Raw genomic sequence first — 1,153,433 nt, forward strand, 5'->3', positions numbered from 1 at the left:
AATTGTCCTTCACGCAAAAGGGTCATTGAGGCTCGTGCCAGGCAGATGAAAGATAATATCCGTTACGAACAAACTAATTTTAATCCGTCGGGTAGCCGTTCGAATCTTTCAATATCAAATGTATCTACCCACGGTAAATCCTTTGCCGATATCGTAGCAGGAAATTCGAACTCCTCCCCTGTTCGATCCACTAGGGTGCGGCTTATTTTTCAAAAGTTCTCAAAACCAAAAATTCGTGTGCTCTACTGAATTTAAATCACATTAAAAGAGAAACCTCAAAATCTGAGCCAAAAATGTTAACCTTTAGGGGTGGCGCAAGCGTCTTGAAGGTGAATTTTCAAGTTATAAAATATAACCTTCAGTGAAGTAAACATAACTTTGTTAGTTTTCAAGCGATTTCAAAACTTTTAGCATCAATACCTTCAATATTAAATTTACAAAAACTTTGTAGAAAATCAAATTTGTGTAAAATCAAAACAAGTTTAAATTAAAAGTAATTTATTCAAAATTTTTCCTCATTTTACTAAAAATTTCAACTTTGTTTGACCATAACTTCATGATTACTCAACCGATTCCAAATCGTTTTACATGTTTTTGAAGCTACTTCAATTGTTTTCAAACCTTTCATACAACATATTCCACTAATAAAATGTCTTGACCAAGTTATTTAGTAAAAACTGCACAAACACATAATTTTTTAACGAAAAATGCCAGTTTTTTTTCAATTTTTGCCAGTTAAGTGTTATCACTAAAGCTGAAACTAGACTAAGACTAGTTTTGGTTTTTTACATTTGTTAAACTTTTCAACTCGTAGTAAAAGCAAGATGCTTTATAAATTTAAGTTTTATAGAAAAAATGCAATTTCTGGCGAAAAAACTTCAATAATCAAAAGAAATTTCATTTTTGTATTAAAAAATCATGTTTTTGGTGAAAAACTTAGTCAAAACCATTTTTTAGAAAAATGTGTTGTATTAACAGTTTGAAAACAACTAAATTAGCTTCAAACACATGTAAAAAGATTCGGAATCGATTGATTATTCAAGAAGCTATGGTCCAACTAAGTTGAAATTTTGAATAAAATGAGAAAAAAAATGTACAAAAGTATTTTAAACTAAGACTAGTTTTGATTTTAGACAAATTTGATGTTCTACAAAGTTTTTATAAATTGAATTCTGAAGATAATGATGCCAAAAGTTTTGAAATTGGTTTGAAAATAATAAAGTCATGTTTACTTCACTGAAGGTCATTTTTATAACTTGAAAATTCACCTTCAAGACGCCTGCGCCACCTCTAAATATTAATATTTTTGACTCAGATTTTGAGGTTTCTCTTTTAATGTGATTTGAATTCAGTAGAGCATACGAATTTTTGTTTTTGAGAACTTTTGAAAAATAAGCCGTACCCTAATGGGTACCCATTCTACTTGTTTCAAATCAAATGGAAAAACCCTACCGCCACAGGTAACTCCGCTTATTCGTCTACCGGAAATTCTAATGGGAAATCACATGACATGTCTGCCTCTGATTTTAATTTACTAACTGAACAATTGAATCTAATGATTGATGCAATGCAGTGGCGCAACCAATGGGGGGGTGGGTGGTTTTGGGGGTCACCCCCCAACCCCCCCCCCCAGAATCGATTTTTTTCATAAGAATTATCAAATATATTTTTGAAATTCAACACCAAAATCCACAAACATTGGAGCAGTAAGTTGTGTTATCAATTATATTATAAGTCGTGGCTTTCTAATTTGAAGACCTTCGAGGAGGACTAAATTTTCTCGCTTTTTCTGATAAATAAGCTACAGGTTTTTGAAGAGAAGTTTGTCCAACAAACATAACGAGGCCGCTTTAAAAGATGCATTTTTATAAAAATTCGATTTTTCGAAAAAATCGATTAGTAGGCTCAGCATTTTGCCTAATTTCATGACCTCCAAAGAGCACGTGAATTTCCGTAGAAGCAATCCAGGTTTTTACGAGCGCTAATGGCTACATGCTCGCTTTCTGGTAGGGATCAGTCGATATGACGTTTGGCTTGGGTCCGTTTAATGTAAAACGTAATGTAAATGTAAATGTGAGCGTGTTTGCGGCAGCCATTAGCGCTTTTAAACAGCTGGATTCATTAGTTTTTTATGATTACAAATAAAAATCCTAGGAAAGATTTAGGGATACATATCGTGAATGTTGCTAAGCTGGAAAATCACAAATTTTCGTCTACAATCTGGAAATGCTTCAATCTGCAATGCTGTTTTGCCTTCGGCAAACTGCTAATGATAGTCGCAATGCTGTTTACTGCGACTTGCGCTGAAAGATCATTCTATTCGTTGAAAAACATTGAACGTTTCCAAGCCAATGTGCCTCCAAATGTAGCTTGGATAAACTTTAGAACCAACTACGAAAAATTAAGATCTAAATGATTTTATAATAATCTAATCCCGTTTTGCCACCCATATTTAAAAAGTAGAATCTAAGATAATGTTTGTTTGTTCTTTGGAACCCGAAGGTTTTTCCGTGACTAACAAACGTATTTCGGAAAACTTCACCAGATACAACAGATTTGAGTAGCGTTGTAACTCTATATGAAAATACTCAGGGTGGAAGAGAAAGGCCTAATTTTGCATTAGTGTTTAGGTTTTTTGTTTAATGTTAATTTAGCAATATTGTACAATTTTTATCTTCGATTTTTTTACACTCGTTTTGTTTTCCCAAAAACACATTATCTTCAAGTTAACAAAACCCCCCCCTAGAGCCAAATCCTGGTTGCGCTACTGATGCAATGCACAGTGGTCCAGGAATCAGTTTTACGCGGAAAGATGCATTTTGAGCTTTAGAATGAAACATTAGACAAAAACGGTCTTCTACAAAGTTGTTTGTATTAGTAAGGTCGTTTGTTTGGTGTTATTGAAAATTAGGGTGGACCACTTTTTCATAGAAAATATGTAACTAACTTTCTTATTTGTAGAAATTATATTATACATGCTTCATCAAAGTTGTAAACCATTCAATTTCAAGCAACTTTGCCAAAAAAAGTTTTTTTGTGTCTCTTAAATTGACTGATTTAGAGCTATTTTCCTAAAGGTGACATAGGGTGGTTCGAACAAAACTGGTTTTCTGGCTCTAGAGTTTTCAATTCAAATTTCTCATCAAAGTAGTCTATGAAACACTTTTAGAGCTCTAAAAAATGCGTAATTTGGTGAGTGAAGAAACTCGCTATCTCCTTCCGCTTGGGAGTTATAATGTTCTCTTAAAAACATGCCTACTTTGATTGTGAATATCTCTGATTGGGGCAAACATAAAAAATATCTTTTGACGGCATTAAAAAGGCAAAATAAAATTGTATATTATATCAAAAAATTACAGATGTGTTATTTTTGTAACTCTAATAAAATGCCCTGAAAAACAAAGGATTTTAAGCAGAAAAACTTTGATAACTTTTGAACTAAAATAGATATCATCAATATTTTTGCATAAAAAATTGCGTTTTGTTAAGTTCTAAAAGTCGTTCATAGACCGCTTTGACGAGAAATCTGAAATAAGAAAGATAGGGCTCTAAAACTATTTTGAAGATTTTCATTGTATGTATTTCTTCATTATTTTGCATTTTGAGCATGAAAATAAAATTTTAGACAAAAATGATCTTCTACAAAATTGATTCTAAAAATGTTAGCTTTCATACTGTGTCATTTAAACTAGGGTGGCCCACAATATCACACAAATCATATATTCAACTTTTTATTTGCAAAAATACTGGTATATACTCTTAGGCAAAGCGGTAGAACTTGAAATTTTGACCAACTTTGCCAAAAAAAGTTTTTCTGTAGCTCGAAATTTGTCCAATCTAGAGCATTTTTCCCTTATCATCGCAGGGTGGTCCAACAAAAATAAGTTTTTCAACTCTAGTTTTTTAAATATTAGTTTCTCGTCAAAGTCGTCTAAGAACGACTTTTAAAACTTAATAAAACGCAAATTTTCATGCAAAAAGATTGATGATATCTATTTTAATTCAAAAGTTATTAAAGTTTTTGTGATAAAAACTATTTGTATTTAAAGACATTTTATAAGAGTTACAAAAATAACACATTTGTAATTTTTTGATATAATAGGGTGATGTGCTAGTATCCATCGTATTGAGCATTGATCAGTGAGAACTGCAATTTTCCCAGTATTGTAGTGAATGATGCTGACACAATCCGATGCCAAACAATTCTTTCTCAAAACGGCTTTAGCATTGTACAATAACATTTTGATAAATCTTGATCTCTTTTTGGAAATAATGCAAAGAAAATGCATCTTACCGTATTCTCAGTCCGTCGTATCGTTTTCAACTCCGTCGCAATCAGTTTCCAGATTCGTCTCACAACTTACGGCTCACTGTGTGTATTGAATGGTTAAAACACAACATATCAACGCTATAATAAAATGTTTTACTAGAATATATAGATCTACTGGCATCTCCCTCCATTCCTTCAGCATGATGGAATATATTAATTTCCTTTAAAATTCATTGTTCGTTATCAAAATTCATCCCAAACATATGAACACAATTCCTTTTGACCGTACAATTATGGCATTTGCTCACAGTACATCGAAAACAACACAATCAAAGAAACCGTATTTTTACATCGAGCGTCACGCACACATTGATGCGCACAAGCTTTTTTTCTCAGTACGACGGATTAAACTTTGTTTACATTCTGAATTATACGCGGCGGTTGAGGAAATTTCGTAAAATTTGGTGATTTATTGAAGTTTTACGGCGTGTGATTGGAATGAAATCCTTCAGTGAAGAAGTACGAAGGTTTTCCATAGTGAAAATAAGTGCCCGGCGAAGTAAGTCACCTACGGGGGCGGGAAGAAACTTGCGTTGGAAAGTGGTGTGGCTCAGTCGATCGCTAAGCATTTCTCTCAAATCGTGTTCGTCCATGCGATTTCGGTGAAAAAGTGCAAAGTGGACAATTGAACTGAAGTTATTTACCGAAATACAGTAGTTTTATTGCATTTTTGGTGTACAAGTGTACAAACCATAACAGCTTTTACAAAATTACACTTGGATAATGAATCTATGTTGCAGGTAAGTTTGAATATCCGACGTAGTGGAACATTTAAAGGTTGATACGACGAATAGTAGCGCTTACGACGAAGAAGAACAAAACCCTATACAATTTTATTTTGTCTTTTGAATGCTGTCAAAAGATATTTTTTATATTTGCCCCAATCAGAGATATTCTCAATCAAAGTAGGCATGTTTTTGAGAGAAAAACAACAATAACTCTCAAACGAAAGGAGATAGCGAGTTTCTTCACTCACCAAATTACGCATTTTTTGGAGCTCTAAAAGTGTTTCATAGACTACTTTGATGAGAAATTTGAATTGAAAACTCTAGAGCCAGAAAACCAGTTTTGTTCGGACCACCCTATGTCACCTTTAGGAAAATAGCTCTAAATCAGTCAATTTAAGAGATACAAAAAAACTTTTTTAGCAAAGTTGCTTGAAATTGGATGGTTTACAACTTTGCTGAAGCATGTATAATTTCTATAAATAAGAAAGTTAGTTACACAATTTCTATGAAAATGTGGTCCACCCTAATTTTCAATAACACCGAACAAAGGACCTTACTAATACAAACAACTTTGTAGAAGACCGTTTTTGTCTAATGTTTCATTCTAAAGCTCAAAATGCATCTTTCCGCGTAAAACTGATTCCTGGACCATAGTGCAATGTTCAAAGCCACCACTATGACTGAAGCAGTCCAAGTAGGTGTAAAATTTACAAATCACATTTAGGGCATTCAAGCCAAATGTGACAAATATGTAAAATGTCTCTATCCCCTTATTAATAGAAAATCAAAGCTTTGTCTTAAGAACAAGCTTTTGATATTCAAACAAATTTTAAGGCCAGCCATGTTGTATGCTGTACCAATATAGACTAGCTGTTGTCAGGGTTGCCACATTTAATTCTGTATTTTTTCTTTCAATTATCTGTATTTCTGTATCCTACGACAAAATATCTGTATTTTAAATCTGTATGCCTAAAAATCGGGATGGAAGTTGATATTATGTAAGTAACTCATGAAAATACCAATCATTTGTAACTACATTGCGGTATTGTCACATAAAACAATAAATTTTAAGATTTTCAAAGCTACAAATTTCCATTTTTCTCAAAAATCTGTATAAATCTGCATAATTTTGGCCAATTTCTGTATACAGAATCTGTATATCTGTATTTTTCCAAAAAAATCTGTAATCTGTATATACAGATTCTTGGTCACAAAATATACGAGAATATCTGTAAAATACAGATAAATCTGTATATGTGGCAACCCTGGCTGTTGTAATACCAGGAAGAAAGCTCTGCAGAGAATTCAAAATAAAATTTTGAAAATGATCCTGAAGCTTCCCTGGTATAGTACCAATGAGTTACATAGAATATCCAATGTTGAAACATTGGAACAAATGTCAAATAAGATAATTAATAATTTCAAGCAAAAATCGTTACAATCTTCTATTGCCACGATTAATGCGTTATATGTTTAGGTTAAGTTAGGTTAAGTATATTAAAAACGTTTTTTTTTCTCTTATAAGCAGGTGAAATCAACTCACCTGTAAAAATTCTGAACTGCTACGGCAAATGAAATGTAATGTGTTATTAACAAAATTAACAACACAGAACACCTAGATATAAGAAATGGATGTAATGTTTGGAATGATACTAATAAAAATATTTAAAAAAAAAAATTGCTTTTTTTATGAAGTTTCCGAACAAAGTAATTTTTTTGTAAGTGTTTTCTTATACTGTACGTAAAGGTAAACTGTCGAGGGCAAAAAGTCAAAATGGACAAAATGTTACATGGGACAATTATGCGTATAACGTCAGTGGTATATTCAACGAATTAGGTGTCCAGTACAGGGGATCTGCCTTATATAGCTTCCATTTGTCCTACTCGTAAAATTATCTGCTTCGAAGAATAACTGAACAAATCTGGGAATCAATCTCTAATACCATTGGAACGCTTTGTAAAAGATTATTCATCTCGCATTTCTGCATCCTTATCGCCAGCTAGTGTCAATGAGTCTTCAATTCGTCATAGAACTCATCAATCAGTCTCATGAACACAGTTTCTACTTATCAATCTAAATCCTAGTTGAGGGTTAAATGACCCACACAATTCGTAGGTCACTTTTCACAATTATCTCGTCATGTACGATTTTGTGGACTGTGTCAAATTCGTCCTACAATGTTCTCTCTGCGTGAAGTTATTGTAAGTTTCTATCATTCACCGATCGTTATGAGGTTCTTTGCCTTTCGCAAGTCTTCCCAAGTTGTTCCCGCGTGCCCCACTGAATCCGTTCGACTTTTATGTTCTTCGCGGGGTCATCTCCCAATCTCAAACCCAATAAATTTGATTACCCAAATAAGTCATAACAAATGTATTTTTTCGTCTCATTTCATTCGCTGATACGATCCGACAGTGCTTAGAACGGGAAGGGTTGATTCACGCGCCTAATCTCGAAGAAAAGGAACCGCGTACACCTCTCACATGCGTAATCCGGGACGCATTTCACAATTAGCCGCTCACAAACTAGGGAAAGTTGATAAGATTTGAATGGTGTTCTATGCTTTGAGATGATTTTTTTTTGTTTCTAGATTTAGAATGTCAGAATGTTCGAATCATATGAACCCCATCCCGAAGCTGGATGATGATCGTGGCAGTTAGTTTCCAGTCGACTCTCCATCCGGATTAACGTGCCTACTTTCTTCTGCCTCTGATGTTGGCAATTGAACAGAATCAATCTTCTCAAGTGGTTTAGCCGAGTTATGTAACAACTGAACGATGTGGAGTGTTCAACGAGTTGCAGTTCATTTATTCCTGACGGTGGCTGGTAGCTGTATTGTGGTGGGAAAATTCTGTAGTGAAAGTGAAAAGTAGTGAAAATTATAATATATCTTTTCGGGTTATTAGTAAAATTTCAAGTTCGATTTCAGAGTGCCCAAATTAGTGCAGAACGTTACCAAAGGAGTGGAATATGGAGTGTGTAACTATTACTGCATGTTCGGGGAGCATACCTTACCGGTTACGGTGACCGTTGAAAAGTTGTCATGTGCTGTGAGTTCCAGATTTTTTTTGTGTTTTACCTGAAATTTGGATATCCTAAATCAGTGCCTTTTTAGTTGGAGTACGAAACTCGCAAGAAGCAGGTTTGCTGTGAAGGTTATCACCGTTACGGAAACGAATGTCTTCCTTCGTGTAAGCATAAGTGCATCTTCGGTGAATGTACTGCACCGGAAACGTGCAGCTGCTATGGTGGTTACAGAAAAGTGAACGAATTCCTGTAAGTGCTTGATGTGTACATGCAGTACTAAATCATTCAGTGAGATTTATGTTTTATATTCCATGTCATTTAGTTGTGAGCCAGTATGTGATTCTCCATGTGATAATGGGCGCTGCGTTGCCCCAAACTCGTGTATCTGTGATGAAGGGTACGAGAAAAATTCGGAGGGAAAATGCGTGATGAGATGCAGCAAGCAATGCAAATTTGGATGGTGTGAAGAAAATGAATGTCGATGCCATGAGGGATATTCGTTGGATCCAGTAGATGATGGGCGATGTGTGGCTCAGTGTGAACCAGACTGCCAGAATGGAAACTGTGTGCAGCCGAACATTTGTCAGTGTTTGCCAGGTAAAGTTATACTGTTTCGAATTGGATATTTTTAATACTTTCAACATGTGGCTGCCGTCTATTCTTGAAGACAGATGTAGAAGTTTTGCATCAATTTTAGCTTAGCTTAGCTTAGCTTAGACTGACTACACATATCAATGGTTGCTATTCCGTGATTGACCGAAGTCAGTGAAAATGCACAAAGAATCAACTAGAAGTTCGGCTGGGATTGGCCATAATCTTCTTCAGTGTGCATAATTCAGTGCCTCTATTTATACAGGGTCAATAACGGCGCCGGCCACGTCCTTGCAGTCAGGTGGGATTGGAGGAAGGAATGTTAGTGTGTAACCTTTGCTATATGGAGACCGTGTTTACCTCTGCATCTCCACAAAGGTTACTGGGAGGGATGTTTGTTAATAGGGAGGATCGTTGGGTCACAGGATTCACTTTGATAAGCGATTAGACCATGATAAATTATTTGACGCGAGCTAAGGATCGAACACTACCAACCTGCTTCGCGAACCGCGCCACTAATAAATCATGCCACGCGAGCGACGCGCGACACGATTGATCCTGCTCACATCACCCGCCCCCGCAGGAGCAAGCGACGCGAGCAAAGGATCAAACACAACTAACCTGCTTCACGATCCGCGACACTAATAAATCATGCCACGCGAGCGACGCGCGACACGATTGATCCTGCTCACATCACCCGCCCCCGCGAAAGCAAGCGACGCGAGCAAAGGATCAAACACAACTAACCTGCTTCGCGAACCGCGCCACTAATAGATCATGCCACGCGAGCGACGCGCGACACGATTGATCCTGCTCACATCACCCGCCCCCGCAGGAGCAAGCGACGCGAGCAAAGGATCAAACACAACTAACCTGCTTCGCGATCCGCGACACTAATAAATCATGCCACGCGAGCGACGCGCGACACGATTGATCCTGCTCACATCACCCGCCCCCGCGAAAGCAAGCGACGCGAGCAAAGGATCAAACACAACTAACCTGCTTCGCGAACCGCGCCACTAATAAATCATGCCACGCGAGCGACGCGCGACACGATTGATCCTGCTCACATCACCCGCCCCCGCAGGAGCAAGTGACGCGAGCAAAGGATCAAACACAACTAACCTGCTTCGCGAACCGCGCCACTAATAGATCATGCCACGCGAGCGACGCGCGACACGATTGATCCTGCTCACATCACCCGCCCCCGCAGGAGCAAGCGACGCGAGCAAAGGATCAAACACAACTAACCTGCTTCGCGAACCGCGCCACTAATAAATCATGCCACGCGAGCGACGCGCGACACGATTGATCCTGCTCACATCACCCGCCCCCGCAGGAGCAAGTGACGCGAGCAAAGGATCAAACACAACTCTGTAGAAGTTTTGCATCAATTTTGATAAGAAAGTATTGGCAGCAAGAATATTATCTCAAAAAGTGGTGGATAAAATCGGGTTGCTATTTATATTTTGTTTGCAAACTTGTGGAATTCGAGCCACGAAATCTGTGAAAAACATATCTTTAGATTTACTAGCGTAATAAGTAATCTTTCGAAATTTATGGGAATCATATATAATCATAATCATATGATCTGTCAAGTTCTGAGATTAAGATTATTATAAACCTTTCATTTCAATATATTCTACCAAAGTTTGAGAACAACCATTGTTTAAGATGCCAGCAAACAAATTTGTTCACATAACTGAGACTGCAACTCAATAAAGTGAACACTTGTTCGGTAATAAAAAATTGTATGAAATGCACAAATTCCCTCTATTTGTACAAATCTGGAGGACATATAAGTAGGGGGAGATCCCCCAGTACCGGATAGCACTCAATACCGGACAACGTTGAAAAATGGAGAAATAATAGTGATACCAAGATGGTGTATTGAAATAAAAGGAAGCTGTTATGAAGAGTAATGTTTGCGTAGGATAACACATCCTTGTAGTATGCACGCTTTTTTGGAAAAAGCGGAAACGATCGGAGTTAATAATTATTCTGATTATGAAAACATATTTAGATTGAACACTAAGCTGAGAAGCGGGCTCTATCCCAGAGAGGACGTAATACCAAAAAGAAGAAGAAGATATATTGTACCCCAATTCCAGATAGCTTGATTGTTTACAAGATATTTGAGTAATTCTTGCACCAGTGCACATTGGCGCGCCTTCAAACGAAGGTCGGACAAAATTTCATACGCGTCCCAAATAGATGAAAAACAATAACCTGTTAAGGGGCCATTCATTAATTACGTAAGGGGTCATGGGAGGAGGGGGGGTTTAGGATTTCATACGCGTTATACAATTTATTGTTAATTTTATTGATGTATTATCATGGGGGAGGGTGGGTTAAAAATCCAGAAAATTGTCTTACGTAATTAATGGTCCGCCCCTAACTTTCTTCGATATCGAATATCATCCCGTTGTCAATAATCGTCAATTTGAAAACGCATCTATCTAGTGAAATTTGCCCAGATTATTATTTTTCATCCAATCAAATTAAAAGGCTAGTACGTATTACATAGAATTTGATTGTAATTCAGAAATTTGTTTATAATTCTAGATTAGAGATACAAAATCAACTTCTTTTTAGTAATTTTAGCTAAATTTTAAACAAGTTTGAAATAAGATACATATTTGAACGATGAAATAGGTACATTACAATGAAATAGGAAAATTAAATTTTCACCTCTAGGGCAAAGAGTGTCAAGAAAAATTGTTGACGTTTCAAATTATGGATCATTTTTCGCTTAATAGTGAATAACTCATTTTCACGAAACACTGCATAAAACGGAAATAGTTTCAAAAGTTAATAAAAGATTGGAAGAAAGAGTTTAAAAAACATATTTTGATACAAGGAAAAACTTAATATAGTAACCCAGCCAACAAATATGTTCACATAACTGAAATTGCAAGAGAAGAAAGTGGACACTTATTCGGTAAAAACAGATTGTAGAAAATGCACGAATTCCCTCTATTCGCACAAATCTGGAGGCCATATACGTACATTTTAGAGAATCTATCATGGTCAATACAACTTCAGACAATTTGATTTGGCGTTCACTATAATTTCATGTATGATTGTGTATTGCAGTTTAAATGACTTAATTTTTACAAACAAATAAAATAAAAAGAAATAAAATATCACCACGAGACAAGTCACGAACCTCTGATCTTTAGTTTTTGTTGCAGGATTTGGTCTTTTAGCAAATATAAATGAAACACTGTAGAGCATCATGTTTGAATGTAACCGAACTTAATTGTCATTTTGCAAATGAGCCAGTGCAACACTGAAGGTTTCATGTTTTATCGAATTAACGTTTGCAGTTGAAATGAAGTGCAGCAATTTATTAAAGACATCGTACGAAACTACTTATGCAACGTGATGACATTGTGTTTCTGTTGAACAGCGATGTTCTTTTAATAGGTAAGACAATTTGTTCATGAATTCCACTATGTATGTTTGTGTTGCGTTCGGCGATGTGCCCTGTATGATTTTATATCTACATCAGATGAAATCATATGTAAATCACATTGATGATTATAATAGAGTCATACCAAGTGAAGTTAAAATCATAATGGAATGACAGTTTAAAGTTATATATTTGGTCAGACTAAATTGGAATTCTATAAGACGCAAATTCAAGTCAGATGAAACTTATGATTTTATTAACGATTTCAATCAATTTAGTTTGCATCATATCCAATTCCAACGAAAATTGTACATTTATACAATTTGAAATGAACATCCTTATATGATCTCTGGTTTGCTGGGAAATATTAAGAGGTTGTCATCAAATCGAATGCTTAAGACCACGTTTTCACATGAACCCCTCTGATCCCAAATCGGTTATGATTTCGTTGAGATACTGCTGTTTGAAGTTTTCTAGGTGAACTAATGTTGATGAGTTTAAAGCAGTCCAATTTCGCTGTCCTTCGCACACTCACAATGCTGCAAAAAATCTAAAACAAATCAAATTTGGGAAAACGTCACTCAGTGGTACAGAAGCCTATATAAAATATTAAAAAATGATTTTGAGGACCTAAAATTTTGAGGTAATTTTGTCGATTATGGAGGCGTTATTTTTTATCATATATGGAGTGGTTTTTGGATGAACGTCTTTCAAGCTAAGGGGAGTTTTTTTTTCGTTCCAAAGTTCAATCACCGCATGACTTTTCTTTTTCTTGCAGAAACACGCCTCATTTAATTGTAAAAATTTTCGATTGGAGCAAACATAAACAATTTCTTTTGATAGAATTGAGAAGATAAAATGAAATTGATTATCGTATGAAAAAAAAATCAGATGTGTTATTTTTGTAACTCTAATAAAACGCGTTAAAAGACAACGAAATTTATAACAGAAAAACTTATAACTTTTGTACTAAAATAGATATCAACAACCATTTTGCATGATACTTTGCATTTTCCAAAATTTTAAATTCGTTCATACACTACTTCGACAAGAAATTAGTATTAAGAAAAAAAAACTAGAGTCGAAAAAACATATTTTTTCTTGGACCACCCTATATTGATTGAGGAAAAATGCTCTAAATCGGTCAAATCATGAAAAAAACCTTTAAGGAAAAGTTGATTCAAAATTGACGTTCTACAACTTTGTACAAACATATATACTATTATTTTCGCAAATAATGAAGTTTTTTATAATATTACATAAAAATATTGTGGGCCACACTAGTTTTGAATAACACTGAATACAAGACCACATTGTTAGAAATAGTATTGTAGACGACCGTTTGTATCTAAAATTCAATATTCATGTCTTAACGCAAAATATACATATAAAAAAAATACATGCGCCAAAAAACTTCAAAATAGTTTTATTCCCATTTTTTTATTCCATATTTCTCATCAAAGTCTATGAACGAATTTTGGAACATTACAAAACGCAAATTTTCATGTAAACATGTTTTTGATATTTTTTTTAATTCAAAAGTTATTGAAGTTGGATTGATGAAAGTTCTGTTTTAAAGGAATTTAATTGAAATTACAAAAATAGCTCATCTGTATTTTTTTCATATAATATATAATTTCATTTTGTCTTTCGAATGCCGTTAAAAGATATTTTTGTGTTTGTCCCAATCAGAGATATTTACAATCAAAGTAGGCGTGTTTTTGCAAAAAAATATCAACAATGGACCTATTCACGGGTTCATTTTTTGACGTTTTAGCGGTCCCGTGTTATTTATGTGACCATGGCAACCAGTCAATTCGGCACCGCTCAAACGTCAAATTAGTGAACTCGTGCAAAGGTCCATATCTCCCGAACTGGAAGTGATGGCAGGTTTGTTCACTCACCGAATTACGCATTTTTCTAAACTCTAAAAGTGTGTCATTGACTACGGTTTTGTCTCAAATTCCGAACAGACTCATAATCCGAACAGACTCATATTCCGAAAACACGATTTTTGTGTGGCGATTTGATTGAAATGTGTCGAGAGACTTAAAAGTAGATGGAGAACCTTGTACCTTTAAAATCCGCCCCTAAATGCTCATCTTTGACAGATACGCGTATTTCAATAACCACTTGCAGTCTTCTTCAGTGTCAGTTACTCGTATCCACTTGGTTGAGTGAAACTTCGTTGTAGCATGCACCGGAATTTGTCTCAAATTCCGAACAAATTCATATTCCGAACACTCCGTTTTTGTATGGTGATTTGATTGAAATGTTTCGCTGAAATATTTCATCAAATTACCAGAAAATGGCAGTCAATTGCAATTCAATTTTGATGATTCTTTACTTCTAGGTCATTAAAACCAGCTCAAAATTTATTTGTGAAATTATTCATTTGAATATAATTATTTCGTGCAGTTAGGAATTTGAAACAAAATGTTCGGAATATGAGACAGAATGAACACAGTGTTCGGCATTTGAATCAAAATGTTGTTATATACTTGTACGTAAAACAATATTAAACAAGTATAAATAAATATTTTTATCAGCAGACCCAACAGCTAACAGTTAGATTTTGCAAAGCAATTGAATTTTTTCAAATATCAGTAAATTTATACCCATCAGACGAATTTGAAGTCACTGTTGGCCTAAGTGTTCGGAATATAAGGCAAAATGGTACTATAATATCTAAAAACTAGAAAGTCGAACATTCGACTTTAAACAGTGTCATTTTAATTAAATCTTCGAAATTTCTTCACAGGATAACGAGTCCTTGTATAATTCAAGTCATTCATCTATATAAATAAAAATGGAATGGTGTTTGTATGTCACGAAATAACTTGAGAACGGATCAACGGATTTTCACAGTTCTTTTACTGTTGCATACAACAAGGGATGCGACGTGTTCGTGTGTAGGAAAATTTTAAGAAAGTCTTCGGAATAGTCCTTAAAACGGGAGATAACTAATGTGTCATTTTTTATGGGATATTGCATGACATTTTTCAACAGCCTACTTGACGGCAAAACGAAGTTTGCCAGGACCACTAGTATTATATAATTTTGAAAATATTAGTTTTAGTCTTTGAAAACGCCACTGTTCGGAATTTTAGACAAATCGGTTTACCATTTCTATGGAAGTGTGGAGCACCCTAATTTTCGATAACGTCAAACAAGGGCTTAACTAATACCTGGGAGGGAGAAATCGATACAAAATTTCTGTACGTCAAGGTGAGCCGAGATTTTGGCTGTCACGAACTGTCACTGTGAGCCCGGATCTAAAGAGTGGATAAACATGGAAAAAGCGCGTATTTGATCAAAACATATTTTTGCATTTCAACCAAGTTGACAACAAATGGTTTGAAAAACAATTCCTGCACGTCCTAAAAGCAATGACACGATAGTACCTTTTATTTCGATTCAATGTAAGTATTGAAACACGCATCTTTCCACTATTTTCAAATAAAAATGAAATGAATCCCATGTCTGTTCAGGAAGATCGGAAGTGCACAACAAAAGAAAACTAGCAATTTTCCTCCAGCCTGCCTTGATTGTCGATGGTGAACTGGAGTTATCTTGCAGTTTGGAAAAGTTTTGTTTCATATTTCGTGTGTAGTATCTGTGCCTCCCTCCCAGACTAATGCAATCAACTTTGTAGAAGACCGTTTTCGTCTAATATTACATTCTAAAGCACAAAATGCATCTTTCTGCGTAAAACAGGGTTCTGGACCACTGTGCACTGAAGGTTTCATGGTTTTATCAAAGTAACGTTTGCAGTTCAAACGTAGTGCAGCAATTTATTGAAGACATTGTACGAAAATACTCGTGCATAGTGATGTCATTGTAATTCTGTAGAACAGTGATGTGAGTGAGTTCATGAATTTATGTAGCGTCTAGTCATTCCCTGTTTAATTTTATATCTTCATCAATTGAACTCATATGTAATCTCACATTGATAAGTAGGATAATAGAGTCATACTAAGTGAAGTAGAAATCGTGACAGTTTGATGTTACATATTTGGTCACATTAATTAAAATTCTATAAGATGCAAGTTCAAGTAAAATTAAATTGGTGACATTATTAAACATATCATTCGTATTTAAAATTCTTTCAGAACTACAAATATACTCAATTTCATTAATACATACTATAACAATTTTCACGCTACCGCTTAAAAAGGTGAAATGGTTCAAAATAATAGTAGTTTTAATAATTTTAATATTCGTTGTATTTTGACTTGTTGATTTACTGTACAGCTTCTCCGGGCCCAGTTTGATCAGTTCAGCTTCATTTCAAAACATCCGCTAAGCTGACAAGACATTTTTTCCGTTGTCTTTAGCCTCATTATCTGCATTCTCTGCATCATTCATGTGTTCATTGAAGTGCCACCTCCATCTTACGTTCATCTGTTAGAATGCTTTTTGTTTAATTTCTTTTTTAAATAGAACGGTTTGTATTATACAAAATTACCTCTACTTCTACGTTCTTGCTAGTTAGGTGTACAAGTAAGGTTACTTATATCAATAGACACTTTTGTATTTAAAGTTTGTGCTTTTTAAAAAGTGATCTAACGTGAAGAATCCCCTGACTGTCATTTTGTCATTTTAGGTGAAGATGAATCGAAGCCAAACCTCAAATTTTCAAGAGCACAAATCTGGAGAACCAAACAACTTTTAAAACGAAAACTTAATCGATTGGTCACTAGCTGGTGGCGACCAATCGATTAACTTTTCAGCTCAATCGGGTGTTCGGTGCTCCATATTTGTGCTCTTGAAAATTTGAAGTTTGGCTTCGATTCATCTTCACCTTAACGTTTTAGCAAACATTCAAAAATCTTCCAAATTTCTTTGTGCACATAGATTTATTTGATCTTCTGAACTTTCTAATTGATGTTTGAAAACAATACAATCCACCATTTGCTTTCCCTGTGCAATGCTATGTATAGCCGGCCACAATGCTTTGCTTTCTTGTTCGTTACTTATACTTTACATTACATACATTACATTACTCCATTGCAAAAAATCTTCGATTCTTTCATAATGAACTCTAATTCTTTCGTTCATAATTTTTTGGTCCATTGCCTCACTTCAAAGAAACTTCTACACTATTTTATCCTATGCATGTTACTGTCTGGGACACCACAGGTTTCACAGTGGCTGCTGGTCAAGTTTCCGATACTGCTAACAATTTGATAGACAACTGCCTTGTCAGATAACAGAAAGATATTTACTCCTAGATTCCTTCATAATGAACTCCAGTCGCTAGGAAATCGATTTTTGACATCTACTGATATTTTCTTATTATCTAAAAAAACTCCAATATAAAAATCCCACCGACTTCGGGTTGAAGTTTGTATTGATGTTATGTGCACTTTATATCAATTCTTTTCCATTGCGTATTAGTAGCTTTAATTTGTTATAACTTAAAAGGCTTGTTTAATTAAAGCAAAGTGTTAATTTTACGGTATGTACCTTTGTACCGCAGTTTTGAAAAAAATCATTGTATTGAGGTTTAACCATTGAAATCACTAATTTGAAATATATTATTTAGGCATTCTAATACCGTTAAGCATGTTCCCAGACAACCAGAAATTGCATGAAAGTTCACTTTACAACTCGTTTATTCATACTAATTACATCAAACCCGCAAAACACCGTGGATAAACTCGTCAGTTTGATGAGTTTCCTCGCATAAAACACTTCTTTTCTGAGTTCATTTATACATTTTGTTTTGTCTCGTACACTCGTACAAAGTAAGTCGCATCAATCCGTAGCAGCTGTCAAATCAACATTTGTTATCATAAGTTAAGTCGCATAAGATCACAGGTTGATTCGGTAGAATATTTATACACTCGCATTGTATGTTATTATTCATCACTTAATATATGCACGCATATCGCCTCCACTTTTGTACGTAGAAAGCCTTTTCGCGACATCTTATAAGTGAAATTTTGCACATATAAAGCCTCCAGGTGATTTCGTTATACGTACATTTTGGTTGTCTGGGTTCAAATATTTTCAATGATGCATTACACTTAAATGTCGCCAAAGTCTATCACAATTGATTGATATTTCAAAGGCTCAAGTGCTGTAAGGCATTACGGAGCCATTTTTGTGTCATTATTGTTATTCATAAAATAATACCCCCTTGGTTGTTCCGGCTAACTTTGTACTGCCCCAAAGCTTAAACTTCAATTGCTGTCTAATGCACTGTTGGCCAAACTATAGAACTAGATCACTATCAATACTTTTTGCGATTATTTGTAGCATGAATTACCACATTTAGATTTTTCCCAAATCTACACTTTGGGTTTACCGGTCTTTTCGATTACACAAACACGTAAGAGCTCTGGATAAATACAATTGTGAAAGAATTGTACAAAACAAATAAACCCATTCTCACGCTAATTCGTGAAGAGAAAACCCCATGCGTTATTAATTGGTTTCATTGAATTTAAAATCATAGTACTTGCACTTCATGTCACATGTTTTCCTTAAAAATCAAAACTCTGTTGAGAAGGTTCTAAACCTTAACCCCGAACTTCATTGATTCGAGTGTCATCACCCTGAACGCACTATTACGCTTAATGCTATTGTCCGGAATATATAAATACCTTGAATGACATTTTCCCGTGATAATGGAATTCGAATGCCATTCTAGGAACTGGAACTCGCGGGGATGGTCTTCCGGTATTCGGGGTGATGGAATTCAAAGCTTAGGAGTATAATTTAAAAAGATATGTAAAATATGATGAAAACAGAGTTGTTCATGGATTCTATGTAAATTCCAGTTTTGCTTACCGGAAAATCGTATGTTGTTCTGTGTCCCTGCTGGTCTACCTACCATAATATGGTTTGAATCCTACACTAACGATTTCTCTGTAAACTTTTATTTATTTATTTTTTCGATCGAAAACTGTGCTTGTCAAGTAAAGACACACCAGCTGCTATGACCCTTAACTAACAGAAAAAAAAACATAATTTGGGAGCTAAACAAAGTTGTCCAAACTGGCAAAGACAAACATTTAAAATTAAACTCTGCAAATGATACGATTTTGAATGCCATTGAACAAAATAATAACGATGTTCTAAACTTTGCATTATTTTCTTCCATTATGTATCGCTGCTATCAAGGTCGATTATTTTATTTTATTCCATACACTGCTTACCATAACCGAAAACTCAACTCGTAAAGTATTCTTCGGCGTATACTTTACTTCGATATACAACAGGCAGCAATCAGTTGCATGCAAAGAATCTTGAGCACATGAGTTCACAAAACTAGCCAGATTATTGTGCTACTAGCACAAATTTGGTTACATGATGACATTAGCTCCGTAATGCCTTAAAGCATTTGAGCCTATGAAAAATCAGTTGAAAAAAATCAGAGAAAAACAAAAACACGTTTTCAATTTACTTGGCAATAGAAGATTGTAACGATTTTTGCCTGAAAAAATTAATTATTTTATTTGAGATTTGTTTCAATGGTTCAACATTGGGTATTCTATGTAACTCATTGGTACTATTCAAAATTTTATTTTGAATTCTCTGTAGAGTTTTCTTCCTGGTATTACAACAGCTAGTCCATATTGGTACAGCATAAAACATGGCTGGCCTGAAAATTTGTTTGAATATCAAAAGCTTGTTCTTAAGACAAAGTTTTGATTTTCTATTAATAATGGGATAGAGACATTTTACATATTTATTACATTTGGCTTGAATGCCCTCAATGTGATTTTTGAAAGTTAAATTCTTATCAAGCATGAGCCCTAGATACTTAACTTCATCTGACCAATTTATTGGAACCCCTCTCATCGTGACAAGATGTCGGCTAGAAGGTTTCAAATTAAGAGCTTTTGGTTTATGTGGGAATATTATTAGTTGAGTTTTGGAAGCATTAGGAGAAATCTTTCAATTTTGCAAGTATGAAGAAAGAATATCCAATACTTTTTTGCAATCGACTACGAATGACACGCAGGCTTCGTCCTTTGGCGGAGACGCCAAATGTACACAGTACCAAAAAATAATGTGATTTACGTCTTTTGAGATGCACATAAAAGAAGCGAGCCGAATGACGTAAATTTGTGTCGAATTTCAAATACGTTAGTGTCTGATTCGGGAAATGTCGATCACAGTTCCATTGTTTTCGTGTCCTTTAACATGTAAAATTACATTTTTTATTCAATACATCTTCAAGGACACGTTTTCGTGTCGTTCCATCACTTACATCATGTGTCATTCAGTCATAACCAGAATTACGTCCAGAGTAATTTTCATTATTTTTAAGAGTGTACATCGGATTTTTTCTTGCAAGAGATCAGTATTTGGTCTATATTTTCATTATCGAAAGGTTTTAAAATATTCTATCGATGAAATTTTTTCCATACATTTTGTATGGGCTGAAATGTGTCGAAAACGTGATTTTCATGGGATTTAGTATGAAAAATGGCTAAAAAGTGGAAAAAATCAAAATTTCACCGATGGAATATTTTAAAACTTTCCGATTATGAAAATATAACCCAAATACTAAAATCTAGCGAGAAAAAATCGGATGTACATTCGATTTTTATAATCGTCTGGTTCAGACATAGCGTGTGAGGTAACTCAGTTAAGTCAGATGTGAAAATATTGTCCCAAATATTGGTCCCATAATGCTGCCTTGGGGAACACCAGCTCTTACAGGAAGTCTTTCAGATCTGGAGTTCTGATAATTTACCTGAAGTGTACGATTTGACAGAAAACTTTGAATTATTCTAACAATGTACAGTGTTGAACACAACATTTTCAACTTTTTCGATTTTCCATACAAAATTACCAACTTTGGTAAGCTATATCTCAGTTATCTATAGACCGATTTGAATGAAATTTTGGCAGAACATTAGACACAACTTGCATTTCAACATATATTTTTGAGTAATTTTTCCAATCACAAGTTCAAAAGCAGTAACGGTTCGACTTAAGTCAATTTTTTGACGATCTTTTATAAATGACATGACTAAACATATTGAAGGAATAGCTTCATGGTATCTTCAGCAAAGTTGTAGATTTTAACGAGGTGAGTGTGAGTGTGAGTGTTCATACGGTAGAATGAAGTGCACGTAAAAGTGGTTGGTGCTCACAATTTGCGAATATCCATGGTAAAACACCAGTTAAAAACCGAAAAGCTACTGTTGCCAAACAAGTGATCATCTATCAAACGATTTCTATCCGCCAATTAAGTGATAAGCTTCAGATTAGAGTTGTTTTTTGATACTCTTTTCTAGAACAAGTTCTATAATATATCTGCAGTAGCCAAAGCCATAATTTTCGAGCAGTTATTGTTCTATTCCATCCCGTTTGATCCATTCGGATTGTACTCGTCAATATGAGTGATAACGAGAGAACGCTGCGTAGTAACAATACTACCAAAGGATTCAGTCTCAGTAACGATATGAGCGTCGGCGATCTGGCTAATCTGATGAAATCGCAGTTCATTTCGTATCAACGTTCAACGAAAGAGGAAATCAAGATAATGGGAGAGAAATTGTCCTCGGAAATTGAAGGCCTCAAACGAGAGATCACTACGGACATGGACAAATTGCGAGAGGAGAACAAAAAGATCTACGCTGAGTTGACTTCGACCATCAGTACGCTAGAAATGGACACCACTCATGCCATGGAAACATCGATGAGAGCAAACGATTTGATTGCTAGTGGAATACCGTTTGTGCAAGGAGAGGATCTGATGTCTTATTTCAAGATTTGGTGTTGCTCTCTTGGATACAGCGAAGGTCATATACCAATGGTCGATGTTCGTCGTTTAATTGGAAGATCTGGTAGTAGTGGTAACGCACCAAATATTCTGATCCAGTTCGCTATTACGGTTCAGAGAAACGATTTTTACTCACGTTATTTACGTTCCCGACGTCTAGTTCTCTCTGATATCGGGTTCTCCGTAAACAAACGAGTTTATGTGAATGAAAATCTCGGACCTGCTGCTAGAAACTTACGATCGAAAGCTATACGACTAAAGAAGGAAGGCCGACTACATGCTCTATTCACCAGAAATGGAGCTGTGTACATCAAACGGAATGAGGAGGATCGTGGAGTTGCTGTTAAGTCCTCTGATGAATTGGACCATCTCTTACAATCTTCGTAACCCTATTCCTTTGACAATCTTATGAATACTTCCCATGTTTCCAATCCAAAAGGTTTTCCTTTGAATCCTACCTGAAAGTCTCTTACATATTACCTTCTCCTCTGAAGTTTTTGTTTACTTCCTTCCGATCCGTTCCTTTAAAATTATCCTTTGGCTCCCCCCCTAAAAGCTAAAATCTTTTGTTGCTGTATATTCATCACTTTGCTGCTGCTGTTTTTGCTGGGATGTCGCCTATCGGATGCTGTTGATGCTGGGATGCGGAATGCTGTTGTTTTAATGTCCGCGCTGCTTTATCATTCAAATAAACTCTAATAAAATTTTACGCATCTTGTGACACTTTTGATAATAATGAATTGTAGTAAATGATTTGTTTTAATGACTTGAACATTTTTTGTATTGTAAATGTAGTATGGGTGCTCAAACTAATTTCCGTTTCAATCTCGTCTGCCTTATTTATTGATAATGGATAACGATACCTCGGTCAACACCTCTTCGAATTGGAGTATTCCGGGTGTGGTTATGAAATCTGCGTTGTTACCAGGAAAATTATCAATATGTTGTTTAAACAGCCAAAGTATATGTGCTCGTCGTATGACTAAATTTATTGAGTTGAAACAAATGATCATTATGACTGCTGTAGACATTGTTTGTGTGTGTGAAACATGGTTGAATAGCCGGACTGATAATAACGTTCTTACGATTGATGGCTATGATTTGATAAGAAACGACAGAATAGGTAGACTTGGCGGAGGTGTTCTAATGTACGTTAAGCATGGTCTTAATCACAAAATTCTTGATTTGTCAGAAAATATTTCTTCCACAGAATACATTCTTTGTGAGATGAAATTACATAACAAAAAAATGCTTTTCGGAGTCTTCTATAACCCCCCAAATGTCGAATGCTCTGAAATGTTGAACGATTTGCTTTGCCGGTATGGAACTGAATACAGTGGAGTGTATTTTCTAGGAGATTTCAATACTAATCTCCTTGATGTACACTCTAGTAGGACTGCTAGATTACAAGAAGTGTTGATCGGCCATAGTACTGAATGTTTGGGAGTCGAACCGACTTTTTTCCATATCAACGGCTGTTCGCAGTTAGATTTATTCCTAACAAATGTTCCTGATAATGTTTTACGATTCAACCAAATAGACTTTCCTGTGCTCTCTAATCATGACATGATATTTGCTTCTTTAGACATAGAGGTATATACCGGGGTTCCGAGTTCTTTCCAGTATCGTGACTATAACCGTGTCGATATAAATGCTTTGCGAGAGTCACTGCAGTTGGTTGATTGGGACACTTTTTACAGTATCGACGATTCTGATATACTTACTGAATATTTCAATGCTGTGATCTGCGAGATGCATGAAATTTTTGTGCCTGTACGCACTGTTTTAAGAAATCTAAAATCGAATCCATCGTTTAATAATAGCATAGCAAAAGCGATAGTTGATCGCGATTTATCTTTTAAACAATGGAAGGTCTCATCAAACGCAATTGATCATGCTCTGTTTAGAAGATTACGAAACAAAGTTAATTATCTAATAAGAAAAGCAAAAACTGAATATTATAGTTCTCAAATTAATACGAACTTACCCCCAAAACTTCTCTGGAAGAGATTGAAAAATTCTGGAATCAATACAACTACTAAATCCTGTAACAATTTTGATGCAAATGATATAAATAACTTTTTTTGTGAAACCTTCGGCGATAATGATCGTTCTTTCAGGCCTATCCATAGAAACTCAGAGCTACCTGCTTTTAATTTCCGTAATATCGATGAAGTCCAAGTTATCAATGCTCTATTTGATATCAAATCTGAAGCTGTGGGTCTTGATAATTTATCGCTAAAATTTTTAAAAATGTGCTTACCAAGTATTTTACCACAGATAGTTTATATGTTCAATACAATCATATGTAGCAGCCGTTTTCCCAAGTGCTGGAAGCAAGCAAAGGTTATTCCTATCAAAAAGAAACCCTTGTTAAATTCAATTCAAAACCTGCGACCCATAAGTATTTTGTGCGTCTTGTCTAAAGCTTTCGAAGCTTTGCTTAAAAAGCAAGTTTGTGAGCATGTTGAAGAATATAATCTTTTGACTCGTTTTCAGTCAGGTTATCGGTCTAAACACAGTACGAAAACTGCCATGATGAAGGTTTTAGATGACATTGGAATAGTGTTGGATAATGGAAAAACAGTAGTTTTAGTTTTATTAGATTTCTCGAAAGCGTTTGATACGATCTGCCATACTAAACTGTGTACTAAGCTGCAAACTAATTTTGGTTTTTCTTTTGAAGCTACGCAATTGGTTTATTCCTATCTTACAGAACGCTTTCAGTGTGTATACAATAATGGACTTTTTTCTACGTTTATCCCAACTACATCTGGAGTTCCTCAGGGATCTATACTTGGGCCTATTTTCTTTGCATTATACATTAATGATTTACCAAACGTGTTGAAATTTTGTAAAATTCATATATACGCTGATGATGTCCAACTCTATTTTGATTGTTCGGAATTTGACGCTAACACCACTTCGAGGTACATTAATGAAGATTTGGCAAGGATATTGGATTGGTCTGTTAGAAACAAACTTTCAATAAACGTTGAAAAGACGCATGCAATGTTTTTAACTACTCGTGCCAACAGTGAAAACGCTCCTATGTTATGTTTAAATGGAAGTTCTTTAAGGTACGTTGAGAAAGCTTTGAGCCTTGGTTTTACGATTAAGAATGATTTTAGTTGGGATGACTTCATTCTTCAACAATGTGGAAAAATTTATGGTAAATTGAGGACACTACAGCTTACCGGATATTTTTTCAATGCTGAAATAAAGTTAAAATTATTCAAAACCTTTATTTTTCCCTTTTTTGTCGCCTGTGATTTTCTTTTGCCGCAAGCATCAGTGAACGCTACAAATAAACTGCGTGTAGCTCTTAATGCCTGCGTGAGATATGTTTATAATCTTAGCCGGTTTGATCATGTTTCACATTTGCAGTGTAAATTAATAGGTTGTTCTTTTGAAAATTTTGTGAAACTTAGATCTTGTCTAATTATTCATGATATTTTTACACAAAAAGAACCTGATTACTTACATAGTAAATTAGTTTTGAATAGAAGTGGAAGAAGTAATAAATTCATACTACCACGGCACCGTACGTCAAAGTATGGTAATTCCTTTTTCGTTAGGGGTGTTGCATATTGGAACTTGTTGCCAAACGAATTAACTATGCAATTATCAGGGATGGGATTTAGACGGAAATGTTTTGAGCACTTTAGATAAATAGTAGTTTATTTAAACACGTATATTAGAATTTTTCAGAAATGCGTGCTTTACCGAATGTGTCACTTTTGTTCTACAATGCATCAATGTAACATAGAAAAGACAAATCGTCTTAAGTTACTTATTAAAATAAATAAATGAAATGAAAAATGAAATGAACAAGTTTGCTGAAGACAGTTTTTGTGTAGGGCTATCGGATTTTGAGATAAATAGTTTTGAATTTTTCGTCGAAAATTACACTTTAGATAAACCGTTATAATTTATAAACCCATGATTGGAAAAATCACTCAAAAATGTATGTTAAAATTCAAGTTATATCTGATGTTCTGTGAAAATTTCATTCAAATCGGGCGACAAACAACTGAGATCTAGCCCTTCCAAAGTTGGTCATTTTGTATGGAAAATCGAAAAAAGTTGCCAATGTTTTGTCCAATACTGTATGTTTGAAAATTAAAGTTTTTTTTTTTTAATTTTACGATCAAACCTTCATGCCAAACACTGTCGAATGCTTTTTCTATGTCTAGAAGAGCAAGACCAGTAGAATAGCCTTCAGATTTGTTGGAACGGATCAAATTTGTTACACGTAAAAGTGATGAGTGGTCGAATGTCCATGGCGGAATCCAAACTGTTTATTGGCAAAAATTGAATTTGCGTTGATGCGGACCATCATTCTGTTCAAAATAACCTTTTCAAAAGTTTACTGATGGAGGAAAGCAAACTGATTGGACGACAGCTAGAAGCTTCTGCAGGATTTTTGTCTGGTTTTAAAATTGGAACAACCTTAGCATTTTTCCATTTGTCAGGAAAATATGCTAATTGAAAACATTTGTTGAATATCTATATAAATAAAAATGAAATGGTGTTTGTATGTCACGAAATGGCTTACGAACGTGTCAACGGATTTGGATGATTCCTTATCCGTTTTGTTCGTCAAGGGTTCCGACGTGTTTGTGTGTATAAAAATCCCAGGATATTCACCGGGGAAGTTGGAAAAACGAGATTGTACGGAACTGTCATTTGGTATGAGACGATTCATAACGTTTTTCAACAGCCTACTTGATGGCAAGACGAAGTTTGCCGGGATCACTAGTACCGTTTTGATTCATATTACGGACACTTAAGGACTCAGGGAAATATAACCCAGCATAGAGCATACAAAATAAATCATTCTGTATGATTCCTTAACGCTATCGAGCGTCGGAAGCCCTTTACTTTCGAACGGTGGGTGAAGAATACGCTTCCGCAACTTCAATAATTTTAAATAAATCAAAATGTGTGGCCTTTTCATGATTCTTATTCCGGACGCTTCCTCACTTTTGCCTCATATTCCGGACACTTTGAATCGAATTCCGGACAGCTCATGATAACCATTAATGGAACAGTCAAATCATCAATCGAAATCGTTAAACCACCAAAGAGACATCTAAGGTTGTTGGGCATTTTAAATTTTCAAATATATTTATGGAAAAAGTTTACTAAAACGAGCCTTGAAATTGAGAACTTTTGATCAGCAAAAATTGAAACATTTCGCGTGAAATGTTTCCCATACAAAGTAGAGTGTCCGGAATTTGAAGCTGTCCGTAATATGAATCAAAACGGTATCAACTAAAAATGATAAGCTACTTTCTGGAAGTTTCTTGATGAGGATGTAGAAAATTCCATCATCGATGATGAGGATGTAGAAGATTCCATCCATTTTTTAATAATAGTTCTCACTTCTTCCAAATCAGTCTCCCAGGCATTTTCGAAAACGTTCTCTTGATTGAGAATATTTTCGATGTCCTGAGTAACTTGATTTTCAATTGGACTAGTAAGTCCTAAATTAAAATTGTGCGCGCTTTCAAACTGCATAGTATGTTTTTGAGCTTTTTCGCATTTAGTGAGTAATAATTTGTATTCCTCTTTCAATGCCGGTATTGGCTTCTGAGGGTTTTTTTTTTTTCAAAATTTTAGATAATTTCCAAAAGGGCTTAGAGCCAGGGTCCAATTCAGAAACCTTATTTTCAAAATTTTTGTTTCTTAATTGTGAAAAACGTTTCTTGATTTCTTTCTGCAAATTCTGCCATATAATTTTCATAGCAGGATCGCGAGTGCGTTGAAATTGCCTTCTCCTCACGTTTTTAAGGCGGATCAAGAGTTTAAGATCATCGTCTATAATCACGGATTCAAATTTTATTTCACATTTTGGAATTGCAAAGCTCCTGGCTTCAACAATGGAATTTGTTAAAGTTTCAAGAGCATTATCAATATCAAGTTTTGTTTGTAAAGAAATGTTAACATCAAGATTAGAGTCAATATATGTTTCATATATATTCCAGTCGGCTCGAAAATAATTAAAAGATGAGCTGATTGGATTGAGAATCGCTTCATGAGATATTTGTAATGTAACAGGGACATGATCAGAATCAAAATCAGCATGAGTAACTAATTGGCTACAAAGATGACTAGAATCGGTTAAGACCAAATCAATCGTAGATGGGTTTAAAAGCTTGTCTAATTATTCACAATTCTCTTTGTTCCAGGCTACACCCTGTCTCCGGTGTTCCCCTTTTTGTGCGAGCCTGTATGCACCGGCAACTGCCATAACTGCATCGCTCCGGAAACATGTCTTTGCGAGGAAGGCTACCAGCTGAACGATCAGAAGGAATGCGCTCCTCTATGCGACAGCGTGGACTGCACCAACGGATTCTGCGCTCATCCGGAAGTATGCCAGTGCAACGACGGCTACCAGTTCGTGGAAGGCGAATGCATTCCGTTGTGTGGCGACGATTGCGTCAACGGCGAGTGCGTTGCTCCGGGGGTTTGCGTCTGCGATGATCTGTATCGGATGGGCACGAATGGGACGTGTGAACCGTATTGTCCGGAAGGCTGTTTGAACGGCGACTGCGTGGGTCCGGGGGTTTGCCGATGCAAGGATGGATTTGAAGTAGGTTCGGCGAATGGGATTTGTGAGCCACGGTGCAGCAGACCGTGTGAGAACGGTATTTGTGCGGGACCCGATCAATGTGTTTGCAGCGAGGGATTCCAGTTGGACCGAAAGGATGGAAGCAAGTGTGTCCCGAAGTGTGAGAAACCATGCGTTCACGGAAGATGTGTGGCGCCGGATGTTTGCGAGTGCAATAAAGGTAAGTAGACGGGAATTGTTCAGGTTATCGGTCATAACTGGAGGTTGTGGTTTTAGGATACGTGAAATTGGAAAACAGCCGCAACGTGTGTGAAGCGAAGTGCACGAACGGGTGCTCAAATGGAATCTGTGTCGGTCCGGAACGCTGTGAATGCCTTCCCGGTTATTTTGCAACCACGAGCGGTGAGTTGAGGGTCTTCAATCCATTTTAAATGAGTTACTTTAATCCAATTTTTTTTTATTTTTAGCACTGAGTTCAAAGAAATCGATCTGCACGCCCTACTGCAAGAACAAGTGTGTCAATGCATACTGTATTAAGCCGAACGTTTGCCAGTGTATTTCCGGGTATCAATTTGCGGACAATAGCAGTAGCGTGTGCGAACCAATTTGCGACGCAGGATTGGTGGACTGTACAAACGGACAGTGCATCCAGCCCAATATCTGCGAGTGTAATGAAGGCTTTGTGCTAGCGATACGCGATGGAAGGATGGCCTGTGAGCCGAAACCTTGCGATCGTGTCTGTGTGAATGGGTTTTGCGTTGGGAACGATCAGTGCAGTTGCCAGGAAGGGTACCGGAAGTCACCGATGTACGACTTCATCTGTGAGCCAGTTTGTGGTGATGGATGCGTTGAAGGGGTGTGCATCGCTCCTGGATTGTGCGTTTGTAAAGAAGGGTTCAGCGTAGGAGAAGATGGGACTTGTCAACCATTGTGTACGGAAGTGGATTGCAGTAATGGGGTATGTTTGGGCAACGACCAGTGCCTGTGTAACGACGGGTTCCAGTTGAAGAGGAACGTCAAGGGTATATTGGAATGTGCTCCTTTGTGTGGATCAAGTTGTTTAAACGGCCGCTGTATAGCTCCTGGACATTGTGAATGTGACGAAGGGTATCAGTTGCATGAAGTTTTGGATATATGTGAACCGTTATGCAACCCACCTTGCACTAATGGCGAATGTGTGGAGCCAGATCTCTGCACTTGCTATGAGGGATTTGTTCCGGAAAATGAGGAGTTGTTCGACTTAAGTCACGTGTGTGTTCCTTTCTGTGATCCGAACGTTGTAGACTGCAGTGATGGATATTGTGTAGGAAACAACCTGTGTCAATGCAACGACGGATTCTATTCAATTGTTGAGAGTGGTGTTAGAACTTGTCTACCTGTTCCCGAGCCTACCATTGTGGAATGTGATGTTCCGACTACTTCTACGACAACAGTCCAACCCGAATGCATATGCGAGACGCCGAATCCATGCCCTTTGGTCACTTGCCCCCCTATTCCGGAAACAACACCGACTCCAAGCTGTGACTATACTTGTCCCGAACCAGCTCCATGCCCTGAAGTGCAGTGTCCAACAGTTCCTCCGACTACTACCGAAACCTTCAAGCCGTGTGAATGTGCTACCCAAGCTCCTTGCCCAGTAATTGAATGTCCTCCACCGATCATTATGGAATGTCCTACTCCGGAGCCAGAGCTTAAATCGGAAGAAGTCGCACAGTATATCTGTGACGATAGCTACGTCGACTGCAGTCATGGAACGTGCCTGGGAAACAACATCTGTGAGTGCAATCCGGGATATCGCAGAGGTGTCGGAGAACAGGAAGTGATTGTTTGTGAACCGGTATGTGAGAAAGCTTGCGTGAATGGAGTCTGTGTAGCGCCGGAAGTTTGCGAGTGTTTCGTTGGGTATGCGGATCATGGCGATGGATTGTGTCGGCCCATCTGCGAAGAGCCTTGCGTGAATGGAGAATGTATTGCGCCGAATGTATGCCGTTGTGCCGTTGGATATGAAGAGGAATGGGATGGGATGTGCCGTAAGAAGTGTGAGCCTGAGTGTCGCAATGGGATTTGCTTGAATGGAGAGTGCGTTTGTGACGAAGGATACGTGCTAGATCGTGAAAATGTTTGTAGCGAGGTAGAAGTAGAGAATGTGGAAAGCGATGAGGTTGAGGTTGACGGTCGCCATGTAGGAGTTTTGCAGAGTACGTTTGATGCTGAATGCGAGGATGGGTATGAGATGAAGGAAGGCTTTGAGGAATGCGTGCCGGTATGTGATGATTGTGATAACGGAAGTTGTGTAGCACCTGGTGAATGTGAGTGCCTCGAAGGATTCGTTCGAATGTATACTGAAGGAGAGGGATCTTGTAAACCAACAATGGCAACTGAATCATCAGTTGAAGGAACTAGTAGATCAGAAACTGCAGAAATGAAAGCTGCAGAACAGGTTGAAGTTCGCAGAGAAGAAAAATTCAGCTTCATATCAATTTTCAATCGCACTCATCTGTTGATAGCGGCTGTTTCTGCGGCAGTTGCCTTAGTCTTAATGCTGGTGTCATATTGGGTTTGCTCTTACATTAGCAGACCTACTCCCATTCCCACCGAAACAATGATTGATTGAGAACAAAAGCTGAATAATTCATCTACTAACCCACCTAGGTAAGTTTGAGCTGATTGGTTATGTTGCTTATGGTTGGCTTTTAAATTTTACTATTGGATATCAAAGTTCTATAGACCAGTTCACTAATTTGACGTTTGAGCGGTGCCGTATTCACTCGTTGCCATGAGCTGTATTGTTATATTCACCAAAATGGCTTTGGTGAGTGAATTTGACGGATAGCGCCAACACTTTTTGTTGCATAGGATTTATCGAATGTAGCGCGGTTGTTGCACGATGACCAGATTGATTTCCCGAGCATGTGCACGGAAAGAAGACTGATGATCATCGTCGTTTACTAAGTTTACGTTGAGTGAAAAAAAAAATTCAAAAAATATTATTAATAACGATAAAATGCTTTTAGTAGTGCGCAGCAATGGTAAATCGGTTTGATTATTCTGCGCAGTTCATACTATAGTTCATGATAATTCTTTTTAATCCACTTCGATACCGTCAATCCCCCCAAACTGGATGGCGTACAAATCACTTAGCATTGCTTATCATTCACGTATGTACATGACGTATGTATATATGCTATATGTTACAAATATGTTAATAAATTAGTTGAGTAGGACTTCTTGAAAATCCACTGATATTATTTTAGAAACCCTTCTTAAAAATTCTTATAGGTATGTAGGACTTCCTATTGGATTTTCCCAGAAACCCATCTTCCGTAAAATTTCCCTGAAATTCTGCCGAAAGTGATTTTATGATTGCTTTCCTGTGGAATAGAATCTATTTTAAAATCTGGGTTTCTTCTGGGTTTGGGGATTCTTATAAAATTGCTCGGGATTTCTTCTGGAAATCTATCCAAAAATCTTATTTTAATCCTTCTGATATTTTCCCCAAAATCCTTCTGTAGTTTTTCCGTGAATCTCTTTGAAACAGTAGTTTTTCCGTGAATCTCTTTGAAAGCACTCTTAAAAAATTCTTCTTAACCTTCGGGCTGTCACGCTGTTGTACTTTGTACAACAGTTGTGATTTATATGCTATCATTTTACAACAAAGATATCTATCGACACCACACCAAAATGTATTCCTCAAGAATCTTCTTAAGAACAATTCTCGACAGTTTTTATTTAAAGTATGGCCCGTTGTAATGCGGTAAAATCAACAAATGTACATGGAAGTCGCATAATAATGAACGCACGTTATACGGTTCGAGTAAACAACAATTTGAAATCGGTAAATGCAGATAATTTAGAAACTTGGGGTCTTCAGTTAAGTTGTTCTGGAGGTGAAGCGCTATCTGATAATACCTCATTTAATTCGAAATTTGACCACTAGGTGACACTATTGGGCATGGAAGTTTTACTTTTGTCTTGCAGACATTCCAGGATCTTGACCATTCTGAAGCATGGCTTTTTCGGAAAAGTTGTTCTGTAAGCTAAGGAGTATCACTGTTTGAGCTAGTTGATTCTAAATTTTGCCACTAGGCAGCGTTACTGAACAACTCTGCCGAAGACGCCATCTTTCTCTGTGATCAGGCTCCTGAGATATTTGTAAAACAAATGTGTTATGCTCACTAGCGCCGCTTGGTGGCAAAATTTTGAATCAACTAGCTCGAACAATGCTAGTTCTTGAGTTACCGAACAACTTTGCCGAAGATGACATATTTGTAAGTGGTCAGGATCCTGAGATCTGCAAAACAAACGCAAAATCCCGAATTTCTTGGCTAAAATATTGATGACCCTTGAGCTACTGAACAGCTATGCCGAAGAGATCATTCTTCGAAGTGGTCCGACGCTCGGGACATTTGCAAAACCGAGGGTGTTGTACAAAGTACAAAGCGCGACTACTTGCGTTACAAAAATTCGCACGACAACCGAAAGGTTAAATCATGATTTATTGTTTCAAGAAATTTGCCTGAGAAAATTTTGAATATCCGGTATTTTTCCGGATATTCCTTCGTAATTCTTGAGAATTTTTTCTAACATTCTTTGAAAAAAAAAAAACCTATTCTTCTGGAAATTCAAAAGGAAGTGTTCTTGATTTTTTTCCTGATTTATTAGTTAATTTCCTCGGACATTTTCTAAAATCTTTGGCGGAATTATCTAAAAATCCCTCTTGAGTTCAAATGAAAATCTCAAGAAAACAACCGGACAGCTCTATGGAACTTTTAAAAAATAGCTATGAGATTCTTCAATCACTGATTTAATTTTCTGACAATCTTCTGTAAGTTACTTTTAAATTATTCCGTAAATATTTTTGGAGTTCTTCTGGACATCGGAATTATTCTGGATAATATCAATGAAATCTTCTGGATGTCTGAGAATTTTCAGGGATTCTTGCAAAATAACTTCTGGGATTCTTTTGGATATCACTGTTAAAAACATTCAAAATCCATTTGGATTTCTCATGGGATAATTTCAGATATTTACGAAAAACCTTAAAATCCTTTAGAAATCTCCCTGATAATATTTTAGTGATTTCTCTGTGATTCTTCTGAAAATCGACCTGGGATTCTCCCGAAAAATCTTTTTCACTCCCAAAGCTATTTACAGAAGAAATTTCAGAAGGATATTTTTAAGAATCCTAGATATTTTTTCCGAAGAATCTCAATGATAAAATATCAAAACGATTTATGGTTAAATTTTACGAAAACTTCTAGTAGAATTCATGAATGCTTGTATGATACCCGAAATAATTCCAGTCGTATTTCCGAATGAATCTCAGCAGGATTTCTTGAAAAATTCTAGCAACATTTCTGGGAGAATCTTCGAAAGATATTTTGAAGCCCTCTAGCAGGATAACTGAATGAAATCTGGGGGTATTTCAGAAGAATTTCCGAAATAATCCTAGGAAGATACTCAAAAGAATAATCACAGTTTTCTTTTAAAAAAAAATCAGAATGCTCCTGGATCCTAGGGGTAATTCTAGTAAGAAGGTCTTGAAGGATCCTCAGGAAGATTTTCGAAAGAATCCCAGAAGGTTTTCTGAAAGAATCCTAGAAAGATATCTGAAACAATTCCTATAAGATTTTTGGTAGAGCCCCAGAAGTATTTAAAGGATATTGATGTAAAAATGACAGTGGCATTCATAGAATAATTTCAGAAAGATTTTCGGAAGTAGTCTCGAAAGTATTCTGAAAGAATTTTATTTTCTGCGGTATTCCCGAAGAATTTCTAGTAGAGTTCTTGTACATTTTTTGGCAAACCCTTTAAAAATATCCAGAAGAATTGCATCAGGATTTTTGGTAGAATCTTCCATAGTATTTTGGAAAGAATCTTCAAGGATTCGAAGAATTTAATTTCCAGGATTTCAAAAGTAATCCTTAAGGAAATAAACGCAAAATCACATACAGATTTCTGCAAAAATTTCAATAGGATGTCCAGAAAAATCACAAAGGGATATTCCAAGAAATCTCAGAAGCAGTACCGGAACGGTAACGATTTTTTATGAATACCAAAGCGATATCTGGAAAGGTTCTGTGATTTCCAGAAATAATCTCCTGATTTCCAGAACAATTCTAGACAGGTTTTAAAGGATTTTTGAATGATTTAAGGAACAATTCCAGGGGAAACTGCTAACAAATTCTAGAGTAATTATTCACATACTTATTTAATTTCATGTGTTGTTATTCGACATTAAAAATAAAATTCGTTAAGCAGATTGTTTATGTACTAATTCAGCCATTCCATGAAAAACCGATCTAGTGGGTCTCCGATTTCCGTGCAAATTTGCTATTTTGTTCCTTATCCGAAATAAGGATACACGATTTTTCTCTAACACTATACATTATATCCAATGCTGGGAGTAATAAATTTTATTTTTAGAATTTAGAATGAACTCCTCATCTTCACTCGGACATCTTCACTAATAGAAAGAAAAACGAATCCGCAAATTTTGCTCTAACACTCTCAGCTTCAGAATTTGCTTCTTGTCTTTGGAACATGATGATGACTGTCGTTTGACACGAGGTCCGACCGCAATTTAGTTCGCTATGGGTTGATCACTAACAATTTAGAAATTTGGAACATGGAAATCGACAGCAAGCCCATCGATTTCAAATCAACCAACTTGAACATTATGATAATGACACAAGATAACCATAAGTTAAACACACTGAATCCGTGTTTGGTGATGCTCTATGCACCCATAGGTGTGACGCATACGAACTTGAAAGTGCAAGCTTCAGGAAGTTACATATGTGGAAAACTATGGAATTTATTTTGTCGTTTGATGAATCAGTCCATTAAGCAAAACTAAACAATTGAATGTGTAACACACACGACGTTCATGAATCGATCCATAATTTTAAACACACGGATCAAACGTGTGGATTTTTATCAGTGTTCTTTCGCTCTCCTTCAACTCATCAACTCAGCACAATCCACCTCGGGATAGATTGGTGAGCTGTCTGGTTGTTGCAAATGAACACTTATCGTGTAGCGCGACATCATCACCATAACCAAGATTACAACTCACCAGAAAACGATAGGTATAATTAACAACAGCCCTATGGTCTCGTAAATAACACGGCACCGCTTAAACGTCAGATAGTGAACTCGTGCATCGATCCATTGCACAAAAAATAGTTTGTTATTTTAATGGTTATGTAACCACGTGCAACGTAATTAGTCAAACTGATATATAGAGAGGAAGTTTTAAGCTTACGATGACTTTTCTTTCACAGTATTCATCAGTGCCACATCTACAAAAAAAAAAAAACTTCGTTATATTTATTCAATGGTTTCGTAGTCGCTTAGAGAAATAAATAAAACACAGTACACGTTCGTTACCTAAAACTGACCCTAACTAGTTTCTATGTCTGTACAATTATTTGGATGACATTCCTAGCCCCATACATTCCATACTCACTCAAACACTTTCACACCTGTCCCGAACGAGCTTCCCAATCAAACATTAAATTTGTCCTCTTCGTCCTTTCCACCCCCGTCCAGCGGCGTCTGCGGCATGAAGTAGACGCAATTTTCTTTCGTCTCTGTGGGGAAAAGAACGACCAGATTATAATCATTGTAATCGGTGGTACGCGTAGGGACCCGGCGCGATGACCGGCGTACGTTACCGAGCTTGCCGACGTGGTAGTCTTTGCGCTTGTTGCGTAGGACGATCATGGTGATGAGGGCAGCCGTGATCAGAACGGCCACCACCACCAGCGGAACCAGATACTTGACGTACGCTACGCTGTAGATCATACTGTGGCTGAAAATACAAAACCTTGGGTTTATGAAAAATACTTATCACAGTCATTCAGGTTGCATACCTATGGCTATCCACCTTGTAGATGATCTCTGGTATCAGCTGGCACCGTGTGTCGTCTTCTTCATTCTGCTGATACCCAGCAAAGCATTCGCAAACTCCTGGAGCTACGCAATGACCGTGAAGACAACCGTCTTCTCCGCAGTCTGGTTCACACATGTTGACATCTGCAGATTTCTTGAACCCCGGGAAGCAGTCACATCTACCCGGGTCGCTGCAATATCCATTGATACAATCCTGCGTGCAAATTGCCTTACATCCATGATCCACCGTAAACTCATAGCCATCGTTGCATGTACATTCCCCAGGAGCAATGCACCTGCCATTCGAGCATCCTTCGACACACCATGGTTCACAAGTCATCTTCGTTTTGTCAACGTTATAGAATCCTTCTACACATTTGCAAATTCCATCTACACACATTCCATTAGTACACTTGGCTTTACAGGACTTCTGGCGCTCTTTCACGATCGCCTCTAATTTTGATAACTCGCTTTCGCATCGATGCAACACTCCTTCTTCCAATACGTATCCCACATTACACCTGCATTCATTTGGTCCTACACACTGTCCATTTATACAGTTCGGTTCACAAATCGGCTCACATTGGCTCGGATCGTAAAGGTTATCATAACCCTCGAAACATCTACAGCGATTGTCACCTGCACAAACTCCATTGAGACAAGGCTTCTCGCAGTAAGGCTGGCAGTTGAACTCATCATTTGCCGCATGTCGGAAGCCAACATTGCAGAAGCATTTCCCTTCTTCACAGTTACCGTTTCGGCAATTTGTCTCACAGCGGCTTTGCTTCAGTTGAATCTTGAACCGTTTCACTTCCTCCACCCGTAGACAAATATGCGAACTTCCATTATAGAACTCGTAGCCATGATCACATTCGCAACGATTGGGCAGTACACAGGTTCCATTTCTACAAGGCGGCTCACATAACGCTACGCATCTATGGTTCTCCCCTTCTGGATTTACATAACCCATTGAGCACTGACAGAAACCTAGCTCGCATATTCCATTGCTGCACCATTTCGCACACATCTTCTCCTTCAGCTGCCGTTCTTTCTCCGCACGAATCTCATCGATCGATTGACACTTCGTTCGGCTTCCATCCACGAAGTCATATCCGTCGTCGCATTGACACACATTAGGTTCCACGCAGCGACCATTCACGCAACCGCTCTCGTATTCGTAGTCGTCTTCGCAAATTGGCTCACAGTACGAGGCGTTCCCTAACGATAGCCGATAGTTTTCGTAACAAAGACACTCTCCTCCAACGCACTCTCCGTTGATGCACCCATCTGGACAGGTTTTCTCGCACAGTCCAATCGTGTTCATCGCGTAACCTCGATTGCATTTACACTGCGCATTCTTATCGCAGAAGCCGTGCAAGCATTTGGACCGACACAATTCTATCGGATCGACACAGACTTCCTCATCCTTCACGTACCCTGGATTGCACTCACAAGTGTTCGGCGCTACGCATACCCCGTTTTCGCAATCATCCTCGCAGACTGGTAAACACTCGAACAGCGAATTGATGTCCGTGTAGTTATACCCCGGCAAACACGTGCACGAATTGGGCCCAGTGCATTTAGCGTTCTTGCACTCTTCTTCGCATATCGGGACGCAATCTCCGTCGATCAGGTCATACCCTCGATCGCAAACGCACTCCTCTGGACGAACGCAATGACCCAACGAGCACTTCTCACATAGAGGAATGCATTCATCTGCAATCTTACCGTAACCCTTGTGGCAGATGCACTTCCCTGGGGCGATACAGTTCCCGTTCTGACACCCATTTGAACACACGGGTTGACACAAATTGTAGTCCGTGGAGTTTTCACTCGAATATCCTTCAAAGCATTCGCACTGATTCGGAGCTGAACACTCCCCATTGACACACTCCTTGTCACAAATGGAAACACATGTCTCGTTGATCTCCTCGTAACCCTGCTCGCAAGGCTCGGGAGTTGTCGTGCTAACTTTCTCCGTAACGCACGTTCCTAGCTCATCCTTCACGTATCCTTCAAGGCACGCACATTGATTCGGTCCTGTGCATACCCCGTTGGTACATCCATCATCACAAATTGGTTCGCAAGATTGTTCACCCTCCACCATACGTAGCTCGTAACCCTCCCGGCAGAGGCAGACATTTGGTTCCAAGCAGTATCCTGCACCACCGCAATTGTTACACTCCGCAAGGCAGCTTCCGTTCTCGGCATGGTAGTATCCGGTGTTGCACTGACAGTAGCCCGGTTTGATGCAGAATCCGTTGTCGCAGCCATCGCAGTGTGGGATGCACCTGATCAGAAATTCAATTGATTATAATCGTGCAAAACTGTATTCTAATATCGATCCTACCTGAAGTTGGACAATCGCTCAAACCCCGGATTACAAGTGCAAAGGTTCGGTTCGGTGCATTTGGAGTTTTCGCATGGTGTCGTGCACACCGGGTTGCACTTGTTCTTGTTGCGGACGTATCCCTTGCAGCACTTGTTCCGAGCGATCATCACATTTTTGCCGTTTCGTCTCACGTATTCTATCTTGCTGGAAATGATAAGAGAGCGAACAAGTACAAACATTTGAATTTAACCGTAATAAAATTCTTGGATAGATTTCGAAGTCCAATATCATGCAAAGTTTTCGCCAAGGATCCGCTAACTCTGATAAAAAAATGTTATCATCAATTTCCTCAGAGTTATGCCTTAGAAGTTGCAGTCTCAAAATAAGGCTATTCAGGAGTTGGAATTGTCAGATTGCACGACAATTCCAACTCCTGAATAGCCTGCAAGTTCCTGCAAATATTTGAATCCGTCTAGGAATTCTACTATTGACTTCTTAAGGAAATTGAACTATTGAACTCATACATGATATATAAACTGAAATGATATAAATATTTTTTTTTCTAGAATTTCTCTTTGAAAACCACTGCTAGAAAAAAATTCTCATAAAAATTTTGATTATATGCAATCTGTAACTCATTGAAATACTTAAAAAATATTAAAGATGATTTTTAATGTGATTTACACCTATTCTGCTTCTGGGATTTATGCCAATTACAATGATTTGTGGAATAAATTTATCCATACAAAAGCATGTAATTGAGGTACTGTTGTAGAAGGTGACACAAGAAATGACTCCAGAAATTTCTTGAAAGATTACCTGAAGAAATAATCGAAGGAGTTTTCTGATATATAAGAGTGTTCGTAAAAAAATGTTAGAGAATAAAAACAAGTCTTAATGGATGTTTCAATCAAATATCTTGTAGAATAACTACAGGAGTACATGTAGGCATTCTACAAGATATTTGGGCAGGGATTGTACCAGGAATACATCCAGATATAGTTCAAAGATTTATTCATGGATTTTTCAGGGAATTCATCCAAAAACAAGAACAGCAGTGCCGTACAATGACATGTTAAATTTAAATTATTTTTCTCCATTACAGTACAAGGTAACCCCGTTTTTTTGACCGCTTTTAATTTGAACAATTTTAAATTGGACCCCCATTAATTAGCACATCATTTTTCCAATGATTGCCTTTCTTTCCTCTAAAGATTTTGCCAGTTAAGGTGAAGATGAATAGAAGCCAAACCTCAAATTTTCAAGAGCTCAAATCTGGAGAACCGAAAACCCATGTGAGCTGAAAATTTAATCGATTGATCACCACCAGCTAGTGACCAATCGGTTAAGTTTTCAGCTCAAACCGATGTTCTGTTCTCCAGATTTGTGCTCTTGAAAATTTGAGGTTTGGCATCGATTCATCTTCACCTTAATCCCAGGAAACGTTTTTCAAAGCAATTTTACCTTTTTTCGGGTATACTTATTAATATTTTTCTGAGGAGGCACGTAGGCGATTTTTTCGGGAATCCGTTCAGGGATTTTTTTAGGAAGTAGTACAAATGTTCGTACTTCCCAACATTCACGACGATCTCCGGGAAAATTCCCTCGCGATTGTGCCAGTAATTAGTTCAGAGATTTATGTAAAGATTCTTTGAGGATTGAATTGAAAATTATTCGTGGAATTTATTTCAAGGATTTTTAATAATTCTTGCAGTAAATGATCCAGAGATTATTCCAAAATTTCTTTCCATGGAGAGCTCCAGAGACTCCCACCAAAAAAAAAAAAAAACGTCGCCGGCAATACTTCCAGTCAGGATTGTTTTTTTTGTAGATTTTATTTTCTGGAATTCCTACAGACATTCCTGCCAAGTGATCAGAAATTCTAATGCACTATGGGCCAGGAACGCAATCTGGCGGAACTAAATAAGTAACTCAGTAACGAAGTATTTCCGGCAGAGACAGAGACAAAAAGGCAGAGTTTTTAGAACTATAAGAACCATCAACTGACATAAACATAAATCTAGCATTGTACTGTGACGCCCTAGAGACATGACAAATTTGGCAAAGTTTTTTATTTTGATGAAATAAACAACTCTCTCGAAGACGTCAAAATTCTACAGCCTACTGTTTTTGAGTTATTGGCCAAATAGGACCATATTAGTGAAAACGATTTTTTTCACCGAGTTTGACATTTTTCTTAAGAATTATGTCGTATATATTTTTTTGCTGATAAAAATATAACAAACACAAGGCGGCTGTGTTTTGAAGTTTGTGTCACGTTTACCTCGTTCCGCATTTTTTTTCGTTTTGGCTTGTGAACATTAGATTCTGTGAATACCACGTGCAAATGTTCTGTGGGAATATGTTTTTCAAAGTGATAAAAGTTTTTTTTTTCAGATATTAGTGGAGTTTTGTTTTACTTTTATTCGATTTGTTTGCATTTTTCTCGAGAGTGCTCTGTGATAGCTCCAGCAATTAAATTCGTTTCGCGCGACTCGTTTTTTATGTCCTGTGTGTGTGTGTTAAACGTGTTGAAGAAATGAATAGGAATGATTATAAACTACAGTTTAGTTTAGGATAGAACGTTTAAATTTGTTCGTCAAGAACTTTGCGTTATTACTTTTGAGTCGGGTTTAGAGAAAATTCCTCGAAAATGTATGTTAATATTCACGTTGAATTTGAAGTTCTTAATTTTTTTATTTGAATCAACTCATACACCGAAAAGTTGTAAAATATGGTAGCGAAAGCATTTCGTCCCTTTTTCTATTGGTGACCTTTTTGGGAATCCTTGGGAAGAACGTTAGAAATAACAGCTTGAGGAACACGAAAAACTAGCATTGGAGGAGTTAGAAATAAACCCATATATATACATAAATCATTCAAGATGATTTTGAGAGAAGCGATAGGGGATGCAGATATACGAAGAAAAATAAAAGGGGTTGGGAAGTTTTGGGAGAAAGCGTTGGGGAGTTTGGGAAGCGTTCCAAAGCAATATTCCTGGTGAAATCTTGGGAGTATTCTTAGAATGATTTTTCATCAAAAGACTAATAACTTTTATAAATTTACAATTTGCCGTATTGAAAAAGAAAATTGAAAATACTGCTCATGGTGCACAAGATACATCGAGAGTGGGACTGTCCATTAACCACGTGGTCCCCAAAAACTAAAGTATAAGGCTTTCACGAAAAGTTAAACATTTCCCAAAAGTTTTGCTCTATTTCCACATTTATTTGGTTTTCCCCTCATTCTTTTTGTTAGACATTTTTCAAACTATTGATTACTTGTATTAAACATACCCTCGAAAATTTCAGTGTGATCACCGTAAAAGAGGCAACATTGATTAGCGGAGTAACATTGAATAAAAAGTTCGGATCAACATTTTTTGTTTTCAATCCATGAATATAACGTATCTTACTTTTGCTCAAAAGCTTGCAAAAATTATTATTTTGCATTAATTGAATTTTGTTCATGTCAAAATTATTCAACAACGTATTGCAAGAAAAATGCTTTATTGTATTAACAATAAATTAGTCGGAAATAATTCCATTCAGGAAAATTAACGATTTATTTTGCTGACCATAACAGCATAACTGTCCCATATTGAGGCATTAAGAAAATAGCGTTAAATAGCTTGTCTTCTCATACAAATGACCATAGTTTTCTTTTACATTAATGCATGCCATATTCAACCACTCGGATAACTCATTTTATTTCTTTTAACCCCTCTAGCGGCAGCTTCATTTTTCACCGCTAAAAAAATATTTAAATTCGCGATAACATTTTTGTTTCTCGATATTTTTACATAATTTTTTCAGAAGATCTCAAAAAACTCTTCTAGTTTAAGAATCCGTGTCGATATTATTGATTGGTGAACTCGTTTTGAAGGTATTCCGATGTTCCTTGGGGGACTGACATTTTCCATATAACATGTCTTTTGCGGCCATTTTGTTTTTGGTCAATTTATCAAAAAATAAAATGTGTACTATACAATGGAGCCAATTTGAAAAAATCATACAAATTGGTTCTGTATTCTTGAAAAAAAAAAAACTGAAAATTACGATATGAGATTTTTAGAGTTTTCAAGATCTTTACTTGTCCAGCGTGGTACCAGAAACATTAATGCTCATTACTCAAAGACAGCTGCACCAAATTGCTTCATTTTTTCACAACATACTCGCATTAATGTATCTGTGATGAGTGAATATCCGAATACGATAAAAAATCTATAGCCTGAGATATTTACGTGAGTTATGGCTACGTGTCGTTCCCCCAAAGAATCTGTATACAAAATCTTATATTCTTTTTTTTTGCGGAAAAATCTGAAAAGTATTCAAAATCAATGAAACAGTCAGTCAAGTCATCGTGCAAAAGTTTGGGTTCACCTGAGCGGCACGCACATAATTTTTGTCAATATCAGTATCTGATTGGAGAATTATCTGCTAGGTGGCGCTAGTAATAAAATTTCGACTTTCTTCTGTGTTTTAAGATCCTAATAAGCTAGAGCTTTAAGGTTTTCGACAAAGTTGTTCAGCAGGTTAAGGATTATTCAATACTGACAATTCTAATTGAAAATTCATCTCGCAAGATTTTCTTCAACATTCTATACCTCGAGATCCTGAAAGCTTTAAGGTCTTCGGCAAAATTGTTCAGAAGATCGAGGGCTATCTGGCTGTGAGACATCTGGTTGTGAATTCATTCGCCGGCGATGAAAAATTTGCATTAAATTTCATCTACTAGGTGGCGCTAGTAACAATTTTTTTTTTCAATTTGATACCTTCGGCATAGTTTTACAACAGGATAAGGTATATCTTACGGTAAAAAAATCTGATTCAGAATTCATCCGCTACGAGGTTGTTGTCTAGACTGCCAGAAGTAAATATGTCTAGACTGCAAAGATATACCTGATACTGATCAAATTCATTCAAAATGCGTCCAAAACATTGCAATGGTTAGATTTTTGCTATCCTATGAAACTGATAAATTCCTAATATATTTGCAGAATAAACTACCGCCCACGTTAATCAGGGATGGGAAATGTACTGTAGCAAACATTTACCACCTTGACATTCACATTTTTCTACATGACCATCAAAATCCAAAGCAAACCATGACCGTTAAAAACAAATGTCACGGCTCTTCAAAACTGTAATCTTCTTCTTACCAACGTTTTTTTCAAACCCGAATGCGAAAGACTCGACCACAGTGGTGACACGATTTTTCCGGTTTTCGGGGTGTAGCATTTTTGCTCGATAAAAGGAGCATGAAATTGAACTTGTTTATATGTATCGCACTGGAATGATTGTGCTCTTGCTATTCGCTGCTTGGTTGAAAACACAAGCGAAATATTAGCGATTGAATTATTTAACATTTTATTCAATCATTCACCTCGAGATGGCTGCCCGAAAACGATCATAGTGGAGAGACAAAAACATTCAAGCAGTGTGTGAACCGTTGGCAGCGCAACGCCTGATGGTATTGATGCTGCTGCTTTGTGTTTTGGTTGACTCGCAGAATCGATGAATTGTGGTAAATAGTGATCACAGTTCCCAAGCCTGGTTTACAGTGGAACAAAATAATTTAAATCGTTTTATTTTCTATGGAGCAAGGCATTTTACTTGAAATTTTCTTGAAAATATGTTGCTACGATCAACTTTCCATAACTGGATATTGAAGGGATCATCAAGTTATGAATCGAGTAACAGAACACAAAACCAGTGCAACTGCGATCCAAGGGATCATCAAGGTAGCCATAGAGACTCAGAAAGCCGTAGCGGCAAAAGGGCAGTGAGACTAAATTGAGGGTCGTGGGTTCAAATCCCACTGGTCGAGGATCTTCTCAAATTGGAAATTTTCTGGACTTCGCAGGGTATGAGAAGGTAGGCATGAAATCTAAACTTCTGGTACCGTAAGTCGGAGGCAAATTGATCACTGGGGCGAATTTGATCAGGTCGGTACCAAAAGACATTTCCTCCCAAGGATGCTTAAGGTTTCGTTGGCGCCACAGACATTCCCTGTTTTCTAGTTTATAGATATCTTATGATGATTTTGAACTATTTCGTTTTTATTAGGGTCAGTTTTGCATAGAAATATTCCCATTTTTTGAAGGTGTAAGCAATATAGATGGAAATGTCGGTGCTAAACAATCTACTGGTGCTATACCTACATGGTATGTTTGAATGTTTAAAATATTGTGTACAAGGCTTGATAATGAACTACTGAACTCATTTTTGACATCATACAGCATAGCAAGTATAGTTTTTTGCTCATAAATCAATTTATTCTCAAATAATGTGCTTATTTCAAAATAAATTGCCTGCATTTAGGCGTTTCAGGCAGATTTTCATTTTTTATTTTGCAATAAAATGATCAAATATTCAAGTTGTAAGAATTTTGACTTCATTTTCAGATTCAGGAGACCCAAATTTAGTAGATAGAGACATTTTTAATTCTTAACCCTGCTTAATCAATTTCGCCCCAGAGTGTCATTTGTATTTTTTGATATCAAAACTATTTTTATGATATGTTAAATATTATTTTATAAAAAGTCGATTACATAAACTGATAAAGATCAATAGAGTACTGATTTCATCGAAATTTCTTTGACAATATTAGGATTCCGTAGGATAACCCAACAAAAAGTTATAAAATAGTGATCAATTTGCCCCTAGGTAACGGTACATAAATATCTTGAGATGGAAAAGTTCACAAAACTGGAGTCACCCAGCATTTGATTTTCCACCGGCCTTGATCTGCTTGATAACATTTGATCTTCGGATAAACTCCCAATCATATTATCTGATAGCCCTTGATTGGCTATCTAATTTTATTGAAGACTTCGCCCTACTATCTTATCAGGATCTCGAAATATTGGAGAGTGAAATTCGTTACTAGCGCCATCTAGCGGATAAATTCCCAATCAGGTTTGTCCCTACCATATGGTCGGCGATAAGTCAGATTGGACCACGTACAAAAGTTGGAAAAACGGATTATTCTGTCATTAGATGCAAAACTACTTTAGTTCTATTTCAATTTGAACAGATTTGATATATGCTGTTAACTGCTAATATAATGTAACATATAATTTTACTTGGAATGATCAATAAACATCGATAAAAGTATGCAGTAAGAGTGAACCAAGTGCTTCTTACCACACGGGTAAAAATGCGGCACTCTAAAACAGGAGAAAGAGTCATGATTTCGGGAGGAAAGTGTGTTTTCATGTTATGAAAATACACCATGACCAAAAGTCATGAAATCATGAAGCATTTTACCGTAACGCCAGCTGTACGTTACGTTTTCAATTTTTAGCGAAGAAAAATGGCAATTAAACTCCTCAAATCATGAAGCATGTATGCTGGAACCATGAATAAAATTCATGGAAACATAAGCAATATTCATGGATTTAGCCATCTGTCATTTATGATTCCTATTGTTGATACGAAAAGTGGCAATTTCGGTCATGAAATCATGAAGCAGAATCTGATATCATGAACACAGGTCATGAAAACATAAGCACTGTTCATGTTTTCAGATGTCTGTCATTTATGATTCCAATTTTGGTGCTGAAAAGTGGCAAGTTGAGTCATGAAATCATGAAGCAGGATCCCTGAATCATGAACTCAGTTCATGAAAACGAAACATTATACGTCAATTAAGATCCCAGTTTATATTTGCCATTGGTAAACAAATAAAATAAAGATTAAAATTGTTACTGCTTTTGTGCCGATAGTTTCGTAATAAACCGTGATAGTTTCGTAATAAACGCGAACATTCGGTGGCTAGGTTTGTACGCAAAATGTTGTTTCGAGCATCAATTGAATTGGTAAATGGTCCCTGGGCTGGTGGATTGCATGAGTCATGGAACACTCCTTAAAACTCTGCGGATGTGGAAAGTGGAACTGGAACATCCGGCTGCCGAAGGCTTTTTGTGACCTCCTCTGTTATAGGACGTCGGGAATGCATCGCTTCTGAACAGTTAAAATCGCCGACGAGATTGTCAAGTAAAATCTTCGCTCAAAGTCAAACATTGCCCAGTTCTGCAAAGTCAGGATTAAGTAAGTACATTGATTGTGTCGTGAAAAATGTGGGAACTCACGAGAATTTCACCAAGAATGTCATCGATATGATGACAAGGTTCCGAAGAATTGAAACTTTTTCAAAAACAAATTTTTTTTATTATAATTGCACAAGAAAAGATCACCGATCGCCATGAGACACGTTAACTAAGGTTAAGAAAGTGACAGTTAGGTTTGTGTAACGCTCTGAGCATACGAATTCTTGCATAATAGTCACGATTTCATGACTTTTAGTCATGATATGATGAAACATAAAATTTTATGAAATCATGACTTTTTGTTCATGAATCGGGCAACGGATTTATTTCCGTGCATAGTGATGAAAACGATGAGCGCTCTGAAGATTGCGATAAAATTTAAGACAAATGATTTACAAAGTGATTTATAAAAAAATAAGCTTCGAACGATTCTGATTTTCATCTGACTGAACACAAATTTGAATATTTCTAGTCTTCAATGCAAAACTTTAGTTTTCAAGCTATCGTAGTTTCACTGTTCTTAGAATTGAATATATTAATTTTCTAAGAATTAACGATACTGATCTTGAAGAATGATGGTAATCTGTTGATGTTAAATATATGAAATTAGTTTGACCTTGCAAGCATCAAATGATAGTTATTTTCCAATAAATTGTCCAGTCGTACAGATCGAATCAAATCACTGTGCAACGTTCTTTAGTGCAGTCGGATTGGACCAAGTACCCATCAAAAAATCGTTCTATTAGAGGTTTGAATTATGTTATTCCATGATTATTACTTCATATTATAATGTTTGAGTATTACACAAAGATGTGTGTAGGGGGATTAGGGGCATAATGAACATACGAGGCGAAATGGACACCCCCTCATTATCTAAGAATATGCATACTTCATCAAAAGTTCATACACTGCATGAAATCTGTATTCCATTTGAAATGTTTGACGGTTTAAAAGTTTATTTTTTGCTTCATTTGTCCTTCAAAATTTGACTAAATGTTTTTTTTTCAGTTTCAAATTGGTATATAAGCAAGGCCGTGGAAGAATCTAATTTTTGAGCAAAATAACGAATCCAGAAAGGTTCTTTTTTGCTTGAATGACCGAGGGAGAGCCCTTTACACATCGGAACGATTGACAGTCATTAAATATATTGATATCACTAAATTTCATGCAGGTGTTCATTTCGCCCGATACCTTTTTACTTGCCTTATTTTCGACCCAATTTTTTATCTCGCTTTTCTGACATATGATATGATTCTGCACTTCGTATTAACATTAAACTTGAAAACTAGCCGGAGGTAAATTAAAAACATTGCCATTTTATGGTCTTAAAACGAATATTTGCTTAACGTGTCCATTATGCCTCTAGTTCCCCTAAATATATAACAAAAAATTTAATGAGGTTAAAAATATACAAAGTGTCAAACTCTAATACAATTTTTCTCAAATTATGAAAAATGCCACTTGGTCCACTCCGACTTAACGCTGATCATATCGTCCTTGATCTGCTGAACATATTTATCGACGACACCAACTTTGTATCTTCTAAGGATCTCGAGATATGTAAAATTTGTTACAAGCACTAACTTGCGGATAAATTCCCATTTGGTACTGCTTTATAGCCTTTGATCCGCAAAACAACTTTTTTGAAAACAACAAACTTCTTGCATTTCAAAAATTGGATAAATTGAAAATTGAAGAAAATATGTGCCATCTAGTGGATAAATTCCGAACGTGTTTTGTTACTGTGCTTTGCTTACTTCTAGGCTTATGGCGCGGTTGAAGGTGTTTTTAATTTCTAAATATCTCAAAAAGTGAATGACTTTTAAGACTATGGCCTAAATAGTCGGCTGATGGAGTCACGTCATGACCATGCTGAGGGTCGTGGGTTCGAATCCCGCTGGTCGAGGATCATTTCGTAAAGGAAATTTTCTCGATTCTCAGGGCATAGAGTATCTTCGTACCTGCCACACGATATACACATGCAAAAATGGTCAATCGGCAAAGAAAGCTCTCAGTTAATAACTGTGGAAGTGCTCATAAGAACACTAAGCTGAGAAGCAGGCTTTGTCCCAGTTGGGACGTCAAGATGGAGTCACGTATTTGATTAGTAACGATATTTCGAATATGACTGCCAATTATTTACATGATTTTTTTTTTCAGAAAACAACATACAAAACATAGTCACGTACGCTACCGTTATACACATAAGGTACCGTGGGGTAAGTGGATACAGAAAAATCAATAGTTCACTTCATTGTTATGTACAGCTAACGTGAATAATATAACTCAAACTTTTTTTCTGTGGAAAACAAATGAGGGACTATTATACTTCAAATCGTCATTTATTTCGATGTTTCTGATTGTTATGCATTGAGTATGAGAGACTTAAAAATTTGCGCCAACCTTTAAAAAAAATCTGTTCTCGAAACAAATGTAGTGTGATTATGTTTAATAAAAATGATATTACCCTCGCTCTTGTTATTAGTGCTACTAATGTTACATTTTAATACCTTAAAATTAAAAAGTATCTTTATTAAATCAAAATATTATAAAAAGTATGTATAAATTAATTCATACTAATTTGAACAAAAAAAAAACATTGTAACTAGAAAAAATTGGAGAAAATTCATCCATTTATACGCATAAGTTATACAGAAGTATTGTAGGATTATTCTTAAAGATATTTTGGAAAAACACTCTTGGTTTAAAAATATTAGTTACATTTACTTTTGAATAACAAACTGAAATCCTTCTTTCTTATTTATGAATATATGTATATCATCTGTCTAGAACAATTTATATGGTCAAATTAGGTACGATACTATGCTTTCGATTGGAAAATAAGCATATTATGCTCTTTTACAACTCAGCTTAGATAAACCACAAAAAGTTTCGTGTGAATTTTGAAATTATTATTCTTTTTATATATTTTGTTTATACAAGAAAGGTTAAAAAAAACTTTTAGGTGGATTAATTCAAATTTTCTATGGTCAATTTGACAAATTCAAGCTGGGAATGGAACAAAATAAAGGAAAACAACATTTGCGGATATTATAGCTTATTTAAATTCTCGTTAGCAGTCTGCCAATAAATGATAATTATTCTTGATCCACTTACCCCACCCCATTAAAAAGTAGGTGTAAGTGTACCATGTCCAATATATTTGTAGTTATTTATAAAAATGACATATTTTTCATTGTGATTCATTCAATTAGAACTGAAATGCTCACCATGTGTCGAAAAAAATAATAGAATTCGATTTTAGACAGAGATACAATGAATTTTTGATTGATGGAAAACAATTTTCAAATTAATTGCTTTTTGCAGCTAACAAGTTTGCTTGTGTTAGTGTACGTGTAGTACCAGTTTTGCAATAGTTTCAGTGTGGGCGTAAGAATATAACCTAAAACGTAGCAATGGTACGAAAACATTCAACATATTCAAGTATTTATGCTCTATATTGACAAATGATCCACTTACCCCACTGCTACACTTCCCCCACTGTACCTTAATTGTCCCATGCACTGTGTTTTATTTTCTCGATTTCATACGCTTTTTGAATAGCGCCCAAACCGTTGATTTTAGCGATATAGTTTGTTCGGAAAAGTTTCTTGGTATATTAAAGCGCAACTTATGACGAAAAAAGTTTTGTGATCAATCCAACTAGCAGTGAGATAGAAAAACTATTTTTTCAAAACATTTAGATAGACATATGGTGTCTTCGGCAAAGTTGTAGAATTGGCAATTTGAAACAACTTTGTCGAAGACACGATTTTCCTATCTCTTATACTTTTTGAGATATATGCCGTTGTATGTGAATGGCCCCTAAAAATCAAATTTTTTATCATAACTTTTTTCCAAGATTTTTAACATTTTTTGTGTTTTCTACAAAGTTGTTTGTCATAAAAAAAAACCCGTGTTTTTGCTGAACATATCATCACCCTATCTTTTGAAATAACAAAGTTATTCATGAATTACTCTTTTTTCAAGGGGTAGTTTAGGCCTCTATAACTGGCTTCGGCGCAAAATGGCGTAAATCTTGTAAAAGAGTTACGAATTTTTAAACATAAAGTACACAAATTTGTATGAAAAAACTCGTTTAAAATCATTTTTGTTCATAACTTTTTACATCAATTTTTAACATTTTTAATGCCTTCTACAAAGTTGTTAAACATCTTAATACGCATGTTTTTGCTGAACATCGCACTTCTTAAGGAAAAAGAATTATCAGTCGAGTTCGTTTTAATAAGGCTTATTTGTTTGATAGTAAAAACCCATGCAAAGACGCTTATAGACAAAAGTTTTTATCAACTGCCGAAAGGGGAGAAATGGTACTTTTATGATTTGTAAGAGTTGTCTGCGCCATTTTGCGCCGAAGCCAGTTATAGAGGCCTAAACTACCCCTTGAAAAAAGAGTAATTCATGAATAAATTTGTTATTTAAAAAGATAGGGTGATGATATGTTCAGCAAAAACACGGGTTTTTTCATGACAAACAACTTTGTAAAAAACACAAAAAATGTTAAAAATCTTGGAAAAAAGTTATGATAAAAAATATGATTTTTAGGGGCCATTCACATACAACGGCATATATCTCAAAAAGTATAAAAGATAAAAAAAGGAAAATCGTGTCTTCGACAAAGTTGTTTCAAATTCTACAACTTTGCCGAAGACACCATATGTCTATCTAAATGTTTTGAAAAAATAGTTTTTCTATCTTACTACTAGGTGGATTGATCACAAAACTTTTTTCGTCATAAGTTGCGCTCTAATAAACCAAGAAACTTCTCCGAACAAACTATATCGCTAAAATCAACGGTTTGGGCGCTATTCAAAAAGCGCATGAAATCGAGAAAATAAAACACAGTGCCATGTTACTTTTTGTTCATTTTGTCTTTTTGTAATCAAACAGTTTATTTTTACGTATAGTTTTAGAAAACACTTACCAAAAATTAACTTTGTTCGGAAACTCAATGAAAAGCAATCCAAGTCAATTTGTCCCATTCTTCAATTTTCACGCATAACTGTCCCACTACTGTATTTCTACGCATAACTGTCACACTATACAATTCGCTGCGCTAATCTCGAACAAAATATTCAATTGTCAGTTTTGAATTAGCTGGTGTTTGAAAAAAATCGTTTTGAACATCTTCTTACGTTGGCTTTACATCCCATGTTGAACACAACCTGTTTTATGTGTTTGTATGATCGGAATGCATTCATCATTCATGCGAGTCTGACGTCAAATTTGATTGAAATTTTCAATATCAACTTATTATTTCCCATCCGTTTTTCAATGAATTTCAGTTGAATTTTCTGGGTCAATCGACCGTTTTTGGATGACTTGGCCACATGCTGGGTTGTTTCGAATACCGGTTCACTGGTGGAAGTGTCCATTATATTGGTGGCGAATCTGAAACCTAGCGTGCAACATATCAATTTTCATGAATTTGCAAATCAAGTCTACAGGTGCTTCAAATGTATTTGAATGACTTGACCACATGTCGGATTGTTCTGAATTCCCGGTTCCCTGGGGGAAATGGCCTCTAAACTGTCGGTTCTGAAACCTAGCTAGCAACATCAACCTTCATAAATTCACAAATCAAGGCTAAAGAAGGGTAATTCAAAGGTTCCTGGATGACTTGATAAAATGTCAGGTTGTTTTGGATACCCTGTTCCCAGAGGAAGTGGCCATTAAATTGGCGGTCTTGAGATCTTTATTGCGACATATCAAACATGATGAAGTCAAGAAGAAGTCAAAGTCAAGTCAATAGAAGAATAGGATGACCTGGCCAAATACTGGGTTATTCCGCATCCGGTACAAGTGGCAAATATGTTGGTGGTTTTAAAACTTAATTTGCGATGTATCAAATATCTTGATTTTGCAAACAAAGTTCAAAGAAAGGTCAAATCGTGTGGAGATTTGTGTCGTGAATTTTGAGTTAAATATTTACTTCGCAGAATAACCCTTGAATTCGCAGATAAGTTTCTGTCAAGCCTGCAGCTGGAAAAGTCGATTTAGGAATTTATTAGATCTTATAAACTCTCTAACTTACTCATCCACTCTTTCTTTCACTAACTCATTCATTTTTGCATTATCACACATATAGAAAACTTTGCTTTCCATTCCAATCTATAAAATCATATTTTTTTTAACTTCCCCACTTGTAGCTCCGTTTGGCACATGTCACTTGAGCCTTCATTAGGTGCCTCAACATAGCCTTGAGGATATACGTCCCCTACATTCGGTACAATCTATACGTAAGAACGGTCATCTACAGCAGTATGCTTAGCACATAATTGGTCAATACTATCAGTGGGACTGTTATGCGTAGAAATTCACAAAAAAACCCGCATTTCTAGGCATAACAGTCCCATTTAGAATTTCGTAGCTAAATTTACTTTATTTCCATAATACAAACTCTTGACTCCAATAAACACGCTATTGTTTATACTATTGTACAGATTTTAATTTAATTTACCACACACCTGGTCAATACGAGGCATAAATGTGTTAAAATCTTTAAACGCGTTTTTCTCGATTGCATATTTTGGAATATGGGACTATTATGCGTATAACGGCAGAACGGTGGGTGCCTGTTCTTGTTTTAAAGAATTTTTAAAGAATTTCCAGAAGGAGTTTTTGAAAAACAACAAAATAAATGATCAAAGTCACCCCAAATTACGGTACATGATAAGATTCATGGAAATCCATATTGGATTCATAACCAAGCATTGAATCGGTTAATCATAATTGGAGTACCAGTAGAAGATGAATGTAAATGTAGCTATGCTCAAAAAACTTGGAATTTTTCAAATATCATACAAAAATGCGGCATGAGAATTTTTAAAACTTTAACTGACATGATTTTAAAATTTTCAGTTCTGTGTGGCCAAGTATTTAATTGAGGCTTTCATTAAACGGATCCTTGAAACAAGTAATCTCATCCCGATCAACCAGTGTTACTATTACTTTATAAATCTTTGTTCAGCGATGGCGATCGCCATCGATTCAAAACGAATCGATATCGATCGTTATCGAAAATAATTCACTGGTTGAGTTACACACAAATTTGCAATACTTCGAGAAACAATTTCATACATAACAAATTGTTATCACAACTTTTCACGCTTTTGCTAGCAAAATTACTCATCAATGTTGCGATTAAAACGTTTTATACTTTTGCCAAATTAAAAACGCAAATAACTTCAGTGTAGTCAAACCTTCACATAGCTATGATAACTGTGATTCATAAAACCTTCATGCTAACCGAATTGTTACTGCTGGCACGTCACAATTTCATGAGTCATTACGTTTAAGAATGATATATTTTTCACTGGTTTTGATTTTTGATTATGCCCTCATGAATGTTGTTGAAGCTCATATTTATATGCATCGTCATCTTTCTTCAAATCGTTCATAGTGATTTTTATCTAAATTAATTTACTCAACCAGCCAGATATTTACACGGTAGTATTGGAGCACGGCTCGGCAGCTTCCACAGCATCCCTCACGAGCACCACGCACAATCCCACGGCGATAATCTTTAAATAGAGCATTGTCACTGTGTTTCTGTTTTTCGCAACAATCACAACAATCACTCGCGATGCACTTGTTTGAATTTTCTTCGCTATCACCAACAATCGCTATTTTCAGTACTCGTCCGCTCAGCAACAGCAATCACTCAAACGGAACAGAAGGAGTGAGTTCTGCTTTCTCGCGGTGGTCTTCGTCTAGTTGATCACACGGGTGTTGAACCGCGTCTGTCACGGGCGTTGATTGCCTCCTGACTGATTGACTGACGGGGAAGGATTGACTGCGGCAAGTCCGATCATCCCTCGATCATCGGCAGCAGCGGATCCGGCCTGGACTGCGTCTTCCGTTGGAGCTGATTAATATTCCAGTGACAGCCGAGAGAACGCACAATCACTTCTGTATATACGTACTAGCATGTCCGTTCTGAGCACAAGTAGAGAGACAGTCAGCAGTGGCCACCCAGTCGTATACATCGCATAGCCAAGTGGAAGAAGCGATTATGTTGCCCAACGGGGAACGCTTTTGTTTATGAGCAAACTGCAGTAGTGTCGAAAGTTATCAATATGCACCACTTCAACTGCCGTCGGGTGGAGGACCGCGTGGCCGCGTCTGTCACAGCGATGGGTGTAATAATCTAGAAATTAAAGAAAAATATAAGAATTAGTCACTAGTGTACTTAGGGTTTTGTGAAGTAAATAAGAGCACTAATATGCAAAATGTATTCGACCTCCCATTGTATGAACGTTTGTAGAATCATGCGGAGCAAAGGTTCGTACATAACGTTTCGCAGAAGATATCTTTTGAATTTAATACTTTTAGCCGGTTTATGAGGCAAATTGTATCACAACATCTTCTACTTCTTCTTGGCATTACGTCCTCATTGGGATAAAGCGTGCTTCTCAGCATAGTATACAATGAGCACTTCCACAGTTATTAACTGAGAGCTTTCTTTGCCAAAGTTGCCATTTTCGCAGTCGAATATCGTGTGGCAGGCACGATGATACTCTGAGCCCAGGGAAATCTAGGAAATTTTCATTATGAAAAGAGAAGAAGTTCCGGCGGCGGCTACGAACTTTTTCCCAAAAGCCGAGGTAGCAACAAAATTGTTTTCTACTGAGAACACTCAAAATTCCACATATAACCAAATGTATCCTACAATCAATCATATACCGTGTGAGCGTCAATTTTAAAAGACAAGGAAAACATATTTAGTTAATCTCATCTGTAAACATTTAAAAGTTATGATGAGACATGCATCAGAAGGAGACACAAATAGATTTTTTCAACTATTCCAACAATTTTAATCAGTTTTTAACTAATTTTTAGGGTGGTGAAAAGTAAAGCGCGTTTTTGTACGATTCTAATCTTCGCCCCTGGCGAACTACCTCTAATGTTGAATGTGAAGATAAAGTTTTGAAAGGTATTGGAAAATATCAAATATCATTTGAAAAAGCTTATGCTAGCTTCCTCAATCATCCCATGCACGCCACTGAACACAACCGAAAGCAAAGACAAAAATTTGAATGGGCCATCGTCTGCAATGGAGCAAGCGCGATCACTGGTTGGCAAACGCAGAACGGAACAGTCCATAAGCTCATACTTTGGAGCACAATAACAATGCTTCTAATGGAGCATATTTCCTCAAGCAATGCAATGAATGCGTGCGATCGTCGTCACCCATTGAACACCCCATTAATGAGTAAACGATTATTGCCCAAGCGCCATTAAATAGATGGAGAAAAGCGTTTCGTTTTAATATTTCAGGAATTAATTTTCGGTTTAAAGTAGATGACGCCGCCGCGCCGGGCCAAAAATGGAAAGGAAGGCGACGGGTAACAGACCAACTCAACAACCATGATGGGTGTGACACAATTGATTAGAATTTTTAACTATTCTGGACACGTTGGATTGGTTCGTGGGTTTTTCGTTTCGCCGAAGCAAAGTTAAGAAGTTTTATCTTGCGAGTTGATGAATTGGTATGATCGAAGGGTTTCCTATATTGGTTGGAAGGTGTTAAAAATCACACTCTATTGTATTTGCTTGAAAAGGTCTAGGCTTCCGGTTTTAAGGAATTCTAACTATTTAGGACACTAAGGGGTTGAGAATTTCTTAGACAAAAATGAGTCGTGCTACTTATCTGTTACATATATGAGTCATTGGGGTGGTTAAAAAAATTACTCTTCACCACTCATCTCAATAAAACTCAATATCCTAGTGTCATCCTAAAATTTGATACTATTTTGAGGAAAACTGAGACTGCACAAAACTGAAACTTCAAAGTTTGTATAGAAATTTCTTTGAAAAAACCTAGAATTTAGTACTATACCATTTATTTTCACTGGAGTTTTTGTATCCTTAGACAGTTGCGCGAATTCGGCCTCAGCTGTAAGTCTGTTTTCAGTGTCGTTTCCTAGACTCGAGTCTTGTACACGACACTGAAGACAGCCTTACAGTTGAGGTCGAAATACGTGTATCTATCAAAGGATACAAACCCTAGTGGAATTAAATGGTATAGTTCAGTGGTGCTCATATTTAGTAAGGGCTTCCAATGCTCGAAAAGAAATAGTGAATAACTCGAATTCTGCCCATACGCGCATAACAGTCCCATATTATATGGGATTTCCTATATAAATGGGACTGTTATGCGAGTATGGGCAGTACTTTTTTTTATTCTTAGCAATGGGAGGATAATCTGCTCAACAGACTCCGGACCGAGGTCCGGTAGTGTGGGGTTGGGGACTACATACAAGCAGTAAACAGGACTACACCCCCGACCCACTAAACCATTTCCATTGCCGCCAAACCCTTCGTCTCTCCGGGACCACCAAGAAGGCATTGCTTCGGAGAGGGGCTATTGCACATCGCATCCTCCAGGTTAGCTGCGTAGTCATGCAGCAACGAACATCGATGACTCGCTTAGGGGGGTCCACCAAGGTAGCATGCTGGCACTTTGCCAGCTTCCCAGGTGGTCCTCACCTCCCATTGTCCGCTGAAGGCGGGCAGGGTCGACCACTACGCCCGCGCCCAGCTGCACCGCAGGTATCAAGAACCCAGTAGGCCGGCGCCACGACAGCAGCGCTACCAGGATGTTCTCCCCGCGGCCACCTCATCGCTGTAAGGGTCGATTTCGACCGTAGGGCACCGGTATGACCTACGTAGCCGACTGCGAACCCTTGGACCACCTGTTGTTTAGCGTCTGCACTAGTCACTCCTCTAATCCACTTGCCACCTCCTTTGTAGTTCCGAGACGATGTGGGTCATAGCCGATGAAACGGCATTCCAGCAAAACTCGTCTTCACACATCCTCTGGATCAAATTGTCCGGAGTCGTGTCCCGACCGCATGTGGCAAACATGCGGTCACGCATTGTGCGGAAACGCGGGCACACGAACAAAACGTGTTCCGCCGTTTCCTCTAAACCTGCACAAACTGGACATTCGGGAGAACCCGCATGACCGAAACGGTGTAGATACTGTCTAAAGCAACCATGGCCCGAAAGGACCTGTGTCAGGTGGAATGTTAGTTCCCCATGGCGCCTATTGACCCAGATATCTAACCTCGGAATCAACCTGTGAGTCCACACTCCCTTGGTGGAACTGTCCCACGCACGCTGCCATTTGACCATGGAGGCCAGTCTGGCTGTCCTGCGTATGCCTCTTGTGCCGCGCCTTTCGAAGTACTCTATGTCTTCCATGATAAGGATACCAATAGGCACCATATCGGTGATGACGCAGAGTGCATCGTGTGACACGGTACGGTACGCGCTCGCAACCCTCAGGCACATTAGCCTATAAGTACTCTCTAGCTTGCTACGGTAGCTAGCGGTACTCAAAGCCGTGCCACCATACCTCAGTATGGACGAGGCGACACTGGCCAGAAGGTTACGCTTACTGGCGTACACATCAGAGCTATTGGACATCATCCGGGACAGTGCCACAATAGCTGTGGAGGCTCACGCCCATCGCTGCTGTAAGCAAAAAGCCTTGAAAATTGCAAAACACCCGTTGCTAAGGGCAACCCAAAATTACTGTAGAAAAAGTTTCTATTTCCCGCTGCATTTCCCGCATTTGGAGCCTTCAATGACACTACTGATTTAGAGAAATTCATGTACCCAATATAGGCTACTTGATGAGATTCACGATTTTAAACTACTGTAGTGAGAGAGCCACGTGATTTTCGCGAAATTCAAGCCTACTACTATTACCATTCCCAGCACTGCTTGCAGGCATAATCAACGTGGCTACCGAAGGTAAGCTTATCGTCGATCATCACCCCCAAGTGTTTGACGGAACGCTTCGAAGTGATCGTGCAGTGGCCTACACTGATCACCGCTTGCTGCACCGACTATCAGTTGTTGACAACAACAGCCTCAGTTTTGTGGTGAGCCAATTCCAGTTTCCTGGAGCTCATCCACTCCTCCACAATTGCGATCGAGTGGGCTGCAGTCAATTCCACTTTTTCGATCGATTCACCGTAGACCTCGTCGTACATGACATTCCATAACACCAGACCCAGGATGGAACCTTGCGGGATTCCTGAGGTTATGTGAAAGCACTTCCGACCCACCTCTGTGTCATAGACTAATACCCGATTCTGGAAGTAACTTCCGAGAATCTTGTACAGGTACTCGGGTATCCCCAGACGCAGAAGCGCATCAGCAATAGCCGCCCAACTGGCACTATTAAATGCGTTCCTTACATCCAGAGTCACTACTGCGCAGTAGCGAATCCCCCTCTTCTTACGCTGGAGTGCTATCTCAGCGGTTTTCTTAACCGTCAGAATAGCGTCTACGGTGGACTTCCCTTTCCGGAAGCCGAACTGGTTGCTTGAGAGACCATTTACACTCTCAGTGTGCCTCAACAGTCTGTTGAGGATGATATTCTCGAGCACCTTCCCCGCCGTGTCAATCAAGCATATTGGTCTATACGCCGACGGGTCACCAGGTGGTTTCCCCGCCTTTGGCAATAGTACCAGGCTCTGCCTCTTCCACGCATCTGGAAATACTCCCTCGTCCAGGCATATCTGCATAACAGATCTGAACATACCGGGAGCCTCCAAGATTGCGACTTTGAGGGCCAGGTTTGGAACTCCGTCCGGACCTGGTGCCTTCCCCATGCTTAGGGATTTTGCAATCCCTACTAGTTCCTCATCGGTTACCCTATCCTCATCGCCAGCCCCAATCCCCGGCTGTCCTACGAAAGGAGGCCATAGGCTAGGGTTGTGGAGCGGAAAGAGCCCCTCGATGATCCCCTCCAGCATCTCTGTAGATTGCTCTGTAGGAGCCATTGCACCTCTTGTCATCGCCATAACGATCCTGTAGGCATCACCCAACGAGTATGGGCAGTATTGGACATTATCAATTGCGTGGTTCTTGTTTAAATGTTTTGGGATCATCTGTTGAAATTGTTGTTCAAAAAATGTTGTAAATGTAACTTAGAAGTAACTGACTCAAAGCTAATAAATATAAACATTTTAAGAATCATGTAAAAAAAATCTGGATTCGATTTTGATTCTTAATCTAGTTCTTTCAAAATTAATTATTTCTCAATGTTTATAATTATAGACAAAATATAATTGTAAACATTGAAAAATTAAAAACAAAATCAAAACATCTAAATTGACATTAAAAATTTTCTGCAAATCATAAGGAATATTTCCTTCGAAACAAAAACAATAAAATTTTTCAACCCTTTCCCACTGTTTTGGGCAACATTTCAACTGTCAAAATGGCGTTTTCAAAATAAATAAGTGGTTGGGTAATAGTTGTTTCAAATAAGCAAAATTATTAAAACCATTTTAGAAAAAATGGAATAAAAATAAATTATTTGTTGATTATTTGTCGAAAATTTGACCATTACTTATATCGATGTCTTGTAAGATGAATGAGCATGTTAATTAATAAGATAATCGTAATAATTTTACTATCGATGGATGATATGCTACCATGGGAAAAAGACGGTTAATGCAGAAGAAATTAAAATTGATAAGTGGGGTTTTGTAAATCTAAACCACTTTTTGTTTTGAAAAACATAAAAAAAACATTTGCATTTTCCAAATTTTAGGATCTTTGAATCATCAAATCAAGCGTTTAATTGAATTAGGCCGAATGTAACATGATCGATTTTTTTCATCGATCTTCTCTTCTGCGAATAAAAGTGACAAGATGGAAACATGCCAACAAACTTGAATCTTGTCTCCTCAATTTACAGAAGAGAAAATCTATGAAAAGAAATCGGCCATGTTACATTCGCCCTAATTCAAGTACACGCTTGCAATGCATATGCATTTTGACAAAACGATTCAAATTTCTCTATGCGGCCCGCTCCGCCCGCCTGGCCCGATTCATTCCCAAAATCATGAGTCAGATTCCAGATTTTGAGAATGGATTTATTCCCATGTAGAATTATGTTTAAAAACTCAAACAAATTTTGAATATACTTCGTTATTTTAACTGATTTTGTTCCAACCGTGTTATAGATTCTTCGTGCCCCCCTTTGTCTACGCCAATGCAGCCTGGTTGGTTTTTAAAAAATGTGTATTTGAGTAAGAGTACTTTGGCGCCAATAAGGACTGTTCATTTAAGAAAGTGGACACGTGTTTTTTACAGTAAACTGTTTATTTTCGAACAAATTCATGAGTTTACCTAAAATACATGGAAATCTACGTAATTTCGATCAAATTCACATAAATTTGAACATTTATTGAGCATTGCTGGAGAATTCTCTTACTTTTCTTTTGATACCTCCCATAAAATTCTGCACAACTTTTTTCGGAACTTTTCGAACTGCTTTTTGAACTGCTGACCACATTTTCTTGAAAAAATCGATGGAGCTTGCTTCTCTTCCATCCTTCTTAAGATGTAGTTTGATTATTGCCCAATATGTTTCAATGGGGCGTAGTTCTGAGCAATTTGATGGATTCGATCATTTTTCTACAAATTCGACTTTTTCCTTCTTGAGCATCTCCAAAGTAGCTGAAGCATAGTGAGCCGATGCTAAGTCTGGCAAAAACAATGGAGGCATGGTATGCTTTCAGTAGATGGGCAGAAGCCATTTTTTAATGCATTCAGTTCTGTAATTTTCACCGTTGATTGAACCCGTCGTGAAATATGTAGTATTTTCATATTGCAGGAGCGAATTGCTTGCCATAACAAATAATTTTTCCCAAATTTTTCTGTTGGGATGTATCGTACGTCGTCAGAAATATCCGTTTTGGCCAAAGCGTTGAAAAAATTCAATTTGGACACTTCGCGATTTTAGCCAAATCTCGGAACGACAGTTTTACTGTACACCATTTGTGCAGAAAAAAAATGCGAGTCGCCATGTCAATTCGACCCATCGCTTGGAATTTATAATTTTTTTATGTCAACTTTTGTCTGCTGTCAAAATAAACACTTGGGTACACACTGAAACAAAATTTTATTTGTTTTTATGGAATTTTCACACCAAAATGTTAATATTTAGGTGTCCACTTTCTTAAATGAACAGTCCTTTGTGTAACTTCTGGTACCAAAACGAACTCATTTATGATTTTTATAATTTTTCTGGCGCCAATAGTGTAACTTCTAGCACCAAAACGGACTCATTAAAAATTTTTATAATTTTTTTGGCGCCAATAGTGTAACTTCTGGTATCAAAACGGACTCATTACAAATTTTCATAATTTTTTTCTGGCGCCAATAGTGTAACTTCTGGCACCGAAACGGACTAATTAAAAAGTTTTATAATTCTTTTGGCGCCAATAATGCATTTTCTGTGCACGATTTTTTGATTTGGAGTTTGGGGGGGCACGTGCCCCCCTTTGTCTACGCCAATGCAGCCATACATTGAAAAAAAACATAAAAAAACATTTGCATTTTCCAAATTTTAGGATCTTTGAATCATCAAATCAAGCGTTTAATTGAATTAGGCCGAATGTAACATGATCGATTTTTTTCATCGATCTTCTCTTCTGCGAATAAAAGTGACAAGATGGAAACATGCCAACAAACTTGAATCTTGTCTCCTCAATTTACAGAAGAGAAAATCTATGAACAGAAATCGGCCATGTTACATTCGCCCTAATTCAAGTATACGCTTGCAATGCATATGCATTTTGACAAAACGATTCAAATTTCCCTATGCGGCCCGTTTAGGGATACCATCTGATCAGTTGAGAAAATCAGGACATTTCATGTATTTTCAGAAAAATCTGCAAAACTCTCCGGATTTGTTGGACAATTTTAGCCTAAAAAAGCTGAAAATCAGGACACGTCCTGCTAAATCAGGACGGATGGTAACCCTAGGCCCGTTTCGCCCGCCTGGCCCGCTTCTTTCCCAAAATCATGACTCAGATTCCAGATTTTGAGAATGGATTTATTCCCATGTAGAATTATGTTTTAAACTCAAACTAATTTGAATAACTGATTTTGTTCCAACCGTGTTATAGATTCTTCGACCTACTTTTTGTTTCTAGCAAAAATAAAGCAAAACATGCTTAAAAAAAATGATAAAAAAATCGATTTAAGGTGAAAATGAATCGAAGCCAAACCTCAAATGGGGTCGGACCTGGTGTAGTGGTTAGACCACACGCCTCTCACGCCAAGGACCTGGGATCGAATCCCATCCCCGAGATAGTCACTGAAAAAAAAGTTGTAGTGACGACTTCCTTCGGAAGGGAAGTAAAGCCGTTGGTCCCGAGATGAACTAGCCTAGGGCTAAAAATCTCGTTAATAAAGTTTAAAAAAAAAAAACATCAAATTTTCAAGAGCACAAATCTGGAGGACCAAACATCCGTTTCAGCAGAAAACTTGATTGATTGGTCACTAGCTGGTGGTGACCTGTCGATTAAGTTTTCAACACAAATGGGTTTTGGGTACTCCAGATTTGTTCTCTTGAAAATTTGAAGTTTGGCTTCAATTCATCTTCACCTTAATCGAAATTTAATCGTGCAATTTAAACCAAGTTTAAGTCTTATTTTGCATGTTTGGTGGATTAGATCACTAAAAATTTCTAAACATCACAGTTTGTTATGTAAATATAAATCAATCTTATCCTTTTCATGTTCTTTCTGGTATTACTTCCCAACTAGGCCAAAGCCTACTTTTTAAATTACTGCCGATAACTGCAGCCTTCCTTAGCCGAGTGGTTAGAGTCCGTGGCTACAAAGCAACGTCATGCTGAAGGTGTCTGGGTTCAATTCCCGGTCGGTCCAGGATCTTTTCGTAAAGAAAATTTCCTTGACTTCCCTGGGCATAGAGTATCATCGTGCCTGCCACACGATATACGAATGCGAAAATGGCAACTTTGGCAAAGAAAGCTCTCAGTTAATAACTGTGGAAGTGATCATAAGAACATTAAGCTGAGAAGCCGGCTCTGTCCCAGTAGGAAGAAGAAGAAGAACTGCATATTTGTAACATTGAACAAAAATAAGCATTGAGTAAATAGAATACCACTTGTGTATTCTATGGCAGTATGGGAAGAAACCAAAATATCTAAGAATTACCAAGAACACAAAAGTGCTATTTGGTGCTGAAATTTTGAACAGATAATATCGCTTATTGGTTGAATAGCCAGAAAATAATTCTGATACAAATTTATTTCTAGATTCTAATTTATTTCTAAATTTTTATAATTTCAATGTGATTGTTATGCGGTTACAATTACCAATGTGACAGATCAACTTGTTATTTATTTTCCAGAACAAGCTTACAAATTTCAGTAAGTTGATAGAATGTGTTTATCATTGTCACGTTGTTACTCTAAATTGTCATAAATGTCGAAAGTGTCAAATTTGCAGTTATGTATGAGATTTAGACGTTTACTGGCTTGTTGTTTACTGATTTCATGGAGGGATTGATTTTTGTGCAGAGCCCCACACGGAAGAAACGGAAAACTCATATTTGAGTATATTTTAACTTATTTTTGAGTTATTTTTCTGTTCCTATTTCATTCGCTCCTTCTATTGTTGTCAAAGAGCGAAGAGCAAAACAACCCAAAAACCGAATCCTTGTGCATTACCTCAAATTTGAGTAAGTGGCATAGTACTGGAAGTTGAATTCTTTGATCTGCCGGTTGAGTGAAAAGAACTTAGCCAGTAGGTATTTTTTTTGCATGACTGCAAATGAAAACAACTTCTACCCTATCAACTCAAGATTAGGTTAAAGCACGAACCCCCCGACTTGAGTGGAATGAACTCACTTTTGAGTGCTTCATTTTCTCCGTGCATGGGCAGATTAGATTTTCCACAGTTGTTAAAGCTAAGTAGCCCTCATTTGGTTTTACAGCTCCGTCCAAAGCTAAGGAATTCCGGACTCGATTTGGTGTTTTCTAGCAGAGACAACCAACTTAAGACTTCGTTAGGTCTACCAAGGATCCGGTAAAAACACTAAACAAGGTGGATGTTTACAAAATTAGTTGTTCTCACTGCAGCAAGGTCTACGTTGGTCAAACAAAGCGATGATGGTTTTCTTCAAGTCGAGTCTAGTACACGACACTGAAGACGGCCTTACAGTTGGGGTCGAAATACGCGTATCTGTCAAAGGATACAAACTCTAGTGGAATGAAATGGTATAGTTCTAAATTCGTTTTTTTCATCTAATTATAGGTATTCTACTAAACAGCTCGAAGATTTATTATCAACAAATTATAGTTTTATGTCTAATTTAGCCCTAAAGTTCATATTGGCTATTGGCCTGTAAGTTCCATTATTTTTAGAATATTTAGGGTATAATAAACTAATTTTATCTTACAATAAATCTTTTTCAACCTTCCGATGATTTTAATTTTATGTTTTCCTTTTAATGAACTGAACGTCAAACGTCTGCCAAACACTATTCAATGTCAAACTCCAGAATGAGCATACTCGCACGAGGGGCTTGCGTGCAACAGCGCATGCTACATAAGAATATATTTCAATTCGTTTTACAAGTACGTTGACCTATTTTTGCTCATTCTCCATCCAATTTTCTAAAACGATTCAACTCCAGCCCCCGTGACTAGTCGAGTCTAGTACACGACACCGAAGACGGCCTTACAGTTGAGGTCGAAATACGCGTATCTGTCAAAGGATACAAACTCTAGTGGAATTAAATGGTATAGTACTAAATTCGGTTTTTTCATCTACTTAACGAAATATGTTTACACCGGAAGCTGTTTTGGAAGCACATACAGTCATATGAAAAAGTCACAAAATTAACTGTGTTTATACAGCGCTATAAGGCATTACGGAGTCGATTTCGTTTTTTTACCTACTAACAAATTCCATTTATCGACATAAATATCTTAATAGTTTGAAGATCAGACATTCTGGTGTTTCATCTAATTACGTATGATTGTATACATCAGAGGCGCGGCCACGTTCGAAACCATGGGTAGGACAAAGGTTCGCAAATATTTTGTGCACAGTGAATCAAAGAACAATTTTAACCCTGGACTAGAAATTAAAAGTTACTATATTTAGAGGCTCTCCAGGAATTTTATCAGAAATTTATTCAAGTGTTTGCCCAAATGTTCAGATATTGCATCGGAAATTTCTAAAGAAGTTCATTTAGTGATTACTTCCAAAGGAATTCCTTCAAGACTTTTTAAGAATATCTCAAATTCAACCTGAATTTTTCCAAGAAAAACCACAGAAATGGAATTTCTTCAAAGATTGTTTATGAAACCATCTGAATTCCGTCAAAAATTCTTTGAGAAATTTTTCCCTGGGACATTTTTTAAGGCTCCCGGCCAAAACACCCTATAAATTCAATCAATAATTTAAAATGATTTTAACGAGGGATTTCTCTAAAGACACCTTCAGCAATTGATCCAAAGTTTCCTTCTAAGATTTTTACAGAGATTCCTCAAGTTGTTCGTTGAGATTTTCTCAAATATGTCTCAAGTAAAAAGAAAATCCGAAATTCTTCCATGAATGTCTCCAGGGAAATGCCAAGATTTTTTTTCTTGAAAATAAATCCGTAAGGTATTTCCAAAGTAAATTCTAGAGTACCCGTTGATAAAACTAGGGTAAATTTTTAAGTCACTCTTTTGAGGATGTTTTTAAAAGAATCCTTGATAATTTGCAAAGATAACTAAAATAATCAATCGAATTTCTGGATTGTATTCCGCATAATTTCTGAAGAAATTTCTCGAAAAACATTGGAAAAAATCTCTGTAAAAATTTGTGTCGGAATGATCGGAGGATTTACTGGAAAAAATCTGTAGTATAAACTAGTGGTGATAAATTTTTGAAGATTACATGGGAATTTTTTGAGATACTTTTTAAGTAATGTTATGTAAAACTGCAGGAGTCATACTTGGATGAAATGCTGAAAAAATCCCTTGACACAATAGATTTGTCCGAAGAATTCCTCAAAGAATTTTGAATTTCTGGGAGGATGGATGTTTGTTGGAATTCACATAAACATTTGAAGAAATTCTTGTAGGGATTCTTGTAAAAAAAACTCTTAAACTATTTTATCTGAACTCTCTGAAATAAACCTTTGTAAATTTCTTCGGAAGAAATTTTGTTGAAGTTTTTTTTTAAATCTCCATGTATAACAACTGGAGAATTTGTTTTAAGGAGTTGTGAAAAATATCTGGAGGAAATTCTAAGATAGTTTGAAAAACAAATTTTTAATGAGGAAATGACTGAAAGTAGTAGCTTTAGATTTTTCAAAGATTTTTGGAGCGAATTTTGTAGAAATACTTCTAAGCATCCTTTAAAATATCGCTGGAAGAGTTAATGGGAGAATTGGTACAGAAATCTTTGCAAGAATTTCTTAAAAAAACCCTGTAGGAGAAAGTATTTCAAATAAAATCACTATGATAATTCCTGAAGCTTTTCCTCGTGGAATCGGAGGCAAATTTCTTGAAGACCCAAGTAACAATTTTAGTTTTACGAATTACTTCCAGGGTGCTATAAATAAACGCCCATAAAACCATGGTCAAGGCACTGTTGTCTTCATCGCATCCCCCAAAACCTCTTGTAGATTAGAACATGACTAGTTGGCCCACTCTGAAAGAGGCTATGAAGTGTATAATTATGTCACACGAATAAAGCAAAATAGCATTTATGGTAGCTAATTTGAGGCCACCTGTTCTAGATGAATGTCGCTTCATCTTGAAAATGATTTTATCATAACGTCGATCTTGCCGGATTTATTCCAACGTAAACAAAACAAAATAAGATTGAAAACACGGCTGTGATAGTTTATTTCGTAGTGCTTTTATTTTAAGTGATTTATTTGAACATAGTGCCCAAATCTTTAGTGCCGCGTGAGATTTACTGTGAAATGTGATGAGATAGAAGTAAATTTGCCCGTGCCCCCCTGAAAGTGGCATATTTGTAGTTATTTAGCATTTGCTAAAATAAACCCCCAGGTAAAGAATTGAACATTTCTTAGTTTGATTGGGCAGTAATTGTGCTTTAAATTATATTCAGTCAGTTTAATCATCAAATCATAGCTTCTAATGAGCGAATTCATGGAGATAATATGGTTTGAAAAAATGAAATTGTGGTAACCGCAGTGAAATTAATATGGCGGAACCATAATTGATTGATTGCCATCGACAAATGCTGTTTTGTCATCATGAATACACAAATAAGGGAAAACTGTTATGCTTTGGAATTTGTGGATGTAAAATTGTCTCAACAAATGCTGATTGGAGATGATTCAGCTTTTTTTCGCTTTTTATGGAGGCCAAGCAGCATTCAACAAAATTTGCAGTTTGGGTATGCTATTATGAAGAATAAAACCCAGAAAACAATGAAAACGGACATTACTTTGTCGTTTTTCCGACAGGAATAAGTATTCACAATGCATCGCGATGCATCCGCAATGCATTCGCAATGCAGATGCAGATGCAGAAGAGCCCAAATATTGATTTAAGAGGTGTAAATTAGGTAACCCAAGAAACATTTGCCTATTTTATAATCATTTATTAAGCAATTTTTCACAGCTACATACTGAATAGTTGCTTTATTATATTACTTTGCAGCTGCTACGCACACATTGTTCAAGCAAATCTGGCGAAATTATTAAGCTTCTTATCATGTAGTGACTGTAATCATATATTGTAATGATGTTTATTCAGGTTTCACTAAGCTTAATAAGGATTGATGATTTAACAACGCTAGTTTAACAAACTACATTATTGCTGTATAATTCAGAATCATGATGAACAACATTTTAATTATTTCCAAGTGAAGCCTTTGTTCAGGCGTTGTTCACACAAATTTGGAGAAGTTATAAAGCGTGTCGTTGTATATTGACTTTATTCTACAACTTCAAAATCGCTTCATAAGCATTTATCTCAGCTTTTATTCAACTGCCACAAAATTAACTAAAAACAAATAAATGACTAAAAATCGCTTAACACTGTACTTCAAATGCAGTGTAATACTTTTACCATGAATTAATAACCACGTTTAATAATTACCTGGATACTGGATTCAAACTCGAGACCTTCCCATCGTCAGCGGTATATCTTGCCATCTGCGCCATCCTTGAATTCATATATCAGCCTTCCAGTGCTCAATATAAACCTCTTGTAGCTGATTATTGATCATGCTTGAGCTTCTATTCAACAATAACTAATCAACACGTGCTATGCTGATCAACAACTGAATAAACGCATTACTTCTGCTGCTGTTCAGTACTGATGCGAGCTGAACTCAGTCGGCTATTTATAGCGCACAGTGAGAAAATTTATTTCAATGCTGGTCAAAAATAAAGTTTATTCACAAAGTAAAAGCAGTCTGAAATGATTAATCGAATTTCATAATAAGTTTTAACTTGTTAAAACTTTAATTGAATTGTTCATCTAACTATACTAAAATTCATTTATTAAATGTATAATATTTCTACTAGGTTAATATTTTAATTATTTGTCGTACTTTTTCCATCTACTAAACATTCTACAAATATAAAATATATTTCAATCAATTTTTTTTTTCTGTTCGGAACATATACCACTGCGACCAATATTTGATCTATTGTAGTATATCCCGTGTCCTTTGTATAGTGCATGTCGTGTTACTTTGTCACTATCGAGAAGTGATAAAGTATTCGTTTTTTTACAGTTGTCATTCCTAACTTGATCACAGGAAAGGATTCTAATTGAAAGGTTCCGCTTTTTAAACCCTTCGAATTTCAATCAATAATCCTATGTCAGAAGACTGATTCAAAATATTTTCTAAACAGCAAACATTCTAAACATTTTAAATATTGTATTGAGAAAGCATCAGTTATTATTGTATCCAACATGTTTTTATATATTAGTAAGTTGGTGGCGAATTCGCCAAGGGCGAAAAGCCATTCAAATGAAGATAAATAATAATAATATTAGTAAGTTGAACATTGCAATACATTAGGAATACAACGCAATTTTTAGATATTTTGTCAACTTTTCGTATATTTGGCTATGGTGTGACCTATTTTGTAAGGCTTCTTTGTTGCTGAACAATGTGTTTAGTAATCGTTATTTTGGACTTCTTTGGATGACCTGCTCGGATGATATATCTATGTTGTATTAGGATTTTATAAAATACCTATTCAGCTTTAAATCATGTTCATGTTAAACATGGAAACAGCTGAAGTGCGAAGCAACCAAAACGTTAGTTCGTCTCCTGTACATCTGCTTACACAATTATATTTGTTTGGTGGAATATTGGCTCTTTAATAGAAGGAAAAATGACTTGTTCAACTCATTAGTAATACAATCTTGACAAGTCGGCAGAGATTCTTTGGAGAAGTTTAATAAGTGTTGATTCTACTATTATTCATTCCAATGAAAAATGTTGAACATTGACTTAAATTTGGATCTTAAAACCATCTAATCAGCTCTGTGTAGGGCATTTTTTCAGCTGTCACCATTATTCAACAATAATTAACTATGTATGTTTATTTGTGACACTTGACTGTAAGTTGGGTAACCACTTTCATGTAACTATTGTTAAATTAGAATTTATACTTCGATTATCATTAAAAATGTTATGATTAGTAACTTTTTCCGATATCAATAACGTCGCAGGTGATGATCACTACATTTGGAAAATTTAAATTTTGATATTTTTAATCCAATGTGATTCGAACTTTATCCTCGTTGATCCATTATGTCGCTATTACGTCCATTACGTTAATCCATCTATCGCATACACGTCTTGGATTTGATTTGAAAAACATTTGTAACATTTGAAAATAACATAAAAAGACATAATATGTTTTGCTTGAATAAGAGCATACTCATATACTGTTATTCACATTGTTTATAAGTTTTACTAATCATGCTGGTCAACATTTTAAGTATTAGACACTGAAACTTTTGTACGATTTGTTGTTAATCAAATGTTCAATATGCTACTAAAATGATAGCTACAACCTATAGAAGCTTTTAATCAGTCAATTGTTAAACTTCTTATGTGTTGTAGAATAAAAGCTACTATATTTGCATTTTCGGAGGTTTATTCATCTCTTATTCAAAACACAAACTGCAAGTGGAATAACAGCTTTTTTATAAGCGGAAATTAATATTATTCAATTAATGATTCAACTAAAAATTTGTTCAGCAATGGTTGCTGCTATGCAGCTTGTATTAAACACGTAAGTATCTTAAAAGCTACCAATTGTTCCTTGGGAAGTTATCAAGATTCAAGTGCAAGTCAGTCAGTTTTAAAGCAGCTTTTATGACAACAACGTGTATTATATCAATCTTTTGTCATAGCCGTCACAAATAAGTGTCATTCAGTCGCCACTAGCAGTTTAAATGAGGTATTATATGCTGCAATAAAGCTGGTTTTGAAGTCAGAAAGTTTTAACTTTATGGTTTATCTCAAAAAGGTTTTGAAAACAACTAGGAGCTTACTTACAAAATATCATCTTCTAGCAACGTTAAATGTCACCTCTAGCTATCATAGCATTCACGTAACTGTCATAAAACATTAATAAATCCACAAGAATGCCAAATTGCTGTGGAAATGTTACTTGGGGAGGCTCTTGAACCCATTATATTCTCTTAAGGTTCATTTGGAGCTTGTACAATTATGCATCAGGACCCAATACAAGCAAAATAAGGAATAAAAATGCTTTTTGACTAAAAAAATTAAAAATATAAACTTTTTAGAAACTTGCACTGAAATAGAGACAAAGTCTCTGTAAATAAACCTACTACAAATCCTGTCGTTTGTATCTTTCAATGAATCAAGTTTTGTTATCATTCATATCGAAAAATATTTATATCTTTTATATGTATATCCTTTTTATGCCAATTTTATTAAACAAATTTGACAAAAATAGGCCAAAAAGCTTGCCTTTACAACCAGTGAGGTTGTTCTAATTTCCTCATATATTTTTAGATAACAAATGGTTGAACAGCAAACATTCTGTGAATTTGTGTAGTTATTTTTTCTTTGCACTGAAGTTTTTTTTTTTGAATTGTGGGTAGGACAATCCTTTGACTGTCCTACCCAGGTGTTTTTGTGCGTAGTACATGTCCTACATGTCCTACTCACTTCCCGCGCCACTGGTATACATGCTAAAATGGCACTCACTTCGGATATTGGTATGAGAAACGGTAATTGACTTCTATTGCAATTTGCAATACAAAGTTTGTATAAAATAAAAACAAGTTTCTGTAAGTAGGGATATACAATGTAAATTTACAAAGCAATCTCCAGCGTATATGCCAATCCACCCAACCCGAGACTATGTGTGTGTTAGACCATTCTGTCAATCAACTAGCCCACATAAGAAGTTTTGGGTCTGCCGAAAAGGACACAACCCGAATTCAAAGAAAAAAAATAAGTGTTCGGCTGCTTAATTTTAAATAAAGCAACAGAAACTTCAAAACCACTTATCATTTAAAATTGAAAGAAAACCCTCCATGACACAGTAACACGATTGAAACCCTTCATCAGAATTCCAATTGCCTCATCGCTATTATCCATTCGCGTGACCTTTCCATTCAACAACATCATGTTCTTCTAATCAAAACCCTCTATTCTCACCCAAAAATAAGCGGTTTGATTCGTTCCGCTTTCCATCCATGCTGCTTGTTTTCACTCATAACGATTAAGTTTAATCTTAATGTCTACTTACACTTTTCGTCGTCTTGCTCGGTCGTAACATAAACCGAATAAATTCTCACCCCGCTTTACGATTTCGATTTCGAAAAAGAAGGTTCACTCGCACAGATGTCGTAACTTTTGGCTTCTTAGACGGTCTATCGCTGACTCGCTATGGAGTTCATATGCAGCTCTGACTAATTGCTGCGCGCGCTGCTCTCTCTCTACTACTAACTAGCTGGATGGTGAAAGATGAGAGTTGGTGTTTCGGCTTGCCCCCGTAAGTTCTTTTCTTCTTTCCCATCTTAAATTGGCGTGTTGTTTGTTTTATTGCTGTCGATAATATGATGAAGGCTTGCACACAGCATGGAAACTAGGGTAAGTGTACCAGTTATGGCTATAGTGGTTCCCTATTTCGCCATACGTGATAACTTGAACGTCTCCACATTTTGAAAAGTTTTGTGTGCTTTAGTAGTAAGATATAGGATATATCTTGATGTTAAAACATTAAAAAAAATTGGAAATGTGAAAGTTATCGAAATAATGCATATAGCCAAATAGGGAACCACTATGGCCATAACTGGTACACTTTCCCTATGTGTTTGTGTAAAATGCGTCTGATAATTAACATTCTATGGGGTGCCTCTGGTTTTGAAGCCAGAATGTAAAAGTTTTTTGATAAGAGCTATATAATGATGTTTTTGTTTTATTGTGGTGTAAGTTTGACTTCGTTTTTGCTTGGTGCTGCGGTTATGAATGTCGCTGTGGCCCTATGTTTATCGGCATTTGTTCTAGCTTATGTACTCGTATTCTAGATGTATCGTTCTGAGATATCCCAGATGGTCGTTCGGATTCGCTTTGACAAAAACAACAAGTTGCAATTCTGTTCTCTTTATTTGCTTTGAAGTTCATTTAGCACACATTTGTTTGACAATTTTTCACATCAGAATGGGGTCATTCAGATTCGTTTTATGCATGCTTGACTTCCTTTTAGGCTACGATCCTTGATGAAGCCGGCGTTGCACAGGCACATGTTTGGTCCGGAACAAACTCCGTTGGGACATCCGTTGGGGCAGTGTGGAAGACATCTGTGAAAGGATGCAAAAAAAAAATTAAAGTCATTTCCTTATCATTGCATAATGTTGAACAATTTCGTACTTGAACACATTGCTCTCGTCCAGAATGTATCCGCGATGGCACGAGCAAGTGTTGGGTCCGGTGCAGACGCCATTCATGCAGGGCTGCTCACACGTGGCGTCACATTTATTTCCGGAGAGGCCCATTTTGTAGCCCGGTTTGCAGGTGCATTTTTCTGGTGCGGTACAGATTCCGTTGAAGCAACCACTGCAAAATAGATTGTTATAATGAAATTATGGACGGGAACAGCTTTCCTGGGAAGCTTACAAGCATGATAATAGTAAAGATTAAAGGTGTGCAAAAATAATTGAAGATTTCAGATGATCGATAAAATCAGATAAAATCGTAAAAAGATAAACAGTTCAGTTGACACACGGATTCGACTATAAATGTCGTATATCTGGTCATGTTCGATTATGAAAGTCATGGCACGGACACAACATATGTTTTTATTGCAATTGAAATCAAACAAATCGTATATATCAACACAACTAGGGTTGTCATGTCTATTACGGCTTAACCAGCCGACGGTGTTTTGAAAAAAAAAGTGAAGGTCGTAGACACAAAAGTCAATTTGGACAAACTGAGATGTAAGATTGTGAAAAATAATAGAATCGTTTTGGTGGGCTTCGATCCCACGACTTCCAATATGCTAGACTGGGCGCGTTAACCAACTACGCCACAGAACGGGTAACGCTTCTGCAGCGCAATCGGCCAACCTGAAACCAAAGTCCGTCACGACCCCATTTTCTCCTTCACAACCCTACATCTCCTTCGGCTCTCTGAGATGCCCAATTCGACTCTCCTAAGCGTGCCCACGAACAACAGTGAGAGATTTTATTTTTAGCGTCGCACTGTTGCCTTGTTTGTGCCACACTACTCAATGAGATGGTTAGTATGGGTATTAGTATTGTTAGTATCCAAAAGCATAAATATCGCTATTCCTGGCCATGCCCATCTTTACCGCAACTTGTGATAGGGGAAGGAAATGTTGATGTAGCACTTACTTAACGAGAGGCCTCCGACTCAGTGACACCCTCCACTTTGGTATGTATATTAGAGTGATGCAAATTTTTAAATTTTGGCTCCCCTATGCTTGAACGATTTCTCTTATGGTAAATAGCATTCTCCCAAAGATTGAAATGATTTGGAAGAAGTTTGACTGTGCACAAGCCATTTGAAGTTTACTTGGAGATTGATATGGAAAACGCCAACATTTTGTGTATAGCCCTCTATCTCTTAATCATAAAATTTTATGGAAAAGTGAACAAACTCTTCTTATATGAAATCCTTTTAGCTACAACTTTGCCGAAGATCACATTTTGATGGGACGCCTGGATAAATTGTTATTCATCATCATAAAGTGAATTTGCATTTTAGATGCATCACCAACTGTTTAGCAGGCAACAGTGGAGCTCCTGTCGGGAAGAATAGATCAAAGTAATCCAGGCTACTATGTTGTACAGTAAAAAGGCAGTATTGCTCTGAAAGTAATGGAATGATCATCTCAGCATGATTTAGACTTTGTTATCAATAATAACAAAGTATCCTTACGTCCCATCAAAATGTGGTCTTCGGTAAAGTTGTAGCTGGGAAAATTTCACATGAGAAAAGTTTGTTCACTTTTCCATAGATTATTATGACTAGCAGTTAGAGAATTGAACACAAAAAGTTTGCCTTTTCCATAATAATTTCCATATAAACTTCAAATGGCATGTGCACAACCAAATCTCTTCCAAATCACTTAAAATTTTGGGAGAATGATTTTCATCATAATTGACACCGTTTAAGCATAGGGGAGCAAACCCTTCAAAATTTGCATCAGTCTAATGTATATGCATTTTTGAGCAGTAAATACGATTTCTTTGGTGTTAAATATGCATACATGATTCAGTTCCAACTTAGATATAGCAGTCAAATTGTTGGCTGGGTCAGAACCTCTTGACACAAATAATGTTAGCCCTTATCAGGGTTGTTAACGTTAATCAACGATTAACGCCGTTTCGCTAATTCGTTAACGTTAACCAGTAACGATTAACGAAGCTTGCGTTGATTCGTTCGAAAATCAATTTAACGATAACGTTAACGTACAGCGTTGATTTAACGTCAAAGACTTCGTTATTTTTGACGTTAACGATGATTTTGATGTCAAAAAAAAATAATAACTTTTGTCAGGTGATGTATTTAAAAATTAGTAACTCTGAAACATGACATGTCCTTGAAAGAGAAATATGCGTGATCTTATTGCAGTTTTTATGGAATGTTCTACTGACTTCCTCTTAGTGGGCTCCACAGTCTTGCAAGTAAGAAAATCTGTTCCACGGCCATTGCCAGTTTCGATTTTTTTTTTCAGAGGTGAATGAACCGCGTGGTTTAAAACCTCTATAATTAACTCAAAAAAAAAGTTTCGATTTAAATGAAAACTTTTGTCTGTCATGTTAAGTAATGACAACTTGTATTTGAAAATGGGAGATCGGGGTCATCCTGAGGGTGGTCACTCAGAAATATTTTATTTTTTTGCTGGGTAGAAAAAAGGATGCCGTGTACTTCATGGAAGCAAAGGAAGCCGCTCTCTGGCAACGATTTTGGCCCATTGCTGAGGGGGCTGGAACGATGAGAGGATACAATATATTGCTTGAAAAATCTTTGCAATAAATGAAAGTTCTTCCAAGCAAAGTTTCTGACGTTTAAAGAGCCTGACTTTTGGGAGCCAAATCATTGCTCTGCACAGTGAACTTAGATTTTTTAACCAATTTTCCTTGGATACGGGATATCAACATAGAAACGTGTTGTTTATTGATGCTTCGAAACATTCCCTAGAAACCTGTACAGCTTCTCGAGAATTTTTAGCATTTCGATCACTTCCTCTTTACTTCGAATGTTACGCGCCATGGTCTGGTACTAGTTGGGCACTTTACGAATCTTTTCTCAAAACCGCAGACCACCAAATAAGTTGCGCGCCGATCGATTATGCACCGAGTTGTGGGTCGGTCAAAACGATTTCAATCGCTTGCAACTTGAACACAAGAAGGTACGAACAATTTTATTCCATATGTTTTGTATCGTTAAAACAATTATGAACGCTCTCCAGTTTAGGACTCGAGCCCTAAAAGTGCTTCACTTCCTTTTCGAGATATTTTGACATTTCTTTATTTACTTTTTGGCTGGCGCACAACTCGGCGCATGGGCCACCGGCGCGCAACTTGTTGGACAGCCTGCGGATTTAAGTAAAGATTCGCAATATGGAACATAAGATCAACGCTTTGGTTAGCGCTGATCGTTGACGTTGATTCAACGCAAACTCGTTAACGTTGACGCTAACAACCATGAAAACCAGAGCAAAATCAACGTTAGCGGCGTTTATCGTTGATTAACGTTAACAACCCTGGCCCTTATGCTACTGAACAACTTTTTCCGAAACGCCATCTTTCTAACTGGTCAGGCTTCTGAGCTATCCTCAAAACCAAAGATCCTAAATTTGGAATGTTTTGGCTCAAATAATGTGCTTCTGAACAACTTTGCCGAAGACGCCATCTTTCTAAGTGGTCAGGCTACTGAGCTATTTACAAAACAAAATTTCTATGCTCACTAGCGCCACCTGGTGAAAAAAACTCGAAACGTTTGGCTCAAATAATGTTAGCTATTGGGCTATTGAACAACTTTGCCGAAGACACCATCATTTTAAGTGGTCAAGATTCTGAGATATCCGCAATATTATGGTCACTAGCGCTGCCTGGTGGCATAATTTCGAATATCTTGGCTTAAGTATTGTTAGCTCTTGTCCTACTGAACAACTTTGCCGAAAAAGCCATCTTTCGAAGACGTCAGGATTCTGAGATATGTGCATATATAATCAATAGTTTTGTGCCCATCAGCGCCGCCTGGTGGCGTAATTCCGTATCTGAGTGTCCACCACATATCACCCCTGAACTACTGAACAACCCAGACAACCAGAAATCGCATGAAAGTTTACGTTATACCTCGTTTATTCATACTAATTACATCAAACTCGCTATACACCGTGGATAAACTCGTCAGATTGATGAGTTTCCTCGCATAAAACACTTCTTTTCTGAGTTCATTTGTACATTTTGTTTCGTCCCGTACACATGTACAAAGTAAGTCGAATCAATCCGTAGCAGCTGTCAAATCATCATTTGTTATCATAAGTTAAGTCGCATAATATTGCAGGTTAGTTCGGTAGAATATTTATACACTCGCATTGTATGTTATTATTCATCACATAATGTATGCACGCATATCGCCTCCACTTATGTACGTAGAAGGCCGTTTCGCAACATCTTATAAGTGAAATTTTGCCCATATAGAGCCTCCAGGTGATTTCGTTATACGTACATTTTGGTTGTCTGGGAACTCTTCCGAAGACACCAAGCCTCCAAAACATCAGCATCAAGAAATATGGATGATTCTCAACTCCCATTTTATCAGTGTTGCGTGCATAAAAAATGTTTATGTTTCCTTTTTCCAAACGCAATGTGTAAAAAAATTGCATACTTTAATATTGCTCAAAATTCATCTTAAATAACGTGCAACTTGATCAGTGTTGCCAGCTTCGACATAGTTTTGCACCTTTTATGAAAAAAACAGGATTACAGTTGAAAAGTATTTCTATCTTGCCAAGTATTCTATATTTTCTATTCCGCTCAAATTTGATGATTTTTAACTTCTTTTAATACTTTTAATCCGTCATCGCAATCATCGTCATCATCGAAACTTCAAAAGTAGTTTTTCGGCTAAAAAACTGAAATTTATTCTATGAAAACATGTTCACTATATTTTAGTTGAAGAATAGTATAAAGTGAACACATTTTCCTTGAGGAAAAACCTTGTTCATTTCGAAAGAAATTGATGAGGATCCTCCCACCTTAACCAGTGTTGTCAACCATATCAACATTTGTGCTTCAGCCGACTGTATGGCATGCAACACTTTCTTTAACTTTGATAAACATTCGGTATCGCTATCTTTAAAATTTTATGATATCGGCATTTAGCATCCCCATATAATTGGGGGTGACCCATTTCGCATAAAGCGGATTCATAGAAGAACAGGTAGCATTTTGAAGAAGGCATATAATTCTCATTATGCCAAATGTAAATATACGAAATGTTCCATTTCCCATAAAATTGACGCTTTTGAAAACAATTGAGCAGTGTTGCCATCTATTATCAGAATATTAAAACTTAAACGGCCATTTTGAAAAGTTCTCAATCCATGCTTCAACTTTGTCGAAAATCTCGGATCAGAATTTTCACATCTAGGCATTGCAGTTTTCAAAAACCATATTATCTCCAATTTTTTTTTACGACCAATTCTTTTTACGACTCTTCGATAACGGTCGTAAAAAAAGGTTGGGGTGTATGGGTAGTTACTGGTAGTATATCTCTACATATTTTATATAAAGCGTTCTCATTTTATGTAACCTTGTTCCACTGCTCGGAAACTCATGGAAATCTATGAAACATTCCCTGTTTTGAATGTGCCAACGTCAGAATTTTGTTTACGGTCACTTAAAATGCGACGCGAGACGGAACACACGGAAAGAACGGTTCTTACAAGTACTTGTACTCAATTTTTCTTTTTACATGTATACTTATTCCTAAAGATCATTCTTTAGCAAGTGTTCCGTACAAAGCGAGCCGTAAGCGAGTAAGATTCAAATTCACCCGAATGCAGCCCCCAACACGACTCACCCTGCCGACGCCTCTGTACTAAAGAGTTCCATCAATTGGCGTGAGTATTAGTACTGAGTACTAGTGAGAGACCACCGTAAACTTCATTCCGGAACTCACGACACTCACTTGGAGCTCACCGAAGTAGCAGTGTCACGATGAATGCCATCGCCTCGAGAATGTTCCACGCGTTACCGGAACACGTGTCGCGAACATTCTAGAACGCGTCCGACCTGCTATTTATACGCGACCACTTCGCCCGTTGTCTTCAGTCTTGTTTTAAGGTGAAACATCTCAAAATCCAAAGATGGCCGGCAAAATGGCCGGCAAAATGGCCGGCAAAATGGCCGACTTGTACCCCGACTCACGTTTTCAAGGGCACAAAATTGGAGAAATAGTTGGCAAACGTTACTGATCTTCTTATTTTAGGCTTTCTGCTAGTGCACAAAGCCAAAATAAAAAGCATATTGTTGTTGGATGCTTTTATCGCGAGATTTGTCCGTTTGAAGTTTCAGTGCAATCTTAAAAGTTGGTTCCAAACTGTTTCACATTAACCCGCCGCGAACATACGTCGAAGTGAAGTGATCCAAGTGAAAAGTAAAGTAGTGAACAGTAGTTTAAATAATAAAGTAGTGCTAATAAAGTAGTAAAGTGTACTAGCAGTGGTGTTGATTTCCTTCATTCCGTAAAATACAGTCCATCCCGACCCGACTGGAGTTGGCCATGATTAACGCGCCAACAGCAAGTGCTCTTGATAACTCTCTTGGGATTTTTATTATTTATCTTAATTAACGCGGCTTCTCGCCCTTGGTAAGTTTGTCAATTATAGAACTCTCTTAAGATTGATATACTCATTCCAGGATGTCTCCAATGATAGGTTTTTTACATATTCTCTTAAAATGCTTAATGAAATGCAACCTAAGAATAATGAACAACTTTTTATGCAAACCTCAGAGAGCTCTTACAGAAATTTCTCTAATTTTCCTTCAGGAATTTTCATAAAATTTACACCAAACCCATTTCTTTATGATCATTCTGGGTAATTCCACAACAAGCTGCTGAGGTTACCGAAGGATGCCTATAGGAATTATTGCAGGAAGTTTTCAAATATTCGATCAGTAGTTCCACTAGTAACGTCTGCAAGCATTGCCTTAGGCACGGATCGTTCAAGAAATTGCTTCAAAGTGATTGCCTTGTACAGTGTTTATATGCTATCTTTGAAATTTCTTCAGAAATAACTTTTAGACTGGAATGGAATTTATTTAGGAATTTCTTTTGTATTTTATCAAAATTCCTTCACTAATTATTCTAGCATATTACTCTAGGTATTACATAAAAATATCCTATGCTGATTTCTCCAGGAAATTTTTAGGGATTCATACAAGAATTTTTTAAGAATTTAAACTTGGAATTATTGATAATAATAAATCTTCTAGCTGTTTAGTTGAATACCTATAAATAAATAAAAAATAAATTTAGTACTATACCATTTAATTCCACTAGAGTTTGTATCCTTCGACAGATGCGCATATTTCGACCTCAATCTCAGACGGCCTTACCGCAGTACCGAGGGATCGAATGCAGTACTGTAAAATGGGGAGAAGTAGATCACTTTTGAGCGATTCTTTTCAATAAGATCTGGTGTGATACATATATTATCATACACATATTTTTAAAACTAGTACTGGTTGAATATTGATCAACTTATGTAGAGGAAATTTTTACAAAATTCTATAACAATAACAAAAATGATTTTAGAAATCAAAAAGTTAAGTTTTTGATTCCGGGGTGAAGTTGATTATTTACTGTGATAGGTTGCCAAAAATAGAAAGACATCCTTTTCACTAAATATGGGGTCACTGACTCCGAATCAAGTCTCTAAGACTAGTTAATATCCCAGTCAACAATTTGACTGGTATATCGAAATTGGAAATGAGTTATTCATGCATATACAACACCGAAGAAATCGTATTTACTGCTCAAAAAAGGCATATACATACTAAAGTGAAGGCAATATAAAGGCATCAATCCGATTACAGCAATTTCTTGCGACATTATATACGATTGTATTAAAAAACATCTGATTTGTCCGATTTTGCTATTCAGAATACACGACAAGATGAAATCATATATTTTTGCAATTTCTCATCGTAATAGACTGTTTTTCATCAAGCCAGTCTGTAATAAAACGGCCTACTTTCCTGCACTGAATTATGTAGTGCGGGAGTAGTCATTACGCAACTAAAACAAGTGCTGTAATGATTGATTACGCAACGCTTTCTCATTACGCAACTGATTTGAGTTGAGTAATGAATCATAACACAACAATTTTTCAGGAATTTAAAATAATGGTGAATGCATTCCGATATAATTTCTGATACCCTCAAGTGGTCTTCTACGAAATTGCAAAAAATGTTGTACGTAACTCGATGCAGAACTAGATGTTTACAGCACTCTTCGTAATTATCCTAATTAAGAATCGTGCTGTAAAAATCATCATTCTGCAACTTGTTCCGTAAACTACTTCCGTATACATCACTCTTAACGTTATATACGATTAGTCGTGGCCGTCGCATGATTTTCATAATCAAACATGACCAGATATACGACATTTATAGACGGATCCGTGTGTCAACTAAACTATTCATCTTTTTACGAATTTATCTGATTTTATCCGAAATCGTACGATTTTGGTGAATCCCTTATAGGATTTGATGTGATTCTGAGAAACATAGTTGTATAATGATCTCATCAGTGATGGAAAGTGGCGAACATTTCTGCTGAACTGGAACAAAAACAAAACCAAACGCTCCCGAGCGTCAGAGCGCTGGTTCACTCGCATCCATCGTGCTCCCGAGTAACCGAAGCTAAAAGTGATTCGCGAACGTGTTCGGAGCTGTCCAGAGTCAAATTGTGTTTTTGCTCGGTTACTCGCGAGTAAACGTTCCCGAGCTTGGTGCTTCTTCTTTTGACATGTTCTCCCGAGCACGCGGGTGCGGACTTACTCACACCTAGGCAGTTCGTGAGTCTGTGATGTTTGTTATGCGTTGGTATACACTCGTGAGCTGCTTCGTGATGCGATCTTTTCCAGCACTGGATCTCATATATAGGAGAATTTGATTTTTTATCATCTTTGACAGTTCATATACATATTAATAAAGGATTCCGATAAAGTTTATCTAGATATTTAATTTTGATTGTACATCGATATACAATGTCTGGTTTGCTGGGAAATCGGTAAATTTTGGAATTTAAGTTTAAGAATTAAAGAATGAACCGCATTAAACGTCTAACGGTTAGATAATTACGACAAGTGCTGTAAAGATCGAGATTTGCAACGGATTACGTATACCATTTTTTGCAATTTCGTAAAAGACCACTTGAGGGTATAAGACAGAGACGCATTTTGAAAGTTCATGTTCTGTGAGCGTTCTCAGATGATCCTTTGTTTGCTCTCGTGTTCATGTTCAGTTTCTTGAACACACACACGATGACTAGATTGATCATAGAGTTGTGATCTCCAAAAATTTCTGAACGCGCGATTAAGTTTTTCGACCTTATGGACCGATGCACGAGTTCACTATCTGACGTTTGAGCGGTGCCGTGTTATTTACGTGACCATGGCAACGAGTGAATTTGGCACCGCTCAAACGTCAAATATGTGAACTCGTGCATTGGTCCATAGCTTCACCATGGACCTATGCACGGGTTCATTATTTGACGTTTTAGCGGTGCCGTGTTATTTAGGTGACCATGGAAACTAGTGAATTCAGCACCGCTCAAATGTCAAATTAGTGAACTCGTGCATCGGTCCATACTCAGATTTTGGTACAGTACGGATTCGATGTTTAGGTTACGACCAATGTATGGTATTGGCAGATCAGGAGCAACTTACAACTGGAATTGATGCTCCGGAATCTCACATGTGAAGCAAACATAGTTTCAGAACACTCAGTTACATATTTGCACGTGAACTGCTTGTGCCCTTTGACGAAACGCTGTTAAAAATGGGATGGCAGACATAGGGTCAGCACCGGTGTGAATGGATCATCAATTTCTATCACAGAACAAATGAACATTTGGGAAGTGTTCAATATTTGTATTGCTATAAATGTAAAATTCTTAACGAGCGGTAAATAAACACAATTTTCAAATATGTATAGCATACTTTATTCATAATATTATTGAAATTGTCCGGATGAGAATGTAACACGATATTTAAAATATTTTGTGCCTAAACTGCGAATGACATCCCAATAATCTCAGGCTAAGAAATAACGCCTCGAACACCTTCAACCAGTAATGTTGTCTTGCTTCAAGCGTTATCCAATTTTCAAAAATGTGATCCTGAAACAGAAATGATAGTCTAATATATTTTTTAGTTTATTGCATACAATTATTTTTTACCTGCTAGCAAAAATCCAATGACGACTCGAAATGGTTCTCTGTGTTTGCAGTGCACCACATAATTCGCGACTACGAAACAAAAAGAGATTTACAAAGCACTCGCACTTATGGAAAACCTCGTAAGGAACTCTCACCGTGCGCGTGAAAAAAAGCAAAAAAATATATCTCTCCTTGTTTTTCTCACAGAAAACCGAAGAAAACATCAGCAGCTTCGTAGTCCCGAATTGGCAAATAAATAATGACGGCAACGGTTGCCACGAGATGAACAGCGCACTGTGATCAAACATCGCACATTGTTTGAACTTGAACACGGCTCTCGTGAGCACAAGCTTTGAACAGAACATGAACAGAACGCGTTCAAATGCATCTCTGGTATAAGACCGCGTTTCCCAAATTCGGTTTTCGCGGCGAACCAGCTTGTTGCGAGCTCGCTTAAAGATGAACGGAAAAGCGATCCGACGAATGGCTGGTGCGCCGCGAAAACCGAGTTTGGGAAGCTATGGTATAGGAAATTATATTGAAATACATTTACCATTTTTTAACAATTTCTGAAACATTGTTGTGTCATGATTCATTACGCAACCAATTTTTTGCAATTTCTTATCGTAATAGGCTGTTTTCATCACGCCAATCTGTCACTCGTTGCAGAACTCGATTTTTACAGTACTCGTCCTAATTATCCTACTCGGCAAGCCTCGTAGGACAAATTTACGACTCGTGCTGTAAAAATCATCATTCTGCAACTTGTTCCGTAAACTACTATTTTAATTTTCGACACTGAGTAGACACAAAAGCGAATTCAAATCCAACTTCTTCTGAAAAGTAAATATAAATTCAAACATGTTCACAAAACCATACTCACTCCGAACAGATCGGCTCGCATCCGGTTTCCGTTTTCTCGTACTGCGGCTTACACTGGCAAATTCCCGGTGCAACACAGTTTGCATTTCCTCCGCAATCGGGTTCACATTTCGGAACGCACTCACCCTCTTTATTCGGCGCATATCCTTCGTTACACTCGCACTTTCCCGGGGCAACACATCGTCCTGCGCCACATCCAGCGGAGCAACTTGGCACACAGAATTTGTGCGTCACGTCCAGCTCATACCCATCCTTGCACACACAAACATCTAGCTCCAAATTGCACTCGCCATTGTCGCAACCGATGGGGCAAGTCGGGACACATTTGCCCTGGTGGTTGTTCACAAAGTCCGGATAGCAAGCGCAAGTGTTAGGGCCGACGCACAGCCCATTGTAGCACGGTTCTTCACAGACAGGGTCACACTTGCGGAAGTTGTGGACATTCCGTTCGTAGCCCTTGCAGCATACCTGGACGCGGCTCAACGATGGATCAGACTGTGAAATGAGATTATCATTAGAATGTTAAAATCGTGTTTAGCTTATGAAGAAAATCATCATCGCAAATTGGTGAAATTCGAACGCAAAGGTGAAAAAAAGGGAAAATTTTCAAAACTTCGTCCGTTTTATATACTTTTGAAGTTTTGAAAATTAATTCACTCGCTTACAGATTTTAAAAACCAGTTTATTTGCTCAAAAACGAAGCCACGCTCAAGAAAATCTACATTGTATTACACTTGCTATATAAAATATAGTGACATATTTTCATGTGGATAATTTTAACTTTGAACTGTAAACTGATAAAACTGGTGATGATTAAATGATAAATTCTTCAACCTTAAACTCACCCCATTTCCTGCTGGAAGTATCCCGTTTTTTGGTTTCACCAGAGTAATGGTTGGCACCTCTTCGAAACAGACTCCCTTGGGAATCACACTTTTGGTTTTGTTCATGAATCGATCCAGGGCACTTTGGGACTCGTTGGCACGATGAAGATTCGCCATTTCCATCGTTCCGACGGGATGATCCTCCAAAACAACTGAATGATTGAAAGCCACCATGTGACCACCTTTGACACCGCCACCGCCACCTTTTTGCCATGTTTTTACACCTTCTTGACCCAGACCGGACTTCAAGCAGCAAAGTGCCACCATTAACGGAACTAAGATTCTAAACATTGCCACCGGATTCTAACTTCTAGCGTTCTAAGAGCGTTCGACCGTCCTGCACAAGTGCTCACTTTGGATTACAAGCAACAATTATCGCACTGGAAGAGGAAAGTTTTGAACTTGAGAAAGCCGCGGGAAGCAGTGACTTAACATTGCGAAACGGCAGCAACCGTCATCTCGAAGCGAGAATAGAAGTGGATAACAAGCGGGATGCTGCACAGTGGAACAATTCTGAAAATTCTGTATAATTACGAGGAATATGGTTGTTTTGGGATATTCACTGTTTTACAAATTCTGGGGTGTTAAGGGATGAAAAAAAATTCGACTCGAATTTCAAGCAACTTCTGGTATGACAATAATTGAACGAAGGACAGCCCTACCATTCTCTCGTCATGTATATCAGAAGCCAAATACAATTATAAGGATGCTATGATAGATTTCTGAGATAATCATGAAAATGTGTGATTTTTGACAAAAATGCATAATGGGGTGTTGAGGAATTTAAGTTTCGTAAACAAAAACATATTTTGCCAACAACAAAACATAATCTTTTCGGTCAATAAATTTGATGCTTTAGTTCAATTTCATAAGTTATGTTCAACCTTAATCAGATAATACATCAATATTATTGAATTTGGAACTCCTGCAAACGCAAACCGTTCTTTTTTAACTGCTAAATCTTTCATAGTTATTAATCCTATTTGGAATACCTATCAATACACCATAAAATTGTCTTGAAATGATTTTTATCCTTAAATGCAACAGAGTCATGACCTGTATATTTGCAGTTTACGAATCCTATAAGCTATGCAGAGCAACCTCATGTATAATCTATAAGGATAATATCAAGGAGCTTTTAGTTCGAATAATGAAAATGGCCTATTTCCTTGTAAATAAAACACTACACTAAACAAAGTATTTGTCTGCAACACCCAGTGAAGAAAAGTGTTCCAGTATGGAGCGAAATCTAACGCTCACTCTGTAACACAATGCGTTTAGCGCCCGACGCGGCCGCGAAGTTTTTCAAAAACAGTTAAGAAATGACAAAGTCTATATAGTTATATAGAGTTTCGCGAAGAGGCTTCTTTGAAATATTCGAGTCTACGAAGGTAATTACCACAGTTGACCCTATGCGTGAAGCTCCGATTATTTTACATGGAAAAGCATAGGAAAAAAAATTCAAATGCTTCTAAAAAAAATCAAAACACTTTTTAATTAAATTCTATAGTTGAACAATAGTCTAACCACGTACACTTACGGGGTTAGACTATTGTTCAACTATAGAATCAGCAGCATATTGAGAAAAAAATATGAAACTCAAAATTATATGCCTATAATGTAACCCATCAAAAGTATATCAACATATACTGAAAAGATTTTAAATAACTAATGTAGGGTAGGTGTACCAGTTATGGCCATAGTGGTTCCCTATTTCGCCATACGTGATATCTTGAATGCCTTCACATTTTGAAAAATCTTTTGTGTTTTAACAGTAAAATGAAGGATAAATCTTGATGTTGAAGCATTCAAAAAGATTAAAAATGTAAAAGTTTTCCAAATTTTGCATATGGCCAAATAGGGAACCACTATGGCCATAACTGGTACACTTTCCCTAGTTAATTTTATATGAGCATTTGAAATTTCGCTTTCTATGCCTCGCCGGGTAAAATTTTCGACGCTTCACGCATCGAGCAAACTTTTCCCAGATGGCAGCACCGTACCTTCCTACACTCGAATTGTACTGCTTGAAAATAGCCCCTGTTTTTTGCTGGTCTGCTCGATAGGTAGATGGTTTGACAGTACGATAGGTAGTTTTGGTTTCACTCTTCGCGCAACTCTTCATTTATAGACTCTGAGAAATCACAAAATATTATTATTGTTTACCACTTCATAGGATTACCACTAAAAGGATCAATGGCTTCAAAACCATTTCCAAATAAAAGAGTCATGCAAACTTTCCAAACATTCTACCAGTGTGATCGAACAAGTTTTGGAAATAGTATCAAGAAAAATCCCATGTTTACTTTAATACGTTGTTATCAAGATTTTTCTACCAGTTTTACCGATTTTCGAGATTAGACATTTGGGTGATATTTAGTAACAAACAAAATAGACCCCTTAACTTAAAAATGTAGTTTTACTTCACGGAACAAGCCAAAAGTATATTGGAATATATTACGTCTTAAATCGAATGAGTTTGGTATCTTGGAAAAAGTAGAAAAGATAATCCCCTAACACCCCACTTATTTTCAAAAAGAGACTTTTTCCATATAAAATATCAAAAGTCGAAATCTTGATGAAATTTTCATAAGTTTTGGTCTGCGTTGTGATCTCAGTTAATTATACTTATCTTCTAAGTTACTCAAATATTTTTCTTAATATTGTTTCATAGTTCTGTAGTTACATGTATTTAGCCTATAAAATTCGAACAAAAATGTTTTGAATCGTTTTCAATATCTTAACTCCGCAATAATTTATTTTAATTGACATCTCCTATCACATAATGCAGCTCACAATCATCCGAACAAACCAAGCATTCCAGATGACTGATATATCGACTTTCGACGTTTTTGTCACTTGTCAAACTTGATGGAGAAGTTCAATCCCTTTAAACCCGACGAGTCCTTAACACCCCATTTTACGGTATACGGTAAAAATTGAACAAGAACCCAAAGTTTTAAAATTTTCCGAGCCCTGATACGTTAGGAATTCATATACTAATTACTTTTGAATCATACCTCGTCAAAGTTTACTACGAGGCAAGCTGTTGTTTTATTTTTCATTCCTGTTTTAGAATTATTTCAAACACTACTTTATGTCAAATTCAGCAAACTTGTTTGTCATCTCAGGGATACCAATCATTTTTATCGAATTCAACGCGGAATGTTTTTTTGTTGAACAAACATGATAGATGTCATTTAATTTGACACGTTTGTCAATTAAACACAATCGTTTTAGTTGAATAAACAATCTTTTTTGTGAATTCAACAAACTTGTTTGTAGAACTAGTAATGGTTAGGTTTTGTTTTAGTTTCTTTTATATTCCTTTGTTATTTTCTTACGCATAATTAGAGTAGTTTTTTTTTTCAAATCAGCCTATTTATACAGTAAAACCCCATATCTATATAAAACATCAATATTATTTATTGAATAGCTTGTAGATGACTGTCATGTCTAAATGATGGGCGCCATTTTAAAGCTACGGAGTAGGAAATACGCAAATTACTGATACTTTTCAAATCGTTTTATTATATGTACCGTTCTGATGCAAATTCCGGACTCTCAACTTTGTATGGGAAAGATTTCAATTGAAATGTTTCAAAATTTGCTGTTCAAAATTTCCCAATTTGGAGACTCGTTTTAATATGATTTTTTCATAGCAATCCATGAAAACTTACAATGCTCTAGTTTTCACGTTTTTCCAAAGGCTGGTAGTGTTTATTTTACAATTTAACTTGTCCAACTTTGCTTTTCACGAGCTGTCCGGAATTTGAATCAAAGCGTCCGGAATAAGAAGTAAAAGTGAGGTGGTGTCCGGAATAAGAATCATGAAGAGGGCACACATTTCTATTTTTATTTAATTTATTAAATTTGTGGAATTTAAATCTTCACCTTCCATTCGAGAGGTAAGTGTCCTGATACCATGATAACGTTAAGGAACAGTAAACATTGATTTAATTTATACACTTTTAGATGGTTCACACTTCAAAGCGGCCCTGAGTGTCCGTAATATGAATCAAAACGGTATTGAATTTCAATAGAATTTACTTATCAATAAGCTTACTTACAATTTTCACTAATTTCAATAAATATTCAATACCACATTTAATTAAATGAATTTGTGAAACCCGAATGAAAACCAGATTGTTTTAGTTGATGATTAGTTATTACTGATTACACTGTGCATTTTTTATACACGCTCCAAAATATAACACGAATTGGAACAAAGTGGTTTCATTTGAATGACAACTTTGTCATCTAGACAAATCATGATTGTTAAAGTGTCAAAATAAGATTGTTATTTATTTCAACATACAAGCAAAGTTGCACGCAACAAACGGTTTTGTTGATTAAACCTTGAAAATTCCTCTGCGTGCATTGGATGAAGAATTATTTTAAGATGACACGGGAGACCGTGTTATTTTCCCTATCTTTTGTCTCACTCTAACAATTATCATCAAAACTTTGTGGAAGCAAATCTCGAGTTTAAGTGAACCGAGGAAGCTGAAAATTTATTGGGTTGTGCAATACATATATAGAATCATAGTGATACATTTTTCACATCGATATATGGAGTGGTTCTTGGGATTTGCTTCTTCAAATGGATAGGGTGATTATGTTGCCGTTCCGTGCGGCCTTAAGAACACTCATCAAATTAAATTGTATCGTTGGGATTCCTAGAGAATTGCGCATTGCACGGTGACGTCATCAGAAAATCGCTCTCTTTCCGTCCTTCGGGAAATCTGGAATCAACGGTGCCAGTACCTGTCAAAGTTGACAGGTACTGGCACCATTGTTTTCAAGTTTTGTTGAAGAGCGAAAGAGAGATAGTTTTGCCGTGAAATGCCTAATTGTTCCACGAGCGGTGTTTGGTATTAAAAACTCCAATGACTAACAAATTAGCGAGTTTCTCAAGTCAGCTTCAAGCAGGTTAACTTGTTGTCCAGTGAATTACTGATTTTGATGCTACATTTTGATGTAGTCGCCACTGTGCATTCACTGCCTTTGCTGATTGCGGTTTAGCAGTAGTAAAACTCTGTACCAGCGTGATATACAATTTGATAAATGGTTCGTGAGACGGATGAATAGCTGCTGTGTGCTGGTGGTGACGAGTAAATTCTTTATCCAGTGCGCATCGTACCTTCGTGCTGTGCGTACACGAATTCTCTCTGCTCTTGGAAGTTTTCTTAAAAACTACCTAAAGCAATAAAACAGTACTTTTCAGTGCTACACAAACAGTACTTTTCAGTGCTAAAATTAAAAACGGTACTTTTCAGTGCTACTTAAACAGTACTTTTCAGTACTATTTTTACTACTATTGATCCCTTTACGATCCTTGTTTGGACCCGTGCCTTCGATTTTTCGTTGGACCCGTTGGCGAAAGCTAGCGGTGGTAATCCTTCTTGGACACCGTCTAGGGAAAAAACCTCTCGAAGGTCACGTCTTTCTCGTTTATTAACTAAACATGGTATCAACAACTAACAAAAGGAAGGGTGAATCTCTGAATTCACTACTTCCTTCCAAAAAAGTGGGTTTTAAAACTGTCACTACACGTGGCAAGAATGGAAGAAAGGACGCTTCCCCGGAATGCGAACTTTCTTCCAAGGGTGAAATGAATAATTGTATTGAAATGAGCAATCAGTTCGATGCTCTAGACAAATTTTCCGAACACCAAATCGAAGCAGCCTCTAGCCCAGGCTCTTTGATTCAAGTGAGGAAGCAAAGAGTGCCGCCTATCGTGGTCAGTTGTTCCGAATTTGGGGGATTTAGGCAGGAGATCTTGAACTCCATTAGGGGAATCAAGGTTTCCTTCCAAATCGCAAAGAAAGGAGACTGTCGCGTTTTGCCGGAAACTCTTAAAGATCGCGAACTTCTTCTCAGATATCTTGAAGAGAAGAAGCACAAATTTTTTACTTATGACGACAAAACTGAACGTTTGTTCAAAGTCGTCTTGAAAGGTCTCTCAAGTGACTATAAGTCACCTGAAGAGATCAAAAATGGAATAAATGATTTACTTGGATTTTCCCCAGTCCAAGTAATCATTATGAAAAAGAGAACCCAATCTGGCATTGTTCGGAAAGGGCTTTCTCAAGAATATTATTTAGTTCACTTTAACAAAAAAGAACTAAATAATATTAAAGCTTTAGAAAAAGCTAAACTTATGTTCGATGTCCGTGTGACGTGGGAACATTTCCAGAAACCTGGAGGAAATTACCAGAACCCCACTCAGTGCCGTCGGTGCCAAAAGTGGGGTCATGGTACAAAAAATTGTCGCATGGATGCTAAATGCATGATTTGCGGAGGTTCTTCTCACGCTAAGGACGACTGTCCTGTGAAAGAAGATACCAGAAAATTTCAATGCGCCAATTGCAAGGGCCCTCACAAAGCTAACTTTTGGGAATGCATTTCACGCAAAAGAGTCGTTGAGGCTCGTGCCAAGCAGATGAAGGATAATATCCGTTACGATAACGGTCGTTTCCGGAATTTGCCTGGTAGAGTATCGAACAATGCTCATTTTTCAGTTAACGATCGCTTGATTAGGAATCATACCCACCAGGAAGATCATAATCATGCTCATTCACAAACAAATTTTAATCCGTCGGGTAGCCGTTCGAATCTTTCAATTTCGAATGTATCTACCCACGGTAAATCCTTTGCCGATATCGTAGCAGGTAATTTGAACTCTTCCCCTGTTCGTTCCATGAGTACCCATTCTACTTGTTTCAAATCAAATGGAAAAAACCCTACCGCCACAGGTAACTCCTACCCCGCTTCTTCGTCTACCGAAAATTCCAATGGGAAATCATCAGATGATATGTCTGCCTCTGATTTTAATTTTCTAACTGAACAATTGAATCTAATGATTGATGCAATGTTCAAAGCCACCACTATGACTGAAGCAGTCCAAGTAGGTGTAAAATTTACAAATAAAATTGTTATTGGATTACGTTTTTCTAATGGATCCAAATAATAATTTAAATATTTTAAATTGGAATGCTCGTTCTCTGAATGGTAAAGAGGACGAGCTGTTTAATTTTCTTACAGCTAATAACGTGCATATAGCAGTTATTACCGAAACTTATTTAAAACCTGGATCCAAATTTAAAAAAGATCCTAATTTTTTTGTTTATCGTAATGATCGACTTGATGGGGCATGTGGGGGAGTTGCAATCATCATTCATAGGCGTATAAAACATCAACTGTTTTCGTCATTTGAAACTAAAGTTTTTGAAACTTTAGGTGTTTCTGTTGAAACACAGTTTGGTAAATATACTTTCATAGCTGCCTATTTGCCTTTTCAATGCTCTGGACAGCAAGTTAATTGGCTTCAAACTGACTTGCGAAAATTAACTCGCAATAAGTCAAAATTTTTTGTCATTGGTGACTTTAATGCCAAACATCGGTCATGGAATAATTCTCAAAGTAATTCCAACGGCAGAATTTTATTTGATGAGTGCTCTTCAGGATATTTCTCAATTCAATACCCTGATAGCCCTACATGTTTTTCCTCTTCTAGAAATCCATCTACGATTGACTTGGTCTTAACCGACTCTAGTCATCTTTGTAGCCAATTGGTTACTCATGCTGATTTTGATTCTGATCATGTCCCTGTTACATTTCAAATATCGCATGAAGCGATTCTCAATCCTATCAGCTCCACTTTCAATTATTTACGAGCCGACTGGAATATATATGAAACGTATGTTGACTCTAATCTTGATGTTAACATTTCTTTAGAAACTAAAATTGATATTGACAATGCTCTTGAAACTTTAACAAATTCCATTGTTGAAGCCAGAAACATTGCAATTCCAAAATGTGAAGTAAAATTTGAATCCGTGATTATAGACGATGATCTTAAACTCTTGATCCGTCTTAAAAACGTGAGGAGAAGGCAATTTCAACGCACTCGTGATCCTGCTATGAAAATTATATGGCAGGATTTGCAGAAAGAAATCAAGAAACGTTTTGCAGATTTAAGAAACAAAAATTTTGAAAATAAAATTTCTCAATTGGACCCTGGCTCTAAGCCCTTTTGGAAATTATCGAAAATCTTGAAAAAACCTCAGAAGCCAATACCGGCATTGAAAGAGGAAAACAAATTATTACTAACTAATTGCGAAAAAGCTCAAAAACTTGCTATGCAGTTTGAAAGTGCGCACAATTTTAATTTAGGACTTACTAGTCCAATTGAAAATGAAGTTACTCAGGAGTTCGAAAATATTCTCAATCAAGAGAACGTTTTCGAAAATGCCTGGGAGACTGATTTGGAAGAAGTGAGAACTATTATTAAAAAATTCAAAAATATGAAAGCTCCTGGCGATGATGGAATTTTCTACATCCTCATCAAGAAACTTCCAGAAAGTAGCTTATCATTTTTAGTTGATATATTTAACAAATGTTTTCAATTAGCATATTTTCCTGACAAATGGAAAAATGCTAAGGTTGTTCCAATTTTAAAACCAGACAAAAATCCTGCAGAAGCTTCTAGCTATCGTCCAATCAGTTTGCTTTCCTCCATCAGTAAACTTTTTGAAAAGGTTATTTTGAACAGAATGATGGCCCACATCAACGAGAATTCAATTTTTGCCAATGAACAGTTCGGATTCCGCCATGGACATTCGACCACTCATCAACTTTTACGTGTAACAAATTTGATCCGTTCCAACAAATCTGAAGGCTACTCTACTGGTCTTGCTCTTCTAGACATAGAAAAAGCATTCGACAGTGTTTGGCATGAAGGTTTGATTGTAAAATTGAAAAATTTTAATTTTCCAACATACATTGTTAGAATAATTCAAAGTTATCTGTCAAATCGTACACTTCAGGTTAATTATCAGAACTCCAGATCTGAAAGACTTCCTGTAAGAGCTGGTGTTCCCCAAGGCAGCATTTTGGGACCAATATTATACAATATTTTCACATCTGACTTACCTGAGTTACCTCAGGGATGTCAAAAATCTTTGTTTGCGGATGACACAGGCCTCTCCGCCAAAGGACGAAGCCTGCGTGTCATCTGTAGTCGATTGCAAAAAAGTTTGGATATTTTTTCTTCATACTTGCAAAAATGGAAGATTTCTCCTAATGCTTCCAAAACTCAACTAATAATATTCCCACATAAACCAAAAGCTCTTTATTTGAAACCTTCAAGTAGACATGTTGTCACGATGAGAGGGGTTCCAATAAATTGGTCAGATGAAGTTAAGTATCTAGGACTCATGCTAGATAAGAATTTAACTTTCAAAAATCACATTGAGGGCATTCAAGCCAAATGTAACAAATATGTAAAATGTCTCTATCCCCTTATTAATAGAAAATCAAAACTTTGTCTTAAGAACAAGCTTTTGATATTCAAACAAATTTTCAGGCCAGCCATGTTGTATGCTGTACCAATATGGACTAGCTGTTGTAATACCAGGAAGAAAGCTCTGCAGAGAATTCAAAATAAAATTTTGAAAATGATTCTGAGGCTTCCTCCCTGGTATAGTACCAATGAGTTACATAGGATATCCAATGTTGAAACATTGGAACAAATGTCAAATAAAATAATAAATAATTTCAGGCAAAAATCGTTACAATCTTCTATTGCCACGATTAATGCGTTATATGTTTAGGTTAAGTTAGGTTAAGTATATTAAAAACTTTTTTTTTTTCTCTTATAAGCAGGTGAAATCAACTCACCTGTAAAAAATCTGAACTGCTACGGCAAATGAAATGTAATATGTTGTTAACAAAATGTTAATAAAATCTTAGATTTGTTTTACCAAATTAGGATGATAGTGTTGTCTAATAACACAGAACACCTAGATATAAGAAATAATGAATGTAATGTTTGGAATGATACTACTAGTAAATTCTTTATTCTGGACCTGGGGGTATGTTATCCGGTTCTTGGAAATTTATTTTAATGTGGTGATTACATTATTAATAAATTGAGACACTGAGATGTAGGGATTGAATTTGAAGCAACGGGTATGATGATTGGATGACAGCTGATTGATTGCACAATAGTTGGATGTGCTTCCTAGTATTGACAAACACCTTTATATAATTTGATTAACACTGGTTGTAAGGGTGTACAATAGCTTGAATGTTCAATTCGATTTATCCCAAAACAATAGTTGTATACATGAACCAATAGCGTCTTGAATTCACTGAATTCCAACTTATATTTGATTTGATGGATATTTGGGCACAGGTGGCCCTTAACTCATGGTGTGTTGAGGCTTTATGCTTTTGCAGGAATTGAAAAGGGGGGGGGGGGTGTCTGGGTCTATATGCGCCACTTAAGGAAGATGTGCCGAAATGAACACTAAAGAACATGTATGTAGTGTTTCAATACACGAATCAAGTTACACTAGATAGTTGAAAAATTTAACTTTCTTCAAACACTTCTTTTGCGTGAATTATGATAGATGCGGGACACGACGCACCACAACATTGAGGCAAGACGTACCATAAACAAAGGGGCCCGCAATAATGAGGTAAGATGCACCATCGTGTTTTCAACGTAATTTTATTTATCGTAAAATCACGAGTTTTGGATGGTTTCTGTATACAAGATGATATAATTGTGCATTAATACGTTAGTACACATGACCTAACTTTTATGATTTTAGTTCATTTTGGAATGGTGCGTTCTGCCCCTCTCCGCATAACACCTTCTAGCGCAATATTGAACAACAGGCACGAAAGTCCATCACCTTGTCGTAGTCCCCGGAGATACGATTATACTTAAAACTAGTTTTACATTTTTGTCTAGTGGTGAAAACATATTGATAGGAGATTAAAAAAATATACATCGTAATGTCAAAGTATTCAATGGTCATTTTAGTATTGACGAAAAAAGAAAGGTATATGCTTTTTAAAACTATATGAAACAGGAATTTGGGGTTTATGTCGACACTTGTAGTGACGTTTTTCGAAAATTCAAGTGTGTGATAGAATAGGGCCGTTAGTCGCATAATCGATTTCTCTTCATCGATCCTCTCTTCTATGAATAAGGGTGGAAAGATGCGAGTTTGTTGGAATTTTTTCACCTCAGGATTGCATTGCTTCCTAGCGTACTGAAGTGAAAAAATGCTAACAAACCCTCATCTTGTCACTTTTATTCGCAGAAGAGAGGATCGATGAAGAGAAATCGATCATGCGACTAACGCCCTTATTCTAGCATTTATGGCTAAATAATAACAATTTGGCTAAGTTAATTTTTTGACAAACAACGATGTTTCTGAAAATATGAAACAACTTTGCTGAGGACATCGGGAAGCCATTCTTTTCATATTTTAAATTATGTTAATTATTGAAATTCGATAAAAAAGAATAACTTTTATTCAAACCGTTATTGTTTTAGAATCTAAAATATGTGTTGAAATTCAAGTTATTGCTGAAGAATTGTGAAACTATCATTTAAATTAAAATCCTAAAATAACTTACATCTGACCCTCTTAATTTGACCATTTGGTATGGAAAGCTGCAAATGTATTGCCCAATACTGTATATAAAAAAAGGAAAAGCGATTTTTTAAGCAATATTTTTTCATCAATGCAATATTTACCACAACAAACATTTTGTAATAAGTGGTCAAAACAATAATTCTGCAAAATTAAATTTAGGCCACATGCGTTTCCTCAACATGGGTCTTCCTTAGCCGAGTGGTTAAAGTCCGCGGCTACAAAGCAAAGCCATGCTGAAGGTGTCTGAGTTTGATTCCCTGTCGGTCCAGGATATTTTCGTAAAGGAAATTTCCTTGACTTCCCTGGGCATAGAGTATCATCGTTCGTGCCACACGATATACGAAAGCGAAAATGGCAACTTTGGCAAAAGAATGCTCTCAGTTAATAACTGTGGAAGTGCTCATAAAGAACACTAAGCTGAGAAAGCAGGCTTTGTCCAAGTGAGGACGTAATGCTAAGAAGAAAAAGAATCATTTCCTCAACAAAAAATCTTCAAATCACAGGGTGAACAACCAGTAAAATCTTATCAGCTAAATAAACTTTCGATGAAAAACTACTCAACCATCTGTAAAAGAATATGGGTACTCGCACATTGTAGGACTAGGATTACTTGAACGAAAATTGAATCAGGAAACAGGCCCACCATTACCATGCATGCTGGTGAGTGGAGTGACAAAATACTGATTTAAATTATGCTCGTAATCTACCAGAGCTTTTGGAATCACAAAAGCTCAGCGAAAATAATACTGCCATCGAACTGTCCGTTAGAATTTTTGCTAATTCAAAAATGACTAACCTTGCCGGAAAAAATATTGTTCATATAAATTTATCAATTTATTGACACTTCGACCGTGTTTAAGAAACAAAACAAAAACTAACTTTTATTTGTGAGCAATTCTCGCTGAAACCAGGCCGCCAGCGGCACCCATCGTTAGAATTCCAACTTTATGTCACTGATCGCTAGTTTTCGATAAAACTTAAGGATGGTCCTTTCTGTTTTCTCAAATTGGTGGACCCCTCGTACGCCAGCTAGCTGAACAGTTTGCGAAAAAGCCCATTTTTTGATAAATCTTGGGTATTTCTTCACGGGATATGTCTCATATTTCGCTTGGAACACATAGCAAACTTAGTGGCATCGTATAGTGAAAGGATATAGCTTTCATTTAAACTTGAAAACATTTTGGCGGCCATTTTGAATTTGACCGCCATCTTGAATTTTGTTACAAAAATCGATTTTTCACCATTAGCGCACCGCTAGTTTTGAATTCTGAGATCACCATCAGAAAGCTGAGGAAAAATTGCGTAAGATAGGCTACAAAAACTAGGTGAGCAAAGATATTTACCCTATGATATGAACAATTTTCTAAATCATGTTCTACTATTTTGACGTATATGGCGAGTGCAATCAATGCAAACATCATTTTTTGTACAACAAAGAAACAAGTTTTCAATCGTTGGTGTATTATTTGAGACAGATGAAGAATAGGAGTATTAATTTGAGTAAAAACATCTGGTGGCCATCTTGCATTTTGACGCCATCTTGCCCAAGTAACACCGAAAACATAAATTCAAATTGAAAAATACACAGTTTGTCCTACAATGATTGCTAGAAAGTTTTTGAAACATGTCATGTCTCACGTAAGTCGCTATTTTGTTTTGTTAAACCTTTCAATACTGAACTTGAATGAAGATGTTCTACTAAGGCATATAATTTGTTTTGCAATACAAATCTACCATTTTGCTGAAAATGTTCTAATTATGTTTACTATGTTTCAACCATATTATGTTTTATATTTGTCTTCTTATGTTTATCAAAACTTGTGTTTGGTTATATGTCTTATTTCGGTTGTTTTAGACATGTACGACAAATAAACAGTCTCAATATGTCATATTCATGTTACATGTATGTCATAATATATACTATTTTCAAACATGTTCTGAATAAACAAATAATGTTTATTTTCAGTCAAATATAAGTTTTTCTAGTTGTCTATAAAACAAACGCAACAAATGTGACATTTAATACTTTTGATAGCATGGATGATACACTGCAGGCTAAGAAATTCGCCATATGGTGCTCACTGAATACTTTTAAGCAAATGTTTCGAGTAAATTATTATTTTTAAGGTATGCTCTAAATGTCGATTTATCAATTTATATGAATTAATAGAGTGTGGTGGCTGTTTTCCACTGTTTAGTACAAAAAAGGTTCAATGGAATTACCTAACTCTTGTTCATGCAGGACTTACGTGTTTTTGTGAAAAATTGTAGGAAAAATATTTAAATACTTAGAAAACACTTCATAGTCATTTGGTATAGGAGTTTTCCGTCAACAAAATTGTAACAAAGTTTGCCGGAATAATTTTTGGTAATAACCTGATTGGACTATTTTATTTCGGGTACAAATTAACAACGGATCGTGAGATTTGAGAAGCAACTTCCATGCTACAACTTCCATTTATGCTGTCATAGTCAAGTGATTTATCAAACTCAAATCACTCTTTAAATTTATGATCACACTAGTTGTCCCTGAAAACTTTTCACTTCCTTGAATGAAACAATGGCAAATGATTGGTAATGAAATGTTTGTCTTTTCCCAAAACACTCGTCACGCAGTGTCCCGGATAAAAACGTATCATTCAGTGAATGGAATAAACCATTAATGTACAATATAACGTATTGGATACAATACAGCGTATTGTAATTGAATGTCGAAGCAATATTATTCTTGTTTGGATATACAATTCAAAAACAGTATAATATATTGTAACAGAACATTGTATTGTTTTCAATTGGTTTTATACCTTACAATTTTTGTCAAATTCCTATTTTCGCGTAAAACAACTGTTGCTTTTTTTTATGTAGCTTTGCTGAAAGAAATAAACAAAACAAGTTCAGAAAGCAAGAAATGTTAGGTGAAAAATATTCAAAAAGTAAAAATAAGTAGTTTTTTAGAAGTCACTTGACATTAGCTGTAACGACGAATGCAACCATGATACAGTTCTTTGAATTGTTTTTGTATTGTACAACAATACACGAATTGCTAATCAAGACAATACATGAACATTATATCGTATTGTATTTTCAAAATGTTTGTATGAGAAAATATCTATATTTGTATTGTTACGATACTTAACCACCCATACATTATATTGCAAAAATCTCATATACCATACAGTGAACTGTTCAAAACAATATATTGTACTGTAATTGTATTGTCATTTTACATATACTGTATTGTTTTTCCAATATATTGAATGGTACTGTTTCAATACGTTATATTGTTTTTGTATTGTATTTTTTATTCGGGGTGTCTAAGGGGACCATCTTCAATTTTTGAATATAATTTTGAATATTTACCATAACGATGAGATTTTTGTTCTGAAGTTTTGAAAAAAGTAAAAATAGTTCAGTACAAGTTCAGTGTATTAGTAAAAAACAAAATAATGAACTAATTTGCAAAATGTGATGATTCCTTTTTGGAAATATTTACTTGGCTTGATGTCGAAAAATGTATATTGAATGATTTATGAGGGCGAACTGATTTTTTCGAAGCAAAAGTGCATATTTCACCATAATTTTTGATTCGCATATTAATTTAGTGTTAAATAACAGTTATCAATCAAAGTTATCAATCAATAACAGTTCTGCAATCAAAAATGAAGGCTTGTCAATGTTTGCACTTTTACATTTTTCATTGTCGACCATCTCAGAATTTTGTTGCGTTAATGGTTTGTTGGACAAAGTATAATACATAATTATGTTTACCTAAACCCATATGATACATTATTTCGACAACAAAAATATGTTGCACAAGCTCCACCTTCTGCGATTTTCCAGTATGAATTCCAGTTTTTTCGCTATGAAACAGAACATTCTCATTAGTCATATTGAAGTCATTGTGATTTATATGAGACATGTTGTGTTACTTGGGTGGTTTTAAGTAGTAGAATGAGCTTTCACCTTGTTAGCACTCAACATGTTGAATTTCAATGCTACAGTTACAATTATTCTTCTTCTTGTTCTTCTTTTTCCTCACGTTACGTCCCTACTGGAACATAGCCAGCCCTTCAGCTTAACTAGTTTTAAAAACAAATTATAAAAAAGGATTTTTAACGCTTATTTGCTACCTGAATGATTCTTTTGCATATCTTCGAGTTGTAAAATAGCATTATTTCTTTCATTTCTTCTTCTTCTTTCTGGCGTTACGTCCCTACTGGGACAGAGCCTGCTTCTCAGTTTAGTGTTCTTATCAGCACTTCCACAGTTATTAACTGAGAGCTTACTATGCCAATGACCATTTTTGCATGCGTATATCGTGTGGCATGTACGAAGATACTCTATGCCCTGGGAAGTCGAGAAAATTTCCAACCCGAAAAGATCCTCGACCGGTGGGATTCGAACCCACGACCCTCAGCTTGGTCATGCTGAATAGCTGCGCGTTTACCGCTACGGCTATCTGGGCCCCAGATTTTTCATTTATTTGGTCTTAAACCATTGATACAAATGAACAATCAGTTGAACAGCTGAGATAAGATAAGAAAGATAGAATCTGATTGTTTTTTTTTAACGGAGGCCTTATAATTCAACATGATGAGCACTGAGATGGTAAAAAATCATGCAACTGCTAAAAACCAAGATGGCGTCGAAAGCCAAGATGGCCGCCAGTTTTTCGAACCTCGAAATTATACACCTGCTTTTGGGCATTACGTCCACATTAGAACAATACCTGCTTCTCATCATTCAATTTCGCTATTTTTCACATGCATGTTGGGCGGTACTACTTTATGACTTAGAAAAACAAGAATGTTTTTTGCTTCAAAATTTAAGACTTTCATTATAAATTAATGCACTTTTGTCAATGTTTTACGTTTGAACTACAGATATTACCACAAGGCTTACTAATGTCTCGACACGCAATTTATAAACTTCATACAATGAACAACAATGCATAGGATAAAAATATGTTTATTTAAAACAATCCATGTTTTTTGACGGTTGGTTGGTTGGTTTGACTTTATTAACGAGATTTTTAGCCCTGGGTTAGTTCATCTCGGGACCAACGGCTTTACTTCCCTTCCGAAGGAAGTCGTCACTATAACTATTTACGTCATAAGTGACTATGTCGGGGATGGGATTCGATCCTAGGTCCTCGGCGTGAGAGGCGAGTGTTCTAACCACTACACCAGGTCCGTCCCCCTTTTTTGACGGTTTTCATTTTATTGAATTTATTTAATCATTATTACTGAATTTAAAGATATGTCGAAAAAATATTCTGTTGTCAGAAATCGCATTAAAAAAGAAAATTCCTGTTTAATAACCTGGATTTATAACTAATAAAGCTGAGTATCAGGCTCGGTTCCAGTAGGGACGTAACGTCAGTAAAATGAAGAATAATAAGAATAATAACCTTTTTTATTGGTAGCCTCTAAATTCGACGTGCTGAGTGCTATCAAGGTGAAAAATTAATTCTACTACCTAAAATCAAGATGGCGTCAAAATCCAAAATGGCCGCCAGATTTTTTCACTAAAAATAATATTCTTATACTTTACTTGACTTGAATAAAACACCAAAGGTTGAAAACTTGTTTCTTTGTTGTACAAAAAATGATGTTTGTATTGATTGCACTCGCCATATACGTCAAAATCGTATAACATGATTTAGAAAATCGTTCATTTGATAGGGTAAATACCATTGCTCACCTAGTTTCTGTAGCCTATCTTACGCAATTTTTCCTCAGCTTTCTGATGGTGATCTCAGAATTCAAAACTAGCGGTGCGCTAATGGTGAAAAATCGATTTTTGTAACAAAATTCAAAATGGCCGCCAAAATTTTTTCAAGTTTGAATGAAGCTATATCCTTTCTCTATACGATGCCACTAAGTTTGCTATGTGTTCCAAGCGAAATATGAGACATATCCCGTGAAGAAATACCCAAGATTTATTAAAAAATGGGCTTTTTCGCAAACTGTTCAGCTAGCTGGCGTACGAGGGGTCCACCAATTTGAGAAAACAGAAAGGACCATCCTTAAGTTTTATCGAAAACTAGCGATCAGTGACATAAAATTGGAATTCTAACGATGGGTGCCGATGGCGGCCTGGTTTCAGGGAGAATTACTCTGTATAAAATTTTATTTTAGCTGAAAAGGAATATATGAGTAGTTACGAAGCACTAGAACTAGAATAATATCCAGAAAAAAAGTATAACATTTAAATTGGTTCCTTGGACGGACAATTTTCTCCTAGGGGGAATTCTTCCTCGATTGGAAACCAGGACAGTAGTATTTTTTATATCTACTTTTCTCAATTACTTTTTCAAATCGACCTAAACAGCTTAGGAAGAATCACAATCTGCCTTTTAACGCTGCTTTAAAAATAATCCCTTTTTTAACATTTTCGCATTGCACATTTTTTTTTTGTACACATAACATAAATTTTGCTTGCAATTAGCTTGCGTAAAAAACTAGGGATTTTCTATTATTTCCTGTAAAATTTTAATGAATTTCAATGACAACGTAAAAACGGGGTAGGTTCAAAGTGGTATGTGTAGAACTTTGTCTACGGAATACGATTATTCGATAATGTAAGCTCGTTTACTATTAGAAGATAAGGTTTTTTTGAATATTTTTTCTTTAATTTACTTCAAGTATTCTCCCGAGTTTTCCCAACGTTTGAAGTTTACCATGAATTTCTTTGAAACTCATACGCAAAATAAAACATCCAGTAAAAATTCAACAGTCATCAATTCATTATTGCTTTCCTTTGATCTCATCGATCACTTTAACCGGTATCATCTTGTCGTCGGGCAGAATCGACTTGGAAAAATGATCACCCCCGTCAACCGGTATTGCAGCCGTCGAGCCATTCAGATCCGTCATCGGAGGGTACTGAATTTCGTCGTAGATGTGCTCCAGACTGTATTTCCGTGCCGGCTGATGCCCGGGAGGTGGTTTATTGAGGGTAAAATTGTAGTTGTAAGGGGATGACTTGTTCACGGATGAGTTGTTGACCGGGACGTCATAATGTTCTGGAATTTCAAATTATGATTAGAATTGTTATAGTGAAGTCGAAAGTGATACTCACCTAATTGTGTGTTTCCATTGCGCTGGTTCTTACCCATTACTTTGGTGTAGGTAACTTTCGGTATGTCCGGCAAGGGTTCCAAAACTCTTGGACTGTCGGGACCACGGTCGGAACTGATGGACATCTGTCGTTGTTGCAGAATTTCCTGATGTTTGATCATCGCCCTGCGATTGGTTTTCTTCATATAAGCCACTACCGATAGAAGCATTGCTAGTGCTAAAAGCAGACAAGATATTGTGACCACAGCTTGTGTGTGGTTCACATCTTCTTCGGATTCTGTAATTTCTGATTGTTCATCGTTGTTTTCAACAAATTCTACCAGATCTGTTTTGGTTTCAGTTTCAATAAAGATCAATTCTGGCTCTTTTTTGGAATTGGGATTATCGGTAGTTGAGGCGGCAATGAAGGTTATTTCCACTTTTGTGGTAGATCCCTCAGTTTCATATACGGTGTCGTTCTTTGAATCTTCGGTCGTGGTGGTTATATTCTCAATCGGGATCAACGTGATGTTGATGTTCGATGGAATATATTCTTGGTAAGACTGAGCGTACGAAGAATTTATGGAGTCTATTCCTGTGGTGACCTGTAGAGTGGTACTCGATGATCCATCAACCTTTACCCATTGCTCCAACGATATTCGTTCTGTGCTTTCACCTGAGAAATCCTTTTCCATGACTCGTGTGATGTTCTCAAACATCACAATATCATCATCGGCCAAACATTTGCCACTCTCCCTATCACATCTACTTGTGTTGCATTTGCATTGGTTCTTGCACAGTGTTCCATAATACCCATTTGGGCATGGAGTCTCACAGCTAAAAATAAGGAAAACTGTTAAAAATTCACTCAAACAATCTTCATTTCAATCAACTCAACTGATTTCCGATCCAGCCATCAGTACACCGACAGTGGCCAGTTTTGCCATCACACAGCGAATAGTTCTGACAGTGGCACCGATATTTGCAATTCTCGCCCCAGGTTCCGTTGCGACATCCTGTAATAAAAATCGAAAATCGCCTCTTTCAGAACATGCAAATGTCATTTTTACGACGTTTCGCCCCCAGAATGGACCTTACGTTGGGTGCAGTGTTTTCCGGTAAAGCCAGCCTCGCAGCTGCACCGGTTGGGCGATTCGCAGTGGCCACGGCCGCAACCGCCGCGGCAAATGGGACGACATAGAAGTTTGACCGCACCGCCGTCTGGTGAAGGGATGATTGGACTTTGCAAGTCTTCTTCCGATGTAATTTGCTCGTAGCCTTCGCAGCAGTACTCCACCTTACGCGTTTTGGTGACATTCTGAGAAGTAAATGTTCAAGCAAGGAAAGAGTTAGACATATTTAGGAAATTTTGATAATTTTACACTGTTATCAATATAAACACATTACATCCGCAATGAAACCCTGGATAATTAGCCTTTTATTAACTACGGAATGATTTATGAGTAGAGAGCGGTTTGGTTTTTCTTACGTACCGTACAGTTTATTTTAGCTTCCTTTCAATTATACAATTAAACAGGGGGCTCAAATAACTATAGTGGTAAACTGCCCATAAACGCATGTCAGTCCCATGTTTGCTGGATTTCCTATTCACATGGGACAATTGTGTGTTCATGAGCAGTAAAGGCGTAGCTATTCGGAAAGATCAAGTTGAGAGTTATATTGAGAAAAGGGCCTTCCTTAGCCGAGTGGTTAGAGTCCGCGGCTACAGAGCAAAGCCATGCTGAAGGTGTCTGGGTTCGATTCCCGGTCGGTCCAGGACCTTTTCATAAAAAGGAAATTTCCTTGACTTCCCTGGGCATGGAGTATCATCGTCCCTGCCACACGATAAACGAATGCGAAAATGGCATTTTAGCAAAGAATGCTCTCAGTTAACAACTGTGGAAGCCAAGTGCTTATTATTAATTACCGATTCCGCAAATGTGCAACCGATTGTAAAAACACAACATTAACGGACATTTACGACTTCTTTATCGCTCATACAATAAATCACACTCGTCGTGTAGAAGCCAATTACCGGGGAGTCGTCTTCCATTCATGCCACGGGTGAAATCATCCTATACATTATCTAGGTACCACTCAGTCTGATGTCTTGAAACAATTGTTGAATGATTGTTTTTTTTCACTTGAATAAGATGATTATAATTTGCCTAAACGTCACATATTATCAGTGCGCACTGCTGATAAGACCCTTCGTCATACATTAAGGCCAAGACAGAATTTTGATAATATTTTTGCAAAAGTAATATTATGTATTACGTGTCTGATAAATCATTCAAGTCAAGCGCAAGAGGGGCCTGGTCCGTAAACTTCCGGTCGAATGCAGAAATTAAAAGAAAAAAAAAAAAACAATTTGATTGTCCGCCGCTATGCGCTTTGCTCAGACGGACGAATCCACATGAAAAAAAAATAAAGAGATTATGATACTGAAGGAGGAAGTGCACGCGCGCAAGTTAGTGTGATTTTGTATGCGCAATAACCCTTCCCACGATGGGCGACTAACTGAACTGCCATGCCGCAAAGTGGTCTAGTTTTGTAAAAAAAGACGTAATTGTCTAAAATATCAGATGCAGACAACTCTCCTTTATTCGATATTTCGTATCTCGATATCGAGTTGGAGAACCATAGTAAATGTTGGTGGCTACCTTGATGATCACTTGGATTGCATAAGCACTGAGTTTGTGTTCTATAACTCGATACAATTTTGTTGAAACTTTGTTCTTCTCTTTATTGGCATTACACCACCACTGGGTCAGAGCCTGCTGAGAATTAGTATTCTTATGAGCACTTCCACAGTTATTAACTGAGAACTTTCTTTGCCAAAGTTTCCATTTTCGCATTTGTATATCGTGTACGATGAAACTCTATGCCCAGGGAAGTCAAGGATATTTCCATTACGAAAAGATCCTGGAATCGAACCCAGACACCTTCAGCATGGCTTGGTAGCCGCGAACTCTAACCACTCGGCTATTTAAGAAAGGCCCCAGAAACTTAGTTCTACAAAAAAAAAAAAAAGAAAATAGGTGACTTTGCTCAAAATAGGATCGCAACCCTAAAACATATTCCACAACACATTTCATGAACGAAACTTTTAAAACATTAGGTATGCGCAATGTTTGTCGGGATTTTTTAAAATCTGGACCACTGTGTGCTGCAGCAATAATGCGATACGTTAACGACAGATATGTGTGACACAGCCAAGAACAAAAGGCGGATGAGTGGATCGTTTGTTTGTGGACGTTACTGCGAAGAACGCCGAATTTAAAGTGGATAATTTTTCTACTGTCTCAACGGGAAGCGTTCTCGGCGGGATTCTAACTCGCCTGCCTGACATCATCATTATGTTTTCGATCGTAAACTTCGTCATAAACATAGGCGATTACGACGATAGGCGACTGGAAGCGGAATTCTGTTTAGAAAGCCGCAAGGGGTCTAATATTGATGCGTTTTTTGAGGAAGTTGATAGGCACTAGGCAGTCATACAGGACATGCTTGGAGACCATTTAAGTTTGAACATAAGTATTGAATGCTTCGAAGGTAGTTGAGGCAGCCTAAAGATTTCCTTTCGACATCAATTGAATGTGCTGAATAAAACATTGAAAATGCGTCATTACACTTAAACCTTAACCTTACGAGTTTGGACGGTTACTTATGAAAGTTACTGCACGGTCATGCCGAAAATTTGACAGCAAACTATGTAATTATTAGATACATAGTAGGTATAGAAAGTTTGCTGTACGCTGTGCATGAGTACCTTTAGCAATTCCTATTGAAATTATACTAAGAGCTCCTCCAGGATTTCACCAAGGACCAAGGAATTTCTGCAGGAATATCTCCAAGGACTACAAGTTATTACTTCACGAATCCCTCAAGAGTTTCCCCCATGATTTTTTCTAGAGATACCTTCAGTGCATTACTCCAAGAATATTCTAAGAATCCTCTTGAGATTTGCCCAGATTTTTTTTTCTAGAGAATTGTTTTGAACATCCAAACTTCTCCAAGAATGCTTAAAACTTCCTCCAGAGATTTCCCCATGAATTCCTCTAATAGTCACCTATGAAACAAACTCAATAATTCAGTCAGGAATTCCTTCATGATTTTTTTCCAGACATTCCTTTCCTGAAGATTTTTTTTGAAGAAAAATATGGAGAAATCTCTGGAAGATTTCATGGAGGAATCCGTTACAAAATCCTTAGAGGAGCTTTCGGGAGAATCTACGGTTACTATTCGAAAGAAACACTGGAAAAAACGTAGTCTTTGGAAGAATACCCGAGGAAGTTCTGAAAGAAATTCTGGAACTGTTTTTGGAGGAACCCATAAAGAGAGTTTTGTGGAGAAATCGTGAAAAAATGCTTAAGAAATCTCAGGAGGAATCCTTGCAGAGGTTTTCTCAGATGAATCTCTAGAGGAGTCTCTGAAAAACAAAATCTGCCGTAATCTCTGAAGGGGTTAAGGAATCCTCGGAGGCATCTGTGGAGGCACCTTCGGAAGAATTCCTGGAGAATGAAGAAAAGGAATATTTTTCGAGAGTTCTGTGGAGTAATTCCTAAAGAAATTTCTGAAAAAAAAGTATTTAAGAAATCTCATGAGGAATCCTTGCAGAGATTTTCTAGAAGGAATCCTATAGAAATGTGTGGAAAAAATCTGTAGAAATCTCTGAATTGTTGAAGGCATATGTGGAGGCATCTTCAGAAAAATTCCTGGATAATTTCTTCACTGTAGAAGCTATGCTGGAGGCATCCCTAGATAAATCCCTAGTATAGTTGTTGGAGAAATTGACAAATGTCTGGTGAAACACTTGTAAAAATCTCTGTAAACAGCCCTGTCGAAAATATTCTGGAGCAATCTCCAAAGGAGCATCTGGAAGAATTCCTGTTGAAATTGTTGAAGGAAAGCTTGGAAGAGTCTTTAGAGAAATTTCTGGAGTAATGGAATGGAGTTCTATCGTAATCGCTTCAAAAAATATGGTTGTGATCGCAAGATCTCCCTAAAAAGGTATTACTGGGATAATTATTTGTGGAATTCCTTAGATATCCCTACTTTTGAAATTTAGAGTAATTTGAGGGAAAACAACTTCTGAAGGAATCTCTGATTGAATCGCCTGAAAATCTCCGGAGATATTATTCGAGAAATCCCTGAGGAAATCCACAATAAATCCCTGGATAATTTTTTGAAGGAATCTGTTGAGTAATTTAAGAAGGAATCTCCGGAGATATTTCTGAAGAACCTCGTGACTTTTTTAATACAATAGGTTAAAAGAAGTTTTTAAAGTGTTTGGTGGAATGGAATACTTGAGGAAAACCCTGATGTTATTCTGACAGAATTTCAGAAAGAGTTTCCGCAATAATCGGAACTGAAATCCCAGTCAAAATTTTGATATTGTATTTTAAGTCATATATTTACAGTTAAACCAAAACAAGAGAATTTTGATTACTTATTCGTAAAACACGAAAAATGGAACATGCCAGAAACGGAGCATTCCAAAACGGAATCCCACTGTAATTCATTTAAGTGTTCTTCAAGTATTCTACCAGAATTTCTCCCCAGTTTTCTTCAACAAATTTTTACTAGAATAACTCCAGAAATTCATTTGAAGTATTCTTCCACCCGGCTTTCTTTTGGAAATTGTTTTAATAATCCTTGAAAATCATTGCATCCCAACTGAGACATAGCCCGCTTCTTAGATTAATTTTGTGTAATTGATTATCAAACATTTATTTTAAAACTTATCCGGATGTACGAACACCTCACATGTAAAATTCTCTGAAAAACCTATGATAAAATTCTTGATAATATTCAGTAAAAATGTCCATGAGCAATTATAAACTCACTGAATGCAAATGCCGGAATTATAAATTACAACAATTCGTAGATAAATCCTTGGAGAAGTCTTTGGAAAAAAATCATCATCCCAAAACTTTTGGCAATCTCCAGAAACTATAATACAATATTTAAGGAATGTATAGAACAATTGGTTAAGGAATTACTGGAAGTAGTTATTCAATAAGGAATTCCTTTTGGCTTCCCAAAAATAATAGTAGGTTCATTCGTGGAAATATAGATATGTTGCGAAATTCATGTAGTGATTTTGGAATCAGGAGAAATACTTTTGAGAATTCGTGAAGAAGTGCTCTGAGGAAGTTGAATTAATGATTTTTGTAAACCGTTAACATTCAAGAGTCCATCATAGTAATGCACACACGGAAAGAAACTGATTCCCAAATCATGATTTACAAGTTATGAAAATCATAATTTGGTTAGGTCATGATATCAGGACCACAAATCATAATTCCTGGAGTCCTGAAGTATATATATATATATATATATATATATATATATATATATATATATATATATATATATATATATATATATATATATATATATATATATATATATATATATATATATATATATATATATATATATATATATATATATATATATATATATATATATATATATATATATATATATATATATATATATATATATATATATATTTTTTTTTTTTGCAATATTGTCGATCGTTAACGGATGCGCGACTAATGATTTTAGGCATGTGATTCATGATTCCGAGCAATTCACAACAAAAACATAACGCGTGTGTTGCGCTAGGGCAATCTGACTCATGATATCATGAGTCCGAATCATGGTGTATTTTAAGCTGAACACTCTGAAATCATGATATCATGTGTCATAAGGGGTCATGCACAAATTACGTCACGGTCCAAGGGGGGGGGAGGTGGTCAAGCCAAGCGTGACAAGCCTTACAAAATTTTCGAAGGACTCATACAAAAAAAGTGACAGGGGGGGGGGGTCAAAAAAGTCGAAATTAAGCGTTACTAAATTTGTGTACCATCCCTTATCTTGTTTTTCGATTCTGATTTCTACCCGTACAAACCTTCAAAGTTTTATCTGCCCAAAACTGATTTTTTTTGTTGAAAATGTCTTCTTCTTCTTGGCACTACGTCCTCACTAGGACAAAGCCTGATTCGCAGCTTAAATTTCAATGAGCACTTCCACAGTTATTAACTGAGAGCTTTCTTTGCCAATGTTGCCATTCGCATATATCGTGTAACAGGTACGATAATACTCTATGCCCAGGAAAGTCAAGGAAATTTCTATTACGAAAAGATCCTGGACCGACCGGGAATCAAACCCAGATACCTCCAGCATGGCTTGCTTTGTAGTCGCAGACTCTAACCACTCGGCTAAGGAAGGTCCCTAATCGCTAAAAATGTGTTCACTGTGTTTCGGTTGAGGGAGTGGATCAATGCACGAGTTCATTAATTTGACTTTTGACTTTGCCAAATTCACTGGTTTCCATGGTGACATAAATAACACGGCACCGCTAAAACGTCAAATAGTGAACTCGTGCATTGGTCCATAGAATACACTGAACACATTTTCATGTAATCGTTGTTGGTTTCTAACGAAAAAAAAGTGCTTTTGAAAATTATTAAATTATTTTCGGATCCTTGCCTCTATTACATTTTCAATAGAATTCATCCGAAATTCGGAACCTTTAACGTTCCCAAAAAAAAAGGAACTAATTCAAGATATTTTGAATTGAATTTTGGAAGTGAGTAATCCGTTCCTGAAACAATCCTTACTACGAAAAATCTTTCTAGATATTTTTGGTTAAATGCTTGGTAGTGGTATTCGACCCTAAGAGGGCTGCCCAAATAACCAACTAGCATTGTAATTCGCCCTGCGTGCCAATATCTCAGATGCACCTGACATGCCCTGTATTAGCCGTATAAAAGCCCTACAAGGTCAAAAATGCGAATTAGCGGGCTAGTGGTTGTTGAAAAGCTAGTCCGCTAAGATCACGCAGATCCCAGCGAGGCCAACCCGTCCACATTCGATTGCACATCATAGATATGTACAATAGATGTATCCTTCAACTAGACAGCTACTGACTGATACCTCAATCAGCAGTCGCAACTCTTTTTTATTAAACCAGGTATACACAGCTAAAAATATGTTGTAAATTTCAGTTTATTTTCATGCACAATTCAAGCACATTTGGAGCATCAAAATAAACTGAAATGTCAACGACAAATCGAATGCACTTTAAATTTGCACGATCATGTAACATTCATGCATCTCTAGTTGAATATTAAACGCAATGCTGTAACAATAAATGAATTTGATTTACTTTTGCTCTTCTGTTAACGCTACATTGAAATTTGATTTTTTTTATCTGTGTACATATACAATTCAACATCCTACACAAATATCACCTCTCTCAACGAATCTTCCACACTTTTACCTACGACGACGCATGCTTCTCATTCTCAATCGACGATTCTTCTACTTGATGTGCGACACTAGCTTTATTCCAACAATGGTTACTTGGGTGTGATGCGTTCCCAGGGGGAATTGTTCAAGTACATAAATTTTGTTCAAGTACATAAATTTTCAGGGGTCCCCAGGATTGTTTAAGAACTTCCAAGAGGTCTGCAGCTTCAAAAACGTTTGGAACCACCAACTGATCCATTAAAACTTATTTGCAAAACATTGAACAGTGCAAATTGATATTGCAACGCATTTGTCGTTCTTATTTGGTAAAATGTATCAGGCTTATAATTATAAACAAGTTTCAATTATCGTTTTTTCAATTAAAAAGAGTAGCGCCAGAGTGAAGACTTCACCCTAATTGATTTTGTTTAATTGCATCATTTCCTATACATATTCTCCCACAGAGGCCCATAGAGCAATAATGGCTTTATTGCCATGGAAGAACAATAAATAATCAATTTGGATACCTGCATTTATTTTAAGATGAGAACAAATCTTGTAATTACAATATGTTGCTATTTATATCCTCAATTAACGAACTCAATTTGCCTCTCAATGAAAATAAAAAAGCAATGCCAGTAATGCATTGAAACGCCAGTGCTGTTCTATATGTCGGTTTGAAATTATTCTATGTACATATATGAAATGATATAAACGTATCGGAGTAGCACTAGTTAATGAACCAATGAGCACCTTATTTCAGTGTTCATAGTATGATAATAGTGCCAAATCGTTGCTTTACATTTTATTAAATCATTTGCTATATCAAGCTGTTTTGTTTCAGACAACACTATCATCCTTATTTTGCTTCAAAATCAGTGCTTCGATTATTCGTTTGACCCGTTAGCGAGAGCTAGCTTTTAGAAGGTTTAGGGACAAAATGTCGAAAGACAAAACGTCGAAAGCCAAAACGTCGAATGCCAAAACGTTGAATCCCAAAACGTCGAAAGGGACAAAACGTCGAAAGCAGTCATTTTTCCAACGAAAGTTTTTGGAAAAATAGCGTTGCTAAGGAAAATTGGTTGCGATGCGGTCGGCGTAGGAAACAGCAAAATTTGCAATTTTCATCACAGTAAGCATGGAACAAATTTTCAGAAAAATGTCACACATTCATCCATTTCAGACGAGGATAGAAGCACTTTGTGAAGCAAATCGAAACTAGGTTCTTGAAGTGATCAAACCAATTAATCATGGTGCTCGAAGATTGAGTTATACCTTTAGCAAGACATTCCGCAGATCCCCCCGTCGTGTGAAATATCTTGTTCCTGAAACAACGCACGCCAATCTTGTCTTCAGGCATGCAATGAAGAATCGATAGGCTATCGATTTCAGTGTTACTTACTAATCTATTGCTGTTGTACTATCTGATCAGTTTCATCTATTTCTAAGTTCCGTTAATGTGATATTATGCGATTGTTACTATAGTGCTTGACATTCATGTTATTTAGCTTATAAACTTACATATAAAAGCTTGTAGAAGGTGGGATGGTAATATTAAACATGATAATTTCAATAACTTAATTCCATTTGCATGGTCAATTATTTCAATGTGATGTGAACTAATAACTAACAACTTAAACATTATTTTGGACAATTAGTGAATTCTTTATTCTTTCAAAAATTACTCATTCTTTTGTGGAATAACAATTGAATCGATTATCTTTTCAGAAACAGATTATTGTTTTCCGAAAGTTGATAATCTTTCCAGAATATTCAGGATAACATATATAGAAGTAAGGATCTCCTGCAGTTTTCCTACATGAACTACTGAATTGTGTTTAAACATTTTTTTGTGTAGAGAATTTAAACAGTTGTATAATTTATACGATAGTATCAAGTAGTAAGACACTACATTTATAATTGATAAGCTAATGAAAACCGAGTACGATACAATTTAATTCCAACTAGGATTAATTGATATTTTTATTTCAAAACACGTCCTTCGCCTCCGCCTTGCAATGTTGGACTAAAATTAACAATTCAATGAGAGACTCCAATAATTGTTTTGTAACCTGAAGATTAAAAAAAATATCTGAAACAATATCGACAAGTTTTGGCAATTTTCAATTTGACTGTTTGATATCCCTCCCAAAACCAACTAAAAATACGGTATCACAGTAATAACCTTCAAAAATATATATTTTCACTGCCTTAACTGTTCAAAACATTGTTTTATATTTGCATTTCTCCTTACATTTTTATCTGTTTTCTTTATTAATTTGGTTAATATGAAATAGATCGACGTTTTTTTTTTTTCAGATATTCGCATTTCTAGTCTTTTCATTCGGCGCTTTGACATTCGACATTTTGACATTCGACATTTTGTCTTTCGACATTTTGGCATGCGACATTTTGTCTTTCGACCTTTTGTCCTTTCGACATTTTGGCATTGGACGTTTTGGCATTCGACATTTTGTCTTTCGACGTTTTGTCACCCAACCCTTTTAGAAGGTCATACGTTCTTCATTGAAATGTTGGTTATAATGGCATTGGTTATATAATTGCATCGAAATGAGCAATCAATTCGAATCTCCAAACCAATTTTCCGGAACACCAAATTGAAGCAGCCTCTAACCCAGACTCTTTGATTTAAGTGAGAACGCAAAGAGTGCCGCCTATTGTGGTCAGTTGTTCCGTATTTGGGGGATTTAGGCTGGAGATTTTGAACTCCATTCGGGGAATTGAGCTTTCCTTCCAAATCGCAATGAAAGGTGAGTGTCGCTAAGGGATGGTACACAAATTACGTCACGCTAAATTTAAACTTTTTCGACACCCCCCCGCCCCTTTGTCACACTTTTTGTATGAGTCCTCCGAAATTTTTTTAAGGCTTGTCACGCTTGGCCTGACCCCCCTCTCCCCCCTTGGAGCGTGACGTAATTTGTGCATGACCCCTGATGCCAAGCATAGATCATTAAATAATTCACAAAGTAATTCCAACGGCAGAATTTTATTTGATGAGTGCTCTTCAGGATATTTCTCAATTCAATACCCTGATAGCCCTACATGTTTTTCCTCTTCTAGAAACCCATCTACGATTGATTTAGTCTTAACCGACTCTAGTCACCTTTGTAGCCAACTGGTTACCCTTGCTGATTTTGATTCTGATCATGTCCCTGTTACGTTTCAAATATCCCATGAAGCGATTCTCAATCCTATCAGCTCCACTTTCAATTATTTTCGAGCCGACTGGAATATATATGAAAGATATATCGATAGTAATCTCGATATTAACATTTCTTTACAAACAAAACTTGATATTGACAATGTTCTCGAACTTTAACAAATTCCATTGATAAAACAAGAGGCATTGCAATATCAAAATTTGAAGTAAAATTCGAATCCGTGATTATAGACGATGATCTTAAACTTTTGATCCGTCTTAAAAATGTGAAAAGAAGGCAATTTCAACGCACTCGCGAGCCTGCTATGAAAATTATATGGCAAGATTTGCAGAAATACATTAAAAATCGATTTTCACAATTAAGATACAAAAATTTTGAAAATAAAATTTCTGAATTGGACCCTGGCTCTAAGCCCTTTTGGAAATTATCTAAAATTTTGAAAAAAAAAACACCTCAGAAGCCAATACCGGCATTGAAAGAGGAAAACAAACTATTAATAACTAATTGCGAAAAAGCTCAAAAACTTGCTATGCAGTTTGAAAGCGCGTACAATTTCAATTTAGTACTTACTAGTCCAATTGAAAATTAAGTTACTCAGGACTTAGCTTAGCTTAGCTTAGCTTAGCTTAGACTGACTACACATATCAATGGTTGCTATTCCGTGATTGACCGAAGTCAGTGAAAATGCACAAAGAATCAACTAGAAGTTTGACTGGGATTGGCCATAATCTTCTTCAGTGTGCATAATTCAGTGCCTCTATTTATACAGGGTCAATAACGGCGCCGGCCACGTCCTTGCAGTCAGGTGGGATTGAGGGAAGGAATGTTAGTGTGTAACCTTTGCTATTTGGAGACCGTGTTTGCCTCTGCATCTCCACAAAGGTTACTGGGAGGGATGTTTGTTAATGGGGAGGATCGTTGGGTCACAGGATTCACTTTGATAAGCAATTAGACCATGATAAATAATTATTTGTGAGATATAAACATGATTATGCCGACACTTGGGGTGACGAACCATTCAAAGTTTGTTGAACAAATACCTAAATGAAACATTCCTAACACTCCTATTCTTATGCCGACACTTACAGTGACGAACCATCCAAAGTTTGTTGAATAAAGTGAACCTTTCGGAAGTCTACACTTGTAGTGTCCAACCATTCAAAGTTTTTTTTTATTACAAAAATAAAGGTAAAAAGAAAGGGGTGTTTTGCATAGCATAGCATAGCATAGCATAAACTGACTGTACATGTCAATGGTTGCTACTCCGTGATTGATCGGAACTGGTAAGAATTGCACTACGATCCAAATGAATAAGGGATGGGAGTTTCCGCTTACTCTCGAAGTGCAATTTTAGCAGATCTAATATTATTGATCAATAACGGCGCCGGCCAAGTCCTTACAGTCAGTTGGGATGGGGAAGGAATGTTAGGGTGTAATGATTGTTGCTTCTAGAGACCGAGAATACCTCTGCATCTCCACAATCACCACGGGAAGGGTGTTTATTAGTGAGGAAGGAAAAGATCTGGGAGTCACCTCTGGTCGGTGATGCGATCCATGGACAAGGGGGAAATATACGACTTGTATTTAAAGCTAGTTTTGTATTTTTGTCTCGAGAAGTTTTTGGAAAAATTACGTCAACATCTATAATGTCGAACAATTCAAAAGACGTTTTTATTAATGACGAAAACTGAAAATTACATGTATATATTTTAACTTATATGAAACAGGAATAATGCCGACACTTGTAGTGACGAACCATACATAGTTTGTTTGAAAATTACATATGAGTATTACTGTGCATTTTGTCTCGATATGGTAGAAGTTTTAGAAAATACGTCAACATTCACAATGTCGAACAATTCAAAGGATAATTTTTAATAATGTCAAAAAGAGAAAAATATATGTATATTCAAATTGTATAAGAAAAAAGCATAATGCCGACACCTATAGTGACAAACCATACAAAGTTTGTTTTAATATTACATAAAAGTTACGCTTTCAAGAAAATATGTGTTATCATAAGCATGAAACGAACTCACCAGTTGGCCATCCATTCTCGACTGAACACAAAACTGACACTGACAGCAAAACTTCTTGGCGTCCCGAAAATAAACCGTCTTGCTTGGGCCTTCCCAAATACGTACCCAGCAAGACGCTCCAAAACAGGGGGAAAAAAATTCTCCGGCAACGAAAACGCGCGAATCCGTCAGCTAAATCAATCGGACGACGCAAAACCGAACTGTCCTGCTTGGGCTTCACAAAGCACTACCCAGCAAGACGCTCCAAAACAGGGGGAAAAAATTCTCCGGCAACGAAAACGCGCGAATCCGTCAGCTAAATCAATCGGACGACGCAAAACCGAACTGTCCTGCTTGGGCTTCACAAAGCACTACCCAGCAAGACGCTCCAAAACAGGGGGAAAAAAATTCTCCGGCAACGAAAACGCGCGAATCCGTCAGCTAAATCAATCGGACGACGCAAAACCGAACTGTCCTGCTTGGGCTTCTCGAAGCACTACCCAGCAAGACGCTCCAAAACAGGGGGAAAAAATTCTCCGGCAACGAAAACGCGCGAATCCGTCAGCTAAATCAATCGGACGACGCAAAACCGAACTGTCCTGCTTGGGCTTCTCGAAGCACTACCCAGCAAGACGCTCCAAAACAGGGGGAAAAAATTCTCCGGCAACGAAAACGCGCGAATCCGTCAGCTAAATCAATCGGACGACGCAAAACCGAACTGTCCTGCTTGGGCTTCACAAAGCACTACCCAGCAAGACGCTCCAAAACAGGGGGAAAAAAATTCTCCGGCAACGAAAACGCGCGAATCCGTCAGCTAAATCAATCGGACGACGCAAAACCGAACTGTCCTGCTTGGGCTTCTCGAAGCACTACCCAGCAAGACGCTCCAAAACAGGGGGAAAAAATTCTCCGGCAACGAAAACGCGCGAATCCGTCAGCTAAATCAATCGGACGACGCAAAACCGAACTGTCCTGCTTGGGCTTCACAAAGCACTACCCAGCAAGACGCTCCAAAACAGGGGGAAAAAATTCTCCGGCAACGAAAACGCGCGAATCCGTCAGCTAAATCAATCGGACGACGCAAAACCGAACTGTCCTGCTTGGGCTTCACAAAGCACACCTTGAAAATTAAGTTACTCAGGACTTCGAAAAAATTCTCAATCAAGAGAACATTTTCGAAAATTCTCGGGAGAATGATTTGGAAGAAGTGAGAACTACCAATTATTAAAAAAATCAAAAATATGAATGCTCCTGGCAATGATGGAATTTTCTACATCCTCATGAAGAAACTTCCAGAAAGTAGCTTATCATTCTTAGTTGATATATTTGTCAAATGTTTTCAATTAGCCTATTTTCCTGACAAATGGAAAGATGCTAAGGTTGTACCAAACCAGACAAAAATCCTGCAGAAGCTTCTAGCTATCGTCCAATCAGTTTGATTTCCTTCATGAGTAAACTTTTTGAAAAGGTTATTTTGAACAGAATGATGGTCCACCTCAACGAAAATTTAAATTCGGATTCCGCTATGGACATTCGACCACTCATCAACTTTTACGTGTAACAAATTTGATACGTTCCAACAAATCTGAAGGCTATTGTACTAGTCTTGCTCTTCCAGACAAAGAAAAAGCACTCGACAGTGTTTGGCAGGAAGGCTTGATTGCAAAATTAAAAAACTTCAATTTTCCAACATACAATGTTGGAATAATCCAAAGTTATCTGTCATATCCTACACTTCAATAACCAAGCGCTTTTAGGGCGTTATCCTAAGTTATGCGAGAAATGTATCAAATGTATTCCAACTCACCGCTTTGTTTACTGTGTTCAAAGTATTTTGTTCAACTGATCCTGCCCACAAATGTCGTGAGCATCATTCTCATTGATCTTCGCATCAGCTTTACAACATCATTGCCTTGTGTTACAGTTTGATAACTTTAGGAACAACTTCTCCGCCTAATTCAGTGTCCACCTTAATGTTCACACCTTTCTCGCGATTACGTGATCCGTTTTGCTGCATCTGACAGCAATCGCCAGTCGGTTAAATTTCAAAAAATCCCTTGTCTGGCGTTATCGACCGTTGGTAAAAATACATATCGGGAGAAATATTATCATGCCATAGGAAAAGGATAACCATCACTAGTTTGCCAAAAACCAGCCAATAAAATAATTCAAAACAAGCAATAATCGAGTCTAAATGGATCGTTAAAATAACCAAAACGGCCGCTATGGAAAGTATAGATAGCGCTGCCGTAGGCTTGTGATGTGTGTTTGACAGAACAGCAATGATGTCATAATGTTATATCCCATATACAGTGGCACCATTGCATTGTTTGGATGCGGTGAGCATTGACAAAAACTACCTTCAATGATTCGTTTGCAATTAAAAAATGCAAAATGCATAAAAATTATATTTTTCTCCGAGAAAAAAGGCAAAAAAAAACAGCAATAGAAAATTGAAAATCAGCATTCAAAGAAAAATGTAGAATAGCAATACAAATTTTTGGAAACCATCTATTTTTACACTTTAAATGGGCAGTTTTTTTTATATTTTCAGAGCTTTTTTTGTTAACATTTTTCGACATTGGTGGGACCATCGAGTTAGGGAAGTATCGAGTTATGGCCAGCGCAGATGCGATCAAAGGACCAATTTTTACTATGGTTCTCTAACTCGATACTTAATATCGAGCAAGGTTGTTGACTGGTCGAGTTATTGACTGTTGCAAGGTGGAGAGAGGTGACTGTAGGTAACATTTTTTTCTGAAATATATCAAAATTGTATTTTGCTATTGCTTATTTTGATATTTTTAGCATCTTAATTGCTAGATAACATTTTTTTATAAAGGAATATCGTTTTTTTTCTCAAACTATTGCTTATGCCTACTTATTTTTTGGATACTTTTTGGTAAAACCCAGAGTGTTCCCCTTCTTTAAATGCTTGTCAATTTGTCTCCCAATACTTATCCCATCCGCCAACTGCATGTCGAGTTCTGTTTCTTGTTTTAAGGCGGTGGCGGGCGGCGTGCGGTCATTGCAATCGGATCACGTCAGGTTTCTTACTCACTCGTGTTCCATTCAGTAGGGCAACCTGCAACGATTTTAATCATAGCCGTCGTATACGAACCTGTTTCACGAAGACTTCCTTGATCTCCGGCCGGTAGGAGGTGCAGCGAAATGGGATCTCCAGGCACCATTCTCTGGTGAGCACCTGAACGGTCTGGTTGCGGGGAACTATCTCGAGCTCGGTGTAGCTGTGTGGTTCGATAGAGTGGAGGAGAATGGTGATCAGTGCTAGGGCTAGTGATGATGTAATTTGGATATTATGGAATGAAAGGATGAAAAGTATTTGGCACTAGAACTATTTAAGGCACGATTGTGAAATTTGATAGATCTGTAATCTGAAATTATTTTTAATCTTAAATTTTTCAAAATTTATTTTCGGGATCGTTGAATCCTACATTTCAAGAATTATCATAATAAATCTTCGAGTTAGTACACGACACTGAAGACGGCCTTACAGTTGATGTCGAAATACGCGTCACGGTGCCCCGACAGACCGTTATTATGTAAAAAAAAATGTCCATCAAATCTGAGCACGGGGCTCGATTCCTGAGGTCATTCTGCATCTCTGGGCCAATTTTTAAAAAAATCCCTAGGAAGAATATCGAGAAATCATGATTTAAAATATTTTACTTAAAAATTCAGTAAAATACATATTAAAATTTTGCAATAGCACTGAAAAACAACTTGTAAAAATGCTCAAAAAGTTGACCAAACTGATCTGAACTAGTATACAATTGTTACTGTTGTTACAATTAGAAATATTTACAACTTGCTTAACTTAAGGAGTGGCTTAAGGTGAAAATGAATGAAAAAATAACTTAAATCGAAGCCAAACTTCAAATTTTCAAGAGCACAAATCTGGAAAACCGAACACCCGTTTAAGCTGAAAGTTAAATCGATTGGTCACCACCAGCTCGTGACTAATTGATTAAGTTTTCAGCTTGAACGGTTGTTTGGTTTTCCAGATTTGTGATCTTGAAAATTTGATGTTTAGCTTCGATTTAACTTTTTTTTTCAAAGTTTACTAGTTTAAATTTTAATGATTGTTTTTTTCTATGTTAAACCGATTGAAAGTAAACGAAATAAATAAAAAAATAAGAATGTTATTATTTAAAAAAAAGTATCTGAGAATAAACGTAGTACAATAATAGTTAGCAGATAAGTCATGTGAATACTTTTATAGTCAATTAGAGCTAGTATTATTGGTTGTTCCAAACTTTGAATGATTTTGTTTCTCTGGTACGCTCACGTCAATAACAAAATGATCATACGCCGATATCTTCCACGGGGTCTTTGAGCTTCACCTGATCGATGCAACTTTTTCTTCCGGCATTCGTACTAAATGACCAGCTCACTGAAGTTTGCCTATTTTATTCGCTCAATAGTTTTCACTTCTGTTCTCAAATAAATGTGCTAAGGGAGCCAAGAATAAGCGTTTTATACATGGCAAATTAACGATGAACAGTGACATGGTTGCATTCATCGTTGCTCTCTTTGCATTATTATTGAACATTTATTTGGTTTTCGAAACACTTTTTAGTGTTGTACAATAAAGGATCGCGAGGTGTTTTGGCGAAGTTGTTAATGAAATAATGAATATGAAGTCAGATAAGCCTCTATCAAGCAACAGTGTAGAAATGTCATTTCCCTTTGCAAGTTGCGTGTTCCTAAGCTGGCTACGTAATCCGTAAAAGGAGATATTCGCAGCCACAACACGTGTTTTTACTACAAGGGAAACATTATTATCATACGTCACAAGTGTTATATGGCTCTTCAACAAATTCATCCACATCTCAATCAAGCAATGCTTCAGTATCAACACATCTGAACCTGCTTCTTTCTCTACATGCAACCGTATACGTTTGGCATTACAAGCTTATCGTAGTTGTCCATCTTTGAAATAGTGAAACCCTTCTTTACTGAACTGCGATTGATTCCAATCAAGTAATTGTCTGCAAAATCAAGAAGTATATGCGACAAAACGCAATATTGAACAGTAAATTCAGAAACTCATCTCTTCTTGTTCCATGTAATTTTACAAAAACAAAGCTCCTCGTCTATAATTCTTACACCTGATTGCATTTGTCAGCTTAATAAGTCTTATTTTTAAGTCTTTGATATTAACTGCAACAGCTATTTTTTTGTTACTGAGTCGAACGCGACTTAGAAGTCAATAAACAGATGGACGATCCCGAAAATATAAAACGAAGTGAAGGATTGCAGGTATATAGAGTGAAAGTCCTAGTGATGTGGATACTTAAGTAGTGCTTATTGGGGATTTTTTGAAGTTGTTAAATACTTTGTTAATCGCCGAACACTTGCTTCACATGGTTGGTATTCAGACAGAACTGACTAGATGACATTTTGGCCTTGCAAAGATAAGTCAAAGACTCCATAAGCTACAATATTTCCATTTCTATTTTGAAACATATGTTTCTTCAAATAGATAAGTTCCCTTATTACAGCAAATAATGCACATATTTTATTATACTTATACCGAATGCTTGAGGTACGTGTTCCTGAAACCATTAAAAAACACTTGATCCAGTCTGTCTGAATACCGACCATTTGACAATCATGTTTCTCGTGTAGTTGTAGTCCTGTTGTGGCTAAGAATGTTGAACAAAACATTTTTATGTAAAGTGCTGAGGGCTATACTCGGTGGAAAACTTGACGTAAACATCAAGAGCATACATCTGGTATTATGTACAAAAAGCAATTTTCATTAAGCAAAATAAATACGGCAGACTTTGGTGGGCTGGTCACTTAGTATGAAAGTAGTAAAATAAGCTGTTAATTAATAATATTCTGCATTGAATGTTTCACGTTTATCGAACGTGACATCAATTGTATATTGACATTTATTTCTTAGATTTCATTCTATTAAACTAAGCTGACTGGTTTAAGGCATGTAAAAATATACTTAACCCACTCTAGTAAGTTAAGCCAGTTGTAAATATTTTTAATTGTAACAACGGTAACAATTGTAGACTAGTTGAGAACAGTTTGGCCAACTTTTTGAGCGTTTTTGTAGTTTTTGCAGTGCTATTGCAAAATTTTGATATGGATTATACTGAATTTTTAAGTGAAAAACTTGAAATCTAGATTTCTCGAGATTCCTCCTAGGGATTTTTTTAAAAATTAGCGCAGGGGTGCAGTATGACATCAGGAATCGAGCCCTGTGCTCAGATTTGATGGACATTTTTTTTACATAATAACGGTCTATCGGAGCACCGTGCGCGTATCTGTCAAAGGATACAAACTCTAGTGGAATTTAATGGTATAGTACTAAATTCGGTTTTCTCATCTACTTAAGATTTATCAGAATTTCGTATCTGACAGACTTCCTCGGAGGATTCTGATGAGAATTCTGAAAGGATTTTGATGAAAATTCTGAGAGAATTCTTATGAGAATCCTCAGACGATTCTGATGAAAATCGTGAAAGGATTCTGATGAGAATCCTTAGAGGATTCTGATGAGAATCCTGAGAGGATTCTGATGAGAATCCTGAGAGGATTCTGAAAAAAATCCTGGGAGGATCCTGATGAAAATCTTGAGAGGATTCTTATAAAAATCCTGAGAGGATTCTGATGCGAACCCTTAGAGGATTCTGATGAGAATCCTGGGATGATTTTGATGAGAATCCTGGGAGGAATCCTGGGATGGTTTTGATGACAATCCTGAGAGGAATTTTATTAGAATCCTGAAAGGATTCTGATGAGAATCCTGAGAGGATTCTGATAAAAATGTTGGGAGGATTCTGATGAGGATCCTGCGAGGGTTCTGATGAGAATCTTGAGAGGGTTTTGATGATAATGCTGAGAGGTTTCTGATGATAATCCTGGCAGGATTGATGATGAGAATGTTGCGAGGATCCTGTCAGGATTCTGGTGAAAGTGCTGAGAGGAATCTGATGAGAATCCTGAAAGAATTCGAATGAGAACTCTGAGAGAATTCTTATGAGAATCCTGAGAGGGTTTTGATGAGAATGCTGAAAGGATTCTGATGTGAATCTTGAGAGGATTCTGATAAAAATGTTGGGAGGATTCTGATGAGGATCCTGCGAGGGTTCTGATGAGATTCCTGATAGGATTCTGATAAGAATCCTGAGAGGGTTCTGATGAGAATTCAGACAGGAATCTGCTGTGAATCTTGAGAGAATTTGGATGAGAATCTTGGGAGTGTATTGATGAGAATGCTGAGAGGATTCTGATAAGAATTCTGAGAGAATTGGAATGAAAATATTGAGAGAATTCTAATGAGAATCCTTAGAGGAACTGAAGAGAATCTTGACAGGATTCTGAAGTGAATCTTGACAGGATTCTGATGAGAGCGCTGAGCAGATTCTGATGAGAACTCTGAGAGGATTCTGATGAAAACCCTGAGAGGATTCTGATGAGAACCCTAAGAGGATTCTTATGAGAACCCTGAGAGGATTCTGATGAGAATGCTGCAAGGATTCTTATGAGAACCCTGAGAGGATTCTGATGAGAATCCTGAGAGAATTCTGATGAGAATCCTGAGAGGATCCTTCTGAGAATCTTGAGAGGGTTCTGCTGACAATCCTGAAAGGGTTTTGATGAGAATGCTGAGAGGATTCTGATGACAATCATGAGAGGACTCTGATGAGAATGCTGCAAGGATTTTTATGAGAATTCTGAGAGGGTTCTGATGAAAATGCCGAGAGGATTCTGATGATAAACCTGAGAGAATTCTGCTGAGAATCCTGAGAGGATTGTTTTGAGAATCCTGAGAGGTTTCTGCTGAGAATTATGTGATGATTCTACTGTGAATCTTAAGAGGTTTCGGATGAGAATGCTGGGAATGTTTTGATCAGAATGCTGAAAGGATTCTGATGACAATCATTAGAGAGTTCTGATGAGAATGCTTCGAGGATACTTATGAGAATCCTGAGAGGATTCTGATGAAGATGCTGAGAGGATTCTGATGAGAATCCTGAGAGAATTCTAAGAGGATTCTTCTGAGGATTTTGATGAGAATCCTGCGATGATTTTGATAAGAATCCTGAGAGGATTATGCTGTGAAACCTGAGAGGTTCGATGTGAAATCCTGCGAGGATTTTGATGAGAGTCTTGAGACGATTATGCTGAAAAACCTAAGAGGATTCTGCAGACAATCCTGGGAGAATTCTGTTCTGGATTCTGAGAAATTTGTTATGAGAATTTAGAGGATTCTGTTAACAAGTCTTGAGAGGATTCTGATGAGAATTTTGAGAGAATTCCAATGAAAATCGTGAGAGGATTCTGATGACAAACCTGTGATATTTCTTAAGAGAATCCTGAGAAAATTCTGATGAAAATTTTGAGAGGATTCTGATGAAAATGCTGAAAGGATTCGGATGAGAATCCTGAAAGGATTGTGACAAAAATCCTGAGAAGATTCTGCTGAGAATCCTGAAAGGATTGTGATGAGAATCCTGAGAGGTTTCTGCTGAAAATTTTGTGATAATTCTGCTGTAAATCTTAAGAGGATTCGGATGAGAATTCTGAGAAAGTTTTGATGAGAATGCTGTGAGGATTCTGATGATAATCATTAGAGAGTTGCGAGGATACTTATGAGAATTAGGAGAGGATTCTGATGAAAATGCTGAGAGGATTCTGATGAGAATCATGAGAGGAATCTGCTGTAAATTTTAAGAGGAATTGAATGAGAATCCTGAGAGGGTTTTGATGAGAATGCTGAGAGGATTCTGATGTTAATCCTGAGAGGATTGTGATGAGAATCCCGAGAGAATTCGGATGAGAATCCTGAAATGACTCTGATGAGAATCTTGAGAGGATACTGCTAACAATCCAAACAGGATTTTGATGAAAATGCTGAGCATATTCTGATGAGAATCCTGAGAAGATTCTGATGAGAACCCTGAGAGGATTCTGATGAGAACCCTGAGAGGATTCGGATAAGAATTCTGAAAGGATGATGATGAGAATCTTGAGAGAATTCTGTTGAGAATCCTGAGTACATTCTGATGAGAATCCTGAGAGGATTCTTCTGAGAATTCTGAGAGGATGCTGCTGAGAATCCTGAGAAGGTTCTGATGAGAATGCTGAGAGGATTCTGATGAGAATGCTGAGAGGATTCTGATGAGAATCCTGAGAAGATTCTGATGAGAATGCTGCGAGGATTTTTATGAGAATCCTGAGAGGATTCTGGTGAAAATGCTGAGAGGATTCTTATGAGAAATCAGAGAAAATTTGGATGAGAATCCTGAGAGAAATATGATGAGAATCCTGAGAGGATTGTGATAAGAATCCTGAGAGAATTCTGTTGAGAATCCAGAGAGAATTGTAATGAAAATTCTGAGAGGATTGTGATAAGAATCTTGAGAGGATTCTGCTGTGAATCTTGAGAGGATTGGAATGAGAATTCTGAGAGGGTTTTGATTGGAATGCTGAGAGGATTCTGATGATAATCCTGAGAGGATTGTGATGAGAATACAATGAGGGTTCTGATGCGAACCCTGAGATGAAAATGCTGAGAGGATTCTGATGACGATCCTGAGAGAATTCGGATGAGAATCCCTAAATGATTCTAATGAGAATCCTGAGAGGATACCATTGAGAATCCAGATAGGATTTTGATGAGAATGCTGAGCAGATTCTGATGAGAATCCTGAGAGGATTCTGATGAGAATCCTGAGAGGATTCTGATGAGAATCCTGAGAGGATTCTGATGAGAACCCTGAAAGGATTCTGCTGAGAACCCTGAGAGGATTCTGATGAGAACCCTGAGAGGATTCGGATAAGAATCCTGAAAGGATTCTGATGAGAATCTTGAGAGAATTCTGTTGAGAATCCTGAGTAGATTCTGATGAGAACCCTGAGAGAATTCTGATGAGAATCCGGACAGAGAGTTCTAATGAGAATCTTAAGTGAATTCTAATGAGAATCCTTAGAGGATTCTGATGAGAATCCTGAGAATATTCTTATGAGAATCCTGAGAGGTTTCTGATTAGAATCCTGAGAGGATTCTGACATAGAGTCTCATGAGAATCTTGAGTGAATTCTGTTGAGAATTCTTTGAGGATTCTGATGAGAATCCTGAGAAGATTCTAATGAAAATCCTGAGAGGATTCTGATAAGGACCTTGAGAGGATTTTGATGAGGATCTAGAGTGGATTTTGATGAGAATCCTGAAAGCATTTTGATGATAATTCTGAGACGATACTGTTGAGAATCTTGAAGGAATTCTAATGAGAAGCTTGATAGAATTTGGATTAGAATCCTGAGAGGATTCTGATGCGAATGCTGAGAAGATTTTGATGAGAAACCTGAGAGGATTTTGATGAGAATCCTTAGAGGTTTCTGAGGAGAATCCTTAGAGGATTCTGAGGAGAATTTTGAGAGATTCTGATTAGAATTCTGACGGATTCTGATGAGAATACAAATTGATTCTTATGAGAATACTGAGCAATTCTGTTGAGTATTCAGAGAGGATTTAGATGAGAATTCTGAGTATCTATAGATATTTTGGGACAATCGTTCTGAAATGATTCTGATGACATTCCTGAGAGGATTCTTAATAAACTCCTTAGAGGATTCTGAAGGTTATTCTGATAGGTTATCCTGATGATAATCCTGACTCCTGAGACGATTCCTATGAGAATCAGGAGAGGATTCTGATGAGCATCTAGAAAGATTTCTTTTAAGAATCCTGGGGGTATTCTGAGAATATTTTTTAACACTTTCCGGTAAGAATTTTGAGAGGCTGCTGATGCGAATCCTGATAGAAAGGTTCTGATGAGTGTCTTGGATGGACTTTGACAAGAATTATGAGAACTCTTTCTGGAATTTCTGAACCTAGATATCAGTGAACACATTTGACAGGAGTTGTATGATTTCATGTGTCACATATGAGGAATTTCAAAAACAAAACATTATTATTTGTCTGAAAAAGCGGATTTATTTTTATTGTATCATAGTTTAGCCAGAATGATCAATCGTCTCCAAAATTCTCCAATTTAGTTTTATCTTCATGGACAGTTAGATTGAATATTCTCATAATGCAAGTTCCCTTCAAATTTGTCTTGATCTTTGGAACAGAAGACAAGATTTCAAAAATGGACTTAAATGGCCGTCTTGAAAATTACCCAGAATTGCTTCCGATGGCCATGTTTAGTCAGGTAAACTGTGATTTCATATACCACATAGAAACTGACATTTGATTTGTATTAGTTTTCTGAAACCGCATGGTAATGTTCCGGTCTCCTATATATGAAGTTCAAGTGATCAAATGATTATTATGATCCAATAAGGTTCCACACGAGAGCGTAAGACTTAAATACCCTAGATTAATATAGTTTCACTTACATACATTCGGAATATATTGAAAAAGTACCAAGAATAATTGTTGCAATTGGAAGTGTAACAAAAATTTCAGCTATTGTCTAACAGTATCAAAATCTTCTCCAGTACAAAACTGTTAAAGTCTGGGGAATTGATCTATTGGGACAAAAATTATAATCACATGAATGCAACGAAGCCGTCCACGCTTGTTAACGGATAATTTCTTTTAACAGATAAGGATTATATTTCCCGTTGATAGTGTATCCAAACACAGAACACCTAGATAGAGTTTGATACAATGTTAATTAAGAAATAAATAAAAACTTAATATATTTCAATTAAAAAGTTCATCTGTTCAATTCGATTAAGTTAATCCAATTCAAATAAAATCGTGTGGATTTGCAAACCACGGACATATTGCAACCACTGACTGGTGTGAATTAATCACGATCAATCCTCCTCAAAAATAAGGTCATTGCCACTTCGTGGCTCACTGACATTCCTACCAAACTGAGGAGAGGAAAAAAGGCCGACCAAACAAACAAACTGTTGCCATAATAGTTAATTATTCCACCCCATAAGGCGTTATATCATACACGTCACACACCCGTTGACAAGTGGTGACGAGCGAATCCAGCGCACTGAATTCAGGTGGAACCCTTGCGGCTAAAATCGTTGTGATTGCTTATTCCACTCGACGCGAAACCAGCGATCAGCGAGCACACAATACCCAAAGCGCATCGATGCCTGCCGGGCATTTCCTTTCTCAAAAGGCCTGTCCACGGTGCCCCGACAGACCGTTATTATGTAAAAAAATTGTCCATCAAATCTGAGTACAGAACTCGATTCCTGAGGTCATTATGCACCTCTGGACCAATTTTTAAAAAAATCCCTAGGCGGAATCTCGAGAAATCCTGATTTGAAGTTTTTGACTTAAAATTTCAATATAATTTATATACAAATTACACAATAGCGCCGTGAAAACCTAAAAAATATCGCTCAAAAAGACGGCCAAACTGTTTTTAACTAGTATATAATTGTTATAGTGGTTATATTTATAAATATGTTTAACTAACTTAACTAACCAGAGTGGTTTGAGTATGTTTTTATATGCCTTAAACCAGTAAGTTCAATTGAATGAAATCTAAAAAAAACTAAATTTCAATATAATGTTGTTGTTATGTTCGATAAAACTTAAACTTTCAATGGTTAATATTATTTATTCACAGCCCATTTTACGACTTTCACACTACGTGACCAGCCCACTGACGTATGCCGTATTTATTTTATTTGAAAATATTAGCTTCTTTATACATATGGTACTACTCTTGATGTATACGTCTAGTTTTCCACCGAGTATTGTCCTCAGTACATTACGTTACAATTAACGTATTCTGTATACTTAGCCACAACAGGGTTTTGACTACACGTAGAGCATCATTCCCACATGTCAAAAGTGTTCCAAGATTAACATAGTTTTCAACAACTTCATAAAAAAACCCCAATAAGTACTACTGAAGTTTCAACATCACTGGGAGTCCTAGTTCTTGTCTTACTTATCTTGTTACCATGTAATTCGTTTTTATATAATTCATTGTCATCTGTTTATTGATTTCAAGGTCGCGTTCGACTCAGTGACGCAAATCTATTTGTGGCAGGAAATACTTTAACATTAACTGGGAAAGCTGATCAAGCTGATATATACAATCAAGTGTATAGATTGCATACGAGGTTTTAACTTCGTTTGTGATATTACATAAATTATAAAAAATGCATTTCGAAATTTACTAGTCACCATTACATTCTGATGTATATACTTTTGCAGGCTTTGTAGGCGATGACTTTATTGGAATCGATCGCAGCGCAGTTGAACGGGAAGACACACAACTAAGATAAGCTTGTGATGCCATTCAACCTACGCAAATGTACATGGTTGCATGAAGAGAAAGAAGCAGGTTCAGTTGTGTTGTGGCTGAGGCAGTGCTTGAAGGGGATGTAGTTGAAATTGTCGAAGAGCCTTGGACGTGTGACAATTATGTCTCCCGTGCAGTAAAAACACTTTTTCTGGCTACGATTATCAACTTTTACGGATTACGTAATTAGCTTGAGAACCAGTTACTTGCAATGGCAAATTACATTTCTACACTGTTGCCTAATAAAAGCTTATCTAACTTCATCCATTCTCTCTTTCGTGAATAATTTCTCAATAATAAACAGTACTGTAATGTTTCTATCTTACGATACCGCGATGCTTTATCATAGAAAGTGAACTGAATAGTGTTTCGAAAAAAAAAAATCAGTTTTCAATTATAATAATAAAAAAATACATGATAGCAGGGCAAGAGAGTGAGAGTCCAAGTGATGTTGAAACTCGGATACAACTAGGCATTGAAATTGTTGAAGACTTTGTAAATAGAATACTTCCGACATGTGACAATGATGTTCCCCGAGTAGTCAAAATCATATTGTGGATGAGAAAACAGAATACGTTAATTTTAACGTAAAGTTAAAATTAACGTATAATAACTTGACGTATACATCAAGAGTAGTACAAGACGTACAAAGAAGCAAATAATATGAGGAAAAATAAATACGGCAGACTTCAGTGGGCTGGTCACTTAGTGTGAAAGTTTAAAAACAAGCTGTAAATAAATAATATTAACCATTGAAAGCTTTACTTTTTTCGAGCGAAGCATCACCAGTAAATTGAAATTGAGTATTTTAGATTTCATTCCATTTAACTAAGCTTACTGGTTTAAGCTATATAAAAACATACTCAAACCACGCTGGTTAGTTAAGTTAGTTAAACATATTTATAAATATAACATTCATAACAATTATTTACTAGTTAAGACGGCCAAACGTCTTTTTGGGCGATTTTTTTTAGGTTTTCCCGGCGCTATTGTGTAATTTGTATATAAATTATATCTAAATTTTAAGTCAAAAACTTCAAATCATGATTTCTCGAGATTCCGCCTAGGGATTTTTTTAAAAATTGGCCCAGAGGTGCAAAATGACCTTAGGAATTGAGCCCTGTACTCAGATTTGATGGACAATTTTTTTACATAATAACGGTCTGTCGGGGCACCCTGCTGTCCCTATGAGCACTTCTTTCAATCGAACCTTTTGTCATTGCACTGCAGCTCCGTTTGTTGCTGGATGGCCACAACGGAGAAAATTTCTCAATCACCCACTCATCGTCACCTGGGCCGTTAACATTGCACCTGACGCCATTTTTCACTGTCAATTTTAATGCCATCATAAGTGTCAATATCAAGTTTACTAATTCGATAATACCGTAATGGCACCGTAATTACGACAACGACCAACGCCGGTCGGTGCGCCGTCGCCTCAATTCGAGCGTTTTTCCTATTAGCTTCAGATTTGCTCTGTTTGCCGTTCATTGTTCGCGGTACAGGCTAATTTTCATCGGTTTCCACGAGCTTTGATTTGATTTGGCTTGCAAGCGCGCAATCACCGCCAGTTCGTCAGATTGGATATGGTACTTCAACATGGTATACGGTTCGGGTCGTGTGATCTGTGAACTCCAGTGTCTAGTTAATCGAGCACCTTGAGTAAAACTGTGTTTTTTTTTCGGTTGATTAGTGATCTTGTGTGGTGTTTGTTTCTTTTATACAAACATAATTTCAGTTTTTGGGTCACTTTGGAATTGGATATGCGTGACTTTCGGTTGCGTTTCAACCTTACGATGATTTGGATAACATTCGGATGAATGCTCGACTCGTTCCTGCTTGATTTTTTTTAAGATTTCATGCTACCTCTCCTATATTAGACTTGACCGTATACCACGTTTAATTATTCATTCTCAGTGCATTTACCCCTAAAATTATCAATTATTCTAGACAAAATCGTTGCAATCTTCTGCAACCTCGATCAATGCGTCATATATGTAGGTTAAGTTAGGTAAAGGTTATTAAAATCTTTTTTTTTTGTGTCAACTCACCTGTACAAAATCTGAACTGCTACTGATAATAGTGTTTTCTAACACATAACTCTTAATAATAACTAGAAAATTTATCTTGGCTATGCCCATTTAAAGTTTTCTTCCTTTAACCTAGGCTTTGTGCCGTGAGTTGAAATGTGCTGGGATAACGATTGAGGAATCTTGACGGGCGAACCAAAGGAGATTGAAAGATGGAAGCAGTACTACGATGAACACTTGACTGGTGCAGCGAACACCAACACCACAGAAGGAATGACGTCATCGGTACGGAGGATGAGGGAGGCGTGCCAACTGAAGTGAAGTTAAGGATGCTAGAAAACAAATACTACTGATACGACAACGCGCATATACGATTTGTAAGTCGTGTATATCACGAACATTTCATAATTTCTGAATCGTGATATTAAGTCAAGTGAATGAAATTGCATAAATATGTACGAAATTTTGTTCTACGAAATGGATACGGGTCATTCCATACCAAGTGTCAACAAAAGTACAAACGTGTAATTGAACATCACCGATTCAAACAAAATTTTGTTGATAAACTTAAAACATGAAAAGATCTAAATTTGTATGCCAATTTCTGTGCCAATTATTGCAGCACTGATGTATTTTTTTATTGTCTATTATATGTTTAGTTCTTCATCAGCCAAGAATATATTGATGAAAAAGTAATTTCTCAATATTAATTGAAAGCACTTTGGTATGTTTTCAGCTGTGAAATGTCTGATAAACTCGATGGAACCAATTGTTTTTCAAATAAAAAAAACCCATTGAACGAAAAATCGATATGAAGCTTTTGAGTTGAAAATAAGAAAATTTGACAATACCGTATCCAACAAAAATATTTTTTCTAAACCCTTCGAGCTATTTACTCTAAACCCTTCGAGCTACTCATTTTCGAAGATATTAATTAAACAATGTGAACAAAAACATTACTTTTAATCAAATTTTCTTTCACGGAGGGAGGTTCCATGGGCTGATGGGTAACCCTATTGGCATGAAACTTAGGATTTTAGTATGTTTAAAGTTAATGAACAAAGTTTGGTTGAAATCGGTGGTGGTCCATTACATGAATCCATCATATTAGGATAAATACTAAAAGCTGTTTTCAGTGTGGCCACCTTAAGAGATTTCAAGATTCTTCTCCAAGTATGTAAACCTTACATTGTAAGTCCTTACAATATTGTACTTTAAATATGAGGTGGGGACTAAATAAACAACTCTATGATGGCATAGGTTATTTTCCATATTAATACTATATTTTTACTTCCGTCAGGACATACTTCGAACCTAAAAATTAAATTTAAAACATTTTTTTTCAAAAAAATCAGTAAAGAAATGATTTTATTATATCTGGTGAATTATTGCTCTATAAATTACTTGATATTTTGCAGCAAGCTTTTGATTGGTAATGCTTTCGAAGAACAAGCCGTTTTTGGACATAAAAAATATTCATTGTCGAATTTTTCAGAAAATTTCTAATAATCATTGATTTTGATAACCTCCAAAAATCGACCGTTCTAAACTTTGTGACTTATTCGTGTGAAATTTTATTATTTTGATGGCTTTTTTATTAATCACAATATTGTTGAACATAAGTCAAACGATGTACAGAAAACCGATTGCGATTTCATTATTAATTAAAAAGACATTGTACGTACAGGGGCCCAGATAGCCGTAGCGGTAAACGCGCAGGTATTCAGCAGGACCAAGCTGAGGGTCGTGGGTTCGAATCCCACCGGACGAAAATCTTTTCGGGTTGGAAATTTTCTCGTCCTCCCAAGGCATAGTGTATAATCGTACCTGCCATACGATATACACATGCAAAAATGGTCATTGGCATAGTAAGCTCTCAGTTAATAACTGTGGAAGTGCTCATAAGAACACTACGCTGAGAAACAGGCTCTGTCCCAGTGAGGACGTAACGCCAGAAAGAAGAAGAAGATTGTACGTACAAGGTGTCCACTTTATAAAATGAACAGTCCTTATTTTTTTTAAATATTTGTATGAGAAGAAAAACTTCAAACGTTGAGTGCCTATTTTTCATTGCCTTTTTTTTCCATATGAAAGAGGTAATGCATTTATGAGTAGTATGATTGTCATGCAAAACTTGTTGTAACTGAATATTCAACGATAAATAATATAAAATGCCTCAATGCATTCAGGATGCTTGCAATCTTGAGTGAAACAAAACAATACACGATCTTCCATTCAACATTCGCCAATATTGAATGCTTTCTTGCATCTTGAATGTGAAATTACAAACGAGAATGCTCGGTATACAAGATTATGGACCAATGGTCGAGTTCACTAATTTGACGTTTGCGCGGTGCCAAATTCATTCGTTTCTATGGTCACGTAAATAACACGGCATCACCCAAACGTCAATGGGTGAACTCGTGCATTGATACATACGCTGAACAATCTGTAAAATATAATGGTATAGTACATACGTTTTGCATACAATTTTCAGGGTTTCGTGAGCAGTGTTCGATTTAATGAATAATCCATTACAAATGACTAAATCGGAGAAAATCAAGTGTGGTACAAGACACTAAAGACGGCGTCACAATTGTGGTCGAAATATCCCTATCTGTCAAAGTAAACAAACTATGGACCAATGCACGAGTTCATTATTTGACGTTTGAGCGGTGCCGTGTTATTTATGTGACCATGGCAACAAGTGAATACGGCACCGCTCAAACGTCCAGTTAGTGAACTCGTTCACTAATCTGAAATTTGAGCGGTGCCAGATTCATTCGTTGCTATGGTCACATAAATAACACGGCACCGCTCAAATGTCAAATAGACAACTCGTGCATCGGTCCATAGTAATGAATTTGGTTTTCATTGATTTATAGGTATTCTACTCAACGGTTCTCCGACATTATTTTTTTTTATTTATTTATTTATTTCATTTAATCAGTAACATAAGACAAACGTCTTTTTATTATTGTTACAAATGATTTTCATGTAGAATGGGCGTCACGTCAAGCAATTCAATGTTAAATAAACTAATTAAATTATTTTCAAACTAATTGAAGTATTCAATACATTTCCTCCTAAATGCTATATAGGATGTTTCTAAGGTCAAATTATTGGGTAGTAGATTCCAAGTCATCACGCCTCTAACGAAAAACGACCTTCTATATCTTGAAGTTTTATATCGTGATATTCTAAACTTTCTCGATCGATTGCTTCTGAAGGGTTCCAATTTATTGAACAAATAGCCAGGTTGCTTTGTGGTTAAAAGATTGAACAAAAATAAGCAACTTCTCATTTCACCAAATTTCTCGAAAGGACAGCCAATCAGTCGATATTGCAGGTGTGAAACCCTAGAGAATCTGTTCAAATTGAAAACAAATCGTACACATGAATTGAGTGCAATTCGTAATCTAGAAAGAGCAAATGAAGAAACATCGAATAAAAGATAGTCGCACGCCACAAAATAAGGAAAAATTAAACTCTTAAACAATTTTAGTTTAGTTTCTACATTAAAAGAAGAGCTGGATTTACTTAATGTTCTTAAGACTGCAATGATTTTTCCACACTGATTTAGGATGAACTTGTCAAAAGAAAAAATTTCATCAATAATAACCCCCAGACTAGTAGCATGATCTATGAACTCAATGGTTTCATTGTTCAAAACAATGGTGGGTTTTAAGCATAAATTACTTCTTGTATTGCTAATAAAAATGGCATGAGTCTTTTTGATATTCAGTGATAGCATATTCTTAGACGACCATTCTTCGACCCTAGCTAGGTCAGAATGAATTTTCCTAGAGATAGATGAAGCTGAATTGTCATTGCAATCGTAATACAACTGAACATCATCGACAAAAAGATGTATTTTGCAATGCTTAAGTACACCGGGTAGGTCATTTATGTAAAAGGAGAACAAAATGGGCCCAAGAATTGATCCTTGAGGTACCCCTGATGCAATGGGTATCATGGCGGAAAACATTTCATTACTGAAAACGCTTTGAGTTCTATCTTTAAGATATGATTGAATTAAATTAGTTGCATGCATCGAAAAATTAAAATTATGACGAAGTTTTCTACACAGTATCTTATGTGATATGGTGTCAAATGCTTTAGAATAGTCAAGAAAAATCAACACGACATGCTTACCATTATCCAAAACAAAACCTACATCATCAAATATTTTCAACATTGCAGTTTTCGAACTATGTTTTGGGCGATATCCTGACTGAAAACTGCTGATAAGTTTATTTTGTTCGACAAATCGGCATATTTGTGATTTCAACAATCGCTCGAAAACTTTAGATAAAGCACAGATATGATTGCTTATGGGTCGCAAATTATTAAGTAAATCACTGGATGGTTTCTTTTTTATGGGAATAATTTTTGACTCTTTCCATCCTTTGGGAAAACTACTGGAAATTATTATAGAATTAAAAATATGAGTAATTGGTTTAATAATCAACGGACAAGGGAGCAAATCCAAGCCGACAGCGTTTGATTTTACATAATATAAGGCATTAATAACATCAACTTCATTGACAATATCAAAGTAAAATTCATTGTTGTTACCGTTTGTAACAATAAGCCTGTTAGTTTGTAAGTTTTTGTTTCTTCTATTGTTAGTATTTATATGCCTCCATGAAATTTTAAATTTAAATGCTATCATGCCATAAAAACACCCCTACACCTGATATAAAAAAGTACACTACACTACAATAAAATTAGCCATAAATAAAAGTAGAACAGTTAGAGTTCAGTGGAAAAAAAAAGATGAACAGACAACCCAACGGTAGAGGGAGTAGGGAACGAAGAAGGATTGAGTCGGTCTATTTCCTACGAAGATCTAATTCAAAGCGGACGTTAGAAGTGATCAGGAAGATTGAAGAAATATTACCAGAAGTTGAGAAGTTGAAAATATTTGTAGAAGGAGGATTTAAGTAAGATTAGCTGAAGCTAATAAGTGAAGTGAGGAGCATTGATGCGAATCAGGTATGCTTGTGCCTGTAACCTAAAAGGTTAGACCTTAAACAGGAATATTTATGTATTTAAGGCCCGTGTAGTTTTATCCCGCAAACTACGAACGAGTTCTAGGGCAAGTGAACCTAGTTGGTTCTTCCCCAAACCCCAAGCGACCGAATCCACAGAACTCCTTGGCCGACGTTCCGGTTCCGAAGGACAGCAAAGCCGCGTGGACGGAGCCCCTAGGACGGGTAGGTCCTAGTAGTTGAGTCCAACGTACGTCCATTTCCAGTACCCGTTCGGCGTTTCCACGCTGCCACCTCCACCGAAAGAGTTCCGCAGTCTACCGTACCACCATCCCTCTAGAGATCCCGAGCATACCGGCCGGTTAAGTAGAATTAAATTTAATCAATTACACCACACTGCACACCCACCACACAGCTATGTACAAATAGGGCAATATACAGGATAAATTGTGAAACAGTAAATCTTTCAATTACACTCAACCCAATATCCGAGGTCTGATTAGCCTAATAGAGTACTCCAGCCGACCTTGAGACCAGAGAGGTGCTCCAGATCGCGCTAGCCAAGAAAAGAGGTCCTTGACGCACCCAACCTCAAAAGGCAGGCCGTTGCTTAGCCAAGCTTGCCGAGGTCTTTGTCCTGGTAACCCACGTGTTGCCCAACCTAGTAGTAACATTGTCTAAAATGGGATTACCATTATGATTATGGTTCACATTGTCGTTCGTATAGTCCGCTTGGATACGATTACTAAAATTACTTGCAAAATATGTATTGATTTCATCAGCGCTGTATCTATGACTAAGGAATGAGTTGGTTCGACCAACCCCAATCGATTTCAGTCTTCTCCATAACTCTTGTGTTGGTAAACTATGATCAAGGTGAACTGCGTAGTAGCTTTTCTTAGCTTCATGGATTAATTTATTTACTTTATTTCTTAGACGTTTAAAAATACTGTGATCATTATCAGATTTTGAATTCTTCCACGTTCTGTACGCTAAATCTCTATCAACTATTGCTTTACTAATAGTGGGATTGAACCACTGATTAATTTTCTTAACAGAAGATGAAGTGCGAATAGGCACAAACTGATCGTGTAAAATGGTCATTTCAGAGTTAAAAAACTCGAGTAAATGGTCTGGATCGATTGTGCTATAAAAGCATGACCAATTGATATTATTAAAGCTTTCAACCAATCCATTAACTTCTAGAGCGTTGTAGTCACGAAAACAATGTTCATTATCATTCTGACCCATGTTGAAATCAAACGATGCGAAAATAAGATCGTGCTTAGAAAACACCGGGGCATCAATTTGATTAAATCGTAAAACTTTTGATTCGTCGCTAAAAAGCATTGGATCCAACTGTGAAGAACCATAAGTATGGAAAAATGTTGGTTCATTTCCTAAACTATGCATATTGAATGAAGATAAAACTGACAATAATTTGGACGTTTTATGTGAATTGTGATCAAGCAGATTCGTATTGAAGTCTCCTAAAAATAAAGTATTTTCGTACTTCGATCCGAAGTTTTGTTGAATATTGTCAACGCTATCAACACAGTCTATTTCTGGTGGATTATAGAAACAAGCAAGAAGTAATTTTTGATTATCAATGAAAACCTCAATCGCTAAGTATTCAGTGTGTGGAGTGCTTGACTGGTTGTCAGATTTGGCTCTACCCCATTTGGCATAATGCTATCTGGCATAATGCCGTTTGGCATAATGCCATTTGGCATAATGGCCATTTGGCATAATAGCCATTTGGCATAACGGCCATCTGGCATAATATAAAAAATATATTTTTCTCATACATTTCACATTTAACATTGCAATCATCGTCATCATCGAAACTTCCAACATTTTCCTGTAAATTTTCTTGATTTTGAACGAAAAAACTGTTTTTTAAAATTCCGAAATCAATGACGGATTCCGCCCCTTAAAGTGCTTGAAATGTTTGTCTAGGACAAGTCAAATTGACTGGAAAAAGGGACTAACATTGACAATGATTTTTAGTCCAATGAAGTTAATGTGAAGTAAGAGCGAGGAAATACTTTAAGATAGGCTCTTCCACATAGTGCGTTTGAGGCTGATGATAATAATATTACCAACATTATTACTTGTCACATCTGAGCTTGAGCATATCGCTGGAGAGGCATCCCATAACATATGGGGTAATTAATTTAGATTAGGGGTCGTCCATGAGCCATGTGGTCATTTATGGGCGGAAGGGGGGTTTGGCCGAAGACCACAGTCCATACAAATTTTAAAATTTTTGTGTGGACAACTGACCACAGGGGAGGAAACAATTCGGTCTGAAATTCCGAAAAAATGACCATGGGTTAATGGGCAGCGCATTACTAAAATTCACCTTCTTTCAAACATGAGCTGTTCTTATGAGTTTGCAGTTTAGCGAGTCATAACAACCGGACGCTGCGTATGCCGGACAGTGGCTTTTTCGCGATGTTTTTAGACTAAATTCCGACTTTATCGTCTAAAGTCCATAATTACCACGTCCTTTACATTCTCCATGCATAAATCAGAAGAAAAATGACTTTTGGGTGAATTAGGGGCAGTGTCTGGGATTGAGTAGTGTTTAGTCCATTGGATGTGTCGCTTGCTCCAGCGGGAGCGACCGATGGGACCAGAAACATACTCGTTTGGCATGCAATGCGTAACCGAGTAATATCGGTAATCCGGTTAGTCGTGATCATATCATGGATCTCACCACTGAGTCGTGCTCATTCAATTAAGATGAGTTTCCGGAACTTGAAGCGTCCGGGAAATTTGAATCAACACGGTGCCAAGGGCATCCGATGTAATAAAAAATCGATCATGGCGTGCCTATGATTCACTACGCTGCATACTAAAAGAACAGCTTATTTTTGAAAGAAGGTAAAATTCGTTAGGAATACACATATTCTTCAGTAATAGGCGAGATTTAAGGCCGTTCAGCAATAGGCGCAATATTCTGCTTAACTAATAACCGTGTATAACCTGATTGTTGTAGCATTTAAGGCAAAGCATCTCTCTTGAGATTTTCCTTCTTTGGAACATTGGATGTTCTTCATATTTAACTTCTGCGCCCTCAAAAAAAATCAATATAAAATTGTGGCACCCAAGCGACGGATAGAAATTGAGCTAATGCTTTAAAAATAATTAAAGACAGACGTTCAAAGAGCATAACAAGAATGATAAAAGTCGGCCCACTCTACGATGCCAAATTTTTACTCCTCATATAACTTCTTTATGAAGCTACGTGAATAAAATCTCACAGCTACAAGTGTGACTTGAAGGGCACTGGTCGAAAATCGAAAATGATTCTATTATGTTGTCTAGAATGGACATGTATTTCATTTAGGCTGATCATTATCAGGCCAAAAGTTGAGGACAATAATTTGAGGAACTGTATTCTTCAAATTATGCCAAATGGCCATTATGCCAATTGGCATTATGCCAAACGGCATTATGCCAGATGGCATTATGCCAGATGGCATTATGCCAGATGGCATTATGCCAAATGGGGTAGAGCCGTCAGATTTAGCTACACAATCGAATTTAATACCTTTTTTGACAAATATAAGGATTCCTCCTCCGATCTTACCAACTCTATCATGTCTAATAAAGTGATATCCATCAATGAGTAGAATACTGTTGTCAGTTTTTTCATTCAGCCAGGATTCTGTCACACATAGAATATCGACCCTCGCTATCACAAGCATTTGACGCAATTCATCGAGCTTAGACATCTTGCGAGCACAAATGCTCTGACTGTTGATACAACAAACTGAAAACTTTCCCTGAAGCAGAGCCGATTTCAGTACAACCCCGGGCAAACAAACATTTGTAGAGACGTGAGAATCAGAGTTACTAGCCATAAGCATAAGAGAACGCGAGAGCAATTAGGAGGAAATAATAATTGAATACTATACTAAAAGTTAAGAAAATCAAATTAACTAAAGCAACCATTTATATAAATTCACTCTAGTGACGCAAAAAACTAAATAAATTCAGCAAACTGCAGCAGCATCAGTTCCAGCCATTCATCCGGTCGTCCAATGTTCACCTCCAACAGCAACAGCAGCAACAACACAGCATTCGACTTTTAGGAGGAGAGTCATGGGATACACAGGAAAGGAAACATGGATATAAACAATATCGTGTAGGGATAGGTTAATCTTGCCCAATGTTTTCTAGCTCGCGTTCTGACCTAACAATCAGGTCATTCATACGCGTATTTCGATCCACAGCCGTCACTGCATCCGATTTGGCTTCCTCCAAGGATTTAATCAGATTCCGAATTGTGGTGCTATTTTCTTCACGCAGCAGCTTCATATCAGCAGAAATGTCGGTTTTTAGCTTCTCCATTTGAGCACAGAGAGAATTGCTCATTCTGTCCAGTTTCTCTTCTGAGCTTTTTTGATTCGAAGCAAACTGAATTAAGGAGTCACTCATTCTCTTGAGTTCATCACTTGTGGATTTCTGATACGAGGCGAACTCTGACTTTAGGAGCTTTGCGAGATCGCTCACACTCATGTCGGAGTCAGATCTGGTTTTACCACTTGTTGAGTTACTGCGAGTTTGTGTGGACACTATCGAGTCTTGCGATGACATTTTGGTATTGAAGGTGGGATTTAGCACCAATACAGATCACACTGCTCGAATTTCGTGCTTGCTACGAGTGTCAATCAATATGGCTTCGATGGGTTAAACTTTATGATGTTTTTTTATTTTTGGAATTTTTCAGCACATATCACGACACTTTACAGCGATATAACAGCTGAATCGATGCAATGTTATTCAGTCCCCAAAACGAAGCACTTCTGATGATTTTTCATGGAACTTGCACAGAGAATTTTAGTAATTGCGTTCACACGAAAGGTTTACGTGCTCACCATTCTACTTGCGACACTTACACATTACCCGGAAAACCATTACCCGGAAGGAACGTTTTCAATTTTTCTACAATGTTGATTGAAAAAAAGTAATAATTACCGAAGATAATGGACATAAGCATCGAAAAGGGGTCGTCCATAAATGACGTAGCTTTTTAGGGGGGAGGGGGGGCTTCACGAATTTGTGACGATGTGTGACGAGGGGGAGGGAGGGGTCCTAGCTAGTGGACGTAGCATTTTGAAACACGTCGGTATAATAAGAGGCGCTGAAAAAATGACATATTACTTTTTTATCAAATTTCTTTTTTCATTGTTTGGCTTATGAAGTTGGGTTCTAAAGTGATGATTCAGCTTCAAAACATTCCTATAACAAGATTGGAAAAAAATGTAAGAAATTTTAGATTTTCTGTAGTGCAATCAAACAGATTTTTTGATGCTTTAAATAATTATGTGAACATTATATTCATGTAATAGTAAATTTATTTATAAATAAATAAATTTAAATATAGATAAATTGATTAAAAATCAAGGCTTTAACGACTTGGAAAACATTGTTTTAGTTTTATTCATATTTTCTGTTAGAGCATATTTCCTTAAAAAATTATGCTCTCAAAGTTGCAGAAGATCTCCACCCAATCAACTCATCGATTTGATTTGATATATCAATGCTCTTGATGGAATAGCCTGAATAAAACTTGAAGTAAAAGCCTGGACAACAGATTCGAATGCTATCGACATTGTTCTACCATTCAATTTTCTTAATAACTCGGGAATTTGAAGAAATATTATTTTTAGTATTTATTTGTTTCGTTATAGTTTGTGTAAGATTATTTTAGTATGGGGAACGATAATGAAGTTAAGCTGAAATATCAATAAAGGTGAATAACTTGTACAATAATCGCTAAGATTTTCTGAACATTTCAAATAATACAAGTGTAATCTTTTCTACATCTGGCACTAGATTGCTAAATGGATTTGAATTTTGATGAAAATGACAAATATCCATTTCAAATCAAATATATCCTATTTTGATCATTTTCATTGAAATCTATTTCCTAACAACGAATAATAAAGAACGATTCTCTAATAAAACTAAATTTCTTTTCAATATATTATAAAATCTATTGTACCCTAACTCGTTACTGTTAGCTTCATCAATCCAATCAAAGATTTTTCCTTTTTTCTATATTTTCAGCTGTAAACTAATTTTTCATGGTAACAACAGCAAAAGTAATACAATTTAGCCAACAACTTAAGCAGGAAAGTTCATTTAAAACTGTTTTCCAAATTACTTTTGAGCGCTACTGCAAATCAAACATTTTCTCGTTAGATTGTCCTTACTTTTCAGTCAGTAATTAATATCAATATCTGTATTGAACTTTTGAAATCCAATTTTTTGTTTTAACCCAATTGCTAAGGAAAACAAATAAAAAAAATTGAAGGGGGGGTTGCTTGATATGCTACGTATTTTCCAAGGGGGGGGGGGTATCAGAATTTGTGACGAAATGCTACGAGGGGGGAGGGGGGTGTAAAAAATCAGTGAAAAATGCTACGTCATTTATGGACGGCCCCAAAGGAGTGTACGATTTTTGATATTTGATCATGTAGATATGCATCATCTTCAAATACTTGCATTTCATAGATGATTCACCCTTCTTTTGAAATAAGCTGTTCTTTCGACTAATTTCTCATTGGACTGGTTGAATACGGCTGCAGCTATGTAACTTTTCTTTTAACATGCCCAGAAAGAAGAAAAAGAAGATAGTTGCCAACAGGATTTTTTGAAAGAACAGTTGACATATGGAAGAAGGGAAAATATAGGATGAAAGTTCAAACGACAAATTTACCATACGCACCATTAGTTGCTACCTCTTTACATTAGAGCCGCATACATAAATAGCCAATCTTTTATTGAAGTATCGTAAGAATTATTTGCCCGCAAACATATAAAAAAGGAACTTACGTATTCTCGACAGCCTAAGCCGATGCCGCGCTTCTTTTGTAATTTTCTCGGACATCAGCAGACAAATTACGTGTTTGTTTGTTGACATTTATGCGCTGCTCAATCCTTTATCGATTCACACCGTCAGACTTGTTAAAATCTTTCTGGAAGCGTTTTTGCAACGCTGCGAACATCTCTTGTCAGTGTGACTATTGTCGGCAGCCTCATTCTCTTCAGCAACTTTCCCATAAGCGCTGCAGGCGAATCTGTTCGGCAGCTCCAAATCAGTCGCATTTTGAGGCGTGTTCATTTGATTCGATGACATCTCTGGCGATATTATTTGTGTCGTCTCGGAAATCTCGTCAGCGCGAAGCTGACAGAACAAAGAATCATCTGAATGTTTTCATTGGTGTGATTTGATAGAAATATACTGTGTATTTGGCGTTTGAAATTTGGTTGCCGATAATAGTCGCATGTTGCCGAAGCCGTAGTGGCGTTCGGGGTAATGACCCATTCGGGATAATCGCTTTTGGGGTAGTGGCGTTCGGGATAATGGGGTCAGTTGTCATGCTATATCAAATGACACGACGGAACGTGAACGTTATACACCGAAATGACAACAACAGACCCGCCTCGTTCGGTAAAAAAATATGCAAAGCCGCCTGATGGAAATGGAGTTATGTGGTCTCAATAAATGCGGCGGTTCCACTAGAAGCCGGATGCAATTCACCAGCTCAACTACAATTTTTGTTTGTCTGCACTGGCATAGTTTTAGGAAATAGAACAGCTAGCAGTGGGAGGAAGGGGTAATTTGTCCCATCTAAAAGAAAAACGGCAAGTTAGATTGAGCGAACTTGCGAGCGATTACCATTCTAACATTGTTCCATCACATGTTTTGTTTCAATTTTAGTGAATAAAGAGGATTTTTGATCAATTTGGTATTTATTCAAACACGTTCTTGGTATAATCGAGAATAGGAGCTACTGAGTGATAGCGTTGTCTCCTCTGAATCTCTAGTAATGTTTCAGGAGGGATAACAAGGAGATATATATATAATATATAATCAGGGTTCTCTTTTTCTAGTAATTCTTAGTTTGTTGCTTCGTAAGAGACACAATTTCCGAGATTCTTATCACCGCAATTTATATTCATTATGTAAATAACTATAATATTTAGCCTAAATCCCAATCTTACCTGTCATATCGAAAGCAAACATGATCCTCGCGGGTTGCACCGCACCGATTAATCAGCACAACACTTAAGCACAGTACGATACCGATTGATTGCAATGGAGTCGTTAAAAACCGGGTCGCACGGCAATCACCATTCCCGCGCCGACGGTTGATTGGTGGATCATTTTGGCGGATCACTTCACGGATCTTTATCATCGTTGGCACATTTCTTTTCTACGATTATTCGAATCGCTCACACTGCTTATGTTGTAAACCAAATCCTGTTTTCCAGCACACTTTACATCGGATTTCGATTGCGGTTTCGAGTTGCACAATTTAGTTGACCCGGTTTTCGTTTTTTATAGATAAAGTAATTATCCTAAAAATTTATGAATAATAACTTATTCGCATGTAAAACGTAATCACCTCCACATGCGTAACTGATTGAATTGTTTGCCTTATGCAACCTTTGGAATTTAGATAATTTTCAACTTAGATGTTGCCGTTTTTGACCAAACCTGAACAATTTTACTTTCCAATATGTGGATTGCACGGAACCGTATCGTCGCGAATGAAATCTGATTGCAAACTAACTGATAGCCAGACAGCAGACACAAAGGCTACGTATTTCGCCCCCAGGCTTGATCTAAGTAGAACGATACCGCGACATACATTACACTTGATCTTCCTCGTTAGAGTCGTCATCGTCGTCGTCGTTTGTTGTTGCCTCTCGAGAGGTCATTATCATGCGTTTGTGTCCTATCGCACGAAGAAAAAAAAATCGTCCAGTCAATTATTTTTGCTGATCTATCGATCATGAAAATCGAAATCAGTACTATAGCATTTAATTCCAAGCAGAACTTGTATCCTTCAACAAATACGCGTATTTCGACTTCAACTGTGCAGCTGTTGTCAGTGTCGTGTACTAAACTCGACTTGAAGTTGGGATCCAAATACGCGTATCTGTTGAAATATACAAATTTTAGTTAGAATTCACTGACTACACAACTCAAGGATCAGCCGATGAGAAATTGCCAGAAAAAAATATATCAAGCTTTCCAGACTTTTCTCCGTGCGTGCGATTGCATTTTCGACCCGCATCGCACATCGCATCCAACCGACGACGAACGAGTTTAGAACAAATAAGGGCCCCAAGCATCTCAGTAGCGTCATCAGTCAATCAAGACGACTGCATTTATGGGCATCAGTGAGTGGAGGAGATTCGACTGGACCTGATGAGCACACTGACTGACTGGACACAGCACAGCGGGCAACGGATGCCTAGCATCAGGAAATCGAATGAACGAAAAGGAGATGCTCAATTTACGGCTGAGCGGCTGTTTTGTTTTTCTGTAGTGTGTCGTCTCGAGATTCGATCTGAGCGATGAGGGTGGCTGTTAGAGGAAGGGAACAAAATTGTCATGAGATATGATTTTATTAGATTTAATCCGAATGATTTCATATGTGTGCTTGGAGATTGCGTGATGGAGTGCGTATTTCCGGACAAACGACAATGAACTTTGATGATAGGTGTATTGTTTTTGTGAAGTGTGATTTAGCCGCTATGCATCACAGGTTTTGTTACAGTTGAGCGCACTATTCCGTCTCACGACAAAAGATGATCAACGAGATACAGTCAGGTCTCCTATTAAACAATGCCAGCCACGCACACTGGAGCAGATCGCCCCAAGTAAGTGTTAAGTATTAACTGATATAGATCAGTTGTACCTTGTGATAGAAACGTCCTAGAAAAGAACTTTCTTCTGCAAAGTTGTTCATTGAGGCATTTTTTGACATTTCTCCTCAATTTTGACCATTTTTCGCACAAAAAATTTGTTAAAAAATATTTTGTCATCAAGTTTCTAAAGCTTAACCATAACAAAGTAATTTAACGTCATCAACTAGCAAAATTTTCAGATTCCATGATACTTTTAGTAAAAACTGTCCAAAACATATTCTTCAAAAATCCTGAACAACTCATGAAGCGGTAGATTACGGCAGCTAATATTTTGTTTACGCCTAGTCAAGCACATTAGTTTAATTGTCGCGAAGAAAGAAAAGTGGGGCCACGTGGGGCTTTGGTAAAAGAGTTGTTTTTTATGAAAATGAATGGACCAAGATAAAAAAAACTGTCACCACTGTAGCATTGTTCAATAACGTGCAAATCTATTCATTTGCTTAGTAACAACAAGCTACTCACTTGGTTACCAATAGCTTTTGTAGCACGATCGATAAATTAAGCGAGACATATTTCAATACAGTACCAGATTAACGGCCTAACTGAAAAATGTAAACAAACTGAGTTTTATTCATCTAACAGTTTATTTGATAAATTGCAATCATATAATGCACATCTGTTACTTAAAAATTACGTTTTTCACGAAATAAATAAGAAAAACATAAAGGCACATTTGATATTCTCTTTCGATTCGAACTCTGATGTCAATTTCGCCCATCTTCCCCCTCTGCGGTAACCGGGCGCATTTGAGCTTGAGTGTGGTAGCAGGGCGCATTTCAAACTGAGTGTGCAGAAGGGCGTTAGTGATGAAGGTTCGTGTGAGAGAGCGTAGCAGAACGGCGAAGCTGATGATAGTGAAACCAGAAGGACGAGGTCAAAAGGCGCAATCGCTGTAGTAAAACTGAAGATGACGAAAAACCGAGGGGCGCAACAGCTCTAAATTTTGATGAATGGCGCATGATGGATTTTTATTCATTTTAACATGTTATTTATAATATTAAAATAAGTTAAATGTTTTGCTACAAAAATAATATTGTAATGGATCCTACAACAATGCATCATGCGATCAAATCGATCGGAAACATAATATAGAATTAAATTTAAACCCGCAAACTTCAAACCGATTTTACTGAGAATGTATAAGTCTTCACATCCGCCCTAATTCTGACTCTGTATTGATTTATTTTACCTACAGAATCGCCTGAATCGAAACTTCGTATGACCACGGACGACGACCGTGCTTTTAGGGGTACAGGTATGTTCCGTTTTTATCAACACGATCGGCAATTTTCAGTTGATAAAAACGGAACCGTGACAAAAACGGAATAATTTTCTTAGACAACATATTTTACACATTTGGAAATAAAATTGCAGTTTTGTCAGAATAATACACATTTTCATCATATAAATGCACAGTATTGATGTTTAGGAGTTGTGATGAGCATTTAAATTGTTATTCCTATAGGTTTGTAATGAAAGTTGATTGTAGACTCCTATCAATCAATATAATTTTGTAATAAATCATTAATAGTTTTAGTTTTCTTGGTTAGAATTTCAATAAATGTAATATACAATCTTTTTTTCTTTCTGGCATTTCGTCCCAAATGGGACAAAGCCTGCTTCTCAGATTAGTGTTCTTATGAGCACTTCCACAGTTATTAACTGAGAGCTTTCTTTGCCGATTGACCATTTTTGCATGTGTATATCGTGTGGCAAGTACAATGATACTCTATGTCCTGGGAATCGAGAAAATTTCCTTTTTTATGAAAAAATCCTCGACCAGCGGGATTCGAACCCATGATTCTCAGCATGGTCATGCTGAATAGCTGCGCGATTACCGCTACGGCTATCTGGGCCCCTACAATATACAATATTAGAGCGCTAATCACATAAATGTCCTTTGTATCAAAACGTGCGTCATATTTGTAAAAATAACTACAAGGAAGTGGGTCAAGTTGATCATTGTTTTATTTTTAAGAAATATTATACAAGAAACAACTTCTTTTTCCACTGTTCATCCTCATCATTCTGCTTATTTATCTTGTTGTGTTCTTATAAAAACTTTCGCAGTTATCAACTGAGAGCTGCCAAGGTACATTTTTTTTTGCTTTTTTGGCCACACCCGATTGGCGATTAAGGGGTCTGTTTTGTAAATCGAGTGGATTTATGTGACTCGCCTGTAGTCATTGTCGATCAAAGTTAGCATGCATATTTCAGATGTCGACTCCCATAGTAATCCAGTCACATAGAGTGACAACTGCCGATAAACTCGAGTGTCAGAGCCGAGTCGAGCAAAATTTTTGGTCGACAGAGTCGTTTTTGGTCGACTCGACTTATAAAATAGGGCCCTAAATGTGGAGTTATGTTACGAAAGTTTTGCAAACTGAAATGAATATTGCATATTTAATCTGCTTTGAATTGCCAAAATGTTTTCAGTAAAATGATTGTGGGGATCTTTATTTTAAAGTTATTACTACCAACTTCGCAGGAATGCACTAGTAGCCAATCACGAACGGCGTCATCGTCGCCTTTTAGCTTTACGTTAGAACACGAAGAGACTGGCAATAAATTAACCTAAAGTTCTAGTTTTTTGTTAAGTAAAAATAACATTAAACACTACTGGTCCTGTCAAGCTCTGTTTTGCCATCGAGTAGACTGCTGAAAAATGGCATGCAATCTCCCATACAAAACGAGCGATTAGTTCTCAGTTGTTTTTTCAGTTATTCCAGAGAATTTTCCAAATCGTTTCCTTCAATCAAACACGTCGGAACGCTGGACCAATGCAACAGTGAAATAATCCTGTATTAGCCTATTAGCCCGTTCTTCAACCATTTCGTGACGTACAAACACCATTCCATTTTTAAATTATTTAGAAGTTCATAAAAAACACAAAAGTGTATAAACTCTAGAACAAGCATCACCAAATAACAATTTTTTGGTAAGAAACCCTTTTGTAAAGTCTTACGAAAAAGCGTATGGCTGTTGGTATAAGACATTAATTTATTAATTAACATTTTAGTCTCCATGTAGGAAAGGGGTTCATGTCTGCTCAAAGATCAAGATCCCAGTAAATTTGGGATGGTAACGTGCGTGATGTGGGAACGTCCAGTATCAGCAGTTTCCCAAATTGTTAGCCATTTCAGCCCTTCACCCTCTTCCTCGATGCAAACTTATTAAGTATATGGAGACTCCAAAATGTTCTATAGATTGCTTAGTTTTGCTGGACCCCTTCCAGTACCCCTCAAACAGGATCTAATCAATGGCTGTTTGCTATAATTTGTGCAATGCTACCGATTTTAAGAGATAGAAGATAATGTCCAAAATATGACGGGGTCGACAGTCTTATTAAAAATAAAATGAGCTCAATCATGTCTCTTGTCATTGCTCCAACATTCTTGAGTTCATTCCCAAGTGCATCCCTTATAAAAAAAGAACTGAACATATATGGGTTAGTCCATCAATTTCGTAAGGGGTTATGGGGGAGGAGGGGGTTTGAGATATCTTACGTGCCATACAATTTTTGTTTTATTTTCATACAAAAAATCATACCATAGAGGAAGGGGTCGAAAAACCGCCAAAATTGTCTTACGTAATTACAGGCTAGCTCCTATGTCTATCAAATTTTCATAGGAAAGAAAAAATAGAAAAAGGAGAGGTTTCTGCAACTCTATAAGGTACCTAAGATTTCAACTAATCTCAAATTCCAGTTGTTGCTAGGACGTGGCCAGAGCAACTTTTGATTGTTGAAGCCAAGCCCAATTGTTGTTGGGTTAATTTCGTCCAACAGACCATGCTAAGTTTGAAAACTCCAATTGATTAATGGATAAGAAGGAGTCGATCCTTATTAAATCGTATATGACTTGACACCTACCATGTATCGTAGGTGCACATCATTAACATAATGTTGAAAATTCATCTCTAAGGCTATTGAAAATCATTTAAATTGCTTAAAGATTTCGTGTTTTAAAGTCATCGGGCCAAAGGGGCTCTTGCTGTTCTCATTTTTTCTTGGAAGTTCAAAAGATTTTACGTTTACTGTCAAATTTTCCACGATGTATGTTTTTTAGTTTTTAGATATATTTTTTTGAAAATAAAAAAATAGTCATTTTTCATCGGCACACACTGTAGGTCTCAGCGCATTAGATTATTTATTTAAAAAAAATCAAAACTTTTGAACTTTGAAAAAATATTTTTTTCCATTACAATCAATTAAAATTAAAAAAATAGAAATTTTTAAAAATTTTCAAGTAATTTTTTTTTTAATTTTTCAATTTTGTCTAAAAAGTTGAAATCTTAAGCTTTTATTCCATAAACAAGGACTGAAAATCGATTGAGCTGTTCAAAAGTTATGATTTTTTTTTTTTAAATTTAATGTGCTGAAACCTACAGTGTGCCGATGAAAATGACTGATTTTTTATTTTCAAAATAATATGTCTCAAAAACTAAAAAACATACATCGCTGAAAATTTGACAGTTAACGTAAAATTTTCTGAACTTTCAAGAAAAAATGAGAACAGCAATAGCCCCTTTGGTCTCGAGGCCTTCAAAACACGAAAAAACGAAAATTATTGATTTATTTTTCATGTAAAATAAACAATTGTTGTGAAATTTTATATTCTTCCTGAAAAGTCAAAATCTTTAGCTTTCATTTAGATCAAAAAGATTGAAATCGGTCAAACGGTTAAAAAGTTACAATTTTCTTAAAAATAAAAATTTTGCTAAATCGCGATTTTTTTGGTCACCCTATTTAGGAGGAAATGATCACCCTAATCAAAAAATACAAAAACACTTGTATCCTTATTTTGGAATAGGAACAAAACAGAAAATTTTCACGGAATTCGGTGACCCACTAGATCGGTATTTCAATGAATGGCTGATTTTTAAAACAAGTATTTACTGTTATCTAAGTTATCGATTGCAGTTGAAAGATTGCTAGACTAGCTACTATTACTAGACTGTCGAGCATTAAAGACCAAATATTCAAAGCTTCATCAAGTAGTGATCGTTGTACAGATACGAGAGAATACGAGTAACTGACATTGAAAAGGCTTCAAATGGTAGTTGAAATACGCGTATCGGTCGAAGATAAGCAATTAGGGCGGAATTAAAAGGTACAGGGTACTCAATCCACAATATTTAATCTCTTTATTGAGAACTGCTCAGAGAGTTCACATACGTTAAAAAAAGGTGGAACAGATTGTTCATAAGCATTTTAACTATGCTATAATTTCATCAATTCGAATATGAAGCCTTAAATGTTTTCGATTTCAATGAAAATAGCTCTGATGTCTGAAGCGTCATTATAATGCTAGTAACTGTTGCATCCGTTTTGCTTAACTATTGTACTTACCCGCATCAGATCAAAGCTACTCCGTTTTTACGTTTTATGGTTTTTCGATTTTACATGAATAAAGTCATTATTGGAGACATACAGGTCGAACTCGATTATCCGGAATATCGATTTTTTTTTTCACTCCGGATAATCGAATCACTAAGAAAAAAAATTAAATCTTCAATAAAATAACTTAAATATTATCTTTTTTGGTTGTTTTATTTATATGATGCGGTGGCGTAGCCAGAAATTATTTCTAAGAACAGTAGGGGAAAAAATATTTTTTTGACTAGCATACGAAAAAAAATACTTTTTCAAACCCCCCTTTTCTTAAATACGTTCAAAACTGCAAAACCATTCATATTGTATTTTGCAATACCAAATTATCTCAGATTTAAGCATACAAATTGAAAAACAAGAACATCAAAAAACAAATTCTGGATAATAGAGTCTAAAATTCCGGATAATCGAATCCCGGATAATCGAGTCTCCGGATAATCGAGTCCGACCTGAATTGCATAGTTTTAGAAAATTACGATTCAATTTATTCTTTGTAAGCCAGCAAAGTATGGCATTCAATATTTGCCATGTTTACCACTTTGAAAAAATATTTTTCAAATCAATGAAAATTTAAAAAAAGACTAGAAATTTTTGAAATTGTTCAAGTTAATTTTTTTTTTTAGATTTTTCAATTTTGTCAAAAAAAAGTTGAAATCGTAAGCTTTTATTCCATAAACAAAGACTGAAAATCGGTTGAGCTGTTCAAAAGTTATGATTTTTTTTAAAATAAAAAATTTAATGTGCTGAGACCTACAGTGTGTGCCGATGAAAATGACTGATTTTTTATTTTCAAAATAATATGTCTCAAAAACTAAAAAACATACATCGCTGAAAATTTGACAGTAAACGTAAAATTTTCTGAACTTTCAAGAAAAAATGAGAACAGCCCCTTTGGTCCCTAGGCTTTTAAAACACGAAAAAACGGAAATTCTTGATTTTTTTCATGTTAAATAAACAATTTTTGTGAAATTTTATATTCTTCCTGAAAAGTCAAAATCTTTAGCTTTCATTTAAATCAAAAAGATTGAAAATCGCTCAAACGGTTAAAAAGTTACGATTTTCTTAAAAATAAAAATTTTGCTGAATCGCGATTTTTCTGGTCACCTATTTAGGAAATGATCACCCTAATCAAAAAATCCAAAAACACTTGTATCCTTATTTCGGATTAGGAACAAAATAGAAAATTTTCACGGAATGGCTGATTTTTAAAACAAGTATTTACTGTTATCGAAGTTATCGATTGCAGTTGAAAGCTTGCTAGACTAGCTACTATTACTAGACTGTCGAGCATTAAAGACCAAATCTTCAAAGCTTCATCAAGTAGTGATTGTTGTACAGATACGAGAGAATACGAGTAACTGACATTGAAAAGGCTACAAATGGTAGTCGAAATACGCGTATCTGTCGAAGATTAGCAATTAGGGCGGAATTAAAAGGTGAGTACCTTGTACTTTTTAATCCACATGTTTTAATCTCTTTATTGGGATCTGCTCAGAGAGTCCAAATACGTTAAAAAAAGGTGGAACAGATCATTTATAAGCATTTTAATTATGCTATAATTTCATCAATTCGAATATGAAGCCTTAAATGTTTTCGATTCCCATGAAAATAGCTCTGATGACTGAAGCGTCATTATAATGCTAGTAACTATTGCATCCGTTTTGCTTAACTATTATACTTACCCACATCAGATCAAAGCTACTCCGTTTTGACGTTTTATGGGTTTACGATTTTACATTTATTCATGTAAATTATTGGAGACATACAGGTTGGACTCGATTATTCGGAGTATCGATTTTTTTTTCACTCCGGATAATCGAATCCTCCGGATAATCGAATCACTAAGAAAAAAAATTAAATCTTCAATAAAAGAACTTAAATATTATCTTTTTTGGTTGTTTTATTTATATGATGCGGTGGCGTAGCCAGAAATTATTTCTAGGAACAGTAGGGGTCTTTACAAGAAAAAATATTTTTTTGACTAGCATACGAAAAAAAATACTTTTTCAAACCCCCCTTTTCTTAAATACGTTCAAAACTGCAAAACCATTCATATTGTATTTTGCAATACCAAATTATCTCAGATTTATGCATACAAATTGAAAAACAAGAACATCAAAAAACAAATTCTGGATAATAGAGTCTAAAATTCCGGATAATCGAATCCCGGATAATCGAGTCTCCGGATAATCGAGTCCGACCTGAATTGCATAGTTTTAGAAAATTACGATTCAATTTATTCTTTGTAAGCCAGCAAAGTATGGCATTCAATATTTGCCATGTTTAGTTCCAGGACCGTTTTACTTCCAATCTGAATGTTTAAGTTAGCTCATAACTGTTCGTGGATCGAAGCAACACTGCGGTCCTAGAACTTCATCACAGCAACCTATGGAACAATGCACGAGTTCATTAATTTGACGTTTGACGTTTGACGGAGCTGAATTCACTCGTTGCCATGGTCACGTAAATAACACGGTAGCTCTCAAACGTCAAATAGTGAACTGGTGCATCGGTCCATGGACCAATGCACGAGCTCATTATTTGACGTTTGACCGGAGCCATGTGTTTTATGTGACCATAGCCACGAGTGATTACGACACCGCTCAAACGTCAAATTAGTGAACTCGTACATTGGTCCATTATATTATACCATGTCAGATCGAAAACTGTTGTCATTCTAGAATAAATCGTTAACTGGAACAGTTCCCAAATAGGGAAGTGATAGCAAAATGAACAGGGGTGGTTAAATGAACACCGTACTTTTAAAACAAATTTGATTGAATTTTCATCACGATCGGACGATTTAGAGCAGAAATCAGTGTGTTCGAGGTGATACGGAGGTCAATTGAAGTGAAAATATCAACGAAAATTAAGATTTTAGAAAACCACGTTTGGAAACAAGAACTGACGTAACTTTTAGCTCGGGAGTCTTCAGGTTTTTAAGTGAGGTAAATAGCGTAATGATATGATGTCAAATCTGATACCTTTAGATTTCTTTTTGAATGGGTTCCAATCATTAATGGATATATTTTCGGAAATGAAATGCAAATTTTCGAAAATATTTGTTTTGCTTTAGTTTTTTGCATGATGTTCATTTTACCACCAACAGCTGTTCATTTTACCCACATAGTGCAGGTAAAATGAACATTTGAATCGTTTTTTGCTAGCGATAAAAATATGTGAAAATTTAGCTATTTCAGTTTGAATTCGTGTCGCTGCTAAAGATAACATCCCTATTTTTGACGTTGTGCGATATAACTATACAAATTGCTCATTCTTCTATCAGAAACAGGATGAAATCCTTAAGGTGTTCATTTTACCACCCCTTCCCCTAACAATGAACGCTGAACAACAAGAGTATTTGTTGAACAATGGTTGATCAATTGTGTATAAGGCTGAACACGGTGAGAGCTGAACATTAATATTAACAAACGTTTATGCAATCTCCGTGTTCTGCAAAATCCTCAATGCTGAACATGAAGCTGAATAAAATATTCTCCATCTTCAGTATTCACTTTTATTTAGCTATTTGAATGACAGTTCTTAATAGTTCAATAGAGCTGTGTTCAACCACAGGTTTAGGGCTACTGTGTAATTAAGAATGTTTTTAATCAATATGACTAGCATCAAATTTATAATTGCTCTTTATATATAGGGGAAGTGTACCAGTTTTGGCCACCCTAAGGAAAAATATTGTTTATACATAAATCGAACGACCTTTGGTTACTGTCAATATATTAAACGAAAGCTTTCAATCCATGCTCAGCACACGGATAAAAATGTGGTCCCCACACCATGATTTACATATCATGAAATTCATAAATTGGTTAGGTCATAATATCAGGATCACAAATCATGGTTCCTGGAGTCATAATCAAGATTCCCCATAAGCGTAACCTCCAGTGTGAAAACACTAAGCGGCGCACTTTGCTTCATCTCATTCCTATCGATCACTCTTAATTCAAGATGACGAAGCGGTTGAGTGGTAGAGTACGTGGCTTACAATCGGAAGGTTCTTGGCTCGAATCTCAATGTATGCTATTTTTAACTTGTTTTTTGTCGATCATAAACGGATTAAAGCAGATTAGCGAACACTAAACAATTGGCAACCATATATGTCGTGAAACGGTATATAATCCGGGATGGCGAATAACTGGTACATGGCGAATACCGGTACACCTACACTACGAAGCTATTTTTAAATTATAAGGAGAAGATGTTGTTAATAAAAGCTGAATTTGCTACAATAGAACGACCGTGTTTGTACCATTAATCAATGTCTGAATATTCGATACATCGAGTAAAAATGCACTCGTTTGGAATGGAAAACTGGGATAACCGATAGTCAACATTACCTTCTAGTTTCAATCTTACGCGGGCTCATAATTATCGGTAAACGTTCTCTAAACTCATCTTTAGGAATTTTTTTTAATTCTTACTTTTGTAAGGCTTGATCACATACCTACTGTTGTTACGTGAGCGGACCAGTTTCGGACGTCTTCAGAGCAAACTCGTAGTTTTAGGTTGAGTATGCTTTAAGCTGTAATTGTATCATTAGTTTAGTTCATATGTTGTACATTTCTTTTTATAGGTTAACTTACATTGATTTGTCCTCAACTTTAGTTTGTCCGTCGTTTGTAACAGTAGGGTTTGTTGCAATTTATGTTTAGGCTAAATGTATTATAAATTGTGTTTAGAATATATTTAGTTTAAGGAATTCATTTCATACTCACAATTCATGTAATTTAACAAAGTTAGGATTAATTTAGAATAACAAATTATAGATTTTCGTAAGTAGTTTAAGTAGTAACAAATTGATGCACTCTACCAGCTATCATGCAAGCATGACTTCTTACTTTTTAATGACAGCTGTCCTACCTAAGCTCCCTATCAGAGCAACATCATTCGTATGTCACTCGGTCTGCTTCCCTGTGGTATCTCTATGAGGGCGGTGCTGAACGCGCTGATCCGTGTTGCCAACACGCCCCCGCCCGTACTGCTTCAAGTGTCCTTAAGCTGTAACAGTTTCCCTGGCTACATCTAGGACAGCGAGCTTAGTCGCCGGTCGTCGCATGATACCAAAAGAAGTCTGGACATCCGCGCTGCGAACTCGTCCATCACGTCCAGGATACACCCGGATGATTCTTCCTCTGATCCAGCTGTTTCTCACTCCTTCGTTTACGACGATGACCAGATCACCGACGTTGATCGCCTTAACCTCTCCAAACCACTTCGGCTGTCGAGCGATAACCGGAAGATATTCTCGGATCCATCGCATCCAGAATCGGTCCAACATAACCTGAGCAAGTTTCCAGTTCGACCGTAACGCCGCACCCTCCTCAGTTGGCCGGACAGATGGTTGGACGACTCCGCTGGAACTCAGCAATAGGAAGTGGTTCGGCGTTAGGGCAGTAGATTCCTCACTTTCCAGCGGAAGGTAAGTTAGAGGTCGCGAGTTCACCGTAGATTCAACCTCCGCAAGGGCCGTTATGAACGTCTCCTCTTCCGGGATCCTCGGCATCTCCATGTACGCTAAACCTGACTTGACTGAACGTACTAGCCGTTCCCACACACCTCCCATATGGGGGGCGTACGGAGGGTTGTGTTTCCATTGAGTTTCGACGTTCGTAAACGTCTCCGCTAGACCTCGGTTTACCGCTTCGATCTGTTGTCTCAATTCTGAGCTAGCCCCCTGGAAGTTGGTACCTTGATCCGAGTATATTTCCTGCGGCGCACCTCGGCGGGCGATGAACCTGCGTATTGCCATTTTGCACGATTCAGATGATAGGCTATAAGCAATTTCTAAATGCACAGCTCGGGTCCCCAGACAGGTAAAGAGTGCTACCCATCGTTTAACGCTACCTCGTCCAAAGCGAACATTAATCGGGCCGAAGTAGTCCAGCCCCGTAAAGGTGAAGGCCCGGACATACGGCGTGAGACGAGCAGAGGGCAAGGGAGCCATTGGAGGAACCTGTGGCTTGCATTTGTAAACTCTGCACCAGTTACAGCCGTTTGCCACTTTCTTAACGGATGTCCTCAAGTCAGAAACGTGGAACTTCTGGCGAATCTCGTTCACCACCGTTTCATTGTTGGCGTGTCGATACTTCCTGTGATACCAGTCGATCACTAGTTTCGTGACATAGTGATCTTTAGGCAGGATGACGGGAAATTTGCTCTCGTCCGAAACACATTCCGCGTTTGCGATGCGGGATCCCATCCTCATCACTCCGGCAAGGTCCAAAAACGGAGATAATTTGAACACTCGGCTGCTCTTCTGGATTCTTTCACGTTTATCTGGCTGCAACGTAAGGTTTCTTTGAAGAATACTACATTCCTCTGTATACTCGTTCGCTTGAATCAACTTGAACACAGCCGACTCAGCTCGTTTCCATTCCGCGCTGCCTAGGGTTGCTTTTCCGTCCTTCGTTCCGTTTCGTCGCATCCTCTTGCAACCAAAGCGCAGAACAAATGCCACTGAGCGGGTTAGCCTCTCCCACTTTGAAAAACGTTCAAACTCGATGATCGGTTCCGTCGGAAGTTGCTGGTGCACATGAACCACTCGTAATTCTTCCGCTGTAATTGGTTCGATCACTTCCTCTGGCCAATCAACCTCCGGCTCATATAGGAATGCTGGGCCCTTGTACCACCTGCTCTGTTCATCGAAGCATGGCCCATGTCCCCACTTGGTGGCTTCATCAGCTACGTTCATCTTCGATGGGACTTTCCTCCATTCGGTGACTTCTGTTTCCTCCAGGATCTCTGTTATCCGAAACGCTACAAACTGCTTGAATTTCCGTGGATCAGATCGTAGCCAGTTCAGCACTGTTGAGGAATCACTCCACAAGGTTTTGCGCTTGATCTTCAAAGAGTGCTTTGAAATGACAGATTTTGCGAGGCGTGCTCCGATCACAGCGGCTTGCAGCTCCAACCGTGGAACTGACAGCAATTTGATCGGCGCTACTTTGGTTCTGGCAGATACCAGGCTACAGCGTACTTTTCCACAGTCCACAATCCGGAAATAAGCTACGGCGGCATATGCTGAGCTGCTAGCATCCACAAAAACGTGTAGTTCAAGCGAATCATACGCTTCAGGATTGCATCCGGGAAAATAGCATCTAGGTATCTTCACAGTATGCATCGTTCCGAGCAATTTGGCATATTGCTCCCATCGGTGTACGATATCCGCTGGTAGTGGCTCGTCCCAGCTTATTCCGGATCTCCACACTTCCTGAACGATCGTCTTGCCATGTACCACGAAAGGAGCGACCATACCTAATGGATCGAAAACGCTCATGACGAGGCTCAGTAGTTGACGCTTGGTTGGCACGACGGAATCATCCAGTAGACGTTGTAGATCTTCTCGGAAAGCCATCGAAAATACGAAGACATCCTCTTGTGGTCGCCACACCATCCCTAAGACTCGTTCCAGGTTGCTGCCCTTATCCATTGTAAAACTCTTCACTGACTTCGTGTTTTGTTCTCCAATGCGTGTCAGCACCTCTGGGGAGTTGGACATCCAGTGCCGAATAAGGAATCCTGCCTTCTCGTGGACTTCCTTGACATCCAATGCTAACTGCACCGCTTCCTCGACCGTATCGACACTGTCCAGATAGTCGTCCACATAGTGATTTTCCTTTATCGCCTCGGACGCCCTCGGGAACTCCGCCGCATACTCCTCCGCATTCAGGTTTTTCACATATTGGGTTGAACTTGGCGAACACGTCGACCCGAATGTTGCAACGTCCATGACATATACTTGAATAGGATCGGATGGATTTTCTCGCCACATGAACCACTGAGCTGTTCGATCTTGCACTCTGATAAGCACTTGATGGAACATTTCCATTATATCGCCACTGATGGCGATTGCTTTCTGTCGGTAACGGCACAAGACGGCTTGCAGAGAGGTTAGCAGATCAGGTCCTTTTAGGAGAACGGAGTTTAACGATACGCCTTCCACCGATGCGGCGGCATCCCAAACGACCCTGACTTTCTCGGGCTTTTTTGGGTTCACCACGACACCCAAGGGTAAAAACCACGTACGTTTCGCATCCATCGTCTCCAATTCTCGAGGAGTGGCTTTGTGTGCGTATCCCTTAGATACATAGCTTGCGATTTGCTGCCTAACGTTGGCATATAATGCTGGTGATTTAAGAAGACGACGTTCCAAGCATTTTAGTCTCCGCTCAGCCATAGGCCTGCTATTGGGAAACTCAACGTTGTCAAATCTCCACAAGAGACCGGTTTCGAATCTGCCGGTATCAGTCCTGTTGGTGGTTGTTTGGAGAATCTCTTGAGCCCGCTTGTCATCTGCTGATGCCTTCACCTGAGTTACCGAAATGCCGACACTTTCCATGGAGAAAAAACTTTTCACCAGTCCGTGCAATTCGTCGTCGCGCGATTTGGTGCAAATATGCAGAACCCGCGGTGACGAGCTTCCAACTTCGTTACCAGATCGGCCGTAAAGAACCCAGCCCAGTCTAGTTTTGGCTACAACCGGCTCGTGTTCTCGGCCTTCCCTCAATTTTAACGTAGTCTTCAATCTAGTGTTGTCCAAGCCTATCAGGATACCTGGAACTGCGTCGTTGTAGCTTTGCACTGGAAGACCCCTCAGATGCGGATATTTGCACCTCAACTCCTCGAAATTCACAGACTGTCGAGGAAGCTCTAGCCCTTCGATGGTTTGTACTCTGCGTATAGTAAACTTCCTATCCGTACTTAATCCAGAAATATCAAGCTGAATTTTCTGGGATTCCTCTTCCACTCGCTCAACTCCATTGGTCCATTTCATACAAAGCGGAGATGTTGGACCCTGCACACCCAACTGTTCTGCCAAAGATCGCTCCAACAAAGTGGTATCGGAACCACTATCCAAGAATGCAAAGGTTTGCACCGATCGACCGTTGGCGTGAAGGATAACCGGAATTATACGAAATAAGATTTCCTGTTGCTGCCGATGAACGGAGATTACGCCGGAAACCTGAGACGATCCTTCTGGTCTTGTTTCTCTTGGATCTCCTGGGTGAAGCAACCGATGATGTCGTTGTTGGCAGCCATTTACTCCGCAGTTCGAGGCTTTGCACGGCCATTTACCATGCGGATACAAGCAGCGTCTACATAGGCTCACTTCTTGGGCCACCTTCCACTTTTCTTCCAAGGTCCTCGACTTGAAGCTACTGCAATCCTTTGGTTTGTGTCCGGGTTTCTGACAAACCATACAAGGACGCTCTGTCCTCGTTTGGCTGGATGGTTCTGGTTTCTCATTCTTGGTATTCACCGTGTGTATTTCGACTTTCCCTTTCGGCTTCTCGTGTTTGACGATAGTTGGTGTTACACTACTAGCTGCTGTCACGATCACGTTCATGTAGTCCGCAAAGGTTCTCAAATCTACGTTCTGCACTCGCTGTTTATGTATCGCCCAATCTAGCTTGATATTGGCCGGCAGTTTTTCAACTAGCTCCTCGATCAAGATCGGGTTAGCCAGATGCACCTGTTGTCCAGTCGAAACTAGATGCGTACAGAAATTCCTAACAGCTAAGCCGAAACTGATGATCGTTCCCAGTTTTTCTGGTCGCGGTGTCGGAGTTGCGCGCACTTCAGCCAGCAGAGAACTGATGACTGCTTCTGGGCGTCCATATAGAATCCGCAACGTGTTGATTATCTCAGGAACGTTCGCCGGATGAAGGAGAAAACTGCTCACTGCTTTCCTCGCATCCCCTTTCAAGCATCGTTGCAATCGCATCAGGTTCTCCGAATCGTTGTACCCACAAATCTGCGTGGACGTCTGGTAGCTGCTCCAGAACAGGGGCCATTCCGTAGGGTCCCCAGAAAAGCACGGAAGGTCTTTGGGAACCACATGGCGGGCCGCCAGCTGCTGTGCATTCGGACCGTACGGTGATTGGAAGCCCCCATACTGCAACTGCGGATTTTGAACAGCTGGTATGGGTGTTTGATAACTCGACACACTCACTACAGGAGGACGAAGTGGCGGTCGAGATTCCCCCCCTGACGACATTGGTTCGGATTGCATATGATAAACGGGAAAGGGAGCATTCTGTGACACTATGGGATTCAAATCTACGGGCTGGTTTCTACTTAAGAAATAGTTACCGGAATCAGGAGGCATGTTAGCTTCGTTCCTAGATATTTGAGAGTACCCTAACTGCCCTAGCGTAGAGGGGAAAACGTGAGATGGTTGGACACAATTTTGTGTGATTGGTTCGCCGATTTTTCCTGCAATGACTTCTGCACTTGTAGTACTCACCACAGTCGAACTAGGTAGTACATACGGATTATGCTGCCCAACATGAGGATCCATCCACGTGCGCCTGACGTATTGTGATTGATCGTATCTCCCAAATGACGATACCGGTGCCGGGACCCGAGGAAGCATCGAACTGCCGCCGACAGTTGAACCAATAACCGGAGCCGGCTGGCTAACTGCACACGAACTCGGATGAATATCGGTCTGCCACGATACAGTGGGGTGCACGGCTGGAATACTCGACAGCGTTATGGATTCCGTCCGCGGCGTTGATTGTAGAACTGGTGGAACTGGATTGGCGGTATTGGTGAAACCTCCTTGGTATACGGTCGCTATAGGCGAGATGACGTCGTCGAACGAGTTTGAAAACACACCTGGTTGGGTCACTGCCTGACTGGATCTGATTTCGTGGCTGCTAACTGCTGCGACTGGAGCTACTGCGCCATCTACCAGTGTCGATCTCGTTGCCACGACGTGGCCACCGGCCTGTGATGTGAGTCCAGTGGAAATATCTTTTCCAGAATTGGCCCTCAGGATCACTTGGTGGTTGTCGATCCAGCTCCGAACTTTATCGGCACTTTCGGCTGCGCTGACCCCGCTGTGTACACTCGCTCTCGAGCTCGTCTTCGCGCCCTCATCCAGCTGGGCGTGAAGTAACTGGAACTTACGGTCCAAAAACTCCTTTTCCAGATTCATCAGATCGTCCATCATTTTTGCCCTCCTTTCGGTTTCCAGCTGCAGAGCCTTCTCCTGCATTTCTCGATCCTGTTTAGCCTTTTCAGCCATCAACTTGGCTTGTAGTTCCTTTTCTTCAACCAGATGCTGCATTTCCAGTTGCAACCTTGCCTCAATTGCACTTGCACTGGTCGATGCTGTGGATTTTTCCGATAACGGCGCTCGAGAACTCCTCGGTCGGCAAAGCGCGCACTGATAGCTACGATCTTCTGCTTCAATGCTATCGCCGACGCCGGCGCACGAAAAGTGGTACCATCGGTGGCATCCATCACACTGGACCATCTTGGCTTCGGCCGAATTTGGTTTCCTACATGCAATGCACTGAGCATCAGCAGATGCTTCATGAGGGATGTGTTGAGACCTCGGCATGTTTCTACGAGATTGCAAGCGATCTCAGTAAATCAATCTTAAAGATTGTTGTTACGTGAGCGGACCAGTTTCGGACGTCTTCAGAGCAAACTCGTAGTTTTAGGTTGAGTATGCTTTAAGCTGTAATTGTATCATTAGTTTAGTTCATATGTTGTACATTTCTTTTTATAGGTTAACTTACATTGATTTGTCCTCAACTTTAGTTTGTCCGTCGTTTGTAACAGTAGGGTTTGTTGCAATTTATGTTTAGGCTAAATGTATTATAAATTGTGTTTAGAAGATATTTAGTTTAAGGAATTCATTTCATACTCACAATTCATGTAATTTAACAAAGTTAGGATTAATTTAGAATAACAAATTATAGATTTTCGTAAGTAGTTTAAGTAGTAACAAATTGATGCACTCTACCAGCTATCATGCAAGCATGACTTCTTACTTTTTAATGACAGCTGTCCTACCTAAGCTCCCTATCAGAGCAACATCATTCGTATGTCACTCGGTCTGCTTCCCTGTGGTATCTCTATGAGGGCGGTGCTGAACGCGCTGATCCGTGTTGCCAACACCTACCTTGAGCACATATAATATTTGAAATACCTTTGTTCGATCTCATGGAACTTCTCGTTAAAATGTTGACGCAGTGCAACAGAAATAACTGGTCTTTCACTTGTTACGTAATCACTTACGAAATTCCACCATCTAACAGTAAGAAAAAATTATAGATGAAAGTGTCTAGGGCTTCGTTCTACTTCGTCGTAAGAGCTACTATTCGTCGTATCAAACTTAAAATGTTCCACTACGGCGGATATTCCAACTTACCTGCAACAAAGATTCATTTTCCAAATGTAATTTTGTGAAAGCTTTTATGATTCGTCCACCTGTACACCAAAAAAGCAATGAAACTACTGTATTTCGATAAATAACTTCAGTTCAATTATCCACTTTACACTTTTTCGCCGAAATCGCATGGACGAACACGATTTGAGAGCAATGCTTAGCAATCGACATCAGTCACATCACTTTCCAACACAAGTTTCTTCCCGCCCCCCTGTGTGACTTACATCGCCGGGCACTTATTTTCACTATGGAAAACCTTCGTACTTCTTCACTGAAGGATTTCATTCCAATCACACGCCGTAAAACTTCAATGAATCCCCAAATTTTACGAAATTTCCTCAACCGCCGAGTATAATTGAGAATGTAAACAAAGTTCAATCCGTCGTACTGAGAAAAAAAAGTTTGTGCGCGACGCTCGACGTAAAAATACGGTTCCTTTGATTGTGTTGTTTTCGCTGTACTGTGAGCAAATGCCAGAATTGTACGGTCAAAAGGAATTGTGTTCATATGTTTGGGCTGAATTTTGATGAGGAACAATTAATTTTAAAGGAAATTAGTATATTCCATCATGCTGAAGGAATGGAGGGAGATGTTCGTAGATCTATATTTTCTAGTGAAACATTTTATTATAGCGTTGATGTATTGTGTTTTTACCATTCAATACATCAAAGTGAGCCGTAAGTTGTGAGACGAATCTGGAAACTGATTGCGACGGAGTTGAAAACGATACGACGGATTGAGAGTACGGTTGGATGCATTTTCTTTGCATTATTTCCAAAAAGAGATCAAGATTTATCAAAATGTTATTGTACAATGCTAAAGCCGTTTTGAGAAAGAATTGTTTGGCATCGGTTTGTATCAGCATCATTCACTGCAATACTGGGAAAATTGCAGTTCTTACTGATCAATGCTTAATACGATGGACACTAGCACATCACCTTATTTGTATTGAAACAATGTTTACTTCACATAGAAGAGTGCATGGTGACGTCACGATAAATTCTCCTTCTTTGTCCCTCTTTCATCACGCTCAATTGACTGTCCTGCTCTTTGACACTCACTGCTGGAATTGTTTAGATTTTTTTTATATGGAGTTGACATTCACTGCTGGAATTGTTGACATTTTTTTTATATGGAGTTTCGAGGTTAGGTCAGGCGTGCAACGATCTATTATATTAAAGAAACACTGTGAGCGCCAAGCATAGGAAACACTCACTCAGTTTTTGTGTTTATATCACTCGCTTCCACGCACAGTCGGGAGCGAGAAAGCCGTTTCTCTAACCAAGCCGAACGTTTCAATTTCCAGTGCCCATTCTGTTTCTTCGGCGAGCGCCAAGCAAAACAAAAAACGGCAACTGATTGAGTCGCTACCGATTCTAAAAGCCGAAGGCCACCGAATGCATACCAAATGATTGTTTACATTCTGATTCCGTTGGAGTGGCATTCGGATTTGAGTGCTGATGATTGTTCACTGACTGGCAATCCACACCACGGAATGATTCAGTGAGTGGGAATCTTCACTTCTCGTCTTGTTCCTTCCAATTCTGTGTGTTTTGAGAATGACACTACCAAGACAGGCTGTCGGCCTCGCATCACCGACCACATACCACAGCTCCTCCCTAGTCAGGAGCATCTCCATCCGGAACTTCCATATTTGCCAGTTCTGATTGTTCAGTCTAGCAAACGCAAACTTGTTCACATCCGCCATTTTGTCCTCGCAAAATCACCTCCGTGCAGAAACAACGTACACTCACACACGACGTGATCACTTTCGCTCTCTCGGAACCTTTTTCTTACGCAATCCGGAACCTTCCCTTCGGCACTGCTGGGCCAATAAGTGAGGTCTTCGGCAAAGTTGTATCTGGGAAGATTTAACATAAGAAGAGTTTGTTCACTTTTCAAAAAAAAACATTATGACGGAGAGATAGAGAGCTGAACACAAATGCTTTGCGTTTTTCATAGTATTATCCATATAAACTTCAAATGGCGGGTGCACAGTCAAATTTCGTTCGAAGAATTTCAAACTTTAGGAGAATGTTATTTGCCATAATAAAAATCGTTTATGCATAGGTAAGAAAAAAATTCAAAATTTACATCACGGGTGTTTGGATCGTTTACGAAAAAAAACTGATTCCCAAATCATGATTTACAAGTCATGAAATTCATAAATTGGTTAGGTCATGATATCAGGACCACAAATCATGGTTCCTGGGGTGTCATAATCATGATTCCTCATAAACGTAACATCTAGACTGGCAACACTAAACAGGGTGCATTGCATAATTTCATTCATTTCTTTTTTTTTTTTACCAATTCATTTATTTAAGGCTCTATCGCGTTTAACGCTTTACGGAGCCGAGATTCATTTTTGTACTTTTTTACAATTGTTTAACTTCTTAAGTACCAAGTTTAGTCCGGGTTGGAGCCAGGGTACTCGTGGCAACTCGAGGTTAGTGGTCACAAATATTTTTAGGAAGGGCTAGGTTGGGATTGGGTTACAGGGTTCTTTGCAGCACATCCGGGTGGTATTTCATGGTTGCTCGTTTGTCGTATCATGGCGTATACCAACTTCATGTGGGTTTTCGATTGCCGGATGGCCAGGAACATCAATCCAACACAAATGGGACATAACACAGAGAGAAAAAAAAACTGGGGAAGAGAACACAAGAGAATTAAACTTTTATACAACACAAGCGAAGATAATCGTAAATCGACAACATGTAGACGAGATCGCGGGAGCCCAACACATCTCTAACTGAAACATAGGGTTGTCTACCTCGGGCCACAAGGGTATCCATAAGTTGTGCTCTGGAGGCGTCCATATCCGGGCACTGCCAAACTACGTGATCGATGTCATCATAACCGGAACCACACCTATTACATATATTGCTCAGCGCGAGGTTGATCCTGTGCAAATGTGCGTCTAGCGAGTAATGGTTGGACATAAGTCTTGACATCACGCGAATGAAATCTCGACTTACATCCCAACCTTTCCACCACGCTCGCAAGGAAACTCTAGGGATTATGGAATGTAACCACCGTCCCAGTTGGTCATTTAGCCAGTCGCTTTGCCAACCGTGAAGAGAACTTTGACGTACTAAATGAAACAATTCATCGTGTGAAATTCTTCTATCATATATCTCACCTTCCTCAGCGCCCACCTTTGCGAGAGAGTCCGCCTTCTCATTGCCATAAATTAAGCAATGTGAGGGGACCCATACAAAGGTAATCTTATATGATCTTTCGACCAGTGCACACATCTGCTCTCTTATTTTTGTAAGAAAGTAAGATGCATGCTTTACAGGTTTCATCGATCGGAGTGCCTCAATAGAACTGAGACTATCCGAGAAGATGAAGAAGTGGTCTGCGGGCATGTTAGAGATCATCCCCAAAGCGAAGTTGATTGCTGCCAGCTCAGCAACATAAACCGTGCAAGGTTCCTGAAGTTTTCGGAAGGCGGAAGAGTTTTCATTGAAGACACCGAAGCCAGTGGATCCATTTATACGTGACCCGTCAGTGAAATATCTCCTGTAGGAATCGACATTCTGGAACTTTGCGTTGAAAATACGTGGAATAGTTATACATCGAAGTTGATCTGGAATTCCATGAATAGCTTGTTTCATGGACAGATCATATTCAACAGAGGAACTGTCATTGGTGAAGCGTACACGTGGAGGGTTATAACATGGAAGGCTAATGTCAGATGACATGTAGTAGAGATAAACTCTCATGAATTTTGACTGAGTGTTCAGTTTGAGCAATTCTTCGAAGTTTTCGATGACGAGTGTGTTGCTCACTCCACACTTAATAAGTATTCTTAGCGAGAGCTCCCAGAATCGGTTTTGTAGCGGTAAAACCCCTGCCAGAACCTCTAGGCTCGCATTATGTGTCGAGTGCATACACCCTAAGGCAATACGCAAACAACGATATTGAATTCGTTCCAATTTAATCAAGTGGCAGTTTGCTGCTGAGAGAAAACAGAAAGAGCCATACTCTAGAACAGAGAGAATGGTTGTTTTATAGAGTTTTATGAGGTCTTCCGGGTGAGCACCCCACCATGTTCCGGTAATTGTTCGTAGAAAATTGATCCTTTGTTGGCATTTTTCCGTTAAATACCTAATATGAGTTCGCCAAGTGCCTTTTGAATCAAACCAGACCCCAAGGTATTTTGAAGTCAAAGACTGGTCGATGTCTGTTCCCAAAAGCTTAAGCTTTAGTTGGGCAGGATTCCGCTTCCTTGAAAATACGACCAGTTGAGTTTTTTGCGGAGCAAACTCGATCCCTAAATTTCTAGCCCAAGTGGATAGATTATCAAGGGAATTTTGCAATGGTCTTTGCAAGATTTCCGCTCGTGGGCCCTTCATAGAAACCACAGCATCATCTGCAAGTTGTCTTAGCGTGCATGGTTCTTCCAAACAGTTGTCAATATCTTTAACATAAAAATTATAAAGCAAGGGACTCAGACATGAGCCTTGGGGAAGGCCCATATAGCTAATTCTGGAAGTTGTCAGTTGACCGAGAGTGAAGCTCATGTGTTTTTCTGACAACAGATTGTACAAGAAATTATTCAATATTCCAGGTAATCCACTATTGTGCAGGCTTTCTGACAATATTTCTATGGAAACTGAATCAAAAGCGCCCTTAATATCCAAGAAAACCGAAGCCAATTGCTCCTTGTCCGCAAGGGCTAGTTGAATATCTGATGAAAGCAACGCTAGACAATCGTTTGTTCCTTTGCCCTTGCGAAAGCCAAATTGTGTACTGGAAAGCATGTTGTTTGATTCGACCCAGTGATCGAGTCGGGATAGGATCATTTTTTCTAACAATTTCCTTAAACATGATAACATAGCGATCGGGCGGTACGAATTATGATCAGACGCTGGTTTCCCAGGCTTTTGAATAGCTATTACTTTGACCTGTCTCCATTCAGGTGGAACAATGTTGTGCTCCATGAATAAGTTGAACAGGTCAAGCAACCGTCTTTTAGCGATATCAGGGAGATTTTTAAGAAGATTGAACTTAATCATATCGCGTCCCGGAGAGGAGTTGTTTGATGAAAGAAGAGCCATAGAAAATTCCAGCATAGTGAATGGTCTGTCCAACGCATCGTCTCTCTGGGTTTCCCAGGATGGCGGTTGAGCTGGAACTGAGTCTGGACAGACCTTTTTCGCGAAGTTGAATATCCAACGATTGGAGTATTCGTCACTCTCATTTGAGGATGAGCGGTTTCGCATGTTGCGAGCCACTCTCCAAAGCGTCGTCATTGAAGTTTCTCGTGAGAGGCCATCGATGAAACGTCGCCAATAGCTACGCTTCTTCGCTTTAATAAGATTCTTCAGTCTTTTTTCGAGCTTCGAGTACTCTAAATAAAGTTCTGAGGTACCATATCTACGAAAAGCTTTAAAGGCATTGGATTTTTCTCGATACAACTGAGTGCATTCATCATCCCAACCAGGTGTGGCTGGTCGTCTTTTGAAGGATGCACTTGGAACTCGTTGCTTTTGGGATTCTAATGCACTTTTATAAATCAATTCTGTTAGGAATCGATACTCATCCAACGGTGGGAGAGTGTTGAATGATTCGATACCAAAGGTTACCGCTGATGCAAATTTTTGCCAATCGATATTCCTAGTGAGGTCAAAAGGAACCTGAATTGACTGTTCTGACCTTTCAAAATTATTTCTGATAGAAGTTATTATGGGCAAGTGATCACTACCATGGGGGTCATCGATCACCTTCCACATGCAATCGAATGATAGTGAACTTGATCCCAAAGACAGGTCAAGGCGGCTTTCTTTGCCATCGGATGAAATACGTGTCACTTCACCTGTGTTCAAAATGTTCAAGTTGAAATCGTCGCATAAGTCATAGAAAATAGCCGCTCTATAATCGTCATAAGATTCGCCCCATCCAGTACCATGTGAGTTCATATCACCCAGTATTAAAACTGGAGATGAGAGCATGGAGACTGCATTCCAGAGATGACGGCGGTTTATTGAAACTCTTGGAGGAATATAAACAGAAGCTACGCAAAGGTCTTTACCCTTTACGCTTATTTGGCAAGCAACGATTTCTATGCCTGGATGAGTCGGGATGGGGATTCTGTAGAATGAGTGGCACTTTTTGATCCCTAAAAGCACACCCCCGTAATTATCATCTCGATCCTGGCGTATAATGTTAAAATCGTAGAAGTTAAGATCATCTTCAGAAGAAAGCCATGTTTCACAGAGTGCAAATATATCACAATCGGAGTTGTGAAGCAAAAACTTAAATGTGTCTAATTTAGGTGTTAGACTATGACAGTTCCACTGTAGCACAGTGATCATATCTTGTACCTCACTCGATGAATTATCCATCGAAAGATATGATCGAAGCAAGGAGGGGCCACGAAATAGTCAATTCCCTGAGATACTCTTCTATTGCGGGGAGAAAAAGGTCGAGTATGCCTCTGAATGAGTCTGAAACTCCGAGGGCATTGCATATGCGATCCACAAGGGCCGTAAAAGTTATCAGTCCTCGCTTGGCCCCGGGGGTTTTCGAGGAAGAGCGAGGGACTTCAGTAGCTTTTTTCTTGCTATCTTGTCTAGAGCTTCTTTTTGAAGTATATTTAATCGGTGGAGGCGGGGGCGGCAGATCTTTGCTGCAACACGGAACGGAAGCATCAAAGACCTGTTTCTTCGGCAATTTCAAATTTGCCCCACCTCCTTTTGAATTAGGCAAACTTTTGAGGGAAGATTTCATTACCTTTCGGCGCAGTCCCGGAGAAGATTGAGACTTTCGTTTACCGGGTGCGTGTACCTCCGAAGAATCTCCCCCATCGGTTTCGTCGTCGTTCGCTTCATCGGAAGACAACTCTTGAAAAGAGTTACCAACTGGGATGGCTGATGAAGACTCTTTTGCGGACGGATTTAAAGATTTTACCATTTCCGCGTATGTCTTCTTGGAGCGCTTCACAATTGAGCGACTCTCATTTCGAATGCGTCTTTTATAAGCCGGGCATTTCTGCAGGTCATGAAGTTCCTCGCGACAGTAGCTACATTTTTCGGCTTCCTGTGTGCAAGCATCTTCCAAGTGAGCTTGGTTGCATTTGCCACAACGGGGCTTGTTGTCGCAATAGCTAGCACTGTGGCCAAGCTGCTTGCAGTTGGTACAATTGAATACCTTCGGCACGTAAAGACGCACTGGGTAAAAAGCACTGTCAATACAAACAAATTTCGGGAGGACGGAACCGGGGAAAGTCACTCGAAACGAGGCTGACGGCGAAAACACTTTCTTATTTCCTTCCATGGAAACTGATTGTAATTGTTTACAATCCAGTATAGCCACATCAGGAATGGACCGGTTCTCAAAGACGCCTTTGCCAGTCTTAGTGTCTTCGCATGTTAGACTCGCGTCGATAATTTTCCCTTCCACCTCGACTTCTCGTGCCGGCACATAGACGCAATATTCCACAGTAAAAGCCTCATGCTGAGCAATTTCATTCGCTGCTTTGTAACTAGGTGCAGTTACACGCAACTTGGATTCTTTCACTTGGTGAATAACGGTCCCAGGATATTTACGCGTCAGCTCCCGAGAAATCGAGAGCACGTTCAAAATCTTCTTTTTGCGCCGGAAATAGACAACCCAAGGCCCAGCCGAAGACGGTTGATAGAACCGCGTTCGAGCAACGAGATCTCTAGGAGGCGTATCGCCTCCATCCGATTCATCCATGCGGAAAAAAGCTTAACCGCAACCAAATGAAGAAAAAAAAAAAAAATTATAAAAAAAAAACAAAAACAAAAAAAAAATATGTGTAAAAAAAATTATTAATCAGTGGACTATTTTGTACACACCTCCCCTAAATGGGTAAATCAAATTCACAAAAAAAAAGAAAAAAAAAATAACCAATCAGTGGGCTATTTTGTACCCAACTCCCCTATACGGGCAAAATAGCACCGGGAGAGAGACAGAGGAGAAGCGAAAAACAACCTTGAACTCAACACTGTTGTTCGGAGATGCGAAAGCAATTCAATAGATAATGTATACTTATCCGTTCTACAGCAGGAGAACGTCCACGCGCCGTAGGTAGTAGACCGACCGGGTCGGCCTTCTGCCTTGTTGTTGTTCTCGGTGCGGGAGAAAAATCAATCACCGATAATTGATGATGGGCGATGATTTTATTGCGGTGGAACGATACTAGTTTCACTAGTTCGCTTCCTTCGCAAAGCGCAATCGTCTAAGCACTCACTTTGCACAAAACTGAAACTTGTTTAACTCACTAATTAAACCAAAAACCCACGCGGGCGGTGGGGAAAAAGGCCTAAATGAACTCTGCAAAAAGTGCCGTACGATGAGACCGGGATCCTGTCGACCGACTCGTTCAAGCGCTAAGCAAGGAATGATTTCATTCATTTCGATCACCGTCATTTCAACATGTTGAAGTGGTAGTGTATTAAGACGGGTCTCTTAATCAGAAGGTTCATGGATCGAATCTTGCTCTAGCCTTTATTTTTATTGTTTTTAATGTTGTTGATCATAAAGGGATGCGCGACTCATGATTTTAGGCATTTGATTCATGATTCCGAGCAATCTGCAACAAAAACATTACACGTTATGGAAATCTGACTCATGATATCATGAGTACACCATGTATTTTCATAAGCTGAAAACAATCTGAAATCATGATATCATGAGTCATAGCGCTTGAGACTGTGTAAAAACTATTAATTATTTTAATTATTCATACTACAGAATGATTGTATGTATTTGAAAACACTCCAAAATGGCATCCGGTATTGAAATAATGCGTTAATGTATTTAAAATCGACTATTTTGACAGTTACGCCTTTAAAAAGGCATAATTCAAATTTCCGACTAACGATTCAAAACAAAAAAAAAATCTGCCCAGAGGTGTAGAATAAGTATAAAAACCATTTGGCATTAAATGTTTAGATGGTTATTTTTATTTGATTATCACGTGATGTTACTTGATTTTATTTGTACACGAACTTCAAGCTCTTTTATCCTTTGAGGAGACAAACATGAATTCTGGGACAGAACTATATGTTTATTGGAATTTAGTTTGATATGCGTACATAGACACCAACTTGTGACGTAGTTGGGGGCAAAGCTCTCCAAAAGTGAACCAAATGTAATGTGTTCCGATCAAATGTACTTCTTTTCACATGAATATTAGGGTTTATTGCATCGGTTTTGTTTGCAATTGTGGGTTTTTGGAAGGTCTCGTTCGAAACTATGTCACAAGTTAGCGCCTATGTATGAGTATGAGAATTTATGATCGTACAATTCGTAATTGCTGCTCCGTGATTGACCAGAGCAATCTAATATGTGCACTGCATTAGGGTGTAGCTCACCATTAGGCAACCATTGTTTCTAGAGACCGAAGAAGCTTCTGCATCTCCACAGTTGTCATGGGAAAGATATTGAGTTAGTGGGATAAGATAAGGCTCGAGGAGTCACCAAAGATTGTTGATGCGATTCATGATGTATTCACGACTAATCGGATTCGCGACATTATTTGATATCCGCCGCAGGAGCAAGCAACAAGATAAAAGATAAAACACTACTCTTTGAATTTATAGAAATTTTGCTCTCTATGTTTGAAAAGGTTTGTGATATTGTGAATAGAAACTTCTGATGCTGCTCTTTGATTGTGCTCTTCAATGTTTTATTTTATCCATTATTTTTGCTTCATCACGATTCTCAAAATATTTGGCACTTTTACCATATGTGTTTATAACGTTTTTATTTTGTTTAACTTTTCATGATTCAATTTCTTTTTTTAAAGAGGGGTTTTTACGTCTCTACTTTACAACTTTCCAGGCTTCAAAATTATTTAAATGACACTACTTTGAAATTGACATTATCTTACAAGTTTAACGGAATTCACGACCAACAGCTTACTCTAGAAGTACTGGCTTAATATCTACTGAGCTAGTAAAATGCCGTCATTCCAAGTTACCATACACTCAACTAAACGAGCCTCAGCTGGTGTACATGTGCCTGGACAAAGAGATACAATCCAACGACCAGCGAAACACTGAGCTGCAACTGAACTCCCCCGTTGTAGAACCCTCCGTACACCTGCAGGTTGGCCGTTTCGATACTATGCTTGCAGTAGTCCCCATCGTAGATCCAACCAACATATTCATTCGTACGGAGATTCTCATTCCGCAGCCACTCCTCCAGCGGTCTGAAGTACTCCCGTAGTGCTGTGCCATCGAGCCGGCCTTCGCCAATTACCTCCTGAAGAACCTGCTGCCACGGTTGAGATGCACCTCGTTCCATCAATTGCCTGGCAGAATGAGGGAGAACGAAAACGAAATTGAAATCGTTAGAAATGTGCTAAACCGATGAAACGCTGCAATAGATCATGTCAAAATTATGCCTTGTCGAGCGTAGTGGTTATGAGGTTTTTTTTTTCGCAACGCTCGCAGCTCTCTTCTGCTGGACTGACCAGTCAGAGTGCACCTACAACACCGCGGCGCAGAGAGGAGTAACTAGAAGACATTTACGGCCAGAACTACGAAATTGGAAAATTTAGATATTTTGTCCTGCTATATTTTTTTATCATGGCCAATAATATGCCGTATGTTGTGTTAACATTTAGGAGATATCGAAATACATATATAACATGTGAGATTATTTCAATAAGAGTTATTTGAAATAATTGCCCCTCTGTTTCCTAGAATTAACCAAATATTTGTTTTAACTGTAAATATTTTTATAAAAGTGATATAAAATTTACATCAAATTATTGTTTATGAACAGCTTCTGCATTTTAGTTTAGCTATTGATGTAGGGGAAGTTATGGCCATAGTGGTTCTGTATTTGGCCATATGTGAAATTTCTATAATTTTCATATTTTTTTATCTGTTTTAATGTTTTAACATTAGGATTTATCTTATATCTTATTGCTACAGCACACAAAACTTTTCAAAATGTAGAGAGATACAAGTTATCACGTATGGCGAAATAAGGAATTACTATATGTATAACTGGTACACTAACCCTAGTAAGTATATAACTGGTCGAAACACATTTACGCCATAAAACAGTACAACTGAACAGGTTATGGACAATAATTCTTAAACTATCACAAATAGCTTCAAAACGTCTCCCAAGGAACATCGGAATAGCTTCAAACCTAGATCACCAATGACTAATATCAACACGGATTCTTAACCTTCCGCGGATGTTAAGAAAAACAACTTAATAAGATACTGGGGTCATTATGACCCAGAAATGTATACCCCTATAAATCAGCGAAATATCAACCGAATAATGAAATTTATGCCGCATTCGAAAGATATGCTCCTCAAGATTCTGATCACTACCTGGAATACCGGTTCCGGATCCAGTGGCCACCGGGAATCGGCTACGAAGGGGACCATGTTGGCCACGTGGAATTTCAGTACACTCAGTCCAGAAATCTGCAGTCATCACCAAATTGTATAAGATGCAGGCCATATAGGAATGTACTGTCTTCGGCAAACTTGCTTCGGGGACCAAGAACTTCCACATGGGATACAATTTAGTTCAGAACTCGACCGCTGCGTGGCGCTAGCGTCGATATGAACTTCCGGTAGGAGCTAATTATGCGATAACTCGAGAATGCGAACACATAGAAGGATGCTGTCTTCGGCAAAGTTGCTCAGGAGGATAAGGACTTTCACATGAGATACAATTTAGTTCAGAACTCGACCACCGCGTGGCGCTAGCGTCGATATGGACTTCCGGTAGAGGCTAATTATGCGATAACTCGAGAATGCGAACACATAGAAGGATGCTGTCTTCGGCAAAGTTGCTCAGGAGGATAAGGACTTTCACATGAGATACAATTTAGTTCAGAACTCGACCACCGCGTGGCGCTAGCGTCGATATGAACTTCCGGTAGGAGCTAATTATGCGATAACTCGAGATTGCGAGCACATAGAAGGATGCAGTCTTCAGCAAAGTTGCTCAGGAGGATAAGAACTTCCTTTTGAGATACAATTTAGTTCAGAACTCGACCGCTGCGTGGCGCTAGCGTCGATATGAACTTCCGGTAGGAGCTAATTATGCGATAACTCGAGATTGCGAGCACATAGAAGGATGCAGTCTTCAGCAAAGTTGCTCAGGAGGATAAGAACTTCCTTTTGAGATACAATTTAGTTCAGAACTCGACCGCTGCGTGGCGCTAGCGTCGATACGAACTTCCGGTAGAGGCTAATTATGCGATAACTCGAGATTGCGAGCACATGGAAGGATGCTGTCTTCGGCAAAGTTGCTCAAGAGGATAAGGACTTTCACATGAGATACAATTTAGTTCAGAACTCGACCACCGCGTGGCGCTAGCGTCGATATGAACTTCCGGTAGGAGCTAATTATGCGATAACTCGAGATTGCGGGCACATAGAAGGATGCAGTCTTCAGCAAAGTTGCTCAGGAGGATAAGAACTTCCTTTTGAGATACAATTTAGTTCAGAACTCGACCGCTGCGTGGCGCTAGCGTCGATATGAACTTCCGGTAGGAGCTAATTATGCGATAACTCGAGATTGCGAGCACATAGAAGGATGCAGTCTTCAGCAAAGTTGCTCAGGAGGATAAGAACTTCCTTTTGAGATACAATTTAGTTCAGAACTCGACCGCTGCGTGGCGCTAGCGTCGATATGAACTTCCGGTAGGAGCTAATTATGCGATAACTCGAGATTGCGAGCACATAGAAGGATGCTGTCTTCGGCAAAGTTGCTCAGGAGGATAAGGACTTTCACATAAGATACAATTTAGTTCAGAACTCGACCACCGCGTGGCGCTAGCGTCGATATGAACTTCCGGTAGAGGCTAATTATGCGATAACTCGAGATTGCGAGCACATGGAAGGATGCTGTCTTCGGCAAAGTTGCTCAAGAGGATAAGGACTTTCACATGAGATACAATTTAGTTCAGAACTCGACCGCTGCGTGGCGCTAGCGTCGATACGAACTTCCGGTAGAGGCTAATTATGCGATAACTCGAGAATGCGAACACATAGAAGGATGCTGTCTTCGGCAAAGTTGCTCAGGAGGATAAGGACTTTCACATGAGATACAATTTAGTTCAGAACTCGACCACCGCGTGGCGCTAGCGTCGATATGAACTTCCGGTAGAGGCTAATTATGCGATAACTCGAGATTGCGAGCACATGGAAGGATGCTGTCTTCGGCAAAGTTGCTCAAGAGGATAAGGACTTTCACATGAGATACAATTTAGTTCAGAACTCGACCACCGCGTGGCGCTAGCGTCGATATGAACTTCCGGTAGGAGCTAATTATGCGATAACTCGAGATTGCGAGCACATAGAAGGATGCAGTCTTCAGCAAAGTTGCTCAGGAGGATAAGAACTTCCTTTTGAGATACAATTTAGTTCAGAACTCGACCGCTGCGTGGCGCTAGCGTCGATATGAACTTCCGGTAGGAGCTAATTATGCGATAACTCGAGATTGCGAGCACATAGAAGGATGCAGTCTTCAGCAAAGTTGCTCAGGAGGATAAGAACTTCCTTTTGAGATACAATTTAGTTCAGAACTCGACCGCTGCGTGGCGCTAGCGTCGATATGAACTTCCGGTAGGAGCTAATTATGCGATAACTCGAGATTGCGAGCACATAGAAGGATGCAGTCTTCAGCAAAGTTGCTCAGGAGGATAAGAACTTCCTTTTGAGATACAATTTAGTTCAGAACTCGACCGCTGCGTGGCGCTAGCGTCGATATGAACTTCCGGTAGGAGCTAATTATGCGATAACTCGAGATTGCGAGCACATGGAAGGATGCTGTCTTCGGCAAAGTTGCTCAAGAGGATAAGGACTTTCACATGAGATACAATTTAGTTCAGAACTCGACCACCGCGTGGCGCTAGCGTCGATATGAACTTCCGGTAGGAGCTAATTATGCGATAACTCGAGATTGCGAGCACATAGAAGGATGCAGTCTTCAGCAAAGTTGCTCAGGAGGATAAGAACTTCCTTTTGAGATACAATTTAGTTCAGAACTCGACCGCTGCGTGGCGCTAGCGTCGATATGAACTTCCGGTAGGAGCTAATTATGCGATAACTCGAGATTGCGAGCACATAGAAGGATGCAGTCTTCAGCAAAGTTGCTCAGGAGGATAAGAACTTCCTTTTGAGATACAATTTAGTTCAGAACTCGACCGCTGCGTGGCGCTAGCGTCGATATGAACTTCCGGTAGGAGCTAATTATGCGATAACTCGAGATTGCGAGCACATAGAAGGATGCTGTCTTCGGCAAAGTTGCTCAGGAGGATAAGGACTTTCACATGAGATACAATTTAGTTCAGAACTCGACCACCGCGTGGCGCTAGCGTCGATATGAACTTCCGGTAGAGGCTAATTATGCGATAACTCGAGATTGCGAGCACATGGAAGGATGCTGTCTTCGGCAAAGTTGCTCAAGAGGATAAGGACTTTCACATGAGATACAATTTAGTTCAGAACTCGACCGCTGCGTGGCGCTAGCGTCGATACGAACTTCCGGTAGAGGCTAATTATGCGATAACTCGAGAATGCGAACACATAGAAGGATGCTGTCTTCGGCAAAGTTGCTCAGGAGGATAAGGACTTTCACATGAGATACAATTTAGTTCAGAACTCGACCACCGCGTGGCGCTAGCGTCGATATGAACTTCCGGTAGAGGCTAATTATGCGATAACTCGAGATTGCGAGCACATGGAAGGATGCTGTCTTCGGCAAAGTTGCTCAAGAGGATAAGGACTTTCACATGAGATACAATTTAGTTCAGAACTCGACCACCGCGTGGCGGTAGCGTCGATACGAACTTCCGGTAGAGGCTAATTATGCGATAACTCGAAATTGCGAGCACATAGAAGGATACAGTCTTCAGCAAAGTTGCTCAGGAGGATAAGAACTTCCTTTTGAGATACAATTTAGTTCAGAACTCGACCGCTGCGTGGCGCTAGCGTCGATATGAACTTCCGGTAGGAGCTAATTATGCGATAACTCGAGATTGCGAGCACATAGAAGGATGCTGTCTTCGGCAAAGTTGCTCAGGAGGATAAGGACTTTCACATGAGATACAATTTAGTTCAGAACTCGACCACCGCGTGGCGCTAGCGTCGATATGAACTTCCGGTAGGAGCTAATTATGCGATAACTCGAAATTGCGAGCACATAGAAGGATGCAGTCTTCAGCAAAGTTGCTCAGGAGGATAAGAACTTCCTTTTGAGATACAATTTAGTTCAGAACTCGACCGCTGCGTGGCGCTAGCGTCGATATGAACTTCCGGTAGGAGCTAATTATGCGATAACTCGAGATTGCGAGCACATAGAAGGATGCAGTCTTCAGCAAAGTTGCTCAGGAGGATAAGAACTTCCTCATGAGATACAATTTAGTTCAGAACTCGACCGCTGCGTGGCGCTAGCGTCGATATGAACTTCCGGTAGGAGCTAATTATGCGATAACTCGAAATTGCGAGCACATAGAAGGATGCAGTCTTCAGCAAAGTTGCTCAGGAGGATAAGGACTTCCACATGAGATACAATTTAGTTCAGAACTCGACCACTGCGTGGCACTAGCGTCGATATGAACTTTCGGTAGGGGCTAATTATGCGATAACTCGAGATTGCGAGCACATAGAAGGATGTTGTCTTCGGCATAGTTGCTCAGGAGGATAAGGACTTTCACATGAGATACAATTTAGTTCAGAACTCGACCGCTGCGTGGCACTAGCGACGATATGAACTTCCGGTAGATGCTAATTATGCAATAACTCGAGATTGCGAGCACATAGAAAAATGCTGTCTTCGGCAAAGTTGCTCAGGAGGATAAGGACTTCCACATGAGATACAATTTAGTTCAGAACTCGACCACTGCGTGGCACTAGCGTCGATATGAACTTTCGGTAGGGGCTAATTATGCGATAACTCGAGATTGCGAGCACATAGAAGGATGTTGTCTTCGGCATAGTTGCTCAGGAGGATAAGGACTTTCACATGAGATACAATTTAGTTCAGAACTCGACCGCTGCGTGGCACTAGCGACGATATGAACTTCCGGTAGATGCTAATTATGCAATAACTCGAGATTGAGAGCACATAGAAGGATGTTGTCTTCGGCAAAGTTGCTCAGGAGGATAAGGACTTCCAAATGAGATACAATTTAGTTCAGCGCTAGCGTGGCGCTAGCGTCGATATGGACTTTCGGTAGAAATTACACAGATATTGTCCGTGCATCAGAATCATAGTCCCTACTTCTTCAAACTAGAGAATCAAATGAATGAAGGATTATGAAACAAATTGTTCAATTCGACTTCATTTTTTCCTTGTCTCGATCATTGTCAGATCATTCTCTGCAACTGGGGATCCGCGACTTGTCACTTGCAACAAGGTTTAAAATGTAACAAGGACTAATAAGTGTTCCTTTCATTACTCGAACATCCTGTTCTCTTCGTTTGAAGCAGTCATGACTAGGGTTCACTGGTATATCTTTTCTCCATAACGCACCACGAAACTATGACGTACCCGCGTTATGGATCATTTAGAAGGATGCTGTCTTCCACAAAGTTGCTCGACCACCCGGTGGATTTGACGTCGATTTGTATTTCCGATAGAGGTTAATTATTAGAGGGGGGTTTCACATTTTTTGAGCCCAAACACGACCCGTACCCGACTTACTTTATTTTTTTAAACCCGGACCCGACCCGTACTCAGACCTGACCCGAACTTGAAAAAAAAATCCGCTGTTCAAATCCGAATCTGACTCGAAACCTAAACATTTTTTGTAAGAAAAGACCTATTTTTAAAAATAGATAAATTCATCGTTTCTGATGCATAAGGAAGCTTTTTGGTTGTTACTCTTACCATAACTCTTACTAAAGTCCACCTAAATCCGAATTTTTACAAGCCCGATTCCGACGTACTCGAAAAAAATGTTCTAGCCTTCAAATCCGTCCCGCACCATTCGAGTTCGGGTTTGAAAACCCGAGACCCGACTTATAGAAGGATGCTGTCTGCGGTAAAATTGTTCGAGAGAATAAGGAATTAGTCATGAACATACGTTCAAAATTTAACCAGCATGTGGTGCTGGCGTCTATATGTATTTCCAGAAGGAACTCTTTTTTGAAGGTTTTATCTTCGGCAAAGTTGTTCAGTTTTTTTTTAATTCTGCGTAGTAAATATATGTTACGATATAAACTACAGTCGACTCTCCATAACTCGATATTCAAGGGACCATCGACTTATAGAATTTTGTTATAATAGAATATACCGACACAAAATCTTAGGAACAAATTTATGTATTTTCAATATTTTTATTATCATTTTTGTAAGAAAGCAATATTATTTTGTTGATAGCATTTTACAAACTATTATTTGAAAACATTTTTCGAAGTGCTCGAAAAATCACGTTATTTTTACTGACAATAGTTTTTATCATTTTCATGTCATAACAACTTGTAAGTATTTATTCACCTTCAAACAAAAATTAGATCACGTTTCCCCAAAAAATAAAAAGAATGAAATAAATATCGAGTTATGGAGAGAAATTCACATCTTACGTAACATCAACTTGTGGAGATATCGAGTTACAGAAAATCCATCTAGTTATAGAGTATATCGGGTTATAGAATATCGAGTTATGGAAAGTCGATTGTATATAATATAAAATGAGCTCTATGATATGATATGAACTATATTGTACTCACTTCTAAAATTCCAACAAGAGTTCAGATACAGATAACGTCATGAAGTTGCAAAAACAATTACTTCTAATTTTCTTTAGAAGTTGTTGCAGTAACTGTGCACTTTAGTTTTTAATTGGATCCGGAGGAATCTTATGACTTTATACCAGTATTTCCTTCTGGATTTCCTCCAAAAAGTTATCTAGATCTCAAGACGTAGTTCACATCGGAGTTATTCAAAGGATATAGTCCAGTAACCTTAAATGATTTGTATGATGGATTCTACAGTTATTTACCGAGAGCTCATCCGATGGAATACAAACCCATGCCCTTCTGTCCTCATCTTCTCGAAATATCTCCAGAGACTCTCCCAAAGATTTTTCCAGGAAATCTTTCGAAGATTCCTCCAAGTATTTTACCAGAAAATAATCCAAGCTATTCTGTACCTTAATCTCTACAATGATTTCTTCTGGGGTTCCCTAGGACTTTTGCCAGAGATTCTTTCAGGAAGAACTCTTGTTTGCCATGCATGGAATAGCTTCCTCCAGGGAGTTGACATGGAATTTTTACAAGGATTCCTACAAAAAAAAAATATGGTTAAGGATTTCTTTAGAGATTTCGCAAAGGTTTCCAGCAGAAATGTCTTTAGTGATTCCTTCATAGAATCCTCCAGAAAAATCTTTATTGGGATTGGGATTTCAGGAGTTTTTCCAAGGATTCCTCCAGGATTCGTTTCAGGAATACTTCGAAATTTCTCCGGCGATTCCTCCAGGGATTTTTTAAGTTATTTCTTCTAGTATTCCTCTATAAAATTTTCCACAGACTTTTGCAAGGATTTCTCTAGGAAAATGTCTTCAAGGATTCTTGCACAGATATCTTCAAGGCTTTTTTCAGGAATTCCTCCAGGAGTAACACTTAAAACAATTTCTTCAAGGATTACTAAAGATCTTTCTCTAATGACATCTGCAGAAATTTTTCCGAGGATTCCTCCACGGATACATACAAAAATATCCCCAAGCAGTTCTCTCAAGATTCGTTATTCCGGGATTCCTCCAGGGATGATTCTACGAGGAAATTCTACAAGGATTCCACAAGGAATTTCTGCAGGTGTTCTAATATTCACGAATTCCTCAAGGAAATTTCATGAAACGCCTCAAGAATTTCTTAAGATAATCTTCCAGGGATTCCCCAAGAATTTCTCCAGGGATTCGTACTGGGTCTTCAATAATACTCCATGGATTCCCCCAAGAGTTCTTCTTGAAATTTCTCTAGAGATTCTCCCATTAATTCCTGCTAGAATATTATCAGAACTTATGCTAAAAATTTCTCCATGGATTTCATTAAAAAAAAAATCTCTACATATCCTACAGTAAAATCTCTATAATTTTTTTTTTTAAATCTATTCACGGATTTCTTTAGATATTTCTCCTTAGATTTTTCGAGAAATTTTTCTATTTTAATACTCCTATAAGGATTCTTTCAGGGATTTATCCAACAAAAATCTACAGGGGTTTTTCCAGCAAAAAATCTACAGGGGTTTTTCCAGGGATTTCTCTAGCGATTCCACCTGCAAAATTTCTACATCGATTCTTCCTAGGATACGTCCATTCATCAGTGATTCCTCCAAAGATGTCTCCAAGAGTCCTTCATGGATGCCTACACTGCCCATATCTGCATATTTGTCACATTCGACATTTTTGACAAATTGAAGTTAATACCATGGAGAGTCATCAAATGATAAATACTTTCGATCAACTTACTGAAATATGTGAGATTGTTCTAGAAAATTCGATAAAAAAAAACCAAGTTGTTTTGTCACATTGGTAATTATAACCGCATAACAGTAACATTGAGATTATAAATGAGCCTCGTAATGTAACAGCAATGAAATTTCTACCAGAATTATTTTCTGACTATTCACCTAGTATGCGATATGAGTTGTACAAAATATCAGCCTCAAATAAGCACTTTTGAGTTCCTGGTAATTTTTAGTAATTTTAGTTTCCTCCCATACTGTCATCAAATGTACTCTTGGTATTCCATTTACTCAATGCCTACTTTTGTCGAATGTTACAAATATGCAGTTATGGGCAGAACATGAGTCTATCCAAAGACTCCTACAGAGATTTCTCTATGCAAATCTTTACAGGAATTCCTGAAGAGATTTCTCCAGCTTTTTCTTCAGGAATTTCTCCAAGGATCGCTTCAGAAAAACCTCTACATGGTTTCCTGTAGATATCGTTTCAGGAATGAACTGGTAGAGATTTGACTGTATAAATAAATGAAATATGAGTTTCGTCTACGCAGTCTTCATCATAAATAGAACGTTGAAAAAAATAAAGACTGCGTAACTGAAAAGCATGTATGCTGTTCCGGGGATTTTTGTAAGGAATTTCTCCAGAGCTTTCCTCGAGAATCCCTCCTTGGGCTCTTGCAAGAATTTCTCCAGCGACCCCTATAAGAACTCCTAAAATAATTTCTTGTAAAATCCCCAATTGAATGGTAAATTCTTCTCTGGAATAATTCGTTATAGAATTTCGGAGCGATCCCTGGAGGAAATCTTAGAAGTAAATCCTAGAGGAATCTTGAGAGGACTACCAGCGGAATGTCTGGAGAATTCACTGTGGAAATATTTTAAGTAATCCTTGAAGAAATGTTACTTAGAGAAACCTCTGACATTCTGCAAAAATCTCTGTAGAGATCTTCTTGGGGGAATCCTTAGGGGAATCTCTTATTTTTATTAGAGGAATATCAGGAGAAATCGCTTGAAGAATCTTTGGAAAAATCGCTGGAGAAGTGCTTGAAGTAATCTATGCAATAATTCCTGGAAAACTTCCCTGAGGATGGATTAATTCCCGGAGAAATCTATCTGGAGTGAATTCTTCAGAGTTTTTGCAATTCCCTCACAGGTATTTTTTTTTATTGAATTCTTCTACGATCTGATTTTAAAATTGTTTTCGGTATTTCTCAAGTTATTATTTTTGGATTTGACGGAATAATAGTCTGATTTTTTTTCTAAAGGATAATTTTGAATATGCTTAAGAGGATTTTTTAAAAACACTTCAGAGTAGTTTTTAATAATGCGTCCCAATGAAGCTATTTTTGAAATTCCTCCAGCTGTTCTTTCTAGTATAAGTCCATAAAATATTTCCAACATTCGTTCGAGTTAATGTATGAATTCCTCCACGGTCATTTATTCAATTGTTCCAGAAATCTACTGAAGGTCTCCTCGAAGTTCTACATGAGTCTAATTTGATTCTTCTAATCCTTTATTATAGAATTCTACGAGAAATTTGGATTTTTGGGATTTTTTCATTGGCGTTTGCGAAATTGCTTAATTATTTTACAAATCTGACGAAATTTTTCTGAGTTCTTCCTGCCAATATTGTTATCATACAAAACCTGTATGCAAATTCTTGTTGAAATTTCTGCAGAAGCTGATTCAAAAGAAATGTCCAGAAGTTAACGGAGAAGAATGTTTTATGTTGGCGTTACTATCCTGTTAATTATTTTTACTTACGCAAAAATAATTGATTCTGAATCAAATCAACTACTTCAGCACTAAATTTTACGTTAAATCAAATTCACACACTCTATTGATTTTACAGTGATACCTCCATGAGTCGATGTTCCATGACTCGATATCGACTCATGGGACCATAGTAAAAACAAACTTTCATGGTTACTATGATGGTCCCTAGAAGCTGCTATCCAAAGGAAAGCTGTTCCATGACCCGATATTTCCATGAGTCGATGGTCCCTTCAATATCAACTCATGGAGGTTTCACTGTACTATAAACTTTTAATTATTTCAAAAATAATATTGATAATTATCACTATCCGAACACATTCACATCTTTATACTTCAAGTCATGCTCGAAAATCTACTTACTCTAACTTGCGAAGAAAAGTATAGGTGATTAGATAATCACAACTCAAGCAGAAGATTACGTTCAAATTAAAGTTTATGACGTGCACTTTTTTAAGTAGGGGTAAGAAAATGTAGGAAGTTTCTTATGAAATGTGCTCAAGAGTTTCTTTCGGAATTCTATCTCTTATTTCTTCTAGGGATACGCCACAGAATTTTTTTTTCGGTGACATCCTTATAAATTATTTCCTAGGAGAGACACCCCCAGTACTACTCAAGGCGTAATTTTATCAATTTATTTATTTATCCAATGATTTTAAAAATTACTCCTTAAATTACTGTTTAGGTCTTTTTGGAGTTTTTCACGAATTTCTTTCAGCAATTTATTTCTTTGTTTTCATTAAAAATTAGTCACGTGGTGGTCGTGTTCTAAACTAAATTGTGTCTCATGTGGAAGTCCTTATCCTCATGAACAACTTTGCCGAAGACATCATCCTTCTATGTGCTCGCAATCTCGTGTTATCGCATAATTAGCCTCTACCGAAAGTCCATATCGACGCTAGCGCTACGCGGTGATCGAGTTCTGAACTAAATTGTATCTTATGTGGAAGTCCTTACCCTCATGAACAACTTTGCCGAAGACTGCATCCTTCTATGTGCTCGCAATCTCGAGTTATCGCATAATTAGCTCCTACCGGAAGTTCATAGCAACACCAACGCCACGCAGCGGTCGAGCTCTGAACTAAATTGTATCTCATGTGGAAGTCCTTATCCTCATGAACAACTTTGCCGAAGACTGCATCTTTCTATGTGCTCGCAATCTCGTGTTATCGCATAATTAGCCCTTACCGAAAGTTCATATCGACACTAGCGCCACGCGGTGGTCGAGTTCTGAACTAAATTGTATCTCATGTGGAAGTCCTTATCCTCCTGAACAACTTTGCCGAAGACAGCATCCTTCTATGTGCTCGCAATCTCGAGTTATCGCATAATTAGCTCCTACCGGAAGTTCTGAACTCTGAACTAAATTGTATCCCATGTGAAAGTCCTTATTATCCTGAGCAACTTTGTCGAAGACAGCATCCTTCTATGTGCTCGCAATCTCGTGTTATCGCATAATTAGCCCTTACCGAAAGTTCATATCGACACTAGCGCCACGCGGTGGTCGAGTTCTGAACTAAATTGTATCTCATGTGGAAGTCCTTATCCTCCTGAGCAACTTTGCCGAAGACAGCATCCTTCTATGTACTCGCAATCTCGAGTTATCGCATAATTAGCCCTTACTGAAAGTCCATATCGACGCTAGCGCCACGCGGTGGTCGAGTTCTAAACTAAATTGTATCTCATGTGGAAGTCCTTATCCTCCTGAGCAACTTTGCCGAAGACAGCATCCTTCTATGTGCTCGCAATCTCGAGTTATCGCATAATAAGCCCTTACCGAAAGCCCATATCGACACTAGCGCCACGCGGTGGTCGAGTTCTGAACTAAATTGTATCTTATGTGGAAGTCCTTACCCTCATGAACAACTTTGCCGAAGACTGCATCTTTCTATGTGCTCGCAATCTCGAGTTATCGCATAATTAGCTCCTACCGGAAGTTCATATCGACGCTAGCGCCACGCAGCGGTCGAGTTCTGAACTAAATTGTATCTCATGAGGAAGTGCTTATCCTCCCTAGCAACTTTGCCGAAGACAGCATCCTTCTATGTGCTCGCAATCTCGAGTTATCGCATAATTAGCCCTTACCGAAAGTTCATATCGACACTAGCGCCACGCGGTGGTCGAGTTCTGAACTAAATTGTATCTCATGTGGAAGTCCTTATCCTCCTGAGCAACTTTGCCGAAGACAGCATCCTTCTATGTACTCGCAATCTCGAGTTATCGCATAATTAGCCCTTACTGAAAGTCCATATCGACGCTAGCGCCACGCGGTGGTCGAGTTCTAAACTAAATTGTATCTCATGTGGAAGTCCTTATCCTCCTGAGCAACTTTGCCGAAGACAGCATCCTTCTATGTGCTCGCAATCTCGAGTTATCGCATAATAAGCCCTTACCGAAAGCCCATATCGACACTAGCGCCACGCAGCGGTCGAGTTCTGAACTAAATTGTATCTCATGAGGAAGTGCTTATCCTCCCTAGCAACTTTGCCGAAGACAGCATCCTTCTATGTGCTCGCAATCTCGAGTTATCGCATAATTAGCTCCTACCGGAAGTTCATAGCAACGCCAACGCCACGCAGCGGTCGAGCTCTGAACTAAAGTGTATCTTATGTGGAAGTCCTTATCCTCCTGAGCAACTTTGTCGAAGACAGCATCCTTCTATGTGCTCGCAATCTCGAGTTATCGCATAATTAGCCCTTACCGAAAGTGCATATCGACACTAGCGCCACGCGGTGGTCGAGTTCTGAACTAAATTGTATCTTATGTGGCAGTCCTTACCCTCATGAACAACTTTGCCGAAGACTGCATCTTTCTATGTGCTCGCAATCTCGAGTTATCGCATAATTAGCTCCTACCGGAAGTTCATGTCGACGCTAGTGCCACGCAGCGGTCGAGTTCTGAACTAAATTGTATCTTATGTGGCAGTCCTTACCCTCATGAACAACTTTGCCGAAGACTGCATCTTTCTATGTGCTCGCAATCTCGAGTTATCGCATAATTAGCTCCTACCGGAAGTTCATGTCGACGCTAGTGCCACGCGGCGGTCGAGTTCTGAACTAAATTGTATCTTATGTGGCAGTCCTTACCCTCATGAACAACTTTGCCGAAGACTGCATCTTTCTATGTGCTCGCAATCTTGAGTTATCGCATAATTAGCTCCTACAGGAAGTTCATGTAAACGCTAGCGCCACGCAGCGGTCGAGTTCTGAACTAAATTGTATCTTATGTGGCAGTCCTTACCCTCATGAACAACTTTGCCGAAGACTGCATCTTTCTATGTGCTCGCAATCTCGAGTTATCGCATAATTAGCTCCTACCGGAAGTTCATGTCGACGCTAGTGCCACGCAGCGGTCGAGTTCTGAACTAAATTGTATCTTATGTGGCAGTCCTTACCCTCATGAACAACTTTGCCGAAGACTGCATCTTTCTATGTGCTCGCAATCTCGAGTTATCGCATAATTAGCTCCTACCGGAAGTTCATGTCGACGCTAGTGTCACGCAGCGGTCGAGTTCTGAACTAAATTGTATCTTATGTGGCAGTCCTTACCCTCATGAACAACTTTGCCGAAGACTGCATCTTTCTATGTGCTCGCAATCTCGAGTTATCGCATAATTAGCCCTTACCGAAAGTCCATATCGACACTAGCGCCACGCGGTGGTCGAGTTCTGAACTAAATTGTATCTTATGTGGCAGTCCTTACCCTCATGAACAACTTTGCCGAAGACTGCATCTTTCTATGTGCTCGCAATCTTGAGTTATCGCATAATTAGCTCCTACAGGAAGTTCATGTAAACGCTAGCGCCACGCAGCGGTCGAGTTCTGAACTAAATTGTATCTTATGTGGCAGTCCTTACCCTCATGAACAACTTTGCCGAAGACTGCATCTTTCTATGTGCTCGCAATCTCGAGTTATCGCATAATTAGCTCCTACCGGAAGTTCATGTCGACGCTAGTGTCACGCAGCGGTCGAGTTCTGAACTAAATTTTATCTTATGTGGCAGTCCTTACCCTCATGAACAACTTTGCCGAAGACTGCATCTTTCTATGTGCTCGCAATCTCGAGTTATCGCATAATTAGCCCTTACCGAAAGTGCATATCGACACTAGCGCCACGCGGTGGTCGAGTTCTGAACTAAATTGTATCTTATGTGGCAGTCCTTACCCTCATGAACAACTTTGCCGAAGACTGCATCTTTCTATGTGCTCGCAATCTCGAGTTATCGCTTAATTAGCTCCTACCGGAAGTTCATGTCGACGCTAGTGTCACGCAGCGGTCGAGTTCTGAACTAAATTGTATCTTATGTGGCAGTCCTTACCCTCATGAGCAACTTTGCCGAAGACTGCATCTTTCTATGTGCTCGCAATCTCGAGTTATCGCATAATTAGCTCCTACCGGAAGTTCATGTCGACGCTAGTGTCACGCAGCGGTCGAGTTCTGAACTAAATTGTATCTTATGTGGCAGTCCTTACCCTCATGAACAACTTTGTCGAAGACAGCATCCTTCTATGTGCTCGCAATCTCGAGTTATCGCATAATTAGCCCTTACCGAAAGTGCATATCGACACTAGCGCCACGCGGTGGTCGAGTTCTGAACTAAATTGTATCTTATGTGGCAGTCCTTACCCTCATGAACAACTTTGCCGAAGACTGCATCTTTCTATGTGCTCGCAATCTCGAGTTATCGCATAATTAGCTCCTACAGGAAGTTCATATCGACGCTAGCGCCACGCAGCGGTCGAGTTCTGAACTAAATTGTATCTCATGAGGAAGTGCTTATCCTCCCTAGCAACTTTGCCGAAGACAGCATCCTTCTATGTGTTCGCATTCTCGAGTTATCACATAATTAGCCTCTACCGAAAGTCCATATCGACGCTAGCGCCACGCGGTGGTCGAGTTCTGAACTAAATTGTATCTCATGTGAAAGTCCTTATCCTCCTGAGCAACTTTGCCGAAGACAGCATCCTTCTATGTGCTCGCAATCTCGAGTTATCGCATAATTAGCTCCTGCCGGAAGTTCGTATCGACGCTAGCGCCACGCGGTGGTCGAGTTCTGAACTAAATTGTATCTCATGTGGAAGTTCTTGGTCCCCGAAGCAAGTTTGCTGGAGACAGTACATTCCTATATGGCCTGCATCTTATACAATTTGGTGATGACTGCAGATTTCTGGACTGAGTGTACTGAAATTCCACGTGGCCAACATGGTCCCCTTCGTAGCCGATTCCCGGTGGCCACTGGATCCGGAACCGGTATTCCAGGTAGTGATCAGAATCTTGAGGAGCATATCTTTCGAATGCGGCATAAATTTCATTATTCGGTTGATATTTCGCTGATTTATAGGGGTATACATTTCTGGGTCATAATGACCCCAGTATCTTATTAAGTTGTTTTTTTGTGGCGCCATCTTAGAATCACCTTAAGAAAAATTTTTTTTGGTCTTGCGCTTCGTTTCCACAAAATATTAAAAGTCAGGGAATTTCAGAAAGATCCGTTTGATAACAACAGAGATATTGCAGGTTGAAATTCGATTTTGGGTCATTATGACCCCAGTATCTAACTAAGGTTAAACTAGCAGAGTATATTGAAATCTTTTGAAAAAATGGTGCAAAAAATATCTAGAAACCAAAAAGTTATCGCGATTTGAATATATTTTTAGCGATAAAATATAAAGCTGTCGGTAGAGGGGTTAGGGACAGAAAATAATTTTGGCCATAATTGGCCCAAATTACTCCTGTATGTGGCATGGTGACTCGACTCTCCTCAAGTGTCGTCGCCGTGAACGACAACGTCGCCACTGAAACTTGCGCAATTTCACGTTGAATACCCATCATGATGAGTAGCCTCGTGAACGGAGCCGGTGAAGAATTGGGTTTCTGCGTGAGGGGTGACCGAACTGTTCTATAGTGGCATTGAATCGAATTCAATCGAATTCCAAAATTCCATCGAATACACCATTACTAGTCACGCAGTACTGGTTGCTGACGGTTCCTTCTAACAAAATTTGAAAACTTTGGCACAATTAATGGCATTGAGCATCCCTCGCACTTGGTGGTGCAATGCACGGAATCGATTTGATGAGAATTAGTGCACTACCACCAACAGCTCAGGTGAGGGCCATCGCCGAGGTGGAAGTTTCAAGTGGAAAAGAGTTGGACATTTTGCGATCAATAGGAGTTGTAAGTTTCTCCGTTTGGTCCCTAGTGGTGGCATGAATGATGATGGAGGGTAGTGTAGGTCTCTCGATGCAATTGTGTCACCAAGGATTAACAACGGGTGCATGACATGCATTTCTACAGAAATCAGTTGCTCACTATTTGTATGCAGTGCTTGTTTCAAGGAATTTACATCTGTATGGAAATCAGATGACGATCGATAATAAGATCAATATTTTTTCTTTGATTAAAATTTGAAAGATTTATTTTATCTAGCTTCAAAGAGTTTTTTGATTCAAACTTTCAAGTACACAAACATACATAACTTTTGATGTTGGAGTTTCCATAGCAACTCATAGAAAATCATTTGGTCTCAGACAGATCGGACCAACTGATTTTCAATGATTTCTGGAAAAGTTAGCCGAGTCATTCTAAACATCAAAATATTTCCATTTATTGTTGTAATAATGGAACTTATTTATTTAATGATACATCTGTATCGAAATGGCTCCGGAAAAATCAGAATTGTTTCACGTATCTTTAGAACTCCTAAATATCATCTGGTTTAGTCTGTCTGAACTCCGACCATTTTGAGAATGGAAAATTTAGTGTACCGTGTTGATTTGAGTTTCCCATAGGAATTCAGTCCAAATATCAAATACCGTTAAAAAGGCTTTCGAAGCGCGAAACAGCACGGTATCGTTTTGTATCAAATTCCAAACAGACTTAAATTCCAAACACTCATGTTTTGTATGGAGATTTCGTTGAAACATTTCATTGAAAAATGCCAATGGATCTCCTGGAGAGGACGGTCTTTTGCATTTCAAGTTTAATGCCTTCTATACAGAAAAAAAATCCGATTCATCAATCATGGTTTTGAAGCCATGAAATCATAAATTGGCTTCGAAATGATATTAGGAAAACAAATCATGGTTCCTGGAATTATAATCATGATTCTTCAAAACATCCAGAATTACAACACTAAGTGTTGCCAAATAGTTATTTAGGCAACAAGTTGCAAAATGATGATTTTTTCAGCACGAGCTGTACATTTATCCAACGAGGCTCGCCGAGTTGGATAAATACAACGAGTGCTGAAAATATCGAGTTTTGCAACGAGTTGCCTACAACATTTTTTGCTATTTCGAAACATGCTATTTCAGCTGGATGAACTCTAAAAGCACAAACAAACATTTCAAGAGAAGCCACGTGGGCACACATCCATGCGTTGTATCAATTCAGTATTTTTCAATCAGGTAGGCTGTGATTCAGTAGTACCTACCCATGAATGTCACAAGTTTTCACGCTCCCATCGATTTCACAAATGTTGGACTATTCGATTCCAAATCAGAATCGCCAGCCTGTGTGGGGTCGTCCATAAATCACATGGTCATTCATGAGGAGAGGGAGGTTCTGGCCAATGATTGTGTATGGACTAATGACCACGAGGGGGGTAGGGGTGGCCTGGATTCCCAAAAAACTGATCACGTGGTTGATGGACAGCCCCTGTCGGAATCAGATCGCACAACGGTTCTAGAATCAGATGAGGGACAATTGTCGACTCGCGTCCAATAAGATTAACATTAGTCGCCTCACATCACCCGAGGTGAGAACGACTCTTCTCGACTCACACGCCGCGCAAATAAGCACAAATGGCATGATGAGACTGGGTTGTTCGGTTGATGCCTACCAAAACAGTACTGAAAAGTGCTACTTTTCAGCACCGAAAAGAGTGCTGAAAAGTAACACTTTTCAGCACTGTTTTTCAGTAGGAAAAGTAGGCCGTTATGTTGATCAACTTCTCAATGAAAAGTTGATTGATTTGCAACGGAATTGCAAAAATACTCTTTTATGTTTATTATCAATGTGCGTTTTTGATCATTGGTCGTCTATTAGAAAATAAAATGTGGGCTGTACGGTATCAAGTATCAAAGCACTTCCATTGAAAATCATGCAGGACTATTGAGTTATCTCCAACAAATCTTAAATTTACAAAATTATGGTTTTAGAAGGTTTCCAGATCTTTATACGGACAAAGTGGAGCAAGAAAATAAAAAATTTTCACGAATAACTTTCGCTTGATCCTGCAACAAGGTTAGAGTGACGTTTTTTAAACTGAAGCTGAAATTTAAATGTTCATTATTCAAAAACGGTCGTACCTATTTATTTCACTACAGGCACTTATCAAAGTATTGTTTCGAAAAACAAATCCTCGGCCACTAAGCAAAGCTAAGCGAAAGGTGTTTGGGTTCGATTTCTGCTTGATCCAGGAGTTTTTCGTTATGGAAATTTACTTGACTTTCCTGTGCATACAGGTACCATCATACCTGCACTCAGGCAAATGGACTATCGATAAACATAGGAACCCCTTATGAAAGTTCGCCACAAGAAACCGGGTTGAAATTCATAAATTTGCCTTATGAAACCAGAATTTGAAAACAAAAAACGTTTACGCGGCAACCTAGAATCGAACCAAGAACCTTGCGATCGATAGGCCCGAGCGTACACCACGCGCCTATCGACGCCTTGACGTGGAGTGCTGCTAAAACGATACATAAAGCGTTCGTATTGCAATAATCGTTCCACCTTTCATAAGGCAAAATGTATGAAATTCTATAGTCCAGTTCGCTGAGTGTGCTTCACGATATACCAATGCGAAAATGGTATCTGTGGCAAAAAAGCTTTGAGTTAATAATTGTGAAAGTGTTCTTACAACACTAAGCTGAGGAGCAAGATCTGCCCAGTTGAAACGTAGTGCCAAGGAGAAGAAGAATATTGAGAAACATTCTGTAACTTGAGATATTTACGTGAGTTATAGATACAAGTCTGTTCCAAAAAAACCGGAATAATTCCAAAACTGGCTAAATGACCAGTGATCCAAATCAATACAGATTCTCAATATAGAACAGTATTTTGAAAAATTATCAAAAAATGATGAAAATATAGAAAAACAAATAAGTTTTCGCAATTTGAATATTTTATTTGTTGTTAAAATTTATGATGCCAGTACAGGGATTTAAAAGAGTAGGTGTACCAATTCTGGATGCAATATCAAGACTAACAATTGAAAACGCCTCATCTCCAAAAAGTAAACAAAGAGAAAAATGCAAACTTGTTTTGTCATACTATAAACCAATTTTATATAATAAATTTAAGCATTGTGCATTTTTTTATTGTGCAGAAAGTCGCTGAACAAATTGATTTATAGCTATGAATATTCATCACTACCATTTTAGACAAAAATTCTACTAAAAAAAACGAGTTGAAGAAAATGAGGCTTTTATTTCACCAAAAGCTTTTGAGCCCTTTTGATTTGTGCCCATAGACGCCGGCCGACGCTGATGAGGCCTGTGAGTTGACGTCTTTGTTTACTCTAAAATGTGTTGAGGCCTTCTAGTTGTGGCTTGTTTTTTCATCATCTTTAGATGTTGCCTTTTGAAAATCATTCAAAATTGATGATGAAATAAGAAAATTGAAGTGTAGAAGAGTGTTAAGTGGTGAAGTAAGGTACATGGAGATCCCTACAGCAAGAGAAGATTCGTGCGGTTGATTAAATATGTGATTAATTGAATCCTTCGTCATCCATGAACATTATGTATGTGTTACGCGATTTTGTCGTCGAGAAAATGTATGGAAATATTGGTTCAATTGAAATAATATTGTAATTGAACGTTATTTTTCATGCAATTGAAAACCAAATCTCGTTTTTATTGATAAATTGTCAAGTACAGACAGGCTGACACAGGTATTATTGGGTAACATCAGACTACAATAACCCGACGGAAAACTTGATAATGTTCGCCGTTTAGACAACCCCTGTGTAAAATAATACAAGGAGCAGTCGCTCCGTAGTATAACCTGCTTAGTGAATTTGGAACGTTTTTCGCAATCTACAGTACAATTTTGATATTTGTTTAATGGGCATCAACTCGGTTTCTGTCAGATATAGAGATGAGGCCTTTTTGAGAAAAGGCCGCATTTGTGATGAATATCCTGGTTAGCGAAAAATGAGATGGGGCCTTTTAGAAAAAAGTTATTTTTTCAACTTTTATGCATATTTTTAAATGACTATTGTATGTTTTAGTAAGAATAGGCTCTTATACACTAAAATCAGCAGAAAACCGATTTGTTTACATTTTGGATTTGAGGCCTTTTGAATTGTTGGTCTTGATATGTCAACAATATAGATTGAAATCATATTTTGGCACACGTTGTTGATGTTAATTAACTTACGAAACATACGAAATAAACAGTTATAATTAAGCTTGCAAGCCGACCAGTAGATTACAACAAAATTGTATCACAGTTATTTCAACATTTGTTACAAACAACAAATTTTGCTTCTTTTTTGAGTTGATGGAGGAAATAATAACATAGTGAAAACAAAATAAGTTATTATAACAAAGGCTGTTTCAAATTAGTTTCAATTTAAAACATAATTATAACACAATTTGTTATAAAAAAAATTGAAAGCAATTGCTTATAAATGCGTGCTTTTATTCATGTGAAGAAAATAACAAATTATGGTATAATTCAGTTATGGATAGCTGTTTGGTGTGCGGATAAAAATGTTAATTTTAGAGTTTTCAATCCCTGGAACATTTCCCAGAAAATGAGATTTCCCGGGATTCCCGTTTCCCGGGAAATGATTTCCTGTTTCCCGGGATTCCCGCATATCCCGGAATTTCTGTATTTCCCGGGTAGTTCTATTGAAAAAGGATTGACCATCCATTTTCAAACTTAAACTATCGTATAATTTACTTTTCATATCAGTCTAACCAATGCAATTACAGTCGAATTTCGTTCGTTGCACTATCTTTAGGTGGGCTTCGTTTTAATTGGGCTCCCGTTAGTTGGGCTATAGCCCACCTTAAACGAAGTCAAACGTCATTTTCTGATATATGACGCAATTTATCAATGTTGGTAGCCCTGATTTTCTTTTGTTCTATGCTATTTGACAGCTCGAAACATAGCCCGATTAGTCTTGGGAAGAAATTATTTTGACCGGCATACAAAAAACCTCTTTTTCAAACCCCCTTTTTTACTTACATCCAAAGCTGCAAAACCATTCATATTGTATATTGCAATACTAAATTATCTCAAATTTATGCATAAAATCTCAAAAATAAGAATATCAAAGAACAAACTCTGGATAATCGAGTCCGTCCTGTACATATTATTTGAACTTCATACGATGTGTCAAGAATAATCTCCACAAGGACTCAATACCATAATTTGTGTTGTTCTGAAACCTAGCGCACACAACGAAATCGATATAATGTAGGTACCATACAAGTTTACTGGTATAAAAAAATAACACAAAAATACGAATAATTGAAAAAATCATCAAATTTGCTTAATTTTTACGTTTTTGAAAATTTCCCGGGATCCCGGGAAATGGCAAATTTATTTCCCGTTTCCCGGGAAATCAAATCCTGGGAAATTTGAAAACTCTAGTTAATTTAAACTAGTTTAATATTAATTTTACGTAAAAGTACCGTTTTGTATCATATTCCGAACACTCGAGTTTAAACAGTGATTTTTCAATTAAATCTTTGAAATTTCTGCACAGTATTGAAAATTTTAGTTTTTGACTTTAAAATTGCCACAGTTCGGAATTTGAGACAAAACGCAACAACATTTCGATTCAAATGACGATCAGTGTGTTCACCTTGATTGAAATTCGGAACAGCTCGAATAAATCATATTCAAATGGATAATTTCACAAATAAATTTATCTAAACTAGTTTTACTCACCTCAAACCAAAGAATCATCATTTACCATTAAATTGCAATTGTATGCCATTTCTTGGTGTTTTGATGACAAATTTCAGCTACATATTTCAACTAAATCGCCATGCAAAAACCGAATGTTCGGAATATAAGTCTGTTCGGAATTTGAGACAAAACAATATCATGTAACTAGTGGCCCCGACAAGCCTAGTTCTACCATGAAATAGATTGTTAAAAATGCTAAAAAATCTCCCATACAGAATGAAAGATAAGTTTTCTTCCGTTTTTTGACTATTTTGGTGACCTTTCTAAAAATTTCTTCGCATGAACACGTCACTCGAAATGAACTGTGAAAGAATCATAATTGTCAGTTGGCCCGTTCTCGAGCCAATTCGTTATATACTAACATTATTCCATTTTTATTTTCATAGAATATAAATTCGTTTCCTTTAATTTTGTGCGCGAAAATCAATGTTACAAATTACTCACTTCAGAATATTTCCAGCTGCCGGTTGCCGATAGATGTCGCACTTGTGCAGGGGTTTGTTCGGATCCAGCGGGTCGTACTGCCGTGAAGCCGTACACATTGCCCGATGAATCTGGAACTGCAGCACGTTGGAGAAGAAGTACCTGCGAATATAGAGGATAAAGAAAATGAGTCCGTTAGTACCACGAAAATTTGACTTTGCTATGAAATGTGCATTGCAAGTGTTCACTTACGACCTTGGGATATACGCTTTTTTCTGCAATAAATGATTGTGCCTAAATAATCAAGCATTGAGTTTTCGACATCAGTTGCCCCTTTTGGCCGCCTAATCGAGATGAGTTTAGCTCTTGTTACAATATTGGTGTTTAAGAGTGATTACAAGTGCTTGAAGCACCTACCATCGAAATTCAAAAGTGTGTGGGATTTGGAAAGAGCTACTCCAGTCGACCATAAATCAAAATCATTGTTGAGTGGCAGCGGAAAGCATCACCTTGAGTCGAGTGTGTGTCGAGCTACTTAGGTAAGTAGGTATCTATCGTTTGGAAGCTGCTTCAGTTTGGCAGCAGTTTCCAACGGTTAGTCGGCCTGCAGTTAAACTAATTCGAAACATTATTGCATCGGTCGGATAATGATAGGTTTTGCTTCAGATTTCAAAGTGTACAATCGGTTAAGCTTATGTCGGCGGCGGACTGCTCGAAGTCAACGAGTGATTGATGGCTGATTGGGCGAAAGGTTTTTCTTGACTGTCTTCTGACTGTGATGTTGGATGTGAACGACCGAGAGTGTGAGGTGTGTTGACGTTGATTTTGTGGTTTGAAACGCTTCCTGAATTTTTACTGTGGTGCTGAACGATTTGGAGTAAGATTTTGAATAGATTGTTAACGTGACTATCGGCGTGCAGGATCAAGTGCTCATTAGGCAACGATTTATGGGACCGGTCTAACGAAACTGATGGAATTACCGTGATTTGCTGCCATAGGCGAACAGCTTTACTTTGTTTTTCGAAATATTTCTCAACTTAGCTGTTCAATACCTTGCTCTTGTTTTAGCATTGCATACCAACTAGGATAAAAATTGCTTCTACAGATTAGTGTTGTATAAACTTTTTCAGTGTTTGCCTGGATTACGGTATTCACAAAAGTATGTGAATAATACATTTTTGTGCGTGTTCAATTTCAGAGGCTGTTAACTTTATTGGGCAATGTATTTTTTGAATCATTAGGAATGGCCGCTAGGTCATCGACCTCCAATCTAAACATAACTATTGCTGAAGTTATCCAACCGCATAGCAGAGTCAAAACCACCAAAGATCTCATAAGTCATGCAGCAGAGCAATATGATCACACGGCGGAACAAAATAATTAGTCTACAACGAAATGAACACAAATCATATTTCATCGCCCCAATCTCATGGTGTGAACCAATCGATTGACCCTTCGCCATCGCCAGTGATCAACAGTGCAAGTGAAGTGCAACAGCCCTTTTGGGTTTCGCCAGTTCTCGTTCACCACCACCGCTCTACTCAAAGGTCAACCAACCATAAGAACTCTTCGAAGCTCCGATGTTGCGGTCCAATTTCCGTTTTTGCTGCGGATCTCACGAAATGTCGTGACCGTTCACTTTTTGGATACCGCGCGAAGATCATCGCTTTTCGCCATGATCGTCGGTTTACATTTTTACAACTTCGCACATACTAATTATGCGATAATTGAAAGTGAACCCATCCATTATATCTGCGCGTTTTTTTTGGTTCTTGTTTTTAAATTAAATTATGAACCACTTTGCTGAGATGAGTAGTTCCTGCAGCTCCATTAGTTCACAGGAAGTCACTTAAATTAAGGCAAAACGGTTGACGTGTAAGATGAGCAGCCGTGTTTAAATGAAGTGGTTATGAAGCTGACCTTTGAGGATGTACGCTCTTGTTTGGACTTCAGGTGATCTGCCGACCGAATACAATGGGTTCGAGCAAGGATGGGAACGTGCATCGTAAGTGTGCATTATGAAGGATTAAAATCGGTGAGTGGTTTACTCTAGATGGCTGTGTCCTATTCATGTACGAATGGTATTTCGATCAATGTTTGTGAAAGTAAAATAGTAGATAGAACTGCAATTATGTCTGAAAACATTTGGTCCTAAAATTGAAAGCATGGAATCGATTCCTTTCAAGGCAGCTTTTTTGTCGCACGATGTGCTGGAACTCACTTATTATCAGAATTTTCCTGTTGCTGCCAGCCCCTTTTAACTTTTCTGCGTCTGAACAAAATTTAGTGGTATCCGCAGAATTTTTTTCGGTAAATTGTTCAGCAATTCCATTAAATTATCTGCAGAGATTTCACCTGGAATCTCTTCTTCTTCTTGGCTTTACGTCCTCACTGGGATAGAGCCTGCTTCTCAGCTTAGTGTTCGATAAGCACTTCCACAGTTACTAACTAAGAGCTTTCTTTGCCAAAGTTGCCATTTTCGCATTCGTATATCGTGTGGCAGGTACGATTATACTCTATGCCTAGGGAAGTCAAGGAAATTTCCATTACGAAAAGATCGTGGACCGACCGGGAATCGAACCCAGATACCTTCAGCATGACTTTGTTTTGTAGCCGCGAACTCTAACCGCTCGGCTAAGGAAGGCCCCAAGCCCTCTAGGAATTTTTCCAGAAGCTCCTCTAATTTTTTTCTCAGGAAATTATCCTAGGAGTTCCGCTGGGAGTTCCTCTGGCAGTTTATCCGAAAGTTGCTGTATGCGTTCCTTCGGAAGTTCTCCCTGAAGGAGTTCATCTGGAATTTCCTGTAGGAGTTTTTCTAGAAGTACCTGTAGAAGTTCCTCCGGAAGTTTCTATAGGAGTTTCTCTAGGAGTTCTTCTGAACTTCGAAAGTTTCTATAGTAGTCGCTCCGGAAGTTCCTGTAGGAATTCCTTCTGAAGTTCTTCCGGAAGTTCCTGTAAGAATCCCTCCGAAAGTTTCTGTAGAAGTTCCTCCGGAAGCTTCTATAGTAGTTCCTTTGGAAGTTCCTTCGAAAGTTTCTGTAGAAGCTCCTCTGGAAGTTCCTGTAGGAGTTTTTGTTGGAGTTACTTCGAAAGTACCTGTAGGAGTTCTTGCGGATGTTCCTGTAAGAATCCCTCCGGAAGTTTCTGTAGAAGTTTTTGTTGGACTTCCTTCGAGAGTTTCTGTTGGAGTTCCTTCGGAAGTTTCTATACGAATCTCTCTGGACGTTTCTATAGGAATTCCTCTGGAAGTTCCTGTAGGAGTTCCTCCGCAGAGTTGTTCTGGAAGTTGCTATGGAGTTTATCTTGAAAACTTTTCTCCGAAATTTTCCTTAAAATTCTTTTTAGAGTTTTCCGCAAGTTCCTCTCAAAGTTTCTCTAGGAATTCCACCGTAAGTTCCTCTGAAAACTCCTTTATAAGTTCATTTGGATGCTCCTTTGTGAATTTATCTAGAAGTTTTTCTAGGATTTTTATGGAAGTTCCGCTAGGAAACCCTTCCGAAGTACTTGTAAAAGTTCCTTAGAAGTTGATCTGAAAGTTCGCCAAGGAATTCCTCTAGAATTATCCCTAGTTCCGGAGGCTTTCCGAAAATTATCTAAGGAGCTCCTCTGGAAGTTCCTTTAGAAGTTTATTGCAAAGTTGCTCTATGATTTCCTCCAGAAGTTCCTCTGGGAGTTCTGACGTAAGTTCATCTGGAAAGATCCTCTAGAATTTCCTCCAAAAGTTGCCTAAGGAGTTAATCCAGGATTTTCTACAGGAATTTATTTGGAATTTCCTGTAGGAGTTTCTCCCGAAGTTCCTATAGAAATTCAAAAGTTTTTGTAGGAATTCCTCTAGAAGTTCCTGTCGGACATCCTCCAGAAGTACCTATAGGGGTTCCTTCGGAAGTTGTAGTTCCTGCAGCGATTCATCTATAAGTTTCTCTACGAGTTTTTTTTTCGAAAATCTTCTATGATTTTTCCGGATGTGTCATAGTGCCGCAAGAAAATCCTTCATATGTTCTTGTAGCGTTCCTTCAGAGTTCCACAACGGATTTTTCTGGAAGTTCCCCTAGTAGTTGCTTTAGAAGTTCGCCAAGGAATTTCTTCAGAATGATTCCCAGTTCCAGGGTTATCCGGAAATTATCCTCCTAGGAGCTCATCTGGAAGTTCCTGTAGAAGTTTATTCGAATGTTGCTCTAATTCAGAAATTCCTCTGTGAGTTCTGATGTAATGATAATTGGATTTCGGCTTTCAGTCACGAATTAAGCGTTGATAAAATAATCAACGCTTAATTCGTGACTGAAAGCCGAAATCCAATTATCATCATTAAAGTCCAGTCAAACTTTGTTTCCTTCAAAAGTTTCCTAAGGAGTTTATTCTGAAGTTTCTACAGGAATTCATCTTAAATTTTCTGTAGGAATTTCTCCCGAAGTTCCTGTAGAAGGTAATCCGGAAGTTCCTGTACGAGTTCCTTTGGAAGTTATTGTAGAAGTTCCACCAAAGTTTCTGCAAAAAATCCTCTAGAAGTTCCTGTAGGACATCCTCCAGAAGTTCCTGCAGGAGTTCATTCGAAAGTTTCTCCCTGAAGTTCCTCTTGAAGCTCTTCTGTTACTTCCTCTTAAAGTTTCTCTAGGGATTCCACCGCTAGATCCTCCGAAAATTCTTTCATAAGTTCATTTGGATGCTTCTTTGTGAATTTCTTTAGAAGATTCCCTATATTTTCCTGTGGAAGTCTCGCTAGTAAATCCTCCATAAGTTCTTGTAGAAGTTCCTTCGGAAACCCGCAACGGATTCCTTTGGAAGTTGCCCTAGAAATTCCTCAGGAAGTTTGCCAAGGAATTCTTCCAGAATCATCCCTAGCTCTGGAGTTTTCCGAAAATTATTAAAGCTCATTCGGAAGTTCCTCTAGAAGTTTGCTCTATGAGTTCCTCCAGAAAATCCTCTGGGAGTTCTGACGCAAGTTCCTCTAGAAAGATCCACTAGAATTTCCTGCAAAAGTTGTCTAAGGAGTTCATCAAGAAGTTTCTACAGGAATTCATCTAGAATTAAAATCCTGTAAGAGTTTCTCCTGTAGTTCCTATACAAATTCAAAAGTTTTTGTAGGAATTCTCCTAGTAGTTCCTGTCGGGCATCCTCCAGAAGTGCCTATAGGGGTTCCTTCAGAAGTTGTAGTTCCTGTAGCGATTCAACTATAAGTTCCTCTTTGAGTTTTTTTTTCGAAAATCTATTCGAATCTATTCTATGATTTTTTCCGGATGTATCTATAATTCCTTCGCAGAGTTGTTCTGGAAGTTGCTATAGAGTTAATCTCCGGAATCTCCCTGATGTTTCTCTTGAAGTTCGTTTGAAAAGTTTTCTAAAAGTTCTTTTGGAAGATCCTCTCAATGTTTCTCTAGGAATTCCACCGTTAGTTGCGCCGAAAATTCCATTATAAGTTTATTTGGATGCTCCTTTGTGAGTTTCTCCAGACGTTTTGCTAGGATTTTCGATGGAAGATACTCCACAGAAAGAAAAATCCTTGTAAATTTCAGCGTAAAATCATGCACATGAAGGGAATTCCAGATATGTCGCAAATTCACATGACACATCGTGTAAAATTACATCAACATCATGTAAATTTATGCGAATTGTCGCGTAATTGGTTAGAGTCCATGCTAGATTACACGATGTGTGGCGGAAATTTACATGATGTTACTGTAATTTTACACGATGTGATGTGTAAATTTGCGACATATCTGGCATTCCCTTCATGTGCATGATTTTACAGTGAAATGTACATAAATTTTTCTTTCTGTGAGGGATTCCTCTACAAGTTCCCGTAAAACATCCTCCGGAAGTTCCTTCGAAAGTTTTTGTATGAGTTCCTCCGGAAGTTCCTGTAGGATTCCCTCCGGGAAGTCCTGTGGAACTTCCTCTGGATGTTTCCATAGGAATTCCTCTAGGAGTTCTTGCAGGAGTTCTTTCGAAAGTTTCTGTAAGAGTTCTTCCGGAAGCTCCTATAGGAGTTGCTCTGGAAGTTCCTGTTGGAGTTCCTTTGAAAGTTTCTGTTGGAGTTCCTCCGGAAATTCCCATAGAAGTTCCTCTAGGAGTTTTTGTAGGAGTTTCTTCGAAAGTTTCTGTAGGAATCACTCCAGAAGATCCTGTAGGAATTCCTCTGGAAGTTCTTGTAGAAGTTTCTCAAGGAGTTCCTTTAGGAATTCCTCCGAAAGATTCTGTAGGAGTTCCTCTGGTAGTTCCTGTAGAAGAATCTCCGGGAGCTTCTATAGGAGTTCTTCTGGAGGTTCCTGTAGCAGTTCCTTCGAAAGTTTCTGTGATAATCACTCCGGAAGATCCTGTAGAAATCCCTCTGGATGTTTTTCTTGAAGTTCCGATAAGAATTCTTTCGAAAGTTTCTGTAGGAATCACTCCGGAAGATCCTGTAGGAATTTCTCCGGAAGTTCCTGTAGAAGTTTCTCTAGGAGTTCCTCCGGAAGTTCCTATAGGAATCTCTCCGGAAGTTCCCGTAGATGTTCTTCCGGAAGCTCCTATAGGAGTTCTTCTGGAAGTTCCTGTAAGAGTCCGGAAGTTCCTGTAGGATTTTCTTTAGGAGTTCCTTTAGAAGTTCCTCTGAAAGTGAGTTACTGTAGAAGTTCCTCTGGTAGTTCCTGTAGCGATTGATCTCTATGTTTTTTTTTTCTCAAAAATGTTCTATGATTTTTCTGGATGTTTCTGCGGTTCTCAGCAGAGTTGTTCTGGAAGTTGCTATAGGGTTTATCCCGATAGTTTATCTCCAGAATCTCCCTGAAGTTAATCTAGAAGCTCTTGCGCAAGGACCTCTCAAAGTTTCTCTAGGAATTCCATCGCTAGTTCGTCCGAGAACTTCTTCATAAGTTCATTTGGATGCTCCTTTGTAAATTTCTCTAGAAGATTCCCCAGGATTATCTTCGGAAGTTCCGCAAGGAAACTCTCCAGAAATTCTTGTATAAGTTCCTTCGAAGTTTGGCAACGAATTCCTAGTGCCCCTAGGAGTTGCTCTGGAAGCTCGCCAAGGAGTTTCTCCAGAAATATCCTCAATTCTGGAGTTTCTCCGGAAGTTTGTTTAGGATTTCTTCTGAAAGTTACTCTAAAAGTTCCTTAGCAAGTTTCCTTCAGATTCAGATTCAGATGCAAGATTCCCAAAAATTTACCCTATAAGTTCTTCCTCAAGTTTTTCTAGGAATTCGAAAATTTCCCAAGAATTATTCCCGAAAACTTTACCAAGTTTCCAAAGAATTTCTTCTAGAAGTTTCTCTAGGAGTTCCCCTGGAAGCTCTTCTGTGAGTTCATCTGTAAGTTATTTTCAGAATTTCTCTAGAAAAACTTCCTGAAATTAAGTAAGGAGTTTCTCCAGATGTTTTGCATGATATTGTTCGGAAGTTCCGCTAGGAGTCCCTCCGCAAGGTTTTTTTTCTGGAATTCCTCCGGAAGTTGATCCGCAGTTCTTAGGAACTTTCACTAAGAATTCCTCCGGAAATTCCTTTAGGCGTTCCTTTGGAACTACTAGCTCCAACGGAAGTTGCTCTTGGAGTTCCTACGGAACTTGCCTTAGGAATTCGCTTCAAAATCCTCTAGAAGTTTATTCGACATTTTTTATTACTTCCAAGATTTGTACCTCAGACAAATTCTTGTGCAAAACTCCAGCGGATTTTTGAACGAATTTATAAAGAAATTCTAAAATGAATCACATGGAAATTCCCTAAGAATTTCCAGCAGGGTGTCCCCTACTCGTTTCTGGAAAACAAATCTTGGATGAATTCCTAAAGATCTTTTGGAGCTTTTTTGCAACAATTCTTGACGAAAATTCCTGAGGAACTTCTGATGGGACGTCCTGAAATGCCTTAAATAATTTATTGAGGAAACTCAAAAGGAAACGTTGAAGGAATTCTCACATTCTAGAGATATTCACAGAAAAATTCGTGGCAAATTACTGTAGGAAATTGTTGTATGTTTTTTATTGGAAAATTTTCAGCACTTAATTTTAAAATTCTCAAGAGGATTTTTGCAAGAATTTCTTGAAGCTCGCGAGGAATACTTTGAAGAATTCTCTTAGTAATATATTAGAGAACCTCTGGAGAAGTTCTGAAAGAAATTCTGAAAGCAATAGTTTGAAGAATTCTCTGAGTAATATATTGAAGAACCTCTGAAAAGGTTCTGAAAGAAATTACCAGAATAGTTCTTTGATGCATTCCCGTAGTAATCCTTGAATGAATTTCCGAAGTGTTGCCTAGAAGAATTAATAATATAATATCAACTAACATAAATACTATAAATTAATAAGGACACATTTTTGGAACGATTGACAAATGGATTCTCAGAAGATTTTATGGACAAACTACTGGAGGAACTTTATTCACTGGGACATTTTTGACGAAATACATCCGGGGGAAGGACTGGGAAAATCCCGCCAGGAGGATTACAGAGGAATTTTTGAAGCAACTCTTTAACATTTCAGTCGTCGCGCTGTTGTATTTTGTACAACACAGCTGCAAAAACCTCGCTTTTCGTTCACAACAGCAGCGTGGTGTTTCCGACGGTGGCAAACCGCGCGACGACTGGAAGGTTAAAGAATTTACGAAAACATTCTTATAGGAATTTACAGATTACCCTATGAAAGAATTATTGGAGATATTGCTGCAGAAATTCTCAGCAGAGTCTTCAGAGGAATGTACGAAGTAATTTCTGGAACGATTCTACGGTGAATTTATTAAAAGTTCCTGTAGTAACTACCTGAGAAATTCTAGGAGGATTTCCTGAGAAAATCCCCAGCGTTGTAATAAATCGAAGCGTGTATAAAATTTTCCTTGTCCGCCATAGACATTACTGATAGATCCATAAAAACACATGCCATGCGGGTTGATCTATGTTTTTGCATTCCGTCTCCAGCTTCCTATGATCAGAGAATATGATTTTACTACAAAAGCGCGGAAAGCATTTTGATATAAACATAATCTAGTAATATTTGCAATGTCCATAAAAATTTTAGGTAATTTGAACAACATTTTAGTTTGCGTGTCATTCCGTCAGTCGCCAGAAGCCAAACTTATCAATGATGTCACTTTCGTACCGTTTTTCACTAACACACATCCATCGTCACAAGATTTTTTGAGTACAGGCCATTAGGTCTACTAGCGTAGCCAGTAGGTTGACACCTATACGGGCTTATTCAATTATAGTTACAAAGATTTTAGTTTAACGGCTATTTAAGGTTATCCAAAAACTACTTGGAGTACAGGTCATCAGATGTACAAGCGTAACGTGTAATCTTTCTGAGTCAAGTTGTAAGTTCAACGACTATTGTAGGTTATACAAAAACTCCTTTGTTTACAGGTCTCCAGAACAACTAACAAAATCAGTGTTCTTTTAGGGATGATGAATAAGGTTAATATCTACACGGGCTTATTTGAGTGAACCTAATCAATATTTGAGTTTAATGACTGTTTAAGGTTATCCAAGAATTACTTGGAGCACAGATCATCAGATCTACAATCGTAAGGAGAAACTTCAGAAACTTGCATTTTTGAAAAATACCCGTGATCATATAGTTAGGTTCTACAAATTTCTGAGTTCAGTTTTCCAAAACTTTCTTCGAGTGCATGTTTTTAAATCTACAAGCGTAACTAGTAATCTGTTGAAGGCTACTGAACAACCTTCACACCCAGATAGGCTCATGAAGATATTTTTTGTCAGGCCCAATGACCGTTAAATATGTTGTAAGAACCTTTTTTGAGTACAGGCCTCCAGATCTATAAGCGATGACCAGGGATCGTCATGAGGATGATGAACGAGGGTGGTATGTACCTGTATGGGCTTATTCAATTATACTCTACCAAGATTTGAGTACAAACCATCGAATCTATGATCGTTTCAGAACTTTGCGAACTAAAATACTACCCGTACAGGCTCATAAAGTTAGGTTTTAGTCAGTTTAGTGTTCACCGACTATTAAAAGTTATCCTAGAACTCCAATATGAACAGCCCTTTAAGGAATAATTTGTTTGCAGTTTTAGAAATCAAAAGGCTATCAAAGTTGTGTTACATCTAGTTAAACTTTGACATGGATAACCTGGTAGCGTAGTTCAAATCAAAATGAGGTTGGATATATTTGTTTAAGCCCTCATGAGTGTAAATCTTGTTGATTAATCTTCAAGAGATAACTGGTTAAGTCTGTTGATCTGAAGTCATTTACTCAACAGAGTTCTTGGATAACAATAGAAAACCGTTGAACTCCAAACTTGATACGATATGTTTGTTTGGGCCTGCTTAGGTATGAATTTTAATGAATCAATAAGGCCTCAATTCAAATAAATTTTTGGATAATCTGAAACAATCGTTAATTTCTGAACTTCTAAGAACAAAATATTAAAGGAGACTGTTTGGATATAAACCTTATTCATTAACATCAGAAACGTCACTGATGCTGATGAATAAGCGTGTAGATTTGAAGTCCTGAATTCAAAGGAGTACATGGATAACCTTCATCAAAAATAATGCACTCCAATTTTTCTCCTAAGGACGGTAACGATAGACGGAAATACAAAAATCGATCTTTTCAAATCCACACCAATAGATGTAGCAATTTGTTTTTTGCATGAAAAAATACAGGAGATTTATGAATGTTCAACAGAGAGTGCGTTCCAGCACACCGCATGTCGCTTTCTGGCATTACGCAACGGTGCAAACTTAAACGTTCCCCGGACGGTCCAGGCCCAGGGGTCCCACCCACATCGATCATGGGCATATATCAACAGCAGTCAGCCACATAACGCACATTTTGCCCACATTGGCAGTTTTCGCCACGCGTGAGGTGCATAATGAGCCCCGTAAGTCAGTGGCAACGAAGTTCGCACGTTCAAAACCGACACCCATGTGTGCAAAGTGTGGACCGAGCAAGAAAACCATATCAATAATTGAGTCTTTGCTGAGAACTAAATGAAATGGTTGGGGGTTTCAGCTCTGAGCATGAATTACGGTGAGCTACTACAGATCACGCAAATAGGCGTATGATTTAGCCATTATGGGGCTCGAGCTGCGTAATTGTAGCAATAATGCTCAGTCAGAAAATGATTGTTTTGTGCTGTGTCTGTGGGAATTCTGGTTGTTTCGGAGTGCCGCAGGAAGCATGCAAACCTTGTTGTTAATGAAGTGAACAAAATTTGACCTTACACTAGCCGGATGGCGGGTGTTCAAAAACATAGTGCTGAACAACTGTGTTACTGGGCTTTTTTGTGATACAAACAATCTCTATAGAATCTAAATAGAAAATAATTTCTGTAGTAAAAAAATCGTTTGCTCGACGAAAATTACATTCAGAGCATTGGATTTTTCATTACTTATAAAGATGCAGTGACCGCCATTTATTATCCAAAACCCCAAATTTTGAAAATTATTCTTAATATTCATTTTTTAATTTTGAATGCATTTCTTCAGTATCTGAGACAGTAATTTTAACATTCGATTAACTCGAAAATTTTATCCATATCTTCGTCTTAAACAGCTATTTATTATGAGTAGTTTTTTATCTGCAATAGAAGAATGCTAATGCCAAATGAACAGCACCCAAATCTCGCCCCATCAAGTGTTCCCATTTTCTGAGATTTAGATAGGTGGATGGTTTTATTGCAGCAGTCTGAGCGACTTCAGACCGATGATGACAGCCCCGACTGGAGTGACATAATTAAATAACACTTGCTCTTGAAAACTGGTTCACTCGGTTTTATGCGTCTCCCCTGCGATTATGTCAAGGAAGCGAAGAGAGTGAATGGCAACCGATCGCCGGCCCGTCACGAAAAGGGGGCCAGTAGTGGTGAAATTCCGTCGGGTTGAACTTTTTCTTTGTTTGCTGGTTTCCCTTTTTCGCATCCGATCCGATGGTCATCAGCTATGCAGCCGAAGTGGAGGAGGGCCCTTCACACGTGCCGCTGACTGCATTTCAAGGTCTCCGAGCTGGTGCTTGGGGCCACTCGATTGGGTTTCTTTCACTTTCAATTTAGGTGCTGATGCTGTGCTCCGGTTGTTATGCTCTCTATTGAAGGTAGTAAATCATTTTACCATGTTGAATGGAAACGAGGTGATCTTGGTCGATCGTGATGGACCTGGTGGCTGCTGGTGATGGCACTCAAGGTCACCTCGGAACAAATAACCATTGTGATTAGGGGGTTGCAAAACAGCGACAGGCGGCACGAGTGCACCGTAAATCATCGATTGCAATTGAATGACTGTTTTGTTTTATGGAGATGATGAAAATGACCAACGAGGGAGATCTAGAATGTTAACCGTCTTCGGGTTCCGAATCACAGATTCAGAAGATGTAGGTAGATTTATAGCTTCGGCATTGAGTTGCAATTGAGGATTCGTGATTGTTGTTAAAGTTGGATTGCAAGCTCAATTTGATTGATGTTCTGTTCGCACAGCATTGAAAAGCATATTGAATTTACAGGCACTTCATAAGGTATTGTGAAACACGTTCAAAATTATTTTGAGTCTTGACGAAAACGATTTTTTATGCGCAGTATATTCTCCCTTACTCGGTATTCCGCATCCAGTGGTGGAAAACGGTGAGCAAAGCCTGTTCATCCCGAGCAGAAGAAAATAACTACTGAATACCATATTGAGGTATTCCATACCAGATAATTTCCAATACTTACAACCTGAATGAGGTATGATTGAGCCCTGCATAAGAGGTAAAATACTTCAAATAATACCTTCTGCATATTCTATAAATACCAAGCCAATATCTAGATCAGGTATTGCAATACCTAAATAATACTTGATGTATTTTCATATAAAAGTGAAATTTTTCAATAATAGTGCAATACCTCCAGCAGTCCTCAATAGCTATCGAATACCAAAATGAAGTATTTTTGATTGTTTTAAAGATTTTTTTCAAATACCATTATAATACCAAAATGAGGTATTGATAACTGAACAATACCTAATTAGGGTATGATACCATAAGTTATTGCCTAATTATTCTTTCCTCCTCGGGATGCGTTATACAGCCCACAGACGCTCAGACGGTTTGACCCAACATTGACTCCGTCTCCCACGTTGGTGCTCATGTTGGTGCTGTTTGACAGTGTGTGATGCTGATTGACAAACCAACTTGTCAGTTTGTGATACCGATTTGATGGTTGACGAATCGGTCGGCCGAAATCAAACGAGTTTGATTTTGCTCAAACCACCGGTGCACTATGGGCCAGGGACGCAATATGGCGGGACAAAATTAATAACTCGGTAACGAAGCGTTTCCGGTATTTGGTGTCTTCGGCAAAGTTTTCGGATAGTTCGTAAATCGTCCCCATAGGTGGCGCCACAATCTAACTTTTTACTTTGACGTTCTAGAGACTTGGCATGTTCGGCAAAGTTGTTCATTTTGATAAAATAAACAACTCTCTCGAAGACGTCAAAATTTCACAGCATACTGTTTTCGAGTTATTGGCAAAATTAGAGAAAATTAGTGAAAAAACGATTTTTTTCACCGAATTTGACATTTTTCTTAAGAACCATGTCATATAATATTTTTTGCTGATAAATACAACGAACGCAAGCTCTGGTAGAAAAAAACAATAATTATGAAAAAACTTGAAAAATAGAGCAATTTTTAAACCTTAATATCTCCAAAAGCGCAAAAAATCGCAAGCTCAAATTTTCAGGCAACATAGAGCAATACTTGATGAAACGGATGTCAAAATTTCAAAGAGGTATATTTTGGTGTTTTTGAGATTTTTCAATTTTTTTACGGTTTCTTTTCCATTACGCGATTAATATTGTCATGGCATATATTTAAGTGTATATTTAAATTGTCGGAAAAATAAAACTCTAGGGAAAAATATATTTTATTATTTCATGAAATTATCATATCTGCTCACAGTACAAGCTGGCTTTGGATTTCATCTCGAATTCGTTGTCACAGTTTTAAGGAAGCTCAAAATTTAAGCAAATCCGGTGATTAAACACATATTTAAGGTTAAACAACCTAACAGTTCTCAAAATCGAAGGAATCTCCAAATTGATACCTTTGATCTGTATCATCTGTTTCGAAACAGAATCAATGCTCTTTCCGCTTTAAAACAAATCTACAAGCTCCGGACAAGAGATCGTGCGCTCTGAAATTTTAGTATTTAGAGATATTACGGTTGTTAAGAAAATTTTCCGGTTTGCGGTAGCAGAGTTCTACCGCAGCTGTCAAAGTTCTACCGCAGGCTTCGAAATCATTCTATCATTGAAGCAAACAATTCAATCATACTATGCTTGAAAGAGAAAACGCTATGAAAAATAGCAACAAACAGCAATCATCAAGACGGTATCCAAGGTATCATTGAAGCCTACTGATGATTTACCAGTGCAAATCAGTGATGTGACAGCTGCGGTAGCTTTTCATTGAACCGTAAAACGGAAAGTTTTCCCTAAAATTGCAATATTGACATGAAAATGCTTTAAAATTTTATTTTCCGTGTTAAAAGTAACACATTCACAAAATAAATTCATCACCTCGAACCATGATGACAACAATTAACTGACACATGATCAAGTCTTTCATACTATATCATTTGAATTATTGAAGAAAAATAATTATGCACCCAGTTTTAATCTACACTTTCATCTACATTACTCGATATCAACTCAAGGAACTGCTCTTAAACTGAATTTCATGGCTACTATGATGGCTTTTTTAAACAGTTGTCTGGAAGTTTTTGTTCCACGACTCGTTATTTCTTGAAGTCGATCGTCCCTTCAGATTCCTCATGGAAATTAACTGTATTGGAGAAACATAATCATTGTAAAAAAAATGATAGATCTCAAAAACACCAAAATATACCTCTCTGGAATTTTGACATCCGTTTCATCAAGTATTGCTCTATGTTGCCTGAAAATTTGAGCTTGCGATTTTTTGCGCTTTTAGAGATATTAAGGTTCAAAAAATGCTCTATTTTTCAGGTTTTTTCATAATTTCTTAATTTTTATGCGTCGTATTATTAAAATTTTTCCACCAGAGCTTGCGTTTGTTATATATTTATCAGCATAAAATATTATATGACGTGGTTCTAAGGAAAAATGTCAAATTCGGTGAAAAAATCGTTTTTTCACTAATTTTCTCTAATTTCGCCAATAACTCGAAAACAGTAGGCTGTGGAATTTTGACGTCTTCGAGAGAGTTGTTTATTTTATCAAAATGAACAACTTTGCCGAACATACCAAGTTTCTAGAACGTCACAGTAATAAGTTAGATTGTGGCGCCACCTATGCGGACGATTTACGAACTATCCGTTTATGTCAGTAGATGGTCCTCGTTGTAACAAAAAACTTTGCCGAAGACACCAAATACCGGAAACGCTTCATTACCGAGTTATTAATTTTGTCCCGCCATATTGCGTCCCTGTCCCATAGTGCGGTGGGCGGAGCCAAATGTTTGACGAACTGACCGTACCGTCTGTAGGGATGTTGCACGAATATCGACATCAGCATGTCAAATTGAAGCTTTGACGTCCCATGAACTGCTAATGAAGATATGTGGCAAGTCAAAATGCGTAAATTTACACTTGTCGACGACATGCTTATCTAGCAAATGTGCGCTCTTGAGTTGTTTCTATATATTCCACTGGCGTTTTCCCACAATCTTTGAGTTATTTCTTTAGCATATTCTCTAGCAGTTCTACAAGTGATTCAATTAAAAGTTTAATACAGAATTCATCCAGGGATTGTACTAAGGATTACTAGGAATACAAGGAATCCATCAGGAATTTTACCAGGAATTCATCCAGATTCCAAATAATGGGATTCCATTTAAAGTTCTTCCAGAGATTCCATCAGGAGAGTTTCCGTCAGAAGTTATTGTAAGAATTATACCAGGAATTCTTTCAGTGAGATCACCAGAAATTCCATCAAAATTTCCTCCAGGATTTCCATTAGAAGTTGCTGTAGGGATTCCATCGGAAGATTCTCTAGAGATTCCATCATGAGTCCTTCTAGGGATTTTATCAAATGTTCTTCTATGGATTCCAGCAGGATTTCCACTAGTAATTTTATGAGAAGTTTCTACAGGGATTCCACCAGGAGTTCGTTAAGATTCCACCTGAAATTTCTTCGAGGGATTCTATCAGGAGTTCCTCTAAGGGTTCCATCAGGAGTTCTTCTAGGAGTTCTTTCAATAATATCTTTAGGAATTCATGTAATGATTATATCAGGAATTCCTCCAGGGTTTGCATCAAGAATTCCTATAGGGATTCTATCAGGAGTATCTTTAGGGCTTCCATCAGAGTCCTTCTGGGGATTTTATCAGGAGTTCCTCCAGGGATTTCAACAAAATTTCCTTCTGAGATTTCAACTGGAATTCCTCAACAGATTCTATCAGGAGTTCCTCGTGGGATTTCATCAGGATTTCTGCTAGGGATATCACAAGAAGTTCCTCTAGGGATTCTATCAGGAGCTCCACCAGGAGCTCTAGGGATTCCATCAAGTGTGCCTATAGGGATTCTCCAAGGATGAATTCCTCCAAGGATTTCATCATTAGTTTCTCCAGGGAATCCATCAAAAGTTCAGTCACAGATTCCACCTGGACTTCCTCCAGTGATTCCATCAGGAGTTCCTCCAGAGATTATATCAGAAGTTCATCGGAGAATTCTATCAGGATTTCTTCTAGGCATATCAAAAGGAATTCCTCTAGGGATTCCATCAGGAGCTCCTTCGAAGATTGCACCTGGAATTTCTCCAGTTGTTGTATCAGGGATTCCTCGAGGAAATCCATCTGAATTTCTTCTTGGGATTTTATAAGGAGTTCCGTTAGGCATATTATCAGAAATACATCCAGGGATCTCATCAGGAGTTCCTATAAGGATCCCGTCGTAGATTGCATTAGGAGTTCCTCGAGGGATTACATCGGTTCTTTTAGGAATTACTGCAGGAATTCCTCCAAGGATTCCATCAGGAGATTTCTTTTAAGAATATCAAATGTTTCTGTAGGAATTCCATTAAGAGTTCCTTCAGAGATTCTACCTGGAATTCCTACAGGATTTTCATCAAGAGAAACCTATAGGAATTTCATCAGAAATTCTATTAGAAGATTCTCGAGGGATTTCATCAGGAGTCTTTCAATAGATTTCATTAGCAGTTTCTGCAGGGGTTCCATCAGAAGTTCTTCCATAGATTCCTTCCGAAATATTTCTAAGATTTCATTATAACATCCTCCTGGGACTCCATCATAAACACTTTCTGGGATTCCATCAAAAGTTCTGTCAGGGATTCCTGATACAATTCTTCTAATGGTTTCTTCAGGAATTCCTCTTGAATTATTCTGGGTTCCATCACGCTATTTACTACGGAATCCGCTGGGAATTTATTAAGGGATTTTACCAGAATTTTCCCGGGGTTTTTATAGGGAATTCTTTGAAGTAATCCTCCCGGAATTAATCAATGAATGCTTCCCGAAAATTCTTCAAGGAATTAATATCTCCAAGGAACCTAAAGGGTTACCAGGTATTCCTCCTGGGATTTAACCAGAAATTTCTCATAAGGATTTTATCAGCGGAATTACTCAAGAGATCCTTCCCTGATTTCCCAAGAAATTTCTTGCGGAATATCAACAGGGATTCTTGGGGGGTTTCAGGAATTCTTCCAGAAATTTGACCAAAAATTTCATGTAAGGATTTCACAAGTTATTTGGGAATCCACCAGTATATCTTCCAGTGATTTTATGATGAGTTCCTCCTGGATTCAAAAAAAAAGAAATTCCTTCAGGGATTCCTTTGATATTTCCTTCAATAATTCCGCCAGGAATTCCTTCAAAAACTCCACTAAGATTTACTCTGAGGATTCCAACTGAAAATACTCCACATAAATCCTCCTGGTATTCCTCTAAGGATTCCACCAGAGGTTGCTGCATGGATTGCATCTGGAATTCTATCATGATTTCGTGACAGGAGTTTTTTTTGAAAGAAATTTCAGGATTAACACTGGGAATATCACCAGAGTTTCGCTTCAACTTCCACCAGAAAATCTACCAGCGATTCGCCAGAAATTCTACCAGAAAATACTTCAATGGTTTTACTAGGATTTCCCTTCTTAGAATTTTCAGGGTTTTCAGAAATTTCTCCAGGGAATTTACCAAAAAATTCCACAAGTTCACGTGATTTTTTTTCTGAAAACCATTAATATTTCGGTGAGAGGATCAACCAGGAATTCCGCAAAGGGTTGAACCAGAAATTCTTGATAATAAATCTTCGAGCTAAAGTTTCAACAAAAGAGAGATGGAATGTACCTAAAAGCTCATGAATTTTAAGTTAAAAAAATGGGTCGGGAAATACGTTTATACCTAGTGTTAATATATAATGTGTGCATACGATGGTTTTCTTCAAGTCGAGTGTAGTACACGACACTGAAGACGACCTTACAGTTGAGGTCGAAATACGCGTATCTGTCAAAGGATACAAACTCTAGTGGAATTAAATGGTATAGTACTAAATTCGGCTTTTCAACTACTTTTCAGAAATTCTTCCTTTCTCTACTCTCCGTATTGCATCAAGAAGGCATCCAAAAACTTCCAAAAGATGATTCCTCCAAAGATTCCACTGATATTTACTCAGAGAATCAAAGAAAGCATTTATCTGATGTCTCCAAGTTGAATCTATGGAAGGATATTTTGAATAAATTCTGAAAATAAAAAACATGGAACCAAAGAAATCACTGGAGAAATTCCTAGAGAATTCCATGGAGAAATTCTTCAATATGTCTCTAGAAGAACTTTCAATGCAATCTTTGAAGGAGTTCCTACAGGATTCGTTATTGGATTCCTTGAAAAAAAAAATCCTTCATGAAATACTGGAAGGAATTGATGGATATATTACATTAGGAATCCTCGTAGAAATTCCAGGTAGATTCTTGAAATGATTTCTTCAGAAATCCCGAATACTTCGTATGGTCCATTCAAAGATACAAGAAAGAATTTGTAAAGGAAACACTGGAAGAATTTATAAAAGACTTTATTGAAGATTTCCTAAAAGAATTCCCTGAGAATCACCTGGGGAAGCCTCTTAAAAAATTGCAAGCGGAACTTCAAAGGAATTCCTGGTGGAAACAGTATTTCTTGTAGAATCTCTAAAGGCATCCTGGTGGAATTCCTTGATGAATCCTTGGAGAAATTCTGGGTAGAATCACTGTAAGAGCTCATGAAGTAAATCTCTGCATATATTGTAGGAATTTTTGAAGGAATTTCTAGCGAAAATCGTGTAGGAGTCCCTGAAGCAATCCCTGGAAGAATGTTTAGGTTAATTGCTGAAGGATTTTTTGGAGGTGTACCTAGTGAAATCACTAGAAGAATCACTGCAAGATTTTTGATGGGAGCAATGTCTGGTGGATTAATTCCTGTATTAATTTCTTGGGAGCGATTCATTGTTTAAGAATTTCTAAAGGAATTCCTGGTGGAGTCGCAGGTAAAAATCCTTTTAGAATCTGTTTAGAAATTCCTGAAGTTTCGCTAGAGTAATTCCTAAATCAATCTTTGGAGGATTTTTTGATAGAATTCTTGAAGAAAGCATTGGATAAATCACTTAAGAAATCCCTTGGGAAGTTTTTGGATGAATTCCTGGAGGACTCTGTAGAAAAATTACAAGTAAGAATCGCTGAAGAACTTCCTTTTGGAATTTCTGAAGCAACTTACGGTGGAATTTAAAGAGGAGTCCTAGGATAGAGCCCTGAAAAAAGTTATTTTTTGAGGAACTTTTTGGATTGCTTGATCAGGGGAGGAAATCCTTAATAATTAGTTGAGAAAACTTTGAAGGAATCTCTGGAAGAATGCCACTTGAAGGTATGCCAGAAGGATTTTTCCCGGAGGAATTTCTGGTTAAATCTGTGGATAAGTTTCTGGAGGAATTATTGATCAAATTCTTGATAGAATTCCGGGAATTGGTGGAATTTCTAGTTTAACCCATGGAATCCTGGAAAATTTTCAAAGTAGAATAACTGGAGGAACCTATAAAGATTCTTGATATAATCTTTAAGGAATTTATCATAGCCATTCCCATATGGATGACTGTTCAGGACAATCCCAAACAGAGACCCCTAATAATTTTAGAGTTTTGCCGGAATACTTCGTGCGAATTATAACTGAAATTACTCATAAATATCAATTCCTTCCGGTACTTGAATTTTGAAATTTCTTCTCTTGTTCACTACGATTATTGCCCAAAAATCGTAAAAATATATTTCCCCTCCACAGCCACAGAATTCGAGCGAATAAAAATTACATATTTACTAGACTTGTCGTGATCATTCAAAAAATACGAAGAAATAAAGTGTTTCTCACCACGATTTTTTTAGTGTCTCATCTATATATTTATTCCTAAATTCCTTCAGAAATTTTTCCATTAAAGTTTCCAGAAATTCTCCCGGAATTACTACAGGAATTTCTCCAGATACTCTATCGCCAATTACTTTAATATTTTGTTTGAAGCTTTACGAGAGATTTAGATGGTTTCTGGAATCTCTACCTTTAACAATCTCCTTAGAGATTTTTCCAGGATTGCTTACAAAGATTCTTTCAGAAACTCCCTCAGAGATCTTCAGCCACCAATTTGTCAGGGATTGGTTCAAAAACTCATCCAAGAATTCCTTCAAAAATTCCCCTAGTGATATTACCGAAAAATTGTGAAAATTTCTTTTGATGCTTTACCAAGAATTCCCTCAGTGATTTTTCCAAGAATTTCTTAAGGATTTCAGAGAGAGATTTCCTCCAAGGCTTTCTCCATGAATTCCAAAATAAATTGCACCGGAGATTTCACCAAGAATTCTCCAGAAAGCCTACTTGGAATTCCTCCTAGGATTCTAGCAGCAATTCTTCAGAGATTCTACCAGGAAGCCCTAATGAGATTCAACTTCAGGAATTCCACAAGAAACGTCCTTAGAAATTACACCAGGAATTTCTCTATCAAACACATCTGAAAAATAAATCAAACCAAAACTGGTACACAAAAACCAATTTTTTTAAGAAATCATAGGAAGAATTCCAGAAGAAGACCAGATAAAAATTCTGAAAGGAAATACTGAACAACAAGGTCAGTATGAGTTCTATGAGAATATTCTGATAGAATTCTTGATGAAATTTCTACTGGAATTATAAATCAAATCTCTGTAGAAGTTCCACATTCCCTCTTGGAATCTTTGGAAGAATTTCTGATAAGAATCTGTTTGAATTCTATTTGAAAAAAAAACTCAGAAAAAATCCTGATGGAATGTTCCTCCGGAGTTTTCTCCAAGAATTTTCCAGGTATTTTTCTTTTCTGAGATTTCTTTCGACGTTCCTAAATAACTCCTACGGAAATTCATCAAAGGATTCATTCAAATTTCCCTCCAGGAGTACCCCAATTCCTTCAGGGATCTTTTTGGAATTTCTTTAACGATTTCTTTAAGAATTACTATTTAACCTACTCAATAAACTCATGCAGGGATTGTCCAGGGAACCGCAAGAATTTTAAAGGAATATTGTTCTTAAAATCCTCCAGAATTTCTTCAGGAGATTTCTCCAACATTTTCACCAGGAATTCCTTCAGCAATTTTACCAAAAATTCATCCTAGGATATCACCAGGAGTTTCACCAAAGGTAAACCAGTATTTTCCTTGAGGATTCTACTGAAGAATCCACCTTGAAAACTGACACGAATAATATTACAGATTTCACCATGGATTTTACAAGTATTTCAATTGAGGATTTCATCAGCAAATCCTTCTGGGATTTCACTTTGAATACTCCCAGCAATTGATCCCCGAAAGTTATAAAGAATTCCACTAGGAACTTCTTGAGAAATTCTACCGGGAATGTTTCCAGGGTCACACTACTATTTCCTCCAGAGGTACCCGCTGGTATTCCTGTAGAGATTATACCAGGAATTCCGAATGAAATTACATCAGGAAATTTCGCATCTACCAGGAACTTCTCCAGAAAATCAATTCATCCAGAGATTCTGCCTCGGGAATTCTTCCAGAAATTCTGCCAAAGAAATCTCTCCACCAAAAATTATTCCACCATCAAGAATTCTTCAAAAGATTTCACCAAAAAATCTTCCAAAGACTCCTCCAAAGATAACATAAGAAATTATTTCAGAAATTCCCTTGTTCCTCATGTGACTCAACAAAAATATCCATTGGATTTTCCACGAAAAATGAAAAAAAAATGAACATCTTTACTTCACCATTGATATCATCAGTGTTTCCACGCAAAGAATTCTACCAGAGATTCCACCATTATTTTCTTGAGTGATTCAACTGGAGTTCCTCCATAGGTTCCAACAGGAATACTCTCAGAAATTCAAGCAGATTTTGTTTTCAACGATTTCACCAGGTGTTACACTAATATTTCCACTTGTAATTTCAACAAAGATTTTACAGGGAAGACCTCCAAGGATTGCACCAGGATTTTTCCAGGGATTCTACCAGTATTTTTTCGGAAATATTTCCAGGGATCACACCAGGAAATGCTCCAGCCTTTTCAATAGTAATTCTTCCAGATTTTTTTTTTCTAAATGTTCTATCAGCAATTTAACCGGGAATTTCGCAAATATCTCTCTCAGGGATTATCCTAGAATTTTCTTTGGAATTCCATCGGGAAGTACATAATAGACCAAAGAAGGAATATTCTCAGGGATTACACCAGGTTATCTTTCAGCGATTCCACCAAACCTTTTCCAAAGTATTTTCTCTAGGAATTCTTAAGGAAATTTCATCAAGATTTCCGACTGGAAATGTTTTATTTTTCAGGAATTTTACAAGAAATTTATTCATGTGTTCCACCAAGCTTTTGAGTAACGAACTTGAGGGAAAATATTATCGGAACTTCTAAAGGAAATCCGAGGTGTATCTCAAGCAGAATCTGTTCCTTTAGATATTCCACTAGAAATAATTCCAGGGTATCTACCATGGGATTCTTCAAATATGCCTAGAGGAAATGTTTGTGAAATCTGTGGAAGTTTTTTTTTTTGTAAAAATTCTGATGCAATCTTTGAAAAACTTCCTGGTCAAAATGCCGTAAGAAATTCTCAATCCCTGACCTAGAGAGAATCCCCGGAAATATTTCCGGTAGAATACATGTCGGAATCTCAGGCAAAATCTCTGGGAGAAATCTTGATTCAAATTTTAGAGAAAATAAGTTGTTGGAATTCCAAGTAAAAATTTCTGGAGAAATTCCAGGTTACCCTGTAGGAAATCCCTTGAGGAATTACTAATGGTGTTCTTGAAGGATTCCTTGGAAGAAATCTTGCTTGAATCTCTGGAAGAATTCCTTTTAGAATCCTTAGAGAAAATACAACGAATACAAATTTTTCCTTAAATGACTCTCATTCAATTGAACGGCGTCATTTCCAATTTCTTCTACATTGTTTTCTAAGTCTAGTTCTTCTACATTATTTCCTGAGTCTTGGATTTGAGTATACAAAAGGCGGAGAGAATCCATGATTTTAAGTCACATTCAATTGAATATGGAGCTCTTGACTATAAATTCCTAATCAATTCTACAACTTATGTGACTAATTCTGTTCGATTACAGTGTTATGTCTTATATTTTTACTCTTGTAAAATCAATGTAGGTTGAAACATCAATTGTGGCGGCAAGTTCATCTCTGATTGTTAACTAACTAAACTAAATTATTAACTAAAATGAGTTTAGCAATGGTTGCCATTTGATGTCAACTGAAAGTAGCAAAAACTGGACCCACAAGGTTAACTAGATTGTAGCTCGTCTTACGAAAGTTGGGTTCTTCACTAGCGACATTTTGCATGAGTCTGCAAAACTTGATCGTTTTTGTTGATTTATGCTGAAGATTAATGTTAGCTATCTTAACCGTCACCCCTACTCAAAGTTGGCAGTGAAAAGACCTGATCCGTATCTATTGGAAGTCGTCAAAGGCGAAAAAGCACAGAGTACATAGTGTAAAACACGTAATGTGAAACCATATAGGTGATAATGTAGATTGAATCGCAACATACATGAATATATTCATACACCCACTCTTATTTAAGCTTAATGAGAGTAAAGAGATTCAGAGAAACACAAGCATTGAAAAGCAAATTAATTTTACTGACATCTTATTTTGAATCTTGTCAACAATCCAAAGCCGAACGGTGACATTAACTGTTATCAAATCCTTACGATCACCGTAGGCCTACACAACATAGCCTTCATGGTTTCACGCAAGTTACGCAACAAATCGTCTAATTACCGCCACTTAATGAGCCTCCTCCGTTCCGTTGCAGCCAATAACCAAGAGGACAGGGACAACTTACGCATGACGGATTGCGCTGACGAACTTCACTCACAGGTTGTCGTCAATCACCGCTGCTGCTACTCAAATTCTCGTTCTTCGATTCACCGCAGCATGTTGCGTTTCGAAGTTTCCCGCACATTTCCGTTCCGATCAAAGGAATGCGAGTGCATCCGCATAACTGCCATAGAGCAACTAATCTTGTACCGTGAATCGGGGGAAAAATGAGCACTGTTTTACATCTTTTTGTATTGTAATCGTCCAAAATCTTACAACTTCTGTAATCGACGTTTTATTTGCAAAGTCAACATAATGCCCCTAAATGTAGGTATTTCAAGAATAAAAAAAATTGTGAAGGAAAAACTTTGCTTTCAATGCTGTATGAATTGTTATTGCATGAGTTCAGAATGAGAGTAAACACAACATTTCAACCACTCAGAGTTTGTATGAGATCAATTCGACTCCGGATTACGGTACTGAGTCTAGTCTGAACACAAATCGTTGTCGTTGATCGCATTCGGACATGTGTCACATCAACTCGCATCATGGAGCTTGTGGCTATTATTCCGATCTGCCGACGAGCAAGGTGGTTGACTTTCAATTTCAATGCTAAATTGCCCCACTTTGGAGTTGCGGCAATCGCAATGCATGTCTAGAACATAATTAACGCGCTGCCAAATGAAGAGTATGCGTTTTCTGCCGGCTCGGATACTTGTTTCGAGTATCAGGCCATAAATTGTCGCTTATTTTGGCAAAAGTGTTGCCCGCGATAGCCGACCAGCAAAGAGCAGTTTGTTGTAGTTCTTAATTAACCATATTTCGCAACAAAGCTACGCATTCGGTTCAACGGAAAAGAAGTCTGCGATTGTCATAAAACCCCGTCAAGTTTAGGTCTGCGTTAATCCGAAAGACATTCTTGAACTTCACAGCTTTGCGCGGTTGTAAAATTCCATATCGTGGGACATCGCTGTTGGAGTAATCTTAGCAATTAATTCGACTAGCACGCCGCGGAACAACTGTAGGAAGAAACGAATGCAGATATTAAACAGTCGATTTGGAAGATACGGATCACGACAAGTAGAAGCGAATATGGTATTGGCAATGAGAACAAGAGCGACATTTGTATAAGTTACGATTGCATATGTTGACTTCTCTTAGAAATTCATAAAAATCACGTTCTACTTTATTTTTAAGTAAAAAGTAAATTATATAAATATAGATTTGATTAGCATATAACGTTTTAACTGTTTTATTATTGACTTGATTGAAGAAGACAATTACATTCTTGTTTCGGTTCGCTATATCGTAACTACTGAATCGATTCAATGGGTACTTAATAGTTTTGTTCCTTTCAAATCTCCAGGAGCGGATGGGATTTATCCTGTTCTGCTCCAAAAGGGGTTTGAGTCTATCAAACATGTTTTGAAAAAGCTACTTGTAAGCAGTTTTGCTACCGGGTATATTCCCAGATCCTGGCGTGATATTACTGTAAAGTTTATCCCGAAAGGAGGACGTGCGTCGTATGAAGAAGCGAAGAGTTTTAGACCAATCAGTCTGACCTCTTTTCTTCTGAAATGTCTGGAACGCATTATCGATCATCACATCCGTGATGTTTATTTGGCAAACATGCCTTTTCATGTGAATCAACATGCTTACCAATCTGAAAAGCCCACAGTAACTCTCTTACACAAAGTTGTATACGATATCGAGAAAGCATTCGCTCAGAAGTAATCCTGTTTGGGTGTATTCTTGGATATTGAAGGCACCTTTGATAACGTGTCTTTCGATGCCATATTGGAAGCCGCACGAAACCATGGGCTAACTGCAATGATTACCAATTGGATTCATCAAATGCTCAAAAACCGACATCTCTTCTCGACATTGCGTCAAGCAGCGATTCGAAAATTGAGTGTTTGCGGATGCCCCCAAGGGGGAGTCTTATCACCACTTTTGTGGAATCTCGTAGCAGATACGCTATTTAGGCAACTCAATTATTGCGGTTTTACAACTTATGGATTTGCCGACGACTATCTAGCATTGATAGTAGGTATGTGCATAAGCACCCTATTCGACCTGATGCAAAGTGCTTTTCAGGTAGTCAAGAGTTGGTGTCGCCAATATGACCTTTCGGTTAACCCGAATAAAACATCTATTGTTCTTTTTACGTAAAGACGAAACCGCGATGGAATTCGACCTTTACGTATTATTGGTACTGAGATTAATGTAACTGATTAGGTAAAGTATGTCGGAGCCGTTCTAGATTCCAAACTATCTTGAACACTTCGAATTGATTTCAGAGTCAAAAAAGCTTGCATGGCCTTCGGTCAATGCCGGCGAACCTTTGGTAAAACCTGGGGCCTCCGACCTAAGCATATCAAATGGATTTACACAACAGTTATTTGACCAACATTGGCATATGGATGTCTTGTGTGGTAGCAAAATGTCTTTGTTGGCTTCGGGGTCATGCGGGTAGCGGCGTCAGTCGTTGAAACGTATTGTGCTATGAAGCGTGAGTTCGATTCCCGCTCTAGTCGGTGGAAACTTTTCGTCAAACGAAAAATTCATCACTGGGCCACTGGGTGTTCTCAGTTGTCCGTTGCCTAATGTTCGTGAATGTTTAGTCTTTGCAGCCTTTGGCTGAAGACGGTGTAAATTGTCTTTAAAAGGGCGAAGTGAGAACAATCCAATCAAAATTGAGCCATCTCCAAAGGATGTGCTTGATGCGTTCTCTACAACTCCCACAGCAGCGCTCGAGGCCCTTTTCGACGTTGCGCCACTACACATACTACTTAAACAAGAAGCTCTTACCGTTTATGGGTACTGAATCTACTGGAGAGAATCCGGTGAATCGTAGATCTACACACACTTCGTTGTTTCCACTTTTGGTGAATTGGGACAAAATTGTCCGGGAAGAGTGGACGTCTGGCTATTTGGAAAGAAGTATATCAAACAAAATAGTATGTTACATTGATGGCCCCCTTCTTGAAGGTAGAGCTGGTGCTGGTGTATATTCTCGTGAGTTAAGGGTGAATCAGTTTCACTCACTTGGTAGAAACTGCACCATTTTCAGGCGTAAATATTTACTCTTATGTGTGGAGTGCAATCAGCACTTCAACAGCGCATAATGGGTAAAGTCATATACTTCTGTTCAGATAGTCAGGCTGCTATAAAAGCTCTTGTTATCGCATGTCGATATCAAATTGCGGAACTGGTAAATCTTCCATCGCTGGAAATAAATTGACTGATGAGCTAGCTCGCGATGGAGCATCGTATGATTCATTGGCCCTGAGCCAGCTATTCCAATTTCGAAGTGCTGGGTGAAGCTTCAGATAAATTCTTGGGCGGCAACTCAGCACAAGCAATATTGGAATAGTTTGGAGTCGTGTCGTCAAGCAATATTGTACATTACTGAGCCATCTCCAAGGGTGGCGAAATATTTAAGAAATCAAAGCAGAATTGCAGTCTCTTGGTCAGAGCGCTGACAGACTACTGCCGACTCAACTATCACATGGCAAATATTCAACGTGCTGACTCATTTGTGTGTGATAGTTGTGACTCCGTTTATGAAACTTCGTATCACCTGATATGTAACTGTTCAGTTTTTGCGCAAATGCGATTCCAATTACTTGGTAAACACTTATAAGTGAAAATGAATTCAGAAGGCTGAATCTACAGGACATTCTGTTTCTCTTAACCCGCTGTGGTAATGAGCTATAGGCTCTCTTTACGCTCATGCGTTTTGCAGTGCCCTTTTGAGGGCGCTGTTCGAACCCATTGTGGTATGGAGATACATGCTCTCATTTCCCTTATGCTATCTTCCTTCTTCAAGGGACCCCACTCCTATTTCTTCCCATCTTTCCCTTCCCTTCATCTCCCATCGGGTAGATGATGTATAGGCTCAAATATGGCGATGGCACAAATCTCCCAACTGGTGGGGAACGTGCCTTTGGAGCCAGACTTCTGATACCTCATACATTATGATACGTTTACAATATAAAGTGTTTTTCCAAGAGATGGGGAGTTTTGTTGGATAAACTAAATTGGTCACAGACATGCTTGGATATTCAAGAACTCACTTCCATAAGGAAAAAAAAAAAAATAATTGAAAAATGGTGCGGGTGGTTTTATATAACATCTTCATTTTCAACATATTAGTGTTTACGAGTCAAACGTGAAAATTCTTCAGCTTCTAATAATTCCAATAGTGTTTTAAGTAGTTTAAACCAATCAACAGAAAAAAATTATTCGTAGAAATACGCTGGTTAACTTGAATGAAGCGCAAAATCTCCGTTTTATCTCAAAATTAGTTTTTGTCACAAGATTTAAAATTGTCCTTTTTTTTAGGATGTTTGAAGTTTATCATTTAGTTTGTTCAGCTCCTTAATAGTTTCATGGAAAGATTTGTTGTAAAATTTTCCATTTTTCGTGGTGGGTATCATTGCAATACTTTTGAACATTTTCTGAAAAAAAACTCAGGAGGATTTTTTATTATTTTCTTGCAGAACTTAATGGGAGAATCTGTACGAATAAGTCTTGAAATTTCAAATGATTATCTTGAAATTTATAAAATGTACTCCTTGCAAAATCTTTAGCTCGTAACTGATGTAATCTTGAGGAAACCATTTGTCCAAAAGGGAAGTTCGGCCGAATTACCTACTAAAAATATTCAGCTTGCTATAACGCTGATGAATAGGATTTTAAAATTCGGTCCAATAATAGTTGATCATTTTTATGATGTTATCGGACGTCATGTTTGTCGTAACACCAAGAGAAAGATTAAATTGACTTGTTAAATTGGGACGAATTTGTGAATTCCGCACATCATGTCAAAACTCATGGCTGAAGGCTGGTTGGTTTTTAGGTTACCAACGGTGTGTTCTTTTAAATATAGGCTATTTTTTCGAGTTTCACTGATGTTATTACTGTTGGTAAAAATACGCTGATATTTTGAGTGCTCAATATTACCTTTTTTAAATCATTTGAAGCTCCTTGTACTCTTTTACGCTTGCTTTCATTTTCATAAGAGATTTTTCCTTCTCTTGATCATAGGCTGTTACTTCGAAATTACCTTCTTTCATAAATATTACCATTGAAGCATAATTCATCAAGTGTATCATTGAAAACATTTTTTTTTTCGACTTATATATTTAAAGATAGTACTTACTGGCGTTATATATGATAACATTTTTGTCCGAGATTTCGCCTACTTCCCTAAAAAGGCTATTCTTTTAATTTCGGCACATTCAGCACCAGTTATTTTAAAAACTTATACTGAAGAAGTAGATATTTATAAATCCATGATTAATTGTCTCATTTAAAAATAACTCGACATGCGATGCTATTATTCAGGACAGCAATCTATCCTTGGAACTCATTCGTAGCATGTATACTTTAGTTCATTCTTTTATTTTAGTTTTTTGGCCAAACGGCATTCGGCCAAATGGAATTTGGCAAAATGAACCGGAATCTTCAAATTTAATATTCCAAGTACAATTATGCCCACATTTTAATAATTTAATGATGAAAAGGTTAACATGTAAACCATTAACGCTATGAAAAATACAAAGACTGTTCAACTATAGACATATTTTTTGGCGTTATCCGACCAGTTGATAACAACAAAATTGTAGCATAATTAAAACAAGATTTTTTACAAATTACAAATTTTGTTTCATTTTTTTCGAAGCAATTTGAGTTGATGGAGAAAATTATAACATTATTAAAACAAAATCAATTGTAATAACAAATTTATATCAATTTAAAACATAATTATAACACATTTTTATAAAATCGTTGAGAGCTATTGACTATAACAAATTTTGTTATAATTCACTTGTAGAAAATAACAAAATGAGTTACATTTTCGATTGATTCGAAACATAATGAGTGACATCATATTTAAATAATGACATGTTTTGATAAAATTTTGTTTAGCGTAGAGGAAATTATTATATATAATCAATAGTTATATAGTTATAATTTCTGTTAGTTATTCTCACAAGCCATAATAATAACATATTTTGTTAGAAAGCGCGTTTTTTCTAACCAAGTAAGAAAAACTCTATTGAAATCGACTAGTCGGCTAGCGTAGCTAAGATTATTTCCAGGAAGAAGCCTTGGGGGCCAAGCAAATTCTTGTTTTACTGAAGTAATTTCGGTAGCAATAAGGCTGATACAAATATTAAATTTCTTTTATGTCCGAGACCACTTGGAAGGTACGAGGGAGGGGGGATAAAAATAAATAAGGAACAAAAAAATATAAATGAAAAAAAAATATATTTTCGAATTTTTATTTTTAATGATAGTTGTTAAACTGTTTTTAATCGTCCTCTGGATCATTATTTTACTTGTTTTTTACTTTGTAAATTGAAAAAACCTAACTGATGTCAAAAAAATGATGAATCTGTTTTTTTTCTCCCCTTCAAAATTTTCGGATTTTCGAAGGGGGGGGGGGGGGGGGTTACATAAAAGAGAATTAATATTTGTATCAGCCTAATCACGATTTCTACAAGTTTCGTAGTTTGCATAGATTTGTATTGGTTTTATATGTTTGTGATTTTGTCTAGCTGCACATCAGTGATATAGGTGAATTTCAATTTTCAATACGGATAATGAACATTATTTGTCTAATGCAGTAAAATAAATCCTTGTAGAATCCTTCCAAAGAACTCACGAAGAACATCTCTTGTGATTCTTTTACGAATTTTTTTAGGTATTTTGTGCTGTCAGAAGTTTCCCACGGAAGTTTCCTCGGCAATCTTCTAAGTTTCTCCTGGAATTCCCTCGTGAAACCATTCAAAAATTAGTAGTTATTATTCAATAGATTTTTCCTGAATTTTTTCAGGATTTCTAAACTTAACAGAGAATTTCCCCAAAAATCTCTATCAAAATGCTTATAAAAACTTCTTGACGAATTTCACCGAAGAATCCTTTAAAGTTCTTGCAAGTATTTCTTCAAGAAGGTTTTATACAAACTTATTATTTGAAAATACCAATTGTTAGTTTATAATATTATCCAGTTGTTAATTCATAATTTTTACAGGGTTTTCTGGAATTACTGAGGGTATCTCCAATAAATAGTACACGGCAAAATTATCTTCAATATCACAAAACGAGGATTCTATCCACAAATTGTTTAGAGAGTCTACCATCCGTTTATCTACGCTGAGATATTTTCTAAAGTTTCTCTTCAAATTCCCCGTAATAATAGTTTTAAGAAATGTCTACCTACGATAATTTGAAAAATTAAAACATTCCTATAAGTTTTCTAGCGGCATACGTCAAGTTTTGTCAAAAACTCTTCCTCGAAAATATTTTCAAAGTTCATTTTAGAAGTTCTATAAAAAATCTTCAGAAATTCCGTCTAGTATTCTTTTAGATTTTATAAATTACTTCATTGATTTTTGTTAATTCAGAGATTCTTCCAGAATCTATCCACTCTCTATTTTTGGTTTAACATCTTTACAGGAATACCTCAATATTTTTTTAGGGATTTTTTCAAAAATTACAAAAAAAGTTTTGAAAAGACTTCCAAAGAAATTTGTTGCATAATTTCAGATCATCGTTTTGTCTCAAGTCCAGAACATGACTCATATTCTGAATAGTAACTATTCATAGGGGTAAAATGGATAATTCAATATTTTTCAATACAGAGTACATGAATTGCAAATTAATTGTTCATCCTTTATAGAAACTTTGAAGATTTCATTGACAAATTTCTGTTGAAAGGCAAGTAATCGAAATATAACTCATGTTTGGAATTTGAAACAAAACCGTTAATTGAATTCGAAAGAGTTTACTAACCTGCTGGCGCAAAATTCAAATATTTACTGTAGAACTTCTGAAATCGACGAAATTTTGGTCGGTGGTATCGCACATTCTGTTTGTCTGTGAGATTTACTACAAAAACAAATTGGTTCTTTTTTATTCGTCTTTTATAATGGACAATTATTGACGTTAAAACGGATGCAACTTTTACTGAAGGTAGTTGTAACATCTTAGAACATGTTTTGCATGTGTACTTGCAGAAATTTCGAACAAACTTTTTTGAAGACACTATTTTTCATTATTGTGGTAGAACTGTATAAGTTTAAGCTGAAGATGAAACGAAGCCAAACTTAAAATTTTCAAGAGCTTAAATCTGGAGAACCGAACACCCGTTTGAGCTGAAAACTTAATCGATTAGTCACCTCCCGCTAGTAACAGTGGTACCACTGAAGTAACCAAATAGAACTTTAATACATCCTGATGACACGCCCTGTATTAGTAGTATGAAAGCTCACAAAGGCGAATTAAAGGGCTAGTAGTTACAGGAGCAGTGTACCCAGAAAGTCACTAAGGAAGAGCACAATGGTTAGGGCCTGGGAGGGAGAAACCAATATAAAATTTATGTACGTCATAGTGAGCCGGGATTCCGCTGTCACGAACTGTCACTGTGAGCCCAGATCTCAAACATTGGACTAACATGGACAAAGCGTGTAACTGATCAAAACACATTTTCGCATTTCATCAAAAGTGACAAAAATCGAATGAATATCAATTCGTGCACATAATGCAAGTAATGTCACGTGAGCACCTTTCAATCTGATTGAGTATGAATCATTGAAAAACGCATCGATTTACTATTTCCAATGAAAATGAATATTTAGTGTATAGAAAACTGTGGCCCTTTTCCCATGTTTGTCAGGAAAGATCGAAAGTGCACAACATAAGAAAACTAGCGATTTTCCCCAAGCCCGCCTTGATTGTTGTTGGCAAGCTGGAGTTATCTTGCAGTTCAAGCAAACGTTGTTCTATATTTCGTGTGTAGTATCTGTGCCTCCCTCACAGGTTAGGGCATGTTGTTCTAAATTCTTAGCAGTGCCTCGGCGTGCCGTGAGATAGGCGAACAATAGAAATATTAGTAGTAGAACGCTAGTGGCGCTGTTGTCACAAAATTGAATTAATTTATAGTTACCTTAACATGTAGTTTTGTAATGTTTTTTCAATGTCAGATTGTAGAGGATGGGGGTTATGTTTGTTATGTTTTTAAAAAATGATTTGACACTTTGAGGCCCGGTACTCACGCTGTCAGCGCGTGGCAAACTAGATGTTGGTAACACGAACAGTAGCGACATTAGCATTCTTAGGTTAATGCTTCTACTAGGCGAACCGACCAAGTGGAGCAAGATAAAGGAAACGTGGAATATTCAAAGAACTTCAAACATGCAGCCTTGAATATATATTGTGACGCATATGCGGGCAAGGGTGAGTAAGTTGGTTAACAACGAATATTTTATTCCGATTTCGAAGTGTCTTGTAGAGAAACAGTATTTTCTATGCATTTAGCGTTAGCGTAGTTCCGGTACCGTTAGGTATTGTATTCATCATCTTTCTGGTGTTATATCCCAACTAGGATAGATGCTGCTTCTTAGCTTAGTGTTCTTATGAGCATATCCACAGTTATTGATTGAGAGCTTTCTTTGTCAATTGACCATTTTTTGCGTACGTGACAGACACGAAGATACTCTATGCCCTGAAAAGTCGATCAAATTTCATTTACGAAAAGTTCCTCGACCAGTGGGATTTGAACCCACGACTCTCATCGTTGTCTTACTGAATAGCTGCGCGTTTACCGCTACGGCTAAATAGGACTTGGTAGATTGGATACCTACTTGGATGTTGTTTTGTTTTGATAATCTCATCTAGATTGCTTTCAGGAGCAACGCTAAGGAATAAACCTAGATGCAATCTTAAACAAGAATACCGAAACCATGAATATTGTTATTCTCAGCCATCCCGGAAACGTACCGTAATTTGAGAGAGGGAGAAAAATTGTTGATGTAGCACTTATTTAACCGTTCAGTCGTCGCGTGGTTTGCCTCAGCCACAACCACCACGCAGCTCCTGTGTACGGTAAGCGAGGTTTTTTCACCACTATTGTACAAAATACAACAGCGCAACTACTGAAGTGTTAATGAGAGACCACTGACTCAGCGACACCCTCATAAGTGATACGGGATTGGTGGTTGTGAGGGGTAATAGGTCAGGATCAGTTGAATATATATAAATTGTAACGTAACGTTGCGTTACTCTCACTCAATTGGAGGAAGGTGGTAGGCTTAGGCGTCATGGGTCGTACATAAATGTGAATTTTAAAATGCAAAAAGCGTTATACCGAGAAGGAAAAACATAACAATTGCCGTGTTACGTAATAAATGGATGCTAAAAGTCTTAAAAGAAAAAAATCAAAGAAAACTATCTTTACATGACTTTAAAAGTGCTTATTCAGCTGAAAAAACTGTCCTGTAGGGGCATACCTCAGAAAGTAAGGCCACAATCCAGTAATTGAAATCGAGCCGAAGATCTAAACCAATTGCCAAAAAACATCTTAATAATTTGCACAAAACAAACAAGCCTCCTTTATTTATATATGTCACTCCAATCAACTTTGCGGGACTTTCTACCTGGATTTGACTCACGCATCCAAACACATCGACTGAATTCACACGTATGTAGGTACAGCAGCACACCCTGGAACAACAAGTTTCTTGTTTATGTTGTGGGAATAACCGGTCAAAACATCATCATCTTCGCTCAGAATATCGCCGGGAAGCGCAAAACCAACGCGATTGACGTCGTCATCGTTGTACTTCGAGCATTACAGCAGATTTGTTAGGGTGGGACTACGATTTTGTGATTTTTTTTTTCTATAAGCAATTGATATGAAATTTTGGCCAAGAACTTCAAATATGCTCAATATCCGTTTCACAAATTTTGAAGTTTTTTCGTAGCAACTGGTGAAAAGCTAAGCATCAGGTAAAATCATTCAAAATAATAGTAGTTTTTGTTTTCAAAGTTTTTGTTAAGCAACAATTACGAAAAAAAATGGATTGCGTTTTTTGTAGCTTGGGAGGAAATTATAATTATGAATTATAATAATGAAAGAAATAAAACTTAAAATTCACAAGATATCCAAATTATTAAAACAAATATTATGTTGAGTCTTTCCACCTGGTGGTTAACGTTTCAACAAAGGTCAAAGTTGTACATTTTGTTTGAAAATCGGCTCTTACTACTATTATTCTAAATACAACGGTACATAGTTTGTTTGCAAGTGGTGAAACATTTTAACTTAGTGAACCAATTTGAACGTTTCAAGAATCGACCACCCTAATTCCTACTTAAATAGATGTCAGCATCGAACCGGTTCGTCCATCGCACATTGCTCTCTCAAAACAAGAGGCGCCATCATCCCCAGGGTTGAGCTTATTCAGTCTGCAAGACGACCTAATCCCAACGACGTGCTCCGGATGTATCCCTGTGCTGAATCGTCGTGAATCGTTTACAATCTTCCGAGTCAGCGACATGCGCGAAACCTTGAAGAGCGGCAGTAATCCACGAAGATGTCTACAGGAATTGTTGTGTTTCTGTGCTTACTCGGGCTGATCTGTACAAAATGTTAGTTGTTTATTTGTTTCAAATTTGAAATTTATTAGGTTAAATAAAACCTTGTATGATTTTACAGGTTTTGAGTTTCCCGATCAGAAGCGGATATCGGAGAGGAGTAGGTATTCATATCTATCTGAAAAAATCCTTGTTCTCAACTAAATTATTTATCCCGTGTAGAATGTGATGAATACCGGCAGTTAACGGTGAAAACGTCGGCCCTGCTTACGCTCTCCCTTCGGCCAACAAAGATAAAATTCGATGACTACAAGTGCCCCAATACGGTGGATTTAATTGTGGGCGGGGAACGAGCTCGAGTTGGGGAATTCCCCCATCAGGCTCTGCTTGGATACCCCTCGGATAATAACAAGATCGAATTCAAGTGTGGTGGATCTCTGATCAGTAATCGATTCGTTCTAACGGCTGCCCATTGCTTGAAAGGAAACGATCTGCCGACCGTGGTGCGATTGGCGGAGCTGGATCTAAGTGTCGAAGACAAAGATCAGGTGGACTTTGACGTGGAGAAAGTGATCAAACATCCGGAGTATTCGTCAAGGCAAGCGTACAACGACATCGCCCTGGTGAAGCTAGATCAGGATGTCTATTTCACGAAAATGTTGCGTCCAGCATGTCTCTGGACCTCTTCAGAACTTAATATGACTCAGGCTATAGCAACAGGGTTTGGACGTACAGATTTTGGTGAGTCCCAGATGGTCACGAAACAAAAAGCATTTTTCCCAAATTCGTTCTTCCAAATTTCAGGTGGCACTTCTTCGGACCAAATGCTGAAAGTACAGCTGGACGTGTTCGATGCTTCAGCATGCGGTTACCTCAATTCGATGGCAACAAAGCGGAAGTTTCCTCGTGGTGTTATCAGCAGCCAAATTTGTGCCGGAAGTTTGCGGGACAATAGGGATACCTGCCAGGGAGATTCCGGAGGCCCACTAGAGGTGGTAACCGATCAGAAGGGGTGTACCTTTCACATCATTGGAATCACTTCAACTGGAGCGGGTTGTGGATCGGCGGTGCCGTCGATTTATACAAGAGTATCTAGTTATATTGATTGGATCGAAAGTATTGTTTGGGTAGGGGACGCCTGAGGGATCATTGACGAGTTTAGTTTTAAATGGATCATTTTGAAAGTGATTTGATTTCAAATTAATGGTTTATTCGATATTAATTAAAAAAATAAGGTATATTAAAACTCAATATTGATTCAATGTTTGTAGTTTGTTTCGAACACGAAAATTTGAGAAATTGCCTAAATAAATCATCATGAACTAACATAATATCACATCAAAAAACTTCTGGCGATTAAATTCAGAAATTCTAATATAGACTATAAATCACGTCTTCTAATGAATACTGTAAAATCCTTGAAATTGCTACTGAATATTTTTCAAGATTGTTTCAGTGATTTTTCTCTGAAATTATTCAAAATTCTACTAAAATGGTTTTCAAGAATTCTACCGAAGGGCTTTACATAAAACATGTAGACCAATCCACTGTGAATGCGAACTGACACTGATGAAGATAACAAAGGGTAGTCGAAATTTGCGTATCTTTCAAAAGACAAGCAATTAGGGCGAAATTTAAGGTGAAAGTTGATTAGTTACGTAAACATAATGTGGCAACTCACCCGAACCACCCACTATAGCACACTGTCGAGCCATTCAACCAGACGGAGCACAATGTTATGTGCGTCAACCAAAAATAAATCATCGTGTTCCATGTAGGGTGACCCGATTCGATAACCCCCCCTCCCTAAGGATAAATGGAAATATCTAGGTTAAAATAACTTTATCTAATTAACCCTCTAATACCCAACCCCGCCTTTAGACGGGGTACACATTGGAATTTTGTGTATTTTTTCGTAGCTCGGAAATCAAAATGATTTTATTTTTGGCTACAACCTTCACTCATAACACGCATATAAGAAAAGTTTTTTATTACTTTTGAAACTTTTTTGTATTTTTAAAAATTGTTTGAAAAATTGTATTCTTATATAACATACAAATACCCGGGGTTCATTTAACGTGTGATATAAAATATCGTACCTTTTATATTTTTCTACGATCAACCTATCACAAAAGAAGAGCTTGTTGGTATTCAAATAATTTTAAACCTGTTTTTCCGTTAAATACACGGAAAATAAAAATATTTCCAGAAAAATATTAAAAATTTAATATTTTTAAAATTAGCGTAAAAGTTTGAATTTTTATTATTGCCAAAAAACCAGTAACTAGAAGAGGCTTCAAGGAAAAATGAAAAAGGGTAGGGATGTTCAAAAATAAAAATTATAAAAATCAAAAACCGAAATCCATAGATTTGCGAATAAAAATAAATCATTGCCCAAAACGTGTTTAGAACGATTTTAGATAACTAAAAATGATATTTAGATCGAAAATAAAAATTTGGGTATTAGAGGGTTAAAACAACACACATCAATTGATTTATTATCTAACAAGTTGTTTGATAAAAGCAAGCTTTTCCTCCGAAATCTACCTAATTAACTGAAAATAACATCTTTCTTAAAATTTATTTATTTAGAAGTCAATAGCAACAGACTTGAAAATTAAAAACATTTTACAACATAAATTACGCAGAGCTCGTGACTGTACATTTATATTGATCTGCTGTAGTACATAGCTGTAGTCTATTCGGCCTTGCAAGATACCAGCAGCCAGGAGAGCTCGTGACATATCTCTACGAACTTGAAGCAGCTGTAGACCAATCAGCTGGCAACCATTCTCGTAACGTGGCAGACGGAATTGGTCACTCCAAGGCAGTTTGGGCAAGGTGAATCGAAGAAACCGATGTTGGGCAGATTCAACACCGTTGTTGTAATACGGATTCCAAACGGGAGAACAATATTCCAAAATCGAGCGCACCAACGATCCTTAAAGAGATTTCAGACAATGAACATCGGATACGCAATGCCAGTATACTAAGCGATACAAGAATTTTGCACCCTCAAATATATCAAATGATATTGCAATATGTCAATGTTTTGATTCAATATATCGGTGGTATCGATACTACGATTCGATAATCGTATCGAATCAAGTATCGATACTTCGCAATGTCGGCACGCCCCTAGCGCCACCTTGGGAGAGCTACTACATAGGGTAAATGATGGCTTCGGCACCCTGAGGGTATTTTCGTTAGCACTAACTTATCGTCCTTGTCAACATTTATCTACGGAACAAGAGTTAACTTCAATGTACTCAACATATTCCTTGAACTATAATCTTCCTTGTGAATCTCATCTATCACAAACATATTATATAACATGAGTTTAATCATTAAATGAAATAAATGCATTCGAAATTATCGTCATTCGTGAGCTGCCGAATAAAACAACACAAGAACTGCTTAAGAAAAACTCACCACTTTAAACGGTCCAATTCTCCGCTCCAATTCCATTTTTTTCACAAAAACTACGCACCGATCACTTATGCACTATTAAACTTTCGATTTGTATATAAAGCACTCGAAAATACTTAATTTCAATGCTTCAAATCACAAATTAAAATTAATGCACTTTGATTTCCTCGGCAATCACTTTTTATCACTGGACAAGGTTGCCAGGAAACCATACTCAATTGCGGTGTATTTATTATTCACAATTTAAATTCATAGAAAAAGTCAAACACAACTCATTAATTTATTGGAATTAGGCAACAAAGCATGCATTGGTAATAATTGAGCCTTTCAATACTTTCCTTATCTGCGTATTGTAGCGCATAAACATCAATATACTGAGAAACATATGAAACATACGTCTTTTAATAGGTTAACTATTTTGGCAACACTCCTGTTGTTCTACAGACAATTCGCGACTACGAAGCAAAAAGAGATTTCACAAAGCACTCGCACCAACGGTAAACCTTGTAAGGAACTGTCATCGTGTACGTGAAAAAAATCAAAAAACATCTCTCCTTATTTTTCTCACATAAAACCGAAGAAAACATCAGCAGCTTCGTAGTCGCGAATCAGAGGATGATGTTTATGCGTCAAGTCATGAGTGAATTGATTTGCAAAGGGTCTATTCTAATTGTTCATACACTGAGAATAATATGAACGCAAATAAATTTTAATAGTAAAGTTTGGATTTTGATCCGAATATGCCGATCGAACAATATTCGGAGAGTGCTAATCATAACCCACAAAAAATCGTGAAACATCGCAACCGTTTTTTTATGTTACCATTCACTCTCTCGTAATAACATGGTGATAGATCATTCAAGAGCAGCAACCTTTACAGACCACAACCATATCGAGCCATTCAGCGAATAGTTCAATTCACGGTGAAATTATTTACCTTTTGCATTTAAAGAAATTTAAAAACAACTGCGCAAGTACCGTCGTTGGGGGTGAGATTTGGCCAAAAATGTGTAAGTCCTCATTTATTTCTAAACAACTTTCGCAATTTGCATGATATGTTCGGCTAAATAAGAGAATACTTTGCCAATGCTGACCAAATGATTGAAATTTGATTATTTTCCTCTAAATAGGAAACGTACGAAAATTTGCCCAAACTCACCCCTTCGAGGGGATGACATTTGGCCAAACAAACAACACTCAGGAAAGTGAACTATCGATAAACATAGGAATCCCTTATGAAAATTCGCCACAAGACATCGGAATGAAATTCATAAATTTACGTTATAAAACCGAAATTTGAAAACGACAATAGTTTTCGCGGCATCGTGGAATCGAACCAAGAACCTTGCGATCAATAGGCTCGTGCGCACTCCCCTTTTCTATCGACGCCTTAATGTGGGGTGATGCTAAAACGATACATACAGCTTTCGTATTGCAATAATCGTTCCATTATTCTTAAGGCAAAATATATGAACTTATATAGTCCAGTTTGCTGCGTGTAGAATAGATACCCAATAAGAACAAATCAAGAGAATCGTGTTCCTTTCAAATTTTCTAGAGCTTTCCAATATGATGGATAGGAATGTGAGATTTCTAAATAGTATTCGTCCACCTAAAAGCGAGATTATCTGTGAAGCCTTAAAAGTGACAACTTAAAAAGGCCTTTTTCAAGCTTTTTTCGATGATTTATTAAAAATAAATTACTAGTTCTATGAATCTAATATTTCGATGGTACAGTCAACCTTCATTCGTTGCGCTAAACCTGTAGCCCACTTAGTGCAAGACTTTGACTAATCGGGCTGAGTTTCGAGTTGTCAAATAACATAAAACAAACAAACGAAGCTATAAACATTGATAAATTGCGTCTTACAATTGAAACGTAGCCCACTTAAAGATAATGCAACGAACGAATTTCGACTGTAGTTGTAGATAATTTCAAGGATTACCACGGTTACTATATTGAGAAGGTGATATATTCCGAAAACTGACAGCTACTTGATGACGTCATTCCTATCCATCTCGAACAAATTTGTGAAAAAATGATCTAGTGATCCTGATGGTATATAGTACGAAAGAAGTGAAACCAGTGTGTGGCAAGTGGTGAGTTACAGTCGTCGGCACTAACCAGAGGACGGTGTGTCAATCTTTTCTCTTTTGTGATTTCTTCCTTTCGTAACGACAAAAGTCATGCGTGTTGTTTGAATGCGGACGGATGGTGTGGATCAGGAGCGAATAAAAGGGATAATATTCCGGCGCTCAATTTAAATCAACATCCAGCGGTGGCAGTAACGCGCAGACAATATTACGCGCAATTCAAACGCAATTCTGAAATACAAATTATCCAATAATTGCGTTCCGTAGATTTTCCTTGCGGAGCACAATATTATAAACCAATTAACAATGACGTCACGCTGCACGTTTTTGATTGGTTGGTTGGTTCTTGATTAGAATCGCACCTGCTGCAAGTTTACAACCATGGCATGTCAATTTTCACAGCCTGCTGCCACAGTTAGACTTGATACAAAAAATATTCGATGAAATAAATGAAAACGAAATTAGGCTGCGTCCATTTATGACGTAACGCTAAACTGTTCAATTTTCGACCCCCTTCCCCTCCGTAACGGTCTTTGTATGAAAAAAAAAAAGTATGAGCCGCAACATTTGAGCTTACTTCCCACCCCGCTACAGCGTTACGTAATATGTGGACGGCGCTTTAGTCTGCACAAATTAAGTGGCGTTGTGCATTCAATTTGATTCTTTGTTACTGTATTTATAACTGCAACGCTGTTTTCAGTGTAGTCTGTATTTTTCTGCACTGGTCCTTTCAGCGAGTAGAACATAATGAGTGACGTTTAATTTCAGTCATTGTCAACACATGCGAAAAGTAACCAAGCTTGTTTTTGCACAGTTTTTGATTGCCGAAGTGAACATTTTTGTTGCCGACAATAGTAATTGCATTGCCGATAATAGAACAAGTGCCTCGTGACTTTGGCGAGGAAAAACAGATGATTTAGATAATAAAATAGTGTTATGTGCATAATAACCAATGAATAAAGAGTGCTCAAGTGTATTTCAGGTGTGTCCTGCTAATTCCTGTGCTTAATGGTTGTGTATAATTGCCTTTTTCAAAGTCCAGCTGCTTAGGTTGCCGAGAATACGTAAGTTCCCCTATGTTTCTGGGCGAATAGATCCCATTTAGTTGAACATTTTTGTCAAAGACGCCAATTGTGTGTTTCATCACTGGGCTGAGATATATTAAAAAAAAAATGTTTGGCCACTAGCGCAATCTTGTGAGTGTTTTCCGAACCAATAACGTTTCAGGCGAATAGGTCTAGTATGATTGTTCGACTTTGTTGAAGACATCAACTTTGTACCGTTTTGACTCATATTCCGAACACTTAAGGCCAACAGTGACTTCAAATGCATTTAATATGCATAAATAAGATGATATTTGTGAAAATTTCAATTTCTTTGCAAAGTATGACTGTTGGTTGTTGGGTGTGCTGATAAAAATGTTCATTAAAACTTGTTCAGTATTGTTTTTATGTAAAAGTATAGAGCAACATTTCGATTCAAATGCCGAACACTGTGTTCATTCTGTCTAATGTTTCGAACACCTTGATTCAAATTCCGAACAGCATGAATAAATCGTACTCAAATGAATAATTTCGCAAATGAATTTATCTGAGCTTGTTCTACTGGTCTCAAACTAGAGAATCAGAACTATTCCGGAGGTCTAAAATAGATTGGAATGCATATGAATTGAATTGCAATTGACTGCCAGTTCTTTGTTATTTGATGACATATTTCAGTGAAACATTTCAACCAAATCGCCATACAAAAACCGTGTGTTCGGAATGAAGTCTGTTCGGAATTTGAGACAAAACGGTACCTAATCACTTTACTGAGATATAAGCAAATAAAATCTTTGCTTACTAGCGCCATCTTGTGTGTTTTACGAACTTAAAAGGTTTTATGCGAATAGGTTTTTTCTTTTTGGCGTTACGTCCCCACTGGGACAGAGCCTACTTCTCAGCTTAGTGTTCTTATGAGCTCTGCCACAGTTATTAACTAAGAGCTTACTATGCCAATGACCATTTTTGCATGCGTATATCGTGAGCAGCCCTGTCGTCCTGCTTAGTCGCGCTTAGTCGACGACTAAGAAGCTCTTCTCATTTTTTTACAATTTTCGCCCAGTTTCATGGAAAATATCGGAAGAGTGATTAATCAATGCGAGATCATGTGCATCCTAACGCCCTGTAAGACATTAATAGACATTTTCATGCTATATCAACGCCCTGGAGTAATTTGACTTTATTATACGTAGACCAGATGCATCTGAACGCCCTGTAAGGTATGAGGCCTGGAATAAGCTGACTATATACGTAGATAAGATGCACTTCAACGCCCAGAGGGCATTATTTGAAAATTCCATGATGTATGAACGCCCTACAGTTATCTGACCTTATCCTTCGTAGATCAGCTGAATCTTGACGCCCTGTAGGACATCAGTTTTAAATTATAAGCTGTATCAACGCCCGAGAATAATACAGCCTTACTCTTCATAGATCAGGTGCATCTTGACGTCCTTTAAGATACCAATGAAATAATAAGCCGTATCAACGCCCCAAAGTAATTCGACATTATCCCAAGAAGACCAGATGTACTTAACCCCTGTATGACATCAATCGAAATCAACGCCCTGAAGTAATTTGACTTTGTCTTACGTAGATCAGGTGCATTTCAATCCACTGAGGACATTAATTGAAAATTGTAAGCTGCTGCAGCACCCAGGAGTAATTAATCGTAAGTATATGCGGTGCATCTTAACGCCCTGTAAGACATCAATAGAAAATCCAAGCTGTATCAACGCTCTAGATTAATTGTATCAATGCTTTGTAGTTATTCGACCTTATCCTTCATAGATCAGGTGCATCTTGTTCGATATCAGATCGAAATCATAAGCAGCATGAACGCCCTAGAGTTTTCCAACCTTATCCCACGTAGACCAAGTGTAAATAACCCCATGTATGTCATCAATAGAAATTTCCTAGTTGTATCCACGTCCTGGAGTAATTTGACCTTTTCTCACGTATATCAGATACATCTCAACCTTCTGAAGACAACAATAGAAAATTAAAGCTGTATCAACGCCATGCAGCAATTTGTCCTAAGTAGATTAGGTGCATCTTAATGTCCTGTTAGCCATCAATTTAGATTTCCACGCTGTATTAACGCTCTGGAGTAATTTAATCTTATGCTTCATGGATTAGATGCATCTTGACGTCCTGTAGGACGTCAAATTGACATTATGTGATATCTCAATGCCCTGGAGTAATTTAAATTTAGTCTACGTAAACCAGACGCATCTTAACGCCCTGTAAGATATCAGCTTGGAATAATTTGACCAGATATCACGTAGATCAGATGCACCGCAACGCCCTGAGCATGTTACTTGAAGATTTCTACTTGTAGCAACGCCCTTGAGTCAAATGGTTTTATCCTTTGTAGATCACAGGGTGTCAACTGTAGAACATCAGTTGAACATTATAAGTTGTATCAACGTTCTGAAGTAATTTGACCTTATCCCACGAGGACCAAGTGAACGCCCTGTATGACATCGATCGCAATTTCAAAGCTGTATCAACGCCCTGGAGTAATTTTACTTCGATTCATGTAGATAAGATGCATCTCAACTCCCTGAGGACATTAATTGAAAATTGATGCCCTGTAGGACATCAGATGAAAATATTAAGCTATATTAACGCCCTGGAGTAATTCAACCCCCTGTAGACATTGATTAAATGTCCAAGTTGAATCGACACCATGGAGTAGTTTACCCTTACCCCAAATACATCAGGTACATCATTATGTCCTAAGGACAACTATTGGAAATTCTAAGCTGTATCAACGCCCTGGAATTATTCGACCTTATCCCACGTAAACAGCTGTATCAAGGCCCAGTAATTATTTGATCTTATCCAAAAAAGACCAGGTGCATCCTAACGCCCCGAAAGCCATCAGTCGAAATTTCTAAGCTTTATCCACGCCCTGAAGTATCTCACGTAGATCATGTAGATGCTGTTAAGTTGTATCAATGTCCCTGAGTAATTAAACATTACTTCACTCAAGGTCATGACCATGCAAACGTCCTAATATATTCCGGAAATTGTATTTTTTTCACCTGATTCAGCACAGTTCTACGTAAGATAAGGAAATATTATCCAGTGCACTGATATAGCTGAATATATGATTGTTTGTAGTGCTACAGAATGCCCCTGATCCCTTGAATTTGTCATGATCATTTAATAAATTTATGGTTCAATCATTTGGATAGATATTTAGAAAAAAATCACGTAGTCATTAAGACTATGGTTGTAAAATGTGTGGACAAGAACCAAATATCGTGGTTTATGGACAGAATAGCTTTGTAGGACATCAAAGAGAGTTTCTGGGTCAATCCAGATAAGTCCGCGTCGGTGACAATGAATAATTATTGTATACAATTGAAGGTGACCCACATTCGTACAAGAACGCAGTAGACAATAAACTCCTGAGTCCTGAGTAGCAGTTGCTCTTATATCTCGTTTGATTTTTGATCAAATTGTGGCATGTTTTTCAATTTTGTATTAGCGAAAATAAAAAAGAATTAATTTGCAGAATGTGTAAGGAAATCTGGAGCCTCCTTGAAGTAGATATGCATTTTACTTACACATGTTTGTATGGCGCCAACTCAAATAAAAGAGTTCAGAAATTACAACGGTGTGACCTTTAAAAAATAGTATTACGAAAATATACGATCTCTTAAAACATTCACTTAACAGCTAAACTAGAATGATAATTGATAGTTATCATCATCTTTATAACAATATTGTTCAAGTAAAATATTGTCCATGTAGTGTTAAAGGATTCAGTGTCTGCTGAAATTGACTGTTGAAGAGGAATGACAATTTCAAGTGTTTTACCTCTTAAACTGTTACATTTTTTTTTATTTTTACGGGAATAGAGCGCTAGATGATAACAACAATATGTTTGCTGTTCTTGATATGTTTGAGCAGCTCTTGTGATTTAAATAAAATTAAATCCGTTTCTCTCTATATAGGTACTTGTATGGAAACAATAATTCAAATGACATAATTTAAAAATACTAAACATTTTACAAGCTGCAGGAAATAAACATGGTTGAGGTATAATTTTCATTTTATTTTATTGATAAATGCTATTGTTTCATCATGAAAACATAAATAAGAGCATAATGTTGCAATTCCGTTTGGCATTCACACTTTAATTATTTTACGGATTCCTGTGAAATCTCAAAAGCTGAACAGTTCGGTAAAATAAATTAACGGAGTACGGTAAATTTTTACAGTATTTCGTAAAAAATCACCGGAGTCCGTTAAATTCCGACAGCTGTTGAGATTACGGTGAAATTCACCGTAAGAGCTTAGTGTGTTGCCTTTTGTAAAAAAAAAATTTCTTAAAAAAAACTCTGCACAAGCCTCGTTTAGAATTTTTTTCGGTTCTTTTTATTATTTTGATCATGCTTGTTAGTGATGAAATCATGAAAATTAGTGTGATAAGATATCGGAATGATATTTGAATTAAAAAAAGGTTAGAGATGTGACTCAACCCAGTACAACTTAAATCAAATTTTGTTTATTGTTTACCTGTTTAGAAATTTGTTTAATATTAATCAGAGAAAGCATAAAAGTACATAATGATGTTCTAATCGGTTTTAGTTATGTTTAACAAGTTCAACCAACCATGTTTCGATTAGTTAACACCGGTCACGTAGCAGCCTTATTAAAATTATCGAATTATTTTTGATACCAGTAGATTTAAACAAGATTAAGTTACAACTCCAGGAAAACGTCCAGAGGACGAGAGACTTCTGGCTTCACATCTCTAGAATATAGAAAAGGAGATTGGTAGTTTAGAAAACAACAAGCCGCTGGATAATATACTCGTTATTCGCCTGGTGTTGCAGAAATACCGAGAGTAGAATGTACCCACACATCATTATACAGATATTTTTCATCGATCACAAATCGGCCTACGATACATACGATAGAGACCAGCTATGGCAGATTATGCAAAAATACGGTATTCTGGGCAAATAATATTGATCAATGCGACGATAGATCGAGTGATGTGCGTTTCCCGAGTATAAGGGACACCCTCGAGTCTCTTCGAATTTCGCTGTTCAACATTGCTTTAGAGGGTGTGATAAGAAAAGCGGTTTACATAGGTGGATCTTCAATTGGGTGGTTCTGGTAGGCGGGGCAAAAATTGGGTGGTTGTGGTAGGCGGGCATGCCAACAGAATATCGTATAACAACCAAGTGAAAATGGTTTTCGAAAATAATCCGACCGGAACAAGACGATGTGGTGCGCTGCGAGCAAGATGGGTCAATCAAGTTGAGGATCATTTGCGGATTCTTCGTAGAATGCGCGGCTAAGGACCGGCAGCCATAGAACAAGCCAAATGAAGACGTTTCCGGCCACTTACACCTTACCCTAACCGGTAAGGTAAATAAGTAAGTTACAACGCCTCGATATTATTGAATTTTTGATTTAACAAATAATGTATTACAATTGTCCATATAAAATTATGGAGGGATGCGCTAGAATAATAAAAAATGATTGAGATTATTTATTTTATCTGTTTGATAAAGTTAACAACTTCATGTTCCTTGATCTGAAATTGGACATTAGAAGCGACCTCATAAACGCCTGGAAGTAGAAGCGCCTTCTGAGCTATAGTAACGTTCCCCCAAAAAAAAACGACGACTAAGTAGCTCAAATTTTACGACGACAGGGCTGATCGTGAGGCAGGTACGATGATACTTTATGCCCTGGGAAGTCGAGAACATTTCCAACCCGAAAATTTATAAGGTTTTACGCGAATAGGTATAATTTAGTTGTTAAATTTTGTCGAAGAGACCAATGTTGTATTTCATAAGTGGACTGAGATACTAGCAAATAAAATCTCTGCTCACTTGCGCCATATTGTGAATGTTTTCCGAGCTAAGGCAGCGTCTATTTATTACGTAACACAATAATTGGAAATTTTGGACCCCCTTCCCCTCCGTAAAGCTTTCGATATGAAAAAAAACGAGGCGTAACGCTTTAGCCTACTTTATGCTCCCCCTAGAGCGTTACCTAATTTGTGGACGGCACCTAATAAATTTTCGGGCGAATAGATCTCATTGAACACATTTGTCGAAGACACCAACGTGTATCTCATCACTGAACTAAGATATAAACAATTAAAATGTTCGACCACTAGCACCATCTTGTGAGTGCTTTCCGAACTAATATGATTTTAGGTGGATATATCCTATTAAGTTGATCAAGTTTGCCAAAGATACTAATTTTGTATCTCATCGCTAGACAGAGATATAAACGAAGCAAATATTTGCTTCTACATGTGACATTTATTAGCGTCTGTGCGCCACCTGATGAGTTAATTCTGAATTAAAATGTGAAAGTCAGCAGTCCTGTGATCAACTTTGCAGAAAAAAGTTTTCTCTTAAACCTCTTTATTTTCAAGATATTTGCATTACAAGTACTGTCCTATTTTCAGGACGCTGGGCGTATATGGGTTGAGTTGTTGGTCCCGAGATGAACTAGCTCAGGGCTAAAAATCTCGTTAATAAAGTTGCCCTTCCCGAAGAAATACCATAAGGTGGTACCGGGAAGAAAAGTGTTTGATACCAAGGGTAATGTCTGTGCATTATATTATACACCATTTGACTAATTCAGGCTGGTTGTTGCGACATCCTAGCACTCCCTTATTAACCTTGTCTGGGATTTGATTGTAAATATCTCCTTTGAAAAAAAAAAAGCCTTTGAGAACTAAGTTGAAAAAAAAAAAACTTTGCAGTTCAACAGAGACGTCTTAATGTTTATCCGGAAACCCTCTTAGTTTTTTTTTTTCTAGGGATGCTTGCAGAAGTTCCACACAGTATTATTTTAGAAGTTCAGGAGATTCGGATGCCAGTAATCCTTCAAGAAGTTTTGCGGGATTGCTCTTAGTGATGATTGCTTCAAAAGTTTTTCCTAGAACTTCCATTAGGATTCTCGCAGGGATTCTTCCAATAACTGTTCCACGTATCCCTTCAGTGGTCTTTCAAAGATATTTTTTAGGGATCTTTCCTGATATGTCAATAAGGCTAAACGGAAATAATTATGATCAAATCAAAGTCATGTTAAGCGTGATCTTGTTTCATAACTCAACACTGAGTCGGTGAACTAAGAAAGGCCTCTACAATGTAAGGCTGTAGAATAAATGAGAAAACTTAAGACACATACTTGGATGTCTGACAGTTTTGCACACAACGCTTGTACTATTACTCATCTGGTTGTTTCATCTTTTCATCACCCAAAAGATGTTATCAAAAATAAATTATCTCAACCGATACAATTAGATATGCTAATAATGCCTTTCCGAAACAATTGCCCCCGCGATCTTGCCAAACTGAACAAGAAAAACGCCCCTAGCTGCGGTCTCTGCCGCTGGAACAGTCATAACCCAGGGCACTTGATAAATCATCCAAACTCTTTGCTCACAGACAGCCAGGTAACAAGAGCGACAGTCAGCCGAAAGAGACCGCAAAAACACAATAACATAGCATCTAATTAACGCTGAACCTGCTCCACAGACCCGCGGCGACCCGGCAAACCGAGGAAATGTAAGTTTCAAATGCAAGGCGGCACCCAGTTCCACGATCGCTATGCTTCATCGTTTCATAAATTTATTCCGATTATCTCAATTCACCGGGATCCCAAGATACTTGCATTTGAAATTTTGCACTGGTGCACGAGAAATCTGTTGCCAAAATGTAAAATGGACTTGCGAAATTTTGGTTTTCCGCAATTATATGCGACAAACGGTTTTAACTTCTCTATCATCAGCATCAGTTTTTTGAAATAAACATCTCAGTAACCTTTCTGTTTTTCAATGTTTTTGCACCATATAATTACAAATTTTCAAAAACAAATTGTATTTTTAAAATCTTTGTGTTTTTAATCATTGATCACGTGTTTTTAAAGATATTCCAATATTCTTTGGGACACCGTCAGATATAAAGCACCTCTATAATAAAATAGGTTGAGTTTCCGCCAAGAAATTGGAAAATTATTGAAAAATATTGTTTAATGTTTTTGAAATCTTTATTCGGCCAGAACGGTACAAGAAGCACGAATGCGTTTTCGTACAATTATACCGTTGCACCAATTTTGTTCATTTTTCACTACAAATTTCCATCGACGTATTGTTGTGAGAAGTGAATATTTAAGTGAACATGACAAAAACAAATGTTGCCTGAGATGTTGAAAGGGTTATGACTAGGTTTCATTCGTCCAAGCAATTAAGAATATCTCTGGATCCAGATGACCAATAACCAAAATCAATACAAATTCTTTGGAGGTTTTTGGAATCTCGCAAAACAATTGTGTAAAGAACCCAAGTTATGGTAATTTAAAAACTTTTTTTTGTAATAAAAAAAAGATGATGTCGGTAGATGGGTTAGTAGTTGGAAGCAGATCGCTGTACAGCACCCTCGATTAATTTATTTTCAACCAGTCTAAACCAACACAGACAGTAGGCGGGAAATATTTCGCTTCTGTAACAGCCCCCTAAGTAGCCAGTTGATCCCACGGCAACCGATGCGATGTCCGCCCCAGTTGCTAAGATTCATCGGGTGTTTTATGAGCACACTGTTTTACTTTCGTTTTCTCGAGCATCGCTGCATTTTGCACTGCTTCGAAATGATAACTCGAAAAATATGAACCATCTTGATTCACGAATCTAGTTTTGTGTTTCTGTGGAATATACTTTTTGTCGTTTTCAAAACACTGATTGCAAAATTTTTTCCTTGACTTCCCGGGGCATAGAGTATCATTCTACTTGCCACACGATATACGAATGCGAAAATGACAACTTTATCAAAAAAGCTCCCAGTTAATAACTGTGGAAGCGCTCATGGAACTCTAAGCTGCGAAGCATTGTCCCAGTGAGAACGCAATGCCAAGAAAAATAAGGTGAAGTATCAACTGTCAAATTTTAATCCGCCTTGAGCCCCTATAGGCGACCATCAGGCAGATCAAATTTTATGGGTGGATCATTTTGAGTGAAATGAAAAAGAGATTGACATAATTCCCACGAACATCACTGTAGCCGACAGATATGATTAAAAACTATCGATCAAAGTTGTGGCCGTCATGAGTCGGTCCGACAGACACCAAACGATAAACCGGGTACGATGCATAAGTTAGCGATAACAAAATTTAACATGTCTAGGGTAATAGCACTATTCTTCGGCATTAGTCGAGTTTTCACCTCTATCAGTAATGCATTTAAGATAAAAAAAAAATTCTAAAATTAGTAACTAAATAGCTTCAATTCGGCTTGCTTGCTAATATATTGCTATGATACAGCTAACCTGTCCTATATTTACCTCAAAATATACTCAAGATCTAAATAATTTATGAATTTCATGACTTGTAAATCATGATTTAGGAATCAAATTATCCGTCTACTTGGGAGCCATACTGACAAGAATATTGGTGCTATAACCCTAGTTATTCAAAAAGCCAATTATCGCAAGTTTTGGCAAAATATCGTCCGTGAGCTGGCTTTGTCACCATCGCAGTGAATTAAATTACACACGCTTTCTTGTAAAGGCAAGTTGCGTTAGAGAAGCCGAGCGTGAGAGACGTTCATGATGAATGGGGATTCCCCTAATGCGATACGGACAGACGGTTGGTCCGTGATGCTAAGCAAGGTGCAAATTGCATCTAGAAAGATTGTCAAATATTAGGTGGAAAAATTCCAACTAACTGCAAAAATGCAAAAACAAATCTGCATAAAGGTATTGTCATTCATTGAGTAGAACACTTTCAGCTTAAAACTCAAATCGCGAGGACGATTTCATTCATTTATTTAGTAAAAATTTTAACAAATAACACTGTATGAACAATTTCACGTCACAATACTCGGTTCGTCGCCGCATCTCTCCATCCTCGGTTCTGCACCACACTTACCAAATTGCTGTGCACTTAATCTCATCTCATCTAACTCGTTGCGATTCATTCCTTCTTGCGCCAACAAAATTCGAAGCGAACACCATCTTTGCAGGATTGCTGTCTGGCATTGTTGCAACATGCCCTACCCATCATATCCTGCCAGCTTTGGTCACCTTCTGAATGCTGAGATCGCCGTAAAGGTGGGCTAGCTCGTAATTCATCCTTTGCCGCCACACACCGCCGAAGATCGTCCGAAGACTCTAAGTGCTTGCAGGTTCTTCTCGAGCATCGTCCACGTTTCATGCCCATAGAGGACAGGCAGTCTTGTACATGGTACATTTGGTGTGGTAATGATCTTGTTTTGACCGCAGCTTCTTACGGAGGCCTACGACTTTTAATGATGATGCACCTTCGTATTTCACGGCTAACAAGGATTCAAGGTAGACCCCGAACGTATCGCCGTCTATCGTAACACTACTACCATGTATTTTGTCTTGAATACATTCACCACAACTCCATTTCATTCGCGAAGCAAACAAATTGACCGGATCACGTGAAAATCGTACCCCGGCTAGGCTCTTCGCATAACGTATCCGCATCTTGTGTCTCACATAATCTGTGAGCTGCGATATGATATATGAGCAAACTTGCTCATTTACACACTCAATCTGTTCGGTAAAAATAACTGGGTTTTTGAACTACCGAAAAAGTCAGTAAACTAAAAAAAAATTTCTGAAATCGAAAAACAGAGATTTTTTACTGAAATTTTGCAGAGAGCTTTCTTTTTACATCATATATTGATGAAAAATAAAACATAGTGAAATTTGCTTTTTAATTATGCGTGGCGACAGTTTTCATTTTACTGACTTTTTCGGTAGTTCCAAAACCCAGCAAAATTTTAACGACCCCAGTAATTTAATCTAAGTGTGTAGGTATGAGAAACATGAGAAACAAGACACTCTGCTGAAACCTTCGCCTGCACGTATCAAATGCGCTGTCACATTGAGATTTTCTCATGAGACGGCGCATGAGCCAGTGTAGATGTAATCGTTCGAGCTAGTACATTGCCACATGAGATCTAAAAAAATGTGTCTCATCATAGCACGTGCTCAAGCACGCGGATATTTTTGTGCGCTCATGGCAAGCTGATCTCAAGCTCTTGATATGAAGCGCGTATACATGATGTCTCTACTGAAGGACCGATTCTCGGTCGGTTCCGTAACTTTTCGTAATAGATATTTCTTTGACATCCCTGGGAATAGAGTTGAACACTAAGCTGAGAAGCAAGCTCTGTCCTAGTGAGGAAGCAATGCCAAGAGGAAAAAACCGTGAAAATGCTGTGATTGGACGTGTTTGCATTTGTAATGCGATTATAATGTCCACATGCATTATTGATGCTGATATGAGGCTTTTATTATTCTAGCTTATAGTTACTTGCGAGGTAAATAAACTTTTGCGGGCGAACAAAAGATTTATCGGTTTCGGATAGTTAAGCAAAGTAATCCTCAGGATAACTTATTTTGTGGGCCACATCAACATCAAGTTTTCTATGAACACGTAGATGATCTTTGTGTTTTAAAAACTCTCATCTAGGAAGCATGATCAAAACTACTGATGGTGCTTGGAGACTAAGTTCCTCGTCATTTGCTTTGGTAGCCATGATGGTACCATACTTTTCAAGCTATCAGTGCTTTCTTCCGGAATTCCCCCAGAAATTCTTTCAGGAGTTCCTTCAGGAATAACTACAAGAGTTTCTATAGGAAACCCATTAGGAATTGCTCCTGAAGTATCTTAGGGGTATCTCCAGGAATTTTTCAGTCATTTCTCCATGAATTCTGCAGGAAGTTTTTTCAGGAATTGCTACAAGGAAATTCTACAGAAATTCCTCCAGGAGTCTTTTGAGGAGTTCTTTCGGGAAAATACTCCAGGTACATCTTCAGGAATTCCTCTAACAATTTCTTCAGAAATTACTTTTGGAGATCTATGAAAATTTCCTCCAGGGTTTGCTTCTAGAATTGCCCCAGGAGTTCCTTCAGGAATTTTACCAAGAGTTCGTTCAAGAATTACTCCAAGAGAATCTTCAAGAATTTCTTCAGGTGTTCCTTCTGTAATACCTCAAGAATTCCTTCAGAAGTTTCTACAGGAATTCCTCAAGAAGTTCCTTCAGGAATTACTCCAAGAATACTTTCAGGAACCTCTCCAGGAATTCATCACGGAGGGTTTCTCCAGGGTTTCCTTCAACAATTCCTCCAGGAATTCATCTATGACTTCCTTCAAGTATTCTTCCAGGAGTTTCTTCAGGATTTACTTCAGGAAATCTTAGATGATTTACTTCAGGACATCCTACACGTATTCAATCAGAAAGTTCCTTCAGGAATTCCTCCGGAAGTTTCCTAGGGATTCCTCCAGGAATTCTTCAGGATTTTTCCACGCTTTTTTTCAGGAATTCCGTCTAAAGGTTCTTCGGAAATTCATCCAGGAGTTCCTCCAGATATTCCTTCAAATGTAACTCTGTAACTCCAAATATTCCTGCAGGAGTTCTTCGGGAATTCCTCCAGGGTAATTTTCAGGAATTCCTCCTGTAGTAGCTTCAGGAATTTATCCTGGAGTTTCTTCAGGAATTTCTGCAGGAGTTTTTTTCAGGAATTTTTCCAGGAGTTCCTTTAGGAATTGTTCTAAAAGTTCTTTCAGGAATTCCTACAAGAGTTCCACTAGGAAATCCTTAAGGGATTCCTCCAGGAGTTTCTTCAGGAATTACTTCAGAAGCTTCATCAGGATAATCCTTCAGGAATTTCTTTAAGAGTTCTTCCTCCACGTTCTTCCTCCACGAGATTTCTACAGGGTTTCAGGAGTTCCTTCAGGAATTTTACCAAGAGTTCTTTCAAGAGTTCCTACAGAAGTTCTTTAAGGAATTCCTTCAGAAGATCCTACACAAATTCCTTCAGGAATTATTCCACGAGTTCCTTCAGAATCCCTTCAAGAGTATCTCCAAGAATTAATCCAGGAATTCCTCCAAGTATTCTTTTAAATTTTACTCCAAATATTCCTCCAGGAGTTTCTTCGGGAATTCCTTCAGAGTTATTTTCCTTCAGGATTTACTTCGGGAATTACTCCAGAAATTCCTTAAGAAATTCCTCCATAAGTTTCTCCAGCGATTCCTCCAAGCGTTTCACGAGAGATTCTTAAAGGAGTTCCGCTAGAAATCCCTTAAGAGTTCTTCCAGGAATTCTTCCTTGATTCCCTTAAAGGATTTCTTCGAGTTCCTTCAGAGATTTTTACAGGAATTCCTCAAGAAGTTTCTTCAGAAATTACTCCAAGAGTACTTTCACGAGCCTCTCCAGGAGTATCTCCAGGAATTCATCACGGAGGGTTTCTCCAGGGTTTCCTTCAACAATTCCTCCAGGAATTCATCTATGATTTCCTTCAAGAATTCTTCCAGGAGTTCCTTAAGGATTTAATTCAGGAAATCTTTCAGGAAATCTTAGATGATTTACTTCAGGACATCCTACACGTATTCAATCAGAAAGTTCCTTCAGGAATTCCTCCGGAAGTTTCCTAGGGATTCCTCCAGGAATTCTTCAGGATTTTTTTCCAGGCGTTTTTTCAGGAATTTCGTCTGAAGGTTCTTCGGAAATTCATCCAGGAGTTCCTCCAGATATTCCTTCAAATGTAGCTCCAAATATTCCTGCAGGAGTTCCTTCGGGAATTCCTTCAGGGTAATTTTCAGGAATTCCTCCCGTAGTAGCTTCAGGAATTTATCCTGGAGTTTCTTCAGGTATTTCTTCAGGAATTTCTGCAGGGGTTTTTTTCAGGAATTCCTACAAAAGTTCCACTAGGAAACCCTTAAGGGATTCCTCCAGGAGTTTCTTCAGGAATTACTTCAGGAGCTCCTTCAGGATAATCCTTCGGGAATTTCTTTAAGAGTTCATTCAGAAATTCCTCCACGAGATTTCTACAGGGTTTCAGGAGTTCCTGCAGGAATCTTACCAAGAGTTCTTTCAAGAGTTCCTACAGGAGTTCCTTAAGGAATTCCTTCAGAAGATCCTATACAAATTCCTTCAGGAATTATTCCACGAGTTCCTTCAGAATCCCTTCAAGAGTATCTCCAAGAATTAATCCAGGAATTCCTCCAAGTATTCTTTTAAATTTTACTCCAAATATTCCTCCAGGAGTTCCTTCGGGTATTCCTTCAGAGTTATTTTCCTTCAGGATTTAATTCGGAAATTACGCCAGAAATCCCTTAAGAAATTCCTCCAGGAGTTTCTCCAGCGATTCCTCCAAGCGTTTCACGAGAGAATCTTAAAGGAGTTCCGCTAGAAATCCCTTAAGAGTTCTTCCAGGAATTCTTCCTTGATTCCCTTAAAGGATTCCTTCGAGTTCTTTAAGATATTTTTACAGGATTTCCTCAAGAAGTTTCTTCAGAAATTACTCCAAGAGTACTTTGAGGAACCTCTCCAGGAGTATCTCCAGGAATTCATCACGGAGGGTTTCTTCAGGGTTTCCTTCTACAATTCCTCCAGGAATTCATCTATGATTTCCTTCAAGAATTCTTCCAGGAGTTCCTTCAGGATTTACTTCAGGAAATCTTTCAGGAAATCTTAGATGATTTACTTCTGGAAATCTTTCAGGAAATCTTAGATGATTTACTTCAGGACATTCTACACGTATTCAATCAGAAAGTTCCTTCAGGAAGTCCTCCGGAAGTTTCCTAGGGATTCCTCCAGGAATTCTTCATGATTTTTTCCAGACGTTTTTTCAGGAATTCCGTCTGAAGGTTCTTCGGAAATTCATCCAGGAGTTCCTCCAGATATTCCTTCAAATGTAACTCCAAATATTCCTGCAGGAGTTCCTTCGGGAATTCCTGCAGGATAATTTTCAGGAATTCCTCCCGTAGTAGCTCCAAGAATTTCTACTAGGAAACCCTTAAGGGATTCCTCCAGGAGTTTCTTCAGGAATTACTTCAGGAGCTTCTTCAGGATAATCCTTCAGGAATTTCTTTGAGAGTTCATTCAGAAATTCCTCCACGAGATTTCTACAGGGTTTCAGGAGTTCCTTCAGGAATTTTACCAAGAGTTCTTTCAAGAGTTCCTACAAGAGTTCCTTAAGGAATTCCTTCAGAAGATCCTACACAAATTCCTTCAGGAATTATTCCACGAGTTCCTTCAGAATCCCTTTAAGAGTATCTCCAAGAATTAATCCAGGAGTTCCTCCAAGTATTCTTTTAAATATTACTCCAAATATTCCTCCAGGAGTTCCTTCGGGAATTCCTTCAGAGTTATTTTCCTTCAGGATTTACTTCAGAAATTACTCCAGGAATTCCTTAAGAAATTCCTCCAGGAGTTTCTCCAGCGATTCCTCCAAGCGTTTTACGAGAGATTTTTTAAGGAGTTCCGCTAGAGATCCCTTAAGAGTTCTTCCAGGAATTCTTTCTTGATTCCCTTAAAGGATTCCTTCGAGTTCCTTCAGAGATTTTTACAGGAATTCCTCAAGAAGTTTATTGACTACTTTCAGGAACCTCTCCAGGAGTATCTCCAGGAATTCATCACGGAGGGTTTCTCCAGGGTTTCCTTCAACAATTCCTCCACGAATTCATCTATGATTTCCTTCAAGAATTATTCCAGGAGTTCCCTCAGGATTTACTTCAGGAATTCTTTCAGGAAATCTTAGATGATTTACTTCAGGACATCCTACACGTATTCAATCAGAAAGTTCCTTCAGCAATTCCTCCGGAAGTTTCCTAGGGTTTCCTCCAGGAATTCTTCAGGATTTTTTCCAGGCGTTTTTTCAGGAATTTCGTCTGAAGGTTCTTCGGGAATTCATCCAGGAGCTTCTCCAGATATTCCTTCAAATGTAACTCCAAATATTCCTGCAGGAGTTCCTTGGGAATTTCTTCAGGGTAATTTTCAGGAATTCTTCCCGTAGTAGCTTCAGGAATTTATCCTGGAGTTTCTTCAGGTATTTCTTCAGGAATTTCTGTAGGGGTATTTTCAGGAATTTTTCCAGGAGTTTCTTTAGGAATTGTTGCAAAAGTTCTTTCAGGAATTCCTACAAGAGTTCCACTAGGAAACCCTTAAGGGATTCCTCCAGGAGTTTCTTCAGGAATTACTTCAGGAGCTCCTTCAGGATAATCCTTCAGGAATTTCTATAAGAGTTAATTCAGAAATTCCTCAACGAGATTTCTACAGGGTTTCAGGAGTTCCTTCAGGAATTTTACCAAGAGTTCTTTCAAGAGTTCCTTCAGGAGTTCCTGAAGGAATTCCTTCAGAAGATCCTACATAAATTCCTTCAGGAATTTTTCCACGAGTTCTTTCTGAATCCCTTCAAGAGTACCTCCAAGAATTAATACAGGAGTTCCTCCAAGTATTATTTTAAATATTACTCCAAATATTCCTCCAGGAGTTCCTTCGGGAATTCCTTCAGAGTTATTTTTCTTCAGGATTTACTTCGGGAATTACTCCAGGAATTCCTTAAGAAATTCCTCCAGGAGTTTCTCCAGCGATTCCTCCAAGCGTTTCACGAGAGATTCTTAAAGGAGTTCCGCTAGAAATCCCTTAAGAGTTCTTCCAGGAATTCTTCCTTGAATCCCTTAAAGGATTCCTTCGATTTCCTTCAGAGATTTTACTCTATGGATTCCTTCAGGAGTTTTTCTAGGAGTTCCTTCAGGGATTCTCCTGAAGTTTCTTCAGGAATTATTCCAGAAATTCTTCCAGGAGTTCTTTCAAAGTTTTCTCTTTGCATTCTTCCTAAACCATAAAGTTTTTTTTTTCCAATATGCAATATTTTACGGTTATTCCGGGTTAGTTCAGGAGTCATAAAATGGCCATAATGGTCAAACATTCATATGACTTAATTCGACTTTTAAGAATACTTCATTAAAACTAACAAGGAACAAAGAAACTATCAACACATTTTTTTTTTTTCAATATTGCCAATTTTACGGATGTTCCGGGCTAATTACGGAACCATAAGATGGTTAAATTGATCAAACATTCATATCACTAAATCCAATATGTTAGAATACCTAATTTTAATCAACAAGAAATACATGAATAATCTATTTTTTTTTTCAATATTCCCAATTTGACGGATGTTCTAGAATCCTGTTACTTTAGCCCAGCAAATCATTCGAGTGTTTCCTCCGTTCGTCTGTTGTTCAAACATCTCTTAGGCCAAGCCCCCCCAACGAGAGATCACACAGCATAGGAGGTAAGTTCAGCTCGTGAACAAGACTAGCACAATCTGGCTCACCTTAGGGGAGGTCAGAAACTGCTCACATATATTTCACACATTCAGCTACCGCATGCCACTGTTAGAGTCTGTTATCTCCCGCCCAGAATCAGAACCGTTTCTTCAACTGCCATAGCCGTAGAAATCTGTGCACCGTGAAACGGAGGAAGCATGTAAGTAATAAATTAAACGGTGAGATAATTGCCTTTTGTTGGTTCAACCCGTTCAACAAGTGGATGCGGGGTGTGCTGCACAACTTAACGAATCAGATGCATTTCTGAGGCTGGAGTTGTCGAAGCAGAACTGTAATGCACAAATCGTTTCTCGCCGTATCTGGATCAGGTGGCACACGAACCATTAGTGTCAATTCGTATTCCAGTACGGATGATTAATCTTGCATTGGATGACGCTGGCTGCAGTTTATTGTGAAACATGGGGAGTAACTCTTATGGAAACGCGCCCAAAAACTTTACCACGGGTTGTTGGTATTCATTCTGGGTTCGTCGTTTCCATCGTCTTTGTCTCGTCGCAAGTCTTCTGCCATACCATAAATCGATGATTCAATTCATTTTTGCGTATCACGTATGGACGAGGTACTACTTTTTTCTTCCGATGCATTTTGTCGGCACGTCACACAATTGTCTATGCAGTGCGTGTCCACGAGAAATGATAATATATGCAGTATAACTTGTTCGTCAAAAATTGCAACGACTATGCCTATGACGATGACGATAAAACTTCACGGTTGACGTCGCCTAAAGTAGGTCATTCCACAACCAGGGCGGAAGGCGCCATAAATCTAAGGCGGTCGATGCATTGAACTGTACGTATGGCGCACACGTTAGATTCATTGGAATTATCAATTATTATTCCAACTTGCTTGCATAACACAATGACTTCATTAGCCAAATTGTCCGATCGTGTTTGCATTCGGAGAGGAACATTATATAGGGCTTAGTCATTCAGCCCTGCAACTAACTTTCGACACCACAAATTCTTGGTCCACTTTTGCGAAACAATGCGACATTACGGTTTGTTCAAAAAGTCAAACCCTCGGGCTAAAATTGCATCGAAACTGCATTAAATGTTGCTTCAATTAAAGAAAGCAGGGCCCCCCATCGATTCACTCATATCGCCGGCAACGAACCGGCATTTCTCACTTTTGGTAAACGCGGCAAAAAATGAAGCTGGGATCCCGGCGGAGGAGCGAAGGAGTGAGATTTGTGTTACATAACTCAACAGCTGGTGGGCTTTTGAAATGGTCATGCAGCTTAGAATGGATCTAGGAACAGTCGAACGAAACGTATACACTGCAAGCTCCATTCACGTTAGTTTTATATAATTTGATTCAATATTATATGTCTTATCAAGACTCAAAATCTAAGATTGTTTATGATTATCCAAAACTTGGTTAGAGTGAAGGCCTTCTAATATACAGGCGTATCTAGAGTTCTTTCAGAGGTTTACCTTAGGTAAATACTCAAGCAAACTAACAAAATTGGAGTTCAACGGCTTTCTAGGGTTATCCATGAACTCCGTTGAGTACAGGACTTCAAATCAACAAACATGACCAGTAATTTCTTGAAGATAAATCGCATTCTTCTTTCTTTCGTAACGTCCAAACTGGGGCAGAACCTGCTCCTCAGCTTTGTTCTTATGAGCACTTCCATAATTATCAACTGGCAAGTACGGATCTATGTCCTGAAATGTCGAAGAAATTTATAACATAATCCTCGATCAGTTGGATTCGAGACCAACGCTTGGTCTTGCTGAATAGTTGCGAATTTACGGTTTGCGCTGTATAGACCTCCCATGTATGTACGAATATTCAATTATCCTAAAATTATATTTACGTACTCTCAACCCTTCACGTAAATAGGGGTCCCAGTGTACTCCTCATACACACATAGCAGCAGCGCCAGGCATATGGGTTACTAGAACTAGGTAACCAGCGCAAAATCATGATCGCACGTTTATGCAGGGCCAAACGGCGGGGGTAGTTTAATGTCGTCGAAACCTGGTTTATGTGTTCCTCAGTTGGTGCTTGTGGATGGTGCAATTTGGATTCAGGTTCTTGACTTTTCGCTTGGCCTCCTGCCGAAAACAGCTAGTCACGATTCTGAATGTGAATACATGTCTTCTGGGGTTCAGAGAATGTTCTGCTTGGTGACTGAAATCGATTCGGGATGATAGAATTTACGAGAAACAAAATGTTTCTTTAGGCGTAATACAGCTAAAGTGAAATTCATAATTATAAACAAATATCATCTGTGGAATGGTTGACAACTGACAGTTTCTTATAACGAAAGCACAAACTGTGTGAAGCTATTTTGAAACGATTCTCCAATAAACAAACTTTCAAGTGTTTTTCAAATTATTCATAAAACCATTATTTCGTACTACGTTTGCCGTATTCTCCTGATAGAAGGGAAATCATTTTAACTGCCAAAGACTTTCTAGGAATTAACATGATCAAGTTCTTAAAAACTCTCCGAAATTTGTGGAATGTAGTTCAAAGTTCTACTGGAAATCGTCAGGATTATTTATTTATTTGGTTTTACATCAATTAGCTTGATAAAACCTCGTCGACAATGTTTCGCCAATTTACTCGGTTCATGACCGCTTCTCTCCATCCTCGACTGCGAACCACGCTCTTCAAATCCTGGTGCACCTGGTCAATCTACCTTGCTCGCTACGGCCCACGTTTCCTTGTTCCGACCGGATTCGTGGCGAACACCATCTTTACAGGGTTGTTATTCGGCATTCTTGCAACATGCCCTGCCCAGCGTATCCTTCCAGCTTTAGCCACTTTCAGGATACTGGGTTCGCCGTAGAGTTGGGCGAGCTCGTGGTACTTTTTTCAATGCCATACACCGTTCTCCTGCACGCCACCGAAGACCGTCCTTAGCACTCGGCGTTCGAAAATCCCAAGATCTTGCAAGTCCTCCTCGACCCTAGTTCACGTTCCCTGCTCGTAGAGAACTACCGGTCTTATGAGGATTTTGTACATCGTGCATTTGAAGTGGAGTTTAATCTTTGCACGGTAATTTTCACACTCCAGTTTGTCGCCCTTCTTGTTGAATGGGCATATAACTCCTCCGGTAGCTGTTTCGTTTCCCAGTTTCTGACTATCAGCCAGGGCAGACAAGCGGCCAACCTGTTCGGGCCCATTTTGATGAGTCCGGCTCCGATACCATCCTTGCCAGCGGCCTTGTTGTTTTTGAGCTGTTGAATGGCATCCTTTACTTCCTCCATCGTTGTAGCTGGTTGGTTTCCACTGTCCGCTATGCTGACGTAGCCATCGCTTTCGCTATCCTGACTCTTCAGCAAATTTCTTTATTTTGGTTTGAAGAATGAGTTTTTACAATGGGATATTAAGTATGTACTAACATTACTGTACAAGCTTGTTTGGACCATATCTCAAATTTTCATCATAGTTATTTCCATATAAATCTACACTTCCTTCAGGCCACCTTTTAAACACCACCTAGAAAGCTGAAAATTTCACAGAACACTATTATTATAGTAATGATGATAAAGAACATATGGGAGATTGGGAAATTTGAATTTTGAACCGCCCTTATGTACATAAACACATAGATACGCAAATACAAACATATGTGCAAGTCTTTCGAAATCAAAACAAAATAAAATTACTCTAGACCCCTCGACCGATTTTTTTGGTTTTTGCAGTAAATGAACGCGAGAGACCTAGACTTTATAGTGGCGATGTTTCAGACATAACTATTTTTTTTTGTAATAAAGTTGTTCTACGAAACACACCGTGAACAGTAATAAGTTATGGTACATAATATTCTTCAATATATTGGATATAAATTTCATTGTATTAGAGTAGTGTTTTTTTTTTTCAGTGAATATGATCAACAACATACAAAAACAAAAATTTGGAATAAATCCTCATCAATATTGTCCAAATTTAAATCTGTTTAGCAAACAGTGGCTAGATAGACAAAAACGACAACTGTATTGTTTAGAATATTTTGAATTCTTAGCGATTATTATACAATTCATTTATCTTGATATAATATAATCGTTCCCCATATTGAAATATTGTTAAACATCTCATTATGAAACAATGAAATAATAAAAATGCTTAATTTTCGAGTGATTTAAATGAATGATTTCGATAACACTCGAATTTGATGTCCTCATTACTATCCAGGCTTTTCCATCAAAAGCATTGATATTTCACAACAAATTTATGAGATGATTGGGTGGAGATCTCCTGCAGCTTTGAACGCATAATTAACTGAATAAATATCTTGTTTTACTGTGATAATACGAATATTTGTCTAAATTTTTATACTTTATTCTTTTGAAAAAATAAAGCTCCAACAGAAAATAAGAATAAAACTAAAACGGTTCATTCTTTTTTTTTTTGATAACAAAAGGAAAACAATGTTTTCTTTGTTAATAAGGCATAATAATTAACCTATTTTTATTCAATAATTTAATTATTTTAACATGAGTACAATATACAGTAAAACCTCCATGAGTCGATGTTCCATGACTCGGTATCGACTCATAGAACAAAACTAGAAACAAAATTTTATGATTACTATGATGGTCCCTCGAAACAGCTTTCCAAAGGATTTCTGTTCCCTGACTCGATATTTCCATGAGTCGCTGGTCCCTTAAATATCGACTTATGGAGGTTTTACTGTATTTGTCACAAATTTTTTAAAGATTTATGAAATCTGCTTGATTCCATTTATTTGGAAAATTTGATTTTTCTTAGAAAACTTATGATCTTATCATATGATTTTTTGAAGTTGAATCTTCAAACTAAAACCCGTTGCTAAACTCAAACAAAAAACAAAATTTGTTAAAAAAATATTTGCTATTATTATGGTTAGTGCTACTTTTTTACCGACATGATTCAAAATGCTACATCCACTAGTTGGGACCCCTCCCTCCCCCTCGTCACTCATCATCACAAATTCGTGAAACCCCCCCTCCCCCTGTGATAAATGATCACAGACAAACGTATAAAACTGATTGCTGTGATCAATCCTATTGGCACTCTATAATACAGTTTATTTCACACCTCACACCCTCTAAAATGCTACGTCATTTATGGACGACCCCCTAGTGAGAATTAAAATCTCACCCGTTCGGTCAAAAGCGCCATAGTATTCAGACGTGTGGTGTTCAGACGTTAGTGTTAGTTTTTTCAATCAGAACAGTGATAGGATGTGTATTTGTATTAGGAAAACTGTTGTGCCTTCTGTTTCCTAGTTATTTTGAAAGTTATTGTGTGGGCGCGTAAATGATATGGAATGGACCGATGCACGAGTTCATTATTTGACGTTTGAGCGGAGCCGTGTTATTTATGTGACCATGGCAACGAGTGAACACGGCACCGCTCAAACTTCAAATTAGAGAACCCGTGCATTAGTTCACAGCAAAAAACCGAAAAGTATCCAAAAGCAGATCGAAGTTTGTGCCATCTACCTAAATGAAAAAAAGTGTTAGCACTTATTACGCCCACAACTATTTTATCCTACAAGAAAAATCTCGCGTGTCGTACACATCACGAGCAAGATTTCTCGGCTCAAATTCGCGAGCATCCTCGAAAGAATATTCAAAGTGCATCACTGACTTTCGGGGAAGTGTCGCATTGGGGGAAATGGTTTTCGGGATAATTTACCATTCGGGTTGGTACCAATGGTTTTCGGGGTGTTGTGTCATTCGGGATAACGTTACATTGGGGGTAATGGTTTTCGGGGAAGTATTACCCAGTTCGACAAAAAAAGTCGATCTGAATGCACAGAGACGGGACACTCCGGACGGGAAGGTGTGGACCAATGCACGAGTTCACTAAATTGACGTTTGAGCGGTGCCGTATTCACTTGTTGCCATGGTCACATAAATAACACGGCTCCGCTCAAACGTCAAATAATGAACTCGTGCATTGGCCCATAGGGATAAAGGTAATTTTATGCCTGAGAGATTTGCTCTTTGTTATCAAACTGCCTATGTATCAGGCGTGAGCAAAGGCGTGTTATAATGATGGAAGATTGGAAACGTAGGGAAACTATTTCTTGGTTGTCTCTGGTGCTAGTGATTGCTATGAACAAAAAGTTGAAGTGTGATAGATTAAGAGTGGAAGATAGAAGCATTTGAAATATACAACTACAAAATACGAGGAAAGAGAAAGGCCTGGAATTAAATCTGCTTTTGGAGCAGAAGCCATTAAACCACCAACCGTGAAGTGTTGAGATCGTTGGCTTCATCTCCGGACTTCACCCTAGCAATTACTGACGACCCATCAAACCTGGACATCGTATATCAATGTACATTTAAAATCATATATCTAGATAAACCTTATCGGAATCTTTTATTGATATGTATATGCACTGTCAAAGATTATAAAAAATCATATTCTCCAACGTATGGAATCATTATACCACTTTGTTTCCCAAAATCATTCCAAATATTATAAGGAATTGAACAGAATCGTATGATATCGGATATTATCAGATAAAGTCGTGAAGAGATAAACATTTTAGTTGGCACACGGATCCGTCTATAAATGTCGTAGAGTAAGGTGGGGCAAAAGTTCGACCTTAGTGGTCTAATCAAAGTTTCCAGAAAAACAATAGCAGTTAATACAAAACAAATACCATACAGTGAACCTTCAACGTATTGGCAATAATTTTGCTGAACAAACTTGTGTAAAAATATTTACCCATTTTTTGTTATAACAGTTTCAAAATTGATTGTCTTATTCGAACTTTTGCCCCACCGGTGGGGCAAGAGTTCGAATCTAGTGTGGGGCAAAAGTTCGCTGGCTAAAACACAAAATATCGATTCTTTTATGACAGGCATACTTTACACCAGCCGTAAACTTAAGTTTGACGAAAAATACACACTAAATCTTCATCAAAAAATTACCCAAAACCGGGTTAATTGTAATATACTCAAAAATAGCATTTTTTCGCAAAACTAAGTAAAAATGTAAAATTTTGGTGACAGTTTTCACACGACCAGACTAATTTAACTAAATTTGAAGATAATATGTGGATTTTAGGCAACTTGCAAATTTTTCCGTGATTTTATACATGGGTCGAACTTTTGCCCCGCTGATTCGAACTTTTGCCCCACTATGGGCCAAAAATTGTTTTCAAGCATTTATGCAAAAACTAATACACCTCAAAGCAACCTTATGATAGGCCTAGAAATGCCCTTACATAAAATATTGAAAAAGATTTTATCTTCAATTGGTTCCATGCAACGAAAGTTTGACCAAAAATTACAAAATTCACGTCGAAAAACAACAAATCTGTGCACTTTTTTCATAAGGGCGAAATTGACAAAATATACAAAATCATGTTAAAAGCGGGATTGGTGCCAGTTGTCATTGATGTTATTGGAAATGTCATGAAATTTTGATTTAATTCAATTCTACTTTGAATAAAACATAAAAAACAAAACGGCGTATTTAAAATTTGAGTTGTTTAATGTCAGCGTGTAATTTGGCCCATTTTCCCGTACCAAATAAATGGTGGCAAAAGGGCTAATCTGAAACCTGTATGGATTGTTGTGCTTCTAGTCTTTATATGCTTTTTATGTACAGGTACACGTATAATTTTAAGATATATTTTTTAGACTTACCAATTGATGTCCCTTCTCTTCCTCGGAGCTGCTGTTTGCAGCATCCCGTCTATCAATTGGCCACTAAATCACTTTTTGCCACCTATGTTTGAGAAGCATTCACGGGTTCACCTGCTTCCCGGTCATATTTTCGCCTCCTCCATGTAGCGAAATTTTATTTTGTTGCTTCCAATTCTCAACAATTCACTATTTTGCACTCACACGCGGAAAGAAGCTACATTGTTCGCGGAAAAAAATACATAAAAACGTTCGAAACATAATTTTATGCTCGATGCAAAACGGCGTAATTGGTGTAGGAGAAAACAAAAAGGATAAACAAACTGGCGAAACTGACAGATGATTTTCCAATTGGACGCAGCCATTGGGCGCAACCAGGATTATGATTTGACGAAGGACGAATATTCTGAAGGGCGCAATTAGAGCGATGTTTCGAAAAGGGCTGGGCGATATTTTTCTTCAATTAGTGTGGCAAAATGATGGTAGTTTAATGTGATTATTGTTGAAATGAAAGGTCAATTGATAATCAATATGATTAAAATAAATGCGTATTGAAAATAGTATGGATAAGAAATAAAGAATTGATTTCTTGTGCGGAAATTTCAATCAACGATTTCTCATTTTGTCATCGATGTCAATTTCGCCGTTTTGAAAAAAGTGCACAGAAATAGCCATAACTTTTCCAAATCTCAATCGATTTTTAAGATATTTGGATTGAAAGTCTCTTACTTGAATAGCATTTTAACCACCGTGACATTTATAAGATTTGTTTTGAATTGAGCTAGAAATCTTAAAAAGAAACTCTTACCCCACTCGAACTTTTGCCCCACTTTACTCTATATCTGGTCATGCTTGAATATGAAAGTCATGGCACGGCTACGACATATGTTTTTTATTGCAATTGAGATCAAACTAGTCGAATATTACATTAAGAGTGAGGTATATTGATCAAACCTGTCAAAGTGAACTAGTTTATATGAGAACGGAATGGACATAGTCGTTTATGGAGTTAACAAATCGTGAAAATGCACAAATTACTTCTACTTCGTTTTTTTAAAGAATGGGAACACAATCGTTGTAGTCGGTAATGATATCGCTAATGTGCTTCAACAAAACAATGTTCAAAAACGGTTCTATCCACTATACAGCTCAAATTTTTGGTAATGTTGTATTCATTATATACACTATTTTGAACCACAATTCTTACCTTATTATTATTCAAACAGGAAAAATGTGCTTCAAATCGACTAAGCAGTTTGCAATAAAACTTGGAATTATTTAGGATTTTGATGAAGTATATCATTATGCTGCTGCTCAACATCCAAAGTTGTCGATTTTTCACGTCTAGTGTTTCAATATAATCAGACTAAAGTTGCACAGACAGTTAGGGCGCTGGTAACGATCAAATGACCCAGGCTCAAATCCGGTCAGATTTTTTTTTCTTTGCAATACCTTCTCGTTCAGGGGCCTTTCTTAGCCGAGTGGTTAGCGTCCGCGGCTACAAAGCAAAGCTATGCTGAAGGTGTCTGGGTTCGATTCCCGGTCGGTCCAGGATCTTTTCGTAATGGAAATTTCCTTGACTTCCCTGGGCATAGAGTACCATCGTACCTGCCACACGATGTACGAATGCAAAAATGGCAACTTTGGCAAAGAAAGCTCTCAGTTAATAAATGTGGAAGTGCTCATAAGAACACTAAGCTGAGAAGCAGGCTTTGTCCCAGTGAGGACGTAATGCCAAGAAGAAGAAGAAGAACCTTATCATTTATGACTACATAGAATCGTAAGAATATGATTTCTGCAGAAATTGCTACAATCGGATAGATGCCTATATATAGCCTCCACTTTAGTAAATACGATGTCTATGCATGTACAGTATCAGGCATATAAAATACACCAAAGCCGTTTTCCCACACAAAATGGTCAACTTCAGTGAGCTATAGCTCCGCTGTTTCTCAACCGATTATTTTCATTTTTTCTGTGACGAACTACAAATTTCCTCAATTTTCGAAAGCTAATGTAAAAGATGTGTGAAAACTATTGATTCATAAGTTACAGAACAGTTGAATTTTGACATAAAATTGCACCAAGACACAAAGTGATGTAGCAGAAAAACTACGCGTCGTAGCATCTTGGTGTCTTCAGCGTATTTGTTCATTGTGTGATAAGGACCAAATGCGCTAAAGACACCGAAAGGATACGACGCATAGTTTGTCTGATGCATTACTTTTCGTCTTGGTGCATTTTCTATGTCAAAATTCAACCTATCTGTAACTTATGAATCAATAGTTTTCACACAACTTTTATAATAGCTTTCAAAATTTGAGGAAATTTGTAGTTCGTCACAGAAAAAATGAAAAGAATCGGTTGAGAAACGGCGGAGCTATAGCTCACTGAAGTTGACCATTTCGTATGGAAAAACGGCTTTGGTGCATTTTATATGTCCGATACTGTATAATTCAGTTCCAATTTTTCTATAGCAATCAAATTGTTTGCTGGGCAGATTATGGAAGAGGTTGACGTGCGGCGGATGAATTCGCTCGACAAACAGATTAATGAGGGATCTCGGAAGATTTAATATCAAAGTGAGAAAGTGAACATACATTAATTCAATCATAAACCTCTCATAAGACTAAAGTGACCCATACTGCAGACGGTGTTGGAGAGTAATTACAAGTATCTTTTAAAACTTGTAATCTGCACTTATGATAGAGTTCAACACTTCAATAAACCTTGTACAAGTAAATCTTAAGCCAAGTTTAACTCACAATATGTTTGTCATGTTGGTTTGGTAAACAAATTAATAAATACTGTTTAATAATTTTGTCTATCATAGAAAACACAAAATGCAAAGGAAAATACCTATGATGATACTTTTCGTTTTTCCGGTACCACTGTATTTACGATTGTCACGCTTATTACATCGGGAATATCATACATGAAACAGCCGAAACGCGCAATGCGATAATATTGCATTATCAGGAAAATTATTTCATTAATTTTTGGCCCGTAAATAATGAACATTGCAGCATACGTGGATTCTCCCATCATGGCTTGCATCCCAAAGCATTCCAAGCAAAGCATCACTGTCATAGAACCATAATACATTTTGCTGAACTCAAGCAAGTGTAACAGTTCTTGGGCTTATGGCGATCTTGATGAAGACAATCTGATCTTTTTAAAAAAACGTAATCAGATTTATTCTTTTCATTCAAGAGAAGCATATTTTGACGTTTGCTTATTTACATTTTTCGGAGATAAGTGTAGATTTTGTTATGGCATGAAATTTGAAGCTACAAAACGACTAAAGGTAGGTATTTCCAGCTGTAAAGAACTTCTTAATAATGCCCAAACGGTGGGCTGTGAAAGCAGTCAGAACCAGAAATCCATCTTACAAGGAGGTGCCCAGTAGGGCGATTCAAATTTTAAAAATGTTTGGAAATTCAATCTCCGATATGCTCCTTACCATCCTTACCATAAAAATAATGTTCTGTGAAATTTTCAGCTTTCTAGGTGGTGATTTAAAGGTGGCCCAAAGACAATGTAGGTTTATATGGAAATTACTATGGAGAAATTTTGAGATATGTTCCAAACACGCTAGTACTGTAATGTAAGTAGGAACTTATCATCCCATATTGAAAACTCATTCTTTCAACCTTAATGAAGGATATTGCTGAAGAAACAAATCCATTTTGAGCTAATTTTGTTTGGGATTTTTGTACATGTTTGCAGGGCTATAATCCCATATTAAGCTAAATAATAGAAAACAATCTCATGAATATCTCTTCTGCTATCCGTCGGATTGAATTCCTCTCTTCAGCAAATTTTTTTATTGTTGTTTGAAGAATGAGTTTTTACTATGGGATAATTAGTTGGTACTTACGTTACAGTATTAGCGTGTTTGGAACATATCTCAAAATTTCTCCATAGTAATTTCCATACATTTCCACCTACATTGTCATTGGCCCACCTTTAAATCACTTCCTAGAAAGCTGAAAATTTCACAGAATACTATTTCTATGGTAAGGATGGTAAGAAACATATGGGAGATTGGATTCTCAAACATTTTTGAATTTTGAACCGCCCTAGTGCCCAGCGGTCCAGTTCCGCTCCTATATACACTACCCGTCATAAATACGGACTCACTAAAATAAGTATTGCAACACTCAGCTGAATATTGAATCACCCTGAAAAGTTTAGCATCACCTCAAAACAGGTAATTTCACATTGCTATATCTCGAGATCCTTACGACTTACAAAGAAGCGATCTTCAGCAAAGTTGTTCAGGGGATCAAGAACATCCGGAAAGCGAACAGTTTAGTTCGCAATTTTGCCGCTAGGTGGCGCTATTGAGCATGTAAAATTGAGCATTTCAAACTAGTTCTAGCTTGTGATCCATAAGAGATAGAAAGTTCGGGTCTTCGGCAAAGTTGCTCAGTTTGCCGCTTGGTGGCGCTAGTGAGCATGCATTTAAAAATGAAGTATCACATGACATGAATCATTTGGATATAAAGCGAATCATATCTGAATAAATTGAACACGAATGTAATCGGTCCTGAATTACTTGTGTATGAAGTGAATATTACCTTAAACACTTGACTATGAAGTGAATCAGACATGAATCACATGAAGTGATTCTCACCTGAAACACTTGCATATGAAGTGAATTGGACATGAGTCTCTTGGATATGGAGCTAGTCAAATCTGAAACACTTGAATATAAAGTGAAAGAGATCTGAATGTCTTAAATTTACTTCAAAAATCAAACATCAATCACTTGGATATTGAACTAATCAAATCTGAAAAACGTACATTAAGTGATTCAAGCATGAATCACTTGAAAATGAAGTGAATCAGCCCTAACCTGCTTGAACATCAAGTCATACCTCTAAAAGTGGAAAATTCTAGATGAATCAAACCTGAACTACTTGAATATCAAGTAATTCGTACTTGAAATATGTGGATATGAAGTGCTTCAGACCTGCAGCACTTGAATATAAAGCGAATCAAACCTGAATCACTTGAATATGGAGCGAATCCGACATGAATCACTTGGATATGAATCGAATCAAACATAAATCACTGGAAATAAATCCTAAATCTCTTGAATATGAAATCAATCATACCTGAATCACTTGTACATAAAGCGAATCAAATTTGAAACATTTGAAAATAAAGTGAATCACTTGAAATCATTTGAACATCAATGAATCCAACCTAAAACAGTCGTATATGAGTGAATCAGATAAGAATCACTAGGATATGGAGCAAACTGAATCACTTGAAAATTAAATGAATCAATTCTGAATCACTTAATAATAAAGTGAATCTGACGTGAAATATTTGCGGGTATGGAGAGAACTAAACTTGAATCTATTGAATATAAAATGAATCAATCCTGAGTCACTTGAACATGGAGTGAATTTGACATGATTTTTGTTTGCTCCATATTCAAGTCAAACCTGAACTTCTTGAATATAGAGTGAATCAAACCCGAAAGACATGCATATTAAGAGAATAAGACATCAATCACTTGGATATGAAGTCAATCAAACTTGAACCATGAAGAGATGCTGACTTGAATAATTTGAATATAATGAATTGAGTCCTGACTGAGTCACTCGCACATGGAGTAAGTCATACCAGAATCACTAGAATATGAATCAGGTATGATACACTTGAATATACATTTGATCAGACCTGAATCACTTTAATTTAATATGATTCCATCCCTAATCACATCAACTTCCAAATGTCAAAGGATTTCTGAACAGCATTCTGGAAATTCTTTCTCATCAAATTCATAATGTTTAGGTACAGTCATCCCTCCAGAGTAAACTGTTTCCTGGATGCCCTTAACTTTGCGAACAACTTTACCGAAGACTCAAACTTTCTATCTCATCTGGCTCGAAAGATAGAATTTGTGTCATATATTTAATTAAATATGCGTACTAGTGCAACCTAGTGGCAAAATTAGGAACCAAAAAATTTGATATTTGGATGACCTTTACTTTATTTCTGTTCTTTACTTACCAAAGACTCGAACTTTCTATCTCTTGTGGATCGCAAGCTAGAACTAGTTCGAAATGCTCAGTTTTACATGCTCACTAGCGCCACCTAGCGGCAAAAGCTCGAACCAAACTATCTGTTTTCCGGATGTCCTTGACTTTCTGAACAACTTTGACGAAGAGTCGAACTTTCTATCTCTTATGGATCACAAGTTAGAACTAAATAGAAATGCTCAATTTTACATGCTCACTAGCGCCACCTAACGACATAATCGCAAACTAAATTGTTCACTTTCCGGATGTCCTTGAACCCCTGAGCAACTTTGCCGAAGACCCGAACTTTCTATCTCTCATGGATCACAAGCTAGAACTAGTTCAAAATGCTCAATTTTACATGCTCACTAGCGCCACCTAGCAGCAAAATCGCGAACTAAACTGAACGCTTTCGGGATGTCCTTGATCCCCTGAACAACTTTGCTGAAGATCACTTCTTTGCAAGTCGTAAGGATCTCGAGATATAGCAATGTGAATTAACCTGTTTTGAGGTGATGCTAAACTTTTCGGGGGTGATTCATTATTCAGCTGAGTGTTACAGTACTTATTTCAGTGAGTCCGTATTTATGACGGGTAGTGTACACAGAAAAAATCCGTTCTCGTATCCTTGAACAGCAGTCGTGAACTCTTTAACAAGCAAAACTACATCGTGAACTAGATCATGCATATATGAACGCGTTGCCTACACGGGTAGAAATCAGAATCCAAAAACAAGATTATGACTCATGATATCATGATTCTAGCGTGTTTTCGTCTTATGAAAATACACCATGATTTGGACTCATGATATCATGAGTCAGATTGCCGTAACGCAACACATGCGTTAGGTTTTTGTAGCTGATTGCTCGGAATCATGATTCAAATGCCAAAAATGCTGAATCGCGCATCCGTTTATGATCGACAAAATAAAAAAAAAAGTTTAAAATAGCATGCATTGAGGTTCGAGCCAAGAACCTTCCGATTGTGAGCCACGTACTCTACCACTCAACCGCTTCGTCATCTTGAATTTAGAGTGATCGATACGAATGAGATGAAGCAAAGTGCGCCGCTTAGTGTTTTCACACTGGATGTTACGCTTATGAGGAATCATGATTATGACTCCAGGAACCATGATTTGTGATCCTGATATCATGACCTAACCAATTTATGAATTTCATGATTTGTAAATCATGGTGTGGGGATCAGATTTTTATCCGTGTAGTACCGAGAAAGTTCATGTAAATATGATGGTAGTCCATGGTGTATTTTTGATACTTCACGTTTTCCAGAACGCTTTTTTGAGCGTGTAATGATCTAGAGGAGAAAGACCACTGGAACTGGTTGTTTGCGTTATTAGTAAGTGGTGCGCCATAAGTTCAATAACGACTTCCGCGAAGAAAGATCGACAATCCAATTAATTCCAAAAATATACGTTTTAGTGCGTTGATTGAGGGGGGAAAATATATCATATTCTCGACCAAGAGTTCTTACTCTCGCTCCAGAGCGCGTTCTTGCGGATAAGTACGAGAGTTTAATAAAGCTGTTCCCAAAGTCAATTGTTCTTATTAAAAATAAAGTTTTATGTGGTGCATCCGAAGTATTCTTGAAGCATTGTTTAAAACCAGAAACCTTAGAGTTTTAGAAGCTACAAAAAAGATGCCTAGGTACTTCTAGAGGTTCTTAAATAATTCTCTAGATAATTCCTAAGAGTTCTTGAAACGTCCACAAGGATTTTCAAAGAGTTTACGGCGGTTCCAAATGGTTCTTTCTAAAAGTTTCAAATGTGATTTTCGCTGGTATCGGAGCATGAAAAAAATCTGTTCGGGAAATATTCCTTTGTCGGAGAACTCGTGGCCGGTGTAGGGTAGCTTTATCGTCGGGGACTAGGGGAGGAGTACCGATCGTAACGAATCACCAATATTGGATCGTCGGGATACTAGTGAACCATAAGCGATCCTCCAACTGAAATCGATGATCCAACTTTAGCACCCAATTTGGAGAGTTCGGGGAGCCGTGAATTGGCCACATTAATAAACCAATGATTACTCTTGTAGCTCTCAAGGCTCATTCGATGGTGTTTTTGGATCTGAACGTATGAAAGTATGAAATTAAGTAGTACGAAAAGTGTGAAAAGTACGAAATAACAAAACGTATTGTTCCATTTATCTGCATGAAGAATTAAGGCCACATATATCTGTACTTCCTGAAGTACTTGGATGAGAAACAACGTAAGAAAAGATTTTCCTTGTTTATTCTGGAGGCGCATTTTCCTTGCATATATTTCTTATTAAAAGAAAAAAAATGCTCATTGAAACAAGCTTATATGGATCCTGTTGTTATGAATATCTTCTATTCTAAAAGGGACCATTGGCCTTGAGATTAACTAGCCTACAGATCTAAATTTTATAAATATAGAAAACTTCGTTTACAATCTCAGTATAATGGACAAGTTCTACACAGCGCATTTCGAACTGCTTAGAGCTGCCAATTTCTAACAAACCAGTTTGCCATACCATGCACCATTAATACTTAATATCTCAGCACAAATCCGCCCCAAAGTATCAATTTTCTAATGAGCAATCCTATTTACACCGAACAGGCATCGATTACGGTCACGGCGGTGCTTAACCTTTCTGCGAGTCTCCACGTGTATTCAATTTGCTGCTGCAAGTCCTTCCTTAATGGCGTTGAGCACCTTCTGTTGTCACTCGTCCATAACGCACAACTATCCTCGGCGCAACTCCACCGCTCCCCCCCTGAAATTGATCCGTTTGTCCACTCAGCAAAACCCAGAAAGGAATGTTAATGAACCCCCTCTCTACTTCTGGGTTCGAACAGATCCGCTTGTGCTTGCTTCGAGTCGAGTCCCAGTGTGGCTCCAAGTTCAACGCCGCCAAGCTTCAAACGCGTAATTTTCGCTAATGATTCAGAACCAAGCAAGGTGTCATGCGACAATGTCGTTAAATTTCTTCATAGCTGCGTGAATATGCTCGCCACTAGTTCAAGTACGTTTAGGCTTAATGCGAATCTACAGCAGAACAAAATGGAACTGACTTGAAGCTGTTCACTGCCATCCACTTTAGTGGATCTGGTCAACGCGATGGAATCAATCATTCTGCACAAGTCCAATTACTCTAATGTGTTCATAAATCTACTCGAATATAGAGCTGTGATGCGATAGAGACGATCATAAACGTGAGAACACTGAAACTTCCATTTACGTAACGAGGTGCGTAAATAGAATTTCGTGTAAATGGAATCATTCCGTAGCTGCTACTATATTCAAAAAAGTGGTTGGGTAACCTTAGATAGACGTTGAACTTAAAAACTTAAATCACAGTTGTTTTCTTCTACAAATCTGAATCTGAACCTTTACACATCATAAGGTTCATGAGTTTAACAAAACATATTTTGTATTATTACGAAGGACATTGTTAACTTTAAGATAATCTTTTGATTTAGCACAATTTTCAATTCGAATTTACAAAACATCCATAAGTATGTGCTAAACAAATACAGCGTGGTCTCGAATGCACATAAATTCTATTTACATTAAATAAGCAAATTACGTAAATTGAAAGTTTCAGTGTAGATAATTTCCGAAAGACCTTCAGCATACGTGTAAAGTCGGTTAAAACAACCTAAACTTCATTTGGCACTCCTCCGACTGATCCCATCAAAAGATCATCGCAATGCCTGATCAACTCGTCACGACACGTGGAGTTTAACTGTTTAACATCGATTAGCATTCAGCCCAAGCAATAAATTACCATACACACGTGCTGGTGGGAGTTTGCTGCTCTTTTCCCAACTCTATCAACGAGGCTTCACATGATTGATCTTGCCTTAAGTACTGGCACACACAAATCTAGGCTACATTTGAAAAACTCTTCAGTGCAAAGTCGAAGCCCACCAAGGCCAACGACATCCGCCTGCAATGACTGCAACTGGTTCATTTAACTGAGATTTAATTGCATTTAGTTCTGCGCAGAATCCGTCCGATCGCGCACATCACCTCGTTTGAAGATCTAGTGCGACATACGATCGCTATGCAAAAAAAAAAATCATCAGCTTGAGTTTTCTATGGAAGCGCAAGATGTGTTCCGAAAGATATAAATGCAGAGTACAGCACCGGTAACCGGGCACATCGTTGGGTTAGGTCAGGGGTTCCCAATCTTTTTGAAGTTGTAAACACCCGCGGACCCCTGAAAATTAGTGTTCTGGAAACCAAGATTGACAAAAACGAAGAATTTGCCCTAACTTCAAGTTTTGAACCAGGTGAATTCATAGCACCTCAAAACAAGTATCATACTGTATTGACTACGGTGCCATCAAGCCAGATATCCATCCAGTTTCAGCTATTGATGTTTCAAGGAACATGTCAAGGGATTTATTTTAGAGTTCACACTGTGTCTTGGGAATAATACGCTAAAAATTTAGCAATGTCTGATCAAGAATTAAAAAAAGAAAACTCTCTGCGATCCCAGTTTATTTACGATCACACCATATTTTTTTAAAATAAATCTACCAAGAATTTTGGAAACATTTCTGGCGAAATTTACCAGTAACATTCCATGAACTACTCCATGAACAATCTTAGTCATTATATCTGACTGAAACCTAGTTATTTTGAGTCATTATGTGCTTTGCGACCCGCTGAGAGGTATTCACGCTACCCCAGTAAACCGTGTACCATTTTGGTTGGGAACCCCCGGGTAAGGTGGAAGGTTAGAGATATGTTTTTGTTTCTGTCGTTTCTAATTTCTGATGAAGCACTTGCAAGACGACATGGGAGGTTGCATTGATGAATGGCGAAAAAACGGTGCGGTTTATGGAGCTTCTGCATTGAACTGGCTGTAAGAAGACTAGTTACCATGCCGTTGAGCATAGACAGACATGTTCTGAAGTGGAATGAGAAAAGCATGCGTTCAGCTTACTTTCTGTGGTCGGTGGCCCGTAAGACGCAATGGTTCAATGACTGAATTGGTTGTTGAGGTTTGCTTGAGGTAGAATGAGGATTGCGATACTAATAATAGGAAAAACGCGATGGTTTTGAAATGGTTGCTTCAATGGTAGGATGACATTCTTGATTGGTTCATCATTCGATTTTGTGATGCATTTGGACTTGACGTGCAATCCAATGTAATGAAGTTATTATCGTGCTTTTTAAAGAGGTAAAACAGATTTTATCGTACCTATTGAGAAGTACACACTGGAATCCTCGCAGAGTTAGTTGTTCATTGATGGAGTTTGTTAAACAAGTTTTTGCATTTTATATTCGATTTGGAATAGATAAGATGGAAATAATATTGTAGCCATGTAGTTTCAGATGATTTTGTTGATCTCTCATTCTTTTTTGATCAAAACTAATAACCTTGTTAATGGTGTAGCTTCTTCTTCTTTCTGGCGTTACGTCCCCACTGGGACAGAGCCTGCTTCTCAGCTTAGTGTTCTTATGAGCACTTCCACAGTTATTAACTGAGAGCTTACTATGCCAATGACCATTTTTGCATGCGTATATCGTATGGCAGGTACGATGATACATTATGCCCTGCGAAGACGAGAAAATTTCCAACCCGAAAAGATCCTCGACCGGTGGGATTCGAACCCACGACCCTCAGCTTGGTCTTGCTGAATAGCTGCGCGTTTACCGCTACGGCTATCTGGGCCCTGGTGTAGCTATCCTTATTAAAAAGAGTGCAACGCAACAAAGTTGATCTCGACTTCGTATCGCGCCACGAAAAAAAGTAGTGGTTCTTAAATTTACAGAGAATTCCAAGGGATTCAAAAAGTTTCCAAATTATTTTCCAGTTGATCCCTAAGTGTTGACAGAGTTATTTAAAGAGTTGACTCCTAAAAAATTACGAACGATCTTCAAAATGTTCTTATAAGGTTATTATTATTATTTCAAAATGTTCTCAAATGTTCCAGGGGTACCATATTTGAGTGGTTATTTCAAAATTCACCTTATAAACTTATCATCTCATGGAACAAAACTTTCTTTTTTTTTTCTTTGGGGTCAAGTTCAGACCTTCCCCAAGGTGGTCTATGTTCGATTTTTTTTTCTAAAAATTGTTTCAGATGCCTTTGTAAAAAAAAATTTGGATCCGTATATTTTATTTCGACATTAGGGTGTCTTTTGGTGGGGTAGGGTGACCAAAAATTTAGGAATCTTTTTTTTTCTTTATTGTTCATTAGTCCTAACGATCATCTAGGAGAGAAAGAGATGTTAGTGTGGAAGCTACAAGATAAAAGTAACGATCTCACCGAATGTCTTTGTATACCTTCATAACACTGAAGACGGCCTTACAGTCGACAAAAAAAAAATTAATCAAAGGTAAAAAAAGAAAATAACAAGAAAAATTATTCTTAACAAAATCCAATTCATGTCTTAATCTCCAGCAACATCAATCTTGGACACTTGACAAAACCAGAAAATATAAAAAAAAGCTTCATAAACTCGAGCGGTCTGCAACATACAGGAATACACGATGTCTTGAAAGTTTGAAAAAGTCTTATTAAATAAGCACTGCTACCCATTCGTACACTCCCATCATCCTAAATGATGGACGTATCTTTTGAGTGTTCTCCAAAAATCTGACTTTGTCTTCAATTCTGCTATCGGAGATTCACGGTGCCCCTCTGACCGTTATTTTCAGCCAATTTTCATTGGCCCTGATATCAGAAGAAGTAGTCTATCTAAATTTGGTTTGTTTAGTTATTTGTAACCTCTTGGTGGAGTTTTAAATGAAATAACAGACGAAATTTGAAGTTACGCCCTTTAAATAGAATTATTTGGCATTAAGGACTGTTCATATTATAAAGTGGACACCTTGTGCATGCTGTATCTTTCTTATTAATCAATGAAATTTCAATCGGTTTTTTGCACATCGTTCGACTAGTATTGTACAATGTTGTGATAATAAAAATTCTCCAAAATAATTAAATTTCACACGAATATGGAACAACGATTAGATCGGTCGATTTTTTGAGGTTATCAAAATCAATGATTGTAAGAAATTGGCTGGAAAATTCGATAATTTATATTTTCTATTTTCAAAAAAGGCTTGTTCTTCGAAAGCATCATCAATCAGAAGCCTGATGGAAAAATTCAAGTTATTTTTGGAGCAACAATTTTATAGATATAATTAAATCATTTTTCCCGTATATTTTTACAGAATTTTTTTTTTAATTTGATGGGAATTGATATGAGTAGAATTTTTTGTGTAAAAGTACGTCCTGACGGAAGTCCTAATATAGTATTAATATGAAAAATAACTTACGCCTTCATAGAGTTACATAGTAAGTCCCCACGTCACATTCAAAGCACAACAGAGACACAATTGTTTTATTCTTAGAAGACCTATCACAGTACATTGACAATCATCAAAATTGGCAACACTGCTGTAATAAAATCGATCTTATTTTCCACATATTATTTTCATAATATGTTATTCTGAGATTACCAATTGAAAAATTCGGAGAAAACTGTTTACAATTTGCTGTAGATCGATAAATATGCGTACATGATTTTAAAAGTATGAGACTTTTTAGTAAAACTACCATAAACAGTAAAATTTATACTTAAGACTGTAGTTTAATCTCACGATTTAGCTTTCGTTTATACTAATATAGTTTCTTTAGTAATCCAAACTAGTTTTGAACACGCTTTTTACTTTTCTCTTTTGCTGGGAGTGAAAGGATGGTGTATCAGCAAATTTGGCCATAAATGGGTAAATCACTAAAGTTACCTAATGTCATAGAATGGTGGAATATAATTGATATTTTTAAAGCTTTACCTTTAGTAGAATAGTAAAGGATACAAAAATACAATTTGTTCATAAAAATAAGGATTTTTGTTTTGCGAAAAATAATGTTAAACTTTGACGGACAGCTTTTTTTAAGAGTTTTGGGAAAAACTATTTAGCTCTTCAACCAAAAGCATTTTCAAAGATTTTATATTTTCATAGCATTTTAGAATAATAGGTCAACGATACACAGAAAACCGATTACGATTTTATCAATAAATGAAAAAAGATATAGCATAAACAAAGTGTCCACTTTATAAAATGAACAGTCCTTATTTGGATCAATGAATACCGTTGAGCATGTTCAATTGCTTTCAAAGGCACATTGCACGTACATGCCACAAAAGTCTTTCACTATCAACTGATTTTTCATAGGCTCAAGTGCTTCAAATCACTTTATGTAGCTAATTTTATCATGTTACAAAATTAGTTCTCATAGCACAATATTCTGGCTAGGATGGTGAATCTATGTACTAACGATTCAGATTATTTTACGTGCTACTGATTGCTACCTGTTGTACATCGAAACGAATACGTCCAGATGTACTATAAGAGTTGAGTTTTCGGTTATGGGTAGCAGTGTATGGAATAAAATAAAATTAACGACGTAGAAAGAAGCGTTACAAAATGGAAGAAAATAATGCTAAGTTTAGAATATCCGTTATTAACCCCTTTACCGGCAGCTTCACTTTTTCACCATAAACAAATATTCAATCTGCGATAACTGTTTTGTTCTGTTCGATGTTTTTGCACCATTTTTTCACAAGCTCAATCAAACTCTTCTATTTTAAGAATTTGTGTCGATTTGTTTTTTTCAAAAATTTCTTGGGGGCCCGACGTTTTTCCCTAACCCACGTAAAAATCTCAGACTACAGAAATTTTCTTCTCATGTTCAATCATTCGCTTTTCGAAACAATACTTCTATGAGTCTTCTTCTTTCTGGCGTTACGTCCCAACTGGGACAAAGCCTGCTTCTCAGATTAGTGTTCTTATGAGCACTTCCACAGTTATTAGCCGAGAGCTTTCTTTGCCGATTGACCATTTTTGCATTTGTATATCGTGTGGCAAGTACGAAGATACTCTATGCCCTGGGAATCGAGAAAATTTACTTTATGAAAAGATTCTCGACCAGCGGGATTCGAACCCACGACCCTCAGCATGGTCCTGCTGAATAGCTGCGCGTTTACCGCTACGGCTATCTGGGCCCCTGATACTTCTATGAGTGTCTGCTGTGAAAAAAATGAAGCTAATTAGTGCAACAGTTCTGGAATAACTTTTTTGTTTCTAGTATCAATCTGGCCGTATAAAGATCTAGAAATCTTCAAAAAATACCATTTTATAAATTTCAGATTATACCCAGACATTGTATTGCTCACATTTTAGTTTTTCGATAAGTTGACTAAAAACAAATTGCCGGCCAAAAAATTGTTATATGGAGAATGTCGGTCCCCAAGGAACATCTAAATATCTTCAATGATCAATATTGACGCAGATTCTAAAAATAATGGAGTTTTTTAAGAGCATTTGAAAAAATGGCGCAAAAATATCGAAAAACAAAAAAATATCGCTGTTTGGGTTAAAAAAATGAAGCCGCCGGTAGTGGGGTTAAAAATCGTAGCATTTATAAAGCTCAATTTTGAACACAACGCAACAAAAATGACATTTTTGTGTGTCTCAAGAATCGAATCATGTGTCTCTAGTAGAATTGGGGTTGCTGAATCTGATGCCGTTCTCAGAAATTTCCCAGCACGTCACAAGTTTTAGCTACAGGTCGCCAAAGTTGAATAAAACATTAGTTTTATTAATTTTAACCTAACATATGAAGTATATTTCATCAAACTTTTTTGTGATCTTATCTACCAAGCATGAAAAAGAGGATTTAAACTTTCGTTTTAGATATATTTTGGTTGAAATTTCATGATTACATTTAGATTAAAACGATTTTTTCAACGTGCTTGCAGTCTCCATACAAAATTCTTTGTTTCACTTATATGTGCAAAATACAATACTTTTCTAAACCATCAAAAACTAACTTTTCCGAATCTAAAGTATTGTAAACATTGATGATAACTATTCTTATACACATAAAGTTTGAATTCTGTGGCAAATTAAGCAAATACATTGCCTTACAAGCTGGCCAACTTGCATGCAAGTTAGCTGAAATAGTCAATTTTTGCATTTTCAACAACCAATATCTCAAAAACTAGACGTGCTATGATATTTCTGTAAACGGCAATGGATTCAGCAACCCTTAATTAAGTAAATAGATGTACTTTGATGGTGGAAAAAAAAAACGTGTTCCGCAGTGAAATGTTTGGCTTTGTCATTTTGAAAAACTTTGGGTAGCTTCCAAAGTATGACAGCTGGTGAGTCTTTACTTCACAAGCACAGTTCGCGATCGAAAACAAAATCCAATAAATCTTCCGTTTGTATAGGATTCAAACTATATTATGGTGGGTAGACTAGCAGGTAATCAACAGGGCCACAGAACAATTTACGGTTTTCCGGAAATGAAAACTGGAATTTACGTATCCATGAACAACTGTGTTTTATCATAATCAATATATCTTTTTTTAAGCTGATTGATTTATATAATTCTCTGACTATTGTATTTATCCAGGGCTCTTATGTGTTTGTGTAATCAAAAAGACCGCGAAACTCAGAGGAAAACGTGGAGATTTGTGCAAAATCTAAATGTAGTAATGTATGCTACAAATGATCGCAAAAGTATTGACAGTGGTCTAGCGATTGAAGTTTATGTTCTAGGACAGTACAAAGTTTGCCAGAACAACCGAAAGGGTAGCTCATTGGGCTGTAACAATATTTTTTGAATAATGATAATGTCACAAAAATGGCTCCGTAATGCCTTATAGCGCTTGAGTCTTTCAAAACATAATTAATTGTTGAAGACTTTGGCGACACGGAAGTGCAATGTGTCATTGAAATTATTTGAACATGCTTATCGGTATTAGAATGCCAAATTAATCTATTTGAAATTAGTGTTTTCAATGGTTACAACTCAAAAAGGGCGTAACTCAAAATTTAGTTTATTTTCACATTTCGAACTCCACTAAGAGGTTTTTAATTACTAAACAAACCAATTTTGATCCGAATTTGGATTTGTTATTCGTTTTGACAGCACGCATAAGCTTATGTCTCGATATCAGGAACCAGTTGGTTAATTTTTTGGTTGGTAAATCGCGTATTCGATCTTAAGACTTCTAGATATCGTGATTTAAGTGTAATGATTTAAGAAGCGTTACTAAACAAGCATTCCAGTTAAACAGCCAGGAACAGTGTTCTTAGATAAGTGATTGTGTTCACAGAAACGAGATGCAAAGAATGACAAAATTACATTACAGATGACAAAAGTAAGAAATTAAATAAGAAGTATGCCCCAGTCAACTTTTGAATTTCAATCTTTAGCAAATACCCAGATTATTTAACCCAAATTGTTGAAAGATTCTAGAATGCAGCTGGGAACATAAAAACGCATTATCCCAGCAAAGATAGTGCTCGACAATGCAAACATGGGCAGTCCTATACTTCTTAGATAACTAATTTAGCATGAGTATCGATGACCGTACAATTCGTAGTTGCTAATCCATGGTTGACAAAGATAAACGGAGTTGCAAAAGGAACTAGTAACTAGAAGTAGCTTTCCATCTTAAATGAACAATGTAGAACTCCAGACATCATAAAGTTATTAACGGCGCAAATCACATCTATCCTTACTAGTGAACGAGATCACCTCTGCATCTCCATTGTTGTCATAGGTAGAAGTTTGTTAGTGGAGAGTGTCCAGAAGCTTCATAATCTGGATTCACCTTGTCAAGTCATGCGATTCATGCAACCTCAGTTCAAAAAGTCAGTCTCTAAAGACAACTTGAACTTATACTTACCTACTCGAAATTTTTAGTACACGACACTGAATACAACCTCACAGTAGAAGTCAAAGTAAGCGTACCTATTTGTCAAAGGATACAAACTCTAGTATAATTAAATGGTATAGTATTTAATTTGGTTTCATTTATTTATAGGTATTTCACTAAACAACTTTATGATTTATTATGATCATGGACACTTTTAATGTCAAACCATTCAAACGCTTCTTTTTTATTACCAAAATCAGATAGAACAAAAAGTAGGGTGCAGAACCACTTGGGCACTTTCATGATTCACTTTTGCATGGGGGGTTTTTCTCACCGAATTGTCTGAAACCTTGCAATAAGAAGCGCATCAGTACGACGCATATTATGTCCAAATATGAACTCTGTAGCTTTCAAAAAACCCCACTGCCGAAGTGAATCCAAATTGTGAAGAATAGGATCCGGCTCCCTATGTGCTCCTCAATTTTGTGTAAAAATTGTCTGAAGTGGAGGCCGAGTGCGTGGAATTATTCTTAGAAGGCATGACATTGAAGCATGCTACTATCGTATTTTCAAATTTGGCTTATTTGCGACCAACACGACCCTTTGACTTACAAACCCATTCATAAATAATTGTTTATGCATTTTTACAAATTCTTTCACACTTGCTGCTACAAGCTCTACATCAAGTGCAACCTTGATCCACTGATAAAACCATTGTTACACATTAAAACAAATTGTTAATTGAAAACCACTCTTCGCACCGTAGAACAAACCCTCGAGGAAATGCACAACAAAGTTCAACAGCACCAAACCAGACAATACCCTCACTCCCCAACAATATCCGCGAGAACGCGCCGGAACGAGATCAAGGTTCCTAAAGGGTTCACCACAAAGGCCCGGGTTGCAAAATATGCACATGAATATCGCACACTGAGCAGTCAAACAAACAAACAAACGACGAATGCCCGGAGTACCGTGTTGTAGTTCAATGCATAAAATGTATAATAAGTAAGTGTCTACACTAACGGCGCTTCGAGTGCATAATAGTATAACACGAGCCGCGCAGTTTTTCGGTTTTGTACCGCGCAAACAAAAGTGAATCACAGACCGAAATGCCGCAGCAATCACAAACCGCCATTCAATGAGCTGCAGTGTTTGGATCTTGTTTTTCTCATAAATAGCACCACCCCTCGAAGGGGGTCCATCCTCGGGGGTGCTAAGAAGCTGTGCTGTTGCAGCAACCCACCTATGTTCGTGAGTTTGCCTACCGAAGTAGCTTTTGACGCCGAAGAAGCAGTGTCAAAGAGTGGAGTGGGTGCAGTCTCGAGAAGGGTGGCCAAGCTGTCTTCTCTTCTGTGTTAGTCGGTTCGAACATAGACTTGATATATCACAGGATGATCCAATGAATTTATAAATTCAAAATTCTCGATAAAAAAGACGCTCAGTGTAATGCGCAATACTTCCTGATTTCTACCAAATTTTATTCAAATGTTCATTAAATTTAAACATGTAAAAAGCCCAATTTTTCTAATAAATCTTCGAGCTGTTTAGTGTATACCCTATACCCTATATTCTTAAATTCCACTAGAGTATGTATCTTTTGACAGATACGCGTATTTCAACCTCAACTGTAAGGCCGTCTTCAATGTCGTGTGGTCGAGTCTAGTACACGACACTGAAGACTGCCATACAGTTGAGGTCGAAATGCGCGTATCTGTCGAAAGATACAAACTCTAGTGAAATCAAATGGAATAGTACTAAATTCGTTTTTTTTTCATTTACCAATTTTTACGCCTGTCGGTCTTCATGACCCATGGGTCCAACCCCCGTGATCACAAACTTGACAAAATCTATATTTTTCGTATTTTCCTAAATTTCAATCTTCGAAATTGTTAGACAAAAAAAATAGCTTTGAGCTTTTTTGAAGGAAATCGTTTGAGAAGTCCAAAACAAAATATATTTTTTTAAAACATCTTTTTTGAAATTTGTTTAAAAATATTTTCAAGAATTATTAAGAGCGTTTATCCAAGAATTCAAGGATTTTTTTAGGTTTTTGAAGGATTGCTCAATGAATTCTTCGAGGTATTCACCGTGTAATTGCTTAAGATTGTTCCGGGCTTCATGTTTTTTTAGATTTCCCTCCATGAATTATTCTTTGAATTCCTTCATGTTTCAGTAATTCATTTTGAACATAGTCCAATAATCATTGCATTTTTTCAGGAATATCCTTGAAATGTAAAAGGAAAATTTCCAAGGATTTTACTGAAATTTCTCTAAGCTTTTTTGCATGCAATTATCCTAGAACTTCTACAGCTAATCCGGAATTTACCCATAAGAAACTTCATTATAGGATTCCTTTGGAGACCTCTTCATTATGTCAAGATGGATTTTTTTTTCAATTTTTCAAGAGAATTTCCAAGAATTATTATCAGGGTACTTGAATTTTGAACTTTGGATATGTGCGAGGAAATTTTCCAAAGAATTATCAGAAAATTACCATCGTGGATCCTAACAACTATTTATTCAAGGATGCCTCCAAGAAATGGTACAGGTCGTCTCCTTAATGCTACAACTAGATAACTCGAAATTTCGATTTTTAGAGTTCAATTTGTCGAAACATTAATCCTAATTAAAGCTGCCAGATATTCCCACATCCTAAGTACGTGATTCAAAGTATACAACTCAAAGATTACTTTTCAATCATACTCTCTGTGTTTAACCATCAACTTGTGAAACAGTCAAACTTCCAATGTTAAATAGTACGAAATTTAGAATTTCGAGTTATCTAGTTGTAGCATCAAGGGGGCGAGATTTTTTCATTAATTCTACCTAGGATACCTTCTTGATTCTTATCATGAATTCATCTTTACCCTTTAGAAACGTTCAAAGATTGTTCCGGAATATTTGAATAGATTTCTCAAAAAATTTCTTCGAAAAGAACGTTTAGAATTCTTATGACTATATCTTCCGGAATTCTTTCGATAAATTTCTTGAGGAGTTTTTCTAAGAATTGCACAATAAATTCTCGTAGGAGTTCTTTCTAGCGCTTCTTCTGTTCTTATGATTGTTGCATACATTTCTTCAAAGATCTCATTCACCTTCCTAATGCTTAAGAAAAATATCGCCTTAAATGACCACAATGAAATAGGATGATTGAAAGCTTACTGTACATTGATCAAGGGGTCCTGTGAGATGTCTTCTAGATATTTCTCTAAAAGTTTTCCAAGTATTCCTCCAAGTTATTTCTTAAGGCAGCCTGTCATAGATTATTTATGGAGTTTTTAAAAAAAATCAAAAGTCACTTCAAGAATTTCTTCAGTAATTTTTCTTTGTATTTTCTTAGAAAAAAAATCTGTTTAATTTTTATAGTACCTGTATTTCTTTCATGGATTTCTCCGATGATTTCTCCAGAATATCTTACAAGATAAAATTTGGATATTTTCTTCGTAAGTATCTTGCTAAAAGCTTAAATTTTTTCTTGAATTACTTCAGTGGATCAAACAGCATTTTCATTCCGAATATTCGCATAAGAATTCTTTCAGAGCTTCATACATTTTTTTCCAAAATTTTGTTCCAAAAAATCTTTTAGCATTTCCTTGAAGATTTTTTTTTATTTTCAAAATACTCCATGAATGCCATTTTTCATATAATCTTTAAAGGATTTCACCAGGTTCTCCCATGACTTTTAACTATTATTTATAGGAACTATTTATTGAGTCTATACAGAGATTATTAAAGCAATTTTCCAAACAAAAAATCCAAGATTTTTTTTTCCAAGAATTCTCTAAATAATTTATGCAGATCCAGGTAGACTTTCAGGAATTTAGTCTCGCCAAGTTCTCTTCCACTCCACTGCGTACAGCCAGCGTAATCGTGGTCTTCCACGAAGTCGCCGACCTCTACCTGTCTCCATACTTACATTATTTTCACATCTTTTTTCTTCCGACACTCACACTGCGTGACCAGCCCACTGAAGTCTACCTTATTTCACACGACTGATAATATTCGCATCTTTATACACTTGATATGAATCATGAGTTATTCATGCGTCTGCGCTACACACCATTTTCGAGTTTCCCATCGAGTATTGTCCGCTCGAAAACACCGAAGGCTTTCTGGTCTGCCTCTTTCAACTTCCAGCGAACGGAAGAATCAATGTTTAATACAGGGCGAATTTTGTTTCAGTTTGCAAGTTGTGGGACCTAAGCTGGTTATGAAATCTGTAAAATGTCCTGTCCGGGAAACGTCGTTGTCACATGTCACAAATGTTCCAAGGTAAACAAGTTCTTCAAAAACTACAAACACATCCCCATCAAACACTACCTTAGCACCTACACCACCAAAGCTGCCTTTATCTCTACCTGCAACCATGTACTTCGTTTTGGTAGAATTGATGGTCAGGCCTATCCTTGCTGTCTCCCTCTTCAGAGGCACGAAGGCCTCCTCCACTGACCTGCGATCGATTCTAATAAGGTCGATCTCGCCCGCAATTCCAAGAATCATGTGCGACAGTATGATAATAGTACCATTTCTCTATACGCCAAATCTCCTTATAGCACCCTCGAGTGCAATGTTGAACAGTAAATTCGAAAGTACTCCTTCATGCTTCAATCCGTATAACGTCACGAAGGAGGTTGACACCCCGTATGCAATCTGAACACTTGATTTCAAACCAGCCAAAGTAGCACGTATCAGCCTAATTGGTTTCGCCGTAAAACCATTAACATACATTATCTGCCACAGCTCATTTCTTTCCTGTGGGTCGTACGCCTAATACGCCTAGAAATTAATAAACAGATGGCGAGTCTGCAAGTTACCCAGTTACCCAGCTGATTAAACGAACAGCTGAGAGGCAGGCTTTGTCACAATGTGGACGTAGAACCAATAGTCCGGACTATCATTTTGAGATTCAAAAATCTGGCGGCCATCTTCAAATTCGACGCCATCTTGGTTTAAAGTGGTAGTATGTTCTTTATCAATCATCTTAGCGCTCTTCATGTTGAATTATGAGGCATACTTTGAAAATTTTTCAATCAGCTTCTTTCATTCTTATCTTATCTCAGATGCTTAATTCATTGTTGTTCATTTCAGTCTATGGTTTTGGGCCAAATAAATGAACGAATGAATGCTATTCCTGAACTTAAAGAAATTCCGAAGAATCATTCTGGTACCAAATATGAATTATGAAAGCAAATTCCTATTTAATTATCTATTTTTATTACAAATTAAGCTGAGAAGCTGGCTCTGTTCCAGTAAGGACGCAAACTGTTAAGCTAGCTGGCGTACGAGAAGACCACCAATTTGAAAAAAAACCTTTAGCTTCAGCATATACTAGCGATCAGTGACATGAAATTGGAATTCTAACGATGGGCCTGGTTTCAGCGAGAATTGCTTCAGCGAATATCCACCACAAATACAATTGATTCAAGAGAAGATATAGCCTGAAAAAAAAAAACATCAGAAATACAGAAAACTACTTTTGAACTACCGGATTAAATTCAAATTTTTAACGAGCATTGGATACTCTTGGAGTAGTAGGTATAACCAAAATTTTAAGACCTTAAAAGCTTGTTCTTCTAGTATCTTGAGAGAATTTCTAGTAATACCTTTAGTAATTTCTTAACAAATATATCCGAAGTTTCCTCGTAAAAACCCTCCAGAGAGCCTGGGGGGAAATATTATAGATATATTTCCTAGGCTTTTTTTTCAAAGATATTTCTACAAATTTCGAAGGAGAATATTGAGATTAAAAGATTAAAAGATTCCAAATCTTGGAAATACTTAACTTTTAGAACAGTTTACAAAAATTTTCTGAAAAACCTATGGATAAGATCATAGAAGATTCCCGAGAGGTCTCTAAATACACTTTTTGGAGAAATAATGGCTGAAACTCATGCATACATTCTTGAGAAAATTAAAATGTTTTGATAATTACAGTGCATACATCTGGAAGTTTTTATGACTGAATTTTTAGAGAAATCCCTGAAGAGTTTGACTCGAACAATCCCAACAAAAATTCTGCTAGGAAAAATATCTGAGAAATTGCAGTATGAATTTCAGGTGAAATCATTAGCAAATATATGTAGAAATGATTTAACACCCCCCGGAAGTGATATTTTTGAAATAATCTTTAAAAGAATTTTTGACGGAAATATCAATGAAATCTCTGAAAAAAATCTCTCGATAATTATTCGAAGAAATTCATAGCTTGTGGAACTTTTCTCAGTTTAGTGGTAACGTCCGCAGCAACAATGCAAAAACATGCTGAGGGTGTCTTTGTTCGATTTACGGTCAGCTCAGGATCTATTCATAATATGTAGAAATTTCCTTGATATACCCCAGCATAGAGTATCAAGAACATCAAACTGAAAAACAGGCTCTATCCCAGTGTAGAAGTAATGCCTAAAAGAAACAGAATCCATAGTCTTCTGCTGAATCTTCAGATATGCTTGAAACTTCAGATTCCTGGTCACATAAGAGACATCCATTATGTGGTCACATTGCTTTTTCGCTAGTTAACACTACAGTTGTTGCTCTGTTGTATTTTGTACAACAAAAATAAAAACCTGAAAAAACCTCGCTTTTCGTTCACAACAGCAGCGCGGTGGTTCTGACGGTGGCAAACCGCGCGACGACTGGAAAGTTAAGGGTATACGCGATAATTAGCCAATAGTCCTGAAGAATTTCTGTATCTAAAATTAGGAAAAAGCAAGCAAAAAATTTAAAAAAATGGATTACTTAAACTTAGAATGCTTTTAGACATAGAGTAGGGTCAATCTTAGTGGTAAAATAAAAAAAAAAAAACATGACAGTTAAATAGGAATGAATACCATACAGTAGACTTTTGACATGTTGACTACAATGTTGCTGAACAAACTCGTGTCAAAAAATTTACCCATTTTTAGTTATAACAGTTTCAAAATTGATTTTCTCAAACGAACTTTTGACCCAGCGTAAAATGTGATATTTATCTGACTTTTATCACACGATTAGGCATGTGTCGCTAAATTTAAAGGTTCTCCAGGTTTTTGGTTTTGGGCAATTTACAAGTTTTACGGTGATTCGAACTGTTGCCCCACTATAGGCAAATACTCCTTTTTTTAATTTCTTTATTAGTATCATTCCAAACATTACATTCATATCTTATATCTAGGTGTTCTGTGTTATTAGACAACACTATCATCCTAATTTTGGTAAAACATATTTAAGATTTCATTAACATTTCATTTGCCGTAGCAGTTCAGATTGTTTACAGGTGAGTTGATTTCACCTGCTTATAAGAGAAAAAAAAACGAGCCCTAGATACTTAACTGACCAATTTATTGGAATCCCTCTCATCGTGACAACATGTCTTCTTGAAGGTTTCAAATAAAGAGCTTCGTTGACATCGTCCTTTGGCGAAGAGGCATGTGTCATCCACAAACAAGGATTTTTGACATCCCTGAGGTAACTCAGGTAAATCAGATGTGAAAATATTGTATAATATTGGTCCCAAAATGCTGCCTTGGGGAACACCAGCTCTTACAGGAAGCCTTTCAGATCTGGAGCTCTGATAATTAACCTGAAGTGTACGATTTGACAGATAACTTTGAATTATTATAACAATGTATATTGAAAAATTAATGTTTTTTAATTTTACAATCAAGCCTCCATGTCAAACACTGTCGAATGCTTTTTCTATATTTAGAAGAGCAAGACCAGTAGAATAGCCTTCAGATTTGTTGGAACAGATCAAATTTGTTACACGTAAAAGTTGATGAGAGGTCGAACGTCCATAGCGGAATCCAAACTGTTCATTGGCAAAAAATGAATTTTCGTTGATGTGGACCATCATTCTGTTCAAAATGACCTTTTAAAAAATTACTGATGGAGGAAAGCAAACTGATTAGACGATAGCTAGAAGTTTCTGCAGGATTTTTGTCTGGTTTTAAAAAAATTGGTACAACCTTTGCATTTTTCCATTTGTCACGAAAATATGCTAATTAAACACAACAAATACTCCTTAAAAAATCCTTACGATAGGCCCAGCTAAGTCTTTATATAACAATTCTAACTAACATTTTAATATCGATTTTTAATAAAAGTTCGACCGAAAATTTATTTTGAATTGAGTTATAATTCTTGAAAAGATACTTTTGCTGCACATAACAGTTTATTTTAAACTCTTATTAATGTTCGAATCCTCTGAGCAGAATCTCAATAGAGAAACTTAAAAGTAGATGGAGTACCGTGTAATTTTTAATTCCACTTCCAAATGCTTATCTTTGACAGCATTGGCGTAGCTAGGATTTTTTTCTGGAGGGGGCCTAGGGGGGGCCTAGCAAATACTTGTTTTACAGAAGTAATGTCGGTCGCAATAATCAAGATTTTCACGAATTTCGTAATTTTAACAGATTTGTATTGTTTTATTTGTAAATTTCAATTTTTGCTACGGAAAAGATTCATTATTGCTGTAATCCAGTTTAAAATCCTTTAGGAATTCTAACAAAAAAAACTCTCATGGAATGTCCTTTGTGATGCTTCCACGATTTTTTTCAGGTATTCAACCATGTGCTTTGAAAAGATTCCTCTGTGAATTCCTACAGGAATTTCTTCATGAATTATTTTCGTACTTTTCAGTGCTTTCTCCATGACTCCTTTACCAGTTTTCACTGAGTTCGCCTGGGATTCTCACAGAAAATTATTCCCAGACTTTCTGATCACCATAAAATTTATCGAAGAATCTCTATCGAATTGCTTAAAAATCTGTTGAAAAATTCCACCAGAAATTCGTTAGAAATTCTTTTAATATTTTCAACTGGAAGGTCCTCTATGTACTTGTTACAATGTACTTTTTATCAATTGTTACTTTAAAGTATCCTCCAGTTGTTCATTATTAATTTGTTAATGATTTTCAGGAATTACTGAGGATTTCTCCAAACAAAATAGTATACTAAATTCTAGAAGTCTCACCAAAAATGTCATCAATATCACCAAGCAAGGATTCATTCCACGAATTCTTCAAAGAGTTTTCCAAAAGTTTTTCCAACTTTGGTTTTGAACTTCATGCTAAAGTTCCTCTACAGGAGTGTTTGAAAAAATCGCAGAAAAAATTATCCAGACTTCATGCAAAAGGATTCCTTGTAAAATTCCACAAGTATTTCATGAGTAATTAAAAGGAATTCGATTCGAGATCTATCAGCGTTTTTTCACAGATAATTATTTTTTAGATTTCTCTAACATCAATGAGAAACATCCCGCATTCCTTCAAAACCCTCTCGAAAACCCTGACTAAGAAATATTTGTTACACGGATAAAAATCTGATCCCCACACCATGATTTACAAATCATGAAATTCATAAATTGGTTAGGTCATAATATCAGGATCACAAATCATGGTTCCTGGAGTCATAATCATGATTCCTCATAAGCGTAACCTCCAGTGTGAAAACACTAAGCGGCGCACTTTGCTTCATCTCATTCGTATCGATCACTCTCAATTCAAGATGACGAAGCGGTTGAATGGTAGAGTGTTTTTGGATTCTGATTTGGATAAAATTCACTAAGATTTCGCAATTCATTCTTGAACTTCTTAAAAAAAATCTACAGAACTCGGGAATTCTATCAGGTTCAATAAATAAGCCCAATGGTAATCTCAGGATTCTTCCATAGATATTATTTAAAAATGTATATACTCTTTATTTTTTGGTTCAAAAACTACTCCAGGAAATTATCAATATTTTTAGGGATTGCTTAACAAATTCGAAACACTCCATACCAGATTTCCAGGGAAACACTTGTAAAAAAATTAAAAGAATTTTGTTGGTAAATTTCTTGAAGTTTCATGAACATATTGATGTAGAAAGAACCATACCTTTAGAAATTTCAAACAAACTTTTTCAAAGTGTCTATTATCGATTATTTTGTAGTACTGTAGAAGTTCAACGCGGGAATATTGCCGGTTTTTTTTTAAGAACATTACCAAAGATGTATTGAGATTATATTTGTAGTGTAAGATGTTAATGAATTTAAATCTTAGGAGAAACTTTTGCATTACCTTGCAAAATTGTTGAAGAATTCCTGATGGACTTTCAAAAAACAGGAACCATACTATTAGATTTCGGTGATTTTTCAAAACTGCTATAATTTAGCTTATTTTTAAATTCTTTAAAATGATGCTTTCCATACTTCAAAGCTTTTTGTACAAGGTTCCTCAAAGCGTCATGCGAAGGAAGGAGAAGCAACGAAATGTTTAAGCTGGGAGAACAAAAGGTAACAATGAAAAATAATTTATAATCTTTTCTCTAGAGGTAAATTACATAACCTCTGTAATGAATTTACAAATAAAACAATTTCTCCAAGAAGTTCCATCAGAATCTTTTTGAGAATTTATCCTTGAAATCTATCCTTCCTTGACCGCTGGTTTTCTATAATCCTGCCAGAAAGCCTCTAGAAATTCTGCCCTCGTATCGCACAAAAATTCAAACCAAGAATATGGATTCTGACAGTAATTGGTAACATTATTTTTAGAGAAGTGTTTTAAGGAAGATCAATACAAATTTCTTTATGAATATCTTAATAAATCGTTTCCCTCTTCCCAGTTATTTCGGTTCACGTTTTCTACAGATTCCTTTACCGTTATGCTAATTTCGGAAGCAAAAGTTTTCCTGGGGGTTTTCAACAAATTTCCTCTGAAGATTCGAAGGCAAGAGACATTTCAAAAACATTATTCTTTCAAATTTTTGAATAAACCTGAAAAAAGCAAAAAAAAGTGGACATAGTTGGAAAGGATGTCCATCAGGAGGAATTGAAGCTTTGAACATGTTCCACAATATTATTTGACTAAGTTCCAAGAGATTTGCAAAACTTCTGAAGCCACCTTTCAATATTCCTTGAGGATTTTGATTATACTTAAATTCTATTGAGAATATCGAAAAGTTTCATGACATAATTTTGCTACAAATATGCTGAAAATCATTCAAATAATCTATGAAATAATAAGTTTTTTTTTTTAATTGAGTTGAGCAATAATTTTATTCTTGCGAAAATACTTCAAACATTGAATCAAAAAGAATTTATCGTTGGAATAAAACACTATGGTCGATTTTGTTACTTTTTTTTTCGCATCAAGTTAAATTACTGCCACTTATCTGAAGAAAACTTGGCCACGTCGAAATTCCTTGAAGGTTAAGCCTCATTTTTCGACAAAAATTCCCGCTATGTATTGTCTAATAAATTCCTTTAGTAGTTTTGTCTATTTTTTCGGACATTTTACGAGTTGTTCTTGTATTTGTAATCTTTCTTCAGTGAATTCTCATAGGGGAAATCATCATCACCGAACACATGAGAAAACACAATGCAGTGAATATGCTGCTCAATGCTCAAACAGCATTATTTGGATTATTCAGAAAAAAATATTTTAGAAATCAAATTTCCAGGATATTGACGCTTTTTTTTACCAAGGTATTTTAGCGACGGAGATGTCGAAAAAAATGTGCTAATCGTATACAATAAGAAGCTACTTCCAACAGTAATTAATCGATCGACAGCTGGACGATTAAGCTTTTGGTTGTCGCGCGATTCACCGATTCACGGTTTTTCTAGCCTGTTTTCTATAATGTTAACAATGTCAAATAACTAAATGCAAGAAAACAAGTACGAAGGTGGGCCTCATCGACTCATGTAGCGAAATTTTCTAACAAATGTCATTTTAGTGTTAACAAATATCTCTAAAATAAAAAAATCAGGGGATCTCATTTCGGGGTTGATCACTTGTCAATGCCATTATTGTTATTTTTCAAAACAACTCTACATGATAAATTTGAGCTCTCTGAATCCGAATATGCTAGTCAAATTCTTATCAATGCAATATTTATATGAATAACGAACAGTTAAATTTCAACAATTACGCGGAAAACACCTAAATGTATGCAATTTCCTAAGGAATTCAATGACATCTAACAGAAATTCAATTTATTCAACCATATGAGCTAATTGGTACGAGTTTTGGTAATGAAATCTGGTTTAGGGATATATCTCAAGCATCCTCACAAACTTTCAGGTTTACACCATGTTCAAATCCTTGCTTATAAATAGAAGTTTATAGGTGTTTGTCACACAATTCGACAATAGTTACGACAAACAACATTCATTTATTGCAGCTTACATTGATATTTGTGCTCCATTACGAATAAATAAAATCGTGTGATACGATGATCAATTTCACCCTTCTGATCAATTACACCCGATTTTACGGTAACTACTTACATAAGAGATTTTTGTCAATAACAAGAGCCATGTACATTGATTCAAAAGTTTTTGGTTCGTTATGTTGTTGTTTTTTTAATTTCAATTTTTATTATTATCAAAAATTCTGGGGGGGGGGGCCTGGATGATCCTGGAGGGGGTCAGGCCCCCCTGGCCCCCCCTGTTCATACGCCAATGTTTGACAGATACCCGTATTTCGACTACCACTTGCAGTCTTCTTCAGTGTCAATTACTCGTATCCACTGATACGAGTAACTGACACTAATGAAGACTGCAAGTGGTAGTCGAAATACGCGTATCTGTCAAGATAAGCATTTAGGAGCGGAATTAAAAGGTACATGGTACTCCATCTACTTTTAAGTTTCCCCCCAGTTCATTTTAAAGAAAGTTCAAAAAGTCGATGGTTTTCGGTAAGAAAGTTCGAGTATCTGTACTTTATTGACTCTGTGAATTGATAGCAAAGCCGAAAATCGGTACGCCTGGCCGCTCTTGCCCAGTGCTCAGTCAGCCGCTGCAGAGCCGTGAGATCGATAGTGAACCGAAACTTGACGGCGGCTAAAGATACCGCGGCCAAACAGCCGTTCCATCTCTTTGCCGTCTCACTGGGGAGGGAGAGGAAAACTGTCGCGCGATTTTTCCAACCCCAGCGCGTGTGTGTCAAACGAAGGGTGAGTTGAGAGAGCTCGATCGGGAGAGAGCCATTTGGCTCTCGAGCTGTTTGAGAGCAGCGAGATGTGCGTCGTTGGTTGGGTCTGTCCAAACGGAAATTGGGGTTGATATGAATCGTCTCTCTCATGTGGACTTTTTTACCGGCTTGGCTCAGGCATTTGTCGAGAGCAGAGCGCGGAGACTTTGACGGGAGAGAAGAGACAAACCTTGCGATCAGTAGAAGAGTGGGCACCCCACGTTTTGGACCTGATGCCCAGCCACCCCAGAATGGAACGAAAGTGGATTTTGTAGTTTTTAGTAGTATAAAAGCGGCAAGTTAGTACAAATCAGCATCCAGTTCATTGTCTGGGATCGATGCGAACAATTATAAGTGGGATCGCAATGAAGTTATTTGTGAGTAGAATTTTTCGTTTTGGATTTGTGTAGTTCTAGTCGAAGCGGATGTTCTTGTGCCAAGTGATTGTGACCAAAAGAGGACATTGTTGGAAGTTTTATGAGTAGTGCACGATAATGGACATTGTCGAAAAGTGACACAAGAATGTGCTTCATGTGTGTTCCGGGAAGTGGTGGTGCTAATTGATGTTCTGTGTTCTTTTCGTTCCCTGCAGATCTGCCTGTCAGCGCTTTTGTTGGTTTCAGCGAAAGCTGAATCAGATCAAAAGAAATCTGATGCCAATGCAGTGCCATTGGAGAAGAAGTTAGACAAACGTGGTTTGTTGAATCTGGGCTACGGGTACGGAATCAACGGTCTGGATGTGGGATACATCGGTGGTCATGGACATTTGGGAGGAGCATACCATGCGGCTCCTGTTCATGGATACGGTCACGGACACGGTTTCCTGCTGGGAGGACATACCGATGTGACCAAAACCGTTACCCTGCTTAAGGGAGTTCCAGTGCCATATACCGTAGAAAAGCATGTGCCTTACACTGTGGAGAAACACGTCCCATACCCAGTGAAGGTACCAATCCCACAGCCATACGAAGTTGTGAAGCACGTCCCAGTGCACTACAAGGAATACGTTAAGGTCCCAGTCCACGTCCCTGCTCCGTACCCAGTCGAGAAGAAGGTTCCGTACCCAGTGCACGTTCCAGTCGATCGTCCATACCCCGTCAAGGTTCTGGTACCTCAACCGTACACCGTCGAGAAGCACGTCCCCGTCCCGGTTAAGGTTCCAGTTCCACAGCCCTACGAAGTTACCAAGCACGTCCCAGTGCCCGTGAAGGTTGAAGTACCAGTGCCAGTGCCGTACACCGTCGAGAAGAAGGTCCCAGTTGAAGTTAAGGTTCCGGTTGACCGTCCCTATCCAGTTCATGTCCCTGCCCCATATCCAGTCCCGGTAGAGAAGCCCGTTCCATACACCGTGGAAAAACCAGTCCCAGTCCCAGTGCAGGTCCCAGTTGACCGTCCCTACCCAGTCCCGGTTGAAAAACCCGTCCCATACCCAGTGAAGGTCCCGGTTCCGCAGCCCTACTACGTCGAGAAGCATGTGAGTATATTGGGTTAATTCTTGCTGTATGTGGAGTGAGTTTTTAAAAAGTATTCTTCGTTTTTCATATTATGAACAAAATTCAGCTTGATGATAGAATGTTATGACACATCTACCACTTCGAATTAAAGAAAATGAAAACAATTTTAGACATTTTCAAACTCTTTGGTTTCGTGAAATACAATTGATTCAACAAATTTACATTGGGAAACAATTTTGAATAACAGTCTCATGACAATTTTCTTTTCAGTATCTACGAGTCATTTTTTTTATTAGGAAGGCTCATTACGGAAAATGTTAAAAGTAATCAAAATTGTTGTTCAAATCTATCGAAAATGGTCTGGTTAGACACCTAGAATAAATGAATAGTAATATGCATTATGAAATCTGTTTCAGAGTTCTTATGCTCGCCCGATGTTCTTGGAAATATCGTTGTCTGCAAAATAGAATATGTTTGGTATGAAATAAGTTTTGATAATGTTCCAACAAGACTCTTCTTTTCATTTTTCATTGAGATTTCTTGAAAAAAGGTGTCATTTGCAATTCAATTAGATTGTCTTTAAATCTGTTTTAGACACATGATCTTGTGAACATGAATGCTTCGTGAGAGGGTTAACTCTCTTTCTCCTAAATGGTACGATTAGCTGAATAATGATTGGAATAAATTTATACGTTAATTTGCCTTAAAAAACATCGATGTAAGTGGAATAAGGGTCAAACCAGGTCCGTCCCACTCGGGCTCAGATTGGGTACCACTTCTAGTACTGCATTTAGTCCCTTGGAACTGCAAAAGGTACCCAAGTGTGACAGATTGCAGTACACTTTTCACGGCATTCTGGATTTTGCTCTATTACCTTATGTGCCATAAAATTTTTGGCAATTGCGAGGGACATGGAGGTCTCAATTTGTCTCTGATCAAACTATCAAAATCAAACAACTATTGATTTTTAATCAAAATTTTTTAAGTTGTTTTGAATAATTTAGCTTATTTGCAAAAACATTTGTTCAGACATTTATTTTAGAAACGCCATTTTGACAGTTAAGTTGTCGAACAAAGCAGTGGGAAGGAAAGGGTAATAAGTAATATAATATGAGAGGTGCTCGAAATTTGAATCAGAGTCTTATTAAATGCACCTATACCATCTTTTTCTTTGTAATTGAATTTTCAAAGCTTTGTATTTCGGACAAACGTATTGAAACACTGGAAATCGGCCCATAAACAAATCAATTATAAACAAACTTTGGTCCGAAACACGGTTTGAAATCATCAAGCTCTATGACAAGACGGTAATCAATTTTTTTTCCAGTCCAACTTTGAAAATCGAGAATCGTCGAAGTAATTTCCGGCCAAATTTGCCACTTTAAACGTCATCATCGTCATTCCATTCGCCATATCCATTCAACATCGACATCCAAAGTTGGAAAGTTCTAGAAAATGACATCACTGCTTTCTTCGTGGAAACCGGATTTCGGTTTTTCCAAAACTGGTGATTCCCGTTCATTCTCTTATCAGGAACAATGATGACCAAGGCTAATTGGCATTCGCTTCCGTTTCGAGTGAATTGCGTGCAATTAGAGTCAATTTAGAACCTTGGTTGGGAATTATCATCTCTCTATATGGATAAGGATGCTTTCTGAGTGTGCATTCTTTGGGGCAACGATCCGACAAGCAAATTAGCCGTTTATGGAGAACATCCGCGTGCGTTTACTGATGTCACCATATGCTACCGGAATTGCTGCGTCAGTGTCATCAATTAGCTCTACAATGGCTCATTTTTACGGAGGTCCGCACTGTCAAATGGCTCGAACAGAAGAAACATTGTTATGATACTTTTCATCGACAGCTGAATATTGTGGACTGAATTCATACGTTTATGCTTAACTCTATATGGATAAGACACCTCATTCCAAGATCAGATTTAAAGTGTCTGCCTAATAACCTTGTCGAAGACCGAGTGGATCAAACAATACACGATGATTGCAGGAAAATTGAAAACTCAGCTTTTCTGACGATATTTTAGTCTCCAAGTATTGTTAAACGTTTCGTCGTATCGAGCGGAAAAGTTTGGTTCCCGGAAAAAATGTTCTTGAAAGACGTTTTCGTATCAATGAAAACATCCTTTGACCTTATGAGTTTCTGATACATTTGTTCCAAACGTTGCCTCATGTAAATTCCATAACAACCACCTTTCCTAAGTCTCAGTACATAGACGCTGAGTCCAATAATCTCTGGCCCTTCAAGTAGCATGTTCCAACAATTGAACAAGAAGCAGATCGAACGTAATTAAGAGAGAATTCAGTAGAAAAAAATTGAAAAGAAACAACTTCAAATCATCTGCTCCTACCGTAATCTACAAAATAACTTTGACTACTTATGTAGCAGAATTTGAAAAAAGTTTTACATAGAGCAATTTGACATTGAATCATTAATCCACCCTATAAGAAGTACTCCTCACCTCTACTTTGCATATACGTAAACTTGAAATGCAACTAAACCGCAGCAACCAGACCAAAGTTATTTAATTCAGATTTGCTCTACTTCTATTTGACTTCCTCAACAACACATCTACATTCTGGTGAATGTTATGAAGCATTGAGTAGATTGATTGGTCGGTTTTCAGACAGACCAAACTAGATGATATTTGGATGTTCTAAAGTTATGTTAAGAACTCAATTAGTAATGATTTTTCCGATGCTATAAGGTGCTTAGCTTAGCTTAGCTTAGACTGACTACACATATCAATGGTTGCTATTCCGTGATTGACCGAGGTCAGTGAAAATTCACAAAGAATCAACTAGAAGATCGGCTGGGATTGGCCATAATCTTCTTCAGAGTGCATAATTCAGTGCCTCTATTTATACATGGACAATAACGGCGCCGGCCACGTCCTTGCAGTCAGGTGGGATTGGGGGAAGGAATGTTAGTGTGTAACCTTTGCTATTTGGAGACCGTGTTTGCCTCTGCATCTCCACAAAGGTTACTGGGAGGGATGTTTGTTAATGGGGAGGATCGTTGGGTCACAGGATTCACTTTGATAAGCGATTAGACCATGATAAATAATTATTTGTGAGATATAAATATGCTTATATGTGAATATATTTTCATTTGGTGTGAACAATATCTATGTAGAGAAAAATTATGCCGACACTTGAGGTAACGAACCTATCAAAGTTTGTTGAATAAAGTGAACCTTTCGCAAGTCTACACTCGTAGTGTCGAACCATTCAAAGTTTTTTTTAATTACAAAATTAAAAGTAAAAGAAAAAAGGTGTTTTGAGAAAAAAAAAAATTGGACGTAAATAATTTATGAATCAGAGTTTGTGTCGACACTCACAGTGACGAACCTTTCATAGTTTGTTGAAAAATCATATTTACGTCTCACCGTTGCAACGATTAAAGGTGCAATCATACATATTTTATAGATTAGGTATAGTAGCATGAAACGAGCTCACCAATTGATCCGTCATCCTTGAGCAGCAACAATCCACTTTCAGCTTCACTCGTTTGCTCGGCTATATAAAAACACACAGAGAAAATAAGCGCGCGACCCGAGAGGGAAAACAACTGACGACTGCTCGGGCTTTCTTGACGCACTGCCCAGGAGCAAGCGTCAACGTCGAAAGATCAAAAAGAACTTATCGAACGCGGCACTTTTTCACTTTACTCGACCGATGCGCGACTTGTTTGATCCTGCCCTCATCGCCGGCCCCCGCAGGAGCAAGCGTCAAGGTCGAAGGATCAAACACAACTCGATTTTTCCGATGCTATAAGGTGTCCCAGAAAGTATAAACACGACTTTGATAACGAGAATCACAATTTTGTTTTTGTTTTTTTCCTTGGGGCATTTTAAAAGAAAACTGGGAAATTGTTCTTTGATTAAATAATCTTTTAAACCAAAATTTTAATTTTAGAAAATCAATTCTTATCTAGTCAGCACAGATCCTACTTTCGTGTTTTGTTGGAACTTAACTAGTAATGAATGTTTTTATCAATATCCTTCGATATGATGAGTTCAAGTATATTATATCTATCATGTTCCACAAAAGTTTTTGTTTAATTTTTTTTGGGTTTGCTAAAAATATTTTACAAAATGGTAAGATTTATAAAACAAATCGCTAGTTCTTCTCTCCACATAAGATAACTTTACAACATCATAGCTTTTCAGGTATTTTCAATATAAATAAAAATTATTCATTTCAAATTTACTTATGTCAAATATCTTTACTCTTTGATAGGTAATTTTTTTCGATTTTTACATGATTTAACGGATATACAGGGACTTCGTTTTGTCCTTTATAAAAATCGACCACAGTTGAAACCGAATTTCAAGTTTTTCTTAAAATTTCATATAGTAAACATTTTTATTTTCAGTAAACAATTGATAGTCTGACCATTTCTCGTATCGGCAATGATAAATATATTTTTTTGATGTTTATATTGTACGCACTTAATGATCTAACACAAATTTCGTACAACAAAATCGCTCAGATATAATGGGATTTGTGCAAAACTGATAACAATTGCTTTCAGAAATGTAATATCATCAACAAACAATCCTTCAAAATTCACATTCTGCTCATGATAAATGCAAGAATGAAATCTGTGCACCCATATTTTTTGGAACACCCTTTATGATGAAAAAGATGTATTATAAAATAGATAAGTTCCATAATTACAGTATTAATGCAAATATTTTGGTATTTTGAATGCCTGGGGTACATTTTACTGAAACTCCTTTAAAACGCTTCGCGCAGTCTGTCTGAACACCGACCAATTAAAGGTCGATAAAAACAGAGATTCATGCGTTTTATGACAAGAAATTGTTGCTTTGGTACAACATTCCAGTCGTACTTAAACCAATATTTCCCTATAATTCATCATGAATATTGACAGACTTTATACAAATGGTTCACAAAAAAGATCATCGCAAGCACTTCTACGGTTGTCCTTTGTGTGTTCAGCATGTTTACAATTTTAAATGTGGAAAAAAGTAACAAAATATTCTAAAATTTGTACGACTCAAAGCTTTTTTCAAGCCTGGATTTACTGCATTATTTATCCACTATCAACCAGTGTGATCAAAAAAGTGGCCCGTGGATATTTTATGTTACACCTCCCAATTTTGTTCTTTTGAACCCCCAGAAGCAATTGTGAAAATTTGAGCGAAATTCTTCAGCTCTAAGAGTGAGCTAAAATCAATTAGAAGTTTTTTTTTAACATACTTCTCTTCATAACTCTTCCATAAATATTAAAAAAGTGTGGCAGGTCATGATATCAGGATCACAAAGCATGGTTCCTAGAGCTAAAATCATGATTCTTCATCAGCGAAAGACAACACGGTGCGCTTTGCTTCTAATTATTCGTATTCACACGACGCGTCGGAATGGTTGTGTGGTAAAGTACGCGACTCTCAATTTAAAGATACATGGTTCAAATCTCGCTCAAGCGTTTTTCAGCAACAAAAACGGAAACTATTGCTATTGGAAGCTCGGGGATTGTTTATCGTGCCAGTTAAGTAAAACACCTACCCCCAACGGAAAACAAGCGAGAAAAATGGATTTTATCATCGCTCTCTTTCTTGGGGGCTCCTGTTTACTACTCCTATTTATCCTACTTGTTACAACTTGCTATACATTGTCGATCATAGACCGCAACAGATGGGATGTTTTTCTTAGCTTGCTTTGATCGTGCTTCAAAATTAAATGAGAGCGAATTCTGCAATGCCTGGAAAATGGTGTTCAACAAAGAAGTAGTCGGATATGATTTCTAGAGATTAAGGACAATAATTGTGATTGATTCAATTAATTTTGTATATTACTCTATTTACTTCCAAATGAGCTAAAAATTGTGTACTACTTTCAGAGAAAAATCTGTTTTTAACCATCCTCATATTAGGTAAAAAAGTGCATCAAATGATAAACAAGCTGTCGTTCTTTATTAATAATCCAAAAACCTTGAAACATCTTTAGAGTCCATTTTGTCGATTTTTATGAGACGATTCTCTTTCAATTACACTTTAAAAAACTGAACCAAACCAACTGTATGTCTTGGTTATGAACCAGTTGTTATGAATCATTTGAAACATGTGTGCTGCTCGGGTACTTCCTTCATTTTGTTGATGCTTTAAAATAGAGATGGGCAAAAAGATTCGCAGCCGTTCAACAGATCCGGATCACCCAAAACAACGAGTGATCCATAGCTCTTTTTTGACGAGAGTCGGTTCATTTGATTAGCACGGATCAGGCAAAAAGTGACCCGGAAGAATAACGAACCGATTCTTTTCCCTTTATACTTCGTTCGTTTCTCGGCTTCATTATAACGCTTGACACTAGCCTGAGACATGGTTATATGAAAAAAATAGATTCTCGCTCCAGTCCACTTTAAGATTGCATTTTGATCCCATACTATATTCGATCGGAGAAACTATATTTTAGCGCCAGCCGTTCAAAGTTTGTAGGGATTTACTATGGAAAAACTTCCTTTTGCAAAGAAAAATCGCCGGAGGTCGCCCATTGACCTCTGTAAAAATTATGAATACAGATCTCGATAGGTATTTCTACGATGAACAACATTGCCGAAGACCATAAAGCAATCCAATGCTTGTGAAGAAAGTTATTAAGCTTCGACTATCCGGAAAATTTGCTCGATTTTGTTATTAATTTTATTCCTTTACGTGTTAATCAACGTCTCCTTGCCAATAGGTTTTCATTGAACAACTTTTTTCACAAGTGTCGGATTGTTTCGCGGTCTTCGGCAATATTTTTCATCGTAAAAATACCTATCGAGGTCTGTGTTCAGATTTTTTTTAGAGGTCAATAGGCGACTTTTGACGATTTGTCTTTGCAAAAGTAAGTTTTCCCATAGTACAAATTTTGAACGGCTGGCGCTAATATATAGTTTGGACTGTAGCGAGAATCTAAATTTTGTCCCACACTACTTGACACGTGCCTTGCTTTACGCGTCAAGTCTTACATACAAACACAATTTGCTGCAGCTCAGCACTCTCAGCATACACAGCCAAACAACCAATTTTCCCACCCCTTTATATACGGACAGAGGAAAGATAGAGAGCAAAGCTCATTCGGTTGGAAAGTCGAGAGTTTCTGAGGAAGAATGTACGAAAAATGAGAGAGCGAAAGATACGACGCATGTCGCGCAGCAGGGAGGGATTCGCTCTTTTTTCCGTTCTCTCGGTTCAGTTCACTTATCCTTTTCGAGCCGCTAAGCCACTGAACCGGTCAAAAGATCCGGTTCACTAAAAAGAGTGAATCGGATCGGATCCGTTCACTAAAATGAACCATTTTGCCCATCTTTATGTGTATCTTTAAATGCCTTCACTTTATGGAATAGAAGACTCGAATCATCTTTAAAACTTAATTCTGGTACGGCTATGACCGGAGGGGCCAACATTGATCGAAAGCCCTGATCCAAACTATTTTTTGTAGATTATTTCGTGACATGCTTTTACAAAGTTTGATATTGACATATTGGAATTTATGGCTACGCAGCCTTCGAATGATTAAAACGAGTTAAAATTAAATTCGTTTAAATCATCCCAAGACTGCGTAGCCGTAAATCTTACTACTAGTTAGGTAACGCCCTTTTGATTGTTTAAGTCCAAAAATTAACAATAAATCTGGGATATTCAAGCGGGCTTTCATTTGCCGTGCTAATCAGAGAAAATATACCACCAAAATTTGGTTCGAAGCTGGTTTATTTTGTAATTAGTACCTTCTGATTTAAGTTTTGAATCAGAAGATCGACGAAATATTATGTTGGCAGTATCACCATTCAAAACATCAATGTTAAAAAGATTCATTATGCATTCTAATACAGTTGAGCGTGTTCAAATATTTTCAATGACACATTGCACTTTTATGCCGCTAGAGTCTTCCACAATTAACTGATTTTTCACTATAAGGCAATACGGTGCCAATTTTGTAGTATTATTATTATTATTACAAAATATTATTGCAGCCCAACTTGCTGCCCCCTCGACTGCAATTAATCGCAAAAATGTTTGGTAGACGTGATAGCCATTATCATCACGGTATAAAATATTTTTTTCAAAAAAGGTTCTTATTTTGGAAAATAATTCGTTAGATGCATTTGCCATACAAATATTTTTCGCGTTACCTTTGGCACTCTCGCAAACTGTGCCTGTGAGGTTAAGACTCACCAGCTGCTATAACGAGTAAAGGCAAACGAAAAATATCGAACTTGGGAAGCTACACAAACTTTTTAAAGCTGACTGAACTGAAATTGAACTCAGTAAGTTCATTCTAATACGACTTTGAATTTGATTAAACAACATGTCCTACAATTGACATTATTTTCTTCCATTTTTCCATAGATTTCACTTTATTTCATACACTACACTAAAAACTTAACAAAGTATGACGGACTGCTTCGCATAACCGAAAAATCAAACCCGAAAGTATTCTTTGACGTATACTTGCGCTTCGATATACAACGTTTACCAATGACCAGGGTTGGGAAAAATCTTGAAATTCACTCAGTGGATGTGATAAATTACTGGCACTGTAGAATCCTAGTGGTAGTAGAAATATACGTAAAGGATAAAATCAATGGCAGAATTGAAAGGTACAAAATACCTAGATCTGCTTTTGATTTACGTTGCCTCATACGTAATCAATGTACTGCCTTTTCAGCTTCAGAGCAAACCCGTGCTGATGATGTATTTTTTGATTCCCTGACATGGACAGCATAATGTGTCCAGGTTAAAAAACTTCATAGACTTCCTTAAGTGGCCAGGATCCGCCATCAATTCGGGAATATTCAAAAGCAGTTTTTTCGTTCAAAATCATGAAGTTTACATGAAAATACGTCCACTGTATTCTATTCTCCAATCGAAACACAGTGAACACATTTTCCTCGAATAAATTGCAGTTTCGATGATGATGATGATTACGATGATAGAACGTCAAACGTGAAAAACTGTGCTGGAATTCATTCTGCACTGTTTTGTATGAGATTTTGACTTCTCCTGGCCTTGTTTCTGAATGTCCCAGATTCTACTTAAAGAGAGGGAGGGTATTTTATGTAGAGCCCTTTTTCTAATAATCTTAACAACCATTTTGTTATGGAATGATAGCAAAAGAAGAAGGAGGAAATGGTGAAGTTCTATCCCAATAGGATAGAAGCACTAGTCTTCACCATACTCTAGTTTTATTTATACAATAATGTTTTTTGTGTGAAATCGATTCGTGAAGATTTATGTTTTCAATTATCCAACATTTCCGCTATCAAACATTGAGAGGCTCTCTTGGTTTACTTCCTTTTAATCAATAACCAAGCCACATTAACCTTTTCTGTTGCGTTTTTATACCAGACGCTAGCCAAGGAAATTGTCTGTCGATGTTTAGTGAAAACCTCCCAAAAGCTTTAGTATTGCTCTGTTATAATTGAATGAAAGTTAGAGTAGAGAGAATCACTCATTGTTATATAGGTTTTCTTGAAAAGTTCCGCGAGATATGTCAACTCAAAACCACACCGAATTAAATATTCGTCCCTTTCCTCCCTCCAGGTCCCCTACACCGTCGAGAAGCCAGTGCCAGTCCCAGTCAAGGTGCCCTTCGATCGCCCCTACCCAGTCCACGTCGAGAAGCACATCCCGGTCGAGAAGCCCGTCCCAGTTCCGGTGAAGGTCCCGGTGGCCATCCCGTATCACCACCACGAACCAATCCACCATCATCACCAAGAGCCCCTGCAGCACCACTACGACACCAGCTACACGAGCTTCAGCGGCTACGGACACGACTACAGCTACCACCACTAAGTACCTTCTAGATATTGATACCTAAATTACACTAAAAAAAACACCGGGGACGGAAACCCACTGCCAGTTATCCACCGTCCACCGTATTCGTCCATAATCACCATCGTCCACCAATCAGGGTGAGACGGAGCAAGATTAGCACTCTCCACACAACCACACCGCAAAAAAAAACTATGTCACCACTAATTCGTTATTATTATTGTAACTCCTCTGTTTCACAACTCAAATCTTCTTCAGTTCTTTTGTTTTACTCTGAATAGCTGACGACCTGAAACGCGCGCGCCATCGATAGCCGCACGCAAGGTCGTTCTCTTTTTGTTAAGCGATCGATTATCGATTCCCGGGCTCGCCCTCTTCGTCCAACACAAAAGCCCGTTCAAGGCCGGGGCATAAAACTCCGAGGACGGGCGCGCAAAAAATATTGAAACCAAAAAGTACGACTCTCGTACGGCATGCAAAAAAAAAACAAAAATGAGACAAAGCAGAAATCCGTGATTACGAAACCGAAAGTTACCCTCCCGACCAATCATCGTCCTTGTCGCCGTCGTCGTGGTCATCGTGACGTGATAATACCGTCGACGGCACCGCTATTCGGCGATACACATTTTGATCGATTCCTCTTTGGGAATCAGCTTCGTTTTCTCGGAATCAAAAATCAAAATGTCAACAACCAGTGACAACGTTCTTTTTTCGCCTAAGTTATTTTTAGCGTGTACAACTTACTGAAATGTGATTATATTTTTTTAATAAATCAAAGTTTGTTGAAAGAAAGAACTGTGCAGAGGCAATGATCGATGTGAAGAAGCGAAACTACGTAAGAAGCGCTGCTTGTGTTTATCATAATTGTGTATTTTTTATGTAAATATAAGTGAAAACGAAAAATAAAGAAAAATTGTAAGTTTTATAAATTGAGTTGCGTTGAAAGATTTATTCGAACATTTCAGTCGGAAAGAATGCTAATTTGACAGTTCCCACGTTTAGTGCTGTTCTTGGGGGATGACATTTATTGGCATGGCAGGTGCCGTCTACCAAGGCAACTATGAGTAAGGTGTGTTCGGTTTGCCAGTGCATAAATCTTGCATAACAATCGAGTGGTATAGGCCGCCGCTACAACTTCCTCCCATCCATCGGCATCTCGGCGGCAACGCGAGCTGGAATCCACTCACGTGTTTGTTTTGCTACTATATGCTACTATGTTGGATTACAACAACTTGTTCTGTGCTTTTGTTCTGATGGTTGTCTGAGAAAAACGATTCACACGCCCCTCGAGTCCCATCCATTATTGGTTCGCGGTTGTCCCGAGCAAAGAGAGATACCAATCAACGTAGAAAACTAGTTGATTGAATGAATGACAAAAGTCAACTGTATTTCGATAAAATTTTAGTCTATTTCGCTTTATTATTTTTAATTAGAACCGTTTAATATATTACATTCATTTCTGTTATCTAGGTTTTCTATGTTAGCTCTTCCTAATCAACCTAATATGATAAAACTAGATCAGGCTATCATCAAAATTTTGTTGACTACATTTAAAAAAAGATTTTTGACGTCCCTTTGGTAACTCAGGTAAGTCAGATGTGAAAATATTGTACAATATTGGTCCCAGAATGCTACCTTGATGAACACCAGCTGACCAGCTCTTACAGCAAGTCTTTCAGAGTGTACGAGTTGACAGTTACATTTGGATTATTCTTACAATTTATGTTGTAAATGTTTTTTTTTTATTTTACAATCAAGCATGCATGTCAAATACTGTCGAATGTTTTTTCTATGCCTAGAAAAGCAAGCCCAAAATTTTTTTGGAACAAATCGAATTCGTTCAAGCTCATTTAACGATAGCTAGACGTGCGGTACAACCTTGGCATTTAAATATTTGTCAGGGAAATATGTCAACTGAAAACATTTGTAAAATATATCAACTAAGAATGAGAAGCTACTCCCTTGATGAGTAAGTACAAAATATTCCTTCATTTCCAGGGACTTTCATATTTTTGATTTTTTAAATAATAAATCTCGCATTTTCCAAATCAGCTCCCCAGAAATTTTCGAAAACGATCACTTGATTGAGAATGCTTTTGAAATTCTGAGTAACTTGATTTTCAATCCCAATTTGAGTTCTATATTTAAATTGTGCTCGCTTTCAAACTGAACAGCAAGTTAAAAAAAATTAAGATTTCTCTCAATTAGTTAAGGATAATTTGTTTTCCTCTTTCAAAGGCAAAATTGGCTTCTGAGTTTTTTTTTATTCTTTTTTTTTAATTTCCAGGAGGGCTCAGAGCCAGGGTCCAATTGAGATATTTAATTTTTATATTTTTTGTTTCTTAATTGAAAAACCGTTTTTAATTTCTTGTTGCAGATCCTATCATATCATTTTCATAGCAAGATCGCGAGTGTGTTGAAATCGCCTTTTCTTCACGTTTGTAAGACGGATCAAAAGTTTAAGATCATCGTCTTTAATCAAGGATTCGAATTTTACCTAACATTTTGGTATTACAATGCCCCTTGCTTCAAAAATGGAATTAGTTGAAGTTTCGAGAGCATTGCCAATATAAGGTTTTGTTTGCAAAAAATGTTAACATCAAGATTACTATATGTCATATGTATTCCAGTCGGCTCGAAAACAATTGAAAGTGGAGCTGAGGGGATTGAGAATCGATTCATAGGATATTTGATATGTAACAGCGACATGATCAGAATCAAAATCAGCATGAGTAACTAATTGGCTACAAAGAGTCGGTTAAGACTAAATCAATCGCAGAAGGGTTTCTACAAGAGTAAGAAAAAACAAGTAGAGCTATCAGGGTATCGAATTGAGAAATATCCTAAAGAGCACTCATAGAATAAAATTCTGCCATTGTAATTTCTTTGAGAATTGTTTCTTAAGCTATGTTTGGCATGAAAGTCACCAAATTTTTTTTTTTTTTTGGCTAAGTGATAGTTAATTTCCACAAGCCAGTTGGAAGCAAATTAACTTATTGTCTATTGCATTCAAAAGGCAAATAGGCAGCTATGAAAGTATATTAAACAAGCTGTGTTTCAACAAAAACACCCAAAATTTCAAAAACTTGTTGTTTTACGCGCTTGTTGTTTTTATTTGATCTTTTGAGCGCCTATGAATGATGATAACGACTTCACCACATGCTCCATCCAGGTAATTTATCGAAATAAAAAAAAAGTTTGGATTTCTTTTGAGTTTAGATCCAGGTTCTAAATAAGTTTCAGTAATAACTGCTATATGTATGTCATTAGCTGTTAGAAAATTGAACAACTCGTCCTCTTTTCCATAATAAAAACGAGCATTCCAATTTAAAATAATAAAAAAAAAACAAAGAATTAGAGAAACGTAATCAAATAACTATTTTATTGGTAAATTTTACTTCAATTCCGGCTGCTTCAGTCAAGTGATGGTATTGAGCATTGCATCAATGATTTCATAAGGCTAACGCATTCATCAGTGTTTTTCCTTCTTTTAATCAAGGGCTGTTCTTTTTAGTTATATTTCACAGCGGATACAATCTATCCATACAGTCGACTTCAAAATTCATTCGGCGGCTAGGTAATGATTACAAATCATTATTCAAATTTATGCAATTGTGGTGATACACACTTCAGAAAAATCATGTAATTTTGTGTCATATAGCACTGACATATTGAAGCGAGTGATATTACACAAAATAACGTTAGATTCCATTTTCCACTCGTACTTATGTGAGCAAAAATAGTAATTTTACTTTACAATACAATATAATACAATTAGTAATTGTATTTTGACCTTACCTCAACCATTCCAAGGGATTCCTCCCTCATTTCTTTCTGGACACTGATTGTAGGTAATAAAAAGCACTGTTATTGATTATTCCACATTTTATTTTATTCGTTGTATTTATGTTTTACAATTAACAATTACTCATAATAAATGTTTGATTATTGTATCGGTGGGCGTGGGTGCAAAAGAAACATTTTCCATGAAATCAATGCAATCAGTTGTACCATAATTTCATGATGTTGTTACTATAGAAATTCAAGCACCTGGCCCTGTTTATGTCCGTTGGAGCCTTTAGATTTTATATTCACATTATAACGCTTTTGAGAGAGATTTCTACAGGAACTACTCTAAGGGGATCTCCCTCTTCCTAATATTTGTTAAATTAATAAATAATAATAATAAAAATAATAAAACCTATCTCGGTTAGCTACCCATTCGACCTTTCGGTTAGTTAAAACTATCGGTCATTTCCGGCCAAATGATCCTTTCGGCTTAACTACCCTATCGGCCTAACGTCCCTTTCAGCCTAACGGCATTCGGCCTAACGGAATAGCACTATCAAAATCATAGGGAGACATGTTACAAGAAGTAGGTAAATTTTCTGTTGGGATTTTCCGTTGATCCGCATAGGTAATTTCTCGGGTATTTCTATTCAAATAGAAAAAAAATCAAACGGTTACCCGACAGCAGAAAAATATATTGTAAATGAGCATGATTATAATTTACCTGGCGATTAGTAAGCGACAGTTATCTGGAAATGAGAATTGTTGGACATACTGCCTTGGGAATTCCGATAAGGACCGTCCATATATTTTAGAGGGGAGGGTGGAGTCTACGATTTTGCTACGAACCATGTATTAGGTATAGGAAAATAGGCTACAATCAGGTGTCAAAAATTGGCCAAAGATGCTACGTCATTTATGGACGCTGCCTAAGTATAAACTTTCCTAACTATCTGTCTGTTACGATCCTCAACGATTTGTTTTCGCGAAGGGCAATTCTAAAAGTTAGACTTATGGTTGCCCCGCAGTTTGCACAAACATGCATTTAGCTTCCATCATAGGCGTAGGAACAGGGGTGTGTCAGGTTCGCCCCACCCCCTCACTCCCACACAATCATTCAGGCTCCCAACGTGAAGCACAAATTTCGGGATAAGTTTACATGACTCTTATTATTGTAACAAAACTTTTCAGTACCTATGTTTTTTTATGTTATTCAATAATAGTGGAAAAACATCGTTTGAGAGCAATAGATTTTTAGCGAAATTTTTGAAACCACTCTTCGACTCATGATACCATGAATTCAGAGTGTTTTCAGCTTATGAAAATACACCATGATATGGACTCATGATATCATGAGTCAAATTGCCGTAACGCAACACAAGCGTTATGTTTTTGTTACGGATTGCTCGGAATCACGAATCACATGCCTAAAATCATGAGCCACACATTCGTTTATGATCGACAACATAAAAAATAAAATAAAAAGATAGAAGAGCAAGATTCGAACCAAGAGCCTTCGGGTTGAGAGATACCACTTTATTTTGTGGGAATCAAGGTGATCGAAACGAATGAATTGATGCAATGCACCTCGTTTAGTGTAGTCACTCTGGATGTTACGCTTATGAGGAGTCATGATTATGGCTCCAGGAACCATGATTTGTGGTCCTGATATCATGACCTAACTAAATTATGAATTTCATGACTTGTAAATCATGATTTCGAAGGATCTTTTTAATGAATTAAATAGGATCATGATGTTTTTCATCCTTTCTGTCCAATATAAGTCACAATTCTCAACGGAAAACTGTTGTCCGTTTTATTCTAGTGTTTGGAAATATAAACTCAATGTTGGCAAATATTATTTGAGGTTCATACGGTTTGTCAAGAATGAGCTCCACATGGAAAATGCCATACATATGTACTGGCATAAAATAAAATAAACATAAAATGCGCACAATTTTAAAAATCCATCGCATTTGCTTTATTTTTATGTTTTTGGGAATAGTTCCAGATAAGCAACGTAAGGTCAGTGCGTGAGTTGGGACTTCCCAGTCAAAGTTTAAACTACAGTGAGCTCTCAAAAACCTACCCCTGCCTGCAGAGTCTACCAGTCAGCAGTTATGCCAATGCAAAACCTAGTATTATCATCGGCATTGAACATGTACATCTCCTCACTAGTCTGAAGGTTCGTGAAGGTGGAAAAAGTGATCCATTGGCAACGAAAACTCGCCTTGACTGGTGTGGCTACGGAAGAAATTCTGGGAACGATAAATCCGTAGAACAGTTGAGTCTCCACATCAAGCAAGCGATGAGTAACAGTGACCTCTACGACTCGATGAAGAAGTTCTTCGCCGTCGAGGAAACCGTTGTGATGAAGCCCATGGAATCTGAACAAAATCTATGAGCCCTCAGTATTTTGGAAGCAACCACAGTGCGCCAAGGAACTAGAGTCGAGACCGGTTTGTTGTGGCGTAAGAAGAACATCCACTATTCAGAGAGCTACCAGATGGTGATGAGCCGACTCCGGGGACTAGAGAAACGTTTATCCAGAGACTCAGAGCTTCGAAGGAGAGTGAACGAACAGATCGAGAGTTACGAACAAAAACAGTATATCGCTAAAGCATCAACAGAAAAGGTTACCAGTCTGAATCCTCACCGGGTCTGGTACTTACCTCTTGGGGTAGTGATCAATCCGAAATAGCCAAGTAAAATCCGTATGGTTTGGGATGCGGCTGTGAAAGTGGGTGGAGTTTGCTTCAACGATATGCTCCTTAAGGGCCCGGATCTTCTAGTGTCTCTTATGGAGGTTCTGTTGCGATTCCGACAAGGAAAGATTGCTGTTTGCTCTGATTTCCGGAAAATGTTTTTGCGTATTCTCATCCGAGATGAAGTCAAATGGTCACAGTGTTTTTTTTTTTGAGAAGCAGTCCTGAAGACGATGTGCAAGTTTACGTGATCAATGTTGCAATGACCCCACAATTTTCAGCACTCTTAGGAGAAAGGGCGCATTCCGGAGAAACGTCCTTTCTTCCATTATTGACATGTATGCATAGTGACAGTTTTAATTCCTGCTTTTGTGGAAGGAAGTTGTGAATTCAGAGATTCACATTTCTTTCGGTTCATGGTTGCAACCATGTTTAGTGAATAAACGAAAGAAGAAGAGATCGCATGTGCAACATGTGCACTGCACAGGTGGCATCTCGTTTTTCCTGACCGCCATCAATATGTAATACTTATCACAGATCGCAGCAGGCTTTGCGCTCGTGTGGCTGCTTTTTAAATGCTCTGTCACGTTTCATCTCGGGTCGCGGAAATATCGAAAACGTTTCAAATGGCTGATGGTGCTATGCCACCCGACAAAAATATGGAAGAAAAGTGTTGATAGTGTGATGTGACGATAAGAACATTAGAAATTGGCCAGAGTGCATGTGAATGTGAGATGCGAGATTGTGTGAATTGTAGTGCATATTGCGCGAATTTTCAGTTGATTTATTCATTTTTTATTTTGCCGGTGAGGAATTTAATCTTTGAGTGGCCTATGATTGGAAGAAAAGTGTGACTTTCGTGTGTCCGGGAATGTGAAAGTGAGACGCCGAACGCCCCGGAAATTGAACGTTACAATTAGTGCTCTGTGCAATGGTACCAATAAAGAACCTAAAGAAAATAGTGATTTAGGAATTAATGTGCGTAAACATAAGTTCAAATGAAAAATATCTTGCATTACGAAACTGTGAAAAAAGTGGCATGGTGTAGCGATGAATGGATGCGCGACGTGAAGGAGGAAGAAAGGCCAATCCCACAGCTAAAGGTTGGGTCGAAGGTTTCCATGGTGATGGCAACGCCGCCTTAGATGGTTTTCGGTGAGATAGTTCTGAGTATTATGCTTGCAAAACAAACTAAATACGCACCGGTTCTAAAGACAACATCTTTTGAACTGGAAGTGTGTTTGCATTATCATTATCCATTTGATAACGGTGATGCATGAATGCAGGGCCCTTCGAATTGATTCATATTCACAGTTTTATGTTTATTATCATATAGCTGTGGCGAGTTATTCGTATATTATGTAAATGTATGTTTGTGTTTTGTGTCTCTTTTGTTATCATTCATTTATAGTATATGGTGTAATATTCACTATTTTATTTTAATACATTTTTGCTAGTTTATTGTATTTCTATCTTATATTGCGATTTTTGATATTTATATTGTATTACATAATATACTGTTTTATAAATCATTTTTTGCATTGCATTATATTACATCATATTTGTTTCAGGGATCCAATTATATAGGTTTAACTTCTTGAAACATTTTGAAGTCTACATATTGTAGATACCAACTTAATGGTTGCTTGGCATCTTTCAGCTCTTGGTTCATCTATACGTTCATCTGTATTACGTACTTATTTTGGGGTGTGCTCAATAAAGTTGAAATCATCATATTAATTGAATTAAATCATTTTTATCATCCATATATACATCATATATGAACAAAATTTACATTCTTATGTATATCTCATTATATTTATTTAATTTCATCACATGTTGGGATTTGGGAGGGTGCATCAGGGCATCATTGAAGTTGCAGCAGGACGATTCTCTTTTCCCCGCAGGTTTCGCGTAAGTGTGTCTGCTTACCGGTTCACCACAGTCCCTTTGGCTCTTCATACAACGGTATTATGAATTCAGCTTAATAATGAAAATTGACTCTGCTATCCAGTGAAACCGCATGCAGAACAAGACTCAAGCTAGGATGGGGACTATCTACATATTGAAGTACAAAATACAGAGTGCTTCTTATAAATGGTCTTGTTTATTTGGCGTCTCGAGGATTAATTACTGTCATACATCGAAATGATCCTAATTTGCTATTGAAAGCCTACTATGACCATCCTAATGATTGTATTGCCTACTTCAATCTCCTACAATATATACATACATTGTTATTGTATTTTTTCAGGCTTGGTGGAACAATAGGTTATTATGTATTTAATATTAATCAACTTTCATTCATCGATTCTAGGTCAAACCATTGAGTTAAAGCACGATTTCCATTTTTTTATTGTATTTAATTTTATTACATAACAATCATTTAATTCAATCATATAACATGGGTGATATTGGGAGGATGCATCAGGGCATCATTGAAGTTACAGCTGGACAATGGAGTGAAGTGCCAGCTGGAGTCAAGGGTTGAAGTAACCGTAACATCCTTGTAGATGGGTTCTTCTATCCCAACAGTTGTAATGGATTTGACGCGCCCTTCTCATAACAAACCATCCCGTGGATGACTGGATGACATGTATTGCAAATTTAGTTATACTTTCCGTTGGATCATATTATTGGAAGGAGATTCTCTATTTCCGGTGGGTTTCGCGTAAGTGTCTCTGCCTACGGGTCCGCCACACCCCATTTTGTCCTAAACATATGGAAGCTGGAATTTTGTTTTTGATGTATCCGGAAACTTTATTAACAAATCGCTGATTTTTTATTTTTATTTAAATTATTTGTTTATTTTTATCATTCTTCCCTCGACCAGCCTAATATCATCAGTAGCACAAATATTCAAAAGAAAAATATATGTCGGCCGATATAATGCTGCATGCTGTTTCACTGCGTCATATTTTATTGTTACTTTCATTTTATTTTCATATTTTATTATCATATTATTATATATATTATAATCTTATCTACTATATAACATATCACTATAATTGAATTTTTCATGTTTTGGGGAGGGAGGGAGCATCAGGGCATCATTGAATTTACAACTGGACAATGAAGTGGAGTGCCAATCGGAGTCAGGAGGAAAAGTGTTAGTCGTTCGCGTCTAGTACTTCTCTCTCCAACAGTTGTGAAAGATTTGACGCGCCCTTCTTCTAACAAACCTTTCCGTGGAAAGCTCGACAAGTATTGCAAATTCTAATACTCAATCTGTTGGATCATATGGCTGGAAGGAGATTCTCTATTTCCCGCGGGTTTCGCGTAAGTGTTTCTACTTACGGGTCCGCCACCCCCCTTTTGACCCTTCATACAGCGATATGTTGAATGCAGATTGGTAATAAAATTTGACCTTACTGTTGAGTGGAGCCGCATGCAGAGCAAGACTCAAGCAAGGATTGGTGGCTACCTACATACATACATACATACGCCATCAATATGTAATACTTATCAATGCCAATTTAATAATTCATTCACCTAACAAAATATAGCCCATTACAAGTATCACTATTATCAATAGTTTGCATTACTTAGCAAACATTTATTCATCAAAATAGTCGTTAAAATTTTGCTTTGCAAATTAAATGAAATAGGCATTTTCGTGCGACGCACGATCTGAAAACTATTGTTTTGCTCGCGCACAGCGCGAAGTATGCTACGCAACACTTTATCCCACGCTACACGTTGCTGGCTGTGACGATGAAACCCAACGTGTGCACTTTCATCAGTAAACGGGCTGCCCGGTATCGTACACGCAATGCTGCCAATGTGGTAGAGAGCTTTTTGAACTACAAATGCCAGTGTGTGAGTAGCCAAAGCGTCAACTCCGACCAGTGCACATCTTGTTACAGCCACCAAGCAGCCGACTAGTGTGAGAGTGCAGATGGGAATGACAAGAGAAAAATCAATCCACGAGAGAGATTCATTTTGCTCGCTCTCTTTTAGAATTCGCGCCGTCAGCAATCAGCATCACCACGCTTGTGGTGTGAAGCGCGGGTGTGTCTCAAGCAGCTGAAGGTGGATTATTTTTTAGTTGAGTTTCAGTAATCAAACCTCGCTTTTCGTATCCTGCGCAGTATTTTTTGCAATGATTAATCGCAGAATGGACGCGCCTACCCCCAGTTCCATCGTCGTCACCACGCTCGTTCTTCATGTAACACAAGCGAGTATTTTACACGATGCGAACTATTTTGGTTCAATTCTATGTAAAGTAATGTAAACCAGTGCTGTTGAAATTGTCACTACTACTTCAGAATTCATCATTGTATGATGACTGATTATGAAAATCACATCCAGTACGTGTTGATCAAATTGGGTTGTTTTGCGATGACAAGAAATTTGCGACGACCGACGCGCCCCCATTATTCATATAACGATGGGTGTTAGAACTAAGTTGGAGGTAATGATTTCGCATTTTGGAAGAAAATATCACCTCCAAACACTAGTGATTTTGCCGTGGGATATTGACGTTTGATCACGAATAAATGGATCATTGAAGGTAACTCTTTCGGTACTCACCGCATCAAAACAGCGGCGCTACCGTATATGGGATTTAACATTGTGACAGCATCGCTATTTGGTCAAACACACAAGACTACGGTGGTGCTATCTGCGCTTTTCATAGCGGCCGTTTTGGTTATTGTAATCATCCATTGATCTAAAGCGCACTTTTTTTGTTTTGAACGATATTATTACGCTCGACATCGTAATTTTGATATTCTGAATGATCAAAATAGATTTCAAGCTCAAATTTCAGGCTCAATGAAATCTCATCCCGACAGCTCGTCCTGTAGTAAAATTTGTCAAGGGGGATTAACACATGATTTTCTTACTAGTTTCAAATTGTACCAGGGCACGGAAAATGTTGAAACAGGATTCTAGTTCAATTTTTAACGAAGAATATATAGATTTGATACCCATTTACAACTCTATTGATAAATTCAACTAAACAGTCTAATCAAGCTGTAAATCTAAAATATTCAATTCTATTCTATCAATTCAGAAAAACACATATTCGAGAATGGTGATTACGCTCTTCATACTAAAAATCTTAGCATGTCCGTGTACATATTGCGAAAAAAGGATATAAAGTTAAGTAAACAGTGCACAAGTGGATAATAAGGTCACGCGACGCCTCTGGGACCACCACCGCTAGCTTTCACTAACAGGTTCAACTAAAACTCGAAGGCAAGGGTCCAGTGATAAATAGTACAAAAAATGATACTGAAAAGTACCTTTTATGTAGAACTGAGATGTACTGTTTTATTGCTTTGGGTAGTTTAAAAAAATTCCGACAACAGAAAGAGTTTATATACGCATTGCACATTATTACGATGCGCTCTAATTATATTCCCATAAAATTTAAATACTCCTAACGGATAATCACAGAGCATCTTTTCCCGCCATAAATTTTCACTTTCATTAATTGCTCACTGCCAATTGCTCGGGAAGCCATCGTCAGCAAAGCAAGCAGCATGTAACTACGGCAGTTGTAAGATCCAATTGTTTGAAAGACGCCCCGTCGATATGGGATTGTTTTTGTCGGTTGCATCGTTGAACAAATCATCGGCGTCGTGTTTGATTATTATTTGCGTCTTCCATTATCCAAGACCGGTGGCTGCACTGCACTGCAACATCAGAAGCCAGCATGGGAAGATGTTACCTAAAGGTCACATGCTGCACGCCAAATAAGAACGAGAACCGAACGGTTAAAGGCGATCAACCATCTGCGCAACGAATGGAGGCGATGCACAGTGGCTGCTAACATTTGCATGCTAGCTGAAAGTACAAATCTTATTCATATAGTTCAAAAATCATTAGACATTTGTCCACTTTCGGTCCACTGTGAGTCATTTCGAATGGACCCGCACCCAAATTGCGATGGGGTCAGAATCGGTGATGGAGCATCTGGTGCTGCAACAGAGCAGCAGCATCAGCAGACTCTTCTTCCATTGAAGCATTATTTTCTGTCGAGGGTGTTGGTGGTGGTGGTGGTCTCTCTAATTGATGCATAAATGAGCCATTCGGCCGTGGGTTAGGCCTTTTGTGGCTGTGGCTCTTCACTGGTGGTGGCACTTGTCGTTTGCGGTGGGAAGGTCGATTTTATGCAATCGAAAGTGCTCTGGTTGGGAAGTGCGGTCGTTGAGATGATGATGAGACGAGTACTGAAAATGACCAGCTGTTTGTAAATCAGCTTTTCATGACTGTTATTTTTAACAGTCATTGAAGCATGTGTAAGTGTTTGGTTTGTCAGTTGATAGTGTTAAGGTGATTTTGTATTTTGTTTGTCCGTTGAAATATATGACAGGAAATGTTTGTAATAGTTATGTAGGTTTTTCCCAGTAGCACTAGGCATACAACTAGGGCAAATGTATGTCAGTTAACCATAACCATGCAGGCTACCACCCACCGAGCTCCCAAAACCCACCACCAGATGTCTGGTAGCATAACGTTCGGGCAGCCATGAGGGGTGGCGAAATGGGGGCCATCGTTGAAAACCCGAATGGTTAAGGGGAATGACCGACGACCTAGGTCAAGAACCTCTACGGTCGAAAATAAATTACTGGTCGTTCACTTGCCCGGATACAGCTGAAGAAGCTAGTCGTTAAGCTAGAATTCAAAAAGTTAAGTGAAAAGCAGACAAAGAGTTGAGGAAGAAGATAGCGGAAAGTGGACACCAGGTAACCACCAAAAAGACCACAATTTCTATTACCATGGTATAAACCCTTTTCCATTCCACCAGGACCCCGCCGTTTTTGGTATAGAACCACATTTCTATTACCGCCCTACGACGTCCTAGAGACCTATTCCGGGTACTTTCCGGCCTCGTTATAAGCCGAAGACCGATCCGTCACCAAATCTGTAGCCTAGGACGCGTAGGAGGGTCCCAGCAGGCCGCAGCCGAAGTTCCCCAAGCCAACCCGAGAAGAGCGTGGCCAGACGTGGTCGACGCAGGAGAGCGCCGAAGGCCGATACCAGGTCGTGAGGAAGGAGTTTGGTGGTAGCTGCGAGAAGAAGGGGCCCCTAACAAGGAAGACAAAGGTCAGGTTAGTCTGTAAGAAAGTGGGAAGAAAGTGTTAGCAAAGAAGTAGACAGAGAGGAGAAGGTGTAGCCCAAATAAACCTGTGAAACTGGAGTGAAGGCAATAAAGTAGGAGTTTTTGACCAGTGAAGTGCTGTGGGTTTTCCTAAATTTCGAGTGCGAAGATTCCCTGTCCGCGGTAAATTACGGTAAGCGTGCCGACCCTGAGGCAGTTGAGTCGGGGAGTCTCTAAGACGCTCCCGATTGGCTGACCGAAACTTACACATGTTACATTAATTTTTGGTTCATTAATTTGGATCCAGTGGTTTATGCTTGCAGTTTCATGGAGAGAAAAACAAAACAGTTTTGCATTGGCTTAGATTGATTTTTTTTCTTGTTTTACAGAAGTAATGTGGGCCACAATAATCAAGATTATTTACAAATTACATAGTTTGCATAGTTTTGTATTCAATTGTTGTTTGTAACATCTGCTATATTTGTAAATTTCAATTTTCACTACGGAAAATATTAATTCTTTGTCTTTCTCATCATCTTCCTTATGAATTCAGTGTGCATCCACAAGCAAAATTTTGTTTTTGGTATTGGACATTTCTTATACTCTACGAATCTTTCTGCAAAACCTGATATAGTTTTTTTAAATTAAATGTCAATAACCTAATAACCTAATCATCTTGAAATTTATATGCGTGAATATTATTCATATGTTCATATCGACACATAAAGCAATAAAGTTTCTATAAACCAGTCAATTAATTTACACACGCTAAGTTTACTATAGAATTTCTCTTAGAAATGGGCCCACCGATTAAGAATCCGGCTTCTATCTTTTTTCAGCAGAGTCATCACCAACTGTTCTGAAATGATCTTTCGTTTAGATAATACCTAAAAAATCCTGCCTTGCCTCAAACCTTTCAACTATAAACTAGAATGAGCCATTAAATTTGCCAATGTAAGTTGCCATTTGTTTGCATATCGATCGAAATGATCTAACTCAAGCCATTATCAAGAACAAGCTTTCAATCACGTGGTCAAAACATCCGCCTTCTTATCATCATCTAGGCATGAGCAGGAGGTCTCATGGTCAAGGCCTAACTAGCTTTAAGATGTATTCGATAACAATATTGTGCCCGGTGTTCCCCTTCAATGCCCACTAAAATCCCACAACCTTAACAATGGTGTTTTACCTTGGCTAAATGGTTTGTCACCACATCAACCATCAGTCCACGCTACCGGATGACCTTGCCGGTGAACCTGCTCTACTTAATAATCTCCCGTAGAAAACACCGTGCAATTATTGCCAAGTCCGCCAAACAAAGTGGCGAATGCGGACTCGACATTCTATCGCATCGCTTGGACGAGACAATTAAAACAGGATTCTGCGATCCAGCTTCTAGCTGGTGGTGATCGGCATTAGCATCACATCGCACAGCATCTAATATCCATCGTCATTGGTTTCCATTTTATGGCCATTTGCTGTCAGGTGTTCAGAAGATACGTTTGTGCGATCCGGTTCGCTACATCGCCGGCCACGTATCTGATGCAGATAGCTATACCTAGCAATTAAATTGAGCCAGGCCAGGCGAGTAGTGCAGAATTTACCCGCACACCCGACCAGATGGATGTTTGTTCTCGCGGGATTGTCTAACCTCAAACCCGGCCGACACGCTTCAGCGACGAAAGTGAAAGTATTTATTGACTCGCAATGAGATTTATAGATCCTACTGCGGTGCCCTCCGGTACAACTCAATTGATGAACGCTGAACAAATTGGATGTCTTTATTCAAATGAACCCAGAAACTACCTCGACATTTGTTTCTGTTTTCTTACAATCAAAGTTGCTTAATTGGGACTCGGATTAAGTCAAACAAAGACTAATGTGATTGAACTCCATTCACGGTGCTTCTCAAAGAGTTATTACCAGAAAAAAGTTTCATGTATATGTGCACGTCTGTGAAAGATATACACAAAATAATCTTAGGGATTGCCGCATTTCAAAGTTGCGCCCTTTTGATCCCAGACAACCTGGAATCGCATAAAAGTTCACGTTACAACTCGTTAATTCAGACTAATTACATCAAACCCGCAAAACACCGTGGATAAACTCGTCAGATTGTTGAGTTTCCTCGCATAAAACACTTCTTTCTGAGTTCATTTGTACATTTTGTTTCGTCCCGTACACTTGTACAAAGTAAGTCGAATCAATCCGTAGCAGCTGTCAAATCAACATTTGTTATCATAAGTTAAGTCGCATAAGATCACAGGTTTGTTCGGTAGAATATTTCTATACTTGCATTGTATGTTATTATTCATCACATAATATATGCACGCATTTCGCCTCCACTTTTGTACGTAGAAGGCCTTTTCGCGACATCTTATAAGTGAAATTTTGCACATACAAAACCTCCAGGTGATTTCGTTATACGTACATTTTGGTTATCTGGGTAGCCAGTTGATCCCATGGCAGCTAAGATTCATCAGGTGTTTTATGAACACACTGTTTTACACCTCGAGGCTGCATTATCGGAAGAGGGTGAGCTGGATAAAGCCCCTCTTGAGGACTGCTGGCAAACAGTGAACCCAGCCATCAACAAAACAGTTGAGAGCAACGTCGGGTACGTGGGACGGAGACGATAGAGCGTTTGGTTCGACGAGGAATGTAGGCAGATTCTGGAGGCGAAGAATGCAGCGCGGGCGGTCATGCTGTCTATAACGTGAAACGTTATAGACGGAAACGGCAGCAGCAGACCCGCAAAAAAGCCGCCTGGAGGAGACGGAGTGCAAGGAGATGGATCAGCTGTGCCGGTCTCAAGAAATACGTAAGTTTCATCAGAAACTTAACGCATGTGCAGGGATAAGGATGAAAGCATTTTGATCGAAAGGTGGAAGCAGCACTTCGATGAACACCTGAATGGCACTGAAAGTTCAGGCAATGAAGGACTGGACAACAGAGGAAATGCCTTCGACAGTACTGCGGGCGGTGTAAACCAACAAGTCTCCACTTTGAGGGAGATTGAGGATGCCATTAATCAACTCAAGACCAATAAAGCTGCTGGTAAGGATGATATCGGAGCTGAACTCATAAAGATGGGCCCGGAGAGGTTGTCTGCATCGGCTGATAGGCACAATCTGGGAAACAGAAAAGTTACCGGAGGAGTGGAAGGAAAAATTAATATGTCCCATCTACAAGAAAGGCGACAAGTTAGATTGTGAGAACTTCCGAGCGATGACCATTCTAAATGCGGCCTACAAAGTATTATCCCAGATCGTCTTCCATCGTCTGTCACCCGTAGTAAACGAGTTCGTGGGAAGTAACCAAGCCGGCTTTGTTGGAGGCCAATCGACATTGGACCAGATCTTTACTGTGCTGCAAATCCTCCAAAAATGTCGTGAATACCAGGTTCCAACGCAAGGTGATGCGTTCAGCGATTTCAAGGCGGCATGCTATAATATCGATCGCGTAGAGCTATGGAAAATTATGGACGAGATCAGCTTTCCCGGGAAGCTGACGAGACTGGTAAGAGCGATGATGGAAGGTGTGCAAAATTGTGTGAAGGTTTCAGGCGACCATTCCAGTTCGTTTGGATCCCGCCGAGTACTGCGACAAGTTGATGGACTTTCGTGCCTATTGGTCAATATTGCGCTTGAAGATGTTATGCGGAGAGCCGGGGAACGATTATTACGAGATTCAGTCAATTTGTTTGCTTCGCTTATGATATGGAAATTTTCGGCCGAACATTTGAAAAGGTTGCAGACCTGTGCCCCGCCTGAAACGCGAGGCAGCAGTTATCGTTATCTTTGGCGGTGTGCAGGAAAACGGTGTGTGGTGGCGAAGGATGAACTCTTTGACTATGGCTAAATAGCCAAAAAAATCGACCAATGCGCACAGATTTCATAGAGATTTTGTTTCTAATAAAAAACGGTCAGAGGATCACCGTGCTTTCAATATTTCAGCTAGCTTTTTTACACACGTCCTCGGTTACATAAGCTGCCGACAACTAAGGACCCTCGAGCGGGTATTTACAATGGTTGTATGGCCCACATTAATCGCGAATACATGCCGCATATTCGATCCCACTCAACGCAGCGTAAAAACCATGGATCCATTTCATCATCACTCACCGTGAACTGCTGCTGCTGCTGCTGCTGCATTCCACTCAAGCTCCCATTACATTTCTGTGTATGTTCTTTAGTCCTTTCCAACCGGTCATCTTTATAGTTCTGCATATTGGACCACCGCTGCAGCCACTACATATTGAGGGGAAAAGTATTATCATGCTCTAGAAAAAGGATAACCATCACAAGTCAATCTTAAAAAAGCAAAAAAAAAAAATCGTTCAACACAAGCAAAAAATTAGATGTAAATATTCCAAAATAAATTCCAAGATAGTATTTAGGAATATGTTTTTCGCTGAAAAATTGCAAAAAGTATTAAAGTATCCAAGATCAGCATTTAAGCAGCCCTGTCGTCCTGCTAAGAAGCTTTTCTCAGATATTTTTTCTTAACGCCCTTTAGGAAATCAGTTGAAAATTCAAGCTGTATCATCGACCTGAATTAATTTAACTTTGTTGCATGTAGATCAGGTGCAACTAAACGCCCTGTGTAACATCAATCGAAATTGTCAAGCTGTATCAACGTCCTGGAGTAATTTGACCTTGTCTTAATTGGATCAGTTGCATTTAACGTCCTGTAGGATATCATTTAATAATTACAAGCTATATTAACGCCCTGGAGTAGTTTTGCTTTCTTCTATGTAGATCGAGTGCATCTTAATGGTCTGAAGACATCAATTCCTAGTTGTATTAACGCCCTGGAGTATTTTGACTTTGCTCTATGTGGTGCAACTCAACGTGGTGTGGTCTATCAGGTGCAACTCAACGCCCTTTTTTTTTGTTTTTTACAAGGGGGAAATCTGCAAACAGATCCCCTGAGAAGATAACTCAGGGAATGCGGGGATGACGCACCAACGACGACCCGCTAAAACCAGCCTATGCACTGTGCATGAGCAATTCATTTAGAATTGCTCAAGTGATGAACAGTGCATCGACATGACCCTTGGACTCAGACCCTCATCTCCCCGGAACCACCTTACGGTATTTCTTCGGGAAGGGACCAGTGCATATAGCACAACACGTGTAGCAGAAGTAGCCTAGGCAAACTGCTTCTCCTAGCCGACTTAAACAATGTTACAAGGGACCAGCCTCGGCAGGGCTAATCCTCTGCAGCCAACTCTTGGTCGGCACGCCATAGACCCTGCAATTCTAACATAATGTGAGTGACAGCCGTAGTTACTGCATTCCAGCACTCGGCATCCGCACACATTCTCTCTATAATATTGACGGGGGACGTGTCCCCTCCGCATGTAGTGAGCAGGTGAGAGGTCGCATTCTCACAACAATGAAACGGGGGCAATCGAACACGACATGCTCCGCTGTTTCCTCTACACCAGCACAATTGGGGCACGCAGGAGATTCTGAGTGCCCGAACCTATGCAGGTACTGTCTATAGCAACCATGTCCTGACAGAAACTGCGTCAGGTGGAAGTTCACTTCCCCATGGCTTCTACCATACCAATCTGACACATTTGGTATTAGTCGATGGGTCCATCTACCCTTAGTGGAGTTATCCCATTCCTGCTGCCAGCTTCTGAGCGTTTCCTCTTTACACGTGTCGCGGACTCCTCTGGTACCCCTTTGGTTGAAGCATTGAACATCTTCCTTGATGATGAGCCCGATGGGCGTCATCCCGGCTATGATGCACACGGCCTCTTTAGATACCGTCCGGTATGCACTTGCTACTCTTAAGCACATTATCCTGTACGTGCTTTCCAACCGCTTTAGGTTTCTGTTCGTTCTAAGCGCTTTTGACCAGATTGGTCCTCCATACCTTAGTATGGATAGCGCCACGCTTGCCAGCAGCTTGCGTTTGCTGGCAATTACAGCAGAGCTGTTAGACATCATCCTCGAAAGCGCCGCTATAGCCGTAGATGCCCTTTTACAGGCATATTCAACGTGGCTAGCGAAGCTCAGCTTGTCATCGATCATTACCCCAAGATGCCTAAGGGATCGCTTGGACTCTATGGTGTAATCACCTACCGAGATAAGCGCCCGTTGCTCGGACTTGCGGTTGTTGACCACCTCAGTCTTGTGACGGGCCAGTCCTAGTTTCCTAGACTTCATCCATTCCTCAACCAGGGAAATAGAGTGCGCTGCTGTCAACTCTACTTCCTCCATCGATTCACCATAGACCACTAGGGTGATATCGTCGGCGAAGCCAACAATCTTAACACCCGTCGGAAGGGGCAGCCTCAGTACGTCATCGTACATCGCATTCCATAACAGCGGGCCCAGGATTGAACCTAGAAGCTTACACAACTGCACCGGTACCTTGAGGCGGTGAAGCGCGTGTGCTATTGCTTCCCAGCTTGCGCTGTTGAACGCATTCTTCACATCCAGAGTGACAACCGCGCAGTAACGGATGCCGCTCCTTTTATGCTCGATTGCCACCTCAGCTGTTTGAACGACCGACTGGAACTCAACGCCCTGTATGACATCAATCGATCAAGCTGTATCAACGCCCTGGAATAGTTTGACGTTATTCCACACAGATCTTAGCGAGATCGGGTGCATCTGTATGCCTTGTAGAAAATCTATCAAAATTTCTTATCTGTATCAACGCACTGTAGTTATTCGACCTTATTATGTGTATCAGGCGTATCTTGACGCTCTGTAGGACATCAATCGAAATTTTCAAATTGTTTCAACGCCCTAGACAAATTTGATTACATTCCACACATATCTTTGCGAGATCTGGAGCACCTTTACGCCTTGTAGAAAATCCATCAAAATTTCCGAGCTTTATAAACGCCCTGGAGTGCTTAGACTTTGCCCAATGTAGATCTCAACGCTCTGTAGGACTTCAATTGAAAATTCCAAGTTTTATCAACGCTGTGCAGTAATTTAATATTGCTTCACGTAGATCAGATGCATCTATACTCCCTGTATGACATAAATCGATCCATCTGTGACCACGTACTGGAGTAGCTTGACTTTATTCCACATGGATCTTTGCGAGATCTGAAACATCTTAACGCCCTGAAGAAAATCAATCGAAATTTTTATGCTGTATTAACGTCCTGAAGTAATATGACCTTATTCCATGTAGATCAGGTGCCTCTTGACGCTCTGTAGGACATCAATTAAAAATTCCTAGCTTTATCAACGCCCTAGAAAAATTTGGTTTTATTCCACACAGATCTTTACGAGATCTAGAGCATCTGAACGCTTTGTAGAAAATCAGTCGAAACCTACGTGTTCAAGGGCGTTGATACACCTTGGAGTAATTTGAGCTTATTCCATGTATATCAGACACAACTTAATATATATTGTAAACTCTAAGCTGGATCAACGCCCTGGAATAATTTGACCTTTTTCCATGTAGATCAGGTGCATGCAACCACCCTTAATTTGATAATTCCAAGCTGTATCGACGCCCTAGAATAAAAGTCCACAAAGATCTTGGCGAGATCTGAAGCATCTTTACGCAAATCAATAAAATTTTTCTTGCTGTATCAAACCCCTACGGTCATTTGACTTTATCCTATGTAGATCATGCGCACCTCATAGCCCTGTATAACATCAAACGAGATTGTCAAGCTGTAACAACGCTCTGGAGTAATTTGATTTTGCTTCAAATAGTTGAGCTGTATCTTAACGCCCTGTAGGACATCATTTAATAAATTCATTGCTGTATCAACGCCCTGGAGTAATATGTTCTTATCCTTTGTCGATTAGGTGCATCTTAACGCCCTGTAGATCGTCAATTGTAAATTACAGGATGTATCAACACCCAGGAGAAATTTGACAGTATTCCAAATAGATCAGGTGTACTTGAGCGTCCTGCACAGAAAAAAATATTTAAATTTAAACGACATGTAAAGCATGATTGTCGTGTTTTTACATTGCTTGAATCCAAATTTTGATTTAAAATTGAGTTTAAATCAATGCACATCTTTGGAGCATTGAAAACCATACGATTCTACATCTTTATCAACATGATTTTGCAGCAAAGTGTGTTTTTCAAGCATATCACACAATTATAGTATTATCGCTACAATTTTAAATGAATAAAACCATAAATTTCAATCAGCATTTAAATTTACATGACCAACCGTTCTTTGAGAACAAAACTAATATGGCCGACTGATTGTTTTGATTTACGTGCGGCGATCGTGTTCAGTGCTTCAAATGTAAATTTTCGCATGGATATTCGCTTATCCCACGGCGGAATAAACATTTACATATGCAGGTAAGTTCCGTTTGATTGAAAGACGCCGTTTGTGACAGTGAACTTCTTTGAAAAGCGCGAATTTTGTACATTTTTCCAGGCAGCTGCACCCCACAATCTAACAAATGGTGCTAATTGCTATCGATTACCTGCCAACATGACCATCTTCAGGACGAGCTTTAGGAGGAGTAATTAATTTATTATATGAGGAATATTATGGTGAAAAGCTCCGTTGAATAAACTATCCATATATAATCTGAAAACAGCATATTTTTATTTGGCGCATGATGGGGGGTGCTGGTGAAGTGCTTTCATAAATCATGGGAATAAACGAAAAGTGAGCAAGCAACGCAGGAGAAAAACGTGCGTGTAAAATTCAATGACGTTTAAATTTACACGCTGGACGTGGCTTTTCCACTCGTGTAATTTTAGAAGTCGACGTAATTTTGAGTTTATTTTCATGCTCCAAATATGTGCATGAAAATAAACTTAAAATTACATTGTTGTTTTAACTGTGTGTGTCAAACTGAAATGGGTCCTACATCAATTAAAATTGGTAAGCTATATCAACGCCCTGGAGTAATTTGACTTTATTTCACCTATATCTTTGCAAGATTTGGAGGATCTTAAACCCCATTTGGGAGTAATCGAAATTTCCATGCTGCTCCAACACACTGAAATTATTTGACCTTGTGTTATGTGGATCAGCTGCATCTTAATGCCATTAATGCATCTTAATTAAGATCTTAATGCCATTAATGCATCTTAATTAATGATCTTAATTAAGATCAATTGCAAATTCTAAGCGGAACCTACGATAAAAATTGAGCTTATCCTATGTAGATAAAGTGCGCCTTAACGCCCTAAATAAATTAAAAATTCCAAGCTGTATCGATGCCCTAGAGTAATTTGACCTGATTTCAAGAAGATAAGGTGCATCTTAACGCCCTGAAGCATATTAATTGTAAAATACAAGCTTCTAAAACGCTCATGCATTTTTGAGTGATCTGACATTGTCTCATGTAGATCATTTGCACCTTAACACTCTGTATCATTTGCAAATTTCAAGCTATATCAAGGCCCTAGAGTAATGTGACCTCATCGTACATAGATCAGCTGCATATTAACGCCCTTTATGGCATCAATCAAAATAGTTAAGTTTCATTAACGTCATGGATTTTGACCATGTCTCATTTAGGTCAGACCTGTAGGGCATGAGCTGAAAATTCCAAGCAATATCAACATTCTGGATTATTTTCACTTTATTATATGTAGATCGGCTGCATCTCATCGTCCTGTAGGGCATCAATTAAAAATTTCAAACTTTATCAACGCTCTGAAGTATATTGACCTAACTCCACGTAGATCATAAGCATATCAACGCCCTGTATGGTATTAATGAAAATTGTTAAGCTGTAATTTGATTAATTTGATATTGTCTAAGATAGCTCATCTTAATTCTCTGTAGAAAAAAAATTTAAAATTCAAAGCTTTATAAACGCCCTGCAGAAATTTGACCTTAATCTACATAGATCAGTTACATCTCTACGCTCTGTAGGACACCAATTGAAATTATCAAGCTGTTTCAACACCCTGGAGTAATCAGGAGCAAATTAACGCCCTGTAGAAAATCAATTGAAATTTCCGAGCTGTGCGACCCCTTGTCACCTATGAAATTTGAAATTCTGATATTCCTGTGGTATTTAAATCACTTTTTCGTGTGAAAAGAAAAATTATGTTGAAATTTCGACATAACTTCAGAATGAAACAATATCAATCGAATCATCACAAGTTACTCTTGAAGTTTGATGAGATACATGAAATTTTGAAGCAGAAAAAAATCATTTCATATGTTCTAAAGACAATCAATTCATATTCTCGTTCATTTTGAGCCAATAGTTTTCATGTGATAGTGACGAAAATTCATTATCAAGTACGCATCAAAAATGGTATTGCCTGCTGTAATGAATAATCAACAAATCTAACATCCACTAATAGATCCAATGCCAAACTATTATAATAAACAATAGCGTAATATTTTGAAATCTAGGGCAATTGTCAATTTTTTTGCACTTTGATACCACTTGGAAGCGACATTTTATTTTAAAATTAAGCGATATATTTGGCTGAAGTTCGAACCTCTTGTTTATTCCAAATATAAGGTTCAAACTTTCTTGATGTCCTGCTTTAAGAAACCTTGAGCATTTGTTCGTGAATCTGTTCGACAATTCCACATAAGCCGCATTTTGAGGCATATTTATTTCAATTAATCACAGTAACCCCACGCAGTTGAATTACCCACAATTTATGAATCAGCTGATTTAAGAAGACAAACTTATCACAAAATATCACAGAATCATTTTTACTGATAAGCAGCACATAGTGTTCAGCCATTTCAAGCCTTTTTATCTCAGTAAAAAAGCTCTTGATCGCGGTATGAACCAACAATATTACTAAATTATTTTTGTTGCTATTTGGACTGTATTTTTGGCCAGCTTTGTAAGCCGTGTGGCGTTTGACGCTTAGATAGAAACGACGTTTTAAAGTTTGTTCCAAAGATTTTTGTGAGATATTAAGCCCCAGAAAACTTTTACAAATTCAATAAACATAGCTATGAGTGATAAATGCGTATTCATACGGATTTAGCTAATATTTTTGAGTAAAATACTTGATCAATAAATTGTGGGAAATATACACACCAGTCACAGTTTATGAATCAGCGTTCAAACTACTAGTGCTTAGTATTTTTAAAAAAGATTCTTAGTTTCAAGTAATTTCCAATGTAAAATTTTGTTACGGGGGAGGAAAAGAGGTTTGGGACCGTTCATGAACTACGGATTTTTTTATTTTGTGGAAAAGGGATTTGAACATGCAAATGAATTTCCATCTCTGAGGATGAACCTGCCTACGGCAGAAAATCCCATCAAGTTTTTTTTTAAATTAACTCCCAGGCTAAACTGTTGGCTCTATTATCAGACACATGGAGAAGTAAAAGATATTCACACTTTTAAAAAGTAAAGCCATCGGACAACTTTACTAATAAAAGAAAAATCGGATTCACAAATTTTCATATAACACATTCAGCTTCAAAATTTGCTTCTTCTCTTTGGAATGATGATGACTGTTGTTTTACACGAAGTACAACCGCAGTTTAGTTCGCTATGGGTTGATCACAAACAATTTAGAAGTTTTGAACATGGAAATTGATAGCAAAGCTCATCGATTTCAACATAACAAACTCATTGGGCAAAACGAATAATTGACCAACTTGAACATAATGATCATGACATAAGCTAACCATAAGCAAAACAGACTGAATCCGTGTTGATCTATGCGTCCATAGGTTGACGCATACAAATATGAAGGGAAAGCTTCGGGAACTAATGTGGAAAAATTTTGGAATCCCTGTAATCAGTTGATGAATCAATCCATGAACAAAAACAAAGGAATTTAATGTGCAACACACACAAAGTTTGCAAGAAAATCACAGCAATTCGATATGGACGTTCATGAATCGATCGATAATTTAAAACACACAAATCGAACGTGCGAATTTTCATCACTGCAGTAGAGGCAGTCGAAAGGTCAATCATTTACGAGTTCTACAATCTAGATATAATGATTGTCTAATTACACTACCTGCCATCATCCTCCAAATAAACATGCTCCAGAAGCATATAAATCCACAAATTCAATGATCACTAGTTCAGCCTGCTCAGTAGCAACATCAAAAATCATGCAATGTCATGCAGATTCTTGAAATACTTGGTTCCGGTTCACCTCCGGATATAATTAACCCAGTCAACATTTTGGTTGGTATAATTTTGGTTATACATCATTCTGTATGAATCAATTCAATCGTATAGAATGCACGAAAAGGCTATATACCTACCAAAGTGGAGGCTATATGCGTACTTGGCACGACTTTTTCGGACTTTCTGCGATCAGATATACGATGCCATAAAATTTGGATGAAAATAAAGAAAAAAGTTTCCAGCGAGTTTCGAAGACGGGACCTCTGGATCAGGAATCATACACCTTACCACTGTACCACCAAGAATTACTTATCCGCCGAGTGATTATTTGCCAATGTTAATACATGTTTCATGTACAGCGACACATACTTTGTTGTTCTTTGAGGCCCATCGTCAGCAGATAGACAAAGTTTGGGGGGCAATTTTTGCTAAGTTATTGCGATTTCATACGATGCTTACTGGATTGATATATGATCTGTCAGTTTATATAACATAACATGATTCTATGTTGCACTATTTACGACATGTTTTGTTGTCAACACAGATTGTCGTTTATGAATCGTCTTGGGGATTTATATACAACTTGTATTGACATTGATAACGCTTAATATGGCATCTTGTGCAATTCTGATTTTGGACGCATGAATATGTGATTTTGGATGCACATTCTTATACGATACGTGGTTCACTGGGAACGTTGTCCGAGGCGGTGTTCTAATAAACATATGAACTATATAGCATTTAATTGCAAAATAATTGAAAGTAAATAACTGATTCATAAATCGTGTTCACATTGATTCATATTTGTGGACAACTTTTTTGCCGATTCATAAATTGTGGTTTAAGACAATGTTCAAATAAGTGAAAATTTCAAATGTTTTCAACAAATTTAATTACAACATTGTGCAGGAACTGCAGGTATATACCCCACTTTACCATTTGGCATTGATTTCATAAAAAAATATTGTTTATTTTGCTCTCTATAATTTTTCAAATTTAAGCTGAGCCTTGAATGATTCATAACTGTGGGACCAGTGTACATCTCTGGCGAAATTGTTTGTTCAAAAATCTCGTTAGGGGGAAGCAGGCATATTAGATGATCCCTCTTACGCTAATTAGCAGTTTGAAGAGAAGCTCATTTTTTGATACATTTCAGGTATTTCTTCGCGTATCTTCCTTTTCATATATCCTTAAACACAAATCAAACTGAGAAAGTATGCAGCATTTATATGCAATAAATTTGGTCATTCGAAATTTGGTCATCTTGAATTTTATCAGAAAAACCTTGAATTTCACCACTAGTACACCATTCGATTTTAATTTTGTGGTCACCTTCAAAAAGCTATCTAAGGGGTCACCCAAAAATGACACCAATCATTTGAGGGAGGGGAGTGGTCTACGAAAGTGTGACAGTGCATGTAATAGGTATTGGAAAAAGCATGACAGAGGGGGTTGGGAGGTCTAGAAATCCCCAAATATGATGGACGTCATATTTAAAACTTCGTTAATTACTTTCGTACAACAAAGTAATAAGTATTCAATGGCAGGTTCTGTGCTCGAGTAAACTGTACAATGGGATTAAATTTTGGGTAAAAAATCTGGTGGCTATATTGTATTATGACGCCATCTTGATTTTCAGCAAAAGTATGAGTTATTTAGTATAATGATACTTATCATGTTGAAATAAATAACATAAACATTGAGTTTAAGCAAATACTTCCCATTTTGAGAATATGTGTGAATTTTGATCGTTTGTCCCTGGTTTTGAAGGTATTCCGATGTATATAGAAGGCTTGACATTATCCATATATGTTTTTTTAAATATATAGGTGTTTCTCCGTTTCACATTTTAATTTGAATGAGCATTGAACACAAACTTAACACGTGCAAATGCATATCAGTTCTCATGATTTTGGAATATATATTAATTTGATACAATTTTCTTGTGAGACTCCCTCATTAATGCCTGGGAGTACAACCGCCTTCTGAGCTTTAACAACGCCCTCCTCAAAAGGGGATGACTAAGAAGCTCAAATTTTACGACGACAGGGCTGCATTTAAGAATTAAATAATTTCCACTGAAATTAAGGCTCACAATATTAGAAATTATTATCTAAAAAAAAATATTTTAAATTATAATTTAAAAATATTATTTTCAAATTTCACTGCTTGTATTCGAAACTTTTTGATATTTTAGTACTGATTTTTATTTTTTCAATGACGTATTTAGAATTTTTATGAACTTAGCCTATTTTTCTATTGGATTTCTAAATTTTTTAGTGCTTATTAACATTTTTCATGAAATATTTCGTTTTCTCTGTCAATTTAAATTTTTATTGCTTATTTGTATTTTTTCACAGCTACAATAATTGACAATTTTATATAGGAAAATGGATTGACATTTTAATTGTTACTTTCCATTTTCTAATTGTGATTTTCTATCGAATGCTATTTCGCCTTTTTTCATTGATAAAATTATTGAAACTATTGCTCCGTCTTTTTATTCATTATACTTTCTGATGAAACACAGTTTTTTTTTATATGCTTGTTAATGTGGCTGCTTATATTAACCGCTACGCGATGATGCTGGGAGTAAAAGTTAGGTTTTGTAACAACATATCGCTGGCTCATGCCAGAACAAGTTTTTTTTTCTACTTAACCAATGCAGCTGCACCCAATTCGATGGTTGGCGGCCCAGTAGCTAGCTATTTAGACCCGGACTCCAGTTTGGTGGCATAATTATATTTTCATCTGGCCCACACGGCGACGAACGATTTGCTGAAGCCATTTGACTTCCCTGTGTCTGCGTCTACCATGTCGTATGAAGGGGATTAATTCCAAAACAAAGTAACAGCCTGGCACAATTTCTTCACTCTGCTCAGGTTTTGTTATCTCTGGCGAGAGGCAAGCGAAATCTTTTGAGGAAAATTGTAACATTCACAAACGAGACAGCTCGAACGACGAGTCTGGCGCTGTAGGATCCAAAGCGTATCATGCGTTTTTAATTGTAGGTTTGTCCATTGGAAATTCAATCTGCGATTGCGCAATGCCATTTATTAGCAGATTTGTCTGAGTACTCGATTATTTATTTGGCACATTTGAAATATGGAATGCAGAATAGAGTACGTCAATTGCACGTGTTTTATGCACGACCTTTGTTTGAGTGGTTTTTTTCTGAATAAAATTATTCAAACATTCAATAGCGTCCTTTCATATCAATCCGAGAACCCTGACCGAAATATTCAGAAATTGCCCAACTCCCAAAACCATTACTCTGCGTCAGTACAATAACGCCTGCCAATCTTGTGAACCTTCCCAGATTCACGTCCACTGTTCATCGTCCGAGTCGACAGCCCCTTATGGATGAACACGCCCTTGAAACTCCCTTTTACAAGTGGGTGAGTAACAACGGCTCTGCCTACAACACGCAATGGAGTCCCCTGTCCAGGCGAGCCGTGCGATAATTTGCACCTTCCTCAGTCAGTGCAGTCTCAAATTACTCGGTAGGTACCCGAAACAATCATTGATAGTATGACAGTCCACTCGTAGCACATAGGGGTATCAAGAATACTTTCAAGGCGAAAATATTTAAACTTTTGAATCACCTGTTCGTTTTTTAGAAGCTGTAAAAGCATAAGTTATGCTGTTTAGACTACACTTTAAAAACATTACATAGAAAAATTACCTAAAGATCTTATGTTTATGAAGTGAATGTGATTTCTGTTAGTTATTTTGCCTATAAATAGACAGTGGAAGACCTTTTATCATTTCAATGCTTATGAAGAAATAGTTATAAAGGTATTACCATACGAAAATAATTGACCAAATTTGTGATTAATTATTATTTCAGAACATCTAAAATGTAGATTATGAAGTACACCTTGTCAAGTGGTGCAAAATTTTTTATTAAATCTACAACCTCCAAACTTATTCTTTAAGCTCGTTGAATTTCTTAACAAAAAAATATTGCTTTCGGTTTTAACGAAAAAATCAAAATGTTCTTCTTCTTCATGGCATTAACGTCCTCACTGGGGCAGGGCCTGCTTCTCAGTTTAGTGTTTTAACGAGCACTTCCACAGTTATTCACTGAGAGCTTTGTTTGCCAAAGTTGCCATTTTCGCAATCGTATATCGTGTGGCAGGTACGATTATATTATATGCCCAGGTAAACCATAATGAAAAGATCCTGAACCGACCGGGAATCGAACGCAGACAACTTAAGCATGACTATGCTTTGTAGCCGTGGACTCTAACCGCTCGGCTAAGGAAGGCCCCATCAAAATGTTATCGTAACTAAATAAATGCAGTGCCCGTTCGATTTTGGATTGAGCACGTTGAAATCCCAAAAAAAAAGATTTTTCACCAGAAATTTGACTCACCTACTCCTACGTCCGTTTCCGTGCGTTTTACGCCAAGACACATGCGAACATGGCGAGGTCACCATAGTTGGGTCCCCGTATCTACGTGATTTAATCGCAACGGCGCGAAAGACTTGACTGACACTGACCCCCCTTGGCCGATGGTGTCGATTAAAATGACGCCACTTTGGCTGTAAATAATGTAATGCGCCAACCCGAAAGATATGTGAATCATATCTTCCGAATGAAGACGTAAAAACCCCGCGGTCATGTCTGAACAACAACAGATGGGCATTCGGTCCGCCACACTGGTTGGCACGCGTTCACTGCCATTGAAGTCCACTTCGTTTTGCAAGCGACGAACCTACCGCACTGTGCGCCAAAAAAAGCCCGGTAGCAGTTTGAGGTTTTTGACACTTTTGACGACCTTCGTTGGGCCAATTCAGTTGGTTACTTTCGTTTGCAGTTTTTTTTTTTGTTTTCCTTGTGTTCAGCTCCTTGAGATAGGAGTTAATTACCACTAAACCGACAGCACGAGATCACTTTTTCTCCCGTCGAAGATTTATTGCCTTCAAGCTTGGAGGTTGAGTTTGCATTTCGTTCCCATATTAGACAGCAATTAGGCGACGTGTTAGATAACGATTTTTTTTTGCATCTGTCAGGCTCACAGCAAGTGGTGAACTGTTTGTTTTGGTTGAGAAGCAGTTATCGAGATTAATTTTTGATAAATCAAGGCCGAGACCGAACGGGGGCGCCTCGGCGTTGGTTAACAGCTGTAATCAATCAGCTTTGAATTGGTTATTTTGACTGGAAGTCGAGAGTTCATTATACTGGCGAGCTGTGAATTTGATTGGATTTCCTAACGAAGGGGCTTTGTTCACTGTGTCATGCGTTGTCGGTTTTCTGAAGGGAGATTTCGGTAATCGACCGACTTGTTGACAAATTGATAAGTTGTTAATCGCTTACGGGGTGCAATAATCAGAATGACTTAAAAGATACGTATCAAGTGTGGATTGCTTCAGTGGTTAGATAACTTTTTGAAGGGATTGATTGAATGGGCTCGCGTAGGTTTGCTTCAAGGGATTTAAATCTAGGGCAGTTGTTTGAATGGTTGTAAATGATGTAAGCTCTATTCATTTGGGCTACAAAGGAAGCCTATCAAGGGCACATTTTAATGAGGTTTCTTTTGAGAGAAATCAAGCTCAGAGCAATATTACTCGCATATTAGCTGTTCTTTTTCATTAATTTCTCAGAACAGATCGCTTTCAATGCAGATACGTGAATTTTGCTATTGCCGCTCAATTGAAAGACTTTCTTCAGAGTCGTGTACTAAATTTGACTTTTGTCAGCATATATTTTAACTAAGATTTTATTTAAAATTTTCTAAAAATATAGCGCATATATTGACGGTAAATGTTAGTTCGCAACTTTACCACGGGCGGCGCTGCGAAACTATTTTTTTTAAATGACGATCTTTAAATATGATGTCTTTGGCAAAGTTGTAGATAATTCAAATACAAACAACTATGCCAAAGACACCTAGTGTGAATTCAGCCGCATTTCCAAAATACGGGAGTATTTTATGAACGACTCCCTAAAGCTAGTTGTTCTCGTATATTTTGAAAATGCGAAGTTTCCGGTAGCAACAATGTTCTACAACTTGTGTAAACAGTCAAAATGAATCATTCTTTAGAATACACTAGGTTTCTAAAGATCAAGGAAAACAAGTTTCAACCATTTAAGTGCAAAAATCAGTCATTTTTGGGGTCCGTGTATTCATTCGAGTGGCCGGTGGTGGCCGATGAAACCTTGGAGGATTCATAAAACATCGATAGTAGTTGTAAATGTCGATAGTGTCATTAGTATCCACGAGTATCCCTTTTACTTAGAGGAAGTTTCATCAATGACTCTTATTACCCTGTAGTACTTAGTTATATGATGGATAAAGGGCTATGTGACTACAAGCTTCTTCTTTTTCTTCTTCTTGAACCATTCTTCATCTTTAAGAATTTCGTCTCAGATTTCCCAAAGAGAAGTTTCAAGAATCGTGATAGTGATTTTATTAAGAATACTTTCAAGGCCTCCTAGAGGCGATTTTTCAAAGTTGAAGAATTTTTTTCAGAATTTTCCCCAAGATCCCCACGACAACTCAAAGCTACTACCTAAAGTAATTTCCTCAGAAATTATTATGATTTTTTCCCAAAACTATCCAAAAATTTTCTTTAAATTTTTTTCGCTAATCTTTCAACTGTATTCTCCAGTTGTTATTCTAGGAGATCTTCCAAAAATTTCCACGAAATTTCTCCTGAGGAAGCCCACAAAGGTTTATTCCAGAATTTTTGAAAAATAGCTTAAGGGTTTTTTTTTCAGGAAACCCTGCAAGAATTCTTCCTGTTGTTCATATGAATTCTTTCAAGAATTCATCCACTTTTCCTCCCAGAAATCCAAAATTTCTTGAGAAGTTCTTCAAACATTTTTTTTACTAGGAGTTTTTTTGGCATTTCATCCATGTATTGCTCCTGCAGATTTACCTAAAGTTTCTTCAAAACTTTCTCAAAAACTTCCCATTTTTATATTGTATACAATATTTCTTTTATGTTTTTACACCATTTCATACTACAGAAATTTTTCCAATACTTTCTCGGATCAATCCTTCACAAATTTCATCTGTCCAATGTTCCTGTTCTTCTGGAGAAATTCCTTTCGAAAATTTTGCGTAATACTATCCAGAGATTCAATTGATTTAATCAATAAAAGATTGACGGATTTAATCTATGAAATCTCCTTAAACATTTTCGAAAGTATAGGAGTTCTTTCAGGGATCCTTATTTATTAGGATTGACTTTAAAACTTACACAGGTTTTATCAGAGGTTACTTTAGGATTTTCTTTAGTAATACCCTACGGATTTTTATTCTAAAAAAATAATCTTGGGGACCTGGAAACATTTCTGCAAGGGTTTCTGCCAAAAAAAAATCTTTCAAAACTTACTCTAGAAAATCACATAGAGTAAGTGGAGGAATTCCTGTAGAAATCTATCTCTGGAGCAATTACTGAAGGTAAACTTAAATTGAAATCATAGGAAATCCCCAAAAATTTCTGGAGAAGTTATTGATTGAATTTTAGAAAAATGTTTTACCCAAGAATCTTAGAGGATGTCCCAGGAAAATCGATGGATGAATCACTAGACAAAATCTTGGATGGAATCTTTAAAAAAATCTCAAAAAAATTATTGGTGGAATTCCAACGATTTCTGAAATAATTTTAGAAGAGTTTCGAGTTCTGTGGTGCTCTTTGATTGAATCCAGGTCAAATTCATGAGGTATCCCCAACGAAATTATTTGAGAAGTTCCCTAGGAATATTCGTGAAGAAACTCCTTGGGACATAATTACTAAATGTACTCCTTCAAAAATTTCCGAAGTAATGTTTGAACATAGCTGGAATAATTTCTAAAGAAATTTGTTGAGTGTCACGAGTAATTCTCAAAAAAAAAAAATGTCTTAGATCTTAGACAAATATCTGCTTTGATTACAAGAAGAATCCAACCCTTATCTCCTGGTTCCTATTTTGTTTCTGATCGTTTTTTTTTTCTACCTCTTTCAGAGTTGCTTAATATCAATCATATCCGCTGATGGCTGATGGTCTAAAACTATCACTATCACTTGCGAGCTATCAATATCACTTTGATTTGACAACCAACAGCAGTGATGCGACATCGCACTCTAGATCATAATCACTGCGGAATGAGTGATCACGTGGTAATTATCCATGCTATTACTGATTTTCAGTGATTAACAAATTGTTTCACCTTATCTGCAACACTGTCAAAAATATCGTACTGATAATTTGTCATTTTAAATGCTTAATTTAAGGCTAAGCTTAACCCATCAGTGATATCCATAGTCTATCGCCATCAATGCACTTGTGATGGACATTGGCGTAGCAAGGATTATTTTCTAGAGGGGGCCTAGGGGGGGCCTAGCAAATATTTCTTTTAGAGATGTAATGTCGGTCACAATAATCACAATTTTCACAAATTTCATAGTTTTAACAGATTTGTATTGATTTATTTTTCTTATTGTTATATTTGTACCAGCAATTTTCGCTACGAAAAAGCTACATTATTTTTGTAATCCAGTCGAAAATCCTTCAAGAATTCTAGCAAAAAAAAAACTCACCAGATATGTCCTTTGTGATTCTTCCACGAACTTTTCAGGTATTCAACCATGTGCTTTGATGAGATTCCTCTGATAATTCCTACGGAAATTTCTCCATGAATTATTTTCGTACTTTTCAGTACTTTCTCCAAGAAATCCCTTACCAGTTTTCACTGAGTTCGTCCTGGGAATCCCAAGGAAAATCATTCCCAGATCTCAGCAGAACATTTTTCTAACAATCTCTATCGAATTGCTTAAAAAATCTCTTAAAGAATTCTGCCAGAGAATGCATTAGAGATTCTTTTAATCATTTCTCCTGAAAGGTCTTCTACGTACTTATTACATATAAATTTCAATTGTTAGTATAAAGTGTTCATTAATAACTATTTTTAATGTATTCGAATCCTCTGAGCAGAATCTCAAAAGAGAAACTTAAAAGTAGATTGAAGTATCTTGTACCTTTTAATTCCACCCTAAATGCTTATCTTTGACAGATACGCGTATTTCGGCTACAACTTGCAGTCTTCTTTTGTGTCAGTTACTCGTATCCCTTATTAATACGAGTAACTGACACTGAAGAAGACTGTAAGTGGTAGTCGAAATACGCGTATCTGACAAAGATAAGTATTCAGGACGGAATTAAAAGGAAAAAGGTACTCCAATCTACTGTTCATTAATAATTTGTTTAGAATTTTTAGGAATAACTGAGGATTTTTTCAAAATATAGTACCCAAAATTCTAGGTTTCTCACCAAAAATGTCTTCAAGATCACTAAGCCAGTATTCATTCTACGAATTCTTGAGAGAGTTTACCAACAGTTTTTCCAACTTTGCTTTTGAAGTTCTTCCTAAAGTTTCTTTACACGAAACCGCAGCAAAAATTATCCAGAATTCCCGTTTAAAAAATTGATTGACTCTTCCTAGTGTTACTGTAAGGATATGATACTGTAATATTCCACAAGAATTTCATGAGCAATTAAACGATTCTTTTGGGAAACTCTTGAAGAAATTTTTCATAAGATTTATTAGGATTTAGCATTTTTTTTTCTCAACTTCTCAAAAAATTTCTCCAAAAAGTATTATTTTTGGTTCTAGAAATAACTCCATTTTTTTCGGAATGATAATCTCTGGATTCTTCCATAAATAACATATAAAAGTGTATCCGCTCTCCAGTTTTTTGGTTCAAAAACTACTCCCGGAATATCTAAATATTTTCTAGGGATTGTTTTATAAAATCCTCTACGAATCACTTCATACCAGATTTCTAAAGAAACAAATATAAAAAAGGTTCAAAAGAACTTTCTTGGTATTTTTTAATAATTGCAGCTTAAATGCCAGTTGGAAAATTTACTACATTTTTGTCGTAAAATTCAATTTAAAATCGTTGAATTTCTGAAACTTGTTGACAATCTACCTCACAGAAAAGCTGCACTACAAAAATTATTGTTTTTTTTTTCTTTTATAATAGAAAATGTTATTGTTAAAACGTAGGAATTTTTACTGAAAGTTTCATGATACTATGGTGAACATACTGATTCCTACCTTTAGAAAATACAAAAAATACTATTTTGAAGGGTCTATTAGCGATTAACAAATTAACGCAAAAATATTACAGGTGTTTTTTAAGAACATTACCGAAGATGCATTGTGGTAAAATTCTTAATTTAAGATTTTAATGTATTGAAATATAAGGGGCAACTTTTGCATTACTTTGAAAATTTGATGAGGATCTCCTGATGAACTTTTAGGAATCAGGAACTATACGTATAAAAATACTGCAATCTTTCAAAACTCATGATTCATCTTATATTTAGATTCTTTAAAATGTTGCTTTTTGGCGTATGGAAAGATTTTTGTACAAAGTTTATCAAAGTGTCATGCGAAGGAAGGGTTAACCACAAAATGTTGAAACAGGTAGAACAATAGATGGGCAATGGTACATTGAAAGATAATTTATAATCTTACAACCTCTACAATTAATTTACGAATAAAACAAATTTCTCAATAAATTCCATCAAAATCTTCTTTAGAAATAATCATTGAAATCTATCCTTCCTTGACTTTTGGCTTTCTAGAATCCACTCTCGTATCGCACAAAAATTCAAACAAAGAATATAGATTCTGTCAATAATTGGTAAAATTATTTCTAAAGAAATATTTTAAGGAAGATAAAGTCAAAAATCTTCAATAATATCTTGTGGTTTAACAAATTTCCTCTGAAAATTCGGAGGCAAGAGACAACAACAATTTTCTTTCTAATTCTTAGATAATCCGGAGATTGAAAGCAAAATTTCTAGGAACAAAAACATAGAAGACTTTTTGACGCAATTCGTGCAGTTTTTTTGGAAATATTTCCTAAGGACTTTTGATGAACTTCGCGAAAGAATTTGTAATACATTTTTTGGAAAATAATATAAAGAAATTTACAGAAGAATTTCTAATACAACTTTCAGCAAATTATCTCAGTGTTAGGTTAAACAGAATCAATGTTTTTTTTTTGGGAAAATTGCGAGGAAAAACTGAACTTTTGAAAAATAATTAACATTTTTTAGGTAAAACCCGGGGAAATTTTCCGGAATCAATTGCTAATAAAAAGTATACATAGAAGAAATGGATGTCAACCAGGAGGAAGTTGCGATGAAGGTATAAACAAGCCTCACAATTGTATATGACTAATTTCCAAGAGATTTGTAAAAGGTCTGAGGCCACCCTTAAATATTCCTTGAAGAATTTGATTATTTATACTAAAATTCTATAAAGACCATCGAAATTTTTTGAAAAATTTGTGTTGGAAGTTAATCAAAAAAATTATGAAATAATAACTTGTCCTGGAAAAACATAGTTTAAGCAATTAATTTATTAATGCAAAAATAATTAATAATTTGAATCAAAATCAAAGAGAAAATTGATTGCTGAAATAAAACACTATGGACGGTTTTGTTACATTTTTTTCATACCAGGTTAAGTTTCTGTTATTCATCTAAAGGAAACTTGGCCATGCCGGAAAGTCTTGAAAGTTAAGCCTAATTTTTTGACAAAATTCCCTGCTTTGTTTTGTCTGAGAAATTCCTTTAGTAATTTCGTCTTGTTTTTTAATCATTTGTTTTCGGACACTGTATGAGTTATAGTTGATTTATGGATTTCTTTGGTGAATTCTTTTAAGGGAAATCTTCATCACCGGACACTTTGAGAAGGGATTCCTCCAAACACATTCAACAGCCGAACGGTTAAGCTTTCGGTTGTCGTACGATTCACCGAAGTCAGAACTACCACGCTGATGTTGTGTAAGACAAGCGAGGTTTTCTCACTATATTTGAACAACATAAAATAACGTAAAAATTCAGAAGATTTTGCTTCTTGCTAAATTGTTTTATTTTTTCAAATTTTTATTTTTATTACCATCGAAAATTCTATGGGGGCCTGGATGACTCTGGAGGGGGCCAGGCCCCCCTGCCAACCCCCCCCCCCCCCTGTTCCTACACCATTTGGGTGATGGAGTATACAGCATGACATTGATATGATGTAGATTGATCCGAATTGTATCGCAGTCAGCAAATAATAAGTCGTAATCAGCAAATTTTAAGCATTGATAGTGACAGCGAGCAACTCTGACCTCTTTTTGATTCCTATAATTCTTTTTTCATGTAAGAGATCTCTTATTTCCAATTTTTAAGGTCCTCAGTCGCTACCGGTCCTATGAACAAGAAACACTTTTTTTTAGTTTTGTGGTAACGACTGGCACCCTTTACGATTGAGCCTCTAAAATATGATAACTTTCAATTTAATGTCTAGGATTCCATAGGATTGAAATTTTTCTTTGCTTCACTGTGCACAAAATATTTGTCAACGTTACTCCTACCCATGGTTTAGAACGTGGACGTGCCTCTGAATGAGGCAGTTTACGTTATTAATCGTTGAATATTCAGTTATAACTCACTTTACATGAAAACCCGGAAAAAATACATGCCATTTAAATTTATGATTTTTTTGGTGTGTAGTTTTTATAATTGCGGTATCGATTCGGTTATAACGGTAGTTGAGGATTTCTCGTGACGAATGCTTAGAGGGACTAAGGGACAACATGTTAAACGCCAAAACTAGAGGTCGAAAATTAACTCGAAAAATAAAGGGTCGTAAATGCTTTTTGGAAAATATTTCCTTTTTCGACCTTTATAAATAACTTCACTAGATATTCTGGTGGACTCTGATCACCATGATTATACAAAAACTTTTTTGAAACCAGATTATCATCGATCAAATTAAACCGGCTTGAGTGAAAGCAAAAATATTAAACCCCTCACCACTCAGCGAATTCTTAATGGATTCAAATGATTTTTTGGCTATGCCTAACAATCTTGGTGATAAAGATTCAAAAATACCTATCTTCTATTCCTAAAATACAACATCATAAATAAACATGGACGTAAAATCTCATATTCTGTTCCTGAATTACACCTCCCAGGTATAAAAACCAACGCATGTCAACAACCTTACCACGGATCATAAAATGAAACCAAGGCCACAACTCCGACCATTCTGGTCTGGACAGCAATCAGTTCAGAGCTTACAGCATATTCCGTTGCGACCCAGGAAGTCATATAGTGTTGCGGAGTTCCTTAATTATCATTATCGTTTTTTCACCAACAAAAAATTTAAATTTTTCTCACACAAGCCGCCGGCTTCAATAGCGGAAAACCGTCCGTATTTTCCCATGGTTTTGCCACGCGGCAACCAACAGTCGGTCTGTCTGTCTGTTGACTAAAGTAAACGAAACGAAAGAACGGCCCCAAAAGAAACGCAACCAATCCGGAACGGCCGCCGGTCCGGCGATGGAAGTGCGTATTCGTTGTAAGATGCAAAAAAAAAAAACAGCCAGGCAAATACAAGCGCCGACTTCAAGGTTTTGCTCTACAAATCGCCCGTTGATGCTGTGACACCAAACACCCATGCCTGTGCACTATGGGCGATTAGGTGGACAAAAACGAAATAAAATGCACTAATAACCTGTAACGCGGGTAGATTACCTTTTCGTGGTACGTTACTGGGTAAGATCTACCAATTTGAATCCTAGTTTCATCTTGTTTGTCGGGCTAGGGTACAAAGTCCTTGTTACTGGCAACAGTTTCTGAAATTTAATCTATTTTACCTAGCAGAAGGTTAAAGCCTCGGAGTTGGTCAGTCCCGCGACTACACTTGAAGCCATGATAACAATCATGAGTATTAACTCTACAAGGACTGTTAAGTAATGGTAATTCCAGGATTCACGTGAATGCTGATTACTAAACAAAGTTTCTAGCTTGATACGGATTTGCTGCTAGCACAAAGCCCCTTTTTTCTAGTATTTTTCTGGGACTAAACTTAAAGCGAAACAAGGATGGGACTAGAGTTCCGTTGCATCATCAGTAGTACCGATTTGGTTCCTCAGAAATTAAATCGATTATGTTTGCTAAGGGGCGCGGCTTCGCTGAGATGTAAGTTTCTATGAAGGGTGTAAATAGCGGGATCTTTTCATCACATTCGATTTTTATCAGTCTCTGAGGAATCAAAACAATAACTGTACAGAAATCGATGTTTAATTACGTATCAATGGAAATGGAGTAATGCGCCATGCACTACACACTAAGGATACGGGTAATGTCACAATAGATCTAAATAATGGTCGCAGTGGCGCACCCGAATACAGAAAAAAAATGCACTAATGAACTCAGAAAATAGCGAAATAACGTTTTGTGCGAGTAAACTCGCCACCCAAACAATTTCCATCACAGTTTTGTGCGGGTGTGACGTTACTCGTACAAGTAAACGAGTTCTGGTTATCTGAGCGGTATCAAAAGTCCTATATTTAAGATAAGCCACATATATATTTGGCCGCCAGCCTATAGGGAATTTGTCCATAGTGGCTCAGTAAGTTGGTCATCATTGCGTTCAGCTGCTCGAGTTATTCAAACTGAGTTCGACTTTGTTGTCGGATGCTGCTTCTTTGCCTGACTAGGGGTAATTAAAACGACATTCACTACCTACTGGCCAAGTGCGAGAAGTGGTACTAAAGTCTGCGCAGCGGAATGTACTGCCGTAATCTAATTGCATTTTAAACTGTCCATATCGGGTGCCGTTTGATTGTCGCGGAAAACATTTGCTCGCGAGAAGGTTGGTTTCCCTGTTCGGCGGTTTTACTAGTGAGGAAGTTTTTTGGTGGTTCAGTTTGGGCTGCTTGCACGCCATACTCTCGTTTCGTGGACCAAATGCTTCCTTGTTTTAGGAGTTGATTGCCAGACTATCTTCTTTGTCTACTTTATGGCGTTACGTCCCAAGTGCTGCTCAGCTGTGTTCTTATGCGTACCTCTTCAGCTAGGTCTGGACCAGCAGTTTATAGAAATCGAATGTATCTCGGATTTTTTTTTTCCACCAGAGATTAGTATGATCTATAATTTCATAATCGGAAGGTTTTAATGGTGAAATGTTTAGCATACATTTTGTATGGGCTGAAATGCACAGAAAAATGGGATTTTCATGGGCTGTGATATAAAAATAGCTTACTTACTAAATACTTGATAGGCTACAATCCACTACGTTTGATCTACGTCAAATGGATAATTCTCCTCCACTGGTCTCGGTCCTGAGCCAATCGCTTCCAGTCTCCCTGAACGGTGAGTGCCCTTTGGTCCCTCTCAATTGCAAAAAGCCATCGTGTCCGGGTTCTAATTAATTAACTGACTCTTTGTTTTGGGGAAATTCAGCCCGAGGCTGGTTCATCCCCAACATGTCCGGGTTCTCTACTAAATATTACTTTTGCTTATCGTTCTTCCGGCATTCGTACCACGTGACCAGCCCAACGCAGCCTGTCGTGTTTTATGAGCTTGACAGTATCCACTTTTTTATATATTTGGTACAACTCATGGTTTATGCGACGCCCCAGATGCCATTTTCTAATTTACCGCCGAGTATTGTTCGCAGCAGTTTGCACTTGAAAACTCCAAACGCTCTTTGGTCGACGCCCGGGATTCATGGTGGTATAGAGCAACCGGAAGGATTAGTGTCTTATATAACGCGAAGACGCCTTTTCTCCTCGCGGGTAATATCGTTATCGCACGTCACTGAAGTATCAAGATACAAAAATTCTTCCATTACTTCAAACTTTTTACCACTTCACTACTAACATCACGATTGGAACCACACTGTCTACCGGCAATCATGTACTTTGTTTAGCTCGAAGATGAGCAATATTGAACAAAAGGTTCGAAAGCGCAACTCCTTGCTTCAATCCATCTAAGGTTACGAAGGAAGTCAAATTCTCATCCCCAACCAGCACACTTGATTTCAATCCATCTAACGTTGCACGAATCAGTCTAATCAGTTTCGTCAGAAAACCGTGAACAATAATTATCTGCCATCAGTGCTGAGAATGGTAATAGTAGTAGTCTTGAATTTCACGAAAATCACGTGGCTCTTCCCAGTACAGTAGTTCAAAAACGTGAATCTTATCAAGTAGCCTTTGTTGGGTGCATGAATTTTCTAAATCAGCAATGTAATTGAAGGCTCTGACTGTGGGAAATGCAACGGCAAATAGAACATTTTCTACAGTAATTTTGGGTTGCCCTTAGCAACGGGTGTTATGCTATTTTCAAGGCTTTTTGCTTACTGCAGCGATGGGAGTGAATTTCACTGGCTTCGCTGACTGTGATTTGCTTTGCTTGGCTACTGTAGAGTGAATTTCAAGATTTTTCCCAACCCTGTCCGCCATAACTCATTTCTCTTTACTGAATCGTACGCCGTCTTGAAATCAATGAACAGAATCTGCAAGTTGTATTCTCGGAACTTATCAAGGATTTGTCGCAAGGTGAACATTTAATTTCGGCCCTCACGAAAACCAGATTGGTATTCGCCGACAAAGGACTCCTCCAGCGGTCTCAATCTGCTGAACATAACACGCGACATTATTGTGTATGCCGAATTGAGGAGCGTTATTCCTCAGTTGGCGCACTCCAGTCTGTGTCCCTTCTTATACAGAGGCCCTCCAGCAAGCTAGCAGGCAATTCTTCTTCCTCCCATATACTTAACGAAGTACGATGCAGTATTTCGTGCAGCTATTCACTACTGTGCTTGAAAAGTTCGGCCGGGAGATCGTCTTTTCAGCAGCCTTACAGTTCTTCAACTCCTTGATTGCTCTTCTAACCGCATCTAGCGTCCGTGGCTCCACAGCTTATCCATCGTTGCTGATGGTAAATCTGTTCTCAGTCGCGCTCGTTTATCAAATGCTCAAAGTGCTCTTTCAACCTGGCAACTACCATGATTTTGTCTGTCTGCAAGATACCTTCACGAGCATTGCACATGACGGGAGACGGCGCTGTTTTTCTTCGTACGCCATTGACAGGTTCGTAAAATCTCCGAATATCATATTGTTTCATGTTGTTTTGCGCCTTAGTAATGATATCTTTTTTGTACTGCTTTTTCTTTCGGCGGTGAATTCTTTTCTAGGCTGATCTTGCTTTCTTGTAGGGGAAGAACACCAATTCTCGATCCATCCGTACAATTTTGGCCTACTTTGTATGGAAATCAGAAAATTAGCACAGAATTCTTGTAGGTCGGAAATTAGTGGTCTTCTTTTACAGCCCTCTATTCTGCCGGGTACCAGACACTAACAACCGGTTTCTGGCAACATTATTCTCATCCGTCACATTTTGGCACTCCTCATCAAACCAATCATTTCTGGGTCGTCTCTGAGTAATTATCACCTCTCGCGCTGCTGTGCTCATCGCACCGTTGATTGCCTCCCACAGATTGTTGAGGTTGTCGCCTACAAATTTTACTAACAACGAGATAGTGATCAGAGTCGATAATGTTGCTTTCTAACAAAAGTGATATAAAAGTATTATAAATAAAAAAACGGATCCTTCAATTTTAGGATTTTTTGTGTCGGTGTGTTCTATAGCTCGATAATTCTATGAGTTAATGGTCCCCCGAATATCGAGTGATGGGGAGTCGACTGTATTTTAAAACCTCCCAATTGTGAATATAACCCATAAATTGAAATACCAGGGCATGTGAAAAAGGCTGCACAAAATCATAGTTAGTTGTTCCAAAATAGATTGCTAATGATAATTATCAGCTATTGGTTCGTTGAAGATGAGACATAAATAACCAAAAATGCTAGCAATAAATAGTTTGGAGAAATGTTAAACAATATTCTATTAATATCATAATAATATCATAGTAAGACACAAATTAGATCTAGAGAGTTTAGTGACAGGCCAACATATTAATATCAAAGGATAATCTAACAGACGACGAAGAAAGATCGACAACATCATTGAACCTTCGTCCCTTAGATCCATAGAGGAGAAAGCCAACAACTAAGCTATGCCTTACAACTGGAAGAGGAAGAAAATATGAGTAAGATTTTCATTAGAAAATTTCAGCTTATCTTTAGTATGCTGAGACATTTCATCTAACAACACATTTTCTACTAAAAGCGTTATGTATGTTATGATTGATACATTTTGCATCAAATTTGTGTTCAACAAAGCATACCTACTATGATTATTTATAAGTTTATCAGGACTCTGCCGAGTCGAGTCTGGTACACGACACTGAAGACGGCCTTAGAGTTGAGGTAGAAATACGCGGATCTATCTTGAGCTTGAGTGGCCGCCCGTGGATGTTACTCCAGTATCGCAGGATCAGCTGCACTTACACAAGGAACCAACCGAATGACTGCTTGGGACTAACAGTGCATAAGTGCTGGTGATCTTCTATTTTTAGCGACAATGGTGCCTGCCCCGTCAGAATGCAGGTGGAGGAATTAATGACTGGCTCCCACGTAGACCGTAATATACCACTGCATCTAAAGCCAGTTCATGCGGGAGTGTATGGATTGGGGTTTTAAACTAGAGATAATTTCTATATGAAAAACCTTCAGCAAAAATTGATCAATATGGTTAGAAACATACATTTGTAGAGTTTTGGGTATAACTGATTGTTCTCCTACTGTTTTGACTCATATTCCGAACACTTAAGGCCAACAGTGACTTCAAATGCATCTGATAGGCATATATTTGCAGATTTTGTTAAAGTTTCAACTTTTTCGCAAAGCCCAACTGTTAGTTATTGGATGTACTGATAATAATGTTGATTAATTCATTTTTAGTTTTGTTTTTTTACGTAAAAGTGTGTAACCACATTTTGATTCAAATGTCGAACACTGTGTTCGTTCTGTCTCATATTCCGAACACCTTGACTCAAATTCCGAACAGCAGAAACACCCCGAACTAGAGAACCATTACAACTCCCAAGGTATAAAATGGATTTAAACACGTTGAAACTGAATTCAAAATGACTACCATTTCCTGGCAATTTGATGACATATTTCAGTGAAGCATTTCAACCAAAACGCCATACAAAAACTGAGTGTTCGGATTATGAGTCTGTTCGGAATTTGAGACAAAACGGTATATTCCTAAAAAAAAATACAATTTTTGCAAAATGGGATGCAGCGTTAGCGTGGTTTAAGGAACATAAGATCGAAAAACATATGGACATGGATGGTTGAGAATTTTTTCCTTCTTTGAAAAAAGTGTTTTGACCTTTTGTCCCTTATTTTTTCTTCTTCGACGCCAAAGTAACACCGCTAACATAAATCCGAATTCAAAACTTTACAGTTTGTCCTATAACAGTTGCTAGAATGTTTTTAAAACATGTCATGTTTCACGTAAGTCGTTTTCTTGTTTCGCCAAACCCCTTATTATTGAACTCGAATTAAGATGTTCTATTAAGGCTTATAATTTGTTTTGCAATACAAATCTATCATGTTGCTATAAATTTTCCAATTATGTTTACTATGTTACAACCATATTATGTTCTAAAGTAGTCTTCTCGTGTTATTTGAAACATATTTTTGATCATATGTCTACTTATACGACAAATAAAAAGTCTCAATTTGTCATATTTATGTCACATGTATAACTTAACATACATACTCTTTTTAAACATGTTCAGAATGAACAAAATATGTTTGCTTATGTTAATTTTCAGTATAGTATAACTTATTTTAGTATTATATAAAACATGTGCAACACGAGTGACATTTAATACTTTTGATAACATCGATGATACATTGCCGGCCAAGAAATTTGCCATATGGTGTTAATTGAATACTTTTAAGCAAATGTTTTAAGAAAACCCAAGTAACCATTCAGCACTTAAAATAGCATTCATCCAGCATTATATGTGTTGTCACGGTAAAGCATTAAATGCTCATCAAACCTATAGCTGTCATTAGTGCTTCCCCAATGCAGGTTTTGTCGAAATAACGGACTGCTTCAATGCTGCACCTTCAGGAACGTAGCACTTGGCTGTCAAAAAAAGAGTAACGAACAGAACAAAAACAAAATTTAGACATTCTCTTATCTCTTTCTTTCATATCGCGTTTCTGTCATTGAAGCTATTTGTTGTTATGATGCAGTTTTTTGCTCACATCCCAGATTGCGATTCGTAAAGAGGACCGGACGATTGGTAAATACTCCGCGCTGCAGACAATGCTACAGACGATTGATTGTCGAGCAAAGAATTTGTGCCCTTCTTAAGCTAGCTTATTTGGGTTCGTTAATGATGTATTATTTGATAGCAGATGCTCAACTCATCTGTGCAGAGCGGAGAGTGTTTCAACTGTGCAGAGTAAGAGAGTGGATTTTCATTTGCTTTAATTTGGTTCCCTTGTACGACCAGCGTACATTTGCTAGCAAAATGGGAGTCTGAAAGGTACAAACATTACATGAGTTCGTTTCTGTCACAACATTCAAGCTTGTTTTTAAAATTTTCTTCCGAATTGAACAGAAATAAATGTATGTGATGGCCAGAAACGGCATACACAAGCGAGAGATATGAGAGGGTATGAAAGAGACAAAACGCTTTTCCAAATCGTAACATATAGTCTTGTCTCTTCTTTTTTGGCAGTGATAAAGCAACTAATAAGCATTTCGGTTGCTCAAAACGAAAAACAGCCCTTGCATTGAAAATGCTTTTTGACAACATAGTGTTTTTAAAGGGCAGTGCGTATGCTTATTTGAGACGGCTAAGCTATCAAACAGCTTTGATAGGACATGAAGCAGCTCAAATGCTGTAAGAAGTCTGTTGGGCTGCTTGTTCAAATGCTTATTGGTTACCTGGGAACTATTGCTTTTAAACTATGATTTAAAGCATCGATCTATGAATTTGTGTTTTAATTAATTATTTTTTGAATTTTACGTTGAAAACCTAACGATATCTCTTCAGATACTTATACAAAGCAATTGAATAGTCAAAACTAAACGTGTTGTACTGTTGACAATATATTTGTAGTTATATATATGTCGTGGTCGTTCCGGAAGCAAAAAGTATCTTTTTGGGATTATATTTAATAAAAGCGTATATCTTCTTAGAATTTCACCCACTTACTTACTGCGAGTGCATGACTATGAATGGTATACTGATTCCAATCAATGCGTTCATTTATGCTGTTATAGTCAAACGGTTCAACAAATGTTTGTTATACTGTATATTAAAAAATGCACTAGTTGTTCATACGAGAGATAAATGTTAAGTAACGCAATTTTCGTCTTTTCCCATAACACTCGTCATGCAGTGTTTCTGTGGGACCATATTTATTTTTTTATTATTTAATTACTTTGGATATTTATTCAAAAAATAAGATTGTTGATTTCAACATTTGAAAAATGTTATAATAATTCAATAATATTTATGTGTTATAGTAGAAAACGAAATTAATGTTTTTTTTTTTCGATAAATGTGATAATATCTACTCTCAAACCTCACTTGGTTTGATATCACACTACGTAAATCGAACGATTTATAAAGGCGAGCTTTTTTTTCAAAGCAAAAGTGCGTATTTCAGCATAAATTTTGCTTCGCACAAGAATTCACTTTCAAAAGAACAGTTTACGGCTGAAAATCCTGCAATTAGAAATGGAGGCTTGACAATGTTTTCACTTTAACGTTTTTCATTGCCGACATTCCAATACATCTCTAAACCAAATGTTTTCAGCATTTTGTTGCGTTGATGGTTTGTTGAACAAAGTATGATACATATTTATGTATACCTAAACTCATATAAAACATTATTTTGACATCAAAAATATAAGTAGATGAAAAAATCGAATTAAGTACTATACCATTTAATTCCACTAGAGTTTGTATCCTTTGACAGATACGCGTATTTCGACGTCAACTGTAAGGCCGTCTTCAGTGTCGTATACTAGACTCGACTTCAAAAATATGTTGCACAAGCTTCACCTTCTGCACTTTTCCAGTCATATGTAAGTATAAATAGCAGTTTTATCGCCATGGAACAGAAAATTTTCAGTAGACTTATTGGAGTCATTGTGATTTGTATGAGACATGTTGTGTTACTTGGGCGTTTTGTCTTTCGACTTTTACATTCTCTAGATCACTTTCAGAAACAAGGCTTGGCAGTTAACTTTAATCCGATCTTAAACAAACCTACCAGAATTATGAATACTGCTACTCCCGGTCAGGTAACGGGTCATTTGACCGAATGCCGTTTGGCCGAAATTGAAAACAATAGTGAGGTACACTTAGCATGCATTTGCAATGAATTTCAAAGAACAGTTCATTCTTAAGGAAGGATTCATCATCATTGATATACAGCTCTTCAGTAAACTAAAATGGTTAACGACTTATTCATCCTTCTGTATCATCGATTTGCTTCAATACTTCGAATCATGCTAAGCAAATTAATTCATAGTTCTAGCAACCACGAGTTCGATTTACTGATACACGCAAGCAACGGTGCAGAGTTAATCTTGGACGAGAATGAAATCTCACTAAAGTTAACCACTGTGCTAAAAATATGATTCTAACAAGACTAATTATGAGCGTATTATAAACCATAATTCCTATAAACTATAAATAATGTTCAAATGTGACAGAACAGGCTATGATCAAAAGAAGAATGAATCTGATATTAAATCATGCAAATGCAAATATTTATTGTACCAGTATAACTACAAAGAACTGCCGATGATTTAGAGAAGGTAAAATGCTCAAATAATACATAAGCTTTATTATTGCCAATAGTTATGGAACCAGTACAAATCGAAAGAATAGCCTATGTTTGAAAGAAGGAAAAATTCCTGATGAAAATCATTCTAAACATAAGCACACCGTTGGTAACCCAGAAACGAATCAACCCTTACCTTAGAGTCTTGACGCAAGTTCACAACTTGGGAAATTCCATGATTTACTTTGGCATGGGGAATTTTTCTCGGCTGAATTGTCAGAAACTTTGCAATAAGTAGCGCTTCAGTACGACACATATAATGGCCAAATACGAGCTCTGTAGCTTTAAAAAAAAAAAAAAAAAACAAAAAAGCCCATTGCCTAAGTTAACTAAAAGTGTCAAGAATAAGATCTGGCTCCCTATAGTGACAAACACGACATTCGCCCACATAATGAAAATCAACAAATTAATAAGTTGATCAGTTATTAGGCCAAACTTATGAACGCTACTCATCAGCGTTGAAGTGATTTGTTTCTTTTTATTTTTGTTCGTAATTCGGCCAAACGACATTCGGCAAAACAATCCGTTCAGCCAAACGACCCGTTCAGCCTAACGGCATTCGACCAAATGGTCGGACACCCCCGGTCACGCCAATCTTTATCGTAACTTAGGGAAGAGAAATGTTGATTAGTGATTCATAGAATACCTAGACAAAAAAAACTAGTGTGAAGTATGACACGACACTGATAAAGGAAATTGATAAAGGCTACCCATTTCAACCTCCAGAAACGGTATACTTAAACGGTTGTTTGACGAAACTTGCTCTCTGTATTGTGTTCAAAAATGTCCCCTGTTCAGTGATTGCCTCAGCAATTCCCTTAGACAAGTACATTGCAACACCAATCAAAACCACACATTTGTATTTTGTAATAAATTAATTCACTTTCATTGGTCCCGCACTGCAATTAACGAGAAGAACGTATGAATAGGCAACCCCTCATAGCAACCATCAGAACTCAATCCGCCCGTACATTTTGCAAAGCTATATGTCATCTGTAAAGTACAACCCTCAATCCAGCCGCAAAACCATCGTCGTCAACAGTATGAAATATGTTACAACGAGCCCCAATCCAAAACCAAGAAGCCGCAATTCCACTGACTGACTTCTTTGTGACAACAACGAACACGGCTACTCGGCAAGCAACAGCAGCAATTACCTGCCGGCGTCAATCTAAATTCTAACTCATGATGGATGCGATTCCGACTGACCGCCTTCCTCTGGTACAAAATTATTCCAACCCACACGGTCTCGGTAGGGCCCTTGGAACGCACACGGCACGGTTGGGAAAGAAAAATGGCTCACTCATTACCGTTCCGATGGCCATCCCCGTCTATCCACCTCCTTCAAAACCTTGTAGGTACAGAATTGGACCGTGCATTTGCAACTTTTTCGATTTTCCAATACAACATGAAATTTAGAAGTTTAGATCTAGATATTTTCTTCGTTTATTGGTATTTTCTTATATCAAGGTGTTCTGTGTTAAATATGAACTAAATAATATTCTTGAGAAAGCCCTTTTTGATGAATGTCAAATTGGGTTCTCTTTTTTATAATGGATCAATGCACGAGTTCACTATTTGACGTTTGAGTGGTGCCGTGTTATTTACGTGACCATGGCAACAAGTGAATTCGGCACCGCTCAAACGTCAAATTCATGAACTCGTGCACAGGTCCATAATTACTTGAACTGGAGAAAATCCAAGTAGTCACTTGAGAGATCTTTCAAAACGAAATTGAACAAACGTTCAGTTTTGTCGTCATAAGTAAAAACAAATTGTGCTTCTGCTCTTCAAATGTTTGAGAAGAAGTTCGCGATCTTCAAGAGTTTCCGGCAAAACGCGACAGTCTCCATACTTTGCAATTTGGAAGGAAACGCTAAAAAAGCTCAAGATCTCCTGCATGAATCCTCCAAATTTGGAACTCTTAGTTTCCTTAATTGAATAAAATAGTCTGGGCTAGAGGCTGCTTCGAAATTTTTCAAAAGAATTGAACTGATTACTCAATTGTGTAGTGATGAAATTCAAAAATATGCTTGATAAGCCCTATGTTTCCCGGCTATGAGGATGGATTTTGACCCACAATAATTCGTATCATATCATTTCAGTTGTTATTTCCTTTTACTAGCGTTTTGTAAATTTCGTTCATATCAAATTCATAAACAACTGAGATGTAGTCCACCAAATAAGATAATTTTGTTAGTAAATACGAAAAAATTGCCAACTCATTGTCCAATACTGTAGGTGATGCATCGGTGATCGGACGCATTTGGGATTGCCTAATAGTAGTGCGGTGAGACCCCCATAGGGGGCCGCTTCTTGACGACAAGGACCGATGGCCGCACCGTCATCAGACTCGTCGTCATTTGATGATAATGTGAGAAATTTGTACTGGTTGATTGGTTGTTCTTTATTGCGCATGAATAAATCATGCGAATTTGCCTCGAATTGAGAGCACCACCGAGCGAGCTGTCGGACGACTTTAACGAAGGAAGATTTTGTTGGTTTGTGGTCTGGTTCTGTCGCACTAGAGTCTTGTGGCGTCCTTGGTGCAGTCTGTTTTATTGCACCTGTTACCTGGCTTAAAGTTGACAAGTTGGAACTTCTGAATTGGAAAAGCAATATCTGATCTTAACCCTTTCAAGACGGATGAACCAGCTGCATTATTAGGCAGTATAAAATCAAGCACGGGTTCTTTCCTTGCCGTGTGGTTAGAACCAGCGGTTTTAAAGTAAAGCCATGCTTATGCTTAAGTTGTCTGGGTTCGATTCCCGGTCAGTTCAGGATCTTTTCGTAATGGAAATTTCCTTGACTTCCCTGGGCATAAAGTATCATCGTACCTGCCACATGATACAAGAATGCGAAAATGGCAACTTTGACAAAGAAAGATCTATGCTAATAACTGTGGAAATGCTCCTTGAACACTAAGCTATGAAGCAGCTCTGTGGGGACGTAATCCCAAGAAGAAGAAGAAGAAAAATCAAGGACGAAACAAAGGTACACAAAGTTGAGCGTTCAGTTGTTATCTATGTAGTAAAACTATATGCGAACGAGTTTTGCTATATTTCATTTATTTAGTTAACATCTAGACAGATAACACTAAATCAGTAATTTTACGCCACAATACTCGGTTCATGGCCGCATCTCTCCATCCTCGGTTCTGCCCCACGCTCGCCAAATCGATACGCACTTGATCCGCCCACCTAATTTGCTGCGCTCCACGTAGAGTGTCCATTTCCCGGCCATTTTGCTCGTCCCGGGAATCGGGACAAAAATCTATGCTTGGATCCCGGGATTTATCAATTTTTAATAAAATTAGCAAAATTGGATGTACAAATTTGACTAACAATACATTTTTTTCACTAAAATAAAAAGATAATGTATTTTTTCAAAACAGTATGTTAATTATAGCAAATCGCATTTCAGATAAGATTTTTTTATTCTGATGAAGTAACCTAACAAAAATCAAAACTTAGCTTGACTAAATACGGGTTTGCTATAGGCTAATATTTTCAAAGCTTAACGATCACTTCGACATCTGGTGGCTAGTAGGAGAACCGTCCAAAAAGAGGTTGGGTTGAGAACGCACCGTGAGCAGCATGGGAAGGAGCACACAATTTAAACTTTTTCTCGGAATAGTTATTTTGTAGACGATCAAAGAGCATTGAAAAACATGATAAACTTTTTTTCCTTCGAAAATGTACGGATCCGGTCAGTACTCATGTACGATTAGTGGGATAAAATTGGAAAATTGGTGTTTGGCAACATAGGTTATGAACTTCCGGATTCTATGTTAGTGGTTAAATTTGTTGTGAAATAACGCGTATCGCAAGAATAAAGAATCAAAATGGTTATGCCAATGGAAAAAAGTTCAATAATTGATTGATTATGACCTAATTTTTAGGTTGAAAAATTTAATATTGGACGTAAAGAAACATTTTCAATGACATTTCTCTCCTTCATCCTCAGCGACCTCTATAATGGTGGCGCATTATATATGCCTATGGATTTTTTTTTAATTCTCTATAACATTTTTATTTTTATTTATTTTAAAGCAATTTGCTTCAAACATTTGAAAAGTTATAAAAACTGTAGAACAAAAGAAATGATTAAAGATTATTGAAGGTATTGTAGATCGTGTTAAAAGTTAATTACTGAACATTATTGACTGAAGTTTACTGCCGTGAATCGCTAGTCAGTCCTATCTGCATTTTGGTCAAAATTGAGTTCATATCAGTTTTCATTATATCTTCTAACTTCCAATGATCTTTCAGCTGCGCTAACGAGAAATCACTTTTTGTTCAGTAAAATGAGGAAAAAAAACACCAAGTTGAATTGTCCCATAATGAAAAGTAAACGCATGTCAGTCCCACTGCAGATTTTCGCATTGTGTAAGACAAAAATGAATCGTTATTTGGTCATCTTTATGTTTTTCTTGAAATTATAACGGAGTGAAAAGCAAATTATAAAAGTTTCATTGAGATCGAAACATGTTCCAATCTCTTGGAATTTTTTTAATTTTTATATGGAAAACGAGATTGAAAATTTCTCAGTCCATTTTCTCAATGCCTACTTTTTACAGATGGTACTGACTTGCAATTTTCGGCAGTTTAGGTGTACTTTCAAATTTATTATCTCAGTATAGGCTTATAAAAACGGCTGATGATGAAAATAGAAGCATTAAAACTTTGCAACTAGACATGTAAACATATGTGTTTCTTACTTGGTAAATTAATCTTTTCAAGAAAATAATAACTCGTTTATTATCTTTTTATTGTGTTTTCCTACTTTATCAAATAAAGGTTGATATTGTCATTGTTTTTCATTGAAACTTTGTGATTTTCATTAAATTCTACGTACATTTCGGGAATCCCGGGATTCTCGGGATGTCAGAAATAAAATCCCGGGAAACGGGAAATCCCGAAATTTGTCAAATCCCGGGATTTTTTGTCCCGGGATGTCCCGGGATGGACACTCTAGCTCCACGCCTTCTTGTACCGGATCCGAAGCGAATACCATTTTAGCAGGGTTGCTGTTGCTGGGAGTTGGGCGATCTTGTGGTTCATCCTTCACCGCCACACACCGGTTTCCTGCACACCGCCAAAGATAGTCCTAAGCACCTGACGTTCGAGAACTCCAAGTGCTTTCAAGTCCTCCTCGAGCATCGTCCACGGTTCATGCCCGTAGAGGACTACTGGCCTTATGAGCGTTTTGTACATGGTACTTTTGGTGCGGGTGTGAAACTTTTTTGACCGCAGCTTCTAGTGGAGGCCATAGCAGGCCCAACTTCCACTGATGATGCGCCTCCGTATTTTATGGCTAACGTTATTGTCTGCTGTCAGCAAGGATCCGAGGTAGACGAACTCGTCGACCACCTCGAAAGTATCCCCGTCTATCGTAACACTGCTACCTAGGCGAGTCCTGTAGCGCTCGGCCCCACCAGCTAGCATGTATTTTGTCTTGGTCGCATTCACCATCAGTCCAACTTTTGCTGCCTCGCGTTTCAGGCGGGTGTTCAGGTCTGCCACCTTTTCAAGTGTTCGGCCGACAATGTCCATATCATCCGCGAAGCAAACAAATTGACCGGATCTCGTAAAAATCGTACCCCGGCTGTTATACCCGGCTCTCCGCATAACACCTGCTAGCGCAATATTGAACAACAGGCACGAAAGTCATCACCTTGTTGTAGTCCCCGGCGGAATTCAAACGAACTGGAATGTTCGCCTGAAACCTTCGCACAATGTTGCACACCTTCCATCGTTGCTCTTATCAGTCTTGTGAGCCTCCAGGGAAAGCTGTTCTCGTCCATGATTTCCAATGGCTCTACGTGGTCGATACTATTGTATGCCGCCTTGAAATCGATGAAAAGGTTATGCGTTGGGACCTGGCATTCATGACATTTTTGGACTATTTGCCGTACAGTGAAGATCTGGTCCGTTGTCGATCGGCCGTCAACTAAGCCGGCTTGTTAACTTTCCACGAACTCGTTTACTTCAGGTGTCAAACGACGGAACCTGATCTTGGATAATATTTTGTAGGCCGGATTTGGAATGGTGATCGCTAGAAAGTTCTCACAATCTAACTTGTCGTCTTTCTTGTAGTTGGATCATATTACCACTTCCTTCCACTCCTCCGGTAGCTGTTCTGTTTCCCAGATTGTGCCTATCAGCCGGTGCAGACAAATGGACAGCCTCTCCGGGCCCATCTTAATGAGATCAGCTCCGATACCATCCTTACCAGCAGCTTTATTGGTCTTGAGTTGGTTAATGGCATCCTCAACCTCCCTCAAAGTGGGGGCTTGTTGGTTTACACCGCCCGCAGTACTGACGAAGGCATTTCCTCCATTGTCCCAACCTTCATTGCCTGTGCTCTAAGCGCCATTCAGGCGTTCGTCAGAGTGCTGCTTCCATCTTTCGATTACCTCACGCTCGTCCGTCAAAATGTTCCCATCCTTTTCTCTGCACATCTCGGCTCGCGACACGAAGCTGTGCGGGATGTGTTGAGCTTCTGATAGAACTAACGTGTTTCTTGAGACCCGCATAGCTGGTCCATCTCCTCGCACTCCGTCTCCTCCAGGCCGCGTTTTTTCTCCCGAAAGAGGCGTTCGGTCAACCCTTGCATGGCCTCGCTGCATGCATATAAAACCATGGGATCATAACAGGCGACTACGCACGGTCTGGAGAGGGACTCTTAAGAATGGAAAGTATAAACAACATCGGAGAAGGCGTGTCAAGTCCGTTTACCAAAAGCGGGTAGGTAAGATCGTCAACGTTTCAAACCCAACTAGCATCACGAGCGGAGGCAGAAGCAAGTTTACCTGCAGCAAGCATGGGAAACACTCACTCAGTTTTTGTGTTTCCCTCACTCGCTTCCACGCACAGTCGGGAGCGAGAAAGCCGTTTCTTTAACCAAGCCGAACGTTTCAATTTCCAGTGCCCATTCTGCTTCTTCAGCGAGCGCCAAGCGAAACAAAAAACGGCAACTGATTGAGTCGCTAGCGATTCTAAAATCCGAAGGCAACCGAATGCATGCAGAATGATTGTTTACATTCTGATTCCGTTGGAGTGGCATTCGGATTTGAGTGCTGATGAGTATTCACTGACTGTCAATCAACACCACGGAATGATTCAGTGAGTGGGAACCCGCTCACTCAGTTCAATGCATTCGGCGAATGGATGCTTAATGCGTTCACTTGTGCCTCGCAGATACAAGTGTATTGGTATTTACTTCTCTTCGTGTTCCTTCCAATTCTTGCTTTTACACAATCGGTTTTGACGCTTTTATGCTACACTCCATCCAGTACGATTCAGCTATCACTGAATGTTCGGTAGCAGCCGTTTTTTTTGCTATTTGTTGTCGGTGGCGTTCGGGTGAGTGAGTGAATTTTCCCATGCTTGACCTGCAGCAACAGTAGCAGTATAGTGTGTGGTCGAGAGTACCAAGACTATCAAAGGTAGTTACAGCGAAGAAACTTGTGGAGGAGTTGCATAAGTAGTCGACAAAAGAAACAATGTGCACAAATCCACAAACTGTTGGTGACGAAGTTCCAACGAGCCCTTGGAGCGGCCGTCAAAGAATAGAAAACTCTGGAGGCGAAGGCTGATGCAACCGAAGAGTTTGCGGTGTCCATTTCCGCGTTATGAGCAATACAAGTCTCAGCATTGCGCCCTTCTTCATGCCGAAAAGTGCAAGAGCGTTGTTACCCCCGGCACTGGGGTATATTCAACAACCAAGGAAGCTACTAAGGAAAACAGCCAAACTCCAAGGCATAGAGGTTTCGCTTGCTATGCGATCCAAACCAGAACGTTCAAAAAATCAGACGCAGACGAGTTGAAAAAGGTGTCAAAGACAAGCAGCTCTTTCTCTAAAGAGCTAACCGAAAAAGCCATGGGGATATAGAAGTAAGTAAGAGCTGTGTGCCCGGATGTGACTCTCGCATGTTAGAATATGAACGAGATTTCAACGGAGGCTAGCATGGCATTATCATCATAATCATCATCATCATCATCATCATCAACATTCCAATGACAATCCACATGAGAAAAGGGCCCAGTAGGATGCAAGGCCCTTAAAACCGGCTGGATCAAAGTAGGCTGGTCGGTTTGTCCGCTCAGTGTGTCTGAACGCTATCAGCTGGTAGCGTGCTCTAGGTGTCTCGGGTTAGATCACGGGTCTACCAGACAGAAGCAAACTGTGAAAGTGTGGAGAAAAAGGTCATAACGCGCAAGACTACCAGAAAACACCAAACATCGGCCTTTAAGGACTGTTCATTTTATAAAGTGGACACTTTGGACATGCAATATCTTTTTAATTTATCAATGAAATCGAAATCGGTTTTCTGTACATCGTTCGACTAATATTGTACAATGCTGTGGTAATAAAAAAGTTACCAAAATAATATGATTTCACACTAATAAGGCACAACGTTTAGAACGGTCGATTTTTGGAGGTTATCAAAATCAAGGATTATTAAAAATCGGCAGGAAAATTCGACAATTTATATTTTTTATTTTCAAAAAATGGTTGTACAGTCGACTCTCCACATCTCGATGTTCTACATCTCGATATCTCTCCCTATGTCGATGATTTCATAAGTCCCTTCAGTCTGCATACATTTTCACTCTCCATATCTCGATATCCTTCTTATCTCGATATCTCCATATCTCGATGTGTTTCTGTTGATTTTTCGTTCTCAATTTTCGCTCCGTATGTCGATATGACCAATATCGAAGGTTACTAGACCAAAGTTTTGGTATTGAAAACAAATTAGGAGCGTAAAATGACGTTTGTTTGTGTATTACTTTCTTGGCAACGGAATGTTTTTCAATCTAGTATTCATCAAAAAATTGTTCTATGTCTCGATCTCTCCCTATCTCGATGGTCCCTTCGATATCGAGATGTGGAGAGGCGCTTGTACTTAGAAAGCATCATCAATTAGAAGCTTGCTAAAAAATATCAAGTTATTTTTGGAGAAGCAATTTTGCAGATACCATAAAATCATTTTTTATCAATTTTTTTTAAAGAAAAATATCTTAAATTTAAATGGAACTGATATGAGTAGAATTTTAAGGTTTAAAGTACGCCCAGACGGAAGTAATAATATAGTATTTATAATAAAAATAACTTACGCCTTCATAGAGTTGCTGATTTAGTCCCCACGTCATATTTTAAGCACAATAGAAAAACAAATAATTTATTTTCAGAAGACCAGTCAAAGCACAATGACAATCATCAAGATTGGGAACACTGCTTGAATTAAATCAAATTTATTTTGCATGTATTATTTTCAGAATGTGTTATTCTGAGACTACCTATCAAAATATTTTGAGAAAAACGCTTACAGTTTGCTCTAGATCGATAAGCATGCGTATATAATTTTAAAAGTATGGGATTTTGCAATAAAACGACCATAAAGAGTAAATTTGGTACCCAAGATTGCGGTTAAAACTCAAGATTTTGCTTTTTTATACATATATAGTTTCTTTAGTAATCTAAACCAGTTTTGAACACGCTTATTACTTTACTTTTTTGCTGGTAGTAAAAAGATGGTGTATCAGCAAATTTGACCATAAGGAATAGATCACTAAAGTGACTCAGCGTCAGGATCTGATGGAATATTATTGATGTTTTTAAAAGCTCTACCTTAAGTTGAATAGTAAAGGATACCAACATACAATTTGTTCATTAAATTTAGGATTTTTTTCATGCGAAAAATAATGCTTAAACTTGACGAACAATTTTTCTTAGGAGTTTTTGCAAAATCTATTTAGTTCTTCAACCGAAAGCATTTTGTAAGTTTCTGTATTTTCATAACATTGTAGAATAATAGTTGAACGATACACAGAAAACCGTTTACGATTTCATCAATAAATAAAAAAGATATAGCATAAACAAGGTGTCCACTTTATAAAATGAACAGTCCTTAAACAAGCGTCTACAAGCATGCCAGAGTGGAGATTAACGAGCTTAACGATCGTAGACCAGTCGTCATAGTCGACGACTTCAATGCTTGGACAGTCGAGTGGGGATGCCACTTCACCAACGCAAAAGGATGCAGTCTGTTAGAAGCGTTAGCAAAGCTGAATGTTCATCTTGCCAACGAAGGTATCACCAGCACATATCGTCGGAAAGGCAGAAAGTCCCTCATCGACCTCACTTTCTGAAACCCGGGGCAAGACACATGAACTGGATAGTGTGCGAAGATTATACCGGCAGCGACAATCAAGCACAACTTCTGGGGTTGTGGATGAGTAGACCCACTGTGCGCACTACCACTACCTTGCTTACCCTACCGTGATAGCATAGCTGTCATCGATGGTAAAGGGATCAAAACAGAAAGACCAATAGACATTAGAGCAATCGAAGTTTAAAACGTGGTTGAATTCTTAAATTTTGTAAACTAAAACACTTTAAAACTTAAATTAAACTTAGTTTCTATTTGAATTGAAATTGTAAGTACCATGAATACACTGAACTGAACTAAAATAAATTACTAACGTTAATTGTTTACACAGAAATACATACATTGTTAAAGACAGTTGCGGACAGTGGACACACGATAAAAAGGGACTAAATACGTAAGTCAAGAAACTGTTTAAAACTATTTATAAAACTAATTTCAATAAATTTCTGCAGCTTAAAGCATTCCCCAAGCAAATAACGGAGTGCTAAATAGGTGTCCGAAAATCCCGTGTTTGTTCACGCGTCGTAACAAACTTTAAGGTATTTAACCTCGAAGTGGACACATCCAGCCTTGAAGATGCCGGGCTCGAGCAGGACGACAAGTAAACGTCGCGGTGTCATCCGACAGCTTACGGACGAAGAAAGTTCCGTTGCGGCCCGTTGTCCCTCCTGCAATCGCTCCGATGTGGCGGACAGATGGATGGTCCAGTGCGACCTGTGTGAGAGGTGGTTTCACTTCACCTGCGCCAGGGTTGACGAAAGTGTCAGAGATCGCAGCTTTGCGTGTGTCACCTGCTCGCTACAGCACGGACTGGAATCCACCAGATCAACTACGTCCAGCACTAATTCGGCAAGAAGGCGACTCGAGCTACTTCGGCTAGAGGAAGAAAAAGAACTGCAGGAGAAACTACTTGTGGAGCAAATGGAGGAGGAAGCTGCTCTACAGAAGAAGGTAGTAGAAGAGGAAAGGGAGCGAAGGCAGCGAATCATGCAGGAGAAGTTGGAGATCGCGAAGCGGTACATTAGCAAGAAATACGAAGTGCTGCAGGAAGAAGAGAAATCGCAAGCCGGTGTGAGCCGGAAAAGTCGTTCTAGCACACGTAGCAAATTCGGTGAGGTTGAGAACTGGGTGAACAATAACGATTTGGCCATGGCAGCTGGATTCGGGACAAACCAAGTCCCCGTCGGTGCCACGCCAATAACCGAAGTTGGTCCTCAAGCAACTGGTCGAAGCTCGGGTGGCGGTACGTTTCCGATTGTTTCTACCCAGACTGACATTCTCAACAAGTCCGTAGCAGCTACTGATCCGTACGACCGTAATAATATCGCTTCGTGGGGAATACTCGTGCCTCACGCCGTGCAAAGTACCGTGGATTCGGTTCCGAATCTTCCTTCGTCACAACCAACAACGTCTAGCACTCCGCTGCAAGAAAGACAAGTGCCTCGCACTGACGACGTAGCAGCAAACATATCTCCACCCACGACACAGCAAGCTAGACCAGCGGTTTGGGATATGAACATATCTCCATCCCACATCGGCGAAAGATCTAGGGTGGATCTAGAGAGAGAGATTCAGGAACTTCAACAACAGTTGGCCAACCTCAAGCGAAGTTCATCCAGTCAGCGACAGCAATACCCAGTTCCCGACAGCAGCAACGTTTCGGCAGCAGTAACTAGCCTAAGTAATACGGCAGGTACAGGTATGTCAAACTTGCATGGCCCGTTTCGAGTAGATCAGGAAATAGGTAGACAGGCGGCCATCCCGCTCTCGGTTAGGCCACAGGCTAGTGTTAGTTTCGCTACACAGTGTACCACACAGAACACCGTTCCAAGTTCTAGATTATTTCCTCCTTGGAATCCGACGGTTTCGTCGAACTACTTCCCATCTAACCAGCCAGGAGTTCCCAACTCGTTTAGTAACGATCCTTTCGTTTTCGCTGGAAATATACCACAGCAATACGAACCGAGAATTTCCCATCCAATCAATCGTCAGTCTTCGGTTCATGTGCCTTCCTACCCGTTCGCTAGGACCGGTAGAAGTGTTCCGAATCTGATTAATCAGCAATCCGCCTTCCCTGATGATGTTCCCTTTCGCCCGTTTGTCGCGAGTGTACCGAGTGTTCCGAACCCAATAGTTACGCCGTTAGTGTCACAAGGAGCGACCCCTAATCCAGCAGCAAATTGTGGACCGAGTTCGCAGCAGATTGCCGCGAGACATGTTGCGCCTAAGGAGCTACCGGAATTCACCGGTGATCCCATAGACTGGCCATTGTTCGTGAGCAGCTATAACAACTCAACGCGTATGTGTGGGTATACCAACGACGAAAACCTCATGCGGCTACAACGCTGCCTGAAAGGAAATGCGAAGGAGGCAGTTCGGGGACATCTCTACCATCCGTCATCCGTACCGCAGGTGATGGCCACCTTGGAGACACTCTACGGACGTCCGGAACTTATAGTGAAGTGTTTGATGAACAAGGTGTATTCCACTCCGGCGCCGAAAGCAGATAAACTGGAAAGTCTCATCAGTTTTGGGCTCGTGGTGCAGAACTTGTGCAGTCAACTACAGTCGATGGGTATGGATGCTCATTTGTCTAATCCCTCTCTACTCCAAGAGTTGGTGGACAAATTGCCAGCCAACATTAAGCTGGACTGGGCTATGTATCAGCGAAGTGTGCCTGTGGTGGATTTACGTAGCTTTGGCTCTTACATGGCAACAATTGTGTCGGCAGCCAGCAACGTCACCCTCTACGCAGAACCCATGAGAAAACCAGAGAAACCCAAGGGAAAAGAAAAGGGTTTTGTTAATACTCATACAACGGACTCCAAAGCGAAATCCATCTGCGAGGGAAAGGAAGAAATACGTGTGAATGCAAGCCAGCAGCCGAAGCCGTGTCTTTTGTGTAAAAGGGACGGACATAAAGTGAAGGAGTGCAACAATTTCAAGCAGTGTACGTTGGAAAACCGTTCAACAGTTCAACCTCTGTCGCCGATGCTTGATTCCACACGGCAAGTGGCCATGCAAGGCCACAGTTTGTGGTGTTGGTAGCTGCGAAGCGCGTCATCACAAGTTGTTACACCCAGGAGATCCTCAGTCGTCGACAACCGGAACAACAGAGTCATCGAGAAGCCAGCCTGCATCGTCAGCAACAGTGAATGTCCACCGTCAGCTTCCGTGTCCGGTACTCTTCCGAATACTTCCCGTAACTCTCTATGGGAAAAGTGCATCAGTTAACACGTTGGCGTTTCTCGACGATGGTTCTTCGCACACACTCATAGAAAAGGACCTGGCTGATGAGCTGGGAGTTGAAGGCGAAGTTGAACCCCTGTGCCTACAATGGACCGGAAATATCAAGCGAACCGAAAGGGATTCCCAGAACGTGAAACTTGAAGTCTCGGCTGTTGGAAAAGATCGGAAGCACACGTTGGACTATGTGCGTACGGTCGACAACTTAGATCTTCCCCCACAGTCGTTACATTACGATGAATTGGCGCTTAAGTTTCACTATCTCAAGGGCCTTCCTGTGGACAGTTATACAAGTGCTGCCCCTCGTATTTTGATTGGCGCCGACAACGCAAAACTCTTGTTAACTTTGAAGAAGCGGGAAGGAAGGTATTGTGAGCCAGTTGCAGCCAAAACTAGATTAGGCTGGACCATCTACGGCAAGGCAGAAGGCCTCATCGATTCGCCTGAATATCGTCATCTGCACATTTGCGTTCGTTCGTCAGATCAACAGCTGCACGATACAGTGAAGAACTTTTTTTCGATGGAAAGTGTTGGTGTAGCACTTGTTCCACAAGTTGAAGCCGACGAAGATCGTAGAGCACGTGAAATTCTGGAGAAGACAACCATTCGTACAGCAGCTGGCCGATTTCAAACCGGTTTATTGTGGAAATTTGACTGCATCGAATTTCCCGAAAACCGATTCATGGCTGAGAAGCGGTTGGCGTGTTTGGAGCGAAGCCTATCCAAGAAACCGGAGTTGTATGCGAACGTGCGTCAGCAGATTGTCGACTACCAAGCGAAAGGATATGCGCATAAGCTATCCGATGAAGAATCAACCAGTAGTGATCCAAATAGGGTTTGGTATTTGCCGTTAGGGGTCGTGCAGAATCCAAACAAACCTGGAAAAGTTCGGGTAGTATGGGATGCCGCCGCAAAAACTAGTGGGGTTTCGCTTAATTCTATGCTGTTGGCAGGCCCAGATCTCCTCACCTCGCTTCCATCAGTGCTGTTTCGTTTTCGCCAACGACAGATCGCCATCACCGGCGACATAAAAGAAATGTTCCACCAGATTATCATTCGGCCGGAAGACCGGCAAGCTCAGCGCTTTTTGTGGCGGAATAATCCTAATGAACCGGTACAAGAATACGTGATGGACATGGCGACGTTTGGGTCAACATGTTCGCCTTGCTCTGCCCAATACGTCAAGAACAAAAACGCCGAGGAATGGAAGCACGTTTACCCCGAAGCAGCAACAGCTATTGTAGAGAACACCTACGTAGATGATTATGCTAACAGTTCGGATACGGTTGAAGAAGCGGTTCGAGTCGCACTCGAGGTACGAGAGATTCATGCAAGCGCGGGATTTGAAATTCGAAACTGGCTCTCAAATTCCCAACAAGTTCTTCGACGGGTCGGGGAAGAGAGTTCGAAGACTTCAAAAAGCTTCACTGCGGTGAAAGCAACCGACTCAGAACGAGTTTTGGGTATGATGTGGCTTCCAGAAAGTGACGAACTCACGTTCTGCTTCAACTTTCGGCCCGACATTCAACAACTGCTGGTAGGAGGAGCAATCCCAACGAAACGTGAAGTTCTGAGAGTTGTCATGAGTATTTTTGATCCCCTCGGGCTTGTGGCGGCGTTTGTTGTCCATGGCAAGTGCTTGATCCAGGACATTTGGAGAGCAGGTGTGGATTGGGATGACCAGATTCCAGCGGAGTTGGCCAATCAATGGTGGCGTTGGGTAGAAGTTCTTCGCAACCTCAATATTGTGAAGATTCCTCGCTGTTACTTCCCGGGATACGATTCCCATAGCCTTCGCAGCATAGAACTACACGTTTTTGTCGACGCGAGTGAGACAGCGTACGCATGCGCCGCTTATTTCAGGATTGTCGACCGTGGACAAGTACGATGTACACTTGTTTCCGCCAAAACCAAAGTAGCCCCTCTCAAACCAATGTCGGTTCCTCGATTAGAGTTACAGGCTGCAATGATTGGAGTTCGATTGATGAAATCAGTACTAGAAAACCACACATTGCCAATAACACGTCGTTTGATTTGGGGTGACTCTAAAACGGTGCAGTCGTGGATTCGTTCAGACCAGCGTAAATACCGACAATTTGTGGCGTACAGAGTAAGCGAAATTCTGAGCGAAACAAGTCTACAAGAGTGGCGATGGGTTCCAACAAGATTCAACGTTGCGGATGAGGCCACGAAATGGGGCAAAGGACCTAGCTTTCAAGCTGATAGCCGATGGTTTGTAGGTCCTGAATTCCTATACGAGAACGAATCTGAATGGCCAGTCCAAGAGTTTCAACCAGCGGGTACTCCGGAAGAATTGCGATCGGTTCACACGCATCATCGAGCGGCTCCAGAATCTTTGATACAATATCATCGTTTCTCCAAATATCAACGACTGCTGAGAACCGTGGGTTACATTCTTCGCTTCATCAATCGTTGTCGGGGAAGAGGTGATGCCGAAAGCTGTGATGCAAGCGTATTATCGAGAGAAGAACTGGGAAATGCAGAAGTTGTACTCTGGAAGTTGGTGCAAGCTGAAGAGTATCCTGGAGAGCTGTCCACAGTGCGCAAGAATCAACAGTGTCCGTTGGAGCAAGCCAAACGGTTGGATAAGAACAGCCCACTGCGTAAGCTGTCGGTGTTTCTGGACGAACATGGAGTTCTGCGAATTGAAGGCCGAATTGGATCAGCTAAATTAGTTCCGTACGGACCAAAGTTTCCGGTAATTCTTCCTAAACAGCATCGTTTCACCGAGTTACTCGTTGAGCACTTTCATCAGCGCTACGCACATGGGTATGGAGAAACCGTTGCAAACGAACTCCGACAAATCTTCCATATTCCAAGTTTAAGGACAATCGTTCGAAGAGTAGCCAGAAATTGTTCATGGTGTGTTGTGTACCGTGCGGTCCCCAAGGCACCTAGAATGGCACCTCTTCCAGCTGTAAGATTGACCCCATATGTCCGGCCATTCACATTTATTGGCATCGATTACTGTGGGCCATTTCTTATTCGTATTGGAAGAAGCAGCGTCAAAAGATGGGTTGTACTGATAACCTGTCTGACGATACGAGCCGTTCATCTGGAGGTAGCTGCCAGTCTGTCTACCGAGTCGTGCAAGATGGCGATTAGACGATTTATAGCCAGAAGAGGTGCCCCACAGGAGATCTATAGTGATCAGGGCACAAATTTCATTGGAGCAAGCAGAGAGTTACGAGCGGAAGTTACGGCGGTGAATCGTGAATTGGCTGGGACATTCACCAACCATGACACCCAATGGCGGTTCAATCCTCCCGCTGCACCACACATGGGCGGCGTGTGGGAACGCCTAGTACGAACTGTGAAGACTTCATTACAAACATTATCGACCAGCAGAACGCCGGACGAAGAAACCTTCCAGACTCTTCTGATCGAGATAGAAGGAATCATAAATTCCAGGCCATTGACGTTTGTGCCACTGGATACGGAAGAAGATGAAGCGCTTACGCCCAACCACTTCCTGATGCTTAGCTCAAACGGTATAGTTCAGCCGTTACAGCAACCCGTCAAAGACAGTGGGCGAACGCTTCGAGCGAACTGGGATCTAATTCGTTCATTACTGGATGAGTTTTGGGTCAAGTGGATAAAAGGATATCTGCCCATAATCTGTCGTCGTACTAAATGGTTCGATGACATCAAGCCCATTGCAGTTGGTGACCTAGTGTTCGTGGTTGACGAAGGTATGCGAAACAGCTGGACACGTGGAAAGGTGGTGAAGGCGATTCCTGGCAACGATGGCAGAGTTAGAAGAGTGGATGTGCAGACGGTCAATGGAGTTCTTCAACGACCAGTTACCAAAGTGGCAGTGCTTGACGTGGCAGTTGGCGGTATAGCTGAAGAAACCAAACAGCAATACGGGTCGGGGAATGTGGATGAGTAGACCCACTGTGCGCACTACCACTACATTGGGAGATACCTTGGGGCTACCTTGCTTACCCTACCGTGATAGCATAGCTGTCATCGATGGTAAAGGGATCAAAACAGAAAGACCAATAGACATTAGAGCAATCGAAGTTTAAAACGTGGTTGAATTCTTAAATTTTGTAAACTAAAACACTTTAAAACTTAAATTAAACTTAGTTTCTATTTGAATTGAAATTGTAAGTACCATGAATACACTGAACTGAACTAAAATAAATTACTAACGTTAATTGTTTACACAGAAATACATACATTGTTAAAGACAGTTGCGGACAGTGGACACACGATAAAAAGGGACTAAATACGTAAGTCAAGAAACTGTTTAAAACTATTTATAAAACTAATTTCAATAAATTTCTGCAGCTTAAAGCATTCTCCAAGCAAATAACGGAGTGCTAAATAGGTGTCCGAAAATCCCGTGTTTGTTCACGCGTCGTAACAGGGGTGTTCCTTTTACAATTTTTTCAAATTACGTTGTTACACAACATTGTTTAAGATAATAAATCAGGGGCCAAAATATCTTGCTGATAAGCTGCAACCTTTCAGAAGCATCCGAGTACGACACTTTGTGTTATTGCAGCATAACTCGTCGCACTACGGTAATACTTTCTTTGTACGTGCAATTATACTATGGAATCAACTTCCTAATGAAATTAAAGTTACGCGTTCAGCAACAAGTTTCCGTCGTGAATGTTTAAGCTGGCTTAATGGGGGAAATTAGAGTGAACGATGCAGCAAGTCAACGAAAAAAAGAAAAGCTAATGTTTGTATTGTTTGAATTTATTGAATTTGTTAAGAATGGAAGTGGTAAATTTGGAGAACAAAAATAATACCGATTGTAGTAAATTTATAAGGGAAATACCCTTACGCTGCAAGTATTTTCATTAATAAATAAAAAAAAATAATCCGTATTGAAGGCAGGTTCTAGCCAGTATCTTGAGAAAGACAGACAGATGAACGAAGGTGGAAAACGGCAGACTTCGAGAAGGACATGTTCGTCGAAGCGTTTAGACTGGAGCACATCACTATATACGGATTAAATGCAGCGTGCGTGCAATGCAACTATGCCGAGACTTGGAAAACAGCTAATCGTCGTCGCCGTGGTGGAACTCAACCATTGCCGTTCTACGTGGAACTGCCTCCGAACTAGAAGGAGGATTCAGCGGGCTTGCAACAACGCTGACAGAGAGGAACGTAGACTCGTCTACAGAGCGGCAGATCCGCACGCGTACATAGTAACCATGACGAAGTTAAAAGGATCAGTCATGTCGCCGGAAAGCTGTACGGAGAGAATAAAGGTAATTATTGACGGACTGTTCTTGCAGCACGAAGCTACAACCTAGCCGTCCACTCCTTACTGAGAGCAGGATGAAGACTACGATGAATCTTGAGTAACAAATGAGGAGTTGAAAGCCTTGGACACAAAGAAGGCCTCAGGACCAGATGAAATCTAAAATCTGGATTTGACAACAGAGATCATCGAGAGCCCCGATATGTTTAGGACCACACTGTATAACTGCATTGAAGATGGCAGCTTACCAGACTCCTAGAAGCAACAAAAGTTGGTACGACTGCCAAAGTCGAGGGAACCGCCTGGCGAATCTTCAGCGTATAGACCGATATGCTTGCTGGGTACGACCAGCAAACTGCTCGAGAGAGTAATCCTGAACCACAGAGCTTAAACCCTATCGGCACCCAGTGGTGGAAAGAATCATGCCGTTTACGCAAAATGAACCAATATTAAGCAGGATCCACGCTCACACGCTCACGAACCAACATCGACCGATTTGGTCACAGATTCTTGCATCGGAGAACCAGAACAAAACAAATGTAAAAAGAGCGTGATTGCTGGATGAGCAGAGTCTGCTCACGACCGTTCTTTTTTCCGTTTAAAGCTATTTTTGTGAATAATTGGATGGATTATGATTATAATAGATTGATTATAAACTCATGTACGACAGTATTGAGAAAATTGACCGATATGTGGTGTTATTGTAGAAATATCACAGGGAATCGGACGCGTGATTGCGTGTCAAAATAAAATGATGCGATGCCCTTTACAGTATATGTGTTCGGGCGATCGTGAGCAAAGAAAGCAAGAACGCAATCGCACAAAATGAACCACCGATGCGGTAGCATTTTTCTGGTGTGCATGAACAGACTCTGTTCACCGTTTTACAGCACTGTCGGCACCTAGAAAGTCGTGGATGATAAATGATTCTAGCAAAAGCTCCGGATTTTGCTAGCCGTGCGAGAAGTTAAAAAAATTGTTTAGCTAAGAAACAGACAGGGTACACGGAAACGCCAATCTAGTCAAACCTAAAATGTTTCAAAAAGAAACCCTTTCATGTCTTGGTTGATCTGGTAGATTAAAAAATTTGAACTCCAAAACAATTTGGAGCACTTCCAATATTTTGGTTTTTTAAAATACATTTGGATGATGTTCTCATGATGCAATCGAGCTTATTGGTCATACTCTTGTAGAAGGCTAACTATTTACCAATATTTAATTTTTGTCTACTATATCATTGATATTTCAGAACAGTTTGGGTGACCGTAATCCCAAAAAAAATCATGAACATAACTTTTTGTTTTTTTCTGTAACATGCATGATACAAATGATCAGTACATGATGTATGTCTTCAAAAAATCGCCCTGAAAGGATGTAAAGTTTTGATGATTACATTCACACGGTGAGCCCGAAAAGGGTTAATTGATTTGATATTCTCGTTGTACCACTCACGCATGCTCCATTAAATACAATGTTGCGAATAGCTCGTCGTTACAAGTCTAATTGATACCATACCGAACGATTAACCAGCTGGCTATCGTTAGTCGCACGCCAATTATCTTCGGTGGTCAGCCACTGTCAACTCGCTGACGACGCTGCTGTAGCTGGTGTTCAAACATGAAATCAATTATTTACACTCTCAATTCACGGTTGGATAATTCCTTTTTCATAACACCTCCTCGAAGCCCCAAGAGTGGCGTCAAGTACCTTTAGAAGACCTCTCCTGCTGCTGATTGATCGCCGGAGATTGCTGGGTCTAAAAAGTGCCATAAATTTCACCCTCTTGCGGTTCGGACTTTGGCATCGTACCTACTTATAGACTTAATGCACTCCTTTAGCGTTTGGTCACCGAGAGCGCCGTGATCTACTCAAAGAGATTAAGTCGAGAAACCAACGCACATATGTTCGCGCTTGCTTATGTTGGCCCCTGGTGTAATCATGTCCCTGTCCTCTTGGTGGAAAATCACCCCGAGATATGGAAAGAAAAGCGTGCATTCACCGGATTGTATAAAATGAATACACCTCGTGCCAAGAATTCGACGTTCAAGCTGCACAAAGCCCGTGGCGGCATTCGACTTAGTATAATTGGTATGATCTTTTAAATCAGCATTTATGTAACTTTTAACGCGCTCTTGCATTGATTGCTTGAGCGGCCATTCTTCCCGGTCAACTACTAGAAGGATTGCCCTCCCGCAAGAGGACTGCCGGGTGGTCAATCGAGTGAATGGACAAACATCGTAAACTGTAGACCTGAGGTGGCCCATTTTTAAATTAAAAAAATATCTTGTAAAGATGTTTTGTTACACAATCCAATCCTTTTTTACGAGAAAATATGACCATTTAAAGAAGTGGATGTTAAAATTTGTTGTTTTTCCTGAATCAGAAGGGCGCAATTGTTATAATTTGATATTACTCACTGGGGCGCAATTTTTATGATAAGATATAACACCATAATAAAAGGTGGACGGAAAATTTGTCAGACATCCTGAATTACAGGGACGTAATTTTCATTACATGATAGTACTTAAAAAGGGGAGATGACCTGAACAATTATCATAAATATTGAATCATAGGAGCGTAATATGACTAAATTAGGAAGTAGTCGAAAAAACTATCATTATTCTTGAATTTTATGAGCGCAATTTGAATGACATGACATTATTCAATGAATTTGTTATAACACCTGGATCATGGGGCGTCATTTTGTATACGAGATTTTATAAAAAGGGCGCAATTTCCATTACATGAATCAACTTAACAAGGGAAGGTGGGCGGAAAAAATATCAAATTCCTGAATCAAAGGAGCGCAGATCTCATTCGAAGACAGTATTCTGTGGTTTGTGGTCGGAGCGCATATTTTACCGGTTGAAAGTGTCCTTTTGAGAAGTGAGTGAAGTAAATCGTCAGAAATCCAACGACGAAATTTTACTTGTATGATATTATACAATAAGGAGGTGGGCAGAAAACGGTTATAATCCCTAGATTATCGGGACGCAATTGTCATAGTTTGGAGCATGTTAAAGTAATGGTTGAAAAATATGTCAAATTCCTGAATCATAGGGGTGAAAACTTTAGGACATTTTTTAATGAGTTGGTAGGCGAAATTGTTTTTTTCCATAATTCCTGAAATTTATGAGCCCCATTTCTCAAAGTTGATGAAATAAAATGTTATTAATAATAGAGGTATATTGACGAACAATTATTATCATTCTTGAGTTATAGAGGCGAATTTTTTTTATAAAATTACAGCTACCTTTCGAGTGGGTGATGGAATAATAAGGATGCAATATTATCTATATGATTAAACCTTTTGGAGTTGTACATAAAAAATGTGTCATAAACCATGATCATAGGGTTACCATTTTCATCACATGATAAAGCCCTTTTGAGTTGTGGATTAAAAATTGGCAAAATTCTTGAACAGTAGAGCGCAATTTTTAGTACATGATAATCATCAAAAAGGAACTGGGCGCAAAAAATTGATGCAATTCTTGAATCATAGTGGTGCAATTTTATAACATCCCAAGTAACATTGGTAGCTGCATAACAGCTTACTCAGCTAAAATGCTTTTTTTTAGCTGAAAAAGCTTTATTCAGCTATCAATGTTACCTGAGATTACATGGGCGAAAACTTGTCATAATTCTTACATCATAGGGGCGCCAGTTTGAATACAGGATGAAATAAATTATAAGAGAAAAATCATGAACGCTCAATTTTCATTATACGATAGGGGCGGAAAAAATGTCACAGTTTCTGAGAAAATGGGGCGCAATTTTCAATAGATGACAGTGATCTCTTGGGTAGTGAATAGGATCATAGAAGTGCAATTTCCATGGCTGAAAAGAAATCTAAAGCGTAGCGATTGAAAAAATTGAAACAATCCTGAACCAAAGGAGCGCAATTTTCATTAAATTATATTATTAACAAGTTACCATGAAGAATGCAGAACTTCCTTAGGAAATAGCGTATTCTGCGTTTCAAGGTGTTTTAAATTTAAAAATAGTTCGAAAAGTAAGTAACTAGTATGAGCTTTCCTTTCATATTTGACATAAAAATCGCTTAAAACTTTTTTCAAACATGATTAAAACTTTCTGAAAACAAAATACAGTATATGGTGGAGAGCAATGGATGCCAGGACTTGTTTTAAAAATGTTAAACAAGCATCGTTTGCCATATCACATTGAATTTTTAAGAAATTATGTAGGGGGAGATCCCCCAGTACCGGACACTTAAGCCACTAAATTCATAATTCGAAAAATATTGAGTTTATGCGCTCGTGTTACCCATTTATGATAAATATTATCATTTTTATAGTGTACAAAAATAAATTTGAAAATATAAATATGAATTTTGACAATGCATTTTGATGATGTATTTTAGTACCAAATTGATCGATCTTGAAAGGTGGCACCCAAAACCGGACACGATCTGGAAATGCCTCGAATTCTGCAAATTTGAACATCATTGAATGTGTACACTATAGGAATAGTTTATAACTACCAATTCAATGCATTTGCAACACTTACAAGATTAATTTGAGTTTTTCTTAGTTTGTCTTAGATGCCTATCAAAAACCTCTTTCATATATGATGAAAAAATAGCACATTTTACGATGTTGTTATGAATGTTCATTCTTCTTAGTTTTATTGCATGTTTGATACCATGATCGACGGAACCCATGAAAAATGAAAGTATTTTGAGACACTGACGCAATAATAACAAAGATATCATATAACAAATCAAGCTGTCCGAAACTGAGGGACAGGAGGTGATTAACGAAAATTGTAATTTGTCCATATTTAGTTCAATTATGGTACAAAATACATTCATACTATCAAATTAGGATTATGTTCGATCATGCTTGCGTGATCCAAAGTATTTTTTCATATTCAAAATAATTACTAAATGGGCTCAAAGTTAAGAAAATACGTCAGTTTTTTAAAGATTTTCAAACTTTTCTACTTTTTTAAAAAGGCATGCATATTTCAAGGATGTGTTATTCTACGCGAACATTAATCTACATAATAGCTTTCTTTTCTACTAATACACCATCTTGATTGGACCATGATTTCTCATTTTTTCGACTTTGTCCGGTATTGGGTGCTGTCCGGCACTGGGGGATCTCCCCCTAACTGTTGAAATTTTTACGCTCTAGGGAAGTGATTTTGAGTATTTATCCCAATTTATTAATTGCACAGCGTAACCAATTCAATGAACATGCCAAAATGTGAAGAAAAACTTCTTCTATAAGATTAAAATGCTCACATCGTCATGTCATGTCATGTCATCGTCATACTTTGAAAAAAAAATTGAATTGTAATGCAGTGCTTTACGAATCGCAATGAGCTATGGAAAATTATATAAGAGAACGGTTTCCTCGGGAAACCTATATGCTTGACTTTTATATTTAAAGGAGGAATAGACACAGTTGTACAGAGAGTTATGAAATCGTAAAAATGCACAAATTATCTCTGAATCGTTTTTGAAGAATGGAAACACATTTGTTGTAGTCGATAATGATATCGCTGATATGTTCCAAAAAGGAACAAATGTTATGCATAAAAATTATTGTATCTACTGTAAAGTTCACACGTCGGATATTAAATTTTATATTTTATCATTCATCAAACAGAAAAAAAACTTATTTTAAAATTTTGCAGTCTCTTCTCTAATGATAGGATTAACAACTTAATGATAAAAGAAATTCACACCACTTTTGGTCAAAAATGTAATTAAAACCGTTTTTCCCATATGTAAATTTTCTTGATACAAACCAAATTTTCACAGAAGCTTCTGAGGATCCAAATGTACAAATTTTCGGGGGGTGTAACTTAATATTTTTGCAGTCTGATCATTATGGGCCACCCTACTGTGGGCCTCGGACCTTCGACAGCTTCCAGAAGCGCGACGATGCATTGAACCAACTTGAATGCACGAGTTTTACGATATGACAGATGAATTGCTTCACTGCACCATCGACCAACTGCTGGTTAGACCAACTGATTGAGCACGATCGGCGCTCGGACAAGTGATAAATTGATTAATTTTTACTCCGTTTGTAATAGAAGTCCGTCGCTCCGTTGCAATCAGAAACGTACATAGCAGAAAATGTGTGCTTTGAAACCGATTTCAATAAATTAACGCATTTGCACGGTTATCAACGAAAGAATATAGAGATGTCGGTTCAATCCTGCTGATGGAAATCGACACATCTGATAAAGCAGAGTGCGAATTGAAAGGACGCGTCGTCTTGTGCGTGCCATTGGCGTTGATTGCTTCATTTATCGAATGGAAGCGTTTAGATTAAGCAATCATACGACTAACTCGAAGGAACGCATGGTGGAAGGTTGTCGTGTAAAACATCGAAACGAGTGAAATTCCCAACGGCTGTTCAAGTCGTGAAAATGGTCAATTTGTGTGATTGCCATTGGTGGAACTACATCGAGTAAATTTCAATAAATGATGTTGATTTCATTGAGGCAAATATTCATACTGGTGGTCAATAAATGGCGCGAACACATTCTAGCTACCAAGAAGCTATTAATTTGTAAAATTACGAGTGGTGGTTTGTGAGGTGGCAAATAGAATTATTTTTCTTAGAGTCGTAATTTAATAGTAGGATGATTCAGATCAGTATCCATCTGATTTGCCAAATAACGATGACTCAAGTTTTATATTGAGTTCTTTAAATTATCTTCAAATTATTCTTCAGCATTGCTCTGTTGTGATCTTCTTCTTATTATTATTATTATTTCTGGGATCGCGTCTCAACTGCTATAGAGTCTGTTTCTCAAAGTAGTGTTCTTATGAGCACTTCCAAAGTTTGTCAAAAGGCCAGTTCAACTTTCGTTTATCGTTCGTTGCCCTGGAAATTGGAGAAAACTTCCATTCAGGGAAAATCATCAACCGATCCTCAATGGTTTACCTAAATAACTGAGCGTTTATCACAATGGCTATTATTATGTTTAGATAATTGTTATCCCCAAAAACAAAAGTATCTCAAAGACACCAAATGAAAGCTTGAACCTTCTCCATTCATTTGGTGCTAAAATTAAAATGATCTATGGGAGGGTCATTTTTCCATACACACCTTTAGTAAAACTATCAGAAAATATTTTTTTTACTAAAAATTGCAGAAAAAAAGCTAATGAGCACCATCAGTGAGTTCCTTGTAATCTAATAATGTTGCCACACTCGAACGGTTCAGTTTTGCTTAACCTTTCGGTCGTCGCGCGAATTTTTATAACGCGAGTAGTCGCGCGTTGTACTTTGTACAACACCCTTGGTTTTGCGAATATCTCATGCGTCTGACCACCTAGAAAGATGATGTCTTCGGCAAAATTGTTCAGTAGCTTGAGGGCTATTATTATTTTAGCCAAGAAATTCGGGATTTTGCCACAAGGCGGCGCTAGTGAGCATGAAACTTTTGTTTCTCAGATCTCAGGATCCTGACCACTTAGAAAGATGGCGTCTTCGGCAAAGTTGTTCGGTAACTCGAGGAATATAATTGTTTGAGCTAGTTAATTCAAAATTTAGCCACCAGGCGGCGCTAGTGAGCATAAAACTTTTGTTTCGCAAATATCTCAGGAGTCTTCGGTAGAGTTGTTGATTAGCTCAAATGCTTTCTTTGTTTAATCCTTTAAGTTCTATATTTTGTAAAATAATAATAGTACCTGAGCTTCTGAGCAACTTTACCGAAGGTGCCTGTCTAAAAAGTCAAGATTCTTCAGTATCCGCAAAACAAAAATGTCATGCTCACTAGCGCCGCCTGGTGGCAAAATATCTTATTTCTTGGCTCAAATAATGATAGCACTTGAGCTATGAACGACTTTGCCGAAGACACTATCTTTCTACGTGGTCAGGCTCCAGAGATATCTGCAAACAAAAGTTTCATGCTCACTAGCGCTACCTAGTGACAAAATTTTGAATCAACTAGCTTGAAAAATTATAGTCCTTAACTTACTAAACAACTTTGCCGACATCCTTCTAATTGGCCATGATCCTGAAATATCTGCAAAACAAAAGTAAAACTTCCAGAACAACTTTACTAAAGACGCCAAGTTTCTATATTATCTGGATTTTGAGATATGACGATTTCAAACTGTGGTTTCCTCGAACCGTATATAGTGCGTTCATTATTATGCGACTTCCATGTACATTTGTTGATTCTACCGTATTATAAAGGGCCATACTGTAAATAAAAACTGTCAAGTATTGTTCTTAAGAAGATTCTTGAGGAATACATTTTGGTTCGGTGTCGATAGATATCTTTGTTGCAAAATAATAGCATATAAATTACAACTGTTGTACTCTGAGAATTATTTTAATGATTCCTCTACCAAGTCGCCCAGATATCCTTGCAGCGATTTTCAATTTTTTTTTTTCAGAAAATCCTTGAGCACTTCAATGATACTACCTCCAGTTAATTCCTCTGAGATTACCCCTATTTTATTTCCAAATACTATACTAGTGGTTCCTCAAGATATTTTTCACTAATCCTTCAACCGATTTCAACAGTTACAAACACAAACACTTTTTAAAGATGTTCTAAGCGTCAATATTGGAGGATATACTAGGGAAAACGATGGAAGAATAATCGGATAATACCCTGGAGGATCAATTACTTCCTTGAAAAATATCTAAAACAATGTTTGGAGAAATTCTTGATGGAAGCTCTTAGATAATTGCTATGGTTGTGTTGGAATATTCCAGGTTATATTCTTAAGACATCCGAATCAAAATTCTTATGGGATTGTTTTAGGGAAATTCTTGGAGAAATTCCACGGAAAATCAGTTAATGACTTCAAGGGAAAATCTTCGAAATAAGCTCTGCATTTTTGTAGAAGTACCTAAATTTTTACAAAATTTTTAGAGAATATCATGAAAAACTAAATACAGTAATGCGAGCAGCAATATTGTCGTAATGTTACGAGAAATTACAAAAAAAAAAGAAATTTCTGGCCTCTTCCTATTATGAATAATCAAACTGTGATCTTCTGGTTTCTTTTAGATTAAATTTTGTTTTTATGTTTCCTGTTTGGTCCTTTTTCGTTCTTGTTTTGGTTACTCTCTGGTCCCTTTTCTCAAGCTAGAGATCTCTAGACTGCCTTATATTTAAGGCACTTAAACACTACCAGCCCTGCTGTGTGATCGCTAGAGTCAGTTTCAAAATAAATATTTACAGTGAAACCTCCATGAGTCGATATTGGAGGGACCATCGACTCATGGAAATATCGAGTCATGGAACAGAAATCCTTTGGAAAGCTTTTTCGAGGGACCATCGCAGTAACCATGAAATTTTATATCTAGTATGGTTCCATGAGTCGATATCGAGTCATGGAACATCGATTCATGGAGGTTTAACTGTAATTTGTTTAAGTCCTATCACTTTATCTGATGATTTATAAATTGCATTCGAACCTAGTCCTGAGCCTCGCTGAGAAAGCTTTCGTTACAGTTGAAAAAGTCAAGTTAGACAATCGGAATTTGAGCAAATGGATGGCACTCTACTTGTTAATCCAAATCGTTTTTGAATCTTTCTTGATTGTCTTGTTTCTTATGAAGTCAACAATATCTCTTTCTGGATGTTCTATAAGTATGTAATATTTCATTGATTCTAATTATTCGTCAAAGTTCAACTCTGAATATGTTTGTCGAGATTTTTGGGAGTCCTTTAAATGTGGGGCCCGGGGGCCAAAGTGGGCCTGCGCCTTTCATAACGACACAAAATTCATGCGTCAAAAGTTTTAATTACATATGTTGAAAATTTATCAATACGGCCTTCGAGGTCGTTTACACAGCAAAACAAATCTTAAATTTACAATGCTCGCAATGTAGGTTCCATAGGTTCCACGAGACACGACGGCTTAGGAACAAAATGTCGAAAGACAAAAATCGAAAGGCCATATATCGAATGCCAAAATGTCGAATCCCGAATCGTCGAAAGGGACAAAACGTAGAAAGCAGCAAAAATTCAACAGAAATTATGAATTGTTTTTTTAATTTATTTTTCACATAGTATTCGATGAAATATTCTTTTGTTCTTCCAAGAAATTTTCTTTTTCTCCTACTTCTCGTTTTTCGACGTTTTGTCCTTTCAGCGTTTTGTCCCTTCGACGTTTTGACATTTGAGTTTAGGAAATTGACGTTCAGCATGCCGACGTTTTGTCTCCCAACCAGACACGAGAACCGCACATCCATACACCCTGGATGAAACATAGGTAACATAATTGTCAGTAAATATGTGAAGAGTCAGAGAGAAGATAAATGAAAACAAAAATATACGGAAGAAGAAGGAACAAAATGGTAAAATTTGTATTTCGTCGATTGATTTGATTGCAGTTTGTGAGTTACTCATTAGAATTCGCTATTAGTTACGGTGTGTACTGTAACAACGGATGATCTTGATTCGAAGTGGGGTATGTAGAGGTGCGGTTGAACATCAAATTAATATTTGTGATAACTTCAGTTTTGAAGTGGTAGTTGTGCAATGCCTATTTCGGCGAGCTGAAAGTTCACGAAGTTGCCGAAGATGACGTCATGTTTGGTAAGCTACGAACAAAATTTGTGGCAGGCTTGTCACCATAAGCTGATATTTTTGTTTACATCTTTTTCGTGGCTAATTGAGGGAAACACACAGCTGGACCTGTTATATATGATATTGATCTAGATTGATTTATTTGGATATGCAGTAAGTGAAATAAGAGTTATGAGCACTCAGATGTATTTTTTTTTTTCATTTTCGATGTTGTAGGCAGCCAAAAATCGCGCCTCAACTAACCAGTACAAAAAGAGGAATTAAGGAAAACTATTAATGTGAATAGTTGAGTAAGTGAAACAGCCGTAAAAATATGAATCCACTTTGTTGTATGTTTTGTTTACTAGTTTAATAAATCTGATTTGAAGCTGTTGCTAATTTGAACTTAAAAAGCACTGCTCTTAGAGTTTAGTTTGTATTCAGGCGGTCAATTTCCGAACACATAAACTTTTATGGTTGTAAAACTAGTTATATCTGAATATTTTACGATAAATAATGTAAACTGTCTCATTGCATTCAGGAATGAATGCTTTCAATCTTGAATGCAACTGAAACATTTCAAAATCTCAACATTCGTCATTGTTGCATGTTTATTGCATCTGGAATAATCCTATTCAAATGTCTGGAAGTTCCTTAGTCAACCAATATTTGGATTTTTCATGTCAAAATGAACTTCTGATCAAAATTTCAGTCAATTTGAAGAAAATTCAGATGTGCTTCAAATCAATTATGTGTTTTTGGACTATTTTCAAGCTTTGAAAATTCATAACTTCTTAACGGAACATTAAAACTTATCGGAGATTCTGAAATGTTAAATTCCAAACGAGAATGCTCGGTTCACTTGATTATACATGGATCAATCTATCATATATAATACACATGACTAGTTCGATGGCTCGGTCTTTTCATGTGCATTACTTATGATTGATTATTCATCTTAAAATCATGTAAACCGAGCAGCTTTGCTCGGTTACACATCCTTTGAGCGAAGGCGTTTTGTGTACAATTTCTAGGATTCTGTGTTGGATGTAATAGCTGTTTTTATACGATTTAACATTGAATAGTACATAACAAATAGCTTTGCATGATTGAAATTAAAAATACGTAACGTGTTAACTTTTCTGGTTGTCATGTAAATAAGTTGTAACCAGTGAATCAATTGTCACCCAACACGCAGCAACAAAGATGTTGCCACCTCCTATTATTGTTGCAACAATTTTATTTCACAACATGAGTTTATCATCACTTGAACAGAATATGACAAAGATCGATCACCACGTGCGCAGCGATTTTCTGGGCATCGCATTGCAATTTTCGAGAACTTTCTCCGTCTTGGTAAACATTGACACATTATCAAACAGCATCCATAAAATAAACTTGGTTTTGTTTTTGAAATAACTGATTAATCGCGAGTTGAAAAGTTTGAAACAATGTTGCGTTCTGTGATTGTCATGACAATTTTGCTTTTGAAAAACGGTTGTGAGTGAGCTTGCTTTGTTGTTTGTTTTTTGTCTATTTTGATGATAATTTGATTCACTGGTTGTAACTGAATAGTCAACGATAAATAATCTAAAGTGACTCATCGCAGTCAAGGCTGCAATCTTGAGTGAAACTGAAACAAGCTTTGTCCCAGTGGGGAGTTAATGCCAAGAGGAAGAAGATGTTTATGAGTGGTTCCACGCCAAATCGGTAAACGATGAAACTCGACTACCTTGGATTCAAACCCAGCAAACCAGAGATTATATAAGAAAGTTAATATGAAATTGTACAAATGTGAAGTTTAAGTTGGAATTGGATATGATGCAAAATGTAATTGATTGAAATTGATTATGGAGCCAGTAATTTGATCTGATTAGAATTTGCATCTTGTCCAATTGAAATTTCATTTGACAAAATATGTAACTTCATATTGTCATTCCCTTACGATTTCTCCTTTACTTGAGTTGATTCTAATGTAATCTTTAATGTGATATTAGATATGAGTTCATCTCATGTAAATATAAAATCATACAGGGGGAGATTACACATCGGATGCATCTCAAAACCAGACACAGACCGTAAATGAGGCACCTGTTCATGAATAAATTGATATACCGGATGTTGAAACATGAAAATCTTACAGAAACACAATGAAATCACTGTTTAGCTGCTTTAATAATTACTTCACTTCGAGTTGGATGTACTGGAGGAGCAACTGAAGTCACAAATCGAACCGTATTTGTTTCCCAGTCTAATACTGCTGTTTCAGCTGCATACTAGGTTGCCTACCTTTATCGTTGAATATATTAAATAACACAGAAAAAGATCCTCCAGCGTTTTAATGTCTAATACGAACACTTTTTATATTACTTTGAAATCTGATGGACAGAAATTTGCGGCTCGACTCACGATTTTTCACTTTGCAATGTTTGTAAAAATGAAGTCATATAAACTGCAACACATAGTCATGCACGTTGGTTATTGTAAACGCTAAATCAAGTTGTTTGGAATTGTATTGACCATGATGAATTGTCTAAATTGAATGGATGCTATCATGTTTGTGCTAATATAGAATTCATGCGTTTCCAATTTAATTTTTTTTTAAGTATTAGCGATAACTTTATTCAATAAAGTTTATTGTGTTCCAGCAGTGTTTTGCATTTAAGCTAACTAATGTATTTACAAAATGTACCAACGACAAATTATCTTGAACATGGGTGGCAATATGAATGAGGTAGAAGTACCACGTGCAGTTGAGCTATTTTGTTGGATTTGCCAAATATCCGAGCCATTCAACTGTGACTGAACGGCACAGTGGTAGCATATATGATTAGCGATCTGAAGATTATTGCATGGGGACTAACACCTACTCATTTTATCTTTTTAATTTTTTGTTTGTTTGTTAAAGCAAAGTCATATTAAATGCAAAACAATATTACTTACGAAATCATAGAGAGCACCAAACGAATTCATCTTAAGTTGTATTTACCACATTGAATTTCTTTGATGTACGAATATGGCCTCCATATTAGTACGAATAGAGGGATTCTATGCATTTTAAACAATATTTTATTTCCATTTAAGCGTTTACTTTGTTAAGTTGGATTTCTGTTATGTGAACACATTTGTTGGCTGGGAATGGAATTTTGCACATAGTTTCGATATAATAGAATAAGTTTTTTCCACTGGTGGAGAGACCATTTAAAATCAAGAGTAACTTCTGATAAGGGTAAGTTTTTTTAGCATCACCATTTAAAAAAAATGTACCTCGGAAACCGTTTGTTGTAGAGAAAAAGTGTCTGAGGAGGGATGGTAGACAATCAAGTAGGCTTTGTAAAAAAAATATACACTGAAAAAAAATACTTTTACTTTCATGAAAAAATCGAAATTAAACCTTAAAACACAAATTGCAAAAAATAGATATCTTCGATTTTTTTCAAATTTTTTCTGTAAAATTTCAATGTGAAACCAGATGTTTTAAGCACAGTTTCAACATGGTGCAATCTAGAATAAAAAAGTTTTTCTAAGAGCAACTTTTGATGCATTTCTGAAAATTCAATTTCTGGACGTAGAAAAGACGTTTTGATGCTGTAATATGATTCTTCACCCAAAAACAATTCAAAATGCTAATGACAATGATCTTCCTAAAACTAGCCGTTTTCAAGATATTTGGGATTCAATTATATTAATATCATAAAACTGAAGAAAACACGCCCGTTTCTTGCATTATTCCAGATGCTCCATCAACAATGTTACGTTAATCTCTTCCCACATTATTGGGTATTTCGTTCACCACTGGACTGCATATCAAACGAATGATATTTATGTCAGATGGGGCTCAGGGATTGAATCCTGAGAAAATTGAAAGAATCTCTCACGTATCGCTCTCTGTAACTATCATAACATGCTGCACATTATGAGAGACTGTTTATCGTATACTGCTACAAGTTTGATCAGATTGGGGGGATAGTAGTGCATGATAAAACCCCTCTAAACATGCTCCAAGCCTGGGGGATACTGTTGTTATTGGAAGTTCGTGGATTGTTTATCGTGCCAGTAAAGAAAAACACCTATCCCCAACGGTAAACAAGTGAGAAAAATGGATTTTATCATCGCTCTCTCGTTGGGGCTCTCGCTCGCTGCTTCCATTTATCAGACTTGTTACACCTTGCGATACAATGACGATCGTGGACCGCAACAGATGGGATGTTTTTCTTTGCTTGCTTTGATCGTGCTTCATTCTCAAATGAGAGCGAATTCTGCAACGCCTGATGGGGCTGCATCCCAAAATAAAAAAAATTGCGATCTTATGTCAATTAAATTAAAGTACGATATTGACGTAGAATGACATTTTTTGGCCACTGCCCATGGTAAAGGGCCATGTGATGCCATTGGTGGCACATTGAAAAGGATGGCTACTAGAGCTAGTCTGGCAAGACAGCATGAGCATCCAATCACTAATGCAAAAGCTTTGTATGAGTGGGCTAGTAAGCGGAGAGAAGAATACCTGACAAAATTGTCATTTTGTTTTGTGTCACAGGAAGATTACGAACAAGGATCAGAAGAACTAAGTAACATACATCAACAAGCAAAGCTTATTCCAGGAGCACAGAAATTCCATTGCTTTGTACCCATTTCCGAAAACAAAATCGCAGCAAAACTGTATTCAAGTGATGAGGCTGTAAGCTATTATAATGTTTATAGAAAAGTAAAAACATAATCAAATAAGTTGACATTTAATATCTGTTCTATACCAATATATATTAAAACAAATAAAAATATAAAAATAATGTACAATAATCGTGAGAATAAATAAATAAGGTTAAGAAGTTTAAAGGCGTTTTTTCTTCTTCCCCTCCTTAACATCATTCATATTATCATCTTCCATCGTAATACCACAGACAAACAGAAGTAACACCTAGAACATTTTTCACAGAATTCTCTCGACCACAATTACTACCACCATCTAGTGAGTTATTGAACGAAATAACTTTTTGTGCCACATGTCCAACAGGTGGCGGTAGTGTGAAATGTCAAACACGAAGGAAAGCGACGCGCGCGCCTCTGGTTGTGAACTTGACAACTGTTGTATTTTAAACTGATCGTTAAATTCGTGGGCGATGGAAATTTATCCAGTGTTACGTCTGTTTGTCTGTGGTAATACTTATATTAATTCTCAACAATATTCCAACAATCATCCTGTATCTTTCGAACAGTTCATCCAACCGTCTAAATGTCAAAGAAAAAGTAGATGGAATATTAATGTGGGAAGAGATTAACGTAACATTGTTGATGGAGCATCTGGAATAATGTAAGAAACGGGCGTATTTTCTTAAGTTTTATGATATTAATATAATTCAATCCCAAATATCTTGAAGCGGTAACTTATAGGAAGATCATTGATATTAGAAATTTGAATTGTTTTTGGATAAAAAATCATATTGCCGCATCAAAACGCCTTTTCTATAACCAGAAATTGAATTTTCAGAAATACACCAAAAGTTGCCCTTAGAAAAACATTTTTATTTTAAATTGCACCATGTTGAAACTGCCCTTAAAACATGGGATATTAATGTGGAAAGAGATAAACGTAACATTGTTGGTGGACCATCTGGAGTAACTTATGAAACGGGCGTATTTTCTTAAGTTTTATGATATTAATATAATTGAATCCTAAATATCTAGAAAACGGCTAGTTTTAGGAAGATCATTGTTATAAGCATTTTGAATTGTTTTTGGATGAAGAATCATATTACAGCATGAACACGTCTTTTCTACGGCCAGAAATTGAATTTTCAGAAATGCACCAAAAGTTGCTCTTAAAAAAACTTATTTATTCTAGGTTGCACCATGTTGAAACTGTGCTTAAAATATCTGGTTTTACATTGAAATTTTACAGAAAAAATTTGAAAAAAATCGAAGATACCTATTTTTTGCAATTTGTGTTTTAAGATTTAATTTCGATTTTTTCATATAAATAAAAGTATTTTTTTTTCAGTGTATATTTTTTTTAACAAAGCCTATTTGATTGTCTACCATCCCTCCTCAGACACTATTTCCCTATAACAAACGGTTTCCGAGGTCCAATTTTTTTTAAATGGTGGTCCCAAAATACATACGCCCTTATCAGAAGTTACTCTCGATTCTAAACGATCCCCAATCATATGAGATAATTTTCGTCTCATATACTTAATACATCTGCGCAGTTTCATCCAAATCGGAATGGTACATGTCAGATTTCAGCATTTTATGGACGATTTCGCGTGGATCTTATGAGTTAAGAGTAAAATGGTCGAATAGTCAATATAGGTGTAATATCGAAACTTTCTTCGGAAAACAAAAGAAACATGGAAGTTTAAAAGGAAATTGATTTGATCACGTTTTGCAATTTCACTGCATTAGTCAGGAAAAAAAAATAAAAATGTCAAACAACTATTTCAATCACAACCATTCATTAACCTCCAAACAGGAAATAAACCACTATTTTCATTGCAGGTTCAACTAACACATGTTTTGCCAAAGCAACGAACAGCGCTTAATTTGTGTTCTCTTTTGATTGCTTCAATTAACGGCCGCCTCCGCCAAACACATTCTCCACAACAACGCTCCACAAGTGACCCCCAATTACACCAAATTAGCACCCTTGTACGCGCAATCACTCTCGCCGTCGCCATCTCGTCACTTTATAGCGCAATAATCTTAAAACAACGCCACGACAAGTACCTTGATTTGCGTTCGTACAAATTCCAGGCTAATTTGCGAATGGATAACCTTTAGATGCCCCAACAATATCTGGCCAGTAAGTAAGTACACTAACTACGCCAAGTGTTTCTCTATCGTCAAGTGCTGCTCGGTAGTAGACAGCTACTATGAAGCCATGAAAATGCTCACGAGCCATCAATTTGGCGAGCATGGTAAGCACTGTGATCGGGCTAAGCTGGCTGAGGCCTAATTTTGCTTTCACTAGGCATTTGCCGCCGTATGACCCTGGGGTCAATCCAATCGCTGTCGGTTGGAACGAATCCCATGAACCGTCTTCAAATCGTGTGCTGCAGCTTGAAATGTTTCACTAGCCTAACTTCAGGCTTTTTCTTCGGAACGGTCTTGACGTATCCAACACCTAAACATTGTTCTTTCTACCTTCAATGTGGGTGGTGGTAGTAGCTCATGCGAAAAGCGCCCACCACGAGGGAGAGAGAGATTGGGAGGAAAAATCCCACCCTGATCAGTGTGGGGTGGCGACTCGACAATGCTCTTTCTCTTGGTTTCTTTCTCTGAGATTGAGCTCCAAACTGCTCGTGAGTGCCGTCCCACCCCATCGAATCTCGGAGCTGGCCGTGACTAATTTTTTGGCGCGCAATTTTTCCACCTTTCGAACCGAAAACTTCAAATGCCGCGCGACACCTTCCTCAACCGCGGTCCACACCGGCGGTCATCTAATTCAATCAAACGTTTGCGGCGCTAGAGTTTACTTATCCATCCACTCGGCGTTTACATGTTACATAAAACCACACGACACCAAGGCGGCAGGAGTCCAACGCTCTACAAACATAGTTCTTATTGCTTCATCAAGAGTGAGATCGATTCCCAGCAAAGCCCGGACGGAGTCAGGCAGGCAGGTTTAGCAAATCGGGACACCAACGGTAGGGTGATTCAAAGTTCAAAAAAGTTTCAATATCTTTCATATCTTCCTTATTATTTATACGTTCAAAATAGTGTTCTGTTAAATCTTCAGCTTTTCCAGTGGTAATTTCAAGGTGGCCCAAAGATGAGACAGGTTTCTCTGAAAATTATTACAGAAAATGACAAAATAAATCATTTTGCACATGGAGTCAAATAATAACAAATAAATCCAAGAATATTCTTCCACCCAGCAAAGTGAATTATGGTTCAAGGAATGAATTTTCTTGAATTTGTTGTGACATTTTAGTACTAACGTGTTTGGAACATATTTCAAAACTTCTCCATAGTAATTTCCAAATAACACAAAATCATCACCGGAAATGCTGAAAGGACACCATATTGATCGTAAGAATGGTGAGGAAGATACGAGAGGTTGGATTTCTAAACTTTTTTTTTTTAATTTGACCCGCCCTACCCCCACAGTGGAGCCTTTGAGCAAATTTCCCCCCTTAGTTCGAAACCCCCCTCATTTGACAACTAGTAATAAAGTGAACCAGTTTTTCCAGCCATACGAGTCGTTTAGCTGTTGCTGCTGCTGCTGCACCTTTTGATGCAATCACATGTATTCCAATCGCAAAGTGTGTGGTGTGAGAGTTGTTTTGGACGCTTTGTTGCGGAGACGAAATTATGTGCGAAAGTCTTGGCCGAACGTCAACAAGAAGTGCGGTGTGCCGTTCAAGTTGATCCAACTAAGTAACTGGCCAAGTGGCGAGAGGATCATGTTGCAATCGATTGGCGGCAGCAGAAAAATATGTTGCCCACCAAAGTGATCGGTGTTTGACCTCGGAGTTTGGTTAAGGCTTGATGGATGATTGGGAATTTAAGTTGTTTTCGAGTGCTGATAAGTGTGTCTCGTGGTCAAAAGCTAGTGACCTTTTTCGGGATGTACTGATAGCGGAGCGAGGATTTCCAGTGACATTAAGGATATTTCGATCGGAGAAAGGAATGATATGTTGAACAAAATTTAACAAGAAGATGGTTATTGAAGTGTAATCCAGTTTCAAAGCCATCTACCTACATTGTAAAAAAAAGAGCAAGGACGTGGCGATTATCTTCACAAAACTGAGGGTAACGCGTGATTTTTAAATAATAAATCTTCGATCTGTTAAGTGGAATACACATAAATGAAAACCGAACTTAGTACTAAACCATTTCATTCCACTAAGTAGAGTTTGTATCCTTTGACAGATTCGCGTATTTCGACCTAAACTGTCTAGTACACGATCTCAAAACGGCCGTATAGTTGAGGTACGCGTGTCTGTCAAGGGTACAAACTCTAATGGAATTGAACGGTTTAGTGCTAAATTCAGTTTTTATTTATTATGTGATTTTTTTTTCGTTGTTGTTGCAAACTACCAATGAAAAAACGAAGCAATCGTCCAAGTATTGGCATTGATTAATATGTGTAATCAATTTGTCAATGTTTAACTTAGGATTTGTAACCCGCCAGCCCGTCGCGCTTCCCGTTCGTAAGTGGATGGCTTTAGCGCCACTCCTAAAAGGAGACCACCCAGCAGTTTGCAGGTTTGCCCGGCCGGAGACCCTTCAAGGGAGGGGTTAATTTTAAAGAACTTGGGAAGAAAGCTGACTGGCTGCGTTAAATTAGCCGTTGTACTTCTCGGTAGAGGCTAAAGGCCATCAATACCACTGAAGTTCCAAATACAAATTCCTAGAATTCTACGAAACCTTAATCACTGGAGCGGGGTGTTCTCATCACTGGCCCAGTATGAACGTCACTCCATTCCAAACTGTTTCCAATTTGAAAATGGTTAAAGGTCGATTTCGGGCCGACTTACCCAGTAAAACAAACTACAGGAAAAGCGAAACGAAAACGAACTACATGAAAATCCCTCACAAGACACTAATTTCTTCAACTGACTACATCAAACAACTGAGATTGGGAACCACTGACAACATTTATTGCACACAAAACTTAGCTATAAAAGCTCAGCGCAAAGCTGTAACGAATAACGCATATGGTTTACTATAAATATATTTACAAAACGCTCTCCCTCTACATGTTTGCCTAGGCCTTCTGTTCCCTTTCCTCCACTCTAACGTGCATATACTCTCTCCTACTTCATTCCTTCTCTTCGACGGCGCTTGCCGTGCACGGACTCTTCTCCTGCGTGTGTGTTTGGTGGCTACGGGTGTGGGTTTCGGTGTATTGGGTCTAGCAAATACGGCTCAACGAATCATTGATAAATAACGTTCGAGACGGCTACGGGCTATCGATTTGTGCCGTTCTGTCTCATGCGCATGGACGATACAACAAAAACATGCATGCCTGGTACTTACTCTACCATGGATTTACGAGTAGCGGGCGAATTACGGATGGTGGGGGTGGACACGGAGCTGCATTGGCATCTGCTCCGGCCTGGACACGATCGCGGATGCGATCAACGGTCCATTCCGTTGGTCCTTACTGGATCCGCGGACTTACGCGCAAACGCGGCACGTGCGTTCGTTCGTCTCCCTCCTTCTTGGCGGTTGGATTGCTGTCACAGTAGAATTTGCTGACGCTGACGATGCGTAATGGCGGCCTGCCTGTCTAGGGCGCGCAGAATGGCGCGGCGCAACCCTCTTCCGGTCACGTGTGCCCCGGGAATCCTCCGAAGTCGAACGGTGGGGTCAAGCGCGGGTTTCTGGTGGATGGTGGTGTGCCGGCAATGGCCACTGCTGCCACGAATCCTATATTCAAAGAACCACAACGCACATGTTTCACTTCGGAGTCCCAATTGATCACCAAATAGTCTTCTTACCCTCAATTCTTCTAGCACACACGCTCTAATTCCACCTACTATTTCCTTACAGGAAATGCTACTGGGAAAGGGAAAGGTAATTAGCTACTCCTACTTAGAATTTTCATGTAATTTCACACCTTATCAAACACACCACGACGCGGGACAAGTAATCAACCACTCTTGCCTCTTCCACAGTTCGAAACGAAGTGGACGATCAAGGCTGGGAATTGTCCTCAGATACCCGCTAAATTTTGACCTTCGGCTTCGAGGTCGCGAAATGGGACGAAGTCCAATTCGCGAGTGCAAAATTCTCAAAATTTGGACCCGAAACTTCAATGGCATTGCGACCTCTCTTTCCAACGGCCGCATTAGCACGTTAAGGCAAATTCTCTCCCCAAGTTCGGTAGGAGTGTGCCAAGCCGAACGGGAAAGGTCATTGGATCCTGAAAGGATTTTTGGCAGGTCGATGTCCGCCGAGAGACATCGCAAATATGCGCGCGTTGACAATTTGGGCTGGCTTGGGTTCTTTTCTTAGGCGCGTGTAACTGCTGTAGGGAACTCATTTATGCAAGCGTATGCCAATGGTAACTCTACAGAAGGAACGATCTAATGCGGTGAATTTATTTCTATTTATTGAGAAAAAACGAACGGACATGCAGAGCTATTTAATTTGGAAACATTTAATCAATATATTACAGGGATAAATCTTAAATTAGAAAGCGTACTTGTTACATCATTCCCCACTAAAATTACGAAAATTTGATTGGCATTGAGAATGGAGATGAAAATAGCCAATCAAATTTTCGTAGGCCAAACAAGTCGTCTCAGAAAACACTACTATCGATTTTCGGGGTCATATATGATCATCGTCGACCGAGGTCAACTCCATCTCTATTTACAGATCAGGATCCATCACAGAACCTGTCTGCCACTGACGTAAGTCTCCGGTCTCCAGCGAAAATCTAAACATAATGTAACCAAAAAGCTTGTTTATTGAAGAATAAAACTAACAGGGGTGGCCAGAAATACTCGATGTCCCAGAAAACCTTGACTTTATTGAGAGAAAGGAGACTGTTCAATAGACCGGAAGTTTGTTGATGACCTCATTCATTCACATTAAATTCGAAAACACAAACATATAAACGGCTTAAACTCGAGAGTTGTCGACAATACTCTGAGCAAGCGCACACAAATAACGAAACATTGTCTTCATACACCAGGACATTGCCGATAATCGAAGACGACATTCACGAAAATTTCCACCAAAGTGGACGAAACCGATATGTCCATTGACCATCTCTACCCCAGCACGTAACGAGAAACGCGAGACGTCAACTTTCTTATCTTAAAATAAACTGTTTCGCTTTCAGTTTGCAGCCACGGAAATGTATCCGCGATATGCGCTTACTGAAACACGAAACGAAAAAGCTCCTTAAAAGAGATTTCAAACGCCAGGTCAAACCGACTGCGAAAGCTCTTCAAGAATAACACATACTCACTATAAAAACCATCCAACCATTCATACCTTGCATACAATAATGTGTACCAGAATCCGACGCCTGTCGAACTCCGACACACTCACACTCGAATCATACACGCGATGTCAACAACAAAGAACTGTCAAAATCAACAAGACGGAAAGTGAAAGTGGATCGCGCACGCGTGGCACGGCGATACAGTGCAAAATCGTGAAAATTAGTGGTGAAGTCGTGATAATTAGAGCTGAATTGACTCGGAGTGCAACGGCGGACGTCCTGTGGGACGTTCTGATAAGTTTAAGGAGAGTGGAACACAATATTGTTCCAAATTATCGGGTGTAAGTTGGTTTGTTTGTTTGTTTATTTTCCACAGGTGCTTTTGCGATTGCCCCCGGCTGCTAACGGAGAACTGAAGAACTGCCCGAATCGGAAACTGGAAAGGCTGGGAACTAACGAGTGGGAGATTTCCACGTTTGCGACGGAAGGATCGTGACTGGAAAGGATTGGACGGGACAACGGGAAAAAGGATATCGAAACTAGGAAAAAAAAAGGTGGACAAAGGTGAACGTAAACAAGGAGGAATTCTAATTAGAATGAAGGACGTGGGAAAAGGAAACGAATGAGAAAGTGACCCAATCTACAATGAACGGAAATGACTTCAACGAACTTTAATAAGGTAATTTTTCATCTAAGCTAATTAAATTTTACTACTGTATGAACGCAAACTAAACAATTATTTCGACTTTTAGGTATTTACACTATTTACATCGCGGTTAGACGAAAACGAATGCAATGGAACAATTTGAGATAACGAATGCACTTAATATGGAAAAACTAAGCAAATCAATGGAGTAAGGAATATAATCGTGAGTTTTTAAGTTAATTTACTAATCTAAGCTAAGTACTAATACTACATTAAGGGCTAGGGAACTAGGAAAACTAATCTACTAATATTTACATATATACAGTTCGCACAGGCGAATATATTCCAATTGAAATCTTGTCCCAATCGGTTTTCGCGTCTTAATTGGAATTTAACGACTTGATTGCTTTGCCCTTCATGGTGTTTTAATAGATTTGTTCGTTGTGGTCACTTTCGATTCATAGCTTGCAAACTGGTTGGAATATGTTAGGCCCAATGTCGGTACCCTCAGCCTTGGTCAGTTCAAAACGTTCCGAAGGCGAGTCCGTCGAGCATTGTCCGTATGATATTTGAACCCGAAGGTGTTTTTACATCTGAGTAGATTTGTGGTCACTCGAGGAGTTACATAGCTTTACAAGTAGGATTTAGAATTTTTAGGCTTAATGTCGGTACCCTCAGCACTGGTCGGTTCGAAAACGTTCCAAGAGCGAGTCCATCGAGCATTATCCGTACGATGTTTGAACCCGAAGGTGTTTTTTCATCTAACGATTTATGGTCACTCGAAAAGAGTTTCATAGCTCTACAACAGTGCGCCTACGATTGGCTTAGATGAGGAAGCATCTTCTTCAAACTGGTCGCGAAATAGACCCCTAATCGCTTCCCCGTCAAATCTTCCAACTCGTAGGTGTTAGTTCCCAACCTTTTCCGTACTACCGCCAGTTCGTATTTGGGTGCAAGTTTCTTGCAAAACCCCTTCCCCTTATCAGACAGGTCAAAGGTCTGCTTTAATACTTTTTCTCCTACCGCATAGGTGGGACAATTTGCATTGGATCGAAGATTGTAGGTCTTTGCATGTCGCTGGTAGGCTGTAGTCAGGTTGGTCTTAATGTCCTCGAACAGTTTCTTCCGTCGTTCGACTGTCAAATCCTCATTATCGCCGGTAGACTCATAGTTGTCTCTTATCCGACCGTACTCTCTCCCATCAGATACCATGTTACGACCAAATACGATAAAATAGGGACTGTACTTTGTGGATTCGTGAATCGCGTTTCGGATAGCGTTTGCGATCTCCTGAATGTCATCCGCCCAGTGCTTGTGCTCTTTCTTCAGCGTGGCGCGAATGGCTGTCGTGATTACGCGGTTCACTCGCTCGGTGTTGTTCACCTGAGGGTGGTACGCCGGTGTTAGCCAATGCGAAACATGGTACGCTTCCAACAGCTCTCTAAACTGTTTCGAAATAAACTGAGACCCATTATCCGTCAGAACAACCTCCGGAACTCCAAACAGGCGAAAGATCATGTTTTCGACAAATTCGACCAATGAGCTAGCTTTTGCTTCTCGGAATGGCTGCACTAGTACGAATTTGCTGAACACGTCGGTGGCTACGAGTAGGCACGTATGTCTATTTCTGCCGGACGGTGGCAATGGTCCGACATAATCTAACGTCACAAACTGCCATGGGTATTCGACAGGCTTCTTTGATCCCATCGGCGGTGTCACATTCGTGTTACCCGACTTACTGACCTGACATTTCAAACATTCACGGCAATGTTTTCGGACGTCGCTATTCATTTTCGGCCAATAGTATCTCTGTTTTACCTCGTTCAACGTCTTGTCATACCCGAAGTGAGCTTTCTCGTGGGTTCTTTTCAAGATCTGCTCTCGTTCCGCTAACGGAGGATATTGCTTCCACGCGAATCGAGGGTCGCTTAATCGGTTGGTTGATTTCACGTAACGGAAAATTCTTTCATCTACCACTCGGTAGTCCTGAAACTTCGAAGGGTTTTGTCGAATGTCTTCCCGCAAGTCTTCGTAATTTTGGTCCGCTTGAGTAACTGTCAGCACATCTACTTCAATTGACCTCGACAAGCAATCGGCGGTGATATTACTCTTGCCTTTTCGATACTCGAGGTCGAAGTCGTAGGCCTGTATTCTCAATGCCCAGCGCATCAGTTTGGCATTCCCCGACTCCGTACCGATGTTGAACAGCCATAGAAGACTTCTCGCGTCTGTAACGACTCGGAATTTTGTGCCTTCGATGTAATGCCTGAAGTGTTGAATCGCTGAGAGAACCCCCAGACATTCTTTCTCCACAGCGGAGTACCGCCTTTGAGTACGATTTAGTTTCTTGCTGAAGTAACTGATCACCCTAGTAACTCCGTTCTGCTCCTGCACCAAAGCGGCACCTACTGCTCTATCCGAAGCATCGGATTCAATCGTAAAAACCTTGCTGAAGTCCGGATTTCCTAGAATTGGCGCTGAGGTCAAAATTGATTTGAGCTCTCGAAACGCCTCTTCTGCTTCTTTGCTCCAAGTGAATTTCTTATTTTCTTTCGTGAGAAGATCGGTTATTGGAGCAGTCACCCTACTATAGTCCTTGATAAAGCGCTGGTAGAACCCCGCCAAGCCCATCAAGCGTCGGATGTCCTCCTGCGTCTTCGGTCTCGCATAATCTAAAATTGGTTGGATTCGACTACTGTCAATCGCAATCCCATGCTCGTTCAGCAGATAGCCCAAGTACATCACTTGCTTCCGACAGAAGCGTGATTTCTCTAACGAAATCGTGAGTCCCGCTTTGCGTAGCCGCTCCCCTACTAATTTTAGCAGTCGAAGGTGCTCCTCTAAGGTTTCGGTAGCGATGACTATGTCATCGAGGTAGACGAACACCTGCGGTTCGAGGTCGAATCCAAGTGCTCTGTCCATCAACCGTGACATAGTGAACGGCGCGTTGATGACCCCGAATGGCAACACTTTGAAGCGGAAGACGCCTTCCGATGTTCTGAATGCCGTGTAGTTACGGCTCTCTTCCTTCAACGGAATCTGGAAGTAGGCATCCTTCAGGTCTATGACCGAGAAGTACTTTGCTCTACCCAGACGACGAAAAATGTCCTGCATGTTTCTCATAGGGTAGGAGTCTTTTACCGTCAATTTGTTGATCTTCCTGGAATCCAGGCAGACCCGAACCTTCCCGTTCTTCTTCGGTACTGGCACTAGTGGGTTGGTCCACTCACTGTAGCATTCTTCGATTGCATCCAGTGTCTTGAACCTCTCCACCTCTTTCTTTATCGCCTCTTGCATGTACGGTGAGCATTTGTACATCACCGGGTTCCGTGGCTTTGCACCTTCCTTCAGCACGATTTCGTGCTCGATTAGAATTGGCGGTTCTACCTAACTTCCCCGTGGAAGTCAACTCAAAACCTCTGATTACTTCCATCAGTTGTTGCCTCTCCTCCGTACTCAATTCGTGTTCGGTTTCTATAGATTCTGGATCCGGGATTGCTTCTGTTGGCCCCTCATACACTGGAATGTCCAACGTGTCATCCTCATCTTCCTTAGCCGCCTCCGGTAATTGGTCTACTGGTTCAACGGTGAAGCAAATAGCGTCGTTTTGCTGACTTGCTACCGTTTCTAAGGACTCTGGACCTCTACCCAGGTCGATCATTGGCTTGATTCCAAACGCGTCCCAAAAGTCCGCTCCCAAAATAATTTCCCGCGAAATTTCTGGAACTACGATTGTTGGAATCACCTTAGTGACTGCTTTGTAAGTAAACGGAATGTTTACGGAGCCCCGACAGGCGTAATTTGCACCATCAGCAGTGGCCACCCGAATGGCTGCCGGCTGCAACTTCAACCCAAATCTCTCAATCAATTCCATTGAATTTAAAATACTTATCCCTGCCCCGGAGTCCAACAAAGCTTCTGTCTCAAAATCGAAAATTCTCACTCTAATGTGAGGACACTTGCTTATCCTAATTCGTATATGGTGAATATGCAAAAACGGGTCAAATGTTTGGGGAAGAACGTGTAATGCAGGGATGCTCAATTCCCCTGACTCGCACCCCTTCTCAGGTTTCCCTGTATCCCACTCTCTGGTACGACTTCTTGTCTGACGCACCGTTCACAAGAGCGAATCGTCCTTCCAAGATTGCCACATCCGTAACAGAAGATGTTCCGCGGTTTTGTGCATTGTCTCCAACCGTGTCCTTCCTCTTGGCAGTTCCAACAGCTTAATCTCGCCAAACCAGGTTCACCATTCTCTGCTTGACGATTCCCTTGCACCTGTTGCGTTGGACCACTAAACGGCCGGGACGCCGGTGGCCTGTTTCTCTGGTATTGTCCCTTAACGTGGTTCACTGTCGCTTCCTGCTCCTCCTCGTCTTCGCTGACATATTCTGCGGCTTCAATCTGATTGATTGGTCTACGAAGGAAATGATCTACCCCCGGTTGGTGTAGTTGATGATCGGCCGCATCGATGCGGTAGTTCAAGTCAATTAGATGCTGCAAGTCTCTTACGCGAACGATCGAGATCTTGGACCTATAATGTTGCCGCATGTTGTCCCATATGACCTCAAATTTCCGTCTTCGAGACAATGGGTTGGACAACATTCGGTTTAGCTTCTCAATCTCCGACACAAAAGCTATAAACGACTCTTCTCGCTGTTGTTTCCGCTCCTGAATCTTCGACCGTATCCCTTGGTCCTTGTTAGGGTTACCGAAGCGATAGGTGATTCCATTCTTGAAGTCTTCCCACGTGATCAAGTCATCCACGTAGGTGAAGAACCAGTCTGACGCGGCTCCTTCTAACAGCATGTGGATGTCCCTTAGCAATGTATGCTCGGACACGCCTTCGCGCTCAGCTAGTTTTGATGCTTTATAAAGGAAGTTTTCGACGGATATTCCCCGAGAGTCTCCCGAGAACCGCAGCTTCCACTTCTCTACTCGCCCATAGCCTTGCTCACGTCTATGTCGGCCGTCTCTGATTCCTCGTCGATGCCGATACCGTCTCGTACTTCCACTATCATATTCGTACAGCGAATCCTCGTAGCTATCACGCTCGAACTGGTTGCGATCGACCCTCCGATCCAATCTGTTTTGCTGCACTGTGGCAAATTCCTCCTCATCTGAATCCGTATCGACGAACTCATCAGCATAGCACGTTGACCGAAGTCCTGTCTGGCGCTGTTGTGTCCTTGGGTTGTTCTGTGGAAAGGTCTGTCTATTTTCAGGAATTCGCGGTCTACTCACCATATTCGCCGCATTATCCGCGTTAGCCTTATTTGACAAATCGGCTAAAATTCGCTTCAGCTCCTCCCATTCCGTACGAGATACTTCGATGGTATCTTTGATTCCGTTTTGGTCTGTCCGTTCTTGCAGTCTGAAATCTGACCGATTGACTTTTGGAATTGTCCCTTGGGAGTTGCTCATTTCACACCTGCCTTTAGGACCAGTTTCTAACACACTGTCGGACGCCGGTTCCCCCATTGTTCGACTTGGACTGACCGGACCTGAAAGACCTACTGCCCCCTCTGTTTCTTGAATAATAGGAATGGATGGTTCTTTGAATGGTGACAAAGATGGCCCGAACTGGTAGTACTGCATTAGTTTTTCGATTCTACGGCTAAGTTCTCTTCGCAGTTCTTTACCCTCTTCCGTGTCTGCAATGCATCTCTTCACCCGATAATAATAATGTATTACCCTAGACTCATATTTGGCCTCTACCTTTTTAGACAGGGCCTTCTCCAAATTGTCAATTCTAGCACTAATATGACCCGCTTCGTCTTGAATGTTGGTATTTGACCTATAGTTCCTCCCTTCCTTTTGGTCAGATTTGAACAGAAGTCTCAAATGTCTTTGTTTTCCCTGGACATCGAGTTTGAAAACTTCTTCTGGTTGGTTGCGAATCGACAACTCGTAGTCGATCTCTTCAAGGTTGAGATCTTCAGCTCTTGGTAAGGAACGATTCATATTGATCGATCTATGTATGTTTGTTTAAACCAGAAGAAAAAAGAAAAGTCACCTATTCAACCGCAAAATCGTGATTCAGAATATTTGAGTTTTGATGTAATGTTCCCAGAGAAGCTATTCTTGTTTAAACAGCTATAAAATCATAAATAACATTTAGCAAAACAAATATTGAAGAAAACAATTTTAATAACACTAGAAAATAATTAAATCACATATAAGATAAGCTTAATGATAAGAACGAGATTTTTTTTTATGATACGTAATTGTGCAAATCAAACGTTTTATGAAATAAACGAAACGAAACAGAAATAAATACTCAATATTATTTATATGTACAACATAAGAGAAAGTTCCTCGAAGAAAAATAAATTAAACAAGTCTTGTTCCCTTAAACAACTAAACACACAAATACTATATTAATTCGAAAAGATAATTATCAGATACAGTTACACCAAAATCAGAAAATGCCTGGTATTGTTGGGCGCCAAATGTAACCCGCCAGCCCGTCGCGCTTCCTGTTCGTAAGTGGATGGCGTTAGCGCCACTCCTAAAAGGAGACCACCCAGCAGTTTGCAGGTTTGCCCGGCCGGAGACCCTTCAAGGGAGGGGTTAATTTTAAAGAACTTGGGAAGAAAGCTGACTGGCTGCGTTAAATTAGCCGTTGTACTTCTCGGTAGAGGCTAAAGGCCATCAATACCACTGAAGTTCCAAATACAAATTCCTAGAATTCTACGAAACCTTAATCACTGGAGCGGGGTGTTCTCATCACTGGCCCAGTATGAACGTCACTCCATTCCAAACTGTTTCCAATTTGAAAATGGTTAAAGGTCGATTTCGGGCCGACTTACCCAGTAAAACAAACTACAGGAAAAGCGAAACGAAAACGAACTACATGAAAATCCCTCACAAGACACTAATTTCTTCAACTGACTACATCAAACAACTGAGATTGGGAACCACTGACAACATTTATTGCACACAAAACTTAGCTATAAAAGCTCAGCGCAAAGCTGTAACGAATAACGCATATGGTTTACTATAAATATATTTACAAAACGCTCTCCCTCTACATGTTTGCCTAGGCCTTCTGTTCCCTTTCCTCCACTCTAACGTGCATATACTCTCTCCTACTTCATTCCTTCTCTTCGACGGCGCTTGCCGTGCACGGACTCTTCTCCTGCGTGTGTGTTTGGTGGCTACGGGTGTGGGTTTCGGTGTATTGGGTCTAGCAAATACGGCTCAACGAATCATTGATAAATAACGTTCGAGACGGCTACGGGCTATCGATTTGTGCCGTTCTGTCTCATGCGCATGGACGATACAACAAAAACATGCATGCCTGGTACTTACTCTACCATGGATTTACGAGTAGCGGGCGAATTACGGATGGTGGGGGTGGACACGGAGCTGCATTGGCATCTGCTCCGGCCTGGACACGATCGCGGATGCGATCAACGGTCCATTCCGTTGGTCCTTACTGGATCCGCGGACTTACGCGCAAACGCGGCACGTGCGTTCGTTCGTCTCCCTCCTTCTTGGCGGTTGGATTGCTGTCACAGTAGAATTTGCTGACGCTGACGATGCGTAATGGCGGCCTGCCTGTCTAGGGCGCGCAGAATGGCGCGGCGCAACCCTCTTCCGGTCACGTGTGCCCCGGGAATCCTCCGAAGTCGAACGGTGGGGTCAAGCGCGGGTTTCTGGTGGATGGTGGTGTGCCGGCAATGGCCACTGCTGCCACGAATCCTATATTCAAAGAACCACAACGCACATGTTTCACTTCGGAGTCCCAATTGATCACCAAATAGTCTTCTTACCCTCAATTCTTCTAGCACACACGCTCTAATTCCACCTACTATTTCCTTACAGGAAATGCTACTGGGAAAGGGAAAGGTAATTAGCTACTCCTACTTAGAATTTTCATGTAATTTCACACCTTATCAAACACACCACGACGCGGGACAAGTAATCAACCACTCTTGCCTCTTCCACAGTTCGAAACGAAGTGGACGATCAAGGCTGGGAATTGTCCTCAGATACCCGCTAAATTTTGACCTTCGGCTTCGAGGTCGCGAAATGGGACGAAGTCCAATTCGCGAGTGCAAAATTCTCAAAATTTGGACCCGAAACTTCAATGGCATTGCGACCTCTCTTTCCAACGGCCGCATTAGCACGTTAAGGCAAATTCTCTCCCCAAGTTCGGTAGGAGTGTGCCAAGCCGAACGGGAAAGGTCATTGGATCCTGAAAGGATTTTTGGCAGGTCGATGTCCGCCGAGAGACATCGCAAATATGCGCGCGTTGACAATTTGGGCTGGCTTGGGTTCTTTTCTTAGGCGCGTGTAACTGCTGTAGGGAACTCATTTATGCAAGCGTATGCCAATGGTAACTCTACAGAAGGAACGATCTAATGCGGTGAATTTATTTCTATTTATTGAGAAAAAACGAACGGACATGCAGAGCTATTTAATTTGGAAACATTTAATCAATATATTACAGGGATAAATCTTAAATTAGAAAGCGTACTTGTTACAGATTCTACACACAGAAATTTGTTGTTTGGAGCATATTGCAAAATATGACCTAAAATTTATGATGTTTTGCCAAACATCAAATCTTTTTATTTATTTGTTAAGGTTCAGCCATCAAAATTTTAGAATTAGTTTTTAGTTCAAATAAAAATAAAAACATTTTATAAAATCTATTATCGCATTTAAAACAGCAATTTCAAAGTAATGATAGTTTTTCTCAAACATTGTTTCAGTTTTTAGCGAAAAAACTGGTTTTGAAAATATGTAAAATTTGATCTTTATTTTGCTCTTAGGCAATATGAGCAAGTTGCTCTTCCGCTATAAAGAAATTAGGTGTATCGTAAAGCTACTATTCACCGTGCATTTAAGATAAATTTGCACTTCAAAAAATTGTATAACTTTTCTAAATAATTTGAAGCGTAATAGAATACCACGACGTAGCGTGCAATTATATAACAATTCAGGGGAAAATTTAAAACTAGTGATGCATAACAAAAAATACGAATTATATTTGAAAATTTCATGTTAAGGTCGCCTCGTACCGTCCTATGTCACCATTTACCGTGCGTATAGTTTTCGTCATGATTTAATTTTGTGTCTTGAAGAAACGTTGTTGATGTAGCACCTATGTTGCTAGTAGTGTGCGCACTCATTTTTAAGAGTATTCAAATCTTCATTTACAATAAAAACCATGAAAAGTTTAAAAATTGGCTAAATTATATTTTTTTCAAAAAAAAATCGTTGTAGGAGGTTTGACTGTATTGTTCAAACCATTCCATAGTCACTCAAAAACTAAATATGCAGTAGTTTAATGACGAAAAAACAATAAATCTAATATTATTGAATAATTTCATGCATTTTACTCTAATGTACGGTAATAGGAACCATATATATTGAAAAGGATCCATTCACCGTGCATTTGGGTTTCGACTGAAACACAATAAAAATTCTAATTTGCATAAAATCTCATTGCTCATACAACGAAATACATCTTACTAATAGTATCCACAGTAGAAACTTGTTGAAATTTTGAAAAATTTCATACTCTATCGTTAAAATGAAAAATGTGCATTTTTGCCGTTTTTACTAAGAGTGTAAGTAATATAAAATCTTATTATTAAACAGAATTCACATGGTTTTGACTACATAAACTAGTTTTTACAAAATGATTTGTTACAAAAATCAGTTTTATCTTATTTTGCTAACAGAAAAATAATTTGTGAAATTTTATGAATATTCTGTAGGAATTTGTACATGTGCACGGTGAATGGAGGCCGCGCGGTGACTGGTAACTTAACGGTATTTTGTTTTCCTCCATTAACTTCCAAAAGACTTTTTTCCAATTTTGAAGCTATTTTCAAAAAGACTTAGATCTACGGCACAGTAGTTAGATTCCGTCTTCAAAATTATTAAACTACCTTTTAAGTTATTTTTTGCAATTTCTCATCGTAAAATGCATGAAAAACAGCACGTCAATCTGTCATGAAACGGCCTACATTCCTGCACTGAAGTATGCAGTGCGGGAATAGTCATTACCTAACTGAAACCAGTGCTGTAATGATTCATTTTGCAACGCTTTCTCATTACGCAACTGTTTTGAGTTGCGTAATGAATCATAACACAACAATTTTTCAGAAATTGTAGAATAATGGTGAATGCATTCTGACATAATTTCTGATACCCTCAAGTGGTTTTCTACGAAATTGCAAAAAATGTTGTGCGTAACTCGTTGTAGAATTCGATTTTTACAGCACTCGTCGTAATTATTTACGACTCGTGCTGTAAAAATCATCATTCTGCAACTTGTTCCGTAAACTTCTATTTGCAAATTCTGCCATGTGATTAACATGCCTAGATTACGAATACTTTGAATTCGCCTGAACTTGAACTTTGGATCTTCTGAGATAAATTTTACAATCATCTCTATTTTAAGGTGGAGATCCATCGAAGCCAAACCTCAAATTTTCCAGTGCATAAATCTAGATAATCAGTTTGGTTGAAAATTTGATCATTTTGTCATCACCAGCGAATGAACAATCGATAAAAATTTCAGCACATTCGGATCTTTACCTTAAGCTGATGATGATGCGACTATAATGTTGTAAGATATGACGTCAAAATCATGGGTAAATGTGGTTCAATCGAGAGTTAATTTTGGCCAATCTATAGGTTTTTGGGATATAGATTGATACACTATTATTAATTCCACTATGATTCCTAATGACTATCCATAAATGACGTTGGGCTTTAGGGGGAGGGTGGAGTTAACGAATTAACGGTTAGGGAAGGGGATGGGTTGGTTTAAACTTTAGCTCAAAATGATGCATCATTTATGGACAATTTCCTAAATAAAAATGATATTTGAATAATATGTTTATTTTTGCTATTCCTCATCTTAATAGGCTGGTTTTCATTACGCTGCTAATCGATCATCACACGACATACTTTTGTATATTGACTCATTACGCAACGCTTTTGCACGAGTGGCGTTTAAGTAACACATCACAATTCGATCATATAATGGATCCTGAGAAAATTGAGAGGATTTCCCACTTATCGTTCTCTGTAACAATCATGATTTAGAACGTGGTTTGTATATGTACTAGCGTCGGTGTAGGATAAATTATTCTTTAAAATGTTATCATTATTATACAACAGCATTTTTGAATTGGAATGCAAGGTTATATTTTAAACAATTTTGTAAAAGTTAAAAAATAGTTAAAAAAAAATATTGCTCAACGTTGGATCATTATGTTGAACTTATTATTCTTTTAAAATGTCGTCGTTCTTTATGTACAACTGCTGATTTTTATCCAATGACAACTTCCAGTGTGAGTGCCGAAAACCTCTATAACCTATCAAGTTTAATAGCACGAACAAGGGTAAGAATTTGAAATGCGTGAACCAGACCTGATAAAGCTGGAAACAGAACAATTTGATCATCTTGAATTGTCTGCATATAATGCACCTCTATAGTAGAATAAAATGGCCAATGGATTATAATTATTTCCTGTATGATTCGTCTAATTCAATCGAAAATAATCAAACAAGAGAATCGTGTTTATCCTGTGCATCGCGTGAGGTGAGGCGAGTAAACTTAGGTGACAATTATGTAATTTTCTTCCATTTGAGATCAGCTCGTCGCGATTCATCCGACCCGTAGAATAAACCTGAATGAGAAAAATGACATCAAGTAACGTTAACAATGGAAGGAGTAAATTGATTTTGTTGGGAAGTTTGGGGGATCAACTGGAATCCCAAAATATCGCTAGTCGTTTATTGAAGCCTTAAAGTTTGTTCAAAAAATTTCAGTACATTAATGCAGATTTGTTGCACTCTATCATGATGTCCTCTGGAGATGAACCAGCCAACGGCTGAAAGTCTCGATAATAAAGATAATAAAAAAAAATATCATGATGTCCTAGCATATGCAACCTCCAGTAACAGCACTAACTATACATGCTTTCCCATTTTCTAATGATTTAATCACTGTGTATTACCATCAATATGACACTTTGTAAAATAATCTGAAAAACCCCTATTCGACGAAGTTATCGAATTAAAATCGTTTCAACAAAAATTATATGCTTCTTGAAGAAATTAAATTATTTTCGACCAAATGTCCATTCGACGAACTGTCCATTCGAACAAATGTACTTTCGACTAAATGTTATTCGACCAAACGTCATTCGACAGGCTCTAGAACTTTTTTTTTCTAAAAAGTAAGAGGTTGTTTCCGAGATACGACCGCCAAGTTGACGTTGGATAACGTTAGCTTCTTCTATTTGCTGGCTTGAGACAGTCACAAACTTATGAAACATTTCTTTTGCTAAAAATCCAATTAATTTTCACACTATTTGTTGCATGTCAATTCTGATTTATTATAGACATTGTGTGTTATTATTTTGTGTTAATACAAAATAATCACTTTACATGTATTCAGAAGCTTGGGAGATTATATTGAAGAATTGTTTTTCAAATGTATTAATTCAAAATAACTCTTTTCATTGATTTTGTGGCCCTGAAAAGGGGAAATTAGGGAATATTACACAATCAACTCTTTAAAACACATTTGTTGGCTCTCAAAAGGGCCGATTGATGAATTGTTGAATTTGCGTAACACGGACACATTTTGACGGCGCACTGGTTTCAATCCTCGCCCGATGAGATTTGCGGTGCGGATGACGATGTGCGCTTCAACAAGCGGCTTTGGTCGATTTTCTTCAGCCATCTCGTACAACAGCTTGCCTCTGGTGGCGAGGAGCTGAGCAGGTTTGGAGGAGCTCTTACCAGCTCGAAAGCGAAAACAGAATGAAACCAGATTCAACGAAGGAGGAATGCTTTATACCCTTAGAATAGCAGATGATGCTCCTCCTTTCATATTCTTCGTTTTCTTATCTGGGAAATAGGCTATATGAAACTGATGTCTGGGTAAGGGATGTACAGATTAGCATTATGCTGTTATTGCAACCCGACGGCACTGCAGCAGCATCCTCGGAAACAGCTTCAAATTGCCGTATTGTCAATTATTCGTAATAAATCAATTATTGTATGATGCTATGAGATGAATTAAGAGATTATAGCAAGTATGTGGTAAACACATTAGGGAATATTATACAAATAACTCTTTAAAACACATTTGTTGGCTCTCAAAAGGGCCGATTGAGTTGTTGAATTTGCGTAACACGGACATATTTTGACGGTGCACTGGTTTCAATCCTCCTCGCCCGATGAGATTAGCGGTGCGGATGACGATGTGCGCTTCAACAAGCGGCTTTGGTCGATTTTCTTCAGCCATCTCGAACGAATTAGGGAATATTACACAATCAACTCTTTAAAACACATTTGTTGGCTCTCAAAAGGGCCGATTGAATTGTTGAATTTGCGTAACACGGACACATTTTGACGGCGCACTGGTTTCAATCCTCCTCGCCCGATGAGATTTGCGGTGCGGATGACGATGTGCGCTTCAACAAGCGGCTTTGGTCGATTTTCTTCAGCCATCTCGTACAACAGCTTGCCTCTGGTGGCGAGGAGCTGAGCAGGTTTGGAGGAGCTCTTACCAGCTCGAAAGCGAAAACAGAATGAAACCAGATTCAACGAAGGAGGAATGCTTTATACCCTTAGAATAGCAGATGATGCTCCTCCTTTCATATTCTTCGTTTTCTTATCTGGGAAATAGGCTATATGAAACTGATGTCTGGGTAAGGGATGTACAGATTAGCATTATGCTGTTATTGCAACCCGACGGCACTGCAGCAGCATCCTCGGAAACAGCTCCAAATTGCCGTATTGTCAATTATTCGTAATAAATCAATTATTGTATGATGCTATGAGATGAATTAAGAGATTATAGCAAGTATGTGGTAAACACATTAGGGAATATTATACAAATAACTCTTTAAAACACATTTGTTGGCTCTCAAAAGGGCCGATTGAGTTGTTGAATTTGCGTAACACGGACATATTTTGACGGTGCACTGGTTTCAATCCTCCTCGCCCGATGAGATTAGCGGTGCGGATGACGATGTGCGCTTCAACAAGCGGCTTTGGTCGATTTTCTTCAGCCATCTCGAACAAATTAGGGAATATTACACGGACGGTGACGGCTGTGCCGCTCGATCTAATGAACCAGAATGACCGCGCTAGCCTCCCGCATGGCAATGACAGCGGAGCACTGGCTGGTAGCGACGATTTCTGGCCGAAAACGATTATGCTGGCTGGTGCACTCAAATGAGCGGCTTCAGTTGCTGCGGCTCCGAAATGCGTGGTTCTTCGGTTCTAATGCGTGTTGTATTCGCGTCCTATTGAAAACTGAACTGAGGACGCGAATGACTCTCGAAATTTGCTCGCCGACCGTGTTCACAGTCTGACGGCAAAAAGAAGAATGAGGGAAGAAGCAGGGTGCGGTGCGCTTTTATAGTGGGAAGCGGAACCGAAAAATGTGCTTGAACGTGATTGGTTAGATAAGAAAGGGGTCAACGTTTTACGATATTTCAATAGTTTGTTGCTAATAATCAATAGTGTCCTCCATTTGGATCGACGCGTAGATAAATTTCCAATCGATTCATGGATAAATATTGAAAATCTATCGATAAATGACTGAGTTATTAGCGGTCAAAACCTGACCATTTTTCGTTACATGCTCAATTTTTCGTTTTTCTGAATTGTACCCCCATATGTTGCCGTAAGACGTTATCCAACGTCAAAAATATTTTGTAATGAATTATCGTGAAATCGTTTGGTTCTACAGATATAGAACCGAACTAGAATTTTAGCACAATGGATAATCTTACGTTTATTTTGGGCAAATACACTTCTCAGCGGCAGTCAATAACGAATCTAACTGCATGATGGCTTTAGGGCATTTCGTCGAATTACATTTGGTCGAATGACGTTTGGTCGAATGACATTTGGTCGAAAGTACATTTGGTCGAAAGGACATTTGGTCAAATGGACATTTGGTCGAATTGCTTTAAAACATTTATTTTGACCGAATGACGTTTACTTTAAGATATAGGTTTTTTGAATCTATGACATTTGGTCGAAAGACATTTGGTCGAATGACATTTAGTCGAATGACGTTTGGTCGAAAGTACATTTGGTCGAACGGACATTTCGTCGAATGGACATTTGGTCGAAGAGGTTTAGTTGCAACAGAAAGCATATGATACAGTATGGCCCATAAAAAAATGCGAAAATTGTTCGAACGTGAACATAGCATCCACAAGCGTTATTTTCATTGTTTTTGATAGTGAATGTAATTTCTGATTAATGTAGTATATTCTGACACAACTTCGCTATCCAGGACAATTTTTGTCATACTTTTCTTACAGTCCTAAATTTGATTTTTAACGCAAATAAGTTCAAAGGTTTTGTCCGCCCGAAGCTAAAAACAGCGTCTGATTGTCGTTTACTCTGGTGATAAACTTTCCACCTTCAAAAATCACACTTTATTGTTGAAAATTTTAGTTTGTTCGGTATCAGAGGATGGAGGAGTTCTTAGAGAACGTGTTTTTCATGATCACAATAAAATATTTTGCCTGGGTCATAGTTTTGAGGGCATTTGCGTCTTATAGGTTTGATATGCCTTTATTTTTTGTTTAGGTTTGATAAAAAAATAAATACGGAGGCCTATAACAGATTTTTGAAAATGAAATTTGCTCCATCGGTTAGACACAACATATATCAATACTAGCTCATAGGTTTTGAGCAAAACGGAGCCGCTTATCACACTTATATGAAGGTTCAATCAAAGCTTTCCAAAATGGGCCGTTTTTTCGAAAATATGTTTAAGTCTCCAATTACCCAGGTATGATCCAATTCTATCATTCGATATGGGCGTATGCTGGAGACAAGGCCCGTGAAGAATCTCACGCCATCGTTGATGATTTAGAAGCTTTCATCACACAGATATTGAACTCGACGTCCGCATGATAAAATTTGAAGGTATGCTTCCAATTCCTCTCTGGTAAGGTAAAAGTAACAGATAAAAATCATATTCAAAGATTAAAACTGAGTCTAAATAGATTAAACAACACAAGTAATGAATAATATTTATGTTTCATTCACATTTTCTATGTAAAAACTACCTTAAAACATGATATGACGATTTTCGCATTTTTTTATGGGCCATACTGTACTTGGTCAAACTGACATTTCATGGGAAAAATTGTGCTTGAATCTAAATACTATGGAAACAAAGTTTTACGTTTAGTCTACCGTCGAGATTAGCATTTTTTCGCTTAAACATGAAATTGAAAAAGTATCAGCCATTTTACCTACGATCTATATGCGATTAGCAAAATTTTGATATTCAGTTTGATGAACGCTCTTCCAACGTATAAATCTACCTCTTGCGTGTTTGATGTTTCATGCTGATTTCTTGTCCAGGTTTGTTCTGAGATTCAAGATAAGCTGATCTTAAATGGAAACAAGCCAACTTTTGTCCCCTCAACTGATCTTTCCTTACCCGGTACAAAGAATCAGCACTTTTTTCACTTTTAAATAATCCAAATCTTCTACTGCAAGCTCTGTTATTCACTCGAGGTCATCAACTTTGTCAGCAAAACCATATATTTGCTTGAGGATCGTTTTTAAGCTGGAAGTCACAATAAGCTAATTGACCATAGGTAGAGTTACCGACACCTAACATTCACTTCGCCATAAAGGTTTTCTTCAAAGTAAGTTTTTCCTGCCGTATTCATTCTGATTTCCGCATTCAAAAATCTTACCCACGTCCATTGAGCTGCAAGACCCGGAATGCAAAGAAAGATCCCGTGCTCTCTTTCCGAATGCTTCCGTCAGATGAGCTGATCTTCATCACGAAGAACGATGATATTTCAAAAGAATAATAGATGAAGAAAATATTATGTTCACATCATTGAGTAATAAAATAACTTGTTGAGCAGTTTTTAAGAGAATGATGATATTTTAGAAGAATAATAAATTCACTAGAGCTCAGTATTTCTGTTAATGACAAAAACTGTTAAATAGTTCATTTGTTACGTTATCTTGTCAATTTTGCAAAACAAACATCAATTTTACCAAATGATCTTCCAATGAACCCTTTTCAAAATAAGCTTTCATCCAAACTTCCGTGCAACTAAACATCATTCGACGAATATAAGTGTTCTAAAGACATTCGACCAAATGTCCATTCGACTAAATGTCCTTTCGACCAAATGTACTTTCGACCAAACGTCATTCGACCAAATGTCATTCGACAAAATGTCCTAAAGTCAGGTTTTTTGTACATTGCCTGAAATATTTATCTCTAGTGAATTTATTATTCTTTCAAAATTTCATCATTCTTTGATAAACTACTTAACAAGTTATTTTATTGCTCAACGTTGCGAACATAATGTTTTTATTATTTATTATTCTTTTGAAATGTCATCGTTCTTCGTAATGAACTGATGATCTTCATCTGCTGGAAGCATTCGAAAAGAGTACTCTGTATTTATCTTTGAATTCCGTGTCTTGCAGCTTACGTACGTGGGTAAGATTTTTTAATGCGGAAATTATGAATAAAACGGAAGGAAAAATTTGCTTTAAAGAAACGCTTTATGGCGAAGTGATTGTTAGGTGTCGGTAACTCTACTTATGGTCAACTGGCTTATTGTGACATCCAGCTTAATAATATTCCGCACGCAAATATATGGCTTTGCTGACAGTGTTGATGACCTCGGGTAAAAAACAGAGTTTGCAGTGAAAGTTTTAAATTGTTAAAAATTTGAATTGTTCTAATACTATGTATCGGGAAAGGGAAGACAAGTTGACTGAGGCGACAAAAGATTGCGCATATAGATTGTTGGTAAAATGACTGACTGCTACTCTCGACGATAGTCAGACTAAACGTAAACTTTCGTTTTCATACTATTTTGATTCCACCATTACCTTTTCCACGAAAAGTCGGTTCGGCCAAATATCATATGCTTTCTGTTGCAACTAAACATTTTCGACCAAATGTCCATTCGACGAAATGTCCGTTCGACCAAATGTACTTTCGACCAGATGTCATTCGACCAAATGTCTTTCGACCAAATGTCATAGATTCATGGCTCAAAAGAGATCCAAACTGTTTTGTGTATCGAAATGATAGACTGAAAGTAGCATGTGGTGGAGATGCTATTGAATTTTCTAAAATTTTGAAAAAGCTCAGAAGCCAATTATTATTGACTAATTGATAAACATCTCAAAAACTTGCTATGCAGTTTGTAAGCGCGCACCGTTACCGCAAATTTGCTTTAAGATGAACATGTTGGCCAGCCTATTGAAAAGCAAATAAACAAATATGTAAGTATATAATCTAAGTTGAGCTTTAACAGAACCATCCATCAACAAACCAAACAAGTGATACGGTAGAAAACTAGACTAGACCAGGATGTAAAAGGAGGAAATTGATCGATTTCAACTAAACATATGATGTCAAAAATGCAAAAATATAAGTAAAAGATGACATCACAAAATGTGCAGATAATATAAGAAAAGCTAGGAAAGCTTTCCAAGTATGTTCATGAATATGCGTAAGTATCAGAAAACCGGTGGAGAACCTTTTCGAGCTGTGAAAATTTTTGAGTTGCTGAGTCAGTGATAAAGAATCGTTGGGGTTACCAATATTGGCACCCCCATGGGTCAAAGATTTGTAACTGCTATGGGGGTTGAGCATTCAATTAGAGACTGATTTGCATTTATTATTCAATAAGGGGCAGGTTTAACCGGATATTTTTCCACAACAGTTTCAATTTCAAACAAAGTGTGTAAATTTTTCAAAGCGTAGTAAAATATATGTTCAAATGAAAGCTTTGCAATTGAAATTTATGAAGCTCGGTTATGCTGTTATGTGCAGTAGTGTATACAATATGAGCATAAATGTGGGTTTCGTGGCCGTACAATTAGTGTCGTCAGGGGTTAGGCGTTACGTGTCAATGGGGTGTGGGTTCGGTTATCGATGCAGTTTTAGTCATTTTTCATGAGTTATGTTTCTCGGTTGGGCCATTCGAGCATGCTTGTCGTTTCTCTAGTGTTAAGTTAGGTTCGGTGCAGATAAATAGCTAAAGACGGAGTCCGAGTCCTTTTTTATATGTCAAAAAGCCATTCTTCGATACATTTAAATGCAGTTGTCTGATTTAGCTTCTAACACGGTCGTTTTTCAACCTAACATTCACGTCCTCCAACTAATTATCATTTACTGAAAAGCAAAGAAAAAAATTGCAAACACATGTCGAAACATTATTAGACCAATTTTCAGCTGCACATTATTACAAAATTACACACAAATTAATATGTTGCCGCTGTCTACACATCGTCAAATGCCCTGCTCATTGTTGCCATTAATGGGCTACTATTCTACAATTAATTATATCCAACGCCGCCAAGCCACTTGAGTCCACACTGGCTCGTCTTGGCAAACCACAAACTACTTGACTGCCTGACTGACTAAGAGTGGTTGGTAGAGGCTACTTCTGTGCTGGCAAACCCACGGAGTCATTATTCATCGGTCATTAATTTTTCCCTTCTAGGCATTATGTAGTTAATCTATATCGCGAACATTGAACGGATTGTCAGCTGTATACCTGTCAGTCCACCTGTTGTACCAAATCAGAGAATCGCGACGCGATTCGATCGATATTGGCCCAGTGAAGAAGTCACTTCAGCGCTTTATCATCAAGAGCCGATCTGCAAATTTATCTATGCGAGAAAAGAGATGCACGCGCCAAGCAGTGACGAGAGCGAGAGAGAATAGCACGGCACCCCGCTAGTCTGTCATAATGAAAAATAAAATCCTTTTGAATCACACAAAGGGCTCGATTTCTGGTGGCATTCTTCAAATCTACGTCAATATTACAAAAATACCTAGGAGTGATGAGCATGAGCGAGGATATACGCTTCGTACTTTCACACAGAACAATAGAAGTTTTACGGAGATTTTAGGCCGCACGGGACGTCATCATAATCACCCTATCCATTTCAAGATGCAAATCCCAAGAACCACTCCATATATCGATGCGAAAATGTATCACTATGATTCTATATATGTAGTGCACAACCCGATAAATTTTCAGCTTCATCGGTTCATTAAAACTCGAGATTTGCTTCCACAAAGTTTTGATGATGATTGTTAGAGTGAGACGAAAGATAGGGAAAATAACACGGTCTCCCGTGTCCCCTTATCATCAAGAGTCGATCTGCAAATTTATCAATGCGAGAAAAGAGATGCGCGCGCCAAGCAGTGACGAGAGCGAGAGAGAATAGCACGGCACCCCGCTAGTCCGTCATTATGAAAAAAAAATCCTTTTGAATCACACAAAGGGCTCGATTTCTGGTGGCATTCTTCAAATCTACGTCAATATTACAAAAATACCTAGGAGTGATGAGCATGAGCGTGGATATACGCTTCGTTATTTCACTATGTGATTAACCGAACAATCGAAGTTTTACGGAGATTTAAAGATTAACTATAAATTCTCAATGTGAACAAATCAAGAGTTCAATGTGTTTAAAAGTCAATAATAGTGCCGGCCACGTCCTTACGGTCATCAGGGAAGGGAAGGTAAGACAACCATTGTTAACAGAGACCGCATATCTGCTTCTCCATAGTTGTCATGGTTAGGTTTTAGATTATTTAGCCAAACCAGATTTAAATTTAGATTTAGCCAAACCAGATTCTCGATGATACTCGATTGCGAATTGCATGAAGAAGAATAGTGCTTCTTGTCCAATCGCTCGCTCGAATAACATTAATGGACCGAACACAACTCTATTACAAAAATTCCTAGAAAGAATCTCGAGAAATCTTGATTTTGAGCCTTTAGATAAGTGAGTTTAAAACATTAGAAATATTCACATACCAAAAAAATAGAAGATAGAAGATAAATTAAAAATATCAAAAATAAAATTATTATCGAGCGGTTTTGTGTAGAATTGTTTGTTATTTCTCTTCCTTAAATTGCCAGTGAGATTCAAAACTAAAACCCTTAGAAGTCCCTAGATTCTAAGGCATTTCATCCTTTTCACATTATCGTTAGCTACATAAAAATAAGAATAATAAAAACAAAACCAATCCAGCTTTTTAAGAGCGTCAAATGGCCGCTACAGCTATGCTCTTTTTCTGATAGGGTTCCCGCGTTATTTTCTGGGGCTTTTAAGATCGATCATCAAACTCATCTATTGCAGACCAGTTGAATTCTTAAATTGAACAGCAGAAAAAAAATGTTTTGATTGAGGATTGATGACTGACGGGTCTATTTTGTAAATCGAGCAGATTCGTGTGACCCATCTGTTGTCACTGTCGATCAATGTAAGCATGTATATTTCAGATGTCACCCGTCGACCTCCATGGGGCTCTACACAAAAATCTTTCTCTCTCTTTCACCCCTTCACAAAATTTGTAAACAACAAGGCCAGTAAACGTCAAAATTCCATACTAAATCAAAACAGTAAAGCAATGTAATCCAGTCACATAGAGTGTCAAAAACCTCGAGTAACAGAGCCGTGTCGAGCGATTTTTTTGGTCGACAGTGACTCTAGTCGAGTTATTTTGATCGACTCGACTTATAAAATAGGGCCCTCAATGGGGCTCTGCACAAAAATGTACCTCTCCCTTTCATTCTTTCACGAAATTTGTAAACAACAAGGCCAGTAAACGTCAAAATCCCATACAAAATCAAAACAGTGCAGAGGCCTATTCTAGGATTGAATTCCGAGCATAATAACGCCCACTGAGATTAAAAAATCAGGATTCAAAACGATCTCAATAATTGGGATGAAGCATACCGTTATGACTCGAAATCCACACAATCCTGCTTTCATAAGGTACTGTGATGTTTCACGACGGTAAATGTTTATTATTTAGGATGGCGTAGTAAAAATAAAGATTATTTATGCAAAAAATGTTTAAATATGTAAAACCAAGAGATGTGTCTTGCTTCGAAATCCGGACACTCTTATTAAGTTGATTCGAAGTCCGGACACTACTTTTTGATGAAATATTTGCCTATTTTGCATAACATTCAACTCACCATATCTACATTTCAGGATTTTGAATAGTTTACTATATGTAATCACAAAAATATCGAGTCGTGAATAACTGTGAAGCTACCAGAAATGTATAGGACGTTCGAACAAAATCGATTCTTCCACCTCATGGCAACCGTGAGATGCAGTCCAACACGCAATGAAATGTGTAGAGTATCGGTACGCATTTTGTTCTTTTATTTTTGTTAATAATATCTTGATGCCTACAGCGATACCTTAACATCTATAACTCACGACTAAAGTTGAAGAGAAGTTTTGTGCATAGATATTATAGTAAAATTCAAATTTACTGCTGAAAAATGTAAAAAATAGTTATAGTGTCCGGCTTTCGAAGCGTTCGGCAATTCGAAGCAAAACGGTACTTGTTTGAATCCTGGAGTAGAAGGATGATCTTTGAAGACTGGATTGTATACATAAATGAACAACTAAAAACTAATTAGTTTTGTTCTATTGTAGATGAATTCGACTGGGATGTTTGAGATTTGAACTACGTTTATTTAACTTGCTCGGTCATAGGAAAAATTAAAACGGCAAGTTTTGCTCTTCCTTTAGTTTTGTTCTTTATATTGGAGAAAATTGAAAATCTCTGCTAAATATTATTCCTATATCTTTCATACTCAGTGATCAGCCCTCTGTAGTATGCTGTTCTTGATTCGCTACAATAATATAATCTTTTTACACACATAATATAACTCGGTATTCAAACGTCTGATCCACATACTGTTTTCTAATTCATCACTGGATATTTCCCACAGAATCTGAAAATATAAATATTCTTGACTAGCATAGCGTAGCCTGAACCCTTGCAATAACAATTTTGAAACCGACCACCATTCCAGAATTGGATGTCAGTGGAAAATCATATATTATTTTTGAATGCATAATCCAGGTAACTAATAAGTATTTGAATAAGCCGTAAATCAGTTTGGTTTTGCATTTTATTTGCTCACTGCCCTTATATATCTGATAAATGGCTTAGTCGCCTTTAAATAGTAAAAGCACTACCACTTAGAAGATTTCAAATATTATTCAGCATTGAAAATGCACAACATACTTTGATTTCCGAGCATTACTCAAATACTTCATACTGCCACAAAACAGTCATTTTTCTCGCTGGCCAACAGGACACCCTTTCCTGGCATTTAAGATAAATCAAGACAGTATAACGCTATTATAGATAATAAATCAACATTGAAAAAGTAAAAATGGGTATTATAAATACTGACTCATATTATTATCTGATACATGTGTTTGTGTAAACTAAAAATCACGCAGAAAGAATCATCAAATTAAGGTAACACGGGGCAAGTGAGAATCCGGGGTAAGTGGGGCGTTTCGTCATAGCTTACTTAGCAAAAGTTTTTCATGGGGGTGTTCTTCTAGAAAATTGAAGATACAATGACAATGAATGTATTTAGTACTAAACATATTGTTATTTATATTACCATGTGGTTCATGTAACAGTTGTCGGTTCAGCGCCATTTTCAACTTGCATGATAAATTGTGACACGTTTCACATCTTACATTAACTCTCAAAAAATAAATGTGTTATAAATCGAATTTTCATCAGTAAGCTATAATTTTTAGTATTATTACAAGCTGCTAACGATAAACCAGTATTTTATTTTCATTTCATATGAAATTTTCGATAGTCTATCTTACCCCAAAATATCTTTGTACCCGGGGTAAGTGGGACCTATCAAAACAAAAACCAGAATCAAAACTTTTCGTATACGTTTCATACATTTTCCTAGAGAGTAGCACTAAAACATTCAAACAAATGATTTTTATCAATAAAGATCAATCTCAAATTACGTAATTGCATAAGAGGGAGAAGAAAAGTGTAATTATTCTTTATTTTTTTATTTTTGAAATATGACTTCAAAGTTGAACAAACACAAAGATGAAATTCGAAATGCATCATTAGAACGATCACTTTTCTATTATATTTGAACTTTATTTGTTATTTCTACCAAATTAAGCAGTGATGGAAAACAATTCCACCCAATTAAGTGGTTTTCTGCCATGCAAACAAATAATAACAAAACATATTTATAATTTCGTCAATTATTGATTGTTTATGTGCTACATTTTAATTGACAACTTATAAATGGTATATTTTGAACATGTTTGATCCCTCTTTACGCTTTTATTGAGAAATTTACAGTTAATATTAAATGTGAGGTGACATACTATTAAATAAAGGTTTTCTTCCTAAAACGTTACGTATTTTATGGTTGATCCCTTATGTACATCACATATGTACTTAAAATTAAAAATCTATGATTTATCAATCCTATTATTGTAATGATTGACTTGCTGATGTTTATTGGCGCATGAAACTGGATGTGTCCCACTTGCCCCGTTTAGCGAGGTAACTGCGGCTAATGGCTCATTCTAAAACTTTCTTCCAAGGTTTACACAATTTCGAAACTATTCGATCAGTTTCATGTACACACACTCAAATATGTTGCTAAAATGTGATTGTGTTGTTGGATTTGAAAAATATTGACATTTGAAAATTTTATTAAACAATTTGTTTAAACTATCGTTTTTTTCGTTCCCACTTGCCCCGCGGTACCTTATTTTAAATGTTTTGAAATGAAAAAAGGGCAAAATAAGCACGCAGTTGGTTTACGCGAGGTTAAGTTTTGAGAATTATATATCAGTGTAATATATTTAAACAACTTTCCAATTTGTGTACTCAGTTTTCCGTAGCTTATTTTAATTATAAATAATAGCAAAAAAAATATGTAACTGTTTTCCAGGTTCAATTTTTATGATTCTCTTGAATGACATGAAAGAGTGTATCGATGGTCTATTATTCTACTAACCACTAACTATTTCAACTAACAAGAGAAAGATCCTTCTCAAGTTAATACCTTTTCCAACGCCTATTTCATTCGATCGCCTAAACCTAAAATAATTGCCAAAGGAGGAATGAAATCCAATAGAAGCAAAGTGTAGGTAAAGCCTAGAATCTTCTCTCGTTATCGCTTCGTCTATAGATCATCCTGTAGCGCGGCGCATCACCAATCAATTCATAACAAGCATGAAGTCGTAGGTTCGAATCTCAGTGCATTGACAAAAAGAGAGATGAGTATCTTGATATAGATAGACATATAACAGCCATGTGAGACGAAGACAAAAACAGACAGAGAGATAATTTAGTATCATATAGGTTTAGTATCATACAGGCGTATCCGCATTGATCGTTTTCTCTTCGCCGATGTTCTCTTTAGGTTAATACATGAAAATCAATCGAATTTCGTCCCATTTTGCAATGCACTATGAGGAAGGACGATAAGTGCTTTCTACTGAATCGAAAAAAGCAGTTGAAAGCAGTCACCGGGGCGAGTAATTATCTAAAGAGAAAATCTTAAATGTGCATCTTAAATTCAATATGCTCATTTGAATTAGTGATGAAATTAATTATTTTACTTGCTTAAAATTATCGTGATGATAAAGTTTCAAATATTTGTTGATTGAATAACAAATGATACCTGCAATGTTTAGGTAACCGCCATCAAAAATTAAAAGTAATACTGTTATTGTGATCAGTTGTAGTTTTTTGTATTTTATAATTTTTGAAGACTTTACACGGATAAAAATCTGATTCCCAAATCATGATTTACAAGTCATGAAATTCATAATTTGATTAGGTCATGATACCATGACCACAAATCATGGCTCCAGGAGTCATAATCATGATTCATCAAAAGCGTAACATCCAGAGTGACAACACTAAACAGGGTGCATTGCATCATGTCATTCGTTTTGATCAAGCTCATTTCTATAAATTAAAGTGGTAGTGTGGTGTGATACGGGACTCTCAATCAGGAGGTTGTTGGTTAGAGTCTCGCTCAGTGTTTTTTTTAATTTTTTTTTTAATATTGTTGATCATAATCGGGAGCGCTACTCATGATTTTAGAAATGATTCCGAGCAATCCGCAACAAAAACATAACGCGTGTGTTGCGTTACGGCAATCTGACTCATGATATCATGAGTCCAAATCATGGTGTATTTTCATAAACTGAAAACACCCTGAAATCATGATATCATGAGTCATAATCTCGTTTTCCGATTCTGATTTCTACCCGTGTAATCTGAAAATCACAGTATTTTGTGTACCACAGTTAGTTTTTTTTTTCTCCATTGCCATTTATTGTGATCTTCATAATTATGCGCTGAAAAAATCTGCAAAAACCACAACAGATCATAAAATCGTAAAATTTCAATATCAAAATTTACAATATAATGAAAACATTTAGCAAGAATTGTTTACCACTGACAGCAATTGACTCGTTTGTTACACATTATGTATCCAGTAATCCTATCAGTTTTGAAACTGATGAGTGACTATAATGAAGCTGCCTTGAAATAACACTGCTTTCAATGTGGCACCTACCTTCTCTGAAGCCGCCTCTACCTGGTTCCCTGCTGAATATTATTTTCGCAATTCTTTCTTCCGACATTCGCACTAAGTGACCAGCCCACTGAAGTCTGCCGTATTTTACACGATTGATAATATTCGCATCTTTGTACACTTGATACGACTCGTGATTCATGCGTCTGCGCCACACACCATTTTCGAGTTTCCCACCGAGTATTGTCCGCAGCACTTTACGCTCAAAAACACCGAGAGCTTTCCGGTCTGACTCTTTCAACGTCCACGCTTCGTGCCCATAGATTCAATGGTTTAATGTAGCACATGGTAATCAAATATAATTTATACACACATGTGTATAAGAAATTTGTACGTGTCATAGTTTTTATTTGTTTCTGTGTAACCAGTAGAATCATTATCCTAAAAATGCTGATGTCGCTACTCGTTTGCCATGAGCTGACAACGTGAGTACAGCTAACTGTCAAATTAACTTAAAAATCAAACATGTCATTCAACAAACAATTATCACTCATAGTTGAAGGTAACCAATATCAATAAAATTGGAGTGGTGTTTGTATGTTTTGAAATAACTGGAGAACGAGTCAACGGATTTACGTGATTATTTCACAGTTTTTGATCTCTTGAAGAGCGTCGAGATGTCTGTGTGTAAAAAGTTGAAGAACTTCATGCAAAAAGTGAGAAAAACAGGAAAGTTTTTAGTTGAATTTTGTTTTGTATTAATAAACAGCATTATTGACAAGATGAGGTTTGTCGGGTCAACTAGTAATAATTAAACCAGTATGGTTGAAACTGCGCCACTAACGTTCTACTACTAAAATGTATATTGTGAACCAATTATTCACCCTAACAGTCTATGTAATTTCAACAAAGTTTTAGTCACAATATAATAGCTCAGTAATCTACACTGATTAAGTCCAATAAGATATGTTACCTGAAATGCAATCGCAATACGGTTTGTTGTCTTTTTTATAAAATATTGCATATATTACCAGTGCTACTGGGAGCACGGCATGCTCTAGTAACTTAGTATAAATATCGGAAACGAAATGCGAAAATTCTGTTCATCGTAGAAAGGTAGAGGATCCATTTAAGGCATTTGAGTTCTACTTATATTACCATCAGCAGTGCCGGATTTGGGCTTCGGGGGCCTCGGATCGGATTTTTTGATGGAGGCTCTTGATATGAAATGAGCAGGAAACGCTAAGCATAGGAATGTCTAGCACAAAACAAAAATATTATCTGGAAAACTCCCAAAAAATTGTAACATTACTCGAATTTGTCTAAATTCACAATACTTCGTGAATGTTGTGTACAATAAAACATCCATATAAAATACTTGAAAAGTCGAACATAATAGATGACGAGATTGAATCGTTCTCAGTCAAACAAACAAATTTTGCAACGGTAAAGAAGCAAACGATTGTATCCGTTGTTTTAATCAGTTATTCAACTAGTCTTTGAGAACAAGGACTATTCTTATCAGAATGGCACATGAGCTCCAAACTCGGTTGACTAATGACTTCCAAAATTAGCTATATGAGCCTTCCCCAAGGCTCATGTTTAAGTCTCTTGCTGTATAATTTTAATGTTTATTTCAATATTGACAAAATCGAAAAAAATAATGCCGAAATTTCAAGTGACTAATCATTTAAAGTTTGTTGAACAACTACAATAACGGTACATTCTTAACGTTGTTGGGACGGAATATTTTAATCATCTGAAAAAAAAGCATGAAACGAGCTCACCAATTCCTTGTGTTTCCTTGACTGAGCAGCTACAAAACAATTTCAACTTCGTCAACACAAAACGCACAAGCTGATATACATATTAAATCACTTTGAAAACACGGGCGAATCTGGAGAACCGCACACTCGTTTGAGCTGAAAACGTTATCGATTGGTCACCACCAGCTAGTGACCCATCGAAAAAGTTTTCAGCTTAAACGGATGTTTGGTTCTCCAGATTTGTGCTCTTGAAAATTTGAGGTTTGGTTACGAATCATCTTCACCTTAACGAAGCGAGCCCTGTAATTAGCTTCGATAGACATTTTTTTATAACAGCGGTCTAGCGGAGCACCGTGGAGAGCCGAACCGCGCCATTCAAGAGCGCCTTCCGAGCCTAAGGCGGTGGCGGCGGCGATCGAGACGGCATTCGACTCGAGGCTCTAGGTTGGCCAATACGCAACAACGGAAGAAATCCCTCGGCCTTGCCGAGCTCCGGTCCGGTCCGGCATGGTTGGTTTGGTTTGCGTAAAACATGACAAGTTTCACGTTTTCCACTTGTTCGTTCGGTCGCTTCCTATCGATCAAAATAATGTTATCTTTCTTTTCAGCGAGGAAAACGTTTTGAAGTTTGGATGAGTTGATTTCGGTTTATGAATATTTATGAATGAAGTGGTGACTGCTGAATGGCGCGGTGGAGATTTGAGCTACGCGATTTTAGCAGTTTGTTACGGAAGAAGCCAGCGATATAGTCTAATTTATGGAATAGTATAAAATGGAGGAAGTCAACGTGAATTATTCATACTATATTTTACAACGACTTCTTTTGTCTCCGTATGATATATACTAGTAAGGATATTGTGATGATATGTGTTCCTTAAGTATTTGATTATCTTTTCCTTGTTTTGCCAGTTCTGATAGATTAATTGTATCAAGGTTGTTTAAAAAAAAGTGTTTTCAAAGCATAGAAGTATGAGTTAAAAAAACAAATGATGATTTTATCAGCACACTAATGGTTTACAGCTTAGCTGTAAGCCTTAGTGCTCGAAATTATTCAAAACAGAACTCATCCTCGGCAATTTCAGCATCTGAAGTAAAGTGCCTAGCTCAAAAAATAAAAGCCTAAAATGTTTGTAATGAATTTTAGTGTGATACTGAATGAAGCTCTCTGTAATTGCATGAAATATTGCAGAATGTAAAGCCCAGAGAAGATGTTAAAAGCCTAAAGTAATTTTGATGTTTAGATGTATTTGGTGTTTAATGTAAACTTAATTTGAAAATCTCCTGAGATCACCTGAGGTTTTCATCAAAACTTATCGCAGAAAAACCTCAAACCTTCGCATTTTAGTACACTGCTAGGTGAGCCATCCATATTTCCTCCAATAGATCATCACTGCCCAAAGCCCTTTGGCAATAGCACCTCGCTTCAACCATCCATTTACCACCGCGGTTCAACTTTCCTCCACACACCGTATATTTTTTTTTCTTTTATTATTATTTCAAGGCATAAACAAATGTGCAATCTTTTGGCCAAGCCCGGCCAAGACGACCGCCCCTTGTGGCTGCCGGTCGGTAATTGGATTTGATGAAACCGCGTGTTAAATGTGCATGAAATTAGTACATCATCCGTGATGCCCCTCACCGTCCTCATCAGTCGCATTCGCCATCGTAGTTGTCGTCATAGTGCAAGCTCGAACACACCCCACTAAGTTGGTTGGCATGGCCCAGCAGGGGTTCGTCGTTCAACGGATTGCCCCAATCAGTCTATTTCTAAGATGAAGGAAAATCTTTGTTTGTCTATAAGCGATACTCTTGTAGAGTAGAGTAATGCGTGGCAAAGGTTCATACCTAAGTTTTTGCTGCTTTATGTTTTGAGCTTTTGCCCCTTCCTCCCCTAGATGGTGGCAGGTGCCCTAACAATAGCCACTCCAGCAGATGATATTGGAGAAACAGCTGACTATCTACGTTCCGAAGCGCGAGGAGAAAATCAGCAAATGCGAAACATGTGGCGATGGCCACGCCAAAGAAGTCGATGGGTGTGCAAGAACAAAGTTTTAACAAGCTCATGAATCAAAGCGACTGATGCATGCTGGTGGATATCTTGTAATAAATGTGTAACAACATAATAGCATTAATTTTGCCGGCGATGATGCCGACACATATTCCGCACGGTTGTACCAATTGGTGTTGCATTTTTTTTCCTCTATCACTACCGAGCCTCAAAGTTTTCGTGCCATCCATAGTCAATCGGATTCTTTTACTTTTTTGTTTTGATTTGTTTTATTACTTTTTGGTGGGACTTTCCCATATCGTTGTTTGCCATCTACGGAACGATAGGCTGGGAGCGGGCAAAGTCATCTTTCAAAGCGCCGGCTGATTGCACAGTGGGTGATGGGTGGAAACAAAATAGTTGTTTTGGTGGAATTTTCGACGATTCTAACGAGCTGTACTGTCTGAGATTATGATTTTCTAATGAAATAACAATGTTAGAATGGCAAGGGGCATCCCATAAATTATGTAAGGGGTTATTGGGGGAGGGGGGGTTTGAGATTTCTTACGCGTCATACAGTTTATTTTGGATTTTCATACAAAAAATCTTATCATGGGGGGAGGTGGGGGGGGTTGAAAAATCCCAAAAATTGTCTTACGTAATTAATGGACCGTCCCCAAGTAGTATGTTAAGTTCTAAAAATAAAGGCTCTAAATGTTTCAACTGATCAAGTCATGCTAGAGTAATTTACTATGTTCTGGAAATTGCTTCCTTCCTTATAAATGTTTCAAGCAGGTACACTGAGGGTGACTATTTATATTTTGAATTTTTTGGCGGTATTTAAATTTTATTGCGGTTTAGAATTTTTCTCGAAAAAACAGAATTTTTATTCAAAGTTCAACCTACTATATGCAATTGTTATGGTTCTATTCTTAAACATTCACACCTACGATTTTTTTCTGCAGATATAGGGACCAGTGAAACATATACAGTCAGTGACATAAGTTAGTAACCAAATGCTGTTTTTACATACATCCATCCCAAGTTTAGGGTGCTGTATCTCAACTTCTGGTAGTCCGAATTGGCTGAAATTTGGATGACGAACTACAAATAACTTGAAATTTTTCCTGTAAGGAAATTATTACATTGCAATAATTTTACATAGAGTTCCAGAGGGCTGTTCAAAGACAAAAGTAATTAACCGAGAGACTTTTTAATTTAATTCTAAAACGGTAAGACGTGGAAAGTTGGTGTGTTCTGCAAATTTGTGTGACTTCTAAAATTAAACAACTTTGTGGAACAGACCAACAATCCACAACTTACCGGTTAAGAATTAAATTACAAAGTCTTTCGGTTAATTACTTTTTTCTTTGAACAACCCTCTAAAACTCTATGTAATATGACTGCAATGTGATAATTCCCTTACAGGCAAAATTTCAAGTTATTTGTAGTTCGTCATCCAAATTTCAGCCGATTCGGACTACCAGAAGCTGAGATACAGCACCCCAAACTTGGGCATTTTGTATGGAAAAACAGCATTTGGTTACTAACTTATGTCACTGACTGTAGGTTCTTCTAGAATTGTAACAAAAATGTTTGATTCTTACAGCGACTCCAATAGCATGTATGTAAAATTTAGAAGTGAAAGCGAGTTAAAAAATGTACCCGCTTCCAGCTGCTGGCAAGTGATATATCTAGTAGGGGAAAAGCAATAATTTTCGACCTACAAAAATTCTGTGCCAATTTTCGGATTTTCATACAAAATAGGCCAAAATCGTATGAATGGATTAAAAATTGGTGCTTTTACCCTATAGAAATCACCGAATTGTCGTTGCCAATTGTAAAAAAAACATATGATTCGAATAGCACCGCGATTTGACTAAAAAGGTTGATGCTACACGCAATAACCTGTAACAGATTCGTCTCCGGACATTAAAGCCTCTGATCATTTCATGTTTGCAGACAACGATTGTTTCGGTCAACGATTAATCCACACTTTAAACAAATTTACATGCCATGTGATCCAACAATCATTTTGGCTGAATAAGAGCTGAACTAATTATTCACAAGCATACTGCACATACATTAACATTTATACAGCTACTAATGCGCTTTTTATATAATTAATCACTTAAACGCATCTATTTCATCCAACATTGTTAGTAAAAACACAAATTTTGAGCGCAAAGTGGACTCTCAAATAATATTGCAAGCAGAACGACGCCCTTCACATGATTTTACGCTAAAATTTTCAATAATTACATAAAACATAAAATCACCGAGCATCTGTTCCATGTATATGCATTAAGTTTAACGAATTTTTCAACGTATAATCGTATTAACAGAGCAATCTCGTATGCAATTTCACTTTTAGGATGCAAGAAAACATACACACAACATTGATAAAAGTTGGATGCAAGAACATAAAATGTTTCAGTACAACTTAAGATGTCAGTCTTGAATGCGATGAGGCATTTCAGTTGTGACTCATTCACATGACAGTCTCAAAAGCTTACGTGCCATGTAAATTTAAGGCACAAGAAAAAATGGCACAAAAGTCAAAAAAGCAGTTTTCTCTTTTGAAATAGACAAATCGAAGAAAATAAAAACACACAGCTCTCTGATTTGCCAAATAAAAAGGCTGTGTGTTTTTATTTTCAGCATTTTGTTGTTTCAAAAGGAGAAAACTGCTTTTTCAATTCTGACTTTCGTGCCATTTTTTCTTGCACCTTAAGATATTTTTGGTGTGCAAATTTTATTGGAAATTGTATCCATCAAAAGAGATTTTAAAATATACTTACGAATTGTATCCATGGCTTCAAAATTAAATTATTGTGGCACTTACCTGAAATGAGAAAAAAAGAAGAAATCGTGAAAAAATAGATGTTCTCTTATTATTGAATAATAAAATTTAAGCATTATCTAGAGTGGTTCATTTTACCCCCAAAGAATCAATATAATCAAATCATTTGTTCTCAGAATTTAGAAGATAAAAATGCTTTCAATTTCCGTCCACTTATCATAAATACCTTAAAGATATGATGTGCTTAACAGTTCAATAGATTTCTGATGATTTTAGTCATAAAAACCTTAAATTCCACGAGTGAAAATTTACATCATATGAGAAAACGGAGAAGCGTACTTTGGTTTTGTTTACTTTTCCAGGTTTTGACAATTCTAGATCGCGCTAGAGTTGTCGAAATAGTTTCTTAGTCTGAGATTTAAGGATGGTGCTATGTTTTGCATAGATTTATACCATAATTACCGTAAAACACAAACCTGATCATTTTACCCACAGTTCCCCTAGGGCTTTATCGAAAAATTTTATATATCCTTGTCATGACAATTATTTTCACATTGTAGTTATGCCAAACCTGTTAAGAAATAAAAACGCAAATGAGATAAAGATATAATAATAAAAGGAATTTTGTGATTGTTATGTAAATAAAGCAAATATAAATGGGAGCACTTCGACATTAATTTCTCATATTAGTTTTCATTGATATCTCTTCATAAATGCTCTCTTTGCATTCTTGCTGCAAACTATTTTACTTTTCGTAACATGTTTTCATGCTGTATGATAAAGAATCACTATATCTTGCTTCATAAATAAGAAATATCACAGATTTAGCAAATGTGATGGAAATTTTAATGAAGGAGAGTATCGAAGAAGAGAATTCGAGCATGTCAGTCGATTTCTCAATTTAGGGATGGTACACTAATTATGTCATGGCAAATTGGGACTTTTTCGACGCCCTCCCTCCCTTCTCACACTTTTTGTAAAAGGCCTCCAGAAATTTGGTAGGGCTTGTGACGCTTTGCCTGATCCTTTCCCTCCTTGGAGCGTGACGTAATTTGTTCTTGACCCCTTTCTGCCCTTTACCCTTTAACCCTTTAAACGGCAGCATTATTTGATTCTGGAAATATTCCCAAACTGCTGGAGAAATCGACGCGAATATTTTCGACTAAAAATATTTTCTCATGTTCGGTTACTCGCTTTTTAAAACAGGTGGCCAGAAATAAAAATTTCGCAACAAAATTCTAAACACCTTCAAAATAAACAAAAATCAACCTAAAAGTAATATATACTGAAGAAAACATGAAAAAGTTTTGTATGAGACGACTAAGATGACTAACAAATCGAGAATATTTGTAAAGATTATGAATTTTTTGAAGTGTATTTTAATGAAGATGTTATAAATCGAAATTCTCATATATTTCGTATTACAAAACATATTGGAAATTTTCAAAGATATTATTCATACCATTCTATTTATTTTGAAGATACACTATGAAGTTTATTAGAATAGTAAAAAATGCCTGAAAAATGCGTCATGGTTCTTTGGAATGCATTCGCAGCTATTGATTACACATATTTTAACAGTATTCCACGATATTTCTGAATTAAATCCTTTTTAATCCAACATTTCAACTATTAAATTTTATATCATAAATTACATTTTATAATTTTACTGTTAAATTTAATATGATTGTTTTTAAATTGAAATAAATCTTGCAGAGTTTCTCATGCCTCATTTATTTTCAATTATAATTTACTTTCAAGATAATAAGAAGATTCATTAGAGCACAATATAATGGTTTATATGAATAAACTACTTACATTCTCTCGACAATACCACGCTTCAGTTTTTTTTTTGTCAGTATTTCTGGAAGGATTCAACCATTTTTATCTTGATTTTCTTTATTGATGACCTTTGACTTGGCCATTTGTGTCTTTTTTTATTTTATTTTAACCTTTTAACTGTAATTTTATGAAATTCCAACATCAGAATACGTAAATAGTTCAGGAGATCAGTTTCTTCCATGATCTATTAGGAAATATAAATTCACTCTTAGTGAACAGAACAAAACAATAGTGTTTTTATGTTTCTACCGTTAGGACGCCATTCCCCGCTCATGCTCCATTCACTGTTCACTGAATTACTTTGAAAAATCTGAACACATTTTCGCAATAAAAGTTATCAGCATGTCTTAGTATACCAAAATGCATTGTATCAAAATGAAATTCGTATGATTTTATATTATAGATAATTTATAGGAAATAATTTTAGGCTGTTTAAGGCGGTAAACATGAGTTTAACAATGTTTTTATTATAGCAGATCGAAAAATGCTTCTTAATTGCCACGGTTCAATACGTTGTCGTACTATAGTGCAAAGAATTCAACCAGCTAATGAAAGTAAATTAATTCCAACTAGTGCTGTACATACGGCCTTATCTTTCGGATGAGCGGTGAACGGCGCCCTAAACCTGTATCATTGGCATACATGTCATTCCGTACTATTTTACATTTTTACATTTTAACTTTTTTCCTACAAATACAAATGTTGAATCTTGCGTCTAGTGCAAAAAGTTGTGAAAAATATTGAACAGCGGATTTTTGACAAAATATAAGATGTTGAAATGCTATTGAATGAACGGTCGCCATTCACCGCCATTCCTTACTGTACTTGATTTTTTAAACTTTTGTTAAATGTTAAGAATATTTGGGGTTGTCTTAAAATTGAGAAAAATAAAATAATTAAAAAGCTCATTAAAAAAGTACTAAATGCCTATTTTAAACTCAAGTCATTCCGTATTGGATAAAAACAAAGACATACTCCAATTTCAGCCATATCATATTAGCTTAGCTTAGACTGACTACACATATCAATGGTTGCTATTCCGTGATTGACCGGGGTCACTGAAAATGCACAAAGAATCAACTAGAAGTTCGGCTGGGTTTGCCATAATCTTCTTCAGTGTGCATAATTCAGTGCCTCTATTTATACAGGGTCAATAACGGCGCCGGCCACGTGCTTGCAGTCAGGTGGGATTGGGGGAAGAATTGTTAGCATGTAACCTTTGCTATTTGGAGACCTTGTTAACCTCTGCATCTCCACAAAGCTTACTGGGAGGGATGTTTGTTAATGGGGAGGATCGTTGGGTCACAGGAATCATTTTGATAAGCGCTTAGACCATGATACACAACTATGTGTGAGATATAAACATGCTAATAAATATAATTATTTCAAGTGATAAGAAAAAAATCCATGTGGAAGAAAAAAATGTCCACGCTTGAAGTGACAAACCATTCGGTACACTACTCAGTTTCGCTTCTCATTGTTTTATTTTTTCTAACCCTTGAAAAAGATTGAAAATACAATCGAAACGTTAAGCATAAAAGAAATTTGTAGTTCTGATTGCCGTTGAGACTGAAAGTCCTGGTGCAACTTATAACAGTCGAAAGCAACCAACTGAAATGTACTAATTCATGATCCAATTGTAAAGTGATAAATTTGACCTGTTTTACATACAGTCATTTATACGGTGTCACCCACTTTACGCCCACCGCAATTTCTCAGCTGTCGTCCAATAGATTGGGGCAAAATTAGGTAGGAAATAAGTTCAAACTATTCGTCAGCCTCAAACGAAAAACCAGGTTGAACCCATTAGAAACAGCTGTAAAAGTGCGGTGGGAGAAAAATGGGTGGCAGCACCTTATAGGAGACCTGACTGTAGGCAGGTTTTCAATGTATTTGAAAATTGTGGGAGTCGTAGAAGGAGTCCAAATAAAGCTGCTGAGATTCTTGAAAGAATTCCTGACGAAATCTCCGAATACATTGCTGAAACCCTGAAGACAACTAGCGGAATTGTTTATTTAATATCGGGACCAGTGAAGCGTAAAATACATTTTTTATGCTATTGTCGCATCGCTGTTACATTCACATGCAGGATGTATCAAAACATTCATGTGCGACATTCAGGTTGTTGCTGATACATTCCTACTGATACATTACCGGACATGGATAAGAGTAGCGTGCCATTCTTTTCAGCCTACCATGAACGTTATGCTGTCGTGGATGACGGGAATGCAAAATGAATGTAAAAACAATCACGACGCAGCTATTCGTAGCAAGCACTCTTCTCTAGGGTTACCATATTTGATCTTACGAGAAAGAGTACATTTTTTCAACTCTGTACTAAAGAGTATATTCAGCCAAAATTGGAAAGACACTTTTTACTAATGTGTCCGTTTTTATTTCCTAGATTTGACCATTTTTAATTTGTTTTGTTTTTTATTTGAAATTTTTTATCGCATAAATTGACTAATCGACCACTAAAGATTTGGAAAAATAAATAGATTTGTACTTATTGGGAGACACGATTCCTAATTTTTCATTACCTATTTCACAAAATGCGGTCTTAATTTCATTGATGTAAATGTATTCATGATCACACTTATTATACATTAAGCCGTTCAACTTTTTGTAATATTATGATTCATCAAATATTTTTTAGCGAGAATGTTCTTAACCAAATGCAGAAAAATATATATGTGTAAAGGAAACAGAAGAACTTAACATAACGAATTTTTAAAGCTTGGATCTGAAAAGAATCTCAAGTATTACGAAGCAAGATTTGGTAATCCACTATCGTTCAACACAAAAATATATTTCGAAAAGTGAATAAGTTTTCTAATACAATGCGAAGAACAACGATGAGAGAAACCGTTATTTACAAATAAGCCCTTATATAAATCAATGTCAAACTGTTGAAACATTGAAAAAAAAAATATATTGATTTAATTATTTATTTTCTTGTTTCAGCATTTTAAAGTAAAACCCTGCAGTTCCCACAGCTTTGTTCAACCATTGAACCACCAAGACAATGTTTTTATAAACAGTGCTTCAACAAAAGTTGTTGCAAAAAGTCCAAAATTATTTCAAGAATTCTTGAAAGACAATTTACACCGTCTTCATCCAAAGGCTGCACAGACTGAACGATCACTAACATTAGGCACGGTACACACGGTACACCCAGTAGCCCAGAGATGAATTTTTCGAAAAGCTTCCACCGACCGGAGCGGGAATCGAACACACACCCCGTGCGTAATAATAATTTTATAAGTTAAATGTGCGTATAAATACTTTTTAATCATTAATGAACTAATGATACCAACTTTATTTAGCTAGTATTTGTAGAATACCGTTCGATCAGCTGTTTCCATGGTTAATCCGATCTCTTAAAACATTTGTTTTTGATTTGTTCGGCAATCTTAATATCTGGAAAAGAGTACAAAGAGTACGCCTGGTAACTCCACTCTTCTCCCGTTTGCTTCTGATCAAAGTTACCAGATCACAGCTCTGAACTATCAAACGTTGCCCTAAAGTTTAAATATTACATAACGCATCAGGGAGAGGGAGAGGTGTTCCATAGTGTTACGGTCCGTGATTTTTTTTTTAAATTTTCCGTAAAAGAGCTATTGCATGGGGGAGGTTGGAGGTTTAAAATTGGCAATTTTTGCGTTGCGTAATATTGAATAATTCCTTACGACGTTGTCTTGCAGTGTTCTCTTCAACATGCGATTTCACTGCTGCGTTAGGTAGCGTCCATAAATGATGTAGCAATTTTTGACACCCGCTCCCCCATCGTAGCCTATCTTCTCATACCTAATATATCCTCTCTCCCCCCTAAAATGCTACGTCATTTAGGCACGATCCCTTATTGGAATTATGGAACAATGTACGGGTTTTCTAATTTGACGTTTGAGCGGTGCCGAATTCACTCGTTGCCATGGTCACGTAAATGATTCGGCACCGCTCAAACATCAAATAGTGAACTCATGCATCGGTCCATGGACCAATTCACGAGTTCACTAATTTGACGTTTGAGCGGTGCCATATTCACTCGTTACCATGGCCACATAAATATTACGGTTATGAAGAAAATTTTCCGGTTTGCGGTAGCCGCCGAGTTCTACCGCAGCTGTCAAAGTTCTACCGCAGGCTTCGAAAATCATTCTATCATTGAAGCAAACAATTCAATCATGGTATGCTTGAAAGAGAAAACGGTGTGAAAAATAACAACAAACAACAATCATCAAGACGGTATCCAAGGTATCATTGAAGCCTACTGATGATTTACCAGTACAAATCAGTGATGTGACAGCTGCGGTAGCTTTTCGTTGGACCGCAAAACGGAAAGTTCTCTCTGAAATTGCAATAACACGGCACTGCTCAAACGTGCATAGGTCCATAGAGAGCGTTCATTGGAAGCAACAAAAAATGGTTGGTTGGTTTTATGACGTTTGTTCCTACTCTTTTTTTCCGTAGGATTCTGATTCGTATCGATCACGCCGATCTATCAATAAACCACATGGCCATCAATGGTGAAGAGAGGTGGAGGTATTTGTCTGGCCAAAGATCATGATTGACACATTTTTTTCTAAAGACGAAAGACCACAGAGGAAGGAGGAAGAAGGGGGAGGGTCTAAAAATAAAAAAATATCCCGTGGGTTGTGGACAACCCTCAAGCTAGTGCGGCTGGTTGACACAAGGATAAAAAGAAACAAATATATCAATATGTGCTCATTGTGAGTGGCACATTATGAAAATACAGGTTAACGTCTACTACAGTAATTCAATACAACCATGAAACATTTATAGCGGAGCAAAAAAAGTCACAGTCGCCTGTGACTTTTATTTTCAGTATCGCTTGAATGTTTTTGATGCATGAAGGTAGTGGTAGTCAATGCGTGATTATCACGCTCACTACAGTTTTTGACGGTACATTATCGATCACTGATCTGGACATGGTACATTTACAGATATCATAAAGGACTTTTATCTGTCTGGCCTGACCTTGCTGCTTCAAACGAAAATAACAGTATCAAAGGAACACTTGTTCCACCTTTCCAGATTTTATATATTGTTGAAAGTGACAGGTCTTGATTTTTCTAACAGCCTATAATGATGTTGACACAAGGAAAAAAAGGACTAGAGTTCAAAAAATTATTTCCTAGAGATAATCTAAAAGTAGATTGAGTATTGTACCTTGCAATTCCACCAAAGACAAAATTAAGACCTCCATGTCCCATGCAGTTGCCCAAATTTTGTGGCACATAAGCTAATAGAGCGATGCGATCTGGCAAACTTGAGTACTTTTTGTAGAACCAGGGAACCAAATGCAGTACTAGAAGTGGTACCCAATCTGAACCCGAGTGAGACGCACCTGATCCCACCCTAATTGCATTATTTTTTGACAGATACTCGTATTTCGACTACCTTGCCTTCTTCAGTGTCAGTTTCTCGTATCCACTGAAAAAAATCGTCGCATCTAGAATTAAAAGGCTACTTTAGATTCTTTTCATTATAATTCTGCTCAGAAGGTTCTAATTTGAAAAAAAAAGGTTTAAACGATTTATTTCCTAATATTTCTTTTAATTTGGTAGTTAGTTTTAAAAAGTAAGAACTAGAATTGCTTAATGCTAACACTTTTCGAGGGGTATAAATGACATAACCTTCTCATTTGAATTCTTTCTAGTAATCAAGTTAGGAATGACAACTGGAAACCCAATAATCCATTACTATAGCGTAACATGACATGCACTAAACGAAGGATACGGAATATACTGCTATAAGTAGAGTACTGAAATCCGTACTGGCTCAAAATGCTTCATAATTCATACAAAACTTCATACAAATAGTAAGTGTTTTAATGCAGTATATAAATTCAGATTCATATCTTAGATGTACAGATCTCGATTTCGCACGGTAGATAAAATATTGGTCGTAGTGGTTGAGGTAGTTAAAAAAGATTTACACAGATTCTTGGAAGTTTGATGACCGTTCCCATTGAAAACACAAAAAGTTTCCAGATGTTTGATGTGACTACAAAGTTATTCTCAGAGGAACTATAAGTTAGAGAATTTTTGAAATGAAAAATGTGACAGCATTGAAACATACAAATATCTACCTTTAAACACTATTTCTTAAGATTTAGAAATGTTCTCCCAAAACTAATATATATTTAAGCCATACTATCGCAACTACAGCACCACTATGCCAATCTCAGGAAAAAAATGTTATCTGCCGAAACTGAACAATGATCATTATAAATCGTCTTAATATAAGACCTTCACGGCAAGTTCGGTTGCATCAGTTCGAGTGATCGAGTGCTGCAGAAAAAGGAGAGACCATGAGCCAAACTAAAAAAAATAACTTAATGCACTTTTAGTTTCAACTTTCATTGATCGATTGCCTATGCCTCTGCACCTAGATGCTACAACGGCCCCTCAATTGGTCCCTGATGATGACCGTCTCTCTCTCTTTCTCTCTCTCACTTTTTTGGTGGTTTCAATGTACCGTAAAACGGGGTAACTTTGATAGTTTTTTCGAAGAAAACTTGAATATTTATGCATGCTGTTTCAAATAATTTTAATTCATATTTTTGAAACAAGTACTGGTATCCTAACTATCGATTCCAGTTGATAGATTTCCAATAGATTTATTCTTAATGGATATATAATTTTTCATATAATCGAAAGTCGGTTTTCTGTTTTGGGGTAACTTTGATAATGGAGCATCACTCGAACAAAATTGAATGAATTACAGAACATTTGTAGGGCGTTGCATATCTTTAGGCGTTTAACGCTATATGGAAATTTCTGACTTAGATTACAAAAATGGTCCCAGTTTGTAAAAGTAGTATTCGCTAAGAGTTTTGAGACCGAATTCGAGTTCTACTATAACTAGACTATCAAGTATAAGTGACGAATTCATTATGACTTCATCAAATAGTGATCGTAGAACAGATTGTTTGAGAGCATTTCAAAATTGCTAAAATCTTATAAATTTTCCATATTTGCATATAAATCCTCAAATGTACTTGATTCCAACGGAAATAGCTTTAACATGAAGTGTCATACTAATACTCTTTACTTTTGCATTCGTTTTGCTTAACAGATTAACAGGAACTTTGTTATTTCGTTTAGTATGTTGAGAGTCTCGCATTATCAAAGTTACCCGCATTATCAAAGTTACCCCGTTTTACGGTACTTTGTCTTTATACCTGGCTCTGTGCGTTGAACCTGTACGTATGGTTTAATAAAGCAATAAATATCACTGCCAATCTCATCGCACCAAACTCGCTGTTGTAACGAGCGAGTTTTTCATTTTTTGCGCACATGAATTTTCATAAAAGTTAATCATGACTCTTACTGTATTATTTCGATGAAGGGTACCCTTGCTCGTCCGATTGGGCCATCTGCACTTATTACCCCTCTCGCAGAAGATCCGAATGTCACGGCGCGATGACAAATGCCATTCAGTTGTCGCTCCAAAGACGGACCGATTCGATCTCTTTGGAAGTAAACCGCGACCGACCGACCGACCAGAGCGAATTGATGGACGGGCCCTCTCGAGGGACTGAAAAGTAGGTGCCACTTAATAAACAAAACTGGACCTCGATCGGAGCGAGACATACCTTCATTACACCTTCTCAAACAAGTAGCTGTACCTTAGCGGCCACCACCGTCCACCGAGTGCATCACACCAACATTAGGTGATTGAACAACCGCGAACAACGATGACGATGCACCTGTTTGCCAGTAGCTGCACTTTTCGCGCTTTTCAATCGACTTCAATAGGGGAACCGTACCGCGAAGTAAGGGTATGCGATATAGATTTTTTCCTACCGATACGAAAAAATACACTAAGTTTCCAACACTAATAATAGTTGAGCTTGTTTGGCCGCCCGTGGATGCTACTCCAGTATCGCCAGATCAGCTGCACTTACACAAGGAACCAACCGAATGACTGCTTGGGACTAACAGGCATCCTCAGTGTATAAGTGCTGGTGATCTTCTATTTTTAGGCAACATTGGCATCTGCCACGTCAGAATGCAGACCAATGAGGGGAAGGGGGAGGAATTGATGATGCATTGAACTGGCTCCCACGTAGACCGTATATTCCACTGCATCCACGCCAGTTCATGCGGGAGTGTATGGATTGGGGGAAAGGCATGGCAGAGAGGTTTGCTTTTGTGGTTAGCAGACTGCCTATGTATCAGGAGTAAGAAAGGCGTGCGCGTGGAAGTAGGAAGCGTTAGGGAAACGGTTTCTTGTCCGTCTCTGGTTCTAGCGTTTGCAATGAACGAATAGTTTGAGTGTGATATATTTAGAATGGAAGATAGAAGCAAGTGAGAGATATACAACTACAAAGTACGAGGAAAGGGACGGGCCTGGGATTGAACCCATGACCTTCTGCATATGAAGCAGAAGCGGTAGCCATCAGACCACCAATCCCGTCCTAAGTTTCCTACACTGATAATAGTGAAGTGAAACAAAATATGGAAAAAAAGTGTAACCCGACACAAATTCCGATATGACACGGATTTTTTGCAAAGTTCGTAAATTCAATTGGTTCGTTAAACGAGGTTTTGTCTATTGGAGTCTGCTTGTAAGAAATTAATATTTATTATTTGAAGCAATTATGCGATTTAATATCATTAACATATTATTAATCAGGCTAGAATGTGTGCAAGTTAAGGTTTCCCGAGAACTCTTTGAAGTTTGGACATACACACTTAAATCAGAATGCCGAACCTCGGCTAATTTTAACCGAGATCCGCACAGCCGAAAAGTTGGCAAACAAATTTCCTAGGATCTCAGTAAATGAAAGCCAAGTATCAGTAAATCGTGCTTCGTTGCTAGGCAACCGGACAAATTGTTAGCTGAGTCTCGGTTAAAATCGGGAAACCGAGATTTGCACAGCCGAGCTCGTGAAAAAAATCTAAGTGTGTAAGATTCTACATGAGTTAATGGAGATCTAATTCTGTGTCATCTCATACGTCAAGCTATGCATCCAGTAGATCATCGCAATCTATCGCCAAGCTGAAGCTGCAGAAGTTGGAGGAAGAACTAATTCTGAATTCAAAGAAGTTGGAGCAAGAACGCCTCTACTTTGAGGAGAAATAAAGACTTCTCGAACAGATGGCTAGTGAAAGCGGATCAGATGTGCACAGCCAGTCAGACGTCGTAAGCAGATCGAGCCATCGTTCACAGGCGACACGTCAGCGATCTTTTGTTTGTTTCCGCTGTGATGTAAAATTCTTTATTTGTCTATTCTAAAATTGCCCTTTATGTGGTTATTAGCGTATTGTTAACATAAACTATACTCAAATATGATCCCTAATCCCCACACTCAAAAAATGTTATATATTGCTAAGTTAGGTAACACAATTTGTTAGAACACATCTAAACAACACCCTACCCCTCGTACGCACTGCTGAATAGCAAAAGGTGATGCCACATGCGAGGAAAAGGACCAAGCAAGAAAAAAGGGAATATGAGAAAAGGAAAGGCAACTACGGTCAGAGACAGCTATCGATTTGTGCTATTCCGTTTCACATCACAGCCAAGACGGTCTATTATAACCAAAGTAGTGGAAATAAAAATATAGTGTGACTAGCCGTTAATTGTCCCCGACAGACACAGAAATCAATTCGGATCAGGACCCAAAGGATTCTGGGAAGGTAACCTTGAGACTTTCTTAAGCCATACGGTACCCAGAAAGCGATCAGTATCCCGAAACGCAGCCCGGATTCCCATTGACCTTTACCACACGGTCCAAGAGTGCTGGCGAGTTCAGACCCGGAAAAGGCCTAGCATATCCGTTGGGCAGCCTGCAATCGCCAGATAGAGACCCCAGATAGAGCCCTCCCATGTGTTCGGACCTCCGCTTCAAAGGCCTACCACAAGCACTCCGAATACCAGGAACGAAGCGTTCTGGTCATCAGCGAAGCCCTAGAAGTTCGTCGCCAACCCACGTGGTAAACCTTCACCAGTAGACCCAATCCGCAGTGCGTAGCCGACCAGCCCTTCCCTCCTCCTTATACACCCACACAGCTGTAAGTCACCCAATAAATCGTATAAATGTTAAATAGTGGTTTTACAGTTTTTCCACATGAAGGACAGAACCCTTGAAAGCCATTTAAGCCGACCCTGGGATATTTAAGACCCCTGCTCTAGCTCGCCAGCATTCCGAGGTTCAACGGGTCTATCTGACCCCGAGTAACATGTTCCTGAACCCGTCCACCCCGCTGCTAATTCCGTCGTCAACCATCGACCCAGAGCAGGCGAAGGAGCGCTCCATAGCGCACATCGTGAATTACCGCAGTATCAGCCTGCTGCCAGTCGAGCCTTCGAAGACGAACACCGTAGTGGTTTTCGAAGAGTTCCGTAGCATGCCAGTCGCCAGTCGGAGTATGATGAAGATCGCTGTCAGTTAACCAAGAAGCAGCTAGCGGCGCGACAGGCCGTTTCCAAGGATCTGTCCCCGTTCTCCGGCGATCCCGAGGATCGGCCTTTATTCATTGCGACATTCAATAACACGACAGCCATGTGTGGCTTCACAAACGACGAGAACATCTTCCGATTGCAGAAAAGTCTGAAAGTCCGAGCCGTCGAAGCAGTGAAGAGCCGATTAGTTCATCCTGCCAACGTTCCCGGCGTGCTGAAGACTTTGAAGATGATGTTCGGGAACCCAGAAGCCATTGTTTATACGCTGATCGAAAAAATCAAAGTCAGTATCTAGAACCTCTAAGTGACTGTACACCACTACTCTCCTGCATCAGCTAGCTAGCAAGCTACCACCAATTATCAAGTTGAATTGAGTGCAGTACCGGATCGCATATCCGAGAGTCAATTTAGCGGCGTTTATAACTTGGATATACTCCATCGCTGAAGCTGCTAGTGCAGTTACAATCTCAAACGTAGTAAACTCCAGACCAATTCGGAGTGAGAGTCACACAACAAAGTAGGGAAATGCCCTCGTGAACGCGCATTCCGAAAACGCCTCTTCAGAATCAGGTTCACCAAATTCTTCGAATGAGAAGCGCTCAAACACCAACGGAGAATGTCTCGTTTGCAAAGGAGCCAGCAAGAAGGTCGCCAAGTGCAAGCGGTTTCTAAAGTCTCAGTCAACATAACAACGAGTTTCAACAATCACCTGCTTCATCAAGAACGCAGTCTGCATCAGTCCCATCGACAGGCGGACGGAGCCTCTTAAGACAGGAGCCGGTACTTTGACGCATATTTGCCACGTATATCAGGCTAAATCGAGCGACATACTTTTTCGCTATCTTCTGGTTGTGCTACACGGCAAGTATAGATCGGTCTAAAGATGGGAAAAACGGCTCATTCTAGTGAACAAACCCGATCCGAATTACTCATCTTAGTGAACCGGATCTTTTAAACGGCTCTGTGGCTCAGCGGTTCGCAACAGAAAAGCAAACGGGTTCACTCCCTGTTGCGCGACATGCAATCGTACCTTTTGTATCTTTCGCTCTCTCATTCTTCCCCAGAAACGCGGTAAATTCTCGCGGAACATTACTAAAGGACCTATGTACAAATGAGAGATTCTCTCCTCTCTCGTTCTCTTTCGATTATAACAGTGGAATACTAAAGATTTTGCGAAGCTTTTCACTATAGATAGAAAGTCAATTTCCTTGACTAGCGTTTCATACAAAAAACGCAACAGAAGAGGTTAATGTGACTCAGTTATTAATGAAAGAGAAAGTAAACAAAGAGAGCCTCTCAATGTTAGATAGGTCCTTTAGTAATGTTCCGCGAGAATTTGTCTGTCTATACTGAGAGCGCTGAGAGCACGGAACTGCAGCAGCTGCAGAAAACTTTGTGTTTGCATGTGTGCCGTGGCGTGCAAAGCAAGGCACGTGTCGAGCGTTTTAATAAAGCCGAGAATCGAACGAAGCAGAATAGGGGAAAGGAATCAACCCCTGAAGTAAGCTCTATTTCTTGAAGCCAGCCACTATCTGCGTGGCGCTAGTGATGTGTAAGCAAGTTTAGGCTTTGCCCCATCGAACCCCACGCGGTAGCGACAAATGTCGCTTGAGAAAAAAAAATAATACTATTGATAATCGTTAATCATTACGCCTAATAAAAGATGGCCAAATTATCTTGCGACTACAGATAATTTGCCAAAATTGTACGCACTTAACACCAAAATGATAAGTGAAATATGTATTTCGCATTCGAAAACGCGTGTGTCTTGTGCTTAAATCTGTAGTTTTGAACGAGCTGTTAAATCAGCACCTTCTTCAGCACCAAATTTTTGGCTTCACTCCAGTTGTTCGTGGATGACAGCCATTTCAGTCTTGAGAAAAGAATGGGTTCGTTCAAATAAACCGACTCTCGTCAAAAAAGAATCACGGATCACTTGTTTTTTTGAGTGATCCAGATCTTTTGAAGGCTCCGATTCTTTTTGTCAATAGGGCTATCCATGAGGACTTTCCGCGATAGGACTGACAGCTAAAAGTGTACATGTAACCGAAACGGCAGAATAAACAAAGCATGAGAGTGTTGTCGGAGCTTTACATTTTCCTTTGCAATAGGCCTATTCACATGACGTCTCAAATCAGCTGATCGGGAAGCACTTTGACAGTTCTTCTATGAAAATGACAGGCCCGTGTTAGCACCGGTCCTCCACCGATGTAAACAAATGCATAGACGGATCTGTCACATGAAAAGGCCTATCGAACGGTCACTCCGATAGCGAAACGTCAAAACCTCATGATAAACAAAAAACCAGCTGATCGCAACTGTCTCATGGATTGCCTTATCTCTAGATCGGTTCGTACACACGCTTTCCTCGACGACGTTTCGGATCTCACGCTACTCGACGAAGAGTTAGCCGATGAACTAGTGCTAGATGTAGAAGTGCGGTCGTTTTGTCTTTACTGGACCAGTGGCACACAACGTCAAGTGAAAAAGTCCCGGATCGTTGAACTCGCAATAGCTGATGTACACAAGGGAGCTAAGAGTTTCACTATCAATGGTGCACCTACTATGAACGAACTCATGCTTCCGCACCAGACGATGAACACCGAAGAACTCTCATCGTTTTACCCTCATCTAATGGGTCTGCCGATCGAATCGTACTACAGCGTACGGCCACGTATCCACATTGGCCATAAGAACCAGCATCTCAGTCTTGTTCTCAAGTGCCGTGGAGGTAAACCGAACGATCCCGTCGCTATCAAGACCCGTCTAGGATGAACCGTTTGTGGGGAAAGATCCACAGATGTAACCAGTCAAGTGCACTCCATTTATCACATCGGTTCTTGCGAGGATCAGTGCCAAGCGGACGAAGGCATACACCGAGTTATCAAAGACTATTTTACGTTGGATAGCTTGGGGATCATAAAGCCTTTTGAAGCACCTTTCTCTGTCGAGGATCAACAAGCACAGTCCCTACTCCAGTCGCTAACTAAGTTCACAGGTGAATGCTATGAAACCGGTCTTCAGCCTACTCTGGCGAAACGACGCCGTTCGCCTGCCGGAAAGTCAAGCAATGGACCAGCGACGTTTCCAGTGCCTTGAAAAACGCATGATGAAGGGGGAGTCATTGGCTAAAACGTTGAACGAGAAAATGACCGACAACCACACGAAGGCTACCTGATGAAGAATTGCGGCAGCGCGTTTGGTACCTCCCAGTGTTCCCAGTGACAAACCCAAATAAACCAGGGAAAATAAGGATCGTATGGGACGCTGCGACCAAAGCATTCGGAGTCTCGCTGAACTCAGCCCTGCTGAAAAGTCCCCATAATCTTTCGTCGTTGTTTATTGTGTTGATCCGTTTCGTACGGGGAATGTTCGGGTCCTGTTAGTAGACCAGCAGTGCCAACGTTTTCACTGGAGGAACAATTATGGAGGTAGCGGTCTACGTGATGTGCGTCATGACATTTGGCGCCTATTCTCCTAACAATTCCCAATATGTGATGAACCCAAATGCTCAGCGTTTCGCCCAGAAATACCCAGCTGCGGTGGAGGTTATCGAGAAACGACACTAGGAGGAGGAGGCGGTCGAACTTGCCAAAAAGGTGAGGTACGTTCACTCACAGGGTGGGTTCGAAATTCATAATTGGACCAGCAACTCCCAACGCTTCCTGGAGGCCCTACGTGGAAGCAACGCAGAAGAGAAGAATTGACCTTTCGCCAGAATTGGGAACGGAAGAGGTGCTTGGGATGTGGTGGTGCACAGCTTCAGACGTGTTCACCTACAAAGTCGGCTGGAACTGTTATGATAGTCTGTAATCAGATCACCGCCAGCCCGGTAAAAGAGAGGTTCTATGGGTTCTGATGACGATCTTCGACCCCCTTGGACTTATTGCGCTATTCCTCATGTTCCTTAAGATTCTACTGCTAGAAATGTGGCGCAGTGGAATTTAATCGAACAAGATCGATGAGAACGCCTTTTGCCACATGGTGCAGCTAGCGGCGAATGCTGCTTCAAGTCACACATGTTTAGATACCTCGATGCTTCTCCCAAGCCTCTCCGGAGTACGCAGTGACGTTCAGCTTCACACATTCGTAGACGTGAACGAGAAGGCTATGGCTTCCGTATGCTATCTACGATTTGAGGGAAGTAGATTCGTTTGATGCCGTTTAGTTGCCGCCAAAACAAGAGTAGCACCCATAAGATACCATTCTATCCTGCGATTTGAGCTAATGGCTGCTGTCATCGGTACACAACTCTCCGAAACGGTCACCGGATCTCTGTCAATTACTCCAAGTAAGCAGTTCTTTCACTTGGACTCTAGAGTTGTTATCTGCTGGATAAACTCGGACCATCGTCGTTAAACACCCTTTGTTGCGAGCTGCATCCGTGAGATACTGGAAGCTACGGAGCAGAAACAATGGCGGTGGGTCCCGACAAAGCTGAACGTAGCGGACGAAGGCACGAAATGCGAGAAATTTCCGGACATGACGCCGGGTCAGTGTTTTTGCAGCATTCGGAAGAATTATGGCCGTGTCAATCAATGAAAGGTAGCAAGACATCAACCGAACTCTGTCCTTCTCTGCTAACTCACTTCACCACACCGGATCTACCAATCAACGTCTTCAGTTGGTAGCGGATGATCAAGGTAGCTGCACTCGTACACCGTTTCGTTACGAACTGTCGTCTGAAGGTCCAGAAGAAGTTCACCATTCATGAGCCTCCTTCGACAGAGGAAAAGCAGATCGCCGAAAGCTATGTGATTTGCCAAGCTCAACGAGAAGCCTACCCAGACGAAATTGCAAGCCGTCTGCAAAAACCACCGCGCTGCACCTATAATGGTCGACATTCCTTCCGAGCGACTCGACGCATTCGCCCGTCCTTTCACCCATATTGGCGTCGATCTATTCGGCCCACTCGAAGTCGTTGTAGGGCGCCGTTTGGAGAAACGATGGGGCATGCTGGTTACGTGCCTGACTACCCGTGCAATCCACATCGAATAGATGCACACGTTGAGTACCAACTCGTGCATCATAGGTCTTCGCAACTTTGCAGCACGTCGAGGCACACCCAAAATGATCTACAGTGATCGCAGCACTTGCTTTATCGGCGCGAGTCGTGAATTAATGAACATTTCAGCTGAGTTCAACCAGGACGATCTGATGAAGGAGTTTGGTGGGACCGGAACAACCTGGAAATTCAACCCACCAGTCTCACCGCAAATGGGCGACAACTGGGAACGTCTAATAGCCATAAAGAAGCGAAACCTGATGGCGATTCGACCGTTTCTAACGATGAAGTGCTACGGAACCTTCTAGCCGAGTTCGAGAACACCATAAACTCTCGGCCACTAACGCACGTCTCAGTAAACGATGAGTTCGTAGACGCGCTTACAACTTATCACTCCCTCTTGAGGTCATCTGGTGATACTAAATTGTTATCAGTGCTACTTGGGAAGCCATTATGCACAATCGACGATAGTGGAGCATCCCTACGACGGACCTGGTGAATGTCTCAACAGCTAGCGAACCAGTTCTGGAAACGTTGGCTGAGTGACTATTTGCCGGAGATCACTCGCTGAACTAAGTGGTACGTCGATACGGAGCCTATTGCTACATAGGCGATATAGTGGTCATCGTCAAAGCTCTCCAGGAACTGCTTGCCCAAAGGTAAGGTCATCGGTACTAGCATCAGCCAGAAGGGCAACAAGATCAGGCACCGTGCAAACCGCCACTGGAGTATTTGAACGTCCGGTAGCCAAGCTGGCCGTGCTGGATGTACGGCGCAGCGAATTGTAAGCCCACCAGAGAGGATCGCCGTACCTGTGGGGAGTGTTGAGTATATCCTGATGTACATGCGCGCCTCTCTATCCAATCCAGTCTCTTTAATTCGAATATACACCGTTGTACACTGGTAGCGTATGATACTTTTTTCCATGAAGGCGTTTATAGAACGTCACGATACGAGGTATTTTGTTTTAGAAAGTGTTGAGATCGTAAACCACACAGTTTCACATGCTGCGCTAGTATTTAAACTTGAACTCATATGTGCTAATTATCTAAGTTGACTTAAGTGTCGCCCTAAACCTACATAGTGCACTATCATAGCCGAAATATTTTATGTTCTCCAAATTTATAAATTTATGGAAATAAATTGAGAACCAGTGTTGATAGACTCACACTCAAAATATCAATCAATACGCTCTCCCGTGAGAGCAAAGTGATTAGAGATCTGCTTCGCAAATCTCACGCTTGAGATTTTGATGCAAAATAAACTCAATCAACTCAAACCGTAAAAAATGATTCAGTCGCAAAACCCGGCAAAAACGTGTGAAACCCGAATGTTGTTGTTTACGTTAGAAAGGATTACTATAATTTTACCAGACTAACAAGAAATTATTGCCATGTGTGAGTAAACTGTGGAAATACGAGACGATGAGTAAAAAAGGTGAGCCAACTCAACAATGATTTTTTGACTGCTGAGTTGCATGATTGACAACTCACGCATGATAAATCTCAAGCGTGAGTTGTGAGAAATTGAGTTTTTCACAACACTGTTGAGAATCACATAAATTTTGTAGATCAAAAGAAAAAAAATGGAACGTTGAGCTAACATCTGATAGTTGTGTTTTTTTTTAGGAATTCAGTTCTATGTTTCGCAAATTTTTTATTTGTTTCGTCTGTTATTGATAAAATGAGATAATAAATACACCCCAATTGCTTCGCCAATGCACTATAAAAGCGACCACATGGCCCATCAATCAAAGCTTGTTGCTTTTAACTTTACTGCAACCTTCGGAATACAAGTTTATTACTGGCGAAATTAGACCACGCCTGAAATAATCTAAACTTTTTGCAAAAACTTCCGCGCAACATATGAGAAACACCATTCAAACAAACAAACTGTTGCTAGACCATGTTTTCGTTGTTAGATGATACGTAAGGTGCAACTCAACCATATTGCAACTCGATTCAAACAAACAAACTTCTAGCTGTCATACACGTAGTTTAGTGCAACTTGGTCGCAACTGGGATAAATCTTCTTAAGTTGTGGGTATGGAAACGAAAATTGAATGCAAGTTGCGGATGCTTTAAATGAAAGTAATTTGAAACATAACATTAAAACCGGAATTTTGGGAGAAGTTTGTTTGAAAAGTTGTTGGAAACATCTTGACAAACTTGACTTCATTGCTATTTGCAAAGGACATTTGCAGCAAATCTTGTCGTTTCAAAAATGTTGAACGTCAAACAAGACGTAAAATGCATATTCATTGGAATGGAAATGAAACTTTATGAGCCTTGATATTGATATGCAACCGAACTAGAACCATGTAAGTTACAGATGCTTTTATTGATACGCGATTGAAACCATTTTTGAAAAGCATCTCTTTGGAAGATGTTTCGTGTGCTACTTGGAACGGGCTGTGCAATAATGTGCGCATTTTAAGCCTGCACAGTAATTGGCAATCTACTCTATTCCTCGGAATTTCGTTACAGCGGTATTTTACAAAACCATTCGAAATATCACATACCCTTACCGTGAAGTTTGCTACCGCTGTCAAGTGCATTGTAACGATTACTCGGTTAATCTTTTTTTTTTCGCGAACGAACCGTTGTATTTGCCTGTGTGTCCTGGCGATCGAAGACGACGATCTGCATCGTACAGTAGTGCATTTGGAACCGTTCGCGTCGAGTTGCATACAAAATAGGCATTACTGTACTACGTACCAACGTCAGTAGCAACGCTTCTGATGTTAGGTAATTTAGTAACACAGAAGAAAAAAAAGATGTCCGCGTGGAACCCTCCTGCTATAGAGTCGCGTTGATGGCCTGTGGTCAGCGAATCGAAAGTGAAATTGGCGTGTTATGGCGACGACGATGGGGACGATCATGGGAAAAATATGCACTAATTTATGCAATCGGGGACGATTGAATTGCAGGGGTTGCGTTCCATTGATAGGCGATCGCGAAAAAATGGTTAAGGCACGACGAGGATTCGATGTAATAGCTATTACTTTGATTAATGGATCCTCTTTAGCAGGCGATACATTTCACGCTGAAGAGGTGCCTGTCACTACATGGAGATGGTCTATCTTTGGGGTCTTGTGGGTAAAGAGCTTTAAGCCTTGCGGATGATCCAGTTCTGGTCAATCTTCATGTTAACACGTTTCAACAAAGTTGTTCAATTTTTGAAGTCATACAAATTTACACAATACACCAACTTTCCACGACTTTTGCGAATTAAATTAAAAAGTCTCTCGGTTACTTACTTTTGTCTTTGAACAACCCTCTAAAACTCTATGTAAAATGACTACAATGTAATAATTACCTTACAAGCAATTCAAGTTATTTGTTGTTCGTCATCCAAATTTCAGCCAATTCGGACTACCAGAAGCTGAGATACAGCACCCAAAACTTGGACATTTTGTATGGAAAAACAGCATTTAGTTACTGTCACTGACTTTATTTTAACAGTGAGTCTCTACGTAATTCCCTATAGAAGTTTCGACAAAATTACCACAGAGGTTTCCACAGGTATCTACAGAGATCTCCAAAACCGGTCTCTATAGCATTGGCGTAGCTAGGTTTTTTTTTCTAGATGGGGTCTAGTAAATTCTTATTTTAGAGAAAAAAATCTTAATTTAAAGAATTAGTGACGATTTTCACAAATTTCGTGATTTGTATAGATTTGTATTGATTTTATTCGTTTGTGATTTTGTCTCAGATTGCTGCACATGTATCAATTTTCACTTTCCAAGAGGAACTCTCTTGGCAATCCCACAGACAATCTTTCTCGGGATAAGTGATTTTTCCTTAAGCTTCCGTAGGGTTTTTGATCTTACCAAAATATTTCTCGACTAATCCTAACAACAAATTGCTTGAACAATATCTAGAAGAATTCCTCCAGAGAATGCTTTAATTTTTTTCTCGTAGTCCTCTACGCTCTACTTACTTTTTACACACAAATTCCTATTGTAAGTTTTAAATATCATCCAGTTGTGCATTAATGATTTGTCAAGAATTTTCTGGAATTACTAATGAGTTCTCCAATAAATAGTACAAAAAAATCTAGGAGTCTCACCAAAATTGCCTTCAAGATCACGATGATCAAGATCAGTTCAGTTCTAACAACTTTACATTTGAGGTTGTTTCTAATTTTTTTTTCTGATTTCTTCATTAAATCTTTCAGAAAATATCTCGGATATTCTCCAAGAATTGTTTGAAAAATTGGCAGCAAAAACTAACCAGGACTGCCTACAGAAAAAAAAACATAAAATCATTCTAAAAGATTGGAAGCCCACATAATAGAAACCTCAGCCAGTACAGTTGCTGGCTAGTGTTGTGTGCTATTTCATTACCTAAAAAATAATGCGCTCTCGGGCTAGGCATTGGATATAAATAGAAAGCGATGTGTTTGGATGGGCATCTAATTCTTCCGAAAGAGGTGCACTTTGCGAAAAAGGAACACGTGATTATTGAGCTGGAATCGAATTCAGGTTAACCTCTGCGTTCATGAGTCCTTTCATGGCGTAGGGGTAACGCGCCCTAACTAGAGATCAGGGAGTCGTGAGTTCGATTCTCACTGAGAAGACGTGTAACTTTTTCGCAAATGTTCACATTAATTTGTTTATCTAATCCTATTACAAATTAAATGTAATGTTTTGCTTTTCGGTAGTTGTTAAACTTCCACTCGGCTGGTTAGCCGTAAACCACGATTCATAATTAAAAACAAGTATTCTAAAAGATGTTAATCTAAGGATTCCTTCTAATATTTTACAAGATTTTTATGCGATTGAATAAGATCCAATTGGGAAGATTTTCTTAGCAATTGCTCAAAAAAGTTCCCCGCAGCTCTGCCCCCCCTTTTTTTTGTTTTTGATAAAATAATAATACAAAGTTTCTTTAAAATTGCCTTCTTAGGAAAAATAAAATTCAAAAATTCCAATGAAGTTTGTAGTTTGTTGGCTTCGTAGCCGTGCGTTTAGTGTTACCCAGCATTTAGTCACATCGTGTCAAGGAGTGTGGGTTCGACTCCCGCTTCGGTCCGGAAAACTTTTCGTCAGAAAAGTATGTCTCCAAAAATTCCTTCAGATTTTCTTTCAGATTCTAGAAATAACTCCGATATTTTTTAGGAATGCTAGTCCTAGAATTCTTCCACAAATAACATCTAAAGTACCGTACCAAGAGTATTTCAATATATATATATATATATATATATATATATATATATATATATATATATATATATATATATATATATATATATATATATATATATATATATATATATATATATATATATATATATATATATATATATATATATATATATATATATATATACATATATATTGAAATACTCTTGGTACGGTACTTTAGATGTTATTTGTGGAAGAATTCTAGGACTGGCATTCCTAAAAAATATCGGAGTCATTTCTAGATTCTGAAAGAAAATCTGAAGGAATTTTTGGAGACATACTTTTCTGACGAAAAGTTTTCCGGACCGAAGCGGGAGTCGAACCCACACTCCTTGAAAATGTACAAGATTCCGGTCGAAAATTTAAAGAATTCGCTTTAGAATTTTTGAAACTTTTTGAGGACAATCTGTCGATATATCTCATATAAGTAGGATTTGTTAAATGTACAACAAAAATCCATATTTTGTTCTTCGTCTTTTATAATTTACTGTGATTGTCATTAAGTCGGATGAAATTTTAACTGAAGGTATTTGTATCTAACATCTCAGAAAATGTTTTGCATGAACCTTTATTTTCCTTTATTTGTAGAAATTCCAAGCAAACTTTTTGAAGGAGCTATTTTTAATTATTGTGGTAAAGCTGTAGAAGTTAAATGCAAAATCATTAGCGTTGTTTTTTTTTAAGAACAGTGCCAAAGATTTAACTAAATTTGAAACTGGAAATTTTGGCATTTCCTTGATTTTTTTTTGAGAAATTCCTGATGTTCTTTCAGAAATCATACGTATAAGAATTCTACAAGTTTTCAAGAATTTTCTTTTTTTCCTGGAGATTCTTAAAAGCGTTGATTTTTTTCAGTATGAAAAGAGTTTTGTACAATGTTTCTCAAGAAAGGTACGAGGTAGTAGAAAAAAAATGGGGAAGTAGGAAGAAGAAAGAGATGGGCAACAGAACAACGAAATAAAAGAGATTGTTTATAATATTTTCTCTAGATGTGAATGATTATGGGATAGTTATTAAAGCCTCTCTAGTGAAGAAAAAATAAACAAATTTCTCAACAAGTTCCTTGAAATCTGTCTTGCCTTCTGGATTCCCCTGAGTTCTGCCAGAAAGCCTCTCGGAATTCCGCCCTAGAATAACGTAAGAACTCCATTCCAGAATATCCCGAGCAGAAGAAAAGTGCTACTGAATACCAAACTGAGGTATTCCATACCAGACAATTTTCAATACTAACAACCTGAATGAGGTATGAATGAGCCCTGCATAAGAGGTAAAATACCTCAAATAATATCTCAAGCATATTCTACTGATACCAAACTGATAATTTGATCAGGTATTGTAATGCCTAAATAATACGTGATGGATTTTCATATAAAAGTGAAATTTTTCAATAATAGTTCTATACCTCAAGCAGTCCTCAATAGCTGTCGAGTACCTCAATGAAGTATTATTGATTTTTTTAAACAGTTTTCGCAATACCATTATAATACCAAATTGAGGTATTGACAACTTAACAATACCTAATTTTGGTATGATACCAAAATATGGTATGCATAAGTTATTGGGGAGTTATTTGTTCCTCCTCGGGATGGATTCCTCCAATATTTGATAAAAAATATTCCTAAATAATTGGTTTAGTTCTTTTATTTATGAATAACTTTACAAATCAATTCCTCCTTCCAAGTTTATTTTATAGTAAGATGTAAATGTAAATCCACGGATTAATAAACCGCTATGCTAATTTTGGAAGCAAAAGTATGCCTGGGATTTTTCGATTAATGTTCTATGAAGATTCGAAGGCAAAAGGCATTTTAGAATACTTTTCGTAGATAACTTTGGCATAATCAGGGGATTTGAAGCAAAAAAGAAAAAAAGGGAAGAATTTATGATGTTATATTGTGTCTTGGAATATTTTTAAAAGACTTTTGATGGACTACGCGAAAGAATTGAAATTTTGGTGAAGATTATCAGAAGGAATTTCTATTAGAACCTTCAGCAAAATATCTCAGTATAAGATTTGACAGAATCAATGATTTTTTTTGAGGGATTGCTTGAATTTTCAAAAGGTTGGACAAGTTTGAACTTTTAAAAACTTGAGTATGATTTTAGTTGAAAACATATTCTGAATATATTTGGGAATGAAAGGCAGACATAGAACGAACGGTTATCCTCCAATTGGAATTCACGTTGAAAGTGCGAACAAGTCTCACAATAATATTTAAATGTTATTTGTAGTTATTTGTAGTAAACGTTCTGGAGACACCCTTCGATATTCCTTGAGTAATTTGACTATGCTATAATCTAAGGATAGCTTCGAAAATTTTGCTACAAATCTGTTGGAAACTACTTAAATGACTTTTGGAATTTCCTCAGAATTTGAAACAAAACTTATTAGTTTTGTTGAAAATTTATAATTATTATTTTAGCAATAAGCGAAATTACCTGAAAATTGAAGCAAAATCTAAGAAAGAATTTATTGCTGGAATAAAAACTGTGGTCAATTTGGATGGATTTTTCACACCAGGATAAATTTTTCTCATTCATATGAAGTAAATTTAGCCAGGTCGAACCTGTTTGAAAAGTCCTATTTGAATTTATTTTATCGTAACGAGTTGTATCTAATGTATGCATTTCTTCAGTGAATTCTTATAAAGGAAATCATCGTCACCGGACACCTCGAGCAGAACATGCTTCTAAATCCTGGGAAATTATAATGTCATGCTTAATACTTAAACATTTTAAACAACATTGTTTGCATTACTTATACATTTTAAATACATTTTCTACAGAAAATACGAATTTTAGGAATTAAATAACCAGGATATTGACGGTTTTTTGTACAGCTTACAAACAACAACAAGCTGGTTCTAGCGATAATCAATCAAGCGACAGCCGGACGGTTAATCTTCCGGTTGTCGCTCGATTTACCGAAGTCAGAAACACCACGCTGATTCTATAGAATATGTGTATGATTTTATAGAATTTAGGGTGTTTTATATATTTTGGACAGAGCGTTACACGTATATAATTTGGCCACTTCCATTTGATTTTGCCGCAAATGTCCAAACTGTATACGCGTACCGATCTATCAAAAATACTTTGACTATGTACGACAAGCGAGGTTTTCCCACCTAAATTTAGATGATTATTTTTCGCGTTAGAATAATGTTTTTTTTTTCTATTTCCATATTAATTCTCGGGCAGACGGAAAAATCAAAATCACATCGCGAAACGAACAAACTATGATCGCATATCTCAATTTAATATTGAAAAGATGTTCGAAAATTTCATAAATCTCAGTGCTATAGCTCAACATCTGAAAATATATAGACAAGATCAAAGTTAGTTCTTTGACATGAAACAACAGCAAAATGGCGGGGCTGAACGTCAGGACAACCTCTAGGAGCAAAAAGTAGTTTCAGAAAGCGAAGAGTATGATGCTTTTGTTTCACTTGTCTTCTAACTGAAAAGCATAGCCGATTGGTTAGCATCTTTGTGTATAGATCTGGAAGTCAAGAGTTCGAACCTGGCTGCCGACTTTTCGATTATTTATAATCTTCGCCATCTATCAGATCATATTTTGATATTGATTTGTTGGTCAACCAGCGCACTTGCCAGATATAGTTTTGATCTAATAATATCTCAACTAGATATTGTTCAGTACTTCTCCATATTAATTTTTGATATTATTTTTGATCTTTTATCTCTTATCTCCAACAAATCAATAGCTAATCATAATCGTCAGTAATTATTTTAGACCAACAAAATATGATCAAGGTCAGCTTTTTCCACCTGCTCGGGCTATCGTTCAAAATTCTAGAGGGGGGCTGAACGATCCGGCTGGAAAAACCTTTGTACAAATGTTTCCAGTTTGAGTGAAGTCAGTCGGCTGAACAAAATCCTTGCAAAATCTATGGATTTCCAAGTGAACGAAATTCGCTTACCTAATGGTGACTTTACTTCTTCCGATGAAGAAGTTTTAGAATGTTTATTCAATACACACTTCCCCGGATGTGTGGACATAGCATCTACGGATGAACCAAATGTCTTTTCATGTAGTTACGAGTCTCTGGCCTCGGCTCGCAGTATCGTAACTACTGAATCGATTCAATGGGCACTTAATAGTTTTGCTCCTTTCAAATCTCCAGGAGCGGATGGGATTTATCCTGTTCTGCTCCAAAAGGGATTTGAGTTTATCAAACATGTTTTGAAAAAGCTACTTGTAAGCAGTTTTGCCACCGGGTACATTCCCAGATCCTGGCGTGATATCACTGTAAAGTTTATCCCGAAAGGAGGACGTGCGTCGTATGAAGAAGCGAAGAGTTATAGACCAATCAGTCTGACCTCTTTTCTTCTGAAATGTCTGGAACGCATTATCGATCATCACATCCGTGATGTTTATTTGGCAAACATGCCTCTTCATGTAAATCAACATGCTTACCAATCTGGAAAGTCCACTGTGACTCTTTTACACAAAGTTGTATACGATATCGAGAAAGCATTCGCTCAGAAGCAATCCTGCTTGGGTGTTTTCTTGGATATTGAGGGTGCCTTTGATAACGTGTCTTTCGATGCCATATTGGAAGCCGCACGAAACCATGGGCTACCTGCAATGATTACCAATTGGATTCATCAAATGCTCAAAAACCGACATCTCTTCTCGACATTGCGTCAAGCAGCGATTCGAAAATTGAGTGTCTGCGGATGCCCCCAAGGGGGAGTCTTGTCACCACTTTTGTGGAATCTCGTAGCAGATACGCTATTGAGGCAACTCAATTATTGCGGTTTTCCAACTTATGGATTTGCCGACGACTATCTAGCTCTGATAGTTGGTATGTGCATAAGCACCCTATTCGACCTGATGCAAAGTGCTCTTCAGTAGTCGAGAGTTGGTGTCGCCAATATGGCCTTTCGGTTAACCCGAATAAAACATCTATTGTTCTTTTTACGGAAAGACGAAACCGCGATGGAATTCGACCTTTACGTCTTTTTGGCACTGAGATTAATGTGACTGAGCAAGTAAAGTATGTCGAAGTCATTCTAGATTCCAAACTTTCATGGACACCTCACATTGATTTCAGAGTCAAAAAAGCTTGCATGGCCTTCGGTCAATGCCGGCGAACCTTTGGTAAAACTTGGGGCCTCAAACCCAAATATATCAAATGGATTTACACAACAATTGTTCGACCAATATTGGCATATGGATGTCTTGTGTGGTGGCAAAAGGGCGAAGTGAGAACAATCCAATCAAAATTGGGCCATCTCCAAAGGATGTGCTTGATGGCGATGTCTGGTGCGTTCTCTACAACTCCCACAGCAGCGCTCGAGGCCCTTTTCGACGTTGCGCCACTACACATATATCTTAAACAAGAAGCACTTTCTTGCTCTTACCGTTTATGGGTACTGGATCTACTGGAGAAAAATCCAGTGAATCGTAGATCTACACACACTTCGTTGTTTCCACTTTTGGTGAATTGGGACAAAATTGTCCTTGCTCCAAGTGATCTCACAATTGCTTGTCACTTTCCTTACAGGACATTTATCACACAATTCCCTTCACGGGAAGAGTGGACGTCTGGCTATTTGGAAAGAAGTATATCAAACAATATAGTATGTTACACTGATGGCTCCCTTCTTGAAGGTAGAGCTGGTGCAGGAGTATATTCTCGTGAGCTAAGGCTGAATCAGTTTTACTCACTTGGTAGAAACTGCATCGTTTTTCAGGCGGAAATATTTGCTCTTATGTGTGGAGTGCAATCAGCACTTCAACAGCGCGTAATGGGTAAAGTCATATACTTCTGTTCAGATAGTCAAGCTGCTATAAAAGCTCTCGCTTCGGCCAACTCAAGGTCGAAGCTTGTTATCGCATGTCGAACTCAAATTGAGGAACTGAATTCAGTCAACTCTGTAAACCTTGTATGGGTACCTGGCCATTCTTCCATCGTTGGAAATGAATTGGCTGATGAGCTAGCTCGCGATGGAGCATCGCATGACTTCATTGGCCCTGAGCCGGCTATTCCAATTTCGAAGTGCTGGGTGAAGCTTCAGATAAATTCTTGGGCGGCAACTCAGCACAAGCAATATTGGAATAGTTTGGAGTCGTGTAGTCAAACAAAATTGTACATTACTGAGCCATCTCCAAGGGTGGCGAAGGATTTAACAAATCTGTCATCTGAGCGATTCCTGACCCCTTGCCCCCCCCCCTCCTGTTTCTACGGCAATGCTAAATAAACCTTCCCAGAAATCTATACAGAAATATCCACGTTCACAAGTTTTCACATAAGCTTTTACAAAAGTCTCCTGAGAATGCTTCAAAGAAGACAGACATCTCCACGGAAGTCATCATAGAAGACACTATGGAAGTCTCCACGTGAGTCTCCAAAAAAGTCTCCACCAAAATCTTCACTAAATTCTTCTAAATAATATTCGCATATTTCATCAATAACATATTTAAATAAGTTGATAATATTTATTTATTTATTTATTTATTTACATCATAACAATAATAACACAAATAACCTTCTAATGGTTTTCAAAGTATATGCTACTATGCGACAATATTGCTAATGTACTAGACTAACTATTATAAAACAGCTCAATATTATTTTTGAATGAAGAATAATTCCTCGCACTCCTGCAGTTTCTAGGTAGTTTATTCCAAGCACTAATTGCTCGGTGCCGAAACGAAAGTTTTAAATTGCCAGAGGCACTTCTGGGTACAACTAATAATGGTGTTCTTGGTGATCTGGTATACGAGAAGAAATTTTCAAGGTATGTTGGAGGATTATTTAAAATTTTGAAAGTTTGTGTACAAACCCTTAAACTTAGATGATTGTTGAAACTACGACCAAGCAGTAGATTGACATATCTAGAGATGTGATCGAATTTTCGAAGATTAAAAACATATCGCGTGATAGTGTTAAAAGCATGATTGAGTTTACGAAAGTTGTTGTTAGAAACTAGAGAAAACAGTATGTCCCCATAATCAAACAGGGGTACAATAAGAGCACGTGCTAGTTGAAATCGAGTATGTTGAGGAGTACACTTTCTGAGAGCAACGAGTGAATGAAGAGCTTTATACACTTTGCAACAAACAGCGTTGACTTGATCGTTCCAAGTCAATTTGCAGTCCATGAGTATTCCTAAGTTTTTAACAACATCAGAGTATTCAATGAAATCATTATCTACTTTTACTTTTGGAGGATTTATTACTTTCATACGTTTGTTGCTAAAGATGATCGTTTGAGTTTTTTTCGCATTCAGTATTAATCCATTATGCACACACCAGTTTAAGATGTTTTGAATATCATTGTTTATTTTTTGGACACTTTCATTTAACTTATATATAGATTCAGAAATATATAGTTGGCAATCATCAGCATAAAGATGAAACTTACAGAAGGACAAAACAAGAGGTAAATCATTAATGTACATAGAGAACAGAAGAGGCCCAAGTATCGATCCCTGGGGTACACCACAAGGAACCGATATTTTGTCCGACATCGTGTTGTTAAAATCAACATATTGGCTTCGTCCTGATAAATAAGAATAAATTAAATTTACTGATAATGAATCCATTTTAAATCTAAACTTTAATTTATTGCAAAGCAGATGATGGCTAATTGTATCAAATGCCTTACTGAAATCTAAAAGGGCCATAACAGTTATCATCTTTTTATCTAGCGCTTCTCTCACATCATTCTCAACCTTGATCAGGGCTGTAATTGTGCTGCAAGATTTTCGGTATCCTGATTGAAGGGGAGATAGTAATTTGTTAGAAACTAAGTATTCATTAAGTTGCTTAGAGACTATAGACTCAAATATCTTTGAGAGCGCACACAAAATGCTAATAGGACGATATTCACTTTCAACAGTCGGATTATCAGTTTTGCCAATAGGTACAACTTTTGCTACTTTCCAAATCTCAGGGAACTCAGAGGTTGTTATGCAACAGTTGATAATATCAGTGATGTACGGTAAAGTTACCGATAACGACATTTTCAAAACATTCAGAGGAATGAGATCATTGCCAACAGAGTCACACGACGCTAAAGTGAATTCAGTGAGAATTTCATTACTTGTTACTCCGCGAAATGAAAATCTTGATTGAGCATCGATACCACCAGGGTTTTCAACAAAAGTTTCTGGAACAAAATGTGAAATGAAATAAGTACTAAGCGATGCAGCAGTGACATCACCGCCACCCGCTTTAGTATTGACTTGTTTAAGGCCTAAACGTTTAATATTGTTCCATAACTGTTTTGCAGGTAAATCAATGTTCAGTTTTGATGTAAAATATTCATGTTTCTTTCGTTTGATTTCTCTATTGGCTAAATTACGTAGACATTTGAAGTTATTCCATTTTCTACGATTACTTTTATCACGTTTCCAGCATTCATATGCTTCACTACGATTTTTAAAAGCTCTACGGACATGATTGTCGATCCAAGGGCTAACGGGATCTCTTGCCGTTTTTTTCTTCAGAGGAGCGTGCTTATCAAGAACAGAAAAAATAATTTCGTTAAAAGAATTAAGTTTCTCATTCACATTTGAACAGTAGTATAATCTGTCGAAACTGCAATCACGTAAATCAGATAGAAAAGTCTCATTATTTATTTTATGATAATCTCTAGCCCAGTACACTTCAGGCTTTGACTTTGAAATTTTAAATCTATAGTCTACACAGATAAAATCATGGTCACTAATACCACCCAGAGACGATTGATAAGCATTGCATATATTACCAGTACAGTTACCCATTAGTAAATCAATAACTGATGGTTGACAACCAGATTTATGACAAGTTGGCCAAGTATCAATTAATTTTAGAGATAGGGAACTCAATTGATCAATTAGTCTACGAGTTTGTGGAGAATTATAGTTCAAAATGTTGATATTGAAGTCACCCATCACTAATATATTTGGTTCAGTGGAAGAAATTTCAGAAACAATATTAAATATATCATCCAACTTGGATATGTTAACATCGGGAGGTTTGTAGACAACACCACACACTAAATTAGCGAGATTCAGTTTAATAAACAGATAGTCGACGTCACTGTCTTTTCCAGATTTGCGTAAAATAGAGAATTTGGTATTTGATTTCAAATAAAAGGCTACTCCTCCACCACGTGATTTCTTACTGTTGCAGCGATCAGATCTTACTATTTTGTACCCATTCAGTTCGACTGATTTGTTTGTTATGGATGGTTTCAGCCTATATTCGAGCTGTTAAGTACAATACATGTCATTAAAAAAATAAATATCCACTAAAATCAAGAATCATTCTCCGAATAGTCTCCACAGGAGATTTTAAAAATATCTGCACAGAAGTCTCAATAAAAATCTTCTTATGCAACATTTAGTTTGTTTCTCATATCAATCTATTTTGCTCAAAGTCATGGCTTAAACAAGACAAGGCAGTATCGTTACTTGTGAAAACATCAAATTTGGTTGTAAACATATGTGACGTCATTCCTATTGTAGCATATTCGATCCTGATCAACAAATTTGTTCAGGGTGGATAGGAATGACATCGGCGAGTAGCTGTCAGTTTTTGGAATATACAGTCGACTCTCCACATCTCGATATCGAAGGGACCATCGAGATAGGGAGAGATCGAGACAAAAAACATTAATTTAATGAACACTAGATTGAAAATCTCTCCGTTACTAGGAAAATAGTAAACAAACAAACTTCATTTCGAGTTTCCAAATTGTTCTGAATCGCTTAAATATAACCTATGATAATGTTCATATCGAAAATTGGGAACAATTGATACAGGAACACATCGAGATATGGAGATAACGAGATATGGAGAGAGAAATCATATGCAGAATGAAGGGACCAAAGTATCATCGACAAAGGGAGAGATATCGAGAAGTAGAACATCGAAATGTGGAGAGTCGGCTGTATAATCTTATAAATATGGATCAATGCACGAGTTCACTAATTTGACGTTTGAGCGGTGCCGAATTCACTCGTTGCCATAGTCACGTAAATAACACGGCACCGCTCAAACGTCAGATAGTGAACTCGTGCATCGGTCCATTGTAAATCGTGGCTCAAAGTAAGGGAGAGCATGGAGAAGAGAGCAATGAATACTAGATGGACAGGTACCGTAAGGGAACGGCGAGAGAAATTGGATTAGATGTTGAAAAGCCTGACTAACATAATAATTGAGGAATATGATTTTTTTAAATAAATGATCAAGTTGACAAGTTGTAGTGCAATATCCATGCAATATCCGAAAATCGTTGAATCCGAAAAATTTTGAAATGAGGAAATATTCCTAAAAAATCTGATAGGGTGTTTTTCAAAATGAGGTGCTCCATGCGGCATAATTTTAGCTTAACGGTTTATTCGCTTGCTCAGAAAATTCTCAAATTTAGACGTTGGTTTTTGAAAACATTTTGAAACTAAAATATAACAACTAAAAATTCTCATTATAACAACTACAAAACTCTCTTCTATGTGCGCCATCTTCAATGTCAAAATTGATTCAAATTCAAGCTTTCACACTCAAATACCAATAGCAATCATTTAATTTAGCCATAGAGTGCTCAATTTAGTTCATTTCAAGATTTTAATTTAAACACGTCTAAATGAGCTCGAAAGCCACACAAGGCGACCAATTTTTCAAGTTTAATCGCAAGTTTTCATCGTCGCTCTTCACCTCGCACTTTATCTATTTTTAGGCATCGTATTGATGTTTGCCAATTTTCTTTGCGCACCATCATTTCTCATTTGGCAGCACTAAACCACTCGGCACTCATAAGTAGATGTCTCCTCATTACCTCGATTGAGTGTTTGGACTACAAACTAATCGAGTAAGTGCTCTACGCACCAAAAGTGACTCGTTTTCAGCGTAAAAACTAAAACGAGCGACGACAACGATTTCAAATGCCGTTCTTACCCACCAGGCCGCTATCAAGGTCGCCTCTGCAACTAAAGCGCTATTTTTCCTACAGGGCTGGTGGCGAGTCAGTATAAAGTCTCTTTTTTGAGGCCATTTCAACTGAGGTTAGTTTGTCCGACAAAAATGTTACTATTTTCAACTATTTTTTTCACTTTAAGTCCTTCTTCTTCTTCTTGGCACCACGTCCTCACAGGTACAAAGCCTGCTACTCAGCTTCCATTACAAAAAAATCTGGACAGTCCGAGAATCGAACCCAGCCATCTTTATAATGGCTTTGCTTTGAAGCCGCAGACTCTAACCACTCGGCTGAGGAAGGACCCCACTTTTAGTTACTTATGTTAAAACATTAAGTCACTATATTCTCAAATCTAGTCACAAAAATTTTTGGCACCACTTTTCGTAACCACCCCTGTTCCTAGCAATTTCAGAGCCATAAATGCGAACTCATAGCTGAAATTGAAAACGCTCTGCAACGCACTGCCAAGTGAAGGTTGGAATCAAAGTGAAATTTAATGCGTCTTACCGAAACCCGTCGGTCGTCGATGAATCGATCGATCCCCGCTCAAGGACTCCATGCACCTGTTCAAATCCACCAGGGCCTTCCATCGAAACTGAAAACGCGGATCTTATCGATTGGTGATACCACTATTACAACATCGAGCGACCTTGTAAACGGTACGGCCGGTTGGTCACGCGTATTCAGGAACTGCCCGTACGAAACCGTTCGTTCACCATTGCCGGCCTTCATGATGGCATCGCGATTATCGACCAAATATTTTATTGAATCAAAATTTAATGATTACCGAAACGGTTCAACTTTCAGCAGAATGAGAGATCATTACTGGAAAATCAAAAAAACGAAGCCCTGGTAGATTGTAGGGAAGGGAGATATGAGGAAACGAAGGGGTTTCGGTGGGAAAATGACTTGAGGATTGGTGTTTCCTCTTCCTTCATAAGAGCTACCGAGCGAAGTTAGCGAAGCAAGGTGGATTGAACACTGCGGCCTTGCAAATCACTGTCGCGATATATTACATTGCACTTCATTAGTAGTGAACCAATTAATGCGCTTGTTCAACGTTGTTTCGCATCTTTTACGTATTCGAACAATCTAAGCAGACTGTCAACATTGGAAATAAAAAAAATACAGGATTTGATTGCAAGTAATAAACACTTTAGTGGTTGAGATTTATTCTGGCAGGTTTTTTTTCAATGATTCTTCTTCTTATTATCTCTGGCGTTACGTCTCAACTGAGACAAAGCCTACTTCTCAGCTCAGTGTTCTTTTGAGAATTTCTACAGTTATCAACTGATTGCCAATTGACCGTATTTGCATGTGCATTTTTTTTTGTAGACACTCAATGCTGAATCTAGAGAATTTTCAGCCCGAAAAGATCCTCGACTAGTATGATTCAATCCTATTATGGACCATCCTGTGTCCGTACAAGGGATGTTTGCGAATTTAACGTTTCCTGTTATAGACCCTCCATTTTATTCTTTATCCATCCTCCTTGCTGCCGAAGATGCACATGAAAGAATCGAGCCGAAAGATAAAATGACGATCGTAGTGACATCGTTTTCGTGTCCTTTAGCGTGTAAATTATTTTTTTTTGTTCAATACATCTTTAAGAACACATTTTTCTGTCGTTTTGTCACTTACTACTTCATGTAACATCACGATAATTTTCATCATTTTCAAGGGTGCAATTTTGGCCCACATGAATTGCTATTTGCGGCTCGAGACGAGGCTCGTGTAAGAACATTAGGAAAAAACAGTTTTTTTACATTAAGGCGGAAAAAAGGAAGTGCAGTCGCCGTCATGAACCACACGGATTATTATTAGTGCGCATCTTATCTGCTGTGCGCACACGAATTCTCTCTGATCTTGGAAGTTTTTTTTAAACTACCTAGAGCTATAAAACAGTACTTTTCAGTGCTAAAATTAAAAACGGTACTTTTCAGTACTAATTTTTCCACTATTGATCCCTTTACGATCCTTGTTTGGCCCCGTGCCTTCGATTTTTCGTTGGACCCGTTGGAGAAAGCTAGCGGTGGTAATCCTTCTTGGACATCGTCTTGGGAAAAAACCTCTCGAAGGTCACGTCTTCTTTCGTTTATTCACTAAACATAGTTGCAACTACAAACAAAAGGAAGGGTGAATCTCTGAATTCACAAATTCCTTCCAAAAAAGTGGGATTAAAAACTGTCACTAAACGTGGCAAAAATGGAAGAAAGGACGTTTCCCCGGAATGCGAACTTTCTTCCAAGGGTGAAATGAATAATTGTATCGAAATGAGCAATCAGTTCGATGTTCTAGACAAATTTTCCGAACACCAAATCGAAGCAGGCTCTTTGATTCAAGTGTGGGCTTCGTAGCCGTGCGGTTAGTGTCACCGAGGCATTTAGCCGCATCGTGCTAAGGAGTGTGGGTTCGATTCCCGCCTCAGGCCGAAAACTTTTCGAGAGGAATGTTTTCCGACTGTGCCACTGGGCGTTGCATGCTAGTCCGTTGTCTAGTGTGGTGCTTCCTTCAAAGGGCAAACAGCCCACTGGAAGCATTAACGTGTAGTGTCTTTTAAAAAAAAAATTGAGGAAGCAAAGAGTGCCGCCTATCGTGGTCAGTTGTTCCGAATTTGGGGGATTTAGGCAGGAGATCTTGAACTCCATTAGGGGAATCAAGGTTTCCTTCCAAATCGCAAAGAAAGGAGACTATCGTGTTTTGCCGGAAAATCTTTAAGATCGCAAAACTTCTTCTCAAACATCTTGAAGAGAATTGGCACAAATTTTTTACTTATGACGACAAAACTGAACGTTTGTTACGAGTTGTCTTGGAAGGTCTCTCAAGTGACCATAAGTCACCCGAAGAGATCAAAAATGGAATAAATGATTTACTTGGTTTTTCCCCAGTCCAAGTAATCATTATGAAGAAGAGAACCCAATCTTGCATTGTTCGGAAAGGGCTATCTCAAGAGTATTATTTAGTTCACTTTAACTAAAAAGATCTAAATAATATAAAAGCTTAAAAAGAAGTAAAACTTATGTTCGATGTCCGTGTGACATAGGAACATTTCCAGAATCCTGGAGGAAATTACCAGAACCCCACTCAGTGCCGTCGGTGCCAAAAGTGGGGTCATGGAACAAAAAAAAAATCGCATGGATGCTAAATGCATGATTTGCGGAGGTTCTTCTCACGCCAAGGACGACTGTCTTGTGAAAGAAGATACCAGAAAGTTTGAATGCGCCAATTGCAAGGGCCCTCACAAAGCTAACTTTTGGGAATGCCCTTCACACAAAAGAGTCGTTGAGGCTCGTGCCAGGCAGATGAAAGATAATATCCGTTGCGATAACGGTCGTTTCCGAAATTTGCCTGGTATAGTATCGAACAATACTCAATTTTCAGTAAACGATCGCTTGATTAGGAATCATACCCATCAGGAAGATCATAATCATGCTCATTCACAAACTGATTTTAATCCGTCTGGTTACCTACCCACGGAAAATCCTTTGCCGATATCGTAGCAGGTAATTTGAATTCCTCCCCTATTCGTACTATGAGTACCCATTCTACTTGTTTCAAATCAAAAGGAAAAACCCCTACCGCCACAGGTAACTCCCACTCCGCTTCTTCGTCTACCGAAAATTCTAATAGGAAATCATCAGATAATGTACCCACTTCAAGGGATATGTCTGCCTCTGATTTTAATTTTCTAACTGAACAATTGAATCTAATGATTGATGCAATGTTCAAAGCCACCACTATGACTGAAGCAATCCAAGTAGGTGTAAAATTTACAAATCAAATTGTTATTGGATTACGTTTTTCTAATGGATCCAAATAATAATTTAAATATTTAACATTGGAATGCTCGTTCTCTGAATGGTAAAGAGGACGAGCTGTTTAACTTTCTTACAGCTTATAACGTGCATATAGCAGTTATTACCGAAACTTATTTAAAACCTGGATCCAAACAAAAACAAGATCCTAACTTTAATAATCGACTTGATGAGGCATGTGAGGGAGTTGCAATCATCATTCATAGGCGTATAAAACATCAACTGTTTTCGTCATTTGAAACTAAAGTTTTTGAAACTTTAGGTGTTTCTGTTGAAACATAGTTTGGTAAATATACTTTCATAGCTGCTTATTTGTCTTTTCAATGCTCTGGACATCAAGTTAATTTGCTCCAAACTGACTGGCGAAAATTGACTCGCAATAAGTCAAAAAAATTTGTCATTGGTGACTTTAATGCCAAACATCGGTCATGGAATAATTCTCAAAGTAATACCAATGGCAGAATTTTATTTGATGAGTGCTCTTCAGGATATTTCTCAATTCAATACCCTGATAGTCCTACATGTTATTCCTCTTCTAGAAATCCATCTACGATTGATGTGGTCTTCACCGACTCTAGTTATCTTTGTAGCCAACTGATTACTCATGCTGATTTTGATTCTGATCATGTCCCTGTTACATTTCAAATATCCCATGAAGCGATTCTAAATCTTATCAGCTCCACTATGTCAACGTATGTTGACTCTAATCTTGATGTTAACATTTCTTTAGAAACTAAACTTGATATTGACAATGCTCTTGAAACTTTTACCAATTCCATTGTTGAAGCCAGGAGCATTTCAATTCCAAAATGTGTAAAAAAAATTGAATCCGTGATTATAGACGATGATCTTAAACTCTTGATCCGCCTTCAAAACGTGAGGAGAAGGCAATTTTAACGCACTCGCGATCGTGCTATGAAAATTATATGGCAGGATTTGCAGAAACAAATCATGAAACGTTTTGCTCAATTAAGAAACAAAAATTTTGAAAATAAAATTTCTCAATTGGACTTTGGCTCTAAGCCCTTTTGGAAATAATCTAAAATCTTGAAAAAACCTCAGAAGCCAATACCGGCATTGAAAGGGGAAAACAAATTATTACTAACTAATTGCGAAAAAGCTCAAAAACTTGCTATGCAGTTTGAAAGTGCGCGCAATTTTAATTTAGGACTTACTAGTCCAATTAAAAATCAAGTTACTCAGGACTTCGAAAATAATCTCAATCAAGAGAACGTTTTCGAATATGCCTGTGAGACTGATTTGGAAGAAGTGAAAACTGTTATTAAAAAATTCAAAAATATGAACGCTCCTGGCGATGATGGAATTTTCTACATCCTCATCAAGAAACTTCCAGAAAGTAGCTTATCATTTTTAGTTGATATATTCAACAAATGTTTTCAGTTAGCATATTTTCCTGACAAATGAAAAAATGCTAAGGTTGTTCCAATTTTAAAACCAGACAAAAATCCTGCAGAAGCTTCTAGCTCTCGTCCAATCAGTTTGCTATCCTCCATCAGTTTACTTTTTGAAAAGGTTATTTTGAACAGAATGATGGCCCACATCAACGAAAATTCAATTTTTGCCAATGAACAGTTCGGATTCCGCCATGGACATTCGACCACTCATCAACTTTTACGTGTTACAAATTTGATCCGTTCCAACAAATCTGAAGACTATTCTACTGGTCTCGCCCTACTAGACATAGAAAAAGCTTTCGACATTGTTTGGCATCAAGATTTGATTGTAAAATTCAAAACTTTAATTTTCCAACATACATTGTTAGAATAATTCAAAGTTATCTGTCAAATCGTACATTTCAGGTTGATTATCAGAACTCCAGTTCTGAAAGACTTCCTGTAAGAGCTGGTGTTCCCCAAGGCAGCATTTTGGGACCAATATTATACAATAGAGGGATTCCACGGAGGCATGCAAGTCGATTCTGATCGACCATTTCAAAAATATCTGAAACTTTGCACAGTTTTTCAGTTCCATCTAAATCGTCATTTTCCGATATCAAATCTTCAAGTTGAGTCACGACTAACTTTTCAAAAGGGTGTATGTGAAAATGGTTCAAAAATATTCAAAAAGCTGCACAGCAAAAACGGTTCGTTCGATTGTTAGACAACTAAAGTAACAAAATTAGACAACTAAATAACGATTCCAAAAAAATACACACAGTAAAAAAATTTTTTTTTTGCATTAAAAAACATCATTTTTGTCATAAAAACTCAAATATCTCAAAACCCTATCGGAATACCAACGTATTTTTTTGAGGGAAAACGGTCCATTATATAAGCTATCTACCATAAAAATTTGGTGATGGTAAGCCAATAAACAAAAAAGTTATTACATTTCAAATATTTCACAAATTTGACACTTAGTGAAATTTTTTTTTTCATTGTTAAATTTTTTTAGGACCGCAGTTTGTTGCTGAATTTTTTGTTTTTTGTGGTACCCCATGAGGTTAACAAGTTGTTTTCATGATATTTTATTTAATTATTCATAACTATTATAGCATCTATTAGAAAGTTAGACGCGATCCAGTGTTGTGATCTAAAGTCTTGATAGTGTCATATTTTTTATTGTACGTAACTGAAGAAAAATTCTCTCAATAGTGTTGAAACCTTTTGATAAAAGAAACCTATAAGAAATCTAATATTGAAGACAAAAGCTACAAAAAAAGTTTTCTATACAGGTATACGACTAGTTTACCTGCAAAAAGTTTACCTCGTAGAGAACAAGGCGGGTCTATACCCAGGTGATCTAGTATACGTAAAGCAGGTCGGTTTTCTCGGCGCTGGTTTTCTCCACAAAGTTAAAATCTGATTACACCCGCCTTGGTAGAGAATAGACTTTGTTAATCATATTTGGGAGAAAGCGAGTAACTTCAACAACATCAAAAACATGATAGGTACATACCATGAACATACTCACGAAAAAGCTAAAAATATACTACCACTATGGTTATAAAAGATTCAATTGTAAAATTTTTCTTCAGTCAAACAAACGACACCAAACTAGTCAGTAAAAACTTAAAAGTGATTTTGTTTATTAAAATCTAACGAGCAACATGAGTAGTCGCTTTCTCAACTGTGTGCCTTTTTTCTGGTTTGCAGAAAAAAAATGTTCGAAAGAGCTACGAAATCTCACCGAAAGCACCATAGATAAACTGAAAGCGGCTGGTTATGCTCGAATGTCTACATTGAATACAAATTTACGCATTTGTACGTCCTGCCGTTTAAACGTTGACAAACGGGCAATCTGTACATCATCGGTGGATCAGGTTGCAGGAAGTTCGAAAACAACAACAACTGAGGAATTACTAGATGCACCGACAACAACTGAGGAGTTAACAGAAGTACCAAGTGCAGATAGTCTTGCCACGGTACCATCAGCGACATCTGTTTCAACAAATCAATCAGAAGATGAGTGCATCCAGAAGGTCAACATCGAACGCTTCAACGAAGGGATAGCTGGAATAAAAGTGACTCCGATTAAATGGACGAAGATGGGTTACGTCAATTATCCCGAGAAAAAATACCGTGAAATCAACGAAGCTGTACGAAGAAACCTCATCAAATTAGGACCTGAGGATGTGGAAAATACAGACTACGATGAGGTAATTATGAACCGTAAAATGGGGTGTTAGGGGCTTGTGGGGTTTTAAGGGATTGAACTTCTCAATCAAGTTCGACAAATCACAGAAACGTGAAAGTCGATACATAAGTCAACTGAAAAGCTCGATTTGTTCGGAGGATTGTGAGCTGTTTTATGTAATAGGAGCTATCTATTAATATAAAGTATTATAGTTGCTAGATATTGAAAACTTGTCAAAACATTTTTGTTTGAATTTTATGGGCTAAATACATGCATTTACAAAACCATGAAATAAATTTGAGAAAAAATCGCGAGTTACGCAGAAGAAAAGTAAATTTAATTGAGATCATAGTGCAGACAAAAACTTCTTAAAATTATATCTGGGTTTCGATTTTTAGAAAGTTTCATGAAAAAAGTCTCGTTTTGAAAATAAGTTGGGTGTTAAGGGATTATCCACTCTAACTTTTCTAAGTTACTAAACTCATTTGATTTATGCCATTATGTATTTCAATATAGCTTTGGGTTGTTTCGTGAAGTTAACCTGCATGGAAAGTTAAGGGATCTATTTCGTAAGTCACTGAATATCACCAGAAAAAAACTTAACTCAAAATTTGGAAAATTATTAGGAAAATGTAGATTAAAACTGAATTGGGGATACGACTGTGTTAATTATGTTCTAGATTATGGCTTTCAGTCAAAAACTCAAATGCTCAAAAACGGATTTTAAGTTTTCATGTCCGAAACGTCGGATGAAAACTTACAATCCGTTTCGAGCATAATAGACTGAAGGCCATAACCTAAAAGATAAAAACTGATTAATGTGCATAAGGGGTTTTCATGATAGTATTTTCAAAAGCTGTTCCATCGCATTGGTGAAAAGTTTGAAAATAGGAATGGTTATCTTATATGAGATGATTTTGGAGCTCTTCATTTTTCTAAGCACTACCTACGTCCTAGATAAACAATAATAATATAACCCAGACAACCAGAATGCACGAATAATGAAATCATCTTTTGCGTTATGCGATGCTTGTATGTGCAATGTTTCACGTATAAGATGTCGTGAAAAGGCCTTATACGTACAAAAGTGGAGGCGATATACGTGCATATTTTATATGATGAAACATAGCATTCAATGCGAGTGTGTTGATTTTATTGCGAACTAATCTATACTCTTAAGCGACTTAATTTATGATAACAAAATTTATTTGACAGCTGCTACGGATTGATCCGAATTACTTTGTACGAGTGTACGGAACGAAAAGAAATGTACATATGAACTCGTAAAATAGCGTTTTATGCGAGGAAACTCATCGATGAAACGATTTCAACCACCATTTAGTGCGGATGTGATGCAATTTGTATGAGTAAACGACTTTGTTCGTAAACTGTTACGCGACTTCTGGTTGTCTGGGAAGGTTATTTCCGATCTCTTTTGGAAAACTTTTAAGGCTTCGTGGTCATGTGTTAAGTGTTGTCGAGCATTGAGTACATTGTAGTGGGGGTGACACATTTCGCATAAAGACTTTTCGCATAAGGACGTTTCGCATATGGACGTTTGGCATGATGGACGTTTCGCATAAAGCAGTTTCATATAAGAACAGGTAGCATTTTAAAGAAGGCATACAATTTTCTTCATACCAAACGTCCACCCATAAAATTATGCGAAACGTCCTTATGCGAAACGTTCCTCTCCCCCATTGTAGTATAGTGTTTGCGATTTCCGCTTTATATTGAAACTTTTCGTTAGGATTTTTTTTTCGATTATGCTTTTGGGTGTTACATGCAAATCCGTTATTTGGTGTGGGGCTTTTTTAAAAGGCAAATTGGACGATTACTCTATTCAAACTGAAAGCTTGTTGAAATTATCCTTCTTTTGACAAGTCATGACAAGGTTGCTTTGCACTATTCTAGGATACGAATACTGCTTATAAGTATACAAATCCTTTCAAGACAATTGTGCGATGCACTTATAGCTTGGTTGAAAAAAGAATCAATATGTATGAAAGATTAAGCAGGTAAAATAAAACGGTAACGTGTGCAGGAGTTCCAACTTGAATTATATTGAAGTAATATCATCTTTAGATTGAACACATCATTCATATTGACCAAATTTATTTTTTTTTTTGCTGTTGGCAAAATATAGTTTTATTTACAAAGCTCAAATTCCTTAACACCCCATTTTGCATTTTCGTCAAAAATCACACATTTTTATGATTATATCAGAAATCTGCCATAGGATCATCTTCATTGTAATTGGCTTTTGATATACACGCCGGGAGAATGGTAGGACTGTATTTTGTTCAATTTTTGACATACTAGAAGTTGCTCGAAATTTGGGTAGAATTTTTTTTTCATCCCTTAACACCCCATTTTACGGAATATGAAGGAAAGGTTCTCGAATCTAGCCACGACAAGGAAAGAAAAATTATTGATTTTGTCGATGCTGCCAAGCTCGTGGTCTATTCAAGACGCCATTGATGAGTTCAAAACCAATAGAAATACAGCAAAAGAGGCAAAACAATTCAAAAATAACTGTCTTGCAACCAAAAATGCTAAATCGAGTACTTCATTAACAGATGAGACAAAAGAAAAAATAATTCAATATTTTGAAGACGATGAAGTAAGTAGAGCTATGCCTGGCCAAAAAGATTATGTATTTGTAAAAAAAGATGGAAAGCGTCAAGCAATCCAAAAACGATTAATGATGACTACTTTGAAAGAAGCGTATACACGCTTCAAGGAAATTAACGAAAATATTAAGGTAGGTTTTTCCTCATTTGCAAGCCTTCGTCCAAGGCAATGCAAGCTTCTATCCAATTCAGGAACACATAATGTTTGTGTGTGCACAACACACGAAAATATTAACCTAATCTTACATAGTTTGAAAAGAATCAATTAATCAATCAATTATCAAAGGATATTAAAATGTTAACTGGTAGTCTTTTGTGTAAAAATACAACATCAAATTGCTATCTACGATCTTGTTCGGATTGTCCAGATTCTTCATCATTGGAAAATACTTTATTCGCTGAGTTTGAAGAAAATTATATTGATCAGTTATCATTTGAGCAATGGGTGACCACGGATAGGTGTGACCTAGAAACTATTGTAAAACCTGTAGATGAGTTTGTGTCATTTTTTTGCTTGAAATTAGAATGTTAAATTCTTCCGAAGATTTAAGACACGACTCAGTATCTGTAAATTTGTTCATTGCCAAAATGAGTAACTTTTTACGCGTTGATAAGGATAAAGAAATCAGAAAGATATATTTCATGTCTGATGGAGCAGCATCGCAGTACAAAAACCGTAAGAATTTTTCGAGTCTATGTCAATTTAAATCAAAGTACGGAATTGATGCAGAATGGCATTTCTTAGCTACGTCACATGGCAAAGGTCCTTGTGATGCTATTGGAGGAACCATAAAGCGCATGGCCACAAGAGCAAGTTTAGCCAAAGAACGTGAGCATCCAATTAAAACTGCAAAAGAACTATTTGATTGGGCGAATCGCAGAAAAGAAGAAGATTTAACAAAATTATCATTTTGTTTTACTACTACTGAAGAGTACGAATTAACGGCATCAGAGCTCAGCGAGCAATATAATAACGCGAAAACGATCCAAGGAACCCAAAAATTTCACTGTTTCATTCCATTGTCAGAAAATAAAATTAAAGCAAAACTATACTCGAACTGTACTGATAATGATGCAAAAGTGTTCGATATTGTAAAAAAATTGAATAACAATAAATAAATAAATAAGTATTAATAAAATGTTTTCATGATCTCATAACGCATACCCAAATCCAAAACTTTTAAAGTTTATATATAACATTTAGAAACTCATCGATCATACTCTAAAAAAAAAATCTTGGTAAAAAAAAATTTTATTTTCGTGTAATCTGTTAATTCATTTTAATTTATACATATACATATACATATAATATTTATACATATACATAGTTTTTATACATATAATATACATAATACTAATGAATACATGAAAACGACTTGTTTAATTCACGCAAGGCCCTTAACAATAAAATCAGCAACAAACTGCGGTTCCCGTAATAATTTACACCGAAAAAAAAAATATTTTTTTTACTAAATGTGAAAATTGTGACATGTTTGAAATGGAATCACTCAATATTTTCACATATGACTTACCTGAGCTACCTCAGGGATGTCAAAAATCCTTGTTTGCGGATGACACAGGCCTCTCTGCCAAAGGACGAAGCCTGCGTGTTATCTGCAGTCGATTGCAAAAAAGCTTGGTTATTTTTTCTTCATACTTGCAAAAATGGAAGATTTCTCCTAATGCTTCCAAAACTCAACTAATAATATTCCCACATAAACCAAAAGCTCTTTATTTGAAACCTTCAAGTAGACATGTTGTCACGATGAGATGGGTTCCAATAAATTGGTCAGATGAAGTTAAGTAACTATAGAGCTCATGCTAGATAAGAATTTAACTTTCAAAAATCACACTGAGGGCATTCAAGCCAAATGTAATAAATATGTAAAATGGAAGAAGGAAGAAAGCTCTGCAGAGAATTCAAAATAACATTTTGAAAATGATTATGAAGCTTCCTCCCTGGTATAGTACCAATGAGTTACATAGAATATCCAATGTTGAAACATTGGAACAAATGTCAAATAAAATAATTAATAATTTCAGGCAAAAATCGCCACGATTAATACGTTATATGTTTAGGTTAAGTGGCGATTCAATTTTTGCTCATTCTAATGCATAACGTTGAACATTAACCTAAGTTTGTGTTAAAAAAGCACCTTCTCAGCTCTTTATGAAGCAAATTTTTTTTTCAACTATCATTACCATTATTTAACAATAATTAAACATGCATGCTTGTTTGTGGTTCTGAATTGTTAGTTGGGTAGACCTGAATTTTTCGGGTTGAATATCACTTTTCCAAATTCCATCATATCCATTTTTCCCACGTAATTATCCCATAACACAACTCATATCGCATGCCTCCATAATGTGTTATCCGTAAAAAGAGCAATAGTCGTTAAAGACCAAAACCCACAAACCAGCCTCATTTAAGCCACCAGCGGATATGCGGATCTACTTGTAAGCCCTGTGAGACACCAATTTCATAATTTCTCAAACAGGTTATTAATATGCAAGCGCTAAAGGCCTCTCGAGCCGTATTTGTTTTGACTTTTTGCCAGTACTGAGCCTTTCCCAGTGATCTGCATGAAAGCCAAACCAGTTCAAACGAAACCAAGCTGCCAAATGCAACTTGCGTGCACTGCCTCTTGTAGACCAAACCAAACAGAGTCAACAGGGTTGCAAATGTGACGACTGAACCAACCCGAGAAGTGGATGCATAGAAAGTCAACGACTCGGTCTCACCAAGTTCTCGAGTGTCTATCAATTAGAGTAGAGCACATTTCAAAGTTCTTTGTTCGGTTGGGAACTTCGTATATGCAGATCATCTGCGGTGCACCACATGCGTCAACATCGGTAACCATGAATTATAAAATTGATCAATTTGAGATCAGTTTTCGCCTTCCCTTACCATTTCGTTCAAGCACCTAGGAACCAACCAAGCAGTTCTTGCAACAGCAGATCGAAGACCGGGTAGATCATCCACGCTATGAGCACTTCGGTAATTGAAGTTAATAAGTGTGCGGCATTGCCCGATCGCACGTGCATTACAGCAGCTGTTCAACGGAAAAAAATTCAAACCATCCAAAAGAATTGAAGCCGTCGTCGCCGTGATTCAACTTCGCTGAGGCCATAGAACCTGCCATCATCGTTGGTACCTACCTATAATACGAGACGGTCGTAAAGCTTTGTTGGATAATTTAATTGGTGTTGTCCAAGAGATGTTTGACCAAGAGAAGTGTTTCCCTTGAGGGGTCGTAGTTACAGCAAGGCTAGTAATTTATTTGCAATTTTTATATTTGATGGGTATGAGCTGCAAACTTTTTCCGGTACATTGAAATTCTTATTTCATGCATAGATATTCACGTTTTAAATAGAAACATTTGTTTGTTAATGACTTCGCGGGTACCACAGCAGAGAATCGTAATGCCTCGTTGACCAATGCCACAAGTTGGAAAGACATGCTGAACATTATCTGGCAAATGTGTTGAATTCATTTCGCAGGGGCGAACAAAGTTGGCAAATGATTTGGAAAAAGTACCTACAAGAGCTTAATAAAAATCATCGTTTTTAGTATATCTGCCTTAGCTCTTCGTTTTTTCGTGTTTTCAACCCTTCTATTTCTGTAAGGTTCTTTGTTCTTTCTATAATTTGTTCATTATGTTTTATGAGACTATCTACTGTTGTTAATAGAAAGCCTTCTGTTTCTATACCTGCCATTGCATTATTCCGCACACATTTTGCGTGTGCTCCCGATGAAGTTGAGAGATTTAAATCCTATTTTGCATGCTTGGTGGATTAGATCACAAAAAGTTTGATAAATTATACTTTAAATTTTATGTAAATTTCAATAAAACGAGTGTTTTATACAACTTTGACGACCTGTAGCTAATAATTGTGACATGCTGGAACATTTCTGAAAATGACATCAGATTCAGCAACCCCAAATCTACTAGAGACACATAACTTGATCCTTGAAACACGCAAAAATGTCATTTTTGTTACGCTGTGTAACTGTTCAAGTGCTCATAAGAACACTAACCTGAGAAGCAGGCTCCAGTTGGGACGCCAAGAAGAGGAGAGAGGAAGATTTGATAAGATCATTCAAAGCGTGGTGGATGTATGTTTCGTTTGTTGTCTCAATCGGTCTTTCTATTCTAACCAGTAAAATACCATATCTTTACCTAATATGTGCTTCCTTACATAACAAACACATGAGGAAGTTAAACTGCATTATTTTTAATTATTACTTCTGCTTTAAAACCTATAAACTTCATCTATTCATATCATTCTCAAGTTTTTTCTCACTCTTATCGCCTATTATCTCTAAAAAATGTTTTATTCAATTTTATAACTAATCCGCGTGTCAATAGTTCATCAGAAAGTAGCGCATTGCAATGCATCGGCCCAAAAAAACGCACCGGCGAACAATATCAATCCACCGCGAAAAGCACCCATCTGTTCCTAATGAAGCCGATTATATGATTGTAGCTCTTGGCAACACAGATCGAAACATTAATGCACAAATTAGTTATCTAAGAAACGATGAAAAAAAACTGTAACAATGATGCCATAAAACAAAGCTTCAATTTAGCCACGCACACACCCCACAGTTTGCGATCGCGATCGGCGCCTCTCGGATGGATCGACAAAAACCCACTGACTGACTGGTTGCTGGCAGATCGTTTGATTCCATCTGATCTTTTCTGTGTCTATTGCAGTGTGACGAATTAATTGGCACCCCTGGCATCTTCCAACATGGTCAATCAAACGAAACATTACATAAATTAAACGGCTACTAACACTTACCTGATTGTCGCTGTTCAACTTGTGTCAATTTGATGATTAACTTTTTTTTGCCAGATCTGTAGACAACACTAGGCTACAAAATCAAAACTTCAGAAATGTTTATTTCTGAATTCGTTGAACCTGTTCACACAATTTTATTTTTTCATAGTTTTTGAGGAAAATGGATGTCTTATTCACACATTTTCTAATGTTCATGGAAATTCAATTTTCTTGTTATACAACAATTGACTGAATTTATTTATCCCGTTCTAAGCTTTAAATGTACTATTGAAAGACTTCGATATATGAAAATCCTCACAAATTTCTATGTATTCAAAGAAATCTTATAAATCTTAACTCTGTCATTGATAGATCGGATTTTATTAAAGCGAAGTAGGCCGTCATTGGAATTATGGATCGATGCACGAGTTCACTAATTTGACGTTTGAGCGGTGCCAAATTCATTCGTTACCATGGCCACATAAATAACATGGCACCGCTCAAACGTCAGATAGTGAACTCGTGCATCGGTCCATTAAGCGTCGTTGATGATTGTTGTTAATTCATCTTGAAGACACGTCCTTCGAGCTTTAGTGTTAGTATGGACCTATGCACGAGTTCACTATTTGACGTCTGAGCGGTGCCGTGTTATTTATGTGGCCATGGCAACGAGTGAATTTCGCACCGCTTAAACGTCCAATTAGTGAACTCGTGCATTGGTCCATGGACCGATGCACGAGTTCACTAATTTGACATTTGAGCGGTGCTGAATTCACTGGTTTCCATGGTCACATAAATAACACGGCACTGCTAAAACGTCAAATAGTGAACCCGTGCATTAGACCCGTCCATTAGAATGAATATTTATTGAACCAATGTGACAATTTATAACAATCAATGATTACTGCGATCCTACATCTCTCCCTTTTTCAAATAACCAATAGTTCGGATTGTACTTAAGCAGTGAACTCGATAGTTCACTCTTGGTATAAATTTAGTTTCAGTGAAACATTTCCGCTGATTAAGAGATCACCATGGATTTTAAATGAACTTCATTCTCAAAAGAGTAACTTATGAACTCATCAACAACTTGAAAGTTCAGAACAAGTTTGAACTGAACTTCTTTTGTACTTGAAGGTAACAATCAAACTTAAACGAACTTAATGTAAACTGTAAAGTTCAGTTAACTACTTAAAAAGTGAGCTGATTAAGCCAAAACATGCCCTTTTATCTGAACTATTGGTTGCTTGGGATAGTAAATGTGAATATATAGATTATTGATTACAGCTTTTCTACATTATATAACGCAAAATCTTGAAAATGCTTACAGAGGCGTTTTGGTCTTTTTGATTCGGCTACTCTGGACTCTAGTTTATATTGACGTTTTCCTCTTTCTTCATTATTAGATAATGTTGAAGGCATCTTAGTTTTTCCCGATGGCAATTGGCTTGAAATCGCATCTGAAATTCAAATACATTTAATGCCAATATTTGAATAGGAATAGGGTAGATGTACTAATAGTGGAGGTACTAAGCACGATTGAACTTCATTTAACGGCCTAAATTCAAAAAGCGCAATTAATGTACATGATAATGTTGTAACGGGAAGTAACAACCATTGCACTATGGTCCAGGAATCAGTTTTACGCGAAAGATGCATTTTGAGCTTTAGAATGAAACATTAGACAAAAACGGTCTTCTACAAAGTTGTTTGTATTTGTAAGGTCCTTTGTTTGGCGTTATTGAAAATTAGGGTAAACCACATTTTCATCGAAATTGTGTAACTAACTTTGTTATTTGTAGAAATTATGTTATACATGCTTCAGCAAAGTTGTAGGCCATTCAATTTCAAGCAACTTTGCCAAAAAATGTTTTTTGTATCTCTTAAATTGACCGATTTAGAGCTTTTTTCCTACGGTGACCTAGGGTGGTCCGAACAAAACAGGTTTTCTGGTTCTAGAGTTTTCAATTCAAATTTCAATTCAAAACTTTTAGAGATTTGAAAAATGCGTAATTTGGTGAGTAAAGACACTCGCTATCTCCTTCCGTTTGGAAATTATTATTGTTTTTCTCTCAAAAACATGCCTACTTTGATTGAGAATATCTCTGATTGGGGCAAACATAAAACATATCTTTTGACGGCACTGAAAAGACAAAATACAATTGTATATTACATCAAAAAAATAAAGATGTGTTATTTTTGTAACTCTAATAAAATGTCTTGAAAAACAAATATTTTTTATCACAAAAACTTAAATAATTTTTGAACTAAAATAGATATCAACAATCTTTTTGCATGAAAATTTGCGTTTTGTTAAGTTCTAAATGTTGTTCATAGACCGCTTTGACGAATAATCTGAAATAAGAAAGATATTGAGCTTGAGCTTGAGCTTGAGCTTGATTGGCCGCCCGTGGATGCACTCCAGTATCGCCAGATCAGCTGCACTTACACAAGGAACCAACCGAATGACTGCTTGGGACTAACAGGCATCCTCAGTGTATAAGTGCTGGTGATCTTCTATTTCTAGGCAACAATGGCACCTGCCACGTCAGAATGCTGACCAATGAGGGGAAGGGGGAGGAATTGATGATGCATTGAACTGACTCTCACGTAGACCGTATATTCCACTGCATCCACGTCAGTTCATGTGGGAGTGTATGGGTTGGGGGAAAGGCATGGCAGAGAGGTTTGCTTTTGTGGTTAGCAGACTGCCTATGTATCAGGCGTAAGAAAGGCGTGCGCGTGGAAGTAGGAAGCGTTAGGGAAACGGTTTCTTGTCCGTCTCTGGTTCTAGCGTTTGCTATGAACGAATAGTTTGAGTGTGATATATTTAGAATGGAAGATAGAAGCAAGTGAGAGATGTACAACTACAAAGTACGAGGAAATGGACGGGCCTGGGATTTAACCCATGACCTTCTGCATATGAAGCAGAAGCGGTAGCCATCAGACCACCAACCCCGTCAATCTGAAATAAGAAAGATATTGCTCTAAAACTATTTTGAAGATTTTTTGGCAAAGTTGCTTGAAATTGAATGGTCTACAACTTTGCTGAAGCATTCATAATATAATTTCTACAAATAAGAAAGTATGTTAAACACTGTCTATGAAAGTGTGGTCCACCCTAATTTTAGATAACACCAAACAAAGGGCTTAACTAATACAAACAACTTTGTAGAAGACCGTTATCGTCTAATGTTACATTCTAATGCTCAAAATGCATCTTTCCGCGTAAAACTGATTCCTGGACCACTGTGCATTGGCTTAGTGAGAAAAATGATTTCATCGCAGTAATCTACGGCATGTCAGTGAAAAATAATACCTCCACTATTGGTACACTGTTCCTTTTGTTTTTTTTTTTGTTTAATTTGATTGTACCCCGTTTGGCATAAAGTCGTTTGGCATAAGGTTGTTTGGCATAAGGCCGTTTGGCATAAAGTCGTTTGGCATAATGATCGTTTGGCATAACGATTGACTTAGAATGAATATCGGAATTTTCGAAGCTTTTACCGAAATCAACACCACCGAGCCCATAGCAAACAATTTTCGTAGATTCTCAATGAGCGTGGTGGTTGTTCAGAGATATTCCATGCAATGAATGTCCAAAAATAGTAGTGACAATAGATAGCATAACTAAATATAACTCGTGACGGGTTTGGTGGAAGATCTTATCTTCACATCCCAGAACATAGAGTATCTTTGAGCTTGTTGAGATATACTATATTTGAAAATAGTAAATAGGCAAAGAAAGTTCGTAGTTATTAAGGGAACGCTCATAGAATATTTAGCTGCAGATTAAGTCTGTCCCAGTCGGGATGTAACACTTGATAAAAAATACTAAAAGAAAGGGAAATTAATAATGCAAAATAGCCTATATACGAGAGCAGATTATTGTTCGTTTGAAATGTACAAAGCTCTTTCGCAAAAAAACTTCTCACAGCATAACTCAAATGAACAACATATTTTTGAAAAAAAAATGTGGCAAAACTTTTAAACGATTCAATAAAAACTTAAATTTTGTAAGTGTGCGTCGAAAACACTCTATATTATCAAAAGAAGGGAAAATTTGTGATTAAAATAATATTTTTCCACCATATCTCGAAAGGAGATAATGCGTTTGCAAAAAAAAAGTTGAATATTTGCAGGTTCTAAAGAAATAATCATCCTAACAGCATGTTTTGCAACAATTGATAAAACAGCAAAATATAAAAATGATTAACATTTAGCTTGACCAAATAATAAAATTTAAAATAGTACAAATATAAAGAACAGCCTATTTATAAAGAAAGGCAAAATTTATGATTAAACCAATAGAAGATTGGACGCCAACAATTATTGCGGCATAATAAAATGAAAAGACTTTAAAAATTGCGCTCAGAATCATCGAAGTGATTGTACTATTTTTCCCCGAATGTCGTTTCTCCGAAAGCCAGTTCCCCGAATGACCCTTTTCCCCGAATGGCCCGTTTCCCTGAAAAGTAGGGCAGTTTAAATAGGTGCTTTAATGGTCTTCAGTGGCTGGTTGGTGAACGAGAAACTACGATTAGCAATCAAAAGAAGAAGGTATTCTGTCATTCTCGGCTATACACATGTTGGCAAAAATGCTGAGCACGGTAAAACTTGAAAGAATCGCCAATTAAATAAAGAAGGGTGCATATCAGATGGCCAGTTCGTTCACCACCCTGATATGTATAAAGACGACAATTATGAGCGCCAAAATCTCTTCGGAGAAGTTGGCTATTCGGGGAACCGAACATGAGTTCAGCAGGAGAGAAATTGGTAACTGAGTGTGGTGTTGATCGATACGCATGTAAGATGTCTTGTAGGTCACATTTCCAATCGCGACCCTTCGTATCGCTGATTTTAATAGATCTTAATAACGTTCTATTTAGCCTTTCTACTTGTCCATTTTGGAAAGCTGCATATGAAACAGAATGTTTTATTTCAATTCCGTTCGTTTTACAAAAAGTAGAAAACTCTTCAGACGCAAATGGTTGGCCATTATCACAAACTATTTCTTCAGGATATCCAAATCGTGCAAATATTTCTCTGAGTTTTGTGATTGTCAGTTAAGCTGTCATGGAGTTTTTGATAACTACTTCTAAATATCTAGAAAAAAAATCAGTTACAATCAACAAATGGTGCCCTCCTGGAATTTCCATGAAATCCATTGCAATTTTCATCCATGGTCTTTCTGGTATTTCTGTTCGGGTGATTGGTTGTGTCTCCGGAATTGAAACTAAAACGCATCCTGAACAATTTCCAACAAAATGTTCAATCATGGAGTTCATTCCAGACCACCAAACTTTTGATCGCGGCCGTCGTTTCATTGATGATATGCCAAGATGAGGCTCGTGTGCTAAAACCAACGTTCGCTTTTGCAATGCCCTAGGAATAAGTATTTTGTTATCCTTCATCACAACTTTATGGTTTGTAGTAATGCAGTTTGAAAGTTTCTTATATCTCATTAATGTTTTAGGCCATCGTCGAGCTGCATAAGGACTGTTCATTTTATAAAATGGACACTTTGTTTTTGCTTTTTTTTTTATTTATTGATAAAATCGTAATCGGTTTTCTGTGCATCGTTCAACTATTATTCTACAATACTATTAAAATATAAGATCTTAGAAAATGCTTTTGGTTGAAGAGCCAAATATTTTTTCCAAAAACTCCTAAGAAAAGCTGTTCGTCAAAGTTTAACATTATTTTTCGCAAAACAAAAATCCTAATTTTTATGAACATATTGTATGTTTGTATCCTTTACTATTCTACAAAAGGTATAGCTTTAAAAAAAATCAACTATATTCCACCATTCTCTGACATTAGGTAACTTTAGTGATGCACCCATTTATGGCCAAATTTGCTGATACACCATCCTTTCACTCCCAGCAAAAGAGGAAAGTAAAAAGCGTGTTCAAAACTGGTCTGGTTTACTAAATAAACTATATTTGTGCAAACGAGAGCCAAATCGTGCGTTTAAACCACAGTCCTAAGCACAAATTTTACTGTTTTACTAAAAAGTCTCATACTTTTTAAATCGTGTACGCATATTTATCGATCTGCAGCAAATTGTAAATGGTTTTCTCCGAAAATTTCAATTGGTAATCTCAGAATAACATATTACAAAAATAATAGGTGCAAAATGAAGTCGATTTTTTTACAGCAGTGTTGCCAATTTTGATGATTGTCAATGTACTTTGAAAGGTCTTCTAAGAATAAAGCAATTGTGTATCTATTGTGCTTTAAATGTCACCTGGGGACTTAATAAGTAACTCTATGAAGGCGTAAGTCATTTTTCATATTAATACTATATTAGGACTTCCGTCAAGACGTACTTTTAACCAAAAAAATTCTACTCATACCGATCCCCTTCAATTTTAAAATGGTTTTCTCTAAAAATATAGGAAGAAAATGATGTTATTATATATGTAAAATTGTTGTTCCAAAAATAACTTGATTTTTTCTATCAGGCTTCTAGTTGATGATACTTTCGAAGAACAAGCCCTTTTTGAAAATAAAAAAGATAAATTGTCGAATTTTCCAGCCAATTTCTAACAATCATTGATTTTGATAACCTCCAAAAACCGACCGTTCTAATCGTTGTTCCATATTCGTGTGAAATTTAATTAATTTTGGAGAATTTTTATTATCACAACATTGTACAATACTAGTCAAACGATGTGCAGAAAACCGATTGAAATTTCATTGATAAATTAAAAAGATACGGCATGCACAAGGTGTCCACTTTATAAAATGAACAGTCCTTATGGTAACCATTAGATAAGCTCTTGAAGTTCCTCATCCGCATAAGTTGCTTTCTCTAATAATTAAATTTTCTTGTAACGACAGTGCTATGGGACACGTATCTTGAGTGATATATCCGATTATTCTTTCCGTTTCCCCATCAAAACTAGGTCCGTTATCGGGTATAGTTTGACATAATCGAGAAAGGGGGTCAGCTATATTCCCTTTTCCTGGTCTATACATAATTTTGTAGTCATAAGACATCAGTCGTAGTTTCCGTAGTGATGGTTTAACCCGATCTCCAAAAATTACCACAAGTGGTTTATGATCGGTTATTAAGTTGAATAATTAACCATACAAATAGTAGTAGAACTTTTCGCACCCCCACACTATAGCCAATGCTTCCCGCTCAGTTTGTGCATACTTCTTCTCAGTAGCTGTGAGGGTCTTTGAAGCATAATAAATTATCTTAAACTGACCAGTCCCATTTTTCTGAACCAATACTGCTCCAAGTCCAACCGGGCTTCCGTCAGCAAATACATATGTTTCAAAATCTGGATTATAAAATCCTACCCAGTAAACATTTTGGTTGGTATAACTTTTGTTATACATCATTCTATATGAATCAATTCAATCGTATAAAATGCATGAAAAGCCTATATACCTACCAAAGTGGAGGATATATGCGTACTTGGCACGACTTTTTCTTATTTATTTCTTTCCACTCTTAATCTATCACAGTTGATCTATCACAGTTCATAACGTTTGTTAGAACCCGAGACGGACAGAAATAAACCGTTTCCCCAACGCTTCCATTCCTTCATCGTGCTATAATCGCCTTTCCTTACGCCTGATACATAGGCAGTTTGCTAACCTAACCAGCAAGCCTCTCTGCCATAAAAATTACTCCATCCCTCACCCTTCCCGCATGAACTGGCGTAGACGCAGTGGTATATACGGTCTACAGTGGGAGCAAATTGAATCATCAACTCCTTCCTCTTCCTCTCATTGGTCTGCATTCTGAGTGGCAGGCGCCATTGTTGCCTAAAAATAGAAGATCACCAGCACTTATACACTGAGGGTGTCCGTCAATCCCAAACAGTCATTTGGTTGGTTCTTTGTGTAAGTGCAGCTGATCTAGCGATACTGGAGTAGCAACCACGGGCGGCCAATCAAGCTCAAGCTCATAAATTAAGTCGCATAAAATTACAGAATAGTTCCCAATAAAATCTATACACTACAAAAGATCAAAGAAAACTGGTCGCAGTATTTCATTCCGGACAGAAACAATACACTCGCATTACATGCCAACTTTCATCATATAAAATATTCACATTCATCGCCCACACTTTTGTTCGTATAAGGATTTTTGACGGAAACTTTACATTTTTTTTTCTTTATATGTATTTAGATGTTGTTGTAATCCAGGGTTTCCCAACCGGTGGTCCGCCGACCCCTAGAGAACCGCGACGACTTCCCAAGGGATCCGTGAAACTATTTGTAAATGAGTGTTGCTTTTGTTGATTGATGGAAAATATACTTGTGTCATAAAAGAGTATTATCAGCAAGGTTCAAACATTTGTTAAATCTATTAGTTCTGTAATATTTTTTTTCGAAAACACTGGATTTTTTTTCCCAATATCATTTTGTTAATAAAATATTGCAAGCCTTGTATTAACTCACCGGCTTTGCTGGAATTTATTCCAGATTAAATTTGAAAATCATATTAACATCATTCCAGCAGCTTAGCTTAGCTTAGCTTAGCTTAGACTGACTACACATATCAATGGTTGCTATTCCGTGATTGACCGAAGTCAGTGAAAATGCACAAAGAATCAACTAGAAGTTCGGCTGGGATTGGCCATAATCTTCTTCAGTGTGCATAATTCAGTGCCTCTATTTATACATGGTCAATAACGGCGCCGGCCGTTGCAGTCAGGTGGGATTGGGGGAAGGAATGTTAGTGTGTAACCTTTGCTATTTGGACACCGTTCTTGCCTCTGCATCTCCACAAAGGTTACTGGGAGGGATGTTTGTTAATGGGAAGGCTCGTTGGGTCACAGGATTTACTTTGATAAGCGATTAGACCATGATAAATAATTATTTGTGAGATATAAACATGCTTATATGTAAATATAATATTTTCATGTGATATGAACAATATCTATGTAGAGAAAAATTCTGCCGACACTTGAGGTGACGAACCTTTCAAAGTTTGTTGAATAAAGTGAACATTTCACAAGCCTACACTAGTAGTGTCGAACCATTCAATTTTTATTTAATTAAAAAAAATTAAGATAAAAAGAAAAAGGAGTTTTGAAAAAAAAAATAGACATAAATAATTTATGAATCAGAGTTTATGTCGACACTCACAGTGACGAACCTTTCAAAGTTTGTTGCAAAATCAAATTAACGTCTCACCGTTGCAACGATTAAAGGTGCAGTCATACATATTTTATAGATTAGAAATAATAGCATGAAACGAGCTCATCAATTGATCCGTCATCCTTGAGCAGCAACAATCCACTTTCAGCTTCAGCTCGTTTGCTCGGCACTCAGAGAAAATAGGCGCGCGACCCGAGAAGGAAAACAACTGACGACTGCTCAAGCTTTCTTGACGCACTGCCCAGGAGCAAGCGTCAACGCCGAAAGATCAAAAAGAACTAACCGAACGCGGTACTTTTTCACTTTACTCTATCGATGCGCGACATGTTTGATCCTGCCATCATCGCCGGCCCATGCAGGAGCAAGCGTCAAGGTCGAAGAATCAAACAAACTCCATATTAACATCATTCCAGCAGGTATCCAAACCAAAGTAATGTTTTAGTTAAGCTTAAAATTTTGGCAAATTTTGCCAGTTTCTCTGAAAATTCTTTTGAAGTTTCCTTGCAAATCAGTAAAGGCATAGAGTAAAAATATTAAAAAATCTCTGGCAGATTTTTTTGGAATCTAACAGTAGGACCCATACGCAAATTTCTAAAAATATTTAACAACTAGCCTTTAATAAAACGTACACACTTAATTTAGAATGCCTGTTGCTGACAAACACAATCATTGATGATTCTTTAATGGCTTCTTGGAGAGATGTTTTGTTGACCCCTGACCAGATTCTTATGGGGCTTTGAGGTTGCCAGAGACTCAAATAAGAATTTTTGAATTATCTATGGTGGATTGAAGACTTGGCAAGGAACGTTATCTGTTGATTCCAGTGCTGGGAATGGTAATAGTAGTAGGCTTGAATTTTCGCGAAAATCACGTGGCTCTCCCAGTACAGTAGTTTAAAAACGTGAATCTCATCAAGTAGCCTATGTTGGATGCACGAATTTTCTAAATCATGAGTGAAATTGAAGGCTCTAAATGCGGGAAATGCAGCGGGAAATAGAACATTTTTCTACAGTAATTCTGGGTTGCCCTTAGCAACGGGTGTTTTGCTATTTTCGAGGCATTTTGCCTACAGCAGCGATGGGCGTGAGTTTCACTGGCTTCGCTGACTGTGATTGGCTTTGCTTGGCTACTGTAGAGTGAATTTCAGATTTTTTCCAACCCTGGTTGATTCATTGTGAAGTCTAGACATAAACTTTGATCCATTTGAACCTCACATTTTAGGGGTCCGCGGTATGTTTGAAAAACTTTAAAGGGGTCGCAGCTTCAAAAAGGTTGGGAACCACTGTTGTAATCAGAGGGCAGATTTTGTTGGTTGAGCAATGCTCAGCTCCACAATATCCAATACTGTTTCAACTATTCGGAAATGAGAAAATTGTTTTTTATTTACACAATCTGTTCTTCATCTCAACATCCTCACTGGGTCAGAGCCTACTTCTCATCTTAGTGTTTTTATGAGCAATTCCACAGTTATTAACTGAGAGCTTTCTATGCCAAAGTTGTCATTTTCGCATTCGTATATCGTGTGGCAGGTACGATTATACAGTGAAACCTCTATGAGTCGATATTGAAGGGACCATCGACTCAAGGAAATATCGAGTCATGGAACAGCAATGTTATGGGAAGCCCTTTGAGGGGACCATCATAGTAACCATGAAATTTTGTTTTAAGTATGGTTCCATGAGTCGATATCGAGTCATAGAACATCGACTCATGGAGGTATCACTGTACTCTATGCCCAGGGAAGCCAAGGAAATTTCCATTACGAAAAGATCCTGGACCGACCGAGAATCGAACCCAGACACCTTCAGCATGGCTTTGCTTTGTAGCCGCGGACTCTAACCACTCGGCTAATGAAGGCCTCTATTGGTAAATGTTTGATCTAATGGAAATACATAGATAAATATAAAATGAATATCGTTCCTAATTTGACATAGTTCCTCAAACAAAAAATGAATTGCATGGTATCGAATGTTTCCTCGTTACCTATTTCACCACCTTGTCATTTACGCTCCGCCATACTACGTTTTATGATACACGATACCTTACGAAATTGCATTCTGCTCAAACACCTCCATCCGATCATTTTACTGCACATTCGTTGCCGACCTCCATAATTCCAGCAAAAGTCATCAAACACCCGCGCTCAAATTGTGAATCGACGACGACGCGCACAAGAAGTGTCACAAACCTTCAAGATCTGATCGTTTCTCACAATATAATGTGCATCAGATCGAAACGATCTCTCGCCGCACGGTGCTCCGAATTTACCTACTACTGAGTGAAGTGCACGCCGCTAGGTGGATCATAAACTGATATGGGCGTAGTCAGGATTTTCATAAGGGGGGAAGCAATCTTAAAAGTTCAGTTATGAAGTTTTTGCAAAACGATCATTATAGACAATTTCTGCATCATTTATTTTTTTTAGTATTTTTTTATTAGTATTATTTTAAACATTCCATTCATTTCTAATATCTAGATGTTCTGTGTTAGGGTTTTCCCAAAACGGTGTCCAAGAATTTCCACCACTAGCTTCGGCATGAATCGAGTAACACTGAGAAGTACTGTTTTATTGCTTTAGGTAGATTTAAAAACTTCCGACAGCAGAAAGAATTTGTGTTCGCGCAGCACGTCTCTTACCCCCCAAGTTACGCCCATGCAAGCAGAGCCGTACGTGCAGTCGAGTTTTGCGGAATTTCGATTGCTAAATAGTCCAATTTCGCTGCTCCGGCTTAGCGGGAGTTCCAGCCGGCAAAACTACGATCGATGACGATGGCAATGACGCTGCGTTGGGTTGCATACTAAGCAGCCTCCCGCACTTGAGTCACGCACCTTCTATCAATAGCGGGCTAGTCCATAGAAACATACTTAGGGGGTTTGTAGGATCACTTCATGCGTATTCGCGTCGACCGAAATTGAGCATTTAGAGGTCTTCCAAAGCCAAGTGGTAAAGTACGCGGCCACGGAGCAAATTCATGCTGAAGGTGGCTGGGTTCGGCCTTCTGATATCTGATCATCGTACCTGCCACACGATATACCATCGCGAAAACATAAAATTTTCAAATAAAGCTCTCAATTATTAATGTGGAAGTGCTCATTACAGTTGCCAAGAAGAAAAAGAAGAAGAAGAGAATTGAGCAAAACCCTCTACACACAAAAAACCGGCATGAAGAATCCCTTCCGAAGGTAAAGTAAACTGCACAACGGATTGAGCAATGCCACCCCATAAGTATCCACACAATGCTTTGGCGTCCAACATCAACGACTACGACGACGACAGCCCAAGATCGAAAAGCGTTGATGATTGATAGGCCAATGTTCATATGCAATTAAAGCATATGTGGAAATTTAATGCGCCCTGGTACACGCATGTCAACACTCATTATGCTTGGCATTCGGAAAACCGCGCTCTGGAGATCGAGATTGCTATAGCTACTGCCGTCGCGTCACCACCGTGCGGGGTATACACTTAGTAGCAAATACTGAAGGAGGGTGCTTGTGCAGAAGTCTTTCAAAGTAACTTCGCTAGAAATCGATCAATCTACCCATCAGCCTCTAATTACCAGGGGCAAACATGACAAGTTTCGATTTTCTATTAATAAGTGGATAGAGACTCTTTATATATTTGTTAAATTTGGCTTGGATGTGATTTTTGACATAAATTTCTAGCATGAGCCCTAGATACTAAACTTTTTCTGACCAGTTAATTGGAACCCCTATCGTCGTGACAACAAGTCTTTTTAAAGGTTTAAATTAAAGAGCTTTTGGTTTATGTAGGTGAAATATAATTAGTTGAGTTTTGGAAGCATTAGAAGAGATCTTCTAGTGCGATTCCGTTTTTGGAATACTCCATTTTTGGAATCCCCCGAATTTGGCATCAAAAGGGATCCGTTTATGGCAACATTTTTGAATACCATTAAAATTTGTATTTTTTTGTAAATGTAATTTTGCCTTCAGGTTCAGTCATCTGAATAGCAAGCTAGCTTCATGCTTTCCGCATTACAAAGTTCAATTTTCGTCGATTTGGGAGTATAAATCGCATTGATTGATAGAGGTCCCGTACGCGCTTCTTCAATTCTGTATGGTCGTTTGCAACGTTTTATGAAGTCATTAATCTTTATGAATATCTCAACTAGAGTTTAAGTCTATCAGACATTCACGTCATATAAAAATCATTTGTCTGTAGATTTGGTCTATGACTCACAGAACTTCTATCATTTATTTCATCTTGCCTTTTCAGCGCGCAGGTCTTTTTATTGTGGAATAACAAGCATTGTGTATGTAAAAGCACAACATAACAATAGAAGCAAGCCAAGCAGAAACTCGTGTCTCTAACTTTATATGTAATTTCATAAAATAAATTGCGTATTTCAAGTAAATTTGTTTTCAAGTGAATTTCAGAAGCGTCAACATATAATCCATAAATTAGCTAGAGAAATAGATGACTCATCAGCTTTTTCTATAAGCCATATATAGCGCCACCATGACAAATGCAAACACGGTGTAAACTACACTTAATTCTCTGATCCCTAGCTGGGTCTAGGAGTTTTCTAACTGAATTCTTGAGATTCCTTACAAAGTCCTATGTTCTTATAGTGGAGTTTTGAGAATTTTCAGCAGATTCTTAAGGATACTGTGTGAAATCTGGGTATTCCTTTCAGATATTAAGATTTCTTCTGAGAATGTATAGTTAGCCATTACACAGTGATTTTTTTTTGCCGATTTTGTGATCGAAATAGAATAGCGTCTAAACCGTTGGTTTTAGTGAAAAAGTTTGTTCAGAGAAGTTTCTTGATTTGTAAAAGCGCTTAATTCGTTACTAGCGGCCAGGTGATTAAATCACCTAAAAGTGAGATAAAAAAATATTTTTTTTACCTGTTCGAGATAGACGGTCGTTGTCTTCAGCAAAGTTGTAGCACATGTTAATTCAAGACACTTGATCTAAGACACCAAATTTCTATCTCTTATACATTACATGATATGTAATTTTATCTTAAAATGACCCTTAAAAATCAAAATTTTTGTATAACTTTTTTCTTAAATTTTTGACATTTTTTGTGTCTTCTACAAAATTGTTCAACTACCAAATCTACATGTTTTTGCTGAACATTGCAATTTGCTATCTCTTATGATAAAATAGTTATTTTCTAATAATAGATTTGTATGGGGCTTTTTTGGACTAATAGCATTAGTTTGGACGCAGATTGACGCACATAGCGATTTGCGATTCTGAAAGGACTATTTTTTCACTTTCAAATGACAATAAGAACTTTTGGCCAGAAGTGGTCTATTGATTTTTATGTTTAAACTAGTTAAACCATAAAAATGCATTTTATAGCTCCTACTCGGAGCATCATCGGTCTGTTTTTCCGGTAAACAAATTAAACAAACAAATGAAGGACCTGGGATCGAATCCCATCCCCGAGATAGTCACTAAAAATTTCAGTGACGACTTCCTTCGGAAGGAAAGTAAAGCCGTTGGTCCCGAGATGAACTAGCCCAGGGCTAAAAATCTCGTTAATAAAGATAGAAAATAGTAGACAAATGAAAATGATAAATCATGATAATAAGGAATGGTACAACTAATTTATAATCAAATTTATACTTGTATTTGTTGAACCAGACATTTTTCAACAGTTCTCACTGAATTCACAGAGTTTCTAACAGTTATAACAGAATTCAATAATATGCACTGAATTTAAGGTGAAACTCCTTTGAATCCGTAAACTTCCGTTTCAAAGTAGTGGTACACAAAATATATTCTCTCTTACTAGTTGGTAATAGTGTAGTTACAAACTCCGTTGCCATTAATCCCAGCATCAGTTCCAGTCTTTTTAATTTCAACTGAATAATATTGCTTGAAATCATGCGTAACCATCAACATTCCTGACAGCACTGCAAGCGTGCAGCCGACTTGATATTAGAAAAATAAAAAAACTGGAAAGTTGAGAACGGGTGATTGTTTTGAGCAAGGATCTATAAAGTTTTATGTTGTATCCATCAGAAATCAATGAGAAGCTGTCTTTCAATAAATAATTAAACTGAGTACGGAGTTCTACGTGTAGCGGAAATGATAAAATTGGGTGAAAAGTATTTTTCGTTAGCGGGTGAGTAAGTATAAACAAACGAGAGAATGTTCGTCGTTCGTGTTGAAAATTAGCACGATTTGTGAAATTTGGCTAGTTATGAGTTACTTTAACAACAATAATGGTAACATAACAGTGTTCTGATGTACAGTTGGCAATTTGGGAGTGAATAATATTAGGTAAGCGAAATATTTTGAGAAAAAATGTGTTTGTATGTGTGAGGAGGCCATTTTCCCTGCCATGACAGGGATTCCTTCCTACATGTCCTTAAAGTTCTGATTCATGTCCAATCGGCGTTCACTGTTACAGTTTTATATCAAATCAGCAAATACTTTGTCTGTATTAGTATAAGTGAAATTTACATTCACTATAGAAGTGTCAGCACACATATTATTCTCGATATTTTTTTTTTAAATTTTGTTCCTACATCATAGAAGAATTTGTATAACACAAAGAGTATTTTTATTAGCTATGTCGCGTATCGCGAGATTTTGAAAGGAACAAAGACATTACATGGTAGCGCCACAAAAGTAACAAACGAATGGTATCGTTTACAAATTACGTAACGCTCTATCGAGAGTCAAAAGTTGGGTCAAACGTTATGACTTAAACAAATAAAAATAAAAAAAATAAAAGCATTTCCATGCTCAATGAAATTAAAATAATGGGTTCCGATTTTGGCACGGGTCCGTTTTTGGCAACTGAAAATTTCAACTTTGTTGCCAAAACGGAATCCCACTGTATGAAGAAAACACATTCAAACTTGTTTGCAATCTAGTACAGATCACACTCAGGCTCTCTCCTTTGGCGGAGAGGTCATTAGGCTAGGCTGTGTCGATTTTGCAAATTTTCGAAATCGAAAAACCGCATAGTTACCCAAGTAACCATTAGCACTAATAATAAGCCCTTAATCAGCATCATAAATGCGTACATGCATTATAATAGCATCACAAATGCTTACACACCTTATAACAGCACTTCCGCTGCATAGAAACCCTATTACAGCATCATTAATGCTTCTAAGCCTGATGCATACGGGCATTAAATAAGCACTATATTGGCTCTATATTCGTATACAGGGCCTGTTTAAATGCCATCCAGTGTTTTGACAGATATAGCACGTGCTTTGTGTTTACATATAGTGGTGAGAGGGAGTCAAACATAAGTCTTCTCACTACTACAATTGCAGGTTTTATGACGGGGAAAAGTGATGGTTTAAATTGGTCACTTTTCTTTCCAATACTATTCATCTTATGTGGGCGAAGGAGCAAAGGAGCAGAACTTCAACAACTCAACAATACAGGAGTCGCAGGTTCGAGACGCAAAATAAGGAATTTCATCATCATAAAACAAGGATCAATATGTGGCAATTTCAAGTCCTCAAAAGGATGAAAACCACCAAAATGAATAAGTCTGATACGGAGAAGTACTATCTCAATCATTTTATTACATTTTGCATACTATTCGAGGTTTCCGTTTTCATCCATTTATTTATGTACCTCGTGTACCAGCTGCTTGGCCGCATACGCGAAAGCTCTCTGGCTGCGTACGCGAAAGCACAAAATATTCGCCCGAAAAACCTGGCGAAAACAACTGACGTTTCTCACGTGGTCTTATATCAGCACTAGTGATGCCGAGAAGCACGGTTATATCTTCGCATTTTAATGGCACGCTATTTCTGGCATTATAATAGCATTATATGCGTAGATAAAACTGACAAGCATCAAATGATTACCCTATATGCGCATATAATGCTGTTACCGTGCCGCATTATCGTGCTTACTGGTTACTTGGGTTGTTTTCGCAGTTTCAATTTCAATTTGTACATTTGACACGTGTTTCGTCATGTACATGTAAACTTCAAAACGTCAAAACCTTATAACAACAAGATTCCTTAGGTGGGAATTTCCTATAACTTGACCATTTAATTAACTGTGCAATATCCTCAAAACAAAAGTTTTAAGAACACTTACGCCACCATGTTGAAAATTTTTGAATCTCAGGGCTTGTATTAAGGTGAGCTACTGAAGAACTTTGTCAAAGACTCAATCAGTTCGGGATCTCCTTCTGGGTTTACAAAATAGGAGGAAAAAAATAATTTAAACCGTTACGAAGTAGCAGTACTCTTGTGCGACGTAATTTATGGTAACAAAGTTGATTTGACAGCTACTATGGATTGGTCCGATTAACTTTGTGCGAGTATACGGGACCACCTGACGAAAAAACTATTGTTTCTAATCCTTGAAAAAGGTGTTAAATACATCGAAACGTCGGAAATTTGAAACGAATCAGCTTTTGATTTATACTGACTGCAAGTCAATAACAGATCATTGCCAGTTCCCTCAGTCGACAACATTCCTCCGAATTTGATCCATATCTGTAGAACTGTTCATAGTTCCTTATAGCTATTAATCGCAGTTTCGCGGAAAAGGGTCGAACAGTCTTACATGATTGTTTGCGAAGCAAAAATCAAGATTCTAAATGATCAGGAGCTTGAGATACAATAACTTTCATGAATCAGAAGTCGTCATCTTGTTTTCCAGGCCGAAATCATTCTCCTATATGATCAGAATGTTGAGATACGATAAATTGCATGAACCGGAATTCGACTTGTTTTCTAGGCCGCTATCTTGGATTCTAAAATGTTCAATTGCAGTAATGTTCATCCTAGGGGCGAAAAAAATCATGCTCACTATACTCAATTCACATACATTTATGTCACCATCAAAGTAACCGCACCACCACCAATATGATTGTACCAATGAAGATGGCACAAAAGTAGATGGGCAAAACAAACAACGATGCCCGTATGTCGTTGGTGTTTTTGATTTTTTTTTTTTAACTAGTTCGTTTATTTGGGGCTCAAATGCGTGTAACGCTTTACGGAGCCGAAGTTCATTTTGTACTATTTACAATTTATTTACTTTTTCATTACCAAAGTTAGTATGGGATGGAGCCAGGGTACTCGTGGCAACTCGAGGTTAATGGTCACAATTTTGAAAGGGAAGGACATGGTAAGGATTGGGTTTAGGGTTCTCTGCAGCTCATCCGGGAGGTATAGCGTGGTAGCTCTATTGTCGTGTCATGGCGTTGGTACCAATTTCTTGCCGGTATTCGTCTGCCGGATGGCCAGGATCCTCAATCCAACACAAAAGGGACAACACAGAGAAAAAAAAAACTGGAGAAGAGAACACAAGAAAATTAAATTTTTATACAAGACAAGCGAAGGAAATCGTAAATTGCGACCATATAAATGAAATCGCGGGTGCCCAACACATCTCTAACTGGAACATAGGGTTGTCTACCTCGGGCCGCAAGGGTATCCAAAAGTTGCGCTCTGGAGGCGTCCATATCCGGGCACTGCCAAACTACGTGATCGATGTCATCATAACCGGAACCACACCTGTTACAAATATTGCTCAGCGCGAGGTTAATCCTGTGTAGATGTGCATCTAGCGAGTAATGGTTGGACATAAGTCTTGACATCACGCGAATGAAATCTCGACTTACGTCCAAACCTTTCCACCAGGCTCGCAAGGAAACTCTAGGAATTATGGAATGTAACCACCGTCCCAGTTGGCCATTGAGCCAATCGCTTTGCCAACCGTGAAGAGAACTTTGACGTACTAAATGAAAAAAATCATCGTGTGAAATTCGTCTATCATAAATCTCACCTTCCTCAGCGCCCACCTTTGCGAGAGAGTCCGCCTTCTCATTGCCATAAATTAGGCAATGTGAGGGGACCCATACAAAGGTAATCTTATATGATCTTTCGACCAGTGCACACATCTGCTCTCTTATTTTTGTAAGAAAGTAAGATGCATGCTTTACAGGTTTCATCGATCGGAGTGCCTCAATAGAACTGAGGCTATCCGAGAAGATGAAGAAGTGGTCTGCGGGCATGTTTGAGATCATCCCCAAAGCGAAGTTGATTGCTGCCAGCTCAGCAACATAAACCGTGCAAGGTTCCTGAAGTTTTCGGAAGGCGGAAGAGTTTTCATTGAAGACACCGAAGCCAGTGGATCCATTTATACGGGAACCGTCAGTGAAATATCTCCTGTAGGAATCGACATTCTGGTACTTTGCGTTAAAAATACGTGGGATAGTAATACATCGAAGTTGATCTGGAATTCCATGAATAGCTTGTTTCATGGACAGATCATATTCAACAGAGGAACTGTCATTGGTGAAGCGTACACGTGGGGGGTTGTAACATGGAAGGCTAATGTCAGATGACATGTAGTAGAGATAAACTCTCATGAATTTTGACTGAGCATTCAGTTTGAGCAATTCTTCGAAATTTTCGATAACGAGTGTGTTGCTCACTCCACACTTAATAAGTATTCTTAGCGAGAGCTCCCAGAATCGGTTCTGTAGCGGTAAAACCCCTGCCAGGACCTCTAGGCTCGCATTATGTGTTGAGTGCATACACCCTAAGGCGATACGCAAACAACGATATTGAATTCGTTCCAATTTAATCAGGTGGCAGTTTGCTGCTGAGAGAAAACAGAAAGAGCCATACTCTAGAACAGATAAAATAGTTGTTTTATAGAGTTTTATGAGGTCTTCCGGGTGAGCACCCCACCATGTTCCTGTAATTGTTCGTAGAAAATTGATCCTTTGTTGGCATTTTTCCGTTAAATGCCTAATATGAGTTCGCCAAGTGCCTTTTGAATCAAACCAGACCCCAAGGTATTTTGAAGTCAAAGACTGGTCGATGTCTGTTCCCAAAAGCTTAAGCTTCAGTTGGGCAGGATTCCGCTTCCTAGAAAATACAACCAGTTGAGTTTTTTGCGGAGCAAACTCGATCCCTAAGTTTCTAGCCCAAGTGGATAGATTATCAAGGGAATTTTGCAATGGTCTTTGCAGGATTTCCGCTCGTGGACCCTTCATAGAGACCACAGCATCATCTGCAAGTTGTCTAAGCGTGCATGGTTCTTCCAAACAGTTGTCAATATCTTTAACATAAAAATTATAAAGCAAGGGACTTAGACATGAGCCTTGGGGAAGACCCATATAGCTAATTCTGGAAGTTGTCAGTTGACCGAGAGTGAAGCTCATGTGTTTTTCTGACAACAAATTGTACAAGAAATTATTCAACATTCCAGGTAGTCCACTATTGTGCAGGCTTTCTGACAATATTTCTATGGAAACTGAATCAAAAGCGCCCTTAATGTCCAAGAAAACCGAAGCCAATTGCTCCTTGTCAGCAAAGGCTAGTTGAATATCTGATGAAAGCAACGCTAGACAATCGTTTGTTCCTTTGCCCTTGCGAAAGCCAAATTGTGTACTGGAAAGCATGTTGTTTGATTCGACCCAGTGATCGAGTCGGGATAGGATCATTTTTTCTAACAATTTCCTTAAACATGATAACATAGCGATCGGGCGGTACGAATTATGATCAGACGCTGGTTTCCCAGGCTTTTGAATAGCTATTACTTTGACCTGTCTCCATTCAGGTGGAACAATGTTGTGCTCCATGAATGAGTTGAACAGGTCAAGCAACCGTCTTTTAGCGATATCGGGGAGATTTTTAAGAAGATTGAACTTAATCATATCGCGTCCCGGAGAGGAGTTGTTTGATGAAAGAAGAGCCATAGAAAATTCCAGCATAGTGAATGGTCTGTCCAAAGAATCGTCTCTTGGAGTTTCCCAAAAAGGCGGATGAGCTGGAACTGAGTCTGGACAGACCTTTTTTGCGAAGTTGAATATCCAACGATTGGAGTATTCGTCACTCTCATTTGAGGATGAGCGGTTTCGCATGTTGCGAGCCACTCTCCAAAGCGTCGTCATTGAAGTTTCTCGTGAGAGGCCATCGATGAAACGTCGCCAATAGCTACGCTTCTTCGCTTTAATAAGATTCTTCAGTCTTTTTTCGAGCTTCGAGTACTCTAAATAAAGTTCTGAGGTACCATATCTACGAAAAGCTTTAAAGGCATTAGATTTTTCTCGATACAACTGAGTGCATTCATCATCCCAACCAGGTGTGGCTGGTCGTCTTTTGAAGGATGCACTTGGAACTCGTTGCTTTTGGGATTCTAATGCACTTTTATAAATCAATTCTGTTAGGAATCGATACTCATCCAACGGTGGGAGAGTGTTGAATGATTCGATACCAAAAGTTACCGCTGATGCAAATTTTTGCCAATCGATATTCCTAGTGAGGTCAAAAGGAACCTGAATTGACTGTTCTGACCTTTCACAATTAGTTCTGATAGAGGTTATTATGGGCAAGTGATCACTACCATGGGGATCATCGATAACCTTCCACATGCAATCGAATGATAGTGAACTTGATCCTAAAGACAGGTCAAGACGGCTTTCTTTGCCGTCGGATGAAATACGTGTCACTTCACCTGTGTTCAAAATGTTCAAGTTGAAATCGTCGCATAAGTCATAGAAAATAGCCGCTCTACAATCGTCATATGATTCGCCCCATCCAGTACCATGTGAGTTCATGTCACCCAGTATTAGAACTGGGGATGAGAGCATGGACACTGCATTCCAAAGATGACGGCGGTTTATTGAAACTCTTGGAGGAATATAAACAGAAGCTACGCAAAGATCTTTACCCTTTACGTTTATTTGGCAAGCAACGATTTCTATGCCTGGATGAGTCGGGATGGGGATTCTGTAGAATGAGTGGCACTTTTTGATCCCTGTAATTATCATCTCGATCCTGGCGTATAATGTTAAAATCGTAGAAGTTAAGATCATCTTCAGAAGAAAGCCATGTTTCACAAAGTGCAAATATATCACAATCGGAATTGTGAAGCAAAAACTTAAATGTGTCTAATTTAGGTTTTAGACTATGACAGTTCCACTGTAGCACAGTGATCATATCTTGTACCTCACTTGATGAATTAGCCATCGAAAGATATGATCGAAGCAAGGAGGGGCCACGAGATAGTCAATTCCCTGAGATATTCTTCTATTGCGGGGAGAAAAAGGTCGAGTATGCCTCTGAATGAGTCTGAAACTCCGAGAGCATTACATATGCGATCCACAAGGGCCGTAAAAGTTATCAGTCCTCGCTTAGCCCGGGGGGTTCTCGAGGAAGAGCGAGGGACTTCAGTAGCATTTCTTTTGCTTTCTTGTCTAGAGCTTCTTTTTGAAGTGTATTTTATCAGTGGAGGCGGGGACGGCAGATCTTTGCTGCAACACGGAACGGAAGCATCAAAGACCTGTTTCTTCGGAATTTTCAAATTTGCCCCACCTCCTTTGGAATTAGGCAAACTTCTGAGGGAAGATTTCAATACCTTACGGCGCAGTCCCGGAGAAGATGGAGACTTTCTTTTACCGGGTGCGTGTACCTCCGAAGAATCTCCCCCATCGGTTTCGTCGTCGTTCGCTTCATCGGAAGACAACTCTTGAAAAGAGTTACCAACTGGGATGGCTGATGAAGACTCTTTTGCAGGCGGATTTAAAGCTTTCACCATTTCCGCATACGTCTTCTTGGAGCGCTTCACAATTGAGCGACTCTCATTTCGAATGCGCCTTTTGTATGCCGGGCATTTCTGCAAGTCATGCAGATCCTTGCTACAGTAGCTGCATTTTTCAGCTTCCTGTGTGCAAGCATCTTCTAAATGAGCTTGGTTGCATTTGCCACAACGGGGCTTGTTGTCGCAAAAGCTAGCACTATGACCAAGCTGTTTGCAGTTGGTACAATTGAATACCTTCGGCACGTAAAGGCGCACTGGGTAAAAAACACTATCAATGCAAACAAATTTCGGGAGAACGGAACCAGGAAAAGTCACACGAAACGAGGCTGACGGCGAAAACACTTTTTTATTTCCTTCCATGGAAACTGATTGTAATTGTTTACAATCCAGTATAGCCACATCAGGAATGGACCGGTTCTCAAAAACGCCTTTGCCAGTCTTAATGTCTTCGCATGTCAGACTCGCGTCGATAATTTTCCCTTCCACCTCGACCTCTCTGGCAGGTATGTAGATAAAATACTCCACAGTAAAAGCCTCATGCTGAGCAATCTCATTCGCTGCTTTATAACTAGGTGCAGTTACACGCAGCTTGGATTGCTTCACTTGGTGAATAACGGTCCCAGGATATTTACGCGTCAGCTCTCTAGAGATCGAGAGCACATTCAAAATCTTATTTTTGCGCCGGAAATAGACAACCCAAGGCCCAGCCGAAGACGGTTGATAAAACCGCGTTCGAGCAACGAGATCTTTAGGAGGCGTATCGCCTCCATCCGATTCGTCCATGCGGGATAAAAATCAACCGCAACCAAATAATAATAAAAAAAAAACAATAAAGTAAAAAAAAAATAACAAAAAATAGCTTAAAGTTAACTTATCAGTGGACTATTTTGTACACACCTCCCCTATACGGGCAAAAAAAATAAAACTAAAAAAAAAATATATATATCGAGAGAAAAAAAAAAAACTTAACCGGTCAGTGGGCTGTTTTGTACAAGCCTCCCCTATTCGGGCAAAACTTGCACCGGGAGAGAGACAGAAGTGAACCGAAAAACAACCTTGAATTCAACCTTGTTTGTACGGAGATGCGAAAGCAATTCAAAAGGATGTGGAGTAGGTATACAATTGATACTTATCCGTTCCCGTTCGATGACCGCAGCTGGTCTTCTACACCGTAGGTAGGCAGAAAAAACGTGTCGTCGTTTTTGCTGCTGATGCAAACGGGGGATCCAATCACCGGGGGATGATGGTGACAATATCTTCTCGTGGCACGATACCAGTTGACCCTTGCCAATCTGGTTCGCTTCCTTCACGATGCGCGGTTTAAAGCACTACGGTACAATACAGCACTGGTAAAAACCACACGGGCGGTGGAAGAAAAAACCAAAAAGCTACCGACTGCCAAAAACTGAACTGGCTTGTTCAAGCGCACAGCAAGGAATGGTGTTTTTGATTATCAGAAGCAGAAGAGTGTCAGTTTTAGAAAATTGATTATCAATGAGGTTCATATTAATTAAAAAATATGCTGCTATACGGGTAATGAACGATCCGATGCACGGAATCGATTATATTGACGCGTCTTTAGTGTGCCTCGTGCAAAAATTACAACTTCCCGAAGCGAAATGTAAAAAAGTCAAGCTGGTTACAATGGATATCATTTTTTGTTTCTGATCATCACAAAGCGGTTGAGTAACAGCAGGTTAAAAGGAAACTGACAATCTTGCGCAAGTGCTTTGCCAATCTTTGTTGTGTTGTCAAGGTGAGGATAAAAACAAATAAAAATCAACGAAGATTCTACCCAGTAAGTATCAATGTAGGCGACGGTAGATTGAGTATTTTCGTCCCTGGTTCAACCTCAACAAACTTGTCGAAGAAATCATCCTTCTAAATGATCAGGATCTTGAAATACCAGCATATATCTGTAGAGTTTGTGCATAGTTTGTATGCTCACTAGCGCCGCCTAACGGTTGAACTAGGTAACAACTTTGCTGAAGACACCGTTCTTCTATCTAGTGAAAATCACAAGAATATTCAACATTGAAGTAAAACTAGTTTCAACAACTACTTGGTACCTCCATCCAGCGGACGATGATGCGGAATACGGCTTTGCCCACCCACTTTCCTACATAAAATGCACCGTGATGCCACATTAAAGAATGGCAAATCATTCGTAGAAAATTTTCGGTGCTTCCAAATTCTAGGGAGAGAATTTTTAGTACCTTTTACTATTTATTTTCGAAAGGGTCCGTTTTCCCATACTGAATAAATCATTTTCCCATACTAAACTTCAAGTCGCTTGCCGACTAGCAAAACGATTTTTTAGAATTTTTAAATCTAACAGGGTTTTGTTTGGGCCCATTTGCTACCATTTGTGACTATGTGGTTTTTTGATTTCGAAAAATTGTCAAAATCGATATAGCCTACTGTGTCATCCACAAACAAAAAAATTTGACATCTCAGTTTTTGACAACCATAGTTTGGAAAATCTCTTAACGAACACCACGCTTGTTGAGAACCTACTAAAATTTTTTGCTATGAGCTCGTTGGTGTTGATCTCGGTAAAAGCTTCAAAAGATGCCGATATTCATTCTGAGTCACTCATTATTGCAAACGACTTTATGCCAAACGGGATACAATACCGTTTTGATTCATATTACGGACAGCTTCAAATTCCGGACACTCTCGTTTGTATGGGAAACAATTCACACGAAATGTTTCAATTTTCGCCGTCCAAAAGTTCTCATTTTCGAGGCTCGTTTTATTAGGTTTTTTCCATGAATATCATTGCAAATTTATAATGCCCAACTACCTTAGACGTCTCTTAAGTGGTTGAACGATTTCAATTGATGATTTAACTGTTCCAATAATGATTATCATGAGCTGTCCGTAATTCGAATCAAAGCGTCCGGAATATGAGGCAAAAGTGAGGGAGCGTCCGGAATAAGAATCATGAAAAGGCCACACGTTTTGATTTATTTAAATTTATTCAAGTTGCGGACGCGTATTCTTTACCCACCATCCGAAAGTTAAGGGCTTCCGACGCTCGATAACGCTAAAAAATCATTCAGAATGATTTATTTTGTATGGTCCAAGCTGGGCTACACTTTACTGAGGCCTTAAGTGTCCGTAATATGAATCAAAACGGTACATTGAATAAATTACTGATAGTGATACCTATATGATTTTCATGCAAAATGTTTTGGTAAATTGAACAGTTGTTTTCAGTGTGGATTCTGGGATTCTGGTGTGAATCCTAGAGTTCCAGGGTAAAACCAGTGTGCGTCGTGGGACTTCAGATCCCTATATTCCAATGTAGATACTGATATTCAAGTGTGGATACTAGGATTTCAGTATGAATCCTGGAAATCCAATATAGATTCTGGGATTCCTTGTGGATCCTAGGAATCTAGTGTGGATTATGGGATTTCAGTTGGGATCCTGGTGTTCCAGTGTGGATCCAGGTTTTGCATCCTTGGATCCTTAGATTGTAGAGTTGGTCGTGGAATTCAAGTGTGGATCCTCGGATTTCAGAGTGAGTTCTAGGATTCCAGTATGGCTCCTGGTATTTCAGTGTGAATTCTGAGATTCCAGTGTGGATCCTTGTGTTTCAGTGAAAATTCTGGTATTCTAGTGTCTTGGTATTAGAGTGAAGATGTGGATGCTAGGATTCCAGTGTGGATCCAAGGATTTCTGTGAGGATCCGATGAGGATTTTGAGTTTCCAGTGTGGATTGTTGGATCGCAGTATGGATCCTGAGTTTCCTGTGTGGATCCTGGGATTTTGGCGTGAATCCTGGGAATCCATTTTGGATTCTGGGTGTGTGAATCCTAGAACTCCAGTATAGATTCTGGGGCTCTAGTGTCGGTTCTGGGATTCCAGTGTCCAGCTGCGTTTCCAATGCAGATCCTGGGATTTCAGTGTAATTTCTAGTGTGGATTTTGGTATTGCAGTATGGATATTGGGATTCCAGTGTAGATTCTCAATTTTCAGTGTGAATTCTGGTGTTTCAGTGCAGATTCTTTGATTCTAGTGTAGATTGTCTTACTAAGTTGTGGATCCTAGGCTTCTAATGTAGATATTGGGATTCCAGTATAGTTTGTTGTAGTTTAGTGTGGATCCTAGACTGTTGTGTGGTTCGTAGTGTGTAAGTGTGGATCTTGGGATTCCAGTATGGATCCTAGGATTCTAGTGTGGATATTGGGATTGCAGTTTTGCTACTAGGTGGGTCGTGGAATTCCAGTGAGGATCTTGAAATTCCAGTAGGAACCTTGAGATTGTTGCGTGGATCTTGAAATCCCAATATCGATCTTGCGATTTAATTGTGGATCGTGAGATTGGATCTAGTGTGGATCCTAGAATTTCAGTGTACATTTAGGGATACCATGATTTTGAGTTTCCAGTGTATATCATTGGATTTCAGTGTGTGTCGTGGGGTTACAGTATCGATCCTGGATTTCTAATGTGGATTTTGATATTCCAATGTTGATCCTGGAATTTCAGTGAGGATCCAGGCATTCCATTGGAAATGGTCGAGGGGCCCAGATAGCCGTAGCGGTAAACGCGCAGCTATTCAGCAAGACCAAGCTGAGGGTCGTGGGTTCGAATCCCACCGGTCGAGGATCTTTTCGGGTAGAAAGTTTTCTCGACTTCCCAGGGCATAGAGTATCTTCGTACTTGCCACACGATATACGTATGCAAAAATGGTCATTGGCATAGTAAGCTCTCAGTGAATAACTGTGGAAGTGCTCATAAGAACACTAAGCTGAGAAGCAGGCTCTGTCCCAGTGGGGACGTAACGCCAGAAAAGAAGATTGGGAATTGTGAAGCTCAGAATCGTTGTTGGCAAGCGGGAGCACCACGAAGAACCTTGCATTCCATTCTGACATTACTATAGGAGTGAGGCGTCGAAGTTGTGCCATGCCTACTAGATCGTTTGATGTCCGATCCGATGTTACATTCTCGGAGTTCTTTCAACGAGCTTTTGATTGTCAACCATCATAACAGGGTTGGAAGACAAGATCTATGACAATGTTCATTCAGTACCACACAGGAATGGTCAAATGGAAATCCTAGGATTGTAGTGAACATCTTGAGCTTTATGTGAAAATACTGCTGAAATACTGTGCAAATTTTGTGGAAATACTGCGGAAAGAGTGAGGAATTAGTTTGAAAATACATAATACATCTTCAATCTTCGGAAGAGCTGGGATTCTTGTACATGTTTTGTGAAAATTCTGAGAGAATGTGAGTTTAGGAAATCCTGTGAGAGTTAAGTGAAAAACAGTGAGTATTGTTGTGAGAACCCCGAGGAAATTATTTGAACAAACTCAAGAAACAAAATAAATTTTAGCAGGTTTTTGGTAGGAATTCATTAAGTTATTCAAAGCAGAATTGAGCACGAGCATAGATGCCCGTATAGTTCGTAGCTGCTACTCCGTGATTGACCAGAACAATCGAAGTTACACAGAGATTTAATGAATGGGGCTTGGAATTAGCTAACCATTCTTCAATATGCACAAATCGAGAGCTAAAATTTTAAAATTCAATTACAGCGCCGGCCACGTCCTTACGGTCATCGGGGTGGCGAAGGAATGTTAGTTAGACAACCGTTGTTACTAGAGATAGAGTTACCTCTGCACCTCTTCAGTTGTCATGGAAAGATATTGGATTAGTGGGATAAGGTAAAGATTTGGAATTAACCAGTGGTTGGTGATGCGATCCATGATATAATCACGCCTAATCGGATTCACAATATAATTCGATAAACACATTGTACGCCGAACAAGTGTTCATCACTCGCCCACGCAAGAGCAAACGAGGCGATCAATAAATCAAACACTACTTACGATCCGCGGCGCATTTTCATTTCACTACTCGACCGACGCGCGACAACGCTTGATAATACTCCTCAACGTCATCGGAGTTCGGTGAAATCTCGCGGAACATTACTAAAGGACCTATCTAACATTGAGAGGCTCTCTTTGTTTACTTTCTCTTTCATTAATAACTGAGTTACATTAACCTCTACTGTTGCGCTTTTTGTATGAAACGCTAGTCAAGGAAATTGACTTTCGATCTATAGTGAAAAACTTCCCAAAATCTTTAGTATTCCACTGTTATAATCGAAAGAGAACGAGAGAGGAGAGAATCTCTCATTTGTACATAGGTCCTTTAGTAATGTTCCGCGAGAAATACTCTAGAGCAGCGTGCTGCCTTTGCCTCTTTGCGAGTGAGCGAGAAAATGCTAAGCAGAGAGGCAACGAAAAATGAGCGAGGAAGATGCAGCACAAAACACAACAGAGTAAAATTCCATCAAAAAAGGGTGCTCACACAAATCCCCGAGGGATGTATTGTTCGAGCGGCAACTTAAGAGTTCTTTTGTAGTGTGAGTAAAGGTGAGCATCGCAACAAGAGAGAGAGAGGATCGGTGTTGAAAATTTTGGAAATTTTGAGTTCAGCTGTTTCTCCTCAGAAAAACGGCAAAATCGCCTTCTCTTTGCATAGCAGAGGAGTTTCTATCAAGCCTGCACGCAACATGTTTGTTTCTGCCCTCGTCGTCCACCCTCGCAGGAGCAATCGTCATCAAGGTCGAAGGATCAAACAGAGCTCTCATTCAGTTTTTCAAATTAGATATGCAGAAGAACTAAACTGCCCATAAAGGCATAACTGTCGCATATAGTAGTCATTGAGAAAAGAGCGCTCAAAATTTGAAGTTTGTCGTCTTATAAAAGATGTTCATAATTTTCTAGTATGTTTCTACCTGTCATATTAATTTAGCAGCACTGCACCTTTATGTGCAGTGCAAAGTATGGACGTTCCGATATTGCAAAGTATCGATATTATTGATATATTGATTCAAAATATCGATATATCGGAATATCATATGATATATCTTAATGAAGAAAAAATCAAGATTAGCAATTACAGTTAACTCTCCCTTACTCGATATTCCGTATCTCATAGTAAAAGTTAGTTTTCATGGCTAACTCGATGGTCCCTTGGAACGCAGTTGCACTGCTTTTGTGTTCTGTAACTCGATACCTCCCTAACTCGATGGTCCCTTCAATATCGAGTAAGGCAGAGATTACTGTATTTTGGGCGACATTAAAATAAATGTCGTCTGCTCATATACTTTTTGGTAAAATTTGAACGGAAAATGCTTCTTGAAATACAAAACATATAATAATATATAGAGAAAGCCCCACAATTGTTTTCCACTTATGAGATGATGTAACAATCAGGCGAGTTGTTGGTAGGTGTAAATAAGTGTTAGGTCAATTATCATTTCCTATCCCTTAGCTTTCGCAAGGATGTAGCCACGACAATTTTAGACAGCCAGAGGATGCGTTGATTTCATCTAAGAGGCAGATTTGCCCCAAACCTTTGTCTATGGTAACGGACGGGAACCCTCATACAGCCGTCAAGTACTGTACCATAATTGTTTTCCATATAAACTTACCCAGACAACCAAAATATACGCATAACGAAATCACCTGGAGGCTTTGTATGTGCAAAATTTCACTTATAAGATGTCGCGATAAGGCCTTCTACGTACACAAGTGGAGCGATATTTATTATGTGATGATTAATAACATACAATGCGAGTGTATAAATTTTCTCCCGAACTAACCTGTTATCTTATGCGACTTAACTTATGATAACAAATGTTGATTTGACAGCTGCTACGGATTGATTCGACTTACTTTGTACGAGCGTACGGGAAGAAATTAATGTACAAACTCAGAAAAAAAAAGTTTTATGCGAGGAAACTCATCAATTTAACGAGTAAATCCACGGTTTTTTGCGGGTTTGATTTAATTTGTACAAATAAACGAGTTATAACGTGAACTTTCATGCGATTTCTGGCTGTCTGGGTAGTAACATAAGTTAGTAATCAAATACAATTTTTCCATAGCCCAAGTTTGGAAATCTGTATCTCAGCTTTTGGTAGTCCGAATTGGATGAAATTTGGATGACGAACTACAAATAACCTCAAATTTTGTACATACTGAGTTCATTCAATTTCAGATCTTTTCCAAACATAAAAGTAACCAAGAGATTTTTCGATTTAATCGAAAAGCAGTAGGTTGAAATTGATTGGTGACGAGGTTGGTGGTCTAAAGGCTACCGCTTCTGCTTCATATGCAGAAGGTCATGGGTTCAATCCCAGACTCGTCCCTATCCTCGTACTTTGTACTTGTATCTTTCACTAGCTTCTATCTTCCATTCCCTATGTATCACATTGACATACTGCTAGTTCATAGCAAACGCTAGAACCAGAAACGGACAAGAAACCGTTTCCATACTCCTGATACATAGGCAGCCTGCTAACCAAAGAGCAAACCGCTCTGCCGTGCCTTTCCCCAAACCCATACACTCCCGCATGAACTGGCGTAAACGCAGTAGTATATACGGTTTACGTGGGAGCCAGTTTAATGCATCATCGATTCCTCCCTCTTTCCCTCATTGGTCTGCATTCTAACGTGGCAGGCGCCATTGTTGCCTAAAAATAGAAGATCACCAGCATTTATACTCTGAGGGTGTCTGTTAGTTCCAAGCAGTTATTTGGTTGGTTCCTTGTGTAAGTGCAGCTGATCTGGCAATACTGGAGTAGCAACCACGGGCGGCCAATCAAGCTCAAGCTCAAGCGGTAAGTTGTAATTGGTTGGTGTGGTATTCTGTAAGTTTATGTATCTTTTGAAACTGAACAATTTTGCCGAACAATCTAACCAACTTACCATTTTTGAATTAAATTAAAAAAATCTCTTGGATAGTTACTTTTTCCTTTGAACAACCCTCTGAAACTCTTTGGAAAATGTCTAAAATTTAATAATATAAGTATACACAAAACTTCAGATTATTTGTAGTTCGCCATCCTAATTTTACCCAATTCGCCAGAAGCTGAGATACAGATCTCCAAACTTGGGCATTTTGTATGGAAAAACAGCCTTCAGTTACTAACTTTTGTCACTGACTGTATTAATGTACGATATTTCAGAAGGAAATATCGATATAATCAATATAACAAATAGAAAATATCGATACCAAAATATCGAATATCGAAAGCAAAATATCGATATTCCGATATATCGGAAGTATCGGAACGTCCCTATGCAAAGAGCAATAACCAATATAATCCAAGCTAAATAAATAAATAAGCTTCTTCACAAGATATCGTTAGAAAAACAAAAACAAATAGATGTGTTCTCCTAAAAACTATCGAAACATTTTTGGAAGCCCGACATGAGTGCCCTAACGGGGGAAAGTTAATAAATAATAATAATAAGTTTTTGGAAGGAATAACTAAAAAACGAAACGACAACGCTCGAAAAGTCAATAGCCAATTATCTTATAATAAGTTGTCTCATCAAACTTAGCCCATATTTCAACCAACCAAATAGCCGAAGCATTGGCCGCATAATGGCTTGTCGCCGCGATTTCGCGGTTAAATATTTCAAACAACGTGCTCGGTCGCCACATGCATGCAGTCGTTGTTCGTGCTTGTCGAATTGCCATCCACGCTGCTTCCAAAGTGGGCTTCAGTGGGTAAGTCAGTCAGCGCTCATCCCCCTAGAGGTCCGACGATTTTCGCCACCACTCGATAGTCGTTATGTGGTGGTGGCCCCGCTCAGCGTTTTGAGGGGACATTTTTAATTCGTCTAACGAACTCGATTGTGTCACACTTTGAGCATGAAAAATTTGGTATGCCGCCGTATTTTGCGATTTTTGTTTTTCGTTTGGTCGATCGTGCCCACTTCGACGTTGACCTTGGCCGAAAGTGCAGGGTTTGCATGCGAAAACGGGTCAGTCGAGTTCATGAATGGTTTTAAATAATTGAATGGTAATTGAATCAATTTAGGATGGACATTTCATGCACAATATTATACATTCAACTACAAGCACCTGTAATGACATTTGTAATACAATAATCCATAATGTGCAACTCACGCTGCTGCAAATCAAGACGGCCCTTACTCGTCAATGGCGGCTCCAATTATATTGGCAAGAACGACTGGTATAAATGACCCACTAGCAGCTCAACCACAGCCTCCGCAATTATCGCCATCATCATCATCATACATCATTGGCGCTCAGCTTCTCACGATTTGCAACTTTTACTACTTTGTTCAGCAAGAACGCATCTAAAACTCTTATGCACCTCCACCGTTTCCTCAGCGGCTTCGGCGCTTTACATCTTTCTGCATCGCTCCACTTTTAATTGATACCGATTGTTGGTAATTGCCGAAGATGCAAAGCAAACTGACTTTTTACACATTTTCAGCAAGGAAATCGTCTCTCACCTGACTCAATGCCGCTGCGAGGTTGTAGGGGTAAAGTGCAGTTGTGTTCAGAATTATAGTAGTGAAAGCCAATTTTTATAGAATATGCTGTTATTTTGATTTTCTGACGACCAATTGGCGTGAAGTTATGATAGATAGAAAACAATTCTCAAAACATTCGAAATTTTCTGTCAGAATTCCCTATTGCTGTATGCTGAAAAACAAACTATCAGTATGCCATAACTAAGCATTTTGTGAGAAATCAGCTTACAATACTATTATTTTGAACACAACTGTTCACTCGACAGCAGATGAAAGGGGTTCGTCGCTTAACTTCTTCCACTTTGACTCTGCAGTCTCCGACTGCATCACGCGAGGCTCATGCTTAACCCTGGCATTTCATTATCTCATTTGTTCTGAGAGTTTCGAACTACATTCTACCGGAGCGACGAACCAACCCGGATCGGGACACAGGTGCCCTCCATTAGCTCAAATAAATTCCTCGTCCGAGCGCTTGCATGTGAAGGCAAGGATTAGTTGATCCACATATTCCGGCATCACGACAGTGGCACTCTACGATGCATGAGCATGCGCTTGACTCCACGCTGCCCTTCAATGTCGTGAAAGTACTTTACGAGAATTACATTTAAATCGAGAGCAATAATCGTGACAATCCCGTATAACCTAGCCTTGAAGAGTCATTGTTCGAATGGCGAAATATAATTGCTCTTGCTAGCAGTTTTGGGATCTGCAATCAATTACACTGCGGAACACGTTTTTGTCTCAAGCACCAAAATACCGCTATTCTCTCAATTAAGAGTTGCTGAATGAATTGCCGTTTACAAAAATATCATAGCACGTCTAATTTTTGAGATATTGTCTGTTAAAAATGCAAAAAATGACTATTTTAGCCAACTTGCATGCAAGTTTGCCAGCTTGTAAGTTAATTTATTTGCTTACTTTGCCACAGAATTCAAACTTTATGTGTAGGGGGACATGGGGCAAGAAGGACACCTGGGACAAGAGTGCCACCTCTAATTTCACGTAGTTCAAATCAATTTTTTGATGTTTAACGCAGGATAAGTATAAATTGAGTACTAATTGAGGGTTGTGTAAATATTACAGTTAAAAATGTTTAGTACAAAAAAATAGAAAAATGTCTTTAACTCACCAACGCAAAATATGCGAAATATTATAAGAATGTAAGACTGGAAAACAAGGTTTGACTCCCAATAAATACAAAACATATTGATTTTTCCGCACAGTATTGATGATTTTCAATTGTTTAATATAGCTGTGAGGAATTTTTATCGAAAAAGTCCTTTCGACATTAAATTTTACATATATAATAACAGTATGTCTTATGGGGCAAGAGGGACACCGCAATTTTCTCATATAAAATCAAATGAACTTTTATTTTTCTTGTTTTATATTGCATTCAATCAATGTTTCCTACTGAATAAAATCAAAATAAACCATCTTGGACATTCAAAATGGTTTCTGAAAATTTTTACTATAATTGTTATAGTCAAATAAGATGAAAACTAAATTAATTTCGTAAAATTACTTTTTAACTATAAGTCAACTTTTATCCCTCAGTTTTTATCTTTACTTACTCTACAATTTATCCTTTAGGCGGGGAAATAATAATATACATTTGCATTTTGCTCTGGTGGTCTTCTTGCCCCATACGAGTGGCACTCTTGCCCCGTGTCTCGATTAAAAACCTCATAAGAAGGGACATTTTCAAAAATCTCAAATCATCATGTGTTTCTTATATTTTTGAAATCTATCGATAACATCATTTAGAGCAAGAGCTGAGCTTGCCCCTACACTGGAATAATCTTCAAAAATTGTGCTTATCAACCATGATTTGAACCTATATATCTTAAGGTGTCCTTCTTGCCCCCAGCCCCCCTATAACAATACTTATTGGTAAAGTTTATAATACTTTCGATGTGGAAAAGTTATTTTTTGATGGTTAAAAAAAAGTATTGTATTTTCCCATATAAGAGAAATGACGAATTTTGTATGGAGACAGCAAGCATGTCGAAAACATCGGTTTAATCCAAATTTAATCGCGAAATTTCAATCAAATTTAATACAAAATGAAAGTTTAAGTGCAAAATAGCTTGTTTAGTGGATTAGATTACAAAAAAGTTTGATAAATTATACTTTAAATTTTATGTAAACATCAATAAAACCAGTCTTTTATACAACTTTGGCGACCTGTAGCTAAAAATTGTGACGTGCTGGAACATTTCTGAAAATGGCATCAGATTCAGCAACCGTAAATCTACTCGAGACACATAATTTGATCCTTGAGCCACGCAAAAATGTCATTTTTGTTACGCTGTGTTACATGTGCATGAGACAACACTGGTTTACGCACTTTGACTATTTAGTTTTCATATTTTCATGGAAATTAATATTTTTGTTCCACTACAATTGATTACATCTGCTGAGCGATGAATCTTAAAAAGTATCGATTAGCTTAATCAATCACTCAAAAACTATGATTTTTTTGACAAAGTGCCATTGTAGCAATATTTTAACAATCGTTTTGAATTTTTTTTTCAACAATCTTAGCATGGATTTTATTGATTAGACATCGCCTAGCATCAAGACACCTTCAAGAGTTCCTATCTTTTACCTGGATGGCTACATCGTAGCGTCACGCTATTGCCTGGCGTATTGTAGAGCCATCTACGTCGATCTTGAGCGATACTTATCCAGGGTCACTAGTTCTTATTCCACTGCATTAAGCCAACGTATTCGTGGTCTTCAACGAAGTCGCCTGTCTCGACCTATTCTCGTAATTCTTTATTCGGACATTTGCACTAAACAACCAGCACACTGAAGTCTGCCTTTATTTCACAAGCCTAATAATATTCGCATCTTTATAAACATGTTATAATAAGAAATTCGTGCGCCGGCATCACACACCATTTTCTAATTTCCAAACGAGTATTGTCCACAGCACTTGACGATCGGATCGAAAATACCGTAGGTTTTCAGTTTTGCCTTTTTCAACGTCCACATCTTGTGTCCGTAGAGAGCCACTGGAAGAATCAATGTTTTGTACAGGGTAAAATTTGTTTCCGTCTGCAAGTTGCGGGGCCTTAGCTGGTAACGTAGTCCGTAAAAAGCCATATTCGCAGCCGCAACGCGTCTTTTCACTTCGCGGGAAACGCCATTGTCACGTGTCACAAGTTTTCCATGATCTTGTCCATGATAAACAAACTCTTCAACAACTTCGAACACATCCCCATTATCGGTCCATTCACTAATTTGACGTTTGAGGGGTGCCGTATTCATTAGTTGCCATGGTCACATAAATAACACGGCACCGCTAAAACGTCAAATAGTGAACCCGTGCAAAGGTCCATACGCTACCCCAGCACCTACACCACCACCTGTCTCTACTCGAAACCATGTACACGGCCTACACTATTATGGGTCACCTTGTCACGATAATTAGTCACTCTATTTTACCTAAGACAAGACGTGACAGGTCACAGTGCAAAAACGAAGACCACTTCTCATTGGTCGTTTTGGCAAAGGCCTACTTTCACATCGTTGAGTTAGATTGCAACAGGGCACTTTCTTGCTAGCCCGGCCGTGTTGCTAGTTCATAGATTAAAGTTTTTATCAAAAGTTTGGAAAATTTTTATGAAATCTTTTTGTTTCAAATCCATTTATATTCGATGTTGAATACAAAGCATATGCTCCTACAATGAAAAATTAATAAAATAAATCGTAATTGTAACCAATATAATGGAAATTATGTCAATTATCTCTAGAATATCGCCAGTTTTGAACTGTATCCTGATTTTTTTTAAATATAGCATCCTCTATTGTACTGTATGAGTAAACCGTGCAAGAAACAATCAAACTATGAGTTGATATTTAAATTTGATCACAAGATTTGTTGAAAAAGGATAATGGTAACACTGGATTTAGTATCGTCAAGGTAATCGACTGAGAAAACAACGGGGCAGTCTTAGTTGAGCTGTCACGTCCTGTCCTAGTATTTTACATACAATTCAAATGGGAATGACCCATAATAGTGGGAGACCCATGATAGAGTAAACACTTCGTTTTGCTAGATTTAACACTTAATTTGTGATAAACGTGATATTCTTTTCGATATTGTACGGGAAACGTGGACATCAAGTTGATTAAAGTTTGATATTTTATTGTGTATTGATAGGGCATACGCTCCCTTAGTGGAGGTAGCTCCAATAGTGGAGGTAGTGTGTTTTGGCATGTTTCGCGCTAATAAATGATTATGTGATATTTTTGTATTATGTACGATGCGAAAATGATACAAGTAATCGAATAATATTCATGAAATTTAACCGTAAAACTATTTAAAACAATTATTTTGCTTAATGTTTAAGCTCCTTTGCACCTATAGTGGTGCATCAATACCCATAGTGGAGGGTCCCATAAGAAATCAATGGTTTGCGCCACTAAAGGAACCATCCTTAAAATATACCTCCACTAAATGAACTGTGTTCCTATTATTGGTGCAAGGCTTATTGCAGGGAAATTTCAAATGAATCGTGATTTTTATATATTTGAATGATAGAAGGATTTGAGATCTATCGAATGATACGTTAAAATCATATATTTCATGATCTTAACACCGTGTTTTAGCAGTTTTCCCTTAGGTGCACCACTAATGGTACACTTGCCCTATGGTTTTCAGAAAAAATAAAAGAAAATTTCATGCTCTAAAACATTTGTCCGAATTTCGATCCTAAAATGTCCGGATTTGAAGACAACACTAGCATCTAGTGTCCGGATTTGTAGACAAGTAAAAATCATGTTTTTTACCAAAAAGCTCATTACTCTAGTGAAGATCTTGATTGAAATAATACTCAAAACACTATGACATTAAGGAATTTCAAAGACAACACACTCATCTTAGAAATACAGTCGCCTCTCAACATCTCGATATCGAAGGGACCATCGAGATACGAAGAGATCGAGACAAAGAATTGGTCATATCGACATACGGAAAGAAAATTGAGAACGAAAAATCATCAGAAACACATCGAGATATGGAGATTTCGAGATAAGGGAGATATCGAGATATGGAGAGTGAAAATGTATGCAGACTGAAGGGACTTATGAAATCATCGACATAGGGAGAGATATCGAGATGTGGAGAGTCGGCTGTATTAAACTTCATTTTACCATTTTGATCGTATTTTATTTACAGTCTCTAAGTCTTCATCAGGTAACAAGTCGTCGTGTAAATTGTTCAGTAGGTCATAACTAGCGTTGGGTACATTTGTCTACAACATCGATGTTACTGAATCGATTCATATTTGAACTGCAGAATCGATTCACCGATTTAATCGAATCCTTTGAATCGATGTTTTTGAATCGATTCGAATCGAAATTGAATTAAAATTATTGAAGTTTGAAATAAGAAGATTTCAGATGCATTCGATTTTAACACCCTCAATTTTGGAATTCAATACAACAGATTTGCTACTTCAAGGATACATTAATATTTGATTTTTTTTTTCATCTGCTCATTAAAAAATATTCATAAATTTCAACAAAATGAATCGAATCAAAAAATCGAATAGAAAAAAACGATTCACCTGATTAAAGATGCCCCAAACATCGATACAAAAAACCGATTAATCGTAATGAAAACATCGATATTCGGAACATCGATTCAAAATCGCCCAACGCTAGTCATAACATCATTTGAAAATGAATCACTTGATGTGGTGAAGTGGTTCCTACCTGTGAATAAAACTTGATCCACTTGAATATGAATCAGACTCGAAGTACCGTTTTGTGTCAAATTCCGATCAGTTGCGGTTTCAAAGGTAAGGATTGATATTTTCACAATTTTTAAATGAAGAGAACTTGAATTATACAGTAAATGACCAACACGTGACAAAATTTGAGTGGTTTTCTTGAAAAATCACTACAAAATAGTGATGGAAATTTGCGAACATGTCTGTTGAACCCAAAAAGAAACAAAACAAAATGCACGCGAGCATCAAAGTGCTGATTTACTCGCTTCTGCCGAGCTCGTGAGTAAACGAAGCTAATGTGATTCGTAAACGTCCTAGGGGCTCGAAGTCAATTGCGAATTTGGAAAACAATATTTCCGTCCAATATTTCTGGTTTTTAAAGGTTTTTGACTACAAACCGGTGGTTTATTGCCGATTTGATGGCGATAAAATTGATTTTTCTGTCAAAACCATAATAAATCACACCTTGTTCTATTACACGCGAGTGAATGCTCTCGAACTTTTTGCTATTTCGTTTGGTAACTTCTCCTGAGCAGTCGGGTGCGAACGTACTCACACCAAGACTGTTCGCGAGTTTGTCATGTCTGTTTTGCGATGGTTTACACTCATGAGGTGCTTCGTGGTGCGAACATCTCCACCACTGATAAGAAGACGAGTGTTTGGAATATGAGTCGTGTTCGGAATTCGAGACAAAACGGTACTTGAATATGGAGTTAATCAATCTTGAATAACTGGAATGTGAAGTGAACAGACCAGAATCACTTGAACATGAAGTGAATCAGATTTGAAGTTGGATGATGATGAAGAGAATTGAATCAGAATCACCTGAAAATGAAGTCAATCAGACTTGAATATGCTATATATGAAATGAATGAGTGTACATATAAAGTGAATTAAATCTGAATACCGTCGTTGGGGGTGAGAATGGGTCAGAAAAGGATATGTACGAATTATTTATTGAATAACTATCGCAATTTAACTCCAGTAAACTTCAAGTTTGGCATGGTGTATGTACATTAATGGTTAATTAACAACTGTATAAAAATATAAGAAAATTTTTATTCACTACGACACTACAAGTGAATGGAAAATGACCCAATCTCACCCCATAGAGGGGGTGACATTGGGTCAATGTAAATTAAACAACTTGTTTTTGAGAATATGATTGCAAAACCATTCACAGCTGAAAAATATTGATGAAATACGATGCAAACAAGATGAAAAGGCATCTAAAATGTTTAACAAGTATGATAAACCTACTTAAATGTACGATTATATTGCGAAAAATTGAAGAGCTATTAGATAAAATATACAATTTAAATGCTTCATCCAAATGTCTTGATCATTAGTACCATTTGATCTTATGCTAGATCTTCCAGTGAGTAAATAAGTATTGAAATAAATAAGACATTCAAAAACTTATAAATTACTAACTGAGGTTTTCCGCGACCCACCAGAGAGAGGCTTACGACCCCCCTGGGGGTCACGATCAACCGTATGGGAAACTTTTACCTAACGACTCAATATGTAACGCCATTAAGTCGTTAGGTCAAAGTTTAGCAGATCAAGTGATATCTGGAAGTGAAAAATCTTGTTGAGAATTTATCCGCTAGATGGCGCTAGTAACACATATTTTTCAATCGTCTATATCTCAAGATCCTTATCATGTAGAAGGTTGGTGTCTTGGACAAAGATGTTCAGAAGATCAAGAATTATCTATCCAGGATGAATCCGGAATCCTTCCAGGATTATTCCAGAGTCCTTCCAGTGTGATTCCGGAATCCTTTCAGGATGACTTCGGAATCCTTCCATGATAATTCCGGAATCTTTCCAGGGTGATTCCGGAATTTTTCCATAAACATTACGGAATCCTTCCAGTATGATTTCAGAATCCTTGCAGAACTGTTCCGGAATCCTTGCAGAATGATTCCAGAATCCTTCAAAAATATTTCTGCCCCAATAATTCTTCCAGAATCTTTCCACGATGATTTAAGAATCCTAGCAGAATAATTCCAGAATCTTTGCAGGATGATTCTAAAATTCATCCAAGATGATCCCAGCCACGTTGATTCCAGAGTCCATTAACGATGACTCCAGAATCCTTCCAGTATAATTCCAAAATATTTACAGTATGATTTCGGAATCCATCCAGGATGATTCCGGAATCCTTCCAGAATTATTCTTGGATGATTCCGGAATTCTTCCAGGATGATTCCGATTTTTTTCCAGGATCATTCCGGAATCCTTCCAGGATCATATTGGATTTCTTTCAGGATAATTCTGGAATTCTTCCAGGATGATTCCAAAATCCTTCCAAATACACAAAAACATTCATTTGAAATTCTTAAACAAAAAACTTCCCGTTTGGCATTCCTTGCAGAGCTTCTTCGGGAATTCCTCCAATGGTTCTTCCAAAATTTTTTTCCATAAATGCTAATAGTATTCCTGTAAAAGTTTTCCTTCAAAATTTGTTACATACAAATATCTGCCCCTAAGAATGCATCTGTTGATTTTCTCAAAAATTATTTGTTGCTTCATAGGTCAATACTTCAGAAATTCCAAAGAAGCTGTAATTGAAAAATTAAGAAGATAGTATACAGTACTGAATATTTGAAGAATTTGTTTGTTCCAAGAATTTCTTCAGGGATTCCTCTAGATCTGCTAGATCCTATTGAAATTCTTCCAGAGACACTCAAAATGTTTCTCGGTTATCCTTCCAGCAATACCGTTTGAAAAATCTTCCAGAAGGTTCTTCAGATGTGGATAAATAAGTTACTACAGGAAGGCCTCTAGAAGTTCGTCTGAGAAATTTTCCAAGAGTTCGTTAGATGTTTCCACCAAAATAATGATTCAGAATTTTTTTTACGATTTCAAAACACTCTCAAGAAATCGTTCTGAAAATACCCTAAAGAATTTCGTCAAGAATTCTCTTAAAGATCCTTCCAATTCCTCAACAAAGACTAGAAACTCCTCCGATATTTTTGGTTATGGCTCTCAGCCTAATATGCTCTAGATATTTCGTTTTCTTGAGCACATCAGACTGAGAGTTATTACTCCATAGTAAAATATTCAAAGTCGACTTCATCAAAGCAATTTCCTCCGATATTTAATACTGATAATCCGCCAGATGATTGTCCGAAAATTCCTTCAGAAAATACTAAAGATGCCCCTCCTAAATCTCCTCCGCCTTTCACAATGCCTTCAAGATGATTTCAGAATACTTCCAGAACGATACTAGAATCTTTCAAGGATGCCACCAGAATCTTTCTAGGATGATTCTAGAGACCTTCCTAGATTACTCCAAAACACTTTCAAAATGATTCCAGAATCCTTCAAAGATAATACCGGATTATATTTGTTTGTAATTTTGTCTCATAATTGATGCTTACAAAATTCAATATTCATTTCGTAAAATATTCATGTTTTGCCTAATCCAAAAAAAAAATCCTTCAACAATTTTTCCAAAGAACTGAGGCATATCCCTTAGTTATTCTTCCACGAATTTTTCATGTTTCGGAGATTATTTCATAAATAATTTCAGTATTTTTCCCGTATATTCTCCTTTACTAGTTTTGACTGAGTTCTTCCTGGGATTCACACGGAAAATCATTTCCGGATTATTAGTTGTGATTCAAAAGATTTTGTCCTTAAGCTTCTTTAAGCTTTCTGATATTACCACAAAATTTCTCGAATGATCTGTATCAAATAGCTCAAAATAATCTGTTGAAGAATTCTAAATTTTAAACATTTTTCCATGAAATCTACGTACTTATTACACATCAATACTAATTGTTATGATAAATCTTCGAGCTGTTTAGTGGAATACCTATATGAGATGAAAACCTGAAATCAGTACCATACCATTTAATTCCACTAGAGTTTGTATCCTTTGACGCGTATTTAGACCTCAACTGTAAGGCCGTTTTCAGTGTCGTGAACTAGACACGAGTCTATTACACGACATCAAATGGTATAGTACTAAATTCGGGTTTTCATCTACTTCTAATTGTTAGTTTAAAAAACAATCTAGTTGATCAATATTTATCATATAATCATCAAAATCGTCTTCAAGATCTCCAAGCATGGATTCTTTCCAGAAAATCTTCAAAGAGTGCACCAACAGCTTTTCCAATTTAGCCTTTGAGATTCTTTCTAAAGTTTCACTTCAGATATCTCCAACAAACCTTTCAGAAAATCTCTCGGAAATTATTCAATGATAGCTTGAAAAACTCGCAGTAAAAATTATCGAAGACTTTCTGCACAAAAACATCAAATGATTCTTCACTCAGGATTGCTTCCAAGGTTCCACAAGATATTCATAGACAATTAAACAAGATTCAATTGGGGAAATGTTATAAGCCATTTCTCGGAGAAGTTCTTCACAGATCTACCTGATGTTTTTCCACAGCAAATTCTCTAAGTTTTTTTATAGATTCATCTAAAGATTTCTAGCTTTAAACAAAATAAGCGATTCTTCAGGATATTAAAAAAAACAACAGATTCACTAAAACTTTTTGCAATTAATTCTCAAAAATTAAAATATACAAAAATTTCATTATGTATTCTTTTATGTTCTAAAAATTACTTTTTAATGTTTTCCGAATTCAGGGATTTTTTTTAAATCTATTTTTTCTCAGAAAACTACTCCAGGAATACCATTATTAGATTTGTAGAAGTTTAGAAGAACTTCTGAAAACATTTTCGAATAATTTCAACCTTAATTGAATTTTAAAAAAAAAATCTTAATTCTTGTCGGAAATTTCAAGAATTCATCGTATAACTTTTGAAATGTTTGACAAAATTTCAGACGATTTACCTCACAGAAAAACTTAGGTGGTTTTGTAAGAATTTTCTACAAAAAATCGTGGATTTTTATTTGTATTTCAAATTGGATAATAATTTACGTCAAAACGGATGGAATTTTCACTAATGATATTTGTATCTAACACATTAGAAAATGTTTTGCATGAACTCCAAAGTTGAGTTCATTGAAAACAGATAAATGTAAAAAAAACTAATTTATTCCTACTTGCAGAAATCACAAACAAACTTTTTTGGAGGGATTCATTTATACTATTGTGGCAGACCATTGCCAAAGATGTCTTATGGTAACATACGTTATGTACGATTTAACCGTATTAAAATCTTGGTGGAAATTTTTGGAATACCTTGAAAAAATTTTGAGGGATTCCTGATAAACTTCACATTTATAATAATTTTCTTTCTGCTAAAAGGTTGGTGTCTTCGGTAAAAATGGTGGTAAATTTTATTGGAAATCAATCAGCTGGGTGGCGCTTGTTTATTCTACCATTCTGTGAGCAATGAAGATTGACAACTCATTTATTTTATCTTTTGGATAAATTTTCAACTAGATTTTTCATCTTTAGATAGCCCTCGATCTGCTGAACATCTCTGCCGAAAACACGAACCTTCTAGCTGATAGTGATTTTGAGATACAGATGATTGAATTTTTTTTCCCCATAATAAAGAGCCGATCAATCAATAAAATTTTTCATTACCACGCCACCTGGCGAATAAATTCTCAATAAGATTTTGTATTGCCATAAAGCCCTTGATCTACTGAATAACCTTGACGAAGATATCAATCTTCCAACACATCGGGATCTTTAAATGTCCGTGCAATGCCAATTTTGAACCCCTCGTGTCCACGTTTTTTCTTTTACCCATAAAAGGGGAAGGGTCATGGGGATGTCTCACCCAAGGATTGTAAGACCATCTAACCGCATGTGCTTCAAAATTTATTTCAAATTAATTGATCTAATGGTCCCCATATTGTGGTTATTTGAAAATCGAGGGCTCGTCCCGGACTTTTAAGGGTTTTGTGCTTAATGGATGTCCTAAAAACATGAATTTGTTTTATAAAAAGTAAGCTACACATACATACTATTTGTTTGTTCGTCACTATTACTAAAAATAAACCTTTAAATTTTCGACGTGATAACTTTTTTAATTTAGGCTACATAAATCGCATCACTTACCAAAGTGAATCCTGATCATGTAGCTTTTGATCCCTCTCACTAACAAAGCTCCTACTTGTGTAAACAATGGACCGTTGGTAGTTCGACTGTAGTTCGTTGTTGGTGATATATTGGCTTCTCAGTCTTGACAAAATTAAAAACTGTTATTTTATTTTGTCCGGACAAAATAAAATAACAGTTTTTAATTTTGTCAAGACTGAGAAGCCAATATATCACCAATAAACAATGGACGTCACACTAACATTCCTTGCCCTCCCCGATGACCGTAAGGGCGAGGCCGATGCCGTTAGTGACATAACTAAGTTTGAAGTCCTCGAAATTGTACATTGTAGATGGTATGCTACTCCCAAGCTCATTCATTCATTATTGCCGTGCTTATGCTTATTAAGTACTTAGTGATTGTTTTAAATTTCCCAGCCCATATTCTAGGATATATCCTCAGTTCTATCTTCTTAAATAAGTTGCAGAAGAAAAGATGCATCTTTAAATTTATCATTACCTTTTTTTAATTTATTTATAATTAGTAAATTTATCATTGACCAAATTGAAAAAGTAACAAGAATTATTGCTCATAAATTTGTAAATGTATTTCTTAAGTTTTTCAGTTAAAATTTGTACAATTTTACTGAAATCACTTGAGGAAACTACAAAAAAGACGGAAACAACCTTGAACCGGTTTATCGAGCAATCGCCGCCCAACGAACCAACAAAGTAGTGCACATTGACCCCAGCCCGTACACTAAACCAAAACATTACCGACTAGCCCAATTACAGTTGTTGGTAATCGATCGAGTTTCTTTTGCCTAAAGCTCGCCCTCCTCCACGCAATACACGACCGACCTCCCGATCGTACCTTCAATGGGTCACTGAAGCAATGAGCCATACGTTTTAACCAAGCCGGTTCCACACTCACTCTCATTTTCAGCGGGCGCACGTGCTTCTCACGCTCTCAACCCTCTCGCTAGGAAAACTCACCCCATCGAATGGAGAAGCGTTTTCCAACCCAACCTCCACCTGACATGAGAGCGAGAGTGACTCACTCTCACTCTCCGCACACAAGAAATGTCTCAATCTCACCCCTTTCGAACGGTTTTAGAGAAGCCTCCAAGCCTAAGACCCGCTGGGGGAAAAATGTTTTCTGTATAAAAGACCCTGGCGTGCTACCGATCAGTATCCAGTATCTTTTCGGACTCTGGTCTTCCCAGTTCACCGTTCACCGAACCAAACTAGTACGAGCATCACAATGAAAACTTTGGTACGTGTGTTTTAAGGGGATTTAAGAATATGTTCTGAGTGAAATATAGAAGTGTTTGTTGAAAATGATGAAGCCAAGGACTTTGAGCACAAAATGGACTTTAGTGTTGAGCAGTGATGATGCAATGTGTTGAGTTGAACTAGTTTCAGCGATCTGGACGGGAGAAACAGCATTTACATTTCAATCCAGTGGAACTTGTTTTGCAAACGTGTGATGCTAATGAGGAAAACGGCTCTTGTGATTGAACTTTCGCTTTCGTGTTGAACAAGAAGATTGAGTTGGGTGTCTGGGATTTGTGAATAGAATCTACAAGGACTGATTGAGTGGTTTAGAGATGTTCTTGTGATTTTGGAGTGAGTGGTTTCTGAATTCTAATTGGTACTTTATTTTGGGCGGGTTTCGTTTCAGGTGTTATTAGGGTTAGCCACGCTGTTGGTTTTAAGTTCTGCGGCAGAGGACAAGAAGGCCGAAGAAGTGAAACCAGTCGAGCAGGCTGAAAAGAAGCAGGAAAAGCGTGGCCTCTTCGACCATGACTTTGGCGGACATGATTTCCATGAATATGAACATCACGATCATCACGATCATCATATCGATTTCCACCCACATCACGAGAAGACTCTGACCGTCATCAAGAAGGTCCCAGTCCCATACCCAGTAGAGAAGCACATCCCAGTGCCAGTGGAAAAGCACATCCCAGTGCCCGTGAAGGTTGGAGTGCCAAAGCCTTATCCAGTGTACAAGACTGTCCATTATCCAGTCAAGGAGATCGTTAAGGTCCCATACCACGTGCCAGCTCCTTATCCAGTTGAAAAGAAGGTCCCATACCCAGTCCATGTTCCAGTTGACCGACCAGTCCCAGTCAAGGTGTACGTGCCAGCTCCTTACCCAGTAGAGAAGAAGGTCCCAGTCCCAGTTAAGGTCCATGTCCCAGCCCCATACCCAGTTGAGAAGAAGGTCCTGGTCCCGGTCAAGGTCCCAGTCCATGTTGAAAAGCCATACCCAGTTGAGAAGGTTGTGCACTATCCAGTCCATGTCCCAGTTGACCGTCCAGTCCCTGTCCATGTTGCCAAGCCAGTGCCAGTCCCAGTTGAGAAACCAGTCCCATACCCAGTCTACAAGAAGGTCCCATACCCAGTCCATGTCCCAGTCGATCGTCCAGTCCCAGTGCACGTTGAAAAGCCAGTGCCAGTCCCAGTCAAGGTCCCAGTCCCACAACCCTACCCAGTTGTCAAGCACATCCCATACCCAGTAGAAAAGCACGTCCCATACCCAGTCAAGGTCCCAGTTGAACGCCCAGTCCCATACACTGTCGAGAAGCACATCCCAGTCGAAGTCGAGAAACCAGTCCCATACCCAGTCAAGGTCCCAGTCCATGTTCCAGTCCACCATGAGGAACATCATCACGAAGAATACCATCACTTCGATGATCACCACGATTTCCACCATGAACACTAAAAAACAGCAATTATTGTGATAAAACCCCCTTTACTTAATCGAAAATAGTTACCTCCCAGTTCCTTAATTACTAACCCCATTCCCATCCAAGCGAAAAACAAAACAAAACCCCCAAAGAAACTAACCCTCATTCGTATTCGACCATAAGAATGATCGGAATTTCAATGAACCCAAGCAAATGCGTTCAAACGTTCGTGATATTTACTAAGTTACCATAAATGTGTGCCTGTGGCAGCTTGCTTTTCCAGAGCTGCTCACAGGTCAAAATACTCACCGGAAAATTCCATCACAGCGCGCAACAACTAATTCAAGATTAAGATTTACATCAACCTACGACCGGAAAGTAATGATCGCAAACGGTGAGTGGCTTTTCCCCTCTCATCAACCGACCGGAGGAGAGCTAGCCCGTTTCCACATTAATTTTCCACCCAACAAAGTCCAAAAAAAAAACGTGAAGCGCAGGCGAGCATTGTTATTTGTTTCTCAATTATTGTTTTACACGATTGATACGCACGCCAGCGCCATCAATCGAGCGAAGAGAGTGGATTATAAAAAACAATCTCAAAAGACTTATTAAAAAAATGAACCAAAAATCATAAAAATTCAACAGTTTTCATTTTCTATCAAAAGCCACCTACAATTTTGAAGAAACTTCCCCGATTACGGCCCCCCTACTTGTCAATTAAAAATGCAGCCGCACTCGACTGCAACGTCTTCACCGTCGAAAAAGAAGCGCGATTTATGGCATCGGATCATCGCCAGCCGTTCCACTTGAGCAACCACCCCCCAGCGAGCTATGTCTCACCTCTGCCAAAACGATAAAACCAACCCAAAGTGCAATGTGCCACTAATCAACGATTCGCTTTTCAATCAAAAAAAAAAAAAAATAACAACCGACAAACGACATCACCATCGCCTTGTTGCGTAACTCGTTTTTTAATCGATAGCCACCTACTGTGTGTTCGAAACCAGTGCAAATTTCCTAAATCGATCCCCGCCTGTGGACATTGACACACATTGGATTTGCGATTCCGCTGCCATTCTGTCGATATTCATAAAAAAAAACATGCATAAATTATTAAGCAGCATGAGGGGCACACCGCGGTGAAGGACTAACACAGAATGAAGAAATAAAAGTGATCAGCTCGAGTATAGACTCAACACAGTCGAGTAGATTGGCATCGGTAATCAATCCGATCCACGACAATCGATTCGATGTCGATCAATTTTCCGAGAGGAAATGTGGTCATAATTTAAACATAGTCATAGGTAAATGGCACGTTGCCCCGGATCGGCATGGGAAATTGAGAAATTTGTTTAATTATTGAGTTGTTTTTTTTTTCCTAGAACGCATTGGGCAGGGTTGAATTCTGACACTAGACCAACTTTCTATTTTCAGTAGGAGTCGGTCGACTCGAGTGCGTCACTACGACCATTATAGGATATCTCAAAAAGTATGGGGACGGCTTTACCATTCTGTAATTTCAAGACTAGTGTAGTGATTTTCACACATTTTATTCTTGCACTTTTCAAGAGTAGATTTTGAACTCCAAGCGGTGTTTTTCGCTCCTTGTTTGTTGATGGTGTAACATTTCTGTTCAGTTTTGCATAAATCGCGTTATATCTAAGCAACTTTTTTGAATTTGTGCTAGGTCTTGAAATAAATAAAATCAGAACAAATATATCAGACTATCACTTATTTTGATACAAATTTTAAGCTTAAGTATATGAAATTAGAAAAGAAATTTAAGATCTGAATCATTTTATTTTTGCCTTTTCCTTACAAGAGATATTTATTATCGATAAACCTTAAATCAATTAATTTTATTTATACCATCGATGGGGGTGACAATGGATCTGAGTGGTGAGTTTGAGTCAAAACGGAAAAATATGATTTATGATATATTTCAGCTAATAACGCTGATATTACTAAAATTAATAATTCATATGTTAGGGAACATATTATTATACATAATTTATCACAATATACATTATTGGAAATAGTAAGTTTTGTTTAATATATCAATAAACTTGTATGTTGAAACTAGACAGTATTTACATCAATTAATTGCTCCTGGGCAAAGTATCACGCATGTACTTTAACCTCTATTGTGATATTAGTATAAGGTCGAAAGTCTTTTCAATACGCTTCACTCGTATTTTACGGAATCTGTTTCATATTATACACTCCAACCTCTTTTTACGACCGTTTTTTATCGACGGTTCTTTTTTCGACCACTTTTTTACGACCGAATTTCAGATTAACGATAGTTTTTATAAATGACCATTATCTTAAAAAGTATTCAAAATAGAGGATCATGATGTTCAGCAAAATTTTTCAGTAGTTCAAGGGCTAACATATGGTGGTCATTGAATTTCGAAATTCTGCCACTAGGTGGCGTGAGTGAGCATATAAATTTTGTTTTGCGGATATCTCAGGATCCTGACCACTTAGAAAGATGGCGTCTTCGACAAAGTTGTTCAGTAGCTCAAGCGCTATCATTATAAAAGTTATGAGATTCGAAATTTTGCTATCAGGCGGCGCTAGTGAGCATAGAATTTTTGTTTTGTGGATAGCTCAGGATCCTGGCAACTTAGAAAGATGGCATCTTCGGCAAAGTTGTTCAGTAGCTCAAGGACTATCATTATAAACGCTATGAGATTAGAAATTTCGCCACTAGGCGGCGCTAGTGAGCACATAATTTTTGTTTTTCGGAGAGCTCTGGATTATGACTATTCAGAAAGGTGGCGTCTTCGGCAAAATTGTTCGGTAGCTCAAGCGCTATTATTAAAATAGTTATAATATTCAAAACCGCTAGCGCATGACGGCTCACCATAGTAGCATGTCCGAAAGAACTTGAAACTATTGAGAACCAGAGCTACAGGTCCAAAGCCCTGATAAAGGTGGATGGTTGTGATGGCTATGACCGTGGTCATCATGTAAAGAACAAGCGGACGATGCTGTATCGTGTCAGCATCGAGGAGGCAGCCCCTCTAGCACGATGTAGGTAGCGCAACCCTGGTTAGGTGGCCTATCGAAGACTCTTCACCAACCAAGAAAGGCAAAAGTAGAGCAAACGGATTGATTTTACGGCAACAGACCCGGCAACGAATAAAGGACAACGATTGGAAAGTTGGATCTTGGAACGTGAGAACTTTGAATGAACCCGCGCGTGTTGGGCTCCTGGCTCGTGAACTGCGGAATGTCGGCGTGAACGTTGCAGCTATCCAGGAAATACGCTGGCCGAGAACCGGAGAACGCGAATTCCGAGCGGTGGACCCCATCGCCAACACTTCATTCAAGTACCACATCTACTACAGCGGTGGCGACAGAGCAGAACGTGGGGTTGGCTTCATAGTGATTGGGAAGCAGATGAAGCGAATTATTCGGTGGAAACCGGTAAGCGACCGAATCTGTGTGTTGAGAATGAAGGGCAAGTTCTTCAACTACAGCCTGATCAGCATATATGCGCCAACGAACGATAAGCCCGATGATATGAAGGATGAGTTCTATGAGAGCCTGGATAAGGCCTACGGAGAGTGCCCAAAACAAGACGTCAAGATAGTCATCGGCGACGCAAATGCGCAGATCGGGAAAGAAGATTTCTTCCGACCCGTCATTGGAACGGAAAGCCTTCATTCCGTTACCAATGATAATGGCCTGTGGCTAGTAACCTTCGCTGCTGCTAGAGGGATGGCAATCAGCAGTACGTACTTCGCGCGAAAGAATATCCGCAAACACACCTGGCGACACCCGAGTGGCGATGCCTGCTCCCAAATAGACCACGTGCTGGTTGATGGGCGACATTTCTCAGATGTCATTGATGTCAGGACCTTCCGAGGCCCTAATATCGACTCGGATCATTATCTCGTTGTAGCACGAGTTCCGCAACACACAGAACGCTACGCTTCAATATACAACGTTTGTCGACTGATGGGGTAGCTGCGCAGTACCGTCAGCAACTAGACGAGAAGTTGGGAAGAGTCAACGTTGCTGGAGACGTCAACAGCTTGTGGGACCCTATCCACGAAGCTGTGACAACAACGGCGCGGGAAGTGATCGGCACTGGTCAACGACGAAGACGGAACGACTGGTTCGATGAAGAGTGCCAGAGGGTGACAGACATGAAGAATGCCGCCAGAAGCCGTATGCTTGTGGCCGGTACCCGACAGAACAGAGAGCGGTACAGGGCAGCGAGAGCCGAAGAAAAGCGAATCCACCGCAGAAAGAAAAGGCAGCACGAAGAAAGTGTGGTAGCTGACGCACAAGAAAGCATGAACCGGAATGATATGCGGAGATTTTATGCAACGGTCAATGGTGCGCGGCACAATACCGTACCAGTGCCCGCCATATGCAATGATCGAGAAGGGAATTTGCTGACCGACAAAACGGCGGTGGCTGCCAGGTGGAAGGAGCACTTTCAGCAATTGTTGAACGGTGAGAATGGAAATGTAGCGAGGAACAGGATGAACGTAGATGATGACGATCAAGCTGTGGACCCACCGACCATAGGAGAGGTTAAAAAGGCTATCAGCGAGCTGAAGAACTGTAAGGCTGCTTGGAAGGACGAGATCCCGGTCGAGCTTCTCAAGCACGGAAGCGAGCAGCTTTACCAGTCGATCCACCGAGTACTTCTGAAGGTATGGGAGGACGAAGAATTGCCCACCGGCTGGTTGGATGGCCTCATTCGCCCTATCTACAAGAAAGGGCACAGACTGGAGTGTGCCAATTACAGAGGAATTACCCTGCTGAATTCGGCGTACAAAATTCTGTCGCGCATCCTGTTTAACAGACTGAGACCGCTCGAGGCGAATATCAAGCTGGTTTTCGTGAGGGCCGTTCGACAACGGACCAGATGTTTAGCTTGCGAATGATCCTAGACAAATTCCGGGAGTATAACTTGCAGACTCACCATCTGTTTATTGATTTCAAGGCGGCGTACGACTCAGTGAAAAGAAATGAGCTTTGGCAGATAATGTCTGAAAATGGTTTTCCGGCGAAACTAATTAGGCTGATACGTGCTACGCTGGATGGTTCGAAATCAAGTGTTCGGATCGCAGACGAGGTGTCAACCTTGTTCGTGACGTTAGACGGATTGAAGCAGGGAGACGCACTTTCGAATTTACTGTTCAACATTGCACTTGAGGGTAATATTCAAAATTCTGTCACCAGGCCTCACTAATGAGCATAGAATTTTTTTTGCAGATAGCTCTGGATTATGACTATTCAAAAAGGTGGCGTCTTGGGCAAAGTTTTTCATCAGCTCAAGGACTATCATTATAAAAGCTATGAGATTCAAAATGTTGCCACCAGGCGGCGCTAGTGAGCATGAAACTTTTGTTTTGCGGATATATCAGGATCCTGACTACATAGACATGGCGTCTTGGGCAAAGCTCAGCTACTCAACAAGTTTACCGAAGACTCCATCGTTCTTAGTGGTCAGGATCCTGAGATATTCGCAAAACAAAAGTTTCATACTCACTAGCGCCACCTGGTGGCAACATTTTCAATCTCATGGCTTTTATAATGATGGCGCTTGAACTACTGGACAACTTTGCCGAAGACGCCATCTCTCGAAGTGGCTAGGATCCTAAGATAACCGCAAAACAATAGTTTCATGCTCACTAGCGCCGCCTGGTGGCAAATCCTCGAATCTCATAACTTTTACAATGATAGCGCTTGAGCTACTGAACAACTTTGCCGAAGACGCCATCTTTCTAAGTGGTCAGGGTCCTGAGATATCCGCAAAACAATAGTTGTATGCACACTTGTACTGCCTGGTGGCGCAATTTCCCTTAAGCAGTGTTGCCAGCTACGAAAAAAAATGATGAACCCTTCATGAAAAACTGGACTACAGTTGAAGAGTATAGCTATGTTGCTAAGCATTATATTTTTCTGTTCCGCTCAAGTTTGATGGTTTTGATCTTTACTTTATTATTCTTAAACAGTGTTTCCAGCCACATGAACATTTGTGGTTCGGCCAACTGTATGGCACGCAACACTCCAACTTTGGTGAACATTGGGTATCGTTATCTTTAAAATTTTTTGGTATTTGCATATCACACCCCCATAAAATTGGCTCTTTTGATAACAATCGAGCAGTGTTGCCATCTATTACCAAAATATGAAAACTTGAACGGCCATTTTGGAAAGTTCTCAACACATGCTTCAACTTTGCCGAATATCTCGAATCAGTATTTCCGCATCTAGACGTTGCATTTTTCAAAAACATATTTATAAGCCTGTTTTTTTTGACGACCGATTTTTTTTTTACGACCCCCCGATAACGGTCGTAAAAAGAGGTTGGGGTGTAGAAACATCTCACGGAAGTACAAATGAATTGGGTCGCTGGAATACCGGAATTATGACATCAAAAACTGTATGAAATGTATTGATCGTGGAATGTCAAACCGAAATTTAACTATTTGCGAAGGTTCAAAAAAATGACTGTTTCAGTACACCTTTGGGAAAACTGAATAGGCTTTATGGCAATAGGAATGAGATTTTGAAGACAATTTGAAGGAAAAAACACTTTACATATTTTTTCTCATAGCTCTTAATTTTTTTGGTATAATCGAACTTTGAAGTGGGTTTATCATACTTGTGAAACATCTTAGATGTTTTTTCATCTTGTTTGCATCAAATTCTATCAATGTTTTCCAGCTGTGAATCATATTCTCAAAAACAAGTTATTTCAATTACAGTGACCCAATGTCACCCCCTCTATGGGGTGAGATTGGGTCATTTTTCATTCACTTGTTGTGCCGTAGTAAATAAATATTTTTCTTTAATTTTTTGGAAAGTCGATAATGTAACATCAAAGTACATGCACACCAAATTTAAAGTTTATTGGTGTTAAATTGCGATAGTTATTCAAAAAATTGTTCGTACATACCCTTTTTTGACCTATTCTCAACCCCAACGACGGTATTAAACGTACTTGAAAAGCTGGGGCCTTCCTTAGCCGAGTGGTTAGAGTCCGCGGCTACAAAGCAAAGGCATGCTAGAGCTGTCTGGGTTCGATTCCCGGTCGTTTTTTCGTAATGGAAATTTGCTGGACATAAAAGTATCTTCGTACCTGCCCCACTGTATACGAAAGCAAATATGGAAACTTTGACAAAGAAAGCTCTCAGTTAATAACTGTGGAAGTGCTCATAAGAACACTGAGCTGAGAAGCAGACTTTGTCCCAGTGAGGACGTTAATGCCAAGAAGAAGAAGAATAAGATACTTGAAAAGCTATGATTTTGTGAAAAAAAATAAAAAAATTCAATATAAATATTTATTTTATCAAACCAAAATTGACAGGCAGCATTTAAAATGCGCCAAGAAAAAATATCTATATAAATAAAAATGGAATGGTGTTTGTATGTCACGAAATGGCATCCAAACGGGTCAACGGATTTGAATGATTATAAATCCGTGTTGTTCGTCAAGTGTTCCGACGTGTTTGTGTGTGTAAAAATCCCAGGATATTCACCGGGAAAGTCGGGTAAACGAGCGTGAACGGAACTGTCATATTGTATGGGAGGTTCCATGACATGTTTCAACAGCCTACTTGATGGCAAGACGAAGTTTGCCGGGACCACTAGTAAAAAATATTTTTTGTTTGAAAAAATATAATAATTCTCGTAATAAAAATCGTGCCGATACTTTCTGCGACACCCTTTATTTAGATTTATTTTGGCATTTCCCGTATGCTTAGTGTACTGTGCGCATTACTCTACTTCAATTGATAGGTAATGAAGCATCGATTTATGTGCGGTTCTTATTTTGATTGCTCAGAGATCGATGAAAGTCGAATGTGATGGAAAGGTCGCGCTATTTACATCCTTCATAGAGACTAAAATCTCAGCGAAGGCGCGCCTCTTAGCAAACATAATCGATTTAATTTCTGACGAACCAAATTGTTGCTACTGATATTTAACCTTGCAACGGAACTCAAGTCCCATCCTTGTTTCGCTTTTAGTTTAGTCCCGGAAACAGAAGAAAGGGGCTTTGTATTAGCAGCAAAACCGAATCAAGTTAGAAAATTGGTTTAGTTATCAGGTAGGTAATTTTCTGAAACGAATAATATTGATATTTTTATGATGGGAATGCTTTTATAAGTGATGTTTGCATATAAAAAAAAAACACACTAAATCTTGTTCAGACATTTTATTAAAACAGGGTTAACTGTGATACAGTCAACACTCCCTTGCTTGATGTACAATATCTGTGAGGGTCCTATAACACTTCCCCGAAAACCATTACCCCGAAAACCAGTTCCCAGAATGCGACACTTACCCGATAGTCAGTGATACACATCAAGAAATTCTTCAAAGACGCTCGCGTATTTGAGCTTAAAATTCCATCTTTCTTCTGTATTTGAGTTATAGGCTGTTCTTTCGAGTTTTACTGTTTGAGTTAAAGTTTAAGCTATAGAAAAGGGCGGTAGACGTCTCTAATATTAACATGTGAAAACGAAATCGGTTCAGCATTATTAGTAGTTCAAAAATGTAGCAATGAATCTGTGAATCTTACTCGATGTTCCGATATCAAGATAGAGAACCCTAGTCAAAGTTGTTTTTCATAGCTAATTCGATAGTCCCTTGGCACTGGTTTTGTGTTCTACCCACTAACGCGATGGTCCCTTCAAATTCGAGTTGTGAACAGTTGACTGTAAACCCAAAATAACGGGTGTTCGCAAATCTAAGATGAAGTTTTACTGCCTTTACTTTAGCAAATTTTAGGATATTTACAAGTTTATTCGTGAGAACTTTTGCCCCACTCTAGGTCAAGATTGGTTTACGGTGAACCTAGACACGCTCTTACATAAAAAAATGATACCAATTTATTTTAAACCCTGCAGTAACAGTTCGATCGAAAACTAGAATTCTACACTTACCTATCTGAGTTTTTGTTTGTTCTACAGATTCCTATGGATTCATGCAGGAAATTTTTTCATTGATTTTTAATTTTGAACATTCATGCAAGGAATTTCCATGAAGAAACAAAATGTTTTTTTTGTAATGACCTTGAAAAAATTTGTAGAAATTTGAAGGAAATTTCACAAATAATTTCTGCAGATTGTTTTTCTACTTCGGGTGGTTGGATGGCAAAGCGTCCAAAAACCAAACGTCAAAAAGGCAAAACGTCAAAGGAGATAATTGGAAGCAAATGAGAAAAACTTCGAAGAATGATTCTCTTTTGAGAAAAAAAATATGTCACTATGTGCAGGGGCCCAGATAGCCGTAGCGGTAAACGCGCAGCTATTCAGCATGACTAAGCTGAGGGTCGTGGGTTCGAATCCCACCGGTCGAGGATCTTTTCGGGTTGGAAATTTTCTCGACTTCCCAGGGCATAGAGTATCTTCGTACCTGCCACACGATATACGCATGCAAAAATGGTCATTGGCATAGTAAGCTCTCAGTTAATAACTGTGGAAGGATTTGTTTTGGCAAACGAAAAAATATAATTCAAAATGAATACGTGACCACAAACAAAGTTTCGATATCCTTTTCATAACCGCACAACGCGAACCAAACATGATCCTCGCTCGTTCCACAGGAGCATGCAATAGTAGTTTACGCAATAAGTTGCAGAATGATGATTTTACAGCACGAATCGTACATTTATCCAACGATGTAATTATTTTACAATTTCTGAAAAATTCTTGTGTTCATTCATTAATCATTACAGCACTGGTTTCAGTTGCGTAATGACTATTACCGCAACTATTTAATTCAGTGCAGGCCGCCGATTACGATAGGAAAAAAAAAGGTTAAACGGATCAAACACAACTGAGGCACTTTTATTGTTTTGTTTTCAAATTGACGCGAACCGGACACAATTGATTCGGATTCAATCGTTCACCTACAAACCAGCATGCAATAGATTCAACGCATCAAACACTACTCTCTTAACAGAAACTCATTAGAGAGAATAAAATAAAATTGACCGTTACGCGTATTTCGAGTAGCACTTGCAGTCTTTGTCAGTGCCAGTTACTCTCATTCGAATCCCTGCTGAATTCGGCGTTCAAAATGCGTTTGATCTGTTTGATCGACAAAGCCGGCTTGAAGAGCCTTTCTTCGGCGAATACCTGGATAGTTGTCTGAACATGGTTTTCCGGCGAAACTAATTAAACGGATACATGCAACGCCAGAGGATTCGAAGTAGGATTAAGTTGGGTTTTTCTATAACGGGGAGACGAATTGTCCACGGAGAGGGGAATATGGGGGTCCAAAGTCGTGGTATTTGTGTCCTCGTATATGGACGACAACTATTCAAATGACACGAGTGGCATGCATTAAAAGTTACGTGACACATTTAGTGGGGATTGCGACTGGAAGTTGTAAAATAAAGTGTTGTTTTTCGGCTATCTCAGCCTTAATATATAAACGGTTAATTTTATTTCACCCAAAACGTCGGATAAAATAATGAATTGCATATTAAGAATAGGAGAGCCGAAATCCTAGAGTTCGTAACATTACACATTTTCTTGCTTGTTCACCATAAACACTTTAATAGTTTACCAATATTAATTGTGGTCGATTGAACGTAGTGTTGACTTCAGTAGGTCATTCCAAATATCCAACTTACAGTAATTGTATTGTCTCCAAAGTAAACAATCTTTGTTAATAGTTAGTAGTAAATAATCTATGTGAAGCTATAGTTAAAAAATTATAATACATATCAATATTTGTATTAGCTCTTCAAAGTTTTCTTTCTTCAATCTTCAACCCTGGGTCATACATCATCCTCCTCCAACCACCATAGTCTTCGTCCGTAAGCAATCTAACCTTGCACATGTGGGCAGCATTGCAACTCTAAGCAGCAATTAAACGTTGACTAACCTCTCCAAGCCAAGCGACCAGAGCACAAACCCGGTATCGTACGGTTCAGATAGAAACATTATTCCTAAACCGACCGGAGTTTGTTTCAGCTCGTCGGAAATCCAAGAACTAGAGTACCTGAAGAAAAACTGTGCTCCGGTAGAATTTCGCAACCCTAAAGGCCCACCACCGAGTGCATGGAGTCACGACTTTGTTGTGAGCAAGCTTGTTCCCCTTTAGCGGTGCAGTCGTTAGTCGTCGGTCCTCGTGTGGGCATCTACTAAGCGGTCGAGAAGGGGTTTGTAAGTGCTAGAAGCATTCCTCGCTAACAATGGCTGATTCTAACGTCGTTTCCATGTTCTTACTTTTTCTTCAAAGAGCTATCTATAGTCAGGATTTGACTTATTAGACCCCTAGGTCAGATTTTGATTTTAAGCTTGATTTATTGCAGAACATTTGTACCGTTTTTGGCTGAAGACCTCAGATGACCTATTTGAAAATTCAAGTCCAAGTCACTTCCGTGGCTACAATTTTTTATTTCGATGCCTGCCACCGATAGATTCATTGTCCTTGTTTATCACAGATAATGCGACCATTTTGACTCAAGAGAAACTTCTTGAAAGGGCCTAAGGACTTTTGTAGGTACACAATTTATTAGAAAAAAAAAAATATAGCTTATAAACTGTTGATTTTGAAGAAAAACGTTCTATGAATTTGTAGGTAATCATTTGGACTTCTATCTTCTATATTTCCCGAAAAATTGAAGAAACCTACCTGAAAATTCAAGTCCATCGCTTCCGTGGATTCAAACTATTTCAACTTTCCATTCGGTTGACTGCCACTGGATTTCCAGCACTTCTAACCCGAACATAACTCTCAAAATATCATCACAAGCAAAACAACAAACGGAAAACATATAAAAAATAAAACCAAAAAGTAGATCAATTTCAAGGTCGACCGGTTTTCCATTCAAATGCCACTTGCACATCTTGAAGCTCAATGCAAAAAGCAGTGCAGAGACTTGGAGGTGTGCGCGGGAAAGAAAAAATATAACAGACATTGAAAAACCTCTTATGGCACATCGCAAGCCAAAACATGTTCACAGCACTCGAAAAAGGCAACAAAAAATAATTACACGTGTGTCGTTCAGAAAGGGGGAGGTAGAGCTCGCACGTCACACACACGCGTCTGCATCACGTCTTTTCGCGCCACCACCCGTATGATTAAACATATTGCGATGATCACCATTTTTGTATCATCTCCTCCGCTTACGACCGACGATGAGAAGAATCACTTTGAGGCATTTCCAGCTCAAAACGTAAATGATAATGGCATTTTCAGATCGGTTATTTCCAGTCTAAGGTTCAGACGCTAGTTATCTATTAAAAGATCTATTGATTCATAGCACGGTTCTGTTCAAAAAACGAATGAAATGCTTTTAATAGTCCTTGTTATTTACTAAAACTTCTTCGAAGACACAATTTTAATTTAATGCACCGCTATTAAAAACAAATTTACAAATTAAAACAAATCCTTTATTTTGGAGCCTTTTTAAAGTACAGTGTAGGAAATTTTGCGTTTTTTTATGAAAAATGCCATATCGGATAGCCACTGATACATGTGCAAAGTTTCATACAATTCGAAAAGGGTAGCGTCTTTGCCATTTGCCTTTCGAGCTGGAAATGCTCATTGGAAGCGAGACAAAAAAAGACGAAATAATGCGAGATCGTCAGCCACGCGTGTGATTTTTTCCAACGTCTCGTCGTCACCACCGCACTCAATCACCGTGTGTTTTAATGGTTTCCTTCTTCGACGACGCAAAACAAGGAGGCACTGAACCGAAAAGTACGGAACCTTGCCGGGCGGAAAAAGAGAAATTTAACGAAATTGCATCACCGCCCCATCATAATCGTGCGTGAGCCAAGCTGGCTGATGCTGTTTGGGCTGCTGGGATTCTCCGTTCTCTGCGGAAGGACATCTGCAATAAATCAGATCGCTACGTCAATGTTAACCAAATGTTGTATTAGCACCTTCATAAAACTGATTATTGTATAAAAGCTTGATTTGCTTTAGAACTGCTGTAATGTTTTTGGCAACAAAGCACAGCAATGATGCTGACATTAATTGGGGTTGAATCCCAGTATGGATAAAGTGTTTCATGAAACTAACATCGAGAGACCGTTTTGTTTGACCAAAGTAGACCACCTTGATGCAGTGAAGATATTATTTAGGGTGTTACTCAGATTTTTGGAAGAGCCTGACTAAGTCTTGAATTGGTTATCTCTGCTAAAAAATATTAAATCGATTCTTATGTTGGTCCAACAAAGCGGTCTCTCGATGCTAGACTCAAGGAACACTTAGCGGAAATAGGAAAAGCTCGGAAGACAATGGTGTGGCCGTCAGTTCCCCTTACATGCGTATTAGATCTATTCAAATGTCTGGAAGTTCCTCAGTCAACTAATATTTTGATTTTTCGTGACAAAATGAACCTCTGGTCAAAATTTCAGTCAATTTGGAGAAAATTTAAATGTGCTTCAAATCAATTATGTGTTTGTGACTATTTTCAAGCTTCAAAAATTCGAAACTACTGAACGGAACAATAAAAAATTTCGAAAATACCTCTACATAGTAGTTTATTCAATTCTACGAACTTTTGTCGAACACGGTTTTATGATTGGAGCAAGTTTAAACATAATTTGGTTGAGGTTTGTGCTTCAAGATTCTAGAAAATCACTAGTTTTGGGGAGTGTTCTCCCTGAAAAACATGCCTGTATGAAATTTTTGGATTTTGATTTTCCAGAACATGATAACTATGCATTTCTAAAACTCAATCCCGTTCAAAGATACCTTCTACCTTACGAAAATAAATTGTAAAAAATAGGTTATTAGGAAGCACATTCGTAAATCCGCTGTAGGTGAGCCAAGAACACCACCATGAGCTACAAGGAATGTAAAAAATGAACACGTTAGCACTGCTTTTTCTCAGTCGATGATAATGATTGTTTTCAAATCGTTCTGAATGATCAGTGAAATACGATCAAAACAATCATCACTCGGAAAGAAAAAGCAATGCTAACTTGTTCAATTCATTCATTCGACGGTACATGTGTCATGCACGATTTAACTATCATCAGGTTGGGATGGGTTGTTCGTTTTTTTGGCATTTTTTGTAATTTATTTCCTAAAGCAATATATAAGCTGTTAATGGTTAATGATTTCATAGATTTATTATGTTTGTTTCCTGTTGACAAACGCCTGGAAAAATAATGCCATTGTATGTTTTTTATAGCATACATATTTAGAAAACCGTGATTTCTAGGTACCGTGGAGAACAAATCTCGATCAAACAATGTTTAAACTTAATTTAATCTTATTGGCGTGTTTGACAAACTTTACCAAAATAGAATTAGCTTTCAATAGGTGGTAATAGCAAGTGATTTTGATTTATGAATATTGAGTGATGATTTTTCAAATCTTAAAATAAGCCTAAAAACACATTTTCAACTTGAAGCATAGTGTAATCTCTATCAAATGAGCTGAAAATTTGACCAGACATTGTTCTTAGCATGAGAATTCAGAATACTGCTTGACCGGAAGATTTCCAGACTTTTTTAAAAATATGAACATGGCTAATGCGTATGTTTAATAAGTGAACTGGGGGTAATATACCCATAGGGGGCAAAACGCGCCACCATCGATTTGGACGAACGATGTGTTTTCGAATGATTTTTTCACTCTAGATCATAGAAAATTGATAAAAATGCTTCTCCTAATATATTTTTATGGGTTTTTCTCAAGAAAATCGATAAAAAACGTATAAAAAGGTTTTTCGCTGTTTTCGTAGCAATTTTGTGTGATTTTCAATGTCATTTTTTAGGTCGTTAAATATCCAAATTTTTGAAACTATCGCCAAGAGCCAACTTGTGCACTGTCATAGTTTGTATTGCATGCAAAAAATACGTTGAATTTATCCTAAAAAAAGCTTATCGAAGGACCTAAACTTTAATCAACTCGTGGAGCAAAACGCCCACCCCTATTTCATAACACCAAAACAGCCGTTGGAATTCAAATTCTACCAAACGTAATGCTACGTTGCACAAATGCACATTTTTCGCATCAGTATGTATACTATTATTGAGCAATAATATCTGAACAAACTCCCGGATGTTTGCAACAGATAAACAAGCATGATTGTATGCGTATGTTTACAGTCCAAGTAACACCGAACTGAAGCGGGGCGTTTCACCCCACAAAACAATACATATGCAGTAAAGCAAGCATTTTTTAAAATTAATTTATAAACCCCAGAAAAGCTAAAATGGATACCGTAAAACGGGGTAACTTTGATAGATTTTTCGAAGAAAACTTGAATATTTATGCATGCTGCTTCAAAGAATTACAATTCATATTTTTAAAACAAGCACTGGTATCCTAACTATCGACTGCAGTTGATAGATTGCCAAAAGATTTATTCTTAATGGATCTATAATTTTTCAAATAATCGAAAGTCGGTTTTCTGTTTTGGGGTAACTTTGATAATGGAGTATGAATCGAACAAAATTGAATGCAATACGGAACATTTATAGGGCGTTGCATACCTCTAGGCGTTTAACGCTATATGGAAATTTCAGACTTAGATTACAAAAATGGTCCCAGTTTGTGAAAATGCTTTTCGCTAAGAGATTTGAGACCGTATTCAAGTTCTATGATAACTAGGCTGCCAAATATAAGTGGTCTACTATTCAAAAGTACATCAAAAAGTGATCGTAGAACAGATTGTTTGTAAGCGTTTCAAAAATGCTAAAATCTAATAAATTTTGCCTATAAATCCTCAGATGTACTTGATTCCAACGAAAATAGCTTTGACACGAAGTGTTATACTAATACTCTTTACTTTTGCATTCGTTTTGCTTAACTGATTAACAGAAACTTTGTTATTTCGTTTAGTGTGATGTGGGTCTCGCACTATCAAAGTTACCCGCATTATCAAAGTTATCCCGTTTTACGGAAGCTGTTTCTACTATTTGATAGAAAACATGTTTGTTTATCCGACCATAATTAAAAAAGGGCATAAAATACTGTTTTTCACATCTAAAATCGCTGTTTTCCTTAACGTGGGCAAACTACCCCCAGTCCCCCTACCTTTACTATTACTGGCTGACAGCTGAGACGGCAATGCATGCGTATGCTATGATCGTAATATTAGTGTGTGCGTGATGTGGCCGTCAGTCTTCCAATCGCCTCAAGTTAGACAGTAGATTAGATTAGATTAGATTAGACAGTAGGTTTGATATGAAAAAGTTGTAGATTTAGTTAAATTCTACAACTTTGCTGAAGACAGCACGCCGTTAACTTTGAAATCTTGTGAATTACAAGCAAATTTAGAGTTTTTTAAGTGTATTTTTGAAGTGAATTTTCTCAATTTACAAAAATTACGTTCTCACAGTTTTTGCAGCAAAAGTTGCCTATTGTATGGCCTTTCGATTGCCACTCAAAGAAAAATTTTATCGAGCCAACTCCATAAGTTATGGGCATCTGAAGATTTCATAGTTTTTCACTTAAATTTGCTTATAACTTCAAAATCACAAGAATTACAAACTTGTGATGTTCAGCAAAAATGTGTATCTTCACTTCCTCTGCAACTCTTCTGAAGACCACATTCACGAAAAACTGAAAATAAAAAAGTTAGATCAAAATAACTGATTTTTTGGGTCCACCCTAAGATAAAACTTTCAAAATCAATTTACTTAGCTCAAATGAAGAGTTAGATCAAAAGTGTCTTTTACAAAGTTGTACAAAATAACATTTTCTAAAAGTTTGCAGAAGACCGCAACCTCAAATTTCATCAAACAAAAAAGTTTGAGTCAAAATTTTAACTTAAATAAGGGCCACCCTATTCAACTTTTTTCTGAAAAGATGCAAAACTCAACTACGAATAATTTCTCTGAAGACATCACACGTCTAAAATCGACGAGAACAGAGAAAATACTTTTTTCCGGCTAAATTGTCGATTCGGTCCAATGTGCACTGAAGGTGGCCTTACAGTTGGTCGGCGTTAAGTCAGAGTGGACCAAGTACAAAACTTGGCAAAATTGGATTATTCTCTCATTAGATGCGAAATTACCTTACCTCCATTTCACTTTGACCAGATTTGATGAATGCTGTAAACTGTGCGAGATATGTAACAAATTTACTTTGGATGATCAATAAAAATCGATAAAAGTGTGCAGTCAGAATGGACCAAGTGCTTATTACCATATCAGCGAAAATGATCAGCGCGCTGAGGAATGCGACGAAATGAAAAATATTTCAAGAGATTTGTCAAATTTTCGACATCGAATGATTCTTTTACTTATTCATCAATAGAAATTTATGAATATTACCTAGTTCGATGCATTTGATTTTGATTTATTTGGATGGGTGGTCAGAAAATGCAACAATTTCTGTGCAGTCAAACCGGACCAAGTGTTGAAAAGCAATAAACTGATTGATTATTGCATTTTTTGAGTCAATTTCAGAGTCCAATAGAAGTTTATGGTAGTTCTATGATGTATGTATGGAATGTGCTAGAACCCGCTTATTGGACCAGTATATTTTGGTCAGTACTCAAGATTTTCACTTGGCCCACTCTGACTGAACACATATTTGAATATTTTTGGTCTTCGATGCGCTTACCCTGCAAAACCATATTTTTCAAGCCATCGTAATGCGACTGATTTCGGTTTTGACGAATGGATTATTGAAGAATTTACGATACCGGTGTTGAAGGGTCTTGATAATCTACTTCTCTTAGAGATATGCACCAAGGGTGACCATGCAAGCATTAAATGACTGTTGTTTTTCTAGAAATGGTTCAGTCAGAGTGAACCAACTCACTGAACGGTGGTTTTTTGATCAGTCAGAGTGGACCAAGTACACATAGTCCATCAAAAAATCATTCTATCAGAGGTTTGGGTTATGATTTTTCATGATTATTACCTCACATTATATTGTTTGGGGTTAACACAAAGATGTGTAGAAATATAGAACCAAAATTCAATCGACATCAAAACTTACAGAGCGTTAGACTTTAAACCCATTTTTCTCAAAATATGAAAAATGTCACTTGGTCCACTCTGACTTAACGCCGACCAGTTGAGGTCGAAATACACGTATCTGTCAAACGATACAAACTCTAGTGGAATTAAATGGCATGGAACTAAATTCGGTTATTCATTTACTTAATTTGGAACAATTCATCCAGAATCCCCAAGCAGGTTGCTAAATTGCTGGGTACCTCGCGTACCAGCAGGAATAAAATAGGCCTTTTTGAGTGGTCCATAGCCTCTTGCCCAGCAACTTCTATCCCTACCTCCTGGTGGTACTGGCCGGGGTACGAGTAACTTTAGGAAAGGTCTGATAACCAATCCCGGTGGGAACTTTGGCCGTATTCTGACAGGGAAGGCGAGGAATGGAGGAATGGTCCTCCGGAAGAAAGACGACAAGTTATATTGTGAGAACTTTCGAGCCATCACCATTCTAAATGCGACCTACAAAGTATTATCCCAGATCATCTTCCGTCGCCTTTCCTCTGTAGTTAACGAGTTCGTGGGAAGTTATCAAACCGGCTTCGTTGACGGCCGATCGACAACGTACCAGATCTTTACTGTATGGCAAATCCTCCAAAAATGTCGTGAATACCAGGTCCCAACGCATCACATTTTCATCGATTTCAAAGCGGCATACGCCAGTATCGACCGCGTAGAGCTATGGAAAATCATGGACGAGAACAGCTTTCCCGGGAAGCTCACGAGACTGATAAGAGCGACGATGGAAGGTGTGCAAAATTGTGTGAAGGTTTCAGGCGAACATTCCAGTTCGTTTGGATCCCGCCGGGGACTACGACGAGGTGATGGACTTTCGTTCCTGTTGTTCAATATTGCGCTAGAATGTGTTATGTGGAGAGCCGGGCTCAACAGCCGGGGTACGATTTTTACGAGATCCAGTCAATTTGTTTGCTTCGTGGATGAATGTCCATTGTCGGCAGAACATTTAAAAAAGTGGCAGACCTGTACACCAGCCTGAAACGCGAAGCAGCGAAAGTTGGACTGATGGTCAGGGCCGGATTTACAAATGTGGGGGCCCAGGGGCCATTATCTTGTGGGGGCCCTTTTCCCAGAAAAAAACATTTTGACACTTTAGCATAGACTAAATATTTGTAATGTTTTTATAAGAACTCCATTACCAGAGTCAAACTATTTTATGACGTTAAAACGTACTTCAAATCCTGTACGTAAGCCAATTTGAAATTTAAATTAATGTAGGTAATGTATTTCTTATACTTTATACATCTTAGTAGATTTTATATGTTTACAGGTTAAATTTAATAACGTTTTGTCAATGTCAACAACGAAATTCGTTAGAGGATTCTCTTCGTATGGGTACCTTAATTCAAATTATGCTTATTCTATTCGTGTTTAATAGTCAAGTTGTTGAACAAACTGATTTATATAACAGTTTTGAGTTGAACAAATTGCTGTAGGGCTGGTAGCAGGTCTTTTTCTAGAGACTTTCCAATAGACATTTTCACGGAATAAGAGTTGAACCAACCACTCTCAAACATATTTCAGCTAGTAATGTTTGTTTGGTAGGTCTCTATTTTGATGAAAGTCTCTATTTTTAAAAGGAGATCATTAAGATCTCTAGTTTAATCAAAATGCATTCTAGAGTTTCTTTTTGCCTCATTAGGGATGCAGTGAATTCTCCAGGTATTTTTTTCACCTATCCTTTAACCGAATTCTACAGTTGTATCGATGGAAAAATCGCCTTAACAACCATGGAGGACTTAGGTCTTCGTTGAAAAATATCTAAAAGAATCTATGGAGAAACTCCTGGGTAATTTCTATTGTTATCCTTGTTAAAATCCAGGATATATTCATGAGATATCCGAAACAATTTTTTTGGAGAAATTCCTTAGAAAAATTTTTGGAGGAATGCCACATGAAATAATAATTTAATCTTCGGAATAATCTCAGAATCTTTGGGAAAATACCTAAATTCTAACGAAATTCCTAGAAAAAATCATGAAAAATTAAATACAGTAATACGAGCAGTAACACTGTCGTAGTGTCGTAATGAAAAATTAAAAAAAGAGAAATGTCTGGCCTGATTCTCTTTTCTTCTGGTTTATTTTGTGAAATGTGATCTATTTTGTTTTCTGTTTGATCCATTTTCGGTCTCTTTTTGTTTCCTGTCTGGTCTCTTATTGGTCCATTTACTCAAACTAGAGTTCTCTAAAGTTGGCCCCCTCGCCCCCCCCCCCCCTCCCCCCCGTAAATGCGGCCCTGCTGGTGGTGAATGCGACCAAGACAAAGTACATGCTAGCTAGTGAGGCCGAGCGCGACAGGGCTCGCCTAGGAAGCAGTGTTACGATAGACGGGGATACGTTCGAGGTGGTCGACGAGTTCGTCTACTTTAGACGAGAAATACGGAGGCGCATCATCAGAGGAAGTCGGGCCTACTATGGCCTCCAGAAGAAGCTGCGGTCAAAAAAGATTAACGATCGCACCAAATCTACCAGGAGGACTTGCAAGCACTTGGAGTCTTCGAACGTCAGATGCTCAGAACGATCTTTGGTGGTGTGCAGGCAAACGGTGTGTGGCGGCCAAGGATGAACCACGAGCTCGCCCAACTCTACGGTGAACCCAGTATCCAGAAGGTGGCCAAAGCTGGAAGGATACGATGGGCAGGGCATGTCGCAAGAATGCCGGACAGCAACCCTGCAAGGATGGTGTTCGCGTGGATCCGGTTTGTACCAGAAGGCGTGGAGCGCAGCGAGCTAGGTGGGCGGATCAAGTGCATGTGCATGCGATTTGGCGAGCGTGGGGCAGAACCGAGGATGGCGAGATGTGGCCGCGAACCGAGTATTGGCATCATAGAGATTCCATGTTGTCTTGTTTATAGATGTCTGATGATGATTTATAACAACAGTCAATATACTTTAAATTAAAAACTACTCCGTTGTCAGGAAAATAAAGAAAAAAAAATCGCGTTCCAAATTTGGAATTAACCCGTATAGACCTGAGTGAAAGCAAAAATTCTAAAACCCCCACCGTTCAGCGAATTCTTAATGGATTCAAATGATTTTTTGTCAGTATACTGGCACACATATTTAGTTTCTAGAAGTGGACAGAGGAACGCGGAAATATTCCTGTGGTTGAAGTTATTCCGGTGAATCACTGGGTCAGGTCGGGTGAGAAGGGTACTGTGCGTTTGTACCCCTTGAGGTAGGCAAATGTCAAGACACAGATAATTTCCGGAATCGGTTATAATGTGGCCACTACATGACGGAATTCAAAGAAAATTGAATCAGTGTAAACCTTTTGAGAAACGATTGAATTGGATAACTATGATTTTTGCATTTAATTAATCCTAAAAATGACCATTTCGGGTCCCCGGGACGCCTCAAATTCACAATAAAGTGATCAATTTGTATCTGAACATCTGTGCCAAGCTTAAGGGAACGCATTTTAGTGCACAATTATGTTTGATTTCTACTTTTCAAGAATTTAAACGGTTTAGTATCCAACAAATCTATAGCCGGTTCTTCCGGGTGTTAAGTCCGAGTGGCCACATCCGGTATGTTTGAAACGGTGCAAAACTCTTCATTTATAATGTTGAATATCAGATCTTAATGATTTATGCAAATTAAAATGATTGTCATTGCAAATAAATAAAGGTAGCTTGGCATGTCCCAAAAAATAGCCCTTTTTTACCCGACTTGATCCAGTGACCCACCGGAATAACTCCGGCCACATGAATATTTCCGAGTTTCTCTGGCCACTTTTAGAAACTAGATATGTGGGCTCAGAGAATTCTTAACGGATTCAAATGATTTTTTGTCAGTTCACACAAAAAATCATTTGAATCCGTTAAGAATTCTCTGAGCGGTGAGGGTTTGAGTATTTATGTTTTCACTCAGGCCTATACGGGTTTATCACGAAATTCTGGTCCAGTATCTTTTGATATTGGTTATATCGACATACAGTGAATAAATTGGGATCATCGATGTATGGAGATATCGAGATAAGGGGAATATCGAGATATGGAGAGGTAAATTGTATGCAGATTCAAGGGATCGACAAATTTATCCCCTATGGCGAGAGATATAAAGATGTAGAACATCGAGATGTGTAGAGTCGAATGAATTTTATTTAATTCATGCCAGTTTTGCATAGAAATATTTACAGTTTCTTAAGGTGTTAGCAATATTGTTGAATGCGTCGGTACTCAACAACTGAACCCATTTTTGAAATCCTACAGCATAACAAGCATAGTTTTTTTGCTCTAAAAACCGTTTATTCTCGAAAAAACATGCTTACTTCAAGGTAAATTGCCTAGATTTAGGCGTATTATGCAGGTTTTCAATGTATTTTATTTTTTTAATAAAAGGATCAAAAACATTACCACATCGTAAAGATAATTTTTATTGAAAGGTGGGGTTCATAAATTACGTTACGCTTAAAATCCTCTTTTAAGCGTAACGTAATTTATGAACCCCACCTTTCAATAAAAATTATCTTTACGATGTGGTAATGTTTTTGATCCTTTTATTAAAAAAATAAAATACATTGAAAACCTGCATAATACGCCTAAATCTAGGAGTTTTACGTAATAAATGGATGCTACCATATTTGCATCATCACAATGCTTGCAAGCCACATTATAAATGAGTGCAACAAATCACGTGTTACTGTTTCTTGGTGTGCACAACTGCAAGCAAGTTTTGCGCCTAATAGCATGCAATCGGTATGTCTTGAAAGTGTTGTTCGGATAAGCTTCCATCCATAGTACTATTCGTGGCGCATTGATTCACGACAAGTTTAGTTGAAAATTAGCACGCTTATAAACTTTTTCTTATTTCCGGATTCACTCATTCGGAAATATGGTCTTTGTAAGGGTTCATTCAACTATTAAGTAATGCAATAATTGCCTATTTGAGAACCCATTCCTTCCCCGCGTAAAAGCGTTTGTATGAAAAATTCAAAATTTGTGTATGGACCGTAACATTATAGAAGACCTCCTCACTCTTCTATTGGGTTACGTAATATTTGAACGATCCCTCGCAGCCTTACAGCCCATGACAAAAATTTGGAATCAAGCTTTTTTTCCTCATGTTCAACCTGCTTTTAAATCTTGAATTGAATTGATACCAAGGTAAACAACCATGAAAAAAAAAAAAAACAAAAAATATTCAATAATGAAAAAATGTTTGAAAAAATATGTAAAATTTGTTAAACTTATTATAGAGAAAAAGCATGTTATACAGTTAAATTATGTTTCCTCTTCTTCGGTCAAATGGAGAGCCAATTTGGACAAATTGAGATGGAAAATTATGATAATATAATATGAAATAAATAATATAATCGTTCCACGATTCCAGAACGATTCCGTTATATTTCGTAATTTTGCAATTCAAATTTGTCCAAATTGACACTTATGTGTATGAACTTCACGTTTCTCTATTATATAAGTTTTCTTGATTGTCAATTTCATTATCGTCTATTGTTTGAATTATTCGTAATCAGCCCAGCATGCCTTCATTTTGCATTGAGCCATATTGCCCATAACTGCATAACAGTCACATTCGACATTTTTGACAAATTGGAGTTAAAACCATGGAGAGTCATCAAATGATAAATACTTTCGATTAACTTACTATAATCTGTGAGTTTGTTCTAGAAAATTCGAAAAAAAAAATACCAAGTTGTTTTGTCACACTGGCAATTGTAACCGCATAACAGTCACATTGAGATTATACATGAGCCTCATAATGTAGTAGCAACGAAATTTCTATCAGAATTATTTTCTGACTATTCAACCAATATGTGATATGAGCTGTACAACATTTCAGCCTCATATAAGCTCTTTTGAATTCTTAAAGATTTTTTGAAATTATAGTTTCCTCCCATACTGCAGTAAAATGCAATCTTGGTATCCCATTTACTCAATGCCTACTTTTGTCGAATGTTACAAATATGCAGTTCTGGGCAGTATACTGCCCATAACTACATATTTGTAACATTCGACAAAAGTAGGCATTGAGTAAATGGGATACCAAGTTTGCATTTTATGACAATATGAGAAGAATCTAAAATTTCTAAAAACTACCAGGAACTCAAAAGTGCTTATTTGAGGTTGATATTTTGTACAACTCATATACCATGCCCACACAGTTACGGATCACCCACAGTGACGGATCACTTTGGCGTTCAATATCGGATAACTCTCTCAAAACATAAACGTTGACCTAAAACATATTTTTCCCATGTTATACTATTTGTCTTCTACCATTTGTAATGTTAAGCACAATATTCACCGCTAAATAACGGTGTATTTAACAAATGTTTAGTTGGTACCACACAGCTATCATTATATGGTTGTTTTCTGTAAGAAGTGCCGTCAGCATTCATAAGCTTCCACAGGTGGTAAAATTCAAATGTTAAAGCATGTTTTATGCTCGTTTGCTTCGATTTAGTATGAATTCATCTCTGGAAAACATTTTTCTCGATTGTTGATTCTAAATACCGAATATTAGCAGTTCTAACTAGTGATCCATAATATGGACTAGGAAATGATTGTTTACCACGGTTATGGATCACTTCCAAATAATGTAGATTTCTGCCATTTTAAGCATTGGATTCAACATTTTCAGACAATAGCACTAAGGATAAAACTAATAAAACAACAAGGTTTGTAAATTTCATTTTTTAACAAACCAAAATGTGTGGAAAACTTGGTGTGGAGCGAAAACAGTACTTGTCTCACTTACTACAATGCAGTATCACAACAAAAATGGCATTTTACCCTTGTTTCCAGCTCTAACACTGCTGTTTTTTGCAGTAATATGTGACATTTTGATAACTTTCGCCAAATCATGCAATACAGATGCATTGAGTTGAAAATCTCTTGATTTTGCGCACTGATCCATAATATGTCACAATTTGATCCATAATATGAAAATTGATCCATAATATGGTTTTCAGTAACCGATACAATTTTTAATTTTTATGCAATCCTATGTAAATATTGCACTCAAAACAGTTTACTAACCGAAGTTCCAATTTGAAACGATTCAATTCGTGCTTTTAAATTACAATTTTATGTTTTCCATATCGTTTTATTGAATTTTATAGGTTGGATTCCACACTATTTGATCCATAACTGTGGGGTCATGGTACTAAGTGAATTGTCAGAAAATAATTCTGAGAGAAATTTCATTGCTATTACATTACGAGGCTCATTTATAATCTCAACGTGACTGTTATGCGGTTATAATTATCAATGTGACTTAACAAATTGGTATTTTTTTTAATTTTCTAGAACAAACTTACAGATTTCAGTAAGTTGTTCGAAAGTATTCATTATTTGATGACTCTCCATGGTATCAACTCTAATTTGTCAAAAAATGTCGAATGAGACTATTATGCAGTTATGGACAGTATAACAATGGTCAAAACACAATATTGGTTGATTGTTCTATACGAAAAAATCATATTATTCTTCTTCATGCCATTTCTCGAGGTAAGTTCAAAACACCTTCGATTGAAATATCTTCAATAAACTTATTTTTGGAAATTTGGTTTAGAATTGAAAATTGAATATTATTATGTTCACCAACATCGTATCTAAATTATTCTCAGAAACTTTCAAACAGTTGTCATTAAAAATAAATGCTGAAGGTTTTTCCGTCTACGTCTTAAAGTTTCGCAAATCGTACTTTTATAAAAGCAATAGAAGATTTCAACGATTTTTCCTTTTTATTTATTTATTTTATTTATTCTTTTATGGAGCAGGGAAAAGCCCATTGGAGGTGATCTTCTTTCAAGAATCTTCCTCCAACAGGCATAAAACCTCCTCATCTTTTCATTATTATATTTTATACATTGCAATACACATTCCAGTGAGCATAGTTGCTCTTTTAAGGAAGTGTAGTATTTCAACTTATGCTACAAGCTTCTTATCTTAATTAGGTATTTAACGTATGGCGATGTGTTACGATGGTGGGCTGATGGAGAGCAGTAGTGGTTGGTGGCAGTGACTGGCAGAACTGGGGCTACCTCTCGGCCGATAGCGGATGAGATTCCACGATCGGTTGCTCACGGTGCGGCATTGAAGAGGTTGTAGAGAAGCAGCAGAGAAACAAGAACTGATAGAACTGGGGTTTCCTCCAGGCCGATAGTGGATGAGATGACACGAAACGGTTGCTCACGGTGCGGCATTGAAGCGATTATAGAGAAGCAAGAACTGGAACGGTTTATCAACTTTACTAGGCGCGCAGCATCACTGACTTCGGCCAGACATATACCAGCCCTTACCTGATAGAACTGGGGTTTCCTCCTGGCCGATAGCGGATGAGATGCCATGAACGGTTTCTCAAGGTACAGCATTGAAGATGTTGTAGAGAAACAGCAGAGAAGCAAGAACTGGTAGAACTGGGGCTTCCTCTCGGCCGATAGCGGATGAGATGCCACGAACGGTTGCTCACGGTGCGGCATTGAAGATGTTGTAGAGAAGCAAGGACTGGAACGGTTTACCAACTTTACTAGGCGCGCAGCATCACTGACTTTGGCCAGACATATACCAGCTCTCACCTGATAGAACTGGGGTTTCCTCCTGGCCGATAGCGGATGAGATGCCACGAACGGTTGCTCACAGTGCAACTTAAAGTTATTGATAATCCTTAAAGTTATTGATAATTTTATTCGACATTAATTCCAATGTTTCTACATTAGATATTCTATGTAATTCATTAGTACTATACCAAATTTCGAGCTTCAGAATCATTTTCAAAATTTGATTTTGAATCCTCTGCAGAGCTTACTTTCTGGTATTATGACAGCTGGACCATTTCGGTACAACATGTAGGTTAAAAGCTCGTTCTTAAGACAAAGTTTTGATTTTCGGTTAAAAATTGGATAAAGACATTAAATATATTTGTTACATTTTGTAATTATTTTATAAGGGACAGGAAATACATTCGCTAATAATGTTGAAGAAATCTCTCGAAATTAAAATACACAAGTTCACTCCGCGTCTTGCCTGCAGGAGGCTCCAATATTTACTGACGTTGGCGGAAATCACTCGCACTCGGGCCAATTAACAGAAAAAGCACTAGTGATTTTGTTTTGTGGTATTTTTTGTTCCAATATGTTTAAAAACTTTGCTTGGAATTTTCACTAATGACAGCAGAGAAAAATAAGCAGTTTCTACAAATATTAATGCGTTCAAAATAATAGCAGAAATTGATTTGATTGCTAGTTTAATAGCACTGGCTACAAGAGAGAAAGCTCAAACAACATTCTTGGTTTTATGTTCAGTGAATCGTTATAGTTACCTATGCCTAGAAAGTCAGAAGCAAAAGCACATCTGCAATCATATACTGATTGAAATTTATGAAAAATTGTATTGAAATTTATCTGTTTCGAACATAACATAATAAAAAAATCGATAAAAGTAAGGAGAATCGACCTATTAATTCTAATCACAGCTGGATGAATGTTGACTGTATGTATTTTTCTCAGAGAAGAAGGAGAATGTGAGGTGTATAGGGGAAGAAGGGGTAAGAGCGCCGACGGGGTAAGACAGTTTGATATGAAAATGGCAATTTTCTTAAAAGTTCACCAAGCACTTTCCATAAACACAAGATTTTTGACATTCCGGAGCATTTAGTGTGATATTTACATCAAACTTTTCATAACAAATGTCAAAAACAAAGTTTTTGCTCGTCGATATTGAATTTGATCTAAATTTAACAGATGCTCACTTAAGGATTTCGGAAGGGATTTTTTTTGGAAAAAACATAACAAATTACCCGCCCATGCTTCAACAGAAATGTGAAATATGCTTCGGTGAAGTGAAATATGTATCATAAATATTAAGCTTAGAAATAAGGCCATAGTTGTGAAAATTGAGCAAGCGGGGTAAAACCGACCACTGTTGACGGGGTAAGACCGCCACCCCTAATTTATACCAAATAACTGTATAAACCATTTTAAAAGTTGTAACTACGTTGTACATTACTGTTCAAGTAAAATGAAATCAATTTTGTGAAAAATACGAGCCAAATCCGCATATTTTTTTTCCAAAATATGGGTGTTTCAAGGTAATAATAAGTATATATTTAGGTTTTTTTCTGGAATAATTAACCCTAAAAATAATTCAATATCTACGTTAATCAAAGTAGAATTCATAAAACCTTATTTAGAATCACAGGGAATTGATATACTAAACTGTACTAAAATCGTGGTGGTCGCTCTTACCCCGCGATTTTACCTCGTCGCTATAAATAATCGTGATAAGACGTGATGTTTAAAACTCCAAGAAATAAATATTTTTTTGAAATACAACACTTGTGATATTTTTTAATCATGCCTAAGGTGACATGCTGAGTCGAAAGAGGATTTATTGATTCTTGATTTTGACATATGAATTAAATTGCTTACCCCGTCTTCCCCTACTAGGCTTATTCTTGCAGTCTCCAATGCCGTCTGCAAATGAGAGGTCTTTGACAGTTCAATTGTTAGCGTGATGATTGTGCTTGTCCAGGGCATTGTTGCAGAGCCCGAGTGCGAGTGATTTTCGCCAACGTCAGTAAATATTGGAGCCTCCTGCAGGCAAGACGCGGATTGAACTTGTGTAATTTAATTTCGAGAGATTTCTTCAACATTACTAGCGAATGGATTTCCTGTCAATTATTCTTCTTTCTGGCATTACGTCCTAACTGGGACAGAGCCTGCTTCTAAGCTTAGTGTTCTTATGAGCACTTCCATAGTTATTAACTGAAAGCTTTATGTGCCTAAATGATCATTTTTGCATGTGTATATGTTCATTACGAAATATTTACATATTTGACTTGTATTACATATATTATTTCGTGATTATTTCGATAACACAGCGCAACAAAAATGACATTTTCGCGTGTCTCAAGAATCAAATTATGTGTCTCTAGTAGATTTGGGGTTGCTGAATGTGATGCCGTTTTCAGAAATTTTCCAGCACGTCACAATTTTTAGCTACAGGTCGCCAAAGTTGTATAAAACATTGGTTTTATTGATGTTTACCTAAAATTTGAAGTATATTTTATCAAACTTTTTTGTGATCTTATCCACCAAGCATGTAAAAGAGGACTTAAACTTTCGTTTTAGAAATATTTTGGTTGAAATTTCACGATTAAATTTAGATTAAACCGATTTTTTTAACATGCTTGCAGTCTCCATACGAAATTCTTCGTTACTCTTGTATGGCAAAATACATTGCTTCTCTAAACCATCAAAAAATAACTTTTCCGCATGAAAAGTATTATGAACTTTGATGATAAGTATTGTTATACACATAAATATTGAATTCTGTGACAAATTAAGCAAATAATTTCCCTTACAAGCTGGCAAACTTGCATGCAAGTTGACTGAAATAGTCAATTTTTGCATTTTCAACACCTAATATCTCAAAAACTAGACGTGCTATGATAATTCTGTAAACGGCAATGGATTTAGCAACCCTTAATTAAGTAAATAGAGGTATTTTGATGCTGGAGACAAAAACGTGTTCCGCAGTGTAACAAAAGTAAAATTGGATTTTTTTTGAGTTTGGATTTAAGTTTCAAATGATTTTACAGAGAATGTATTGAAGTTTTGATTATAGTGGCGTTTCACTTTTGGATAGATCACTACTACCATATTGAACATAAATGCTTAATACAAAACATTTTCATTAATAATTGATTATCTATTAATGGTTCATTAATACCAAGTTTCTCATATTCAAAAAGAATCTCAGATCGATTCAGATCCTCCAACTGCTCGCATAGTTGAAGAACAGACCCCAGTTGCGATAAATTCCAGTAAGAGGAAGAATCAAAAGATTAATGGACATGCATAACTCTACAATAAGAACCATCAAGCATGGAAAACGCAAACTATCGAGCATCCACTCTGCAGCATTGTTTCTTAAATAAAATCAGATCAGACACGATCGCTCCACGTCCAAACGTTCATTAATTACTGATCACAATGTACCCATCTGAAGCCATTACCAACCTCATCGCACTCGCAGCAATTACAGTTTGCACCTCACAAAACCAAATGCATTGCTGCTTCTGGTGCTTTTACTTTTCTTTCCACAGTCATAAATTATGCAATTTAGCGTCGGTCTAGGCGCCCCTCGGCAAGTGCAACCAAAGTAACAGCATACATGGGGGCTTGCAAAATTCCAAAAGCCTCAATTCGAACGAGAGTAAATATAATTCGTTCCATCCGACGAACGAGTTGCCCCAGAAGCTGACTATGGTTTTATGATGAAGCCGATGATGATGATGCAGTCGAACTCGCAGATGTGCATCTCTTAAACCCGCCGGTTGCCGGCCTATACACTTCAAAAGCGTGCAATTTCTTTATGATTGCTCTCTAAGGCAAGCTAAACGTCAGCACTAGGGTAGCCCTCAATAAACGAACTACAAAAAACTTTATTTACACCCCTCAAATTTGTTCAATTCGACACCCAGAAGCTAGTGTGAAAATTTGAGCAGAATTCGTCATCTCTATGGGGACACTAAACGAGATTGAAGTTTGCATGTAGAAAATCGATCAAATATTTGATAGAAACTATACCATAATCTGGAATCAAGTTGATCACTAGGGCGCATTTGATGGTTTAGGCATAAAATGCCGAGAGGATAAAAGTTAGATAATAATTTGCTTAGTGAGAAATTTTGGGCGGTGTAAATTAAGATTTCTACAGTTTATTTTTTTTTTTCATATAAAAATGGACCACCTTTCTTAGCACTAATCCTTCATGTTTCTTAGTCCACAAGTCAGTCAGTCAGTCAGTAAGCCAAGAGGGCAGTAGTGGCGACCGCGAAGTGTGGTGGCTTGTGGGCTAATCCAACTGCCGAGCAATGCTACGAATGAACAAGCTCGCGCAATTGTTGTTCTTTAGTAGCGCACTATTATTTGTGTAAGTATGTACCTGACGCGAGTGCACTTGTTGGCGATGCGAGCTTTTGTCCGAGCTGAGGTGATCCAAAGTGGGGTTGTGCAAATTTAGTTAAATAAAACATCAAATTTTATCAATTCTAAATAGTTGGAAAGAATATTAATAAATGAAAACCGAATTTAGTACTGTACCATTAAATTCCACTAGAGTTTGTATCCTTCGACGCGTATTTTGACCTCAACTGTAAGACCGTCTTCAGTGTGTAGTGTACTAGACTCTAGACGAATCAAGTATACGACACTGAAGACGGCCTTACAGTTGAGATTTTTTTTGTAAAACCATTGTAGATTAAATTTCAAGATATCCAAAGATCATTTAACAAATCTTAAATGATTCGGACTACTAGAAAAATTATCGAAATTTGCAAGAAATGGAACATCCCTAATATCCAATAAGTTGAATGACTTACAGCGATTGGAGCACTACACTTGTCCGTTTAGGGCCAGTTGATTAGCTAGCTGAAGCAATTGTCAAAAAGGCCAAACAATCTTTCTGACCATTGGAAAATGGTATAAGCTTACGAGCTTAGCAATCACGCTACGACGGAGAAGCAAGCAGCCAACAATACTTACTACTGAGTTATGTGCTGTGATTGTTCGGTACTTGTCTTTGGCGAGATTGCCTTTAACTCTTTTGAAATATCTGCTTGTTTTAATAAAACTTTATTCAATGGAATCAAAGCAAATTAACTATTTTTTATTAGTACCGGACCTACAAATGTAAAAAATCGGGTTTTGAAGTCTATAAATGCAGGGAAAGCTAAATCATCCGGCAGTTTTGATTTTGACCAAACCTTTTTCCCGTTAAGGCCGAGAGAAATTTCGGCTCCATAAAGCGTTAAACGCGATTGATTTTTAAATAAACGTATTGGTTAAAAAAGGCCGAGCGAAACCTAAAATTTTAAAATCTTAAATATTCACGACAGTGGATTGGCCTGAATGAATAAAAAAAGGTTTCTCTAAATCAATAATTGTGTACAGATAAATTGACCAACTGGAACTTTGGTGATATCCTAAGCAACAGGTAATATGAAACCGGACTGTAAGCATTACTCATCTCAATAGATTGATCGATCTTATCTTGTACCTAAACCACATAGATTTATGAATATTTTGAATTGAAACGCTCTCTAAATTCAATTAAAAAGTCACGTTGTCTGTTTTCAACTAGCAAATAACAGATTTTCAATTTTTCGAAGTTTTGGAAAGAAATTGTTAAGTTCTAGACAAAAATATGAGAAAATTTGAATAGGGGAGGGTTCACCGCGGGAAGGGGTTATAGTGAAAAAAGGTCTAAAAATCGCGAATTTTAGAAACTGTGGATGCTAATCAGAAACAGTTCTATATCAAATTATACTTTCTTCGATGACGATTTAAAATAAGGGAAGAGCTAGTATAATACACATTGATAAGTTTTATTTAACCATCAAATAGCGCTTGCTAAAAAACACGTTTTTTTTATTCCCTTAAGAGTCTATGACGTTTTGTAACTAGATCATAGGATGATCCCAAGTTCTAATGACTTGGAATATTGAATATTATATACAAGTATTTCAAACTCACATCTATCATGATGTAGTACAGCTAGAAAGTTAGTGTTTTCGGCAAAGTTGTTCTCAGACTTAGGACTATGTGCTGTATGATTGGTTTTCTATAACTAGGAGGCGCTTGTGAGCATTGACAATTTAAAATTTAAATGTTGGCTTGTGCATGTATGGCATGTTAAACATTTTGCCGCTAGGTGGCGACTCAAAACTCATTGGTGTAGTATGCCTTGGTCTAGCAGGACATTATTTTCCTAACGACTGACATTTTTGCTCTTTACTAGATGAGATAATTTTCAAGACCTACGAAGTTTGGATTTGGACTGTTTTGCCCAAGGTATCTAGAAGGGAGGTACCCCAATGTGTCAGATTTCCCGTTCCGCCATTTTGAAATACCGCCATGCGGGGTGACATTGGGCCTAGGGGGGGACTTTGACCGCCCTTTTCGATGCATCTCATGGCCAATATGGGTATCAAAAAACTAATCCATGGCTATCCAGTGACTATTCATAACGTATTCTTGAAACTTGCCACCTTGTTTTCATGATTCTGGTTTTAGTTTGCTGTAGAAAATGTGGCCCAAAGTCACTTTTATGGCCCAATGTCACCCCGCACGACGGTACCAAATGACAGCAGGCAAGTTTGTTTTGATTGTGAACTAACAGTACACGGAGAAATATTTTTACCTAATTTTTGAGTTTACTTTATCCAAAATTAAGTATATCGATTATAGTTTCAACCCAAAATCTCTCCGATTTCTCTTTCTCCCACACGAATGTTGTCAAAAATAGAGAGAGGTGCATCTACCCAATGGGGGTACTTTGGCCCAATAAGTCAAATTTGGGTAAATGCAACTTTTCTTATGTTTGGGTCGAAAGAACTCAATTTTGCGTTAAATCAACCAAAAATTGAGTATGTTTTTCTAATGGTGTTGGGAACCGTCATCGTTGGCGCAATAATCCAAATATTGAAAGCAGCTCTAGTGCTAGCAGCTTCAATGCTGTAATTTATTATAATTATTTCACTATTTCACAACTTAATATTATACATACATTTTGGTGATTATCTCGATCTTCCCAAGATGCAGCCTCCCAACACTTCCTCTTTACTTTCAACTCACTATTTCAGTCTCTCTCCGTGTTGCCAGTTTCACTTATAATTCCACCACAACAAATGGAATTAAAGCCAAACTACCTAGTGAAAATATGTTTTTGATAAAATGATTCAAAATACATTCCTTTAAATGGTATAAAAATAACGTTCTCCGGTTCAGTTCTTTCGGATGACGTTATGATGCACAGTTGTTACACGTCATGTTAACTTCATTTGTGCGATGTAAACATGACGTCATGTAAATTTGAGTCTGAAATCATATAAAAATGTGTTATATGTCATGCAATTACATAGGATCCTGCTGACATATAATTGAATGACATATAATTGAAGTTTACATGATATTCCACGCTCCAATTAGGGTGCACGACGTTAGGCATAAATACGTTAGGCATAAGGACGTTAGGCATAAGTACGATAGGCATAAATACGATAGGCATAATGGACGTTTGGCATAATGGATGTTTGGCATAATGGACATTAGGCATAATGGACGATAGGCATAATTTTCAAAATGAAAATTGAAATTGTTTGTTTGTAAAATGAGCTGACTTTTTTGGTAATTGTGGAGGGCTTCAAAGATCAAAAGTGTGTCCTTTGAAATGCGATTGCTTTTCAGTCATCCCACAATTGTGAATCCTTTGATGTCAATTTCTAGGACAAGTTCGATTCCAAGTTGATCCAGGATCCTTGGCCATGAAGTATAATCGTGCTCATGTATCGTGCACAAATAAGAATGCTAAATGGTCATTTTGGCAAAGCAAACTTTTGGTTAATAACTGTGGAAGTGCTCCTCGAACACTAAGCTAAGAACTTGGGTTGGGGCGTAATGCCAAGAATAAGAACGACGTTGTAACGGCAGCTCATCTTTTGACTTTGATTGTAAACATATTATTGGCAAATTTTTCATCAGAGATTATCCCTTCCTTAAATTGAAGGCTGTTCTTCATAGTTATACTGACGACAACATTATTGGAGTTCAGAGACGAACCAGCCAAGGGCTGAAAGTTTCTTTAATAAAGACAATAATAATAATTATTATTATTGGAGTTTGTGCTGCTAATGTTTTAATCAGCAAATGTTTCTTCTTTTATTATTAACTGTTCGAGACATACTTATTCAGTAACTAATGTCATTATTCCTCTTAATACTCCCATCATACATTTTCCCTTCTTTGAATCATAGGCAATTCTTTATACTTATACGGTCAATTTATTGACTGGAAGAAAGAGACCTTCTTCCAATACTATGTTGTTTTGTGGATTCTTGCTGTTCTTATAGTTACTGGAATTGTAAATGCAACTATTTCCATCAAAAAATGAATACCATGCTATATGCTGAATACTGTGCTATGTTTAATTTAGCTTGACTGTTAAATTGACTTTGAAATCAAATTTTCCTTTTCAAATTCGATGAATTTCAAATGTTTTCAAAATGCTTTCGGCAATGCTCACGTATGTGGCTGATCAAAATTGTTTGAAAATCATCGAAAATTGATGGCAGAAGAGGCAAAGGAACTGTTTTCACTACATTAAATTGATGAGCAGACTCGGAGTGGGAATTTAACGCTTTTATTGGCGTCACACTACCAGAATATTATTGTCGAAGAGAATGCCACCTATCATAACATGAATTTTTGACTTGACTCTAGATTGTTGTCTTCACGAAAATAATTTGTATTATAAATACTAACAATTATATGGAAGAATTCCTTTCTTTAAAATCAACGTAACAATGTAAGAGATATATAACAAAAAAGTTATATACTCTCCAAACTACACATCATAGAATTAAATAACACTTGCACATCGCAAATATAAATCGATACTTACAATAATGGACTGAGCCGGACTTCAGAATGATAACAATGATCATGACAACAATCTTCTTGCATATCTTGCGATAATGGATTCATTCAATTTCATAACACCGAAAATAGTAATTTATAACCAATCAATTAACCTCGTGAAGCATCTTGTATGAAATTTTTCACTTTTTTTATGAGCTGTTACATATTAAGGACGGTTGTCCCAGTGAACCATGTATCGTATAAGAATGTGCATCCAAAATCACATATTCATGCGTCCAAAATCAGAATTGCACAAGATGCCATATTAAGCGTTATCAATGTCAATACAAGTTGTATATAAATCCCCAATACGATTAATAAACGACAATCTGTGTTGACAACAAAACATGTCGTAAATAGTGCAACATAGAATCGCGTTATGTTATATAAACTGACAGATCATATATCAATCCAGTAAGCATCGTATGAAATCGCAATATCTTAGCAAAAATTGCCACCCAAATTTTGTCTATCTGCTGACGATGGGCCTCAAAGAACAACAAAGTATGGGTCGCTGTACATGAAACATGTATTAACATTGGCAAATAATCACTCTGAAGACAAGTAACCCTTGGTGGTACAGTGGTAAGGTGCACGATTGCTGATCCAGAGGTCCCGTGTTCGAGACTCGCTGGAAACTTTTTTTTATTTTCATCCAAATTTTGTGGCATCGTATATCTGATCGCAGAAAGTCCGAATAAGTCGTGCCAAGTACGCATATAGCCTCCACTTTGGTAGGTATATAGCCTTTTCGTGCATTCTATACGATTGAATTGATTCGTATAGAATGATGTATAGCAAAAGTTATACCAACCAAAATGTTGACTGGGGTGCTACTTTTCCCCGAATGTCGTTTCCCCGAACGCCAGTTCCCTGAATTCAGTTTCCCGAATACCCCGGTTCCCCGAATAGACAATTTCCCCGAAAAGTATTTGGCACTCATAATTGTCATATCCTTATACATTTCAAGGTGGTGAGCAAACTGATTATCTGAAATGCACCCTTCTTTGTTTGATAGGCGGTTCTTTCGAGTTTCACCGATCTCGGTATTTTTGGCAATATGCAATTTTCGCCAAATATATTTTTGGTGAAACGAGTGTTTCGGGGAAATGACATTCGGGGAAACGACATTCGGGGAAAGTAGCCCAAACGTTAAGGACACTCACCCACCCCCATCAACGTAATGGAATTTGTAAATGGACCCGAACAATGAACCCGAAAAATCGATATGAGAAGAGTTTTTAATGGCACACACGCAAGTTATTTTATGCCAAACGTCCATTATGCCTAACGTATTTTATGCCTAACATCGATTATGCCTAATGTCTTTATGCCTAACGTCAATTATGCCTAACATACTTATGCCTAACGTCCTTATGCCTAACGTCTTTATGCCTAATCCTCCAATTATGTGCATTATATGTCTCAGAAATTTACACGTTTCGTTCGAACTGTGTGGATAATGTAAAATTTCGCGTGAGGCTTCATTATCCACTGCCCAATCTTTTTGGACACATAAAATTTTTGTTCAATTAAACAGAAGTGTTCTAAAAGAACCTCATCAGTCATCCGAGTGTAAGAAAATCTCGGATCTATGTTTTTATTGTAAACAAAAGCACTATTCTTTGAAAGACTATATTTTTTTAAAACACTGACATATTGATGGCTCATTTTCCTTTTGAAAGAAGCTCCACACAACTAGCATGTATTTTTTATATTGACCATCAATCTAAATTCGATCAAAAAATTAGGAATAAAAATCTATTGTCCTACGCTGAAATAACAGAATCCACTGATAAATTTTTATCTCCCAATTCATTTGATATATTGCATGATATGTTGAGATTGAATCATCACAAAATTTGAATAATTATGTTTACAAACTTTCTAGTAAAAGGAAAAGAATTTCTAGTTTATATTTAAATAGCCGTATTTTGTTTTCTGAACCTCAACCTTTTCTTCTTTTAATACCAATATTCCTTCCCTTAGTGCATCCGTTCCCTTCAATAATATTCCTGGAATTAAAAAAATTTAGTCTGCACAATGTTGATGTGTTTCCTGTAAATAAAACGTGTTTAAGTAAAGAGAGATTTTTTCGTGTTACCAATTATTATGTTATTCGAAAAGATAGAGATACATCATTTCATTAAGTTTTAAGTGAAATTCGCGACACTTCTGAATTTTAATAATTAAATGTTTCCTTCCAAACACAAATATTACATATTGCTGTTACGATTAGAAACGAAAAAAAAATGTTTTCAATCATATGTATTTATATCCTTTTAAGTTTGTCAGAAATTAAAAGTGTCTTGAATGAAATTCCATCACCATTTTATAAATTCAGAGATTTCAATGCAAAAGATCTACCAGTGAACCCTAGTCCTGACTGCTTCAAATGAAGAGAACAGGATATTATAGTAAACAAAGGAACATTTTTTTAGTCCTTGTTACATTTTAAAACCTTGTTGAAAGTTTGTCACGTTTCCCACTTTTCACACTCGGTTTCCCCAGTTGCCGAGAATGGTCTTCTTCTTCTTCTTGGCATTACGTCCTCACTGGGACAGAGCCTGCTTCTCAGCTTAGTGTTCTTATGAGCACTTCCACAGTTATTAGTTGAGAGCTTTCTTTGCCAAAATTGCAATTTTTCGCGTTCGTACACGGATAAAAATCTGATCCCCACACCATGATTTACAAATCATGAAATTCATAAATTGGTTAGGTCATAATATCAGGATCACAAATCATGGTTCCTGGAGTCATAATCATGATTCCTCATAAGCGTAACATCCAGTGTGAAAACACTAAGCGGCGCACTTTGCTTCATCACATTCGTATCGATCACTCGTAATTCAAGATGCCGAAGCGGTTGAGTGGTAGAGTACGTGGCAACAATAGGAAGGTTCTTGGCTCGAATCTCAATGATTGCTATTTTTAACTTTTTTTTATTTTGTCGATCATAAACGGATGCGCGACTCAGCATTTTTGGAATTTGAATCATGATTCCGAGCAATCAGCTACAAAAACCTAACGCGTGTGTTGCGTTACGGCAATCTGACTCATGATATCATGAGTCCAAATCATGGTGTATTTTCATAAGACAAAAACACGCTGGAATCATGATATCATGAGTCATAATCTTGATTTTGGATTCTGATTTCTACCCGTGTATATCATGTGGCAGATACGATTATACTCTATGCCCAGGGAAGTCCAGGAAATTTCCATTGAGAAAAGATCTTGGGCTGACTGGGAATTGAACCCAGACACCTTCAGCATGGCTTTGCTGTGTAGCCGCGGACTCTAACTACTCGGCTATGAAAAGCCCCTCGAATGATCTCGAGACGATGAAAAAAAAAAATGAGTCGAATACAACAGTGTTTTCTAATCTTTTATTTATTAAGTTCTCTAGTTTGAAGAAGTAAGGACTAGGATTCTGATGCATATTGTCCATGCATCAGAATCCTGTGTAATTTCTTGGCTATATCAAGGGATCCGATTTTGACTGAGGAGCCTGCGGAGAGTGTACCCACCACATTCTTCAAAGGGTATTAATAGCGGATCCTTTCAATTAGAATCCTTTCCTGCGATCAAGTTAGGAATTACAACTGCAAGAAAACCGAATACCTTATCATTTCTTAATAGTGATAATGTAATACGATATGCTCTAAACAAAGGACACGGGATATACTACAATAGATCAAATATTGGTCGCAGTGGTTTATGTTCCGAACAGAAAAAAAACCCTCTATGGGCAGCTTCATTTTGTACCGTCAAAAAAATATTCAAATCGCGATAACTTTTTTGTTTCTCGATATTTTGATGCTCCTAGAGCGGCTTTAGGACATTTCGTCGAATGACATTTGGTCGAATGACATTTGGTCGAAAGTACATTTGGTCGAAAGGTCATTTGGTCGAATTGCTTTGGTACATTTTTTTTTTGGTCGAATGACGTTGAGTTGAACGGAAATTTGATTGAAAGCTAATTTTCAAATGGTTTAAAATTGATTGGTTGGTAAAATTGATTAGTTTTTTTCGAATCCATGACATTTCGTCGAATGACATTTGGTCAATGACGTTTGGTCGAATGACATTTAGTCGAAAGTACATTTGGTCGAATGGACATTTCGTCGAAAGGACATTTGGTCGAAAATAATTTAATTGCTTTAAGAAGCATAAGATATTTGGTCCAGAGGACATTTATTCGAAAATTTGGTCGAATTTTTCAGATTATTTTACAGAGTGACATTTTGACATTAATACACTGTGATTGAGATTGAACGAACAGAAATCATGTGTGGTAGGAGCTATTACTGGAAGTTGCGGATGCAAGAAAAACATGATAGAGTTCAAGAGATCTTCATTGGTTTGCTGGAATTTATTGAATAAACTTTAAGCTTTTAATAAGCGACGTGCGATATTTTGGGGTCCAGTTGATCTTCCAGACTACCTACAAAATCGACATTGTTAACGTTACTTGATGTTATTTTTCTCATTAAGGCTTATTCTGCGAGTCGGATGAATCGTGACGAGCTGATCTCTATTAGGAGCAAGTGAGCTTACATCACCCAAGTCGACTCGTCTCACCTCACGCGATACAAGGGATAAACTCAATTATCTTGTCTGATTACTTTCGATTCAATTAATAATAAACTTAATATCAATAGAAGTCATTAACTCCGCTATCATACCCACAGGTTTGCCCAAGGAATGTGATTTAGCTGGGAGTAACAATCATTACGATAATTCACTATGAGTAGGAAACATATCCTTCAGGCGGGACTTCCGATGGGCTCCGCCAAAATCGCTCCTAGAAGCCAGGACCATCAAAACTCGTCCTCTTATTCTACGTATAAAAGTGGATGAAAAGCAGACAATGCAACGTGACCATGCTCAACTGATTCATGTCTGGTCCCTGCATTCCAAATTCTTACCACGGTCTTACGCAAAAAACTAGATACGCTTTCGAGCACTTACACTCGAAATTGTCATAGGATAAAGATCAACAAATATACATAAAGAACGATGACATTTTTAATGAATAATAAATTAAACAATGTTTTATATTATAAAAACTGAGCACCGAAGATATTAAAGATACATTTTTGCAAATAATGATGATATTTCGAAAAAAAAAAATAACAATTACGTTTCCTACGTTGAACAACCAGAAACAATTACCATTGAACTTCAGCAAAATTTTGTAAAATTAAACGTTTCGTCTTCCGATTAAAAATTGGATGAAGAATCAATATTTGTACAAGAATAATTAATTGCATATAGACAATAATACATGCATGCTAACCACGCTTTAAAGCGTAGTAAAAAAATATAGATATATTCGTCTTTGGTTCTCATGAAAAAAATGTTTGCCTAAAATATTATTAAGGATCATTCATTGTGAAATATACAACTGTTGAACCAAACGATATTTCGTACAATATAATACAAAATAATGTTTTAAGGTAATTCGACCAAACGTCCATTCGACCAACTGTCCCTTCGACCAAATGTCATTCGACCAAACGTCATTCGACCAAATGTCTTTCGACCAAATGTCCTAGGCTTCTAGGAGCGATTTTGGCGGAGCCCATCGGAAGTCCCGCCTGAAGGATATGTTTCCTACTCATAGTGAATTATCGTAATGATTGTTACTCCCAGCTAAATCACATTCCTTGGGCAAACCTGTGGGTATGATAGCGGAGTTAATGACTTCTATTGATATTAAGTTTATTATTAATTGAATCGAAAGTAATCAGACAAGATAATTGAGTTTATCCCTTGTATCGCGTGAGGTGAGACGAGTCGACTTGGGTGATGTAAGCTCACTTGCTCCTAATAGAGATCAGCTCGTCACGATTCATCCGACTCGCAGAATAAGCCTTAATGAGAAAAATAACATCAAGTAACGTTAACAATGTCGATTTTGTAGGTAGTCTGGAAGATCAACTGGACCCCAAAATATCGCTCGTCGCTTATTAAAAGCTTAAAGTTTATTCAATAAATTCCAGCAAACCAATGAAGATCTCTTGCACTCTATCATGTTTTTCTTGCATCCGCAACTTCCAGTAATAACTCCTACCACACATGATTTCTGTTCGTTCAATCTCAATCACAGTGTATTAATGTCAAAATGTCACTCTGTAAAATAATCTGAAAAATTCGACCAAATTTTCGAATAAATGTCCTCTGGACCAAATATCATATGCTTCTTAAAGCAATTAAATTATTTTCGACCAAATGTCCATTCAACGAAATGTCCATTCGACCAAATGTACTTTCGACTAAATGTCATTCGACCAAACGTCATTCGACCAAATGTCATTCGACGAAATGTCATGGATTCCTTTCGAATAATCGGCATCATTAAGTTTTGTTAAACCAAATGGGACATTTTATGTAGTCTTGTTTTCAAATTTCATACATTTTTTGATTTGTGATTTGAAATTATGCCAAAACCTAGGATTGCGATGATTATTCAAATGAACTTTTTGGATTTTTTTTTTTTTTGTACGTTGACTGAAATATTTAGCTCTAGTCAATTTATTATTCTTTCAAAATATCATAATTATTTGAAAAACTGCTCAACAAGTAATTTTGCTACTCAACGATGTGAACCAAATATTTTTATTATTTATTATTCTTTTGAAATGTCATCGTTCTTCGTAATGAACTGCTAATCTTCATCTGATGGAAGCATGCGGAGAGTATACACGGGATCTTTCTTTGAATTCCGGGTCTAACAGCTTACGGACGGGATGGGTAAGATTTTTGAATGCGGAAATCAGTTTTAATTCGGCAGGAAAAATTTGCTTTCAGGAAAACCTTTATGGCATGACTTTTATGTATGTATGTAAGGGAAGACGAGGCTATAAAAGTTGGCTTGCTTCTATTTATGATCAGCTTATCTCGAATTGCAGAACTTGCCTGAACGGAAAAGTATCATGAAACGTCAAAAACGCAAGAGGTTGATCAATATGTTGGGAGAGCGTCCATCAAATTGAAAAACAATGTTTTACAAATCACATAATAGGTTATTGGTAAAAAGGCTGATACTTTTTCAATTATTCTATCACTCTTGTATTAGCGACAAAATGCTTCTCTCGACAATAGTCAGACTGAACGTAAAACTTTATTTCCATACTTTTTTGTTGAAATTAAATCTTTTCGACCAAATGTCCATTCGACTAAATGTCCGTTCGACCAAATGTACTTTCGACCAAACGTCATTCGGCTAAATGTCATTCGACCAAATGTCATAGATTCCCTAGAGCAAATATGATGGCGGTTTCGAAGACTTAGAAATATAATAAGTAGATAAATAATTCAAACGAAAACAAAATATAATAAATAAATAGAGAATCGTGTTTATTATGTGTATCGGGTGAGGTGAAAAGAATCAAGTCCAGTGACAAATGTTGAGTTGCTTCTATTTGAAATCAGCTTGTCGTTATTCATTCGACTCGCAGAATCAGTCTGAATGAGAATAATAGCAAGAAATGTCAAAAAACACATGTTACGCAATCACTGTGTAATAACGAGAAAATGTCACATTTAAAATAATTTTTAAAATCCCTATTCAAATGCACTTTTTACCAAATGCCATATGCTTGTCAAAAAAACTAAATTCTTTTCGACCAAATGTCCATTCGACGAAATGTCCGTTCCACCAAATGTACTTTCGACTAAATGTCATTCGACCAAACGTCATTCGACTAAATGTCATTCGACCAAATGTCATAGATTCCCTTACTACACGGGTAAAGATGTGTTCCTGAAACCACGAAAATTATTCATGGCATCATGAGTACCCATATTCATGGCACTCTTTTCTTTACAAAATCGGACCGTGACTATGGATATTCATGATTTATTCATGATTCCAAGAATAGATTTTTTTTTCCGTGTACAGAGAAATTTTGTGCCAAAATATCCATCAACCGAATAGTACCGATGTGAATTACATATACAAAACTACAATGGAAACTAACTTTTCGAATGTTCCGGATTTCCGAAACCGAGTACGAATAACTAAGTTCTTTTTAGAATCTCTACTCACAGTCCACGTTAGGGTTACCATATTTGCTCTGATCGGAAAGAGTACATTTTTTTCAATTTTGTGAAAGAGTACTAAAGAGTACACCTAGCCTATCCTGGGAAATTAAAAATGTGCTTTTTACTAATGCAATTGGTTAAATTTTCTGGTCCTGACTAGTTTTGTTTTTTTTTCTTATTCTGTAGTCTTTTGTCGCATTAACATTATTGGCGTCCAAAAGTTAGAGTTTGAAAAAATGATAACATGTTTACTAATTACGACTTTTTCTCGCCTAAATAATGCTGTTTGCATTGTCAGATTCAACATCACAGGCACTAATTTCAACTTTTCGTTATAGATTTCTTGAAATATAAACATGGTTTCATTCTCCAATTCTGTTGGATGCTTGTATCTAAACTGGACATTTGCTATGGGCAACAAGATTAATTTGGGGCCTTCCTTAGCCGAGTGGTTAGAGTCCGCGGATACAAAGCAAAGCCATGCTGAAGGTGTCTGGGATTGATTCCCGGTCGGTCCAGGATCTTTTCGTAATGGAAATTTCCTTGACTTCCCTGGGCATAAAGTATCATCGTACCTGCCACACGATATACGAATGCGAAAATGGCAACTTTGGCAAAGAAAGCTCTCAGTTAATAACTGTGGAAGTGCTCATAAGAACACTACGCTGAGAAGCAGGCTTTGTCCCAGTGAGGACGTAATGCCAAAAAGAAGAAGAAAAAGAAGAACAAGATTAATGTATTCCATATTTTGTATATTAACGTATATTACAAAAAAAACCATTCCACTACTTGTTGTAATATTGTCTTTAAAATAAAGTTTGTTCATAAAATCTTTTTTCAGTACCGGGTACCCCCGTTGGTTTGACCACATTTAATCTGAACACTTTTTAATTTGTACCCCGCTAATTTGCACGCCGTTCAGATTAAAAATGGTTCAAACGTCATTTAGCTCATGGAACGGAGTAAAGTGAAATGAAACGTTGTGGAACGGAACGCAGAATCAAAACAAAACAGTGATAAGGGTAACCAGAAACACGATTCTAGGATAACTAGATGATCAAATTAAAAATGAACCCCGATGATTTGCATGAGGTACCGTTCAAATTATCGGGGGTGCACTGTGTTTAAATACAATAAGGCTATCGCACCCTTCTCTTTCCAGCAACAAGATCAAAAGGTATTTTTTGTTTGTTGTTTTCATACGGAAACGGTTTCCATATGAAAACAATCCACAAGCGTGCGTATGCTGGAAAGAGAAAGGCGATTTAACGTCAGATTGCCTTATAGTAAAGGAAACCATACAAGAGAGATATAATTAGTGTGAATTTTGATATTTTTGATCAGAAAAGAAACTTAATGTCATCAATTTATTTAACATAATAAATGATGAGAGTTAGGTAGATTTAATAATTCGTTTGTGTGTTTGTGATGCTGTTAAATATCAAATTGTTTTAAAATATCAAATGCTTATAACATCCTTGCAATGGGAAAAATGCCGGTGTCTTTTACCCAGAGAAGGATGATATTAGCAATATTTAATTGTCAAAGTCATGTGATATTAATGACATTTAACAGCTCTGGATGCTATATATTTTACATTACATTCACACATCTTTGTTCAATAACTGGTTTGGCAAAGCGACGTTTCTAATGAAAGTACTTGTAATTATTCAAAATCACTTACAATTTTTAGCTGCAAATCAATTATTATACCATCAGTTCATTTATGTAAATTTTAAGTTAGATAAATAAGCATCAACTAATAGCACAAATTCGATTCAACCAGTACTTGCCGAAAATCGGCGGAAGAAGGAAAAAAATATTAATCTGGTTTATTTAACAAATCATTTTTTTCAATCTCGGTAGCATCTGAAAAAGAGTACACATGAGCCTTTTTAGCAAAAAAAAAGAGTAGTACACAAATTTTCAAGGCTAAAAAGAGTACATGTACTCTAAAAACCTGGTAACTCTGGTAACCCTAGTCCACGTGAATACCTATGAGGACAGTTCAGATTACTTGTTTAATAACGAAACTACAGGTTGTCAAAGTAAGGGTCTCCAAAGGTACTTTTTCCAATGTAGTAGGTTCCTGGTGACCACAGTGACCAAATCCGGATTATTGCGAGCTGTTTGAATTTTTGGGTCAAAAACGACCCTAAGTCACAATCTGTAACTTTTTGTTAGGGACTAAGAAAGGTTAGGTCGGCTAGGCTACTTCTGCTACATCTTCTTCTTTCTGGCGTTACGTCCCCACTGGGACAGAGCCTGCTTCTCAGCTTAGTGTTCTTATGAGCACTTCCACAGTTATTAACTGAGAGCTTACTATGCCAATGACCATTTTTGCATGCGTATATCGTGTGGCAGGTACGAAGATACTCTATGCCCTGGGAAGTCGAGAAAATTTCCAACCCGAAAAGATCCTCGACCGGTGGGATTCGAACCCACGACCCTCAGCTTGGTCTTGCTGAATAGCTGCGCGTTTACCGCTACGGCTATCTGGGCCCCAACTTCTGCTACATGTGTTGTGCTATATGCACTGGCTCCTCCCTAAAGAAATACCGTGAGGAAGTTCCGGGGACATAATGGTCTGAGGCCACCGGTAATATCTGTGCACTCTGTACACCACTTGAACAATTCAACTAGAATTGCTCATGTACAATGCATGGGGTCGTTTCAGTGGATCATCGGTGGTTTGGCAGGGGTCTAATTGCAGATTTCCCCCATATAAAAATCACACAATCAACACATGCAAATATGGTCAATTGGCAAGCAAGCTCTCTCAGTTGATAACCGTGGAAGTGCTCATAAAGACAGAGAAGCCGGCTCTGTGTAAGTTGGGACGTAACGCCAGAGAGAAGAAGATGAATATAACCTCAAGTGAGGAGCAAATCCAACGCTACCCGCAGTTGAATGGTCATTTGCTACTGGAAAGAAATTTAGCCATTTAGTGATTCGAATTTCAAGGAAAACAATACAAATCAGCCGCACCAATCATTACAACTCATCAAACATCTGGCTAATTTATCTGCAAAATAATGAAATGCGAGGTCCAACCGGCCATCACAGAGGTAAAGCAGCAAAGATTTTGCATGATTCCAAAAGCCTTCGCATAACGTGCAGTCAATGGTCAGCACAGCACTCTCCGTCGAACCTCTGCTAACCCCTCGGATGCAGTGACCATTACTAAATTAAGCTTTCAATTTGTGTCTCTTTTTGTTTACCTCAATTTACAGTCATGTCTCGTATTAGACGCTGTCGCCTACTTTACTTCCACCGCAATTTATAAGCTGAAAGAGACTCGCGAAGAGGAAAAATTTCAACGTCATATGCAGCCCAGATTCCGCTGTCACGAAACGTCAAATGCAGCCCATCGTTTTTATGGCTGAAAAAGTAAAAAGTATTGTATTCAAAATAAACTATTAGTAAAAACCTAAGTCAGCGGAGCAGTTTTTTCTAAGATGCTATTAAATCTAAACACAAGACTAGTTATTTATAATGTCTGCTACGTTTGCTGGCATGAAATTTCACTCAAAATGCCGTTTATGCTCCGGTGTGATGCAAAGGCAATATATTTTTGGTGAGATGGTCATGTGAGAGCTTGAACGGCTTGCGCAAGATTGATGTAAACACTGAGTGGAATAAGAAAAAACTCAGCAATCGCAGAAAAAGAAGACCGTATCCCCGAGTCTCGTCTCAGTTTCTAAGCTGTCGTTTAGGTGAAATTCGATACGTAATAAGTGCATCCCTTGAAAAACCCGAGAGAAAATTAGGTAGCAGCGTCTAAAACGAGACTTGTCTGTCCACCGTGTTTATGCTGGGTGAGCTGTGAAAAGTATATCCAACAATAATTACCGGCAAATCAAATTATAAGTGCTTTCAAGGACGCGCCAGATTGTTGTCGTACAGTGTGTATTAATGGATGTTGCAACAACACTAGAGACCTCTACGTGACTCCAATGGAGCAGTTGCTCAGTGGGAAACCTCCACCGGAGGCACTTTTTTGTCTTTCCAGCAGCGGCCGAGGAGCTGTTTGTTTGATGATCGATTGAATCGACCGCTGCTGACTGACGCAGACTGGACTGTTGCTGCAGCTGCCAACACTTCTGACTGCAATTGAATCGAAAGTGACTATTAGTTTTGTTGCACATGAAAATTTCGCAATGAGCATCCATTTCTTGCTCCGAACGTTTTCATGGTTGGGCAACGGCCGCGCATTCAAAGCCATTCTGGAACCTACCAGCCAGCAGCGGCGCGGATAGTTATCCAATCATCTACGGGCCACTTTTTCTCTGCTCTTTCTCGATGGGCATGTCTTGGGATAGCCGCCGCAAAACCACATGGACATGACTCACCTCGATTCGTTTGAAGCAGTGAGGCATGGAAAACTGGATTCTTAGCCCATAAAAGGAACCTCTTTATGGGTGAGATGCCTATCGCAGAGTACGGTGCACCACATTCTATCTCGGAGCGAGACGAAGTTCTTTGTACGTTACGATCGCTACATCTGAAGTGGACCTTCTTGAGAAATTTGTGTATCACCGTAGCATTTCACTTTCATCCAACTGGGGGCAAGCGTAGCGGCGTAGATTGCAACATGACCTACACAGTACGAGCCCCCCAGTCGTTATTGTCGTTCAGACAGTCAGTATGAGGGACAGCTTCTCGTGAACAGTTTAGAAAATGGTCAATCCTTTTGCGGAGAGAAACCCATCGATTAGTGTCGGTAAATCAATGCTAATTATGTTTTCTTTCATGGAATCGGCTAGATCATGTTTCACGACATGCCAGTATAAGATAGTATTTTGCAAGAACCAGCTGCCGGAGCTATTAGTGGTAGATTGTGGGTCTTGCGCTAGATTGGTGGATATTAGTTATGAAAGCTGCTATGCGAAAGTGGTTCCAAAGCAAAACATACATGTCCTCAATACTTTACTTAATATTATGTTCATTTACGCTTTAGGTTGTCAATAAATCACTAAGCTCTATTCCTTTCATAATTAGAATAGATCATGGAATCAATTGATTTAGAAAGGATCTACTATCGAACATTTCATAAAGAAATCAGACTTGAGTAATGTGACGTACTCAAATCTACATATCATAGCATAGACTGATTGTACATGTCAATGGTTGCTACTCCGCAGCCCTGTCGTCGTAAAATTTGAGGTTCTTAGTCGTCCCTTTTTGAGGGGGGCGTTGCTGTAGCCCAGAGGGCGCCTCTATTCCCAGGCGTTAATGATGTCGGCTCATAAGAAATATCACAAATATTTTAATATATAGGGATCAACTGTGATGGAGGTGTTGTTGCTATGAGTTTTCGACTTTCAGTTTATATAGATCATAAACGGAAATCCAAAAACCCTTGGCAATATTTTAATACATAATAATTGCAAATATCACAAATACATACTTTAATATACATTCCTAACGAATGAAAACCAAAATGCATTTGCACGTATTTAGTTTGAGTTCCATTTCTATTGAAATATGGAACGAAGTCAAGATACATGGACTTAAACATTATTTAGTTGAAAAATTTTCTGATGTAAAAAGTGAATGTTATTTTGTCCTAGTGTCAATTGAATATACCTTAACAATACCTACTGTATATGCTATGTGACTATTTCCTAGAGTCATCCTATTACGATGTACCATTCAAATAGAAATCATAATCCATGAAATAAAATTAGTCTTGTAGAACCTATCACTCAGTGTAAAAGGAATCATCTAGTGCCGATCTAAAAGCCACATAGAACCGTTTTTGGGTCTCTCTCAAATTTAATTTTTTTTAAGATTGTTTGTGTTTCAGGGAATATATGAGAAGAAGATACGAGAAGAAATACATAGAATTCATCAAAAACTGAGCATTTTGCCAACTGTCAAGCTATGGTCCAACAATTTGAGTCAACCTAAATGCTTCTCCTATAGTTTTATAAAATTTAGGCAAAATACGACGCAAACTGTAATTCTAATTATATATGTCGATGGTAACCGCGTTTCAGCGATTATTACTCAACCATAACTCGGAACATTTTGAACGAAATATTATGCGGTCATGTCAGACCAGAAAAAAATTTAGACTTGACTAGAATGCGAAGAAAAGTTTTAAAGTTGAACATAAATAAATCAATACCTGAGATTCGATGTTTCGAATGTTTGATTATGTTTGTACGTAAAGTAATATATGAAGCATACTTAGAGAAATATATGATATTTTTTCTTTTGAAAAAATGAATCAAATAATTAAGTTTACTAAGATTTTCTTGAGTTTTCCAAAAGCAGAACATCTAGAAAATTTGAACTATTTTTTTACATAAAGAAGAAGTGTTCGATTTTCAGCCAAATATATGGCTTAAATTACAAATAATATCGCTGTTGAATTGATAACAATATGGAAAAAGTCAACAATTTCTCTGGTTTTCAATATATTTCACAATGGTTTTATCTTTTGTACCGTTTTGCATCGAATTTCCGAACGCTTCGAAAGCCGGACACCTTGAACATTTTCTTATTTTTTGCCATGTTTAAGAAGGTGTAACTGTAATGTTAACACTCAGTTCGATTCTTTGATTTAAAATGTTTATTGTGAATGTCAACGTATTGCAGAAGGCTTTAAAATCATAAAAACAAAAATAAAAATAAACTGCGCGTGAAATCGTCAGTTCATTTTCCGCCTGATAAACAATTTCTTAAGGTTGGTGCTCGGATATGTGCTCGAAGTTTTCATAGTCAACATACGTTTCTGTGTTGTTAAACGTGACGAGCAGGAGGAAAAAAGTGAGTTTTTTGTTTTGTTGCCAGCTAGTGAAATTTACCGGTATTTATATGAACATTTCTTTAACACTTCAGTCGTCGCGCTGTTGTATTTTGTACAACACTATCGAAAAAACCTCGCTTATCGTTCACAACAGCAGCGTGGTGGTTTTGACGGTGGCGAACCGCGCGACGACTGGAAGGTTAATAATGGTTAAATTCAAGTGTCCGGATTACGAAGCATGATTTCCAGCTGCTTCAAAAGCCGGACATCCGAGAATGTGAATTGAAATGTGCCTCTATTTTAATCATAATGATCAAAATGGACAATTGATGATGGTAAAAGTGATTTAGAGAACATTCGGTAAAAAAAAAACTAAATTGTTACCTTCCGTTTCGGAAAAATAATTTGAAAAGAATGTGTCTCGTTAAGTTCCAGATGTCACCCGTCACTGAATCTCATGCGGCGATAGAAGAGAGTTGTGTGATTTGTCTTTGTTTTTCACATCAGTTATGACTGTTTAATAGTCAATACTGAAAGCTGGTGATATAACCTTAAATAAGGTGCTAAAAATTCAATTCGAATAAAATACTTACAAAATCTTTGAGTTTTAATTAAATAAGAGTGTCCGGAATCCGAAGCAAATGTGTCCGGAATTTGAATCAGCTCGAAAGCGATGTCCGGATTTCGAAGCAAGACATACAATGGAACTTTTTTTATTTTACCGTGATGAATCAATACCCGGACGATTAAGCGGTGCAGCATGATCTAATTCCAATATCAATACTTACAAAATCTTTGAGTTTTAATTAAATAAGAGTGTCCGGAATCCGAAGCAAATGTGTCCGGAATTTGAATCAGCTCGAAAGCGATGTCCGGATTTCGAAGCAAGACATACAATGGAACTTTTTTTATTTTACCGTGATGAATCAATACCCGGACGATTGAGCGGTGCAGCATGATCTAATTCCAATATCAATATAATTGCATTAGATTTGATTAACGCACTACCGTGTCACGAATCGTTTCGACTTTTATCTTGATGATAATTGCAAATATTCTAGTTAAAATAGCGAATATAATATGGAAATAATGTTTTTTATTACACATGTTTCGTTTTCAAATTCGGACATGTGAATCAAAAAACCGGACATTCTTGAATGAATTTCCGGACATCGGTGTTTAAGCCAGCTTAATTCAAATAAAATTAAGAAAATTCAATTGAAATGTGGCTATTCTATCATATTTTTTGTTGTTAAATATAGGGAAGCACATAATAATATTTTAAAAAATGAATAATCAAGATTATTCTGTATTTCGGTTACTCATATCTTTTGGTTGTAGCCTCGAGCAAATAATCTGCAACAATCGTCATCATAAAGTCGACTTTTCCACTACAGAATAATACATACACGACCATCCACTTTTTCTTGCATTTATTTCAGTTTTCGGTGCATTTTTATTACAAAATAGATGTTCACTCAAGCAAACTACAAGTTAAACATATAGCGTTCGGATTTCAAATCCATGGTTCACAAATCCGGACACTCACTTATCACACGAAAAAATGTCCTTATACACTTGTTTTCACAGTTTTAAAGTGTTCCATGTTCATGAGCAATGTTATAAAGCTCAGATGTGAATCATTAAAACCACATAATTATTCAAATTCACATTGTATTCAATAGAAGTTACCAGAGTGTCCGGATATTGGTACCGTCTGGATTTTGATTCACCACGGTAGTGAGATTTTCCTCAAACATTGTATTTTTCTTTGCACAGCAACAAAAATTGAACTATGTACGGTGTGGAAATATTTTATAGCTTCAAGATATACAAGAATTTGCTTATAAAATTCAAGTTTGAAGTTGCACTGCCTCTTAGGAGTCCGGATTTCGAAGCAAAACGGTAGTTTTACGATAGATATATTAGTGTATCAAGTATCAATTACAGATGGTTTTCAAACCTATTTCATCAAATTTAAAAACACAAAAATGCTGCTCGTGGTGCATACTTGATTATGAAATTTAACACTATCGCATGAAAATTATTGGTTCAGAAAAAAAACAAGGGTATTAACTGACTGTCATAAGAGCATATAAGTTGAAGATTCTTTCATTTTTAAACGTTACCATATTTCATCAAACTTCGAGAGTGGTCTTGGGCTTCTTAATGACCACGTGCTTTTATCGAAGGATTTGTAGAGATAATTTAACCAACATTTTCTTTAACAATAACGAATATTAGGGATCATGCGTATACAGCCATAGTAATATCCATTAAATTAAGGGATCCTGTTTCACAACTCAGGGTAGTGAACGGACCAGTCATCTGGTACGCACACTGAGAACTATTCTTGCACCTTCATGAACTGCATTACTTCTCGAAGAGACAAACCATTCGGAAAAATGGCATTCGAGGAAAAGGGTTATTCTGGAAACTGTCATTCGTGGAAAGGACATTCGAGGAAAAGTGTCACAATCGTTTGATAAATGGTAAAGACAAACTATAGGTATTATAAACAACATATAAAACGGAAAGAACCAAACACTACTCTTCACTTGATATACATTAGTTAAGGTCATAAAGCAAACAAAATTTAATTGGTTTCCTACAGGGCGTTAAGTTGCAGCTTATCTGCGTGAAACAAGGTACAATCACTTCAGGGCGTTGATACAGATTAAAAAAAATGATTGATTTTTACGGGGCGTTACGATTCAATTCATTAATGTGGACTAAGGTTAAATTACTGCAGGATATTGATAGAGCTTGGAATTTTCAATTAATGTCATACAAGGCGTTGAGATGTACATGATCATCATAGAAGAAGTCAGTCACTCCAGTCAAATTACTGTAAGGCGTTGATACTGCTAAGAAATTTCAATTGATTTTCAACAGGGCGTAAATATGCTCCAGATCTCACAAAGATCAATATGGAATTCAGTCAAATCACTTCAGACCGTTGATATAGCTTGATCGATTGATGTCATACAAAGCGTTAAGATGTTTCTGAACTACGTGAAAGAAGGCCAAATTACTCCAGGCGTTGCTAAAGCTTGGAATTTTTAATTTATGTCCTACAGGGTGTTGAGATGTACCTGATCTACATAAAATTAGGTCAAAATACTCCAGGGCGTTGATACAGCTTGGAATTTTCAATGGAAACAGAGCATTAAGTTGCACCTGATCTACGTTAGAAAACAAGGTCAAAATACAAGGAAAATAGATAGCGAACAGGGCGTTAACATAAAATTGATTTACATGACACGAGTCCAAATTACTTCAGGACGATGATACAGCATGGAATTTTCAATTGATGTCCTACAGCGCGTAATATGCACCTTATCTAAGATCTACGCGAGACAAGGTCAAATTATTCCAGGGCATCAATACAGATTGGAATGTTCAATCGATACAGGGCATTGAGGTGCACCTGATCTACGTAAGACAGGGTCAAATTAGTGGAGGGCGTTTATACATTTTGACAATTGTCTCACAGGGCGTTAAAATGCAACTTATTTACATGGAACAAGGTCAAATCACTCCAGGGCGTTATTATATCTTGGAATATTCGATTGATGTCCTACAGGGCTTAAAGATGCACTTGGTCTACGAAAAATGAGGTCAAATTTTCCCAGGGCACTGATAAAGCTTAAATTTTCAATTGTTGTCCTACAGTGCATTGAGATGTATTTGATCGATATGGGATAAGGTAAAATTACTCCAGGGATAGAGCTTGGAGTTTTTACTGATGTCATACAGGGCGTCAAGATGCACTTGATTTACATGGGATCAAATTAATCTAGGGCGTTTATGCAGCTTGATTTTTTTAAATAATGTCCTACAGGGTCGTAAAATGCAGCTGATCTATATGAGACAAGTTTAAATTACTCCAGGGCGTCAATACAGATTGGAGTTTTCAATCGATGCAGGGCATTGAGGTGCACCACATCTACGTAAGACAAGATAAAATTAGTCAAGGGCATTTATACATCTTGACATTTGTCCCTTAGGGCGTTAATATGCAACTGATTTACATGGCATGAGTCCAAATTACTCTAGGGCGTTGATAGATGCACTTAGTCTACATAAGGTGAGGTCAAGTTACTCCAAGGCGTTGAAAAAGCTTGAAATTTTAATTGATGTCATACAGGGCGTTAGGATGTTACGGCTCTATATGGGACAAATTACTCCAGGGCGTTGATACTGCTTGGAGTTTTTGATTTTGATATATTTGGAATAAGGTCAAATTATTCTAAGGCGTTGATAATGCCTGGAATTTCCATTCGATGTGGTGAAATTACTCTAGGGCGTTGATACAGCTCGTAAATTTCGATTGATTTTCTACAGGGCGGTGATGTGCTCATGATATACATGAAATTCTATGCAAATAGGTTTAAATTACTCCAGGGCGTTGGTAGGTACAGGTTGAAAATTTCGATTGATATCTTATGGGGCGTTAGATTGTTGTTGATTTCATACATTATGTTTTATGTCTTCGGGTAAAAAATTCTAAAACAAATCTGAGAAAAGCTTCTTAGTCGTCGACTAAGCGCGACTAAGCAGGACGACAGGGCTGCTACTCCGTGATTGGTCGGAACTGGTAAGAATTGCATTTTGATCTAACTGAATAAGGGATGGGACTCTCCACTTATTCTCGAAGTGCACATTTTAGCAAATCTCATTTTATTGAGCAATAACGGCGTTGGCAAAGTCCTTATCAGTTGGGAAGGGGAAGGAATGTTATTGTATAATGATCGTTGATTCTATTGACCGAGAGTACCTCTGAATATTCCAAAACATCATGGGAAAGGTATGGTTAGTGAGGGAGGAAAAAGATCTGTGAGTCACCTTGGGTCGGTGACGCGATCCATAGATATGGAGGGAAAATACTACTCTTACTTAAAACTAGTTTTGCATTTTTGTACTACGGTAAAAAATATATTGATAGAAGTTAACAAAAATTCGAAACTTATGATGTCGAACTATTCAAAAAGAAAACAGAATGGTATGTGTATATTATACTTTAATGAAATAGGAATAAGTCGACACTTATAGTCACTAACCATTCAAAGTTTGTTTGAAAATAACATAAACGTACCTGTGTATTCGTATAACTCGTGTATAACAGAGACTGTTTAAATGCTGTGTCTCTGTTGCAGAGTGGTCCAGACTCAAAAAAAAAAATCATGGCAAATGAAATACGCATTTTCAAAAATTGACTAGTTCTGATCATGGAACAGTTCTCTTTAGGGCATAATCATCATTTTTTAGTTTTCATAGCAGAAAATCTTGGCGCGGTAAATGGCTGGGCATGGCGTACCATTGGTACCTCGCGTACCTGCAGGAATAAAATAGACCCCTTTGTGCGGTCCTTAGCCTCTTGCCCAGCAACTCCTATCCCTACCTCCTCGTGGTACTGGCCGGGGTACGAGTAACCTTGGGGAAGATCGGGTAACCAACCCCCGGTGGGAACTTTGGTCGTATGCTGACAGGGAAGGGGGGGTTTGCTTTTGCAAACCTGGAGCGTCTGTACTCCACGTTAGGAGCGGCTCACAACAGCGTCTGTTCCCCATGTCAGGGGCGGCTGATCATCGTCCGAGTGCCAGAGAAGGACTCTAAGCTAAACTGCGCACTATGGCCCTCCGAACATTTAGGGGGAATGGTCCTCCGGAAATCTAGGGGGTTGGTGTCAGGCCCTGCGAGCCAGCCGTAAAAACACATCAGCACAGGAACGTCAACGAGAGAATACGGACCGGAACAATCGGCAAAGACCACAGCGACGAAAATGGACTAGCGATTGGAAACTCGGTACGTGGAACTGCAAATCTCTCAACTTCATTGGAAGTACTCGCATACTCTCCGATGTACTGAAGACCCGCGGTTTCGACATCGTAGCGCTGCAGGAGGTGTGCTGGACAGGAGCATTGGTGCGAACGTTTAGAGGTAATCATACCATCTACCAGAGCTGCGGCAACACACGCGAGCTGGGAACAGCTTTTATAGTGATGGGTGACATGCAAAGGCGCGTGATCGGGTGGTGGCCGATCAATGAACGAATGTGCAAGTTAAGAATCAAAGGCCGATTCTTTAACTTCAGCATAATCAACGTGCATAGCCCACACTCCGGAAGCACTGATGATGACAAGGACGCATTTTACGCGCAGCTCGAACGCGAGTACGACCGCTGCCCAAGCCACGACGTCAAGATCATCATAGGAGATTTGAACGCTCAGGTTGGCCAGGAGGAGGAGTTCAGACCGACGATTGGAAAGTTCAGCGCCCACCGGCTGTCGAACGAGAACGGCCTACGACTGATAGATTTTGCCGCCTCCAAGAAGATGGCCATTCGTAGCACCTATTTCCAGCATAGCCTCCCGTATCGGTACACCTGGAGATCACCTCAGCAGACAGAATCGCAAATCGACCACGTTTTGATCGATGGACGGCACTTCTCCGACATAACCGACGTCAGAACCTATCGTGGCGCCAACATTGACTCCGACCACTACCTGGTGATGGTGAAACTGCGCCCAAAACTATCCGTCATCAACAATGTACGGTACCGACGCCCGCCCCGGTACAATCTCGAGCGGCTGAAACAACCGGATGTCGCCAATGCGTACGCGCAGCATCTTGAGGCAGCGTTGCCGGATGAGGGCGTGCTCGATAGGGCCCCTCTTGAGGACTGCTGGAGGACAGTCAAAGCAGCCATTAACGACGCTGCCGAAAGCGTTGTCGGATATGTGGAACGGAGCTCAAGAAACGATTGGTTCGACGAGGAGTGCCAAGAGGTTTTAGAGGAGAAGAATGCAGCGCGGGCTGCAATGCTGCAGCATGGTACGCGGCAAAACGTGGAACGATACAGACTGAAGCGGAAACAGCAAACCCGCCTATTCCAGGACAAAAAGCGCCGCCTGGAAGAGGTGGAATGCCAAGAGATGGAGTTGCTGTACCGTTCTCAAGAAACGCGGAAGTTCTATCAGAAGCTCAACACATCCCGCAAAGGCTTCGTGCCGCGAGCTGAGATGTGCCGGGATAAGGATGGGAGCATCTTGACGGACGGACGCGAGGTGATCGAAAGGTGGAAGCAGCACTACGATGAACACCTGAATGGCGTAGAGAACACAGGCACAGAAGGTCAGGACAGCGAAGGCGATGGCTACGTCAGCACAGCGGATAGCGGAAATCAACCAGCTCCCACGATGGGGGAAGTTAAGGATGCCATTCAACAGCTCAAGAACAACAAAGCCGCTGGAAAGGATGGTATCGGAGCCGAACTCATCAAGATGGGCCCGGACAGGTTGGCCGCTTGTCTGCATCGGCTGATAGTCAGAATCTGGGAAACGGAACAGCTACCGGAGGAGTGGAAGCAAGGCGTTATATGCCCTATCTACAAAAAGGGCGACAAACTGGAGTGTGAAAATTATCGTGCAATCACCATCCTAAACGCCGCCTATAAAGTGCTATCCCAGATTCTCTTCCGTCGTCTATCACCTATAGCAAACGAGTTCGTGGGAAGTTATCAAGCAGGTTTCATCGACGGCCGCTCGACAACGGACCAGATCTTTTCCGTGCGGCAAATCCTCCAGAAATGCCGTGAGTACCAGGTCCCTACGCACCATTTGTTCATCGATTTCAAGGCGGCATACGATAGTATCGACCGCATAGAGCTATGGAAAATCATGGACGAGAACAGCTTTCCCGGGAAGCTCACAAGATTGATCAGAGCAACGATGGACGGTGTGCAAAACTGCGTGAAGATCTCGGGCGAACACTCCAGTTCGTTCGAGTCTCGGCGGGGACTACGACAGGGCGACGGACTTTCGTGCCTGTTGTTCAATATTGCGCTTGAAGGTGTCATGCGGAGAGCCGGACTTAACAGTCGAGGCACGATTTTCACGAGATCCGGACAATTTGTTTGCTTCGCGGACGACATGGATATTATTGGGAGAAAATTTGAAACGGTGGCAGATTTGTTCACCCGCCTGAAACGCGAAGCAACAAGAGTCGGGCTAATGGTGAATGCGTCGAAAACAAAGTACATGCTGGTTGGCGGAACTGAGCGCGACAGGACCCGCCTAGGAAGCAGTGTTACGATAGACGGGGATACCTTCGAGGTGGTGGACGAGTTCGTCTACCTCGGATCCTTGTTGACGGCTGACAACAATGTTAGTCGGGAAATACGAAGGCGCATCATCAGCGGAAGTCGTGCCTACTATGGGCTCCAGAAGAAACTGCGGTCAAGAAAGATTCACCCCCGCACCAAATGCACGATGTACAAAACGCTCATAAGACCGGTAGTCCTCTATGGGCATGAGGCGTGGACTATGCTCGAGGAGGACTTGCAAGCTCTTGGGGTTTTCGAACGCCGAGTGCTAAGGACGATCTTCGGCGGCGTGCAGGAGAACGGCGTGTGGCGGCGAAGGATGAACCACGAGCTCGCTCAACTCTACGGCGAAGGTATCGTGAAGGTAGCTAAAGCTGGAAGGATACGCTGGGCAGGGCATGTTGCAAGAATGCCGGACAACAACCCTGTAAAGATGGTGTTCGCCACGAATCCGGTCGGAACAAGAAGGCGTGGGGCGCAGCGAGCTAGGTGGATTGATCAGGTACACCAGGACCTGGAGAGCGTGGGTCACAGTCGAGGATGGAGAGAAGCGGCCATGAACCGAGGGAATTGGCGAAATATTGTTGGCGAGGCTTTATCAAGATAATTGATGTAAAGCCAAATAAGTAAGTAAGTAAGTAGCAGAAAATCTTAACAAAATAGCATTTTGTGATTCTTAACTTTTTTTACAAAACGAATATTTAGGCAAATTTAAGCAAGAGAATTTTTCTCTAATAGATTCCTTTGCATTGCATCCTTTGCATGCTGAAAACTAAATTTGTACGATGGTTTTTGGACATATGCACCTATTCAGGGTCAAAACACGAAAAAAAATATGTTTCTTTCAAAATTTTCAGTTGCGTTCCTAACTATAAATGTATGATTGGCTTTGTTTTTCAACCAGGAAAAATTTGATTTTTGACATTTTTTTAGCAAACCGGGTTCTTGACCACTTTCAATGCGCACAGTTTATTTTTTTATTTGTACTGCTAATACTGTGCTAATCTGCACATAGTTCAAATTGAGGTAATACAGCGGCACTAACATTTGAACTTGTTGTTTGAACGTTCATATGCCGTAAAATGAGGTGTTAAGGGATGAAAAAAAAATTCTACCTAAATTTCGAGCAACTTCTAGTATGTCAATAATTGAACAAAATATATTCTCCCGACGTGTATATCAAAAGTCAGTTACAATGAAGATGATCCTATGGCAGATTTCTGAGATAATCATAAAAACTGCAACTCCTGCAAACGTTAACCGTTTTAATTTACCTACTAAATCTCTCATACATATTGATTCTTTTTTCAACCAAGCTATAAGTGCATCGCACAATTGTCTTGAATGGATTTGTATACTTATATGCAGTATTCGTATCCTAGAATAGTGCAGAGCAACCTTGTCATGACTTGTCAAAAGAAGGACAATTTTAACAAGCTTTCAGTTTGAATAGAGTAAGTGTCCAATTTGCCTTTTCAATAAAGCACCACACCAAATAACGGATTTGCATTTAACACCTAATGGCATAATCGAAAAAAAAAATCTTTACGAAAAGTTTCCAATACAAAGCGGAAATCGCACACACTATACTACAATGTACTCAATGCTCGACAACACTTAACACATGACCACAAGTAAAAGTTTTCCAAAACAAGATCGGAAATAACCTTATATTATTATTGTTTATCTAGGACGTAGGTAGTTTTAAAAAAATATCAATAGCTCCAAAACCATTCCTATTTCCAAACTTTTCACCAATGCGATGGAACAACTTTTGAAAATACTATCATGAAAACCCCATATTTAGATTAATCAGATTTTATCTTTTAGGTTATGGCCTTCAGTTTATAATGCTCTAAACTGATTTTAAGTTTTCATCCGACGTTTCGGACATGACCACTTAAAATCCGTTTTTGAGCATAATAGAGTGAAAGCCATAACCTAGAACATAACTATCACAGTCGTATCCCCAATTCAGTTTTAATCTACATTTTCCTAACAATTTTACCTAATTTTGAGATAAGTCTTTTCTGGTGATATTCAGTGACTAACGAAATAGATCCCTTAACTTTTCATGCAGGTTAACTTCACGAAACAACCCAAAGCTACAGTTAAACCTCCATGAGTCGATGTTCCATGACTCGATATCGACTCATGGAACCATACTAGTAATGAAATTTCATGGTTACTGCGATGGTCCCTCGAAAAAGCTTTCCAAAGGATTTCTGTTCCATGACTCGATATTTCCATGAGTCGATGGTCCCTTCAATATCGACTCATGGAGGTTTCACTGTATATTGAAATACATAACGGCATACAACAAATGAGTTTAGTAACTTAGAAAAGTTAGAATAGATAATCCCTTAATACCCCACTTATTTTCAAAATGAGACTTTTTTCATAAAAGTTTCTCGAAATCGGAACCCAGATATAATTTTAAGAAGTTTTTGTCTGCACTATGATCTCAATTAAATTTACTTTTCTTCTACGTTACTTGCGATTTTTTCTCAAATATATTTTATGGTTTTGTAGATGAATGTATTTAGCCCATAAAATTCGAACAAAAATGTTTTGAACAGTTTTCAATTACTAGCAACCACAATACTTCATATTATTAGATAGCTCCTATTACATAATGCAGCTCACAATCCTCCGAACAAATTGAGCATTTCAGATGATTTATATATCGATTTTCCACGTTTCTGTGATTTGTCAAACCTGACTGTGAAGCTCAATCCCTTAAAACCCCACGAGTCCTTAACACCCCATTTTACGGTATTTATTTTTAAATTAACTTATTTTTATTCTAACTTAAGGCTACCGTCAATGTATGAACGCTAAACCATGAATTATTCAACTGGCTGATATCGGATTCTTATGTCTACTTTTTATTCTACTATTCTTTTCTTCTGTTTCACTCACAGCTTAATCAAAAAGTGTTATCCATATCGTTTAACCTTGCCCATACACCCAACGGCAAGCAATCTGATTTTAGTTAATACTTTGTATTATTCCTAACTCTAAGAAAAGACTCTGGAATCCATGTATACATAAAACTCATAATTTCATGTTAGATGTTAAAATTAAACAAAAAAAACTGGAGCATATAATTCGTTCAACCCTGAGAATTCCATTTTTTTTAGAAAAGAAGTGGGATACACCCTATTGTATTACAGAATAAATCTCCACTGCCTGCTTGTCAATCAAACATACATACACTACACACCTCGCCTCAAGCACAGTCGGTTGACTCGACGAACCTGGACCACTGCCTCCCTCTTCCTCTTTCTTAACTCGACTCGATGTAGGTAGTGTGCATTGTGGCTCCTGTGTTAGGCGATTCCCGCGAGACAGAATTCCGAACTCCACAGTACCATTCCAACGATAAAAATCAATAGACCACACACTACTCCCTGCGCTTGTACTGTTCAGTTTTATTCTGTTTATACTAGAGATGGGCAAAAAGAATCAGAGCCGTTCAAAAGATGATCACTCAATAGAACAAGTGATCCGTAGCTCATTTTTGGCGAGAATCGGTTCATATGATCAGCACGGATCAGACAAAAAAAAGACCCGAAAAAAGAACGAACCAATTATTTTCCCCTATTCTCCTTCGTTCGTTCTCGGCTTCATTATAACGCTTGACACGTACTTTGCTTTGCGCGCCATGACACACATGCAAACAGAGGTTTCTTCCCATGTTTGTGTGTTGTCTACTTAACTACTTGCACTATCTTTGCTGGGAAAATTCGTTTTTGTTTCCAGCTGCATTCTTGATTCTTTCATCAATTTCGGTCAAATAATATACAGGGGATAGGCAAAATGATTGAGATAGGCAAAATTTTGCCCAAATTCAAATGCTTATAACTTTATGAAAAATGGATGAAATTGGATGCATCTGGAAGCAGTCGACGGCAAATTTGGTCCAGTTTTAGGAACTTCCTTGGCCATGCATATTGGCCACTGGACACCGGAGATGTTCCGGATTTTCTGAGGTCATGTCCAAATGTCATTTTTTCTGTCGCTTGTATTTTTTTGTGGTGTAAAGTTAGATAGATGTTTGCAATTTTCCTAGAAACTAGAACTAATAGGAAGTTGAATGCCACCGGACGCATTAAGATTGGTTGGAAATCTTCAGAAATATGACCATTTCCGTAAAACTGGTTCCGGAAAGCATGGTCAGTCATGTTTGTATTTCCAATCATGTAAATATTATCCGGAGCTATATCCAAGCGGACACCAACCTTAAAAATGATGTTTCCTGCAGCGTATTCAGAACCATTAGATGCACAGACCACTCTATAGAAGGTTCCAGGTGCCCTGGGGGAAGTGGTCAATTAGGAACATATCCGGAACCATATCAATATGGGCATCAAACTTCATTATTTTCAAAGGTTATGCTTTCCGAAGCATTTCCAGCATCACCGGCTGCCATAACCACTTTATAGTAGGTTCCAGGTGCCCCGGGGGATGTGGCCAATTCGGAACATGTCCGTTCATCTGTTTAGAATCACATTCTACCATAAACAGTAAGATCCATGTGACTTGGAAAATGGCGAGCATTTTCAGAACCACAAGATATAATAATCGCTCTATAGTATATTCCAGGGACTCCTAGAGATGTGGCCAACTCGAAACATGACCTCTTCCCCCAGGGCCCATGGAACCTACTATACAGTGGTCATATAAATAAGTTGCGCTGTAAATACTTCTATTAGCATCACCTTCAAAAATCTTGATGTTTTTACCCATATTGATGTGTTTTCGGGCATGTTTTGAATTGGCCACATCCCCGGGGCACCTAGAATCTACTATAAAGTGGTCATGGCAGCCGGTGGTGCTGGAAATGCTTCGGAAAGCATAACCTTTGAAAATCATGAAGTTTGATGCCCATATTGATATGGTCCCAGATATGTTCCTAATTGACCACTTCCCCCAGGGCACCTGGAACCTTCTATAGAGTGGCCTGTGCATCTAATGGTTCTGAATACGCTGCAGGAAACATCATTTTTAAGGTTGATGAAGATTTCCAACCAATCTTAATGCGTCCGGTGGCATTCAACTTCCTATTAGTTCTAGTTTCTAGGAAAATTGCAAACATCTATCTAACTTTACACCGCACAAAAATACAAGCGACAGAAAAAATGACATTTGGACATGACCTCAGAAAATCTGGAACATCTCCGGTGTCCAGTGGCCAATATGCATGGCCAAGGAAGTTCCTAAAACTGGACCAAATTTGCCGTCGACTGCTTCCAGATGCATCCAATTTCATTCATTTTTCATAAAGTTATAAGCATTTGGATTTTGGTCAAAATTTTGCCTATCTCAATCATTTTGCCTATCCCCTGTACGCTCAAGAATGAAATTTAAAAGTTGACATATGGTATCAGAAGGCTAGCTCCAAAGGCACGTTCCCCACCAATTGGGAGATTTGTACCATGGTCATATTTGAGCCTAATTAATTATCTACCCAATGGGAGAGGAAAGGGAAGGGAAAGATGGGAGGAAATAGGAATGGGGTCCCATGAGCATCGTACCTTAGTGCTGTACGTACACAAATTCTCTCTGCTCTTGGAAGTCTTTTAAAAACTGCCTTAAGCAATAAAACAGTACTTCTCGTTGCTACAACAACAGTACTTTTCAGTGCTACAAAAACGGTACTTTTCAGTGCTACTAAAACAGTACTTTTCAGTACTATTTTTTCACGATCCTTGTTTGAACCCGTGCCTTCGATTTACGTTGGATCCGTTAGGTGGTAATCCTTCTTAGGAAAAAACCTCTCGAAGATCACGTCTTCTTCCGTTTATTCATTCGCTAAACATGGTTGCAACTACTAACAAAAGGAAGGGTGAATCTCTGAATTCACAACTTCCTTCCGAAAAAGTGGGGTTTAAAACTGTCACTCAACGTGGCAAGAATGAAAGAAAGGATGTTTCTCCGGAATGCGAACTTTCTTCCAAGGGTGAAATGATTAATAATGATAATTGCATCGAAATGAGTAATCAGTTCGAGTAATCGAGACAAATTTTCCGAACACCAAATCTAAGCAGTCTGTAGCCCAGGCTCTTTTATTGGAGTGAGGAAGCGAAGAGTGCCGCCTATCGTGGTCAGTTGTTCCTAATTTGGAGGATTTAGGCAGGAGATCTTGAACTCCATTAGGGGAATAAAGGTTTCCTTATAAATCTCAAAGAAAGGAGACTGTCGCGTGTTGCCGGAAACTCTTAAAGATCACGAACTTCTTCTCAAACATCTTAAAGAGAAGAAGTACAATTTTTTTTACTTATGACAACAGAACTGAACATTTGTCCAAAGTCTTTTTGAAAGGTCTCTGAAGTGACTATAAGTCACCTGAAGAGATCAAAAATGGAATAAATGATTTACTTCGATTTTTCCCAGTTCAAGTAATCATTATGAAAAAGAGAACCTAATCTGGCATTCTTCGGAAAGGGTATCGAGTATAGTTTTTAGTTCACTTTAACAGAAAAGATCTAAACAGTAGGGGGAGATCCCCCAGTACCGGACACTTAAGCCACTAAATTCATAGTTCGGAAAATATTGATTTTATGGGCTCATGTTACCCATTTATGATAAATATAATCATTTTTATAGTGTACAAAAATAAATTTGAAAATATAAACATGAATTTTGACATTACATTTTGATGATGTATTTTAGTACCAAATTGATCGATCTTGAAAGTTGGCACCCAATACCGGACACGATCTGGAAATGCCTCGAATTCTTTAAAGTTGAACATCATTGAATGTGTACACTATAGGAATAGTTTATAATTACCAATTCAATGCATTTGCATCATTTACAAGAATAATTTGAGTTTTTCTTAGTTTGCAAGATGCCTATCAAAAACATCTTCCATATATGATGAAAAATAGCACATTTTACGATGTTGTTCTGAATGTTAATTCTTACTAATTTTATTGCATGTTTGATACCATGATAGACGGAACCCATGAAAAATGAAAGTATTTTAAGACACTGACGCAATAATTACAAAGATACTTTTCTACTTTTTTAAAAAGGCATGCATATTTCAAGGATGTGTTATTTTAGGCAAACATTAATCTCCATAATAGCTTTCTTTTCCACAAATACACCTTCTTCATTGGACCATGATTTCTCAATGTTTCGACTTTGTCCGGTATTGGGTGCTGTTCGGCACTGGGGGATCTCCCCCTATTAATGATTTAGAAAAAGCAACACATATGTTCGATGTTCTTGTGACATGGGAACATTTCCAGAAACCTGTAGGAAATTTCCAGAAACCCGCTCAGTGCCAAAAGTGGGATCATGGAACAAAACATTGCAGCATGGATGCTAAATCCATAATTTGTGGAGGTTCTTCTCACGCTAAGGACATTTGTCCAGTGAAGAATGATACCACAAAATTTGTATGCTCGAATTGCGGGGGCCCTCATAAATCTAACTTTTGGGAATGCCCTTCGCGTAGGCGAGTCGTCGAGGCTCATGCCATGAATGGTAATGTCCGTTACGGTAACGGTAACGGTCGTTTCCGGAATTCTTCTGGTAGAGAATCGAACAATACTTAATTTTCAGTTAACGATCGCTTGGTTAAGAATCATACTCATCAGAAAGACTATAATCATGCTCATTCAAAAACCAATTTTATTCCGTTGAGTAATCGCTCTAATCTTTCAATTTCGAATGGATCTTCCCAAAAAAATCCTTTGCCGATATCGTAGCAAGTACTTTGAACTACTCCCCTTTTCATACTATGAGCACCCGTTCTAATTGTTTTGAATCAAATGGAATAAAAAAAACCTGCCGCCACAGAAAACTTCTACTCCGTCTCTTCGTCTACCGAAAATTCTAACGGAAAATCATCAGATAATTTACCCACTTCAAATGATATGTCTGCCTCTGATTTTATTTTTCAACTTAACAATTGAATCAAATGATTGATGCAATGTTCAAAGCCACCACTATGATTGAATCAGTCAAAAGTTGGTGTAAAATTTACTAATCAAATTGTTATTGGATTACGTTTTTCTAATGGATCCAAAAAAATATTCAAATATTTTAAATTGGAATGCTCGTTCTTTAAATGGTAAAGAGGACGAGCTGTTTAATTTTCTCACAGGTAATAAGTTGCATAAAGAAACATATTTAAAACCTGGATCCAAACTTAAAACAGATCCTAACTTTTTTGTTTATCGTAATGATCGACTTGATGGGGCATGTGGGGGAGTTGCAATCATCATTCATAGGCGTATAGAACATCAACTGTTTTCGTCATTTGAAACTAAAGTTTTTGAAACTTTAGGTGTTTCTGATGAAACACAGTTTGGTAAATATACTTTCATAGCTGCCTATTTGCCTTTTCAATGCTCTGGACAGCAAGTTAATTTGCTCCAAACTGACTTGCGAAAATTTACTCGCAACAAGTCATTTTTTTTGTCATTGGCGCCTTTAATGCCAAACATTGGTCATGAAATAATTCTCAAAGGAATTCCGCGGCAGAATTTTATTTGATGAGTGCTCCTCATTATATTTCTCAATTCAATACCCTGGTAGCCCTACATGTTTTTTCTCTTCTAGAAATCCTTCTACGATTGATTTGGTCTTAACAGACTCTAGTCATCTTTGTAGCCAACTGATTACTTATGCTGATTTTGATTCTGATCATGTCCCTGTTTCATTTCAAATATCCCATGAAGGGATTCTCAATCCTATCAGCTCCACTTTCAATTATTTTCGAGACGACTGGAATATATATGAAACGTATATTGACTCTTAGGGGTCATGCACAAATTACGTCACGCTCCAAGGGGGGGGAGGGGGTCGAGCCATGCGTGGCAAGCCGTACACAAATTTCGGGGGACTCATACAAAAAGTGTGACAAAGGGGGGAGGGGGTCGAAAAAGTTGAAATTTAGCGTGACATAATTTGTGTAACATCCCTTATCTTGATGTTAACATCTCTTTACAAACAAAACTTGATATTGACAATACTCTTGAAACTTTAACATACATTAATTGAATAATTCAAAGTTGGCTGTCAAATCGTACACTTCAGGTTAATTATCAGAAATCCTGAAGTCTGGAACACTTTCTGTAAGAGCTGGTGTTCCTCAAGGCAGCATTTTTGGGCCAATATTAAACCATACTTTCACAATAGATCTGATCATAGTTAAATCTGATATAGGTACACAACGAAAATAATCAAATATTATTTCAAATCAACTAACTCGAAAAGATCTAGTGCGACATAAGCAAATGTGACATAGTTTTTTTTTATGTCCATCCATAATCCGCTCACCAAACTTCGACGCCGCTCAATTTAGCGAACTAAATCTGGGTCGTTTTGCAACAGACGCTCTTTCGCGATGATTCTATTTCCACATATTAACACTATCGATGGCAAGTGAACCGAATTCGCAACTCAAGCATGGTTTATGCTGCACTCATCCAAAAAGGTCCACCGTGCCGAAGCATCATTGCCTTCTAAGAGGTTTGCGTGTGAATTTCTGCAATTTGTTTTGCCCGGCGGCCAAATCAGGTTCGTCGCTTTACTCTTCTCGATTGAAGTCTTTTGTGTTTTCATTCATACACTCAAGATAATAGCTCCCTTAAATATATGTGCAATTGCATATACAGAGCTCAATTTTTGATTTTCATTAGATTTATTTGCCCCAAATACTCACCATATTCTCATCGAATATTTTCTATCTGGGTCATATTAAAGGTATGTGTAGAATTTACTTTTGTGTATCCCATACCACATGGGAGCAATTCTCGCTGAAACCAGGCCGCCATCGGCACCCATCTTTAGAATTCCAATTTTATGTCACTGATCGCTAGCTTTCGATAAAACTTAAGGGTGGTCCTTTTTGTTTTCTCAAATTGGTGGACCCCTCGTACGCCAGCTAGCTAAACAGTTTGCAAAAAAGCCCATTTTTCGATAAATCTTGGGTATTTCTTCACGTGATATGTCTCATATTTCCCTTGGAACACATACCAAACTTAATGGCATCGTATAGAGAAAGGATATAGCTTTCATTTGAAATTAAAAAAAATCCGGCGGCCATTTTGAATTTGGCCGCCATCTTGAATTTTGTTAGAAAAATCGTTTTTTCACCATTAGCGCACCGCTCGTTTTGAATTCTGAGATCACCATCAGAAAGCTGAGGAAAAACTGCGTAAGATAGGCTACAGAAACTAGGTGTGCAATGGTATTTACCCTATGAAATGAACGATTTTCTAAAACATGTTCCACGATTTTGACGTATATGGCGAGTGCAATCAATGCAAACATCATTTTTTGTACAACAAAGATACAAGTTTTCAATAGTTGGTGTATTTTTCGAGTCAGATGAAGAATAGGAGTATTATTTTGAGTGATAAAATCTGGCGGCCATCTTGGATTTTGACGCCATCTTGATTTTGACTAGTAGAATGAATTTTTCACCTTGATAGCACTCAGCATGTCGAATTTAGAGGTTACCAATAAAAACAAGGTTACGTATACTCTTCTTCTTATTATTCTTCATTTTCCTGACGTTACGTCCCTAGTGGAACCGAGCCTGATACTCAGCTTTATTAGTTATAAATACAGGTTATTAAATAGGAATTTTCTTTTATAATACGATTTTTAATAACAGAATATTTCTTCGACATATCTTTGAATTCAGTTATTATGAATAAATAAATTTAATGAATAAAAACCGTCCAAAAACATTGATTGAAATAAACAATTTTTTTACCATATGCTTTTTTTGTCATCGAATGAAGTTTATAAATTGTGCGTTGGGACATTAGTAAGTTTTGTGGTAATATCTGTAGTATAAACGTAAAACATTTCCAAAAGTAAATTAATTTAGAATGGAATTCTTAAATTTTTAAGCAAAAAAAATCCTTGATTTTCTTAATTATAAAGTATTGTTTTTACTAACACTCAACATGCATGTGAAAAATAGCGAAATTGAAAGGTGAGAAGCAGGCTTTGTTCTAATGTGGACGTAATGCCGAAACTCAGGTGAATCATTTTGAGTTTGGAAAATCTGGTGGCCATCTTGGATTTCGACGCCATCTTAGTTTTTAGCAGTAGAATGATTTTTTACCATCTCAGCGCTCTTCATGTTTAATTAATTAAAGATCTCCGTTAAAAAACAAACAGATTCTTTATTTCTTATCTTATTTTAGCTGTTCAACAGATTGTTCATTTCTATCAATGGTTTTAGACCAAATAAATGAAAGAATTAACGCTATTTTTCAACTCGCACATATGCAGAACAATCATTCAGGTGGCAAATAAGCGTTAAAAAATTCTACTTGTTAATTTATTTTTGAAGCTTAGGGGCTGGCTCTATTCCAGTAGGGACGTAACGTCAGGAAAAAGAAGAACAAGAAGAATAGTACGTGTAACGGTGGCATTAAAATTCAACATGTTGAGTGTTATCAAGGTGAAAACTCATTCTACTACTTAAAACCAAGATGGCGTCAAAATCCAAGATGGCCGCCAGATTTTTTCACTCAAAATAATACTCCTATTCTTCATCTGACTCGAAAAATACACCAACTATTGAAAACTTTTATCTTTGTTGTACCAAAAATGATGTTTGCATTGATTGCACTCGCCATATACGTCAAAATCGTGGAACATGTTTTAGAAAATCGTTCATTTCATAGGGTAAATACCATTGCACACCTAGTTTCTGTAGCCTATCTTACGCAATTTTTCCTCAGCTTTCTGATGGTGATCTCAGAATTCAAAACGAGCGGTGCGGAAATGGTGAAAAAACGATTTTTCTAACAAAATTCAAGATGGCGGCCAAATTCAAAATGGCCGCCGGATTTTTTTTAATTTCAAATGAAAGCTATATCCTTTCTCTATACGATGCCATTAAGTTTGGTATGTGTTCCAAGGGAAATATGAGACATATCACGTGAAGAAATACCCAAGATTTATCGAAAAATGGGCTTTTTTGCAAACTGTTTAGCTAGTTGGCGTACGAGGGGTCCACCAATTTGAGAAAACAAAAAGGACCACCCTTAAGTTTTATCGAAAGCTAGCGATCAGTGACATAAAATTGGAATTCTAACGATGGGTGCCGATGGCGGCCTGGTTTCAGCGAGAATTGCTCATGGTATAAACGAAGATGGACGCCAATAAGAATTTCATCGATTTCTATTGATAACTTGAAGGTATTTATTTGAATACAAATCATATAAAACAATTGTTAGAACTGATAATTCATCAACACATATCGTCTTTGCAGGTGTGAAAATACTTTCCCATTAACTATCACAACTGGAAGATGCTCTGGCGAGGTTTAGCAGTTAGCAGAAAAGGATGAGACTTTGGCGAGAGCAAACCAAACGTGATGAAGTAAAGCTGAAAAATAAACATGCTCATGGTATGTGCATCAATCTGTGCTTATAGTATCTGTGCATCATTGTTCGAAATATATCTGATTCACAAAACAAAATTGTGTGCCATGTGTTTTAAGTATGAAAAAACATTGTAAACATCTTATTAAGGTAGATCAATATATTCCATTTAGGCATCCCCTGGATAGTATGTGCAGACATCATTCTTTCAATGAGGACAAACATTGGCGTTAACTCATTGATTTCGCACATACTTTGTATGTGCAAACCCCCATTGCAAAAATCCATGTAGGTTTGCACATGAATCAAATGGAGACATTATCTTGAGTGTATGCAAGAGGCTCTAATGCGGTAGGTTCAAGAAAATGCAAGTTATATTTCGATCGATGAGACGATGACGTATGCGGTGGGGTAAATCGATCGATTGAGCAACAATATGACATCCGATCGATCAGATTGATGGATGCTGACGAAAGAGGCTTTTTTTGCCACGGTTTTCCGATCGGATGTGATCCATTTGATGATTTTGGATCCACCCGGACACTTTCATAACACATTAAGGTTCCGTTTTGCCGCACAATGATCGTAATCGTGCAGACACCATAAAGTACGAACGCATCGATAGCAATTACCATATATGATGTTACAAAATATGCATTTAATAATTACTGTATTGCTTTCGCGATCACTCTCATGTGCGTGCTTGAAGTCGGCGTTCGCTCTTTTTTTTTTTGCGCTTGGCCAGTCTCGATCAGCGGCAGGATAGCTCACAACCTGTACGGTTGGCCAACAACCTCGACGGTACGTTGGTGCCGCTGATGGTCGGTCTAATCGTTTGGCGAAGCGATTCTTAATCCCATTAACTTGCCAAGTAGCTGCAATTTCTACCACGGTGGGTGAAGCAAGAACTTTACGAGAACGTTGCTGCTGCTGCTGCTACTGTACAGCTTAAGAAGTTTTGAAATAGAAGCTATTCAGTGAAAACTCGTTACAGGAAGTTTATTTTCAACTGCAAGACATGCAGAAGCCATAGAAAGGCCCATGGAATGATTTGAGGCTACATCTGGCCAAAACCTGCATTGTGGTAGTATTTAGGGCGAATACACGGCTTTTAGGGTGGGGCTTATTTCCAAAAATCTTCCGTAGTCAGGATTTACAAAGTGGAAAATGATCATCGGTCCCAAAATAACATCCTGTGAAAAAATGATAATGTTTGGTGAAGGTTTAGAGGTGGCGCAAAGGGCGTATGTGCAGTTTACCCATTTTAGTGAACTCTGAAAAATTTTGGTATGCCTTTCAGCTTATTTTGGTGATTTTAGGACCCTTGAGGGCAAAAAAATCACCACAAAACTGCGATATCTTCACTCTTTTAGATGATATTTGACGAAATATATTTTATGCATGCGATTTTTGGCCCTTGAATAGGATACGCTGGCTGATTACTATGAACCCGAATAAGCATATGAATAGCTGCACAGATAAAAATCTGATCCCCACACCATGATTTACAAATCATGAAATTCATAAATTGGTAAGGTCATGATATCAGGATCACAAATCATGGTTCCTGGAGTCAAATCATGATTCCTCATAAACGTAACATCCAGTGTGAAAACACTAAGCGGCGCACTTTGCTTCATCTCATTCGTATCGATCACTCTTAATTCAAGATGACGAAGCGGTTGAGTGGTAGAGTACGTGGCTCGCAATCGGAAGATTCTTGGCTCGAATCTCAATGTATGTTATTTTTAATTTTTTTTTATTTTGCCGATCATAAACGGATGCGCGACTCAGCATTTTTGGCATTTGAATCATGATTCCGAGCAATCAGCTACAAAAACCTAACGCGTGTGTTGCGTTACGGCAATCTGACTCATGATATCATGAGTCCAAATCATGGTGTATTTTCATAAGACAAAAACACGCTGGAATCATGATATCATGAGTCATAATCTTGTTTTTGGATTCTGATTTTTACCCGTGTGGGGAGAATTCCTATGCTAGTAGAATGGAACAAAGAGCAAAGAAGAATGAGAAAGAACACAGAAGAATGTAAGGCGGGGTGGGTTAAACAGGTGGGAGGGTGAAACTAGTGATATCTTGAGTGTTACTGAGGAATCTTGAAAAATCTCGATTTTACGCAATGGAGAAAAGTTCCAGTAGAAAACGATGATTATATTGACTTCTATTTAATATTAGGTATCTAGTTCAGAAATATTTCGTACAATTTTTCTTTAAGTAGGGGAAGAGCACCAATTTTTGAACCATCTCTAGTTTTCGACCCATGCATACGATTTTAGATTACTCTTTATGGAAAAATTGCAGTAACGGCTAAAATGTCCTACAACTCCATGCGAAGTTTCATCATTATTCTTCTGGTAGATATAGATCAATGCATGTCCACTTTACTGCTTTAGTTCATAAATCGTTTGGTTGTGTTTTTTTTTTCCTGAATGATGATGGCAATTTATCGAAAGGGAACGTCGCAAAATATACATCCTGGAAATTCAGCCTCACGCAGTATCTATTGAGTTCATAACCAATTTATATAATTATTTATATATACATAAGACATCCTGTGAAAATTCCTTCATGTAGCTCTGTCGCAATTCCTAAAAAAAATATGTTTAGAACTGTGAAGACTTAATTTTGGTTTTATTCGAGAGGTTTGCAACCTGAAGTGCTTTATCTCTTGCACCCTATAGAAGTTCGTGCACTAATTTGAATTTTGACTACCGATTTTTTCCTTCTGCTGTTGTTTATATACATCGATTTCAAATACAGATGTAGAACGATGTATTGAACTTCAACTGCATTTTCGTTCGTCCGAAGTTGTGTTGAAGGTGTTGTGGCGAAAGTGAAGTATTGGAAGCCCAAACGCAATTAATTGCTGAAATGGCATCCTAATCCAGATATTCCTGTGGAAATTCTAAGAGGAAGTGTTATTGCTAGAAAGCAGAAATCGTTTATGGATTTACCTAATAAGGATATATTGTGCGGGATCACCGAACCCCTAAGAAATGAATCTAAACTCTTCCACTTCATAAAAAACTCCTTCCATTTGTATAAAGTGTACGGATTTTGAGCCTGTATGGATTTAGGCCCCCTCTGTTATTTCTCTCAGATTATAAAAGCAATTGCTGCACGGTGTGCTGGAACACACATATTATCGAACTTGCATGAACCTCCGATCTTTTTTCACTAAAAGTTAACCTGGATAGCCAAAAAACGCTTGCGAAATATTTTTACCCTTCTCTTATATATGAGTTCATAGGAGAATACTAGAGTTACACTAATTTTGATGCATTGCAATAGCTCAAAGACTTATTTACCATATACCATGAAGACGAATCGATTACAAGACGTTTCAAATTGAGCATAATTTCTACCGACATCCACACAATGTGACCAGCCCATGGTGCTATTCCGTTTATTAACGACATCGCATTTATACATACATTTATTAAGGTAAACATACTACAATTTACCAAATTCCCATCAATGTTTCCTATTCTACTGAATAATTGAAATCATTGGAGTTCGTTATTGAACATGAAGCTTTCTTAAGATAACAGACAATTGTATTGAAATACACAGCCATACAATTATATAGAGCAATGTACTGTTTCAATTTCGTATGGTATGTTCACTCTAGCTGGTCTTGTTATTCACATTTGTTTTGATTCAAAGATGGAGGAAGATTTTACGCAAACCTGTATACGGTCTGTCTACATCCAAAACTAGAACGCATACAAATATTGTAAAATATCGTTACATATACAGGGTTTGCACAGAAAATGTAAGATGTGAAAATAAAAAAAAAATCTCTGATATAGTCTTATATTTCTTTTATGAGTAAAGACTGGTTTGCTACTGACAAGAAAAGGAATCGCCTATCTCGATGCGTGGAAAATTTCTTCCGAGAAATGGTCAAGGAAATCTCATTTTTCTGATCGCAGTACGCAGTTGAGAAGGAATGTCACTTCAAAGGGAGCTCTCTGTAGGAAATTTCTTGACCCATTCAGTCAAGGAATTTCTTTACTTTTCTTGAGCGGAACAGCATACTTAGCTTAACAATATTATATAATATTTGTAAAGTTGTCATGCAGATTTATATTGCAGCCGCTTGTTGGGTGCTAAATCCTCACATCATTAACATATCCTTAGTTACATTCACACACTTAAAACTAAATACATACCATAAAACTTCAATAGATTTTTGAGAGAAATATTTTATTTATTTTTTTTTTTTTTGTAAAACAAGCACTGGTTTGTTAGTTATTGATTGCACATGATAGATTGCATAACGGTTCGATAATCGAAAGTCAGTTTTTGATAATGGGGTAACATTGATAACGAGTAGATAAGCACATGCAAATCCACAACAAACTATTGTTTGACATCATTACAGTTTGAATTGGATTGGAGAATGTTAATAGAGAAACTGGATTAGATTTTATCAATTAAAGTACAGAATTTATTGAAAAAAAAACACCTTTAAAAGTGTTTTCAGTCGAAACAAACATGAAAAACGCCAATAATAATAAGTATAAAATTATATCTCTGAATAGAAATCTATCAGTAATCATGTTTCGACATTGAATTCACCATAAATCAATCGTTTTTGGAACATGAATGAGTATAAATCGAATGAATCCTGTGAAGTACATGAGGTGTTGCATACCTCTAGGCTTTTAATGTTATATGGGAATTTGTGACTTTGATTACAAATATGATTCCAAATTGTAAAACTGTTTTTCGCTATGAGGTTTGATACCGGATTCATGTTCTACTATAGCTAGGTCATCAAGCATACGTACCGAACTCATTATAATTTCATGAAATAGTGATAGTAAAACAGATTGTTTGTGAGCGTTTTGAAAGTATTAAAATCTCATCATTCTCTCATATTCGAATATAAAGCCTCAAATATTCTCGATTGGCACGAAAACAGCTCCGAGGTGAAGTGTCACAATGATACTCCTTACTTTCGCATTCGTTTTGCTTAACTGAATAGGCTGATACAAATATTAATTTTCTTTTATGTCACCCCCCCCCCCCTTCGAAAATCCAAAAATTTGGAAGGGGAGAAAAAAAAAGATTCATCATTTTTTGACATCATTTAGGTTTTTTCAATTTTTAATTTTTAAAAACAAGTAAAATAATGATCCAGAGGACGATTAAAAAAATTTAACAACTATCATTAAAATAAAAATTTCGAGAAAATAACTTTTTTTTCGTTTTTATTTTTTTGTTCCTTATATATTTTCATCTGCACCCCCCCCCCCCCCCCCCCTCGTACCTTCCAAGTGGTCTCGGACATAAAAGAAATTTAATATTTGTATCAGCCTAACATAATTTTTGTTATTTTGTTTAGTACGTTGCGGATCCTGCACTATCAAAGTTACCTGGTTTTACGATACTAAAATTTATGTGTCCATGTTGGTTATTGAAATTGTTGTGTTTATTTCGCAAAATGTGCCCTCCATAAGTGCGAAGTCGTGAATAAAAGTGCTGGATTACGTTGGACCGACTTGTCATATTCGCCATATTTATTATTCATCTCACGACAAATAATTGGAGTGATGACATAATGTCAATCCGAAGTAATCCAGCCCTTTTATTCAAAATCAGGCACTTCAAACCCCAAATATCATGTGCGCATTGCATATGAGTAGATTAGTGACTGCACAAAACTTCATGTTATAGTGAACCTTCTTTCAAGACTTTTACGCGTATAAGCACATCTATACTGCCATGTGTATCCATTTCTGGGAATTCCTATTCTGATTAGAAAACTATGCCACATACGTAAAATATTACTGATTTAATTCAGAAAGAAGAATACAAATCGTTCGTATGAGCTTTTCTGAAGTGAAAAGTGAAATTTTCATTATATAAAATACGGCATACCATCATGGGCTGGTCATATTGTGTGAGTGTGTTTAGGAAATTATTCTTAATTTTAAACATCTAAGAATTTGTTCATGTTAAAGATATGTCAAATTGGTCATTGAGCCGTTGAAAGTCATCATATTAGTGCAACTCTAATATTATCCTATAAACTCATATATAAGAGAAGAATACAAATACAAAAATCGACTTTTTCCAATTTTTTGCCGATGGAAGATTTTTTAATATTCCGCAAGCTTTTTTTGACTATCAAGGCTAACTTTTAGTGAAAAAAGATCGGAGGTTCATGCAAGTTCGATAATATGTGTGTTTCAACGCACCGTGTGCTGTAGTTATATCAAACGGACATTCTAAAATACTAAATTAGTGTATAACTTGCATATAATCACATCTCATACATCCAACCGAGATATTTTCACGGTTCCGTAGTTGATTCTAATATAATATCACCCTCCCACCTGTTTAAACCACCCCACCTTACATTCTTCTGTGTTCTTTGTTCTTTCTCTCATTTTTCTTTGCTCTTTGTTCCATTATACTAGCATAGAAATCCTCCCCAGCTATTCATGTGCTTATTCGGGTTCATAGTAATCAGTCAGCGTAACCTATTCAAGGGCCAAAAATCGCATGCATAAAATATATTTCGTCAAATATCATCTAAAGGAATGGAGATATCGCAATTTTGAGGTGATTTTTTGCCCTTAAGGGTCCCTAAAATCACCAAAACAAGCTGAAAAGCACACCAATTTTTTTCAGAGTTCACTAAAATGGGTAAACTGCACATACGCCCTTTGCGCCACCTCTAAACCTTCACCAAAAATTCTCATTTTTTCACAGGATGTTATTTTGGGACCGATGATCATTTTCCACTTTGTAAATCCTGACTACGGAAGATTTTTGGAAATAAACCCCACCCTAGGCTTGCTGTCACCTGCAGAAATAGCGCACATACTTCAAAATAAATGCTTTTTCAGGTGCTTACTGGTTACCTGGATCTAATGTAACAATCTGAACCAAATCTGAAACACATCATTGCATTGTCTTACATCAAACCGTGATGCCACAGAGTCATGCGCTACCGTTTTGTCGAAGAAAACTATAATTAGGGCCAATAATTGCCCTAATAAACTGCTTTCGACAGCATGTATCCAAATTAGATCGATGACACTGAAGAGACAATGCTGGAATGTGCATTGCCAATTGTGCATGTAGCAATTACTGCATACGATCACAATCATATCACCTTTGAGACTCCGAGAAATCCTGGTTTGAAAAGGGTTCAGAAAAAGTTGAAACGAAACTGTTACTCGACACACAGATAAACTTTTGCAGTTTTCTTTTTCGTACAAATCAGGTATACAGGCTATTTGACCAAAGTATAGTCACGGACTTGCTCAAATAAGAACACAAGCACTTTGTTTGCGCGTTGTTGCATAAATGGACACGTTTTTTGTGGGTAATAACCAAAAGCATGCCCAGGCAACAAATGAGTCTGAGACTCCCGATAAAGTGAACGCTTATTTGGTAAATAGAGATGGTTTAACTCCATTGCTAGCAGCCACAAAGAATATTCTAATCATAATAACTTTTTGGTTTTCGATATTTTTGCACCATTTTTTAACAAGTTCTAAAAACCCGTATTTTTAGAATCTGTGTTAATCATTGGTCATCTGGATCCGGAATTATTCCGAAAATCCTTGGGGAATCGATTCGTTGCATTAACCCAAGTGAACATCTTAAGCTACATAACTTCGGCTATTCGATAATATTGATGAAAGTCTGTTGTGAAAAAAATAACAAATTAATGCAACTGTTTTTGAGTAATGAGCATGCTTCTGATACCAATCCGACTTGAAAAGATCTTGTAAACTTGAAATAATATTATATTGTGATTTGTGTACTTCTTGGAAACAAATTGACCTAATAATGTGGTATTTTCAGAGAAGCTTCTTGTTACCTCACATTGTATAGCCCACATTTTGTATTTTTTTTTAAATTGACTAAAAACAAAATGGCGACCAAAGAAATTTTTGATGGTAAAGGCCGGTTTGCTACTGACAAGAAAAGGAATCGCCTATCTCAATGCGTGGAAAATTTCTCCCAAGAGACGGTCAAGAAAATCACTTTTTTCTGATCGCAGTACGCAGTTGAGAAGAAATGTCACTTCAAAGGGGGCTCTCTGTAGGAAATTTCTTGACCCTTTTCTTGAGCGAAACAGCATACTTAGCTTAAGTGTCGCTTGCTCAAGGAATATCGGAGTACCTTTGATCCCAGATGACTGATGTTCAACATCTATACGGATTTTAAAAGAATAAAAGAAGAAAAATAGAAAAGTAAGAAAAATAACACATGTATTTAACCCGTAGGCTACAGAGCTGACATACAAAATTCATATTGCTCGTATTTGAGCATAACTCAATATTTTTTAATGAAATTTTGAGGATTGCCTCACTTTTAGTTGTAATTTCATTACATCTATTCGGAGTATTGTTGACAAAGTTATTCCAGAACCTCTAGGTCAGATGCGTTAAAAATCACATAAACTTCCTTTTTGAACTCATTTACAAATTCCAATGTACTGCAATCGGGGCTGTTTCAAATTGTGTCTGTCATCAATGACATAGAAACTGCACAGTTGACCAGTCTTAGCCCGGCGAAAGGTCACTCTACGGAATCACGCTGGCAAACTTATCCGAAACATCCGCCACCGGTTCCTCACTTCAGTGAACACCCAACTCGTGCAACTTGGACTCTCCCATGCTACAATGTATCCACCCATTGCCGTTTAGATAACCATCCTGTTGCACGAAGAAAATCTCCTCATAAATAATTGTATTAATTTTTCGCTGCTCTTTATCGATGGCCACACGCTTAAACGAAGTAACACAAAATTTAGTACGATTCTCACAAAATCGAACTTTCCTGAACTAATACATCGATTGGGTAATCTTAACACATGATAAAAAACTTTTGCGATGATTTCTTCTTATTTTTGGCAAAATGATTTTTTCAGGATGTGCAAAAATTACACGCATGCTGTGTTATTCCAAAAGAGTCCCAATTTTGTGTAACTTTATTTCAGAGAGGCAAGCTCGGCGAAAAAAATCACGATGCGCAAACTCAGACACGTGCTCGCATGGACTGCTGCAGTTGGATCGAAGTTTTCGAGGTTACACCGATGGCCAACGCCAGCGAGGCGATGATTTTCGGATAATGATTTTCCACGCTGCACAGTTTTCTTCTGCCCCGAGCGAGATAGACAGAGAGGGGTGATTTTCAGTTTACGTAACGATGAGCAATTAAATTTATTATATCTTTTATATTTATTTAGCCTCAAACAGCACAGCGGTGGTCGCCATATGACCACGGTCCGTGCAGTGGCGAATGCAGCGTACACTCGGGGCTTACATTTGAGGCCCAGGCGTAACAACAAGGGGACCAATATTGTACATGGTCAGTTAAAAGTTAAAAAGTTATATGTTTACATGGTCAGCAACAGTCCGAGCACAGTGGTTTGAAATTTGAATTGATTATTTTTGAAGCAATATCGTGGTGAATGAACGTTAACAATAATTTTAGTACATACTGCTGTTCTTTAAAAATGAGCTACCGAATTCGTAAATCCGACAAGTGAGACAGTGTGTACCAGTGAGGCGGTTCAAAATTTAAAAAAGTTCGGAGATTCAATCTCCTATTCAATGCGATCCCTACCATAAAATGTGTCCTGTGAAATTTTCAGCTTTCTAGGTGGTGATTTAAAGGTGGCCCAAAGACGATGAAGGTTTATATAGAAATTAGAAAAAGCCAATAAATTTTCATAATAATAAAGTCATGCGGTGATTAAACCTTATAAATGTAGAATACAATTGGCAAAGAAATCTAACTTCAGCTCAAAGGATCACTTGGGCAAATTAGGGGTATGCGATATTAGACGCGAAAAAATCCAATAAGTAACGTCAATTTCGTATCAATCTCCGAAAATATGCCAACGATCGATAGAACTGTTACATACGCCGAACAATAGAATTAACAGGTCGAGGCGACAAATTTTTGCCTGTCTAGTGTTAGTAGTGACCAACACTACAACACCTAGCCGTTCAAGACCAGGACGTTAGGCAACGATTTGTCGTTTCGATTGTGTTGTTCACACATATGGCCCTCTGTTAAAACAAATTTTCAACTTCTATTCATTTCTCTCGTCGCTCGCTTGCGATTCTATTCATCTTGTCATTTCATTACTTTTGTTACTCCCTTTCACTCTAAGTATAGGTATTGTGTTCACTGAAAAAAGCCAATAAATTTTCATAATAATAAAGTCATGCGGAGATTAAACCTTATAAATGTAGAAATTACAGTGATACCTCCAAGAGTCAATGTTCCATCACTCGATATCGACTCATGGAACCATATTAAAAACCAAATGCCATGGTTACTATGATGGTCCCTAGAAGCAGCTTTCCAAAGGATTGCTGTTCCATGACTCGATATTTCCATGAGTCGATGGTCCCTTCAATATCGACTCATGGAGGTTTCACTGTAGTATGGAAACACCCTGAAAAATGTTCCAACCACGTTAGTACTGGAATGTGAGTACAAACTTATCATCCCATAGTAAAAACTCATTCTTCACACCATTATAAAGAAAATTGCCGAAGACAGAAATTCAATCCGACGGATAGCAGAAGAGATATTCATGAGCTTGTTTGCTATTATTTAGCTTAATATGAGATTATAGTCCTGCAAACATCTACGAAAATCCCAAACAAAATAAGCTCAAAAGGGATTCATTTTTTCACCAACATACTTCATAAGGCTTTAAAGTATGAATTTTCACTATGGGATGATAAGTTTGTACTTAAATCATAGTACTAGCGTGTTTGGAACATTTCTCCATAGTAATTTCCAAATAAACCTTTAAATAAAGCTTTAAATCACCACCTAGAAAGTCTAAAATTTCACAGAACACTACACACTCCAAAAAAAATCATGCGATTTTACGTCTTTTGGATGCACATAAAAGAAGCGAGCCAAATGACGTGAATTTGTGTCACATTTTAAATGCGATGATGTCTGATTAGAGAAATGTCAGCCATAGCAGCATCGTTTTCATGTCCTTCATCATGTAAAATTACATTTTTCTTCCAATACATCTTTCAGAACCCATTTTTACGTCATGTTATCACTTACATCATGTGTCATTCAGTCATAATGTGAATTGCGTCCGGAGTGATTTTCATTATTTTTAAGAGTGTATTTTTATGGTAAGGGATGGATTCTCAAACAGTTTAAAATTTTGAATCGCCCTAGTGTACCAGTGTACTAACAATGTAACCACTAGCCGGTTAATTTGCTATTTTGGACATATAGGGATATTATACAGCTTATATTGCGCCTGTTAGCTCACCAGTAGTACTATTACGGAGGGAGAATTAGAGCGATACATGGGGTAACAGCTCCATCTCACTACCCCGAACGCCATTACTACTAACGCCACTACCATGAGTAATCCATACCCCGAATTGTTTAGAATATAGTGTAATAATTTGTTTTGTTTGCCAAAAAGGTGAACGTTACTATAATGTAGGACTGATGACGGCTCGTATGTATGTATCTGGAGATTTGCTTTTTATCCATATGTTAGCTGTTCTTCAGAGATATACTCTAAGAGATTATTAATATAATCATAGATTTTCCTTTCATGTGAATACAGGTCATTCTTTGGATTGCGTAAGATACTGCTAATTCTTTTCAAAAACTGAATGTTCTCCAAGAGTCTCCCAGAGAGATGTTCCAATAGTTGTTGGTTAGGCTGCTTTTCCGAGTTTGGCTTTCATTGATGTTAAAGCTGTAATAATTTATATCATGAATATCCTTTAAAAATTAGCTGTTTTTTTACTTTTGACAAATTCCGTACGGCGATGAAAATAAAACTAGTATTGTCAATACATTTCCATATGGAGGACCTGTAAAAATGATCAGCCTGTGAAGAAAGGCTTTATTTGCGACGAAACAGTACATCTACAACTATTTGTACCGACATCATACATAACATTTTCGACGATTTTGAGCATCCCACTTCTATTGCTCGATCCGTCCGGTCACCAGTTAGCCATAGGTTAAATCTAGGTTATTTGCAAGTATTTACGTCGTCTCATGTGGTCTTCCGAATACTATCGACCGTGATCTAAACTCGTTTAAAACAATCTCATTACATGAAAATTTTGCATATTTTGTAATTCTATTTCAGTGGCGCGGGGATTGGGTAGGGCAGGTAGGACATGTACTACGCATGAAAACACCTGGGTAGGACTGTCAAAGGATTGTCCTACCTATGATTCAATAAAACTTAAACACAAGATCAGAAGAAACTCGATTAATGTCATACTTATTTTTACGGGGAAAAGAGAACATGTAAGGTTTTCCATTGTATTATCATGCCTAGTAAAGTATTACATGGTTTATATAGGACCCCCAAAAGTTCTGGCTCCTGAGAAGAACGATTGAAATCCTCCTGGGAAAATCCTGGGAAACTAACTGTAATAATTTCCACAAGAAACTTCTTAAACTATTAGAAAAACAAATAGAGCAATGGCATTTCTGAATGAATCAATAGATGGTTCCTTAAATGTATCTACGGTCAACCCTGTTTATGTTCTGGAACAAATTGTCGTGAGCATTTCTGTAATAAGTTCTTGAAAAGTTTCTGGAACATCCATAGAGTATTATCAGAAGATTATTGAAGAATTGGATGAAGTAATAGGATAATCTTATTCCAGTCGCATCATGTTATAATCAGGCTCGAGTGTGAAGGTGCTAGCGATTTCTGAACGTGCGATCACTCTTAATATAATCTCTTGACGATTTTTAGAATAATTCCTTTAGAACTCTCACATCACACTGTCTAAAAGTTCTTGGTTGATTCAGAATTGCCGTAGAAATTTCTGGAAGTAATTCTTAGCTAATTTCTCAAAAATTGTTTCAATATATTCCTACTGATATTTTGTGGCATCATCCATAAAAATATTTAGATTAGATTATGATGATTTTTTGGGATTTTTTTTTTGCAAAATTGTTCAAAAAATTCCAGCGAAATATTTGATGGGGCTACTGCGCGATGATTTTTTTTTCCAAGCATCTTCAGTTTCTCCTAAGAACTTTTGCGATTAACCTGGTCACTATAATGCGAAAAAGAAAACTACATAAATTCACAGAATATTTGCTGTACATTAAATGAGAAAATTAGAACAATCGCACTGGTTGTAAAGGCAAGAAGTTTGTTATATTTTTGTGAAATTAGTTAAATAAAATTGATTTTTAATATGAATGATAACAAAAGTGGATCAAGTGAATGATCCTAAAGACAGGACTGCGCACTATGGGCGATCAGGTGCTCAATAATTGAAATAATGACGTGTTCTGATAGGTTCTTCCGGTACATCAAAATATACTAAACACTTTTATTAAGATATTCCTGGAGTACTAAAGCAAGATCCTTTGTAGTTTCATTGATATAGTGTGCCAATAATAGAGTTAAAAAAAAAGAATTCAGTACAAATACAAGGTATACGTTGGATGGTGTATACTGCAGATTCGTTATTTTTCATACATATTTTTATACACTGTTCGAAAGCTTACAAAAAAGCTATCTTAGAAAAATAAAACTAAATAAAAATTCGTACTCTAGTTCAGGTAAATGTGGGGACTACACTGAAAAAACATATTCGATTTTTACTGAAGCATTACACATCCCATACTTTTATGTCCCAAGTTGTCCCAGGCTTAAATTAATTTCCAAGATTATTCAAAGATGTAAACTGAATGATTGTGAAGAATATAGTGTCACATATTTGCACTTTCTTCACTTAGGGCGCATTGACTTTTTTCAATATTTTTGTCTATTAGAGATAAGGATAGGGGATAATTGAATATCACTAAATGATTAATATCATCATTATTATGTAAGTTTAATTATTTGTAATAGTTTTCACAACGTTAAATGCACAAGTGGCCTATATGCATCATTATTAAAAAACCGCATTTTTTCTCTGTAAGCCTTGTTCGCTCTCGCATCGCAGTCGGCGTCATCGTTAGCTGCTTCAAGCTCAAAGCAGCACAGTAGTCTATTCACCATTGTTCGCCTTTGATCGCATAGCAGCAAACAGCCAAGAGCAACGGTAGGCATGATAATGCTATCTACAGCGCGCTGCTTCTCTTGTGTTGTATTCATCTCAACCGTACTGCTTGCACCTATATAAGGCGCAAGCGAATGAATGTATTTTTATTGTGCTTATCGTATCCCTCACCGAGTAGGAGCACGGCCTCTCGGTGGGGAGCAAACGTTTAGTAGTAAATCAGAGTGTTCTTTCTCGTCGCCCGCAGTCCTGTCAGTAAAACTCAAAATCACAACGTAGGGCCGTCGCATCCTGGACTATACAAGCCCTTTTCAAAAGTTGGTCTCGAGAACTTGTTCATTGAAAACAAAATGTCAAATTTGTAAAAAAAAAAAACTCATAAATATGACATAAGATGGCTAACATATTTTTGGCCGCCAATCCATATGGAAATCACCCATAGTGGACTGGTAGTAGATTTCTTTTTGGACACTTTTTCTCTATTTTTATGCAAGTCTCTAAAGAGTCTCTACTTTTAATGGGAAGTCTTTACAGCATCTATTTTAACCAAAATGCTCTCTAGAGTCTGTGTTTTTTTCCTTATTCTACTTCCATTGAATCCTGATGCAAAATTGTATAGGCTCCAAAGGAACTATCAGAGACTATGACGGATTCAACAGGCTATTCAAGAATTTCGTCTCAGATTTCCCGAGGAAAAGCTACAGGAATTATCATAGTTATTTTATTTTTGAATTCTTTTAGGGTCCTCTACAGGGTTCTCTTAAAGAATTCTTCTAGTGATTATTTTACCATTTCTCCCAGAAATTCTTTCAGCGATTTTTCAAAGGATGCTTAAAAGAATTTCTCCAGAACTTGCTCCAGAAAATCCTTGAGAACTCCAAAGCTACTACATCTAGTAATTTCCTCAGGAATTCACAGCAAATAATGTGTCTCAAGGTGTCATTATGTGTCTCAAGTAAATTTTGGGTTGCTGAATCTGATGCCGTTCTCAGAAATGCCACAGCACGTCACAATGTTTAGCTAGAGGTCGTCAAAGTAGTATAAAACACTAGTTTAATTGATGTTTACATGAAATTTAACGTATAATTTATTGAACATTTTTGTGATCTAATCAAGCAAGCATGCAAAATAAGACTTCAACTTTCATTTTAGAAAAAAAAAATGAAACTGCAAGACAAAATTTTGAATAAATCGATTTTTTTAACATGCTTGCAGTCTCCATACAAAACTCTTCGTTTCTCTTGTATGCCAAAATACAATACTTTTCTAAAACCCGAAAAAAAACTTTTGAGCATTGATAGTATTATGAACTTTGCTAATAAGTATTGTTGTACACATAAAATTTGAATGCTGTGTCTAATTAAGGAAATAAATTGCCTTACAAGCTGGGAAACTTGCATGCAAGTTGGCTGATATAGTCAAATTTTGTATTTTCAACAACCAACAGGTTAGTCACCCTTAACCCAAAAGCAAAAATAAAAAACCTACCCAAGTTTTATCAGAAGTTACTAGAGGATTTTTCTAGAAATACCTTACTGACTTATTTTTCAGAAACATATCGTTGGCATTTCCCTGGAGCCATTCCTGCAAGAATTACTGATGAAAAAACTATCGTTTTGACCGGAACTCTTGGAGGATGTCCAAGGATGAAGATGTCCAAATCAATGGATGAATCACTGGATAAAATATTGGAGGAGTTATGACTTTGTCGAAAAATTTCTCGAAGAATTTCGGAGGAATTCGGATGATTTCTGAAATATTTTCTAGAGAAATTCCATTTTTAGTGCAAAATCCAGGTTGAATTCTTAAAATATCGTAAACAAAATGCTTGGAGAATTTCCCTAGGGAAATTTGTGGAGAAATTCCTTGGGAAATAACCACTAAATAAACTCATTTAGAAATTCATAACGAGTTCTGTTCGATCCTTCGGCCTTGATGCTTGCTCCTGTGGCGGCGGTAGCGAGGGCAGGATCAACACTAACCAAATATCCTTTCCATGACAACTGTGGAGATGCAGAGGTATACTTGGTCTCTAGTAACAACGGTTGTCTAACTAACATTCCTTCCCTTCTCCGATGACCGCAAGGATGTGGCCGGTGCTGTTATTGACTTTTAAAATTTGAGCTCTCGATTTGTGCACATTCAAGAATGGTAAGCTATTCCCAAGCCCCATTCATTAATTCCCTGTGCAACTTCGATTGTTCTGATCAATCACGGAGTAACAACTACGAATTGTGCGGTCATCTATACTTATGCTTATGCTTATGCTATGTTTTAGAAAACACATTAGTAATGCCATGTCGTAATGTCATAATGCCACAAGAAATTCTCGATTAAAAAAGTCTTATATCTTAGACAAATGTCTGCTCTGATGCTATGGTGAGTTAAACTCATAATAGATTTCATTTTGTTTTCTTGATTCCTCTTTAGTTTCTTTTCGGCCTCTTTTTGGTTCCTTTTAGGCTTCTTTTTGCTGGTTTTGAATTTTCTATTTTTAAGGCATTTTTAAGTCGCTACCAGCCTGATGAAAAGCTTTCTTAGTTTTTTTGGTAATTGCTGTCATGAAAATGAGGGGTTATGAATCAAAGGGGTGACAAAAACCTAGTTTTGTAATAGTTTACTCTGAAGTTTTTTCAGAAATTTTCCATTCTATACAAATTGTATGGGAGTCAAAAAACAAACCAGTCTTCCGTGAATTATGATATTTTTTAGTTGAGCGGAAAAGTCACCTGAAAATATCGTTAAAACGCGTTAGAAATTCCCCAATTCATAATAACCAAAGTGCCACTTACACCGCTTTATGTTCGAGCCACTCGAAAATAGTAACTTTCAATTGCCAGCACAGGGTTAAATTTTCCTTAGCGTCACTGCGCACAAAAAAATGCGTTTGTTCTACCCATGGTTTGGAAAGCAGACGCGCCTCTGGTTCCAAAAATCAATTTTAGACTATTTTGATGAAAAAATAGTATTATAAGTACTAGAGCTGAATTTTTTTACCAACCTGTGAAAATTATTGGTTTAAATACGTCAAATGTTATACAGTACTGGACAGAATAAAGTACGCATTGGCCGATTTTCCATACAAAATAGTCAAGTTTGGAGGCTTGGATCTCGACTTTTAGAGCTTCAATTGACCTGAGATTTTAACGCTTCTTGTAAATTTAATGTAAGCTTGAAATTTACTCAATTGTAAATTGACAGCATTTCATAAACAAACATTTGATATTATCACAAAATTATTTTCTTATAAAAATGGCAATATTTTGAATGAGCAATAATTTTCAAATGAATATATTTAGAGCAATATTCTCTTCTGAAAATAGTATTAATTTGCTAAGCCAAAGAAGCTTGTAAAACAAAAATTTCCAGTAGAATTGATTGCTAACCTAAGTTTGAACCGAAGTACACATGGACCGGTTTAGGTTTGATACACTGGTACAGAAACCTAGCGCATTTGCGGTTCAACACAAGTTGCAAGGTTCAAACTAAAGTTTCACATCCGTTTTGTTCATGCTTAGTAAAATACAAAATATTTCTGAGCTACGGGTAAAATTCAAAGTAAATCAGAACACTAGCATTCAAGATCCAGGCCTCCAAACTTCATCGCCTGAGTCCAATGCGTACTTGATTTTGTCCAGTACTGTATATGTCGGTATTTTTTTTTTTTTTTGTTTTGCGTTAGCCACAAAGTTTAACCACAGCTATCAACTGAGACGCTATCAACGTAGACTTGACATTAATTCTATCATTTATTCGAACCAACTAAGCATAACATGCTAATAGAGCACAAAGCCTTCCTGTTGCACCGTAAGACGGAAAACTATCTCTGAAATATCAATACCCCATTTGTTACGACCCCTCGGTCGGCGCATCTCACGACACTGAAACTTTGAGTATCATGTTGGTCAGCTGTGGTAAATATGACCCGTCAAACCGACAGGGCATGGGACAAAGCGGAACGTCAATCACCATGACTGGCAGTCGTAGAAAGCAACACCATTAGAAGAAAGATCGAGTGATTTGATGCCTCGCTGCTGTCCTTTACAATTTAAAGTCTCGGTGTATCCTTATTTTTATATCAGCTATTAGTATCAAAACTAGGAGCAGCTTACTTAATAAGGTTGTGTGAATTTGTTATAAACAGCCACGAATTTGAGTCCTAATCATATTTCTTTTAGGATAACCTGTAATACAGAAAAAATATTTCAATTAGGTCACAAGTCGCATCTAGAAAGCTATAAACTTCATTATATTGTATTATCTACAGTTTGCGGTAAGGCAAACTAACTAGTTATATTGTCAATTGCGTAACAATAAGATACAATTTGTTATGCAGGGTACGTCGTTTGCTGATGTGCTACCCGAGAACTCATTCTAGCCTTTGAAACTCGTAAAGAGCGGTAAGGACAAATGAATTCACATTGAAAAGAATAGCTAAGAAAACTTAAAGGCTCTTTACAGGATTTCCCTTCATTAGTTTCGCCTAGAGTGTAGAAACAACAATTTTTGTTCAGAATTAAAGCACTAAACGTAAGTTGAATTCAAGATTTAATAATGCTACTTCTCTAATGAATTTCATAACTTATAGGATGTTTTTAATATACCTTTGCCGTTATTAAAAAACTTGGAAATCGTCTTTATTCTGAGTTGGCTGCTCACCAACACCATTTTTTTTTTGCAAATAAGGAATTTGTTTACACACTATTGTGAACCATCCTAGTTTCAGATAACACATAATATAAGGAATACATATTTTCGTTCGAATGTCATCAAAATATATTTTTTTGTTTGACCCAATCAGAGATATCCATAATCGAAGAAGCTGAGTTACTGCCAGAAAAACATCAATAACTCTCGAACGGAAGCAGATAGCGAGTTACTTCGTGTTCCAAATAACGCGTTTTAAAGTGAAAAAAATCTCAAGAAAGAGCTCTAAAATAGACAACCTAATATTCATTTTTTTTTTTTGCGATTTTGCTTGAATTTGTACGGTCTACATTTACTGAAGAATGTGTATTATTTCATTTATTTAGTTAACATCTACACAGATAACACTGAATCAACAATTTCACGCCACAATACTCGGTTCGTGGCCGCATCTCTCCATCCTCGGTTCTGCCCCACGCTCGCCAAATCGATACGCACTTGATCCGCCCACCTAGCTCGCTGCGCTCCACGCCTTCTTGTACCAACCGGATCCGAAGCGAACACCATCTTTGCAGGGTTGCTGTCCGGCATTCTTGCAACATGCCCTGCCCATCGTATCCTTCCAGCTTTGGCCACCTTCTGGATACTGGGTTCGCCGTAGAGTTGGGCGAGCTCGTGGTTCATCCTTCGCCGCCACACACCGTTCTCCTGCACACCGCCGAAGATCGTCCTAAGCACCCGACGTTCGAAGACTCCAAGTGCTTGCAGGTCCTCCTCGAGCATCGTCCACGTTTCATGAGCGTTTTGTACATGGCACATTTGGTGCGGGCGTGAATCTTTTTTGACCGCAGCTTCTTCTGGAGGCCATAGTAGGCCTGACTTCCACTGATGATGCGCCTCCGTATTTCACGGCTAACGTTATTGTCAGCCGTCAGCAAGGATCCAAGGTACACGAGCTCGTCGACCACCTCGAACGTATCCCCGTCTATCGTAACACTGCTACCTAGGCGAGCCCTGTCGCGCTCGGCCCCACCAGCTAGCATGTACTTTGTCTTGGCCGCATTCACCACCAGTCCAACTTTTGCTGCCTCGCGTTTCAGGCGGGTGTACAGGTCTGCCACCTTTTCAAATGTTCGGCCGACGATGTCCATATCATCCGCGAAGCAAACAAATTGACTGGATCTCGTAAAAATCGTACCCCGGCTGTTAAGCCCGGCTCTCCGCATAACACCTTCTAGCGCAATATTGAACAACAGGCACGAAAGTCCATCACCTTGTCGTAGTCCCCGGTGGGATCCAAACGAACTGGAGTGTTCGCCTGAAACCTTCACACAATTTTGCACACCTTCCATCGTCGCTCTTATCAGTCTCGTGAGCTTCCCGGGAAAGCTGTTCTCGTCCATGATTTTCCATAGCTCTACGCGGTCGATACTGTCGTATGCCGCCTTGAAATCGATGAAAAGGTGATGCGTTGGGACCTGGTATTCACGACATTTTTGGAGGATTTGCCGTACAGTAAAGATCTGGTCCGTTGTCGATCGGCCGTCAACGAAGCCGGCTTGATAACTTCCCACGAACTCGTTTACTACGGGTGACAGACGACGGAAGATGATCTGGGATAATACTTTGTAGGTGATCGCTCGAAAGTTCTCACAGTCTAACTTGTCGCCTTTCTTGTAGATGGGGCAGATTACCCCTTCCTTCCACTACTCCGGTAGCTGTTCTGTTTCCCAGATTGTGCCTATCAGCCGGTGCAGACAAATGGCCAGCCTTTCCGGACCCATCTTTATGAGTTCAGCTCCAATACCATCCTTACCAGCAGCTTTATTGTTCTTGAGCTGGTGAATGGCATCCTTAACCTCCCTCAAAGTGGGGGCTGGTTGGTTTCCATCTTCCGCAGTACTGACGAAGGCATTTCCTCCGTTGTCCCGTCCTTCATTGCCTGTGCTCTCAGCACCATTCAGGTGCTCGTCGAAGTGCTGCTTCCACCTCACGCTCGTCCGTCAGAATGCTCCCATCCTTATCCCTGCACATTTCGGCTCACGGCACGAAGCCGTTGCGGGATGCGTTGAGCTTCTGATAGAACCTACGCGTTTCCTGAGACCGGCACAGCTGTTCCATCTCCTCGCACTCCGTCTCCTCCAGGCGGCGTTTTTTCTTCCGAAAGAGGCGGGTCTGCTGTTGCCGTTTCCGTTTATAGCGTTCCACGTTCTGCCGGGTCCCTTGCTGCAGCATGACCGCCCGCGCTGCATTCTTCTCCTTCAAAACATCCTGGCACTCCTCGTCGAACCAATCGTTCCGTCGACTCCATCCCACGTACCCGACGTTGCTCTCAGCTGCATCGTTAATGGCTGCTTTTACTGTTCTCCAGCAGTCCTCAAGAGGGGCTTCGTCCAGCTCACCCTCTTCCGGTAATGCAGCCTCGAGTTGCTGCGCGTATGCCGCTGCGACATCCGGTTGCTTGAGCCGCTCTAGGTCATACCGGGGTGGCCGTCGGTACCGTACGTTGTTAACGACGGAGAGTTTTGGGCGCAGTTTGACCATCACCAGATAGTGGTCAGAGCCGATAGGTCCTGACGTCGATAATGTCGGAGAAGTGCCGACCATCAATCAGAACGTGGTCGATTTGCGATTCTGTCTGCTGTGGTGATCTCCAGGTGTATCGGTACAGAAGGCTGTGCTGGAAGTAGGTGCTACGAATGGCCATATTCTTGGAGGCGGCAAAATCAATTAGTCGTTGGCCGTTTTTGTTCGTCAGCCGGTGGGCGCTGAACTTTCCAATCGTCGGTCTGAATTCCTCCTCCTGGCCAACCTGAGCGTTTAGATCTCCTATGATGATTTTGACGTCGTGGTTTGGGCAACTGTCGTACTCGCGTTCAAGCTGCGTGTAAAAGCGTCTTTATTATCATCAGTGCTTCCGGAGTGATGGCTGTGCACGTTTATTCTGCTGAAGTTGAAGAACCGGCCTTTGATCCTCAACTTGCACATTCTCTCATTGATCGGCCACCACCCGATCACGCGCCTCTGCATATCACCCATCACTATAAAAGCTGTTCCCAGCTCATGTGTATTGCCGCAGCTCTGGTAGATGGTATGGTTACTTCTAAACGTTCGCACCATCGATCCCTTCCAACACACTTCCTGCAACGCTACGATGCCGAATCCACGGTCCTTCAGCACGTCGGCGAGTATGCGTGTGCTCCCGATGAAGTTGAGAGATTTACAGTTCCACGTACCGAGCTTCCAATCGCTAGTCCCTTTACGTCGCTGTGGTCTTCGCCGATTGTCCCGGTTCGTATTCTCTCGTGGATTATTCGTTGCTTGATTTTTTTACGGCTGGCTTGCAAGGCCTGACACCAACCCCCTAGATTTCCGGAGGACCATTCTCCCTAAATGTTCGGAGGACCATAGTGCGCAGTTTAGCTTAGAGTCCTTCTCTGGCACTCGGACGATGATCAGCCGCCCCTGACATGGGGAACAGACGCTGTTGTGAGCCGCTCCTAACATGGAGTACAGACGCTCAAGGTTTGCAGAAGCAAAAGCAATGTGTCTTATAATTACTACAAATAAGAATGTGGGCTATTTCATTTCCATGAAAATGTGGGTCACCTTGATTTCGAATATCACCAAACAAAGAGCCTAATATAAAAAAACATTGTTGAAGCCATTTTTGGTACAAAGTTCAATTCTAAAGATCTAAATGCATCATTAAATCTACAAGCTGGACCACTGTGAAGTGGTCGAAATGTTTCTGCAAAGCCGCAGTCAGTAGTTGATCACACGAAAATTGCAACCATGGCCGAAGAAAATGCGCTTTGCTGATTGCCAACGGTTGGAATTTGTTGCACTTGTGTGCGGCGATTGAGCGATACCTTCGTTGTTGTTGGTTGTCCTGATTTTGGTACGATCCACCAATCGCCTCGAAACAATGATTGAATCGGTCCAACCGCACAAAATGAGTTTAGTTTTTTTTTGTGTGTTTAATGGAGGGGATCCAGTGGCCATGTAATTAACTCGTGAACAATGAATCTACTAGAACAATCTGCGTCGATTGTGAATTCGGAAATGCGGGTACCTACCAATGGGTGTTCTTGAAGAATCGCTTTCCAAACTAATGATGGACTTAGAGAAGGAAATGGAAATGCAGCTTTGATGTGGCCTGCACTCATAGTGACCATTATGATAATTGTAGTCAATTAACGCGCTATAAAGCTAACTACTCCATCTATCAAGGAGAAAAATCATGCGTCTTATTTTACGCAGTGGGGCTGAGCTTAAAGATTTTTGGATCGTGACAACATGTCTACTTAAAGGTTTCAAATTACTCGCTTTTATGTTGGAATATTATTAGTTGAGTTTTGGAAGCATTAGGAGAAATTTTCCATTTTTGCAAGAGAAAATATCCAAACTTTTTTGCAATTTGCTCCAGATAACTTGGAAGCTTCATCCTTTGGCGGAGAGGCTTGTGTCATCCGCAAACAAAGAATTTTGACATCTCTGAGTTAACTCAGGCAAGGCATATATGAAAATATTGTATAATATTGGTCCCAAAATGCTGCCTTGAGAAATGACCATTTCATTCACTTATGGAGCAAAGCAAGCTGACTGGACGATAGCTGGAAGCTTCTGCAAGATGTTCATCTGGTTTTGAAATAAGTACAACCTTGACATTTTTTTATTTGTCAGGAAATTAAGCCAACTGAAAACATTTGCCTAATATTCCAAACAAGAATGATAAGCTACTCCCTGGAAGTTTCTTGATGAAGATGTAGAAAATTCCATCATCGCCAGGGGCTATCATATTTTTGATTTGTTTAATAGTTCTCACTTTTTCCAAATCAATCTTCTAGGAATTTTCGAAAACGTTCTCTTGATTTAGAATGCTTTCAAAGTCCTGAGTAACTTGATATTCACTTGGACTAGTGAGTCCTAAATTAAAATTATGCGCGGTGAGTCCTAAATTATAATACTGCATAGAAAATTTATGAACTTTTTTTGCAATGAGTAATAATTTGTTTTCCTTTTTCAAGGCCGGAGTTGGTTTCTGAGGTTTTTTCAAAATGTTTGATAATTTCCAGAAGGTCTTAAAACTCTTAGAATTCGCGGAACAAAAAACATTACCGTTCTTCTGCTTGGTACGAGCCTCAACGATTAATTTACGCGAAGGGCAATTCCCACGCCACACGGACATCGAACATAAGTCTTGCTTTATCTAAAGCTTCAATATTATTTAGAGCACTTTTTCTAAAGTGAACTAAATAATACTCTTGAGAAAGCCCTTTCAAAAGAATACCAGATTGGGTTCTCTTTTTCATTATGATTACTTGGACTGGAGAAAATCCAAGTAAATCATTTATTCCATTTTTGATCACTTCAAATGATTTTCAGTCACTTGAGACTTTTTTCAATAAAACCCGGACAAAACGTTCCCGAGAAGCTAAGCCAATTAAGGAAAGCATTATCATTTCAGTTATGGAAGAAACATACAAAAAAGAACTAAATAAAGATAAATGAAACCGTCCCATACAAACGTTGCCAAAATCAAAAACTGTTAATCAATTTGTTGCACAGCGTCCAAAAAAATACTCCCCAAATCACAATGCACCGACCGTGGTTTCAACTTGATCAGCTTTCCGCACAAGCGCCAATTGGATTGCGAAATCGGTGGATTTTCCCCAACGGCAATCAGCTGACTTTCGCGTGGAGAAAGACTGCATAGGTACCGGACAGACAACCAACCTGTTCAACCGGCGGAAGAAACTCACGGGAGCAGCACTAATGAAAACAATAGAATTTATAATCGTCTAGCACCGAAAGCTCAATGAAACGGGCTGCATCCAGTCCACGGTGGTGGCGCGGACCGACGTTATGCTCTACGATGCATCCAGTGCACCGGCATTGATACAGCACTGTTACAACGAGACAGGTTGATTTTTCGACGGCAAGATCGGGTAAGATAAAGAGTACTTCACCCCGCCGAGTTCAACCAAACAAACATAGTCGGCAAAGGTGAAATTGTGGCACACCCCAGATGTATTTCGTTACACATTGCACCGATTACACACATTGGGTGGTGTGGATAAAAAATGGTTAGGTTAACTACATGAATGACTACATATGTAGCATTGAAGTTCCATTGTTAAAAAAAGGGCATTGCAATATCAAAATGTGATGTAAAGTTCCAATTCATGATTATAGACGATGATCTTAAAGTCTTGATCCATCTTAAAAACGTGAAGAGAAGGAAATGAAAATTATACGGCAGGATCTGCAAAACTAAATAAAAAACCGTTTGTTTTTTTTTTTTTCAATAAAAGACTAAAATTTTGAAACTATTTTTTTTTTTTCAATAGGACCCTGGCTTTTGATGTCCTTTTGGATATTAAACGAAATTTTGAAATACCCCATAGGCGAATTCCGGCATTGAAAGAGGAAAACAAATTGATACCGTCGTTGGGAATGAGAATGGGTCAAAAAAGGATATGTACGAATTATTTATTGAATAACTATCGCAAAATAATTCCAATAAACTTCAAATTTGGTGTGTATGTACTTTGATGGTGCATTCACAACTGTACAAAAAATTGAAGAAAAATATTTATTCACTACGGCACAACTAGTGAATGAAAAATGACCCAATCTCACCCCATAGAGGGGGTGACATTGGGTCACTGTAAATGAAATTACTTGTTTTTGAGAATATGATTGCAAACCCATTCACAGCTGAAAACTATTGATGAAATACGATGCAAACAAGACGAAAAGACATCTAAAATGTTTCACAAGTATGATAAACCCACTTAAAAGTACGATTATACCGAAAAATTGAATGGCTATGAAAAAAAAATGTAAACCTAGTATTTATTGTCAAGTTTACATGAATTTTCTTGTTTTTTTTTCCTTCAAATTGACTTCAAAGCCTCATCCCTATTGCATAAAGCCTATTCAGTTTCTCTAAAGGTGCACTGAAACAGTTATTATTTTAAACCTTCGCAAATAGTTAAATATAGGTGCGATATTCCACGATCAATATATTTCATACGATTGTTGACGTCATAATCCTGGTATTCCAGCAATCCAATTCATTTGTACTTCCATGATATGTACTGTACTTACTTCTTTAATATGAAAATAGTAGGGGAACATGGTCCAATTCGGACCTAGTAACAGTTTTTTGGCCATATCTATTTAACACGATGGACGGCATGAAAAGTTTTATGTTTTCTTGAAAGCCTGATTTAGCGCGCGTATTTTTCTCTCAGAGAGTTTTGTGATATCTCTTACCAGGACATGACTAGACATGTTTGTACAAAATTCTCCAAAAGGTCCGAATTGGACCAGCCCTGTTCTAATTCGGACCCCCCATGTTCTAATTCGGACCATCCTATATTTTATCGTTTTATGCTATGGTAGTTATTAAATATAGCTCCGATTTGTTTGGTATCGAAGCTTGTTGAACTTCTTCTATAAGCGCAGGCATAAAAAATTAACTCAATGTGTAAAAAATTCCAATTAAAACAATAAAACCTGACTTAATCCACCGATGGTGAGACTGAACCCTTCTTACATTTCCGTACAGGTATGAGATAATTATTATTCATCATTCATTTGGAACCTTGTACCAGTACAATGGGGATTCGCTCGTTGGGGTTCCGCTACATGGAGTGACTCGATGGTTGGATGTTCGCTGGTTGGAAAATATTCCAACTAAAAGCACTCAAATGTCAACAGAAAATGTCAAACTGACTTTGACGTCTGAGTATCGTCGCTTTGAAGTCTCCATATATAGAACAAATGCGTATGTATATGTGCGTTTTGGGGCGATTTGCTGTCCAGATGCGTTCGTGTGGAGCATTTTCACCAGCTGTCAGTCTTTCCTACTAACGGGTCGGATTCGCTAGATGGAAGGCAGTCGTGTTCCAACCAGCGAATCCCCGGTGTATAACTAAACTTTAGGATGTTGTGACTATGTCCTATCTGCCCTAATAGTTTAATGGTTTGCGAAAAAGTCCAGGAAACTGCACGTCAAAAGGCGGATATCGAACTTTATTAGTTTTCATACGCTTATTATCATAGTTTAAGAGGGTCTATAAACCCATGTTGCCATCCTGTAAAATAATATCGCAAAATAAAAAATTGATGTCCTAAAATGATTTTGCCAGCGATTTTTTTAAGATTTATGTGCAAGTTTAAATTAAAAAAAAGGGGAATTTTAGAGATTTTTGAAAATAATGATTTTTATCTCTGTAATTTATAATTCGATTGCAATATGGTTGTGAATGATATCCGAGCTTTCAATCGACGAAAGAAGAGCTTAAATTGGATTAAAAAGAGCTGAGAAATTGATCAAAATGTAAAAAAATGAATATTTGAGAGAAATTTTTTTTTTTCAGTACTTTAGAAAATTCTTCCAATGATATCTCTGAAACTAGTAATCCGATTTCAATGAAAATTTGAAGGCTTATGATTGAATATCGGAGCTTTCATTAGCCGATAAAAGAACTTAAATCGGTTCAAAAATGGCTGAGATATCGATCAAAATGCAGACAGTTGAAAATATTAGAATATGCTTTTTCTAGTACTTCACGATACTGTTTGAATCATAACTCTGTAACGAAATGTCCGATCGCAATGAAATTCAATAGCGTTCTATGGGAATGTTGTAGCTTTCTTTTAGAGCTAAAAGTGTTTAAATCGGTTGACAAACGGCTGAGATAATTGAGTGACATTTTTTGTAACACACACACACACATACACACACACATACACACATACAGTGCCAACCGGCACATTAGGATCGATGCCAGTAAGATCCTAATTACGGCATACTGGCTGCAAGGACAAGGACAAGGTCAAGGACTGTATAAACACGACGCTATAGAGCTGACAATCGCTCTATTCCACTTCCTTAGTAAGAATGGGTGACACTATTCTGAAACGGCAGGTGGGCTAATGGAACGGTTGCCCCCGTCCCGTTAAAACCGTGGCAGGCCTCCTAGTACGTTCAAAGCTCGCCACCTTAGCTGGTGGAAGTAGGCTCAGATGGATATTCCTGACTAGCGTCGATCTGGCTCTGAACCCGGTACCCCATGAAGGACCGTGTCAGCCCTCGCGTGGACCTCACTGCAAGCAAAGGTACCCATGGGATCACAAGGACGACTACTTACGACGGGTGGAGATAGCGGCTTGGAGGGGGGACCCTTAAGCATGGAAGTTAACAACATCAACGTAGGTGAAACAGCGAATCCGTTCGCAAAAAGTGGCTTGCCGAGGTCGCCACCGAAGCAATGCCAACAGCAGGAGCTGGAACAGCAGCAGCTGGAACACCAGCAGAGCGAAGATGAGCTGCACGAGCAGCGAACACGTGAACAGGAGCGGCGGGATAAGTCGCAAAGTGAGCAGGAGCAGCGTGAGAGACAGCAGCAACATCAGCTGCAAAGTGCGTGGAAGTTACCCCCGAGGCAATCGAAGGTGGAAGCGGCGAAAACCGTCGTAGATGAGCTTCGGGAATTCGTCGATAAGAGGCACAACGTGCACAAAGACATTAAGGACCTCGTGGCAAGGATTCAAGGAACCCTCGGATCCGCCGTCAAGGACTGGAGGAAAGTGATGCAGAGGATTGAAGCTGTTGAAACCGAGTTAGCGGCGACCAAAAAGGCCCTGGCAGCTGCGGTAGTGCAGCCGGAAAAAACCGGCATAGCCCCTCGGAAAGACAGCAAGGGGAAAGAAAGGTCAGCGGGAATAGGAACTACGCCAAGTTTCACCCCCAAAAGACATAGGTCGTCACCAGGAGACGAAAGACAGGCTGTATCCAAGAAGCCGAAAAACGTAAATCCAAAACCGGCGGATGAAGTGCTCAGAGGGGGACCTGGCGATATCCCATGGCAAGAGGTCCGGAACAAGAAGAAGAGAGGCAAACAGGAGAGTGCCAGAAAGCAAAGGCCAATCAGGAAGAAGGCAAAATGCGAAGCTGTTGTCGTCAAAACTAGCGAGGACACTTATGCTGAAGTCTTGCGGGCCATGAGGACGGACCCTCAACTAAAGGAGTTTAGTGCCGACGTTCAGAAGATCAGACGCACCCAGACGGGAGACATGCTCATCGAGCTAAAAAAAGACTCGGTGAACAAAAGCTCGACATACAAAGAGCTAACCGAGAGAGTCATGGGCGAAAAGGTGCAGGTGAAAGCCATGTGCCCTGAAGTGACACTCCAATTGCGGGATCTGGATTGGATCACCACCGAAGAGGAAGTGAGGACCGCCATAAAGGAGCAGTGCGATCTGGAAACGGTGCAGATGACAGTACGGCTAAGAAGAGCACCGCTTGGTACACAGGCGGCGTCCATAAAGCTCCCAGTAGACGCAGCCAACAAAGCGCTGGAAGTCGGGAAAATTCGAGTCGGTTGTTCAGTATGTCCACTGAAGATCTCCCAGAGACCGGAGGGATGCTACAGGTGCCTGGAATACGGCCACCTGGCACGGAACTGCGAAGGACCAGACAGAAGTAAGCTCTGTAGATGGTGTGGCGACGAAGGTCACAAGGCGCAAGATTGCAACAATAAGCAAAGGTGCCTGATCTGCAAGGACAAAAGTCGCAACAGACACGCGACGGGAGGCCCTAAGTGTCCGGCCTTCAAGCAAGCGAGAAATTCTAAACCGCAGTGGAGGTAACTCAGCTAAACCTCAACCACTGTGACACAGCGCAACAGCTGCTGTGGAAGTCCGTATCGGAATCGAAGTGCGACGTAGCTATCCTTGCCGAGCCGTATCGAGTACCAGCTGGAAACGGTAACTGGATCGCTGATAAGGCGAAGACAGCGGCAATCTGGACGATGGGGAGGTATCCTATCCAGGAAATAGTGTTCCAGGCGGACGAAGGCTTCGTTATTGCAAAGCTTAACGATGTGTACGTGTGTAGCTGCTACGCACCCCCCCGCTGGACATTGGACCAGTTCAACGAGATGCTGGACGAGCTAACCGATAAGCTAGCCGACCGGAGACCAGTCGTCATCGCTGGCGACTTCAATGCTTGGGCAGTTGAGTGGGGCAGCCGTCTCACCAACCCAAGAGGGCGTAGTCTACTAGAAGCGCTGGCAAGGCTGGACGTAGACTTGGGTAACGAAGGAACAACCAGCACCTACCGTAGAGATGGCCGGGAATCAATAATCGACATCACTTTCTGTAGTCCTGTGTTGACGGGAGGCCTGAACTGGAGAGTCTGCGATGGGTACACTCATAGCGATCATCAGGAGGTCCGGTATAGAATTGGTGGAAGAACACAATGCTCACAGAGAGCGAGTACACCTCATGAGCAGATGTGGAAAACGAAACGTTTTAACGAAGAGCTTCTCGTGGAAGCCCTCAGAAGAGAAGAGCAGGTTCTGAACTTGAGATCGGAGGAGTTAACGGCTGCGATGGTACGAGCATGCGACATTGCCATGCCACGGAAGGTCGAGCCGAAATACAGACGTCGTCCGGTATACTGGTGGAATGAGACACTTGGCAACCTCCGCAAAAGATGTCTCCAAGCCAGGAGACGGATGGTGAGAGGGAAGAGCGAAGAGTAACATTGAGGGCGGCGAAAGCCGATCTGAAAAGAGAAATTTCGCTGAGCAAGAGAACGTGCTTCAAGGAGTTGTGTCGCGATGCCAATGCAAATCCGTGGGGAGATGCATACAGGGTGGCGATGGCCAAGATCAGTGGTCCAGCCGTACCCGCTGAAACATGCCCAGAGAAGTTGCAGATTATCGTCGACGGGTTGTTCCCACAACACGCGCCAACGGTCTGGCCACCGACACCGTATGGCCAGGAAGGTGAAGAAAGAGCAATCATTACCAATGAGGAGCTCATAGAGGCGGCCAAGAAAATGAAGCCGAAGAAAGCGCCTGGCCCTGATGGTATCCCCAACGTAGCGTTGAAAGCAGCTATCACGGCCAACCCAGATATGTTCCGGACATCACTCCAGATCTGCTTAGATGAGGGACATTTCCCAGCACAGTGGAAAAGGCAAAAACTGGTTCTGCTACCGAAACCGGGTAAGCCCCCCGGTGAACCGTTTCGGCTCGTTTCGGCCGATATGTTTGCTTGACACACTCGGAAAGCTGTTGGAGAGGATCATCCTCAATAGACTGATGGCGTTCACTGAGGGAGAGCGTGGACTGTCGGAGTGGCAGTATGGATTCCGGAAAGGAAAGTCAACGGTAGATGCCATCAAAACAGTGATTGACACAGCCGACAAAGCAAGGACAAAAAAACGTAGAGGTAACCGTTACTGTGCTGTCGTGACGATAGATGTGAGAAACGCCTTTAACAGTGCAAGCTGGGAAGCCATTGCTGTGGCGTTACATAAAATGAAGGTTCCGGATTATCTGTGCAAGATACTAGGAAGCTACTTTGAAAACCGGGTCTTGAGCTACAGCACTAGCGAAGGACAGAAGACGAGGTCGGTAAATGCGGGAGTTCCACAGGGCTCTATCCTGGGTCCAACGTTGTGGAATGCTATGTACGACGGAGTGCTGACGCTTAGGCTGCCAACAGGCGTCAAAATCGTTGGATTTGCAGACGACATCACGCTTGTGGTCATTGGTGACTCACTGGAAAGGGTGGAGGTTCTCGCTACAGAAGCAGTGGACGCAGTCGAAAACTGGATGTACGAGAAGAAACTGGTGATAGCCCACCAAAAAACGGAGCTGTTGCTTATCAGCAATCGAAAAGTGGTGCAGAAGGCTGAGATTACAGTGGGAGAACACACCATAGCCTCAAAGCGGGAGCTAAAACACCTCGGCGTAATGATCGACGATCGGCTGAACTTCAACTGCCATGTCGAATACGCGTGCGAGAAAGCAGCAAGGGCAGTCACGGCGCTGTGCAGGATCATGCCGAATAACTCGGCGATTTGCAGCAGTAAGCGGAGGCTATTGTCTAGCGTGGCTACGTCGATCCTGAGGTACGCTAGCCCGGCGTGGGGAACCGCAATGAAGACGAAGAGGAACCGAGTCAAGCTTAGCAGCACGTATAGGCTGATGGCCATGCGGGTAGCGAGTGCCTACCGAACCATATCTTCGGAGGCAGTATGCGTGATTGCCGGAATGGTCCCTATCGGCTACGTTTTGGAAGAGGATAAGGAGTGCTACGAAGCTAGTAGTACTAGAGGAGCCCGGAAGATTGCCCGAGCCGACACGATGGTGAAATGGCAACGCGAGTGGGATACCGCTGAGAAGGGAAGGTGGACTTATCGCCTTATTCCAAATCTGGCGAAATGGGTGAGCAGATCCCATGGAGAAGTCAACTTCCACTTGACGCAGTTCTTGTCAGGTCACGGCTGCTTCAAGAAATATCTGCACAGGTTCGGCCACGCAGAGTCGCCGCTCTGCGCTGAGTGCCCAGTCGTAGAGGAGTCGCCGGAACACGTCATTTTCGAGTGTCCACGTTTTGCTGCGGAACGTAGCGAGATGACAGCGGTCTGCGGTGCTGACGTAACCGTAGACAACGTAGTGGATAGAATGTGTAGCGATGAGGTGATGTGGAACGCGGTGAACATGGCGGTGACGAAAATAATGTCATTGCTTCAGCGGAAGTGGAGGGAGGAACAAGCCGGTGAACCGGAAGTCAGTCTCCAACCGGAATCGCCGAACCGACCTCGGCACCCAACCGGTAGGTAAGCTTGATCCACCGTCGGGGACAAGACCGAGTAGATCGTGGAAAAGCCCCGGAAATTGTAGGCTTCGTGGCCGTGCGGTTAGCGGCGTCAGTCGTTTAGGCATATTGTGCCATGAAGTGTGGGTTCGATTCCCACTCCAGTCGGTGGAAACTTTTCGTCAAACGAAAAATTCATCATTGGGCTACTGGGTGTTTCGTGTTGTCCGTTGCCTAATGTTTGTGATTGTTCAGTCTGTGCAGCCTTGAGCTGAAGACGGTGTAAATTGTCTTGCCAAATTGGTCGTCAGGGCACCTGTGAACCGGAAGTCATCCACCAACCGGAATCGCAGGATCGACCTTGGCACCTATCCGGGCAGCATCGGTACCGGAAGAACTTCCACCTCCGAGGAAGTCTTCGTCGGGGTAGGGTAGATTCACCGCCGGGGACTATCCGAATAGTGCGCGAGAACCTGGAGTGCTAAATGGCATGCGTCCAGCACCGAGAGAACTTCCTTCGTCAGGGAGTTTCTGGCACCCATGGTATCGTGAGCCGAATGGCTGAATATGGCATGTTTAGATCACAAACTAGGAATACTAACAAATTATTAATGGGAGCCGAAGGGCTCAGCATGGCATGGATTAGGAACTAACAAATTAATGATGGAGCCGAAGGGCTTAATGAAGGGTGCGCGTAGCATGTGTCGCCTCTTCTTCAAAGTAATACCGCAAGGTGGTGCCGGAGAAGAATTCTTTACGGTGACGGTGTACCTAGGAGACTGTTTTTTAGTGGGTAGGCGCCCCATTGCGAATCCTACACAGTGCCAAACCATACACTGTGGCATGAGCATGAACAAATACAGGCCAGTCTTGAGAAGATTTTTTAACTCCTAGAGATGCATAAAAAAAAAAAAAAAAAAAAAACATACACACACACATACACACACACATACACACACACATACACACACACGGACATGTGCTCAGTTCGTCGAGCTCTATCGATTGGTATATGAGACTTGGCCTCGGATCAAAAGTCGGTTTTTCAAGCGATCTTTATACCCTTCTTATGGTTGTAAGAAGGGTAAAAAAAACATGGGTGAAATCCGAACAATGTTCAAAATTGAGTATAGTAAACTTTCTCTAACTAGATTTTAAACTGACCATCGTGTATGGAAGATAAAGAGATAATGAACATTTTTTTTTTATTCTGGAGCTTTTTGTTATATTGCCAAAATTCATTGGAAAAAGCCTTTTTTGCTTGTTAGAATATAGTAAAAATTCAACATATTGAATCATGTCATAAAAATATCGGGTTAAAAAGGTGAACTTGTTCGGGAAACTGAAAGAGACAGCATCGAATCTCGGGACAATAAGTTGGAGTAGTATTGACGTACATTATAGGGTCAAAGCACGCTATATTAAAGTGATTTTAAAATTAAGCCAAACTTCAAATTTTAATGTTCCAAACACATTATATCAGGTAAGGAAAAGTTGATTGTATTGTTCTCAGCACTCGTAGTCGTTTTTTTTGTATCGTATTGTCAAACAAATTTTGAAAGCTGTATTCAAAATAGACTGTGGTATTAGGGATGCTACACAAATTATGTCACGCTGAATTTCAACATTTTTGACCCCCTCCCCCCCTTTGTCACATTTTATGTATGAGTTCTCCAAAATTTTTGTAAGGCTTGTTACGTTTGGTATGGCCTCCCCCCCCTCGGAACGTGACGTAATTTGTGCATGACCCCTTAATGGTGATGCTTTTCAAGTAGCTGGTTTCTTTTTTTTTTTTAGTAGTCTGCCGTATTTCTTAGATTTTTTCGAAGACTATTTCTTGACTGCAACAGAAACAAAGGTACAATCCATCAATATTACAACTTCTGTGATTTTCTACCAAGCCGAGATGACTTTCACGGGGTGGAGCTTATGAAATAGAGTTACTGCTCTTTGAAAATGAGGAGGTCCGTATTGAACCATATTAAAAGGTCCGGATTAGACCAACACACATTTTGAGTTTTTCAAACTAGTTGAGCACGAACAGTGCTAGACATATCAAAACCATATGGTCAGATGAAAGCTAAGGCTAAGGGGATTCGATCATAAAATAACACAGAAAGATTGGAAAATTATTGTCAATTACAGAAGCTTGAAAATGATGCTAACCGATAGCACACTAGAGCACTTCAGAACAACAAACTAATATAAAAATCAAACGAATTAACTGAATGGTGTCAACTGTTTTTTGTTAGATCCTAGCCAGACGGTGGGTAGAAAAATGTTACACACGATCTTTACAATAGCTCCAGTATTGAGAAATGCTTGATGGTCCGAATTAGAACAGGGTCCGAATTTAACCAGCTTCCCCTAATAAATAATTAAATTTGAAAACAAAAAATCCATTTGATTAAATTTTACGTTGTTACTGCGCACGAAAAACAGTTGCTGGTTTGAGAAGTTGTCAAAATGCGCTGCATTGTTAATCAATGCACAGAATCCTCAAGTAGACTTGTTTGATGTTTCAGGATGTTGTAGTTAGAAAGAATAAACACATCCTAATGATGAAAGAGTACACACGGCACCGTTAAACGACAAAAATATAGACTTGTGATTTTAGTCACAATCGTTCTTGTGTGACCCAATCTCACCCCTATTTTTAATGTTTTAGACACCGTACCGAAAAATATCAAATTTTTGTGGAAAAATAAAACAGATTCCGGAAAATACGATTGCAATGTATTGAACAGACTTTCGACCTTCTACTAATATAACCATAGAGGTTAAAGTACATGCGTTATACTTTGCACAAGAGAAATTTAATGTTGTATTTTTTTTTAGTTCCAACATACAAGTTTATTGATATATCAAGCAAAAACTACAATTTCTAAAAATGTATATTATTATATAATGATATGATTAATTATGTGTAATAATATGATCCTTAACAAATAAATTATAAGTTTAAGTAATATCAGCGTTATTAGGTGAAATATCTCATATATCATATTTTCCCGTTTTGACCCAATCTCACCCCCTAGTCCCATTGTCACCCCCATTGACGGTACTAATCAATTGCGAAAAAGTTAAAACACTTGCTAAACGGATTAAAAGTGCGCACCATTTCAATTTGAGACTCACTAGTCCAATTGAGAAACAAGTTTTCTGAGAATGCGAGAAATCGTTTTCGAAAATTTTCGATTTGGAGGAAGTGAAAACTATTATTTAAAATATTAAAAATATGAAAGCCCCTGGCAATGATGGATTTTTTTTGCATCCTCATCAAGAAACTTCCAGAAAGTAGCTTATCATCCCGAGCAGAAGAAAATAACTGCTTAATACTAAATTAAGTTATTCCATACCAGATAATCTCCAATACTTACATGCTGAATGAGGTATGAATGAGCCCTGCATGAAAGGAAAAATATCTCAAATAATACCTTCTGCAGATTCTACAAATACCAATCTGATAATTAGATTATGTATTGTAATACCTAAATAACACATGATGGATTTTCATATAAAAGTGAAATTTTTCAATAGTAGTTCAATACCTCCAGCAGTCCGCAATAGCTATCTACTACCAAAATGAAGTATTTTTAATTGTTTAAACTTTTTTTTCAATACCATTATAATACCAACTTAAACAAAAATACAACAAAAAACTTAATTATGGTATGATACCAATGGCATGCATAAGTTATTGTGAGTTATTTTTTCCTCTTCGGGATTCTTTATACATATATATAACAAATGTTTTCAGTTGGCATATTTTCCTAACAAATGGAAAAATGCCAAAGTTATACCAATTTTAAAATCAGACAAAAATCCATCAGAAGCTTCTAGCTATCTTCCAATCAGTTTGCTTCCCTCCATCAGTAAACTTTTTGAAAAGGTCATTTTGTACAGAATGATGGTCCACATAAATGAATTTGTTTCCAATGAACAGTTCAGATTCGGACATGGGCATTCGACCACTCATCAACCTTTGCGTGTAACAAATTTTATTCCTTCCAACAAATCGGAAAGCTATTCTACTGGTCTTGCTGTTCTAGACATAGAAAAAGCATTCGACAGTGTTTGATATGAAGGCATGATCGTAAAATTAGAAAACTTTAATTTTCCAACATACATTGTTAAAATAATTCAAATTTCTGCCAAATCGTACATTTCAGGGTAATTATCAGAACTCCAAGTCTAAAATATTTCTTGTAAGATATGGTGTTCCTCAAGGCAGCAATTTGGGATCAATATTATACAATATTTCCCCATCTGACTTACCTCAGGGATGTCAAAAATCCTTGTTTGCGGATGACACAGGCCTCTCCGCCAAAGGATGAAGCCTGCGTGTCATTTGGATTAGATTGCAAAAAAGTATGATTATAATTTCTTCATACTTGTTAACAGTTTTCTCCTGATTCTTCCAAAACCCAGCTTATAAAATTCCCATATAAACCAAAAGCTCTTTATTTGAAACCTTTAAGTAGGGTGCCGGTGCCATCAGTGTACTACCTAAGCTATAAAAAATCATAAAATATTAAAAAAAAAAGCCTTTATATAGATTTTTGGTGTCAGCAGAAAGATTTCAACCTCTACTCTAGGGGAAATATATAAAAAGAGTAACAAACGAGTAGATTGGAGTACCGTGTACCTTTTAATTCCACTCTAATTGCTTATCTTTGACAGATAGGTGTATTTCGACTACCACTTGCAGTCATCTTCAGTGTCAGTTACTTGTATTCATTGGTAGTCGAAATACTCGTATTTGTCAGAGATAAGCAATTAGAACGGAATTGAATGGTACAAGATACTCCAATATACTTGTCTGTTTCTCTATTTTGATTCTGCTCAGAGGATTCGAATACATTAAAAAGAGATAAGAAGAGTGATAAAATTATTGTTTTGCTCCAGCAGTAGACGTTCGGGAATGATACAAGGAATTTTAAACAAAATAGTTGATAGAGATTGAACATTTTTCTCTCGGATCAGCAATCTTTCGAATACAGCATAAAGATCATCTCTGGGACCTGTCTTTATTTTTCTATATCTATTTATAATACTGCTTCCATTAGTTCATCCACTACTGGAACACGATGACTACTACTGGTGCAATGGATTTTGCGTGAACCTAATTATGTATATGGTATAAGGAACTTTGGCTCAGGTGGTTTTATCTCATAGTCTAATCTAATGGTATATTAAAACCATTGGTACCAGCACCCTACATGTGACGGTGAAAAGGATTCCAATAAATTGGTCAGATGAAGTTAAGTATCTAGCGCTCATGCAAGAGAAAATAAATACCTTTCGCAACTCGTTACAGAACTCGAATTTTTCATCACTCGTCGTCGGCAAGTCTCGTTGGATAAATGTACGACTCGTGCTGTAAAAATCATAATTCTGCAATTTGTTGTGTAAACTACTATTATGCAACAAGTTGCAAAACGATGATAACGAATATGCTGAAAAAAAAGTTTTGCGAATTGCATTTTTTTGCGGGTAACATTTCTTGCAAGTACGACAAATTCTATTTTAGCTGGACTATTCCCGAAAAAACAAACACTATTCAAGAGAACCCACATGAGCATACCCACATCCACGCGTAGTTTCAATTCAATCAATTAATCACGTAGGCTACGATACAGTAGTATGAATGTCACAAATTTTCCTGCTGCCATCGATATCATATAGAATATAGATTTTCCATATTGGTGGACAGAACAGATAGGACGTTACATACAGAATCTGGACGATCCGATTCCATATCAGTTTCGGCAGTTTGTGTCAGATTCGGATCACAAAACAGATGTTGAATCTAATGCAATTATATGAAGGAAAGTAGATATTCAGCTGATGCCTCCCAAAACAGAACTGAAAATTGCTACTTTTGAGCACCGAAAAGAATGATGAAAAGTAGCACTGTTATAATTCCGCATTACCGTACTTGGGTACTGAAATCCTTGGTTATATATTCTCGTGATAATAGACCTATTCCAGATAAAACACTTGTTGCACGCAAAATACGACTAAAGATTTTTTTCCGTCTGCTGATCCGTTCCCTGGCTCAAAAAAAAAGACGGCTTTAGCGCCACCTCCGAAGAGGACCGTCTGTCGAATTATGTTTGCCCGGCAAAAAACCCAACCTCAGGACGGGTTTGTTTTATAAGAGTCCAAATAGCAATTGAGGAAACGATACAGAAATCTCAAAAGATAAAGTGTATCGATATTTATCAGTTATAGAGGTTCTCAAAAATAAGTTGGTGCGGTCGTTCTACCGACACACAAAGACACCACTCACGAGTATCATCACTGGAAGAACTCGCTAATTCAAATTTCCTTGTCCGCTTCAGACACGTGAGTAAAAAGACTGATTACCCAGGCAGTCTTTCCTGGCATACAAAAAAACAGAAAAAGAAAAATGTAGAACGACGCGAAACGTGAAAAATCTCAGAGACCAAAAACTGTTACTGGGAAAGCTTTAACATACTACAAAATTACATAATTTGTGAAGGTAAACATTAGAGCTGGTCGCATCTCGGGTTGTCAAACCGGGTTCGGGTTTTCAATTTTTTTTTTTTATAATTTCGGGTTCGGGTTCGGGTCGGGTTTGAAGACTAAAAAATAATCGGGACCCGTAGGATTCGGGCTTGAACAAAGTAGGGTTTAATCGGGTTTGGGTCGGGTTTGGTGCGAATTGTTCACAAAGCAACAAGCTGAAAGCTTCCCTATGCATCAGAAACGATGAATTTATCATCTTTTCGAACTCGGGTTCTTAGAAAGTTTCTTAGAAAACTTTTTCGGGTTTCGGGTCGGGTTCGGGTTTGAACAGCAAACATTTTTCGGGTTCGGGTCGGGTCCGGGTTTTGCTTTTAAATATTTTTCTCGGGTTCTGGTCGGGTACGGGTTTGAAGGAATAGAATAAGTCGGGTACGGGTCGGGTTCGGGTTTGAAAAATGTGAAACCCAACCATCTCTTCTTCTTCTTCTTTCTGGCGTTACATCCCAACTGGGACAAATCCTGCTTCTCAGATTAGTGTTCTTATGAGCACTTCCACAGTTATTAACTGACAATGAGAGCTTTCTTTGCCGATTGATCATTTTTGCATGTGTAGGGGGAGATCCCCCAGTACCGGACACTTAAGCCACTAAATTCATAATTCGAAAAATATTGATTTTATGGGCTCGTGTTACCCATTTATGATAAATATTATCATTTTTATATTGTACAAAAACAAATTTGAAAATATAAATATGAATTTTGACATTGCGTTTAGATGATGTATTTTAGTACCAAATTGATCGATCTTGAAAGGTGGCACCCAATACCGGACACGATCTGGAAATGCCTTGAATTCTGTAAATTTGAACATCATTGAATGTGTACACTAAAGGAATAGTTTATAATTACCAATTCAATGCAATTGCAACATTTACAAAAAAAAAATTGAGTTTTTCTTAGTTTGCAAGATGCCTATCAAAAACCTCTTTCATATATGATGAAAAATAGCACATTTTACGATGTTGTTATGAATGTTCATTCTTCTTGATTTTATTGCATGTTTGATACCATGGTCGACGGGACCCATGAAAAATTTAAGTATTTAGAGACTCTGATGCAATAATTACAAAAATATCATATAACAAATCAAGCTGTCCGAAACTGAGGGACAAAAGGTGCTTAACCAAAATTGTAATTTGTCCATATTTACTTCAATTATGGTACAAAATACATACATACTATCAAATAAGGATTATGTTCGATCATGCTTGCGGGATCCAAAGTATTTTTTCATATTCGAAACAATTAATAAACAGCTTCAAAATTAAGAAGATACGTCGATTTTTTAAAGATTTTCAAACTTTTATACTTTTTTAAAAAGGCATGCATATTTCAAGGATGTGTTATTCTACGTAAACATTAGTCTACATAATAGCTTTCTTTGCTACTAATACACCATCTTGATTGGACCATGATTTCTCAATGTTTCGACTTTGTCCGGTATTGGGTGCTGTTCGGCACTGGGGGATCTCCCCCTATATCGTGTGGCAGGTACGAAGATACTCTATGCCCTGGGAATCGAGAAAATTTCCTTTACGAAAAGATCCTCGACCAGCGGGATTCAAACCCACGACCCTCAGCATGGTCATGCTGAATAGCTGCGCGTTTACCGCTACGGCTATCTGGGCCCCCTATCCGACCATCTGGGCCCCCATGCGACCATCTCTAGTAAACATCAAAAACTTCGGAAATTTATTCAAATTTTATAGCCAAGTTTTTTATTCATATTTGCGTGTTCCTTTCCTCTTCATTCTTCTTCCTACTTTTCCTAATGTATGTACGGTTTTTCTATCCTATTTCTATCAATGTTTAACAATCATGTTCATCTTTCCGAGCTCGGTAAGTTGTATGGAGGTATAACGTATGCGCATGGTTAATTTCCTTTGCTTGTTACTCATGGATCCTGTTTTAGATGCTGCGATAAATGCCGCCGGCAAAGCAGAAGCGACGTTGATGAATGCGCCGGCAAAGCAGAAGTGCCGGACGAAGAATGCGACGGCAAAAAAGGATTCTGGATTTAGCACATTGACGATAGTGGTATTGCGGCTACACACTTAAACGGTTTCGCCGAGAACCCAACAGCAAATTCTCAGCTGTTGGGTTCTCGGCGAAACTTTTTACTGAGGTCGGTGAAATAATTAAAGTGTTATTATATATATATTTTTTTTTAAAGTGTGTACCACTCCAAATACGGCAACGAACTGCGACTTTTGGATTTTACCAGATGATGAAGTGTCGCACGCTGGTAATCACATGCGTCGGTGACGGATGAGATTCTACCCCATTACCCCGAATCCCATTACCCCGAATGCCATTAACCTGAACGCCATTACCCCGAATTCCAAAACCCCGAACGTCCCATCACCCCGAATGACATTACCCCGAATTCCAATATCGCGGGGAAATATCATCAATATCATCATGTCATGATAATAGTAAATTCGGGGAAATTGCATTCGGGGTGATGGAATTCGGGGTAATGGTACATTCGGGGTAATGGAATTCGAGGTGATGGCAATCGGGGAAATGGCATTCGGGGTAATGGGGTAGAATCGACGGATGACGCAGTTGACGACGATGGGGATTGTCAGAGACTTCACACGTGGCCTGTCCACTAGGTAATAGAAATGATGGTGGCCGCTCTGTCGGAACGGTTTGTCCCTTCCGGCTTTCCCTAAAACCGGGACTTTTGAACGCTGAAACGTGAGGTCGAGAGCAGCGTTTAACAAGTTGATGCGGTGTGCCGAGCTTGGGCCGTAGATCGCTAGATTTCGATCCTAAATAAAAAGCCAACGGCTGTTCGACGCATTAAACAAAAATTCTCCACACAACAAACAAAAAATCACAATTACCTTTCAGAATTCACAAACGCACACACAAACTGACTTGACCGCACTTAACCTCTTGACTTAGGTTATTGACTTATGTATTCTAACGAAAGGAACAAAAAGTAAAAATTTTAATCTAAAAAACTTCTCACATTTTTAACTATTACCAAATTAAACACACCTGGACACTAAATGAATTAACACGCACTCTCGCCGCACTCTTCCACGGTCCAGGTCAAAATGGACGAGTAGGAATTCTAAAAGTCCTCAAATAAGGTGTGATTTTACATCTTCCTGGTCGAAAGTACGTAAAATTACCGAAGTAATTATACGACCTTTTCAAACGACGATCCTACGAATCAACTACGAATGAGAACCGATTAAAGCGCTATCTCTTTCACTACCATTCCATCTGAATGACCTGTATCGTTCCGTCTATTTTTGGACTCCGATCTATTTATAACGATCGTAAGCGCTCGGACTTGAACTTTGAACCTTAGACTGATTCGTGATGTATTGTGTAAAGCCCCAAACACAATGTGAACGGCAGCACGGTACAACGGCAAAACAGCAAGCCCATCTCGATTTTGAATCGGATTTAGTCGACATTGATCAAAACATTGACATGACATTCAAATCGGTGTTGCCGTATTGCCGTTCTTGCCGTTATGCCGTTGCATTGTGTTTGACCCTTAAGGCGACAGGGACTTTTATTAGATACTAGTGGTCCCGGCAAACTTCGTCTTGCCATCAAGTAGGCAGTTGAAAAACGCCATGAAACGCCACGTGCAAAATGGAAGTTCCGTTCACTCCTGTTTTTTCAACTTTCCCGTCGAATATCGTTTGCTTTTTATACACACAAACACGTCGGAACACTTTAGGAACATAACTATGGAAGAATTTTCAAAATACGATAGCCCGCTCTCAAGCCATTTCGTGACATACAAACACCATTTTATTTTTATTTATATAGATAGTATTTGTAAAAATAGACTTGTATGCAAGTTTTGTATGCGGTTTTAGATTGATACATTTAATTTAGAACTATGATATTAAATATCGCATATATTTGAGTGAACTTTCAAATTTTAGTTAAGATAATGAAAAATAAATTACAACAAGAATAATAAATTAACATTGGAGATCATGTAATTATAATATAATTATATTACCATGTATGTACACTGAATTGGCAAATGAATCATTAGCTTACTGATGTTTGGTCGAATGGGTTTTTGATGGAACGGAGGTTTGGTTGAATTGTCTTACCCGCCTTACAATTTATTTTTAATTTTCATACAAAAAATCTTACCATGGAGGGTTTGAAAAACCCCAAAAATTGTTTACGTAATTAATGGATCGCCACTTCTCTGGGTATGGCAGTGATTGATCCCTCTACTTTCAGCTTCAAATTTTGTTCATACAAATATATTCAAATCACTATAACTTTTGTGTTTCTCAATATATTTGCACCATTTTTTTCACAAGTTCTCAAAAAAAATCTTCTACTTTCAGAATCTGCGTCGATATTGATGATAGGTCATCTGGTTTTCAAGATATTCCGATCTTCCTTGTGCGACCGACATTCTCCATAAAAACATATTTGTTCGCCATTTTCTTTTTAGTAAATTTATCAAAAAAGTGGGTTATACAAGGTAAGGTAATAAAAAGCTTCTCTGAAAAAATCATTCGAATCTGTTTAGTTGTCTTCAAGAAATCTTAAAATAACAATATGATTTTTTTATGTTTTCAAGATACAGTGGTACCACACCCATAAACACAAGAACGGATTCACAAAATCGCATCATTTTTTTCACAACAGACTCTCAGACAATGCTTTGATTGTCTTGATAAGTAAATAACGAAACAAGAGAAAAACAATCTGTAGCCTAAGATATTAAATTAATATTCCTATTTAAGATATTATGGCTACGTGTCGATCCCCCAAGGTATTTTGGAATATCTGCGGATCCAGACGACCAATGATTAAAATCGACACAGATTCTAAAAGAAGAACCGAAAAGATCCTCTACCGTTGGGATTCAAACTCACGACTCTCAACTAGAGTTACATATTTCTCAGGAGCACAGAAATGTACTTACGAGCCTCCAACCAAACCGTCTCTCAGCTCATCGGAATCCTAGTGTGCTGCGCTAGACGGAGGCTCACGAAAATTCTAAAAGCGCGCGCTAGGTGATGTGCTCTCGGGGAGACTCGTCTCATGTGCTGCTAGGCGCTACGGCTCGCCATCGGTATCCAAGTTGTGAAACAATCGCTTAGTAACGAAAAGCCTCTACAACTATTTTCGCCTCATTATGCAGGTGTCTAGATGGTCAACATGATATGGTCGAAGATTCGCGATCCAAGAGTTACAATTTCGATCCTCGTTGAAAACTTTTGTAATCACTTCAATTATCGCGCTAAATTTTAAACAGCACATGTGACGGAGCGCATGAGACCGCAGTGAGACACATCTCAAGAAAAATGAGACACACCAAAAATGGGCTCACAATGTACAGCGCGCTCGTGCGCTTGCAAGCAATGAGGCTCCTGCACCTAAGGCTACAGCACGTGCACAGTAACTCTACTCTCAACTTGGTTTTGCTGAAAATCTGCGTATTTACCGCTATTGCTATCTGGGATGTTCTAGATCTTCGAAAATCCCATGGAGTTTAGGACATAGGATCCACGAAATTAAAGGGGGCACCCACGAAAGACGTAAACAAAATTAAACAAACAATTATTACTCCAGTGGATCTTGAGACTTATGTATCCAGGTGCTCTTGTATGATTTGAATTTCGGTTGTATTCATTGAAATACGCAGTTTAAACCTTTCTGAGCAGATACGGAATTTAAAACTCTTCAGTAGATCTGTATCTCAAAAATATCTTGATGCACTCAAATTGTTTTTATTTTTTCTTAAATTCTATCTAGATTCCATGAAGTTTACGCTCATATACTTTGATTTTATAATGCATGTCAATATGTATGTAGTAACTCATGTTCGAAAGCTTTTTTTATTCATATCAAAAAAGTAGTAAACTCTGTGCATTTTGTTTTTAGTAGATGCATCCAAATAGTAAGACTATTCGTTACAGATCTGGACATCCTGTCCCTTCAAGCTTTATCAGCATAGTAGTCTAAGTAGCTTAAGAAATCCCGAAAAATCCTTTCCTTTCCTGTTGTAAAAAGGTATTCTCTAACCTTAAAACTTTCCCAAACTAACATAGTTTTTAAAATAAATACAAATTTTAAAATGTAAATAATGTAGAAAAAAGTTATGCCATACGTCGCCCGAGCCTGCCAAATAAACGAGATAAGTAAAAAAATAGTAAGACTAAGCGTTTTTATGCAAACCACCCATTGCGCAGAGGAAAACTCACCCGCCGACGCATCCAGCCACCCCCGCACACCATTTTCCACGTGTTTGACGGCGACGGTGGCGGCGTGTCTTGGCGTCGCGACTCATTTTCGAGCCCAAAAGTGAAGACGGTTTCGCGATCGAGCCCCCCTAGTCACTGGGGGATGAGCGGGGCGGGGTATGGCGACGGCTGAGGTGGCGAAAGAAGGCAAAGCCGAAGAGACGCCACGCGAAGAAACCACACTGCTCGCCTTTGGGGGGCTCGCGAAGGGGGCCCAAAGAAAAGCCCCTCGGTCGGTATAAAAGCTGCAGCCATCGAACGACTCACCATCAGTTACCCACTTGCTTGTTTCACAGTTTCATTTCACTCGGATTAAATATGAAATTGTTGGTAAGCATCGGTTTTTGGGGATAGTTGGACAAGGGGGAAGTGTGCAGATTTAGTGGATTTGGAGCAAGAACGATAGTGATCGAAGCTTCTGGAAAAAGGACTTTGTGGTGGTGCAAAATGGAAGTTCGCTAGAACTGGAAGTGAATTACTGGAATGGACATTTGAGGGATGCAAAAAGTGCACAGTGAAGATAGAATCATGGATTCCAAGATTACGAGAGACACGAATTTTGTGACAGAGAGTTTCCATTTCACCAAGTGGGTGGAAAATACCGAGGTCGTTGACCAAGCTGTGTGATAGTGATGAAAAGCATCTAAATCCAAATCGCATCAATCAACGGCCGGGGAAAACGTGAATGCAACAGCGAGAGCTGGCGATGAAATTTCTACTTTTTCGGATTTTCCGGAACGATTGACGTGCAACGGAGCGCATTGGATTGGGGATTGCAGTGGATTGAGCAATGGATGGATGGATCAAACGCTTGGAAACCAGTTTGCCAATTAGTTTGGAAAACAGTGGATTTACTTTTGTGGCTTCATGCTGTCTCGTGAGATGGAATGAGAGGCTGATGAACGAACGACTGAATTTAATGGTGTTCACCGGTGGCCGTGAGCAAGTGCAGAAATTTAGTGCAGACTACAGTTTCAGTGATTAACACGTTGAGCATTGATTAAACTGACATTCGCCCTAAATTGGATGTTTGCATGTGAGCGATGGACTACTGGATGTTGAAAGTGGATCAAATTTTGCTGCTTGAAATCAGTTTAGTAAGGCAAATCATAGTCATGATTGAAGCTGCACTCATTTTTCCAACTGATCGAACTGTCATCTTTTAATGGTTATGCCATTCAGCAACAGTGTATCCACAAAACATCAAATCAGCGACCTAAATCTTTTCTCATATCGATCTGAATGTAATTTTTCTCATTCCAGATTATTTCAACAGATATAAATGATCGTAATTCTTTCTAATGTGCTGACAATCACGCTTTCCATTTCGCTCTCTCCCTCTCTTCATGTCAATCGATCTCTCAAAAAATAATTGTCTGCATGTCATTGACATGCAAACTTCTTTTGCAACTAAAATCAAAGGTAGAGTAGCACTCTTGACAATTTAGTGCACTCTGTAATCCAAATATGTAATCTTTATTGCAGTGTATGACAGTAAGTCATCCTGCATGAGAGAGTATCAGGAGTTATACCAGCTCTCTTTTCCTTTTGTTTTCGGCTCCACTCCGGGATTGCATGTGTCATTTTCATATTCTTTCGTGACCTCTTCATTCAAACTAGTGGTCTCCAACCTAACTTATTAGGCGGATCATTCCACTTAAAACACGATGCCACCAGCTTGCTACTGAGACATGCAATCATTTCTTCAAATCAGTTGTTTATTAATCTTTCAGATCATTTCAACAGATTTCACTGGATCATATTTTTTTCTGGTGTTTTGGCAAGCACTCTTCACATTCTCTCTCACTCTCTCCATGTCAATCGGTCTCTCAAAAAATAATTGCCTGTATGTCATTGACATGCAAACTTCACTTTTTTCTGACAATTGAGATCAAACTTTTGACATAGACATGGAGACGCTTGTCAATTTTGTGCACGCTGTACTAACGATATGCATAAATTTTTGCAGCGTATAACAGTATATCATCCTACAAGAGGGAGTATCAGAGAGTATAACAGCTTTCTTTTTTCTTTGCATCAACACCACACAGGGATTGCATGTGTAATTTTCGTATTCTTTCGCGATCTCTTTATTTACACCAGTGGTCTCCAACCAAACTTATTAGGCGGGTCATGCCCTTAGAACACGGTGCGACCAGCTTGCTGTTACGACATGCAATCTTGGAACCGTTAAATAACACATTCTAAAAAGAATCAAACATTTGAATAATAAAAAACCTTAAGAGAAAAAAAAAGAGAAAAAAACCTTAGAACCAGAGCAAACTTTTCATGCATTCCATCAAAGTCAAGGAAAATCCATGTCCTCTTAATCTTAGAGCTCCGAAATCGGCAAGACTTGAAGAAGATTCTAAAGCCAATTTACTTCAAACAAAATTTCTCAATTTTAAACACCTTAATTTTTCATACTCTTGATAGCATGAAAATTGAAACTTCCTGTCTTGGAATTATTGAAACAAAAAAGCTTTAAGAAAGCTTTGGACTTCTAGAGCTCTTTGACCATAGTTTTCAAAATGGCCTGAAATGGCATAAACACCTGCTTATTTGGGCTAAGCAATTAGTCGATCCCTTTTCGAATTTATTTAATTTAATTCAATACTTTAATAAGAAAACAAGTTTAAAAAGATTCAAAGAGTTGGTTTAACATATAAAGATCCAATTGATCCAAGCATTTGATTAACATTTCTGCACTGATGGAAAGTATCACCCTATGCATTGCATTTTGCTTTGATTTTGTCACCAAAAAAATTTGTAGTCTCTTTCAGTGGTTTAAAACTCAAAAAACTCACTTAAAACATGATACTCTTAATGTAACTCGGCGGTTGAGAAACAGTTTTCAGTTATCTGCCTATATTCCATGAGACTATTCCATTTCTTCCCAGCCATATAAGCCTTACAAAAAATCTTGAAGTCTCATATACGGATATTCGGCTTGACTTCGTGGGCCGCTCTTGGCTGAAGTCAACTCAACAAATTTTGAAATTTCTTGAGTTAAGTAAATTGTTAGCAGTATTGCAAATTGAAATTAATATGATGAATAAAATCGTTGACTAAATGACAATGGGAACTTTCAACATTCCTTGAAAAACCAATCTAGTGGGTCACCGAATTCCGTGAAAATTTGCTATTATCCGAAATAAGGATACACATGTTTTTGGATTTTTTGATTAGGGTGACCATTTCCGAAAAAGGGTGACAAATAAAATCGCGACTTTGCAAAATTTTTATTTATAAAAAAACATAATTTTTGAACCGCTTGACCGATTTTCAATTTTCTTGGACTACATGAAAGCTAATAATTTTGACGTTAAAAAAAATCACAAAAATTGTTCAAAAGTTTAAAAAATTAAAAAATCTAATGCGCTGGGACCTACAGTGTGTGCCGATAAAAAATTACGATTTTTTATTTTCAAAAAAATATATCTCAAAAACTAAAACACATACAGCGTTAAAATTTGACAGTAAACGTAAAATTTTCTGAACTTTCAAGAAAAAATTAGAACAACAATAGCCCCTTTTGTCCTGGGGCCTTCAAAACAAGAATAAAACGGAAATTATTGATATTTTTTTTTCATGAAAAAAAAACATTTTTTGTCAAATTTTCAATTTTTCTTAAAAAGTCAAAATCTTTAGCTTTCATTTCGTCCAAGAAAATTAAAAACCGGTCAAGCGGTTAATATTTATGAGTAGAATATCTGAGATCAAAATGAAAAAGCTTAAAAACTCAAAAAAATTCTTAAATTCATTCTTAAATCTGTCAAGCTCTCTAGGTTAATCAGATCGGTAATTAAATCTTCTAATATTTCTATTTTGCTTTAAAATTTCTTAATTTTTTCCAATTTCCAAAAAAATGTTTTTCTTTAATTAATTTGCCTTCAAGTTCAACTAGATTTTCATGAAAACCATTGTCAAGTTACCAGCCATTTTCGCAAAACATACGTTATAAATGATCGAACTATTCTAATCAGGGGTTTCTATACTGTTTAGCTCATGGAGCACTTGTTCTTGCTAACCAAAAAAAAAATGGTTTACAGTTGGACATTGGCCCTAATCAACTGTACAGTGCCCGTTGGTCCCAGAACCATATCTAGGAAGACAAACTAGTTCGGGAAAATTTCTCCATATTGCTTAGACACTTTTTTCATTGATGTGAAATTAGGGTGGCCCACATGGTTCGCGAGATCAGAATACAAACTTTTTTGCTGACGCATTTATGCCTATACAATATTCTACAATGTTTTAGAACAATCAATTTGGAGCAACTTAGCTGAAGAACCCAAATTTCTATCTTATGTGGTTCGCGAATTATGATTTTTTATAACTATTGAGTTAGGGTGGACCTTAAAAATCAGTTTTGTCTGGTACAAAGATACACCTTGCCTTAGAGATTCGAGAAAATTCTCAGGCCAAAAACATCCTCAACAGTCGGGATTCCAACACTTACCTCTCAGCATGGTATTGCTCAATAGATTATTGTGCACTGCTGTGGAAATGTGTATTTCTCACCAATCCTAACAATGGAAGTCGAAAAAGCTTGGCAACCACCATCGTCGGCCACAATCCCTTGCTCTATTTTATTGGCAGTAGTTACAAAAGCTTGTAATCGAACCAAAGCCTTCCAATGGGAGAAACTTATGCTGACGGGATTGGTGATCTAATGTCTACCGATTCTGCTTCATAAGCATCAGATCATGGGTTCAATCCCAGGCCCAATCCCAGGTCCGTCCCTTTCCTAGTACTTTGTAGTTGTATCTTTGAACAGGGTAACGACTGTTTATTTCGTCCTCAAACGCTAACAGTTGGCGCCAGCGGTAAAAAGTACAGACAAAAATCTTTCGAACATTCAGTTTCTCTCACTGGCCGCCGAGCGGCGACACTGATGTTTGTATTCCACTCACTGATCGCGCTACGCTGGATTCTCTAATTTCTCAAACTTCCAACACAAGCGCATGGAAGAAGAGGTAGTCGAGAACTGTCGAAACGTATGGGAAATAATGCAAACGTGAATTACAAGCAATTAGTAAACTGGATCGAAAAAGTAGAGCTTGGAAATCAAGCGTAATGTGAATGTATAACTTTTTGTGTTTAGTTTATGTTCCATTGTGCTTTCTTTGCTTCAGCATTTCGTTTTTACTACCACTGAAAACGAGCCATCTGTTGCCTTTTCAGTTTTGAATGTCACCCTATTGCTTCTATCTTCCACTCTTAATCTATCACAGTTCTATTCACTTCATAGCTCTTGTTAGAACCAGAGACGGACAAAAACCCGTTTCCTTACGATCCCATTCTTCCATCTTTATAGCACGCCTTTCCTTACGCCTGAAAGATAGGCAGTCTGCTAAACAAACAGCAAGCCTATTTACCATAAAATAACCTTTCCCTACATCTTCTCGCAATAACTGGCGTAGCTGCAGGGGTATATCTGTTCTACTGTGGTCCAGTGTAAGTCCTTGTCTAAGATCTGGCGATACGGCGGCATATCAAACTCAAGCTTAAGCTTAGTATGAACTTTTTTTTACTTTCTGACTACATGTACCGAAGTTTTTGCAGCTAGGTATTCCAAAGGCAGTCTAAAAATTCTCTTTGTTTAATGATAATTTTTGCATTCGAATATCGTGTAGCAAACACGAAGATACTCTTCGCCCTAGGGATTCAAGAAAACTTCCCATCCTCTGTCAGCGGGATTCCAACCCTCAACTCTCAGCATGAACTTGCTCAATAGATGACCAAGTACCGCTGCGTAAATTTCCCTTCTTTCCAATCTAAACTAAGAAAGTGGATAGAGCATGATACCCACCATCGCCGGCCACATTTGTTAACTCCATTTGAACGCGATGTTGACATGAAAGTTTGTGGTCAAAACAAAGTTCTTTTGGGTCTTAATGGGATGAACGACGACTACCATCAACTCAAGAGTTTCTTTTCCAGAATCACAAAACTTGTTCAAAGTAATCCACTGCACCAAACCAATCCATAGAACATCACCAATATCCAAAGAACTGATTCACTCTTCTATTTCCTTTCTTCCTTTTTCCTCTTTCTGCAACCGCCCATCCCCGACCCCGCAGGGAGTTGTCTGTCTTTTTGCCTTGGTGCTTCTTGCATCCGCCGAAGATGAAAAGAAACCAGTGGCTGAAGCTAAGGTAGATGACACCGGCGCGGCCGAAAGCGCAAACCTCGAGGACAAAAAGCAGGACAAACGCGGCCTGCACGGTTGGACCAGCTTCGGTGGCTTCGAGGAAAAACACGACGTGCCCCACTTCGAGACTCACGAGGAGAAGACCTTGACTGTGGTGAAGAAGGTTCCAGTTCCGTACCCGGTGGAGAAGCACATCCCGGTCGCTGTCGAGAAGCACGTCCCCGTGCCCGTCAAGGTTGGAGTGCCCAAGCCTTACCCCGTGTACAAGACTGTTCACTACCCGGTCAAGGAGATCGTCAAGGTCCCATACCACGTGCCAGCTCCTTACCCCGTTGAGAAGAAGGTCCCATACCCAGTCCATGTCCCAGTCGATAACCCAGTCCCTGTCAAGGTGTACGTGCCAGCTCCTTACCCAGTAGAGAAGAAGGTCCCAGTCCCAGTTAAGGTCCATGTCCCAGCCCCATACCCAGTTGAGAAGAAGGTCCTGGTCCCGGTCAAGGTCCCAGTCCATGTCGATAAGCCATACCCAGTTGAGAAGGTTGTGCACTACCCAGTCCATGTCCCAGTTGACCGTCCAGTCCCAGTTCATGTTGAAAAGCCAGTGCCAGTCCCAGTTGAGAAGCCTGTCCCATACACCGTCATCAAGAAGGTTCCTTACCCAGTCCATGTCCCAGTCGACCGTCCAGTCCCCGTTCACGTTGAAAAGCCTGTCCCAGTCCCAGTCAAGGTCCCAGTCCCACAGCCCTACCCAGTTGAGAAGCATATCCCATACCCGGTAGAGAAGCACGTCCCATACCCAGTCAAGGTCCCAGTTGAACGTCCAGTCCCAGTCGAGATCGAGAAGCACGTCCCAGTGACCGTTGAGAAGCCAGTCCCATACCCAGTCAAGGTCCCAGTCCATGTTCCAGTCCACCACGAGGAACACCACCACGAGGAGCAACACAGCTTCGGTTCGTCCGATGGTCATCACGAATTCCATGAGCATCACTAAGTCAAGAAGAGCCCCCATCAATTCATTATTTATATCGCAAAACTTGTGATCTTAGTTTCTAAACGACACTAACACCCTAAACTACTAACATTGAAAGGAGAAACCACATCATCACCTGCCTACCAACTAGAAAAAAGCCTGAGATTCTAAGACAAAAAACTGATCAAACTTTGAGCATCGTGCGATCCGAGCCTTGATCAACAAGCACCACCAGCGAATGACAGTGTTGAAGCGAGGACCTGCCCCAAAAAAGGTAGGACTTCCAGCAGCTAACGAACTGTTACTCGCCATAGCGATTGGGGAACCTAGCCCAGCGTAGGTCCACCTTCCCATTGAGCAAGTGGTGAGGGGATCCATGGCCGGATCGCACGCACATCTCCAGAGAATCCCCGTTCGCCGCGAAAAGCCAGAAATTTTAGTTTTTCGAACCGAGTCCAACTTCCTACTTTCCATCTGTACTGTTCCATCTCGGCTCGGTTCGGAGAAGAAAATATCCAAGCATCGCATTCCTAAACAAGAAAACTCTGAACACAAACATACACAGGCGTTAGTCATCCATCAGATAGAAAATGCTCAGTCAAAGCCCAAAAAATGCCCAATTTAATTTGTTGTTGTATAGATTTTTAATAAGAGTGAAACAAGCCAAGCAAAAACGAGAGCGAAAAAAAGCGAGAGAGACAAGAAATTAAGACATAACTGTTACACATGATTGTTGTTTGTAAATATTATAATCAAAGCAGAAGACATCCGCAGACACGCGCAAAGAGGAAAAAAGAGCTACCAACCTATTTTACTGTTGCCTAAAAAGGGATTTTGTTTTTGTGTTTTCCCGAGAAAAATTGTACTAGCGAGGAATGTTGCCCAAAAATTAATTTGCTGTTAGCGCCTCAACTCACTCAGTCCTAAGTGTTTTGTACTATTTTTTGCGAGAATTGTTCTGTTTATATTTTTTACATAAAAAAAAAACATGCGAGATATTGAAAAAAAGAACCAAAAAAAATTGAAATAAAAAATTGTGATACAAAAAAACCAAACCTACTTAGTAATGTGTTTTCATTATCCATCATCTAATTGCATCCGCGTCTTGAAATAGTGGGACAGAAGAAAAATAAAAGTGGAAAATTGCATAATTCGAATCGATCGATTCGTAGACCTCAATCGGTGAAAGTTGCGCAAACACTGACTGGTGAAAAAAGCCCAAACGTCATCGGCACACAATTCCGATTCACAACGGCGGTAGCGCCACCATTAGAAGAAAATAGCAACATCATTTACCACCATATACAATCACCTAGCGAACAACATCGACCTCCGCTAAATGCATATACATCAGAGTGGTCCAAATAACTTAAACATAAAAAAACACATAATGTTGTTACCAATACTATTATGAAACCTAATTATTCAATATCATTTAAGCTTTCACGAAAAAATTTGCTTTATGAACTAATTTATTATGTGCCAATTTTGTTTGGGTTCGTTAAAGAAGTTTCTGTGACACCACACCTTTAAATCACCACCAAGATATCTGAAAATTGTCAGAAATCTATTTTCATCATGAAGATTGTAATATTTTTATTATGTCTAATTTGGATCATCCTATTAAACACCTTTCGTAAGCGCCGCCACGTCTTGTGTGTCCAACCTCTAGTAAAGCGACACCTTGCCAGCCAGCTGGAACCAACGAGATCAACTTGCAAGACAGCCAAGACAGTAGCAACGCAACGCGTTATACTGCCATCGTTTCGAAACTGGGCTAATCTCAATGATTGTCGATTAAACCATGGTCGCGTTTCGGGAAACTTCGAAAAGTGAGTTTCGGTCTGGTAGGTAATTACAAACGCACCCACGTGAACGCATAATCACAGACGAACAGACGTAGCATTGACGAAATATTCATCGATCATGCTTCAAGCTCAAAATGATAAAGTATCTTAGGTTGCATAGCTCGCAACCAGAGTTGCGCGCTTCATTTTTCTTCGTATTTGACGTGTCACGCAGATTTTGTTGAACACATTTTGTATCACCAGATTGAGTATACCCCATTAGGCATAAAGACGTTAGGCATAAGGACGATAGGCATAAGTATGTTAGGCATAATGGACGTTAGGCATAAAGACATTAGGCATAATGGATGTTAGGCATAAAATACGTTAGGCATAATGGACGTTTGGCATAAAATAACTTGCGTGTGTGCCATTCAAAACTCTTCTCATATCGAAAATTGTTCGTGTCCATTTACAAATTCCATTACGTTGATGGAGGTGGATGGTTGTCCTCAGACATTTTATGTTATATATTTTTATCTTCTTTTTATTCTTCTTGGAATTACGTCCTTACTGGGACAGAGCCTGCTTCTCAGCTTAGTATTCAATGCGAACTTCTATAGTTATTAACTGAGAGCTTTCTTTGTCGAAGTTGCCATTTTTTTGCATTCGTATCTCGTGTGGCAGGTACGATGATACTCTATGCCCAAGGAAGTCAAGGAAATTTCCATTACAAAAAGATTCTGGACCGACCGGGAATCAAACCCAGACACCACTCTCAGCATGGCTTAGCTTTGTAACCGCGGACTCTAACCCTTCAGCTTAGGAAGGCTGTTATATATTTCTTACATACTTACGTTAATTCTAAAGAAGGGAAATCTTTTAGTACTTATAATGCGAATGATTAATATGAAGACAACAATCTAGAGTCATTCCAAACATTCATGTTATGATATGTGACATTATCTTCAAAAATAGTATTTTGGAAGTGTGACGCTAAGGAAAGCGTTACGTTCCCACTCCGAGTCTTCTCAATTTAATGTAGTAAAAACAGTTCTTTTTTCTCTTCTGCCAACAATTTTCAATGATTTTAAACAATTTTTATCAGCCACATATGTAAGCATTGCCGAAAGCACCTTGAAAATATTTGAAAAGTAAAATTTGATTTCAAAGTCTATTTAATAGTCAAGCTGTAATTTAACATAGCATAGTATTCTGCATTTAACATGACATGCATTCTTAGTGGAAATATTTACATCTACAATTCCAATAACTATTAGAACAGCAATAATCCACAAAACAGCATATTAATGGAAGCAGGTCCCTTTCTTCTAGTCAATAAATTGACCGTTTAAGTATAAAGAACAGCCTATGATACAAAGAAGGAAAAATGTATGATGGAAGTATTAAGAGCAATAATGACATTAATTACTGAATAAGTATGTCTCGAAAGAACAGTTTAATTATAAAAGTAGAAAGTTTGCTGATTAAAACATTAGCAGCACGAACTCCAATAATTTTGCCGTCAGTATAACTATAAAGAACAGCCTTCAATTTAAAGAAGGGATAATCTCTGATGAAAAATTTGCCAATAATATGTGTACAGCCAAACTCAAAAGATGAGTAGCAGTTACAGCAGGCCTGCCCAACCTTTTTGAACCGCGGGCCAAATCACAGAGAAAAAATTCTGAGGCGGGCCACATTTTTGGACACTCAAAAATATATTTATTAAGTCTGAGAAAATCAAACCTCGGAATTTTAAAGGCACAAATATAGAAAACTAGACAATCGTTCGCTGTAAGTTTGATCGACTGATTACCACCAGCAGATGACAATTTGACCAAATTTTCACCTCGAATGGTTGTTTAGTTCCCTATATTTGTGCCGTTGAAAATTCGAGGTTTGGCCTCGATGTATTTTCGCCTTAAGTTCCGAAATTTTTTATCACTCGTAATGTTCTCATGAAATAAACACAGTTTCAGCGAAAAAAAAATCTATGGTGAGGATTCCGAAAATAAATCTTAGATGTGTGACAAAAATCAATGAATCAAGCAAATTTCATTTGGAACAAACGAAAAACAAATGAAACATCCTGCTAGATATCGTGAAAGCCTCTTTCAAAATTATGAAATAAACTATTCCAGCATTTTTTGGAAGATCTAGTCCAGAAATTTAAAACCCTGTGAGAATAATGCCTAGGATTTTATGGAATAATACTCCGAATTCTGCCAGAACCTGACCTTGTATTATCCGAATGGACCAGAATGTTTTAAAACTCTGAACAAGCTTTTACGGTAATCTTGGTTGGAATTTTCAAAATTTTACAAGAATCGTGTCTAGGATTCCTTCAGAGTCTCGCCAAAAAATCATTCCGGAATCCTTTCTTGAAAACGTTGTGAATGCTTACCAGTATTAAAAAAACCTGTTCAATACTCTATAATTTTTTCGCTTAAGATTCTGTCAAAATCTTACAAGGTTAAATCACGCCCATGTGTTGGTAAAATTTACTTCCAAAGTTTTGGGAAAATTCAAACCTATGTTTCGATGAAACTTTGTTTGAAAATGTATCCTTTGACAATGAGTTATGTTCAGGCTTTATTAATTAAATGTTGAAAGAAGGCACGGTAGAAACATTTGTGTTGTAATCCCAATAATATTAATATGATATTTGTGTTTAATAAACCTCAAATCATTATCTCATGTCAGATTTATAAGTAGAACAATTTTAACCTCCGAGATGAAAAAAAAATTAACCTTCATAAAAACTGCAATCGGTAATGCTTTAATCTAGCTGCAAAATGCCCAGACTTAAGTTAAGTTAAGAACTCAAATCATTCAAAAAATAAACTATATAAACAATTACTGAGCTAAAATGTAAGCTAGAAACTAAAATGATTAGTCTTGGTATGTTCTTTTTGACTTCGGGTTGGTAAAATAGCCAACGGGCCAAATATAAGAAGAAGAATCTTCGAACCCTCCACGGGCCGTACAAAATAAGGTCGCGGGCCGGATGCGGCCCGCGGGCCGTACGTTGGGCAGGCCTGAGTTACAGCGTCGTTCTTATTCTTGGCATTACGCCCCAATCCAAGTTCTTAACTTGGTGTTCTAGGAGCACTTCCACATTTATTAACTAAATGTTTTCTTTGCCAAAGTGGCCATTTTGCATTCTTATTAGTGCACGATAGATGAACACGATTATACTTCATGGCCAAGGATCCTGGATTGACTTGGAACCGAACTAAAATACCTTCGACATTGCTTTACTCTATTGTTACCACATAGGCAATAAAAGAAATTTACCTCAAACGATTCACAACTATGGGACACATTTTTGATCCTCGAAGCCCTCCACAATTACCAAAAAAGTCTGCTCATTTTTTCACACAAACAATTTCAATTTTCATTTTAGAAATTATGCCTATCGTCCATTATGCCTAATGTCCATTATGCCAAACATCCATTATGCCAAACGTCCATTATGCCTATCGTATTTATGGCTATCGTACTTATGCCTAACATCCTTATGCCTAACGTATTTATGCCTAACGTCGTGCACCCCACCAGATTATATTATGGCGATTGATTTCAAAGGAAATCTGAGTGTTACGTCTGCTTGTCTGTGCCATAATGTTGAACATAAGAGCACTCAATAATCTCATGTATACACGGCGACAGGCTAGTTTTGTTGCAGCAACACTCCTTCGATAGGTGAGTTTGCAATATTTCATTTCAGTGCCGACGACGAGGACGGCTCGAAGCAAACGAGCCCCCCGAAGTGATCCAGGGGGTTGATTGCTTCATGCGGTACTCTTGGTTCTCCTAGGGTCCTCAAAGTTGACCCGCACCCGTTTGACTGACGGCGATGGTCAAATGAGGCCTACGTTGTAACTCAATACAGCAGAGCGAGCTTTCCCGACAGAGTGTTAACATCGAGCTATGAAGAGGCTCTGCGTTTATGCGCGAGCAAAATAACATCTTCAGTCATCAACGATTGGCTGATTTAAGGAGAGGCGATTAGCTGTGTTGGATGAAACTTTGTATACATGTGCTTTGAAATCACAACAAACAATTTGGAGAGTATTAAGATAGCCACTTCATTTGGTTGAATGAGTGTTGCAATTTCATTAGGCATATGTATGAGACTAATCAGCGCCCACTGGGGAATCCTGAACACAGATACTGTTTTGGACATATACAAACATATGCGTAATGCCATACGAATTAATCACAAAAAAACATAGATGTTTAATCAAAATTTTGGTCAAATGTTCATTTACATGAAATATGCAAAAGCCCAATGTTTATGCCTATCGTGCCACCAGCCTTGATTGATTTTTTTGGCAAAAAAAAATGTTCTTAGACTTGTATGGGAACCTGGACAAATAATGATTTCTGGATACACTGCCGTGAATCACAAGTCAGTCCTAGCTGTATTTTTGTCAAATTGAGGTGATATCAGTTTTCATTTTCAACATATCTTCCTATGATCTTTCAGCATGACCAACGAGGCAACACATTTTGATCGGTAAAATAAGGAAAAAACACCACATTAGATTATCTCATCTTGTAAAGTAACCGCATATTAGTCCCACTACAGATTATCGCATCATGTAACACAAATATGTACCGTGTTTTTTGGTCATTTTTATATTTTATTTCGGAAAGCTCTCAGAGTGTAATAAACATATGTCAATCTTCAAGAAGTTTTCGTATGAAAACGAGTTTGCAAACTTCTTTGTAGTTTTTTTCAATGCCTACATTTTACAAATGGGACTGACTTTCACGGCAGTACTGTGTTACCAAATGTACCCATAATAGCATAACTGGCCCATATTAAAAAAGTAGGTATTGTAAAAACCCGCTTAAAGTTTGCAGTTTGTACAGCACCATACCGTACAGACAACTCATTTTTCTTCTATTGATCAGCAAATAGTAGTTCACGCAAGTTGCAGAAAAACGATGTTTACAGCACGATGTTCAGTAAAGACGAGTTTCGTACAACATATTTTGATATTTCATGGAAGACCACTAATACCCTCATGGGTTTTTTAAGCATCTACTCATTGAACGTATTCATAAAATACTCATATTGCAAGAATAAAGAAATCAGTCAGGCCTCCTACGATACGATGCCACTTCTGCAATGGATCCTTTTCGGATGGGCCTCTAGTTTTTTTTATAACGTATTCGAAAAGATAAAGAGGTTTTGCGCCCTTTTGAGAAAGATTTTAAAATAAAATCACTCAAAGGAGTTTTTCCCTCTTTCTAAATTTAAAGGTTAAAATAAATAAATAAACTGCGATGCCACTCACTTCTCTACCATTGCAATATCTCAGCAGTCTGATTTTTTTTTTTCAAAATCTGTTCATGATCGAATCAGTCATACAAAATATATGAAACAGCAATGTATACCGTGGTGAATCAAAATCCGGACAGTACCAATATCCGGACACCCCAGTGAAATTCATTGATTGAAGGTAAAATATAATATTATTATGGTGATTTTTACTCATAACTTCTACTTCTAACAGTTCCCAACATATTACTATAAATTACAATCTAGTTACCATTGCTGATAATTATAAAAAATAAAATAAAAACCAGCTGCTTCAGAAAGACGTCATTTTCTTGTAGTGCAAGTTTTTTGGTGGTAGCGTCGCTAGCTCGTCACAAGTTTTAGTTTGCGATAATGTGTGGAAAACTTTAATATTGAGGAAGCCTACCAATGTAATTGTTCATAGAAAGGTAGTTTAACAGTTCTAAAACTCGGAAGTGATGAAATATGGTGTAGATATGCATTTTACAGCGTAACAGAGACTGTCTGGGAAACCATGAAAGTGTCTTTAAATCCGGACGTCATTCTTAAGCCTTGTTATTTATCTATGTGTGTGACTATTTTGAAAGAGAAACTGAAGAAACTTGATAATATCATCAAAAGGAATGTGCTTAGTGATCAGAATGCCTTTTATGTGGAAAAAACTCCATATTTTGGCTGTAGTTTGAACCACTATCGGCTGGTTGGATACATCTGGGCTGCACTTGAGGTAAACTATGCGTTTATATACATATTTTTCATTATCCTATGCACAAGAGAGCATGAGAATCTTATAAATGTGATAATTAATTCGATGAGGGACAAAAACCAGTTTTTTTTTTCGAATATTTCACATTATAAAACCACTGTCCGGATTTTGATTCCAAAGTGTCCGGATTTAAAAACAAAGATTGCTTCAGGTGTCCGGATTAAGGGAAAAGACATGCCATTGTATTTTAATGATTTTCATAGCTTTACCATTTAAGCATTTATTTACACAATAATCTAGTGTAGAACTGTCGAAAACATAATATGACTTCTTTTAAATCCAAAGCAAACATCTTGAAACTGAAGTTTGAACAATTGTCTCTGCTTAAGCGTCCGGGTATTGATGCAGCACGGTACACTAAGACATTATTTTCCAGCTCAAAGATTTTTTACAGAATTCTAGGTCGGTGACCTCGGTACCGTGATGAATCAAAATCCGGACGGGACCAATATCCGGACACTTAATCAGTATTAATTGATTTAACGAAGAAATTTTACAATAATCTGGTAATATTTACTAGTATCTTTAAATTCAAACTTTTCTCATCCTTTTACAACAATTTACCATATAAGAGGCTTTGCCATAAAAAAAATAAAAACAAATTCGCAACTTCAGTTTATTTTTCCTGCGTTGTGCAAGTTTGTGTTATGAAGTTCTGGATTGACTTATCAGTAGAGTTACATATTTCTCAGGAGCACATAAATGTACTGACGAGCCTCCTACCAAACCGTCTCTCATCTCATCGGAATCCTAGTGTGCTGCGCTAGCCGGAGGCTCACGAAAATTCTGAAAGCGCGCGCTAGGTGGTGTGCACTCAGGGAGACTCGTCTCATGCGCTGCTCGGCGCTATGGCTCGCCATCGTTATCCAAGTTTTGAAACAACTGCTTGGTAACGAAAAGCCGCTACAACTATTTTCGTCTCGTTATGCAGATGTCTAGATGGCCTACATGATATGGTCGAAGACTCGCGATCCAAAAGTTACAATTTCGATCCCAGCTGAAAACTTTTGTGATTACTTTAATTATTGCGCTAAATTTTAAACAGCACATGTGACGGAGCACATGAGACCGCAGTGAGACACATCTCAAGAAAAATGAGGCGCACCAAAAAAGGTCTCACAATGTACAGAGCGCCCGTGCGCTTACAAGCAATGAGGCTCCTGCACCTAAGGCTACAGCACGTGCACAGTAACTCTACTTATCAGAGCTAATTCATTCGCGAATGTGTGACTGAATAATAATTTTACTGCTTGTTTGGTCCAGAATAGTAACTATCATAATAGATACTACAATTAATTGTATCAAAGAAGTGATTTGTGGAGAAAATAATCAATTTGAGAGCAAAACGATGGTGTCCGGGATTGTGGGCAGGTGGTTCTATAGCCGGACAAGAAGAATATCGCAAGACATTTGCAGTGTAAAGTACTATTTGCGAAGCATATTTGAAGAAAATTGAAAGTCATGGTGGATAATCAATATAAAAAGAAAGAATACATGTGTTTTGCGCAGAAGTCTGATCTAAATCATGATTATTTCAGTAGCGCTGCAACGGATTCTTAGCAACGAGTCCCAAGCACAGAATGAAGGTAAAAGTGTTATAATTGAAAGCAAAGTTGTTCGTTATTGTATATTATAATGCAAATGTATGTATCATGTTACTAGAAAAATCTTTTTCTAGTTGATTTCAATGAGTTTTATATGAATATAATGAATTCATAGAACGTTGTCCGGATTTTGATTCATTATTGTCCAGCGTATCGATTCACTTGTCCGGATTTAGGGACAAGACTTATTTCAATATTTTCACGATTTACATGCTATTTTTGAAGTTTTTATTGACATTTTCCTTGTTTTTGTGGAAAAGTAAGCTTAAATTAGTTGTATAAATATAACACATTTTTCATATGAGAATATAAGGTAGTGAAAAATGAGCTGGAACATTTGGTGCCTCTTAAACGTCCGGATATTGATGCAGCACGGTAAACAATGTTAACCGTTCATCTGAAACTATGAACCAGTGTTGTGAAAAACTCAATTTCTCATATCTCACGCTTGAGATTTTTCATGCGTGAGTTGTCAGTCACGCAACTCAGCAGTCAAAAAATCATGGATGAGTTGACTCATCTTTTGTATTTCCACAGTTTACTCACACACGGCAATATTTTCTGGTTAGCCTGGTAAAATAATTATAATCCTTTCTAACGTGAACAACAACATTCGGGTTTCACGAGTTTTTGACGGGTTTTGCGACTGAATCATTTTTTACGGATTGAGTTGATTGAGTGGTTTTGCATCAAAATCTCAAGCGTGAGATTTGCTAAGCAGATCTCTAATGAGTTTGCTCTCACGGGAGAGTCTCAATCAATAGACTTGAATGTGAGTCTATCAACACTGCCCACGAGTCACTGAAATTTAGATCTACGGTCAAGGCTTACACAACCTGGTCATTTTGAATCTCCGATATCATATATAAGTAAGTTTTGTCCTGAATCAGTTGTTCTGAAACAACTCGAATCTCTTCCATAGGAGTCCATTTCGGCATTATCCAAAAAATGGGTGTCTCATGACTTTAATAGCTCTGTAAGCGCTTTCCATATCATGAGGTGTTTTATAAAATAATAAAATCCGATGTCTTTTTTAAAGCGTGATTTCTCCATGGACATACAGTCAACTCGCCGTAATATGATATTTCGTATCTTGATATCGTGTTGTAGAATCATAAGTTTCATGGATTCCTCAATGGTCCCACCGTTGCCCTGGTTCTGAATTTATGTCCTTCAATACGATATCCCTCTTACTCGATGATCGCTTTAATATCGAGTTATGGAGAGTTGATTGTACTATTGTAACTAAATTTTTACTGCGAAGTACATAAACTCATAGTCCTGGATGCATTGATGTCTCACAGTAAGCAGTATCTGAGCGATGAACAACATGGCTTTATCTCAGGAAGATCTACCACTACAAATCTCCTGTGCTTTACGTCGCATGTCACAGAGAGTTTTGCGAATAAGGCTCAAACGGATGTCACCTATACCGACTTGTCTGCGGCATTCGATAAGATCAATCACGCCATTACGATTGCCAAATTGGAAAAATATGGTGTCAGCGGTAATTTGTTACGTTGCACAGTGGCAGGCCTTCATACAAAGATCGGACAAAACCTCAAATGCGTCCCAAATCGCTTGATACTGGTAATCTATTAACTATCTTGGATACCTGATATCATCCCGTTGGAAATGACTGCCAAATTGAAAGTTCGATTTTCGAGTGAAATTGTTCAAATTAAGTTTTGTCACCCAATCGAATAAAAAGGCTATTATTACAAAAAATAAGTTATAATGCAGAAATTTGTGTATTTATATTTAAGTTCATTGTAGTAATTTCAGAATAGTTTCAAACGAGCTATGACACATTATACAGATTTGCAGGCTTTGCAGAATTCGCACTCATTTGAGTATGAAGCACGATCAAAGCAAGCAAAGAAAAACATCCCATCTGTTGCGGTCCACGATCGTCATTGTATCGCAAGGTGTAACAAGTCTGATAAATGGAAGCAGCGAGCGAGAGTCCCAAAGAGAGAGCGATGATAAAACCCATTTTACTCGCTTGTTTACCGTTGGGGATAGGTATTTTTCTTTACTGGCACGATAAACAATTCCCGAACTTCCAATAGCAATAGTGTCCCCCAGGCTTGGAGCATGTTTAGAGGGGTTTTATCATACACTACTATCCCCCCAATCTGATCAAAGTTGTAGCAGTATACGATAAACAGTCTCTCATAATGTGCAGCATGGTATGATAGTTACAGGGAGCGATACGTGAGCGATTCTCTCAATTTTCTCAGGATTCAATCCCTGCAGATTTGAATGATGAAATTGACATATTATAATGAAAAATTAAAAAAATCACCTCTAGGGGCAAAGAGGGGCGAGAAAAATTATAGCACTTCAGAAAGTGTGGATGATTTGGTGCTTCATAATGAGTGAATCATTTTCTCGAAACACTTCACACTGACGAATCTTCGAAAATTTATCAAAATTTCAAAGAAGGATTGCAGAAAACATGTTTTGTTACAACTAACAGCTTAATGTGTTAAAATTTATGTTACTATAGCCAAATCAAAAACTTAAGACTACGCTTTCAAATGAAGCCTATTGAGCTTAATCGGTTATGATTATGGTAGAGATACAGTTGTTCGAAGTTTGCTAAGTGAACCAAAGTTGATGAATTGTAAGCAGTCCACTTTTGCTGACTTTTCCGCACTTACGATGCTGCCAAAAATCGAAAACATAACAGATCAATCTCAAATTTTGAGAAATCGTCACTCAATAGTATAAAAGTCTATAGAAAATATTAACAAGCCATTTTTTGACCATGAATTTTTGAGGTTTTGTCCAGCCGTTGGCTCAAAACATACCTGATTGGACAGAAACTCACCGTTACAGTAGAAGGTTTTCGTTCAAAAGATTTTCTCGTCTCATCGGGAATCCCACAAGGAAGTCATCTTGGACCGCTAATATTCCTATATTATACTTCAATGATGTCAACTACGTGTTCCATGGCCCGTGCTTATCCTATGCTGATGACTTGAACCTCTATTCGAGCATTCGTTCAAAAGCCGATGCAATTCGGCTTCAACAAGAGTTGGACAACTTCAAGAATTGATGTATCCTGAGCTGTATGGTTGTTAACCCTGACAAGTGCAGCATTATTTCTATTGCCAGGATTCACGATCTTGTAGTTTTTGACTACAAGCTGCATGATAACGTAATTCAGCGAGTAGATCATGTGAAGGATCTAGGTGTAGTTTTAGACAACCAGCTACCCGAGCAAAGTTGGGTAACAACACGATAACAAGTTGTGTTATCCGATAACTAGCAATAGATAACATAGTTTGTTTTCATTTTGGTTGAATAAGCAGGCAACATAATAAACGTGATAACAAAAGTTTATACTGAAGATATCATATAAATATCTAAGTGTGTTACCATATGTAACACATTGATAACAAGTTTTGTTATACAGCCAATTCCTCTCATTGAAAACTTATTTTGTTATCAATTAGTTATAAAGATCGAATTAAGATAACAAGCATTCGACGTCATTCGCCCGTTGATGGTATCCTCGATCTGACAGCTCAAAATTCGGTGATAACAAGAGTCTCCGTATTGATAACAAAAAATAACAAAATGAGTTCATGGTATATATCTTGTTATCACAATGTTATGGGGTTGTTGTTCGAGTTTGCTCGGGTAACGTTTAAACGTTTGTGGGCTTCGTGGCCTTGCGATTAGCGGCGTTAGTCGTTTAGGCGTATTATGCCACGAAGTGCGGGTTCGATTCCCGCTCCAGTCGGTGGAAACTTTTCGGAAAACGAAAAATTAATCACTGGACCACTGGGTGTTTCGTGTTGTCCGTTGCCTAATGTTTGTGATTGTTCAGTCTGTGCAGCCTTTGACTGAAGACGGTGTAAATTGTCTTTTTTTTTAACGGCATGTTTCATATGTCGTAGAGAAGGCATCCCGTTCCATACCCTATCTTTCGCATCGCAAAGGATTTCACGAATGTGTATTGTGTTAAATCGTTGTACTGTTCGCTAGTTCGATCAAATCTCGAATACTGCTCAGTCGTATGGCATCCTTACTATCAGAATGGAATAGAAAGGATCGAATCAGTACAACGTCGCTTCATACGGGTTGCTCTTCATCGACTTCATTGGCGTGATCCATTCCATCTACCAAGCTATGAAAGTCGATGTCGATTAATACATATCGACACACTTCAAGTGCGAAGGGTCGTTTCGAGAGCTCTATTTGTAGCCGATACTTTACAAGGCCGGATTACCCTGATATTCTAGGGGCGGTGAACTTGAACGTTCGTCCTAGAACGCTTCGAAATAATTCGTTATTAAGACTTCCTTTTCAACGCACTAATTACGGAGAGAACAGCGCAATAATAGGCATGCAACGGACGTTCAGTAGGACCGCTACTGTGTTTGATTTTAATTTGTCTCGTGAAACTGACGTCGTAATTTCTATGTTCTTCTATGTTTCCCAATTTAAATGACGATTAGTGATATCCTTATGTGTTATTTTTTTATTGTTAACAAATAATGTTTAGGTTAAGGCATCTACGAGTAAGGCCGTCTTCAGTGTCGTGTACTAGACTCGACTAGTACTCGTATAGTACTAAATTCGTTTTTATCATCTATAATTTTTGAATTTTTAGCAGTTCTCCAACAGCCTAATTCAGCCTAACTAAAAGGTACAAGGTATTTTTTATTTTCTTTTAAGATTCTGCTCAGAGGGTTCGAATACCTTAAAAAGAGACTGATTGATAATCTTTTTGAATTAATAAGCTTCTACAAACATTTCAGAAATAATATAAGCTTTTTTCCTTATCACAGCCTCACTTTGCCTAAATATTCAATAAGAAGTCATCAATGATTTTGAATGTATCTCAGAGTTTCACAATGTTCCTCCCGACAGTCCCAACCAACGCTATTAGGGAAAAAACTTGGAATCATTAGGGTAAAACTTGAACAAGTTTCTAAAAACACTTTTTTTGATAGAATTGCTTGAAGTATTTGAGGCCGAATTTCAAGGAAAATTCATAAATCCTTAAAATCTGATCTGATCTATAACGACATCGCAAGGGACCGTCGTAATAGAGAATTGTCACTATAGAGAATAGTTATAACATGAACATATTTTTCAAGGGACCGACCAATGTCGCTATAGAGAGCTTTTGTCGCTATAAAAGTTGTTGTTATAACGAGCTTCGACTGTAGTTGAATTTGAGAAATTATGCATTCGTTCACTTACTTGACATAGGGGATGTTCGCCGCCACGTGGTACTTCGCTCCGGGGTCAAAGTCAAGTTCGGATCTAAGTACCGACGGTTTCACACCTCCAAATTGTTCCCTGCAAAAATAGAGATAAAATGTCAACATGTAATCCATCACGGTTGAAGCAATGATCCGTACCTCAGCAGCCACCAGTGGCAGTTGTACTGCTCCTTCCGGACCCGCTTGTCGAAGATGTCGTACCGCCAGGCCTCAAGGGCAAGGGCAAACGGTAGGAAAACCACTTTTTCCAGTGCCAACGAAAACAGGAAATTTATGTCATGCGCCGTGTCGTCCACATTTTTCTGCACCAGGCCCAGGTTCTGCAAGTGCTTCGGTGAGGCAACCGACAGAGTTACCGCATCGCCGATTGCTTCGTGGAAACCTGTGCGGGGAAAGGAAGGTGGTTGAGTTGTTTTACGTTAAAACCTCGTTATACGTAGTTTGTTTTTTTTTACGTAAATTCAATTTACGTAACTGAAACAATGGCAAAACTCCGTTTTACGAATTTACGAACCCCCAATCTAGTTCGTAAATTGAGGTTCCAATGTATAATCTTAATCAAGTGAAAACTTACCTGGATTGGCACCGTCACGGAAAACTTTGGGATTGTTGCGGTAGTTGAGGAAGTACTGCACGTGAGCAAGTTCGTGATGCACGGTGATGAAGTCCTTGTGAGTCACCGAAGTGCACATCTTGATGCGGTAATCTTTACCATTGCAGAAATCCCACGCGGAAGGTTGACACAGAACTGGCCTATCTGGTGGTTGAGTAAAGATTGACGTCAGCCAAAAGTCTGGCGGAAGGGCACTCATGTTCATCGATACGAAAAACTCCTCCGCGATTTGGAACATCACCAACGGATTGTAGCCTTGTTTGATCATCTCCGGAGTGACTTCCAAAAAGCTACGTCCAGGGTAGGGAATGACGATGTCCAGGATATTGTTCCAACTTTGACCGTACATGTCACCGAGGATGTGATCAGGGAGGGGAGCATTTCTGTTGATTTTGTCCGGACCGTAGAATTCACGAAGCTTTCGTCGGACGTAGGCGTGGATCATTTCATATAGTGGAAGAATTTCGTTCCAGACTTGTTCCATTTCTTCGCGGAAGTTGCGGGACTCGTACGGAAACTGCCAGTAAGCAGCAGCGTTTGTGAAATCTGTAGATGAACACAAGGTCAGATCAATATGAAAGATTGTCCATGCAGTTTACTTACTATTAACCCGTCCCGCATCATTAGTCAGATCCACTAGCTGTTCAAATAATTCTCGCATATGCCTTCCAGATTTGCGACGCCATTCCAACCACGTGTACTGCAGCTCATTCCAATCCCTGCTCTTGGCCATAATCTGCAATCAATCAAAAACCACGGAAATTAATTACGTATCAATCAATCACGAAAAATCCAGGAACATAAAACCCACCTCTTTCAAGTGGGGCTGAAGCCGCAAACCGCACTCGAATGGCCGCTCGAAGGCACAAATGTCGGCACCGTTGAAGATCGCCAGCATGTCGTTGACGATCCGGTTGTACTGTCGATCGAAATAGGAAACGATGATTCATTGGTGATAAAAGATGTAACATGGTTCGAGTGGATCTTACCCTATCGAGTTGATCCGGTGGCAGGGCACTCGGTCCAATGATAGACATCAACCGGACTTGGCGGTACAGCTTATCGTCGAATATCTTGGATTGGTCGATACGGCTCATCTGAACCCATAGCAGCCGCTGGAAGTCGTTGTAACGCTGTTGGGCAGCGATCTGCAAAAGTGGAACCAAAATGGTTAGATAAATTACTTACAACATTAGTGATCCGATCATGTAATGATTCAATTACAATACTGAAATACTTCGAACTTAAATACACGCAATAGTTTCTCATGTAATCGAAGATCTCAACCGTGGCTTATTTTCATGGTTTAACAATGTATAGCCCGTGGGTCCAATCCACCTCGTGGCTTCATTTTGTGCAGGCTCTTTGACAGCTTCATTTGTTTGGAGATCCTTTACATATCTGGCCCAAGGCCAGTCTTAAATCTTCAATCTAATTGTGAAGATAAATCGTAGCTCTTCCTCAAATTTTTAAGAGTACAAAACTGGAGAACCAGATATCCGTTCAAGCAGAAGACTTCAACGATTGGTCACTCGCACTCGTTCAATTTGGTAATTCTACACATATTATTTTAATACTTTGAACATAGGGTGCCGGTGCCAATAGTGGAGTAACTAAGCAAAAAAAAATCATAACTTAATATCAACTATTGATACACGTGTTCCTGTAGTTGCACTAGTATTTCAGTAGTAGTCGTTAGGTAGTGATGCAAGGAATTTCAAACAAAATAGTCAATAGAGCGATATTCAAAACTGAAAACGAGTTAGAATTAGAATCTCTTTTGCAGTGGCAGAAAAAAACGAAATTATGCAGCAATGAAAGTATCACTGAACATGAAATAAACAAAAAAGTTGTATATTCAAATTACGCTTGATTTCTAATCACTACTTTTTCGGTCTAGTTTCCTAATTTCAAGTAATTCACTTTTTTGATTATTTTCCATACGTTTTGACAGTTCTCTTCTACCATTCTTCCATACGCTTGAGTTGAAAGTTGGAAACATTTAAGAATCGAGCGTAGCGCGATCAGTGAGAGGGATACAACTATCAGTGTCACCGCTCGGCGGCCAGTGAGAGAAACTGAATGTTCGAAAGGTTATTGTCTGTACTTTTTGCCACTGGCGCCAACTGTCAGCATTTCAACAATGTAAACAGTCGGAATAGCAACTTAAATCTTTAAAATGAAGCATAAAGGTCATCTCTGAAAACTTTTATACATCTACCTATTAAAAAACTGCTTTGATCAGTCAATCCACTACTGGAACACGACGGCAACTATTAGCGCATGGGAGTATTTATTTTGCAAAACTGAATTATTTGTATGACTTTTTGAATTAGTTTCTAATTTTGAATGAAAGATTGACAATATTTTTTATACTATTTGATAGCAAATATTTGACTCTCACTGAGATATAAGCTAGATTGTCACAGTATCCTGAGCATTCTTATAAAAATGAGGCAGATTTTTCACTAAACCATGGATGAGATCACCATTGCTATATATCGAGATCCTTGTGACTTTCAAAGAAGCGATCTTCAACAAAGTTGTCCAGCGGATCAAGGATATTCGGAAGGCATATAGAATTTGGTTCTAAATTTTGCCGCTAGTTGGCTCAAGTGAGCATATATAATGGGCATCTATCTCACCCAGATGAGATGAAAAGTTTGTGTTTTCGACAAACTTCTTTGAATGTCAAAGACATCCGGAAGCAAACAGTTTAGTTTTGCATTTTAAGCAAACCCTTCTTAGATAACATTGTCGATTTTTTATGGGTTTACCTTCACCCACTCTGATGAAACTACCCATGCAGCATCAATCATAGTAAGTCAGCCGACAATTTAACAGATCTATCAGTCGTACTCTAACCGTGATGGCAAAAATAGTGACGCAGCTTCGTTCAATAGCCGTTATTGGCTTTTATATTTTGAGCTCTCGATTTGTGCACTTTGGGAATGGTAAGCTAGTCCAAAATCCTTTTCATTCAATATTTGTGCAACTTCGATTGCTCTGGTCAATCATTTGGTAGCAACCATGAACTGTACGGTCATCTATGCTCATGCTCATGCTTAATCAATTTCGACATTCTGGACATTCTATCAATATCATGAGATATATGTGCTCATTGTGCGCGGCGCGTGAGTCGAGACGAGTCGCTCTCACCACGAGTTACGTGAGACGACTAATGTTGATCAAATGGGAGTGAGTCGACAATTGTCACCTCATTCGACTCGTCTTACCTCACACGCTGCGCAGAATAAGCACAATAGGCACAGTCAACTCTCTAGAACTGCATGTTCCATATCTTGAAATTGAGTTGAAGAGTAAAGGTTGGTTTGCATAGCTACCTTGGACCGCAGTAACACTGATTATGTGTTTTATAACAGGTGTATCCCTGTAACACAGACAAATAGACGTAACACTTAGAACAAATCTCGATCCAAATCATAGTCATGAGGACAAGTACGCCCAATGCTAAAATTGGTGTGTTTGGCCGACAGACCAACAGATGGCGATAGTGTGTAAACGTCAAAAGCGAACAAAAACGATGTGAGCGCTGCGGGTGATGGATTGGCCATATACAATATTTTTGAATCGATCGTTAAAAAGGTGATCGATGGACAATGATGAGTGTGACGTCTGGTTGTCTGTGCCTATAATTTCATGTTCACAATACAAAATGTCACATGTTCACTTGCGTCGTCCAGCGGGAGAATTACGAACCAAACTTTTTGCATACTGGATTTTATTGACTTTCTGAAAAACTTTGCCGAAGACTCAGACTGGCTATCTCATCTGGTGAAAAAAATAAAATTTGTTTCAAATGTTTGATTTAATAGGCTTACTAGTTCCACCTAGCGGAAAATATATGAACCAAACGGTTTGCCTTTCGGATGTCCTTGACCCTCTGGACAACTTTGCAGAAAACTAGATCTTCCTATCTCATGTGTATCAAAAGATAGAGCTAGTTGAATGCTCAATTCTACATGCTCATTAACGCCACCAAGCGGAAAATTTTCAAACCAAACTGTTTGCACTTCAGATGTTCTCCTAACAACTTTGCCGAAGACTCAAACTTTCTATCTTATCTGGATTAAAAAGCGGCAGAATTTACAACCAAATTGTTTACTTTCCGGATGTTCTTGTCTTTCTTAACAACTTTGCTGATAACTCGAAAAAATATCTTATGTGGATCACAAAATAAAATATGCTTAAAATGTTCAATTTGACACGCTCACTAGCGCCCTCAACCGGCTAAATTGCCAACCAATCTATTTGCTTTCCGGATGTCTTTGATCTACTGAACAACTTTGCTCAACACCACATCATTATAAATCATCAGCATCTAGATGTATAGCATCACGGATGTTCCTGTTTTAAGGTGATTTAAAATTTTTCAGAGTGGTTCAACAATCAGTTGACTGTTGCAATACTTTTTCAAATATTTATGATGGCTAGTGTAATTCTAAGTGACTTTCTGACAGATCAGGAAACTTTTCTTTCAGTGATGTCTAAAACAAATTTCATAGAATAAACTTTTCTCATCCTAAATTTATGTGGGGAAATGACCTCTGATGAATCATTAGAGCATCGAATGGAAGGACAGAGCCTGATATTGGCATTTATTGGCAGATAATAATTATGATTAGATTTACAGTACGAGCGAAATCGGATGACTTTTGAAAAATAATCTGTTTTTCTGCAGAGTTGTCCGTTCCATTCCAGAGGAAATCCGAATTTCAGTTTCCTTATGTATAACTTTTTTTTCTAAACGAAAAGAATTATAGTATGCTACAATCTTTTCACTTTTAAACGGAGAATCTTCAAGTGACTAACGAAAGAGTTTTTGACTACAGCCTCTGATTGAAGATGTAGATGAACCAGTTTATGCCAACTATGTGGTTCACATTCTCCATACAAGCTTCAGGCTCGTTTAAATCATCCCCACCTTCTTGGAGTTGAAGAAATTCGTTCAAATTTCCATAACAGCTTCTTTGAAGTTTGATTATTATGGGCCATCCTAACGTACAGGTAATATGCAGGTTGAGGCAGTTCAAAATTCAAACTAGTTAAACTTTCATATCTCCCTTACAATCTTTACCATAAAAATAGAGTTCTGTGAAATTTTTAGCTTTTTCTGTGTTTTCACTACAGGATTGAAAACTCATTCTTCAAACCATAATAAAGAAATTTGCTGAAGAGAGCAAGTCAATCCAAAGGATACAAGAGAAGATGAGTTCATGAGTTTGTTTGCGACTATTTAGCTTCACATGGGATTAAAATCGTGCAAATATCTACAAAAACCCCGAACAAAATAAGCTCAAAAGGGATTTATTTCTTCAGCAACATTCTTCATTAAGGTTTGAAGAATGAGTTTTCAATCCTGTAGTAAAAACACACAAAAAGCTAAAAATTTCACAGAACTTTATTTTTATGGTAAGGATGGTAAAAGAGATATGCGAGATTAGATTTTCAAACATTTTTAAATTTTGAATCTCCCTAATGCAGGTGAGAAGTTTCGTGGTGGTCTGAAAGGGACCTATGAGCTATTCATATGCATATATAGTAAACGACATCAATATGTAGTAAGAAGCAGGGATTGAATCCTGAGAAAATTGAGAGAATCTCTCACGTATCGCTCTTCGTAACTATCATAATATGCTGCACATTATGAGAGACTATTTATCGTATACTGCTACAACTTTGATCAGATTGGAGGGATAGTAGTGCATGATAAAACCTCTCTGAACATGCTCCAAACCTGGGGACATATTGCTTTTGGAAGTTTGTGGATTGTTTCTCGTGTCAGTAGAGGAAAATACCTACCCCCAACGGTAAACAAGCGAGAAAAATGAATTTTGCCATTGCTCTCTCTTTGGGGCTCTTGTTCGCTGGTTCCATTCATCAGACTTGTCACAACTTGCGATACATTGACGATCGTGGACCGCAACAAATGGAATGTTTTTCTTTGCTTACTTTGATCGTACTTCATACTCAAATGAGAGCGAATTCTGCAATGCCTGGTAAGAAGCATTGAAACGCACTTCTCAATGTCAATATGTTAGCCAATCACATTTAAAGTATGTCGCGTGATTCGTCTAAAATTCAATTAGTCAGCAAGTCGCATAAACAATCGAAAAACAAGCCCAATTCCCCAATGCCAAAGTCAACCGATGTTTGTTGTCGTCGTTTTCGTGATGGCGACAAAGTTCAATGTTAGTACAATTTAAACAATTGTCATCTACACCACACCATACCAAACAGGCACTCATATTGCCACGGTACTTCAGATATCATAACGCAAAACCAAGCCACGAGATCACCAATTTTCCCACGAAGTGATGAATTTTACGACTTATTCATCGCCTTCCACCGATCAACGAACCAAGCGCTCATTGTCTCCACTAAACCATTCTTCTGACCTAAACGCTAATTTTCCAACCCACCACCCCACCATAGTCAGCGGGCTTCAACTCAAACCAAGAAGATTTAAGATTTTTGCGTGTATGTTCGATGTTCTTAGAATCCACCACAGTTCTAACCTCTCTTTCAGAGAACCAACCGCAACCCACGCGCGGTTGTATGTCAATGTCAAACAACCGACACACGATCTCGCCGCAAAAATTCCCACAATTGTGCCAGCAGTGAACGCACGATTATCTCCGGATCTATGCTACCGTGCCACACATGCAGCCAAATTCAGAATAAGAAACCACAAATTAGTTTGTATATATTATTCCAACAGATAATAACATATATTTTGCTGTTATGATTGAAACCTATTTGAAACCTGATTACTAACGCTGATTTTAATTCTGATCATGTCCCTATTACATTTCAAATCTGAAGCGAATCCTATCAGCTCCACGTTCATTTATTTTCGAGCCGACTGGAATACATATAAAAGATATATCGATAGTAATCATTATTTTTACATTTCTTTGCAAACAAAACTTGAAATTGACAATACTCTCAAAACTTTAATCAATTTCATTGTTGAAGCAAGGGGCACTGGAATACCAAAACGTGATGTAAAAATCGAATCCGTGAGTATAGACGATGATCTGAAACACTTGATCCTTCTTAAAAACGTAAGGAGCAGGCAATTTCAACGCACTTGCGATCCTGCTATGAAAATTATATGGCAGTATCTGCAAAAAGAAACTGAAAAACGGTTTTACTCAATTAAGTTTGGAAGCACGCATAATTTTAATTAAAGACTCACTAGTTCTATAATAGATCAAGTAACTCAGGATTTCCATAGCATTCTCAATCAAGAGAACGCTTTTGAAAATTCCTGGGGGACTAATTTGGAAGAAGAACTATTATTATAAATGCAAAATTATTAAAGCCCTGGCGATGATGATTTATATCCTCTTCAAGAAACTTCCAGAGAGTAGATTATCATGCCCAGTTGATACATTCAACGAACAATTTCAGTAGGCATTTTTTCCTGACAAACTAGTTAAATAATACTCATTAAGGAATAAAAAAAAAAAGTTAAACACATGTAAAACTTACCGCTTCCACCTGTGTCGCCTCGTTGACGTTCGTCTCAAAGTTCCACTGGGCGCCCACATTCAGCGAGCACTCGAGCGAACTCTTGCGATCAATTTCCGTCAAAAACGATCGTAATTTTTCCGTTTCCGCTTGGAAGCGCCTCTCCTCTTCTGGGCTGCGAAACGGCCCTTGGAAAAATGAGTCCCGCGGGCGTCCCCTCTCGAAGTCCCGTTCGTTGGGAGGTCCGAACTGGGGCCTCCGATTTGGATCAAAGCGATCGTCGTTCGGATTTCGACTGTACGGAGGTGGATTACGATCTTGGTACAGATCTGGATTGTCCACATCGCTGACGTAAGGCCGCTGGTTTGGATTGTAGCGGCCGTCCGGGTTGCGGAAACGGTCACCTTGGTTGGGGTTGTACGGTTGACGGTTTTGGTAGAGGTCCGGATTGTCCACGTCGGACACGTACCGGTTGCGATCGCGATCGTACGGATTGCGATTCCGGTTCCGGTAGTCGTAATCGTCGTCGTTGCGATACTGGTTTCGATCGTCGTAGGAGAATGGCTGAAAAGGATACATAATTTGTAAATCGTAAGATAGAATCGGGGATAATAATGGAACGGCGTGTCCAAAACCATTATAACGAAAAAAAAGATTATCAATTCTGAAAACCCATCCTACACCTCCCCACAATCCAACAATATGGTGATTTAGAACCATTTTCAACAGATATTTTTATGTATAAAACAACCTGAACAGTGCATCATTCATATATCTTGAACAAATCAAATAATTAGTTGGTACATATTTAACACTCAAAAGATGTGATACCTAAATAAATTTTGTGCACCTGCTATTATAGTTCAATTTATCATCTCTGGTGTGTTTATCACATTTTCAATGTAGACCATCTATCTAGACACCTGCACTAGACTGATGCAAATTTTGAAGTTTTTGCTCCCCTATGCTTAAACGATGTCAATTATGATGAAAATGATTCCCCTCCTGAAGCGATTCGAAAAAAAAATTGGTTGTGCACACGCTATTTAAAGTTTATATGGAAATTACTATGGGAAAGGCAAACCTTTTGTGTTCAGTCATCTATCTGCTCGTCATAATAATCTATGGAAAAGTGAACACACTCATCTCATGTGAAAACTTCCCAGCTACAACTTTGCCGAAGATCACATTTTGATAGGGCGTAAGGACAATTTGTTATTATTGATAACAAAGTCTAAATCATGCTGAGATGATCATTCAATAACATTCAGAGCAACACTGCTTTTTTGCTGTAGAACTTAGTAGCCTGGATTACTTTGATCTATTCTTCCCGCCAGGAGCACCACTGTTGCCTATTCTTGGTGGAGCATGCTACATGCAAACCAACTTTCTGATGATGAATAACAATTTATCCTGACGTCCAATCAAAAAGTGGTCTTCGGCAAAGTTGTAGCTGGAAGCATTTCACATTAGAAGAATTTGTTCACTTTTCCATAGAATATTATGACGAAGAGATAGAGAGCTGAATACAAAAGATTGGCGTTTTCCATAGTAATCTCCATATAAACTTCAAATGGCGTGTGCACAGTCAAATTTCTCTCGAATCACTTCAAACTTTGGGAGGATGCTATTTACCATAATAAAAATCGTTTGAGCATAGGGGAGCAAACATTTCAAAATTTGCATCACTCTAACCTGCACTGCCCATAACTGCATATTAGACCTATTCATTTGTCTAGAAATTTTTCAGTCAACCAATACTTTGATTTTTTATGACAATATGAACTTCTGGTCAAAATTTCAGTCATTTTGGAAATAATTTAGGTGTGCTTCAAATCAATTATGTGTTTCTGAGCTAATTTCAAGCTTTAAAAATTCATAACTTTCGAACGGAACACCAAAAATGATCGAAAATACCTCTACATAGTAGTTGATTCAATTCTACGAACTTTTGTCAAACACACTTTTATGATTCGAGCAAGTTTTAACATAGTTTGGTTGAGATTTGTGCTTCAAGGTTCTTGAAAATCACTATTTTTATGGAGTTTTCTCTCTGAAAAACACACCTGTTTGAAAATTACGGATTTTCAATTTCCAGTACATGATGACTTTACATATCTAAAACTGAATCCCAATTTAAGTAACAATTTATCTTGCGGAAATAAATTATATTGCTGTGTGCGTTTGAAATGCAAATATCAAATGCGGGAACACCAAATGCGGTAAGATTTTCCACAAGTAATGCGATGTCAAAGATGGATTTTTCTTGCTAGGGTGGCGGTGATTTATGTAATCGTTGCTAGGTGTCCTTTGATTGTTTTGTGTTACCGCATTTGGTGGACGTTTAGACAAGATTTGCATCTCAAATGCAAAAAGCAATAAAAAAAATATAAAATTAGGAAGCACTTTTATAAATCTGCTGTAGGTGAGCCAATAGCACCACCGTGAGCTTTGGCGGGTGTAAAAAATGAACACGTTAGCACTGCTTTTTTTCAGTCGATGACGATGATTGTTTTCAAATCGTTCTGAATCGTCAATGAAATGCGATCCAAACAATCATCACTCGGAAAGAAAAAGCAATGCTAACTTGTTCAATTCATTCATTGGTCGGTACATGTGTCATGCGTGAATTAACTATCATCAGGTTGCAATGCGGTGTTCGATCTTTGGGCATTTTTTGTAATTTATTGCCTAAAGCAACATGTAAGCTGTTAATGGTTAATAAATTCATAGATTTATTTCGTTCGATTCCTGTAGTACTGAAAAACTAATGTCAATGTGTGTTTTTTCTACCGTATATATTCAGAAAATTGTGATTTTTGGGTACTATGCAGAACAAATCATGATCAAACAATGTTTAAACTCATTAAATCTTATTTGCGTGTTCGACAAACTTGAACAGAATAGAATTAGCTTTCAAATAGAGGTAATAGCAAGTGGTTTTGATTTTCCACATGCTAGTTATGATTTTTCAAACCTTGAAATTAGCCCTAAAACACATTTTTAACTTGAAGCATACTGAATTATTTATTTATTTAGTTGGTGTTACATCAATTAATTTGATAAAACCTCGTTAACGATGTTACGCCAATTTACTCGGTCCATGGCTGTGTCTCTCCAACTTCGATTTTGGCCCACGTTCTCCAGATCTTGTTGCACCTGATCAAGCCACCTCGCTCGCTGTGCTCCTCGCCTTCTTGTGCCAACCGGATTCGACGAGAACACCATCTTTGCAGGATTGTTGTCCGGTAGTCTTGCAACATGCCCTGCCCAGCGCACCCTTCCGACTTTCGCAACCTTCTGGATACTGGGTTCGCCGTAGAGCCTAGCGAGCTCGTGGTTCATTCTCCGCCGCCACACACCGTTTTCCTGTACTCCGCCAAAGATCGTCCTAAGCACCCTTCGTTCGAACACTCCAAGTGCTTGCAGGTCCTCTTCCAGCATGGTCCATGCTTCATGTCCATAGAGGACCACCGGTCTTATAAGCGTTTTGTACATGGTACATTTGGTGCGAGGGTGAATCTTTCTCGACCGCAGCTTCTTCTGGAGCCCATAGTAGGCGCGACTTCCACTGATGATGCGTCTCCGTATTTCACGACTAACGTTGTTATTAGCCGTTAACAAGGATCCGAGGTAGACGAACTCATCAACCACCTCAAAAGTATCCCCGTCTATCGTAACACTGCTTCCCAGGCGGGCTCTGTCGCGCTCGGTTCCGCCTATCAGCATGTACTTTGTTTTTGACGCATTCACCACCAGGCCGACTTTTGTCGCTTCACGTTTCAGGCGGGTGTACAGGTCTGCCACCGTTCCAAATGTTCTGCCGACAATATCCATATCATCCGCGAAGCAAACAAATTGGCTGGATCTTGTGAAAATCGTACCTCGGTTATTGAACCTGGCTCTCCGCATGACACCTTCTAGCGCGATGTTGAACAGCAGGCACGAAAGTCCATCACCCTGTCGAAGTCCCCGGCGGGATTCGAACGAACTGGAATGTTCGCCCGAAATCTTCACGCTATTCTGCACACCGTCCATCGTTGCTCTTATTAGTCTTGTGAGCTTCCCGGGAAAGCTGTACTCGTCCATGATTTTCCATAGCTCTTCGCGGTCGATGCTATCATAAGCCGCTTTGAAATCGATGAACAAGTGATGCGTTGGGACTTGGTATTCACTGCATTTTTGGAGGATTTGCCGTACAGTGAAGATTTGGTTCGTTGTCGAGCGGCCGTTGATGAAACCAGCTTGATAACTTCCCACAAACTCATTTGTTATTGGTGATAGACGACGGAAGATAATCTGGGATAACACTTTGTAGGCGGCATTCAGGATAGTGATCGCACGATAGTTTCACATTCCAGTTTGTCGCCCTTTTTGTAGATAGGGCATATGACCCCTTGCTTCCACTCCTCCGGCAGCTGTTCCGTTTCCCAGATTCTGCCAATCAGCCGGTGCAGACAGGCTGCCAACCTCTCCGGGCCCATTTTGATGAGTTCAGCTCCAATACCATCCTTACCAGCGGCCTTGTTATTCTTGAGCTGGTTGATGGCATCCTTAACTTCCCTCAATGTGGGGGCAGGTTGGTTTCCGTCATCCGCCGTGCTGACGTAGCCACTTCCTCCGCTGTCGTGACCCTCGGCGCCTGTGTTCTCCGTGCCATTCAGGTGTTCATCGTAATGCTGCTTCCACCTTTCAATCACCTCACGTCCGTCCGTCAAGATGCTTCCGTCCTTATCCCTACACATTTCGGCTCGCGGCACGAAGCCTTTTCGGGATGCGTTAAGCTTCTCGTAGAACTTTCGCGTTTCTTGTGAACGATGCAGCTGTTCCATTTCTTCACATTCCGCTTCTTCCAGGCGGCGCTTTTTGTCCCGGAATAGGCGGGTTTGCTGCTTTCGTTTTCTTTTATATCGCTCCACGTTATGTCGCGTTCCTTTCTGCAGCATTGCAGCCCGCGCTGCATCCTTCTCCTCCAAAACCTGCCTGCATTCTTCGTCGAACCAATCGTCACATGTTCTCCTTTCCACGTAACCGACGATGCTCTCGGCTGCGTTGTTGATGGCTGCTTTTATGTTACTCCAGCAGTCCTCAAGAGGGGCTTCGTCAAGCTCGCCCTCTTCCGGCAACGCTACCTCGAGATGCTGCGCGTATGCGGCAACGACGTTCGGTTGGGCCAGTCGCGCTAGGTTATACCGAGGCGGGCGTCGATACCGTACATTGTTAATGACGGATAGTTTTTGGCGCAGTTTCACCCTCACCAGGTAGTGGTCGGAGTCAATGTTAGCGCCACGATAGGTTCTGACGTCGGTAATATCGGAGAAGTGCCGTCCATCGATCAAAACGTGGTCGATTTGTGATTCCGTCTGCAGTGGTGATCTCCAGGTGTATCGATACGGGAGGCTGTGCTGGAAGTAGGTGCTGCGAATGGCCATGTTCTTGGAGGCGGCAAAATCTATCAGTCGTAGGCCGTTCTCGTTCGTCAGCCGGTGGGCGCTGAACTTTCCAATCGTCGGTCTGAACTCCTCCTCCTGGCCAACCTGAGCGTTTAAGTCTCCTATGATGATCTTGACGTCGTGCTTCCGGAGTGAGGGCTATGCACGTTTATGATGCTGAAGTTGAAGAATCGGCCTTTGAGTCTCAACTTGCACATTCTTTCGTTGATCGGCCACCACCCGATCACGCGCCTCTGCATATCACCCATCACTATAAAAGCTGTTCCCAGCCCAACTAACAATTCAGAGCCACAAACAAGCATGCATGTTTAATAATTGTTCAATAATGGTAATGACAGCTGAATAAAAATTTTGCTCTATAAAGAGCTGAGAAAGTGCTTTTTTAACACAAACTTAGGTCAATGTTCAACGTAATGCACTAGAATGAACAAAAGTTGAATCGCCACTTATTAAACGTTTCCAAAGATTCTCATTCGACTAGTCAATATTGTTTTACTAATGAGCTGAACAAGACATGTTTCTCCCAATTAAAAAGCCAATATTCCACTAAACAAAGATATATGTATAAAAGGATATTCAGAAGACGAACTAACGTTTTACTTGCATCGCACTTCAGCTATTTCCACATGTTTAACATAAGCATGAATAAGAGCTGAATAAGTATCTTATAAAATCCTAATTCAGCTTCGGTATATTATAAGAACAGTTGATCCAATAGAGGCCAAAATGACGATTAACAAACACATTGTTCAGTAATAAATAAGCCTTGTAAAAGCGATCACACTATAGCTATATTACATAAAATGGACAAAATATCCGAAATGCGTGTTGAGTTCCGAATGCATTTCAAAGCTTATAACTTATGCTTTCTCAAAACTTTTTGAATAGTCGTTCAGAAAATAAACATGGTCAGCCTCCAGAAATGTAGGATTGTTTTGAAAAACAAACATTTGAGCTCAATATTCCTAGTAGGAGCGAAGTACTGACAAACAAAGCGTGATATTGACTTGATTGACATAAAAGATCTGAAGACAACATCAAAATTTTGTTTGATTTTTGTATGTAGTTAATTTTAGATATCGTTTCCAGATCTTTTAAATATTATATCTCTCAGGTTATTATCACTTTCTGCTATCCATATCATAATTAGCTTGTAACGTTCTACTCTGCTCCTCAAGCAACGGCTTTAGCGCCACCTTCGACTTCCGAAGGACCGTCACTCTGTCTAAGCCCGGTATGAGACCACCCTTCTCAGGGCAGGTCGCAAATAGTTCAATGCAGAAGCAAAAACTCTCCAAAATGGCACACACGAAAGGACAAATGAACGGAAATTTAACTACAAACCAACTGAAAACCGGAAACTAAAACAAAAAGAAAAGAAAAAGTCAACCAGAACTGAGCGGCAGAAAAAGTCTTAACTTAAGGAACCAACAAATCTAGATATTTACAAAAAATAAACGTAAAAGAATGGTAGAGTCGTTTTCAATCCGAACTCGAAATAAATATTATGAAACAAAGTCAATTAAAACGAATTTATTTAAAAAAAAAATGAATTTAGAGAGTTATTTGCATAGGACCTATTCAAAACGTATGCAAGCTCTCAATTTATTGTGAACATTCAAATAAAACCTAGTAACTTGTCTGGTGACGTCACGCATTTAACTCATTTAGCTTATTCTATATATACAATTTGCGGATACAATCAATCTGTTCAAAAGCTAGTGTGGATCTGACCTTAACTGCATCGGCGTGGTGCTCCAACGGCGATGGCTTGATCGTCCCTCGACGGCAGGAGAGCTTCGTCGGATTCTAATTGGAACGTGTGCTATACGGTAGACTCGCGCGTGGGCACGATCTTCAGGGTAGAGGCGTCCCTGGCGGTTGGTGGAGTTAGAGCGGGTTGATGTTGCTCCACGCCTCACGCTTTGGCGAAACGAGTCGAAATACTGCTCGATTTTGGATCAACGACTCGGGCACACACTTTGGGCACAAGCGCACGTCCGGGCTTATCGAACCGGTGGAAAGCTAACTGATTTTCCACCCACAATGGCCCACTAGTCGAAACAGTCTTCGATCACACGCAGGAAGGGACTTCGCACGGGAACACGTGGTACTGGGGTCAATCCAGGAAATCTTGCACTAGCCTGGACAAGCTGCCCACGTTGGATGGGCTGGACGATGCCTACACAACGTGATAATTTTCACTAACTAAAGTTCAATAATTATTCTCCACCAAAGGCTTACCTGAATAGTCACAATAAATCACTCACTGGCAATAATTATCTATTACAGGTCAAACTATCCGACTCTGTAAATTAAAACTGAAAAACACGATTATTCAAATTATTCGAGTAGTTACGGAAACTCGCGAACTTACTTCGAACTCGGATAAAAGTTCACAAATTTATAGTAAAGTTCACTTTGGAACTATGGCTTCACTTTTCGATAAAAGCTTCACTGACTTGGAAAATAATCTTATCACTTCAATCGACTCCACCAGAATAAAATGGAAAGCGCACAATAAACTTGTTCGAGCCTTGAAGCTACGACGTAATTTCCACCTTATCATGTACAGTCTATTTTGTACGATCTTTTTTATTGGTCAGCTCTGGGGGACTCAAAATAATCTAAAAACTTTCCACTGATCCGCTTTTCCCGATTGGTGGATTTTCCAAATTCAAAGGACCAGGTACAAATTAATTAGTGAAAAATTCCGTAACTTATCGAATGTTTATAAGCGTCCAGTTCATTCTCCTTTGGTTATGCAACTTACGCAACACTTACTTAAGCTTTAGTCTTTTGGGCACAAAAGCTACTCATAAAGCTTGCTAATCCTTTGGTTATGAACAAAAAGGGAATATGCTTAGACTGGCACAAAACATTTAAGTGTTACAAGCTATTGCTAAACTTTTTTCGCCTGCTCGGGATGTTGTTCCGTACAAGAAAAGTGGACATTTCTTTGACAGAATTGATTAAATCAATATCTATAGCGAGCTACATTTAAAATGACATTTCTTCCCAACTGAAATGTGCTCTTGAAAATTTGAGGTTTGGCTTCGATGCATATTCACCTTAATCATTTCAGACTGATTTCACTTTGTGTAAATAAACATTATTTTTGACCATCATTGACATAAATTTTCTCACTGTGCGCTAAAAATAGCCGACTGAACTCAGCTTGGATCAGCACTAAACAGCAGCTGAATAATATGCTTGTTCAGTTGTTGATTAGCGTACCATGTGTTGATTAGACGATGTCGAATAGAAGCTCAAACAAGATCAATATTCAGCTATGAGAGGTTTATATTTTGCACTGGACGATTCATTCATCAATTCTAGGATGGCGCAGATGGCAAGGCATACCGCTGACGATTGGAAGGTCTCGAGTTCGAATCCAGTATTCAGGCGATTTTTAAATATGGTTGTCATATCATGATAATTGTGTACACTACATTTTAATTGAAGCGCCTGAATTTTTTTTTTTTTTATTTGTTTTTAATTATTTTTGGACCAGTCGTATAAAAGCTGAACTAAATGCTTGTAAAACGTTTTAAAAGCTGAAAAATAAAGTTGGAATTCGACGACATGCTTTAAAGTTTCTCCAAATTTGTGTGAACAACGCCTGAACAAAGGTTGGCCATGAAAATTATTAAAATGTTATTGAACATGATGCTGAATAAAACTGCCATAATGGTGTTTCTTAAATGAGTGAATGTTAGTTGGGAGCTCACGTGTGTTGCCGCAGCTCTGGTAGATGGTATGATTACCTCTAAATGTTCGCACCATCGAACCTGTCCAGCACACCTCCTGCAGCGCTACGATGTCGAAACCGCGGATCTTCAGTGCATCGGAGAGTATGCGTGTGCTTCCGATGAAGTTGAGAGATTTGCAGTTCCACGCACCGAGTTTCCAATCGCTAGTCCATTTTCGTCGCTGTGGTCTTTGCCGATTGTTCCGGTCCGTATTCTCTCGTTGACGTTCCTGTGCTGGTGTATTTTTACGGCTGGCTTGCAGGGCCTGACACCAACCCCCTAGATTTCCGGAGGACCATTCCCCCTAAATGTTCGGAGGGCCATAGTGCGCAGTTTAGCTTAGAGTCCTTCTCTGGCACTCGGACGATGATCAGCCGCCCCTGACATGGGGAACAGACGCTGTTGTGAGCCGCTCCTAACATGGAGTACAGACGCTCAAGGTTTGCAGAAGCAAACCCCCCCTTCCCTGTCAGCATACGACCAAAGTTCCCACCGGGGGTTGGTTACCCGATCTTCCCCAAGATTACTCGTACCCCGGCCAGTACCACGAGGAGGTAGGGATAGGAGTTGCTGGGCAAGAGGCTAAGGATCACACAATGGGGTCTATTTTATTCCTGTAGGTACGCGAGGTACCAATGGTACGCCATGCCCAGCCATTTACCAACCAGAAGCATACTGAAATCTATATCAAATTAGCTGAAAATTTGACCAGACATTGTTCTTAGTAGGAGAATTCAGGATACTGCTTGACCGGTAGATTTCCAGATATTTTTTTCAAATATAAACAGGCCTACTGCATATTTGTCACATTCGACATTGTTGACAATATCGGGTTAACACCGCGGAGAGACATCAAATGATAAACACTTTCGATCAACTTACTGAAATCTGTGAGATATTTATCGAAAATTCGAGAAAAATACCAAGTTGTTTTGTCACATTGGTAATTGTAACCGCATAACAGTCATATTAAGATTATACATGAGCCCCGTATTATAGTAGCAATGAAATTTCTATCAGAATTATTCTCTGGTTTTTCACCCAATATTCGATACTAGCTGTACAACATATCAGCCTCCAAGAAGCTTTTTTGAGTTCTTAGTATTTTTTCGAAATTTTAGTCTCTTCCCATACTGCCATAAAATACAAACTTGGTGTTCCATTTACTCAATGCCTACTTTTGTCGAATGTTACAAATATGGACCGATGCACGAGTTTACTATTTGACGTTTGAGCGGTGCCGTATTATTTACGTGACCATGGCAACGAGTGAATTCGGCACCGCTCAAACGTCAATTTAGTGAACTCGTGCATTGGTCCATAGGGTTTCAATGCAAGTAATTGACCCCTTAGTAGCTGAAATTCATTATCGACGCTTTTCCGCAATGATATCTCAGACCCATTTACGTTTTGTGGAGTCTAACAGCAAATTCAATGTCTTTACTTCATAGTACGCCTATGAAACATACAAAATCATTCGATTTTACCAGCGAAACATGCATTTGAAAAAACTGTTGTCCGAATGCCTATTATGGACCCTCCCGGGGTCCATAATAGGAATGTTTACAAATTTGACGTTTCCTATTATGGACTCTCCATTTGATTCCCATGTAATCCGGCTCGCTGCCGACGAACCTATTATGGACCCACCTGGAAATGCGTATTATGGAACCTCTTGTGTGGTTTCATTTACAAAAATGTTCAAATATCTATATGTATGCGTCTCAAACCAAATATTTTGCCTGAAACTGCTGCCTAACAATGTAATCGAAGTTTCCCCGGTGGATTTTCATAGGAATAACGTTGCTTTGAGTGTTAATTCAAAGGGTCCATAACCGGCATCGACTCCCTACAGTTCTGGGCAGTGCATTATTTGACGAAAATAGTTGTAGAGGCTCTTCGTCACTTAGCAGTTGTTACACAACTTGGATACTGATGCATTCGGATACTCATACATTTTTTTAAATATTTTCTCTAGGGCTGGCCAAAACCGGTGCTTTGACCCCACCAGATTTGATGATAACTGTTTTGTTACAATGAAAGACATAGCATGCAAAACTGTACGGCTGTCATCAAATTGAAGGAATGAAACGTGCCTTTCAAATAGTATCTTTTTCTTCCTTCTGCCAGCATGCATCAACTGAGCCTGTTACTCAGCTTAATGTTCTTTTGAGCACTTCCATAGTTATTAACTGAGGAAATTCTTTACCAATTGACTTTTTGAAGGTGTACATCGCGTCCCGGCGAACGAAAAAACATATAAGAATGTTAATTTCAAATTGTGTGTGCCAAGTACGAAGATACTATATACCCTGAGAGGTAAAGAAACATAGAAAATTTCCCTTAAGAAAACATCCCCGACCGGCAAGATTTATACCTACAACCCTCAGCATCTAAAAATCAAGTTAAAAATATTTAATTTTTCAAAACCCTTTTCTAGGACATTTGCACACACAGTAGTTTCACTTTTATTGGCACTTATAATGACTGATTGATCAGTCTAGAGGAAAACACGATATCCAATATTAATTCAAAAAACAAAATATAATTTACCACTATTCTGAACAAAATAGACATACACCCTTCATTCGGTAAATTTTAAAATGTATACATATTAATTGTAATGTTTGTAATGTATCCAGCTTTTCATAACATATTTAAGAAGAGTGCATCACAGCTTACCTTTCGTGTTACCCCGAAAGGAATAAAGACATTCATGCTATACATCTCCGAACTAGTTAACTATATTATGTAAATTCGGCAAAATGAATATGTATTCAACATTGTTTTGCACATTAAAATACACCCAGATTTGTACAAATGACTTGTTTCATTTTGCACAACATAGTGATGCACCCTACTTTCAGTCTCATCCAATTGACTATATGATAAGAAGTCATTTGGCATGATAAATCAAATTATCAATGGTCATTTGACAAAAGGGTCATTTGGCATAACATGGAGAGCATCCAACTCCTAAAAAAGAAGCAATGGATGCCTTAGGATAATTATGCCAAATTGTCATTATGCCAACTGGCCCCTCTGTGTTTCATATAAATATGTCAAATTGCTTCAAAGCACATATTTTTATGCCAAACGATTGTATGCCATATGGGCTCACTCTCGATATATTTTGCCTATATAATTGATAAAATAAGACTGTAAGAAGGGTTCATCACCGTACTGTGCTGAATTGAACATTCAATTGTACATTTTATCGGAACTGATTGAATGATATGTGTATCATTATAATATGCATACCAACGCATTCGTGTGAGCTTCGTGGCCGTGCGGTATGGGTTCGATTCTTACTTCAGCCGTTAAAATCGTTCGTCAGGTATGTTTCTCGGCTGTATGCTTGTCCGTTGTCTAGTTTTAGGTCACAGCCTGTGCATCTCATTGGCTTGAAACATTGTACATGTCTTTTTTCTTTATTATTTTTTTCAATTTGTTTTGTCACATCAGACCTGAGCCTGTCAAATCAGTGACATAGGGAAAAGAAAATAAAAAAAAAAATGATACACCTATAGCTTTCTGGGGAATGTTACATTATGGGAAATGAAATTATGGGAATGGTTCATTCTGGGGAACGGAATTCTGGGGAATGGAATGTTATAGAAACATTTAATCATTTGATAAGAAAACTACATGAATCCACTAAGTAAAAAGTAGAAAAGACAAAAAAAAATGTAACCGCGCTCAACAAACCTTAAAAGTTAACTCGTTGAGGGCGAAAGCCACTTTGAGGAATATATTACAATAACATAACAAACCTTAATTTTCTTCTTTTTTTAAGACAAAACTTACGTTAAGTGCAACCTTAAACATCAGGTGACAAAACAATACTTAGAACGGAGCACAGTTAATTCATTAAAAAAAGGTATAAAACATGTGTCCGAAACGGTGGATGTAGCTAAATTAGCTGAAATCCGTTTTTCAGTTTTATTGAAGACTGAAACTCATACCTTAAACATCAACATAACAGTCGTACCTCCAAGAAAGTTTGCACTCAACGTTAAGAAAAAAAAGGTGTTGCTCTAAGTAATGCATTGAGATTTAAACTCAGGTTTCTTGAACGAACTAAACGTACATTTAATTATTACTTCATATCAGAAATAATAAAATAATAAATATGAATAATATTGATTTTTCAGAAAAATAGTTGAGTGTTTAAAAATATTGATAATTGATTGTATCAAGATAAAATGAAGGGTGTTAGTTTGATTGGTATTTTTTTCTAAATTTGAGTAAAATATATTTCAGAAAGAGATTCAATGACATTCTAACTTTAAGAAGAAACTTGGCACATACACTCCCATACAAAAGTTTGGGCTCACCCCCTCAAAAACGTACAAAAGTGGTTTGTCTATATCTCTGTCACGTCTAATTGAAACACTCTCGATGGTGCATTCGAAAGGCAGTAAGTTATTCCTATTTCGTAGGTATTTTAACAAAAACATTTTACTTGTTTTTAATTATGAATCGTGGTTTACGGCTAACCAGCCGAGTGGAAGTTTAACAGCTACCGAAAAGCTAAACATTACATATAATTTGCAATTGGATTAGATGGACAAATTGATGTGAAGATTTGCGAAAAAGTTACACGTCTTCTCAGTGATAATCGAACTCACGACTCCCCGATCTCTAGTTGGGGCGCGTTACCACTACGCCATGAGAGGACTCATGAACGCAGAAGTTAACCTGAATTCGATTTCAGCTCAATAATCACGTGGTTATTATTTAACCAAATTAAGGACAAAAAATCAGCATAGAATTTGACCAAAAACAAAGATTTTGTTGTCATCGATGAACAAAAAATGTATTATGTCTAAGCTAAATCGTTGAAGGTTGGGCCAACATTCAAATCTTTCACAAAAATGTTTTATGTTTTAAGTAAATGCTTCTTGCATTTTTATCTTTTGAGTATATCTTCAATCTGGTGCACATCTGTTTGGATTTTTTCTTTTGTTGCTAAATATGATACAAAACCTTGAATAAAATAAGCTTAGGGATATGTCGAAAACTTCATATAACTATAATTTTGCTATCCTTCGTTAAAGTATTGTCCAATTTTCAGAGAAAAAGTTTGAATTATATCCCAAGTGGTATTACCATTTAACGCTCGCTCCAAAAAAGGCCTACCCAACATTTTAGAATTGACGATCATATCTCGCGTAACATTACTAAAGGACCTATCTAACATTGAGAGGCTCTCTTTGTTTACTTTCTCTTTCATTAATAACTGAGTCACATTAATCTCTTCTGTTGCTTTTTTTGTATGAAACGCTAGTCAAGGAAATTGACTTTCGATCTATAGTGAAAAACTTCCCATAATCTTTAGTATTCTACTGTTATAATCAAAAGAGAACGAGAGAGGAGAGAATCTCTCATTTGTACATAGGTCCTTTAGTAATGTTCCGCGAGATATCATCACTGTGTGTAACACAGCGGTTATCGTGAAAACTATATTTCGAAATTGATATTTTATAATAAACTTTGAATTAACAGCTATTCATGATCAACAACAACTAACACTGAACTTCTCTCGTCTAAGCCCAGCTCATCCAACCACCTATCGTGCATCGACGGTCTCATTTTATTGTTATCAGATAGCCGACGTCCAGGGTTGAAGTCATATGATGATTTTGGTGTAGCTGATGTTTTGGCTGCTACATGTGTGGTGGGCCAAACTTGTTTTAATGCAGCGATTTCAACACTATTGGTAAAACCAAATATAAGTGACAAAGCTCCTCTGGAGAAAATGAAAATAAACATTTGTTTTTGTGATAATCTTGCTTAAAATTCTGCCAGAATTGTGCCTATGATTAAGTCAGAATCCAGCCCAATATTCTTTTGAAAATTTTGACCTAAGACCTGTGAGAATGTTGTCCAGGATTTTGAGAAAATCATTCTCAGAACTCATTATGAAATTTAAACAGGATCTGTTCGAATTTTATTCGCCTATTATTTGAAAATTGTTATCAGTATTTTCAGTGGATTCTGCTCAGGATTGCGCCAAAATCAAATCCAATACTAATTTTGAAAATTCTGTTCTAGGATTTGAAAAAGTTCGTCCTGCTCAGAGTTCTGTAAGAAACTCATTAAGGATTATGCGAGAACTTTTCTCAGGATAAAGCAACAGAAAACCAAATTTTGTAAGATACTAGTGGTCCCGGCAAACTTTGTTTTACCGTCAACTACGCTGTTGTAAAACGTCATGTTACCCACCATACACAACACATGACACATTAGTCTTCTCTCAAATTCCCGATTTTTCAGGGGGCTTTCCCGAACTTTTTCCTTGCGGGATCATGTTGCATCCCTTGTCGAGTGTAATAGTGAAAAACTCACGTCAATCCGTTGAATCGTTCTCACGCCATTTCGTGAAATACTAACACCACTCCATTTTTAGGTATAGAGATAGATTAATTTGTTATAATTTTTCAGGCTCAGGATTTTGCTGGAATCCACCTTATCATTTAGTGAGAATATGTTTGGCCATAATTTTTTTGTCGATCGAACTTGATATGAAAATCAGTTTTGTTCATTAATAGTGAAGAAACCTATTTACAAGTTTTCTTGTATTATTTCCTTCAAAAATATAATTATTTTTTGAACATACAGCGTTTACAATCATTAAAGACAGCAATCAAATTTAGAAATATCAGAAAGCTAGTGTGAGTAATCTTCAAAATATAACAGCTTTGAATTGAAGAACCTGAAGTTGTAACAATCAGCTTTGGAATGTTCTAACACCAAGTTGATAGAACAGGAAAAGGGCCAGGTATGAGGAGGATCGTGAAGCTCTTCGCGGGCCGTAAATTGGGCAGACCTACTTTAAATCATCTGAGGTTTTTAATTTTCTCTAAGAAATGACACTCAAATCGATCTCAAAATTTCTGTACTTATTATTGTTTCAAAGTTTACGTGCTCCAGCCATTGTTTCTAGCAAGAATATTTGTTAGTTATGGGTTCATGGCAGAGGTGGAAACTATTTTGATGACAGAGAAGATACTTGCTGCTTGATCAAATCATTTGAATTGGAAGTATTTATTATTATTTATTTTTTTGATAGTAAATTTTCAAGCTGATTTTTTTATTTTGCCTATTTGCCTTAAAGAAACAATTTCAAATTCACGAAGAGAAAGCTAAGAGTTCATGTCTTTGGGTTCAGAATTGATGAAATAATTATTTTCGTTAATAACGGTTTCAGACACACCGTGAATGGATTACTTGTATTTATAAAGTATGACCACAAAGAAGTTACAACTCACCCTATTCTGCCGATCCTGTCGATCGTCGTTGCTCCTTCCCTGAGGATAATTCTCCTCGTCGTCATCCCCATCCTCATACGGTGGACCAAACCGCTCACTGCGGCTCTGATCATAATTGTTACCTTCCTTTCGCGAATCACCTTGCTGCTGCTGTCCCCCTGGACCACCGGTATAACTATTCGGCAAGATCTGTGGTCTACCGGTGGGAGTCACCGCTCCGCCATACGGAGGCAAATTCAGTTGAGGCTCAGCTTCGCCAAATACCACGCTTGAAATCGCTATCACACACAATGCCACCCTTAGAAGGGCCAGTTTTGCTGCAAACGCAGCCATGTCGTAACCGAAAAAAATGCTTTTATGACACTTGCTGTTAGTTTTTGGACGACGAAAAACACCTTATCACATGCACCAGTACTTTTCGGTTTGCAGACGTACACTCTCACTGAATATATTGTATCCAAAATTATGCAAATTCGATGAGGGTCATTTCATATTTTGTAACATTTTGGCAGTTTCTCCACAGCTCGGGATGAATGGTTTCACTATATCACTTTTAGCAGTACCCACATAGGTGCAGTATTACTTTGGGAGGGTTTTCAACGGAGTGTTTTTCTTCTTACGCCGATTTCACTTTCCGTTAAAAATAAACGTATGAGTATCACGAATGATTACACGAATATTATAACGACTTCCCCTTCGGTTCAAAGTTTTCCTATCACACTATTTCTGCGAATGAATCATACACTAACATAATTCCAATGTATTGTTCCCACTTAACAGTAGTCGCATTGTTGTGTCTGTGTTCGATTCCCGGTCGGTTCAGGATGTTTTTGTATTGGCAATTTCCTTGACTTCCCTAGGCATAGAGTATCATCGTACTTGTCACACTATATACAAATGCAAAAATGTCAACTACGGGAAAAAAACACTCTCAATTAAAACTATGGAAGTGCTTATAAGAACACTGAGCTATAAGGAGCCCGCTTCGTCCCGCCCTCATTGGGACCAAGAAGAAGAAGAATATGAGCATGAGCCCGTACAATTCGTAGTTGCTACTCCGTGATTGATTGATCAGAATAATCAAAGTTGCACAGAGATCCGTTCAATAGGTCTTGAGATTAGCTCACCATTCTTAATGTGCAGAAATCAACATCTCAAAATTTGGAAGTCAATAGCGGCGCCGACCACGTTCTTACGGTCAGCGGGGAAAGGAAGAAATGTTAGTTAGACAGGACAGGATTGGACAACCAAAGAATCGTTCCAACCATGATTTAATTGGCAAAAAGTTTTGGAAAACATATTCAAGTATCCAACAGCTGGCTTATTCAAACAGTATTGGAGTATATTTGCAACTTTTAACGAAATGTTTAACTTCAGTTGACCCTCAGTTACCATCCCGATCGGATTGTTTTTTCATCGCTCATGAAGCTTGTACAGTAGTTTTTTGCAATCCCATCGCATACAATGAAAAAATGAGGAGAATAAATCTTCATCCAAAAATGGCTGTCGGTCCAAACATAGTGTATATTCGACGGGTAAAATGGCCGATCAATGTGTTCCATATCGCAGATTTCCTTAACAATACATGTGAAACTGCAAGTGAAACAAAGCTTCTAAGCAAACACAAAGTTCAGATTACTTTTGACAATAGGAAAGAAGCCAACCACTTCTTACAGTCTTCTTCATAGATAAGCTCATTCTTTGATGTATAAGGATCAGCCCATCGCGTGGAGATCGACGGAGTTGTTTACAATAAAAATATAGACCTAGCAGAAGTGAAACGCTTGGTGTTTACAATGATAAAAATATTTCAGCAGTACCCATACTGCGGTGAATTGCAAATCAGTCCCATCTGCATTTTCACCAAAATTGAGTTAAGTTCAATTTTCAACATATTTTCCAGCGCTCTTTCAGCTGCACTAATTAATAATATGATTTGTTCTGAAAAATTAGGAAAAAACAACAAGTCAAATTGTCCCATAATGAAAAGTAACCGCATATCAGTCCCACATCAATTTCCGCACCGTGTCACACAAAATTGAATTGTATTTTGATCATCTTTATATTTTTCTCCGAAAGATATTGTAGTGGAAAAGCAAATTGTGAAAGTTTCATAAAGATTTGAACATGTTATTTGAATCCTCTGGAATTTTTAGAATATTTGTATGGAAAACAAGTTTCAAAACTTCACAACCCATGCTTACTTTTTACAAATGGGACTGACTTGCGATTCACGGTTAGCTGCCTCATAGCTGCGATAGACGTTAGCTGCCTCATCAAAAGCTGAGAGAGATTCGCGAAGAGAAAAAATATCAACGTCATATGCAGCCCAGATTTCACTGTCACGAAACGTCACACGCAGCCCGTCGTTTTTATGAAAGAGAGTATTGAGAAGTATTGTATTCAAAATAAACTATTATTGAAAGCCGTAATCATCGGACCAGTTTTTCCTAAGGTGCTGATAAAACTAAAGACAATACTAGTTATTAATAATGTCTGCTACGTTTGCTGGTATGAAATTTCACTCAAAATGCCGTCGATGCTTCGGTGTGATGCAAACTCAATAGTTTTTTTTGCTGAGATGGTCATGTGAGAACTTGAACGGCTTGCGCAAAATTTATATAAACACAGAGTGGAATAAGAAAAAACTCAGCAATCGCAGAAAAAGAAGACCGTCTCCGCGAGTCTCGTCTCAGATCAAAAGCAATCGTGGAAACAAAGGCCTACTTGCTATAAGTAATATGTTTGCCAAAACTGTTTTACCGGACTGCCTAAAACTTGGCACAGTGCTGCTACCAGTCCGGATTTTCTACCATAAACCAATGCTATGTGTTCCCTGCACACAATATGGACACACCGCGCAACATTGTTGCAACAGCATTTGTTGCTCGAAATATGGAAGAGATCATACCAATGAATCTTGCAGTCTAAACACAAATGTGTGTTTCAAGTGTAAAACTGAGCATCCCCTCCTCGAAGACTGTTTAGTTCTGCAGAAAAAAACATGTACCTAATGTTTCAATTCAAGCAACGGAGAACGCAAAAGATGATGTATGCCAATTTGAAGGACCTGTGTGCTCGGGGCCCAAATAGCCGTAGCGATAAACGCGCAGCTATTCAGCAAGACCAAGCTGAGAGTCGTGGGTTCGAATCCCACCGGTCGAGGATCTTTTCGGGTTGGAAATTTTCTCGACTTCCCAGGGCATAGAGTATCTTCGTACCTGCCACACGATATACGCATGCAAAAATGGTCATTGGCATAGTAAGCTCTCAGTTAATAACAGTAGAAGTGCTCATAAGAACACTAAGCTGAGAAGCATGCTCTGTCCCAGTGGGGAAGTAACGCCAGAAAAGAAGAAGAAGAAGTGTGCTCGTCGCTCGAAAAATAAGACGATCGAACCATATTCAGAAACTGTAACGATTCGTGAACCATAACAGTTCGTGGCATATCGTAATCGGAGGCCCTCTGAATGTTGATATTCATTCTCTCGCTTGTTCGATGATCGGTTAGTTTTCCAAAGTTAGTTCCTTTTCTAAAGACCGAGTATACCTCTGCATCTCCACAATTGTCATGGAAAGGACATTGAGTTAGCGGAATAAGTAAAGGATCTTGGAGTCACCTTTGTTGGTAATACGATCCACGTGAATACAAGTCTAACCAGATATGATAACCGCATTATATGCCGATCAAGTATTCATCGCTCACCCACGCAAGAGCAAGCGTAGCGATAAAAGGATCAAACACAAGGGTGGAAGCACCGGATTTGGACAGTCTGAGTGAAAAACTATATAGTAAGGGAAGCCTTATATGTAACACAAATACGACAAATGAAATCTTCCGAATTGTTCCCTGTAGGAATGCCCAAGTAATCGAATGGCACGTTTATTAGCACTACATGCTAATATAGACCTATTATAAATCAGACATACTGTTCATTGGCCTAAAATAGCCCTATAAGTCCGAAAAGGCAAATTAGCGGGCTTGTGGATACTTAGGTACCTGGAGGAATTTATAAAAACTCTTAGAATAAATTCCCTTATTAAAAAAATCATCAAAAAACTGATAAAGAAATGTCAATTAAGTATCCTGGCTCTATCGCTGATGAAAATGGAATACTTGAAACTTATTTTGATGAATTCTCAATTCATTAAAGATGTCGAGAAAAAATCTTGGATTCTAGATCCATTCGATGATATAAAAACCTCAAAAAACTTATAGGCAAATTTCTAAAGAGAATTTTAAAGAATTTCCTGGAGAAAACGATTTTCTTGGAAAGATTAGTTTCAGAATACCTTCGAGAATATGGTCCTAGGATCCTACCTCAATTTTGGTACCAATCGCTTGATCTAAGGCCAAAAGCACATGTTCACTCATTTTTTAAATATGTAATTTGTATTGGTTATGCCCACCAAACTTATATCTCTGGTTCTCACGTGAACATCATATTTTGCTCATACCGTAATCCGAGGTAACAATGATCAGTTTTTGGTATATTTCTACAAAAATTTTATTTTAAAATGCAAATGTTGCAAGTTTTATATTTTTAACACAAGTCCTGGCACCCACTGCTCGTGACTGTCTACTGTATTTTGGATTTCAAAAGATTTAAGTATGTTTAAATAAATGTTTAAATGATTTATGGGATTAGCTGATATGGGGAAACATTGATCACTCATGTACACAACATTCGGTAGTATTGAAAATGTTGCTCACTTAAATCATGGCCCCTGAAGCCGAATATGAAGAGCAAACTCTTACAAGTCATTTACTTTTTGAGTCATTTAAAAAAAAAAAACATTTTGAACTGCGGAAGACGCCTAAATGTAGGTAATTTTCTAAGGAAATTCTGCATTCTTAACCCGTATAGGCCTGAGTGGAAGCAAAAATACTAAAATCCTTACCGCTCAGCGAATTCTTAACGGATTCAAATGATTTTTTGTCAGTAGGGCAAACGCTCCCTTAGTGGAGGTAGCTCCAATAGTGGAGGTAGTGTGTTTTGGCATGTTTCGCGCTAATAAATGATTATGTGATATTTTTGTATTATGTACGATGCGAAAATGATACAAGTAATCGAATAATATTCATGAAATTTAACCGTAAAACTATTTAAAACACATTTGATTTGACACTGAAGAAGATTGCAAGTGGTAGTCGAAATACGCGTATCTGTCAAAGATAAGCATTTAGGAGCGGAATTAAAAGGTACACGGTACTCCATCTACTTTAAAGTTTCTCTATTTGAGATTCTGCTCAGAGGATTCGAACATTCATTAAAGAGTATTTAAAACAATTATTTTGCTTAATTTTTTTGCTCCTTTGCACCTATAGTGGTGCATCAGTACCCATAGTGGAGGGTCCCATAAGAAATCAATGGTTTGCGCCACTAAAGGAACCATCCTTAAAATATACCTCCACTAAAGGAACAGTGTTCCTATTATTGGTGCAAGGCTTTTTGCAGGGAAATTTCAAATGAATCGTGATTTTTATACATTTGAATGATAGAAGGATTTGAGATCTATCGAATGATACGTTAAAATCATATATTTCATGATCTTAACACCGTGTTTTAGCAGTTTTCCCTTAGGTGCACCACTAATGGTACACTTGCCCTATACTAACACACATATCTAGTTCCAAGGAGTGGACAGAGGAACGCGAAAATATTCCTGTGGCCAGAGTTATTCCGATGGGTCACTGGGTCAGGTCGGGTGAAAAGGGTACTGTGCATTTGTGCTCCTGGAAGTAGACAAATTTCAAGTCACAGATAATTTCCGGAATCGGCTGTAATATGGCCACTACATGACGGAATTTTAAGAAAATTGCATTAGTGTAAACCTTTTGGGAAACGATTGAATTGGATAACTATGAGTTTTACATTTGATTGATCCTACAAATGACCATTTTAGGGTCCCGGGATGCCTCATACTTATGATAAAGTGGCCAATTTGTATCTGTACATCTGTGCCAAGCTTATGGGAACGCATTTTAGTGCACAATTATGTTTGATTTCTACTTTTCGAGAATTGAAACGGTTTAGTACTCAACATATCTATAGCCGTTTCTTCCGAGCATTACGTCCAAATGGCCACATCCGGTATATTTTAAACAATGCAAAACTCTTCATTCATAATGTTGAATATCAGATCTTAATGATTTATGCGAATTAAAATGATTGTTATTGCAAATAAATAAAGGTAACTTGGCATGACCCAAAAAATAGCCCTTTTCTACCCGACTTGACCCAGTGACCAACTGGTATAAATCCGGCCACAGGAATATTTCCTAGTTCTTCTGGCCACTTCTAGATACTAGATATGTAGGCCAGTAAACAGACAAAAAATCATTTGATTCCGCTAAGAATTCTCTGAGCGGTGAGTGTTTTAGTATTAATGCTTCCACTCAGGCCTATACGGGTTAATAGTAGTTCGTTAATGTAGTTTAATTGAATAAACTTATGAAATATTTGACAACGGAATCGTTTTCGGCGATGCCATTTCAAGTAACAACTACAGTTTTCTTGCTCTTACACATGAGTTCTGAATCATGTGAGACATGAATCTTCGGTAGTATCATCCATAGGGTAAGGGATCTAATTTTCGATCCAGTGCTAATTTTCGACCCCTTGATAGAACAAACGTTATTAAAACTACTATTTAAAATTTTGAAACATTTGTAAATCATTGGAATATACCATTACTGTTATACCTATCATGATCCAATAAAAATTTCATGTATGTAACGAAGTTTTGATTCTAAATTGATTGATCTGATTTTTCAGAGTCTGAATCAGTCCTTTATTCTTCCATCGATGAAAAATCGCCACATTTGAACAAGGCTAAAATCAGTATAAAAACTGTTGAAAGCGATGCCTAATAGATAAAGTTTGATTAAAAGAGATCAAATTTAAGCATATTGTATTGAATTAAGTGCATCTATAAGCGTAAATACATTTTATTACGTGTTTGAAATTGTTCGAAAATTTAAACACCAGGTTTCAATTTTCGACCGGTCGAAAAAGCATGCCATGATTTCAGCAAGTGATGTGTTTTAGTTTTCGACCCTTCATCAAAAGTAAACTTCGTTCACAATGGTGGTGCTTCTTTTTTTGGAGTTAAATTGCTTGCTTCAACGGTTTTTAACCAAATTGGTGAGAAATATATTGATCTTGCTTCAATTTCACCAAAATATCTGGATTATTATTTAACAGCGGCCAGAACAGTACAGACAAGTCTACGCAGAAACTTACATCCAGCAGCAGCACCAGGTAGTGAACAAGAACTTCGGTTATGGAATTCCGAAATCTCATATATTCAATTTAAGATTTGCAGACCGTTTTTTGTCCTGCGCAGGCCACAATGGAGAAGAAGACAGATTTTGAAGTGTGGATATTCCGCAGTCAGCGGCCAGTGAAACGTAATTCAATGTATAGAAGTAGGTTAATGGGTTTCTTGATGCTGCTGAAAGGCTGAACTAGTTTAAAAACAATCATCCAGGTGAATTGGTAAGGCAAGATAAATAAAATCACGAGATTGTTAGAATGGAGCGGAGGAGAGAATCCAAAATTAAGAAACAAGAACACACTGAAGCAAAACGAATCAAGCAAAATTTGAAAGGAGAAAAGAAAACAATGTACCGAAACGGCACATAAAATCAAAGCCGAAGCGAGAAACCTAGTCAAAGTTGAGTTTTTTATTTGAACTACTAAATAATGAAATGAAATAAATGTTTTAAACATTATGGCGTTACATATATAAATGAAAATATCCCATTTCTGTACCATCGCGGCAATAGAATTTAATGTAGTTTATTCTACGTAAAATTGTTTCATTGGTAGAGAAATCGATTATTGTCCATGAATGTCGGTTTCCTATGTCATACAGATTGAACTTAAATCATTATATCGTAGAGAAAAAACTTAATTAAGAAATACAGCAAAACAAAATATGACGAAACGTTTCACATTTGATGTTTCGTAATTAACTAAATATAAAATTAATCATGAGGATTACCATTGAGATCTTTACAGGATGTGAGTGGGATACAAAACCAGTATTTATGGCATTCAGGAGCCTTCATTAGCTCTATCGAATAATAACTGTGGAACTACCATCAGTGCACCAGTACCCGCTCATGTTCCAATAGCCCGCTCACACTGAAAAAAGATAAGTTTACATAAAGGAGATTTGAAAACTATATTCACTATACGGTTCAAATTGACAAATTGAATCATACTGTGTACATTTTTTTGTGTATTAACTCAAATAACCTTACTTTTTAAACTCGTGAGCGGACTACTGGAAAATGGGCGGATACTGGTACGTTGACGGTACTTATCCTAAAGTTTTTTACTGAAATGGGACGCATACTCTGTTCCCATTGAGATGTAATTCTTAGAAGAAAAATAATCGAAGAATATTCAATAATAAATTTATAATTTTCGCACATACATTGATGTTTAAAACTTCCCACATTTTCTTTAAATGATAAAAATGCACTATAATAGAGAAAAAGTTAATTCATCAACTTCAGATAAGCACAAACTTGATATAAATTTCGTAGAATAGTGTGTTCCTCATGCAATAAACCGATTATATTGTTTCAATTTGGCACAGGTCGAAAATTAGCACATGCATGGGTCGAAAAATAAAACAATTGGTCGAAAATTAGCACAAAAACATTAAGTAATTTATCCCTAAGAATACAATTAAATACAATGAAATATCACCTGATGAAAGCGATACATGAACAAATATTATATTTTTTTATTCGATTGCCAAATTTGAATATTAGTTTATGATTTTTTGCAGGGTTTTTCGAAGTTTTCTACTCCTATGCTGGTTTCATGGGTTAAAATATAGTGCTTCAACCCTAATGATATAAATCATTGATTAAAAAAGTTGAAAAATATAGGCATGAACTGAATTCAATTTTCGCACAAATCTCAATGATGTGAATGTAAGAAAGAGCGGCACCATTCATGCTTTGAAAATGTTCCATCAATAAATGATGATTCGAACATTTTACGAGATGGGTCATACGATCAATGCTGCCCCGCTGATCAAAGTTATTCCGGATTATGGTAGTTATTTTCCAAGGAGTTACACAATGGAGGAGAGAATCATTCCACTCTGGGGATAATTTATTTTTCACTTCATCATATTTCCGTTCACCAACTTCACACCAGAATTCTCACTATGTGAATAAACAATATAAACTGTTTTGTAGAAAAACCCGCAGAGGAGCTCTTGGAGAAATTGAGGATTTTTGTTTTTAAGGCTCTTAGCTTACTTACATTTACAAATTTCTATATAGAAACCATTGAAAACTTTAAATTTAAATTTAACTATTATTTGAAAAATAAGCAGTTTTTGCGCAAAAACAAGAATATTGATACTAGCTCTACAATTTTAGATATACTTCCCTCTGGAGAAAAACGAAATAGATTCGGAACGTCAAAGTAAAACTGAAACAGTCGTTTTGATCACTAAAAAAAGCACTTTTTTCAGGTGTAACGAAGAGCATTGGAATTGTCAATACTAAAAAAATCACTGATACTACCCAAATAATTAATTGGCACTTTTATTCGCATTGCGTGCTAAAATAGTGCTACTATACAGCTGACATGCCCTACACGGGTAGAAATCAGAATCCAAAAACAAGATTATGGCTCATGATATCATGATTCCAGCGTGTTTTCGTCTTATGAAAATACACCATGATTTGGACTCATGATATCATGAGTCAGATTGCCGTAACGCAACACACGCGTTAGGTTTTTGTAGCTGATTGCTCGGAATCATGATTCAAATGCCAAAAATGCTGAGTCGCGCATCCGTTTATGATCGACAAAATTAAAAAAGGTTAAATATAGCATGCATTGAGATTAGATCCAAGAACCTTCCGAATGTGAGCCACGTACTCTACCACTCAACCGCTTCGTCATCTTGAATTAAGAGTGATCGATACGAATGTGATGAAGCAAAGTGCGCCGCTTAGTGTTTTCACACTGGATGTTACGCTTATGAGGAATCATGATTATGACTCTAGGAACCATGATTTGTGATCCTGATATTATGACCTAACCAATTTATGAATTTCATGATTTGTAAATCATGGTGTGGGGATCAGATTTTTATCCGTGTATATTAGCCGTATAATAGCTCTATAAGGCCAAAAAAGCGAATTAACGGTCTAGTGGTTACTAGGGTAACCATTTACCTCTAGAAAATCTAGAAAAGTAATGAAATAAATTGGTATTCGAAACAAGCATGCGATGGTCTACGTGTGTCATTTTCATCTTTCAATTTTTAAGAATATGTCATAACCTGGGGGATGCGAACTGGAAATCAACATGCAGCCAGGCTGCTGTCAAACTAAAATGTTCGTCAAAACGATCTGAGTATGCCATGAAATCATCACGCTAAAAATTGTTATACAATTTATTCAACACAAAGAACGCGAGCTGTTGAATAAAAGTTTTGCTTCGTTCAAGTTATGCATAAGTCTTTCACAACTTTTCTAACATATGTTTTTATTTGCCATACGGCCAGCAACTTTCTGATTAAGTCAATTTATTTTCATTGATCTGAAGAAGCTTTGTGTGAAGCATTTTGAGTGTGCACTTCGAATGTGGTTTCCTGCGCAACAATCAAACAAACAACGGTTAGCACTCATGGAAAAGATTGTTTTCAAATTGATCGACCTAAATGTTGGAGTCCGCACCCCTCAGGTCATAACTATGAGGTAGTTAAACAATGTATTTGAAATAAATCAAATGTTTATACTGACATGTAACGATTTTTTTCCATACCAATAGAACTCCACTTTTCGAAATTTCCAGTGAAAATTCTAAATAAAATCTCTTAAAAAAAATTATTTGCATAAATAACTACCTTTAAAAAATCAAAATTAAATGGCCATCAGATTTGTTATAACAGACCTAATTTGGTAAATGTGAAAGTTGGTCAGTGATCGGAATTCATAATGTACATTGAAGAAAACTGAATTTTAGTTAAGATGAAGATGAATCGAAGCCAAACCTCAAATTTTTAAGAGCACAAATCTGGAGAACCAAACATCTGCTTAAGCTGAAAACTTATTTGATTGGTCACTGGCCAATCGATTAAGTTTTCAGCTAAAACGTGTATTCGGTTCTCCAGATTTGTGCTCTTGAACATTTTGATTTTGGCTTCGATTTATCTTCACCTTAATGTGAACTATCATGCTTTTGAAAAACACTTCTTCACAAAGATTTTTCACAACCTCCGAACATGACTCATACATCGATCACTCGACTTTTTTTACCGATTTGTCTAGAAACTTATTAAAATTATGTCACAGGATAATCATGTCTTCTATGATCCAAATCATTTGCATTCAAAAATAGTGAAACTATCATGTTTTACCTATGAAACGCCACTATTCGAAATATAGGTCATGTTCGGAGTTTGAGGCAAAACGGAGCAATGTAGAAAAGCAAGCCGAGTTCTAAAAGTTTTGATAAAATCTTGTTTTTATTGAATAATACGATAAAACGTACTCTTGCTACTACTTTAGCAATTTATCTCGCTCAAATAATGGCTGTATCATATTTAAATGGGGCCCAGATAGCCGTAGCGGAAAACGCGCAGCTATTCAGCAAGACCAAGCTGAGGGTCGTGGGTTCGAATCCCATCGGTCGAGGGTCTTTTCGGGTTGGAAATTTTCTCGACTTCCCAGGGCATACAGTATCTTCATACATGTCACACGATATACGCATGCAAAAAAGGGTCATTGGCATAGTAAGCTCTCATTTAATAAATGTAGAAGTGCACATAAGCTGAGAAGCAAGCTCTGTCCCAGTGGGGACGTAACGCCAGAAAGAAGAAGAAGATCATATTTAAATTTTAATTTAAAAAAATAATCCTCATCCAAAGAACCTTGACACTTTTGATCGATTTGACGTTCACTTAGTGGACAAATAGGCCACAGAGGTATTAATTTCGGAGGTGACACTGAAAACAAAATACACCCAAAATGTAAGTATAAACTAAGGGGTGTGACAAAATCTCCAAAACCGGGAAAAAAATACTTGAACCAGCGATAATCATTTAGAAATTGAGTAAAAATTTATTTCTGGTCTAAACTTAAGCGTTTGGTACTAAGAATGGGGCAGGGCTTTAGGACCCTATTGGATGAAGGTTTGATTCAAACGGTCCAAATGACAGTTTTTTTTTTCAAATCTTTTGTACAATGATGACATGTGCCATGGTAAAATATGATTCAAATGCCCAAATTTATCGGTAAACTGCTTCTCCTTGTTGAAAACTTAAGGTGAAGAAGCATCGAAGCCACACCTCGAATTTTCAAGAGCACAAATTTAGACAACCTGACAACCGTTCGCGCTGAAAATTTGATTGAAAGGTTATCACCAGCGAGTGATCAAAGAGTTAAATTTTCAGCACGGTTGTCTGTTTTTTTCTCTAGATTAGTGCTCCTGAAAATTCAAGGTTTTGGCTTTGATGCATCTTCACGGTAAATCTTTCAAGGAAGGAGTTAAACACTTGGACAGAATTTGTACTCTAATATAAAACAATTGTTCCTCGTCTCATTCAACGCAAACCTTTTAATTTACAGGGAAAATGCTTCTGAAGCCGGTTTTCAAATGTCAGATACAGTCAACTCTCCACATCTCGAAATTGAAGAGACCATCGAGATAGGAAGAGATCGAGACAAAGAACGAAGTTTTAATGAATTGTCTTCTTTTTCTGTGATTGGTAAGTTTATTTTCTTATTCCACTTTGTGTTTATACTAATCAAGCACAAGCCGTTCACCCCCTCACATGAACCTCTCAGCAAAAAATTATTGCGTTTCCATCACATCGAATCATAAATTCCATACCAGCAAACGTAGCAGACATTAGAAATAACTAATCTTGTGTTTAGATTTATCAGCTACTTTGGAAAAAACTGCTCCGCCGACTGAGGTTTTTAATAACAGTTGATTTTGAATACCATACGTTTCACTTTTTCAGCTATAAAACAGCGGGCTGCATTTGACGTTTCGTGACAGCGGAATCTGGACTGCATATTACGTTGACGTTGACAGGTCTAGTTGTCGTTGATAATGGGCATATCGACATACGGAGAGGAAATCGAGTACGAAAATCAACCAGGAACACATCAAGATAGAGAGTTATCGAGATATGGAAAGTGAAAATGTATGCAGAATGAAGGGATCGTAGAACATCGAGATGTGGGGAGTCGTCTGTATTATCATTTTTCTTCACATTTCATGCGATAAGTATTGATTTATTGAAAAAAAAATCCTTCGCCAAGTGGTAATATCCGTGGCTAAAAAGCAAAGACATGCTGAAGGTGTCCCTGTCGGTACAGGATATTCTTGCAATGGGAATTTTAAAGAAGAATGTAGCTTTAACTCGATAAAAAAGATAAGTCCACTAAGTATGAGTCTTACCCGCTATGAGCACCAATACGTCTCGGTGAAATACGAACCCGATTTTTACACTCAAAATAAATCCATTCTCAACGTAAACTAAAATTAACACCTCTAAATTTGCAAACAACTCGTGTCTGGAATCTCATCAAGTGAGAAAGTTAACCTCCCAATAGAGCTAGAAAAATTGTTCATCCGTTGTCACATTTCCGAAATTACCTCTCTCGAAAACCAACACTTGTTTTCTATGGTATCAAAGTGATCACTTTTGTTTTCCTAAATAATTCACTTTCAAAAACAGAAGCCCAGACTTAATTTTTACACTTTTCACTTTTCATCAAACAACTTTTGATATCTTCTTCACTCCAATAACAATAATGAATCATATATCATCATCACTTGCAATCTTCACAATCCAATATTCCTCCAGGAAAAAAAAGTTCCCACGCTGCATCAACCGATCATTCGAATCGTGTCTCAAATTTCCACCCTCACTTTCCACGTGTAACCGTTCGCGACGAGCTTCCGACCTAAACTGGGAATGGGTTCCGGCCACCGGTGGCCACTAACTGTCTGAAGTGTGACTAAGACGCACTCTTACTGCGAAACAATCGTCAACTCATATCGCGCATTTAGTCGCCTCAGCAGCTGATAGTGCCTCCTATAGCATACCTACATGTATGTAAACTTCTAACAACCCATTCGGCGGTGGCGGCTTGAGAGAAGCCCGGAAAGATGCGGGTACTTGCTGCCTGGCGTTATTTTGACGGTATGGAACGTTAGGGTGTTGCAGAAAAAATGTTAACGTTAGGCGTTTTTGAAGATCTCTAAGTATAATTTGATTGTATGATCGTTATCTTATTATGTTGTGTTCATTATTATGTGCATCAAGTTTATATACGGCGGTGAAGATGGTTGGAATGGAAACTCTCATTCTAAGGAATCCTCTCCTACGAAACCATCTCGGATAAAAAAAATATCCATCGACATATCTTTTAAAACATCTCCACAAAATATAAAAAATTTAATCGAAAATTATAATGTCTAATAAATTGATCTGGCATAACCTGTAAACGATTTTTGGAAAGTTGATTTGTACTACAGAAATGCTATGAATTAGCATGACTTTTTGAATACTGATGCTTTCTGGGACACCCTAATAACACCTGTATGTATGAACTTAAAGCACGTTGATTAGACTCACCGAGGGAACAAAAGCGCTCTGTCCACCTTCGACCGACATTCAAATTAACCCCAACGGAGCGGAAGGCAGAGTGGGTGGAACCGACAAGCCACAAGCCAAGTTCACTTACACACCTTCCTACGAGCTCTCTAGGGAGGAATCAAACCACCGAATGCAAGTGCAAGTAAGTTACATGTTTTTCTTACGTTTATCAAAACATATCACAATTACAATTGAAAGTGTTCGACTGTCACGGTTTTTCCCTCGACAATTTTCTGCCAGCAGCACTAGAACGACTGCTGCGCGACCGCCGCACGCTAATTTTCACAAACGAGGGGTCCTCAAGTGAGAACGTGGAAACCTTAAAACTGAAAATCCTCTAAAAAGTTATATCTTCCAATCACAAATATTTTAATATTGACACTAAAATTTTGAGGCATGATTCTTACAATTCATCCCACCCGAACGCCCCTCGTTCACCAGAACCTCGCCGGGAGACTTCAACGTGCGCTTAGAATAGAAGCGTTCACATACTTAGCGGGTTGATGAAAATTAAACTGCCATTCATAAGTGCTCGTTCAACCGCTACCAACAACCGCCGGGTTATGACTCGAAACCGCACGCTTTTTGCTGTCATGTGCAGCGAGCGCCTGTTCCAAACGTCACAAAACAATACCATCCATTCTAAAGATCACCGAGAGGCCATGTGGTCTTTGGTCAGCGCATAGCATAAGACAAGTTACATTCATTCGCCGATATGTCACATAATGTGAGCGCGTTTTATGACCTTTTTTCAATTGTACCATTGAAATGTGCGGAATATTTCTTGTGGTCATAAAATGACACGCTCCGTACAGATGTGCGGGGATCACTGTCAAGGATGCTGACTAACGCGTCCTGTCTGGTCCGGTGACGAAATTCACATTCAGTAGCTGGTAACAATAGTCACTGTTATGAAACTGTAGGAATTTGTAGCGCAAAACCGTGGGAACCGAATTATTTGCCATCACGCTATAGTTGTCTATACAACGATCGGTGGTAAATGATAAACGGAAACCCTATTCGGTTGAATAAAAGTGAATCACCAAACATCGGTATTTGCGCGTGTTTGAGAGATTACGTGGTAAGACGTCACAGTACAGCGCAAGTCATTCTCATCGACATCTAAATTAGTATGTCACATTTGCATAGGAAATAACTAACGTTCAGCAATTATATAAATTTGCTGAGAAAAGTTCAATCCATTCCTTAACAAATAATGACCTTGAAATTTTCGAAATGATTGTCTTAACAATCATTCAATAATGATAGAATTTAAATACATCACCTTCAATAAAGCTCGAATTGTTCAGGTATTGAGAGATCCTCGAGTACCGGACACTTAGGCCGATGAATTAATAATTCCAAAACTATTGATTGCATACGATCGATTCTACCTACATTCTATTATTTCATTCTACATTACCTCGAAACACATTACCCCGAATGCCACTTCCCCGAATGTACACCACTTTGAATGACATAGCCCCGTGATATTGGAATTCGGGATAATGGAGTAGAATCTTTATATTAACATTATGCTAATACAGTGAAACCATAAGTCTATGTTTCATGATTTGATATCGACTTGTTGAACCATACTAACACAAAATTTCGTGATTATTATGACGGTTCCCTCAAACAACTCTTCAATGCATTTTTGATATCTCCACGAGTCGATGATGTTTGGTAAATAGCTGGGCATAGCGTACCATTGATACCTCGCGTACCTGAAGGAATAAAATAGACCCCTCTGTGCGGTCCTTAGCCTCTTGCTCAGCAACTCCTATCCCTACCTCCTCGCGGTACTGGCCGGGGTACAAGTAACCTTAGGGAAGATCGGGTAACCAACCCCCGGTGGGAACTTTGGTCGTATGCTGACAGGGAAGGGGGGGTTTGCTTCTGCAAACCTTGAGCGTCTGTACTCCATGTTAGGAGCGGCTCACAATAGCGTCTGTTCCCCATGTCAGGGGCGGCTGATCATCGTCCGAGTGCCAGAGAAGGACTCTAAGCTAAACTGCGCACTATGGTCCTCCGAACATTTAGGGGGAATGGTCCTCCGGAAATCTAGGGGGTTGGTGTCAGGCCCTGCAAGCCAGCCGTAAAAAAATCAAGCAACGAATAATCAACGAGAGAATACGAGCCGGGACAATCGGCGAAGACCACAGCGACGTAAAGGGACTAGCGATTGGAAGCTCGGTACGTGGAACTGTAAATCTCTCAACTTCATCGGGAGCACACGCATAGAGGAGGTGGGGTTTTGATTGCCGTTAAGTGCCGCTTCAAATGCGAGTTAGTTCCGCTGTCGAGTTGTGAACATCTTGAGCAAGTGACTATCCGAGTGAAGATGTCACACCGGTCACTGTATGTCGTGGCTGTATATCTTCCCCCTAATTCTCCCACCGATGTTTACTCTGCTCATGCAAATGCGGTTGAACACATTGCAAACATCTCGTCCAAAAAGGATATCATTCTTTCGCTTGGTGACTTCAACCTTCCCAATCTGCGTTGGCAATTGGATGACGCTATGAACGGGTACATTCCATCTAACATTTCCTCTGAACCTGAACAGTCCCTTGTGGAGGCCATGTTTGCAATCGGTCTTCAACAAGTCAACAATCTCGTAAACATCAACGACAGGTTGCTAGACTTGGCATTTGTTAGTCTGCCGGAATATCTTGACCTCATTCCTCCACCTATCCCACTTTTAACCATTGACAACCATCATATGCCCTTTGTTATAATCTTTGACGAATGTGAGGAGTTGATATCTGAACCTGACGACTTCATCGAAAATTCCAATTTCAATTTTAATGCTTGTGATTACGACCAGCTGAACGAAGCACTTGCTGCCATTGACTGGAATGCTGTTCTACAGTGCGGCAGTGTGGATGAAATGCTAATCAGCTTCTACGACAAACTGTATGGGATTTTCAACGAGCACGTTCCCCGAAAAAGGCGAAAATTCACTTCAACATTCAGCAAGCCCTGGTGGAGTGCAGAACTGAGGAATCTGCGAAACATCTTAAGAAAGGCACGTAAACGGTTTTTCTTGACGAAATCCGAAGGTGAACGCGAAAACCTGCATGATGTGGAGTTTGCATACAAAGAACTCTTACTATCTTCTCACGAAAACTATGTCAGCACGATCCAGACTAACGTGAAACAAAACCCTTCGTTATTCTGGGACTTTGTGAAAAAACAAAAAGGCACTACTCGCATCACCAGCAATGTCCATCTTAATGGTTCCCACGCTAGTACAAACAAAGAAGCCGCTGATTTGTTCGCGTCATTCTTTGAAAGTGTATTCAGCAGAGCAGCACCTGTTCCCCGTCGTGATTGTTTCGCTCACATCCCAACCATCGACATCTCGCTTCCTGTTATCCAGTTTTCCTGCAACGAAGTATTAGAAGCTATCAATGAACTCGATGTTTCGAAAGGCCAGGGCACAGACGCCGTTCCCCCTCTCCTGTTAAGGAATTGCTCTACTACGTTAGCTGACCCTATCACCAAAATCTTCAATCGTTCTCTCAGTGAGAAGACATTTCCAGCATTGTGGAAACAGGCTTGCATTGTCCCTATTCACAAATCTGGGAATTGCAGTTCTGTCTCTAACTATCGTGGCGTTTCTATTCTGTGCTGCATGAGCAAAATATTTGAAAAAAATGGTGCATAGCATACTGTACAATGTAGCAGTTCCGATCATCTCCAACACTCAACATGGCTTCATGAGGCGCAGGTCCACAACATCAAATCTCATGTCCTACGTTGCCACACTATCTCGTGAATTGGAGCATAGACGTCAAGTTGATTCCGTTTATATCGATTTCGCAAAGGCCTTTGACACCGTTCCACATGTTACAATCGTCAATAAAATGAAGCATATCGGATTTCCGGATTGGATCATAGATTGGCTACGTTCGTATTTATCAGACCGATCCGCATACGTGGTGATCAACTATGCGAGATCTCGATCGTTTGCCATCACATCGGGCGTACCTCAGGGTAGCGTTCTTGGACCGTTGCTATTCAACATATTTGTAAACGACTTAAGTCTTCTACTGTCGTCGTTCGTTCTATCATTTGCTGACGATATGAAGATGTACCGTACAATATTTTCGCAGCTGGACTGTGTAGCACTTCAAGAGAATGTTAATACGCTGCTGATATGGTGCGGTGATAACGGAATGCGCGTCAACGGTACCAAGTGTAAGGTTATTTCCTTCAGTAGATGCAGTGACAAAACCGTTTTTGAATACTCAATCGATTCGGTTCTTCTGCAAAGGGTGACGTCTATCTGCGACTTAGGCGTTATCATCGACGAAAAGCTAAAATTCAACGAACACATAGGGGTTACCGCGGCCAAAGCCTTTTCCGCTCTTGGATTTATTCGTCGGCATGCTGCAGATTTCACAGACATTTATGCACTGAAAATTCTCTACTGCTCACTAGTACGTAGTATACTTGAATACGCTGCTCCCGTATGGTGTCCTTATTATTCTACGCTGGTTCTCAAAATTGAACGTGTACAAAGGAGATTCATTAGGTTTGCACTACGCAATCTTCCGTGGAATGATCCCGTCCATCTTCCGCCTTATCCAGACCGATGCCGCTTGATCGGTTTGGAGACTCTATCACAACGACGTGTTTCGATGCAGTTTGTGTTCATTTTCGACATCATTCAGGGCAACATCTACAGCCCTGTGCTCCTTGAACAAATCCCTTTGTACGTGCCACCCCGTCAGCTTCGTTACTCCTCAATGCTAGCAATACCACACCATCGGGCGAATTATGGCCATTTTAATGCACTTGACTTTTGCCTACGAGAATTCAACAGATTCAGCGATTCGTTCGATTTCAATGTGTCAAAAAATGTTTTTGTTAATAGGATAAGAGATAAAATTTAAGTAAAGTACATAATATTAAGTTTTCAGTCTGTGTGACGTGTAGTCAAAGACGGTGAATAAATAAATAGTCGCCGACGCGTCGACACGCATACGTCGCGACATGCTAAAGGACCGTGGATTCGGCATCGTAGCGTTGCAGAAAGTGTGTTGGAAGAGTTCAATGGTACGAATGTTTAGAGATAACCATACCATCTACCAGAGCTGCGGCAACACACACGAGCTGGGAACAGCTTTTATGGTGATGGGTGATATGCAGAGGCGCGTGATCGGGTGGTGGCTGATCAATGAGAGAATGTGCAAGTTGAGGCTCAAAGGCCGGTTCTTCAACTTCTGCATAATAAACGTGCACAGCCCTCACTTCGGAAGCACTGATGATGATAAAGATGCTGTTTACGCGCAGCTCGAACGCGAGTACAACAGCTGCCCAAGCCATGACGTCAAGATCATCATAGGAGATTTAAACGCTCAGGTTGGCCAGGAGGAAGAGTTCAGACCGACTATTGGAAAGTTCAGCGCCCACCGGCTGACGAACGAAAACAGCTTACGACTAATCGATTTCGCCACCTCCAAGAATATGGCCATTCGTAGCAACTACTTCCAGCACAGCCTTCCATACCGATACACCTGAAGATCACCACAGCAGACAGAATCACAAATCGACCACGTTCTGATTGATAGACGGCACTTCTCCGATATTATTGACGTCAAGACCTATCGTGGCGCTAACAACGACTCTGACCACTGACCAAAACTTTCCGTCGTCAACAACGTACGGTACCGACGGCCGCCCCGGTATGACCTAGAGCGGCTTAAGCAACCGAATGTCGCAACTGCGTACGCGCAGCACCTCGAGGCTGCATTATCGGAAGGGAGTGAGCTGGACGAAGCCCCTCTTGCGGACTGTTGGAGAACAGTGAAGGCAGCCATCAACAATGCAGCTGAGAGCAACGTCGGGTACGTGGGACGGAGTCGACGGAACGATTGGTTCGACGAGGAGTGTAGGCAGATTCTGGAGGAGAAGAATGCAGCGCCGGCGGTCATGCTGCAGCGAGGGACCCGGCAGAACGTGGAGCGTTATAGACGGAACCGACAATAGCAGACCCGCCTCTTTCGGGAGAAAAAACGTCGCTTGGAAGAGACGGAGTGCGAGGAAATTATACAGCTGTGCCGGTCTCAAGAAACACGTAAGTTCTATCAGAGGCTCAACGCATCCCACAACGGCTTCGTTCCGCGAGCCGAGATGTGCAGGGATAATGATGGGAGCATTATGACGGACGAGCGTGAGGTGATTGGAAGGTGGAAGCAGCACTTCGACGAGCACCTGAATGGCGCTAAGAGCACAGGCAATGATGGACGGCCCAAGAACAATAAAGCTGATGGTAAGGATCGTATCGGAGCTGAACTCATAAAGATAGGCCCGGAGAGGCTGACCATTTGTCTGCACCGGCTGATAGGCACAATCTGGGAAACAGAACAGCTACAGGAGGAGTGGAAGGAACGGGTAATATGCCCCATCTACAAGAAAGGCGAGAACTTTCGAGCGATCACCATTCTAAATGTGGCCTACAAAGTATTATCCCAGATCATCTTTCGTCGTCTGTCACCTGTAGTAAACGAGTTTGAATGTTAGCTGAAAGATGATTTGAAAATTTTTGAACACATTTACAGTTCATTTGGCTCGATACAAATCTACATAACCTACTAGATGTTTCAATCACAATTTGAAAATTTTTAAACAAATATTTGTGAACCATTTGTTTTTAAGCAAAGCTTCAATACTTTTTGCTCTGAAGGACTGGAAAGAATTTAAGAGCTTATGCCTTTTTTTTTCTTAATAAATAATTAGCGTAGATTTAGTTAAGATATTCTCTAAAAGTAGCAACGCAATGTGTAAATCACAATTTTTTGATCAATCAACGGAAACTTGAAATATGTTAAAGATTTTTTAATTAATTTCTGAGGAATTACAATTACCCTTGAGATTGAAAGCTTTCTTCACAGTAATTGAACACAAGTTTCAAATAGTGTAGAACGTTCTTGAAACTTTTAAAAATGTATTGCAGATTCTTAAATAATGTCTGCTCTGAGAATTTTCGGCTAGGTTTATGAAAGTTTAAAAATTATCGAAGTTATATAAAAAACACAAACACACCTAGAATTATGTGAAAGACCGATCAAGATAAAGCAAGAGCTCTGTTCAGAATCCTGTCCTTGATGATTCATGTTCAGTATTCTATGAAAATTTTTTTTTGGATCCAGTCTGGGATTCTGTGTTGTGTTCTACGACTTTAGTCATTATGGTACAACCTTTATAAAGGCTTAGTAGAATTTCAATTTTGCCTGACAACTTCTCAAAGAGTCGTAGCTGGGAAAGTAATTCTTGTAATTTTAATAATAACATCGAGTGATCGAAACGTACAGTCTAATTTTCAGCATACATTCAGATTTATGAACAATGAAAATCTTTGATTCTTCTCATTAACAAACTTGTATGTGTATTTATTTGAACATCAAACATAAAAAAATGCAAGAAATGAACAATATCTTTTGAAATGCTTATTGCATATTTTGTTATGTTTTCAGCAATTGGTTTAATATTTTAATTCTTTTGAAATTGTTCCTAATAAGCAATCCGAATTCAATACGCATCTCCAAAAATTTTCCAAACGATTCGCGCATTTTGGCGCCTCTTTCAGGGCGGCGCCCTTGGCGGGTGCCAATCTGGCCAACCGCACGCTACGGCACTGACGACAAGGTGGATATTGTCGGCCGAACATTTAAAAAGGTGGCAGATCTGTACACCCAGCTGAAACGCAAGGCAGCAAAAGTTGAACTGGTGGTGAATGCGTCCAAGACAAAATACATGCTAGCTGGTGGGGCCGAGCGCGACAGGGCTCGCCTGGGTAGCAGTGTTACGATAGACGGGGATACGTTCGAGGTGGTCGACGAGTTCGTCTACCTTGGATCCTTACTGACGGCTGACGAGCTCGCTCAACTCTACGGCAAACCCAGTATTCAAAAGGTGACCAAAGCTGGAAGAATACGATGGGCAGGACATGTTACAAGAATGCCGTACAGCAACCCTGCTTCGGATCCGGTTGGTACAAGAAGGCGTGGAGCACAGCGAGCTAGGTGGACGGATCAAGTGCGCATCGACTTGGCGAGTGTGGGGCAGAACCGATGATGGAGAGATGCGGCCACGAACCGAGAATTGTTGCGTGAAATGGTTCATTCAGTGTTAGGCGGCATCCACAAATTACGTAACGCTCTAGGGGGAGGGGGAGAGTAGGCTCAAGCGTTACGGTTCATACAAAAATTTGATAATTTTCATACAAAAAGCGTTACGGAGAGGGGAGGGGGTCAAAAAATTTCAATTTTTGCGTTACGTAATGAATGGACGCCGCCTTATCTGTTTAGATGTTAACTAAATAAATCAAATGGGTGATTTATAAGATTTTTGAACATCTTTTCTAAGTCAAATTAAGACATGCGATCATAATCTGTTCGTTTCGAGATGTGATTTTTCCGTCTGCCCGGGTATAGTTTTCAGAAACTGATAGAATTTTTAATTTTTATGCAATCCTAAGTAAATATTACACTCAAAAAAGTTTACTCACCGAAGTTCCAATTTGAAACGTTTAAATTCGTTCTTTTACATGAAAATTTCATGTTTTCTATGTTGTTTTATTGAATTTTAAAGTTTGGACTCAACACTTGTTGTTACGAGAGCGGACCAGTTTCGGACTTCTTCAGAGCAAACTCGTAATTTTGGGAAGAATAGGCAGTAGTACACGACACTGAAGACGGCCTTACAGTTGAGGTCTAAATACGCGTATCTATCAAAGGATACAAACTCTAGTAGAATTAAATGATTTAGTACTAAATTCGTTTTTTCATCTACTTATAGGTATTCTACTAAACAGCTCGAAGATTTAGTATTAGTTAATATATTTTACATTTCTTTTTATATGTTATCTTACATTGATTTGTCCTCAACTTTAGTTTCTCCATCTTTTGTAACAGTAGGGTTTGTTCCAACTTATGTTTAGGCAAAATGTATTATGAATTGTGTTTAAAATATATATAGTTTAAGGAATTAATTTCGTACTCACAATTCACGTAATTTCAAGAATTTAGGATTTATTTAGAATAACAAATTATAGATTTTTTAAGTAGTTTAAGTAGTAAGTAACAAATTGATGCACTCTAACAGAAAAAAATCCGTTCTCGTATCCGTGAACAGCAGACGTGAACTCGTCAACAAGCAAAAATACACCGTGAACTAGATCATGTTTATGCGTAAGCATGATGGTAGTTCATGGTGTATTTTTGACAGTTCACGTTTTCCAGAACTCTTTTTTGAGCATGACTAACTATAATGCAAGCATGACTTCCTACTTTTTAAGGACAGCTGTCCTACCTAAGCTCCCTATAGGCCTTTTCACATGACGTTTCAAAACAGCTGATCCGGAAGCCCTTTGACAGTTCTTCTATGAAAATGACAGGCCCGTGTTAGCACCGGTCCTCCACCGATGTAAACAAATGCATAGACGGACCTGTCACATGAAAAGGCCTATCAGAGCAGCATCATTCGCATGTCACTCGATCTGCTTCCCTGTAGTATTTTTGTGAGGGCGGTGCTGAACGCGCTGATCCGTGTTGCCAACAACACTATTTTGCGATGGCTTTTCGATTTCGGAATGAACTACACCATGGTTGACGGTGGAAAAATCAACATCTTTATTCGTGTGCAGATTAGTTTTATTATTCTATCAATTGCGCATATCTTCATTTCGACCTTGATCTGCTAACATTTCCATATATGGCAAACTATCGGAGACGCGCATCAGAAAATTCCTATTGAAACATGATTATGTTTTTCTTTTCAGTTATAGCCATACGCTTCAAGCCCGTCGCCTATGCTTATCAAGCATTATAAGCATTAGGCCCGTCGCCTTTGTTTATCGCAAGTGTGCTAGGCTGCATAAACAATCATTTCATTCATCTCGTCGTTATCGCATAATATTCACGACCATTCGAAAGTCTAAGCAATGGTTTACGCTATTGAGATTTCTCTACTAATGAAAACGACTGAAATATAATATCGACAAACTGTTTATATATTCGTGTAACTTGAAATGATTGAAATGATGCGAAAGCATTTCTGTCAATGTGATTTACAGTTTTGTTTTTAGTTTATATTGCACGTTAATATTACTAATTGAAATGTGGTCTACTGAATCTAATTTCGCGCATCCACCACAATTTGATCCATAACTGTGAGGTCAAGGTATAAAAAAGAGAGGTTTCTGCAACTCTCTTAAGTACGATTTCAATCAATCACAAATTATTTTTGTTGCTAGGACGTTGCCATAGCAACTCTCGATTGTTGAAGGATGCGTCAATCTTGTCATACAGACTGGTGGCCATAAATATTTTTTCAATTTTATTTTGTATATATGACTTTTGTGATACTAATTTGATGTTTTATTTTCAAAAACAAGTTTTCGAGACCAACTTTTGAATAGGGCATATAGCGAAATAAAATAATATAAATCATTTATGCGATTAAAGTTGTGCAAACCATAATAAATATTTGAACTCACATAGAAATGATGATATGAATGATTTAGAGATATTCAGTTATTCTCTGAATTATTTTGTAGCTGTTTTTAATTGAAAACTGTTCAAAATATTGGAAAAATTCAAAAAGCCCTAAATTAAAAAAGTACAAATTTGTGCAGCTAAATTCTTCACGATCCTTTAGTTTACATCTCAAAGTATCCTTGGAAATATATTTTAGCCTGGGACAACTTGGCACAAAAATGTATGGGATGCGTAAAGTTTCGATAAAAAATCAAATATATTTTTTTCAGTGCACTCCCCGCATTTTTCCGACCGATTACGATTTTATTTTTCTAAGATAGCTTTTTGAATAAGCTTTCGGATAGTGTATGAAGATCTGTATAAAATATTACGATTTTGTAGTACATTGTATTCACTGTGTACTTTGTGTTTGAACTGAATTCTTTATTTTTCTTGAAAACTCCAACTTTGACATACTGTACTGTATGCCAGGAATATCTTAATAGAAGTGTTTACTATGGAATGATGTAAAAGAAAAACCTATCAGAACAAGTTTTTTTTCGATTATTGGCCACCTGATCGCCCATAGTGCAGCCTATGCGAAATTTGCAAACACGAATTGATTAGCGGATATGAAGGAGTCAAACGTTGTTAAATCGTATATAATTTGACACCTAACATGTCTGAGTCTAGTGAAAAACATTTGAATTGCTTTAAAATAAGTTTTAAGTTTATATTCTAAGCATTTTGAAAAATAATAAAAAATGGGTTGATAAAAATGGAATAATTTGTTGACGAGATCGAACATACAATCTTCCAATTAGATTAAAGTTTTTCTTTTTTTTTTTCGATGTACTTTGATACGGTTTCCCATAAAGCATACCGGTTTTGAAGATATTTTAAAAATGTCACAGGGATAATATCAAATCTATATGACAATGAAGGCCATTTGATCTGAATACTGGTTTTACGTTAAGAGCATTCAAGCAAAACTGTTTCTAATACAAAAACGTTCATTGAGGCAATTTTTAACATTTTTTAGGAAGACACTTATGCTCTATCACTGACGTGGCACTGTATGACACATTATTAAAAACTTGAAAAAAAAAGTTTTTGATCATTTTATTCGGTTAGAGTTACCAAGTATTTAGTCGAAACGAGTCAAGGAGTATGGGTTTGATTCCCGCTTCACTCCGGAAAACTTTTCGTCAATAATGTATATCGACTGCATCTAATGTGGTGCTTCAGTAGAAGCATTAACCTAAGAATGCTAATGTCGCTGCTGTTCGTGTTACCGTAATCCGGGGTAACATTGATTATTTTTTTTTAGTTTTTCTTAAATTTTTCATTTCACAATACAAATGTTACAAGTTTCATATTTTTAAAACAAGTACTGGCACCCACCACTCCTAGCTATGTACTTTATTTTGTTTTTCGAAAGATTTAAACATGTTTAAATAAATGTTTTAAGTGATATTTTGATTCAGCTGATATGGGGTAACATTGATCACCCAAGTAAACAACGTTCGCTAATATTGGAAATGTCATTACTTACTAAAATCAGGGCCCCTGAAGCCGAATATGAAGACCAAACTCTTACAAGTCATTTACTTTTTGAGTTATTTCAAAATTAAAAACACCTTGAACCGCGTAATACGCCTAAAAGTAGGCAATTTCCTCAGAAAATTCTACATTCGTAATAGTATTTTGGTAATGTTGCCTAAATGAATAAACTTATGAAAGATTTGACAACGGAATCGTTTTCGGCGATGCCATATTTAGTAACACCCGCATTTTCCTTGATCACATCGTCTGCAGAACTCATGTGAGACATGAATTTTCGGTAGTGTCAGTGAAAATGATAGAAATGATTGTTTCAAAAAGTTGACAAATTTGCGCATGAACTAAACGCAATTTTGGCAAAAACCTTAATTATCATTAGCTTATCAATAAACGAAAGAGAGGCACCATTCATGGTTCGAAAATGCTTCATCAATAAATCTTTATTTGAACGTTTAACAAGATGAGTCATCCCGATCAATGTTACCCCGGATTACGGTACCAACATCTAGTTTGCCAACTGACAGCGTGAGTTCCGGGCCTCAAAGTGTCAGATTAATTTTCAAACCCAAAAGAACGACATGGTATTGAACAAACAATGAAAGGGCAAATCCACTGGAATCAAAGGGCAAACCCACTGGAAGCACTAACGCGTCGGTGTCTTTTCTATCTAAATTGTCATCATTTGCTAGCAAAACTTTCAGATCAAATGGTATACTTTAAGTAAAAACATTCAAAACACAACGTATCACAAAATCATGAGGTGGCAAATGGCGGCAGCTAAATTTTTGTCAAGAACATTAGCTACATTGTTGCGAATAAAGAAAAGCGGATCCCCGTGGAGCTTTTTTGTTGGTACAATTTCAAGTTCCGAAAAAAGAAAAAAGAACTCAATAGGTATGTCATTTTAAAAAGGGATATAGATCATTTTAACTGCTCTTGGATCAGAAAAACATTAAAAAACACAACAAAAAAACATTTAAAAAAGTATTTTATTTATTTCTAAACAACACTATAAAAATACACATAAGGAACATAATAAATTGATATTTGGTTCAATGTGTATTAAAACATTGAGTGAGAAAGAAACAACACTTTGGTAATATATGAAAATTTCAATAAATTTCGATCCAGGTACGGTTTTAATGATGTATTAAAAAAAACTATTTTAAAACAATTCTGTGAAATGTACCGAACAAATCACAATTCACACATTTTTTTTTAATGTAATGTTTTTTAATTCACACATTTTAATTTAATGTAATTATTTGCGTGCCAATTTGGAGTAGAAACTCGTAGAGAGCTTATTTTGATGGTTTCTGAATCTATTCGGGAGTTGATGATGTAAAAAGTCGATATTTATATCAATTTATAGATTTATAAACAAAGCGCAAATTAACCCATAGTACATCGAATACTACGGAAAATTTGTCATACACATGGTGGAAAAAAAAATCAAAACAGGCACCGATTGGTCTTAATTAGAGGATTTGTAGACAATACTAAACAAATCAAGAAGTAATATCCAAGAAGAATTTGCAAACTTCTTTTTTTTTTCTTTTGGCCAGCGTTGGGCCACTGTGTGATACTGCTCTTTGTTCATCATAATGAAGCTACTAATGTTATTAACTTGCCGTAGACAAAAATTTAGCTACCATCATCTGTCGCTTCATTCAGTAAAGTACCACTCAGTCTGAAAACAATATTGCTAGTAAATGATGTCAATTTGCTTTGTTATTGTTGAGTCTTAAAAAAATAATGATAAAATTTAAATTAAATTTAATATTTTGTTTACAGTTTTTTGCCGAAAAAATGTTTAGAATTGATTTTTCATGTTTTTAATAAAGTGTCATACAGTGCAATCCACGTCAGTGATGGAGCTTAAGTTCGGAAGAAATGTCATAAATGCCTCATCCCTGTGACTACTAAAGCACGTCAATACTAAATACCATTGCATCTCGATTGCAAATTTGTGTGTAAGCTCATTTAGAAATCACAGGTAAATAAACTCTATTTTCAAATTGTAAAAGTTTACATGAGCCAAACCAAATAGTCCGTAGGAAGATAGATGTGTGACGATTTCAACTAATTTTGTGCTATATCGTAACACAAAACTTATGTATTTTACGTCCAATTTATTTTCTATTCAAAAAGAAGATAATCTGAAACTGATTATTGCGAGTGTGCACTTATTTATGGTACAAAACTACATATTTTTTACAAAGGACGAATACTGCCCATAAAGTCATAACTGTCCCATATTGATTTTCGAGCCAACACCTTTTTTCGTCGCAAAATCCATGCTTCAATGGTTATTTTACCGTGCATATGAAAATTAACACACTTTGTTTGAAAATGTTGGGGAAAAATATGAAGTTGATGCAGTCCAACATTGAAAAATAAAGGTGTAACAGCCTCTTTATGTACTTTCAAGCCAAATAACAACTGCGAAATGTGAAATGTGTTCAAGTTTATATTTTTCGCTAATCAATAGAAACAAAATGAGTTGTCTCTGTGGTTGTGCTAAATGAATATGATATCTACAAATGTATTAGAGCAGTCGTAACGGTGCGCGACTAAACTAAATTACATAGCGCAGTATCATTACGCTGATCCGTACCGGGCGCTGCTAACCGGGGTAGCAAAATGACAGCGCTGCTTTCGGAAAGCATCGGGTGAGCAAATTTAGCAGCGCGATAGTTGCGCTGCTATTCGATTTGAATTCAAGCATATACGGTGTGGGATATGAAATTCTGGTTGGAGTTTTAGTAATCTGATGCGCATGAAGTAGAAATTTCATAATTTTGAGAAATCGGGTAAACCTTCAAGATTTTGATAAGAATACTAGGAATCTGATGCAATTTTTTTATTTTTTTTAAATTATTATTTTTAATGATAGTTGTTAAACTTCTTTTAATCGTCCTCTGGATCATTATTTTACTTGTTTTTTACTTTAAAAATTGAAAAAAACCTAAATGATGTCAAAATATGATGAATCTTTTTTTTCTCCCCTTCAAATTTTCGGATTTTCGAAGGGGGGGGGGGGTGACATAAAAGAAAATTAATATTTGTATCAGCCTTATTGGAAATCCGATAGAAGTTTATGAAATACTCGAAAATCCTCGATTTCGGAGAATTATGGGATTTTGGGATTCCGACTGGAATCCTTAGAATTCCAACTGGAATCCACGGGATTCCGCCTGGAATCCTCGGGATTTCGACTGGAATCCTCGGAATTTCGACTTGAATCCTCGGAATTTCGACTGGAATCCTCGGAATTTCGACTGGATACCTCGGAATCTTTGGGATTCCGACTGGAATCCTTGGGATTCCGACTGGAATCCTTGGAAGTCCGACTGGAATCCTTGGAAGTCCGACTGGAATCCTTGGAAGTCCGACTGGAATCCTTGGAAGTCCGACTGGAATCCTTGGAAGTCCGACTGGAATCCTCGGGATTCCGGCTGGAATCCTCGGGATTCAGACTAGGATTCAGGATTCTAGGCGGAATCCCAAGGATTCCAGGCGGAATCCCAAGGATTCCAGGCGGAGTCCCAAGGATTCCAGGCGGAATCCCAAGGATTCCAGGCGGAATCCCAAGGATTCCAGGCGGAATCCCAAGGATTCCAGTCGGAATCCCAAGCATTCTAGTCGGAATCCCAAGGATTCCGATGGCATTCTAAAAATTCCGCACCAGAATATAATAGATATTCCAGCAGAGTTACAAAAATTCCCAACCTGAATTGATCACCATAATTTTCACAACTCATATGTTATCCCAAAAAGCAACGACCGGTACGGAAACGAGTTATTAAATATGGTAGCCACCGGTGTGAGAATGAGTGACTAAACTAAAATGACAACTCTGGGGGTGATCATTTTAATCACCCAAATAGTCGCTCCCGTTAAAGATGCTCTTAGAAGATTATAAATATTTGTATGAGACGCAAAACTTTAACCCATGAGTGCACTATGGCTTATCAGGTGGCCAATATAATCAAAAAAGTGATGTGCCCCAAATTTCAATTCTTGTTCACCATTTCATTGTAAACATGTCTGCTAAGAAATCCCCAAAATATTAGGGCATGATTTGCATTGCACACTCAGATATGAGGTGCCAAAGTTGAGCCTATGGAGAAAAAATGGTTTTTATTAACAAAAACTATGGTTTACTCAAATGAATATAACTTTTTTTCTGTAATACCTACGAAAAATGTTTTACACCATTTGAAAGCATACAAAAAAGGTTTCCTAGGAACTATAAAAAAAATAAAAAAAAGCTTCAAAATAGTGGCTTTAATGACATTTTTTTATAAGGCGGCTAAAAAAATCGAATAAGCTTATAGTTAACACATCGAGTACTTTTTTGTCCCAAGTTGTCCCAGGCTTAAATTCCGTTCCAAGGGTACTTTGAGATGTAAACTAAAGTATCGTGAAGAATTTAGCTGCACAAATTTGCACTTTTTTAATTTAAGGCTTTTTGAATTTTTCCAATATTTTTAACCATTTTCTATTGAAAACAGCTAAAAACTAATTCAGAAAATAACTGAATTTCGCTAAATCATTCATATCATCATTCCTATGTAAGTTTTAATATTTATAATGGTTTGCACAACTTTAATCGCATAAATGGCTTATATGAATTATAAGTAACAAAGTTTAATATTTCACTATAGGCCCTATTCAAAAGTTAGTCTCGAAAACTTGTTTTTGAAAATAAAACATCAAATTTGTATCATAAAACTCATAAATACGACATGAGATAGAAAAAATATTTTTGGCCGCCAGTCTGTATGGAAACCGCCCATAGTGGAGTGCCATTTTCTCAATGCCTACTTTTTCCATATGGGACAGTTATGCCTTTATGGGCAGAATATCAAATCCTACTTTTGCTTTCTTTCATAACCCAGTTTGAATAATATGAAGATTGAAAAATATAAATTTTATATAATTCCCCATCACCGAACTTTTATATTCACTTGTACGCAATCTTGCAGAACATATTGAACGTGTTTTTCCTAAATGTAGACAACGTTCAACCGAGATGTGCTACTAGTCATAAAAATACGTGCTGCCGAACGTTATGGATCTGCTGATGACAAGAAAAAAAAATGCGTTTTGTGCATAACATAGAAGCACGTGACTTGACGTTGATGATACTTATTTCTCGTACCGTGCTAACCCAGATTACTCAGACATTTCAGTATCTACCTCTACCTACAAGTCATTTCAAAAGTACAGTAATGAACAGAATAAGTTGCGCATTGTCTGTTTTTCCCTTCAAAATGGTCAAGTTTAGAGGCTTGATTGTCGGATTCTAGTGCTTCAATTTACCTGAAATTTATACCACGGATTGAAAATAATTAGAAAAGTATGCCATTTTAATACAAGAGGTGTTTCAAACTCATTAGTTTGTGAGTGAGTTTTCTATTGTGTAAAATCTTGTTATTTCTGAGCTACGGTGAAAATTCAGATGAAGAGAAAATTTCGAGGTGAAATCCAGGCCTCCAAACATGATCATTTGGCAAACCGACAAAACCGTACTTTATTCTGTCTAGTAGGGGCCCAGATAGCCGTAGCGGTAAACGCGCAGCTATTCAGTATGACCATGCTGAGGGTCGTGGGATCGAATCCCACTGGTTGAGGGACTTTTCGTAAAGGAAATTTTCTCGATTCACAGGGCATAGAGTATCTTCGTACCTGCCACACGATATACACATGCAAAAATGGTCATTCGGCAAAGAAAGCTCTCAGTTAGTAACTGTGGAAGTGCTCATAAGAACACTAATATGAGAAGCAGGCTTTGTCCCAGTTGGGACGTAAAGCCAGAAAGAAGAAGAAAGAAGAAGAAGACTGGACAGAACATTAACAGTTTTATAAATGATTATTTTAGTATCAGCTTCTATGCGGTCTTAAAGAGCATTCAAAACTGTACCAAATAAAAGTTTGTTAGTCCCTGAAACATAAATTTGAAGGAGAGAGGAGCTGGCCAAAGTCTATACTCTATTATTCTTCTTCTTGTTTACTAGCGTTTCTTTCTTTATGGGACAAGGCCTGTTTCCAGGTTAGTGTTCCATAATCACTTCTTCTACTTAATCATGAGAGTTTTCTTTGCCAAAATTTTCACATTTGTGCATATTGTGTGGTAAGCAAGAAACCTTGTTCGAATAGTCGACGTAAGCGACAATATGACCAACATACATTTTTTCCATGCTTTGCATTCTTTACCTGGTAATACACTCGTTAGACATTCGAACAACACTTTTTGTTCGAAAATATTTGAGATATTAGGGGAAAACGGGTTGGCATGAACACAAATCGCTAAACTTTTCTAAACTTTCTATCTATCATTGAGAGATTCTCTCCTCTCTTACTCTCTTTGGATTATTAATGTGCAATACTAAATGTTTTAGTAACTTTTTCACTATATACCGAAAGGCTAGCGATTTGTTAAAAAAAAAACACGTCGTAAGATTTAACGACGTATGCTATCAATCGAAGAAGAACAAACAAAAAGAAAACAAAAAAAGTAAACAAAGAGATGCTCTCATCGATCGGTCGTTTATAAAAGTTCAGCGAGATATACGACCATGCGAATATGGACAACGAGTGTTTGATTATTTGTAAATTCAACCCGAATAGTTACGAAACGTCGTTGAATCCATCACTTTTGGTATGGTCTTCTTGAATAGGTACGCGTTTTCCGTTACGCCCCAGTAAAATTGGAGTGATTGTCAAAAATGATTTAGTCCAAATATGTCGATGAAAAATCGTTAAAATTGTATCGTTTAATTCAAAACATGTGTACGATGAATTACCATAGTAGAAAGTAGAGTAAAGTGGGGCAAAAGTTCGAGTGGGGCAAGAGTTTCTTTTTAAGATTTCTAGCTCAATTCAAGACAAAACCTATAAATGTCATGGTGGCTCGAATTCTATTCAAGTAAGAGACTTTCACTCCAAATATCATAGAAAATGATTGAGATTTGGAAAAGTTATGGCTATTTGTTGGTTTTTGACGTGAATATTGTAATTTTCGGTGAAACTTTGGTTGCATAGAACCAAATGCAGATAAAATCTTTTTCAATATTTTATGTATGGGCGTTTCTAGGCCTATCATAAGGATGCTTTGAGGTGTATTAGTTTTTACATAAATGCTTGGAAACAATTTTTGGCCCATAGTGGGGCAAAAGTTCGAATCAGCGGGGCAAAAGTTCGACCCATGTACCGTGATGCATCAATACCCGGACACTCAAACAAGACCAAATATTCAAACACTATTTTCATTAGGTTTTCTTCAGATTAAGTTGAAGCTAAATTGTGCTACTAACGGTCTTACATCAGATCTTGGAAGTAAAGATGAATTTCATAGTAAAAACAACTATAATATAATGAAATTCGTTTAAACAATGTCGTATGTCTTGTCCATAACTCCGGACATCTGAAGCAAGCTTTGGCTTTAAATCCGGATACTACTGAATCAAAATCCGGACAGCAGCATTTTACCACTTAAAACTCTTGCATCAAATCATTAAACATGTCTCAATTTAGTTGAATATAACTGCCATAAGAGTTTCAACCATGCATGGTCTCTAGAATATTTTATAGAGCTGTATGTATGCGAATGTATATCGTAATTACCTCTCATGAAACTAACGGTATCCGATTGAGGGTAGCTTGTGCAAGCTGCAAGCACGAAACTACATTCACATAGTTAATTTTAGCATTAATCAGTATTCTGATGATTCATAACACTTTGAATAACTATTTTTCAAGCTACCACACAAAGAAATTTTACAAATATTCACACACGCAGGCAGAACACTGGGTATCACTATGGTGTCCGGATTTGAAGTTACTTGCACATATTTCCGGACAGCAGGTTTTATCGCCAATTAATACATATTCACACACTATTTCGCGGCAGTTGCATTGCCAGATTGCCAAATTATCACTTTGTTCGTTTTTACAATGAAAAAGTTGCCAAAAAATATACTATAAACTAGTTATCATTAATTACACGATATAGCACTTTTGCGCGAGCGATAAGTACAAAAACTTGCACTGTAAAAGAATGACGTTCAACTGGAGGAAAATTTCTGTATTTATTTTCTATTATTTATTTTGCAATGGTAACTAGATTATAAACGAAAGTAAAACGATCAGCATTATTAAAAGTTGAAATTATGAATATATACAAGCAGTTTAACATTCAATTATACCTTCAATTAATGAATAATGTTGGAGTGTCCGGATATTGATTCATCACGGTATAAACTCACGAAAAAATATGCAAATTGCCTAAAATCCACATATTATCTTCAAATTTAGCAAAATTTGCCTGATCGTGCGAAAAATGTCATAATAATTTAACATGTCCACTTAGTTTTGCGAAAAACTGCTATTTTTGAGTATATTACAATTAACCCTGCTTTGGGCAATTTTTTGATGAAAATTTAGTATGTATTTTTCGGCAAACTTAAGTTTACGGCTGGTATAAAGTATGCCTGTCATAAAAGTATCGGTATTTTGTGTTTTAGCCAGTGAACTTTTGCTCCAAACTAGATTCGAACTTTTGCCCCACCGATGGGTTAAAAGTTCGTTTTAGACAGTCAATATTGAAACTGTTATAACTAAAAATGGGTAAATATTTGGACAAAAGTTTGTTCAGCAAAATTATAGTCAATATGTTGAAGGTTCACTGTATGGTATATGTTTTGTTTCAACTGCAATTGTTTTCCTGGAAACTTTGATTATACCACTAAGGACGAACTTTTACCCCACCTTACTCTAAGTTTTTTCTTTCTCGTGAATAAATTGTCTCTCAGTTTTGTAAGTGAATGATCAATCAAATTCCATAACTAAATGAAACATCAACTAGCTGAAGTTAAAAATGCTTTTATTTGTTCAAAAATAAAAACAACGAATTCGTTACGAAAACGATTCCTTAAGCACTGGTGCATCTCATTCCGGTTTGCATTCTGAAAAGAAAAATCATTCATGAGAATTAATCTATTACATTTTCCATACGCATTAAAAAAAACTCACTCTCGGTCGGCTCCCATCCAACGTACGCTCCCAGGCGCTTGTTCTCCACCACCAACCAATCGTACAGTGGTTGGAAGTATTCCAGCAGAGCATCGGCACTCATCTTGCGCTGTCCGGTCAGGGCTTCCATCGCATCGGGCCACGGCTTCGAAGATCCCATGGCCAGCATCTCCTTGATGGCATTGCCGGCGTTCACACTCTGGTAGATATCACAGTTGTTGACAGTCTTCTCCGGATCGCCCTTGACGTACTCGCCGGCCAACTCGCAAGCCGAACGATGGAACTGGAACTGGATGATGTACGAAACCAGGTAACGCAGGTATTCCACATCAGCCGACACGTGGTACTTGGCCGGGGCATCGAAGTCCTTCTCGGTACGCACGACTGGCGGTTCGATTCCGGAGTACTTGGAGCGCATTTCCCAGAACTTGCAGTTGTACTCGTGGGGTTGGATGTCTCCGCGGAAGATTCCCCAGCGGTACTTGTCGATGGTGTAGGCGAATGGCAGGAACACCAGTTTGCCCAATCCGGAGCGGTAGAATTGGTTGACCTTGGATTCTTCGTCCATGACGTAATCCTTGAGGAGGCCGATTTTTTCCAAGTGTTTGGGGGTTGAGACGGAGAGGGACAGAACGTCACCAACGGCCTCGTGGAATCCAGGGTTGGCTCCTTCGCGGTACATGCTCGGTTGGTGCTGGTACTGCAGGTAGTACTGGATATGACCAAGTTCGTGGTGTACGGTGAAAAAGTCTTCCATGTTCACGCGAGTGCACTGCTTGATGCGGACGTCGTCCTTGCGGTAGAAGTCCCAGGCAGACGCATGGCACACCAATTCACGACCGTCGGTTGGTTTCTCCAGGATACTCTTTTCCCAGAAGGTGCTGAAATGGATGGATGGTTAGATGAGAGGGGAGATTTGAGCTAAGGTCATACTTACGCTGGCAATTCGGTCATGTTGAGAGACATGAAGAACTCGTCACCCATCTTGAACATCTGGATTGGGTTGTAGCCCTGTCGGACCATCTCTTCGGTTACATCCAGCTGGCGGCTTTCCGGGAAGGGAGTAGTGAAATCGGCGATGTTATCCCAGGTCTGAGCCCACATGTTTCCGAGCAGATGCATCGGGATGGGTCCCTTCTCTGAGACAACGGCTTCTCCGTAGCGTTCGCGCAGACGATGACGAACGTAGGCGTGAATCTGTTCGTAAAGTGGACGGATTTCTTCGATGGCTGCGTCGACTTGGGCCTCGAACGATTCATCCTCATAGGCATCCAACCAAGATTCAGCGCCAGAAGTGTAACCTGTGAATTGAGTTTGAGTTAGATAACTGTTTCGTAAGTAATGCAAGCTGTACTATACCGTTCAATTCAGCGGCTTCCTTGTTCAACTGAACGTACTTGAGGAAGTTATCCCGGGTCGGGGCTCCAGCAGCATCGTACCACTGGGTCCAGTAGTGTTTCAGTTCCTCCGGATCACGACTGGTAGCCAGAGTTTCGGTCAGTTCAGGTTCCAACGAAAGGTCGCACTTGGTACGATCCTTGTAGTCGCACACCTTGGCCATGGCGTAGTTCTCCGACATGCTCGAGATGGCATCCAACAGCTGTGTGAACTTGTCTTCCGCTAGAGCAGCGTATCCCAGATCAGTCATCTTCTTGATCTTACGCTTCAGATCGGCATCCTTGAAGTCCTTGTAGTTGAACTTGCGCAGTTCACGGGCAACTTCCTGCAATAAGAGGATTAAATAACCGTTAGTCTTTTGAGCTCCAAGGTCTTCCCAAGATCACCTTCCAAAACCGAGCATTGTCTTCGGCAACTTCTTGCGACCTTAAGGCAGTGTAATCATTGATATCGCATTCGTAATTCCAAGCAGCCTCGTTTTCAGCAGTCGTGCGTTCTAGCACCAACGGTTGCACCGAGTCCAAAAAGGCACCAGCATTGAGTTCTGCGTACCGTTGGTTCCAAGGTTCCGCGAATGCAATCGCGAAAAACAAAAATACCACACTCAAAGATTGACTCATTCCTCAAATTGAATCTTGCAGCCGAAAACGATCACATGCCCTCCGTTCGATAAGCTCACGCGACCAAATCCCAACCCGAACTGGCTGCTGAATTTCGTACGATCGATGATCATGACTCCATACTGCTGATCTCCCACGGCGTGAAAAACTATCCAAACATGGCATATTAAGGTAAATATTAATGTTGTGAACCCGCGAGAGGCTGCGCGAGCGAAAGAGAGGCTCATCTCCAGCTGATTGGCTGCTGATTGAAATCGATGCAATCGAAAGTTGATTCCAGGTAAACATCGAGCAGCTGTAGCCTCAGACTTTAGACCGCATGTCCTCTCCTTAGTGGCTATGGGAAATTGGCGATCATGAATGAGTTAGAACAATCGTGCCGCCATAGCACTGGCTGTTTCGGAGTGCATTGTTGACTCGAGGTGAACCCCTAATCAGCATGCGCCTCGGCCCACCCGCACTTAATTTCGAATTCACGGCAAGTACGCGCGTGTGATGACCGACCGTTTCCCCTCTGTCAGGAAAGACTTGAAGTTCCGTCGGCACCACAGAGGAGTAATTAGAACAAATTTTTGGCCATAATTTCAAAATTTTGGCCATATGAAAACATATGTAGTAAACCAAAGAGTTTACTACATTGCTGGTATGAATAAAAAACATTTCGTACATGAGCTTTAACCATATATGGTACCGTAATTTCGGGTGAAATTGATCATTTTTCACGTTTTTCCTAGTCTGTTTTCTATAATGTTAACAAAGCAAAACAACTAAATGCAGGAAAACAAGTACGAAGGTGAGGTTCATCGACTCATGTACCGAAATTTTCTAACAAACGTCATTTTAGTGTTAAAAAATATATCTAAAATAAAAAAAATCAGGGGATCTCATTTCGGGGTGAAATTGATCACTTGTCAATGCCATTATTGTTAGTTTTCAAAATAACTCTACATGATAAATTTGAGCTCCCTGAATCCGAATATGCTTGTCAAATTCTTAACAATGCAATATTTATATAAATAACGAATAGTTAAATTTCAAGAATTACACGGAAAACGTCTAAATGTATGCAATTTTGCAGGAATTCAATGATATCTAACAGGAATTCAATTATTTCAACCATATGAGCTTATTGGTACGAGTTTTGGTGATGAAATCTGGTTTGAGCATATATCTCAAGCATCCTCACAAACTTTCAGGTTTATACCATGTTCAAATCCTTGCTTAGAAATAGAAGTTCATAGGTGTTTGTCAATACTTCACCGTGCATGATTTTGAAATTTTACGTTATTTTCATAGTAATAAACATTCTCAAATGCAAAAAAAAACTTCACAAAACACAATTCGACAATAGTTACGACAAACAACGATCACTTACTGCAGCTTACATTGATATTTGTGCTCCATTACGAATAAATAAAATCGTGTGATACGATGATCAATTTCACCCTAATGATCAATTAGACCCGAATTTGCGGTATATATACGTTCCATATTCGCCACCACCTGTCTTCAACGAATTTTGGAATTTTAGTTTGAAATCAGGATCATCTTTGAGTTTGAAGAACTTGTGGTTACAAAGTTTCTGATATTCCAGTAACATTAGATCCCAAGATTGTGATAAAAATGGTAAATATGGTAATATTCAGTACTGCTAGACTTATTAACAGCATGTTGATTTCCTATGATGAATATGGGATTCTTTGTGTTTCGTTAATATTCTTGGTGCTCTACTCGTACTTCTGAAATTTGAATTCAGAATTAGTGTTTATAATGATGATTGGATTTCAAGGAGTTCTGTTAGGAATCCTAAGGTTCCGGTCGGAATCTTTAGGAATTTAGGTCAAAAATGTTAAGTAACAGAAGAAGCGACATACAGTATTGGACAAAACATTTGCAACTTTTTCGATTTTCCATACAAAATAACCAACTTTGGTAAGCTAGATCTCAGTTATTTATGGATCGATTCGAATGAAACTTTCACAGAACATCAGATATAACTTGAATTTTAACATATATTTTTGAATAATTTTTCCAATCATGAGTTTATGAGTAATAACGGTTTGACAAAAGTGTAATTTTCAACGAAAAATTCAAAACTTTTTATCTCAAAATCTGATAGCCCTACACAAAAACTGTCTTCAGCAAACTTATTCATCACGTCAAAATTTACAACTTTGCTGAAAATACCATGAAGCTATTCTTTCAATATGTTTAGTTATGTCAGTTATAAAAAATCGTCAGAAAATTCACTTTAGTCAAACCGTTACTGCTTTTAAACTTGTGATTGGAAAAATCACTCGAAATATATGTTAAAATTCAAGAATATCAGACATATATTCTGTGAAAATTTCATTCAAATCCGTCCATAAATAACTGATATATAGTTTATCAAAGTTGGTCACTTTGTATGGAAAATCGAAAAAGTTGCAAATGTTTTGTCCAATACTGTACTTCCTTCAAATGACAGAAATTCTACTGGAAGTATTAATGTATAGGAGCCTCGAAAAAAAAGCATTTCAGTAAGATTCTGGTGATTGTGGAATTCTGGAGTTCTTACAATCCCTTTAATTCTAATAAAATTTGTGACAACCTTTGTGGTACTGGTGAGCTTCCTTACAACCAGGTGAGAACCATAAAAATCGAATCTATGACAAAAGGTCGAAAGACAAAAGGTCGAATGACAAAAGGTCGAATGACATAAGGTCAAATGGACAAAAGGTCGAAGGGACAAAAGGTCGAATGGACAAAAGGTCGAATGACAAAAAAGGACGAATGAACAACAATTTAGGTAGAACAAAAGGCTATACTCTTTAGATAAAAAAGCAAGTTATCACAAGCGCTACAGCTAAAATAGACGCGAAGAAAACGCGCATATTTTCAGAAAGACCATACTAAGGGAGGTTCAATTTCAGCTGGTCAACGATCTTTTCCGGGTGAAATTTTGTTTCACTTTTCAGGTCGTAGTGCATCTAAAGTTACTGTGTACGTGATGTAGCCTTATGCAGTGATGGAAAGTGGCGAACGCTTCATCTGAACTGGAACAAAAACAAATCCAAACGCTCCCGAGCGTCAGAGCGCTGGCTTACTCGCATCTGTCGACTCCCGAGTAACTGAAGCAAAAAGTGATTCGCGAACGTGTTCGAAGCTGCTCAGAGTCATATTGTGCTTTTGGGAAAAAAGCTGCTTACCCTCCGAGATTTATGGTTTTCAAGGGCTTTTGACTACAAACTAGTAGTTTACTATCGATATGATGGTTATACAATTAATTTGTCTGTCAAAACCATAATAAATCACACCTTGCTCGATTACTCGCGAGTAAACGCTCGCGAGTTTGTTGCTACTTCTTTTGACATGTTCTCCCGAGCAGACGGGTGCGGGCTTACTCACACCTAGCCAGATCCCGAGTCTGTGATGTTTGTTATGGGTTGATATACACTCGTGAGCTGCTTCGTGATGCGAACTTTTCCAGCACTGGCCTTATGTGCAAGAGCCACATTCCTTTCATGCTCACCCGTGCACTGTACATTTTGAGACCTATGTTGGTGTTCCTCGCTTTTTTAAGGGTAATTTCTCAATGCGTCTCATGCGCTTCGTCGCATGCGTTGTTAAAAAACAGCACGTGCTAGCACAATAATAGATGTGAAGACAAAAGTTCAAAACGAGAATCGAAACTGTAGCTTCCGGATCGCGCGTCTTCGACCGTATCATGTAGACCATCTAGACACCTGCATAATAAGGTAAAAATTGCTGTAGAGACTCTTCGTTACTGAGCAGTTGTTTTACAACTTGGATAACGATGGCGAGCGTAGCGCCGAGCAGCGCATGTGTTGAATCTCCCCTAGCGCGCTTTCAGAATTTTTGTGAACCTAGCGCAGCACACGATTCTGATGCGTTGAAAGGCGGTTTGGTTGGAGACTCGTTAGTTCATTTATGTTCTCCTGGTAGTTATGTTACTCTAAGTGCATCGAGGTGCATGCCACTCGATGTGCTATGTGTTGGAATGCAGTAACTGGGGCTGTCATTCAGATTATACTGGAATTCCTATGGCGTGCCGCCATGAGTTGACTGCAGAGCAGAGGGTTCGCTCTGCGGAGGCTGGTTCCCTGTAACAATGTTCAAGGCGGCTTGGAGAAGCAGTTTGCCTAGGCTTTTTCTGCTGCATATGTTAAAGTGCTATATGAAATAGCCTCTCCTCGTAGTAAACCCATCAGGTGGCTCGGAAAGAAATGAGTCTGAGTCCAAGAGCAATGTATGTGTTTTCTTTAAACCTCCATTCCATGGGTAGATTTCAGATCGTCGGTGGTGCGACATCACACCTGCATTCCTTGAATTATCTTCTAACGGTTCGGGTTGCAGATCATCTCCTAATAAAAAGCGTGATGCACAAATGCAAAAAAGATCAAATTATCAGAAAAGCTCTCAGTAAATGCTAGTGTAGCTGAGAAGCAGACTCTATCCTAGTTGGGACGTTATTCCAGAAAAGGATGATTATTTTTCCCTGATGCTAATTTAAATCAGTCGAAACCAACAGTCAGATAAAACTCTAATGCATAGCCCTAAAACAGCAAAACTTCAAAATAGGGTAAATCCTTTGTTAGAAATGCAATTGAAATGCTCATAAACACTGTAAAGCCTGAAGAACAGCCGATATATATAAGAAGGCAACATTTCGATTGAAAAAAAAATACAGGCAAGATGTAAAAGTGAAATCTATGAAAAACAGCCGATGTATAAAGATGAAATAATCGTCGATACAAGTGTCTACAACAGTATAAAATCACTATAATGTATAACTCCAAAAGAACAGCCAATGTTTCAAAAAAGGACAAATCTCTATTGAAAATGTATCAAATAAAAAGCAAATAATAATTACTTTATGCTTTGGAGTATCAAAATAATAACAACCGACATTCAGAAAATGGATCTTTTGTTTGGAAAATAAAATCATCAATACAAATTATTGCTTCAAACGATAGTTCTGAAGAACAGCTATCATTTAAAAGAAGGAAAAACTCAACCTCCTTTCAACGGTACAGTTTGGACCTTTCGTCCATTCGACCTTTTGTCCATTCGACCTTTTTTTTCATTCGACCTTTTGTCCATTCGACCTTTTGTCCGTTCGACCTTTTGTCCATTCGACCTTTTGTCCATTCGACCTTTTGTCGCTTCGACCTTTTGTCCTACAACCATAAAAATCAGGTAGTAATATTGAGATATTTATAACAATTGTAGTGATTGGATTGTAAATTGGTTAAAATCGTTTGAATTAGTTAAGAACTCATTTTAAATATATGTTCTCACTGTTATTCCAAATATTCCCATCAAAATCACGAAGCCTTATGCTCAAGCTGATATCTAAAAGATTCTTACCAGAGTCTACGATTTCTCTCTTAATACCAAATTTAAGAGATTATTACTGAAATGACAAGATTGCTATCGGAATTACATAAATTCACAACCAGTGCTGTAAACAGTCGACATTTCTTGCGATGTTCGTTCCACTTCCATGGTCAGCAGTCAATTGTTTTTTCTACACTCATCCACTACCGTCACCTCTCACACACAGCACGAGCGATAGAATGAACATCGCGAAACACTAATCAAACTGTGGAATGGATGTTGTCTGACATGATGACATTTTCATAAATCACGAATTCTACATAAATTTCAGAAATGTCCACAACAAGAATAGATAAGTCTTGCTTGTTATGATGAATGTGATACACATACAGTGAAAGCAGCTGTTGTTACCAAATTAAGATAGAAATAAACAGGACCGAACCGTTTTCTGGCAACGCCATTGAGGTTGCTTCATTCAAATGACATTTTGCTTAAGGCAAACGCTATCGAATGTCAACGGAAACGTGTCGACTATCGAGATTACTTGCAACACTGTCCATAACAGATGACAGAGACCTCATCTATTTTTGTACTCATGCTACCTCGCAATTTTAAGATTTAGGCGCTTTATAATGCGAATGTGTTGCAAATATTTCACATAAACTATTGAAACCTTGAAATGGCTCAGGGACAAAATGTCGAAAGCCAAAATTTCGATTGCAAAAACGTCGATTGCAGAAATTCCAAAAAGTCGAATCATTTATTCATTCGGAAGAGAATCATTCTTCCAAGAAATTTTCATTCCTTCCAATTTACTCCTCTCGACGTTTTTGCCTTTCGACGTTAAGGCCATTCATTGGTATTCAACGTTTTGGAATTCGTCTTGGAATTGCGTGGATAAGGTTTTTAAGAACATAATAATTCTAACTGGAATCTGTACAGTTCAAGCTGTCATTCCAAATTTTGCTTTGGTAAGGCTTGTAAGACAAACAATGACGCAATGAATGGGGCAAGTAGAGTGAATTTTCGTAACGCTGCGTAACGTCTGCCGTGCAAATCAAATGGAGCTGTCATGTTTCCGTACGGAAAAATGTTCCGCTCGATTATTCCGCAAGCAAAATAGTGACAGTTCGTTCATACTGGATTAGCTGTCGAACTACCTTGGTAATTAGCAGCAAACTGTACTTGATCGCTCCACTTGGGATGTCGATAGCAGGCTTCAATTCTCGCATAATCTATGATCCAGCCCTAAGGACCATTGGTAACTAAGTGTGTAGCTTGTTGTTACTGAGAAAACGGATGGATTAACACGTTATTCAACAATGCTACGATGAAGGAAAGATCCTCCTCTATATCCCAGTGGTGATATAGTATTCAGCCCAATCCATTAATTTACTTAGAAACAAGAAGCTACACACTCGGTTACAAAAGGCTTTTAGGGCAAGATCACAAGTTATGCGAGAATTGTTACATTGTTACGAAATCTTAGAAAACAAAAAATCTTATGTTCAAATATTACAATTTAATTTTAATCGTGGTGTGGTGTACAGAGTCTGCGATATGAGATTTATGATAAAATGCTTCTCAACGTGCATGTCTGCAAAGCAAAACAAAAAAAAATGTTTCAGTGTTCTATAATGTGAGCGCACAGCCCTATACACGATGAGCTTTCCATTTGACATGTGGGATAGCGTAAGCTTTAGCTTTCATTGGCATCGGGTCCAATATGATGCGACCGATGCGACCACACACAGCCTTTGGTTGTATTGATGGACGCGAGAATGATGTGAGCTTTCAAAGGAGACGTTTCGAATGATGCGAGCGAGAGAAAATGATTTCACGAATGGGTGTGAAAGAGACGCGTTGACCATTGATGATTGTTATACATATGTATGGGTTAAAGAATGCAAAAGCCTAGCGCGGGTGGAACATGATCGTTTTGTAGAGCTTCAGTTTGTTAGCGGATTTTGTGACGAGCGCATACCGCTTCGCGGAAGTTGATCGGCAAGCGTCAGTTACCACAATGGCGCAGTCGGTAGGCTTTGTGAAGTGGAAAATTCGTTTTTTTTTCTGGAGCGACAGATCTCCATACTAAAATAGTTTGAAGCGACAGGTCTTCAATAGAATTTTGCCGGAGCGACAGGTCTCCGAACATAAATTTCCGGATCGACAGGTATCCGACGAGAAATTTTCCGGATCGACAGGTATCCGTGCGAAAAAAAAAATGCGAAGCGACAGGTCTTCGTTTTGTTTTCAATTTTGGAGCGACAGGTCTCCTTAGTCAAAAATTTCCGAAGCGACAGGTCTTCGAGTTATTTTTTTCAGAGCGACAAGTTTTCGAAGATAAATATTGCGAAGCGACAGGTCTTCGAATTGGTTTGTTTTGGGGCGACAGGTCTCCAAGGATCGTTGTGTGTAGCGAAAGGTCCTTGTGAAAAAAAAAAACTGAAATTTCTATTGAATTCGAATTGAATTGGAATGGTTTTGATTGGATTTAGAATGGAGAATGAGTTTGATTGGACAATGAAATGATTTAAATCGGACTAGAATTCAATTGGATATGATTTGAATGGATTTAGATTACATTTGGATCGGAACGGATTTGGATTGATTGAATTTAGGTTCTGTTTGGATTTTGATTTAAATTGAATTGGTTTTGGATTGGATTTAAATAAGATTTTGATTGGATTGGTATTGAATTATGATTGGAGGATGGGTTCTGAATGGACAAGAAAATTATTGAATTGAATCGGATTTGGATTGGATACCGATTTGATTGGATTTTGAGTTTGGATTGGATTAAGACTAGATTAGATTTGGAATGGTTTGGACACAGATTGGATTTCCATAAAATTAAATATGGATTAAATTAAATTCGAATTGGATTCGAGTTGGTTTGGAGATAGGTATTGTTTTGGTTTTATTTTGGATAGGAATTGGATTTAACTCAGACATGATTGAAATGGATTTTGATTGAATTTGTATTACATATCCATTGAATTTAGAATTGATTTATATTGGACTAATTTTGGATCAGATTTGGATTGCATTTGGACTGGATTCAGATTGAAGTTAGATTTAATATAGTAAGAATTTGGTTTCCGTTCTATAGTAATTCCATTTGAGAAACGAAATTATACTGAAAAATCGAAGTGAACTGCATTGAATTTTGATTGAATTTGGATTGAAGATGGCTTCTGATTGGAGTAGAATTAGAATTGAATTTGGATTACCTTCGGATTGCATTAGATTTGAATATTATGATAGTTTGATTTGGACTGGATATTGAATTGAATTGTTCTGTTTTTGATTGGATTGATTATGGATTGGATTAAGATTGAATTGGATTTGAATGAATTGGGATTAGACTTCGATTGGATTGATTTTTAATATGATTGAATTTGGATTGGATTTTGACTGGATTCTGATTAAAGTTGGATAGAATTGAATTTTATGGTAATGAGATTTTGAATGGATTTGGATCGGTGTTGTATTGAATTATTGGAGAATAAATATTGATCTGACTAGAAAATGATTGAATAGGCTCGGATTTGGATTGGATTTAGTTAAGATAAGATTTGGATTGGTTTGGACATAGTTTGGATTTAGATTAGATTGGATATGGATTGAGTTTTTGTTGGATTGAATTTGAATTGAATTCGGATTGGACTTAGATTGAAATGGATTCTGATTTATTTTGGATTGGATATGGATTTAGTTTGGATTGAACTCATACAAGATTGGAATGGATATTGATTAGATTTGTATAAAATTTGGACGGGATTCCGATAAAAGTTAGATTTGGTTTGGTTTCTTAGAAAATGTGAATTGGATTGGAAATTCGAATTAGACTGCATTGGGTTTTGATAAATTTGGATTGAAGTATGGCTCTGATCGGACAAGAATTTGATTTTTAATTTGATTGAATTTTGATTTGATTCTGAGTGCAGTTAGAATTGAATTTTATGGTTATACGATTTGGAATGGATTTGGATCAGCATTGTAGTGAATTAAAATTGGAGGATGAATTTTGATTGGACAAAAAAAAAACGATTGTATTGGATCGGATTTGGATTGGATTTGGATAAGATAAGAATTGGATTGGTATAGACTTAGATTTGATTTCGATAAGATTGGATATGGATTGGATTGGGTTGAATTTGAATTGGATTCGGATTGTTTTATTTCGGTTTGTTTGGATACCGATTTGATTGGATTTTGAGTTTGGATTGGATTAAGACTAGATTAGATTTGGAATGGTTTGGACACAGAGTGGATTTCCATAAAATTGAATATGGATTAAATTAAATTCGAATTGGATTCGAGTATGTTTGAAGATAGGTATTGATTTGGTTTTATTTTGGATAGGAATTGGATTTAACTTAGACATGATTGGAATGGATGTTGATTGAATTTGTATTACATATCCATTGAATTTAGAATTGATTTGTATTGGACTAGTTTTGGATCAGATTTGGATTTCATTTGGACTGGATTCAGATTGAAGGTAGATTTAATATAGTTGGAATTTGGTTTCCGTTTTATAGTAATTCTATTTAAGAAACGAAATTTTACTGAAAATTCGAAGTGGACTACATTGAATTTTGATTGAAGATGGCTTCTGATTGGAGTAGAATTAGAATTTGATTTGGATTACCTTCGGCTTGTATTGGATTTGAATATTATGATAGTTCGATTTGGACTGGATTTTGAATTGAATTGTTCTGTTTTTGATTGGATTGATTATGGATTGGATTAAGATTGAATTGGATTTGAATGAATTGGGATTAGACTTAGATTGGATTGATTTTTAATACGAATGAATTTGGATTGGATTTTGACTGGATTCTGATTAAAGTTGTATAGAATTGAATTTTATGGTAATGAGATTTTGTATGGATTTGGATCGGTGTTGTATTGAATTATTGGAGAATAAATATTGATCTGACTAGAAAATGATTGAATTGGCTCGGATTTGGATTGGTTTGGACATAGTTTGGATTTAGATTAGATTGGATATGGATTGAGATTTTGTTGGATTGAATTTGAATTGAATTCGGATTGGACTTAGATTGAAATGGACTCTGATTTATTTTGGATTGGATATGGATTGAGTTTGGATTGAACTCATACAAGATTGGAATGGATGTTGATTAGATTTGTATAAAATATTGATTGAATTGTGATAGGATTTGGACGGGATTCCGATAAAAGTTAGATTTGGTTTGGTTTCTTAGAAAATGTGAATTGGATTGGAAATTCGAATTAGACTGCACTGGGTTTTGATAAACTTGGATTGAAGTATGGCTCTGATCTGACAAGAATTTGATTTTTAATTTGACTGAATTTGGATTTGATTTTGACGAGATTCTGAGTGCAGTTAGAATTGAATTTTATGGTTATACGATTTGGAATGGATTTGGATCAGCATTGTATTGAATTAAAATTGGAGGATGCATTTTGATTGGACAAAAAAACGATTGTATTGGATCGGATTTGGATTGGATTTAGATAAGATAAGAATTGGATTGGTATAGACTTAGATTTGATTACGATAAGATTGGATATGGATTGGATTGGGTTGAATTTGAATTGGATTCGGAATGTTTTATTTCGGTTTGTTTGGATCGGATTTCGGTTTGTTCTGGATCGGATTTGGGTTGAACTTATACACGATTGGAATGGATTTTGATTTAATTTGTATAAAATATCGATTGAATTGCGATTGGATTTGGATTGCATTTGGACTAGTTTTATATAAAAGTTAGATTTGCTTAGGGTTTTATCGCAATTTGAAATGAATTGGATGGGATTGGATTGGAAATTCAAATTAGACTGCATTGAGTTTTGGTGAATTTGGATTGAAGTTTGACGACTAGAATATGATTTGGACTGGAATTATATTCGGATTGGGTTCGGATTGGATTGGATTTGTATTGGATTCGGATTGCATTTGGGTGGAATTGAATTAGAATTTTATGATTGTTGGATTTGGATTTGATATGGATTTGGATTGTACTGTATTTGACATAGGATTATATAAGATTTGGATTTGGATCATAATTTCAATTTGTTTTATTATTGTATTATTGTTTGTGTTAGAACTAGTTTGTATAGGTAAAGAATTAAATTGAATTTCTTAATTTGCGATTTTTATCAAAATAAAACAAAATGGAGAACTTTGTTATTTTTAAATTACCAAGTCTTATTGGAAAATGAGAGTAGAGAAGGGAGCGATTGTGGTGTACAGAGTCTGCGATATGAGATTTATGATAAAATGCTTCTCAACGTGCATGTCTGCAAAGCAAAACAAAAAAAAATGTTTCAGTGTTCTATAATGTGAGCGCACAGCCCTATACACGATGAGCTTTCCATTTGACATGTGGGATAGCGTAAGCTTTAGCTTTCATTGGCATCGGGTCCAATATGATGCGACCGATGCGACCACACACAGCCTTTGGTTGTATTGATGGACGCGAGAATGATGTGAGCTTTCAAAGGAGACGTTTCGAATGATGCGAGCGAGAGAAAATGATTTCACGAATGGGTGTGAAAGAGACGCGTTGACCATTGATGATTGTTATACATATGTATGGGTTAAAGAATGCAAAAGCCTAGCGCGGGTGGAACATGATCGTTTTGTAGAGCTTCAGTTTGTTAGCGGATTTTGTGACGAGCGCATACCGCTTCGCGGAAGTTGATCGGCAAGCGTCAGTTACCACACAGTGAAGCTATGTAACAATATTCAACAGTTGCGAAATGATTGAAAAAGCGCCTTCCGAAGATGTTATACAGCTACTTGTCCTATAACAGTTGAAACAAAGCAATGATTGGTATGCACAAAAGCTGCCAAAACAGCTTAAAAAAAGTAGTAAAAATGAGTAGATTAGCCAGATTAGTTTTTAAAAGGATCGCATAATAGCTTTCGTTCGTAAGTACAGCGCATTTACTAGTACGGTTTAAAGTAAGCTTCGAGAATGTTTATATCTGCACTAATTGTTAGTTGGGACGTCAAAGAATTTGATAAGAGATAGCTTCACGTATTCCCCAGTTATTCCTTCTGGGCTTCCTCTAGATGTTTTTTATTCGATTCTCCAAAGAAGTTCTCCAATAATCATTCCAGTGTTTATTTACAGAAATCGTGAATTACTGGAACGAGTTGTCAGCATTAGCTCAAAGTATTTTCTGGAATGGATCTTCAGTACGCGACAAGTTTTTTTTTTTCAAAACACAGGAATTGTTTCATGTTTTGCTTCAAGAGTTCCAGCAAAGAACTAACTGGAAAATTGATAGAAATTTGGTCTAAAATGGCACCTTTGGGAATTATTCCGCCTATTAAAGATTTTTAGTCATGCATTCTCTCTCTCGAACTCGGTCAGAAGTTAAACCCAGCATTCCGCTTTAGGAACTATATGTATTAGGAACCAATTTAAGTTTTTTTTCTTTGTTCAACAATTCTTCCAGTTGTTTTCTTTAGATATCTTTAGTTATTCCTCAAGGTTTTCCTTTAGAAATTGCTCCTAGTATTTTGCTTAGGGTTCATGAATAGTTCTTTAAACTCCTTCTCTTCCCTTTCCCTGGCATTTTCTGAGAAATAGAATAAAAAAGTCTTCAAAAAATACCTTTCAGAACTCCTATCACGAACTCTTTCAGAGATTCATACAGAAATTTCACTAATTTTTCTTCTGAAATTTCTACTGAATTCACATCAAAATCGATTCTATATGATCATTCTGATCAATTCCACCAAAAACTGTTGAGATTATCGAAGGAATCCAGAAATTTTTCAAAGATGTTCTCAGAAATTTTATTAACATGGGCGCTTAGATATTTCTCAAGAAAATGCTCCAGGGGATCTTCAAAATATTTTGCATTTTTACGGTTATGGATACTATCCTAGCAATTTCCGCAGAAATTTGATGATTGGAATTTGTTAAGTAATTTCCTCTGTATATTTGTAGCATTATTTCCCGGATTATTATAGGAAATATTCCAGGTATAACATAAAAATCCTAAAAGATCATATGATGATTCCTGCAGAAATTTCTCTATGCAATTCTCTTCTTTCAAGAGTGTAAGTTGGGAATACTCCAAGGAGAGCTCTTGAATACTTGTACTCTTGAAAATATTTTAAGAGATTCTTAGAAGAGCGTGTTCTTTTAAAAAAGTGTGTCTAGAAATCCGTGGAGAAATTATATTAATTTATATTAATTTCTACAGAAATTTTGGTGATCTGAAAGGAATTTTTAGATTTTTTGTGTAGTTGTTGGTGTTAATTTTAAAATAATCCTAGAAGGTATGTCATGCAGAATTTCTGTAGGCAATACTTAAAGGATTTTTATAGTTTTTTTCTCTGTTATATATCTCCAATAACTGTCATCATTAATGGAATTCATGTAACATTTATGGCAGAATCTCAGAAAAATTACCAGTTGTAATGTCTAGAGTCCAGAAAAATATCTTGGGATAAAATTTTAAAGACTTCCTTGTAAGATAACACTGCGGAATACGTTTCTGTCTCAAGCACCAAAATACCATCATTTACTCAATTAAGGGTTGCTGAACCAATTGCCGTTTTCAAAAATATCATAGCACGTCTAGTTTTTGAGATAAAGACCGTTAAAAATTCAAAAAATTACTATTTCAGCCAACTTGCATGCAAGTTTGACAGCTTCTATGGCAATTTATTTGATTAATTTGTCACAGAATTCAAACTTTATGTGTATAAAAATACTTATCGGCAAAGTTTATACTACTTTCGATGCGGAAAAGTTATTTTTGATGGTTCAAAAAAGTGCTATATCTTCCCATATAAGAGAAACAACGAATTTTGTATGGAGACAGCAAGCATGTCGAAAAAATCCAAATTTTATCGCGCAATTTCAATCAAATTTAATCCAAAATGAAAGTTTGAGTGCTAAATAGCATGCTTAGTGGATTAGATCAAAAAAAAAGTTTGATAAATTATACTTTAAATTTCATGTAAACATCAATAAAACCACTGTTTTATACAACTTTTACGACCTGTACTGCCGTTCTACGCATATTTGTCCCGCTGTCCATAAAGTTTACATAGAACATGGGACAAGTAGCCGTAGAAGGGCAGTGTAGCTAAAAATTGTGACGTGCTGGAAAATTTCTGAAAATGGCATCAGATTCAGCAACCCCAAATCTACTCGAGACACATAATTTGATCCTTGAGACACGCAAAAATGTCATTTTTGAAACGCTGTATAATGAATTATTTCCTTAAAACACATGAGCAGGATCCCCCAATTAATTCTTAGAGGATTTTTGAATGTAATTCCAAAAGAAATTCCAGATGATTTTTTAAAGGTATTTGTAGAAAAATTTGATGTATTATTCGATGAACTCTCAGAAAAATGCTTGGTGAAATCCAGGAAATATAAAAACCTTCGGTACATAGCTGATGAGTCTTGCTTATTATATTATTTCCAAAAAATACGGGACTAGACTCTTAGGTATAGAATCAGCAGCATATTGAGAAAAAATATATAAAACTGAAAATAATATGCCTATAATGTAGCCCATAAAAAATCTATCAACATATACTGAAATAATTTTGAATAACTAGGGTCGGTGTTCCCTTAGTGGACAGTCCCCTGTAGTCGCACTAGTGGCTTTTTAAGGCTGTTTTGCTATAAATCTTTTCAAAACATTTTTTGACATAAAGGTCAGGAGCTATTTCTCTAAGTACCATTGATACACAGCTTGATTTTGTTCAAAAAATGATCGAAATAATTAGTTTTGCTTAAAATTTGAGCTCCCTTGCGCCTATAGTAAACCACGGTGTCTCTGGTAGAACAACATTAATATAAAAAATCAGTATCGCTAAAACACCCATCAAATGAAAGCTTAGGCTTTTCCCTTTCATTTGAGACCTGTTTGGAAATGTTCTATCGGGGGGTCCTGAACATTTTTTTTCAAAACAGTACAATGCTGTTTTTTTCAGTACTGATTTCTAAATTATGGTTCACATAGTCATTTTTTTTTCATGCTTATCTAGGTAGCCATGAGAAAATTTATTACGAATAGTTAACCAATTAATAAAAAGGATTTACCATTATACCATTCTATTTAAACCAATTACAAACACGACATATCGATAAAGTAAATACGGTTAATACGGCCTACAAATGCGCACTATTGTACATTACTACAGCTCAAAGATGCTGTCGATCACATGCTTCGGAGTTCTCCGGAACCTTAACATGATTCCATGCAACTTGAAGATCGAAATGTACGGTTTCACTGGCTTGTTTCCCGTATTTCCTCAAACCACTTACTTTTACAATACTCCGGGTTATGATAGCGCCAATGTGGAACTTCCAGCTATTGGGTGAACCATCCACGTTTTTGAAAAGTTCTCAACCTTTTCTGCAAAATCATCATCCAAACTCCTTTGAAAAAAAACTTTTATGTACCTGATCAAATTGATCAAGCGCCTGAAATACATTTTTTCATTGAAAATTGATAATTTACAGAACAGTACGATAAATTCCAATTGCTAGCAAACTTGGATCCCATTTTACTCCCAAAACATGCCGATTTTTCAAAAGCTTCTGACAGTTTCAGCTGGTGAATCCACATTTGCTGTGGCTTAGGCAACTGATGATCCTCACCTGTAATAAAAGAATCAAACAATAAAACTGCTGATGCTTACCCATTCCTCGACATTATTTGGATCAATGTATTATACTTTTTTGTCAATTTGATTGACAACACCTAGTGAAATATGCAAGGAAGGTGGCAGGCAATTTGTTCGTCGGGTGATCTATCGGGCAGTGGATAGTAAATACTATTGCAGAGCAGTTCCAGTTTATGATCCGAGTCGAGACTTTTCCATTTCGCGGACGCGTATGTAAACAAGTATTCGTGGATGAGCAGCTACATTGGATAGATATTTTTTTGTGTGGTACAGTATGGGCAAGGAAATGTTGAACTATCTCCCATTACGCAAAACAGATTGACGATTTTAAAATCTCCTGCAATGAAGCACCTAAAATGATTCAAAAGCAACAGTGTCTAACGTTATTGCAGTATATTACAGGTTTTAATTCAGTTTCTGCATTATCGTTCAAATCAAAGTGCAGATGTGATACCTCTAAAAACCCCTGAACTGATTGGTTAAGTCTGCTGATTTTGAAGGCGATGTTTGGGGCGATTGCAATATCCAAACTCCTTAGACAGCTGCTCAACTGCAACGTTCATCTGGTGCTCAAATCACATTTTTTTAAATCAAAAACAAGTCATCAGCGAACAAATGGGTTTTTTTATGTTGCACATTGGGTGGTAAACCGTGTAGATTCGACAACCAACCAATTCAATTGGCACTTACTTTTTGCATTACTGTGTCTACCACGTTTTGCCTTTAGTTTTGGTGAGATTGTTGTTCTCACATCATTACATGCTTCGAATGGTAGATTTTAAATTGTATTTATATTTATACAGTGCTATATTCAAAAGTTTAAGTTGGTTACTGAACGAATAAACGTGCAAGCTCGATATATTTTTGTTGGACAATAGCAGACTTTAATCCTGATGTCGTGAAAAATGTGCTGTTCAATAATATCAACCACTTTTGCTGATAACGATTGCAGACACATATTCTTTAAACACAATACGCAAATCTTCGAACGATTGTATTCGTGGCTTTTTGGTTTCATGTTTCAGGTCTCCTGACAGAGTGAAGCGTAAATATATATTTATTATTAGGTGTGAAATTGGGATATATTTATTGTAATTATTAACAGGCATACCTCTAATCAGCAAACCAAAATGTTGACCCAAAACAATGAATTTATAAACTTATCACGCGACACAATCACCAATTTTTCACTATACCACCTAAGAACGCGACAACTTAAGCAATGCAGCGCCGATTTCCCTACTATTGATGCCAATTTAGTTGTTTGTACAATCTGTGAAACCATTTGTAATGTAATGATCGATGAGTAAATGTTTTTTCAAACGCATTGTTTATTACTTATCGTAAAAAGCAATATCTTTTGAAAATATATTCGAATTTTAAGACGGTAGCATACAACTGAATCTAAATAAGGGTTATTTTTTGAAAATCTTTTAAATCTCTTAAATTTTTTTTTATTTAAAATTTTAAATACTATTTACAATTATTTTAGTTTTGTTTAAAAAATTTTGATTAAAAATATAGAATTTTACTATTTACTGAATTTATAATCAACTGAACAGCAACACTGCCAAAACAAAAACAAGCTTGTTTTATGGAAATCTGGACAAACATTTAAAAAGGGCACATCGACATTGGTGAACAATGACTGTGTAAGATGCTGTTGAGCCCAATTCAACTCGATCACGTTCACCAATACTAGTATCAGGAAGAACTAACACTAATCCTTCTGATAGTGGTGTTAGTTTGTATGGGAGAGCTAAAAAGGGATCTCTAGCCCTTTTCAAATGTTTGTCAGAAATAATTGTCATGGCCTTCTACGGTTCGATTGAGTTTTCATCATATGGTACAAGCAATTCATTGTATCACACTATTGGTGGAAGAAGATCACCTATGGTACGTATCTCTTACTAAAATAAAAAAAAAATGTTCAGGACCCCCCGATAGAACATTTCCAAACCGGTCTCAAATGAAAGGGGAAAGCCTAAGCTTTCACTTGGTGGGTGTTTCAGCGATACTGATTTTTTTTATATTAATGTTTTCTACCAGAGACACCGTGAAACCTATTGTTCCTATAGTAGCACTACTGAGAGAAACTATTTTTTATTATACGAAATAATTGATGAATTAAGAGCTTTTTTTACATCAAACCCAAGCTTTTGATCCACACTTTGTAGGAAAAATATAAAAGTTTTGTAAAAATACGGTTTCGATAAGTATTTTGCCAATGCCGTGATGCTAGTACTATTATAGGCACCGAAATTAGAAATAGTGCTACTATAGGCACATGTAATCCTATAGTGGCACACGGGATATTATCCATTTGAGTTTGAGTTTTTGTAGTTTTCATATTTTCCCCATTAAACCAAGGTAAAAAGCTTTCAGATGATTTGAAAATAATGACGCTAGCGTGATTTTTCGATTTTATACGAATTTTTATACTTAGCTATGAGGCTATTGGTACATCGACTCTATTTTAGTTAATTTCATATTAACATTTCACTTTTTATACCTTGCCGGGTGAATTTTTCGACACTTCTTTTCCCGGATCGAGCAAACTTTTCCCATCATGCGGCATGATACATAAACAGTCTGCAAGCTTCTCTGCCATAAATTTACCACCCCTACACCTTCCCGCATAAACTGGCGTAGATGCAAGGGGTATATCCGGTCTACTGTGGAAGCCAGTTTAATGCATCAACATTTCCTCCCCCTTTCCCACATTGGTCAGTATTCTGACGTAGCAGGCGCCTAAAAATAGAAGATCACCAGCACGTATACACTGAGGATGCCTGTTAGTCCCAACCAGTCATCTGGTTGGTTCCTGGTGTAAGTGCAGCTGATCCGGCGATACTGGAGTAGCAACAACGGGCGGAAGACCCCTTATTTTAGCAATGATTAACCCAAATCACTCCTGTGTGCAGCGTCGTAAATCAAGCTTGTATCGCACTAACCTAGGGAGCCTCAACTATGTTTGAATTATTAATTTGCATGTATCTCTCAACCGATGGAGAGATATTATAAAAGGCGAAAACAGCTGTACGTGATGACCAGAGCCGCGGCCACCACCAGTTGAGGTGAGGAGTCCGGTTTGATGGATGACAAACTCGTGCGTTGTTCCGCGCAAGCAAGGTGAGATTCGACCCATTGTCGTTTAGGCTTAATTGAGTTTGATAGGTGATAACGCGCTCGGAGTGTGGTGGAAGATAGCTTGGAAGAGACCATTATGCGGGAGTGACTTATGGACGATTCCGATCTCATGCATCCAAGATAGACGGACAAACAAGTTTGATTGTTTCCGATCAAAAATAGAACATCTTGTGCAACGGTTGCTGATTGAATAGATAAGTAATTTTCCTACAGCATTGAGTATGTCGGAAAGGGGTTATGCAACATGATTTTTCGTCTGCTCTCGTATTCCAAACAGAAGCTTAACAGCTAAATCGGCATAAGCTTTTTATGAACGAATTTGCATAAAAATAGAATATTTAGGTCAAACGAGTTTGTCAGAAACCAGATTGGGGCTTATATTGGTGAGCCCATTTCTTTTTGATACATACCGTCGGAGATAAAGAAGAAAGGCATAACATTTATTTTTGCTACGGAAATGCTTCGAAATTTATGCATATTTCTCCTTTGCGTTTTATCTTCGGATGGATCCAGTTGATTGCATTCAAAAATTTGCAATTTTGGAGCTTTTAGTTTGTTTTTCAAAGTTCCTTCTTTTTTTCTTCAAGATTTGCAAAGGTGTTGAAATGAACAACAAGTTTTAATGATATATTCTTCCTCTTGGCATTAAGTCCTGGGACAAAGCCTGCTTCTCAGCTTATTGTTCAATGAGCACTTCTACGGTTAATAACTGAGAATTTTCTTTGCCAAAGAGGTGCCATTTTCACATTCGTATATATCGTATGGCAAGTACGATGATACTCTATGTCCATGAAGGTCAAGGAAATTTCCTCTACGAAAAGATCCTGGACCGAGCGGGAATCGAATGCAAACACCTTCAGCATGGTTTGCTTAGTAGCCGCGGACTCTAACCACTTGACTACGGAAGACCACGAGTAGCCTATGACGAAATTGTTAATAATTGTTGATTTGCAATTTATAATCCGAAGCTTTTGCTCATGCTTATGCATAGCAAAACAAGCATTTAAATAACAAACAATGAATCTAACATTTGAACACCAGCACTCAATTACTAACAAGCGTATAATGTGATAAATCCCATACAAGCCATAGCCAATGCGTAACCATAATTACACGATTCAAATTCTCCTCGGGTTGGAACAACAAGTAGCCGCACAATATCCATAGCGGGCGTGTTCCGTCTAATAAACCATGAGACCGGCTCGAATCGCGCGAAAGTCCACAACAGCAACTGCACCCGCTCTCTTTAGAAGCTCAACAAACAAAATCCAGTACAATAATAGAATGTAAAAGTCAAAATAATCTCAAAAACCTGATTATCAGGTTCGGCAAAGAAAGTTTTTAATAACTTGCCCATCGACTTTTTTTTGTTTGTTGGTTGGATTCTGCTCCTGCTCTTGGCACCATCGCGGATTGCGGCACAGGACTGTGGGCCAGGTATCGAGATTTTGCGACAAAATTTCAAGCTCTTTCATAATGCAGAATAACAAAAATTACATTTTTGCATGTCTCAAGGATCAAATTATGTGTCTCTAGTAGATTTGGAATTGCTGTAGATGATGCCATTCTCAGAAATGTTCAAGCATATCGGAATTTTAAGTTACAGCTCGCCAAAGTTGTATAAAACATTGGTTTCATTGATTTTTACATCAAATTCAAAGTAGACTTACCGTTTTGATTCATATTACGGACAGCTTTTAATTCCGGACACTCTTCTTTGTATAGGAAACATTTCACTCGAAATGTTTCAATTTTTGCCTAACAAAAGTTCGCACTTTCGAAGCTTGTTTTAATAAGTATTTTTCATAAATATCTATGGAAATATACAATGCCCTACTGTCTTAGACGTCTGTTTAGTGGTTGGGCAATTTCAATCGATTATTTTACTACTCTTTTTATGATTTTCATGAGCTGTCCGGAATTCGAATCAAAGTGTCAAGGCAAAAGCAAGGAAGCGTCCGCACATTTCCATTTATTTAAAATTATTCATGTTGCGGAATCAAAACCTTCACCCACCATTCGAAAGCTAAGAGTCTTCAAGGCTTAATAATGCGGAGGAATCATACAAACTGATTTATTTTATATGCTTTATGATGAGTAACACTTCACTGAGGCCTTAAGTGTCCGTAATATGAATCAAAACGGTACATATTTCTCAGGAGCACATAAATGTACTGACGATAGCGTTGGGCAAAGTTGACCAGAACATCGATGTTACTGAATCGATTCAAATTTGATATGTCGAATCATCGATTTTATAAAATCATTTGAATCGATGTTTTTGAATCGAATCGATTTTCAAGCTAATATGAAAATTTACAAAAAACATGCTTTCAAAATAAGAACAAATGCATTTGCATGTGATTTTCAAATTCCTTCAATGGGATAACGTTTGAAACTTCAAGGCTGATTCAAAATGAGGTTTATGGTTCATCAACTTTTAAAAAAAATCTGATCAATTTCATTGTTTTGAATCGAAACAAAAAAATCGAATGAAGAATATTGATTCGTTTGTTATTGAGTACTCTCAACATCGATTCAAAAAATCGATTAATCGGAACGAAAAAATTAATTTTTGGAACATCGATTCAAAATCGCCCATCGCTAACTGACGAGCCTCCAACCAGACCGTCTCTCAGCTCATCGGAATCCTAGTGTGCTGCGCTAGCCGGAGGCTCACGAAAATTCTAGAAGCGCGCGCTAGGTGATGTGCTCCCGAGGAGACTCGTCTCATGCGCTGCTCGGCGCTACGGCTCGCCATCGGTATCCAAATTGTGAAATAACTGCTTCGTAACGAAGAGCCTACTATTTTCACCTCATGAGCCAACTATTTTCACCTCATGATGCAGATGGCCTACATGATATGGTCGAAGACTCGCAATCCAAGAGTTACAATTTCGATCCTCGTTGTAAACTTTTGTAAACACTTCAATTATTGCGATGAAAAGGTCTCATAATGTACAGAGCGCCCGTGCGCTTGCAAGCAATGAGGCTCCTGCACCTAAGGATACAGCACGTGCACAGTAACTCTAATTCAAAGTATGATTGATTTATCGATTTTTTTTTTGTGGTCTAATTCTCCAATTATTGAAAATAGAAGTTGAACTTTCATTTCAGATATAATTTGGTTGAAATTTCGCGATTAAATTTACATCAAATAATTTTTTTATACAAAATACTTCGTTCCTCTTAAAAGGTATTGTACTTTGCTATACAATACTTTTTCAAACCATCAAAAAAATAACTTTTGAGCATCAAAAGTGCTATGAACTTTATTGATATATACATTAAGTTTCAATTCTGTGGCAAGTTGGGCAAATAAATTGCCATACAAGCTGGTAAACTTGCATGCAAGTTAGCTAAAATAATCAAATTTTGCTTTTTCAACAGCCAATATTCCAAAAATTAGACGTGCTATGATATTTTTGAAACCGACAATGAATTCAGCAACTCTTAATAAAGTAAATAGCGGTGTTTTGGTGCTTGAGATAAATACGTGTCCCGCAGTATTATAATTCATAGTATATTTGTATTTTATTCATCAGAGTCGCTATTTCCCAACGCTTGATTTGCAGTCAGCAAGAGACCGATTTCTATCATTAAAAAACTCCCATTATGAGAATCTCCAGATAACACTGTTCCAGCAAATTAAAACTATTAGAGAAAAAGTTTGGACATTCTGGACGTATAGGTGCCATTTTAGATTTTGTTCAGTAGCTCTGGAATTCAAATTCCTATTTAACCCTTTAAGCTTCATTTTTCACCGCAAGAAAAAAAAATCAAATCGGGATAACTTTTTTGTTTCTCGGTATTTTTGTACCATTTTCTCACATGTTCTCAAAAAACTCTTCTAGCTTAAGAATCTGTGTCGATATTGATGATTTGTGAAAAAAAAATATATTTTTTTTTTTTGCTGGTAGGATGCTTTGCACCTGGTAAACTCAATCCAGAATATCATGACTACGATCAGCGTTATATATTTGCAGCTAGTTAGAAAATATAAATTGAGATGATTTTAGAAAGCTGTTAAACTTTTTTTTTTGTTGCTAATGTTGCTTTGAGCCTAATAAGCCTAATCCAGAACAGCATGACTAAGATCAGAGTAAACTATCTGATCACTGTGTTAGAAAATTAACATTAAGATGACTTGAAAAATTTTTTGGACTTTTTTCTGATTTTGTGGCTAATGGAATATGTTTCAAGCCTGGTAAGCTCAATCCAGAATAACATTACTAAGTTCGGAGTAAGATATTTTCAGCGTGTTAGATCCTAAAATTTTTGATAAAATCTTGTTTTTATTAAATAACACGATAAAGCGTGTTTTTGCTACTACTACAGTAAATTTTCCCGCTTGAATAACGGCTCTATCATATTAAACTTTAATCTTGAAAATTAGTCAAAATATGAACATGGACACTTCTAACATTATTGACGTTCGCTTCGCCGACAAATTCCGACAGAGGTTTCGCTTTTTAAAAAGTGTTTACGCTAGGATTGTTCCTATTTGATATTATGGGAGGGACACGGAAAACAAAATACACCCAATATTTGAGTTTAAACAAAGGGGTGTGACAAAATCTTAAGAATAGGAAAAACAATTTTTGGACGTAACCAACGAAAAACATTTAAAAATTAAGTAAAAATGTGTTTCTAATATAAACTTGAGCGTTTGGTACTAAAATTGAACAGGGCTTTAGGACCCTATTGAGATGATTCGAGGAATTTGTTGAGCATTTTCTGATTTTGTTGCTAATAGGATGCGCATCGAGCCTGGTAAGCTCAAATCCAGAACAGCATGACTAAGATCAGAGTTAGATATTAGTAGCGTGTTTTAACAAGTCAATAGAGATGATTTGAGAAAATTGTTGGACTTTTTTTGATTCTGTTGCTTTGAGTCTGGTAGCTTAATACAGAATAGCATAACTAGGGTCAGAAAGCACTATTTGTAGCTTGTTAGAACATGTCAATTGAGACGATTTTAGAAAATTATTTAAAAAAATCCTATTTGTTGCTTAGTAGGCTCAATCCAGAATAGCATGATAAGGATCAGAGTGAGCTATTTGTAACATGGCAAAACCTTTATATTGAGATTATTTGAAGAAATTGTTGAATATATTTTTATTGTTTTTAACTAATGGGATGCATTGAGCCTGGTAGGCTCAATCCACAATAGCAAGCCTAACATCAGTGTGAGCATGACAGGTATACCTGGTATACTGGTACCATTGTTTTCATGTTTTGTTGAAGAGCGAAAGAGAGAGAATTACGTCGTGAAATGCCTAGAACAGGCATGATAAAAGTAGTTTGTTGTTCCAATTTCGGATAGCGGAATTCACGACAATGACGTTAGTAGCCATTTTTTTTATTTCGATGTTTTGTTTTTGAAATTTCTGTTAGGTGGCATCCACAAATTACGTAACGCTCTAGGGGGAGGGGGGAGGCTCAAGCGTTACGACTCATACAAAAATTTGAAATTTTTCATACAAAAAGCGTTACGGAGGGGGGGAGGGGGTCAAAAATTTCCAATTTTAGCGTTACGTAATAAATGGATGCTGCCTTATAGTGGAAGGGATCTTATAAGAATCTTGGAAGGAAACTGAAAAGCATCCTGGAAAGATTCTGTTTAGAATCCTAGAAGATGTGTGAAGAGATCTCTGTAAAGTTTCTGAACAGAATCCCGGAAGTTTTTTTTATAAAAAACCTTGAAAGGTTTCTGGCTTCCATATAAGTAAGTTTACGACGAGAATCCTAAAAGGATTCTGATGAACATCCTGGAACGATTCTTAAGAGAATCCTGGAGGAAGTCTGGAGATAACGCAGGCAGAACTGCGATGAGAATCCTGGAAGATTTTGACGAGAAACTTGGAACGATTATGCTATAATGATGTGAATCTGTGAAGGACTTCACAAAGAACTCTGGAAGGATTTCAATGAGTACCAAGGATTCGGAGAAGCACTTGGAAGTATTATGTTGAGAATTCTGGAAGAATTTTGATGGGAATCCTGGAAGAATTCTGATGAGAATCCTGGAAGAGAAATCTGAAAGTAATCTGTTGAGAGTACAATCTGATAAAAGTCCTGGGAAGATTGAAATAGATGGAAATCCCGAGAGGATTTTGATGAAAATTCGGTGATAATCCTCATACGATTCCGATGATTCTTATAAGAATCCAGATATGATTCCGAACTGTTCATTGGCAAAAATTGAGTTTTAATTGGTGTGGATCATCATTCTGTTCAAAATTACCCTCCCAGACAACCAAAATGTACGCATAACGAAATCACCTGGAGGCTTTGTACGTGCCAAAATTTCACTTATAAGATGTCGCGAAAAGGCCTTCTACGTACCAAAGTGGAGGCGATATGCGTGCATATATTATGTGATGATTAATAACATACAATGCGAGTGTATACATATTCTCCCAAACTAACCTGTTATGTTATGCGACTTAACTTATGATAACAAATGTTGATTTGATAGCTGCTACGGATTGATCCGACTTACTTTGTACGAGTGCACGGGACGAAACAAAATGTACAAATGAACTCAGAAAAAAAGTATTTTATGCGAGGAAACTCATCAATTTGACGAGTTTATCCACGGTGTTTTGCGGGTTTGTTGTAATTAGTATAACTAACGAGTTATACCGTGAACTTTCATGCGATTTCTGGTTTCTGGGCTTTCAAAAAGTTTACTGATGGAAGAAAACAAGCTGTTAGGACGATAGCTGGAAGCCTCTGCAGGATTTTTGTCCAGTTTTAAAATTGGAACAACTTTGAAATCATTCCATTTGTCAGGAAAATATGCCAACTGAAAAAAATGGTTGAATATATCTTCCAAGAATGATAAGCAACTATCAACGGCAGGGGCTTTCAAATTTTTTATTTTTTTAATAATAGTTCTCACTTCTTCCAAATCAGTCTCCCAGTAGTTTCCAAAAACGTTCTCTTGATTGAGAATGCTTTCGAAGTCCTGGGTAACTCAATTTTCAAATGGACTAGTGAGTCCAGCACGCTTTCAAACTGCATAGCAAGTTTTTGAGCTTTTTTGCAATTAGTTAGTAATAATTTATTTTCCTCTTTCAAGGCTGGAATTTGCTCCGGAGGTTTTTTTTCAAAATTTTTGATAATTCGCAAAAGGGCATAGAGCCAGGGTCCAATCGAAAAATTATATTGAGAAAACCGATTTTTAATTTCTTTTTTCAGATCCTGTCATATAATTTTCATAGCGGGATCGTGAGTGCGTTGAAATTGCCTTCTCCTCACGTTTTTAAGATGGATTAAGAGTTTAATATCATCATCTATAATCACGGATTCGAATTATACTTCAAATGTTGGAATTGCAATGCCTCTGGTTTCAACAATGGACTGCTTTAGTCATAGTGGTTTCAAGAGCATTGTCAATATTTGTAAAAAAAAATTCTAACTTCAAGATTACTATCGATGCATGTTTCATATGTGTTCCAGTCGGCTTGAAAATAATTGGTTCATGGGATATTTAAAATGTAACAGGGACATGATCAGAATCAAAATCAGCATGAGTAACCAGTTGGCTACAAAGGTGACTAGAGTCGGTTAGTAACAAATCAATCGTAGAAGAGGAAAAACGAGTAGGACTATCAGGGTATTGAATTGAGAAATATCCTGAAGAGCACTCATCAAATAAAATTATGCGTTGGAATTCCTTTGCAAGTTATTCCATAAGCGATGTTTGGCATAAAAGTCATCAATGGCAATAACAAAGTTTAACTTCAAAAAGTGGTAAACTATCAAACATGTTTTTCATGATAAAAACTTCATCTCATACAAGTTTTTAGTCACGAAATTTTTATTCCCAGCCCGTTGTGCACAGGGTTCCCCAGCCTACATCCGATCCCGTCATCGCACAGTACCGATATAATCTTTCCCTCCTCAGATAATCACTACACTCATCGCGACGAAAAGACACTACTGTTCTTTTACAGCCGACCGACCCATCAATGCTAATTACGCGCACTTGACCACACTCATCTTGAATGCTAATCATCTTGTCCACCTCCCTCATTAAGCGCAACAAAAAAAAGACATAGAACAGAACCCACCTTGAAGTAGTTGGCGTTACGCGTCTGGATTTCGTTGCGCTGCTTCAGGTTATCCTCGGTCAGGTTAGATTCATACGCCCAGGAAGCCTCGGTAGCTTCATTGTTGCGGGCCAGAATCTCCTGCTCCAGATCGTTCACGTACTTGAGGGCGGCCAGCTCGTCCTCCTCCAGCTGGGGATTGGCGGCCAAAGCAACGGCCACGGCCGCTAGCACCAACAGCGAGAATCGCCACCACATTTCTCTCTCTAGCGTCTGGTATCTAGGCAAAGGCACTTTGGGACAACTAGTCGGAACCGCTATCGGCACGGTACTAATCGTTGCCGCTCGGTTGCCGGTCGTTTTTTATAGCGATTCGGGCATGCGGGAGAACTCGGCGAGAGACCGGTCTTTGGATGCGGCGCGAGTGAGCAGAGATGTGATGCGCGGATGGGATGTCCGCCGATCGGAATCGGATTATTATCGATCGGGCCTTTTGAGCGAGAGCTTCGGGCGCGGGACTGCTGATTGGTGTTCTGCTGCGGTAAGGGTCACCGGTTGCTGCGTCGGTCGGTGCGGGAGTGGAACACATGAATTTTTTATGCAATTTTCTTCCCGAAGGATGCTGTGAGAGAAGATATGGGTGATAGGGTGGTTCCAAAATCGGTTTCGTTCTCGTTGTTGTACATACTTTTCGATATTATATCAGAATTAATGAGCATAAGCATGCACGGGTGTAGTTAGAGAGGGGCGGGGAATCGTAGTCCCTCCCTCCTGAACGACGAAAAATAATTGAAAAATTGTTGAAATTTTTGAAGTATTATTTTTTTATATTCATAATTCATATTCATAATCAATTGTTTCATTATTTACTCATTTTATAATTCTCGGAGTCCAACTTTATATCAGCACAAAGAACCACCAGCATTATAATATTGCACGTATTCTGCTGCATATCAACAACATTGATGCAACGTTGCTTTTTTGAAGATGAATCGAAGCCAATCCTCAAATTTTCAAGAGCATCAATCTGGAGAATCGAAAATCCTTTTGACCTAAAAACTTGATCGATTAGTCACTCGCTGGTGGTGAACAATCGATTAAGTTTTCAGCTTAAACGGATGTCCTGTTATCCAGATTTGTACCCTCGAAAATTGTAAGTTTGGCTTATCTCGATGCGTGGAGAATTTCTTGCAAGAAATGGTCAAGAAAATTATTTTTCTTTGATCGCAGTACACAGTTGAAAAGAAATGTCATTTCAAATGGAGCTCACTGTAGAATATTCCTTGACCATTTCTTCCGCAGAAATTTTTACTTTTCTTGAGCGGAACAGCATACTTAACGTGAAGATGCATCGAATTTTCAAGAGCACAAATCTAGAGAACCAGATAACCGTTTGTGCTGAAAATGCTACTCACTGGTCACACGCTGGTGGTGATCAATCGATTAGATTTTCAGCACGAACGGTTGTTAGGTTCTCTAGATTTGTGCTCTTGAAAATTCGAGGTTTGGCTTCTATGCATCTTCACCTTAAGGACTGTTCATTTAAGAAAGTGGACACGTATTTTTTAAAGCAAACTGTTTATTTTCGAACAAATTCATGAGTTCTCTTGAAATACATGGAAATTAAAGTAATCTCGACCAAATTCACATAATTTTGAACATTTATTGAGCATTCCTGGATAATGCTCTGACTTTTCTCTTGATGCCTCCCATCGGATTCTGCACAACTTTCTTCGTAACTTTTCTTTGTGTTGCTTACCACATTTTCTTGAGAAAATCCATGGGACTTGCTTATTTTCCATCCTTCTTAAGATGTTGTTTAATTATTGCCCAATATTTACAAATGGGGCGTAGTTATGGCCAATTCGGTATAATCTGCCATGTTTCAACAAATTCGACTTTTTCCTTCTTGATCATCTCCAAAGTAGCTGAAGTATAGTGAGTCGATGCCAGGCCTGGCCAAAACAATGGAGGCTTGTTATACTTTCGGTAGATGGGCAGAAGACGTTTTTAAATGCATTCAGTTCTGTAATTTTCGCCGTTGATTGAACCCGTTGTGAAAAATGTAGTACTTTTCATACCGCAGGAGCAAATTGCTTGCTATAAAAAAACTTTTTTAGCAAATTTTTCTGTTCGGATGTATTGAACGTCGTCATAAGCATCTGTTTTTGATACAGTGTTGAAAAATTGGAATTTGGACACTTCGCGATTTAAGACAAATCTCAGAACGACAGCTTTTCTGAACACCATTTGTGCAGAATAAATCTGCGTGTCGCCATGTTAAACCGACCTTTTGCTTGGAATTTACAACTGTTTGATGTCAACTTTCTTCTGCTGTCAAAATAAACACTTGAGTACACACTGAAACAAAATTTGAATTTGTTCCTTGGAATTTTCACACCAAAATGTTAACAATCAGGTGTCCACTTTCTTTAATGAACAGTCCTTAGCTTAATCCTACATTACAAATGTATCAATGTACTAATATTACTTTATAAATTGCTATCTTCTATCTTCTATATTCTATCTACTATCTTATATCTTCTATCTTCTATCTTCTATCTTCTATCTTCTATCTTCTATCTTCTATCTTCTATCTTCTATCTTCTATCTTCTATCTTCTATCTTCTATCTTCTATCTTCTATCTTCTATCTTCTATCTTCTATCTTCTATCTTCTATCTTCTATCTTCTATCTTCTATCTTCTATCTTCTATCTTCTATCTTCTATCTTCTATCTTCTATCTTCTATCTTCTATCTTCTATCTTCTATCTTCTATCTTCTATCTTCTATCTTCTATCTTCTATCTTCTATCTTCTATCTTCTATCTTCTATCTTCTATCTTCTATCTTCTATCTTCTATCTTCTATCTTCTATCTTCTATCTTCTATCTTCTATCTTCTATCTTCTATCTTCTATCTTCTATCTTCTATCTTCTATCTTCTATCTTCTATCTTCTATCTTCTATCTTCTATCTTCTATCTTCTATCTTCTATCTTCTATCTTCTATCTTCTATCTTTTATCTTCTATCTTCTATCTTCTATCTTCTATCTTCTTTCTTCTATCTTCTATCTTCTATCTTCTATCTTCTATCTTCTATCTTCTATCTTCAGGATAAAGCAGATTTCTTCAAAGAGTTGTCAGTAACTCAGCCAGGTATCACATGGAAAAATCCTAAGACGAATTATGTAAACATCTCTACAGGAAATTCTTGGAGATATCATCATCGTTTCAATATGTTATTTAATCTATGAATTCTCTTGAAAGCTTCTCAAAATGCTCCCCAAAAACTAATTTTAAAAATTTGAAAAAAATTTCATTAAAACGTATCCAAGCATGCCATAATTTTTGAATCATCTCTCATTGACGTTTCTTGCATACACTATATTTTTTATGGCTAGATCAAAGTAAGCTCTAAGTCAAAAAATTTCTTCATTGTTACCATAATACGAAAATTGATTTTTTTTTTTCATGTTTCTTATATCATTTTAACTATTTTCCATACTAGATTTAATGAGAACAATCGACAGCAAATGGCAGGATCAAATACTTAAACGTGGTCATCCATACAATTATACCATTTTTAAATTGCTTATATCAGCCCCGTCAAATTCAGGCTTCAAATACTGTAGTTATTGTTGAGGATGTCTCATTTGAGAATAAGCAATGAGTCAGCGTTATTGTGTCAATTGTGGTTCTTTCCACCAGCGTAAGTTATTCTACATTTTTCAAGTACCTAAAATAATGTAAAACAAATGGGATTATTCAGAAAAAGCCATAAATATTAAAGAATAAACTTTTTAATTTGATTATGGACGGATTTCACGCCAACTCGACACGCGATTGGCAGCACCCCTTCAGAATTCATTGAAACTTTCTGAATGTCAAAAGTATGTGAAACTCAGATACTTTGCATATTTTGTTTTTTTTTTCAAAATCGATCTAGACTAACATTTGGAAAGGGTCAAAGTTTGTTTTACTTTTTTTATAAACCCGTATAACTCGAAAACGGTAAGACCTACAAAAAAGTGTTGTATGGGGGACTGTCGTGAAATTTCCTGAAGTTTTAGAAAAAAATATTGATAAAATAAAAAAACATATTTTCTACACTAAAAATAATGATTCAAAACTTTAAAGTCGATTTAAAAAAACGACCATTTCAGATTTTGATCATCCTTAAGCAAAAAGTTTCGTAATTAAATTTACTAAAAGTCGTCCATACATTGAAAATTGGACATATTTAAGGGAAAAAAACTTTTTCTAACATCGAATTTTTTAAGTCTAAAATGATTTTTTTATTTTATTTTTATTTCGCTTTAAATAGTCCAGTATAATCATATTTTCAAGTGATAAATGAGTTTTAATCACAAAATAGATTAATAGAGTAGTTAAAACAAATGAAACGGAATTATACAGAGTTGTTTTTTTTTTAATTAAATACAATTGATCTCGCACCAAACCGCTTATGAGAAAATCAACTCCGTCTAACAATCCGAAGGGTTTTTTATGGTTGGAAAGATATCACAATAATATTTCATTTCTTATTTGGTCAAAGCCAATCTTAACAGGTCACAGGGTCAATATTATGCTTATGAAAAAAGTCGTGCTTTGTTTTTATTTCTATTATTGCTATATATCCTAAAACGTAGTATCTGCACATGAATATTTATATTATTTTTGGGCTTTACTGAATAAATTGAATATTTTTGGTTCATCCTCTGAATTGGTATACCGTTTGGCTGCAATTTGTGTATCACTAATAGGCATAGAACAATGATTTTTTTGGGTACCAGGGACAGTTTTAACCTTATCAAACAATTCCACCAATTCCTCTGACATTTTAACATATTAACATTAGATATATAACATAAATTTAATTTGGCGATACATGTATCAATTTGTTTCACTGCCCATTCGAATAGTTCTCGTGGAGTTGTGATTGTGTTTCCATAGTATTTTGCAAGACTTGCTTTTTTTGCCATTCGCTTGAGAATGCCACCAATAGCGTCAGGGGCCTTTGCCGTGGGATGTGGCAAAAAAGCGCCGCTCTGCTTCCAATCCATGTATTTTCTTGATGTTTTCTTTATGTAAGCTGGCAATTTTTTTATTTTTATTTTTTTTTATAATAAGCTCCATCTGACATAAAAATAACTTTTGAGAAATTTATTTTTTGTTTAACAAATGTTATTAATTTTGAAATAAATAGCTGAACTGCTACTGTGTCAAATTAATATATTGATATGGGTTCTATGTAAACAATCTTTAACGTTTAATGTTATTTTATAGCTAGCGTTAAAAGCTGACATTAATTTGTCCAGGAATTGATCCTGTGCTAATCCTTAGAAAAAGTCTCAGGATTTCTCCAAATATTCAAACAGAAATTCTTCCAATGATGCTTAAGGAATAATTTCAGAGATTTTGAGGACTTCTTCTAATGCTTACTTCAGGTTAACTAACATTTATCTTTGATTCATCTGCTTAATTCAAAGAACTTTATAAACATATTACTTTTTAGATTTCTCGATTTGCTGCAATACTGCAGAAATGTTAGAAAAAATCCTAAAGAAATCCTTGGAGGGTTTTATAAAAGAATTTTGAGAGTATTTCTAGAAAGAAATTTTCACAGCATTCTTTTGATTTTTTTTCTTGGAAATCCTATGAAATGAAATTCAGGAGGATCTTTTTTTTTCAAATTATACTCAAATAGATTCCTAGAAGAATGTCTGTTGGAAAAACTGGATGGATTTTTTAGAGCTTACTCCAGCTATATTTCCTTGGAAACTTTTGACGAAATCCTTGATCCTCAATATAAAATTTATGGCAAAGTCTTAGAACAATCATCAGGAGTAATATTCAATGAAATATCTTGACCAAATCTTTTAAAAAAAACTACAATAAATTAGAAAAAAATCCATTGGCAAAATTTCAAATTGATTCCTAAAAATGCGTTGAGTGTATCTCTGAATCAGAAAAAAAAATAATTTCTGAAGAAGTTCAAGAAGGAATATTTGAAGGCATCTGTTGAGAATTTGAATGTATCACTTGTTGAGCTCTTTGGAAACAACTTCAGGAAATTCAGGAAAAATAAAAAATGGAATAGTTCAAGGACAAATCCTAAAGCCCTGTCCCAATTTAAGTGCCAAACGCTTAAGTTTAGGCCAAAAACACATGTTTACTCAATTTTCTAATGTTTTCCGTTGGTTTAAGCCCAAAATACATTTTTTTAGATTTTATCACATCCTTTGGCTTAAACTCAAATTTTGGGTGTATTTTGTTTTCCGTGTCCCTTACGAAATGTCAGATAGGAACAACCCCAGTGGTCGAACTAAAACCCCTGTGGTGTTTTGTCGACTAAGCGAACGTCAAACATGATCAAAAGTGTCAAGGTTCATTTATGGACAAAATTTTTAAATTAAAGTTCAAACATGATATAGCCATTATTTGAGCGGGAAAAATTGCTAAAGTAGTTACAGTAACATGCTTTTTCTTGTTATCAAATAAAAACAAGATTTCATTTATAAAAATAGGACCCAATTAAGGAATTTCTGGACTAGGGGACTTGGACACCCCAAGCTACAAAATAAGTGAGAAATTTTTAAGATTCCGAAGGAATCCTACGATTTCGAAAGGAAACCTGAAATTGTAGATTGAATCCTGAGATTTTAGTGGAAATTCTTGGAGTCCAAACGTATTTCTTATATTTCATTCCAGCGAAGTTCTGTTTTTATAGTGGGTAGATAATCTGAGCGGTTTGAGGGAACCCTTGAATTTCGGTATGAGTTTTGAGGTGTCTGTGGGAGAGTTGTGCTACTTTTCCTCGAACGCCAGCTCCCCGAATAGCTTAAGGCACTCAGAATTTTCGCAACTTCATATGTTTTAGGGTGGTGAATAACCCGGTCATCTGATATGCACTCTTCTTTATTTGATTGGTGGTTCTTTAGAATTGTATCGTTGTAGGCATCTTTCGCAGTATCACTTAAGACAACTCCTGCGTCTTTCTGTAGATTGTCCGACATTTCCCCGAATACAATTTCCTCAAATGACGGTTTCCCGAATGAACTATTCCCCTGAAAAGTTTTTTTTTTCGAATGAACTATTTCCCCGAAAAAATCGTAATGTAATTGACATACTGAAAGCTATTCATAATCCTGTTTAAAATATTTAACGTGCTAGCTGATGTAAGATTAGATAAAAAATAATAAATTTGTTACGAAATCCGTGTGTTTTAGGTAGCAGATAATCAATATAATATGTCACGTGCATTTGACTCAAAGCAACTTTTTTTTGTCATAGTCTAATGAAAAAAGCGAACACATGATAGGCAGTTTAATTGGAAGCGCTTTCTTTTAAGTATAGAAATTTCCCTATGGACATTTGACCTAATGAACATTCGTCGAGAACGTCAAATACAGTGAGCATGTTAGTAATGAATATTGGAAATTCTAATAATCACTAGGGTAGAAGCACCGGTTTTGGCCATACGCCAGTTGTAGCCATAGAGGATTATACACCGTTTTACATAGCCAATCAGCATGAAACCTTTTGTGTTCAGTAGATCACATTCACATGATAGAGCTACATTCGTTTAATCGTCCAAATTGATTCAAAACATAAGAAAAACAATTCATTTTCCTTATAATTTTAACTCCCATACACCTAATTTGGCCAGGGCACTCCCAATTTAGCCACTCTCATGAGAAATCAATGCGATTGGCCAATTTAGGAACCGAAGATAAATCTTTGGCCAAAACTGGTTCCGTCGGCCTATATTGACCAACGGGATTTTCAAAGCGAAACAATGGTTATAGCTCACTTTTGATATTTTACACACATAATATGGATTGAAAGCTTGCATTTGACATATTTGTAGTATAAATACGGCTTCCCATTTAATTTTTATTGACATTTTCTCTTAGGCTGGCCAAAACCGGTGCTTTTACCCTAAATAAATAAAAAAAAATTAACAGTAGATCGAAAGCATTGAAAATGTTGGATCAAAATATTAGAATCTGTAGTATTCGTTCTTACAATTACATTTAAAGTAGTAGCATGTAATTACCAGAAAACATGCGATTAAAGTTTCAATAGCTGTTTCGTTGATATATTCATATATTTATCTATGAAGAACAGCCTTTTATTAAAAGGAGGACAAATTTCTTATGAAATCAGAAGCAGCTGCAAGCAGAACAATATCAACACAGCAAAGATTCAAAGAACTGTTTAGGGTGATAAGAAGGCGAGACTGGCTTAAAAGTTATCAACTGTTTTGATGCCTATGATTATTAGACCAGTAATCTAAGGAAGAACAATCTACGTTCTAAAGAAGGGATATTTATAAAATTGAAACAAGCCTTTTTTTACGTTAACAATTATTGTTCAAAAAATGACAAGACATTAACTTATTTTTTAAGTTTTCATGCAGTGAAGTCTCATTTGAGTCACCTCTTTGAATCCTGCAAACTGTTTTCAACCAGTCAAACTTTATTTCATTCATAATATTGAATAATATTAAATATATTATATTATGATCTATTATATTTATTTTTATATATTATTATAATATTTGATATATAATATAATATATTATTTACTTCATTTAGATGAATTAGGTTCGGACAAATGACATTATGCAACCGATTTGTTCATCGCTTTAATAGGGTAACCAATATATTTTGGACCCCTATATATTTTGGACCCCCTTGGCCATTTTCCTGCAAATTTCCCGGTTTAAATCGAAAGACCAACTCAATTTGCATGCCATTTAGGAAGATAGGACTATTCCGCACTTGCATCGACCGTTTGTACAAAGAAAATGTATTAATTTTATCTGAAATTAATTTAATTTAATCGGTGCATCCATGCAACCGTTACAACACGTTACACACAGAAATTGAAGCCGTCAGAAATGTTTCAAATGTAAACACAAACTGTTTTCTAATTTCTGGTCAAAAAGCGTAGAATTTCTTCAGTTTTCCATTGTCGATTTATTGATTAGACTATGGGCAAGCATATTATACATCCAGTGTCATGGACTTTGTCGCCAAACGATGAAAAAATGCCGGGTGTCCAAAATATATACTTTGAGGGTCCAAAATGTATTAGTGTGTCCAAAATAATGAAAAACAGTGCTTGCAATTCAATTATTTTCGACGGTTTTGGTTGCTACATGACCGTTTGGGCATTTTTATATCGTAGAGGAAGTTTTTCTATACATTTTGACATGTTCTTTGACTTGGTTACGCTGTGCAATTAATTAATTGGGACACAAAACTAAAATCACTTCCTTAGGGGGTCCAAAATACGACCGTTAAAAATTTGGTATTCTACAAACTTTCCATAAATTTAATTTTGAAAAGAATGATGCTAAAAGCTTCAAAATTGGTTGGAAAATGAAAAAGTTATGATGACTTCATCGAAGGTCATATTTCATAACTTAAAAAGTCACCTTCAAGTCGCTTGCGCCACCTCTAAATTTTAATATTTTTGGCTCAAAATTTTAGGTTTCCCTTTTTATGTGATTTAAATTTAGAAGAGCACACGAATTCTTGGTTTTGAGACATTTCGAAAAATAAGCCGCAGATGAGAAAATCATTAGTTTGAAGTGGTTATCAAACTTGCTGAAAGAGAATTATTAAACGAAATTATTAATTACGAAACAAATATAAAAATGTCTTTGGAAATACCTTTCGAGGAAATCATTCGGGAAAAGGGGGTTCGGGAGAAAAATCCTTCGGGAAAAAATCATTCGGGGAAATGTCGGAAAACCCTTTCTGGACTGTATCATATGTCGTTCAGGGAAAGTGCCCCAAGTAACATTTTTAGTTTTTTCACATACTACAAGCTGTTGTTACCACCATGTCGTTAAAACTTATTTTAGAACTTATTAGATTTAGGCCCACACTACAGGAGGTTGTTAAAACTATAACTTAAAACCGTTTTTAAACTTCTTAGTTTTATATAGTATGAATACATCTACCCTTGAAGTGTACGTTAAAACATACATAAGACCTATTGTATAGTCTTGTTGAGCTCAACTAGTGGTATTAAATATTTTGCGATATCCTAAAACACGGAATAAAACCGATGTTAAGAGCTGACGATCGAACAGTCATCAGTCAACAACTTGTTTATTAATCAAAACTTTTTTTTTATAATATTGAAACTATCATGATGTCTGCCGACTCATAACAATAAATTAGAATATAAATTTTTGCGTGGCAGTAAATTTTCTTGCAATCGCGTGAAACTCATGTCAAAGAAAATTTACTGGTGTAATGGCAAAAAAAATCGATTTACAACAACGCGCCACAATTACAACATCATAATTACCTATCTAATATTTTATTCCATTACATTTTTAGAATGTAATCCCACGCATATTGTAATAGGGTCCTAAAGCCCTGTCCCGATTTTAGTGCCAAACGCTTAAGTTTAGGTCAAAAACACATGTTTACTCAATTTTCCAATGTTTTCCGTTGGTTTAAGTCCAAGAAACATTTATTTTAGATTTTGTCACACCCCTTGGCTTAAACTCAAATTTTGGGTGCATTTTGTTTTCCGTGTCCCTTTCGCATTGTCAGATAGGAACAACCCCAGTGTTAAAACTAAAATCCCTGTTGTGTTTTTGTCGACTAAGCGAACGTCAAACATGATCTCAAGTGTCAAGGTTCATTTATGGACCCAATTTTTATAATCAAGTTTAAATATGATATAGCCGTTCTTTGAGTGGGAAAAAATGCTAAAAAAGTTGAAATAACATGCCGTTTGGGGTTGTTGAATAAAAACAAGATTTTATTAAAAATTTTAGGACCCAATTATGAACCCGAAACGGCGTCAATAAAATGGATTCCATCCAGTTAAATCTTGCTGGTCTTGTCTGGGATGGTTTAAGATCAATAGGTGATTGTTCCGTGTTCATTCATGAGAGGTTTTGATCTTAAGAATCCTTGCACAAAATCCTCCTCTGGCTATAATATACTTAAATCAGATTATTTTTTCTGCTGTAAGACAAATAGGTTGTTTGAGAGCCTTGGCTTAAACTTAATGCACTCAGGAAAGCCAGTGCTGTCAAAAAGGTAAACAAAGCGGAAGATTTGATTTTGTGATACACTCTAATTTAGTTTATTCGTTCCGTTATGTATCTAATTATGTTTTTACCGGAAGAAATTGTTGTGGGAAAGACCGTGGTTGATCGGTTGTACTGACGCAGACAACGGTAAGTGATAAGTGGCTGAAAGTGAGAGCATTTTTCGAGCAGCTCAGCTGTTGTGTGCAGCAAAGTTGTCCCCCGAGAACGGGAAGTTCAGGTAAGCATGGGAAAAATATGCTACACACGGTAGTCAGATAATTCTACGAGCGGAATGTTTGACAATTCAATATGTTTAATGATTCTTTACATTCGTGTTTCATAATTCTTTACATGATTATCATTATCCACTGATGATATTGATAACCACACGCAGGCCATAACTTGAATCAGACATTTGAGTTTTAAAAAGACTTTAACACGACTTAGAGCAGTCTAGGGAGTTTTATCGATGTCTTTGTAAGACAAACAAGCTGAGGATTTAAGTACAGGTTTTAATAGACACTATACAGCTCCTTCAACATAAAATTTATTATCAACAAATTTAGCTAGCAAACAAGTTTTAACGAAGGCACTTATATGTATCTAAAAAGCACTTTAAAGTGTTTTTTTACTGAAAAGATCGTTTAGCACTTTTAAATCTATTATTGAATCTATTGGGATTTAATTCATCTCTAATAAAACCTCAATGAATAACATCTAAGATCAAAGAGCATTGAAATTGTTACTTGGGTGGTTATTCGGGAAACTGGCGTTCGGGAATTAAGTATAGAGTTTCGAAATCATTTCTATATAATCAAAATCTAAAACTGTGTTGAAAATATCATCACCTTGTTTCTTCAATGTATATTCTTTCAAATTCTTTTACCAGGTATTTCTCCTAAAATGCTTCTTGTAATTACTATAGAAAACTAATTATTAATTTAATAATTATTAAATTATTACGTAATATTGGGAAGTATTTTGTCATGGCTCTGGCGAATCCTCCACAATTATATTCAAGGAATTTTACGATATTCCTCCAGATTTTGTATTTTTGTTTCATATTTTGAATTCCTCTAAGCTTCCTTTCATAGATTTACTCACGGTTTCCTCAAACATATTTGTGTATGATTTCTTCAAAAACTTCACAAGTGGTCTCTCTGAAGGCACTATAATAAATAGATTCAGTTATTCCTGATATATCAGAAAAAAATAAGGAATGTAAACCACCAACGAAACTTTGCGAGATTCGTTTGGAAATTTTCCAGGATTTTTTTCAAGGATTCTTTCAAAAATTTGTCCACCTTCAAAAATTATGTTACCAAGGTAACACTTCGCACTTCTAAGAATTGTCTCAAAATTTCTATAATTTATACCGAAAACTCTTTCAGCAGCCCCTTCTTTCTCGTCACCTTTAGTTTTTCCCAGGAGTCTTTTTGAATTTTTTCCTTTAATTTGTCGAAGGCAACTAAAAGCGCCGACTAATTTCTAAGAAAATCCTTATAATTTCTTAAAATACTCCATAAATGTTCCACCAAGTACAAATCCAGGATTTCATCACTAAGAACATCTTTTGGTATTTCGCATAAAATTATCTCAGGATTTTATGTAAGTATCCTAGCACATAGGGTCGCGAAAAAAATCTTATTTCGTCTTCATTTTCTACGATTTCAAATGTCTTCACGAAACAGTTCGAAACTTTTTCCATTCGTTTATGTCAACAATTTCAAAGGGTTTTGTTTGTTGACCAGGTAAGTCGTGCACTCGAAAAGCTTGGGAACCTAACTAGCCATTAGAACTTCAGGAACAAAACCAAAATTTTCATCAAGATCAACTCCATGGCTTCCTTTTAGAATTGGCTCAGGAAACATTCTACGGCAAGCTCTATTTAAAATTACTTTACTCTCAAACTGCGTACTGCAATCAAAGGAAAATTATTTTCCTGATCCATTCAGACAAGACATCGAGATAGAGGATTACAAGTAATAGGGGAAATCAGGGTAAAACCGACACTGTGGGTAAGATCGACACCCTTTGAATTTTCATGTATTGAGCAGATTTTCATACAGTTTCCACCACGCTCTATCTTAACTTGTGAAATGTTGTGTTTCGAATGACATTACAACTTACGCTACCAATAAACTGCCAAAATAAACAACAAAATCATATTGGATAACATAGGCGCAACAGCAGTTGCAATATTTGGCTGTTATTCTTTAACTATTTCGCATGTGAAATTTTTTAAATGTCATTATTTGTTCTGCGTCTACATCATCATTTACTATTATTACGTTGATACAACATGAAGGAGTAATTATTTTTTGGTTTTACGACAGCTGAAAACGCTATTGAAAAATAAATGTCCACTAGGGGTAAGATCGACACTTTCATTTGGGGTAAAATTGACACCTTTCTTTGCTTCATAATCTAATTTCAGGGAATCTTTCTAATCGGAGGACTATCTCTGTAGTTTATGTGAGTCTTTATTTTTGAATTCCAGTGAAGTTCGAGGACGGTGAACTTGTTAACATGTAAAATATGACACTATGTAACTTGTTACAAGCCATCAATAAGTATTAAAAAAATATTTTTATGTTATCACGTTTCAACTTATTTGATGAAGCTTGAAGAAAAATTTCTCATTTAAAATTGAAGAATTAACAGCATTTGAAATATTTTCACATAAATTAATCTTATTATTTATTTACAAACCATGAGGTTCGACAGTTTTTATTATCTAAAAATAATTACACTTTTCTGTTTTGTAAAAATAAAACAGTATTTATTTTCACAACCAATTATTCGCTACAACTTTATCTACGTAAACAATACATGAACACAAATTAATAATATCCATGTATATTCACCCCAACTTTATAATCTTAGCATGGAACATTTGAAATTTTCACATTTATTTAGTGGATCTTTGGCCTCTCCTCAATAATTTACGTAATATGTGTATGATCCTTCAGAGGAAGGGGTCATAAATGTCGAAAGTCATGTTTAAAGCATTCTTTCGAATATGAAATGTGATGGTGATGTTTACAACGTATAAATTTTACTCAAAGTGCATGTGTCGGTTTTACCCCAACAGGGTGTCGATCTTACCCGCACTCTTAATTGTCTCACCCAAAAATGATGCAATATCAATTTGATTTAAATCACTTTATAACCTTAATATATCATCCAGCGATTGCAAGGATTGATAGATTTATAACCAATATGTGATTCTACAACAATTTTGGGTTCGTTTAACAAGCTAAAGTACATAAATTTTATCAATAAGCTTAGGGTGTCGGTTTTACCCCGAATTCCCCTACCCTTCACTTTTAATTTTTGTTGTTGTTCACAACTTGTCCGTCTACTGGAAGCATTAATTTTTTGCCACATAATCGTTTTGAAACAAAACAATGAAATAAAAGCTTTTGATGAATTTTAAGTGAGCTGCTCTCATATGAAACTTTCGCAAGAGGTCTTGCAAGGATTGCTAAAAAATAAACCATTTTTTATGAAAAAATGTAATTTTACTGAAATCACAAGAAGCTTCATATATTGAGAATTGTATAGAAAATTTTATACCAAAAAGACATCTAACATTTTCTTTACAATACTCAAGATATGTTAGCTTGAAATTTTCAATTTCTCTGATAAACTTTTCTGCACTTATTCTGGAATTTTCGTGATTTTTTTATATTTGAGCACCCCTACAAACTTCTACAAGAGCTATTTTTGTAAATTAATTCAAAAAATCATCAGCTGCCATTTCTTTTCAATAAATAACTCGAAACATAATTCAAACTAACAACAAAATCACTCAATTTAATAATGTCAATGTAAAATCAATAAAACAAATGTTATAATAAATCATGTCCAAAATTGTTCAAATAAATATCAACATAACGAACAAAAGTTTATCAACTCAATCAGGGCATAAAATCGTGCTTCGGTGCGCCGCATTCTGTAAAAGAAACACGTAATCAAACTCACAAGCAATCTCAAAATTTCGAATTCACACTTACTGTCTGTCGCGGTCCAACCGACATGGGCCCCCAAAAACTTGTTCTCCTCCACCAACCAATCATGAAGTGGCTTAAAGTACTCCAAAATGGCATCCGCATTCATCTTGCGCTCCCCAGTCAAAACCTCCATCGCATCAGGCCACGGCTTGGATGATCCCAACGACAGCATCTCCCTGTAAAATTCAACGATTTGAGAAGACTCTTTCAAACACCCTTACCCTAAGTCGCACTTGATCTTATTTCCAGCTTCGACGCTCTCGTAGATATCGCAGTTGTTCAACGTCTTCTCCGGATCGCCCGGTACGTACTGCCCGGCCAGACGACACGCCGCCCGATGGAACTGGAACTGAATCACGTAGGACACGAAGTACCGCAAGTACTCGACATCGGCTGACACGTGATACTTGGCTGGGGCGTCGAAGTCTTCCTTGGTACGCCGAACAGGTGGTTCAACTCCGCTGAATTGGCTTCGCAGCTGCCAGAAACGGCAGTTGTACTCCTCCGGCGGGATCTCTCCCCGGAACAGACTCCAGCGGTATTTGTCTAAGGTGTACGCGAACGGGAGGAACACAAATTTGGTCACGCCCGATCGGTAGAACTGGTTGATCTTGGTTTGCGCGTCCTCTTCGTAGTCCTTGAGCAGTCCGATCTTCTTCAAGTGTTTCGGGGTAGAAACCGACAACGACAGCAGATCGCCAACGGCTTCATGGAATCCTGGATTGGCCCCACGACGATACTCGACCGGTAGATGTTGGTACTGCAGATAGTACTGGATGTGACCCAGCTCGTGATGGACTACGAAGAACTCCCTCATGTTGACCCTAGTGCACTGCTTGATGCGAACGTCGTCCGTGGCGAAGAAGTCCCAGGCACTGGCGTGGCAAACCAAATTGCGCCCGTCGGTGGGTTTCTCGAGGATACTTTTGTCCCAGAAGTCTCTGAAATGCGAGATAGGGGTTAGGTGGCGATCGATGGACAGTTGGAAAGCCTCTATACGAACTGTGGAAGTTTGGTCATGTTAAGTGATTGGAAGAAACCATCACCCATCTGGAACATCTTCAGAGGGGTATAGCCCTGTTTGTTCATTTCTTTGGTCACGTCCAGAAGCTTCTTCTCCGGGAATGGTGTCGTGAAATCAGCGATCTGCAACGAGAAATTCTGTTTAAGTAGAATTCGGCGTGATGATCTGGATTAACTTACGTTCTCCCAAACTTGTCCCCACAAATTTCCCAGCAGATGAATTGGAATCGGTCCAGTTTCCGAAACTACGTCAGGTCCGTACTTTTCTCGCAATTTGTAGCGAACATAAGCGTGAATCTGCTCATAAAGCGGTTTGATCTGTTCGATCACGTGTTCAACCTGCTGCTCAAAGGTGGGATCGTCGTATTCTTTCAGCCAAAGATCAGCATAATCGTCGAAACCGTTCAACGTCGCCACCTCCTTAGTGAGATTGAGATACTTCAAAAAAGCCGGTTTTGTCGGCTTACCGGCCTTATTGAACCATTCCTCCCAATAGTATTTCAGCTCCTCCGGATCACGACTGGTAGCAATAATCTCGGTAATCTCCGGATCCAGGGACAAAGTGCAGTTCGCGCGATCTTTGTACGAGCAGAGCTTAATCTTCGCGTAATTAGCTTCCATACTGGAAACCGCCTCCAGCAGCTCCGTGTACTTATGCTCTGGAAGCGCAGCCTTATCCAGCATTGTCAACTTCCTGAAGCGTCGCTTCAAGTCCTCAGTTCGAAACGAGTCATAATTGTATTGCTGCAGTTCACGAGCTACCGACTAGAGAGCAAATCAAAAGCACAAAAGGTCAAAAACCGATCAAACAAACAACGCGGCGATCGCCATCATCATCATACCTTTGCCACCTCAGCAAACTCCGCAGATGTTTCGATCTTGCGTTGCTCGTTGAACTTGGTCAAGTTGGATCCGTAGTCCCAGGCGGCGATCGTTTGTTTGGCCTTGGCCTCCTGGAAGCGTTTTTCGCACCGTTCCAACGCCTGCAGAGCCTTGGCTTCATTCTTGGGTAGAATGTCGTTGGAAGCACCGCGACGAACAATTCCAGCATGGAGGACGCCGATCGTGGCCAGTACGATCAAAATGGAGACGCGAGTGGACGGCATCTTGGGTTGGTCATTTGGGGGAATCTAGACTGGAAATAGAGTTGAGGTTTGTGTCCAAACATTGGATTTGATTAGCGGAGTTAAAGTTTGATGATTAGTTGCATAATTCAAAGAGTTCTTATCAGTTGATGGCCAATGAATAGATAGTACTTACGCTTCCAGCTGTGCACTTTACGATGTGATCTTCTCGCGTGCTCGGTGAGAACTGATCAATTGTGGCGCAAGAGTATTGAATAATATTTTGTTGTAGACCACATAATAAATCAGTGAGTACTTGCGATCAGTGGACATACAAGCTTCATTTGAGAACCGTGATCGAGTGCCTGTTTTGGCACTCTTTTCTCAGTTTACGGGCCGTATAAAAATATCATAATTTCACATTACAACATTTTTGATAATTAAACTATTTATATAATTTAAATTTGTAATTTGTTTATATATTCTTACGGTAACTTGTTAATTTACACTTTTTATCAAGTCAAGGAAATAATCGTTTCTACTTCAAGATCGTTTTGCTTCACAGTTTTTTTCATATCTTATGATGCTCATAAATAATTTGAGAGCCATTTCATACTGCTGATCAAAGGAAGATCTTTCCTTCATACCCGCAAATAATTGAGCGGAAAACTTCGTACCTAATTATTTTGGAAATCTGGAGAAAAAATGGTGAAATTCTCGCATAACCTGTGATCTCGCCCTAAAAGGGCTCTATCCCATTTGGCATAATGCCATTTGGCATAATGCCGTTTGGCATATCGCCATTTGGCATAATGGCCAATTGGCATAATGGTCATTTGGCATAACGGCCATTTGGCATAATTTGAAGAATACATTTCCACAAAAAAATCTTAAATTTGGACTCGATTAGTCCAATGTGTCATCTTCGACTCTAGACAATAGAATTGAATCACTTCCGAGTTCCGACTGGCGCCTTCCAAGTTACACTTATAGATTTGAGTACTTATTCGTATCGCTTCATGAAGGAGTAATATGAGGAGTATTACATTTACTACCATAGAGTGATCTCGCTTTAATCAATCGTATAATGCTCTCTGAACGTCTGACTTCTTTTATTTGTGATTATGTTGTAGTTCGATTTTTGACCGTGGCTTGGATTTCACAATTTTGTCGCTGCTGAAAGAGCAGTTATATGAAACCATTTAGCTTAGCCTCTAGAAATTTTGATTTATTTTATTTCTGAGGGCGTAGAAACCAAATATAAAGAACTACCAATGTTCTAAAGAAAGACGATCTCCAGAGTGAGGCTTTGCCTTAAATGCTACAAAAATCAGTTGATAACAGTTAATATTTCAGTAGGGAAGTAAACATCTCGTTGAATGGCTGAAAATCTTGCCTTTTTTGACAGTACATGTATTTCTAATGACGTGTTCTACAATTAGCGAGCCTCTAGGCATTCAACAATTGGCGAATTACTCTATTAGAAATTATACCTTCTTTCAAACATAAACTGTTCTTTTTAGTTTGCAGCGTTACGAATCATAGGCACGCCAAGATTGAAGTTTATTACATCATATTGTGTTGATTCGAATTGCCCGTACGCTTCGATTTTTGAGAGTTAAGGCGAAAAAACACTTCTTATTTATCTGGGCCAGTTGTTTGTTTGATAAGACTGTTCTGGCTGGGCCTAGAATCCAAGCCTTAAAATTCCGATACCCAGAGACTTAACCACACACTCCTGGGACCCTACATATCGAACACATCAGCAAATGGGCTGGGACCAAGGACTTTTCTTCCCTTCCGAAAGAAGACGAGAATTGGGTCCTAAAATGTTTAATGAATTCTCGTTTTTATTCTATAATACGAAAGAGCATGTTCTTGCAACTACTTTAGCAAGTTTTCCCGCTCAAATAACGGCTATATCATTTTTTAACTTCAATTTTAAAAATGGTTCCAAATATCAACCTTGACACTTGTGATCTTGTTTGACATTCACTTTTTCGACAAAAATGCCACAGGGCATATAGTTTTAACACTGGGGTTGTTCCTATCTGACATTTCGGAAGGGGCACGGAAAACAAAATATACCCAAAATTCGAGTTTAAACCAAGGGGTGTGACAAAATCTCAAAAATCATAAAAAAATGTTTTTTGTACTTAAACCAATGAAAATCATTTAAAAATTGAGTAAACATGTGTTTCTGCCCTAAACTTAAGCGTTTGGTAATAAAATTGAGACAGGGCTTTAGGACCCTATTGATACCCGACCAACTGGTGTGAAAAACAATCACGCTTACCACTACACCATAGACACCGCTACGAGAATGTCGGAATAAGGTCCAAAAGAGAAACATGCCTCGACTTACAAAGCGTCTAGCAATTCGAAGCAGCACGGTATAAACGTTAAGATTAGCTAAAACGCAAACTCATAAGAACACCTCATGTTTGGAAGAAGGTGAAATTCACTGATCTATATTAATTGCTCTGCACCAACGCGTAATTTTCATTTCTGTAAAATTGGAACAATTGGCTGCACTATTTTGCAGGTTCTGCCACTTCAACTTCTCCTCTAGATATATAACGTATACGTGAAATTCATAAAATTCCAAGAGAGTACTCAGCCGCAAATGGAATTTCATAGCTTGTGAGAGTCAAGCCCATTCTTTCATTTGGTCAAATTGTACACAACGATTCGGTTCGGTGTTTGTGTTTCAACACACTCAAACTTGAAACCTTTCTAATGATGCTGTATTAAAATCAATTATCCCATATGCTTGGATCTCCATCTCCACGATATGCTCAATCGCAGATATGACTTTACATTGCTGATGTTTTTGTCATCAGCCTCAAAAGCACACTTTGTGACAACGAGTATTTCTCAATGTATTCCTTGTACTTCCCATTACTAATTCAAACTTAAAATCATGGTCAATATTTTCCCATTCTTCCAATAAACTTTACTTGTCTTTCAATATCTGAATAAACGTTTTGAAATGTGAGAGAAAAATAATATTTCGTTCAATTATGCCAAATGGCCGTTATGCCAAATGGCTATTATGCCAAATGGGCATTATGCCAAATGGCATTATGCCAAACGGCATTATGCCAAATGGCTTTATGCCAAATGGGGTAGAGCCCCTAAAAGCCATAGGCCTATTCAAATGACGTCTCAAATCAGCTGATCGGGAAGCACTTTGACATTTCTTCTATGAAAATGACAGGCCCGTGTTAGCACCGGTCCTCCACCGGTGTAAACAAATGCATAGACGGATCTGTCACATGAAAAGGCCTATTAGTAACCGAGTGTATAACTCCTTGGCCCAGGATGAAAACTATCATGACTCGCAGATAGAGAAGGGTCTTCTCTTCATCGTAGCATTGTTGAATAACGTGTAAATCCATTCGTTTGCTTGGTAAACAAGCTACACACTCGGTTACCAATGGTTTTTAGGGCGAGATTACAGGTTATGCGAGAATTCTTCCTAATAATATTTGTATTCTAAGCTCGATATTTACATGGGTCAATATCGAGTCTTGGAGGTTTGACTGTATATTAATAAGGCGGCATCCACAAATAACGTAACGCTCTAGGGGGAGGGGAGAGTAGGCTCAAGCGTTACGGCTCATACAAAAAAATGAAATTTTTCATACAAAAAGCGTTACGGAGGGGGGCGAGGGGGTAAAAAATTTCCATGTTTAGCGTTACGTAATAAATGGATGCTGCCTAAGTAGATGAAAAACCGAATTTAGTAGTAGGTATACCATTTAATTCCACTAGAGTTTGTATCCTTTGACAGATACGCGTATTTCGATCTCAACTGTTAGCCCCAGGGGACTGACACGGCTGTCATTCTGCATACATTTCGGCTCTTCCTCACATCGTTTTGGTACCCACTTTCTGGTCGGTTTGCCCTAACCTTGCTCCTGATTTTCGAGTATACGGCTCATACGCTGCTAGTGCTAGTTTTTGGCAATTAAACATATCACATTGAATCGTCGTATTTGATGACGCTTTTCATTAGTTCATCATTTTGTTTAATGTTTAACGCATCAGCGAGGTATAATTAATGTCTCCTACCCATAAAAAACATATGTTTCGTCCCTCCCAAAATAATCAAAACAAAAACACTGGACGCCATGTTGAATTGATGTTGGGTTGGTAAATATTGGCTCATGCCACCCCCCTGGTTAGCCCGTCTTCTGTGTCGTGTGCGGCCATAGTAACGCGTATGCGTGCGCGAACGCTTTGCGATCAAAGGATTTCCTATTGTTGATATTCTGCTCTGCGGGCTCGCACGCGTCGCAAGACGCGTTTACTATGGTAGCGCTCTAAGGGATCATTCAAATATTACGTAACGCAAAATTTGTCAATTTTAGACCCCCTCCCACCCCCACGTAACAAATTTTGTATGGAAAATTTAAATTTTTTGTATGGAGCGTAACACTATGGAAGACCCCCTCCCTCCCCCTATTGCGTTACGTAATATTTGAACGATCCCTAAGGTAGCGCATCGCGATTGAAATTGAGAAAACCTGCATTTTTGTATCTGCACGGAAAAAGCAGTTGAGTTGACTTAACCCAAAAATCGGTATGTCGATTATTCTCTCAACCCAAAATCTCTCGGTATTCTCACTCTTCCCCACCAATTTTGTCAAAATAGAGAGAGCTGCACCTACCCAATGGAGGTAGTTTGGCCCAATAAGCCAAATTTGGGTAAATCTCGCGTTCAGTATCATAAGGGCGTATCTGCAGTTTTGGCGGAAAATGAGATTTCGTAATATTTGAATTCTATATGTCCGAATCCATAACCCTACCAAACATTATTACTAAAACATTCTAGAAATACTATATTTTCAAAAAAATAATTGTTTGAATCCATGCTGAAAATTTAAAATTTATGTCAAACTCTTTGCTACCGATGCAGTTAAGTCCAAAATATGATCCGGCCCGCGGGCCGGACTGATTTTTCCCTTTGCTTGCATTGCTAGCGAAGTTTGCTATAAATTTAAAATTTTCAGCATGGATAAGACACACTCAGGCAAATGGACTATCAATTTGAATTCGCCACAAGGAATCGGGTTGAAATTCATAAATTTGCCTTATGAAACCGAAATTTGAAAACAAAAATAGTTTTCGCGGCAACCTGGAATCGAACCAAGGATCTTGCGATCGTTGGCTCGTGCGTACACCCCGTGCCTATCGACGCCTTGGTGTGAAGTGATGCTAGAACATCAACCGTTCGTATTGCGATAATCGTTCCATCTTTCATAAAGCAAAATGTATGAATTTTGATAGTCCAGTTCGCTGCGTGCAGATATACTATAAAGCTTTCATTTGAGACTTATTTTGTTTATATTGGTTTGTTCTTGCGAACGCACCAACCATTTATGTCGAAAAAGAGCCAAAAAGGTTGGGCAGGCCTGCCCTAAATGCTTCGGAAAGACAAAAATCTTGTGTTCCAGTAATGTGCTTGGTAAACTTTCAAGAAAACCGTCATTTTCATTCCTAACTAAAGGTGGTTCATCTTACCCCGGCGCTCCACTGTGTTTTATTTTCTCGTTTTCATGCGCTTTTTGAATAACAATGTCTTTCAAACATTTCTTCCACAAAGTTGTTAAACATCTTAAAACGCGTATTTTTGCTGAACATTGTTCCTCTCTATCTCTTAAAGTAAAAGAATTATCAGTCGAATTCGTTTTAATAAGGCTTATTTGTTTGATAGTAAAAACAATTGCAAAGACGCTTATAGACAAAAGTTTTTATCAACTGCCGAAAGAGGAGATATGGTACTTTCATGGTTTGTAAGAGTTGTCTGCGCCATTTTGCGCCGAAACCAGTTATAGAGGCCTAAACTACCCCTTGAAAAAAGAGTAATTCACGAATAACTTTGTTACTTCAAAAGATAGGGTGATGATATGTTGAGCAAAAACACGGGTTTTTCTATGACAAACAACTTTGTAGAAAACACAAAAAATGTTAAAAATCTTGGAAAAAAGTTATGATAAAAAGTATGATTTTTAGGGGTCATTCACATACAACGGCATATATCTCAAAAAGTATAAGAGATAGAAAAAGTGTGCCTTCGACAAAGTTGTTTCAAATTGCCAATTATACAACTTTTCCGAAGACACCATAATATATATGTCCATCTAAATGTTTTGAAAAAATAGTTTTTCTATCTCACTGCGAGGTGGATTGATCACAAAACTTTTTTCGTCAAAAGTTGCACTTCAATATACCACGAAACTTCTCCGAACAAACTATATCGCTAAAATCATCGGTTAGGGCGCTATTCAAAAAGCGCATGAAAACGAGAAAATAAAACACAATGCGCTCTTACCTCGCCTTTCCCTATTGGGAAACAACTCAATAATTTAGCAATTTAAACAAATTTTAACAATTTAAAAGAAAAATCCAAAAAACTCACCATACACCAACGGCAAAATCAAAAGCCACGTGCTACTTTTAGGTTTTCCACCACTTTCCGCGTCGCAAACGCTTCGAACCAAACGTTATCAGCAGAAACGCTGCAGTAATTGTCCAATCCAATTGCCTGCGTAGTAGTGCAATGTTGACAAAATTTTCTTTGTTTGCTGTGAGAACTGTCACAACATTGCTTTTGTTTGCTGTGAGAATCCAAATATAAACAGAATTGCTGCAAAGCAACTACTTCCTTGTTGGCCTGCCGTTGACCGAAAGCTCAATGACATCAAACAAACATCGATACGTTTTCATTCTGAGGAAATCGACTTGTGTAAGATTGATTGTGCGTTGGTGTTCGTGGTAGTTTACTTGGGGACCTCTATAATCGGATCGCCCCATCGTTTCAATCAGTTTGTACTGTTTATTTTGATTCTTGTCCCGTCTTCGTTTGAGTGTGTGCGTTCACCACCCCGCATGTAACGGAACTTGTACTGTGTTGGTGCCGTCTTGATCATCTCGTTTTCGCCTCAATGGAGCACACCCACACTGTATAGTTGCTCAACCTGTGCAACGCAAGGGGTGATGTTGCCAGACGGCTGGTGAACTCACACACCCGCGCAATCATCAGGTACCGTTTTTTATTCGCATGTGATTCGAGGTGAGCTGTGTGGGTTATTACATTACAGCTGCTATGATGTTGGTTGTGCAAACAAAAACGTATTCTTTGATTGCGTTTTTGCTTAGTTTTCGTTCGGCGATTCGGGTTTCGGTTGTGCCGTTGTGTGCGGTGACAACAAACGAGCATGAATGGAAGGGTTGCCTGAAAACCATTAATTTTTCTCTATTTTACGAATCAAAATGTTTCATATGAAAAAAAGCGTGCTCTCATAAACAGTGATGGTCACAGAATTACTATATATTAGTAATTTACTATTTTCTAACTGTCTTTCTTTCACTTTGCAGGATTTTTATGCTATTTGTCAATTCGCCAAGGTTGAAGCATCGCTAAGCTGAAACCCAGTAGATATGACAGTTTGTTTAAAAAAAATTACATCAAAGTCACACCAGAATGAAAAAGTGGTAGATAAAAAATAATCAGCAATGTATGAACTTTAGAAATTCGATTTTTTTTGTTTCTGAGTGGGGTTATGTGAAACATAGTGCTTATTGTGTAAATTGTAAAATATGTAACTTTGACATGTTCCATTAGAAAAACTGACGCATGAGTCGGATAACTGCAGTGAATTAATCGTATCACAATATCATCCTTAAACAAAGTTAACACGTATAGGCCTGAGTGAAAAAAAAATTAAACTCGCACCGCTCAGCGATTACTTAGGCTGTGAACCGTTTCATCGATTCGTTTATCTTTTAGTTAAAATTTGACAGTTCAATAGGTATTTCTCCTCGGGTTAAAAATAACCCTGTTCTGAGGCGTGGTTAAACTTGACAGTTCAAAAGTTATCCTCTGCTCCCAGTAATTTGTCCGGTGCGTCACTGGGTCCGGTCGAGTGAAAAGGGTGCTGTGCTTTTGTGTCCTTGGAGGTAGGCATAAGTCACAGGCAGGTTCCGGAATCGGTTATAATGTGGCAGCTATATTCAAGAATTTTCAGAAAAACGCGTAAGTGTGTACCTTTCAAGAAACGATTAAATTTAATATTCATTGTATTTGATTCATCCTAAAAATGACCATTTTCGGGTTCTCGGCACGTCTCAAATTTACTCTAAAATGGCCAATATGTATCTTAATATCTATGTCATGCTAATGGAAACACATGTTTGTGAACTATTTTGTTTGATCCCTAGTTCAGTATCCATCAAATCTATAGTCGGTCTCCTAGGGCATTGAGTCCTAGTGGCTATATCCGGTAAAACAGAAAGCGTATATGTTAGAGGTTATTACTGGAGGTTACATATTCAACATATCGGGTTGGTTTGACCACATTTAATCTGAACATTTTTTAATCTGTACCCCGCTAATTTGCACATCGTTCAGATTAAAAATGGTTCAAACGTCATCTTGTTCTTGGAACGGAGTAAAGTGAAATGGAAACAGAATACAGAATCAAAACAAAACAGTGAAAGAGGTAACCAGAAACACGTTTCTAGGGTGACTAGATATTCAAATTAAAAATGAACCAAATTAGCGGGGGTGCACGGTACAACTTAGAGTACAACAAGTCTGCAATGGTGTGCTGATATTTAACAAACTTCAACCCTTTAATATGCGATGAACGATATTTTGAATTTATAGTTGCTCACCCAGCCCTTCTTAAAAAACCGATTCACCCCTTGCGTTGTTGTCGTTACTTGATGTCATTTTTCTCATTGAAGCTTATTCTGCGCGTTGAATGAATCGCAACAAGCAAATTTCAAATGTAAAACTGTCCACTTTTTTACCTTTGTCGACTCGTCTCACCTTATTCTGTTGTTCGTGGATTTTCGGTTGAACTAATTATCAACTTATTATCTTTTACTGCTATTACTGCAAGCCACTGGTTTGCAAAAGGAATGTAACTTAAATGGAAGTCACAATCACAAAAATAATTCACCACGGGTAGGAAAACGTTTATTACAGTCGGAATTTTTAGTGCACTTCTTCAAAATCGTTTCCTAAAATAAAATGTCATCGAAATTGGCCCCATTATTCTACTATAATATAGTGGGGATTCTCTCGTTGGAGGTCCATTAGTTGGGGGTGCTCGTTAGTTGGATGTTCGCTAATCGGAATAAATTCCAATTAAAAAGCACTTGAATGTCAGAATTAAATGTCAAACGTTGCTTGACATTCACACGTCATCGATTTTAAGAGACTCTCTAATGAACTTCAAGATAAAGTGATTTTTAATAAAATAAATAATACTTCACATGTGAAAGAATTTAAATTTCTATTTAATTCATATAATGCGATTGTTTGTTTAACTCAAACAAGTTTAGTAGAATTCCCCTTCCTTGCGAACGAGTTTGTTTCGAAGAGCTGTTAGTTTGGTGGTTTCTTGAAGATCATCTCGGACGTAGTCAATAACATTGTCTAATGATTTGAGCACGTCGCCGAAAATTTGCCTGCGGGTTGGAGATTCTTCGTGTTTTTCTTGTTGCTCGTCTGATACCTGATCATTCTCATTGGAAGTACTCAACCATTCTTCATCGGTACATGTTGTATCATCCAGCCGACGTAGGACTGATCTTACGATTTCTTCGTCAGTGTACTGATAGTTTGATTCACTCAATATATTTCCTTCCGTAACAACTACCTGGCCATTGAGCCAACGGTCGATATCACTTTCACTCGTATCCATACCAGCAATTTCGTCCGCAGCAGCAATGATGAACTTGATGTCACCAGCGGTACCCTCCAATGTATACGGAACAGGCAATAGCTGATCATGTTCGTACCCTGGGAATTCATCGATCAGTTTGTTCCAAGAGTTCGTTATTGTTGAAGCAGATATCAAATCCCACGAGCTAGCCAACCAACCCATGCATTGCGATAGCGAGACATTTTTCAACCTCTGATTGAAAGAGAGATGCTCATCTTCAAGAATCAACTTTAACATCAGCTTTTTCTTATATCGGGTTTTAATTGCGTTGATAACGGATTGGTCCATGGGTTGGCACTCACTAGTGACATTGGGTGGTAAGTATATAACTTGGATCAAACCATCATCACTCCGAAGATCACATCCTATGTGGTGAGCCGAGCAATTATCCAATACCAGCAGTGCTTTAGGTTCCAGACCATTTTCCTCACTGAACTAGCGCACAGCTGGAACAAACTCTTCATCGAACCACTTCTGAAATAAAGCCCGAGGCATCCAGGCCTTTTTTGCATTATAATAAGAAACCGGAAGTGATTTCTTATCGCACGGTAAATCACGAGGGTTGTCCGACATGCCGATGAACTTAAGCTTCAATTTCAGAGTTCCGTCCATATTCGAGCAAGGCATGAAAGTGTACCTGATTCGATTGAGTATACGGCCAGTGGCAGTTTTCTCATCCCACAGGATACGGGATGCGATGAGTTTAATAAAGAGTGCGGATTCATCGGCATTGAATAATTGCGAAAGACTCAGACCCATTTCCAAAATTTTTTCATCAATACTGGTTTGAAATTGACGTAAGCTTCATGGTCTGCCGAAGCTTTCTCTCCAGCTGTTACAGCAGTGCGTAGGCCAAAACGATTTCGGAAACGGCGAGCCCATCCGTTTGATTCCAGAAAGTGGCATTCTTCGTAACATCCTTTTCCTTGAAAGTTTTCAAAGAGCTGTTTGGCTTTTGCCTTTAGCACTTCCGACGGAACTACAACGTTAGCATTCCGTTACTGTAATATCCACACGAACAATGCCTGTTCTAGCAACGGGAAACTCTGTACCTTCAGAGTCCGTCGCTCCTCAACTCCGTGTTCTCTATAGGTGTCTACTTTTGATTTGATGGTCTCCTTTTGCTTAACGAATCGGCTCACAGATGAACATCCAACTCCGTATTTTTTGGCGATTCGCTCGTAAGATAACTCACGAGCTTCAACATCCCGGATGATAATATCCAGCTTTTTAGCTAGACTTAGTGTTGTGTGCTTCCGCTTGATCGGCTTACTTTCCACCGGCGAATTCACTTCCTATCGATTGCGTATAAATAAATAGGTTTTATAATAATGGAGAATATTTATAACTCACCTTGAAACAAGAGAACAAGTCGAAACACAACAAAACTTTCTCAATTTATATATGAGCAACAGATCTTCATAAATGCTGAACTTTTACGAAAGTGAAAAAGTAAATAAACAATCAGTACACCCCCAAGAGATTTCGCCCAGCTGTCAGTTGGTCCAATTAACGAACACGAATCGTTAGTCGGAAAGCAGTCGTGTTCCAACGAGCGAATCCCCGCTGTAGCGCATAATATGCAGACTATTCATGGTGACGAAACTGTTCTATGCCCAACTGAACCATTCTAAATTTTTTTCCGCGGGTACGCTACTTGATAAATAATAACGATTCCGAGCACTCACTCTAGACGTTGTCATTGGATACAGATTATATATAAAGAACGATGACATTTTGAATGAATAATTAATTAAACCATGTTCAATATTCCAATAAATGAGCGACGTAAATATTGAGAGGGTTTTTGGCAAAGAATGATGATATTTCGAATGAATAATAAATTCAACAGATTTTTCCAAAGCTGAAAAAAACAACTATCTGTGAATTGCTACAAAACGTCCCATCTTCCAATCTATAAATGGCTGAAGAATAATAACATTTACAAGAACAATTTATACTATATAGATTATTTATTGACTTTTGTTGAAAAGTATGTTTTCCCAAAATACACATAAGATCATCCATTGTGCAAAAATTTTAGTTTGGCTTTAAGGAGTGTATCGAAAAGTAGTCGCAAACTTTCAAAACAGTCTCAAAAATAATGGGTTAAACCAACAAACAATGTTTTGATCAGAACTGCTTTACAATGTATTTAAAAATGATGATGCGGTAATATTGTTTCAAGAAAGTGGCATTTTGCATGATAATTTTAAAATTACTAACAGATGTCGATGAAAATCTTGCACACCTCTTTGTATAATTATGAAGTAACTTTAGCAAAAAATGTTACTCTATATAATTACCGCTGTATATGACAGAGCTTTAAATTTGATTAAACAAAAGTGTCTTTCAAAAACCGACCTTGTTCCAATAATTAAGCTTTTTTAGAGTAATAATTTATTTTTTTGAATTTCTTTTTACGTGCTGTGTGAAGTAAACATATTTTCCGATAGAATAAGCTTTTCATCCTATTTTGTTCGATATACATTTTGTTCAATACAAATCAACGAATTTTCAGAAGACACTTCAAAAATGTAATTTTGTGCAAGATTTTATTTTCCATGCTTTACAAACCTTGTTGTATTTATATTAAGACTGCATATTATTCAATATTTTTCTAGCTGCTTCAATTTTTGATGACATGATTAAGATTTGCGTGAAAAAAGCTTTCAAAAAGATAAACTATGCTCTGAGATATACCGTTTTAAATGTTTGCGACTACTTTTCGATACACTCCTTATATCTGTAGAACCAAATGATTTTGCGATAAACTATCACTAAATAAATTTTCGACAAAATGTTCTAGGGTAGTTCGACCAAACTTCCATTCGACCAAATGTCCTAAAGCCGTTCTCCACAGTAGCCAGGAATCACAGTTTTATGCTATAAAAACATACATTGTCATTTTTTGTTCAGGCCTTATTCTACGAGAATCAAATATAATAAATCTATAAGTTCATTACCCATTAACAGCTTGCTTTAGGCAATAAATTTCAAAAAATGCCCAAAGATCGAACACTACATTGCAACCTGATGATAGTTAAATCGTGCATGAGCTATGTACCAACGAATGAATGAATTGAATAAATTAGCTTGCTCCTTCTTTCCGAGTGATGATTATTTTGATCGCATTTTATTCACTATTCAGAACGATTTAAAGCATTCGTCGGTGGTGCTCACCTACGGCGGATTTAAAAATGTACTTCCAATTTATTTTTGTAAGATAAATGATATCTTTAATCGACATTTAGTTTAAGATATGCATAGCATTTTGTTCTGGTTATAAAAATCCGAAATTTTCATACAGGTATGTTTTTTAGTGAGAACACTTCCCATAAGTATTGATTTTCAAGAACCTCGAAGCACAAACCTCAACCAAAATAAGTCAAACCTCGTTCAGTTGTTATGATTTTTGAAGCTTGAATTTGCCATTTTTTAAGCTTAAAATTGGACTAATATGTGTTTTTAATTTGTAATTTGAAGCACATCCATGTTTCCTACAAATTGGCTGAAATTTTGACCAGAAGTTAATTTCGACATGAAAAATCAAAATATTGGTTGACTGGGGAATGTACAGACTGAAAATATGAATTGGTTTTATGCATACTTACGGAAGTATTTCGTTGACCTGGCGATATTTGCTTGTATTAAATGAAATTATTGATTCGGGCTGAAGGGGTTGGGTGGGTCCAAACTAACATTAAGTGTAAATGTAAACATTCTCTAGGCCCTCTTTATACGGCTTTATGCTGAGTAAAGGCGCTGTACATACGAACGAAAGCTTCTATGCGATCCTTTTACCAATAAATCTGGCGAATCTACTCAGCTACCTTTGAGCTGTGTTGGCAGCTCTTATTCATACCGATCATTGCTCTATCTCGACAGTTATACGACAAGAAGCTGTGTAACATCTTCGGAAGGCGCTTTCTCAACCATTTCGCAACTTTTGAATAATTTTTATACAGCTTCGCTGTATTATCGATTAAATATTATTTTCAAGCTGTTTCACAGCTTTCGGAATTCATATCATAAGTATCTGAATTTAATGTTCCCAACGTTACCTGCCATCGCTTGGAATCGAACTCACGATCTCTGCATCCACAAGTCTTGTTGCTGTCATTGTTGCCACCACAGTTATATCGAAAGGCAAAGAAAACACACCGTTTTGTTCTACATTACCGTTTTCGATGTGACAACAATATTTTATAATGATCGATGACACAATATTTTATAATGATCGTAAAAGATGTCATAGCCACGCTTACACCACTTCATCAGGCTGTAAAAGGGTGCGAAACGTCAAACGCAATGTTTACATCCAACAAGCTGAGTAGATGCGCCAAAAGTTGTTGTTTTACAGCTTACTGCTGTATGCTCGCTGTATAACTGACGACAAAACGCTTCTTAATTATATATTGAGCAGCATAACAAATCATATTGTATAGAAGCAGCCGGATTAATGATGGCGAGTTTTATTCCACATCATCCGGTTGCTATATTTTACGGTGTTGAGTTACAGCTTAGTAAAAGCAGCAAAAGCGATAACTGACGAAATTTATTCAGCTAAGATTTGTAGCTGCAAAACGTTTGCGTTACAGCTGTATTAACGCTTATCGTTCTATTTTTGACAGCTATCATTTTTTGCTGCGTTCGCTGCTTCGATTCAACTGTTATACAGCACAAAGCAAATAATCTTGACTTATAGCGCTAAAATTGTTAGTTGGGGTGTGTCTTTAAGATGTTACTGAGCACACACAATTCGGAGAATATTCTTACAAAATGCGTTATGAGGAAGTAGGTGGGTATTGAAAAAGGCCATTTTTGGCGTTATGAAATTTGTGAAGGGTTTATTATATCACTAAAGTACACTTCCAATATGCGAAACAGGGAAACATGTAAACTCTTGAAACATAATGATATCCATCATTTTATTCATTATATTCATATAAAGATGTCCAAAATGTATGTGTCGTGTCCGTGCACTTTATAAAATGTATCTCCTCAGAAACTTGAAGTACAGTATGGCATAAAGCGCATATGTAACATTACGTAATAAAATATTAGTTTCTTATGCAGTAAATAAGATTTATTTTTAGACTTATCCTTAGCCTGTCCAAAATACATGATGTATCCTATGCTTACACATAATTTATTAAACACACGCGGTAGTTTTTTGAAAGTTCGCAGTGAATTTTAACTTTCAATTCAAGAAAATTGCTCCGAATTCCTGATGAGGCTTTCTTGAACATTAGATAAAAACGATAAGTTTGGTGGACAAGCCAATTATTTTGCTACAGAAATGTGAAACTCTTCATGCACCAGTCAAAAAACGTCTAATTAATACTTTAAAACCCCACCTACCTTCCCAACAAACAATTTAGCTGAATATTTAAAAGTTGAACAAATCACTCTGAAGCATATTTCAGCTTAATAAACTGTTATTCAGCTATCTATGTTTCTTGGGATGACGTGAAGGACGCGTTTTACGAATGTCTAGACAAGACCTATGGAGAATGCCCAAAACACGACGTGAAAATTGTCATCGGCGACGCTAATGCGCAGGTCGGAAAAGAGGACTTCTTCCACCCTATCATTGGTAAAGAGAGCCTTCACTCTGTTACCAACGACAACGGCCTACGTTTAGTGAACTTTGCTGCCACCAGGGGGATGGCCATCAGTAGCACTTACTTTGCACGCAAGGATATCCGCAAGCACACCTGGCAACACCCAAATGGCGAACTTTGCAACCAAATCGACCATGTTCTGGTAGACGGCCGACATTTTTCCGACGTCATCGATGTTAGAACTTTCAGGGGTCCTAATATCGACTCAGACCACTATCTCGTTGTAAGCAAAATTCGAGCGCGATTATCAACCGTCTCGAGTTCTAGAAATCGACAATCGTTGCGTTTCAATATCCAACGCCTGTCAGCAGATGGTGTAGCAGCGGACTACCATCAAAAGCTCGACGAGCGGATTAGCGAAATCGACGAAAGCGTCAACCTCAGCGATCTGTGGGAGTCAGTCCACGGAGCAGTGAGCACAGTAGCGCGAGAAGTGGTAGGTACTGCTCAACGAAGACCAAGGAACGGTTGGTTCGACGAGGAGTGCCAGAGAATGACGAACGAGAAGAACATGGCTAGAAGCCGGATGCTGGTGTCTGGTACCCGTCAGAGCAGAGAGCGGTACAAGGAAGCAAGGGCAGCCGAAAAACGGATCCATCGCAGAAAGAAAAAGGAGCATGAAGAGGCAGTAATTGCTCAGGCGCAAGAAGCTATGGAAGAGAACAACATGCGACGGTTCTACGAGTCCGTAAATGGTGTGCGGAGAAAAACAGCGCCGTCTCCCGCCATGTGCAACGACCGCGAAGGAAACTTGCTGACGGATAAGACAATGGTGGCCGCCAGGTGGAAAGAGTACTTTGAGTCATTGTTGAATGGAAATAATGGAAGTGGATCTGGTAGCAGAATTCAAATCGATGACGATGGACAGGCTGTGGAACCTCCAACGCTAGATGAGGTAAAAAAAGCTATCAATGGGCTGAAGAACAACAAGGCTGCTGGGAAGGACGAGCTCCCGGCCGAACTTCTCAAACACGGAAGCGAGCAGCTGCACGAACTCCTTCACCGTATCATATCGAGGATATGGGAGGAAGAACAAATGCCTACTAGTTGGTTGGAAGGTCTCATTTCCCCTTTGTACAAGAAAGGGCATCGACTGGAGTGCGCCAATTACCGAGGGATAACACTCCTTAATTCGGCGTACAAAATCATGTCTGGAGTTCTGTTCAACAGATTGAGACCGTATGAGGAGTCCTTTGTCGGCGAATACCAAGCTGGTTTTCGAGAGGGCCGATCAACGACGGATCAAATGTTTACCCTGCGTCAAATCCTAGATAAATTCCGGGAGTACAACTTGCAGACTCATCATCTGTTTGTAGATTTCAAAGCAGCGTACGATTCAGTGAAGAGAAACGAGTTGTGGCAAATTATGTCCGAACATGGCTTTCCGGCGAAGCTGATTAGACTGATTCGTGCAACGCTTGATGGATCAAAATCAAGTGTGCGGGTGGTGGACGAGATTTCATCATCGTTCGTAACCTTAGATGGATTGAAACAGGGTGACGCTCTTTCTAACTTGCTGTTTAACATAGCGCTCGAAGGTGCTATCAGGAGAGCCGGTGTGCAGAGAAGCGGTACCATTATCACACGTTCTCATATGCTCCTTGGCTTCGCGGACGATATCGACATCATCGGGATTGACCGTCGGGCAGTGGAAGAGGTGTTCGTGCCTTTCAAGAGGGAGACAGCGAGAATCGGGCTCACGATCAACACCACAAAAACGAAGTACATGATAGCTGGTGGTCAACGTGGGTCCGGACGTGTTAGTGGTAGCGAAATGGTGCTAGGTGGTGATAAGTTTGAAGTGGTGGAAGAATTTGTGTATCTTGGAACACTAGTGACATGCGATAATGATGTTACCCGCGAGGTGAAAAGACGTATTGCAGCTGCGAGTCGGGCTTTCTACGGGCTCCGTAACCAGCTGAAGTCCCGTAGCCTGCAAACGAAAACAAAACTCGCGTTATACAAGACACTGATCCTTCCGGTTGTCCTTTATGGCCATGAATCATGGACATTGAAGGAAGTCGACCGGAGAGCTTTCGGGGTGTTTGAACGTAAAGTGCTGCGAACAATACTCGGCGGTAAACTAGAAAACGGCATCTGGCGGCGTCGCATGAATCACGAGTTGTACCAAGTGTATAAAGAGGTGGATATTGTCAAGCGCATAAAACACGGCAGGCTGCGTTGGGCTGGTCACGTTGCCCGTATGCCGGAAGAACGACAAGCAAAGATAATATTCAACAGAGAACCCGGACGAGGCCGCCGACTTCGTGGTAGGCCGCGCACACGATGGCTTTTTGCGGTTGAGGAGGACTTAAGGGCACTTAACGTTCAGGGCGACTGGAAGCGATTGGCCCAGGACCGAGCCCAGTGGAGAAGACTCATCCATTCGGCGCAGATTCATCGTAGCGAATTGTAGCCCATCAAGTATCAAGTAAGTATGTTTCTTGGGTTGTCGATAGCGCCATGAGTATCGGACAAGAAAGATTTAATCTTCAGAAGTTAGTTGTGAGTGCACCTGAAAGTTAATCCGCACAAAATCCAGTCTAGTATCTCACACATTTTTTTTTTCATTCTACAACAAAGATAAGCCGAACGGGGAATCCACCAATGGCCACAATTATCACAATATTCTAAACACATTAAATTTTAAAATTTTTATTTGGAGCGCCATCCGATAATAACGAATTGGACAAAGTGGCACACAATCCCTCTGGCATCACTGTCCCTCACTTCGGCTTTCTCGCCTCAAAGTGAATCGAACGAACACGTTTGCTGCTAGTAGTGCACACACATCGACCGTCCCATCGTCTCGTCAGCAGACAATCCGCCGTTCAGTTGAGTTGGTGCTCGCTTCGAAAGCGTATCGCGATTTTCTCGTGTCGGGAATTCACGACGGCGGTCCTCTCTCTTCACATTCAGTGATTGACAAGCTATCACAACCCGTGCAGTGTGGTGCGGCGGAGTGTTGATGTTTTGTTGCAGTTTGTTCCTCGGTTGAATTCAATCAAGTTCCGTGAGTGTCGTCATAGTTCGCGACGTCTTCGTCCTCGTCGTCGCAAATTTCGTCGGTGTGTAGAATCTTGAATGGTGCAGCAGATGAATAATCGGCCGAATGTGTGTCAATCGGATTGCGATTTTGATTCATTGATTAATTTCTTTACGCGAGTTTGTCCCGTGTGAAAGGTGCACTCAGTAGTTCGATCTAATTTCACGGGGTTTCAATCGATGGAGCATTGATTCTGAATAATTCAATGATATGTGGATGCTGATTGTGGCTTAGTTTCTGCTGTTCTCCGGAAAGAAGGCAGAAGTGGTCAAGTGTTGTGCGGTGTAGAGAAGAGCAAACGAAGCAACGAGAGTACTCACAGGTGAAGAAGATTGAGTGAGTGCGAGTGAGAAGCAAGAAGCAAGTTACATCGTTTTGTCTTGGCGGGTGGGTTGAGATTGAGGAAGAAGCAGCGGGTGGTTGGCCAAGGCAACTCGAGAAGCGTGTTGGGCGCTGAGTGGAGTAGAGCGTGGTGTTTTCGCTTTTGCTTTTGGATCATGTTGTCTTCCTTCGGGAAGAACACGAGTCGTCGTGGTCGGTTGGTGTATTATTTTGAGGTCAGTCCGTGAAGAAAGCCCACAAGTTGTGAAGAGCTTCGGCGCAAGGAAAGGGAATCCTTCTGGAAAGTTAGTGCTTATTTGGGACTTGGTGCAACAGCGTTCTGGATTCCGGAAAATTGTGCAATGCGTCTATCGGAATGCTGTTTGAGGTGCGAGCGTTGTTTTCGTTTTTGATTATCGCTTATCACATGGATTCAACAACGCCTTAAGATTTAACCGTTCGCGAAACGTGATAAGGAAGAATGCTAAGCGGAATTTGAAGAATTTCACCATGTAAAAAGAGTGCTTTTCGGAAATATTCATATCAATTTTTAACGAATCCACTTCGCATTTGAGCTCGTTCAAATCCGAAGATTATTAACCAGTGCTAGTGAAGAGAAGAAGAAAATCTGCCTTTGATTTATTGTCGATTTTTGCGTTTATGTTGGAGCTGAAATCACTGCTCGTGGAAGAAGGTGCATAAAGAGAAAGGAAGAATCGAGTGAAGCAAAAAGCGAGTGAAATCCAGTCAAGATGAACAACAACACGGGCAGCAGCAGCAGCGGAAGCGGGGCGGGAGGGCTGGGGGGTGGCCCAAGTGGTGGCGGTGGTGCTGCAGGCAGCTCCCGGGCGGCTCATCATCTGCAGTCCCTGTTCAACAACTCGCTGGCCATTCGGCAGGAGATTCAGCGCTTCGAGAGCGTCCACCCGTCGATCTATGCCATCTACCATCTGATCGACCTGTTGGACGACGGCCAGGTGGCGGCGCAGATACGCGATCACGTCGTCTGCATTGAAGGTGAGAGTTGTTGGTTACTGAACTGAACTAAAAAACAAATGTACATACATAGATAATATGATTCGTGATTATGGGATCGAGAGCGAAAACGGGAATTTTCTCTGTAAACATGATTTCAATTATAGGTGGGATTCAGTTTGCCGAATCAAAAAAATCATTTTTCTTCTGAGAAATGCCACTATTTTTTGATCAAGTTCAGGACAAACGTATTACACAGCATAACAAAAATAACACTTTTGTGTGACTCAAGTATCAAATCATGTATCTTCAGTAAATTTCGGGTTGCTGAATCTGTTGCCACTCTCAGAAATGTTTCAGCACTTCACAATTTTATCCTACAGGTCGCTAAGGTTATTTAAAATCAGGGTGTCTACTACCTGGAAAACCTGGAATTCTCAGGGAATTTTGGCTACACTCAGGGAAATAATTTTGAAACAGTAATTCATGGTTTAATATGTCCACGATAAACTATTACGAAACTATTTTTGCACACTCTCTCAATGAAAATGTTCCGTAGTGTAATTGATTAATGTAAAAGATTGACGCATACACTAGTAAAATGAATACTTTTTAATGGAATTTCTGAAAATACTATTTTTCCAAACCAGACTAGCTGTTTAGAGGCCGCTCACAGAATATTTTTAAGCATTCCTGTTTTTCGTAGAAATTCTAATGAAATACAAAAACAAAAAACATTTTATACTCTTGCACAGTTGGTAGCAGGTCTTTTTCAAGATACTTGGTGTCTATTTCAATGCAGGTTTTAAAAAAGTTTATATTTTTGGAGGAAGATCTCTAAAGTCTCTGTTTTGAACAAAATGGTCTCCAAAGTCACTATATTCATTATATTGTTGCAGTTAATCCTGATACAAAATTATACACAGTAACATTCAGAGACTATAATGCGACTATCAAACAGGCTCATCTAGATTTTTTTCTCAGATCCCTCCAGGAAAAGCTTTAAGAAATATCCCAGTAATTCTAAGAGATTTGATCTGGAATGCTTTCAACGATGTTCTCTAGAATTTTGTATAGAGATCTCTCTACCAATTATTCCAAAAATTCATCCAGCGACTTTTCGAAGGATGCTTAGAGGAATTTCTCGAGATTGTGCTTCCGTAATTTCTTCATTTATTTGTTTGATTTATTTTATCAAAAACAATCCCAAACTATGCACTAATTCTTCAATCGATTCCTCCAGTTGTTGCTCTAAAGAATTTTCCAAAGATTCATATACAGAAATTTCTTTGAGAAAACTCACAAAGATTTATTCCATAGTTTTGAAGAAAATCGCTTAGAAATGTTACCAGGGAACCCCACAAAAATTCCTACGCTTTTTCTTGTGAATTCCTTTTGAGTTCAACTTCCAGTAATTGCTCCGACAGTTTTTCGAGGGTTTATTCGAGGAAATCTATTAGGAAGGAACGATTTCCCAATAAACTCGATCGTCGATTCATCATAATACTCCTATAGATTTTTTTTTTCTAGGAGCTTCTTCAGCATTTCATCCAAATGTTTTCCAATGAATTTCTCGAATAAAATACCCTTGGAATCTTCTAAAGTTTATTTGAGGTCCCACACCAGTTAACACCACTGCAAATTTTCCAGTAATTACTCCGATCACTCTCACACAAACTTCTTTGGGAATTCCTTCCGATGTTATTCAATTGATTCGATTGATTTTTGTTTTCAATATCCTAACAATTGATTTAGGAAATCTTCTCAAACTTCCTCAAGTGTCCAGGAGATCTTTCGGGGATCCTTGTTCATCAAGAGTTATGTACTTTGAACCTTACACAAGCTTCATCGGAGTTTACTTTAGGTTTTCTTCTAATATATTACTCGTCCAGGTATTTATCAAACATTTAATTGATAATTTCTGAAAAATTTTCATGAAATTTCTTTAGAGATATTTTTTAAAAAATGCCTGACAAAATATTCGAAGACTTACTTGGGAAATATCTCAAAGAATTACTGGAGTAATTTCTTAAGAAATCTTAGAAGGAATCTCTAGGGTACATTCAGAAAGATATTCCTGAAAATCAATGTTGTAGGGGATTCTTAGAAAGACCCAGAGGTGCTTTCTGGAGATGATACTGTTTTTTAGATGTTCCAAACGGGTATTTTTGAGAGTGCCCAAAAGAAAGCGATGGAAGAATCGTTGTCAGGAGAACTTAAGTCTTTGTTGGGAAATCTTTGGAGGAATTCCGAATGGAATCTCTGTGGTTCTCCTTCAAAAAATCCATATTGTATTCTTGAGGTTTCTAAAATGAGATTGTAGGGGGAATTCCTTGGAAAATAATCACTAAAGAACTAAAGAAATTTTGGTTTTTTGTTAAAGTGTTTTGAAGCCATTTAAGACCTATTGTTAGAAATGAATTCAAATTCATTCAAAATTTATAATTCGATAATCATCAGAATTTAAGAGTTTTTCAGAGCCTGGAATTATTTCTTAAGACCTGGAAAAAAAAACTTGGAAATATCAGGGAATTTCATTTCAGTAAACGAGTAGACACTCTGAGTGAAAGTCTTTCACTAGATGGGCTACGGCTTTAGTGCAACGAACGAAAGTTGACTGTACCATGATAGTAACAATTCGTCTAAGATAGTACTTTTGGGATTTTTTTTTATGTACTTCAAGTTTTTCCTGCATTATCTCGAAATCAAAATTTCAAATTATATTCTTAAATCACTTCAATATATATTTTTTCTATTCCTTTTCCAATTCATCTAGATTTTACTTCAGTTATTCCTGAAAATATTCTTTCATAAATTGCTCCCGATTGGTTTCTTGAGATTCTGAGTCCATAAACTCTTTGAAAGTGCCCTCTTGACTTTTGAAAAAAACTTTTCTTGGGAAATTTTCAATCGGATTCAATCTGGAACTCATAAAAAATCTATGTTTCTATACCTCTGAAAGCTCAATCAAGAACTTTGCAAAAGATTCCTTCAAGAATTCCTCTGATTTTCCTTCAAGAACTTTTTCATAATTGATAAGGTATGCCTACAGGAGTTATCTCATGAGTTTTACAAGAACTCGACGAAGCATTTCACTAAGAACTTTCAAGCATTGCACATAATAGGGATTCCCCAATAAAAACGTTCAGAGATTTTTCCAACATTCCGTCTTTTCGGATTTCATCAATAATTATTTGAGAGATTCTTCAAGTTGGTTGCCTTAAGTAGTATACTATTCTAAGAAGTTTACAATTTAATAATTGTGATTTTTAGGAATTATTGTTGAAAGTGTTTTCAATCACTACTTCTGGGATTATACTAAGAATTTCTACTGAAAGTTCTCTAAGATTTCACTGAAGATTTTTCCGAGAAGTAATTCAGGAATTTTACCTTGAGATTTTCTTTAAGTTTATCAAAAATGAAAGTAAAAGCCTGGTAAATGTATTCTTCCAAGATTAAAATCTTTATTTTCGTCAGGTAATATTGAAAAAAAAACTATATAATATATCTCCCGGTCAATCCGACGATTTCTCTAAACATTCAAACAGAATCCTTGCAAGGATTCCTTAGAAATGATTTCGAGTTTCTTTTTATTTCATGCTTCCTTCAGATTCTACTGCCATTCATACAAGACTTCGAAATTCAAATTTATGAAAACATAATTTTTAGAACCCCAAGAATTATTGTTAGAAAAATTTCTGTACAATTTTTTGATGAAGTTCCTGGATTTTTTAAAAGTTATTTAGGATTTTTTTTTTCAAGAAACTTTTGTATAAATGTTTAAAGATTTTTAGATAAAATTTATGTTAAAATCTATGGATCAGTTACTAGAGAAATTCTTCGAATAATTTCAAGAAAAACTTTTGAGAAAATTCTTTTTCTTTCTGGCGTTACGATCCAACTAGGACAAAGCCTACTACTCCGCCTTGTGTTTTTATGAGGATTTCTACAGTTATTCACTAAGAGCTCTATTTTCCAATTAACCATTTTTACACGTGTACATTTACATGTGAGCGTTTTCCGCTTCGGCGGCACAGCGTAACGAAAATGACATTTTCACGTGTCTTAAGAATCCAATTATGTGTCTCTAGTAGATTTGGGGTTGCTGTATCTGATGCCATGCTCAAAAATGTTCCAGCATGTCACAATTTTTAGCTATAGGTCCTCAAAGGTGTATAAAACACTGTTTACATTGATGTTTATATGAAATTTAAAGTATGATTTGTCAAACTTTTAAGTGATCTAAACCACCAAGCATGTAAAATAGGACTTCTACATTCATTTGAGATAAAATCTGGTTGAAATTTCACGAAAAAAATTAGATTAAATCCAATTACAAAATTATTCCTTTCTCTTATATACTTTTCGAAACCATCAAAAAATAATCTTGAGCATCGAAAGTATTACGAACGTCATTGATAATAATTGTTGTATACATGAAGTTTGAATTCTGTGGAAAATTAAGCGAATAAATTGCAACACAAGCTGGCAAACTTGTATGCAAGTTGGCTGAAATTGTCAAATTTTGCATTTTCAACAGTAAATATCTCAAAAACTAGACGTGCTATGAAATTTTTGAAAACGACAATGGGTTCAGCAATTCTTAATTTGGAAAATAGCGGTATTTTGGTGTTTGAGGCAAAAACGTGTTCCGCAGTGCTATCTGCTCCCCTGTGAATTATTGTTGCCATTTTTGAGGTGTTTCTAAAGAAATACTTAGAGAAATTCTTTAGTGAATCTCCGTAACAGTTTTTCAGATTACCAAATTCTAAGATTTAGTAAGTAGCATCGAGAACAGGGAGTCGTGAGTTCGATTCTCACCGAGAAGATGTGTAAATTTTTCGAAAAATTAAAATCAATTTGTCCATCTAATTCAATTGCAAATTATATGTAATTTAAGTTTTTCGGTAGTTGTTAAACTACTGTTCCTCTCGGCTGGTTAGCCGTAAACCACGATCATAATTAATTAAACAAGTTTCTGGTGTTCATTCTGAATAAATGTTCTAAAATATACTCGTAAAGGTTTCTCAGAGATATCTTAAAAAGAACTTCTGGAGAATACCTTGAATATGTTTCATCTCCACAGGAAAGTGACAAATGAAAAACTCTTGGATAGAAGTCATGACATTCTAGAATTATATAAATATTACTAGGAGTATTATCTGCAGAGGGATTCGTTGAAGCCCAATCGAGTTCGGGTTTTTTTTGTGTGATGAGCAAGCTCATTAAAGTAGATTACGGCTACTCAGTCAAGGATGAATGATCAATTTGGTGAGCTCGTTCCATGCTTTTATTTTGAATGTACAATATATTATGAAAAGAATGCTACTTATATGAATTGATTTAATAAAATATGAACAGTTTGTCACTATAAGTGTTGAATTCTAATATTCCTTCCCTTCCCCGATGACCGTAAGGATGTGGCCGGCGCCGTTATTGACTTTTTAATGTTTGAATTTCTCGAAAATGTACATTGAAGATGGAAAGCTACTCCCAAGGTACATCTCTTGGTTCCTTGTGCAACTTCGATTATTCTGGTCAATCACGGAGTTGTAACTACGAATTGTACGGTCATCAATGCTTATACTTATGCTTAATTTCAGAGTTGCTTAATATCAATCATATCAGCTGATGGCTGATGGTCTAAAACTATCAATATCACTTGCGAGCTATCAATATCACTTTGATTTGACAACCAACAGTAGTGATGGGACATCGCACTCTAGATCATAATCACTGCAGAATGAGTGATCACGTGGTAATTATCCATGCTATTAATGTTTTTCAATGACCAACATATTGTTTTAAACGATGTGTAGCACTATAAAAAATATTGTACTGATAAATTGCCATTTTATTTGCTTAATTTAAGGCTAAACTTAACCCATCAGTGATATCCATAGTCTATCGCTATCAATGCACTGGTGATGGAGTAGACAGCATGATGTTGATGTGATATAGATTGATCTGAATCGTATCGCAGTCGGCCTGCACAAATCAGCAAATTTTAAGCGTTGATAGTGACAGCGAGCAACTCTGCTTAATTTCCAGGAGAAATGTCTGTAGAATCAAGTAAAAAATATTCATATGATTCTTGTATCCCTGAAACAACCTTTGCAAAACTCTTTGAAGTAGTTTCTGAAGGAATATAATAGAGAAAAATATCTTAAGCAATATAATCGATAGAAGATTTTTGTAAAAACCATTGATGAGTGCCCCGAAGGAATCTCTACAGCAAACCGTAGACAATTCTATAGGACAAGTTCTGAAAAAATAATTCGAAAAACTTCTTCATCTAGTGAAATTTATGAGTTGTTTCTGGATGAATTGATTATGATGACGGTACATTGATTCCAGGACTTGGAAATATTTATCAGAATCCCAGTTAACTTAGAAATATCCATCAAACTAACATAGTTTTTTTAGTACTGGTGCATGACGATGGTGACGTCCATCTTCTGTTCAAATCAATTATGTAAACACCCTCTTCACTGTTGTTTTTGATCCCTCGATGAAGTTTAAACATTATTATACATGAAATAGCAGTTCAAGTCGTTGCAATCATACCATGTAGTACCAATCTATGACATCACGATTGCATTCGTAGCTGCCTAAGTCGGGTCAGAACTTTACGAAACCTTCGAGCGATTGAATGAATGGGACAATTTTCATTGTAAATTTGCTTAATATAGTGCGTCAGTGATAAACACCAATTATGTTTTTCTTTCTTAACTGCAGATGTCTTCAGATGTCATGACGGGGTTGGTGGTCTGATGGCTACCGCTTCTGCTTCATATGCAGAAGGTCATGGGTTCAATCCCAGGCCCGTCCCTTTCCTCGTACTTTGTAGTTGTATATCTCTCACTTGCTTCTATCTTCCATTCTAAATATATCCCACTCATACTATTCGTTCATAGCAAACGCTAGAACCAGAGACGGACGAGAAACCGTTTCCCTAACGCTTCCTACTTCCACGCGCACGCCTGTCTTACGCCTGGCAGTCTGCTAACCACAAAAGCAAACCTCTCTGCCATGCCTTTCCCCCAATCCACACACTCCCGCATGAACTGACGTGGATGCAGTGGAATATACGGTCTACGTGGGAGTCAGTTCAATGCATCATCAATTCCTCCCCCTTCCCCTCATTGGTCTGCATTCTGACGTGGCAGGTGCCATTGTTGCCTAAAAATAGAAGATCACCAGCACTTATACACTGAGGATGCCTGTTAGTCTCAAGCAGTCATTCGGTTGGTTCCTTGTGTAAGTGCAGCTGATCTGGCGATACTGGAGTGCATCCACGGGCGGCCAATCAAGCTGAAGCTCAAGCTCAAGCTTAACTGCAGATGTCTTTCCGAATTATCAACCTTCAAGTGAATTTGTCTGCAAAATCCTATTTGTAATTACCCGGTGCATCCATCTTACGTTTTTTTCATTATCGATTAGATATTTGAAAATTCAAGAATTTTTGGGATTGTTTCTCTTTAGTCCTTCGCGTTCCATCTTCCATAATTTTTGCAAATATGTATGAATCTTGATATTTTTTTATCACTAAATTAATAATTCTTTCGCATCAGAAGGCTGTTCTAAGCTTCTCGATATGACAACTAAAGGCACCACAGTCATTAAAAAGAAGCGGCCAAATACTAAGTGGAACAGACTTTATGGATATTTTGTTGTACTAGCAGCTATCATGGGCATAGCCAAGATTTTCGTCAGAGTGGTCCAGTTCATGAATTTTGCATGGGGCAAGTTGGTTCATGATTTTTGCGCAAATTGATCAACAATATCTGCACCATTTTTGTATGAAACGTTAATCTGTCATCCTTCTTTTTTATTCACATTTAGCAAAGTGGAGTTCAAAAACCTTCTTGGTTCTTATTTTCGTGAATAACATGTCCATTAGGGCGGTTCAAAATTTAAAAATGTTTGAGAATCCAATCTCCCATATGATCCTTGCCATCCTTACCATAAAAATAGTGTTCTGTGAAGTTTTCAGCTTTCTAGGTGGTTATTTAAAGGTGGCCCAAAGAGAATGTAGGTTTATATGGAAATTACTATGGAGAAATTTTGAAATATGTTCCAAACACGCTAGTACTGTAATGTAAGTACAAACATATTATCCCATAGTGAAAACTCATTCGTCAAACCATAATAAATAAATTTGCTGAAGAGAGAAATTCAATCCGACAGATAGTAGGAGAGATTTTTTTTTTGGTTTATTAATGACACTTTACACTAGAAGGGTGCATTCGTGTCGGATGAAATTAAAAACTTAACCTGTTTACAAATTTACGTTTCACAATTCAATTCTTTTACAGTTTCACGTACAGTTTGGTAGGAGAGATATTCATGAGTTTGTTTGCTATTATTTAGCTTAATATGAGATTATAGCCCTGCAAACATCAACAAAAATCTCAAACAAAGTTAGCTCGAAAAAGAATTGTTTCTTCAGCAACATCCTTCATTAATGTTTGAAGAATGAGTTTTTAATATGGGATGATAAGTTTCTACTTACAATACAATACTAACTTGTTTGGAACATTTCTCAAAATTTCTCCATAGTATTTTCCATATAAACCTACATTGTCTTTGGGCCACCTTTAAATCATCACCTAGAAAGCTGAAAATTTCACAGAACACTATTTTTATGGTAAGGATGGTTAGGATCATATGGGAGATTGGATTTTCAATCATTTTTAAAACTTGAATTGCCCTAATGTCCATTAATGGTTTAGAAAATAAATATTGTAAAAAGTTCGAAAATTTTATTGAAAGAGAGCCTGGCTAGTTATTGACACAGGATATAACACTTTCAGACAGTCCTTTCAAAGATTCTTAGGATTTCACCCAAATTTCTTCTAATAATAACTCACGAATATCAGGAGCCATACCTAAAGTAGTTATTCAAAGTAATTTTTTTTTAAGAATACGTCAAAAATTTTCCAAGAAAATGTTTCGGAGTTCATGTAGATTTTAGTTATCCCTCGATTATGTATACTATCAAATGAAAAACCTACAAAAGCATAAAGTATGAATTTAAGAATTTTATCATTACATTTTTTGCAAAGATTCGCCTGTAAACTACTCCGAAGATTTCTCTTTTTTTTTCTTGGATGTCTCTTAGTACTTTTCTAAGAGTTCTTCCAATGAAATATTGAATTTCTCAACTAATTCGTTCGATTATTTCCTTCTGAATTATTTTAGTAATTCAGTAATTCAGAATAATTTTAAGATTTTCTTCGAAATTTCATTCATATTGGTTTTTTTTTTTTGAGATATTTCTTTAGACATTCCTCCTTGTATTTTATCTGGGAATCTGCCATACACGTTCCAGAATTCTATCAAGGATTCTTCCATCGATATATTTGTAGGAATTTCATTAAAGATTTTTCATTGAATATATGTATGGATTTCTCAACAATTTTCTTCAGTGATATTTTCGACAAAAACTGTAAACATTATTTTAATATATTTTCAGAAATTCCTTCAGGCATTTCTGTCACTTTTTCAACAAATAGGGTAGGTGTACCAGTTATGGCCATAGTGGTTCCCTATTTCGCCATACGTGTTAATTTGAATAATTCTACATTTCAAAAGGTTTTGTGTATTTCAGCAGTTAGATATACTATTTAACTTGATGTTGAAACATTCGAAGAGATAAAAAATGTGAAAGTTTTCGAAATTGTGCATATGGCCAAATAGGGAACCACTATGGCCATAACTGGTACAATTTCCCTATTCCAAGAATCAAGAAACACTTGGATCACAAAAACTCTTACAGAGGTTCATATAAAAGCTTCTCTGTGGATTTCACTAGAAACTCCTTATAGTAATTTTTTGGTAGCACCTCTTAGCATTCTTTTGAACAAATTTTAAATGATTCATCGAAAGTTTTATATATGCAAATTCCCAAGAATTCCCGAAAAATCCATCCATAAGTTTTTGAATTTCTTCTAAAATTCTCTAGGAATTCTTTCAGGAAGTCCTCCAAGGGTTTATCCATGATTTTTTTTTTCTAAGAATATCCCTTGCAGAAATTTAAAGTATCCAGGAATAGATATCTTGAGAAATTTCCTTTGGATTTTACAGATTTATTTTTGGCAGTGTTCTAAGATATATTCATAGATATATTATAAATATGAAAATTAAACCCAAAGGAAGCATTAGTCCTTACAAAATTTCTGAACTATAGCTAATGTACCCTTATAAGATTTTCTGTAACAATATTTGAATGAATTCTTAGAGAATGATATTTCAGGAAAGTCTCAGGATTAATTCCTGAAGAAACTTCGGCGAGGATAATCTTTATTTCAATATCTGGATTAAATCAAAACATAAAATTTTAGGAACTTCTGGTTAAGGTAAAGATAAATCGAAGCCAAACCACAAATTGTCAAGAGCACAAATCTGGAAAACCAAACATCCGTTTAAGCTGAAAACTTAATCGATTGGTTACTAGCTGGTGGTGGCTCAGTCAGGTGTTCGGTTCTCCAGATTTGTGCTCTTGAAAATTTGGCTTCGATGTATCTTCACCCAAATAGTCCGTAGCGGTAAACGCGCAGCTATTCAGCAAGACCAAGCTGACGGTCGTGGGTTCGAATCCCACCGGTCGAGGATCTTTTCGGGTTGGAAATTTTCTCGACTTCCCAGGGCATAGAGTATCTTCGTACCTGCCACACGATATACGCATGCAAAAATGGTCATTGGCATAGTAAGCTCTCAGTTAATAACTGTGGAAGTGCTCATAAGAACACTAAGCTGAGAAGCAGGCTCTGTCCCAGTGGGGACGTAACGCCAGAAAAGAAGAAGAAGTATCTTCACCTTAACCAGAAGTTCCTAAAATTTTATGTTTTGATTTAATTTAGATATTGAAATAAAGATTATCCAAAGCATCTCGCAGAAGTTTCAAAAATTTTCAAATTTCATTTTTTTAAATTGTTAGTATAATATTTTCAAACTACTCAAGGTAAGTTAGTGGAAAAATCCTTAATGTAATTTTTTGGGCAATCTCTATCTTAGACAATGCTTGGATATGTTTTCAGCGAAATTCCTGTTTCGTTGTAAATTCTATATTATACCCAGAAGCAAAATGGATTATTTGGAAAAAAATCAAAACGAATTTCTCATGGAAAGATTTTTAAATGGAATAGAAGAAAAAATCTTGAAGTGATTCTTAAAATATGTAATTCCTGATGCGTTTGTTTTGAGTTTCACATCAGGTTTTAGGCGGATTCCTCGCAAGATCCACTGATAAAAGTGATAAAACTTTCAAATGATATTCGGTAAGGTCTTCGGCAAAAGTCTGATTTTTAGTTGGACTCCAAGAATTATTCAAAAAGTTCATCATGAAGCAATTTCACATAAATATGAATTCTGATGACATGTTTTTAAAATTCGATCAAAATACTATTTACATTTGTAGAAAAAGTAATTTTTTTCCTGCGGCTAAAGGGGGGGGGGGCAACGGCTCTCCCCTGCCTCCCTCTGGGTACGCCCATGACAGCTATACACTGTAACTAGGCGTACATTAGTTCGTTTACATTCGAGCACTTCTTAATGATCATCGATAGTCTAAGTTCTCTGGAGGTTGTTCGGTCAATGAAGTCAGTAACATATTAAGCGTACTTCTTGAATGGAATACGCCAAGTATTTGGTGCTTTGTCAAATCGTTCCTTAACTATCACCCTGGCTTGGGTCGCTTTCTCATTGTTCCATCCCGGGTAATGTACAAACCATATCATGCGACAGATCAATCTTCAAGATTTCACAACAGAAGTGTAAAACAATGCATATTCATTTTTTTTTTCCTTATTTGTATCATTCCTAACATTACATTCATTATTTCTTATATCTAGGTGTTCTGTGTTATTAGACAACACTATCATCCTAATTTGGTAAAACAAATCTAACAATGCATATTCATTAATTGTATGCAACATAGGACCGTTTACAAGTACTTCCAAAATATCCTAGAGCCGATTCCGGAACCCGGAAAAGGACATCAATCCGATGATAGGTCGCTAACCTTATCATGTGACGCATGATATGGATAGCAATTATCGGTTTGATGTCTTTTTCAAGGGTCCCTGAATAGGCTCCAAAACATCCCGATAGTACTTGTTAGTGGCCTAATGTGACAAGAAATTACTCAATTTGCAGTGAAAAGAAATTGAAGATTGATGATAGGGTTTACAATTATCATATTGATGTCGTTTTCCAAGGTCCCGGAATTGACTGCAGAAAATCCCGGAGTACTTATAAGTTATAAATATCCCTGTGCTGCAAGAAATTACTCACTTTGCATCATATTATACTCGTGACGAAAAATTTTGAAGATTGATGTGTCGTATGATATGTTTTGCAACCATCGGATTGATGTCCTTCCCAGGATTCCGGAATCAGCTCTAGGATATTACGGACGTACTTGTAGATGACCCTATGTTGCATACTGTTACTCAATAGAAATTGTATTATACTTCTGTCGTAAAATCTTGAAGATTTATGTGTTATTTTTGGGACCGGTTTCAGGAAATCTGGAATGGTTCCAAATAAGTTGAAAGATTTGGAATATACTAATGGTTGGGTTACAAACTGTAGTTTTATTTGATCACTGCAAAAAATTATAAAAATGTCTCAAATGACCATCGGACAGACCCTATGAAACATTCGGATAAATCCGGAACCGACCATCCGACTGAGGTTCCCAGTACAGGTCACTTAATTTGAATAGTGTTGGTGTGCTGTGTCAAAATTTTATCGAAATCGACTGAATATTATGGAAATTAGACCAAAAGATCCCTAACATTCAGGTATTTATACACCAATGATTCAAGAGATTTTTCGTGAGTCGTGATTTTATTGTGTAATCCTTCTGCTGATATCCAATATAACGTACAAAATTTTCATTTTAGATCTCGGAAAGCAATCAATGTATTCTCGGTCAGGCTTTGTAGGATATTGAGCAGAACTTCGATGTCCAACAACAACGATTACTCAGTCAATCCTTTCCCAAGACGGGAAATCATAATCTTTAGTGACCTGCTGTCTCGTGCTATAGTACGGAATTTCAATGAGCCTATGCATGCTATAAAACGTTTGACTTTTACTGTGCGCCCTGTTTTCAAGTTACCCGTGAGAAAGAGCGAGACAGCACCAACACACGGCGCACAGTAAAAGTCATGAGAACAAAACAATTTATGGCACGTACAGAGGCTCATTGCATTGGATATGACCGCATACGAAATGCATGACCCCCCTTTGTTGCGAATAACATTGTGCCACTCCCTTGGGGACATCTCGGAGCAATGCGAATCCATACATACGCAACACAATACGGTCAGAGAAAAACCAAGTGTAGGTCAGTTACCTCCCGGCGTGGATATGAAGCAATTGAAAACAAAACACAACTGGGACAGTCTCGGGGGCTCTTGGGCAGTTGATTGCATTCCATTCCAATCCGGCGGCAGCCTGTTCGTTCGGTTGTGATTGACACTGGCACTGAAACCCGTCTGTCGTCTACGTATAGAGCAAACAAGTGGGCAGCCACACAAGTGTCGTTCGACAGTCAAGTGCTGGTCCTAGACGTGAGAACGTGAACGGTGAGTCCGTCAATCAAAGCAAAGGTCGTCTACTGCTACAGGTTTCGCCAGTATAATTCGTAACTTGAAACGTAGAGCTCCCGAGCAATTCTGCTGAGTGAGGGATTATGCACGCGTTGCACACTTTCTTGTAGGTAGCGAACCGACAACGCGACGTAATTGGATTTGCACTTCCGTAGCGGGACGACGCCTCAGAAATGAGACTGGGATGGCGGTTCAAGTTTTTCCCTGTCGACGAACTTGTAATCAACGAAGGGAAAAACCAATTCAAAATTTCACTTTCATCAAAAACACCTTCGCTTGCAGTCGTCAGTCACCATCATCAGCACCACGGGCCGTCGATACGGATAATAGCTCGGAAGTAACTCAACATGACGTAATCAGTGATTTCCATCGCGCTGCTGAACTGTCGGACAGAGGAACTGGCAAGCAGACGGGAGGAAAACTGATTTAAAACTTACCGACAGACATACTGCAGTTCGGAGCTCCTAGCTTATACTGATAGCAGGGTTTCCCAACCGGTGGTGGTCCGCGGACACCAAGGAAGCCTATTAAGTCAACGTGAGTGTATCTCGTATTTCGCTTATTTTCCAGGAGAACGTCAATATCTGGTTGCATATTTTTAAAACTTCAGAGTTTTTGAATGAGATTTATTTTGTTTCTATTTCAATTTCTTAGAAAAATTCAGTGAGAAAAACTTTTTCTAGGGACTTCTACAGAGATTTCTTCTGGAATACTTTCAAGAACTCCTCAAGAGATCCATCAAGAAAATCCTTGATGGATGCCTTCTAACTGATAAGGACCTTAAGATACAGATGATTGAATAAATTTGTCACTATCGCCACCTAGCGGATGAATTCTCGATCAGATTGTTTGTTGCCAGATAGCCCTTTATTTGCTGAATAACTTTGCAGAAAATACCAACCTTCAAGCTCATTTGTATGTATAAATATCCGTTTGGATACCAACTAACCAACTAATAGCATTTACTTTAAAAAAAATCAAATTAATTGATCTATTGGTAATAATAGAGTTTTGCATCTTCTTAGGCGCCGTCCACAAATTACGTAATGCTCTAGGGAGGGGGGAGGAGTAGGTCTAAGCGTTACGGCTCAAACAACAATTTTCAATTTTCCATACAAGAAGCGTTACGAACGGGGGGAGGGGGTCAAAAATTAAGTTTACCGTTACATAATAAATGGACGCTGCCTTAGAAAACATATGAATAGGGTGGTCCTTAGGGGTCATGCACAAATTATGTCACGCTCCAAGGGGGTAGAGAGGGTCTAGCCAAGCATGACAAGCATTTCAAAATTTTTGGAGGATACAAAAAGTGGAGGTGGTCGAAAAAGTTGAAATTTAGTGACATAATTTGTTTACCATCCCTTATTTAGGCTTCAACCTCGAACCAAACTTTTTTATTTGAGGAAATTTGTGGCTGCGTTCTTCAGTTAACTTTTTAAAAATGAAATTATGAACAACTTTGCGGAACACATTTTTGATCTAACACCCATTTGAGCTCAGTAAATTGATTCCGAAAGATTTGATTTAGGGTGAACCTAAACAATCGATTATTTAGGTATAATTTTATTGTTTTGAGTTTTATGTGAATGTGAGCTTCATAAGTGCTATAAAGGAAGTAACAGAACACCATTTTGCTGAACATTGCAAGTAAAAATTCTTGTGATTTTAAAGTTGAGCAAATTTAAGTGAAAAACTTTCAATTTTTTAGATGTCCACAACTCATGGAGTTGATTTGATACAATTTTTCTTACCCATACGCTAGAAAATATTTGCTACGGAAACTGCGGGAACGTAATTCTTTGAAATGCGAAAATACACCTAAAAAACTTGAAATTCGCCTGTAACTTACAAGATTTAAAAGTTACGTTGTGCTGTCTTCAGCAAAATTGTAGGTTTTAACTAGATCTATAACTTTTGCATACACAAGTTTTTGGAAAAATGTGAAACAATGTGTTCCATAGAATTCCTTCTAAAAATTATTGCAGGATAGTATCTTCGGATAAGATAGATTTTTAATAATTACCTGAGCAGTTATCTGGGAAGACTTGGTACAGGATGTACTTCAGGAATTCATAGCATAAGATCATCACAAATTTCTACAGAAGTTGCATCAGAGATTACTCTAGAATTTTCTTTAGAAATACCTCCCTGATTTTTTTTTCTGGAATTTATCCAAAATATTTTCAGAAAAAATACTTGACAATTTCCAGGGAGAGTTCAAGACTTCTCCTGGATTTTTTTCAGTAATTCATGAAGCAATCGTTGAAGTAGGGTCGATGTACCAATAGCCGCATAGCTAAGAACAAATATTCGTATTAAATCGAAAAATAACGCTAGCGTCATTATTTTTACATCATCTGAAAGCTTTTTATCTTAGTTTTGTAGGAAAAATATGAAAACTGAGAAAACTCATATGTTTGCATTTATTATCGCTTGTGCCACTATAGGAATACATGTGCCTATAATAGCACTATTTCTAATTTCTGTTCCTATAGTAGCACTAGCATCACGGCGTTGGCAAAATACTAATCAAAACCGTATTGTTACAAAGCTTTTATATTTTTCCTTCAAAGTGTGGATCAAAAGCTTTCGTTTGATGTAAAAAAAGTATTTAATTCATTAATTATTTCGTATAATAAAAAATAGTTTCTCTCAGTAGTGCTACTATAGGAACAATAGGTTAACTATAGGCGCAAGGGAGCTCAAATTTTAAGCAAAACTAATTATTTCGATCATTTTTTGAACAAAATCAAGCTGTGTATCAATGGTACTTAGATAAATAGCTCCTGACCTTCATGTCAAAAAATATTTTGAAAAGATTCATAGCAAAACGGCCGTAAAAAGCCACTAGTGCGACTATAGGGGACTGTCCACTAAGGGAACACTGACCAGGCATTTCCATAGGAATTTCTCCAGTATTATTATGTTACGTCTGCACTTTTTCCAAATATTTCTCGAGTATTTTTTTTCTCAAGTGAAATCACCATGGATTCGTTAAAATTTCATTTAAGGCTGATTAAGGGTTTCCTTTAGAAAAAAAACTTCAGATTTTTTACGAATTTATCGAACAACTTCTTAAAATTTTAATTGACAATTCCTTGGAGGAATTCCTGAATGAATTCTTCAAGGACTTCCATCGATTTTTTTTTTCAGGAAAACGTGGAGGCATTAAGTTTAGGCCTCGCTAAAAAAAATCAGTGCCTGAATTCTTGAAGATAAAAAAAAACAGAAATCTTAGACGAAATTCTAGCGAAATCGATAGAAAATTAGCTGGATAAACATCAAGAATATCTAAGGTTTTCTAAAGAAATTAAAAAAAAACCTTCATAGGAATTTGTGAAGAAAGTTATGGTTGATTTTTTTTGTAATTTCTAGGGAAATCCTTAGACAAAATCGAAGGTAAATTATTGAAGGTATCTTGATCGAAATTCATGGACGAATTCTTTAAAAATGCCCTCAGAATGAATCAATCAATGAATCAAGAATCAATGAATGAATTCCTGAAAAATCTTTGGGAAAATACTTGAATTAGTTTGTAATGAAATTCCTGGACAAAATTGTACTCTCTGGTTCCTGTGTGGTCTCTATTTTATCAAGCATGAGGTCTCTAAAGTTCGTATTTTAAAGAACTCTGTCGCTACTAGCTATTGGTAGTTGAAAATGCCTTATTTATCGATTTCAAACAGCTTCCATGTAAGTTTACCTGCTTGTATGTCGATTTATGTGCTTAATGAGCCAGAGTAATTGATAAACTCGATTAAATCAATATTCTAACGCGATCATCTTACCAAATCATGCTCTATATGAAAAATTTCGCGATCATTTTACCAAATCATGCTCTATTGGAAAATTTAGATAGCAATATAAAGAATAATGTATATAATAACTAAAATCGTACCTATAGGTAGGGGAAAACGGGTTAAGACCGCCCGCCTGAACAATTTAATTCATATGTCAAAATGAAGAACCAATAAATCCTTTTTCGACGCAGCATGTCGTTTTTTTGAAGCCTTAGGCATGATTACAAATATCACAAGTGTTGTATTTGTAAAAAATAATTTTTTTCTTGATACTTGAAAAAGTGATGTCTTATCACGATTATTTTTAGCGACGGGGTAAAACCGCCCACCCACGGGGTAAAAGTGAACACCACATTTTTTTCTAACACAATAGTGGGAAACAATATATCAGTTCCCTGTGATTCTTGAAAGTACAATATTTTATGAATTCTACATTGATTAACGAGGATATTGAATCATGTTTAGGGTTAATTAACTCAAAAGGCTTAGATATATGCTGATCATCACCTTGATACACTAGGGTGGGGCTTATTTCCAAAAATCTTCCGTAGTCAGGATTTACAAAGTGGAAAATGATCATCCGTCCCAAAATAACATCCTGTGAAAAAATGAGAATTTTTGGTGAAGGTTTAGAGGTGGCGCAAAGGGCGTAAGTGCAGTTTTCCCATTTTAGTGAACTCTGAAAAATTTTGGTATGCTTTTAAGCTTGTTTTGGTGATTTTAGGACCCTTAAGGGCATAAAATCACCTCAAAATTGCAATATCTCGACTCCTTTAGATGATATTTGACGAAATATATTTATACATGCGATATTTGGCTCTTGAATAGGTTACCCTGACTGATCACTATGAACCCGAATAAGCATATGAATAGCTGGGGAGGATTCCTATGCTAGTAGAATGGAACAAAGAGCAAAGAAGAATGAGAGAAAGAACAAAGAACACAGAAGAATGTAAGGTGGGGTGGGTTAAACTGATGATATTATATTAGAATGAACTACGGAACCATGAAAACATCTCGGTTGGATGTATGAGATGTGATTGATTATATGCAAGTTTAACACTAATTTTGTATTTTAGAATGCCCGTTTGATATAACTACAGCAATTGCAGTAGGGGGCCTAAATCCATACAGGTCGTACACTTCATACAAATAGAAGGAGTTTTATATGAAGTGGAAGAGTTTAGATTCATTTCTTAGGTGTTCGGATTTTAAACCCGCACGATATATCCTTATTAGGTAAATCCATAAACGATTCCTGCTTTCTAGCAATAACACTTCCACTTTAAATTTCCACAGGAATTTCTGGATTATGATGTTATTTCAGTGATTAATTGCATTTGGACTTCCAATACTTCACTTTCGCCACAACACCTTCAACATAACTTCGGACAAACGAATATGCAGTTGACATTCAATACATCGTTCTACATCTGTATTTGAAATCGATGTATATAAACAACAGCAGAAGCAAAAAATCGGTAGTCAAAATTCAAATTATTGCACAAGCTTCTATAGGGTACAAGAGAAAAAGCACTTCAAGTTGAAAACTTCTCGAATAAAAGCAAAATTAGGTCTTCACAGTTCTGAAACATATTTTTTTAAAGAATTACGACAGAGCTACATGAAGGAATTTAATAAATACTGCGTGAGGCTGAATTTCCAGGATGTATATTTTGCAAAGGTCCCTTTCGATAAATAGCTATCAAAATTCAGGAAAAAAAAACAACCGAACGATTATTGAACTAAAGCAGTAAAGTGGACATAAATTTATCTATATCTACTTGGAGAATAATGATGAAACTTCGCATGGAATTGAGAACATTTTAGCCGTTACTGCATTTTTTCCAGAGTAATCTTAAATCGTATGCATGGGTCGAAAACTAGAGATGGGTCAAAAATTGGTGCTCTTTTCCTACTTGAAGAAAAATTGCTCGAAATATTTCTAAGGTAGGTAATATTTAATAGAAGTCAATATAATCATCGTTTTCTACTGGAACTTTTCTTAATTGTGTGAAATCGAGATTTTTCAAGATTCCTCAGTTACACTCAAGACATCACTAGTTTTACAACTTTCAAAATGGTTTAGACATTTTATATGGTATAAATTAGGGGTGGCGATCTTAACCCATCAGCAGTGGTCGGTTTTACCCCGCTGACGCAATTTTCACAACTATGGCCTTATTTCAAAGCTAAATCTTTACATTTCATATTTCACTTCACTGAAGCATATTTCTTATTTCTGTTAAAGCGTGGGCGGGTAACTTGTTATGTTTTTACAACAAAATCCCTTCCGAAATCCTTAAGTGAGCATCTGTTAAAAAAGATCAAATTCAATATCGACGAGCAGAAACTTTGTTTTTGTTATGTGTTATGAAAAAATTAATGTAAATATCACCCCAAAATGGTTCGGAATGTCAAAAATCTTGTGTTTATGGAAAGTGCTTGAAGAACTTTAAATAAAACCACCATTTCCATGCCAAACTTAACCCAGTGGGTGCTCTTACCCCGTCTTCCCTATCCATTGGATATTGTAGACGATTTTCCAGAAATTTCTGAGGCGAGATCTTGAAAAAACCCTCATTGTTTGCTTATCGATGGGATACAAGAATTTCCGTGTACTTCGTTTATTGCTCTAAAACAAATAACGGAATTGTCACGTAGTTTTCTGCAAGATTTTGGCGTTTAACCAATATCTGTTTTATTGATCTTTGGTAGATTTTCAACAGGATTCACCCTCATTAGCAAGTTCTTTGAATGAATACTTTTAGAGGATATACTAAATTCCTTAGAGTATATTTTGAAAATTTCTTGGAGAGATCATCTTGGATTTCTGGTGAAATCGTCAAGAAATCTCTCAGACTAGTAAAATATTCTGAGATGATTCCGAGAAAATCTTCAACGAACAAATCGGTGTGTCCTGTAAGATTATTTGTAAGATTTCAATAAAAAAATCCTTCTTGAAGTTCCTTATTGGAATTATATTTAATAATACTGGTTAGGCTTTGAGCAGATTTATCCAAAGGATAATTGCAGAAATCTAGCATGAATCAAAGACGTGATTTTTGGATGTAGAAGGTTCCGACTGATCTTTTCAACAGGTTTTTTTTTTCTAAACCCTAGTGAGATCATTTGATGCTTCTGTTTTAAATTATACTTGGATATCTACTAAAAATATAAATCTGTGACATATGGCGAGATAATGTAATTATTTAAGCTGATACGATTTAATAATTATTTTGGGCCATGTAGAGGGATTATCTAGCTCAATACCTCTCGTATGGACAGTTACAGTAGTGATTGGTCTTTTGATTCCGTTACATAATCCTGTGGAGTGAGCGAAGGGATCAAGATCAATCGTGTTGGGCGAATGCGTCAAAGATATTCGTGTTCAGCCGAGGTTGATTGCCAATTGGTGAGATCGTTTCATGCTTATGATAACATGTTTTTATCGTGGCAATGTTATGTTTATGTAATTTTCTAACAATCATTGGATGGTTCGTCACTACAAGTGTCGACATAAATCTTTATTCATGTTGCATAAAATTTTTAATATACACACATCTTTCTTTATCGTCATAACTAAAAATTACATATGAATAGTTCGACATTATGGATGTTGACGTACTTTTATCTTCTACCAATATATTTTCACCAAGGGACAAAAATGCAAAACTAGTTTTAAGTAAGAGTAGTATTTAACATCCCTATCCTTTTCAATTTTTTCTTGAAGCCTCTTCTGGTTACTGATTTTTGACAGTAATAAAAATTTGAGTTTTTACTATACTTTTGAAAATATGAATTTTTTTTTTCTGAACATTTTTTATTTTCCGTGTAATTAACGGAAAAACAGATTTGAAATCATTGCAATACCATCAGGCTCTTCTTCTGTGATAGGTTGATCGTAGAAAACTATAAAAGGTACGATTTTTATAATACACGTTAAATGAATCCCAGGCAAGTTTCAAAAATCATAAAAAACTTTTCTTATATGCGTGTTATGAGTCAAGGTTTAGGCCAAAAATAAAATCATTTTAATTTCCGAGCTACGAAAAAATACACAAAATTCCAAAGTGTACCCCGTCTAAAGGCGGGGTTGGGTATTAGAGGGTTAATTGTGGAGATGCAGAGGTATTCTCGGTCTCTAGAAGCATTCTAATTGACTGTAAGGAGCTGGCCGGCGCCGTAATTAATCAATAATTTAAGAGCTGCTAAAATGTGCACTTCGAGCGGAAAGTCTCTTCCCTCATTTATTTGGATTGAAATGCTATTCTAGCCAATTCCGATCAATCTCGGAGTAGCAATCATTGCGTTGACATAAACAGTATGTTTATGCTATGCTATGCTTCAATGCCCTTGTTCCCAAAAACTTTGATTACAAAAGCTTTTATTTTCATTAGTCCGCGGGACATTTGAAGAACTTTGATGGGAGTCGCAGCTTCGAAAACTTTGGGAACCACTGACCTATAGCAAGCGCGGAGAGCATGCAGCGAAAGATATGGGCAAAGATGGGCCAGTTTATAGCTTTCGATAAGCGCAGGGCAAGCGTTAAATTGTAGTTCACGATGGCCGATGGAGGACGGATTGCGGCTGTGCTGCGAGATGTGCGCCGGGGAAAAGTTTTAGTTGGTTATAATAGCCCCGGTTGATGGTGGAATCTGGACGGGAGATGGCGGCGTCGATGGATCGATCGAAGTGGAGTGTAGTGAACAATTTTTTGTTGTGGAGTTTTTCCTTCAGTTTCCAAGACGAAATCGATTTTTACTTGCAGGACTGCGAGATCGACTGGCGACGCGGTGTCTGCCGAGAAATGGACGATTCCGGAACAAGATTCAGAATTCTAAAGCAACGGAAGTGACAATGGGACAAAAGCTTTATAAAATATTCTGAACGAGATTATGGAAAGGCCAAGAAAGATTGACACTTTGATATCTAAATTTATATGGACGGGTAAAGCTAAATATGATTGTTGAAGTTAAGTGATATAAACGATTCCTACGGAACGTGAGATTTCATAAATTAACTTATGTTTGTCCATATTGTCCCAATACAATCTAGGTTAAGTACATGGAATTATTTATAGCAACTTCATTCATTTCAAAAAGAGATCGCAAAACGTTTATCACACGTGCCTGCAGGCACCATTCAGTAGCCATCATTCATCATTAACTTCCAGCTGAGACCATCAGGAAATAGGTCATTTTTTTTTCATCACTTCACCTTCACCCACTATCTTCGATGCGGTTGTGAATTGGAGGGATGGTCTCCATCGTTGATGACGAGTGTGTGATAAGTGGAACTAATTTCAGCGCTGTCATCCACCTACGCCACATTTTACGACTGTGTGTCTTCCCATTCCTACCTGATTCTACCACAGTTTTCGACTTGCCACAACTTACTACAGATATACCCTCCAAGGGTTGTTCGAGGTCCGAAAAAAAACGGAGAAATATGCGCGGACGGTCATAAATAGTAATTATGCTAATTTTATGCAGCTTTCAGCAAGCTTTAACTGCCCGTTAAATGGTTGAACATTTGATTTTGAACGAAAAAAAAGATAGCAGTTTGTTGATTTTTAGTTGTATGATCTGATTCCTTTTATTCCAACTGACTCTTGGAGTGCTACTATTAACTTGATGTTTAGAGATTTGAAGAAGCATGAAAGTGTTTGTTATGTTTAAGAACAAGGAATTTTCGACCAACAAATTTTAGTAAAGGCAGACTTATCCTATTTATATCACTTTTTGTTTTAAAGACGCTTTTCTGTTTGTTGAAGAAAAACCTGGTAGAATGTTTTAAAATTTTTGAAGTAATTTTTTGAGGCTTACTTTAGGGTAATTCCTGATTAAATTCTTGATGAAAAAACTGAACAAAATTTTTAGGAAAACAGGAATAAATGTACGAATCACGTTACTTGAGTATAACGGTAAAAATTGGCAATTTATGCGTTAGATTGATTGAAACACCCCCCTTACGATTACTTGACCCAAGTGTTGCAAGTTTGCGAAAAACAAAATATCGTCAATATGTATAAAAAGCATGTAATACAATTCAATACAACATGTAAAAATATGGGTATTACCCAACAGAAAAACAAATTCCTTCCATTCAGCTGTTTATCCACCGTCCAAATTAACACCACTCCACGATTCCGATCGCTCTCCCTTCAATCGCCGTAAAATTGCGTGAAATAATATAATTTGCGCCAATTGTGGGCATTGTTTCCTCGCACCTTCCGAGACACACGTGGCTCACACCGGCCAAATTTTTCCACTCCGGAGTTCTGAAGCTCGGTCGAAAAGAAGAAAGTTGCAATCGCGTTCTCGTTCCGCGCTTGGTCCGATGTGTTCTACCGACGAGATAATTGAATAGGAAAAAATAAAGACCGCGCCAAGAGTAGGGCAACATTAATATAAATAAAATAGAAAAGAACGTTGATTCGCACCACCGAGAACACATACTCACGAGCAAATAATGAACGATAATGAGCCGGGAATGAGTGATAATGTGGAAACAGTTGAATTTAATCATGCGGTGCAGTCGGCCGTTGTACGCATAATTGTCTTATGTTTCAAAATATATAATGCATAGCATAGAGTGACTGTACATATCAATGGTTGCTACTCCGTGATTGATTGGAACTGGTAAGAATTGCACTATGATCCAAATGAATAGGGGATTGGAGTTTCCGCTTATTCTCGAAGAGCAATTTTATCAGATCTAATATTATTGATCAATAACGGCGCCGGCCAATTCCTTACAGTCAGTTGGGATGGGGAAGGAATGTTAGGGTGTAATGATTGTTGCTTCTAGAGACCGAGAATACCTCTGCATCTTCACAATCACCACGGGAAGGGTGTTTATTAATGAGGGAGGAAAAGATCTGGGAGTCACCTCAGTGATGCGATCCATGGATAAGGAGGAAAAATACTACTTAATCTCAAAACTAGTTTTGCATTTTGTATCGAGAAGTTTTTGGTAAAAGATTTAAAAAATACGTCAACATCTATAATGTCGAACCATTCAAAAGATATTTTCAGTTATGTCAAAAAGAGAAAAATATATGTATATTGAAATTGTGTAAAACATAAATACATTTGTAGTAATGAACCACACAAACTTTGTTTGAATATTACATAAAATTAACGCTGTCATAAAAAAATGTATCATTACAAGTATGAAACGAGCTCACCAGTTGGCAATCCATCTTCGACTGAGGATACCGTCTTGCTTGGGCTTTCCGAAGCACTGTCCAGCGTAGATCTCTCAATTGATGGTTCCTGAAGTGATGAAAATGTCACATTTTAGACAACACGTCCCTATTACGTGCTGGACGGGAATTTTGATAATTTGATAGCTTTGAAAATTTCTACCACCTTCCCTTTTCTTGATGCGAAAATTCATGTGAACTCATGTGAAAACTCATCATAGCAATCAATTTACCGTTTTGATTCATATTACGGACAGCTTCTTATTCCGGACACTCTACTTTGTATGGGAAACATTTCACTCGAAATGTTTTAATTTTCGTCGTTCAAAAGTTCACACTTTCAGAGCTGGTTTTATGCCTATTTTTCCACGGATATCTATGAAAGTTTATAATACTCAGCTGCATTAGACGCCCCTTTAGTTGTTTGTCAATTTCAAATTATGATTTGAATTTTCTTTTTATGATTTTCATGAGCTGTCCGGAATTTGAATCAAAGTGTCCAGAATATGAGGCAAAAGTAAGGAAGCGTCCGGAATAAGAATCAAGAAAAGACCATAAATTTCTATTTATTTAAAATTATTCATGTAACGGAATCAAAATATTTGCCCTTTGAAGGCTCAATAGCACCGAGGAATCATACAGATTGATTTATTTTATATACTTCCTGATGGGTTATAGTTCATTGATGCCTTAAGTGTCCGTAATATGAATCAAAACGGTACATACACTCAACTTTCAAATACAGCATTTCAGGTTTTTTTTTCGTGCATTTTCAACAGAAATACATCAATTTGCAGTCGACCAATGTTTGCGCTTCCCAGTCTTTAATCAACCGAATCCAAATCTTTTTACAATGTTCTGGAGCTAATTCAATAATTTCTTAACTGTGTACATAACAAATTTACCTAAAAAAATAGTCTCAACAAAAACTACAAAAAAGAAAATGAAAATATTTATCAAGCATCTTGTTATAAAAACGAGTTGAATAGTGTATATAATTTTAATTAAATGGAAAAATATTTTTGTTGCAAAATTATTTCACAACTGTTGCAATGACCTTTCAAAAGGTTTAATGAATGAAAAAAAAAAACAGTTTCAGCTTTAGAGATAACGTTAAACTGACAAAAATTCGAAAATATTTGCATTGTTGGAAAATCATGTTTTGTGCAGTTTCTGTTAATTAACTTGGTCAAAACATTTTTTTTATTTAAATGTGTTGTATACACAGTTAAAAAAAGAGTAGCTTCAAAAGCATGTTAAAACTTTTGGAATCGGTTGAATATTCACGAAGTCATGATCGAACACAGATGATTTTTTTTAGTAAAATGAGGAAAAATTTGGGGTAAACTGCTTTTAACTATAAGATTAGTTTTGATTTTAGACAAATTTGGAGTTCTAAGCTAAGCTTTAGTAAATTTAATTTTAAAGAAAATGATGCCAATAGTTTCAAATTTTGTTCAAAACTTTTCAAAATTATGTATACTTCACTGAAGGCCATACGAGCGGTTCCATTTGAATTCGAATGTCGGTTTACTTTTGTATATTTTGATTTGGCTGAAATTTGGCATATGCTTTCTTTATACCCAAAAATGCCGATTTGCATCATCGGTTCGCCATTTTTACCCTAGCGTTACTTTTAAGACGGAGATGAACCAGCCAAGGGCTGAAAATCTCCCTAATAAAGATAAATAATAATAATTACTTTTAAGAAGGGCCTCAGAAAAAAAGCCTTAACAATTTTCAAAAAAATAAAACTCAGAAACTATTTGTCTGATCGGTTTGGTGTCTTCCGCAAAGTTTTAGGTCATTGTTGGAACTATCTGGGAATAATATACACTGTAAAAAAAATGTTGTATTTTTTTTTATTTCGAAAATAAAGCTTCAAAATCCATTTTCTCAAAAATCGTTTTTTTGTGTTTTTTTATTTTTTATATTTTAAAGTAGACAAAAAATTGAGTCTTTTGCACAGTGGGTCAAGATAGAAAAATCATGGACAAAAAATTAAGATTTTTTAAAATAAGGTTGATTTTTCAATGTGGTCTAAATAAACTTTTAGAATGCTTTTCGACCCGATTTTATAAAAGTAAGCAAAATTTGCAACAAAAAAAGTATATGAGAAAATTTTGCTCATTGCTACCGTTTCCGAGATACAGCGTTTTTAAAATTAAATTTATTGAAAATTAACAACTTTTGGTTGTTACATACAGTTTTGTTTTGTTACTTTTGGTTGTTTTCGGATGTTTTTCGAGTTGATGAAATAAAGAATATTTTTTTTCTGAAAGCATTTTATTTCATGTTCTTATACAATGATGGAGCGTCCTATTTTGATACAAATTTCTTACTTTTTCATAATGTTTACATTTTTTTTACCATCATTACAGTTTGAAAATTTCCTAACTTCTATTTTATCTAAGGAAACTGAAATAAATGAATTGTATTTTTGTGTTCACTGAATAGTTACTGCTTTCGAATATTGTTCATTAAGCTGCTCCTTGATATGTTCATACTCTGTTGGAGTTCGTTGATTCTATTGAAGTTGCTGACGTTGCTTCTAATGACTCCTGACTAGGAATATTCATATTGGAATCCGTTGACTGTATTGAAGTTGCTGATGCTTCTACTGTTTACTCTTCCATGCAAACATCTTCCTCTTCACTACTTGATAAGTCATCACTGCTTGACAATGCTGTTCTTTTGGCTAATTGTAAACGACACGAATCGCCTATTTTAATTTGTTAATTAAGCTGATTTTCATCTGCAAATCCTAGTTCAACTAATTTGGTAATATTACATTTACACAATCTTTGTTGATGGTGTTCATCTTATACTTCATTGTTCCAAGCTATCTTTTACTTTTCACTTGATTATCACTTGCTTGTTTATCACTTGCTTGTGTCTTTGCTGCATCAGTTCTTTTTTATACCAACATGGGTACTTGAATAAACTATTAGGTACGGTTCTGTCCGACCACAAAAATATACCAACGTGCTATACTTTAAGAAAACATCAGGTATATTTGTGTGAGACAACTGGGCACTTACTCCTCTACTCATAAAGCTTTTGTTTTCGAATGGAAATATTTCATTATATTTATATTTATATTATTTATATTCGTTGTTTTGTTATTTTTTAACTTTTAACATTTTGTTCCATATTTTCTTGATTATTACATATCAAAATATCAAAATGTTGAATGTTGAAGTTGTGTTTCGTTAAAAAAATAAATACATAATTTTTACAGGGCACTTTTTTTATTTCGCCTCATACCATGAAAAATTACCAAATCAATATTTTTTCAAACATTCTAGTAAAAAATTATCTGCTCTTTCAGACAATGAACAAATTTCTAGGCTTATGAGCCTCGAAAAACATTCGAAAATGATCGAAAATTGAAAATTATATCATAATTTTGTATTAAAATCGCTGTATCTTTAAAACGGTAGAAGTTAGCCTGATTTTCCCGCATATCTTTTTTGTTGTAAATTTTGCTTACTTTCATAAAATCGAGTTGAAAAACATTTAAAAAGTTTATTATGACCATTTTCAAAAATTCACCTTTTCTAAAAAAATCATAACTTTTTTGTCCATGATTTCTCCATCCTGTGCAAAAGACTTCATTTTTTGTCTACTTTAACATATAAAAAAATAAAAAAATCAAAAATACGATTTTTGAGAATATTGAGTTTTAAGCTTTATTTTCGAAATATAAAGAATTACAACATATATTATACAGTGTATATTTTTTTCCAAATAGTCCCAACAATAACCTAAAACTTTGCGGAAGACACCAAACTGGTCGGACAAACCGTTTCTAAGTTATAACTTTTTGAAAATTATTAAGGAATATTTTCTTAGGCCCTTCTCAAAAGTAAGGCTAGAGTCAAAATGGCGAACCGATGATGAAAAAAGGCATTTTTGGGCATAAAGAAAGCATGTGCAAAATTTCATCCAAATCAAAAAATATAAAAATGAAATTTGGGAAACAAAGTCGTCATTTTCTGTGGAACCGCTCATATTTAATAATTTGAAAATTCCCCTTCTAGTCGCTAACGCCACCTCTAAATGTTAATATTTTTAGCTCAAATTTAGAGGATTCTCTTTTAATGTGATTTGAATTCAGAAGAGCACACGAATTTTTGGTTTTGAAAACTTTTGAAAAATAAACCACACCCTACTATTCCAAGCCTTTACACCCTCATATTTTTTTCCAAAATAATCTAGATTATCATTTGAAAAGGGCCACACTTTTTTACCCGATTTTATACAAAATAATTTAATCGATAAATGGCAACTCCTACAAAAAAGTATGGATGCCTTGTAGATAATTGTCTATTTTTTTCTAACGAAAATTCACACTTAAGCTACATTTTACAACCAAATCTGATGCAAAATTCTAGGTTTCAGAGAAAACTACAAAGACTATTACGTGGCTATCTAACAGGTTCTAAAAAAAGTTTCTCAAGGTAAAACTTTAGAAATTCTCCTAGTGATTTCTTCAGATTTGTACTTCAATACTTTGATGGTTTGCTCCAAAATCTCCCAAGAATATTCTCTAGAGACCTCTCGGAAAATACTCCAGTAGTTTTTCATGGGATCTGAGAAATTTCCTCAGATATTACTCTCAAAAACTCTCAACTATCGCAGTATTTACTCCACTTTTTTCTACCGGTTTATCTAATTGTTACTCTAGGCAATGTTCAAAACATCCAACAGGAGTTCTTAAAAGAAAAATTTCAAAGGTTTGGTTTTTGAAGAAATTTGCTTAGAAATTTTTCAAGGAAACTTTCTAAGATGTCTTCCAGGAATTTCGTGGAAAATGTATCCAGTAGTTCTTCTAATCATTTTAATAAAAAATTATAAAATAATTATCAATGGTTTCTCCCAGAAAATGCCCAACAATATTTTTCAACGATTCTTAGGGAACATCCAATGAGAGGTCGTTCAAGAATTTTCCAAATGATTTTTATCAGGGAGTCTTCATGAAGTTCCTCCAAATATATGTTGCAATTTCAAACAATTACAACCTGGAATTACTCCTCCAGTCATACCAAATATTTAGAAATTATTCCATGAATGTTTAAAATTTCATATGATCTTACAAACTGCATTCAGAAATATTTCAAAGAGTCCCTGGGGGAACTGCTGAATCTTAGGAGCAATCTCTAGATTTATTCCTAAATTAGAATTCCTAATTAAAATTAAAAAAAATCTTGAACATAAATTTTGGAGGAAATCATCTCTGGAGAAATTCCTTGTTGAACTCTCATTGATATCTTAAACAGAAAACTTGGACAAAATACTATGAAAATCGATGTATGAATCATTGCATGATTTCCCTGAGAAGTATCACAAATTAACAGGAATCCCTGAATGAGAACATTGGTAGAATCTGTGGAGTGATTTCTGATGCTATTCATAAAAATTTCAATTTAAATTCCCGAAGGTGGACTTGATTCTTGGAGTAATTTCATAGAAAATCCGTAAACCTGATCTGATCGATTTTGTTTTTTTTTTTTTTTGAAAAAATATTGTAAAAACTATTTTGGTTTCTGTTTGGATTATTTTGGTTCTTGACCAACCACAGAAAAAAATCTACAAAATGATTTTCTCAAGTGACAAAACATTGAAAATTTCGTATTTAGTATTTTGTTCTAGATAAGCGGTTCAAATTCTGTGGTGTGACAGTTATGCGTAGAAATTTAGTAGCGGAAGAGTTACGAGTGGAAATTCAACAATGGGAAACATTGACTCGGTATGCTTTTCAAATTTTCAGATTTTTTCTAAATGTTTTCTCTAACTAAACGTAAAAGTAAACTCTTTGATAGCAAAAAGTCAACATTCACAAAAAGGAGTGCGTTTTTTTCATAGCCAGTGAATGTTTGTTTATTTTTCGGTTTTCGCGTTTTGCTGGGCAGCGTGGAAGCCCAATCAATCGTGTTTTTGTTTTATGTCATCAGAGTGATTTTTCACATGAAAAGCTCAAGTTTTATATTCCTCGCGTCTCCAGAGTAATTTCTTTCTCAGTTAGTCTGTATGTGTTAAGTGAAGCTGAAAGTGGATTGCGGCTGTTCAGTCAAGGATGAAGGATCAATTGGTGAGCTCGTTTCATGCTCTCATTTCCAATTTGTAAAATATGCATGACTGCACATTTAATCGATGCAACGGTGAGACGTAAATATGATTTTTCATCAAACTATACATGGTTACCACAATAGATCAACTTATTGGTCGCAGTGGTTTAAATCCCAAAAAAAAGCACGGTTCGTCCCTGTGCGTGTCTGCATAAAAGTGTTCTGTGATGGTCAAGCCAATCGAGTTTATTTTTCATATGAGTGGAATCTAATAACAAATATTGAGCTTTTCGCTAATCCAATCCGCATGATTATTAAATTAATAAACTTATTACGCTTGTATGCTATACAAGAGTCCTGGGTTCAAATCCCAGCCGAGCACGTGGATATTTTTTTTTCATAATTTCACCCATAATTTATCCATCTTTACCACGCGTAATGAGTTAATTAATTTCATAAGAACACATTCTTTCATCCCGACAGCTGTAGGAATGTTACGTTTAGCTAATGTTTCAACAAACTTTGAATGGTTCGTCACTTCAAGTTTCGACATTATTTTCTTCTACTTGGAAATTTTCCACATCTATTCAAAATATATTTATAAGTATGTTATATCTCACAAATAATTGATTATCATGGTCTAGTCGCTTATAAAAGTGAATCCTGTGACCCAACGATCCTCCCCATTAACAAACATCCCTCCCAGTAATCTTTGTGAAGATGCAGAGGTAAACACGGTCTCCAAATAGCAAAGGTTACACACTAACATTCCTTCCCCCAATCCCCCAATTGCAAGGACGTGGCCGGCGCCGTTATTGACCCTGTATAAATAGAGGCACTGAACTAGGCACACTGAAGAAAACCATGGTCAAGCCCAGCCGAACTTCTAGTTGAATCTTTGTGCATCTCCACTGACTTCGGTCAATCACGGAACAGCAACCATAGATGTGTGTAGTCAGTCTAATCTACGCTTAGATGAGAACTACTTCAGGAATTCTCACCTGGGATTCCTCATGCAGTTCCTCCAAAAATATGTTAAGATTTCAATGGCATTTCAACTTGGGATTATTCCTCCAGTTATTCCAAATATTTTTAATAATTTCTTAAGTAAAATTTCCATGAATGTTCAAAATTTCATTCCACACGCTGCATTTATCAATGGTTCCATTAATTTCTTCGATCATCCCTACACAGTTTTTAAAGTATTTCTTCCTTCAGAAAATCCTTCAGGATATTATACAGCGATTTGAATGAATGTTTCTTCATTAATTATCTTGACTATTTATCTGTAAAGTCAGCCAAGACTTCTTCGAGAGTCCAAGACTTACCTAAGAGATCATTGAAGAAGTTTCATTAGATATTTCTTTGGGATTACTTTTAGCAGTGGCTTAGGGCGGAATTGAAGGGTACAATGTTCCCAAATATACATTTTTGATTATCTATTGATTCTGTAGAGAGGGTTCAAATACATTAAGAAGAGTGGCTCCCGGATTTTTTTTCGGGAGTTACACCATTAGTTTTTCAAAAATTTCTTTGCAAACATTCTTAGAAGAATTCCTGGATAAATTTCTGTGGACTTCTTTTTCAAGAGTTTCTGGGAGAATTCCTGAACGAATATTAGTAGGAATCTCTGGATTTATCCCCAAATTAGAATTCCTTATTGAATGCAAAACAAATCTTGAACAACAATTTAGGAGGAAATCTTAAGAAATCAGTGGAGGCATCTCTGGAGAAATTTCTGATTGAATTCTCGATGATATCTGAAACGGAAATCTTGCATGAACTTCTATGAAAATCGATGGAAGAATCATTGGATAAATTTTCGGAGCACTTACGATTTTCTTGAGAATTATACGATATTTAGAGGAATTTCTGAAAAAAAAATCTTGGTAGAAGCTACGAAGTGATTTCTGACGTTATCCTTAAAAATTACTGATTTTATTCTCGAAGGCCATCTTGAATGAGGTTCGTCGAGTAATTCCTTAGGAAGTCCATAAACTCAGGATTCAGTCTGACCGGATTTTCTAAAAAAAATAATGTAAAATCTTATCTTTCATTATAAAGTATTTTGTTCAAGAGAAAATGTTTGAATTTCATGGTGTGCTAGCTATGCGAACCCGAGCAGGTGGAAAAAGCTGGCCAAGATCATATTTTGTTGTTCAGCCATTCCATGAAAAACCGATCTAGTGGGTCTCCGAATTCCGTAAAAATTTGCTATTTTGTTCCTTATCCGAAATAAGAATACACGTATTTTTGGATTTTTTGATTAGGGTGACCATTTCCGAAATAGGGTGACCAGAAAAATCGCGATTTTGCAAAAAATTTATTTAAAAAAAATATAACTTTTGAACCGTTCGACCGATTTTCAATCTTTTTGGACGAAATGAAGGTGAAGATGAATCAAAGCCAAACCTCAAATTTTCAAGAGCACAAATCTGGAGAACCGAACACCCGTTTGAACTGAAAACTTAATCGATTGGTCACCACCAGCTTAAGCTTTCATTCCATAAAAAAAGATTGGAAATCGGTTGAGCTGTTCAAAAGTTATGATTTTTTTTAAACATTACAAATCTAATGCGCTGAGACCTACAGTGTGTGCCGATGAAAAATGACTGATTTTTTATTTTCAAAAAATTTATCTCAAAAACGTAAAATTTTCTGAACTTTTAAGAAAAAATGAGAGCAGCAATAGCTCCTTTGATCCCGAGGCCTTCAAAACACGAAAAAACGGAAACTATTGAATTTTTTCATGTAAAAAACACAATTTTTGTGAAATTAGAGTTTCCATTTTTCCCGGGATTTTACTTCCCGGGAAACGGGAAATAAAATTGCTATTTCCCGGGAAATCCCGGGATCCCGGGAAACTTGAGACAACGTAAAAATAAAGCAAATTTGATGGATTTTTTTTTTAATTATTCGTATTACATGTATATTTATTTTATAACCATTTGAATTCGGAAAACAACAAACCAACATCCAAATAAAACTAGTGATCTAGGATAGGTGTACCAGTTATGCACAGAAAGAAAAATCCATGTAAATTTCAGCGTAAAATCATGCACATGAAAGGAATGCCAGATATGTCGCAAATTTACACGTCATTTCGTGTAAAATTACAATGGCATCATATAAGTTTCCGCTATATATCGTGTAATCTAGCATGGGCTCTAACCGATTTCGCGACAATTCGCGTAAATTTACATGATGTTGATGTAATATTACACGATGTGCCATGTAAATTTGCGACAAATCTGGCATTCCCTTTATGTGCATGATTTTACGCTGAAATTTACATGGATTTTTCTTTCTGTGTGGACATAATGGTTCCTTATTTCGCCATACGTGATTACTTGACTATCTTCACATTTTGGAAGGTTTTCTAAGTAAGTAAGATTTAAAATCAATTTTTATATTAAATTATTATAATTTCCCTAGTGAGGTTATTGCTTATAATGATCTTCTTCTCCTTGGTATAACATGCTCATTGCGACAGATACTGCTTTTTGGCTTAGCGTTCAATGAACACTTCCACAGTTATTAACTGAGAAGTTTCTTTGCCAAAGTTGCCATTTTCGCATTCGTATATCGTGTGGCAGGAACGATGAGTCAATCGAACACAGACACCTTTAGTATGGCTTTGCTTTGTAACCGCGGACTCTAACCACTCGGCTCACGAAGGTCCCTGGTTAGAATTATATGAAAAGTAAATTGTGCGAAAGTTTTTGTTTGAAAATACGTGGTCAATTTTATTTTTTTTTAAAGAACTACCCGGGAAATACGGAAATCCCGGGAAATATGGGAATCCCGGGAAACAGAAAATCATTTCCCGGGAAACGGGAATCCCGGGAAATCTCATTTCCCGGGAAATGTTCCCGGGATTGGAAACTCTATGTGAAATTTTATATGTTTTCCGAAAAGTCAAAATCTTTAGCCTTCATTTCGTCCAAAAAGATTGAAAATCGGTCAAACGGTTCAAAAGTTATAAATTTTTTAAAAATAAAAATTTTGCAAAATCGCGATTTTTCTGGTCACCCTATTTCGGAAATGGTCACCCTAATAAAAAAAAACCAAAAATACGTCTATCCTTATTTCGGATAAGGAACAAAATAGCAAATTTGCACGGAATTCGGAGACCCACTAGATCGGTTTTTCATGGAATGGCTGTGTTCTAAAATAATTATTGACGATCATAATCAGCTATTGGTTTGTTGCAGATAAGAGATAAAAGATCAAAAATTAATATGGTGAAGCATTAAACAATATCTTATTAAGATATTATAAGATCAAAGCAATATCTGGCAAGTTTATTGATTGACCAACAAATCAATATCAAAATTTGATCTGACAGATGGCGAACAATAAAAATAATCAAAATGCCGGCAATCAGTATCGAACCCTCGATCTTCTGATCTGTACACAAGGATGCTAACCATTTGGCTATGCCCATCAGTTGGAAAACTAAGGAAATAAGAGCAACATTTTTGGTGGCAACAAACCAATATTCACAAAACTCAACATGGGACATTTATGCGTACAACAGCAGTGCTTCAGACATTTCATGCGCTCTGTCGCCTTTTAAGCTCAGTCTCGAACCGAACCGAGATTCCGAGTTGGTTTGTTACAATAATTATGATTACGGTTCGCCACGCCGTCCGATTACAGTGTAGTGATATGCAAATTTCAGCAACCGCATGGCTTCACCACCATTCCATGCCGTAACGAGTCTAGCAGTGCCAGCAATTAATGTTGAGGCCTAAATGCAACTTATGCAGATTTCGAACGGAGCCACGGTACCAAAGGTGTCAGGGAGCAGATTTGATTACGATTTGGAATCAAGTTGCGCTTCAGGGTAATTTGTACCGACACTCGATTTGAGTATGGCGCGAGCTTTGGGAAAATTTGGCTTATCTGATCTTGTAGTGTACTTATCTGATGATGATAGTGAGAACAAAACAGCTGCAGATGCAGATTGATCGTGAGATAGTTTGCTTTAAGAGACCTGTTTCTCAATTTTGGCAATCATATTTACATTCTTTTGACAGCACGCCAATCTTTTGTGGCTAGCACGCGAGCGAACAGATTTTATGCCCTTCTCGATCTGCTTCCTCGAGCCCTTTATCCCATCACTGTTTTACTGAGAGATTCTGTATATTTATCGTTTCGAAACGTGACATTTCTGTCGATATTTATCACAAACCGTGGCGACATCGTTTGTGAATTACAAATTGAGACACGTTTCGAGCAGCTGCAAAAACTGTCTTGCTTCGGTTCCATCTCTCCGACAAGTGGAAGAAGGGCTCTCAAGGGGAAGGAGGATTTTTGTTTATTTCAATTTTACAACCGAGTCTTGTACTGTGTCGTTTGGTTGGTTGTATAATGGATTGTCGCTGCGCGATGCGGTAATTATGAACCCCACCTCCCCTATTTGCTTCGGCTGCTTCCCTAACGAAAGCTCATTGTTTGCTCTGAGGGATTTTAAAACGAGCACATTACACGGGATGGCCATTCATTTCCGGAGGCCAGAGCTTGACGTTCCGGACAAAACGATTTCCATGAAAAACGTGTATTTAGAGCAATTGCCTTGATGGCGACATTTTTCTTTGAATAATGACTGCCCTGAATTCTTACATTGAATTAAAGTCGTCTTTGGAGTTCAATTGCATTGGGGAAAGATGGAGAACTATATCGTTTGTAACTCGTTTTAGAGTGGAAAAAGTTCTCTTAGATTTCTAGCTCTAGAAGGATGAAGTATACATTGATGAGCTAGTCTCATGGTAATAAATCTAGTATTATACCATTTAATTCCACTAAAGTCCTTTGACAGATACGCGTATTTCGACCTCAACTGTAAGGCCGTCTTCAGTGTCGTGTACTAGACTCGAAAACGTAAGTCGAGTTTATACATGACACTGATGTTTATACCCTTCGATACGTATTTCATTTTTCATTACCTTCTTTACCTCCAAACTCACGGTCACGTCACGGTCGCCATATCCATTACCCTGGATGCTCTCTTATCCTGCTGCATCATCACTAAATTGAGTTGTCAATCGATGCGCACGTAATTAATTGCATTTGACAGTCAGCATAATGGAGAAAACACGATACGCTTCATCGATCAGCGTATCAACAGAACAACAACATTGAATTTCAAATCATCCCCCACATCCTTCCACCCCTGTCATGGCCACTTTAAATCCCTGATGTGCAGTTTGGATGGAAATGCAGACTGCAGCGAGACCTCCAGCGCGCACAAATCAAGGCATGACGTAATTTCGAACAGTCTGTCAGAAATCATCGACCGTGTGCACCAACCACCCCGAAACCGCTCGAATGCCTTCCCGATCAAAGAGGTACAACATAATTAAAGCACTAAAAATGTTGATACTTACCGTCAAACGGGGCTTCTTTTGACATTATTTCCACATTCTTTAACTTTGAGGATTTGGAACTCTTAGAATTATGGATAGAAGTTGATAATTTTTGCCTATATTTAAGTTGTATATGTACGTAAGAAATGTGCAAAATATGAGGCAAATCCATCAAGAAATAAAAAAAATGCTTGAATAGCGAAAAAAGTGTGTCCTTCAAGACAAAAAAAGGGGCTACTTTGGACATTTTCACAATTTGCTAATGTAATGATTTTTCCTTATAACTTTCAAACTGATTCAATAAATTGTCGTCCACTGTGATGTTATGGAACGTTTTTCATTAATAAACTTAATGTAGAAAAATGCAAAGCTAGAATCAATTACACATAGGGTAAGTGTACCAGTTATGGACATAGTGGTTCCTTATTTCGCCACACGTGGTAACTTTAATGTCTTCAAATTTTGAAAATTGTTGTGTGTTGTAGCAGTTAGATATAAGATAAATCTTAATGTTAAAGCCTTCAAAAAGATTTAAAATGTGAAAGTTACCAAAATGTCGCATATGGCCAAATAGGGAACCACTATGGCCTTAACTGGTACACTTCCCCTATATAACAAATTTCAACGAAACATGCCATTCACTACTCTTAGTTTGCAGTATGAAACTTAAATTTTCAACTTCCTATTAAATGGAACTATCAGTTACGAATGCTCGATTTTCAAGTTGACATAAACGAACGACGTAACTACTAGGTACTGCGATGATAAATGAGTTATGTACAATTTTTTTCTATTCTTACTGTTATATGAACGATATGTTGAAGGATCACATTAATACCGGTAACTAATTTAATACCAGTAAGTAATTTTCATTAAAAACGCAAACTATGAAGTAAAGTTTAGCAAGATCGTAAAGAAGTAAGTTTGCTTTTGTAATATGCTTTTAGCTTCTTCGCAGTTTAGAGCTGGCTTAAGAGTAGTTTAATTTAGGCATTTGAAGAATGCAACTGTTCTGTACTACGAATTCATGAAAAAAATGACGAAAAATAGTTTTTTAGAGATTATGTTGTGAATTTGGCATTGGTACGTATTGAGATATATGTGTTTTATGTCTATTCACTTTTACAAACATTTATTTTATTTTATTTTTTAATTGTAAAATACACAAACCAAAACATTATAATAAAATAAAAGTCCCAAAAATAAGACCTTCGATCAATTATTTTAATAAAACAATAATTTTAAGCAAAACAAATCACAAGATTTTCATGAAACATGACGATTTCATAGTTTTGTGATGCTCTCAATAAGTTTCCAAGACATGGGTGAAATTCAAACAATGTTTGTATAGCCAATGTTTTATACCTTGTGAATATTTATTCGGGCTTTTTTGAAATGTTTTCTTGTTTATCCTGTTATTGTTGATGTTGTTCCAAGAAAAAATCATGCCTAGTGGTAGAGCATATATTGGTTAATAAAAGTGCTGAAGACACAAAATTGCTCAGATTAATATTTACGCTGCTAATAAATACAAAAGGTGAGTGTCCAAAGTAGCCCCTGGAATCAAAAGTAGCCCCGTCCGACGGTACATCAAAGTTTGTTTTATTAGGGTATGCTTATGGTACATGTTCTGCAAACTTGTCATTATATCATAACATTTTTTTTACAATACTATAGGTGTCTGGGTTCGATTCCCGGTCGGTCCAGGAATTTTTCGTAATGGAAAATTCCTTGACATCCCTAAGCATAGAGTATTACTATCTGCCACACGATATACGAATGCAAAAATAGCAACTTTGGCAAAGAAAGCTATCAGTTAATAGCTGTGAGAGTGCTCATAAGAACACTAAGCTGAGAAGCAGATTCTGTTCTAGTGAGGACGTAATGACAAGAAGAAGAAGCTACAGTCATAGGATGGATTGAACCCGACATTGATTCGACCTCGACCCAACATATTATTATTAACCTGGAATTTGTCCGACATCGGCAATGTTATTTTCTTGTTATTTCAACTTTTTTTTTAAATTCACTCTGTAATATTTTTAAATAAATAACACCAGTTGTTATAATTGTATTTTGCCCTTCTGATCGGGATGCGCTCGATGAATTGCTCCGCTCATTCATCGATAATTGAAATTGAATAAAACATTGATTTCAATTGGCAGCGGCGAGCAAGCCGGAGCTGATTTTGGAATAATTTGCACCGCGTCACCGAGCGTCGCCATCGTTTTCCTCTTCGTCACCGTCATCAGTTTTATTTTCTCGTTTTAAGTACGTGACCCCTGACAGTTGCTCGTAACGTAATACGATCGACAACTAGCAGAATTTTGTCTGCATTTACGAACAGCATGCAATTTTCATTATGGGATAGTAATTGCGTTGATTGACAGCGGAAATATGCTGATCCTTAATGGAGCCCCATTAAACAATTTTCCGATTTTTATTGGTATTAAATATTGATGGACGAAGTTTGCTTTTAATTCAATCATTACTGCATGATTCGCTGTCGACAGTTTCCAATTGAAACATTTCATGCCCAGAACAGCTTAAAACACTCTACACGCCTTCATAATCCAGAAACGTTCTAGCAGTCGCGTAAACAGTCATCATTGCAGGGCTGATAGCGACTGAGTGTCTTGAAACAAACATAAATAAAACACGCCCTAATATTTCCCTAAAGATATTTCCAAGATATTCTTCGGAAATTTGTCATGTCATTACGATCTGTATTATTGTTCTAATTACTTTTTTGTGTTTTCCATGATTTTTTACACAAATTTGCCTGAAATTAACACAGATATATATATGACCAAAAATTCATTCAGGAGTTTATTTAGTGTTTCATTCAGCGATTCCTACCACATTACGATCAAGATACTTTCAAGAATTCAACTTTTCTGAGAACAACCACCCGAGTAACACACATGTTATAATTCAGGCAGAATAACTCTTATATGACCAGATTTGGTTATATAAGAGTTATTCTGCTTCAATTATAACATGTGTGCTACTAGGGCATTGAAATGGATACAGTTGACTCTCCACAACTATATATTCTATAACTCGATGGGTTTTGTCGGTACCTTTAAATTGCCATGCATCATGCTCTCCGGTTTATGGACAAAAGGTCGAAAGACAAAATGTTGCAAGAAAAAAAAAGATCGTCAGACAAAGGGTGGAAGGGTTCTTTTTGCGAAAAAAAAAATTTAGACCTTCTTTTTTGTTTTTCCTTCAACCTTTTGTCTTTTCGACCTTCTGTCTTTTTGATCTATTGTCATAGGGATACCGTTGCATGCTCCTGTGTGGTGAACGAAGAAATCAAGATCAATCATATTCGGTACGCGTTGTTCGGGTGTGAAAAGTTATTCGCGTTAAGTCGAGGATGGATTGCCAACTGGTGAGCTCGTTTCATACTTATGATAAAAAAATCATTTTGTCATTTCAAATTTCGTCACTATAATTTTCGCCATAAACTCGTATTCCTGTGTCATACAATTTTAATATACACAAACCTGTTTTCGTCATCTTTTCAAATAAACTTCGAATAGTTGGACATTATGAATGTCAACGTACTTCATAAATCTTCTACCAATATTTTCACCACGTGACAAAAGGGCAAAACTAGTCGTATTTTTCTTCCTCATCCATGGATTGCATCCCCGACCAAATGTGACTCCCAGATCGTGTTCCTCCCTCATCCATCAGCAACCTTCCCGTGGTCATTGTGGAGATGCAGAGGTATTCTCGGTCTCTAGAAGCAACAACACATACACACTAGCATTCCTTCGCTATCTCAACTGACTGTAAGAACTTGGTCGGCCTGTTCATTGATCAATAATATGAAATTTGACAAAATATGCACTTCCAGACTAGGCGGAAGGTTTCATTACTTATGCATTTGAACATAAATCACTTATGATAAGTGCAATTCTTACCAGTTCAGATCATTCACGGAGTAACAACCATTGGCATGGACAGTCAGTCTTTATGTATCAGGTTGTGCTACGGTCCTTTCAATTTTCAGTCATAGATTCCCCATTACATTTATGATCGCTTCGGTGAGCAAGCAAAATAAATTTTGTCGATCATAGTTATGAAAATATTTTTCAATCATTTGTAAAAAATATCATATATCATCATATATCATGATACTTTTACTGGTAATCAGTGTTTTTATTTTCTTGTTCAACAACTTCCATTCAAAGTTCACTAAGTAATATTTTTTTGAATTATATTTTTATTTGCGATATATACCTTACTCGCGACATCGAGTGGAAATATACAGGGGATAGGCAAAATGATTGAGATAGGCAAAATTTTGCCCAAATTCGAATGCTTATAACTTTATGAAAAATGGATGAAATTGGATGCATCTGGAAGCAGTCGACGGCAAATTTGGTCCAGTTTTAGGAACTTTCTGGGCCATGCATATTGGCCACTGGACACCGGAGATGTTCCGGATTTTCTGAGGTCATGTCCAAATGTCATTTTTTCTGTCGCTTGTATTTTTGTGCGGTGTAAAGTTAGATAGATGTTTGCAATTTTCCTAGAAACTAGAACTAATAGGAAGTTGAATGCCACTGGACGCATTAAGATTGGGTGGAAATCTTCAGAAATATGACCATTTCCGTAAAACTGGTTCCGGAAAGCATGGTCAGTCATGTTTGTATTTCAAATCATTTCTCAATCATTTTGCCTATCCCCTGTAGGTTTATGGAAAGCATGAATCTATGACAAAACTATAATCACAGACAAATCATTGACCACGCTTCGAACGATCATTTCAAATTTGATTTCAAATTTTCAACTTGATAATTTTAATGTCGAGTTATGAAGAGTCGACTAAATAGAGATTGCATCATAAATTTCTTGCGAATATCCTCTAAACATTCTTTTATAAACTTCTCAAGGAAATCTTAGGTCCTCCAGGAATGCTTTCATCGAATTTTCAATCGATCCCCCAAACAGGGCTGGTAGCAAGTCACTTTTTAGTGACTTGGTCATCATTTTTGACCTGGTCACTAAAAATCACTATTCGAAATAATTAGTCATTAAAGTCACTTTTTTCACATAAATTGTCACTAAAGCACTATTTTCGGGATCTGAGATTAAAATAATCTATAACGGAGTTGGTGGTCTAATGGCTACCGCTTCTGCTTCATATGCAGAAGGTCATGGGTTCAATCCCAGGCCCGTCCCTTTCCTCGTACTTTGTAGTTGTATCTTTCACTTGCTTCTATCTACCACTCTTAACCCCTCTACCGGTAGCTTCATTTTTTACCGCAAAATTCAAATTCAAATCGTTATAACTAAAACTCTTCTAGTTTTAGGATCTGTGTCGATATTGGTCATTGGTCATCTGGTTTTGAAGATATTCCAAAATTCCTTGGGGGACCGACCCGTAACTAGAACCCCCCGTTAATTTCTCAGGCTGCAGAATTTTAATCGTATTCGGATATTCACTCTTCGGAACAATACATTATTGAGAGTATGTTGTGAAAAAATGAAGCAATTTGGTACAGCCGTCTTTAAGTAATGGCCATTTAGGTTTCTTGAACCACGCTGACCAAATAAAGATTTTAAAAACTTCAAAAAACATCATATCGTAATTTTCAGATATCTCCAAGTATACTGAACCGATTTGTATGATTTTTTCAGAGAAGCTCCTTATTACCTGGCATTATATAGCCCACATTTTATTTTTTTGATAAATTGATCAAAAACAAAATGGCCGTCAAAGACATTTTGTATGGAAAATGTCGATCCCCCAAGGAACATCGGAATATCTTTAAAACCAGATGACCAATAATTAATATCGACACGGATTTCTAAACTAGAAGAGTTTTTTGAGAACTTGTGAAAAAATGGTGCAAAAATATTGAAAAACAAAAAAGATATAACGATTTGAATATTTATTTTGCGGTAAAAAATGAAGCTGCCGGTAGAGGGGTTAATATATCAGTTGATCCTACCACAGTTCATAGCATTTGCTAGAACCCGAGATGGACAAAAATAAACCGTTTCCCTACGCTTTCATTCATTCGCCTATCCTTACGCCTGATACATAGGCAGTCTGCTAACCAAACCACCAAGCTTCTCTGTCATAAAAATTACCCCACCCCTTCACCCTTCCCGCATGAACTGGCGTAGATGCAGTGGTATATACGGTCTACCGTGGGATTTGTGAATACAGTGAAATCTCCATGACTCGATATCGACTCATGGGACCATAATAAGATCAAAATGTCATGGTTACTATGATGGTCCTCTGAAACAGCTTTCCAAGGCAATTCTGTTACAAGACTCGAGTCGATGGTCCATCAGATGGAGTTTCGACTTACCACATTCAGTGGAAATTTATGGTAAAATTCCTGAAAAAATGTGGAAGTTTACGGTAAAATTCCTGAAAAAAAGAAACGATTTTAGGGCTGCATATTTTGCCGAATATTTGAACTAAGTTTAACTTAAAATCTGGGACGTATTTTTGAGAGATAGTTTAGCGATGTTCTAAAGCAATCTTCTTTTTTGTCTTTAAGTATTTTCAACTAACGCTAATTTAATTCTTCACAGAAATTCTATAACAATCTTCGGCAGAAAGTTAGAAGGATTCTTGAATTCATTTATACAGTGTTAAGACTTCTATAAATGAATCCGAGAATCCTTCTAACTTTCTGCCGTAGATTGCTCTAGAATAAGTGTGAAGCTTTTTTCCGATTCCACCCAAAGTAATTAACTGAACTCTGTTTAATGTATTCCAATCCTATGAGCGGCCCAGATAGCCGTAGCGGTAAACGCGCAGCTATTCAGCAAGACCAAGCTGAGGGTCGTGGGTTCGAATCCCACCGGTCGAGGATCTTTTCGGGTTGGAAATTTTCTCGACTTCCCAGGGCATAAAGTATCATCGTACCTGCCACACCATATACGCATGCAAAAATGGTCATTGGCATAGTAAGCTCTCAGTTAATAACTGCGGAAGTGCTCATAAGAACACTATTTCATAAGCTGAGAAGCAGGCTCTGTCCCAGTGGGGACGTAACGCCAGAAAGAAGAAGAAGAAGAGCAGAATCTCAATAGAGAAACAAAAAAGTAGATTTGAATACATTGTACCTTTCAATTCCGTCCTAATTGTTTGTTTTTGACAGATACGCGTATTTCAACTACCACTTGTTTTCTTATGCAGTGTCAGTTACTCTTATTCACTAACAATCTACTTTTTTGTTTCTCTAATCAAATAAATTTGAAAATGCTCCAAATATTTTGTTTTAAAGCTTGGTGATATTTTTTTTTATTATTTCGTTAGAAGTTTCTTCAGAAATTCAGAAAAGCGCCAGACAAAAGTTTTCAATTGCATGAGATCTACTTATACCAGATTCCTAGCTCATATTCGGCCCATAGAAAAGTAAAGAAAGAAATATTTAATGCAATATCTTTTAGGCATATTTTTTTCCGTCATGATGCTTCATTCGTATTGTGATTCAGTAACTCGATTTCTAAAAAAAAATACATTCAAATGATTTAGGTCTTATCCTGTATGGATAACTGATAAGCAATATTTCAAAATACTGAATTTCAAAGCATTTCAAATTGCACAGTAGTATGTATTATGGTTTTATACATGTTTATGACTATTGATGACTATTTTTCGATTTCGATTCTAAGCATATTTTTTGAAAACATTGAAATTTTTTTAACGTCACTATTTGGTCACTGTTTTGAACATTTTGGTCACCAAAGCCACTATTATTTTACTCTCTGGCCGCTACCCGTCCTGGCTGAGATTTTCTCCAAGATTTGCTTTTTGTAATCCTTTTCTTTAAAAATTATTTTTTTTTCCGGAAATTGTTTCAGAAATGGCTCTACGGATTTCTTGAAATTTTTTCCAACATTTTCGTTTAAAACTACATTAATATTTCAATCAGGAGTTTTCTAGAGTAGAAATTATTTCGATACTTCTCAAATACCGATCAAATAATTATTCCTGAAATTGTATGAAGAATATGACCAGAAAATTGTCAAGGAAATTGATCAGAAATCACTGAAGTACTTTCTGATGAAACTTCAGTATCCCTTATCAAAAATTCCTAGACTCTTGACGAAGTCTTGAAGGAACCTCTGGATAAATTGTTAAGATGATTATTTCAAAAATATCCATATACTGTTTATTTTTTTGTATTTATTTATTGATGAGGCTTTAAACTTGATTAGTCAATTTATTCGTCTCAATTCAAATAGTCTAGCATAAAACTTGCAGATTTTTTGAAAAAAAATCCTTGAAAAATATCGGACGTAATTCCTAAAGAAATGTATGTACGAATCGATTCGGAAAAAATACTGGAATAACTACTGCATAGTGTGAAAACTTAAATGAACTTTTGAAGGTCTTATGGACCCAGTCAACATTTCGGTTGGTATAACTTGTGTTATACATCATTCTATTAAATTCAATTCAATCGTATATAATGCATGAAAAGCTTATATACATACCAAAGTGGAGGCTATATGGGAACTTGGCTCGACTTTTTCCGACTTTCTGCGATCAGATATACGGTGCTACAAAATTTAGATGAAAATTAAAAAAAATATTTTCAGCAAGTCTCGGACGCGAAACCTCTGGATTACGAACCTGGCACCTTACCACTGTATTACCAAGGGTTACATAGCAGACACGTGATTATTTGCCAATATTAATGCATATTTCATCTACAACGAAACTTGCTTTGTTGTTCTTTGAGGCCCATCGTCAGCAGATACCAAGTTTGAGTGGCAAGTTTTACTAAGTTATTGCGATTCCATGTGATGCTTTCTGGATTGATGTATGATTTGTCAGTTGTTGCACTATTTTCGACATGTTTTGCTGTCAACACAGATTGTCGTTTATGATTCGTTTTGGGGATTTATATACAATTTGTGTTGACATTGATAACGCTTCATCTGGCATCTTGTGCGATTCTGATTTTTGACGTACGAATATGTGGTTTTGGATGCACATTCTTATACGATACGTGGTTCACTGGCGAGGCTTTACTAGAACAATTACTCGGGAAATGTTCGAAATTAGAAGAAATCCCTGATATATTTTAGAAAAATCCCTGGAAGAGTTCTGAATGTAGCTAATTAAATAATCATTGAAGGATTTTGTAAAGAATTTACTTGAGGAAATAGTGGATGAATTTTGTAAGGAATATCTATGAAAATGGCTAGAAGAACAATCAAAAACGGCGTAGGAATTTATTGTAAAAATGTATGGAAAAATTGCTTCAAAAATCTTCATGAATATGATTGGAAGAAATTCTATAAGACCTTTGGAAAATCTTCTAAAGTAACATAAAGTCCTGAAATAACCTCTTCAAATTTTGCAAATGATTAAAAATAGTAGCTTCAGAATGCTAAAATACTTCCAGGAACAAACTCTTCCAAGCATCAATTGATACATCGCAGGAGGAATTGGATGATAACTCACTAAAGTTATCTCTGAATGGATTCCTGAAGGAATTCCTGGAAGAGTTTTAAATAGATTCACTGGAATAATGCTTAAAGTATTTGTGAAGCATTCACTAGAAGTAAGTGTAGATGAATTTTTGAAAGAATCTCTTCGAAAATGGCTGTAAGAATAAGAAAAGGCGTAGGAACTTCCTGAACAAATACCTAGAACAATTTCTTCAAAACGTATAATACATTCATAAATATGAATGGAAAAAAAATCTGTGGAATCTTTGGAAAATCTCCTGGATTAATAACAGAAAAAAAATATTCAAATAGTAACGATGTCTCTTAAATAGACCAGCAACCATCCCTGTCACCGGAACGCAAAACCGAGGCAGTGGTCTTTGCTGCTGTTCTCTACGCCAGAATCACCCCGGAAAAAGTAGTTAAAAATTTTATTTGCAAACCATGAAAAAAAAAACGCCGGCAAAACAACGGCGACCACCGTAATAGTACCGATCCGCCAGGCAGCGGAAGGCAAAACTTTGTTATTATTATTTCCATTCCGTGTGCTGGCTGGCTGGTGGTTGTTTTATGGGAGTGCGAAATTGCCTTTCAAGTTCGGCGTTCAGACCGGCGAAATTTCAATAAAAGTAGACTCTTTTCATCGCCGAGTATAGTCTGACAACCAACGCAGTGAAACTATAAAACTGTGAAAATCGTTAAAAAAAGTTCGGATACGTTTTTTATGTACTGCGCCTGGTTTGGAAGGTCTTTTGAAGTTACGCTCTGAGTTTCTGACTAAGGCGAGCCGGATATTTTAAACCGATTCCGGTTGATCCGGACCGAGGTGGGGGAAGTGTGAAGCTTTCCTTCTGTCTGCACTAAAGTAGATAGATTAAATAATGAGTAAGAGTTTGAGGGGAAAAAATACACAACACAGACGAGACGCGAAGTGCACTTGATTGGCTGAGCTTGAGCTTGTTGTCGGATACGAAATGTTGTTCCTTGGGTTTCAGTTTCGAGGATGGTGTCATCCGATGGCATTAAGATGTCCATATTGAGAAGGCATTAGATGTCAAACAGGAATCCTTCCTTAGCGAATCCATTCAATTGAGATGCTTTCTGTGCATTAGCATTTGCAGTTTGATTGAAGTGTGCAATAAAAAGGAAAGAATTATTCAATTCATTTGTGATTCATTTGTTGTGATGCTTCTTCTTCTGCTTCTGGGCGTTACGGACCCACTGCAACAATTTTTGCATTTATGTTTAAACTTGTTTGCAATCTACTACAGATGACACGCAGACTTCGTCCTTTGGCGGAGAGGCCTGTGTCATCCGCAAACAAGGATTTTTGACATCCCTGAGGTAACTCAGGTAAGTCAGATGTTTTATATTATTGGCCCTAATGTTGCCTTGAGGAACACCAGCTCTAGCAAGATGTCTTTCAGACTTGGAGTTCTGATAATTAATTCGAAGTGTACGATTTGGCAGATAACTTTGGATTATTCTAACAATGTATGTTGGAAAATTTTAATTTTACAATCAAGCCTCCATGCCAAACACTGTCGAATGCTTTTTCTATGTCAAGAAGAACAAGACCAGATGAATAGCCTTTAGATTGGTCGGAACCTGAGACGAGACTCGCGAAGACGGTCTTCTTTTTCTGTGATTGCTGAGTTTTTTTCTTATTCCACTTTGTGCATACCAATTATGCGCATGCGCATACCAATTCGGCGCATGCGCATACCAATTATGCGCATGCTGTTCAAATCCTCACATGAACCTCTCAGCAAAAAATGATTAAGTTTGCATCACATCGATTCATAAATCGCCATTTGAGTGAAATTTCATGCCAGCAAACGTAGAAGACATTAGAAATAATTAATCTTCTGCTTAGATTTATCAGCAACTTTGGAAAAAACTGCTCCGCCGACTGAGATTTTTAATAACAGTTTACTTTGAACACAATACTTTTCACTTTTTTTAACAATAAAAACGGTGGGCTGCATGTGACGTTTCGTGAGAGGGGAATCTGGGCTGCATATGACGTTGATATTTTTCCTCTTCGCGAGTCTCTCTCAGGTCGGAACGAATCAAATTCGTTACACGTTAAAGTTGATTAGTTATCGAATGTCTGACGGAATCAGAACTGTTTATTGGCAAAAAAATGAATTTTCATTGATGTGGACCATCATTCTTTTCAAAATGACCTTTTCAAAAAGTTTACTGATGGAAGAAAGCAAGCTGGTTGGACGATAACTGAAAGCTTCTGCAGGATTTTTCTCCGGTTTTAAAATTGGTATAACCTTGGCATGTTTCCATTTGACAAGAAAATATGCCAACTGAAAACATTTGTTAAATATAGCAACCAAGAATGATAAGCTGCTCTCTGGATTTTCTTGAAAATTGTATACCTTAAAAGACTGTCACATGAAGCTTGAGACTATTTTTCTCACATCAATTCAATGAGTTTGGGGCTCTGAGGAGTTTATAAAACCCATCCATCGATAAGACCCGGATGTATCTTACGGCTTGTTTCTACTGTCTCTTCACTTTACACATTCAACCAACTCTTCCATCACCCATAAATCAATCAAAACCCTTCACCTAATATAGATGTAGGAAAGCGTCCCTCACTTAAATCAGACTCAACAACTGTTACAGGCAGCAGCACCAACAGCACTCAATCACCTCGATCGACAGTAATCGATTTCGAGCTCCTCTATTCAAGAGTGAGAGCCTATTGAAATTCAAAACCCGCGTATCGATTTATGCCGAGTGCTGCCGTTTTGCCTGCGGTAAGATATTGTTGTTTTCGTATCTTCTAGGCTAGAGAGGGAAAAAAAAGTGCGGACATTCCTGTACAGACATAACAGTAAACCTAGGTGTTCTCCACCGTACAAGTGTACCGTAATCAGGGGTAACATACCATCAGTGTTAGGGCCTTCCTTAGCCGAGTGGTTAGAGTTCGTGGCTACAAAGCAAAGCCATGCTGAAGGTGTTTGGGTTCGAATCCTGGTCGGTCCGTAATAGAAATTTTCTTGACTTTACTGGGCATAGAGTATCATCGTATTTGCCACACGATATACGAATGCGAGATCGGCAACTTTGGCAAAGAATGCTCTCAGTTAATAACTGTGGAAGTGCTCAATGATTACTAGACTGAAAAGCAGGATTTGTCCCAGTGAGAACGTAATGCCAAAAAGAACAAAAAGATCAGTGTTTGAAAACTCGAAACGAAAAGCGAGGTTCACCAGTGTTGTACAAAATAATACAGGTCGAAGACTAAAGTTTTAATTTTGAAATAACCAGCCAATACTTGATTTAATAATACAAAACGTACAAGCTTTGCATTTTTGGCCAACATTTTAAGAAATAGGTATTGTATAAAAATGATCAACCTTACCCCAGAACACGGTACATGAATCCACTTTCGTTCCGAAAACACAATGAGCTGATGCCGGTCGGGTTGTGGTGGTTTTACTAGCTGTGATCAGGTGTCAGTGAGCCCTGCGGGCTCGTCTCTAGGTGCTATCTGCCCTATTCGATCTATTGGCAGCCGGTGACGGCGACGACATTTGAATAGCTTGTCACATTCGTGTCATTTGATTTATGATTCGCTCTTGTCACTAAATGAGCGGAAGGCGAAACATTTCTCTTTTTGAGCGCCGTAATGACAGTAATGGCAGGGCTGATAGCAGATTTTCAGAGACTTTTTGTTTATCGTAAACCAAGTCACTTTTTAATTGTATCTCGAACAGAAGAAAATCACTACCGTTTTACAACTACTTTTGTATCTTAACCTACATTATGCATTGGGGTCGTTTTTGGAGCTGTACTACAATAGGGCTCCAGCAAATCCTCCAGGAAAACTTCCAGAGTTTCTTCCACAAAATCCTCTCGATTTCTCCTGGAACTCTTTCGAAGATTCCTCCAGGGATTTGACCCGAAATTGCTTTAAATAATCTCTATCATAATCCCTACAGGGTTTTCTCCAGGGCTACTCCTGGCGGTTTTGTCAGAGATTCCTCCAGGAAGAACTTTTGATCGCTACCTGATTTTCTAGACCGGTTCCGATAGAGCTCCAGTAATATCTTCAGCAATTTGTTCAGGAATTTCTCCAGGAGGTTTTCCTGTGATTCCTCCATGGATTATTCTAGGAATATTTGCAGGGATATTTCTATAGCGATTTCGCCAGGAGTTTCTGCCGTGTCCAGTGATTCCACCATAGATTCCTGCAGTAAAATCTCTACTGGGATTTCTCTAGGAATTTCTTCAAGAACTCCTCAGACATCTTCTTTTCCAGGAATTATTACAGAGATAACTTCAAGGAGTTCAGAGATTCTTCAAAGATTCTTCAAAGATTCTTCAAGGTATTTCTCCTGATCAAAAATTCTTCTAGGAACACCTCTGAGGATTCCTCTAGCAAAATCTCTATAGGAATTTTTGCAGAGATCTTTTCAAGACTTTCTCCACGTTACACTACGACAATTTTTAAAATGATTACTTCAGATATTTCTCCAATAATTTCTCAGGAAATTCTTCAAGTAGTCCTCTCGAGATTCCTCTAAGATTTGTTCCTAAGATTTTCCCTAGAGATCGCTCCAGGCATTTTTCCGGAGATACCAACATAAATTCATTTAGGGATTCTACAAGAAATAATATCATAAATTCCAAAGAAGATTTCTCAAGAGTTTCCATCAGGAATTTTCCCAGCAAATAACTACTATTCTATTTTTATTTTTCCAGGTAATCCTTTAGAGATTCCCTTTGCCATTTTTCCAGAGATTCGTTCTAGGCCTCCGGGGATTCCTCTAAGAATTCCTCTATAAATTCCTACAGATATCCCCATGAATTCAGAGTATTTTCTTGAGAATCTGAGAATCTGTAGGAGAATTCATAATGAACATTATGAACAAGAATATCTGGAACAATTTCAGACAAAACACGTACAGGATTTTTTGCATCTCTGCAGTAATTGTTGGAAAATCGAAATCGATCAAGGAACATGTGGATTGACTCTTGTAGTACCAGTATTCTGGAAAAACTAAATGATTTTCTTCAATCCCCCTGCAATTAACCTATGGAAAGTTTTCCTGGAATAATTTCAGTACAAATTTTTGACAGATCTCCTGAAGTAACATATCGAGAAATTTGTACAAGAATTACTGAAAGAACTTCTCTAGGAAATCTTTCAAATAATCCGTTAGAAAAGGCATTTGTTTTTAGTGTTGGAATGAAGGATTTCTTTGAGCGAATTCTGAAAGAATTCCTTCAATTTGTAAATTGATCCTCGAAAGAACTACTGGGTGAATTATTTCTAAATGTATTCCTAAAGCAAACTGTGGATAAACCAATGGATGAATTATTAAGGTTCTTTCTCCGAAGGATGTAAGAAGGAATTTGTGGAAAACTTGTGAAGCAATCACGTAGAAATCGCTGGAGATTTTAGAATTTGCTTCAAGGTTCTCTACAACAATTATTTCATGAATCTATGCAGAAATTCCCTCCTGAACACTCAAGTTGTTTTTCAGGAGTTGCAATGGAATTCTTCTACAGCTTTGTAGGATTTTACAAAGCAATTGAGCTGCAGTATCTTGATCAGTAAGATTTATGTCAGACACCTTACCTACGAGAATTACAAATTCTACAATAGTATTTCTTTCGTAAATTTTGTATGAAATTCCTTAGTAGATTTTCTCCTCAAATTTCTCAAAAATTAAAAAAATAACATGAAAAAACACTAAATTTTCCCCAAAGTTCCTCTAGGAAATCATTCAAGAAATCCACAAAAAAAAACGTCCAAATATTGTTTTGCATTTCCTTCTTATAATATCTGCTTGGAAAAGTATTGGCATTCATTCTAAAGAGTTATTTTACGAATACTTTTCATAAATTTCCATATATTTGCTTGTATCAAAAACTTCAGGAATCTTTCGAAATATTCTATAAATGGAAATGCTAAGAAATTCTCGGAAAATGTATGCCATTCTGTATTGAAACAATCGCGTAGTGTAAGAAACTCAGGCTTATCTCGGGCTTGTAACTGATCAAGGCGGTTGCTCTAGACAATGAGACTGTTTTTCACTCGATAATTTGTTCTTTTATTCAGCCAACAAATTTAACCGATTGCGAGATGGATCAACTAGGTCCGAGCTCTATAAAGAAAGTAAAGAAAAAAAAAAATAACCGATTCGGACTTGTTTTTTCATTGTGCAAGATTGGAAGATGGATACTCTTCATAAGGGGCCGTCCATTAATTACGTAAGGGATTTTGGGGGGTGGGGGGGTTTGAGATTTCTTACGCACCATACAATTTATTTTTTATTTTCATACAAAAAGTCTTACCATGGGGGGAGGGGGGGTTGAAGAATCCCAAAAATTGTCTTACGTAATAAATGGACCGCCCCTAAGTGATAAGATTAATACATCATTTGCACAATCTCATCAACATTGCCCATAAAAAGTATCCCTAGAGACCATTTATGGAATGGAAGGCCTCTACTTCCATTAGAAATAGGGCATATGGTTTCCAATTTTCTCGGAATCTGATTTCCCGGGAAACGGATATAACATTTTCATTTTTGAGGGTCCCGGGAAATTCTCAAAAACATAAATATAAGGAAAATTTGATAGTTTTTTTTTAATTCTTCTTGTTTATTATATTTCATACCAAATAATTTATTTATGTTTCTTAAAAAAATACATTTTCTACGTTCAGACCAAGAGGCTTCCAAACAAAAACGTTTATAAAGCTAAAAAAATTAAGAGTGATGTTTAAATCATTTAAAGTTAAAATTGACTTGTGTTATCTATTGTGCAAGATTGAAAGATTGAAGATTGATATTCTTTATAAGTGTGATTAATATAAAAATTAAGCACAATCTCGAAAACCAAACCACCCCAGAGACCCTTTAGTTTAAAAAAGAGGCTTAAGAGGCCTTCCATTAGAAATAGAGCTTCGGGTAGCATCATCAGTAGCCATGAGATTCAGTTTTAAAGCAGTTCCTTGAGTTGATATGGGCCTTCCGAACATAAAATTAACATTCTAGAATATCATTTCCGTTATGGCCAAATTAGAAAAAAATAATAATATGAGGAATCGGCTTAACTCGACAAGTCATAATTTATGTTATTTTTTGACGAATTATAATTTTAGACAGCGATCTCAATTTTGGGACCAGTTCCAATGGGGCTACAGGAGTTCTTTCAGGAAAACCTCTTGAGAATCTTTTAAAAATTCTTCTCGAAATATCTCCAGAGATTTCTCCAGGAATTCATTAGGAGATTCCTCCAGGGATTTTATCGGAAAATCCTCCAAGAGAATCGCTACCGTAATCCCTACAGCGATTTCTCCAGGGATCCCACCAGGGCTTTTGGCAGAGATTTCTTTTCGGAAGAACTTTTGTTCGCCATGAGACATTTTAGACCAGCAGGGCTCCAGAAATACATTCAGCAATTCATCCAAGGATTATTCCAGGAATATTTGCAGGGATATTTCTACAAAGAATCCTTTATTTAAAGGTTATGCAAGAAGTTCTTGCAGGAGTGTCTCCAGTGATTCCTTCATAGATTCCTCCAGTAAAATCTCTACTGGGATTCTTCCAGGATTTGGAGATTTCTCCAGGGATTTGTCAAGCGATTTTCTCTGCTAGTTATTTAAACATTTCTCTAGAAAATCTTTTAGAGACTTCTCTAAGGATTCCTTCAGATTCTTTCAGAGATATATTCTAAGCATTCTCTAGGAATTGTTACAAGAGTTACACTAGGACAATCATTCCAAGAATTACTCAAGATATTTCTTTAAAGATTTCTTAAGAGTTTCCTCCGAGGATTCCTCCACGGATACATACAAAGATTTCCCCTAATGGTCTTCTCGATGTTCGTCCAGAAATTATTTTGAAGATTTCTTCCAAGATTCTTCCACGACACGCTCCAATGATTTTACCATGAATTCCTCCAGGTGATCCACAACTCACCATTCCCTCAAGGGAAGCCTCAAGAATTTTATCCAGGAATTCTCCCAGAGTTACCACCAGGACAATCGTTACATGGTTTTCTACAAGGATCTCTCCAGATAACCTAACAGCGATCTACCAGGGACTTCTGTACATTATTTCTGGGTCTCCAAAAAACCATCCAGGAATTCCTCCAAAAGAGAGAGTTTTTCCAGAGATTGTCCCATGAATTCCTGCAGGCATTTCATAAGAAATTATATTAATAATTTCTCTTGGGGTTACATTAGGAAAATGTCTAAAAAAATTGCTGAAGTAAAATCTCGATTTTAATTCCTTTAGGATTACTGCAAGGATTCTCCAGGGATTTCTCCAGAGATGCCTCCAGAGGAGTCTTTCAGTAATTAACTTAGATAATCCATCCTACAAGAATTACTCCAGAGACTCCTTTAGAGATTACTCTAAGAAAATCTCTACAGAGATTCCTGCATTGATTTCTACAGATTTTTCTGCAGGAGTTTCTCTAAGAATTGCTTCAGAAAATCTCTAATGGTTTCCTCTAGAAATTGTTCCCAGGGATGAGCTGGTAGAGAATCGACTGTATATTATAATGAAATATGCTGTTTGTCTACGCAGTCTTTATTATAAATAAAAACCGTTTGAAAAAGTAAAGACTGTCGAAAGACCATTTTGGATGTTCCAGGGGTTTCTTCAGGAACTTCTCTAGAGATTTCCGAGGGAGACTCCTGCAAGAATTTCTCCAGAATTTTTGAGGAATTTCATCGGGGAATCCTCTAAAGATAACTGTTACGGAACGGACGGATGGAGTTTCGAAAACCTCTTTAGATGAACTCGTTTTTGGCGGAGTAAGCTTCAAGCTACAACAAAAAGTTTATTAGTTTCACTGTTTTGATTATTTTAGGTTAACTTACAGTTTTTAGTTTGCTTCGTTCGTTTTCCGTCTGTTTTAACTGTTTATTCTTCTGTGTTTTGTGTTGTGAAAGTACATTTTAGTTTTCAAGTATTCAATTTTAATCCATTATACTTACTATTTTAACGTGTTTGGGGGGAAAATAATATTTTAACAATAGTAATTGGTTATTTCACGTGCTCGTGTTGAAATTTTGTGTTGTTTTGTGTTAGCGATTGGCTTCAAAGAAAAGTCAAAGAGATGACGGCAACGTCTAGTCTGCCGTTGGAGCAGACGTTGATGGGGCGGTACTGAACGCAATAGGCAACGTCGCGCACAATAACTCTACAAGTTTTCAAGAGGTTCCTCCTGGAATTAATCCAAGATTCTCAAAGAAATTCTTCGGCAAAGGAGTTCCTGAAGAAACGTTTAAAAAAATTAGACCGAATTCTGGACGAAAATTTTTGAGGAAATCCTAATAATGCTTATGAAGATTTTCAGAGGACTGAGAAGTTTCTCGAAAAAATTCTGGTTAATTTTTTGGAGGAATTCTTGAATAAATGTCTCAAGTAATCGCTGAAGCAATATTTGGTATCCTTAAATAACTTCTAAACCTGCCTCGGCCTGAAAATTCTTAAATAAAGATCCAGTATCATTTGTGGTAATACTTAAAACAATTGGGGCCTAAAATAATTAATGAATTCTTGTTTTTATTTTACAATACAAAAGAGCATGTTCTTGCAACTACTTAAGCAATTTTTTGAGCTCAAAAACGGCTATGATACCGTTTTGATTCATATTACGGACACTTAAGGGCTCAGTGCAGCATAACTCATCATAAAGCATATACAATGAATCATTCTGTATGATTCCTCTGTGTTATCGAAACTTTCGAACAATGACTGAAGATTTTGATTCCGTAACTTGAATAATTTTAAATAAATGGGAATGTGTGGACTTTTCATGATTCTTATTCCGGACGCTCACTTACTTTTGCCTCATATTCCGGACATTTTGATTCCAATTCCGGACAGCCAATGAAAATCATAATCAGAAAAGTCAAATCATCAATTGAAATCGTCGAACCACTGAAGAAACGTCTAAGGCAGTTGGGCATTATAAATTTTCATACGTATCTATGAAAAATGCTTATTAAAACGAGCCTCGAAAATGAGAACTTTTGAGCAGCAAAAATTGAAACATTTCGTGTGAAATGTTTCCCTTACAAAGGAATTTGAAGCTGTCCGTAATATGAATCAAAATGGTATATTGAAACCTTAATTTTAAAAATGGTTCCAAATATGAACCTTGTTATTTTTGATCATGTTTGACGTTCAATTTCGGAAGGGACACGGAAAACAAAATATACCCAAAATTTGAGTTTAAACCAGAGGGGTGACAAAATCTCAAAAACCGTAAAAAAATGTTTTTGGACTTAAATCTACGAAAATCATTTAAAAATCAATAAACATGTGTTTCTTGAGCGTTCGGTACTGAAATTGAGACAGGGCTTTAGGACCCTCTTGATAAAAAATACTTTCTTCCGGTTTGCTTTTTTTTTGTTTTATTTTTTATTTTAGTTCAAGTTTAGTCTCTTTTTTCAGCTGTAAGGTCTCTAAAGTTTTTATTTTCAAGACACTTAGTCGCTTCCAGCCCTGCGGCGACGGTGATTTCTCCTGATTTCCAGGCTTTTAAGGGGTCTTTCAATAATTACGTAATGGTTTATGGGGGAAGAGGGGTGTGAAATTTATTTCGCGTCAAACAAATTATATTTATTTTCCATGTAAGAAATCTCACTTTGGGAGGAGGGATGGGAGGTTCCTGGAAATCCGCCAAATTCTAGCATAATTAATGGACAGCCCCTTAGTCTACATGATGTCGAAAGTTCAAACTCAACTCACCTGCCTAGGTTCGCCGGAGGCGGCGTGACCCATTGCTTAGTTACCAATACCCGGGGGAATCGAATTAAGTGGACCAAAGTGTGCTCTCTCTCTGGAGAACAGGAAACCCTTTCGACGTGAACCGATAGATCTTCCTCTGGAGGTGCCAATTAGCATTCGAATTGTGTGTGGTAAAATATTTAGATTAATAGCTGTAGAAGCGAATGGCGCTTGGGAACGCAAAGAGGTTCAGATTTTCAAAAAGCTAGCCAAAACCCAATTCCTAAACTAAAGTTCTATTAAGTTGAATAACAAAATAAAACAATCCTCTAAAATACTGAACAGTTAAGAACATATACGAGAATTTTAAAAGAAAAATGTTTCCATCTTGTTTCTTCTCGGTATTACGTCCTTAATGGGAAAGAGCCTGTTTCTCAGCTTATTGTTTTTATGAGCACTTCCACATTTAATAACTGAGAGCTTTCTTTGCCAAAGTTGTTATTTTTGTTCCTCCAATTTGAGAAAACCGACAGGACTACCCTTAAATTTTATCGAAAACTAGCGATCATAGTAAGAAATTGATAATACGAAATTGTTGTCATCATTTTTCAAGTCTGAACCACTGCGCAACGGAGAGGAAATGCCGCAAAATCGAAGGGAAACCAAAGAAGGTCGTTAGTTGATCTTGTTGTGCTGCGTCTGTTTGTGTGCCGTACCGATTTCTAGATGAGGTTCAAGTGCGCGAACAAATTGCGTAATCCGATGATGCGCGATGCCCTTGGATACTAAACCGCTGCTGGCTGGAGTGGTTCCACTGGATATTTACTCGCGTTTTTTTTTATTACCTACAAGTCACAGCCGAGAAACCCGAGGCTTAAGATAAATATTTAGATTTAGAAGAAGCAGCTTTCGCGGTGTTGTATACAAATACAGAATACCGTCTGTTTTCTCGGTAAAAGTAAACAAACTGACGACGACGCTGGTGAACTCATCGTTTGAGATAGTTGTTTTAGGAATGTTCAGCTTGTCAAACATCTTGATGTTACTCCATGAGGTGTTGTTTGTGTAACAGGATTCATGGCCATGAGGTGCTACAGTGAGAGGCAAAATAAAGTGCCCACCTTACCAGTTTTCGAATTTCTCTCATTGATTTGGTTCAAATTAAAGTTAACACACCTAAATCTTTTGTGATATTTTATTTTGATGTTCTTTTAAAGTTGCACTTACGAAATTTTGATTAAAAAAAGAATTTTACTTAAAGAAAAAGAAAATCAATTTGTATTGAAAAAAAAGTAGTGACAAAAATAAGTGCCCACTTCCTTCTTGGCCCCAGAAAAGATGATTTAAGAAAAATAAAAAGCAATTTAATAGTTAATGTGTCCTCCTTTGGCCTTAAGGACTTGCTGGAGGCTCTTTGGCATGCTTTTCACCAGGTTTTGTAGGTGTTGTGGATCTAGTTCTTCCCAGGCGCGCTCCAAGGCTTCAAAATAATTATTTTTGTTGGTAACACCAGTTTTTTCAACCCTAGCATCGAGAATCGCCCACAAATTCTCGATGGGGTTGAGGTCTGGGCTTTGTGGAGGCCATTCCAGCGGTTTAATCCGACAAGACCGGAAGAAAGACTTGGTCTTCTTTCCAGTATGCTTCGGGTCGTTGTTCTAGAGAAATATGAATTTCTCTTCAAGGCCCGTCTGGATCAGCGAAACCTCCAGATTTTCCAGCAAGATGTTAATGTAGGAATCTGCCATCATTATTCCGTCGATTTTCACGAGGTTTTCTACTCCACTCCATGAAAAACACCCCCAGACCATCACATTTCCTCCTCCATGCTTCACCGTTCCTTGGATGTGGTGCTCTGCATCACACACGAGCCCGCCGCTCTCGGTTAGACAGCTCGAGCTTCAGGAGCGCCACATCCAAGGAACGGTGACGCATGGAAGTGTGATGTGATGAAATGTGATGGTCTGGGGGTGTTTTTCATGGAGTGGAGTAGGAAGCCTCGTGAAAATCGACGGAATAATGACGGCAGATTCCTACATTAACATCTTGCTGGAAAATCTGGAGGTTTCGCTGATCCAGACGGGCCTTGAAGAGAAATTCATATTTCTCTAGAACAACGACCCGAAGCATACTGGAAAGAAGACCAAGTCTTTCTTCCGGTCTTGTCGGATTAAACCGCTGGAATGGCCTCCACAAAGCCCAGACCTCAACCCCATCGAGAATTTGTGGGCGATTCTCGATGCTAGGGTTGAAAAAACTGGTGTTACCAACAAAAATAATTATTTTGAAGCCTTGGAGCGCGCCTGGGAAGAACTAGATCCACAACACCTACAAAACCTGGTGAAAAGCATGCCGAAGAGCCTCCAGCAAGTCCTTAAGGCCAAAGGAGGACACATTAACTATTAAATTGCTTTTTATTTTTCTTAAATCATCTTTTCTGGGGCCAAGAAGGAAGTGGGCACTTATTTTTGTCACTACTTTTTTTTCAATACAAATTGATTTTCTTTTTCTTTAAGTAAAATTCTTTTTTTAATCAAAATTTCGTAAGTGCAACTTTAAAAGAACATCAAAAATAAAATATCACAAAAGATTTAGGTGTGTTAACTTTAATTTGAACCAAATCAATGAGAGAAATTCGAAAACTGGTAAGGTGGGCACTTTATTTTGCCTCTCACTGTACATAAAACGGCTCATTTAGTGATTATCTGAGTTTTTTAGATATCGTTTCACATAAAACATATTGTTTATAAGTAAATGAAAAACCGAATTCAGTACTATACCATTCAATTCCACTAGAGTTTGTATCCTTTGATAGATACGCGTGTTTCGACCTCAACTGAAAGGCCGTCTGCAGTGTCGTGTACACGACACTGAAAACGGCTGTACAGCTGAGATTGAAATACGCGTATCTGTCAAAGGATACAAACTCTAGTGGAATTAAGGGGGCAGGATCCGTCATTGATTTCGGAATTTTCAAAAGCAGTTTTTTGTTAAAAATCAAGAAAATTTACAGGAAAATGTGCACTGTATTCTATTCTCCAACCGAAACACAGTGAACACATTTTCATCGAAAAATTTTCAGTTTTGAACAGAAAAACTGCTTTTGAAGTTTCGATGACGACGATGATTGCGATGACGGAGCGTTGAACGTTAAGAAGAAAATTTTGGAGGAATGCCTCATGACATTTTGTCGAGAAATTCCTGACAGAGTATTTGAAGAAAACCTTGTCGAACACTAATCCTGGAAGAATCTTTGGAGAAACCAATGAAGGAATTTGGAGGTGTTCATAGAATTTATTTAAGAATTCTTATGGGCAAAAACAGATGCTAAATAATTATCCATTCTCTGTTGTTGATTTGTTCAAAGAATTGAAATTCTTGTATTCTAATAAGAGTTTTCCAAATTGTGCTCAAATCCAACTGTGGTAGCGAAAGCTTATTATTTAGATCTTGAACCAATATTAATTTCTTTTGTAATTGAAAGAATGATTTTTGTAGACAAGTCCAAAAAACTCTTCGCAAGAACAATTGTTCAACAACACCGCACCATAATCGAGAAACTCTTACCTCAAAATCTCCACCGACAACAATTGAAGGATTCAATTCTTTCCCATCCAAGCCGGCACTCTTACGGCTGCAGATTATTGTCAAACTTTAGTGCAGTTTGGTTTTCAAATTATAAACTTTGTCGATAGAGGCCTGGTCTGTGCGCCTTGCCTGGCCCCAACTTGAGCTTAAACTTTAGCTTTCTCCGCTTCGCTCGTCGATGCTCTTAGTCGCCAGGTGGCTTTGGCATATAAACTCCTACACGGACCAGACCACACAATGACGTGGTTGAAATTTATGACCCAGGTGGTCTAGGCTGGGGAGCAAGGATGTTGCGGTTGAGGTGATGGCTGGGAAATTTCGTGCCAAAGTTTGAGTACCGGATTGGAGGGAACTTGAAGCAGATTATGGTTGTGGGTTGTTTTTAATCCATTCATAAAATAATCGATGTTGGCTACTGGATGTGTTCTCTGTTTCTCTGGGTTGGCTAGGGTGGGCAGTATTTTATCTTACGAGTTGTTATGTGGACGCCGTGGTGCCCAAAGACAATATTTTATAGGCTAATAGGTGATTCTCGACTAGTCGAGTCTAGTACACGACACTGAAGACGACCTACAGTTGAGGTCGAAATACGAGTATCTGTCAAATGATACAAACTCTATCGAGAAATTGGTATGGTACTAAATTTTGGTTTTTATTTATTTTTATTGTTATTCCCCTAAACAGCTCAAAGATTTATTACATTTGTGTAATGTGTACTTCCGTTTTTTACTACTTTTCTTCTCATTATTATTTGTCTTCTGCTTCCTTATGTTTCCATCTATGTGTAATTTTCGCCTACAGGTATACTACTCGCTTTAAAATTGTATGCAAGTTTTATCACCTTACACGCAAGCATTACATAAAAAGTGACAGACAGATAAATAGATAGACATGACTACTGATCACGGCTTTCATATTTAGTAATATTTTTCTTAAAATCAAACTAATCTACACCCAAAACAAAACCCAAAACCCATAATCTGTATTAGATCTTTACATATGCAGAAACTTTAACCGCTTTACATAATGTGTAAGGTTTTAGTTAATAAACAGAATGATCATATAGATATTCATGTTTTTGTGGCAATATCAAGCAACAATATTAAAGTTTTTATGCTTTATGTTAAGGTTTAATCTTAAACACTTAGAAAACTAGCAAACTGTAATCATTTATTTCTCTTCTTATATTCGCAGGTATTTTTCAATCTGGTAGCCCTACGATATCGGTAAAACGCTCACCAGGCTGTGGCAGCAGCAATTCTGGGTAAAAATAGTTTCTACCACTACAGAAATGATGATGACGCTCAGGCCTACGTAGGCGACAGCAAAATGATACAGCGTGTCCGCAGTCACTCCAGCATCCTCCCCCGCAAAACCTTAGCCAGCAACTTTATCAAAAGATTCAATTCAAAGCAGCCGAACAAGAGCCAAACCAAGGACAGCTGCAATGAATTTTGGATGCAGAGGTGTTTCGTTCCGGTGAGATTCCAAACTAGGCCTCCGCATGATAAGCACCATGTTTGCTCACCGAATAATACGGCTCCGTACAGTTGATTACACATTTAGGAAAGATCTTCAATCCTTCACACCACAAGCAAAAATGTCGTCCACAGAAGCGAGCTTGGGCCTTCGGTTGGGCCATGCTGCTGCAATCAAGTTTGCCCTTTTCACCTCAATCCAATTTTCTCGGCGTCGCCACTGCACATTGGGTCAGGTTGCAAAATTAAAAAAAGACGAGTCCAGCACTGAAGAAATTAAGACGACCGTAGAATACAGTTAACATCAAAATACGCGTATTTGTCAAAGCTTGAGCCAGATCAGTTGCACTTACACAAGGAACCAACCAGATGCTGCTTGGTACTAACATACACCCTGGTGGTAATGGTGCCTGTCACGTCAGAGAAGGCAGACCAATAATGGAAAAGGAGAGGGATTGATGTTGCATTTAAAACTGGCCCACAGTAGACCGGATATACCCCTGCATCTACGCCAGATCATGCGCGAAGGTATAGGGGTAAGGTAATATTTTAGAAGAGCGGCTTGCTCTTTGGTTAGCAGATTGCCTATGTATCAGGCGCAAGGAAGGCGTGCTATAATGACGAAGAATGAAGTGTAGAGAAACGCTTTTTTTGTCCGTTTCTGGTTCTAGCAAAACGAACGAATAGATCTACGGTGATAGAGTGGAAGGTATAAGCAAGTGATAGATACAATCACAAAGTACAATGAAAGGGACTGGTCTGGGATTGAATCCATGACCTTCTGCCAAACCCGTCAGCACATTTGTTCACGTCACTTTCGTACTAAACATCATCTCCATAGTCAAAAGGATTTTTTCCTCTCAATTTTACAATCTGGCCCAATGTGCGCACGGTCGCGTTGGGTGGAGCCAGCTGATTATGTGACTTGTATTTTTACGGCTGCCGGAGAGCAAAGTTCGCCGGCAGTATAATCATGAGGCGACCTTTCCATCCAACCGATGCCCAGCAGTTTTCCGAGTCGCTGCTGCAGTGCGACACTTACCTACCTACTTCTCCAAGCTGGCATTAGATGGTAGCGAATCTTTTCTTTTCGTCGAGGGCGAGGAAAATTGTCATTTTGTTCGGCCGGATTCAAGTGGTGTGACGAGCGATGTTGGCTTCATGTTTCTCAAAAAACTACACCTACCTGGCAGGTGTATAATTTATTTAACACGAGTGCGCGAAGGCTTTGTTTGCTCTTAGGTTGGTGCTGCTTTCTTTTCATCCAGTTTGGGTCCTAGAAAGTATGAAATGGGAAAATTGTCCGCTTCAAGTAGGTTAGTTTATGCTACAAATGTAGTTTCATTTGAGTGGCAGAGTAAAAGAGCAGCAGGACAAACTTAATAGTTTGCTTGTTCAGATAGTGTTGGAACAGTTGGCTTTGATGGTTACTGTTTTCTTTTGATATAATTGCTATTAAATATATGTTGAAGTTTTGCGGTGTAAGACTAGCTTTTTTGTCAGTTTCCAGGATTCTAATTTACATGCAGACCATGAATTCGCAAAAACTTCTGAAAAAAATCTTAAAGAGATTGGTTGAAGAATTTCTATAGAAATTTTTAGAAGAACTCTTGAAAAACAAATCAGAGGGATTTGCGAAGAAACTCTGGAAAACATTCCAGATGAATATCCGTAGAAAATCTTGGAGAAATGCCTGTGATATTCATAAACTAATTTTAACAGTAAATGCGGAAGACATAACTGGAATGACTCCAGAAGAAAGCTCTGGACAGCTATCTAGTAATATAAGAATAAATAAAGGGTATCCTACCAGATTCCTGAATTATTAACAAAATTTTAGCACAATTATTGAACTGCTAGTGTGCAACTAGCTACTAATTGCATAATTTTGAAAATTTTCAGTGGAACCTAGAGAATTTTTCGTGCGATCGTGGAAATCTTTAAAGGACTTCTGAGATAATTTAATGAAACTTTTTGATTCCATGCGGACTTCTGGGGTGCTCAATGTTCTACTGGGTTTTGTATCGGAATCCCGTAGATTTTTAGCTAGGAGGAACCCTAGAAATTTCTTGATTATTCTCAGCGAAATCTGGGGAATCGTGCGGAGTTCAGAAGATTCCTAGAGTATTTTTTAACAGAACCAGTGGAAATTCTAATGTAATCCTACTTCCAACGTACTGCAATGCACAGTGCTTCCAAGAGCCTAAATTCGTGATCGAAATTGTTTTGCACTCGAAAAGTTGGTTTTAGAGGTATGGTGTCCTCAGAGAAGTTGTTCAGGATGTAGAAGCCCTTTTTAGGAAAGTATTATTTTTGTGATGCGGGAATCAAGCGGAATTTAGGCAGTATCTGATCTTTACGGTCTCCTAAACCAGCATCGTGCAGATTCCTTAGCAACATCCTGAAAATGTTCAGGAAAGTTTTGTTGATTATAAGTGACATATCGGTTGAATCTGGTGTTCTCTAACAGACTTTTTACATTCTAAATAGCTGGAATGTGATTTTTTAGAATTTCCAGCGGAACCTTGACATATCTGAGCGGGATTTCGGTGGCATAGACAATTCATCGCGAGCATTTCCTTAACAGGATCCAGAGCTACGACCCTCTGAGGATTCACAGTGTGATGTGCAGAATTCTCTCGAAATTCTTGGGATTGGATTCAGTAGCCTTCTAAAGGCATCCCAACGGTAAGCGTAACCTTGAGTATACTAAGAGTCTTGTCTTAATTCTGAGATTTTCTAATTAACCCCAGTTAAATTTGAAGATTTTTAATGTGACGGGGTTGGTGGTCTAATGGCTATTGCTTATGTTTCATAAGCAGAAGATCATGGATTGTAGGTGTAACTTTCACTTACTTCTGTTTTCCACTCATAATCTATCACAGTTGATATATTCATTTGCTAGAAACAGAGACGGACAAGAAACCGTTTCCCTACGCTTCCATTATTCATTATTATAGCATGCCTTTCCTTACGCCTGATACATAGGCAGTCTGTTAACAAAACAGCAAACCTCTCTGCCATAAAAAATACCTTACCCCTTTACCTTCTCGCATAAACGGGAGTAGATGCAGGGGTATATCCGGTCTACTGTGGGCTAGTTTTGCCAATTTCTTCCCCTCATTGGTCTGCCTTCTGACGTGGCAGGCGCCATTATTGCCTAACAATAGAAAATCACCAGGACTTATACACTGTCTATTAGTCCCAAACAATCATCTGGTTGGTTTCTTGTGTAAGTGTACCCCAGCAACACACATGTTGAGTACTATCATCTGATATATAACCAAATTTAGTCATATATAAGTTGATAATACTCATTTATAACATGTGTGTTGCTCGGGTAGCTGATCTGGCGATACTCGAGTAGCAACCACGGGTGGCTCAAGCTTAAGCTGAACCAAAAGATTTTAATGGGATTCTGGAAATTCACTCAGAACTTCTATGAATATGGGTCGAAACTTTGAACTGTCCCAATTTATCTTGAAATGAGAACCATTTTTGCCTATGCATCATATTTTTTATAAAACAAGTGAAATTTTGAATGTTGCTCTTTTAAATTATTTGTCAAATTACTTAAAAAACAAATGTTATGTGAATCAACTACGCATACAAACACGTTTCACTAATTTAGTGTGTTTGTTCTAAAATATCTATTAAACTTGTCAACTTATCGAACTTGATTGAAACCTTCTTCAACGGGCTGCATTCACGGCTATCGTGGGTCACATGCAACCCTAGGGAAGAAATTCTGGAAGAGTGGATTCGAACAATATGCGTATCCCGAGAAATCTTAGTAGGAATTTCTAGAGGAATTCCTGTAGGAAGAATGCTGAGAACTTGCTTATAGAATCATTCCGTGAAAAAAATTGTTAGAATAATCACCAGCCCTGCATTAGTGAATCCTTCAAAAATCTTGCCACCTGAAATTTCTACAGGAATTTGTCCAGGGTATTACTTTTTAGTGACTTGGTCTCTTTTTTCGACCTGATCACAAAAAAGTCACTTAAGTCACTTTTTCAGAAACACGGTCACTTAAGTCACTATTTTCGTGTTTTTATGATTGAGGCTGGGCCTAGGACAGGACGTGACAGCTCAACTAAGACTGCCCCGTTGTTTTTCAGTTGATAACCTTGACGATACAAAAGCCAGTGCTACCAGTAACCTTTTTAAGAAAATTTCGCGAACAATTTCAAATATCATTGGTCAAAATTTAGTTGCACCTTGCACGCTTCATGCATTCTGTGCAATAGAGGATGTAGACTTATTTAAAAATCAGGTTTATATTTGAAAACGGCGAAATTTTTACAGAAAATTGACACAATTTCCATAATATTGCTTTCAATTAAGTACTTTTATTCATTTTATCATTGTAGGAGCACATGCGGTAAATGTAACATCGAATATAAATGGATTTGGTTTTATGAAAAATGTCCAATCTTTTGATAAAAACTCTAATTTATGAACTAGCAACACGACCAGACTAGCAACAAAGTGCCCTGTTGCAATCCAGCTCATCGATGTAAAAGTAAGCCTTTGCCAAAACGACCAATGAGAAGTGGTCTTTTTTGACAGGCAATTGGTTTCGTTTTTATACTTCGAGCTGGCACGTCTTGTCTTAGGGCTGGGCTAGCTTTTCAAACACAAACAGCAAGAAATAGTCATTTGATACTATCATACAAATAAAGTGTGATTTGGAAATCAAACTATCATGGCTAACTTTCTGAAAGAATACAGATAAAGTGTTAAAAAGTTTCTGGTAAACGTTTTGGAGAAGATTTTGGTAAAATTGAAAAAGCTTCTTTGGAATGAGATTTCTAACCGAAATATTTTAATATATTTTGGCGAAAACCAGGAACAATATCTGACAGACCTGCTGAACTAGTGAACTTTCGGCAGTAATCTGTAGCTATAGAAGAAATCTAAAACCTGACTTCTGAAAGATTCTCATCAAAACTTCTCCGGAAAATATGCAAGAAAACAAATCGGAATAACAATCAAAAAATTCAAAGAGTTTGTCAGAAACTTGTCCAGGACTTCAAGGCGAGTATCCATTTTGTTAGAAATAATTTCAGAAATTCCAACAAACCTCGCGTAACACATCAAAAGGGCCAATCAGCTATCTGAATTCTGGGAAAATTCGATGTGAATATTGTTCACCACATTTTCAAATCCTATTTCCCAGTATTCAAATCAATGAATGTGATTTCTTACTAGTTGAGTGACGATTTACTACTACACGTTAATAATTGATTTTATTCTGAAAACCGTCAAAAATGCGGAAAAATAGTAAGAATTTTAATAGCCCATTTTTGATTTTCAACCAGCCATGGGTCTTTTTTATAGGCCAACTTGAATTTTGTTAGCGCACCTTGGCCCAAGTCTAGGCTTTTTTCCTTTTCAATGAATGATCATGCTAAGGCCAACAACTCTTGATGAAAAGAGCCCCGATCATTGGCCATTTTAATGATGAATGAAGTTTTATGATTATGTTGACAATGTTTGCATACTTTGTGGGTGAGATGCTATCGAATGGTATCAAAACCTGATTTGATCATTGACCCTTTAGAATTGTTACACAATTGTTTAAAAATACGTTCCTTTTACGAATGCTTGAACATTGTTAGGCATTAGTCAAAAGTGAATTCAGTCGATATTCTTTACCGCCAAATCCATCTGTTCATGAGATTCAGCAACAAATATGCGATTCCAATCGTTTACTGTTTGCCTCATAATCTAAGTATACAAAATTAGTCAAATTTTCTGGGTTATAGATCATATAAAGAGTGAGGTTATGACCTTAAGGTTATGAGTCGCCACTGAGTGATATGATAATTTTCAGTAATTTCGTTCAGTTCAGTTGAACCGCATGGAATCATTTTCTAATTACATATCTTGAACCTAAAAAAATCTCCAGAAGATATGCCAGAGAAGGTTAGGAATAACAAGATTCATCGTTAGGAATGCACAACGTTCAAAGATTTCGGTTTGTCTCAAATTAGTCAATAATTAATTGTGTTATAGAGTAATTGTTTATTTGGAAAAAAGAGTTTAATTTACAGAACTTTTGCTACAAATTTAACCTAATTCCTAACTAGGCTAACCGAATTTTGCTTGTTTTTGAATGTTGAATTCTGCCAGGATTTTTCCAGAATGTTCCAAAATTCATTCTCGATTTTCACCACAAAATTGTCAACAATCAAAAACCTCGACTTTATTCACAGATTTGTTAAGAATTGCTTCAAGTAATTCGTGTTGTGTCTCTAATTCAATGCATTTTTCTAGTATGACAATCTGCTTGATAAACTTACGACTGAGATCAGAAATATAAAATAGTTACGCAACTAGGGTCGGCAACCAGCCGACGGTGTTTTGAAATAAACCTGAAGTTTGTTGACACAAGAGTCAATTTCAACAAATTGAGATGTAAAAATTGTGAAAAATAATGGTATCGTTCTGGTTGGCATCGATCCCACGACTTCCAATACACTAGACTGGGCGCTTTTACCAACTACGCCACAGCCAACCTGAAACCAAAGTCCGTTACAACCCCACATTCTCCTTCACAACTCTACATCTTCTTCAGCTCTCTGAGATGCCCAATTAAAACTCTCCTAAGCGTGCCAACGAACAACAGTGAGAGATTTTATTTTTAGCGTCGCACTTTTGCGCTGTATCCACCATACTACTTAGGGGTGGTCCATTATTTTTGGTTTTCATACAAAAAATCTTACCATGGGGGGACGGGGGGTTGAAAAACCGCTAAAATTGTCTTACGTAATTAATGGACAGCCCCTTATAAGCCAACGTTGGCTCAATGAGATGGTTAGTATGGGTCAGGCTTTATAAAATAGTTACCTATACCGTGCACCCCCGCTAATTTGAACTGTACCTCATGCAAACCATCGGGGTTAATTTTAAATTTAAACATCTAGTCACCCTAGAAACGTGTTTCTGGTTACCTCTTTCACTGTTTTGTTTTGATTCTGCGTTCCGTTCCACAGCGTACCATTTCACTTTACTCCGTTCCATGAGCTAAATGACGTTTGAATCATTTTTAATCTGAACGATGTGCAAATTAGCGAGGTACAGATTAAAAAGTGTTCAGATTAAATGCGGTCAAACCATCGGGGGTACCCGGTACCAAGTTAACATTCGTCTAGTAAAAAAATAGAAATTCAATATCCAATACGTCATCTTTTATGACAATCAAGTCTTATCCCTGACGGATAATTGTTAAGAAATATTTTAAACTAGTTGACCTGACAAACCTTGTTTTGTCCCGAAGTAGGCTGTGGATAATGTGAAAAAAATTCTACTAAAAAGTGTCAGTTTCCTATCTTTGGTTTTCCGAATTTTCCCGTGAAGTTCTTCGACTTTTTGTACACACTAACACGTTTGAACACTTCAAGAAATTAACTATGAAGGAATCAGGTAAATCCGTTGACTCGTTCTCAAGTTATTTCGTGTCATACAAACCATTTTTATTTATATAGATTACTGCTGTTCTCTAGATTCAATACGTATATTGGTTAATATACACATAGAATGTTTTTTCATTTCTCGTCATTCATATGACTAATGGGGTCGGTGTTCCCTTAGTGGACAGTCCCCTATAGTCGCAATAGTGGCTTTTTACGGCCGTTTTGCTATAAATCTTTTCAAAATATTTTTTGACATGAAGGTTAGGAGCTATTTATCTAAGAACCATTGATACACAGCTTGATTTTGTTCAAAAAATGATCGAAATAATTAGTTTTGCTTAAAATTTGAGCTCTATTGCGCCTATAGTTAACTTATTGTTCCTATAGTAGCACTACTGAGAGAAAATATTTTTTATTATACGAAATAATTGATGAATTAAGAACTTTTTTTACACCAAACGAATGCGTTTGATCCATACTTTGCAGGAAAATATGAAAGTTTTGTACAAATACGGTTTTGATTAGTATTTTGCCAACGCCGTGATGCTAGTGCTACTATAGGAACAGAAATTATAAATAGTGCTATTATAGGCACATGATCTCCTAAAGTGGCACAAGCGATAATAAATACAAACATATGAGATTTCGTAATTTTCATATTTGTCCCACAAAACCAAGATAAAAAGCTTTCAGATGATGTAAAAATAATGACGCTACCGTTATTTTTCGATTTTATACGAATATTTGTTCTTAGCTATGCGGCTATTGGTACATCGACCCTACTTGTAGTTTTAGGTCACTTTTTGGTCATTATTTTGATCATTTTGGTCATTAAAGTCACTATTATTTTGCTTTTTGAGTCCTGCTTATGAAATTAAAAAAAAAAAACATCTCCAGAAGAATCTATGAATCTATTGAAACAATTTATAAATTTATCTGAGTCAGGTTTCTCTTGAAATTGTTAAGATAAATCTGAAAAATACGTATTTCAAACCCTTGCCATATTTCTAAAAAAAAATCGTAGTATAATGCTTGTGTGTAATAATATTTTTATTTGAATTTTCGAAGGTTTTAATTAAAATATTAGAAGAACATCTAGGTGAAGTTCTGAAAAAAAACGTTAGAATTTTTGGAAGATATCGAAGAGAATTTCCTGTTTTCTGGAGAATCTCCGAATTGCTGGTGAAATATTTAGATGAAAGCATGGAAGAATTGCGGGAGGGAGTGTTTTGGAGAGCCCAAGCAAGACGCTTTGTTTTCGGGATGCCGGGAGTTGTTTTTCGTTTCGCGAGTTTTGCTGGGCAGTGTTTCGGAGAGCCCAAGCAAGACGCTTTGTTTTCGGAACGCCGGGAGTCGTTTTTTGTTTCGCGTGTTTTGCTGAGCAGTGTTTCGGAGAGCCCAAGCAAGACAGTTTATTTTCGGGACGCCGGGAGTTGTTTTTCGTTTCGCGAGTTTTGCTGGGCAGTGTTTCGGAGAGCCCAAGCAAGACGCTTTGTTTTCAGGACGTCGGGAGTGTTTTTTGTTTCGCGAGTTTTGCTGGGCAATGTTTCGGAGAACCCAAACAAGACGGTTCGTTTTCGGGACGCCGAGAAGTTTTACGGTTCGCGTTGTGTGAGTGCGAAAAGATATCCGTGTTAAATCGAAGATGGATTACCAACTGGTGAGCTCGTTTCATTCTTAGGGATCGTACACAAATTATGTCACGCTAAATTTCGACTTTTTCGACCCCCTCCACCCCCCCCTTTTCACGGTTTTTGTATGAGTCCTTTGAAAATTTTGTAAGGCTTGTCACGCTTGGCTTGACCCCCTTCCCCTCTCGGAGCGTGGCGTAATTTGTGCATGACCCCTTATAATGACACATATTTTCATGAAAATGTTATTTTATTAAATGTTCAAATAAACTTTGTATGGTTCGTCACCACAAGTGTCGGCATTATGCCATTTTATATAATTTCAATATATATACAGTTGTGTTCAGAATAATAGTAGTGAAAGCCGATTTTCATACAAAATGCTCAACTTTGGCATGCTGTAACTTTGTTTCTATATGAGCAATCGGCATGAAATTTTGGCAGTGAACTACAAATATGCTCAATTTCATTATCAAAAAATTTTAAAATTTTCACACTACCGGCTAAAAAGTTTAGCACCAGGTGAAATCGCTCAAAATAATAGTAGTTTTAATAATTTAAATATCTGCTGTATTTGGAATTTTAGAATTTTTCTTTACACATCGTTTCAACCATTTCCACCCAAGCTTTAAATGTATAGACAATACAATTTTTTACTAATTTGTTGCTGAACAAAAATTTACAAAAGAAAAACTACTATTATTTTGAGCGATTTCACCTGGTGCTTAACTTTTTAGCCGGTAGTGTGAAAATTTTAAAATTTTGTGATAATGAATTTTAGCATATTTGTAGTTCACTGCCAAAATTTCATGCCGATTGCTCGTATAGAAACAAAGTTACAGCATGCCAAAGTTGAGCATTTTGTATGAAAATCGGCTTTCACTACTATTATTCTGAACACAACTGTATATATATTCTCTCTTTAACATTACTAAAAACATCTTTTGAATTGTTCGACATTATGGATGTTGACGTATATTTTAAAACTCCTATCAAAAACTTTTCATCTCGAGACAATAATGTACAGCGTTACTCCTCTGTAATTTTCAAACAAACTATGTTTGGTTCGTCACTACAAGTGTCGGCATCGTTCCTCTTTCATATTATTTAAAATATATACATATACAGGGTGTTTGGTTCCATGTTTTTAATAATTTGAGGGCCGATAGGTCTCCATGAGATATGAAAAAGTGCCCATGGAACATAGGGTCGCAAATCACTGCTAAGTGAGTTATTCACGATTTTAAGATTTTCAACTTGGTCATCTTTGAAACCTCATATCTAATTAACTATGCGTCATACATTTAATCTCAGCGCATGAATCGAAAGCTTATGATCTAATCTATCTTAGTTTCTTGGACGTGAATTTTGTAGAAAATGATTCAAAGGCTCAAATTACGAAAAGTTTGCAAAAAGTGACGAAAAAATCAGCATTTTTCGACGTATTTTCATGAATTTTATTAAAATTATCGTAATTAATGTTAAAAAAGTTCTTCTACAAAATATGCATTAACTTATTAGCTACCAAAGTGTCTTTGAGAGCAAAAGTGTATCTCTTGTAGATTCGTCACAATATCATGTTGAAAGTTGTGCTTCAAACAGCAAAAAAATCAAAAAAATTGTTGGCTGTTTACCCTATACGTTCGTCCGTTCGTGTGTTGATGCCTCCGCGTGTGAATGAAGTGCTCGGAGACAACAGATGTCGGTCGTGCCGAAGCGAAGGGGAAATGAAATCGCTTCGCAACATGCGCCATTTTTTCTTCTCTTCGCTGCGTTTGGTTTGCAAACAGTCGCATAAATAGATTTAGTGCGGTCGCCGCACGACCATCACAGAAGCGAAAGTGTGCTCATAAAGACTGATCCTTTTAAATTCTTCGCACTAGTAGCTGAGCTACGGTGCAGAGCAGATGGGGGGTGCGCTTGCGCGTGTAGCGAGAACTCAATTTATGCATTTCTCGCCTATGACGTTGAACTTTTGATGCATTTTGAAGGGTTTTAGGTCGTCTATCAATTACATAGAGGTGGACAAGGGAGAGTAGAATTTATGACGTGCCATGCACGCCGTTGTAAAAGTACAACATTACCAAGTAAACCTCGCACGTGATACACAGCACGAGCGAGGTGAATTCTTAGGTTCAATAAAGTAATTTAGGTATCGCACTAACGCTCAGCGTGAACTGTTGGAGCAGCAGGATGAAATATCTCACAAAATTAGTGACCGTCTATCCTACTACAGCTTGGTTTTCTGTATAAGGTTGCTTACAAATTATGTTCAATAGATCAATAATCTCTCAGTGAACTATTTTTATAAAATCAAATAATAGACCTACATGTAATATTTCATATAATTTGCAGTGACGTATCCAGAAAATTGCTCAGGGGAGACGAACGACGCAAAAAAAAGATGTTTTTACAAAAGTTGGGATGGCTTAAGGTGAAGATAAATCAAAGCCAAAGTTCAAAATTTCAAGAGCACGGATCTAAAGAACCAAACATCCGTTTGAGCTGAAAATCTAATCGATTGGTCCCCACCAGCGAGTGACCAATCGATTAGGTTTTCAGCTCAAACGGATATTTGGTTCTCCAGATCCGTGCTCTTGAAAATTTGAGGTTTGGCTTCGATTTATCTTCACCTTAAGACAGTTCAACCAAATCATTTTGTTTTTGTTTTATCCAGCAAAATAATAAAATAACTGCATAAAATGAAGAATTTAGATCAGTACTTTTCTTAAAAAAAGCCTTGCAATGTTTGTAATACAAAATCAAATAATTTGAAAAAAAAAAAAATAATTCATCAAATTTCAACATTGTTACTTTATTTTTAAAACAATTTATGATAGATTGAATGAAAACGACACAATTTTATCAAGCAGGTTGGTGCGGTTCTTGTACAAGAATAATAAAATACAAATAAACCTTTTGTTTTACTCTTAATCAAATATCAAATCAGATCAGTAACTATCCAAATACTTGCAGTTGAAAATTTATTTTTTTTCTCTCTCTGTTGAGTTACTTAGCCTTATTTTTTTGATTTGAATTAAAAATCAAGAGAAGTGTTAATTTTGAACGATAACATTTGAAATATTTGCAGTTTTCTCTAATAGATGGAAAATTAGAACTCAAATTGAATATAATTTAACAATTGAATGTATTTAATGAACTTAAAACAGTCATAGTCACAATTAGAAATTGAAGCTCTTTCCAAACTTTAGTCAAGCTTTAATCATCAAGTTAACTGTTACTTTACCGATGGCAAAATCATTTGAAATTTGACTCATGGAACACATTTACGACATAAATGTGTATGATTTTACACGAATTAAATTATTAAAATAAAATACCTGCTGGGAATTCACCCAAACCCGGAAATATGGGAATATGTCATTTTTAAAACAAAACTAGTTTCATGTTAATTAAAGCTCCCGCAGCAAATTACGGATGCTAATGGTCGTCACTATGGCAAGCCTGTAAAATTTCGTGAAGGGAAATATCCTTCATCATTTTAGTAACAGAACCTCCGAATTGTCAACCCTCCAAGAGGGCGAAAGTGTAAACACGACACGTAGCAATTTTTTTTTGGATGAACAATATTTTATTAATAGTATGTCTTACTATCAAGAACTTTGGTGATCACTAAAGCCTCTCACTAATATGAATTTAAAAATCTCGTTAATAAAGATAGAAAAAAAAACTAATATGAATTTAAAATCCAAATGTTTAATTTGAAAAATAAAATTCAATTCACATTTTCAAAACTGAATAAGCCAAACATGCTGTTAAGAGCGTTTTTCGTATTTCAAGTAGTTTAACACCAAAAACTTACTCCAAAATCCACTAAGGTGGAGAGGGAGGGAGAGTTGACCCTCAAACACATCCCCTCCCACTGATCACTTGTTTCTGTTTTGTAGACAATATGATCTTAATTTTTTTTCTGGCGTTATGTCCCAACTGAGACAGAGCCCTGCTCCTCAGCTTAGTGTACTTATGAGCACTTACATAGTTATTAACTGAAAGGTTTTCTCAGCCAAAGTTGCTGTTTTGTATGCGTATATGGGCAAAGGCATATACATTTTAAATGTTTTATATGGAACAAAGTCCACGAAAACCCTTCCAGCTCTGAAATTCTTTGGAAATAGGCATGTAGCTTAAGGACAGCCATAAAAGCACTGCAATATTAAATAAATGAAAAACTAGATTCGGGTTTTTTTATTTATAGGTATTCCACTAAACAGATCGAAGATTTATTACACAATATTCTTAATTTTTCTTATGATCTCAATTAAATGCTTTTCACACAAATCAAAAGCATGATTACTGCATCCAGATGAAAAAATTAATTTAGAAAATTTTCAAGAGTCTATCCTGCAATTTCCAAGTTGTTCATTAGTAAATGACCAATTAAATATGCTACGAATTGTAATATGAAAACAATTAACTCCTTAATTAATTTCTTAAGACACCAAAAATATGGAATAGATTCAGCGGGTAAAACTTTTCTTTGGAAATCATCCAAGAATTTCTCCACAAATTCCTTCAGGATTTTTTTCAGTTAATGTTCTCAGGAATTTCCCAGGGATACCTTCAGACTGGAACCACTTGAGGAATCCTTTGTCGGCCAATACCAGGCTGGTTTTCGGGAGGGCCGCTCCGACAACGAACCAGATACATCTTGCAAATAATCTAAGATAAATTCTTGGAGTATAACTAGCAGACTCACCATCCGTTTATTCAATTGTTTGGATTGGAGACGAGGTGTCGATGTCGTTTGTGAATTTAGATGGAAGCAAGGAGACGCTCTTTGGAATTCACTGTTTAACATTGCACTCCAGGTTAATATTAAGAGATCAGGCGTGCAAAGAAATGGCACTATCATGACACGGTAACATCTTCTTCTTCTTCTTGGCATTACGTCCTCACTGGGACCGAGCCTGATTCTCAGCTTAGTGTTCTTATGAGCACTTCCACAGTAGTTAACTGAGAGCTTTCTTTGCCAAAGTTGCCATTTTCGCATTCGTATATCGTATAGCAGGTACGATGATACTTTATGCCCAGAGAAGTCAAGGAAATTTCCATCACTAAAAGATGCTGGACCGACCGGGAATCGAACCGAGACACCTTCAGCATGGTTTTACTTTGTAGCCGTGGACTCTAACAACTCGGCTAAGGAAGCCCCACGGTCACATATGGTCCTTTGTAGCGGACGATATCGGCCTTATTTAAATCGATCGCAGGTCAGTGGAGGAGGTTTTTGAGGCTCTGAAGAATCTGAATATCTCCAAGAGGTCGTTGAGCAATATCTGCAAAACTTCCTTCAGCAATATTTTAAAGGATTACCCCTGCTACTTCTTCAAGAATTATTTTATGAATTCCTGCAGGATTTTCTCCAGAAATTCTTTGGTAAATTCTAGCAAATTTTTTTTAAGGATTTCCTATGAGATACCATTTTGTCTCAAATTCCGAACAGACTCATATTCCGAACACTTGGTTTTTGTATGGCGATTTGGTTGAAATGTTTCGCTGAAATATGTCACCAAATAAAAAGGAGATGGTAGTCAATTGCAATTCAATTTGAACGTCTCCAATATAACTTATTCCGCGGGAGTAGTGATGATTCTCTAGTTTAAGACCAGTAGAACAAGCTCAGATAAATTTATTTGCGAACTTATTCATTTGAATACGATTCATACGTGCTGTTCGGAATTTGAATCAAGGTGTTCGGAATATGAGACAGAATGAACACAGTGTTTGGCAATTGAATCAAAATGTTATTTCATACTTTTAAAAACAATACTAAAACTAACTAAATCAACATTATTATCGGTACACCCAACAGCTAACAATTAGACTTTGCGAAGAAATCAAAATTTACACAAATATCAGCCAATTTATGCCAATCAAATGCATTTTAAGTCACTGTTGGCTCAAAGTGTTCGGAATATGAGTCAAAACGGTACATCAAAGGATTCCTCTAGGAACTCCTCTAAAATTTCTTCGGGGATTTCGCGGATTTCTCCTAGCACTCCTTCTCTTAGGAATTCCACTAACGATTTGTTCAGAATTTCCTCGAAAGATTTTTACAGGAATTTTTCCAAAGATTCTATCAGGAATACTGTTTTGATTCATATTCCGAACACTTAAGTCCAACACTGACTTCAAATGCATCTGATTGGCATAAATCGGCTGATATTTGTGTACATTTTAATGTCTTCGCAAAGTCTAACTGTTAGCTGTTGGGTGTACCAATAATAATGTTGGTTTAATTAGTTTAGTATTGTTTTTACTTAAAAGTAAGGAACAACATTTTGATTCAAATGCCGAACACTGTGTTTATTCTGTCTCATATTTCGAACACCTTGATTCAAATTCCGAACAGCACGAATAAATCATATTCAAATGAATTATTTCGCAAATAAATTGATCTGAGCTTGTTCTACTGGTCTTAAACTAGAGAATCATCACTACTCCCGCGGAATAAGTTATATTGGAGACGTTCAAATTGAATTGCAATTGACTACCATCTCCTTGTTATTTGGTGACATATTTCAGCGAAACATTTCAACCAAATCGTCATACAAAAACTGAGTGTTCGGAATATGAGTCTGTTCGGAATTTGAGACAAAACGGTACCTCTTTGAATTCCTCCAGAAATATTTACAAGGATTTCTCGTGAAATACTTCCAGAGCTCCATCCAGGAATTCCTTAAATTACATTCCTTCAGCATTTTCTCCAGAAATATCACCAAGAATACCTCCAAGAGTTTCTCCAAGAATTCCTCTGAAAATACGTCCAAGGTTTCCTCCACGAACTACACATGAAATAACTTAAAAAAAATTTACTAAGAATAGTTTCAGGTATTCTTTAGGATTAACTTCATGGTTTCTTCCAGGAATACCTCCAGGTAGAGGAATATCTTTCAGGATTCGTCCATAAACTACTGCTTAGATTCCGCTAGTAATAACTCCTAAGATTCCTCCTGAAATTTCACCATGGGTTCCTCTTGGATAAACTTCAGGATATTTTTATCAATTGGATTTGTATAGGAGCTGTCTAGTAACCTTCAGTAACTCCTCCAGTGATTCTTTCGGAGATTCCCGCAGAAATTCCTCCAGAAATACTTTCATTTTTTCCTCCAGGGATATCTCCAATGAATTGTTAGGAATACCGTCAGGGTTTTCTCTAGCAATCAATAATATATCCACTGATTTTTTCAAGAGTACCACTAGGGTTTTCTCTAGGAATACCTCCAAGGATTCCGTCAGTTATAACCCCATGAATCCCTACTGGAGAACGTTTAAGGATTTTTTTTTTCAGAAATATCTCTAAGGATACCTCGATGAATATCTCAAAAAATTGCTCCAAGTAAACTATGAAGATTTCCTTCAGGGACTCTTTCTGGAATTCTGTTTGAATTTTTCTTCGGTGACTCCTGCAGGCATTCCTCTAAGGAGTTCCTCCGAGAATTCCTTTAGGGTTTCATCCAACAATTTCCTTAGGAATCTCTCCAAGGATTCCTTCCGGAGCTTCTCCATTGGTTTCTCCAGGAATTCTTTCAGAGTTTCTCCCCGTTTTTTAAGAATAACTTCTTGGATTTTCTCTTGGAAATTCAAAGATGCTTTCAGGAGTCCTTCTTAGAATAATTACAGGATTTTCATGCAGTAATCATGCTTTTGATTTGTGTGAAAAGCATTTAATTGAGATCATGAGAAAAATTAAGAATATTGTGTAATAAATGTTCGATCTGTTTAGTGGAATACCTATAAATAAAAAAACCCGAATCTAGTTTTTTATTTATTTAATATTGCAGTGCTTTTATGGCTGTCCTTAAGCTACATGCCCATTTCCAAAGAATTTCAGAGCTGGAATGGTTTTCGTGGACTTTGTTCCATATAAAACATTTAAAATGTATATGCCTTTGCCCATATACGCATACAAAACAGCAACTTTGGCTGAGAAAACCTTTCAGTTAACAACTATGTAAGTGCTCATAAGTACACTAAGCTGAGGAGCAGGGCTCTGTCTCAGTTGGGACATAACGCCAGAAAGAAAATTAAGATCATATTGTCTACAAAACAGAAACAAGTAATCAGTGGGATGGGATGTGTTTGAGGGTTAACCCTCCCTCCCTCTCCACCTTAGTGGATTTTGGAGTAAGTTTTTGGTGTTAAACTACTTGAAATACGAAAAACGCTCTTAACAGCATGTTTGGCTTATTCAGTTTTGAAAATGTGAATTGAATTTTATTTTTCAAATTAAACATTTGGATTTTAAATTCATATTAGTGAGAGGCTTTGGTGATCACCAAAGTTCTTGATAATAAGCATACTATTAATAAAATATTGTTCATCAAAAAAAAAAAAAAATTGCTACGTGTCGTGTTTACACTTTCGCCCTCTCGGAGGGTTGACAATTCGGAGGTTCTGTTACTAAAATGATGAAGGATATTTCCCTTCACGAAATTTTACAGGCTTGCCATAGTGACGACCATTAGCATCCGTAATTTGCTGCGGGAGCTTTAAATAACATGTTTAAACTAGTTTTGTTTTAAAAATGACATATTCCCATATTTCCGGGTTTTGGTGAATTTCCAGCAGATATTTTATTTTAATAATTTAATTCGTGTAAAACCATACACATTTATGTCGTAAATGTGTTCCATGAGTCAAATTTCAAATGATTTTGCCATCGGTAAAGTAACAGTTAACTTGATGATTAAAACTTGACTAAAGTTTGGAGAGAGCTTCAATTTCTAATTGTGACTATGACTGTTTTAAGTTCATTAAATACATTCAATTGTTAAATTATATTCAATTTGAGTTCTAATTTTCCATCTATTAGAGCAAACTGCAAATATTTCAAATGTTATCGTTCAAAATAAACACTTCTCTTGGTTTTTAATTCAAATCTAAAAAATAAGGCTAAGTAACTCAACAGAGAGAGAAAAAAAAATAAATTTTGAACTACAAATATTTGGATAGTTACTGATCTGATTTGATATTTGATTAAGAGTATAACAAAAGGTTTATTTGTATTTTGTTATTCTTATACAAGAACCGCACCAACCTGCTTGATAAAATTGTGTCGTTTTCGTTCAATCTATCATAAATTGTTTTAAAAATAAAGTAAAAATGTTGAAATTTGATCAATTATTTTATTTTTTTTTTCAAATTATTTGATTTTGTATTACAAACATTGCAAGGCTTTTTTTTAAGAAAAGTACTGATCTAAATTCTTCATTTTATGCAGTTATTTTATTATTTTGCTGGATAAAACAAAAACAAAATGATTTGGTTGAACTGTCTTAAGGTGAAGATAAATCGAAGCCAAACCTCAAATTTTCAAGAGCACGGATCTGGAGAACCAAATATCCGTTTGAGCTGAAAACCTAATCGATTGGGCACTCGCTGGTGGGGACCAATCGATTAGGTTTTCAGCTCAAACGGATGTTTGGTTCTTTAGATCCGTGCTCTTGAAATTTTGAACTTTGGCTTTGATTTATCTTCACCTTAAGCCATCCCAACTTTTGTAAAAACATCTTTTTTTTTGCGTCGTTCGTCTCCCCTGAGCAATTTTCTGGATACGTCACTGCAAATTATATGAAATATTACATGTAGGTCTATTATTTGATTTTATAAAAATAGTTCACTGAGAGATTATTGATCTATTGAACATAATTTGTAAGCAACCTTATATAGAAAACCAAGCTGTAGTAGGATAGACGGTCACTAATTTTGTGAGATATTTCATCCTGCTGCTCCAACAGTTCACGCTGAGCGTTAGTGCGATACCTAAATTACTTTATTGAACCTAAGAATTCACCTCGCTCGTGCTGTGTATCACGTGCGAGGTTTACTTGGTAATGTTGTACTTTTACAACGGCGTGCATGGCACGTCATAAATTCTACTCTCCCTTGTCCACCTCTATGTAATTGATAGACGACCTAAAACCCTTCAAAATGCATCAAAAGTTCAACGTCATAGGCGAGAAATGCATAAATTGAGTTCTCGCTACACGCGCAAGCGCACCCCCCATCTGCTCTGCACCGTAGCTCAGCTACTAGTGCGAAGAATTTAAAAGGATCAGTCTTTATGAGCACACTTTCGCTTCTGCGATGGTCGTGCGGCGACCGCACTAAATCTATTTATGCGACTGTTTGCAAACCAAACGCAGCGAAGAGAAGAAAAAATGGCGCATGTTGCGAAGCGATTTCATTTCCCCTTCGCTTCGGCACGACCGACATCTGTTGTCTCCGAGCACTTCATTCACACGCGGAGGCATCAACACACGAACGGACGAACGTATAGGGTAAACAGCCAACAATTTTTTTGATTTTTTTGCTGTTTGAAGCACAACTTTCAACATGATATTGTGACGAATCTACAAGAGATACACTTTTGCTCTCAAAGACACTTTGGTAGCTAATAAGTTAATGCATATTTTGTAGAAGAACTTTTTTAACATTAATTACGATAATTTTAATAAAATTCATGAAAATACGTCGAAAAATGCTGATTTTTTCGTCACTTTTTGCAAACTTTTCGTAATTTGAGCCTTTGAATCATTTTCTACAAAATTCACGTCCAAGAAACTAAGATAGATTAGATCATAAGCTTTCGATTCATGCGCTGAGATTAAATGTATGACGCATAGTTAATTAGATATGAGGTTTCAAAGATGACCAAGTTGAAAATCTTAAAATCGTGAATAACTCACTTAGCAGTGATTTGCGACCCTATGTTCCATGGGCACTTTTTCAAATCTCATGGAACAACACCCTGTATATTTTTCTTTTTGCCATTACTAAAAACATCTTTTGAATGGTTCGACATAATGGATGTTGACGTATATTTTAAATCTTCTACCGAAAACTTCTCGAGACAAAATGCAAATCTAGCTTTAAGTTTAAGTTGTATTTTCCCTCCTTATCCATGGATCGCATCACTGACGAATGGTGACTCCCAGATCTTTTCCTCCCTCACTAATAAACACCCTCCCCGTGGTGATTGTGGAGATGCAGAGGTATTCTCGGTCTCTAGAAGCAACAATCATTACACCCTAACATTCCTTCCCCATCCCAACTGACTGTAAGGACTTGGCCGGCGCCGTTATTGATCAATAATATTAGATCTGCTAAAATTGTACTTCGAGAATAAGCGGAAACTCCCATCCCTTATTCATTTGGATCGTAGTGCAATTCTTACCAGTTCCGATCAATCACGGAGTAGCAACCATTGACATGTACAGTCAGTCTATGCTATGCTATGCTATGCTATGAAAGCATGGAAGAATTGCGGGAGGATATTGTTGTGAAATTCGTGAAGATACTGGAGAAATAGATCAAAGATTTCGTGATGAGGTTTCTGGAAGAATCACTCAAGAAATATTTGACAAAAAAAAAACCATTGAAACCTTGAGGAAATTGTGGAACAATCCCTAGAAGAACTTGTAGAGAAATCCCTGATAAAATTCATGGAAAAAACCTCACAATGATTTTTTGAGCAAATTCTTAGAGAAATTTTCGAAAAAAGATTCAAGGGGCATTCTTAGTTAAATTCGATAGGCAAGTTTACTGCTAAAACCATTCGAAGTTGAAAACCTAATCTGTAGAAGTGGTCTTGTTTAAAGTTGAATTAAACTTAATTATTGCGAAGAATGCAATGTTCTGAAACTATATTCAACTTTCCATAACTGTATGTTGATGGGGCTACCGAGTTAGGAAGATATTGAGTTACAGAACACAATCAGTGCATCTTCAACTGCGGTTCTTGTGGTTCTATAACTCGATATGGAGATATGGAATTTCAAATTACAGTCAGGTCTCCTATTAGACACTGTACCCACTTTACACCCACTGCATTCTCTCAGCCGTTAAGTGAAATTTAATATGCAATAAATACATATAATGTGTCATTCACAAACAAAAAATCAGCTTCAACCCTTCAGACACGGCTGAGAAATTGCCGTGGAAAGAAAGTGAGTGGCAGTGTCTTATAGGAGACCTGACTGTAGTTCAAACTTTACTTTCACTAGCCAGCATATTGACATTGAAGAAGGTGCGAAGAGATCGTTGAGTCTATTTGATGTTTTGTTCGGAAACTGTTTTGTATATGGTTCATCATGAAATACACTCGACTCTCCCAAGCTCGATATCTCTATATCGAGTTAAAAATCCATAGTAACATTTGGTTTTCATGACTACCTCGATTGTCCCTTAAAACACAGTTGCACTGATTTTCTGTTCTATAACTCGGTACCTCCCTTACTTGTTGTACCCTTGAATATCGAGTTATGGAAAGCTGACTGTACTAGCAACTTATGCGCTAGATCACCGAATCCCAGAATCTTTTTCGCTCCAGATGCTGCAATTGAACTCGATCCAATCAGTGTCATCATCAACGCAGCAAATTGGTTCCGGTTGCTTAACACGAGTTTTCAACGTCCCGTTTTCCAAACTCGGTGATGACAGTTTGTGGTGGTGCACCAGCATCACATTAACTAGCTGCTGTAAATAAACATCCGAAACGATAACGTAAACACACGCGGCCTCATCCATCGTAATGCTTCGAGAATTCCTCTCGATACGCCCACCGAATTCCGGAGCACGCCATCTTTCGTAAAGTCGCTTGTTTATCGTCATTTGACAGGATGCTGGTTCGGTGACCCACATAAAAAGATTGAGGCAGTCTTGAACTACTGAACATCGAAAACTAGCTTCGTTCCCCAGTTGATTAATATCCATGTCAATGCTTATTGTAGCTGTAGCCTCAATCCGATTGAACTTCGCCTAAGAGATGGGGTTTCAATGTTCCAGGAGTTTCAAATTTGTATCACTGTAATGAAAAGGCTGCCTTTAAATTGATTGAATTATTTTCCACTCAATTTGGAACCGCTTCGGCAGTGAACGTTCATCTCAATTATTGTCTCAGGGACAACATCGGTCGCCGCAAGCAACAACAGTATAACGTCGACGATGACGACGACGTAATGGTTTCTCATTTAATTACCGTTAAGAATAGATTGGTTGCTCGAGTTGCTACCGTGATTAGACGGCTGATTTCCATATTCATCGACCGGAACTGATTGAGGCTCGTTGGCCTTCGCATCAATTTGTAATTGGGGTAGTTTTAACTCAATTTAGGAATATTGATCATGTTGGATAAATGTTCCAAAATAACAACGCCAAGATTGACTTGAATTTGAAAAAGATTGTTATGAAAATCGTTCACAATTTTGCCTAGTTTCAGCAGTAATCGAAGATAAAGCAAAGGAAACTTAGGAAGGTAGAGCACATGGATTTAAACCAGAAGGTTATTGGTTCGAGTCTCGTTCCAGAATTTTTATTCTATTTTGTAGAACTTTTTCAGCTCATTCTAAATAACTGCTTAGTTAACTTTAAGCTTAACCTCGACTTACGCACAACTTTTTCCCAATTCACTATTGACTAGCTTAGGTATAGTCTTGACTCGCTTTCGAATTATTCACTTCTGTCAAAAATATAAACATATATTTGTGAAAAATATGCTGCAGATTCTGTAACAATTTTGCGAGGATCCTGCTCATAAATGGTCCGATCAGATTGATTCAAAAACATCATTTTGTAATTTTTAACTTTCTTGAAGATACACTATACCTTACAATATATAGCCCATATATTATTTAATCAATGATCTAAATCGACACGGATTCTGGTAATACAGTCATCTCTCCCTAACTCGATATTGAAGGGACCATCGAGTTAGGAAGGTATCGAGTTACAGAACACAAAACCAGTGCAACCGCGATCCAAGGGACCATCGAGTTAGCCATGAAAACCAACTTTTACTATGGTTCTCTAACTCGATATCGAGATACGGAATATCGAGTAAGGGAGAGTTAACTGTATGAGGGATTTTCGAGAACTATTTATAGAAATGTAAAACATTCAGTTGACGAGTAATCATATTGCTCTTCGTTGTTGGTGCTTATTTCCAATAATTGAAGCATTCATTTTCAAATCCTCCATTAACCTCTTGTACCATCTTTCATGTTTATCTTAGAAATCTCTCAAAAGCGCTGCTTTCAAACAATCGATCGATAAATATCAAACATTGGAAGGAACACACAGTTTTCTTCCCCGTCTTCCGTAAGTTCAATCGAGTAAGGAAACAACAATCACTTAACCTACTTCCCGACTAAAATGCGAAGTTGGATACGTACGTGCCATCGTTCAATCAATACCACTTTAAGTCCAAACCAAACCTCCTTCTAGTGCACCATGCATGTAACGTAACTCGAACAAAGCGGTGAACATCCGAAAAGAATAGACAATTAACACCAATACGTGACCAATATCGGTGCGCGCACGTTCCAGCGCGGCTGCATACTTGTCCTTAGTTGTTTGGTACATACAAGATTACCAATCTAAACCGGCAGAAGACCGATGGTGCTTACAGCGAATGTGCAAATTCGTCGGTTTGTAGACGGTGGAACCCGACCAGTGGGTTACTACAACAAATGATGTTACCCAGGAAACCATAAGTCGTAATAAAGTTTACGAACAAAGTCGTTCATTTGTACGTATTACGTCACACACGCACTAGATTATGGATGAAATCGTTTGATTGATTAGTTTCCTCGCATAAAACGCTGTCTTATGAGTTTATATGCACATTTTGTTTGGTACCATATACTCATATAAAGTGAATCGGATCAATCAGAAGCAGCTATCAAATCAACTTTGTTACCATAAATTAAGTCGCATAAGAGTACAGATTTGTTCGCAATAAAATCTATACAATCGCATTGCCTGCTATTTTTCATCATATAAAATATGTACGTATATTGCCTCCACTTGTGTCCATATAAGACCATTTCACGTCATCTTATACGTTATACTTTGCACATATAAGCATCGCATAACGCAAACGATGATTCCATTATACGTACATTATGGTTGCCTGGATACTCACTCACTTCGTACGGTTTTTCTAACAAAATATGTTATAATTGTTATAGTTATAGTAGTTAAAATAACAAAAATATTAACAAAACTCACTTTACTTACAAAAAAATTGAAACAAAATATGTTACAATTAGAACAAAAACTTATTTTGTTATTTTCCATAACTGAGTTGTTACTTTGTTACTTTGTTACTTTCTGTACTCGAAATGAAACCGAATTTGATTCAATCAATTTGTTCCACCAAATCATAGTGATTCGGACATAAATAGAACAACATTTGTTATTTGTCACAAATTTGGATGTAATTGTGATACAATTTTGTTCTAACCCACTGGTCGAGTATCCAATCCAATCCAGAGCTAGTAGAATAGCGATAGCCCACGGACATGCACGGAAAAAGCATCTCGTCCAAACGGAGGAGTTGGTACGAAAAAACGTGACACGCTACTTATCATGACTACAGCCAGTTGTTGAGTTAAGTCCCGTCCAGGGTTTGGTTGGATGCGGTGAACTCTTACACATTAAAAGTACGTGTATGCTCTCGCTCTGTCTTCCGCTACGTGGGTTTCAGCTCGGATTTTCTTTTCTTTTTTTGTCGACGACAGCTCTGTTGCTGAGTTTGAATCCAGGAGAAAAGTCCTCCATGGATTACAGGACTGGTAGCGGGTCTCTTTTTAGGGACTTCGGTCACTATTTTAATGCAAGTCTTTTGAAAGGCAGTATTTAAACCAAAAAGGTCACTGTTTTCCTTATACTGCTTGTATGTAGTGAAATTTGCATCTTAATGTGAAGATGAATCGAAGCCAAAGTTCAAATTTTCAAGAGCACGGATCTGGAGAACCAAACATCCGTTTAAGCTGAAAACTTAATCGATTGGTCACTAGCTGGTGATGACCAATCGATTAGGTTTTCAGCTCAAACGGGTGTTTGGTTCTCCAGATCTGTGCTCTTGGAAATTTAAACTTTGACTTCGATTTATCTTCACCTTAAGCTTTCATTCCATAAAAAAGATTGGAAATCGGTTGAGCAATTTAAAAGTTGTGATATTAAAAAAAATTAAAAATCTAATGCGCTGAGACCTACAGTGTGTGCCGATGAAACATGACTGATTTTTTATTTTCAGATATATCGAAAACTAAAAAAATACATCGCTGAAAAATTGACAGTAAACGTAAAATTTTCTGAACTTTCAAGAAAAAATGAGAACAGCAATAGCCCCTTTGGTCCCGAGGCCTTCAAAACACGAAAAAACGGAAATTATTGTTTATTTTTTTCATGTAAAAATATAATTTTTGTGAAAGTTCATAATTTTTCTGAAAAGTCAAAATCTTTAGCGTTCATTTCGTCCAAAAAGATTGAAAATCGGTCGAACGGTTCAAAAGTTATATTTTTTTTTAAATAAAAATTTGGCAAAATCGCGATTTTTCTGGTCACCCTATTTCGGAAATGGTCACCCTAATCAAAAAATCTAAAAACACTTGTATCCTTATTTCGGATAAGGAACAAAATAGCAAATTTTCACGGAATTCGGTGACCCACTAGATCGGTTCTTCATGGAATGGCTGTATAGCGGACTTTGGGGCAAGTGTGCCATAGGGGCAAGTGTGCCACCCCTGCTTTTTATGAAAACTGCAACATATATTTTCTCTTTGAGCTTAACAATATGTTCCCTTATAGTTCACAATACAATGATAAAAATATGATGAAAATTGCTCTTTTTTTCTCGTATTTACATCGACTTGTGCAAAGATAACCAAATTTAAGGGGATTTTTATAAGATTTCATTGTTTCTAAATAGCATGGTGAAAGGAAAATTATTAACAGATTTTTCTAACGTACTGTACATCGTCAAACTATTCAAATGTGTAAGTTATCATGGCATTATTGGGGCAAGTGTGCCACCTATTTGGTAAACAAAAATTGTTGGAGTGAAATTTATAAAAATGTAAACATAATCAACAAAATCATAATAATAAACCAAAATGAGGCACCAGTAGTAGTTTCTGAAGCATAGTAGAAGAATAACTGACATTTTTGCCACCCAATTAGATGTTTTCTCAAAATATTCAATAATAACATGTTTTTTGGCTTATTAAGTACCGTTTTACATATTTATATCAATATTTTACCGTTATTTAGTGCTGATCTAGTTAAATATTATACATATTCACCGTAATATAAAGGTAATACATATATTGTATTGAATGGAGACACAAAAAAAACATTTAAGTTATTCGAATTGAGTAATAGGGTGTTACGCATGTTTTGAACCTTGTTATAAAGCATCCCCTTATTACGGTAAACTTAAAATATTTTTTTAAAATTATCTATTAGCGTCTGCTTTGTAAGTAATATTGATAGGAAATAAAGAAAATTTCATTACAAGTAGAATTACATGCGATGTTCATTCGGTGGCCGTCTTGCCCCATATGGGTGGCACACTTGCCCCATAGTGTCGAAAAATGGGTTATTTTGGATGATATTTGAGAAGCTCCAAAACTAATACTTTTTGAAATTATTTTCTTTTTAAACGGCACAGTGGTTATGAAAACATGTGAAACTAACCTCATGAAACTAAATTGGTGGATTTTATTAGCTTTAGGCAAAGTTAGAGAACAATTTGCTTAAGGTGGCACACTTGCCCCAAATTCCGCTATTTAGATTTATTTTACTAGAATTACGAAAAAGCCTTTTCTTACTAATTGTTTTTAAACAAAAATTTAATGGGATGACTCGTCAATTCGTTTATTTCTATGCAAACAAACTTAGGTAGAAAAAAATCATGGCACCGCTTTAAGCTTTGATTTAAGGTAAAAAGGGGTTAAATAGTTGGATGTTTCCTAGTTTTTCATTTAAAATCAATTTTGAGAGTTATCTTAAACTCAATAATTGCTCAAACATGTCCACTAGACATCTCAATGCAAATTGTTGTCATTGTTGCTTTGCACTTTGATTTTCAGAAAATGCGAAAATGGCACTTAGGCAAAGAAAGCTCTCAGTTAATAACTGTGGAAGTGCTCATAAGAACACTAAGCTGAGAAGCAGGCTCTGTCCCAGTGATGACGTCAATGCCAAGAAGAAGAAAAAGAAGAAGAAGATATATTGATTTTAAGGCAAAGAGATTGAAAATCTAGGGTTTGTCGTAAGTTTTTGGTAAAAAAATGTTTTATGTGGAATTCAAAATAACTATGTCTGCTCCAATATGTTCACTGGAATTGTACAAGCAAAGTTACACTGAAAAAGCTTGATATCATCGCTATGAATTTTGATTTATATGCAAACAGATCGGAAACCTAAAGTGTCTCGTAGTTTTTAGAGTAAAACAAATTTTGAGTGTAATCAATAATTTATATCTCTACTCAAAACTGTTCATTGGACTACTGTAGTAAAATTGAGGTAAATAAAATCACTTGTAATCGCTTTGAGCTTTGTAGCAAACTGTTTGAAATGAAGAGTATTTATTATTATTTAAAAAAAAAAAAAAAATTTTGACTGTAACCAAAAAACTCAACTTTCCATTGCTAAAAAAAAAACAAAATCGGTCTGCCGATCTCAGTTGTGCAAATCTCGGCTCAAGTTCGTAAATTGAGTTGCTGACCGCTTGGCTGTGCAGATCTCGGTAAAAAAGAGAAAACTAGCCGAGCTAAACTGACTTTGTAGGAATCTGTTGAAAATAATCTGAGAAAATCTTTGGAGGAATTCCTGCTGAAACTGTAGTAATTTTTGGGGTTATTCCTAAGACATTTGACTAGACCCCCCCTCTTACATCAGGTCATATGTTTCACGGGAAGCGTAAGAGTACCAATGAGGGTCTTAGGTGGAGGGGGGTAAAATCGCGATCCAAGGTTTTCGGTACTTTTCATGGAATCCTGAATCCATCAGGAGTATAAGTAGCATTCACTATAAAATCGCCTTAAAACCTATTATTTCCTCACCTGGACACCATTATGCTAAATTATGACTCCCTTTAAGCTGATGTATTTATATATATCGTGGGAAGCGAGAGTGAATCATAGGGGGCTGAAATTGCGTTCCATTGGGCTACTTACTACACTTTCCAGAGAAGGCATGCAAGATTCCAGAAGGGGTGTATGTGGGGCTAGGGTTGATAATACAGTGGGGTCTCCTATTAAGCACATTCCTATAACGCGTATTCCTACTACGCGCACACTAGACACACTAGAATGATATAGGAGACCCAGAACCTGCTGGCAAAATCTTGAATCTCTTAGGTTGATTAATAATGGCGCTTGAGCTGCTGAACAACTTTGCCGAAGACGCCATATTTTCAAGTGGTCAGGATCCTGAAATATCCCCAAAACAAAAATTCTATGTTCACTAGCGCCGCCTGATGGCAAAATCTCGAAACTCTTCTCTAAAATAATGATAGCTCTTGAGCTACTGAAAAACTTTGCCGAAGATGCCATCTCTCTCTAAGTGGTCAGGATCCTAAGATATCCGCAAATCAAAAGTTTCATGCTCACAAACGCCGCCTGATGGCTAAATCTCGAAAATTTTGGCTTAAATAGGTAATGATAGTCCTTGAGCGATTGAACAACTTTGTCGAAGGCATTAAGCTACCAAATCCTCAGGTAGATCGTACTGAATAATGAAAATTCGCCGAAGACAGTACTGTGCTATCTCTTAAGGAATGCGGGATATTTAACAACACCCCCAAATTAATAAAATCCCATAAACCGTAGGTCTCCTCCTAGGTCCCTGTCAAATCGTCTTAAAATCCATTATGACCTACCACCTAGTCACCATTATGCCTCAGTATGACTTCCTCTTGCATCAGCTTCTTGCATCAGGTCATAGGGGAGACCTAAATCACGTTCCAAGCCCATTAACGCTACTTTTCAGGAATTCTGTTGCACGAATTACAGTAGACGCGTGAATGGGGTTCCTTCCCTCGCAAATTGCCTCAAAATCCAGCATGTCATCTGAATTGATTTCCGGTTCTCGATACTTTCTGCCTTTCGGTACATTCTACCTTTCGGTTTTTCTGCCTTCTGGTATATTCGTATTAATTTTTGACGACTGCTAAATTATGGCTTCCCGTTCTCAAAAAAAGATATTTTATCTCGTTCAATGTTTCGGCCCGTTTGGGACCCTGAAGAAGATCCTAAACAGACCGAAACGTTGGACAAGATAAAATAGCAGTATTTTAATTTTGTGAAGACTGAGAAGCAATAATTTTCTATTGTGGTATTTTCGACCTTTTGAAATTCCGCTTTGTGACATTCTGCCTTTCAGTTTTCCGACTTTCGCACATCGGCCTTTCAGTCTCAGCGTTTCTTGTTGTTGTCTTGTTTCCTGTTTGGTTTCTTGGTAGTGTCATTCTCAAAAAACACAAAGCCGTTCCCATAGAGGACGTTAGCCACAAAGAAGGACGTTTCAAGTAATACTGTTTCATATGGAAGGGGCCCAGATAGTCGTGGCGGTATGACCATGCTGAGGGTCGTGGGTTCAAATCCCGCTGGTCGAGGATCTTTTCGTAAAGGAAATTTTCTCGATTCCCAGGGCATAGAGTATCTTCGTACCTGCCACACGATATACACATGCAAAAATGGTCAATCGGCAAAGAAAGGTCTCAGTTAATAACTGTGGAAGTGCTCATAAGAACACTAATCTGAGAAGCAGGCTCTGTCCCAGTTGGGACGTAACGCCAGAAAGAAGAAGATGGTATGCCCTCTTCAACATTTAATACAATTTCTCTCGCCGTTCCCTTACGATTCCTATCCATCTAGTATTCTTTGCTTTCTTCTCCATGCTCCCTCTTACTTCGAGCAAAATAGACCGATATGTCGATTAACAAATTCAAAATTAAAAGATAATCCAAATTTAGTACTGTCCCATTTCATTCCACTAGAGTTTGTATCCTTTGACAGATACGTGTATTTCGGCCTCAACTGTAAAGCCGTCGACAGTCGAGTCTAGTACACGACACTGAAGACGGCCTTACAGTTTAGGTCAAAATACTCGTATCTGTAAAAGGATACAAACTCTAGTGGAATTAAATTGTATAGGACTGAATTCGGTTTTTCACCTACTTATAGATATTCAACTAAACAGTTCGTAGATTTACTATCTCTTTTTTCAGACAAGAGGTATTTTAAGTTTTTGTTTTCATGCCACTCAGTCGCTACCAGCCCTGTTGGATTACCATCGTTTGCCAAAGGGATCCCTTACATTCGAACTGCCGACGTTGATGAGTAAGCATGGAAGGTTCGGCACCAGAAACCGGTAGACCAATTAATTCGTTTAGCGTGAACAATAAATTTGCACTTCGTTCGTCCCCATGAGGGGGAAAAAATGCTAGAAACAAAGCTCGTATCATACGACTTGGGGATGTTTTTATGAAGAGAAATTCCATGCATGAATGGGACTCTTCACCCTGGATCCAACAACAGAAATGCATGATGTAATCCGGTTATGTCTCAGCTCGGAGCGATATATGGGACGACCTCCACGATAAAACCGCACTCGATTACGCCATCCCAGGCTCTCCATATCTAGTTCTCTTTCAGTCAAGTACAAAACCGCTTCATTTGCATAATGCCTTTCCTATAAAACAACGAACGGCGCCTTACCCGACCGTTGCATCCAGTTCCAGAAATCCAGAAAATTCTCGCATAGAACATTTCCACAATTTCTATGCAAAAGCCTTCTGTGCACTAGACCAGAACTCCAAACCAAAACTAGCAAAAGTGGAAAATCAAGCTCACGTGCATTCTATCCAACCATTCAACACTAAAGTCCAATGGTACCCGTTTTGGGCAGACTCGAAGACGTATGACGGCAACCGGCAAGGTCAAGTGTGTTGTTGTTGAACACGAACGGAATGAACCGGTGCACGAATAGTGGCGGATGCGACTGCGGCGAAGTTGTGTTTACAAACAGAGCTCCTACTACTGTTTTTCATAATACTGAAGAGAGGAAGAAAAAGCATCGCGGCTGTCCACCGGCCAGAACGGGAATTTAATTTATTCCACACCCAGTTCTGTTATAGTTGGGTGACCGACTGAGGAGCTTGAACAGGCCGAGACAGCTATTGTTGAACAGTCAGTTGATAGCGTGCAGCTTGCGATGCTTGGTGTCAAGTTTTGGATGTCCATCGAAATATTTATTAAACGGGTAATCCAAACATTTTTATACAACCTGGCGATGAACTCAAAACCCGAATGAAAATATTAGTTTAAAATTACCAAGCCTAAGTATCAATTGACTATAATGCTTGGGCTTAGTAGGCTTATGCTATTTTTTTTCTTTCTAGTTTTAAGTTTATCAGCACCTGGTTATCTAAGAACCTTTGAATTTGTAGGACTTCTGATCTGATTCGGTTAAATTTGAGTTTAGTTTCAGTTCAGTTTCAGTTCAGTTTCAGATCAGTTTCAGTTCAGTTTCAGTTCAGTTTCAATTCAGTTTCAGTTCAGTTTGAGTTCAGTATCAATTTTTAACTGAAACTGGACTAAAATTGACATCGAACAAGTATAAACAAGACTATAGTATCGAGAAGTTCAACGACTGCAAAATCATTCCGGTAGACATCTTGCAGCCTCTTCCGCTACGGTGACCTCTTGTGATGCTCCCACTTCGCGTACGACACCGGCAGTCTATAATGTTCGATATTTACGCCTCATCATATATTCATTGCAACAATGCCCGGAACAACACCACTTCCAGCACATGCAAGCCATGAAACCTTCATTCGGTTGGTCTTCTACGTCATCCACGCCTAGAGGAGAGAGAGATATATAGAAACCATTTTATCGATAGCAGACACCGAACACGCTATAATTCTCGATTCAATTTTCACTTGTCCTATTAAGTGCCGCGCCAACCTTTCCCGAAGCGCTGCAAGCTTCCATACTTCCCACAATTGAACCACGTCAAGAAGAAAATCGATCGATTGTATACCTAGAGTGCAGTTTGTATTGCTACCGATCCGCCTACGCACTATGGGTAGTTTCCATAGAGTCTGGTGGACAAAAGTGTTTTGCTGTCTTATGTCATTTGTGATGCAGAATTGATCTTTCTTTTCAAAAAACAAGTTTTCGAATCTAATTGTTCGATTAGGCCAATAGTGGAACAATACGTTTTGTTTATAATGATCATAGAAGGCCACTTGAGCGATTATCGCCGAGAAAATAAATATAAATATTAGGAAAATAGGCATAATGATATGAATCATTTTGTGGTATTCAAATAAATCCTAAAGCAATCTTTGGCTGTCATTAAAGGAAAAACAATACACTTTTATAAAATTTATAGAGGAATTATTAGAGTATGTTAAAAAAAATAAATCATTGAACTTTAACACTTCACTTCACTTTTGCAAAAGAAAAAAAATAGAATACGAAAAATCACTTGTGAGGCGAGCAAATTCTTTAAACTCCAATATGTAGTTCATCTTGACAGATAGGCCTATTTCGTCTGCGACTTACTTCTTCAGTGACGGAGCACTCGACACTGAAGAAGTCTGTAAGTTGCAGACAAAATAGGCCTATCTGTCAAGATAAGCAAAACATATTAGAGTTTAATGCTATGTTCAGACTACGAAGTTGTATCATGGTACAAGCGGTTTTCGTGATTTTGGGCCAATATCATGTTTCTGGAACGTGATTTTTCCATACATTTTTGACAGTTCCCTTGAAGGTGATATTTCTAATATCATGATACAGTCTGCTCAAATGTGTTGCTCGACTGCAAATTTTGCAGCAACCCTGCGGGTTTTTGACAGAAATGCCATGCTGAATGTTTGTTTTCATTCCGGAACAGATGGATGAGAAAACTGAAAATGCGATCGCTGGAAGTTCTGATGGAGCTGGCGAATAAAAAACTACATTGCCCAAATGAGCTGAAGATGGAAGGGTAAAAAACAATATTGAATATTTTGGAAAGCACGGATGTGTTTTTATAGATACAGTGAAGTGATAAGCATGGTAGAAAATGACAGAGAAAGGAGGAGCTCGAGGCAATTTTGCTGAGGTCCTGCTGCTATCTCGAAACCGATTGGAAATTCTCTGACATATTTCTGAGTGAAGATCCAGAAAATCATCGAGATCCACTTCTGAGAATTTCACGTAGGTACCAAAAATATTCCTGTTTTGATTAATCCAGAAATTTCAAAGTTGTTTTTGAATATAGGGAGGCAGATCCTATTCTTGGCACTTTTGATTCATTTCGGCAATGATTTTTTTGAGGTACTGAGCTTATAGGCCTCATATGCGTCGTACTGAAGTTGCAAAGTTTCAGGCAATTTGGCCGAGAAAAAAGCCCTATGCCAAAGTGAATCATGGTAGTGTCCAAGTAGCTCTGCACCCAACCGGGATTTTTTTAAACATTCTCTAAAAATTGTCCCACAAATCTGTATTGGAATTCCTTTGGAGGATCGAACAGGAACAATTCCGAAAATTCCGTAAAGAAATCCTCCGATAATTACTCAGTAAATTCTTCCAGCAATTTATTTAGGTAATTAATCTGGAATTACTCCTAGATTGCCATAAAAGATTACTCTGGAAATCAGCCAGAATAATTCCAAAAAAATCCTCGGAAAATTCGTGCAGAAAATCCTCAAAAAATTGGTCCTGGAGTTTCTCGGGGATTTTTCCAATAAATTCATTTGGTTCTACTACTGATAATTTCAGGAATCCTTAAAGACTTTCAGGAATTCCTCCAGAACTTTTACGTGAATTCCTTCAGATACCCTTTTGATAATTCCTGCAGAATTTATTCTGGGATCACCTTCAGGAATAATACCGGACATTGTTTGGTAATTTCTCGGCAATTTCCCCAGCAAATGTTTCGGAAATGTATTCAGGAATTTATCTAGTAATTTTCTCTACATAATCCTCCAAGAATTCGCGGAAGATTCTTCAAAAGTTCCTCGGAGTACAGTAATGACTCGATTTTGTCTACCCTAAGCTTGATCTACCCCCGATTTTAGCACCCTTTTTTGAACCGATTTTGTCTACCCCCGATTTTAGCATCCTTTTTTGCCCGATTATGTTAGCTTAAAATTTATATTTATTTTAATTAGACTAAACACGTTTGTACTGGCAATATTGGGTGCAGAAAGTGAATTATGACCATGGCCACGTCTATACAATCATCTACAGATCTAAATTTTGAAATCTGAAATTCTTAATAATTATCCATGAAACTTATCAATGTTACCTTCTATTACGGTACATAGAAAATTGAAGTAAAAAAAACAATGTTTATATTAACAAACTCATAAAACTAAGTCCTTAAGCTAAAATAAAACTTGAAACCAGTAGAAAAATTGTTTCCCGATTTTAGCTCTTTCCAGATTTTGTCTACCCTAAATGCAGCATGGGGCTGACAAAATCGGGACAGTACTGTATTCGTCCAGTAATTTCTCATGGCATCGCGCTCAAAATTCCTTCTGAGTTTTCCTTTATGGAATTTATCCATTAAGGTGAAACAGTTTGGAATCAACTTCTTCGATTGCACTTATAATTCCAAGGCACAAATTTCGGGAAGAAAGTATCCAACAGTGGTGCACTTTTTATGTTGGCTTTTTGCACTTGCCGAAAGTTTAAAATAAGAAGATCAGAAACGTTTGCCAAATATTCTCCAGTTTAGCGCCTTTGAAAACGTGAGTAGGGGTACAAGTCGGCCATTGTGGCGGCCATCTTTGGATTCCGAAATGTTTCGCCTTAAATTTTTCAAGGATTCTTTAGGAAATTTTGCCAAGCATTCCCACATGATTCTACTGGAAATTCCTTCAGAACTTATCACAGAAATTCTTCAGAACATTTTTCCATGAATGAGAATGGAACTGGAAGAATTTCCTTAGGAAATTCTTTCAGATCTTCATTGAAATTTCACGCAATTTCATTCGGATTTTTCTTTGGAATTTCCATCGGAATTTGACTGAATTTTCTTCGGAATTGGAATTTCTTTTAGAATTTCCTTCGAAATTTTCTTCTGGAATTTCCTTCGGAATTTACTTTTAAATTGCTTTGGAAATTCGTTTGGAATGTCGCTCGGAATTTCCTTTGAGGATTTGTTTTAGAATTTCCTTCGGAATTCCTTGGAATTACCTTCGAAATTTCCATCGAAATTTCCTTAGGAATTTTCTTTGGAATTCCCTTATTTTTTCCGGATTTCCCTTGAATATCCTTTGGAATTTTCTTGTGGAATATCCTTTGAAATAACATAGCATAGAAATTTCCTTTGAAATTTCGTTTGGAAATTCATTTGGATTTTTTTTTTCATTTGTAATTTTCTTTGGAAATTTCAAAGGCACTAAACTGGAGAATTTCCTTAGAAATTTCCTTTGGAATTTTCTTTAGCGAAATCAGGAATGTCCTTTGAGATTTCCCTCTGAGTTTCCTTTTGAATTTTCTTCGGAATTTCCTTCAGAATTACCTTCTAAATTTCCTTTCAAATTAACACACGAATTTCCTATGAAATTTCGTTCGGAAATTCGTTTGGAATTTCGTTCGAAGTTTTCTTTGAAATTTCTTTCAGAATTTCCTTTGGCGATTTCTTCTAGAATTCCCGTAGGATTTTCTTGGAATCACCTATGAAAACTCGATCGGAATATCTTTTGGAATTTCCTTCGAAGTTTCCTTTTTAAATTCGCCTTCAAATTTTCTTTCAAAATTTCCTCTGGAATTTCTATTAGAATTTTTTTTGGATCTTCGTTTGGAATTTTCTTCGGAATTTCATTTGATATTGCTTTCTGAAGTTCGTCCAGGATGTTCCTTGAATTAAGGATTTTTCTGGAATTCCTTTAGATTTTATTCGGGATATCTACTTATTGCATTCTACTTGAAGTTCCTCCACAAATTTATCTGGATGTCCCAGTAAAATGCTAAGGATTTTCTCCTCTCCTAATTTTTTTCCATATTTTTTCATGAATTACTCTAAGGATTCCTGTCAACTTTCCTTAAGAGGAAAATAACCATCATCGTTTTTTAAATTTTCAAAACCAGTTTTTTAGCTCAAAAGCAATGTTCATGAAACTCTATCATTGCATTGCACTTACTATCTGAAATTCAATGATAGATTTTCATGAGAATTTCTTTAAATTTGAACGAAAAAACTGTTTTTTACGTTTTGATGATTGCTGACGATTGAATGATGGATTCTTGAGCCTTAAGAAATCCCTCTACCATTGAAATTATTCCAAAAATACCTCAGATTTGCTCCGTAAATACTCCTCCAGGATTTAAACATGGAATTTTTCCAAGAACATCTCCTAAAATTTCGCAGTGTTTTTTTCAACCGTTCTTTTTGGAGTTTCTCCAGAAGGAAACTCCTGGATGAATCCCTAGACCAAAAATCAAGATAATTTCCGAAGGAAGATCCTCCGAAATTCCTAAGGAAATACCGAAAAAAATCTAATGGATATTCCAAAGGAAAATTCAAAGGAAATTCCGAAGGAAATCATGAGAGTTCTGATGAAAGTTGCAATGGAGTTCCTAATCACGAAGGAAATTTCAATGGAAATGCCGAAGGAAAATCCAAAGGACATTCCAAGGAAAGTTACAAAAGAAATTCCTCAGGATGACCTATAGAAAAGCGAAATTTGAAAGGAAGGAAATTTTAATGTAAATTCTGAAGGAAGTTCCAAAGAAATTCCGAAAGAAATTCCGATGAATGTTCCAAAAGAAACTACGAGGAAAATTTCTAAGAAAATGCCAAAGAAAATTCCTATGTAATTTTCTATGGAAATGCCAAAGCCAATTCCGAAGAAAATTCCAAAGAAATTGCGAATGGTGTTCCGATGGAAAATTCAAAGGATATTCCTAAGGAAATTCTAAAGGTAATTCCGAAGAAAATTTCAAAGCAAATGCCAAAGAAAATTCCAATGGAAATTCCAAAAGGAAATCCAAAAAATATTCCGAATTCCGAAGGAAATTATATAAGTTCCAAAAAAAATCCTGATTCCAAAGGATTGCAAAAAATCCTGAATGAAATTCCGATGCAAGTTTCCAAGGAAATTCAGATCGAAATGCCAAAGCAAAATCCAGAGGAAATTCTGAAATAAAAAATCCAAAAGAAATTCCGAAGGATGTTTCAAAGAAAATTCCGAAAATGCCTAAGGAAAAACCGAAGAAATGTCCAAAGGTAAGAAAATTTCGATGGGAATTCCTAAAGAATTTCGATAGAAATGCCAAAAGAAATGCCAAAGTAAACTCCAAAAGAAATTTGAAAGGAAATTTCATAAAAATTTCGAAGGAAATTGCGACGGAAGTTCAAAAATAAATTCAAAGGAATTTCTCAAAGAAATTCAGAAAGAAGTTCCGAAGGAAATTTCAAACAAAATACCGAAAGAAAATTAGAAGGAAATTTAAAAAAAAAATCCGAATGCAAAGGAAATTCCAAAGAAAATTTTAAAGACATGACTGAAGACATTTCAGATAAAGAAAAATCTACAGGGAAATCCGAAGGAAAATCCGAAAGAAATTCAAAATGAAATTGCGATGGGAATGTCGAAGTAAATTCCGAAGAAAATTTTAAAGGCATGCCATAGAAAATTCCGAAAAAAAAAACCGCAGGGAATCCCGAATTCCAAAGGAAACTACAAAGAAAATTCTGAAGGAAATTCCAACGAAAATTTCAAAGAAAATTCTAAAGCGAATTCCAATGAAAATTCCGAAGGAAATACTTCCGGAGCTGTAAGATTTTGGCAAAGAGATAGTAAACAATGAAATTTGGTAATAATAAGAAAAAGTAAAATCATAATATCAGCTGTCAAATAACATCACCATAATATCCAGTGTGAACGGGCTTCGTGAAACAGTTGTATCACGTTGCTTGTATGATGATACAACTCCGTAGTCTGAACAAGGCATAAAGCACGCCTTACTAGTGATTTTTTAGTTTTTTTTTATTTTTTCTTTTGCAAAAGTGAAGTGAAGTGTCAAAGATCAATTATTAGTTTTTTCTTAAAGAAAAAATAGTCAAAAATATTGAAAAAGCGAAGCTAAAGTGATTCATGAACGTACAGAATCAATTGCGCTTTTGGAAAAAAGCTATTTCCCCTTCAAGAGTTCTGGTTTTCTAGGGTTTTTGACTACAAACTGATAGTTTACTGTCGATTTGATGGATACACAATTGTTATACATCACACATTGTACGGTTACTCGAGAGTAAATGTTCAAGAACTTTTTGCTGCAGACGGGTTGCTTCGTCATGCGAACATTTCATCCACCAAAGTTTAAAAAAAATCAAATATATTTTTTTTTTCAGTGTAGTCCTTACATTTTTCAGCACTGATATACGAATTTTTATTTAAAAAAAATAGACAATTCACACCGTCTTCAGCCATAGGCTGCACAGACTGAACATAACTAACATTAGAAAACGGATACACGGAACGACCAGTGGACAAGTGAAGAATTTTTCGTTTGACGAAAAGTTTTCTTCGACTGGGGCGGGAATCGAACCCACACTCTGTGGCACACTACGCATAAACGACTGACGCCGCTAAACGCACGGCTTCGAATACCACATTTTAAAATTTTACGACAGCTTGTCTGGTAACCTTTTGAACCATTTTTTACGATAATGCAGTATATTTTATCAAAAATGTCTTGTGCTTACCTTAAATACCAAATTTTCCTAAAAAAATTAAACTTTTTCATACTGTGTCAACAAATCTACACAATATCTTGCTATCATATTCCAGCAATATCTTAATGATTATGTTCACAATGGAAAAACGATTAAAAACAGCCTCTCGTAAGTTATTTTTCCGAATTTTGGCCACCTGATCGCCCATAGTGCTATGCCAGGCTGCGATGTAGTAGGAGTGACACACAAAGTGTCTGCGCCATCACGTGACTTGTCTGCGCCACAATGTCTATCCAGTCAATCGATGCCAACCGACAATGTACCGTGTTCCTTCCTATGTAGAACAGTATTCAGCCTTCCATTCCATTCGTTGTAAAAGCGACGTTGAATGAGATAATCAATAAAGTGAAATTAAAAATTCATCACATGGCCCATGGCAGTTGTGGCAAGCGACCGGGAGACTACGTACGTGTGGTGACAAAGACCACCGGTAATGATGGCAATATGCAACGATCTGCCCCGAATTGGGGTGGTTTTGGGGCTATACAGAGCCGCCACAACCGGGTATTTAATGGTGCGGTTTGTCGAATGGATTATCTTCAATAGTGTTTCGTACGTGGGAAATTTATGCTAACTGCATATTACGTTGGAATAACGGAAGCTTTACATTTAAGGCTTCGTTAGCATTAAGGTTTTGGGATTTGAAAAATAGGCTCAGGACCAATGAAGTCATGCGATGTTCCATTACGAATCATCAGATCAGCCAATTCAGCGATGAAAGAATGGCCAGATATCCAAGGGCTTCAATAACAACCTGGCTATCTGTACAGAAATGCATAACTTTAAACATTACATGATGTTTTAGCATGAAAACGGTGTAGCGTCTACCAAGTGAATAAAACTGATTCAGCCTAAGCTCACGAGAATATACACCAGCACCAGCGCAACCTCCAAGAAGGAAGCCATCAGTGTAACATACTATATTGTTGGATATATACTTCTTTCCAAATAGCCAGACGTCCACTCTTCCCGTGAAGGGAATTGTGTGGTAAATGTCCTATGAGGAAAGTGCCAAGCAATTGTGAGATCACTTGGAGCAGGGGCGATTTTGTCCCAATTCATCAATGGTGGAAACAACGAAGTGTGTGTAGATCTACGATTCTCTGGATTTATCTTGTTTGAGATGTATATGTAGTGGCGCTGCCGTGAGAGTCGTAGAGAACGCTCCAGACATCACCCTGATGGATCCTTTGGAGATGGTCCAATTTGGATTGGATTGTTCTCAATTCACCCTTTTACCACCACACAAGACATCCATATGCCAAAATCGGTCGAACAACTGTTGTGTAAATCCGTTCGATATACTTGGGTTTGAAGACCCAGGTTTTATCAAAGGTTGACCGAAGACCATGCAAGCTTTTTTGACTCTGAAATCAATATGAGTCCAAAAAAGTTTGCTATCTAGACAGACCCCGACATACCTAACCTGATCAGTCACATGAATCTCAGTGCCAAAAACACGTAAAGGTCAAATTCCATCGCGGTTCCGTCTTTCCGTAAACAGAACAATAGATGTTTTATTCGGGTTAACCGAAAGGTCATATTGGCGACACCAACTCTCGACTACCTGAAGAGCACTTTGCAGCAGGTCGAATAGGGTGCCAATGCACATACCAACTATCAAAGCTAGATAATCGTCGGCAAATCCATAAGTTGGAAAACCGTTGCCTCAATAGTGTATCTGCTATGAGATTCCACAAAAGTGGTGATAAGACTCCCCCTTGGGGACATCCGCAAACACTCAATTTTCGAATCGCTGCATGACGCAATGTCATGAAGAGAGTCGGTTTTTGAGCATTTGATGAATCCAATTTGTAATCATTGTAGATGGCCCATGGTTTCGTGAAGCTTCCAATATGGCATCGAAAGACACATTATCAAAGGCACCCTCAATATCCAAGAAAACACCCAAGCAGGATTGCTTCTGGCCGAATGCTTTCTCGATATCGTACACAACTTAGTGTAAAAGAGTCACAGTGGACTTTCCAGATTGGTAAGCATGTTGAATCACATAAATTGGCATGTTTACCTAATAAACATCAAGGATGTGATGATCTATAATGCGTTCCAGACATTTCAGAAGAAAAGAGGTTAGACAGATTGGTTTAGATCTCTTCGCTTCTTCATACGACGCACGTCCTCCTTTCTGGATAAACTTCACAGTAATATCACACCAGGATCTGGAAATATACCAAGCAGCAAAACTGCTTACGAGCAGCTTTTTCAAAACATTTTTGATAAACTCAAATCCCTTTTGGAGCAGAACAGGATAAATCCCATATGCTCCTGGAGATTTGTAAGGAGAGCCCATTGAATCGATTCAGTAGTAACGATACTGCGAGCCGAAGCTAGAGACTCATAACTACATGAAAAACATTTGGTTCATCCGTAGATGCTAGCGAGCCGACTTGAACTACTACGCCTGTTCCAACTCCTTCTACATTGTTTCTTGAGTCTAGCCAGATCGAGTTTCCACTATGGGGTCTCTCTTGTAGTCTTCACAGATCGCAGAGGACATGCTTCTTCAAAAACTTCCACAGAGACGGAGAGAGTCCATTGAATTTGATCGCAACCAATTCAGTGTAGAGCTCCCAGTTTTGTTTGTTCAAAGAAGATGTAGCGATGATCAGATAATGATTTTCTCATCTGATACATGCCAATTATTCGACTAGTGACTGATGCTATTCGAGCAGAGCGTTATATCTAACACATCTTCTCTAGTAAATACCATGAAGGTTGGGCGATTGCCTATATTGAGTAATCCAAAATATGTACAACTTAAGTATTCCATCAGACTGGAGCCTCTCAAATTGATATCTGAGCTGCCCCAGATGATGTGATAAGCATTGGCATCACTGCCCACAATCAGCGAAAGGTCTTTTGTTACACAGTATGCGACAACTCGTTTGAAATCATCCGTTGGGGATGGTTCATCATGTGGTAAATATACCGAACAATAGACGTATTTCCTATTGAGGTCACCAACAGAAATTTCAATTGTGACAGCACATGAATTTCTGGTAGTTGACTCAGAAATGAGTGTAGCAACGATTACGTTATTAAAAGAGCCCGAGCATGGCAAGCGAGTTTGCCATTTCATGTTTGCTGAAAGTTGTAAAAACTGGGTCCACAAGGTTAACTCTTATGAAAGTAAAGTATTTGAACTAGCGCCGCTTGGGCTGTATCATTTTGCATGAGTCGACAAAGATTGATCGTTGTTGTTCTTTTAGGCAGAAGATTGATCTGAGTTATCCTAATCGTAGACCACTAACCAACTATGCAGGATTAAGCTCTTATGCAATCTCAGCATGACAAAAAACAGCAGCGAAAAAACACATTCTTACCTATTAAAAGTCGTCAAAAGCGAAAAAGCACAGAATACACCGTGTGAAACGCATAATGCGAACCATGTAGGTGGTTATTAAATTTAACTATTAATATCTCCATAATCCAACGCTCATTAAGCCTCACACTAGAAACTGAATAAGACTACTCGCTTATCTTAGGGAAACACAAGGTAAATCGCACCATTGCTCGGGGTATTTAACGCAGGGAAAGCACACTATTGTGGGGTAAATTGAAGGCATTGAGGTTTTAAGGCTTTATTAGAAATAGCCTACCGAAATAATTAAAGAAATTCAGAGGTCAAGTCGTTATTTAAACAAGCCATTATATGCTACTAAAACCAAGGTCATAGCCAGGTTAAACTCAGCAAACACGCAAACAAGGCAACACTCTGCTCGTTCAAGGTCCCCTAGTCGACTGCTGGTACCAAATACAGCTTCACTCTGAAATTTCATTCCTTCGTCTGCTCTTAAGGTCGCCCATTGTATCGTTTCCCGACTTGTGTAGATGCAAAAGGGGAAATACCACAAAACGGAAACGCACATCACCCACAACGTCTCACTCAACAGACTATGTGCCGTCATCGCAATTTTCCATACTTGCATCCCTGGAACGTAAGAAGCTTGCTATTCATTTCTCGTAGCATTCTTATTGTTCCCACACGTCGTTGTATGCTGCCTACCCGATCAGAAGGGTATGACAGGATTATAACAACCATAGATAGTATTTCAAACATATGTTATAACAAAATGTGTTATAAATTTTAGCCAATTCCAAATTAAAGCAAAATAAGAAACGAAAATTGGGATTATAAATTGGTTATAAGAAAGTTTGTTATAAAATTGATGTATAATTCTGTCTGACATGCTTCGCAAGAAGGTAGCAAGCAAACTTGCATACAAGTTTCAAAATATCAGTCAACTCTCTCTTACTTGATATTCCATAGTTAGAGAACCATAGTTAAGTTGGTTTTCATGGCTACCTCTATGATCCCTTAGATCGTAGTTGCACTGGTTTTGTGTTCTATAACTCGATACCTTCCTAACTCGATGGTCCCTTCAATATTCGTGTTATGGAGAGTTGACTGAATCAACTTTTTGTTATACCATTCTGATCGGGTCGTTCACTTCCCGAGGCCGTTCTATGAAGATATTATCGACAACACATTGCAAGTCCTTCACGCTCGGTCCAGACAGAGCGGTTCTTATTTCGAATGGTAGGTACCATATGTTGACTGCCTGCGAAGTACTCGAAGTTGCGTTCACGTGAAATTCAATGAGATGCAATTTCTACGCTGCTTGCACGCACTCGTCAAGGAAATTACTGTGCTAAGCTGAAAATACGTGAGTGGAATCGATTGCGAGCTTACCACTCGTTCTCCCTTCCTCTGAGGGGAGTAGAAATGTGTCAATCGAGTGTCCAAATGCAAGGGTGTAATTAAATTTTATTTTTGGATCCCATCGACCCATATGACAGATACATCACATTCGATCTAATGACGGGCTGTTAGGAAAAACGTACGAAAAAGGAAAACTTTCCATTTCTGCAGCACAAGTGGAATACAAATGAAGACAGGAAATTTCATCCCGCTCCATGTTTCATTCATCACTTCTCAGGATTTCGCCTAGTTATATGCAAAGAAGGGATTTCAGCTCTTGGGGATTGGAGATGACGACGAAAGGATCTGCTCCGTTATTCATGATTGCCCTTCTTTGCCATCACTGACTGGCACTGACACCGAAAAGAAAGATTGCGGTGGCGGTTAGGGCACAGACTTGCATGAACAACAGAAAACTCGTTATAAAAATAGCAACAAAAGGTTTCTAAAAAAAAAAGCCTCTTCGTGAAGCTGTGATGAAAGGATGCTTCTCAGTCCACTGCCACAGTGAGGATTTTGGCGGAGTGAGTTGACTGCAGCTAGCAGTAGCATAGAATTACCGTATCCGAGAGCCCTTGAGCTTCTTATATAGTCGGTTTATGAATATTTCAATGCATTTCAATAAAGTGCCGTAATTCAAACATAAGTCAGCTCAGAAGCGCCATTTTAAATATTGATGAAAGAACCGTCAAATACTTAGTTTGCACATATCATCAACACTGGAAGATGGGTGCAAACCGGCATGTTGCAATATTCACTTTCAAGCTACATGTGATTTACGTGGAAATCACCATTCTGTAACGATCGCCATGTTAAGTATTGTCACGGTCGTCATGTCGAATTCTAATGCTATTTTGTAGAACTTGTCAGCATCTACATTTTACGAACATGAACGCATTTTAACAAAACTATAACTCATGATGATAATAAATCTTGTATAATCAATTATATTGCACTTCACAAGCTAATGTTCTTCTGTCGGGTAACCTTTAGCTTCACATTCAATTATTTTGGAGCCGACTGGAATACGTATGAAACATATGTTGATAGTTATCTTGATGGTATTCTTTGCAAACAAAACATGATATTGACAGTGCTTTCAAAACTTAAAAAAAAACTCCATTGTTGGAGCAAAAGGCATTGCAATACCAAAATGTGAAGTAAAATTCGAGTCCGTGATGCAAAAAGAAAATTAAAATCGTTTTACTCAATTAAGAAACTAAAAAATGGAAATAATATTTCTCAATTGGATCCTGATTCCAAACCCTTTTTGAAAATTATCTGAAGTTAAAAAAACCTCAGATGCCAATTCCTGCATTGAAAGAGGAAAACAAATTACTAACTTTTTGCGAAAAAGATTAAAAAACTTACTATGCAGTTTGAAAGCGCGCACAATTATGATTTAGGACTTACTAGTCTAATTGAAAATCAAGTTACTCAGGATCAAGTTATCAAGAGAATGTTTTCGAGAACTCTAGGTTGATACAGGGTGTCCGCATATTATCCGTACAAACTTTGACGGCATTCATTTACACACTCAAACGAAATAAAATAAGCGCACCTATGTGGTTCAATACCTTGACATATTGTTATTGTTCGTCGTGAGTTTGGTTCAGCTGCAGTTTCAAATTCCATCAAAATGAAGCCCAATGTGTTGCGTGGGGCAATTGTGGAACTTTTCCGTCAAGGAAAATCCGTTTCAGTGATTGCAAAAAACCTGAATATGGCAAAATCAACAGTGAGTGACACCATAAAACGATACCAAGAGCTTGGAACGCTAGCTGATCGCGTCGGGAGAGGTAAAAAACGCACTGTTCGAACTCCACAATTGCGTGAGAAGATCCGGCGTCGAATCAAGCGAAATTCTTCAGTTTCTATCCGAAAAATGGCGAAATCGCTTGAAATTTCCACAACTTCCGTTGCTGCTGTAGTTCACGATGATTTGAAACTCAAATCATATAAACTGTGCAAAAACCACTACTTAAATGACACTATGAAAGCAAATCGACTCAAAAAAGCTAAAGTTCTTTTGAAACGATTGTCCGAGGGCCGCCATCGGTCGGTGCTGTTTACTGATGAAAAAGTTTTCACTGTTGAGCAGCATCACAACCATCAAAATGATCGGCAACTGCTTCCAGCAACTTCGAAACAACGAGGAAGTGTTTCAAGAAGCCATCATCCTGCTTCAGTCATGGTTTGGGCTGGAATAACTCACACTGGGAAAACCCCTTTGGTATTCATCGACAAGGGGGTTAAAGTGAACCAAGCCGTGTATCAGAAGCTCCTAACTGACTCAGTAGCTCCCTGGGCATCACAGCATTTTGGCAAAAACGACTGGATTTTCCAACAAGACTGGGCACCGGCTCATGGGGCAAAAAAGACTATTAGTCTTTGTGAACGCATTTTTCCCAGTTTATTGACGAAAGAGGAGTGGCCCTCAAATTCTCCGGATTTGAACCCGATGGACTACTCCGTATGGTCCATCCTGGAGTCAAGAGCCTGCAGAACGCCGCATAAATCCGTAGAGCACTTGAAATCATCTCTTTGGAAGGTTTGGGACGACATTTCTGTGGAACAGCTTGCGGCCATCGTGGATGACTTCCCGAAACGTTTGAAGGCGTGTATCTCGGCTCGGGGTGGCCATTTCGAAATGAACAAATAAGACACATTTCTTTTAAACTTATAACTGTATGAAATAATGTACCTTGAATTTTTAATTTGAAATAAAAGTTGCTTTGTAACATCATTTTGTTGTACGGATAATATGCGGACACCCTGTATATTTAACAAATGTTTTCAGTTGGAATATTTTTCTAAAAAAATTTAAAAATGCCTATATTGTACCAATTTTGAAACCGAACATAAATCTTGCAGATACTTCTAGCTATCGTCCAATCAGTTTGCTTTCCTCCATCAGTTAACTTTTTGACAAATTCATTTTGAACCGAATGATGGTCCACACGAAAATTATGTTTTTGGCAATGAACAGTTCGGATTCCGTCATGGACATTCGACCACTCATCAACTTTCGCGTGTAACAAATTCGATTCGTTCCAACAAATCTGAACAAATCTCTTCTAGACATAGAAAAAAGCATTCGACAGTGTTTGGCATGAAAGCTCGATTGTAAAATAAAAAAAAAACTTTAATTGTCCAACATACATTGCATACAATGCATTGTTATGATAATTCAAAGTTATCTGTCAAATTGTTCTTTTCAAGTTGATTGTACCATAGGCGTAGCCAAGATTTCCGTCCGTCCGTGGGGGTAAGCGTTCATTAATTTCGCGCAAATTGAGCATTATATAACAATAACTGCACCATTTTTGAATGAAACGTTTAACTATTAAGGACATCCATCTTTCTTTTTCATTCACAGCTGGCAAAGTGAAGTTGCAGCAACCTTCTTGATTTTTTTTAATGAGGACCATGTCCATTACCGGTTTGGAAAATTCAATATTGTAAAAAGTTAAAAAAAATGATTGGTAGAGAGTCTGGCCAGTAATTAACACAGGACACGTTCAAGGACTCTTAAGGTTCCGTCAGAGATTTTCCCAGAAATATCTCGGGATTCCCGTAGATTTCTTCTGGATTTGATTTTAGTTATCCCACGATTATTTATTCTATCATATCAAAAAACTACAAAAACACGAAGCACAAATTTATGAGTTTTATTGTAACGTTTGTTGCAAGAATTTGTTTGTAAACCACACCAAAGATTTCTTTATTTTTTTTCTTGGGTTTCTCCAATAAAACATTCGGTTTCTCAACAGATTCCTTCGATTATTTTCCCTTGAATTCCTTTAGGAATTACAGTAAAGGTTTCAGGAATACTGTCAATGTTTATTTCAGGAAACATTTCAAAATTATTCAAAATTTATAGTCTTCGAAATTTTATTCATATTTATTTCTTGAGATGACGAATTCCATCGAGAATGAGTCGAAAAAAAAATAAAAATCGTGCTCGATAATAATCGATTTGGATTAAATTTTGCACATGTTTCTGGTATGGTATAAAAGGTATTTTCCATAGAAAAATCAATCATTTCGGCTCAAGAATAACTTTTGAAAATGGCCTATAAGTTTTTGTATGCAATTTATTTGAAAAACAGTTGATTTTACAGAAAATTGTTCTATGAAGAAATTGTAGTTATCCATTTGGACTACAAGAAAAAATATACTGTGAATAAATATTTTATCATTTTTCATTAAAAATTCAAAAAGAAAATTTCATATTTAAATTACACAAAAAAAACATATTTAATATTTTTAAATTTTCACCAAAGAATCTTCAAAGAAAACAGATGATAGGGACAAAATTGTATGATGGAGTAATTTTTGATAAAAAAGTTTTCCTAAGAACAACTTTAGTTCGATTTTCACAATATTTTTTTTTAAGATAAATACGTTCTGATGATACAATAAGAATCTTGAAATCATTCTAAACCATAATGATTAGTAGATCATTTATCTAGAAGTAGCCATTTTCGAATTATATTATGTTTTTTGCAAAAAATATAAAAATTGTATAATAAAATAGACCATTTTCATTAGTTATTCGCGATTCTCCATCAAGAAAAATAAGTAAGTGGAGATAAATATCGCCTATACTCTCGTAAACGTATTGTTCTTGATGGCGAATCACGAATTACTAATGAAAATGGTTTATTTTATTATATAAATAATCATTTTTAGCATTGAACTTGATATAATTAAAAAAATGGCCACTTTTAAAAGAGTAATCATGATAATCATTATACTTTGGAATGGTTTCAAGATTCTTATTGTATCATCAAAACGTATTTATTTTGATAAAACGTCAAAATTTAGAAAATTGATCAAAAGTTGTCCTGAGGAAAACTTTTTTATTAAAAATTTCTCCATCATGAAACTTTGTCCCAAACATCCATTTCCTAGCAAGACTCTATGGTGAAAATTTTTAAAAAATATTAAAAATGGGGTTTTGTGTAATTTAAAATTCAATTTTTATTTTCGAATATAACATGAAAAAGAATAAAATATTTTTTTTCTTGTAGTCCAAATGGTTTGCTACAACTTCTTCATAGAAAATTTGTCTCTTAAACCAACAGCTTTGGAGTTAAAATTTTAAAATAAATTGCATGCATTTTCAAAAGTTATTCTTGAGTCAAAATGAGAGATGGAATGGAAAATCCTTATTCTATCATATCGAAAACGGCCGAGTTCTGTATTTGACCAATCTGACGTGGAATTCGTCAGATATTTCTTAATACTTTCCTCGTAGTATTTTTTTCTGTCTTACATGTTCCAGAATTCTATCAAAAAGTGTTCCATCGATATCTTCGGAAGAATTTCGTTAAATATTTTTCATGAAATACATCTAAGGAATTTTTCAGGCATGTCTTTGAGGAAAAACTGTAAACATTCTTCTAATATGTTTTCAAAAATTCCTTTAGGCATTTCTGTCGTTTTAGAACTAATTTAAACAAATATTCCAAAAATCAAGAATCACTCTCGGATCACAAAAAACTCTTACAGAGGTTCATATGAGAGTTTTTTTTTGCGGATTTTCTGTTTGGAAACTCTTTACGGTTTTTTTTTCGGGAGCAACTCTTAGCATTATTTAGAACAAGCTTAAAAAGATTCATCCAAAATTGTATACATACATTTTCCTAAGAATGCATAAAAAATCCATCCATAAATTTCTGAATATCTTCTCAAATTCTCTACGAATTCTTTCAGGAAGTCCTTGATAAACTTATCCAGGAATTTTACTAAGGATACAGCCATTCCATGAAAAACCGATCTAATGGGTCGGAATTGGTCCGTGGAAATGTGCTATTTTGTTCCTGATGCGAAATAAAGATACACGTGTTATTGGATTTTTTGATTAGGGTGACCATTTCCAAAATAGGGTGACAAAAAAAAATCGCGACTTTGTAAAATTGTTATTATTTTTTAAATCAAAACATTTGAACCGTTTGGCCGATTTTCAATTTTCTTGGACGACAGTAAGGGGACACGGGAGACAGTGTTATTTTTCCTATCTTTCGTCTCACTCTAACAATAATCATCAAAACTTTGTGGAAGCAAATCTCGAGTTTTAGTGAACCGATGGAGCTGAAAATTTATCGGGTTGTGCACTACATATATAGAATCATACTGATACATTTTTGCATCGATATATGGAGTGGTTCTTGGGATTTGCGTCTTGAAATGGATAGGGTGATTATGATGACGTTCCGTGCGGCCTTAAAGCTAATAATTTTGATTTGACTTGACAATTTCACAAAAATTGTTTTTTACATAAAAAAAACGTTTTTTCGTAATTTTGCTTTAGGGCAAAAGGGGCCATTGCTGTTCTCATTTTTTTTTTAAGTTTACATTTACTGTCAAATTTTCAACAATGTATGTTTTTTAGTTTTTGAAAATAAAAAAATGTCATTTTTTATCGGCACACACTGTAGGTCTCAGCGCATTAGATTTTTTATTTTCAAATAGTCTTAACTTTTGAACAGCTCAACCGATTTTCAATCTTTTTTTACGGAATGAAAGCTTAAAATTTCAACTTTTCAGAAAAAATATAAAACTGAAAAAACTTTTTTGGGTTCTGGGACCAGAGAGGGTATTACTGTTCTCATTTTTTTCTAGAAACTTCAGAAATTTTTCACGTATACCGTCAAATTTTCAGCGATGTATGTTCTTCAGTTTTTGAGATATTTTTTGAAATTTAAAAATCAGGTATTCCGCAATCAAACATCCAACATTAAGGGTTTTTTAAGAAGAAGAAGAAGAAGAAGAAGAAGAAGATACCTTGTAATGGATAGCGTGAAACCGAAGGAGATTGAACGAGATTCCCTGAATAGCTGCATGTAGTAGCCAAGATAAGAATTTTTTATTGAAGGGACCATCGAGTTAGGGAGGTATCGAGTTACAGAACACAAAAACAGCACAACTGCGTTCCAAGGGACCATCGAGTTAGCCATGAAAACCAACTTTTACTATGGTTCTCTAACTCGATATCGAGATACGGAATATCGAGTAAGGGAGAGTTGACTGTATAAAATTTGGAAAAGATTTTACTTTGCTTTTTTTCTAACTTTTTTGCAGAGACGTTATTTACTTTGGAATTGAGAGAAGTGCTGAGTCAATTGGATCCAATATTTTCCAAGCATTCCAAGTTTTCATTCCATAAAAAAGATTGGAAATGTTCTGAAGTTATGATTTAAAAATAAATAACAATTTTGCAAAGTTGCGATTTTTCGAGTCACCAATATTTAATTTTCTTGGACGAAATGAAAGCTAAAGATTTGGACTTTTCAAGAAAAATAAAAAGTTCCACAAAAATTGTTTTTTTTACATGAATAAAAATCAAAAATTTCAGTTTTTTCGTGTTTTGAAGGTCGTGGGACAAATGGGGCTATTGCTGTTCTCATTTTTTCTGGAAAGCTCAGAAAATTTTACGTTCACTGTCAAATTTTCAGCGATGTACGTTATCTAGTTTTTGAGATATATATATATATATATATATTTTTAAATAAAAATTCAGTCATTTTTTATCAACATACACTGTAGTTCTCAGCGCATAACATTTTTTTATTTTTAAAAAATCATAGCTTTTGAACAGCTCAACCGATTTCCATTCTTTTTTTTTATTGAATGAAAGCTTAAGATTTCAATTTTTCAAAAAAAAAAAAAAATAAAATAAAACTCTTAACAAATATAAAAAAAATCTAGTTTTTTTTATATTTTTTCAAGTACAACAATTTTTTTCGGAATTTTACATTTTTCCTATAAATTGAAATCTTAAGCTTTTATTCCATAAGAAAAGATTGGAAATCGGTTGAGCCTTTTGGCCTTTTGTCTCGAGGCCTTCAAAACACGAAAAAACGGTTTTTTTTTCATGTAAAAAAAACTTTTGTGGAGTTTTAAATTTTTATTAAAAATCAATGGCTTTCATTTCGTCCAAGAAAATTGAAAATCGGCCAAGCGGTTCAAAAGTTACGATTTTTTTTTTTAAATAAAAATTTTACAGAGTCACGTCAGAGTTATTTTCCAAGCATTCCAAGTTTTCATTCCATAAAAAAAGATTGGAAATGTTCAGAAGTTATGATTTAAAAATAAGTAACAATTTTGCAAAGTTGCGATTTTTCTAGTCACCAATATATAATTTTCTTGGACGAAATGAAAGTTAAAGATTTGGACTTTTCAGGAAAAATATAAAGTTCCACAAAAATTGTTTTTTTTACATGAAAAAAAAAATTAAAAATTTCCGTTTTTTCGTGTTTTGAAGGACTTGGGACAAATGGGGCTATTGCTGTTCTCATTTTTTCTAGAAAGCTCAAAAAATGTTACGTTCACTGTCAAATTTTCAGCGATGTACGTATCTTGTTTTTGAGATATATATATATATTTTTAAATAAAATTTCAGTCATTTTTTATCAACATACACTGTAGTTCTCAGCGCATAAGATTTTTTTATTTTAAAAAAATCATAAGTTTTGAACAGCTCAACCGATTTCCATTCTTTTTTTATTGAATGAAAGCTTATGATTTCAATTTTTCAGAAAAAAATAAAACTCTTTAAAAATATAAAAAAAATCTAGTTTTTTTTTATATTTTTTCAAGTAAAACATTTTTTTTCGGTATTTTATATTTGAGCGGTTCTATTTGAACTCGAAAGTCGATTTACTTTTGTATTTTTTGATTTGGATGAAATTTTGCACATGCTTTCTTTATGCCCAAAAATGCCTTTTTGCATCATCGGCTCGCCATTTTGACTCTAGCCTTACTTTTGAGAAGGGCCTAAGAAAAAAATCCTTAATAATTTTCAAAAAATTATAGCTTAGAAACGGTTTGTCCGATCAGTTTGGTGCCTTGCGCAAAGTTTTAGGTTATTGTTGGGACTATCTGGAAAAAAATATACACTGTAAAAAAAATGTTGTAATTTTTTATATATCGAAAATAAAGCTTTAAAATCAATTCTCTCAAAAATCGTATTATTGATTTTTTTTATTTTTTTATATGTTAAAGTAGACAAAAAATTAAGTCTTTTGCACAGTGGGTCAAGATGGAGAAATCATGGACAAAAAAGTTATGATTTTTTGAAAATAGGTGAATTTTTGAAAATGGTCATAATAAACTTTTTAACTATTTTTAAACTCGATTTTATGAAAGTACGCAAAATTTACAACAAAAAAGGTATACGGAAAAATCAGGCTAACTTTTACCGTTTTAAAGATACAGCGATTTTAATACAAAATTATGATATAATTTTCAATTTTCGGTCATTATAATGTAACTTAGAAACGGTTTGTCCGATCAGTTTGGTGTCTTCTGCAAAGTTTTAGGTTATTGTTGGGACTATCTGGAAAAAAATATACACTGTAAAAAAAATGTTGTAATTTTTTATACATATATCAAAAATAAAGCTTAAAAATCAATTTTCTCAAAAATCGTATTTTTGTTTTTATTTTATTTTTTTATATGTTAAAGTAGACAAAAAATGAAGAAAATTACAACATTTTTTTACAGTGTATATTTTTTTCCAGATAGTCCCAACAATAACCTAAAACTTTGCGGAAGGCACCAAACTGATCGGACAAACCGTTTCTAAGTTATAATTTTTTGGAAATTATTAAGGATTTTTTTTCTTAGGCCCTTCTCAAAAGTAAGGCTAGAGTCAAAATGGCGAGCCGATGATGCAAAAAGGCATTATTGGGCATAAAGAAAGCATGTGCAAAATTTCATCCAAATCAAAAAATATAAAAATGAAATTTGGGAAAAAAAAGTCGTCATTTTCTGTGGAACCGCTCATTTTTCCTATAAGTTGAAATCTTAAGCTTTAATTCCATAAAAAAATTGGAAATCGGTTGAGCTGTTCAGAAGTTATGATTTTTTTGGAAATTAAAAGAACTAACGCGCTGAGACCTACAGTTTATTTTCAAAAAAAAAATATATCTCAAAAACTAAAAACCATGCATCGCTGAAAATTTGACAGTAAACGTAAAATTTTTTGAGCTTTCAAGAAAAAAATAGAACAGCAATAGTCCCTTTTGTCCCGAGGCCTTCAAAACACGAAAAAACGGATTTTTTTATTTTTTTTTTTCCATATAAAGAGAAAACTTTTGTGGAGTTTTATATTTTTATTAAAAATCAATAGCTTTCATTTCATCCAAGAAAATTGAAAATCGGTCAAGCGGTTCAAAAGTTTTGATTTTTCAACAAAAAACAAATTTACAGAGTAACGATTTTTCTGGTCACCCTATTTCGGAAATGGTCACCCTAATAAAAAAAATCCAAAAACACGTGTATCCTTATTTCGGATAAGGAACAAAATGGCAAATTTTCACGGAATTCGGTGACCCACTAGATCGGTTTTTCATGGAATAGCTAACTAATGAGTTACATAGAATATCCAATGCTGAAACACTGAAACACTGAAACAAATAAGTAGATGATAAAACGGATTTAGTACTGTACCATTTAATTCCACTAGAGTTTGTATCCTTTGACAGATACGCGTATTTCGATCTCAACTGTAAGGCCGTCTTCAGTGTCGTGTACTAGACTCGAGTAACATTATTCATAATTTTAGACAAAAATCGTTTGCAATCTTCTATTATCACAATAAATTCGTTATATCTTTAGGTTATAACTGAAAGCGTTTTTTTTTTCTATTATAAGCGGGTGAAATCTGATCTCTTATAAGCAGGTGAAATAAAAGCTTAATTTAGTTTTACCAAATTAGGATTATACACAGATAAAAATATTTAATTTTCAATGTAGTGTAAACTGAAGAGTATAGTTAAAATAAACCAAATTCATCCATTATTACAGCTTCACGTTTAATTTTTAATTAAAGATGCTTGATTATTACATGGTTGTGTAAATTTAAAGTAATAAGCGTGTAATAAGTGTAATAAGCGATTGATCGTTAGCATTTCAGTTTATTTTGATGCTCCAAATATGTGCATGAAAATGAACTTAAATTTACAACATTTTTCTAGCTGTGTTGTGTTACCGAACACAGATCACCTATATATGAGAAATTATTATAATTTTTAACATGATACTAATAAAGGAATTCGAAAAAGATTAATCGTACCAAAATAAAGTATAATCAATTCCAGGACAACTGAACAACTAAATATAATACCAAAGAACGGTATGCTATAGGTAGGGTTACTAGTTATGTGTTCGTTCGATATAACTGAATGTAAGTTTTCAACCCTGCCCTGCTCACTTATTTTTCGGTTGTGCAATCTGGGCTCCAAAAATGTTTAAAATTATCTCACTCCGCTCAAGTTACCCAACTTCGACAATTAAATTCCATTTTGCCCGCTAACACGAGTTCGTCGAAAATTCCGGTTGCTAATTTCCCTCCAGCGCGATTAAAGAAGCAGTTACCGAATGTAATTCACAGAAGATTTTCCCACAATTTTCCTCCGTTTCTAGGTCAACTCGAAACGCCCGGGCGACGGCTCGGCTCTATTCGGTCCAGCGTTCGTTCGCCTCTCTTAGATTATGTGTTTTGTATATTTTCGCTAGCTTGAATAAACATTTTCTGAAGGAGCCATTTCATCGCGCTTCAAGCATCCATAAACATTAGAAACCAACTGGCGAAACACAGAATCGCACACCACGCCTTTCAGTGGGACAACATCTGGCAAACGCGCTGATAGATTTTGATTGAATATTTTTAGCGCCGTGTCCAAATTAAGCAATATCGAAATGCGTTGTCATCTTTCCGAATGAAGCGTAGGGAAATCCAAAAACCAAAGAGGAAGCGAAATACTGTTTTATATGCTAATAGTTGGAGCAGTGGGTTTATTGTACAAGCTTCGACCCTTCTCGGAATATTCAAGTTTTGATATGGGAACAGAAGAACTCATTAAAATTCATGAATGTCCAATGCTAGCCAAATGGGAAACGGAAAATAGAGAGAGAGGGCATTCTTGCAAGCTCTTGTTTTATGATCATTGCTAAGGGAACCGTTGCTTAACCTTTTCCCGTTTCTTCTTCGCATCTAGGATCAGCATCGGAGGTGGGTTTTCACATCATAAAACTAGGTCCCAAGTCAGCATCCCATGCTGGTCACGATTGCCATTATGCATATATGTGCCTTAGTTTTCGATCGAAATGTCATCTCTCGGGGCATTTTGATTCTTGCAGTCGGGTCATTCAACCGTTCTGAAAAGGGACGTGTCAATTTACTGGTCATAAATTTTATGTCGTCGAACTTTGATGTAAATTGGTTTTATTTTTTCAATTTTACAGTCGTACCCTGCTCAACATGTGGGCGCTACGAATTGAATCCGGATGACCCAAAAAAACGCGTCCAAATGAAACCGATGTGCGACGACTTTCAACTCCTACTCAAATTTCTTTCAACTGCACCGGATAATCGAACTGCACTGCCATGACTATCAGCATCATCGTCATCGACATCGACACATGAATGGTGAAAGCCTCAGGTGTTTCCTGTCTTCGGGGTATCAACTTTCAAACGACGCTGTTACTCTACAGCTTCGCGAAGCCCGGAAGTTGCCTGAGGTTGGTGAAACGCCATCTCCGGCCGTCGAAAGTCTATTTTCGGGAACGAGTTCGTCGGGCACAAAGAACCTCAAATTATGTGTGTGGGAGGATATCTAAAAGTGTTGCCGAGTGGATGTAATCTAATATGAAAATCCATTAGCGCACACGATACACGCGTTGTGTCAGTTTTGGGGCCGGCGATGATGGGGGTTGGGGGTTTAAAACTTTCTGCATTTAGGATTATGAAGCATCGTAGCGAGCCATCATCTCGGCTAGGTGTTATCTGAAACGGGATGTGCTACGGTGGAAAGTTTCAAAATAGTTATTTGCTTTTGATGAGATCCTATCAATATGGAAATTATTTTAAATCGGCAGATTATTCAAATATTCTTCTCTCCATTACAGCATATGCTACCTGATTTTAAATCGTTATAACTCTAATGGCACATGTAACAGAATACTAAGGTTTGAATTGTTGATGTAACACAGTATGGTAAATTTACTTACAAAGCTACCTATTTTGATTTGTTGGATACTGATTCGTTTCAATTCTCGAAAAGTAGAAATCAAACATAATTGTGCACTAAAATACATTCCCATAAGCTTGGCACAGATATTCAGATACTTTATCGTAAGTTTGAGGCGTCCCGGGATCCGAAAATGGTCATTTCTCGAAAACCTATTTATATAGACTCAAGTCAAAAAAGTATACAAACTTACTTTATCGATCCTACGTGTTTCGCAGACGAAATTCTACACGTTTTGCTCTGAACCAACTCGATTTTTCACTTTTAGAACGTTTAATTTTCGGTTTTACAAAACGACGAAAGTAAGATTTTCAACTTTTGCAACCTAACCACTACTTTCGCCGCCCCGCTGTATGGAGAGACAAAGTGACTTAACCACGAATCGAAACAAAACACTACTTGAGTCGATTTTACACTGGTAGAAAAACGTCGCAAGTAACTGAATAAAACGGCTTATCATTTTGTCATAAAATTCTTGTGTGAAATAATAGGAACTCCATAGTTTTTAAACGCAAGCTGATTGTATGCTAAATTTAAGCAATGTACACGTCAAAAAAATGCTAAAAAGGTGATTCATTTTAAAACAGTTTTAGAAGACCGGTTGTGATTCTTCTGAAGTAACTTTCTCAAAACCGTATGGAAGTTACTTACGTCGATTTGAAAAAGTAATCGAGATTTGTAGGATTAATCAAATGCAATACTCATAGCTATCCTATTCAAACGTTTCTCAAAAGGTTTACACGGATGCAATTTTCTTAAAATTCCGTCATGTAGTGGCCATATTATAACCGATTCCGGAAAAAAAATGTGACTTGAAATTTGCCTACCTCCAGGGGCAGTACCCTTTTCACCCGACCTGACCCAGTGATCCACCGGAATAACTCCTACCACAGGAATATTTCCGTGTTCTTCTGTCCACTTCTAGAAACTAGATATGTGTGCCAGTATACTGACAAAAAAGCTTTTAAATCCAGTAAGAATTCGCTAAGCGGTGAGGGTTTTACTCAGGCCTATACGGGTTAAAACTAACTTGTGAAAATTGATTTACAATATTTTTACCAAACATCGTTCGTGGAACTATCTCCAGAGCAGTTCTAAAGGAAGCATTGTATTTGATGAGTACTCCGTTCAATACGTTGATAACCCTACTTGTTTTTCCTCTTCTAGAAACCACGATTTTTCTTCTTCTCTTCTTCCACGATTGGTAGTGTCTTAATCGACTATAGTCAGCTTTGTGATTAATAGGTTACTCACACTAACTTTCACTTTGATCATGTCTCTGCAACAGTACTGGAAAGAATAAAGTACACAAAGGGTGGTGTTCATACAAAATGACCAAGTTTGGAGACATGTATCACAGCTTCTAGCAAATCGATTAACCTGAAATTTAAACAGCGTATCAAAAATTGCTTGAAATTTTATGGATAATAAATTAAAGGAATTTTAATTTTTATTCCAGAGTTTCAAAGTTGTTTTTATTATATTCCGTTTTGAGAAAAGTGACAAAATTATCAAATCAAAATGTTTTTGAAATGTGAACATTTTAAGAATGTTTGTTTCTATAAATTAGTTCACCTTGATAAAGAAAAAAAAGAACTTTGTGATATATAAGATTGATCCTAAATTATTTCTTATCACAATGGGCAGTTTGCAATATGTTAGATTTTTTTTTCCTTTTCCTTCTGGCGTTACGTCCCGTTAACTGAGAGCTTTCTTTGTCAATTGAGCATTTTTTGTATGAAATTGAATGTAAAATTAAAAATACATGAATTTTTCACCAAACATTGTTAGAACAATTCAACGATCTTATCAGTAGTCTGGAGAACTTTGAAGTGTTCTGACACGCTCGTGGAAATAACGTTCTGATCGACGGCGTAGATATTGTAGATCACTACATCAGCATAAGTCCGCAGCATAAGATCATGAAGTCTTTTTTCATTATTTCAATGATTTCAGAATTGCTGTTAGTATTATTCAATTACCACACATTGCTATATTTGTAAAAAGCGTTATGACAGCTGAACTCATGTAATAGCTATAAATCATCCCATGGTACTGTACTGAATCACTGTTTAGATATAACTATAAAAAAGAAACGCTCTTCATATTTCAAAGCCAAATAATCCATCAAACAGAAAAGAACTTTCCGAAACGACTAAAAAGTATTATCCCTTGCGGCAAATTCCACCGAATCTAGAAACGGCCTCTTCTGTATGGTATGCCTTTATTCCTAGGAAAATATCCACTCCGCCCATCCAACTTCCTTACTCCAAAGCGAGAAAATTTGCAGGCATCACGCTTCCATGGTTGTTTCACGGAAATTCCCTTTGCTTTACCAGTCACTCGGAATGGGCAGAATGGGAACGATGTACTTTTACAGCCGGAAGGACTTGAAACACAACACAACGTGTTTCGTGTGATAGAGTCGTCTTCTGAGGAGGAATTCGGTTCTATTCATCCCCAGAGGGAAGTCAATCGTCGTCATCATACTCGTTGTAACATTCGTTTCCAAGTAACTACGATACTTTACTCTATCTTTTACAAGGCAACCAGCAACAAGGGAAACGAAATGATTGTTCAGTGAATGTTCACTTATAGCTTTTTCCGGTGATTATGGTTATTGGTGGGTTGCAACAAGGAGTATCATAAAATCCACCCAATCGATCATTTTGTGGTCACTTTGAATAAGAATTTTGTTCTGTATGGTATGGTACTGTAGCGTCTCGTTAATGTTGTAAGTTTTATTGATGTTCACACTAAAAGTCGTCACAATTCACTAGCTTTCCGCCCTTATTCTATCGTTCATCCCACCTTATATCACTATCAAACACTCTCGACCCGGAATGACCTGCTCGGCAATTTGGTAGAAAGATGTCCACTGAACTTTGAACGAAAAATTGTCGTCCCTCTTCGCAAATATCAGAGAAGTAGGTTTAATCCGAACGCCACGGAATCGCCACCCGGATCTGTCGCGAACACCTCCTGTAACGGACCGTCAGAACTGCGGCGTCGTACACACCCGGACACCTCCTGTAACGAACCGTCAGAACTGCGCACTCGCCGCCAGCGATCGGGGCGTTTTATCGTACTCCCGCGGGGCACTCAATCTCCCAATCTGAAAATAAAGAGAGAAAAGAGAAAAGCCAAAACGAGCCTCGCTCTGGCTCGGTTAGTGCAGCCATGTGACCGAGACCTTGTTGGGGCGTTCAGTCAGCGCTGTTGACACACAAACAAAATTAAAACAAAAACATTCTCCGGCATTGGAGCACGTTAACGAGCAACAAGCAGTAAGGTTCTTGTCTTCTGCTTACATCGCTTGTTTCTAGTTAACCTAGTGAAAACCCACATCTGATGAAATCCACTAACTTGCGTGGAACATCATCGAAAAAATAAAAGGGTTCTTCCTTAGATCAATGGTGATCATTGATCTTTCGAATTATTCAATACGGGGAGGGGAATGCTTCCTTCGGTCGGCAGGACCGCTACAGTACAACTCCCTATAGGATTTCCATCAGAAAATCTAAAAAAAAATCTGGAAGAATTCTTTACGAAGTTTCTGATGAGATTCCTGTGGTAACTGATAATGACAAAGAAATTAATTACAGAAGCCTATTATAGGACTTTATGAAGTAGTTGCTGGCATTCGTGCAATGCCCGCATGGGAATTCAGTGTAATAATCATCATTACCGTTTTGATTAATATTACGAACACTTAGAGAAAAATAAACGTACCGTTTTACAAATTTTTAAAACCTTTTTACTCAAAATCGAAGCAATTCTTAAGAAAATTTACAATTGCATTACAATAAATACAAAGCATTGATTGAAATTCGCACGCAAAAGCTGGTTTTAAATTTTCGATGATTGAATAATATATTCATGAGCCTTAAGGTGAAACAGTTTGGAATCTAACTTCTGAGATTGCACTAAAATTTCAAGGCACTAATCTCGCGAAGGAAGCACCCAACAACAGTGAACTTTTTTTTTTTTACTAGTTCGTTTATTTGGGGCTCAAATGCGTGTAACGCTTTACGGAGCCGAAATTCATTTTTGTACTATTTACAATCAGTGAACTTTTTATTTTGGCTTTGTGCACTAGCAGAAAGCTTAAAATCAGAAGTTCAGGAACGTTTGCCTACTATGTGTTCAGTTTAGTGCCTTTAAAAATGCGAGTAGGGCCACAAGTCGGCCATTGTGACGGCCATCTTTGGATTTCGAGAAGTTTCACCTTAAGGCCTCAGTTAAGTAAAACCGATCGAAAAGCATATAAATCAAAACATTCTGTATGATAATTAATACCTAATTAAGAGTTGCTGAATCCATTTCCGTTTTCAGAAATATCATAGCACGTCTGTTTTTTGAGATATGGACTTGGAAATGCATAATTTGTATGACAATTTATTTGCTTAACCCCTCTACCGGCAGCTTCATTTTTTACCGCAAAATACATATTCAAACCGTCATAACTTTTTTGTTTTTCAAATTTTTGCACCATTTTTCCACAAGTTCTCAAAAAACTCTTCTAGTTTAAGAATCCGTGTCGATATTAATTGTTGGTGATCTGGTTTTAAAGATATTCCGATGTTCCTTGGGGGACCGACATTTTCCATATAAAATGTCTTAAGCGGCCATTTTTTTTTTTTGATCAATTTATCAAAAAAAAATAAAATATGAGCTATATAATGCTAGCTAAAAAGGAGCTTTTCTGAAAAAAATCATACAAATCGGTTCAGTATTCTTGGAGATATCTGAAAATTACGATATGATGTTTTTTGATGTTTTTAAGATCTTTATTTGGCCAGCGTGATTCCAGAAACCTAAATGGTCATTACTTAAAGACGGCTGCACCAAATTGCTTTATTTTTTCACAACATACTCTCATTAATGTATTGTTTCGAAGAACGTTTGACAGTTTAAAATTTCCATACGTTTTGACAGTTCTACCTTTCTTCCATACACTTGTATTGGTAGTTTGTGAAATTGGAGAACCGAGCGTAGCGCGATCAGTGAATGGAATACAAACATCAGTGTCACCGCTCGGCGGTCAGTGCGAGAAATTACCTGTTCGTAAGGTTGTTGTCTGTACTTTTTGCCGCTGGCGCAAACTGGTAGCGTTCTAGAATTATTGAAACAGTAGTTACCCTATTAACCCTATTAATGCTAGTTTTTTTATTTTTCCTGACGTTTCGATCCGTTTGGGACTTATCAGTATCGGTCATGTGGACAATCTCCTACCTAGCGCGCGGTGTGGAATTCGGTGTCCTATATTTAGATCTAGAAATTTAGAAGTAATGGTGCAAGATCTAAACATAGGAAAAAAAATTCCGAACCGCTCGCTAGGCAGGAACCTGAAAATATTACTGAAGGCATTTGAAGAAATTTCTGATAGAGTTAGTCGATTAATGATGGAAAAAATTCAAGCAAAATCGTCCCGGTAGCATCGTTGATGTAGTTCAGGGTGGCCACCGAACCGGGAAAAGCGGGAAAAGACGGGAATTTGATTCCACCGGGAAAAAGACGGGAAAACCGGGAATTTAAGATGACAACCGGGAAAATCGTGTTGAACGAACATTTCGGAGCTATAAATCCACAAACCAGAAGTTGTAGAAAATCGTTATATTTAATTAACACTGGAATGCTTAAATTTGTTTAATGATTTAATTCCTACTTTTTACACTATGTGTTTCAAAAATGTTCCAATTTTCTCACAACATCGCTAACCATGTTTCGAAATATGTTCAAAATCTTTCCACTACTGTCATGGTCCTTGACTGAAGAATAACATTTTTTCAAACTTTTTTCTAGCTTTTTTGACACGATGTTTTGAATCAAGGTTCAATAAACTATTTTTTTATTACTATCTTTTATTTTTAAAACTATCTAATATTTCATTCTTCATAAAATGGACAAAAAAATAATAAATAAGGTAGAGATACATGCTTCTACATGTGTGGCTTTGTTTAATTTTCGCTTTAAGCTTCACACTTAGAAATCACAAATTTCTGTGCGATTTCACTGAATATTGATAATTTATTTCACCGATCGATTCGTGAAGCTGGAAACAGTTGAGCTGTCAAAATTGAATATAGTTTGATGATATTTTACGAATTTCTGGTGATTTCTTCTTCTGAATAGCGAGATCAAGGTTAGACACGTGATGATTGAAATGAGAGCACTTAACAACGGATGCTATTTAGAATTTTAACTTTTTTTGACACTGATCGTTTATTGAACGGAATTACAAAAATACCTAGTGTTTCATCTAGTTTTTGAAGTGCAGTATATTTATATAAATATACAAACATATAAACTTTGGCGAAGCTCGCAATTATAAAAACGCCGGCCACACATAATGATTCCTCAGATTTTCAGTGTATGGTAAAAAGATTGATTTTCACCGAGCTTCATGTTAATTTTTCACAGACTTTTTTTTTAAATTTTAGCTTTCACCGAATTTTTAGTTAATTTTTGTCAGTTATGTTGAAACCACTGTTGTTCCACAGAAAAATCTGTTGAATCATATTTCACAGATTTTTGTTTCATTGTTGTTTGCTTTAGAGAACTGTTAATTTTCATGAAGAAAAAATCATCTTCAATTAGCAGAAATCCAAAACCGGGAAAATTTTGGCGACTGTATCGGGAAAACCGGGAAAAAGCGGGAATTTCAAAATGGAAATTTGGTGGCCACCCTGGTAGTTTTAAGAACCTAGAAATAAAACTTTTAGAGAAGAATTTTTAAATGGCTTTGTGCTGGAATTTTTGGAATATTTTTTTTAAATTTTCGACAGTATTTGGAAAGTCTGAAAGATTTACTGTATGTTGCTGTGTAAAATATCTAAAGAACAAGCTAGGAAAACACTTGTTAACATTTTGAAGAATAGATTATCCATTTGCATTTATGTAAAAATATTTTCAAGAAATTTGCAGATATCTTGAACTTCTGTTCGCATTTATCAATTATTTCCTATGAAAAACCCTTTTTATACATCAGCAGATATTCATCGATTATGTTTGAATAAATTTCAAGAAAAAATCCCTTGAAGAGATCGCAGCAAGCCGTGCGCGCGGGCGGCTGCGTTTTGAATTTTCTGTCACGATAATTTCGGTTTCACGAACTTTTGATTCGGCTGGTGCAAAATATAATCGGCTGATGGTGTCATTCCAATTGCAACTGTTCTAGCAAAAGTTTCGTAAAGTGATAAAAGTGATTTATTTTTGCGAAAATTAAATTCATGGATGTCTTGTGCAGTGTTGATAGACTCACACTCAAATCTCAATCAATACGCCCTCCCGTGATAGCAAACTCAACAGAGATCTGCTTCGCAAATCTCACGTTTGAGCTTTTGATGTATAATCATTCAAACAACTCAAACTGTAAAAAATGATTGAATCGCAAAATCCGTCAAAACCACGTGAAACCCGAATGTTGTTGTTCACCTTAGAAAGGATTACTATAATTTTACTAGACTAACAAGAAATAATTGCCGTGTGTAAGTAAACTGTGGAAATACAAGACTATGAGACAAAAAGGTGAGCCAACTCATTCATGATTTTTTGACTGCTGAGTTGCGTGATTGACAACTCACGCATGAAAAGTCCCACGCGTGAGTTATGAGAAATTGAGTTTTTCACAAAACTGGTCTTGTGGCGTTCAGTGTGTTAGATTTTACGTGATTCCGCTGGTGCTTCGGATGTCACCCGGATAGATTTTTCTATAGTGAAAAGTGTGATTCTGAAAAAAGTTCCAAAACCCCATTCGATTATGATCATTGTGCTACGCAAAGTTGAAGAATATTCAAAACCAAAAGAAAATGCCCAGTTTTGCTTTTTTTTTTCGAAAACGCACAAATTCCTTGAATTAAAATGTGGCACCATCCAGAGGAAGCGGAATATTTTTCAATAAAATGGTTGAAACTTTTTGCAGAGACTGCAACTTCATTCGGCATTACGACAAACGAATGGCTTTGGTGAGTTCGTTCCCCATTTCTGGACAACAAGCGCGCATGGAGTGACATTAACTTGCTTAGCTACGTCACTCCCAACGTTGATAAAACGTTTCATTTACACTGATACCCAATTACAAAATATATACTCAACTACACATATACTTGATTTGAATCCGGTCGCTTCACTCGCTTATAGTGAATCCTAGACCATTACCGCACACTATATCCAACTCCTTGACATCTTTTACGGCGTCGGTGAGTCGCTGGCCTCTCTTTAAGTAGATGTCATACCATCATTATCCTTCACTTTATTTGTAACGGAGAAGATGGGCGTATCCGGCAATGGAAATTGTCATGTCTTTCCATCTCTGACTTCCGATTGGATTGCTATTCTTTCCAAAATAGTTTTCCGTAAGCAATTGGAATAAGAGGGGTAAAGTAACCAACATGACAGCTTTCAGTATGCAAACTAAGAATTACTCCGTTACCACGCAACGCAACGCAAAAAAATCTTGGATAAATCCCTTGAGTAAACATTTCAAAACTTGCTTGGGAAATTGTATTAGGAATTCCTGGTAGACTCAATACTGGATAAATACATTATTCGTGAAGTTTGTGAATTTCCGGAGAAAAGCTTAGAGAAAGCCACATAGCATTCCCAGAAGAGTTTTTGGATGCCCATACAACCAAAATGTATGTATAACAAAATCACCTTTTTCTGTTATACGGTGCTTATAATATTATGTGTAAAGATTCCATGTAAGATGTCGCCTGAAGGCCTTATATGTACATACAAAAGTGGTGGCCATATATGTGTATATTTTACATAATATGATGAAAAATGGCATACAATGCGAGTGTATAGAATTTATTGCGAAGTAATCTTTATCTTCTGCGACTTCATTTATGATAACAAAGTTGATTTGATAGCTGCTACGGTTTGATTCGACATACTTTGTACGTGTATACGCAACGAAACATAATGCACTGATGAATTCAGAAATTAACGTTTTATATGAGAAAATTTGTCAATCAAATGATCTCATTCACCGCGGATGTGATGTATTCCGCACAAGTATACAACGTTTTACGTTATTTTTGTGTGATTTCTGGTTGTTTGAGTATGATACTGCACTTATCAAGTTATTTATCTGGAGAGATTCTTTAGGAAAATAAGAAAGAGTTTCTGAAAATGTGGCTAACGAAATCTTCGAATGAATGAGTATTTCGGGAAGAAAAGAAAAATAATGTAAGGTGTTATTTTTCATCAGAGTTTAAAAACTCTTGGGAATTCCAGGAACACCCTATGATTTTTTTGTTTAAACTTCTGCGTTTATGATAGGAATGTTTTACACGTGCAGTTCTCGATCCTAACTTAAAATTTAAAGAAAATTATGCAAATTGGAACTATTTCAAAAAATGATTTTAAAGCTGTACATTATAGAAAAGATTCACTGAAAGAACCATTTAAACAAATGCTTCATTAGTTCCAGATGAAATGTATAAAAAAACATCTGAAAGAATTAATATACCGTACTTAGAAGAAATTTTTAAAATGAAAATTGAACCGTAAGTTTAACTAAAATAAGAAAATATTCCTATACAATTTAATTCCACTATAGTTTGTATTTTTTGTCAGATACGCGTATTTCGACCTCAACTGTAAGGCCGTCTTCAGTGTCGTGTACTAGACTCGACTTACGTTGTATGGTCATCTATGCTAAGGCCCAATATGATTTATTATCGTTTTTGGCATTTTATATACATATCAATAAAGGATTCCGATGAAGTTTATCTACATATATGATTTTCATTGTATATACGACGTCTGGTTTGTTGTCACACTCTTGATAACAGATTTTACGTTTGCAATGCCATTACGCAATGCTCTTCACCAGATGTCTGACAATTGTGTAAAAATCTTTACGAACTCATTCAGAATTGAAGATACCTTCATAAATTCCAGTTCTATTTTCTCAGCAAATCTAAAGCTGCTTTACATTCTGAAATCCGAGCAATGCAATTTTTGCAAACTAATCCACTCAACCACTCTAATCTCTACAGCAATTCATATGCGAATGAGTTCGTTGTTCTTGTCTTTCGCCTGTCTGGATGCACATTGCCATCGCAAAAAAAACTGAAAATACCCCAAAATCCACTTGACTTCCATTTACCTCTTCAGCACGCAAATGCCACCACTGACTGCCAGTGAAATCCAATTAAAATACCGCAGCAGACAGTATACCAACTGGTAGTCAGTTCATTTGGGATGTTCCTAAAAAAAGTCGTCCAGTCAAAATGTCTACACAGATATACGACGACATACAACGGTATTCATCAGCTTGAATTGAGCTCGAAACAAACTCGCAACAATTTCAGTTGGATTACATCCGAAGGGCTTTCCCCTATAATTTCAGACAGAACAAAAACGGTTCGTCATCGAGATGACGAAGACGACAACACAACCGCGCCGCACTAGACGCTATTTTTAGTCCGGTCCTAGTGGGGTAACGTTCCAACTTGACGTGGATGCTTAAGTTTCGCTGTCACATTTCGAAGCTGATGAGGATGATGGGATGGCGCGCCGCCTTCATGAAATGAAAGAGAAACAAAACCGCGCTTCGATGAGAAGAAGCTCGTGTTTTGTTTATAAACAACCGATGCGAAGTGCGGAGTCCGTGGGTGTCATAATTGGTTTGAAGTTAATTTATGGAGACGAGTCGAAGCGTCACAGAGTGACAATCTATTTCGGGACACTCAATGCTACTAATAATAGCCCCTAACAGTGTCAGCTGAATTTCTTTCCAATTTTGAATCCAAACATGGGCGCGTAACATTCGAACTGGTTACTCTACTACGGCAATACGGGAACTTCAAAGTACGAACCGCAATTGATTAGTGCTTGCCGTTGCAAATATTGCAACGCAAGGTTATCGCTTAATAGGGAGAGTTATCAGTTCATTGCGATGAACTTGGTTGTACTTAGTTAGTTCGCGGAAAAGTGGGTTACATTTTTAGTTTGATTAACCAATCAACTGACAATAACCGGAAATGGATTGATTAGCGAACATATTGCGTTATGATGGCAATTAAAAACGTGGACATGTAGGTACTTGTACAACACAAGTTATACAAGTGCCTTGCTCAAAATTCATCAAGAGGGGTCCCCCACTTGATTGCTGTTTGCTGTTTCATTTTAACAGGCGTCAATTAATCTTCACGTTCCGCTCAAGTTCATTGTCCATTCTGACGATGATCGGACAACGATTTTGATTTGGAATCGTGTTTATCGAATTACGTCGTCCTTCAAACCTGCGCAGACTCCACCCATATGAGACTATGAGAGCATGTTTCCATTTAGATTATACGAAGTTTTGCAGTGCTCCAAAAACGTACCCTTCGATGTCGTTGTTGTTGTTGGAGGGAAAAATTGGCACCATAAATCTGTCTGCTCGTTTCCAAGGCACCTCTTCCAGCCCTGTTGCAATGGGCAAGCTCATAGCTGCCAGAATCATGAAGAGGAATATCCTCCGGTAGGATTACCTGACTCGAATATGGATGTCACCCCTGGTCGCAGAATTCTTCTCTCGTTTCCCGAGAAAGCACGAATATCAACATTTGAATGAGTTAACATTCCATACCTTCTAAAAAATCTAAGTAATTATATTATATTCACTGGTGGAAGTGGCCATTACATTGGCGAATCTGAAACCTGGCTTGCGATATATAAATTTTCATGAATTTGCAAATCAAGTCTACAGTTGGTTCAAATGTATTTGAATGACTTGAGCACATGTCGGGTTGTTCTGAATTCCCGGTTTCCTGGGGGAAATGGCCTCTAAACTGTCGGTTCTGAAACCTAGCTGGCAACATCAAACTTCATAAATTCACAAATCAAGGCTGAAGAAGGGTAATTCAAAGGCTCCTGAATGACTTGAAAACACGCCAGGTTGTTTTGGATACCGTGTTCCCCAGAGAAAGTGGCCATTATATTGGCGGTCTTGAGACCTATCTTGCGACATACCAAACTTGATAAAGTCAAGAAGAAGTCAAAGTCAAGTCAAAAGAAGAATAGGATGACCTGGCCACATGCTGGATTATTCCGCATAGTTGGCTCTTCGGTGCAAGTTGCAAATGATTGTATGACATTTCCCAGAATGACGTTCCCCAGAACGACATTCCCCAGAACGCCATTCCCCAGAATTGGACATTCCCCAGAAATCCATTCCCCAGAATGGAACATTCCCCAGAAAAAAAAATAACAAGAGATCTTTGAGGTGTTCAAATCCAGGAAAATGGTAAATAGTAAATAGTGAATGCATCTAACTGGAAAATTCGAGGAAAACCATAATTTTCATAGGTAAAACATTTTCGTATTGTTTTTTTTTTTTATTTTTAACGGTAGGACTTTCGGTTTGTTGCAGTCTTTCATTTATTGAATGGAGAATCTTTAAATCAAAAATTCTTTAAAATTAACCAACCACCTATGGTCGGAAATGTAATTCGAACCATTTGGACGATTTTTATATTTTTTGACGATTTTCTCGTCGAAAAAGTTAAAATTTAGCGTGATATAATATGTGTACCATCCCTAATTATTTAGACAATAAATCTAGGAAGAACAGCATATGTTCAAAAGAAGGGAGAATATGCCATGAAAGCCGAAAAACAAATTCCATTAATTTACTTTGTGACATATTACACTACACCAATCTCCCTTTGAAAGTACAATTAGAAAGAACAGCCAATTTTAAAAGAAGGAAGAATAACTATGAAAACAAAACAACAATAGCTTGGATCAAGTTTGATCATAAAACACAGTATGGCATATGTAGGAACAGCTTATGTTAAACGGTTGAGCTACTTTTCCTCGAATGTCGGTTTCCCAAATGTCGTTTCCCCGAACGTCAGTTCCCAGATTGCCAGTGCCCCGAATAGCCTAGTTTCCGAAAAGTTTTTAGCTCTTATAATTATCATAACTTTTGTGTTTTGAGGTGGTAACGAACCTGTCATCTAATATGCACCCTTCTTCACTTGATTGGCGGTTCTTTCGAGTTTCACCATCATTGGAATTTTTGGCAAGATATATTTAGTCGAGGATGACGTTCAAATCTATATTATCTTCTTCTTTTAATTGCTAATCATTCATTCTAGTTCAGCACCCTGTCCTTAAAGACTATTCTTGCACCTGTTTGAACTGCATCACTATTCGGGGAAACGGGTCATTCGGAGAGGTGGCATTCAGGGAAATGATATTCAGGGAAACGACAGTAGCACAATTATGAAATTGATTAAGACACAATTAAAAAAAAAAATAAACAGCATTTTCCTCCTAAGATTATGGTTGGGTCTGCCGATGAACCACTTAGCCACAAAACCACCTCTTTCCCCCTTCGTGATTTTTTAACCGTACAAACTTTTTGAAATTTGTATGACAACCCCCCCCCCATCCTCTAATTTACTCATCCACTCTTTCTTTCACTAACTCATACATTTTCTCATTACCACACATACAGGAAACTTTGCTTTCCATCCCAAACTATAAAATCGTTTTTTTCACTTCTCCACACGTGGCTCCGTTTGGCACATGTCACTTGAGCCTTCATTAGGTGCCTTAACAAAGTTTTGAGGATATACGTCCATTACATTCGGTGCGATCTATACGTACGAACGGTCATCTACAGCAGTATGCTTAGCACATAATTGGTCACTACTCTCAGTGGGACTGTTATGCGTAGAAATGCACCAAAAACCTCGTATTTCTAGGCATTACCTCCCACTTTGAATTTCGTAGCTAAATTTACTTTATTCCCATAATACAAACTATTAACTCTAATAAACACGCTATTCTTTATACTATTGTGAAGATTTTAATTAAATTTACCACACACTTGGTCTATACAAGGCCTAAATGTGTTAAATTCTTTAAACGCGTTTTTCTCGATTGCACATTTTGGAAGATGGGACAATTATGCGTATAAAGGCAGTAAAAGATTCGAAGTAAAATTCAAAACTATCACTAAAAATTTTGTTAAATCCAAAGAATTGTTTTGTAAATCATATGACAATATTGGATTTGAGGTAACTTATGACATCATAAAACAAACAAATGTTATCTGTTTTTATATTCGATTCATTATTTCATTCTGCTTGGTATGTTCATTTTTTCATCTAATCGAGTAAGGAAACGAACAGATCATAATTCTAATGTAATGAGATTTCATGAGAGCGTACAAATTTACTTACTCCGAACTCACTCTTGATATACTTTCCATACTTCTATTGCAATATGCGAACTATTCGTGGCGAATTCGAAGGAATATTGAAAGAGACAAGGGGTATCACCCGACAAATGGTGTAGATGTGTCTACGACATATTCAGTTTGATCAATCAATAACGTTCACAAGGATATCAAGTTCGCCCTAGAGGAGGAAATGGAATGAATCTACTTGTCATCAGTGAAGAAAGTTAGAAAACAATTTTCACTGCGTTTTGAACAAGGCAGTACTTGAATGATTCCATTCTTTTAACGGGAAGTGTATGGAAAAGGGAAATAAAATCTCATTCGAGAGTGCGAGTAATGGCGCTTAAACCTAGGCTTTCGAATTTGTAGACAAATGGGAAACATCTTTGTCCCATCTCAGGATTCCTCCGTCAAAAAAGTGATATTATAATTCTAAGTTATTACTCATGTTAATATCAGTTGCTATGTGATGGCTTCGTTGTACGACTTGGGTACATAATAAATTTAAAAAAAATGGAGTGGGTAATGTCTGTTAACATTACCGTGGTGTTGACGTAGGATTACTATGGACACAACTTCGATCAATTCTGGGTCAGGCTCTAACAACAGTGCGGTAGCTTTTTGCAGATGATAGGATGTTTGATGATAGATGATAGGTGCTGTGATTGTGAGTATTCAATTACGTTATGGTTTTAAGGGAGATCGGTCATTTGGTTTGGAAGCTTTTTTCAGAGTTTCGGATTTCAAAGTAAAATACATTAATAAATCAGTGTTGGTTGTGTGCAAAACACGACCGCATGACGTTAACTACGCTATGTGATTTTCTTGAAATCAACATTCTCTTTTAAAACAGTTATCAAACTATTTGAACAGGTATGTGGGATTCATTAATACAGGGTGTCCGCAAATTATCCGAACCTTCAAATATTGGAAAGATGATCTCACATTGAAAAAAATGAAAAATCAATGTCCATGTACCTTTTATAATACACTTATATGTTAAGACGAAATACAACTTTAAATAATTTCGTAATGATTGCTTGTTACTGAGATAGGAAAATTTAAATTTTTCGGAGACGTTTTTCCTGAGGGCCGCTAGTCATACTGGAGAGGTGTTATCCCTAAAATGTAAAAGAGATGAATCCAAATGTCCTATTATTATTTGAAGTTACCAATAGTTTAGTGGCTTCAAGTAAGACTGGAAATAGAAAATTATATGATTCAAATCCAGTGAGTTCTATGGACATTTCTCTTCCATCATAAAGCTCGAAAAACAGCTCCTTTTAAGACACCTCAATATATTTGGCTTGGTTTTGCAAATATTTGAAAACCGAAATGTGCCAAACTTACTACTAACGAATATAATTAGCCAATCTTTAAAACCATGCAAAAATATTGAATTTATTATGCTTGATTGTATAGAGCCATGTCTTCAAAGTTGTACGAATAATTTGCGGACACCCTGTAAACAACATGAACCTTTGATGGCTTGTCTTTCGATTAAGGTGCTAATCAAGGAATTTCGTTAAGCCAGCAAAAAGTTATAAACGTTTAAAATATTTCATGCCAACGTAACACTCTTGGTTTTGAAATTCCAATTTCACTCCTGTATAGAGAAGAAAGACTTAGTCCTACGTTAAAAAAATGCTCACAGAAGTTGTCTAGCGCGTTTTTTTTTTTTTTTGTTTTTGAAGATTTGCCCCAGAAATTCACTGAGGTATGAAAATGTGAATATCAAGTATAGAAGTCGAACACAGAATGGAAAAGCCAAGCGGCTTTTGAACGTAAGCAAGATTTAGCAGGGAATCTCTAAAGTGGATTCTTATTTGCTGTAAATACGCACAGAGACTCGCAATAAGTATGAAACGAGTTCAAAAACTCTTCTCTGGGATAAAAAGCTTACTATAAGGAGTGAGTGTTGAGAATTGGCCAATTTTGCATATTGTAATGTTCTAATAATATTTTTCAATTATAGCATAACGATAGTCAATATCTAGCCAGAATTTCATTAAGATCTCACTGAGAATTTATTATGCACCTTGTTTAAAATTTAACAAGGTTTCTGCAAGGAAACCGTTAACGATCTGTTTACCCGAAATTTATTTTAACCTTTCAGGAGTTTGAGAGGAGGTCCCACATTAAACGGCCCTACAAATCACGAGTTACAATATTGATGAATCGACCCACTCAAAGCAGTCAACTTAAACAACATATTGAAATTTTCATGACTTATATTGTCAGAAAAAAATCAGGAGGTTTTCAATTCAATTAATAATTAAGAACCAGGTGATTTCAAAACACATGATATGCACTCTTAAAAATAATGAGATTTACAAGTGACGTAAAATTTATTGTTATCTAATATTGTGTGACTAAAACAAGCCAGTAAATGAAAAAAGATTGGGCATTTGAAAGTGTTAATATTGACTAGAATTACGTAGGGTCTTAGCTCCACTACAGCGTTTTCGAAGATGTGTTTTATAATTGGAAGTATTAGTAAGGTTTTGCAAGTGTAATTCATCTGTGTGTGGCTGATGGTATATCTACGAGTGATAGACAGTTAGCGACAATGATTAGATGGTAAGTTTTTCGTTTCTTTATTTACACATTGCGCATTATATATTACACATAAATGTGACAACAGAACCTCTAGAGAGATTACACGTCATGATGTAAAATTAAGTCTTTCGTCTTACTTTTATGTCATGGCGTGTATCTTTTTTTTTGGTTCTTCAGCGTCATGTAATTTTAAGAACGGATGTAAAAAAGCGTCAATTGTTTCGCTTCTTTTATGTGCATCTTAATGAACTTAATTTTAAATGATATTTCATAAGAGTGTGTTAATATACTGATTCGGCGCAAATCCATGGATTTGAAAAACCAAAATTAGAAATAAGCTGTGGTTTCCGGTTGAATTTCTCTAGGGACTGTCCCAGGGATGATTATGCAACTTTTCCCCGAATGTTGTTTTCCCGAATGTTATTTCCCCGAATGCCGGTTCCCCGTATGACCCGTTTCCCCGAAAAGTGATACAGTTTAAAAAGGTGCAAGAATACTGCCTAGTGACAGGGTGCTGAATTAGAAAGAACGATACCAATAAAAAGAAGGAGATATGTGATCATTCTCGGCTAAACACATATTGTCAAAAATGCTGAGGACAGTAAATTTTTGGGGAATCGGTGTTCGGGAAAACGACATTCGGGAAAAGTAACACAATCCCCAGCGATACATTATAAATTTGTCCAGGAATTTATCAATAAGTATTCGCTGGAAATCTCTATGGTTTTATCCACAAATTGCCACAACAAATAACCAGGCATTTTGAAGACATTTCTCCAGGGATTTCTCTTGGAATTCATCTAATGATAATCACAAATATTTCTTCAAGAGTTTTTTTCTAGAATACCGCTAAGAATTACTTCAGAAATTTTTGTTATATTTCTTGCAAGATCTTCAGGAATTATTCCTTGAATTTCTCCCCACCCATCTTCTAGAATAGCTCCTCAGATGATTCTTTCGGAACACTGTTTCCCAACTATGCTCTTAACGAACAAGATAGCTACTGTAAGTAATAAGCTTGCTTTTCTGCAATAGTTTAACCAAAAACTTTTCCTTGCATTCCTCCACAAATTGCAACAAGATTTCTTGGAAATAGTTACTCGAATGGTGTTTCCCCTTGAAATTCTTGTACCTATTTCTTTATGAATTCTTTATCATTTCTTCAACCATCCAAAGTTTCCGGAGGGATGTCACCCAAAATTAATGCAATGCAGAAATTTTTTTGAGAATATCTTCAGAAACACCTCCAGAAATACTCCCAATAATTACTTCAGGAATTTTCCAGAAAACGACTCCAAGAAACTCAAATGATCCCTATATTTTTAAGAATTGTTTTTAAAATTGTAAACCCTAAGAAATTCCACATGTATTTTTTCAAGAAATTCTTTCGGTTTGAACTTCAAGAATATCTGTAGTGAAAGATTTTTTGAGAAGTTTCACTTCGATTCCTTCAATTTTTTAAACAGATTTCTATTCAAATATCTCCACAAAATTTCACAGAATTTTTTCTAAAAGTAATCCAGGGATTGCTTAAGACAAGCAGTTTCATTGAAAAAAAATTTATGCAGGCATTCCAAGATTATTTCCATGGATCGTCCGGAAATTCCTCCAAAGAGGACAGGTATCAATTCTGTTTCCTTCTGGTTCCTACTGCTGATCTAACTTTCTCCAGGGTAATCTTCAGAAATATAGTTGGAGATCCCCCAGTATAAGACATCACCCCATACCGCAAAAAAAAATCAAATATTTGAGAAATCATGATCCAATCAAGATAGTGTATCAGTAAAAAAGAAAGATTTTAGAAAGAGTAATGTATGCGAAGAATAACACTTCCTTCAAGTAGAAGCTTTTTTGAAAAAGTAGAGATGTTTGAAAATTGTTAAAAATTTGACGTATCGCCTGAGAAGATATCCTAAAAAATAAGGGATTTTTTTCGATGTCTCACTGTTGAACGATTTCTCACTTCCAGTTTCAAATGTTCAATTATCAAGACAACTTCACTTAGTGATCTAAAGTCTATCCAAATTTTGGGTCCAGTCAAATAATTATGCTCTCCATAGTTGTTTCTGTCGCAGATTGTTTCCATTTTGACATTATTGTTGTGCTAATGATTCCTAAATGGAGCTGATAATCCCAGAAAAAATTGAGAAGTAGAAAATTTCAACAAACAAATTAATTTCGGATAAAGGCTTTGAATTCCTGAAGACAGCCAATCTTTTCAAAAGGAAATGATGATATTTTTGGAAATTATGAGGTTCTAGAAAACTTGGATATTTTGGGAGAGAGCTTTCCATAAAGCAGACTAGGTTCTTGAAAAAAAAACTCATATATTCAGAAAAAAAGCAGTTAGTTTTGAAAAAGTAGAAGTTGTCAGAAAAAGTATACTGATTAAGCGAAAATATATAGATTCAATTAAAATTCAATATGTTCAAGCTCAAAAATATCTCCAGGCATTTCTCTTGAAATTCCTCAAATAACACTGCGGAACATTTTTCTTAAGCGATGATACACCCCTATTCACTTTATTTAGGTTTGCTTAATCCCATGCAGTTTCTGAAATTCATAGTAGACGTATTTTAGAGATATTGTATGTTGAAAATGTAATATTCATCGATTTCATTCAACTTATATGCAAACTAGGGGCGGGACAGCTTTTGCTTTTGAGCAAACTCTTGAGCGAGATACGGAGTAACTCTGAGCAACTCTCGTTGCTTTATTTTAAGCTCCCATAGCAACCCGTGTAGTAACTTGTCGTTAGTGTGTTGAAAACAATGTCATTCTTGAGTAGTGTTCACGAGCATATGCCAGTCTACCACTTCTGGAACGGGATTTTTGTATCAAACGCTCTTCCCTTGAACGGCAGGCTTTTTCCGAAAAATATACTCTTTCCTAAACCAAAACCTTTTATATAAATAATTACATCAACAGCTGAGTACAGAGTTGATGTACATAATGCATAGAACTTCAATTATTCATCAATGTGGAAGTTTACCCCAGAGGTTTGACAAGAAGTGTAAATTACATTTCGCTGCATAATGTGAGAAGAAAAATTCCACCTGAGTTTTAAAAAGAATTTGTCTATAATTTATCATTTTATTTATTCATTAACATTCTATAAACAGCGTACAGTAAGTTCTCACACACAAAAGCCGTAACCCCTGTTTTCTTGTGAGTTGCCTTTGACATGTGGGTCATGACTAAGCTTGCGCCTCAAGAATCTTAGGAAACGCTTTTCCTTGAAAACCTTGAGCAATATAATGCAACGTTTCTCGTACGGGACATGAACGACGGCCAAGGAGCAGATCGCACCCCATCTTTGGGGTGCCGCACACAACTGATGTCGATTGCTTTTGAGATCTAAGTAACCGTACATAATCTTGAGCAAAAAGCGAGTAACTCAAGCTTGCTCGGTGTTTAGAGAGTTGCTCTGAGCAAAGCTGTCCAGCCCCTTGTATGCAAATTTACCAGTAGTTATGACAGACTACCAATTGAACTTTAACACTTCACCAAAAAGTGAAGTGTCAAAGTTCAATTGGTAGTTTTAAACATACTCTAATAATCCCTCCCTAAATTTAATATAAAAAAGTGTAGTGAGTTATGACGGTTTATCTGCTTGTTACGGTGGATTAGATGGCAAGAATTTTCGGACGCCTTTTTAGCACACCAGGTTTTTCTGGGAAATGCTTTAAGCTGCGGATTTTTTATTTTGATTAGTTTTATAATTTTATAAATGTTGTCTGTTATTACTTACGTTTCTAGTCTCTTTTAATTCTGTTTTCCAGCCTGTCTATCTGACCGCAACGCTCATATGACTTTTAATCTGTGTGTTAACGTATTCATTATTTATATTTCATTTTAATTTCAATAACATTGTGTTTGTACTTACAATTATCGTCGAATTCAATTAGTTAATTTAAGTAATTTAGTGAGATTTTAAAGAGAATAATTTGTTGTACCACGTTTCGTTTTAACTCCCGTTATCTGTCTATCGTTTTTGTTTTTGTTTTGTGCGACCTTCACTCAATGCTTCGTAGGTCGCAGTTTGTATGGAAGGTAATCCCTTTTAGTGACCAGAGAAGTGGTAGTGCTCAAGGTGGGCTCATCCACATTCCCCGACCCGTATTGCTGCTCGGTGTTCCTCAGCTATGCCATCGACTGCCACATCAAGCACGGCCACTTTAGTAACAGGACGCCGAAATACTCCTTTCGTAGTCTGCACCTCTACTTCTCGTATTCTTCCATCTTTGCCGGGAGACACCTTCACAACCTTCCCGCGCATCCAACTGTTTCGCACGGACACCTTCGACCACCACCACCAAATCTCCGACCTTCACCGGTTTGGTGTCGTCGAACCATTTTGTACGGCGGCAGATAGTTGGGAGGTATCCTTTTATCCACTTCTTCCAAAACTGATCCAACAGGCTCCGTATTTGGTCCCAATTAGTCCTTAGTGTTCGCCCGGTATCAGCCACCGGCTCCTGGGGAGGTTGATTTACATTACTGGAGCTGAGCATCAGGAAATGATTTGGCGTAAGAGCTTCCTCTTCTTCAGTTCCCAATGGTACAAACGTCAACGGCCGAGAATTGATTATTCCTTCAACTTCAATCAAAAGGGTCTGAAACGTCTCCTCGTCTGGTGTTCTGTTGGTCGATAATGTCTCCAACGAATTCTTCACTGTTCGCACCATACGTTCCCACACGCCACCCATATGTGGGGCAGCAGGAGGGTTGAAACGCCACTGTGTTTCACGATTGGTAAATGTTCCAGCCAAGGCACGATTTACCGCCGTTGATTCTGTCCGCAACTCCTTACTAGCTCCTACGAAGTTCGTGCCCTGGTCACTATAAATTTCCAGCGGAGCTCCTCTCCTAGCTATGAACCGCCTTATCGCCATTTTACACGATTCAGTGGACAAGCTGCACGCTACTTCCAAATGTACAGCCCGTATGGTCAAACAGGTGATAAGTACCACCCATCTTTTCACGTTACTCCGCCCAATGCGAATTAGGAAGGGTCCACAATAATCAATCCCGATGAAGGTGAATGGCCGAACATACGGTGTTACTCTAGCGGCCATCCGCGGTGTCTTAGGAACAGCTCTATAGACAATGCACCAAGAACATCTTCTCGCAACCTTTCGAACTACAGTTCTCAAGTTGGGGATGTGGTAGATCTGTTTCAGTTCATTGATCACAGTTTCTCCATAACCGTGCGCATACCGCTGGTGAAATCGTAGAACTAGCAACTCAGTAAAACGGTGCGCCTTAGGGAGAATTACCGGATGCTTGGGTCCGTATGGGACAAATTCGGCCGCATCAATTCTTCCTTCGATTCGCAGCACTCCATGGTCGTCGAGAAATGCTGACTTGGCTTCCCTTTTCCAATCGTATCGCTTGTTCCGGCCGTAGAGATTTGTTTCTGCGGATCGTAGCTACTTCATCAGGGTATTCTTCAACCTGAACCAACTTCCACAGCACAATTTCTGCGTTCAACAATTCCTCTTTCGAAAGTACGTCCAGATCAGAAAGTGTGATCGATCTTCTTCGGCAGCGATCAATGAAACGGAGAACGTATCCGACCGTCCGTAGCAACCGTTGATAATTCGAAAAGCGTTGGTAGTTGATCAAAGGATCCGAAGTTACACGGTGGTGAGCGTGAATTGAACGAATTTCTTCCAAAGTGTTCGGTGGGGAGTACTCTTGGTTTGGCCATCTAGACTCGTCCTCGTAAAGGAATTCAGGCCCGAGAAACCACCGAGAATCTGCGTTGAAACTTAGTCCTTTGCCCCACTTCGTAGCTGCATCAGCGACATTGAGCCGCGTGGGGACCCATCTCCACTCTTCCAGGCTCGTTGCGTTCAAAATCTCGCTGACTCGGAACGCCACGAATTGACGGTACTTTCGCTGATCTGAACGTATCCAGGACTGGACTGTTTTAGAGTCACCCCAGAGGACACGACGTTTGATAGGTAGTGAATGGTTCGACTGAACCGATTTCATCAGACGAACTCCGATGACTGCGGCCTGCAGCTCTAGTCGAGGGACCGACATTGGATTGAGGGGTGCCACTTTTGTTTTTGCGGACACTAATGCGCAACGCACTTGCCCGCGGTCGACAATCCGAAAATAGGCAGCACAAGCGTAAGCGGTTTCACTCGCGTCAACAAACACGTGGAGTTCTAGGCTGCCTATGCTTCGAGGATCATAACCAGGAAAGTAGCAGCGAGGAATCCTCACTTGGTTCAAATTTTGAAGCACATCAACCCATCGCCGCCAGTGAGGAAGCAAGTCGTTTGGAATATAGTCATCCCAGCCCACGCCGGCTCTCCAAATATCCTGGATTAAGCACTTGCCTTGGATTACGAATGCTGCTACAAGTCCTAGGGGATCGAAGATACTCATTACAACTTGCAGGACTTGACGTTTCGTGGGAATAATCTCTTCCGCTAACAGTAGCTGCACGTCGGTTCGCAACCTTAAGGCGAACGTGAACTCATCGCTTTCCGGTTGCCATGCCATCCCTAGAATTCGTTCCGATTCGGTAGACTTCTCCGCAATGAAGGATTTCGTTACTTGCAAACTTTGCTCCCCGACCCGTTGAAGAACTTGAGGGGAGTTCGAGAGCCAATTACGAATCTCGAAACCCGCACTTGCATGGATCTCCTTCACTTCTAGGGCTATGCGAACCGCTTCCTCAACCGTGTCGGAACTGTTCGCATAGTCGTCGACGTATGTGTTCTCCACGATAGCTGCAGCAGCTTCCGGATATACGTTCTTCCATTCCTCGGCATTCTTATTTTTGATGTATTGGGCTGAGCATGGTGAACAGGTAGACCCGAACGTTGCAACATCCATAACGAATTCCTGTATAGGATCCTCTGAGTTCTCCCGCCACAAGAAGCGCTGAGATTGCCGGTCCTCTGGCCGAATCAGGATCTGGTGGAACATTTCCTTAATGTCGCCTGTTATGGCAACTTGTCGCTCACGGAAACGGAACAATACGGATGGCAGAGATGTGAGTAAATCCGGGCCCTTCAGTAGCATAGAGTTCAAAGAGACGCCGCCAGTTTTTGCTGCGGCATCCCATACTACTCTGACCTTTCCAGGCTTGCTTGGGGTTTGCACCACCCCCAACGGCAAATACCAGACTCTTCTTGGATCGCTGTCACTTGATTCTTCTTCGGTAAGCTTGTGAGCATACCCTTTCGTCTGATAATCCAGGATTTGTTCACGAACTTTGACGTACAGCTCCGGTTTCTTGGCTAAACTTCGTTCCAGGCACATCAGCCGCTTCTCTGCCATGAATCGGTTTTCTGGAAACTCGATGTAGTCGAACTTCCATAACAAACCTGTTTGGAAACATCCAGATGGTGTCCGCACGGTTGTCGCTTCTAGTATCTCCCGCGATCTTCGATCTTCTTCGCTCTCCACGAGCGGAGCTAAAGCGACGCCGACGTTTTCGATGGTGAAAAAGTCCTTCACTGCGTCATGAAGCTGCTGATCGTTCGATCTCTCACATATGTGAAGAAGATGATGCCCTAGCCTTGTTTTCGCGGCCACTGGCTCATTATACCGCCCTTCGCGCTTCTTTAAGGTTAATAATAGCTTTGCATTATCGGCACCGATTAAAATGCGTGGAGCGGTACTGGGATAACTGTCCACCGGAAGCCCCTTGAGATATTCGAATTTCTGTGCAATTTCTTCATACTGCAAGGATTGCGGTGGAAGGTTCAAACTCTCCACTGTTCGTACAAATTCCAGCGAATGTTTTTGATTCTTACCAACGGCGGAGATTTCTAGCTGCACGTTTTGGGAATCCCATTCGGTTCGCTTAATATTGCTGGTCCACTGCAAACACAGCGGCTCGGTATCGCCTTCAACACCTAGTTCGTCCGCTAAGGACTTCTCCATCAACGTGTACGATGATCCATCGTCGAGAAATGCCAACGTGTTGATCGACACCTTTTTCCCGTATAAGGTTACCGGAAGTATGCGAAAAAGCACCGGGCATGGTAGCTGTCGATGAACGTTTACTGTTGCTGACGGAATGGAAGTGGTCTGTCCTCTCGTAGACGTGGTCGCTTCGGAAGTCGGTGATTGAGGGTTTCCAGGATGCAGTAGCCGATGATGACGCGCCTTACAATCATTTTCACCGCATTCTGTGGCTTTGCATGGCCACTTGCCATGCGGAATCAGGCAGCGACGGCAAAGACTCAACTGTTGAGCGGACTTCCAGCGATTTTCCAGCGACAATTTTTTAAAACTGATGCAGTCCTTCACTTTGTGTCCGTCTTTCTTGCACATTAGGCACGGCTTCGGTTGATAGACTGTACTTGCGCCACCGCTTTCCTTCCTGACGTTACGATCGGCTTTCTGTTCAGATTCCGATGAATGTGCATTGACAATCCTTTCTCCTTGCCTTTAGGTTTATCCACTTTCCGCAACGGTTCTACGTAGAGTGTAACGTTGCTGGCTGCCGATACAATCGTGGTCATATACGTACTGAAAGCGCGCAAATCCACCACTGGAACTTGTCGTTGGTGCAAAGCCCAATCCAACTTGATATTCTCCGGCAGCTTGTCCACTAGTTCTTGCAGCAGAGAAGGGTTGGACAAATGGGCATCCATTCCCATAGCCTGCAACTGACTGCAGAGATTTTGAACCACGAGTCCGAAGCTGATAAGGCTCTCCAGCTTGTCCGCTTTGGGAGCTGGCGTTGCAAGAACTTTGTTCATCAGGCACTTCACTATTAGTTCCGAGCGTCCGTAGAGTGTCTCTAAGGTTGCCATGATCTGGGGTACAGATGACGGATGATAAAGGTGCCCTCGCACTGCCTCCTTAGCGTTCCCCTTGAGGCAACGTTGAAGACGCATGAGATTTTCATCATCGCTATAACCACACATACGCGTCGAATTATTGTAGCTGCTCACGAACAATGGCCAGTCTATCGGATCGCCATAAAATTCCGGTAGCTCCTTGGGAACCACATGCCTAGCGGCTATTTGCTGGGGGCTCGGACCACAAACCGAGACGGGAGGATGGTGCACAACTTCTTGAGATACTGATGGCGTGACGATCGGGTTCGGAACACTTGGTACACTCGCGACGAACGGATATGAAGGAACGCCACTCGGAAATGGTGGATGTTGATTCGGAGGATTCGGAAAACTTTGCTCGTATTGTCGCGGCACACGACCGGCGGCGGTACTAACCGGAAGAAGCGGATTTTGTCTTCGATAATTAGGGACACTTTCGTGGTATTGTCTATACCAATCGGCGGAGGTAGCCTGATAGGTATGATTAAATAAAAGATTGGGAACCCCTGATAGATTTGATTGTGAAGGGAATGATACAACCATCGGATTCACATATGTAGCAGTGTCCTGACCTAAACCTGAAGCCTGACTTACTGAACAACTAATCGGAATATGCACCTGTCTGTCTACCACGTGACCTGCCTGTGTCGAAGCATGCAAGTTTGACATACCTGAACCCAATGTGTTACTTAGGCTGGTGGTAGCTGCCGTTGGCTCACTGCTGTTGTTCGGACGCAGTTCAGGATAGTGCTGAGTAGACGACGCTCGCTTCAGGTTTGCTAACTGCTGTTGTAGCTCATGTAAGTCTCGCTCCAGATCTGCTCTTGATTTCTCGTTGGCGGGTGGTGGAGATATTTCCATGGAAAACGCCCCCGGCCCAGTTTGCTGTACCGATGCAGGTGGTGAAATTTCAGCTGCTGCGAAGAATGGGGCGGCATGAGAAGTTTGCCCATCTTGCACTGTGGTTTGAGGAGTAGTTCGAGGTAGTGAGTTCAATCCGGAAGTTGGATTTGATGCGTATTGGCCGAAACGGGGCACCAATATTCCCCACGATGCGATTTCGTCCTTATCGTACAGTTCTGTAGCCGCTACACGAGCGAGAGGGGCATGAGCATGAGCAGAAGAAGTCGGAAGTTTACCACTTTCAGAAGTCTCGACCGATGCTCGATTGGGGCCAGCTTCAGTGATTGGCGTGGAACCAGCGGGGACATGGTTCGTCCCGGACCCAGTTGCCGCTGCTAAATCGTGATCCTCAACCCATTTTTGAACGTTGTCGAGTTTGCTGCGTGTGCTCAAATTACTCTTTCGACTTCTACCGTCGATCGACTGCTCCTCTTCCTGTAGCACTTCGAACTTTTTCGTGATGTAACGTCTCGCGATCTCCAGCTTTTCCTCCATAATCCTTTTCCTTCGATCCTTTTCCTCCTCCTGCGCCTTTTTCTGCTGGGCAGCTTCTTCTTCTGCGTGTTCCCTTAATATCCTCTCTTGTACCTCCTTCTCCTCCTCCAATCGTAGAAGTTCCAGTCGTCTTCTTGTTGAACTGGTTCTTGACGCACCTGTTCTGGTGGACTCCGGACATGGAGGGAGTGCGCATGTAGTGCACGCAAAGCTACGGTCCTTTATGCTTTCGTTCACCTTCGCACAAGAGAAGTGGAACCACCTTTCGCAAAGCTCACATTGTACCATCCACTTGTCGGCGACATCTGGGCGGTCACAAGAAGGACAGCAACCGACTGTAGAACTTTCCTCTTCCGTCAGCTGTCGAATGACACTAGACCGTCTATCTGTTGCCTTCTTAGAGCCCAGCATTCCGAAGGTCGTTTGTAAGGTTAGAAACCTTAAAGTTTGTTACGGTGGATTAGATGGCAAGAATTTTCGGACGCCTTTTTAGCACACCAGGTTTTTCTGGGAAATGCTTTAAGCTGCGGATTTTTTATTTTGATTAGTTTTATAATTTTATAAATGTTGTCTGTTATTACTTACGTTTCTAGTCTCTTTTAATTCTGTTTTCCAGCCTGTCTATCTGACCGCAACGCTCATATGACTTTTAATCTGTGTGTTAACGTATTCATTATTTATATTTCATTTTAATTTCAATAACATTGTGTTTGTACTTACAATTATCGTCGAATTCAATTAGTTAATTTAAGTAATTTAGTGAGATTTTAAAGAGAATAATTTGTTGTACCACGTTTCGTTTTAACTCCCGTTATCTGTCTATCGTTTTTGTTTTTGTTTTGTGCGACCTTCACTCAATGCTTCGTAGGTCGCAGTTTGTATGGAAGGTAATCCCTTTTAGTGACCAGAGAAGTGGTAGTGCTCAAGGTGGGCTCATCCACACTGCTCATTTTACCACATAATTCTAACCTTTTTTGCTAAAGAATACTTATCAACAAAGTTCATAACACTTTCGATGCTCAAAAGTTATTTTTTTATGCTTTGAAAAAGTATTGTTTGACAGAAAAGAAGATTTTTGTATGTAGACTGGTAGTTGTAGGTATGTTGAAACGTGCAATTTAAACCAAACTACATCCTACTTGATATATAAAATTCTATTCTGCATACTAGATGGCTAAGATTACGCAAAAGTTTCAAAACCATAGTTAAAATATCATGTTAACATCAATAAAACCATATTTTATACAACTTTGGCGAGCTAATTACTAGTTACATAGTTACTTGCTGGAACATTTTTGAGTTACCAGAAGTATATCTAAAAGAGGACATTTCGCATTACTGGCGGACCAAAAGTCTTCAATTCCTTGACCCAACAAAACTTTAGTTTTCAAGCAATCGTAATGGTTCTGATTTCGGAATTGAAGATGTAGAATTCCTAAAGAATTTACAATGCTAATGTCGAAGGAAAATGGTTATCTGTATATCTTAAAGATATGAACCAAGTTTGATCCAAGGTTTGATCATGCAAACGTAAAATGATTGTTATTTTCCAAGAAATTGTTCAGTCAGAGTGGACTAAGTCCATTTAGTCCATTAAAAAATCGTTTTATTAGAAGATAAGAGTATGTTTTTCCATGATTATCACTTCACGTTATATTGTTTGGAAGCAACCCAAAGATGTGTTCAAATATGGAGCCATAATTTTCATGAGTTAAAAAAATTCATAGTTTTAGACTTCAAACCCATATTTCTCAAAATATGAAAAATGTCACTTGGTCCACTCTACTTAACTCTGACCAAATATTATGCGGATTCTTATACAAATTCCTCCATTAATTCCACAAAAATGTCTCAAACAATATTCAGGGATTGCTTAAGCAATTTATTAAAACTTTTATTAATATATTCCAATATTTTTCCATTTATTATTTAATAGTGGTTTAGAGAATTCCTGATTTTAAAATGTGCTGAATCGACTGACAATGTTATCATACAATATCACTGAGCATTCTCTAGGATAAATTTCCGGAATGTATAGTTGTTTGAGAATATATTCATTTCCACAGATGCAGACTTGTAACAGAATCAAAATGGCATTTGATAATCAATTTAAACTTTTTCTATTTTGATTATTTCTTAGTGGAACTCGTTGGATAGTACAGAAAGTTGCCCTTTTTCGTATAAATTTAGCTCAAAAATGCAGGCTTTGGAAAATTTACCAATCATTGACACACCAACCATAATTTTATCCCTTTCATCCGCCTGCATTCACACAACACGCATGACTTCTGTACAGGTCGGACTCGATTATCCGGAGTATCGATTTTTTTTCACTCCGGATAATCGAATCCTCCGGATAATCGAATCACTCAGAAATTAATGGAAATATTCGATAAAAGAACTTAAATGTTATCTTTTTTTTATTGTTTTATTTATATAATGCGGTGGTGTAGCCAAAAATTATTTCTAGGAACAGTAGGGGTCTTTACAAGAAAAAATAAAATTTTGACCAGCATACACAAAAAATCACTTTTTCAAACCCCCTTATCTTAAATACGTTCAAAACTGCAAAACCATTCATATTGTATATTGCAATACCAAATTATATCAGCTTTATGCATAAAAATTGAAAAACAAGAACATCAAAAAACAAATTCCGGATAATCGAGTCTAAAATTCCGGATAATCGAATCCCGGATAATCGAGTCTCCGGATAATCGAGTCCGACCTGTATTGTTCGTTGAGGCACACATCTGCATCTGCTTAAAGCCGATCGCTGTGTGTCACCACTTGTAACATTCGTAGACACTCTGCAGACACGAAACAAAAGTGAATATGTTTTCTGTGCCATGTTTGCAACCAAAGCAATTTTTGATGGATCAATAGATTATACTTAAGTAGCTTAAGGTTGCATTACCAGAAAACATGAAAATTATCATCAATTTTAAGAAAAACATAAATCCCCCGAATCGCTCGATACCGTTGTCGTCTCTAAGAGTTGAACCCTCTCGTCACGAGCCAAACGAGAGAGTGAATAAAACTCGTGACAAAGCTCTCCGATTGCGATGTGTCGTGAACTGTTATGGTTCACGAATTGTTACACTCTCTGAATATGTTTTGATTCGGATCAAATCCAAACACTGTTTGTAATCGTTTTCGTCGAAGCTATATTTCTTTGCTTCGATAGAAAGTAAAAGTAACATTTAGAATATTTTCAATATATCTCATATTTTGCTCGGGTTGTATATTATATGTCACTATACGAATTCAGATCGTTCCTACCCGAAGATTCGAGTGGAATAGAATCGTGAAGCTGCTGGACGTGTTCTGCTTAGTCGTCGTCGTCCCCGACATCGTTTGGTTTGTTTTAAAACGAGTCATACTCACTACAGAGTATATAGCATATGGATTACGGAATGATTTACTGCCGGGATTCATTTTCCCCTTTCGATGACCAACATCGATCCGCATCTCACACTGTGAGGGAAAATCGCAATCGGCAACATTAAAATTACTTTTTGAACATGCCAATGAGATTTCGATTACCTCAATCGTCTTGGTCTGTGGTTGACGTGTATGGTTTCCGTTTGATATTGCCTGCGGCTTCCCGCTGACCCAGTTGATTTTCGATGAAGTACGGTAATCCAACCGATGGGTACATAAATCATATCAGCACCTTCAGTCGGTAGGGTAGAGAGCACTGATTTTAGCCATATTACCGGTGGGGCAAAATTTCGTTTAATACAATCAATATTAAAACTGCTATAACTAAACGTAGGTAAATATTTTGACACAATTATAGCCAATATGTTGAATGTCCACTGTGTGTTTCTTTGGTTTTGTTATAGTTATCTTGGTAACATTGATTATTCCACTAAGGCAGAACTTTTGCTGGCCAAAACCGGTGCTTCTGCCCTAATAATCTCTCGTCTGTCAATTCAGCGCAAACAGATTACTACGAACTGTGGGAAGCTCAAGTGTGGTGTTGAATTAAAGTGACCGCACCACTTGAGTGGGGTCGGACCTGTGACGAAGATTTCAATCACTTTCAAGTATCCCCAGCGTACGTGCCACGCGAGATATGGGATTTTAATTGTATCAACCACAACAACTGCAATAATGATATACGGGACAGCAGCACACTTGACGTCTGTAGGGCACTTCATTAATCATAGTCTTCTTCTCGTAGATACGACGTAATTATAAATGGGAGCAGCAATAATAACAACATTGACGGAAGTGGATGGGCCCGGTCAGGTGTTGTCAGGTGTCAGAGTTGGCGACGAGTGCGATGATTGAGTGGAATCACTTTCGTATCATAATTTTAATAAGCTGAACCAGATGATACGAGTATATATTACCCTTGTAATATACTCGTAGGCTTTTAGATCAAAAAGCCTCTTGAACAACTATAACTCTGTAGAGCACTTTTCATCATGTCGTACAGGGTGATTAAGTACATATCAACATATCAATAACGTATCTGCTCCGTTTTTTTTTTTTGTAGATTCTACAAAAGCAATGATGAGCAGTGGAGGCATCTGCAAATATTCGGTTTCCGAATCGCAGCATGATCATCATAAAATCTGAAGCACGCAACTTTTCTATTTTATGTTTGCTGAAAGTAGCAGAAACTGGGCCTATACAAGGTTACCTAGATAAAGATTCCTCTTAGGGGCTATCCATTAATTACGTAAGACATTTTTCGGAGTTTTTCAACCCCCCCTCCCCCCATGGTAAGATTTTTTGTTTGAAAATTAAAAATTAATTGTATGGCGCGTAAGAAATCTCAGACCCCCCCTCCCCCTATAAACCCTATCGTAATTAATGGACCGCCCCTTACGGAAGTAAGGTCAAGAACCTAGTGCCACTTGGGTTATACCATTTTGCATGTGTCTGAAAAGATATATCAATGCTGTTCTTTTAGTCTCAAGATTGATCTAAGACCGTGGTCACCAAAGTGCAGCCCGCGGGCCGTACGTGATGGCTGTATCTCTTAAATCTGATAATTCCCGCAATTTTTCTCTTTGGGATGCTGTTCTACTCCCAAAGTTATCAAGAACATTTAAGGGACGAATGACCTTCGGGTTAAAGTCCCTCTCAAACAACAACAACATCAAGAACATGAAACTAAATTATTACGAGAACTATCCGCTATCAGAAATAAGAATGGTTGAAAAAACACGGCTGAGGATCACTGATCTAAGATATCTTAATCGTAGTCACTATGCAAACTAGACAGGATTAACCTTTTTGCATTCTCAGCTCGAAAAAGACCGACAGCAAAAAAAAAACTAAACCGATATCTATTGAAAGTCGCCAAAGCCGTTAAAGCACAGAATACACTTTGTTAAACGCATAAAGGAAAACTATATAGGTGGTTATTCAAATTACTTACTGAATATTGTAAAACCCCACCAAATTTCCTCTTCATATCGATCCACAAGTGCTCTCAATTGTTCTTCCATTATTCATAACCTCACACAAGACTTCATTCGTTCAATATGAAATCCATGAAACTACGAGGACGACGACTTCGTTTCCAATTCCTTGGTAATATCATCACCCGGACATAAGGATTTACCCTTCTGGTAACGTCAAATCGACAATAACGTAAACCACTAATCGATTCGGAGCCATTCTCAAATAAAGAAAATAGGGAAAGACACCCATGTCTTCTTCGGGTTTATGAATAATTCCTATTCTACAAGCAATTGTGCGATTTTCGTCCTGTGGATTATTGGGATTTTCTCTCTTCGAAGCGGAAACGTCTGCTGGAAGGGCAATCATAAGGTCGGTGTGCGATTTTGTTTTCGTTTCGTATTTACCTGCCAAGAAAACAGACCACGCAATATTCAATAAGTTATCCTAGTTATCCGTCTGATCCGTTCGGAAAAATGAAATTCTCTTCTGTTTATTGGAAGTTGAAACGCTGGTCCAGCGTTTTAGGCGATTCAGTGCTATTTTTTACTATCCTTCAGACTATTCCCTTCGGGGACACCAACATTTAGTATTCAATCCCGCCACTTTCGCTTTCGCGGATTAACCAAGCGCAAGGCCAAATCACACCCACATGGTTTTCGCGCCATTTCCCATCAGTGAACCAGACTCTCACTAATGGTTGTTTGTTATCTGCGTCTGATCGATACATCACCCGCGATAAGCCTAGTTCAACCTGTTTCGTCCCCAAATATAGATAGGTTTTCCATCGAACGGAATTCGGTGAACTGAGGAACCACGAACCCCCACCAAACGCCGAACAAAATTCGATGTGATGTGAGCTGGAAAAATGACTATAGGGGAAAGTGGGGCAAAAATTTCTTGTTGAGATTTGTAACTCAATTCAAAACTGATTACAGGATGATTACTATTTCCTGTCAGTAAAATAAGTAATCATAGAAAAAAAATGGTTGTATGAATTTTAATTACCAGTGCATATCCAGTTTTGGACATCTATAAGATTTGTCTTCACTGTACCTAGATAACATATTTATTTTTTGACCTTAATTTTCAACCACATGCGTTGTTTCAGAAGCATTACAGTTAACACGCACGTTATTCAGAAGCATATATTTTAACCAAAAAAGACATATTTTTTTCGCTAAAATTTTCCATATTCAGTCTTATGCTATTCCCTAGTAAGTCTGAAAGATTGTGGTAACGTATTGTTTCAATCGGCAAATTTTTCAGCGGAGTTTGGTCAAAAATACATATTTGTGGAAAACGTGCGTGCCAGGTGTAATGCCTTTAAAGCAACACATATGAAAAAAGATTTAATCTTTACTTTGTTAAAACAAACTTTATAGATGTACAAAACAGAATGTACACTGGAAATTAAAATTCATACATACATCTTTTATCTATGATCAATTACTTTACTGACAGGAATTAGTAATCACCCTGTATATAAATTAAACTTTGAATGGTTCGTCACTACATGTGTCGACTTATTCCTGTTTTATATAATATCAACATACAGCCATTTCATGAAAAACCGATCTAGTAGGTCACCGAATTCCGTGAAAATTTGCTATTTTGTTTCTTATCCGAAAAAAAGATACACGTGTTTTTGAATTTTTTTGATTAGGGTGACCATTTCCGAAAAAAATTAAAAAATTATAACTTTTGAATCGCTTGACCGATTTTCAATTTTTTAGACGAAATGAAAGCTAAAAATTTTGACTTTTCAAGAAAAATATGAAATTATATTTATAGAAAAATATCAAATTGTTTTTTTACATGAGAAAAATCAAAAATACACGTTTTTTCGTGTTTTGAAGGCCTTGGGACAGAAGGGGCTATGCTGTTCTTATTTTTTCTTGAAAGGTCAGAAAATTTTACGTTTACTGTAAAATTTTCAGCGATGTATGTTTTTTAATTTTTTAGATATATATTTTTGAAAATAAAATTTCAGTCATTTTTTATCGGCACACGCTGTAGGTCTCAGCGCATTAGATTTTTTATTTAAATAAAAATTATAATTTTTGAACAGCTGAACCGATTTTCAATCTTTTTTATGGAATGAAAACTTAAAATTCTAGAAAAAAAATAAAAAACTCTGAAAAAAATATGTTTTACATGAAAAAATATAAAAATTTCTAGTTATTTAGGAATTTGGTGACCCACTAGATCGGTTTTTCATGGAATGGCTGTATACACATATTCTGTTGTCGTCCTCCTTATCCATAGATCGCATCACCGACCAATGGTAACTCCCAGATCTTTTTCCTCCCTCACTAATAAACGTCCTTCCCGTGGTGATTCTCTAGATGCAGAGGTATTCTCGGTCTCTAGAAGCAACAATCATCACACAAACATTCTTTCCCCATCCTAGCAGACTGTAAAGACTTGGCCTTCGACATTACTGATCAATAATATGAGATCTGCTTAAATGTGTACTTCGACAAAAAACGGGAATATCCATCCCTGGCCTTTGGTTCAAGCATTGTTCCACGGAAAAAGTTGCCTAAAATTTACTCATTAACTTTCGTCTTTCACCAAAACCCCAAACCCACATTTTTTTCAATTTTATCGTCGTGGTTGAGTCCTGGTGAAACATTATAGAGGCTCCAGAGATAACTTCAGATATTCTTACGTGACTATTTATTCCACAGGTTTTTCTGAAATGTCTACACGTATTTCTGAAGAAAAATGCTTCAAGAATTCTTAGAGTGATTTCTCCAGTCCAAAGGTTTCTTCTATAGTGCAGTCAGGATCTCGAGATCTCTCCAACAATACATCTAGGGCTTTCTCTACTAATTCTCCCAAGAATTTGTCCAGCGATGTCCCAAGAGATGCTTAGAGGATTTGTTCCAGAATTTCCTACGAACAAAATTTCAGCACTCCAACGCTACTACCTTTAGTTCTTTCTACAGGAATTACTCCAATAATTTATCAAGAGATTGCCCCTGGTGTTCCTTCAGTTATTATACCAACAATTTCGTCCGTTTGCACTGAATTTTCGAAGATATTTGTTTAAGGATTTTTACAGGAAACCCAACGGGAGTCCTTTCAGAAGTCCCTGTCGTCAATTTTTTCAGTTAAACTTCCAGCCATTTTCATTCTTCAAGGACTCATCTACAGTAGGTCGTCCCTTATTTTTCGAAAATGCGAAATGTTATAAGTTCGACATTGTAAAGTGCTCGTTTTGGTAAGAAAAAAATCAGGTAAAAATTTGAAGTCCGTACGTGGACGCTAAGTGGTCCCCCAACGGCCCTGAAGGTATTAGGCGTAGATGACCCCGAGCGCAAAATCGAGCTCGCTTGTCTAATGCACGCAGCATGAGTACGAGAAGCCACCAGTAACAAAGTGTCCTGCGCTTGTTGATAATCAACATAGAAGTTTGTTTTCTTTGGGATGATTCAAATATTACGTAACGAAGAATTTGCCAATTTTAGACCTCCTCCCTCCCCCACGTAACAGCTTTGTATGAAAAATTTAAAATTTTTGTATGGATCGTAACACCACGGAGGACCCCCTCCCTCCCCTTGTTCCGTTACGTAATATTTGAACGATCTCTTTGTAGTTCTGAATCTTATGTCAGCATGCAGGGTTATGAAGATATCCACAGTATAAAATATTATTTTTCTTAAAATTCTATGCTGATTATCAATTTGTTACTTTTGAATTTTCGTACTCATGCTGCGTACACTAGAGCAGCGGGCTCGATTTGGCGCACGGGGGTCATTTACACCTAATACCTTTAGGGTCGTTGGGGGACCACTTAGCGTCCACGTTCGGACTTCAAATTTTTACCTGATTTTTTTCTCACCAAAACGAGCACTTTACAATGACGAACTTTAAACATTTCGAATTTTCGAAAAATAAGGGACGGCCTAATCTACAGTTTCTTCTGGAATTGCTTAAATAATTTCATCAGGCACAACAAGGAGGAACTCTTCCAGTATGTCCTCAGTAAATTAGTTCACAGAATCTTAATGAAACTACTTCAGACATTTGTCTAAAATTAACAGTTAATCCTGTAATCATTCCAAACATTTCTCGAGTAAGTTCTGATATAAAATCTGCATCATACACACTGAGCGCCTTTTTCGGATTCCGGTGAATTTTATCGTAATCTCAAAAGCAGTTTGATAAATTCAATGCAGTAATTCCATTAAAACAATTTCTGGTTAATTTTTATTGAAAACTGTAAATAATAATCGTTCTGCATTAATTTACATCAATGAACTGTTCAGATTCAGAATTTTCTAGTAACTCCTCCTAACCCCATCAAAAAATCCTATAGGATAGCAACAATGAATAGCATTGACCATTTGTGCAATAATTATCTGAGCAATTCGTTCAGATTGCTTTGGCGATACTTGCAGGAGTTTATAGGAATCTCTACAACAGTTTCAATAAATACTATCTTTAAACATATTTCTCGGATTTTTTTTTAAAGAAATTTCTCCAAAAATTTTGAAAACATTCCTTGGCAATTCTCTGTAGATGTTCCTAAAATTATTTTGGAATAAATTATTTGATGAAATCTTTAGTCCTCAATTCCTAAACCAAATGGGGAATCCACAGATTATTAATAAGAATTTCAAAGAAATCCGTTGAGCCAGCTCTGTAATTTTTAAATGATTTATGGATAAAATTATGAATTGAACTCCTGGAAAAAAAAGTGACGGAGGAAAATTTTAAAAGAAATCCTATAACATTCTATATAATTGATTTATGAAAAACTTAGCATTTCTTCGAGTAATTTCTGAAAAATTCTTTTAAAGATATACTGGAAAAATTCCTGATGAGATTTGATTCTTGAAAAAAAAAAATATTTGAATATTGTAGGCTTTTTTAATGCAATTCTTAGATCAAATCCATAAAAAAAATACTATTTAAACTTCTGAAAAAATCTCACTGAACTTTTTGAAGGCCGATGTAACATTGAAAGATTTTCTCCTCCCTCGCTCTCTTTCCATTATAACAGTGAAAATAACCGTACTGCGTTAATTTACATCAATAAACTGTTCAGATTTCAGAATTTTCTAGAAATTCCTCCGCTCTCTACAAAAATTCTTCAGAGATGTCTGATGATTTTAAGGAACTTCGGAAATATTTCTCGGATTTTTTAAACAGTTTTCTATAGAAATTTTTGAAATTTTTCCTCTCGAGATATTCCTAAAATATTTTTGGATGGTGTCCGGCCATTTGGCCGAACGCCGTTTGGCCGAATGCCGTTTGGCCGAATGCCATTTGGCCGAATGCCGTTTGGCCGAATCATGAACAAAAAAATCAAATTGCTACAACGCTGATGTGTAAGATTCATAAGTGTGACCCAATAACTGATAAGCTAATTAATTTGTTGATTTTTATGATGTGACGGGACGTCATGTTTGTCACTATATAAGAGCTCCAAGAGAATGATAACATCGACCCTTTTATTCAGGACGAAGTTGTGAACTCCACACTTCACGTTAAGACTCTGAGGTGATGATTGATTCGCCACTGGATTACCAATGGTGTAATAAGGTCTCAAGTGTTTTTAATGATTTCATCAGAAATTTTTCCTTCTTTTAGACATAGGCTATTCTTTCTAGTTATACTGGTTCCATTACTATCGGCAATGATTGACCTTATATATTAATTGGGATTTTTTCCCATATTCTTTGTTGTTGTACTGGTGAAATAAATTATTATATGCATTGCACTTGTTTTAATTTTCATAAGAGATTTATCCTTCTTTTGTTCATAGACTGTTCTTTCAAGAGGGAAATATTTTTCATAATTAATTTAATTAAAGCTTAAAATACGTTCTTTTCAAAACATATTTTTTTAGCTCAAGGGTTAACTTACACACTCCGAAAAAATCATGCGATTTTACGTCTTTTGGATGCACATAAAAGAAGCGAGCCAAATGACGTGAATTTGTGTCTCATTTTAAATACGATGGTGTCTGATTCGGGAAATGTCAATCATAGCGGCATCGTTTTCATGTCCTTCATCATGTAAAATTACATTTTTCTTTCAATACATCTTTCAAAACCCATTTTTACGTCATTTCATCACTTACATAATGTGCCATTCAGTCATTATGTGAATTACGTCCGGAGTGATTTTCATTATTTTTAAGAGTGTAGATGAGATGTCATTCTCCTCCAAGATTAAAATTACAACTTGGGAACTGAACACTGCACCGTTTCTTGAATATAGCAATAAACGGCTCGGTGAACACTGAAGTACACTGTTTCTACGTTGTGAAAAGAAGTAGCCAAGACTTGTTGATGTCAGAACTATGAAATGTATTACTTAGTACGATTCGAATGATCGAAGCAAGCCGATCCTGCAGAAGGACGAATAAGTTTTAAACTGTTTCAGTTACTGTCAAAAGTTAACTACAAACGCGATGCTAAAACATCTGCTGGTGGCTATTACCACTAGCATAGCATTGAACAACTGCTTACATTCAGGATGCACGCTATGTCTGAAGCAGATGATTATAAAAATCGAATGTACATCGGATTTTTTTTTCTCGGTAGAGTTTAGTATTTGGGTTATATTTTCATAATCGGAAAGTTTTAAAATATTCTATCGGTAAAATTTTGATTTTTTCAACTTTTTAGCCATTTTCATATTAAATCCCATGAAATTCAAGTTTTCGACGCATTTCCGCCCATACAAAATGTATGGAAAAAATTTCACCGATAGAATATTTTAAAACCTTCCGATTATGAAAATACAGACCAAATACTGATCTCTAGCGAGAAAAAATCCGATGTACATTCAATTTTTATAATCGTCTGGTTCAGACATAGCGTGGGATGTTCTTCTTTCAGCTCTGACTGTTTCTTCAACTAACACTAAAAAGCTTATGTATATCAATGATTATATTTCCTATTCTTATGAGTAAGCTGAATCAGTTCTTTGAAATTCATAACAAATCCATGCTAACTGTAGTTCACTTTTGTTTTCAATTTCGGCCAAACGGCATTCGGCCAAATGGCGTTCGGCCAAAAGACCCTTTCGGCCAAATGACGTTCGGCCAAACGGCATTCGACCAAATGGCATTCGGACAAATGACCCAGAACCTTTTGGATAAATTATTTGAAGAAATTTTAAAAGGAATCTCAGAACTGATTCCTAAACAAAATGGGAAATCCACACGAAATCTCTAGCGAAAATTATATAAGAATTTCAAAGAAATCCGTGGAGCAAGCTTTGAAAAAAGAACTACGGAAGGAAATCCTATAAAATTCTATATGATGGTTGAAATTATGAAGAACTTAGATGGGATGGACCTGGTGTAGTGGTTAGAACACACGCCTCTCACGCCGACGACCTGGGATCGAATCCCATCCCCGAGATAGTTACTAAAAATTTCAGTGACGACTTCCTTCGGAAGGGAGGTAAAGCCGTTGGTCCCGAGATGAACTAGCCCAGGGCTAAAAATCTCGTTAATAAATATAAAAAAAAGAACTTAGCATTTCATTGAGAAATTCCTGAAAAAATCTTTGAAGGAATAAGTACAAAAATTCCTGATGAGATTTCTGGGATGATTGTTTGAAAAAAATCAGATTGGAATCTTGTAGGTATCTTTAACGCAATTCTTGGTTCGAATCCGTAAAGAAACCCCATTTAAACTACTGAAGGAAAACAATGAGAGATTCTCTACCTTTTCGCACTCTTTCCATTATAACAGTGCCATACTAAATCATCTGGTAAGTTTTTGCCTCGAAAGACAATGTCCCTTGGTTAGCGTTTCATACGAAAAACGCAACAGAAAAGGTTAATGCGGCTCAATTTTTGATTAGAGAGAAAGTGAAAGACCTATCAATGTTAGATAAATCCTTTTGAAAAGTTACGCGAGAAATCTGTGGAAATTTCAGAAAATGCCTGAATTCATTTCTATTGAAAATTCTGGAAAACATCATAATAAAAGACATACACGCAAAAATGAATTCGCAAATACTGTCAGAAATATTATTAGAGAATGTCTTGTCGGATTGTTTGAAAACTCATATCTTCTGGGTTTGTTTTTATTTCCTAATTCCTGCTTGGGTTTTTTTGGTTCCTATTTGGTCTCTTTTCGTTCTCTCTTTGATTCATGTCTGGTATCTATTTGATCGCTTTCTCAAGTATGATTTCTCTAAAATTCTTACTCCTAAGACACTCAGTCGCTACCAGCCCTGATACTCAAAGCTTCTTTGCGATAGGCCTGACAACGCTCTTACATAAAGTATAGAATAAGTTCTACATTTCATTGCTTTCAATGCAATGGAATCAAGATCAAAAATAACAAGCTTCACGTCGAAAAACAAATATTTAGATCTCAATCGATTTCAGTTATTTTTGAAGTGAAAGTATTCGAACCTCCCTGGCATTTACAACATTTCACGCTAAACTTTACTGAAGGATCTATTTAACAATGAGCAGGGTTTGAATTGGGAAAAATTGAAAATATCTCTCACCTATCGCTCTCTGCAACAATCGTGATCCGCAACACATCATGAGAGTATGTTTATCATCTTCTGCTACAGGTCTGATTTGATCAAGGGGATACCAGGGCATGATAAAACTCATCTAAACAAGCTTCAAACCAGGGAGATACAATTGCTATCGGATGTTCGGGGATAGTTTATCATGTCGGTAAAATAAAACACCTAATCCCAATGATAATGAACGAGAAAACATGTTTCATAATCGCTCTCTCTTTCACTCTTTGAAGCTTTCGTTCACTGCTCTTATTTATCAAGCTTGTTACAGCGAAACATTGTCGATCATGGACCGATACAGATGGGATGTTTTTCTTCACTGAAAATAATCCACACGTTCAATACTAATTCTTTTCATCGTGGATCTGTCGTGTCGAATTGCAAGGTGAAATGACGTGTGAAACTTGTGATTCTGTTAAAGATTGACTTTGGTTCGATAGCAAAGTCTTTTACACATGATTTGAACTTGTTTTACAATGGCAATATCCATCACTAGTGGAACTAGTTTGCCTATCATGACAGGGACTCACATTTTCCATTCACGCGTGACATGTTAAACATGTTATTTTTGGGAAAACCGGGCGCCCGTAATGGGTGCCTGGAATCGGGAAATCACTCAATCGATAATTTGTAAATCTACATCTGAATTTGGACTGCCGATAGCGACTGGTTTTACACCATTGTTTGATGTGTTTTACAATTGGTGAAAAATTACGTGTGAAACACGTTGACCGAGCTTGTAGGATGTTTTAGTGTTCGCTTGCTTTGATCGTGCTTGAAAATCGCTTTTTCAATTATTACAATGCAATGCGAAAGTCTTTGGGAAGTTTTCCACTATATATCGAAAGCCAATGTCCCTGGCTAGCGTTTCATACAAAAAACGCAACAGAGAGGTTAATGTGGCTTAGGGATGGTACACAAATTATGTCACGCCAAATTTCGACTTTTCTGACCCCCTCCCCCCCATTTGTCACGTTTCTTGTATGAGTCCTTCGAAAATTTTGTAAGGCTTGTCACGCTTGGCTTGACCCCCTCCCCCCCCCCCTTGGAGCGTGACGTAATTTGTGCATGACCCCTTAGAATTTAATTAAAAAAAAAGTAAACAAAGAGAGCCTCTCAATGTTAGATACGTCCTTTTGAAAAGTTACGCGAGATTTGTTTTGAATTAAGCTAGAAATCTCACAAATAATCTTTTTCCCTACTCGAACTTTTATCCCCTTTTACACAAGCCAACTTAATGGATTTCTTTTTTCTGAAAATCTTGATTATTCCACATTGGCTCAACTTTTGCCCCACTTTACTCTATGCCATCTCGGACCAGACCCATAGACCACCAATCTCCACCTATGCGAACTGACCAACCACTGCATCGCTAGCGCCGAACATTATGTGCGGTGATGATTCCGATAAAACGATGAGCATCGATAGGACGCTTCCGAACCCATCCTGTGGACGTTGTCAATGGGCGACAATTTATTTTTTTTGTCATTGGGTTTCCCGAAAAGGGTTCACTGTTTGCATTTCGTCGGGCTAAACGTGCGGTTCCCGTCCGTTGTTGTCGTTTGTCGCGCCGGAGTTAATTGTGAGGTTTTTGCCGGTTGATTGAATCCGTGCGTGATAGAGAGAGAATCGAACGGTTGCCCAATTTGGCATTTGGGGATGTTTGATTCGGCGAAAGCAAATTTACCTTTCATTGGAAGCGGAGAACTAATTTAAATTTGCTCATTTTGCGGTAGGGACTGATTAACATAAAAATTGAAAGACAAAAATGTCAATATTTAAATTTTCGTATAGAAAACGATTTAGTAGTTAGATATCGGACTAAATTATAAACTAGGATTCTGAACAATCATGCAGACCAATTAAAAGAACGTTTCTCCAAACTTTATTCTACCTGCCTACTCAACAACTCAAACAATATTTCATCAGAAATACATCAAATCATTTATCTAGAAATCATCTAGATTTAGCTAGGGATCCGCCAAGTATTTTTCAAGGAATCTACTGAGAACTTTTCCAGATTTGACGAATTATTATAGGTACCGTCTGCAGTTTGCAGAATCTCTAGACAGTCTTGCTAGGAAAAAAATCGCTTAGAATATTATAAGAAATCTGCCTACCAAGGATCTCAATAGTATATAAGTTTTCCATTCTGAAATTGCTTTGCTTTGTGTCAAAACTAATGCATATTTCACATTCCCTTGTTTCATTACAGGTAAAAGCTCAATTTCTTGAAGAGAATCGGCCATGCGAGTGTCGCTTAAGAGCAGCCTAGTATTTGTTTGATCGAGTGTGAAGGTTTGTTTCTCTGAGATATTCTCTTTTTAGAACATAAATTCATAATCATTCCTAGTGTAGACAATAGAATGCTACGATAATTCAAGTGATTTGTAAGATGTCCATGGCTATAAGAAGAAAAAAATGGTTTGAATTAGGTAGATACTCTATTCCATGTAAAATGGAAAAACCTACAGGCTAATATGTTGTAAATATTATCCATCAAATTCCCAATCTTCGTCAGTCATAACTCATAGAAACATACTTTACAATACTTTTGTGAATTATCTTTTGAAATAGCTCGCTTACCCCCTGATGAAAAACCTGGCTAGGCTTGACAAAACTTATGATCAATTTTACTAGGTACATGGTACCAAGGCTGAATATCAAATTTTGAATACGTTCATAAAGTTTCTTGTTACATTTACTTGATGATAAAGTAGAAACCTACCTGATTTTCTGAAAAGTTCCAACTCTTTGCCACAATCAAGTTATTTATGGACTCGTGAGCAAGTTCATTGCAAACAACACGTAAATCTTCAATTGCCTTCTTCACATTCTTGGAGGCAGACATCCAGGCGTTGCACAATCCACTCTGAATCCGAAGCGAGGTCTTGAAACGCCCGTCGCTCGCTTTAGACATTACTTCACCAAGCGCAAAGGTCAAATGAGTTGTGGCTGTTGTCATCATCGCGGGGCGTGGAGAAGGCCTGTCCAAGATAGATAACAAGCGCGTAATTGAGTCAGAATAAACAATAGGGTTGTGGCCTTTTCCGCACTCTGACCCGCGCCGCCGTTGCTATTTCGCTATTTAAACGCGTTGCAGTCAGTTCTAGTTCTGGGCTGGTATTTAGTTGATTGAATGTTCACCTCTACAATGAGAGGAGCTACCCATTGCATTCCTTTTTCCTCCAGCAGATGGATCGCGATGCGGTGTGGAAGCAAACGTCAACAAAAGCAATTTATGAAATCAGCAGCGGCGAACCGCACACATCAGCATCAGCATTATCATCATCGGGTAGCGCAGCAGGAACCGAACGCGGTGCGGCTTGCGGCCGGTCTGGTGTACATTAAGGGTGTGCGTTATTTTTTCGTGTCAATATGAAACAAAACAAACCGTGGATTTTTTTACCCAAAATAAAATATAAAAATATTTAGTAGCACTAATGAGTCGGTGAGTCGGTGGCCTCTCATTAAGTAAGTGCCACATCAACATTTCCTCTCCTTTTCCCAAGTTACGGTAAAGATGGGCGTGGCCGGGAATAGCAATATTCATGGTTTTGGTGTAATTGTTAAAGATTGGATCAAGGTTCACTCCTTAGCCCTACTCCTGAAAGTAACTACGCTAACGCTAATGCTAAAATACACCATGAATTGGACTCATAATATCATGAATCAGATTGCTGTAACGCAACACACACGTTATGTTATGAATCATGAATAAAATGCCAAAAATCATGACTTCCGTTTATCCGTTTATCCCGTTCCGAGCATCAGTAAAAAATAAATAAAAATGCGAGACCAATATTCGAACCAAAAACCTTCCGAATGAGAGCCACGTACAACCACTTTGTCATGTTGGATTTTGGTATCAGATGTTTTTCCTTGTAATTGAAGAACATAACCGAATGAAAAAAAATCGTTTTATTTACCGCTAAATACAAAATAATCTTTCTATAATCAAAATTCCACAAAGGCTGTTAATGTCTTAGATCATCATTTAAAAACTCAGTTTGTAACAAAAATCTGAAACATAGAAAAACCATGTTAAATTTGGCAATTCCAACAACTTACATGAACATTATTAAAAAAATAAATAAACACTATTTTTCACGAGGCAAAACGTAATGATGAGTGCGGACTACTGGATGCATTCCGTATTGTACCTCATCCAAATCGCGTTTGTTCTGCGTTTGGACATAGAGTGGCAAAAGTAGTACAGAAGTTTCTTTTTAAAATGTTATGGCGGCTCAAATTTTATTCAAACAAGAGACTTTCATTAACTTCCATCACATGGAACAACTTAAGAAAAGTTTTTATTATTTAAAGGCATACATAGCTAGGTCTATTGTAAAGATGCTTCGAGGTGTATTAATTTTCAACATACACTACCCACCGAAAGTATGGAATCGATGCAATACTGAGTATTGAAGCACTTTTAAATTTGACATCATCCAAAACCTAGTGAAAAAAGTTTTTTTTAACTAAAATCAAAAATGGTAGTGACTCAAGGCCCTGTATTAAAGACTATCTCGAAAAACAAATTGCATTTAATTTTTGCAATCCCGAAATAATAAAAATTTCAGGTAATGCCAAACTTTTCAAGGTGCTGCAATATTCAGTACTGTTGCAATACGCGATTCCATACTTATGTAGTGTGCCTAGAGTGCAGTTTTGGTCCATAGGCAAAAACATACATATTAGAGTTAAATTTAGTGAAATATGCCTGATCGTGCAGAAAAGGATTACCAATGTTTATCTTAGTTTTGAGAAAAACTGCTATTTTTGGATATTTTACGATGCATATAATTTTGGTAATTTTTTTTATCAAAACATAGTGTGCATTATAATGTTAAAATCACTTCACGGCAGGTATGTCATAAAAAAAAACTTTTGGCGTTTTAATCAGTGAACCTTTGCCCCACCGGTGGGAAAAAGTACGTTTTAGACAATCGATTTTTAAATTTTTATAATCTTTGGTTAATTGTGTTCACATGAGCTTGCTCAGCAAAACAGAAGCCAATAGGTAAAAGCGGTATCAATTTATAGCGGTATTATAGATTTTCTTAAAACATTGATTATTTCTCTAAGGTCGAACTTTTGCCCCACCTTACACTATGTTGTTTGTATAAATCTTATTCTAGAATAATTAAGCCTTGCAATTCTAGCAAACCCTGAACCTTTAACTTTTTTACAAGCATCTTATTGCTTTGCGATCATCGACAAAGTTGTTAAGCATAAACATCAAATTTTGGTAATGATGGGACAACGACTACGGCTCGTATTGCCATATATTGAGGTAATTTTTCCCAAACAATTCTCAAGTTTGTTGTGTACCGTCCCATAGTGGCCGCACTCCATGCAAAAGTACGATTCTCACTCAAAACGTTCAAAAATGCTTATTATTTTCACTACACTTTTTATATTAAACTTTGGGAGGGATTACTAGAGTATGTTTAAAACTACAAATGAACTTTAACACTTCACTTTTTGCAAAAAAATAAAATACTAAAATCACTAAGGTGAGCAAATACCTTCAAACTCTAATATGTGTTGCTTATCTTGACAGATAGGCCTATTTCGTCTGCGACTTACAGACTTCTTCAGTCGAGTGCTCGACTGTCTTTGCAGTGTAGCAAAAACAAATTTTCCAACCTTGGCGCAAAAAAAGCGCAAATAAAGCCAAAATAAATGGAATACTGTGGAGCATTTGCAACACATCAAGTGGCAAATGATCATTTAGGAGCGTTTCATAGACATCTTATACTAGCTTTGAAAAATTGCCAATTTTTTCGAAGGAGCTCTATATTTTACACTTTTTGACCATTCTCAAATGGTAAACAAGTCTAATATGATACGATACATCTTCCTATATGAAGAATAGGGAATGTTTTTTTTTTCGAATGAAACAGACAGAAACTTCCATTTCGAGAGAACGACGTTCACGAAATTAGAAACATTCAAAAGGATGAAATTGACAGCTGATGTCTATACAGATCACATCGTGTGAAAAATTCAAATAAACACCGATCGATCTGAAACTTGGATAATAGTTATTCAATACTAAAGAAATCAAGAAAAAATATCCGTAGAACAATGTGTAATCTTTTTTTTACTTTTGGGCAGTTTTTGGATGCTGTGCGTCAATTTCGTTCGTTTTCACAGCAATTTCTACAGCACAGCTCATAAAAAAAATCATAATTTCATGTTTTAGGGAAGTAATTGTTTAAAAAAAAAACACAGTCTATGCTCTGTTGTTCGTTTTGGACATGGTTTTTATCTGTCACTTTTCCCTTACTATAGAGAATATGGAAGCATAATTCTAATTTCATCATGCAGCCATTGCATTGATTTAAACATCTTTGTGATGAAAACTTTTAAAACATCAACGATGGGGTGAGATTATTCACACCGATTGTCTAGAACATTCGACCATATCAGATAAAGGATGTCCCAGAAATTTTGGGCACTACATTATCATTCTGCCATTTTGAGACAGTGCAGATAAAAATCTGATTTTCACACATTTTATTCTTGCACTTATCACTTATTATATGAATTTTGTTCGTTTTTTTTCGCTACCTGTTTCTTTATGGTGTTATATTTCTAGATGCTCCTCTTATCAGTTTTTCACAAATCGCGTTATTTCTGAACGACTTTGTTGTACGAAATTTATGCTAGGTCATAAAGTAAATACAATAAAAATCTGAAAAAATATATTCATCATTGCCGATACGTTAAATAATCATACTATCACCTATTTTAATGGATATTATAAACTCATATACTTAAGTTTATTTTTGAAATTGGATAAAAACTAAAAATACGATTTTAGCCGTGGACGATTTATGAAAGGGTCAAAACCAAGTCCTTATATATAAACGTTAAAACATGTAAAAATCTAAAAATTTTGTTGTCTATCCAAATGTATAGATATTTGAAATAAGTGAATCTGAAATGAATTATTTTTATTTATATTGAAAATACCTGAAAACTATGAGTTCGTAATGTTATCTAATGTGCAAATAAAGCAAAACTAAGGATTTTTTAGAGTTTAAACATTTGTCAAATATTTTCTAGCAAAGCGAAATCAAATTTTAAACAAAAATTCTTTAGGAACCCTTTAGATACATTAAACTTGAACCCATAATATTGAAGGATTTTGATAACAACGCTCATTACTAGTTAAGTTCCAACAAAATTAAAAGTAGGGTCTGTGTTGGCTAGATAAGAATTGATTTTCTAAAATCAAAAGTTTCAATGTAAAAGGTCACAGACAGAATTTAAATTGACCCAAGTAAAAATACAAAAATTCAAAAATATAAAAACATTTATTTGTTTGAAAAAAATATTATGATTCTCTTTATCAAAGTCGTGCCAGGGAATGTCTGAAAACTCAGTACAAACATGCGTGCCACTCAGAAATTGATTGTGCGTCTCCCATTCTTTGCGAGTAAACTTAAAGCAAGGCGCAGGAGACAATTTGTTTTTGTGCGAGACAAAGCAAAGCACAATCTACTCTTTCAGTCTCTTTCGTGAAAGCACAAAATCCACTCTAGAATATTTTCAACAAAGTATGCTTTGAAAGCGGACAAGCTTAATATGTGCTTTGCAAAAATTTATAGTTGTGGATCTTAACATATTTGGTAAAGTCAGAAACATAAGGTGGTGACGAATTATGTTAAACGTGTTTAAGAGTTTTGACAGGAACATATAAATGATATAAATATTAAAGTGGATTTGTTTACGCGTGTACGGAACGCAAAAAGTGAAAATGAGACAACTCGATACCATGCATCCCAAAACACATTGCGAGTCAGCACTGCCAGGGTGCAGTCCAGAAAAAAATACTCCTGCACGTCTCTTTCGAATTTTGGGTGCTATCTCGCAGCAGCGCGTGTAGCACCGAAAGAGATTTGAGTCGCAACCCATCCCTGAGTCGTGCCCATTTTTTCTGGGACACCCTATATGAACATGAGCATTGATGACCGTGCCATTTGTAGTATTCCGTGATTTACCTTGAATAATCGAATATGTACAAGGAATCAATAGACAGGACTTAGAAGTAGCCTACCATCTTTAGTGCATGATTTCGAGAATTCCAAATATTATAAAGTCAATAACGGTGTCAGCAAGTTCCTTACGGTAATCAAGGAAGAGAAGAAATGTGATTGTTACGGAAAGAAGTTTTTCAATGGCAAGGATTCAGAAGCTAAACAATCTGAATTCACCTTGGTAAGTGTTGCGATTCATAAACCTTAATTTTGAAAGCCATCTAGTTGCATAGTCTTCTTATTTTCTATACTTCTGAACAAAAAATATATCGACACTTCTCGTGACGAACCATTCAAAGAGTTTGTGAAACTATTGGTTTGGTAAATGATTCGATACATGGAACATGAATCTAAATAGTCTTATATACACTTCTTGTATCGAACCAATCATTTTTTTTTGAACAGAAGTAAAAGTCTGCATCCTTCAATACGCTTTATGTAGAATATGATTATAGTACTCTGGCACTTGAAGTGTCGAACCAATTATTATCTTTTGAATAAATAGACAAACGCAAAATTCATACCGTTTTCACGATAAAGATGTGTGTAAAAATATTTCGCTCATTTGAAATAGAAGCATGAAATGGGCTCACCAATTGATAATCCATCGTTAACAGGGCAGTTCTAAAAAAGGAGCATGTAAAATAATCAAAAGACCACACACTACTCAAAATCATTAATTTTTTTGCTCTACTATATTAATTGGGTCCATGATTTTGTACATGAATATAAATTTTAATTAATGTAGTACATTTTAAAGTCATGTCAAAATGTACTACATTAATTAAAATTTACATTCATGTACAAAACCATGGAAATGACAAGTCAAAGCTTCCATTTTGTTGCCGAAAAATTTCGTAGAAATTGTTCATTGTGGTGAAACGGAAAGAAATTTTAAATTTCGCTTCATTTAATTCCGCGGTATTAAGTTTCAAACTTATCCAGTATCCAGAAGGTGACCAAAGCTGGAAGGATACGATGGGCAGGGCATGTTGCAAGAATGCCGGACAGCAACCCTGCAAAGATGGTATTCGCTTCGGATCCGGTTGGTACAAGAAGGCGTGGAGCGCAGCGAGCTAGGTGGGCGGATCAAGTGCGTATCGATTTGGCGAGCGTGGGGCAGAACCGAGGATGGAGAGATGCGGCTACGAACCGAGTATTGTGGAGTGAAATTGTTGATTCAGTGTTATCTGTGTAGATGTTAACTAAATAAATGAATGAAAAGTTTCGAACTTCCCGTAATGCGGGTAGATCATCTTTTCGAGGTGCGTTACGAGGTAAGATCTACCATATTGTATTCTTGTTGTATCTGTTCTTGTTAATACTGATAATTGTTATGGTCAGAAGAGTATAAGAGAGTAACAAGTCACTAAGACCTACCTATTTGTTCTAGATGATGAGGAGGTCGAAGTGGAAAAACTCAATGGACTCAATCAGTATCTGAGGCTGGTTTCAATTCATGAGACAAATTCTTTCCAAGATCAAGTGCTTATTTTTGAATATCTAGGTGGAAAACGATTCCGAATCAGTGGTGTAGCATATCTCCTACATTCTAAACAAGCTTCTTGTTTCAAGGAATCTAAATGACTAATGAGATGGAACCTGTTCACAGTTACAAAAACGACCTTGAACCTTATAAGTAGAAGCAATAATTTGATACGCTAGAGTACCGATGCATGGTCAAAATCGGTATCATTCAAGCACAGGCGTTGCAGAATTCGCTCTCATTTGAGAATGAAGCACGATCAAAGCAAGCAAAGAAAAACATCCCATCTGTTGCGGTCCACGATCGTCATTGTATCGCAAGGTGTAACAAGTCTGATAAATGGAAGCAGCGAGCGAGAGCCCCAACGAGAGATCGATGATAAAATCCATTTTTCTCGCTTGTTTACCGTTGGGGATAGGTGTTTTTCTTTACTGGCACGATAAACAATCCACGAACTTCCAATAACAACAGTGTCCCCCAGGCTTGGAGCATGTTTAGAGGGGTTTTATCATGCACTACTATCCCCCCAATCTGATCAAACTTGTAGCAGTATACGATAAACAGTCTCTCATAATGTGCAGCATGTTATGATAGTTACAGACAGCGATACGTGAGAGATTCTCTCAATTTTCTCAGGATTCAATCCCTGTTCAAGCAGCATAGTGGACGAGCCTGATTAGGGGCACGCTTTTGAGAGTCTAATGGTGACAAACTGTTTTCTCCTGAAGGTATAAATAGCGGTATCTTTTTCTAAAGAGGCTTTATGCAAAATGGTAAAGAATGATAATTGTATAAAAAACGACTGCTTCAATTGTTCGAAATATCGCATACCCTTAGTGTTCATTGAGTGGCGCCGTCGATCGTCATCCGTTCGTTGGGTTGCTGCTGAGGCTGCTAATTTGATAACGCGTGCCAACACACATAAACAAGTGCATCGCGATAACATCGCTAAATATAGGCAGCGGGTGCGAAAGCTGGGAGGCAAACCGAACGATTTCGGTACGAAACGGAAGCGCGTGTTGCGGATACTTTGTTAATTTATTGAAATTTAGTGTTTGGGGCGATAAACTAATCGCGTTATTCATTGCTAAGCCTCTTGTATCGCTGATTCATCTACATTTGACAAAAACGGGGCTGGTAAACTAAATCGTGCAATGTAATGCTATACAATGTGATAATTATACCGTTCAATTATCCTGATCGTGACGAGTTGTTTGCTGCTGCCAAGGCAAAAAAGGGTAGCAAGTATTACTGTTCCATCAACAGCATCTTCTTAAAGTTTATGATTCATGATTCCTTCAATAGTTTTAACTGAATTTGCAGCTATGGACCGATGCACGAGTTCACTAATTTGACGTTTGAGCGGTGCCGAATTCACTGGTTTCCATGGTCACATAAATAAAGCGGCACTGCTAAAGCGTCAAATCGTGAACCCGTGCAGAGTTCCATGGACCAATGCACGAGTTCACCCTACTGCATCTATAGTGCACCCTACTGCATACGCTATACTGAAAACAATTATTTGCTATACAAATTTGGTTCAAAGTTTATGCCGTCAATTGTTGAAATTTCTGACAGATTTCTATCCAAATTCTTGAAATTATGAGCGTTTATAAAAAAAAATCTTTAGAATATTTCTGATGCGTGAAGACATACCTACTTCTGGTTTTGTTGGTCATTCATAACCGAGTTGAAACTAAAAAAATATTTTCAAACCGTAATAAAACCCATTTTTTACTTGAGAGTGACATTCTTATCTAGGTTCATGGCATATTTACCATATCATAGGATTCTTACGAAATTTTTCTCGGATTTTTAAGAGATAGTGGTTTAATTCTTTGCAAGATCTTTAATGGATTTCTATTATAATGATGAAAACAACCCCTACAGCATTATTTCACAATGTTTGCTGTTTCGAATTTCTACGTGTAAATTCATGCATTTTACCCATTATAGTTGGTTCCTCTAGGACTACTCCAGAAACGGTCCTCGAGAAAGCATCAGCCAGTTTCCTCCAGCGAATTACTACTAACCAGCAGCGCGCCAAGTTGCTGTTACTGCCATCAACAATTGTTGAGTTAAGCGAGGCCATTTCCGCACACCGTGGCCATTCAATTCAAAAGCGCATCTTTCTGGTTGTAATGCACATGACTCCCTCGACGACGCTGTAACTTGTGGATGACGGGTTTCCCTATCGGGTTCCTGCCAGCCAGCTTTTGAACGAGCTCCATTCCTTCCATTCACCCTGGTAACCGTCGACGAGGACGACGTGACACCGCCAGGCAGTCTCTCGCATTCGTATGCATGGGGCGTGAAATATTTATTTGCCATGGATTGCAAACAACGGAACGGCAACCGTGAGTCTCATAGTCAGTCCTGCGGTTTACATTGGGTTAGAGTGTGTAACAAGGTGGCCCATTTTTCTACCCCAGTATTTCCTCCAAATAGCTTTGCACTAAACCTGATGTTATTGTAAAAGATCTGTCAAAAATTCTTTTGGGAGGTTTCAATAAAATCCACAATTCTTTATTTTGAGTCTTGATTTAGAGAAATTCTACACGCGGTACTGTTCCTAAAAACACCAGAGATTTTGGGATAGACGGATTTCACGCCAACTCGACAAAGGGATTGGCAGCATCCCTTCAGAATTCAATGAAACTTTCTGGGTGTGAAGACTATGTGAAACTAAGATACTTTACATACTTTGTTTTTTTCAAAATCGATCTAGACTAACATTTGGAAAGGGTCAAAGTTTTTTTTTACTTTTTTATAAACCCGTATAACTTGAAAACGGTAAGACCTACAAAAAAGTGTTGTATGGAGGACTGTCGTGAAATTTCCTGACGTTTTAGAAAAAAATATTTAAAAAATAAAAACACATTTTCTACACTGAAACAAAAAATATTCAAAACTTTAAAGTCGATTTAAAACGGCCACTTCAGATTTTGATCATCCTTAAGCAAAAAGTTTCGTAATTAAATTTACTAAAAGTCGTCCATACATTGCAAATTGGGCATATTTTAGAGAAAAAAGTTTTTCTAACATCGAAATTTTTAAGTCCCAAAGTTTTTTTTTTCTTTTTTTATAAACCCGTATAACTCGAAAACGGCAAGACCTACTAAAAAGTGTTGTATGGGGAACTGTCGTGAAATTTCCTGACGTTTGAGAAAAAAATATTGAAAAAACAAAAACACATTTTCTACACTGAAAAAAAATATTCAAAACTTTAAAGTCGATTTAAAAAAAACGGCCATTTCAGATTTTGATCATCCTTAAGCAAAAAGTTTCGTAATTAAATTTACTAAAAGTCGTCCATACATTGCAAATTGGGCATATTTTAGAGAAAAAAGTTTTTCTAACATCGAATTTTTTAAGTCCAAAATGAATTTTTTATTTAATTTTCATTTCGCTTTGAATAGTCTAGTCTGATCATATTTTCAAGTGATAAATGAGTTTTAATCACAAAATAGATTTTATTTGTTTTATTGGGAGTAGTTAAAAGAAATAAAACGAAATTATACAGTTTTTTTGATTAAATTCAAGTGATCTCGCACCATACCGCTTATGAGAAAATCAACTCCTAAAAATCCGATGGGTTTTTTTATGGTTGGAAAGATACCACAATAATATTTAATTTCTTATTTGGTCAAAGCCAATCTTAACAGGTGTCTGGAAATATTATGCTTATGAAAAAAGTCATGGTTTGTTTTTATTTTTATTATTGCTATATATCCTAAAACGTAGTATCTGCACATGAATATTTACATTATTTTTGGGCTTTACTGAATAAATTGAATATTTTTGGTTCATCCTCTGAATTGGTATACCGTTTGGCTGCAATTTGTGTATCACTACATTTTAACATATTGTTCATTAGATTTATAACAGAAATTTAATTTGGTGATACATGTATCAGTTTGTTTCACTGCCCAGTCGAATAGTTCTCGCGGAGTTGCGATTGTGTTTCCATAGTATTTTGCAAGACTTGCTCTTTTTGCCATTCGCTTGAGAGTGCCACCAATAGCGTCACAGGGGCCTTTGCCGTGGGATGTGGCAAAAAGTGCCACTCTGCTTCCAATCCATGTATTTTCTTGAAATTACATAAGCTGGCATTTTTTTTTATTATTTTTATAATGATCTGCAGCTCCATCTGACTTAAAAATAACTTTTGATTTGTTTAACAAAATTTATCAATTTTGAAATAAATAGCTGAACTGCTACTGTGTCATGGGTCTGATATTATAATAAAACTAACATTTTCCAATTTATTATCTTTTTATGGTAAATCTAGAATTGGTGTATCACTGCTTGGGAAGTATTCCAGTGATATCCTTGAGCAGCGTTATAATTTTCAGAAAAGTTGCTAATTACCAGTATTCAACCTTCGTCCTTGACGCTTTTTTGTCTTTTTTGTTTCGTAGAAAAGAAGACTGTTATTTGCAAATAAAATCATGAGTTATGAGCTTATCAACTTTTTTTAGGTAGATAACAATACAAACATATTCATTATTTCTTATTCATCTGGCGTTTAAGGCAGGTACGTTTAGTAAGTTTTTTTTCACAACACTTTTTCTAGAAGAGAATTTAATGGGATATGGATAAGGTTGTTACTTTTCAATGTTTGCAATACTGTTGTGATACCTTTCGAACCATAAAAATCCGTCGGATTGTTAGACGGAGTTGATTTCCTCATAGGCAGAGGCGAAGTTCATTGATTGCCTTCATTTATAAAACATAATCACTGTATAAATCCGTTTTTTAACTATTCTCAATAAAAAATACAATTTATTTTCTGATTCAAACTCATTTATCACTTGAAAACACGATCATATTTGACAGTTTAAAACAAAATCTTTGAAAAAAAAAATTCAGTTTTGGACTTAAAAAATTCGGAGTTAGAAAAACTTTTTTCTCTAAAATATGCCCAATTTGCAATGTATGGACGACTTTTAGTAAATTTAATTGCGAAACTTTTTGCTTAAGGATGATCAAAATCCTGGCCGTTTTTTTTAATCGACTTTAAAGTTTTGAATTTTTTTTTTTCAGTGTAGAAAATGTGTTTTTATTTTTTCAATATTTTTCTCTAAAACGTCAGGAAATTTCACGACAGTCCCCCATACAACACTTTTTTGTAGGTCTTACCGTTTTTGAGTTATACGGGTTTATAAAAAAAAAGAAAAAAAAAAACTTTGACTCACATACTTTTGGCATCCAGAAAGTTTCATTGAATTCTGAAGGGGTGCTGCCAATCGCGTGTCGAGTTGGCGTGAAATCCGTCGATAATATCAAGGCGTCTTCCAAGAATTCTTCAATACATTAAACCTGAGATTCCTCATGATATTTCTCCAGGAATTTATCTAGCATTTCATCCAAGGATTACTTTTACAGTTCCTACAAGCATTTTTCGAGTAATCTATTAAAATACATCTCCATTGATTTTTCAAAAGTTCATTATAGATTTTAGATCAGTTAGTACTACAGCAATTATTCCAGTAATTCCTCCGACCATTCCTTTCCATTTCGAAATTGGATCGTTTTTTTTTCAAATTACCTTAGCAATTCATCTAGGAATCTAACACAATTTTACACCTTAAAGAGTACCTGAGCGATTCTCGCTGAAACCAGGCTGCCATCATTCATTTCATAGGGTAAAAACCATTGCTCACCTAGTTTTTGTAGTCTATCTTACGCAAATTTTCCTCAGCTTTCTGATGATGACCTCAGAATTGAAAACTAGTAGTGAAAAAACGATTTTTCTATCAAAATTCAAAATGGCGGTCAAATTCAAAATACCCGCCAAAATTTTGTTAACTTCAAATGAAAGCTATATCCTTTCTCTATATGACGCCTTTAAGTTTGCTATGTGTTCCAAGCGAAATATGAGGGCTACTCCTGCGGTTATTCCAAGCCCCCACATTTGTTTTTTCATAAATACCATCCAATATTTCTCATGATTGCTTCGAGAAATCTTGCAGGGTATAATCCAGAGATTTCGATTGATTTTTTTTATTTGTCTTAGCAATTTTTCTAGGAAGTCGTAGAGGATTTTCTCGATAATGCTGGTAGGCGTTCATCAAGGGTTTCTTTAGAACATACATTGGAGTAGTCAGAGAAGTTACACTAAGGGGGTGGAATAAGCTATCTTTCCTTTGAAAATCATCCTGAAATTTCATCAGAATCAGCAGACCACCCCAAAATAAATAAGTTAATGTAGCAAGAGACATGTTATAATTATTGAAAAAGGAATAAATATTGTTGGAAAAAGCTGGCTGACTGTTAGAATGGTCTTTATATTTAATTTTTTATACGCTACTGATTATAATGGTATGTAAAAACAGTAGTTCAAAACAATTTAAATATAAAGAACATTCGAACAGTCAGCCAGCTTTTTCCAACAATATTTATTTCTTTTCCATTTCTAAGTATATCAAAAAATAGTTTCCAGATTATAATATCATGCTCGGCTTAGAAACAAAATGTCGGAAGACAAATCGTGAAATGCCAAAAGGTCGAATCCCAAAACGTCAAATGCCAAAACGTTGATAAGACAAAAAGTCCAAAGGAACAAATTGGAATGGAACGAAAAATTTTTGAAAAGTGTATCTCTCTCGAAAAAATAAATAGGGAGTCGATGCCGGTTATGGACCCTTTGCGTATTATGGACCCCCTACAGAAAAACATAAAATTAACACTCAATGCACCGGGGGAACTTCGATTACATTGTTAGTCAGCAGTTTCAGGCAAAATATTTGGTTTGAGACGCATAAATACAGATATTTGAACAGTTTTGTAAATGAAACCGCACAAGAGGGTCCATAATACGCATTTCCAGGTGGGTCCATAATAGGCTCGTCGGTAGCGAGCCGGATTACATGGGAATCAAATGGAGGGTCCATAATACGCAACGTCAAATTTGTAAACAATCCTATTATGGACCCCGGGAGGGTCCATAATAGGCATTCGGACAACAGTTTTTCAAATGCATATTTTGCTGGAAAAATCGAATGATTTTGTATGTTTCATAGACGTACTATGAAGTAAAGACATTGAATTTGTTGTTAGACTCCACAAAACGTATATGCGTCTGAGATATCATTGCGGAAAAGCGTCTAGAATGAATTTCAGCTACTAAGGGGTCCATTACTAGCATTGAAACCCTAATTCGACGTTTTGTTTTTTTGGTTCTCTCGTTCGACGTTTTGTCATTCGACCCCCGAAGGTTCCATAATATTTTCAGCACTTTTATCAACTTTTCCTTAAGGGGCCGAGCTGCCCCACTTTTCCCTAATTCTCATAACAAGTTACTTCAGGATTTTCTCTAGAAATATTAAGAAATCAAATTCAGAAACATCCTGAACACTTCCCCACAGTCATCTCTAGAAGATTGCCTGGAAAAAACCTTCCTTTTCTTGAGAAATCCCTGGATGAATCTCTGGAATTCGTAACGGTATCCTTAGAGCAGGGCTGGGAGCGAGTCACTTTTAACACCTATACACCCAGCGCCCCTCAGAAAGTCAGAAGTGCAACTCTGACCATGCATATCTCTATCCTTATCGAAGTGATTTTCAAAAAAAAAATCCAGCCATGGAAACGGACACTATTTGAGATTGATGGTTATTTTTAAATTTTTGAAATAGATGTGTCTACCCAATGTTACTAATCAAAAGACACTTACCAGTTTTATGACAAACGCTTTTTTTCACAAATTCAATAACAAAACAAAATTTTGAGCGGTGACATGTAGTTTTGTCGTCATTAATTTGCTAGTTTTAGTGCAGTGAACATGTTTCAGCAAAAATAGAAATTTTTAATTACACTCAAAATTTCTTTTACTTAAAATGCGACGAAAACCCTTATGCTTTGGATACGTTTCCTGTAACTCAAAATTCAAAGCAATGACGTATTATTTTTTTGACGTAAAATTGTTTGTTAAAGTCAATTTAACATGTTTGAGTAAAACAAAATTGCCAATTACACTTCAAATTTATTTAACCCACGAAAAAACATAGAAAATGTATTTTCTGACCTTTTTAGTCTGTAAGTCAAAATTGAAGGCTGTAGTTTTTTCAGCATGAATTTACTTGTAGAAGTCAAGTGAACATATTTGAACAGAAATAGAAAATATGGGTAAACATTCAAATTTTCTTTCACGAAAACTCCTATTCTTGGACCCGTATGCCTCTAACTTAAAATTCAATAGTTGTTTGACGTAAAATTTATTGTAAAAATCAGGTGAACCTGTTTAAGTAAAATATTAAATTTTCGACAACACTCAAAATTATTTTTCCCAAAAACACAACAAGGAAGTTTTCTACCTGAGCATGATCCTTTGTAAATCCAAATTGAAGGATATGACATGTAGAGTTTTTCCGGCAAGAATTTAATTGTATAAGTCAAGTGAACATATGTGCAAAAATAGAAATGTTTATAAGATACAAAATTTCTATTCGAAAAACCTATTTTCTGGATCCGTTTGCAAGTAAATGTGTAAATGGTAGAACATGTTGTTCTCTTGACCTTGATTTGCTTGTAGAAATAGAGAGGGGAATGTTCGTACACAAAAGTAAATTTTTGGCCGTCCATTCAAAATTTACGTTGCCCTAAAACTAAGAAACCCGTTTTTGCTGAACTTGTTTATCTTCAACTCAAACATTCATTGCGATGACATATAGTTTTCTTGACGTAAAATTTATTATCAACAACATGTTTAAACAAAAACAGATTACAATCGAAATTTATTTTACTTTAAATATTCCAAAATAACCTATTTTTGAATCCGTTTGTACATTAACTTTTCTTGAGCGGAACAGCATGCTAAGCTTAAGTGTTGTCGAGCTAAAGTAATTTCAACTATTATTCAGTACAATTAACACTTAACGATCAAGGGTTTTTTTTTACATTATACAAATAAACATGAGTGATTAATTGCGCATTCTATGTATTTTTCATCAGTGTACAGTAGATCTTACTCACACTCAAACAACTATATCTCAACGAAATCTCAGTCAATTTCATTTTAACAAGCCATATTTGACGGATTTCACGCCAACTCGACACGCGATTGGCAGCACCCCTTCAGAATTCAATGAAACTTTCTGGATGTCAAAAGTATGTAAAACTAAGATACTTTGCATATTTTGTTTTTTCAAAATCGATCTAGACTAACATTTGGAAAGGGTCAAAGTTTTTTTTTACTTTTTTTTATAAACCCGTATAACTCGAAAACGGTAAGACCTACAAATAAGTGTTGTATGGAGGACTGTCGTGCAATTTCCTAAAGTTTTAGAGAAAAATATTGAAAAAATAAAAACACATTTTCTACACTGGAAAAAAAAATGATTCAAAACTTTAAAGTCGATTTAAAAAAAAACGGCCACTTCAGATTTTGATCATCCTTAAGCAAAAAGTTTGGTAATTAGATTTACTAAAAGTCGTCCATACATTGCAAATTGGGCATATTTTAGAGAAAAAAGTTTTTCTAACATCGAATTTTTTAAGTCCCATAGTTTTTTTTTTTTACTTTTTTTATAGACCCGTATAACTCGAAAACGGTAAAACCTACAAAAAAGTGTTGTATGGGGGACTGTCGTGAAATTTCCTGACGTTTTAGAGAAAAATATTGAAAAAATAAAAACACATTTTCTACACTGAAAAAAAAAATATTCAGAACTTTAAAGTCGATTTAAAAAAAAACGGCCATTTCAGATTTTGATCATGCTTAAGCAAAAAGTTTCGTAATTAAATTTACTAAAAGTCGTCCATACATTGCAAATTGGGCATATTTTAGGGAAAAAAGTTTTTCTAACATCGATTTTTTTAAGTCCCAAAGTTTTTTTTTTTTTTTACTTTTTTTATAAACCCGTATAACTCGAAAACGGTAAGACCTACAAAAAAGTGTTATATGGGGGACTGTCGTGGAATTTCCTGAAGTTTTAGAAAAAAATATTGAAAAAATAAAAACACATTTTCTACACTGAAAAAAAAAATCATTCAAAACTTTAAAATCGATTTAAGATCAATTGAATTAAATTAAAAAAAACTGTATAATTCCGTTTTATTTCTTTTAACTACTCCCAATAAAACAAATATAATCTATTTTGTGATTAAAACTCATTTGTCACTTGAAAATATGATCATACTAGACTATTTAAAGCAAAATAAAAAAAAAATAAAAAAATCATTTTGGACTTAAAAAAATCGAAGTTAGAAAAACTTTTTTCCCTAAAATATGCCCAATTTGCAATGTATGGACGACTTTTAGTAAATTTAATTACGAAACTTTTTGCTTAAGGATGAACAAAATCTTAAATGACCGTTTTTTTTAATCTACTTTAAAGTTTTGAATATTTTTTTTTTTCAGTGTAAAAAATGTGTTTTTATTTTTTCAATATTTTTCTCTAAAACGTCAGGAAATTTCACGACAGTCCCCCATACAACACTTTTTTGTAGGTCTTACCGTTTTCAAGTTATACGGGTCTATAAAAAAAAAGTAAAAATAAATTTTGACCCTTTCCAAATGTTAGTCTAGATCGATTTTGAAAAAACAAAGTATGTAAAGTATCTTAGTTTCACATAGTCTTCACACCCAGAAAGTTTCATTGAATTCTGAAGGGGTGCTGCCAATCCCTTTGTCGAGTTGGCGTGAAATCCGTCATTTGCAAAGTACGCCCCAGTCCTTCAATTTGACGATAGCAATACAATTTTTAACATGCTGTGTTCTGATTGTAGCAAAAAAATTGTAGTAATCATTTAATCAAAAGTTTTGAATTTTAAATACTCAGTTCATTTCCTGAAAATAGTCTTGTTGAACAACTACCGAAAGCTAAACATTGCATATATTTTGCAATTGGATTAAATGCACAAAGTCTTGTTGCCCATTTTTGTCTCGAGAGGTGAAAACTTCACATTCATGTTTCGCTAGACCATAGCTAATCTGATACACCGTATTGCATCATGTTTCACAATTTTAAATAAACTACCATTAGAAAGTTGAATTTGTATCTCTGCTCTCAGTTCCTGTTATTTTTTGTGTAGGGTGCAGAACCACACGGATAAAAATCTGATCCCCACACCATGATTTACAAATCATGAAATTCATAAATTGGTTAGGTCATGATATCAGGATCACAAATCATGGTTCCTGGAGTCATAATCATGATTCCTCATAAGCGTAATATCCAATGTGAAAACACTAAGCGGCGCACTTTGCTTCATCACATTCGTATCGATCGATCTTAATTCAAGATGACGAAGCGGTTGAGTGGTAGAGTACGTGACTCACAATCGGAAGGTTCTTGGATCGAATCTCAATGTATGCTATTTTTCACTTTTTTTATTTTTCTCGATCATAAACGGATGCGCGACTCAGCATTTTTGGAATTTGAATCATGATTCCGAGCAATCAGCTACAAAAACCTAACGCGTGTGTTGCGTTACGGTAATCCGACTCATGATATCATGAGTCCAAATCATGGTGTATTTTCATAAGACGAAAAAAGGCTGGAATCATGATATCATGAGTCATAATCTTGTTTTTGGATTCTGATTTCTACCCGTGCACTTGGGCCCCTCCATGATTCACTTTGGCATGGGGGGTTTTTCTGGACCGAATTTTCTGAAACTTTGCAATAAGGAGCACTCCACTACGACGCATATTGTGGCCAAATATAAGCTCTGTAACTTTCAAAAAACCCACTGCCGAAGTGAATCAAAAGTGCCAAGAATTGGGTCCGGCTCCCTATTTCATGCAAGTTAAAAAGATCAGTTCTACTAAATACACCAAAAAATCGAAATTTTGTGTTTATTTCCATAAAGATAACAATAAAAGTTGAGAAATTTATGTTTTCAATCAATTTGAAGTACTTTTGATGTATTGTCCGATGTTTGTATGAAGGCACTCCAGTGTTTGTGCACCTATACACTAAAACAAAAGTTTGTAGGCAATAACCGGAAGTCACTGTTTGGTTTTTTTTTCTTAAATCTGGTCATTGGTCATTAATAATTATTTTTGGCATCAATGAAGGCATCTTTGGAGGCATTCCTGCTGAAATCAATGATTTTTTGGATATATCCTTAGAAAAATATCTTGGTTGAATTAGTTAAGGCATCATGAACCACGTTCTTGCAGTGATTCCTTAGGAAATCCGTCGAAGGACCTGGAGTAATGTACCTGATTTTTTTTTTTTGGTAAAATTCCCAGAGAAAATCATGAAAAAATGCATAGAATGATGCTAAGAAATACTCTTAGATAAATGCATCCTATGGCGAAGAATGCAGTTGGTCGTTTTCCCATATATTTTGTAAATGTTCTCCATACACACTTCAAGCTTGTAAAGTCCCCCCTGGAAGTTGATAGATTCCGCTCACACTTCCACTGTAGTTTCTGAAGGTCCAAATGAATAAATTCGGGAAAATTAGCTTGCAATTTGATCATTATGGGCCACCCTAGTAGGTATAGTAGTCGAGAATTCTCTCCATATCCTTCTTCTGAGCTGTGTGCGGGCGTGGCGGCCAACGAATGGGGCAGAAAAAAGTGAAATGTTCGTAAATAGTTTCCGGTCTTCTTCCTGTCGGCTCCGAAAGGGGAAATATTATTTACGGAATTGCCAGACGTCAGGTCGCTGTATGAATGTGAAACTTACGATTCAATGTTGCAATGTTGCATATTTTGGGCCGTTGTCGGCGAACGGTGGATTCGGCATTTGAATAGTCTTCTAACTTTAACTTGGTTTTGCCGAAATTTCCCTTTTTATAGGAGTGAAAGACACATTCCACTTTTCAGTCCAATAGAAAATGGAATCACGCGTCTAGACTACCAGCCTTTTAATTAAAACATCATTCAGAACCGGAACCCTGTCGTTATATCCCAAACAAGGCCGAGGACGATGGGCTGTACCTAAGCCTAAAAAAATGAACAAATTACACCCGGAGTAATGTACGGCCCCGGTCAAATTGCAATTTTTCGCCAATTTCCCTTTCGACAACGTCGTCGTCTCGCTACCACCGCCCAGGAAATGACCAGTAATTAACCAGCCAAATTAAATCGGAACAAACTCAATTGAAGTATATACAGTCAATTCTCTCCAACTCGATATTCAAGAGACCCTCAAGTTAGGGAGTTACCCAAGTAATTTTTAGTGTTTTCACTTACTACAAGTTGTTGTTACCGCCATACAGTTGAAACTTAATAAGACAGCATTGAGCTAGGTCGAGTTACAGAGGGACCATTGGGAAAAATCGAGTCACAGAATATCGATTAAACGAAAACTGACTGTAGTACATAGCAATACCCAGTCAAAGAGTCAATTAGCTTCACCTTCACAGTTTGGCGGGCATTTTGTGTGCGCCCAGATAAAAAAAACTGCTGGATGCTATTCTCGGTCCCCTCGGGGGACGTAATTGCAGCAAGAAAGCAGAAGTCGATATTGATCGGCACTTTCTACGAGGTTTTTATTCTGCTGCCCACTATTTGGTACTGAGGAGCGCAAAAAAAAATGCAGTAGCACATAGCTCACGTCAGTGGATAATTGGATTTTCTCTGAAAGCAAAATTGCTTCGATGTCATTCCTGGAAGTGGCTCTCCTGTTCGACGTGGCAATTTATGAGCCGATATAAATAACCATATTTCGACGAGTTTCAAGTTTCATGAGAGGAGATTCTCTTGAAAGCGGATATTTCATTGAAGCAAATGCGACAGGAGGGAAGAACCTAATCAGCGAAATGAAGTCAGAAATATTGTTTTACCGTTTTAATTATCAATCTGCTGACAACTGTAGAAACTAAAATAGATAATCGTACACAATTGACAAATGAAAACCGAATTTAGTACTACCTGCCTTGTTACCTTGGTGGCTACATCGTAGCGTCACACCATTGCTGGGTGTATGGTAGTCCATTTAAGACGGTCTTGGGCGGAACTTCTCCAGTTGCCTCGAACGTTTAGGGTCGCCAGGTCCTCTTCCACTGCTTACAGTCAGCGTAATCGTAGTCTTCCACGAAGCCGCCGATCTGTACCTGGTTCCCTGCTGAATATTATTTTCGCAATTTTTTCTACCGACATTCGCACTAAGTGACCAGACCACTGAAGTCTGCCGTATTTTACACGCTTGATAATTTTTGCATCTTTGTACACTTGATACAACTCATGATTCATGCGTCTGTGCCACACACCATTTTCGAGTTTCCCACCGAGTATTGTCCGCGATTTCTCTAGAGGTGCCAACCGCAAAAGGAAAAACGATTGTGTATGTCGCATCCGCTTATTTTCCTGGCGATGTTGATGAAGTACCTCCTCCGGAAGTTGCAGCTTTTGTGTCTCACTGCAGAAAACAAAACAAAGCATTCATCATCGGATGTGACGCGAATGCACATCACACTATATGGAGCAGTACAGGAATCAACAGTAGAGGTGAGTTACTATTTGACTACGTATCTCAGAATGGCATACGGGCCAAGGGTAATTCTCCAACATTTGTTAATGCTATACGAGAGGAAGTATTGGACTTAACTCTCTGCAGTTCAAAACTCTCAAATAATATAAATAATTGGCAGGTATCTGACGAAATATCTTTATCAGACCATAAGCAAATCTTATTTGAATTTTTCGCAAAAGATATATAAAGGGAAACTTTCAGAGACCCTCGGAAAACAAACTGGGATTTATTTTGTTCTCGGATAAAAGATCAAAAGGAATCCATTTCTGTCACGATAAATTCATCTTTGGAACTAGAAAAGGCAGCTGACTGCTTAACTACTTCCATCATTAATGCTTACAACGAAAGCTGTCCAGCAAAGGAGCGATCTACTTGCAGAGATGTCCCTTGGTGGAATCACAGGTTAGAGAAGCTTAGAAAAAATGCTCGAAAACAATTCAATCGGGCGAAATTAACATGTAATTGGGCTCTGTACAAAGAGGCTTTAACCAATTATAATAGAGAAATAAGAAGATCAAAGCGCAAAAATTGGAGATACATGTGCGAAGGCATAGAAAGTTCTCATGAAGCTGCTAGACTTCGGAAAGTTCTCTCTAAGGATCATAATAATGGTCTAGGAACGTTAAAAAAGGACGATGGGTCCTACACTGCAGATTAGACTGGCCCTTTAACAAAAAAGTTGTAAAACTCAACGGGGCACCCCCTAGATATGAGTCTTAGAGTAAGAAAAAGGCTCTCTCAAAATTTCAACTCAATTGGTTGCTCCCCCAGCTGGCGCATTCAATTTGAAGTTTGTATGGGATATTCGTTTCAAATATATTGAAAATTGACCCTAAGTCACTGTTTCGTTTCGTATACTAGTTAATAGCGTTCAATTGATCCCATAATGACAAATTCACTAGTTGATACCCTTATGAACAAAGTTGCAGAAGGTCGTATCTGGATTTAAGCTCATTTTCATTAAACTTTCAGCTGTTGAAAGATAGGCTTAGATCAGCACTCCCGTACAATCACATGTATGCATGCGCCTTATGCAGCAGCTCGCCCAGCGTCATAGGTGGCTATGATGCGCGTAATGGCTAACACCAAGCTATGTTGAAGAAATACTAAGCATTATTGTAAATCTACTTCAGACACCAACTTTATCAATTTTAATCATGATACAATCTTCTACAATATTTTTCGCTATAGTATCAAGTAGTGTTTTTGACATTCTGGGTTCAATTGAACTATTGATCGCGTTTTCCTGAAGCAAACAGTAGATGATGTGCTGTTTCCCATATGTTTGAGCTAGAAATCCCACATTAACTTCAATTCAAATGCGCCAGCTCATGGAATGACCAAATGAGCTTAAATTTTCAGGAAGTCCTCCTCTAACCCTAAAGAATAATCCTGGGGGTGCCCCGTGGAATTATATAACTTTATTTTTCTCCCATACTGAGCTGGGCCAGTCTACTGCAGATACACAAGAAAGTTTGGAATTAATGGTGACAACTCATTTTCCAAGATCCCTCTCCATAACTAATCGATCGAGAAATCAAGATATCAGTAAATCTTTAAATGGATCTGATAGATCCAATATAGAAGTTGCAGATATTTTTACATATTCTAAGATTGAATGGGCTTTGGATTCTTTCGAATCTTTCAAAACACCGGGTTTAGATGGGATTTTTCCGGTGCATCTTCAAAAGTGCAAGGAAACTATCATCCCATTCTAATGACTTTATTCAAATCAAGCTTTCTTCTGGGATATCTTCCAACTAAATGGAGGCAAGTATGGGTAGTGTTTATACCGAAGTCTAATAAAAAAGATAAAGCTGCGCCAAAATCCTTTAGGCCAATAAGTCTTACATCAATCTTTTTAAAAATAATGGAAAAGCTTATAGATGAGTATATTAAATCAAATATACTTAATCATAAGCCTTTAAGTAGAGCTCAATTCGCTTATCAGACTGGTAAGTCGACACTTTCGGCTCTTCATTCGCTGGTTTCAAAAATTGAAAAAACTTTTGACACTAAGGAGATACTACTGGCTGGTTTTCTCGATGTTGAAGGCGCGTTTGACAATGCCAGTTTTACATCGATGAAAAACGCCATGAGAAATCGAGGCTTCCCTGAAAAAAATATTGTGTGGATAGAAGAGATGCTATCTAGAAGGGAAATATCAGCATATCTAGGAGATTCAGTTTCAAAGGTAACAGCTGTTCAAGGCTGTCCACAAGGGGGAGTTCTCTCCCCTCTTCTCTGGTCTCTGATTGTTGATGACCTACTTATAAAGCTAAAGCATCAAGGATTTGAAGTAATTGGGTATGCAGATGATATTGTTATTATAGTCCGCGGTAAATTCGATAAAACTGTTTCCGAGAGAATGCAAACAGCACTCAACTTAACTCTAGCATGGTGCAATAATGAAGGATTAAGTATAAATCCTAAAAAAACTACAATAGTACCGTTTACAAGAAGACGTAAAATCTTCATTTCAGCTCTAAAAATAGGAGATGCTAAACTATCCTTATCTTTAAGTGCCAAATTTTTAGGTGTTATATTAGATTGTAAGCTTGTTTGGAATAAGCATATAGAACAACAGATAGAAAAAGCAAGAAATGCTTTCTGGGGCTGCAAAAGAACCTTTGGTAAAAAATGGGGTTTGAAACCGAAGATGATATGCTGGATATTGAAGCACTTCAAAATAAGTCCAGTGTACTTAGTGAATGAAGATTATATGTTGAAGCGTAACTTTTTTGATCATCGTTTGTGGGTTGCTGATGTAACTCGTCAGGATTGGGATACAGGAGGACCAACTTTCCGATCTGGATCATTAATTTTTTTCACTGATGGTTCAAAACAAGAAAACATGGTAGGGTCAGGAGTTGGTTGGTTTGGTTTGACTTTATTAACGAGATTTGGCCCAGGAGTTAATGTATCTTATGCACTGGGAAGTTGGCCAACAGTTTTTCAGGCCGAAATTTATGCCATTCTTGAATGCGCTGACATTTGTCTTAAAAGGCGCTATAGGAATGCTAATATATGTATTTGTTCCGATAGCAAAGCAGCCTTGAACGCTTTGAAGTCTAGAACTTACACAACAAGACTTGTTTGGGAGTGTGCCAAGCTACTGCAGCAGTTGTCCTATCGTAATAAGGTTAATCTATATTGGGTTCCTGGCCATTGCGGAATAGAAAGAAACGAAAAAGCTGATCAGTTAGCAAAACAAGGTTCTTCCATGCAATTCATCGGGCCTCAGCCATTCTTCGGAATGGCCTCTTGTGCTCTGAAAATGCAATTAAAGAGCTGGATGAAAGCAAAAATTAAACTCAACTGGAAGAACGCAATGGACTCTCGCCAGTACAAACGATTCATTGAATCAGATGCCTATCAAACACAGAGGTTATTAAACCTCAATAAATACGATCTAAGTACTTATACTGGCTTATTAACAGGCCACTGCCCCAGCAAACGTTACCTCAAAATTATAGGTAAATTGCAATAAGATATGTGTCGTTTCTGTAAATTAGAAAGCGAGAGCACTGAACATTTGTTGTGCAAGTGTATTGCACTATACCACAAGCGTTGCAAACATTTAGATAAAGGCCTGCTAGAGCCTAATGAAATTCGAATCTACCATCCAAAACAGGTACTAAATTTTATCCGAAATGTAGTACCTGATTGGGATGCACGCCAATAGCTGTGGAGATAGTTACTTCATATAGTAATATATTTCTACAGTACGGCAAAAACAAAGAGGATAACACCACAATAGATCAAATTAATGGTCGCAGTGGTATCATGTCCCCACAAAGGAAAAAAAAATGTCCGCAGCACTTTACGCCCACGTTTCGTGCCCTTAGAGAGCCACCGGAAGAATCAATGTTTTATACAGCGCGAATTTTGTTTCCGTTTGTAAGCTGCGGGACCTAAGCTGGTAACGTAGTCCGTAAAAGGCCCTATTCGCAGCCGCAACACGTCTTTTCACTTCGTGGGAAACGTCGTTGTCACATGTCACAAGTATTCCAAGGTAAACAAATACTTCAACTTCTTCAAACACTACCTTAGCACCTACACCACCAAGCTTGACTCTATCTGTACCTGCAACCATGTACTTCTTTTTGGTAGAATTAATGGTCATGCCTATCCTCACTGTCTCCCTCTTCAAAGGCACGAATGCCTCTTCCACTGAACTGCGATCGATTCCAATTAGGTCTATATCGTCCGCAAAGCCAAGGAACATCATCGAGTGCAATGTTGAACAGTAAATTCGAAAGTACGTCTCCCTGCTTCAATCCGTCTAACGTCACGAACGAGGTTGACACCTCGTCTGCGATCCGAACACTTGATTTCAAGCCATCCATCGTAGCACGTATCAGCCTAATTAGTTTCGCCGGAAAACCATGTTCAGACATTATCTGCCACAGCTTATTTCTTTTCACTGAGTCGTATGCTGACTTGAAATCATTGAACAGATGGTGCGTCTGCAGACTTTGTATTCTTTGAAAGATACGCGTATTTCGACCTCAACTGTAAGGTCGTCTTCAGTGTCATGTACTAGTCTCGACTTGAAGTAGTACACGACCCTGAAGACGGCCTTACAGTTGAGGTTAAAATACGCGTATCTGTCTAAGGATACAAACTCAAGTGGAATTAAATGGTATAGTACTAAATTCGATTTTCATTTATTTGTATATATTCCACTAAATAGCTCGAAGTTTTATTGTACAACTGGTAGTTTCAATACAAGATTGATATGATTCGACAAAAATGTACATAATCTAGTACTTGCCTTTAGAGGCATGCGCCAATGTCGAATTCTCCAAAGAACTCTTGTTGGGTTTCTCAAGAAAATGTTAACAGTTTATTTGAATTTACCTCAGCACTTTTAGAAAGGGTTCCAAAACATCTCTAATAGATTCTGTAAGTCATTCTTGTTATTCTTCACATAAGCGATGTTAAATATTGCACAGAATATTTGCTAAATTGTTTACACAATTTTTGGGAGATTTACCGAATTGGACAAATATTGTGACAATTTATTCATAGAACCTTTGCTGAATTTTCTCTAGTTAATTTCGTTCTTTACAGTGATTGGCAATTGTCCAGACCAATAATCATATTTCTCACCAAATAATTATAGAATTTTTCGGAGACAATCCATCCATAACATCCTAATTGAATTCCACTCCAGTTTTCCAGTTGTCCCTTGAATTTTTAACGCATTCGTTACAGAATCCTTGTTAATTTTATATAGAATCATATTTTATTCTTTATTGAGACCATTCACCATAGAATTCGCATCTGATGATACGCCTAATTCTTGTCGGATTCTCTTCAAAATCCTTATCGAATTCACCAATAGATAATAATAGTTTGTAATATTCTCCTAAGGAACATTATCAAATCTTTAGTATAATTATAGTCAGATTTTTAAATAGTCTTTGTGGGATTTTCATATTATTTTTCATATTATATAAGGAATCCTTGCGGATTCTTTACAGAATCGGTATATGGTTAGAGTATTTGCTGGATATCCCACCTTTTCTTGTTGGATTCATCTTAAAAGATCTGTTTTAAGATGAAAAAAAAATTTAAAAAAAAATCCTTGCACAAGATATTCAACAAAATACTTACAAAATCTCTGTTGTTTTGTTCCACTTCACTTTTTACTTATTCGTTTACTTATTCGTTTTTTTTTTTCAAAGGTATATAATATCTAATTTATCCTCGACCGATATATCTCGTCATTGTCGTATTTTAAAGAAAATTCTTGTTGAATTAAGAAAAAATCTTTATTAAATCCTTCTTCGGAACTAAGATTCCACGGAATCCTTGTCGGATTTTTCACAGATATTTTATCTAATTTTCCAACCGATTCAGCATTCAACTCTTTTCAATAGTAGTTTACGAAACAAGCTGTAGAATGTTGATTTTTACAACACGAGGTGACGAGGGCTGTAAAAATCGAGTTGTGTAACGAGTTGCGTACAACATTTTTTGCAATTTCGGCAACGGCCATTTGAGGTTATCATCAATCATATCAAAATGCGTTCACCATTGTTTTCCATTTCCTAGAAAAAAAAACATTGTGCTATGATCAATTACGCAACTCAAAAGCGATGCAGGTCAGCAAATTTTGTTCAAATGCGTTCCAAATGCGGTAACACAAACTAATCAAAGGACACCTAGCAACCGCAATCCATATCACCGCCAACCTAGCAAAGATAAGCTGTCCGCGTAAATAATCCGCGTAAAAAAAATAATCTTACCGCGTTTGGTGCTCCCGCATTTGATATTTGCATTTCAAACGCACACAGCAATATTATTAAAAGGTAAAACGTGATGTAATAGATGAGTAAAAATTACACACAGCTCTATCTATCGCCGCACCTGACTCAGCGGCATGCAGCATTTTGAACTTCACAAATCTCATTCTTTTCGAACTATTTTGTCAAATCACAAGGCACCATCGTATTTATTGGTCGGGGATTCTCGAAAACACTTCTGCAAACACTGAATAGCTGTTTTTGCTTTTTTCGAATCGGATTAAGGCACATTTTACTTCACATTCACGAATGTCCGGCTTTTGAAGCAGCTGAAAATTTTGCTTCGTAAACCGGACACTGATGTTTCACCATGATTAAGTATACTTTAACTTATTTTCTAGTGTATTTCACTTGTTGTCAATAAAAATGCACTTATTTTCATTCTTATTATCAAATTTCTTGGAACAGAAGTGAACGAAAGCCTTCAAAACTTCGGAAACTAACCCAAGCACTAATCTAAAGAAACTGGTAACTCCAGTTGAAAATTAGCAGACGATTTGACACGCAATCTTTTTTTATTTATATTTTTACGATTTAAAAGCCTACTAGGATACACATACATTTAAAGTTAACAATTAAAACCAAGGGATCGATCTGTGTATTAACAATACAGTTAAACTTCCTCTAACATTACATAAAATTATAAAACATTCAAAGTGTTCGGCTTTCGAAGCGTCCGGCAATTCGATGCAAAACGGTACTAAGAGCATTCACAAAATTGAAAAATGTAACATTAATATAAAGCACAAAATTCATAATTTGAGAGCATTATTTCCCCAAAGTTGCGTATTATCTGAAAACTTATGGTTCAACACTTTTATCGAGCATGAAGATGGAAAAAAAATATTTGGTTGAAGTTTTAGCACTATTCAATATTACACTTCAGTAATTTTGATGATTTTGAACATGAAAAACTAGTCTTGTCGCGTCATGTCACCGCCATTTCGAATATTGCACAACAAAAAGCATCCTATAAAAAGCATCTTAAAAACAACGTTTATTTTTTTGCGGAAATTTGCTGATTTTCAAGTTACAGCTATTTTAATTTATCAATATCTTACATATATGTTGACGATATTATTTTTACAAATTTCATTTAAAATGTATTTAACCACTCTTCATACACATTTTGATCAAACTCTGTCAAATACAAACAAAATTTGTGATTTCAACCACGTTTGATAACATTTCTAATAAAAAAAACTTTTTGAAAAATAGTTACGTACAATGCTAATAACCCCTTCTGAAAGAATATAAACGCCAAATAACATATTCAGATTACATATCTCATCGATTATTCATTCAAATATTGAGAAACAAAAAAGTTTTAGCGACTTGAATAATGTTTTGTGGTGAAAAAATGAAGCTACCGATAGACGGGTTAAAGTATGCGGTAATAGTAGTTTACGGAACAAGTTGCAGAATGATGATTTTTACAGCACGAGTCGTAAATTAATAATTACGACGAGTGCTGTAAAAATCGAGTTCTGCAACGAGTTACGTACAACATTTTTTGCAATTTTGTAGAAGACCACACGATGGTATTATAAATTATGTAGTAATGCATACACTAACATTTTACAAATTCTGAAAAATTGTTGTTTTGTGATTCATTACGCAACTCAAAACAGTTGCGTAATGAGAAAGCGTTGCGTAATGAATCATTACATCACTGGTTCCAGTTAGGTAATGACTATTCCCACACTGCATACTTCAGTGCAGGAAAGTAGGCCGTTTCATGACAGATTGGCGTGATGAAAAACAGCCTATTACGATGAGAAATTGCAAAAAATTATAAGATACATTTCTCGCATAACCTGTGATCTCGTCCTAATAGACATTGGTAACCGAATGTGTGGCTCCTTGTTTCTAAGCAAATTTTCAGGGTGTCGACTACCTGCAAAAACCTGGAAAGTCAGGGAATGTCAGGGAATTCAATTTTTGACCTGGAAAGACAGGGAATTTCACTTGAGGTCAGGGAAAAAATATCGATACTACAACATCAAAAGTCAGATGTCAGATGTCGCTTTCAATCCGATATATGGAAAAATGTGCAATGAATCTTTTCAAATAGCAGTTCACCATTGAGAAAATGCTATTATGCGTATAAAATAAACTGTACTTTATTGCCTATATTCACACATACTTATAACACACTTGTGGTATACGTACCATGGTCAAATTATCTTGAAATGAGTTCCATACTGATAATTGTCTTCATTCAAAATAGCCTTGGAATAATTTTCTTGTCAACTTGTATCATGGTATATGTAACAGGTTATCTGTCCAAAGTATTATACTCAAAATTCAAACTTTCTGAAATAAAAAAGCATTAACAATGCTCTCCGAATAACTACTTCGAAGTTGGCGTGGATTTTTTCGAAAATATTTTGTTCTAAAGTTCCCTAGACCAACTTATTGCCTAATTCCGCGCATTCTGCTCAAAATCTTCGAAATAAGGGATTCAACTCCATCAAATCATGTCAATCTGCAAAAGTTAGCTATCCAAGTAAAACTAGTAAAACTATTTAAAGAAAAAACCAATAAGGATTCTAGTATTTAAGTGAAGATGAATAAAAGCCGCATCTCAAAATTTCAAGAGCACAAATCTGGTGAATCAAACAATCATTTATTAAAAAAGATGGATTGGTTACTCGCTGATGGTGATCGATCGATAAATTTTTCAGCTCTGAACGCTGTTTGGTTGTCTTGATTTTTGCTCCTGATGATGGTACATTTTTTTCAGTCGAATGTTTTTGACAGTTTCTACCGCCTTTGTTCAGGATTTTTCAGGTGCTTTCTTGAAGATATTGCCAGTTTTTTTCTCAATACCCAGGAAATTCTCCAGAAAACCTGAGGATACTTCTCGAAAATCCTTGATTTTCATCAGGGAACCCAGAACATCATTGAAAAGCAGAAATTTCAGGAATATTATTTACAGAAATCTGCTCGATAATCTATTGACGTTTGGTGAGATTACTTGTAGATACTCATAGAAGAATTCTTAGAGGAGTATTTCGGACCATTTCTGAAGGCATCACATATCAAGAGGAACATCAGAAAACTCATTATTACGCATTGTTTAATCCCTTAATGCATTCCGTTCAGAATATTTAGATGAACTCCTCGGGGAAGAAAACCTACGTAATTCATATCGGAATCCTAAAAAAATAACTAAACCAAATTACCTGTAACGAAACATGGTGAACAATTATTGAAAGTACCCTAAGAAAGAAATGAAAACATTTTGGGAAAAAAATCTATGTGATTCCTGAAAAATGTCTTTAAAAGTATTCCTGAAACAATCCTAGGCATCCCAAATGCTATTCTTGGAGAAATTAAGCACTCCAAAATCTTGTCTGACAGGTATATTTAAGTAAAGTAAAAGCTTTTCCTCAGTTTGTACGTACCGTGAAGTACCCATATTTCACGCGCGCTCCTAATTTCGATCACTGGCATATTAAACATGTTTTGCGAAAGACATTTTTGTTGGCTAGTATTTTGAACAATTCTACTTTAGCCGTGCTTACATAACATGCAATTAGATAGTACAATATGTATCAACACATAGGGGATGTGTACCAGTTATGGCCATAGTAGTTCCCTATTTGGCCATACGGAAAATTTCAATAACTTTCACATTTTGAATCTTTTTGAATGTTTAAACATCAAGATACATCTTAACTCTTACTAATACAACACATAAAATCCTTCATTTTGTGAAAACATTCAAGTAATCCCGTATGGCGAAATAGGGAACCACTATGTCCATAACTGGTACACCTACCCTATGTATTAAATGGCAGTGAGAGTAATTAGGAGTGTGCGCGAAATATGGTAGCATAACGGTACGACCTATAACATAAACTATATTGCTGTTTGCGTTTGACGTGCAAATCTTGTTGAACTTGACTCCAAATGCGGTAACACAAAATAAACAAAGGATACTTAGCAACCATGATCCATTTCATATCACCGCCAACCTAGCATAGAAAACCAAAATTTGACTTCGCCTCCTTGTGCAACATCTCACCGCGTTTGGTGTTCCCGCGTTTGATATTTGCGTTTCAAACGCACACAGCAATACATCTTCGGATATGTATCTTCCTGTACAAAGCCTACTTATTTAGGTTCATTTTAACCAATTCAGTTATCTGGAATTTTTCTGGAAAACGACTGGAAGGTCAGGGAAAGTCAGGGAATTTTGTTTTCATGCATGCATGCATGCATGGACTAAAATAAAAACTATCACCGTTGGGAGATAGAGAAGTATCTTCTCTTCATCGTAGCATTGTTGAATAACGTGTAAATCCATTCGTTTTCTCGGTAACACCAAGCTACACACTCGGTAACCAATGGCTTTTAGGGCGATAGCACAAGTTATGCGAGATTTGTGCTTAAAATTGTAAGTTGAGTTTTTGGCGGAATTTCTGAGAAGAAGGCCCTTTTTGAAACATCATGAAGGATTTATTGTATTCCTGTTATAAATAAAGCAGTTGTTTAAAAAATTTCAAATTTCTTGGACATTCGAAAAATGAAAATGAAAAATATTCCATATTTCTGGCAGAATCCGTGCTGAAATTATTGGACAAATCTCTGATGATTTAAGGGTGCAGGATCCGTCATTGATTTCGGAATTTTCAAAAGCAGTTGTTTTCGTTCAAAATCAAGAAAATTTACTGGAAAATGTGTTTACTGTATTCTTTTCTCCAACCGAAACACAGTGAACATATTTTTATCGAATAATTTTTGTTTTTGAACAAAAAAACTGCTTTTGAAGTTTCGATGATGACGATGATTACGATGACGGAGCGTTGAACGTTAAAGAAGAAATTGTTGATTGTTTGATGCAATATGCAATTGTCAAAATGTTTCCTTGAATTCATTAAGCTTCATGTATTTCTGGAGAAGTATTATAAACTCTTGAAGCGTGCTGGCAATACTAGCAGTATTTATCGAAGATTATGTTACAAGTTATTCTTATTGAAGAATTGAATATTGGTGCAGTGTTGGGAAAATAGTATAATATTTAGGGAGCAGGATCCTATTCCTGGCACTTTTGATTCACTTCAGCAGTGGAATTTTTTGAAAACTTCTGAACTCATATTTGGCCACAATATGCGCCATATTGTAGTGCTTCTTAAGGCGAAACTGGATTGGATTTCCATGTTCGGCTTTCACGATTTTTCATATTTTTTTGGTTCATTATTTTCAAAATCGGTTTTCGTCGAAAGATAGAGGAAGGTTCAAGGTATCTTCTGAATTTTTTTCCTAGTGGAAAATGTTTTCTGTTTTCGAGATTACCATTTTCCTGTGAATTTTTTTTTATTTCCCCTGAGCCAACTTTTGGCTTTGTACGCCGATATCTCGCAAAGTTGATATGGAAACGCAAAATTTGAAACTCGTCGAAAGATGGGGAATTTTACAAGGAAAATAATTGCCGAAGACACTATATGTGGAAAATGCGTTTTTCGCGAGATTACCATTTTTCTAGGGAGCGGTCCACGGAAATTTTCATCACGCAGTAGTATCATACGCATGCGTGTATGTGTAAAACAAGAAACCAGCAGCAGATGACCGGTTTGCTCGGTCGATTACGGACGGCACAAAACGGAGAGCGAAAATCATCAAGGACGGGTGGGATATTTGAACAGATTCCTGCAGCAGCAAACACATTTTAGCCACAGACTGGCGGATTGATGCATTGAGAGAGTTGGCATCATTCCTTCTGTCCTCGTTTGCCTGTTGCATCCGTACAACCGTTGTCAATTTGTTTGGCTCTATAAAATCCTCATTCGCAAGTCTATAGAAATAGTGGCTATACTCGCTATTTGCATTGCGTTGAAGCGTGAGCGTAACTTATATTTTGAGCAAATCGATTTACTCTGTAAAGAATTTTTTAATGTGAATATCAATAATTTGCAACAAGTTTGTTCATAGTGGATCAGATTAGATTATATTCTTAGAAATTCAATGGCTATGAATTCAAAACTGCTAGTTTTGAGTACAACCAAGAAATACATACGAGAAGCAAATTGTTTCTAAAAATAGAGGAACTGTTTAGGACAACGAAAAATACTGAGATTTCCGTCCCACTTTTGGTCGATTTACAAATACTGGGGATAATTTAAGTAACAAACAGTCTGAGAATAATCGGATTTTCTATGTTGTTTTCTGGATTAGTAGTGAATGCTCAGGAATACTGAACGAATGATTCTGGCAGTGACATATATGATTTTTGCAAAAATAAGGAAATACTGGAATAGTTTATTGATGAATTTTTATCACATAATTAATAAGTGCAACATGGGAATACTTCAGATTCACTGTGAACTTCTTCAATAATTTTCAAACTATTCGTTATTGTTTCGAGCTGCTGGAATAATATTTAAGTAAATCAGTGGTTCCCAACCTTTTTGAGGCTGCGACCCCCTATAAATTTCAACAAATTTTCCGCAGACCTCTAAAAGTGATTGAGGGATCAATGCAAGAATTCTTCTAACACCATTCGAAGTTCACTAAAAATCTTACCAAGAGTCATTCAAACATCTTAGTAAGGTTTGATAAGAAATTTCTAAATGATCATACCACAATCCAACAAAAATCAGTTGGTTGAGAAGATTTCAACAAAAACAACCGACAGAAATTTTTCAAAAGTTTTTACAAAAGTACCCACAATTAAGATTAACCCGAGAAACGTTGTAAATTTGTTTTACAAGATGTGAAATATTTTTTCGGGTATACGCAAGGCTTCTACAAAAATCCGCGAAATCAAAATATTTAATGATTCCATCTCTGCAAGCTGCTTCGAATATACTAAAATACTTTTCTAATGAGATTAAGGAACCAGATAACAGCCATTGGAAAAAATCGTAAAACTTTTCATCATTAACTCTACAAAAATCTTGTCCGATATCCGTCAAGAATTATACTGATTGAAATGTTCCAGACGATTTGTCCAAGAAAAACCCACCTAAAGATAATCATGGAAGTGCCCAAGTAGCAAAACTTCCCTAGTATTTCCTAGAAAACGGTCGCATTTCATTTGATGTTTGGAGAGTATCAAAACAAAATTATATTACATTTCATTCATACAATATCTCCCCTTTAATTACATACATACGTTCAAAGGGGAATTAAGTGCTACCATTTTTTTTTTAACTTCGTAAGACATGTCACTAGGGATTAGGAAAACTGTGTTTCGAGTTCCTTTACAGAATTTGAGAACCAACCAACCATCATTGTCCAAACGACAATCGTGTTGATTCCGTTATTATGAGACCCAACTAACTACGGAACAAAGAATGAACTAAAAAGAGCTAATCAACTTTTGTCATTCATTCAAGTTTTTGCATGTTCATCAATTAGAATGAAACATTGAAATCTTTCCCTTGTTGATGATAATAAATCACTAATATTACCGCTCTCAGCGTTCCATTCTTCACCCCATCCTATTTCCGCCTCGCCAGTGATAGGCCAATAAACCCCAAAAACCCCCCGGAAAATCGTGAAACCATGCCTGCCATTTGTTAGCCCATTAGCCGCTTCGATGATAGGCTTAGGCAACTTCCATTCTCCTTGCACAATCCCACTTGTAATACCCACTACTGTTAGTCTAGTCTAGTTCCTGCGATAAGCGTCATCGATTCGACCGCGGAAATCCCTCCTTTGGTCGTAAACTGCCTCGCCTTATTAGAATTCATGGCCCATCGCCCGCCGTTCGTCTTCCTGCGTGCCATCGAGAAACAGTAAAAGAAAAGTTTATCGACTTTTTTGCCCATCGCTCCAATTTCACTGCTTCGCACTCGAAGCTTCGCGTGAAGCATCTTCTCAAATTGGCGGCGTGGAGCAACAAATCAGCGCTAATACAGTCCGCCTCATCTCACTCTTGTTAGTGCTGCGATGGCAAGCCGGATTTTAGTGGGAACGTTATCGTTCTAATAAAGGGCATGGGTGGCAAACTGGAAAAAGCGCGAATGCGGGGAGTACGTAATTTTTTCATAGCTCATTTCGAGACGGATTTCGCTTTCCATCACTTGCGCTTCGCTTACAACATTTTATGTCTTTCCTTTTTATGCCCTACGAATACGACGCGCTTCGATATGTTTTAGTTCCGTTCGGCTCATCGCGTTCCTCTTCAGCAATTTCTTGTTTGACTTTCATACCTTTTTTTGTCATAGGTTGTTGTTATTCGCAGTTATGGTGGTGTTGTTTACCAGCTTGATTTCTTTGTGTTGGTGTGAACCACACATTTGAATCAGCTGTTTCGATCGATGCTTCGTTTTTATCGTTTGCTGCGAAAGCTTATGACCATCGCTTTTAAGCTTTTCGGTGCACAGAGGAAGCTACGGTTGCCGTTGTTCGTTGCTAGATGGGGACTTGTATGCAATAAGACTTAGTACTAAAAGTTTGGGTTTATGTACTAGCTTATGCTAGTACGCTTTTTTCGATACACGCTAAAACAGAAATACTATATTCAATTTCCATTCGAAATCGTCTACTATAATTTATAAGAGTGAATCATTGAGCAAAATACGTAAATAAATTTCTTTTCTGTACTAACACAAAGTTTATATTTTTGACTCATTTATAGATTGATTAAAGTTTCTTTCAAATCCATGTTTCGAGAGCCTTTCCTTCCATACAAATAAAAACGATTCGTAGATCTTTCAATTGAGGCTAATTCAGACTACAATAGGAAATTAATAAGTAGATTGAAGTTCGCACTTTCAAATGTAGGTGCTGTAGACTTGCTCGTTCCATTGGTTTGTACTAAATATCCAATACACGCATAAAAATTAACTTGTACTTGAGTGTATTTTTTCTGTGGGTATCGCACAAAATAATAAAAAATATATTGTCAATGCAAGCGTTGGAAGCATTGAGCATGCATTTTGTGTAAATCCGCTATATACTGATTAAGAATGAATTATAACTTATTGAATTATGCTTTATTGTAATCGGCACAGGATCTTTTCGTAATGGAAATTTTATAGACCTCCTTGGGCATAAACTAGAATCAGAGACCAATAGAGACATAGTAGTTGGGTTCAAATGGATATCACTTCTAGTACTGCATTTGGACCCTTGGTACTGCAAAAGGCACCCAAGCTTGACAGAACGCAGTACACTTTTCACGATTCTTTAGTATAATCGTACCTGTTTCACAAAATGCGAATGCGAAAATGAGAACTTTTTCAAAGAAAATTCTCAGTTCATAACTGTAGTAGTGCGCATAAGAACATTAAGCTGAAAGCTAGTTCTTTTCCAGTAGAGACGCAATGATAAGAGGAAGAAGTGTTCAATTATTTTTGAATGTGTACTCAAGATCAAATTTTATAGATTAATGTTGCAACAATAAGCTCTATTGGCCCTTTTTTTAAAGATGATGCTACTTCAAAGTGGCCAGACGTCCGGATTGTGCAGGACAGTTCCGGAATCGAGCAACCTGAGCATCACCATTGCAGAGCTAACCAAAAATAATGTAACTTGTGCTTGGAATATGAACAATGAAAACAATATCATCGTATGGTTTTAGTTTTGTGACAACACTTATCAACATTTGCTTTATACTGAAATTCCATGGCAAAGCATTTTAATAATTTGGTGTGCATTAATTTTATTTATAATTATTGAAAAAAAAACACTGCCAAAAAATATTTTTTGAGCGTAATGTGCTGTGCAGTTTTCATGTAAAAAGAAACAAAATTGGTACAATCAAACTTTGGACCGAATAGAGACCTGTTTGTGGATACCTCGGAAATCTAGTTGATTTTCTGAAGTTCACTCAGAAATACCATAACTTTGGAGGATTCTCTGACATAATATACATTTTACTCGTCTGTGTTTAGTAAAATGTACTTTTTCATTAGTCTTTTTGGACGTTATTATAAAATATGGGAGATCTTTTACATTTTACAAATAAAAACAGACGAGGAAATTGTGTATTATGTCTGGGCACTCTCCAAAGTCAAAGTATTGCTGAGTGAACTTCAAAACTCGTTATAACTAAATCTGAGTAACTAAATGATTAAATATCTTAACAATTACCTCTGTGCGATAAAGGATGGCCTTCTCTTCATCACAGCGTTGGTCAAAAATTGATATTCATATACCAAGGTGTCCATCGATCTGTGAAATCCGAAAAAGCGCTAGAAATCCCGGGAATTCCAAATAAATGCTGGTATGTTCTTGATGAAATGCATAATAGATTTTTGTTAAAATTGATATCAAATTTTTGAAGAGATCATTGCAGGAATCCTAATAGAAATCGATGCTATTTTTGCTTTATAAGGAATACCAGTTTGGCCGATTCCCGGAGATACTATTACTGATTTTAGAAAGAGCTTATTTTAATCTATGACGAAATCCTAATGAGATCCCTGACTTTATTTTGTGGAAATTTCTGCGGATTGACAATGAATTCTTACAACAATTGTCAGCGAATTTCAAGGCAAGGTCGTTATGATATTACTGGGTAGATTTTTGTTTAGTTCTCGAAGAATTTCTTGGCAAAATTTGTGATCGATTTCTGGGAAGATGCGTTCGGATTAGTATCTTTTTTTTTTAACAAACAAGCAATCAAATGTTTTTTTGCGAGATGCCATTTCTTTCATAAAAATCTCTTCTTGGATCCAATAAAATTTTCACCAGATCAAACATTTCTTTAAGAACCAGCCATAGTCCGATTCTACCCTACTACCTTGAATGCCATTGCCCCGAATGCCATCAACCCGAATACCATTACCCCGAATTCCAATATCATGGGGAAATGTCATCATGTCAACATAATTGTAAATTCGAGGTGATGGCATTCGGGCTAATGGGGTAGAAACCATAGGCCACGTCCAACGCATAATTCTGAAGGCATTCTACGAAGAGAATGGGTTGACTACGTTCATCTTTGTCGGTTTTGTTGAACTGTGGCCTAAATTTAGATACAGAAGACAGAAATATTTATATAATCCCAAAATCTTTCAGAATTTCCTATGAATTCTAGTGGGTTATTGGCGGCACCCTCAGTAGTTTCGTTCTTTCGGCTTGGAATATATACTAGCAGGTTTTTTTTTCAGTATGTTCAGTATTTTGCTCAACTTAAGGTGCAGATGAATCGGAACCAAACCTCAAATTTTCAAGAGCACAAATCTGGAGAACCAAACATATATTTAAGCTGAAAACCTAATCGATTGGTCACTAGCTGATGGTGACCAATCGATTAAGTTTTCAGCTCAAACCGGTGTTCGGTTCTTAAGATTTGTGCTATTGAAAATTTGAATTTTGGCTTTGTTTCATCTTTATCTTAATCGAAACGTATAAGTAATTATGGCAACAAATTTGAGTTCAATATCCAATAAATCGAAGACCTGGTCTAAGGGTTATTTCAGCAAACTTTCACTTCTGACAATTCATAAAGGTTTGCTAATAATAGTGTTCGTCTCTTAGATTTTTCAATAAATCGTTTATATCTGTTTGTCAAAATCTATTTCGAAATTAAACCTGCAATATTTTAAAATTTTTATCATATATTTTTTACAGATCACTTAGATTCCTTCAAATTTGACAATGTTGTATGAAAAAAAAAAGTTGTGAATGTTTCGATTGATTCTGTAATGCTTAATATTAAACATCCAAGAGCAAATCGCGGAACAATCCGGGAATAGAAAACTGGTTTTGCATGGACACCATGTGTCATGTACTCAGAAACAACGGGCTATACCTGTGGCTACCAGTGCAGTGGCTTTTAGTGCGTTATCCTTAATTATGCGAGAATTTAAAGATACATTTATTTCAAAAGAGCATCTAAAAACCATTACACATTTTTTTTTTCCAAAAATCTTCCGAACAAATATTTTATTTCAACAAGACCGAGAAAAAATCAGGAAAAAAGTTTTGTTCTGGCTGAATGTAAAACATGGGACAATATTCGGTATAACTTTTTTGAAAATTCTTCATAGCATGTAAAAAAAATAAAAAGAACGATCGAATAAACAACTCGATTATGTTCTGGATGTTTCTGAATATATTTTTCATTTCAATTATTTGAAATTTTCGATAGTTATGTCAATTTCAGCTTCTAAAAAATCCAAGATCGCTTTCCCAACAACGCACAGTGGCACGTCTTCATACAAAAGTTGGAAAAAACCTCAAATGCGCTCCTATTTGCTTGCAAAAGATGATCTGTTAACTTTTTTCGTTATATGTTATCTTTCCGTTGGAAATAATCGTCAAATTAAAAATTCGATTTTCTAGTGAAATTCATCCAGATTAAGATTTTTCATCCAATCAAATAAACATGCTAGATTACATAAATTTTGGTTATAATACAAACAATTGTGCATAAACCAAAACTAGATATACAAATTCAACTTCCTTTTAATAATTTCAGTTAAATTTCAAACGATTTATGAAACAGAATGCTGATTTCATTGTGTAAATAGGAAAATTATAATGAAAAATAAAAATGAGATTTTCACCCCTAGGGGAAAAGAGGGACAAGCAATCACGTGCCGCTTAAAAGTGGGTGACTCATTATCCTGAAACATTTCACATAAAACAGACGAAATTTTGAAAACTAGCCAAAATCTTGAAAAACATTTTTTTTACGAGTAACAACTTAACATGCTAAAAATTAAACAGATAATATCAAATCGAAGGCTATGTTTTCAAATGGAGCCTATTGAGCTCAAATCGGTTATGATTTCGCAGAGATACAGCTGTTTGAAGTTTTCTAGGTAAACTATAGTTCAATTTTGCTGACTTTTCCGCACTTACGATGCTGCCAAAAATCGAAAACAAACTGATCAGTCTCAAATTTTGGGAAATCGTCACGCAATGTTTGATAGGGCTACACAAATTTTTACAAATGATTTTGAGAACATAAAATTTTGAGGTTTTGTCCCGCCATGTGCCACTGGGCAACGTTGAGTTATTTTCAAAGATCATTTCCAAAAAAAACTAGAAAAATCATTTATGGAAGTTGCAGGAGACGAATTCCATGTCAAATCGGTCAGTCACGTAACTCGACCATCTTCGATTTGCAGTAAATTTTGCACATGGTTTTGGTATGATAGAATAAGTGTTTTCCACAGAAAAATTGATCATTTCGACTCAAGAATAACTTTTGAAAATGGCCTATATTGTTTCGCATGCAACTTATTTAAAAAAATCTAACTCATAAACTCTTGATTTTAGAGAAAAATGTTCTATAAAGAAGTTGTAGTGAACCGTTTGGACTACTATAAAAAATATACACTGAAAAAATATTTTATTTATTTTCTTAAAAAATCAAAAATAAACCTTAGATTTAAAATTACACAAAAACCCATCTATATAAATAAAAATGGAATGGTGTTTGTATGTCACGAAATGGCTTACGAACGGGTCAACGGATTTGAATGATTCTTTCTCAGTTTTGTTCGTCAGGGGTTCCGACGTGTTCGTGTGTATACAAATCCCAGGATATTCACCGGAAAAGTTGAAAAAACGAGCGCGAATGAAACTGTCATTTTATATGGGACGATCAAAAGCGTTTTTCAAGAGCCTACTTGATGGCAAGACGAAGTTTGCCGGGATCACTAGTTATTAATATTTTTTAAATTTTTACCATAGCAGATGTTTGGGACAAAGTTTCATGATGGAGACATTTTTAGTAAAAAAGTTTTTCTAAGAACAACTTTTGGCCGATTTTCAAAATTTTATTTTTTTTTTGTCAAAATAAATATGTTCTGATGATTGTATGGATAATTTTTCTAGAAGTGGCCATTTTCGAATTATATCGAGTTTAGTGCAGAAAATATTAAAAATAGGCCATTTTCATTAGTTATTTGCGATTCTCCATCAAGGAAAATAAGTAAGTAGAAAGAAATATAGTCTTTACTCTCGAAAACGAATTATTATTGATGGAGAACCGCGAATAACTAATAAAAATTACCTATTTTAATATTTAAATAATATTTTCTGCACTAAACTCGATATAATTCGAAAATAACTACTTTTAGAGAAATTATCCATATAATCATTATGGTTCAGAATAAATTCAAGATTGTTATTGTATCATCAGAACATATTTATTTTGACAAAAATTCTAAATTTTGTGGTTCATGAGTTAGAATGTTTTAAATAAGTTGCATGTGAAAAATTATAGGCCATTTTCAAAAGTTATTCTTGAATCAAAATGATCAATTTTTTATGGAAAACACTTATTGTACCATACCAAAAACGGCTTTAGGACATTTCGTCGAATGACATTTGGTCGAATGACGTTTGGTCGAATGACATTTGATCGAAAGTACATTTGGTCGAAAGGACATTTAGTCGAATGGACATTTGGTCGAATGGTGTAAGAACACATAATTTGGTCGAATGATGTTTAGTTGAACGGAAATTTGGTTAAAAGCTTATTTTTAAATGGTTCATTGAAAGATCATCTGATAAAATTGATATTTATATTGCAAAGTTGATAAGATAGCGTATTCTTTTGAATAATCTGAATAATTAACCGTTGTTGAATAAAAAATGGGGCATTTGCTGTAGTGTTATTTTTAAGTTTAATACACCTTTTTATTTGTAATTTGAAGTTATGCCAATATCTAAAATATCGATGATTATCAAAATGAACTTTTTAACAGTTTTTTTTTTGTACATTAACTGAAATACTTAGATCTAGTGAATTTATTATTCTTTCGAAATATCATCATTCTTTGAAAAACCTCTCAATACGTTATTTTATTACTCAACAATGTGAACATAATATTTTCTTCATTTATTATTCTTTTGAAATATCATCGTTCTTCGTAATGAAGATCAGCTCATCTGATGGAAGCATTTGGAGAGTGAGCTCGGGATCTTACTTTGCATTCCGGGTCTTACAGCTCAAGGAAAATTAAAACGGCAGGAAAAATTTGCTTTACAGATAACCTTTATGGCGAAGTGAATGTTAGGTGTCGGTAACTGTACTTATGGCCAATTTGCTTATTGTGACTTCCAGCTTAATAACATTTCTCAAGCAAATATATGGTTTTGCTGACAGAGTTGATGACCTCGTGCTGGGATGACCTCGACAAAGTTGATAACAGAGTTTGCAGTAGAAGTTTTGGATTATTAATAATGAAAAATTCTATGTACCGGGTAAGGGAAGACCAGTTGACTGAGGTGACAAAAGTTGGCTTGTTTCCATTTAAGATCAGCTTATCTCGAATTTCAGAACATACCTGAACGAGAAAGCAGCATGAAACGTCATAACGCAAGAGGTAGATTAATACGTTGGAAGAGCGTCCATCAAATTGAATATCAAAATTTTGCTAATCGCATAAAGATTGTTGGTAAAATAGCTAATACTTTTTCAATTATTCAATCATTCTTGTATAAGCGAAAAAATGCTACTCTTGACGGTAGTCAGACTAAACGTATTCAGATTCGAGCACAATTCTTTCCACAAAATGTCGGTTCGACCAAATGTCATATGCTTTCTGTTGCAACTAAACCTTTTCGACCAAATGTCCATTCGACGAAATTAACTTAAGATTGTTTAGCCTTGAATTGATATAAGACTTCATAAGGCTCTACATAGGGTTCATTTACAGGGTGTCCATCCATCCGGGAAATCCGGGAAAAGCGGGAAAAACCCGGGAATAACAAATGACCGGGAAAAATACGGGAAATATCCGGGAATTAAGAGAACATACCGGGAAACTAATCCTCGAGGGATTTCTGGAAGAATTTCAGGAGGAATCCTAACAAACTTTATGAAGGTATCTCAAAGGGATTTCCGGAAGAATTTTAGTAAAATTTCTGGAAGTATACGAAAGAGTCAAAGAAGGATGTCCGGAAGCATCTCAGAAAGATTTCCAGAAGAATCCTTGTAGTCGAAGAATCTCAGGAGGATTTCCGGACGAATCATCGAAAAATAACCTGAAGAATTCCAGCAGGATTTCTGGGAGAATCCTAAAGAGATTACCGGAGGCTTTCCCGGAAAAATCCTCGAAAGAAATTTCGAAGAATTTCGACAGGATTTTCTGAAGAATTCGAGAAGATTTACGAAAGAATCGCAGATGCATTTTTGAAAAAATCTCCGAAGGTTTTACGTCAGCTGCCCAGGAGGATTTTTTAATGAATCCCAGATTTTTTCTGGAAGAATCATCGAAAGACGCCTTGAAGATTTCCAGCAGGATTTTCGGAAGAGCTCCAGAGAATGAGTCCTAGAAGGATATCCGTAAAAAAACTCAAAAGTAATTTCAGAAAAGCCCCATGAACATTTTCGGAAGAATTTCAGAAGGATTTTGTGAAGAGTCCGCAAAAAACATCAGAAAGTACTCCAAAAAAATTCTTTAAAAAATGTTAGAAACATTTTCGAAAGAACTCCAGAGGAATGTTCAGTAAGATTCCGGAAAAAATCAGTTTGTTTGAATTTCAAGCACTATGGGCGAAACTAGAACTTTTTCCGCAAAGTGTACGACTGCTTGTCACTCGAACTTCGCACCATGTTTTACTTTTGGTGAGTTGGTAGACAGATAGATTAAGCTCTTCGAAATATTACAAGAAGGGTATTTAGGAATTCTTGGCAAGGTTATTGGCGAGCTTCTTGTTAGATTTCCATTTAGATTCATAGCCAATTTTAAATGAGATCTTTGCTATAATCCTTACGGATATCTAACCGATAATGGAGCAATTTCTTGAAAGTTCTTCTTGAGAGATCACTAAAAAGGTTACCAGAAGATTGCTATTATGGCTTTATTTATTATTGGAATAGAACCTTGACTGATTTGCTTGAAATAATTGGTATATTTCTTGTCAATTTTTTTTTAATAATTGTCAGATTTATTGAGAATTCCGTTAGGAAGATTTCTTTGATTATTAATAATACTGATTCTTGGTGCAGACTTATCTCGATAACTAATTGGAGTAGTCCTTGATTTATAATAAACATTTTATGAGGCACCCGAAGAGATTTATGAATTCATGGCGAGGTCCTTTAGGTATTCTTAGTCAGATTTGCAATTCACGCGATTCTTGAAAGTTGCACTTTTGAGTTTAACTCTAAATAATATCAAAACAAAATGTATTAGGGGAATTTGTTTCTGATAATCTTTCCTTGGATTCAACATGAGTTCCACCAGATCAAACATGTCTCAAGGAAGGGCCATGTCGTACAGATAGTTCCGAAGACATTTTCTGATGGTTATAGATTGACTATTGAGCTATGCCCTTTTGTGGAAATATAGTCTAAATTAAGATACACAGAGCAGAAATTTGTTAATATGATTCCGAATTCAAGGCAAGCGTGACAAGCCTTACAAAATTTTCGAAGGACTCATACAAAAAACGTGACAAAGGGGGGGGGGGGGGTGGGGATAGTGGGTCAAAAAAGTTGAAATTTAGCGTGACATAATTTGTGTACCATCCCTTAGATATTTCAACAATTAGTTTACATCTGTCCGAAACGTTTCCGAAATTCGAACCGTTCGAAGCTTATAGTATTTTATGAATATAAATGATAATAGTTCATAAATAAGTTAGTTAAAGACCTCCTGAATTTGTATGAGAAAAAAATTTAAACATTAAGTCCAAAAATCATGTTGCCATCAATTTGTTAATATTTTAGGCAACCGGGATCCGGGAATTGGAAAATTGATTTTAAATGGACACCCTGCATTTAACAAACTCAATAAGGCAAATCAGTTGTCATCACTGCATCAAGATTTACATTTTGAAAAAAACTAAGTATTACACATACTTTGCAATTTTCCTAAACATACTCTAATAATCCCTTCAATAAATGAGAATGATCGACCGCTCGCAAGTACTGGTGCTCTCATTATTATAACAAACAATAACGGTACTGGCTGCGTCCGAATGCAGGTCAATTTAGGGATGGGAGGGAAATGTTGACGTATTACTTGCTTTATGGAAGCCGAGGAGTCCTCTGCATTTCCACAAGTAGACCCTGAAATGCAAATATCAAATGTGGGAACACCAAACGGGGTAAGATTTTTCATAAGAAATGCGATGTCAAAGTTACATTTTTCTTGCTAGGGTGGCGGTGATTTATGTAATCATTGCTAGGTGTCCTTTGATTATTTTGTGTAACCTTATAGTTATACAGGGTGTCCCAGAAAGTATGGGCACGACTTTGATAACGAGAATAACAATATTTTTTCAAACAAACTATTTTTAATATTTTGTATTTTTCCTGGGGCATTTTAAATGCTGCCTGTGAACATTTTGTTTAAATAAATAAATTTTTACATTGAAATTTCTGATTTTAGAAAATCAATACTTATAGGTATGGCCAGCACAGACTCTATTTTTATATTTTGTTGGAACTTAACTAGTAAAGAATTTTTTTTTCAAAATCCTTTGATGTGGTGAGCTCAAGTACATTGTATCTAAGACGATTCACAAGAATGTTTGTTTAAAATTTTATTTGGCTGTGTTAAAAAACATTTGACAAAATGGTAAAATTCTAAAAAATCGATAGTTTTCTCCCCACATACGATAATTTCACGAAATCATAGTTTTTCAGGTATATATAATATAAATAAAATTATTTCATTTCAAATTCACTTATGTCAAATATCTATACTTTTGGATAGACAACAACAATTTTGAATTTTTACATGTTTTATTAGATATACACGGAATTGGTTTTGACCTTTTCAAAAATCGACAACAGCTGAAATAGGATTTTCAATTTTTATTCATATTCCATATACTTAAGTTTAACATTTCCAATAAAATAAGTGATAGTCTGATCGTTTATAGTTTATCTGATGTTTAACAAAATTTTAAATGATGATAAAGCTGGAACTGCAGTTTGAATTGATACTTATGAAGGAAATAGAAAAAAAAAAACTTCAGAGTGTTCACTCGACATTCAAGCAAGTTTGGACATAATATACGGCTTTCATTTTACTCGCAGAATAGTTTCGACCTAGCCTCCCATAATTGTTCTTCTCAAAAACTGCGTCACCTTCGACAAGCCTCTCGTTAATTGCAATTTATGCGTTCTTGCTCCTTGCACACATCCTTAACGAACCATTGGCAAACCATAATGGGAACAATGGACCGGATATGCAAAAATATTTGCGACAAGGAATTCTTCTTGACGCGCTGCTGGTTGGGAATTACAGCAATTATGTACCTCATTTAACGAGATGCAGCATCCCGAACCTTATGGCTTACGGGTCCTTTCTTGGTGAGACAATTGCACCTATCAGCTGTTCCGTGCAGAAAGCAGAGCACAAATGAGTCCTTTTTTTCTCGTCTGGAAGAAGATGAAGTCTCTTTCGTAGCACGGTCTTCATCTTCGTCAATTGCTTTCAAATATGCGAAGTTGCTGGAAGCTTGTTTGCGATAAAATCGGTACTTGTCAGATGAGAAGAGAGAGAAAAGTCAAGTTCCATGTGAGCTGTTTTCTGAGACCGCCGCCTTTGATGCCACTCGACTCGGTACCTAGCAGTACATTTTTTCCACCCTCTTGAAATGGAGCTACCGTTAAACGGGGGAACTTTGATAGATTTTTAGGCAGAAAATATGATTATTTCTCTCATGAAAATTTTTCTATTGTATTTTTAAAACAAGAACTGATATCTTTAGTAACGATTGTAGTTATCAAGAAGTATTTCAGATTTGGAGTTCTGACAGTTAACCTAAAGTGTACGATATGACAGATTACTTTGGATTATTCTAACAATGTATGTTATACTACTACTTTTTTTTGTATTCGCTCTGCCTAACTTATATACAGAATTTTTATTTCATTTAGTAAATTGTGGGAAACGCACTATCAAATTTTACCCGCATTATCAGAGATACTCGATTTTACGGTACCACGTTTGCTTTTGATCTAGATTTTTGCGCAGATTTTTGTCAACCTCAGAGAAAAACTCATTCACCTTTGACGACGTCTGCTGGTGGCACATAAGAATGGCACTTCAAGTAGTGTTGCTCGGCAAGGAAGCACAGAAAAAGTGCGTATTACAGCACTGAAGAGTACTCAAAAATGCGTATGGTAGTTTTATTTTAATTAAAAAAAAAAGTTGAATAGCATTCCACCTAACTTTTCACAGGGAGTCAAACCGCAAAACCCAATCTGTTACCATTTCCCTATTGTCTAAAGTAGGGGCTGAATTCTAACTGATCCTGTACTCTCGTTTGAACGTAGTTATTGATTTTTTTTCTGTCACTTCGACTCATAATTTTTTTCACTCAACTCGTCGGTTTTTGTGACGATGTCGGCAGCTGATAAATTTCCTCTCAAATATGTAAATAGGCTTTGCGTCGTGGCCTAGCGAGGCATCCTTTCCCGGGCTCGATACGTATCGGGAAAAAATGATTATTTAAATTCCTAGATCAAACAGAGGGATTCGTTCAATCAGACAAACGTGAAACGAATACTGTCACTTCGTTCGAAAAATTCGTCCCCTGTCACGTCCCACGAGGAGAGGCACAAACCAGAATCACTCAAACTCAATTGACATTGGAAAAACAATACAGTTCCAAACATCGTTTCGTTTGCTGTACTTTGCAGGCAAACATTTGAGATAGAAAAACCTCAAACTACACCGATCGTTGCTGGAAAACACCGTTGATGGTAGCATATGTCCTCCGACGTTGGAACTCGATGGAGTATTGAAACAGTGCATAAATTAGCAGTAATTAAATCGCTTTTTATGTCTCAAGCAATGATCCTGTGGCGCTCGTCATCCCTCAATTTTTTTTTCTACTTCCACTCAAACGCAACGAAGACACCCTCCACAAAACTCAAAAGGAAAGAGGGATCCTTTCGTGTGGTACCCTTTCATCGGGTGTGGAAACCTCATGTCTGTTACGGTGTTTGATTATCGGCGTGGAAAAAGTGAGTGAAGAGCCTGAAATTAAATTGCGGTTAAATTGCTTACAATTTCGATAATGTTAAGAAAACAATTTCTTCGGAGGGAGTGGCACAATCGAGCAGAAAAGGAACAAATGCGTTACTTCCTCGTCGGGGTTGAGTGCTCCTGGGGCATTGGGAAGTGTATTACTTCTCAGCTTCAAACAACTACCAAAGTTCGTCATAAAGCATCACAATCGTAAACGGTAGCAAGGACGTGGCTATGACAACTCAAGTCTGTTTAATCCAAATTCGTTTGTGGGAATTCTTCCTTCTCTTTTGGTAATTCCTACAGAATATCATCTGAGATTTCCTTCAGGAATTACACCGGGCATTTTGTGAAAACGAAATAGGAATTATACCCAGTATTTTTTCTCCATAAACTCCTTCAAGGATTCTTTTCCAAGCATTCCCACATAATTCTTCTGGAAATTTCATTAGAAGTTATAACAAAAATTCTTCAGCACATTTATGAAACCGGAAGAAATTCATCATAATTTCCTTAGGAAATTCCATTGCATCTTCATTGGAATTTCACGCAATTTCCTTCGGATTTACCTTTGAAATATGCATCGGAGATTCGTTTTGAAGTTCACTCGAAATTTCCTTTAGAAATCCATTCAGAATTTCCTTTGATATTCCTTTTGGAATTTTTTCGGAATTTCCTTTAGAATTTCTATTGTAATTTCTTTTGGAATTTCCATTAAAATTCCTTTAGGAATTTTTCTTCGAAATTTCCTTGAAAAATGTTTTTCGAAATTAACTTTGGAATTTGTTTCGGAAAATCCTTTGAAATTTAGTTCTGAATTTCCTTTGAAATTTCTTCTGAATTGGAATTTTGTTCGAAATTTTCTTACATATTTTTTTGGAATAACCTTCGAAAATTCCCTTGGAATTTCCTTTGGAATGTCTTCCGGAATTTCTATCAAAATTCCTTTAGGAATTTCGATTAGAATTTCCATTAAAATTCCCTTTGCTAATTTAATTGAAATTTCAATAGGTATTTTCCTCGGAATTACCTTCAATTTTTTCAGAATTTCGTTTTGAATTTCTTTCTGAATTTTCTTTGTAATTTCTTTCTAGAATTTCATACGAAATTTTCACTTGAATTTCCTTTGAAATTTCCTTTTGAATCAACACAGGAATTTCCTTTGGAACTTCGTTCGGAAATTCGCTTGGAAATTCGTTTGGAACTTTTTTGGAATTTCCTTAGGATTTTTCATCGGAATTTCATTTAAGGATTTCTTTTGGAATTTGTTATAGATTTTTCTTCGAAATATCTTAGACTTACCATTGAAAATTCTTTCGGTAGTTCCTTTGGAATTCCTTCAGAATTTTCTTTGGAAATTCTTCTGAATTTATTTTGTAATTTCCTTTGAAATTTGCATCGAAATTTTCTTTAGAATTTCCATTTAAATTTCTATTACTATTTCCAATGAATTTTACCTAGGAATTTTCTTCGGAATTGTCGGAATTTTTTTCTGATTTCTTTTGAAATTACTTTTGAATTTCCTTTGGAATTTTTTTTTTTTGAAAGTTCCTCCTTTCAGGAAGTTTTTTCGTATTCAGGATTTTTTTGGAATTCCTTCAGAACTTTTTCGGGAAATTCGCCTTCCTTAGCCGTGTGGTTAGAGTCCGCGGCTACAAAGCAAAACCATGCTGAAGGTGTCTGGGTTCGATTCCCGGTCGGTCCAGGATCTTTTCGTAATGGGAATTTCCTCGACTTCCTTGGGCATAGAGTATAATCGTACCTGCCACACGATATACGAATGCGAAAATGGCAGCTTTGGCAAAGAAAGCTCTCAGTTAATAACTGTGGAAGTGCTCATAAGAACACTACGCTGAGAAGCAGGCTCTGTCCCAGTGAGGACGTTTATACCAAGAAGAAGAAGAAGAAGAAAAAGACTCATTGCATTCCACTTGAAGTACCTCCACAAAATTGTCTTTATGTTCCAGGAAAATCCTAGAATTTTCACCAGATATTTCTTAATGGGTTCTTACGTAAATTATTCCATGAATTACTCTAGGGATTCATTTCTACTCTCCTTCAGGAATCCCTCCACCATTTTTCAAGGAACTGTGCCGGAAATTCCTCAAAAAATCCACCAAGAATTACTCCGTAAATACTTTTTCAGGGTTTCTACAGGGATTTTCCCAGGAATTCCTTCGAAAACTTCTCCTAAAATTTTGCAAAGGATTTTTTCAACCGTTCTTTTTGGAATTTCTCCACCTGGAAACTCTTGGATGAAACCCTAGAGCCTAGACCATTTTCTGAAAAAAATTCCTAGAAACTTTCCGAAGCAAGTTCCTTCGAGAAACTCCAAAGGAATACCTGAAAAGAAATCCCAATGGAAATTCTAAAGGAAAATTCAAAGAAAATTCCGAAGGAAATCATGGGTGTTCCGATGGAAGTTCAAAAGGAGTACCTAATCACGAAGGAAATTCCAATGGAAATGCCGAAGGAAAACCAAAGGAAATTTGAAAAAAAATCATAAGAAATTTTGCAGGATGTTCCAAAGGAAAAAGATAATTTCAAAAGAAATTCCGTAAAAACTCCGAAGAAAATTTTTAATTCTGACGGAAATTTCACAGAAAATTCTGCAGGAAATTCCTACGGGAATTCCAAAAGCAATTCCGTTGTAAATGGCGAAGGAAAATACAAAGGATAGTCCGAATAAAATTCCAAAAGAAATTGCGAAAGAAGTTCAAAAAAAAATTTCGATGGGAATGCCGAAAGAATATCCAAAAGATATTCCGAAGAAAATTCCAAAGAAAATTCCGAAATAAATTTCAAAGGAAATGCCGAGGAAATTTGTAATGGAAATTTCATTGAAAGTTCCGAATTTCGAAAGAAATCAGTGCAGGAAGTTCCAAAGGAGTTCCTATTTCCGGAGGAAAATTTTGAAGGAAATTCTCACATTTTCAATAGCAAGTTACGGCCAACACAGAGCCTTGCGGGACACCATTGGTTTGCATTCGAACTGAACTCCGGTGATCTCCAATTGTTACCTGAAACTCTCGTTCATTCAAGAAACTCTCTATACAAGCTGTCATTCTTGTTCCGACATTTAAGTCTCTGATGTTCTTCATTATGTGTGGACGCCATGCCTGATCATACGCTTTCTTGATGTCCAGAATGGCAACATCACAGTGCTGATCATTTCGGAGGGCATTCTCAATTATTTCTCTAAATTGTGCAAAATAGGTTCCAGTACCTTTACCAGAACGAAAGGCATGTTGATTGGGGTGCAGAAAACCTTCACTTTCAAGGAAGTTGACAAGTCGCCTATTAACCATTCGTTCATACACTTTGCTGACGCAACTGAGTAAAGATATTGGACGAAAACCATCTGCTGCACGATAAACTGATTCTGATTTTGGAATAGGAACAACAATTGCTTTTTTCCAGTCCTCAGGAAAACGTCCTTCTGCCCAAATATCGTTGTATGCCTTAAGAAGTGCAAACTTACCATTCATTGATAGGTTGTTGATCATGGGATAACCAATCAAGTCGTCTCCAACGGATTGCCCCTTAGCAGCTTTTAAAGCATCCATAAGCTCTGCTATAGAAAAATCCTCATCTAATGGAGAATCTGGGTTAGTTGACCGGAGTGAGTGAGTTTCTTCTGAGTAATAATCGTCATAATCATCATTACTTGATAAAGAATCGATTTCAAATCGGTCAGCACTATTTTCTTCAAATTTGTCAGCGAGGATATTCGCGACATTGTTAGGATCCGATATATGTTCTCCATCAATAATCAAACTGATATCGCTTCTTTTGATTTTACCACACAATCTTCCGTAGTTTTCCCACATTAGTTTTATGTTTGTGTTTGGTGTAAAGCTTTCACAAAAACGTTTCCATGAATCTGCCTTAGATTCATTAATTGTTTTCCTGGCCAGAGCTCTTGCCAATTGAAATTCCCTAAGTGCACGAGGCCTTTCCGAATTTTCAACGGGAAGTTTTTTCAGTTTTCTCAAAGCTTTCCTTCTTTTCTTAACAGCATCATTCACTTCATTATTCCACCATATCATAGCTTTTCTACCAATGTTTCCGGATGTCCGAGGAATAGATTTTTCAGCGGCATCGAAAATTTTGTTTGAGAGGAGTTCTATGGAATAATTTGCGTCTTGTTCCAACGAATTGTCAAAATCCTTTTGAAATGATGACCAGTCTGCGTTATCATATATCCATCGTCTAGGTTTTTTCATGTTTGTGTTCACAATGTCGAGGAATGTCGATAAATACATATGATCGCTCCCTCCCGTGTCCTTGCTAGACTCCCAGAAAAGTCTGGGAGCAAGGCAGTTCGATGCGATCGTAACATCAATCGCAGTGAATGTTCCGTGTGAGCCGCTGACGAATGTTGGGGATCCATCGTTAAGAACTAGCATATTGTTGTCGACGATCCAATTGAGCAGGGAACGTCCTCTCGATGTAGACCTGGAACTACCCCAGGCCTCGTGAGCGGCGTTGAAATCCCCACCAATGAGATACGGCGGTTTACCGTGTTTCATCAGGAGGTTCAAGTTGTTAATGATTTCGCTGTTAGATGCTCCAATCGGGAAGTAAACGGATACAACGGTAATATTATAAGGAGAGCCAAGGATTGCAGCACAGATAGGGATTGTTGTAGGTAATTGAATGAATTGATGCGGAATGTTCTTCAGGATACCTAAGCCAGCATACCCAGCGCCATTAGCAATGTTTCTGTCGGCAATATTCCAGTCATATAACCCTTTGAGGATGTTTTCCGTTCTATTGGTTTTCAGCTCTTGAAGCCCTATAGCTAACGGTGGGTTAAGTTCTATAATTTGACGAAGTTCCGCGTGGTTGCTCCACAACCCGCGAATATTCCATTGGAACCAGACTTTTTTTCGAACCATGTTTCGAGAAGTGGAGTTTCCATTGGTAGATGAGTCTGAAAAACGTTTCGAAACGGGAGAGTGATCTGCTCGGAGTAAAAAATTCGAAGATGTGCTACTTGCCTGTGGAGAGGGGTTGTCCACGCTGACTGCCGCCGAGGGCTCATCGGGCAATCCCGGAACATCCCCGGTCAGGGTCAGCGTGGAATGCTTCGCACTTGGCGAATCACGGTCTGGCGGAATACTGCAGCAGGTTTCTATCGTAGCTCGTCTTTGGTTATCCTTGGATGGATCTGAGGTTTGATGTCGGCTATGAGTTGGCATTTGATGTTGTCGATAGAAGCAGTCGTAGATGAAAGAGTCCGTCAAAGCAGGTGCAGGTAATGCGTTGCAATTTGGTTCGGCCGAACCCCAGGAGAACGTTTTAGGAAAGCAACTTGAACAGGTTCTTTCCTTGTTCCCCCAGGCGTTCACTCCTTCGATCAGGAGGGGGGAGGTTACTTTCATCTCTCCCTCCCCACACCGCATGCCCGCTATGGGCAGAGAAGAATGTGTTTCGCAATTTATAGAGGAATTTTCGGTGCGTGGTATCAAGCGAGATTCATAATCGGGGTCCTTTTCCATTTCAGAGTCATGGCATATGTTTTTGGGCGTGAATTCAAATTTATTTTTAAAATCTTTTGTGAGATGTTAACGTTTGGAGTTGGATGACCCCAATTTTCGTTTATATTGAGTCATCTGAAAAGTCGGCGAAAATTGAGGGAGATCGTGGAGGTGAAAGAGATTTTGCGTGGTTTTGCTTAGTCGGAGTTTTCTTCGAGTTTGGTGAATTCGGAGGGGACATCAGATTTCTTTCGGATTTTCTTTTATTACTTAATTGATCATAATCCATTTTTAGTTCGGTAGTAGAAGTTTTTCCACTCTTTTTGTTACCATTGCTTTTGATATGCTTGTCGTGATTGCTGTTATTCAGATTCGGCTCAGTTATCGGACATATTTGTTTAGGGTTTTTTTCAGGGCGAGTGTTAGTCTTGGTTAGCGTAGATTCATCGATTTTCGGTTCATTATCTTTAGAGCGCAAGTTCTCAACAAGCTTTCTAAGTACCTCCACCTCCTTGCGTAGATGAGTTATGAGGCGATCTTTCTCATCTTCAGTGGGTTGCTTTGTAACTGCCGAATAGGAGTTAGAGTTGCTGTTAAACAAAGATCGTGCTTCTCCGAATGACAAACCCTGATCAACCTTAATCTTGATTATCTTTTCTTCGTTTTTGTAAACCGAACAATCTCGCGAGCTAATCACGTGGGTACCTTTACATTGCTTACAGTAAGGATCTCTTCGACAAGGAGCAGGGTCGTCAGCACCATGTTGCTGAGAACAGCGAAGACAGGTTGCTTCGAACTTTGATGGATCACAGTTCTTCTTGGAATGCCCATATGTCCCACATCGGAAGCAGAGCAGAGGAGACGGATAATAAACTCTTACCTTGACTCGAATCAGACCAATGTAGATGAAATCCGGAACTTGTGTAGTGGAAAATGATAGCACTAACAGTGGGAGATTTTTGAAGTTATCACCATCGCGCTTACGAATTCGACGAACATGTACCACTCCTTGAGATGAAAGTTCTTCAAGGAGGAGCTCTTCTGTGCAATTAACCGTATCAGGGTCGTAGACAACACCACAAGACACGTTTAGAGTAGGATGAAAAACAACCTCGACAGGTGTATCGTCAATTAGTTTCTCGATTTTCAACAGAGCATTGCGGACGCTGATTGATTCGGTGCGCAGTATGTAGCGAGTACCACGTGCCTCTTTTGTCGTTGACAGTTTTTTCATTTGTTCCAATCCGATCGCTGCTTGTACTGTAGCCCTGATGACGAACGCTTTCGTTGAAAGTATGGGATTGTTGATGGTATTTGTTTTAGGATCCTCCTTCAAACGCATCATCAACGCACATGTCTGTCCTATATCATCACTCGATCGCATCCAACCTGGTAATTTTGTTCCAGCCGGGTCATCCGGAGGCTTTTTGTGGCTCATCTCACGTTTTATATAGGGATTGAATCCCTTTGTTTCACGATGTTCACACCAATAGAAGCACCAACGATCTTCTCTATATACCACTACCAAACACTCTCACTACTGCACAAATTAAAATGTCCAGGTGGCGGAGCACCAAACAAAGCAAGTTATAACAATAGGTAGTCAGAAGCAATAACTACTTGGGACGATAGCGAGAACCCGTCCGATCGCGTCAAGCACTTTCGACAGAATGAGTTGAATGTATACTGCAGCATATGCTGATTGAAACCTTTTTTTGGACGTTTTAAAGAATCCACTAAAATAACTTGAGAAATCTTTGAAATAATCTGTTAGATTAAAATCTGGAATGAGTACCTAATTAATTGGTGATACATTTAATTGCAGAGTTCTTGAAAGATTTTCAAGAACAATCCCTGAAGGAATTTATGGAGCAATTACTGGAAGAACTCTTGAATGAAGTTTTACAGGAATTCATGTGGAAAAGGCTTGAATAATTACTGGAAAATTCAAAAAACATAAGTGTATTCCTGTAAAATTCATAGGAAAAATTCTTGACGCTTTTCCTCAAGGAATCTAAGAATACGGTGCCCCGACAGACCGTTATTACGAAAAAAAAATTGTTCATCAAAACTGAGTACAGTGATCGATTTCTGAGGTCATTCTACACCTCTGAGCCAATTTTTATAAAAATCGCTAGGAGGACTATCAAAAAAGTATGATTTGAAGATTTTGAATAAAAATTTCAATATAAAAATTACACAATAGCACACATAAACCTAAAAAACGCTCAAAAAGCTAGCCAATCTGTTCTCAAGTAGTACAATTTGCTTTGAATAAGACGCTGATACTTGGTTCTCTAAACACATTCATTTATATACAGAAGCGAAGACTATTAAGCCAATATATACGGCATACTTCAGTGGGCTGGTCATTTAGTGTGAATACCGGAAGGAAAAGTTGCAACAATCAGTTGAAGGTTATTATACCTTGTTCAAACTACGGAGTTGTACATGATAAAACTGTATCATGAAACCCGTTCACACTGGATATTGACCCGACCAGAACCACATAACAAGATTATAACTAATTCCTATCAACAGCAGTTAAAAATAACAGAAATTGATAAAATTTTGCTATCAAGATGGCTTTGTTCTCAACTTGATATATTTTAAGTAACACATTTATAACAACATTTGTTATATTTTTGACATCGCATTTATAAGTTTGTTGCAAACAACATCCGATGTCATAAACAGTAACATAGTTTGCAATAATTTTGTTATTTTGTAACATCCTTGCAACACATTCTGTAATAATTTTGAAATAATTGTAACAGGGTTTGTTATATTTTAATTTAATTTGGTGCAAATTTTGTTAGAGTTTTTGTTATTTTAACTATTACCGGGACATGTTTTGTAACAACTGGTGATATAAAAAAATCATATCAGGGGAACACATTCTGTTATAATCTTGTTTCTTCCGTCTGGTCGGGGATATTGTTTGACAGCTGATATTATGGTTGAACTTCTTCTCACTATTAGCAAATTTTAATGATTACTATCTTTTTGCCAAAAGCTGTAAGTCCGGAAGTTCCTCTAGGAATGTTTTTTTTTTCTAAAATTATCCAACTCCAATTGTTTATCGAAAAAGTTCGTACCGGTAGTTTCTCCGGCAGTTCCTTCTGGTAGTGTTTCTATGAGATTCCTCCGAAAGTTCTTAAAGGAAATTCCTCCAGGAAGTTCCTTCGAGTAGTTCTTTTGGTATGTTTCTTTGGAACTGTAATTTCCTTTGGAATTTTAGACATTCGTTCGAAATTCCCTTTGCAACTTCCTTTGGAATTTCCTTAAGAATTTTCTTTGAAATTTCCTTCGGAATTTTAATTGGAAGTTCCTTCCAAATTTTCTTTGGAGTTTCCTTCGAAATCCCCTGTAGTTTTTTTAGATTTGTCTTTCGACATGCCTTTGGAGTTTTCTTTTGGATTTCCTTTGGATTTTGTTTAGTTCGGGATTTCCTTCTGAATTTCTTTCGTATTTTCCTTTGGAATTTCTTGCGTCCTTGGAATTTCCTTCGGAATTTTCTTTGGAATTTCCATCGAAATTCGGAATTTCTTGTAGTTTTTTTTCTCAGATTTTTTCAACATGCCTCTAAAATTTCCTTTGGATTTCCCTTCGGCATTTCTATAGAATTTCCTTTACATTCGAAATTTCCTTCGGAATATCCTTAAGAATTTTCTTTGAAATATCCTTTGGAATTTCCATCGAAGGTTTCCTTAGAAATATCATTTGCAGTATCCTCCGGAATTCCCTTCGAAATTTCCTTCAAAATTTCTTTGGAATTTCCGCCGAAATCCTCTTTCGAATTTATTTCTGAATTTCTTCCGGAATTCCCTTTGGAATTTATTTTGCCTTCAGAATTTCCTTCTGAATTTGCTTTGGGAATTCCTTCAGAATCTTTGGAATTTCCATCGGAATTTCCTATGAAATATCCATGGAGTTTTCTCTTGTTGTCCTTCGAAATTTATTTGGAATTTCCTTCTAAATCTCTCTCAGAATTTGCTTCGGAATTTCTTTTGTCTTGAGAATTTCCTTCGGAACTTCCTTCAGAATTTTTTTTTTGAAATTTCATTTGGAATTTCCATCGGAATTTATTTTGAAATTTTCTTTGAAGTTTCCTTTGGAATTTTCTTTGCAATTTCTTTGGAATGTTCTTTGAAATTTGTTTGGAATTTAATTCTGAAATTCCTCTGGAATTTCTTTTGTCTTTAAAAATTCCTTCGGAACATCCTTCTGGATTTTCTTTAAAATTTCCTTCATTAGAAATTTCTTTCCTTATTGATTTTCGGTGAAATTTCTTTTGGAATTTTCGTTGGATTTTCCATCGGAATTGCTTAGAAATTTGTATTGGAATTATCTTTGGAATTTTCTTCGTAATTTCCTATGAAAGTTCCCAAGGAAATATCGAAGAGAATCCCGATGGAAATGCCGATGCAAAATCCAAAGGAAATTCCAAAGGAAATTCCAAAGATAATTCCAATACAAATTCCTAAGCAATTCCGATGGAAATTCCGAAGGAAAATCCAACGAAAATTCCAAAAGAAATTTCACCGAAAATCAATAAGGAAAGAAATTTCTAATGAAGGAAATTTTAAAGAAAATCCAGAAGGATGTTCCGAAGGAATTTTTAAAGACAAAAGAAATTCCAGAGGAATTTCAGAATTAAATTCCAAACAAATTTCAAAGAACATTCCAAAGAAATTGCAAAGAAAATTCCAAAGGAAACTTCAAAGAAAATTTCAAAATAAATTCCGATGGAAATTCCAAATGAAATTTCAAAAAAAAAATTCTGAAGGAAGTTCCGAAGGAAATTCTCAAGACAAAAGAAATTCCGAAGCAAATTCTGAGAGAGATTTAGAAGGAAATTCCAAATAAATTTCGAAGGACAACAAGAGAAAACTCCATGGATATTTCATAGGAAATTCCGATGGAAATTCCAAAGATTCTGAAGGAATTCCCAAAGCAAATTCAGAAGGAAATTCTGAAGGCAAAATAAATTCCAAAGGGAATTCCGGAAGAAATTCAGAAATAAATTCGAAAGAGGATTTCGGCGGAAATTCCAAAGAAATTTTGAAGGAAATTTCGAAGGGAATTCCGGAGGATACTGCAAATGATATTTCTAAGGAAACCTTCGATGGAAATTCCAAAGGATATTTCAAAGAAAATTCTTAAGGATATTCCGAAGGAAATTTCGAATGTAAAGGAAATTCTATAGAAATGCCGAAGGGAAATCCAAAGGAAATTTTAGAGGCATGTTGAAAAAATCTGAGAAAAAAAAACTACAAGAAATTCCGAATTTCGATGGAAATTCCAAAGAAAATTCCGAAGGAAATTCCAAGGACACAAGAAATTCCAAAGGAAAATACGAAAGAAATTCAGAAGGAAATCCCGAACTAAACAAAATCCAAAGGAAATCCAAAAGAAAACTCCAAAGGCATGTCGAAAGACAAATCTAAAAAAACTACAGGGGATTTCGAAGGATACTCCAAAGAAAATTTGAAAGGAACTTCCAATTAAAATTCCGAAGGAAATTTCAAAGAAGATTCTTAAGGAAATTCCAATGGAAGTCGCAAAGGAAATTTCGAACGAATGTCTAAAATTCCAAAGGAAATTACAGTTCCAAAGAAACATACCAAAAGAACTACTCGAAGGAACTTCCTGGAGGAATTTCCTTTAAGAACTTTCGGAGGAATCTCATAGAAACACTACCAGAAGGAACTGCCGGAGAAACTACCGGTACGAACTTTTTCGATAAACAATTGGAGTTGGATAATTTTAGAAAAAAAAAACATTCCTAGAGGAACTCCCGGACTTACAGCTTTTGGCAAAAAAATAGTAATCATTAAAATTTGGTAATAGTGAGAAGAAGTTCAATCATAATATTAGCTGTCAAACAATATCCCCGACCAGACGGAAGAAACAAGATTATAACAGAATGTGTTCCCCTGATATGATTTTTTTTATATCACCAGTTGTTACAAAACATGTACCGGTAATAGTTAAAATTACAAAAATTCTAACAAAATTTGCACCAAATTAAATTAAAATATAACAAACCCTGTTACAATTATATCAAAATTATTACAGAATGTGTTGCAAGGATGTTACAAAATAACAAAATTATTGCAAACTATGTTACTGTTTATTACATCGGATGTTGTTTGCAACAAACTTATAAATGCGATGTCAAAAATATAACAAATGTTGTTATAAATGTGTTACTTAAAATAAGGACTGTTCATTTTATAAAGTGGACACCTTGTGCATGCTGTATCTTTCTTATAAATCAATGAAATTTCAATCGGTTATTTGCACATCGTTCGACTAGTATTGTACAATGTTGTGATAGTAAAAATTCTCCAAAATAATTAAATTTCACACGATTATGGAACAACGATTAGATCGGTCGATTTTTTGAGGTTATCAAAATCAATGATTGTAAGAAATTTTCTATTTTCAAAAAAGGCTTGTTCTTCGAAAGCATCATCAATCAGAAGCCTGATGGAAAAAATCAAGTTATTTTTGGAGCAACAATTTTACAGATATAATAAAATCAATTTTCTCGTATATTTTTAAAGATTTTTTTTTTTAAATTTGATGGGAATTGATATGAGTAGAATTTTTTGTGTAAAAGTACGTCCTGACGGAAGTCCTAATATAGTATTAATATGAAAAATAACTTACGCCTTCATAGAGTTACTTAGTAAGTCCCCACGTCACATTCAAAGCACAACAGAAACACAATTGTTTTATTCTTAGAAGACCTATCAAAGTACATTGACAATCATCAAAATTGGCAACACTGCTGTAATAAAATCGATTTTATTTTCCACATATTATTTTCATAATATGTTATTCTGAGATTACCAATTGAAAAATTCGGAGAAAACTGTTTACAATATGCTGTAGATCGATAAATATGCGTACATGATTTTAAAAGTATGAGTCTTTTTAGTAAAACTACCATAAACAGTAAAATTTATACTTAAGACTGTGGTTTAATCTCACGATTTAGCTTTCGTTTATACTAATATAGTTTCTTTAGTAATCCAAACTAGTTTTGAACACGCTTTTTACTTTTCTCTTTTGCTGGGAGTGAAAGGATGGTGTATCAGCAAATTTGGCCATAAATGGGTAAATCACTAAAGTTACCTAATGTCATAGAATGGTGGAATAAAATTGATATTTTTAAAGCTTTACCTTTAGTAGAATAGTAAAGGATACAAACATACAATTTGTTCATAAAAATAAGGATTTTTGTTTTGCGAAAAATAATGTTAAACTTTGACGGACAGCTTTTTTTAAGAGTTTTTGGAAAAACTATTTAGCTCTTCAACCAAAAGCATTTTCAAAGATTTTATATTTTCATAGCATTTTAGAATAATAGGTCAACGATACACAGAAAACCGATTACGATTTTATCAATAAATAAAAAAGATATAGCATTAACAAAGTGTCCACTTTATAAAATGAACAGTCCTTATATCAAGTTGAGAACAAAGCCATCTTGATAGCAAAATTTTATCAAGTTCTGTTATTTTTAACTGCTGTTGATAGGAATTTGTTATAATCTTGTTTTGTGGTTCTGGTCGGGTCAATATCCAGTGTGAACGGGTTTCATGATACGGTTGTATCATGTACAACTCCGTAGTCTGAACAAGGTATAATAACCTTCATCTGATTGTTGCAACTTTTTCTTCCGGCATTCACACTAAATAACCAGCCCACTGAAGTATGTCGTATTTTATTAGCTTAATAGTCTTCGCTTCTGTTCTTAAATGAATGTGTTTAGAGAACCAAGGATCAGCGTCTTATTCTAAGCAAATTGTACTACTTGAGAACAGATTGGCTAGCTTTTTGAGCGTTTTTTAGGTTTATGTGTGCTATTGTGTAATTTTTATATTGAAGTTTTTATTCAAAATCTTCAAATCATACTCTTTTGATAGTCCTCCTAGCGATTTTTATAAAAATTGGCTCAGAGGTGTAGAATGACCTCAGAAATCGATCACTGTACTCAGTTTTGATGAACATTTTTTTTTCGTAATAACGGTCTGTCGGGGCACCGTATTCTTAGATTCCTTGAGGAAAAGCGTCAAGAATTTTTCCTATGAATTTTACAGGAATACACTTATGTTTTTTGAATTTTCCAGTAATTATTCAAGCCTTTTCCACATGAATTCCTTTAAAACTTCATTCAAGAGTTCTTCCAGTAATTGCTCCATAAATCTTTCAAGAACTCTTCAATTAAATTTATCACCAATTAATTAGGTACTCATTCCAGATTTTAATCTAACAGATTATTTCAAAGATTTCTCAAGTTATTTTAGTGGATTCTTTAAAACGTCCATAAAAGGTTTCAATCAACAAATGCTGCAGTATACATTCAACTAGCTTCTCTGATGATTCCATTATAAATTGCTCCAGAGATCCCGCCCAAAATTTTTCAAGGATCCCATCGAAAAATCCTGCAGAATATTATCCAAGGTTCCATCTAATGACTGTTGCATTATGTATAAACTATACCTAGTAATCCTCTGAAACTTCCTCAAAGGATCAGAAGTATCTTGGGAGATCCTTGCCCAAGTTCATCACTGTAGCAATTACACAACAACTTTTGTCAGAGATTAATTTAGATTTTTTTAGAAATACCTTTCGGTTTTCTTTGTCAGGATTTCTTACAATAATTGATGAACAAAATTCCTCTTCTGAATGAGGAGGAAATCGTCAAGAAAGCTATTGGGGAATCTCTGAAGTAATTCCTAAACTATTCTCGTATGAATTCTTCATTGCATTCTTGGAGAAAACCTAAACGAAAAACATCAGAGATTTGCCATACTACTACCAGTAAAAAACAACAGTTTTTGAAAAAAAAAGTTACTTACACAGAAAAATGTCAGCACAAAAAAAAACATTATCAAACATTACAGTTTTGTTTATTGGAGACATTTTTTAGAACTCCGGAGTCCACTTCAACATTTGGAGCACATATGCAAGTTGTTAGAAAAAAAGTGTGATTGTGTTTCAATTCAATCAATCAGATAATGTCAATCCAAACATATATTCTTCAATTTCATCTTTGGATCTAGGATGACATCGAGATTCGTAGTAATAAAAAAATGCGCTCTTCGTGCCTGGTGTATCTATTCGAGGTCAATCTAGCCTTGCATTTCAGATAATAAAAATCATAAATAATTGAGAAAAATTTGCTCAGATATATTTCAGTTCTGTCCAAGAGCTTAAAATTCAATTGGTTCACCATGGATTACTGCTAAAACTAGTATAATGATCGACATTCACAGAAAATCTAGCCATGATTGCTAGAATCTTCAACACGCGGGCCACTTCATGTTTAAAACTGTCGCGCGGACCGTAGTTTGATGGCCACTTCTCTAGAGTAAGTTTTGGAAGCATTGTTAAAAAATGCTTACTTAAGTTTTTATAGAAGTCTTTAAAGAAAATCTTGGAAGAAATTCTATGTAAATCCAGATTTATCTCTAAAAAAGTTAAAAAGTTCGATACTGTCAACAGGTTTTTTTTTTCTATTTTTCGGGGAAATCTCAAGTGTCCTGCTGGTATCCTTTAAAAATCATGGTTACGAGAAATTATTTTAAGTGTCTTTATAAAAATGTCTGATTAGATTCGCTGAGGAATGTGTACAAAAAACCCTCGAAGGATTTCCTGGTTCTTGTTTCTTTTAGTTATTTTTGTTTCCTGTTTGTCCCTTTTTTGTCTCATTTGTAAGTTCGTGCTTACTAAATAATCTGTCACTGCCAGCCCTGGTGTAATACAATACATATCAAATCCAATTACATTCTAAATTCAAATCATGTTGCCCTCATCGAATATTCCAGTCTCAATTATACTGTGTTCGTTTTCAATTCGCACCAGCGATTCATTTATCAATCAGCAATCCACTGATCCCTACTGTCCAATACAATTAAATCCAGAAGTATAATCCGCTTCATCAGACTATCTGAAGCTCTGAATTCCCCCTGTTTCCACTTTGTTCAAATGAAACAATTCAAATCAAAGGATACGTGAAATTACTAGACCATTAAACGATAAAATTCGAAGCCATCATTACTCTTATTAACGCCTGCTGAATACTGGGACTGATTTCTTTCGAACCAAATGCGGGGGTGACTAACACACCATTGAGGGTGGAAATTAGCTCCCTTTTGCTTTTGAGAGTCAAGTGAATTTCGGGCGATGAGTCATCATCACATTCGTCGTATTCCACTAAGGTGACGTTAGTTATCGATTTCCAACATTGCACTCGTTTCCCGTTTATGCTAGTCATTGATGACGATCATGCGTGGCAATTTTATGCGCCATCAAAACCATCTGCGTCTACGTAATTACACATTGTATGAGACGTAAGTGTAGTACAGTACTAGTTGTCCTTCAACCATCCAGAAGATGCAACGGTCGGATCGATTATACAATACAAAAAGTGCACAATTTACCATCACGAGTCAAGATGCACTTTTTTTCCGACCGACAAACGACATACACTTCCCGATCGCATTATTTCCCAATGTCATCCTGCTGTGAGGGGAGCATGCTGCAGAATCGATTCGGGGTGGGAATTAATATGTCCTCATTACATAATGAATGCAGCCTGTCCGTTGCAACCACTTGCATCATCCATCAAAACTGCAAACGGTGGCCGCGCAGACAATGGACCAGTGGTGGCTCATCGCCATTAAAGGTATGCGATATGTAATGTTTTTATTAAGTCGATAAGACACGAAACGATACTAAATATGCTTTAGGTTTCATATAGTGCTATCAAAATTTGTTATTATTCTGTTGCCCTGTGCTTTTTGTGAAACGTGTTCAAAATAGTTTTTTTTCTAAAATTTTTCAAGATTTTTCTAAGATCCGATTTTTTAAAACAATATATTCAATCATAGATACATTACATTGCGGAATCGATATTTAAAAACTATTTGACGGAATCATTCAGAACATCGCATACCCTTACATCACATACACGTAAAACATTGTCTTCGTTCTGGCCGATATTCACCGCTCGCCTCGGGGTGTTACTCTATTCATCCAAGGGAAATTAATCAGCAGCCGGTAACTTTTATGTCCATGTGCATTTCAATCATCAATCACGAAGGACGATACTTGACTCCGACAACGAAGGCCCATTTCGCACAAAATTCCCTTTTTTTCCCGGGTGGTGATGGACGGAGGTCCGGTATAGATATTCAAGAGGCATGTTCGCGTCAGAATGAAAAAAAAAACTGCTGTGACGGGGATTTGGTCCAAGTGAGGATGCTTGAAAAATTGTTTTCTTTTCATTTGTATTCATATGCTTTCAATACTGATGGACGTGGATGTCCAGTCAGTGTGATTTGAATGAAAATTGTTATTTTTATCCTTCTGGCTTCGTTATAGGGCGACGTATGAATGTATCCGGAATAATGTTTGGCGCTTGTTGACCTTTAACTTTTGCGAAACGAGAGCAGCTTGAGCATTTTATTTGGCAACGTTTCAAGGTTTGCCAGGACATTCAAGTAGGAGCAGGATCAAAAACGGAAGATAGGCTCGTTGAAGGATCTGACAGCTGGCGATGACTCAAAATTGATTCATTGAAATCTTGCATGAAACATATGAAAATCTATATATGAGAATACAAGTTGAATAGAATTTATCAAATTGTACTGCTGAGTAAAGTAGAAAAGTGAAGTATCATTTTTTTTAAGTTTTGTGGACGACTCAATTCAAATAATGGTGCCATGAGTAGTTCAGTTAATTCTCCAAAAACTAAAGACAAAATTACGTTATTTATAAGGTTTTGATATAATTAACATATGATATACTGCGTTGTTCTGAATAATAGCAGTTCATGTCGATTTTCATACAAAATGTCCAACTTTGGCATGCTCTAGTTGTGTTCCTTTTCAAGCAAACGACTTGACTTTCTTCCACAGAACTACAAATAGGGTAGGTGTACCAGTTATGGACGTAATGGTTCCCTATTTCGCCATACGTGATAATTTGATTATTTTCAAATATTTAATCATTCTGTGTGTTGTAGTACTTTGATATCAATAGGATGCTAGTCCGTTGTCTAGTGTGGTGCTTCCTTCAAAGGGCAAATAGCCCACTGGAAGCATTAACGTGCAGTGTATTTAAATGAATCTTGATGTTGAAACATTGAAGAATATTCAAAATGTGAAAGTTCTCGAAAAAACACATATGGCCAAATAGGGAACAACTATAGCCATAACTGGTACACTTTCCTTATGTTCAATGTGGTCACCAAAAAAATCTCATTTTTCCAAGCTCTTGCTGCAAAGTGAGTGAGGTACTAGGTAAAATTGTTCAAAATAATATCAGTTTTTTTTTTAATTGTAACGGCTGCTTCATATTCAGTTTTTGAATTTTGTATCACTTGCAAATTAACAAACGTGCACCCCAACCAAAAAAGGTGAAAATATTTGGAAAACAAATACTTTAAAATAAAATATAAGTTTACCTAGTATCTCACTTCCCGGTAGGGCTAAGTTCCGTAATTATAAAATTGAACGTTTTTGTAGTTCTTTGGAGCAAAAATTAGGTAGATTGCTTAAAATGGAACAATACTAGAACATGCCAAAGTTGAGCATTTTCTATGGAAATTGTCATGCGCTACTATTATTCAAAACAGCACTGTAGGACTGAAGAATCTATCTATCTAATCTGGAGTTACGTTCCCACTGGGACAGAGCTTGCTTCTCAGCTTCTTATGAGCACTTCCACAGTTATTAACTGAGAGCTTACTATGCCAATAACCATTTTTGTATGCGTATATCGTGTGGCAGGTACGATGATACTTTATGCCTTGGGAAGTCGATAACATTTCCAACCCGAAAAGATCCTCGACCGGTGGGATTCGAACCCACGACCCTGACTGAAGAATATCACGCAATTTTCTATTCACATCACTCGCGTTGTGATTATTGCGTAAAATAACATTCATATTGTGGTAACATTATATATGGTATTTTATATGCATGTAAGATTTTTTGCATGAAAATAAAAAAAAAATGTGTATGCGTAAGAAATTCAAATCCCCTATCCACCATAACCCCTAACGCAATTAATGTTGTTAATCGTTTGTATATTTTATTACAATGAATCAAGTGTAATTTTACACTCGCAGGACGCATCGAGAATGACGCAGTAAAACAATTTGTTTTTTACATGTTTTCATTTTTTACATGTCTTCCTCCAGCATTAAAATTCAGTCTTGCATCATATATAAAGATAAAAGTCAAACAAATAAACTATCTATTTTCTCTATTATTAATTGTATCTTATTTCCTCTCTTTCCAGGTATTGTGCTCGTAGCAAAGAGATATCAAACAAAATTCAACAAAGTTTGGTTTATGGAACTACTGACGATTTCGGCTACTAACTTTTAGTATGACTTGTGGCAAGTACAGACAATAAATCAGTACAGATATGGTTGAGCATCAACAAATAAAAAAAGTTCTTGTGCAAAGATATTTTTTCACGGATTCTCTTTCATACTAACCCGTACCAACCCTGCAAAAGATAAAACATCTAAACGCATTGATTTCGTTTTGGCTTCAACGGGATCGTATTGGTTTAAAGAGTTTCTTCTCATTTTTGACTGCTTCTATCACAACCTGCTACCATGTACTTCGTTTTGGTCGAATTGATGGTCCCTTATCCCAACTTTCTTCTTCTTCAGAGGCACTTACCTGAATTTAATTTTGGATAATGTCTGGCTTTCTAAAATACTAGTTTTTTCATATTTTATCAAAAAAATCTTTGAAACATATGACAAGTATTGGGCGGATTCCTGGAAGACAAAAAAATCTTTGAAGCATTTGACAAGTATTGGGCGAATTCCTGGAAGACTACTTGGATAGATCATTGCAAAAAATGTTTGGTTGAATCCCAGGTATAGTTTTTGTGAATAAAAAATCTATGATTTTCAATACTATGTTGAAATAATACCACAAATAGTAATAAAATGCCTGAAATAAAATTTAACTCTCTAATACCCAACCTCGCCTTTAGACGGGGTACACTTCGGAATTTTGTGTATTTTTTCCTTAGCTAGGAAATCAAAATGGTTTTATTTTTGACCTACACATGATTTGCTCTAATTTAACGTGTAATACAAACATTTGTACATTTCATTTTTTTTACAATCAACCTATTACAGAAGAAGAGCCTGGTGGAAATGCAATAATTTCAAATCGATTTTTCCGTTAGTTACACGGAAAATAAAAAATGTGCCTGAAAAGAATAAGAAATTTAATATTTTCAAAAGTATTGCAAAAACTCAAATTATTATTATTGTCAAAAATCGGTACCTACACACCAAAAAAATCTTAGATTTACACGTAATGTAATATAAGCCACAATCATGCAAAGCCATTTCTCATTTATTATTCAATGATAAAACCTATAAACACATCTATTATATAAAACATTGTTACCAAAATCCTTAATATTGAACGCGAAACGTCTTCTCTCGAAGAATATTGCATGCAAAATGGCACGGTTTACATGATTTTCGAGCTGAAAATTCAATCATAAATAATGCACATGGAATGACAAGCCGTCGATCCATCCATGTGCAATATTTTTGACGGAATATTCATCGTAGAATCATGTAAACCGAGAATTCTTGTTTGCAATTTCACTTTCAAGATGCAAGAAAGCATGCAACATTGGCGAATGTTGGATGGAAGATCATGAAATGTTTCAGTTTCACTCAAGTTTGCAAGCATTATCGAATGCAATGAGACAGTTTACATTAATTATCGTTGAATGTTCAGTTGCAACTCGTTTTACATGATTATCATAAAAAATTTCGTGCCATGTAAATTTGAGAATTTTTTGCTGTGTAGAGACGCTCAAACATAAAGATTAGAAAAATCAAAAACCAAAATTGATAAATTTGCGAATAAAAATAAATCAGTCTCCAAAACGTGTTTAGATCGATTTTAGATAGCGAAAAATAATACTTAGATTGAAAATAAAAATTTGGGTACTAGAGGGATAAATTATTTGAACAGAACAATTATTTAGTTTATTGGAAGAATTCTTAGGACGACTTTCGTAAAGACTCTCAGAGAGCTTTTAGTTTTAAATCGTTGAAGAATTTACAATGCTATCTTGTATTTCAAATGATTATTTAGGAGTACGATTATGAGGAAAAAGAATTATTCGAAGGAATCATTCGATTACTTACTCGCCTTAAGACGGGGTATTTTTTAGAATTTGGTGTATTTTTTCTTAGCTGGAAAATTAAAATATTTTTTTTTTTTTTGCCTTAAACCTCGGGCCTTAACATGCATATTAGGAAAGCTTTATATGACATTTAAAACATTGGTGTATATTGGAAAAATGTTTGAAAAATTGTTTTAATTCATAACATACTTATGCCTGGGTCTAATTTAATGTGTAATACAAAATAAGTACATTTTATCGATTTTTCAGTTAATTACACGGAAAATAAAAAATGTCCCAGAGAAAAATAAAATATTTTATATTTTCAAAAGTACTGCAAAAAATCAAAATTTTATTATTGTCATAAATCGATACACAGAAGACACTTCAAGCAAAATGAAAAAGGATAGGGATGTTCAAAAATAAAAATTAGAAAAATAAAAAAACAAAATTCATTGTCCAAAACGTGTTTAGTTCGATTCCAGATAGCGAAAAATGATACTTATAACGAAAATAAATTTGGTTACTGGAGTCAATTAACCCTCCAGTACGCCGCTTCCAAGAATGTGGCTATTCGTAGCACCTACTTCCAGCACAGCCTCCCGTATCGGTACACCTGGACATCATCTCAGCAGACAGAATCATAAATCGACCACGTTCTGCTTGATGGACGGCACTTCTCCGACATTATCGACATCAGGACCTATCGTGGTGCTCTAACATCGACTCTGACCAATATCTGGTGATGGTTAACTCTCCGTCGCACTATGGTCCAGGAATCAGTTTTACGCGGAAAGATGCATTTTAAGCTTTAGAATGAAACATTAGACAAAAACGGTCTTCTACAAAGTTGTTTGTATTAGTTAAGCCCTTTGTTTGGTTTTATTGAAAATTAGGGTGGACCACATTTTCATAGAAATTGTGTAACTAACTTTCTTATTTGTAGAAATTATATTATACATGCTTCAGCAAAGTTGTAGAACATTCAATTTCAAGCAACTTTGCCAAAAAAAGTTTTTTTGTATCTCTTAAATTGACCGATTTAGAGCTTTTTTCCTACGGTGACATAGGGTGGTCCGAACAAAACTGGTTTTCTGGCTCTAGAGTTTTTAATTCAAATTTCTCATCAAAGTAGTCTATGAAACACTTTTAGAGCTTTGAAAAATGCGTAATTTGGTGAGGGAAGAAACTCGCTATCTTCTTCCGTTTAGGAGTTATTGTTGTTTTTCTCTCAAAAACATGCCTACTTTGATTGTGAATATCTCTGACTGGGGCAAATATAAAAAATATCTTTTGACGGCATTCAAAAGACAAAATAAAATTGTATATTATATCAAAAAATTACAGATGTGTTATTTTTGTAACTCCAATAAAACGTCTTGAAAATCAAATATTTTTTATCACAAAAACTTTGATAACTTTTGAACTAAAATAGATATCAACAATCTTTTTGCATGAAAATTTGCGTTTTGTTAAGTTCTAAAAGTCGTTCATAGACGACTTTGACGAGAAAATAATATTAAAAAAACTAGAGTTGAAAAACTTATTTTTGTTAGACCACCCTGCGGGGGGCTTAACTAATACAAACAACTTTGTAGAAGACCGTTTTTGTCTAATGTTTCATTCTAAAGCTCAAAATGCATCTTTCCGCGTAAAACTGATTCCTGGACCACTGTGCGTCGTTAACAACGTACGGTACCGACGGCCGCCCCGGTATGGCCTAGAGAGGCTTAAGCAACCGGAGCACATCGAGGCTGCATTACCGGAAGAGGGTGAGCCGAATGCACTGTGAAAGAAGCCATTGACGGCGCAGCTGAGAGCAACGTTAGGTACTTGGGACGGAGTCGACGGAACGATTGGTTCGAGGAGGAATGTAGGCAGAGTCTGGAGGAGAAGAATGCAGCGCGGGCGGTCATGCTGCAGCAAGGGACCCTGCAGAACGTGGAACGTTATAGACTGAAACGGCAACAGCAGACCCGCCTCTTTCGGGAGAAAAAACACCGCCTGGAGGAGACGGAGTGCGAGGAGATGGAACAGCTGCGCCGGTCTCAAGAAACACGTGAGTTCTATCAGAAGCTCAACGCATCCCGCAACGGCTTCGTGCCGCGAGCCGAGATGTGCAGGGATAAGGATGGCAGACGAGCGTAAGGTGATCGAAAGGTGGATGTAGCACTTCGAAGAACACCTGAATGGCGCTGAGAGACAATGCAGGTCGAGACAACGGAAGGAAATGCCTTCATCAGCACTACGAGCGATGGAAACCAACCAGCCCCCACTTTGAGGGAGGTTAAAGTTGCCATTCACCAGCTTAAGAACAATACAGCTGCTGGTAAGGATGGTATCGGAGCTGAAATCATAAAGATGGGTCCGGAGAGGCTGGCCAATTGTCTGCACCGGGTGAAAGGCGCAATCTAAGAAACAGACCAGCTACCGGAGGAGTGGAAGGAAGGGGTTATATGCCCCATCTACAAGGAAGGCGACAAGTTTGACTGTGAGAACTTTCGAGCGATCACCATTCTAAATGCGGCCTACAAAGTATTACCCAGATAATTTTCCGTCGTCTGTCACCTGTAGTAAACGAGTTCGTGGGAAGTTATCAAGCCGGCTTCGTTGACGGCCGATTGACAACGGACCAGATCTTTACTGTACGGCAAATTCTCTAAAAATGTCGAAAATACCAGCTCCCAACGCATCACCTTTTCATCGATTTCAAGGCGGTATATGATAGTATCGACCGCGTAGAGCTATGGAAAATCATGGACGAGAACAGCTTTCCCGGGAAGCTCACGAGACTGATAAGAGCGAGGATGGAAGGTATACAAAATTGTGTGAAGATTTCAGGCGAACAGTCTAGTTCGTTTGGATTCCGCCAGAGACTACGACAAGGTGGCACTTTCGTACCTGGACAGGACTTTCGTGCCTGTTGTTCAATATTGCGCTAGAAGGTGTTATGCGGAGAGCCGGGGTACGATTTTTACGAGATCCAGTCAATTTGTTTGCTTCGCGGATGATATGGACATTGTCGGCCGAATATTTGAAAATGTGGCAGACCTGTACACCCGCCTGAAACCCGAGGCAGCAAAAGTTGGACTGGTGGTGAGTGCGACCAAGACAAAGTACATGCTAGCTGGTGGGGCTGAGCGTGACAGGGCTTGCCTAGGTCGCAGTGTTACGATAGACGGGGATACGTTCGAGATGATTGACGAGTTCGTCGACCTTGGATTCTTGCTGACGGCTAACAATAATGTTAGTCGTGAAACTCGAAGGCGTGGCATCAGTGAAAGTCGACTGGACTATGACCTCAAAAAAAAGCTGCCCCACTAAATGGACGATGCTCGAGGAGGACCTGCAAGCAGTTCGAGTCTTCAAATGTCGTCGGCTGCTTAGAACGATCTTTGGCGGTGTGCAGGAAAACGGTGTGTGGCGGCGAAGGATGATTCACGAGCTCGCCCACCTCTACGGCGAACCCAGTATCCAGAAGGTGGCCAAAGCTGGAAGGATACGATGGACAGGGCATGGTTCAAGAATGCCGGACAGCAACTCTGCAAAAATGGTGTTCGCCTCGGATCCGGTTGGTACAATAAGGCGTGGAGCGCAGCGAGCTAGGAGTGTGGATCAAGTGCAAATCGATTTAGCGAGCGTGGGGCAGAACCGGAATGGAGAGATGCGGCTTCGAACCGAGTATTGTGGCGCGAAATTGTATATTCTGTGCTATCTGTTTAGATGTTAACAAAATAAATGAATGAACATAAGGTTGAATAGTTTCGAACAACAGGGAGGAAATGCCGACTATTTTTGTCTGCTTGTCATCCATGAAAATCGCGTTTTTGAAAACCCAACAATTCTTGAAGAAAGCTCCTTCAAGCGTAACAGATAAATTACACAAGACGTGGTGAACAATTTTCCCCACGTGCATATGGCATTCTTTTGAATTACACAAGATATTACGTACTAGTAGGGGCAAAAGCGACTAACTAGGGGAAAGTGCACAACACTATGGCACCTAATTATGCGGTTTGTTCACACACCGTCGTGAAGTTGCACCAAACTCACCGAAGCCAAGCAAAACGTCGTCGACTGTCGATCGTATCCCGTTGTTTCCATATAATAATCGTCGGTTGTCTTGATGCGGTTTTCAATTAGTTTAAATTTGACTCCCTTCATTCTTGGGATCGTCTTGCTCCAAACAATGACCCATAATAGCAAAATTATAAGACACGGGTGTAATTTTGCATACGACAAGGGGTTGTCTGCATCTAATTGACCCAAAACAGAAGAGGACCCTTTGTTCGAAGGATTTTTTCAAAACAATAATTTTGAAAAACCGCTGAAATTAAAGTTATTGGTGGTGACAAGTTTTAAGCATTATTGTCATGTTTGTCACTTCCGCCAATGATGTGCGGTTTTCTCACTTGAGGTAGCTTCGAATAACCCTTTCATCGTCATCCTAATTACCTCCCAAACAACGACTTAGTCACGCAAAGATTATTAGAATGCAAAACAGAGTAAATATTATGATATCCCGGCTCGTAATCCGGGGTTCATAGTTTCACATTCCCGAACTGTCACCTCGCCGAAGAGGGTGCATTGTCCTAGATCATCCTCATCATCCCCGACCAGCTTCATGCAACTTGGTGCAGCATTCTTCTTCTTTCTGGCATTACGTCCCAACTGGGACAGAGCCTGCTTCTCAGATTAGTGCAGCAGCGTTCCACTTTTTTCCCATTAATGGTTCAAAGAACACTGAAACGAGAAAAAAAACTTCCTCCTTCTGTGGATGCATTTTATCTCGCGCCTTTCAGATGTGGCCCACTTTTTTTACTGTAGTAACTCTGAAACGTATCTTTTATGCAGATTGCCTGCCAAGCGGCAGGACGCTGGGAGATAAGTTACTTTCCATGAAGCAGCGGTGCACAGTGGTTCTATTTGTTGTACGGAGTGGTCTATCTTCTTCTATCTATATAAATAAAAAACGAACGGTATGTCGAAATGGCTATAGGCTTTTCAGGAATCTTCCATAATTATGTTCCTAAAGTATTTCAACTTGTTTATGAACACTACCCACCATAAATATGGAATCGCGTATTGCAACACTCATACTGAAGGATTCATGATTAATTTTATGATTTATCATTTACGCTATGATTTTTGGCTTATATGGTATCACTGTGCAGTGGAGGGTTAGGGAAATTTGAAACAAATTGTATCGCTTGGACTCGCGCGCTAAGCGACCCATTTCCCAGCGACAGCAAGAGGGATTTTTTGTATCTAAACAGGAGCCAATAAATGGGGCTCCAGGCGTTTCCGTATCAGTACCAGGGACAGGGAGGAAAGATAACGTAGTGTAACTAACCGGGGTATGCAAGTGCGCGAGCTGCAGGGGAAGAAATGAGATGTGTCATGTTCTAAGGGGTTGTGCAATGAAAGGATGCATTCGAGATTGTTTGTTTTCCTGTGTCATGATGAGGATGCATGTTTTGCTTAGCTTCTTACTGAAAGGTTGCCTTTTTTGCTTCTGCAGTAAGTTTAGATGTGGTACCAAATCTCTCATAAGCTTCATGTCTCATTTTTTTATCCATGACTTTATTTAAATGAAACATTTTCTACAAAAATTAAAAATTCAGTTTACTGGCTGAATTTCAAATCTTCTTCATATTCTTTCTGGCAATCCCCAACGTAGGTAGCGTCAGCTTCTAAGCTTGTGCTTCACTAAGCACATTCACTGTTGTTCATTACGAGTTAAAAGCCAACATACGAGTTTTTTGTAACAACATAACAATAATTACTTGCATCTAATCATCTTTCAATATACCCCAACGAATCCTTTCTACTACTGCTGGATTCCTACGGACATTTCGCGAAAAATTACTCCAGGAATTCGTACCTATTTTTCCAATCACTGCCTCATGATTTTCTTAACATGTTTTTCCAGGAATTCCTTAGCAAATGATCACAAGATTTTTTCCTAGATTTCCTATGCAATCTCTAGGGATCCTGAAAGAAAATCCTCAAAGGACTTCTTTAGAAAAGCCTATAGGGGATCTTTCAATTATTCTGCATTTTTTCCAGATTATTTTATGTGTTCCCCCAGGAATTTATACCGAGATACAGGCATTTCTTTCATCCAAAAATTTCTCCTAGGAAACTGAAGTGAAGTTCTGGTCTACCAAAGATAATTGTTTGCAAGAAGAGAAAAAAAAATAGAGAATACCACTTTCTCCATGTATTCCCAAATTCCAAACATTATTTCAAGAGTGTTCTTCAGGATTTTTTTCCAAAGATTTCTACGGGGATTCCTTTATTTGTTCTGTCTATGATTTCCACAAGTTTATCCTAACATTTTCTAGAAGTTTTGGTTCTTAAAAAATTAGTCTTGGAATTGGTCCAGAGATTTCAGAAAGAAATTTTCCAAGGATTCCTGAAGATATTTTTGCTTGGATTACTCCATTACTTTCTTCAAAGGTTCCTGCAGCAATGTTAAACAAAAATAGCAAAATAACACAGTATTTTTTCCTAAGATTTCTTCTGAATTTGTAACGATGGCTTTGTTTTGCCTCATTGTATTCAGGGACTATCCAGAGCATTTTAACTGAACACCTACAATTTATTCATTGTGAGATACATATTTAGAGTTTTAGATCACTGATTTGAATTTCACTTCACAGCTTGGTATTGAAATGACCTAGGCCTCAACAGTTGAACAATTACGCATTTCGTTTGCAAATAAACGTTAACTTCAAAATAACTATGCATTGGCGTAGCTAGGATATTTTTTCGTGGGGAGGCCTAGCAAATACTTGTTTTATAGAAGTAAGTCGTCGGCGTTGCGATGCTCTGTTTGCGCGCGATTTGCTTGGCAGAGGGGTAGTGTGTGGTCCGATGGAGGATTTCGAGCTCAATCGAGGATGGATTATCAACTGGTGAGTTCGTTTCATGCTTATGATTACACATTTGTATCGAGGCAACCTTATGGTTTTGGATTTTTTCAAACAAACTATGAATGGTTCGTCACTTCAAGTGTCGGTATAAACCTTTATTCTTATTGAATATAATTTTGTTACACATAGTCTTCTTTACTTGTCATTACTAAAAATAACCTTTGAATGGTTCGACATTTTGAATGTCGACGTATTTTCTTAATCTTCTTTATTAGTACAGGTCGGACTCGATTATGCGGAGTATCGATTTTTTTTCACTCCGGATAATCGAATCCTCCGGATAATCGAATCACTAAGAAAAAAATTGAAATATTCGATAAAAGCACTTAAATATTATCTTTTTGTTGATGTTTTATTTATATGATGCGGTGGTATATCCAGAAATTACTTCTAGGAACAGTAGGAGTCTTTACAAGAAAAAAAAAATTTTTGAACAGCATACACGAAAACCACTTATTCAAACCCCCCCCCCCCCTTTTATTAAATACGTTCAAAACTGCAAAATCATTCAAATTGTATATTGCAATACCAAATTATCTCAGATTTATGCATAAAAATTGAAAAATAAGAACATCAAAAAACAAATTCCGGATAATCGAGTCTAAAATGCCGGATAATCGAGTCCCCGGATAATCGATTCTCCGGATAATCGAGTCCGACCTGTATATCCTCTCACCGCAGGACAAGATTCGAAAATAGTTTTAAGTAAAAGTCGTATTTTCCCTTCTTATCCATGGATCGCATCACCGACCAAAGGTGACTCCCAAATCTTTTTCCTTCTTCACTAATAAATACCCTTCCTGTGGTGATTGCGGAGATGTATTGTAGGTAATATCTCTAGAAGCAACAATCATTCCATCCTAACATTCCTTCCCCATCTCTACTGACTGTAAGGACTTGGCCGGCGCCGTTATTGATAAATAATATGAGATCTGCTAAAATTGCACTTCAAGAGTAAGCGGAAACTCTCATCCCTTATTCATTTGGATCTAAGTGCAATTCTTACCAGTTCCGATCAATCGCAGAGTAGCAACCATTGACATGTACAGTCAGTCTATGCTATGCTATGCTTGATATTAGTAAATTTCAATTTTTACTACGGAAAAGATTCATTCTTTTTGTAATCCAGTCAAAAATCCTTCAAGATTTCTAGCAAAAAACTCGCAAGGAATGTCTTATGTGATTTTTCCACGATTTTTCAGGTATTCAACCATGTGCTTTGAAGAGATTCCTCTGAGAATTCATACGGGAAGAAACTCTTCAAGAACCCCTTTACTAGTTTTCACTGAGTTTGTCCTGGGACTCCCAAGGAAAATCATTCCCAGACTTTTTGATCTCACTAAAAAATTTAACGAAGAATCTCTTTCGAATTACTTAAAAAATCTCATGAAAATTCCAGATAATGCTTTAGTAATTATTTCAATCATTACTCCTGTACATATAAAGTCCTCTCGTACTCATTACATATAAATTCCAATTGTTAGTTTAACATGTCCTCCAGTAGTTCATCTACAATTTGTTAAGGATTTTTACGAATTACTGATTCTCCAAAAAATAGTACACAAAATTCTAGGAGTCTCACCAAAAATGTCTTAAAGATCAGCAATCAAGGATTCATTCTACGAATTCTTCAAAGAGTTGGCCCAAAAAATCGCAGCAAAGATAATCCAGACTTCCTACTAAAAAAATAATAATTTTTGTAGGTGTCTAAGGGTTCCTCGTAATTTTCCACAAGAAATTCATTAGCAATTAAAAAAAATCAATTGGGAAAATGTTATTCATGATTTCTCAAAGTTCTCTGCATATCTAGCTGCATTTTTTCACCGATAATTATTTTTTTAGATTTCTCTAAAATCAAGGAGCGACCTCCTTCATTCATTCGAAACTCTCTTTATTTTTTTATTTTTTTCAAGAATGCCTTACTAAGAAATGTGTAAAGAATTCTAACATTCCTATAACGATCCTATCGGAAATCGTTCAACTGTTCTTTCAAAAACATTTCCGCAAAAAAAAAACTCATAGATTTTCGAGTAAATTGTTCAGCTTTCTTAGATAATTATTTTCCCTAGATTTATTTTCTTTAAACCGGACTAACGATTTTTTCGGGAATTTTTTGAAGAAATTTATCATTAGATTTTTTTAAATTTTGAAATTTGTTCTTGAACATCAATCAAATTTTTTTAGGCAATAGAAATAACTCCAATTTTTTTCCGAATGGTAATCTTAAGAATTCTTACGAAAATAACATTTAATAATTTATCCATTCTCTTTTTTTTTTTTGGTTCAAAAACTACTCCAAGGATGTCTCAATATGTTTAGGGATTGCTTTATAAATTCCTCTACGAATTACTCCATATCAGATTTATAGAGAAACATTAAAAAAAGGTTGAAAGAACTTTGTTGGTAATTTTTTGAATAATTGCAGTTAAAATTTAACTCGCAAAAAAATGCCAAAATTCCTTTCGTAAAATGCAAGAATTGAACTAGAATTTCGGAAAATTGTTGACTGTGTACCTTTTTTTCTATCTTTATTAACGAGATTTCTAGCCCTGGGTGTACCTCATAGAAAAGCTCAAGCTTATAATAGAAGATGATTGGTGTTAAAAGGGTTGGAATTTTTACTGAAAGTATTTGTAGGTAAAATCTTATATAATTATAATTATTATATACTAGCTTACCCGACGTGGCTAGCCACGTTCCAACGAAATTTTAAGGGTGCGAGCCGTTTCACCGATTCGTTTAACTTTTATGGGATGATTCAAATATTACGTAACGCAAAATATATAGGCTTAAGACCCCCTCCCTCCCCCACGTAACAGATTTTGTATGGAATATTTAAAACTTTTGTATGGACCGTAACACTACGGAAGACCCCCTCCTACCCCCTGTTGCGTAACGTAATATTTGAACGATCCCTATTTAAAGTTTGACAGCTCGATAGTTATTTCCCCTCCGGTTGAAAGTAACCCTGCTCTGAAGCATGACTTGACAGTTCGAAAGTTATTTTCCACTCCCGAGAATTTGAGAATAACTACCCAAGTAACCAGTAAGCACGATAATGCGGCACGGTAACAGCATTATATGAGCACATAGGGTAATCATTTGATGCATGTCAGTTTTATATACGCTTATAATGCTATTATAATGCCAGAAAAGGCGAAATAGCGTGCCATTGTAGTGCCAAGTTATAACCGTGCTTCTCTGCACCACTAATGCTGATATAAGACCACGTGAGAAACGTCAGTTGTTTCGCCAGGTTTTTAGGGCGAATATTTTGTGCTTTCACGTACGCAGCCAGAGAGCTTTCGCGTATGCGGCCAAGCAACTGGTACACGAGGTAAATAAATGAATGAATGAAAACTGAAACCTCTAACAGTATGCAAAAAATGTAATAAAATGATACAGATAGTACTTCTCCGTACAGACATATTCGTTTTGGTAGTATTCATCCCTTTGAGAACTTGCAATTGCCACATTTTGATCCTCGTTATGATGTTGAAATTCCTCATTTTGCGTCTCGATGATGTTGAGTTGTTGTCCTGCTCCTTTGCTCCTTCGGCCACATAAGAAGAATAGTATTGGAAAGAAAAGTGACCAATTTAAACCATTACTTTTCCCCGTCATAAAACCTGCAATTGTAGTAGTGAGAAGATTAATGTTTGACTCCCTCTTACCACTATATGCAAACACAAAGCACGTGGTATATCTGTCAAAACACTGGATGGCATTTAAACATGCCCTGCATTCGAATATAAAGCCAATATAGTGCTTATTTAATGCCTGTATGCATCAGGCTTAGAAGCATTAACGATGCTGTAATAGGGTTTCTATGCAGCGGAAGTGCTGTTAGAAGGTGTGTAAGCATTTGTGGTGCTATTATAATGCATGTACGCATCTATGATGCTGATTAAGGGCTTATTATTAGTGCTTATGGTTACTTGGGTAACCCTCTGTCAACTGTTCTGTTGTTCAGAAAAACTATTCGACTGTCAAAGCTCAAATGACTGAAAAATGACTATCGAAATGTCAAATTTTAACTAATAGTTAAACGAATTGGTGAAACGGTTCACAGCCTAAAGCGAAAAGCTACCTATAATCTTTCAAATCGCATGGTACTGATCTGAGACGAGACTCGCGAAGCAGGTCTTCTTTTTCTGTGATTGCTGAGTTTTTTCTTATTCCACTTTGTGTTTATACTAATTATGCGCATGCTGTTCAAAACCTCTCAGCAAAAAATGATTGAGTTTGCATCACATCGAATTATAAATAGCCGTTTGAGTGAAATTTCACGCCAGCAAACGTAGCAGACATTAGAAATAATTAATTTTCTGCTTAGATTTATTTGCAACTTTGGAAAAAACTGCTCCGCTGACTGAGGTTTTTAATAACAGTTTACTTTGAACACAATACTTTTCACTTTTTCAGCCATAAAAACGGTGGGCTGCATTTGAGAGTTGTGTTTGATCCTTCGACCTTGACGCTTGCTCCTACGGGAGCCAGCGATGAGGGCAGGATCAAACATGTCGCCCGATCGGTCGGGTAAAGTGAAAAAGTGGCGCGTTCGATTAGTTCTTTTTGATCTTTCGAAGTTGACACTTGCTCTTGGGCAGTGCAGCAAGAAAGCCCGAGCAGTCGTCAGTTGTTTTCCCTCTCGGGTCGTGCGCCTATTTTCTCTGAGTGCTTTTATATAGCCGATCAAATGAGTGAAGCTGAAAGTGGATTTTTGCTGCTCAAGGATGACGGATCAATTGGTGAGCTCGTTTCATGCTACTATTTCTAATCTATAAAATATGTATGACTGCACCTTTAATCGTTACAACGGTGAGACGTAAATATGATTTTTCAACAAACTATGAAAGGTTCGTCACTGTGAGTGTCGACATAAACTCTGATTCATAAATTATTAATGTCTAATTTTTTTTTTCAAAACACATTTTTCCTTTTACCTTTATTTTTGTAATTAAAAAAAAAAACTTTGAATGGTTCGACACTACGAGTGTAGACTTGCGAAAGGTTCACTTTATTCAACAAACTTTGAAAGGTTCGTCACGTCAAGTGTCGGCATAATTTTTCTCTACATAGATATTGTTCATATCAAATGAAAAAATAATATTTACATATAAGCATGTTTATATCTCACCAATAATTATTTATCATGGTCTAATCGCTTATCAAAGTGAATCCTGTGACCCAACGATCCTCCCCATTAACAAACATCCCTCCCAGTAACCTTTGTGGAGATGCAGAGGCAAACACGGTCTCCAAATAGCAAAGGTTACACACTAACATTCCTTCCCCCAATCCCACCTGACTGCAAGGACGTGGCCGGCGCCGTTATTGACCATGTATAAATAGAGGCACTGAATTATGCACACTGAAGAAGATTATGGTAAATCCCAGCCGATCTTCTAGTTGATTCTTTGTGCATTTTCACTGACTCCGGTCAATCACGGAATAGCAACCATTGATATGTGTAGGCAGCATAAAAACGGTGGGCTGCATTTGACGTTTCGTGAGAGGGGAATCTGGGCTGCATATGACGTTGATATTTTTCCTCTTCGCGAGTCTCTCTCAGGTACTGATGACCTCAAAAACGCCTAAGTTTATATTCAGGCAATACTCCTTCGAGCACGTGGCATAAATACTGCTGTAGTGTTCTAATCTGAAATAATTATAGCCTTATATGCTGTTTTAGTGTTTCTTATATTGTGAAATATTTCAAAAGTTCCAGAAGATTCTATGAATTGAAGAGTAGAATCGTACCAAAAAATTTAGCATACCCTCCCAAATAGCTGCTGTAGTGTAGTATGATTCATTGTCATTTTTCAAAATTACAGTTGTGAAAAGACCACCGACTCTGAGAAATACCTTGTCATGAAACAGGAATGTTTTAAGTAATCATCATAGTAAGCATATAATTTTGTATTAAGTTTGCATCTATGAGTCGATATCGAGTCATTGAGCATCGACACTTGGAGGTTTCAATTTAAATTAATGAATCTCGAATATTTGGCGCACATTCATTTCATTTATGTTTATCCTGCTTTTACATATGTCGAACTCGTTTTTGAACCTGAGATGGAGCTGGAGAAACCGTTTCACATTTTCAACTCACACCCGATGCAAATTCAACTGTACTGCAATTTGCTTGAAGTTGATTTATTGACGTTTTGATCACCAACCAAATTTCTAATCAGGCGACAATGATGAAATGTTCGAGAATATTCTACGAATTGGAATGAACAAAGTTCCAGAAAACTCCAGAATATTCTGCCAAGGAGCTATTGTAGTACTCCACAATTTGCAATTGTAATGTTCATATCTTAAAATGTACCGTTGTAGTGCTCTTAAATTGCTGTTGTAGTGCTCAACGGAACTTTTCGATGAAACATTTCAAAGCGTTACTGACAGACAGACAACTCTGGGATTTTATATATATGACTAGTGGTCCCGGCAAACTTCGTCTTGCCATCAAGTAGGCTGTTGAAAAACGCCATGGAACGCTCCGTGCAAAATGGATGTTCCGTTCACTCCTGTTTTTTCAACTTTCCCGTTAAATATCCTTTGCCTTCTATATACACAAACACGTCGGAACACTTCAGGAACATAACTATGGAAGAAACATTCTAATCCGTCGAGCCGTTCTCAAGCCATTTCGTGACATACAAACACCACTCCATTTTTATTTATATAGATAGATATTTTGTATGTACTCCGAAGCTTCATGATGGTGAACATATTGATGAAGAAATTACATGTTTTTTTCTATCTATAGAAATTTTTACAAACAATCTTTGTTGAAGGACCTATTATCGATTATTTTGTAGTACTGTAGTAGTTTATCGTGGAAATATTGCCTGTTATTTTTTAAGAGTTCTGTTTGATCTTTCGATCTTGACACTTGCTTTTCCCGGGGCAAGCGACGAGGGCAGGATCAAACATGTCGCGCGTCGGTCTCGTAAGTGAAAAAGTGGCGTGATCGGTGAGTTCGGTTGAAGAAAGTGAAAAAGTGCCGCGATCGGTTAGTTCTGTTTGATCTTTCGACCTTGACACTTGCTTTTGCCGGGGCGAGCGACGAGGGCAGGATCAAACATGTCGCGCGTTGGTCTAGTAAGTGAAAAAGTGGCGTGATCGGTGAGTTCGGTTGGAGTAACTGAAAAAGTGCCGCGATCGGTTAGTTCTGTTTGATCCTTCGACCTTGACGCTTGCTCCTGGGCAGTGCGTCAAGAAAGCCCGAACAGTTTTTTTTTTATTCTTTTTGGGTCGCGCGCTTATTTTTTTTCCTGAGTGCTTTTTATAGCCGAGCAAACAAGTGAAGCCGAAAGTGGATTGTGGCTGCTCAGTCAAGGATAACGGATCAATTGGTGAGCTCGTTTCATGCTACTATTTCTAATCTATAAAATATGTATGACTGCACATTCAATCGTTACAATGGTGGGATGTAAATATGATTTTTCAACAAACTATGGATGGTTCGTCACTGTGAGTGTCGACACAAACTCTGATTCATGATTTATTTATGTTTAACTTTTTTTTTTCAGAACACCTCTTATATACCTTTATTTTTGTAATTAAAAAAAACTTTGAATGGTTCGACACTACAAGTGTAGAGTTGCGAAAGGTTTACTTTATTCAACAAACTTTGGATGGTTCGCCACTGTAAGTGTCGGCATAATAATAAGAGTGTTCTATGATGTCCCAACCAATCGAGTTTTTTGTTTCTTTTCAAATGAGTAAAATATAATAACACATGCTTTCGTCCTGACAGCTGTAGGAATGTTACATTTAGGTATTTGTTCAACAAACTTTGAATGGTTCGTCACCTCAAGTGTCGGCATAATTTTCCTCTACATAGAAATTGTTCATATCAAATGAAAATATTATATTTACGTATAAGCATGTATATATCTCACAAATCATTGTTTATCATGGTCTAATCGCTTATCAAAGTGAATCCTATGACCCAACGATCCTCCCCATTAACAAACATCCCTCCCAGTAACCTTTGTGGAGATGCAGAGGCAAACACGGTCTCCAAAAAGCAAAGGTTACACACTAACATTCCTTCCCCCAATCCCACCTGACTGCAAGGACGTGGCCGGCGCCGTTATTGACCCTGTATAAATAGAGGCACTGAATTATGCACACTGAAGAAGATTATGGCCAATCCCAGCCGAACTTCTAGTTGATTCTTTGTGCATTTTCACTGACTTCGGTCAATCACGGAATAGCAACCATTGATATGTGTAGTCAGTCTAAGCTAAAGCTAAAAAGAAATATTGCCTGTTATTTTTTAAGAACATTACCGAAGTTATATTGTGGGTAAATTCGTAATGTAAGATTTTATGAATTTATCTTAGGGGAAACTTTTGCATTACTTTGAAAATTTGTTGAGGAATTTCTGGTGGACTTTCAGAAATCAGGAATCATGTATTACAATTCTGTAATTTTTTCAAAACTCTCATAATTTACTTCTTTCAGATTCTTCAGAATGTTGATTTTTGGAGTATGGACAGATTTTTGTGAGTTCCTCATATCATCATGCAAAGGAAGGCGAAACAACAAAATGTTGAAGCAGGTAGAACAACAGATGAGCAATGGTTCAATGAAAGATAATTTATAATCTTTTCTCTAGTGGTAAATTACAGGATAGTTAAAACATCTCTAATGAATTTACAAATAAAACAAATTTGTCATGAAGTTCTATCAGAATCTTCTTTGGAAATTATTCTTGAAATCTATTCTTCCCTGACTTCTGGGTTTTCTTGAGTTCTACCGGAAAGCCCCTAGAAATTCCGCCCTCATATCGCACAAAAAATCAAACCATGAATATGAATTCTGATGTTAATTGATAGCATTACTTCTAGAGAAGTGTTTTAAGGAATATCAATGAAAATTTCTTTATGAATATCTTAATAAATTCTTACTCTCTTCCCGATTATCTTGCTACATGTTTCTCTACAAATTTTCGCTATGCTAATTTCGGAAGCAAATATTTCCCTGGGGTTTTTCAACAAATTTCCTCTGAAGATTCGAAGGCAAAAGACATTTCGAATTTTCTTTCCAAATCTTGAACAATCCAAGGATTTGAAGCAACATTTCTAGAAAAAAAATATAGTAGAATTTTTGACGCGATTTGTGAAGTTGGAAACATTTCTTGAGGACTTTTGATGAATTCGCGGAAGAATTAGTAATATTTTTTTGGGAAACCTATTTAAAGAACTTCACAGAAGAATTTTCTATTTGAACTTTCAGAGACATATCTTAGTGAGTGATTTTTTGGAGGAATTACGAGGGGAAACTGAACTGTTCAAAGATTAATTAACATTTTTCAGGTATATCCAGGAGCATATTCCGGAATCAATTTGGTAATAAAAAGTAGATGTAGAATAAATGGAATTTCCATGAAATTGACGCTTTTTTATACCACGGTATTTTTTGCAACGGAGGTGTCTAAAAATTGCGCTTATCGCGTTTGTTGTTTGCTAGCTCTCGACAACCGGACTGTTAAGCTTTCGGTTGTCGCGCAATTGTTTTTTTTTTAATTTTAATATTTATTATCATCAAAAATTCTGGGGATCTGGATGATTCCTTCGACACATACGCGTATTTCGACCTCAATTTTAAGACCGTTGTACTAGATTCGACTTTAGTCAGATTAGTTTGATCACTTTTTGAAACTAAACCAAATAAAATTTTTGAAAAAATCCTTTCCAAATTACTTGATTCACTTTTACATTATGATTACTTGAACAAAAGAAAATTCAAGTTAATCATTTCTATCATTTTTTATTTATTAAGGTGATTGTGACTAAAACTGAACTGAAAAAATTGTACATGTAAGATGTTTGAGACGTAATCTCCTTTCTTATCTATTTAGAAGGAAACCTTGGTTTTCCTAATGCTGTTGAAGATCCACCAAACTCGGAAATGCTGACCACGATTGGCGGTACTGTTTGCACTTGAATCGAAAAGCCTTTGCTAGAATCTGCTTCGAATAGCTGCTCGAATATTTTTCACGTTTATACATTGGGCATGCTCTCTACATCTCCGTCAGACCTTCCACTGTTTCTACCTGTGACCGTACACTCTTATAGCTATTCAGATATCATTCCTTTAAAAGTTCTTACACCAAAAATCCTTCGAAAATGAAACTCGTCTTATTTGAAGATTGTGAACAGCAAAAAATCAACTATTCAAGTGGAAAACCTCTTCCCATCTTCAAATTACAAAAAAAAGGTAAACGAACCATTCTTTACAACTTCGAATAAAATAATCGATCCGTCTGACCTTTGTCCACCAAAAAAGGACCACAACCCAAACCCGTTGGCCAGTTTCTGTTGAGTTTTGTTACTCAAACCGAAAATAAAGTGCTCAACGGTAATATGTTTGTTTTGCCTGAATCGGTTCTGGTTTTGGGTCTTAATGGTGACAGTTTATTCATTAAAGGGACAGGTAGGAAAATGCCCCGGAATTTCCTTATTTGCTCGTTGACCTGTTGGACTCAGGATAACCCTTTCCCAGAGTATCTGCACTATTTGACATAGGTCCGTTTCTTTTTTGTCGTTTCTTGATCCTTCCGCTCAAATTCGGACATGGTGAGTTGACATATGCCGTACTGCATTGTCGTATCACATTTCCACCTAAAAATGTCCGATAACATTGTTCGAATCGTATGACAAACTACCACTGCAATCAGTCAACCCAGTTTCGGAGCGTAAAATTTCCAGAATGACCTCCTGGCACAGAAATTCCATATTCGAGTGACGTATCGGGACTGCATCTCGCATAACGATCGAATTCGGAAAACGGCACGTCGGATGATAAATATTTGCCAATTTATCACGGGATTGAATCGACCTCGATATTTGCGCTCGATTTTGAGGTAACAACACTCTCCGGTTGTGAGGCAGCTAGAGATAGAGTGTACAACAGCATCCACTATGAATCTACGTGAATTAGCCAGAACAAATGTGGTTTGTGCAAATATTTGAATATTATTGATCATAGGAGAGGCGTGTGACGCATCGATGGGAGGGAATTGTTTGCTTTTGGGGTGATCCGATTTGCAAAATAACTGCCAAACTGACCGTGACTGCGGTGGGAAAATTGGCAAATATTTTGCTGATTAATCGAGGGCAATTAATTTGCGATGGATCCGCGTGGGAATTTGGGATTTGAATAAATGACACTGCGGAATTATTTTTTGCCCCTAGTGGTCTATTATGAAATTACAAAAGATGTTGTACGCAACTCGTTGCAGAACTCAATTTTTAAAGCACTCGTAAATGTACGACTCGTTCTTTAAAAATCATCTGCCTGCAACTTGTTGCGTAGAACACTATTTAAGCATCGAAAAAATTATGAACTTTGTTGATAAGATGGTTTGAGATCTGCGGTAAATTCATCAAATAAATCACCATACAAGCTGGTAAACTTGCATGCAAGTTGGCTGACATCGTTAAAAAAATGCATTTTCAACAACCAATATCTGAAAAACTAGACGTGCTATGATATTTTTGGAAATGAATGTTAACGACGTTTCGGTCCTTGAGCTCGCTCCGTTTGCACTAGACCAGCGCAGTACCGCCAAAACGATGCCCTTGTCCACATGTCACCCATAAGCAAACCCTTTCCTTAAAATGTGATCTTCTTCAAACTGAAAACATGTGACAATATTGTTGTTTGTGTGAAACTTAAAACTTCCAAAGCCCCGAGGATTAGGCGGCATTATCCATTCATCGTGATGTCATATTTATAAGAATTATGGCTTTTCCTCGTTGCGCGCTTCCGCCACAAGGTACGTACGTTGCAATAAATGTCTTTGCCCGATGAAGCGTATCCTTTACCGCGATACGGGCAGAGGATTGGCACCCTTTCTCTTGGAATCGAACTAGAAAAATAAAAACGGGTCGTGTCCCATATTTATTTCGCACTGGAAGTAGGTGACTAACCCAAGCGAGAAGCGGTTAGAATTAGATTGCAATCGTTTTCTTCGGAATTGTTCGATAGAAATGAATTCAAATCGCTTCTAATCAGGATAAATTGGTTTTCGATTGCTGCAGGAGACGAAGAGATGGTAATTTATGGTTTCGAGGCAGTGCAACAAAGTTGCAAATGGTGATTGCAATTGATTTGGGTTGGAAGTCGTCCGTTTGGGATGATGCAACTAATTGACGGGGATGTTAATCGGATTTGATAATGGAGGTTCAACGGTAAGATGTTAATCGCTATCTTTACTTTTCTTGAGAATGACGTAGGTAAAACCCGATAGAAATGTATTTTCGTAAGATTTCTTTCGATCATAAAATTAGAAAGCTTCCTGTTTGCAAACAAAAATGACATCTTCAACGCGTCAATTCTCAGTTCAAATTTTTGCGCATGCTCCTATGATAAACAGGTAGTATTCTTTGTTGAAATAAACTGAAACTGAACTGAAACTGAACTGAAACTGAACTGAAACTGAACTGAAACTGAACTGAAACTGAACTGAAACTGAACTGAAACTGAACTGAAACTGAACTGAAACTGAACTGAAACTGAACTGAAACTGAACTGAAACTGAACTGAAACTGAACTGAAACTGAACTGAAACTGAACTGAAACTGAACTGAAACTGAACTGAAACTGAACTGAAACTGAACTGAAACTGAACTGAAACTGAACTGAAACTGAACTGAAACTGAACTGAAACTGAACTGAAACTGAACTGAAACTGAACTGAAACTGAACTGAAACTGAACTGAAACTGAACTGAAACTGAACTGAAACTGAACTGAAACTGAACTGAAACTGAACTGAAACTGAACTGAAACTGAACTGAAACTGAACTGAAACTGAACTGAAACTGAACTGAAACTGAACTGAAACTGAACTGAAACTGAACTGAAACTGAACTGAAACTGAACTGAAACTGAACTGAAACTGAACTGAAACTGAACTGAAACTGAACTGAAACTGAACTGAAACTGAACTGAAACTGAACTGAAACTGAACTGAAACTGAACTGAAACTGAACTGAAACTGAACTGAAACTGAACTGAAACTGAAACTGAACTGAAACTGAACTGAAACTGAACTGAAACTGAACTGAAACTGAACTGAAACTGAACTGAAACTGAACTGAAACTGAACCGAAACTGAACTGAAACTGAACTGAAACTGAACTGAAACTGAACTGAAACTGAACTGAAACTGAACCTCTAGTCACATTGGACGTAATATTACAAAAATGACGTATTTTTATGTTCAAATATTATCAAATTTACGTCATTTCATTTTTTACATCGAATTTGTGTTATTATTATTATATTTACTATCGAGACATTCAGCCAGCCAACGGTTCGTCTCCATCATTGCGTACTGCATATTTTGCCTACCCTGAAATTTACGTCATATGTAATATTACTTTTTCCTTAGTGTGTAGTATGGTTTATATATTTTCCCAAGTTGTCTTCCGTTCATGCGAGATTTGATATAATGCTCTAAGTTCAATTTAAGCTCAACTTCTGGTGAACCCCTCGTAACAACCGTGGTAATGACCTATTTTGCATATTACAACCATCTGTCAATGGCTCCCCGACCCGGAATTTACGTTTCAAGGCCGTTCCACGAAAAGCAGTCAACGAGTTTTCCCAAACTTCTACCAACCGTTAGATTCCGTCTGCTTTTTTCGAATTCTTAAATGCGTCTCTTGCTCGCGTGGCAAACCCCACACCGGAACAAACATGTTCTCATTTCGCGAATTGGGCAAATTCTATTCTTTAGAGTTTCTTTTTTATTTCTAATATCGCAAAGAAGAAGGCATGACACGTCTGACTGAGTTTGATGAGGATACCATTCTTCTTCTTCGGCCTTTCGTTTTGAGTAAACAAGGGGCTGTCCAAATTTCAATTTGTACTGATGTTTGCCGAAAATTTTAGGAAATAAAACAATTCGCTAGTCTGTACCAATAATGTAACATTTTAAAAAATCCTAAAATTCTGTTTAACTACCATCGGTGGACCCCTCGGATATGTACCGGTTGGCAGCGAAAGGCCTACCTGAGTTTACCTTGCACTAGAAAAAAAATCAGATCACAACCCATGCAAAGTCCCAAGGATTCCAGCTCCTAACTGCGATCCCCTCTGCAAAAACACGGAAATACACAAAACAAGGCAAAACAATAACAATTGAGGGATTTACCCCCAGTCGGTCGACGTTTACTCTCAATCCGGAATACATTCGTTGAACGTACATATTATGGGACACAGATTTCACCGAAAACCGCGTATCTGTTGCTGTTCGTTACCATTTCTTGCTTGATTATCCTTCCCTGAGAGAAGTTGCCCTCGAAATTGGCAATCGAAAGCGGAATCGAAGAAAAGGACCAAGAAGATAGGTACACTGCTACAACAAGGTGACGTTTCTGACAACGACCCCTCGTAAGGCCGAATGTCCTTGGGGAATGGAAACATCACGTTTTTCGTTGTTAGGTGCTTTGGCGATGACGTTGTCCTTGATTAGCGATGAGAGCGCGTATCCTCCCATTGAAAGTCCTTCCGTATTCTTTCTGGACCCTATCTTATCTCTGTCGTTATCGTCGTTCATTGCCGTTATTATTTCACCTAATATTTCGGTAATTTTCTTTTGTGCTTCAGATAAATATGAATTGGAACTGATACGGATTGGGGATTTTTTTCGTTTTTAGCGATTGGTTGTATTGATATTTCCACCCATCGCCAATATTACCATCACAACAATAGATGGTTGAGAAATTTTGTGCAAATCTTTCATCCCTCGACATCTTCATCGGTCGATGATGATGATGATGGTGATGAGATGGGAATGGAAATTTTCGCACTCCTCCCTGGCGCAGATTTGCTTCCGCAAATCTTCCTGAGTTATGAGGAATTTTGCGCCGACGATAACGCTAATGGATTTATGTCATTAGAATTTAGGTTAATGGGGCGGCAGACGTTGTGAAATATTGGTTCGGATGCCTTGAGTCTGATGGGAACAGCGGTATTTGGGTCAGTAGCAGAAGCATTTATCTATAAAGTTGAAAATTGCTTGATTGGTTGTGAAATTTTCTGAACATATTTTACTAAGAAAAGAAGAAACATCCCCAGTTCCTTCGAAAAACAATCGTATTCGATAGCCATCGTCAATTTTTGTCAACTTCATCAAAGTTTTTGAATAGTTCCGTCGAAGGAGTGCATCGAATAAATTGTCCCAACAGCAGAAAATTCAATTTCATTTCAATCAGAGCACCAGTGCATCATTTCAGCTGACTGTGACAGGGAACAAATCACGGAAAAGTAGAGCAACAATGCTGCATTTTTCCTCATCGAGAATAAGTATCACATTGAGAGAGGGTCGCGGTGCGTCAAGGGGTTGAAATGCCTTTTTCTTCGTTCCTGCTCGAAAAAAGAAGTTAAGCAAATGCAGTTTTCCTACCAAGTTTCTGCGTCGTATGCATTTGAAGGGTGGAAAGTTGTTTCTTATCGAGGAAAAAAAATGTAAATTGTATCAGCTTGAAGTGGAATCAAATTTCCAATTGAATTCCGCCTGGTTCTGTTTTCTCTTTCGTTTCTTGTTGTCAAATCATTATCAGTTGCAACAAGGGGAAAGTTATTGCATTTTAAATGCGTAATCAAATTTGACTCCCGGAGTGAGAGGCGTGACTCACCGTCGTCGTCGTCGATGTCAAGTCAACAAACAATTTCGAGAATCGAGAAGGTAGTTTGGGCATTTGAATATCGAGACTTCAGGAGGGAGATGTTTTGCATAACCAAGAGCGAAAGGGGTTCATGTTTCTGGTCGTGAGAGAAATTCTTCGATTTGAATCCTTCGACTAGTTGAACTTTCAGGAAAACAATCGCCTCAAGCTGTTTCCTTCGCTCTGGACTACGTTCTCATAATTCAACGTCTGCACTTTGACCCATCCCGGAATCGGCTCACACCCCGGAGGTCAACAATGATATGGGTTGACCCCGAAAGGAAAATCCGCCCAACTCGTTTCGGATTGTGCTCTCAAAAACATCATTGTTCCTGTTTCATCGACTTTCCAGGGCATGGGAATTAAATTTCCACTTGGCAACTGGTGCGAGTCCTTCTCGAATCAGAAGATTGACCTCAACAGTGCATCTCAATTAAGAGAACCGGTGCAAAATTGACCCCTTCTTGTGCGGACCATCGGCTGTTATTTTTTCCGGTTGTGCAGCTAGACAATCCGTCTCATCTTGCCTATTCTTCGATCAAGGACTGCGATAAAATTAATTGAGAGTATCCGATGCTAGAAAAGGGTGCATCTCATCTCCTCTTGACAGACCTCTAAATCAGTGGTGCTCATCTTGCGGCCCAACATGAGCAGGAACGAAACTTGCATCTATCTATGCATACTTTTTTTGTATTAATTATTGTTATAGTATTAAAAATATTGTTTAAAACAAGTAAAAATACCTCATTGAGGTATTGAAATAGTAGTTACAGCACGAGTCGTACGTTTATCCAACGAGGATTGCCGAGTGCTGTAAAAATCGAGTTCTGCAGTGAGTTGCGTACATTTTTTGCAATTTCATGAGTTAGTTGAGGAATAATTTTAAAACTATTTTTCATTTATCTGCACATGGCCGTCCATAGCCATATTTGAAACATGTTGATCATAGTAGGTTGTACTGAACAAATTGCGTCAGAAATTCTTTTATATTTTTATCTGTAAATTCTGCTTCGAATCCCAGGAATAGGTACAAGAATTATCTACGAAAAGTGTTTTTGACATGTCTCTAACCTTCGGAGGAAGTTTGTTTAAAACCCCAGGAATATTTTTGCCTCCGAAATTAGCATAGCGGTAAAGGAAACTGTGGAGAAACATTTAGCAAAATAACTAGGAGGAGGGACGAGATTTATTAAGATATTCATACAGAAATATGTATGGATTCTTTTAAGCATTTCTTTAGAAATAGTTTTATTAATTTATCCATATTCTGGGGTTGAATTCTTGTGCAATGCCATGGTGAAATTCCTAGAGGCTTTCTGGCAGAATTATGGAGAATCCTGAAGTCAAGGAAAGAATTCTGTTTCATTTTGAGAAACATTTCAAAACAAGATTCTGACGGAGCTTCTTGAGAATATTTTTTGAGAGGTTTTAGTTATCCTACAATTTTTTACCTCTAGAGAAATTATTATAAATAATCACCAAACTTTTGTTGGTCTGTTGTCTATTTATTGTTATACCTGCTTCAATATTTTGTTGTTGTCTGTCGAAAGACGCTTTCTTGATGAACTTCGTACAAAAATCTTTTCATGTATGTATGTATGTAGGTAGCCACCATCTTAGCTTGAGTCTTGCTCTGCATGCGGTTCCACTTTACAGTAAAGACAACCTTCATTATCAAACTGAATTCAACATAGTATTGTTTGAAGGGCCAAAAGGGGGTGTGGCGGACCCGTAAGTAAAGGCACTTACGCGAAACCCGCGGGAATTAGAGAATCTCCTTCCAATAATATGATCCAACAGAAAGTATAATGAAATTTGCAATATCTGCCAAGTTATCCACGGGATGGTTTGTTATGAGAAGGGCGCGTCAAATCCATTACAACTGTTGGGATAGAAGAACCCATCTACAAGGAGGTTACGGTTACTTCAACCCTTGACTCCGGTTGGCACTCCACTCCATTGTCCAGCTGTAACTTCAATGATGCCCTGATGCACCCTCCCAAATCCCAACATATGATGAAATAAAATCAATGTAATGAGATATATAAAGATGTTAATTATGTTCATATATGATTGATATAGATATTTAAATTAAAATAATTATATAATGACGAAATACATTTTGTATAGACGAACGGCATGCTGAAAAATAAAGAGCAGTGATTAAGCTAGTATTTCCGGTATGCAGACTCCATGATGCTCCTGGAAATTGAAATAAATGAAATACGATAATAAACTGAATATAAGTAAGTAATTTGAATATACAACTAAAAACATTTTTCCTCTTGGGGCCACGCCTGCCTAATGGTTAGAACACATATCTCTCACGTCGAGGATCTAGGATCGACTCCCATCCCCGAGATTTCCACTTATGATTATAATGTTATAATGACGACTTCTTTCTGAAGGAAGTTAACCCATTGGCCTTGAGATGAACTTTCCTAGGGCTAAAAATATCGTTAGTAGAGATAAAAAAAAACTATGATCCTCCTGACTCCGACTGGCACTTCACTTCACCGTCCAGTTGCAACCTCAATGTAGCACTGAAATTCACCTCCTTTTCTTATAATGGTGAAGTGTTATATAGTAGAACATAATGTAATGAATAAAATATAGTATTTAATAGAATGTAATACGACATAATATAATAAAATATAATATAATATAATGCGGCATAACATAATAAAATATAATATAAAATAATCTATTGCTGTTTGCCTTTGAAGTGGGAACCCTGGACTATATGTACTTCATATGCGACATTAATAAGTAATAAAGGCAAATCTATCAATGATCATCCCTTTCACTACTATAATTAAAGCTATTTTAAACATTTTATTTATTGTAAAAAATACGTTTCAAATGCACACAGCAATAAATAATATTACAAATATGACAAAATTAGAATAGAATTGAATGATATAATAAAATTATACTATGTTGTTGCAATAGTGCGACTACAGATCTACAACCTCAATTGACCAAGACGAACCAGCCACGGGCTGAAAGTCTCACAAATATAACCTCAATTGAATTTGTTCACTTGTTCTGAAATAAAATGGGAAATATTAAAATGATAATCTCGAAAAATAGAGTTAAATATCCGATAAGATAGGCTGTTTGATTCTTATGATATTTCAATCGACAAAATCGAAAGTCGTCGTCCAAAAAAGGAGATTCAAAGCTTTAAACTAGAAATGTTTAGATAAAAATCAGTATACAATACAAATTATGTTCTTCGAAGATTTTTCAGTCGGAAATACTTCAACAAAATAAATATAACGTTGCCGTCAAACTTGCATGAAAAAAAAAAGAAACTGAGGTATATTTATTTCTAACAGCGTCTCTCCAGTGGCTAAAATTAAAATACAACAATTATACATGAAAGTGTGGATTCATAATAATTTATAAGAGCAGAATAATAAAACAATTACCTTCTGATTAGAAGTAGAATTTAGCGGTATGGTTCTACAATATCGCTTGGATCCTGTTAGAAAACTGCATCTGAAACTTAGAGTAATAACAAGTTCCACAAAAATATAGTACATTCATCGTACTGTACAACACTGCAACCTAGAATTTGCCACTTCGTTAGAACCTATTATAACTCATTAACGCGGGACAACCTTTTGTTTATCGACCTTTTGTCCTTTCGACCGTTTGTCGTTCGACCTTTTGTCCATAAACCCTGTACAAACATACGAACACTTACCGGAACATTGTATGTATACTATTACAAACCTACACGTGTCTGTTTTGCATCCGCTCCAATATCATGCAGAAAGAAACGAAGTAAAACAGAAGCATCTTGCACTCACCAACACATAATAGTAACATAGTAGAGGATTTGCACCAACGTGCCATGATCAACACCCACACATCAATTATCAATAAGATGAGTTTTCAGGCACACACACTTTTTTAGAGATGGAGGAATATGTGTCTTACACACACGTACCCATATATGAGCTAAAATGGTAAACGAGGTAGAGTGATAGAGAAAGATGACAAGAATTTAGTCTTCAAACATGTACATCCACACAGTAATTCTCGTCTTCATTTTTTCCTACGCTCGGCCGCTTTTTGATACCCCGGCACCTGAGTATCACTTTTTCCTATTTGCCTACACCACGACTGAAAACGAACATGCCCAAAAGTTATTGAGTACCGTTTTCACAACATTAACATAAACCTTCTTATCCCACAAAAAATAGCATTTCACACCGAAACATCTGTAACATATCACTTTTCATTTTCAAACAAATAAGCCAACATTGATATTTTTCGATTATCTTTCCCGTTTCTAATTTCAATATATGTAGTACACTTCTTCACTGGGTGGTCTAATCCAGGCCGACCACCCATTTTCATCATATGCACACATCGTTATGGACGTTGCATTTCACACGAACACTTTCAACAGATTTTCATATGTGGTTGATTCTATGCAATCAAAATGGCGATGTTTTATGCCAGACATTTCCACACAATATAAAACACGAATATCCACGGAAAAACAGTACAATTTTGGTTCACTTCACTTATTTGATACTGTCCGCCAATGCAAGAACACAAAACTTCTCTTTTCAAGATATAAACATTAGGTTTTCAAACAAAAATAGCAATATTATTAAGCACCTCGTCACAAACGAACCTGGACAGCATCAGTGTTGTCTGTCCGCTTCGTACAAAAATCTTTTCATACTCTTATAAGAAACGTTTTAAAGAATCTAAAAAAAAATAATTTCTAGAATTGCTTAATAATTGCATAATTCTTATACGTATTGAAGTTCATTGGAAACTCAACAGAAAAAAAATCCTCTAAGATTTAAAATCAGTAAAATCTTGTATCACGAGTTTTACCATAAAACATCTTTGGCACTATTTTTCAAAAATACCGCGAATATTTTCTATAATTCTACCACAATAATTAAAAGTAGTCCCTCCAAAAAACAATGTTTGGAATTTCTGCAAGTTGGAAAAATGATTTCTTCGTCAATCTGTTCGCCATAAAATCATGAATGTTAGGAGTTCATGCAAAACATTTTTAAGATCTTCTTCTTTCTGGCATTATGTCCCACCTGGGAGAAAACCTGCTTCTCAGATAAGTGTTCTTATGAGCACTTCCACAGTTATTAACTGAAAGCTTTCCTTGCCGATTGGCCATTTTTGCATGTGTATGTCGTGTGGCAAGTACGAAGGTACTCTATGCCCTGGGAATCGAGAAAATTTCCTTTACGAAAAGATCCTCGACCAGCGGGATTCGAACCCACGACCCTCAGCATGGTCATGCTGAATAGCTGCGCGTTTACCGCTACGGCTATCTGGGCCCCTTTTTAAGATGTTAGATATAAATACCTTCAGTTAAAAATCCGACAGTTAAAAATCCGACGAAGTTCAACAGTAGAGTAATTCCAAGCAACAGCACCAAAATTTGGTAAATTTTTTAATTCATTTTTTTCTATTGAGCTGAAACTTTGCACAGTTTTCCAGTTCCATCTAAATCGTCATTTTCCGATATCAAATCTTCAAGTTGAGTCACGACTAACTTTTCAAAAGGGTGTATGTGAAAATGGTTCAAAAATATTCAAAAAGCTGCACAGCAAAAACGGTTCGTTCGATTGTTAGACAACTAAAGAAACAAAGTTAGACAACTAAATAAAGATTCCAAAAAAAATACACACAGTAAAAAAAATTTTTTTTTGCATTAAAAAACATAATTTTTGACACAAAAACTCAAATATCTCAAAACCCTATCGGAATACCAACGTAATTTTCTGAGGGAAAACGGTCCATTATATTAGCTATCTACCATAAAAATTTGGTGATGGTAAACCAATAAACAAAAAAGTTATGAAATTTCAAACATGACACAATTTTCACATTTAGTAGTAAAAAACATTTTTTTTTTCGGTGTAAATTATTACTGGAACCGCAGTTTGTTGCTGATTTTATTGTTAAGGGCCTTGCGTGAATTAAACAAGTCGTTTTCATGTATTCATCAGTATTATGTATATTATATGTATAAATATTATGTATATGTATAAATATTATATGTATATGTATATATGTATAAATTAAAATGAATTAACAGATTACACGAAAATAAAATTTTTTTTTACCAGGATATTTTTTTTTAGAGTATGATCGATAAGTTTCTAAATGTTATATATAAACTTTAAAAGTTTTGGATTTGGGTATGCGTTATGAGATCATGAAAACATTTTATTAATACTTATTTATTTATTTATTTATTGTTATTCATTTTTTACAATATCGAACACTATTGCTTTATCCTTATCAACGCGTAAAAAGTTAATCATTTTGGCAATGAACAAATTTACAGATACTGAGTCGTGTCTTAAATCTTCGGAAATTACAATAAAACTAAAATGTTCAATTTGCGTACTTCCATTGAAATAAATAACGAATGGATGAATTGTAGCTTGTTGTACGTTCCAGTGATGGGACTGCACTTCATCTTGCAATACAAAGCTATAGTTTTCATAAAAATCACAAATGACTAAAAATTCACCATCTTGTAATGTATTTTTCGTATTTTTTAAAAAGCGGGATTGCTCTGTTTTAATAAAGTCGTGTGGAATTAAACTTTCTAATTTCAAGCAAAAAAATGACACAAACTCATCTACAGGTTTTACAATAGTTTCTAGGTCACACCTGTCCGTGGTCACCCATTGCTCAAATGATAACTGATCAATATAATTTTCTTCAAACTCAGTGAATAAAGTATTTTCCAATGATGAAGAATCTGGACAATCCGAACAAGATCGTAGGTAGCAATTTGATGTTGTATTTTCACACAAAAGACTACCAGTTAACATTTTAATATCCTTTGATAAATTGATTCTTTTCAAACTATGTAAGATTAGGTTAATATTTTCGTGTGTTGTGCACACACAAACATTATGTGTTCCTGAATTGGATAGAAGCTTGCATTGCCTTGGACGAAGGCTTGCAAATGAGGAAAAACCTTCCTTAATATTTTCGTTAATTTCCTTGAAGCGTGTATACGCTTCTTTCAAAGTAGTCATCATTAATCGTTTTTGGATTGCTTGACGCTTTCCATCTTTTTTTACAGATACATAATCTTTTTGGCCAGGCATAGCTCTACTTACTTCATCGTCTTCAAAATATTGAATTATTTTTTCTTTTGTCTCATCTGTTAATGAAGTACTCGACCTAGCATTTTTGGTTGCAAGACAGTTATATTTTAATTGTTTTGCCTCTTTTGCTGTATTTCTATTGGTTTTGAACTCATCAATGGCGTCTTGAATAGACCACGAGCTTGGCAGCATCGACAAAATCAATAATTTTTCTTTCCTTGTCGTGGCTAGATTCGAGAACCTTTCCTTCATATTCATAATTACCTCATCGTAGTCTGTATTTTCCACATCCTCAGGTCCTAATTTGAAGAGGTTTCTTCGTACAGCTTCGTTGATTTCACGGTATTTTTTCTCGGGATAATTGACGTAACCCATCTTCGTCCATTTAATCGGAGTCACTTTTATTCCAGCTATCCCTTCGTTGAAGCGTTCGATGTTGACCTTCTGGATGCACTCATCTTCTGATTGATTTGTTGAAACAGATGTCGCTGATGGTACCGTGGCAAGACTATCTGCACTTGGTACTTCTGGTAACTCCTCAGTTGTTGTCGGTGCATCTAGTAATTCCTCAGTTGTTGTTGTTTTCGAACTTCCTGCAACCTGATCCACCGATGATGTACAGATTGCCCGTTTGTCAACGTTTAAACGGCAGGACATACAAATGCGTAAATTTGTATTCAATGTAGACATTGGAGCATAACCAGCCGCTTTCAGTTTATCTATGGTGCTTTCGGTGAGATTTCGTAGCTCTTTCGAACACTTTTTTTCTGCAAACGGCCTGCAACAGTTGAGAAAGCGACTACTCATGTTGCTCGTTAGATTTTAATAAACAAAATCACTTTTAAGTTTTTACTGACTAGTTTGGTGTCGTTTGCTTGACTGAAGAAACATTTTACAATTAAATCTTTTATAACCATAGTGGTAGTATATTTTTAGCTTTTTCGTGAGTATGTTCATGGTATGTACCTATCATGTTTTTGATGTTGTTGAAGTTACTCGCTTTCTCCCAAATATGATTAACAAAGTCTATTCTCTACCAAGGCGGGTCTATACCCAGGTGTAATCAGATTTTAACTTTGTGGAGAAAACCAGCGCCGAGAAAACCGACCTGCTTTACGTATACTAGATCACCTGGGTATAGACCCGCCTTGTTCTCTACGAGGTAAACTTTTTGCAGGTAAACTAGTCGTATACCTGTATGGAAAACTTTTTTCGTAGCTTTTGTCTTCAATATTAGATTTCTTATAGGTTTCTTTTATCAAAAGGTTTCAACACTATTGAGAGAATTTTTCTTCAGTTACGTACAATAAAAAATATGACACTATCAAGACTTTAGATCACAACACTGGATCGCGTCTAACTTTCTAATAGATGCTATAATAGTTATGAATAATTAAATAAAATATCATGAAAACAACTTGTTAACCTCATGTGGTACCCTTAACAAAAAATTCAGCAACAAACTGCGGTCCTAAAAAAAATTAACAATGAAAAAAAAATTTTTTCACTAGGTGTCAAATTTGTGAAATATTTGAAATGTCATAACTTTTTTGTTTATTGGCTTACCATCACCAAATTTTTATGGTAGATAGCTAATATAATGGACCGTTTTCCCTCAAAAAATTACGTTGGTATTCCGATAGGGTTTTGAGATATTTGAGTTTTTGTGACAAAAATGATGTTTTTTAATGCAAAAAAAAATTTTTTTTACTGTGTGTATTTTTTTTTGGAATCTTTATTTAGTTGTCTAACTTTGTTTCTTTAGTTGTCTAACAATCGAACGAACCGTTTTTGCTGTGCAGCTTTTTGAATATTTTTGAACCATTTTCACATACACCCTTTTGAAAAGTTAGTCGTGACTCAACTTGAAGATTTGATATCGGAAAATGACGATTTAGATGGAACTGAAAAACTGTGCAAAGTTTCAGATATTTTTGAAATGGTCGATCAGAATCGACTTGCATGCCTCCGTGGAATCCCTCAGTATTTTAAAATAAAAAATTTGCATTCAATTTAAGCTGAAACTATCCATCAAATTTCTTCAGAAGTTCTTTTTTGTATGTATACATTTTGTTCTATAAAAATCTGATATTAATTGGATATGGATATGGTGTGATTTGTAGAGTCATTTGTAAAGAAATCTCTAAGAAAGTATTGAAGTATTCCTGGAATTTTTTTATAATCAAAAGTAGAGAAAGTATACATATTTAGTAGTTGTTGTTTATTTTCAAAAAAAAAAAATAAAAAATATAGAGTAATTTGTAAAACCTTATAGTATACCTGATGGAAATTCTGGACAAATTTATTGAGAAGTTGAGAAAAATGAAATGCAAAATCCCAAAGTAAATTTGTTTAAAAGTTTCTTTAAAAGATTCTAGAAAAATCGCTAGTGTTGTTTAAAGAAAAAAAAACTCTGGAGTTTCTGAGGAATTTTCCGGAAGAATTTTATGACGACATCCCAGGGGAAACAACAATATAACTCACTGGAGAAACCCCTGCACCAACTGCTATAGAAATTTTTGAAAGAACAGTCGGACGTATTTTATTTACAAAATTTTGAAGAAATTGTAAAATACTATTTTCAATAGACTTTTGAGGGAATGCGGAAAGCAACATCAAAATGATTTTTGGAAATATCATTAGAATATCCTTTAAAACAAATGCAAAAAGATCTGTGCAGAACTTTTCTGAGTAATCTAAGAACATTTACCCATTGAAATCCTGTTTAATTGCTTATGTAAATACTGTGGAATATTAGAAAAATCCTCAGCGTAATACCTGGATAATTTTTGCAGCGAAATTTTCAAGCAATCCGAGAGATTATCTGAAAGATTTGTGGAAGGAACCTGAAGGAAAACTTCAGGGAGAACTTCAAGAGCAAAGTTAAAAAAAACTGTTGGTGGACTCTTCGAAGAATTTGTGGAAAGAATCCTTGCTTGATGATCTTGAAGACAATTTCAGTGAGACGCCTAGAATTTCTTGTACTCTTCCTTGTAGAATTCCTCAGTTATTCCAGAAAATCCTGAACAAATTATTAATGCAAAACTGGATTATTTTTCAAACTAACAATTGGAATTCATATGAAATAAGTACGCAGAGAACCTTCCTGAAGAATTATTATTACTGTTCGAATCCTCTGAGAAGTATCTCAATAGAGAAACTTAAAAGTAGATGGAGTATTGTGTACCTTTTAATTTTGCTCCTAAATGCTTATCTTGGACAGATACGCTTATTTCGACTACCACTTGCAGTCTTCTTCAGTAGTGGATACGAGTAACTGACACTGAAGAAGACTGCAAGTGGTAGTCGAAATACGCGTATCTGTCCAAGGATAAGCATTTAGGAGCGGAATTAAAAGGTACACGGTACTCCATCTACTTTTAAGTTTCTCTTCCTGGAGAATGTTTAAAATAATGTCTACAAGAGAATTTTTTAAGCAATTTGATATTTGATATCTCAAATCGTTTGAAAATGATACCCGATACCCGTTCGATACCCGATATCATTCCGTTGAAAAAAAAAAACATTAAAATTGAAAGTTAGTTAGCAAAAATCTTGAATAAAGCGTTCTATACACGAAAACAAATTGTTTGTCGTTTTAACAATTTGTAAGGGTTTTAGAAGGAATAATCCCTTCTTAAAATAAAAAACGGAGATTTATTAAACTAAGTCGTCCAAAGCCAATGGAAAACTAAAAAATCACTAATATTGGTCCTGTTTAAGTGTATTCTATATAACAAGGCTGAATCAACCAGTTTTATTTACTGATAGAGGAGTATACCCGGTTAAAATGCATTTATGTAAACAGCAAAACTAAACCTTTTCACGTGTCCGAATTCTCTAAGCAGAATCTCAATAAAAAAAAATCAAAAGAATAGATTTGAGTTTTGTACCTTTGAATTAAAATGTACAATACTCAAATATAGAGATAGATAGAGTATACTCTTTTGATTTTTTGGCTAATTCCAGCTTTTTACGCTTACATACCATAAAATTTAAATCACCCCCTTCTGACATCTCTTGCCAACACTATAATTGTTTTATGGCGGGATCAAAGTAAGCTTACTGATATTGAAAATATTTTACGCTAATATCAAAACATCAAGAGGATTCATTCTTGATTTTACAAATTAAAAAAAACACTTCTTCATCTAAATTTAATCATTTCTTTTTTTTTATATTTTAGGTCAAAGCTTTACATAATAGCAACTTGCACGGCATACAATAATTAATCATGCACACCCAAGTAATCAGATAGCACTTTAATTCGCCTCCGTGCTAATAAAGGGCTATTATAGAGCTGACATGCCCTATTTTAGCCATATAACAGCCCTTTAAGCCAAAAAAGGCGAATTAGCGGGCTAGTGGTTACTTGGGCACCATGAGCATCTTGGAGAATAAATTTCTGTTTACTATGAAGAATTTACATGAATATGCGAATGGGTCTAAAAAAAATTGCTGCAATGATTTATTGGGAAGGACTTTCCACGGATTTTCAACGGTCTGTTTCTTTGGTGCAGAGTTCAGAGGACAAAGGTTTAGAAAGTGTTTAATTTCTCGCCTGAACATAGATATTAAAGAGACGCTTATGGCGCAGTCATGTCGATTGCTTGTCACTTTTATTCGACGATGATGCTCTGCTGTTTTTTTTTAACTAAGCCTTACTGTGGGGAACACCTTCACAATTCCCTCCGTCTCTTTCCCACAATAATCCTATAATCAACCTTATTACTTCTCGCTTCTAAATGATGATTCCAATAATGGCTTATAAAGTACGTTCATCACGACGCTTATGACACATTCCAGCGTAACGCGACACCACGAGGAACCGACTTTCATTATCAAATTAGGTATGTTCTCGGAAATATGCCTTGTGACCATGTGATAAAACAGGTTTTATATCATGCATATTAAATGTACTTGATGTTGTGACATTCATTTTGAAACATAACACTGCATAACAGTGCATATATGGTAATTAAAAGCAGTTGCATTTCGTAACGCGACACCATCGCTGAATGCACTTTTTTAAACATCACTGTATAATCGCCTATATCTGCTCTGCTATAATTTTTACAATCCGGGTTTGTTCTAGGCCAGTGGTCACCAAACTGCGGCCCGCGGGCCGCATGCGGCCCTCGGCAGGGTTTTGTGTGGCCCGCGGAGTAATTTTGAATATTGGAGTAGTGCGGCCCGCAAGTTGTAATTCCACAAATTGAAAATTTATCTTCTGTTCAATCTCGCAAACTGTATTTCTATAGTGGGTCCTAGGATTAATCTTCAGATTTTTTTTTCGCATCAACACATGTGGAACAGCTGTTGAGAAACTAAAGGAAATTGAAATAATTTCTTATTTCTAGAGTTTGTCTGATAACCTACAGTTTCTTCAACTCTTGATATCAGAATATAGATAGAATAAAAGTGTTTTTTTCTAAGAATTTCTATTTTAGTTCCAAAATTACGCTGAATTTTTAGTTTTGCTGTGGCTACGAATTTTATATGACATGCAGGTTAATTGTTGATATTATACTAGTGTTTCAGTTATCCTATTAAAAATGTAGAAAATATTAGAAGTCTGTCAAAGCTTGTTTAATCTTTGAAAAACTAATCCACACGCTTTATATCTGAAATTGGTACTGAATTGTTTTTAACCATGTGGTTAAAATTCCGCAAATCTTATAATTTTTGACATGCATCTTTGTTCGAAAAATGAACTCTTGAGAATCCAGGGACATCGGTGATATTAGGAAAGATTATAAAATCGTTAGAAACTGTCGAACACAATAAGAAATCATATTTCAGAAGTCACCTATCGACCCCACTAGTAACCGAGTCAAGTAGAGTAACAACTGTTGAAAAACTCGAAATCTTAAATGTGGGGAAATAAATAGGTACTCACACGCAAATTTGTAAGGCAGTTCAGCAAAAGCACACACCTTACATTCAATGCACAATCCAAAAGTGTACGTTATATGTGCGATACATGTAGATTTTGTTAGATCCAATATATGTTAAACATGGTGTGACGATACTTTGATGTGACAAAATTATTTAGGTGTGACTCCATTGGAGGGCAAAATACCCAGTAAATGGAGTCGTTTTGATCAGACTTATAAAATAGACATTTGTGGCCCGCGACGTATTTTAAGAGCAAAGTGGTGGCCCGCATAATCAGTTAAGCTGAGGATCACTGTTCTAGGCAATCCTTCTATGTATTGATAAGAATCAGAGTGTGACTTCAAACTGGATGGAAATATTGAATAATTGCATAAATCGTTGATTTCATTTTATGAGCGCCGCGTTACGTTTATCTTCCAACAGGGTTCTGCAAATGGTGTCGCGTTAAGCAAAAAGCATTTTTTTATTTTTATTAATAAAATCGGTAATGTTGCTTTTGGGTTTCAGAAAAAATGTATATCTAGTATTGTTATTTGTTTAATACATTCGACATTCTGCCTCACAGTGGGGTAATTTGATCCGACACTGGTTAAAATTAATTTAATGTTTCTGTGATACCTTTTGAGAATGTCATGCTTTGTAAAAGCGTAGATGGCGCTTGTGGTCACCATATAAATTTGACTAAATTCTTTGCAATAATGTTAAGATATTTTTGTGATTTTTTAAGAATGTTTGCGGTACAGTGCTTTCGGATGGCGGCGCGAATAATCTTGAGCTTTGATACATGTTAGAATGATTGAATTTGATTGTAAAATAAAATTATGTAAACCTTTCAACGATTTACTTTTAAAAGTATGCTTTCGGCAAATTTGACAAGCAGACATTTATGGTTGCCGGAACTATCCGAAATTCAATAACACAGTGGAGTTAATGGATTTGATGAATGGGTAAAATTATTAAAAAGATTCAATAAATAATTTTGAGAATATTGTTTCAGAAATTTGTAGACGACCATAAAAGCTTCCCAATGATGGGACGAAAAATATGTAGAGCTGCTGTACAGTGGGATAATTGCACTTTTTTTTGGGTTAAAATTTTTCCTTTGATCTTTTTTGAAGATGATGAGAATATCCGATGTACATTCGATTTTTATAATCTGCTGGTTCAGACATAGCGTGTGCAAGTGTTTATGATTTACTAATGGTGGTCTGAAGGATACAGAATTTTGTGACACAGGGGTGTAATTGAACCAGATATTGGGCCAATAAAATTTCAACGTAGCCATGTAGTATTTTGAGGATGTTTTAGCAAAATTGTTAAGGACGTTTATGGTCCGAAAATAGTGATTTGAATATCATGGAATTCTACCGCACAGAAGAGTTATTAAATCAGATTATTAGGTGAAACTGTGAATACATTTTAACTCATAAAATTCAGTTCCTCAATTATTCAACCGATTGTTTGAGCTTCATTGAAAGGAAATAGTTGTACCAGATTTAAGCGTTGGCGCAATTCTTCTGGAACCTTCCACGTTTTAGTGAGAGGTAAATAGGGTAGGTGTACCAGTTATGGACATAGTGAGTCTCTATTTCGCCATACGTGATTACTTTAATGTCTTCAAATTTTGAAAATGTTTGTGTGTTGTAGTAGTTAGATTTAACATATATCTTAGTGTAAAAACATTCAAAAAGATTTTATTAAAATTTTACATATGGCCAAATAGGGAACTACTATGGCCATAACTGGTACACTTTCCCTATGTTTCTTTTTTTTCTTTTTTGCACAAAGCTCTGGTTTTAGATCTGGTTTTAAGAATGGTTGGTTAATATTCATAAAAATTATCAATTTATAAAATTATCCAATCAGGGCTGCCAAGGGCCACTATAACTCCCTTTGTAAAATTCACAAAACTGGTCGTAAAAATCATCCTAGACCACTGCGCGTTTTTTTAACACGTAAAAAATCATAATTAGAGAACATATGAAATTTGTAATACACGTATAATTGGAGGCATTTCTTAGCCGAGTGGTTAGAGTCCGCGGCTACAAAGCAAAGCCATGTCTGGGTTCAATTCCCGGTCGGTCCAGGATCTTTTCGTAAAGGAAATTTACTTGACTTCACCGAAGTTTATTGCAAAATTAATCAAATTAATTATTATACAACGTAAAGGATGAATGTCAACATAGATAAATGTCATGACAAGACATCCAGAAGATTTGAAAAAAAACTACGTGTCTAAGTTGATTTTTACGAGATGTCCATTTTTTACGGTTGCTGTAGATCCTCTCAAGAGCTTTATAATAGCCACCCTAGGGGGAGGACAGCATTGCTCTGAGCAGGCTATGCGACATCGAGCAACTTTGAATTACTCACAATTGCTCAGAAATCAGCAACAAAGCAGTCAATGCATGTCTCCTACCATAGACATTGTAATGCTATTTACTATATGCTTCAAAATGCATCTGAAATGTCTGGTACAGGAGTTCAATACTTTGGGATTTGATAAGAGCAGTTTTTATCGATTATCGTTTCGAATGAAGTGCAATTATGCGCTTTTTTTAATAATATCAAGTACGGTCTGTCTGAAGGCTGATTAATTGTACACAGCTAAAAATATGTTGTAAATTTAAGTTTATTTTCATGCACATATTTGGAGCATCAAAATAAACCTAAATTTCAACGACCAATCCATTATTTTTCAATCGAATTCACTTTAAATTTACACGATCATGTAATACTCAACCATTTTTAGTTGAAAATTAAATTAATATTCATTTAAATTTATATAATGCTGTAATAACACACGAATTTGATTTATTTTTACAGTAGACGTCAGTTTACATCACATTGAAAATTAAATATTTTTTTTCTGTGTATTAAAGATTTGAAAAACTTGGCGTTCGTAAAAAAATATTTCCTTTACTACATTTAAGCAGTAAATGACAGTCATGTGGTGTAACACTGTCTCAACATCAATCAATTGATTGAAGGCTCCTTCAAACAGATCAGTATATTTGTCGTAGTTCTGTTCATTTGTAGAAACTTACCTACAACATGTACTTTTCTATGATTTTTTTAAGATCAATTCTAAGAAAACGTCACATAAAATGCAACGGAATCATAGCAAAGTTTGTTTCATGTTAGGTAAGATTTAGTGCAACTAATTAATTTAAAAAAAGCTTTTAAAGCATGCCCCAGTATGATTCAGATAGAAGTCCAGCTGTATTCAAACTTATCTCAACGAATGTGATTTCATTCAAATATTTCACTTAGAAAAAGGCCTCTGACTAGCATTTCCGACTCCGTACGACATTACGCAAAAAAAGTTTCACTGAGAAATAAACAAACCGACACTTGGTTGCTATGTTCACATGAAGCCGAGCCAACTGAGTTACTCAGAGTTACTCAAAAGCTACTCGCGGTGTAGCCTAAGATCAGTAGGCTGTCCCGCCCCTTGTAGCCACCTATATCCAAGAACAATCTCAATCATCCGTTATGTTGAGTAATAGATTTCTGATATGTTTTGAAAAAAAGGGCAGTGATCCAGGATGACCATGTTTACGGATGTTCCGGATCTTCCGGAGGTCATTATTGTGACCATCAAGGTCCATGAACGATTCAAATAATCTATTGCGTTTTATAATAAGGAGTTCTGGTGAGTTTGCAAAAAAAACTGTCTTGGATTATTTTCATGAATTGACCATTTTTACGGATATTCCGGATTATCCGCTGGAGAACCACGTTGTTTACCATCGAAACCAAGTATTCCACAACATGTAAGAGACTATTCCTGCACTAAACGGCACCTGTCTGATAAGATTTGGATCACTAGCCATTAAAAACCAGAGCTACTTGATCAGATTTGAGTGAAAAACAAGAGAAAACAGACATACCCACAATTTACAAGGGGGGAGGGTTTCAGTGGGATGGCACCAACGTTAAAAGCTAGTATAACTATTTCCATCTACTAAAAATCAAAAATTTCGAAAATCGGTTGTAGCATTGCTGAGAACGGGCATTTTGAAATGTGTAGTTTCATCCTGAAAATTTACTGTGAAAATTAACGTAACGCGACACCAAAACTTTGCACCTAGTGTAACTTTTCGAAGAATGGTCCGATTTTAAATCTTTTTTTATGGAAACACGTATCTTGACGAGTAGGAAGAGAATCCAAAATATAAGAGTTCTATAAGAAGTATTTATTTTACAATGTCAATAATAAGGCTATTTTCGTAACGCGACACCATAATAATGTGACTATTTGAAAAAATACGTTTTCAAAGAACCAATGATTCGTTTAAAAAAATTAAACCCGCACATAACAACGTCATCTAATACCCTTCTAGTTAACGGATAAGACAATCAAATTACACTTGATAAACTATGATACAGGGCTATTATGAAAAAGTTGTTTATTGTCTGAATTTCTCACCAATAATTTTTATAAACTTTATATAACTTTTCAGGTATGTTTTTCACTGTATTTTCAATCAAATTTATGTTTTTTATACAATTCAACATATTGTCTTTCATGTTCTGCATACACGGGTAGAAATCAGAATCCAAAAACAAGATTATGACTCATGATATCATGATTCCAGCGTGTTTTCGTCTTATGAAAATACACCATGATTTGGACTCATGACATCATGAGTCAGATTGCCGTAACGCAACACACACGTTAGGTTTTTGTAGCTGATTGCTCGGAATCATGATTCAAATGCCAAAAATGCTGAGTCGCGCATCCGTTTATGATCGACAAAATAAAAAAAAAAAGTTAAAATTAGCATACATTGAGATTCGAGCTAAGAACCTTCAGCTTGTAAGCCACGTACTCTACCACTCAATCGCTTCGTCATCTTGAATTAAGAGTGATCGATACGAAAGAGATGAAGCAAAGTGCGCCGCTTAGTGTTTTCACACTGGATGTTACGCTTATGACTCCAGAAATCATGATTTGTGATCCTGATATTATGACCTAACCAATTTATGAATTTCATGATTTGTAAATCATGGTGTGGGGATCAGATTTTTATCCGTGTAGCTTTGGAAATATTTCAGAGTTTAAAATTTTGATATCCTGGCGTAGATGTGCGTGGAATGTGTCTTATACGTTTTTGTACATTTCAAAACGCATTTTCCTAGTATTTGTTAAATAATGGATAATTTGTTTTTGAATTGCTGGCTTTATTGCTGGCTCCTATTATTCGCAGAGGCCATGAGAAGTTTACAAACGGCTATCTCAAATAAAAGACGAGCAGAATTGTGGACGGAACCGTATTGGCTTCGTTCTTTTAGTGTAGAACTCGGTGTATACGCTTCATTTTAAATGAACAATGTTATTTGGTATTATTCCGAAAATGGCTACAACTGTGAAGATTATTGTTGTCTCTCATGCTGTATTTACTCGTTTCAAACTTTTAACATTGCTTCACAATGCTCTCCTCGGATTCCTAAAAAGAAATGCAGTTATTTAAAGAAAATGTTCGAAATCAGATATTGAAAAACAAACAAATGTAAATAGTAAAAATTCTTGACAGTTCAATCAACAATCTTAAGTCACAGCCTACTAAGATCGAGCTATGGAAATCATTGGCAAGAAACATCAAATTCAATTCACCCCCTGTACTTTTATGGCTAGCGTAAAAAGCTGGATACCCGGAAATTATCACAAATCGCTCCAAAACTTCTCATTGTAATGTCTATTTGTACTAAATATTTTGGACAGACCAAAGTAAAGCATGGCAAAGTGAAATGAACGCTAATTGGGCACTTAATTTTAACACACCTTATTTGGATACATAAGTTTAGTCAAAATTAATATAAAACTAAAATGTTTTTGCTGTACATCACAAGGATTATAACGATGAAGAAGAAACATTTGGACGAAAGGATTTTCTCTTTGGACTTATGATTTGTGTGATCACAATAGTGCACACTATATTTTACTATACTACTTCTTTTTTAAATTGAACTATTAAAACTGATTTAGGTGAAAATTGCGCAAGAAGTGTCAAAATCTTGCCCTAGAACTAAAATTTTACAGGCATTGATCATTGCTATAATTAAACATAAATAAATCCAATCAGCTATGAAAGTTTTACTTAAAAATTTACATTTTCACAAGCTTAATAACTAAAATTGTTGGCACATTTGAACTTATGTCTCATTACACATTAAAGTATACTTCAAGTATGCTTCAAATTTCTCTCAAGTTTCTAAACATCTTTAGATAAGACACTAACTTTGAAGGTCCTCATTATCGTGAGCTAGAGTCTGCTAGAATATGACTTATATTCATACAAACTAGCGCCACGTAGTGACAACATTTCTAATGAAGTAGTGCTGCTTCAAATTGCTCTCAAGCACCATAACAACTTTACTCAAAACATTATAGGTGGTTAGCATCAGCATGAGCCTGCTGAAATATGACCAAATTTACATGCACACCAGCGCCACGTTGTGGCAAAATTGCGCATAAAATTTACCAACTTACCAACTTATTAGAACACTTCATATTGCTATGCTGAATACAAAACAAAAATTGCAAAAACCCATAAAAAAGTTTGCTCAAACTTAAACCGCAAGATGGAAGCAAATTAATTTTTTTAAACAACCAAATTCGGAGTTTGAATTTGAACCATAAATTGATTTGTTTCAAACTAGCTTCATTTCTCTCCGGAAACAAGAAAAATCGGAAGTGAACAGTAAATCCTTTATGAATATGACCAGAAAATTCAACCATTCTTTACATATTTGCATAAAAAAAAATTCTACAAATTATTAGAAACATTTTTTTCGAAAAATTTAAAATTTATTGATTTAATTATGCGCTTTACAACTCTGATTCAAAATCGCGATTTGGCCCGCAATCTGCTGCAACTTGTGCACCCCTGCTCCCGACCCGTCCAAGGCGCAAGTGACTGTTGCGATCGTAAATTGATTACAGCGGTGATTACATGCCATCAGGAAGCGATTCGCTCTCTCGAGGCGGGACTTTTTTCGGTTACAAGAAAAGCCGCACCTGAAGATCAACCAGCGGTATCCGCCGAATGAGAAGGATGGCTTTTGCTCATTAGCATCGAATCATCCCTTCCGGTCTTCTTCTGGGTTTTCTGGGCGTGTTGCAACCCTTTGGTTCTGTTAGCTTCAGCCTCGGTGAATTATCTTCCTAATTATTTTTGACATGAGTGACTGACATGTCAAGGCAAAAACGCTTGGTCGTCCTTTCCTGTTTGGTGGTGCATCGGAAATTTCCTGTGCAGCGAACTTAGCCGCTAAGGAAACCACCCAACCGAAAAGGTGAGATAAATCTGTGTGTGCGAGGAGAAACCAAGATCGAAGGATCCGTTCCTGAAGACGAAGACGAAAGTCAATGAGAAGGGTTAATATGTTTTTGTTTACGCCATTGTCGCAGTTATGTTTTATTTTCATTCAGACGAGATGTTTTCCTTGCAGTTGTTCCGTTTTTTTTTTTCTCATCAGTTTACTCGGGATTAACGCTTATCTTCGATTTATTTTTCGGGGGTTGACGTGTGAGAACAATTTACATTTGTGAATATTTGGTGTTTCGAAAACAACAAGCATTGAAGAGTTCTCAGGGGATGTGCCGGAGTGAACCACAAAAAAGTTACTAGAAATGCAGAAACTCAGAGAAACACGTTCTTCCAATTTTTTTGTAAATTTGGATAGACTAAAATAGGATATTGATATGCATTTGATCTGTATATAATTGATTTATTTTTTGTTAAATAATTAACTTCGTTTCTTGACCATCAATCATTAATCGATTAAATATATTAAAGGAGAAAAAAACATGAAAACAATTAAACTATTACTTAAATTATTGATACAAGGATAATTTTGAACCCTTTCTCCTCTTTCACCGAAAAAACTATTAAAAATTTTCAGAACAACGAATATTTCCGCTTGATCGCCTCTCATCAGAATCGCCTATTACGGCACTCATATCCCATCCCTTCGGCCGAACATCAACCCTTTCAATCAAATATTCACGTACAAATCGAATATTACAGTTGAAAATTACTTCCGAATTCAATTAGCGCAATTCTCTCGCATGGGACCAATCATTGTGACAAGGGAGGACTGCAACTGACCCAGTTCGTTTCGCTGGGCCGCCGCCCGGTCGGTACTTTCATCCATCACGCATCACTGAATGCCCGGCTGCATCACTCTCTGTCGCACAGTGGCTTAGAAAAGTGAAAAGCCTAAGATTGTATGAAAAACAAAAAAAAAAATGATAATAAATATTCGAGCTGTTCAGTAGAATACCTATAAGTAGATGAAAAAACCGAATTTAGTACTATACCATTTAATTCCACTAGAGTTTGTATCTGCAGTCTAGTACACGACACTGAAGACGGCCTTACAGTTGAGGTCGAAATACGCGTATCTGTCAAAGGATACAAACTCTAGTGGAATTAAATGGTATAGTACTAAATTCTTTGAAAAAGAATGAAACTACTTAAAAAATTTTGTTCCATGAAAACCAAAGAATTGTGATTATGCCCAAAATTGGATCTGCTACCCCAAAACATGTTCCTCAACACTTGTCATGATCGTTAAACTTGTTAAACTATGGAGAATGCAAAAATTTGCCACGATTCTTTAAATTTAGACCACTGTGTGCCGGCGAGTGCTGCTAGTAGAGGTAATTGCATTCTGTGCACGATAACACTGCACCAACCAACATTCCGTTCATTGCGAGGGTGTCATCTGGACAGTGTACTGCCGTCAGAGCAATCAACAGACGGAATTGACATATTTCCGTGTGGTATTCGGTGCATGTTCCCGAGTGGAAGCAACCAAAATGCGCTCGGACCAAACAAACGTTTACGCGAGGGTATGTTGCTAGCGCTCTGTATGTTGCAACATAAATATTGGATAAGTCCAGGCTGGCGAGCATCGGGCGGTGCGGTGGTTCATCAACAAACAGAGACTGGAGCTCATTCGGTGCGAGAGGTCACTAGCCGGGCGTAACCCAGTTCCGGCCAGGGCAATCGATATATCCTGCCTGCAGCACAAAGCGTCTAACGTGTAGTCGGACTATCTGTTGCAAGCTTAATACACTACCCGTCATAAATACGGACTCACTAAAATAGCAAAAAATTTTGCATCACTTTAAAAATAGGTAAATTCAATCTCGAGATCCTTATGATATGCGAAGAATCGACCTTCAGCAAAGTTGGTCAGCGGATCAAGGACATCCAGAAGGCAAACAGTTAGGTTAGCAATTTTGCCACTAGGTGGCGCTAGTGAGCATGTTAAATTGGGTTCCGGGTCATTTGGCCGAACGCCATTTGGCCGAATGCCGTTTGGCCGAAATTGAAAATAATTGATGATAGATAATAGTTAACATGAATTTTTAATGAATTTCAAAGAACAGTTTATTCTTAAAGAAGGATAAATCAGCTCTTTAGTATTAGTTCAAGGAATAGTCAATGCTGAAAGAAGAACATCATAAATGAAAACAATTATTAACTTCTCTGCTAGCGGTAATAGTAGCCAGCAGAGGTTTTCGCATTGCGTTTGTAGTCAGCTTTTGACAGCAACTAAAAGACAGTTTAAGACTTTTTCGTCCTTCTGTAGCATCGGTTCGCTTCAATGCTTCGAATCTAAGCGATTTTATTCATAGTTCTAGCAAACACGAGTATTGGCTTCTTCTTTTCTCGACGGAGAAACAGTGAGCCTATTTCAGGATGGCCACCATATTTTCATTTTGAAATTCCCGCCAACATTTTCCCGGTTTTTGATAGAGTTAATTGAAGATATTTCAACTCAATTTCTAATCTTTTGATCTTTTCTTCATGAAAGTAAAGAGTTCTCCAAAGCAAACAACACACTTAGAATGAAAGAAAAATCTGTGAAACAGATTTTTCTATGGAACAACAGTGGTTTCTACATAACTGTCGAAAATTCGGTGAAAGCTAAAATTTTACAAAAGTTTGTGAAACTGACATAAAGCTCGATGAAAATCTATCTTTTTACCATATACCGAAATTCACACTGAAAATCTGTGAAATCATAAGGTGTGGCCGGCGTATTTATAATTACGAATTCTGCTAAAGTTTTTATTTTTTGTATATTTATATAAATATATTGGACTTCACTTCAATCATCACATGTCTAATTTTGTTCTCGCTATTCAGAAGAAGAAATCAACGGAAATTCGTAATATATCTCCGAACTATTAAATACTTTTGACAGCTGAAGCTGGAAAATTCATGGATTGATCAATGAAATAAAACATCAATATTCGGTGAAATTGCACAGAAATTTGTGATTTATTCTAAGTGTGAAGTTTAAGGTGAAAATTTAACGAAGCCACACATGTAGAAGCATGTACAGGGGATAGGCAAAATGATTGAGATAGGCAAAATTTTGCCCAAATTCAAATGCTTATAACTTTATGAAAAATGGATGAAATTGGATGCATCTGGAAGCAGTCGACGGCAAATTTGGTCCAGTTTTAGGAACTTCCTTGGCCATGCATATTGGCCACTGGACACCGGAGATGTTCCGGATTTTCTGAGGTCATGTCCAAATGTCATTTTTTCTGTCGCTTGTATTTTTGTGTGGTGTAAAGTTAGATAGATGTTTGCAATTTTCCTAGAAACTAGAACTAATAAGAAGTTGAATGCCACCGGACGCATTAAGATTGGTTGGAAATCTTCAGAAATATGACCATTTCCGTAAAACTGGTTCCGGAAAGCATGGTCAGTCATGTTTGTATTTCCAATCATGTAAATATTATCCGGAGCTATATCCAAGCGGACACCAACCTTAAAAATGATGTTTCCTGCAGCGTATTCAGAACCATTAGATGCACAGACCACTCTATAGAACGTTCCAGGTGCCCTGGGGGAAGTGGTCAATTAGGAACATATCCGGAACCATATCAATATGGGCATCAAACTTCATTATTTTCAAAGGTTATGCTTTCCGAAGCATTTCCAGCATCACCGGCTGCCATAACCACTTTATTGTAGGTTCCAGGTGCCCCGGGGGATGTGGCCAATTCGGAACATGTCCGTTCATCTGTTTAGAATCACATTCTACCATAAACAGTAAGATCCATGTGACTTGGAAAATGGCGAGCATTTTCAGAACCACAAGATATAATAATCACTCTATAGTATATTCCAGGGGCTCTTAGAGATGTGGCCAACTCGAAACATGACCTCATCCCCCAGGGCCCATGGAACCTACTATACAGTGGTCATATAAATAAGTTGCGCTGTAAATACTTCTATTAGCATCACCTTCAAAAATCTTGATGTTTTTACCCATATTGATGTGTTTTCGGACATGTTTTGAATTGGCCACATCCCCGGGGCACCTGGAATCTACTATAAAGTGGTCATGGCAGCCGGTGGTGCTGGAAATGCTTCGGAAAGCATAACCTTTGAAAATCATGAAGTTTGATGCCCATATTGATATGGTTCCGAATATGTTCCTAATTGACCACTTCCCCCAGGGCACCTGGAACGTTCTATAGAGTGGTCTGTGCATCTAATGGTTCTGAATACGCTGCAGGAAACATCATTTTTAAGGTTGGTGTCCGCTTGGATATAGCTCCGGATAATATTTACATGATTGGAAATACAAACATGACTGACCATGCTTTCCGGAACCAGTTTTACGGAAATGGTCATATTTCTGAAGATTTCCAACCAATCTTAATGCGTCCGGTGGCATTCAACTTCCTATTAGTTCTAGTTTCTAGGAAAATTGCAAACATCTATCTAACTTTACACCACACAAAAATACAAGCGACAGAAAAAATGACATTTGGACATGACCTCAGAAAATCCGGAACATCTCCGGTGTCCAGTGGCCAATATGCATGGCCAAGGAAGTTCCTAAAACTGGACCAAATTTGCCGTCGACTGCTTCCAGATGCATCCAATTTCATCCATTTTTCATAAAGTTATAAGCATTTGAATTTGGGCAAAATTTTGCCTATCTCAATCATTTTGCCTATCCCCTGTATCTCTACCTTATTTATTATTATTTTTGTCGATTTTTTAAAGAATGAAATATTAGATACTTTTTTAAAATACAGTCATCTCTCCCTAACTCGATATTGAAGGGACCATCGAGTTAGGGAGGTATCGAGTTACAGAACACAAAACCAGTGCAACTGCGATCCAAGGAACCATCGAGTTAGCCATGAAAACCAACTTTTACTATGGTTCTCTAACTCGATATGGAGAACCGGATTATCGAGTAAGGGAGAGTTAACTGTAATTGATTGTAAGAAAAAAATATTGAACCTTGATTCAAAACATCGAGTCAAAAATATTAAAGAAAAGGTTAAAAAATGTTACCTTGACAGTATTGGAAAGATTTGAAAAATATTTCGAAACATGGTTAACGATGTTGTGAGGATAGTCGAACATTTTTAAGACACATAGTGTAGGAAGTAGAAATTAATTCATTAAAAAAATTAAGCATTCCAATGTGTTATTCGAACATAACGGTTTTCTACGACTTCTGGTCTGTAGCTCCAAAATTTCGTTCAACACGATTTTCCCGGTAGTCATCTCAAATTCCCGATTTTTCCCGTCTTATTCCCGGTGGAATCAAATTCCCGTCTTTTCCCCGCTTTTCCCGTTTCTCCCGGTTCGGTGGCCACCCTGCTATTTGACGTTCACTGAATCGTACGATTTATTGATATACGAAAGCAACGGTGCAGAGTTAATCTTGGAGGAGAATGAAATCTTTCCTTAGTTAACCCTTGCGCTAAAAATTATGTTTTTAATTAGACTCTTTATGAGCGTATTAGAAGCCATAATTCCAATAAACTATGAAAAATATTCAAATATGAAAGAACAGCCTATGATCAAAAGAAGGAAAAATCTCTTATGAAAACTAAAGCAAGTGTAATGCAAATAATTATTATATCAGTATAACTACAAAGAACTTCCGATAATTTAAAGAAGGTAAAATTCCCAATAAAAAAATAAGATTTATTATTGCCAACAATTATGGAACCAGTACAAATCGAAAGAATAGCCTATGATTAGAAGAAGAAAATAAAAAAATTTTGCAAACCTGGAGCGTCTGTACTCCACGTTAGGAGCGGCTCACAACAGCGTCTGTTCCCCATGTCAGGGGCGGCTGATCATCGTCCGAGTGCCAGAGAAGGACTCTAAGCTAAACTGCGCACTATGGCCCTCCGAACATTTAGGGGGAATGGTCCTCCGGAAATCTAGGGGGTTGGTGTCAGGCCTGCGAGCCAGCCGTAAAAACACATCAGCACAGGAACGTCAACGAGAGAATACGGACCGGAACAATCGGCAAAGACCACAGCGACGAAAATGGACTAGCGATTGGAAACTCGGTACGTGGAACTGCAAATCTCTCAACTTCATTGGAAGTACTCGCATACTCTCCGATGTACTGAAGAACCGCGGTTTCGACATCGTAGCGCTGCAGGAGGTGTGCTGGACAGGAGCATTGGTGCGAACGTTTAGAGGTAATCATACCATCTACCAGAGCTGCGGCAACACACGCGAGCTGGGAACAGCTTTTATAGTGATGGGTGATATGCAAAGGCGCGTGATCGGGTGGTGGCCGACCAATGAGAGAATGTGCAAGTTGATGCTCAAAGGCCGGTTCTTCAACTTCAGCATAATAAACGTGCACAGCCCTAACTCCGGAAGCACCGATGATGAAAAAGACGCCTTTTACGTGCAGCTCGAACGCAAGTACGACCGCTGCCGAAGCCATGACGTCAAAATCGTCATAGGAGACCTTAACGCTCAGGTTGGCCAGGAGGAGGAGTTCAGACCGACTATTGGAAAGTTCAGCGCCCACCGGCTGACGAACGAAAACGGCCTACGACTAATAGATTTTGCCGCCTCCAAGAACATGGCCATTCGTAGCACCTATTTCCAGCACAGCCTCCCGTATCGGTACACCTGGAGATCACCCCAGCAGACAGAATCGCAAATCGATCACGTTTTGATCGATGGACGGCACTTCTCCGACATAACCGACGTCAGAACCTATCGTGGCGCCAACATTGACTCCGACCACTACCTGGTGATGGTGAAACTGCGCCCAAAACTATCCGTCATCAACAATGTACGGTACCGACGCCCGTCCCGGTACAATCTCGAGCGGCTGAAACAACCGGATGTCGCAAATGCGTACGCGCAGCATCTTGAGGCAGCGTTGCCGGATGAGGGCGAGCTCGATAGGGCCCCTCTTGAGGACTGCTGGAGGACAGTCAAAGCAGCCATTAACGACGCTGCCGAAAGCGTTGTCGGATATGTGGAACGGAGCTCAAGAAACGATTGGTTCGACGAGGAGTGCCAAGAGGTTTTAGAGGAGAAGAATGCAGCGCGGGCTGCAATGCTGCAGCATGGTACGCGGCAAAACGTGGAACGATACAGACTGAAGCGAAAACAGCAAACCCGCCTATTCCGGGACAAAAAGCGCCGCCTGGAAGAGGTGGAATGCCAAGAGATGGAGTTGCTGTACCGTTCTCAAGAAACGCGGAAGTTCTATCAGAAGCTCAACACATCCCGCAAAGGCTTCGTGCCGCGAGCTGAGATGTGCCGGGATAAGGATGGGAGCATCTTGACGGACGGACGCGAGGTGATCGAAAGGTGGAAGCAGCACTACGATGAACACCTGAATGGCGCAGAGAACACAGGCACAGAAGGTCAGGACAGCGAAGGCGATGGCTACGTCAGCACAGCGGATAGCGGAAATCAACCAGCTCCCACGATGGGGGAAGTTAAGGATGCCATTCAACAGCTCAAGAACAACAAAGCCGCTGGCAATGATGGTATCGGAGCCGAACTCATCAAGATGGGCCCGGACAGGTTGGCCGCTTGTCTGCATCGGCTGATAGTCAGAATCTGGGAAACGGAACAGCTACCGGAGGAGTGGAAGCAAGGCGTTATATGCCCTATCTACAAAAAGGGCGACAAACTGGAGTGTGAAAATTATCGTGCAATCACCATCCTAAACGCCGCCTATAAAGTGCTATCCCAGATTCTCTTCCGTCGTCTATCACCTATAGCAAACGAGTTCGTGGGAAGTTATCAAGCAGGTTTCATCGACGGCCGCTCGACAACGGACCAGATCTTTTCCGTGCGGCAAATCCTCCAGAAATGCCGTGAGTACCAGGTCCCTACGCACCATTTGTTCATCGATTTCAAGGCGGCATACGATAGTATCGACCGCATAGAGCTATGGAAAATCATGGACGAGAACAGCTTTCCCGGGAAGCTCACAAGATTGATCAGAGCAACGATGGACGGTGTGCAAAACTGCGTGAAGATCTCGGGCGAACACTCCAGTTCGTTCGAGTCTCGGCGGGGACTACGACAGGGCGATGGACTTTCGTGCCTGTTGTTCAATATTGCGTTTGAAGGTGTCATGCGGAGAGCCGGACTTAACAGTCGAGGCACGATTTTCACGAGATCCGGACAATTTGTTTGTTTCGCGGACGACATGGATATTATTGGGAGAAAATTTGAAACGGTGGCAGATTTGTTCACCCGCCTGAAACGCGAAGCAACAAGAGTCGGGCTAATGGTGAATGCGTCGAAAACAAAGTACATGTTGGTTGGCGGAACTGAGCGCGACAGGACCCGCCTAGGAAGCAGTGTTACGATAGACGGGGATACCTTCGAGGTGGTGGACGAGTTCGTCTACCTCGGATCCTTGTTGACGGCTGACAACAATGTTAGTCGGGAAATACGAAGGCGCATCATCAGCGGAAGTCGTGCCTACTATGGGCTCCAGAAGAAACTGCGGTCAAGAAAGATTCACCCCCGCACCAAATGCACGATGTACAAAACGCTCATAAGACCGGTAGTCCTCTATGGGCATGAGGCGTGGACTATGCTCGAGGAGGACTTGCAAGCTCTTGGGGTTTTCGAACGCCGAGTGCTGAGGACGATCTTCGGCGGCGTGCAGGAGAACGGCGTGTGGCGGCGAAGGATGAACCACGAGCTCGCTCAACTCTACGGCGAACCCAGTATCGTGAAGGTAGCTAAAGCTGGAAAGATACGCTGGGCAGGGCATGTTGCAAGAATGCCGGACAACAACCCTGTAAAGATGGTGTTCGCCACGAATCCGGTCGGAACAAGAAGGCGTGGGGCGCAGCGAGCTAGGTGGATTGATCAGGTACACCAGGACCTGGAGAGCGTGGGTCACAGTCGAGGATGGAGAGAAGCGGCCATGAACCGAGGGAATTGGCGAAATATTGTTGGCGAGGCTTTATCAAGATAATTGATGTAAAGCCAAATAAGTAAGTAAGTAGAAGAAGAAAAAAAATTCTGATGAAAACCATTTAGGAGTAAACCTAGCACACCGTTGATAGTCCGGAAACAAACCAACCCATCAGCTTAGAGTCTTGACACAAGTTCAAAACTTCGTCCTGAATAAAGGAATCGTGTTAATTATTCTCTTAGACCACTAATATAGCGACAAATATGACGTTCGGCCACATTATCAAAATGAACAAATGAATCACCTGATTAGTTATGACTCCTACTTATCAGCGTTGAAGCAATTTTTTTTCGTGGTTCGGTCAAACGGCATTGGGTCAAATGACCCGTTCGGCCAAATGGCATTCAGCCAAATGGCGTTCGGCCAAACGGCATTCGGCCAAACGGCGTTCGGCCAAATGTCCGGACACCGTTAAATTGAGCGTGCTAAACTTGTTCTCTCTTGTGTTTTACAAGAGAAAAAGCTTGAGTCTTCGGAAAAGTTGTTCAGAGTGTCATGGACATCCGGAAAGTAGACCGTTTAATTAAAAAAAAAATCCAGTAGGCCACTAGGTAGCTAATAAAATTGAAGATTTCAAACGAGTTATATCTTCTGATCACCATTAAATATGATGTCAAACCTGAATTTCTTTAATATGAAGTGAATCTGTCAACATTTGTTAAAAATTAAGTAGACCAATCCAGGATCTCTTGAAATTGAAGTGAAGTGAATCAGTCTTAAATTATTTGAATACTAGGGGTCCCGGCAAACTTCGTTTTGCCATCAAGTAGGCTGTTGAAAAACGATTTGAATCACCCCATACAAAATGACAGTTCCGTTCATTCTCGTTTTTTACTTTTCTGGTGAATATCCTTGGATTTTGATACACACAAACACGTCGGAACCCTTGTCGAACGAAGCGGAGAAAGAATCATCCAAATCTGTAGACCCGTTCGTAAGTTATTTCGTGACATACAAACACCATTCCATTTTTATTTATATAGATAAAGTGAGTCAGACTTGAATCATTAGAAAATGAAGTGAATTATTCCTAAACTGTTTGGAAGACATGAATCACTAAAGAATGCAGTTAAACAGAAATGAACAACGTAAACTTGTAATGAATCAGACCTGAATTACTTGAACATGAAGTAATCACGACCTGAATCACGTATATATGAAGTAATTTAGACCTTTAAAGTGAATCATACCTGATCAACTGGAAAATGCAGTAAAATAAAACTAAATGACCTACATGTTAGGTGAATTAGACCTGAACTATTTGAATATCAAGTATCTCATACATGAAACAGGTGAATATGAAGTAATTCAGACCTGCATCACTTGAATATCAATTGAATCAAATCTGAATGCCTTGAATATGCAGTGAATCCGACATGAATCATTGAAATATGAAATGCATCAATCCTAAATCCCTTGAATGTAAAGTGAATCAAGCTTGAAACTCTTGAAAATGAAGTGAAACAGACATGAACCACTTGAAATCAATTAAACATCAAGTGAATCAAACCGGAACAGTGGAATATGAAGTGAATCAGGTAGGAATCATATGAATACGGAGCGAATTTATTCGCTTGGAAATGAATCATTTGATGATGAAGTGAATCAATCCTGAATCACATGAAAATGAAGTAAATCTGACGTGAATCACTTGAATATGATATGATTCTGATCTTAATCACTTCCACTTCCAAATGTCAAAAGCTATCTGAACAACATTGTGGACAAGAATCATGAGATTTAATAACAGTCAACCCTCCATAACTTCTCGACAAAGTGTTGAAGAACCAGAGTAAAAGTTGGTTTTCTTGGCAACCTCGGAACTCAGTAACGTCAGTGACGTCCGGATTTCTTTGGCTGTCTGAACAGCTTTGTGGAAGATTCAAACTTGCTATTTCATTAGGATCACAATAAGCTTAAAATTCTTCTTTCAACATGTTCGCTACCGCCACCTAGTGACAAAATTATGAGCTAAACTGTTTGCTCTTCGGATTACTTTGACCTTTAAACAACTTTGCCAAAAACTTGAACATTCTTCCTTATCAAAATTATGGGATAGAACTCAGTCAAAAATATATAAATTAATTTGTTTTCCAGATGTCCTTCACTTTCTGGACAGCTTTTCTGACGACTCAATCGACGGGGTTGGTGGTCTGATGGCTACCGCTTCTGCTTCATATGCAGAAGGTCATGGGTTCAATCCCAGGCCCGTCCCTTTCCTCGTACTTTGTAGTTGTATATCTCTCACTTGCTTCTATCTTCCATTCTAAATATATCACACTCAAACTATTCGTTCATAGCAAACGCTAGAACCAGAGACGGACAAGAAACCGTTTCCCTAACGCTTCCTACTTCCACGCGCACGCCTTTCTTACGCCTGATATATAGGCAGTCTGCTAACCACAAAAGCAAACCTTTCTGCCATGCCTTTCCCCCAATCCATACACTCCCGCATGAACTGACGTGGATGCAGTGGAATATACGGTCTACGTGGGAGTCAGTTCAATGCATCATCAATTCCTCCCCCTTCCCCTCATTGGTCTGCATTCTGACGTGGCAGGTGCCATTGTTGCCTAAAAATAGAAGATCACCAGCACTTATACACTGAGGATGCCTGTTAGTCCCAAGCAGTCATTCGGTTGGTTCCTTGTGTAAGTGCAGCTGATCTGGCGATACTGGAGTGCATCCACGGGCGGCCAATCAAGCTCAAGCTCAAGCTCAAGCTTTTCTGACGACTCAATCTTTCTATCTTATTTGATTAAAAAGATAATTTCACATGCTCACTAGCGCCACCTAGCAGCAAAATTTAGAACCAAACTATGGACCAGTGCACGAGTTCACTAATTTGACGTTTGAGCGGTGCCGAATTCACTAGTTGCCATGGTCACATAAATAACACGGCACCGCTCAAACGTTAAAAAGTGAACGCGTGCATTGGTCCATTTGCAATTTGGATGTCTTTGAACTTATAATCAACTTTGTCGAAGACTCGAACTTTCTATCTTATCTGGACAATGAAATACATTCTATTTTTTGTCTGCACACTAGTGCTACATAGAGGGTAAATTTTAGATCAAATTACCTGTTTTCCGGATGCCCTTGACATTCTAAATAACTTTGCCGAAGACTCGAACTTCCTATCGCATATGGACCACGAGATAAAACTTGCTTAAAATGCTCAATTTTACATACTCACTAGTGTCAATTAGCGGAAAAATTGCGAACAAAACAAAAAAAAGTCTGTTGTCCAAATGTCCTTAACCTTCTGAACAACTTTGACGAAGACTTGAACTATCTATCTCATATGAATCAGAAGATAGAAGATGCTTAAAATGCTCAATTTTACATGCTCCCTAGTGCCCCTGACGGCAAAATTGCGAACCAAACTATCTGCTTTCCGAATGTCCTTGATCTCCTGAACAACTTTACTGAAGACCGCACCATTACACTATGGGCGATCAGGTGGCCACAATCGAAAATATGATTTGTTCTTATAGGTTCTTCTTGTACATCATTCCATAGTAAACACTTATATTAAGATATTCCTGGAATACTACAGCATTTTTTTTTATTTTTCATTATATTTTCAGTACAAAGTTGAAGTTTTTTAATTTTCAGTACAAAGTTGAAGTTTTTAATAAAAACAAAGAATCAAGTATAAACACAAGGTTTACGTTGGATGGAATATACTGTATAATCGTAATATTTTATGTATATATTTATACAGTATTCGAAAGCTTATTCAAAAAGCTATCTGAGAAAAATAAAATGAAATAAAAATTCGTACTTTTGTTCAGGTAAATGTGAGGACTATATTGGAAAAAAACATATTCCATTTTTTATCTAAACTTCACGCATACCATACTTATTGTCCCAAGTTGTCCCAGGTTAAAATTTATTTTCAAGGGTATTTTAGGATGTAAACTAAAGGATCGTGATGGATTCAGCTGCACATATTTGCACGTTTTTCATTTAGGGCTTATCGACTTTTTTCAACATTTTTGACAATTTTCCTTCAATATCAGCTAAAGATTATTTCAGGGGACAATTGAATGATTCATAGCACCATAGCTATTTAAATTCTAGTATTTATAACGGTTTTAACAACGTTAATTGCATAAGGGCCAATTTCTTCACCACCGCTTAGGCCTTAAACTTAGTTTAACTGTATGGGTAAGCGTGGTTTATCGCCTCTAAGCCATGGTGAAGAAATCGGCCCTAAATAGCCTATATCAGGCCTGCCCAACGTACGGCCCGCGGGCCGCATCCGGCCCGCTGCTTCATTTTGTGCGGCCCGCGAAGAGCTTAAAGATTTTCCTTATATCTGGCCCCTTCACTGCTCTAGAAACTCTGGAACTAGATATTTGGACAATCAACGCTGATTATTCAATCTTTAGTTTCTTAAATTTTGTTTTGAGATATACTTGTAGATACATACATGTTTATTATCCATACAAATTTTCTTGATTTTTTTAAATTGTGGAAAATGTTTCATTTGAAAAAATACTAAATTTTATGAGGATTAAAAATGTATGAGGAATCTCGAATTATTCACTATTATATGGACAACATTGAATTTATATCATGTTTGAACAAAAGTTGTCGAGCAAGAATTTTATACATGAAAAAGATTATAATCAATATAAGGTAAAACAAGACGCTGGGTAATAGCTTTTAAAATTGAAGACATCATTCTTAGATAAATTTTACGGCAAGATTCTCATGAAAAGCAATTTTATCACAGAATCCTTGTATTATTTCACAGAACGATAGCAATGACTGTCACCGAATAATAGATATAAGTATGCTAAATTGGCTTGGCTCCTTAATATTTTTTTTACAGAACTCTGAGTAGGACATAATTTTCCAGATTCTAGATCAGGATCTTATAATAATTTTAGAGTGGTGTTCTATGGAATATTGAGGAAAATTGTCACAGAATCCTTCACTAAATTATCGTAAAATCCAGGGCTCCAATCTTATCAAACTGTGGTCAAGGTTTTCAAACAATACTAGATGTAATTCTGGCAGAAAGTTACGAAAATTTCAGATAGAATTCTAAGAATGATGAAATCCTAAAAACATTCTCACAAAATTGTGAAGAATTTCTAAAAGAATCCTGCGCTGGGCTTAGGCGTAATCATAAGCACAATCCTCACAGAATTATCTAGTTTATCATAGTAGCAAATACTACTTGATTTTTCTGCAAAAAAAATGTTAATTTTACTTCATCTCGCCAAAATTTTTGGATTAAAAAAGTTTGGCCCGCCGCACAATATTGTTTCTGAGTTATGGCCCGCGGTTCAAAAAGGTTGGGCAGGCCTGGCCTATATGCACCATTAGTCAAAAACGCCTCTTTTCGCTATAAGCCCTTTTCAAAAGTTGGTCTCGAAAACTTGTTTAATGATAACAAAATATCAAATTTGTATCACAAAACTCTTAAATATGACATAAGATGTCAACAATATTTTTCGCCGCCAGTCTATATGGAAACCGCCCATTGTGCTTCATAGATCATCAGCATCTCGAGATAAAGCATCATGAATATTTGTCTTCAGGTGATGCTAAACTTTTCAGCTGAGTGTGACAATACTTTTTCAAGCGAGTCCGTTTTTATGACGGGTAGTGTATACGGTGGAGGATATCAATTACAGAAGTCTTTATTTGTCTTCGCCAACAGCAGCGAAGTTTGATTGTGCACGGCAGATGCAATCAGATGCGAAATTGGAGCATCGATTCAATTAATAGACTAACATTGCATGACCCATATTCAGTAGCAGCTCATGATCTCATTATTTCGAGAGGTTATCGGATACTGGAGTCCTTATCTGCACTTCTTGTACTTCGGTCTTCTCGGATTTAGGGTTTCCAGGTAAGAATATTAGATTGATTCTTTTCAGTAAGCAAATTATTAGCAGTCTGGCTAGATTCTTTTTATGTTTCTGAAGAAATCTATAGATGAGAAGAATACTCAGTGTTTTCTCATAATGCATTTATTTTAAAATCTTCTCACCAATGAGTAATATTCATCATGCCATAAATAACCATTGGATTCTACTGTGATCATCCTTAACGCCAAAGCAAAGCCAAAACATAAATTACTTCTTACTGTTCTCTAGCAAAGGCGCATTATTCCAGTAATTTATGGCACCTTAAATGCGTTTCTTAAAACCACTCTCGAGGACGCAGCAGGACAATGTAATAACGACTTGAGAGGAGCACCATCTCGGCGCTTTGCCATAGCGAAAGGTGTAAAAACTATTCCTATACCCCACTCCTTGTTAAACGACCATCCCAAAGCAATAAAAGAAGGTTCTTTGGCTTTCGGGAGAAAGAAAAAAGCGAAATTAAAGTACGATTAAAAAGCACTTAATATTATTTATTGCCCCGATCCTTGGTGGTCGTTCACCGCGCCGACGAAAATGTAAACACGGTTCATTCCTTACTTCTCTCGAGGAAAAAAAATCCAAATCGCGCCACTAACAACAATAACGCCGATAATTGAGTGAATGCCTAATTTTCGCACTCCCCAAAACGGAAAGTCTCAAATTACTTGGACGTGACAGTTGACAAAGCTCCGGATTGCCGAAAAAATCCAGTTTCCGAAAGCCGTGAAAAACAAGTTTAGCGGCCGCGCTTGAGGTACCGTGCAGTGGGGTATCTTTGAAAGTGCCTAGAAGTATGCAACGCCCTATTAATTTAAGGTCATTCAATCAAACATAAGGCATTGCAGAATTCGCTCTAATTTGGTTTTGAAGCTTGAACGTAGAGCGTAGAGAAACACCCCATCTGTTTTAGTCCGCGATCGACAATGTTTCGCAAGTTGTAACAAGCTTGATAAGTAAGTGCAGCGAACGAGAGACACAAAGAGAGAGAGAGAGAGCGATGAAAAAACTCGTTTTTCTTGGTCATTTACCTTTAGAGGTAGGTGTTTTATTTTACTGGCATGGTAAACAATTCCCGAACATCCTATAGCAGTACTACATGAAGTGTTGCGGATCATGATTAGAGGGTAAGCTCTGATAGATATTCTCAATTCTCTTCAATCCCTGGCCAGAACATAAAATCAATCGATATCTGTTCGGAAATATAGTTTTCTACGCATACGTATAGATTTATAGTGAGTTTTGTCTTGTTTACTTGAAACACTTTTGTGGGTTGTTTTTTTTTCAATAAATGTATTTTGATTAATGAAATCTAATACACATTCTTCATTACAATTCTTCAACTCAGCTTCTACTGCAATGATGTTAAACGGACTGTTAGCAGGTCTCTTTTCAGAGACTTGATCTCTATTTAAATTGAAGTCTCTTAAAAGTCTATATTTTGAATAAATGATCTCTAGCTAGTCTATTCTTTTATCCAGATTGTCCAGATTGCGAAATTCTACAAAATCCAGAAAAAAAAACTCTCAGGTTCGTCTGGAATTTATTCTCAGATTTCTCGAGAAAAATCTTCAGGATTTTTTTAGTGATTGCCTCGGAGTTTTTTTTTTCAGGGATACTATTAAAGACTCCTCCAAGGATCACTTCATAAATATGTCGATTCCCAAGGAATTTCTCCAACATTTTTTCAAGAAATTCTAAGAGGAGTTTCTTCAGAATATGCTCCAGAAAAGTCTTAAACTTACCGACATTACTACCTCAAGTAATTTCTACAGAGATTACTCCGATTTCTTTCAAAGATTATTCCAGGAATTCCTCCAGAGATTTTCCATTAACTTTTTCATTGATTTCTCCAGTTGTTATTTAAGGAGAGCCTACAAAGATGCCTACAAAAGCTCCGTCTACAACACTCTTCACAAAGGCTTGCTCTAGAACTTTTGAAGAATTTCGGATAGGATTTTTTCTATGATCCTTAACATAATTCTACGATCAATTCATTTTTACAAAGGATTCAACCACGATTTCTCTCATCTCGAATTTGTCTAAATATTCCTCCAAATATTATTCCAGGAAATCTATTCAGAATTTCTCCAAGAATTTTCGAATGAATCCGACCAGAAATTCCTCATGATTCCATTAGAAAATTTCAGTAATTGTCCAGCATTTTATCCAGAAATTATTTCTACAGTTCTTGAAACGCTTATCGAGTAATTTCTCATGCAAAATCTCCATACTTTCTTCAAACATTCATCGAACTAGCAAAAACTAGAGCAATTATCTAGTTATTCAGCCATTCCATGAAAAACCGATCTAGTGGGTCTCCGAATTCCGTGAAAATTTGCTATTTTGTTCCTTATCCGAAATAAGGATACACGTATTTTTGATTTTTTGATTAGGGTGACCATTTCCGAAATAGGGTGACCAGAAAAAACGCGATTTTGCAAAATTTTTATTTAAAAAAAAATTAGGGGAACTTACGTATTCTCGGCAGCTTAAGCCGATGCCGTGCTTCTTTTGTAATTTTCTCGGACATCAGCAGATAAATTCCGTGTTTTTCTATTTACATTTATGCGTTGCTCAATCCTCTATCGATTCACACCGACAGACTTGTCAAAATGCTTTTGGAAACGTTTTTACAACGCTGTGAACATCCCTTGTCAGTGTGACTATTGTCGGCAGCCTCATTCTCTTCGGCAACTTTCCCATAACAACTGCTGGTGAATCACTTCGGCAGCTCCAAATCAGTCGCATTTTGAGGCGTGATCATTTGAATTGTTGGTATCTCCGGCGATATCGTTTGTTTAGTCTCGGAAATCTCGCCTGCGGGAAGCGGGCAGAACAAAGAATCTACTGAATGTTTCCACTGATGTGTTTTGATAGAAAAATACTGTGTATTTGGCGTTTGAAATTTGGTTGCCGATAATAGTCGAATGGTGCCGAAGCCGTAAGTCTCCCTATAACTTTTGAACCGTTCGATCGATTTACAATCTTTTTGGACGAAATGAAGGCTAAAGATTTTGACTTTTCAGGAAAAATGTAAAATTTCACAAAAATTGTGTTTTTCACATGAAAAAACTCAATAGTTTCCGTTTTTGCGTGTTTTGAAGGCCTCGGGCCCAAAGGGGCTATCGCTATTCTCATTTTTTCTTGAAAGTTCAGAAAATTTTACGTATACTGTCAAATTTTCAGCGATGTATGATTTTTAGTTTTTGAGATATATTTTTTTGAAAATAAAAAATCAGTCATTTTTTATCGGCACACACTGTAGGTCTCAGCGCATTAGATTTGTAATGTTTAAAAAATATTATAACTTTTGAACAGCTTAACCGATTTCCAGTCTTTTTGTATGGAATGAAAGCTTAAAATTTCAACTATTCAGACAAAATTGAAAAATCTGATAAAAATATGTTTGAACGTGAAAAAAATATAAAAATTTCTAGTTTTTTTAGAAATTTTCATATATTTTAATGTGAAAAAAAAATTTTTTTTCAAAGTTTTCTATTTTTTCTATTTTTTCTATTTTTTCTGAAAAGTTGAGACTTTAAGCTTTCATTCCATAAAAAAATATTGGAAATCGGTTGAGCTGTTCAAAAGTTATGATTTTTTTTAATGTTTAAGAAAAAATGAGAGCAGCAATAGCCCCTTTGGTCCCGAGGCCTTCAAAACACGAAAAAACGGAAACTATTGAGTTTTTTCATGTAAAAACACAATTTTTGTGAAATTTTATATTTTTCCCGAAAAGTCAAAATCTTTAGCCTTCATTTCGTCTAAAAAGATTGAAAATCGATCAAACGGTTCAAAAGTTATATTTTTTTTTAAATAAAAATTTAGCAAAATCGCGATTTTTCTGGTCACCCTATTTCGGAAATGGTCACCCTAATCAAAAAGTCCAAAAATACGTGTATCCTTATTTCGGATAAGGAACAAAATTGCAAATTTGCACGGAATTCGGAGACCCACTAGATCGGTATTTCATGGAATGGCTGTATTTCTATGAAATTTCTTCAAGAGTTGCTTTACAAGCAATTCCTGTAGGATCTAGGATTTAGCTAGAAAATTCTCTATACTTCCTCAGGGTTCAAAAAGTTTTTTCAATGATCCTTGTATTATGAATTTTACACATTTTGTTTCAAGAATTATTACCATAATCATGGAAAAAACGCAGGTTGAATTCTTGAAGTTATTTTGTTCAAAGTTCCTTAGGAAGTCTCTAAAGGAATCAGTAAATGAACACTTTGTGAAATCTTCGTAGTTATTGTTTCCGGTTTAATCTCTTTTTGCTCTCTGTTTTTTTTCAGGATATTTGTTGATAACTTTTGCATTAATTTCACAATGAATTTGACCAGAATAGAATTTTTTTTGTATTTCTCCAGAAATTATTTCTACAGTTCTTACACACTCTTCTCGAGTAATGTCTCAAATAAAATCTCCATGGTTTCTTCAAAGGTTCATCAAACTAGCAAACTTTACAGCTTTTAATCTAGTTATTCTCATGAACATTTTTTCAGGAGCTTCATCCTATCATCATCACAAGGGATTACTGCAGGATCTAGGATTTATTTAGAAAATCCTCAATACTTCCTTAGGGTTCAAGTTTTTTTTTTCAAGAATCCTTGTAGAAATTGATTAGGAATTCCCACGAAGATTAATTATCAAATGATCTAGGATTTACCTGAGAAATACCACACGTATTTTTTCTAGAGTTTCTACCATAATAATTGAAAAAATGCAGGTTGAGTTCTTCAAAGTATATTGAACAGAATTGCTTAGGAAGTCTTTGAAGGAATAACTAAATGATCTCTTTGAGAAATCTTCAAAGTAATTGTTTAGTCTGTTTAGTCTCTTTTTTCTTCCTGATTATTTCAGAAAATCTGTTCTGAACTCTTCCATGAATTTCCCAATAAATTCATATCGAAATTTCTCATGAATTACATTCCTAAATTTTAGTATATCTCCAGTTCTAACAAATACTTCTCGAGTAATTTCTCAAATAAAATCTCCATGGGTTCTTCAAAGGTCCATCAAACTAACAAACGCTACAGCAATTACTTCAATTATTCCTAAGAAATGTCTTCAGGAATTCCATCCTACATTTTACAAGGAATTCTTGCAGGATCTAGGATTTATCTACAAAACGCTCAAAACTTCCTCAGGGGCCAAAGAGTTTTTTCAATAACCCTTGTAGATGTTTATTGGGAATTCCTACCAAAGATTAATTATGGATTGAGGTAGGATTCCTATTAGAAATACCACACAGATTTTTTTACCAACAATGTCTACCATAATTGAATAAAAGCAGGTTTAATTCTGGAAGTTATCTTGACCAAAATTCCTTGGGAAGTCTTCAAAGGAAAAACTAAATGAACTCTCTAGAAAATCTTCGTAGTAATTGTTTCCTGTTTAGTCTCTTTTTTCTTCCTGTTCATTCCAGGAATTCTAGTCAGAACTCTTCCATGAATTTCCCAATTAATTCGACCAGAAATTCATCATGCATTTTATCCAGCAATTATTTCTACAGTTCTTGCACACACATTTCGAGTAACTTAAAGTAAAATCTCCATGGATTCTTCAAAGATTCGTCGAACTAAAAAACACTACAGCAATTGTTCTAGTTATTCCTTCGAAATTTCTTCAAGAGCTCCATCCTATGTTTTATAAGGAATTCCTGTAGGATGTAAGATTTATTTAGAAAATTCTCAAAACTTTCTCAGGGGCCGAGGAGTTTTTTCAATGATCTTTGTAGAAGTTGATTAGAAATTTTTACCGAAGATTAATTATGGATTGATCTAGGATTCCTATTAGAAATACTACATTGATTTGTACTATAATTATTTAGAAAATATGTTGGTTGAATTCTTGAAGGTATTTTGAACAGAATTTCTTAGTGAGTCTTTAAATAAATCACTAAATGAACTCGTTGAGAGATTATTTAGTCTCTTTTTTATTCCAGGAAATTTGTTCAGAACTCTTCCAGGATTCTCCCAATGAATTCAACCTGAAATTCCTTAAGAATTAAATTCAGAAATTTCAGTATTTCTCCAGCATGTAATCCAGAAATTATGTCTACAGTACTTATAAAAATTTGTCGAGTTATTTCTCAAATAAAATCTTCATGGATTATTCAAAAATTCACTAAACTAGCAAATATTATAGCAATTATTCTCGTTATTCTTATGAAAATTTCTTCAGGAGTTCCATTCTTCGCTTTACAATGGATTCTTGCAGGATCTAGGATTTATCTAAAAAAATCCTCGATACTTCCCCAGGGTTCAAAGAGTTTTTTCAATGATCCTTGTTGAAGTTGACAAGGAATTCCTACGAAAATTCATTATGGAATAATTTAGGATTTACGTTAGAAAACCTTTTTTCTTTTCAAGAACTTCTACCATAATTATTGAAAAAAAAATCAGGTTGAACTCTTGAAGGAATCTCGAACAGAATTCCTTAGGAAGTCTTTATAGAAATCCCTAAATGAACTCTTTGAGAAATCTTCAAAGTAATTGTTCCGTATTTAGTCTCTTTTTTCTTCCTGTTCCAGAAAATCTGTTCTGAACTCTTCCAGGAATTTCCCAATGTATTCGACCAGAAATTCCTCATGAATTACATTAGGAAATTCCAGTATTTCTAAAGCAGAAACTATTTCTACAGTTCTTACAAATACTTCTCGAGCAATTTCTCAAATAAAATCATCATGGATTCTACAAATGATCACGGTACTAGCAAACACTACCGCAAATATTCTTTTTATTCATGCGAAATTTCTTCAGGAGTTTCAATATATGCTTTACAGAAATTCAACTTGTTGTTTCCACAAAAAATAGATAAACAATGTATCTAGACAATCCTCAAGGTCTTGCCCAAGAGTTAAAACGTTCTTTTGAAGATCCTTGCAGAAATTCATCGATGGAAAATCGATGGTAGCGAATTATAAGATGAATGCCGGAAGGTTCTATGACGAACCTGAGAAGTTGTTTGAATAAATCTTTGAATAAATTCATAAAAAAAAAACCTCGGGAGTAAATTCTGGGGTTGTTCTTAGAAACATTGCAGGTTGAATTCCTCATGAAGTCTTCAAAAGAATCACTAAATAAACTCTTTATGAAAACTTCAAATCAATGGATTCCTATTTAGTCTTTATTTTCGTCCTTTTTAATCTCTTTTTTATCTTCTGTGTGGCCTACTTTTAGTCACTTTTGAGTCCCTATTTTCGGCTGTTTTCAGTCGCTAGCAGCCAGTTAATAACGAAAATCTTCTACACCAAATGCAAAAAATAAGCAAGATTCCTTCCTAAAAACAATCGAAGTCACCCCGTTTCACGGTACTCACCCCGACTGCCAATAGCTTCCGGGTAATGGGAAATTAATTTGGCAGGATTTTCTCATTAATCCTGCCATTCATCCATCCATCACCTGGTTGCGATCGAGGTGCTGTTGTTGGTCGCGCAAAAATGTATAACACTCTCTTGGTGGTTTCTTTCCTTCCGTCACAAGGATGGACATCGTCTCGGAAGAAACCGGAAATAAATATTTTGGTTAACCTTGAACGGATTTCGGTGTCTGAGAAGTTGGACGGAGCCGAAGAAGCTTTCGGTTTGGCAGTTTTGATTGTTCGTTGTCATGTTTCTACACGATGGCTGTTCTTCGGTTTAATTGATTTCTTTCTTTTTTCGGGAGGGCCATTGTGTTGCGAGGTTCTTGTCTGAGGAAAAGAATCCTTTTTTTCGTGGCGAATACAATGGCAACATATGGGCAGATGAATCGTTTCTTTTTGCGAGCGTTTAAAATGTACCTAGTGTTATTCAATTTCAATCGATGGCGGTGCAAAAAAAAGCTATATCTTTATTTGATTTGGAAACAGATAAATAACGACGGGATTAGTCATCTGTTTTCGGTTGAAAAGAAAAAGTGCTCTTGAGAATTTTTGAACTTGCTGCTTTCACTGGAAAAAAAGGAATGTTCCCTTTTTGGGACCTTTTTTTCCAGAATGCAATCAATCATAACTATGAGAGAATCTATATTTCATAACCCTCCTGGATATCGCGCAATGCATGTTCGACTTCGATTGAGGTTAGTCTTTTCAAGCCATAAAAAATCTGCAACATCTTTTTTTTTTTACTTTTATTTGATTCACCCGCCTCAATTTAGGAATTTCAATTATGCCGTCAATCTTTTTTTTTTTTCTAGGGGAAACAAATTCAGTTACTAGAATTTAAGTTTTTGAGAAACACAGAAAATAAATGTACTACATGAATTTTAGCGCATTCAAAGCAACTTTGCTTTGGTGAGGATTTTATTAGATTTGCTAGTAATATTTGTCAATTAAATGAGAAGCTTTTATGAGAAACTCTTTGGTTTTGAAATTACCTCTCAATAATTTTAAGAATGATGGCCACCAGCCCGGAATCATGTTTCTCAAAAATTCTCAAAATAATAACTCTCCACTTCTCAACAAACAGATCCTTAAAAATTTCAGCCAAATACTCACTTACGAACATCAAAGAAGCTATCGCAAAAGTTTTCTAGTGATTATTCCGGAACTTGTTCGAAAAGACACTGCGGACAAAAGTTTCTAGCAGTTACTTTATGAGTTCACCCAAGAATTACTATAAAACTAGCAGACTATAACTTGTTCCGGAACCCTCAAACAATCCAAATTCAAACAAGATTTAAAGTTTTGTCTGATGTTGATTGAAGGAATGAGTATTTCCATAGACATAAAACCATAATCCATACAATTTCAATTGATCTCGTTAGAAATTAATTCGTAAACTGTCAAAAACAAAATCGTCAAAAATAAGACTTTCAAACTTTGCTTAATGACAAAAATTGCCCTTCCCGACGGCCGACAGGTACCCCGGTCTTTTGCGTGACAGGCGTGGATACTGACCACTATACTATCGAGGAATTGATATTTGTGAGAGAAAATTACTCATAATTGTAATTTTCAATTCAACTTATGTAAATTTTTGTGATGATTTCTAATGTGGCGATAGAATATTTGCTACTCTGATATCTCTCTTAACAGTCTAGAAATCACAAAAAAAAATTGTCCTCCCCGACGGGGAATTGAACCCCGGTCTCCCGCGTGACAGGCGGGGATACTGACCACTATACTATCGAGGATGTGTTGATTGATTCTTGAAATAAGTGATTTCTTTGTCTTGAAAATATTCGATAGTAACTAAATAAAAATGAACAATCGTTCTTCGTTACCAAAACAGACATGAATAATATGGAGTTATTTTTAACATTTTATTGAATAATTTATACTATATTTCAGCTATTATTACAGAGTTTCTATATTCATAATATTTCGTCCTAATTGTCATATTTTATATCCTTTTTCAAATTCACATCAAATGTCGTTCTAATTGCTTCCAAAAATATCCCGTCCTCATCAAAAGCGAGCTTACGGCCGGATTATTGACGCCACATCTGACTCACATTAAAAGTAACAGTTCAATAAATTCCCCTCCGTTGAAGCAATATGTATAGCACCCGAAGAAATCCTACTGGACCTTTGCCACAACACATCAAACTAGATTATGATTTTCACCCATCAGCCGAAAGCGGCGCGTCCCGAAATCATGAATCAAAACCGTTTTCCTTTCCAATTTTCTCAAGAAGATTATGTTCGGCAAACAATGCGCGTCGTTGGACCCAAAACCATATCCGAATACGGGTGCACTCGCATCTTCTTGAGGATCATCAAACGGGATTTCTTTTCGATCCTGACCACAATTTGCTGCTACCGATTTGCTTTCTCCTCGCGCCGATCCCGATATGATTTTTTTGGAAAAAGAATGCGAAATAATAGAAATCACATCCAAATCAAACAAGCTGAAGCTGTAAGTGAACCGTTACTATTGCATGATTTTGCTTTCCTTCAAGAAAGGAGAAATTGAGCAAACTGAATCGATTCCACCGCAGAACATCGTCATTAGGGTGTCCCAAAATTTGGCTTTGGCAGAAAACCTGGGGGCTCGATTTCCAATAGATAGCTAAGGGTGTTGCTTGCATATTTTTGAATTTTTCAATATTAATTCTTACTTCTTCCAAATAAGTCCCCCAGTCATTTTCAAATACATTCTCTTGATTGAAAATGCTTCCGAAATCCAGAGTAACTTGATTTTCAATTGGACTAGTAAGTTGTAATTTAAAATTGGGCCGGCTTTCAAACTGCATTGCATGTTTTTGAGCTTTTTTGCTATTTGTTACTAATAGTTTCTTTTCCTCTTTCAATGCCGGAATTGGAAACATCAGGTTTTCAAGCATCAGGTCAAAGTAAAACTTTGGTCCACCCTAATCACCATCCTCGCCAGGGATAACTTTCTTCCTTTTTCAATCTTCATCAACGTCACATCTTGGGATCCGTTATTGGCTTCGACAGCGGTTCCAAAGATTGCAATTGCCTCCGATGAAGCGGACATCTCCGTCGCATAAATGTCCCATTTGACGTTATTTACGAACCGCGCTCAAATCAGAAACTACATAATTCAGGTACCCTCTAGCAGTGGTCATTCAGTGATAGTTTTCGTTTCGACCTCCCCCTTTTTTGCGGGAACGTTTTTATGGCCTTCAGATGGCAAAGAGAAAATCAACCATCCGAGGACGATTTCGGACGGACCGACCGATAATTAAAAAATGAGCCACGACTGACCGGGATACCTGCAACGAGTGAAGGAGAATGTTTTTAATAGCTTTATTACACTTTCTTCGCCATATCTAGAATTCCGGATCGTGTTGCTTTGTATAGTAAGAAATGTCAGATGTTCGCCGCGGTTCTTGGTTCTGTAATAATTTCTCCATCGATGCGTGTGGTGTGGTTTGTGGCTCAACTGCATCAAAAGGGCACGTGGCGATGATACGCGTTTTAATTAGAAGGATTAGTCTCTAAGAAAGCGAATTCCCTCCGCGGAGTCAACACACGACGAAGAAAGCTACGGACTATATGTTTGGGGTCCCGAGACGGCGCGCGGGTCGGTTGTTGGATTGAAGTTTTTATGACCATGTAGATCCAGATAAGATCCTGGCGGGCTTTGTGCATTATAATTGTTTGTGTGTAAATTGTTTTATAGGAGATGATATGAGCAAGGTATTCATGGAAGTTAACGTCTATCTTTCTTTCTTTTCTTTGCAGGTAAATGTCAAAGGGGACTCCTGGCTACGAATGTGTTGCAACAGTTGGTGGGTAACCTATACTTCATGAAGAATTTAGAGTGTATTCGTGCATAACTTATATATTGCCAGTTCCGTAAACTTGATTTAATGAAGAAGAGCAAAACGTTTTGCTTAAATAATGCTGCATTGTGTGATTACCCCTGAAAATTAGTCAAACAAATGTCTCTGGAGTTGTTCTCAAAGTTTTCTTGAAGAAAATCCTGGAGGAATCCCTTAAAAAAATCCCTGAAAGAAACTCCAAGAATCTTCAGACACTGTTTCCCAATCTTGGTAACCACTGGAAAACGGCTCGCTGTAAGGAGCTTTTCACATGGTCAGAGGTCTGTGGATTGGATCCCCTGTTGGGAATCGTGGCTTTAGATGAATCAATAGAAATTCCTACAGGGTATTCTGAATAATTTTATAGGAGAATCTTTGGAGAATTTTTGAAATTTTGGCTCCCCTATGTTTAAACGATTTTAATTATGGTAAATAGCATCCTTCCAAAGTTTAAAGTGATTCGGAAGAAATTTGACTGTGCACAAGCCATTTGAAGTTTGTATGGAGATTACTATGGAGAACGCCAAACTTTTGTGTTCAGCTCTCTATCTCTTCGTCATAATATTTTGTGGAAAAGTGAACAAACTCTTCTCATGTGAAATCCTCCCAGCTACAACTTTGCCGAAGACCACTTTTCGATTGGACGTCAGGATAAATTGTTATTCATCATCATAAAGTTGGTTTGCATTTTGCATGCTTCACCAACTGTTCGGCAGGCAACAGTGGTGCTTCTGGCGGGAAGTATAGATCAAAGTAATCCAGGCTACTATGTTCTACAGCAAAAAAGCAGTGCTGCTCTGAAAGTAATTGAATGATCATCTCAGCATGATATAGACTTTGTTATCAATAATAACAAATTATCCTTACGTCCAATCAAAATGTGGTCTTCGGCAAAGTTGTAGCTGGTAAGTTTTCACATGAGAAGAGTGTATTCACTTTTCCATAGATTATTATGACGAGCAGTTAGAGGACTGAACCCAAAAGGTTTGCCTTTTCCATAGTAATTTCCATACAAACTTCAAATAGCGTGTGCACAACCAATATTCTTCCGAATCACTTCAAATTTTGAGAGGATCATTTTCATCATAATTGACATCGTTTAAGCATAGGGGAGCAAAAACTTCAAAATTTGCATCAGTCTAATAAGCATGGAGAATGTTCCACAGGAAACAATGAGAGCATGCCGTTAGGGGCTCGTTCAGGAATGCGTGAAGTAATTCTTGCAAGAATTACCTTAAGAATGTCAAGAAGAGTGGTTCTTGATATAATTCGGTGGTGGACTACTGAAAGTTTTCCTTTACTAATTCTTAATTGATTTTTTGAGGAATCTGTAGAACATCCTGGAGAAATCTTTGAAAAAAAATCCATGTAAAGTATTTGAAACAATTCTTAGAAAACTTTTAGGAAGCACTATTGGAACCATTTTTGAAGGATCCCTCGAAGATGTTCTTGGAAGTCACTAACAACATCCCGTGAAACGAAATGTTTTAAACAATCTCAATGCTTCCTAAAGACAAGAAAGTTGGAGCAATATTCTATGACACAATCGATAACTAAACTGTGACATTGAAACATCTAATGTAAAACCTCTATCAAATCCATTTAAAAGTCCTGAAGGGATTTCTGTAGCAATATTTCGACGAATACAAGAGAAACCTCGACTAATCCTTGCAAACATTCTTGATGATGATTATATAAGCTGCCATCTATTGTAGCAAGGTATCCGGTAGTAATGGCCTGATCTAATAATACAATTTGTTCATCATCGTATGACTATTTGTATTAAATCTACTCCTGTATGAAGGGCCAAAACCGGATGGCGGACCCGTAAGCAGAGACACTTACGCACAAGGGAAAAATAATCTCCTTCAAGAAGTAAGTTCACACAAACAGTCACTTAAAATATTCTTAGACCAGAAAGAATTAATTAAAGAGCTTTCGATGAAATTCCTTTAAAAGTTTGAAAGTGAAATGGTTCTGGTGAAATTGAAAAAATCCTAGAAAAAAATCGTCAAGAAAGCCTGGAAGAAATGTCTGTTAGAATCTAAGGGTTTTTTTTGCCCAAGGCATCCTTGAAGGAATTGTGACAGGATATTTTTTTTTAATTTATAGAGGAATTCCTTGAAAAAACTTACATCGAAATAGAAAAATACCTAGAGGAATTGATGCGCGATTCCGTTGAAGATTGTTGAAAACATCTCGCTGAACTTTACTAAAGGACCTATGTAATAATGAAGGATTCTTTCCTCTCTCACTCTCTTTAGATTCTAACATTGCAATACTAAAGTTTTTGGAAAGTTTTTCATTATGGATCAAAAGACTATTACCTGGGTTAGCTTTTCATAGAAAAACGCAACTGAAGAGGGTAATGTGGTTCAGTCAAAGACGAAATGAATACCTCCATATTCCTTGCAGTTGCCCACATCCCTTGCAGTTGTTGTGACACATAAGGTAAAAGATCAAAACCTAAACTGCTGTGAAAAGTGTTCTACGATCTATCAAATTTAGGTACCATTTGCAGTACCAAGGGACCAAATGTAGTACTACAAGTGGTATCTATGTTTAGCTCGACTGATATGTCATTATTTCGTCTTCGGTACAGTTATTGATTATAGAGAAAGTAAACAAAAAGAGCCTCTCAATGTTAGATAGGTCCGTTTGAAGAGTTACGCGAGGAATCTCTAAAGAAATCATGGAAGAATCCTAAGGGGAATTCCCATCATAATTTGAGAGGAAATTTTTTGGAAGAATTTCTTAAAGAACGCCAGGAAAAACATTTAAAAAAAAAGATATTCAAAGTAATTCCTTAACAAGATGATGGAGAAGAAGCTGAAAGATTTCCTAAAGAAAGCCATGGAACTGAACGAACCCTTTGAGACATCCTGAAGAATATCTTGTGGGTGACTTTCAGGATGAACTCGAGGAGTGATTTCTGGAAGAGTCCCTTAAGCAATCCGGGATGAATTCTTCAAGGAGTCGGAGAAAGGCTTGAAGTAATTCCTACAATATCCCATAAAAATCCTCAGAAGAATCCTTGAGGAAGCTCATATTAAATAAGTTAATTAATTTCTGGAAAAATCTTGAATGTAATCCTGAAACAGTACCTTTGAGAGTCTGAACCTGAAAACCTGAACGAGTTTCTTATAAATGTCTAGAGGATCCCTTAATGAATTAATTTGAAGAATGCCTTGATGGATTGACCCCTCTACCGGCAGCTTAATTTTTTACCGCTAGAAAAAAAAAACGATTCAAATCGCGATAACTTTTTTGTGTGTCGATATTAATGATTGGTGATCTGATTTTAAAGATATTCCAATGTTCGTTGGGGGACCGATATTTTTTATATAACATGTCTTAGGCGGCCATTTTGTTTTACGTCAACTGATCGAAAAATAAAATGTGGGCTATACAATGCAACGTAATAAAAAGCTACTGAAAAACTTTTGAACTTTTCAAGATCTTTATTTGACTAGCGTGGTACCAGAAACCAAAATGCGTATTACTCAAAGACGGCTGCACCAAATTGCTTCATTTTTTCACAACATATTCTCATTAATGTATTGTTCCGAAGAATGAATATCCGAATACGATAAAAATTCTGTAGCCTGAGAAATTTACGTGGGTTATGGCTACACGTCAGCCCCCAAGGAATTTCTGAATATCTTTACATCCAGATGACCAATGATCAATATTGACACAGATTCTAAAACTCACTCAGCAGCGTTTTGAGTGCAAAATTATGCTCTTAAAAAATCGTGACATTGCGTAGATGTACAGTCAGTGACAAAAGGTAGTAATCAAAGGCTGTTTTTCCATACAAAATTCCCAAGTTTGGAGATCTATATCTCAGCTTCTGGTAGTCAGAATCGGATAAAATTTGGACGACGAACTACAAATAACCAAAGGTTTTGTACATACTCATTAAATTGCAGACGTTTTCCAAAGAGCTGCAGAGGGTTGTTCAAAGAAAAAAGTAAGTAATGATGAGATTTTTTATTTCATTTCAAAAACGGCAAATTGTGTAAGTTAGTTTGTTTGTCAAAGTTGTTCACTTTCAAAAGTTACACAAACTTGCAAAACACACCAACCACTTACAACTTACCGTTTTTCGATTAAATCGAAAAATCTATCGGTTACTCACTCTTGTGTTTGGACAATCCTTTGAAACTCTTAAGAAAATGCCTGAAATATAATAATGACAGTATATACAAAACATCAGGTTATTTGTAGTTTGTCATCCAAATTTCATCCAATTCGGACTACCAGATCTTTTGTATGGAAAAACAGCATTTGGTTACTAACTTTTACTAACACTGAATGTACATCAGGATGCGGCTTATTTCTCAAAAGTTTCAAAAAAACTAAAATTTGTACGCCCTTCTAAATATGAATCACATAAAAAGAGATGCCTCAAAGTTCCATCCAAAAATATTAAGATCAGTGGAGGCGAATTTTCAAATAATATAATACGACCCTTAAAATATTTTAAATATTCATTACTTTGTTATTTTCTTACCAAATTTGATGCATTTAGATGTATGAATAGTTTGTGTTCAAAATCAAACAAGTCTTAGTTAGAATCAGTTTTCATTTTTACTAAAAAAAATCATCTTTGTTTCCTCATTTTATTAAAAATCATCACTGTTTAACCATAACTTCATGAATACTCAATCGATTTTATATCTTTTAATATGCTTTTTCTTTGTGAAGTCTTGTTGTTTTCAAACTATGCATACAAAACATTTAATTGAAAACATATTTCTACATATTTATTCAATAAAAACTACCCAAAAACATGTTTTTTTTTTAATAAAAAAAATCAAATTTCTTTGGATTGTTGATGTTTTACCTTTTAACTAAAGTTTTTATAGCATTTTATTGTAACTTGATAGCTTAACTTAATAGCATCTTATTGTAAGTTGAATGATAAATGCAAACATATTTTGGTAAAAAACATTGTAAGGCCTTTCAAAAAGTTTAATAAATAGCAAGTTTCAGCTTTAGTATTAACGTTTAGCTGTCAAAAATTTGAAAACTTTGGTATTGTTCGTAAAAAAATCATATTTTCGGTCATTTTTTGTTAAATAACAAAGTCGAAACCATTTTGTATGTACATTTTGAGAAATTCTAAATTTACTTCAAATACATGTAAAATTATTTGAAATTGTCAAACAAAGAAGGTAATTATTATTATCTTTATTTTCGAGACTTTCAACCTGTGGCTGGTTCGTCTCCATACAACAAAGAAGGTGTTTTATGTAGAATAAGAATAAAATTGGAGAAACCTACTTTTAACTAGGACCAGTTTTGATTTTGAACAAATTAAGTGTTTTACAAACTTTTCGTAAATTTAACTATAAAACGTTAAATTATGTTAAAAGCTTTTAAATTTGTTAGAAAACAACAAAGTTAAAAAAAAAATTCTCCTTCAAGTCGCTTGCGCCACCCCTAAATCTCAATATTTTTGGCTAAAACAGAGGTTTCTCTTTCGATGTGATTTGAACTCAGAAAAGTAAACAATTTTTGGTTTTGGGAACTTTTGAAGAATAAGCCACACCCTAATGTATATTCACCTAGAAGTGTTTGCAGGAGAAGTATTTGAATAACTGTTGCAAATCTTGAAAGGGACACCAAAAAGATTCCTGAACGAATCTCTAGAGAATTGTTTGAAAGAACTTTTGGTGGAGTCTATATAAGAATTCCTTGGGAAATCTCTGGAATGAGAATTCCGTAGGTATCTAGACCTAAGAAATTCCTAGAGTTTCCAGAAATAATCCCTGAAGAAGTCTTTGATAATATTTTGGTAAAGTTCATAAGGGAATCCCTAGAAGGCATTCTGGAGGCATTCGTAAAATAAATACCCATATAACCAAGTAGCACTTTAATTCGCCTTTTTGGCCTTATAGGGCTATTATACAGCTAATATGCCCTATATTAGCCGTATAATAGCCCTATAAGGCCAAAAAACGAATTGACGGGCTAGTGGTTACTTGGGTACTGGACGAATCCCTGGGATGAATTCCTGGATTGTATACCAGATATCTGTGTCTTAGAGGTATGTCTAGATAAATTTCTGAAGAAATCTTGAAATAATGCTTATAGAGCGTTATTGTGCTTGGCCTTACGTTTTTTTAGGTCTATTTTCCAGTACATATTTGAAATGTAAAAATGTATTCGATTCGGAATTTGATATAATTATATTTAAATTATTGTTAACAGAATTGAATTGATTTGCGAATTCAATAAAATCGTTTTAAAATTAATAAAACTGTGTGCAACAAAATAAAGGAAGATTGGAAATCCAATCCAAATCCAATTCAAAGACACAAAATGCCAAAAGAAGCTTAAAAGCTTTAAATGGCCAATGAAAATGGTCTGTAACCAGTCATTGCATATTAGACCGTTAATCTTTTGAAAAAAAAAACTTCGCTTCTCCGTGCCACCTCAAATTCTAAACTTATTTATCAAAACAAGTTATCTGTTCAAAATCGAGCCTATTTCATCAAGTTTCAGAGCTGTATCTAATCGATTTTTTTATTTTTTTGCTTCGGCCTAATCACAAATTTCATATCGCGAAAGGAGGGGGTAGATGGTTGTCCATTAGATGTTGCTGTTCATCCAAAATTTGAAAAACATTAATACAAAATGCGTTACAGGGGGTGGGTAGGTTTTCGTTTGAAAATAACTTTGAAAATGATTCGACTTTGCCGAAGACACTAGGGTGTCAAAACACCCTTCTTCCTTATAATGAATGAAGCATAGCATCTATATACTTTCAAAAAATCTCAAAAAATGCTGTATATTTTTCCAGTTTGTTGTACAAGTTGGTTTTTGTATTGATAATTCATGTTGGTAACGCTATGGGTTTAATATACTTAAAATTATTTCGTAGTGAAAATCATCAATTCATACATAAAAATTATGTTTGAACGATATGCTGTGTGAACGATGTAACACTCAAATGACATAATTAGTTGGATTGGATACAAAAAAAAAAAACAAAAGATATTTATCGGAATTCATATGGTAAACGAGAGAATATATTTTGCTTTTATCTCGATTTTCTGACTAATAACGTTAAAAACTTAACACCCTAGTGGCTTCGGCCTAGAGGTAGATTATTATGTTAGCAAACACTAGTGATAATTTGGGTTTCAGAAAGTAATTTTGGTGGAAAGGTCCAAAAAACTATAAAAAACGATCGATACCACTATAACTTTATCAAATTAGGAAATTTTTGGACGGATAACATGTTTTGATAAATAAGTTCGGAATTTGATGAAACAAGGATACCATAAAAATATGTTGGTATAATGAAATAAATGTAACAAAAACCATTACCTAAAAATATTAAAGTTTTCATTTCCGTATCAACCTATACGAAAATTATATATAATTATATATTATATATTTTGTTCACTCACTTCACTCAATCCAAATGAAGAGTAAAATCAATTGATTTATGGGAATGTGAGACTAGTTTTTCAAATTTAATTAATCTTTTCGATTTCTAATGCTTTGAATTATAAAAGTCTTTTCAGCAAAATAATTGATTTAGTTTTTTTCTTCCGAAGTTGTCACCTAAAGGTTTAATTTGAAAAGAGCGCCATAAGCACATTAAATTTTAGCTTTGCGATGAGAGATATCTAGGGTTTCAATGCTAGTAATGGACCCCTTAGTAGCTGAAATTCATTCTAGACGCTATTCCGCAATGATATCTCAGACGAATATACGTTTTGTGGAGTCTAAAAACAAATTCAATGTCTTTACTTCATAGTACGTCTATGAAACATACAAAATCATTCGATTTTTCCAGCGAAATATGCATTTGAAAAACTGTTGTCCGAATGCCTATTATGGACCCTCCCGGGGCCATAATAGGATTGTTTACAAATTTGACGTTGCGTATTATGGACCCTCCATTTGATTCCCATGTAATCCGGCTCGCTGCCGACGAGTCTGTTATGGACCCACCTGGAAATGCGTATTATGGACCCTCTTGTGTGGTTTCATTTACGAAACTGTTCAAATATCTGTATTTATGCGTCTCAAACCAAATATTTTGCCTGAAACTGCTGACTTACAATGTAATCGAAGTTCCCCCGGTGGATTTTCATAGAAATAAAGTTGCTTTGAGTGTTAATTTTATGTTTTCCTGTAGGGGGTCCATAATACGCAAAGGGTCCATAACCGGCATCGACTCCCTATATCTGTCATCACATCCTTGCAAAATAACGTTTATTTTTTACATTTGTCGTAAACATCGTGTTGTCAATCTAGAAATTTCTACAAAAAATTGAGGTTCGCATGAGCCTTCGTGGCGCAATCGGTTAGCGCGTTCGGCTGTTAACCGAAAGGTTGGTGGTTCGAGTCCACCCGGGGGCGGATTATTTTTTGTTCCTTTAAATCATTGTGAAATCATTCTCATAATTAGAGCACCGATACAGTAGAAGCATTAACCTAAGAATGGTAATGTCGCTGCTGTTCGTGTTACCAACATCTAGTTTGCCACGAACTGACAGCTTGAGTACCGGGTCTCAAAGTGTCAGATTACTTTTAAAAACCAAAACAATGACATTGTATTGAACAAACAATGAAAACCCCTAATTTAAGGTAATAATAATTAAAATCAGTTTGTGACAACAACGCCATTACCGTTCTACTACTAATATTTCTATTACCGATACTTACACATTGAGGATGCTGCTACTGATCCCGAGTAGCTTCTGTTGGTTCCCTGTGTAAGAACAGCTGGTCTTGCAATAACGGAGTAGCAACTGCGGGCGGTCAATCATGCTCAAGTCCATGGTTTATAAGAATCATTCTTGAAATTTGTATAAAAACAAACATTGCATCAAATAGGGAGACGGACACTTTTGATTCACTTCGGCAGTGGGGTTTTTCGACAGCTACATAGCTCATATTTTTCCACAATATGCGTCGTACTAAAGCGCTTCTTATTGCAAAGTTTCAGCCAAGAAAAACTCCCCATGCCAAAGTGAATCATGGAAGTGCCCATGTAGCTCTGCACCCTACTCAGTGCTGTTAAATGTCAAGATTTTGGAAAAAATTACCATAAGCAAATATTACCAACCGATAGTAATTTGGAAAAAGTCACCGGGAAAAACATTTTCCGTTGACTATTTTCACAGGGAAGAATGATATTAGCAATATTCAAGTGTTAAAGTCACGTGATATTCATGAAATTTAACAGCCCTGACCCTACTATCAAATAAACCGTATTTGACGCCAGAGATTTCAAAAGCACAGTGCTTCCAATTAGTTGCAACTAATTTTTGAATGTTACTCAATCCCGATCACGAATTCCTCGATAGTATAGTGGTCAGTATCCCCGCCTGTCACGCGGGAGACCGGGGTTCAATTCCCCGTCGGGGAGGATGTCAATTTTTTTTCATCCAATACAGGATGATGATATATGCCTACACTGCTGCACTGTTATTGGCCTGTTGATGTGACAAATTACATGGCAGTATTTTGATAATGAACAGATTCGATATGGATTTTATAATAAGTCGCTGTTGAAGAGATGATTTCCAACGATTTGTTTGCGATGAAACGAGAAACATAGAACTAGCAGGCTAAATTAGAAGTAAGTAATGAGTCAAATACAGCCATTCCCTTCCAATTTGCACCAGAAATTGTAATCTATGAATAAATATCCATCGATGTTTACGCTATACCGTCATTCATAACTAAGACGCTGCTGACCTTGCCGTTGATTGGATTTCTGCTAATCGTCACAGCTACGTTTCGTTGACCGCCGTTTTAAAAATAGAACTAGGAAATGTTGATAGCGAGTAGAGTGGACGGATTGCCCTCTCTCATTTTGTTTATAAATTGGTATTAGCAGAACATACATTTGAAGGGTAGCCTTAATGGTACAAGTGTGATAGAAATCCGTGTTGAGAGTGTTGACGAATACGTAACCACTCAAGTGATGTCATGTCTCATCATAGTACAGGCATGAGAGGATTATTTGATAGGGTTTCTTCCAAGTATTTACTCGCTGAGTAACACTGAAATGATGACGTTATGATCTTCAAGTTCGTACTAGATATTAGTACGCTTTCGTAGTGGAACACATGCACTATCTACATTGTAAGATGCAACGCAATTCATCTGAATTATAGCCTCAACGTATATTTGTACCATCTCAGAAAACAAACCACATCTTCCCCACAACTGCCGCCACTGATGTTCATTATTTACACTTAAACCCTGAAGCTGCGGGCCACCTCATTGTAAAATTTAACCACCTGACACAAAACACTCATTTGCAGTGGCGCTCGTAGTCTAAAATGGGACTTGCACTTGGCCGCCACCACAGAAGGCTCAATGAGCACCGGATCGGAGTACTACGGATAAGGAACATCTGTCGCGTGCCGCCGGTAAGCGAAGCAATCAACCGTCAAGCCATCATCCACTCATCATCGCCACCATCATATCGACAACCATCACCTCTACAGCAAGTCTAGAAGAAAGCGAAAACACACAAAATTAATACCGCAGTCGAAGCGCCTCCCGGTAGGGGAAGATGGGGTTAGATGGATCAATTTGCCATGAAAATGGAAGTTTGCTTGAAAATAGAATTTTGCTTGAAAATTACCTAAGAACAAGATTGATGTCATTCCGAATCGTTACACAGCGTAACAAAAATGACATTTTTATTTGTCTCAAGTATCAGATTTGTCTCTAGTAGATTTGGGGTAGCTGAATCTGATGCCGTTCTCAGAAATGTTACAGCACGTCACAATTTTTAGCGAAAGGTCACCAAAGTTGCATAAATCACTGGTAGCGTTGAAATTTACATGAAATTTAAGGTATGAATTATCAAACTTTTATGTGACTTTTCCACCAAGCACTGCAAATAGGATTTTAACTTTCATTTCAGATATACGCCCGATTCTGTTTTTGCACGGGGGATGCGTACCGTGCAAAAAAAGTTTTCAGTTCAAAATTTCAAAAACCGTGCTAAAAAAGTAACATCATTTCTCGACGTTTCATGCAAAAACTAGGTTTTGGTGAAAAAAAAAATGTATGGAAACTTTTGTTTGCACGGCTGTGTTAAAAAAAATCCGTGCAAAAACAGAATCGGGTGTAATTTGGTTGAAATTGGACGTTAAAATTTAGATTAAATGGGATGACTTGCAGTTTCCATACAGTATTTTTCATTTCTCTCAAACGACAAAATACAACACTTTTCTAAACCCACAACAAATAACTTTTGAGGATCGAAAGTATCACGATAAGTTGTTTATAAGTATTTTTATACACATAAAGTTCGAATTCTGTGACAATTTTGGCAAAAAAATTGCCATACAAGCTGTCAATCTTTCATGCAAGTTGGTTATGATAATCAAATTATGCATTTTCAACAGCAAATATCTCAAAAACTAGACATGCTATGATGTTTTCGAAAACAGCAATGGATTCAGCAACCCTAAATTTCAGACTGAAACGTGTTCCGCAGTGTTATTGGTGATGTTTACATTAAATTTTCCGGCTCATGGACAAAAGGCCGAAAATAATTTGCTTGGTGGGAGATTTTTCTTCTTTTGAAAAAAATATTTTCGACCTTTTGTCTCTTCCTTTTTATCTTCGACCATTTCTCATAGGTTCAAATTTCCATAACAAATATAAATTGTTCATGTTAACCTTTGAGAAAAGTTACTAAAGATAAAAACTGCCCAAGCGGGGTAAATCCGGCCACTTATAATGGGGTACGACCAAAGACGAAATAAAGACCTTCAATTGCCTTGCAGTCACACAAAAATTTTTTGCACATGATGTAATAGTTTAAAATCTAGAATGCTGTTGAAAGTGTACTGCAATCTCTCATGGGTACCTATTTAAGTACCAAGGGTGGTCCCAGAATGTAGTATTAGAAGTGGTACCCAATCTGAACCCGACTACTATGCCTTAAATTTCTTCTTTGGTGAGACCGGCAGATTAGGGACAAAATGTCGAAAGACAATGTCGAATGCAGTGTGACTACCAGGAAAAACTGGAAAAGTGGGATAACACGCGAACCCACCGGGAAAAAAAATGTGGAAAACCGAATGGTCACCGGAAAAATCGTTTTGAACAAACATTTTTTGTTGTTAGTTTTGATCTGTAACTCTTATACATACTTTATAGAGTATGTGTTTATTTATGTGTGATATCATATTATAATTAGGCATCTTTGAGTTTGGTCAAATAACTTTCATTGAAATGTTTTATAATGACTTAATTGCTACTTAATTCTTACTTTGCTACACTATTCTACTAAAAAAAGTTTTATTTTTATCAATAACTAGTTGCCCCGGCAAACGTTGTTTTGCCACATAGTAGGATGCTTGCCAAACTCTTATAAAAATTATAGTTTCGTTTTGTTTTGCTTGTTAGACTTTCCCGGTGAATATCTACTACATTTTGTACTCACGATCACGTCGAAACACTTCACGATCACAGTTATGGATTTTTTCAAATCCATCCGCCAGATCATAAGTTATTTTGTGACATACAAACACCACTCCATTTTTATTTATATAGATAAGCGATATTTCCAATATTTTTACTGTCAAAGATATCATTTTGTGGATTTTTCTGTAACTTATTTGACTCAAAGTGAAACCAAAATTTAAACATTTCTTTTAGAAGATTTAAGCACTCAAGAATATAGCATTAAAAGTTTTTTCTTTAGTTACTGGACATTTATACCACAATAAATCCGGATGTTTTTGAAAACAATCCTTTATGTATAAGAGCTTATAATTCATTTGATGTTAGTTAACTCATCGAACAACGAATTGAATAAATAAAGTAGTTCGTTTCTTTTTCAAGAGATGAGCCAACCTCGGCCTGCAAATCTCTAAAATTAAGTTGTATATCTATCCTGTTTTTTTTTTCATTTTATACTTATTTGGTTCAGAACACCCTTCATTTTCATGAAAAAAATCAAAGTTTAATCCTTCGATTCTTGCTTCATGGAAATAAAAGGTACTCTAAATCAAGAAATATCTTCAACTTGAATAAATATTTGGGACCTCGATGACTTACTTTGGCATCTGGATTTTATCGACCAATTGTCTCGGCAGTAAGATGCACTTAAGTAAGAAGCATATTGTTGTGAGTTTAGTACCTTTTCAGTAGCACAACTAAAAACCGAGAAAACCGAAAAAAACGGGAACTTACAAATGGAAATTTGGTGGCCACCCTGCGAATGTCACAACGTCGAATTGCAAGACGTTGAATATGGAGATGAGACATTTCGCATAAAGACGTTTCACATAAGGACACTTTAGAAATTCTTGGTGCTATGCAATTAATCATAAAGGTTATACCTCTGTAAACTTCTTTGAGAATTCTTTTAGAAATTCTAACAAAAAAAACATTGATTTCCATTATGGAATTTCTACAGAATTCACTCTCTATTATCATTTCAAATCAATTAAATAAAAAATGCAATTCTTTATGATCGTTTTAAAGTATTTTACCAGAAACTGCTAATATAATCGAAGGGTTTTAACACGAAATCCTCCAGGAATTTTTCAAGGATTCCATCAGGGATTTCACTAGTAACATCTCCAAGCATTGCATTTAGGCAGGAAATCCTCTAGAAATTGCTCCAAGAATTCTTCAGAGTAATTTGCTCAAGCGATATTTATAAAAAAAATGCTTTAAGGATTCTCCCTAAAATTCTTTTGGGAACTTTCTGAACAATTTCCCGAAAATTCCAACAATTCCAAAAGTTCCGTCGGAAATTTATTAAATGTTTAAAACAGTGTTATAATTGGATTTGTTAGAGGAATTATTTATTTGATTTCTAGGTAAAAAATGATTTTTCGCAGGATTCTTAGATTCCTCTGATTAGATTTTCTCAAAGATACTCCTGGAAGAGTGTTTGATAAAATCCGTTTGAATTTCAGTCAGATTCTCCAGAAAAAATCTTCAGGAAAGAAAATACTGGAAGATGGAATTAATAGAAAATATGGTAGAGTCCGATAAAAAAAAATATCCTAAAACATGATGAAATTCGAAAAAAATATTGTTGAAAACACAATGAACATTGTGCCAGACCGTAAAATAAGGAGGAAAAAAAATATTTTGACTATGAAGATAATTTTTTTTGAACAAAAGTGTCTTCATCAAAATTGTTACACATGGTAAGGACTACATTTTGACATTAAGAGGAAAATAACCATCATCGTTTTCCAAATTTTCAAAACCAGATTTTTTGCTCAAAATTGAAGCAATGTTCAAAAAATCTATCATTGCATTGCACTTGCTATCTGAAATACATTGATAAATTTTCATAAGATTTGATTGGAATTTGAACGAAAAAACTGGTTTTCAATTTTTGATGATTGCTAATGATTGAATGATGGATTCTTGAGCCTTAAGTGATATTAGGGTGGTCCAACAAATTACGGAAATATTTTTGCCAACTTTTTTCTTTTCAAGTTAGCGCTTTGAAGTGTTCTAGGAAATTGTTATTTGTATAATTTTGAACAACTTTGCCGAAGACGACAACCTTGTCAGTCTACTGTGCCCCTTGATATGGCGTCAGTATCAAAAAAGGGGGAAAAACGGGGATGCAATTTTCCCAGGATCTGAAAGGTATAACTTAGAGGTTCAAATGGTATATTGTATCTTTGGAGGATATTGGTCTAATGAACAGTCTAATTGGATGGATGGAGTCTAAATAGAGGAAAGTTCTAAACATAATTTGTTTGAATACTGTTTAGCTGAATATTTTTCAGCATACTCTACTTATTTATGTAATAATTAGATTCATATTCCGAACACTTGCAACTCACGCAGACTTGAAATGCTTGCTGACTTGAAATAGGCAAAAATCAGCCGATATTTATGAAATATTAAATTGCTTTGCATAACTCAACCTGAGTTGATGATAAAAAATATTAATTTATCACATTTTATTGTAATTATCTCGCATTAGTATGGAACAACATTTTGTTTCCATTGTAGAACACTGTAATTATTCTGCCACGTATTCCAATCACTTTGATTCAAATTTTGAACAAGACTAATAAATCCTATTCATATAAATAATTTCGTACATAAATTAATCTAAGTAGGCTGATCTGACATGGTGCTAGAAAGTCATTACTACTCCCAGGGTATAAAATAGGTTCAAGATATGTACTCTGATTATCTCACTTATTCTATTTAATACATTTCTTACATATTAATACTTATGCATTAAAGCAACTGTCGTGAATAAAAAGTTGCGATCGACCTCTATTACAAAAAGTTTGTATTCTCTAATAAAAAAATAAAAAATAAATATTCGATTGAGAAGATTTCCGATGGTTTTGACTTTGTTTTTAACAGCACACATCAATATCCCAACTATAATCATTATTTTCAGTAAAAAAATGATCATTTTCACATCAAAATTAGACTGTAAATCTTCCAAAGATACAATATACCATTTGAACTCTAAGTTATACCTTTCAGATCCTGGGAAAATTGCGTCCCCGTTTTTCCCCTTTTTGAGATACTGACGTTTAAAAAATATATATTTTTTTATAAAAATGGTTATATCTCATAAACGAATGGATGAAATCACTGAATTCTTTCACCAAAATGCGCGTTTCAACTAGTTCTAAAACTTTGTAGAAGACGTAATTTTTATAGAATTTTTAATAAAACAGTTATGGTTAAAATATATTTTTTTTTCATGGACCACCCTACCCTGCATCATTGAAAACGCCATAGCAAGGGATACAGTAGACTTACAAGGTTGACGTCTTCGGCAAAGTTGTTAAAAATTATACAAAGAACAACTTCCTAGAACACTTCAAAGCGCTAACTTGAAAAGCATAAAAGTTGGCAAAAATATTTCTATATTTTGCTGGATCACCCTAATGTCACTTAATGTCAAAATGTAGTCCTCATCAGAAGTAACAATTTTGCCAAAGTCACTTTTGTTCTAAAAAATCATCTTCATAGTCAAAATATTGATTTCTCCTAATTTTGCGGTCTGGCCCAATGTGTAATGACAATATTTTTGAATCAATCCCTAGAAGAATTCCCGAGTTTCTTTGTATGTAATATTAGTTGAACTCTGGAAAATACTTACAGATACATAGTACAAGCCAAAAAAAAACTCTTTGGAGTAGTATACGAAAAAAAATCTGAAACAAATGCTAGTTTAAAACTAATGAATCAATGCATTGTGCTTTAAACATGAAAGACATGAATATGATAGCATAAATTGAGAAGTTTCTAAAAGAACTCCTTGAAGAAAGAAAATTACCAAAAAAAAAAATTGTTAGGTGCTGTATGAAATATTTGAATCTTTTTCAATAATTGGCTAGAATCAAATAGCCAATCGAATTTTCTGACTTTCTCCAATATTAAATTTTACAAGACATGTCTAAAAAATTGCAACAACCCGCGTTTGGGATTCCACCTTGCTCACAGGGAAAGAATTAGGAGGGTTGATGTCCATTATAGTTTTACGTTTCATGCAAAAGTTCTGTATGGTGATCATATTGAATCATTCATGAATGCACTTTGGAGGTCTCCACTCAGTTGTGAACGAAAATCGTGATGTTATCTTCTCCCTGACGGTGGTTAATTTAAATCGTGGTTTTTAGTCTCAAAAAAATCATAAATAATTACAACACTTTTATATGTCATTTTTTAATATTGCCTAAGACTATAAAAAACGACATACTGCATCAAAAAAAAATTATTGGTTCTCGCTTTTGATATTTAAATAAAATTGGTCAGCTTGGCGTTCTTACCCCGTCTTCCCCTACAACGAATTGCATAATCCTTCCACATCGCTAACCGCTTCGCTTCGCGGGCAAAACTGGGCAGATCGTTTAACGACACACAAAACCAACAACCGCGCGCGCACGTAATGACACAACCGTGTTCGCCGCTTTCTGCTATTTTCCCCGTTTTTTTATCGATCATTTATTATAAATGTCAATCCTCTCCGGACGATTTGCCGAAGGGCCGACACCACCCATTCTAATGGTTCCACTCATTGAGCGTTAAAATTTCAATAATTATCCCAAATATTGACGATTGCCGACGGAGCTTTGTTACGCACTGGTTGCGCATTGCGGGATTATAAAATTGAACACATGTCGATAAATATATGGGTTGAGGTTGCACGCTTTCACCCGAGCTGGATTGATCTCCAATTTTCTCATTAATCATTATCCGATTTGGGTATGCACCGGTGCACGATTACACACTGATGGGTGGTATTTAACCACATTATACATAAATGTGGTGCAAATGCATTGAGAAGACCGATTCGCGTGGCAAAGAGCCCACGAGCATATGTGCTGATTTTTTTTTAAATTTATTAACTCGATTTTTACGCTGTTGAAAAAAGGTGATTCGATTATAAGCTTTTCCATACCCGTATTATTGTTGGTTAGGGAAGTTGTACGACACTCAGATGCATCAAATGAAAATGTCCATTAATCAATCTGACTAAGGTAGCATTAAAAAAAATTCTCGCCCAACGAACCCACGACCCTGAGATTAAGAGTCTCATGCTCTACCGACTGAGCTAGCCGGGCAGATGGTAAATAATACTCAAACAGGCAGATTAGTATCATACATTCAAGGATGTGTTAACACTAAATGAATTGATGAGCCCGTTCCAAATTGTTTTTTTCTCTAATTACCTATAATAATTATCGACTTATCCACCGTTGAATTCAGTTAACTCGGCCCAAAAATTTGATAGTTTAGCGGGACACGAATCTATGACAAAAGGTCGAAAGGACAGAAAGTCGAACGACAAAAGGTCGACCTTTTGTCTAGATGTCTAGATCAGTTTCAAGCAAACTCCTAAATTATGAGTGGAATTTTTGTCTCACGTTCATGAAGCGAGCGTTATTTGGCGGTTTAGTTATGGGAGTTTTCAATAAATTTTAGAGAAAATTATCATTTAAAAAAACAAATTTCATCCTTACAGATCCTCAAATGAACAATACTTTTCTAGGCATCGATCCGTATCATCATACATTGTATGCCGAAGTAACCGAAACCAGTATTTCTATCCAGCTACATCATCAATTTATGCAACACATCAACACGTACTGCAATAAACGTCAAAGGGAGCGACACGGTCCCATTCATGAAACCACCCAAACCCAATCATGAATGCACCAGGACCGCACGCCGCGGCCAGGATTAAGGATTAGCCACTAGCCGGGGAAAATGATATCATCGCAAATGGCACATCAAACACACAGAACGAAGCCAAGGGCTATATCATAAACCGGACCTCGGAATGTATAGACGGTGGTCATCATCGTTGCGGCATGTATGTGCATTTATTCCCTAATTCCCGATGTCATCCATAAAATGCATTGACTGACAGTTGGCAAAGAGTTGGCTTGGCCACCGTACGTTGCCGATTTTCGTTATTATAATAATAGTACAGTATGATCCAGTAAAAATGCGAAAATTTTACGATCTTTAATTCACTACACAAAAGCGGTATTTTTATTGTTTTCCTAGGTGAATGTAATTTTTGATTACCGTAGCATATTCTGATATGACATCACAATATAAATTCCCGTGTATAAGTTTGGGGTCATATTTTAGAAACATACAAATGTGTTTGTCCATTCTCGTTCGAAAGGCAATAAGTTAACTTTACTTCGTAGATATTTTGACTAAAACATTTTTTGAATTTGTTTACTAAATTTTTCAAAAGTTACTAAAGCTTACGTTGAACAAAAATTCTGTAAAATATTCTACCAATGATGTACGCCAAATTATTTTCGTTTAAACCTTAAAACTTTGGTGCACACTTTTGTTCATATCTTTTGACTCAGTTGATTTCACAGTTATACAATTCTTATGATGAGAATCCTGATGATAATTCTGAGAGGATTCTGATGAGAATCTTAAAATTATTCTGATGAGAGTCTTGAGCGGATTCTGATGAGAATCCGCAGAGGATTCTGATGGGAATCCTGAGAAGATTGTGATGAGAACCCTGAGAGGATTCTGATGAGAATCCTGGGAGGATTCTGATGAAATTCCTGAAAGGATTCTGATGAGAATCCTGAGAGGGTTCTGATGTGAATCCTGAGAGGGTTATTATGAGAATTCTGAGACGATTCTGATAGGAATCCTGAGAGGATTGTGATGAGAACCCTGAGAGGATTTTGATGAGAATCCTGAGAGGATTCTGATGAAATTCCTTCTGCTGATGCTGAGAGGATTCTGATGAGAATACTGAGAGGATTTTGATGAGAATCCTGAAAAGATTCTAATGATAATTTTATGGGAAATCTGATGAGAATCTTAAGAAGATTCTATTGAGAATCCTGAGAGGGTTCTTATGAGAATCCTGAGAAATTTTTTATGAGAATCCTGAAAGGATTCTGATAAGAATTCTGAGAGGATTCTGATGGGAATCCTGAGAGGATTGTGATGAGAACCCTGAGAGGATTCTGATGAGAATCCTGAGAGGATTATGATGAGGATCCTGAAAAGATTCTGATGAGAATTTTGAGAGGATTCTGATGAGAATCCTGAGAGGATAGTGATGAGAATCCTGGGAGGATTCTAATGAAAATACTAAGAGGATTCTGATGAGCATCTTGAAAAGATTCCGATGAGAATCTTCCCAAGTAACACAACTTGTTTTATAAATGAATAAAATACTTGATTCATACAAATTGGTATGTTTTGTGGTGAATATGAATAACTTTATTTTGTACACTTATATCACCGAAACAGCGCAAAAAATGGCGGCTTGTAAAACATCTTTCATGTCATAGAAGATGTTTCCCAATACATCATTAGAACATACAATTATGTGTTAAAGATGTATTACATAGCATCACTAATACTTACCAGTTATATTGAAGCTAAGAAGATGTATTGTTTTACAAATTACATCTATTTTTGTTTTGATAGCATCAGTTCAAAACAAAATCAAAATAATGAAAGCGATTTTTTTTTCTTCACGAATTGCTTATGGTGATTATTAAATTTTCTTCTGTTAATTCCCAATAGTGTACTCAAACTGTGTGTGGCTCCAGATTTATTGTGAAATGCACAATTTTATTAATTATAAATTCATGCGCCTCAATGAAATGGAAAAAGAAAACAAACTATCCTAAAAATATGTGTGCCATCATAGAATTTTGCAGCGGATCAATTCCCAATGTCAGAAACACAATATGGTGTCTTCCTCACGAAGCCTGCAGTGCCGTCAAAAAATGTTCGGATGTTTATCGATTAAATATTCTAAACTATACTATGAAAATTACGTTACTAAGTAGCATCCACATTAATATCAATCGAACTACCCTGAATAACACACTACTTGTGTATATTCACTATGTGTTTATTGCGCTAACTTCTCAAATAAACATTCGGACAGCATAAATCAAACGACTTTATATACTGTGCCGTGGCAATTTTTTGGACCGTCAATGTTGCCCCCGGCAAATTTTTACTTTGCATTCGTACACTCAGGCAAATAGACTATCGATAAACATAGGAACCCCTTATGAAAATTCGCCACAAGAAATCGGGTTGAAATTCATAAATTTTGCCTTATGAAACCAGAATTTGAAAACAAAAAACGTTTGCGCGGCAACCTGGAATCGAATCAAGAACCTTGCGATCGATAGGCCCGAGCGTACACTACGCGCCTATCGACGCCTTGTTTATCAGATGCTAAAACGAAACATAAAGCGTTCGTATTGCAATATTCGTTCCACCTTTCATAAGGCAAAATTTATGAAATTCGATAGTCTAGTTCGCTGCGTGTACGTGCCACGTGGCAACTGAAGCGCTTGTATAGTTAGTTTGAACAACGTATTTAAGACGTAAAAATAACATGCATAAATCTCAAACCATCAAGTTTGCTCAAACAGGTGTTAATAATGCGCTACTGACGTTTTACTTAGCATCTCATTTTCAAGAAAGGTAATGGAGTCATATACTTGTATAATCAACGTATTCAATACGCATCAGAAACATATGTTTTTTTGATTGAACGTTGTGAGGCAACTTGTAATCATCAAACCTTACAATGACTGTATTTCACCCCAAGATGTTTTTCAATAGGATTATAATACAGTTGTAACACATCATATGTCAATCTCGAATAGCATCGAATGCAATCGCTGTAGCTCAGCTGTGATGACGATGGACTTCAAAGAATAACAGAGCATCTGCTACTGTATAGAATGCTTGCATATATATTGGTGCACAATCTCTTCTCCACTATGCATTACTTGGTGGTGTAGTGATGAGGTGTTGACTTCTGAATTCAAAGGTCACGTGTTCGATACCGGGTGAAAACTTTTTTTTAAATTTTCATCAAATTTTTGTGGCATCGTGTGTCTGATTGTAAAAGTGTGGAAAAGTCGTGCGAAGTGCTTAGATAGCCTCCACTTTGATAGGTGTAAAATGGTTTGTAAAGTTTATACCAGCTGAAAATTGTCTTTTCGTCACCTTAAAAATTAAGATTCAAAACTTTGATCGGCATACGGGAGTGGGTTAGAATGGCCGGGGTCAATATGAACAACTTGCCTGATGTTAATGCATCTTCATGATGTTTGAATGTTATTGAAAACAAGTTCAAAACACTTTTTTAGCGCATACGTTTTGATAACGTAAAGATGTGTGGTTTAAATCTTAATAAAGTTATATTGACGCTCATGAAGCTATAATAATACCAAGACAGTTTGTTTTATTTCTAATTCATGATATTGCATGACATGTTTTTCGAATACTGTACTATAGCTCATATATAACACAAGATGTTATATAATACTCAAATAGAGCTTCAATATAACAATATATCGTTAATGCTGCACAAAAAGATGTATTTGGTGTTACTTGGGTTAAGAGGATTCTGATGAGATTCTTGAGCGGATTCTGATGATAGTCCTGAGAGGATTCTGATGAAAATGCTGAGAGGATTCCGATGAACATGCTGAGAGGATTCTGATGACAATTTTAAGAGCATTCTGATGAGAATCTTGAGAAGATTCTGATGAGAATCTTAAGAGGATCTTGATGAGATTCTTGAGCGGATTTTGATGAGGATCCTGAGAAGATTCTGATAAGATTACATATTGAGTGGATTCTAATGAGAGTCTTGAGAGGATTGTAATGATAATCTTGAGAGGATTCTGATGAGAATCCTGATACGGTTCTGATGATAATCCTGAGAGAATTCTGATGAGAATCCTGAGAGGAATCTGATGAGAATCCTGAGAGAATTCTGATGAGGATCCTAAGAGGATTCTGATGAGAATCTTGAGAGGATTCTTATGATAATTTTAAGAGGAATCTGATGATAATCCTTAGAGGATTCTGAGATTCCTGAGAGGATTCTGATGAGAATCTTGAGAGGATTCTGATGATAATTTTAAGAGGATTCTGATGATAATCCTTAGAGGATTCTGACAAAAATGCTCAAACGATTCTGATGAGAATCCTGTGAGGATTTTAATGAGTCTTGAGAGTCTTGAGAGAATTCCGATGAGAATCATGTAAAGATTCTGATGAGAATCGTGAGAGGATTCTGATGAAGATTCTTAGAGAATTCTGATGGGAATCCTGTGAGGATTCTGATGATAATCCAGAGAAGAATCTGTTGAGAATCCTGAGAGGAATCTGAGGATAATCCAGAGAGGAAACCGTTGAGAATCCTGACAGAAGTCTGTTGAGAATTTTGCAAGGATTCTGATGATAGTCCTGAGAGGAATCTGATGATAATCCAGAAAGGAATCTGTTGAGAATCCTGAGAGAAATCTGATGAGAATTTTGAGAGGATTCTGATGATAGTCCTGAGAGGATTCTGATGAGACTCCTGAGAGGAATCTGATGAGAATCCTGAGAGAATTCTGATGAGGATCCTAAGAGGATTCTGTTGAGAATCTTGAGAGGATGCTGATGGAAATCCTTAAAGGATGCTGATGAGAATCCTGAGAGGATTCTGATGAGAATCTTGAGAGGATTCTGATGATAATTTTAAGAGGATTCTGATAATAATCCTTAGAGGATTCTGATAAAAATGCTGAAAGGATTCTTATGAAATTCCTGAGAGTATTCTGATGAAATTCTTGAGAGGATTCTGATGCGAATCGTGAGAGAATTCTCACAAAAATGCTCAAAGAATTCTGATGAGAATCCTGTGAGGATTTTGATGAGTCTCGAGAGTCTTGAGAGAATTCCGATGAGAATCATGTGAAGATTCTGACGAGAATCGTAAGAGGATTCTGATGAAGATTCTTAGAGAATTCTGATGAGAATCCTGCGAGGATTCTGATAATATTCCTGAGAGGATTCTGATGATAATCCAGAGAAGAATCTGTTGAGAATCCTGAGAGGAATCCGTTGAGAATCCTGAAAGAAATCTGATGACAATTTTAGTAGGATTCTGATGATAGTCCTGAGAGGAATCTGAGGATAATGCAGAGAGGAATCTGTTGAGAATCCTGAGAGAAATCTGATGAGAATTTTGAGAGGATTCTGATGATAGTACTGAGAGGATTCTGATGAGAATCCTGAGACGGTTCTGATGATAATCTTGAGAGAATTCTGATGAGGATCCTAAGAGGATTCTGATGAGAATCTTGAGAGGATTTTGATGATAATACCTAGAGGATTGTGATGAGAATTCTGAAAGGATTCCTATGAGAATCCTGAGAGAGAATTAGATTAGAGAAGAATCTGATGAGAATTCTGATGACTATCCTGAGAGAATTCTGATGAGAATCCTGAGAAGATTCTGATGAGATTCTTGAGAGGACTATAATGAGAGTCCTGAGAGGTTTCTATTGAGAGTCCTGCGAGGATTGTAATGATAATTCAGAGAGGATTCTGATGAGAGTCCTGACAGGATTCTGATGACAGTCCCGAGAATGTTTTGATGAACATGCTGAAAAGATTTTGATGAGCATCCTGGGAAGATTCTGATGGGAATCTCAAGAGGATTCTAATGAGAATGCTGCGAGAAATTTGTTGTAAATTCTGCCAAGAATTTTCGTTCATTTTGTTTACTAGTTAATGTATATGTTCCACTTAGAATTTGGCCGCACATACCGTATGCAAGTGGATTTATCTGAAAAAAAACCTATTTGAACTCACACAGTGCATGCATTTTACATTTCGCAAGCTTAATGATTCGAAATTTGAAAATTTAAGAATTTTCGCCATCATTTTTTCTGACAATGTTGGGTTAAAGTCATGGTTAAGGTCAAAGTAAATGTGCAAAATTCTCTGACTTCCTTAAATTTCGTCAAGATTTTATGGCGCGCCATGTTTGATAACTTTTGGACATGTTTATAAATCTTGAATAATTTTCTTACCACTGAATAAATAATACTTATGAATCAAAATCCTGTAATAAGTTTCTAGCTATGCAAACTAGAGGTATGGTAAACTTTATGCATATTTTGAGAAAAGTTTTTCAGCAAGATAGAGTTGAATATCACTCTTACATGATACCTCAATCATGACAATTTGAGACAAAGCTTGTGAAGGATCTCATTCCATCGTTGAAGTTTTAAAAGCTGTCATCAGAAAGATATTGAACTCGATGACTGCATGCCAAAATTATAAGGTGTGCTTCCAAATCCTCTCTTGTATGGAAATAGTGACAGATAAACTTCATGTCCACAACGAAAAACATTCTAAACATATTAACCCCTCTACCGGCAGCATATATGTTAGGTTGTAATTGGGAACCTCTGTAACCATACTGAACTTTGTATGCTCTCCACAGTATTTGCATTGTATTCGATTAGGTAGTTCTAAGATACGAGTACGGCAGAACGGTTCGGTTGCCGTGAAATAAATATTGAACTCGATACTCGCGTATGTACAATGTAAATTCCGAAATATTCGTGGTGACTTCTTTGGGTTTAGTTCCCGTTCAACATATATTTTTCGCCACAATGTTCATAGTCAATTTATCGAAAAAATGAAATGTGAGCTATATAATGTCAGGTAATAAGAAGCTTCTTTGAAAAAATCATGCTAATCGGTTGGTTTGTCTCTAAGAAATCTTAAAATTACAATAATATCTTTTTAGCCTGAGTTGTACCAGAAACGTCAATGCTCATTACTCAAAAACGGTTGCATCAATTTGTTTCTTTTTTTGCAATAAACAAAAAAACAAAAACGTTATAGCGAATTTTTTTTTCAATATAATGCTGCCAGGCTTGACAGAAAGTTCTCTGAAAAATTGAACTCAAAATGCACAACACAAATCCTTGAACGATTCAAGCAAGAGTGCATGCGAGGATTGTTTTTAGTTATGTTTCTCTCTGCAGAAACACCTCGCCTTTACTCATATTTAAAAAATCTTGAGTGATCGGCCCGAAACAAACAGGCCTCGTGGAGTTGCGATGGCACTCATTTTCGATGGGATTTTTTCTGTTGTGTTTTGTGTTGCATCTTCCTCGCTCATTTTTCGTTGATTTTCCTGCTTAGAATTCTTTGACTCTCTCGCAAAGAGGCAAAGATAGCACGCTGCTCTAGTGCACGTCACTGAACTCTGGTGATGCTGAGGAATATTATAAAGCCTGTTGATGTTGAGGAATTCCACAAATGAAATAAGCCGCCGACCACAAGTTACGTAACGCTTTTCGTGATGGGTTTAGTCTCAAGCGTAATTGGCCATACATAAATTTATCATTTTTCATGTAAAAAGTGTTACGGTGGGGGGAGGGGGTCGAAAGTTGCCATTTTTAGCGTTTCATAATTGAACGTTGTCCAATGGATACGATTTAAAATTAAATTTCAATTTCCTAGCTTAGCTTAGCTTAAACCATCAATGGTTGCTATTCCAAGATTGACCCGAGTCAGTGAAGATGCACAATGCATCAACTACAACTTCTGCTGGGATTGGCCATAAACTTCTTCAGTGTACATAATTCAGTGGCTCGATTTATACAGAGTCAATAACGATGCCGGCCATGTCCTGACAGTCAGGTGGGATTGGGGGAACGAATGTTAGTGTGTAACCTTTGCTATTTGGAGACCGTGTTCTTCTGCATCTCCACACAGGTTACTGGGAGCGATGTTTGTTAATGAGTCACAGGATTCACTTTGATAAGCGATTAGCCCATGATAAACAATTATTTGTGAGATATAAACATGCTTATAAATAAAATATTTTCAAGTGATATGAAAACATTCCAAGTAGAAGAAAATAATGTCAACACTTGAAGTGACGAAACAAAAAAAAAAAATGAAAAAATAGCTAAACGCAACATTCCTACAGTTGCCAGGACAAAAGCATCATACTTAATTCATAAAAAAAACTCGATTGGCTGGACCACCGCAGAACACTCTTATGCCGACTCTTGTAGTGACGAACCATTCAAAATGATTTAACACACGTTAACGTGGACGTTTTGTAAGTCTACACTTAGAGTGTCGAACCATTCAAAGTTTTTTTTAATTACAAATTGAAGGTAAAAGGAAAGAGGAAACAAAAAAAATGTAAAATGAATATGAGTAAGAGTTTATGCCGACACTCACACAGAAAAAAATCCGTTCTCGTATCTGTGAACAGCAGTCATGAACTCGTCAACAAGCAAAAATACTCCGTGAACTAGATCATGTTTATATGAACGCGTTGTATTGTTGTATTGTTGACCGTTCACGTTTTCCAGAACTCTTTTTTATGCGTGCACAGCGATGAACCTTTCAAAGTTTGTTGAAAAATCATTTTTACATCCCACTTTTGTAACGATTAAGTCATACATATTTTACAGATGTGAAACCAAAGCATGAAACGAACTCACCAATTGATCCTTCATCCTTGGCTGAGCAGCTACACTCCACTTTCAGCTTCTCTTAACGCATACAGGGTACCTAACTGAGAAAGAAATGATTCTGGAGACGCGAGAAAAATAACACTTTTGCTTTTTATGCAAAAAATCGCTCTGATGACACAAAACAAAAATACGAATCACAATTGATCCGGATTCCGTCACTCGCCCACGAAAGAGCATGCCACAGATTCAACGGATCAAACACTATTCTTAAATTCAATTTTCCGTATGAAAACTACCACAAAGCATGATATGATGATTTTCGCATTTTTCAATGGGACTTACTGTAGAGCACAGTGCCCAGTGCAGTGTGCTTTATGGCTCCGTTGTTATGGTGCGTCCTGTATTCACGCGTGCCGTTGTTGCGTTGCGCTGCTATTTGTTTTTAGGACCATTAAAAGTCGTGACTTCTGGGCTGGTGTTGTTCATGCCGGGGCAGCGCGCGGGTATGATTTACTCAGTAAATTTGGGACAAATATTTACGATATTTCGGTAGTTCTCAGCACTTTGCCCCGGGCGGTATTTGCACAAACACACAGTCCATCGGGAGTTGATGGAATGGACTAGTTTTATGACCCAGCCAGTCGTTAAACTGTGCGCCTCTTCCGAACTATTGGACGAGCACAAAGTGATGCTTGGTGCGTACGTGTTTGGTGCAAAAAGTTTATTGCTTCCGACGCGTGACATCATTTCTATATCACGTATATATCGTGATTGAGTACAGCGCATTGGACCTAGGCTTAGTCTAGTCGGAAAACGGCCTTAAAGTATAGGTCGAAATACACGTATCTGTCAAAGGATACAAACTCTAGTGGTATTAAATGTTATATAGTACTAAATTGAGTTTTCATTTACTTATAGGTATTCTACTAAACAGGTCGAAGATTTATTACAATAAGGATGTTAGTCATAATGGACGTTAGGCATAACTACATTGAGGATATCATACGTTATAACGACTAGAGATATTTCACGCGTTAGGCATAACAGATAATTGACGTTTAGCATAACATAACCTAACTCTCAAAGACATATATAAATGCAGATGACCTTACGTCGTGCATCCATCATGTTTCATGTCCGGCCAGATTTTCGACTAATGTATGAAAAATTCGAGCAGCTGAGACTACCACCATGCGGCCATCAATTTCGGTTTACAAATCTGTCAATTACCTTTCACCCCAAATGGACACTAATGAAATCAATCGCCACCCGGAGACCGTTAAAAATCCATCAGCCGCAGTGGACCACTTCGCAGTGTTGGTTTTGGTCATCCCGCAAGGCTTGTAAAAACCAGCATAATAATCGTTGGAAAATAATCATCCACCGAGACCGCACCGAAACAAACCACCGCCACCCAAAAACCCGAAATCGGAAAAACAAACAGCATTGCGTACCTACTACAACATATCGTGTTTGACGTAAGGCTGATACAAATATTAAATTTCTTTTATGTCCGAGACCACTTGGAAGGTACGAGGGGGGGGATAAAAATAAATAAGGAACAAAAAAATAAAAATGAAAAAAAAAGTTATTTTTTCGAAATTATTATTTTTAATGATAGTTGTTAAACTTTTTTCAATCGTCCTCTGGATCATTATTTTACTTGTTTTTTCTTTAAAAATTGAAAAAAACCTAAATGATGTCAAAAAATGATGATTTTTTTTTTCTCCCCTTCAAAATTTTCGGATTTTCGAAGGGGGGGGTGACATAAAAGAAAATTAATATTTGTATCAGCCTAATTGTTGTATTATATAAACAGACCCACCCCACCCAAAATCCAACCAGGCTGGAAGCCACCTCACCCAAATGGACACGCTGGGCGACGTTGAAAAGAGCTGACCACTGACTGCCATGTGCCTGATATGCAAGTTGCTCCTATTTTCGGGAAGCGATATCCTGCGGGGATCGTTTTGACAAGGCTCACAATAATTAGAGAGCTGTCCGACTGTTTGAAACGGCGATTCTGCTAATCCGGTTGCGTTCCCTAATCTAAACCGTTGAATCATCGCATAGACAACAAACTGCACCGCACCCGGTCAAAATTCGTATTGAACACGTGATTTTTCAGTGCATTCGTGTTCCACTCAAAGCCTCCGGGGGTTTTCTGTACAAAACGGACTGATGCTTGACTTAGTTTAGAGTGGGCTCGGTTGTATCACTATGACCGGAGCCAAAAACACAGCATGATGCCATCATCGTCATCGTCAATAATAATTTCTCTATTATAAATCATGTCCAGGCGAGATTTTTTTTTTTTTGAGTTGAGGGTTCGATTGCAATTCGTGGTACTCATTGCTAGACAACAACTCGTTTCGAGGTTAGCCAGGTGGAATGGTGGGCCACGTGGTCAGCCTTTGGCACGGTTGATCTTGTTTTAACGTTGAGGTAACATCTAATGAAGCAAAGAAAATTGATAATGCTGCTGAATTTCGTGTATTGAGACGGTAGAGAAATGATCATTGGTATCGCAATATCGAATGATTTCAATGATAAATTTCTCAATCACAAATGATTGTGTAGAATATTAACCCTCTAATACCCAACCCCGCCTTTAGACGGGGTACACTTTAGAATTTTGTGTATTTTTTCGTAGCTCGGAAATCAAAATGATTTTATTTTTGGCTTATACCTTGACTCATAACACGCATATAAGAAAAGTTTTTTATGACTTTTGAAACTTGTTTGTATTTTTAGAAATTGTTTGAAAAATTGCATTCTTATATAACCTACAAATGCCTGGGCTTCATTTAACGTGTAATATAAAAAAATCGTACCTTTTATATTTTTCTACGATTAACCTATCACAAAAGAAGAGCCTGGTTGTATTAAAATCATTTCAAACTTGTTTTTCCGTTAGTTACACGGAAAATAAAATACGCTCCGAAAAAAATAAAAATTTAATATTTTTAAAAATACCGTAACAATTTAAATTTTTATTATTGCCAAAAATCAACAACTAGAAAAAGCTTCAAGAAAAAACGAAAAAAGCTAGGGATGTTTAAAAATAAAAATTATAAAAATCAAAAACCAAAATTTAAAAATTTGCGAATAAAAATAAATAAATGCCCAAAACGTGTTTAGAACGATTTTAGATAACGAAAAATAATACTTAAATCGAAAATAAAAAAATTGGGTATTAGAGGGTTAAGCATATCTGAGTCAGTTTTAATGTAATTCATAGTTTTATAAGACGTAATTTCATTATATCCTGAGAGATAGCCCTCACTAATAAACAGTACACGGTTAAAACTAATGGAAACAATGTTTTTGAAATGTTTTCAATATGAAAGTATTGACGGCCGCTCAACCACGGATCACGTCTATAAATCTCTCTTTACATTTATGTTCATGCTATTATCGAACAAGATATAATGCTGCTGGGATGTGAAAGTCTTTAATTAATTTGGTTTGCATCTAAGCGACCCCTTTATAAATAAGGACCAACGCGTGTTATAATCACTCCAATCGTGTTCTAAACATCAAAGTCCTGCCGTACATACTAGTCCTAGTCCGGGCTGTACTTATTTGTTTTTCGTCCAAATAATGACGCCGGATTTCGGACCCTTTCGGCAGTAGAGCAAATAAGCAAAAATCTCTCGCGTTGCCTCTCTCCGGGACGCTGTAGTGCTCGCGGGGATATTGACACGTGCCCATCATCACACCGCGCCCTTATCATAATCGCCATCCCTGCATTCGGTGCCAGGATATGCGTGAAGGACTCTCGTTTTTTTCTGTAATGTTCCCTCTCAAACAAAATGCATTCTCGTTGTTTTCCATATCGACAAACGGGAACAATCGCACAAAAAATGGATCACCAGTAGGGTGAAACTCATTTTCCAAAAGTTATGAAAAGCAAAAGTTTGACTACTCTTCGCTATTTTTCAACCAATATGAATCATTTAGCATCATTCTATTCAAATTAAATTTATTTAAAGTTTATAGAACATCACATTTGTCAAAAACTGTAACGAACAGGCATTGAACAATTCGTTCTCAATTGATTTTGAGGCACGATCAAACTAAGCGAAGAAAAACGTCACATCAGTATCGGTCCATGATCGGCATTGTTTCGCAAGTTGTTACAAGCTTGATAAAAAGCATCAGCGAAGGAGAGCCCCAAAGAGAGAATGATGATAAAACCGATTTTCTCGCGTATTTATCATTACAGGTTTGAAGCTTGTTTAGATGAGTTTTATCATGCACTATTATCCCCCCGATGTAATATAGTTATTGGACTCCAACATAAGGCTGAATTTTCATACGGCTGAAATTCTGACATAATCAATGAGGATGAAATAACAAATGGCTGAATTGTTAAATGGCTGAAAAATGATGTAGAGTTTTAAGTGAGTTAGGACTGCTTTTGTTTGTTACACAAGGGGATTTTTTTTAATATCGTACAAATTGGGCCGAAGGGTCTCAGATTTTCATGAAACTTTTTCCACAGGCAGGGCTCATGGATATATGAATAAAAAAAAATTGAGAAAAATTCAGGGTCGCCTATTTTTCCGGAAAACTCAGGTGGAAATTTTTTGTTTTCCCTTTACACTACTTACTTTGAAAAATCATAACTCAAGAACGAAGCATCCAAAGGCAATCTTCCCGGTTGAAAAAATAGAAAGTTTTAAGATAAAATGTAAGTTATGTACTGAATAATTGAATAAATAAAATTAAAGAAAAATATAAAAAGAATCTTATTTGTTCCATAGAAAAGAAAGAATCCCTTGGAATGGAAAAGAAACAATTTTTTTCAGCTTTGCTTAACGGTGTAATGTTTCATGAAAAATATAATCCAATCCGACTTATACTTCATTAAAACCAATCCCATATCGTTTCTTTCAGATCTTTTAGAAAATTTGCAATTGCTTTGATAAAAAACCTTGTTTTTCTGATGCTTCGATTGAAATATGGGTTTTCAAAGAAAAGGCTAATATGGTCATTTTTCACAAAATTGACCATAACTCAGGAACAAAAAAAGTACATCCTAAAAGTTACTAGAATTGAAATTTATAATGTTTCCTTCTCAAAAATATTTTAATAAAAATTTTCCAGCTTTTCTTTCTGAATTTCCCTCACGGTGGAAAATTTTGTGGAAAACTTTTTCCAGTTCGTATTTTTTTTTTGAATTCTGAGAAAATTTGCTTAAATTTTCATGTAAAAACTTTGTTTCTACAATGTTTTGTTCTTGAGTTATGATTTTTCAAAGTAAGTAGTGTCAAGGGAAAACAAAAAAATTCCACCTGAGTTTTCCGGAAAAATAGGCGAATGAATTTTTCTCAATTTTTTTTTATTCATATATCCATGAGCCCTGCCTGTGGAAAAAGTTTCATGAAAATCTGAGACCCTTCGGCCCAAACCCGTACGGTAATAAAAAAAAATCCCACAAGTTACAAATTACGTATTCAGGGACAGTTTTTATATCAAAATTAGGCATTCGACGGGTCAATCTTCTCAATTTTATAATTAGTACAAAAATTATTAAGTCCTTACTAAGGTTAAAGGGAATGATGCTAAAAAACATCATAATTGGTTGAAAATTAACGAAGGTATGAAAACTTCACTGAAGCTGATATGCTTACTGTCAACGCTCCCTTAGGGGTCATTCAAATATGACGTCCATCAATTAGGGGAGGGGGGGGGTCTACGAAAGTGTGACAGTACGTGTATAAGGTATTGGAAAAAGCGTGACAGAGGGGGGAGTGGGGGTCTAGAAATCCCGAAAAACGATGGACGTCATATTTGAATCGTCCCTTACTCGATATCTCGATTCGAGCTAGAGCACCAAGGTAAAAGTTGGTTCTCATAGCTACCTCAATGATCCCTTGGATAGCATTTGGGAATTTCTCTGTAGAGATGTATGAGTTCTTGAGAAGATTGCCTCAATGATTCCTCTCTTTTATTCACTTCTTCTCGCAAATCTTCAAAAATTCACTCTGACATTTCTCTCCAAATTTTTGCTGCAGCAAGTTTCAATAGAGTTTACTCTAGCATTTCATTCCAGAATTCTTTAATAGCTTCATCGGTGATTCAAACAAGAATTCCCACAAGAAATTTCAGTCTTGAGAAATACTTAACATGAATTTCACTATCCAACAATTTGACTTCCTTTTTCCCATTTCCTGGGGAATTCCTAAAAATATTTTTTCCCCAAATTAAAAAAAAGGAAAATAAATGTTACATGCATGTCCGAAAAAATTTTATCAAAGGATTATACCACGGTTAATCATTCTACAATTAAGAATTATCAAATTCAAGGAAAACCTTTTCCTAATGAATCGAAAAATTCTTCGAAAAAATAGAATTTTGGCGCATTTTTTTAAACATTTATTAGGAGGCAAGATCCATTTAGAATTTTGAAAATCAGTTTTTTTTTCGTTTGAAATCGGCAACGTTTACCTATAAGGACTGTTCATTTTATAAAGTGGACACCTTGTGCATGCTGTATCTTTTTAGTTTATCAATTAAATTTCAATCTGTTTTCTGCATATCGTTCGTCTTGTATTGTACAATGTTGTGATAATAAAATATTCTCCAAAATAATTAAATTTCACACGAATATGGAGCAACGTTTAGTACAATCCATTTTTGGAGGTTATCAAAGTCAATGATTGTTAGAAATTGGCTGGAAAATTCGACAATCTATATTCTTTATTTTCAAAAAAAGGCTTGTTCTTCAAAAGCATCATCAATCAGAAGCCTGATGGAAAAAATCAAGTTATTTTTGGAGCAACAATTTTACAGATATAATAAAATAATTTTCCCCCGATTTTTTAGAGAAAAATATTTTTAATTTGAAGGGAACTGATATGAGAAGATTTTACGGCCTGACGGCAGTACTAATATAGTATTAATATGAAAAATGACTTACGCCTTCATAGAGTTACTTTTTTAGTCCCCACGTCACATTTGAAGCACAATAGAAAAACAATTGCTATATGTTTAGAAGATTTTTCGAAGCACAATGGAAATCATCAAAATTGGCAACACTGCTGTAATAAAATCAATTTTATTTTCCACATATTATTTTCATAAGATGATATTCTGAGATTACCAATTGAAATATTCGGAGAAAAACGTTTAAAAGTGTGAGACTTTTTAGTGAAACGACCATAAAGAGCAAAATTTATACTTACGACTGCGGCATGAACTCACGATTTAGGTTTCGTTTAAACAAATATAGTTTCTTTATTAGTCTAAACTAGTTTTGAACACGCTTTTTACATTTCTCTTGTGCTGAGAGTGAAAGGATGGTGTATCAGCAAATTTCGCCATAAATGTATAAATCACTAAAGTTACCTAATGTCAGAGAATGGTGGAATACAGTTCATTTTTTTAAAGCTACACCTTCAGTAGAATAGTAAAGGATGCAAACAAACAAATTTCTCATAAAAATGAATATTTTTGTTTTGCGAAAACTAATGTAAAACTTTGACGAACATCTTTTCTTAGGAGTTTTTGGAAAAACTATTTAGCTTTTCAACCAAAAGCATTTTCTAAGATCTTATATTTCCATAGCATTGTAGAATAATAGTTGAACGATGCTCAGAAAACCGATTACGTTTTTATCAATAAATAAAAAAGATATAGCATAAACAAAGTGTCCACTTTACAAAATGAATAGTCCTTATGAAAATGTGTCCACTGTATTCTATTCTTTTCAACCGAAACACAGTGAACACATTTTCAGCGAACAAATTTGAGTTTTGAGAAGAGGACGGATTACAAAATTCATAAAGACAATTTTCTGGTTCTAAAAAAAAAAAATGAATTTTGCAACATGTATTTTTACGGATAAATCCTTTATGGTTTCCTGGAAGCCTAAAGAAATTCCTCATTAAATAACTACTTCCAGCAATTCCTTGAAGATTTTTCAATAGTTTCTCGAGATTCCCAAAGGTTTTTCGGATCATATCGCCAAGAACTTATCCATGAATTGTTGAAATTGAAAATCCCGGCATTTTCTTTAGTGTATTAGTAATGAATTGCTCTAGGACATTTTTGCAAGAATTTTTCAGGCATTTTCACTTATATTTTTCGGAGAATTTAACAGGTGAGGTACATTCTGGATTAGTTTTATGAGAAATGTTTTGAAAATATCTTACACAGCGGGCTCTGTCTCAGCTGGGATGTAATAATTTTTGACAATTACTAAAGCAATTTCCATACGGAATCGGGGGTGGAAGAATTTTAGAAAGGATACATAATGAATTTCTGGATTTATTCTTGTAGATTTTTTTTTTGGGAATACCACGGAGAAATTTTGGTAGAACTTCTGAACAACACTTGGATTACTAATAGAATTGTAGAAAAAAAATCCCTGGTGTGATTCATAGTGAAATTCCTAGAGGAAATTTGGATACAATCCTTGTGGAATTCTTGAAGGAAAATTTCTAAACATTTCTTCAAACTCATTGGGACAATGAATCCTCTCTTCCTCATTCAGACTAACTGTTTCAGTAAAACCTTTGATAAACAATCAATTTACTACTGAAAAACAATCAAAAAAAATTTAAACTGTTTTTCACAAATTTAGACCATTTGCAACATTGTTTGTTCAAGCACTTTTTATATAGACGCTTTTTTCATAAAGAAATGTTGATCAAAGTCGTGGCCGTGGGAAATAGAGGGTCAAAAAATACCGTCAAACAAACGACTTGACCTGGTAGAAATATTGTTCAGTATAGATATAGGACCTTGATGATTAACGCGTCATTTTCTCATATAAAAGTATCTCATTTAGTTTTTAAAATAAGGAATCAAAATTCTCTTCTATTATTTCGAATGTTAATGTATAACAATACTTAACTAGTGCGACTAATGAAAAATATCAACATTTTCGATGGTTTAGGGACAAAAGGTCGAAAGGCAAAACGTCGAATGCCAAAACGTCGGTCCCTTTCGACGTCGAAAAGACAAAACGTCAAAAGGTAAAAACGTCGAAAGCGGCGAATTTTCAACATTGTTTGCCAGACTTCTTTTTTCACATCGGGGTCGATTCAATATGCTATGAATAGCGTTTGGCACACCATAAATTATTTATTCCTTCCGAAGAGAATCATTCTTCCACGAAATTCCTTAATTTTTTCTATTTATTGTCTTTTCGAAGTTTTGGCATTCGACGTTTTGGGGTTCGACGCTTTGTCTTTGACGTTTTGACACCCAACCTTCCATTCCACCAAACTCTTTAAAATCTTTTTTCAATCAAATGCATTAAAAAAAAGTCAAGAGATGACTTCAGAAATTTCTCCAAAGATTCCTTCATAAATTGCTCAAGGGATTCCATATAGAATTCCTCTAAGGATTTATTCTGAAATCCCTCAGGGATTTCTCTAATGATGTCTCCAGGGATTTTCAAGGGATTCATTCGCAGATTACTTCAAAAGTTTTTTTTTATGAATTCCTCCAAATCTCTTTAGTACCGATATCTCTGGGATCCCTCAACGAATTATTCCAGTAGTTTCTCCAAGAAATTCTTTAGGAAGCACAACCGTATTTTTAGAGCGGTTCCGATAGAACTCCATTATTCTAGGAATTTCTTTAGAGACACCTCCAGTGATTCCTTCGACAATTTCTTTAGGAATTTTTCCAGAGGTTCCTCCAGATATTCCTCCAGAATACTTTCTACAGGGATTCTTCCAGAGCTTTTAGCAGGCGTTTCTCCAACGATTATTCCAGGGATTTCTCTAGGGATGCCTCCAGCATAGAGACTAGTGACAGTGAAGACAGTGAAATTTACCCAGGCAATCGTGCAGAGACCCCTACATTTCTTTAGAAACTCCTCTAGGGATTTATTTATGAAAATATCTACAACGGTTACTCCTGAGATTTCTTAAGGTGAAACTCCGTTGAATCCACAAATTTTAATGTAAATGTAATGGTACGCAAAACTTTATTCTCTTATTTCCGGGTAGTAGTGAAATTTAATTTAAATTAATTCAAATGTACATCGTTGCCACCTATTGATGTTCATTTTATTGTTGTGATTGGCGTTTATTTTCAATTCGCTTTCAAACTGCTGGATGTCTTACATACCTTCCAACGACACTGACAACACTGCAACAACGAAAGCGTTAGCGTTAGCGTAGTTACGGTATACTTCGTAGATTGGATACTAGCAACATTCATGTTTCTTTTTAATAATCTCATCCTGACTACTTTCAAGAACAAGGCAGGGGAGTATACCTTGTTCAAATCATAAACAAGAATACTAAAAGCATGAATATCACTATTCCCGGCCACGCCCATCTTTACCGTAACTTGGGATAGGGGAAGGAAATGTTGATGTAGCACTTACTTAATGAGAGGCCACCGACTCAGCGACACCCTCATAAGTGCTACGGCGTTGGAGGTTGGGGAAGGTATATTGTCAGGATTCGCCTAGAAAGCTGGCGATAGACCATAAATATTTGTTGTTTGAGCGTTTTCAAATTAATCTTTTGAATGCCGGCAATCAAAAGAGTAAACAATAGTTTATTTATAGTATAAATTGTATTTCGCGAAATGCTTGTCGATTGTGCAGTAATATTTTTGCTCAATAACCAGTAAAAAGCAAAACCGATCCCTCCAGGGTCATTGGATTGTATAAAATAACGATACGCGTAAAAAAAAATCACGCCTATTGAAAAACTGTACTGGGTGGTACTGTATTTTTAGATAATCGAAAAACGAAAGGAAGCGCGTTCGAACTAAACACCCTAGGATAACACAGTCGGTTTTTCTGCTCAAAATTATACGAAAAGCAGAATCGATCCCTTCAGGGTCATCGAACGGTTAAAAAGCATCCACAACCGATTGTTAGTTGCGTAACACCCGCCCGGACAGAATGCGCAATCTGAACATAATTATCAAACTCCGAAAATAACATTTTCCGTTCAAGAAACGATCAGAAGTTCCACGACGCGGACAAAAACGATCCGGAAGGCTCACAAAAGAAAAAGTATCATACTGGAACAAACTCACCGGATTGATTCTCTAAATTTATGTGCTGCATGCCACTTCCGGATGGTTCGGTGAACTTAGGGCAGCCAAAAACCAACAGTACTGAGGACACAAATCAAACAAATCACTTTTTCATTTTTCACTTTTCACTATTCCATTTCTGAATATAAAAACGGTCCAATTATGGGAGCGGGTCGTGAATGACTCGACAACACTGCAACAACGAAAGCGATCAAAAAATAGAAATATAAAAAAAGTGAAATATTCTAACATCGTGATTGTTTTAACCACGGTTTTGCTAAGTTTTGAGTTATATCTACCAGAAATTATCTAGTACGTGTTCTTAAATATACAATAAATGAAAGTAAATCGTGCTGAACGGACTACCTTTAGCAGAAACTAGGAAATTTAGTGAAAAATGTCCTTCGTTTGAAAGTGGATTAGTGTAAACAAGCACCGAAATAGTCGTCGTGCGTGTTGAAAATGACCACGAATCGTCAAATCTCGAGCATATTTAGTTGAGAAAATGAGTAAAATGGAAAGATAATATAGTTCTTACAGTGTTTTAGCAATTTGGCTGTGATTAATTACTGGTAAGTTGTATAATATGAGAAAAAGAGTAATCCGCTGGATCCGCTGAATGTGTCTGTATGCGTGAGGAAGCCATCTTTCCTGCCATGACAGGGATTCTTTCCTATATGTCCTTAAGCTTTTTTTTCAGTTATTTCTTCAGAGATTACTCCACTTCCTGCAAATATAGCTATAGATTTTTTTTTTTCAGGAATTCCTAATAAGAGATTTTTTCTTATTAGGAATTCCAGGTACTTTTACAGGAATCCATCTAGGAATTTCTTTAGGAATTCATCTCTCCGAAAAAAATCTGCAGAAACGGAGTGTCTGGTAAAAAAAAATCTTGGAAGAAACCCTAAATGAATTCTTGTGAGTATTTCGGATGTGAAAAGTGGAGGAATTCATGGGGAAATCTCTGAAGGAATTTCTAGAAGCATTCTTGGAGGAATTCTCGGAAAAAAAATGGATATTTAGAACAATTCTCTTGCAAAAATTCTGAGTAAATACATGGCAGATTACTTGGAAAATCCTTGGAGTAGTTCCTGTAGCGATTTTGCTGGAGGTATCTCATGGAGGAAACTCTTGAGGAATTAGTGAAATAATCACTTGTAGAGTAAGGTGGGGCAAAAGTTCGACCTTAGTGGTATAATCAAAATTTCCAGGAAAACAATAGCAGTTAAAACAAAACAAATACCATACAGTGAGTCTTCAACATATTGGCTATAATTTTGCTGAAAAAACTTGTGTCAAAATATTTACCCATTTTTAGTTATAACAGTTTCAAAATTGATTGTCTTATTCGAACTTTTGCCCCACCGGTGGGGCAAGAGTTCGAATCTAGTGCGGGGCAAAAGTTCGCTGGCTAAAACACAAAATATCGATCCTTTTATGACAGGCATACTTTACACCAGCCGTAAACTTAAGTTTGACGAAAAATACACACTAAATTTTCATCAAAAAATTGCCCAAAATCGGGTTGATTGTAATATACTCAAAAATAGCAGTTTTTCGCAAAACTAAGTGGAAATGTAAAATTTTGGTGACAGTTTTCACACAATCAGACAAATTTAACTAAATTTTAAAATAATATGTGGATTTCAGGCAATTTGTAAATTTTTCGGTGATTTTATACATGGGTCGAACTTTTGCCCCGCTGATTCGAACTTTTGCCCCACTATGCTTAGCTTAGCTTAGACTGACTACACATATCAATGGTTGCTATTCCGTGATTGACCGAAGTCAGTGAAAATGCACAAAGAATCAACTAGAAGTTTGACTGGGATTGGCCATAATCTTCTTCAGTGTGCATAATTCAGTGCCTCTATTTATACAGGGTCAATAACGGCGCCGGCCACGTCCTTGCAGTCAGGTGGGATTGAGGGAAGGAATGTTAGTGTGTAACCTTTGCTATTTGGAGACCGTGTTTGCCTCTGCATCTCCACAAAGGTTACTGGGAGGGATGTTTGTTAATGGGGAGGATCGTTGGGTCACAGGATTCACTTTGATAAGCAATTAGACCATGATAAATAATTATTTGTGAGATATAAACATGATTATGCCGACACTTGGGGTGACGAACCATTCAAAGTTTGTTGAACAAATACCTAAATGAAACATTCCTAACACTCCTATTCTTATGCCGACACTTACAGTGACGAACCATCCAAAGTTTGTTGAATAAAGTGAACCTTTCGGAAGTCTACACTTGTAGTGTCCAACCATTCAAAGTTTTTTTTATTACAAAAATAAAGGTAAAAAGAAAGGGGTGTTTTGCATAGCATAGCATAGCATAGCATAGACTGACTGTACATGTCAATGGTTGCTACTCCGTGATTGATCGGAACTGGTAAGAATTGCACTACGATCCAAATGAATAAGGGATGGGAGTTTCCTCTCGAAGTGCAATTTTAGCAGATCTAATATTATTGATCAATAACGGCGCCGGCCAAGTCCTTACAGTCAGTTGGGATGGGGAAGGAATGTTAGGGTGTAATGATTGTTGCTTCTAGAGACCGAGAATACCTCTGCATCTCCACAATCACCACGGGAAGGGTGTTTATTAGTGAGGAAGGAAAAGATCTGGGAGTCACCTCTGGTCGGTGATGCGATCCATGGACAAGGGGGAAATATACGACTTGTATTTAAAGCTAGTTTTGTATTTTTGTCTCGAGAAGTTTTTGGAAAAAATACGTCAACATCTATAATGTCGAACAATTCAAAAGACGTTTTTATTAATGACGAAAACTGAAAATTACATGTATATATTTTAACTTATATGAAACAGGAATAATGCCGACACTTGTAGTGACGAACCATACATAGTTTGTTTGAAACTTACATATGAGTATTACTGTGCATTTTGTCTCGATATGGTAGAAGTTTTAGAAAATACGTCAACATTCACAATGTCGAACAATTCAAAAGATAATTTTTAATAATGTCAAAAAGAGAAAAATATATGTATATTCAAATTGTATAAGAAAAAAGCATAATGCCGACACCTATAGTGACAAACCATACAAAGTTTGTTTTAATATTACATAAAAGTTACGCTTTCAAGAAAATATGTGTTATCATAAGTATGAAACGAACTCACCAGTTGGCCATCCATTCTCGACTGAACACAAAACTGACACTGACAGCAAAACTTCTTGGCGTCCCGAAAATAAACCGTCTTGCTTGGGCCTTCCCAAATACGTACCCAGCAAGACGCTCCAAAACAAAGGGGAAAAAAAAAAATCTCCGGCGACGAAAACACGCGCGAAACCGTCAACAAACTCTATCGGACGACGCAAAACCGAACCGTCCTGCTTGGGCTTCTCGAAGCACTACCCAGCAAGACGCTCCAAAACAGGGGGAAAAAATTCTCCGGCAACGAAAACGCGCGAATCCGTCAGCTAAATCAATCGGACGACGCAAAACCGAACTGTCCTGCTTGGGCTTCTCGAAGCACTCGATTCGAACTTTTGCCCCACTATGGCCCAAAATTTGTTTTCAAGCATTTATGCAAAAACTAATACACCTCAAAGCATCCTTATGATAGGGCTAGAAACGCCCTTACATGAAATATTGAAAAAGATTTTATCTTCAATTGGTTCCATGCAACTAAAGATTGACCAAAAATTACAATATTCACGTCGAAAAACAACAAATAGCCATAACTTTTCCAAATCTCAATCAATTTTTATTATATTTGGATTGAATGTCTCTTACTTGAATAGCATTTGAACCACTATGACAATTATAAGTTTTGTTTAGAAACGAGCTAGAAATCTTAAAAAGAAACTCTTACCCCACTCGAACTGTTGCCCCACTTTACTCTATAGTTCTAAGAGAAATTCCTGCAGGAATTCCTGAAGAAACCTCCGGAATTATTCCTGGAGTAACTTCGAGAGTACTACCTTGGGAAGACCCTGCAAGTATCCTTGGTGGAAGAAGTTGTAGGAATTCCTAGATAAATCTTTGGTGGCAACTCTACAAGAAACCTTGTACAATTTTTTTATGGAGGAATCCATCGAGCAGTCTCCGGAAGAATTTCAGGACAGATCTGTAAAGTCCCTGGAAGAATCTATAGAGCAATGACTATAGCATCAGCTGGAGGAATTCTTGGAAGATCTCCAAAAGCATATCGCCGGACCAATCTATGGAGGAACCACTGGAAGCATTCCTGCAGGAAATCCTCCTCAGTGCATATTTTCCTGGAGGAATTTTTGGAATAATATTTGGTGGAAGCCTGGAGGGACTCCTAGTAGAATTCCTAGATAAATTGCTAAAGGTACTTCTGGAGCCCTATCTGAGCCGATCTGAAATATACTGGTTGCGATTGAACGTTCTTCTTGGAGAAATCTCTGAAAAAAATCTTTTCCGACACCGACATTTAAAAATCTGACCAAGGTGAAAGAATAAGTTGATTTTATTTTGTAGGGTGATGTGCTTGTATACATCGTATTGCGCATTGATCAGTGAGAACCTACAATTTTCCCAGTATTGAAGTGAATGATTCTGATACAAACCGATGCCAAACAATTCTTTCTCAAAACGGCTTTCGCATTGTATGATAAGATATTGATACTTCTTGATCGTCTTTTTGGAAATAAAGCTCTTGTGACTGGTGCCGAAGCGGTGTGACTGGTGCCGAGCGCTAACCATTTCTCTCAAATCGTGTTCGTCCATGCGATTTAGGTGAAAAAGTGCAAAGTGGATAATTGAACTGAAGTTTTTTATAGAAATGCAGTGGTATTATTGCATTTTTGGTGTACAAGTGTACAACCCATGACAGCTTTCACAAAATTACACTTGGAACACGAATCTCTGTTGCAGGTAAGTTGGAATATCCGCCGTAGTGGAACATTTTAAGTTTGATGCGACGAATAATAGTGCTTACGACGAAGTAGAACGGAACCCTACTACACTACTTTTTATGGTTGCTATGCAAGGCAAGTTCGATGAACCAACACGATTGAATGCACGAATATGTTTCTACAGAATGTTTGCTAGCAGTTCGTGCACAATTACACAGTTCGCGCGAACATTCGTGCAAATTGCACAATTTTTTGTGCATTTCACGCACTGCGTAATCACAGCTTTATGGAAAGTTGACTATAACTTAAAAAACTATATTTCAACTCGCCAACCTCTTAGTCTTAATACGTTTAGCTGAAACTTTGAGGTTTCTATTATTATATAATTTTCATTCAAAAGAGCACACGAACTTTTGGTTTTGAGAACATAAAAAAAAGCCGCACCCTAAACGCCCCAGTCAAAGCACCAACGCGAGCCACAAGTGGTCCTCGAGCGTATTGTATTCCGACCGATCGGAACCGAATCGAACATCTGCCTCCTGGGTCTCTAGCGGGCCTCTCCCAATGTCCGTCACGTTGGGTGCCATGTCCTGTCGGTTTCGGAAAAGTGCATTTGCATTGTTCTACTCGAGTACAGACTGCGACTGAATGCTCACCGATGGCGTACACAAGTGCATTCAAACCGGTAGAAGTACAGTACTTTCCCTAATTATGTTTGACGAGTACGCATCGGTCGGTTTGATCGAAGAGTCCACTTGAGACCTCTGAGAAGTTTATTGGTTTCAATGCGAATTTTAAAACGCAGTACAATTTCAAACTGTTTCTACTCTAGTTGTGTACGCTTGATTTCAAGTGACGTCCGCTGTTCCATCTTTTGGGCCATTAGCTTGCTGTTGATCTAGAGAAATCGCCATTGTATTAGTGCGTTTCAGAGTAACCCTTTTTATACTTACAATTCTCGCAACCTGAATCACATGATCCAGTCGTTCGTCTTCCAGCGCCAATACAGCCTCTCCAGCCTCATCCAGTGAATCGGCCAGCTTCTCAACACTCAGCTGTGCGCAATCGGCTCTAACGATGGCTAAGATTCCCAAAAACTTCCACAAGTTGCTTCCGCTTTGGACGGCTTCATCGATGACTCTCCGAGCCATGATACGGGTTTCGTCCAGCTTGCTCGCTTCCAGATGGTGCCGGCACATCTCGTGATACAGGAACGCTCTCTCAATTGCGTAACTCGAATAGGGAATTCGTTTCTCCAGGACGGTCAGTTTATTCCTGAAATTCATCACAATTCATAAGATCATCATCATACTTGACTCATACTGGAACTCACTTGTAAGCAATGTAGCCGTAATCCGGAGCCGCCGGATCGCGATAGGTTGACTTGTCGCCGAAAATCGGCACCACAACGTCGTCCTCATCCTTCGTCGGGTGCAGATTGAACAGAATCGCCAACCGGTCCTTCAACGGCTCGTCCATCAGCGTCGGCGGAATTTGGAAACTCTCGACGATCGCCAACCCAACCAGATTGCAAACTTCGTTCACAAACTTGTACCGATCGGGGAACACTCGCTCCGTCTTCGTCTGATAGTAATACCACAGGACGTCGTTCACATATGCCAGTAGCTGATTCAACTGGCCTTGGGAACGCAACTCATGCATACGATCCAGTTGGTTGTGGACGTCTCTGTAGGTTTTGTACCGAATTTTGAACATGTCATCCAACAAGTATGCATCGGACTTCTCACTGGATCCGAATCGATTTCTACGATAAGTGTAGAATGGAGTCCTCGCTTGAAGACTTTGTAGACCTGCTGCAACTCGATCATAGCACCGGTCAACCGTGTCCGACAAAACCTTTGAGCTCTCTTTCGCTTCAGCAAGATTCACCACCTTCTCCCAAGCTCCTCCCTTTCTCAGCGAACTCAAAAATTCCAAGTCCTTCCAACCTTGGTTCAGGTAGACTTGACCCAGCATTCTCAAATTTTTGTCCTTCCTCTTGACCTCCTTTACGTGAGGTTCCTTTACGATCGTCTCCACTACACTCACCACATCGCACTCCTTCTTACCGTCAGGACCCTCAATCCTACCTCGCCCGTCTTCCTCGATCATCCTCAGCCTATTCCTCTGCTGATACAGACAAGGCCCAGCACGCTTTCCCAGAACATTTTCGTAATTGCGGAAGGCCAACCGCAACTCCGCCTGCATATCGTTCAGCCGGTGGCCCTCGAAGTGCTTGCTACGGTTTGAAGTCACCTTGACATGCTCCTCGAACTGGCCCAGTTCGAAGTCCGTTCGACATTCCTGCAGTGAACACGGGAAATCCTCCCCTCGGGGATCCAGCTCGTCCCGTTCCACTGCCAGTCCATCCCGGGTGCTCTGGAGGGCGTCCTTTAGGTCCGAGTTACGGAACTGGGCCACGCTTTTCCGGTAGTAGCAATCGACGGCATACGGATTGGCTTGGACGGCTTTGTTGAAGTTGGTGGTAGCCACTCGGTACCGACCCTGACGGGTGTAGTGCGTTCCGAGCTCTCGGAAGATGACATGCTGCGATTCCGCTGGCCAGGAAAGTTCCAGCTGGGATGACATATTGGGGTGGATTTGGGGATCAGGTGAAGGATTTGATGCGAGCTGGATAATGTTCAAGACGGGTTACTACGATTTAGTGTCTGGATGTCTTCGATGTAGTCTCTTGTTGAGCCTCAGGTCCTAGCTCAGATCAATTTTCAGCATAGAAGATCAGCAACGATCAATCTTTGCAGACTCATGTAAAATGGTACAGTCCTAATGGCGCTAGTTTAAGAACCTTACTTTCTTAAGGGGAATTTCTATCTAGGTAACCTTGTGGACCAAGTTTTTGCTACTTTCAGCAAACATGAAATGGCAAATTCGCGTGCCATGCCCCGTGCTTGCGTGCTCTTGAGTTGACCATTTTCTATATGGGTAATTCTTCATATCAATTAACAGGCCGTTCTTTTGGGGCCAGTACTGAAGTTGTCAAGGATGGGGAAACATAACAATACGCTTAAATTTCGAAAGTCAATAGCGGCACCAACTACGTACCTAAGACAAGACGTGTCAGGTCAAAGTACAAAAACGAAACTAATTGCCTGTCAAAAAAGACCACTTCCTATCGGTCGTTTTGGCAAAGGCCTACTCTCACATCGTTGAGTTGGATTGCAACAGGGCACTTTGTTGCTAGCCCGGCCGTGTTGCTAGTTCATAAATAAGAGCTTTTACCAAAATTTGGGAATTTTTTCATGAAATATTTTTGTTTTAAATCTTTTTATACTCGATGTTAAGTTAACCGCATGAGCACCTACAGCGCCAAATTAAATAAAAATACTCGATTAGGAACAATATAATGAAAATAGTGTCTATTTTCTCTAAATATATCGCTGGTTAATATGCAATGATTTGATTTTCAAAATAGCTAGCATCTTTTATTGCATTAGATGAATAGAGCGTGCAAGAAATAATCAAATTAGGAGCCTTAATTTTTGAATTTGTTCGCAAGATTTTCTTACAAAGGATACTGGCAGCACTGGCTTTTGTATCGTCAAGGTTATCGACTGAAAAACAACGGGGCAGTCTTGGTTGAGCTGTCACGTCCTGTCCTAGACTACGTACAAGAGCAACCGAACCTGCAACTCTTTCAAACCATCAAATACTACTAAGAAACAATGTTCACTTTATTGTACGATTAAAACCAAACATTGCAACTGGAATTTCTTAATAATTTGATTTTATTTTTCTCCTTTCGTTTTAGGTATGTAAAAATAGATAGAACACAACATCGAATAGGCTGAAACAAGAATAACTACCCATTTTGGTTACAAGCAAAAAGTAAGTTATGAAACTATAATGTGAAGCTGGACTTCAGGTGGGAAATTCATAATGAGAAAGCAAACGTCCGTGTTCTAAACGTCTTCATGCGAAATGGATGGATTTTATGCGAGGTCATCGACAGATTCCTGTCAAGGCTCATGGCAGAATTCTTAGGCGATCTGTAGAAGGTTCCAGGCTATCTCAGGTAAATTCCTAGTGAGATGCTCGGTACGTTCTGTTTTTGAAAGATTGAGGACTACTTGAGGGATCGAGAATTTTAAAAATTTTCTCCAAAGATCGTAGATAATCTTCTGAAACGATGCTTAACTGATTCCTGGTATAGTTCTGATTATGAAATTATTTTATTTAAAGAGAACATTGTGTATTTTTTACGAAAACAATTCCTATCTAGACCCTCAACTTATTTCGTGGTACACTTTTTGACGGATTTTTAAAGGGGTCTTGTGATACTTTTAGAGAATCTTGGAAGGATGAAATACCTCTTTTACGACTGTCATTGATTAACCTTCGAGCAGTCACGCTGTTTTACTTTGTACAACAGCTGTGAATTATGTGCTCTAATTTTGCAGCAGACGTATCTATCGACATCAAATCAAAATGTATTCTTCAAGAATCTTCTTAAGACTCAAGAGTTTTTGTTTACAGTATGTCCCTAAATAATGCGGTAAAATCGACAAATGAACATGGAATTCGCATAATAATGAACGCACTATATACAGTTAGAGTATTAGGACTTCCTCCAGAGTTTATATCAGGATCTTCTAGGGATATCATAAGGAATTTCTCTAAGCATTCTATCAGGAGTTTCATCAGGAATTTTATCAAGAATTCCTCCAAGGATTTCATCAGGAGTTCCTATAGTGATTCCATAGGGAATTCTTCAAGGGATTTCATCAGGAGTTCCTGCAAGAATATCTTTAGGAATTCGTACCAGGGTTCCATCAGGAATTCCTCCGGATTCCGTCAGAAATTCCTTCAGGAATCATCATTAAATTTTTCAGAAATTTTAACAGGAGTTCCATCAGGAGTTCCTCTAGGGATTGTATCAGAAGTTTCTTCAGAAATTTTGCCTGGATCCTCGAGGGATTACATCAGAAGTTTCTTCTAGGGATAACATCAGGATCACTTCTGGGAATTACATCAGGAGTTCTTCTGGGGATTTCAAAAAGAGTTCCTTCAGGGGTTTCATAAGCATTGTCTTTAGACATTCCACCTGGGATTCCTTCTGAGATTCTATCAAGAGTTTCTATAGGAAGTATCAGGAGTTCCCCTGAGTCTTTCAATAGGAGTTCCCAAGGGATTCCATAAGGAGTTCTTCTAAGGACTTTATCAGGAGTTCCTCTAGTATTTCCATTAGGAGTTCCTTCAGAGATTCCACCTGGAATTTCTACAGGAATTCTATCGAGAGTTTCTCTAATGATTCTATCTGGAATTACTACAGGGATTACATCACAAGTTTTTCCAAGGATTCCATCTGAAGGAGTTCTTCAATAGATTTTATTAGAAATTTCTGCAGGGATTCCATCGGAAGTTCTCTCATAGTTTCCATTAGAAAAACTTCTAAGACTTTATTATAAATCCTTCTGGGATTCCATCAGAAGTTCTGTCAGGGATTCTATCAGGAATTCTTCTAAAGGTTCCTTCAGGAATCCCTCTAGGGCTATTCTGGGTTAATTTATTGTGAATTCTTTTCGAAATGTATTAGGAGATACTATCCGAACTTCTAGAGAATAAGAATAGAATAATTCCTTCAGTAAAATCTCTATCAATTTTCGAAGATTATCAAGATTTCCTCCAGGGATTTTATCAGAAATTTCTTATAAGTATTCCATTACTCAAGAGATTCCTTCCGGAATTTATCGAAGGATTCCTCGCGGAATTCATCATACAGCTCCTTCCGGATTTCCTTAAGAAATCAATCCCGGAAATCCTCAAGGGATTTCTCCGGATTTTTCAAGGAACTTCTCGTGGAATAACTCCTGGGATTCTTGGGGGTTTTCAGTAACCCTCCAGTGATATTACCAGAAATTTATTATAATAGTTTTACCTGTAATTTGGGAATCTACCAATATATCATCCAGTCACTCCATCAGGAATGCCTCTGGGAGGTTCCTTCGTGGATGCCACCAAGATGAACTCCAATTATCCAATAACGAATTTCCTATGCGATTTGATCACAATTTCTTATAAAGATTCCACTAGTAATTCCTTCAGGTACCTAAACAGTATTTTCCCTAATTATATCACCTGTAATTTTCCGCGAGAGAAGTTTTTTAAGGAATTTCACAAGGAGTTCTTCAAGCGTTAACACTGGGAATATCACCAGAGTTTCGCTAGAATTACCACCAGAAAAATCTTTCAGAGTTTCACCAGAAGATCAACCATGAAATACTTCAAAGGTGTTATTAGGATTGTGCTTCAGGATTATCATAAATTCCTCCAGGGAGTTAACTGATATTTACTCAGAGTTTCAAACAACACATTTCTCTAAATGCCTCATTTCTGAAAAAAAAAATCCATGGAGATATATCTCTACAAATTCTTGTAGGTATCACCAAAAAAATCTATAGATTAATTCCTAGAGAGTTTCCTGGGGAGATTCCTTAGTATATTTCTGGAAGAACTTTTAAAGCAATCCCTGAAGGAGTTTCTAAAGGATTCTCTAAGGTAATTCCTGGTAGATTCCTTGGAAAAAATCCTTCAAGAAATACTGGATGGAATTAATACATAAATACCTTTAGGAATCCTCTGAGAAATTTATATTAATTATGAAGTAATTCCTGCAGAAATCACAGGACGAATGTCTCGTAGGGTCCCTTCAAAGATACAAGGAAGAATCTTTGGAGGAAACACTGGTGGAGTTTATAACAGAATTTATTGAAGATTCTCTCTAGAGGAATACCGAAAGATAGCCTGGGGGATCCTCTCAAAAAATTACAAGTGGAATCTCTAAAGGAATTCCTGCTGATCAAGTTTTGATGATTTTTTTGCAATCTTGAAATCTTTGAAGGCTTTCTGATGGAATTCGTGGAGGAATTGTTGGTGGAATCCCTGGAGGAACTTGATGAATCCTTGGATAAATTGTGGGTGGTATCTGTATAGAAATGCTTGAAGTTTCGCTGGAGGAATTCTTAAATGAATCTTTGAAGATTTTTTTGGTGGAATTCTTCAAGGAAGCATTGGATGAACCTCTGGAGAAATCCCTTGGGAAGTATTTGTATAGATCCCTGGAGAAATCTGTTGAAAAATTGCTAGAAAGAATCGCTGAAGAAATTCCTGGTGGATTTTCTGATGTAACTCCTTCAGGAATTTGAGGAGGTGTCCTAGGAGCAAGCCCTGGTGAAATCCTCGAGAGAATTATTTGTGGTGTTTTTTTCTTGAGAAATCCCTTGAGAAGTATCTGATAGAATTCGTAATGCGATTCCTGGGTAACGCGTGATAGAATCCTTGAAACTAACTTCTAGAGAAATTTCTGAAAAAATCTTTGAAACAATTGTTATAACAATCTGGAGGAATTCTAGGAGGCAGCCTTGGAGTTAGCCCTGAAGAAATTCCTTGGGAATTTTTTTGGACAGATCTTTGAAGGAATCAGTGGTTGAAATCCACAATAATTTGTAGAGGAACCTCCAAAGTAATCCTTGGAAAAATTCCACCTGAAGGTATGCCTGAAGAATGTTCCCCGGAGAAATTTCTGGTTGAATCTGTGGATAAGTTTCTAAAGGAATTATTGATGAAATTTGTGGTAGAATCCCAGGAAGAGCTTTTGGTGGAATCCTTAGTATAGCTTATTGATTCCTGGGAAAATTTCAAAGCAGAATAACTAGAGGAAACGACTTAAAGATCCTATTATTGACCAACTTGGGGGCGGAGTCAATGTTAGTCAAACCGTCTGAGCGTCTGTGGGCTGCATCTGAGACGAGACTCGCGGAGACGGTCTTCTTTTTCTGCGATTGCTGAGTTTTTTCTTATTCCACTCTGTGTTTATATCAATCTTGCGCAAGCCGTTCAAGCCCTCACATGACCATCTCAGCAAAAAACTTTTGAGCTTGCATCATATCGAAGCATAAACGGCATTTTGAGTAAAATTTCATACCAGAAAACGTAGCAGACATTAAAAATAACTAGCCTTGTCTTAAGATTTATCAGCATCTTTGGAAAAACTGCTCCGATGACTGAGGTTTTTAATAATAGTTTATTTTGAATACAATACTTTTTACTTTTTCAGCCATGAAAACGACGGGCTGCATTTGACGTTTCGTGACAGCTAAATCTGGGCTGTATATGACATTGATATTTTTCCTCTTCGCGAGTCTCTCTCAGGGCTGCATAAATCGTGCGGAATCGTGACTCATCTGTAGTCACTGTCGATCAAAGTAAGCAGTCATATTTCAGATGTCACCCGTCGACTCCCATAGTAATCCAGTCACTAGAGTGACAACTGTCAGACTGACAGAGCCAAGTCAAGTGAAATTTTTGGTCGACAGTGACTCCAGTCGAGTCGATCCAAAATGACTCGGCTGGAGTCATTGTCGACCAAAAATTTCACTCGACACGACGCTATCACTCGAATTTATCGCCAGTTGTCACTTTATGTCGACAGGTGATATCTGAAATATGGATGCTTACTTTGATCGACAGTGAATACAGACGAGTCACATGAATCTGCTCGAAAACAAAATAGACCCCTAAATGATCACCGCACGTCTGCCCTTGATATCCTGAAAAACTTTGTCGAAGATGGTTTTTGTATATTTAGGGCAGTTTATTAGCAAGCTTCTTAGTGGATTCCTTCCTAGATCTTTGAAGAATTTCTTGCTAAATCTCTTGCAAAGTGAGAATTCCTTGTAAGGCACTTGGTAGATCACTGGTGAGCTGCCCTTATACGCCTACTTGGCCCATGTTCTATCTAAACCTTATGGATCGCGGGACAAATATGCGTACAACGGCAGTGAGGTCTTTGACAGATTTTTTTTTCAATGTCAAGCTCGTTTACGAATATCTTTCTAACTAAATCACGGATTCCCTTCTCGTTGGGCGGACTACTTTATAGTAATATGCACATAAAATGACCGAACCGCCGTACCATTTATATGCATCAATTTTGATTGATTTTTCAATGTATAATCGTGTAAACAAAGCAATCTCGTTTGCAATTTTACTTACAAGAGGCAAGAAAGCATGAAATATCGGTGAATGCAAGAGATCTATTACAAATCATTTTTCACTTAAATAGTTCTGCGGGACACGTTTTCGTCTCAAGCTCCAAAATACCGTTATTTGATTAATTGCTTTGCTGAATCAATTGAAGTTTTCAAAAACATCATTGCATGAAAATGCAAATTTCGACTAGTTCAGCCAACTGGCATGCAAGTTTGCCAATTTATTTGCTTAACGTCCAACGCTCCGTCATCGTAATCATCGTCATCATCGAAACTTCAAGCAGCAGGTTTTCTGTTCAAAACTAAAAAGTGTTCGACGAAAATGTGTTTCCTGTGTTACGGTTGGATAATGAAATACGTGAACACATTTTCATGTGAACTTTCATGATTTTGAAATGGAAGTTAAAGTCCTAATTTGCATGCTTGGTGTTATTTTTGTTATGATGTGTAATAAATATCTGAATAACGAATTTCTATAAAAAAGTTATCGAGATTATTCTTCGATTTTGTTTTGAATTCCACCAAAAGCTCAAATTTTGCATGTTTCATCGGATTCTTTTTGAGAACCTGAGGAAGCTCTTGGTTAGATCAATGGATAATATCTTTCGATTGATCCTTTTGGAGTTCTGGCCAGTTTTACGACAGTTTCTTACTACGAGACTTTATTCTGTCAAGAGTCGTTCCTAGACGATCTCTAGTGGATTCCAAACGATCCTTGTTGTAATTCTCATGATTTTCAGATGATTTTTGTTGATCGAATGACTGGACAAGACCGACATGTTTGGTAGATCCTAAATGAATATCTTCCACATGATTCGGTTCCGGGTCATTTGGCTGAATGCCATTTGGACGAATGCCGTTTGGCCGAACGCCATTTGGCCGAAAGGGTCATTTGGGCGAATGCCATTTGGTCGAATGCCGTTTGGCCGAAATAAGAAATAATAGTGAATTACAGTTAGCATGTTATTGTAGTGAATTTCGAAGCTGAATTTCAAAGAACTTAATCAACTTAGTTTTAAAGAAGGTTAATCATCATTGATATACACATAATTGGCTCTTTGATGTTAGTTCAACAAACAGTCAGTGCTGAAAGAAGAACATCCTAAATGTAAGCAAATATTCACTTTTCTGCTTGCGGTAATAGCTGCCAGCAGAAGTTTAAGCATTGTGCTTGTAGTCAGCTTTTGACAGTAAATAAAATGGTTCCTGCTGCAGGACTGGATTGCTTTGATCCCTCGAATCGTATTAAGTAAATTATTTCATAATTTTAGTAACCGCAAATTTTGACTCCTTCTTTTAACAACGGAGAAACTGTGAGCTTTTTCCACGTAATTGTTTACCGAGTCAATCGGTTTACTGCTATACGCAAGCAACGGTGCAGAGCTCTGTTCACACGTTGCAATCCTTATATTGGAGGAGAAACAGAAAGAACAGCCTATGATCAAAAGAAGGAAAAATCTCTTATGAAAATTTAAGCAAGTGCGATGCAAACAATTTTTGTGTTAGTATAACAGCAAAGAACTGCCGATGATTTAAAGATGGTAAAATTCCCAATTAAAATATAAGCTGAATTATTGCCAATAGTAACGAAACCAGTATAACTTGAAAGAATAGCCTATGCTTAAAAGAAGGAAAAACATCTAATAAAATCATTAAAATACTTAAACCCTATCATACCGTTTGAAGCCCCAGATGAAACAACCATGAGCTTTGAGTCTTGATGGAAGGAGTGGAGTTTACAACTTAGTCCTAAATTAACGGGTCAATTTTATCGTTCTCTTGGAGCACTTATAAAGTGACAAACATGACGTTCCATCACATCATTAAAGTCAATTAATTAGCTGATTGATTATGGGTAACACCTAAGAATCTTACACATAAGTGTTAATTTGATTTTTTTTTTTGTTCGTGATTCGGCCAAACGGCATTCGGCCAAATGGCGTTCGGCCAAATGGCCGGAAGATTTCATGCATAACTAACAAGTCGGTTTTCATATACTTGGCCACTGCTTTAATACAAGCCTCTGTGTTTAATGGATAGCCACAGGTTTAGGTTATTTAACAATTTAGAAAGTGTTCCCAGATTCCTCGAGGAAACGCTTCAGAAATTTTCAAATGCTTTCTTCTCAGATTTCCCCTTTTTTTAAGTATCGACTGTATTGTTTAATCTTAATTTCTACAGGAGTACAAACTTCAAAGAAAATCCACAATGATTTATACCTGAGTTTTTGATATAAAAATCGTTTAAGATTTCTTCCAGAAAACCCTCCAAACAGTCGTACGCCGATTTTCTCTGTCATTTTTATAGGGATTCCTCCAAGAATTCACCCGCAGTTTCTGACAGGAATAATCCACCAGGGATTATGCAGGAAACCTATTAAAAATCTTCCAGGAATAATAGTGAAATATCTATCTTCAAGGGAAATCTCCATGGCTTTTTCAAAAGTTTATTGCAGACTTTCCACCGGAAACTTTATTCAGGGATTCCGATGCACGTTCTTCAAATAATTCATTCAGGACATCCATATATTTTTTTTTCAATTATTTTTTTAAAAATTTATCTAAAAAATATTATAATGAGAACAGAAGTTCTTCTCAAAAAAATCGATTAGAAATACTTCAAGGGTTTTTTTTAGGAATTTGTCTAAAAATTTCTGAAAACTTATCTTGACTATTTTTTGGAAAAAAAATCCCTGAAACAAATCGTGGATGAGGGCTTCCTTGAGAGTTTCAGAAGAAACTTATCGCAATAAAGTAGAACAAAGAAGTCTTGGATAAGCTCCTGGGTTTAGTAATAGCTTATCCAAAAAGTAATGAATTTCTCCAGTTATACATTATAAAATCTCTTCAGAGATTCTTGTACACTAGACCTATACATATTTTCAAAAATGTCTGGAAACTCCCCAGTCAACCAATACTTTTAGTTATCATTGCGAAATGAACTTCTGGCCAAAATTTCACTTAATTTAGAGTAAATTTAGGTGTGCTTCAAATCAATTATGTGTTTTTGGGCTGTTTTCAAGCTTTAAAAAATCATAACTACCGAACGAAACATCAAAGTTTATTGGAAATACCTCTACATAGTAGTTTATCTAATTCTACGAACTTTTGCCGAACACGATTTTAAGATTGGAGCAAGTTTTAACATAGTTTGGTTGAGGTTTGTATCTCGAGGTTCTTGAAAATCTCTTTTTTCGGGAAGTGTTTTCACTGAAAAGCATGCCTGCATGAAAATTTCGGATTTTTAATTTCCAAGCATGATGACTATGCATATCTTAAAGTCAATCCCGTTCAAAGTTACCATTTATCTTACGAAAATAAATTGTAAAAAAATAGTAATTGTAAAGCACATTTGTAAATCCACTGTGGGTGAGCCAAGAGCACCACCTTGAGCTTCAAAGAACACAAAAAATGAACGCGTTAGCACTGCCTTTTCTCAGTCGATGATGATGATTGTTTTCAAATCGTTCTAAATGATCAGTGAAATGCGATCAAAACAATCATCATTCGGAAAGAAAAAGCAATGCTAACTTGTTCAATTCATTCGTTTCCGGTACATGTGTCATGCATGATTTAACTATCATCAGGTTGCGATGCGGTGCTCGATCTTTGGACATTTATTGTAATTTATTGCCTTGAGCAACATGTAGGCTGTTGATGGTCATTGAAGTAAAAAATATATTATGTTCGATTCCCGTTGACAAGGGCATGAAAAAATAATTTTGGGTGTTTTATATACCATGTATATTGAGAAAACTGTAATTTCTGGGTACTGTGGAGAACAAATTTGTATCAAACAATGTTAAAACTCAATTTAATCTTACTAGCGTGTTCGACAAACTTTAACAGAATAGAAATTGCTTTCAAATAGTGGTAATAGCATGTGGTTTTGATTTTCCACATGCTAGTTATGATTTTGTAAACCTTGAAATAAGTCCAAAAATACATTTTCAACTTGAAGCATACTGAAATCTTTATCAAATGAGCTGAAAATTTGACCAGACATTGTTCTTGGCATGAGAATCCCGAATACTGCTTGACCGGTAGATTTCCAGACATTTTTTCAAATATGAACAGGTCTAGTGTACACGTAGGTAAGGTGTACCAATTATGGTCATATGTGATATTTTGATATTTTTCACATTTTGAATCTTTTTGAATGTTTTAACATCAAGATATATCTTAAATCTAACTACTACGGCAAACATAAATTTTCAAAATTATATGACATTAAGGTAATCACGTATGGCGAAATAGGGAACCACTATGTCCATAACTGGTACACTTACCCTATGTACAAATTCTTCCACGATTTTATGCCAGATTTTTTTTTCAAACTCAGTCAACTCTCCATAACATCGAGTTTGGGAGGTATCGAATTATGGAACACAAAGGCAGTTTCAAACTTTCAAGGGACCATCATTGTTGCCATAAAACCAAATTTTCCTTTGGTCTTCTAACTCGATATTGTGATACGAAATATCAAGTTAGTAAGAGTTGACTGTAAATGTCTTTCTTTAAACATTCACGTGGTCAAATTTTGACTGTCATTGGATGTAATTCTTAAAAAATATCTTTCTGCGTCTAAAGCCTTTAACTTAAGGTGAAAATGCATCGAAGCCAAACCTCAAATTTTCAAGAGCACAAATCTGGAGAACCGAACACCCGTTTGAGCTGAAAACTTAATTGATTGGTCACCACCAGCGAGTGACCAATCGATTAAGTTTTCAGGTTAAACGGATGTTTGGTTCTCCAGATCCGTGCTCTTGAAAATTTGAGGTTTGGCTTCGATTCATCTTCACCTTAAGAAGTTCATTGTAGTAATTCTATCTATAATTCAAATACAGCACTAACCTATTTTGGCTTATAAGCATAGCCAAAATGAACTTTCAGGACGTCCAAGAAAAATAACCGCAGTCGGTAGGATTCGAACCTACGCTCCCAGAGGGAATCTGATTTCTAGTCAGACGCCTTAACCGCTCGGCCACGACTGCCCGATGATGCTGATGGCATCCAAATAAAATTTTGTATTCATTTTGCGTCTTTTTCGCTGATAATATTTAACGATTATCGATGCGAAAGGATTGTGAATTCGTTCCGTTTAGCAAAAAAACAACCATCAGTTGTTGTAATAATCTTGACTAAGTATTATTGTTACCATTTGTAACCGGTAAAAGGTGAAACCCTTTCATTCACCGCCCCGTATCATCGCACATCAATCTAAATGCGCGAGATCCTTTCAACCCTAAAAAAAAATAATCGCAACAAAACGCCTATGCTTATCATTGTTTCATAATCTCATAACTCGTTCCCTGATTCGCGCGAGTCTGATTTTGATTGCGTTTCGTTGCATTTCACCTCTTCTTCATGATTCGTCGCGGTGATCAGCTAATGCTCTCTAGAAAAAAAAACCACACTCACCGCTGCCGTACAAATGAGACCGAAAGAGTTCCCTTGCATAATGCATCGCAGCGTGCGCTGATGGCAAATAGTTAGCATTTTCGTTGGTATTACGTTTCAGCGTTTCAAGGACTTTGGTTTTCATTATTGTTGTGTTTTAGGTATTGTAATTTCTTGAAAATTTGTTCTTTGTATGCTAAATCGACTGAAGCACGAAAAGTGAGTGCGTTTTACAAAACCCAAGCAAGCGAGTTCGTGTTTTTTTTTTCTGTGTCGCTGTAATTACTTCAATTGAGTATGGATTACCAACTGGTGAGCTCGTTTCATGCTTGGTATAGCACAAATTTGTATCGTTTCAATATTACATTTATTTAATCGTTAAACAAACTATGGATGGTTCGTTACTATAAGTGTCGGCATAAGCCCTTTGTCCTGTTTTCAATATCAAGATTAAGATGTCCAACAAAAATTCAATGGTCAAAAATTAATTGTGCTCAACTCTATATAGAAAAATAATCTTATGCTAAATGTTATACATTTTGTACACAACATCAATTTTCTAAAAAAAAACTCTTTCGAACATTGTTTATTTTTTCTTAGACACCCTGTTATATTTGAAATCTTACTGAAAACTCAAATCTTTTGAAATAATAATTATTATGGTGGAATAGAGAGCTACTATGACCTTTACTGGTATATAGTGACCAGCGAAAAAAAAATCATTTTACTGTTTTCCATACAAAATTACCAAATTTGGTGACTTGGATCTTGGCTCTTAGAGCTCCGATTGGACTGAAAATTTTACCGCAACTAGGAAATAACGTGAAATTTGTGCAGCAATTTGATCACCCACTTTTTAAAGTTATCGCAAATTCCCCAATTTTGAAAAAAATGCTATTTTTCATTTTGAACTATTTTTGAAACGAAAGGATTTATAACAATATACCCTTTGGCAAAAATGTTTGATTTAACAAGAGAAACAAGTAAGTAGAACAAATTTTTTCTGTAAAATTCATACTTTTCAAAATATATCAAAACCAAAATTTCTTTAACTTTCTTGGGACATTTGAGATAACTGCACAAATTTCAAGTTATTTCTGATCAATCGGAGCTCTAAGAGTCAGGATCCAAGTTTCCAATCTTGGCCATTTTGTATGAAGCACTGCAGAATGATTTTTTTTCGCCGGGTATGTACCTACCCTAATATTGAAAGATGCTGAATTATGTGAAACAAACTCTTAAGAAATACTGAAGCATTCCGAAGGTGAATAGCTCCGTATTTTTTCACCCACCAAGCCAGCATAACGCGAGTCAACAAGGTCACACAAAGCTCCCTCAATTTTCCGAACCACGGTTTGGTTTTCGGCTCGTGTGGCAAAATTAGCCCACTTGAATGAACCACTGATGGTTATAACGGGCAGGCAAAAATCCTTCACCAGACGGCGTTTTTTTGCCTGCATTTTTCAAAAGTGGTTTATATCAATATTGATTTTGCAGATTTGCGAACTCTGAAGCCCGGAAAGGACCTTCACCCCCAAAAATGAGCTTCCACGCGGTCACAAAGAAAAGTGCGCTCGAGATTTAATCAGATTTAATTGTACGCGCATTGCTACCGACCGGAAGTTTTGATATTTGATCGTCGGATTATGTGTTTCGTTTTTTTTTTCTCGAACGAAGCGAGTGCAACAATTGAAACTTTGTATTTTGAAATATTAAACATTGTTTGCTACCTTGCCAAGCGGGAGATCGGATTTTCAAATGGAAAAGTCGTAGGGGAGAGAGCGCGCGGATTTAGAATTTATTATGCACCATTGCGTCGTTGAAATGCTGCTACGAATGGTGAAACGCGAGATTTGAGCACGCGTTTGGTTTTTTTTTTATCGCGAGAGGATGGTAGAGCCGATGTTGTTAATATTCAAGTCAGCATTTTGTGACTGACGGTGGACGCGGGGATATTAGAAAGAAATTAATCTATAAATTATGATCGGCCCAATCCGGAATTATGTGTTTTATTAGAGAGACGCATTTCGACGGAAACCGAATGCAGGAACACAGCGTTGATTTCATCATGCAAATTTAAACATTGTCGTTTTTTCAATTTACTTGAAAAATATTTGAATATTATGCGATTATTGTAAATCCTTATCGAATCAAAAGCAGTCGTGGCCGAGCGGTTAAGGCGTCTGACTAGAAATCAGATTCCCTCTGGGAGCGTAGGTTCGAATCCTACCGACTGCGACAATTTTTCTTGGCATTACCAACACATGCCATTAATAAATTCTCACCAATTCAGTATTTGCGGAGAGTGAATGTATTTAGATTTATATAAAGAAGTGAACAATGAACTTCTTCTGTAAATTATTTTCAAGTCTGAATTGGATTCTCACTTGACTTTACAATACGACCTATGTGACAATGAGAAATTATATCCTCTCATTTATTTTTCGATTTTTACAGTGCTATACCAAAGGTTTTAAAAAGTTTTCCAATATGTGTCTTGGCTAACGCAACAGAACAGGTTATGTGGCTTAGTTATAGATTAAAGAGAAAGCAAAAAAATATGTTCAGTGATAGGTCGTTTTGAAAAGTTACGCGAGATATGCTTCAATACCATCAATGAGTTTCCTGGCTTTCAATAGGTCATATCATCATCATGCTTCCCTTTCTTGTTAGGGAAAAGATAGGTGTAGCCTGCAATGAAAGTTGTCAAGCTTTTCATTCTCGCCCTTCCATTTGGATTATGGTTTCTCTTTACATATTTTTTAACCTATAAATATATTAGTTTCATCTAGTTTGTCATAAGTATTTAGAATAAAAGTGATAACTTATATATTAAATTGTCAAGAAACTACCTTACGAACCTCTCCTTACTTAAGTAATGATTCATATATTAATAACTTCAAACTCTACTCTTGATTTTCCATTGATTCATTCTCGGTCGATTTTGGAAACGATCTTTCCGACTATATTTTGACCTAATATCTGAACAATTTTGCATTCTAGAATTAAAAAGCAAAAAAGCTGGAATCGTTTGTTTTTTTTTCTCAAATGATACCTCCTAAGTGGAATGGTTTCAGTAATTAAAATATTGCTGTGTTGATAAATGACGATTATAATAATATTCAAAATCCTTATCGGATTCAAAGCCATTTCATGACAGCAAGCAGTCGTGGCCGAGCGGTTAAGGCGTCTGACTAGAAATCAGATTCCCTCTGGGAGCGTAGGTTCGAATCCTACCGACTGCGACAATTTTTCTTGGTACATCGCACTGATGAATTCTCGTACCAACGATTCTGGTTTTGTAGTATTAGACCAAAACTTTCAATTTCAAATCTGTGCGATTTTTCAACGACATTCTGTCAAAATTTTTTGAGCCGAGTCGAAGTTTTTGGAATCACGAAGGAAACATTTCTTTATTCGGAACACACAAAGAAATTTTTCAAAAAAAAATCTGCAGGAATTCCTCCAGCTTTTCCCCAAAAAAATTTTCCAGAAAATTCTTCTTCAAAAAATTTCTAATTATTGTTTTTATTAATATATGAAGTTTTTTCAAGAACTCTTCTAATTAAATAATTCTTCATGAAACTTCTGTGATTCTGTGATTGTACCCCGTTTAGCATAAAGTCGTTTGGTATAAGGTCGTTTGGCATAAAGCCGTTTGGCATAAAGCCTTTTGGCATAATGGCCGTTTGGCATAATGATTGACTTAGAATGAAAATCGGCATTTTCGCAGCTTTTACCGAGGTTAACACCACCGAAGTGATTGTGCTACTTTTCCCCAAATGTCGGTTCCCCGAATTCCATTTCCCCGAATGACCCGTTTCCCCGAGAAGTGGTGCAGTTTAAATAGGTGTTATAATAGTCATCAGATGCTGGATGGTGAACGAGAAAGAACGATAAGTAATCAAAAGAAGGGGGCATTCTGTCATTCTTGGCTATACACATGCTGGCAAAAATGCTTAGAACGGTAAAAATCGAAATAACCGCCAATCAAACATAGAAGGGTGCATATCAGATGGCCAGTTTGTATAAAGTTACGACAATTATGAGTACCACAAACTTTTCGGAGAAGTGAGCTATTCAGGGAAGCGGGAAATTCGGGGAACTGGCGTTCGAAGTAACGACATTCGAGGAAAAGTAGCACAGCCCATCAAAGTAACGGCAGTAATCGATTTCTCTTTTCGCTGATAACTTGAGCAGATCAATGTTATCGATTGCCGCTCAGTTAGAAACAAAAAAATATCTTAAAAATATAGCTCCGAAGAACAGCTTATGTATAAAAGAAGGTGAAATTTACTTAAATTTCAAATCAACAGTTGTATAAATATAATTATGATTACATTATATTTAGACAAAAAACATAAAATGTTTCAAGAACGGTAAATTTATGCTAAATGTATCAAAAATGTATTCCAATAGCGGTACTCCAAAGTAGAATTAATATTTGAAAGAAGAGTAATTTCTGGATAAATAATAACATACTATTGGAGAAGAGTGGCAGCACTGGCTGAGGGAAAGTTGTGCATTTTTAACGTGGTACTCAAATAGTGAAAAAAATGTGGAAATATCAAAGTAAAATCGACGAAAAATACATATCCGAACGTAGAAAAGAGCAAAGTCGCGAGTGCAAGTTAAATTTGAGTTGGAAAATGGATTAAAAGTTAATAATTTAAAATTAAAAAAAAAGTGGAATTGCTGTGAAAAAAAAAAAATGATTGGCGGCAGCATGCGCGGGGGAAGCGATTAGTGTATGAATGAACGTGGTCTCAGTAGTAGTGGTAGTGAAAGGTAGGACGGGTGGATGTGGTGTGGTGAGAGAGGTGAACGTGTGGAGAATTTTCGTTTGCGAGTCTTACCCACACCAACTGATTAAAGTGATCTTTCGGAAGCGGGAAAGAGAAGCGGGTATGAGCAAGATGACGGTACGATTAGAAAACTGGGCATGTACAGTGGTGTTCAATTGGAGTGTTGCAAATTTAATACAGTGCCCGTTCGATTTTGGCAACTCTACCGTTTGATCTTCATTTGGAGAAGCCCAGCAAGCGGGTACAGTTTTCGCATAGCAGAAGTGTTTTTTTTTTTTTGGCTTTCGGTTCGTCGGAATGGAAGTTTTTTTTCGGTTTTCGAGCAGTGCAGTTTGAGAAGCCCAACAAGTGGATTTGATTTTCGTATCGCTTTATCGGAGGAGTGGAAGTTTGTTTTTTTTTTCTCGGTTTTTGAACAGTTTCGAATAAATGATACTTTATAGCTAACGGTGAAATAGTGCGACGACCAGCTTCAAAATACAACAACGATAAAAAAACCGGTGAGATCTTTCCATGATGACTTGTGTTATTTGATTATATTTCCAATGTTATATGCATTTTGGGTTGGGTGGGACCATCAGGGCACCCGATTGAAGCGAGATGGATAGGAAGAGTGAAACTGTCAACTTCCTATCGCTAACATTTCGTGGAAAAAGGGCGGGCTCTTCTTCCCATCTATTGGGTCTTTCTGACAAGCAAGGGCTTGATTGTACGACTGTTCGTGTGAACTTACTTTTGGAAGGAGATTCTTTTTCCTTGCGGGTTTCGCGTAAGTGTCTCTGCTTACGGGTCCGCCATTCGTTTTTGGCCCTTCAGACAGGAGTATGATTGGATACGAATAGTCATACAATCTTGAACAAATTGTTTTGTTAGAATAGGCCATTGCTACCGGTGGATACCTTGCTACAATAGATGGCAGCCTATATCATCATCATCATCATCAAATAATAACATACTATTGGAAATAACATTCCTAATATGCTTTAGTTTATTCAAGCGCAGATGATTGTAGAATAAAGTGGCATTTTGTCTCAATTTACTCCACAACAAGCCTGTTGTCATCAGAAAGATTCAATAGAAACGTAAACATAAATTTAATTTAATTTAAGAAATTCTTGTTTTCAGACTCATTATGCCAAACGACTTTAATGCCAAACGACTATAATGCCAAACGACCATTATTCCAAACGGCTCCATGCCAAACGACTTCATGCCAAATACACCGGATTCTGTACATATTTCAACGGAATATTGCTCAGAAGTACCTCTAGAAA

General features: G+C 37.4%; 13 protein-coding genes, 1 long non-coding RNA gene and 6 other non-coding genes across 28 annotated transcripts in view; 10 read left to right on the forward strand and 10 right to left on the reverse strand.

The window, feature by feature from the left end:
* Nucleotides 1-7,645: 7,645 nt before the first annotated feature.
* LOC5569880 (fibrillin-1) lies at nt 7,646-35,816 on the forward strand. Its single transcript, XM_021847768.1, has 8 exons — nt 7,646-7,925; nt 7,986-8,106; nt 8,172-8,332; nt 8,406-8,680; nt 28,032-28,634; nt 28,691-28,816; nt 28,882-31,066; nt 35,701-35,816. Exons 1-7 carry the CDS (start codon nt 7,834-7,836, stop codon nt 31,026-31,028), a joined length of 3,525 nt encoding a protein of 1,174 aa, XP_021703460.1. The 5' UTR covers nt 7,646-7,833; the 3' UTR covers nt 31,029-31,066; nt 35,701-35,816.
* LOC5569881 (cell death abnormality protein 1) lies at nt 35,718-72,494 on the reverse strand. 2 transcript variants are annotated; one of them, XM_021847770.1, is made up of 6 exons: nt 72,289-72,492; nt 54,163-54,865; nt 38,661-38,846; nt 36,292-38,601; nt 36,094-36,230; nt 35,718-36,009 (listed from the first exon to the last, which is right to left on the reverse strand). In XM_021847770.1, exons 2-6 carry the CDS (start codon nt 54,252-54,254, stop codon nt 35,924-35,926), a joined length of 2,811 nt encoding a protein of 936 aa, XP_021703462.1. In that variant the 5' UTR covers nt 54,255-54,865; nt 72,289-72,492; the 3' UTR covers nt 35,718-35,923. The 2 variants fall into 2 exon arrangements, with proteins under 2 accessions (XP_021703462.1, XP_021703461.1); XM_021847769.1 differs by having other exon boundaries at nt 35,727-36,230; nt 72,289-72,494.
* Nucleotides 72,495-73,129: 635 nt separating this feature from the next.
* LOC110674010 (von Willebrand factor D and EGF domain-containing protein-like) lies at nt 73,130-85,641 on the reverse strand. The gene is made up of 4 exons (XM_021847771.1): nt 85,196-85,641; nt 84,352-84,845; nt 73,413-73,598; nt 73,130-73,342 (listed from the first exon to the last, which is right to left on the reverse strand). The coding sequence occupies exons 1-4, from the start codon at nt 85,523-85,525 to the stop codon at nt 73,213-73,215; spliced, it is 1,140 nt and encodes a 379-aa protein (XP_021703463.1). The 5' UTR covers nt 85,526-85,641; the 3' UTR covers nt 73,130-73,212.
* A 17,776-nt stretch (nt 85,642-103,417) lies between these two features.
* On the reverse strand, nt 103,418-146,203 carry LOC5569882 (laminin subunit gamma-1). The gene is made up of 7 exons (XM_021847772.1): nt 146,045-146,203; nt 145,549-145,905; nt 120,341-120,467; nt 104,853-105,072; nt 104,653-104,770; nt 103,777-104,591; nt 103,418-103,720 (listed from the first exon to the last, which is right to left on the reverse strand). The coding sequence occupies exons 2-7, from the start codon at nt 145,740-145,742 to the stop codon at nt 103,443-103,445; spliced, it is 1,752 nt and encodes a 583-aa protein (XP_021703464.1). The 5' UTR covers nt 145,743-145,905; nt 146,045-146,203; the 3' UTR covers nt 103,418-103,442.
* A 28,298-nt stretch (nt 146,204-174,501) lies between these two features.
* On the reverse strand, nt 174,502-702,008 carry LOC5575537 (angiotensin-converting enzyme). 7 transcript variants are annotated; one of them, XM_021847779.1, is made up of 11 exons: nt 701,636-702,008; nt 687,981-688,530; nt 671,523-672,065; nt 664,994-665,152; nt 664,816-664,923; nt 664,608-664,740; nt 663,966-664,550; nt 663,530-663,773; nt 663,369-663,467; nt 198,435-198,575; nt 174,502-175,152 (listed from the first exon to the last, which is right to left on the reverse strand). In XM_021847779.1, the coding sequence occupies exons 2-11, from the start codon at nt 688,311-688,313 to the stop codon at nt 174,831-174,833; spliced, it is 2,667 nt and encodes an 888-aa protein (XP_021703471.1). In that variant the 5' UTR covers nt 688,314-688,530; nt 701,636-702,008; the 3' UTR covers nt 174,502-174,830. The 7 variants fall into 7 exon arrangements, with proteins under 7 accessions (XP_021703471.1, XP_021703469.1, XP_021703466.1 ...); XM_021847777.1 differs by having other exon boundaries at nt 687,981-688,610; XM_021847774.1 differs by having other exon boundaries at nt 687,981-688,706.
* LOC5569884 (serine protease snake) lies at nt 233,888-235,288 on the forward strand. The gene is made up of 4 exons (XM_001658731.2): nt 233,888-234,091; nt 234,159-234,197; nt 234,260-234,778; nt 234,842-235,288. Exons 1-4 carry the CDS (start codon nt 234,037-234,039, stop codon nt 235,177-235,179), a joined length of 951 nt encoding a protein of 316 aa, XP_001658781.1. The 5' UTR covers nt 233,888-234,036; the 3' UTR covers nt 235,180-235,288.
* On the forward strand, nt 296,222-308,187 carry LOC110677096 (skin secretory protein xP2-like). Its single transcript, XM_021847781.1, has 3 exons — nt 296,222-296,382; nt 296,598-297,479; nt 307,028-308,187. The coding sequence occupies exons 1-3, from the start codon at nt 296,344-296,346 to the stop codon at nt 307,277-307,279; spliced, it is 1,173 nt and encodes a 390-aa protein (XP_021703473.1). The 5' UTR covers nt 296,222-296,343; the 3' UTR covers nt 307,280-308,187.
* LOC110677098 (pollen-specific leucine-rich repeat extensin-like protein 4) lies at nt 524,198-526,377 on the forward strand. The gene is made up of 2 exons (XM_021847783.1): nt 524,198-524,320; nt 524,729-526,377. The coding sequence occupies exons 1-2, from the start codon at nt 524,309-524,311 to the stop codon at nt 525,773-525,775; spliced, it is 1,059 nt and encodes a 352-aa protein (XP_021703475.1). The 5' UTR covers nt 524,198-524,308; the 3' UTR covers nt 525,776-526,377.
* Nucleotides 641,798-649,466, forward strand: LOC110677097 (skin secretory protein xP2). Its single transcript, XM_021847782.1, has 2 exons — nt 641,798-641,874; nt 647,631-649,466. The coding sequence occupies exons 1-2, from the start codon at nt 641,863-641,865 to the stop codon at nt 648,690-648,692; spliced, it is 1,074 nt and encodes a 357-aa protein (XP_021703474.1). The 5' UTR covers nt 641,798-641,862; the 3' UTR covers nt 648,693-649,466.
* Nucleotides 702,009-723,567: 21,559 nt separating the features above from the next.
* LOC23687880 (angiotensin-converting enzyme) lies at nt 723,568-753,316 on the reverse strand. Its single transcript, XM_011494786.2, has 5 exons — nt 752,992-753,316; nt 725,093-725,456; nt 724,671-725,034; nt 723,734-724,614; nt 723,568-723,666 (listed from the first exon to the last, which is right to left on the reverse strand). The coding sequence occupies exons 1-5, from the start codon at nt 753,226-753,228 to the stop codon at nt 723,650-723,652; spliced, it is 1,863 nt and encodes a 620-aa protein (XP_011493088.2). The 5' UTR covers nt 753,229-753,316; the 3' UTR covers nt 723,568-723,649.
* A 14,515-nt stretch (nt 753,317-767,831) lies between these two features.
* LOC23687871 (angiotensin-converting enzyme) lies at nt 767,832-770,456 on the reverse strand. Of its 2 annotated transcripts, none has more exons than XM_011494785.2 (7): nt 770,339-770,456; nt 769,921-770,213; nt 769,259-769,843; nt 769,059-769,201; nt 768,289-768,996; nt 768,059-768,231; nt 767,832-767,997 (listed from the first exon to the last, which is right to left on the reverse strand). In XM_011494785.2, the coding sequence occupies exons 2-7, from the start codon at nt 770,182-770,184 to the stop codon at nt 767,963-767,965; spliced, it is 1,908 nt and encodes a 635-aa protein (XP_011493087.1). In that variant the 5' UTR covers nt 770,185-770,213; nt 770,339-770,456; the 3' UTR covers nt 767,832-767,962. The 2 variants fall into 2 exon arrangements, with proteins under 2 accessions (XP_011493087.1, XP_021703472.1); XM_021847780.1 differs by having other exon boundaries at nt 769,921-770,208; nt 770,339-770,425.
* Nucleotides 770,457-788,305: 17,849 nt separating this feature from the next.
* LOC5575569 (centaurin-gamma-1A) overlaps nt 788,306-1,153,433 on the forward strand; it is a 649,196-nt gene continuing 284,068 nt past the window's right edge. Inside the window, exon 1 of the mRNA XM_021847784.1 lies at nt 788,306-789,896. Within this exon, the coding sequence (XP_021703476.1) occupies nt 789,632-789,896 (265 nt within the window). The 5' untranslated portion in view covers nt 788,306-789,631. The remainder of the gene's footprint in view (nt 789,897-1,153,433) is intronic.
* Nucleotides 998,400-999,236, reverse strand: LOC110677099. Its single transcript, XR_002500940.1, has 2 exons — nt 998,683-999,236; nt 998,400-998,651 (listed from the first exon to the last, which is right to left on the reverse strand). It is a non-coding gene; the product is annotated as an uncharacterized LOC110677099 (long non-coding RNA).
* Trnad-guc lies at nt 1,088,136-1,088,207 on the reverse strand. The gene has a single exon. It is a non-coding gene; the product is annotated as a tRNA-Asp (tRNA).
* On the forward strand, nt 1,098,616-1,098,689 carry Trnan-guu. The gene has a single exon. It is a non-coding gene; the product is annotated as a tRNA-Asn (tRNA).
* On the forward strand, nt 1,099,630-1,099,701 carry Trnad-guc. Its single transcript has one exon. It is a non-coding gene; the product is annotated as a tRNA-Asp (tRNA).
* LOC5575539 (tetratricopeptide repeat protein 25) lies at nt 1,133,685-1,135,631 on the reverse strand. The gene is made up of 3 exons (XM_021847787.1): nt 1,134,281-1,135,631; nt 1,133,901-1,134,222; nt 1,133,685-1,133,845 (listed from the first exon to the last, which is right to left on the reverse strand). The coding sequence occupies exons 1-3, from the start codon at nt 1,135,534-1,135,536 to the stop codon at nt 1,133,771-1,133,773; spliced, it is 1,653 nt and encodes a 550-aa protein (XP_021703479.1). The 5' UTR covers nt 1,135,537-1,135,631; the 3' UTR covers nt 1,133,685-1,133,770.
* Nucleotides 1,146,867-1,146,948, reverse strand: Trnas-aga. The gene has a single exon. It is a non-coding gene; the product is annotated as a tRNA-Ser (tRNA).
* On the forward strand, nt 1,149,511-1,149,592 carry Trnas-aga. The gene has a single exon. It is a non-coding gene; the product is annotated as a tRNA-Ser (tRNA).
* Nucleotides 1,150,518-1,150,599, forward strand: Trnas-aga. The gene has a single exon. It is a non-coding gene; the product is annotated as a tRNA-Ser (tRNA).

Source organism: Aedes aegypti, chromosome 2 (genome assembly GCF_002204515.2).
Source record: "Aedes aegypti strain LVP_AGWG chromosome 2, AaegL5.0 Primary Assembly, whole genome shotgun sequence".
Classification (NCBI taxonomy): Eukaryota; Metazoa; Arthropoda; class Insecta; order Diptera; family Culicidae; genus Aedes; species Aedes aegypti.

Bases quoted from the DNA above. Each gene is read 5' to 3' on its own strand.
- LOC5569880 (XM_021847768.1), top strand. From the start codon at position 7,834: ATGTGGAGTGTTCAACGAGTTGCAGTTCATTTATTCCTGACGGTGGCT. The intron at 8,333-8,405 runs GTAAGTGCTTGA...CATGTCATTTAG, and splicing joins AGAAAAGTGAACGAATTCCT to TTGTGAGCCAGTATGTGATT. The intron at 28,635-28,690 runs GTAAGTAGACGG...TTGTGGTTTTAG, and splicing joins TGTTTGCGAGTGCAATAAAG to GATACGTGAAATTGGAAAAC.
- LOC5569881 (XM_021847769.1), bottom strand. From the start codon at position 54,254: ATGCTCTATTTAAAGATTATCGCCGTGGGATTGTGCGTGGTGCTCGTG. The intron at 38,847-54,162 runs GTAAATATCTGG...TATCATTTCCAG, and splicing joins CCGTGCTCCAATACTACCGT to CAAGATAGAATACGTGAGAC. The intron at 38,602-38,660 runs GTAGGATCGATA...ATTTCTGATCAG, and splicing joins GAGCGATTGTCCAACTTCAG to GTGCATCCCACACTGCGATG.
- LOC110674010 (XM_021847771.1), bottom strand. From the start codon at position 85,525: ATGTTTAGAATCTTAGTTCCGTTAATGGTGGCACTTTGCTGCTTGAAG. The intron at 84,846-85,195 runs GTGAGTTTAAGG...CTCATTTCACAG, and splicing joins TACTTCCAGCAGGAAATGGG to TCTGATCCATCGTTGAGCCG. The intron at 73,343-73,412 runs GTACGAAATTGT...ATCCTTTCACAG, and splicing joins GACGAGAGCAATGTGTTCAA to ATGTCTTCCACACTGCCCCA.
- LOC5569882 (XM_021847772.1), bottom strand. From the start codon at position 145,742: ATGATAAAGATCCGTGAAGTGATCCGCCAAAATGATCCACCAATCAAC. The intron at 105,073-120,340 runs GTTCGTATACGA...TTTACTTCTCAG, and splicing joins AGGAAGTCTTCGTGAAACAG to AATGTCACCAAAACGCGTAA. The intron at 104,771-104,852 runs GTAAGGTCCATT...TTTTTATTACAG, and splicing joins CGGAAAACACTGCACCCAAC to GATGTCGCAACGGAACCTGG.
- LOC5569884 (XM_001658731.2), top strand. From the start codon at position 234,037: ATGTCTACAGGAATTGTTGTGTTTCTGTGCTTACTCGGGCTGATCTGT. The intron at 234,092-234,158 runs GTTAGTTGTTTA...ATGATTTTACAG, and splicing joins CGGGCTGATCTGTACAAAAT to GTTTTGAGTTTCCCGATCAG. The intron at 234,198-234,259 runs GTAGGTATTCAT...TATCCCGTGTAG, and splicing joins GAAGCGGATATCGGAGAGGA to AATGTGATGAATACCGGCAG.
- LOC110677096 (XM_021847781.1), top strand. From the start codon at position 296,344: ATGCGAACAATTATAAGTGGGATCGCAATGAAGTTATTT. The intron at 296,383-296,597 runs GTGAGTAGAATT...CGTTCCCTGCAG, and splicing joins GGATCGCAATGAAGTTATTT to ATCTGCCTGTCAGCGCTTTT. The intron at 297,480-307,027 runs GTGAGTATATTG...TCCTCCCTCCAG, and splicing joins CCTACTACGTCGAGAAGCAT to GTCCCCTACACCGTCGAGAA.
- LOC5575537 (XM_021847779.1), bottom strand. From the start codon at position 688,313: ATGGCTGCGTTTGCAGCAAAACTGGCCCTTCTAAGGGTGGCATTGTGT. The intron at 663,774-663,965 runs GTAAGTTTTCAC...TTCCCCGCACAG, and splicing joins CCGTGACGGTGCCAATCCAG to GTTTCCACGAAGCAATCGGC. The intron at 198,576-663,368 runs GTAAGTGAACGA...CTATATTCGCAG, and splicing joins GCGAACATCCCCTATGTCAA to GTACTTCTTCTCCAACGTGC.
- LOC23687880 (XM_011494786.2), bottom strand. From the start codon at position 753,228: ATGTGGTGGCGATTCTCGCTGTTGGTGCTAGCGGCCGTGGCCGTTGCT. The intron at 725,457-752,991 runs GTGGGTTCTGTT...CTCTTATTGCAG, and splicing joins GTAACGCCAACTACTTCAAG to GAAGTTGCCCGTGAACTGCG. The intron at 724,615-724,670 runs GTAAGTATGACC...CATCCATTTCAG, and splicing joins AACATGACCGAATTGCCAGC to CACCTTCTGGGAAAAGAGTA.
- LOC23687871 (XM_011494785.2), bottom strand. From the start codon at position 770,184: ATGCCGTCCACTCGCGTCTCCATTTTGATCGTACTGGCCACGATCGGC. The intron at 769,202-769,258 runs GTAAGTTAATCC...TTCTCGTTGCAG, and splicing joins GGGGACAAGTTTGGGAGAAC to ATCGCTGATTTCACGACACC. The intron at 768,232-768,288 runs GTGCGACTTAGG...TGAATTTTACAG, and splicing joins GAAGCTGGAAATAAGATCAA to GGAGATGCTGTCGTTGGGAT.
- LOC5575539 (XM_021847787.1), bottom strand. From the start codon at position 1,135,536: ATGTCATCCCAGCTGGAACTTTCCTGGCCAGCGGAATCGCAGCATGTC. The intron at 1,134,223-1,134,280 runs GTGAGTTCCAGT...GATGAATTTCAG, and splicing joins TACGGCTACATTGCTTACAA to GAATAAACTGACCGTCCTGG. The intron at 1,133,846-1,133,900 runs GTAAGTATAAAA...CGATTTCTCTAG, and splicing joins TGATTCAGGTTGCGAGAATT to ATCAACAGCAAGCTAATGGC.